This window comes from Scyliorhinus torazame, chromosome 3, assembly GCF_047496885.1.
Source record: "Scyliorhinus torazame isolate Kashiwa2021f chromosome 3, sScyTor2.1, whole genome shotgun sequence".
In the NCBI taxonomy this organism is placed as follows: Eukaryota; Metazoa; Chordata; class Chondrichthyes; order Carcharhiniformes; family Scyliorhinidae; genus Scyliorhinus; species Scyliorhinus torazame.
The window spans coordinates 175,047,949-176,201,381 of record NC_092709.1 but is presented as its reverse complement, the minus strand read 5'-3'; the positions used below and the strand labels follow the sequence as shown (position 1 = coordinate 176,201,381).

Sequence of the window (1,153,433 nt, the reverse complement as noted above, 5' to 3'; positions counted from 1 at the left end):
CGGGGGTGTCATGTATGTTGAGCGCAAGTGTGTGTGTGAGGGATGGTCTTACCTCAGCCCCAGGTGAGTCTGCCCCCTTCCCCCTGGGCCGCCATCAACATCCCCCGGGCAGAGGACGGGACCGTGCGCTGCAGTGTCACAGCCGCATGCAGGGATGGTCCGGGTGGATGGTGGTACTGTGGCCATGGGTCAGACATAGTCCAACGATGTAGAGCCAGGAGCTCATCGCAGGGCGGGTTGTCATCATCCTCCATGGCCTGCGATAGACACGCGTCCCCCCGCAGCCGTGTGAGCCCGGCCCGTTGTGCCACAGGTGGATCGGCAATGGGGGGGGGGGGGGGGTGGTGTGCATGCGGGTGGGGTGGGTGGGGTTGGGGAGGGGGTGAGGGTGCTGGGTGGGTGGATGGGTGGGGGGTGTGGGTGGTCGGCTGTTGCCATGGTGTGCGGTCTGTGGCCATACTACCTGATTCCCACGCCCATCTAGTCAGTGAAGCGGGCATCTATCAGTCTGTCCCGTGCCCACTGGGCCAGCCGGTAACGGTGGACAGCCACCCGCCTGTGTCTACCCCGTCTGCCCTGACCATTGCCCCCATCCCCCTCATCTGGGGAGGACTGCGCCTCTTCCTGCTGCTCCTCCACTCCGCCCTCCACTGCCTGCGGCACATCGCCCCTCTGCTGGGCTATGTTGTGCAGGACGCAGCACACCACAATGATGCGGCCGACCCTATCTGACCGATACTGGAGGGCGCCCCCAGAGAGGTCCAGGCACCTGAAACGCATCTTCAGCACGCCAAAGCACCTCTCGATCACTCCCCTTGTCGCTACATGGGCATCATTGTAGGGGTTCTCCGCCTCATTGCGTGGCTTCCGTATAGGCGTCATCAGCCACGATCGCAATGGGTAGCCCCTGTCGCCCAGCAACCAGCCCCTCAGCCGGGGATGGCGTCCCTCGTACATGCCGGTGATGTATGACTGCGACAACACGAACGAGTCGTGTACACTGCCTGGGTGACGGGCGCAGACGTGCAGGATCATCATGCGGTGGTCGCAGACCACCTGTACGTTCATCGAATAGGTCCCCTTCCTATTAGTGAACACGGCCCTGTTATCTGCAGGTGGCCGCACGGCGACGTGCATCCCATCGATCGCGCCCTGGACCATGGGGAACCCGGCCACGGCAGAGAAGCCCACGGCCCGGGCATCTTGGCTGGCCCGGTCCACGGGGAAGCGGATGTAGCGGTGCGCCATGGCATATAGGGCATCTGTCACTGCCCGGATGCACCGGTGCACCGATGTCTGCGATATGCCGGACAGGTCCCCACTCGGTGCCTGGAATGACCCCGTTGCATAAAGGTTCAGGGCCACCGTAACCTTGACGGACACGGGGAGAGGGTGTCCCCCGCCAGTGCCACGCGGTGACAGGTGTGCCAGCAGGTGGCAGATGTGTGCCACGGTTTCCCGGCTCATCCGGAGTCTCCTCCTGCATTCCCGGTCCGTGAGGTCCTGGTATGACTGCCGGGGCCGGTACACACGGGGCGCCCTCGGGTGCCTCTGTTGCCGTGGGGCCGCGACGTCCTCCCCCCCCTCCTCGTCCTGTCGGTCAGGTGTCCCTCCAGCCTGGGCGGCTGCCGCCTGCCCCTCTGCGGCAGCCTGCGCCGCCTCTCTGGCACGCTCCTCCTCCTCCTCCTCATCCAGGGCAACATAGACATGAGCGGCTGCCACCACGGCGGCCAACATCGCTGGATGATCTGAAAACATGACGGCCTGGTGGTGGGGGGAGGGGAACGAGGACATGTCATCATTGCCCATATCCCCTCCTCCCCCCAGCCAGGTGGCATGGACCGCATGGGTCCAACTGTTGGAGGCTGGCACCTGGCCAGGTGGACCAACTCACTTGCCCTCCCATCCCCCTCCTCGGCACGGAACCCCCCCCCCCAACCTCCACCCCGGCACGGCACGGACCCCACCCCAACCTCCACCCCGGCATGGCACGGACCCCACCCCAACCTCCACCCCTGCACGGCACTGACCCCCCCCCCAAACCTCCACCCCAGCACGGACCCCCCCCCCCAACCTCCACCCCAGCATGGACCCCCCCCAACCTCCACCCCAGCACGTACACCCCCCAACCCCCAACCTCCACCCCGGCATGGCACGGACCCCCCCCAACCTGCACCCCAGCACGGACACCCCCCCCAACCTCCACCCCAGCACGGACCCCCCCCAACCTCCACCCCAGAACGGGCCCCCCCAACCCCCAATCTCCACCCCCACACGGCACGGAACCCCCCCAACCTCCACCCCGGCACGGCACGGACCCCCCCCTAACCTCCACCCTGGCACGGCACGGACCCCCCCCCAACCTCCACCCCAGCACGGACCCCCCCCCCAACCTCCACCCCAGCATGGCACGGACCCCTCCCCCAACCTCCACCCCGGCACGGCACGGACCCCCCCCCCCAACCTCCACCACAGCACGGACCCCCCCAACCTCCACGCCAGCATGGACCCCCCCAACCCCCCAACCTCCACCCCGGCACGGCACGGACCTCCCCCAACCTCCACCCCAGCACGGACCCCCCCCAACCTCCACCCCGGCATGGCACGGACCCCCCCCCCCCAACCTCCACCCCGGCACGGCACGGACCCCCCCCCAACCTCCACCACAGCACGGACCCCCCCCAACCTCCACCCCAGCATGGACCCCCCCAACCCCCAAACTCCACCCCGGCACAGCACGGACCCCCCCAACCTCCATCCCAGCACGGACCCCCCCAACCCCCAACCTCCACCCCGGCACGGCACGGAACCCCCCCAACCTCCACCCCAGCACAGACCCCCCCCCCAACCTCCACCCCGGCACGGCACGGACCCCCCCCCAAACTCCTCCCCAGCACGGACCCCCACCCAACCTCCACCCTGGCACGGACCCCCCCAACCTCCACCCCAGCATGGACCCCCCCCCCAACCTCCACCCCAGCACGGACCCCCCCCCAACCACCAACCTCCACCCCGGCACGGCACGGACCCCCCCAACCTGCACCCCAGCACGGACTCCCCCCCAACCTCCACCCCAGCACGGACCCCCCCCAACCTCCACTCCAGCACGGGCCCCCCCCAACCCCCAACCTCCACCCCGGCACGGCACGGACCCCCCCCAACATCCACCCCGGCACGGCACGGACCCCCCCCAACCTCCACCCTGGCACGGCACGGACCCCCCCCCCAACCTCCACCCCAGCACGGACCCCCCCCAACCTCCACCCCAGCATGGCATGGACCCCCCCCCAACCTCCACCCCGGCACGGCACGGACCCCCCCCCCAACCTCCACCCCAGCACGGACCCCCCCAACCTCCACCCCAGCACGGACCCCCCAACCCCCAACCTCCACCCCGGCACGGCACGGACCCCCCCAACCTCCACCCCAGCACGGACCCCCCCCCAACCTCCACCCCGGCACGGCACGGACCCCCCCCCCCAACCTCCACCCCAGCACGGACCCCCCCCCCAACCTCCACCCTGGCACGGACCCCCCCCCCAACCTCCACCCTAGCACGGTCCCCCCCCCAACCTCCACCCCAGCACGGACCCCCCCCCCAACCCCCAACCTCCACTCCGGCACGGACCCCACCCCCCCCCAACCTCCACCCCGGCACGGACCCCCTCCCGGCACTCCCCCGGAGCCCAGCCTACTCTAACCACGCCCCCCCCCCGCCGCACACACACGCACACAAGCCGAGACACACCTCTCCTCACGCAATCAGACTGCGGCCACGCCATTGCCTGCCCAGAGCCAACCCCCCAGGCCGTCACTCACCTCCACGCTGGTCGGCGTGAGCCTGGAGCACCGGGTCACGCCGATGAAAAGGAGGTTTGATTCACGTCGACGTGAACGGTCATCCCCTCGACAGGACTTCGGCCCATCCGGAAGGGAGAATAGCGGCAGGCCGAAAATCGGCTGCCTTGCGCAGACCCGTGACATTCTCCGCGGCAGCGGCACCATTAACGCCCCGCCGACTTTTCTCCCTTCGGAGACTTCGGCAACCGGCGGGGGCGGGATTCACGGCGGCCAACGGCCATTCTCCGACCCTCTGGGGGGTCGGAGAATGACGCCCCTCATTTCTGCAAGACCAGCGCAGGACGGCACAAATCTTCCAGCTATTCGACATGAATCACAACTCATATTGTATGTCTTCTTTGCGACAAATTACTTTTATTTTTACACACTCGTAATAATGTGTGCATTTTGCTGTTAGGTTTCCAACAATTTCAGTGCCAATGTTTGCATAGAAGGCTCATCTGCTGTCACTGCAAAATAAAAACATTTCATAAATAAAGTGGAGATAGAAAAAAACCTTTTACTATTTTGATGTTATATTTCTGAAGCTAGCATAGTTGCAGCCAGAATAAGGTGGATATTTGTCCATTTATCCACTGGACATTCTGACTTTTACCCAGCCTGGTCACTGCTGGTATTAGTTGGCTTATGTTTTTAGGATCGCGGTTGAGAACCCAAACTATTTACAATTTGTAAAACTGTGAGGAAAGGTGACTACACAGCAGGAGAGATAACACTAACCAATAGGTATCTTTTGTGTTAAAACACACTTTAATTTAAACACAAAATCAATCACATTTGCCACAAAGTAATAGCTCTACAGTTAACACAGTTCTTAAATAAAAGGCAGAACTTTAACTTACTCCATACACCTGTAATTATATATATTCCAAACCAATATAATTCAAAGACCACTGATAAATAAAGTAAAAAATCTGGTTAGCTTGCTTTTCTCTGTGCCAAAACCTTGGATAGAAACATTCCGGAGCCAAACTCCAGACACTTGTTCAACCTAAAATCCTATGCCAAATTGAAACAACAGATAGGCCTGGCTCATCCCCTTAATTACATCATCTCTACCCTAAGCCTCAGTCACTGAACGATTCTACTATCTCCTCCAAATCACTTAACATCTAGAACAGAACAGTGAGGGGGAGGAGGGGATGTTCAAAATGGAATTGGCGAGAGTATAGGTCCTGCGTGTTTGCTTTAGGATGGAATGTAGGAGCAACAAGTCCAGAGAACCCTGAATGTCTAGGAATATTCAGGGCTGGATAGGAAGGAAAAGAGAGCCTTTTAACACGTACAAAGGGATCATATCTACAAAGGCCCTCATGGAGTATAGAAAGTGCAGGGGGAACTCAAAAAAGCAATTAGAAGAGTAAAGAGGGGGCATGAAAATCACTGGTGGGTAAGATGAGGGAAAATCCCAAGATATTCCATGAGTAGCTCACGGGGAATAGGATTACCAGGGAAAGTGTAGGACCCATTAGGAACCAAGGGGGTAATCTTTAGTCGAGCCGGATGACAATGGTAGGACGTTAAACGAGTATTTCACATCTGCCTTCAATTTGGAGGAGGATGTGGGTACAGAATTCAGACAAAGAGACTGTGAGGTTCTTGTGCAGTTTAACATAGGGAGTCAGGAGGTACTGGAGGTTCTGGTGGACTCAAAAGTGAACAAATCCCCAGGTCCAGATGGGTTTTATCCCAAGCTGTTGTGAGAGGTAAGTGACGAAATTACAAGGGCTCTGACTCAAATTTATTCCTCTCTACCCACAGGGACCTACCAGAGGACTGGAGGATGGCAAATGTGATTCCACTTTTCAAGAAGGATGGTAGAGATAAGCCAGGCAATTACACACCAGTGAGTCTCACATCGGTGGTAGGGAAACTATTGGAGAGAATTCTTTTTTTTTTTTAATGAACATTTTATTGAGGTATTTTTGGTATAGAAACAACAACAAAATAGACAAGATACATGAAACCATAAACATAGTGCAAAAACCGTTTACCTTTCGTACAGGTCTCACCCTTATTGACCCTCTACTCTAACCTAACCTACTAACACCCCCCCTCCCCGCCCCCCTCCGCCCCCCCCCCGCCCCCCCCCCCCCCCGCATCTGCTGACGATTAATTTTCCGCAAGGAAGTCGACGAACGGTTGCCGCCTCCGGGTTAACCCTAACAGTGAACCTCTCAAGGCAAACTTAATTTTCTCCATTCAGAGAAAGCTAGCCATGTCCGATACCAGGTCTCCGACTTCGGGGGTTTTGGGTCCCTCCATTCCAAAAGTATCCATCTCTGGGCTACCAGGGAAGCAAAGGCCAGAACATCCGCTTCTTTGTCCTCCTAGATTCCCGGATCTTCCGACACCCCGGAAATCGCCACCTCTGGTCCCAGCGTCACCTTTGTTTTTAAAACCTGGGACATGACGTCCGCAAACCCCTGCCAAAATCCCCTCAGCGTCGGACATGCCCAAAACATGTGGACGTGGTTCGCTGGCCCTCCCGCGCATTTTGTGCACCTGTCCTCCACCCCAAAGAATTTGCTCAACTGGGCCACTGTCATGTGAGCCCGGTGCACAACCTTAAATTGTGTCAGGCTGAGCCTAGCATATGTTGCAGACACATTGACTCTACTCAACGCGTCTGCCAATAAACTATCCTCTATCTCACCTCCCAGCTCCTCCTCCCACTCACGCTTCAGCTCCTCGGTCTGCCTCTCCTCCGACCCCAAAAGCTCCTTACAGATGTCCGAGACACTCCCCTCCCCTACCCACCCTCTGGAAATTACCCTGTCCTGAATCCCCCTCAGTGGTAGGAGCGGGAAGATTCCCACCTGCTTACAAAGGAAGTCTCGTACCTGCAAGTATCTGAATTTGTTTTCCCTCGCCAGCCCAAGCTTTTCCTCCAGCGCCCTCATACTCGGGAAACTCCTCTCTATGAACACATCCCCCATCCTCTCAATCCCCGCTCTTCGCCATACCCGGAACACCCCATCCATACTCCCCGGGGCAAAGCAGAGGTTATCACAAATTGGGGCCCAGACAGATGCTCCCACTGCCCCCATGTGCCTCCTCCACTGGCCCCAAACTCGCAAGGCCGCCACCACCACGGGGCTGGTGGAGTACCGCGCCGGCGGGAGCGGCAGGGGCGCAGTGACCAACGCCCTCAAACTGGTGCCCTTACAAGAAGCCGCCTCCATACGAACCCACGCCGACCCCTCCCCACCACCCACCTCCTGATCATGGCTATCTTAGCCGCCCAGTAATAATTGCTAAAATTTGACAGCGCCAGCCAGCCCTCTCCCCGGCTCCGCTCGAGCTTACCTTCCTTACCCGCGGGGTCTTGCCCGCCCAGACGAAGCCCGTGATCACCCTCTTGACCCGCTTAAAAAAAGACCGCGGAATAAAGATGGGGAGACACTGAAATACAAATAGGAATCTCGGGAGGACCGTCATTTTCACCGTTTGTACCCTCCCGGCCAGCGACAACGGGAGCGCATCCAATCTCCGGAAATTGTCCTTCATTTGGTCCACTTTGGTCAATTTATGCAGCCGGTCCCATTCCCGCGCCACTTGAATGCCCAAGTACCTAAAACTACTCCCTACTGACCTAAACGGCAGCTCCCCCAGTCGCCCCTCCTGTCCCCTCGCCTGGACCGCAAACATCTCACTCTTATCCATGTTTAGCTTATACCCCGAACACCGGACGAATTCCCCCAAAATCTTCATGATTTCCTCCATCCCCTCTACTGGGTCCGAAACGTACAGAAGCAGTTCATCCGCACAGAGCGAAACCCTGTGCTCCACCCGCCCCCCCCCCCCCCCCACCCCCCCAACCCCCCCCCCCCCCGCCCCGGACCAGTCCCCTCCAGCCACTTGAAGTTCTCAGAGCAATTGCCAATGGCTCTATAGCCAGCGCAAACAACAGTTGGGGGAGGGGGCATCCTTGTCCCCCGGTACAGTCTAAAATCATCCGAAGTGGTCCTGTTCGTCCGCATACTTGCCATAGGAGCCTGATACAGTAATCTGACCCAGTCAATAAAGCCCTGACCAAATCCGAATCGTCCCAGTCCCTCCCACAGATAAACCCATTCTACCCGATCAAAAGCCTTTTCTGCATCCATTGCGATCACAACCTCAACCTCCCTACCTTCCAGGGGCATCATGATCACATTTAACAGCCTTCTTACATTGACCACCAACTGCATACCCTTAACAAACGCCATCTGGTCCTCCCCAATAACGTGCGGAAAACAATCCTCAATCCTGGAGGGCAAGATTTTGGCCAGCAACTTGGCATCCACATTCACAGGGATATCGGCCTGTAGGACCCACACAGCTCCGGGTTCTTGTCCCGCTTAAAAATCAGCAAAATTATTGCCTGTGACCTTGTCGGGACAGCACCCCTCTTTCCCTTGCCTCATTGAACATCCTCAACAACACTGGCCCCAGTATCCCGGAGAACCTTTTATAAAACTCCATTGGGTACCCGTCCGGACCCGGGGCCTTACCCGCCTGCATGGCCTTCAAGCCCTCCACTATCTCTTCCAGTCCGATTGGGGCCCCCAGCCCTTCTACCTGCTCCCCGTCTACCTTTGGGAAATTCAGCCCCTCCAAGAAGTGCCTCATCCCCTCCAGTCCCGCAGGGGGTTCCGACCTGTACAACCTGCTGTAGAAATCTCTGAACGCCTTATTCACCCCTACTGAATCACCAAACAGGTTCTCCTCACCGTCCTTTACTTTCCCTATCTCCCTAGCTGCCTCCCTCTTCCTAAGCTGCTGTGCAAGCATTCTACTGGCCTTCTCCCCATGTTCATAAATCGCCCCCCTCGCCTTTCTCAGCTACTCCACCGCCCTCCCTGTGGTCAGCAAACTAAACTCCACCTGCAACCACTGCCGTTCCTTAAAAGCCCTGCCTCTGGGGTCCCGCATACCTCCTATCAACCTGTAATATCTCCTTTACCAGGCGGTCCGTCTCTGCCCTGTTAACCTTCTCCCTATGGGCCCGGATCGAGATCAGCTCCCCCCTGACCACCGCCTTCAGTGCTTCCCAAACCACCGCTGCTGAAATATCCCCCATGTCATTGACCTGCAGGTAGCTCTGAATACATTTCCTCAGCTGCTCGAACACCCCTTCATCCGCCAAAAGTCCCACATCGAACCTCCAGTGCGGGCGCTGGTTACTGTCTTTACTAACCTGCAGGTCAACCCAGTGCGGTGCATGGTCTGAGATTGTAATCGGCAAATACCCCGTGTCCACCACCCCAGCCAGAAAGACCCTGCTAAAAATAAAAAAATCAATCTGGGAGTACACTTTATGCACGTATGAGTAGAATGAGAACTCCTTTGCCCGCGGCTGCCCAAACCTCCATGGATCCACTCCCCCCATCAGCTCCATAAACCCTCTTAGCTCTTGTGCCATTGCTGGCACCCTGCTCATTTTTGAGCTTGACCGGTCTAAGCCTGTGTCCATAACTGTATTGAAGTCCCCTTCCATGACCAACCTGTGCAAGTCCAGGTCCGGTATCTTCCCCAGCATCCTCTTTATGAACTCCACATCATCCCAATTTGGTGCATACACACTTACTAATACCACCTGCAGCCCCTCCAGTTTCCCACGAACCATAATATACCGACCTCCTACGTCCGAGACTATTACAAAGAACAGCACAGGAACAGGCCCTTCAGACCTCCAAGCCCGTGCGGAACATGCTGCCCGACTAAACTACAATCTTCTGCACTTCCTGGGTCCGTATCCCTCTAGTCCCATCCTATTCATATATTTGTCAAGATGCTCCTTAAATGTCACTATCGTCCCTGCTTCCACCACCTCCTCCGGCAGCGAGTTCCAGGCACCCACTACCCTCTGTGTAAAAAACTTGCCTCGTACATCTCCTCTAAACTTTGCCCATCGCACCTTAAACCGATGCCCCCTAGTAATTGACCGCTCTACGCTGGGGAAAAGCCTCTGGCTATCCACTCTGTCTATGCCCCTCATAATTTTGTAGACCTCTATCAGGTCACCCCTCAACCTCCGTCGTTCCAGTGAGAACAAACCGAGTTTATTCAACCGTTCCTCATAGCTAATGCCCTCCATACCAGGCAACATCCTGGTAAATCTCTTCTGCACCCTCTCTAAAGCCTCCACATCCTTCTGGTAGTGTGGCGACCAGAATTGAACACTAAGTGTGGCCTAACTAAGGTTCTATACAGCTGCAACATGACTTGCCAATTCTTATACTCAATGCCCCGGCCAATGAAGGCAAGCATGCCATATGCCTTCTTGATTACCTTCTCCACCTGTGTTGCCCTTTTCAGTGACGTGTGGACTAGTGCACCTAGATCTCTCTGACTTTCAATACTCTTGAGGGTTCTACCATTCACTGTATATTCCCTACCTGCATTAGACCTTCCGAAATGTATTACCTCACATTTGTCCGGATTAAACTCCATCTGCCATCTCTCCGCCCAAGTCTCCAAACGATCTAAATCCTGCTGTATCCTCTGACAGTCCTCATCGCTATCCGCAATTCCACCAACCTTTGTGTCGTCTGCAAACTTACTAATCAGACCAGTTACATTTTCCTCCAAACACCCACCTCAAACACCACCCGCTTATTAATTAGGATCGTGACCCCTCTAGTCTTTGAATCTAGTCCCGAGTGAAACACCTGGCTGACCCAGCCTTTCCTCAGTCTAACCTGGTCCATTACCTTAAAGTGCGTCTCCTGCAACATCACCACGTCCGCCTTCAATCCCCTAAGATGCGCGAACTCACGTGCCCTTTTGACCGGCCCATTTAACCCTCGAACATTCCAGGTAATCACCTTAGTTGGGGGGCTCATTGCCCCCCCCCTCCAGCCCGCCACCAGCCCGGCACCAGCCCGTGATCGGCACCTCTACCGGTCCATCCCCAGGCAACCCCCGACCTCCTCTCTGTCTCTCAGCTCAAATACCTCCCTCGCCAGCAGAACATTCACCCTCCTTAACCGCCCCCCCCCCAGCAACAACACCCTGTAACCCATCCCCTTCCTAAACCTAACCATATGCACACCCCCCACTGCGCTTCCGAGAGCTAGCTCACCCAGCTAGCTTGGTGGCCCCCATCCCTGGCGCCAGATAGTCTCCCACCTATTGTTCCCTCCCCACCCTCCCCCATGCTCATACAAACATCAAACAATCCCCACACAATTGCCCAACAGAAAAACACCAAGCTGAAAACTAGTACATCTCCATCCCCCAACAGTGCAAATGAAAACCTAAACTCACCCAGCTCTACTACTGGTTCCAAGCAAAACGAAAAACATTTTACAAAAACAGAGGAACAAAACAAAGAAAACAGAAACACGAACGTTGCAGCCAAGTTCAAAAAGTTCTCAGTCCTTCGTCAGCCCTTTCTTTCTTGCAAAGTCCAACATGTCCTCAGGCGACTCAAAGTAAAAGTGCTGATCCTCATGCGTGACCCAGAGACGGGCTGGGTATAACAGTCCAAACTTCACCTTTTTCTTGAAAAGGATCACCCTCATCTGATTAAAGCCTGCTCTCCTCCTGGCCACCTCCACGCTCAGGTCTTGGTAAAACCGCAGGATGCTATTGTCCCACTTACAGCTCCTTGTCTGCTAGGCCCACTGCAGAATACGTTCCTTATCCAAGAACCTATGGAATCTCACCACCATAGCACTCAGGGGGTCTCCCATTTGCGGCTTTTTCGCAGGTGCTGTGTGAGCCCAATCCACCTCCAAGAGCCAGGAGAATGCTCCATCCCCCAGCAACTTCTCAAACATGCCTGCGACGTATGCCCCAGCGTCTGTTCCTTCGGACCCTTCCGGGAGCCCGACAATTCTTAGGTTCTGCCGGCGGGACCTATTCTCTAGGTCCTCCATCTTCTCCCGAAGCTTCTTTTGCTGGTCCCTCAACATCCCCACCTCCAGCTCCACCGCAGTCTGATGCTCCTCCTGCTCAGCCAGTGCCTTCTCCACCTTCTGGATCGCCCGATTCTGGGCGCCCAACCTGAGCTCCAGCCGCTCAATCGACGCTTTTATCGGGTCCAAGCAGTCCCGTTTCTGCCCTCCTGGGTGACTTGCATCAGCTACTCCATAGACTGCTGGGTCGACAAGCCAAAGGTTTGCCCCTCCGCCATGCTGTCCCCTGTTGCAACTACAGCCCAAGTCTTCTCTGTCTTCTTATTTCTGCCCTTACGAACACTTCTAGTCCTTTTCCCCATGCACCGAAGTGGGAATTCAGTAGAGAATCGCCACTGACATCCGTTCTGCAATTCAAGTCCGTTAAAAGATTGGGGGAGTCTGACCAGAGCGGGAGCCACCAAATGTGTGAGTTACTCCTTCAGAGCCGCCACCGGACGTTTATTGGAGAAAATTCTGATGGACAGAATCAATCTTCGTTTGGAGAGGCAAGGTTTGATCAGGGATTGTCAGTGTGGCTTTGTCACATGGGTTCATGCCGAACAAATTTAAATGATTTTTTTGAGGGGGTAACCAGTTGTATGGATGAGGGCAGTGCAGTTGATGTACTTTCTGGAGCTTTGACAAAGAGTCATCCAGACTCTCCACAGATGCTGTCAGACTTGCTGAGATGGTCCAGTATTTTCTGTTTTTGTTTCAGATTCCAGCATCTGTAGTAATTTGCTTTTATCTTCTCATTGAAAGGATTTCAACAAGGTCCCATATGGGACACTGATAAAGAAGGTAAAAGCACATGGGATCCTGGATAGCATGTCAAGTTGGATGCAAAATTAGCTTAGTGATAGAAGATAGAAGGTGGTGGTAGAAGGCTGTTTGTGTTCAGTAGCATGACACAGAGATCAGTGCTAGGTCCCTTATTGTTTGTGAAATATATCAATAATATAGAAGAAAATGTGTGGGGGGGGGGATAATAAGTACATTTGCAGATGACATGTAGATTGGCCGGGTGGTTGACAGTAAAGAAGAAGGTCATAGGTTATAGGCGGATATAGACGGATTGGTCAGATGGGCAGATCAGTGGCAGATGGAATTTAACTCTGAAAAGTGTGAGGTGATGCACGTTGGAAGGAATAACACGACAAGGGAATGGCAGGACACTAAAACGCTCAGTAGAACTGAGGGATCTTGGGCTGTTTGTCCACAGATCCCTGAAGGCAGCAGGACAGGGTAATCGGACAGTTAAGAAGGCATATGGGACACTTGCTTTTATCAGTCGTGGAATAGACTATAAGAGCAAGGAGATAATGTTGGAGTTGTACAGAACTTTGATTCGGCTACAGTTGGAATACTGTGTTCAGTTCTGGTCACAGCACTATAGGAAGGATGTAATTGCACTAGAGAGGGTGCAGAGGAGATTCACCAGGATGTTGCCTGGGGTGGAGCATTTTAGCTAAGAAGAGAGGCTGGATAAGCTTCTTTAGCAGAGAAGGCTGAGAGGGGACCAGATTGAGGTGTATAAGATTATGAGGGGCATAGACAGTTGTGGTAATACCAGGTATTGCAGTACCTGAGAGGTGGATGACCATTGGCTAGAATAGGAGTCTACCATTGGCTAACGTACATAGCTCCGCCCTGAGAGGCGGGGTATAAGAACCAATGCCGTCCCAGCAGCCTTCACTTTCTGTATCGAAGCTGATGGGTACAGTTCTAGCTGATTAAAGCCAATTAGTTATGACTCACCTTGTCTCGAGAGTAATTGATTGTGCATCAACAGTATGGATAGAAAACAGCTGTTCCTCTTACTTGGGTCAATAACAAGCGGGCTTAAGTTTAAGGTGAAAGGCAGGAGGTTTAGAGGGGATTTGAGGAAAGAATTTTCACCCAGAGGGTGGTGGAAATATGGAATGCACTGTCTGGAAGGGTAGTTGCGGCAGGAAACCTCACAAACTTCGAAAGGTACTTGGATGAGCACTTGACAGCTATCCAAGGCTATGAGCCAAGTGCTGGGAAGTAGCGCAGATTAGTTTTGTTTTGTCAATGGAGGCTTGGTGTACTGATTCAATGATTACTGCAACAAATATAAAATATAACAATTTTTACATCCATCACAATGTCTGATATTTTGTTCCTTAGCACTTATCCCAGTGAAGCAGTGACTTAACCCAATGAAAGACCGACTGCGTTACAGAAAACAGATTTTTTTTCATATTTTTTTCCTACACTGCACCATATCTCACTGACTTGCAGTATTGCCTTTTTCACTGTAATGGATCGCCATACGTGGTGATGTAACCTCCACACCTGATGATGCCACCCTTGTACATTGCAGTAGTGTCCTGAATTAATAATAATAATAATCTTTATTATCACAAGTAGGCTTACACTAATGCTGCAATGAAGTTACCGTGAAAAGCCCCTAGTCGCCACACTCTGGCACCTGTTCGGGTACACTGAGGGAGAATTCAGAATGTCCAAGTTACCAAATAGCACGTCATTTGGGGCTTGTGGGAGGTCCCAGATTAGTGGCCTTCAACAGTGGTTACCTTAAGCCAGAAGCTAGTTTGACGTGACTGCTTACAATGTGGATAACTCTAATGTGAGGAAGCAGAAAATCAAATGGATTCTATTTGCCGTGTTTACTGTTTTGTATTCAAGGCTACATTTCATTAACTATTCCTGGGTGACCCTCTGGATTTATTCTGCAGATAACCAAAAAACCCCGAAAGACCCATGGTTTTAAATTCCTTTGATGTGTTCATAATAGTTCCAGTGTATTTGGAGGAAACAACATCTCAGTGGTAATAACACTTCTAAACAAAAGAGAGCAGTTGATTTTAATCAGGCCAAGTGGTAATAACTTCTAACACATGCAACTGTCCTTTGAGGTATCTTCTCCAATTTTGTACAAATAGCGTGACCACAAAAGATCCCAAGGAAAAGTCGCTGATGATTTTAGCCAATGCAACAATACTTCTGTCACAATCTGAAAATTCATCACATAAAATGCACTCCCTTGTTTAAAATATGTGTATTCTCGCTTGCATTAGTACTGAGATGGTGAAATGGTAGGGAATATACTTTAGTACAATATTCTATATTGTATGATTGTTACAGTTAAATATAAAAACACTGGAGATATCAATGTGAACTCCTGACGAGGTGAATGGTTAAAAAACTGAATTTGCGACTTCCGGGTGCGGCGATGACCAGCTAAGTCGCACGTTTCGGCAGCTCCCGTTGGAACGGACTTTTGGGCTCTTGATAAGAGCCCCAACGGAAATTTTAAACGGCCAAAATCACTGTGCGGTGAAATAGAAGGGAATCCCCCCGGATATTGATGGAAAAAGGAGAGGATAGCGGCAGGATTGCAGTGGATCCTTCGGAGCAGCGGCAAGGAAGGGAAGCTCGAAGCATGATGGCGTCAGAAGGTGGCCCTTCGATATGGGGCCCGGAGCAACAAGAGTTCCTGCAGCGCTGTGTGGAAGAGCTGAAGAAGGAGGTGTTTGCCCCGATGCTACAGGCGATTGAAGGGCTAAAGGAGGTGCAGAGGACCCAGGAGCTGGAGCTTCGATTCGTGAAGGCAAAGGCTGCTGAAAATGAAGATGAAATTCAGGGCCTGGTGGTGAAGACAGAGATGCACGAGGCACAGCACAAGAGGTGTGTGGAGAGGTTGGAAGCCCTGGAAAATAATTCGAGGAGGAAGAATCTAAGAGTCTTAGGTCTTCCCGAGGGTGCAGAGGGGGCGGACGTCGGGGCATATGTGTGCACGATGCTTCACTCGCTAATGGGATCGGAGGCCCCGACGGGCCCTTTGGAGGTGGAGGGAGCTTATCGAGTTATGGCGCGAAGACCAAGGGCAGGAGAAATACCTCGAGCCATAGTGGTGCGGTTTCACCGCTATAATGACAGAGAGATGGTCCTAAGATGGGCGAAGAAAACTCGGAGCTGCAGGTGGGAGAACGCGGTGATCCGCGTATACCAGGATTGGAGTGCGGAGGTGGCGAGTAGGAGGGCAAGTTTCAATCGGGCTAAGGCGGTGCTTCACAAAAAGAAGGTGAAATTTGGAATGCTGCAACCGGCGAGACTGTGGGTCACATACCAAGGGAAGCACCACTACTTTGAGACGGCAGAAGAGGCGTGGACATTCATAGTGGACGAGAAGCTGGAATAGTCTGGCGAGAGAAAGAGCTTCTGGGACAAAGTGGTGGGGTGACTATGTGGGACGAGGAAGGGGGGGGGGGAATGATTTTTCAATTGTTAATTCTTTAATCCTGTAAATTTTCTCTCTTCCCCTCGTTTGGGAGGGGGGGGGGGGAGTAGGAGGAACTGTGGGCGCCGGTGGGTAGGAAAGCAGGGCTGAGTGGGAAACGCGGGCCTCGTTCCCGCGCTATGGTAATTATGGCGGGAACGGGGACGCAGGAAGGTGGGGGCCTCGCACAGTGAGAGGCCGAGGGCAAACGGGGAAGCCGAGGTCAGCCAGAGTTCGCTGACTTCTGGGAGCAACATGGGGGGTGTAATTACGCTAGAGGGGGATCTAGCGGATGGGGGGGGGAGGAAGCTAACTGGGTTGCTGCTGCTAAGGGGAAGGGGGAGCTGTTATGGGGCGGGGTGGTCGAGGCGGGAGGACACCGTCGGTGGGTTATACGGGTACGTGGGAACCGGGTGAGGAGCTGGGGTAAAAAAGGGGATGGCTAGTCGACAAGGGGGGGGTAAAGAGCCCCCCAACCCGGTTGATCACGTGGAACGTGAGAGGGCTGAATGGGCCGATTAAAAGGGCGCGGGTACTCGCACACCTAAAGAAATTAAAGGCAGATGTGGTTATGTTGCAGGAGACGCACCTGAAATTGACAGATCAGGTCAGACTACGTAAAGGATGGGTGGGACAGGTGTTTCATTCGGGTTTGGATGCGAAGAATAGGGGGGTGGCTATTTTAGTGGGGAAACGGGTACTGTTTGAGGCAAAGACCATAGTGGCGGACAGTGGGGGTAGATACGTGATGGTGAGTGGCAGACTGCAAGGGGAGGCAGTGGTTCTGGTGAACGTGTACGCCCCGAACTGGGATGATGCAAACTTCATGAGGCGTATGTTGGGGCGTATCCCGGACCTGGAGGCGGGAAAGTTGGTAATGGGGGGAGATTTCAATACAGTGCTTGATCCAGGGCTGGACCGGTCGAGGTCCAGGACTGGGAGGAGGCCGACAGCGGCCAAGGTGCTTCAGGACTTCATGGAGCAGATGGGAGGAGTAGACCCTTGGAGATTTATCAGACCTCGGAGTAAGGAGTTCTCATTCTTCTCCCATGTTCACAAGGTATATTCACGGATAGACTTTTTTGTCCTGGGAAGGGCACTGATTCCGAAGGTGACAGGGACGGAGTACACGGCCATAGCCATCTCGGACCACGCTCCACACTGGGTAGATCTGGAGGTAGGAGAGGAAAAGGAACAGCACCCACTCTGGAGAATGGATATGGGCCTGTTGGCGGATGAGGGGATATGCCTAAGGGTGAGGGGGTGTATCGAAAGGTACTTGGAGCTTAATGACAATGGAGAGGTTCAGGTGGGAGTGGTATGGGAGGCGTTGAAGGTGATGGTCAGAGGGGAACTGATATCCATAAGGGCACATAAAGGGAAACAAGAGAGTAAAGAAAGGGAGCGATTGCTGAGAGAACTTCTGAGGGTGGACAAGCAACATGCAGAGGTACCGGAGGAGGGACTGTACAGGGAAAGACAAAGGTTACATGTGGAATTTGACCTGCTGACCACGGGTAAGGCAGAGGCACAGCGGAGGAGGGCACAGGGAGTGCAGTATGAGTATGGAGAGAAGGCAAGTCGGTTACTGGCCCAACAATTGAGGAAGAGGGGAGCGGCGAGGGAGATAGGTGGGGTGAGGGATGAGGAGGGAGAGATGGAACGGGGAGCGGAGAGAGTGAATGGGGTGTTTAAGACATTCTATGAGAGGTTGTATAAGGCTCAGCCCCCGGAAGGGAAGGAGGGAATGATGCATTTCCTGGATCAGCTGGAATTCCCGAAGGTGGAGGAGCAGGAGAGGGCGGGACTGGGAGCACAGATTGATGTGGAGGAGGTGGTAAAGGGGATTGGGAGCATGCAGGCGGGGAAGGCCCCGGGACCGGATGGGTTCCCGGTGGAATTTTATAGGAAATATAAAGATCTACTGGCCCCGCTTTTGACGAGAACCTTTAATGAGGCCAGGGAAAGGGGGAAGGTGCCCCCGACTATGTCGGAGGCGACAATATCGTTACTTTTGAAGAAGGATAATGACCCGCTGCAGTGTGGGTCCTACAGGCCCATTTCCCTTTTGAATGTAGATGCTAAGCTCCTGGCCAAGATAATGGCGATGAGGATAGAGGATTGTGTCCCGGGGGTGGTCCATGAGGATCAAACTGGGTTCATTAAGGGGAGACAGCTGAACACGAACATACGGAGGCTGCTAGGGGTGATGATGATGCCCCCACCAGAGGGGGAGGCGGAGATACTGGTGGCGATGGATGCCGAGAAAGCATTTGACAGGGTCGAGTGGGACTACCTGTGGGAAGTGTTGAGGAGATTTGGTTTCGGTGAAGGGTTCATTGGATGGGTACAGCTGCTATATAGGGCCCCGGTGGCAAGTGTGATCACGAACAGGCAGAGGTCGGACTACTTCCGTCTTTATAGAGGGACGAGGCAGGGGTGTCCCCTGTCTCCGTTATTGTTTGCATTGGTAATTGAGCCCCTGGCCATAGCACTGAGGGGCTCCAGGAAGTGGAGGGGAGTTCTCAGGGGAGGAGAAGAACACCGGGTATCATTGTATGCAGATGATTTACTGCTGTATGTTGCGGACCTGGTGGAGGGGATGCCTGAGATAATGCAGACGCTCGGGGAGTTTGGGGAATTCTCGGGGTACAAATTGAACATGGGGAAGAGTGAGTTGTTTGTGGTACATCCGGGGGAGCAGAGCAGGGGAATAGAGGATTTGCCGCTGAGGAGGGTAACAAGGGATTTCCGGTACTTGGGGATCCAGATAGCCAGGAGTTGGGGAACCTTACATCGGCTTAATTTAACACGATTGGTGGAACAGATGGAGGAGGATTTTAAGAGATGGGACATGGTGCCCCTGTCACTGGTGGGGAGGGTGCAGGCGGTCAAAATGGTAGTCCTCCCGAGATCCCTTTTTGTGTTTCAGTGCCTCCCGGTGATGGTCACGAAGGCTTTTTTCAAGAAGATCGAGAAAAGCGTTATGAGTTTTGTGTGGGCTGAGAAGACCCCGAGAGTGAGGAGGGGGTTCTTGCAGCGTAGCAGGGGGAGGGGGGGACTGGCACTACCGAGCTTAAGTAAGTACTATTGGGCCGCTAATATTTCAATGGTGTGTAAGTGGATGGGAGAAGGGGAGGGAGCGGCGTGGAAGAGATTGGAGATGGCGTCCTGCAAAGGAACCAGCCTACAAGCAATGGTGACGGCACCGCTGTCGTTCTCCCCGAAGAAATACACCACAAGTCCAGTGGTGGTGGCAACACTGAAAATTTGGGGGCAGTGGAGACGGCATAGGGGAATGACGGGAGCCTCGGTGCGGTCCCCGATAAGAAATAATCATAGGTTTGTCCCGGGGAGAATAGATGGGGGATTTGGAGCATGGCAGAGAGCTGGGATTGTGTAACTGAGGGATCTGTTCTTGGACGGGACGTTTGCGAGTCTTGGAGCGCTGACGGAAAAATATGGGTTGCCCCAAGGGAATGAATTTCGACACATGCAACTGAGGGCTTTTGCGAGGCAACAGGTGAGGGAATTCCCGCAGCTCCCGACGCGGGAGATTCAGGATAGAGTGATCTCAGGGACATGGGTGGGGGATGGTAGGGTGTCAGATAAATACAGGGAAATGAGAGACGAGGGGGAGAACATGGTGGATGAGCTGAAGGGAAAATGGGAGGAAGAGCTGGGGGAAAAGATTGAAGAGGGGCTGTGGGCAGATGCCCTACATAGGGTAAACTCTTCGTCCTTGTGCGCCAGGCTTAGCCTGATACAATTGAAGGTTTTGCACAGGGCACATATGACCGGAGCAAGGCTCAGTAAATTTTTCGGGGTAGAGGATAGGTGTGGGAGATGCTCGAGAAGCCCAGCAAACCACACCCACATGTTTTGGTCATGCCCGGCACTGCAGGGGTTCTGGGTGGGTGTGGCGAAGGTGCTTTCAAAGATGGTGGGGGTCCGGGTCGAGCCAGGCTGGGGCTGGCTATATTCGGGGTTGCAGAAGAGCCGGGAGTGCAGGAGGCGAGTGAGGCTGATGTTTTGGCCTTTGCGTCCCTAGTAGCCTGGCGAAGGATACTGCTTATGTGGAAGAAAGCCAAGCCTCCGGGTGTGGAGACCTTGATAAATGTCATGGCAGGGTTTATAAAACTGGAACGGATAAAGTTTGCACTAAGGGGTTCGGCTCAGGGGTTCACCAGGTGGTGGCAACCGTTCATGAACTACCTCGCAGACGATAAAGGAAATGGGAAGGAAACAGCAGCAACCCAGGGGGGAGAGGGGGGCGGGGGGGAGGGCTCAGGTGGGTCCTCAGGGGTGTTTTTGTAAAGATATTGGTACTTGGTTATGTATATTGAATTGCTGATTTTATTATTTGGGAGAGCTATTATTTTTGTTCTGGCAGTTGCCATTTAGTTTATATATTATTTATTTATTTGTTAAAATACGGTCACGGTTATTTATATTGTTTTGCTGTTGTAAAAAGGGGAAAAACCTTTGTACTGTTTTGTATGGCCGAAAAAGTTGAATAAAATATATTTCAAAAAACAAACAAACTGAATTTGCAGAACACATATTGCATTAGATTAGTGGATTCAATTTGAAAACACAGTAGGCCGGATTCTCCATCCCGTCGCACCTGTTTATGGTGCGGCGCGTCCCCGCTGGAAGACAGCGAATAGGGGGCGAAATTCTCCCCCAACGGCGGGATGTCCGCCGACTGGCGCCAAAGCCGGCGCCAATCAGACGGGCATCGGCCGGCCCAAAGGTGCGGAATGCTCCACATCTTTGGCGGCCTAGCCCCAACATTGAGGGGCTAGGCCGACGCCGGAGGGATTTCCGCCCCGCCAGCTGGCGGAAATGGCGTTTGTTTCCCCGCCAGCTGGTGCGGAAATGCGCGGGAGCGTCAGCGGCCGCTGTCAGTTTCCCAGCGCATGTGCGGGAGCGTCAGCGGCTGCTGTCAGTTTCCCGCGCATGCGCAGTGGGGAGAGTCTCTTCCGCCTCCGCCATGGTGGAGGCCGTAGCGGAGGCGGAAGGGAAAGAGTGCCCCCCCCCCGGCACAGGCCTGCCCGCGGATCGGTGGGCCCCGATTGTGGGCCAGGCCACCGTGGGGGCACCCCCCGGGGTCAGATCGCCCCGCGCCCCCCCCCAGGACCCCGGAGCCCGCCCACGCCGCCTGGTCCCGCCGGTAAATACCAGGTTTGATTTACGCCGGCGGGACAGGCAATTTCTGGGCGGGACTTTGGCCCATCCGGGCCGGAGAATCCAGCGGGGGGTCCCGCCAACCGGCGCGGCCGGATTCCCGCCCCCGCCCAATCTCCGGGAGCGGAGACTTCGGCGGGGGCGGGGGCAGGATTCACGGCGGCCAACGGCCATTCTCCGACCCGGCGGGGGGTCGGAGAATGACGCCCAGGGTTTCCCATTGTGGACTCCCCACACTGTCAGGAAATCCGCGGCCATGAGTGCACTGCCGGCAAAGCGGAGGATCCCGCCGACGGAGAATCCAGCCCAGTATGTCATTCAAAATGTAAGACACCTAAGAATAAAACTTCACTCCAATCCTTTACTGGTACACAAAATTCACACAAGCCTTAGTTATAAATTTCCCAATTTGCAACGATCTTGTTAGAGACCAGTAACTATTTTTTAAAAAATCCAAAATCCAAGTTATTTACTGAAAGAATGAAGCAAAGTTTAAATCAGAAGAATTTTACTGCACAAGAGTCAAACAAAGCAAAAGCTAAATACTATCATAAGTAACCACCTATACTCTAACATCCAGAACCAATAAGAAACAACAGTCAAATTGTGGTCAATTAAACACCATGGATTACACTGCAAAGGGGAGATACAACTTAGATAAGTCTTAAGAATTGGCTCAGTAGTCCACAGCATATATAGGTTATCAAACTCAATCACTACGTTCTACAAAACTCTGTCTTCCTTTTGAAGAGTTTCAGTTCCTCTCCTTCTCGGAGGTAACCTGAACCCCAACAGATTCTGGGAATATGAGAAAAATAACAGGGAATGTTGAAAATTTTGAAAACATCAGGCAGCATTCGTGAAGAGAAAAGCCCGAGTTTTCAGATATGTGTGGCGGAATTCTCCGTTGCCGAAAATGAATGAAAAATGAAAATCGCTTATTGTCACAAATAGGTTTCAAATGAAGTTACTGTGAAAAGCCCCTAGTCGCCACATTCCGGCGCCTGTTCGGGGAGGGTGGTACGGGAATTGAACCGTGCTGCTGGCCTGCCTTGGTCTGCTTTCAAAGCCAGCGATTTAGCCCTGTGCTAAACCAGCTCCTAAGATAAATGAAAATCACTTATTGTCACAAGTAGGCTTCAAATGAAGTCACTGTGAAAAGCCCCTAGTCACCACATTCCGACGAAGCTGGTATGGGTATTGAACCGTGCTGCTGGCCTGCCTTGGTCTGCTTGAAAAGCCAGCTATTCAGCCCAGTGTGCTAAACCAGCCCCACTGAGACTTGTTGTCAGGATTCGTGGACTTCTAAGACAGCAAAACTGGCATAGAACCTTGACTGATTCAGTACCGTTGAAGGGCTACCACCAGTGCCACGTGGAACATAATCAATTCCAATGAGAAACGATGCCGAATTCGCCTGATTCACGATTGACATTCAGGAGGCTGACAAACTGCAGCCGCATTTTCACACTTCACTCCCCACACACACCATCCCAGCCAACAAGATGGCAGCAAGAACAGGGGTGGGGGGGGGAGGGGGAACTGTCATTCTGTAGGGCAAGGAATCACTTTCGGTACCTGGGGCTGCAGGTTGTTCGGGAGTTGGGGGGGGGGGCGCTCCATAGTACAACATTTCTAGTTTTGGGGGAAAAGTGAAAGCTGATCTGGCAAGGTGGGATGGTCTCCCCCTGTCACTGGCGGGTGGGGTACAGGTGGTTAAAATGAACGTGTTGCCGCGATTTCTATTTATTTTCCAATGCCTGCTGATTTTCCAAAGGCATTTTTCAGGGAGATTGAAGGAATGATTACCTCGTTCAGATGGAGAGGGAAGGTGGCCAGAGTTAGAAAGGTATTGCTGCAGAGGGGAAGGCAGGCAGGGAGTTTGGGTCTTCCGAACCTGGGGCGTCATTCTCCGACCCCCCAGCGGGTCGGAGAATGGCCGTTGGCCGCCATGAATCCCGCCCCCGCCGGTTGCCGAAGTCTCCGAAGGGAGAAAAGTCGGCGGGGCATTAATGGCGCCGCTGACGTCGGAGAATGGCACGGGTCTGCGCAAGGCAGCCGATTTTGGGCCTGCCGATATTCTCCCTTCCGGATGGGCCGAAGTCCCGTCAACGTGATGACCGTTCACGTCGACGTAAATCAAACCTCCTTTTCATCGGCGTGAACCTGGGGAGGGGGATGGGGCCCGTGCCGGGGAGGAGGTTGGGGTCCGTGCCGGGGAGGAGGATGGGGGGGGGGGGGCCCGTGCCAGGGAGGGGGATGTGGAGGGGGTCCGTGCCGGGGAGGGGGATGGGGGGGTCCATGCCGGGGAGGAGGTTGGGGTACGTGCCGGGGAGGGGGATGGGGGGGGGGGGTGCCGGGGAGGAGGTTGGGGTCCGCGCCGGGGAGGGGGATGGGGTCCGTGCCGGGGATGAGGATGGGGGGTCCGTGCCGGGGAGGAGGTTGGGGGGGGCCCGTGCCGGGGAGGAGGTTGGGGTCCGTGCCGGGGAGGAGGATGGGGGGGTCCGTGCCGGGGAGGAGGATGGGGGGGGGGGGAGTCCATGCCGGGGAGGAGGATAGGAGGTCCGTGCCGGTGAGGGGGATGGGGGGGCAAGTGAGTTGGTCCACCTGGCCAGGTGCCAGCCTCCAACAGTTGGACCCATGCGGTCCATGCCACCTGGCTGGGGGGAGGAGGGGATATGGGCAATGATGACATGTCGTCGTTCACCTTCCCCCCCACCAGGCCGTCATGTTTTCCGATCATCCAGCGATGTTGGCCGCCATGGCGGCAGCCGCTAATGTCCATGTTGCCCTGGATGAGGAGGAGGAGGAGCGTGCCAGAGAGGCGGCGCAGGCTGCTGCAGAGGGGCAGGCGGCAGCCGCCCAGGCTGGAGGGACACCTGACCGACAGGATGAGGAGGGGGAGGAGGACGTCGCGGCCCCACGGCAACGGAGGCACCCGAGGGCGCCCCGTGTGTACCGGCCCCGGCAGTCATACCAGGACCTCATGGACCGGGAATGCAGGAGGAGACTCCGGATGAGGCGGGAAACCGTGGCACACATCTGCCACCTGCTGGCACACCTGTCACCGCGTGGCACTGGCGGGGGACACCATCTCCCCGTGTCCGTCAAGGTTACAGTGGCCCTGAACTTTTATGCAACGGGGTCATTCCAAGCACCAAGTGGGGACCTGTCCGGCATATCGCAGACATCGGTGCATCGGTGCATCCGGGCAGTGACAGATGCCCTATATGCCATGGCGCACCACTACATCCGCTTCCCTGTGGACCGGGCCAGCCAAGATGCCCGGGCCGTGGGCTTCTCTGCCGTGGCCGGGTTCCCCATGGTCCAGGGCGCGATCGATGGAATGCACGTCGCCGTGCGGCCACCTGCAGATAACAGGGCCGTGTTCACTAATAGGAAGGGGACCTATTCGATGAACATACAGGTAGTCTGCGACCACCGCATGGTGATCCTGCAAGTCTGCGCCCGTTACCCAGGCAGTGTACACAACTCATACGTGTTGTCGCGGTCATCCATCCCCGGCATGTACGAGGGACGCCATCCCCGGCTGAGGGGCTGGTTGCTGGGCGACAGGGGCTACCCATTGCGATCGTGGCTGATGACGCCTGTACGGAGGCCACGCAATGAGGCGGAGAACCGCTACAATGATGCCCATGTAGCGACAAGGGGAGTGATAGAGAGGTGCTTTGGCTTGCTGAAGATGCGTTTCAGGTGCCTGGACCTCTCTGGGGGCGCCCTCCAGTATGGTCAGATAGGGTCGGCCGCATCATTATGGTGTGCTGCGTACTGCACAACATAGCCCAACAGAGGGGCGATGTGCCGCAGGCAGAGGAGGGCGGAGTGGAGGAGCAGCAGGAAGAGGCGCAGTCCTCCCCAGATGAGGGGGATGGGGGCAATGGTCAGGGCAGACGGGCTAGACACAGGCGGGTGGCTGTCCACCGTTACCGGCTGGCCCAGCGGGCACAGGACAGACTGATAGCCGCCCGCTTCACTGACTAGATGGGCGTGGGAATCGGGTAGTATGGCCACAGACCGCACACCATGGCAACAGCCGACCACCCACACCCCCCACCCATCCACCCACCCAGCACCCTCACCCCCCTCCCCAGCCCCACCCACCCCACCCGCATGCACACCACCCCCCCATTGCCTATCCACCTGTGGCACAACGGCCGGGCTCACACAGTTGCGGGTGGACGCGTGTTTATTGCAGGCCATGAAGGATGATGACAACCCGCCCTGCGGTGAGCTCCTGGCTCCACATCGTTGGACTATGTCTGACCAATGGCCACAGTACCACCATCCACCCGGACCATCCCTGCATGCGGCTGTGACACAGCAGCGCACGGTCCCGTCCTCTGCCCGGGGGGATGTTGATGGCGGGCCAGGGGGAAGGGGGCAGACTCACCTGGGGCTGAGGTAAGACCACCCCTCACACACACACTTGCGCTCAACGTACATGACACCCCCGCACGCTTTGGACAGAGCACAAAGGCAGCTTCTGTAGGTGTAACATTGACTTTAATAACCAAACGAGTTCATGCACGTGCCCTAGCCCCTAAAACTCATCTGTGCCCTGCACCCGTGCCAACTTACTCAGTGTCTAATTGTTTGGCCTTACGGGCCCTTTGACTACGTCTACGTGGTTCCCCAGACGGTACAGCAGAACTGGAGGTGGACTCCTGTGATTCCTGCCCTCTGACACTGGATCCCTTTGGCGGCCGTTTCCTGGGGCGTCCTGGCCTAGATGGGCCAGGCTGCGGCCCGGGCGACTGGGATGGCGAGCTGCCAGCCTGTCCTGCCCGTTGCCCACCCGATGCACCTGGGATGGAAGGGGGGGAGTCCGAGGTGTCGCGGTGTTCCCGGACCTCCCCTACAGGGGGACCCGGGACGGACCACATCACCTCCTCCTCCCTCGGGGTGCCCGATGGCCCCCAGACCTTTACATGGGTGGGGGATTTGAACGGACTGGCCATCCGACGCCCTCCCGGCATCTGGCGCTGCCAGTCCTGGAGGCCCGTGCTGGTATCGACAGGGGTCTGCAGGGTTGCAGCCATGGAGCCCAGGGGGTTGGTAAACCCTGTCTGTGACAGTGCGACGCCGGCTCGCACATGGCCACTGGCGCCGATGCCCTCAGCGATGGCCTGCAGAGACTGGGCCATGGCCTGCAGAGACTGGGCCATGGCCTGCTGAGACTGGGCTATGGCCTACTGAGACTGGGCCATGGTGTTGAGCGCCTCTGCCATCTGGCGCTGGCACTGGCTCATGGCCTCCTGTGAGAGGGCAGCCATGTCCTGGGCCACAGACGCCGCCTGCACGGAAAGCCCCAGGCCTCGCAAACCGTTCCCCATGTCTGACACCGTCGCACCCATTGCCTCCACTGCGAACGCCACCCATGTGGTGTCGGCCTGGGTGGCACGCATGACCGGTACCACTTCCAGCTCCTGGACGCGGGGGGACTCCTCCACCTGTGACTGCAGCCGCCGCAAGCCGCCCGTCACCCTCTTCGCTCGTCTCCGGGTCGGTGGCTGCATCGGATCTATGTGTGGGTGTGGAAACTCCAGGAACCCGGGATCCATCTGGGCGGCAGATGTTCGCTTGGGCTGGGCTGCCCTCCGACCGCCCGGCCCCTCTGCTGCTCCTACCTCCACCTGCTGTACCGGGACGGCTGTATTGTGCGCACCAGTGAGTGTACCAGACGCCTCATCACTAAAGTGCCCAACCGAGGTGAGTGTTTCTGCGATGGTGGAGGGTGTTGGTGACAGCAGTGGCGTTGTGTCGTACTCTTCGTCCCACTCTGAGTCCATGGCACTTTGGGGTGGGGGTTCGTCTCCACCCATCCACTCTGAGTCACTGTCCGGTATTCCGTCTTCCTGGGTAGTGCTGTCCCGGGTAGGGGTGCCCTGGGTAGTGCTGTCCCGGGTAGGGGTGTCCTGGGTAGTGCTGTCCCGGGTAGTGGTGTCCTGGGTAGTGGTGTCCTGGCTCGGATGTGACGGGGGCCTGTGACTGCCCCCCTCGTCGCTGGGTGGCACACGCCTGCGTCGTCGCTCCCGCACGTGACGGGGGTGTCGTCTCCCTGTTGCTCCAGGACTCTCCGTCCCCCGTGGTGTGCGAGGTGCATCCTGCGGGCGTCGCATGCCGGAGGGTCCGGGTCTCTCTGTCTCCCATGGCCTCTGAGGGGCATCCTGCAGGCGTCGCATGCCGGAGGGTCCAGGTCTCTCCGTCTCCCGTGCCCTCCGAGGGACATCCTGCAGGCGGTCTGCATCTGCGGGGATGGGTGCCTCGACGTTTGCTCCTGCGATACAAATGAAGCATGCATGGTTAGACACGCAGGCAGTGATCAGGTGATTTGGGGGAGGGGGTATATGGGGGAGGGGGGATATGGGGACGGGCTGTCGGTGGCTCACTTGATAGTACGCCCCCGACCTCTGCATCAGCAACCTCCCGGTCCTCAGGACCGCCAGCCAGTTCCAGGGCCCTTTCCTCGTGTTCGGTCAGTGGCCTCTCATCAGCGGGGCCTCCTCCAGTCCTCACATGCTCCCTATTGTTGTGTGCGCGCTTCTCCTGTGGCGGGGGGGTCGGTGGGGGTGGTGGCAGGGGTAAAAGGCAACAGTGTTAGGCAGGTATATGAATGCACGCCATCGGTTGCGCGTGCATTGCAGAGGTTAAGGTTAGGGCTGGATTCACTTAGGGATATGGGGGATATGGAGGAGGGGGGATATGGGGGAGGGGGATATGGGGGAGGAGGGGATATGGGGGAGGGGGGATATGGGGGAGGGGGATATGGGGGAGGGGGTGATATGGGGGGGGTATGGGGGAGGGGGTATATGGGGGAGGGGGGATATGGGGGAGGGGATATGGGGGAGTGGGGATATGGGGGAGGGGGGATATGGGGGAGGGGGTGATATGAGGGAGGGGGGATATGGGGGAGGGATGATATGGGGGAGGGGGGATATGGGGGAGGGATGATATGGGGGAGGGGGGATATGGGGGAGGGGGGATATGAGGGAGGGGAATATGGGGAGGGGGATATGGGGAGGGGATATGGGGAGGGGGGTATGGGGGATATGGGGAGGGGGCTATGCGGGAGGGGGGATATGGGGGAGGGGGGATATGGGGGATATGGGGGACGGGGGATATGGGGGATATGGATATCGGGCAGGGGGGGGAGGCTCACCCTGGCTGCTCTGACGAGGTTGTTCACCTTCTTGTGGCACTGGGTGCCTGTCCGTGGTGTCAGGGCCGCAGCGGTGACGGCCTCTGCCACCTCCCTCCACAGACGCCGGCTGTGGCGTGGGGCAACTCTGCGGCCGTGCCCGGGATACAGGGCGTCCCTCCTCTGCTCCACTGTGTCCAGGAGCGCCTCCACATCCCATGACTGGAACCTCGGGGCTGGGCGGCGGCCAGCCATCCAGTCGGGTGTTCCGTTCGGGTGGGGTGGAGCAGCGCGGCCTTATGAGCCGTCACGCCGTGCGTCGTGTATGACGCTGCACGGCGTGAACCATGTGCGCAAGCGCGGATCCCGTCACGTCGCTGCTAGCCCATTTCGGGCCGGAGACTTTTGAACCATTTTTCCGACGTGACGCAAGTCAGATTTGTGCCTTTTTTGCGCCGATCGGCGGACTTTGCGCCGATAACGGAGAATTTCGCCCCTGATGTATTACTACTGGGCGGCGAATGTGGAGAAGGTGCGGAGCTGGGTCAGAGGGGTTGATTCGCAGTGGGTCAGAACGGAGGAGATTTTGTTTCGGGGGTCGGGATTGAAGGCGCTAGCAACAGCGCTGCTCCCGATGGCCCCAGTGAAATACTCAGGGAGTCCGGTATAATAGCTTCATTGAGAATTTGGAGGCAGTTTCACCAACACTTCGGGTTGGGGCAGGTTCAAGGGAAATGCCAATTCGGGGGAACCACAGATTAAGCCAGGGAAGTGGGGTGGAAATTTGCAGAAATGGGAGGCGATTAAGTTACTAAAAGATTTGTCTGTTGGGGGTCGGTTTGCAGGATTGAAAGAGCTGGAAACGAAGTATGGGCTGGAGCAGGGGAAAATGTTTAGATACATGCAGGTTCGAGATTTTGCCAGGAAGGAGATACAGAGCTTCCCGGTGGAGCCGGCGTCCACACTGCTGGAGGAGGTGCTGGCGACAGGACGACTGGAGAAGGGGGTAGTGTCAACGGTTTACGGGGCTATTTTGGAAGAGGAGAAGGCACCACTGGAAGGGATCAAAGCAAAGTGGGAGGAAGAGTTGGGAGAGGGTATGGAGGAGGGGTTCTGGTGTGAGGTGCTCCAGAGAGTGAACGCCTCCACCACGTGCGCGAGGTTGGGGATGATACAGCTGAAGGTGGTATACAGAGCACACCTCACAATGGCAAGGATGAGCTGGCTCTTTCAGTGTGTAGAAGATTAGAAGATGTGTGTGAATGTTGCGGGGGGTGGGGGGGGGGGTGGGGGGGGGGGCGGGGAGGGAGGTGTGCAAATCACGTTCATATGTTTTGGTCCTGTCCAAAGCTGGAGATTTACTGGAAGGAGGTTTTTAGGATAATTTCTAAAGTGGCGCACGTGAAACTGGATCCAGGCCCTTGGGAGTCCATATTCAGGATGTCGGACCAGCCGGGGTTGGAAACGGGTGCAGAGGCAGATGTTGTAGCCTTCGCCTTGTTGATCGCCCTAAGGCGGATCCTGTTGGGATGGAGAGCAGCCTCTCCACCCTGTGCCCTGGCGTGGCGGGGGGACCTGTTGGAATTCTTGACTCTTGAAAAGGTTAAGTTTGAACTGAGGGGAATGACGGAGGGGTTCTACAATTCATGGGCATTATTCATTCTGCACTTTCAAGAATTGGGTAACATCGAACATTAGTGAGGGGTGGGGCTGCGGTTCGGCGGGTTGGGGGGAGGGGGGCTGTATGTGTTAATGGTGACTATGGGTGATTCCTGATTCCTTTTTGTTATTTGTTTATGTTAACATGCGGGCAGTTGTTTGGAGGTTGGTGTGAGGGTGGGATTGTTGTTGTTGATATGGGGATTGACATTATATTCGTTACTGCTTATTGGTGGGTGCAAATTTGGGAGAAAACGTGAAAAAAGTGGAGAATAAAAATATATATATTTTTTAAATGGCAGCAAGAGCTATATTCACAGACACTGAGCTTGAGATGCTGCTGGATGTCGTGGAGGAGGGGCAGGTCAACCTGTACCCTGGCCTTGGAAAAAAGCTGCTAGCCGCTTACGTTCGCCCTGCCTGGGTGGCAGAGGATGTAAGCACCACGAGGAACACCATACGACCGGCCAGAAGTGCCGGAAAATACTGGATGACTTCTTCAGGGTAGCGAGGATGAGTAGGACGCATTGTACCCCTGGCACCAACCCGTCTCACACACCCGTATCCTTACCCCCCAACACGGAGAGGGGCCGAACCCCAACCTGCTCCACATGCTGGTACCCATACTGGCTGCTAAGACCGGGTGTCCTTGCCACTGAAGACACCAGGTACCCACCCCTGGGCTGCATACGTCGGACTGTCCAACACTGCGCATTTTCTGTTCCCTTCCCAGCATCCCCAGGAGACAGCCGCACATAACTGCCGAAAGCAGGAAAAGACTGGGGGGGGGGGGACTAGCGGACCTGCAGCCCCTCACCGCGACAGAGAAGAGGGCCGTGGTTGTGGACGGCAGGCCCGATGAAAACGCAGTCGCCGAGGTGGACATCGGCGCTGGGTGAGGAAGTGAGGCCCCACTGATTTGTGGTTCCCCGTGACACATGTGTCAACCCCCCCACACCACCCTCACTCCACCCTCACCCCCACACCACCCTCACAGCACCCTCTCCCTCACACCACCGACACAGCTCCACCACCACCACTCCTCCCTAGCCCACAGTCTAATCATGCATCTGCCTTGCGTCCTTTAGGAGCTGCTGTCTGGTGTCCCCCGCCCCATTCACAGCCAAAGACAGAGCCATGGATGTTGAGCCCCGATGAGGATGATACTGATACAGATGGGGGCCATTTACCCGAGACCCAGGACACCTCAGAGTTTGAGTCTGATGATGACACAGATTTCCCATCACATCTGTCTGCAAGACCGTTCCCCATCCCAGCGACACTCACCTCGGTTGGTCACTTTAGTGAAGAGGCTCCTGGGACACTATCTGTTGCGCACCACACATATGCTCCGGGACAGCAGGTGGAGGTAGGAACTCCCGATGGATTGGACAGTCGGAGGGCAGGCCAGCCCCAGGGACAAGATGCCGGCTGGATGGGTTTTGAGCTTCTGGAATGGACAGTCTCATCGATTGTGGAGATGCAATCGCAGAGCCAGGGACAACATGTGCAGGTGGAGGAGTCCAACCATGTGCAGGAGCAGGAGGTGGTGCCGGTCATGCTTGGCATCCAGGCCAACACCACACAGGTGGCGTCCGTGGTGGAGACCTTGGGGAGGGGGGGGTGGGGGGGGTGGCAGGGTTTCGGCTAAGGATCAGAGTGCCCAAGGCCTGGGGCAATCTGTGCAGGCCGTGGCCGAGGCCCAGGCAGGGCTGCCCTCTTACAGGCAGCCATGTGCCAGAGTCACCTGGACATTTCAGCGGCGCTCCTGAGCGTGGCCCAGGCACAGCAGACTATGACTGAGAGTGCCTCGGCATTGCCCAGGCACTGGCCGACGTGGCACAGAGGCAGAGGGAGGTGGCCCAGTCCCAGAGGGAAATAGCACAGTCACTAGCTGATGGGGTACAGACCCAGAAGGTGATGGCACAGTCACAACGTGATGTGACGCAGTCCCAGGTGGAGGTGGTCCATTCCCTATGCTCCATGACTGAGACGAGTAGTTTGCAGCAGCTTTCACAGAAAGATGAACCCAATCACAATATGCGATCACAAAGTCGTACGATTTCCAAGAGTTTCAAGTATAAAAACAGAACTTCTCTTCACTTATTGAAACAAACCACTCACAGTAATTACAAATGAACAAAATCTTCGATAGTGATCCAAATACTCCATTTAGAAATTCCACAACATTGTGCTAAAAAAACAGTGGACGCGATTCACCGGAAAATTTCTAAGTTCATTTGTGGCAGTTTTTTCAGGGAATTTCCCGCTGGCTCTGCTATCTAATTGGGCCCTGGGGAGTTTCTCACCGGTTTAGCCCAGACTGAGAATTCTTTTCAACACTGATGAGCTGAATTCCGAGATCGGGCCATCATTTTGAAAGGGTGCCTCGACCGGGGCTGCACGGTCGCACAGTGGTTAGCAGTGTTGCTTCACAGTGCCAGGGACCCAGGTCCGATTCCCGGCTTGGGTCACTGTCTGTGCGGGTCTGCATGTTCTTCCCGTGTCTGCGTGGGTTTCCTCTGGATACTCTGGTTTCCTCCCACAAGTTCCAAAAGACGTGCTTGTTAGGTGAATTGGACATTCTGAATTCTTCTCAGTGTACCTGAAGAGATGCCGGAGTGTGGCGACTAGGGGATTTTTACAGTAACTTCATTGCAGTGTTAATGTCAGCCTACTTGTGACACTAATAAAGATTATTAGCTCTGAGTGAACTTGTGGGTCCCCCACACCAACCACTCATGGGAAATGTCACCCCCTACACACATGGGCAATACCCGACACCCCTCCAAACGAGAACACTCTGCTGTGGGCTCCCTGGGCGCCCCCTCTTCAGGCCCCCCCAAGCACCTTTATAGCACCCCCTTCCAGGATTCCCTCCCGTCACCACCCCCCATCCTCCTTGAGGCCCTTACTTGCCTCCCCTGCACACCCCCACCCTTCAAACCCCCGCCCCTCCACCCTCCTTTCTTGGGCATGGCCTCCCTCAAGTCTGGGCCCTTGGCAGTGCCACCCTGGCACCCACGCAACCTTGCACTGGCTCTGGAAAGTACTCCTGCCAGTTTTACAGTGCCACCCAGGCACCTTGGCAATGCCAAGGTGCCAGCTGGGCAGTGCCAAGGTACCAACATTCCAAGGGAGGGCCAGGGGACCATCCTGCACTGACCATGACCACTAAGGGGTGTCCGATGGTTGGGAGTGCCATCCTGCCTGGCCCACGTTCTTGTGGACCAGCATTGATCGGTGCTGGTTGCAACCTCCCTGGGGAGGCTAGTGAATCGAGGAAGGCTATAGATCCCAGGTAAGTCAACCTTAATTAGGTTTGCGACCTACTTTAGTGAATGCCGTTTGCTCCAGCCCTTTTTGGGCGAAGTTCCGATTCCATTGACTTGCGGGACTTGGGTAAATCCCGCAAGGTGCAGAGGCTGCCGGGAAGCCGCGGGAAGGCTCTCCGGGATTCTCCGGCTGCATTGTGCTCTCGCTCGAGGCAACGCGGCCGGAGAATTGGACCCAGTATTTTGATTTATTCAGTGAACATAAATGAGTGGACTCGCATTCCAGCTATTAAACTCCTACACTGTTAAAAGGTCAACGTATGGGCCTAATTTCTTTCCTTCACCTGGATTCTTTTCTAAATTTTGAGAGTGTCGCTGAGCCTTCCTCACATTCAAGGGCAAAGTAACATGCAAAACAAAAGAAAATACTGACTATGAATAATCACAGATAGACAAATCAGAACAGCTGCTGAGTGATTCTTTTTAAAATGACACCGCACCATATAATACACAGCTAAAATGAAAGTGCCAAATATGTCAGGAAGAAATACAAGACAACTTCCAATAATGAAAGATAGGAGAAATTGATGAGAGTTCTAGTCACATCACTCTTTAGAACCAGAATATAATGGCAGTTCTCTCCTGTAGCTGTTTAATCATGTGCTGTTATTTATGAAAGTGTTCTGTCAAGCTGTTTTTTTTCCGTTGCTCCGTTCTCTTGAGGCAATTTCACAATCATTTGTGAAATCAGCTGTGTCTGAGAGAAAGGTGTCTGCAGTAAATTCCGTTACTGAAGGAAGGCGAATGCATAGCATTATGTCTCGAAGAGCAAGTCAGAATTTAGTATGGAGCTTTTCTGCATTGGGCCACCTGAAAAATCAGCATCTCTGCTTCATAACCTCACCAATATAGGCTGCTTCACTGAATACAAAGTTGTCAATAGCAAGTTAAATTTGACTTATATTATACTAAATTCCTGACGCTGACTGAACAAAAGACTTAAGATAGCCTGATCAGAGAGATGAAAAGTCAAATAGTCAACAATATTATGTGCCTGACACCTCGCATTGAATAATGGAGGAATCTCTCCTTTCTCCAAAATTAATGATCTTCTGTTGAAACAAAATTAATGCATAGCCTTGAAGTGGATTATTTCAATGGGCACGAGGCCAATATTACTAGCTTGGCTAATTTAAGTCAAAAGTAAAAGTGAGTAAACTTTGCTGAAATTTATGGATTGAACTCATTGAATTATTCACCCATGTATGCTAAATCAATGAAGATTCCTACCACTTCACAAATGAATTAACAAACTGTGGAAGAAAGGTTTGTTTTAGAGATTGTGGCATGTTGAGACCTTGTTAAAGATCAATCATAGGGGTACTTCATGCCTTTGAAAATTGTATATTTAGCAAAGGTCGGTGAGAGTGGGAATTTTATGGTGAGTGTACTTTTCAAACTGCATGATAGTTGGACATTTTCAAATTAACTTAGATCTTTAAAAGTTGAAAGCTGCCTGTCAGAGTAGATTCATGATGCGGAGATGCCGGCATTGGACTGGGGTGAGCACAGTGAGAAGTCTTTCAACACCGGGTTAAATTCCAACAGGTTTGTTTCAAATCACTAGCTTTCCTCATCTGAGGAAGGAGCAGTGCTCCGAAAGCTAGTGATTTGAAACAAATCTGTTGGACTTTAATCTGGTGTTGTAAGACTTCTTGTAAGAATCTAGAGTAGATTCAGAAAAGGGCCAGAGACAGCCATCCCTCAGTGGCCAAAGATGCTGTGCCTTGGGTGTCACAGAGAAGGAGGATCAATCTGGAGCAGCGGAGGCAGATGCATGCTTGATTTTTAAAGATCCCTGAAGCATCGCAGAGCCGAGGACAGACAATGGAGGAATCCATGCTGTGAGTCTGACTCAGAGATTTGAGTATATGAGTTCCTCCATTGAGAGAGTGGACAACCTTTTGCAAAACCATATGTAGTGCTCCCTCCTCTGAATGGGTGCAGGAGCAGTGTGCTGACATGTGCAGTAATATGGAGTCTCTCCACAGCAGTCATTGCTCTGTGTCATTGATGGCTCTGAGATGCGAGGAGTGGATATTGGTTGATACCAAACCCGTAGCCTCATCCAGTATGCAAAGGCACCAAGAAAAGGCTGAAGTAGTCGAAGAAACTAATGAGGGAACACGCCTCAGGCGGCACCGGCATCATCTCTCCTCTCTTCAGCCTTTCCGAACCAGGAACCATTCTTTCCACAAGGCCTTGTGACAGAGGCTGCCTCTGCAGGGGGTGGCGGTGACACTGCGGTTAGTGTGACCAGACGAATCATCCAGAGAACTAGGGTACTACTCTGGGGGTGCAGGTTCATAGCCCACCATGGCAGAAGGTGGAATTTGAATTCAAGCAAAAACAAATCTGGAATTCGAAACCTAATGATAACCACTTAACCATTGTCAATTATTGTAAAAATACATCCAGTTCTCTAATGTCCTGCAGGTTGACTCTTAACTGTCCTCCAAAATGACCCAGCAAGTCATTGGGATGAGCAACAAATGCAACCTTTGCTGGCAACACCCATGAAAGAATTTTAAAAAGTAACCCAGGTACAACAGCATGTGGAAGAGCTCCCATAGGCACCTCCAACATGAGGGCCAAACCCAGGCAACCTAAGCCACAAGCAAAGACAAGGGAGCAGGTTCCTCCAACTCATCCACAGCTATAGGCCGAGGGGGAGCACTGTGTGGGGGTTAATGGGAACACAGGCCTTTTTGTGTCACCTTGGTGAAGTTTTCTCAATTTTTTTAGCCACTTATTTCTACTTAACTGACAATAATTGCTAATGATCTTTATCAGACCTGTGTGTTGTTAATACTTGATGTTTCAACTGAAATACAGTATGTGTGGGAGGATGGCAGTGAGGGGCCATAGTCTACGATATGGGAGAACACTGAAACACCATTCTCAATGTATTTGGGTGGGAATGTGACTATTCAGATGTGTGGCCTTGTTGGATGCTTCCTCTCTCTCTCTCTCTGATTGAAGCTGAGTTACAGAATACTTCGTCATAGGGCTGAGAGGTGCTCCAATGAAACATTGCTGAATCAGTGTAGTCTTTGTGGCTGTGATGTCTGGCTGGTCTCTGCATTCTTCCTCCAATGCCTGAGTGCTGAGTTCCTCTGCAGCAACCCCCTTCTTCCTCCTCTTCTTGCTCTCTGCCCTCCTCAGAGGAAGAGTGGTGTTCCAGGTCTTCCTTTTTATCCAGCTCCAAGCTTCCTTTTATAGTTATGTTGTGCAGTAAATGACCAGAATACGAAAAATACTGGCTGGCAAATTCTGGAGGGGACTACCAGGCTGGTCTTGGCAACATAAGCACATCATCAAGTTACTAGTGGTGTGCCTCCAATCCTGGGGATCAAATGGAAGGACCACCAGACCAATGCTAGCGTCTTCCTTGAAGCTGCATCTACCAGCATTGAAGGCCTTCTCCTGCAGAATTACCTCCAATAGACTGGCCACTTCATTCGGATGCCCAGAAACTACCTCCCTCAGCAGATTCTTTTCCCCCAGCTTTCCATTGGCCAAATTCTCTACGGGTGGCCAAAGGAAACGTTCTAAGGATATGTTCAAGACCATCCTAAAACATAGAGGCGTTAATCCCTCTGACTGGGCTACGGATTGCTCAGCAATGTTTCATCTGGTCCATCAAGCCACCTTGAGGATCAGTGGCTAGACAGCGAAGCAGAATGGCGACGCCAGAGGAAGGAAAGAGAAGCCAACCCAGGGTTGTGAATTCCACTCCCCCGCCCAACAACATGCCCCCATAGTGGAAGAACATGTGGATCCAGAATTGGGCTCCTCAGTCTTCTGAACATTCACCAAGGCTGACAGAAATCACCCTCGGTTTTGAGGGACCGCCGTCGGAAACTGGTCTGTTTAATGGAGGTTTATGATGGCTCTGATTTCAATGTTTCTTCCCATCCATATCCAGGCATTAGGATCCACCTCTTCAGGCGATAAACCTTAACGTCAGCAGCCATCCAAGGATACTGGACATTGCCTGAAGCGGTGCAGCCCCTAGGAATCTCAGAGGGCGGAGAATCATGAAAGCTGTCCAGGAAATGGGCACAGATCTGTGGTCACAGACCAGCTGGACAGGCAGGGAGAGAAAGCCTTTTCTGTTCAAGAATCTGGCTGGCTGGTCTGTCAGTGTTGTACTGGCAACATTGACAACATTGATACAAGAGGTGGCCCTTTGGACCTGAGGGAATCCACTGATGACAGCAAGCCTCAAAGTCTTCCGGGCCTGCAATGCTCCTCCTGCCTCAAAATTGGTACAATTCCCTGTGCAACCGCATCCCCCCCCCCCAGCACCACCACTCTACCCGCCGCCCCCCCCCCCCCCGCCCCCCCCCCACCACCACCACCACAGTAAGTTGGCAAAATTGTGACAGGTGGTGTTAATTGTGGGAAAGTGATATAGTTTGAGATAAAGCAAGCTGTGCGTGCAAATCCCCTAACGGTCGCGAGAGGGCCAGAAGGGGATTTGCGCCGGTGAGATTTTCGAGCGTGATGTTCCCAGGCCCTCCTTGATGCCGCGATCAGTGTTGGTGTTGGACCCTTGCCTACCAAGGGACCCGATATCCGGGGTGGGGGCCTTTAACTTCACTTTGAGATCCTGGCTTTGCTGCGGAGCTCAGCCCACCCCCACACACCCTGGCTGGCTGTGTAATCCTCGGCAGCACATTGAATTTGATGTGGCTGGAAAAGGCGGCTGTGGAACTAACTAGTTTCACAATGCTTGTCTTACCGCTTCCAGAACTTTCCACCCACAGTATTTTCAAAATGGTGAGAAACTAGGGACTATGGAGAAGCAGGGGGTCCGAAGATAGACATCATTAAAAGCTAGTGGACAGTTACGAAAAAAAGAATGAAAAAGGTGATTTTATTTTACAGGGACTGGAATACAAGAGAGTTGAAATTACAGCTCCACAGAACTTTGGTTTGAGGTGTGCGGGAAGCCCAGCAGACCATGTCCATATGTTCCGGGCATGCCCGGCTCTTAAGGGATTCTGGCAGGGATTTGCTCAGGCAATGTCCAAGATCTTCGGCACGCAGGTGGTGCCGAGTGCAGAGATAGTGATCTTTGGTGTGTCAGACGAGCCGGGAGTTCAGGAAGCGAAAGAGGCCGATGTATTGGCCTTTGCCTCCCTGGTAGACCGGAGACGGATCCTTTTAATGTGGAGGGACTCGAAGCCCCCGAGTGTAAAGACCTGGGTTAGTGACATGGCTGGGTTTCTCAGTCTCGAGAAAATAAAGTTTGCCTTGAGAAGGTCCATGGTCTCTCGGAGGTGGCAGACATTCCTCGACTTTCTAGGAGAGCAGTAAAGGTCAGCAGCAGCAGCATCCTGGCCGGGGGGGGGGGGGGGGGGGGTAATCGTTACGTTGTATTGTTCCTTTCTTTGTACATACGGTTAACATTTTTTTTCTTTCTCTCTGTTCTGTTAATTGTTGCGTACTGTTATGAAAAAATTATGTTTTTTGACAAAGATTTGAATGAAAATAATTTTTTTTAAAAATAAATCTGGTTAGACCCAATTGAGAGTGCTTTGTTCAGTTCTGAGCATTTTTTTGTTAGAATTTACAGTGCAGAAGGAGGCCATTTGGCCCATCGAATCTGCACCGGCTCTTGGAAAGAGCACCCCATTTAGGCCCACATTTATAACATATCCTTGTAACCCAGTAACCCCATCTAACCTTTTGGACTCTGAGGGCTACTTAGCATGGCCAATCCAACTAACCTGCACATCTTTGTACTGTGGGAGGAAACCGGAGCACCGCAAACATGGAGAGAATGTGCAAACTGCACACTGGCAGTGACCCAAGCCAGGAATTGAACCTTTGACCCTGGAGCTGTGAAGCAAACAAAGAACAAAGAACAAAGAAATGTACAGCACAGGAACAGGCCCTTCGGCCCTCCAAGCCCATGCCGACCATACTGCCCGACTAAACTACAATCTTCTACACTTCCTGGGTCCGTATCCTTCTATTCCCATCCTATTCATATATTTGTCAAGATGCCCCTTAAATGTCCCTATCGTCCCTGCCTCCACTACCTCCTCCGGTAGTGAGTTCCAGGCACCCACTACCCTCTGCGTAAAAAACTTGCCTCGTACATCTACTCTAAACTTTGCCCCTCTCACCTTAAACCTATGCCCCCTAGTAATTGACCCCTCTACCCTGGGGAAAAGCCTCTGACTATCCACTCTGTCTATGCCCCTCATAATTTTGTATACCTCTATCAGGTCGCCCCTCAACCTCCTTCGTTCCAGTGAGAACAAACCGAGTTTATTCAATCGCTCCTCATAGCTTATGCCCTCCATACCAGGCAACATTCTGGTAAATCTCTTCTGCACCCTCTCTAAAGCCTCCACATCCTTCTGGTAGTGTGGCGACCAGAATTGAACACTATACTCCAAGTGTGGCCTAACTAAGGTTCTATACAGCTGCAACATGACTTGCCAATTCTTATACTCAATGCCCCGGCCAATGAAGGCAAGCATGCCGTATGCCTTCTTGACTACCTTCTCCACCTGTGTAGCCCCTTTCAGTGATCTGTGGACCTGTACTCCTAGATCTCTTTGACTTTCAATACTCTTGAGGGTTCTACCATTCACTGTATATTCCCTACCTGCATTAGCCCTTCCAAAATGCATTACCTCACATTTGTCCAGGTTAAACTCCATCTGCCATCTCTCCGCCCAAGTCTCCAGACAATCTAAATCCTGCTGTATCCTCAGACAGTCCTCATCGCTATCCGCAATTCCACCAACCTTTGTGTCGTCTGCAAACTTACTAATCAGACCAGTTACATTTTCCTCCAAATCATTTATATATACTACAAAGAGCAAAGGTCCCAGCACTGATCCCTGTGGAACACCACTGGTCACAGCCCTCCAATTAGAAAAGCATCCCTCCATTGCTACCCTCTGCCTTCTATGGCCTAGCCAGTTCTGTATCCACCTTGCCAGTTCACCCCTGATCCCGTGTGACTTCACCTTTTGTACTAGTCTACCATGAGGGACCTTGTCAAAGGCCTTACTGAAGTCCATATAGACAACATCTACTGCCCTACCTGCATCAATCATCTTAGTGACCTCCTCGAAAAACTCTATCAAGTTAGTGAGACACGACCTCCCCTTCACAAAACCGTGCTGCCTCTCACTAATACGTCCATTTGCTTCCAAATGGGAGTAGATCCTGTCTCGAAGAATTCTCTCCAGTAATTTCCCTACCACTGAAGTAAGGCTCACCGGCCTGTAGTTCCCGGGATTATCCCTGCCACCCTTCTTAAACAGAGGAACAACATTGGCTATTCTCCAGTCCTCCGGGACATCCCCTGAAGACAGCGAGGATCCAAAGATTTCTGTCAAGGCCTCAGCAATTTCCTCTCCAGCCTCCTTCAGTATTCTGGGGTAGATCCCATCCGGCCCTGGGGACTTATCTACCTTAATATTTTTTAAGACACCCAACACCTCGTCTTTTTGGATCACAATGTGACCCAGGCTATCTACACCCCCTTCTCCAGACTCAACATCTACCAATTCCTTCTCTTTGGTGAATACTGATGCAAAGTATTCATTTAGTACCTCGCCCATTTCCTCTGGCTCCACACATAGATTCCCTTGCCTATCCTTCAGTGGGCCAACCCTTTCCCTGGCTACCCTCTTGCTTTTTATGTAAGTGTAAAAAGCCTTGGGATTTTCCTTAACCCTATTTGCCAATGACTTTTCATGACCCCTTCTAGCCCTCCTGACTCCCTGCTTAAGTTCCTTCCTACTTTCCTTATATGCCACACAGGCTTCGTCTGTTCCCAGCCTTTTAGCCCTGACAAATGCCTCCTTTTTCTTTTTGACGAGGCCTACAATATCATTCGTCATCCAAGGTTCCCGAAAATTGCCGTATTTGTCTTTCTTCCTCACAGGAACATGCCTGTCCTGTATTCCTATCAACTGACACTTGAAAGCCTCCCACATGTCAGATGTTGATTTGCCCTCAAACATCCGCCCCCAATCTATGCTCTTCAGTTCCCGCCTAATATTGTTATAATTAGCCTTCCCCCAATTTAGCACATTCATCCTCGGACCACTCTTATCCTTGTCCACCAGTACTTTAAAACTTACTGAATTGTGGTCACTGTTACCGAAATGCTCCCCTACTGAAACATCTACCACCTGGCCGGGCTCATTCCCCAATACCAGGTCCAGTACCGCCTCTTCCCTAGTTGGACTGTTTACATATTGTTTTAAGAAGCCCTCCTGGATGCTCCTTACAAACTCTGCCCCGTCTAAGCCCCTGGCACTAAGTGAGTCCCAGTCAATATTGGGGAAGTTGAAGTCTCCCATCACCACAACCCTGTTGTTTTTACTCTTTTCCAAAATCTGTCTACCTATCTGCTCCTCTATCTCCCGCTGGCTGTTGGGAGGCCTGTAGTATACCCCCAACATTGTGACTGCACCCTTCTTATTCCTGATCTCTACCCATATAGCCTCACTGCCCTCTGAGGTGTCCTCTCGCTGTATAGCTGTGATACTCTCCTGAACAAGTAGCGCAACTCCGCCTCCCCTTTTACATCCCCCTCTATCCCGCCTGAAACATCTAAAACCTGGAACGTTTAGCTGCCAATCCTGCCCTTCCCTCAACCAGGTCTCTGTAATGGCAACAACATCATAGTTCCAAGTAGTAATCCAAGCTCTAAGTTCATCTGCCTTACCCGTAATGCTCCTTGCATTAAAACATATGCACTTCAGGCCACCAGACCCGCTGTGTTCAGCAACTTCTCCCCGTCTGCTCTGCCTCAGAGCCACACTGTCCATATTCCCTAGTTCTCCCTCAACGCTCTCACCTTCTGACCTATTGCTCCCGTGCCCACCCCCCTGCCATACTAGTTTAAACCCTCCCGTGTGACACTGTGCTAACCACTGTGCTACCGTGCTGCCCATCATTGAAACCTTAGAAAGGATAAAAAGGTTTTGGTAGGTTGCAAGCACAGATTCACTAGAATATTACCAAAGCTTCAAGAGTTAAATTATGGGGAGGGATTACATAAACAGTTTTGTATTCCCTGGACATGATCAATGTGTGATTCGTTTTAAGTTTTTAGGCTTTTGAAAGGAATTGAAGGCCTAAAGAAAGAGCAACATTTTCTGGTAGTGGAAGGGTGTAGGAAACATGGAACATACCCTTCAATCAGAGCCAGGCCATTCAGGAGAGTGGTAGATATGTGGAATTCTCCCTGACAAAAAGAAGTAGTTGTTAGCTCAATTAATAATTTATGTATGAGATCTAGAGATTTTTGCAAGCCAGGATTATTAAGGGAAATGGAACCAAGACGGATAAATGGATTAAAGAATCAGATCAGCCATGATCTCACTGAATGACAGAAGAGATTTCAGTGGCCTACTCCAGTTCCTATGTTGCTATCTCATTTCCCAACACGGTTCAGGCCAGAAGTAACTGTTTCCTGAAAACCCAAGGTTTCATTACCCATCATCAAAATGTTGGCCATTTGGAGCCTATCAGTGTCTGATTCTCCTCCCATTGAGGCTCCCTGAAAATCACTCTACATATGCGACTGAGTTTGTGTCCTTAAAATTCTCTTGCAGACCCACGCAAATGTCCAAGCCAAATTATTGTATTTTCACCTTCATTGCACAAAAAATCTTGAAAGACTGTAAAAAGAGCTTTTGTGTGTAGACCTGGGATAAGTCCCTGATCCTCACTTCTTGATGCTTCATCTAAGCCGGCACTTCCACTTGTTCCTCCTCACTCTTGGCACATGCGTTATTAGGTACTCCATCACAACTGTTTCTATATGTACCAGTCTGTGTTACCAGTGGCTATTTGCTGAGTAGTCCTCGTGGTAGGAGTGACTACCACGCAGTCTTTGTGGTGACAAAATCTCATCTTCACATTAAGGATACACTCCATGTTTTGTGGCACGAGCGTGGGATCAATTTCACTTCGATTTCACAGCATCCATGAGGCAATATGGGCCACCAGTAGCAGCAGAATTGTATTTAACCACAATCTGTAACCTCAGGGCATGGATCAACCATGGTTCAATGAAGAGTGAAGGAATGCATTCCAGGAGCAGCAATAACCATACGTAAAAGTATGATTTCAAGCTGCTGAAACTACAACACAGGACAACTTGCATGTGAAACAGCAGAAAGAGCATGTGATAGACAACACTAAGGAATCCCACAACCGACAAATCAGACCTAAGTGCTTGGGACTTCCAGGTCTCACTGTCCCTGTCACCTCTCGCCGATCGCGGCAGGGCTTGACTGTGTGAAGGTGTGCTGGTTTCCTCTAGGTACATGGTGTGGGATATCTTTTAATGTGTTACACATCAGCAGACACATGGGGCTGGTTGTCCCCACGCCATCGTGAAAACTGTGGTCTTTTACAGCAGGAAAACTGACGTCAAAAGGCCACAGATTCACCGTCTGGCTGGGGGCTAGCAGGCAGCTGTCATGGAGTTCGCAGCTCCAGCTGACGATACGGCCCCCCGCACTTTCGGGTCAGAGGTCGCGCATGCGCACTGGTGGCAGCCTCCAGCGGCCGCGCCGTGCTCCATGGCAGACCCAGCCTATGGACCTGGACCGCCAAAATAGTGCCCCGCATCAGCCACTCGCTCGATCTGGACCGCCCGCACACATAGCCCCCGGACCCGAATGAAGCCCCCTCCCACTCTCTGATCAGCCCTCCCCCAATTGTGGCGGCCCCGGACTGAGTCTGCAGCTGCCATGCGAGCTTCCCGAACTGCAGGACCATATTAGAACCATGCCGTCGTGAATTCGGCTGATCGGGGGCGGAGAATAGCGGGGCGGACCTCCAGCAATGGCCTGAGGCGGTGGACACCCGGCATAGTGTACTCCCCGGTTACGCCGATTTTCGGGTGGGGGGGAGAATAGCGAAACAGGTGCCGGTGTCGATTTTGTGAGCGGAACCAGATTCTCCACACCATCGCCGAACACGGTTTCGGCGTCGGAATGTGGAGAATCCAGCCCATGATTCTTGACAAAGGGTAGGTCCTGTTCTAGTGGCAAGGGAACCTCAATGACTGGGGATCTCCCTACTGCCGCAGCCTTCATCGCAGTCATTGATACTAAACGAGTATCTTCTGCCTGATCCGCCATTGAAGACTTGTTTTGGACTGTGCTTTGTCTGGTTCCTGTCTTCTGACCTTACCATCATGGGTGTACCTGCCACGAGCGAATCAATGGGATGAGCAAGCCTTTCCTCCACGGTTAGGTGGAAATCCAAAGAAAGGGTTGGAAAAGAAGGAGTAGCCTTCAGAAATGGGGATGTTCGCTGTTGATTGAACAATGTTTGGTACTATTTGCAATTCCTCAGATACTGAAACAGTCCCTGCCCATCTGCAGCAAGTCCTGCACAACATGTAGGTTTGGGCTGAGAAGTGGCATTCATGCCACACACAAACTTGCCTACTGCCCACAATATTCAAGTCAGGAGTGTGATGAAATGTTCCCCATTTGCTTGGGTGAGTGCAGCTCCAACAACACTCACAAAATTCAACATCCTCTAGGACAAAGCATCCCATTTAGTTGGAACCATTTGCATCACCTTAAAGGTTTACTCCCTCCACCACCAATGCGCCATGGTAGCAGTGTGTACCACACACACTGCAGAAACTCACCAGGGCTCCTTCAACAGCACCTTCAGAATCCATGTGGTGGAATTCTTCACAGGCGGGATCCTCTGGACTGCCAGCAGCGCACCCATGCCCATGGGTTTTCCAACGGCATGATGTGGCCACAATGGGAAACCCCATTGGCCTGCCGGAACGGAGAATCCCGCTGCCAATAGGGGCGCGCCACGCCGGAAAATGCAGCTGGCAGACCAGAGCATCCCACCCATGGTCTCCACCACTGGAAGACAAGGGCAGCAGATGAATGGGAACGCAACTTTCATGTTACCCTTCAAGCCGTACTCCACCCTTGCTTGGAACTGTATCACTGTTCTTAACTGTCAAACTCCTAAAATTTCCTCTGGAGCAGCACTTTTGGCATACCTGCACCACATGGACTGCTGTGGTTCAAGGGGGTAGCTCACCACCACTCTCTCAAGAGCAATTAGGGTTGTATAGCAAGTGAACCCATCCAGCAATGCACACATCGTGTGAAAGAATTGTTCAAAAAATCTGAAATAGCACTTGAGATGGAGATCATCATCAGACATGCTGATGAGTTGCCGGTCACAGGGTCCAACAGCTCCAACATGGAAAACTTCTCCATGATATCAGAGGCAAAAATAATTACGATACAATCTGATGCTTTTGGAAGAACATTAAATGTCATAACAAACAGGTCAATTAGACTAGTGTTGCCAAAAGTCAATGAATGGAGAATGAAGGCAGGGAAAGGAAAAAAATATTCACATGACACAATAATGCTGTGAGGAACGAACAGGCAAAAAAATCCAGTGGCCAATCAGTGAATCTTCGTGACTAAACCGAGGAAGAAATTATGTCACAATGTGGGATAGATGAAGGAGAGATTTCCTCTGTGGTCTGTATCAGGAAAGAGGCAATGGAAAATTGTGGATCTGTCGGGCTGGAAGGCAGGTAATGTGAATTTGAATTGGACTCTGGGGCTTTGGTAACTTTGTGGCATCTGATGTGCATGAGAAAAAGTTTACGAAAATGCCCAATGAAAAGAGAACAATAATTTACTGACAATTTGCTTCCAAAAATAATTGTCCAACTTAGGTATATAAGAAGAAACACGGAGGATTGATGTCACAATTCAAGCCCAGAGCAGTCACTGCCCCTCTAAAGAAAGGAGCTGCAGAGATATTAGATGCAGCATGAAGGCATAATTGACAAAATTGTGTCTGGGCTTGCCCATCCTGTCCTGCAATAAGATCTGGGCCGGAATGCAACCAAAAGATTTCTCAGGGCGCAGCCATTCTGTCGCGAAAAAGCAGCTCGCCACAGTGCAGCATGGCCGCTGAAAGTCAGGAGACTCCACTACCGGGATTCACCTGGCACGCAACGCCTCACGAGATTCAACGCAATCAGAAGAAGCCTTACTTTAATGTGTAGATTCCCAAGGTACCTAAGGCTTTGGGATTGAATCCCTCCACCTCGGGGACCTCGGGCAAACGCAGTTTGGTACTGGTTCCCACAAGCAGGGATCAGATGGAACGACACTCGTACGGGTCTCCAAGGGAGGTGAAGGCCCCTAGCTGCAAGCCCTTTGGGCAAGGTGGTGCCCTGGTACTGCTGGTGCCACCTGGGTACCCTGGAAGTGACAGCCTGACATCCTGGCAGTGCCAACTGGAAACCCCACCCCCCCCAACATATGAGGACATCCTGCTTATGGGGTCACTGAGGGGCCCCCTTTTGCCACCCGCCTTTCAGGACCACCACCCAACTTTTCTGAGGCCCCTTCATACCCTCCCCCCCCCCCCCCCCCCACCACCACCACCACCACCCTTCATAACCCCCTCATTTCCCCTTTCATCAGGCAGTACCACCCTGGAACCTGGGCACTCTGGCACCACCCCTGTCAGCCTAGTAGTCCACCCAGGCACCTGAGCAGTTCAAGGTGGCAGTGCCAAGTTGCCAGTGGGCACTCTGGCACCACCCCTGTCAGCCTAGTAGTCCACCCAGGCACCTGAGCAGTTCAAGGTGGCAGTGCCAAGTTGCCAGGCTGGCAGTGCCAAGGTGCCCATGTGCCAGAGCGAGAGCCAGTTTGCCACCCTGCCCTGTCCCCGACCATCCAGGGGTCTCCTGGAAGAGCGGCCAGGTGCCGTTCCACCCTGTACACTTTTGTATGGACCGGTACTAAATGGTTCCTGGTTAAGGCCTCGCTGGGGAGATCGTTAGTTCCTGGGCGATGAGAAAATTGGTGCAAGCAAAATTAATTGAGCCTAATGACTCATTTAAATATGCGGATATGGATCTCATCCAATAAGGGCAAGATCCAGATTGCAACAACTCACGAGGTTCGGTTGAATCTCATGAGATGTCTCAAACGTTGCGAATCTTGTGAGAGTCTTCTCATGAGATTCAACGGCCTCATCGCGTCACCAAGTCAGGCGCGACAAGACGGTTAAATCGCACGCCTAAACTGGCAAGTTTGCAAACCATTTATGGAAGTTAATAGACTGAGGCCTGCACCAATGCAAGCCCTGATGCCAATCTTGTGTGTGGCTTCAAAAAGGAATAGTGGAATTTGTAAAGTCTATACTTTCCTGTTTTTATTTCGAAAATGTATAGAATAAACTAACACTGATAATAGTGCAATGTGTGTTCGCTTCTTAGTTTGTTGCACTTAAGCTAATTAAAGAGCTCTATCACTGTCTTCAGCTTTTCATATTTTTTCTCTCATATGCACAAAACACATTTAATGTAATGAGCCATTAAATAAATGAATGTAGTTTCTCTAACTTTATTTTGAGAAATTGTGTTAACTCAAAGTTTTCACTTGGTACTAACAACTGGAATAGTGTTTGTGACTACTCATCCCACACAGTCTGCTACTGCACATAAACCTAATTCCAATAAAAAGTGCGCTTCCCAGTAAACTGTACACGTGCATATCTAACATTTTCAGCAACATGCAGAGCAAGCAGGTCATGACATCAATCAGTTTATGATGATGATTTGACACCTGTTTCCAAACTCTATGATCTAGCTATGTCTTAGTTTTGTACAGCTAAACACAACATCAAATGGCAAATAGAACCCTCTGCAAACCCCATTTGATTGCATGTGTTTTGGGATCATTCCTACGTTTAAATAGTTTGCACATACACAGAGTGGGATCTGCTGCTTTTGGCTCATTTAAAAGGTTGTGCTGAATCACATTTCTTCCAGAAATGGGTGACCTGGTAGTCCTTCATCTGAATCAGACTGGGAAGCGGAAAAAGACCACAAGGAGCAGGTCAAGCTTCCAGAAGCAGGATGGATGGGAAGGGAAGAAAGCTGTCAGTAGGAGGTCATACTCGCCCAACAACATTCGGAAACAACGGGCGAGATTCTCCACTCCCGCGCCGGTTGGGAGAATCGCCTGGGCCGCCAAGATTTCCCGGGACGCCGGTCCGAAGCCCTCCCGCGATTCTCCCAAACAGCGGGAATGGCCTCGTCGAGTTCCGCGGGCCGCAGGCCGGAGAATCGCTGGAGACACCCAAAATGGCGATTCTCCGGCAACCCCGCTATTCTCAGGCCCGGATGGGCCGAGCGGCCAGGCCAAAATGGCGGGTTCTCCCCGGCGCCGTCCACACATGGTCGCCGCCGTCGGGAACAGCGCGGGAATGCTGGGGGGGGCGGCCTGCGGGGGGGGGGGGGAGGGGGATCCTGCACCGGGGGGGTACCTCAAATGTGGCATGGCTCGTGATCGGTGCCCACCGATCGTCGGGCCGTCCTCTCTGAAGGAGGACCTCCTTCCTTCCGTGGCCTCACAAGATCCGTCCACCATCTTCTTGCGGGGCGAACTCAGAGAGGACGGCAACCACGCATGCGCGGGTTACGCCAGTTATGCGGCGCCGGCTGCGACATCTATGCGGCACAATTACGCGGCGACAAGGCCTGGCGCATGTAGATGACCCAGTCCCGATCCTAGCCCATTGTCGGGGCCTGAATCGATCGGGATCGGGGCCGTTTCACGCCGTCGTGAACCTCGACGGCGTTCACGACGGCGTGGGCACTTCGGCGCGGGAGTGGAGAATCCCGCCCAACATTCTTATTCAGAATTCAGCAGGGATTACTACTTGAGGTGTCTCGGCTTCAATAAAGAAGTTGTGACTGAAAGCTGCAACTGTTGCAGCCATATCGTAATGCCGAAGCAGAGCAAGGACTGTGGCAATTAAAGTAACCATGGCTATTAACTTTTATGTGTCTAACCCTTTCCAGGATGTTGCTGAAGAAGTATACATCACCTCGCAGTTTGTCACAGTGTGAAACCTGAGATCCTTTGTACACAGAGGCACACCATCTTCTCACTCCTCCTTATCAGAGACAAGCAGGTGGGATGAACGCAAGAGTCTTTACAGATTGCAGGATCCTTAAAACTCGTGCTGGATTCTTCGTGGCCCTCACAAAACTGGCGATGAGGGTTAAAGTGAATCGCTGTCTACACTGCTGAAGCCACCTCCCTGGATTTTTGTTGGATACAGGTTGGAAGTTGTTTTCTCTTATACCGTGCCTCTGTACGGACGTTTGGATGTTTTTAATGCTGCGCTGGAAAGCTGGAACCTGTATGCACAACGGATGCGTTACTATTTCCGGGCAAACAATATCACCGAAAACGAGCGCCAGGTGGTCATATTGCTAACCGCCTGCGGTCTGCATACGTTTGGGGTGATTAGGAGCCTTACGTACCCAGCTGCGCCGGACACCAAAACGTTTGATGAACTTGTGAATATAGTGGGGCAACATTTTAACCCAACCCCGTCCACGATAGTCCAGCGTTACCGGTTTAATACCGCTGAGAGGACCCCTGGAGAATCCCTTGCTGATTTTCTATCCAGGCTACGCAGGATTGCGGAGTACTGTGACTATGGTGAGACCTTGTCAGAAATGTTATGCGACCGTTTGGTTTGCGGTATTAACAATGTGGCAACCCAGAGAAAGTTGTTAGCTGAGCCAACATTGACTTTTCAAAAGGCCATTCAAATAGTATTGTCCCGAGAGAGCGCAGAACGAGGAGTGCAGGAGCTACAGGGAATGGATGTGCATGCCTTGGGGCGCAACCCCTTCCGTCCGAAAACGCCCCCCCTCAATCCTGCCCGTACCGTGGGAGAGGCGACGTCCGGACCAACGCCACTGGCCGTCGGACATTCCTCCCCGAAGGGAGCCTCTCGAGAACCAATGGATGTAGAGCCATGTCCGTGTCAGACTTGTAGTCGCCGACCCCGTCAGGGACGCCAGTCCTGGGGGCGCAAGAGGCGCCGTTGTTCCGACCGAAACTGGGACCAGCCCAGGGGCCGTACCTTCCATGTGGATGAACCTGCGGCGACTACTCCTGAGGACATGGAGACGGAGGACGACTGCCTGCAGCTGCATTGTGTGGCAGCTCCCCGTGTGGCCCCCCTTAAGGTGACGGTACGGGTCAATGGTCACCCGCTTGAGATGGAGTTGGACACTGGCGCAGCAGTCTCCGTGATCGCCCAAAGGACATTCGACCACATCAAGCAGGGTATACAGACCCTTACATTAACCAACTCACAGGCCAGGTTGGCCACCTACATGGGGAAACCACTGGACATTGCAGGAACTACAATAACCCCTGTTGTTTATGGACACCAGGAGGGGCGTTTCCCACTTATCGTGGTGCGCGGCCATGGGCCCAGCCTGTTGGGTCGGGACTGGTTTCGCCATTTGCGGTTGCAATGGCAGCACATCCTCCAAACAGTTTATGGAGGGTTGACTGAGGTGCTAGGACGATACCCAGATGTATTCCAGCCTGGTTTGGGGAAAATAAAAGGGGCAGCAGCCCGTATCCAAGTCGAACCAGGAGCCACGCAGCGCTATTTCCAGGTGCGCCCGGAGCCTTACGCCCTGCTCGAGAAGGGGAGCTCACTCATTTGGAGACTTTGCGTATTATCAGGCCCGTCTGTTTCGCTGACTGGGCAGCACCAATTGTATTTGTAATGAAGCCAGATGCCACAGTTCGCTTGTGCGGCGATTATAAACTTACAGTGAATACGGCTTCCCGACTCGACCGATATGCAATGCCTCGCATAGAGGATCTCTACGCGAAGCTTGCAGGCGGACTCTCGTTCACAAAATGAGTCACGCCTACCTACAGTTGGAGCTGGATCCTGCCTCCCGACCATATGTAACGATTAATACACACCGGGGCCTGTATGAATATACACGGTTGCCCTTTGGAGTATCCTCTGCCTGCGCTATTTCTCAACACGTTATGGAGGGCATTTTGAGAGGTTTACCGATGTCTACTTAGATGACGTTTTGATCACAGGGACGTCGGTGCAGGAACATTTGGAAAATCTGAAGGCTGTCCTTAGACGTTTTTTGGAGGCTGGAGTCCGTTTACGTCGCACAAAGTGCGTCTTTCAGGCGAAGGACGTAGTCTACCTGGGATATCGGGTGGACCGCGAAGGTTTGCACCCCGTCGCAGAGAAGGTGCAACTGGCCCCCGCCCCGACTGACACTTCGCATCTTTGTTCTTTTCTCGGCCTTGTAATCTATTACGCGAAGTTCCTCCCCAATCTGGCAATTACTCTGGCCCCGTTGCACCTTCTGCTCAAGAAAAATCACACCTGGGTTTGGGGTCAGTTGCAAGAAACCGCTTTCCGGCAGGTAAAATAACAATTGTCGTCGTCTGGGTTACTTACCTACTATGATCCTGGAAAGCCTTTGCTCGTCACATGTGATGCGTCCCCGTATGCTATTGGGGCCGCCCTGTCCCACAAGATGGAGAACGGGGCCATTTCCAAGACTTAACTAATTTCTGCTTGCAATATTCTGAAATTCTGTTAGGGTTCTCCTGGTTTCCACAGTAACAGGGTGGAAACCCCTGGAGCCACAAGGGAAACAGCAGAAAACTGCTACATACACAATTTCTCCAGTGATCCTCTTGGAACCATGGAGGGATTCTAGGAGCACGCACCTGCAGCTTGGTGTAATGTTCTTGTCAGATGGCCTGATTTATATTACAAGAACATTTGTAGCTAAAGCTACAAATGATGTATTGTTTAGCACAGAGCTAAATCGCTGGCTTTGAAAGCAGACGAAGGCAGGCCAGCAGCGCAGTTCAATTCCCGAACAGGTGCCGGAATGTGGCGACTAGGGGCTTTTCACAGTAACTTCATTTGAAGCCTACTTGTGACAATAAGCGATTTTCATTTCATTTCATTTCATTTTCATTAACATTAACTGTGGGTCAAATATATACAAAACAACAAGTGAATAACAGTATGAACATTTTCAATTTTTTATACAGAATGGGAATCAGGTTTTAAGTGTATTTATAGGACAATGTTTTAGTACTGCTGGGAGGATTCACTACCGCCTACCATCAGTAGCGGGGTCCCCGATGTGGTGGAGAATCAAATGTCAGGCTAAAAGTGAGATTGGCACATGGCAGTGATCCTGCTCCAATGCTCCGGATCCGTGCCAGTGGTGGCAACAAGCTCTTTCTCTTTGAAAGTGAATAGAAGCCTCACAAATCAAGAGATCTGAGGGAGTTTAAGGCCGAGTGATGCGTTTTGGCTTTCTAAAAGCCAAGGACACACGTAACAGCTGCTGATTTCAACACTTTTGTCTGAGGCAGCAGGTGTAAGGGATTGGTAAGTGAAAAAGCAGTGATTTGTTTCATTGTTTCTGCCTGGACTGCTCTTTAGCTTCCAGGCAGAGATGACTAATGGAGGGATCTCTGGTGGTGGAGTCTCTGATATGGGGGGTCTGTTGTAGGGGTCAGTAATGGGTATATCTCTAATATGGGGTACCTGATAGGGAGTCTGATAGGGGGTCTCATGGGGGGATCTGCCGGGGCATTAAAGGGCTCTTTGTTGGTGGTCTATGTTGGTGTTCTGATGGGGGTCTCTGTTGAGGGTCTGCTGGGGGGTCTCTGTGGGGTTCTCTGTTGGGCGTCTCTGATGGGGGGGGGTCTGATGAGGGGTTTTGGGTCATCCTCATGTGTGCGTGGTGTGGTAGGGGTGGTGAACCGTAATTGCCATGGTGGTGGGTGGAAAATGTCCCTGTTTGTCAGTGGGGAGGGGCAAGATTTGTATTGTGCTGGGAGGGGGCCTGCTACGGGACCTTGATATTGGGCCACCCGATACCAGAATTCTCATGAAATCCGGTGAGGTCCTACCATGTATAAATTTTCATAGCAGAGGAGAGTGAATTAATCAAGGACACTGCTCCCAGCGCCAGAACAGACTAGGAATGATCCTACTCCAGCGGGAGAACGTAGTCTCCTGAACGGACAATCCTGCTCAAGGGCTTTGATATTTGCAAATCAGGGGTTTTGTGAGGAAGGTTGACTAAGTTTCCAAGGTTGCCAACTCCATCATTGCTTGACGTGATTGTGTCTGAAGATGAGATGGGGAAGGTAGGGTTACCGATATCTATGGGGAATTAATGGAGAGGGCCTCGGTGGAGGAGGTAAAATGGAAGTGAGAGGAGGAGCTAGGGGAGGAAGGAGGAATCTGAACTGGTGGTCTGGAGTGAGGCCCTGTGGAGGATAAATTTGACCTCCTCGTGTGAGATTGAGCCTAATTGAACTCAAAGTGATGCATGGAGTGCACGTGACAGTATCATGGATGAGTTGGGTTTTTTCCCCAAGTGGATGATAAATGTGGGTGATGGTCAAGGGGACCAGCAACCCACGCTCACATGCTCTTCTCCTGCCCGAAATTGGTGAAGTTTTGGGAGGTCTTTTTGGAGGTTGTGTTGGAGATTTTGGAGGTGAGGGTGTCCCCCAGCCCATGGGTGGCGATATTCAGGGTATCAGAGGATCCGGCAGTGCAGGTAGGAAGAGAGGCTGACATGTTGGCATTTGCTTCCCTGATAGCCTTCGGATCTTGTTAGGGTGGTGGGCTCCAGAGCTGCAATGCAGTAGGGTGGGTGAGTGACGTGGTGGAATTTCTACATCTGGAAAAATGTAATTTGCCATTAGGGGACAGAGGAGGGGTTCTTATCAAGGTGGAGGTTGTTCATTGCATTCTTTAAGGAATAGTAGACGTCGGCGGTTGGCGGAGGGAATGGAGGGAGGGGCTGCTTATTTTGTTATGGCTTAACTTTGTTTTACATTATAATTATAAAGTGGGGTATGTGGGGCATTCAAGAGAATGGAGGGTTTTTTGTATGGTGGCAAATATATAAAAATGATTGTTTTATGTGTTATGTATATAAATTCAAAATGCCTTGAATAAAAATATATTTCTAATAAGACAGAATGAGGCCTTTTGGTCTATCTGTCAGTGCTACATCTTTTCCAGAGCAATTCAAAACAAATCCCTCTTCCCCACTCTCTCCTCACATAGATCTGTGCCTTTCCCTGGCTCAAATATTTGGGTAAATTTCCCTTCAAAGATTCAATTGTCTCCTCCTCAACTAAACCTTGCAACAAAGACATTCCGTGATCGAGAGACTGTCTGTGTTGAGAATTATCTTCCACACTCATTCGTCACTCTCCGTGATCATTTCAAATTTTGAACCCCCGTCCCTGACTCTCAAACAAGACAAATTCATCTTTGTTCATTCTATCAAAACTCCTTATCAAATTAAAACCTCTATTAAATCTGCAAGCATTTCTTTATAACTGTAGTTTTACAGCTCTGGCATCAATCAATCAATGTTGGTTCTTCCATATGCCTTCACATAATTTCTTCAGTGGGATGCCAACAGTTACATGGAGTATTCTAACTTGAACTTAACCAATGGTTTCTGTAATTTTAATATCAATTATTTACATTTGTACTCTACACGCATATTCATAAAATTCATATGACTTAATTCATCTGCACTTGCATTTTCAGGGAATTTTGTATTAACCCCATAGGACTCTCTATTCATCCATTAAGTGCATACTCCCATTTATATCGCTCAAATGTCTTGGGCGGGATTCTCGGTGAAATCGCGTTCGGCGATCGGCCGGAGAATCCCATTTTCCGACGAAATCGGGGGGCGGTGCCACGTCCACAATGTTCCGCCATCTCCAAAGCTCCTAGAGTACACCGCATGCCATTTCAACGGCCTCAGGACACTGCCTGAGGCCCAGCCCCCGACCGGCTGACTTCCTGACTGCGGGTCTCTCATGGTCTTACCTGTCGGGAACTCAGCGTGGCGGCTGGGTACTCAGTCCAGCACCGCCACAGTCGGGGGAGGGCCGATCCACGGGCAGGGGGGACTTTGACAGGGGCTGGGGCCACTGTTGGGGGGCGGTTCTGGGCTCGCGGGCCGGCCAAAGTGGGGGCACTATTTAGCAGGCTGGGTCCGCGCACGTCCGATGCCATGTTGCACACCGCGGCCACTGCAGACCTGGCAATTCTCCGGGCTGTATCGGCAGTTAGAGCGGGTGCTCTCCGCTGCCTTCCTGCTAGCCCCCAGCCAAATGGAGGATCAGTGGCCGTTTTGTGCTGAGTTTTCTGTCGTAAAAGGCCACCGTTCCCACACCGTTCCGATAGCATCTGAATCGGAGAATCCAGCCCATTACCTTCCATTTATCCGCATTAAATCGATGTACGGAATTTAGCAGGTCCATTAGCCATGGGCGCAAATCCCATCATGGTTGAAAAATATTGCGAGACGCCAAAAACGGGATTTGCATCGGCAACATTTCTGATCACGACATTTCTTTGCCTTCCCCGATGATGTGATCAGGTTCACAGCTAGGAATGGCACAAACCTGACTTGCATCCATTTGAATGCATTATAATGTACTTAGCAAGGTTGACGTTGAATCTTCAGACCTCGTGAATCTTCCCACCCAATAGATTTGATGCCACGCAGCCATGAACTACTAGTGCTTTTTAAAAATGGAAACCAGGCTCCATGACGTCCGGGAGGGAGAGAGGAGGTGAGCACCCCCTCTCCACCTAGCACCAGGGAGTCCAAAGGGACAGAGACCACTGCCCAGAGCCCAGCTTCAAAGGGGGGGCTGTTCAGGGTGTTGGAGGTGGGGGGGGGGCTCAGGATGGGGAGGTTGGGTGCCTCCAGCATGGGGGTCGTGGCTGTTGTGTATTGTCCTGAAGCCTGCTATCTGCTGCTGGTACTGTTTGAACATCTTTTAGAGCACTGTGTCAGTCTGCTGCCTGTGTTATTCGTAAAGGTAAATGAGTGCTGAGTGAATCAGCTGTTTGTGGCACGGGGGTATGGGTCTTTGATTGATTGATTGACTTGATTAATTGTCACATGTACCAAAGTACAGTGAAAAGTATTTTTCTGTGGCCAAGGAACGTACACAGTGCGTACATAGTAGACAAAAGAATAATCAACAGAGAACATTGACAAATGGTCCATCGACAAACACTGATTGGTTACAGTGCGGAACAAGGGGCCATACTGATGCACTATCATATACGCTTGGTCGCCTGTGACTCCGGGAGCATGTAGTCCTCATCCTCATCTCTGGGCGGAACCAATGGGAGGATGGATCGTCCTGGAGCAGGGCTGTGGTGAGGTGCGCTGGGGGGAGGGGGGTGGCGCCGGGGCAATTGGAGGGGCGGGAGGGGAACCAGCTGGTGCTAGGTCCCTGAGGGAGACTGTGTCTTGGCGGCCGTCGGGGTACGCCACATAGGCGTACTGCGGGTTTGCATGTAGCAGCTGTACCATTTCGACCAACGGGCCCGCCTTGTGGAACCGCACGTGCTTGCGGAGGAGGAAGGGTCCTGGGGCTGCCAGCCACGTTGGGAGCGAAACCCCGGAGGTGGACTTCCTGGGGAAGGCAAGGAGCCGTTCATGGGGAGTTTCATTAGCCACAGGTGCAAAGTAGCGATCGGATGGAGTGGAGGGCATCGGTGAGGACTTCCTGCCGGCGGGAGACCAGAGATTTTTAGACCGGAGGGCCAGCAGAACGGCTTTGCAGATGTCCCGTTCTCCCTCGCCACCTGCCCGTTTCCCCGGGGGTTGTAGCTGGTCATCCTGCTCGAGGCAATGCCCTTGCTGAGCAGGAACTGACGCAGCTCATCACTCATAAAGGAGGATCCCCGGTCACTGCGGACGTTAGCGGGGAAACCAAACAGAGTGAAGATGCTATTGAGGGCCTTGATGACTGTGGCAGACGTCATATCGGGGCATGGGATGGCGAAGGGGAATCTGGAGTATTCATCGACCACGTTCAGGAAGTACGTGTTTCAATCGGAGGAGGGGAGGGGCCCTTTGAAATCCATGCTGAGGCGTTCAAAGGGATGGGAGGCCTTCACCAGGTGCGCTCGGTCTGGCAGGTAGAAGTGCGGTTTGCATTCCGCGCAGACCTGGCAGTCTTTGGTGACCGTCCTGACTTCCGCAATGAGTAGGGTAGGTTGCGAGCCTTTTTGAAGTGAAAGAACCGGGTGACCCCTGGGTGACAGAGACCATCGTGTAGGGCCCGGAGTCGGTCCACATGTGCGCTGGCACATGTACCTCGGAATAGGGCATCGGAGGGGTCATTGAACTTACCGGGGCGATACAAAATCTCATAATTGTAGGTGGAGAGCTCGATCCTCCACCTCAAGATTTTATCATTTCTGATCTTGCCCCGCTGCGTATTATTAAACATGAAGGCAAACGACCATTGGTCAGTGTGGAGAGTGAATCTCCTGCCGGCCAGGTAATGCCTCCAATGCAGCACAGCTTCAACGATGGCTTGGGCCTCCTTTTCGACAGAGGAGTGCCGAATTTCGGAGGCATGGAGGGTGCGGGAAAAGAATGCCACGGGTCTGCCTGCCTGGTTGAGGGTGGTGGCCAGAGTGACGTCTGATGCATCGCTCTCAACTTGAAAGGGGAGGGTCTCGTCGACCCATGCATCGCGCCCTTGGCGATGTCGGCCTTGGTACGGTTGAAGGCCTGGTTGGCCTCAGCCATCAGAGGGAAAACTGAGGCGTGGATGAGTGGGCGGGCCTTGTCCGCATAGTTAGGGACCCACTGGGCATAGTATGAGAAGAACCCCAGGCACTGTTTGAGGGCCTTGGGGCAGTGGGGGAGGGGGAGTTCCATGAGGGGCTGCATGCGATCAGGGTCGGGCCCTAGAACTCCATTTTGCACCACATAGCCAAGGATGGCTAAGCGGTTGATCCTGAACACACACTTCTCCTTGTTATACGTGAGGTTCAGAAGTTTGGTGGTGTGGAGAAATTGGAAAAGGTTCGCGTCATGGTCCTGCTGGTCGTGGCCGCAGATGGTGACGTTATCGAGTTACGGGAAGGTGGCCCGCAGTCCGTACTGGTCAACCATTCGGTCAATCTCCCGTTGGAAGACCGAGACCCCATTAGTGACGCCGAAGGGAACCCTAGGAAGTGGTAAAGGCAGCCGTCTGCTTCAAACACAGTGTATTGGCGGTCCGCCTTTCGGATGGAGAGCTGGTGGTAGGCAGATTTCAGGTCCATTGTAGAGAAGACCCGGTACTGTGCAATCTGATTGACCATATCAGATATGCATGGGAGGCAGTATGCGTCGAGCTGCGTGTACCTATTGATGGTCTGACTGTAGTCAATGACCATCCTGTGTTTCTCCCCAGTCTTTACAACTACCACTTGGGTCTCCAGAAGCAATTGATGGCCTCAGTGATGCCTTCCCGCAGTAGCCGCTGGACCTCCGACCTGATGAAGGTGCTGTCCTGGGCACTGTACCGTCTGCTCCTGGTGACGACGGGTTTACAATCCGGAGTACAGTTTGCAAACAGGGAGGGTGGGTCGACCTTAAGGGTCGTGAGGCCGCATACACTGAGGGTGGTAGGGGTCCGCCGAACGTTAGACTTTGGAGGTTGCACTGGAAATCCAGGCCGAGTAGCAAGGCAGCGCAGAGGTTGGGGAGGACGTAGAGCCAGAAGTCGCTGAATTCTACACCCTGGACGGTGAGGGTGGCGATGCAGTACCCCCGGATCTCTACAGAGTGGGATCCGGAGGCCAGGGAGATTCTTTGGGTAACGGGGTGTACCGCGAGGGAGCAGCACCTTACCATAGCGGGGTGGATGAAGCTCTCCGTGCTCCCGCAGTCAAGAAGGCAAGATGACTTGTGGCCTTCGACTTTCACCGTCGTTGTCGCGGTTGCGAGGTTGTGTGGCCGGGACTGGTCGAGTGTGATGGAGGCGAGCTGTGGCTGGTGTTGGTGGGCCCCGGGCTGGTCGGCGGCAGTTGGGGGCGATGAGCGGCCAGATGAGGTGCCCGATGAGCAGGGGTCCTGAGGCGCCGTCCAGAATGGCGCCGAAGGTGGCAGCACGTGGCGTGCGGCGTTAAATATGGCAGCACCCACGGGCCGCACGGGGTCTGATGGGGGAAGGTGGCGGCGCCCACGGGCCGCACGTGTTCTGCTGAGAGGAAGATGGCAGCGCCCACGGGCCGCACACGGGCTGCGGGGACGAAAATGGTGGCACCCACGGGTCGCACGTGGGGGGTGCAGGAGCAATGGGCTTGGATACAGCGGCGATCGACCTGGCCTGGCACACCGCAACAAAATGCCCCTTCTTCCTGCAGATCTTGCAAATTGCACTCCGCGCCGGGCAGTGCTGCCAGGGATGCTTTGTCTGCCCGCAGAAATAGCACTTGGGCCCCATGGGGTTTGCTGGCTGGGGGTTGGGGTTGGCTGGGGGCGGCCGCTGGTGGGACCCACGATATCCATGAAGGGGGCGCTGTGCGGTCGGGGACGTACGCTTTTGCATTACGGGAGGCTACCGTTAGTGAAGTCGCGAGTTTCTTGGTCGCCGCGAGGTCGAGCATACCCCCTTCTAAGAGGCGCTGGGGGATGTACGCCGACCCTATGCCCGTAATGAAAGCGTCCCTGATTAGGAGTTCAGTATGTTCAATGGCCGAAACTGCCTGGCAATCGCTGTTCCTCGCCAGGGTGTGCAGGGCACGTCAGAAATCATCCAATGACTCACCGGGGGGTTGTTGCCGCGTGGACAGGAGGTGTCTGGCGTAGAGTTTGTTGATCGGCCGGATGTAGTTCTCTTTCATAAGCACCATGGCCTCAGTGTAGTTGGGCGCATCCCGGATAAGGGGAAAGATATCAGAGTTCAACCGTGTGTACAGGATCTGGAGTTTCTGTGCTTCTGAGAGTTGTTCTGTCGCTGCTCCGATGTAGGCTTCAAAGCAAGCTAGCCAGGGTCGAAGGCCGACGTCGCGTTGTCTGCTTGAGGGTGCAGCTGCAGGCGATCTGGTTTGATGCGTAGGTCCATCGCTGTAATACCTCTGCTTAATAAATTGATACACTATCAATTACGACGAGACGAGAGTAGAGAGTAATCGAGGCTTTATTAAGCAGAGATGTGTTGCCTCCCGCAGCTGCTGCTGAAATGGCTGCAACTCGGTGAGCCCACACATTTATACTTTGCCTACTGGGCGGAGCCAGCAGGCAGGAATCTACCCCCGTACCTGTAGTACAGGAGCCTTACCGTATTACCTCTCATATATGTATTATACAAACAGTGGTGACTACCACACAGACAAAGCAAATACATGAGCAAGAGCAGCATAGGGTGTCGTGAATAGTGTTCTTACAGGGAACAGATCAGTCCGAGGGGGAGTTATTGAGTGATCTTGTAGCTGTGGGGAAGAAGCTGTTCCTATGTCTGGATGAGCAGGTCTTCAGACTTCTGTACCTTCTGCCTGATGGAAGGGTCTGGAAGAAGGCAATGTCTGGGTGGGAGGGGTCTCTGATAATGCTGCCTGCCTTCCTGAGGCAGCGGGAGGTGTATACAGAATCAAGGGGAGGATGGCAAGCTTGTGTGATGCGTTGGACTGAGTTCAGCACACTCTGCAGTTTCTTACGATCTTGGACCGAGCAGCTGCCATACCAAGCTGTGATGCAGCCGGATAGGATGCTCTCTATCACACATCTGTAGAAGCTTGTGAGAGTCGATGCAGACATGACAAATTTCTTTACCTTCCATACATGTGGGTGCAGGCCTAACGAGGTGGGGAGGAGGGTGTGGGAGTCTGAAGGAGGCAGGTCTGAGGGTCTGAGGGCCCCAAAAGAAAAGGCAACAGTGCCCAGCATGGGGGGTGCAGGGTATGTGAAGCAAGCAATAAAAATTAATGGAGTGGCTTTCCAGGCGTTTTCGGTGTATAAACCTGGCAGCAATGAGATATTGGGATGATGCAGCCTATCTCTGATGCAGAATGTAATTGTGCCCTTTAACATTCCTGAGACTTCTGCCCATCAAACTAATTGGACTTCATGAGTTAACCCTTCACAATGCCAGCTGCCCACATCCTCAAAGTCAAGGAGAGGGTCATAATTCAAGGATAAACACTTGGGTACATCGGATTGATAGGGATTGCGTCTGCATCAGTGCCGGACTCCAGCATCTGCCATTGAGGATCCATTCGCTCTCAAGTTGGACAGAACTGTCCAATTGACCCTGCCCATGATGGACGTATTGAGCATTGAAACCTCCCGTCAGAACCCTCAATGATATAGAGACTAAGGGAGGGGGCAATCAGATGGGAGGCCACAGATGACTCTCTAGTGGTGACGGCATTGACCGGGCCACCTGAGATGTGAGTGAGTGGTGGCAGTTTGATAAGTTGTAGGAATGGCTGCTTCCAGGACCGGGATGACAATGGATGAGGGGAGGTACTGAAGTTAAATGGCTGCGACACCGACCTGGCTGTCTCTCTCTCATCCCTTGTAGCTGACTAATCAAGGTTCGTATGGGGCTCGTGGAGTTGGCAATTTTGCTAATTAAAGCAATGGAGGAGCATAGGCTCCAGCAACAATGAGCTCCAGGTAACATCCAATGTCAGAACAGGGGGCCGCAGGGCAGGCTCAAGGGCCGGAGGCAGCATCAGCCAAACAGGGGACGCAAAGGTGAAGAAGGAGACCAAGGGTATACATGCCCTAGTGTCCTTCATGGAGCTCTCAGCCATATGTACCACAGGAGACTCTTCCTCACCAGAGACACAGTGCTGGACATGTGCCACATTCTGTCCAACTTGGCACCACATTGAGGCAGAGGGCACCCCTTTCTGTTACCGTAAAGGTCACAGCAACCCTCAACTTCTACCTGACTGGTTTGTTCCAGAGCGCCACAGGTGACTTGTGGTCACCCACCCATGAATGCATCCATGAGGTCACCGATACACTCTCTGTGACGGTACTGGATTTCATCCATTTCGACCTGGGCCAGGCCCTGCAGGATGTTTGTGCTGCAGGATTTATCGCTATAGATGGTCTGCCACAGGTGCAGGTTGTAATCGACTGCACTCATGTCACTCAATGCACCCTGCAGAAGGGCAGCATGGTGGCCTAGTGGTTAGCACAGCTGCCTCATGGCACTGAGGTCCCAGGTTTGATCCCGGCTCTGGGTCACTGTCCGTGTAGTGTTTGCACATTCTTCCCGTGTCTGCGTGAGGGTTTCGCCCCCACAACCCAAAAATGTACAGAGTAGGTGGATTGGCCACAATGAATTGCCCCTTAATTGGAAAAAATAATTGGGTAATCGAAAAAAAATGTTTTTAATGCACCTTGTGGCATCAGGAGTCCATTCATCAACAGGAAGGAGTTCCACTCCTTAGATGTCCAACTGATGTGACCATCAGGTGAAGTTCATGCACGTGTGTGCACATTTTCCAGGGAGCGTGCATGATAGCTACATCCTTGCACAATCAAAATCCCTGGGATATTCGAGGGTCATCTAAGGCTGCAGTGACGGCTTGTTCAGAACAAAGGATACCCACTGAGATCTTGGCTGATGATGCCATTGCGGAGGCCCGAGACCGAAGCAGAAGCCTACTCCAGTGAGGCTCACATGCCACCCGGCCTGTAATTGAACTGCGCCGACAGGTCCAGTGGGGCCCTTCAGTACAGTTTCCAAAGGGTCTTCCGCACTGTGGAAGTCTGCTGTGTCCTCGATAACTTGACACAGCCACGGGGCAACCACCTTACTGATGATGACCTGGAGGGACAGAACGTCTCCTCGGATGAGGAGGAAGACAAGGGGTGCGATTTAATGGAAATGAAAAGAGTCCCATGCTGAGAGCAACACCACTATTAAACAGGACCCTGCTTCATTTCGGGTCTTTGGCAAGGAATGTCCCGTCGAGGCTGCATTTCGTCCCATTTGGCCCAATCTGTAGACTTCCCCAACGCAGCATCCGAACCCCCCAATAAGGAATGATGCTGAGAGGTCGGGTCCTGCGAACCTGCAAATGGCTCCAAGGTGACATTCCTGGGATGATGGAAGGGTGGATTGCAAGGGAAAACAGGGAGCACTTAACCTTTCTGATCGTAGTAGGTCATTCATCCTCTTCCGACACTGCACTCCTGTCCTCTTGGCCAGGCTGCTGACACAGACCAGAGCTGCCACCATCTCCCTGATAGAAATCGTGACCTTTCTGGAGGGTCTCCTGTCAGTCTGAGGGTAGATATTTGTCCTTCTCTCCTCCGCAGATCCAACATTATCGTGAGGGGTCCCTCAGTGAATCGTGGAGCTGGCTTCTTGGCTACCATCCTAATGGCTTGACTGTGAGCAACTGCAGTGGAGTCATTCAAATGCAGCACCCCCTTGATTGAAGTGCTCTGATGACCCTGGGCTGGGTGAATCAGATGCTTCGCACCTCAGGTGCGGCATTTTTCACATGGAGGGACAAAAACTTTTTCAAAGTGACTAAAAATTGCGATCCGGATCGTGTCACCAGGGCTGACAGGAATAGTACCGATTTTCTCGCCGCAAATGGCGCTTTGCCATTTTGGAGGGGAAATTCCACCCAATGTCTGCTTATCCATTCTACTCATGTGACTCTATCCTCCTAAAATCTATTCAAGTCTTCCTTACTGGTTTTCAAACAGCTGGGGCTGGATTCTACGTCGGTGGGGTCCTCCGTTTCGCTGGCAGCGAACTCAGGCCCACGGATTTCCCGATGGAGTGGAGGTGCCGCAATGGGAAAGCCCATTGGCCAACTGCTGGGATGGAGAATCCCCCTGCAGGCGGTACGGAGAATCCCGTCCATTATTTTAATGTCAGAACCTATGATTGAAGATAGACATGGACAGTATCAGTAAAATTTGAGATTATATACCCAATACACATCTAAATCATTCACGTACAAAGGAGAAAAATGGGTGCAGTGTTTCAGACCCTTCCTAAATCCGAGCAATGCCCATTTCCCCTTTGTTTCCTGGTCCTCAATTAATTTTCTATCCATGTTGTTATATTTTCTCTGAAACCAAATGACTGAATTTTTCCAACAAGCTGCAAATGAAAGACATAAGTGTGTCTTTACTTTACTTTATTCCTGATGTATGAATATCACTAGAAAAGCTGCATTTAACTTGAAGGGCCCTGAAAATATTTAAGAGTCACTGTGGAATGAGCTCACATGTGGACCAGATTGTTTGGGGTTGAACTTCTGTTTCTCAGAAGGGCATTGATGAATCAGTTCGATTTTCACAAATATGCATCAGGGACGGGATTCTCTGGCCTCTCGCTGGCTGTGGGACTCTCTGGTCCCACCAGCAGCGCACCCCTGCCCACAAGTTTCTGGCCGGTGTGGGGTGGTTTTAATCGGAAGTTCCATTAAACTTACGACCAACTGCAGATCTCTGGAGTCACATGGTGGATCTCTGTCGCCAACTACTGGTCGGAGGTCGTATATCTAACTATATTCATTACTATGCATATGCATACCACCCCAAAACCCACCTCCAGCGAACAGCGAGGCCAAATTCTCCTGTCCCGCTAGCAGCGATAGTGGGGCGGACTTGCAACGGAGAATCCAGTCCCAGGTTTGTTGAATTCAGTTCCCCATTAAAACTCACAACCTCGAGGTTCCTTAGTCTCGGACAGTAACTGTTGCACTATCATATCTCATCAATTGACTGCACGGTTTTATCTATCTAACTGCTTTCTTCAAAAACCTCAATACAGTTTGCCCAAACCCAACTTGCTTTTAACAAGTTGCGTGATTCATCTTTTCTAAACTGTACATCTCTATCTTCAATCATAGAGTCTGACATTAAATTACTAGGTCCATAGACTCTCAGTCTATTATTTTCCTTTCTTTGATGAGAAGATTGTGTTAGCTGGAGAATCAAGCCTGAGAGCTATTTCCGAGGGTGTGCATGGGCAGGGGAAACTTCTATTCTCCGTGAAAAGCCCTATCTGTCATGTTAGAGCAGAAACCTTTTGGATTCAAAGTTCTACTAATAGTAACTAAGGCAAGGATTTTCATGGAGTCTTGTGCAGGTAGCAATGCTACACTGCTCGGTATTTTAGTCATGATGTGGAGATGCCGGCTTTGGACTAGGGTGAGCACAGTAAGAAGTCTTACAACAACAGGTTAAAGTCCAACAAGTTTGTTGCGAATCATTATCTTTCAGAGCACTGCTCCTTCCTCAGGTGAATGAAAAGGTGGGTTCCAGAAACATATATATAGACAAAGTCAAAGATACAATACGATACTTTGAATGCGAGTCTTTGCAGGTAATTAAGTCTACAGGTCCAGACGGAGCAACTGGCGAGAGGGATAATCACAGGTTAAAGAGGTGTGAATTATCTCAAGCCAGGGCAGTTGATAGGATTTCGCAAGCCCAGGCCAGATGGTGGGGGGTGAATGTAATGCGACATGAATCCAAGGTCCCGGTTGAGGCCATATTCATGTACGTGGAACTTGGCTATAAGTTTCTGCTCGGTGATTCTGCGTTGTTGGGCAGACTTCAGGACTCCTTGGAGAACGCTTACCCGAAGATCACAGGCTGAATGCCTTGACTGCTGAAGTGTTCCTTGACTGGAAATGAACATTCCTGCCTGGCAATTGTCACACGATGCCCGTTCATCTGTTGTCACAGCATCTGCATGGTCTCGCCAATGTACCACGCTTCGGGACAACCTTTCCTGCAGCGTATGAGGTAGACAACGTTGGCTAAGTCGCGCGAGTATGTACCGCGTACCTGGTGGGTGGTCTTCTCACGTGTAATGGTGGTACCCATGTCGATGATCTGGCACATCTTGCAGAGATTGCCATGGCAGGGTTGTGTGGTGTCCTGGTCGCTGTTCTGAAGGCTGGGTAGTTTGCTGCAAACAATGGTTTGTTTGACGTTGGGCAGTTGTTTGAAGGCAAGTAGCGGGAGAGTGGGGATGACCTTGGCAAGATGTTCATAGTTTCTCCGCTCCGGGGAAGTACTGGACGACGAAGGGTATTCTGTCGGTTGAGTCCCGTGTTTGTCTTCTGAGGAGGTCGGTGCAGTTCTTTGCTGTGGGGCGTTGGAACTGTTGATCAATGAGTCGAGCGCCATATCCCGTTGATAAGAGGGCATCTTTCAGCATCTGTAGATGTCTGTTACGCTCCTCCTCGGCTGCGCAAATCATGTGTTATACGGAGGGCTTGTCCATAGGGGATGGCTTCTTTAATGTGTTTCGGGTGGAAGCTGGAGAAGTGGAACATCATGAGGTTATCTGTGGGCATGCTGTAAAGTGAAGTGCTGAGGTGACCATCCTTGATGGAGATTAGTGTGTCCAAGAATGCAACTGATTTTGGAGAGTAGTCCATGGTGAGCCTGATGGTGGGATGCAGCTTGTCGGCCTCCTGAGTGTCAATCGCAAATCCGTATTTTAGTAGTCAGGAATCACTGCGAAGCCCTAGATTTGAGATGGAAATCATAAAAAAAAGCTATTCAACATTCCTTTGAAACACATTTCCCTTCTTGCTTGCTCATAAAGCTGTCTTTAAATCACAGCTATGGTATCAATGACAAGCTTTAACCACTTCACATCTCTTAATCTTCAGATTATCTAAACTGTGGTTTTAACTAAAACACATGTACTGAAGTGGTTCCAGACCATGGCTTACCATCACCTTCTTATGGACAATTGCGATGGGCAATAGACATTAGTCAAGCCAGTCACACCCATATTCCATGAAAGAATGAATAAATAAAAAGGCATTGGAAAAAAAACTTCAACGAAAGATTAGAAGTGGAATTCTCCGTCTTGAGATTAAGTGTTGATGCCAGGGCAGGATTCGTGGATTTCTATGACAGCACAACTGGCGCCACAGCTGGACCAATTCAGCGTTTGTCAAAGGGCTAGAACCGACACCATGTGAATACAATCGATTCCAATGAGAAACAGTGTGGGCTTCACCAGATTCGCGATTGACACTCAGGAGGCCGCCAAGCTGCAGCCGCATATACACACTTCACTCCCCACACACACCATCCCAGCCACCAAGATGGCAGCAAGGAGAGCGGCACCTAGTTTTGCGGATGCTGTGGAGGAGAGGCAGGCGATCCTGTATCCGGCCTGGGAAGGAGGCGCCGCCATTTGCCATGCCTGAGCACAGGTGGCAGAGGCTGTAAGCGCCATGAACAACACCGGCCAGCAGTGCCGGAAGAAACCTCCTCAGGGTGGTCAGGGTGAATAGGCAGCACTGTGCCCCTGGCACTAACATCCATCCCACAGTCCCGTAGCCCCCCCCCCCCACACCAGGAGGACGTCCAAAACCCCACCCTGCACCACATGCCAGCACCCATACCAGTGCCAATCAAATGGGCTGCTTTGTTCTGGATGGTGTTGAGTTTCTTGAGTGTTGTTGTACCTGCACTCACACAGGCAAGTTAGGTCAGATAACCAAAATCTTGGTCAAAGCGGTAGAGTTTAAAGAGGGCCGCAGAAAACGAGGTAAAGAAGTGGAGAGTTGGCAGGAGGGGATTTCAGAGCTTGGTGCCAAGGCAACAGAAGGCAAGGCCACTAGAGCAGGAGCAATTAAAACTGGGGATGCACAAGAGGCCAGAACTATTTTCTCACGTCATCTCTCTCCCTCTTTCTCTTGTTTTTACCTCTCTGTATTTCAGTGGAATGTGTTAACGTGTGACTGTTTCAATGCAAGGAGTGTCAGGAATAAGGGAGATGAACTTGGAACATGGATCAGTACTTGGAACTACGATGTTGTGGCCATTACGGAGACACGGATTTCACAGGGGCAGGAATGGTTGTTAGATGTTCCGCGGTTTAGGTGTTTTAAGAAGAATAGGGAGGGAGGTAAAAGAGGAGGGGGAGTGGCACTGATAATTAGGGAGTGCACCACAGCTGCAGAAAAGGAGGTAGTTGAGGAGGGTTTGTCTACTGAGTCAGTATGGGTGGAAGTCAGAAACAAGAAAGGAGCAGTCACTTTATTGGGAGTTTTCTATAGACACCCCAATAGCAGCAGAGAGACAGAGGAACAGATTGGGCGGCAGATCTTGGAAAAGTGCAGAAGTAACAGAGCTGTTGCCATGGATGACTTTAACTACCCTAATATTGACTGGAACCTCCTTAGTGCAAATGGTTTGGATGGTGCAGATTTTGTGAGGTGTGTACAGGAAGGATTCCTGACTCAATATGTAGATAGGCCGACTAGGGGGGAGGCCATATTAGACTTGGTGCTCGGCAAAGAACCAGGCCATGTGTCAGATGTCTCGGTGGGAGAGCATTTCGGTGACAGTGACCACAACTCCTTGACCTTCACCATAGTTATGGAGAGGGATAAGCATACACAGTATGGGAAGGTATTTAATTGGAGGAGGGGAAATTATACTGCTATTAGACAGGAGCTGAGGAGCATAAAGTGGGAACAATTGTTCTTGGGGAAATGCACAACAGTAATGTGGGCATTGTTTAAGGAGCACTTGCTGCGAGTGCTGAATAGTTTTGTCCCACTGAGACGAGGAAGGAATGGTAAGGTGAAGGAGCCTTGGATGACAAGAGAAGTGGGGCTTCAAGAGGAAGAAAGAAGCTTACATAAGGTTGAGGAAGCAAGGATCTGACTCGGTTCTAGAGGGTTACAAGGTAGCCAGGAAGGAACTCAAAAATGGACTGAGGAGAGCTAGAAGAGGGCATGAAAAAGCCCTGGCGGGAAGGATTAGGAAAAACCCCAAGGCGTTCTACACTTATGTGAGAAATAAGAGGATGATCAGAGTGAGAGTAGGGCCGATCAGGGATAGTGGAGGGAACTTGTGCCTAGAGTCTGAAGAGATGGGGGAGGCCCTAAATGAATACTTTGCTTCAGTATTCACGAGAGAGAGGGAACTTGTTGCCCATGAGAATAGTGTGAACCAGGTTAATAGACTCAAACAGGTTGATATGAAGAAGGAGGATGTGCTGGAAATTTTGAAAAGCATCAGGATAGATAAATCCCCTGGGCCTGACGGGATGTACCCAAGGTTACTACGGGAAGCGAGGGAGGAGATTGCTGCGCCGTTGGGGATGATCTTTGCATCCTCACTCTCCACTGGAGTAGTACCGGATGATTGGAGGGAGGCGAATGTTATTCCCCTATTCAAGAAAGGGAATAGGGAAATCCCTGGGAATTACAGACCCATCAGTCTTACGTCCGTGGTGAGCAAAATGTTGGAAAGGATTCTGAGAGATAGGATTTATGATTATTTAGAATAACATAGTTTGATTAAAGAAGTCAGCGTGGCTTTGTGAAGGGCAGGTCATGCTTCACAGGCCTCATTGAATTCTTTTAGGATGTGACGAGACACATTGATGAAGGTTGGATGTGGTGTATATGGGATTTCAGTAAGGCATTTGATAAGGTTCCTCTTGATAGACTCATTTAGAAAGTTAGGGGGCATGGGATACAGGGAAATTTGGCTGTCTAGATACTGAATTGGCTGGCCGAAAGAAGACAGCGAGTGGTAGTGGATGGAAAGTATTCCGCCTGGAGGTCAGTGACCAGTGGTGTCCCACAAGGATCTGTTCTGGGACCTCTGCTCTTTGTGGTTTTTATAAATGACTTGGATGAGGAAGTGAAAGGGTGGTTAGTAAGTCTGCCGATGACACAAATGTTGGTGGAGTTGTAGATAGTGTTGAGGATTGTTGCAGATTACAACAGGACATTGACAGGATGCAGAGCTAGGCTGAGAAGTGGCAGATGGAGTTCAACCTTGATAAATGTGAAGTGATTAATTTTGGAAAGTCGAATTTGAATGCTGAATATAGGGTTAAAGGCAGGATTCTTGGAAGTGTGGAGGAACAGAGGGACCTTGGGGTCCACGTACTTAGATCCCTCAAAGTTGCCACCCAGGTTGATAGGGTTGTTAAGAAGGTGTATGGTGTGTTGGCTTTCATTAACAGGGAGATTGAGTTCAAGAGCCGCGAGGTTTTGATGCAGCTTTATAAAACTCTGGTTAGACCACACTTGGAATATTGTGTCCAGTTCTGGTCGCCTCATTATAGGAAGGATGTGGATGCTTTGGAGAGGGTACAGAGGAGATTTACCAGGAAGCTGCCTGGACTGGAGGGCATGTCTTATGAAGAAAGGTTGAGGGAGCTAGGGCTTTTCTCACTTGAGCGAAGAAGTGTTGCTAACTTTTCGGTTGGGTCAATTGCTCTGTTTTATTACCTTTGCTCTTGAGTCGCCAGGTATCTTTATGATACCACCATGAGGTTCAAGTCCAAGTAATGATCAATAACTCAATACACCGATTAGTAAGATTCAAATCAAAGCACATTTATTACACACAGTAATCGCTACTCATGCACAAATTCTACGTCTAAGCTACTTCTACAACTAACAGGCCTATACGTAACTTCGGACTGGCCCACCAGGTCAGGGGAACAAATGGCCTTTCGTTCGGGTTCTGAGTCTGCGGGATTCGAAGTTGGTACGGATTGGTAGCTAGGAGCGCCTATCTCGTAGCGAACGTTGAATTACGACTTACGGTCTTTCGGCGGTCACTGCACCGGTCACGGTCAAGGTTAGTTCGCGTTGCTGGGTGACCCGGACAAGAAGAAGAGAGCGAGTTGAACTTGGGGGCTTAACTTTATAGTCCTCAGGGGCTTCCCGCCTTTCGGGCGGACCCTGTACCTGGTTCTAGGTGATTGGACTTTGTTCCAATCACTTGGTTCGATTTCTCCAATACTGTAGCGGTTCCCTGATCGATGGGCAGGCTTGAGGTGTCCGTTAACCTCTTTTGTGTTGGCTCCTGCTGGCGCCGAGGAGTCTGGCTTTGCTTTGTTTATCCCAAATGTTTCAATTGCACCCGGGGATTGCGCATTAGCATGTAGATGGCTGCTACATTATTATGCTGATGGTCGCTGGTATCGATGCTGTCTGGGCTTTTGCAGAGTTTTAATACACAGCAAACCTGCACCTGCTGGTTTCTGCCTGTGTTGGCTGAATTTCCCTTCAGCCTTTGCCATTCGCCATTTTAAATCGGGAGTTGGCCAAGTTAGGTGGCTACAGAAGGCAGAGAGGTGACTTGATAGAGGTGTACAAGGTGATGAGAGGCATGGATAGAGTTAATAGCCAGAGACTTTTCCCCAGGGTGGAAATGGCTGTCACGAGGGGACATAGTTTTAAGGTGATTGGAGGAAGGTTTAGGGGAGATGTCAGAGGTAGGTTCTTTACACAGAGAGTGGTGGGTGTGTGGAATGCACTGCCAGCAGAGGTGGTGGAGTCAGAGTCATTCAGGATATTTAAGCGACTCTTAGACAGGCACATGGACAGAAGTAAATAGAAGGGGTGTAGGTTAAGTTGATCTTAGATTAGGATAAATGGTCGGCACAACATTGTGGGCTGAAGGGCCTGTACTGTGCTGCACTGTTCTATGTTCTATGCAAGGCCACTAGAGTATGAACAATTAAAACTGGGGATGCACAAGAGTCCAGAACTATTTTCTCACGTCATCTCTCTCCCTCTTTCTCTTGTTTCTACCTCTCTGTATTTCTCTCATGATTTTGATATACCACCTCATTCAAAGTATCATTCTCCGCTTCCCAGAAAATTACATGAGTCGCTATCACAGCCCTGGATAAAATTAAAACTCTGTACATTCAATAGCTAGGGCCATAAAACCATCAGCTTTATAACTAAAATATGTATCACAGTTCAGAATTTATTTGTCCTTCAATGTAATAAATCAAGCTTAATGTGAAGTTGAAGTCTTATAGAAGAAAGGTAAATCCAAAACTCATAATAAATTGAGCATTTCAAAATGCTCCGGGTCTTAAGTGTTCGATCCACTGTCTGGCTTTCCAAAGAGACAGCTATTGAACATAATAGCATATGCATGACTAGAAAATGCCAAAAATAGGAATGTTAAATACCAAACCACCCACAATGTTGTGGTGAGTTTACCATATGTTCCTGCCTAAATGCCAATCATACCTTTGGTAGTTTCGTGGTCAGGTAAATTAGAATACTATTCGCCCAAAAGCATAGGCAATCGCCCAAACTATGCATTTATCATGCTTCCCTGGACACAATATCCCCCTGAGCCAGCAGCATTTTATTGTTCCTCTTATATTTGAAACATAGCTCAGTGTCCAGTATACTTTCCAAGACCATGAAAGCAGCGGTGAGCATATGGATCTTACGCCTCTATTGGGAGAACAGCCATTAGTTTCAATTCATGATTTTCAAACTCAGCCTTTGCAGTCTTGATAATTAAAGAGCTGCTTCAAAAGAAAGTGATTGCTAAATATAAATGCAATGCTAATCGACAATAGAGATGAAAGGAATTGAAAGGGGTGAACCACAGTTGATTCCACTCTGTCTGAGGACTGAAATTGTCATATCCGTTCTCAATCTGTCCATTGATCATTCCGATAGCAATGAATGCTTGGAGAGATAGAACAGTTTTGTCTGTACTGAAGTCTAAGTATGGTAGCAGGAGAGAAAATGAGAGTGACTTCCATTCAGAGACGGAGGTCAGCCCCTTGTAGTTTGGAGCTGTTCTGTTCTTTATAGAAGCATATAAGCAGGAGTAGGCTAGGGGGAGGAGTCGCCTGCTCCTCCATTCATAATGATCATGCCTGGTTATCCCACCCAGTAACCTGTTCTCACCTTCCCCCCATATACTTTGATCCTTTAGCGCCAAGATCCTCTGCCTCTGCCGGGGCGTTTGGGGGGGGGGGGGGGATCCCGATGTTGACTTGTGCTTTTAAAAATAGGAAAACAGGTGCCTTGGCTGATGAGGGAGAGAGAGGAGAAAGGACACAGAGACCGTGGGCTGCCGGTGCTGAAACTGGCTGGGCTGGCTGGGAGGCACGGGGGTGACCAGGGGACAGGCCGTGGGGCCAGAGTGACCTCCCATGGGACTGGGACAGTGTCCAGACATGCAACACTATTGCCAGAGCCTGCAAGGCAGCCATCTTGCCGCGCACCCCATTGACCACTCACCATGGCCCGTGGTTCTGCAGGGTGACGCCAACCATTTGGGTGCCTCCACCCCACCATCCTCCGCACACCAGGCCCCCACCCACCACACCACCACTCCCGCAAGCCACCCTCCACCCCACCAGACCCACACCGCACCCTCCACCACACCATCTCACCCAACAGGCTTTCACCCATCACACGGCCCACCCAAGGGCAATGTCCACAGTAGCCCCTACAGTGGAGTGCCAGATGGGGAAGGCGGAGTGTACCGGTGGCAAGGGCAGCGCCAGCCAATAGGGGTTCTGGTCCTGGCAGAAGGTATGGGAGCCAGGACCAGAAACCCCAGGGCGCCAGGCTCCAGCGGGGCCTGCAGTGCGACGAAGGGAGGGGTGCATGCGGGGGCAGTGTCCGCATTGCCAACTGGTGCCACCATGTAGCCCGTTGGACCTGGTTGGGCATGGGGGTGCACACCATGTCAACATGTTTGCCTTTCACCCCCCGCAGACAATGAATATTGGAATTCAGCCAGAATGCTGGGCTTTCTTCCTAGTCTCAGCACTGGGGGATGCACTGTGGCTGTACGAGCTGAAGCTGCTCGAGGAGGAGTAAGCAGTAGCAGCGGAGCCTGCCTCAGAGGAACGGAAAGCAGTTGGTGAGGACAGAGTGCCTGCCGCCCAACAGACAGAGGAGGAGGAGGTTCAAAGGAGGCGCCGCATGAAGCCACGCATGTAACAGCACCGCTGTCATTCGAGGATCTGCCGGACAAGGCATGCCGGCGAAGATTCCACTGAGAAAGGAGATAGTGCGACATACCTGCCGGATCATGGCGCACCTGGCACTGTCGGAGTATGGGGGAGGAAGATTGCGCCCTTGGTCTCAGAAACGGAAAATCCGCTGACAATGCTTTGGCCTCAACTGCTTTCTGTGGATTCCACAGTCTCACCACTCTCTGGGTGAAGAAGAAATGTCTCTTCATCTCAGTCCTAAATGGTTTACTCCATATCCTCAGACTTTGACCACTAATTCTGGACTCCCCCGCCATTGGGAACATTCTTCCTACCTCTATCCTGTCGAGTCCTGTTAGAATTCTATAGGTTTATATGAGATCCCCTTTCATTCTCCTCATATGCCAGTCACGCTATCACAAGGATCAATCTGGTAAACCTTCGCTGCACTCCCACCACATCAAGAATCATAGAATTTACAGAGCAGAAGGAGGCCATTCCTCCCATCGAGTCTGCACCAGCCCTTGGAAAAGCACCCTAATCAAGCCCACGCATCCACCCTATCCCCATAACCCGAACGCCACTTAACCTTTTTGGACACTAAGGGTAATTTAGCATGGCCAATCTACCTAACCTACACATCTTTGGACTGTGGGAGGAAACTGGAGCACCCTGGAGGAAACCCATGCATTGATGTCGCTGTCAAGGCTACAGGGAGTTGCGATTTGGCTTGAAATCGGCGCCCACTGCGATTTCGACGTCAGAACTGATTCTCCGCCCAATCGCGTTTCCCAATTCTGCCGTCAGCCATGAAGAGTATCCTTCCTCAGTCAGAATAGCAGACGGAAACTGTACACAAGATTCCAGGTGTGGTCTCACTGAGGCCCTGTATAACTGCAGGAAGAAATCCCAGCTCCTATGCTTGAATCCTCTCGCTATAATAGCCAGTATCTATTTGCCTTCGTCACAGCCTGCTGCACCTGCATGCTTACCTTCAGTGACTGGTATACGAGTGAATGTACTCATTGTACATTCCCCTCCCTCAATCTATAGGGATTTAGATAATTATTTGCCTTCCGGTTTCTGCTGACAAAGCAGATTACCTCACATATACCAACATTATAATGAATCTGCCATGCATTTGCCCACTCACTCAACTTGTCCATATCACACTGAAGCATCTCTGCAACCTCCTCACAGCTCACCCTCTCACCCACCTTTGCATCATCTGAAAATTTGGAGATATTACATTTAGTTCCCTCATCTAAATCATTAATAAATAATCTGAATAGCTGGAGTACAAGTACCGATCCCTGTGGTACTCCACGCGTTACTGCCTGCATTTTAGAAAAAGGCCCGTGGGGGGTGGGGGGGGTGCGGATTCTCCATCAGCTGACGCCATAATTGGGAAACGCGATTGAGCGGAGAATCAGTCCTGACAGCGAAATCTCAGCGGGCGCCGATTTCAAGCCAAATCGCGATTCCCCGTTGCCTTGACAGCGGCATCAATGCATTCCAGAACGCATGTACAGTAAATGCCACTGGCATATCATTAGCAGGTCTGACACGGTAATCTCCAGGGCCTCTGCGATTCTCCACCTCCAATGGTCTGAATTCCAGACGGCAAGGCTTACTTTGCTTTTAAAAATCATGAATCAGGCACCATGGCTGCTGAGAGAGAGAGAGGGGTTATGGAAAGTGTTCAACATCACAGTAGTTTGCTGACTGTTGTGCACCTGGACCGTGGCCTTCTGCCATGGCCGGGGAATAGCTGGGGGTCGCCAGGAGGTGGGCTGTGGAGTCGGGGTGGATGGGCACGGAACACCAGCAGAGGGCAGTCGAGCGGAGCTGCTGATAATCTGTTGCAGGGGAAATTTGCATACGTCCGTGTGCTCACCCTAACTTGCAGGTGTACCTCAGCAAGAGACCCTAGCTGTTCAAGTGAAGACAAGCATCCAGCAGAGGGCAGTAGAGCAGAGCTGCTGATTGGCTGTTGCGGGGTAAATTTGCATACGTCCGTGTGCTCACCCTAACTTGAAGGTGGTTTGTGGAGTAGCTGTTGTCAAGTGACACTTAAACCCGAAACACTTCTTCAGTGTTTCCCTCCGTACCCCCTCCTCTAACCAAATAATAAACAACCGCTCTAAAGATCAAGAGGAAGGCTCGAGGGCAGGTAGAAGTCGAAAGAAGTTGAACAGTGACGTCACAGCCTGCAGGTAAGTGATTGGCTGGTGACTGGTAAGTAGTTTTTCTTTTATTTTCGCTCGGGTGTTATCAGCAGAGGTTGCTGAGTGAGTGCTTGCTGAGAAGGGGAGTGAATAACAGGTAAACTCTTTCATTTTCTTTTTTTATCTAGAGGGGATAGCAGCGAAGATAGTGCAATGTTCCTCCTGCAGAATGTTTGAGGTGAGGGATGCCGTCAATGTCCCTGCTGATTTCATCTGTGGGAAGTGCACCCATCTCCAGCTCCTCAGAAACCACATTAGGGAACTGGAGCTGGAGCTGGATGAACTTCGGATCATTCGGGAGGCAGAGGTGGTCATAGATAGAAGCTTCAGGGATGTAGTTACTCCAAAGAATAAAGATAGATGGGTGACGGTGAGAGGGGCTGGGAGGAAGCAGTCAGTACAGGGATTCCCTGTGGCCGTTCACCTTAGTAACAAGTATACCACATTGGATACTGTTGGGGGGGGGAGACTTACCAGGGGTAAGCCATGGGGTACAGCTCTCTGGCACAGAGTCTGTCCCTGTTGCTCAGAAGGGAAGGGGGGAGAGGAGTAGAGCATTAGTCATTGGAGACGCCATAGTTAGGGGGATAGATAGAATATTCTGTGGGAACGAGAGAGACTCGCGTTTGGTGTGTTGCCTCCCAGGTGCCAGGGTGCGTGATCCTTAGGGGGAGGGGGAGCAGCCCCAAGTCGTGGTCCACATAGGTAACAACGACATAGGTAGGAAAAGGGATAGGTATGTAAGGCAGGAATTCAGGGAGCTAGGGTGGAAACTGAGATCTAGGACAAACAGAGTTATTATCTCTGGGTTGTTACCCATGCCACGTGATAGCGAGACGAGAAATAGGGAGAGAGAGGAGTTGAACACATGGCTACAGGGATGGTGCAGGAGGGAGGGTTTCAGATTTCTGGATAATTGGGGCTCATTCTGGGATCGGTGGGACCTCTACAAATGGGATGGTCTACACCTGGACCAGAGGGTACCAATATCCTGGGGGGGAAATTTGCGAATGCTCTTCAGGAGGGTTTAAACTAGTTCAGCAGGGGCTTGGGAACCAGAATTGTAGCTCCAGTATAGAGGAGGTTGAGAGTAGTGAGGTCATGAGTAAGGTTTCAAAGTTGCAGGAGTGTACCGGCAGGCAGGAAGGTGGTTTAAAGTGTGTCTTCTTCAATGCCAGGAGCATCCGGAATAAGGTGAGTGAACTTGCGGCATGGGTTGGCCCCTGGGACTTCGATGATTCTGAATAGGAGTGAAAGCAACAGGGTAGTTGTTATGGGGAACTTTAACTTTCCAAATATTGACTGGAAACACTACAGTTCGAGTACTTTAGATGGGTCTGTTTTTGTCCAATGTGTGCAGGAGGGTTTCCTGACACAGTATGTAGATAGGCCAACGAGAGGTGAGGCCATATTGGATTTGGTACTGGGTAATGAACCAGGACAGGTGTTAGATTTGGAGGTAGGTGAGCACTTTGGTGATAGTGACCACAATTCGATTAAGTTTACTTTAGTGATGGAAAGGGATAGGTATATACCGCAGGGCAAGAGTTATATCTGGGGGAAAGGCAATAATGATGCGATGAGGCAAGACTTAGGATGCACCGGATGGCGAGGAAAACTGCAGGGGATGGGCGCAATAGAAATGTGGAGCTTGTTCAAGGAACAGCTACTGCGTGTCCTAGATAAGTATGTACCTGCCAGGCAGGGGGGAAGTGGTCGAGCAAGGGAACCGTGGTTTACTAAAGCAGTCGAAACACTTGTCAAGAGGAAGAAAGAGGCTTATGTAAAGATGAGACATGAAGGTTCAGTTAGGGCGCTCGAGAGTTTCAAGTTAACTAGGAAGGACCTAAAGAGAGAGCTAAGAAGAGCCAGGAGGGGACATGAGAAGTCTTTGGCAGGTAGGATCAAGGATAACCCTAAAGCTTTCTATGGATATGTCAGGAATAAACAAATGACTAGGGTAAGAGTAGGGCCAGTCAAGGACTGTCGTGGGAAGTTGTGCTTGGAGTCCGAGGAGATAGGAAAGGTGCTAAATGAATATTTTTCGTCAGTATTCACACAGGAAAAAGACAATGTTGTCGAGGAGGATAGTGAGATTCAGGCTACTAGACTAGAAGCCTTGAGGTTCATAAGGAGGAGGTGTTAAGCAATTCTGGTAAGTATGAAAATAGATAAGTCCCCTGGGCCGGATGGGATTTATCCTAGGATTCTCTGGGAAGCTAGGGAGGAGATTGCTGAGCCTTTGGCTTTGATCTTTAAGTCACCTTTGTCTACAGGAATAGTGCCAGACAACTGGAGGATAGCAAATGTTGTCCCCTTGTTCAAGAAGGGGAGTAGAGACAACCCCGGTAACTATAGACCAGTGGGCCTTACTTCTGTTGTGGGCAAAATCTTGGAAAGGTTTATAAGAGATAGGATGTATAATCATCTGGAAAGGAATAATTTGATTAGAGACAGTCAACACGGTTTTGTGAAGGGTAGGTCGTGCCTCACAAGCCTGATTGAGTTCTTTGAGAAGGTGACCAAACAGGTGGATGAAGGTAAAGCAGTTGATGTGGTGTATATGGATTTCAGTAAAGCGTTTGATAAGGTTCCTCACGGTAGGCTACTGCAGAAAATACAGAGGCATGGGATTCAGGGTGACTTAGCAGTTTGGATCAGAAATTGGCTAGCTGGAAGAAGACAAAGGGTGGTGGTTGATGGGAAATATTCAGACTGGAGTCCAGTTACTCGTGGTGTACCACAAGGATCTGTTTTGGGGCCACTGCTGTTTGTCATTTTTATAAATGACCTGGAGGAGGGGGTAGAAGGATGGGTGAGTAAATTTGCAGATGACACTAAAGTCGGTGGAGTTGTGGACAGTGCGGAAGGATGTTACAAGTTACAGAGGGACATAGATAAGCTGCAGCGCTGGGCTGAGAGGTGGCAAATGGATTTTAATGCAGAAAAGTGTGAGGTGATTCATTTTGGAAGGAATAACACGAAGACTGAGTTCTGGGCTAATGGTAAGATTCTTGGCAGTGTGGATGAGCAGAGAGATCTCGGTGTCCATGTAGAAATCATAGAAATCATAGAATTTACAGTGCAGAAGGAGGCCATTCGGCCCATCGAGTCTGCACCGGCTCTTGGAAAGAGCACCCTACCCAAAGTCAACACCTCCACCCTATCCCCATAACCCAGTAACCCCACCCAACACTAAGGGCAATTTTGGACACTAAGGGCAATTTATCATGGCCAATCCACCTAACCTGCACATCTTTGGACTGTGGGAGGAAACCGGAGCACCCGGAGGAAACCCACGCACACACGGGGAGGACGTGCAGACTCCGCACAGACAGTGACCCAAGCCGGAATCGAACCTGGGACCCTGGAGCTGTGAAGCAATTGTGCTATCCACAAGGCTACCGTGCTGCCCGGTACATAGATCCCTGAAAATTGCCACCCAGGTTGAGAGGGTTGTTAAGAAGGCGTACGGTGTGTTAGCTTTTATTGGTAGAGGGATTGAGTTTCGGAGCCATGGGGTCATGTTGCAGCTGTACAAAACTCTGGTGCGGCCGCATTTGGAGTATTGCATGCAATTCTGGTCGCCGCATTATAGGAAGGATGTGGAAGCATTGGAAAGGGTGCAGAGGAGATTTACCAGAATGTTGCTTGGTATGGAGGGAAGATCTTATGAGGAAAGTCTGAGGGACTTGAGGCTGTTTTCGTTAGAGAGAAGGAGGTTAAGAGGTGACTTAATTGAGGCATACAAGATGATCAGAGGATTGGATAGGGTGGACAGTGAGAGCCTTCTTTGTCGGATGGTGATGTTTAGCACGAGGGGACATAGCTTTAAATTGAGGGGAGATAGATATAGGACAGATGTCAGAGGTAGGTTCTTTACTCAGAGAGTAGTAAGGGCGTGGAATGCCCTGCCTGCAACAGTAGTGGAGTCGCCAACACTAAGGGCATTCAAATGGTCATTGGATAGACATATGGACGAGAAGGGAATAGTGTAGATGGGCTTTAGAGTGGTTTCACAGGTCGGCGCAACATTGAGGGCCGAAGGGCCTGTACTGCGCTGTAATGTTCTATGTTCTAAGCACGTCGCTGACTGCCCACTGTTAACTTAGGGCCACAGTTTATATGGATGTCCCCCCAGGCCACCCCCCCAGGTGCCCTCTGGCCCCAGTCGACCTGTCAACATGGGCATTCTCCAGCACAATCAGTGCCATCATGTTGGCTGGGATGGTGTGTGTGTGGAGAGTGAAGTATATGCGGCTGCAGCTTGTCAGCCTCTTGAGTGTCAATCGCGAATCCGGCGAATCCCGCACCATTTCTCACTGGAATCAATTGTGTTCCACCTGGTGCCAGTGCTAGCCCCTTAACAGTTGCTGAATCAGTCCAGGTGCAGTGTCAGTTTTGTGTCGCGAAAGTCCACGAATGCTGCCCTGCGTCACCACATGTGGCGAGTTTCTCTGTCGCAACGCACCAGATTTCTGGGGCTGGATTCTCCGCCCCACTGCGCCACATTTCTGTTTCACCCCACCGGCGGGATGTTCCGTTACGCCGGCTGGTCAATGCGGATTCCCAAAACGGAGCACCCCGCTGGCGGAGAATCCAGCCCCTGGTGTGGCACGCCGTCGCGATTCTCCGGTTCACCAGCTGGTCAATGGGGTTTCTCATTGTGGGGCAGCCCTATGTTTCCCCCTCCTCTAACTCCTTACTTAGGCTCCTATCCCCCTACCATTCACCTGAGGAAGGAGCTGTGTGCCGAAAGATAGTGATTCGAAACAAACCTGTTGGACTTTAACTTGGTGTTGTAAGACTTCTTACCCTTACCATTATAGTTTAAGCTCTCCCCAACCACTCTGGCAAATATGCCCCCCCAGGACATCAGTCACAGTTTTGCCTAGGTGCAACCTGTCAGTTTGTACTGGTCCCACCTCCCTCAGAACCGGTCCCAATGTCCCAGGTAACTGAAACCCTCCCCCTCGGTCCATCGCGTCAGCCACTTATTCATCTGATCTATCCTGTACTTTCTGCTCTGACTAACACGTGGCACCACTAGTAATCCTGAGGTCACTCACTATCTTTGAGGTCCTACTTTTCAACTTACTTCCAACCTTTATATTCTGCTGGATTCTTTCTTCTTGGCGATGGTCATTATCTGGCACTTGTGTGGTGTGAATGTTACTTTTCGCTTGTCAGCCCAGACTTGGATATTGTCCAGGTCTTGCTGCATTTGGGCATGGACTGCTTTAGTACCTGAGGAGTCATGCATGGTGTTGAATATTGTGCAATCTTCAGCGAACATCCCCACTTTTGAGCTTATGATGGAAGGAAGGTAATCGATGAAGCAGCTGAAGATGGTTGGGCAAATGATAACACCACCATCAGGACAGATGAAGTGAAAGTTAATTCAGCTATCATAAATTGAGGTATATGAGAGTAAATTATGATGTGGATCACAAAAAAGAAGCTGCAGCCTGCAGGGGATAGAAAACAAAATAGTAAAGGATAAGTATTGACAGCTTGCTCTGCGTAGAATCTGTTAGCTATCATAGAATCATAGAATTTACAGTGCAGAAGGAGGCCATTTGGTCCATCAAATCTGCACCAGCCCTTGGAAAGAGCACCCTACCCAAGTCCACACCTCCACCCTATCTCCGTAACCCCACCTAATCTCTTTTGGACACATGGGGCAATTTACCTAATCTCTTTTGGACACATGGGGCAATTTAGCCGAGTCAATCCACCTAACCTGCACATCTTTGGACAGTGTGAGGAAACCAGAGCACCCGGAGGAAACCCACGCACACACGGGGAGGATGTGCAGACTCCGCACAGACAGTGACCCAAGCCGGAATCGAACCTGGGACCCTGGAGCTGTGAAGCAACTGTGCTAACCACTGCACTACCGTGCTGCCCTATCAGATTGTCACAGGCCAGTCTATCTTGTATTACTTTTGCAAGGCCCTCTGCATGTGTCTCCCCGATGCCCTGACCTCATCATTATCATCCCCTTCACTGCCCGCATCATCAGAGGAGACATCTCGTTTCACTATGTCTTCCTCAGCCAACACATCACCCCCTCTTTGTTGCGTGGGGTTGTGCAGGATGCAGCAAATAACAATGATCTGGGACTTCCTCTGTGATGAGTATTTAAAAGCCCTGCCTGAGCATTCCAAACATTTAAACCTCACATTTAGGAGGCCAATTGTCTGCTCAATCGTTGCATTTGGATGCATGTGCAACATTGTAGCTCAGCGGCACTCTGCAGACAGTGATTTGGTACCACCAGCCAGGTCTTCTGGGGTTATTCCTTGCGCTAAAGAGCCAGTCCTGCAATTGCCAAAGTCCTTCACAACCTTGTGGCACTTGGGAGTGGTTAAAGCAGGTGATTCAGCAACATCTTCTCAAGAGCAACGAATCTGTGTACAAATTGCAGTGATCTATCTCGGGATCATATTCTTTGTAGATTAGCTTCTATCTCTGAGCCTCTAAGCCTATGTCTGGTTTCCCCAGCCCACCCCTTCCAGGTGAAGGACATCCTAGAGGACCATAAATGTGTGTTCCTTCCAATCATACATGATTGTGCATGAAAGCATTCCCCATTGAGCGGGTTGATGACAGCCATCAATGTGAACCCTCCATCATACATTATTCAGCTTGTTTCCATTACCCCATGATGTCCATGGCCTTAACATCATGAAAAGGTTTACTACATAAACCCTTGTAAGCCATAACCATTTACCAGGTTGAGGGAGTTTGGAGTGGGAAGTTTGCTGTTGCACACCACCCACGTCCATGGGGGCATCCACCTCTCCCTCTTACTCCCTCTCATACTCCCTTCATCACGAAGCCTGACAGCAGCAGATCTGAATCAACAATAATGTACAGCAGCTCCAGACCTTGATGGGTTCTTATTGGACCATGATCCATTAGTCATGGAGCAGTTCTGCTTTATTGGGTGTTGGAATCTTGAGAGCAGAATTCAGTTGTTCCTGGCTCTCCATGAAGAGGACTGATATTGAATAGGGTTCCTTTCTACTCGGTCCCAAAAATAGAGACTCCTCCCATATTGAATTCTTGAGAGGTTTTACAAACTGGGCAACAACCTTGTGAAATACAGCAGGGTGCATCTGATGTTTAACAGTGTGTCAAGCACCTTTGTCCCTCCCCCTTACCCACCAAGTTTTACCCGATTCCTTTTCCATGATCACCATCTTCTCACTCCTCCCCTTCCTCTAACCATTGAATCTTACCCCGGTACCCTGGACTCAATTATCTCTTGTGTGGGCATTCCTGCTCTTCCCACATTTGATAACTGTGGACATGCCCATGCCCTTCCTGACTCTGACCACTTCTGTTCTCAAGGCTAGCTGTCCCCTGACTTTCTGCAACCCCCCCTCCCATGAGACCATCCACTACCTGCCCATGAGTCTAGCACTTCCACCCTACCTGATCCAACTCCATCTTCTGACTGTGACTGTACCCTCTCCCTCATTCAAACCCTTTGGGCCAAATTCTTTGAGCTCATGAACCACACTCTTGAGATCTACTTCTCAACATGCTCACTGCTCAATGAGGCCATTGATTGCCCTACAATGCGTCAAAGCATGGGGGACATACGTAACCTCCTAAAAAAGCCACATACAGTCTGGCTTCCCCATTCCCCCTGCAGATAACTTCACCACTGATCCAGTTTATACTGACCAGCCTTCACTTACCCTGCTCCACTTAACGTGCCTCATCTATCCAGCCTTCACGAAGTTTGGCCAATTGGCATCCAATTTCATTCAAGAGGCTGATATTTCTGATCAGTGCCCTAGAAGGTCAAAGCAGAAATTATTCACTTTGAAGTCCAGGAAGAAGGCTACCTCACCAAGTGCCCACCACTTAGATGGAGTGTAAATGTGAACTTAATTTGAAGAACTTAATTTGGAGGGGGCTCTTAATTCCAATGAGTTGACCTTTTAATGGGCATGCAAAAGAGCTTCCCAACACTGTCAGGAAGCCAAACGCACCTTTATAGTGCAAAAAACTTAATTCGAAACTTCATTCCGCCATTGGGAAACTGATTTTTGATTCGCCACCAAATTAAGATTCCCTGCCTGCCAAGTTTCCTGCTGCAGGTGGGCCTGGGAGATTCCAGCCATTAGAATCATATAATCACAATACTGCAGAAGGAGGCCATTCAGCCCATCAAGTCTGAAATGACCCTCCAATAGATCTCCTGACCTGTAACCCCGTAATCCCACCTAACATTTTTGGACATTGAAGGACAATTTAGAATGATCAATCCACCGAACTTGCACATCTTTGGACTGTGTGAGAAAACCGGAGCACCCGGAAGAAAACCACACAGACAAGGGGAGAATGTGCAAATTCCACATAGACAGTCATGGTTTAGAAGAATGAGGGGGGAATCTCATCAAAACTTATAACATTGTAAGAGGATTAGACAGGGAAATTTAAGAAAGAATGGTGGGGGAGTCCAGGCCGAGGGATCATAGTTGAAGGATAAGGGGTAAATCTTTTAGGACTGGGGTGAGAAGAATTTTCTTCACCCAGAAAGTGGTGAATCTGTCTAAGTCACTACCACACAAAGTAGTTACGGCCAAAACATTGTGTGATTTCAAAAAGGAATTAGATATAGTTATTGGGGCTAAAGAGATTAGGGATATGGGGGGAAGACAGGATCAGGGGATTGAATTTGATGATCCGCCATGATCCTAATGAATGGTGGAGCAGACTCGAAGGGCCGAATGGCCTCCTCCTGCTTCTATTTTCTTTGTCTGTTTCCATGTTACCATGACAATCTACAGTACAATCAAAGGACAGGAACTGTGTCATCAACCTGAGCTAGACATCTCTTTCTCTCATACAAATTCTCCAGCTGAATTAAGTACGAAAAGCATGTCTAGTGTTGTCAACCTTAATTATGTATATAGTGTAGCTCTGTAACAAGTAGGTCATCTGCTTGTAGGTTAAGATGTGAAGTATTTATATCTTTTACATGGCTTGAAAATGCCTTACTCGGCGGTTATGTACTGTAAGGCCCTGTAAAATGGGTCTCGTTATGAATTTTATTGGCTGTGATTGCAGCATTGCATGAAGCTTTCAATAGTAAATACAAACCCAATTCATCCACAGATGTCCACTTGCTTTTATCCTAGGTTGGTACCAATGCCTAGTTGCACTCTTAGGCTTTCAAAATAAGGGGCTCTGTGGTGATGTGCATCAATGTAAATACATGTAGGCTAGCTAGACACTAGAGGGAGCACCAGTGACATCACACATACACACTCAACCAATAGATCAAGTAGATAGGACCCGACCAATAGACATTCACGATACACAAGGAGGTGACACAACCACAGGGGGGCATTACACCAACCCATATATAAAGGACACCACACACATGACCTGCCTCTTTCCAGCGGAGACAGTCAGTGAGTACAGACACAGCGTTGATTCAATATTACACCCACCACGAGGATTGCAGCAACTGGTTAGTCAGTCTGGGTAGCTATAGTAGGATTAGCAGTAGTGTCGAACCCGAGTAATGGAAGTGTAAATAGTTTAATAAACGTGTTGAAGTTATCTCCACGTCTGAACTTTCCTTTGTCAAGTGCACCACAAGGAAGCCGCTACTGTTACACCTAGAACATAACAAATCATGGTACCAGGACTGAACTGTTTCAATCCATATAGCCATAGCTCAGCGTACAGTGACAACCAGCAACGATACCCAGGCAAGATGTTCAAGATCCGGGTTCCACAGCAGCTCCAGTGCCATGGCAATCTCCGTGTAAACTGGCGGACATTCCGGCAAAGGTTTGAAATCTTCCTGGTGGCAGCCGACCTAGAAGAAGTGGCTGATCCTGAAAAAACAGAGCTTCTCCTCACCATCGTCGGTGCCAGAGCAGAAGAAATCTTTTAAAAATTCAAGTTCTCCAAGGGGCAAAACATGAGCGAATTCCAGGCAGTCCTGGACGAATTCGGCAAATACTGTGAGGAAAACACACTCCAACCAGCAAGAAAAGGTAAGAGAAGCGCCAGTACTCACCTCGAGGCCGAGATCCCAGAGCAGAGAACGATTTTGGTCGGTGGCCATCTTTCTAAAGGGTCTGCACTTGCACAGTTGCGCAAGAAACGCGCAGAACAGGAAGGTCCGTTTGCGCATTCACGAGACACCACGCATGCGCAATCACGAAAACGGCCATTGGTAAAGGAACAGCGATCTGCACATGCGCAATCACTTACTATGCGCTACATCACATGCGTCATGATGTCAGAGGCCGGACCACGCCCATTTAAAGGGGAAACATCCCAAATCAAAGAAAAAATCTTTTAAAGCCGTAAAACAACCTTCCTTCACCTGGAATGACAGCACAATGCCTCAAATTCAACCAGGAAATGAAATTAACCTCTGAAGAACCCTGCAACAAGCAGTTATCTACGCCCCAAACTGATGATTCTGACCTTGAATACTTTGATACCGACCTTACATTTTCTCTGGACCTCACGAGCCTAATGCCAGCTCCGACGCAAACAGTGATGATATGGTCCTAGAAGACAACGACACAGACAAACCTTTCACCTTGGGAGGCTACCCCAGTACCAAATCCGAACCGCAACTAGACATGTTGCACATTGCCGACCCCCGTACTGAATCCGACGCAGGCGCGGATTCGTTCTTCGGATTTGAGGATCTTCAGCCCAGCAGATATAACATCCCAACTCGTGAGTGCAGGATGATGCTGCAGTCTGAAACCAAGTGACAGAGAGTGGTACAAACCCACAGCGAGTGGCCTGCTGCCACACAGAGCATGGTCCATGCACCGCTCAGGGTTCCCGACTCTACGAAAGAAGACACGCAAGACTCCATACCGCAGTCCTTGCACACACAAGACATGACTCCAGTGTCACAGAGCTCGTGGACAGCCTCCACGATAGCAGCAATGCAAGACTCCGACGCGCAGTCCTTGCAGGAACAAGACCATGAGGGTCTAGCAACCTCCTCTGACCAACTAGCGGCAGACGATGCACTTCTGCCATGCTCAAGTAAACAGCAAGAAGACTATGACAGTCTACCACGCTCCAGTGCACAGCAGGACGACCATGACGGTCTATCATGCTACAGTGAAGAACAAAGCGACGATAACAGTCCAAGCCCAAATGAAGGACAACAGCAAGACTATGACAGTCCACCCACGTTGTTTGCACCATCAGATGAAGACTCTGACAATTTACCCAATCCAAGTGTACAACAAGCAACTACTGAGGATCTACCCACGGTATGTGAGACGAGTGACGACAGCATCCCACTTCCCATGCAAGATGTGCAAAGTGACAGACCTCAGCTAGTGTGTACAGAGGCATTCGACGATCACTGTGAGACCACTGGTGACTCCAGTGACACCATGATACTTCCACCCTCATTCACTCGAACCTCTCCACAAGTCAATGCATTCCTGCATATTTCGACTCCAGACATGCAGCTTCAAGAAATCTCAGCTGACTCCAGTGAACCTGCTAAAACTCCGGACGGGGAGTATCAACAAACCAACACTGACGCAGTTAAAATAGACCAGACTCCAGATAGGGAGCAACCAAACACCGACTCTGATTCACGTAAGCCGGACTTTACTCCAGACAGGGAGTGCCGCAACCTCAGTGATGGCATGCTCAGGGTGACAGCAGATGCCACAACGACAGGAAATAGATCACTTAACAATTACACTGGGTCAGTAATAACAAGCAGCGGCTACAGTCCAAGAGGAATACACCAATATTCACCACCGCTATATCCACACATTTTTTCCACACCAGCAGTGCAGCCAATGACAGCTCATGCTGGACAAACCCAGTATTCAGGAATGCAGCAGCCAGCAGTCTATGCAGCATATTCTCAAACAGGCCAGCACCACGGATTGCCCACTAATGGAATCAAGACCGAAGGAGGACTACTGCAAGCGCAATCTGCACTACAGACTGGATTCTTTAGTTACAGCCCAGGATTTGCTGAACCCCAGCCTGGCCAGACGGCATATTCCTATCAGATGCAAGGTTCTAGTTTCACACCATCACCGGGTATTCATGCCAGCAGCAATTCTGTTTCCAATTCGACAAGCTTCAACGCTTCTCAGCAGGATCAACCTTCTTGCACAGCATGTGGCCAGAACCAGTATGTACAGTCTTATCCAACTTCAACATATGGCACATCCATGACCTCAAATGATACTGTTGATGGTGCCTCTTCAACCTCAACACCTTATCACCTACAAGATTCCATCCGACAGCATCATCACAAACATAAAAAAAAAAGACTCCAAATCAGACAGCGAAGTGATTTGACCACTTCTTGCTTCCTGTGACATTCATAACCAAGAGAGACATTTGACCATGATGATTGATGGACTCACACAAATGATTTGGACTTACTGTTTAATCACTGTTCCCATGACTTGTTTATACCTTACCTTATCTACCTGTTCTTTGTTCAATTTTCTCAAAGTGTGCAGAAAATATGTGACATATAAAAAAGAGGGGATGTGGTGATGTGCATCAATGTAAATACATGTAGGCTAGCTAGACACTAGAGGGAGCACCAGTGACATCACACACACACACTCAACCAATAGATCAAGTAGATAGGACATGACCAATAGACATTCACGATACACAAGGAGGTGACACGACCACAGGGGGGCATTACACCAACCCATATATAAAGGACACCACACACATGACGTGCCTCTTTCCAATGGAGACAATCAGTGAGTACAGACACAGGGTTGATTCAATATTACACCCACCACGTGGATTGCAGCAACTGGTTAGTCAGTCTGGGTAGTTATAGTAGGATTAGCAGTCGTGTCGAACACAAGTAATAGAAGTGTAAATAGTTTAATAAACGTGTTGAAGTTATCTCCATGTCTGACCCTTCCTTTGTCAAGTGTACCACAAGGAAGCCGCTTATGTTACACAGAGAACATAACAAATCAGGCTCCTGTTGTATTATCTCTGAAATGCAAATCTTAATCTCAAACTCTCTCGTGTTGCTGTTGTTATATTTTACTGCATCTAGCTTAAGAGAAATAATAATCAAAACATGAAAGAACGGTGAATTTAACACCAGGGCCTGACTTTTGGACTTCATCTCAAGGCAGCCGCCAGCCAGGATGAGAGGCTCCCTGGCAAGACAGCCTGCAGCACCATCTGACACATCCGGGAAGCAAGCAAGGGAGGGAGGGAGGGAGGGGTCATGAGACAGCGGGGGGGGGGGGGGGGGGGGGGGGTTGCCATCGGTGTGGGTTAGGGTGCTCGCGGTGATCAATTGGCAGGAATATTGAGGAGTGGATGAGCCAGAGATATCATTGGGGACTGGAGAGGTGTGAAGTAACTGGCAACAAGTGGGGTAGTCAGGTCCAATCCCAGGGCGATGTGAATGCATGGATACAATCACAGGGAAGATTAAGAGGCTTCCTTGAGGGGTCAACAGTGAATACGTCTCCTCCCCTGAGCGTTCAAGTCGTGTTAAGAAAGGTACATTTTGTTTTGATCCAGCTACCCCCATCTCCTTTCAGCCACTTGGAAACCTGCCCCTCAGGTGTTAAACATGACTCAAGGCTAAATCCCAAAGGCCAACAGTATTTAAAGTACTTAAATTAGGGACCTACCTCTGTAAAGCAGGTTGGTCAACCACCCCCAAACCTGCCTCCATGAAAACCCTAAAAGGGGGCATTGGGGAACTCTGGGGTCTAGTTTCCTATTTATGCAAATGCAGGTATCTCACGCCATGGAAGAAGGTAGCAAAATTAGCTGCCATAATTCACAAATTATATTCCAAAGGCTGAAGCACGGTAGCACATTGGTTAACACTGTTGCTTCACAGCACCAGGGACCCGAGTTCGATTCCTGGCCGTGCGGAATGCATGTTCTCCCGTGTTTGCGTGGGTTTCCTCCGGGTGCTCCGGTTTCATCCCATAAATCCCAAAAGACGTGCTTGTTAGGTGAATTGGACATTCTGAATTCTCCCTCAGTGTACCCGAACAGGTGCCGGAGTGTGGTGACTAGGGGATTTTCACAGTAACTTCACTGCAGTGTTAATGTAAACCTACTTGTGGCACTAATAAAGATTATTATTGGATTATTATTATTAGAATGCAGTTCCTACACTATTGAGATACAGGTAGTGAAGTAGTGAAGTATTGATTTTCATTGCATTTAATAAACAGAACACTTTTCAGAAAGGCAAGTCAGCTGTGAAACATTGCCTTGTTGGAAAATGACAACTGATTTTAGAATACCAATTTCGAACAATATATCTTTCAATTGACAAAACATATGTAATTATGACCCTATGACATAAAGGAAGCAATTGTATAAATTATAATCACAATTGGGGTGAATTGATGTTGGAAGGGGTCAGTTTAGAAAGTGTGTTTATCTATTTTTTTCATCCAATCAGATCAATTTCGATCTAGTCCACTGGAAGTGTCACTTTGGAAGTGGAGTACATAAGAATGCTTTGGAACAAACCAGCAAGAAATATATATATGACGCATGTCTGATAATTGGATAATATTGTCCTTCAAGGAGCAACTGGCCTGGAAATACCTCCTAATTTGTAATTCATGAAGTGCTATGAGCAATAAAAATGTAAATTTGCATCATACATGTTCCGCTTCATCAGTTTCTGATGCACAAAGGTACAAACCATCCATAAATGATCCCCTGGCACAAGGTATGAAACAAAGGCTGAGCATTATAATAGATCATGGTCAGAACTAGGTATGGTGCTATTGGGGACTCTTGCAATAAACATGAAGTGTTTTCACTTCAACATTACATTTAATCATAAAATACTTAGTAAATATAGTCAGGCAAAATGAATAAAAACATATACCAACCCATAATTCAACTTGAGTAAAAACTAGACGAACATAACAAAGGAATAAACATTAAGAAAGTAAAATAATCCTTCTGCGTGTAGCTTCTCCCTCTCGAAGAATACCAGGGCCAGCAGAATACAAATTCAGGAAAATCAATGAGCGGAAGTCCACTGAACCCCGGAAATATTCATTGTGAGTCCAAAAGAGCCCCATTGCCTTTTGCTTTACTCATTTAAGTAAATACAACAGCGCAATTTTGTGGGTCCTTTAGAAATAGGTGCACATCCTGTAATGGCCACTAAATCCTGCAAGAGGCCAAAAACAGGGGGCTGGATTCTCCATTATTGGGACTGTCATAATATACATCTATGTATATGATGGAGTGCAGACAGGCAGTGATTGACACACAGAATGACCAGAAAGCACACAGAACAGAGAAAACAATCACCAGACAGGGCAAACCACTATAAAGCCAGAGGGCATCAATTTTCCCGTTCTCTCGGGACCCAGCCTCTGAATGCCATTCGTTCTCATGAGCGGACAGCCACTGGAATTTCATTGACGTTTTGACGAGATGGTGGAGGGCTGTGGTGTGTGCCGCCATGTTGGGAATGAACTTCCCGAGGAAGTTGACCATCCCTAGAAAGCGGAAGACCGCCTTCTTGTCCTCTCGGGTCTTCATGGCGTTGATCGCCGAGACCTTGTCAGCATCTGGCCGCACGCCTTGCTGCGAGATTTGGTCACCAAGGAATTTGATTTCTGATTGACAGAAGGAGCACTTGGCTCTGTTGAGTTAGAGGCCATGCTCATGGATTATGTGGAATACCTGCTTGAGGCAATCAATGTGTTCTTGAGGAGTTGTGGACCAGATTATGATATCGTCAACATACACGCGCACCCCCTCGATACCCTTCATCATCTGATCCATGATGCGGTGAAATACCTCTGAGGCAGAGATGCCAAAAGGCATCCAGTTGCAGCAGTAGCGACCGAACGGGGTATTGAATGTGCACAGCTTGCGACTGGATGCATCCAGCTGTATTTGCCAGAACCCCTTGGAGGCGTCCAGCTTCGTAAAGAGTTTGGCTTGAGCCATCAACACTGCGATTTGAGATTGTGGGACCTGACAGAGTATCCCTGCTCAGTGCTCGGGCCTGCAAACTCCTGAACTTGGTTCAGCGAGTCCTCACCATGTCATCCTCACAGGCGACAGCCTCACCTGATGAGAACTTCCAGGCTAAAATTGATGACATTGTCATGCAGTACCACAGCGTGTTCGACGGAATGGGCACACTCCCATACCGATACAAAATCCTGCTCAAACCAAACACCACCCCTGTGATCCACGCACCACGTCAGGTGCCGGCAGCTCTCAAGGACCACCTCAAGCAGCAGTTACTGGATCGACACCAAGGATTTAAACCGCAACATCATGAGGGAACATTACCCAATACCAAAATGAGAAGGGTTGACCAGCGAGATGGCTCATGTCAAACTCTTTACGAAGCTGGACGCCTCCAAGGGGTTCTGGCAAATACAGCTGGATGCATCCAGTCGCAAGCTGTGCACATTCAATACCCCGTTTGGTCGCTACTGCTACAATAGGATGCCTTTTGGCATCATCGCTGCCTCAGGGGTATTTCACTGCATCATGGATCAGATGATGAAGGGTATCGAGGGGGTGCGCGTGTATGTTGACGATGTCATAATTTGGTCCACAACTCCGCAAGAACACATCGATCACCTCAAGCAGGTATTCCACATAATCCATGAGCATGGCCTCCGACTCAACAGAGCTAACTGCTCGTTCGGTCAATCAGAAATCAAATTCCTTGGTGACCACATCTCGCAGCAAGGTGTGTGGCCAGATGCTGAGAAGGTCTCAGCGTTCAATGCCATGAAGACCCCAGAGGACAAGAAGGCGGTCCTCCGCTTTCTAGGGATGGTCAACTTCCTTGGGAAGTTCATTCCCAACATGGCTGCACACACCACAGCCCTCCGCCATCTCGTCAAAAACTCAACGGAATTCCAGTGGCTGCCCGCTCATGAGAACGAATGGCATGAGCTCAGTGCAGAACTCACCACAGCCCCGGTTCTGGCGTTCTTCGACCTTACCAAAGAGACCAAAATATCCACTGACGCGAGCCAGGACGGTATTGGGGCGATGCTCCTCCAACGGGATGACTCCTCCTCATGTGCCCCAGTTGTGTATACCTCCAGAGCCATGACGCCCACTGAGCAACGGTACGCTCAGATCGAGAAGGAATGCCTGGGCCTCCTAACGGGAATCGACAAATTTCACGACTATGTGTATGGCCTCCCAAAATTCACAGTTGAGACGGACCAGAGGCCACTAGTCCACATAATCCAGAAGGATTTGACTGACATGACACCTCGGTTACAATGAATCCTTCTCAAGCTACGCCGCTATGTTTCTGAACTTGTCTACACGCCAGGCAAAGAACTCATTGTTGCAGATGACCTTCCCAGGTCTATCACCACACCATGTGAACAAACTGACTTTGTCTGCCAAATCGATGCGCAGGTGCAATTGTGTGCCTCCAACCTTCCGGCCACTGGTGAGAGGGTCATCCAAATTCGTGAGGAAACGGCCAAGGATCCTCTGCTACACCATGTGATGCAGCGGTGGTAGTATGTATTAGGGGTCATGTGGGACTGTGAAGCCGTGATGCTATTGGCTGACAGATCCCGGGTCCTGGTTGGCTGTTGACTCCTGGCTCCGCCCTGAAGGCGGAGTATAAGAACCCGAGCTTCTCCCCGCCGCTCCATTCTGTTGCTGAACTGCTGGGGACAAGTCTCGCTTAATAAAGCCTCATCGACTTCATCTCTACTCGTCTCTCTCGTAAGTCATTGTGCGCTACAGCAGCACCTCACGAATGGCTGGCAGAAGGGACAGTGTCCCCAGTTTTACAACTTCAAGGATGACCTGACGGTGGTGGACGGCATCCTCATGAAGCTCGATAGGATTGTGATTCCGCAGAGCATGCGAGCTATGGTGCTCGGCCAACTCCATGAGGGTCATCTGGGGGTCGGGAAATGTCGACGCAGAGCTCGAGAGGCAGTATATTGGCCGGGCATCAGCCAGGACGTTGCCAACACGGTCCTCGACTGCCCACATGTCAGAAATTTCAGCCAGCTCAACCCAAAGAAACTCTGCAGCAACATGAGATAGTGACCTCCCCATGGTCCAAAGTCGCTGTCGACCTTTTCCACGCCGAGGGGCGTGACTATGTCCTCCTGGTCGACTACTTCTCCAATTACCCTGAAGTGGTGAAACTGTCCGACCTCACATCAAAGACGGTGATTAAAGCATGCAAAGAAACGTTTGCCAGGCATGGGATACCGCTCACGGTGATGAGTGACAACGGTCCCTGTTTTTACAGCCAGGAATGGTCTGATTGTGCCCGCTCATACAACTTTCGTCACGTAACCTCCAGCCCCCACTACCCGCAGTCAAACGAGAAAGTCGAAAAAGGGGTCCATATCGTCAAGAGATTACTGTGCAAGGCTGCAGATTCAGGCTCCAACTTCACCTCAGCGCTGCTGGCATACAGAGCATCCCCGCTGACAACTGGGTTGTCTCCCGCGCAGATGCTCATGAATCGCACTCTGCGAACCACGGTTCCAGCCATCCATGTTCCAGACCTTGACCACCTCATGGTCATACAAAAGATACCACAGACTCGGGCCCAACAGAAATCAGCATACGACGCTCATGCCACGGATCTCCCTGAGCTGGTCCCAACTGATCGTGTTCGTGTGCAGTTGCCTGACGGCGGCTGGTCTGCCACAGGTGTGGTGGTCAAGCAAGTGGCCCCGAGATCATTGCTCGTCCGCATGGCTGATGGCTCCTTCCTACGACGCAACAGACGGGCGCTTCGCAGAGTTCCACGCCCACCACCAAACCATGATGTCCCGCCTCACACAATGCTTCCTCCGGACGTGCCCTACCACGAGGCCACCAATCTGCCAGCAATCCTGCCAACCTCTGCGACCACCGCATTGGCGGCGGTCCCGCCTATCCAAGTGCAGGCGGCCCTGATCCACCCTTGAGGCGGTCAACCAGAATTCGGCACCCGCCGCAGAGACTAAACTTACAGACTGAACTTTTGCACAACTGTGTTACCTTATTGTTTTGACCTCTGTAAATATCATTTTTTACCGTTTCATTTGCCCTATATCTGCACTAGCGACACCTTCCTGTGTACATAAGGTCATTTTTGCACATTCTGTATATAGTCACGCACATATACACATCCACACGCACATGCACCTTAATATTTATTATCTCAACACACAAATACAAAAGAAAAAGGGGGGGGGAGATGTCATAATATACATCTATGTATACAATGGAGCGCAGGCAGGCAGTGATTGACACACAAGATGACTAGTAAGCACACAGAACAGAGCAGCCAATCACCAGACAGGACACGACCACCATAAAGCCAGAGGGAACCAGTTTTCCCGCACCCTCGGGACCCAGTCTCTGAGACAGTCAGAGTTAGTGAACTGGCCAGTGCAAACACCATGTGGTAGCTAGTAAGTCTGGTTAGGATAGTATCAGGTCTCCAGTCAAGTCAGCATAGTGTCAACCCACATTTGAACACGGGCAGCACGGTAGCATGGTGGTTAGCACAATTGCTTTACAGTTCCAGGGTCCCAGGTTCGAGTCCCTGCTTGGATCACAGTCTGTGCGGGGTCTGCACGTTCTCCCCGTGTCTGCATGGGTTTCCTCTGGGTGCTCCGGTTTCCTCCCACTGTCGAAATATGTGCAGGTTAGGTGGATTGGCCAGGAGAAATTGCCCTTCGTGTCTAAAATTGCCCTTAGAGTTGGGTGGGGTTACTGGGTTATGGAGATGTGGGCTTGGGTAGGGTGCTCTTTCAAAGTGCTGGTGCAGACTCGATGGGCCGAATGGCCTCCTTCTGAACTATAAATTCTGTGATTCTATGTATAATAGTTTAGATGTTAAATAAAATCGTGTTGCGTCTTATCAAGTTTGGAGGTCTGTCTCTCGCTACACTGTATCAATGCAGTCCACATCGACCCAGCCTACCCAACACATCAGGGACTATGTCCCCACGTCGGCGCCAAAAACTTCATGGAAGCCTACTTGTGACAATAAGCGATTATTATTATTAAACGGTAGAATTTTACTCGTGATAATCCTGGATCAAAGGGACACGAATTCCCGGCTCTGCAGGGGGCTAGCAGGGACCCAGAGTAGATCTTGCAGCTTTTGCTGCAGATACGGGCCCCCGCACATCCAGGTCAGAGGCTGCACAAGCGCACGGCGACAGCCTCCAGCAGCTGCGCCATACTCCGTGGCCGACTCGGACCGCGGAGCTAGACCCACAAAAGAGACCCCCCAATGGGCCGCACAATCCCCGCACAAACATTCCCCGGCCGCCTAAAAGGCCCCCCTGGCCTCCGATCGGCCCGCCCCCGATCCATGCCGTCGGGACTTCGGCTGCTCAGGGGTGGAGGATGCTGGAGCAAGCCTCTCCGAGTACGCCGCTTTTCGGGGCCCGCAGAATCGGTGAATTGGCGGCGGTCCCGATTTCTTGCGGGAACACGTATTCTCCACCTCCGCGCCGGCTGCGATTTCAGCGCGAAGGTGCGGAGAATCCAGCCCAGGATTTGCACTGATGAGATTTCCGATTGCAAATTTCCTGAATCATCCCTGGTGACACAATCAGGTTCATGCCCAGGATGTGCAGGAACCTGATTTGAATAAATTTGAATGCGTTTTAACCTAATTAGCGAGTTTAAAGTTGAATCTTCAGACCTCACTGAATCTTCCCACCAGCATGACGTCACAAGGACACAAATTACTATTGTTTTTTCAAAACATGAATCGGGTTCTATGACCGCCGAGAGGGAGGAATGAGGTGAGCCCCCCTCTCCACTTTGCACCAGAGTGTACCAGGGGATAGGTTTTGCTTTCTTGCCAGCTTCGAAGTGGGTGGTCAAGGGTGTTGGGAGTTGGGGGTGTATTGGGGTCTCCTCCAGGATGGGAGTTGCGGCTGGTGTTAGTTGCTCTGAAGCTTGCAGACTATGTATGTTTAAAAGTTTTCAGATCGCTGTCAGCCTGCAGGCTGTGCATTTTAAAACGTTTTCAGAGCACTGTGTCTGTCTGCAGGTTGCATTGTCAGGAAATGAAAATGATTGCTGAGTTATTCAGCTGGGAGTGGCATGGGAGTATGGGGCATCTACGGCTGCGGGACTCGTGAGGTGTGGGGAAGGGTGTGATGAGACTGAAGGAGGCCAGTGTAAGGGGCTGGTTGGACAAGATCCCGAAACAGAAGGGAGGACGGTGATCAGTCTAGCGGGGGCAACAGGATGCTGCAAGCATTTGAAATTCATGGAGTGGCTGTCCAGGGGCCTAACAGCAATGCTATCTCAGGATGATGATTCCTAAGTAAGAAGGTACCTCTTAGCCTTGTCTATCCCTGATTCAGAGGGTTATTGTGCCCTCTATCATTCCTGAGACTCATGCTCATCAAACTACTCGAACATCATGCGTTAACCCTTAACAATGTCAACTGTCCACATGCTCAAGTCAAGGAAGCGGGTGAAAACTCCTGGTTCAAGGATAAATGCTTGGGTCCACTGGATCGACAGGGAATTGTCAGCATAATTGTCAGATCCCAGCACCTGCCATTGAAGATCCAATAGCCTTCAAGGTATACGTAAGCATCTAATGACCCTGCCCATGAAGGATGGGCAACCATTGAAACAGCCTGTACGAATCCCCAGTAATGTCTATACTAAGGGAGGGGACAACCAGACGGAAGGCTGCAGGTGACTCAGAAGGAGTGACGGTGTTGACCGAGGCCTATTAGGCAATGAAGCTGGTAGTGCACCAGGCATGTGAGTTGAGCGCCAGCTACTGGACAAGGTGTAGGAATGGCTGCTTGCAGGACAGGGAGGACACCAACTTGACTGCCTCTCCCTCTGCCCCTCATCCCTCGCAGCTTTCCGAGAGTTGGCAATTCTGCTAATTACAGCACTGAAGGAGCACAGACTCCAGCAGCAACGAGTGGGAGCACCCAGGGAGAACCCAGCATCAGGGGGGCAGGGAACCAAAGAGCACGGCAGTTGGCCGGTTGCAGTACAAGCAGAACAGGGGGTTCAAATGGGGAAAAGGAGACTGAGGATTTACAGGCCCGGGTGTCCTTCATGGAGCTGTCGAACAACATGAGCCGCATGAGAATCAACCTGTGCGACATTCTTGCCAATTTGGGGCCATGTGGAGGAGGAGAGCACCCCCTCTCTGAGGCCGTGAAGCTGACAGCATCCCAAAAATTCTACATGACAGGATCGTTCCAGGGCTCAACGGATGACTTGTGTGGCATCTTGCAGTCATCTGTCCATAAATGCATCCATGTCATTGCCAGGGCATCAGACTACATTACTTTTCAACTGGACCAGGATCAGCAGGACAGGTGGGCTGCGAGATACTGTGCCACAGCTGTCTGCCACAGGTGCAAGGGGCCATCAATGGCACTCTTATGGCTCCAAGTGCTTTGTGCCATCAGGGAGTCCCATTTATTAACAGGAAGGGGTTTCACTCTTACAATGTACAGCTGGTGTGTGACCACCAGATGAGGATCATGAGTGTGTGTGTACATTTTCCAGGGAGTGTGCATGACAGCTTCATCCTTGGATAATCTCAAATCCCTGGGATATTTGAGGGTTACCCCAGGCTGCAGAGATGACTCATTTGCGACAGGGGATTCCCGCTGAGCTCATGACCAATGGCACCAGTGCAGAGGCTTGAGACCGATGCAGAGGCCCATCAACGAGGCTCTCAGTGTACCCAATCTGTGATTGAACAGTGCATAAACAGCCCCCAGAGGGCCTCCAGTGCATTATCGTGGTCTGCAGTGCCCAAATAACTTGGCACAACAGCGGGAAGCCGTCCTTGATGATGCTGATCAGGAGGTCTGGAATTTCCCCTCTGATGAGGGAGAAGTCAAGGAGGGAGTGGAGCGAGAGGCTGAATAGGAGTGGGAGGATGGAGGCCTGGTGGGAGTGAGGGTTCACATGGACAGGAGGGCCAGGGATGCTCTCATCAATTCCCACTTTGCACAAGAGGACCAACATGTTATCCGACAATTCTACAACCGCGTCCCCAAGAGTATTGTGAACCCTCCACGTGGCCAATAGAGGAGGTCCACATGAAAACCAAATCTTCAGGGAGCTGGGCCTGAGGAGCCCTTGTGCCAGCTTACCCTGTTGCTGCGGGAGAGTGATGACGACTTGCAGTGAAGAAAGCTCTGATGCTCCTCAGCTGTTGCTTATGTCTGACTCCTGTCTGTCTGCTGCCAGCACACTGACTCCCCAGTTCATGTGTGAGAGAGGTTCAAGCCTACATCTCTTTGTCCTGTTGCACTCGAGGGGGTTTACAGGCAAGGGTTGAGGGTTCACTGATTAATGCCAGAGTGCACCCAGGATGTATGTTATTCTCAGTTTGATTGGGCCGAACCGTTTCTTTTACATTGGGGACATGTGAGCTATGCTGCAGCCAGAGTGGGTGACACTTATCCCAATAGGAGAGGGTCAAAGAGAGTGAGGCCTTAGGTTGTGAACAACAAGAGATTTTAATAAGCTGACAAGTGCAATTGTGACATTTCATTATGACCCCCAACTATCTGTGCCTATTTTCACCCGTGCCAACTCTGTGCCCCTACAACTCCTTACTCTTGCAAGCCCCCCCACTATGTCTCGGTCTATTCCCAGGATGCATATCAGCCTACTGCATTCCATGCCCTGTAGCTACAGATGCCCCTGGCCAGCATCCTCTGGAGGATCAGGACCTGGCGACCCTGGCCTACCTTCAGACGGCATTGATGCCACCATGTCACCCTATTCTGTACGCTTCCCCTAAGATGTGTCAGTATCAGGCAGGTGGGGATTCAGAATGGCTGGTCATTTCCAGGCTTTCCTACGTGGAAGGCCCGAGATTTGCTTCAGGGATTTCTCCCCCCCGGCCGCCCACCAGGTGCTTGTGCACCCCTGGTTTACTCCATGTGATGGAGGGGCAGCTGGAGTGACTCCTGAAGCCTCAATGTCATCTGGCATTGCAAATCCTGGAGGCCCGCCAGTGTCTGAACTGTCGTGTTGGGTGTTCCGATACACAAACGAACCAACACGGTTGTAGATGGTATAACTCTGTTTTATTATTCTGTACAATAATAACTATTAACTTCTGGCTATGGTTCATACTTCACCAGCTAACCTGTGGACTCAGCCCTAGCACTATCTTAGAGAGGCATTCAGCACATGGTGTATGTCTGAGTGGCGCGCTGTGAGCTCTGTGCTCTTAGCTATCTCCTGGTAGAATGAGCGGGAACTGTGGTGTTCCCTGTTTTATAGTGCGTGTGCTCTCACTGGTGATTGGCTGCGATGTTGTGTGTGTGTTGATTGGTCCATCTACCTGTCCATCAGTGTATGTGTGTGATTGCACCATGATATGTTAATATGGATATCATGACATGAACCAAGGTGTTGAACCCCTCAGCCAAGATCCTCAGGGACTGAACTATGCTTCGGAGTTCTCCAGTTATGGCTCTGACATCTAGCCACAGGCTTTCCACAGTGCACCCTTGCAGTGTTGGCTGGGTGCCACGCAACGCTGGTACATCTACTGCGACTGAAGACTTTTGGACACCTGGCTGGGGCACAGCTGTGTCATGAGATCCAGCTGACCTCCGACTGTCCGATCCCTGGAACGTTTCTGCATCCACTTGGTGTGCATCAGAAGCAGTGCGGTGCTTACCAGAAAGTGACCTAGGTGCCTGCCTGCTAGTTTCACCCACCGAGGTAGCGGATTTCCCGATCTGGCGGAGAATCACCATTGGGGTAAAAACAGTATCAGCATCGGGCTCCTGGTCCCCCACTGGTGATGGTAGCGAGCTACATGCCAGGCTCCAGTGGGAGGATGTAAATGGATCATTTGAACCTGTTTGCATCCCATTATCGGACCGGAAGGCCGATTCTCCATGTCCCCTTTATGCTCAGGCCCTGTCAACTGGGATTCACACGAGGGTTGCTTGGTGCAAGTCTTTTCAAGTGTGGCCCTGGCACAGTGGGCCCCACAGTGGATCAAGGTGGTAAGAATGTAACGTAGGTGTCCCCCAAGGTCCATTGGAGAGTCCCCTTCCCGTGTAATGCAAATCCCGCCCACCCCACTCCCCCAAATTCCATGAACAGAGACCCCCCATCAGACCCCAACAGGGACCCTCCATCAAATCCCCAACAGAGACCCCCCATCAGACCCCAACAGGGACCTTCCATCAAATCCCCAACAGAGACCCCCCATCAGAAGCCCCTATAATTCCGACTGAATCCCACGAGCTCCCCGCCATGCATACATTTGCATGGTAAGGAAGACCGAATCGCTCCTGGATGCCCCTCCTAGCACAACCACAGATCAGGGGCGATTCTACTCTGCTGGGAGAACCTAGTTTCCTGAACTAAGAAACCAGTCCCTGGTCATAGTCATAAGATTGAAAATGTGCCCCCCACCCAGTGCTTCTTGCTTTTAGCTGTCACTGTCCTTGTAACATCCGCTTTTTAAAAAAAAATGTGTTTATCATTATTATATTTCTGTCTTGTTTACTTCATTTATCTTATTCATTTATAATTATCTCATATAATGTTTCAATAAGACATTTGTAGAAGATAGCACACAGACACACAAGGGGCTGGATGGGAATTGAATGGGTGGGGATGTATGCAGAATCCGGAACAGGAAACGGGATGCATGTTAATATGACACCGGAGGGATGGGTTACACGAGATTCATGGAGGTGGGGAGTTGGGGGCAGGTTGTTGAAGAGGCACTATGTGGAGTGGGGGGCTCACTGAATCACAGAATTGCCATGGCATTGTCGGAGATTCCCGCATCCAGCCTTTGTACAGAGAAGACCTGTTTAATAAATCTTTGCTAATGTTGCTTTGAACCTACGTGCATCTGCAATCTTCCCAAAAGGGAGCAAAGTTCCTGAGCGAGCACGTTTAGCTGCGTGTATCCCGGCAGTCGCAGTGCCGCGAAACACATGGCTATTCAGCGGGACTCGCTTTGCGCCGCGCGGCGAGCTGCTTTTCTGGTGCAGCGTGGCCGGAAGATCGGCCTAATGTCAACGTTAAAGAGTGGAGCAGCAGCAACAGATCAATTGATCAAGAAGATTAACAGCAGGTCAGAAATTGCACCTGGTATTGGAACCAATAAGGATTTGGGGGCAAAAAAGTTCAAAGGAAGGGTTTATACCAATTTTAAACCGGCACTCCAACGAGTTCAGGCTGCAAAGCTCACCAAATGCAGCACAGTAAGGCACAGAGATAGAGCAGGGGCAGAGAACAAAAGGTTCTTACAGCTTGTGAGTTGAGTTAAAGCTGTTATAAAATTGGTAATTCAGCTTTATTTAACTAGACCATTAATTTGAGGGGAGTTGGGAGAGCATTCCGATACCATTAAAAATGATGGAAATTTTGATGCAATGGGCTTATTTGATGAAGAGTCAGAGAATGGACGTCAAAGTCAGAAAAATTACAATATTACATTCTAGCCAATAAGGTATTGGAAAACATTAAGGTCCCTGCAGTCCAAAGTACAACTGGAAGCAAACCTTTCAATTTGTTAGAAGCTTGGTTCAGCCTGAGAGACCTGGGAAAAGGACATGCTGAGATTTGGTTAAAATATTAATGGACCATTATGCACCAAAGCCGTTAATAATTGAGAAAAGGTATAGATTTCATCAAAGGAATCAGTTAGAAGGGGAAAGTATTCCAGTTTGTCGCCACCCTCAAACGACTTGCAGAGTTTCGTGAATTTGGCGATTCGTTAGACGATACAATTAGAGATCATTTAGTGTGTGGTTTGAAAAGTGAGGCCATTCAGAGAAGATTATTGATGGATTGAAATCTATGTCTGAAGATTGCATTAGATATTGCTGTTTCAATGGGGCTCGCAGCTAAGGAGGCTTCTCAGCTCAGAACATGCACGAGGATCCATAAACTGGCTGCCATCCAGAAGAACTCTATCCAGCAACAGGCTTTTCATCGCTGTGCAAAATCCAGCCATTCACAGGCTGATTGCCAATGTAAAAGTTGTGGCAGAAATGGCCACACAGCAAGAACTTGCTGGAGTAAAATAACTTCTCCAGGGAAGAACGCTCAAATGATGACATCTAAAGGAAGAAACAAAACAAATTCATCGAAGAAAATTCACAATGTGGAAGAAAAGAACAACAACAATAGTGAAGCTGTCATATTTTACGTCCCAAAACGGACGGCAACCTATCAAAATGGAAGTTGAGAGGATAGCTGCCATCTCCTTAATTCCAGAGAGCAGCTACGAATGGAAATGTAATCAGCTGCCTTTGGAGCCAGCATATGTGATCTTGAGAACCTATACTGAGGAAATAGACCTCAGAGAGGTTACATCACAGTCAAGGTTGAGCTAAGTGGACGAACACAGGTTAGAACTTCCAAAGAAGTTCATCAGCTCTCTTTGGTCTCTCTTAAAGGCTAGAAAGGATTAAACTGAACTAGAGCACAGTAAATAGCTTAGTTGATTTAAAGTTAGACTTACAGACAATAATGGAAAAATACAGCAGTGCATTTGAAGACACACTGGGATTTGTGAAAGGAGTAACGTGGCCCTGAAGATTATGGAAAATAGCCAGCTGAAATATCTCACGGCTAGATCTGTAGCCTATGCTGTGTGTGTGACTGTCGTATGGAGTTTGCATGTTCTCTCCATGTCTGGTGGGTTTCTTCAAAGTGCTCTGGTTTCCTCCCACAGTCCAAACATGTGCAAGTTAGGTGATTACCCATGATCAAAGCACAGGGTTACAACAAAAGGATGCAGGAGTGGGCTTAGGTCGAACGCTCTTTCCGAGGATTGGTGCAGACCTGATAGACTGAATGATCTCCTTCTGAACTGTAGGAGTTCTGTAGATTCTCTGGATTCTATGCTGCATGACCAAACATTGAATCTGAACTACTGAGACTTGTGAAAACAGGAGGCTTAGAACCCATCACTAGGCAACCCCGATTGTACCTGTCATGAAGCAGGATGGCACAATTGATCTCTGCGGATATTTTAAGACAACAATAAATCTGGTTCTATGCGCAGATCAATGCCCGCTACCATTGATTGAAGATTTGTTTGTGGGCCTAGCAGGACATTGCTCTTTCAGGGCAGCACAGTAGTACAGTGGTTAACACAGCTCCAGGTTCGATTCCTGGCTTGCATCACTGTCTGTGCGGAGTCTGCACGTTCTCCCCGTGTCTGCGTGGGTTTCCTCCGGGTGCTCCGGTTTCCTCCCACAGTCCAAAGATGTGCAGGTTAGTTGGATTGGCCATGATAAATTGCCCGTAGTGTCCAAAAAGGTTCGGTGGGGTTATTGGATTACGGGGATAGGGTGGAGGTGTGGGCTTGGGTGGGGTGCTCTTTCTAAGGGCCGGTGCAGACGTGATGGGCCAAATAGTCTCCTTCTGCACTGTAAATTCTGTGATATGATTTCTTTCACAGGCCTACCTGCAAATGAATGAGACACTAAATCTCAATACCTGCTCTTTATCATCACTCACAAAGGCCTATTCTACTACAAGAGATTGGTTATTGGAATAACGTCAGCACTAGCTTTATTTCAACAGTCAGTGGGACACATTTAGTGGCTTACAGGAGGTATAGTGTTACCTAGATGATATATTGATAGCCAGCACCAATGAACAAGAACACTTATGACACTTAAAAGCCAAACTGAAATGGCTTCATGTCAGGGAAGATACATGTGATCTATTTCAGACACTCATACACTATCTAGGATATGTAATTGACAGTAAGGATCTACACAAAAGCACTGAAAAAGATGGAAGCAATAATGGAGGCTCCACGAACAAAGAATGTCACTCAACTTAGGTCATTACAAAGGTCAATCAACTACTGTGGAAAATTTGTCCAGAATCTGGAAACACTATTGAAACCGTTACATACATTGCAAAACAGGCCTGGCAATGGCCACCAGAATGCGATAAAGCATATCAATCTGCAAAAGAAGCCCTGAAAAAGTCAGAAGTATTTATATATTTCAACCCAAAGTTACCATTCCAAGTTGCCTGTGATGCTTTGCCATTTGATGTTTGAACAGTGGTGTCACATATACTGACTTTTTGGGAAGAGAGACCAGTATCTTTTGCATCTCTTCCGTTAACAAGTGTGGAATCCAACTATCCTCAGTTGGTAAAGGAGACACTGGTGTACGGAATTTCACTAATACCTTGCTCATGTGCAAGTAATCCTTGATCAGTATGTTAGATCAGGGATTACAGGAGTGAATTTGGTAAGGTGACGCTAGTCATGAATGCATCCAAACGTCTTCCAATATCTGTGGAATCGAGATGTCAAGCATCAAGATTGGCATCTTGGTGACGCATGTCTGTGAATTTGCACCTCAGCTACAAAACTGTATCAGCGACAAACTGGTAGCAGAGCCGCAGCTCTAGAGCATGACAGAAGTTTTCTGTTCATGAGTGGTGTAGCCACCTGGGTTGGCCACGTCTCGATTACAAAATGGACACCTGCAAAGAATGCAGGGAAAATTGGACAAGTCTAAGAAACAAGCAGGTGCATGCTCTGTCTGTTGATTAGAACCTTAAACTCTCAGACAGGACAGAAACTACCAAACAATCTACATACTAATGAGCCATCTCCGGGGACAAAAGGGAAACATTTAGATACACAATGTTAAGGCAGACTCCCCGGCGCCAGAAGAAGCTAAGACAAAGCAGATTGACAGTCACCAGGACACGCCCAGTGATCAGGGAACCACCCCTCTATTGGAGGAAAATCGATACAGATGATTGGGAAAGACCCAATTAGTTGAGGCCAAGTTCAAGGCCTGCCCAAAAGCAAGCAAAGCCCTTTTCCGTATAAAAGGTATCTCCCAAGGGAGAAACGCTCTCCTTTGGCTTTGGCTCTCACCGAAGAGAGAGAGACCTGCCAAGCAGCTGCATCAGACCAAGTAAGTCCCAAGTCAACGCACGCTACTAGATAGACGCTCCTAGTTGCTACCCTGTAAACAGCTCAACCCAGCAGCCTCAGAACCGAGCAACGGCCATTATTCCTCTGACTGAGTGGGCACCCGAAGCTAAGTATAGGCTTTAGTAATAGTGGTAGTTTAGTTTGTAGAGTTTATGCATGAGTAGATTTGACTGTGTGTAAATAAATGAGCATTGCTTTTGAACTTACTAACTGGTGTATCGAGTCATTGATCAGTATTCAGTTCTGAACCTTGTGGCGGTGTCGAAAGATACCTGGCGACTCTTGAGCAAACGTGATTAAACAGAGCCAAATTAAGAGCCAACCAAAAGTTAGCAACATCTGACGGGACTCGACTTAGAAGTGGCCTAACCACTCCGAGAGAACCCAAAATTTGAATTGACAGTCCAATTGGGAACAGAAAAACCACAAGTGCCAAAACAGTACTGATCAAGCCTCTGAGATTCAGAAGTGTGTTAATGTATGTGTACTAACAGGGATAGAAGGTAAACCTGAGAGATTTTGTTGCGTAAAACTGTCGGGAGTTTTGTAGGCCGGAAATTAGCGTAAGACGTACCCGTGTTTACATCACCACTTTATTATTCCCTGTTTTAAATTCAGTAGAGATCCTAGATAGAGAAAATGGCAATGAAGGCAATGGAACGCCTTATGAACCCCCAGGAATTCGAGGTCGCAGCGACCAGTAGAGTAGGACAGTGTCCCGCTTGGGAAGATGAGATCAGAAAATATCTCAAAGGGAAAGAATGGCCCCTTTCGAGTGAATTCTGCAATAATGAGGAAACAGGACCAGGGAGTATAGGACATATTTGGTGGGAGAACCTGTCAGAGATCCACAAGAAGAGCTTGAGAAAAGCTCGCAAGCCGATGGCAATCGTGTCCTGTTTGGCACAATTGTGAGGCACAGAGGAAGTCGTTAGGACGCTCCATAGAGAGATAGAGGAGAGAGACAGAACCAGTGAGGTAGACGTGAGTGAGGTAGAAAAAGAGAATATAGATCTGAAAGAGCAGTTAGCAGCAAGGGACAGAGAGGTAGATAATGCCAAGTGGGCACATCAGTCTTGTCTCGCGCATTTGAACAGTTTTCAGACACAATACGATAAGGCCTACCAGGACACGCAACGCGCGGTCTTGGTAAGACAAGAAACAGGACAGCAAGTTGAGAAATTGCAGAAACAGTGCAATGATTTAAAAGCAGCCCTACGAGCACTCCATACTTCCACGACGGAACAACGGCAGAGCTCAGTAGACCACGCAAAATACCGGAAGCAAATTGCAGAATTGCAATCTCTGCTGTCCGTGCAGAATGGGTTTCAGAGTACATTTGGACCCCAATTAGATCAAGAAAACGGCCCCGACTGGAAGGAATTGAACGCGGCTGCCCACAGATATGTACATGGGACATGTACACAGGAAAAACCCCAGAAAAGGAAAGCGCCCCAACTCCCAACCGAACAGGCAGAACACACCCCCATGAATCCTGTGACCACACACCGCAGGGCCGCAGGAGAAAGAGAAGCAGATTTACTTTATACAACCCCGTTAACCGTGACCCAATTACGGGACGCGTGTGGAAAAATTACATCGTTCCTTCCCACATCAGACCCCCACCAATCTTTCGCGCAAGTCAAACAACTGGCAACCATGTACGGCCTGGACGAGAAGGAGCAAGTGAAGCTCACAGTTTTGAGCCTCAACCCTTCAGTCGTAGCAGCCCTTCCCGACCTAGAGAATGTAGGAGGAGGCACACTCCAAGAGATGCACACTGCGATCCTTGATGCGGTCGGCTTTAACAGAGGAGACCCCATAGAAGGCCTGAATAAGTGTAGGCAAAAGAAGACAGAGCACCCCACAGTGTTTGCTTGACGTCTGTGGATTCACTTCACCGCAGTTTTTGGAGAGTTAGCCCGTGCCCATTTGTCCCCAGATAATATGGCCAAATGTTCCTGAATTCTAGTTTCCCACGCCACAGAAGCAGGAAGAAAAGCTTGCGCAAATTGTGACCCCTCAGATGAGGCCCACAGTGAAAAATGGGTTTTGAAGAGATTGTCCCGCACTTGGGAGCAATCAATTGCAGGCAAAACCGCAATTATAACACCCGATGAAGAGCATGTAGAAATGAACCCAGTTAAAGCACACCAGAACCCCGCATGGGTAAATGAGGGCAGGAACAGCCAACTCCAGCCAAAACCTCAAGAATGTTATAATTATGGACAGCTCGGACACTTTTCACAAGAGTGCAATGTGCCCCTGAAGCAGCAGAGAAACCAACAGACAGACACCCTAAATAAGAATAGGGCAAAGCCAATCCATAGCGTTGCGCCCGTTCAGAGAATGCAGACATGAACGGCACCGACTGACGGTGTTCGGGCTCCCCAACTTGGGTCTGCGACACCCTTTGGGACAAGTCCGGTAGACCAGTAGTAGCAGGCAAAGTTCGGGACAACCTGTAGAATTTCTTTGGGACACAGGAGGCTCCCGCACCACACTCAATTCCTCCACGATGTTCCAGCGAGACACATGGCCCCACAACAGACACCATCACACTCAGCGGCGTTACAGGCCATTTACAACAGGGACACATCACGGCCCCTATAGCAATACAGATAGGGAGCATCACAACCAAGCACACCGTAGTTTTCGTCGATCTGCCCCAGACAGCAGAACATATCCTTGGGATCGATTTCATGAGCTCCCATAACCTTTCTTTCGACCCAGTGAACAAGTGTATATGGAAAACGGCAAAGGCAGCACAAGCCCCCGCTACGCTCACAGTCGGAGAATACGTAAATAGGATTAGCTCAGTAGGAGACTTCTGGTTCGACGCTCAAGCCATTAGTGCAGATAAACAGGTTAGGGCAGTCCTGCAGGAACATAAAGCAGCATTTGCACAGCACAAGCACAACTGTGGCAGTTTGGCTGGCTTTGTGAACATTACAGGTCCCGACCCTAAACCCCAGAAGCAGTACGGATTTACCCAGGAAGCAGAGGGAGAAATCTCCAAAGTAATAGAGAGTTTGTTGGATCAAGGCGTACTCAGATCAGTAGCCTCCACAAACAACGCACCGATTTGGCCCGTCAGGAAACCGGGTGGATCATGGCGACTGACCATTAATTACCGGGAACTGAACAAAGTAACCCCAGCAGCAGCCCCCACCGTAGCCACGAGTCCCGAGACCATGCTCAAACTGGAACTCCAGTCACATTTTTTTTCGCTTTTGGACATTAGTAATGGCTTCTGGTCCATTCCATTGGCTAAAGCGTGCCAGTACAAATTCGCCTTTACATTCCAAGGGCAACAATACATGTGGATGTGCCTTCCTCAAGGCTTCCACAACTCCCCCTCCATTTTCCCCCGACAGCTGGCAAATGTATCAGCAAAATTTTCCCGCCCCGATTGTCTGGTCCAGTATGTAGACCTACTTGTTACTACAGACACAAAGGGAGAGCACATTTTGCTTCTCGCCGAACTCCTAGCACTCCTAAAAGAAATTGGTTGTAAAATCAACCCCAAGAAGGCCCAGATTCTAAAAGAAAAAATGATTTACTTGGGAACAGTGATCACTCATGGTAAACGCGAGATCGAGCACAAGAGAATTGACTCGATCGTCAAATTGCCCCTTCCCCACAATGTCTCAGCCCTCCGGTCATTTTTAGGACTGGTCGGTTACTGCCGAAACCATATTGAGGGTTTTGCCACTAAAGCAGCGCCCCTTTCCGAACTTCTCAAGAAGCAGGCACTTTGGGAATGGCTTCCACAGCATACAGATGCCGTGGACGCGTTCAAAAGAGCACTCAGCACTCAGCACTACAGGTCCCAGATCCACATTCCCCTTACGCTATCGAGGTAGCAAGCATCGACCGAACCTTTTCGGCCGTGCTCCGCCAGGAACGCCATGACCAGTTACGCCCCGTAGCATATGCCTCACGCATGTTAGACCCCGTAGAGCAAGGATTTTCTGCCTGTGAAAGGCACCTGCTCGCAGTTTTTTGGGCAGTGCAATACTTCACCTACATTACAGGACTCAACCCCATCACCATCCTCACAGAACACACACCGACACAGCTATTGTTAGACGGCCGACTTAAAGATGGCAGTCAGCCAAATCGGCGCAGCCCGTTGGACCCTTCTTTTACAGGGACGGGACATCACGGTAAAGAGAACCAAAACCCAAACCTTCCTTGTTGATAATTTGCAGAATGCAGGCACCCCTCATGAATATGAGATCATCACCACTAAACAGAACACAGGCCCATTTATTCCTAAAACACCCCCCAGGAAAAGAGGTAGTACACCCCAGAGACCCCAGCCCACAGACACGTGCGCACCCCTGAAGATATATGTGGATGGCTCCTCCACAGTGTTAAACGGAGAGAGAATTACCGGTTGCGGTATTTATGTAGAGGACGCGCAGGGACGCGCCCTAGATGAAATTTCTTTCAAGTTGCCAGGACACTTAGGCTCGCAGGCAGCTGAGCTGGCAGCAATTGCATATATTGTAGACCACCCAGATTCGTTCCCGACCCCAGAGACATCTATTCGAACAGCTTGTATGTCTGTAATAGTTTGACAGAATTCCTACCACTCTGGGAAACAAGAGGATTTGTTTCCGCGGACGGTAAACCCCTACCCTCAGCCCCATTACTCCGCCATATCTTAGAGCCAGCGAAGGATAGGAAATACGGTAGACTTAAGGTTCGCAATCACCGCCGTTCTTCCCCCCCCTGGTAACGTTAAAGCAGATGCCCGAGCGAAGGCAGGCTCCAGGCATGGTTATTTTTGGAACCCCCCCGAAAGCACCTCAGTACACGCAGTTTAGGTCTCACAGACCAACATTCAGGATTTAGCGAAGGCCCAGAAATAGGACAAGGAACTCAGGGAAGTTTTAAAGGGAACCTTCACAGTCCCGTACGACAAGTTTAAAAACGCAATCACCACACACAACGGTGTGATTTTAAAGGATGGCTTTTATATAGTTCCCAGCCAGGATAGGAACCAGATCATTTGTTAGTTCCATGACAATCATGGACACCAAGGAATTGAACCCACCATAGCCCACTTCAGACCGCTTTGCTGGTGGCCTGATTTAAAAATCGATGTCACACACTACGTAGCGAATTGTTTAATCTGTGCCCAGAACATTCCGGACAGATATGCTAAAAAGGCTCAACTTAGCCATACCCACCCCGTTAATGGACCCTGGACAAATCTCCAGGTAGATTATATAGGACCCCTACCCCCATGCAGAAATGGTTACAAGTATGTGTTGGTGGTCCTAGACACCTTCACAAAATGGGTGGAAGCATTTCCATCACAAACTAATACGGCCAAGACAACGGCTAAAATATTAACACAACACATATTTACAAGATGGGGCCTCCCACGTAGTAAGGAGTCCGATCAAGGCTCCCATTTTACCGGACGTGTAATGAAAAACGTCCTCACGATTTTCGGCATTAGACAAAAGTTCCATATCGCATACCACGCCCAGTCATGTGGTATTGTAGAACGAATGAATGGGACATTGAAAGCCACCCTCAGGAAAATGGTACAGCAGAATAATAGCACCTGGGATTCAGTACTCCCATTTGCTTTAATGTTTTTAAGAAACACGGTATCTACATCCACAGGTTACACCCCCCAAAACCTTATGACCGGACACCCCATGAAAGGCACTGAGTATTTACTAGGACTGGATTTGGCCAGCCCCGCAGTTACAGCCCTCACGCATGAAAATGCGGTTACACAACTAGTACAGAACATAAAGGCAGCCCAACTCGCTGCAGCAGTGAGACTTGGAACCAGGAAGAAACAGAGCAAGGCTTGTTTCGACAAAACAGTACACGCCACTGAGTTTACAGTAGGGCAACAAGTTATGCTTTCCCTTTACAACCCCACTTCACTCCTTTCCCCCAAATTTTCCGGACCTTACTCCATTTCGGACAAAGTCAGCCCCTCAGTGTACAAAATAACCTATCCCAATGGTAAGTCTGCATGGTTTCATATAAACCAGCTCAAGGCTTACAGCTCGCAGAATAACCACACACACCACATCCTGCTCGCAGCAGCAGACGATCACGCCCTGCCCACAGATGACGTATTCCTACCCTCCCCCAACCACTCCAGCCCGCCCTCAGACACGACTTGAATTCTGCCCCCAGAGGCACGACTCCGCCTCTCCCTTCCCTCAACCAGCAGTGACAGCGACAGTGATAGCGATCACAATGACGACAGCCACAGCACACCACGTTACCCCCCTGTACCAGGCCCCACTCCCAGTGAATCTGAGCATGATTCTACTGACCCATTCGACATCACTTATATCAAAGCCCCTGACCCAGACCCACCGCCCGACGATGACAGATTGAAGCATAGTAGCTCCAACCTCGACACAAGATTCTGGCACCGAGACAATTCGTTCAGGCTCATCAGGAATGATGAGATGGATCCCAATTCATCCCAAGCAGCTTTAGCACGGTTACTACAGACAAGAGTTTGGCATCTGGGAGAAGATGATGACTGAGAGTCTGACTCCCACCAAACGAATCCCTTTGCGACCCTGTTCGCTCTTGAGCAGTGAGGTGTCCAGGTGATGGAGAAAAAAGGAACCGATGGAGAGATACGGTGTCCTTTCTGATGGAACCTGCACCATGTTTGTTGAATGTTTGTTCGTTAGTGTTATCGTTAAGTGTTTAGCACAGGGCCAAATCGCTGGGTTTGAAAGCAGACCAAGGCAGGCCAGCAGCACCGTTCAATTCCCGTAACAGCCTCCCCGAACAGGCACTGGAATGTGGTGACTAGGGGCTTTTCACAGTAACTTCATTTGAAGCCAACTTGTGACAATAAGCGATTTTCACTTCATTTCATTTCAAGTGTTGAATGTAAACCCGGAAAGTTTTTCACGGCCCCACGGCCTGAGGACCGCCCTCTGGCCAACTACGCTCGGGTAGAGCACATACGGCATTGATTACTGTCCTACCCGGGGATTCCACCCATTTCTTACCCGCCGCAGCCCATACGCACCCCATTTTGGCTCGTCACGTTCGAAATTCTTTTGTTTGGTTTTGGCAACCCTTAGGTTGCTTCCCTATGCTATTTACATCCTCAAACACTGGGATGGTAAATCACACAGGCTATGAGACGGCTCACAGTACGGCAGTATTTTTCTTAAATGTCTCGTCCAAACATTCGGTTTAAAAAAAAAATGATGGGAGTCACAGATGGTGACCAATTATAAAGGGAAATTGGCAGTAAAGGACCAATAGACAGACATACGAGATCTTAAGCAAGATAATAACAGAAATTATGCTTGTGTTCACAGAACTCCGGAACCTCAGGAACCCCAGAGGAAGACAAAGAAGAAGTCCGACAAAGATGAAGACAGCCTTTGTGTTCACATGGATCTTAGCGGGATCCCTTCAGTTGCGCGCGGACGCTACCCCCCTGACCCCTACCACACAAACCGTAAATGACTCTCACCCATGCAATACACGGAACCCCGAGATAACTAGCCCAGCGACAGCTAGCAATACCCCGACCGGGTGTGATAAGTTTATCACCTTGTACTCACTCTCATATGTAGTCGAAGCACTCTTAGTGCTGGTGATATTTTGCAGTGTTGTGCAAACGTTTAGAGTTAGGAAATGGCAAAACAGAGCATATCGCTCTCGCAACCCGGTATACAGATCCAGCTTCTTTATGTATTCTGTGGAATAAAGAGATGTAAACCCCTGTGTCTGACTGCCAGGCCAGAGAAAATTGTGTGCTGCTATTTTGTACAGTTTAAGATGTATAGATTATTTTTGGATTGTTTGTATTTTTGGATTGTTTGAATGAGGATAGTTTATTGAGAATAGTTAGAGGTTCCAGTTTTTTTATTTTTCTGTAATGCATGTATTTAATGTCATAGCACCCCATAGAATTTTATGACAATGAATATATTTTAAATGGTTTAGGTAAAATTGTGTTGCATAGGATAGGGCAATACAGAGCCTAAGCATGGGTGCCCCAGTGATCAAAGGATGAAGACGTGTTAGCAATGTGATCCTTCACGCTTCGCGTTGAGGATCACAAGGAGGGAGTGTAGCCATCTGGGATGGCCACGTCCCGATTACAAAATGGACACCTGCAAAGAATGCAGGGAAAATTGGACAATGCTAAGAAACAAGCAGGTGCAAGCTCTGTCTGTTGATTAGAACCTTAAACTCTCAGACAGGACAGAAACTACCAAACAATCTACATACTAATGAGCCATCTCTGGGGACAAAAGGGAAACATTGAGATACACAATGTTAAGGCAGACTCCCCGGCGCCAAAGGAAGCTAAGACAAAGCAGATTGACAGTCACCATGACATGCCCAGCGATCAGGGAACCACCCCTCGATTGGAGGAAAATTGATACAGATGATTGGGAAAGATCCAATTAGTTGAGGCCAAGTTCAAGGCCCGCCTAAAAGCGCGTGAAGCCCTTTTCCGTATAAAACGTATCTCCCAAGGGAGAAATCCTCTCCTTTGGCTTTGGCTCTCATCGAAGAGAGAGACCTGCCAAGCAGCTGCATCAGACCAAGTAAGTCCCAAGTCAACGCACGCTACTAGATAGACGCTCCTAGTTGCTACCCTGTAAACAGCTCAACCCAGCAGCCTCAGAACCGAGCAACGGCCATTGTTCCTCTGACTGAGTGGGCGCCCAAAGCTAAGTATAGGCTTTAGTAATAGTGGTAGTTTAGTTTGTAGAGTTTATGCATGAGTAGATTTGACTGTGTATAAATAAATGAGCATTGCTTTTGAACTTACTAACCGGTGTATCGAGTCATTGATCAGTATTCGGTTCTGAACCTTGTGGCGGTGTCGAAAGATGCCTGGCGACTCTTGAGCAAACGTGATTAAACAGAGCCAAATTAAGAGCCAATCAAAAATTAGCAACAGTGGGAGCTTTAATATATTTGCCCAGCATTTGTTAACCTGTTGCATCTATCAGTCCATGGGGAGAGGGAGGATTGAATAATGGAGACTAGGCTCAATACTGCCGTCTTGATGGCACAGACCTAATAGAGGAGAAGAAGGGCCCGGAGCCATCTAGTGCAGCTTGAAGAGGAGGCCCCACCTAAGTTCCATGCTCCAGGGGAGTCACAGCAGGAATCAAGGATTAGGAGGTTAGTCCATGGAGGCGACTCCACGACCGAGGGTCTACCAAACAATACTTTATTTTCTAGAGATGACGAAAGACAATGTCGAACACGTCTACACTTGTCTAGAGATGTGGTGGACCATACCTGCGGGAGGAAATACCACCCCATGGGCTGAAAGGACAACCCCTCCCAGTGGTTCTGAAGAGCATGGTTGGGCTCAATTTATTTGCCTGCGGTTCATTCCAGTAATCCACAGGGTAACAATGTGGCATCTCAGCGCTCAGCACATCAATATATAAAGAAGGTGAAAGATGCCCTCTACAGTAAGGCGCAACACTATATGAAGTTCACACTCAATGAAGCTAACTAGGTTGCTAGGTTTATGGGATTTGCGGCCATCCCAGGGTTCCCTCGAGGACAGAGTGCAATCAATTGCACCATGTGACTGTGAGAGATCCATAGCAGCCGTCACTGATGCTCATTAGCAGGAAAGTGTTCCACTCGCTAAGCACTTAACTGATATTCGCTCATCAGAAGCATATCATGCACGTTTATGTCAGCGACCCTGGGAGTTCCCATGACTCATACATCCTGAGTCACTCTCAGCTGCCTCACATGTTTGAAGGGCCTCAGTGATTACAGGGTCAGCTGTTTAGGGATAAACGGTACCACTCAAATGATGGCTCATGGCACCCGTATGCCATCCTCAGAGTGCCTCAAAGGAAAGTACAACATGGTTCATAGCTCAACACAATCAATCATAGAGCAGACCATTGGCATCCTGAAGATGCGCTTGTGATGCTTGTTCCGCTCAGGCAGGGCTCTGCAGTACTTCCCACAGAGAGGGCCCACAAAGTTGTGGTTCCTTGCATCCCTCACAATATGCATTTCTAACGGGGAATCCCTCACCAGAGGGAGACATGGAGGAGGCTGAGAGATCCTTGGATGATGTAGAGCAGGAAGGGCAAGAAACTGAGTTATCGAACAAGCACGATGTGGAAGATGTGTCAATGCCACATTGAAAACCACAAGATTCCAGGAAGGGAAAGGTGCAGGCAGGGGTGATGGTGACATGCCTCCTGTCCCTTAGTGCCATTCCAGTTCACTGAAAGGCCTTCACCACCAGTAACGTCGACATCAAGTTCAGCATTTGGACTTGCACCTTCAACCTTCATGATTCACCACGCTCTAATCTATGAAAGAGTTAATTGCAAACTGTGTATCCATGCGCTCAGGGAGGAGGAATTCAGCACAACAGCACAGGGGCTGTGCTAAAGGACTTGAAGCAATCATTGTCACTTCAATGAGAAACCTCAGCGGACAATGGGATGTGCCCATGTTGGGAAAGACCATCATGTTTTGGCACCACCAATGAAGAGACACAATTGCAACAAACCCTCAAAGGCTATTCAGCAGGCCTACCTCCATGTTGTCTTGCAAAGCATAAAGGTCACTGGCGTGTTTTTCACACACTTCAAATAGAGTTTGAGACATTTCCCTGAGATAACACAAGGATATAGTGACGATCATGAGTCCGGTGGACATCACATGAAAGTGAGACTGACGAAGTCAGACAAGGGAGAATGGCTTGCCCTCACAATTGGAGGACACATAGATACATATAGACCATGCTTTTGAATGGCGACTAGAATAGCAAATGTATTTACAAATATACATGATATGTAAAGTGATTGAACACCCATGACCCAGAAGTGATGTCATAATTTTGTACTTTTTCGAGCCCTACCTCTATGTCTAGGTACAGCCCCGACATCCACAGCACAGGTAGAGGCAGCATGCTGACAGCTATGCCCTGCTATCAGAGATTAACTTGCCAGATGTCCTCTCGAAGTCCGAGGCCTTCAGAGCTGCCACCTGATAAGGGTCATCTGCTCAGGGGCAGGTGAATCCTCCTCGGCCTGACCAGCTGGAATTGATGGGCTGACAGGCAGAAGAGATTTGAGCAGCTGTATACCCTTGGAGTGCCCTGTGTGGAGTTCCCCAGGGTGTCCGGCAGATGCATGTACTACCAGTGGGTGCCCAAAGGCCCATCCCTGATTTCTTGAGAAGGGGCCCCTGGAGGGAGGTTGAAGTGCCCACCTCCTCTCACCTACACACTGATGGATCCCACTAACATCTATAGCAATGGATTGCAGGTCCAAGCACACCGCCAGAAGAACATGCTTGACCATGGTCTCCAAGGTGGCCACCACCCTTCCCATGGTGATTTCAAAACACTCACATGTCAGTACCATGGCATCAGTTAGCATGTAGACAGACTCCTCCATCCTTTGTTTCACTCTGTTGACTGCTTCTCGCAACTCTGCTTGATAAGAACATTAAAACCGGGAGAATGAGTAAGCAATTGCATCCCTCGAGTCTTCTCCGCCATTCAATACGATCATGGCTTATCTCATTTCGGCCTAAACTCCACTTTCCTGTCTTGTCCCCATAACCTTTCATCCTACCACTAATTAGAAACCCATCTATCTTCTCCGTAAATTTTTGAGCATTCTGATGTCCACTCCACTCTGGGGGAGAAGATACCACAGATTCACGACCCTTTGAGTGAAGTCATTCTTCCTTAATTCTGTTTTAAATCTGCCACCCCTTACCTAAAAACTATGGCCTCTCGTTCTAGAATGTCCAACAAGGGGAAACATCCGCCCTACAACTACCCTGTCAATCCGCCTTAGCATCTTAAATACCTCAATTAGATCCCCTCTCATTCTTCTAAACTCCAGGGACTATAGACCTAAACTGTTATATCGCTCTTCCTAAGACAATTCCTTTGTCCGTGGAATCAATTGAGTGAATCTTCTCCGAACTACCTCTAATGCATTTACCTCCTTCGCATTAAGGAGATGAAAACTGTGCACAGTTCTCCAGACGCAGTCTCACCAATGCCCTATACTATTGCAACATAACTTTCCTACTTTTATACTCTATTCTATTTGCATATTTTTCCATCTGCAACATTATCTCGGTGGCCGCTCAGAGGCTTATCATCTGACTTGAATTCAGTGGATACCTTGGGCGTCATTCTCCGACCCCCCGCCGGGTTGGCGAATGGCCGGGGGCTGCCGTGAATTCCACCCCCGCTGGTTGCCGAAGTCTCCGGTACCGGATATTCGGCGGGGGCGGGAATCGGGCCGCGCCAGTTGGCGGGCCCCCCCGCTCGATTCTCCGGCCCGGATGGGCCGAAGTCCCACCGATAAATTGCCTGTCCCGCCGGCGTGCATTAGAGTACCTATTTACCGGCAGGACAAGGCGGCCTGGGCGGGCTCCGGGATCCTGGGGGGGGCGCGGGGCGATCTGGCCCAGGGGGGTGCCCCCACGGTGGCCTGGCCCGCGATCGGGGCCCACCGATCCACGGGCGGGCCTGTGCCATGGGGGCACTCTTTCCCTTCCGCCTCCGCAACGTTCTCCACCATGGTGGAGGCGGAAGAGACTCTCCCCACTGCGCATGCGCGGGAAACTGTCAGCGGCCGCTGACGCTCCCGTGCATGCGCCGCCCGGAGATGTCATTTCCGCGCCAGCTGGCGGGGCAACAAAGGCCGTTTCCGCCAGCTGGCGGGGCGGAAATCCCTCCGGCGCCGGCCTAGCCCCACAATGTTGGGGCTCGGCCCCCAAAGATGCGGAGCATTCCGCACCTTTGGGGCAGCGCGATGCCCGTCTGATTGGCGCCATTTTGGGCGCCAGTCGGCGGACATCGCGCCGTTTGGGGAGAAATTTGCCCCTGATCTCTAGCAGTCCTCCAAGAGCCAGAGAATTGGACTGTGACTGCCTCCAACTGCTGGGGCGAGGCCCGTGAGGTGCACTCCAGACAGTGGCCCTGGGTCTAATCTAGAACTGTGAGCCACTGAGGTATGTGTCTCTGTGCTGGTGGAGGATGCAAGTGAACACAGTTAAGGTTCTTCTTTTGATGGTGCCTCAGCATCCTCCTCTGAGGTGGGCTAGAGGCTGGGGACTGGCTGGTGTTCCTAGGCCTGCTGATGCCTGTAATAGAGAGAGGATAGATATAGCTCATGAACCGGCTCAATACAACATTGCATGTCACTCACTGTGAATGTCAGAATGTGATCAACTTCTGGAAGGCTCCTCCGTAATGGGTTGCTGGGAGAGGCTGATCTAGCATGCTCCGCAGGAACAATCCCTGTCCTCGCCTACCAGCTTGGCAACATCCTCCTTGAAGAGAGTGCAATCCTGGATGTTGACCGTCCCTCCTCTAGTCTGGGATCACTCCTTCCTGTTGTGCGTCAGCTTCACCTGCATGAAGCCAAGTGGATGGAATGTGATGAGAAGTGCTGGAGGAGAGGTTGGGAAACATGCATGCCTCCTGTGTGTGCTGTGCCCTCCCCAGTAAGGGCTGAGGATGGGCTGATCCAGCATGATAGATGAGATGCTAATGGTGTGAAACTGAGATAATTAACGCTGATGTGTCCCCCGTTAACATTGTGCAATATTCCTGAGCAGTGTCTACCTTTGAGTGCATGATGCCATGTTGAGGCGGTGGGATTGGAATGAGCTAACGGTTGACTTACCTTGGCAAGTGGATTAGATCATTCATCATCGTCCAGCACTGAATGGCGTTTTTGGAGTAGATGTCCGACATGCTGATCACTGCCTCCCAGGTTGGCAAGGTGAGGATGGTGGGCTTCCTGGTGCCATTCTTGAGTGATGGGCATCCTAGTGTTGGCATGCTCCTCTTATTGCCTGAAGGGAGTTGTGTCTAAATCTCAGGGGAGCCTTCTTCCCATATGGCAGGATGGTAGCACAGTGGTTAGCACAATTGCTTCACAGCTCCAGGGTCCCAGGTTCGCTTCCCGACTTGGGTCACTGTCTGTGCAGAATGGCGTTTCTGGAGTAGATGTCCGACAAGCTGATCACTGCCTCCCAGGTTGGCAAGGTGAGGTTACATAAGAACATAAGAACTAGGAACGGGAGTAGGCCATCTGGCCCCTCGAGCCTGCTCCACCATTTAATGAGATCATGGCTGATCTTTGTGGACTCAGCTCCACTCTCCGGCCCGTACACCATATCCCCGATTCCCTTTATTCTTTAGAAAGGCATCTATCTTTTTCTTAAAAACGTTTAAAGAAGGAGCCTCAACTGCATCACTGGGCAAGGAATTCCAGAGATTCACAACCCTTTGGGTGAAGAAGTTCCTCCTACACTCCGTCTTAAATCTACTTCCCCTTATTTTGAGGCTATGCCCCCTAGTTCTGCTTTCCCCGACCAGTGGAAACAACCTGCCCGCATCTATCCTATCTACTCCCTTCATAATTTTAGATGTCTCAATAAGATCCCCCCGCATCCTTCTAAACTCCAATGAGTACAGTCCCAGTTTACTCAACCTCTCGTCATAATCTAATCCCCTCAACTCTGGGATCAACCTAGTGAATCTTCTCTGCACTCCCTCCAGTGCCAATACGTCCTTTCTCAGGTAAGGAGACCAAAACTGAACACAATACTCCAGATGCGGCCTCACCAACACCCTATACAATTGCAGCAGAACCTCACTAGTCTTGAACTCCATCCCTCTAGCAATGAAAGACAAAACTCGATTAGCCTTCCTAATCACCTGTTGCACCTGCACACCACCTTTTTGCGACTCGTGCACCAGCACACCCAGGTCCCTCTGCACAGCAGCATGTTTTAACATCTTACCGTTTAAATAATAATCCATTCTGCTGTTATTCCTCCCAAAATGGATAGCCTCACACTTGGCAACATTGAATTCCATCTGCCAGACCCTAGCCCATTCACCTAACCTATCCAAATCCTTCTGCAGACTTCCGGTATCCTCTGCCCTTTTTGCTTTACCACTCATCTTAGTGTTGTCTGCACACTTTGACACATTGCACTTGATCCCCAACTCCAAATCATCTATGTAAATTGTGAACAACTGCGGGCCCAACACTGATCCTTGAGGGACCCCCACTAGTTACAGGTTGCCAACCAGAGAAACACCCATTTATCCCCACTCTCTGCTTTCTGTTAGTTAACCAATCCTCTACCCATGCTACCACTTTACCCTCAATGCCATGCATCTTTAGTTTATGCAGCAACCTTTTGTGTGGCACCTTGTCAAAAGCTTTCTGGAAATCCAGATATACCACATCCATTGGCTCCCCGTTATCTACTGCACTGGTAACGTCCTCAAAAAATTCTACCAAATTAGTCAGACACGACTTACCCTTTGTGAACCCATGCTGCGTCTGCCCAATGGGACAATTTCCCTCCAGGTTCCCCGCTATTTCCTCCTTAATGATAGATTGCAGCATTTTCCCTACAACCGAAGTTAAGCTTACCGGCCTATAATCTCGCGCTTTCTGCCAACCTCCTTTTTTAAACAGTGGTGTCACGTTTGCTACTTTCCAATCCTCTGGGACCACCCCAGAGTCTAGTGAATTTTGATAAATTATCACTAGTGCGTTTACAATTTCCCTAGCCATCTCTTTTAACACTCTGGGATGCATCCCATCAGGGCCAGGAGACTTGTCTACCTTTAGCCCCATTAGCTTGCCCATCACTACCTCCTTGGTGATAACAATCCTCTCAAGGTCCTCACCTGTCATAGCCTCATTTCCATCAGTCACTGGCATGTTATTTGTGTCTTCCACTGTGAAGACCGACCCAAAAAACCTGTTCAGCTCCTTAGCCATTTCCCCGTCTCCTATTATTAAATCTCCCTTCTCACCTTCCAAAGGACCAATATTTTTTTGTCTTATATATTTGTAGAAGCTTTTACTATCTGCTTTTATGTCCTGAGCTAGTTTACTTTCATAGTCTACCTTACTCTTCTTTATGGCTTTTTTAGTAGCTTTCTGTTGTCCCCTAAAGACTTCCCAGTCCTCTAGTCTCCCACTAATTTTTGCCACTTTGTATGTTTTTTCCTTCAATTTGATACTCTCCCTCACCTCCTTAGATATCCACGGTCGATTTTTCCCCTTTCTACCGTCTTTCTTTTTTGTCGGTATGAACCTTTTCTGAACACTGTGAAAGATCGCTCGGATGGTTCTCCACTGTTCCTCAACTGCTTCACCATGAAGTCTTTGCCCCCAGTCTACCTTAGCTAGTTCTTCTCTCATCCCATTGTAATCGCCAAGCACAAAATACTAGTGTTTGATTTTACCTTGTCATCCTCCAACTGTATTTTAAATTCCACCATATTGTGGTCGCTCCTTCCAAGAGGATCCCGAACTATGAGATCATTAATCAATCCTGCCTCATTACACAGGACCAGATCTAGGACCGCTTGTTTCCTTGTAGGTTCCATTACATACTGTTCCAGGAAATTATCCCGGGCACATTCTATAAACTCCTCCTCAAGGCTGCCTTTACCAACCTGGTTAAACCAATCGATATGCAGATTAAAATCTCCCATGATAACCGCTGTACCATTTCTACATGCATCCATTATTTCTTTGCTTATTACCTGCCCTACCATCCTGTTACTATTTGGTGGCCTATAGACTACTCCTATCAGTGACCTTTTCGCCTTACTAATCCTGATTTCCACCCAAATTGATTCAACCTTGTCCTCCATAGCACCAATATCATCCCATACTATTGCCCGGATGCCATCCTTAAACAACAAAGCTACACCACCGCCCTTACCGCCCATTCTATCCTTTCGTATAGTCTGATACCCTTGGATATTTGACTCCCAGTCGTGACCATCTTTTAACCATGTTTCAGTAATGGCCACTAAATCATAGTCATTCACGATGATTTGCACCATCAACTCATTTACCTTATTTCGTATACTACGAGCATTCAGGTAAAGTACACTTATGCTGTTTTTTTATGTCTTTGTTATGAATCCTAACACCTTGATCAGTAACTTTTCGCAATTTATTTTTCCTCTTACCCTTTCTCCTAATTTTCCTTGTCTTTGAACCCATATCTCTACATAATAACCTGTCACGTAACCTGCTGCCTTGATCTCCATTAACCATTATACTGTCCATAGCTTTACACTTCACTTCCCCCCAACTTGCTAGTTTAAAGTCCTTGTGACCAACCTATTTATCCTATTCGCTAGAACACTGGTCCAAGAATGGTAAGGTGAAGACCGTCCCAACGGTACAGGTCCCTCCTGCCCCAGTACTGATGCCAATGCCCCATGAAATGGAATCCCTCTTTCCCGCACCACTCCTTTAGCCACGTGTTAACTTCTCTAATTTTCTCAACCCTATGCCAATTGGCACGTGGCTCGGGTAGTAATCCAGAGATTATAACCCTGGAGGACCTGCTCTTTAATTTAGTCCCTAGTGTTTGATAATCCCCAAACAGGTCCGCTTTCCTAGTCTTACCTATGTTGTTAGTCCCAACGTGGACCACAACAACTGGATCCTCCCCCTCCCTCTCCAAAATCCTTTCAAGACGATCAGAGATGTCCCTCACCCTGGCACCGGGCAGGCAACATACCATGCGGGACTCTCGATCTGGCTTACAAAGGATGCCATCAATCCCCCTAATTATAGAATCCCCTACAACTACCACTTGTCTTTTTGCTCCCCCCTCTTGAATGGCTTCCTGTACCACGGTGCAGTGGTTAGTCAACGCATCCTCCCTACAGCCCTCTTCCTCATCCACACAGGGAGCAAGTACCTCATACCTATTGGACAAGGCCAAGGGCTGAGGCTCCTCAACTCCTAAACTCAGGATCCCCCTACCTGCCTCCCTTGCAGTCACACCACTCTGTCCCTGACCACTGTCCGAATTAACAGAACTTATTCTACCGTGTGTGACTGCCTCCTGAAACAAAGCGTCCAGGTAATGTTCCCCCTCCTTGATGTGCCGCAGTGTGTGCAGCTCGGTCTCCAGCTCATCAATTCTGAGCCAAAATTCCTCGAGCAGCCAACACTTGCTGCAGATGTGGTCACTGACGGTCTCAATGGGATCCACCAGTTCCATCATCATACATCAACAGCACATCACCTGTCCAGCCATATTCAACTAGTTAATTCATTTAAATATATATTTTTTTAAATTGTCTTTATAGAACCTCAAGGATAAACCCGAACACCAACAAAAACACAGCCCTCTCTCGCCACTCACCCAAACTCAGTCACTCACCTAAACTCAGATGCACTCTGTTCCAAACAGCACTCCGTGTCTAAAGGCACTCCTGCCACACCTTTTGTGCACTCACCTCTCCCAGCAATGTCCAGGCTCTCTCCTCCCACGCTTTTAAAATCTCCCGGCTCTTTCCTCCGGCGCTGTTTTCGCTGTCCCAGCTCTCTCTGCTCCCGCGCTGTTTTCACTGTCCCGGCTCTCTCCTCCCGCGCTTTTTAAATCTCCCGGCTCTCTGCTCCCACGCTGTTTTCGCTGTCCCGGCTCTCTCCTCCCGCGCTTTTAAAATCTCTCGGCTCTCTGCTCCCGCGCTGTTTTCGCTGTCCCGGCTCTCTCCTCCCGCGCTTTTTAAATCTCCCGGCTCTCTCCTCCAGCGCTGTTTTCACTGTCCCGGCTCTCTCCTCCCGCGCTTTTTAAATCTCCCGGCTCTCTCCTCTGGCGCTGTTTTCGCTGTCCCGGCTCTCTCTGCTCCCGCGCTGTTTTCGCTGTCCCAGCTCTCTCCTCCAGCGCTTTTTAAATCTCCCGGCTCTCTCCTCCGGCGCTGTTTTCGCTGTCCCGGCTCTCTCCTCCCGCGCTTTTTAAATTTCCCGGCTCTCTACTCCGGCGCTGTTTTCGCTGTCCCGGCTCTCTCCTCCCGCGTTTTTTAAATCTCCCAGCTCTCTCCTCCGGCGCTTTTTTCGCTGTCTCGGCTCTCTCCTCCCGCGCTTTTTAAAACTCCCGGCTCTCTGCTCCCGCACTGTTTACGCTGTCGCGGCTCTCTCCTCCCGCGCTTTTTAAATCTCCCGGCTCTCTCCTCCGGCATTGTTTTCGCTGTACCGGCTCTCTCCTCCCCGCTTTTTATATCTCCCTGCTCTCTGCTCCCGCGCTGTTTTCGCTGTCCCGGCTCTCTCCTCCCGCGCTTTTTAAATCTCCCGGCTCTCTGCTCTCACGCTGTTTTCGCTGACCCGGCTCTCTCCTCCCGCGCTTTTTAAATCTCCCGGCTCTCTCCTCCGGCGCTGTTATCGCTGTCCCGGCTCTCTCCTCCCTCGCTTTTTAAATCACCCGGCCCTCTCCTGCGGCGCTGTTTTCGCTGTCCCGGCTCTCTCTGCTCCCGCGCTGTGTTCGCTGTCCCGGCTATCTCCTCCCGCGCTTTTAAAATCTCCTGGCTCTCTCCTCCGGCGCTGTTTTCGCTGTCCCGGCTATCTCCTCCCGCTCTTTTTAAATCTCCTGGCTCTCTCCTCCGGCGCTGTTTTCGCTGTCCCGGCTCTCTCCTCCCGCGCTTTTTAAATCTCCCGACTCTATCCTCCTGCTCTGTTTTCGTTGTCCCGGCTCTCTCCTCCCGCGCTTTTTAAATCTCCCGGCTCTCTCCTCCGGCGCTTTTTTCGCTGTCCCGGCTCTCTCTGCTCCCGCGCTGTTTTCGCTGTCCCGGCTCTCTCCTCCCGCGCTTTTTAAATCTCCCGGCTCTCTACTCCTGCGCTGTTTTCGCTGTCCCGGCTCTCACCTCCCGTGCTTTTTAAATCGCCCGGCTCTCTGCTCCCGCGCTGTTTTCGCTGTCCCGGTTCTCTCCTCCGCGCTTTTTAAATCTCCCGACTCTCTCCTCCGGTGCTGTTTTCGTTGTCCCGGCTCTCTCCTCCCGCGATTTTTAAACCTCCCGGCTCTCTCCTCCAGCGCTGTTTTCGTTGTCCCGGCTCTCTCTGCTCCCGCGCTGTTTTCACTGTCCCGGCTCTCTCCTCCCACGCTTTTTTAATCTCCCGGCTCTCTGCTCCCGCGCTGTTTTCGCTGTCCCGGCTATCTCCTCCCGCGCTTTTAAAATCTCCTGGCTCTCTCCTCCGGCGCTGTTTTCGCTGTCCCGGCTCTCTCCTCCCGCGCTTTTTAAATCCCCCGACTCCCTCCTCCTGCTCTGTTTTCGTTGTCCCGGCTCTCTCCTCCCGCGCTTTTTAAATCTCCCGGCTCTCTCCTCCGGCGCTTTTTTCGCTGTCCCGGCTCTCTCTGCTCCCGCGCTGTTTTCGCTGTCCCGGCTCTCTCCTCCCGCGCTTTTTAAATCTCCCGGCTCTCTACTCCTGCGCTGTTTTCGCTGTCCCGGCTCTCACCTCCCGTGCTTTTTAAATCGCCCGGCTCTCTGCTCCCGCGCTGTTTTCGCTGTCCCGGTTCTCGCCTCCGCGCTTTTTAAATCTCCCGACTCTCTCCTCCGGTGCTGTTTTCGTTGTCCCGGCTCTCTCCTCCCGCGATTTTTAAACCTCCCGGCTCTCTCCTCCAGCGCTGTTTTCGCTGTCCCGGCTCTCTCTGCTCCCGCGCTGTTTTCACTGTCCCGGCTCTCTCCTCCCACGCTTTTTTAATCTCCCGGCTCTCTGCTCCCGCGCTGTTTTCGCTGTCCCGGCTATCTCCTCCCGCGCTTTTTAAATCTCCTGGCTCTCTCCTCCGGCGCTGTTTTCGCTGTCCCGGCTCTCTCCTCCCGCGCTTTTTAAATCCCCCGACTCCCTCCTCCTGCTCTGTTTTCGTTGTCCCGGCTCTCTCCTCCCGCGCTTTTTAAATCTCCCAGCTCTCTCCTCCGGCGCTTTTTTCGCAGTCCCGGCTCTCTCTGCTCCCGCGCTGTTTTCGCTGTCCCGGCTCTCTCCTCCCGCGCTTTTTAAATCTCCCGGCTCTCTGCTCCTGCGCTGTTTTCGCTGTCCCGGCTCTCTCCTCCCGCGCTTTTTAAATCGCCCGGCTCTCTGCTCCCGCGCTGTTTTCGCTGTCCCGGTTCTCTCCTCCGCGCTTTTTAAATCTCCCGACTCTCTCCTCCGGTGCTGTTTTCGTTGTCCCGGCTCTCTCCTCCCGCGCTTTTTAAATCTCCCGGCTCTCTCCTCCAGCGCTGTTTTCGCTGTCCCGGCTCTCTCTGCTCCCGCGCTGTTTTCACTGTCCCGGCTCTCTCCTCCCATGCTTTTTTAATCTCCCGGCTCTCTGCTCCCGCGCTGTTTTCGCTGTCCCGGCTCTCTCCTCCCGCGCTTTTTAAATCTCCCGGCTCTCTGCTCCCGCGCTGTTTTCGCTGTCCCGGCTCTCTCCTCCCGCGCTTTTTAAATCGCCCGGCTCTCTGCTCCCGCGCTGTTTTAGCTGTCCCGGCTCTCTCCTCCCGCGCTTTTTAAATCTCCCGGCTCTCTCCTCCACGCTGTTTTCGCTGTCCCGGCTCTCTCTGCTCCCGCGCTGTTTTCGCTGTCACGGCTCTCTCCTCCCGCGCTTTTTAAATCTCCCGGCTCTCTGCTCCCGCGCTGTTTTCGCTGGTGGGCTTCCTGGTGCCATTCTTGAGTGATGGGCGTCCTAGTGTTGGCATGCTCCTCTTATTATTGCCTGAAGGGAGTTGTGTCTAAATCCCAGGGGAGCCTTCTTCCCATATGGCAGGACGGTAGCACAGTGGTTAGCACAATTGCTTCACAGCTCCAGGGTCCCAGGTTCGCTTCCCGACTTGGGTCACTGTCTGTGCAGAATCTGCACATCCTCCCCGTGTCTGTGTGGGTTTCCTCCGGGTGCTCTGGTTTCCTCCCACAGTCCAAAGATGTGCAGGTTACGTGGATTGGCCAAGCTAAATTGCCCTTAGTGTCCAGAAATGTTAGGTGGGGTCACTGGGTTGCGGGGATAGGGTGCAGGGGTGGGATTAAGTGGGGTGCTCTTTCCAAGGGCTGATGCAGACTCGATATCCTGAATGGCCTCCTTCGGCACTCTAAATTCTATGTGGAGCCATCTCAAGACATCTCCTGAAGACAGCTAGGCTGTCGAGAGTGAATGTGTGTGTTCGGGTGGTGTTAAAATATGGTATCTAGACCTTCATGAATGCATAATTAATTAGCTTCCGAGTGTGAAATGAGGCATGACTTCCTGCCACTCCGACCAGTGGGAAACACACCACAAAACCTGCCAGCTATGGCCCTTGGCCTAAAGTAATAGAAAATTCTGCCCCATATTTTCCTGCCTACTCTTCAGGTGAAGAATGGGAACAAAACAGTCACATCTAATTTCACCTTGCATCATGCCCATTCGTCAGGATCCAGCTGGATTTTAAGCAAAGTATATTTGATCCTATATCGTTAATGTACCTTCACTCACATATCAAGAGGTCCTTTCTATCCCTTACATTTACTTCCAAGATCATGTTCAATCAAGCAGCATGATAAAATGTCATCTTGTAAGAGAACATCACATGACAATATTCGGATGGCTCATGTACGATAATAGCCCACATTAAAAATGCATCGCATCATAATTACATTCACTAATTAGTATTATGCTAAGAATACACCATAATATACTCTATTTTAATTTCATCACCATTCTTCTCCATTGTTTTTTAATTGTGGTTCTTTTAGCATCTGTCTATTTTTGGACAAGTTAATGGGTAGATATGTGCTGTCACTTCAATTGAATGTTAAAGATGTAAGTTTAAAGTTTGTGTAAATTCACCAGATACTTAAAGTTAACATGTAAAAATATATTTCTAAACCTGCAAGATGTGTTATTGTTGGAATGCTGGCATCTTTTTGTTTTTGTGAATGGTGCAATTAAATCCGAAGAAATATTAATAAAAATTGACAAGAAATGATGTGAATGGGTCAGGATTACTAAAATTGTTATATATATATATATAGAGATACCCAATGTACTTTTCCGGTTCCAATAGATGAGACGGACATCGTGTGCCCTGTTAGATAGCACGAGGTGCAGAATGTCCTAAATTGTGGTCCTTAAGGGGGCTACTACAGAGCACTCTGAAACAGCACACAAAAGCAAACAAAACAATTTCTGTGAGGCCTGAACAATAATGAATGCAGTTCCTCGTACCGGAAAACCTTTCTGGCCATCCCCCTGTTCTTTCTTCTCTCAGGAGAGAGTGGGTGCAATTGTCCGGAAAAATTTCTCAGTGTAGTAGCGAGCGGGAATTGCCATTGGTTTCCCGGCGCTCCGCCCAGCGAGGCTGGCAACACAATTCAACGTTAATTGTTCCACTTAACGAGGCCTCACGGGCTTCACGCTGCAATTGACGACTCACCAGCTGATTCACCGGGACTGCGCTCGCCAGCCTTCTGCTAACAAGGTCAAGCAGCACTTAAGCTGCACCTGCTCAGCCAACCCCAGCCAGCTCGCAACAATGGCGCCGAGGAGACCAGCCCCAAGTTTCGGGGACATTGACCTGGGAGGCTCGTGGATGCGATGGAGGCCAGGAGCGATGTCTTGGTCCCCCAAGGAACCCGGAGGGTGAGCCACAAGGCAGCCAGTGCTGCCTGGGATGAGGTGGCAGTGGCCGTAAGCTCGAGGAATATGATCAGGAGGACTGGCCAGGAGCGTAGGAAGAAGGTCAATGACCTGCACCGGGCAGCACAAGTGAGTAGACACCAACGCCCCCCACCTTCAAGCGCGCCTCCGCCCTCCCCAACCTCACAGATAACCCCCAACCCTCCCGCCATCCCCCTCCCCCTTAAATCGTTCCTCCAAACACACCCCAACCCTCCATTCACACATCCCCACCACGTGTGTGGCTAATGATGCCCTTTCTGTGTCTCCACAGGAAAGGTTCTCCCACAATCGGTGCGAGAGGGCCCAGACTGGCGGTGGGGTGCTGAACATGAGGGCGGCGCACCCTGGAGGTGACCGGGGTGGCCGAGGATGGATGGGTCACACACGCGGAGGCTGGTTCACCACTGAGGACCTTCATATTGCCGAAGGGTAACGAGCTTACAGACCATGCGCCACAGAAGACTGCATCTCATCAGGGAGACAGTCCAGCACCTGTGCCATGTCCTCATGAAACGAGCATGCCATGGAGGAGGAGGACCCGGTGGCTGTGAACGCCATGGCTGCCCTCAATTTCTATGCCACTGGGTGAATCCAGGGATCGGGTGGGGTCCTGTGTGGCACACCGCAGTCATCACCCACAAGTGCATCCGGGAGGTGACGGATGTTCTGTATGCCGGGTATCCGACTAAATTACCTTCGACCTGTACCAGGCCCAGCAAGGTGCCTGGGCTGTAGGATTTGCTGCTATCGCCAGGATGATGCCCAGGTCCAGAGGACCATAGGTAGCACGCATGCCACCCTTTGAGAAATGCAGCATCAAGAAGTGTTCATCATTAGCAGGAAGGTGTTCCATTCCCTGAATGTCCAACTTATCTTCGACCGCTCCCTCAGGATCATGTACTTGTGCGTATGGCGCCCTGGAAGCATGCATGGCAGTAACAGCTGCAGCACTCAGAGATCCCCGGGGTCTTTGAAGACCATCCCAAGCTGACGGATTGGCTCCTGGGGGATAATTGAGGTCATGACTGTTGATGCCGGTGCAGAGGCTCCAGGCCGAGGCGGGTCCTGCTACAATGAGGACCACGCCGTCACCCGTGGTGTCATTGAATGGTGCATCGGGCTGCTGACAATGTGGTTTCGCTGTCTAGACTGCTTATGGGGTGCACTGCAGTACATCCCCTCAAGGGTCTCCCACTTTGTTGTGGTCTGCTGTGCCCTCCACAAACTGGCACAGCAATGGGATTACATGCTGGACAAGGAGGAGGAGGAACATGCAGCCTCATCTGAAAAGGAGGGCCAGGAGCTGGGCTTTCACTGGTGGCGTCTCCTGGGGCGCCTGTAGCAGGAAGCGTGACCAGATGGGGAGAGGGATCCAGCCTATTGTAAAGCTTTAAATGACAGGGGCATTGCAAGAATCAGGTGTGACATATTTTAATGGTGAGCATTTCATGTGACAGGTATGCATTCCCTAACTATGGTGACTGACCTCACCATTGCTCACTCAGCACTCCTATAACTTCTTAATCTTTAGTGGCCTTTTTCTATGTATAGGTGTCTCCCCAAGATGCACATCAGAGGCAGAGGTGGCCTGTTGCCTACCATGCCCCTGTAGCCTTTGATGCCCTTGATGGTCGGCCTGTGGTGGGCCTGGACCCAAAGGACCTTGGCTGACTTACCAGTGTTACTGGTGTCGCCATGCCACCCTGTTTTGCCCACTGCCCCTGAGATACCGCAGTGTCAGGTGGGTTGGGTGGATGGGGGTGGAAGTCAGAAGTACTGGAGACTGCCTCCGTCTCCTTGGTGGATGAGCCTGGGATGGACTGCAGCACTTCCTCCTCCCACAGAGTGCTCATAGGCCTCATTGGGTGGAGGGGCAGCTGGAGTAAGCTCCAGAAGCCTCTGAGTCATCTGGAGCTGCCAGTCCTGGAAGTCCCCCAATGCCTGCACCATGGTATCAAAGCCCTCAGTGATGCTTCTCAGTGATCGGGCCATGCTCTGGAGTTCCTTGGCAGTGTCCACCTGTGTGTGTGGGCCATGTCCCTCAGAAAATGGGACATGATGTCGAAGCCCTCAACCATGGTGATCACAAGTTGAACCACGCCTTGGACTCCACCGCTCATGACTTGGACATCGTGCCCCAGGTTTTCCACTGCGGTCACCACCCTAGCAGTGTTGGCCTGGGTGCCATACAATGACACCACCATCTCCTGCACCAGAAGACTTTGGGGCTCCTCCAATCAGCCTTGCAGTTGCAGGAAAGTCACTGACACCCCCTACTGAATCTCACGGCTCGGCATCTGAGGCCAGGTGAGTTATGGGATCCAACAGACCTCTGACTGCTATCCCCCTTGGATGTTTCTCCCTCCACCTGATTTGTGGTGCTCATCAGGTAGTGACCCAAAAGCCAGTCCACTAATTTTGCCCACCGAGGTGTATGTCTCTGCATTGGCGCAAGGTGGATGGTAATAGCTTTGATGCACTGTCGGTGTTCTTCTCGCAGCTCTCCTTCGAGGCATTCTCCTCCGATGACCCGCCCTCATCAGCTGGTGATCCTGCAAGACAAGGGACATGGGTTTAGTGAAAGCGAAGGAAAAGAGTCTGGGAAATAAACAACTCACTTGAATCAGGTCATCTGGATGAAGGTGTAATGGATCCTCACCTCTCTGGTTCAGGCTAACCTTGCTTCCACCATTACTCTTTCCTCGGCCACACCTGCGTCCTCCAGGCCCTTTCCTCATAGAGGGTGAGGACTCGCAACTTTTGGGCTATCTTCTGCAGCAGAGACAAAACAATCAGTGAATCAGGGGTTCTATAGCAGGTGACATGTGTGGGCACAGCATCTGGACAGAAAAGGGTTGTGATAATGAGTACCAGGGGGTTTCTGAGAAACAAACTGGGAGGTCGCATATTGGGAGGGTGCAAGGTGTGAACCAGTGGATTGAGGTGTGTGTGTGGGGGGTGGATGGCGGATTGATGCCAGGAGCAGAGAGGTGGGAACTCACCCTTGCTGCTCAGAGGAAGTCATTCATCTTCTTCCTACATTGGATGCCAGGCATCCTTGTCATGCTGCTGGCACTAAGTGCAGCTGCTACTGCTTCCCAGGTGTGAATTTTCACAGTGCTCTGGTGTCTCCTTCCCACTTGTGGTTACAGGGCTCCCCGCCTCTCCTCCAAGGTGTGCAGAAGCTTGGCCAGGTCTCCCTCCTGGAAGCAAGGAGAAGGACTCTGCGCTGCCATCTTCCTGGCTTGACTGGGAGCGAGTGCTGAGGGGCCGTTTAAATAACCCTAACCCTTGTGAGCTGTGACCAGTTGAGCCCAGGATTGGGCAAATCAGAGGGCTGCAGTCTCTGGCTCGGTGTGCTTGACTTAGGAGATCATTTTGTGAATGTGGGTGAATTGCGATCTGGATCACGTCCATCATGGTGGGAATCACCTCGCCAATCCCACCCAAAATGACACTCAGGGAACAAATCGGCCTCTCATGAGATTCGTGACGCTTGAAACTTCTCGCGAGATTCAACGGAATCTCGCGAGACATCGCAAACTGGATCTCGCCCTCACTGGGCATGAACCAGATCTGAATATATAAATGAGCATAATTACATTAGACTTCAGATTAACCCAGGGCCCAGGATTCCCTCGGAGACCTCGCCAGGGTGCCATTTAGTACTAGTGCACACAAACGTGGACCAGAGTGTCATGGCACATGGGGGGCTGGGGAGTATCCCAGGCCATTGGAGACCCCCAGGGAGTCAGGGACAGGGCAAGGTGGCACCTGGCACTCCCTTTGGCACCTGGATACCTTGGCATGGCCAACATGGCACCCTGAAACTGCCACCCAGACACCCTGGCACCCTGTCAGTACTAACCTGGCACTACCAGGATGCCAAGCTGGCAGTGCCAGGGCGCCCAGGTGGCAGGTGTTGCACTGCCAGGGATCGTGTCTGGGGGGAGGGGGGGTGTGGGGGGGTTGCCAGGTAGAGGGATGTGAGGGGAGGTTCTCAAGGCCTCCCCAAGGTTGTGGAGAGTGAGGGGGGTGGTCACAAAAATGATGGAGGGGGCCTGCAAGGACGGGGAAGAAAGATCGGGGCAGTGTTCCAAAAGGCCCCCCTATCTGTGAGGAACCTTTCCTGCTGACAAGCTTCAGCTCACCAGCAGGAAATCCCTCTGAGTGTGGCCTGGGCAGAGAGAATCACCCCGAGGCCAAACAAAGACTAAGTGCAGTTGAACAGTTGGATGTTTCTCAGCAGACTTTGACTCAGGTCCCCTGAATCGAGCCCTTAGTCATTTTCTGGGAGAATCACGCCCTAAATTTGCGATTTCAGCTTCACTCCACAGACCAGACACAGGGGGCGGGATTCTCCGACCCCCCGCCGGGTCGGAGAATCGCCGGGGGCTGGCGTGAATCACGCCCCTGCTGGTTGCTGAATCCTCCGGCACCGGATATTCGGCGGGGGTGGGAATCGCGCCGCGCCGGTTGGCGGCCCCCCCCCCCCGCCCCGCCCCCCCCCCCCCCCCCCCCCCGGCGATTCTCCGGCCCGTGATGGGCCGAAGTCCGCTGCTGGAATGCCTGTCCCGCTGGTGAGAATCAAACCACCTCTCTTACCGGCGGGACAAGGCGGCGCGGGTGGGGTCCGGGGTCCTGGGGGGGGGCGCGGGGCGATCTGGCCCCGGGGGGTGCCCCCACAGTGGCCTGGCCCGCGATCGGGGCCCATCGATCCGCGGACGGGCCTGTGCCATGGGGGCACTCTTTTCCTTCTGCCTTCGCCATGGTCTCCACTATGGCAGAGGCAGAAGAGACCCCCTCCACTGCGCATGCACGGGGATGCCGTGAGCGGCCGCTGACGCTCCCTCGCATGCGCCGCATGGCAAAGTCATTTCCGCGCCAGCTGGTGGGGCACCAAAGGCCTTTCCTGCCAGCTGGCGGGGCGGAAATCAGTCCGGCGCGGGCCTAGCCCCTCAAGGTGAGGGCTCGGCCCCTGAAGATGCGGAGAATTCCGCACCTTTGGGGCGGCGCGATGCCGGACTGATTCGCGCCCTTTTTGGCGCCGGTCGGCAGACATCGCGCTGATTGCGGAGAATCCCACCCAGGGTGAGGTTCTCTTGTCTCCCAGCTGCGCCAGTTTCTCTTGTCTCCCAGTTTCTGGCCGCCGTTCATTGGCAGTGAGATTCTCTGATACTCCATTGTCAATGGGAACTCCCGCTGGAGGCAACCCACGTTGTCGGGAAACCGGTGGGAAGGAGTGCACTGTCAGCGAGACCAGAGAATCCTGTCAGCGTAAACGGTTGGAGAATTCTCAACTAGGCCCTCTGACCGAAAACATCAAACAGGTGCTCCTTTTCCACTCACTGTCTGCCAATAAATAAAATAGACATAGGTTACTGGCAGTACAATTTTTTAAAAATCATTTATTTATCCTGAGCAATTGTGAAAACCGAATTATGTGAAATGAGGTTCCATTTGTCAACTTCAAGAACTTATATAATCGAAAGATATGAGTATATGCATTGTGTTCAATAAAACTAGGTTGAGTCTCTTATAGAATCACATAGTAGATAAAGGAAATTTAATACAAGTGCATAAATATCCCTACATTAATCTACTTATGACAACATTTTAAGACCTTGATTATATAATTTATTTCCAGGGAAATGCACTGCCAAAAAACAATGGCCAAGCTGCCAAAGTGGTCAATACCATATAGCTTCACGTATTAAACTCGCTTCAAATTTCAATTTCCATTAGTTAAAACCAATTAGAATGAGTAATAGGTAGACTAATTTAACTGTGACTAACTAGGCTAAGCAGCATGCCTGCAACTGTGATTTTTACTTTTTCATTTTCCCGCTGCCACATTGAGGACCCGCTGAAGTGGTAAAAATGTCATATGTCTTTTTTCTTAAACTATTCAGTGCATGGTATAAGGAATAACAAATAGTCAAGGCAAGAAGTTGAAGACACTAATGTGTCAAAAAGAAAAAGGAAGCATTTGTAAGAGCTAGACAGCTGGGAGCACACAAAGCATTTGAGGAATATAAAATAGGAAGGAACTTAAGCAAGGAGTCAGGAGGGCTAAAAGGGGCCATGAAACGTCATCGGCAAACAGGATTAAGGAGAATCCCAAGGCTTTTTACACGTCTATAAAGTGCAAAAGGATTGCCAGGGAAAGGGTTGGCCCACTCAAAGACAGAGGAGGGTATCTATGTGAGGAGACAGAGGAAATGGGCGAGGTATTCACCAAAGAGAAGGACTTTGTGGGTGATGAGTCTAGGAAAGGGAGTGTAGGTAGTCTGGGGTATGTCAATATCAAAAAGGAACTGGTGTTGGGCGTCTTGAAAATCATTAAGGTAGATAAGTTCCCAGGGCCTGATGAGATCTAACCCAGAATACTGAGGGAGGTAAGGGAGGAAATTGCTGGCGCCTTGACAGAAATCTTTGTATCCTCATTGGCTACAGGTGAGGTCCCAGGGGACTGGAGAATACTAATGTTGTTCCTTTGTTTCAAAAGCATAGTAAGAGTAATCCAGTAAATTACAGGCCGGTGAGCCTTACGCCAGTGGCAGGCAAATTATTGGAGAGGATCCTTCTGGACAGGATTAACTCCCATTTGGAAGCAAATGAAGGTATTAGCGAGAGGCAGCACGGTATTGTGAAGGGGAGGCCGTGCCTCACTTGCTTGATCGAGTTTTTCAAGGAAGTGGTGAAGATGATTGATGAAGGGTGTCGATATGGACTTCAGTCAAGCCTATGACAAGGACCCTCATGGAAGACTGGTGCAAAAGGTGAAATCACACGGGATCAGAGGTGAGCTGGGAAGGTGGATATAGAATTGGCTCGGTCATAGAAGACAGAGGGAAGCAGTGGAAGGGCGCTTTTCCGAATGAGGGGCTGTGACTGGTGGATCAGTGCGGGTACCTTTGCTGTTCGTAGTATATATAAACGATTTGGAGGAAAATGTAACTGGTCTGATTAGTAAGTTTGCAGACGACACAAAGATAAAGTTGCGGATAGTGATGAGGGTTGTCAGAGGATTCAGCAGGAAAAAGATCAGTTGGAGGCTTGGGTGGAGAAATGGAAGATAGAGTTTAATCTGGACAAATGTGAGCTAATACACTTTGGAAGGTCGAATACAGGTGGGAAATATAAAGCAAATGGCAGAACCCTAAGGAATATTTTTTTTGAAAAGATTTTTGTTCTGCTCCTTTTTCACATTTTCTCCCAAATTTACACCCACCAACAATAAACAATAATCAGTAACAAATATGTCAATCCCCATATCAATAACAACGATCCCATCCGCCCACCAAACCCCAAACATTAGCCGACATGTTTACATAAACAAATGACAAAGAGGAATCAGGAATCACCCATAGTCGCCATTAACACACACAGACCCCCTCCCCCCAATCCTCCCACCCACACGCCCCAACTAATGTTCGATGTTATCCAGTTCTTGAAAGTGCATAATGAATAATGCCCATGAATTGTAGAACCCCTCCGTCCTTCCCCTCAGTTCAAACTTAACCTTCTCAAGAGTCAAAAATTCCAACAGGTCCCCCCGCTGCACCAGGGCACAGGGTGGAGAGGTTGCTATCCAACCCATCAGGATCAGCCTTCGGACGATCAACGAGGCGAAGTCTACAACATCTGCCTCTGCACCCGTTTCCAACCCTGGCTGATCCAACACCCCGAATATGGCCTGCCGGGGGCCCAGGTCCAGTTTCACATGCACCATTTTACAAATTACCCTAAAAACCTCCTCCCAGTAATCCCCCAGCTTTGGAAAGGACCAAAACATATGAAGGTGAATAGAGCCACCTCCAGCCCCTCCCCCTCCCCCCCACCCCCCGCCCCCCCAAAGTTCACACACATCTTCTACTCCTTCAAAGGATCGGCTCATCCTCGCCCTCGTGAGGTGTGCTCTGTAAACCACCTTCAGCTGTATCAGCCCCAACCTTGCGCACGAGGTGGAGGCGTTCACTGTCTGGGGCACCTCACGCCAGAACCCCTCCTCCATATCCTCCCCCAACTCTTCCTCCCACTTTGCTTTAATCCCTTCCAGTGCTGCCTTCTCCTCTTCCAAAATAGCCCCGTAAACCGCCAACATTACCCCCTTCTCCAGTCCCCTTGCCGTCAGCACCTCCTCCAGCAATGTGGAGGCCGGCTCCACCGGGAAGCTCTGTATCTCCTTCCTGGCAAAATCTCGAACCTTCATGTATCTAAACATTTCTCCCTGCACCAGCCCATACTTCGCTTCCAGCTCCTTCAATCCTGCAAACCGACCCCGAAGAAACAAATCTTTTAGTGTCTTAATCCCCTTCTCCTCCCATTTCCGAAAATTTCCATCCCACCTCCCTGGCTCAAATCTGTGGTTCTCCCGAATCGGCATTTCCCTTGACCCTATCCCCAACCCGAAGTGTTGGTGAAACTGCCTCCAAATTCTCAATGAAGCTATTATTACCGGACTCCCTGAGTATTTCCCCGGGGCTATCAGGTGCGGCACTGTTGCTCGTGCTTTCAATCCCGATCCCCTGCACAAACTCTCATCCATTCTGACTTACTGGGAATCAACCCCTCTGACCCAGCTCCGCCCCTTCTCCACATTCGCCACCCAGTAGTAATACATCAGGTTCGGAAAACCCAAACTACCTGCCTGCCTTCCCCTATGAGCAGCACTTTTCTAACTCGGACCACTATCCCTCCCCATATGAACGAAGTAATCATTCCCTCAATCTCTCTGAAAAAAGCCTTTGGCAGGAAAATCGGCAAGCATTGGAAAATAAACAGAAATCGCATAACATGTTCATTTTAACCGCCTGCACCCGACCCGCCAGTGATAGAGGGAGACCATCCCACCTTGCCAGATTCGCTTTCACTCTCCCCACCAAACTAGAAATGCTGTACCTGCGGAGTCCCCCCCACTCCAGGGCAACCTGCACCCCCAGGTACCTAAAGTAAGTCCCTGCCCTACGGAATGGCAGCCCCCCACCCCTGCCCGAGACACCACAAAATACTCAGTCTTGTCTAGATTTAGTTTGTACCCCAAGAAAGACCCAAACACCCGAAGCAGCTCCAATATTCCCCCTATCGACACACTCGGTTCCGACACGTACAACAGCAAGTCATCGGCATATAAGGATACCCTACGCACTATTCCTTTCCATACCCCCGAACTTCGAAATGCAATGGCCAACGGCTCAATCACGAGTGCAAGCAGCAGGGGGGACATAGGACATCCCTGCCTAGTCCCACGGTGGAGAGGAAAGTATCTCGAGCTGATGTTATTTGTGCGGACCATCGCCCTCTGCTCCTTATACAGTAGCTTTACACAGTTCACAAATCTTGATCCAATCCCAAACTGCTCCAGAACTGCCATCAAGTACCCCCATTCTACCCGGTCAGACGCCTTCTCAGCGTCCAATGCCACAACCACCTCTGTTTCCTTCCCCACTGCCGGTGCCATAACCATGTTCAATACCCTTCTAACGTTTGAAAAGCATTGCGTCCCTCTAACGAACCGCGTCTGATCTTCACCTATCACCTTCAGGAGGCACTCCTCCAGCCTACCCGCCAGTACCTTGGCCAATACTTTTGCGTCCACATTCAAAAGTGATGTAGGCCTATACAACCCACGCTCTGTCGGGTCCTTATCTTTTTTTAGCAACAGGGAAATCGATGCCTGCCCCAAAATTTGTGGCAACACCCCTTCCCTATCACCTCTTCAAACATCCCCACCATCAGGGGTGCCAGCTTATCCTTGAATTTTTTACAATATTCCACTGGAAACCCATCCAGCCCTGCCACCTTCCCCGACTGCATCCTCCCAATCGCATTGTTTATCTCCTGCTCCACTATCGTTCCTTCCAATGTAGCTCTGTCCCCCTCCCCTAACCTCTGGTACTTCAACCCAGCTAGAAATTCCTGCATCTCCCAGTCTCCCCCAGGTGGCTCTGACCTGTACAACCTCTCATAAAATTCCTCAGTGACCTTGTTAATCAGAACCGGAGCCACCACCAACTTCCCTGCCCTGTCCCTCACCTGAACAATTTCCCTTACCGCTGCCTCCCTCTGGAGCTGACCTGTTAAAAGCCTTATCTCCATGCTCGTAAACTGCACCCCTTGCTCGCCTCAGTTGTCGCACCGCCTTCCTGGTAGATAGTCGGTCAAAGCTCGCCTGTAGTTCCTTCCTCTTTGCCAACTTCACTGGGTCCCCATCTTCTGCATAACTCCTTTCTACCTCCAACATCTCATCTATTACCCTCTGTCGCTCCAACCTCTCCTCTTTGTCCACCCTGGCCTTAAACGAGATCACCTCACCCCTCACCACCGCCTTTAGAGCCTCCCAGAAAACTACCTTCGACACCTCACCTGTACAGTTGAAACCTACATATTCCTCAATTACCTTTTCAATTTTGTCACAGAACACTTGGTCCCCCAAAAGTCCCACATCTAATTTCCACCCCGGCCTTTGCGCAACCCCCTTCTCCAGTACCATATCCACCCAATGCAGAGCATGATCTGATACTGCAATTGCCAAGTATTCCGGCCCCTTAACCCCAGCCAGCAAAGCCTTCCCCAGCACGAAAAAGTCGATCCGCGAGTATACCTTATGGACTGCCGAGAAAAACGAATACTCCCGTTCCCTCGGATGCAAAAACCTCCAAGGGTCCACCCCTCCCATTTCCACCATTAGCTCAGCCAACGCTTTCACCCCCCCTGATGGGACCAGTGAGCGCGGCCGTGACCTGTCCAACCTTGTCTCCTACACCAAGTTCCAGTCCCCCACCCCACTATCAGTTTGTGTGTGTCCAAGTCGGGGATGGCCCCAAACTCCTTCTTTACGAATCCCACATCGTCCCAATTCGGACCGTGTACACTTAACAGCGCCACTAACTCCCCTTCAGCACCCCTGTCACAATCACATATCTACCCCCCTGATCTGCAACCACATTCTCCATCCGGAAATAGACTCTTTTGCTGACCATTACCGCTACCCCTCGAGCCCTTCCGTCAAATCCAGAGTGAAACACCTGACTAACCCAGCCCCTTTTAAGTCTCACCTGGTCCTTCACCCTCAAGTGAGTCTCCTGCAGCATTGCTACATCGGCTTTCAAACTTTTACGATGCGCAAGCACCCTTGACCTCTTGACCGGACCTCCTAACACCCTCACGTTCCAAGTGACTATCCTAACTGGGGGTTTCTCACCCCCCTGCCCCACCCTTCTTATCCACCAGCATCATACCATCGGGCCCTGCCCCATAAGCCTGCCCCGCCCCTATCCATTATTAACATCGAACCCCTTCTCGCCTCCCAAAATCCCCCCCTACATTTCCTCTCGAAAAAAATATCTCCCAGCATCAATCCCCCCCCCCCACACACCCACACCCCCACCTGCCACCCCCCCCCACCCCCGCCCGCCCGCTCGCCTCGTAGGCCCATCGAAACCTGCTAACCAGGCTCCAATGTCCGCAGCCCTCCTCTCACCTCACCTCCGTTCACTAGCCGACTTTAGTTAGCTAGCGCAGGTGGCTCCCCCCCCACCCGCCCCAAGGTATATCGTCCCCTCCCACTCAGTCCCAGAGAAAAAACAAAAACAACAATCCAACCCATACAATTCACTAAAATAAGATATAACCGTCGCAATACAGAATGCCAATCAACCCAACTAAAAACTTGAACTCTGTAACAATGTGAAGTGAAGTAAATTACAATACACGTCAATGAAAAGATAGTTATAGCATTTATACATTTCCCAGCTCCCCATTAACAGTCCACAGTCTCTCTTCCAGCTCCACTCCTCATGTCTGTCCCAAGCCTTCTGCCTTCACGAACGCCTCAGCTGCCTCCACTGTTTCAAAACAAAAGTTTTTGCCGCTATACGTCACCCTCAGCTTTGCCGGGTATACCATACCAAATCACACCCCCTTGTACATGCCGCCTTCACTCGCCCGAACGCCGTTCGTCTTGTTGCTCATGATGCCTGGGACGGCCCCAAAGGCCGACAACAATCGGGTGGGGAGAGCGAAGAATCGGGGAAACCCCCAAATCGCCGCAAATAGTGGCCACCGGCGGGAGCTCCTCCGGATGCAGCCGACCCACTCGCAAACGCCACCAGAAGTCAGCCCTTAGGAATATTGACAGGCAGAGAGATCTAGGTGTACAGGGCCACAGATCACTGAAACTGGCAACACAGGTTGTGAAGGTAGTTGTTATAACCTGCCTGCTTACCACTGGCTGGGGACTAATGGCAATCCCACAATCCTTTGGGAGTATGAGCTTCCCCAATGAGGGGGGCGGAGAAATCATTAGCAGATTCCCTGCATAAATAAAGCTGACCAGTATGGAACCAGCTAGAGAGGAGTGAGCAGCAAGGGAGTAGCTGCTGCCGCCGTTGTATGTCGATGTTATTGTAAATAAATGTTATTTCTTTCTATCCTTCAACTCGTGCTGGATTCTTCGTGGCCCTTACAAAAGTGACGACGAGGGTTACAGTGGATAGCTGTCTACGCTGCTGAAGCCACCTCCCTGGAATTTTGTTTGATACAGATTGGAAGTTGTTTTCTATTATGCCATGCCTCTGAATGGATGTTTGGATGTTTTTGATGCTGCGCTGGAAAGTTGGAAACAGTACGCACAACGGATGCGTTACTATTTCTAGGCAAACAACATCAACGGAAACGAGTGCCAGGTGGTCATTTTGCTCACTGCCTGTGGCCCGCATATGTTTGGGGTGATTAGGAGCTTTGTGATCCCAGCTGCACCGGACACCAAGGCGTTTGGTGAACTTGTGAACTTAGTGGGGCAACATTTTAACCTAACCCCATCCACGATAGTCCAGCGTTACTGGTTTAATACCGCTGAGAGGATCCCCGGAAAATCCCTTACCGACTTTCTATCCAGGCTACACAGGGTTGCGGAGTACTGTGACTATGGTGAGACCTTGTCAGAAATGCTACGCGACCATTTGGTTTGCGGTATTAACAATGTGGCCACCCAGAGAAAGTTGTTAGCTGAGCCAACATTGACTTTTCAGCAGGCCATTCAAATAGTATTGTCCCGAGAGAGCGCAGAACGGGGAGTGCAGGAGCTACAGGGAATGGAGGTGCACGCCTTGGGGTGCAACCCCTTCCGCCCAAAAGCATCTCCCTGCATCCCTGCGGTACATTGGGTGAGGCGAAGTCCAGATCGATGCCAGTGACCGTCGGACGTTCCTCCCCGAAGGGAGCCTTCTCCAGAACCAATGGATGAGGAGCCATGTCCGTGTCGGACCTGTGGGTGCCCACCCCGGCGTGGACGCCGGTCCTGGGGGTGCCGTCATTCCGACAGAAACTGGGGACAGCCCAGGTGCCGTACATTCCATTTGGATGAACCCGCAGCGACTACTCCCGAGGACGTGGAGACGGAGGACGACTGCCTGCAGCTGCATTGTGTGGCAGCTCCCCGTGTGGCCCCCATTAAGGTGACCGTATGTGTCAATGGTCACGCGCTTTAGATGCAGTTGGACACTGGCACAGCGGTCTCCGTGATCGCCCAGAGGACATTCGACCGCATCAAGCAGGGTATACAGACCCTTACATTAACCGACACACAGGCCAGGTTGGCCACCTACACGGGGGAACCATTGGACATTGTAGGAACTATGATGAGCCCTGTTGTTTATGGATGCCAAGGGGGTGTTTCCCACTTCTCGTGGTGCGCGGCCACGGGCCCAGCCTGTTGGGTCGGGACTGGTGCGCCATTTGCGGCTGCAGTGGCAGCACATCCTCCAAACAGGTTCTGAGGATTGACTGAGGTGCTAGGACGGTACCCAGATGTATTCCAGCCCGTTTTGAGGAAAATAAAAGGGGCCGTAGCCCATATCCAAGTCGAACCAGGAGCCACGCCGTGCTATTTCCGGGCGCGGCCGGTGCCTTACGCCTTGCTCGAGAAGGTAGAAAGGGAGCTCACTCGTTTGGAGACCTTGGGTATTATCAGGCCCGTCCATCTCGCTGACTGGGCAGCATCAATTGTACCTGTAATGAAGCCAGATGCCACAGTTCGCTTGTGCGGTGACTATAAACCTACAGTGAATGCGGCTTCCCGGCTCGACCGATATCCAATGCCTTGCATAAAGGATCTCTATGCGAAGCCTGCAGGCGGACTCTCGTTCGCGAAATTAGATATGAGTCACGCCTACCTACAGTTGGAGCTGGACCCTGCCTCCCGGCCATATGTAACTATTAATACACACCGGGGCCTGTATGGATATACACGGTTGCCCTTTGGGGTATCCTCTGCCTGCGCTATTTTTCAACGGTTCATGGAGGGCATCTTGAGAAGTTTATCGTGTGTCGCTGTCTACTTAGTCGACGTATTGTTTACAGGGACATCGGAGCAGGAACAGTTGGAAAATTTGGAGGCCGTCCTTAGACACTTTTCAGATGCTTCACAAAGTGCATCTTTCAGGCGAAGGAAGTAGTCTACCTGGGTTATCGGGTGGACCGCAAAGGTTTGCACCCCGTCACAGCGAAGATGCGTGCAAGTCAACATGCCCCCGCCCCGACTGACACTTCGCATCTTCGTTCTTTTCTCAGCTTCATAAACTATTGCGGCAAGTTACTCCCCAATCTGGCAACTACGCTGGCCCCGTTGCACCTTCTGCTAAAGAAGAATCACACCTGGGTTTTGGGTCAGCTGCAAGAAACCGCTTTCCGGCGGGTAAAACAATTGTCATCGTCTGGGCCACTATGATCCTGGAAAGCATTTGCTCATCACGTGTGAAGCTTCTCAGTGTGGTATTGGGGCCGTCCTGTCCCACAAGGTGGAGAACGGGGCCGAGCAACCGATAGCTTTTGCCTCCCGCACATTGACTGCAGCGGAAAAGAAGTACGCACAGATCGAGAAGGAGGGCCTAGCGGTGGTCTTTGCGGTGAAACACATCCACCAGTCCGTGTATGGCCGCCACTTCACTATCATGACTGATCATAAGCCTCTGCTGGGACTTTTCCGAGAGGATATGCCAATACCGCCCATTGCTTCCGCACGGATCCAGCTCTGGGTTTTGTTGCTCGCTGCCTACAGGTATTCTCTGGAGCACAAACCAGGAACCCAGATAGCGAATGGCAACGCACTGAGCCGATTACCTTTATTGACCGGCCCATGTCGACCCCCAAGACCGGTGAGGTGGTTGCAACCCTGAATGTTATGAACTCCTTGCCTGTCACGGCATCACAGATCTGCGCGTGGACCCAGACTGAGCCAGTCCTGTCAAAGGTTCGGCACATAGTCCTGTATGGTGGGCAGCATATACAGCTCCCAGGCGAGTTGCGGGCATTTTCCACCAAGCTATCAGAATTTAGCGTGGAAGACGGTATCCTCTTGTGGGGGACGCATGTGGTTGTCCCTGAAAAAGGACAGGATCTGATACTAAGAGAGTTGCATAATGGGCCTCCGGGTGTGACCAAAATGAAAATGTTGGCCCGGAGTTATGTCTGGTGGCCAGGCCTCGACACCGACATTGAGAAGGTGGCCCAAAACTGCTCCATTTGCCAGGAGCATCAGAAGCTTCCTCCAGCCGCGCCCCTACATCACTGGGAATGGCCAGGGCGGCTTTGGGCACGCTTGCATGCGGATTTCGCCGGCCCTTTTCAAGGATCCATGTTCCTTCTGGTAATCGATACGCAGTCTAAATGGTTAGAGGTGCATAAGATGGTCGGCACAACGTCCTGCGCAACAATCGAGAACATGCGTTTGTCTTTCAGTACGCATGCCCTCCCTGAGGTGCTGGTCACGGACAATGGCACTCCGTTCACAAGTGAGGAGTTTGCGAGGTTCATGGAGATGAACGGCATATGCCATATCCGCACCACTCCATACCACCCGGCTTCCAATGGGTTGGCGGAGCGCGCAGTGCAGACATTCAAACGAGGCCTAAAGAAGCAGTCTTCTGGCAAAACGAGTCCGACGCCCTCCTGCACCAGAGTCTTCGGTGGATTCCTAGGACTTTGAGGGGGGGGGGGGGATGTTATAACCTGCCTGCTTACGACTGACTGGGGACGAATGGCAATCCCACAATCCTTTGGGAGTATGAGATTCCCCAATGAGGGGGGGGCGGAGAAATCATTAGCAGGTTCCCTGCATAAATAAAGCTGGCCATTTTGGAACCAGCTAGAGAGGAGTGAGCAGCAAGGGAGTTGCTGCTGCTGTTGTATATATATATATATATATATATATATGTTATTGTAAATAAATGTTATTTCTTCGTGGCCCTCACAAAAGTAGTCAAGAAGGCATATGGCATGCTTGCCTTCATTGCTCAGGGCATTGAGTAAAGAAATTGGCAAGTAATGCTGCAGCTGTACAGAACCTTAGTTAGGCCACAGTTGGAATATGCTTACATTTCTGTTCATCACACTATCAGAATGATGTGGAGGCTTTGGAGAGAGTGTAGAAGAGATTTACCAGGATGTTGCCTGGTCTGGAGGATATTAGCTGTGAGGAGCGGTTGGATAAACTCAGATTATTTTCACTGCAACGACAGAGGTTGAGGGGTGACCTGATAGAAGGTTACAAAATTATGAGTGGCGTGAACAGAGTGGTTCGTCAGAAGTTTTTTCCCAGGGTGGAAAAGTCAATTACTAGTGGGATATAGGTTTAAGGTGCGAGGAGCAAAATTTAGAGGTGATGTGTGAGGCAAGTTTTTTTACACAGAGGCTGGTGAGTGGCTGAAACTCACTGCCGAGGCAAATGGTGTAAGCAGGTATGATAGCAACATTTTAAGAGGCATCTTGACAAATACATGACTAAGATGGGAATAGAGGGACATAGACCCCAGAAAACGTTTTCAGCTCAAACAGGCATCATGATCGGTGCAGGGGGGCCGAAGGGCCTGTTCCTATGTTGTACTGTTCTTTGTTCTTTGTATACTTGACTTTTGCTGAAATGTGTAAACTTCTCCAGCTTACTTGCACAGTTTATGAGACCATCAAAATTGTTCAATTTTGCTTTATTCTTTCATGACATGTGGGCACCGCTGGAAAGGCCGTTGAACTGAATGCCCTTGCTCAGCCATTTAAAACGGCTGTTAAGGGTCGACCGCATTACTTGGGTCCCAAGTTACATTTAGGCTGGACTGGGTAAGAACCAGATGGGTATTTAGAATAATCAACATTTATCATGGTTGCCATTGCTAAGACTAGCTGTTTATTCCAGATTTATTAACTGAATTTAAATTCCATCACCACTTTAATGGGATTTCAACCAATGTCCTTAGTGCCTGGGGCTGTAGATTACTGATCCTGTGAATTTCATGAAGGCCCATCTTCTCAGCCTTGGCCTTTGCCTGAGGTGTGGTGATCCTCCGGTTAAATCACCAAGAGCCAGCTCTCCCCCTCAAAGGGGAATGCAGCTTCTGGTGACCTGGACTATGGCGACTTTACCTTACCTGTGAAAATACCACCATGCCACCATCGTCCAAGTTGCCACCATATATTGATCATTTGATACTACATTTTTATCTAGTGGGAGTATCATAGAAAAACAATGGCCTCAAAATACAACTGTACAGCTTTTTAAAATCATTTACGGGATGTGGGTGTCACTGGCTAGGCCAGCGTTTACTCTCCATCCCTCGTTGACTTTGAGAAGCTAATGGTGAGCTGCCTTCTTGAACCCCTGCAGCCCCTGAGGTGAAGGTACACCCCCAATGCTGTTAGGGAGGGAGTTCTGGATTTTGACCCAGCAATAGTAAAGGAACGCTGATATATTTCTGAGTCAGGATTTAAGTGACCTGGAGGGGAACTTGCAGATGGTGGTATTTCCAGGTATCTGCTGCCCTTCTCCTACTAAATGGTAGTGGTCGTGGGTTTGGTAGGTGCTACCTAAAGAGTCTTGCTGAGTTCCTGCAGTGCATCTTGTAGATGATACACACTGCTGCCACTGTTTGTCGATAGTGGAGGGAGCAGATATTTGTGGAAGGGGGTGACAATCTTACGGCGTGTTTTGTCCTGAAGCTTCTTGAGTGTTGTTGTAGCTGCACTCATCCAGGCCAGTGGGGAGTATTCCATTACACTCTTGACATGCACGTTGTAGGTGGTGGACAGGCTTTGGGGAGTCAGGAGGTGAGTTACTCGCTGCAGGATTCCTAGTCTCTGACCTGCTCTTGTAGCCACACTATTGAAGTGGCGAGTCCAGTTCAATTTCTGGTCAATGGTAACCCCCAGGATGTTGATAGTGGGAGATTCAGCGATGGTAATGTCAAGGAACAATGGTTAGAAATTGATTGTTGACTAGCGCTTATGTTTGTGGGAATGTTACTTGCCACTTGTTAGCCCAAGCCTGGATATTGTCTATTTTCAAGGCAGTAAGCAAACTCCTAAAGCTCCAATATCATGGCAGAAAGTGCACACTCATTATGAGCCAGAAATAGGCCACACACCATATTGGCAAAGGCCAAAAATAGGTACCCACGAAGGACATTAAAGCCATATGTTAAGCCATATTTATACATTGCTCACTACCCTCCCTAAAACATCACTATCATTCTCCTGAAGCCGGTACACTTCCCAAATGTTGCTGACCATTATCCTCCACCCTGATTGCCACTGACATCCATCCCAATTCCTCCCTCTCATGATCGCCTTTAAGAACTTAATGAGTGAATCAGAACGGCCCAACTGTTGAATACAATATCCATTGAGGGGTCTGGTTTCTATTATCAATGAAAGATTATAGCACAGGCTATCAGATTTACTCCTTCAATGTCTAGGAAGACTTAGTTGGTGGGATAAATCATTAAACACACAAATTTGAAAACTAGGAGTGGGTAGATTCTACTCTGAAACGTAACTGATGCCAGTATTCAGAGATTGACATTCTGGTACAGACTGACTCTGTGCTGTAGCTTGGTGTAATGGGACTTGTATTTCATGAATAAATTCTCACAGATTGCATTCCTAATCTACAAAAAATGGTGCTGAGCAGAGGCATTATCCCAGTAGATGTCACAGAATTGTACTCTCCTGAAGATATGAATGTCGACTAGGGTAGCAGTGAGGCTCTGAAGTGAACCTCGGTGTTTGTGGAGTACAGAGAGCTAAGAAACCTGCACAAATTCCCACTCAGGATTGCTATCCAATAATCACTGCTGGAAAGTTTATGTATGTCGAGTACAAATGAGGACAAGAACAGGCTTGGCTTTGATAAGGCCCAATAGTCTAATTGTTGGCTGACACCTGGCATTAGGATTTTCAGGCTCCTTGGTGTAAAGTTTTACAAGCACGCAGTATTAATAAACTCCATTTCACAGCTGATCGAAAGCCAGAAAATTGTAGAATTGTGGAAAAGAAAAGGCCGCTGTCAGCCTGAGTTCTGTTTGCGCGCTGAAGTTTACAATCCACCAAAATGCCTCGGAGACTGAAAGGGGTGGATTTTGAGGGGGGCAAAGTAGAATAGAGTTGAGCATGACAATTGACAGCTGTGTTTTGTAAATCTCTGGTCTCCTTCATTCTGCTGTTCTATCAGTATCTTGACAGCGCTTCATAGTCTAATTCCTATGTTCCCCAACTCAAAAGACTCATTCCTTGCATATTAATGATTAGAAATTTGGTGACCCAAGTTCCATCTGGCAAATGTCATCAAAATCTATTTCAACATCTCTGCTGTTAAGAAAACAGAGAGTTAATATGATGAATAGGCAGGATTGAGAACAATTAGGCATATAATCCAAACCATTCAAAGCCTCTGCCAGAGGAATTGGTTCAGCAGATTGCTGACCAAACAGAAGAACTAGTTAAGACCACCGACTGGATTCTCCATCCCTGAGACTAAGTGTTGACACCGGCGCAGGATTCATGGACTTCCACAACAGCAAAACTGGCGCTGCACCTAGACTGATACAGCAACAATTAAGCGGCTAGTGCCGGCAGCAGTGGAACATAATTGATTCCAATGAGAAACGGTGCCGGATTCGCCGGATGCGCGATTGACACTCAGGTGGTTGTCAAGCTGCAGCCGCATATACACCCTTCACTCCCCACACACACCATTCCAGCCAACAAGATGGCAGCAAGATGCGCTGCCCACACTTCACGGATGCCGAGCTTGAGACCATCCTAGATGCTGAGAAGGAGAGGTTAATGACTCTGTACCCCAGCCCAGGAAGCAGGCTGCCAGCCCCTTCCGTTCGCCGTGCCTGGCGCGGTTGGCAGAGGCGGTGGGCATCATCAGCAACACCGCCTGGACCAGCCTGCTGTGCAGGAAAAAACAGCAAGAAGTCCTTAGGGCGACCAAGGTGAGGAGGCAATACTACCCCTGGTACCAATCTTCATCCCACACCCCCATGACCACCCCCCCCCCCCCCCCCCCCCACCACCACCACACCCGGAGGGCACCAAACTCCCAACCTGCACCACATGTTGGAACCCATACCGGCCACCATGGCCGGGTGCCCTGCCAATGAGGCCACCAGCTAACCACCCCCTGGGCTGCATTCGTCAGATTGTCTAACACTGTCGCTTTCTGTCCCCGTCCCCCCACCCCCCCCCACCACCCCTTCCCCCAGAGACTGCCACCCGTAACTGCCAGGTGCAGGAGAGAAATCTAGAGGGGAACCACCAGACCTGTGGTCCCTCACCGTGGCAGAGCTGAGGGCCCTGGGCGTGATTGGCAGCTCTGAGGAAAGGGAAGTTGCTGAGGCGGAGGTCGGCCTCGAGCGAGGACATGAGACCCCCCCCCTTAGTTGTGGTTCTCATGAGACGTGTATCAACCCCGCCCCCCCCTCCCGCCCCCGAACACCACCCCCACACCACCCTCACCCCACCATCACTATCACCTCCACACCACCCAGAAAAAACCCACGCAGACATGGGGAGGATGTGCAAATGTCCCTTGGCTCCATACAAATACTGTGGCCCACTGTTGGCACAAGCTCACCCAACTTCAGGATGGACTCCCCACCCTGCTGGCCAGTTTGGCAGAGGAACATTTTCCACCTTTCATGTTTATTGCTGGAGGCTGAAAATGGTTCCTGATGCTGCCAGTCCATTGATCAAATCTTTCAAACCACCTTCACTGGGATCCAAACAATCAGTTACACAGCAACGGTATTGAAACTTGAATCAAGTGCATGGCCTGAGGAACTGTGAAGAATGGACTCAGTAACTACAAAGCCTAGAACAGTAAATGCAATTTTACACAAACTGCCCCAGGCACTACAAAAACAGACAAATGTTCCAACTATTCTGTGAGGATGTAACTTTGAACCTAAGGGACTACGTTTACTGTATTGGCATTTTTTTTCTTTTTACCAGATACCGTATGGCGAGACCTAAAATGACATTTTGTTTTGGGCAGTAGGCAGTATTGATAGCACAAACTATTTCATATTTATTTAACCAAAATTGAAGAATTATCTGTGTGCTTATCAATGAAATGCCCACTGTCAGCCAAGCTTCAATCATTATGGATGGGATTATGGGCTAAAATTCCATCAAGGTTCCTCCTATCACCACCTGCACCTTTGACATTTTCTGTGGAAACCCCAGAGACACAGCATCAACACCGTATATATAATTTCTCCAGGGTTCTGCCCAGGTTACGGTAGACAATTCTGAGACTGCTCGTGGAAGGTCAACTCCAGTGATTTCACTAGGCTCAAGAGAGGATTTCAAAAATACAGTGGGTAATTCCAACTTTCAGGAGTGAGTTTTGGAATGGGTGGGGTAGAGGATTAAAAACACTGAGACTGACAGTGCATAAGGAAGCTGGCTTCAACCTATTAGATTCCACATTGAATTGCAGCATGTTAAGCTGTGCGTGAGCTATGCCCTTGGGATAGGCATGTTGCTAATTTGAATATCTTAACAGGTGCTTAAGAGCCTTCGCAACAGCGTGTGTCAATGTTAATTGTGAGTGTATGGGTTTCCTGGAAGTCACCAGGGAAAGTAAGGTGCACTCACACAAGCTGAGGGAAATGAAGAAATTACACTCAAAATAAACAGAAGTACTGAGATCTCACATGGCTTCCTTGCCTAATTGCGTGAGAGACTTTTGTTCACAGTGCTGAATCAAGGAGTTTCATTTCACTATTTTACAGGTGATTTCTACTTTAGAGGGCACTTTCATTCCTACTGAGGTGCTAGAATCAGAGTAGGTGCATGATCTACACACTCCGAGTGACTGACCTCCTCTGGAGCCCCTCTCTTCCTGGACTACCTACTTGAGATGCAGTTGCTAATAATAACCACAAGCTGCGAGTATGTTTCTTTTATTGACCAAATGACCACACAACCAGTATGTTAGTTCAAAAGACCGTTTATTATTAAACACAAGACTTATGTCTATGTGCAATGATACACGTGGCTACGCATTAAACTACACCTATCAACTAAGATGACCTTTACTTAACTTCTGGATGACCGGCTCTGTGCAGGTAGATAAGGTCTTTATCTGAATCCCCATGTGTGTCGGCTGGAAGTCGTCAGGTTTGTCTCGGCTGCGGCTCGTCTCTCTCAGGTAGCGATTGTGGATCTTGAACTTGGCTGGTCGTTATGCTGCAGTTGGTGTGGGCACAGGCCGGCCCCAAAAGAGATCGATCCCTAGTGGCACAGTGCCTCTTATCCTTCTCCTTTTCTGCGCCCTTTTGGGCGGTGCTAACTCAGGATCCAATGGATCGATAGGGTCTCGATCACTCTAATTGATTCTGGCCTATTAGGGGCGGGTACCTCGATGGCAGGGTGGGTCCTAGTTACCATTGTCCCAAGTACGTAGCGCCGGTGAGTCCCCAGCGGCGCCAGTGAGTTTGCTACTGTTGCTATTCCTTAATTTGCTATTTTCTGGAAAATCGGTGATTGACCATTAACAGGTGCAAGTTTCAGTTCGGTTTGGTTTTCCTTTGCACAATACACAGGGGCTGTGTGTTGTCTGTGTCCCAACTTGACCAAAATTCCTATTATCCTTTGCGGGTGGCCATTTTAGATGGCCACATATCCATCTACTTGATCCTGAACGTGAAGCGTGGTGGATCACAGACTCGAGCCCATGTCTACCTTATTGTCCCGGTCACCTGTCAGTCAGTTCAGGTCCTACTCTACCCTGTCCTAAATTCATTGCACAGTTTTACCTAATTCATTCATTGTTCCATACAGTTCATCAAAATTAAATCCATTGCTAATTATTATCTCATTTTAAATTACATTCATATAAAGACAGTTCATTTCTAATAACCTTTCTAAACTAATCTACTCTCATGCTGCTTGCTCATACATTAAAGACTTTATTTACAACACAAAATTCAAAGCAGCAGCACCTCATTCATTCTACTTATCCTGATCATTAATACAAAGGCATAAATGGTTCATTTCAGCAGCAGTTGTTACATTCGATTATAAGTTGTACATTCTCAGGGGACCTTCTTATTGAATTCTGAAAAGGGGTCTCGGACCATGTATATCTGGGGGTGGGAGGCTTTTGCCTTCCATTTCCGGAGTTGGGATGTGAGGAGGACAATATATATTACTGCAATCAGGAGGAGGGTTCCATTTCTGCTATGTAGGCAGAGGGTTCTATTTAGCAGTCTTCCCACCAGGTGGGGGTTTTGGTCTCGATCTCTAACAGTTGCTGGGTGTATCCTGACTGGAGGTGGTCTGTTGAGTGGTGGTGTTTGGGGCTGGCTTAAGTCCTAATCCAATTCTGTGCAATACCAAGTTGCCTTTAGTGGGTGTCCCGGGGCAGTTTTGTTTGATTCCTAATGTGTTCCCTGAGCTTCTCCTCAATCATCCTATTTCGGGACACCCACTATTCATAAGTTCCCACCAATCCCCTTTTCCAGTTGTGCTGATGTAGCACGCTGATGTGGTCCCATTCGGCCTTTTGTACATTGCCCTTTGATTGTTACACCCAAATAGGATGCTTCTTTGTGGTTTACCCATAATTTACCGTCCTCACATTCCCCTGCACTTGGTGGGGCAAACCACAATTGTCCAGCATGGAGTAAGTCCATGTTTTGTTGCGCTCGGAGTTCAGTAAGTCCAGCGGTGATCATTGCGAAGAAAACGGGTCCTGGATTCATTCTGTAGGTTGTCTGTCTTCCGTGTATTTCCTAGGGAATCAAGCATAGTATCGCGTTATTATCGTTGGTTAACATCTGTATTTTATTAATCTTTCTCTCTTAATTCCAATTACCCTTTATGATTGTCACCATGTGTGACTCCCCCATTTTGTTTTAAATAGATTTTGGGAGAGACCAGGGACGTCATTCTCCGACCCCCAGCGGGTTGGAGAATGGGCGTTGGCCGCCGTGAATCCCGCCCCCGCCGGTTGCCGAAGTCTCCGGTACCGGATATTCTGCGGGGGCGGGAATCGGGCCACGCCAGTTGGCGGGCCCCCCCGCTCGATTCTCCGGCCCGGATGGGCCGAAGTCCCGCCGAGAAATTGCCTGTCCCGCCGGCGTAAATTAGAGTAGCTATTTACCGGCGGGACAAGGCGGCGTGGGCGGGCTCCGGAGTCCTGGGTGGGGCGCGGGGCGATCTGGCCCTGGGGGGTGCCCCCACGGTGGCCTGGCCCGTGATCGGGGCCCACCGATCCGCGGGTGGGCCTGTGCCGTGGGAGTACTCTTTCTCTTCCGCCTCCGCAACGGTCTCCACCATGGCGGAGGCGGAAGAGACTCTCCCCACTGCGCATGCGCGGGAAGCTGTCAGCGGCCGCTGACGCTCCCGCGCATGCGCCGCCGCGACATGTCATTTCCGCGCCAGCTGGCGGGGCAACAAAGGACGTTTCTGCCAGCTGGCGGGGCGGAAATCCCTCCGGCGCCAGCCTCTCAATGTTGGGGCTCGGCCCCCAAAGATGCGGAGCATTCCGCACCTTTGGGGCGGCGCGATGCCCATCTGATTGGTGCCGTTTTGGGCCCCAGTCGGCGGACGTCGCACCGTTTGGGGAGAATTTCGCCCCAGAAATGCAAATTAAAGTGCAGAATTCCATTGTTCGAGTATCTCACAGCTTCTGTGGTCGATGCTTGGAGTGGGCAGACACTTTCTTTGACCAGTCTCCATCTTACTCACAACCATGAGAGGTTGAGGCTTTGCTTAACCAGCTGAATTTCAAGACAGCCAGTTTTATAAAGTTTCGTCCCAGGGGCACAGAGGGGTTCCATGTATAGCAGCAGTAATCAACAACCGTTGTGTCTTAAGTGTAAATAGCAGGTGGGGGTGAACGACCAAAGGGGTCTAGAGAAAGGTGGAAGAGAGAAGGATTTAGAGTGCGGTGCATTGTGGAATACATTCTTTATCCGACAACCAAACAGAGGGGATAGAGTCAGATTGGAAGTGGAGATTAAGACCTGCCCAAGGCAATGAAGTGTGCAGAAAACATTTCAGCGAGTTTGAGGGTGACATGCCTTTCTAAATAAGGGGAAGCGGCGCCGGTGAGTCTGCTCCTGTTGCTATTCCTTGATTGGAGTCTATTGTCCTGGGGAAATCGGTGATTGACCTTTAACAGGTGCAGGTTTCAGTTCGGTCTGATTTTCCTTTGCACAATACGCAGGGGCTGTGCACTGTCGTGTCCCAACTTGACCACAATTCCCATTATCCCTTGCGCGTGGCCATTTTAGATGGCCACAATGTCTGTTGGCACACTGAGATTAAATATATTCATTGAAACTGTCACTGTTGTGTTTTCAGAATTATATCAAGGTACCAATCACTCATAAGGAATTGGGTAAAGACGTTGTGGGTTCATGTGAACAGATATACATGGACATAAAACTTGAAGACATCAGAAGCAGAACTGTGTGGCTGTTGGTAAGGTTTTAGAGTCTATTATTAAGGATGAGATTGAGTAGTGCGAAGAAATGCATGGGAAAATAGGACTCAGTCAGTACGGATTTGTCAAGGGGAGGTCATGCCTGACAAATCTGTTAGAATTCTTTGAGGAGGTTACGAAGACGTTAGACAAAGTAGAACCAGTGGATGTGATCTATTTGGATTTCCAGAAAGTTTTTGACAAGGTGCCGTCAAGGAGGCTGCTAAATAAGATGAGTCCATGGTGTTGGAGGCCAAGGAGCTAGCATGGATAGAGAATTGGCTGACTGGCAGAAGGCAGAAGGCAGAGAGTGGGGACAAAAGGTTCTGTTTCAGGATGGCAGCTGATGACCGGTGGTTTTCTGCAAGGGTCACTGTTGGGACCACAACTTTTCAGGATATAAATTAATGATCTGGAAGAAGGAACTGAGGGCATTGTTGCTAAGTTTGCAGATGACACAAAGCTATGTAGAGGTACAGGTTGTGCTGAGGAAGCAGGAACGCTGCATAAGGACTTGGACAGGCTAGGAGAGTGGGCAAAGAAGTGGCAGATGGAATACAATGTAGAAAAGTGTGAGGTTGTGCACTTTCGAAGGAGGAATTTAGGCATAGACTATTTTTTAAATGGGAAAAGGCTTCAGAAATTAGAAGGACAAAGTGACTTAGGAGTCCTAGTTCAGGATTCATTTGGCAGTTAGGAAGGCAAATGCAATGTTAGCATTCATGTCGAGAGGGCTAGAATACAAGAGCAGGGATGTACTGTTGAGGTTGCAAAAGGCTCTGGTCAGACCCCATTTGGAATACTGTAAGCAGTTTTGAGCCCGTATCGAAGGAAGGATGTGCTGACCTTGGAGAGGGTCTAAAGGAGGTTCACAAGAATGATCCCCTGAATGTAGGGCTTGTCATATGTGGAGCAGTTGAGGACTCAGTGTCTGTACACGCTGGAGTTCAGAAGGATGAGGGGGTTCTTACTGAAACTTACTGAATACTGAGAGGCCTAGATAGCGTAGGCGTGGAGAAGGTGTTTCCACCAGCAGGAGAAACTAGAACTCAAGGGCTCAGCCTCAGAGGGACAATCCTTTAAAACAGAGATATGGAGGAATATCTTCAGCCAGAAGATGGTGAATCTGTGAAACTCATTGCCACAGAAGACTGTGGAAGCCAAATCACTGAGTGTCTTTAAGACAGAGATAGATAGGTTCTTCATTAATAAGGGGATCAGAGGTTATGGGGAGAAAGCAGGAGAATGGGGATGAGAAACATATCAACCATGATTGAATGGTGGAGCAGACTCTATAGGCCGAATGGCCTAATTCTGCTCTCATATCTTGTGGTCTTATGGTGTGCTGTCCTCTTCTCATAGGCCTAAGCGAAACTGGATCACATGACGTACTTCCCTTCTGGTCATTGCAGGCACCCTTAAAGAATATTATAACATTCCCTTTTTTTTTTAGACATCCCCCCCCCACCTGCCACCCCCCACCCCCGCCCTCCAAAGAATTGGAACTACTTACAAGACATGTTCATGGCCTGAATCTTGCATTCGCTGGGCACACCTGGTTAGCGGCCCCGAAGTGGGCATAAGATGTGTTCCTGGCCACGATTAGCAGCCAATCGCAATTTTATGCTGACTGGGCAATGAAATGGCAGCCAGTGAGAAGCTCGCACTGAGAAAGGTAGGATGGGCGCCTGGGAAGTGAGGGTGTGAGCAGGTGCTCCTAAAGGTTGACAGTTCTGTAGAGCAACCTCAAGGAGCTGCATTACTGTAAAAATTATAATGTTACAAACTGAGTAAATGCTGCACACTCAAGCACCTGACAGCAGATCACATGGCAGCTTTGATCCATTCATATCCCTTCATGTTTCAGTGGCCTAGTTTGTGAAACCCCCCAAAAATTAAGCCAGTCCCAACCGGGGAGACCCCACCACCGGAGAGAAGGAGAATCATCAAGACATCCAATAATTCGGTGTCCGGTGGGGGAGGGGCCGACTCCCTCCTCCTTGATAGGTTAAAGCGAGTCCTCCATGGTCCACCGAACCACACCAGGATTTATAACAGCACACTGCTCACCCAGATGAAGAGAAGAAGAAAAAACTCCCTGAGGAAAAAACACCCAAGCTGACCCAGGGATAATCAAGGATTAATCAAGCCCACCTTGCTATGCGCCACCATTTATTACTTAAAAAACACCAACCTCAGGGAAGTGTCAGAAGGATCCCCGTCCTTCCCAGGATACATAATCTGCCCAGGTCATTGATGGAGAATGGCACGGATATTTAAACTTCAAAAAAACTAAAAGCAAAATAAACATATGATATGGTTAGTCCTAACTGGGGAGGCTACCCTCAAACTCCGTGAGGACTTAACTAGCCTTACCACCCAACTCCACACCAACCAATCACCCATCACCCTGCCATGGCCCCACTCATAGAACCATAGAATAGAACCATAGAATCCCTACAGTGCAGATGGATGCCATTCGGCCCATTGAGTCTCCACCGACCCTCTGAAAGAACACCCTATTTTGGCCCACGGCCCCACCCTATCCCCGTAACCCAGTAACCCCACCTAACCTTTTGTACACCAAGGGACAATTTAACATGACCAATCCACCTAACCTGCACATCTTTGGACTGTGGTTGGAAACTGGAGCACACGAAGGATACCCACGCAGACATACGGGGATAACGTACAAACTCCACACAGTCACCCAAGGCTGGAATTGAACCTGGGTCCCTGGTGCTGTGAGGCAGTAGTGCTAATCCCTGTGCCACTGTGGGGTGACTATCTTCACTATCAACAAGATAAGGGGTATCCCTTACCATAACTGCATCAATAACAGCACATAAGAAAAAAAAAGAGAAAAGCTGTGCACAGACAATATATCACAGAATCAACTTACTATGTTTTTTTCTAGAACAGGCTAATAGGCACTTCCCACCCTTGTGCTCACACTTTTCACACCCTGCAGGAGAAAATACAACAACAAATATTCAACAACAAAAACATAAGGGAGTAACATCCAGGACTATTAAAGAGCTACAGGATAATAATGCTCTGTTGCTTAAAATATGTTGCTTGGAAGGGCCAAAGTCATGCTAGGGTCTGCACGGTAGCACAGTGTTAGCACTGTTGCTTTGTCATGTGAGAGTACCTTTAAGAAATGGGTGTTTAAGAAATGTACCTTTAAGAAATGGAGCTGCTCATGTTACTGGAGTGATGTCAGAGTGTGGGTGGAGCTGAGCTCTACTTCTGCTTTTTAGTTTCAGTTTGAGAAAAAGCTTGGGTGTGTCTGTGTTTTTCAGTGTGTTGCAGCTGAAGTCAGCCAAAGCAGCTGTATTGTTGAGCTCTCTGCCATGTAGGACGATCTCTTAATTATTTGGTGAATTTAGAATTGAAAAGGTTTTCAGTATTGAATGTAAACCCTGATGTGCTTCTGTTTGGAGGTTTGTTAAGTCTTTGGATGTTAAAAGAACAGCATACAGATTACTTAGTGTTTTATTCTTTGGGGGGAGTATTTGAATTGATGGTTGCTAAGATATTCACTGTTTGTTTTAAAAAGGTTAACTTGAGTTCATAGAATAAACATTGTTTTGTTTTAAAAATACTCGTCCATTTCTGCTGTACCACACCTGCAGAGTGGGCCGTGTGCTTCCCATACCACAATCTATTAAAGGTTGTGGGTCAGGTGAACTCCATGGTACACTTTGGGGTTCTCTAAACCCTGGCCCATAACAGCTTCACAGCGCCAGGATCCCAGGTTCGATTCCCGGCTTGGGTCACTGTCTGTGCAAAGTCTTTACGTTCTCCTTGTATCTGCGGGGTTTCCTCCGGGTTCTCCAGTTTCCTCCCATGAGTCCCGAAAGATGTGCTTGTTAGGTGAATTGGTCATTCTGAATTCTCCCTCCGTGTACCCGAACAGGCGCTGGAGTGTGGCGACTGGGGGATTTTCACAGCTGTTTCATTGCAATGCTAATGTAAGCCTACTTGTGACAATAAATATCATTATTATTACAGGAAAATCAAACACTTCTCAGGATTTTTCGAGGATTTCAATGAATGAAACAGAGTAACTTAACAGGATAATATAAGGCCAGAGGTCCGGGGCCACATCCGAACAGAGGCCTCGAAGACTGAATGCACTGTGCTCCGTCGAACCTAGTTACACCCAGCATTCAAATCAGCCAATCTTCAAACTCAGTCGGGAGCTCGCACCTTACTTCCCACAGAAACCGGATGCAAAGACACTCCTCACTGAGTCCGTGGTCCTGAATCCATCAGGATATGCAACACACCGCAGCAGGGTTTTAACGAACCAAAGGTGGACCATTACCAAAGAAAATGTTCGATCAAATGGACGGAATCTCTCCTGCGTCTCCACCATTCTCTCAAGGCTATTTTGCGGTTACTAAAGATGATGACCAAAGACATGCAACACGGAGCCGAGATCATCATCTCGAAAAGTGGTCCCAGAGGCGGTCATCATCCTGATGCCCACTGCGCCAGCGAAGTGCCGGCCCTCTCATCAGCAACAACGCCACTGCAAGCTGGGCCCCACCCCATCCAACCCTGGCTGCCTTAATCACACGAGGATCCTTTACAATTTAACTAAGCTCCTCATAGCAAAACTTCAATCAGGATCCTCCAGGGACATATTACCAAGAGTATGTCCCCAAAAGAGATAGTTATGAAAGATGCGCAAGGATAAAGTAAAGGGTTAAAAGACGAGCAGAACCAGAGCTCGCGGAAATACAGCCAGTCCCACGTTCCCATCACTTAATTTTCTTTTCTGGTTCAGACACACCAGGTTTGTGCCCTGTTTAAACATTCTGCATTCGGCCAGTAGGTCAGCTGCATCCCAGTTCAAACTGGGGAATATTGTAGGCATTCTGACAATACCTCTTTGACCTCCCTCCTTGTTTTATTCATTCATTGCTCAGCAGCTCCTGAAGCCACCCATTCTAATCACAACCTTCTCTGGCTTGATTTTATGACTTTCTTTTTGTTATAACTCTCTCTCTTACTTGTAATCGATCCGACCCACACCCTGGTCACTCACCTCTCCCGACTGAGCTAACCCAGTTCAGGACCCCTCGACCTGCTGTTCCACTCACAGAACTGACAAGTTATGCGCTGCAACTTCACCAAGAGGGATCCATCTGCTTACCAGCTCTTTACTGGAGTACTGGGTGGAATTTCCCGATCACGCCAGCTCAGAGACTGAAAATACCTGTCCGCGCCCAACTGATCTATAAATAGTCCGGCAAATCATCCGTCCCACCTATAATGGTTCCCATGGTGGGCAGGACCAGAAAACCTATCCCACTGTGTCTTCTAAGGTTTTCTGTACAGTCAGCATGCTGCATTTTCAACACTCTCTGACACTACAATTTCTTTGAGGTCTGAAGAAAGCCTTGAGGCTCGTCTCATGCCAGATAACAGGATCTAAAGCTGTTCACCATGTCGTGCCTGCACTTAATCTTGCTGCCACGCAAGTTTGACCACCATTCAATACCGTGTTGTTTTTTTAGAATGATATCAAGCTACCAATAAGGGATTGGGTGAACACGTTATGGGTTCATTTTTTAAAACTAAGTGCAGGTCAACAGATAGGTGGATATAAAGCATATGACGGCATCAGCAGCAGAGCTGTGCGTGTGCCGCGTTTTGCACATGGGTCAAAGTGAAACTGAGACTGGATCACATGACACACTCCCATTCTCGTGATGGCATTCTGCCATCCTTTGAAGGCACATTATGACAGTCACGGTAAGAAGGTTCGAAGTGAATGTAATTTTACCAACATTCAGTCAACATGACTGAGTTTTTGGATTCATGTGGCTGTCTGATTCATGTAATGCTACAGCAAGTGAACACAATCCTCTGAGTGAGTGGAGTTGAGGTATTCACTCAATGTATGCAGGGCACACAATGAGTATGAGAAATGTGTGACACATTGCACAAGGAATGGGTGAAGTGTTGACATCTGGGACGGGGTTCTCTGACCACCCGCTGGGTCGGAGAATCGCCGGGGGTCGGCATGAATCCCACCCCCGCCGGCCTCTGAATTCTCCCAAACCCCAAATATCGGTGTGGCGTGAGTCACGCCGCCCGCCACGGAGAATGGCGGGGTCCGGCGCGACTCAATGGGCCCCGAGGCTGCCCGAATTCTCCGGCCCGCGATGAGCCGAAGTCCCGCCCGCCTGTAGCCAGTGCTGCCGGCGTAAATTGAGTTGGTCCCTTACCGGCGGGACCTGGCGGCGCGGGCAGCCTCCGGGGTTATTGGGGAGTCATGGGGAATTCTGGCCCCGGGATGTGCTCCCATGGTGGCCTGTTCCCTGCGGTGCCCACTGATCCGAGGGCGGGCCTGTGCCGTGGGGGCACTCTAATCCTTCCGCACCGGAGGCCGTGGTCATCCGCCATTCCCGGTGCAGAAGTGACTCCATGTGCGCATGCACGGGGATGACGGCACCGTCCTAGCCACTGAAGGTACGGAGGATTCCGCATCTTTGGGGCGGCCGGAGTGGTTCCAGCCACTCCACTGCGCCGTTTCTGCCCATCCCGCCAATTCCCAGAGAATCCCGCCCCTGGTGCATGGTGAAGTTCTTGAAAGTGAAGGCTGGATGCTGCTGGAAGTTGAGTGGCTGTGAGGACTGAAGAATGTTTAGCAGGAAAGAATTCAAGGCGTGGGGTCATATACAGCAGGGTACAAGTGAATCGGGAAATGTAGTCACATTTCCTGACCTGTTTCGATCAACAAAGCACTCCTTACATGGCATTCAAGACCTGAATACGGTGCTGCGCATTCAGTGAGAGTATGCCCCAGTTCTTTGGACTCCAGCTTTGCACTGATGTTTCTTTCATGACCTGTTAACACTCTGCTGCAGCAAAGGGGGAACACTCTGCTGCAGGAACAGGGGAACACTCTGCTGCAGCAACGGGGGAACACTCTGCTGCAGCAACAGGGGAACACTCCGCTGCAGCAACGGGGGAACACTCTGCTGCAGCAACGGGGGAACACTCTGCTGCAGCAACGGGGGAACACTCTGCTGCAGCAAAGGGGGAACACGCTGCTGCAGCAACAGGGGAACACTCTGCTGCAGCAACAGGGGAACACTCCGCTGCAGCAACGGGGGAACACTCTGCTGCAGCAACGGGGGAACAGTCTGCTGCAGCAACAGGGGAACACTCTGCTGCAGCAACGGGGGTACACTCTGCTGCAGCAACGGGGGAACACTCTGCTGCAGCAACGGGGGTACACTCTGCTGCAGCAACAGGGGAACACTCTGCTGCAGTAACGGGGGAACACTCTGCTGCAGCAATCGGGGAACACTCTGCTGCAGCAACAGCGGAACACTCTGCTGCAGCAACAGGGGAACACTCTGCTGCAGCCACGGGTAACACTCTGCTGCAGCAACGGGGGAACACTCTGCTGCAGTAACGGGTAACACTCTGCTGCAGCAACAGGGGAACACTCTGCTGCAGCAACGGGGGAACACTCTGCTGCAGCAACAGGGGAACACTCTGCTGCAGCAACGGGGGTACACTCTGCTGCAGCAACGGGGGAACACTCTGCTGCAGCAACAGGGGAACACTCTGCTGCAGCAACGGGGGTACACTCTGCTGCAGCAATCGGGGAACACTCTGCTGCAGCAACGGGGGTACACTCTGCTGCAGCAACGGGGGAACACTCTGCTGCAGCAACAGGGGAACACTCTGCTGCAGCAACGGGGGTACACTCTGCTGCAGCAATCGGGGAACACTCTGCTGCAGCAATGGTGGAACAGTCCGCTGTTCACAGAACACAGCAGCCAATCACCAGATAGGACACGGCCACTATATAACCAGGGGGCACTAGTTTTCCCGTTCTCTTGGGATGCAGCCTCTGAGACAGTCAGAGCCTGTGAGCAACAACTACAACATCCACCATGTAGTAGTAAGATAGTCTGGTCAGGTTAGCCTCAGGTCTCCAGTCAACTCAGCATAGTGTCAACCCACAGTTCAAGCATGTTTAATAGTTAAGAGTTTAATAAAAAAGAGTTGCATTTCTTCAAGTGTTGGAAGCCTGTCTCTCTCTCTGCTGCAGTAAACGCAGTCCTCGCAGACCCAGCTTACCGAACACATCATGGTACCATTGAGTTATGTTTGAGTTTGACGGACCCACCTTGAGATAGTCTGCCTTTGACCAGCGATCAGCCATCCGGTAACATGGACAGCGCTGCCCTCCCCCGCCGCTCAGCATTGCCGGCAACCTCGGTGCGAACTAGAAGATTTTTAAGCAGAAGTTTCAGCTGTATCTTGAAGCCATCGACCTCGAGGCCGCATCGGGTGCCAGGAAGATCGCTCTCTTGCTCTCCACAGCCATGGACCGCGTTATCCACATTTTTAACTCCCTCACCTTTGCTGAAGGTGAGGACAAAACAAAGTTCAAAACAGTCCTGCTGAAGTTCGACAGCTACTGTGACATCGAAGTCAACGAGAGCTTTGAATGCTATGTGTTCCAGCAGAGGCTTCAGGGTAAGGATGAACCTTTTCAGTCCTTCTTAACCCATCTCCGTATCCTCGTGCAATCCTGCAAATACGGCTCCATTTCCGACTCCTTGATCCGCGACCAGATCATTTTCGGGGTCCATTCCGATCCCCTTCGCCAGCAACTCCTCAAAGTTAAGCAGCTCACCCTCTCCATCGCCATCGAAACCTGTGTCCTACATGAACACGCTAAAACCGGTACTCCCATATCAAGGCGGCAGAGACGGTGCATCGCGCATGCGACGTGGCGCACGGAACGTCCTGACATCGGTGCCATGACCTGCAACAACTGTGGCTCCGCCCACTTAAAGCGGCAATGTCCCGCGAAATCTCTACGCTGTCTCCAGTGTGGCAAGCTTGGCCACTATGCAGCCCTGTGCAGATCTGCTCAACTGCCCACCACACAGCGATCCCAGTCGCAGCGCAGGAACGTCCGGTCAGTACAGCAACCCGTTGCAGACTCCGACTCCGACATGGTTCCAGATCCCGACACCGAGGATCTCACATCCCCATTCCGAGTGGGTATCATCACCAAGCATACGATGCTTTCTGAAAAAAAGGCTAATCCACTCCCAGTGCTGAGCATTGATCCGGACGACGAGTGGTGTGTCACCCTTACGGTCAACGAATCTTGCATACGCTTCAGGCTGGACACCGGCGCTTCAGCGAACCTCATTTTGAAGTCTGACCTGGATACCATCCACGTCAAGCCGAGCATTCTTCCATCGGCCTGCCAGCTTATCGACTACAATGGTAATGCCACTGCTGCCAGTGGCTCATGCCAGCTTATGGTTTCTCATCGTTCCTCAAGAGCCACCCTGCGTTTTGAAATAGTAGCGTCCAACAAAGCTTCCTTGCTCGGTGCTCAGGCCTGCAAAATCCTGAATCTAGTGCAGCGGGTTCACTCCATGCTGCCCGTTGAGGCATCAGCCCCGCCAGATGCCAACTTTCAAACCCAATTAGATGACATCATAGCACAATACCACAGCGTCTTCGAGGGTATGAGCACACTCCCCTACACATACAAGATACTGCTGAAACCGAATGCCACACCCGTGGTTTATGCACCGCGTCGGGTGCCGGCACCCCTTAAGGATCGCCTCAAGCAGCAGCTGCAAGACCTCCAGGACCAGGGCGTCATTTCTAAGGTCACGGAACCCACGGACTGGGTTAGCTCCATGGTTTATGTAAACAAAACGTCAGGGGAACTTCGCATTTGTATTGACCCCAAAGATTTGAATCGTAACAACATGAGGGAACACTACCCTATCCGTAAGCGAGAAGAGCTCACAAGCGAAATGGCTCACGCCAAGTTATTTACGAAGCTGGATGCCTCCAAGGGGTTTTGGCAGATACAGCTAGAAGCATCCAGTCGAAAGCTCTGCACTTTTAACACCCCATTTGGTCGTTACTGTTACAACCAGATGCCCTTTGGCATTATCTCCGCCTCGGAGCTGTTCCACCGAATAATGGAGCAAATGATGGAGGGCATCGAGGGGGTGCGAGTGTACGTCGATTACACATTGTCGGTCCACATCTCCTCAGGAACACATCGACCGCTTTAAGCGAGTGTTACGAGCATGGCATTCGACTCAACAGAGCCAAGTGCTTGTTCGGTCAAGCAGAAATAAAGTTCCTCAGCGACCATTTTCGCAGTTCGGTGTGCAGCCAGACGCAGATAAGGTGTCGGCGATCAATGCCATGAAGACAACGGAGGACAAGAAGGCGGTCCTCCACTTCCTAGGGATGGTCAACTTCCTTGGGAAGTTTATCCCCAACCTCGCATCTCACACCACAGCTCTCCGCAATCTTGTCAAAAGAAACACCGACTTCAAGTGAGCGAGAGTGGCGTGAGCTCAGGGCGAAACTCGCCAAGGCCCCAGCGTTTTTCGACCCTGCCAAGGAGACGAAGATCTCCACTGACGTGAGCCAGGCTGGCATTGGGGCAGTACTCCTCCAGCGCGATGAATCCTCCTCCTGGGCCCCAGTCGCATATGCATCTAGAGCCATGACCCCTACTGAGCAGCGAAATGCTCAAATCGAGAAAGAGTGCCTGGGCCTCCTCACGGAGATTGACAAATTCCATGATTACGTGCATGGATTCCCCAAGTTTACGTTCGAAACGGACCACAGGCCACTGGTTCACATCATACAGAAGGACCTCAACGATATGACGCCACGTCTACAGTGTATCCTCCTCAAACTCCGACGGTATGATTTCTAACTGGTCTACACCCCGGGCAAGGAGCTCATTGTGGCCGATGCACTCTCTCGCTCCATCACCACGCCGTGCGAGCAGTCGGACTTCGTCTGCCAGATCGACGCCCATGTTGAGTTCTGCGCATCCAACTTTCCGGCCACTGACGAAAGTGTCGTGCAGATTTGTCAAGAGATGGACAGGGATCCTTTACTCCAAAGGGTCATGCGCCAGCTCACAGATGTTTGCAAAAGGGCCAGTGCCCACAGTTCTACAATATAAAAGATGACCTGGCAGTGGTCGATGGCATACTGATGAAACTGGACAGGATAGTAATACCACAGAGTATGCGAGAGCTCGGCCTCGGCCAACTCCACGAGGGTCACCTGGGGGTGGAAAAGTGTCGGCGGCGAGCCCGAGAGGCAATATATTGGCCTGGCATCAATGACGACATCGCCAACACTGTCCTCAATTGCCCAACGTGCCAACGGTTCCAGCCGGCTCAGCCGAAAGAGACTTTGCAGCCGCATGAGCTGGTGTCGTCCCCATGGACCAAGGTTGGCATTGATCTCTTCCACGCAAAAGGCCGGGACTACGTCCTCCTCGTGGACTATTTTTCAAATTACCCCGAGGTGGTCAGACTGAATAACCTCACATCAGCAACGGTCATCAGTGCGTGCAAAGAGACCTTTGCCCGTCATGGCATTCCACTTACGGTCATGGCCCTTGTTTCTTCAGCCAGGAGTGGATGGATTTTGCCCGACGGTTCAATTTCACGCATGTCACTTCAAGCCCCCACTACCCCCAGTCAAATGGGAAAACAGAAAAGGGGGTCCACATTGTAAAACGACTGTTGTGTAAAGCTGCTGATTCGGGTTCAGATTTTCACCTGGCACTGCTAGCCTACAGGGCGACTCCTTTGTCTGCTGGCCTGTCCCCAGCACAGCTGCTAATGAACCGACAATACGGACGACGGTGCCAGCTATCCACATCCCGGACCTTGACAATTTTCCGGGCCTGCAAAGAATGCAACTGTCTTGGGCCCAATGCAAGTCGGCGTATGATGCTCACGCCACAGATCTCCCTGCTCTGGTCCCTGCTGACCGAGTTCATGTTCAGCTACCTGACGGTGGCTGGTCTGCCACAGCTGTGGTGGTCAAGCAAGTGGCCCCCAGATCATTTCTCATTCGCATGCATGACGGCTCTTTTCTTCGCCGTAATAGGCGGACACTGCGGCTGCTTCCACGCTCGCCACCTGAACGTGATGTCCCGCCTCGCCTGCTGAATCCTCAGGACACACCCTTCCAAGAGGTCACCGATCTGCCATTTCTTTTGCCACCGTCTACGTTGGACGCAGCTCCGCCCATTCCAGTGCATGCGGCCCCTGAGGCGGTCAACCAGAATTTGTCGCCCGCCACAGAGACTGAATGTTGCATTGCCTTGTGCTTCGTTTACACATCTGTACATATTGATTCTTCCTAATTTGTTGTATGCAATCTATCTGCACTAGACACCTTCCCATGTAAATACGTTCACATACTTTGTATATAGTCAGGCTCATACACACACCCACTATTTATTGACACAAACACATTTTTTAAAAGGGGTGAGATGTCATAATATACACACAAGTATATGATGGTGCACAGACAGACAGTGATTGATACAAAGGATGACCAATGAACATACAGAACACAGCAGCCAATCACCAGACAGGACACGGCCACTATATAACCAGGGGGCACTAGTTTTCCCTCTCTCTTGGGATGCAGCCTCTGAGACAGTCAGAGCCTGTGGGCAACAACTACAACATTCACCATGTTGTAGTAAGATAGACTGGTCAGGTTAGCCTCAGGTCTCCAGTCAACTCAGCATAGTGTCAACCCACAGTTCAAGCATGTTTAATAGTTAAGAGTTTAATAAAAAAGAGCTGCATTTCTTCAATGTTGGAAGACTGTCTCTTTCCCTGCTATAGTAAACGTAGTCCTCGCAGACCCAGCTTAACCAACACATAAGCAACAACGGGTGAACACACTGCTGCAGCAACGGGGGAACACTCTGCTGCAGCAGCGGGGGAACACTCTGCTGCAACAACCGGGGAACACTCTGCTGCAATAACTGCAGAGCATTCAGCTGCCGCAGTGGGGGAACACTCTGCTGCAGCAACGGGGGGACACTCTGCTGCAGCAACGGTGGAACACTCTGCTGCAGCAATGGGGGAACACTCTGCTGCAGCAACGGGAGAACACTCTGCTGCATCAACGGGGGAACGCTCTGCTGCAGCAACGGGAGAACACTCTGCTGCAACAACGAGGGAATATGCTGCTGCAGCAAAGGGTGAACACTCTGCTGCAGCAACCGGGGAATACTCTGCTGCAGCAATGGGGGAACACGCCACTGCAGCATCAGGTGAACACTCTGCTGCAGCAACGGGGGAACACTGCTGCAGCAATGGAGGAACACTCTGCTGCAGCAACGAGTGAATACTCTGCTGCAGCAATGGGGGAACACTCCACTGCAGCAACAGGTGAACACTCTGCTGCAGCAACGGGGGAACACTTTGCTGCAGCAACGGAGGAACACCCTGCTGCAGCAATGGGTGAACACTCTGCTGCAGCAACGGGGGAACACTCTGTTGCAGCAATGGGGGAACACTGCTGCAACCACGGGGGAACACTCTTTTGCAGCAACAGGGGAACACTCTGCTGCAGCAATGGGGGAACACTCTGCTGCAGCAAAGGGGGAACACTGCTGCAGCAATGAGGGAATATGCTACTGTTGCAATGGGGGAACACTGCTGCAGCAAAGGGTGAATACTCTGCTGCAGCAACGAGGGAACTCTCTGCTGCAGCAACGGGACAACGCTCAGCTGAAGCAATGGGGGAACACTCTGCTGCAACAATGGCGTAACACTCTGCTGCAGGAATGGGGGAACACTCAGCTGCGGCAACAGAGGAAGACTCTGCTGCAGCAACGGGGGAACACCCTGCTGCAGAATGGGTGAACACTCTGCTGCAGCAATGGGGGAACAGTCTGCTGCAGTAACAGGGGAACACTCTGCTGCAGCAGTGGCAGAACACTCTGCAGCAGCAACGAGGGAATACGCTGCTGAAAACGGGGGAACAATCTGTTGCTGCAATGGGGGAACACACTTTTGCAGCAATAGGGGAACACTCTGCGCAGCAATGAGGAAAAATGCTGCTGCAGCAACGGTACCTCCATATCTGATCATACCATGTTCAATGCAATTGTAACCACTGGCTACCACCCCCGCCAGACTCTTTTTTAACAGGGGGTGAATGTGGTATTAGCAGGTATTGCAGTACCCGAGAGGCTGAAGACCATTGGTTAAACCTAGGAGTTTACCATTAGCTGTTTTGTATGTAGCTCCGCCCTGGCAGGCGGGGTACAAGAACCGGTGCCGTCCCAGCAGCCCTCATTCTGTACCGAAGCTGCTGGGGAACAATTTTAGTCTATTAAAGCCTTCAGAAATGTTACTACCTCGTTTTAATAGTAATTGATCATGCATCACACTCTGCTGCTGCAACGGGTGAACACTCTGCTGCAGCAACGGGGGAACACTCTGCTGCAGCAACGGGGGAACACTCTGCTGCAGCAATGGGAGAACACCCTGCTGCAGCAACCAGGGAACACTCTGCTGCAGCAACGGAGGAACACTCTGCTTCACAAATGAGGGAAGAAGCTGCTGCAGCAACGGGTGAGCACACTGCTGCAGCAACCAGGGAACACTGCTGCAACAACCGCAGAGCATTCTGCTGCCACAGTGGGGAAACAATCTGCTGCAGCAACGGGGGAACACTCTGCTGCAGAAATGGGTGAACACTCTGCTGCAGCAACGGCGGAACACTCTGCTGCAGCAACGGCGGAACACTCTGCTGCAGCAACGGCGGAACACTCTGCTGCAGCAACGGCGGAACACTCTGCTGCAGCAACGGCGGAACTCTCTGCTGCAGCAACGGCGGAACACTCTGCTGCAACAACGGGGGAACACTCTGCTGCAGCAACCGGGGAACACTTTGCCGGGAAATCATCTGCTGCAACTACTGCAGAGCATTCTGCTGCCGCAGTGGGGGAGCACTCTGCTGCAGCAACGGGGGAACACTCTGCTGCAGCAATGGCGGAACACTCTGCCGCAGCAACTGGGGAACACTCTGCTGCAGCAACCGGGAAATCATCTGCTGCAACTACTGCAGAGCATTCTGCTGCCGCAGTGGGGGAGCACTCTGCTGCAGCAACGGGGGAAAACTCTGCTGCAGCAACGGGGAACACTCTGCTGCAGCAACGGGGGAACACTGCTGCAGTAATGGGGGAACACTCTGCTGCAGCAACGGGGGAACACTGCTGCAGCAATGGGGGGACACTCTGCTGCAGCAACGGGGGAACACTCTGCTGCAGCAACGGGGGAACACTCTGCTGCAGCAACGGGGGTACACTCTGCTGCAGCAACGGGGGAACACTCTGCTGCAGCAACGGGGGAACACTCTGCTGCAGCAATGTGTGAACACTCTGCTGCAGCAACGGGGGAACAGTCTGCTGCGGCAACGAGTGAATACTCTGCTGCAGCAATCGGGGAATAATCTTCTGCAGCAACAGGGGAACACTCAGCTGCAGCAATGGAGGAACACCCGGCTGCAGCAACGGCAGAACACTCTGCTGCAGCAACCGGGGAACAGACTGCTGCGTCAACCAGGGAACACTCTGCTGCATCAACCAGGGAATACTCAGCTGCAGCAATGGGGGAACACTCAGCTGTAGCAACGGGGGAACACTCTGCTGCATCACGGGGGGAACACTCTGCTGCAACAACGGCGGAACACTCTGCTGTAGCAACCAGGGAACACTCTGCTACATCAACCAGGGAATACTCAGCAGCAGCAATGGGGGAACACTGCTGCAGCAACGGGGGAAAACTCTGTTGCAGCAACGTGGGAACACTCGGCTGCAGCAAGGGGGGAACACTCTGCTGCAGCAATGGGGGAACATTCTGCTGCATCAACCAGGGAATACTCAGTAGCAGCAACGGGGGAACACGCTGCTGCAGCAACGGAGGAACACTCTACTGCAGCAACGGCAGAGCTTTCTGCTGCAGCAATCGGGGAATACTCTTCTGCAGCAACGGGGGAACACTCTGCTGCAGCAACGGCAGAACACTCTGCTGCAGCAACCGGGGAAAACTCTCCTGCAGCAACCGGGGAACATTCTGCTGCATCAACCAGGGAATATTCAGCAGCAGCAACGAGGGGACACTCTGCTGCAGCAACGGGGGAAAGCGCTGCTGCAGCAATGGGGGAACACTCTGCTGCATCAAGGGGGGAACACTCAGCTGCAACAACGGCGGAACACTCTGCTGTAGCAACCTGGGAACACTTTGCTGCATCAACCAGGGAATACTCAGCTGCAGCAATGGAGGAACACCCGGCTGCAGCAACGGCAGAACACTCTGCTGCAACAACCGGGGAACAGTCTGCTGCGTCAACCAGGGAATACTCAGCTGCAGCAACGGGGGAACACTCTGCTGCAGCAACAGGGCAACAGTCTGCTGCATCAACCAGGCAACACTCTGCTGCATCAACCAGGGAATACTCAGCAGCAGCAATGGGGGAACACTGCTGCAGCAACGGGGGGAAACTCTGTTGCAGCAACGTGGGAACACTCGGCTGCAGCAAGGGGGGAACACTCTGCTGCAGCAAGGGGGAACACTCTGCTGCAGCAAGGGGGAACACTCTGCTGTAGCAACCGGGGAACACTCTGCTGCATCAACCAGGGAATACTCAGCAGCAGCAACGGGGGAACACTCTGCTGCAACAGCAGCAGAGCTTTCTGCAGCAACAACAGCAGAGCTTTCTGCAGCAGCAACGGGGGAACACTCTGCTGCAGCAACGGGGGAACACTCTGCAGCAGCAATGGGGGAACACTCTGCTGCAACAACGGGGGAACACTCGGCTGCAGCAACGGGGGAACACTCTGCTGCAACAACGGGGGAACACCCGGCTGCAGCAACGGGGGAACACTCTGTTGCAGCAACGGGGGAACACTCTGTTGCAGCAACGTGGGAACACTCGGCGGCAGCAAGGGGGGAACACTCTGCTGCAGCAACGGGGGAACACTCGGCTGCAGCAAGGGGGGACACTGCTGCAGCAAGGGGGGAACACTCTGCTGCAACAAGGGCGGAACACTCTGCTGTAGTAACTGGGGAACACTCTGCTGCATCAACCAGGGAATACTCAGCAGCAGCAATGGGGGAACACTCTGCTGCAGCAACGGAGGAACATTCTGCGGCAGCAACGGCAGAACACTCTGCTGCAGCAACGGAGGAACATTCTGCGGCAGCAACTGCAGAGCATTCTGCTGCAGCAATGTGGGAACACTCTGCTGCAGCAACGGGGTAACAGGCTGCTGAAGCAAGGGGGGAATACTCTGCTGCAGCAAGGGGGAACAGTCTGCTGCACCAACGGCAGAACACTCTGCTGTATCAACCGGGGAACACTCTGCTGCAGCTACGGGGGAACACTCTGCTGCAGCAACAACGGATCACTCTTCTGCAGTAACGGAGGATTATTCTGCTGTAGAAACCGGGGAAAACTCTAACTGCAGCCACGGGGGAACACTCTGCTGCAGCAACAACGGAACACTCTTCTGCAGCAATGGGGGATCACTCTCTGTCGTAACGGCGGAACACTCTGCTGCAGCAATGGGGGAACACTCTGCAGCAGCAACAACAGAACACTCTGCTGCAGCAACGGGGGAACACTCTGCTGCAGCAACAACAGAACACTCTGCTGCAGTAACGGGGGAACACTCTGCTGCATCAACGGGGGAACACTCTGCTGCAGCAATGGGGAAACACTCTGCTGCAGCAACGGGGGAACACTCTGCTGCAGCAACGGGGGAACACTCTGCTGCAGCAACGGGGGAACACTCTGCTGCAGCAACAACAGAACACTCTGCTGCAGTAACGGGGGAACACTCTGCTGCATCAACGGGGGAACACTCTGCTGCAGCAATGGGGAAACACTGCTGCAGCAACGGGGGAACACTCTGCTGCAGCAACGGGGGAACACTCTGCTGCAGCAACGGGGGAACACTCTGCTGCAGCAACGGGGGAACACTCTGCTGCAGCAATGGGGAAACACTCTGCTGCAACAACAGCAGAGCATTCTGCTGCAGCAACGGGGGAACACTCTGTTGCAGCAAAGTGGGAACACTCTGCTGCAGCAACGGGGTAACACGCTGCTGCAGCAAGGGGGGAACACTCTGCAGCAGCAAGGGGGGAACACTTTGCTGCAGGAATCGGGGAACGCTCTGCTGCATCAACCAGGGAATACTCAGCTGCAGCAACGGGGGAACACTCTGCTGCAGCAATCGGGGAACACTCTGCTGCAGCAACAACGGAACACTCTTCTGCAGCAACGGGGGATTATTCTGCTGTCGAAATCGGGGAACACTCTAACTTCAGCCACGGGGGAACACTCTGCTGCAGCAACAACGGAACACTCTTATGCAGCAACGGGGGATCCATCTCTGTAGCAACAGCGGAACACTCTGCTGCAGCAATGGGGGAAACTCTGCTGCAGCAACGGGGGAACACTCTGCTGCAGCAACGGGGGAACACTCGGCTGCATCAACGGCAGAACACTCTGCTGCAACAACAGCAGAGCATTCTGCTGCAGCAACGGGGGAACACTCAGCTGCAGCAACGGGGGAACACTCTGCTGTAGCAACCGGGGAACACTCTGCTGTAGCAACCGGGGAACATTCTGCTGCAGTAACGGGGGAACACTCTTTTGCAGCAATGTGGGAACACTCTGCTGCAGCTACGTGGTAACACTCTGCTGCAGCAACGGAGGAACACTCTGCTGCAGCAACGGAGGAACACTCTGCTGCAGCAACGGCAGAGCATTCTGCTGCAGCAACAGGGGAACACTCTGCTGCAGCAACGGGGGAACACTCTGCTGCAGCAACGGGGGAACATGCTGCTGCAGCAAGGGAGGAACATTTTGCCTCAACAACGGCGGAACACTCTACTGTAGCAACCGGGGAACACTCTGCTGCAGCCAATGGGGAACACTCTGCTGCAGCAACAATGGTACACTCTGGTGCAGCGACAGGGGAACACTCTGCTGCATCAATGGGGGAACACACTGCTGCAGCAAAGGGGAAACACTCTGCTGCAGCAACGGGGTAACACTCTGCTGTAGCAATGGGGGAACACTCTGCTGCAGCAACGGGGGAACACTCTGCTGCAGTAATGGGGGAACACTCTTTTGCAGCAATGTGGGAACACTCTGCTGCAGCAACGGGGTAACACTCTGCTGCAGCAACGGGGTAACACTCTGCTGCAGCAACGGAGGAACACTCTGCTGCAGCAACGGAGGAACACTCTGCTGCAGCAACGGCAGAGCATTCTGCTGCAGCAACGGGGGAACACTCTGCTGCAGTAACGGGGGAACACTCTGCTGCAGTAACGGGGGAACACTCTTTTGCAGCAATGTGGGAACACTCTGCTGCAGCAACGGGGTAACACTCTGCTGCAGCAACGGGGTAACACTCTGCTGCAGCAACGGAGGAACACTCTGCTGCAGCAACGGAGGAACACTCTGCTGCAGCAACGGCAGAGCATTCTGCTGCAGCAACGGGGGAACACTCTGCTGCAGACATGGATGAACACTCTGCTGCAGACATGGGTGAACACTCTGCTGCAGCAACGGGGGAACACTCTGCTGTCGCAACCGGGGAACACTGCTGCAGCCATGGGGGAACACTCTGCTGCAGCAAAAACGGAACACTCTTCTGCAGCAACGGGGATCACGCTGCTGTAGCAACAGGGGAAGACTCTGCTGCAGCAACGGGGGAACAATCTGCTGCATCACCGGGGGAACACTCTGCTGCATCAATGGGGTAACACTGCTGCAGCAATAGGGGAACACTCTGCTGCAGCAACGGGGAAAAACTCTGCTGCATCAACGGGGGAACACTGCTGCAGCAATCGGGAAACACTGCACTGCAGCAACTAGGGAACTTGCACCTGGTGACTGTCCTTACTTCCTCGACGGAGTAGGGCAGATTGCGAGCTTTGACCAGATGGTACAATCGAGTGACCCCCGGGTGACAAAGGCTGTCGTGTAGGGCCCGGAGTTGGTCCACTTGTGTGCTGGCACATGTACCTCGGGAGAGGGCATCTGGGGGCTCATTGAGTTTACCGGGGCGATACAAGATCTCGGAATTATAAGTGGAGAGCTCGATTCTCCACCACAATATTCTATCATTTTTGATCTTGCCCCGCTGTGTGTTATTGAACATGAAGGCTACCGACCGTTGGTCCGTAAGGAGAGTGAATCTCTTACCGGCCAGGTAATGCCTCCAATGCCGCACAGCTTCAACGATAACTTGTGCCTCCTTTTCGACGGATGAGTGTCGAATTTCGGAGGCATGAAGGGTGCGGGAAAAGAATGCCATGGGTCTGCCTGCCTGGTTCAGGGTGGCAGCAAGGGCGACGTCTGAAGCATCGCTTTCTACTTGGAAAGGCAGTGACTCATCCACTACGCGCATCCCGGCCTTGGCGATGTCTGCTCTGATGCGGGCGAAAGCGTGTTGTGCCTCGGCCGCGAGGGGGAATTGGGTGGACTGAATGAGTGGGCGGGCCTTGTCCGCATAGTTTGGGACCCACTGAGTGGAGTAAGAAAAGAACCCCAGGCTGCGTTTGAGCGCCTTGGGGCAGCGGCGAAGGGGAAGGGGAAGGTTGGGGTTGGGCCCGAGAAGTCCATTTTGGACAATATAGCTGAGAATGGCTAACTGGGTTGTGCTGAACACACACCTCTCTTTGTTGTAGGTCAGGTTGAGAAGAGTGGCAGTGCGGAGGAATTTATCGAGGTTGGCATCGTGGTCATGGCCGCAGATGGTGACATTATCCAAGTACGGAAAGATGGCCCATAAACCGTACTGGTCAACCATTCGGTCCATCTCTCTTTGGAAGACCGAGACCCCATTTGTGACACCGAAAGGGACCCTAAGGAAATGGTAGAGGCGACCGTCCGCCTCGAAGGCAGTGTATGGCCGGTCCGACTTCCGGATGGGGAGCTGGTGGTAGGCGGATTTAAGGTCAATTGTTGAGCAGACCCGGTTCTGTGCAATCTGATTGACCATATCAGATATGCGTGGGAGGTGGTACGCGTCGAGCTGCGTGTACCGATTGATGGTCTGGCTGTAGTCCACGACCATCCTGTGTTTCTCCCCAGTTTTAACCACTACCACTTGGGCTCTCCAGGGGCTGTTGCTGGCCTCGATAATACCCTCCTTAAGCAGCCGCTGGACTTCGGTCCTGATGAAGGTCTTGTCCTGGGTGCTGTACCGTCTGCTCCTAATGGCAACGGGCTTGCAATCCGCAGTTAGATTGGCAAAAAGGGAGGGAGAATCGACCTTGAGGGTCGCGAGGCCGCAAACAGTAAGGGGGGGGTAAGGGCCGCCGAATTTGAGGGTGAGGCTCTGGAGGTTGCACTGGAAGTCCAGGCCCAACAGGAGTGCAGCGCAGAGATTAGGAACGACATAGAGGCGGAAGTTACTAAATCCTATGCACTGGACCATGAGGGTGACTGTACAAAAGCCTCGGATCGGGACGGAGTGGGATCCGGAGGTGAGGGAGATCCTTTGATTGGCAGGGTGGACCTCGAGGGAGCAGCGCCTTACCATATCTGGGTGAACGAAGCTTTCAGTGCTCCTGGAGTCCAGCAGGCACGAGGTCGCGTGGCCGTTGATTTTAACAGTCGTTGACGCGGTGGCCAGGTTGTGCAGGCGAGATTGGTCCAGCGTCATCGAAGCGAGCTGCGGGTAGCCATCGGATGCTTCAGGTGGCGAGCGTGTGCGGTTCCGATGTCGGGATGTCCAGAGACCCTGTGTGGGGCATTGATGGCGGTGCCCATGCTGCGCACATTGCGGGGTCGGGACAAGATGGCGGCGCCTATGGTGCACACATTGCGGGGTCGTGACAAGATGGCGGCGCCCATGGGGCGCACGTGGGCGAAGGGACACAAGATGGCGTCTCCCATTGTGCGTCTGGCATGGGGAGGGGGCAATAGCAGGCGCAATCCTAGCGACTGCGCAGACCTGGCACACAGCCGCAAAGTGGCCCTTTTTACTGCAGGCTTTACAAACTGCAGTGCGGGCATTGCACTGTTGGCGGGGGTGCTTCTGCTGACCGCAGAAGTAGCAGCGTGGACCCCCGGGGTGCGTGGATCGGCCTGCGGCACAGGCGTATTGGGAAGGCAGGACCCCGGCTGAGGAGGTCGTCGGCGGGTTCCAGGAAGGGTAGGAAGGAGTAGAAGGGTGGGGAGCACGGCGGGAGGGGTACGATTGTATGTTACGGGATGCGACCGTCATGGAGAGCGCCAAGGTTTCCGTCTCCGCCAGTTCGAGCGTGGCCCCTTCCAGTAATCGTTCTCGGATGCGGTCTGACGTAATCCCCGTCACGAAGGCATCGCGCATGAGGAGATTTGCGTGTTCACCAGCCGTAACTGCCTGACAGTCACAGTCCCGGACGAGTGGAATTAGGGCCCGCCAGAAGTCTTCGATGGCCTCACGAGGTAGTTGCGAGCGGGTGGCCAGTACATACCTGGCGAAGAGCGTGTTCGCCTTCTGCGCGTAGTGTTCTTTAAGGAGTTCCATTGCTTTTGTGTAATTCGTGGTGTCTTGGATCAATGGGAACACGCTGGAGCTCAGTCTGGAGTACAGGACATTTATCTTCTGAGCCTCCGTTGGGGCGGGGTCCGCCGCGTTGATGTAGGCCTCGAAACAGGCTAGCCAGTGAGCAAAGTCTTTCCTGGCGTCGGGCGAGTGCGGATCCAGCTGCAGACGATCGGGATTAATTCTGATATCCATTCTGTGGAAAATCTGACTGTAATAAATTGATGCACGATCAATTGCACAAAGACTAAAGTTGGGTATAACTGTGGCTTTATTACAGTCAGGTGCGTGGCCTCCTGCTGCAGCTGGCGAAATGGCAGGGCACTGGAGGTCATGCATATTTATACAGTTCTCCGTGGGCGGAGCCAGCCGGCAGGAGCTACCGGCGAATCTGTAGTGCAGGTCCTACCTTACATCCCCTAATACAATGGTTCACCACAAGCAACGGGGGAATACTCTGCTGCAGCATTGCAGAACACTCTGCTGTAGCAACGGGGGATAGTCTGCTGCAGCAATGGGGGAACACTCTGCTGCAGCAAAGGGGGAACACTCTGCTGCAGCAACGGGGGAACACTCTGCTGCAGCAACGGGGGAACACTCTGCTGCAGCAACGGGGGAACACTCTGCTGCAGCAACGGGGGAACACTCTGCTGCAGCAACGGGGGAAACACTCTGCTGCAGCAACGGGGGATAGTCTGCTGCAGCAACGGGGGATAGTCTGCTTCAGCAGTGGGGAAACACTCTGCTACAACCTCGTCGAATCACTTCACCCATAACCTACCTGAGCTTTGAGAGGTATTTTCGATTGCTGGCTATTAATTATTTTCAAGTATTTGAGACCAGCTGGATGTAAATGAGAGCCAGCTGTTAAAATGAACAAAGCCTCGCTTTGCCGGTCCTGGTCAGGCCACTGATTGCCCAGGCTCCAGGATAAAATTCCACCTTTAAACATTCCAATGGACTTTTGATCAGGAAGCATCTTGCTGACCAAAATAAATATCAGTCATTCCCCCACCCCAAGCTTCCAATTTCATCCTGCTACCTCCTAAAGAGTCAATGGCCTGCAAAGTGCATGTGGCTTTGTCAGCACCAGTGAGATGTGGGAAGACATGTATCCAATACACAGATTAACTCCTGACCCCAGACAATTCTTTAGCCTACAAGTTATTTGCATCATTTTGACAGCCTCCTGGGTGGCCTAGCCTGAGGCATAGGGAAGAGGGGCAGAGATTGCCTGTAGCAAACCTCCAGTGGTGTGTTGCCACATAACATGGCTGGCAGCCTTCATGCTGAGGGTTTAAGTTGGAAAAAATAGCTTCCAATAATGGCATAATCAATGCTTTGTTATTGACTATTTTGACTATTTGATCTCTTACATTTTAAACGGCCCTTCAGTTGGGAGGCAATAAATGCCAAGGTGAACAGGCATCCTTTGCATCCAGCATCACTCTGGCATAAGCAACAGAGAATACATCAGATGCACATCATTTCAACATGGATGTCGACATATGGTCGGGCATATTGTATACTGCTTGCCACTTCCAGTGAGTAATCCTGGAACCAACTGGTGCAATCAGGAAGTTGGCAGGTCAGCTCCTATTACATTTTCAATGGCATTCTAATGGAGTTTTGCTTGCAACTCAATCAAACTCCAGCACAAAATGAAGACAATTTTATTTGCATGGTGATCGAGCACTATAGAAATGCTCCTCTTTGTATCCAAAGGTCATTATGTTCTTATTCAATAAGAAACATATCAATATAAGTTACGCTAGTTAATTGTCAGGTTCAATAGCTTTGAATTGTGTTGATACACTTTGGTCCCAAGGGTGGACAGATGGTGTACTCCAGCAGCACTGACATCGGTATTTCACCTCTGTTGTTACTTTACTGTTGGGCTACATATACTGGTATGGATCTGGGGCGAGATTCTCCGACCCCCCGCCGTGTCGGAGAATCGCCGGGGCCTGGCGTGAATCCCGCCCCTGCCGGTTGCCGAATTCTCCACCACCGGAGATTCGGCGGGGGCGGGAATCGCGCCGCGCCGGTTGGCGGGCCCCCCCCGCGATTCTCCGGCCCGGATGGGCCGAAGTCACGCCGCTAAAATGACTGTCCCGCCGGCGTAGATTAAACCACCTACCTTACCGGCGGGACAAGGCGGCGCGGGCGGGCTCCGGGGTCCTGGGGCGCAGGGCGATCTGGCCACGGGGGGTGCCCCACGGTGGCCTGGCCCGCGATCGGGGCCCACCGATCTGCGGGCAGGCCTGTGCCGTGGAGGCACTCTTTCCCTTCCATCTTCACTACGGTCTCCACCATGGCGGAGGCGGAAGAGACTCCCTACACTGCGCATGCACGGGAATGCCGTCAGTGGCCGCTGACGCACCCGCGCATGCGCCGCCTGGAGATGTCATTTCCGAGCCAGCTGGCGGGGCACCAAAGGCCTTTTCCACCAGCTGGCGGGACGGAAATTCGTCTGGCGCGGGCCTAGCCCCTCAAGGTTGGGGCTCGGCCCCCAGAGATGCGGAGCATTCCGCACCTTTGGGGCGGCGCGATGCCCGACTGATTTGCGCCGTTTTGGGCGCCAGTCGGCGGACATCACGCTGTTTCCGGAGAATTTCGCCCTTGGTGTTCTCACTATCAATCTTTCATTGAATTCTTGTGTTAGTTGGCTATAAATTAACAATATGCAAGACATAAAGGCAATGGGCTGAATTCTCTATTTCTGAGACTAAGTGTTGATGCCGGCGCAGGAATCGTGGAGTTCCACAACAGCAAAACCACCTGGACCGATTCTGCTACCGTTAAGGGGCGAGCACCGGCATCACGTGGAACATAATTGATTCCAATGACTAATGGTACAGGATTTATTGGTTTTGCGATTGACACTCAGGAGGCTGGCAAGCTGCAGACGCATAGACAGATTTCACTCCCCACACACACCATCCCAGCCAACAAGATGGCAGCAAGGAGAGCGTCCCCGAGATTCACAGACGCCGAGCTTGAGAGTCTTCTGGTTGCGGTGAAGGAGAGGCAGATGACCCTGTACCCTTCCGGGAAGGAAGTTGCCAGCTATCGCTGTTTGCCGTGCCTGGGTGCAGGTGGCAGAGGCGGTCAGCGCCGTGGGCAACGTCGTCTGGACCGGCCAGCAGTGCTGGAAAAAACCGCTTGACCTCCTCAGGGAGGCCAGGGTGAGTAGGCAACCCTGTGCCCCTGGCACTAACCCCCGTCCACACAACCCAGAACCCAACCAACCCACCCGGAGGGCAGCTGAAACCCCACCCTGCACCCATACCGGCTGCCATGGCCTGGTGCCCTGGCCACTGAGGCCACCAGCTACCCATCCCCTGGGCTGCATGCACCGGACTGTCTAACACTGTTGTTTTCTGTCACCCGCCCCACTTAGGAGAAGGCCGCCCAAAACCCCCGGGAGCGGGAGAAAACTGGAGGGGGACCGCTGGACTTGTGGCCCCTTAGCATGGCAGAGGAGAGGGCCTGGGACCTATCGACAGCCTGGAGTAAAGGGACGCTGGGGTGGAATTTGTCCATGGGTGAGGAAGTGAGACCCTGCTGAGTTGCGGTTCCCCGTGACATGTGTAGCCGTGGCATGGTAGCACAGTGGTTAGCACAGTTGCTTCACAGCTCCAGTGTCCCAGGTTCGATTCCCAGCTTGGGTCACTGTCTGTGCGGAGTCTGCACGTTCTCCCTGTGTGTGCGTGGGTTTCCTCCGGGTGCTCCGGTTTCCTCCCACAGTCCAAAGATGTGCAGGTTAGGTGGATTGGCCATGATAAATTGCCCTTAGTGTCCAAAAAGGTTAGGTGGGGTTACTGGGTTACGGGGATCGGGTGGATGTATGGGCTTAAGTGGGGTGCTCTTTCCAAAGGCTGGTGCAGACTCGATTGGCTGAATTGCCTCCTTCTGTACTGTAAATTCTATGTCTATGTCAGGTCGCTGGGGTGGGATTCGTCCATGGGCGAGGAAGTGAGACCCTGCTGAGTTGCGGTTCCCCGTGACATGTGTAGCCGTGGCATGGTAGCACAGTGGTTAGCACAGTTGCTTCACAGCTCCAGTGTCCCAGGTTCGATTCCCAGCTTGGGTCACTGTCTGTGCGGAGTCTGCACGTTCTCCCTGTGTGTGCGTGGGTTTCCTCCGGGTGCTCCGGTTTCCTCCCACAGTCCAAAGATGTGCAGGTTAGGTGGATTGGCCATGATAAATTGCCCTTAGTGTCCAAAAAGGTTAGGTGGGGTTACTGGGTTACGGGGATCGGGTGGATGTATGGGCTTAAGTGGGGTGCTCTTTCCAAAGGCTGGTGCAGACTCGATTGGCTGAATTGCCTCCTTCTGTACTGTAAATTCTATGTCTATGTCAGGTCGCTGGGGTGGGATTCGTCCATGGGCGAGGAAGTGAGACCCTGCTGAGTTGCGGTTCCCGTGACATGTGTGTCAACTACCCCTCCCCCCCCCCACACTACCCCCAAACCACCCTCACCCCCACACTACTCTCACCCTCCCCCCCACACTACCCTCACCACCCCCTTACCCACACCCACACGCTCAGCCTCACCACCCCTACTCCGGCCCGCGGTCTAATCATGCAGCTTTCTTGTGGCTTGCAGGAACTACTGGGGATGGGGCGGATCCATCTGATGTCTCCCACCTCCAGCCAGTCCCATAACCCTGTAAGCTGAGCACCGACAATGAGAGCATCTCAGCTGCCAGCCCTCCACCCGAGATGCAGGAGGGTCGGAGGATGACAGTGATTTCCCATCACAGCTGTCTCCAACACCCTCCACCATCCCAGAGACACTCACCTTGGGTGGGAACTATAGTGAAGAGGCCCCTGGGACACTACCTGATGCGTAACTCACAGCTGATCGGGTACAGTAGGTGCAGGTAGGAACACCTGAGGGGGCGGAAGGTCGGCGGGCAGGCCAACCCCAGGAAATAGCTGCCGTCCGCATGGGTTTCGGGTTTCTGGAACGGACGGTCCCACCGATTGTGGAGATTCAGTCACAGAGCCAGAGACTACATGAGGGGTTGTGGGAGAGCATCCAGCACCTGCATGCAGGAGCAGGAGGTGGTGCCGACCAAGCATGCCACACAGGCCAACACCGCACGGGTGCCGTCTGCGGCGGAGGCACTGGGGGCGACAGTTTTGGCTATGGATCAGCGTGTCCACGGCCAGTTGGGCAGCCAGCTCTTCATCCTCAGCGGCTGCCTCCTGTTCCTCCGCAGCATGCTCCACTGCTGCAGCTTCCTGCTCCTCGAGCAGCTCCAGCTCATACAGCCGCAGTGCGTCCCCCAGAGCTGCGGTGACTAGCAGGAAGGCCACCAGTGCTGGTTGTATTCCAATATCCATTGTTTCCAGGAGGTGAAAGGCCGACATGTTAACATCCTGCGTGTCTCGTGCCCAACCTGATCCAACGGGCTACATGGTGGCCCGGGTTGGCACTGCATGCTCTGCCCTAAATGCCCCACCCCCTATCCCTGCGCCCCCGGCCCCGACGGTGGGCTGCAAAATGTGGGCCTCTGGCCCTGGCACCTGTCCCTGATGTCAGGCATACCGTCGGCTGCCGCTGCCCTTGCCAGCAGTATGCTCCATGGACCCCGCCTGGCACCTTCGTAGGGGCTACAGTGGGCATTGTCCTTGGGTGGGTGCCTGATGGTCCACCAGCGGTTGGTGTCCGGGTGGCTGGGGGGGGGGTATGCTGGAGGGTGGGGGCACCCAACACGGCCAGTGTCACTCTGTAAAACCAGGAACCAAGGTGGGTGGTCAGTGGAGTGCGCAGCAAGATGGCTGCCTTGCAACCGCAGCAATGGCAGTCCGTGCCTGGACACCACCCCTGTACCATGGGGTGTCACCCTAGCCACTCGGCCTGTTTCCCTGTCACCGCCCCCCCCTCCCCCAGCCCTGGCAGGGACTCCCCACCCCAGCCATCCCAGCCAGTGTCCAGCTCATTCCACAGTCGCGCCTCTCTGTGTCCGACCTCCTCTCTCTCTTCCTCATCTGCCACGATGTTGGTTTCACGATTTTTAAAAGCACAAGCGAACCACGCCATCGGGAACTCGGCCCATCGGAGGCAGAAAATCACAGAGGCCCAGAGAATACCGGACCGGGCCCATTCATTACATGCAAACAGTGTTTACTGTACGTGCGTTCCGGAAAACATTGATACCATTGTCGAGGTGAAGGAGAATTGCGATTTGGCGTCAAACTGGTGCCCGCCGCGATTTTGGAGTCGGAACCTATTTCTCTGCCCAATATTCTTTATTTCCCAGTAACACGAAAATATATTTTCTACCAAGTGAATGCTGTTATAATTAGAGGAGAGGCAATTTTAATTATCCAGAATTAGATGGAGATAGGGAACATGTGATGAAATGGACACACTTGCAGGACTCTGTCCACATTCAATGGGCAGAACGTTCCTTTCACTGTGGGTGTGTTTTCAGACAGTAGGGCCTGTAAAATGCCATGGTATCTTTCTCAGCACCTACCTGCCTGCCCCAGAAAACCTTTTATGAGCAGTGGGGGAGGCATCAGGCAGCCCGCCTATCCTTGTGCTACTTGCCACCTCTATTATTTCACAGGTGGCAGACGGGCTGAGGCCAGCGATGGATGGGTAAACCAATAGTTAATTTGCTCGGGCATGAGATGTGAAATCAGCAAGGTGGGGTGGTTGCCTCGATTACGTGCAAACTCCACACAGACAGTGAACCAAGCCGGGAATCGAACCTGAGACCCTGGAGCTGTGAAGCAACAGTTCTACCCACTGTGCTGCCGTGCTGCGCTAGGCCACAAAGTTAGTTACTACAGTCTCATTACCAGGAGGTCGCTTTTGTGTACTGGTTGATATGAAAAGGAATATGCTCGTAAACCATATGATGTCACAGTCTCTACACGTCTTAAGCCGTAAATGAAGCTGCTCTTATTGCTGTTGTTCTGTACAGTTCTAGACAGAACTTAAAGCTTAAAGATGGCTTCCATACAGCATGGTCCTTCAAAGAACCCTTCTAAATATGTTGTTAGGCATAAGTTAATTAGCCACAACCTCGCTCTTTGTGTGAAACATTCACCCCGGGGTCTGAGGCAATCACTGTCTTTGTTTCTGAAAAGACCCTTTCAGGTCAGGAACCGTCTTCCCCAAGAGACAATTACTGAGTCAGCGTACTGTGGTAGTCACCACTGTTGTATTATACTGTATATATGGGTATTACGGTAAGGCCCCTGTACTACAGGTACGGGGGTAGATCCCTGCCTGCTGGCTCCGCCCAGGAGGCGGAGTATAAATGTGTGTGCTCTCCGAACAGCAGCCATTTTGTAAGCTGCTGTAGGAGGCCACACATCTCTGTGTAATAAAGCCTTGATTACATTCTACTCTTGTCTCATCGTAATTGATAGTGCATCACGTACTAAGAACATCTAGTTCAAGACTATTTAATTTTATTATAGTACAGTGGGACTTCCAGTGGCAGAGATGTGCTGAGCGGAGAAAAAAAAGAGAATGCCCGCGAACAGCAGCTCGACAGGATGCCGAGAAGTCAGAAGCAAAAGGAGAGGAAAGGGACAGGAGCAACAGGAGTGGACCGACGGCCCATGAGGCAAGGCGGAGGTCCAGGCGAACCAGGATGGGGAAAGATCAGCGACCCGAACGGCAGAACAGGAGCAGTCAACGACATCCCCCCCCCCCCACCAACACAGGGGGATGGGTGGAAGAAATGTTTTCAAAAAGGAACTGACCGCTATGAGGAAGCAATCAAGACGGAGTTCCAGGTGGTGGTGAAGGAGGTGGTGACGGAAGCGATAGCCACCCTTCAGCGCACGATAGATGGCCTGGGACGGTAGGTGGAGGCCCAGGAGAAGACGATCCTGGACCTGGAGAAGGCATCAACAGACCAGAGCAATAGGCTCTGGAGGCCGAGGTGAAGAGGTTGGTGGTGGCGCAGGGGAACATAAAAGGGAAGGTCAAGGACCAGGAGAATAGGTCCAGGCGGCAAAACATACGCATCGTGTGTCTGCCAGAAGGGATTGAGGGAAGGGATCGAACGGGCTACATCGCCCAAATTCTGGGCAACCCAGTTGGGAGAGAAGGCTTTCCAAACCCCCCAGAGATGGTCAAGGCACACATGTCGCTCCGGCCTGAACCCAAAACCGGAGAGCAGCCTTGGGCAATAATTGCAAAGCTGCACCGACTCCAGGACCGGGAAAAAATCCAGAGGTGGGTCCAACAGACAAAGTCATGCTTGTGGGAAGGGCACAGAATCAGGGTCTACCAGGACATTGGGGCGGACCTGGCAAAAAAGAGGGCCGAATTCAACAGATCGAAATCACCACTCTACAAAAAAGGGCTGTGATGCAGCATGCTGTTCCCGGCCAGACTCTGGATGACATACCATGGGAAGGAACATTACTTCAGCACTCCGGCGGAGGCTGATGAGTTCGCAAAAACGAACAACCTGGAGGGAGAGCAGATGCGGCAGCGGTGAAAGTGGCAGGGACAGAGGAAGGAAGGGAATGAGAGTGGAAGATGGACCGAAAACAAAGACTATAATATGGACTGTGTTTTTGCTCGGGACTGTGCTGCCTCATTTTCGTATTCATCTCTTTTCTCAGTTCAGGGAAAGGGGAGCAACAATAGGGGAAACAGGCAAAGGGGTGAGACACGGGGTGGAGATGGGTAGGTAAAACAGGTACAGAGCTAGACCAGCATTGGGAGGGGAGCCACCGTACTAGCGAGGTTGGCTAGCATGGGAAGACAGGTAGTAAGGGAGGCCGTGGTGCACCTCTCATGGGAGAGGGACGTCTGGCCAAAAGGCGGAGTGGGACAGGGCAGAAGGGGAGGGAGAACACAGACAGATGGGGTACAGGGGAGAGGCATAGGGGAAGTGGGGAGCGGAGATGGGGAGGACGCGCAGAACAGAAACAGAACAAAAAGACAGATAAGGTTAGGCAACAAAACAAACATAGACCTGGGCAGGCATGGAGCAGGGTGAGGAACCAAGATGGCGCTGCAAGCAGCCACTCGGGAGGGCCCCTGGGCAAAGGGCGTGCAGAGATAGGAAAGAGAAGGCAGCCAGGCAGCAGCTAGAAGACTCCATTCTGGAAGTCGACAGAATGTACTCCGAGGTCCTGACTGTAGAGTTGCTGGTGGAGAGGTAAAAGCTACAAATGGACTTTAACCTGCTATCCACCAGGAAAGCAGTGTACCAACTCCGCCAAACACGGTGGACCTTCTATGAGCACGTGGACAAGGCTGACTGCCTACTGGCTCACCAGATGAGAAAATAGGCAGCCACGAGGGAAATAGCGCAGGTGAAGAATAACAGAGGCGGACTGGTCACAGAACTAAAAGAGATCAATCAATCATTCGAGACCTTCTACCGAGGGCTGTACACCTCCGAGCCCCCTGACGGGGACATGGGGATGAAACAGTTCCTTGACTGACTGGAACTACCAGTTGTGGGGGAGGCAGATGGCGGGGGGGATCTGGAAGCACCAATAGATCTGGGAGAAATCATGGAGAGCATCAACACTATGCAGACAGGGAAGGCAGCGGGACCCGGCCGGTTCCCGGCGGACTTGTATACAAAATTCCCACCAGCCCTGGCCTCACTCCTAAGAGACATGTTTGTGGGCTCGCTGGCAAGGGGCACTTTGCCTCCCACATTAGCGCAGGCCACAATCTCACTGATACCCAAAAAGAATAAAGACCCAACGGAATCTTTATAGACCCATTTCGCTGTTGAATGTGGACACAAAGATACTTGCAAAGCTCCTGGCCAAAAGGCTGGAAAGCTGCGAACCAGAGGTGGTCGCAGAGGACCAAACGGGCTATGTCAAGGGTAGGCAGCTCACAGCGAACATCAGGCGGCTGCTGAATGTATTATTGTCCCCGCTCCCTCCCCCGGGGAGAGACTACCAGAGGTGATCATCTCCCTGGATGCAGAAAAGGCCTTCGACAGAGTCGAAAGGAAGCATCTCCTCGAGGTACTGGAACAGTCTGGGCTAGGAGCGGGATTCACCGTCGGAATGAGACTCCTGTACAACGCCCCCAAGATGAGCGTTCGAACCAACATCACCAGCTCTGAATACTTCCAGCTACAAAGAGGCACAAGGCAAGAATGCCCGTTGTCCCCGCTCTTGTTCGCGTTAGCATTTGAACCCCTGGCGATAGCCCTGCGGGATGCAAAAAGCTGGATGGCATCCAGAGAGGAGACAGAGAGCGGATGGCCTTCTCCTGTATGTCTCAAAGCCACAGGAAGAACTGAAAGCAATCATGCAGATCCTGAAAGAGTTCGGAACCTTCTCGGGATACAAACTCAACCTGGGCAAAAGTGAGGCATTCCCACTGAACGCAAACGGGGAGGAGCAGAACTGCAGGGACTCCCGTTTAAAACAGCCCAAAACAGATTCCGTTACCTGGGGATTCAAATAGCCAGAGACTGGACACAGATCCAGAAGTGAAACCTGACCAGCCTGGCGGAGGAAGTTAAAAAGGACCTAGGCGCACTCCCACTCTCCCTGGTGGGAGCAGACGGTCAAGATAAACGTGCTGCCAAGGTTCCTCTTCCTGTTTAGATCCATACCCATCATCATCTCCAAGGCCTTCTTCCAAAACGTAGACAGCTTAATTATGACGTTTGTTTAGGGGGGAAGAACCCAAGAGTTCCCAAACCAACACTGCAAAGGAGGAAAATCAAAGGTGGCTTGACATTACCAAACCTGCAGTACTACCACTGGGCAGCAACAGCGGAAAGAGTGAGGGGATGGGTAAACAAACCCAACTCAGAGTGGGTACGGATGGAGGAGGCCTCCTACAAGGGGACGACCCTCTGGGCCTTGGCTATGTAACACTCTCGTCCCTTTCGGCAAAATACACATCAAGCCCAGTGGCGGCCACACTGAAACTGTGGGCCCAATTAAGGCAGCACTTCGGGCTGACTAGGATGTCAAATACCCCCCGGCCATGCTAGACTTCCTTCGCAAAGAGACAGTAGGGTACCCCGGGGCCCTGGTGACTACACTATTATTTTCACAGTATCTTCATTGCCATGTAAGCCAATAAAGATTGTGACAATAAAGATTATTATTATTATTAGAGGACCTGATAAACACGGACAGTAAAGAAGGGGGACTCTATGGGAAAATGTATGGACAGCTACTGGACAAAGCGTGAACACCACTGGATAGGACCAGACAGAAATGGGAGGACTAACTGGGGACAGAGGTAGGTGGGGACTCTGGAGCGAGGCACTGAGCTGGGCCAACTCCACCTCCTCCTGCTAAGGCTCTTGTGCAGTTCAAAGTGATGCACGGAGCGCACCTGACTAGAACCCGAATGAGCAGGTTCTTCCCAGAGGTGGAGGATAAATGTGCCAGAGCAGCCCGCCCAACTACACCCACATGTTCTGGGCATGCCCCAAACTTGCTAGGTTCTGGACCGCCTTCTCCGAGGCAGTGTCCAAGGTTGTGGGGGTGAGGGTGAAGCCATGCCCAATAGTGGCAATCTTCGGGGTATTGGAGAAGCCAGAGCCAGACATGAGGCAGGGGGCTAAAGCCCTTGCTTTCGCTTCCCTAATTGCACGCCGAAGAATCCTGCACGGCTGGCGATCGGCAGCACCACCCACAGCTGCAGACTGGCCCGCTGACCTCTCAGAATTTCTCCACCTGGAGACGATGAAGTACGCCATCCGAGGGTCGGAAGAAGGCTTCCTAAACGCTTGGGGGCAGTTTGTGGACCTGTTCCAGAACCTGTTCGAGGCCAGCAACAACGAATAAGATGGGGCAATGGGAAAGTTAGAAGAAAAGGGAGAGGAAAAAAGAAAAATGTAGAAAGGGGGGTACCACAGGAACGCGCAACACGGGGGGAGGAGGAGAAAAGGCTGGAGAGACACAAAAGAAACAATGTGGGAGGGTGGGGGCACCCCTCCCCCTCCAATCACAAGGGAAACACAGCCAAAGTTGATGAGGGAAGAAAAGAAAGGGGGGAAGGGGAGAGGAAGGGGGGAACCCCCCCAAAACCGACCAGGCGGGACACAAGGTGGGGGAGGGGGGCATGGAGGGGTGGGCTGGGGGGGGGGGGGGGGTGGGAGGGACCACACACCGAGCCAGAGGGCGGCAAAATGTAAATATGGGAAATGAAGGGAAGGAAAGGAGAAACCTTTCTGTACTGTACTGTGAATAAACACAGCCAACAACCTACATAACTGTTTATAAATTTTGAAAATGCCAATAAATTTTTTTTTTTTTTTAACATTTATGGTTAAATGAACTGTGGGTAAGAAAGTAATGCTATAAAACTGGAACTAATATAAACATGACTAGCCACAATGGTTTCTCCTCCAGGCTCCCCTCTAGGCTACAGTGTCACATGCTACTTGCCTGACATCTAATGGTCGGAGGCCATACATATTTAAATATATACTTGTTAATGCACATCACGACACCCCATGGTTTCAGGATATGGGTGTTGACACTTGTTAGTCTTGAAGGTGTCCTTTTGTCCTTTAAAGACAGTGTGGTATTTTGACACAAGCCATCTTTTGCAGCATTTTATTGTTAATTTATGAAAGAAAAGTTAGGGCGAGATTCTCTAGCCTCTCCGTGCGTAGTTCTTGGCAGCAGAAAGTGACCCATTGTTGGCCGACAGCGGGATCCTCTGGTCCTGTTGCTGTCAATGAGATTTCCCACTGAATCCACCCCAAGCCATTGGGAAACCCATGGCGGGAGTGCACTGTCAGTGGGACTGGAAGGTCCCGCTGGCATGAACAGGCGGAAAACCTCATCCTCAGTTCCCAAAGATTCCAAACTGATTACTGTTCATGTTTTAAAAGGTATGGATAGGGCATGTCTCTTCTGTGCCGGACAGCAGGTTTGGGCAGGTACAAATGTGTTAAATCCATCCAACGTCAACTGTTTGACACCTTTCAAACCCAATAGAAAGGTTTTCAACAAGATTATGCAGGACGAAAGCTACAGGGCTGTTTAGTAGCAGACCCCAAACTGCCTCCTCCTCAAGCGGGGAAAAATTTAACACGAGTATGTGGCCTCTTCAGTCTTCAGAGCAGCTTTCTCTGAGCTGAGTTGGGCATACCATTCAGCCTGTAGGTGAAAAATCATCGCATAGAGCTTGAAAAGATAGGTGATGCAATGACCTTCGTGATCACAATGGATAGAACCTATGCTGCAGAGGGATGAAAGCAATACTACAGAAAACGATTTTAAGATTCTTTTACCTCTTGATGACACTGAGTTTTCTCTGGTTTATTTTCTGCCTCAGGCTGCATGCTGTGGGTAAGCCTGGGGTTGAGAGGTGGCAGGCAGGAAGTGCCCATCATGAGTTCAGGACTGGGCTGGTGGGCCATCCAGTTTTTTCCCTGACAGTTGTTTTCAGATATTGGTTTAAAATTCATTTACAGGATGTGTACGTCGCTGATTTGGACAGCATTTGTTGTCCATCCCTAGTCACGGTAGCGCAGTGGTTAGCACTGTTGCTTCACAGCGCCAGGGAACTGGGTTCAATTCCCGGCTTGGGTCACTGTCTGTGTGGAATCTGCACGTTCTCTCTGTGTCTGCGTGGGTTTCCTCCCACAAGTCCCGAAAGACGTGCTGTTTAGGCAAATTGGATATTTTGAATTCTCCCTCTGTGTACACGAACAGGTGCCAGAATGTGGCAACTAGGAGATTTTCACAGTAACTTCATTGCAGTGTTAATGTAAGCATACTTGTGACACTTATAAAGATTATTATTGCCCTTCAGAAGGTGGTGGTGAGTTGCCTTCTTGGACCGCTGCAGTCCCTGAGTTGTGGATACATCCACTGTGAAGTTAGGGAAGAAGTTCCAGGGTTTTGCCCAGCGACAGTGAAGGAACGGCGATATATTTCCAAGTCAGGGTGGTGAATGATTTGGTGGGGAACCTCAAGGTAGTGGGGTTCCCAGGATCTGCTGCTCTTGTGCTTCTAGATGGTAGCGGTTGTGGGTTTGAAAGGTGCTATCTAAGGAACCTTGGTGAGTTATTGCAATGCATCTTGTAGATGGTACACACGGTTGCTACTGTTCGTTGATGGTGGAGGGTCTGATGGGGGAGCAATCAAGTGGACTATTTTGTCCTGGATGGTGTTAAGCTTTCTGAGTGTTGTTGGAGCTGTACTTATCCAGGCAGGTGGAGAGCATTCCATTACACTCCTGACTTGTTCCTTTGTAGATGATGGACAGGCTTTGAGGGGTCAGGAGGTGTGTTAATTGTCGTGTTGGGTGTTCCGATACACAAATGAACCAACACGGAATCACCGGGAACTGTGGTGTTCCCTGTTTTATAGTGCGTGTGCTCTCACTGGTGATTGGCTGTGATGTTGTGTGTGTGTTGGTTGGTCCATCTACCTGTCCCATCAGTGTGTGTGTGTGATTGCACCATGATATGTTAATGTGGATATCATGACATTACTCACCATCAGATTCCTAACCTTTGACCTGCCCTGATAGCCAGTATTAATGTGGCTAGTCCAGTTCAGGTTCTGATCAATGGTAAGTCCCAGGATGTTGATTGTGGGGATTCAGCGATGGTAATGCCATTGAATATTAAGGGGTGATAGTTAGATCCTCTCTTGTAGGAGATGGTCATTGCCTGGCACTTGTGTGGCATGAATGTTCATATCTTGCGACTGACTTTGAGCACGTTACCTATGTTTGTAAAATAAATTAGAATTTATTGGACAGTGTTTGTACTTACATCTCTGTTTTTTTTGTCTTTGCAAAAGACAATGCAGCAAAGGTTTACCAGAGTGATTCCTGGGATGGCAGGACTGTCATATCAGGAGAGACTGAGTCAGTTAGGATTATATTCATTGGAGTTTAGAAGAGTGAGAGGGGATCTCACAGAAATTTACAAAATTCTAACAGGATTATACAGGGTAGATTCAGAAAGAATGTTCCCGATGTTGGGGAGTCCAGAACTAGGGGTCTTTTTTGAGGAGAAGGGGTAAACCTTTTAGGACTGAGGTGAGAAAAAATTTCTTCACCCAGAAAGTAGTGAATCATTGGAATTCACTAACACAGAAAGTAGTTGAGGCCAAAACATTGTGTAATTTTAAGAAGGGATTAGTGAATCAAGGAATATGGGAGGAAGGTGGGGTTAAGTTATTGAATGGCCTCCTCCTACTTCTATTTTCTATGTATGTTTCTGTGTATTAATTTATTAAATTTTTTTTTTAAGAGTATCTAATTATTATTTTTTCCAGTTAAGGGGCAATTTCACATGGCCAATCCACCTACCAGGCGCATCTTTTGGGTTGTGGGAGTTAGACCCACGCAGACACAGGGAGAATATGCAAACTCCACACAGCCAGTGACCCAGGGCCGGGATCGGACCTGGGACCTTGTTGCCGTGAGGCAGCAGTGCTAACCACTGTGCCACCGTGCCATCCAGTATTAATTTGTCTGCCAATTTATTTAATGTAATTATAGATTTTCATTGGGCAAATGTAGTTGAAAGAGTTGCTTACAGTTTGCCAGTCTAAGCAAATCATGAGTCTTTGATCATTAAGTTTCCACTTCATCACATCTGGCAGTGTCAGTTTATATGTTGCATCACAAAGATGTGTTTCAGCACAGGCACATAAGATGAATGATGCTGTGGTAGGCTCAACAGGGCCAACGTAAGGACTTCTGCCCCTCAATTGGCATGATAACAAACCTAATTCACCATTAATTATTTAATCATGGTGAAGGGGTTGCCAATTTCAGTGCCCATCCGCACCCCCACCATCCCATGTTATGGGGACAGGCTCAGGTGCAGGCCGGTGTCCACATGCCCACCCACCCCATCAACCATATTTTACATGTCTAGCCCCGTCAGAAACAGGGTGGGGGATGATAAAATGCAGCCCTATGTCATAAGGTGGACTAACCTTAGGGTAAATACACTCATGATTGAATACACCTATTCAAGAAGCTATGATCAGGGATAAAGTTTTATAGTATTGCTCCATCACTGATCTCTGGTCCCTTTAAGTGTTCGAGTGCAATGAATTTACACAAATGCCTTTCCAATAGATTTCAATTCAATCTGAATGATACAGTTTCCACTCTTTGATATCTGTTAGTTCATTAGTGAATTGAAATTGACAGTCCGCGATCTGGCCTCTCACGTTCAGCAATACAAAACAGACAATAATGTGCCTCCAGTTTGTATTAATTTGACAATTACAGTGATGGCTGGTGTTGGTAAAGGAAAAAGTTGTGACGGTGCTGTAAAAGGTTTTCACCAAGAATTTATCTTTCTCTTTTGTTATTTTTGCTTTATTAGACGGCATGACAGCAGCATACATTGAGAGACAGATAGTAACTGAGAATAGAAAAGATTTGGAGAGATTGTAGCGGGCAGAGTAACCATGTGCAAGTCACAGATTTCCCACCATCTAGTGTAAGGGATTCTATATTTGAAAATCTGCATATGAGGGACAGTCTTGCACGTACTGACATTCTCTTTAAGAAAATTGCACAAACAGCTTCCGGTGGCGGCAACGGAGGGAGTAGTCGCACAGTTGGCGGCTCCCACTCAAGGAGGATTTTTTCAGTCTTCTCCCCCTCCGAAGAGCAAAGTATTTGAATGTAAGAGGTGCAGGAGTGCCTGAGGAACGTTTAACTCTGGTGTGGCTGGTGGATGGATCCACAGACTAGGAGAGGGGCAAGAAGAAAAGCGCAGCTGGAGCAGGAGAGTCTTTGTGGTACGCCACAGGTTAAGATGGTGGAGGGCAAGGGGGTTGCTCTGCCTGCCCAGTGGTAAACGGAGCAGTTAATAGAGTTCCTTAATGGAAAGTTCTGCTAGCAGGGGAAAGAGGACCTGGGAGACCTGGCCAAGGTGATGGAACCGATTAAGTCGGGGATCGAGAAAATGGAGGTCCCAGGGCCGGGCAATCCAGAAAGTGGAGGAGGTGGGAGAGGGGCAGGAGGTGGAGGTAGTGGTGATGATGGATGCGGAGAAGGTGTTTAATTGGGTGGAGTGGGAGTATTTGTGGGAGGTGTTGTTGCTGTTCGGTTTCAGGCTGGGGTTTATGGACTGGGTCCGGCTGGTATACAAGGCGCCTGTCACAAGTATGCGGACGAATCAAGTGAGTTTGGGATATTTTGGGCTGCATCAGGGGACGAGGCAGGGATGTCCACTCTCCCCGTTGCTCTTCACTTTGGAAATAGAGCCACTGGCAATGGGGCTTAGGGCGTTGAGGGACTGGAGCAGGATTATCCGGGGGGAGGTGGCACCTAGCACAGGGTCTCAATGTACACAGATGACCTGCTGCTATATATCTCAGATCCATTGGGCAGTATCGGGGACATTATGGGGAATTTGGAGGAATTTCAGGGCAGCACAGTAGCACAAGTGGATAGCACTGTGGCTTCACAGCGCCAGGGTCCCAGGTTCGAGTTCCCGCTGGGTCACTGTCTGTGCGGAGTCTGCACGTTCTCCCAGTGTCTGGGTGGGTTTCCTCCGGGTTGTCCAGTTTCCTCCCACAGTCCAAAAATGTGCAAGTTAGATGGATTGGCCATGATAAATTGCCCTTAGTGTCCAAAAAGGTTAGGAGGGGTTATTGGGTTGCAGGTGGAAGTGAGGGCTTGGGTGGGCCGGTGCAAACTCGATGGGCCGAATGGCCTCCTTCTGCACTGTATGTTCTATGTCTAATTTGGCCAGTTCTCCGGGTACAAGTTGAATATGGAAAACAGCAAGGTGTTCCCGATTGAGAACAGAGAGCAGGAGAGGCGATTAGGGGAGCTGCCGTTCAAGGTGGTGGGGGTGAGCTTTAGAGACTTGGGCATCTAAGTGACTCGGGGTTGGGCGCAGCTGCACAAGTTGAACCTGACTGGGACAGATGAAAGTGGATTTTAGGAGGTGGGATGTGCTACCACTGTCACCTGTGGGGCAGGTGCAGACAGTGAAAATTACGGTGCTGCCAAGGTTTCTGTTTGTGTTTCAGAACCTCCCAATCTTCGCCCTCCAAGTCATTTCTCAAGGAAGGTTAATGCGTTGATCTCTGGGTTTGTGTGGGTGCTGAAGACCCCACGGGTTAGGAGGTTTTCCTGGAGCTAGGGCGAGGATGGGGGGCGGTGGGGGCTGCTGGTGCTGCCGAACATAATGAACTACAGGGCGGCGAATATCGATATGGCGAGGAAATGGGTTGTTGGGGAGGGGTTGGCATGGGGTCAAATGGAGGCGACATCGTGTAGAGGAATGAGTTTAAGGGCTTTGCTGTCAGCACCTCTGCCACTCGTGCCGGCCAGGTACTCTGTGAGCCCAGTGGTGGTATCAGCCTTAAGGGTGTGGGGGCAGTGGAGACAGCCTTTGGGACTGGAGGATGCCTCGGTGTGAGCACCGATCTACAACAACCACAGATTTGCACCGGGGGCTTGACGCGATGTTTTGGAGCTGGCGCTGAGCTGGGAATGAGTGCTTTGGTGGCCTGTTTGCAAGGTTGGAGGACCTGGAGGAAGAGTACGAGCTGCCCAAAGGGAATGGTTTTAGGTACCTCCAGATTCGTGATTTTGTAAAGAGCGAGGCATTGTCCTTTCCTGGGCTGCCGTCCCTGGGGTTTCAGGATATGGTACTGTCGAAGGATGAAATAGGGGAGGGGAAGGTGTCCGAGGTCTACAAGGAGTTGATGGATTGGGAGGAGGCCCTGGTGGGGGACACAAAGTATAAGTGGGAGAAGGAGCAGGGAGGGGAGGTGGAAGCTAAGACGTGGGCTGAGGCCCTGCGGAGGGTGAATGCATCCTTGTCATGCGTGAGGTTAAACCTCATTCAGTTTAAAGTAGTCCACAGGGGGTATATGATGGTAGCAAGGATGAACAGGTTCATTGAGGGGGGTTAGAGGATAGGTGAGGGTGGTGTGCGGGGAGGCCTGCAAATCACATCCACATGTTCTGGGCAATGTCGAAACTGAAGGGGTTCTGGTAGGGGTTTGCTGACGTAAAGTCCGATGTAGGGGGGGATGGAGGTGACCCCAAGTCCAGAGGTGGCGTTATTCTGGGTGTCGGAAGATCCTAGAGTCCAGAGGGCGAGAGAGGCCGATGTTTTGGCCTTTGCCTCCCTGATAGCTCGGAGACAGATCTTGCTCGGATGGAGGGGCTCGGAGTCGCCGAAACCAGGGGTGTGGGTGAGTGACCTGGTGGAATTCCTGGTTGGGGAAGGTCAAGTTTGTCCTGAGGGGGTCGTTTGATGGGTTCACTCGGAGGTGCAAACCGTTCATTGATTTCTTTAAGGAGGATTGAGGTGTCAGTAGGGGGTGGGTGGTAAGGTGGGTTAAAATGGGGAAGGCAGGATGGGAGAGGGGAGCAGTGTTAGGGGAGCAGGGGGTGGGGGGGAGTGGGAGTTGGTTGTTTATAATGTTGTTTGGTTGTTCTTCTGCTTTTGTTTGTTTAGATAAAAGTGCCTTGAATAAAACATTTGATTAAAAAAAGCAAATCCCACAAACTTGAACAATGCAGCATGCAACTTAATTCCAGGTATGCAAATCCTGTGCACATTGGCTTGATCCAGGATTTTGGCTGCAGCTCTGGTGGTGTGCACAATTTTACAATCTTAATTGTAGAGTGTTTCTTCAGTCAATTAAATCAATCCTCAAATAACTGACTGAAGTCGACTGCTGTAAAATTGCCAATGTATTAGACCCTACATTAAATGTATGAACTGGCGTTATTAATGCCTGAATTGATTGGATGCCTGGACTGCTATTTATCCCATGCTAACAAATCAGTATAAAAATTACCAGCAACACAAAGATCTTTCTGCAGCTGTTTTATAATTTGGTGTATTTAGGTAATTAGCTGTATTTCTAGCATTAACAGAATCAATGGAAATAAATTTTGAGTTTGGACACCAACATCGGGATTATTTCTGGGTCCCAAACCCACATTGCGCGGGCATAACTACACAATAGGCGGGAGTCCCCCCCACCCACGACGCGTTTTACAGCGGTGCAAGCGGCCCACCATTAGCCAGCGGCAGAATCTTCCAGTTCCGCCGCATTCAACAAGATTTCCCGTTGTTCACATCCTCCACCACCGGGGAACCCACAGGAGGGTGGGCACCATCAGCAGGACTGGAATAATAATAATAATAATCTTTATTGTCACAAGTAGGCTTACATTAACACTGCAATAAAGTTACTGTGAAAAGCCCCTAGTCGCCACACACCGGCGCCTGTTCGGGAGGGAGAATTCAGAATGTCCAATTCACCTAACAGCGTGTCTTTCGGGACTTGTGGGAGGAAACCGGAGCACCCGGAGGAAACCCACGCAGACACGGGGAGAACGTGCAGACTCCGCAGAGTCAGTGACCCAAGCCGGGAATCAAATCTTGGACCCAGGTGCTGTGAAGCAACAGTGCTAACCACTGTGCTACCGTGCCGCACTAGCGGGAACAGCCGGAAAATTCCGCCTAATGTGAATTGCATTGGATTGGACAATTAAGGACTGCAGGTGGACTTCCAACACCAACAGCTGGAATGTTGCAGCCTGCCATTGCAGGTTAGGGAGAGAGGGTACCTCAAGATGGGTGCATCCTCTGAACATTTCTTTGAGAATAACAATGGCCACGGCTGATAGAACACATTTATGGGAGGGCAGGACAGCCTCTGGACATAACTACAACTGCATCAGTTGGCAGGCAGGCCTTAAAGTGCATCATGAATGCTGGCCCACCAATTTGCTGCCTTACAGCTGCCTCCTTTCAATGGCCATGTATTGACCAATGCAGGAGGCCATCTGCCAGCAGAAAAAAATCCAATTCCCTTAAGGTCTCAATTGGATATCTGCTGCTTGCGAGTGGGGAGCCGTCTTGTCCCCTACCCGACTCCTTACCAATGGCCCAGAGATGGGTCCGTGCCAGCAAACTAATACACTAGCGGATGATGGGGAATTCTGGGCCCATCCATCTCTGCCCCTGCTCCATCGGGGTTCCAAAATTCAGCCCACTTCTGGATTTAAATTCAATCCAGTTTCACATCTGACATGAATACAAGTTTAGAAAAAAAAACCAGGCAAGTAATTCTGATTTCTTGCCTCTAGCCACTGAGCCATTCAACCCTTCAGTAACTTTGCATAGAATCAGCCCATCGGCACACTGCAGCAAACTTTGCTAGATTATTGTTGTTCGCTGTTGGATGAGTGTATCCAACATTATAAATTGAAGTGTTTCATTTATCAGGCTATTTTTCAGAGGTTTGAATCATCAATGTGGAGCCTTTCTTGACAGGAATGAAGTTTGAAGAATGGGACAGCAAGATTGTCAAATTAAAACTGTTAGATTGTGACTGTTGTGAATCAAATTCATTGACCTCCGCTCCTGAAGCTCCAAGCTGTGCCCATGTTGGGTGTTATTCCACATCAAGTTTTTCCAAGAATTTAATCCAGAGGCATCAGCACTTTGAAAGTTATGGACAACAGCATTTAGGGTAGCATATGCTCAAACTCCCACTCAAACAATTGGGCAAAAGGTTACAGGGACCATACGTCTGGATCTCTGATATAACAACTTAAGAACATAAGGAATAGGAGCAGGAGGAGGGTATTTGGCCCCTCGAGCCTGCTCTGTCACTCAATAAGATCATAGCTAATCTGATTGTGGTCTTAACTCCATTTTCCTGCTTGTTCCCCATAATCATCGATGCCCTTGTGGATCAAAAATCTACCTAACTCTTGTACACCCTGCAGAGAAAGCAACGCACCAGAAGCACAAATTCTGTGTCGAGTTTTATAATTGAATGCTGTTTGCAAAGAGTTTCACAAATATAGAACATACAGTGCAGAAGGAGGTCATCCGGCCCATCGAGTCTGCACCGACCCACTTAAGCCCTCACTTCCACCCTATCCCCGTAACCCAATCATAGATTATCATAGAATTTACAGTGCAGAAGGAGGCCATTTGGCCCATCGAGTCTGCACCGGCTCTTGGAAAGAGCACACTACCCAAGGTCAACACCTCCACCCTATCCCCATAACCCAGTAACCCCACCCAACACTAAGGGCAATTTTGGACACTAAGGGCAATTTATCATGGCCAATCCACCTAACCTGCAAATCTTTGGACTGTGGGAGGAAACCGGAGCACCCGGAGGAAACCCACACACACACGGGGAGAACGTGCAAACTCCACACAGACAGTGACCCAGCAACAAATCTAACCTGGGAGCCTGGCGCTGTGAAGCCACAGTGCTATCCACTTGTGCTACCGTGCTGCCCACAAAGATAGAAGTATAATGTAAAAACTTGGAAGCAGTGGACCACAAAACCCTTGTGTCGTCTATGCAGTTTGCCCGCTTTCCAATCAGGTATTTGATCTTTCCACCTAAAAGTCCAGATTCTCCGGTCCCTGGCTGTGTGTTTCTTGGTGGCGTGCCTTTCACTGGCAATGGGATACTCTACTCCCGCCACTTGTCAATGGGATTTCCCAATGAAGCCACCATAAGCCGCAAGGAAACTCATTGGCGGGAGTGTGCTGCCAGCGGAAAAAGATCATCCCAACTGCCGGAAAATTCTGGATTCTGTCATGAAAATCTCTACCCCAGAGTATTAAATTGTAATTTACTCCACATCGCCTCGCAATTCACACACTTCACTTTTCAGAGAACTTGAATCAGTGGCCAACATTTAATGGTTTCAAAAATACTGTGCATAGAACATTACAGCGCAGTACAGGCTCTTCGGCCCTCGACGTTGCGCCGACCTGTGAAACCAATCTAAAGCCCATCTACACTATTCCCTTATTATCCATATGTTTATCCAATTACCATTTAAATGCCCTGAATGTTGGCCAGTCCACTACTGTTGCAGGCAGGGCATTCCACACCTTACAACTCTCTGAGTAAAGAACCTACCTCTGACATCTGTCCTTTATCTATCTCCCCTTAATTTAAAGCTATGTCCCCTCGTGCCAGCCATCACCATCTGAGGAAAAAGGCTCTCACTGTCCACCCTATACAATCCTCTGATCATCTTGTATGCCTCAATTAAGTCACCTCTTAACCTTCTTCTCTCTCACGAAAACAGCCTTAAGTCCTTCAGCCTTTCCTCATAAGATCTTCCCTCCATACCAGGCAACATCCTGGTAGATCTCCTCTGCACCCTTTCCAATGCTTCCACATCCTTCCTATAATGCGGTGACCAGAACTGCACGCAATACTCGGAATGCGGCCACACCAGAGTTTTGTACAGCTGCAACATGACCTCATGGCTCCGAATCTCAATCCCTCTACCAATAAAAGCTAACACACCGTACGCCTTCTTAACAACCCTATCAACCTGGGTGGCAATTTTTAGGGATCGATGTACATGGACACCGAGATCTCTCTGCTCATCCACACTACCAAGAATCTTACCATTAGCCCAGTGCTCTATATTTCTGTTACTCCTTCCAAAATGAATCACCTCACACTTTTTTTGCATTAAACTCCATTTGCCACCTCTCAGCCCAGCTCTGCAGCTTATCTATGTCCCTCTGTAACCTGCAACATCCTTCTGCACTGTCCACAACTCTACCGCCTTCAGTGTCATCTGCAAATTTACTCACCCATCCTTCTACGCCCTCCTCCAGGTCATTTATAAAAATGACAAACAGCAGTGGCCCCAAAACAGATCCTTGTGGTACACCACGAGTAACTGAACTCCAGGCTGAATATTTCCCATCAAACACCAGCCGTATTTTCTGCAATAGCCTACCATGGGGAACCTTATCAAACGCTTTACTGAAATCCATACACACCACATCAACTGCTTTACCCTCGTCCACCTGTTTGGTCACCTTCTCAAAGAACTCAATAAGGTTTGTGAGGCTCGACCTACCCTTCCCAAAACAGTCTTGACTATCCCTAATCAAATTATTCCTTCCAGATGATTATAAATCCTATCTCTTATCCTATCACTTATAAACCTTTCCAAAACTTTGCCCACAACAGAAGTAAAGCTCACTGGTCTATAGTTACCAGGGTTGTCTCTACTCCCTTTCTTGAACAAGTGGACAACATTTGCTATCCTCCAGTCTTCTGGCACTATTCCTGTAGACAATGATGACATAAAGATCAAAGGCTCAGCAATCTCCTCCCGAGCTTCCCAGAGATTCCTAGGATAAATCCCATCCGGCCCAGGGGACTTATCTATTTTCACACTTTCCAGAATTGCTAACACCTCCTCCTTATGAACCTCAAGCCCTTCTAGTCTAGTAGCCTGTATCTCAGTATTCGCCTTGACAACATTGTCTTTTTCCTGTGTGAATACTGACGAAAAATATTCATTTAGCACCTCTCCTATCTCCTCGGACTCCACACACAACTTCCCACTACTGTGCTTGACAGGCCCTACTCTTACCCTAGTCACTCTTTTATTCCTGACATACCTATAGAAAGCTTTAGGGTTATCCTTGATCCTACCTGCCAAAGACTTCTCATGTCCCCTCCTGGCTCTTCTTAGCTTTTTTGTTCCCACAAATTACTAAAAAGCGCAATTCCAATAGGCGTCCTTAATGCCAGTAAATTATTGAATACAGACATTCGCACCAGATGGTAGTTAGTTTTCGTGCCAAAGCACCGAGAGAAACAAATATATTCCATCAATTGCAAGCCAATGGAATAAATAATTGTGACAATTTGGTATTCATCAAAACTACTATAGTTTCAGGGTACAAGTTGAACGTGGGGAAAAGTGAGCTATTTGTGATCCATGCGAGGGGCCAGGAGGAGAGACTGGGGGAGCCCCCACTGAAGAGGGTGGAGAGGAGCTTTCGGTACCAGGGTATACAGGTGGCTAGGAATTGGGATGCCCTACACAAGCTCAATCTATCTCGGCTAGTAGAGCAGATGGAGGGAGGCTTCAAAAGGTGGGACATGCTCCCGCTTTCCCTGGTGGGTAGGGTGCAGTCCGTGAAAATGACGGTCCTTCCCAGGTTTCTGTGCGTCTTCCAGTGCCTTCCCATCTTCATCCCCAAATCCTTCTTCAAGCGGTTGAACAGGATTATCATGGGATTTGTGTGGGCAAACAAGACCCCGCGAGTTAAAAGGCTGTTCTTAGAACTCAGCTGGGGGGGGAGGAGGGCTGGCGCTGCCGAACTTCTGCAGTTATTACTGGACGGCTAATATAGCGATGATTAGGAAATGGGTAATGGACGAGGGGCGGCATGGAAGCGGCTAGAGGCAGCGTCATGCGAGGACACCAGCTTAGGGGCACTGATAACGGAACCGCTGCCGTTCTCGTCGGCACGGTACACCACAAGCCCGGTGGTGACGGCGGTACTGAGGATCTGGGGTCAGTGGAGAAGGCACAGGAGGGAGGAAGTGGCCTCAGTCTGGACCCCGATCTGGCATAATCATCGATTTGCTCCGGGCAAGGTAGACGCCCCCCCCCCCCCCCCCCTCTCCCCCCTACAGGATACAGGACAGGGTGGTCTGGGTAGGGGAGGGGAAGGTGATGGACATATACCAAGAACTGCAGGAGGCAGAGAAAGTCTCGGCGGAGGAGCTGGAGGGCAAGTGGGAGGAGGAGCTGGGTGAGGAGCTGGATGAGAGCCTGTGGGCTGATGCCCTAGGCAGGGTTAATTCCTCCTCATCTTGTGCCAGGCTTAGCCTAATTCAGTTTAAGGTGGTCCACCGGGCACACATGACGACAGCGAGAATGAGCAAGGTGGGGAATTGTGTATGGAATGTATACTCTTCTTTTGTAAATGGACTATAACCACTTGTTTGTTAAATTTTCTCCTTTTTGTTATTGGTTATGTAAAATTTTGATGAAGAAAAACTTGAATAAAAACAATTTTTAAAAAAATACTATAGTTAAAAGGCCGTCAATTTGTTGAACGAAACTTGTAAAAGGTATTAAAATTAGGCTACAATTATACACTTATTGGTCATGTCTGAATGGCGGAAAATGATGTTGAATGACATAATAGTGTGCATGCTTTAGATGTGGCAAATGCAAATTTTCTGGATCTTTTTTGGTGCGATAAAGGCACGGAAAAGGTGTAAAGCACCAAAATCAAGATCATTCAAGATCAGAGTTTTTCACGTTGCTGCTGCAATCCTTTAATCAGTTAGTGTTCTGTAATAAATGTTCTGTGCATATGGCTCACAATATAGACAGGAGCTAACTTAATTTGGTGGATATCTGGACATTCTCATTTGATCCTATGCCTGCCCCGCTGCTTCTGTCACTAATCTACTGAAAATTGACCTTTCAGCCTTTATGAACCAAATCCAATTCCAAAACTCCTCACTGCTGGCCTCTCCTTGCCAGAATCACATTGGTGTCCAACTCGACTGCTGAGGCTCAGCTCCGCTGCCATATGTTTTGTGCTGAGTTTATTGAGACTGCTCCAACCTGCACTAGATGTGACCAAGAACAATTAAATAACTAAGGACCATACGTCCCTCTCCATGAAAGAAAAAGAAAATTAGTAAACATGGAAGCAATAACAGTAGACAACATTTCTTCCATGCTCACAGATATCTAGCTCAGATGCTAAACTATGTAGCTTTCCCAAAAAATAGTTAATTAAAGCCCTGTTAAAAGTTACTCAAGTGCGAATTAAAATTGCCAGTAATATGAAATAATGGCATGTTTTTCTTTATTAGACCGAATATTAAAAATAACTGGAATAAATATATTTGTTTAAATTAAGTAGTCTGAACAAAACTGTATTTTTCACAAAAGAAACTTAATAAGCTCTGCAATAACACACCATTGATAGTACTGGAAATACTTCAATAACTGTGCAGACTTCATTCAAAGTGTTTCAATTGAAAATGAATTACTGTGATGTGTGACGAGTGAAGACAGACAAATGATTCATAATATTTATCAGGAATCGACTGTGTGGAACCCAGTGACAGTCTTTTGGCATTTCGCAAGTTTGAGGTGGAATAGGGGAACTGTCTTGAACCACAGTTCTCATTTCCTACAAAATACAGATAACATTCATCCATCGATATATAATGGAAGCTTAACACAAATTGCTGAAATATAAGGGACACCTGTTCAAGCTCTGTTCCTAGCACTTCACTTAACAATGGTGTGAATCAGGGGTAATGAGTGACTTATCCCGCACACCCAATTTCTGGGCCATCCAATTTTCTGATGATGAATGCTAATGACCTGAAAATTAGAAGCTCCACAAGTTGGCTTTGGCCTGAACGACTGACTGTCCTGTCCATGCTTCCACTGATTGACAGTTACAAATGGACTGATCACCCCGCATCAACTTATGCACTAAAAATGGCAATGGCACACCCAGCCCTGTTGACCCTTATTTGCAACTGGGGGCTTGTGCCAAAATTGGGAGAGTTACCTCACAGACTAGTTAAGCAATAATCAGACATGGTCATACCCATGGACCTATTCTTTGCTGCCAATGTCCCACTCACCATCATCACCAGCCCTGACTGTCCCACTGGCAGGACAAACTCACCAAAGGTGGCAGCACAATGGTCTACATTTATGGGAGAGTTGTGCTGGAATTGCTGAACATTGACTTCAGACTCCATGAATTCACATGGCATCAAGTCAATCGTCGGCAAGGAAGCCCCCTGCGGATTACCACCTAACACCCTCCCTCAACTGATGAATCAGTACTCCTCCATTTTGAACACCAAATGGAAGAGGCACTGAGGATGGTGTGGCAAGGGCACAAAATGCACTCTGGGTAGGTGGCTTCAATGCCCATCACCAAGAGTGGCTCAATAATACCACTACTAATTAAGTTACAGGAACCCTGATGATGGATCTGCTAGACTCTGCAACCTCAATTGTGACAGAGCCTGGGACAATGTACACCTGAGCCATTCTGGGTCAATTCAAGTGTTCTTGCCAAATTGCATTACTAATGAAGCAGAGAGGGTTTTAAACTAAATAGCGGGGACAAGAAATTGTATGTGGTAAGATGTGGTATATCAAAGAGACGAGACATGGTAAGAACATAGAACATAGAACATACAGTGCAGAAGGAGGCCATTCGGCCCATCGAGTCTGCACTGACCCACTTAAGCCCTCACTTCCACCATATCCCCGTAACCAAATAACCCCTCCTAACCTTTTTTGGACACGAAGGGCAATTTAGTAGGCCAATCCACCTAACCTGCATATCTTTGGACTGTGGGAGGAAACCGGAGCACCCGGAGGAAACCCATTCACACACGGGGAGGATGTGCAGACTCCGCACAGACAGTGACCCAAGCCGGAATCGAACCTGGGACCCTGGAGCTGTGAAGCCACAGTGCTATCCCCTTGTGCTACCGTGCTGCCCCTAAGAGAGGAAAGTATTAATTAAGATAAGCAGACTGTGGCAGGAAAGACAGAGGGCTGGATTCCCCGATTACCGACGCCGAAATCGTGTTTGGCGATTGGCCAGAGAATCCGTTTTTATGCCGAAATTGGGGGCGCCGCTGATTTTCGGATAGCCCACCCCTTAAGAACGGCATAATCGCTGAGTACACCGCAAGCCGTTGGGACGGCCTCAGGACATCACCTGAGGCCCTCCCCTGATGCTCCGCCCCCGATGGGCCGACTTCCCGACAGCGTGGGGCACTTGTGCTCACAGTTTTCAAGGACCTCGCGTGGCAGCTGCAGACTGTGTCCAGCGCCACCACATTTGGGGGGGGGAGCTGTTCAGCTGGCCGAGGGAGCTTCGGCGGGAGCTGGGGGGTACTGGTGGGGGGTGGTCCGGGGGTGGCGAGGGGTGTTGCAGGGGGGCACTATCTGGCAGGCCGGGTTCACGCGCTACCGGAGCCATGTTGTACGGCGCGACCGCTGCAGGTCGCTGCCGTGCAGATGCGCGGCTACGGACCCGGCAATTCGCTGTCCATATCTGCAGGTAAAGCGCTTTACGTGGCGCGGCTGCTAGACCCCACCGGGCGGAACATCGGTGCGGGGGCGACGCTGACTGTTTGGTCGTAAGACTTGACACATACTCTGGAGATAACCTCAAAATCGGAGAATCCAGCCCAGAGAGTTCAAGTCTAAGAGTAGGCAACAGGTAAGGCTAGAGGTTACAAAACAAATAAAACGTCAAAACCTAAGGCACTGCATCTGAATGCATGTAGAAATTGTAACAAAACAGATGATCTGATAGCCATTGCAGAGACATGACTGCAGGATGGCATAGATTGGGATCTGGAAATTGAAGTGAATGTGACTTTGAGGAAGTATTGGAAGTTCGGAAAAGGTGGAGCAGCAGCTCTGTTAATTAACTATGCCATTGGCACAATAGGGAGGGATAACCTAAGTTTAGAAATCCAGGATTTAGAAGCAATTTTGGTAAAGATGAGGAAACATAAAGGCCCCCTAACAATAATCACATGGTACGACAGAGTTTAAAATAAAAAATAGTGAGAGCTTGTCAGAAAGGTACGGCGATTATGGGTGAATTTAACTAAAAAACAGACTGGAATTGTCAGGTGGGCAAAGTTAGATGGATGTAGTGTCCTTAGAATTTTAAAATGTATGATAAGGTGCCTCATTAAATGTTATGCAGAAAATTAAAGCTCATGCTGTGGGGGGCAACATATTGACATGGATAGAAAATTGACTAGCTAACAGGAAACAGAGAGTAGTCAACAATCAGTCATTTTCTTGTTGGCAGAATGTGATGAGTGGTGTTCCACAGGAATCAATGCGGAGGCTTTAACTCTTTATAATTTATATAAATGATTTGGATGAAGGGACTAATGGTATGGTTGCTAAATTTGCTGACACAAAGATAGGTTAGAAGGTAAGTTCTGAATAAGACATGAGGAGGCTACAAAAAGATACAGATAAGTTAAGTGAATGGGCAAAGGTTTAGCAAGTGGAGTATAATGTGGGAAAAACTGAGGTTGCCCATTTTGGAAGGACAAATAAAAAGAGGCCTATTATCCAAATAGTGAGAGACTGCAGAGCTCTGAGATGTAGATGGATCTGTGTGTCATGTGCATGAATTGCAAAAGGTTAGTACACAGGTACAGCAAGTAATTAAGTAAGCTAATAAAATTATATTGTTTATTGTGAGGGGATTGAATACAAGAGTAGAAAGGTTACGTTTCAGTTATACAGGACATAGATGATCACTTGAATACTGTGTACAGTACTGGTTTCCATATTCAAGGAAAGATGTAAATGCATTAGAAGCAGTTCAGAGAATGTTTATTTGATTAATACATGGAATGGGTGGATTGTTTTTGATGTGTTGGGTAGGCTGGGTCGAGGCGAACTGCACTTGATGCAGTGTAGCGAGAGACAGACCTCCAACACTTGATAAAATGCAACATGATTTTATTCAACATCCAAACTATTATACATGTTCAACTGTGGGTCGACACTATGCTGACTTGACTGGAGGCCTGACACTAGCCTGACCAGACTAACTTAGCTACCACATGGTGTAGGCACTGGCTAGCTCACGAGCTCTGACTGTCTCAGAGACTGGGTCCTAAGAGAGCGGGTAAACTGGTGCCCTCTGGCTTTATAGTGGTCGTGTCCTGTCTGGTGATTGGCTGCTCTATTCTGTGTGCTTACTGGTCATCCTGTGTGTCAATCACTGCGTGTCTGCACTCCATTGTATACATAGATGTACATTATGACAGTTTTCTGAGGAGATGTTGGACAGGCTAGGTTTGTAGCAGCTGGAGTTTAGAAGAATAAGAGGCGACTTGATTGAACATATAAGATTGAGGAGACTTGGTCAGGTGGATTTGGAAAGGATGTTTTCTATTACGGGAGAATCTAGAACTAGGGGTCACTGTTTAAAAATAAAGAGTTGCCCATTTAGAAGCAAAACATTTTTCTCTCATGGGTTGTGAAAGTGAGGAATTCCCTTCTCGACAGGTTGTTGAGGTAGAGTCCTTGAATATCTTTATGGCAGAAATAGATAGATCTTTGATAAGCAAGGGACCAAAGGTTATTAGGGTTAGGCAGGAACATGAAGCTGAGGTTAAAATCAAATCAGTCACGATCTTATTGAATGGTGTAGCTGGCTCAAAGTCTCAAGTGGCCTTTTACTCCTGCTTCTAATTCATATGTTCATATGTTTGTTTCAGTGCAGAAGGCAAAGTTGATAAAGCATTAGCTACCATCTTCAATCAGATGTGATGAGTGGATGATATATCGCGGCCTCCTGTTGAGGTCCCCAGCATCGTGGAGTGGTCTTCAGCCAATTTGATTTACTCCGTGTGGTATCAGCTATGGGCTGTGTCAACATGCAGCATTAGTACTGAAAACTTGTGCACCATAACCAGCCACTCCCCTAGCCAAGCTGTCCATGCACAGCTACAATGGCTGGCATCTCCCTGACAATCTAGAAAACTGCACAGGTATGCCCTGTCCATAAAAATCAGTACAAATCCAACACAGGGAATTACTACCCCATCAGTCTAATTTTTATCATCAGAAAAGCGATGGAATATATAATTTACAATGATTTTAAGTAGAGCTTACAGAGCAGTGACCTGCTCAATGATACTCTGCATGAGCAAGGGCCAATCAGCTCCTGATCTCATTGCAGCATTTGTCCAAACATGGACAAAAGAGCTGTCCTAGGCCCAACTGTCTTCAGCTGCTTTATCAATGATCTTGCCTCCATCATGAAGATCATGAAGTCAAAAGTGGGGATGTTCACTGACTATTGCACAATGTTCAGCACCATTCACACCTCCTCAGATATTGAAGCAGTTTGTGTCCATATGCAGAAATGCCTGGACAATATTCAAGCTTGGACTGATAGGTAGCAAGTACCGTACAGGTGTAAGTCGTAGGCCATCTACAGCAAAAGAGAATGTAACCATCTCCCCTTCACATTCACCTGCATTACCATTGCCCCGTCATCAACAATCTGGGGTTACCATTCAGAAGAAACTGAACTGGAACAGCCACATAAATACTGGCTATGAGAGCAAATCAGCGAGGCTGGGAATTCTGCAGTGAATAATTTAACTCCTACCTCCCAAATATCTGTCCAACATTTATCAGGCATAAGTTAGGGGTGTGATGAAATGCTCCTCACTTGCCTGGTTGAGTGAGGCCCGATCGACGCTCAAGAAGCGCGACACCATTTGGGACAAAGCAGCCATTTGAGAATCACTCCATGTACCAACTTAAAAATTCATTCCCTCCACCATTGATGTACAGTGTCAACAGTGTGCACCATTTACAAGATGCACTGCAGCAACACACCAAGCCTCCTTCAATAGCACCTTCCAAAATGGTGATCTCTGCCACCTCGAAGGACAAGGGCAACAGATGCATTGGAACACCACTGCAGAATGATTGATTTATTATGAAACAAACACCACCTGGAAGTATCCCTCCAAATCATGCAGCATCCTGACTTGGAACTGTATCGCTGTGCCTTCGCTGTTGCTGGGCAGCACGGTAGCACAGTAGTTAGCACAGTTGCTTCACAGCTCTAGGTTCGATTCCTGGCTTGGGTGACTGTTTGTGCATAGTCTGTACGTTCTCCTCGTGTCTGCGTGGGTTTCCTCCAGGTACTCCGGTTTCCTCCCTCAGTCCAATGATGTGCGGGATAGGTGGATTGGCCATGCTAAATTGCCCTTCGTTTCCAAAAAGGTTAATGTGGTTACAAGGTTACGGAGATAGGGTGGAGGTCTGGGCTTGAGTAAGGTTCTCTTTCCAAGGGCCAGTGCAGACTCGATGGACCGAATGGCCTCCTTCAGCACTGTATAAATTCTATGAAAAGTCTGGAACTCCACTTCTGACAGTGCTGTGGGTGTTCCTACATCAATTATAGCCCACCACTACCTTCTCAAGGGCAATTTGGCTCAGTGAGTGATGCCACATCCTATGAAACATTGAAAAGCATGTATACAATCCTCCCCCCAAAAACTAACTGTCTAAGCTAACTGGAGATTCCTGGCATTACATAATCAAGTGTCTGAGAGATTAATCATCCTTTGCAGTGAAACAAATCAGGACTGATCTTTCCTCTTTCATAATTGGAAAACACAGAAAAAGTGACAGGGAGGATCATATACTGTAACAAATTCTTACGTTGTTGCACATCTTGAATAGAAACGTCACAATGTTATTTAATTATAAGGTGTGATTTTCATCTGCATTGTGTTAACCATCCTTAATACATAATGGGGTAAACTTTGACTTTGTAAGACTGAGTAAAACTGAGTAAAATAGCAAATTGATTTGCATGTCTTCAGATTTTTATTTCCATTGAAGTCAAGGAGGAATGAAATTGTCATGCACCAACAGCACAAAACTGGCTCATAACAAATTATCGACTGATTTTCCACAACACTTGACCTCCTTTCCTCTTGTTCCAACCATACCAGGAGGAGTGTGCAGTTTCTCCAGCCCAACTACTCCACAGGTCACAACATAAATGTAAATGTTTAATTCACTCACCAAAATGGGCAAATGTGAACTTTCGCTATTGTTAGATTCAGAATAAAGCTTTGAGCAGGCTTATTTCAATAAATGCAAAATGATAGTTCAAACAAAACTTATTTTTATAAAGCAAGTTGCAAAAGTGGTATATATACAATTTCCAATCCGGAAGAGTAACTATATACCCATTGACACACACACACAAAACTCACACAAACAAAACACACAGACACACACACAATATACATACACAGACATACATACATAATACAGGCACACACACAACATACACAGACATACACACAAAACACACCGACACACACACAATATACATACACAGACATACATACATAATACAGGCACACACACAACATACACAGACATACACACAAAACACACCAACACACACACAATATACATACACAGACATACATATATAATACAGGCACACGCACAACATACACAGACATACACACAACACACACTGACACACACAATATACATACACAGGCATACATACATAATACAGGCACACACACAACATACACAGACATATACACACAATACACAGACACACACACAATATACATACACAAACACACACAAAACACAGATGCACTGACAATATACAGACACAGACATACACACACATTACACAGACACACACACATTATACATACACAGATATACACACAAAACAGAGATTCACTGACAATGTGCATACAAAGACACATACACACAAAACTCAAAACAATTAGGGGGTTGGATTCTCCGTTCTGGAGGCTAAGTACCCACGCCGGCTTGAAAACAGTGGCGTTTCGCGACGGAAAAATTGTCATGAAACAGCTACCGATTCCTTGTTCCAGGGTGTCTAGCAGCCAGGCAGCGTAGAGCTCCCAGCTCGAGTTGCCGATACGGTCTGGAGAATTGCCGGGACCATGGCCGCACATGTGAACGGCAGCGGCCTGCAGCGGCTGCGCCATGCTTCATGGCAGACACAGCCTACGGACCCAGCTCGCGAAATAGCCCCGCTCTTCAGCCGGCTCACACGTCCTAGATCGCCCCACCACAGCTCTGAAAATGTCCACCCCTGTCCACGGATTTGCCCTCCCCTGACTGTGGCGGCGCTGGATTGAGTCCGCAGCCGCCACGCTGCGTTCCCGATGGGTGAGACCACATGTGTCTCACGTCATTGGGAACTCGGCCGGTCGGGGACGGAGCATTGCAGGGCGGTCCTCAACCAACGTGCGGAGACCGTGGATATGGCATGCACCACACTCTGTGAGTACGCCCTTTTTCAGGGGCAGAACATCACAAAAGCGTGCCGCCCCTGATTTCGGCGTCATCAGGGACATCCGCCCCGGCGCCGAACGCGATTTTGGCGTCAGGGATCAGAGAATCCAGCCCAGGGCCTCTTTAGAGCTTGGCATTTAAGGTGGGGGGAGGGGGGGGGGACGACACTTTTTGGCTAATAGGACCATGTTTAAAGAATTTGGTCCTGTTGATCTGATGTTCTTGAGTGCAAGGATGGATCACTGGGCACAGCATCTCGCTCTCATCTCAGCTTCTCAGGCTTTCAAATACAGATAGGTTTCACTGAGATGGGGCTTCGAGCTGGATACTGATAACTGCATTGGAATTCAGGAAAGCCAAGTTGCACAATCTTCACCTTTTACTTATTCCCAAAACTGAGTCCAAAACACAAGTTCAAAACAGAAACTCCTCTCAGCCAGGTGCTTTCCAGTAATATCGCCGGGCAGCCTCTGAAAGTGTTTCTCCCCAGCAATTAAATCTCCAGTAAACAAATAACTCTTAATTCCTCAAGTGCCTTGCTGGTCAGTTAGCCAAGTCATGTGACTTCTTGGAACAGCCAGTTTGCTCATGAAGAAGTGAACTTATAATCTTTTTTTAAAAAAGGTCAGTTCCCAAGGAAGAGTCCAAATTATTCAATGTCCTTCCAATTTTTAAAATCATGCAGTTCTTGGAGGTATGCATTCCTAACACACTGAGGTTCTGTGATGAACGGTTACTGTCTTATCATCATGTAAGGTGATGTCCCCTTTAAGACCGGGCTTGGAACCCTGGGGACTCCGCCTCTGGCTCCGCCCATCTGGGAGCCATACATAAAGGCCTGCCTCATGGTCTGTATAGCAGCCAGCTCTCGTCCATAGCTGTAGCATAGTTATTAGTCTAATAAAGCCTTCTTTACAGTTTAATCTCTAAGCGTCATTATTGAGGGTACCTCAGGTTCACAGAACAACAGATCAAATTTTTTTGGGAGGCTAGTCTCACTGTCATTCTTACTTGATTCAAAATGAAAAACCTTGGCAATATTTTTCAATTCAATGGAAACTAAAATTAGGTGCCGTGAATAATTGGCTGCTGACTTGCTCCAACCTATTTTGCACTTCTGGTGTAGGGCAACTTTATCTCATCCCATAGGTGGGCCGGTCACGGTGGGGGCAGTGTGGCGGGTTCCCTGAGTGTGGGAGGATGTCCCATGCGAGGCTGGGTCTGGATGTTTAAATAGTTACTCTGGTGTTAAAAGTGCTTTTATTTCTTCGAACTCTTACTGAGTAATTATCAGGATAAAACTGGCAGAAGCTTGCGAAGGTGCTAATTTAAATCGCTTCTGGATTCCAACGCTAAGCTCAATATTCTACATCTGGGCAATTGTCGGGTAAACCCTTATGTGGGAACTTCCGAAAGGGATTCCCCAGTGCATCATTGGGGTACCCCTAAATGCGCTGCTGGGGAACCGAGAGGATGTGGACCAGTATTGTTTCAGGATGAAACAACTGGACTCCAACTCCAAGCTCAATATTCTACATCTGTCTTTCATGTAGAGCCAGCATGTTGATCCTCTTCCCCATCCTCTTTGGCTCAGGCTACATAGAAACTAATCCTGTCCACCCAGCAGCCCCCCGCCCCAAATCCTAATACCCAATCCTGCCTTTGTGTCAGGAGCACTGAACCATGAAAATTACTCCTTGGTGTATTGGTTCTTTGCTTCTGACACAATTGGGATGAATTTTAACAGTCAAAATGGGTAGATTGGATTGGGTAAATGTAAAATCTGAACCCCGACCCCAATCCACCTCTAGTCTACCCACTAACTGATTTAACAGAGGCGGAAAAGAGGCTCCCATGAAACGGGTTGACAGTTTAAATATTTTAATGTGGTGTGAATTCTCAGATTTAATCTGCTTTGTAAGTATTAAAGTGGCTGGTTGGTGCCTTCAGAAATTCAGCAGCTGAAGTGAGTAAGGCTTCGGGGAGAAGGCAAGTGCCTTTCCAGCACTGTGCAAAGGACAGGAGGAACAGCAGGGCGTTCCCCTGCCCCCTCCAAGCTACCTCCCAACTGAGTTCATCCCCTCAGTTCGAAAACTTCCAGGCTCAGGGCTCAAACTCCCTGTCGAACTCCCAAGCCTGAATCAGAACCCCAGAGATCGGGATCCTCACCAGAGATTTAGAGGAAGCTTACCTGCTTCTGTTACGCCCTCCTAGCAAAGAAGCCAAGCCTTTCACACTGACTTTCAGGCCAGGAGAATGCCAACAAAATCTGTTAATACTCCACTGCAAGTGGCGAAACCCAACCTTCATAGAATCATAGAATCATAGAATTTACAGTGCAGAAGGAGGCCATTCAGCCCATCGAGTCTGCACCGGTCCTTGGAAAGAGCACCCTACTTATGCCCCACGCCTCCCCCATATCCCCTTTATCCACTTAACCCAACCTAACCTTTTTGGACACGAAGGGCAATTTAGAATGGCTAATCCACCTAACCTGCATATCTTTGAACTGTGTGAGGAAACCGGAGCACCCGGAGGAAACCCACGCACACACAGGGAGAACATGCAGACTCCACACAGACAGTGACCTGAGCCGGGAATCGAACCTGGGACGTGGAGCTATGAAGCAACTGTGCTAACCACTGTGCTACCATGCTGCCCCCTCCTATCTGAAATTCCACTCCCCCCCCCCCACCCCACCCCACTGTTCATGCCTTCAGCAGTGTTAGCTCTGGTCACAGGAGCACTCCGCATCAATTTGATTTTATTCCATCTTAGCAGCTTTCTCCCACTCTTCCTCCTGCAAAACTGTTGATTCCATGGGGCAATAAGTTTTTGCAGAAACTGCTTGAACTTCAGTCACCTATACATGTGATCCTTATTTATGTGTGAGATTTAACAGCCACTGCCGGGGTGGGAAATTATGGGCTGGATTCTCCGCACCCCGACGCCGAAATCGCGGCCGGCGCCGGGGCGGAGAGTCCAGTTTGGCGCCGAAATCGGGTCTGGCACTGGTTCAGCGATTCTCCGGGCACCGATGTGGCGTCACCGGGGAGTACGCCATGCCGCCGGGGTCTATTGGTAGAAGCCCGCTCCGACATCCTCCACCCCCAACCGGCCAAGTTCCCGACGGCGTAGAACTAACCCCCCTGGTATTGCCGGTCGGGGTATTCGCATGGAGGCTGCAGACTCAGTCCATGGTCGCCCTGGTCAGGGTCAGGATGATCGGAGGCCGGGGGGGGGGGGGGGGGGACCTTATAGGCGGCCTGAGAGTGTTTGTGCGAGGTTTGAGGGTCAGGCGCGCGGCCGATCGGGGGGGTCTCCTTATTGGGTCTGGCTCCGCAGTTCGAGACCGCCATGGAGCATGGCGTGGCCGCTGGAGGCCGCCGCCGTGCGCATGCACAGCCTCAGACCCGGAGGTGCGGGGGCCCGTATCTGCAGCAAAAGCTGTGAGATTTACTCCGGGTCCCTGCTAGCCTCCTGCAGGGCTATGTATTTGTGTCACTTTTTTTCCAGGATTTTCAGGAGTATAACTTCACGGTTCTGACGCCAGGGTGGGGACATAGTCTCAATAATGGAGAATCCAGGGCAGCACGGTGGCGCAGTGGGTTAGCCCTGTTGCCTAACAGCGCCGAGGTCCCAGGTTCGATCCCGGCTCTGGGTCACTGTTCGTGTGGAGTTTGCACATTCTCCCCGTGTTTGCGTGGGTTTTGCCCCCACGACGCAAAAGATGTGCAGGGTAGGTGGATTGGCCACGCTAAATTGTCCCTTAATTGGGAAAAATGAATTGGGTATTCTAAATTTTTTTTTTCAATAATGGAGAATCCAGCCCTGTATATATACTTTTCAATTTTTCGGGGGATGTGAGCACCACTGGCCATAATGTCCCTTTCCCAAATTGCCCGACTCGGTGGTGGTGAGCTGCCTTCTTGAACTGTACAGTGTATTTGGCATTGGTACACCTACAGTGCTGTTAGAAAAAGAGTCCATTGGAATATTGCAGCAAAATCTGATTCCACCCTTTCCTGTTGCACACATGCACTAATTTACTAAGTGGGCATTGAGCAAAGTGTCATAATATACACCAGTATATCATGGTGCAGACACACACACTGATGGACACACAGTGGGACCAATCAACACACACAACACCACAGCCAATCACCAGTGAGAGCACACGCACTATAAAGACAGGGGACATCAGAGTTCCCGCTCATTCGAGTAGTAGCCAGCAAGGAGCACAGAGCTCGCAGCCTGCAACACAAACATTCACCATGTGCTGAGTGCATCACCTGGTTAGGACTAGGCAAAGGTCTATAGTTAAAGCTGGTGTCGTATTTTCCCACAGTTCAAGTATGTTTAAATAGTTAACCTTGTAATAAAATAGAGTTGCACCACTTCAAGTGTTGGTGACTTGTTTGTGATCCAGAACACCCAACACATCACAAAGATCAGGGACCCAGAGCCAAAGATTGTGGGAGCAATTGTTTCCCTTTCCATAGACCCCCATGAGAGAAGTTACCTCAGCACAAACCGTATTAAACTGGGTCTTTCTGATTAGTGGCTCAGTGACTCACTGAATAGGAGGGAATTCATCAACTCCCTATTTCGAAAATCAGCAATCCAATGACCATTTGTGTGACAAAAAGGCTATTCTGGAGACCTGCAATAGCATACTGTGTCCTTGCCACCAGTGCACATCACAATGAGTAAGACTCTTCAGTTACAAATCTTCCTTTTGAATGGATTCATCAAACTGATTCTCCAAAACTAGGTCACAGTAATGTAATCAGACGCATGTATTATGGACTTTAATTTACTCTTATTGCACCTCGAGTCAGTTAAATATAACTTCCATTACTTTTAGTGTTCTCATTTCCACAGAATATTACTCAGTCGGATAGATCTTCTGACTCCACACACGTGGGGATGTTGCTCACATTGTGTGTGTCACTTCTGTCAAGGATTTAGGAAATCTGCCTGTGCGCCTTGTCTGTAGAACCTGTGACATGAGTATGTATACAGAACAAGTCAGGCAATCTAGCCACATCTGCTGTAAACCTGTTTGATCATACTTTTCCCGGCAAGTAGATGAGTGCAGCTGCGGAATGGCCCAATTTGAAGTGCAATGAAGAAACGGTGCCGAAAGGCCAGGGTTATAATAAAATAAACATTGAGTTCAGAAGGCATGAAAGCAATTATCATGTGGAGCAATAATAATAATCTTTATTAGTGTCACAAGTAGGCTTCCATTAACACTGCAATGAAGTTACTGTGAAAATCCCCGAGTCGCCACACTACGGCGGCTGTTTGGGTACACTGAGGGAGAATTCAGAATATCCAGTTCACCTAACAAGCACATCTTTTGGGACTTGTGGGAGGAAACCGGAGCACCCAGAGGAAACCTACATACAGAGGGGATCAAGTTGATCTTCAGTGGTACATACAACAATGAACCTGTAGACAATTCTACACCCAGAATACCTTTCTTTTACATTGATGATAATGCTCGTATGGTGGTGTTCGTTGGAGAGCTATAGAATTCTCATTCAGCTACGATGAAGTTCTGTAATATATATTCAGATCAGGTTGATGTACATGAAGGGTGTAAGTCTTTTCCTGATATGACAATAATAAATCTATAGGAGTGGCAGCTACAGCAAACAAGTTTCAACACAATTAAGTTGATTCTGAAGTGTCCAAAAACTAGGATTTGGTACACTTACAAGAGTAGAATTATTTAAATGTACCAGTCGGCATTTTATGAAAGGAATTGCAGGGAGCTGGAATATATGTGATTATGATTCATACACCAAACAAAGAAATACATGTCTTTGCTGCATTCTTCATAGGCTACACATAAATTACCTTGCAATAGTTGGAATTTGGTATACAAACCCCAGTATATTTTGATGCAGAAAATGACTTGGCTCCGAGAAAGCTAATGTAATCCACAAGGCTGCAGCCTTAAGTAATGCATCAGAAGCATACAGTGATGGTTTATTTTGATTCTAATAAAGGTCTATGTTTATCTCAGCTGGATGAGCTTAAGAAGCATTCTAATGAAAAGAAAGTCATTTTTGTGCAACTAGACCTATCATATATGTCAATCTTTCGTACAATTTCACAACGCACTGTTCTGGTGAGATTGAGCATGAGAACTGGCAATTGTGCAAGGGTGAGGAATTCTTGCAGATGGTGAAATTCCAACTTGAAGATAATAGAATCCCACCCTTTTCATTATTTTTCCAACATCTACCTCCCTTCAACCACCCCTATCACCAATTAAGCCAATCCAGAAGGAGAGAAGCACAGCCTGCAAAATCTGCACCAGTAGCAAGGCAGGAATAGGACCCAGAGGGGTGGGGCTAGAAGGAAGGGGGTAGGTCAGGGTGGCGTGGCACTGGACAAGAAACAGCAGGGACCGATGCTCAGTGGGATTCAACAGCCCCATCGTGGGGTGTGTTGGAGAGGTGAGCAACTGGGGTGGAAGGGATTGGGAAGTTAGCAGTTTAATTCAATCACTTTGTCGGTTCCCAAGCCTAGGGCAGTTGACAATTGCTGGGCATACCCTTCCCTTGGAACTTCTTAGAGGGATTCCCCAGCACATCATTGGTTTAACACCAAAATGCAACACTTAGGAACTTGGAAGTTATGGCCCAATATGCCTGGGAGATACTGTTACGGAAGAGGTTTCACTGAGTCTCCTGTCAACAGGGAATATGGTGAGCTTGGCTGAAACCTATATGAATGTAAAAATAACAATATCTGCTCAAGGTACTTGAAAACATAGACGCTCATATTTTAATGATGCATTATTATATGTGATATGCAAACTTTAACTATTATATGCTTGTTAAATGCTGCTTTATTGCCACTTTGATTTTGTGGCATGTGGTGTCACTTTAATTTTCAAGAGGTTTTTCAATGTATTTGTTCATGGGATGTGGATGTTAGTAGTAAGGCCAATGTTTGTTGCCAATCCTCAATTGTCCTTGAGAAGGTAGTGGTGATTTAAAATGGAGTCAAATGGCACATAGTGTGCAGAGTAATTCCATAATCCTTTGGTTCGCTTTGCATGTACATAATCCAGCAAAGTCTTCTATTGTCTGACCTGCACTAACTGCATTGAATGCTAAAATGTGGAGGTCACCTTTGTGGGCAGCACGGTGGCACAGTGGTTAGCACTGTTGCCTCACAGCCCTAGGGACCCGGGTTCAATTCCGGCCTCAGGTGACTGTGTGGAATTTGCACATTCCCCTCATATCTGTGTGGGTTTCTTCTGGGTTCCTCCCACAGTCCAAAGATGTGTAGATTAGGTGGATTGGCCATGCCAAATTGCCCCATAGTATCCAAATGGTTAGGTGGGGTTACGGGGATTGGGTGGGGACGTGGACCAAGGCAGGGTGCTCTTTCCAAAGGTCAGTGCAGACTCGATGGGCCGAATGGCCTCCTTCTGCACTGGAGGGATCCTATGATTCTATGATTTGATACAAATGCATTGATCCATGGTGTTTATAGCAATGGAAGGTTAAAAAAAAGAGCAAACTATTGTTTCTACCCACTTGAAGTCTAATAATTCCACCTGTTTGAAGCCTAGAAGCATTTGCACTTCATCACAGCTGACATAAAGTGTTACAATTCCATGATTCCTTGTCACAAAAAAAATTCAGACATTTGTGTCTTCAGCCACTCTCTCATCCCTGAGTTATATGGACCACACACTTGTTCCACGAATATATATTCTACAAACCACAGACTAAACATTCTTCTCTGATGCAGTACTGGTTGCAAACGGTCCAGTCTGACAATGTAATCATTAACGATCACGCTCAATCTTATAAGCCTGTTAGTTATGTTATGCCACTCACATTTGGATGCTGCCACAGGTCAGAGAGAACTGGAGGGTTAATTAATTTGGTAGCTCAATATTCTACACCCAAGGCAATCACTGTAGTTGACTTAAAGCAAGTTACATTGAAGGACATTACACTTCAAACAGGTTTACAGCATTTGCGCACAGGCCACTTACAGAATTAGAAATGAGACTAGCTGCTGTTACTTATTGGTTCAGCAAGAACTGTTGTTGCCTCTTGTTGGAGTGCTTTCTATTCTAATTCATCATGCTACTTAAAACAACAGCGTACACATTAATTCACTTCTAACGACCAATCCACCTAACCTGCACATCTTTGAGTTGTGGGAAGAATGTGCAAACTCCACACGGACAATGACCCAGGGCCGGGATTCGAACCCGGGTCCTCAGAGCCGTAGTCCAAGTGCTAACCACTGCACAACATGCCGGCCTTAGATCCGTAAAATTCTGACCCATAATTCCAGTATCAGTGCCACGCACAAAGCCACACCGCACACTTCTTATACAATTCTACTTTTGATTTTTGCATTATATGCACACCACCACTAAATCTTGGAAAAGCAATGATACATGTAAGTGACATCAAAATAACAACATGAACTGAATAAAGTGCACTGAGCCCTATTCAATCCATTCCAGCCATTTTATTACCTTGGCTATGTTGACTTCAAAATCTCTTCTGATCATTTTATTGCCATAACACAAGTGACAAAATTAACTTATTGAAGATGGGTGAGTCAATTTTTCATATTCCACCACACTGATTATATTAAAAAGATACTCTTGCCTTAGACTTGCTCATACAGTGAATGCATGCTCAGTAGAAATCTTTCTGAACTCGTTACATTGTGACAATCCCAGTTGATGTTATAACAGAATGGGAAGATCCAGAATGGAACCCTGGCTCAAAAGACCATAAACTTTACTTTTTGTTCAATCAAACATGGAGGAACAGAGTCACAGGGCTGCTAATTAACAATGAGGGGAAAAAATTATTAAACATGGGAAAATTGGATTATAATATAATACTATTTTACTCCCCCCTCAGTTTAACAATTGTACATAGGTTTAGATTAACACGGATGAACATAGAACATAGAACATAGAACAATACAGCGCAGTACAGGCCCTTCGGCCCACGATGTTGCACCGAAACAAAAGCCATCTAACCTACACTATACCATTATCATCCATATGTTTATCCAATAAACGTTTAAATGCCCTCAATGTTGGCGAGTTCACTACTGTAGCAGGTAGGGCATTCCACGGCCTCACTACTCTTTGCGTAAAGAACCTACCTCTGACCTCTGTCCTATATCTATTACCCCTCAGTTTAAAGTTATGTCCCCTCGTGCCAGCCATTTCCATCCGCGGGAGAAGGCTCTCACTGTCCACCCTATCCAACCCCCTAATCATTTTGTATGCGTCTATTAAGTCTCCTCTTAACCTTCTTCTCTCCAACGAAAACAACCTCAAGTCCATCAGCCTTTTCTCATAAGATTTTCCCTCCATACCAGGCAACATCCTGGTAAATCTCCTCTGCACCCGCTCCAAAGCCTCCATGTCCTTCCTATAATGCGGTGACCAGAACTGTACGCAATACTCCAAATGCGGCCGTACCAGAGTTCTGTACAGCTGCAACATGACCTCCTGACTCCGGAACTCAATCCCTCTACCAATAAAGGCCAACACTCCATAGGCCTTCTTCACCACCCTATCAACCTGGGTGGCAACTTTCAGGGATCTATGTACATGGACACCTAGATCCCTCTGCTCATCCACACTTTCAAGAACTTTTCCATTAGCCAAATATTCCACATTCCTGTTATTCCTTCCAAAGTGAATCACCTCACACTTCTCTACATTAAACTCCATTTGCCACCTCTCAGCCCAGCTCTGCAGCTTATCTATATCCCTCTGTAACCTGCTACTTCCTTCCACACTATCGACAACACCACCGACATTAGTATCATCTGCAAATTTACTCACCCACCCTTCTGCGCCTTCCTCTAGGTCATTGATAAAAATGACAAACAGCAACGGCCCCAGAACAGATCCTTGTGGTACTCCACTTGTGACTGAACTCCATTCTGAACATTTCCCATCAACCACCACCCTCTGTCTTCTTTCAGCTAGCCAATTTCTGATCCACATCTCTAAATCACCCTCAATCCCCAGCCTCCGTATTTTCTGCAATAGCCTACCGTGGGGAACCTTATCAAACGCTTTGCTGAAATCCATATACACCACATCAACTGCTCTACCCTCGTCTACCTGTTAAGTCACCTTCTCAAAGAAAGTCACCTTCTCAAAGAATGAGACAATCCATTTGAAACTACAATAGTCTCATTAGCACATAAAGTCCTTTTTTCAAAGAACACGGATTGGCAAGGTCATTCTTAACACAAGTTAGTGTCTGTGCATTTCTCCTCAGAATCCCAGCAGATGATTGTCACGTGAGAGTTCCAAACTCCACTTCCAAAAGCACGATTTAAAACTTTCTCTCGCAATAAAGCTTTCCATTAGCACATTGCATTCTGAAATCCACCCCACATTTTCCAAAGGACTCTTTTGAACAGAGCCTCTGCTCCACTTCTATCAGTGAATCCACTCCATGTTTTACACCAATCCCTTTTAGGATTTCTTTGTCTTTACTACTTTTAAACTTTTGAGGTCCAGCCTCCAATTCCCACAGATATTTCCATTCACGTTCCTCAGGCTGTAGTAAAATCTGACCAACCTGAAAATCGTTTCAGATATCTTTCTGGCATCTCAGCCTTCCTCTGTGCTCGGAATGTTTTTACTGAATAGTCCTCTGCTCCCGTACTTTTAACCTCAGACCACCTGGAAATGAGAATTTCTCTAGTTTCCTTAACGAGCCACTTTTTAGTCACCCATTACACCATTGTATGTTTTTTCTTATAACAAAGCTGACAGAGAGGTGTTCTCTCTTTAGCTTTATAAAATCACTGCTTTTAGCAGTTTTGGAAACATTTCCTCTCCGGCTGTCTATCTATATACTGTTGTAGCTTTCAGTTAAAACTAAAGAACAAAGGAAAGTTTTTTTTCCATACCAGAGCCGCTAGTTGCTTAGCAAATATATTTATTTGTCACACCGTGGCTCTCTCTATCACAGTTAGAACTTAACCAATGCCCCATCCTTACACATACAAACATACTTTGTCCAACATGAATTTACCTACAGGACCCTTTCAGGCACAGAATCAGGCTGGCTGAGCACAGGGCTAAATAGCTGGCTTTTAAAGCAGACCAAGCAAGGTTCAATTCCCATACCAGCCTCCCCGAACAGGCGCCGGAATGTGGCGACTAGGGGCTTTTCACAGTAACTTCATTTGAAGACGACTTGTGACAATAAGCGATTTTCATTTCATTTCATTTCATTAGCCTGTAACCTCCAGGTATCGGCAGAAAGCAACGGACTGCCGATACCAGAAGAACAAACTTTGCACTAACCTACGGTCAGAAATTGCAGGGAACCGTCCTGTACCAGCGGCGGCCTCAGGCTTCCAGTGCGACGGCCTGTGCAGGCTCCAACAGGGCGCAGTTTTGATGCAGCCACGCCGCCTTTTGGCGGAGCACCCATTGAGGGCAGGCATTTAAACTTCAGATTTATATTGAAGCCAAAAACCTACATGTGTTTTACAAGTGTTTTAAAGGCATGTAACAGTTTTTTGAACATTTTTTTTGCTCTTTCTTTTGTACAGGCATTGCTGTTGTTATGCATTCTTTTAAAATCATTTAAAAAATTTTATGACTAAAGGTGATTATTATTTACTTGTAAGTGAACACAGGTTTTTATATTTGTTTTAATTCTGTGAAACTATTTAAATCTGCACTAAATTATTAAATAACTTTACATGTGGCATGCTTAAAATAGTTTCTATGTTTTAATTTAGATTATGGTCATAAGATTTTAAAAGGTCCCCAGGGCTTCTTTTTGCCCTTGCAACATTTGATATCTTTTTGATTTGGGTTTATAGAATCATAGGATCCCTGCAGTGCAGAAGAAAGCCTTTCAGCGGATCGGTGGGCCCTGATCGCGGGCCAGGCCACCGTGGGGGCACCCCCTGGGGCCAGATCGCCCCACGCCCCCCCCAGGACCCCGGAGCCCGCCCGCGCCGCCTTGTCCCACCGGTAAGGTAGGTGGTTTAATCTACGCCGGCGGGACAGGCATTTTAGCGCGCGGGACTTCGGCCCATCCGGGCTGGAGAATCGCGGGGGGTGGCCCGCCAACCGGCGCGGCGCGATTCCCGCTCCCGCCGAATCTCTGGTGCCAGAGACTTCGGCAATCGGCGGGGGCGGGTTTCACGCCAGCCCCCGGCGATTCTCCGACCCGGCGGGGGGTCGGAGAATCTCGCCCCATGTTTCTGCCTTGTTCAATTATATTCATTTACAATTATCTCATAATTAAATGTTGTGTTTTGATGTTTCAGTAAGACATTTGTAGAAGCTTGTAAGTTCAGTGGAAAACATTTATTAAAAAAAATAATTTTATAAATACCAAACTTGGAAACCAGTTAACATTTAACGTAATGTTTTTTCAGCTGAATAATTACAGAGTTTGTGTAATAACAACCTCAACTTTTACAAATTTCTTGCAATAAAATATATTTTCCCACATAAACACAATCATTGTCTATTTGTAAAGGGGAGGCAAAAGGGGGGAAGGGAGAGAAGAGTGGGGAAAGGGCGAGAGGGGGGAAGGGGAGAGGGGATGCAAGGGTGAGAAATAGAGTGAGATGAGGAGGGAGAGAGTGTGGAGACATATCAATTGTTAATTTTACAAGCTCAAAGTCCAAAAGCAGCAGCTACTGAAGTGCAGTATCATGGCACACATCTCCTCTGACATCGTTTCAGGTTGTCCTTTGCCTGTACACTCTTAGGGGTGTAATTGATTTGATTCCTCGCCAGGCGGAGATGTAGGCTGATTCTTCTCTCATGATTCCTACGCCTATTCGAGCCTCAAAAGAAGTTCAAGCATTTTAAGAAGCCAAGCTGAAAGTGTGATGCTACAGTGGGGATGAAGCATGACCACAGATTTTAATCTGCACTGGATTCAGCAATACCTGTCAGAGGGATAGTTCACATTAGTTTACAGGGAACTTGCATATGCCAAATAAGGCATTCAACTTTGATAAAACATTTTAAATAATCACTGAGGCTTGTGAGGATGAGCATTACATCAGGGAGACTCTTAACCAACACAGCTTAAAATACTTAACAAAATCCAAATGTACTTTAGCTCTGAATCAGCTGGGAGGACAGGCGTGCAAACATTAATGTCTTTGAAGGAATCACTAGCACCAGTATCGAGGCCATGATCATCCAAAACCAATTTTGCTGGGCCACCCATATGCTCAGGTTGTCAGAGTCCCGACTGCCAAATCAAACCTTCTTCATCCAGCTCAAGGAAGGATTCCGAACAAGAGCAGGACAAAGTGATCTCTTTAAAGACACCGTGAAGACTGACCTCAAGAAATGGGATGCAGACATCAATGCCTGGGAAACCCTTGCTCAGAAGAGACCGACTTGGAGGAACCGCCTGATTGAAGGGACACAATTATATGGGAACACACAACGGCAAGAGGAGGCCTGGAAAAGGAGGCCGGAAAGGAATATCCACAATCTAGAGTCCAAGGACCGATCCCACCTTTCAAAAAACCCTGACAATTGAGTAATTGAAGATGCGGTCTAGGTTTGGGCTTATCAGCCACGCAAGGACTCACAGAACCCATGACCAGTAACACAGAGTATCTTAGGTAGTCAAGCATACTCATTAGCAAGTGATCACTGAACATGACACACACTCCAAATCCATTCTATCCATTATAGTTCCTTAGAAATAACATCCTCATGTTTCTTTCTTTCACTTTATGTGACTCCAAACTCACTTTATACAGTAAAGTACCTTTTTAATGGCATTAACAGGCTCATAACAAACCAAATTTTTAACAAAATAAAAATATATCTGTCTTTCACTTTATTGGCATTTTAAGCATATTTATAAATGCTGATCACTAATGAAAAAAACATTAACCCGCCAAACAAATGGCTCCCGGTGTCTCCTGCCTCTGCTTCATAATTCTGGACTGAGGGAAAAAAAGTGCAAATAAAAATGTGTAAAAACTCACCTAACATCAGGGCAAGCAGGCCAAGTTAGCGCTATCCCTGTCTCTTCAGTGCAGCGGTGGAAGGAAAGCAGGTGAAAAAGACTGCCTCGAGAGTTTAAACACTGCGCTTCCAGCGTGCATTCCCGTGTGTCTACACTTCCGGTTTGTTGCGCCATGCATGTGCGGCGGACAATCAATATAAGTCCAAAAACAGACAGGAAATTACACGCCAATAAATAAAACCCACCAAAAACCTAAGAAATAAGATGTAGTTTATCAAAACAAATATAAATCCCTTAAAACTACCTTTGTTTTCCTAACAATGTGTTGATTCTAATGACGACCCAGGACATTTAGGTACTCAGGTAATTTGAACGCATGTTATCACAACTCACCAATTCTTCTCTCTGTCCTTTCACCAGGAGTTGTCCAAGTAGCATTTGTATAGTTATTTTAGCTCATTTTCTGACCATAGTACATCAACATCACCAGCATAATTGACTAGAGCAGAAATATCATATGAATTGGCTGGATCGTTGTGCTCCATTTAAATAACAACTCCCGAAAGCTTGGATGTCGAATGTGATCCAAAGTTGTGGAAACATTCTCAATTTTCACAGTTCAATAGTTAATGTCCACAATAGTCATTTGATTCAAATGCTGAAGCCTTTGCGACATTGCTGTCCATTTCTGCAACTCCTTCCAAATAATATCGACACAATCAGGATCGAAGTAAGATTGCTGCGACTCAAATTCTCTTTCTGGTGGTCCGTGATCACTTCATGCCAATAGAATTGCAAACAACCACACTTGAGAATTCAAACATATTGATGAGCACATTAAGATCTAACTCTCAGATATATGTACCTGGACATTCGTAACAAAAACTGTTACAAGGACGGAAATTAGGTGCACACAGTCGTCCAAACCCCGGGCGGGATTCTCCAATCCCGCGGCAGGGTGTCCCAGTGGGCCCCGATCGCGGGCCAGGCCACATCGGAGGCCCACCCCGGGGTCTGACCTCCCCTCCCCTCCCTCCCCCCCCCCCCCTCCCACCCCCCCCACCCCCACAGGCCGCAACCCGACCCTTCAACGCTGAGGTCAGGCCGGCGCAGAGCAGGTTAGAACGGCGCGAGCGGGACTCGATTCTTTTCTTACAGCGCTCAGCCCATCTGGTGGTGGGCTGGCCGGGTAGAGAGGCCCGCGACTGGCGCCGCGCCAACCACGCCATCACCAATGGTGCCGATTCTCCGCTCTGCGGAGAATTGCATGCCGGCGTCGGGGCGGCATGGCCAGTTCATGGGGAGTCTCTGGCCCGGCCCCGGCTGGGAAAATCCCGCCCCCCATATCCACAATTACGGACTAATTTAATCTCCATATTTCAACATGAAAATGAAAAATGAAAAATGAAATGAAATGAAAATGAAAATCGCTTATTGTCACAAGTAGGCTTCAAATGAAGTTACTGTGAAAAGCCCCTAGTCGCCACATTGTAGAGGGTGCCATCTCTGCTACTCCACTACTGGGCCGATATCTGGGGTTTGAGTATCTGTGTGTGTCTCTCTCCAGCTGGCACTGAAACTTCAGAGGCCAGGGGATGCCGCACTGGGACACCTCCACGGGAGAGAGCACTGAATCAAGCCTGCCGTTTATCCCTAACCGGAAGCCTGAGGCTTATATCACACAGATATCCAGACCCCCACCAATGCCCAGGTGATTCTCTCTCTTGCCGGTGGTGCAACACCCACCCGGTTCCTACTTCGCTGGAGTAGCTTTCCCAAGAGAGAGAATAGGACACTGCTGTTTATTACCTAACCAGCAGCCTGTCCTGAGTGAATTGTTCAAGATGACCCTAGATTCTCGAACCCGGAATTAAGGTGAGGAATATCTTAACAATGACTTGGTCAGAGATCGCTGGTGAGAGATTGAAGAATTTAAACGACTCCAATTATCAGCAAATCAAGGTTTATTGCAAAACCCAGGTCAAAATCATCAAACAGAAGAAATTATAATAAAATCTTAAACTCTAACACAAACTAAGTCTATTCAGAAAGTACTATAACGGACACAACGTAAAATCTTATTGTTACACAGTTTTAGCAATGACACAGAACACAAATCAAGTCCCCTTCCCCAAAGCCTCAACCACTATCAAGGTCAAGGGAGTTTCGCAAGCTGCTGCAGGGTACTTACAGTCACTGGCTGCAGGAGGTCAAGTCAAAGGTGGAGAGGTCAAGCCAAGAGACCCTCAATCGAAACACAGCCCCTTTTATATCCGTTTTACCTGGCTTTTTCCTGTGTTCGGCCAGCCCCTTTTGCATTGAATTGGTAAGGTTTAAAGTTCCCGCTGGTCCCGCCCCCTTTGAGCCGGTCAGAGCTGTCGACTTCCGGGTTTCCTCCCCCTTTGCGTTGTATCGGTCCAAGTTTAAAGTTCCCGCTGGTCCCGCCCCCTTTGAGCCGGTCAGAGCTGTTCGCTTCCGGGTTCTCCTCGCAGGTCCGCTCCTTCCAGCCAGGCAGACCTGCCGCGATTTGAATTTGGCGCCGACTCCGCCCCCTCCACCCAGTGAGTTCCTGCCGGTGGCTTCTGTCAGGATTGGAGTACCTCCCCCAGGTCCGCCTCCAACTTGGTTTTTTCTACCCTTTATCTTCAAGGGGCTTTTCCAGCGCAATATACTGAGCCCAGACAGTCTGCTTTTTGGGATAACAAGGTTAAGCTCTCTTGTGAAGATTTTCAAAGTCTTCCAGCTGCTCCGGAGATGGCTGCTATTCTCACCTTGCTATGTTGATGGGGTGTTAATTGGATTCTGCTCTGGTGGAGGCCAAGTCATTTACATCTGCATGGGGCTATGACCATCCCATTGTCCTGCTTGCAGGCAGGCCCCTTACAGCATTACCATGCCCCTTTGTCTGTGTTTTAATCTCATCTAGTTGTCTGGCTCCTTCTTCCTTGTAGCTCCTGGGGGGGTTTGTAAATACCTATGCCCCTACTCAGCTCAGCGGACCAAGCCTGCTGGGAAATCTGGTTACGTTCTTTTGGCTGACAAATGTCCAGTTTACAGTCTCTGGGTTTTATTCTTGGGCAGTCCAAAAAGGGCCGAATTGCCCGAAAACCTTACAACATTCAGGCGCCTGTTCGGGGAGGCTGTTACGGGAATCATTCCATGCAGATTTTAGACTACCATTGTCCGATGAATATTATCACTCAGATGTTTGCCATCAGACCTCGGACAAAAGCCCAGAAGATCATGGCTGGAATTCTGCACTCATTGGCATGCTCTGATGCTGCTAGCAGCAGCCCCCCCCACCGCTCCCCCACCCCCCCACCCCCCACCCACCCACGCGGGTTTCCCGGTGACGTGGGTTGGCTTCAATGGGAAATCCCATTGACAAACAGCAAGAAGACCCTTTAAGATTCAATTTTCAAAATATGACTCATGAAGGCAAAAATAAATCATGTAAAGAATTTTTTATCCGTCCCTAGGAATTAAAAATCAGTTAAAAACCACATGAATCATTAGTATCAATCACCACAATCAACTTTAAACATTCTGTGAAACAATTTCTTAGTACAATCAAAATGCAAAATATCTTCAAGATCATTATCATACTCTCAGGAGTTTTACCCCCCCCCCCCCCCCCAACCCTCCACTTTTTTTTCCCCAAGTCACACATCAAAGAACTATCAATATAATTAAACAATCAGAATCACCTCAAATCATCGTATCTTTGGCATTGGCCAGAAATCAAGAATGTAGATTATTTATGTGGTAGCTTCATTCCTGGATCGAGGGTATTACAACATTTCATTGGCCACAGTGTAAATCTGTTTTTCACCATTTAACCTTAATAATGTAAAATCAATTCAAATCAATTGTTTGATAGAGGGCATTGATTTAAGGTGCGAGGGGCACGGTTTAGTGGAGATGTACGAGGCAAGTCTTTTTACAGAGAGGGTAGTGGGTGCCTGGAACTCGCTGCCGGAGGAGGTGGTGGAAGCAGGGATGAGAATAACGCTTAAGGGGCATTTTGACAAATACATGAATAGGATGGGAATAGAGGGATACGGACCCCGGAAGTGCAGAAGATTTTAGTTTAGACGGGCAGCATGGTCGGCACAGGCTTGGAGGGCCGAAGGGCCTGTTCCTGTGTTGTACTTTTCTTTGTTCTTTGTTCTATTGACCAAACACAATACAGCTTTTAAAATAGGCAAAGCCATTACCAGGTTCACGGTAACATTCACACATGCTTCTAACAAAAACAATAAATTATCCCATCTTTTTCCTTTTCTTGCTTTTGGTGGCTTTTCAAATATTGAAAAGCCAAAGGAATAAGTTAGCTTTCGCAATGAAGTAAAACTTTCAACATGTTCACATAAAAAGGGGAATAAAGGGAAGAGTTTCTTTGCCATTTTCCTAATTCTTTACTTGCACATCAATTGCCCAGACCATGACTTTTTTAATGGAACTCTTTTACATTTGTTGCTGCTCACAATCACTCTGTCATGATCAGCACCCTTACCCCTCTGTAGGGCAGTGAATCCACATCTCCCTCTTATACTCCTGATTATAAGGTTCGGCCTGAACCTGCCTGGGTGGAGAAAATGGTCAAGGTTCACAACTCTTTATTGTAACATCGATACATTTACAAACATCAGGACCTTGTAACAATACTTATGAATACTGTTTACCATTGATAACTTCTGAATGTCAGTACCCTGGTCCTACATACATTAAATCAGTACCATACTCACTGTCTCCATAACGTCTGTGTGGCACTCATCCTGTTAACCCTTGAGGAGTTGCTGCTCCTGAAAAGTTGCTGGTCTGTTACTGCTGTCCCTTTAGCTTAGTTGTCCCATTTAATTTCATCCAATCCCCTAATTAAACTTATTTTCTGGGAAGCCCCATACTGTGCAGTGCTGCTTCTGTGACGTCTGTTACACATGTTTATCAAAACAATCAAAAATCAGACCCTTGACCACAAACCCCTTCTCAGATCGGTGACTTCTTACACATTGCATCAACCACAATTTCTGGGCTCAGGAATAGTCTATCAATATATGAAGGTGTTTTGATGGGGAAGATCCTGGTTCCACTTCATCAGGTTCGCTTTGATCAAACAATTCTATGGGATTCAAATTTGGGTGTGTGGGGGCACGTTTAGACATAGTAACTGCATGTAGCTCATTAACCTGTATGTATTATTTACAGTTCTATAATTTGGACATTTTTAACACATTGGACTTGAGACCAGAGCCACAACAAATTTTGTTTTTGGTTTTTTTCCCCAGCTGGTTTCCAGGATTACATGAGTGTTGGTAACGCAGCAAGGAACTGCAGTCTTGCATTAATCTATAGTCATCACATTTTAAAGACCTTACCTTTCAGAGACTTGATTTTAACCATTCAGGCCACTAGATGCCATTTGTTGTCTTCAGAGATAAATGTTTGCACATGGGAGATGTGCAAGTTACTCCTAAACTGATTGCAAGCACTTGCTGTCTCAAAGTAACAACACCATTTAAATCCACCACTCCTGGACAATTGTTCTTGAAATTGGAATTGATAAAGTAGCTTGATGTGAGTTGCTATTCAAGTATTCAAAGGGAAATTTACCTGATGTTAAAGGGATAAACAAATCTTAATTCTCAAACAAATTAATGGAAAAACAGTCTGTGTGGTTACTCAGTATGCACAATCAAAAAAAAAGTTTATTTCAGGAAGAACTAAATTGAACACGAACAACTATGATTTTTTAAAAATCTATGACTTAATACCTGTCAGCCCGACAAGATTGCTCTTGAATTTGGGATAATTTTTAAATGCCAAACTAAAATGTCAGGCCCAATCTTGTGGGTTGCTTTTGAGGAAATAAAATGTTGTTTCAGAGAAAGAACAGACAAGCAAAGTATGCTAATGCCTGGAATCAAGTAGGAATGTTTAATTTTTGTTTTAAATATATCATTGTTATATCTTCCAGTTTGCCACAAAGAGAAAAGGTATGGAGGTGCCCACACTCTGGATTCTTACAAACACAATGGGAGGTTTTATTCGGGACGTTGCTCAGACAATCTAAAATGGAGAATTGAAACCCACACAAACTCTCACTGCTGATGTCACTACAGATCACATGATGCTTCACCAGCAGGGATGTATTCCCTGATACATAACATCCCTCCCCCTTTACTTCTTTAATATAATGACAACTGTTTAACATTTTTACAACAGACACACTTATGCATTATTTCTGTGCACAACTTAATAAGTCTCAGGTGGATGTGGGTTCCTTTTGGGTTGTGTTCGACATTCTTGAAACTGGCTACTCAAGACCTTAGAAGTGTTCTCTTTTCCTTCATTAGGTGGTACTTCCTGGGAAATATCCTCCATTTCTGTTGGAATCTGGAAGCCCTCAGAAACAAAATATGTCTCTTCATCTGGCCTTAGTTCCATTGCTATCAAATATGTCCAGGGGAAATACATCTTGAGAAATTTCTGCAATTTCACTTTGCGAAGCTATTAGCTGGTCAGCATGACATGGCCAAAATCTTTCATCATCAGTCTGTACGATCATCCGTCTGTACGATGTAGATATTGGAACTGTCTTTTCCAGGATCACAGTGGGTATCCATTTCTCATTGGTGGTGTAGTTTCTGGCTGGCGCTCATTGATTGAATACTCGCTTTTTAGAATTCTCTCCTCGCAATCTGTGCTTGTTGTTGTCATTTGATAATCCCTGAAGTATCAGGGAGTAATAACAAATCAAATTGTGTGTACACTCTTCTGAACAGCAGCTTTGTTGGTGAAATTTGTGTGTGGTGTTCCAGTAAGACATTAAGAAATAGTTTCCTCTTCCAATGTACCTTGGTCCTTCGATACCTTGAACAACAATTGAACAAAATGTTCTGCCAACCCATCTATTGCAGGATGGTATGGCACTCACTTTATGTGCTGTATACCATTTCTTCTTAAGTAGTCCTCTAACTTCTTCGAAGTGAACTGAGTACCATTGTTCACTTATGACCTGCTCCAGTCTACCAAATCTTGCGAATATTTTGTGAAGCTTCTCAATGGTTTGTTTTGTCTTTGTGGATTTCATGATCACAAGTTATGGCCATTTAGAGTGTTGTGATGAATGTAAGAAATTGGTGTATATATATTGTATCATATGTACATGGTGTAATAATGGTGCAGTAATATTTGTAAAAATAGTTTATGGAAGCTGGGAGCTGAACAGCAGCTTCTGGCAGAAGGCTATCAGATTCAGCATTAATCTGACAGACAGGGGTATGCAGGCTGTTTATTGAAAGGATCTCCCTCTCTTCAAGCAGTCTTTCAAAGCCCTCTCTCTCCAGAGAACGGCAAGTAACCCTATGTTTGTTAATTTTATGTATAAGCTGTTTTTAACCTGTGATGGGTTTTGCTTGATTGGAAATAGAGAAGGTATCAGCCAGAAGTAAAAATGTTTCCTTTTATTTTATTGTTTCGCATTGTTAACTGCTAATTGTAAGCTCTATTTCTGTGATGTTAAGGTAGTTTAATACTGTGCTAAAATAAAGTTTGTTTTAATATACCATAACCCTATTAAACATATCATAACCCTATGCGCGGAATCAATCCTGCAGCAAAGTATTCTTTCCTCACAGTTTAAAGAAAATGTTGGGGTTCTTGTCGGGTATCCGAGGAAATGTTGGGGTCTGATCTGGATTGTAATAGCATGCATCCACAGTCACTAGGAACATGTGAATCTCCACTAGACCAGCATAGTCTATGTGTATTCTCTGCCATGACTGTCAGCCATTCCTATGGATGTAATGGTTGCAGTGGTGGAATGTTTCATGGTTTTGCACAGGACTGACATTGCCCCACTTTCTCAATGATTTAAGCTTCTAATCCTGAACACCAAAAATAACTGCATGTCAGTTCCTTCATCCTTACCACACCAGAATGTCCCTCATGTAGTTGGACAAAGTCTTTACTATGCAAGAGCAGACAAATAATTACTCAGATTCTCCATAATAAAACTCCATTTTGGACCTTCAACTCAAGTCGCCATGTGTCAGTGTGCTTAAGGACTATAATTTATGATGAACATCTGACATTGTTCCTTTTTTGGACCAAGTCCATCACGTTCCGCATCAGTGGATCAGTTCTTGGATACTTCTGTCCTTGAGATGAAGTCACAGCCACATTATCCACCAGTGAGAAATACATGATGTTGACAAAATGCTCTTTAGTTTCTTGCTTGACGTGTAATGGCAATCTTGACAATTCATCAGCGTTTGCATGTTACTCTGACTTACAATATTGGATGTTGTACATGTGTACCGACAATATCAATGATTACCTTTGTAAACCACTAACTGCTAAAGAAGGAGTGCCTTTACACGGCCCAAAGATTGCTGTCAAGATCCGATGATCCATCAAAAGGTGGCATCCATAAAACTACTGGTGGAGCCTTCTGCCCTGAAAATGATGCTCAGACTCCTTTTCTAGCTGAGTGTAATTTTTTTCAGCGTTAGTCAGTGTTCGTGAAGCAAATGTTATTGGTTGATCCTCTCCCAAAGGCATTGGGCGGGATTCTTTGATCCTGAGGCTATGTGTTGACGCCGTCATCAATGCCGTCATGTTTCTCGACAGCGTCAACATGGCCTCAGGAGCAGCGATTCTGACCCCTACAGGGGGGCAGCATGGCACTGGAGCGACCCACACCACTCCAGCTGCCGATACCGGCATCAGATGGGCGCCGCGAGTCTGCGCATTGAAGTGGGACTGGCCCCAACGTGCGCATGCGCAGTGGGACCGACATGATTGCCGCACATGCGCAGTGGCTCCCTCCTCCATGCCGGCCACGACGCAACATGGCGTAGGGCTACAGGGGCCGGCGCGGAACAAAAACGGCCTCCAGCCTGAGAAGCCGGCCCGCCGATCGGTAGCCCCGACCGCGGGCCAGGCCACAGGGGAGGCCCCCCGCCGAGTTCGGACCTCCCTCCCCCACCACCAGCCCGCCCCCGGATGCATCCACGCCGAGGTCCCGCCGGGTAAGAGCAGGTGTGAACGGCGCCAGCGGGACTTGGCTTTTTTTGTGTGGCCGCTCGGCCCAACCCAGGCGGAGAATCGCCGGGGGGGGGGGGGGCCGTAGAGCGGCCGCCAACCGCGCCAGCGCCAATGGTGGCAATTCTCCGCTCTCCGGAGAATCGGCAGACCGGCGTCGGGGCGGCGTGGTGCGATTTGCGCCCATCCCGGCGATTCTCCATCCCGGCCCTCGAGGTGAGAGTATCCTGCCCATCATGTGTGAAACAATTGCAACAACTACATAAGGTGACATAAAGCTTGCATTGCACGCAAGTTGTAACTTCAGCTTGGGATTGTAGTGAACCAACAGCTCTGACTTCTGTAAGGCATCTTTTACCTCATTGCATGCACTTTCACATTTTTCTGACCAGTGCCATGTTGTTTGGCACATAATAAAGTGGAAATGCTTCAATCGTGTTGCTAAATTCAGCATGAATTTACAACAATAGCTGATCAATCCTAAAAAGATTTTGAGAACATGGTGCTTCTAAGATTTCTATCATCTTCTTTGGCTCCTTGTGTTAGCCATCTTTATAAATGATGTGGCCCAGATAATTAATGGATGTGTTGAAAACGTCACATTTTTCCTTTTTAATTCGTAGATTATGGTTTTGTCGATATTTCAGAGGAGTTTCCAAGTGTTCCTGGTCACTCGAACAGGTGGTGAGAATGCACTGCACGTAGCTCACTTAGAGTTTGATCCATGGACCTCTGAAGAAGAGCAGATGCAGATGTTATTCCAAATGGAAGCCTTCTGTAATGAGACAGACCTTTGTGCGTCACAATAGTGAATAGTGGCTGCGATTTTGCAGCTCCAATCATTTTTAAATACGCTTGTGATAAATCAATTTTACTGAATTTTTCTGAGGGACGGCACGGTGGCACAGTGGTTAGCACTGCTGCCTCACAGCGCCAGGGGCCTGGGTTCCATTCCAGCCTTGGTGACTCTCTGTGTGCAGTTTTCACATTCTCCCCGTGTCTGCATGGCTTTATTCTGGGTACTCCTGTTTCCTTCCACAGGTGGATTGACAATGCAAATTGCTCCTTAACATCCAAAGATGTACAGGATAGGTGGATTGGCCATGATGAAGGTGCGGGGTTTGAGGGGGGGGGGGGGGGTCGTTGGCCTAGATGGAGCGCTCTTTCGGAGGGTCGGTGCAGACTCGAATGGCCGAAAGGCTTCCTTGTGCACTGTTGGGATTCTATTGATTCTATGGAATTCATATCCTTCAGAAAGTCCGGCAAATAAGTCTTCTATCAGTGGCAGTGGATAATTATCTGTGCACAATTCAGAGTTAATAGTTGTTTTCCAATCTCCACGTAATCTCACTGAGCCTTCATGTTTCAGTACAGGAACTATTGGTATTGTTCAATCACTGAAGCAACTGGTCAGTGACTCCTGTTTGGACAATCCTTTCCAGTTCTTCATTGACTTTTGGCCTGATAGCATTTGGCACGATTCTAGCTTTGAGACATTTCAGTGTATTGTTTAGCTTGATCTTTATAAAAAAAAAAAAAATTTAGAGTACCCAATTCATTTTTCCAATTAAGGGGCAATTTAGTATGGCCAATCCACATACCCTGCACATTTTTGGGTTGTGAGGGCGAAACCCATGCAGACACGGGGAGAATGTGTAAACTCCACACGGACAGTGGTCCAGGGCTGGGATCGAACCTGGGACCTCGGCACCGTGAGGCTGCAGTGCTAACCGCTGCGCCACCTTGCTGCCCGTTTGGCTTGAATTTTAATTGCACTTCAGCTCTGGTCATGGAGCCGAGTAAATCTTTGAACACCTCCTTATACTTCTGAAGTTGTGTAGGTTGTTCTTGGATTCCACTGCACCATAGTTGAATTGAAGCTTTGTCTGCCATCACTGGCAAATAAAGCAGGAAACTTTCCACGGACAACGTGAAGAGGCAACTCTGCCATCTGTCCATTTACTTCAATTTTCAACATAAATCATCCTTTTAATGGTACAATGTCTTCTGTGTACGTCCTTAGGACCACATTTGATGATTGTAAAGGCAGATGCTTCAACTTTTGATTGTACATTGTCTCAGGTGTTAACGATACAGCTGCATATCCACCTTCATCTTAATTTGATGCCCGTCAAGTTTTAGAAATGTCCAGAAACGCACAGACAAGACATTTAGTTTCAGCTCCTTCATTTGCTCAGGTGCCTCGCCTTATGAATGGCCTTGAACTCCATCTACTGATTCATAGACACGACTATTCTGTTTAGATGTGTTGCTTTTCTTGCACATCCTTGGTGTTGGTGAAGTTTTCTGAGCCCAATGTTCCTTGGCAGTATGGACTTTTTAAAATACAGCTATGGCACTTATTTTCACCTCTCCAGCATTCCCCTGCAGAGCGTCCAACCTGTGTACATTGGTGATATAGTTGCCTCCTTGTAGCCTTGTTTCTTGTATCCATTTTGTGGATCTTCACACCAGCCCCTATCTGCGAAGCTTATCTTGTTGCCAGCTCCATAGATGTGTCAAATTCCACAGAAGCTTGAGAGTTAAATCGCTTGCAGTAAGCAGCTTCCTCTGAATAGCTTCACTGCAGAGTCCATGTGCCAGCCTATCACAATGAGGGTCACCAAGTGTTGCACCAAACTCGCAGCATTTTGCTGGCCTTCTTAAAGTTGTTATGCATTGTAAACTGATTATAGCAATGGAACCCAAATCTTTCTGCAATTAACAAAGGCCTTGATGAGAAATGCCCACCAAAAATCTTCATTATAGGACTTATTTCCTGATTTTGTTTTGCAGCAGCATAAACGTTTTGCACCCTACCAAACTGAGAAAGGTTGCGACCTTTAGGTTCTCTGGTGTTTGATTTGCGATGAGATATAACTAAAATCTTTCCTCATCTGAGATCCAAGTCTTACAGTTTTCATCAAACGCATTCATGGTGCCCTGCCATTCCAGATACTGGTTCCTAGAGTCCAAACTTCAACCAACTTCCTCCATTACAATTCTTTTTGATGTACAAGTGATTTCCTTACCCACTGTGCAGCTTAGAGCTTTTTTCATCTTTGCCTCACTGTGTTTGACTTTTACCTGGGCAGTGACTGGCACAGAATCGGAAGAATTCTGAATCCTCGTTCGCACAGCCTGTTTAGCTTTGCCATGTGAACGATCTCTGCACCCCAAACTCAACCATTTCTAGGGCAAAAAAGTTTTCAAACCTTCATTCTTCTTCACTCACGGTTGTGGCTGTTTTATTTTTAAAAACCTTCTGTATCGGTAGCTTGCTTGACCCAATGTGTGTAAGAGAGTCTGGTCTCGAGAATCTTTCTCCACTCTTGACTCCTTCTCCACCAATTTAATCAACAATTTATTTTTTGTTCAGTAATTCTCTTGGCCTGCCTCAATCCTCATCGCCAGTTTTCTCTTTTGCTACCCCTTTGAGTTTGCACCAAAGAGAAAAGGTACGGAGGTACTCAGACTCTGGATTATTACAGACATGATGAGTGGTCAGATTAGGGATGTTCCTCAGACAATCTAATATGGAGATCTGGATCCCAAGCAAACACTCACTGCTGATGTCACTACAGGTCACATGATGCTTCATCAGTATTCTCTGACATATAACAATTATGAAAACATTTTATTGGCCTGTAAAGTTTATTCCTTGCTTATGAATAAGGTAAGATGACAGCTATTGCATATATAAAATGGCCCGAGGAAGTGATAAAGGGTAGAGAGATAGAGTTAGGAAAAAAGTCACACCAAATGGGAATTGGAATAACTCATCTTGAGTGTATTCAATGGAATATATCAATCTGACATTGATGAAAATTCTAGTGAAGAGAAAATATTTATGAGATTAATAGTTGACAGCTTTCCTTGGAGATATTTGTGTCCTTGCCTATGGACTTTTTGAGAGAACTGAATTTGATTGTCCGGGAAGCTACAGGCGGGCTTACAGGAGGGCTTTTTGGAACAGCTTGCGATGGAGCCCACGAGGGGACAGGCCATTCTGGACTTAGTGTTATGTAATGAGCCAGACTTGATCAAAGATCTTAAAGTAAGGGAACACTGAGGAGGCAGTGATCATAATATGGTAGAATTCAATCTCCAATTTGAAAGAAAGATGGTAGAATCAGATATAAAGGTGTTACAGTTAAATAAAGGTAACTACAGGGGCATGAGGGAGGAACTGACGAAAATCGACTGGGAGCAGCGCCTAGTGGGAAAGACAGTAGAACAGCAATGGCAGGAGTTTCTGGGAGTAATTGAGGACACAGTACAGAGGTTCATCCCAAAGAAAAGAAAGGTTATCAGAGGGGGATTAGGCAGCCATGGCTGACAAAGGAAGTTAGGGAATGCATCAAAGCAAAAGAGAAAGCCTATAATGTGGCAAAGAGTAGTGGGAAGTCAGAAGATTGGGAAGGCTACAAAAACAAACAGAGGATAACAAAGAGAGAAATAAGGAAAGAGAGGATCAACTATGAAGGTAGGCTAGCCAGTAACATTAGGAATGATAGTAAAAGTTTCTTTAAATACATTAAAAACAAACGGGAGGCAAAAGTAGACATTGGGCCGCTCCAAAATGATGCTGGTAATCTAGTGATGGGAAACAAGGAAATAGCTGAGGAACTAAATAAGTACTTTGCGTCAGTCTTCACAGTAGAAGACATGACTAATATCCCAACAATTCAGGAGAGTCAGGGGGCAGAGTTGAATATGGTAGCCATCACAAAGGAGAAAGTGCCAGAGAAACTAAGAGGTCTAAAAATTGATAAATCTCCGGGCCCAGATGGGCTACATCCTAGAGTTCTAAAGGAGATAGCTGAAGAAATAGTGGAGGCATTAGTTATGATCTTTCAAAAGTCACTGGAGTCAGGGAAAGTCCCAGAGGATTGGAAAATCGCTGTTGTAACCCCCCTGTTCAAGAAGGGAACAAGGAAAAAGATGGAAAATTATAGGCCAATTAGCTTAACCTCGGTTGTTGGCAAGATTCTAGAATCCATTGTTAAGGATGAGATTTCTAAATTCTTGGAAGTGCAGGGTCGGATTAGGACAAGTCAGCTTGGATTTAGTAAGGGGAGGTCGTGCCTGACAAACCTGTTAGAGTTCTTTGAAGAGATAACAAATAGGTTAGACCAAGGAGATGTTATCTATCTTGACTTCCAAAAGGCCTTTGATAAGGTGCCTCACGGGAGACTGCTGAGTAAAATAAGGGCCCACGGTATTCGAGGCAAGGTGCTAATATGGATTGACGATTGGCTGTCAGGCAGGAGGCAGAGAGTTGGGATAAAAGGTTCTTTTTCGGAATGGCAACCGGTGACGAGTGGTGTCCTGCAGGGTTCAGTGTTGGGGCCACAGCTGCTCTCTTTATATATTAACGATCTAGATGACGGGACTGGGGGCATTCTGGCTAAGTTTGCCGATGATACAAAGATAGGTGGAGGGGCAGGTAGTATGGAGGAGGTGGGGAGGCTGCAGAAAGATTTAGACAGTTTAGGAGAGTGGTCCAAGAAATGGCTGATGAAATTCAACGTGGGCAAGTGCGAGGTCTTGCACTTTGGAAAAAAGAATCGAGGCATGGACTATTTTCTAAACGGTGACAAAATCCATAATGCTGAAGTGAAAAGGGACTTGGGAGTCCTAATCCATGTTTCTCTAAAAGTAAACTTGCAGGTTGAGTCCGTAATTAAGAAAGCAAATGCAATGTTGTCATTTATCTCAAGAGGCTTGGAATATAAAAGCAGGGATGTACTTCTGAAGCTTTATAAAGCATTAGTTAGGCCCCATTTAGAATACTGTGAGCAATTTTGGGCCCCACACCTCAGGAAGGACATACTGCCACTGGAGCGGGTCCAGCGGAGATTCACACGGATGATCCCAGGAATGGTAGGCCTAACATACAATGAACGTCTGAGGATCCTGGGATTATATTCATTGGAGTTTAGGAGGTTGAGGGGAGATCTAATAGAAACTTACAAGATAATGAATGGCTTAGATAGGGTGGACGTTGGGAAGTTGTTTCCATCAGCAGGGGAGACTAGGACCCGGGGGCACAGCCTTAGAATAAAAGGGAGTAACTTTAGAACAGAGATGAGGAGAAATTTCTTCAGCCAGAGAGTGGTGGGTCTGTGGAATTCATTGCCACAGAGGGCGGTGGAGGCCGGGACGTTGAGTGTCTTTAACACAGAAGTTGATAAATTCTTGATTTCTCGAGGAATTAAGGGCTATGGAGAGAGAGCGGGTAAATGGAGTTGAAATCAGCCATGATTGAATGGTGGAGTGGACTCGATGGGCCGAATGGCCTTACTTCCGCTCCTATGTCTTATGGTCTTATGGAAATATTGGGACCATGCAGCGAAGGATAAGCAAAGGTCTTAAGTCAGAGATCCACTTTGATCTTTTGAGAAGATTACCTGAGAGTCAGCAAGACTTATCTGATGCAGCATGTAAGATATGATGTGCAAAACTTGACCAGGAAGAAAATAAATCGGATATCAAAATTGATTGGCAGGATACGTAGCACAATTCCTCTGGAGCAGGTAAACCTTTGACAAAAATAACACAAGGATTTTGGGGGAAGGGCAAAAGGTTTACCACCAAACTTGATGGGTGAAAGTGAGCTTTTCAATCAAAGATCTGGGGGGAAAAAACATTGAAGACCACATCCAACAGAAAGGGGAAAGTGTGAAAATGGCAGAATTGGGACACCAGTGTGGGTGTGCAGGAGTGATTTGTAATAAATGAAGTAATTAACATGCTGGAGTGCGTGGTGAAGCTGCACTGTAAAACGGGTCTCACACAAGCTCAGTACATGGCAAACAGCATGACATGAAATGGTTAATATGGCCTGTAGAGTAAGAAAACATTTTTAAAGGCACTGACACAAATTCCTTAGAGACTTTAAGACAATCAAGATGGTAATTTAAAGGGAGTAAAACAAAAGGAATTCTGGGTTGGGTCAATTGGAAGAAATAATATCTAATAAGAATTATCCACAAGATGGATATAGCTGAAGGGAGTGCTCAAGTTCTTTCAAGTTCATGCATAATCTGTTGCTCTCGTTGTTTGTATGGATATGCTAATGGACGAGAGCTCTTGAAAAGCATAAGGGGCTGGGTTCTCGCTGTCGGGATTCTCCGTTGAGCCGGCAGCCTGAGGATTTCCCAACGGTATGGGGCTGTCCATAATAGGAAACCCCATTGGCCGGCTGAATCCTGGGAATTTCTGGTGTGGCGGGACGGAGAATCCGCCCAAGGTTTACCATTGCATAAAGTGATCTGCAGGTGAGGAATGCCAATCCTTGTCAATAATGATCAGATAATTTTTGTAGTGTCAGTATGTTATCTATGAAATGTAATCAAAAAATTAAGGAAACAAACTTGCACTTCAGAAATAAATGTGTTAAAATTAGTTGTGAGAAGCCAATAAGGATATTTCAGTCTCAAATGGGAGAGCTGAAAGAACGAGAGACCTTTGAGATATTATTTTTTTTTGCAATTGTATAGAATTTTTATATAATTAGTAAGGGGCCATCTCTCTAGAAAAACACATAAACAGCCCCTAGAAATATTGAGGCCTCTTGGATCAGGCTTTTATGTTCAGGTTTGTAAGTCAGTAGGATGGTGCCTATTTGACTATTATTTATATGAGTGTATGGGCTAGGAAATGAGGTAAACTAAAAAGTGACCTCAAGCTAAGTGATGGACTGGGAGGAGGTGACCATCTGGATATCCTGAGTACCTGTTCTGTATTCATTGGGCAGAAAGGTTCAAATGAATGATTGACATTGGGTAAATCGCAAACAAAATATATTAATGAGTGTTTGGAGACAGGAGGAAGTCCTTGTCAGGCAGCTGACTTGTTCAGATAGAAAATGGCCCAAGGAAGATCAACAAAGGGGGCTAGAGATCAGAATGCTGCCATATCAAGCTACTGAGATCAACACACTCTGTGCTGACCATCTGTTCATTCTCTGGGATCAATGAAGTGCGGATGGTGTGCTTCTCCTGTCTATTTATATAATGCATCATACCTAAACTGATACTGCTCTAAACTGTAACTTCTTAATTAATGTAATAAAGTACCTTAAAATTACTTGCAAATATTCAAATACTTATTTTAGGTATCTGTAACTCCTGAACGCAAAAGCTTACAGCTGTCTCTGCTTTCTTTATCATTTCTCCACCATCGCCAGGCATAGGAAATAGATTACATTGATCAATTGGATTATGACCAACACACCCAAAGATTTATTACAATTGTAGTCCCCCACAATTGTTTCCACTCTGGGATAATTTTAATGTATTATACATCTTTCTTCACCTCACTTTGTCTTTGTCTTCATTCCCACAATATATGTTGGGTTACATTAAAATCATTCGCTGATTTAATTATTTTAATTCATTTAGTTTTAACTTGAACTTGAGGTTCAAGTAAATTTCGGTGATAACCAAACTGACAAACACATTTTTCAGCTTTGACCATTTTCCCCTGGTGGATGACTGTTGAGGAACACCTAGTTTGCAGGTCACACATTTGTTTGTTATTTGTTTGTTATTTACAGGGCAGAGGGCGGCCATTTGGCCCATCGTGTCTGCCCCGGCTCCAAAAGATCCACCTAGCTAATCCCATTCCCCAGTCCTATCTCTGTACCCTCTAAATTCATCACTTTCAAATATATATCCAGCTATCATTTGAAACTCCTATGGAACCCACCTCCACCACTCTCCCAGGAGTGTTTCTGAACCCCAACAACTCTCTGAGTCAGGAAGTTTCTTCTCATCTCCCTCCTAGCTCTCTTGCTGACCATCTTGAAATTATGACACTGACATACCATCTAGTGGAAACAGAATATCCTTCTTTACCCTGTCAAAATGGTTCAGAATTTTGAACACCTCAATAAGTTTGCCTCTTAATCTTCTTTGCTCCAAGGAGAACAAGCCCAATTTCTCCAATCTTTCCTTGTACCTAAAATCCCTCATTCCTGGTATCATTCTATTAATCGCCTCTGCACTCTCGAGAGCTTTAACATCCTTCCGTAAATTAGGTGCCCAGAACTGAACACAATATTCCAAATGTGGTCTGACCAATGATTTGTAGAGGTATAGCATAATTTCCTTGTTTTTATACTCTATGCCTCGATTTAGAAACCCAAGGATGCTATAAGCCTTCGTAACAACTGTTTCATCTTGCCTGGCCACCTTCAGAGAATTCTGCACCCCAGTGAAGCACTGATACACTCTTCATTGTTTCCTCATTTTCCTGGAAAAATAAAAACAATGATTCACTCTGCACTGGTCCTTACTCTGTTCTCTGGGCTACACAGATCCAATTGGTTAAATAATGACTTGTTCATTTGCACAAGTTAAAGGTATGTCCTTGACTTTGTCAGCTCACTGAGCAATGTGACTTTGGGACTATGCTTAGTGACCTGATGCGTGACCATTTAGTTTGTGGAATACATAATCTAAACATCCAAAAGAAACTCCTGGCTGACACTACCATTACATTGGAAAAACGATCGAGATGACCGAAGTGACGGAGTGCACCTAAAAGGCGCTACTGTGCTCCAAAGGGTGGTCAAAGAGGAAGTCAATCAGGTGTGGGATAGCATGGCCGTGAGGTGTGTGACAGGATCAACAGGCACAGCAGAGAACTCGACAAGATCCTCAAGACTGGACCAGAGTCAAAGAACGTGAGAAGGACAGGACATCAAACTAAGACAGAGTTGGACTGCTAGCAGCGTGGGGGGGAACCATCCCCAAGAGTCTTACCAATGTCACATGTTAGGAGAGTGGTCCAAGAAATGGCTGATGAAATTCAACGTGGGCAAGTGCGAGGTCTTGCACTTTGGAAAAAAGAATCGAGGCATGGACTATTTTCTAAACGGTGACAAAATCCATAATGCTGAAGTGAAAAGGGACTTGGGAGTCCTAGTCCAGGATTCTCTAAAGGTAAACTTGCAGGTTGAGTCCGTAATTAAGAAAGCAAATGCAATGTTGTCATTTATCTCAAGAGGCTTGGAATATAAAAGCAGGGATGTACTTCTGAAGCTTTATAAAGCATTAGTTAGGCCCCATTTAGAATACTGTGAGCAATTTTGGGCCCCACACCTCAGGAAGGACATACTGCCACTGGAGCGGGTCCAGCGGAGATTCACACGGATGATCCCAGGAATGGTAGGCCTAACATACAATGAACGTCTGAGGATCCTGGGATTATATTCATTGGAGTTTAGGAGGTTGAGGGGAGATCTAATAGAAACTTACAAGATAATGAATGGCTTAGATAGGGTGGACGTTGGGAAGTTGTTTCCATCAGCAGGGGAGACTAGGACCCGGGGGCACAGCATTAGAATAAAAGGGAGTAACTTTAGAACAGAGATGAGGAGAAATTTCTTCAGCCAGAGAGTGGTGGGTCTGTGGAATTCATTGCCACAGAGGGCGGTGGAGGCCGGGACGTTGAGTGTCTTTAAGACAGAAGTTGATAAATTCTTGATTTCTCGAGGAATTAAGGGCTATGGAGAGAGAGCGGGTAAATGGAGTTGAAATCAGCCATGATTCAATGGTGGAGTGGACTCGATGGGCCGAATGGCCTTACTTCCGCTCCTATGTCTTATTGTCTTATGGTTTCTATTTTAATCATATTGAAGCCAGTTGCCACGCAAGGCAGGGCACGCCAATGGAAAAAAAAGAACAGTAGCAGCAGTCCACAACACCACTGAACAAAGTGGAGAGGAGCTCCTAGGAGGAGCCCGCAATCTACCATTTGAACGTAGTCCAGGCAAACAAGATAGCCCGCATGAAAATCTGAAATCGTCCTAAGTGTGAATGGTAAACCCTTGGATATTAAGTCGACACCGGAGCCTCCACTCGAGGAGAAAATCAAAGATGAACTCTTTTTTTCCCTGATGTCTTTTACCATATATATAGAACCTGTATAAAACGTAATAAGGGACTTAAGGGGGTGTGCCTGACGGTTTATGTGACTGGCTCGGGCCAATTGTGGGAGCATGCAATCCCCAGCTAATAGCGAGTTAGCGCAAGGCCCTGGGAGCAAGGGCACGGGCATTGTGGACTGGGGAGCTAAAGAGCTGGGACCCATCCTTTAGTGTTCTGTGCCTGTAGATATACTAGCCTTTGCCTTTCGTTAATAAACTCCTTTGTTACTACTGGAAGCCTCCAGAGTGTTGTCTCAAGTTACCACACAACACTTATAGCACTCCCTTCCATCTCTACTTGGCTGATTATCTGCATTCTCTTTTTCCACAGATCCTGCTCCTTTTGTATTCCCTGGGTCTGCTTAGGTGCCAAGTCTGGAATTACTTGGGATTTCATCTCCTTTAAAATATGGATCTTCTTCAAAAGAGGTCTGAAGAAGAGTCCTGTTGGACACAAAATGTTAGCTCTTTATCTCTCTCCACAGATGCTGCCTGATGTACTGAGTTTTTCTGGAACTTCCTGAGCGGGATTCTCCGGTCCCCGACTCTGATCGGCCAGAGAATACCCGTTTCCGACCAAATTGGGGGCGGCGCCACTTTCACGATACTCCGCCCCCTCCAAAAGCGGAATACTCGGAGAGTACGCTGCATGCCATAGGACTTGCCTAAGGCCTACCCCCCGATGCTCCATCCCCGACCTGCCGAGTTTCCGACGGCGTCGGTCGCGTGTGCTATCATCCGCCGGGAACGCGGCATGGCGGCTGCGGACTGAATCCAGCGCCGCCACATTCGGGGGAGGGCCGATCCACGGACTTTGTCAGGGGCTGGGGGCACTGTTGGGGGATGGTCTGGGGCTCACGAGCCGGCCAAAGGGGGGGCACTATTTTGCAGGCCAGGTCCGCGCGCAGCCGCGCCATGTTGCACGGTTCGGCCGCTGCAGGCCGCCCTCGTGCGCATGCGCGGCCACGGACCTGGCAATTCTCCAGGCCATATCGGAAGTTGGAGCCAGGTGATCTATGCTGGTGGCATGCTAGCCCCCAGCCAAACGGAGGATCGTTGGCCCCTTTGCGCCAAATCTTCGGGCGTAAAATGCCACCGTTCCCACGAATGCGTGAGGACATAGCCTCAGAATCGGAGAATCCATCCCCCTGTTTTTATTGCAGATCTAATATTTTGCTTTTATTTAATTTCCTGTACTTTGCCTTTCTTCCTGCTGTCTGCTCTGCTCTAATCCAGCTAGTCTTCCCAAAACATAATCAGCTTCTACAAGAGTCAAACTTCTGCCTTGCTTGCCTATCCCAAATCAAACCTTGACCTGGTTGTATAAATAATAGGTTCCATGCGAGCTATAAGAGCTCTTAATCATTGGCAGAGATTATCTGCTGCCGTCCATTTCAATCAACCCTCCTCTTTGTACTTCATTATAAACAGGCCACAATCTGCTCACAAACCCTTCTGGGTGTTCCTCTTCACTCTGCACAGTTTGTACTATGATTTTAAATAGGTCAACCCCTCCATACCCTTCTTTATCATGTTGCTCAGTGTTATCCCAAGTTACCATCATTCAGGCATAATTAGTGCCTTGTGCTAGTCAACAATCCAAACTAAAAAGCAAGCCCCTCTTTTCTCATATTCATCAAAAACCTTCATTACAACAATCACCTCCAAGTGCAAAAAGTGACCTCTGCTTGTTTACTTAATTCAGTTCTTCTTATTTCTTATCAGGCTATTCAAATAGAGATATTTTCACGAAGGCCTTCACACCAATTAACTTTTGCATTTCAGCAATCCTTTCTTAATTAGGCATGGATTACTTAAAACAGCTTTGCAGCATGGTTGTCTGTTGTTTGAGCTCTCTTTTTATGACAGTGGGGCCTCACAGCCAGATATACCATGGCCTTGAATGTCTCCTCTCTGGTTCTTGTTTATCTGTGAAAAAGCAGCCTGCAGCTTTTAGCAGGTTAATTTGCTTCAAAACTTATTTTGGCCTTGCAAAGCATGCTATTGTAAAAATTGGTCAAGTTATATCAAACCTGTAATATTAGACTTAAACTAATCTTGGAAATTCATATGTGGTCAGTGGACTATAGGGTGGAATTTATCCACTGTCTTATTTTACAATGGACTAATAAAGGTTAATGCAATATAATGGACACAACAACGGATAATGACATATATAAAGGAATTTTATAATGTGAAGAAAGCCACCAAATAAGCATTTGCAATGAAAAGAGAACATCATGTAGATCACTTATTGTTCAGTTAATACAACCAGAAGAGTTAAACTTTAAGAAGAAAAACTGTCCAACACCAGAAGCAGTCTGCTATGGACAGAGCTAAGCGATCCTATAACCATGGATCAGATCTAAGCTTTGCAGTCCTGCCACCCAGTCATGAATGGTGGTGGATAATTGATCAAATAACTGGAGGAGGAGTCATCACAACGATCCCCATCCTCAGTGGTAGGGGAGCCCAGCACATCAGTGCAAAAAGACAGGGCTGAAGCATTTTCAACCATCTTCAGTGAGAAGCACTGAATGGGTGATCCATTTTGGCCTTCTCTTGATGTTCCCAGCATCACAGATGCCAGTCTTCTGCCAATTCAATTCACTCCCATTGATATCAGGAAATGGCTGAAGGCACTGAATACTGCAAAGATTATGGGCCCTGACACCATTCTACCAATAATGCTGAAGACTTGTGCATCAGTGGTATTGCTGGCTGCAACTGCACTTCATGTGGCATTTACCACAGTGGGCTAAATAGCTGGCTTGCAATGCAGAACAATGCCGGGCAGCACGGGTTCAATTCCCATAACGGCCTCCCCGAACAAGCGCCGGAATGTGGCGACTAAGGGCTTTTCACAGTAACTTAATTGAGTACGAAGTCTTACAACACCAGGTTAAAGTCCAACAGGTTTGTTTCGATGTCACTAGCTTTCGGAGCGCTGCTCCTTCCTCAGGTGAATAAGGAGGTCTGAAGCAAATGAAGAGGTCAGACCTCCTTATTCACCTGAGGAAGGAGCAGCGCTCCGAAAGCTAGTGACATCGAAACAAACCTGTTGGACTTTAACCTGGTGTTGTAAGACTTCGTACTGTGCTCACCCCAGTCCAACGCCGGCATCTCCACATCATAACTTAATTGAAGCCTACTTGTGACAATAAGGTATTATTAATTATGTCCCAAAGCTTTTCTTCTGTATTTCCTGAACAATAGAAGTCAAAACCTGAAGCTCAAGAGTAAGAAAGTAAACATATTCAAGCAGCCACAAATGCCTCCAGTGTCCCTTTTGCAGAGTGCATCTTGTGGTTGCAACAACACAAGTATTTTCCTTCATTCGAAGGCAAAGACTTTATCCATGGATGATGGAATAATGTGAGATCAGGAAGTATACTTGGAGCAATTTTGCATGTAAGCTTTTGGAAGAACTTAGAATCACCTACTGCCACTTCTGTGTTCCTTAAGGATGGTGACCTCCATGCAGATCCATTTGGGCAGCGAATGTTCAACCATATTTTGGGTGCAGCAGGTCATTTATCACTACAGAGTACAGGGTGGCACAGTAGCACAGTGGTTAGCACTGTTGCTTCACAGCGCCAGGGACCCGGGTTGGGTCAATGTCTGTGCGGAGTCTGCATGGGTTTCCTCGGGCGCTCCAGTTTCTCCCATAAGTCCCGAAAGACATGCTTTTTAGGTGAATTGGACATTCTGAATTCTCCCTCTGTGTACCCGAACAGGCGTCGGAGTGTGGCGACTCGGAGATTTTCACAGTAACTTCATTGCAGTATTAATGTAAGCCTACTTGTGACACTAATACAGATTATTATTATAGTTTGAGTGAACATATCTGTACTATACAGAAATGTCCACTTGAATAATCTAATCATCAGAAACCACAGAACAAACTTCTCCCAGATGGTTACTTGCTGGCATTGTGCCTATTTTGTCCATAAACTATGAGAGCATAGCTACAAAGCACATTTGACATTTGCGTACACAGCTACAGCAATGTGTTGAGCATTAAGAGTATGACTACTGCCAAGATTGGCTTCAATTCTTTGGGGGAACACTGAAGAAAAGCAGGGAAGAAGATGGGATGGCATCAAGTTCTTGACTATCATTCAAGCCTACCAGCTAGCTCCAATCCTCCAGTTTGCAAAGCAGTGTCTGTGTGAAAGGTGGGGCAATTGGTACTCCCAATGGAGACATCTGATATAGGCATAGATTTCAGAGGTATTGCCTGATTTGCACAGTTCCAAATCCTTGCAAAAAGGGACATCAAAATTCTTGGACACTGCTGACACCACAGAGTTGTTGAAAGTTGTTTGTGTAATCAATGATTCCTTGATCCATGAGAAGCAAATGTCAAAAGAAAGTTAGTTTGCCAACTGTATTTTGTGCGCTTGAAGAGATATATGTTTCAGTGCATTGCTGCAGTACGGAATAGCCCACTGCTAATAAATTTCACCTGGTAGATTGAAAGGACACTGGAAGATAAAAAGTCAGGGCTGTGATCATTATAAAGGCTTTCCTCATCTTGAATTTCCTCCAGCTGGATCCCATGAAGTACCACAATTTCAGCTACCTCCCTGGGTAATTGCAAGTGTTGTAAAGGCTGCTAGGCAATCATGATCAGATGGGTGCTATTGAGGAGGCAGATGCTCTCCCAGGGGCATCTGATGACATGTGCTGTGAAGGTATAATGCTAAATGCATTCTCTTTCAGCCATCTGTTTTCTATGATCATAAGTTGAAAACAACCACCAACAAAAGTGCTAATTGTGTCAAATTTGTAATATTACTGCACATTCAATATTTCAAACTGGGTTCCCAGGAATGACAGCATTGACTGAAGCAAATAATAATGAGCAGAAAGCAATGGTAGAGAAACAGTAATGCAATAACTCAGCTTTAATTGGTCTTAACAAGCTTAATACCTGGAAAAATAGTCAAATATTTTCTTTTCTGTTTGAAGCCAAAAGAGATGCTATTTTTCATTTGCCAGCTCAATTATTTGCTGCACTCTACTGAATTTAGTCACTATGGTAGTATGCATGACCCAATGATGTCAATGGACAAATTAGCTTCAGCAGTCACTGATTGCAATGGACACGAAAAAGCAAAACACAGCAAAGAGTAGCTGCTGTTTCTTAATGAACAAAATATGCAGAGGATCATCAGCATTTTGTATTTCATGTTGCCTGTGGTAGAAAGGCAACACATTTTGATAATATCAGCAGGTATTCAGCACAAGCAGCTTGCTTGATGATCATTCTTTTGGGACTGAGGGCAACAAGTTGTAGGCAGCACAACTGGAACTACCATCAGTAAAAAAAACACCTACAGAGAGATTAGAACATTAGTGAAATGAGTCCTCCCCAGAGCAATATTTGAAGAAAGTTCTATAATGAATTTCAGACTATAAACAGATATTCTTTGATTAGTTAAATTGAATGTGTGTGATTTATAATTTTTGTTATCAGAAGTTGAGTAGTTTTTGTTAAATATGTTTGCCATTACTGCACAATGACTATGTACATTAATTACACACTTTTTCAGTTTTCCTTCAATTCCTCAGTCATATTGCTCATGAAGTGCAAAATTAAACCAGTCCATCAACAGATAATTATCTTCAATAATTAATTACTGGGTGCTTAATTAAATGAACAACTATTGATCCTATACTACTCAGCTACCTATTGTTCCTCATATCTTTTACTAGTCTCTTCATTGAATTATCTCCTGTAATTGCAGGCCCCGCTCTGGTTTCCATGTCAACAGCTGGAAGTTTTCATTTGTTTAAATCAGTTTATTTAGAATAAAAGGATGAACAGAAGTACATCATACATGTTCACAAATTTACTTTTTGAAACTTGACTGACTGAGAAAGCAATCATTTTTTTGTGGATGGTTGACAAGTAGAATCTTCTGGAAAATATTGTGTTGGGGGGGCGTTATTTTAAAGAGCCCATAAGAGCAGGGAACATTGTGCTGGGTAACTGAATTAGGCGGGAGCCAAAGCTTTGATTTCCCGACAGCGGGTTGAGATGCTGAGATTAAGTCAGCGGCATGTTTGCGCCATAACGTACCTCATGCCAGCCTGTGGCAAGTTCATACTTGAAATACATTTACATCCAATAAATACTCATTCGCATGAATCATTGTATAAATACATCCAACCTTCAAGATAGATAAAAGCTAGCAATGCGCGGGAACCTTGTTTCACCCGGTTCATATTTGGTTAAAGGTGGCATGCACCAGTTGGCTTTGTGCAGTTGTGTCTGAGGTTAGTGGCTTTCTCTGTTGAACTCTGCAGCATAAAGGAGAATAGCAGAAGAATGACAGCTTGCATGGAGGCTCTGGACTGGCAAGGGCGAGTCAGGGGTAGATATGTGGAGTGGGGCCGGGGGCATTGAGGGGTGGAAAATAGAAGGGTCTCGTGTCCTGGATGTGGTCTGGGAATTTTGGTTGCGGGCAATGGAAGTATTTGAAAATCTCCCCATTGAAAATCTCACCGTCATCAGTTCTATGGTATGAAATTCATGGCCACACATGTTCTCATCCCATTGTATGCCCTCTTCGCATATCTGGAATACCTATGGGTCTCATGCATCCAATATTCCTGCAATCCCCAGCTGCAGCAGGAGGAGAGGATGGGTCAAAGGAGGTGTCCTGTCAACCAAAAACAGAGGCCACAGTGCCAGCAGCAGGCAGCACCAGAGTGGGAGGCTGGTCAGGATGCAGCAATCCAGCGAAGGCACGATAGAAGACGGCTCTGGGAGTTTCATAGGATCATTGTAGCCTTGATGCTGAACCCCTTTTTTGTCTCGGAGATTTTTTATCACATGCCAGTTGCTGCTGACAGGGAATTTCTCCAATGAAAAGCTTCCCCCGCCTTGGGATTTTCCTTTGTATGCTGCCGGCACTCAGAATTTAATTTAGAATCACATGGGAAATGGGAAAGAGTAAGAGAGCAGTAGTGACGCATGGTGCTGGATATTCCAAAAGGAAGCCAGTTAAATTCTACCTCCTGTCACCTTTCAGTTAACACTCTAAACTGAAGTACACCCTGTCCTCTCAGGTGGACAGAAAACACTCATTGCATTATTTTAAAGAAGAGTAGAAACGTTTGCCCTCGTGTGACCTGACTATTGTTTATCCTTTAACCATCACCAAGGGTCTATTTGATCATCATATAAAAGCTGTTTGTGTGATCTTGCATGCACAAGTCCACATTACAATAGTGATTGCACGTCAAAAGTCCTTTTGACTGTAAAGCACTTTGAAATGTCATGATGTTGAAAAAGATGCTATATAAATGCAGGCCTTTCTTTTGCAAAAAGCAGCAAATTTAAAAAATGATTTTTAAAAATTTGGACGCTATTGGGACAACAGATTTTGCCTCAAAAATTGTGTTTGGTTTATATTTACCGCCACTGATGGAACATATAGCCAAAATATCAATGTTTGTTCAAAAACAGGTTTGTCAGTATATATTGCATCACTTGTACCTTTTCATTTCTTCGGCTCTGATTTGTTTGACATTGCATTAAACAATAACTGAGTCAAAATGAGAAACCAGATCGCCACACACAAACCTGAGCATAGTTCAACCTAAAATCGCCACAGAGCTTAAAATGTTCATCTGAAATTAAACTAATGCTTTTTGTCTTTCAAGCTAAGGGGAAATATTTTTTAATTTAGTTTTCAACTTATGCTGACTAAAAATGATCCTGTCCTGTCAACTGAGTTGTCAAATGTATTTTAAGAAAGTTAGGAACCTGTTCATTATCTTTTGGAACTCGGTCGAACATCACTTGTTAAATATGTTAAATATTCGCAACAGAAACTGCAAATGCTGGAAATCTGAAATAGGATAAAACAGCAAATGCTGTCAATATACGAGACCATATCAGCCTCTTAAAACAATAATGGCCAGTTAATGCTTCATACTTCCTGACATCCATTCCGACAGAAAACGCCCAGAAACTCACCATAACCTCAGTCTTGGGGTCACTGATTTGGAGATCAAAGTTTTTTGCAGGTCTCGATGTCTTCATTGTTGGAGAGCTAGGACACAGTTGTCTGTATAAAGAAGCTCTCTGATTACTGCCTCTATGACGTTGGAGGAGGCACACAGTCTGGAGAGATTGAAGAGCTTCCCTGAACGGAACCTAAAGTTGCTGCCTCCTTGTATGCCCCTTGATAGCTTCCTTAAGCATGGCACCAAAGAAAAGATTGTGATGTTAGGGAGTCACATCTTGCTTTATGCCTTTGATTACCGCAAAGGCATTAGACATTTTGCCACAGGCACAAAAGCCTAATCATCCCATCATTTAGGAGGTGCATGATTTTGACAACTGTGTTTAGACTCCTAGTTTGAAGAGAAAGTGACATAGACCAGATCAATCACTGTTGTTTGGTCAATGAACGGCATATATGGATTTTGAGATTGTTCTTTGTACTTTTCTTGCCAAACTGTTGTTTCACAGTTAGGCTAAAAGCCATACTATGGTTCCAGCAGGACATCATCTATCAGGCTGTCTAGTAAACAGTTTAATATAAACCTTGTAAGGATATTACTTGTGATTGAATTACTTGTCATTCTGCATTTCTCTTAAAGCACACTGGAGCTTGTGTTCAGCATTTTTATAAACTTTTGAGCATAATTCTCCCGATCGGCGACAAAGTGCTCCCGCCAGCGGGAAAACCAGAGTGCTTCCCATTGGCACTCAGAGCGCTGAAGGGCAAATGGGCAATCACTCTGCCTTCATCAATCACACCAGGGGGGTAGGTTTTGGGCTGGAGTTGGGAAGGGAGGAGTTTAATCCACATTGAACCCATGAACTTCCCACAGATTCTCCAGCCTCACCCAGAAGTGAAAGGCCATGAGAGCACCAGTGTGAGACACTCTGGTATGACAGCATCCCCAGTCTATGACCCCAAACCTCGTTCCCGTTCCCACACCCCTCCCCCACCAAATTATCATAATAATGTGGCCCAGAAATAAGTCCCCTTGTCACACACTCAGGGACCAGCCGGGCAGACAGTGGTATGTGGTACAATTCAGCGTTCTTGAACTCAGCTACTAGCGACCTCAGAAGTGTCCTCCGGAGATGGTACTTCTTGAGTAGTTATTAACTATAGACATTGGAAAGTCTTCAGAAACAGAGTCTAAATCCGTCACTGGTCTCTGTTCCAAAGTACAACTCTCCAGGTCTTCTAAAGGTAGAACCTAGAAACATAGAATCACAGAATCATGACCGTACAGAAGGAGGCCATTCAAGTCTACACCAACCCTCTGAAGGAGCATCCTACCTAGGCCCATTCCCACACCCTATCCCCGTAACCTAGTAACCGCACCTAACCTTTTGGACAATAAGGGGCAATTTACCATGGCCAATCCATGTAACCTGCACATCTTTAGACCGTGGGAGGAAACCAGAGCACGCGGAAGAAACTCATGCAGACACAGGGAAAACGTGAAAACTCCACACAGATAGTGATCCAAAGCTGGAATTGAACCCACGTCCCTGGTGCTGCAGTGCTAACCACTGTGCCACCATGCTGCCCCTTGAGAAGTTTCTGCAAACTCACTTCGTGCAACAAGTAACTGATCAGCATGATGTTACCAAACTCTTTCATCATCCATCTGTAAGGATATTGGACCTGTCTTTGCTAGGATCACAGTTGGTATCCATTTCTTGTTGGTGGTGTAATTCCTAGCTAACACTCTCTCACCCTGGTTAATACTCATCAAGTAGAGATTTTCTCCCACCTCACAATTTGTGTTTGTTGCTGTCGTTTGACAAACTCTAAAGTATCGGGTGGAATTAACAAAGTAAACTCTGTTCGTAGTTTCCTCTTGAACAACATCATTGCCGGTGAACTTTGTGCAGTAGCATGTACAGTGTTCCGGTAAGATATAAGGAATTTGTTTACTCTTCTTGATAATGTCCCTGGTCCTTTGACGCTACTATGGAATGCTTTAATGATGCACAAAACGTTCGGTCAATCCGTTTGTTGCTGGACGATGTGGAGCTGATTTGATATAGTGTATACCACTCCCTTTAAAGTAATCCTAAAACTCCTTTGCACTAAACTGTAATCCATTATCACTGATAATCTGCTCCGGTGTTACGAATCTTGTGAATACTTTGTCTTCACTGTTCAGGTGTCGTTGACTTCATTATTACCACTTCTGGCCATTTAGAGTGCATGTTGACATCACCATGAGCATGTGACCTTCCAGTGGACCAGCATAATCGATGTGTATTATTTGCCACGGCTGTGTCAGCCATTCACATGGATGGAATAGTTATAATGATGGAGTGTTCCTTAGTTTTGCACAAGATTGAAATTGCTTAATATCTCTTCAATTTGAGCATCTAACCCTGGCCACCAAAAATAAATGCGTACTAATTCCTTTATTCTTTCCATACCAGGATGTCCCTCATGCAATTGGTCAAGAATCTCACAATGTAAGCATGGAGGAATAATCACATGGGCTCCCCACAATAGAACTCCATTCTGTACTGTCAACTCAAGTCTTCATATGATTTAGGGATTGAGGTCTGGATTTTTCTTATGAACATCTAACAGCATTCCTTTATGAACCAAGTCCATCACCTTCCGCATCACTGGATCGATTATTCCATATCTTTGTACTTGTGAAGTAACATGAGCGAGAAATACAAATCATTGACAATTTTTCAGGGCCATGCTTGATTTTTAATGGCCACTGTGATACAGCATCAGCATTTGCATGCTGTTCTGACTTGCATACTGGATATCGTAAATGTGTACCAACAACACCAATGACCACCTTTGCAATTGTTACGACACCCTGGGCTCGTGCGCAGTCAATGTCAGCCTCACGTGCCCTGGAGTCACAACACAAGTGAATATTTGTTGTGAAAAATATTTTTATTCAATATTTTTACATTTTTACACAAACAATACCCAATGCTCCCCACCCCCCAACCCCCCACCCCATCATCTCCCCCCACCCATTTCTTGGCAGCAACCAGAGCACCGCCTTCCTTATCCTCACCACCTTCCTTGCCCACACACATGGTGACACCAGCATATCCACGCCTTGGAAATATATCTTTGGTAAAAAGACCGGTAGGCACTGGAATAGAAACAAAAACCTTTGCAAAATATTCATCTTGACTGCCTGTACCCAGCCAATGACAAACAGAGACTATCTCACCTCCCAGATCCTCCTTCATCGTCCCTACAGGCTTGTGAAAGTTAGCTTACGGAGCCACACGCAGCCCCATGCGACCTGCATCCCCAAGTACCCAAAGTGAGTTGTCACCACCCTAAATGGCAACACTTCCACTCCCAACCCTCCACCCGAAGGAGACACAGCAAAATACTCATTCTTCCCTAGATTCAATTTATGTCCTGAAAACACCACAAATTTCCGTAGCAGCCCCATTATCTCCCTCACAGCGGTAAATCATCTACGTATTGAGATGCCTGATGCTCCAACCCCACCCTCACTATCCCCTGTCATAAGCCCAAACGACTCATTACAATCGCCAAGGGCTCAATCGCCAACTCGAACAAGAGAGAGGATATGGGGCACCCCTGCCTTGTTCCCCAGACTAGCGATAAGTACTCTGACTGCATCTCATTCAACACAAGTTGTCGGACCCTTATATAGAAAACTTAGGCCCAATCCCAAATTTCTCCAGGACCGCAAGCAAATACCTCCACTCCACTCTGTCAAATGCTTTTCCGCATCCAACGCCACCATCACCTCTAACCCCCTCCCCTCTGCCGGAGAAAGCACCACATTAAACAGCCACCGCACGTTCGACGACAGCTGCCTGCCCTTGACGAACCCCGTTTGATCCTTCTTGGGGTCGTAAAGCGGGATGCAATTCAATGTTTCATGCCATGCATTAATTTGCAACGCTAAGAATATGAGGGATTCCGAGGGAATTCCACTATCGGGCCACCATCATGATCATGTGGCCTGATAGCGAGCTCCTGCGCCCAGCCAACCCCCGCCCACACCCGCATTCCAGAGCAGCCTTCCACCCCCAGATTGCTGGGTGACTCCCCCTATCCCCAAGTACAGGAGGGTGACCCAACCCACCCCTCCCCCACGGATTCCTGTAATAGGGGAACACCTCACAGGGAACCCTGTAATAGAGTGAACTCCACATTAAAACCCAATACCAATTGTCTATATCCTTTCGTCGGCACGCATAGTGGACCCCGTTCATACTGCCAGCAGTGGGCCGGAGCATTGCGTTCAGGTCGGCATCCTGTGCCAATCGTGAATTTCCCCCAATGCCCAATTCTCCGTCCGAGAGATGGAGAATCCCACCCCCTCTACGGATTCCTGTAATAGGGGAACACCCCACAGGGAACCCTGTAATAGAGTGAACCCCACAGGGACCCCTGTTAAACAGGGACCCCCCAATGACCCCGGTAAAAGGGGGACCCCCCACAGAGACCCCTGTAATACAGGGATCCCCCAAGGACCTCTATAATAAGGGGACCTCTGTACCACAGGGGCCTCTGTAATGGAGGGACACTCCCAGGGATTCCTGTAATAGGGGGACCCCTCCAGGGACCCCTGTAAGATAGGAACCCCCACGGGGACCCCCTGCCTAAAGAACCCCCTTCACAGACCGCCCCCCCCCCACACAGACCCCACCCCCCTGTAGCAAAGAGACCCCTGACTGGAATCTAGAGAGCAGTCCAGAGAGAGGCAGTGGGAAGCATTAAGCCATAACACTTACCTTGTAGCTCCACGTGTCGATTCCTCAAAGGAGAACAACTGTGCCTACCTCTGGTTCCCATAAATCCATTAGCTGCAAACCATTCATAGCTTTCCAGTAGTGGTCTGTAATTGACAGCTTGTACAAACCATCTGATCCATTCATATTTCTTCATGCTTCAGTGACCTAAGTAGTGAAACCCCAGTGTTTGTAAACATTGGCCACATCAAAGAGAGGTAAGTGGAGTGAAATCATACGCTTGAGTGATTGGAATGCACTTTGTGGTTAGAATGCACTTAAATCTCTTTCATATGGTCAATATAAACAAAGGTTGGGGTTTCACCATTTATGCTACTGAAGCGTGAAGGGATAGGAAAGGTATGAATATCTTGCAGCTAATGGATCTGTGGGAACCAAACACAGGCACAGCTGCTCTCGCTTGAGGAATGGACACATGGAGCTGCAAGATAAGTATTACAGCTATAATGCTTCCCACCGCCCCTGTCTGGACTGCTCTCTTGCTCCCAGACATGCTGTGTGTGGGGTGGGTCTGTGTGGGGTATCTGCGGGGAGTTATTTTAGGCAGGGGTCCCTGTGGGGGTTCCCCCTATTACAAGGGTCCCTGGGGGATCACCTATTACAGGTGTCTGGGGGGGCCCCTATTACAGGGGTCCCTGAGGGAGGGGAAGTGTGTGGGCGGGGGGTCTGCTCGAGGAGATCTGGGCAGACAGTGCATTGTGGGGGGGTGGCCCTTGGATGGGCTTGGATGGTCTCTACTGGCATGGCCCTGATGGGGTGGACCTGGTGGTTTGCCAAAGGGGCCCACTTGACCCACCATGTCACAGCCACGCTGGTAAAAACCAAAAAGTATCCGCGCGCATGTGATTCCTGGCCACAGGGACCACAAAATAATGGGAGACCAGGGCATAGGGCACCGAGACTGCTAAATAAATGCAAATGGGTCATTAAGACCCAATAGCATTTATGTATATCCTCCCGACGGCGTGCATAGTAGACCCCGTTCATACTGCCAACGGGGGGTCGGAGCATTGAGTTCAGGTCGGCACCCCATGCCAATCCTGATTTTCCCCCAATTCCCAATTCTCCGTCCCAGAGGGGAGCGCATTCCAGGCGTGCCGAGATGGAGAATTCCACACATTGTCTTTTGAATGACCATGAGCTTCATCCACTAATTTGTAGACGCAACTATATTGTTTAATTGCTTTTCCTCCAATGTGCTTTGGCAATGTGGCCCTTCTTGCCACAGTTCTTGCATTGATAAGATTTACTCCAGCGTTTCCCCACTAACTGTCCAACATTTTGTCCAACTGTCTAACTCGTTTAGCGAGTTAGTCACACCGCAGGTGAAAGGTTCTGAGGGAGATAGAAAATGGGTGACCAAAAGACAGAGCAAGAGTAGGAAGGCAGTGCAGGTGTCCTCTGCGGTCATCTCCCTGCTAAACAGATATACCGCTTTGGATACTGTTGTGGGAGATGGCTCACCAGGGGAAGGCAGCAGCAGCCAGGTTCATGGCACCGTTGCTAGCTCTGCTGCGCAGCTGGGCAGGAAGAAGAATGGCAGGGCTATAGTGATAGGGGACTCAATTGTAAGGGGAATAGACAGGCGGTTCTGCGGATGCAGTCGAGACTCCAGGATGGTATGTTGCCTCCCTGGCGCAAGGGCCAAGGATGTCACGGAGCGGCTGCAGGACATTCTGGGGGGAGGGTGAACAGCCAGCTGTCATGGTGCACATAGGCACCAATGATATAGGTAAGAAACGGGATGAGGTCCGACAAGCTAAATTCAGGGAGTTGGGAGTTAAATTAAAAAGTAGGACATCAAAGGTAGTAATCTCAGGATTGCTACCAGTGCCACGTGCTAGTCAGAGTAGGAATGTCAGGATGGATAGGATGAATGCGTGGCTCTAGAGATGGTGCAAGAGGGAGGGATTCAAATTCCTGGGGCATTGGAACCGGTTCTGGGGGAGGTGGGACCAGTACAAACCGGACGGTCTGCACCTGGGCAGGACTGGAACTGATGTCCTAGGGGGGGTGTTTGCTAGAGCTGTTGGGGAGAGTTTAAACTAATGTGGCAGGGGGATGGGAACCGATGCAGGAAGTTGGAAGGTAGTAAAACAAGGACAGAAACAAAAGGCAGTAAGGGGGGAAGTGTAAGGCAGAAAAGCCACAGTCAAAAATCAAAAAGGGCGACAGTACAAGGTACAGTGACTCAGTGAATAGGACCAGGAATACTAAAAGGAATAAAACTTGAAGTGAAAACATTAATGGTAAGCGATGCAGCAGGTTGTTACATGAAGATCATAGAATTTACAGTGCAGAAGGAGGCCATTCGGCCCATCGAGTCTGCGCCGGCTCCTGGAAAGAGCACCCTACCCAAGGTCAACACCTCCACCCTATCCCCATAACCCAGTAACCCCAGCCAACACTAGGGGCAATTTTGGACACTAAGGGCAATTTAGCATGGCCAATCCACCTAACCTGCACATCTTTGGACTGTGGGAGGAAACCGGAGCACCCGGAGGAAACCCACGCACACACGGGGAGGATATGCAGACTCCGCACAGACAGTGAACCAAGCCGGAATCGAACCTGGGACCCTGTAGCTGTGAAGCAATTGTGCTATCCACAATGCTACCGTGCTGCCCAATGGGTTGATATGGGTTCAACGACAAGGAAAATTAGGAGAAAGGTTAAGAGGAAATATAACTTAGGAGAGGTTACTGATCGAGGTGTTAAGATTCCGAACAGAGGTAAAAAAGCGAACATAAGTGTACTTTACCTGAATGCTCGTAGTATTCGGAATAAGGTAAATGAGTTGATGGCGCAAATCATCGTGACTGACTATGATTTAGTGGCCATTACTGAAACATAGTTAAAGGATGGTCACGACTGGGAGTTAAATATCCGAGGGTATCAAACTATTCGGAAGGACAGAGTGGATGGTAAGGGAGGTGGTGTCGCTCTGTTATTTAAGGATGACATCCGGGCAACAGTAAGGGATCACATCGGTGCTATGGAGGATAAGGTTGAAACCATTTGGGTGGAAATCAGGAATAGTAAGGCGAAAAAGTCACTGATAGGAGTAGTCTATAGGCCACCAAATAGTAACATTATGGTGGGGCAGGCAATGAACAAAGAAATAACTGATGCATGTAGAAATGGTACAGCAATTATCATGGGGGATTTTAATCTACATATCGATTGGTTTAACCAGGTCGGTCAAGGCAGCCTTGAGGAGGAGTTTATAGAATGTATCCGCGATGGTTTCCTAGAACAATATGTGATGGAACCTACGAGGGAACAAGTGGTCCTAGATCTGGTTCTGTGTAATGAGACAGGATTGATTCAGGATCTCATAGTTAGGGATCCTCTCGGAAGGAGCGATCACAATATGGTGGAATTTAAAATACAGATGGAGGGTGAGAAGGTAAAATCAAGCACTAGTGTTTTGTGCTTAAACAAAGGAGATTACAATGGGATGAAAGAAAAACTAGCTAAGGTAGACTGGGAGCAAAGACTTTATGGTGAAACAGTTGAGGAACAGTGGAGAATCTTCAAAGCAATTTTTCACAGTGCTCAGCAAAGGTTTATACCAACAAAAAGGAAGGACGGTAGAAAGAGGGAAAATCGACCGTGGATATCTAAGGAAATAAGGGAGAGTATCAAATTGAAGGAAAAAGCATACAAAGTAGCAAAGATCAGTGGGAGACTAAAGGACTGGGAAATCTTTAGGGGGCAACAGAAAGCTACTAAAAAAGCTATAAAGAAGAGTAAGATAGATTATGAGAGTAAACTTGCTCAGAATATATAAACAGATAGTAAAAGTTTCTACAAATATATAAAACAAAAAAGAGTGTTGAAGGTAAGTATTGGTCCTTTAGAGGATGAGAAGGGAGATTTAATAATGGGAGATGAGGAAATGGCTGAGGAACTGAACAGGTTTTTTGGGTCGGTCTTCACAGTGGAAGCCACAAATAACATGCCAGTGACTGATGGAAATGAGGATATGACAGGTGAGGACATTGAGAGGATTGTTATCACCAAGGAGGTAGTGATGGGCAAGCTAATGGGGTTAAAGGTAGACAAGTCTCCTGGCCCTGATGGAATGCATCCCAGAGTGCTAAAAGAGATGGCTAGGGAAATTGCAAATGCACTAGTGATAATTTACCAAAATTCACTAGACTCTGGGGTGGCCCGGCAGATTGGAAATTAGCAAACGTGACCCCACTGTTTAAAAAAGGAGGTAGGCAGAAAGCGGGTAATTATAGGCCAGTGAGCTTAACTTCGGAAGTAGGGAGGATGCTGGAATCTATCATCAAGGAAGAAATAGCGAGGCATCTGGATGGAAATTGTCCCATTGGGCAGACGCAGCATGGGTTCATAAAGGGCAGGCCGTGCCTAACTAATTTAGTGGAATTTTCTGAGGACATTACCAATGCGGTAGATAACGGGAAGCCAAGGGATGTGGTATATCTGGATTTCCAGAAAGCCTTTGACAGGGTGCCACACAAAAGGTTGCTGCAAAAGATAAAGATGCATGGCATTAAGGGTAAAGTAGTAGCATGGATAGAGGATTGGTTAATTAATAGAAAGCAAAGAGTGGGGATTAATGGGTGTTTCTCTGGTTGGCAATCAGTAGCTAGTGGTGTCCCTCAGGGATCAGTGTTGGGCCCACAACTGTTCACAATTTACATAAATGATTTGGAGTTGGGGACCAAGGGCAATGTGTCCAACTTTGCAGATGACACTATGATAAGTGGTAAAACACAAAGTGCAGAGGATACTGGAAGTCTGCAAAGGGTTTGGATAGGCTAAGTGAATGGGCTAGGGTCTGGCAGATGGAATACAATATTGACAAATGTGAGGTTATCCATTTTGGTAGGAATAACAGCAAAAGGGATTATTATTTAAATGGTAAGATATTAAAACATGCTGCTGTGCAGAGAGACCTGTGTGTGCTAGTGCATGAGTCGCAAAAAGTTGGTTTACAGGTGCAACAGGTGATTAAGAAGGCAACTCGAGTTTTTTCCTTCATTGCTAGAGGGATGGAGTTTAAGACTAGGCAGGTTATGCTGCAATTGTACAAGGTGTTAGTGAGGCCACACCTGGAGTATTGTGTTCAGTTTTGGTCTCCTTACTTGAGAAAGGATGTACTGGCACTGGAGGGTGTGCAGAGGAGATTTACTAGGTTAATCCCAGAGCAGAAGGGGTTGGATTACGAGGAGAGGTTGAGTAGACTGAGACTGTACTCATTGGAATTTAGAAGGATGAGGGGGGATCTTATAGAAACATATAAAATTATGAAGGGAATAGATAGGATAGATGCGGGCAGGTTGTTTCCACTGGCGGGTGGAAACAGAACTAGGGGGCATAGCCTCAAAATAAGGTGAAGTAGATTTAGGACTGAGTTGAGGAGGAACTTCTTCACCCAAAGGGTTGTGAATCTATGGAATTCCTTGCCCAGTAAAGCAGTAGAGGCTCCTTCATTAAATGTTTTTAAGATAAAGATAGATAGTTTTTTGAAGAATAAAGGGATTAAGGGTTATGATGTTCGGGCCGGAAAGTGGTGCTGAGTCCACAAAAGATCAGCCATGACCTCATTGAATGGTGGAGCAGGCTCGAGGGGCCAGATGGCCTACTCCTGCCTCTAGTTCTTATGTTCTTATGTATATAATGGTGATATAGTTGCACCTTTGCAGCCTTGTTCCTTGAGGCATCCATTTTGTGAATCTTCGCTTCTGCCCATGTCTGCAAAGGCTTCTCTTGCAGCAAGTTCCATAGATGTGGCAACTGACACAGCATTAAATCACTTGCGGTAAGTAATTTCCTCTGAATTGCTTCATTGCACAACCCACAAACCAACCTGTCTCGAAGAGTATCATCAATGTTGCACGAAATTCACAATATCTAGCTAATCTGCATAAAGACACTAAAAGCAGTAAAATGGTTTCACCTTCTTCCTAACTACAACGGTGGAATTGGAAATTTTCTGCAATTAGTAACGGTTTAGAAGAGAAAATTCCTAAAATTGTTATTAATTCACTTAAGGACTTGTCTCCTGGTTTTGCTGGGTGAACAGGATTCTGTTGCAGCACAAACTAAGCTGAGAAATGTTGCGACCTTTAGGTTCTCCAGTGTCTGATTTGCTATTAAAAGCAATTGGAATATTTTCCCATATGAATTCTATGTCTCATAATCCTCATCAAACACGTCGATGCCCGTTTTACCGACATTTTTTGGATCCCAGCTCCGAGGGCTGAGATTTTTTCCCTTACAATTGGGTTGGAAAATATGGCACAAACAATCCCTTAAACAAGCACCTGGGAAATCTTTCACTTTTTGCCTGAGTATTCAACTATTCTACCAAGTAATGGCTCATGCAGAATCGGCAGACTTTGAAACCCCCGTTCCCCGCAGCCAGTGTAGTTTCACCACGTGCATGGTTCCTGCAACCCAGACCCCACTCACTTCAACGCAAGCAAGTCTTCCCTGGCTGTCGGTCTTCTTACTCACAGTTGCTGTTGAAAACTTTAATTAAACCTTCACATTGGCGGCAATGCTTCGCCCAATGTCTGTGTGTGTGCGAGTCCAGTCCCGAGAATCCTCTGTTGCCCCAAATGCCGTCTCACAATTAGTTGACAAAAATCTTCTTTCCTGACATTTTTCTGCGTCAATCCTTTTTGCCAGTTTTCTGGCCCAAATCCCAGTTGCCAGTTTTGTCTCCTGTTATATTTCTTTATTGCCACAAAAAGAAAAGGTATGGAGGTGCCCACACTCTGGATTATTGTGAAAGCAATGAGAGGTTTATTGAGGATGTTGCACAAAACAATCAAATGGTGATCTGCTCAAAGCCTGCGCAAACACTCTGCTGATGCCAGTGCACATCATGTGATGCTGAACCAGAAAGAATGTCTTCCCAGATATGTAACACCACATGTACAGTGGTTAGCACTGTTGCTTCACAGTGCCAGGGTTCCAGGTTCGATTCCCGACTTGGGTTACTACCAGTGTACCCGAACAGGTGCTGGAATGTGATGACAAGGGGCTTTTCACAGTAACTTCATTGCAGTGTTAATGTATGCCTACTTGTGACAATAAGAATTATTATTATTTTGAGGAGCCCAATGCACAGCTCGATGATGCTCCTGGTTGCTGAGTGGACTTCATTAAAATGGTTCCCTGCCTTGGTCTGTGACCTCTGCACAGGTGTCATCAGCCATGACCTAAGCGATAGGCCTTGTCATCCACTAGCCATCCGAGGGACCACCTCGAATGTGCCGGGATCCTATGAATGAGCCAGGATAAAGTTTTGTGCATACTGTCTGGATAGCGTGCACAAACGTGCATGATGTGCATCTGCTGATCGCTTACCAACTGAAAGTTCAGGGATTGGAACCCCTTCCTGTTGATGAAGGGCGCCCTCTGTCGAGCCAGTTCTTGGAGGTGTGCCATTGATTGCCCTCTGGACCTGAGGAATGCCAACGATGTCAGGGAATCCTGCGGCCCAGGCATCTTGGTGAGCCTGGTCTTGGTGAAAGGTGATGTAGGTGATGCTTCATTTTTCAGAGCGTGAGAGAGCGAGGGAGCCGGAGCGCAGCGAGTGCAGCTTGGGATTCAGGTAGGTGTTTAAACTAGCCCCCAGGTTCCAGTGCTCTTCATTTTCCGGAGCGGGAGAGACAGAGGGAGCAGGAGCGCAGCGAGTGCAGCTTGGGATTCAGGTAGGTGTTTAAAGTTGCTCCCAGGTTCCAGCGACCTTCATTTCCGGGAGCGGGAGAGAGAGAGCGAGCTGGAGTGCAGCTTGGGAATCAGGTAGGTGCTTAAGTGTTTGATTTTTACCTCTATTTAAGTTGGGTGGTTGCTAAACCCGAGACACTACACTTGTCGTGTCTCCCACCCTTCCACCTCCTCTAGCCTAAGGGGGTGAGTGAATATCAGGAAAGCTCACTCTTTTCTTTTTCTTTTATCCGCAAGTTATAGCTTCAGATCTTTGGCGTGAGCAGTGGCCAGGGGTCTGTCGGGAAGGTACGTTTTGTGAGGGCCACGAAGAATCCAGCACGAGTTTTAAGGATACAAAGTAATAACATTTATTTACAATAACATATATATATAAAACAGCAGCAACAATTTCACTTGCTGCACACTCCTTCCTGCCGGTTCCTAAACTGGCCAGCTTTATTTACACTAGGAGTTTACTAATGGTTTCTCCGCCCCCCTCATTGGGGAAGCTCATACTCCCACAGGATTGTGGGATTGTCATTAGTCCCCAGCCAATGGTAAGTAGGCAGATTATAACAGTAAGTTTACCCTTTAAAAACTTACCTTGCAGGAGAAGCGTCCTTCAGATTTTCGGCGGGAGCAGTGGCCAGGGGTCTGTCGGGAAGGTAAGTAGCTGGGAGAAATTTAACACTTCCTGGGTTGGTAAGTATTGTGATTGGTAAGTAAAATCCTTATTCCTTTCACTGATTCATTATTTGAAATTATATTTGTAATCAGTTAAGGTAAAGTGTAAAAATGTCAGGAGATCCCAGACCCGTGTTATGCTCCTCATGCTCAATGTGGGAGTTCAGGGTCATGACCAATGCCCCTGACTCCTTCATGTGCGGGAAGTGTGTCCAGCTGCAGCTCCTGTTAGACCGCATGACGGCTCTGGTGCTGCGGATGGACTCACCTTGGAGCATCCGCGATACTGAGGAGGTCGTGGATAGCACTTTCAGTGAGTTGGTCACACCGCAGATTAGGGTTGGTGAGGGAGACAAGGAATGGGTGACCAAAAGGCAGAGAAAGAGCAGGAAGGCAGTGCAGGTGTCCCCTGCGGTCATCTCCCTCCAAAACAGGTATACCGTTTTGGATACTGTTGGGGGAGTTGACTCACCAGGGGAAGGCAGTAGTAACAAGGTTCATGGCACCATGGCTGGCTCTGCTGCACAGAAGAGCGGGAAAAAAACTGGCAGGGCGATAGTCATAAGGGATTCAATCGTAAGGGGAGTAGACAGGCGTTTCTGTGGTCGAAAGCGAGACTCCCGAATGGTATGTTGCCTCCCGGGTGCACGGGTCAGGGATGTCTCAGATCGGCTGCAGGACATACTGAAGGGGGAGGGTGAACAGCCAGTTGTCATGGTGCATATAGGCACCAACGATGTAGGTAAAAAACGGGATGAGGTCCTACAATCAGAATTTAGGGAGTTAGGAGATAAGTTAAAAAGCAGAACCTCAAAGGTAGTAATCTCAGGATTGCTACCAGTTCCACGAGACAGTCAGAGCAGAAATTCAAGAATAATCAGAATGAATACGTGGCTTGAGAGATGAAATTAAATGAAATGAAATGAAAATCGCTTATTGTCACAAGTAGGCTTCAATGAAGTTACTGTGAAAAGCCCCTAGTCGCCACTTTCCGGTGCCTGTTTGGGGAGGCTGTTACGGGATGGTGCAGGAGGGAGGGATTCAGATTTTTGGGACATTGGAACCGGTTCTGGGGGCGGTGGGACCATTACAAATCGGATGGTCTACACCTGGGCAGGACTGGAACCAATGTCCTAGGGGGTGCTTTTGCTAACACTGTTGGGGAGGTTTTAAACTAATGTGGCAGGGGGATGGGAACCAGATTAGGAAGTTAGAGGTCAGTAAAGAGGCAGCAACTAAAGCCAGTAAGGTACGAGATAATAAACTCAATGTGACTAAGGGGAAGAGTAGACAGGGAAGAGATGATGAACGCAAAGGGACAGGTGGTCTGAGGTGCATTTGTTTCAATGTGAGAAGTGTAGCAGGTAAGGCAGATGAACATAGGGCTTGGATTAGTATCTGGGAATATGATGTTATTGGTATTACGGAGACTTGGTTGAGGGAAGGGCAAGACTGGCAACTAAATATCCCAGGGTATAGATGCTTCAGGAGGGATAGAGAGGGAGGTAAAAGGGGTGGAGGAGTTGCATGACTGGTCAGAGATGATATCACAGCTATGATTAAGGAGGGCACGATGGAGGATTCAAGCACTGAGGCAATATGGGTAGTGCTAAGAAATAGGAATGGTGCAGTAACATTGTTGGGACTTTACTACAGGCCTCCCAAAAGTGAGCGTGAAGTAGAGGTACAAATATGTAGACAGATTATAGAAAAATGTAGGAGCAATAGGGTGGTCGTGATGGGAGATTTTAACTTCCCCAGCATTGAATGGGACTCATGTAGTGTTGGAGGTGTAGATGGAGCAGAATTTGTAAGGAGCATCCAGGAGAGTTTTATAGAGCAGTGTGTAAATAGTCCAACTCGGGAAGGGGCCATACTGGACCTGGTCTGGGGAATGATCCCGGCCAGGTCGTTAAAGTTTCAGTCGGTGATTACTTTGGGAATATCGATCACAATTCCGTAAGTTTTAGAATACTCATGGATAAAGACGAGAGTGGTCCTAAAGGAAGAGTGCTAAATTGGGGAAAGGCCAAGTATAACAAAATTCGGCAGGAGCTAGGGAATATGGATTGGGAGCAGCTCTTTAAGGGTAAATCCACATTTGAAATGTGGGAGTCTTTTAAGGAAAGGTTGATGAGAGTGCAGGACAGACATGTTCCTGTGAAAATGAGGGATAGAAATGGCAAGATTAGGGAACCATGGATGACGGTGGAATTGTGAGACTAAGATGAAAAAGGAAGCATACATATGATCTAGGCGACTTAAATCTGATGAAGCTTTGGAGGAATATCGGGAAAGTAGGACAAATCTCAAACGCGCAATAAAGAGGGCTAAAAATATGAAATATTTTTGGCTAACAGCGTTAAGGAAAATCCCAAAGCCTTTTATTCGTATCTAAGGAGCAAGAGAGTAACTAGAGAAAGGAGTGGCCCACTCAAAGACAAAAGAGGGAATTTATGCGTGGAGTCAGAGGAAATGGGTGAGATTCTTAATGAGTACTTTGCATCGGTATTCACCAAGGAGAGGGACATGACGGATGTTGAGGCTAAGGGTTGATGTTTAAATACTCTAGGTCAAGTCGGCATAAGGAAGTGGGAAGTTTGGGGTATTCTAAAAGGCATTAAGGTGGACAAGTCCCCAGGTCCAGATGGGATCCATCCCAGGTTACTGAGGGAAGTGAGGGATGAAATAGCTGGGGCCTTAACAGATATCTTTGCAGCATCCTTGAGATGGGTGAGGTCCCGGAGGACTGGCGAGTTGCTAATGTTGTCCCTTTGTTTCAGAAGGGTAGCAGGGATAATCCAGGGAATTATAGACCTGTGAGCTTGACGCAGTGGTAGGCAAACTGTTGGTGAAGATACTGAGGGATAGGATCTATTTACATTTGGAAGAAAATAGACTTATCAGTGATAGGCAGTATGGTTTTGTGCAGGGAAGGTCATGTCTTACAAACCTAATAGAATTCTTTCAGGAAGTGACAACGTTAAATTGATGAGGAAAGGGCTGTAGATGTCATATACATGGACTTCAGTAAGGCGTTTGATAAAGTTTCCCATGACAGGTTGATGGAAAATGTGAAGTTGTATGGGGTTCAGGGTGTACTAGCTAGATGGATAAAGAACTGGCTGGGCAACAGGAGACAGAGAGTAGTGGTGGAAGGGAGTGTCTCAAAATGGAGAAAGGTGACTAGTGGTGTTCCACAGGGATCCGTGCTCGGACCACTGTTGTTTGTAATATACATAAATGATCTGGATGAAGGGATAGGTGGCCTGATTAGCAAGTTTGCAGATGATACTAAGATTGGTGGAGTTGCAGATAGCGAGGAGGACTGTCAGAGAAAACAGCAAAATATCAATAGATTGTAGAGTTGGGCAGAGAAATGGCAGATGGAGTTCAATCCAGGCAAATGCGAGGTGATGCATTTTGGAAGATCTAATTCAAGAGCGGACTATGCGGTCAATGGAAGAGTCCTGGGGAAAAGTGATGTACAGAGAGATCTTGGAGTTCAGGTCCATTGTACCCTGAAGGTGGCAACGCAGGGCGATAGAGTGGTCAAGAGGGCATACAGCATGCTTGCCTTCATCGGACGGGGTATTGAATACAAGAGTCGGCAGGTCATGTTACAGTTGTATAGGACTTTGGTTAGGCCAAATTTTGAATACTGCATGCAGTTCTGGTCGCCACATTACCAGAAGGATGAGAATGCTTTCGAGACGGTGTAGAGGCGGTTCACCAGGATGTTGCCTGGTATGGAGGGTGCCAGCTATGAAGAAAAGTTGAGTAGATTAGGATTGTTTTCGTTGGAAAGCCGGAGGTTGAGGGGGACCTGATTGAAGTCTCCAAAATTATGAGAGGTATGGACAGGGTGGATAGCAACAAGCTTTTTCCAAGAGTGGGGGTGTCAATTACAAGGGGTCACGATTTCAAGGTGAGAGGGGAAAAGTTTAAGGGAGATGTGCGTGGAAAGTTTTTTATGCAGAGGGTGGTGGATGACTAGAACGCTTTGCCAGCGGAGGTGGTAGAGGCGGGCACGATAGCATCATTTAAGATGCATCTAGACAGATATATGAATGGGCGGGGAACAGAGGGAAGTAGATCCTTGGAAAATAGGTGACAGGTTTAGATAAAGGATCTGGATCGGCGCAGGCTGGGAGGTGATGCATGGATGGTGGGGCAGGCGGATAAGAGAGACAGTCAGCAAGGTCATCCTGCTTATGATGGCTGACCAACCATCATCATTCTCGCCAGCCAGCGTTTTGTTGATGAGCTGCTGGCTTCAACAGGTACCTTGTACAGTCACTTACACTGTCCCATGTCCCCTAATGTTCATCCATGGCCTCCAGTCCGAGTGACCTCCCTCCCTTCACTCCCTCAGTAATGTTGAGCTGCATGTCCTGTTGATAGGAGACAGCCCTGTGCGGCCCACTTGTCATGCGGCCCATGCCCTGCCTTTGACTACCTCTTCACTTGAGCTATGCTTTGATATTGAGCCTGGGGAATAGCTGTGTTGCTAACGTTTGGTTGGCTCTTAATTTGGCTCTGTTTAATTACGTTTGGTCAAGAGTCGCCAGGTATCTTTCGACACCGCCACAAGGGCCAGAACCGAATACTGATCAATGACTCGATACCCCAGTTAGTAAGTTCAAAAGCAATGCTCATTTATTTACACACAGTCAAATCTACTCATGCATAAACTGTACAAACTAACTACCACTATTACTAAAGCCTATACTTAGCTTCGGGTGCCCTCTCAGTCAGAGGAACAATGGCCTTTGCTCGGTTCTGAGGCTGCTGGGTTGAGCTGTTTACAGGGTAGCAACTAGGAGCATCTATCTAGTAGCGTGCGTTGACTTGGGACTTACTTGGTCTGGTGCAGCTGCTCGGCTGGTCTCTCTCTTCGGTGAGAGCCAAAGCCAAAGGAGGGAGATTCTCCCTTGAGGGATACCTTTTATACTGAAAAGGGCTTCACCCACTTTTGGGCGGGCCTTGGACTTCGCATCAACTAATTGGGTCTTTCCCAATCATCTGTATCGATTTTCCTACAATAGAGGGGTGGTTCCCTGATCACTGGGCGTGTCCTGGTGACTGTCAGTCAGCTTTGACTTCGCCTCTTCTGGCGCCGGGGAGTCTGCCTTAACATTGTGTATCTAAATGTTTCTCTTTTGTCCCCGGAGATGGCTCATTAGTATATAGATTGCTTGCCAGTTTCTGTCCTGTCTGAGAGTTTAAGGTTCTAATCAACAGACAGAGCTTGCACCTGATTGTTTCTTAGCATTGTCCAATTTTCCCTGCATTCTTTGCAAGTGTCCATTTTGTAATCGAGACGTGGCCGTCCCAGATGGCTACACACCCTCTTTGTGATCCTCAACGCGAAGCGTGAAGGATCACATTACTATGTCGTCTTCATCCTCTGACCAGCCAGGGCACCCATACTTAGGCTGTACACTGTCCTATCCTATGCAACACAATTTTACCAAAACCATTTTAAATACATTCATTATCATAAAACTCTACGGGGCGCTATGACATTAATACATCCATTACAAAAAAATACCTCTAACTATTCTCAATAAGCTATCCTCATTCAAACAATCCAAAAATACAAACGATCCAAAATAATCTTTCCATCTTAAACTGCACAAAATAGCAGCACACAAATGTCTCTGGCCTGGCAGTCAGCCACAGAGGTTTACATCTCTTTATTCCATAGAATACATGAAGAAAATGGATGCACTTTAATCCGTCCCAATGGGTTCGGGGGTCTGGTGAAATCCGAAAATGGGGGACCTAAACCTGTATACCGGGGTGCGAGAGCGATATGCTCTCTTTCGCCATTTCCTAACTCTAAACGTTTGCACGACACTGCAAAGTATCGCCAGCACTAAGAGTGCTTCGACTACATATGAGAGTACGAACCAGGTGATAAACTTATCACACCAGGTCGGGGTATTGCTAGCTGTCGCTGGGCTAGTTATCTCAGGGTGTATTACCGTGTATTACAGGGGTGAGAATCATTTACGGTTTATGTGGTAGGGGTCGGAGGGGGGTAGCGTCCGCACGCAACTGAAGGGATCCCGCGAAGATCCATGTGAACACGAAGGCTGTCTTCATCATTGTCGGACTTCTTCTTTTTCTTCCTCTGGGGTTCCTGAGGTTCCGGAGTTCTGTGAACACAAGCATAATTTCTGTTATTATCTTGCTTAAGATCTCGTATGTCTGTCTATCAGTCCTTTATTGCCAATTTCCCTTTATAATTGGTCACCATCTGTGACTCCCTCATTTTTAAAAAAACCCTGAATATTTGGACTAGACATCTAAGAAAATACTGTCGTACTGCGAGCCGTCTCGCAGCCTGTGTGATTTACCATCCCAGTGTTTGAAGATGTAAATCGTATAGGGAAGCAACCTAAGGATTGCCAAAACGAAACAAAGGAATTTCGAACATAATGAGCCAAAAATGGGGTGCGTATGGACCGCGGCGGGTAAGAAATGGGTGGAATCCCCGGGTAGGACGGTGATCAATGCCAGTTGTGCTCTACCCGAGCGTAGCTGACCAGAGGGGGGGTCCTCAGGCAGGACGGGGACCAATGCCGTTTCTCCACTGCCTGTGCAACCGGCAAGAACGGGTAAGAATGTAGTCGTCGTGGGGGCTGCCTCTCAAATTAGGAGAGCAACTATGAGTCGTGTTCTGTCGACAAACTAGTTCCTCTGAACTATTGTCTGGGGACAAACTTGTACCTTTAACAGGTTTTGGGGGACAAACTAGTTCCTCTGAACTATTGCCTGGGGATAAACTTGTTCCATTAACATCCGGGGGGGATGTTAAAGGAGTGGTGACGTGGGGCCGTGAAAACCTTTTCGAGTTTACAAACCACACTTAACGTTAACACTAACGAACAAACATTCAACAGAAATGATGCAGGTTCCATCAGAAAGGACACCGTATCTCTCCATCGGTTCCTTTTTTCTCCATCACCTGGACACCTCACTGCTCAATAGCGAACAGGGTCGCAAAGGGATTTGTTTGGTGGGAGTCAGACTCTAAGTCATCATCTTCTCCCGGCTGCCAAACACTTGTCTGTCGTAACCGTGCTAAAGCTGCTTGGGACGAATTGGGGTCCATCTCATCATTCCGGATGAGCCTGAACGAATTGTCTCGGTGCCAGAATCGAGTGTCGAGTTTGGAGCTACTATGCTTCAGTCCGTAATCGTCGGGCGGTGGGTCTGGGTCAGGGGCTTTGATATAAGTGATTTCAAATGGGTCAGTGGAATCATGCTTGGATTCGCTGGGAGTGGGGCCTGGTGCAGGGGTATAGTCGTAATGTGGTGTGCTGTGGCTATCGTCATCGTGATCGCTATTACTGTCGCTGTCGCTGCTGGTTGAGGGAAGGGAGAGGGGGAGTCGTGCCTCTGGGGGTGGATTTGAAGTTGTGTTTAAGGGCAGGCTGGAGTGGTTGGGGGAGGGTAGGAATATGTCATCTGTGGGCGGGGCGTGATCGTCTGCTGCTGCGAGCAAGATGTGGTGTGTGTAGTTATTCTGTGAGCCGTAAGCCTTGAGCTGGTTTATGTGAAACCACGCAGACTTACCATTGGGATAGGTTATTATGTATACTGAGGGTCTGACTTTGTCCGAAATGGAATATGGTCCGGAAAATTTTGGGGAGAGGAATGAACTGGGGTTGTAAAGGGAAAGTATAACTTGTTGCCCTACTGTTAACACAGTGGCATGTACTGTTTTGACAAAACAAGCCTTGCTCTGTTTCTTCCTGGTTCCAAGTCTCACTGCTGCTGCGAGTTGGGCTGCCTTTATGTTCTGTACTAGTTGTTTCACTGCATTTTCATGTGTGAGGGCTGTAACTGCGGGGCTGGCCAAATCCAGTCCGAGTAAATACTCAGTGCCTTTCATGAGGCATCCGGTCATGAGGGTGTGGGGGGTGTGTCCTGTGGATGTAGATACCATGTTTCTTAAAAACATTAAAGCAAATGAGAGTACTGAATCCCAGGTGCTATTATTCTGCTGTACCATTTTCCTGAGGCTGGCTTTCAATGTCCTATTCATTCGTTCTACAATACCACTTGACTGGGGTTGGTATGCGATATGGAACTTTTGTCTAATGCCGAAAATTGTGAGGACGTTTTTCATTACACGTCCGGTGAAATGGGAGCCTTGGTCGGACTCTAGACTGCGTGGGAGGCCCCATCTTGTAAAGATGTGGTGTATTAATATTTTAGCCGTTGTCTTGGCCGTATTGGTTTGTGATGGAAATGCTTCCACCCATTTTGTGAAGGTGTCTATGACCACCAACACATACTTGTAACCATTTCTGCACGGGGGTAGGGGTCCTATATAATCTATCTGGAGATTTGTCCAGGGTCCATTAACAGGGCGGGTATGACTAAGTTGAGCCTTTTTAGCATATCTGTCTAGGCACAGATTAAGCAATTCTCAATATAGCGTGTGACATCGATTTTTAAATCAGGCCACTAACAAAGCGGTCTGAGGTGGGCTAGGGTGGGTTCAATTCCTTGGTGTCCATGATTGTCATGGAACTGACAAATGATCTGGTTCCTGTCCTGGCTGGGAACTATATCAATGCCATCCTTTAAAATAGTACGAAGTCTTACAACACCAGGTTAAAGTCCAACAGGTTTGTTTCGATGTCACTAGCTTTCGGAGCGCTGCTCCTTCCTCAGGTGAATGAAGAGGTCTGTTCCTGAAACACATATATAGACAAATTCAAAGATGCCAAACAATGCTTGGAATGCGAGCATTAGCAGGTGATTAAATCTTTACAGATCCAGAGATGGGGTAACCCCAGGTTAAAGAGGTGTGAATTGTGTCAAGCCAGGACAGTTGGTAGGACAGTTGGCTATTATAGCCAAGTTCCGCACACATGAGTGCGGCCTCAACCGGGACCTGGGATTCATGTCGCATTACATTCATCCCTCACCATCTGGCCTGCGAAATCCTACCAACTGTCCTAGCTTGACTCAATTCACACCTCTTTAACCTGGGGTTACCCCATCTCTGGATCTGTAAAGATTTAATCACCTGCTAATGCTCACATTCCGAGCATTGTCTGGCATCTTTGAATTTGTCTATATATGTGTTTCTGGAACAGACCTCTTCATTCACCTGAGGAAGGAGCAGCGCTCCGAAAGCTAGTGACATCGAAACAAACCTGTTGGACTTTAACCTGGTGTTGTAAGACTTCGTACTGTGCTCACCCCAGTCCAACGCCGGCATCTCCACATCATCCTTTAAAATCACACCGTCGTGTGTGGTGATTGCATTTCTGTATTTATAATACGGGGCTGGGAAGGTTCCCTTTAAAACTTCCCTGAGTTTCTCGTCCTCTCTGTGCCTTCGCTAAATCCTGAATGTTGGTCTGTGAGACCTGAACGGCGTGTACTGGGGTGCTTTCGGGGGCGTTCCAAAAATAACCATGCCTGGAGCCTGCCTTCGCTCCGGCGTCAGCTTTAACGTTACCGGGGGGGGGAAGAATGGTGATGACTGCGAACCTTAATTATTCCGTATTTCCTATCCTTCGCTGTCTCCAAGATATGGCGGAGTAATGGGGCTGAGGGGTTTACCGTCCGCGGAAACAAATCCTCTTGTTTCCCAGAGTGGTAGGAATTCTGTCAAACTATTACAGACATACAAGCTGTCCGAATAGATGTCTCTGGGGTCTGGAACGAATCTGGGTGGTCTACAATATATGCAATTGCTGCCAGCTCTGCTGTGTGAGAGCCTAAGTGTCCTGGCAACTTTAAGGAAATTTCACCTCGGGCGCTTCCCTGCGCGTCCTCTACATATATACCGCAACCGGTAATTCTCTCTCTGTTTGACACTGTGGATGAGCCATCCACATAAATCTTCACGGGTGCACACGTGTCTGTGGGCTGGGGTCTCTGGGGTGTACTACCTGTCTTCCTGGGAGGTGTTTTGGGAATAAATGGGCCTGTGTTCTGTTTCGTGGGGGGTGCCTGCATACTGCAAATTATCGGCTAGGAATGTGTGGGTTTTGGTTCTCTTTACCGTGATGTCCCGTCCCTGCAAAAGAAGGATCCAACGGGCTGCGCGGATTTGGCTGACTGTGCCATCCTTAAGTCGGCCGTCTAAAAATAGCTGTGTCGGTGTGTGTTCTGTGAGGATGGTGTTGGTTGTTGAGTCCTGTAATGTAGGCGAAGTGTTGTACTGCCCAAAAAACTGCGAGCAGGTGCCTTTCACAGGCAGATAATCCTTGCTCCACAGGGTCTAACACGTGTGAGATGTATGCTATGGGGCATAATTGGTCATGGCGTTCCTGGAGGAGGACAGCCGAAAGGGTTTGGTCGGTGCTTGCAACTTCGATTGCATATGGGGAAAGTGGATCTCGGACCTGTAGTGCTGTGCTGAGTGCTCTTTTTAAAGCGTCCACGGTATCTGTATGCTGTGGAAGCCATTCCCAAGGTGGCTGCTTCTTGAGGTCGGAAAGGGGCGCTGCTTTAGTGGCGAAACCGTCAATATGGTTTCGGCAGTAGCCAACCCGTCCTAAAAATGACCGGAGGGCTGAGACATTGTGGGGAAGGGGCAATTTGACGATCGAGTCAATTCTCTTGTGCTCGATCTCGCGTTTACCATGAGTGATCACTGGTCCCAAGTAAATCACATTTTCTTTCAGAATCCGGGCCTTCTTGGGGTTGACTTTACAACCAATTTCTTTTAGGAGTGCTAGGAGTTCGGCGAGAAGCAAAAAGTGCTCTCCCTTTGTGTCTGTCTGTAGTAACAAGTCGTCTACATACTGGAGCAGACAATCGGGGCGGAAAGATTTTGCTAAACCATTTGCCAGCTGTCAGTGGAAAATGGAGGGGGAGTTGTTGGAACCTTGTGGAAGGCACGTCCATGTTTATTGTTGCCCTTGGAATGTAAAGGTGAATTGTACTGGCACGCTTTAGCCAATGGAATGGACCAAAAGCCATTACTAATGTCCAAAACTGAAAAATAATTTGACTGGAGTCCCTGTTTGAGCATGGTCTCGGGACTCGTGGCTACGGTGGGGGCTGCTGCTGGGGTTACTTTGTTCAGTTCCCGGTAATCAATGGTCAGTCGCCATGATCCATCCGGTTTCCTGACGGGCCAAATCGGTGCGTTGTTTGTGGAGGCTACTGATCTGAGTACGCGTTGATCCAACAAACTCTCTATTACTTTGGAGATTTCTCCCTCTGCTTCCTGGGAAATCTGTACTGCTTCTGGGGTTTAGGGTCGGGACCTGTAATTTTCACAAAGCCAATCAGACTGCCACAGTCGTGCTTGTGCTGTGCAAATACTGCTTTATGTTCCTGCAGGTCTGCCCTAACCTGTTTGTCTGCACTAATGGCTCGAGGGTCGAACCAGAAGTCTCCTACTGAGCTAATCCTATTTACGTATTCTCCGACTGTGAGCGTAGCGGGGGCTTGTGCTGCCTTTGCCATTTCCCATACACACTTATTCACTGGGTCAAAAGAAAGGTTATGAGAGGTCATGAAATTGATCCCAAGGATATGTTTTGCTGTCTGGGGCAGATCAACTAAAACTACGGTGTGCTTGGTTGTGATGTTCCCTATCTCTTGCTACAGGGGCTGTGATGTGTCCCTGTTGTAAATGGCCTGTAAAACCACTGAGTGTAATGGTGTCTGTTGTGGGCCACGTGTCTCGCTGAAACACCGTGGAGGAATTGAGTGCGGTGCGGGACCCTCCTGTGCCCCAAAGAAATTCTACAGGTTGTCACCGGACTTTGCCTGCTACTACCGGTCTACCGGACTTGTCCCAAAGGGTATCGCAGACCCAAGTTGGGGAGCCCGAACTCCATCAGTCGGTGCCGTTCATGTCTGCATTCTCTGAACGGGCGCTGACGCTATGGATCGGCTTTGCCCTATTATTGTTTCGGGTGTCTGTCTGTTGGTTTCTCTGCTGCTTTTGGGGCACGTTGCACTCTCGTGCAAAGTGTCCTAGCTATCCACAGTTGTAACCTGAGTTTTGGGCTAGCGTTGGCTGTTCCTGCCCTCATTTACCCATGCGGGGTTCTGGTGTGCTTTAACTGGGTTCATTTCTGCCTGCTCTTCATCGGGTGTTATAAATGCGGTTTTGCCTGCAATTGATTGCTCCCAAGTGCGGGACAATCGCTTCAAAACCCATTTTTCATTGTGGGCCTCATCTGAGGGATCATAATTTGCGCAAGCTTTTCGTCCTGCTTTTGTGGCGTGGGAGACTGGAATTCGGGTCCATTTGGCCATATTATCTGGGGACAAATGGGCATGGGCTAACTCTCAAAAAACTGCGGTGAAGTGAATCCACTAACGTCCAGCAAACGCTGTGGGGTGCTCTGTCTTCTTTTGCCTACCCTTATTTAGGCCTTCTACGGGGTCTCCTCTGTTAAAGCCGATTGCATCAAGGATCGCTGTGTACATCTCTTGAAGTGTGCCTCCTCCTACATTCTGTGGGTCGGGAAGGGCTGCTACGACTGAAGGGTCGAGGTTTAAAACTGTGAGCTTCACTTACTCCTTTTCATCCAGGCCGTACATGGTTGCCTGTTGTTTGACATTCGCGAAAAAGTGATGGGGGTCTGAAGTGGGAAGGAACGGTGTAATTTTTCCACACGCGTCCCGTAATTGGGTCACAGTTAACGGGGTTGTGCAAAGGAAGTCTGCTTCTCTTTCTCCTGCGGCCCTGTGGTGTGTGGTTACAGGATTCATGGGGGTGTGTTCTGCCTGTTCGGTTGGGGGTTGGGGCACTTTCCTTTAATGGGGTTTTTCCTGCGTACATGTCCCATGTATGTATCTATGGGCAGTCTCGTTCAATTCTTTCCAGTCGGGGCCGTTTTCTTGATCTAATTGGGGTCCGAATGTACTTTGAAATCCATTTTGAACGGAAAGCAGAGATTGCAATTCTGCAATTTGCTTCCAGCACTTTGCGTGGGCTACTGAGCTCTGCCTTTGTTCCGTTGTGGAAGTATGGAGTGCTCGTAGGGCTGCTTTTAAATCATTGCCCTGTTAGTACGCATGCATTAACACACTTCCGAATCTCAGAGGTTTGATCAGTACTGTTTTGACGCTTGTGGTTTTTTCTTTCTGTTCCCAATTGGATCCTCAAATCAAATTTTGGGTTCTCTCGGAGTGGTTAGGCCACTTCTAAGTTGAGTCCCGGCGGAGTCGCCAGTAAATGTTACTAATGTTTGGTTGGCTCTTAATTTGGCTCTGTTCAATTACGTTTGCTCAAGAATTGCCAGGTATCTTTCGACACCGCCACAAGGTTCAGAACTGTATACTGATCAATGACTCGATACACCGGTTAGTAAGTTCAAAAGCAATGCTCATTTATTTACACACAGTCAAATCTACTCATGCATAAACTCTACAAACTAAACTACCACTATTACTAAAGCCTATACTTAGCTTCAGGTGCCCACTCAGTCAGAGGAACAATGGCCGTTGCTCGGTTCTGAGGCTGCTGGGTTGAGCTGTTTACAGGGCAGCAATTAGGAGCGTCTATCTTGTAGCGTACATTGACTTGGGACTTACTTGGTCTGGTGCAGCTGCTAGGCTGGTCTCTCTCTTCAGTGAGAGCCAAAGCCAAAGGAGGGAGATTCTCCCTTGAGGGATACCTTTAATACTGAAAAGGTCTTTGCGCACTTTTGGGCGGGCCTTGAACTTGGCATCAACTAATTGGGTCTTTCCCAATCATCTGTATCGATTTTCCTCCAATAGAGGGGTGGTTCCCTGATTGCTGGGCATGTCCTGGTGACTGTTAGTCTGCTTTGTCTTAGCCTCTTCTGGCGCCGGGGAGTCTGCCTTAACATTGTGTGTCTAAATGTTTCCCTTTTGTCCCCGGAGATGGCTCATTAGTATGTAGATTGCTTGGTAGTTTCTGTCCTGTCTGAGAATTTAAGGTTCTAATCAACAGACAGAGCTTGCACCTGCTTGTTTCTTAGCATTGTCCAATTTTCCCTGCATTCTTTGCAAGTGTCCATTTTGTAATCGGGACGTGGCCATGCCAGATGGCTACAGCTGGAATCTCATTGATGATGGACAGTTGCTAGGAGGCCCTCGGCTGGCAGGAATGTGAAAGTGCACAGGAAGGATACTTGATGGATGATCACTATTGGACATCACACCGCCTTATTCCTGACATGTAGCTATGCTCCAAACAGATGGGCAGCCACTGAATGACCAGGTACTTTAACAGCAAATTCCAGTCCCTTGGTCACCGCACCAACTCAAGAAGCTCGACACCATCCAGGGCAAAGCAGCCCACTTGATTGCTACCCCTTCCACAAACATTCAATCCATCCACTACCAACAAACAGTGGCAGCCGTGTGTACCATCTACAGGATGCGCTGCAGGAACTCGTCAAGGTTCCTTTGACAGCACCTTCTAAACACTACAATCTAGAAGGACAAGAACAGCGGATCCCTGGGAACCCCACCACCTGGAGGTTCCCCTCCAAGTCACTCACCACCCGACTTGGTAATATATCGTCGTTCTTCTCTGACGCTAGTTCAAAATCCTCGAACTCCCTCCCTAACAGCACTGTGTGTGTACCTACACCTCCGGTACTGCAGTGGTTCAACAACGCAGCTCACCACCATCTTCTGAACGGCAACTAGGGATGGGCAATAAATGCTGGCCTAGCCAGTGATGCTCACATCCCATAAATGAATGAAGAAAACATAATCTACTGACGCCTTGATGATTTGAACACGGTGCTGTTTCCATTCATCTAAGTTACTTGGGGAAGATGAATCTGCAGAACAAATTATATGGCAAGGTCTAAGGAAGGGTTCTTGAGGAGTTTGACATCTAGCTTTGGCTGTGCCTGACAAGTTAATTCATTATGTTTTGCCTGGATCTTTAGAGTCAGCTTTGTGCCGATCAGACACTGGTTTGTACAGCAATCAGCTATTCACATGGCATGAGTTATCTTGATGTCAGCTTTTTCCTCTATCTGACAAAGAGACAGCAGCGCTTAGATCATGCATGTTGGCAGGGTGTCTTGTATGTTCCATTCCTGTGGAACATGGTATTTGTTATGACGATGTCATATTTGTCACACAATGCAAGTAGGAGAATGCCATTTAAGTTTTCCTTTCCAACTCCTTGTTGACCGAGGATACCTGCCCATGTAATATTGCTATGTCCAACTTTGGCATTAAAATGACTGTATGGATAATTTTAGTATTGCTGAAAAAGAGACATGCTGTCAAAGCTTTTCAGCTTGTACTCATCAGGACAGATTTGCAGAACAATTCTAAAGGGAACAACAATTTAAACTGTCTGAGAAGAGAGTGCTTATTGTTGGCCAGTGAACTGCGATTGGTAAAGGTGTTGCCATGGAAAATGCACCAGGGAACAGCTAACTGCCAAGATTTTGTTTAAATTGAAACCAGGCGCGCCAACTCTGGTCAAAGTCTTGTTATGGAGAATGAATGCGGGAATGCCTGGCCCCCAAGCTTTTGTTTAATTGAAAAAGGCTCAATGTATGGACAAGCTCTCTCTGCTGGCAAAGGACTGGACCATGTCTGTAAATATATGCATCTTCCTGCAAATGTAAGTGAGCTGCACTGCTAGCACGACTGATAAAGCTAACCAAATGCTTGGGGGACAGCCTTTCTCTGGTTTATTCCCTACAGCAATGACTTGACCAATCCAAATAAATCTGCCTGGCTTGAATTTGAACAACATCTTGAACTAAAAGTTCCCAGGTGCATTCTCCATGGTAATGCCTCCAGCAATCAGGGCTCACTTGTCAACCAGTCAGCACTTTCTTCTCATGCAGTATAAATTGTTGTTCCCTTTAGAATTCGTATTGTTGCAAATCTGCCCTGATAAGTACAGGATGAAAAGTTTTTTCTTAAAATCATTTTATTGTAGGCATTTTTAATCTATACATAGTCACAAAAAATACTGAACAACATTCAGGTTAATTGTTGGTTTGACAATCAAGTAGGGTGAAGACATTCCAGTATGGCATTGTCATGATGGGTGACTTTGTGTTTGTCTTTGCTTTCTTTTGTAGTTTCTTGCTGCTGGATTGAATCACTGCCAGCTACAGTGTGCTGGGCAGTAACATAAGAAGCTAGCTTTGGGTTGGGCCTCCATTTATTGGCTCCTCTTGTGAAAACAGACTGGTTGTGCATCCCTAAATAGGGCAGCCGAGTTATCGCATAGTGCTGCCTGTCATTGATCATGCTTTCAGGTGCATTTAGCGACCTACCATAATCAAAGGACCATAGCACGGTGGCACAGTGGTTAGCACTGCTGCCTCACAGCTCCAGGGTCCCGGGTTCAATTCCGGCCTCGGATGACTGTGGAGTTTGCACGTTCTCCCCGTGTCTGTGTGGGTTTCCCCTGGGTGCTCCGGTTTCCTCCCACAGTCCCAAGATGTGCTGGTTAGGTGGGTTGGCCATGCTAAATTGCCCCATGGTGTCCAAAAGGTTAGATGGGGTTACTGGGTGGTGGGGATAGGGTGGAGGCATGGGCTTCCAAGGGCTGGTGCAGGCTTGATGGGCCGAATGGCCTCCTTCTGCACTGTAAATTCTATGATTCTACCTACGTGGTGTGGAGGTTGAGTATCATCTCGCCAAAGTATCATCTGGATATAAAGTATTGTCTGGATGAAAATATTGTTTGATCATAAAATAACATCTTAATGTAAAGTATTGTCTGGCAAATGTGCAGAAAAATAAATCAGGTAAGAAACCTGTATGATAGCCTGTATGATTTCAATTAATGGAAGACACAATGGCAGTGCCCTGTCATCAGTGTATAGTCCTCCTACCCTATTTTCCTCTCTGCATTTCACCCAGATAAAACTTCATACTGAGGTTCTTGGGGTGAATAACTGGTCCATTTTTAGGACATAGTCACATGAGAGTTACTTTCTGATCTATTGAAACTAAGCCTGACTGGGTGATATTTGACACCAACGTCTGACACCAGGCTAGGATTAGCACAAGATAGGAAAATGGCCTCTGTATAACATTGATAACACTCATCTTGAAGCACGCAAGAAAATAAAATCAACATAAACATTCAGCAAAGGAAGGAAAAATACACCTTAATTGTACCCAACTGCTTTATGAGGATTTTATGTGTTTTATTTTATTTATGGATTCAAGATAGTACTGACAGAAAACATTCTTTTGAACAATATTATGCATGTTTCTTAAAATATCTATACACTTTTCTTAATGTTTAATGATGTGTAAGATTATAGGTTTTGAGGACAGGTAAGTTATGAGTGGTGTTAATAAGTCATTCACAACATTAAATTGTAATAAAATAATAATTAAATTATATGACAGAATACATTAAATAAAAGCTAGAATAGGAGAACTTTTCATTATGTGCATGGAGTAATTTTAAAATACAATTAAAGATCATTTTAATTAAAAGGAAATGATACATTATAATTAAAGTAGAATCATTTTATTGTAATTAGCATTGCTTTAGGTTCTACAAATTGGTAGTAAGATCAAAACCTCTGGGTAATTATCATCACTAGTTCATAGATAATAAGGTGCACCTAAGTCTCCAACTAAGCAGAACCATAAGTTGTTAGAGGATTTTAAATTCCATGCCCTCAGTCACCAGTTGTGTCAATTATTGCATCACACTACAAAGAACATTCCATGACAGAAGTGGGACCTGGTAGCAAAACTAAAATTTAAAAGGATAACGTGCAGAGTTTTCAGTCGCACTGTGCAAACCTGGTAGTGTCAGCCGTGAAATGATGTGCACTTTCAAGATTATTAGCACTTAATTGAAATCCGTAGAAATTACATTTTTTTTTCTTGGCTCGGTTACTAAATGACGTATTCATTATAGAGCAGCAGCAGCATGGTGCAGCCTCCAGTAGATTTCTCCTTTAGGAATTGCTGATGTACAATTAACATTTAGAATTGAAAGCTTTCTAGTGAATTGTTGTGCTTGAATGTCACCACCGCACAGAGCTGCAGCATAACTGCAAGCTATAGCTGATAGGGACTTTTAAATAGTGCAACCTGCTGGTTGTGTTTCTGGAAAATTTAAATTGCTTACCCTTTTGCTACAACCAACACAATAACACATTTCACTGCATGTTATTTATTGAGTGGCTGTCGTATTCTTCTGTACCGGAAAACTTAGAATGCAAATACAACTGAACACTAAGTGCTATATTTTATAACATGATGGGGTAGAAATAAGTGTGGGCTGATTTTGCTATGGAAGCAGGAGGTGGAGGGTGTAGTGTTATTCACCTGGGGTAACACGGACTGAAACACGATGCAGTTAAATGATCAAGCATACACCAAACGTAGGCGTTGGTTCAATAAGATTTATTGAACTTCAGTAACAAAGCACACAGCTGCCTGTGGGTTGATTCTCTACTACTCTAAGTAAACTAGCATAAACTATCTAGATCAGACTATCTCTGATCCACGTGCAGAAGGTGGTGAATGATTTGTAGACCCTGACTGTCACTACAGTTGTCACCAGTGGAAAGAGGCAGAGTGCTGATGCCTCGTGTGTTTTATAGTTGGAAGCCCCCCTCTGGTGTTCAGTCTGGTGATTGGTCGTGTTCTGTTCTATATGTTGATTGGCTCAGCTGGGTGTCTGTCACTGCCTGCTTTTACCTCATGATGTACATGGGTGCATATTATGACAGAGGGATTGAGAGAAATTGGTCCTCGGGCCTGACCTGCATATTCAAGGTGATCTGCCATCATGCTTCTGCAAGTGGCTCACTCATGGAGCAAACCAATTTCCTGCCACTCAACCTGCCAGCACTGGCACTCAGCTATATCCCAAAGAAGGAGGTTGAAGTGGATTGTGGTCTCTGCCTGTAAAATTAGTTTGCCTCAGAACTTGACTAACCATGTGACTGCCTAGCAACTGTGGTGCTAGCAAGATTTGGCAGGAACTCTATATAATGGCCTTTTTCCCTCCAGTCAGGTAAATTGCTGATTAATATCTGGGCATTTTATTTTTTTCGGCTGGTTTCACAAGAGAATTCCAAAATCTGGGAACAACTTTCTGCTGTCTTACACTGCTATGGTGTGCTTTGTTCACAGGTTTGCACAATCAGATAGGTCTGCATTTGGAAATGAGCAAGGAGACTAAACACGAGGAAGACAAAAGGGAACAGGACTGTTTGGGAGGAGATAGAGGAGGAGGTCACTTTGCAGGAGTCCATACTCTTAGCAAATCTTTAGGGAATCACTAGCCTATATGTCACCTTTACTGAAGAGCAATGCATTAGGTGCTTGTGCTTAACCAAAGAGCCTGACACCAAGGGCAACCTTCTCCCAAAAAATGGATGGGTTTGGCGATGTGATTCCCGCCAGGTGTTTGGACGTGATCCAGACTGGTATTCACACACACTTAGGGCACAATTCAGGGACCGCATTGCACCCAGCATTGATCCAGGTGTGTGGGTGAATAACGGGAGAGGACAAAGTTGAGATTCGTACCAAACACAAACAATTTGTGATTCACCCAGGCCCCCTCCCAATGGCGAGTTCTGGATCTTGCGAACCCCATTCTATCCTAACCTGCACAACCCTGGACTCTAAGTGGCAACAATTTTTTAATATGACCAATCCAGCCAACTTGCACATCTTTGGACTTTGGGAGGAAACCGGTGCACCCAGAGGAAGCCCACGCAGACACAGCGAGAGCGTGCAAACACCATATTATCATGTGAGAGTATCTTTAAGAAATGGATGTTTAAGCAATGTACCTTTAAGGAATGGAGCTGATCATATTACTGAAGTGATGTCAGAGGTTGGGGGGAGCTGAGCTCACTTCTGCTTTTGGTTTCAGTTTTGCTGAGAGCAGCTTCAAAGTGCCTGGCTGTTTTGCTGTGAGCTGATTAAAAGGAGAAAGCCAGTTTGAGACAGCAGCTTGAGAGGTTCTGGTTTGCTGTGAGTTGCTTGAAGGGAGAAAGCCAATTTGAAATAGCAGCTGATGTGTGTCTGTGTGTTTCCAGAGAGCTGCAGGAAGGAAAGCAAGGTGCTGGAGCTGAAGTCAACCAAGCTGATATATCTCTGCCATAAAACAGAAAATATATATTAACTGTGACCTGGGGTGGTACTGTTTTGAAGGTTTGAAGCCTTTTGGATGTTTGAAGGAACATTTTGAGGGGTTAATTAGTGTTGTGTTATTTTCAGGGTTATCTTTGAAGTAAGGGGTGTTAAGAGATCCAATGTTTATTTAATAGGTAAATTTGAGTTCATGGAATAAATATTGATATGTGTTAAAACCACGTGTCCATAATTGTAATCCCACATCTAGGGAACAAGCCATGTGCTTGAAAAAGCAACAATCCATTAAAGGGGGAGGTTGGTTGAACTCCATGATACATTTTGGGGTTCTGAAAACACCTCGCCCATAACAATTGGGGGCTCGAGGGGGATAAAAGTCTATCTATTAGATTAGCTTTTGTGAACTTAAAGACAGTGAAGGATTGTTGCTTTTCCGGTGCGGTATTGTAGTTTAAGTGGGGAGAGTGTTGTGACCAATGGCTCTTTCGGAGGCTCAGAAGTTTTTGGGGGTGGACTCGTTGACACGTGATACCTTACGGACAGAGAGTAAAGACAGACTGTTAGGTTTGGCAAAAGCATTGCACTTAACACTGCCTCGCAAAATACAAAAAGATGAGGTACTTAACGCAGTATCTGCGCATTTACGTTTGCCTGAGATACATTCTGACTCATTAGATATGGCAAAGCTCCAGTTGCAGATTAAGCAATTTGAACATGAACAAGAATTAAAGCAACTTGAACATGAAAAATTAAAGCGGCTTGAATATGCAATGAAAGAAAAAGAAAGAGATAGAGATAGAGAGGAAAAAGAGAGAGGAGAAAGAAACAAAGAAAGAGATAGAGAGGAAAGGGAAAAAGAGAGAGAGTTTGAACTTCAGAAAATGGCTCTGAAATATGAAAATCAGTTAAAATTGGCAGACACAAAGTGACACGTACAGTTGGAGGAGATGGATGCGGATAATAAGACAGAGCGTCATAGTCAAAGACGTAGTGGGGATCTATTAAAATGTGTCCAAGCATTGCCAAGGTTTGATGAGAAGGAGGTAGATTCCTTTTTCATTTCATTTGAGAAGGTAGCTAAACAAATGCAATGGCCACAGGACATGTGGGTATTACTGATTCAAACAAAGCTGGTAGGTAGGGCTAGTGAAGTGTTTGCATCACTACCGGAGGAGGTATCTGGAACGTATGAGGAGGTGAAGAACTCCATCTCAAGTGCATATGAGCTAGTGCCTGAAGCTTATAGACAAAGGTTTAGAAATTTAAGGAAAGAATTTGGTCAAACTTACATTGAGTTTGAAAGGCTCAAACAGAGTAATTTTGATAGGTGGATAAGGGCTTTGAAAATAGAACAAACGTATGAAGCTCTCAGAGAAATTATACTTTTGGAGGAGTTTAAAAATTCAATTCCTGATGTAGTGAGAACTCATGTGGAAGAACAGAGGGTTAAAACTGCGAGAATAGCAGCAGAAATAGCAGATGATTATGAATTAGTTCATAAATCAAAGATTGGTTTCCGACATCAGTTTCAGCCGGTGAGAGATAGGAACTGGGGACATGAGAAATACTCAAGTGGTGAAGGTAAAGGTGATCTGATGGGAGACAATAAAGCGAGTGTACCTCAGATTAAAAAAGAACTCCAGGTGGTGAAAAAGAGATGAAAAGTTTCACATGTTTTCACTGTAATAAACTAGGCCATGTAAAGTCACAGTGTTGGTGGTTGAAGAAAAGCACTGGGAAGGCTGATGTGGTAAAACAGGATAAGACACTGGGATTTGTTAGAGTGGTAAAGGAAAGCCCAAGGGAAGCGAAGGAGGTGCAAACAGCCTGTTCAAGAAGTGATTGTTAAGAAGGTGCCAAACGTCTTTAAAGAATTTACTTGTGTGGGTAAAGGTTACTCATGTGTATCAGGCGGAGCAGGTAAAGAAGTCACAATTTTAAGAGATGCAGGGGTTAGTCAATCTTTGATGGTAAGAGATGAGGAATTATGTAGTTTGGGAAGAATGTTGCCAGAGAAGGTGGTGATATGTGGAATTCAGGGTGAGAGGAGGCACGTTCCATTATATAAGGTAAGGTTGGAAAGTCCAGTGAAGAGTGGTGAAGTGGTAGTAGGAGTAATAGATGAACTATCTTGTCCAGGAGTACAGTTTATCTTGGGTATTAATATAGCTGGATCGCAGGTGGGAGTGATGCCTACTGTGGTTGATAAGCCAGTGCAAAATCAGACAACTGAAGGGTTGAAGGACGAATATCCTGGGATTTTTCCGGATTGTAACAAGGTTGCAAAGTCACAGGTTAAGACAAGAGGAGAAATCAAAGAGTGAAGATGAAGTTGAAGTGCAATTATCAGAAACAATTTTTGATCAGATGGCTGGAAATGATGGTTGGTGGAGGATGAGGTGGATATTTTTAGTTCAGGAAAATTGGCGGAGTTACAACAGAAAAATGTAGAAATAAAACAGATATATCAGAAAGTATATACGGAAGAGGAACCTGAGAGTATACCAGAGTGTTATTACCGTAAAAGTGATGTCTTGATGAGAAATGGAGACCTGTACATATACAGGCGGATGAAAAGTGGGCAGAAGTTCACCAAGTAGTATTGCTGGTAGGGTATAGAAGGAAGGTGTTGCGAATTGCACATGAGGTACCAGTGGGAGGTCATTTGGGAATAAGGAAAACTCAAGTTAAAATCCAGAAACATTTTTATTGGCCTGGACTACATAAAGATGTAGTTAAATTTTGTCAATCATGTCACACATGTCAAGTGATAGGGAAACCTCAAGCAGTGATAAAACCTGCGCCCTTAATATCCATTCCAGCATTTGAGGAACCTTTTACGAAGGTCCCAATTGATTGTGTAGGACCCCTTCCTAAAACAAAAAGTGGGAATCAATATCTTTTGACTATAATGGATGTGTCTACTAAGTTTCCAGAGGCCATTCCAGTACATAATATTACAGCTAAAAGGATTGTGGAGGAGTTACTTAAAATCTTTACTAGATATGGACTACCCACAGAAATTCAATCGGATCAAGGATCAAATTTTACTTCAAAATTATTCAAAGAAGTTATGGACAGCTTAGCAATAAAACAATTTAAATCAACTGCCTACCATCCAGAATCGCAGGGAGCATTAGAAAGGTGGCATCAGACATTAAAGACAACGTTGAGGGCGTATTGTCAAGATTATCCAGAGGATTGGGATAAAGGAATCCCATTCGTATTGTTTGCAATTAGGGATGTACCTAATGAGTCTACCAAATTTAGTCCTTTTGAACTAATTTTTGGTCATGAGGTAGGAGGACCACTTAAATTGATTAAGGAAAAATTGGTGGGTGAGAAATCGGAAATTACACTATTGGATTACATGTCAAATTTTAGGGAACGATTAAATAGAGCAGGTGAATTGGCTAGACAACATTTGAAAGTTGCACAAAATGTGATGAAACGGGTAGCAGACAAGAAATCCAAAGTTCGTAGTTTTGCCAGTGGGGATAAAGTTTTAGCGTTGTTACCAGTGGTAGGGGAGCCTTTAAAAGCTAGGTTTTGTGGACCATATCAGATTGAAAGGAAATTAAGTGAGGTGAATTATGTGGTAAAAACACCAGATAGAAGGAAGACTCACCGAGTGTGTCATGTGAACATGCTTAAATGGTACTTTGAAAGGGACTGAGAGAAAAAGGAGGTTTTAATGATTTTACCTCAGTGACAAACCAAATCCAGATGACTGTGAATGTGGCATACCTCAAATTAAATTGGAAAATGAGGATGTTCTTAAAAATTGGGATGAACTGTTAAGTTACCTTCCAGAGGAAAAACAAACTGACCTGAAAGAGTTATTAATATCACATGGGCAAGTTTGCAGAGATAAGTTGGGATGTACTAAAATGGCTATACATGATGTAGATGTGGGAAATGTTGTTCCTATCAAACAACATCCATATAGACTTAATCCTTAAAATTGGCACAGGTTAATAGAGAGATTGAGAGTATGCTTAAAAATGGCATAATTGAAGTGGGTTGCAGCCAATGGAGCTCACCCATAGTGATGGTACCTAAATCAGATGGTACCCAACGATTGCGTGTGGACTATAGAAAGGCTAATGCAGTTAAAAGAACGGATTCTTATCCTATCCCACGTTTGAAGGATTGCTTTGAGAAAGTGGGACAATCTGCTTTTATTTCCAACTTCCAGATATGGAAAGAACATTTAAAACATCATATGGAGTTCTTTGATCGACTTCAGGAGGCGGGTTTGGTGATGAACCTAGCCGAAAGTGAATTTGGAGAAGCCCGAATCACTTTCCTTGCGGAGTTTCCGATACCCTCAAGATGAAAGGAAATAATGCGATTTCTTAGCATGAGTGGATTTGATCGAACATTAGTGCAAAAGCTTTGTGGCATGATAACTCCACTGATGGACTTGCTAAAGAAACGTCAAAAATTTCAATGGACAGAGGACTTTCAACAGGCATTGACTGCCTAAATGCTGTGAGCACCAATGCTCCTGTATTGGAGAATTGCAAGGGGCTCTGTGGTCAGATTGAACTAAAGTATCTGATTCTAAAGAGAAATGCCGAGGAGTAGAGGAATGGATGGATTGTGCAAAGGCTTTCTTGTTTAAAGAGACTGTCAATCGAGAAGGATGTCGGTTGGAGGAAGAAGAGCAAAGAAAAATGGACTATATTATTATGCCTGTTTGCATGTTTTTTTTTGTGAAACAAAAAAGTATTTTTACTGTGTGCATTTCTTAGTCGATGGCGCAAAAGTGAAAAATGAAACCATCTTGAAGTTGATGGGTTTTTTTTTTCTTGGTGGGAGGTGTCATGTTGAGAGTACCTTTAAGAAATGGATATTTAAGCAATATACCTTTAAGGAATGGAGTTGATCATATTACTGAAGTGATGTCAGAGGTTGGGGGGAGCTGAGCTCACTTCTGCTTTTGGTTTCAGTTCTGCTGAGAGCAGCTTCAAAGTGCCTGGCTGTTTTGCTGTGAGCTGATTAAAAGGAGAAAGCCAATTTGAGACAGCAGCTTGAGAAGTTCTAGTTTGCTGTGAGTTGCTAGAAGGGAGAAAGCCACTTTTAAAAAGCAGCTTGTGTGTGTCTGTGTGTTTCCAGAGATCTGCAGGAAGGAAAGCAAGGTGCTGGAGCTGAAGTCAACCAAGCTGATATATCTCTGCCATAAACCAGAAAATAAATATTAACTGTGACCTGGGGTGTTACTGCTTTGAAGGTTTGAAGCCTTTTGGATGTTTGAAGGAACATTTTGAGGGATTATTTAGTGTTCTGTTATTTTCGGGGTTATCTTTGAAGTAAGGGGTGTTAAGAGATCCCATGTTTATTTAATAGGTTAATTTGAGTTCATGGAATAAACATTGTTATGTGTTAAAAACCACGTGTCCATAACTGTAATCCCACACCTAGGGAACAAGCCGTATGCTTGGAAAAGCAACAATCCATTAAAGGGGGAGGTTGGTTGAACTCCATGATAAATTTTGGGGTTCTGAAACCACCTCACCCCGAACAATATAGACAGTAACCCAATGCTGGAATAGAACCTGGGTGCCTTGTGCTCTGAGGCAGCAGTGCTAACCACTGTGCCACTGTGCCGTCCAATGTAAAAGATGTTGGAACTATTATGAGGTCTTTGTTCTCTGGTAGGTTTGTGGTAGAGTTCACTTCTCAAACCAGGCAATGTGCTGATTCCAAAAGAGAGAGGAGCCTATTCCCCTTGCTGCAATTGTCCCATTGGGCAGACGCAGCATGGGTTCATAAACGGCAGGTCGTGCCTAACTAATTTAGTGGAATTTTTTGAGGACATTACCAGTGCGGTAGATAACGGGGAGCCAATGGATGTGGTATATCTGGATTTCCAGAAAGCTTTTGACAAAGTGTCACACAAAAGGTTGCTGCATAAGATAAAGATGCATGGCATTAAGGGGAAAGTCGAAGCATGGATAGAGGATTAATTAATTAATAGAAAGCAAAGAGTGGGGATTAATGGGTGTTTCTCTGGTTGGCAATCAGTAGCTAGTGGTGTCCCTCAGGGATGAGTGTTGGGCCCACAACTGTTCACAATTTACATAGATGATTTGGAGTTGGGGACCAAGGGCAATGTGTCCAAGTTTGCAGACGACACTAAGATAAGTGGTAAAGCAAAAAGTGCAGAGGATACTGGAAGTCTGCAGAGGGATTTGGATAGGCTAAGTGAATGGGCTAGGGTCTGGCAGATGGAATACAATGTTGACAAATGTGAGGTTATCCATTTTGGTAGGAATAACAGCAAAAGGGATTATTATTTAAATGATAAAATATTAAAACATGCTGCTGTGCAGAGAGACCTGGGTGTGCTAGTGCATGGGTCGCAGAAAGTTGGTTTTCAGGTGCAACAGGTGATTAAGAAGGCAAATGGAATTTTGTCCTTCATTGCTAGAGGGATGGAGTTTAAGACTAGGGAGGTTATGCTGCAATTGTATAAGGTGTTAGTGAGGCCACACCTGGAGTATTGTGTTCAGTTTTGGTCTCCTTACTTGAGAAAGGATGTACTGGCACTGGAGGGTGTGCAGAGGAGATTCACTAGGTTAATCCCAGAGCTGAAGGGGTTGGATTACGAGGAGAGTTTGAGTAGACTGGGACTGTACTCGTTGGAATTTAGAAGGATGAGGGGGGATCTTATAGAAACATACAAGATTATGAAGGGAATAGATAGGATCGAAGCGGGCAGGTTGTTTCCACTGGCGGGTGAAAGCAGAACTAGGGGGCATAGCCTCAAAATAAGGGGAAGTAGATTTAGGACTGAGATTAGGAGGAACCTCTTCACCCAAAGGGTTGTGAATCTATGGAATTCCTTGCCCAGTGAAGCAGTAGAGGCTCCTTCATTAAATGTTTTTTCGATAAAGATAGATAGTTTTTTGAAGAACAAAGGGATTAAGGGTTATGGTGTTCGGGCCGGAAAGTGGAGCTGAGTCCACAAAAGATCAGCCATGATCTCATTGAATGGTGGAGCAGCTCGAGGGGCCAGATGGCCTACTCCTGCTCCTCGTTCTTATGTTCTTATGTTCTTAAGTATCCAAATTTGCAGACGACACTAAGATGAGTGGCAAAGCAAAATGTGCAGAGGATACCGGAAGTCTGCAGAGGGATTTGGATGGGTTAAGTGAATGGGCTAGGGTCTGGCAGATGGAATACAATGTTGACAAATGTGAGGTTATCCATTTTGGTAGGAATAACAGCAAAAGGGATTATTATTTAAATGTTAAAATATTAAAACATTTTGCTGTGCAGAGAGACCTGGGTGTGCTAGTGCATGAGTCGCAAAAAGTTGGTTTACAGGTGCAACAGGTGATTAAGAAGGCAAATGGAGTTTTGTCCTTCATTGCTAGAGGGATGGAATTTAAGACTAGGGAGATAATGCTGCAATTGAATAAGGTGTTAGTGAGTCCACACCTGGAGTATTGTGTTCAGTTCTGGTCTCCTTACCTGAGAAAGGACGTACTGGCCCTGGAGGGTGTGCAGAGGAGATTCACCAGGTTAATCCGAGAGTTGAGGGTGTTGGATTACGAGGAGAGGTTGAGTAGACTGGGACTGTACTCATTGGAATTTAGAAGGATGCGGGGGGATCTTATGGAAACATATAAAATTATGAAGGGAATAGATAGGATAGATGCGGGCAGGTTGTTTCCATTGGCGGGTGAAAGCAGAACTAGGGGGCATAGCCTCAAAATACATAAGGGGAAGTAGCTTTAGGACTGAGCTTAGGAGGAATTTCTTCAACCAAAGCGTTGTGAATCTATGGAATTCCTTGCCCAGTGAAGCAGTAAAGGCTCCTTCATTAAATGTTTTTAAGATAAAGATAGATAGCTTTATGATGAATAAAGGGATTAAGGGTTGTGGTGTTCGGGCCGGAAAGTGGAGCTGAGTCCACAAAAGATCAGCCATGATCTCATTGAATGGCGGAGCAGGCTCGAGGGGCCAGATGGCCTACTCCTGCTCCTAGTTCTTATGTTCTTTTGACGGCTTTCTCGACACCACCAGTATTTTTTACAATCTCTCACTCGTGGCTGGAATCCTCGCCTTGAAACACTTCACCCGTTGAGTATTTCCAACAGGTTTTGGGTATGTTTGTCGGTGGCAGCCATTTTCTCACAGTCCAGTACTTTGTATGTTTAATATCTCTTCCTTAGTAAGTTATGATTTTTGATGAGTTTCTGGATTATAGGAAATGTCTCTCTGAGGGTGATATTTAATTTCTCATCTTCACTATGGAATGTGGCTTTTCATGTCTAAGCAGTTTGCAATGTCTCAGTTCAGATTGCAAAATGTCCTGTCATTTCTTTCAAAAATAAAGGGGCATACCCTCATGACATCCTTCAGTGGGAAGAGTGTGGTGAAGCAGCCAATGGCTTTTCTGATTGCTTCTGCTGCCTCATGTTGTATGCGACCTTCTCTTACAGGAGTGAAGAGAATGGGCTATATTCTCTGCCCCGCCGCGCTACTTTTCTGCCCCGACCCGTCGGCGGGATTCTCTGTTACACCAGCCGGTCAATGGGGTTTCCCATTGTGGGGAAACCCCACGCCGTCGGGAAACCCCCGGGCGCCGGCAAAACGGAGAATCCCGCCGGCGGAGAATCCCACCCAATGTGTTTGTGACAACTTTGTGAACTCTTTTGAGGATTTGCTTGCTATGGTTGAATAAAGAAGCTCTGAAAAAGAGTCACACAGACTCAAAATGTTAACTCTTTTTTTCAGTGAGTTTAGAGTGCCCAATTCTTTTTTTTTCCAATTAAGGGGCAATTTAGCGTGGCCAATCCACCTACCCTGCACATCTTTGGTTTGTGAGACCCATGAAGACATGGGGAGAATATGCAAACTCCGCACAGACAGTGACCCGGAGCAGGGATCGAACCCGGGTCCTCGACGCCATGAGGCAGCAGTGCTAACCATTGCACCACTGTTTTGCCCTAACCATTAAGAGGTATCAGCTGCCATTAAATAATAAAAGATAGCACCAGCTGGATCTTCAATCCAGTGGCAAGAGATTGCCAGCTGGATCATTTCTGGGATTCAAGCCCACGTTGTGCTAGTTTCAAAGGCAGAGGCATTGGTCCAGACACAAGCTTTGGTGTCCAATTAGTGCCACTGAAAACAGCCTGGAGGCAAGGGAGGGCTGGGATGAGGGGTGTGAGTGGGGGGGGGGGGGGCGGTGGGGGGGGGGGGGCGATGTGTGACCCTGGAAAGTAACAGCAGCTGTTACTGAGCTTGCTGTTGCCTTGCAGAATAGAGTGGTCAGGAGAGCAGAGGGTCATCAGGTTCACCGTCCGAACATGTGCCCAAATCCTCGCTCCTCATGTACTCAAGCTTCCCTGCTCAAGCAAAGTCAACTTTGTAACACTGCATGAGCACCTCAATTTGACTCTTCCATTTTTATACACAATTTTTCATCAGCAGCCACAATGAATAATGTCTCCTGACAGCTGTGTAGTAATGTGCCCAGGCCATATGCTCCTCCCATTATTAACATTGACAATTTGATTCTGTGCCTCCCCAGCCTGTGAACACTCTGTATCTGTTCAAGACCTTAACAGCAAGTTAGTTGGAGACATGCGTGTTGTCAGCTGCCCTCCACCCCATCCTCCCTTTAAAGATTCCAACACATCCCGGAGGCATTAGAAGGCTGGTGTGCCATCCGAAAGCACAATGTTTAATGCACGCCCACATCTGACCTTGCCTCCATTGAAGATTGGAAATCTAACCCCAACAATCCCACCCGCTCCATGAAGCCCACTGCCAATAAGCATCACGGGTCAAGTTCACAATATGCTCAATCCATCATCAACAAATTCCTCCACAAATCTTATGCTGTCCTTGTGCACAATGCTCCTTGTGTGCCCATCTTTGATTGCAATCGGATTTCAAAACACAGGCTTTAGTAACCATACATGGGTAGACAACTAAATGGATGCATCAGATTAAGTACATGAGCTATGAATGAAGACAATGGGCATCAAATTTGGGGACGGGTTGTGGGAGCAGGCAGGAGCAAGATTTTCATGTGCAGTTAACCTGCATCCATTGTAATGCAGCAGCACACCAACCTCCTGCTAACTGTTGTTTTAAATGATTTCAGCATCTGGCAAGCGCTAACTTTGATATTTATTGGCTGGACACCTGAGCAGGGAGCCAATATTGTGAGTATTAGTTAAAGCTAGGCTGCACTAACAGAATTGTCACGGTACAGAAGGAGGCTATTTGGCCCATCATGTCTGCACCAACTCTCCAAATGAGCATCCTGGCTTATTGCTATTTCCCTGACCTTTCTCCATACCCTCCACATTGTTTCTATTCGAATGACCATTCAATACTCTGTTGAATGCCCCGGTTGAACCTGCCTCCACCACACTTCCAGGTGTGTCTCTCATAATAAAATCACTTGCTGTGTGAAAATGTTTTATCTTACCTCACATTTGCTTCTTTTGAAAATCATTTTGAATCTGTGTCCTCTCGTTCTTGATCCTCTTATGAATGGGAACAATTTCTCCTTATCTACTCTGTCAAGCCCTGTAATGTTTTGGACCATCTCTATCAAATCTCCTCTTAGACTTCGTCTTCTCTCCAAGGAGAACAGTCCCAACCATCCTCAGAACTGAAGTTTCTCACCTCTGGAACCGCTCTTGGAAACCTCTTCTGCACTCTCTCCAATGCGTTCACAACCTTCCTGTAGTGTGGCGCCCAGAACTGTACACAAAATTCCATCTGAGGTCTAACTCGTTCCGTATAAATTCTCATAACCTCTTTGTTGTATTTTTAAAGGATTTAAAATGAGTGGGAGCAAAGAGTCAGAGCAGAGATTTAAAAAGAGGGGGAGCTGAGAGTCAGAGCGGAGATTTAAAAAGAGAGGGAGCTGATAGTCAGAGTGGGAGGTGAGGGTCAGAGCAGAGATTTAAAAAGAGCGGAAGCTGAGAGTCAGAACGAGAGCTGAGGGTCAGAGCATAGATTTAAAAAGAGCGAGAGTTAGGGCAGCACGGTGGTGCAGTGGTAGCACTGCAATCTCACGGCGCCGAGGTCCCAGGTTTGATCCCGGCTCTGGGTCACTGTCTGTGTGGAGTTTGCACATTCTCCCTGTGTTTGCGTGGGTTTCGCCCCCACAACATAAAGATGTGCAAAGTAGGTGGATTGAACACACTAAAATGCCCCTTAATTGGAAAAATGAATTGGGTACTCTAAATTTTTTTTTTTTTAAAGAGCGAGAGCTGAGAGTCAGAGCGGGAGCTGAGAATCAGAGTGGAGATTTAAAAAGAGCAGGAGCTGAGAGTCAGGGCGGAAGCTGAGAGTCAGAGCAGGAGCTGAGAGTCAGAGCGGGAGCTGAGTGTCAGAGCGGGAGCTGAGAGTCAGAGTGGGAGCTGAGTGTCAGAGTGGGAGCTAAGTGTCAGAGCGGGAGCTGAGAGTCAGAGCAGGAGCTGAGAGTCAGAGTGGGAGCTGAGTGTCAGAGTGGGAGCTGAGAGTCAGAGTGGGAGCTAAGTGTCAGAGCGGGAGCTGAGAGTCAAAGCAGGAGCTGAGAGGGACCCTTTGGACAACGGGCTGAGTTTGAAGAACATCCAGGAGTGATGTCACAGGAAAACGTTAGGTTCATTAGCTGGTAAGTAACTGGGAATTTGCACGGCCTACTGCTTTCAGATTAAAGGTAAAATGGGAAATATTTTACAAATTATGAGACTAAAATTAGCTGGAAATTAAAAAAACCCAAATTAAATCTAATTAAATAAAATAGAGATGCAGGGCCAGGTGATGTGTTGTTCCGGTATGATGTGGGAACTGGTGGATCCCATTGTGGTTCCCAGTGATCACATCTGTAATAAGTGTTTGTTACTTGAGGAACTTCAACTCAGAGTTAATGAGCTGGATTCTGAGCTTCAGACGCTGTGACACATGAGGGAGGGGGAAGGGGTACCTGGACACTGTATTTCAGGAGGCAGTCACACCCCTTCGACTAACTAACTTGAATTCGGCCAGTGGTCAGGGACAGGAGGGTGTGGCTGCGAGTGAGGCAAGTAGAGGGATCCGGGAAGTAGGGTTCCAGGAGCCTCAACCCTTGACCTTGTCTAACAGGTTCTAGATTCTTGCTCTCTGTGTGGACAGGAATGGGGACTGCAGGGAGAATGAGCAAACTGACCACAGCACCGTGGTACATGGAGCCATTCAATTGGGGGGAGAGAACATAAATGTATTCATAATTGGGGATAATGTAGTTAGAGGCACAGACACTGCTCTGTATGACCAGGATCAAAGGTTATGTTGTGTTGCCTGCCTGGTGCTCGGGTTTGGACAATCCCACCTGGGCTGCAGAGGAACTTGGAGTGGGAGGGTAAAGATCCAGTTGTCGTGAGCCACGTAGGCACCAACGACATAGGTAGAACACAGGCAGAGGTTATGCTAAGGGAGTATGAGCAGGTAGGTGCTAAATTAAAAAGCAGAACCAAAGAGGCAATAATCTCTGCATTACTACCTGAGCCATGAACTAATTGACACAGGGTCAATAAGGTTAAGGAGGTAAATGCGTGGCTTAAAGGTTGGTGTGGGAGAAATGGGTTTGAGTTCATGGGACATTGGCACCAGTACTGGGGAAGAGGGGACCTATTCCGATGGGACGGTCTTCACCTGAGTCCTGGTGAATCACATAACTAGGGCTGTAGATAGGGTTTGAAACTAAATAGTGGGCGGAGGGTTCACTCGAATGGAAAATTAGAAAACTAAAGTTCAAGGAGAAGGTGAGAGTGTAGGTTAATAATGAGGACTTTAAACGAGTTAAAGAGGCTGAATGCTAATGGGAATTTAGTAAAGCTTCCAGAATATGTAATTGTGGTAGCAATCCACTTCAGGCACAGCCAGAAAGGGGCAATTGTGAGAAGGGGGGCAGTCAACGCAGGACTGAGGGTGTTGTACCTAAATGCACGCAGTGTACGGAACAAGGTAAATGAATGTGTTGCGCACATTGAAATTGGCCGGACAATGTTGTGGGCATCACAGACTCGTGGCTGCAAGGGAATCAGCACTGGGATCTAAATATACAAGGATATGTGTCCATTGACAGGACAGGCAGATGGGCAAAGGTGGCAGGGTTGCCTTGTTAGTAAGGAATTAAATTAAATTGATTGCAAGAGTTGGAAGGCACAGAATCTGTGTGGGTAGAGTTGAGGAATCACAAAGGAAAAAAGACCCTGTTGGGAGTTATGTACAGGCCCCCTAGCAATAGTCAGGATGTGGGGCAGAAAATAAATAAAGGAGACAGAAAAGGCATATAATAAAAGCAATATTACAATAATCATGGGGGACTTCAATTTATATAATAATAATAATCTTTATTGTCACAAGTAGGCTTACATTAATATGCAATGAAGTTACTGTGAAAAAAATCAGATTGGTAGTGTATCCCAAGAAAAGGAATTTGTGGAATGTCTCTAGGGTGTTTTTTTGGAGCAGCTTGTGGTAGAGCCGACTAGGGGATGAGCAATTCTGGATTTGGTGATGTGTAATGAGGCAGACTTGATTAGGGAACTTAAGGTGAAAGTTACCTTAGGGGGCAGTGACCACAATATGATAGAATTTATCCTGCAGTTTGAGAAGGAAAAGCTGGAATCAGATATAATGGTATTACAATCAAATAAGGGTATCTACAAAGACATGAGGGAGGAGATGGCCAGAGTTGATTGGAAAAGGAGCCTTGCAGGGAAGACAGTGGAACAGCAATGGCAGGGGTTTTGGGGGGTTATTCGAGAGGCACAACAGAAATTCATCTCAAGGAGGAGGAAACATGTTAAGGGGAGGACAAGGCAACTATAGCTGATAAGGGATAGCATAAAAACAAAGGAAAAAACATACAATGTGGCAAGGATTAGTGGGAAGCCAGAGGATTGGGACGCCTTTAAAAGTGAGCCAATTAAAAAAGCAATAAGGGGGGAGGAGGTGAAATATGAGTGTAAGTTAGCTTATAATATAAATGAAGATAGAAAGAGTTTTTTTTATATATATAAAAGTAAGAGAGAGGCAAGAATGGACATTGGCTCACTGGAAAATGAGATCAGAGAAGTAGTAATAGGGAACAAAGAAATGGCAGAGGAGCTGAATAGGTACTTTGTATCAGTCTTCACAGTGGAAGACACCAGTAGCATACCTGAACTTCAAGAGAGTCAGTGAATAGAGATGAGTGAAGTGGCCATCACTAAGGAGAGGGCGCTGGGGAAACTGAAAGGTCTGAAGATGGATAAAACACCTGGACTCCACCCCATGTTCTGAAGGAGATAGCTGTGAGATTGTGGTGGACTTTCAGGAATCACTGGAGGCAGGGAGCATCCCAGAGGACTGGAAAGTGGCTAATGTAACACCACTGTTAAGAAGGGAGGGAGACAGGTGACAGGAAACTATAAGCCGGTTAGCCTGACTTTGGTTGTTGGTAAGGTTTTAGAGTCTATTATTAAGGATGAGTTGTGGAGTGTATGGAAGTGCATGGTAAAATAGGACTGAGTCAACTTGATTCATCAAGGGGAGGTCATGCCTGACAAATCTGTTAGAATTCTTTGAGGAGGTAATGAGGAAGATAGACAAAGGAGAACCAGTGAACATGATCTATTTGGATTTCCAGTAGGCTTTGACAAGTTGCCATGCAAGAGGCTGCTGAATAAGATAGGAACTCATGGTGTTAGGGGCAAGGTACTAGCATGGATAGAGGATTGGCTGACTGGCAAAAGACAGAGAGTGGGGATAAATGGGTCCTTTTCAGGATGGCAGCCAGTGATTAGTGGTATTCTGCAGGGGTCAGTGTTGGGACCACAACTATTCAGGATATACATTGAAGGTCTGGAAGAAGAAACTGAGGGCATTGTTGCTGAGTTTGAAGATGGTACAAAGATATGTAGAGGGACAAGTTGTGTTGAGGAAGCAGAGAGGCTACAGAAGGATCTGGATAGACTGAGAGAATGTGGAAAAGTGTGAGGTTATGTACTTTGGTAGGAAGAATAGCGGCATAGACAATTTTCTAAATGGCAAAAGGATTTGGAATTCAGAAAGACAAAGCGACCTGGGAGTCCTGGTTCAGGATTCAGGATTCTCTTCAGGTTAACATGCAGGCTCAGTTGGCAGTTAGGAAGGCAAATGCAATGTTAGCATTCATGTTGAGAGGGCTAGAATACAGGAGCAGGGACGTACCGTTGAGGCTGTATAAGGCTCTGGTCAGACTCCATTTGGAATATTGTGAGCAGCTTAGAACCCCGTATCTAAGGAAGGATGTTCTGGCCTTGGAGAGGTCCAGAGAATATTCACAAGAATGATCCCTGAGATGAAGGACTTGTCTTTTGTGGAGTAGTTGAGGACTCTGGGTCTGTACTTGTTAGAGTTCAGAAGGATGAGGAGGGATCTCATTGAAACTTACAGAACACTGAGAGGCCTGGATAGAGTGGACATGGAGATGATGTTTCCACTAGTAGGTGAAACCAGAACTGGAGGACACTCAGACTGAATAGACGATCGTTTAAAACTGAGATGAGAAGGAATTTCTGCAGCCAGAGGGTGGTGAATCTGTGGAACTCAGTCTCAGAGGCCGTGGCGGCCAATTCACTGAGTGACTTTAAGACAGAGATAGATAAGTTCTTGATTAATAACGGGATCATGGGTTGTAGGGAGAAGGCAGGAGAATGGGGATGAGAAATATATCAGCCATGATTGAATGGAGGAGCAGACCCGATGGGCCGAATGGCCTAATTCTTCTCCTATGCCTTATGGTCTCAGGATACTGTATGCTTTATTAACTTCCCTCTCCACTTGTCCTGCCATCTTCAATGATCTCTGCACATATATCCAAGTTCCTCTGCTCCTGAACACCTTTCAGAGTTTTACCCTTTATGCACTGCTTAAAGCTAACCTGAATCTCTTAAAGTGGAATAACATTGTGGCTGAAGAAGTGTTAGAATCTGCTTCATTATATTTCTTAATCAAATCTTCTCAGTTTTGTGTGAAATCACCCTTTTTTAGTTATTTACATTCTGAGCCCCTGTCAAGCTTGAATAGTTGAGAACATCCCAATTTGACTGTAAAAATGGGGCGGGGTGGGTGGGGGGGGGGGGGTGGGGGGGGCGGGTTTGGTGGCGGCATGAAGTCCGATGGATAAATAGCCAGGATTCCTCCTGTCTCCTCAATTGTATGATAAAAACAGCCATTATATCATTGCCTGGAGGTTTGCAAGTAGGAATCTAATTTTCATACACATTGCTGAGCACCAAATAACATGACAAGACATCAGAACTGAAGGTTCTGGACTTTAGTGGGAGAGATAAGTAGTTTTTTTCTGGGACAGTGAGGGACCTTTGGCCAGTTGGAATAAACAGTGACAGAGACCAAGCCTGACCATCTCCAGTCTGCAAGAAACAAGGTGGTATGAGTTGATTGTCTAACCATAATACTCCCTGCACTTTTCGTCTGAGTAATATACTTGCATTTGGACAACACATTCAAGTCTGAATCCCGAGGAATCATTCAACTAATTAAGAGGGTGCTGTCAGTCATGCAAGAAATTAATCTGAGCTGGGAAACAGTGAAGACTGGCACAACATGGGAGTGAGCAGGCTCCAAGTCCTTAGTGGAGGGATATGGAAAGAGTTATCCTGTATTCTATCAGCATGGGAATAGTACTTTCTTCAGCATACCCACAGAAAGTAATGGGAGCAGATAACCGTGGAGGAAAATGCCAGAAGCCGCAAGAAGTTTAATAATGCACGTAAGTGGTCAAGGTTAATGAGTGTATCTTCAAATGCTGTGCAGGATTCTCTGATTACCCAGCCGCGTGTTTCTTAGCAGCGTGCATTTCGCTACCAGCGGGATTTATCTTCCCGCCGCTTGTCAATGGGATTTCCCATTGTAACCACCCCACGCTGCCACAAAACCCTCTGGCGGGCGTATGCTGCTGGCGGAAACATTGAATAGCAACAACCGGAGATTTCTGGCTGCTGTATCTGACCATGTGCACCACTAGCCTCGTACCCTCATCACTCACCTTCCCAATAGTCTCTACCTATCAGAACTACTACCTGGTATTCATATGCTCCACTGTCACACACTTAACAACACTGCAAGCCTCAAAACCATAGACTGCACACCCAACTACCCCAAACAGTTTGCATGACACTCACTCACCCGTTTCCCTCTCTCTTGCAGGACAGGGTGGTAACCAGAGAGACACAGAAATGGTCTTAAAGCCATTGAGAAGTTAGTGCTGGCCATTACTGGGGGTGGGCATGACTGAGGATGTGGCCCCCAGAAGGCTGAAACCACCAAAGCTGATAGTATCCTTGTTTCTAATCACTTCTCACACCCCAGCCTGACAGTCCAGAATCCGTACCGATTTACAAGCTGCATATCACTCCCTCCTCCACTCCTGTTACACTTATGCCTCACTCAATTCCATACTCACAGCCACCAGCTCAGATACTGACATGGGATATACACTGGGCATTGAGCATGAGTCGTCTGCAGCCAGAGCAGAGGACAAGGACAGTACACATGTCAGCTTGGAAGAAGATGAGTTTGCACCCTGCTGCAGAGGTTTCGAGCACTTACAGAAGAGCACTGATCGATATATACAACAAAATGTTTGGTGGATTAGAACGTCTGACAGAAATCATGCAATCTATTGCAGAACAATTAAGTAGCTTCCACCAGAAGCCTGATTACACCTGTGGAATCACAGATTGCTGTCATGCAAGGACAGCTTGTTGCCATGCAGACTCAGACTGCTAACATCATGGCTGAGGATAACAGTGTGCAAAGGTGACTTGCAAGTTGTCACAGCAGTCTAGAAATCTGTCCTCGAACAGATTACTACAATTGTTAAAGTTGTCACCCCAGGGGAGTGGCAGTGACTTCAGCGAGCACGAACCTGTCACCATCTCTCGGGTTGACAATATTCATCCTCTCACTCCTGCTACTCTTCCAGTTCCCTTGCTGTTATGTAGCATCCATCTAGTCCAGACTGCTGCTGCCCATGCTGAGATGGTGCGGTCCAAAGCATCGCCTTCCAGGCCCAGAGTTGCTTAACATTGTCCTCTGGGCACCTGCAGTCTACTCCACTCATTGGCAGCGGCCTTCCACCAGCCATGCTACAGCCATTGGAATAGTAGCACAGAGGGGCACTCGGACAGACAAAGACACATGGACAACAGGCACAACTTAACATATGAGTGATCAATTTATGCGTGTAGGCAATATGGATTGATTCCATCTATACATTTGGTTTGAAATGTTTATTTTGTGTTGCCCTTAATTTTTCCATTCTGTGATAGTCTTTCACAGAGGAACGGTAGGGTGAGGGACTGTTGATGAATGGGGAATTGGGGTTTCATTGACTGCTATCACACTCAGGTGAGTTCTTTATGGAGAGCGGGACCAGAAGGGGACTCTCTAGTTTGCCACTCTCTTCAACTTCCTCCTCCTTTTGCTCCTGCTCCTGACCATACAGCTGGTGGCAAAGTCAGTCTCCTCATGATGGTACGGTTGTGCAGCATTTAAAAGACCAAACAAATCTTGATATCCATTCTGTCAAATATTGCAAGAGACTCTGAAAGAGATCCAGGAAACAGGAACATCTGCACACCAGTGGTCTGCTCTCTCACATTTCATGTGCTCTCAATGTTTGTATGCTGAGCGCAGTGTACAGGTTGCACTCCAAAGTCATTCATCATGTTGTCAGTGCATAGCCTTCACTGCCCATTAAGCACCTTTTACGTTGTTGTGGTGGTTTAAATGCAGGTGGCACAGCAGACTACAGCAGAATAAGGTATCATGACTGCTGCGGGGATATTGGGTATTGGCCTGCATGGTTCCCTGTCTATGTTCACAATGCAGCTGGATGTTGAGGGAGTCCTTTCAGTTCCAGTGTGGGGCAGAGTTGGCAGGAGGGGCCCAGAAAGTGATATACCTGCAGTCAATGGCATCCTGCACCATGGAGAGGCCTGCAATCCATTTATCTCGTAAGAGAGGATAAAATGCGATCAGTTCTCTTTGAATAGAGAGTCTCAGTGACCTATCTTACACAAGACTGATCTGGAAGAAGGAACTGAAGGCACTGTTGCTAGATTTGCAGATGATACAAAGATCTGTAGAGGGACAGGCAGTATTGAGGAAGCAAAGGGGCTGCAGAAGGATTTGGGCAAGCTAGGAGAGTGGGCAATAAAGTGGCAAATGAAATACAATGTGGAAAGGTGTGAGGTTATGCACTTTGGAAGGATGAATCTAGGCATAGACTATTTTCTAAATGGGGAAATGCTTCGGAAAGCAGAAGCACAAAGGGACTTGTGAGTCCTTGTTCATGATTCTCTTAAGGTTAATGTGCAGGTTCAGTCGGCAGTTAAGAAGGCAAATGCAATGTTAGTATTCACGTCAAGAGGGCTAGAATACAGGACCAGGGATGTACTTCTGAGGCTGGATAAGGCTCTGGTCAGACCCCATTTGGATAATTGTGAGCAGTTTTGGGTCCCGTATCTAAAGAAGGATGTGCTGGCCTTGAAAAGGGACCAGAGGAGGTTCACAAGAATGATCCCTGGAATGAAGAACTTGTCAAATGAGTAATGGTTGAAGATTCTGGGTCTGTACTCGTTGGAGTTTAGAAGGAAGGGGGGGGGGATCTTATTGAAACTTACAGGATACTGCGAGGCCTGGATAGTGTGGACATGGAGAGGATGTTTCCACTTGTAGGAAAAACTAGAACCAGAGGACACCATCTCAGACTAAAGGTACGATCCTTTAAACCTAAGATGAGGAGGAATTTCTTCAGCCAGAAGGTGGTGAATCTGTGGAACTCTTTACCGCAGAAGGCTGTGGAGGCCAAATCATTGAGTGTCTTTAAGACAGAGTTAGATAGGTTCTTGATTAATAAGGGGATCAGGGGTTATGGGGAGAAGGCAGGAGAATGGGGATGAGAAAATATCAGACATGATTGAATGGCGGAGCAGACTCGATGGGCCGAGTGGCCTAATTCTGCTCCTATGTCTTATGGTCTTATGGACTGGGTGGCAAACTGCAAGATGCTGCAAAAACCTCCAGCTTCAATGTGCAAGGAACCAGGTGCATAAGAAGACATTGACACAACTACATTCACAGTCACAGGTAATGCAGTCCTTGTTGTGCTCTGAGGTTGCAGCTGTGGCTCCAGCAGGTGTAATATTTCAATGAGGAAATTAGATCACCGTCCATCTAAATTACTATTCCTCATTGAGGTTCAGGTTGCAGAATTGCTCCCTGAACACCACCATGTATGGCCTCCCACTGAGAGACATTCTTCTCCTCCTCTTCAACCCTCTTCCAGCAGCTTGTTCCGCTCTAATTAGCATCTTTTCATTCTCCCAGGCATCTTATATTCAAAGGGGAATGGCTACTCTGGCAATTGCCCTTGCATGCAGAGGCCCTGAAGTCATAAAGTGACATTGATCAGCACCAACCACAACACTGTGCAGACTTTGGCGACTAAATGAAGCACCAAATCATTGTAGAATTGAAGGATAGGCCAGAAGAAATAAGCCATTAACTAACCTGCAAGCAGACATTGATCTCTTTCAATAACAGTGGTGGGATTCCTTCCTGCTGCCAAATGCGTGCTCAGCTTTCTTGATTTAGAACAGCCATTTTCATGAGGCTATGCCCCTTTATCTTTGAAAATATGGGGTGGGATTCTCCGACCCCCCCCGCCGAGTCGGAGAATCGCCGTGGGCTGGCGTGAATCCCGCCCCGCCGGCTGGCGAATGCTCTGGCACCGGATATTCGGCGGAGGCGGGAATCGCACCGCCCGGCGATTCTCCGGCCCGTGATGGGCCAAAGTCCCGCTGCTGGAATGCCTGTCCCGCCAGCGAGGATCAAACCACCTCTGTTCCCGGCGGGACTAGGCGGCGCGGGCGGGCTCCGGTGTCCTCGGGGGCGCGGGGCGATCTGGCTCCGGGGGGTGCCCCCACGGTGGCCTGGCCCGCGATCAGGGCCCACCAATCCGTGGGTGGGCCTGTGCCTTGGGGACACTCTTTTCCCTCCGCCTCAGCCACAGTCTTCACCATGGCCGACGCGGAAGAGACACCCCCCCTGCGCATGCGCGGAGATGACGTCAGCAGTCGCTGACGCTCCTGCGCATCCGCGGACTTCCGCCGCCCGGCAAAGTCCTTTCGGCCCCAGCTGACGTGGCGGCAAAGGCCTTTCACGCCGACTGGCGGCGTGCCAACCACTCCGGCACGGGGTTAGCCCCCCAAGGTGAGGGCTTGGCACCTAAAGGTGCGGAGAAATCCGCATCTTTGGGGCGGCCTGACGCCAGAGTGGTTCAGCCACTCTATCCCACCGGGACCTCCCCGCCCCGCCGGGTAGGGAAGAATCCCGCCCATGATTTTTCAATTTTCAACTGGCTGAAAATTCTGCAATTTGAAATGAGACAGAATAAACTACTTAAAAATGCAAGGTCACCTTCCAAGGCGAAGGTGAAAAACAAACAATTGCCCTCAGGGGAGTGCGAAGAGAGAGACATTTCCTATAATTTAGAGACCTATTAAAAGCCACTGCTGTCTGAGGAAGAGACATACAATACGAATTGCTGAATATTGAAACAATGGCTGCCACAAAAAGACCCATCCAAAACTCTTTGGAAATACACAATGGGTGAATGTTTTCAGCAGTGGAAACTGATTGAAAGTTGGGCTCTCTCCCTCTTACCCTTTTGGTACAAGTGCGTTAACCAGCTCAGAAGCCAACTTTATTCGACATCTACCAGTGAACTGAGATCTGATAACAATTGCGACATCTGCTACATCTGACATCATCCATGAAACCAGAGTAATCTGAGGTAGGCTGGGCACTTTTCAAGGCTAAAAGCAATGGCCTTAGGCCTGTTCATGAGTTAGCATGATATACAGTGCATAGTAATCTGATCAGGGTAGTTATTGCCCTGCAAGATGGCTTTGATGCGCATCAAGTTTGCATGGTGAGCAAATGGCTTGGACCCTGTTTACAAGATTGCTGATAAGACCAATCTTATAGAACGTGGAACTGCAGGAGTTCCAATGTGCATATTGACCAGTGAAGGTAGGCTTGCATTAGACTGTGGTAGAGACCCCATTGACAGATTACTCAGCTAGCACATCGAGGAAAGTTTGACTGCTCCATATCAAAGGTGAATCTGAGCAGAGTATGAAGCCGATAAAGGTATGTAAGGAAATGTTTGCATGCAGCTGTAGATTCAAGTATAGCAAACGCATCATCTAGGTATTCAAAGTATGCAAGGAGTAGGAGGTTAGGAGTCATTCCATTGAAAATTAGTTTTGGTGGAAACCAAAAAAGACATTTTTTAAGAACTGGGCCTAGAGAGGACGCAATGGCAATGCTATCTATCTGGGCATACAGGGGGCGGGATTCTCTGAAAATGGGGCAATGTCCCCACGCTGGCGGTAAAACCGGCGCCAACCACTCTGGTGTCAACAACCCCTGAAAATGAGGAATTCTCCAATTTCTCAGGGGCTAGGTTGATGCCGGAGTGGTTCGCTCCGTTCCAGCTGGCGCCGAAGGGCCGGCGCGAGTTCGCGCATGCGTGGAATGGCCGGCGTGACCTCGCGCATGTGCTGACCGGCTGGCATATTTCCGCGCATGCGAGGGATTCCCTTATCCGCGCCGGACCCCGGGCAATATGGCGGAGCCCTACAGGGGCCTGGCGCAGAGGAAAGAAGGCCCCCCACGGAACCAGCCCGCCCGCAGAGCGGTAGGCCCCGATCGCGGGCCAGGCCACCGTGGGGGGACCCCCTGGGGTCAGATTCCGTGGCAGGAATCCCGCCAGCCCCCGAAAAATGGCACTGGAGAATAGGGCAGCCGGCGGCGGGGCTGGATTCGCACCTCCCCCGGGGATTCTCCGACCTGGCACAGGGTCGGAGAATCCCGGCCAGGGTGTCAACTAAACTGCACGAGTTGCTGAATTCATAAGTTCAATGAATAGAGATTCTCTCTCCATAGATGCCACCACACCTGCTGTGTATTTCCAGCATTTTAGGAGGGATTTTCCACGCCTCTCACCCTGTGTGTCATTCGCCGGCGGCAGGATCTTCTAGTTCTGCTGCTGTCAACGGGGCTTCCCATTTTTTGCACCCAGAAGATCCTACTGGTGGGAACAGCCAGGAAATTCTGGCCTTTGGTTTCACTTCAAGATTTCCAACATCTGCAGTATTTTGCTTTTGTTTTTGTCTTGAGATAACTGGATTGATGTACTGGAAATGAAACAGAATTCCGTGTTGGGCGCGTTTAGCTTGGTGCTTCCCAGCGCTGGCAGCGCGAGAACGACCCCGCTATTAAACGGGTCTCTGATTCATTTCTGGGTCTCGGCGAGGAACACCCCGCCGAGGTTGCACTTAGTCCCATTTCCTGCACTAACAAGCCCGCTTGCCAGTGCATTTATAAATGGCGCCCCAATCTCTAGACCCCCTACCGTGGCTTTCGGACCTGCCCCAACACCCCAGTGTACAGATTGAGGGTCCTCAAGCCCCCTACACCAGACCTCATAAGGGCAGGGACCCCCCAGGCCCGATCATCCAGCGATGTTGGCCGCCGTGGCGGCAGCCGCTAATGTCTATGTTGCCCTGGATGAGGAGGAGGAGGAGGAGCGTGCCAGAGAGGCGGCGCAGGCTGCCACAGAGGGACAGGCGGCAGCCGCCCAGGCTGGAGGGACACCTGACCGACAAGACGAGGAGGGAGAGGAGGACGTCGCGGCCCCACGGCAACGGAGGCACCCGAGGGCGCCCCGTGTGTACCGGCCCCGGCAGTCATACCAGGACCTCACGGACCGGGAATACAGGAGGAGACTCCTGATGAGGCGGGAAACTGTGGCACACATCTGCCACCTGCTGGCACACCTGTCACCGCGTGGCACTGGCGGGGGACACCCTCTCCCCGTGTCCATCAAGGTTACGGTTGCCCTGAACTTTTATGCAACGGGGTCATTCCAGGCACAGAGTGGGGACCTGTCCGGCATATCGCAGACATCGGTGCATCGGTGCATCCGGGCAGTGACAGATGCCCTATATGCCATGACGCACCGCTACATCCGCTTCCCTATGGACCGGGCCAGCCAAGATGCCCGGGCCGTGGGCTTCTCTGCCGTGGCCGGGTTCCCCATGGTCCAGGGCGCGATTGATGGGATGCACGTCGCCGTGCGGCCACCTGCAGATAACAGGGCCGTGTTCACCAATAGGAAGGGGACCTATTCGATGAACACACAGGTGGTCTGCGACCGCCGCATGATAATCCTGCAAGTCTGCGCCCGTTACCTAGGCAGTGTACATGACTCATACGTGTTGTCGCGGTCATCCATCCCCGGCATGTACGAGGGACGCCATCCCCGGCTGAGGGGCTGGTTGCTGGGCGACAGGGGCTACCCATTGCGATTGTGGCTGATGACGCCTGTACGGAGGCCACGCAATGAGGCGGAGAACCGCTACAATGATGCCCATGTAGCGACAAGGGGAGTGATCGAGAGGTGCTTTGGCGTGCTGAAGATGCGTTTCACGTGCCTGGACCTCTCTGGGGGCGCCCTCCAGTATCGGTCAGATAGGGTCGGCCGCATCATTGTGGTGTGCTGCGTCCTGCACAACATAGCCCAACAGAGGGGCTATGGTCAGGGCAGACGGGCTAGACACAGGCTGGTGGCTGTCCACCGTTACCGGCTGGCCCAGCGGGCACGGGACAGACTGATAGCCACCCGTTTCACTGACTAGATGCGCGTGGGAATCGGGTAGTATGGCCACAGACCGCACACCATGGCAACAGCCGACCACCCACACCCCCCACCCATCCACCCACCCAGCACCCTCACCCCCTTCCCAAACCCCACCCACCCCACCTGCATGCACACCACCCCCCCCCATTGCCGATCCTGCTGCGGCACAACGGCCGGGCTCACACAGTTGCGGGTGGACGCGTGTCTATTGCAGGCCATGGAGGATGATGACAACCCGCCCTGCGGTGAGCTCCTGGCTCCACATCGTTGGTCTATGTCTGACCCATGGCCACAGTACCACCATCCACCCGGACCATCCCTGCATGCGGCTGTGACACTGCAGCGCACGGTCCCGTCCTCTGCCCGGGGGAATGTTGATGGCGGCCCAGGGGAAAGGGGGCAGACTCACCTGGGGCTGAGGTAAGACCACCCCTCACACACACATTTGCGCTCAACGTACATGACACCCCCGCACGCTTTGGACAGAGCACAAAGGCAGCTTCTGTAGGTGTAACATTGACTTTAATAACCAAACGAGTTCATGCACGTGCCCTAGCCCCTAAAACCCATCTGTGCCCTGCACCCGTGCCAACTTACTCAGTGTCTCATTGTTTGGCCTTACGGGCCCTTTGACTACGTCTACATGGTTCCCCAGACGGTACAGCAGAACTGGAGGTGGACTCCTGTGATTCCTGCCCTCTGACACTGGATCCCTTTGGCGGCTGTTTCCTGGGGCGTCCTGGCCTAGATGGGCCAGGCTGCGGCCCGGGCGACTGGGATGGCGAGCTGCCAGCCTGTCCTGCCCATTGCCCACCCGATGCACCTGGGACGGAAGGGGGGGAGTCCGAGGTGTCGCGGTGTTCTGGGAGCTCCCCTACAAGGGGAGCCGGGACGGACCACACCACCTCCTCCTCCCTCGGGGTGCCCGATGGCCCCCAGGCCTCTACATGGGTGGGGGATGCGAACGGACTGGCCATCCGACACCCCCCCGACATCTGGCGCTGCCAGTCCTGGAGGCCCGTGATGGTATCGACAGGGGTCTGCAGGTTTGCAGCCATGGAGCCCAGGGGGTTGGCATACCCTGTCTGTGACAGTGCGACGCCGGCTCGCACATGGCCACTGGCGCCGATGCCCTCAGCGATGGCCTGTTGAGACTGGGCCATGGCCTGTTGAGACTGGGCCATGGCCTGCAGAGACTGGGCTCTGGACTGCTGAGACTGGGCCATGGCGTTGAGCGCCTCTGCCATCTGGCGCTGGCACTGGCTCATGGCCTCCTGTGAGAGGGCAGCCATGTCCTGGGCCACAGACGCCGCCTGCACGGAAAGCCCTCGCAAACCGTTCCCCATGTCTGACACCGTCGCACCCATTGCCTCCACCACGGACGCCAACCGTGCGGTGTCGGCCTGGGTGGCACCCATGACCGGCACCACTTCCAGCTCCTGGACGCGGGTGGACTCCTCCACCTGCGACTGCAGCTGCCGCAAGCCGGCCGTCACCCTCTTCGCTCGTCTCCGGGTCGGTGGTTGCATCGGATCTTTGGGTGGGTGTGGTAACTCCAGGAACCCGGGATCCATCTGGGCGGCAGATGTTCGCTTGGGCTGGGCAGCCCTCCGACCGCCTGGCCCCTCTGCTGCTCCTACCTCCACCTGCTGTACCGGGACGGCAGTGTTGTGCGCACCAGTGAGTGTACCAGACGCCTCATCACTAAAGTGCCCAACCGTGAGTGTTTCTGCGATGGTGGAGGGTGTTGGTGACAACAGTGGCGTTGTGTCGTGCTCTTCGTCCCACTCTGAGTCCATGCCACTTTGGGGTGGGGGTTCGTCTCCACCCATCCACTCTGAGTCACTGTCCGGTATTTTGTCTTCCTGGGTAGTGCTGTCCCGGGTAGGGGTGTCCTGGGCAGTGCTGTCCCGGGTAGAGGTGTCCTGGGTAGTGGTGTCCTGGGTAGTGGTGTCCTGGGTAGTGGTGTCCTGAGTCGTGGTGTCCTGGCTCGGATGTAACGGGGGCCTGTGGCTGCCCCCCTCGTCGCTGGGTGGCACACGCCTGCCTCGTCGCTCCCGCACGTGACGGGGGTGTCGTCTCCCTGTTGCTCCAGGTCTCTCTGTCTCCCGTGGTGTGCGAGGGGCATCCTGCGGGCATCGCATGCCGGAGGGTCCGGGTCTCTCCGTCTCCCGTGGCCTCCGAGGGGCATCCTGCGGGCGTCGCATGCCGGAGGGTCCGGGTCTCTCCGTCTCCCGTGGACACCGAGGGGCATCCTGCGGGCGTCGCATGCCGGAGGGTCCGGGTCTCTCCGTCTCCCGTGGCCTCCGAGGGGTATCCTGCGGGCGGTCTGCATCTGCGGGAATGGGTGCCTCGACGGTTGCTCCTGCGATACACAATGAAGCATGCATGGTTAGACACGCAGGCAGTGATCAGGTGATATGGGGGAGGGGGGATATGGGGGAGGGGGGATATGGGGACGGGCTGTCGGTGGCTCACTTGCTAGTACGCCCCCAACCTCTGCATCAGCAACCTCCCGGTCGTCAGGTCCGCCAGCCAGTTCCAGGGCCCTTTCCTCGTGTTCGGTCAGTGGCCTCTCATCAGCGGGGCCTCCTCCAGTCCTCACATGCTCCCTATTGTTGTGTGCGCGTTTCTCCTGTGGCGGAGGTTTGGGTGGGGGTGATGGCAGGGGGTAAAAGGCAACAGTGTTAGGCAGGTATATGAATGCACGCCATCGGTTGCGCGTGCATTGCAGAGGTTAAGGTTAGGGCTGGATTCACTTGGGGATATGGGGGATGGGGGGATATGGGGAGGGGGGTTATGGGGGATATGGGGGAGGGGGGATATGGGGAGGGGGATATGGGGGACATGAGGGAGGGGGGATATGGGGAGGGGGGATATGGGGGATATGGGGGAGGGGGGATATGGGGAGGGGAGATATGGGGAGGGGGGATATGGGGAGGGGGGATATGGGGGAGGGGGGATATGGGGGATATGGGGAGGGGGATATGAGGGAGCGGGGATATGGGGATATGGGGGAGGGGGGATATGGGGAGGGGGGATATGGGGGAGGAGGGGATATGGGGGAGGGGGGATATGGGGGGGTTATGGGGCATATGGGGGAGGGGGGATATGGGGGATATGGGGAGGGGGGATATGGGGGAGGGGGGATATGGGGGAGGGGGGATATGGGGGGGTTATGGGGGATATGGGGGAGGGGGGTTATGGGGGATATGGGGGAGTGGGGATATGGGGGAGGGGGGATATGGGGGAGGCTCACCCTGCCTGCTCTGACGAGGTTGTTCACCTTCTTGTGGCACTGGGTGCCTGTCCGTGGTGTCAGGGCCGCAGCGGTGACGACCTCTGTCACCTCCCTCCACAGACGCCGGCTGTGGCGTGGGGCAACTCTGCGCCCGTGCCCGGGATACAGGGCGTCCCTCCTCTGCTCCAGTGCGTCCAGGAGTGCCTCCACATCCCGTGACTCGAACCTCGGGGCTGAGCGGCGGCCAGCCATCCAGTCGGGTGTTCCGGTCGGGTGTTCCGGTCGGGTGGGGGGGAGCAGCGCAGCCTTATGAGCCGTCACGCCGTGCGGCGTGTATGACGCTGCTCGGCGTGAACCACGTGCGCAAGCGCGGATCCCGCACCTCGCTGCTGGCCCATTTCGGGCCGGAGACTTTCGACCCATTTTTCCGACGTGACGCAAGTCGGATTTGCGCCGTTTTTTGCGCCGATCGGCGGACTTTGCGCCGATAACGGAGAATTTCGCCCCTCGTCTTTTTGGATCTCAATGTGACCCAGGCTATCTACACACCCTTCTCCAGACTCAACATCTACCAATTCCTTCTCTTTGGTGAATACTGATGCAAAGTATTCATTCAGTACCTCACCCATTTCCTCTGGCTCCACACATAGGTTCCCTTGCCTATTCTTCAGTGGGCCAACCCTTTCCCTGGCTACCCTCTTGCTTTTTATGTACGTGTCAAAAGCCATGGGATTTTCCTGAACCCTATTTGCCAATGACTTTTCGAGACCCCTTCTAGCCCTCCTGACTCCTTGCTTAAATTCCTTCCTACTTTCCTTATATTCCACATGTAGCCATGTAAAATGGCTGCGTTCTGATTAATCTGGCCAAAACCCAGTTTAAAACGGCTAACCCGAAAGACTGCTGGGAAAAGCAGCCAAGAAGACACAAGCAGGCAGCTGCAGACAGTTTTGGATATTCGGCTCTGGGAAGGTAGCCCAGATCGATACTCAGGGCTATCAACAGCCCTTCAACCCAGGTATTCGCAGTTGCATTCAGGACTGTTTGCAGCTAATCTATTCAGACATCCACAGTTAAATCGGCTATCCCCGGGAACAATTGCAACATATGAGCAATTGAATACCGGGCCAGACCTGTCGGCGCCTGCAGTGGCCGAAACAAAGACAGGTGAGCGACCACCCTGCGATCGAGGAATCGCCTCACCATTGGACACATCGACCCCAGAGATTGGGGACAGAATCCAATCACTTGGGACTCAGGGTCAAGGGCCTCCCCGGGAGGCGGGAAGCCCCTGGGCCCTATAAAAGTGAGGGTCCAAGTTCAGATCTCTCTCTCTCTCATCTTCGCCTGCTCGAGACCTTCGCAAGACCAGCCACCGGCAACTGTAAGTTTGAATCCAACGATCGCTATCCGGTAGAGACACCTAGCCACCGACCTGTAGCAGCCTTTTGAATCCCGCGGGCTAGATTTGATTGGACGAGCCATTCGTTTCCCTGACCTGGTGGGCTCTTCCTAAGTTAAGTATTGGCCAGTAGTGATAGGTTTATTATATAGAAAGTAGTATTAGGGTATTAATATTGCTTGTTGTATATAATAAATGACCGTTGTTTTAATCCTTACTAAGCGGTGTGCTGTTATTAATCATAACCTGAACTTGAACCACGTGGCGGTATCATAAAGATACCTGGCGACTCATGAGCAAACAGAGCAAATAGACTAAGGTTAAAAAGAGCAACACACACAGGCTTCGTCTGTTCCCAGCCTTTTAGCCGTGATAAATGCCTCCTTTTTCTTTTTGGCGAGGCCTACAATGTCTCTCGTTATCCAAGGTTCCCGAAAATTGCCGTATTTATCCTTCTTCCTCACAGGAACATGCCGGTCCTGAATTCCTTTCAACTGACACTTGAAAGCCTCCCACATGTCAGATGTTGATTTGCCCTCAAACATCCGCCTCCAATCTAGGTTCTTCAGTTCCCTCCTAATATTGTTATAATTAGCCTTCCCCCAATTTAGCACATTCACCCTAGGACCTCTCTTATCCTTGTCCACCAGCACTTTAAAACTTACTGATTTGTGGTCACTGTTCCCGAAATGCTCCCCTACTGAAACTTCTACCACCTGGCTGGGCTCATTCCCCAATACCAGATCCAGTACCGCCCCTTCCCAATATCTACATATTGTTTTAAGAAGCCCTCCTGGATGCTCCTTACAAACTCTGCCCAGTCTAAGCCCCTGGCACTAAGTGAGTCCCAGTCAATATTGGGGAAGTTGAAGTCTCCCATCACCACAACCCTGTTGTTTTTACTCTTTTCCAAAATCTGTCTACCTATCTGCTCCTCTATTTCCCGCTGGCTGTTGGGAGGCCTGTAGTAAACCCCCAACATTGTGACTGCACCCTTCTTATTCCTGATCTCTATCCATCTAGCCTCACTGCCCTCTGAGGTGTCCTCCCGTAGTACAGCTGTAATATCCTCCCTAACCAGTAGCGCAACTCCGCCACCCCTTTTACATCCCCCTCTGTCCCGCCTGAAACATCTAAATCATGGAACATTTTGTTGCCAATCGAGCCCTTCCCTCAACCAGGTCTCTGCAATGGCAACAACATCATAGTTCCAAGTACTAATCCAAGCTCTAAGTTCATCTGCCTTACCCGTAATACTTCTTGCATTAAAACATATGCACTTCAGGCCACCAGACCCGCTGTGTTCAGCAACTTCTCCCTGTCTGCTCTGCCTCAGAGCCACACTGTCCCTATTCCCAAGTTCTCCCGTAATGCTCTCACCTTCTGACCTATTGCTCCCGTGAGGGGATTGCTGATCAGGCTGGAATTAGTGCAACTGAGTGTTTTGGGGGCCGTGTGTAGGTCCTAAATAGCTAGGAGGGGAAAATCATGGAGGGATTTGAACATTGGATGAGAATGCAATCAATTGATGAGTGTATTGAGTTATGCATCACACTTGTAGGAAGCCTGGCACACAGCAAAGCTGACTGCTTTGTCAAGGGAAATTGATTAAATTACTTGGCCAGAAAAACAATCCATCAGTGACCTGTTTTATGAAAGTGTGCACTTAAAATTGGAAAATGTGACAAATCTCCCATACTTGCCAGTATGTGTGTTTTTAAAAAAATATTTTAACTCAGTCGGCCTTCTTAACTCACTGATAATGATTTATTCAACAGCTTTTACAAGGCCACTTCAGTCAATGCATTAAGAATAGCATGGAAGTAGAGTTACGGGTCGGTTCTCTTCTGATGGGCTAAATGGTCTCCTTCTGCACTGTAGTGATTCTATGATTCTCTAAAGGAAGGTAATGAACTAGTTCAATTTTTACAGCAACGTTGATCATTGTTTTGGTAACAGTTTTGGTAACAGCTTTGGTAACCTCAACTGCTGTGGTTGGGATTTGAACACACAACCACACGGTTTGCATGTGCTGTTAAAAAATAAGTTCAATACAAATATAACCTTCAAAACTACCAACTGGATCAATCCTGTGCTTAAATTGGTTTGCAGCTTAACTGCTGGAGTGTTCACAATTCAATGATGATCAAATTGCAAAATGTTAGTCTGTGCAGGCAAATGTACTCAGACATCCAGGGGAGAGCTCAGCTATGTACAAAAATGATGTCGCAAAGATGTATTTGAATATAGTGGTTGTTCCCGCCGGCGTTATCTTCCAGCCCCACCAATAGCCAGGAGGGTGGGAACAATGGGAAAACCTGTTAACAGTGACAGGACTGGAAGATCCTGCCATGGCCAATGGCGGGCCGCCTCCACAAAATATGCCGTGGGCGGGTCAAAAATCCAGCCCAATGTCTGAAATGCAACATGCCTCCTCTGATCCTTCCAATGGAGAGGAATGTCAACAGGAATATAGCTGCATAAGAAAGAAATTGCCAATAGCTTCAGATGCAGTCATTGGTAAGTTATCAGCAGATTACACATAAAGTATTCCTTGTCCAATAAGACTAAAATATTGCATATACGTTTTGATAACAGTGACTCAACTAAAAGGAATGGACCTCTTTTTCTGCAGCAAGCCTTTTATTTTAGTACTCATGCTATTGCCATTGCTCAGATTTAGGGGCCATCATGAGAAACTCCCATTCATTGTTAAACCTTGCATGGAATTCATGCACAAGTGTCTCTGTATTGCACTGGCATGCCAAGTGCACAGAAGATGTAGGGTGCCATAACTTGCACTCTGTGATGTTCAAGGGCATCCAATCACATTATTGCCCTAGTGTAGGTATTGGGGTCATTTTAATTTTCCATGACAATATAAAATGGATGATAGCGAAGCAACAGTCCCATTTTACATCTCTCCCAATTTTAAATTCCAATGAATTCAATACAAATAAAAATCTGTAAAAGCGACTGCTGACTTGCTGTCAACTGTTTTAGTCACACAAAATGTATATTACCTCCAATGAGGGAGTGTAAGAATCGTGCAGAAACAAACAGAAATGTGAATTTTATTTTGTGAAACTAGTTACATGTAGTGAGCTTTTTAATGGTCCAGGGATCAAAGCAGTGCAAGGACAAATCTGTAGTAATGTTGGTGCTATTATTTATTTTTTATTGTTTAATTGCCAAATGGAAATACAGGTTAAATTTTGACTTTTCTACTCAGGTATTGAGAAGGCAGTTTAATTGGGAAATTGTTTTCTCATCCTCAACTGATAGTTTCATTGATGAATTGCTGCATAGATGTCACCTTTTGAATGTTTGAGAATTAATTAAATTAACCTTGATCGAACAAATACATTGTCATTGGAGATGTTCTGCAGCTTGACATGTAATTATTTATTTTTAACGAAATAGGCTGTTTTGTTCAGTCCCTTCCACGAATCTGAGTAAGTAGAGAAAAAAATAGAAAGGTTGTACAAACTAAAATGCAGTCACAAAATTAGATTCACTTTTTTATTGCAAAGCACCAGAGAAATGAGACAAGATTTAACTGCAGCAAAAAACTTAGCTTTAATCTTTTAGATCCTGCCCTTCTGGTGCAGGTTGTAGCATGACATCAAATTATCTACTACATGAACAACCTTCAAAGTGTACTCTGTAAATCAACAATATAAATATCATGAAAATGGAAGAGGAGCAAGGTAATGTCAAGAACTCACAAAATATTTCTTGCATATCATCATTCTCTTTTTAAATAAAGCTCGGAAAGCTTAACTCTCTCTAATTAATGTCAGATTACAGAGATGCTACTACCAGTATTCAAAGGTATATATACAAAAGGTGTCTGAGTGGGAGGAAGGAAACATTCACAACAATTTGCCTCAGAATGCAAAAAAATATGAAAATGTTACAAGAAAATTCCAAAATGTCGAGTTCATTTGCAGTCAACAAAAAAAAAACCAAGTCTTTTATTTATAGTAAACTGTACAATGGTGATTAAATCATGTTTCTTATTTTATAAACAGAAGTGGACAAACATTCAATATATTTTGTCATGTTCAACAGAGCTACGTGTATTGTGACTCATTGTAAGTAAACCATGATAAATTGTTCTCTGCTTTGCTATCAACACCCAAGTCACAGCACAATAGTTCATGATTACTATTACAAGCAGATCGGAAAAGCATTGAATGGAAGTGCTTTAATCTCATGCAATGCTGACTGGAAGCACACCCAAGGCGCGTAAAATGATAGTTATTTTCAAGTATTGCCTAAGGTAATGTATTGCTTTAAATTAGAAGAGTATTCAATATTTTTTAAAGCAGCATCCAGTGAATATATTTCATGATTTGACTGTTTTATTTTAAATTAGAATATCATTTGTATAAATGAATTTTTGTTAAATAAAATGATTTTTTTTTTGTTTCGAACTATCCCGTTTACATTTCCTTGCCAAAATGGTAATTAAAAAAAAAAATCAAATACTTAGGGACAGGTTAAGCATTGCAGCTGTAATTTTTAAATTATCATAATGGGTACTAGTCGCCATCCTTTACTTCACAAACGTTCTACTAGGAAACGATCATAATGTTTGTGGATATAATAATCTGATCTGTGTTCCTTGGTGCTATCTGAAAACTACATTTCCTGGAGTATTCTTTCAGTCAGCTTTTTCCCCAGTGTGGAAAATAAAAACGTTGCTATTCAGAAATTCAGACGTTATGTCAGACTATATAAAACATATTGGCCGGAACAATTTTATTTTCTTCACTGTGAACCTATTGATGCTCCAACTACAAACTGCAGATGCACTTACCGAAACATGGACTTGCTTCGATTTGGCATATAAATCATTATGAGAAGAAGCCATTGCTGAGAAATTATTATTAGAAGCGCTGCTGTAGTGTGTGCATTTGCATGTAAATAAAAACACATTTGCAATGAGTTTCTTTTCATGTGTAAACATACAACATTTTAATCAAAGTCAACATAATTTTGTAAGTTGATACTGACAGTTTCACTGGTTTGAAGAAGGCAATTACCCAACTGAATGTACAATTGCTTTTGATTTAAGCATTAAATTAACAGTGTATAGACCAGGAGAAAAAAAAAATCACACCAATTTTTCATTGTGTACGTACTGACTTTTTGCATGGCCATCTATCTGATAATAGAAAATATTAAATTTTACATTTATTTATTGTATGTATGACAAGCCAATGCACCCCCAATCATAACACAAATCTGCTTTGCAGAAAATTTCAACATTATTATCCCTTCTCTCCCCTCATCAAACCAAATGTTATTTATACCTCTCGGTATAAAAGGCACAGTTTCACAGACTGCATTCGCTCTGTTTATTGGAGAACTCCCACATGTGGCATCAGGTAATTACCAACATTTAATCCATGTCATAAAGAAAGACTTAATCTAGCACCCCATCAAAACACCAAAACATTTTGAAAATGGCGCTTCAATCTAGATGCTATTGCTTGGTGCAAATGCTTAAATCAAAATAAATCATGTATCCTTTGCACATGTTCGCATTTCCTGTCATGCACATGTGAAAGTCATTGTAGTGGCTTCCATTCTTTGTGAATGGTGCTCATTATATATGTCATATGTGATGAGGCTACTTTGCATAACTAAATGAATCCAATCAATCAAGGTGACTTGCATTTCAGGGAATATGGAGCTAACTACGATAGAAGGGACACAATCTAACTGTACCTTCATATTTGCAGTTAAGAAAACAAAATGCTACAGTTATCATTAACAGAACTTTCTTTGCATTTAGTGAATGCTTTTTTTTGTAACGTGCAATAAAAATACTTATGTATATATTTGCAATTTATGAGAACATCCATTAACAACAAGTACTTTCTGTATCTACACAGCAGCACCGCTAGGAGCAGCTTTGTACCTCACTATTGAATAGAAGTGCAACAGAAATTTGAACATTCAAATAATAATCAAATACAAACATTTTTAATTATAATTGACTGTTCAAATAGCTGACCTTGCATCATATTTACACCACAGCTGTCCACTGTTTAACACTGCTTTCACCATGAATACACAGAATTACATCAGATCATTCATGTGTCAAATAAGAAATATTCCAACCAGTGGCTTAAACATCATGGAAAGGATGCAGTAAAACAGTGAAAGACAGCAGGTACCAGGTAAACAAGGGTGCAACAAGTATTTATTGAATAATTGACCAATATTTAAGCTGCGACAACTTTAAATAACTCTATGCATATCATGAAAAGCATTGTATTCTACCAAAAGCTGTATTTTGTCCAGAATTGACCAAAGCAACATCAAGTTTCACCTTGCATGCCACTTTGAAGTTCATACTTTTGAACTTTATTTTATATTATCTTCTCTCTTTAAATAATGATATTTTGTGATTAAGCATAATGTGTCCATATTTGTTTGGTGAATCTCAGAGAATAATTGATCCTTTGATACTTCACTGTAATACTGCTGTGAAGATTCTTCAACACTTCCAGTGCCCTGAAGTATATTTTTTAAGTCAATTAAGCAAACCCTGCAGCTCATTCTCTTGTCGCCCAAAGAGCACAATCTTTAGTGAAAATCCACATTATGTGTAGTAACAGTCTGGATTCTTAGCTAGTCAAAGCCACATTCCTGTTTGGTAAAACTCTAATGCGAATAATACCACTAAACATATCAGCGAGCTGAATAAAGTATACTAACCACAACAATGTGCTGTAGTAGTGCTTTAGGGTGGTCGTGAACTAGATAATGCTGCATCTTTGCTAAAGCTATAACGTGCATTCTACTGATGTCATCTAGCATTTTTTAATGATCAAGTGTGAAAAACAGAGGAGTTTTCCAACATTACAGTTTTTTTCCAAGCAAGTTATCAGGTTTTAAACATCCCAGACTAATGTAACAGTATAAGGAATTTCTGGTCTGGTATGTTGGGACAGCTTGCTGCAAAAGTAGAGAATCATCTATTCATACAATAACTTGAATCATCCTGTTTTATTACACAACAGCACAGTTTTGAAGCAACAATCCAGTATTGCAGTGCTTTCTCTTGTGTGAATCAATTGACAATGTTCCCTGGGACTGGAATAGTGTTGGCTTTCACTGTAGAACCCGAGAGCAACATCCTACAGCAGGTTTTCTCCTGGGTCTTGTTTGGGCCTTTGACTTATGTTCACACAAGCTGTTTTATATCACAGTTGTGTCTTTGTTTAAGTTCACAGAGTGATGCTCCTGATTAATATGTCAACTGTTTGTTCTACATTGCCCACAGATCAGGAACTTGCACTGTGATTATTATTTGCCAGCTCCAATAATGTAATGGGGTTGCAGATGAGCACAATGATTTCTCATTGTTATTATTATGCAGTGGGGCCAACCATTGCGGTTTTAAAAAAAATTCAGCCTGGTCCATAATGATATCATGGCTTCCGGCCAGGTCTATGAATTTTATCAGAGTCTTGAAACTGGAAAAATATTGTATATTCTGTCTCTCCAACCGCGGGTAGACTTGTTTCATCAATGTCTCCAAAAGGCTTGTAAGATCCCAGAATTAAAGTCATTTAAATAGATACATCAGGCTACCTGAAGCAGCAGCAGTTCAGTAAATGTTAACAGGAACATCCCCATTTGAATGTATTCTGATTGTAATACATTCCCGAATATTCTACACTGACCCATCATCTAAATCGGGCATTAGTTTCCAAGTGAAAATGTCACAAAACACATTGCAATCCATACCCTGGAAGTTGAAATCATGCTTCAAAACAATGAAACAGTTACATTACATAAGAGACTTGATACTGTACTACTCCTGTGCTCTTTTAATTACATATTCCCCCATTATGTACACTTGCAACTTTTTAATGTATAAAATTCTGTGAATGTGTTTATTGGTGTGTTGTGTGTGTGTGTGTTGGGGGGCGGGGGCAGTGGAGGGAAGGGGGGGTTTGGGATGGACTGTGAGGAAGGTTCAGGTTTACAGCATGCATGTAATTGGTAGCCAGAATGATTTCTACAATTTACAGAACTGGTCAGATGCCAGGTGTTGAGTCAGAAACAGCAGACATTAGCATATCTCTTTGGTAGCCCCCTTTATGGGATATCCTGCACAATGTTTTAATTCTCTTTATTTATATCTAATGTGTTGCGTTTTTGAAATATCATGCTCATATATTTTCACAGGTAGACTTCTCTTCTAGTGAGTTGAGAAACAGAAGATGGCTTAAAATCTGCTGTCTGTGTCAGGGGTATATCTTCAGGACTGCCTTCCTCATTTTTACCATAACTTGCAGTGTTGAAGTTCTCGTATGATGAAGTCAGACTCTTGTTGAGAAGGTTTCGATTGCGATCGCCTATAATCTGAGGAGTACCATTGGCTAGTTTCTCCTGACTGCCTCGATCTGTAACAGGCATGAATGTGGAAAGCTTGGGTGGGTTCTTTTTCCTTCTCTCTGGTGAGGTGCGCACTGGCATCCAGCAGGAGTCGGAGTGGCCAAACTCATCACATTCGCGTGTACATTTTCCAGTCAAAGCTACATCGGGTAATGGCCTTGAATCTGTGGAGAAAACAAAAGCCTGTTAATGCGCAATGCACACTATCAATGTGTGACACACACAAAGTTGAGATGTGTACATTATTTCTGCAGATGCCTGGCTGGAAATTGTTTTAAGGTATCCACTGCAGTAACGTCTCGTGAGATATAGAAAATACCTTATCATTTCCACTACACATCTAGTGAAGCAAGAACAGCTCTTAGTAAATTCCTGGGCTAAGAGTGCATAAGTTGTAAAGTGTCAATTTTTTTTTACATATATGTATTAGTAAAATATTGATAGAAATAGATAGAGAGAAAGATAGGCAGGTATGATACATGGATGATATACAGATAGATATATAAATATGATATATATAGATAGATATTACATATGTCATTGGGTGCATTGCTTTTTTATACTAGTTACAGGACCTCATAGCTTTCCTAAAATAACTTGAATTTAAAATACTGTTGACCATAGGATATCAGAGAGAGGAGTAGGCCATTTAGTCCCTCCAGGCAACTCCAGTATTCAATATGATCATGTCTGATCAGATTTGTGGCCTGAACTCAACATTTCAACCTGCACCAACCCCCCTCACGCCCATCCCCAATATATTCAATGACCCAGCCTCCACAACTATGTGAGATAGAGAAATCCAAACATTAACAATCCTCTGGGAGAAAAAGGAAAAGCCTCATCTCCGTCTTAAATGGAAGATGCCTTATTTTGGATGCCCCAGTACCAGATTTCAACCTGAGAGAAAACAATCTTTCAGCATCTACCCTGTTAACCACCTCACGAATCTCATATATTTCGATAAGATCACCTCTCATTCTTTTAAACTTCAATGAGTAGAGGCTCAAACTGCTCAACTTTTCCTCGAAGACAGCCCCTTCATCCCGGGATCAATCTAGTGAACTGCCCACAATATAAGTATAACGTTCCTTAAGTAAAAGTACCAAAACTATAGATGTAGTCCCGCCAATGAATCATAGAATCATAAAATTTAAGTGCAGAAGGAGGCCATTCGGCCCATTGAGCCTGCACCGTCTCTTGGAAAGAGCACCCTACCCAAGCCCACACCTGCACCCTCTCCCCAAAACCCAGTAATCCCACCTCACCTTTTTGGATACTAAGGGCAATTTAGCATGGCCAATCCACCTAACCTGCACATCTTTGCACTGTAGCAGGAAACTAGAGTACCCGGAGTAAACCCGCGCAGACATGGGGAGAACGTGCAGGCTCCACACAGAGAATGACCTAAGCCGGGAAGCAAAGCTGGGACTCTGGAGCAGTGAAGCAACTGTGCTAACCACTGTGCTACCGTGCTGCCCATATGATCTGTACAGAAATGTACTGATCTGTACAGATGTAGCAAGACCTCCCTATTTTATACTCCATTCCCTTTACAATAACCTTCCACTTACCTTACCAGTTAATTGCTATACTTGAATTCTAAACTGTTGTGATTCATGTACAAGGGAACATAGATCGTCTGTACCACAGCATTCTATGGCCTCCCTTCATCTAAAAATAAATTCTGCTTTTCTATTCTCCCCAGCAAAGTGGGCAACCTCAATTTGTTACACCTTATAGTAGACAGAGAGAAATATATTTTTAATTTTTCCAATTAAGGGGCAATTTAGTGTGGCCAATCCACCTACTCTGCACACCTTTGGGTTGTGGGGGGTGAGACCCATGCAGACATGAGGAGAATGTGCAAACTCCATACGGACAGTGATCCGGGACCGGGATCGTACCCACATCCTCGGCACAGTGAGGCAGCAGTGCTAACCACTGTTAACCATTGACAGGTTAAATGATTGAACAAAAAATTGGTAAATGGAACTCAGGGTGGGAAAATGTGGCTTGTTCATTTTGGAAGAAACGATTAGACAGAAGTTTATTATTTAAATGGAGAGAGACTGCTGAAAGCTGGAGCACAAAGGGGGTTTGGGGTCCTTGTTCATGAAACCCAGAAAACTAGCAGACAGATGCAGAAGGTAATAGGGTAGGCAAATGCAATGCTGGCTTTTATTTCAAGGGGGATGGAACTTGAAAGTAAAGAAGTGTTGCTGCAACTGTACAGGTACTCGTGAGGTCACATTTAGAATACTGTGTACAGCTTTGGTCCCTTATTTAAGGAAAGAGATATTATTGGAGGCAGTACAGAGAAAGTTACTAGGATGATCCAGGTATGGAGGGACTGCCATGTGGGTCTGTACTCCTTCGAGTTCAGGAGAATGAGAAGTGATTATGATTGGAACATATAAGATTCTTAGGAGGTTAGACAGGGTAAATGTTGGGAAGATGTTTCCACGCATGGGAAAGTGTAGAACCAGAGGGCATAGTAGCAGAATAAGGGGGTGCTCATTTAAGTTGGACTTATTAGGATACCGGACCAGGTCCCAACCTTTGTTAGGATACCAGACAAGAACCCCAAACAACTTTCAGTTTTAAAAACAGTCAGGAAAGGATACTTCACCCCTGGAGTGATGACTCTGACCAATAGGTATCTTTTATGTTGAAACAAATTTTAATTTAAACACAAAATTAACCACATTAACATTACAGAAAAGACTTTACAATTAACGGTTAAACAGTTCTTAAGTAAAAGGAAAAACTTTAACTTACTATACTCCACACACTATATGCCACGAATTCCAATTGAGCAACTCAATACAATTCAAATGACACTTATAAATAAAATGAACAAAACAGCTCACTTGCTTATCTGTGCAGACCTTTGGAGAGAGAGACCCTTTCAGGAACAACCTGAAAATACGTCTGTCTTGTCACTCTTCTGCCCAACCTAATAACATTTGGCAAAACTGCAAACTACAGACAGACCTGGTTCCTCCCATTTATTACATCACCCTGTATCCTACTAAGAGGTCCCATCACCTGCTTAGCTATGACTAAATACAATACTTCAGAAATTATCTACTTTTCAGGGAATCTCCAAAAATCAAAACAATACCCCATTAACCATCTCTCTGTAAACAAGTGGTTAAAATAAATCATTACCTCCCTTTTTATGACACCTTAAATACAGCTTTAGTGGACACACTGCGTACATGTATTTTAGACCGGGGTTTTTCATAACATTATTGCCACAAATATGAAATATAATGTATAAAAATTTCTACACTCATCACAGATTTGAGGGAGAATTTCTTCTCTCAAAGAGAGTGGTGAATCTTTGGAATTCTTTACTTCAGGAAGCTGTGGAGGCCGAGTCTTTTAACATTTTCAAGACTGAGACCGATAGGTTTTTAATCAGTATTATGAAGATAAGGTAGGAAAGTGCACTTAGTGAGTGTTAGATCAGCCATGATCTTATTAAATGGCGGAGCAGGCTCAAAAGGCCGAATGGCCTCCTCCTGTTCCTGTTTCTTATGGTCGTAAACTCTATCTGCCAAACGTTTACCTCTTTACTTAATTTCTCCACATCCCTTTGCAGATGCTTTATGTCCCTTTTCATCAGTTGCTTTTCTACCTATCTCTGTATCATCCACAAATTTGGCTACACTACAAGTCATTCTTTCGTCCAAGCCAATGAGATAGATCGTAAATAGATGAGGCCCCAGCACTGATCACTGTGACACTCCACCAGTTACAGTTTGCCAAACTGAAAAAGACACAAGTATCGGACTCTGTTTCCTGGTAGTTAGTCAATTCTCTATTTATGCTCGGTGGCACAGTGGTTAGCACTGCTGCCTCACGGCGCTGAGGACCCTGGTTTGATCCCAGCCCTGGGTCACTGTCCGTGTGGAGTTTGTACATTCTCCCCGTGCCTGCGTGAGTCTCACTCCCACAACCCAAAAATATGTGCAGGATAGGTGGGCTGGCTATGCTAAATTGCCCTTAATTGAAAATAAAATTGGGTATTCTATATGTATTTATTTTTTATTCTCTATTCATGCTAATATATTACCCCCAGCTAGATGAGTTCTTACCATGTGTAGCAACCTTTTATGTGGCACTATATTGAATGCTTTTGGAAATCCAAATACACTCAGGACAGAATTGTCTGCTTTTCTTTCCTAAGTACTGACTCAGGCAAGAAAAGGGGGGACAATCTTGCGAGCGAGATTCTCGTTTTTGGCCTCTCACAAGATTTTGCATGCTTTCTGCCATTTTCAATCCCTGCATACATTTATTCGTTCCCCTTTATCCATTCTGCTAGTCGCATCCTCAAAAATCTCTAATAAATGTGTAAAACACGATTTTACTTCCAGAAAACCTTGTGACACTGCTTGATTGATTTTCAAATGTCCTGCTACTCCTTCCTTAATAATGGATCCCATCATTTTCTCAATGACAGATTAGATGAACTTGCCTGTAGTTCCCTGCTTTCTGTCTCCCTCAATACTTGAATATAGATATTACATTTGCGGTTTTCCAATCCACTGGAATCTTTCCAGAATCCAGGGAATTTTGCAAGATTACAACAATGCATCCACCATCACTGCATTTCACTCTTGGTAAAATGAAAAAAAAAACTAATCTTCATCATTTCCTATCAGTTGTTCATAAAACGACTTAAATGTGATTCACAGCTTGCACAGATTGATGACATCACTGCAAATTGACGCTCGGATTCCCTGTTAAACAATGTTACAATCAATGACACATTGAGAGAGTTAAAGCTCTCACCACGGAGATGAATAGATCTCTTTGCGAGGCTTTCTTTGAGGTCAGCAGCAGGCAGCACTGCTTCACTCATGACTGTAAAATCTGGGCCATGAGATCAGATACCTGTAATGCAGCCAGCCTAGTGCTTTTTCTCTTCAGCTGGATGAGGTTTATAATAGGTCACTGATCTTCTTACACCATTACTAAAAGTTCAAATTTACCCCACTGACTCTTGCCAAAAGCTTGCAAGATTTTACAAGTTACTTTAAAAAAACAAAACATATTATATGACGTAACCACACATTATTTGAAAATACATATTTTCAAGCTGATTATATTTTGGGTGAGATTCTCCGGTCACCCAACCGTGTGTTTCTCGGCGGCGGGAGGTGTTGCGCCGTTCGTTGGTGGCAGGATTCTCTGCTTCTGCCGCTGTCAATGGGATTTCCCGTTGAAGCCACCCCACGCTGCCTGGAAACCCGCGGGACCGGAGAATCCTAGACAGATAACAGATCGGACTAAAACCCTTTTTTCAGGTCGTCACAGCTTTCTGAATTTTGCCATGAAACAGTACCAGTCCTAAGTAACAATATTCCTCTTACACAGAGACAGTTTGTAATTCACAATGTTATACCACAGCATGCATGAGCCCAAAGTGAGTTCAGGTATCTTTCAGTGTTTGGATAAATCCAATTTGGGTAACTTCACAGTAGAGGTGTTGGAATCAAGCACAATTTATTCTTCTGCCGTCACTCTTCAATACACGGGGCTACTCCTGCCATTGGTATCACTGATCATTCTAAAGTTGCATTTCAGTATCGCTAAGAAAATTAAGTGAAACTGAAGGCAGAAGTTTTTACCTTTTACTTGTCTCAGAGTTGGGTTGCACAAGGGTTCAGTGTCACAAGAGGTTTAATCACATTACTAGGGAAAGAAAGGTGAGTCTAACATTCAGGTGCTAACACCTACATTCTGACTTTCCCAGTGTTCCCTGACACAGCACTCCTCAGATCAACACACCTTGCAACTCCACTCATTCCTTTTTCTCAAGGCATGTCCACAGATCCCCATCTGAATAACCAACACTCACCCTCATTTTTCAACCATCTCACACTCGTCCCTCACAGTCACTCTCCACAAATGTTGTCATTCCAACCTCTCCACACAATCCATTTCTCACACTCATAACTATCCCTGCAGAAGAGACTGTAGAACTCCTGAGAGACGATGAAAAGGAGTGGCCCTCCACTAAGGAGCTACCCTAACCACTGTGGAGACGTCAGTCTTGGACATTGGCAGGGTGTGGACCATACGCTGATTGGAGATGAAGGGAAGGGTCTCACACATACTTGGGTGACAGAATTAGCCTCACTGCCATATGGCACATAACAGTAATGTTGATGCGCTGTCATCAAAATCTGAAAGCTATTCATCTGCAAAATGATGACTTTGAAGGCTTTCCCCATGTTACTTCTATTTCATATTTGTCATCGCCTACAGATCCTTGAAACATCCATGTAGGAGCTGGAGTGAAAAGAGGCTGAGGATTAAGTGCTGTACGAACATACCGTCACAACACTCATGTGCACCATCTCCCAGTGCAGGTACAAAAGCTTCAGTGGGATCTCAAAGGCAGGTAGCTGTTTTGTCACATGGTAAGCCACAGATCAGAAGTGAGCTGTATGAAAGTGGACATAAGTGGGGCATGACCAAACACCGCATGCCGAAGCCGGTTTTAAACTGGTTTAGGCATATTTAACCGGTATCCACTGGCAACGCGGGATCCAACGGCCACTCCAGTGAGGCCACAGCCAGGCGCCGTTCAGTACTGCTCCACACAAATGTGGACCAGGCAGAACGGCACTCGGGGGTCTCCCGGGCCAGCGGAGACCCCTAGGTGGTCAGGATAAGTGCAGGGTGGGCCTCTGGCTCCACTCCTGGAGGGGAGGGCATTGCTAAGGTGCCCAGGTGGCATTGCAAAGCTGGTAGGAGCACTGCCTGGGGGCCAGGGTGGCAGTGCCAGGATGCACAAGTGCCAGGGGGGCTCTGCCAAGGGCCAGTGGACAAGGTGGGCCATGTCCATGAAAGGGATGAATTGAAGGGTGAAGGTGTGCAGGGCAGATAGGTAGGATCCTCTGGGATGTTGGAGGGGTGATGGGTGGGGGTCCTGGAAGGGTGGGGGTGCTGTAAGGGGGCTTGGGGGGAGCCTGGAGAGGGCGGACCCCCAGGGACCCCAAACCAGGGTGTCCTGACTTGGGGGGGTATGGGGTAATGCCCATGTGAGTAGGCAGTGACATTGCCCATGGGTAGGGGGTATGGGGGACCCACAAGCTCTCTTCGAGATTGGGCACCCTTTCAAAATGCCAGGCCGATCTCTGAGTTCAGCTCCCCAGTGCTAAACAGGTGAGAAACTCCCCAGGACTCAAAAAAGCGTCCTTGAATAGCAGTGGGGAACTCGCCGGCAGAAAACTCCCTGAAAAACCCGCCACAAATTAACCTCGACATGTTTGGGGAGAATCGCGCCCGAAGATTTTCCAGCCTGTTAATTTGACAGCACTGTCAATTGCTGCTGTGGTCTCTCCTTGTTGACCAGGGTAAATTTCAGAGAGTTTGGGAACCTGTGCACTGACAGTTCAAGCCAGAATTCAAGGTTAAATGTATTTACAGTTTCATTTTTTACTTGTCTAATTCACAGATCCACCGTTCCAATAGGGGCTACCTGTATACCTTTGCACACTGCGCGAAGCTGAAGTTCAGGAATACACCTCCGCTTCTCCACTGACTGAGAGATCCAGGCTAATGAAAAAGACGCAACTGTTTCTAGTTTTTTTCAGGAACCGTACCCCCACCCTGCACCAAATTCTGAGGATATAATGAATTATTACTTTCGCATGTTGGGAGTAGAAACTGAATCCAGATTTGGTTTAATGAGCAGTAAATATTTATATTCTTCATGCACTATGTGGAATGTGCAGGCCTCACAGTTGAATCAAGAACTGATGAGGCTGACAGTCTTCAATATTTTTGTTATCTATCACTGGCAGGAGCAGGCAACAGGAATTGCAGTTAAATCAGGATTTATAGATGTTTTTGAAGCAAGTCAGAAATGCTTTCCACCAGTGAGAATCAGTTTTTACAAAGGTCGATATTACTGAGTTTCATTTTCTGTTTGTCCTTGCAAGCACAAACTCAGACACAATTGTGAAAAACCACAATTTCCCATTTGCTGCAATTTTTAGGAGGAAAGAGGGGCAGAGATATTTCTATCATTTATAGTGAAATGTAATAAAGTTAAAAAGATTTAGGGCAGAATTCTATCTTCAAAGGGGTGGGCGGAGGGTTGAAACATCAAAAAATGCTGCCATTTCAGAAGCCTAATATGACTGTGTGTTACCTTTCTCCTTGGCTGCAGTGGGACATTGCTCTACCGGCTGCAGCAGGGTCCATCAGCAATGTAGGGGGAGGTATTGGAGCGTGGTGCCTTCCTGAGGAGGCCACATGTCCCCATCAAGACACGCACCTTAAGGTCTGTCTTCAGCTCAATGACAGGTTAAGTGTGTGTAACAATTGTAAAGGTAGGGCGGCACGATGGAACAGTGGTCAACACTGCTGCCTCACGATGCCGAGGACCCAGGTTCGATCCCGGCCCCGGGTCACTTGGAGTTTGCATATTCTCCCCGTGTCTGCGTGGGTCTCACCCCCACAACCAAAAAAAGATGTGCAGGGTAGGTGGATTGGCCACGCTAAATTGCCCTCGAATTGGAAAATCAAATTGGTCGTATAAATTTTTAGAAAGAGAAAAAAAATTATAAAGGTTCTCTTTTATTACTTTTAATTCCAGCTCCACCCCTGGCTCCCCTCCCATCACTCACTTTGCAGTGAACCATCGGCAAGGGTTTCTCCCTGGAACCCATTCAGCCACACTGCAACTTTCAGTTTGAGCTTAAGCGTGTTCCTTGGAGGTTGCAATGCTATTACAGCCCTCAATAGCAGCAATTGTCACAGTATTTGATGGAGTATCAACCAATTCCCCTCCCATCTTTAAGAAGGCTGCAGATGATGCTGGTTTATTATCTCATGAGCATCAGCTATCAGGAATAACTTGTCCAAGTCACTTTGTACCTAAGCTTGGATATTATCAGCAGGCAATTTGACCATCACATTGTTTCTGTTTCTCTGCTTAGTTGCCATTGTGATTCACTGTATATCTATCACAAGTGGGAAATTGGGTGAAATTGCCCCTACCTCACCCAGTGGTGTTGGGTGAATTGCAACGCCATACATTACTGCCACACGGTAAAGATCAGCCATCTTCGTACATTCTGGCAATTCAAACATGGTCCGCATGACTCAGAGACAGACAGAAGTGCAGTTATTACCTGGACCATTGGGGAGACACTGTACTTTTATTCTCTGATTTCTGAGAGATGAGAATTCATTAATAAGGTAATTCCAATATTTTAGCAGTCTCGGGAGCCTTGAAGATTAAATGCTTTTCAGAAAAAATTGAATTCTACTTCTTAAAAATTGAATAAAATTCAAGGTGAAAGTAATATAAACTCCGTTGGCTAAACCTGATCTGTTGAAAGTTTGTGTGCCCTGATGACCTTCCTCACACTGATATTTTGAACGTATCTATACTAATACAGATAGCAATATATCTTTGTACTTAATTTCAAAATTACAGCTCATGAATCTTGATATCTTATACAATGTAAAAAGAATTGCAAAGAGAAAAGAAGCACAATCATGAAAATGTTATCTCCGGCATTACTGACAAGAATCTTTTATAGAATCTTACAATGGATCTGGGCTCTGTGCCATGACTGTAATATGTGCTTCATATATGAAAGATTCAGCATCTTTTCATGCAGCTATGGATAGAAGTAGCTAAACGGAAACTTAAGAGGCCTGAAATCCAAGCATCCTGATTCAGGCTTTACAGTGTATAGAAGCAGTGGTACACAGAGTCTGTGGGACAAACCTGATCAAATCAAATCAAATACATATCTAACATTTTAGATAAGCAATGAATGCTGCAGAGTTTAATTTGCCGATCATTAATGGTGAACTTAATTTTGTAAGAGGATAAGACCAAAAAGCAACAGCCATGTCTTATTTATTTTGGAGCATTCTTGATTACAGTCTGAGGTTCCATATAAGGTTTCCATAAAAATGTACATGCGCAGGTAGAGATTATACTGTATGCTTTTAACATAGGGACAAACGGCTTATGAGCAGGACATTCAAACCTGGGGCGAAATTCTCCAGTATCGGCGCGATGTCCGCCGACTGGCGCCCAAAACGGCGCAAATCAGTCGGGCATCGTGCCGCCCCAAAGGTGCGGAATGCTCCGCATCTTTGGGGGCCGAGACCCAACCTTAAGGGGCTAGGCCTGCGCCAGACGAATTTCCGCCCCACCAGCTGGCGGAAAAGGCCTTTGGTGCCCCGCCAGCTGGCGCGGAAATGACATCTCCGGGCGGCGCATGCGCGGGAGCGTTAGCGGCCGCTGACGACATTCCCGCGCATGCGCAGTGGAGGGAGTCTCTTCCGCCTCCGCCATGGTGGGGACCGTGGCGAAGGCGGAAGGAAAAGAGTGTCCCCACGGCACAGGCCCGCCCGCGGATCGGTGGGCCGCGATCGCGGGCCAGGCCACCATGGGGGCAACCCCCGGGGCCAGATCGCCCCGCGCCCCCCACCAGGACCCCGGAGCCCGCCCGCGCCGCCTTGTCCCGCCGGTAAGGTAGGTGGTTTAATCTACGCCGGCGGGACAGGCATTCTAGCTGCGGGACTTTGGCCCATCTGGGCCGGAGAATCGCGGGGGGGGCGGGATTCACGCCAGCCCCCGGCGATTCTCCGACCCGGCGGGGGGTCGGAGAATCTCGCCCCTGGTCTCCCATTGAATAGGATCATGGCTGATTTGGTTGTGGTCTCAATTCCACTTTCCTGTCTACCCCCCTTAACCGTTGACTCCCTTGACTAACAAAATTATGTTTCACTCTGCCTTGAATGAATTCAATACCCCAGCCTCCACTGTAATCTGGGGAAGAGATTTCCACATACTAACGGCCCTCGAAAAGAATGTTTCCTCATTTCAGTCTTTTTTAAGGAGGGAGACCTCTCATTCTTAAATGGTGTCCCCTAATTCTAGTCTCCCCAACAAGTGGAAACTTCCTCCCAGTATCTTGTACAAGGTCACCTCTCATTCTTCTGATTTCCAATGGGTAACTGTTCAATCTTTCTTCATAGGATAAACCCTTCATCCTAGGAATGAGTTGAGTGAACCTTCTCTAAAGCAATTATATCCTTTTTCAAATACGGAGACCAAAACGGTACACAATATTCCACATGTGGTCTCACCAAGGCCCTGGACAGTTTCAGTAAAACATCCCTACTTTTAGTTTCCATTCCCCTTGCAATAAACACCAACATTCCATTTGCCTTCCTAATCACTTGCTGTACCTGCATACTAACCTTTGTGACTTACGTACCTGGACACCCAGATCCCTCTGTACCACTGGGTTTTGCAATCTCTTCCAATTTAAATATTATGCAACTTTTCTATTCTTCCTGCCAACGGGGACAATTCACATTCATATTAATCTTCATCTGTCAAATGTTTGCTCATTTGCTTAACCTATCAATCCCTCTAAACACTCTTTACTTCCACTTGATAATTTACTTCCCTACAAATCTTGGTATCATTGGCAAATTTAGCTACCATACATTCCGTCCCTTCATCCAAATCATTGATGGAGGTTGTAAATAGTTGAGGCCCAGTACTTATTCCTACGGCACTCCACTCATTACAGCCTGGCAACTTGAAAAAGACTCATTTACTTTTAGTTAATAATTATTCATTAGAAAGAAAACAAACTGTAACATCTTGCATTATTATTGCCCATAAAGTCAGATCTCCCCATTCAAACTTTGGATATTTCAATTCCCAAAGGCGAGTTGAAAAATTACAAATGCAACGATACTGGCATACAATAGAAATCTTTTTCGATCATGAAGACCGAGGCAGAATCTGGGTATTGGGCTGAAAAAATGTTAAAATACTGGTTAACTTGATGTTTGGCTAGAGCATGAAATTAAAAAGCATTTTTACTGATCCAGTCAGACGACTGTGCCGTAAAGAATTGGAATATGTCCTTACCACTTAGAGCCTCGAAGCAGTGAAAATGGTCATTAATTGTGAACTCTTGTTGAATTTTTCAATTTTAACAAGTATGATCATTTTTTATTGGTTCCTATATTGAGTCATGGTACTAAAATATCATTGTATATTGGTGACTCAATGCTTTGATAGTTCAATGTTGAGCTAAAAGGGCACTGTGAAATTTATTCCCCTCCTTCTCCCGCTAAGGTGATTACAAAAAGTGGCAGTTTCCATTTGGCTTGCATTTCAAGAGATACATTTATATTATCAATTAGTCCTTTATATTATCAATTTATATTATCAATTAGTTGTTACATCAGCTGTAGTAACATTCAGGAGACATTATAACCAAAATCAATTGAAGCAGAAAATTTTGATGCCGAATACTGCTCCGTACATCTCTCACGAAAGGTAGGAGGATGTTTAAAATGTTTAAGATGGCTTACTACACTCAACACTAACACAACTAACAGATATTAGACGTTTGCTAGTGTATTTGTACTGAATAGCAGCGTGTTGAATGTAGAAATTGTTATATACTGTATTTCCTATTTGTTACAGTAATATTATTAAAGAACCCTGGTTTAAAATATAGACGGGCAGTAAGTCTGCTCCAGCTGTAATTAAAGAGTCATAAATGTGAGGTCATGATTAATTCCAACCACTTACCTGATTACAGATAAAAGGCTCATGGAATATTGTTATGATTGCTGGAGATTCCTTGGAGAGTAGATCATAGGGATCATAGGGACTGGTTTAGCACACTGGGCTAAATAGCTGGCTTTTAAAGCAGACCAAGCCAGGCCAGCAGCACGGTTCAATTCCTGTACCAACCTCCCTGAACAGGCACCGGAATGTGGCGACTAGGGGCTTTTCACAGTAACTTCATTGAAGCCTATTTGTGACAATAAGTGATTTTCATTTCATTAATTTACAAAGGGTTGTATTTAGCTCTAGCCATGCAGGTCATGGAACATGTTAGTGGTATACAGGTAATACAATTAATGGGAGAAACCAGGAGCAGGATTCTCTGATCCTGAGGCTAAGTGTTGACGCCGTCGGAAATGCCGTCGCGTTTCTCGACGGCGTCAACACGGCGCCAGGATCAGCAATTCTGGCCTGGGCGCTGGAGTGGTTCACGCTGCTCCTGCTGCTGATCCGGCCATAGAATGGACGCCGGGGGATGCGCGCATGCGCAGTGGGCCCGGCTTTCAAAATGTAATGAATTATTTCTGGAGGGCAGCAACTGTTGCCTAATCTGTATTAGCTCACTGCTCAATTCATTTTGCCCATTTGTGAAACACCTTGAAACATTTTGTTATATTAAGGATGCTGGGGCCAGAATTTGCGATAAGAATTTAAACGTTACTTATTTGCAAATTGGACATTGCCTTCTTGAAAACATACACACAGTTAAATGTGGAAGTCGAGAAATTACTGTTCGAGGTGTTCTGCTCCTTCAGAAAATTCTTCTCTGACTCACCATCCAAAGGTATTGACTAACATGATGTTTCTGTACACACCTAATTTATTTGGGCTAGATTTTCTGACCCCCCACCATGGCGGGTTTTCCCACAGCGGCTACAATAAATCACTGCCCGCTGGCAGAACTCAGTCCTGTCGATGTCTGTGGGCTTTTGTGTGGCTCACTCGCCCCGCAGCACGGGAAGATCCCGTCGGGGGGAGTGGCCGGAAAATTCTGCCCATGGACTAAAGTCAACAAAAGTTAGAGATTTTCCATTCCAGTCCAAGTATCCTTTTAATACCATGATAAATTCTATTTACTGTCAAATAAAGGGGCTGGTTTAGCACAGTGGGCTAGACAGCTGGCTTGTAATGCAGAACAAGGCCAGCGTCGTGGGTTCAATTCCTGTACCGGCCTCCCCGTCCGGAATGAGGCGTCTAGGGGCTTTTCACAGTAACTTCATTGAAGCCTTGTGACAATAAGCGATTATTATTTCATTCTTCAGCAATGAAAATTTACTTTGCAACTGTAGCTTGGTAGCACAGAACATGAGTATTGCTTTAAAAAAACAGGCATGCTGTCAAAGTTTTTTTGTCTTGCTCTGGCTAGGACAGATTTATTAGAATACCAAATCTCAAAGGAAACAACAATTTATACTTCATGATTAGTGGGTGCTGATTGGTTGGCAAGTGGATTCTGATTGCCATGGAGAATGCACCAGGGAACAGTTAACTGCCAACCTGGCAACTTGATTCTGATTGGTCAAATCATTGCCATGGGGAATGAACCAGGGAATGGTTGTCCCCCAAGTTTTGGTTTAATTGAAAAAGGTGCAAAGTGTGGAGATGTTCTTTTTTTTTGGAAAGGGCCCTGTGTGTGAATATATGCAGCTTTGAGAATGAGTAAGTGATCTACACTGAAAATCTAACTGGTAATCTTAAATTAATTATCAGTGTAAATCTTAGCACAACCAGGATTGTTTAGGTAGTGCTGGTCAATCATTGGATCACGTCTAATGTTGGACACGATATTCTGAGTTTTGCAAACATGGGCTTGTACAGTCAGTATTGTGCCTGTTACGAACAGCCAAAGCTAAGTGCTGTTTGATATGATCCACCAGTCGCTGGGATGTGCGCCTACACACTGGGTGTCCCACTGGTATTAAAATTGGTATTAAACTGGTATTAAACCAGGGGCTGGTTTTGCACACTGGGCTAAATAGCTGGCTTTTAAAGCATACCAAGGCAGGCCAGCAGCACGGTTCAATTTCCGTACCAGCCTCCCCGAACAGGCGCCTGAATGTGATGACTAGGGGCTTTTCACAGTAACTTCATTTGAAGCCTACTTGTGACGATAAGCGATTTTCATTTTTCAAATTCATAATCCACATTATTCATGTGTATGCTAGACAGAATGTTTTTTCGGCTTGACAGCAGCATCTTGTTAATGGAGAATACCACTCAGCGTGAAATGGCTAGTGTCACTTGCTACACAAATTTTTGAGATACTTTTACCTTTGCAGGGTAATCTGAAGTAGACTGGGCACTTTTCAGGGCCGAAAGTGGCAGCCTTAGTCCCATTCAAAAATTAGCACGATATACAGCATGAAAAGATCTGACAGAGATAGCCATTATCCCACAGGATAATTTTGATGCGCCTTAGTTCGGCACGAAGCTTACACAGTGAGCAAATGGCTTAAGCCCTATACTACCAAGTGACTGTGTATAATTTTGGACAGCAGTAAACAGCAAAGCTGATAAGGTATTGAACTACTTATCCAAAACATTCAAATACAAGTTAAAGGCACTAATTATCAAACTCTTATAATGCTCCATTCAGACTTTGATACTACATCCAATTCTGGTTGCCAAATCATGAAGAATATTCAAGTGCTGAGGGCAATACAGAGAACAGGCATGAGGTTCATTTCCAGTGTCAAGGTCGGGGTTATTATTTAAAAAAAAAAAATTTAGAGTACCCAATTTGTTTTTTCCAATTAAGGGGCAATTTTAGCGTGGCCAATCCACCAACCAATTACATCTTTGTGTTGTGGGGGCGAAATCCACACAAATATGGGGAGAATGTGCAAACTCCACACCCCAGAGCCGGGATCGAACCCGGGACCTCGGTGCTGTAAGACAACAGTGCTAACCACTGCACAACCGTGCTGCCCTGAGATTGGGGTTATAAAAAAAAGACAGCAGAAGTTTGAACTTCCTCGCTTGAGATACTAAAGTTGTATCATAAAAATTAACAATATCGAAAAGATTAACTCAGAATATTACTTGAATTGAGAGACTGAAACATTGTTAAAAGAGAAGGTTTAAAATCTAGAGAATGGAATGTTTAAGGTGCATACTCAGCAATGAAATTTCAGATAAACAATGTGGCAGAAGATGTGAAGGTGAAGACTCTGGAATCATTTAAGAAACAATTTGATATTAAAATGTGGGGAAGGGATCATGATCTCTACGATGGATGAATCAAAGTGGTCAAATGAGCTTCCTTGTCTGTAACTATGTGATGTGGCAATGTGGCGTTGGGGAAAATATTCCCTTCAGACTGCACACAATTACCTATAATTTGTCCATTTCCTAACTGGTGTCAATTTTTCACAAGGTCGTGAATGCACAAAAAGCCCTCGATATTTCCCAAGGCATGGTGTTAAATGTATATTAGCAAACTTGCACTTCTGGGCTCTGGGTACAAATCTAAGCTGGGAGGATGGATGTCTGTGAGCATTAAGTGAGATTGAGTTGTTTCAACCCACTACCTATTAGGCTTTAATCCACAGGAAAATAAAATTATACAATTCGGTACAAATTGCAAGTGATTTAATAAGGCATAAACAGGCCATGATAGTGGGCGGTGTGGGAAGTGAAATAAGGAATGCTCATCTAATATTGAAGTGAACGCACATTATGGGTAGAATCAGACATCTTTACACTCCATTGTGCTGTGCACGCAATAGAAACACAATCGGCATTTTGGATCCCCAGTGTCAGAAACTGTTTAATTCTCTGGCATTGACACCTTCTGAACTTTGGTGCTCGACAAACAGGTCTTACTGTTTTAACAAAGTTAAGATGAATTTGATCTGAGTGCACTAACATGTTCATTGCAAATATCCCACATTTCATTTCAAAAATGTTTAGGCTCTGATGATAAATTTAAAGCACATTTGCAGTGGGTGGTGGGGGCAGAAGTGTAATATCTGGTGTGAAACCCGGAAGAAGTCTCAGTGCATCATTATGTTTAATGAGGGCCACCTCATTCCAATATCACTTTTGGGTTAGATATTCAATGTGCAGCAGCAGGCATGATGCAGAAAGGCATGGCTCAATCTCAACTAGAGCATTTAAAAGAGCAACCCGCAGATGGAATTTGGAGCAGTTAGGAGTTATAGAAAGAGGAAGAAATCCAGATGGATATAAGCTGCATCAAGGTTCAGTGATATCTCCCTTGATGTAATGCTGAATTCAGTGAGAAGTGGGAGAGAGAATCCCTTCTGCAACATGGGAGGAATAACCTGCCTGTGTAACAAAGTGAGTGGTTGGAGAAGGAAGTCACCAACAGGAGCAGTGTGCTACAATCTACATTCAAGCAGTCTTAAGTGTCTTAAGGTGACCTAACCACTTAGGAAAGCTGAGTTACAGTTATACATTTACCTCAACCTTGTACACACCCTCATTCTGCCTCGGCAGGTCCACTCCATCATATCACTCTCACACCCACTGATCTTAGAATAACCCATCACTATAGATGCACTTTCTCACATCCTTATCGACCAATCACCCTTCCACTCACTGTGATCCATTTGATGTTTCTCTCATAGTCACAACACCAAATGCACGAGATTCATCAGGTGAACACATACTATTACAGTCATTCATCGATTCGTACTTTTATCCATTGCACAAGATAGCACTTAACGAGGGATGGGACCCAAGGTAGGCCTCTACAGATTTCCCAGTGGACACTGCAGTGGAGGAACCATTGGAGATTAGTGGCTTTTTAAATTTAGTCATTCACGGGATGAGACCCCTTGACAAGGTCAGAATTTATTGCTCATCCCTAATTTCCCCTGAGAAAGTGGTGGTGAGCTGCATTCTTGAACCGCGCGAGTCTGTTTCAGTGTTGTCAAAAAGGGAATTCCAGGATTTTGACTCTCCATTTTAGCATTCCTGACCACTAAAGATGTACAGACTGGGTCTTGCAGTTATGTGGTAATAGAATTAAATATCAGCGACCTGCGTGCCATATAACGTTCAGTCAGATTGACTGGATTTCAGTTGTGAGTGAAATACAATTAATTTCATAGTGCTAAGTTACAACATTCTTACAATGTTGTTACTACTTCATATCTATTTTCTCCATCACCCTTCATACACATATCAGCAATTGGTAGACCTTCCAGGTGACAAATCCTCTGAAGACCAGATTCCCTGAGGGTGCGCCATCACAGGAAACATACCATCCATACATTAGCTCTGTCACCCATACGTCAGTGGCTCCAATTGGACAGATATTTGGGTTTTCAACTGGTCACTCACACTTCACAAGTGTGATAGCAGTGGGTGGTAGAATTGATTAAGGAGAGCCTGTGAAGGAGGGAACAGCCCGCTTCAAATATTATTCAGCTGAGTAGAGACGCTGTACCCAGGACCCATCAATGAAAGAATAATCATTGAGGGAAAACAGAAAGTCTGTGATGTACTGGCAGGCCTTCATTGTACAGAGAGAATACAGTTAACCAATTCAAACAGGGCCTGTTCCTCTGCTGCTCGGGCCAATTCCTCTGCTGTAATTTTCTTTGTTCTTTGTATATGTGAGCCGATATCACAGGGCATTGTGGGAATGTTTCCTCCCATGGACAGACTGGCCAACTCTGGAATATCTATCATGGCAATAAAATGACTTAATGCAGGGCTTGACCCTGGTTATGCAAAATATGGATGTGTGCATGTCTGGCATCTTAAACAGAATGACAGAAACCTTGGCCTTGGTCGTCCAACATGTCACTGATCTATTTCGAGTTGCTGCCACTTACAGAGTGTAGGAATGAAGTTCAGCTGACCCATGAGAGGGATATTGATGAAAGAGGATGTGGAAGTGAGAACTCCACTCAAAGCATTTCCATTTCCCACCCATTGCACTCCCCCATGTTGTCTCAGCCAGGAACCATGCTGTTTCTTTCCTGATGGTTGAGTCTGGCTCTGCACAAGTGCAGATGGGCTGTTTTTTCTAGGGCCCAGCACTCAGAAGACATTGGCCAACAGCATCTCAGCAGTCAGAGCAAAAAGCTGAGCAGCCTGCCTCTACCCCTTCTCAAGTTACAGGGACACGTTGCACCACATAGGAATGATAGAAAAAGGGAAGAGAAAAGCTTTGTAGTTCAATCATGGTGTGCACGTGTTTGACCAAATGTTGTTAAGTTCCACTGCTATTAGAATCACATAGAATTTATTACTTTGCACCACTTTCTCATGTTGCCCATTCTTGATCTTAAGGTGATAATTTCACTTTTCAGTTGCTTGTTGATGAATACATATAGCATAAATAGGATCCAGAGTGGGTCATTCAGCCCTTCAAATATGATCCACTATTCAATGCAATGATGTTAAATCTTTTTTTATTTCCATATTACCGCACTATCCCCATATTTCTCAATCCCCTTAATATTCACACAGTAAGATACAAATCAACAGAAATTAATGTGGGAATGTAATGGGCAGTTGGTTGATTTCAAGTCTGCTTTCTGTCATTGGATTGGGTAATGACGTGTCTCAGGGAAGAGGTAGCGTAATCAAGGGATGTGATTGTCACAGATGGAATTGTGACACCCAGATCCCTCTGTACCACCATGTTCTGCAATCTCTCTCCATTTAAATAGTATACAGCTTTTCCATTCTTCCTGCCAAACTAGACAAGTTCACAATTTCCCACATTGAACCCCATCTGCCAGTTTTTTGCTCACTCACTTAAATTTTGTACATCCATTTGCAAACTCTTCACCCCCTCTTGACAATTTACTTTCCTACCTATATCGATGCCACTGGCAAATTTAGCTGTCACACATTTGGTCCCTTCATCCAAATCATAAGCTTAAGTAGGGTTCTCTTTCCAAGAGTCGGTGAAGACTCAATGGGTTGAATGGTCTCCTTCTGTGCTGTAAATTCTATGATTCTATGAGCATTGGTGTTCATTGAAAATAGTTGACTCCCAGCACTAATCCCTCTGGCAGTCCACGAGCTACGGATGGCTAACCTGAAAATGACCCACATCCCTACTCTCTGCTCCTCTTAGCTAACCAGTCCTTTATTGATGCTAATATGTTACCACCTGCACCATGAACTCATATTTTGTACAGTAACCCTTTATGTGACAACTTGTCAAAAATCTAAGTACACCAGGTCGACAGGTTCCCCTTTTTAGTTTCTTATTACTTTCTCAAAGAATTCTAACAAATTAGTTAAACATGATTTGCCTTCTGCAAAGCTATGTTGCCTCCACATGATCCCATTATGATTTTCTAAGTATCCTGCTGTCTGCGACATTATGTGTAATGTCTGGCACATTGAGAGTTGATGTGATACTTTATTCTACCACCAGGTAGAGCTGGTTAGCAGACCTTTCAAAGGGAATGCCTCTCAGACTTCCGGGAGAACGTGTAAGAAGGAGTAAGGAGAAGCTTGGAGTAGGTGTGAGTTAAGATAGATCAATAGTATAGAGTTTTGTAGCATAGATATAGTACAGGCTTGTTTATTAGTTAATGCCTTGTAACGTGTTTGAATCATAATTTGTGTAGTGTAAATAAACTAGCTTTGTTTAATAACATAGCTTGATGTTCTTTGGCGACACTACAATTTTAACCCATCCTGAGAAACTCAACAAAAAACATCACACTGTCCTATTATAACCTCGTCAATCATGAACTCAAGCAAATTTCCTTTGAAAGATGTTCGGCGAACTGGCCTATAGTTTCCTACTTTCTGTCTCCCTCCTTTCTTGAATAAAGATGTTACCGTTACTATTTTCCAATTGGCTGGACCCTTCCAGAATCCAAGCATCAGGGCTGAACCGGCATGGTGATATTGTGACTTGTGGAAAAAAGAACGATGGGCTGGATTCTCCGTCCTGGAGACTATGCCCCCACATCGGCGTGAAAATGGTGGCATTTTACGCCAGGAAAATTAGCGCAAAACGGCCACCGATTCCCTGTTCCGGGGCATCTAGCAGCCAGGCAGCATAGAGCTCGGCGATTCGGCCTGGAGAGCGCATGGCGGCTCCCTGCAGCGGCTGTGCCATGCTTAATGGCGGATGCCGCTCACGGACCCGGCCCGCGAAGTAGTCCCCCCCTTCGGCTGCTCGCGCACCCCGGACTGCCCCACCACAGTGCCCTCAGCACCGAATATGTCCCCCCTGCCCGCGGATCGGCTCTCCCCCGACTGTGGTGGTGCTGGACTGAGTCCGCAGCTGCCATGCTGAGTTCCTGACGAGTGAGACCATGAGAGACCCACGCTGTCGGGAACTCGGCTGGTCGGGGCCGGAGCATCGGGGGGGGTGGGCCTCAGCCAATATTCGGAGGCTGTGAATATGGCGCATGGCGTGCTTTTCAGAGGGTGGAGCATCACGAAAGTGGCACCGCCCCCGATTTCGGCATCATCGGGGATTCCCCGCCCCGTCGCCGAACGTGATTTCGGTGTCGGGGATCGGAGAATCCAGCCCTATATTTTTAAGAGCTACCTTTTAAAATTCTTCAAATTAAAATGGATCCAATCTACAATTTTTGTGGATCAGCCATTAAGTTTCGAGAGGACAAAGGCACGCTTTCTGATATTGACTCAATGTTTGTCAGACCAGGAGATAGACAAAAATCTGCTGAGAACCCCATTGTAACAATTTAACTTTTCAAGAAGTATAATGTTTTGGTGTAGTGAAATGACAGTGGTAGCAGAATCCAACTGCCACAATAGCTTAACTGCACCATGTCTTGACAATGGTGTGAGGTCACACAGTACAGCAGCCCTCTTCCTTGTCTGCTAAAGATATGGCTGAGAAAATACAAACTTTTTCCAGAGACATCTTCAGCGACAGGTAGACTTTTGTTACAGAGAAGAAAGAGAAATGGGGTGGGAGGAAGCCCGATATATTCAACAAGGCTGTTAAAGGTCCACACCATAGGACCTGGAAAGTGAAACAAATAACCTTTCTCTCATCCACCCTGCTCCATTCTTCAAGCCTACCTGAGAAAACCAGCCTCCAGCAAAGCATCTTTCGGAGCCAACACAGTTGATGACATATCTCTACAATTTAAAAGCCTTTACTTGAAACAATGTAACAACCTGACTACGAAACATACCTGCACCAAAACAGAGACTGAGTTAAATTCAATTTTTATAATGACTGTTTTTTTCTTCATCTGCACCTAATTTTATGTGTGTGTCAGAGTGTGAGTGAGTGAGCGAGTGAAACATCGGCCAAAATTCTCCGTAATCGGCGCGATGTCCGCCAACCGGTGCCAAAAACGGCGCAAATCAGTCCGGCATCGCGCCGCCCCAAAGGTGCGGAATCCTCAGCATCTTGAGGGGCCGAGCCCTAACCTTGAGGGGCTAGGCCCGCGCCGGACTGATTTCCGCCCCGCCAGCTGGCAGGAAAGGCCTTTGGTGCCCCGCCAGCACCCGCGGAAATGACATTGCCGGGCGGCGCATGCGCAAGAGTGTCAGCGGCCGCTCACGGCATCCCCGCGCATGCGCAGTGGAGGGGGTCTCTTCCGCCTCCGCCATGGTGGAGACCATGGTGAAGGCGGAAGGAAAAGAGTGCCCCCACGGCACAGGCCCGATCAGTGGGCCCCGATCGCGGGCCAGGCCACCGTGGGGGCACCCCCAGGATGTTGATAGTGATCCAGTGATGGTAAAGCTATTGAATGTTAATGGACGATGGTTAGATTCTCTCTGGCTGAAGATTGATGTGAATGCGTCAGTGTTATCTTTTGCACTGATATGCTAGGCTCCTCCATCATTGAGGATGGGAACATTTGTAGAGCCTCCTGCTCCAGGGAGTTGTTTAACAGATGTGGCAGGACTGCAGAGCTTTGACCTGATTGGTTGGTTGTGGGATTGCTTACCTCTAATACTTGCTGTTTGTGCTGTTTGGCACGCAGGTAGTCCTGATTTGTAGCTTCACCAGGTTGACACCTCATTTTTAAGTGTGCCTGGTGTTGCTCCTAGCATGCCCTTTGAACCAGGGTCAGTGGTTAGCACTGCTGAGTGGATAACACTGCTACCTCATGGCGCCGTGGTCCCGGGTTAGATCCCGGCACTGTCCATGTGGAGTTTGCACATTTTCCTCGTGTAAGCGTGGCTCTCACCTCCACAACCCAAAACGATGGGCAGGGTAGGTGGATTGGCCATGCTAATTTGTCCCTTAATTGGAAAAGAAAGAATTGGGTACTCTAAATTTATATTTGTGCTGGGGTTGATCCCCTGGCTTGATGGTAATGGCAGAGTGGAGGATATGCCAGGCTATGAGGTTACAGTTTTTGGTTGAGTACAATTCTCATGCTGCTGATGTCCCACAGCGCCTCATGGATGCCCAGTCTTGAGTTGCTGTATCTATTCAAAGTCTATCTCATTCAGCATGGTAATAGTTCCATACAACACGATGGAGGGTATCCTCAATGTGAAGGCGTGACTCTGTCCCCACAAGGACTGTGCGGTGGTCATTGCTACGGATACTGTCATGGACAGATGCATCTGCAGCAGGCAGGTCGGTGAGAGGGAGGTCAAGTATGCTTTTCTCTCTTGTTGGGTCCCTCACCACCTGCTGCAGTCACAGTCGAGCAGCCATGTCCTTTAGGACCCAGCCAGCTCAGTCTGTTGTGGTACTACCGAGCCACTCTTGGCGATGGCTATTGAAGTCCCTACCCAGAGAATATTTTGTGCCCTTGCCACCCTCAGTGCTCCTTCCAAGCGGTGTTCAACATGGAGGAGTGCTGATTCATCAACAGTATGTGATAATCATCAGGAGGTTTCCTTGCCCATGTTTGACCTGGTGCTATGTGACTTCATGATTTTCAAGTGTCTTTGGGAACTCATCTAAATCTTCCAGAGTGAAGATATACATAAAATACCTGCTTAACGCTTCTAATCTTCAGGCATATCACTGAGCTTCGCAGAATGTGCAGTGTATCTTTCAATTTGATACTCTCCTTAACTTCCTTTTTTAGCCACAGATGATGCATTCTTCTCAAAGAGTCTCCCTTTCCCACTGGAATAAATCTTTACCGAGAGTTATATCCTCTTTAAAGTCTACCACCTTATTTCTATTATCTTATCTTTTAATGTAGTTTTCTAGTTCACTTTAGCCTACTCTGCCTTCATAGGCTCAAAACACTTCTCACCTTCAAATTGAATGTGACCTTCTATCATGTTCTGATTGTTGTCACCCAGAGGCTCCCTTACTGGGAGGTTATTGATTAATCCTGTCTCGTTGCATATTCCCAGGTCTAGAATAACTCTGGTTGGTGCTAGAATGTACTGCTCTAAGAAATTGACCTGAATGCACTCTTATGAACATCATTTATGGCTACCTTTTCAGTCTCTGTTCTTATCTGCTCTTCTTAAGTTTGCATGTTCCTTCCCTTCCTCCCTCACTCTGATTATCATTATCTAAATCATCAGCCGAATCTATCACATTATCATTTCCTTTAATCCACCACATTTCTCCTCACACAATCCCTCCCCCCATTTAGTTTACAGCCCTCTTTATTGCCCTTGTAGTATAACTCACCAGTAGACTGATTCCAGCACTGTTCAAGTGATGTCTGTCCCACTTTCCCCAGTACTAATAATGCCAGTGCCCCATGAATAAACCCATTTCTCCCACACCAATCTTTGAACCACACATTCATCTCTCTAATCTTATTTGCCCCATGCAATTTGTTCAGGTAATAATCCAGAGATTGTTATCTTTCAAAGTTTATAGGTCAGTGGCTGGGACTTCCAAAGAGAGTAATTCACCTTCTAACTCCCAAGCCTATCCATCATCTCCTGGGCACAAATCAGGAATATGATGGGATACTCGCCATTTGCCTGGCTGAGTGCAGCTCGAGAACATTAAGAAGCTCAACACCATCTGAAACAAAGCACCCGTCAAGGTTGGCTCCCTATCCAGCACCTTAAACATTCACTCCCTCCACCATTCACGGACAGTGGGAGCAGTGTGGACTATCTGCAAGATGCATTACAGCAACTAGCCAACAATCCTTCAGCAACACCTGCCCAAATTGCAACCTCTGCCACCAAGCAGACAAGTGTGATAAATACTTGGGAAAATCTCCACCTTCAAGCTACGGTCCAAATCACATTCTTTCCTAACTTGGAACTTTGTCACTGCTTCTTCACGTTGCTCGGTCAAAATCATAGAACGGCCTAGCAACACTGTGGGTGTATCTAAACTGCATGGAATATAGTGGTTCAACGTAGTAGCTCACCACCACCTCCTCTAAGCAAAAAGGCATGGGAAACATATGCCAACCTTGCCAGCGATGCTCATATCTTATGGAAGAGGGGAAAGTGCGAACCCCTTTTGCTGCTCCATGCTCCTCTACTGAGCATACAATTCTCTCCACAGAAGTCTATTGCTGCTGATGGTCACTTTGTTCCTTGTCTGAGGTTCAGTGGATGGCAGTCATGGTGTTACTCATTCTGATGCACTGAGTGTCAAACACTTCTAAAATCCCCAAGTTAACTTCTCAACCCAAATACACTCAGTAAACTCTTCCCAAGTGGGAAGTAAGAATGAGAGATCATTATTTACTGTATTTGTAAATTTTAATTAGCCCCATGAATTGCACGTGATGCAAATTTTAAAAAGCAGTCAAACTCTCGTCAACATTGCCTCATTTAATTTCTCTGTGGAGGAGTTATACAGAAGCAATGACAGATGCCCGAGTTTAATTTGGAAATTGGTGCCCTTGAGCTAACTTTCACAAGTTGTCATTTTCACCAATTTTACCAACCTTTCAAAACTTCAATCTCTTCAGTATCTTGAACCACAATATGTTACAGCCATAATTTTCATACAATGTTGTTCACCCCATCATTGAAGAGCAAGTCGGCGGCATGGTAGTTGGAACGGTGCCAAGGACCTGGGTTTGATCCCAGCCCCGGGTCACTGTCCGTGTGGAGTTTGCACATTCTCCCCGTGTCTGTGTGGGTCTTACCTCCTCAACTCAAAAGATGTGCAAGGTAGGTGGATTTGCCACGTTAAATTGCTCCTTAATTGGAAAAACATTTTTTACATTGAAGAGCAAGTCCTGCCCAGGCAAAGTTAAAAAATGTGGGCAGCACAGTGGTAGCGCTGCAGTCTCACGGCGCCGAGGTCCCAGGCTCGATCCCGGCTCTGGGTCACTGTCCTTGTGGAGTTTGCACATCCTCCCTGTGCTTGCGTGGGTTTCGCCCCCACAACCCAAAGATGTGCAAGGTAGGTGGATTGAACACGCTAAATTGCCCCTTAATTGGAAAAATGAATTGGGTACTCTAAATTTATGGAAAAAAAATGTGAACAAATGTTGATCATCAACTTCACAGCATGACTATGTTGTGATTCATACAACACAAAATTTTAGGCAGCAGCTTGCAACGAAAATGATACCAATAGCATTGCAGTCCAAACAAAGCTGCAGTGAAAATCCACTGGGAATTTTCAGAAAGGGATCCTCCAGGTTGCATTCCAGTTGATTATTACTGCACTTCCTTTGGACGGAAGCATTACTGATATCAGTTACCATTTGAACTACTGACATGTGATTTGGACAATCCCTATGTGAAAGTTCTAATGGACTCAAACCAAACTGAGAGAAGGAAGCAGTGTCAGCCGGTGTCAGTTACAATGAGAGCTGCTCCTGGAAGTTCTACTTTGTACTCAGCAAAGCACGGTAGTGACCATTTGTTAATTCCTGCTCAGGAATATGTTTACCGTCTCAATCACCAAAATGTGCAAATCCCATACATATTAATATGTGTTGTATCATGAGAAGATGCATCACTTTGTCAAATAAGAGGCAAGAAACAATTGGTATTTTGGAGAGAGCAGAGCACAGGGACAAGCTTAAAGGAAGAAAAGCAAATGGACTGGAAAACTGAAAATCATAAAATATTTATTTACCACCAGTTTAGTTCAGTTATAGGACTCTCTCTATTTAAGTCATAGAGTCATAGAATGTTCAAAGCACAGGAGGTCATTCAGCTTGCTGTGTCCATGCCAGCTCCCTGTAGGAGCAACTCACCTAGTCCCACCCTCCAACACCTCTCCCCACCCACCTTTTCCCTGGAGCCTTTGAAATTTTGTCTTTTCAAATAATTGTCCAATTCCATTTTGAAAGTGATGACTGAATCTACTTCTACCACACTCTCCGGCAGTGCATTCCAGGTCAAAACCACTCACTGCATAAAAATGTTTTTCCTCATGTTATGTTGCTGCTTTGGTCATACAGCTTCACCCTCTGGTTCTTGATCCTTTTGCCCGTGGGAACAGTTTCTCCCCATCTAATCTGCCCACACCCTTCACAGTTTTGGACACCTCTATCAAAGCAACAGGAAGTTGTTGCTTCAAAAGCTACCCCAGGTCCCGAGCTCAATTTTTCTTCTACAGTAAGTAGACAAGATCCATAGCACTATGCAATAGCCTGTAATCATAGTCAACATCAACCCTCAGTGAGTAGATTTATTGCCATTTATCTGATATGCTTTTTGTGTTAGAATCTACAGCATCCAAAAAGATCATTCAGCTAAACTGGTTTATGCCTTTGTTTATACTCCACGTGGGCCTCATAAAGCTCTGATGACAGCATACCACCCCAATCCCTTATCCCTCTATTCCACTCTTTCTCATTAAGCCTTCCCTTAAATGTGTCAATGGCATTTGATTTGACCACCCCACGTAGCAGGAAGTTTCATATTCTCACCACGCTCTGTGTTAAACAATTCCTGTTAATATTTTTCCTGTATTTGTTAGTGCCGAACTCCAATTTTCATCGACTTGTTCGACTTGCCCACAAACTGATTGGAAGACGACTACATAACAGTTCCTTTCCATCCACTCTTTAACATTTTGAAGAATCCCACCATTCAGTCTCTTATTTTGCAGAGTCCCAGCTTGCTCAATCTTTCTGGAGAACAGTTTTCTCTGTATTCTGCATTTTAAATCGAGCGCTTCAATATCTTTTTTGCTGTACCGAAAGCAGAACTGTGCATCTTACTCCTAGGATTTATATAAAATTTTGTTCGCTATTTAGACTCTCTTTACATTTAATTTGTGCTTTTAATGATTTATACAACTTTATTTGATTATCTCTTTGCCACTTGAGCTCGTTTAATTTCTTATCTTCCGAGGAATAAGTGCCCACCTCATTCTTTCTATCAAAATGAACAAATTCAGATTTGACTGCCTTGAATTTTATTTGCTGTTAACCCATCCATTTTGCAAGACTGTTGGTGTCTATAATTTGTTCCAATCTTCATATTATTAGCCATACTCCCCAAGTTGTTCCCATTTGAAATTCCTAACCCCATACATCCGATTCCAGAGTCCAAATCATTTACCTATCTGGTGTACAATAATAATCCCAGTGTGGATCACTTTGGACTACCACTAAACTTTGTGTTTACTGTTTCATAGTCATCTTTCAATCCATCCTACTAACTAGTTCCTGATCCATGTGCCCTGACCGCTGCTATGAATCTGTTACATGGTATCTTCAAATATCAGCCACGGCTAAGTTGGTAACCATTAGTTGAACATAAGGTCCAAGTCCAAGTCTCACTTCTGAACTTATTACGATCCCAGACCAGACCCCAACAGTGGCTAGGATACTGGACCAAAATCCCAATATTTTAGTTCATTTTAAGATTGTGCGGAAAGAATGATTCGCTCCAGCAGTGATTGCATGAAAAAAATAGGGCTTTGGGATTTCTAAAGCGTAACCTTTGTTATAAATACAGTATTAAACTTTTAACTTCACACCCGAAAAACATAACCATAACATTTCCCATTAAACAACAAAATAAACCACAGCTCATAATTCATCTTAAAATTAGCAGGGCGGTACTGAACGGATTCTGGCTCTTGTTAGAACCCCTTCAGTCTCTGGCTGAATAACTCTATAGCTGCTTCAGCTCAGTTTATTCAGCCTCTTCCTTGTCTTCAGATAAGAATGCTCGGATTTTAAAATATTATTATTCTTTTTTCCATATCCCACTGGGAAAGACATCCGCCTTATCTGTGGTCTTAAAAACAACAATTGCCAGATCAGACCTCACTTCCAAAAGTATTTTCTCCAAAAGCCGTTCTCTTTCCACTGTTTTCTCCAAAACTACCTCTCCCTGCAGCTTCTCAAAATGGCTTTCTGCATTCCTTGGCTCCACCAAGTAATGACCTAATCTACCCAAGCTAAAAAAACAAATTCTCCTTGCAGGCTGCAAAAGCACATTAACTCCCCAAGGACCTCCCCAGTCAAACCACAGTCCATTAACCTAGACTGAAAAACATCCCTTCGCCAATTTCACTTGCTATTCCCTAGAAGCAAACCAAATTCATTACTAAAACTAATATCACTGAAGAACAGAATTATTTTCTTTTAATGTTTTTATTGGTTTTCACTTGTTATGTTTCACACTTCAGCTCATAAGTTAAATTACATGTTGCATATCGTGCAAAACAAAACAGATTGTAGGTCACACACCATTCATCTATAATATTGGGTATCAGCAATATTGAGGCTTGTGCTAGTGTTGGTGTCAGGGAGCCCTTTACCAGCGAGTCTGCAAACATCTGCCCCAAGTGTGGGGTCAGTACTGTTGCAAATCTTTTGTAGAGATCCGTCGGGAATCATCTGGCCCAGGCGCCGTCCCTGCCTGCATGGAGTTGATACTCTCCATGACTTCTCCTTGTTCAAATGCTGCTTCCAAGTCCCATCTCCTGTCTTCCCCCATGGCCGGCATGTCCAGTCCATCGAGGTACTACTTCATTCCCAAGTCCCCCGAGGTGGGGTGGAGGGTGGGGGGGTTCAGAGGTGTACAGCCCCCAGTAGAAAGTTTCAAAGGCCTCATTGATCCTTTCCGGCGTGGCAACTAGCCTTCCCTTGTTGTCCCGAATCTGCGCTATTTCCCTCATGGCTGCCTGCTTTCTCAGGTGGTGAGCCAGAAGGCGGCTGACTTTGTCTCCATGTTCGTAAAAGACCCCCATGTCTGGTGGAACTTTTGTACTGCTTTCCCGGTGGAGAGCAGGTCAAAGTCCATTTGTAGCTGCTTCCTCTCTGCCAGTAGCTCTACGGTCATGGCCATGGAGCACTACCGGGCCATCTCCAGTGTGGAATCCACCAGCTGTTGCATAGCCGACCTCTCATTCATATCTTTGCGTGCTTTGTGAGTGATAATTGCCCCCTTATCACTGCCTTCAGTGCCTCCCAGAACATGGAGGGTGAGACCTCTCCGTTCTGGTTGTTGGTAACGTACCCATCTATGGCCTGCCGTTTCCATTCGCAGAATGCCTTGTCGGCAAGGAGAGCAGTGTCCAGCCTCCATGGGGGGTGTCGAGCCCGGCCCATCTCCAATCTCACATCTACGGAGTGTGGTTGGAGATTACAATTGCAGAGTATTCCCCTCCCACTATCCCTGGAAACATTGTTTTCCCCACTACAAAGAAGTCGATCCTAGTGTAGACCCTGAATATCTGGGAGAAAAAGGATTTCAGAATTCTTTTTGAACAAACACATTCGAACCCAGGCTTTTAACCCTTAAATTGCCCAAGACAGTTATAATCCAATTTTCTGAAAGTGTTCCAATCGTCACAAACTTGAACACCTCTGCGACATCACTCTACTTTGCCATTGTTTCAACTGACCTGCTGTTGAAACCCTCATCCATCACTGTCACTTCCAGAGTCGATTATTCCACCCTGTTCCTGGCCACAACTCCATATAAACTTGAACTCATCCAACACTCTGCTGCCAATGTCCTAACTCACCCCTCAGTCCTGTACTCGCTAAGCTATACTGCCTCCTGGATAAGCTACTCCTCTACTTTCAAATTCCCTTCCTTACTTTCAAATCTCTCCATCGCCTCGGCCCACCCCTTCTCTGTAATCTCCTCCAGCCTGAAAACCCTCACTCTGCTACTTCTAAAGTCTAGAGCATTCCAGATTTTAATCACTATACCATTGATAATTGTACCTTTAGCAACCTGGGCCCTTAGCTCGGAAGTTCTCTCCTGAAACCTTTCTGTCTGCGTGGACATTCTCCCAGTGACTGCGTGGGTTTTCTCCAGGTGCTCCGGTTTCCTCCCATAGTCCAAAAATGTGCAGGTTAGGTGGATTAGCCATGGTACATTGTCCCATAGTGTCCGATTATGTGCAGGTTAGGTGGGGTTATGGGGATAGGGTGGGGGATTGGACATAAGTAGGGGCTTCTTTCAGAAAGTTGGTGCAGACATGATGAACCAAATGGCCTCCTTCTGCACCGTAGGGATTCTATGAATTCTCTATCTCCTTTTTCTCTTTTAAGACACTCTTTAAAACCTACCTTGGTCATTTGCCCATGTATGTCCTAATGTGGCTTGGCATTACATTTTGATTTACAATGCTCCTGCAAGCACCATGATATATTTTATTACATTAAAAGCATTAATTGTTGTTGTTATTATCACTGACATTAAGCTAACTGGACCTATTGTTTTGTGAGGTAGATTGATCTCCCCTTTGAAGGCAGGAATTAAATTTGCTGTTCCAAATGCTCTGGGACTATTCATGTACATAATACATTTTTAGATAAGGACATTAATGCCACCACTCATTAGCCCTGTCAGGTTTTCAGGTGGTTGGGGGTGGTGATAGGATTGTCAGGGGTGGCTGGTCAGGGGGGCCATGGTCAGTGAGGGGGTGGAGAGGATAGTCGTGAGGTCGCACAGGGGTCAGGAGGGTAAGTGGGGGGATAGTTAGGAAGTAGTTGGGTTGTGGGTTGGTCAGTGGGGTTTGGGTGGAGAGGGGGTTGTGGAATACTACAGTTACCCAAGAGTCAGAAGAAGTTTTAATTCTCCTAACTTTTTTCTGGGTAATTGTTCCGGTGAGACAGTTAGAATCATCCAAAGTGGGCAGCACGGTAACATAGGTGGGCAGCAAAGTAGAATAAGTGGGCAGCATGGTAGCATAGGTGGGCAGCAGGGTAGCACAGTTGCTTCACAGCTCCATGGTCCCAGGTTCGATTCCTGGCTTGGTTCACTGTCTGTGCGGAGTCTGCACGTTCTCCCCTTGTCTGCGTGGGTTTCCTCCGGGTGCTCCGGTTTTCTCCCACAGTCCAAACATGTGCAGGTTAGGTGGATTGGCCATGCTAAATTGCCCTTAGTATCCAAAAAGGTTGGGTGAGGTTACTGGGTTACGGGGATAGCTTGGAAGTGTGGTCTTAAGTGGGGTGCTCTTTCCAAGGGCCAGTGCAGACCCGATGGGCCCAATGGCCTCCTTCTGCACTGTAAATTCTATTGTGATTTAAACCTGAGTATCCGATGATTCCCAGAGCAGGGTAATTGCCCAATGAAGGTTAGAATATCTCAGGCAATCTTTACGTGGGGACTTCTGGGAGGTGACCTCCAGCCCATCTTCAGGGTATCCCTGCCCCTGGGTACGACACCCTGGAAATCTGAAGTCGTGAGCCGATAACTCTGTTTCCTTCCCCACTGACATCCGGAGTATTTCCAGCATTTGTTCTTTTTATTCCAACTTGCCAACATCTGCAATATGCTTTTTTATTCCCCTGAGTGCTCGCATGCTTAGTTCTCTTATTCCATTACTAGGTCTAGCAGTGCTTTCACACTTGTGGAAATAAAAGTGGAATTGTGCACTAATTGACTGCTTTATCCATAAAACAGCTCATTGCCTTTGAAGCATTGTGTACAAAAGGTGGCACGTAAATGTAAATTTGTTCTTTCTTTGCATATCTTTGGGTATCTCACTCCAACATTTAGGAAAACAGATAAATTAAATCCTCAAAAATCGACATTTTGCATGAGCACAGACCAAGATTTGCTTAAAAGGTAAATATGCGGCTTCAATTATCATAAACTCTTTTAGAAAAAACTAAATCCCTGAGTGAATGTGGTGTCAAGAATGTGAAAATTTAATGGTGGGAAAAACTCGAGCAGCAGTGATGCATTAACAAATACATTTTTGAAAATTTAATGATCTTGTGTCTGGAAATAAATGCAAAACAGCAGATGATAAACTAGAGAAGGGACCACATTTCCTGAGTGAAGGTGATTCAAACGTATTGATTGGCTTAGGAAATTAAAGCAAGAAAAATATTGATGCAAAACAGCAAGAATATTAATTAAAAATAAGAAAATCAAGTAACAAATCAGTGAAGCGGAAATGAAAATGAACTGGAACAAATGGAGAGAAGGAAATCAAAGGAATTAGAGAACACACAGGGCCAAAATTCCCATGGGCCTGCTCTGCTGGTACAACTATGATGCAGTGGAATTCCCATTGACTTAAATCAAATACTGCAGACTTTAGTGCTAACACCCAGGTATGAGACCATCTATATAGTCAAGGGACTCAAGTGTTCCAAACCCAAACTTTCAGTCGGTGAAGGAACAGCCTGCGATCACTCTAACAGGGGCATCAGAAGGTCAATTAAGAGCTAAAGAAAAGTACAAGTCTTTAGCTTTCAGACTGCAGGGGCGAAATTCTCCGGAAACGACGCGATGTCCGCCGACTGGCGCCCTAAACGGCGCAAATCAGTCGGGCATCGCGCCGCCCCAAAGGTGTGGAATGCTCCGCATCTTTGGGGGCCGAGCCCCAACCTTAAGGGGCTAGGCCCGTGCCGGACGAATTTCCGCCCTGCCAGCTGGCGGAAAAGGCCTTTGGTGCCCCGCCAGCTGGCGCGGAAATGACATCTCCGGGCGGCGCATGCGCGGGAGCGGCAGCGGCCGCTGACGGCATTCCCACGCATGCGCAGTGGAGGGAGTCTCTTCCGCCTCCGCCATGGTGGAGACCGTGGCGAAGGCGGAAGGGAAAGAGTGCCCCCACGGCACATGCCCGCCCGCGGATCGGTGGGCCCTGATCGCGTGCCAGGCCACCGTGGGGGCACCCCCCGGGGCCAGATCGCCCCGCGCCCCCCCCCCAGGACCCCGGAGCCCGCCCGCGCCGCCTTGTCCCGCCGATAAGGTAGGTGGTTTAATCTACGCCGGCGGGACAGGCATTTTAGCGGCGGGACTTCGGCCCGTCCGGGCCGGAGAATCGCCGGGGGGTCCCGCCAACCGGCGCGGCGCGATTACCGCCCCCGCCGAATATCCGGTGGTGGAGAATTCGGCAACCTGCGGGGGCGGGATTCACGCCAGACCCCGGCGATTCTCCGACCCGGCAGGGGGTCGGAGAATCTCGCCCCAGATCTTGGCTCAATGTGTCTGCCATGAATCTAATGTGGTGTCAGAACTGAAAAATCTATAGTTGAAATGGTTTCCTCAGTAAAGCAAAAGGAATGCCATGAACAAGAAGACTTTGTCAATTTCACCAACATATTTAACCATGCAGGCAGGAGTGGTCTATTTCAGCTGCTGCCCAGGCTGCTCAAATAAATCTACTATTTCATATGACAACATTATGAGTAAGGGCAGCTACTGCAGGGCAACACTGGAATTTTTGTGAGAACTACAGTGGGGTCAAATAGGAACCTGAGGTTAAACAGGACCCATGGCACCTTCCCTTGCAATTGCAGTAGGTGTAACACTTATGCCTTTACCTTCTCTCTCCTCACTGCCCTATGCCTCAAGCAGCCTTTCAAGTGAAGCAGCATTTCACTTGTACCTCCTTCAATTTGTTCTACTGTATTCGATGCTCCCAATATACAGTCTCTTCTATATTGGGTAGCCAAAAAGCAGACCAGGGGCAGGATTCTCCGACCCCCCGCCGGGACGGAGAATCGCCGGGGGCTGGCGTGAATCCCGCCCCCGCCGGTTGCCGAATTCTCCGGCACCGGAGATTCGGCGGGGGCGGGAATCGCGCCGCGCCGGTTGGTTGGACCCCCCCGGCGATTCTCAGGCCAGAATGGGCCAAAGTCCCGCTGCTAGAATGCCTGTCCCGCCGGCGTGGATTAAACCACCTCTCTTACCGGCGGGACAAGGCAGCGCGGGCGGGCTACGGGGTCCTGGGGGTGTGTGCGGGCCGATCTGGCCCCGGGGGGTGCCCCCACGGTGGCCTGGCCCGCGATCGGGGCCCACCGATCTGCGGACAGGCCTGTGCCTTGGGAGCACTCTTTTCCTTCTGCCTTCGCCATGGTCTCCACAATGGCGGAGGCGGAAGAGACCCCCTCCACTGCGCATGCGCCGGGATGCCGTGAGCGGCCGCTGACGCTCCCGCGCCTGCGCCGCCCGGCAATGTCATTTCCGCGCCAGCTGGCGGGGCATCAAAGGCTTTTCCCGCCAGCTGGCAGGGCGGAAATCAGTCCGGCGCGGGCCTAGCCCCTCAAGGTTAGGGCTCAGCCGCTCAAGCTGCGGAGGATTCCGCACCTTTGGGGCGGCGCGATGCCGGACTGATTTGTGCTGTTTTTGACGCCGGTCGGCGGACATCGCGCCGATTACGGAGAATTTCGCCCCAGATGACTGCTTTGAAGAACACTTTTGCTCAGTCCGCAAGCATGACCCTAACCTTCCTGTCACCTGCTATTTCAACTCACCATCTTGCTTTCATGCCCACATGTCCATCTTTGGTCTGCTGCAATGTTCTAGTGAAGCCAAACACAAACTTGAGGAACAGCACCACATCTCCCAGTTAGGCCTTCTGGACTCAACACTGAGTTCAATAACTTTAGACTATGGACATTCTCCTCCATCTTGACCCTTTTTAAAAATCCTGAGTTAGCACTTTTGCTAACTCAAATGTATGCTCGCCATCTTTTGCAGGACAAGGTCCCCAACATAGGTACTGGAGCATGCTGATTCCATTCGCATACACTAATTGTTAAGCTAATGGCTGCACTGACTGACTTGGCCACATTTATTGGATGAATAGTGGCCATATAACCTCTGTTGAACTGGTCACAGGTCATGACCTCCTGGATGTTTATTCCTCCGACCATTGGACACCTGCAAATAGGATATGGGAGATAGTAGACATTGACACTGACGAGGAGGGACAGTCACTGATGACCATGACCTCTGGAGGCTGATTTTGGAAAGTCATTGGAAAAGACAAGCAGAAATGAGAAGTGTAATGATATGTATATAACTAAAGGGTTAATTATAACATCTCGCTGTAACACTATCTCTAGAGGGCACCAACAGATCCACCTATAAGTATCAGCTACCAGAGGATCTTGGTCTCTTTCAACCCAGGAGTGTTTAATAAGCAGTAGTGCATGACAGATAGCTCTCAGTATAGTTAGTATTTATAGTTGTTATCAATTAATACAATCATATTAATTACTTCATTTTTCGAGATAGTTCTGTAGAGTGTCGAACTCAGATATAATCAATCGTTACTTTAATAAATTAGTTTGCTTAAGTTGAAGACTTGTGGTTTCTTCAGGATCACATCATCAGACCTTCTGCATCAACAGCAGCTAGTAACGATACATATTATTAGACCCAGTAATATAACAAGAAGCTCAGCTGGCTGAGAAGAGGGTGCAGAAGCATGCGCATCATGAACCTTTTCAGCCCACTGTCTTCCTCTGCAGCAAATGGGGCAGAGACTGCCATGCCAGAGTGGTACTCCTAAGCCGTACCAGGTGATGCTTCACACAGAGTTGACCACCATAGCGCAAGCGATTATCTTGTGAGGTACAGGCTGCCACCCGTCTCAAAAAGCCAAATGGAGGTTTTATTAAAATAACCAATCTTCTTGAGCTTCTTATTCCAGGCAAGTCTTGTTTCTTAAAAAGGGACAAAATAGCACACCTGCCAACTCCCTCCTTCCTGGCAAAGGACTGGTTGAAGAAATTAAAAAATTTAATAGGTGAAATAGGCAAGGCAACCAAAGAAACACTGGAATTACCTTCTAAATTTACTTGCTGCTGAACTTAATCTGGCACCAATTAAAATCTTGAGCCCAACATCAAATGGGAAACATATTTAGATATACAGAAATAATTCAGATCTTCCAGTCTCCATGGAGGTACTCTGGAAAATGCACTGGGAATCGCCTCAGAAGTCCCAATGCAGTTTTAACTTCCAATGGGTAATTCCCCTCCATCTGGAACCCTCTGAAATGCTGACTTAAGGTCAGAGAATTCTGATGGATTCAACTCACTTAACAGAATAGTTATCCAGGAAATGTTAAAAGGATTAATACCAATTCTAACTCTCAGGTAACAGTATTACTGAACCCCCCCCACCCCCGGCATTGATCCCCCCCAACTAGCCCTCTGACCATCTGACTAACACCCCATTCTACAACTACCCACAGAACTCCAATCCCTCCCACTCAACTAAACCCCCGACCCCCCCCACAGGGACTCCTGGCTACCCTCCCCAACCCAAGTATCTCCTCACTGCCCCGATCCCTCCTCACCACCCAACTATCCCCCACCCCCAACTACCCCACACCCCTTGACTACCACCACCCGACTACCAGATTGTCAGAGATCATCCTATCCCCTCACCCACTTACATTCTGTCTATATCTTGTCAAAGTGGCTTTGGGGCATTTAAACTTACTGGAACACGGGGTGTCCTGTTAAAGGGCTTGGCTTTCCCCAATGCTCCTACATGCTGAGGGAAAGACTGTCGGAGCAGGTGCGTCCACAATTCCCAGGAGGCCTGGTTTGGAAGTCCAGGCGAGAATGGTAAGTAAACAGGGGCAGAGTGGCTATCCGGCAGTGATTACCACTCCACAGAAGATTCAGCCCAATAACAAGTCCCCTTTTACAGGAAGAATAAACTTCTGCTGCTAAATGTTTTCTGTCACCGCCCATCTTTAGAACATTAAGGAGATTTTCTTGTTTTGTTATAACCCGAATCCTCTTAATATCATACATCATTCTTCATGTGTGGAGTTCACAATATGGTCTATTCCCAAGCCACGATCAGTATTGATCTATAAACATTACAGGAAGTGTAATTAAGTGTCATTAAGTGTCAATAAAACATTAAGTGTCAGCTGAGGGAAATTGATTTTCCCACTTTTTGATCCTAGCATCAACTAGTTCCATAATGCAGGTTAAATGCATGATAATTCTACATGGCTCGAACAATACATCTTAAACTAAGCAATAAAGGAACAAACAAATGCTTGGTGGGTCCATCCAGTTTCCACATCAACCTCTCCAACTGAGATGGCCAATTTGATGTAAAAAAATGTGAAGTGATTTTTGTGACATTTTCCTTCACTAATTAGAGTCTAGACAGAGGCTGCTCACCATCGCTTCACTTTGTGCAGCCGTTGGCAGCCGTCAGTGCCATTTTTTTCTCCCTGATGAGTCCTTGCACATCCAGAGTTAATAAGTCTTTCAGGCTTCTGAATTACACAGACCTTGTAACTAATTGCCAAAATGCTATTACACTGCATTGATTAAAAAACTGATTTCAAGTAAATTGTGGAATAAGCTGTTCAATGGCATTGATTGTAACAAAGTGCAGTAGAAAGTTAGTTCATGATTCTTTCAAAATGATTGAAATATTGTTACATAAAATAAAAATGTTGCACATGTAACACACCGGTGTGCGCTCTGTTCATAACAGAGGGAAAGAAAAAGAAAGGCTGCATTTCTTTATAGGGTCTATAGCTTTCATGACCAGATAACACGACAAAGCACTTTACAGCAAATGAAACATTGGGCGAGATTGTCCGCCCCCCCGCCGGGTCGGAGAATCGCTGGGGGCTGGCGTGAATCCCGCCCCCGCCGGTTGCCGAAGGCTCCGGCACCGGAGATTCGGCGGGGGCGGGAATCGCGCCGCGCCGGTTGGCGGGCCCCCCCGTGCGATTCTCCGGCCCGGATGGGCCGAAGTCCCGCTGCTAAAATGCCTGTCCCGCCGGCGTAAATTAAACCACCTACCTTACCGGCGGGACAAGGCGGCGCGGGCGGGCTCCGGGGTCCTGGGGGGTGCCCCCACGGTGGCCTGGCCCGAGATCAGGGCTCACTGATCCGCGGGCGGGCCTGTGCCGTGGGGGCACTCTTTCCCTTCCGCCTCCGCCATGGTCTCCACCATGGCGGAGGCAGAAGAGACTCCCTCCACTGCGCATGCGCGGGAATGCCGTCAGCGGCCGCTGCTGCTCCCGCGCATGCGCTGCCCGGAGATGCCAGCTGGCGGGGCGGAAATTCGTCCGGTGCTGACCTAGCCCCTTAAGGTTGGGGCTCGGCCCCCAAAGATACGGAGCATTCCGCACCTTTGGGGCGGCGCGATGCCCGACTGATTTGCGCCGTTTTGGGCGCCAGTCGGCGGACATCGCGCCGTTTCTGGAGAATTTCGCCCATTATTTTTGAAATATAGTCACTGCTGTAATGCAGGAAGTAGTAATCATTTGCTTATTTCTTCGAACACACAGAACAACCAGAAAAACCGTGTCGCACAATAATGTCAAAGAATAAATGTGCAAATGATTTTTATCATTGTCATTGTTTGTGAACATAAAATGTCCGGTAAATGCCTTTCACAATTACGTTTTCCAAATCTTTAATCCCTATATTCAAAAAAATAACCAACAATGGGAGAAAGGTTTTGATTTTCACTTTTGAGTATTTTTGAATTAGAAGTAAAGCAAAGATACACATTTGTGCTTTCATATTAACAGCATTAGTTTAAACAGATAGCAGAAAAATATGGTTGGGATACAGCATTTTGTGGTCTTTGTTCTAGAAGGCTGGACTGTACCTAGATCAGAATTTACCACAACATGACCATGTGCATCCTAAGAAAATGCTGACTGTCAGTTTAAAAGAAATCCAATATTCTGAAGAGGGAATTGTGGAGACCTACTGCGTTTGGTAACTACTACTAAATTGGAACAAATCCTCAGTGAGCCTAATAATATTGCTTTACTTTTACAATCCCTTGTCATGAAAACTGAACTCATCACTTGCTGGTTCTCCACTGAAATCCCCATTGAACACAGTGTTATATCTTTTCCAGTTCCCCTTTCAAAATGTGGTAATTCTTTCAAAGAATTGTGTTTGTGATCGCACAGGGCAGGCTGCAAATGCCATTATGAGAGTAATTTTTAAAATGAATTTAGGAGATGTGGGCATCATTGGCGAGGCCACCATTTGTTGCCCATCCTGAATTGCATTGAGAAGATGGTGATGAGCTGCCCTTCTTGAACCGCTGCAGTCCCTCGGGTGTAAGCACACCCACCATGCTGTTAGGGACGGCATTCTAGGATTTTGACCCAGAGACAGTGAAGGAACGACGATATATTCCCAAGTCAGAATGGTGAATGGCTTGGAGGGGAACTTTCAGGTAGTGGTTTTCCCATGTATCTGCTGCCCTTTGTCCTTCTAGATAGTAGGGTTTGTGGTTTTGGAAGGTGCTGCCGAAGGAGTTTCTGTAGTGCATCTTGTAGATGCACTACAGGCACATTTAGGGCAGCACGGTAGCCTTGTGGATAGCACAATTGCTTCACAGCTCCAGGGTCCCAGGTTCGATTCCGGCTTGGGTCACTGTCTGTGCGGAGTCTGCACATCCTCCCCGTGTGTGCGTGGGTTTCCTCTGGGTGCTCCGGTTTCCCCCCACAGTCCAAAGATGTGCAGGCTAGGTGGATTGGCCATGCTAAATTACCCTTAGTGTCCAAAATTGCCCTTAATGTTGGGTGGGGTTACTGGGTTATGGTGATAGGGTGGAGGTGTTGACCTTGGGTAGGGTGCTCTTTCCAAGAACCGGTGCAGACTCGATGGGCTGAATGGCCTCCTCCTGCACTGTAAATTCTGTGATAATCTATGATGAAGATGGCACACACGGCTGCCACTGATTGTCGGTGGTGGAGGGAGTCGATGTTGAATGTGATGGATGGTGCATCAATCAAGTGGGTTGTTTTGCTCTGAATGGTGTCAAACTTCTTCAGTGTTGTTGCACTCATCTAGGCTAGTGGATAGCATACCATCACAATCCTATCTTGTACTGTATAGATTGGGTTTGGGGAGTCAGGAGGTGAAATTACTCACTGCAGGATCCCTAGCTTCTGATCTGCTCTTGTAGCCACAGTATTTATATGGCTAGTCTAGTTCAGTTTCTGGTCAATGGTAACCCTCCCAGATGTTGACAGTGGGGTATTCATCAATGGTAATGTTGTTGAATGTCAAAGGGCGATGGTGAGATTCTCTTTTGTTGGAGATGGTCATTGCCTGACACTTGTGTAGCGCGAATGTTACTTGTCACTTATCAGCCCAAACCTCGAATTGTCCAGGTCATGCTGCATTTGGGCATGGATGTTTGTGCCCATGAGAACTTTGGTTTTGGGCAGGCCTGTAATGACAATGGATGTATTTATTTTTCCAATTCTGGATCAGACTTTTAATCATGTTATGTCAAGGATATGCAAAAAACATTGCAAATACAGGCTGGACCAGGTCAGGGAAAACGGACCTGAAGTAACGGCACCTAATACGTACCATGTATAAAGGTACGAAGTCATACAACACCAGGTTAAAGTCCAACAGGTTTGTTTCGATGTCACTAGCTTTCGGAGCGCTGCTCCTTCCTCAGGTGAATGCAGAGGTCTGTTCCAGAAACACAGATATAGACAAATTCAAAGATGCCAGACAATGCTCGGAATGTGAGATCCAGAGATGGGGTAACCCCAGGTTAAAGAGGTGTGAATTGTATCAAGCCAGGACAGTTGGTAGGATTTTGCAGGCCAGATGGTGGGGGATGAATGTAATGCGACATGAATCCCAGGTCCCGGTGTGTGCGGAACTTGGCTATAAGTTTCTGCTCGGCGATTCTGCGTTGTCGCGGGTCCTGAAGGCTGCCTTGGAGAACGCTTACCCGGAGATCAGAGGCTGAATGCCCTTGACTGCTGAAGTGTTCCCCGACTGGAAGGGAACATTCCTGCCTGGTGATTGCTGCGCGATGTCCGTTCATTCGTTGTCGCAGCGTCTGCATGGTCTCGCCAATGTACCACGCTTCGGGACATCCTTTCCTGCAGCGTATGAGGTAGACAACGTTGGCCGAGTCGCACGAGTATGTACCGCGTACCTGGATGGCATTGCGTTGTGCTTGGGTGACGTTCGGGGCTGTCTTGTGAATGCGACTGATGAATCTGGCATTGACGCGGCACCCAAGCACAACGCAATGCCATCCGCGCTCTCAAGACCAACCGCAGCATCGTCATCAAACCAGCAGTCAAAGGGGGGGCCACTGTCGTACTGAACAGAACGGACTACTGCAAAGAAGTATACCGACAACTGAACAACCAAGAACACTACAGACAGTTACCCGCAGATCCGACCAAGGAACACATCCGCCAACTTAACAGACTGATCAAGACCTTGGATCCAGATCTTCAGAGCACCCTACGTGCTTTCATCCCACGTACTCCCCGCATTGCAGATCTCTACTGCCTTCCGAAAATACATAAGGCCAACACACCAGGCCGCCCTATCGTTTCAGGCAATGGGACCCTGTGTGAGAACCTCTCTGGCTACATCGAGGGCATCTTGAAACCCATCGTACAAGGTACACCCAGCTTCTGTCGCGACACGACGGACTTCCTACAGAAACTCAGCACCCATGGACCATGCATTGTCTGGCATCTTTGAATTTGTCTATATATGTGTTTCTGGAACAGACCTCTGCATTCACCTGAGGAAGGAGCAGCGCTCCGAAAGCTAGTGACATCGAAACAAACCTGTTGGACTTTAACCTGGTGTTGTATGACTTCGTACTGTGCTCACCCCAGTCCAACGCCGGCATCTCCACATGTATAAAGGTGGAAGAGGATTTCATCATCTCTGTCCATCACCTGAAACTGTTTAGAATCTTAGTTGCAGATATTGTTGAGCTCGAACCTCTGCAAACCAAGTTTACAGCACCATCTGAATTTTGCATTGGAATCACTGTCATTTTTTAGAATTTAATGGGGGGCGGGAGGAATTTGTCTGTAAAGTGCCGCTTCAGTGACATAGACTTTGGTTGATACCCTAGAGACAGGTAGCATTGTGGACTGATTCCTGCATGGCCCACTTAAATGATATCAATGGAGGATGTCACCTGGACCATAGAGGTAACCATAGAGGCCCAAGTACTACCTACATTCAGGGAATGAATGCATATCCACATAGTAGAAGCATCATTACGTAAATAAATTTCTCCCTAACATTTTCCTTCCAAGTTTTTGTTGCTTGGTATCTTCATGTCTGAGAATCTCAAATCGGTGTCTGCAAAAGCACAATCCCATTCACAGAAAATCCTGAAGCAGGAACTGCCTGCACCTAACATTGAGAACTGTGTCAGTTGCTACAACGTTGCTTAACAGGTTGTCAAAGAGTGGGAGGCGAGGGTGGGAGGTGATTCCAACACATAGCTGATGCGATGAAATATTATCAGAGTTGGTGAGAAATATCTTCCTAATAAAGTAGCTTGGCATTAATGGCAGGGGGAAAAAATAACAATTTTCTGTGTACAAGTAAATAAGCTGGCAAGCAGAACTCATTTGGAATGAAGTTTTGCCTTTTATGTAATTGTTGTTAAGACAATGCCTCATATCTGGATTGATTGAACAATTCTGCTACATCATTCGCTACACGTAAATTTGAATTGAAACTGTCGTGATGATAGCTGGTGAAAGCAGTTTGAAACAAATACTGACAGTGGTTCTGCGATGGCAGCCAAGAAAGCATAGCAATGGGCTTTCTAATTGTTCAAGGGGTATTTCTGTGAGGGAGACTTTCAAAATGTTGCCTGACATGGGAGAAAGGGCAGATTATGAATGTGCAGTGTAAGCTTTGAAGTACCATTAGTGGTGACATCAAAGGTCTTATTCTAAAGGCATGTTTTCTGTCAGATGAGACAGAAATGGGGGAAACTGTTGCCCAATTTGTAACCCGTTTGAGGCAGACGTCGGTCAGATGGTTGCAATTATGTTATGGCACCATATCTCATTAACCAGACAATGGTTCAGGCAGTTAACATTGCAAGTCGGATACGTTGAGGCTTAAGCTGCTGTAAAGCGGACGTGATTCAATGTTGGATGACACCTTGAAAATAGTAGCTGCATTCCAAGTAATGGATGGACAATTTCACAGCATGAAACTTGGTCTTATTTCTGCCGTTGGCACAACAAAAGCTGAGGTTAACTGAATGGTGCAAAGGAATCCAGGTACCTGCAAATGTAAACAGTGAAATTCTGAGAGAGTGCGTTTCAGATGTGGCAACTTGGTAAACTATGCAAAGGTTGCCTGCTGTCCTACCAATGGAAAGATATGCAAAAAATGAGGGGGCAAAGACCATTTTGCCATGTAGTGTAAAAACAAAGCTGAACAAGGGTGAAAAACCACGTAAAAGAAAGAGAGATGAAAGTAGCACAACTGTGAGATGAATTGAAGAAGATACAGAAAGTGTGGACACAAATTCAAACATGAGTACATGTTTTATGTTATGGGGGAAACCACGAGAAAGTTCAAGTGAATATTGGTGATGTTGAAGTGAGCAATATTGTAGATTCAGGCAGTGACAAAACATAGTGGGAAAAACTGAAGACAAAGAGAATCAAAGTGTCCATCCCAAAAACGTGTCAAAAAACTCTATCCTTACATATCTAAGACCGCATGTCAAATTAAAAGCAAACTACTGCGGATGCTGGAATCTGAATCGAAAATGCTGGAAAATCTCAGCAGGTCTGGCAGCATTTGTAGGGAGAGAAAAGAGCTAACGTTTCGAGTCCAATGACCCTTTGTCAAGCTAACAGACAGAGAAAGTGGGAAATATTTATACTGTGGAGTGAGAATGAAAAATGAGTCATAGCCACAGAAACCGAGGGAAACGGGGTGCTAATAGCCCCCCCCCCCCCATCTTATCCACCTTTCCTTACCATTTCTCCCCTTTGCTTTCCCCTTCCCCTTCCCCCACATCTATAGCTGTCACAGTTTACCGTCTGATGTTAGTTTCTCTGCTGTTTGGCCTTTCACACCTTTTGTCCTCTCTGGGGACTGCCATTAGCACTCTTTCCTCTTGGTTTCTGTGGCCATTAGCACCCGGTTTCCCTGGGTTTCTGTGGCTATGACTCATCTTTCATTCTCACTCCACAGTATAAATATTTCCCACTTTCTCTGTCTGTTAGCTTTGACAAACAGTGACTTCCGGTTGCGGCCATGCGGCGCTAAGTCGCACATTCGGCAGCTCCCGCAAAAACGGACTTTTGGGCTCTTTTCAGGGCCCCCAACGGCACTTTTTCGACGTTTACCGGTGTGGGAAGGAGTCTACAACAGCTCCCCGTCAGTATATGGCTTCAATTAGGAGCAGGTCGACAAAAAAGGTGGTGGTGGACCCGAAGAAGGTACGAGGGAAGAAGGACAAAATGGCGGCGGGCGGAGATCAAGCAGCGTGTATTCAGTGGGCGGAAGAGCAGCAGGAGGGTATCCAGCGCTGCTTCAGAGAGATTAAAACGGACCTGCTAGAGCCGATGAAGGCGTCTATTGATAAGCTGCTGGAGACACAGACGGCCCAGGGGGTGGCGATCCGCGAGGTTCGACAAAAGATCTCTGACAATGAGGACGAGATCTTAGGCCTGGCGGTAAAGGTGGAGGCGCATGAGGCGCTCCACAAGAAATGGCAGGAGCGGTTCAAGGAGATGGGGAATCGGTCGAGGCGGAAGAATCTGCGGATTCTGGGCCTCCCGGAGGGGCTGGAGGGGCCGGACGTGGGGGCCTATGTGGTCACCATGTTGAACTCGCTGATGGGAGCGGGGTTCTTCCAGGGGCCCCTGGAGCTGGAAGGGGCCCATAGAGTGCTGGCGAGGAGGCCCAAGACTAACCAGCCTCAGCGGGCGGTGCTGGTGAGGTTCCATCGGTTCGTCGATCGGGAGTGTATGCTCAGGTGGGCCAAGGAGAGGAGCAGCAGGTGGGAGAACGCGGAGGTTCGGATATATCAGGACTGGAGTGCGGAGGTGGCGAAGAGGAGGGCCGGGTACAATCGAGCAAAGGCGGTGCTGCACAGGAAGGGGATGAGGTTTGGCATGTTGCAGCCGGCGCGACTGTGGGTTACCTACAAGGACCGGCATCATTACTTTGAGTCTCCGGAGGAGGCGTGGGCCTTTGTTCAGGCCGAGAAATTGGACACAGATTGAGGGTCGGGACGGGCGATTGGGGACTGCGGTTGATATGCCATGACTATTTTTGTTTTGAGGGGGGGGCCTTTGTATTGCTCCGGGTTTCTTTTTCTTTGTGTTTTTTCTCTTTTGGGTTGGTGAGGGTGGCTGGGCCGGGTTGGGCACTGTTTTGGTTGGAATGGTCGGGGGGGCTCTTGGAGGTGAGATGGGGCCCTGCGGGGGAGGGGGAGGCCCGAGCCAGGGGTGAGGGGACCAGGCCTGTAAAAGGAGCTGCGTCAGAGGTGGCGGGGCCTGGTAGGTGGAAAGCGCGGGCTTTTTCCCACGCTGAAGACTGGAGGGGGCTGGGCCGGGGTGGGGAAGCGAGGGTTGTTTCCCGCGCTTAGAACGGAAGAGGGAGAGTCTATGGATGGGGGCGGGAGAGTAGGGTGTGCCACACAATGGGAGGAGTCGAAGGAGAGGCAGGAGTGGCCGGGGTCAGCAGGAGTCAGCTGACTTGCGGAAGTGCAATGGGGGGAGTAAATCAGTTAGGGTGGGTCCCAGCCCGGGGGGGGGGTGGGTTTGGGTGGGGGGGAATCGAGTTGCTGCTGCTATGGTCAAGGAGGAGCTGGAGCGAGTGGGGGGGGGGGGGTCGAGACGGGGGTATGCCATAGTGGGGAACGGGCCGGGTGTGGGGTGCGGGCGCGTGGCCGGCCGAGGAGGGGGTCATGGCTAGTCGGCGGGGGAGGGGGGCGGGTAGCCCTCTGATCCGGCTGATAACCTGGAATGTAAGGGGACTGAATGGGCCGGTTAAGCGGGCCCGCGTGTTCACGCACCTGAAGGGGCTCAAGGCGGATGTGGCTATGCTTCAGGAGACTCACCTGAAGGTGGCAGACCAGGTAAGATTGAGGAAACGGTTGGTAGGTCAGGTGTTTCACTCGGGGTTGGATGCCAAAAATCGAGGGGTGGCGATCTTGGTGGGAAACTTACCAGGTGATGCAGGAGGAGGAGGAGGCCTCGGTGGTGGAGGTAAAAGGTAAGTGGGAGGAGGAGTTGGGAGAGGAAATTAATGAAGGGACGTGGGCAGACGGCCTGGGGAGGGTGCGCGAGGCTCAGCCTCATACAGTTTAAGGTGCTGCACAGGGCACACATGACCGGGGGTGAGGATAGGTGTGTTAGGTGCTCAGGGAGCCCAGCAAATCACACCCATATGTTCTGGGCATGCCCAGCGCTGGAGGAATTTTGGAAGGGCGTAGCGAGGATGGTGTCGAGGGTGGTAGGATCCAGGATCAAGCTGGGCTGGGGGCTCGCAATATTTGGGGTGGCAGAGGAGCCGGGAGTGCAGGAGGCGAAAGAGGCCGGAATTCTGGCCTTTGCGTCCCTGGTAGCCCGGCAAAGGATTCTTCTTCAGTGGAAGGATGCGAGGGCCCCAACCGTGGAATCCTGGATCAACGATATGGCGGGGTTTATTAAGTTGGAGAGGGTGAAATTCACCTTGAGAGGGTCGGTACAAGGGTTCTTTAGGCGGTGGCAACCGTTCTTAGACTTCCTGGTCGAGCGGTAGACATTGGTCAATGGCAGCAGCAACTTATTATTTTTTGTTTTTGTTATTTACACTGGAGGGTCTGAGGGGGTGTATATACTTGTTGTATTAAGTCGGGGTGTTAATGTTAATTTATTATTTATGTACAGGGGGGGGAGGGGGGTATGGAGGGTTGTTTTTCTGGACTGTGTTTTGTACTTAACCCTGTTGGGTTCCTTTTTCATTTTGTTATTGATATTTTATGAAAACCTTTCATAAAAATTATTTTTTAAAAAAAGCTTTGACAAACAGTCATTGGACTCAAAAGGTTATCCCTTTCTCTCCCGACAGATGCTGCCAGACCCACTTCAAATTGTTGGATGATTCATTGTGGATGTAAGCATTGTGGATTAGAAGGTAGAGGCAGAATTTGAGGAGGATAGTGAACCTTTTCTCAGCAAAGAAATGGCCCAAACCTTGGGGGTTCTACACAATGGGTTGAAAATGAATTCTGTGGAATCCATTGTGAAGCTGAGAGAGGAGATTGGGGCAGTGATTGCAAGGATTAGGAAGTTGCACAATCCCAAAATGACATTAACCATTTATGAGAATGTGAAGCCTGTAGTTCTCAGCACATATGCCAAAAACTTTTTGGTCTGAGAGGGAAAGTCAAGGATTAAGAAACTGGCCAAGAACATCACCCAATTCCCACTGTGGACAAAGTCTTTGAAGAGTTTTCAACAAGCAAGGTATTTTCTAAATTAGAATTAAAGTGGGAACACCACCACTTTAAGCTCCATCTCGATTCAAGGAAGGTGACAACTTCTGTCACTCATTGTGGATTTCACCAATACAAGAGATTGGTATTTTGGTAGCAATATGGCACCAGATATTTATCAACACAAAATCCATGAAGTGATACCAGCGATCCCATGAACAGCCAATTTCTCAGATGACATCATTGTTCATGAAGCCAATAGAGAGGAACATAACAAGGTGCTGAGGTTAATATTGGCTAGATTGCAGTCAGCAGGATTTACGGTAAATGTAGACAAGTGCTCACTGGGTGCGACAGAGCTAATGTTCATGATGCAGAAATGCACGAGTGATGGAATCAATTCAACCGAGAGACAAGAAAAAAGGAAAAACAGAGGCACATTAACCACAAAATTCCATCAAAGTGAGACGTTTTCTGGAACTTGAGAACTATTGTGTGAGGTACATACCTAACTTTGCAACCCTGGCTATCCATTGAGAAAGTTGACCAGTTGCACCTGGAGAAAACCCATGCAAACACGGGGAGAAAGTGCAAACTCCACACAGTCACCTAAGGCGGAATTGAACCCGGATCCCTGTGAGACAGCACAGTCCAAAGAAATGCAGGTTAGGTGGATTGGCCACTCTAAATTGCCCCTTAGTGTCCAAAGATGTGCAGGTTAGGTGGGGTTATGGGGACAGGGCGGGGAAGGGTGCTCTTTCAGAGGGTGGGTGCAAGCTCGATGGGCCGAATGGTCTCCTTCTGCACTCTAGGAGTTCTAATTCTATGGTCATGTAAATTGGATGTCTTTCACCATTGCTTTCTACATAAGATCATGCGCATCACATGGAGACACAGCATCAAAATGAAGAAGTGCTACAAAGAACATTGTGATGGAGGGGCAACTAAACGTAAAATTAAAAAAAAAAATTTTTGGGGTGTGGGTGTCACTAGCTGGATCAGCATTTATTGGACATCCCCAACTGCCTTCTATTTTCGAAGGCATTTGAAAGTGAACCACATTGTTCTGGATCTGGAGTCAAGGCATCATGCTCGGTGCAGGCTTGGGGGGCCGAAGGGCCTGTTCCTTTGCTATTCTTTGTACATGTATGCAGGTTCACGTAAGGACATTTTACAACAATCAACAATGGTTTCATGGTCATCATTAGACTTTTAATTCTAGATAATTCAAATCGAATTCATCATCTGTCATGGTGGAATTTGAACCGAGATCCTGCCCTAGGTCTCTGGATTACTAGTCCAGTGACAATACCACGACACCACTGCTCCCCTTATGTAATACTGAACAAAAGACTGTAATTATGTTGGAGTGTGATGTACTGAACTTGTCTGACATTCGTAACTGAAGAAATTCATTTACCCAGCGAGTTAGGGAAATAACGATTTATTAAGTTTGTTTTCAAAATGTATTGAAGTATATTTAGTAAGGGATGGAGTCTCAGCTAGACATACCAAGCAGAAAAATCATAGACATGTTTTTGTTCTAATAAGGGAGGAATGTCATGATGATAGCTGACTATATCTGTGGACTTCTGCATTAGATTCTATCCGGTACTCTGATAAGATACTGTGAAGTACACATGGCATTACATTGGGGTCACCTCAGTGGTGGATGGAAAATCAGATCGTAGATATTAGGGAGTTATCCAGCATGGCAGATTAAATTATGTTGTTGTTCTTCTTGCAGTTACATCAGTGATTTTTGAGTGTTCTTTCAGCCTAAGATATGACAGACAATTAAGATTGTTATGAAATTAGTTGTGATCACATGCAATCGCTTAACACTGTTTAGAATATTCTCTGAATGTAGCTTCTGAATGTATACCTCGACAACAAGAGCCACATTACCGTCCTGCTAACAGACTGACACATTGGCCATATTACCGTCCTTCTAACACATCAGCACCTGCTGCAACATTGCTTATTAACACCCAGGTGGGATACAGGCCACATTATGAATTTTCCGTTGGCACATGGGGTGGGGGAGGGGGGGGGGAGAGAGGAGGTGAAACTGGTCTTGGTTGGCAGCACAAAACAAGCGGTAGTAAAATCAGTCCCTTGTTTACGCCCACTCGATTTTCTTTTCTTTTGATTGCAACACCCAATTTCACACCATTGACATTTTGGAATGGTGTTGAACTTGACTCGTTCTCATACTGGAAATCCTCAAAAATATTAAACGTAAACCATATTAGCTGTCACTTTGTGGAGGATGCTTAACATTGCAGGCTGCATTTAGAGACAATTTACATATCAGCCTGTTTGTGATTTTTGGAGCAAGTGCAATCACAGAAGAATGTTAGCGTATTATTCTTAACCTGCATTATCCAACAATATCTTATGTTTCAGGAAACAATGAATTCTTGCTGCTTCCCCAACTGAATAATTTATTGATAGTGTCATTTTCATCTTATCATATAACACTGCTTCACATGAAACTTGAATCTTGAACCTTTCCACCACTCCTTCCTGAGCACTTAGAGATTATAACCCTGTATTTTTGTTGGCTTTTTCATGTTCGGTACCATTAACCAGCTATTATAATCAGTTGCTGATAAAGCACAAAGACTGTCAAAAATCACTGCAATAAATCCTTCTTGACTGTGACAATGAAAGTGTCTTCAAATATTTCCGCTTTGCTGAACAGTGAATAATCTCAATGCACAATTTTATTCCAGTAATATCCATGATTATTTCATTGTTTGGTCATCAAAAAACATTACTGGGAAAAAAAACCAATTACGTTATTACTTTAATCATAACATTTTTAAGTATTTAATGTTTTATTGGACATTTCAATTATTTTCAATGGAAAATGATTAACAACTATTTGATTGTTTTAGTGCCTTTAATATAAAATAAATGTCGAACTGCTTCACAGATGCGTAAGAAAAATGGTTAAGCCAATGCTTTGGTAAATAAGCTTGTTTTAAGGAAGGTCTTAAAGGAGAAAGGAGCTGGAGAGGTGGGTGCTGGGAAAAATTGCCAAAACATAGAGTCCAGGCAGCTAAAAGCATGGCCAGCAATCATTTGGCAAAGTTTAGGAGGATGCATGGAATCCCAAGAATTGGAAACACAGAAAGGAATTGTAGACATTGTTGCCCCAAGCTGCATACCTGGGCAGGAAGTTGATCGTTCCCACACAGGCTGAACACTGGTTCGGCCTCTTCCTGTTGCCATGTGTGGATGCAAAACAAATTAAAGGGCCCTTGCATTTAAATGAACAGGTTGCGAGGGAAGGCTGATTGAAGGGCTGACTGAGGTAGGAATCGGAAGGGCAGTGGCCATACAGAAATGTATAAGCAAGGACAAGAAGTTTGCATTTACGGTGTTGGGAGACAAGAGCCAAATGTAGGTCAACTAGCATAGCTGTGATTCAAGAGCAAAACTAATTCTGTGCAGAATATGGCCAATAATTTTGAATTTGTTGAATCTTACAGAGTTTGGGATTGAATGGGATCCTGAGATCATGGATAATCAGTTTCAGCCAGATGCATGAGGAGAATGGAGTCAATTTTCGGGGAAGTAGCTGAAAGCAGGTGCTTTGATCTTCGTAATATTTATCTGAGGATCAATGTATCTGTGGAATCTGACACTACGGCCTTTCTGGTGTCGCCAAGGAGCTGTATTTAGTCAATAGAGTGGAGAGACCAAGGCGATTGGGGGATTCTGGAGGTGGTGTTATAGGGGTTACAACTGGACTAGCTGCTGAGGGCTGTCCCATGGAGTTGGACAGTGGAGGAATGATGGTAGATAAGAATGGCATGGTCAACTGGTCAATGGCAATCGAGAATTTGAGGAAGACAAAAAGAGACAATGCATCAGAGTCAAAGTCAACACTGGATGGAATTTTACATGGAGGGGGTGACTCTAATTTTTTGGCTTAGAAGTCAGAGGTGAGCCTGCCTCCTTGTGGTTGGGAAGACCTGAGCTCTTTTTACAACTGTCAGTCATTGATTGGCAAAGAGTGAGGGAACATCTAAAATTCCACCCATCATTTGTGATTTTAGTTAAGGCTATTTTCGTGCTTTTAAAATGGAAGAAACTGAATTGAAGAAAAAATGCATTGGGTGTATGAGAAGTAACCAAAACAAGCAACATTTTCATGAAAATATGCATGTCAAACTCAAGGTATGGGGCAGAATTTTACGTTCCCCTGCCAACAGATTTGTAGTCATGGGTGGCCTACAATTCTTCGGATGGTATTCCCACCAAGCCCCAACTTCTGAGGAATTTTATGGTGGACTGGGCAAAGGTCTAGGCTGGCCTGCCTGCTTTTGCCCTAATTGATGCACGCAAGTGGCCAGTTGATGACCACTAAAGGGCCATTTCCTGCCCAGTCTCAATTTTCAGGCTGGAGAGAGGAGTTCAGGGGCAGGGGGAAGTCTCAAATGTGACCTTGCCCATGCCACGGGTGGGCCCAGGAGGTAGGGACACCTTCATCAACAGTCTCCTTCCAACATTGGGCACCCCTGTGGGTCTCTCCACAAACATACACACTCCCTTCTATCCAGCAACACCCCCGCCACTCCCCAGGCTTTATCTACCCCCCATTCCCCTGAGAACCCCACACTTACCTGATCCTGGGTCTCTCGGGATTGATTGCAGTGGGCTTGCTCACTGCAGCTTCTGGTACTGCTAGGTCTAGAGTGCTGCTGGCCAATCAAACTGGCTGGCAGCTCTCTGAGGCTGGACCTCCTCCTGACTGAGGGGTGAAAGTCCCATCTCCAGTCAATGAAACTCATTGGATTGTTAAATGTCTGCAGGGCAGACTGAATCAGCAGCAATATATTTGTCACCGACTCCACAGATGGTGGGAAGGGAAACCCCACCATCCTAAAAATCCTGGCGGTAAAACTATTAATTGTCCTGAAATGCATCTATCAGTTACCTATGTGATCAAAATGGCGCAGTTAAAAAGACTGCTGAAACACCATTTAGTCCACACCCTTAATAAAAAGTCATCATTATTAACGTATAAGTTAATTTAAAAAATTTGTTATGGGGATCTGGGTGTCGCCGGCTGGGCCAGTATTTATTGCCCATCTCTAATGGCCATTGGACGGAGTAACTTGCTTGGCCATTTCAGAGGGCATTTAAGAGTCAACCACATTGCTGTGGGTCTGGAGTCACATGTAGGCCAGACCAGGAAAGAATGGCAGATTTCCTTCCCTAAAGGACATTAGTGAACCAGAAGCGTTTTTACAACAATCGACAATGGTTTCATGGTCATCATTAGACTTTTAATTCCAGAGTTTTATTACACTCAAATTTCACCATCTGAATCACACCGTGGTGGGATTCGAACCAGGTTCCCAGAGCATTATTCTGGTCTCTGGACTACTAGTCCAGTGACAATATCACTATTCCACCACCTCCCCATCAACAACTAGTTTACCTACACAACAATTATTGCACTTTAAAATAAAGTAACTCATTATGTTGCACTGCAGATCCAGGCATGATCACACTACCGTGAATAATAATCCAGGGCAATCGTGCTCAAGTGTTTGATATTGAAAATTCAAATCAAATGTTGAATTTGTCAAGTCACATTATTTGCTATAGTTGAATAAGGTGCACAATAGTGTAATAAAGTTATTTTTGACATCTGAACTGCTTTTTCATAATCTGTAATGGCAGGTTTGTATCAGACTTAAAATCTGGTTGAATCAGGAATCTTAGATTTCCCTTTTGCTGCTACTAAGTGCTCTCAGGACCAAAAGTAGATTGCTCAATTCCTCTTGCAATGCTCGTGGTCAAATTGCTATGACCAAGAAAGCACAACAGTGCCTACACCTTTTCAGGAACTAAGGAAACCAATTTTTACAGATGCACCATAGAAAGCATCCAATTTGGCTGCATCACAGCCTGGTTTGTAACTGCTCGGCCCAAGACCGTAAGAAAGCACAGAGTCATGAACACAGCCCAGTCCATCACGTCAAACCGCCTCCCATTCATTGACTCTGTCTACATCTCCTGCTGTCTTGGGAAAGCGGGCAGCATAATCAAAGACCCCTCCTACCAGGGTTATTCACTCTTCCAACTACTTCCATCAGGCAGGAGATACAAAATTCTAAGAACACACACTAACAGATTCAAAAACAGCTTTTTACTCGCTGTTACCAGACTCCCGAATGACCCTCTTATGGACTGAGCTGATCTCTTCACACATGTTCTCCACTGAGTAGTACTGCACTCCTGTGTGCTTCACCCAATGCCTGTGTCTTTTACATTGTGTATTTATGTTTTTTCATTCGTGTATGGAATGATCTGTCTGGACTGTACGCAGGACAATACTTTTCACGGTACACGTGACAATAAAGCAAATCCAACAAATCCAATCATGTCAGGGTACTCTGATATCCCTTGTATCATCATAGAATGTTACTCTGGGGTTTCTGCTCATTTTTCACAGCAGTTATGGAAAACAATCAGTGGAACACCCATGGAAATTCCAGTTGTTTGGCTGTGGAATGGTACTAAAAATAGCTTGAGGTAAATCTTTGAGTTCAGCACACTTCCAGCAAACATTTCTGCAATGGGAGAGTCTAAAATGCAAGTCCATGCCCAAATTGCTGAATCACATTGTGTGAAGCTCTTTGCACTAAGCAGGAATATATAGCCACTGGGACATAATAAAGTGACATATTCAATTGTGGTCCACAGTTCCATACTAACTGTGGAAAACACATCAATTACTCTGACTGATATATTTAAATTTCAAACAGGTTACTAGTTAAGCAGTTCTCTCGTACATTTTACCTCTCAATTCGGATCATTCTTTAATATATAAAAGACAAGCTATAAAAAAATCTATAATTGAATGCTAGGCATTTGAAAGACTCTAAATGGACCTTTATGTGCAATTTGAGCATAAACTCAAGACAATGTGACAATGTATGTGCTGAACCACAATAGAACACTTCCTGTGGAAGGTGTCCTTCTGCATGGAAAGACTTGGCTAAGCTGCAGTCCCTGTGGCCCAAGAGACAGTCACTGCTCATTGCCTCTGAATGAGTGGTGAAAAAACACATTAAGAACAGCCACTGGAGATTACTCGCTTTCCATGGACCCATAACCCAGGATGAGTCAGTAGTTTCAGAAGATTAACTAGGATGTAGAAAAAAAATCACATACAGATGTTGCTCAATTTTACTACATTGGAGCTGAATATTCTGACAATATATAACAGGCTGCCAAAGTGATACCACCTGCTGTTCTCTACCACCCAAGATAAATTTCTACGATTCTATTACTGTTTACTCATAACGGGACTGAAAATCCATGGCCTTCTTGATGCAATTCCATCATAACTCTGGTGAGAATACCAGACGTTTTTTTAAATCAGATTGGGATGCAATACATTACCCAGTATTTCAAGGAGCTTAGTACCCCAATAGTTGGATGGAACATACATGGTGGGTATGGATCCCATCTTAACTATACCTCAAATAAAACAGTAACCATTTTACAAATTTGCCACCCTTGCTAAAAGGGTATCAATTGGGGCATTTTGGCTTTCTTCCCCCCTTCAGATTGGGTAGTAGTGAACCAACTTTCTGGGCTTAGGAACAAGCAAGCGATGTAAATGTGTTCCCAATGATGCAAGCCCTTTTGATGAACTGTAGATGACACTGCTTTTCTTTGATTTTGGAAGCTCCATTCCAGCGGTAGACCCTCCCAGCAGTTGTATCCCAGCTGTTAAGCCAGAAGGTGGTCATCGCAGACTTTTGATCTCCTGAAGATTATGGCTAGAATTTCAACTGCAGGTTCAGGAGTGCGTGTTCAGGTGCACGCAGGGTGTTAAAGCCCTGAAAACTCGCATTGGGATGGAAACCCAGCTTGAACCTGCCCACTTCCCGATTTAACCCAGGCAGGTTTGCAGAAAAATGGGAAAGCTGCGTGGAGCTGTTGGGTAAGCCATTTCAATATTTAAATCTTCAATGAACTGAGGATTCAATTCAGCATTTTCGTGTTAACAGCTAATGCATGAGTTTCCCCGGGCTGTGTGGAGATTTCCTGGGCGGGATTCTCCACCCCCACGCCGAAGTGGCCGCGCCGTCGTGAACGCCATTGAGGTTCACGACGGCGCGGAACGGCCCCGGTCCCGACCGATTCAGGCCCTGACAATGGTCCAGTATCGGGGCCGCGTCATCTACCCGCGCCAGGCCTTGTCGCCCGCGTAAAAGCAGCGCCGAATAGATGACGCGACCGGCGCCTCATAACGGACGTCATCCGCGCATGCGCGGGTTGGCCGGCGCCAACCCGCGCATGCGTGGTTGCCGTCCTGTCCAAATCCGCCCCGCAAGAAGATGGGGGACGGATCTTGCGGGGCCGCGGAAGGAAGGAGGTCCTCCTTCAGAGAGGACGGCCTGACGATCGGTGGGCACCGATCGTGGGCCACCCCACGTTCAAGGTGAAGCCCGGTGCAGGATCCCCCCTCGCCCCCCCACAGGCCTCCCCCCCCAGCGTTCACGCACCGCCCACGACTGTAGTGACCAGGTGCGTTCCCGCTGTTCGGGAGAATCGCGGGAGGGCGTCGGACCGGCGGCCCCGGAAATTTTGGCGGCCCAGGCGATTCTCCCAACCGGCGTGGGAGTGGAGAATCGCGCCCCCTGTGTCAGCCAGGCAAGAATACAGTGTGGAGTGCTTGATCAATGAAGCTGACAGGCTGGGAAGGCTTCAGGGAGTGAATCTGAATAGCTGCAGCCCTGCCAGGTACTCAAACCACCTCTTCTGAGAGTGTGCTCTTACTCCTTGACAGGTCATTTCCAACTCCTTGGAAGTCAGGTTACCTGTTTTGGACTTCACTCAGCTTGATCTGCACTTCCCTGCTGTCAGCCTTCAATGCATCATGGCAACAGCTTATGCAGTTCTACCTTAGACCTCTGATGAGGAAAATGCCACATGCTATGCCGCAGAAGAGAAGGGATGAATACGGGGATCTGGTTTGACAAGGGTTTAGAAGCAGAACACAGGGTCTACTGGGAGAGGATCAGCTCTCTCCTCATGCACCTCAGGGGCAACAGACGGATTTTGCCGAGCAGGGAATGTGCAGTATGAGTGATGAACTCGGAGACAGCTCAACCTCGCCCAGCCTCCTGGGTAAACATATGCTCCTGGCAACACCTGAGCTGAAAGGAAGCTGCATGTGCTTCAAGTTTTAATTTCTATTCAGAGTGTTATTAATACACAGGAGGCTCAGATTTTCGGGGTCTGCATTGCCATTGACTTGACAAGGTGGCTATCAACAGAGGGTGCCTCTGATTCTCTGTCCCTCCTTGAGGTTCTGCATTTTCTGCTCCCAGAGAGGAGAAAGCAGAGGGTTGTGAATTTGAGAAATGAATTATGTGGAGAGGACGGAAGGACAACATTTGCAGCACTGATTATGAGAAATGCATACATGAGTTGACATGAAGATGAGGACGGACGAGAGTGTTGTTTGTTCCGATGGAAATGTGAGTTGTCTGGAGAAAAGGGGTGAGTAGTGCAAAGTATGTTGTTCCGAAGAGTGTTGTGCAAGAGAAGCTTGCAAAGTTAAGAAGGTAGGACTTGGCACCAGTGAATTTTATGTTACTCACCTTTCCTATAAGCTCACAAGGGCCTTGAACGTCTTGGGGTACTGTCTTCAGGTTTGAGGAACCTTACTCCTGCTGCTGACTTTCTTGACCACCTCCACCCATGCCTGCTTGGTTTGAGAGGCTGTTGCTGACCTTCCTTGGTAAACATCACCCCATTCCTGACCCTCAGCCCACACAGCAGTCTTCCCAGATTACCTTTCCATTCCTGTGATTACTGAAGACTCTGGTATTAATGTACAGCTTAGTCATTCTGACCCCTTCTAGGGTCCCTTTAAGCAGAAATCCTTCCTTTGACAGGTTCAGTTTACTAATCCACCCGCCCTTTCAGATTGATGGGGAAACTAAGAAATGGGAAATTAAAGCTATGTTCAGTTAAAGAGCCGTGGCAGAGCTCAATTCAATTACAAATGGGTTCCGGAGCTCACGAGCTGCCTCCTTACTGGGTGTGGGTTTGTTCCGATAAAATTCTGTCCTCTGTTTCTTGTATAGTAGAGCCTTTTTAAGTTGTGCATTAAAAATAAAAAGTGTCATTGTTTGCCGCAGAAAATGCTAACAGACATCCAGCTGGATCAAACTCCTGTCTCTGGCATGAATGTTCTGATGCTTTCTTTCGCCTTCCTCGGATATTTCTGTGACTGAAAAGTGCAACGCAGTGTAGAACTGACAGTGCCGTTGATTCAGCACATCTATACACCAGTGAAGCAGAAAGGGAAGCGACATTCTTACAGAAAGTCCAATGAGCACAAATAGCTAGCCAAACGTGAATCAGTGGTGAGAAAACAACATTGGGTTTCTATTCTCAGCTGCATGTGGTTATTCCACTGTCAACAAAGAACAAAGAACAAAGAAATGTACAGCACAGGAACAGGCCCTTCAGCCCTCCAAGCCCGTGCCGACCATGCTGCCCGACTAAACTACAATCTTCTACACTTCCTGGGTCCGTATCCTTCTATTCCCATCCTATTCATATATTTGTCAAGATGCCCCTTAAATGTCCGTATCGTCCCTGCTTCCACTACCTCCTCCGGTAGCGTGTTCCAGGCACCTACTACCCTCTGCGTAAAAAATTTGCCTCGTACATCTACTCTAAACCTTGCCCCTCTCACCTTAAACCTATGCCCCCTAGTAATTGACCCCTCTACCCTGGGGAAAAGCCTCTGACTATCCACTCTGTCTATGCCCCTCATAATTTTGTATACCTCTATCAGGTCTCCCCTCAACCTCCTTCGTTCCAGTGTAAACAAACCGAGTTTATTCAATCGCTCCTCATAGCTAATGCCCTCCATACCAGGCAACATTCTGGTAAATCTCTTCTGCACCCTCTCTAAAGCCTCCACATCCTTCTGGTAGTGTGGCGACCAGAAATGAACACTATACTCCAAGTGTGGCCGAACTAAGGTTCTATACAGCTGCAACATGACTTGCCAATTCTTATACTCAATGCCCCGGCCAATGAAGGCAAGCATGCCGTATGCCTTCTTGACTACCTTCTCCACCTGTGTTGCCCCTTTCAATGACCTGTGGACCTGTACTCCTAGATCTCTTTGACTTTCAATACTCTTGAGGGTTCTACCATTCACTGTATATTCCCTACCTGCATTAGACCTTCCAAAATGCATTACCTCACATTTGTCCGGATTAAACTCCATCTGCCATCTCTCCGCCCAAGTCTCCAGACAATCTAAATCCTGCTGTATCCTCCGACAGTCCTCATCGCTATCCACAATTCCACCAACCTTTGTGTCGTCTGCAAACTTACTAATCAGACCAGTTACATTTTCCTCCAAATCATTTATATATACTACAAAGAGCAAAGGTCCCAGCACTGATCCCTGTGGAACACCACTGGTCACAGCCCTCCAATTAGAAAAGCATCCCTCCATTGCTACTCTCTGCCTTCTATGGCCTAGCCAGTTCTGTATCCACCTTGCCAGCTCCCCCCTGATCCCGTGTGACTTCACCTTTTGTACTAGTCTACCATGAGGGACCTTGTCAAAGGCCTTACTGAAGTCCATATAGACAACATCTACTGCCCTACCTGCATCAATCATCTTAGCGACCTCCTCGAAAAACTCTATCAAGTTAGTGAGACACGACCTCCCCTTCACAAAACCGTGCTGCCTCTCACTAATACGTCCATTTGCTTCCAAATGGGAGTAGATCCTGTCTCGAAGAATTCTCTCCAGTAATTTCCCTACCACTGAAGTAAGGCTCACCGGCCTGTAGTTCCCGGGATTATCCTTGCTACCCTTCTTAAACAGAGGAACAACATTGGCTATTCTCCAGTCCTCCGGGACATCCCCTGAAGACAGCGAGGATCCAAAGATTTCTGTCAAGGCCTCAGCAATTTCCTCTCCAGCCTCCTTCAGTATTCTGGGGTAGATCCCATCAGGCCCTGGGGACTTATCTACCTTAATATTTTTTAAGACACCCAACACCTCGTCTTTTTGGATCACAATGTGACCCAGGCTATCTACACCCCCTTCTCCAGACTCAACATTTCCCAATTCCTTCTCTTTGGTGAATAGAGGCAAGTCGAGATATTTTATTTATTATCATGCTTGTAAGGTTTATTATTAGCAAACAACCATCACTGGGAAAGGAGAAAACATGGACATTATAGAAAGGGGCAGGTGAGGATAAAAGTTTATACCTGTAATATTTGTAAACCTAGCGCATTATGGAATTCTGTCTGTTATTTTAGGTCTAAAAAAGTAAAAATTCACAGGAAGCATTCAAAAATACAATTAGTTACAGAATGTTCTGTTCTCTACTACATTACACTAAATGTTCCTCCACAAACTTTCCTTAAATGCACTGAAAATCATACATTAACCTTATTTTAGCAGACCCTCTGTTAGCCCTGTTGGGGTTGGGGATTACGTTGGGGGAGATTCTCTGAGCCCGCGCCGGGCCGGTGAATCGTCACAACTGCGCCACGATGCCGGCACGCGATTCTCCGAGGTGCGGAGAATCGGCGCCATTTGCGCCGGCGCATTTGACGCGGCGCCGGCCGTGGGCCGCTGGAATTGGTGCGGCCGTCGATTCTCCGGCCCGGATGGGCTGAGCGGCCGGGCGGATACGACAGAGTCCCGCCGGCGCCGTTCACCCCTGGTCGCTGCCTGCGGGAACTCTGCGCGAAGGGTCGGCGGGCAGCTTGCAGGGCGGGGAAAAGTGATCCTTCACGGGGGGGGGGGGGTGTCTCCGAAGGGGTCTGGCCCGCGATTGGGGCCCACTGGCCTCTCCCCCCCCCAGGCCTACTTTCCTGCGCGGCAGGCCCCTGAACACCGACGCCATGTTGAGTTGGGGCCGGCGCGCTGAAGAAGTCCCCCGCGCATGCGCAGGTTGGTGCGGCCAAACAGCGCATGCGCGGGTTGGCGCGGAGCTCATTTGGTGCTGGGAAGGGAGGCTGGAGCGGCATGAACCACTCCAGCGCCGTTCTGGCCCCCTGTAGGGGACAGAATCGGTCGTCCCTGTGCGCATTTCACGCCATCGTGAAACGCAACGGCGTTCACGATGGCGCGAACACTTCATCTCCATTTTGGAGAATCGCCCCCGTAATCTTTGCTAGAGCCCCCAATGCTGATGCTTGCACTGGGGGTGGGGAAGTGGAGCCCCTGATGCTTGTGGTGGGAGGGGGGGTCCCCTGTGTCTGTGGTGGGGTTGCTGGGGGGAGTATATATTCTGTGCTCATCGGGATGTGTAAACTCAGTGGAGCTGGCTGTGCTGGCTCTAACAAGCCTTGTACCGCAACAGTGTTCATGTAAACCATGCTCCCTGAATTTTTCTTTTTCCAGAGTGTCTCAAAATCTGGACTAAAAATTTGGCTGTTCAGCTGGAGAGCCACACATCGTGTTCCAGTCAGATGGAAGCACTTCAAGGTCATCTTCCCAATGTCAGTTAGGAAGGGCAATAAATTCTGTCCTAGCCAGCCGCACCCACATCCCATGAATGAAAAAAAAATACACCCGAGTTAAACGTGAATATTGTAGTATAAAGGAGTCATTTCACCCGTTGAAAAGCCAACGAGTTGGTGCTTATGAGTGGCACAAGTTGCAAAGCCAAAGTGCTCCATAAGAATATGTGTTGATCACACACAAATCAATCAGGCTGTGAAAAGAGAAATCCATCGAGTGGAATCAGTAGAGGAGAGTTTATCAAAGTTAAGGAACAGTTCAATATTCTCTAAATTAGATGCTAACAGCAGGTTCCAGCAAATATAACCAGAAGAGGAATCCAAGATTCTCATAACTTTCATAACATCATTTGGAAGTTTCTGCTTTCCCTTTGGGAAAACATCAGCACTGGAGATCTTTCAAAGAAAAATGTCAAATCTTTTAGAGGGACCTAACCACTATGTAGAGAACTGGTCCCATGTCCCAGTTAACATAGGTGGACCTTTTTACCTGCTGACCTCGACATCGCCCTAACCCCGCTCTAGCTTTGGGCTTACATCGAGAGGTGGTGGCCACCATTCCAGCTCTTCGCCAACTCTGGAAAATTGAATTTCCACGTGAATGGACTGACTTTCAGAAGTCAGGAAAGCGATGTCACAAAATGGCCAACTCGCACTTCCTGACTCCAAGGAGTCAATCCTGCACAATTACTGTTTTCCTAAGGTATAGCTGGAAGAAAATGAGGCTTAACCAAGGGTAGATGCCTGGCAAGCATGAGAAGAGAGGCATGTTGGAGAGGTCATATATGGTTGAGCGATAGAGCTCGGTGTCATCAGTGTCTATGTAAACAAGACAAGAAATGCTCTCAGCACAATTGGAAAGGTGGTCAGAGGGAAGCGAAGGAGTTATCGACCACTTAGTCTAACATCTGTCGGGAAATTGCGAGTGTTTTTAATTAAGGATAGGGTTGCTCAACACCTTGAAAATTTTCAGCTTATCATAGAATACCAGGAGGGATTTGTAAAAAATAAGCCATGACTGCCGAATTTGATTGAATTTTCTGAGAGGCGACTAAAGTAGTAGACAGGGGAATGGCTATGTGTGTTATTTATATGGAATTCCAGAAGGTTTTTGTGAAAGTCCCGCAAAAGACACTGTCAGCTAAAATTGAAGATCATAGAACGAAAGAAAACTTATTAATCTGGTTAAGAAACTGGATAGTAGTCATACCTACCACAAAGGGCCTGGTTTAGCACACTGAACTAAATAGCTGACTTTTAAAGCAGACCAAGGCAGGCCAGCAGCACGGTTCAATTCCTGTACCAGCCTCCCTGAACAGGCGCCGGAATGTGGCGACTAGGGGCTTTTCACAATAACTTCATTGAAGCCTACTTGTGACAATAAGCTATTTTCATTTCATTTCATTTCAAAGGAAGATGGTTGTGTTGTTGGAGGTCAATCATCTCAGTTTCATGCCAGCCTCCAGCAGGTTTCTTTATCTACCATGGCAGGCACAAGCGGAAGATCCTACGGGAAATTCACGCGGTGTAAAACCACTTTTGGGGCATCCTGCCGATTTCTTTCACCCTCGCCCGCCATTGAACATGCCGACGGGAGAATTCTACCCATGATTCAGCTGGAGAAAGCCCCGTTCAACCACACCTGGAATCCTGTGAGCAGTTTTGGGCTCCACACTTTAGAAAGTATATATTAGCCTTGGAGGGCATGCTGCTTAGATTTAGTAGAATGATACCTGAACTCCACGGGTTAAACTAAGAGGAATGATTAAAGAAATGGAGTTTGTATTCCCTGTAACTAAAAAGGTTAAGGTTGATTTGTTCAAAATCTTCAAGATATTAATGGAAAACGGTAGGGTAAATTGGGAGAAACTGTTTCCTTTGGTTGGTGAGTCTAGGTCTGTGGGGGGGCGGGGGGAGTCAAAAATTATAGCCCAAAGTTTTAGGGGTGAAATTATAAAGCACTTCTTTATGCAAATGCTGGTCGAGGTTTGGAACTCTTCTCCACGAAAAGCAATTGATGCAAAATCAATTGGTAATTTAAAAGCTGAGATTGATAAATTTGTGTTAACCAAAGATATTAAGGAAAGTGGGCAAAGGTGTACGAAGCTAGGCAACAGCTCATCTGCGATCCCACTGATTTGCAGAACGGGCTCAAGGGGTCGACACCTTTTCCTATGTTTCTGGGTGAAGCCAAGTGTGGACAGTTTCTACTGAACTGGGTGAGAGAGGGGAGTTGTTGGAATAGAATCACCTCAGAATATTCGTAGTTTCCACTCATGAGAGAAGGACCAAGAAGGCGTCCTCACAGTCTGAGACAATGGGTTCGGGTTTCTCCCACCAGATTCAACAAACACCTCAAATTAATATACAAGCACCTTCACACCTCCCCATCAACGATATCAATGAGAAATGCTGTGCAGGATATGCCAGCAGCGATTCCCCTGGGGAATCAACATAGTCTACATGGTGCTGCTTTGAAGATATGCAAACACATCTTTCTCCCAGCACTTTTGAGGACTGTAGCAAAATTTCTACATGAAAATCAAAAATAATCTTGCAAAACTATCTTTTGCAAACTCAGAACTGTTCACCTATATCTATATAAACTTTTAATGAGTTGTGTTATAATATTCTGTTATATTATTAAAGGGACCATCTGGTGATATGTACACAAGTGTAAATTGTAACCCAATCTCTGTAAAAACATGTAGCCGATCACACCCGCACAAACCATTCATTTTCAGACTACAGAGATGGACACACCCTGTTATGAAAACATGTATCTAAATTTGTAAGAACTCAGAGCCTTTGCTCTAAATCAGTTAGTTATATTAAATGTGTTGCTTTTTATATATGTTATTTTAATATATTAGCGTTTTATCAATAATTAAACAGAAACTAGTCTTTTCATGTAGTAGGTCAATGCTTCATTTTGGAGCTGATTATAATTCATCAGCTTAAAATATAACTAGGAAGTCAATCTTTATCCTGCTCCTAATGGATGATACATTCAAGAACTCTCAAAAAAAATGAATAAGTGCAGTTCTCTTTATCCAAGATTCCATGTGTCAGCAAAGAAAATTAGCAACCAGTCATCTATCAGATTTTCAGCAAAGCCTTGCATCAAAAGTACTTACCCTTTGATTGGCTCTTTCTCTTGCCCATTAGCCAATCAATTAGTAGGCTAATAGTTTACATGCAGGGCAGTGGGTAACTAATTCACCTCCCTCATTAAAGGTGAAGAGATGTGATTGATACTGGCAATATGCTGGTGCAAATTTTCCAGCTCCCCCTTTCCTGTGTGGCATACACTATACTTTCAGCAGCAGTCTCACAATGTCAATCAATACATGACTAACCACCATTATTGAAATTGAAGTAAGAGACAATTAATGGTTGTTTGATTCTATTTTTGATCTAGCTTGCATGATAAACCCTTTCCAGCCAGAGGAAGCCTGCACCAAACTGTTCACATACACCACATGAATTTTAATCACAAAAGATAAATGCATGCTTTAAATCTCATATCATTAAAGCTCAGAGGACTGACAGATTTTCAACTTTTGAAATAGGGATATTTGAGAGCCGAATGGGAAACACAGAGGCACAACCTTCATCCCAAATCCTGAGGATAAGATCATTGCAACAGAGCATTGTAAAATCGGGTTCCCAATTTGCCTGGTGGGATTTAAATATTCTCATGAAGTGACCCTGTGTTTCCGCAGTAGGAAACCAGACATCTCCCACCACAATATCTGCTCTTGTGAAAAAGAATAGTAGGTGCACGCATTGCATCTTGGGCAGGGATTCTAATATTGAGACTTAAAAGTCTCTTTTGCCCCTCAGCAGTAATAGTGCTGAGCTCCACCAGCACTATTGAGTATTCGAGTATTGCAGTTTTGAACTCAGCCAGAGTCAAGGTGATTCTAAGCTCCGATTGAGGCATTTATAGGCAGTGGCTATCCAAGATTCAAGTGTTAATTCTAAAATTGAGAAAGAAATAATGGGAGTCCAGAATATATCACTTGTATTAAAATATTGAAAAAATAAGTAGCACATCCTGAAATGTAGGACCTGATTCCTTGGCATCACTCAATCAGTACAAGTACAATCCAAGTGCGGAAAGTCTCGGCTCGTGAGACCTGCTATCAGCATGGGGTCCCTGCATTAATATATCTTCAGCAGGCACCGGTGCCAGCGTTTGTACATTTTGGGTGCCTTCTAGAAAAGTAGTTCGTAGATTGGGTGCCAACGATTCAGAAATATTTTGAACTTGAAGTTGGAGTAATATCACTTCAGATTTAAGTTTTCAATGTGATCCAGATCAGGTCCCAGTGCTGGGTACACTGGTGGGCTCCGCTCTCCACTCTTTTTAAAATTTGTATCCCGTGTTCTGGAAAATTGTCTGGGATGTATGATGAGCAGCAAATTTGATACCACCCATATTACAACATCACTCAAAGTTACACAATATTTAAGAATGATGTGGAGATGCCGGTGTGGGACTGGGGTGAGCACAGTAAGAAGTCTTACAACACCAGGTTAAAGTCCAACAGGTTTGTTTCGAATCACTAGCTTTCGGAGCACTGCTCCTCAGGTTCTGGGTTGGGGGTGATGGAGAAATGGGAGGAGAGTTGAGTCATTGGGGGAGTGAGATTGAGATTAAGTTATGGGTAAGTGGGATGGGAGGGAGGTTAAGTCATGGAGGGTAAGAATGAGGTTATAAATCATTGGGGGGAAGGAGCAGTGCTCCGAAAGCTCGTGATTCGAAACAAACCTGTTGGACTTTAACCTGGTGTTGTAAGACTTCTTACAATATTTAACAAGCATTTAGATGAGCATTTGAAATGCCACAGCATACAGACCAGGGGCAAAATTCTCCGGAAACGGCGCGATGTCCGCCGACTGGCGCCCAAAACGGCGCAAATCAGACGGGCATCGCACCGCCCCAAAGGTGCGGAATGCTCCGCATCTTTGGGGGCCGAGCCCCAACCTTGAGGGGCTAGGTCGGCGGCGGACGAATTTCCGCCCCGCCAGCTGGCGGAAAAGGCCTTTGGTGCCCCGCCAGCTGGTGCGGAAATGACATCTCCGGGCGGCGCATGCGCGGGAGCGTCAGCGGCCACTGACGGCATTCCCGCGCATGCGCAGTGGAGAGAGTCTCTTCTGCCTCCGCCATGGTGGAGACCGTGGCGGAGGCGGAAGGGAAAGAGTGCCCCCACGGCACAGGCCCGCCCGCGGATCAGTGGGCCCCGATCGCGGGCCAGGCCACCGTGGGAGCACCCCCCGGGGCCAGATTGCCCCCCACCCCCCCCAGGACCCCGGAGCCCGCCCGCGCCGCCTTGTCCCACCGGTAAGGTAGGTGGTTTAATTTACGCCGGCGGGACAGGCATTTTAGCGGCGTGACTTCGGCCCATCTGGGCCGGAGAATCGCACGGGGGGGGGGCCCGTCAACCGGCGTGGCGCGATTCCCGCCCCCGCCGAATATCCGGTGCCGGAGACTTCGGCAACCGGCGGGGGCGGGATTCACGCCAGCCCCCGGCAATTCTCCGACCCGGCGGGGGGTCGGAGAATCTCGCCCCCGGTGTTGGAAAATGGGATTAGAATAGATGGGTGCTTGATGGTTGACACAGAAATGATGGGCCGAAGGGCACATATTTGTACTGTAAAACTCTATGGACAGGATTCACCGTTGGGCGACTCTGGAATCGGGAAAAGTGATTGGGCGGCGAATCCCGTGCCAGCCAAAAATCATGGCCAGCGCTGGGCACCTGACGGAATGCCGTGCTCCAGTGCCTCAACAGCAGCGTCAATGCATTAAACTCCACACGTACAGTAAACGCCGTTGGCATATCATTAACGTGCCTGACATGGTATTCTTCGGGTTCCCTCGATGCTCTGCCTCACAGGCCGCACAACGTGTGTGCCAGGGCCGGCGCGCATGGGACGCTTTAATCGCCTCCAGGTTCGCTGACTAGGGGGCCTGGCCAATGCACCGCCCCCCACTCCCCACCCCTCTGCCCCCCGCAATCCACTTCATGATTCCTACCTGCCACACTACGGGGTGCGGGCTCCAGGTTGGCAGTAACAAGGGGTCTGTTCCATTGGATGGTGGATGAAGACAACCTGCTCTGCGATGACCTGTGGTACTCAATGTTGTTTGACAACGTCTGACTCCTGTCCATGGTAGCACTTTCCACCATCCGCCTGGGTGATCCCTCATTGTGAGCTGGACATCCGTCACACGGTCCCACTGAACCCTTGGGTTGGTGAAGGTGGGAATGTGGTGCGGGGTGGGGAGAGGGAGAGGGGGCGGGGTACCGGGCCGAAGTAGGGTGTCCGACCTGAGGGACCCGGCCCGTGCCCATCTCCAATGTCCGGCCAACCCAACCCTCGGCCCAGCGCCCCCTATGCAGCCAGCCAGCCCAGCTTAGCCCATCCCTCACACCCTCTGAAAGAGCACCGAGGCAGTTTGGACCCTTTGTGGACAGGTGTTTATTTTGAACATAACAGGTGAACATCTTTATAACGGTTTGTGCGCTAGCCCCTAACGCTCTCCTGTGTCCTGGACCCGTGCCAACTTAACTGGTGTCTACCTTTCTGGCCTTACGGGCCCTAACACTATGTCTAGTTTGATCCCCAGGCATGATATCAGGGGTGCAGGTGGCCTGCTGTGATTCCCGTCCTGTGACCTGGGTACACTTCAGCGGCCGTCCTCTGGAGCGACCGGACCTGGATTGGCCCGGCTGTTACTCGGGTGTCCCAGGTGGTGTGGTGTCACCCTGTTCTGCCTGCTGCCCAGCGGATAGGCCAGGGACAGGAGGGGGAATCTGAGGCACTGTGGTGTTCCGGCACATCCCTTGCACGAGTCACCGGCACTGGTCCCATTATCTCCTCCTCCCATGGGGTGTCTGATGGCTCCCGGGCTACTCCATGGAACAGAGGTTCAACAGAAGCAAACTCCTTTCTGAAACGGAGAATCCCACCCTATGACTCTACAATTTCCCCCCATATTTCTGGGTTTTGACTGGATTTAGATTCTAATGGAGTGGTTAAGCCTAACTTCTTGCTACAAAGCCCAATGACCTTTGGGTCTAAATATTTTATTGCCAATTATTGGGCAGCACGGTAGCATTGTGGATAGCACAATTGCTTCACAGCGCCAGGGTCCCAGGTTCGATTCCGGCTTGGGTCACTGTCTGTGCGGAGTCTGCACATCCTCCCCGTGTGTGCGTGGGTTTCCTCCGGGTGCTCCAGTTTCCACCCACAGTCCAAAGATGTGCAGGTTAGGTAGATTGGCCATGATAAATTGCCATTAGTGACCAAAATTGCCCTTAGTGTTGGGTGGGGTTACTGGGTTATGGGGATAGGGTGGAGGTGTTGACCTTGGGTGGGGTGCTCTTTCCAAGAGCTGGTGCAGACTCGATGGGCCGAATGGCCTCCTTCTGCACTGTAAATTCTATGATAATCATTTTGCATTTCTTTTGAATGTAGCAATGGTATTAACTTACTGGATTAGTTATATATCGTGGATTTTAGAAAGAAAAAACATATTTCACTTCCTTCCAAGTATGCTTTAACATTTAGCAATTTCTGAATAATGTTCTTTGGGAAAAAAACTGGAATGCCCCTACTCTCGTAAACATTTATCCAAATACCTATCTGCAACATTTTTCGCTTGGATACAAGGCAGGATTACAAAAGTACTTGACTCTAAGTATTGAATTTATCATGGCAGCTTGCTGTTGTAAACATGCCCTCTACCACATAATACCTTTAATAACGATATTATGAGATTTTAAAAGCTTAATGACATAAAGCAGGATAAGATTTAAGTACAAGACAGTTATGATAATTCTTTCTTATATATTTTGTTGGAACAAATTGAAAATTGTAATAATTTGGTTAAATCCTGCATTGCTTTTCAAAGGTAGGGATTAATGCACTGAAGATTGATTTTTGATAGAATTGAAATGAAAGGTGGCCGATGACAAGTACAACCCTTGATACTAATCTGAGCACTGAATCCATTTCAGAAAGAGAATAAAGAAAAGTCCAAAATAAATATAATTTAGGATTCTATTTACAATCTGTAGAATGGCTGCATAAAAGGTATTTTGGAAAATCATTCCTCAAAATATTCTGAATAATATTAACCCTAATTATACTGACCATCAAAATTAAGGACCCAATTTAACGGGAAAAAGGGCAGAGTCTTGTTTTGGGCGCATTTAGCAGGGTGTTTCTTGACACTAGCAGCGCTGACAACGACTCTGCTATCAAACGGGACTGTTCTTTTTCTGGCCTTAGCAAGGAATGTCCAGTTGAGACCCCACTTAACTTCCTCTCCTGTATGCATTGATGAGATCAGCTTGTCAGTACAGGAAGAGAACGCGCCCGAGGCCACACTTACCTTCATTTCCTGTACTGATGAGCTAATTTAAAAATGGCGCCCCGATCTCTCAATCCCACACCGCAGCATGCGGAATCCACCCCCCCCAGCGCCGCAATTTACTTGTTAGGAGGTCCTTGAGCCCCCCTTCTCTCACCACATAGGGCACCCGGGCACCTTGGCACTGCCAGCCTGACACCCTGGCAGTGCCCCTGCCAGCCTAGCAGTGCCACGCAGGTACCCTGGCCTGGCACTTCCAGGGTGCCAAGGTTGCACAGCCAGGGTGCCCTGGTGGCAGAGGAGTGTCAGGGTACCACCCTGCCCAGAATAAAACCACGCAGGGGCCTCTGATAGCCTGGGAGAACCCCAAAGTTGCTGTTACACCGGGTCCACATTTGTGTGGACCAGTGCTAAACAGCGCCACAGCGAGGTATCACACCCAGTGAAGGCGAGATTCAGCTCCCGACATCTTGTGAGAGCTCGTTAGATCTGGCCAGACGACCTGAGCACCTCAAATCTCACATGAGGCCTCTCTCGAGATTCAATGGCCTTTTTGCGTCCCGAGTCGGGTGCGACGAGGCCATAACATCGCACCCTGGAAAAAGTTACATTGATGTTTTCAAAATTACAAACCTTTGTAAACAGTTTAACACATATAACGGAGAATGCTACTTGCAGCCGTTGAACTACCGCATGTTTTTCAATCAACAATATGATTTTCTGTGAAATTCTAATGCTGATTTCTATTGTTCTATTATACTTCAAATTTATCACTATTTTGTCTGAACCCTTGTCACTACAAGTCCAGTGCTTAAAATTCAGAGTTCTGTTCACATCCCTGTCAATATAGGACAGAATGTTTATTTAATTACTCTCAAAAGCTTGGGAGCAGCTCGTGTTGCCTAGATCGGGATCAAATCACCTCATGCTCAGGAAACTGTCACAGGAGTTTCTCTGGGTACTGTTAAAAGTCCAACCATCTTCAGCTGCTTCATTACTGACTGTCCCTCCATCATAAGGTCAGAAATAGGGATCGCTGATAATTACACAATGTTTGGCATCATTCACAACTTCTCAGATATTGTCGCCACCCATGTCCAAATGCAGCAAGACCTGGACAATATCCAGGCTTGGGCTGATAAGTGGAAAGGGATATTCACGCCACACAAGTGTCAGGAATGACCATCTCTAACAAGAGAGAACCTAACCAAATTTCTTTCACATTCAATGGTATTAACATCACTGAATCCTCCACTATCAACATCATGGAAGTTACCAATGACCAGAAACCGAACTGGACCAGCTCAAGAAATGCCGTGGCTACAAGATGAGGTCAGAGACTGGGAGTTCAACTACAAGTAACTCACTTTCTGACTCACCAGAGTCTGTCTATTATCTACAGGGCAAGGCACAAGTCAGGAGTATGATGGAATACTCTTCACTTGCCTCGATGAGTGCAGCTCCATAACAGTCAAGAAGCTCAACACCATCCAGGGCAAGCAGCCCGCTTGATTGTCACCCCATTCACAAACATTTACTCCCTCCACCACACTGCCAGCAATGTGCAAGATGCACGACAGCAACTCACAGCACCTCCTAAGCACATGACTTCTACCAGCAAGAAAACAAGGTCAATGGACTGGTGGGAGCACCCCACCTGCAATTGTCCCTCCAAACTACAAACCATCTTGACTTGGAACCATATTGCCGTTCCTTCACTGTCACTGGGTCAAAATTCTGGAACTCCCATCCTAACAGTACTGGGGGTGTATCTCCACCACATGGACTGCAGCAGTTCAAGAAGACAGCTCACCACCACTTTCACAAGTGCTACTAGCAATGAATAATAATTGCTGGCCTAGCCAGTGGCGTTCATATCCCATGAAAGAATTTTAAAAACTAGGGAAAGATGCCCTGATGGTAGTCTACATGGACACATGGAAAGTTTTGATGCCATTCAACAAATGGAAAGCCACTACTTACTCCATATAACAACACTGTCACACAGCAGAGACATTCATTTGACTCTCTGAACACCTACCACCATTTTCTTCTCGTCCCTACTTGTAGAGGTAAAATAATAAGTTTGGAAATGAAAGCCTTCAGTCTTAAGCCTAAGAAAAATACAGAAAAAGGGGGAGGGGCACCATAACTAACAGCACAATTTTTCACTGTATGATCGTTTATCATTTGTTTCCATAGTGACAATGCCACTGAAGTGCATGCTACTTAATTATAAATCCATTTTTTTCCAAACCTGGTGCACAGAAGTGATTTTATACCCCACTTAAGAACATTATTGTGAAAAAAACTATGAAGGAGCAAGGGGCATTGTACTGAATAGAGAGAAAGGATGGGGAAGCACCTTAGTGCTCTGCACTTGTAAGACATTAGTGCTGTGCCCTGTAATTTGTGTCTGTGGTAATGTAGAAAACTCAGAACATCAAATCTAGAGAGCAATACAAAATCAGGACCTATTCCCTTAGTCACAGACCAGAGATGCATCAGTGGAAAACCCTACATATCCCAGTTAAATTCAAGAAATAAGTCTTGGCATCGGTTTGTCCAACCACCTATTTAATATGTGATGTCTGTATAACAAAAACCCAGAATGTGTTAGCGGTTTAATCATGAAAGATGAGAATTAGCTGATGTACAAGATTTATATAGCACACACTATTATACCAGCAATTTTCATAATGAGGTATGTCTCAGTTAGCAAATAAAGGTAGCTTTAGTTTGAAAGCAATTTTATTCTTCTGTGTTTTATGAAAGACTGCCATTACAAGCAAATCTCATAAAAGTTAACTGACCCCAATTTAGGTTCAGTAAGTAGTGCAAATGTATTGGAAAAATGAAGCCCTAATAATAACTATTACACAGAACAGTTTACCAGAAGATCTTTTTTACTCTTATAAAATGCAGTCACTACACTTTGGCAGAAAGAAAAAAGAGCAATTATTTTACATTGAAATTGTGCTCTTCTTTTAGTTTGCATTCAAATAAGATTACTTGAAGCATACATCTCGTATGTTATCTACTGAAAACATAGCCTTAGCCATTAATTGGCTAGATTTTACAGGCAACATCTTTATTCGGTGATTAAGCAAAGTCAGTGTATGAACAGCAACAATATTAAGCAATAATATATTGTATTTTGTTACACAGGTCAGAATGTGAATACAGAAATCCCCAAAAAATAAGTAACATCCACTACATGAATACTGACCTTCAAATAATATCCTTGATAATACAACTAGATGACCATACGCTTTTGTTTGATATGAGTTTAGCAGTACAGAACATCTGCAATGATCAATGTTATTACAAAAACTGCTGCCATCAGCAAATTTAGGCTGTGGTACTTTTGTCGCTGATTACTATCAGGTGCAGTGAATATAAACATTACCTTTGAGGAATTAGCCGGAGAAGCCCATTACAAATGCTCACATTATACTTAAAGACTTAAAAGCAATAGGTAAGAGCAGAAGGGTTATCGAGACACAATACTTACTAAAGTCCTGTCTCGCATTAAGCTCATCTGCACAAATCTAACGGTGACAAAATCTATCCGGAGGAAAACAATGGAACGAACAATTCAAAGAAAAATATAAATCATACTTAAAGTCTAATCAAAAGAGTTAATTTAATTTACCAAGAAGTCCCAATGACAGCACTATTTGTAAAATAATGTTTCTGGTACTAACATTCATGCTATTTATAGTACCTTCCTAAAGTCTAATTGCTGTTGAATTGTTACAATAAAAAGTTTCTAATTTGAACAGTTGTTTGCAAAGCATTAAGAAATTTGTTTAGACAAATACTATTTAATGCATAAAAGCTATTACTTTGTGTGAATGAAACAATTAGTTTTCACATCTGGCATTTAATTAATAGCTGAATTTTACACCAGTTAATGATGCACTAATCTGATATGACTGACGGAGGTAATTTAAACATAATGTTTGCAAGTAACCTACATATTTTCCTGTTTTAACTACTATGGCACCTGACAAATACAATTCTACAATTTTACCTTGTGTTTATCTAAAACAGATAAGATGGTGACCTGTTTGGGACTGCGTGTTGGTAAATCAACAGATTGTCCTGGACTCAATAAAATGATCTGCCAATCTCAGATAGCCTGTTCGGAGAAATGGCATCTGGGAGATGAGGCACTTCCCCAGCAATAGAGAAGGAAAGTCAGAGAGTCAGTGAAGACATTCTGTCCTCATACAGCCTTCATCAGTCAGCTGTCTGTAAATTGTTCATCTGTTCACTTGTTCAGTTGAGTATTCAGAGACCGAGGAGGCGATTTTGAAGTTGGGTGATAGTAATGTAAAGCAGATGATAGTGACTCAGCCATCCATTATACATCTGTCTTGGCTGAATCACTATCACCTGTTTTACACTATCATCCAAACTCAAATCTGCCCTCTAAATTTTGTCACGAGGAGCTCTGCAGAATAGAATATCATATAAAATGCTATTTGGCATGTTTTTCAAATGCTGTAAACCATGAATACATGTATTTAATTTTATGCAGAACTTATAAAGCTCAGCTGCAAACAAAACCAAGATCTAAGGCATATTTTTGTGTTGAAAGCTCAATCTTAACCCAGTTGGTGCTGAGATTTTTCCTATGCCAAGCAAAATATAAAATTGGGATAGCTCACAAACCTTTCTGCTAATGGACTTCAGGTACTTTGCACATACGCATATAGAAGTCCACTATTCCCTTCTTAGCCTTATGAAACATATCTGTAGTCTTCTTGTTAATGTGAAAGCCTGTCCTGCATGCATTTGGGGGAAGGCATACTTGGAGTTATTGCTGGTGAGACAATAATGTTGATAAGACAATAATGTCAGGTATGACAATCTGATTTACAGGGTTCACAACAGTAACAAAATAAGGATGGTACAACGCCTTGACTGACAGGCTAATGTATGATTTTTCTTAAATGCTACAGTAAAATTAACTGCTCTGTCAGCTTCATGCATTTCACGTTAGCATTTAAATCAAGTAATCCCTCACATTACAACATGCATGACTTCAAGAGCTAGGCTCAATATTAGTTTCACTTCTGAACACACTCTGACACAGAGTTGTGCCTCTGCTGTGCACATGCTTGGCAGGAGTTCTTCAAGTCATATTTATAGGTCATACATCACATCTGTCCCATATTTGAACAAGTGGAATGAAAAATACTTGTGTAAAATATGACATTTTCCCTTGCTTTCTCTTTATGTAGGTTAGAAATAGTGGGTGGAATTCTCCTAAAATTGTACAAAGTGCTGGATTAGGCGAGAAAAGCTGTGTGAAACTCGCTGGCTTCACAGCTGCCTTTTCTCACCTGATTAAACAGCATTCTGTGCAATTTCAAACTGTTGGCAAGGATCACACAGCCAGCTTGCAGGGAGTGGGGGGCGGGGGGGAGAGGGTGCCTAAATACACCAGCAAAACCGGGGTTCTGAGATCAGGGTGTGCTTTTGAAAGGGCGTTAAATTAAGTTAAATTAAAGGCCCTTCCGCCCCCATGGACATTTAGAATTTTGACCTTCTCCCACCCTCCCCAACAGTCAAGGTGAGAGCCGCCAATTCTCGAGCCTCAGAGAGGCAAACCCCCCCACACCATGAAAGCATTAGCGTGACCTGACACTAAACCCCAAACCCTCGACATCGAGGCAGCCCCCAGTCACTGTCACCGCCCCACTGCCCTCTCACAGTCTCCGTGCCCACCCCTCTTCCACCCATCCTGATGCATGCGCAACACCAGCCCCATCAACCATCGGGTACTCTCCACACCGTGCTCCCCAGATGGCCTGCTCCTGGCACTGCCAAACTGACTGCCAGGATGGCACTGCTAGGGTGCCGGGGGCAGTTCCAGGGCACTGCCTGACCACGTTCCACACCACCCAGGAGCTATACTCAGCTCTGCGCCCCCAGCGAGGTCATTATGACTGTCTTTTTGTTTTCGAAAACCAGTAGTGATTCACACTGGTGTGACATCACGCTGCCAGGGGGAGGCTTGAATGGGGCCGAACACTACGGCGTGAATCTGATCACTTCACCAACAGGGGAGGGGAAAATTGTGTCATGAAATGTCGCTGGCGCAAATCCCGTTAAGGCCCTCTCGCGAGATTTTACTGCCATAATGGGATTTGCGCCCACAGCAGACGGGACCGTTAAATTCCGCCTAGTCTCTCCTGTGCCAAATGAATTTATCGAGTAAACTGCATAAGGTATATTCCAAATGTTACCATAAGCTATTTGTCTCAATTATATTGCATTGCTCCTACAGGGGGGTGTACACTGCCTAATAAACTAACAAGGAGGATAGTTTTATCATAACTCAATGCCAATTTCATGCAATTGTCCAATAACTGTAGCAGCACAAGTGTACTTCAAGCTTCACTGAGCCAATGACTAGTGGGACATCAGCACTGTTAACTTTGGGGATGCGTGCAAGTTACATTCCCAGCTTGGCTGCCAAACCTTTGATGGGGACAGTTGCTATTGAGCTATCCCAAACCGGCCTTTCCTTTATACAATGCCAGATAAATATATTTAATGTTTTCAAATGAATTAAGCAAATGTACTCAATCATTACTCTGATGATGCCTTGTGATAGCTGATCAAAAATCTAATGTTATTGGTAAGACAACTCAGTTGCTTGATTACAAAGGATAATTTTCAACTTTGCATTTGAACAGACCCCTGGCAGCGTGGAATGAATGCCCATTTTAGAACATGCCTAATATTTGTTCCATTCAAATCAATAGTATGAAAAAGGGGCAGATTCTACAAAAAGCTGGTGATCCCCACCTCAGTATTGATGCCCAGATGGCAATATTCAAACCTTCCTCCAGGCTGTCCACACTGATAGGGACAGTTGTTATGAACTTTTGCTATAATGAAAAAACTGACCAAGACCAAGGTATAAATTCACTACTGGAGAAGTCAATATTTCTTTTTCTGGTATGAGTTGAACTCTATAGGCATGATCTTCCCAAAAGAGAACAACGTTCCGGAGTGAGTGCGTTTAGCCACGTGTTTCCTGACACCCGCGGTGCCGAGAAACACGTGGCTATTCAACGTGGCTATTCAACGCTTTGAATAAGGGGCCCAAATGGGGAATGCGTGGCCGAGGCCACACATTGCCTTGTTTTTTACATTGGGGAGCTCCACTCGCCGGAACTCCTCTTTGTAGCGTCCCAATCTCCGAGGCCCTGAAAAGAATTCCCGACCTTCCCCCAGCCCAAACACAACATGGGAAGGTCACCTGGCCACCGCACACCCACGCTCGGCAACCCCGGCCTGATCATGCACACTCAAAAAATGCCAGCTTGGCAGTTCCAACGTGACCCCCTGGCAGTGTCCTTGCCAGCTGGGAGTGCCACCTGGGTACCTTGGCAATGCCAGGCTGGCGCCAGATGGCATTGCCAGGGTGCCAGGCTTCCGCTGCAGTGCCAGGACATCACCCTGCCCAAAGGGAATTCAGGTGGGGGCCTCCAATCCCCTTGGAGACCCCCATGAGTGTCATTCCGCCTGGTCCCCGTTTGTGAGGACCAGTACCAAACAGCGCTCGCCCGAGGTCCCAGAGACAAAGGGATTGACTCCCAAAGCCTCAGGTACCTCAGGCATCTGCACATTAGAGTAAGGCTTACTGCCTCGCGCTAATATGCAGATTTGCTAAAACGTTACCCCGCCCACTGTAGGAGGGATTCCCCTTGCAGCGTCTCGCGAGAATCCCGCAAGACGTTGCGAGCCGGGTAGATCCTGGGAGTGGGATCATCTGGCTTTCATCGGCCACGCTGCGTCGTGGCGAGCTGGTTTTCCAATGCAGCGTGGCCGGAGGATCGTACCCTATATCACCTCTGATGAGGAATAACATGAGCAACATATAAGAACAACAAATTCACAAGTTAGGAGGAGTAAGCGACTCGGCACCCTCGAGCCTTCTCGGCCATTCAATAAGCTCCTGGCCGATCTGATTGTAGCCTCAACTCTACATTCTGCCTTGCCCCTGATAACCTTTGACTTCCTGGTTCGTCAAAAATCTATCTTTTTTTGTGTAAAAAATACACTTGGGCTGTGCCTCCCTGCTTTCTGGGCAAGAGAATCCCGAAGATTCATAACACTCAAGATAATTTTCTTTTCTCATCTCATTCTCAAATGGGAGATCCCTATTTTTTAACTGTGTGCCCTGGATCTAGTCTCTCCCACAAGGGGAAACAACCTTTCACCATCCACCTCGTCAGTTCCCCTCAGAATGTTATATGTTTCAATAAGATCACCTCTCAATCTTCTATCTCTTCAGCAACACTAACAGCACAAGGAGCAACACTAGCAGCTGCCTTTTTCTCGTCTCATGATCTCATGAGGCATTGCGAGCCGAATAGTCCCTGGGAGCGGAGTCTCCCAGCTCTTATTGGCGATGCTGCGCCACGGTGAGCTGCTTTTCCGGTGCAGTGTCCTCTGTTTATACTTCCTCCAATTAATATTGGGCGTGTTTTAACAAAAAATAGTTCTGTTTTGGGCGGGTATAGCGGGGTCGTTCCCGGCACTTGTAGAGCCAGGAGTGACCCCGCTACCAAATGGGACTCTGTTATTTTTTGGGGCCTTGGTGGGCCTTGAATGTCCCGCCGAGGTCGCAATCAGTTGCATTTCCTGCACTGAGGAGCAACGCTCGCCAGTGCAGGAAGAGATTGCAGTGTCATTTTAAATGGTGGCCCGATCTTACGACCTCCTGACACAACCCCTGGACCCCTCCAATTCCCCAACTCTCCTGTTGGGGATCCTTAAGCCCACCTGCACCCCACCTCATACGGGCAAGCAACCCCCAGGCCTGATCCCCAGCATGGGCAAAATGCCACCTTGTTTGTGGGGACCAGTGCTGAACGGCACCCGGCTGGGGTCTCCTCGGCGAGACCGATAGATCCCGTGGGCCATTTAGATCTTGGGTAGGCACAGTTAAGTGAACAGTTAAGCTCAATTAACTATGCAAGTCTGGCCAGGATCCAGATTGTAACGTCTCGCGAGATCTCATTAGATCTCATAGGCCATAAAAACCGTCAGGAATCCCAGAAGAGGCCTCCCGCAGAATTTACCAGCCATGTCCCAACCCGATTCCGGCGACTCGCGGTCGGTAAACCGCGCCCATTGTTTCTTCTGCCTCCTTAGCTTGGCCCCTCCAGTCCATATTTGCTCTGCTCATTCCTAATGTTGGGAAAATCCTCAAAGCTTCAACTTTCCTCATGGTTGAAACCAAAGTTGAAAAATGGCCAGGTTACATGTCTGATTTGTTCCAGCTGTTCTATGGAATACATTATGACCAGAACTCTGACAAGCACATTCAGACCTTTGCAATTGTAAATACACTTCACCAACAAAGCAGCCTTTCCTCTTTCATATGTTATATAAGACTGGAAGCTGCAGATCAACCTGGCATTATGTTGCAGTCATATTTTGTTACTTTGGCTTTCTACATTTAATGTGTTATTTAAGCTGTGAAATAGAGCGGATCGTTAAGCTAAGCTGTATTTATGGCAGTCAATCTCTCTCGTGATTCTGTGCCATTCAATTGCAGTCAATTTTGAGTGTACATCATATGTATATTCATAGCACAACTGTCTATATATAAATTTCTGTCTGTATATAAATGACTTGTTTTTATTTAAATGTGCATTCATTGATCAGCGCAATTCCATATTCATTCTACCAGCTGCCAAAAGGTAGTCATACTCCTAAATACAAGTTTTTATTTTAATTTTATTCATTTATGGGATGTGGGCGACACTGGTGAGGCCAGCGTTCATTGTCCATCACTAGTTGCCCTTCAGAAGATGATGGTGAGTTGCCTTCTTGAATCGCTGCAGTCCTTGAGGCGTATGTATGCCCACTGTGCTAGGCAGGAAGTTCCAGGATTTTGACCTAGCGACAGAGAAGGAACGGCGATATATTTCCAAGTCAGGGTGGCGAGTGACTTGGAGGGGAACCTCCAGGTGGTGGCTGGGGTTCCCAGGTATCTGCTGCTCATGTCCTCCTAGATGATAGTAGTCGTGGGTTTGGAAGATGCTGGCTAAGGAACCTTGGTGACTTACTGCAGTGCATCCTATAGATGGTACACATGGCTGCCTCTGTTCCTCGCTGGTGGAGGGTTTAAATGTTTGTGGAAGGAGGAACAAACAAGCGGGTTGCTTTGTCCTGTATGGTGTCGAGCTTCTTGAGTGTTGTTGAAGCTGCACTCATCCAGGCAGTTTATGACCTGTTAACTCCCATTTGTATTTTCATATGGAACCATAATTATGAAATGAAAGCAAATTACAATTTTAAAGCATTAACTTTCCCTTTTAATTCAACAACTACTTGATGCGAGCATCAATTCACTCAAAGACACGAGGAGAAGTAAACCGTGGTTTTAATCAGCTTAGAACAGTGCCTGCCTGCGACTGGTACAATACTGGGAACTGCCTGCAGGTCAGCTGCTCTTTATACTTCCTCTTAAGGGCAGGAGCCATGGGCGGAGCCCGTACATGCCCCAACATATCCCCCTGCGGGTGAAGCCACACAATGGCCCCTAGGTGGAGCCCACAGGGTTAACAACATAACACAACAGCAGAACATGATACAAATGCACTGGTGAATTATTAGCACTATACATTCACCACACTACTCCACATGGAAAAGTCAAGCAAATATCTAAGAAGGCACAGTTTTAGCTGAGGATTGCATTAGTGCACGCTTTACGGTGGTGGTAGTTTTGGAAGCAGGGATGTGGATGATGAGCTCTGGGGCCTTATTTGCAAGTACAGGATCAGGCAGGAATCACGATGGTGATTCTCCGATATTGAGGCCAAGTGTTCGCGCCGTCGTGAATGCTGTCGCGTTTCACGACGGCGCAAACAGGGCCCAGACACGACCTATTCTGGCCCCCACAGGGGTCCAGCACGGCACTGGAGCGGTTCATGCTGCTCCAGTGTCCTTACACGGCGCCAAATGGGCGCCATACCAACCCGCGCATGCGCAGTTGGGGAAGCCCAATTCTGTGCATGCACAGCTGGGCTGCGCCATCCTGCGCATGCGCGGGGAACGTCTTACACAAGCCGGCTCCTCACCAACATGGAGCCGTTGTTCTGGGGCAGCGCGCGGAAGGAGGTAGGCCTGGGGGTGAGAGGACGGCCCGCCGATCGGTGGGCCCCGATCGCGGGCCAGACCCCATCGGAGGCCACCCTGGTGAAGGAGCCCCCCTCCCCCCCCCACAGGCCGCCCCCCAGCTTTCCCGCAGAGTTCGCGCCGGCAGCGACCAGGGGTGGACGGCGCCGGCGGGAACCTTTCATGTCGTAGCGGCCGCTCGGCCCATTCGGGCCGGAGAATCTAGGCTCGCAGGTTCTCCGAGCGGCCCGGTGCGAATCGCGCACTGCTGGTTTCCAGTGTGGGAGAATCGCGTGCGGGGGTCGGGGCGGCGTGGCGTGATTCGTGCGGCGCCCGGCGATTCTCCCACCCGGCGTGGGGGGGGGAGAATAGCGCCCCACATTTCTGGTTACTTAGGGCAACTGCTCTCCTTCAGCTACCTGTGCATCGATCCAAAGGAGTACAGCAAAAGCAGCACCCATGAGACGTAGTGAGCTCTCAACAAGGGTAGATAAGAAAAAAAAGACAAAAGAAACAAACTGGGACTCAGAAATATCTTGACTTATTTACAGTGGCAAAAACAGATCCTAATTATCCAGGTGCCTGCAGATGAGTACCCGCTTCAACTCAGCTTTCCATTAGTTTATGAAGGTAATGCTTTGAACATTTAATCCCTATGTTGATTTCTGGACAAGTGCCTGCAGCAGACATTAATATCTTGAAATCTTTAATTAAATCACACATCTAAATTCAAGACAATACAACCCTAGTTGTGTAATCTCGCCTTGTAATATAATTTGAGTCCAGTTGACAATCCAGTAAACCAAGGCTGCTCTCCCTCTCAGGTCAATATATCCTCACAAAATTTTGGTTCCCAGAATTATTCGCAGAACTCCATCTGTGGTCCAACCAGTTTTTTGTATTATTGAAGCATGACTTCTATCCCTTTGTAATCTAGTCTTCTAGCAATAAAGGCCAACATTTCATCAGGCGTTTAGACAATTTTTTGCATCTGTTCATGATATTTTAATGATCTATGTAACTGGTGTTAAGGGGCACGGCTGATGGTGAGAGTGAAACCCATTTACATTCACTTCATGACAATAGATCAGCTAAAACCCTGGGCGTCATTCTCCGACCCCCTGCCGGGTCGGAGAATGGCCGTTGGCCGCCGTGAATCCCGCCCCTGCTGAAGTCTCCGAAGGGAGAAAAGTCGTCGGGGCGTTAATGGCGCCGCTGCCGCAGAGAATGTCACGGGTCTGCGCAAGGCAGCCGATTTTCGGCCTGCTGATATTCACCCTTCCGGATGGGCAGAAGTCCCGTCGACGTGATGACCGTTCACGTCGACGTGAATCAAACCTCCTTTTCATCGGCGTGACCCGGTGCTCCAGGCTCACGCCGACCAGCGAGGAGGTGAGTGACGGCCTGGGGGGTTGGCTCTGGGCAGGAAATGGCGTGGCCGCAGACTGATTGCGTGAGGAGAGGTGTGTCTCGGCTTGTGTGTGTGTGTGTGCGGCGGGGGGGGGGGGGGGCTGGTTAGAGTAGGCTGGGCTCCGGGGGAGTGCCGGGAGGGGGTCCGTGCTGGGGTGGAGGTTGGGGGTTGGGGGGGGTCCGTGCCGGGGTGGAGGTTGGGGGGGGTTCCGTGCTGGGGTGGAGGTTGGGGAGGGGGTCCGTGCTGGGGTGGAGGTTGGGGGGGGGGTCCGTGCCGGGGTGGAGGATGGGGGTTGGGGGGGGTCCGTGCTGGGGTGGAGGTTGGGGGGGGGTCCGTGCTGGGGTGGAGGTTGGGGGGGGGTCCATGCCGGGGTGGAGGTTGGGGGTTGGGGGGGGGTCCGTGCTGGGGTGGAGGTTGGGGGGGGTCCGTGCCAGGGTGGAGGTTGGGGGTTGGGGGGGTGGTCCGTGCTGGGGTGGAGGTTGGGGAGGGGGTCCGTGCCGGGGTGGAGGTTGGGGGTTGGGGGGGGGGGTCTGTGCTGGGGTGGAGGTTGGGGGGGGTCCGTGCCGGGGTGGAGGTTGGGGAGGGGGTCCGTGCCGAGGAGGGTGATGGGAGGGCAAATGAGTTGGTCCACCTGGCCAGGTGCCAGCCTCCAACAGTTGGACCCATGCGGTCCATGCCACCTGGCTGGGGGGAGGAGGGGATATGGGCAATGATGACATGTCGTCGTTCCCCTCCCCCCCACCAGGCCGTCATGTTTTCAGACCATCCAGCGATGTTGGCCGCCGTGGTGGCAGCCGCTCATGTCTATGTTGCCCTGGATGAGGAGGAGGAGGAGGAGGAGGAGGAGGAGCGTGCCAGAGAGGCGGCGCAGGCTGCCGCAGAGGGGCAGGCGGCAGCCGCCCAGGCTGGAGGGACACCTGACCGACAGGACGAGGAGGGGGAGGAGGACGTCGCGGCCCCACGGCAACGGAGGCACCCGAGGGCGCCCCGTGTGTACCGGCCCCGGCAGTCATACCAGGACCTCACGGACCGGGAATGCAGGAGGAGACTCCGGATGAGCCGGGAAACCGTGGCATACATCTGCCACCTGCTGGCACACCTGTCACCGCGTGGCACTGGCGGGGGACACCCTCTCCCCGTGTCCGTCAAGGTTACGGTGGCCCTGAACTTTTATGCAACGGGGTCATTCCAGGCACCGAGTGGGGACCTGTCCGGCATATCGCAGACATCGGTGCATCCGGGCAGTGACAGATGCCCTTTATGCCATGGCGCACCGCTACATCTGCTTCCCCGCGGACCGGGCCAGCCAAGATGCCCGGGCCGTGGGCTTCTCTGCCGTGGCCGGGTTCCCCATGGTCCAGGGCGCGATCGATGGGATGCACGTCGCCGTGCGGCCACCTGCAGATAACAGGGCCGTGTTCACTAATAGGAAGGGGACCTATTCGATGAACGTACAGGTGGTCTGCGACCACCGCATGATGATCCTGCACGTCTGCGCCCGTCACCCAGGCAGTGTACACGACTCATTCGTGTTGTCGCGGTCATCCATCCCCGGCATGTACGAGGGACGCCATCCCCGGCTGAGGGGCTGGTTGCTGGGCGACAGGGGCTACCCATTGCGATCGTGGCTGATGATGCCTATACGGAGGCCACGCAATGAGGCGGAGAACCGCTACAATGATGCCCATGTAGCGACAAGGGGAGTGATCGAGAGGTGCTTTGGCGTGCTGAAGATGCGTTTCAGGTGCCTGGACCTCTCTGGGGGCGCCCTCCAGTATCGGTCAGATAGGGTCGGCCGCATCATTGTGGTGTGCTGCGTCCTGCACAACATAGGCCAGCAGAGGGGCGATGTGCCGCAGGCAGAGGAGGGCGGAGTGGAGGAGCAGCAGGAAGAGGCGCAGTCCTCCCCAGATGAGGGGGATGGGGGCAATGGTCAGGGCAGACGGGGTAGACACAGGCGGGTGGCTGTCCACCGTTACCGGCTGGCCCAGCGGGCACGGGACAGACTGATAGACGCCCGCTTCACTGACTAGATGGGCGTGGGAATCGGGTAGTATGGCCACAGACCGCACACCATGGCAACAGCCGACCACCCACACCCCACACCCATCCACCCACCCAGCACCCTCACCCCCCTCCCCAACCCCACACACCCCACCCGCATGCACACCACCCCCCCCCTCCCAATTGCCGATCCACCGGCGGCACAACGGGCCGGGCTCACACAGTTGCGGGTGGATGCGTGTCTATCGCAGGCCATGGAGGATGATGACAACTCGCCCTGCGGTGAGCTCCTGGCTCTACATCGTTGGACTATGTCTGACCCATGGCCACAGTACCACCATCCACCTGGACCATCCCTGCATGCGGCTGTGACACTGCAGCGCACGGTCCCGTCCTCTGCCCGGGGGATGTTGATGGCGGCCCAGGGGGAAGGGGGCAGACTCACCTGGGGCTGAGTTAAGACCACCCGTCACACACACACTTGCGCTCAACGTACATGACACGCCCGCACACTTTGGACAGAGCACAAAGGCAGCTTCGGTAGGTGTAACATTGACTTTAATAACCAAAGGAGTTCATACACGTGCCCTAGCCACTAAAACTCATCTGTGCCCTGCACCCGTGCCAACTTACTCAGTGTCTAATTGTTTGGCCTTACGGGCCCTTTGACTACGTCTACGTGGTTCCCCAGACGGTACAGCAGAACTGGAGGTGGACTCCTGTGATTCCTGCCCTCTGACACTGGATCCCTTTGGCGGCCGTTTCCTGGGGCGTCCTGGCCTAGGTGGGCCAGGCTGCGGCCCGGGCGACTGGGATGGCGAGCTGCCAGCCTGTCCTGCCCGTTGCCCACCCGATGCACCTGGGACGGAAGGGGGGGAGTCCGAGGTGTCGCGGTGTACCGGGACCTCCCCTACAGAGGGAGCCGGGACGGACCACACCACCTCCTCCTCCCTCGGGGTGCCCGATGGCCCCCAGGCCTCTACATGGGTGGGGGATGCGAACGGACTGGCCATCCGACGCGCCCCCGACATCTGGCGCTGCCAGTCCTGGAGGCCCGTGCTGGTATCGACAGGGGTCTGCAGGTTTGCAGCCATGGAGCCCAGGGGGTTGTCAAACCCCGTCTGTGACAGTGCGACGCCGGCTCGCACATGGCCACTGGCGCCGATGCCCTCAGCGATGGCCTGCTGAGACTGGGCCATGGCCTGCAGAGACTGGGCCATGGCCTGCAGAGACTGGGCCATGGCCTGCAGAGACTGGGCTATGGCCTGCTGAGACTGGGCCATGGCCTGCTGAGACTGGCCTATGGCGTTGAGCGCCTCTGCCATCTGGCGCTGGCACTGGCTCATGGCCTCCTGTGAGAGGGCAGCCATTTCCTGGGCCACAGACGCCGCCTGCACGGAAGGCCCCAGGCCTCGCAAACCGTTCCCCATGTCTGACACCGTCGCACCCATTGCCTCCACCGCGGACGCCACCCGTGCGGTGTCAGCCTGGGTGGCACGCATGACCGGGACCACTCCCAGCTCCTGGACGCGGGTGGACTCATCCAACTGCGACCGCAGCCGCCGCAAGCCACCCGTCACCCTATTCGCTCGTCTCCGTGTCGGTGGTTGCATCGGATCTATGTGTGGGTGTGGTAACTGCAGGAACCCGAGATCCATCTGGGCGGCAGATGTTCGCTTGGCCTGGGCTGCCCTCCGACCGCCCGGTCCCTCTGCTGCTCCTACCTCCACCTGCTGTACCGGGACGGCTGTGTTGTGCGCACCAGTGAATGTACCAGACGCCTCATCACTAAAGTGCCCAACCATGGTGAGTGTTTCTGCAATGGTGGACGGTGTTGGTGACAGCAGTGGCGTTGTGACGTGCTCTTCGTCCCACTCTGACTCCATGGCACTTTGGGGTGGGGGTTCGTCTCCACCCATCCACTCTGAGTCACTGTCCGGTATTTCATCTTCCCGGGTAGGGGTGTCCTGGGTAGTGCTGTCCCGGGTAGTGCTGTCCCGGGTAGGGGTGTCCTGGATAGTGGTGTCCTGGGTAGTGGTGTCCTGGCTCGGATGTGACGGGGGCCTGTGGCTGCCCCCCTCATCGCTGGGTGGTCGCTCCCGCACGTGACGGGGGTGTCGTCTCCCTGTTGCTCCAGGTCTCTCCGTCTCCCGTGGTGTGCGAGGGGCATCCTGCGGGCGTCGCATGCTGGAGGGTCCGGGTCTCTCCGTCTCCCGTGGTGTGCGAGGGGCATCCTGCGGGCGTCGCATGCTGGAGGGTGCGGGTCTCTCCGTCTCCTGTGGTCTCCGAGGGGCATCCTGCGGGCGTCGCATGCTGGAGGGTGCGGGTCTCTCCGTCTCCTGTGGTCTCCGAGTGGCATCCTGCGGGCGGTGTGTATCTGCGGGGATGGGTGCCTGGACGTTTGGTCCTGCGATACACAATGAAGCATGCATGGTTAGACATCAGGCAGTGATCAGGTGATACGGGGGAGGGGGATATGGGGGAGGGGGGATATGGGGGAGGGGGGGTTATGGGGGAGGGCGGATATGGGGAGGCTCACCCTGCCTGCTCTGACGAGGTCGTTCACCTTCTTGTGGCACTGGGTGCCTGTCCGTGGTGTCAGGGCCACAGCGGTGACGGCCTCTGCCACTTCCCTCCACAGACGCCGGCTGTGGCGTGGGGCAACTCTGCGGCCGTGCCCGGGATACAGGGCGTCCCTCCTCTGCTCCACCGCGTCCAGGAGCGCCTCCACATCGCGTGACTCGAACCTCGGGGCTGAGCGACGGCCAGCCATCCAGTCGGGTGTTGCGGTCGGGTGTTCTGGTCGGGTGGGGGGGAGCTGCGCGGCTTTATGAGCCGTCACGCCGTGCAGCGCGTATGACGCTGCACGGCGTGAACCACTGCGCAAGCGCGGATCCCGTTACGTCGCTGCTAGCCCATTTCGGGCCGGAGACTATCGTACCATTTTTATGACGTGACGCAAGTGGGATTTGCGCCGTTTTTTGCGCCGATCGGCGGACTTTCCGCCGATAACGCAGAATTTCGCCCCCTGTTATATTTAAGCTATCCATGCACATTTTTACCAATGAAATGCTCAGTATAATTTAGATGCTTGGTGGTACTAAAATCATAGAATCCCTACAATGTAGAAGGAGGCCATTTGGCCCATCGAGTCTGCACCGACCCTCAGAAAGATCACCCCACCCATGTCCACTCCCCTGTCCACCCTACCCTATCCTGCCCATCCCTGGACACTAAGGGAGCAATTAATTTATCATGGCCAAGCCACCTAACCTGCACATCTTTGGGCTATGGGAGGAAACCGGAGCACCTGGAGGAAACCCACGTAGACACGGGGGGAACATGCAAACTCCACACAGACAGTGACCCAAAGCCGGAATTGAACCGGGCCCCTTATGCTGTGAGGCAGCAGTAGAAACCATTGTGCCACCATGTGGCGACTAGAAGATACTTTGGAGGAAACTGGGAGATCATTTCCTTCCACAAGATTTCTTGAAAATAACCATGCCACTGCTCAATTTTTGAACAATCCTGTAAAAATGTAATCGAACCAAAATGTATCGGAATGTTTGTAGATTCCTTGTGAGAGTAAAATGAATGGTGTGGAATTTTAAATTAATTTCTCATGTATAATTTACAAAACGAACATCACAGTAAAAATTATTTTCAACTGATGAAGAAGGCCTTCAACTTAGCATAAATTGAAACATTGCTCATATTTTAGGTATCTTTCAACTAATGCAGAAATGTACTCTCTTGTTTATATAATTGAAAAGTGATTAGATATGTTCAATTGGATTTTAGAAAGCCAGTTAATATTTAACTATGGTAGAACCTCGGGCTAAAATTCTTTTGGACCTGAGTTCAAATACATTCCAAGTTGTTCAATTTAAAGTCTTTCACAGTTGTCTATGTGTACCCCAAGTGAATTATAGGAAATCTCCACCCAAATCTCGGTGATCATTAAGCACACACAAAAAACAAAATTCTGATCGTTGTTTTCAAATCTCCGCAAGGTCTTGCCCTTCTCTATCTCTGTACCTTCTCAAGCCCTATAATCCCCCTGTGCTGTCCCAATTCTGGCCTCTCGCACATATTCAATTTTCACTGCTCTGCTATTGGCAGCCATGCCTTTAACTATCGGCCCTAAGCTTTGGAATTCCCTTCTGAAATGACTCCATAACACTATGTCACTTTCCTCTTTTATGATACTCTTTAACATCTGTCTCTTTGACCAAGCATTTGGTTGTCTCTCTTTACATCTCTTCATGTGGCTTGGTGTCAATTTTTGATTGAATACTCTCCTGTGATGGGCCTTGGGTGATTTCATTACATTAAAGGCATTAAATTTAATGTCAATAGTACTAACTTAGCTGCCTCATACAAGAAACAACAATGATAACTTACATAGGAAATAGAAATGGTAGGTACAAGTATGATAATTGTAATTCCCTCACTATTCTAATCACATACCCCAGAAATGACATTCTGTGCATTAATCAGAACAAATTTTCCAAAACACAAAAGCGAAACAAGAAGATAGGAAGCTGCCTGCAGGAATGACAGCATGGGCAATACTTCTGAAAAAAAAAAGCAGGCAGCTTTAACTTAGATAATTGTCTCTTGTGTTTGTGATGAAGGATTTCATGAAAGAGAGGTTTGTTTCTTGGCAATGGGCCTGATGAGTGGCTGCTGAATGTGTGTGTCAAGATGGTGCAAGACACATCAGTTATGGGTAAATTAGAATCTGATGGTGGTATGCCAAGTTCCTAATGAACAAAAACAATGATTGTATTTGCTAATAACAGCACTAATGATTTTTTACAACAGTTTCTGTCTATTTTGTGGCAACTTTTCCATTACTCGTGACTTTGCATTAAGAATGAACTTGTCTCGAATCTCGTCAAACATAAAATCAGTTGGAAAGGCAGATTAATTGCTTAGTTTATGCTATGGTTGTCTTAGCATTTTAAAACTAGTGGAGTAAGGAATGTTGAACGCTGATCTTGTCACTCAATGTAGGAAGGGAAGGAATAGGGGAAACTTGAATTCAAAAATTCCTACTGTTCTTTTATGAACACATTATTTACAGGCAGAATTATGGTCTGCAATTATGCTGCAGGGTGCTTATGTAAAATGTCACCTGAAATTTCTCTCTGCTATTTTAGCATAATGTTGCCACTTTAAAATAAACACGTTAGCGCTTTCACTGAAACAACAGAGTATAATTTCAGATGAATTTGTTAAGTGTTTACACATTTGGACCTCACAACTTAATTCCAGGGCTTGTCACTTTTAATCAACTACCTCAGACACCAGAAAAAGGGGTTCTGATGCTGATATTCTATTGGTTGTTGCACTTTAATTACTAAATTGCCTACAGTAAAATAAATACAATACATCTGGAATCCACTTGGAGTCTATTGTATGCCCTATTGCACTTAAAAAAATAGAAACAAAGGCAGTAATTTGCAAAATTAATTGACATAAGAGTCAGAATCTGTACTCCCTGGATGATCTTACTGATCTGAATGTTAAACAAAGAGGAAGGAAGCCAGCTGCTGACCAGCAGTCTGATGAACAATCAAACTCTGACTTCACTTTGTGATCATTATTGGCAATTAGACTATATTGCCTTAAAAACTCAACCAGAATAACAATGAATGTTATATGGTATGTTTCCTATCCTTAAAAAGATACTGCATCTTCTGTCTTACCAGGAGCAAAGCTGCAGGAAATCTATAAGTGAAACATTTATTTAAAGCACTAATGGGATAGGGTGGAGGTGTGGGGATAGGTGGAGGTTGGGGAGGAGGTGTGGGGATAGGGTGGAGGTGTGGTGATAGGGTGGAGGTGTGGTGATAGGTAGGGTGCTCTTTCCAAGGGCCGGTGCAGACTCGATTCTCCTTCTGCACTATAAATTCTATGAAAGGAAAGTCTATATAATCTAGATTCACAATTAGACATGTTATGTCACCTCTATTGCACCTTTTCAGTCTATTTTTTCTTAATTTGCTCACATGGGCACTGATTTAACACTAATTTACCCGGAAGTAATGAATGAGTGTCAGATATATGTTTACCGTCCTGCTTATTTTTAAACCTTGTTGATGCCAATGGAGAGTAAATCAGATTGTGGGGTAGACATCTGACTAAATTTGCCCATTGCTGGCGGGTGGGTTAGTTTAAAATTATAACTGTAGAAATGATTTAGAGAAAACTCAAAATATTATTTGGCAGACTACTTGGTGATTGCAATTCCCCCTATTAGAAACACGCAAAACCATATTAAATAGTACACTGATATAATTTCATATAGATCATCATTTGATTATAGATTTTTATCATGACAACCTAAAAATGCATAGAGAATTTTTGTGATACTTCAAAATTTACAAGGAAGGCATTTTCATTCCAAATTATTTCTTTAATATTCTCCAGCTAAATTTACTGATGGAAATGAAACAGAAACATTCAGCTCTTTAATGAGCCTCTTCTGACATTCAACTAGATCAGGGCTCAATTTTACTTAATTTTATATCCCTCTGTTCTATAGTCTTTGATACCTTTATCTAATAAAAATCTACTGATTTCATTTCAATTGACCCAGAATCCACAGCCTTTTGGAGGGGTGAATTCCAGGGGCGAAATTCTCCCCCAACGGCGGGATGCCTGCCGACTGGCGCCAAAGCCGGCGCAAATCAGACGGGCATCGCGCCGGCAAAAAGGTGCGTAAGTCTCCGCATCTTTGGCGGCCTAGCCCCAAAATTGAGGGGCTAGGCCGACGCCGGAGGGATTTCCGCCCCGCCAGCTGGCGGAAATGGCGTTTGTTGCCCCGCCAGCTGGCGCGGAAATGCGGCGCATGCGCGGGAGCGTCAGCAGCCGCTGTCAGTTTCCCAGCGCATGCGCGGGAGCGTCAGCGGCCGCTGTCAGTTTCCCGCGCATGCGCAGTGGGGAGAGTCACTTCCGCCTCCGCCATGGTGGAGGCCGTGGCGGAGGCGGAAGAGAAAGAGTGCCCCCACGGCACAGGCCCGCCCGCGGATCGGTGGGCCCCGATCGCGGGCCAGGCCACCGTGGGGGCACCCCCCGAGGTCAGATCGCCCCGCGCCCCCCCTAGGACCCCGGAGCCCGCCCACGCTGCCTGGTCCCGCCGGTAAATACCAGGTTTGATTTACGTCGGCGGGACAGGCAATTCCTGGGCGGGACTTCGGCCCATCCGGGCCGGAGAATCCAGCGGGGGGTCCCGCCAACCGGCGCGGCCGGATTCCCGCCCCCGCCCAATCTCCGGGAGCGGAGACTTCGGCGGGGGCGGGGGCGGGATTCACGGCGGCCAACGGCCATTCTCCGACCCGGCGGGGGATCGGAGAATGACGCCCCAGATTTCCGCTACCCCGAGAGTGAAAATGTGTTGCCATTTATTAAAATAAAAGACTTTTGGAGAGCAATGCAAAATATGAACTGTTGTAACTAGGCTTATAGGAAGTATAGGAAAAGGAGGTGTTAAATACATTTCACTCATTGCATTTAATATAAAAAGCTTTTTTTATTGCAGTTAATGGTATTTGATTGTGGGTAGTGTTAGGTTAAGAGAGAATCTTCCCAATTGCAAATGGGGAAATAATGAGGCCATAATTGCTTTTCGGTCAAGGTGCCTGGACTATTCCTGGAAATGATTCGATGTTTGATCGTAACCATAGCGATGGGACTTCTGAAAAGTTCAAAGTATGGGGAATACATTTCAGAATGGCTTGTCTGACAAATTTGATTCGCGGATCATGAGGGGGCTGGACAGATTAGATAGGGAGAAACTGTTACCGCTTAGAAAAGGATCGAGAACGAGAGGACACAGAAATAAAGTGATTTGCAAAAGAAGCAAGTGTGATGTGAGAGAAAACTTTTTCACACAGTGGGCGTCATTCTCGGACCCCCCGCCGGGTCGGAGAATGGCCGATGGCCGCCGTGAATCCCGCCCCCGCCGAAGTCTCCGGTACCGGAGATTGGGCGGGGGCGGGAATCGGGCCGCGCTGGTTGGCGGGGCCCCCCGTTCAATTCTCCGGCCCGGATGGGCCGAAGTCCCGCCCAGAAATTGCCTGTCCCGCCGACGTAAATCAAACCTGGTATTTACCGGCGGGACCAGGCGGCGTGGGCAGGCTCCGGGGTCCTGGGGGGGGGGGGGGGGCGCGGGGCGATCTGACCCCGGGGGGTGCCCCCACGGTGGCCTGGCCCGCGATCGGGGACCACCGATCTGCGGGCGGGCCTGTGCCGTGGGGGCACTCTTTCCCTTCCGCCTCCGCCACGGCCTCCACCATGGCGGAGGCGGAAGAGACTCTCCCCATTGCGCATGCGCGGGAAACTGACAGCGGCTGCTGACGCTCCTGCGCATGCGCCGCATTTCCGCTCCAGCTGGCGGGGCAACAAACGCCATTTCCGCCAGCTGGCGGGGCGGAAATCCCTCCGGCGTCGGCCTAGCCCCTCAATGTTGGGGCTAGGCCGCCAAAGATGCGGAGCATTCCGCACCTTTGGGCCGGCGCGATGCCCGTCTGATTGGCGCCGTCTTTGGCGCCAGTCGGCGGACATCCCGCTGTTGGGGGAGAATTTCGCCCAGTGAGTGGTTTGCGTCTGGAATACACTGCCTGGAAGTGTGGTGGAGGCAGGTTCAACCGAGGCATTCAATAAGACATTAGATGATTATTTAAATAGAAACAACGTGCAGTGGTACAGGAAAAAAGCAAGAAAATGGCATTGAATCATAATGCTCAGTTGGAGAGCTGGTGCAGACACAATGGGTCAAATGGCCTTATTTGACACTGTGATTCTGGGTGAGATTTGATAGGTAATGTCTCAAATTACAAGCAAAGCCTCTGGGATAAAGTGTCCGACAGTATGCATTTCTGTTTTCTTTCTATGAATGTTATAGTTCTATGGTCTGGGGTGCAGGCCGGGAATCTGGCTGACTATAATCCTAAACCATTGCTACATAACTAGAAAAATGGGTATTTAAAATTCTGTTTAAAAATGAATTAATGGGATGGCACTCCACTACATTTTGATACATTGTGTGGCATATGGTCAAGGACATAACTGTGAATAGAGATTCCTTAAGTTATGTATTAGATATTTAGCCAGATGGAGATATTCTTGCTTATGATGCCTATGACATGTACGCTAAACCAAAACATATCTCTCTTGCTCCTTCAACTAAAATTTCAGATGCAAGGTTGAACTATATGTAGCAATGCATGTAAAGGGTCAGGTAGAAATGATGCTACTTGTAGTAGGCAGACATATATCCAATGGCATCCAAAACAGAGAATGAATCTCAGAATGTGGATTGTTAAAATTAGTTTCGATTTTGTGTATTTAAGTTTAACTGGCATTACAATATGAGACAATTGGTGTACACCAAGTGTATAAATTGCTTTCTGTAGTGATGATTTTTTCTGTACCAGTGTTGAAGAGCTGCCACTATTTTGAGGGCTCTACCCCATTTATTTTTGACAAATAAGCTGCAGGTGGATGCCAAACATGTTTCCCAATGTAGCTCACTAATCTTTGGCCAAGAATTTGTGGTTGGGATATTGACAGACGCACCGAATAGATGGGTGGCTGTCATCAAGTGGAGAGAGGCTGGGCTGATAATGGTCCACATATGACAGTGAAGGCAGGAGGATCACTCCTGCACCACCCAGCTTCATAAAAAGTATATATTTTTCATGCCAGTCCCAGATAAGAAATCCAGTACAACATGATTGGAATATAATACTGGGACCTGACTGGCACTGGAAATAAACGTGCTGCTTTTTTCAGGCAAGTGCTCTGGGGTGTCCAGGGAATTGATGTAAACAAAGGCCCTTACCAACCTGTTGATGCCAATTTCCCTGTGAAACTTTTACCCTTTCTGAGTTTGTAACATACTACATCCAGATTGGTGGGATGGAGATGAGTGCTATAAGTAATAAAGTGGATAAACAAAATAGTTCCCTGTCCTTTTATAGCAGTGTAAAATGTGTCGTTCCTGCTGAATTCTGGGGCCGTTCTTAAATCCACTGGTGTGACGAGGATTATGGGCTGCAGTTTGAAAGTAGCCTGTGGAAGCATTCATCCCCACAGTATCATGATAAACAGATAGAGGGTACACATTATTTAAGAAATAGAAGCAGGAGAAAACCACATGGTCATTGAGCCAGATCCTCCAGCATTCAAGGAAATTAATATTTAAAAACTACTCCATTATCCCATAAATCCTTTACGTTCCAAAAATTTGATCAATTTCAATCTTGAGTATAGTAACTTAGCATCCACAACCCTCTGAGGTGGAGAATTCCAAATTTCACAACCCTTTTAAGTGAAGAGATTTCTCCTCATTTCAGTCCTAAGTGGCCGCCTTATCCTGAATTATGACCCTCTAGTACTGGACTGTCCAGACAGAGGAAGAAACCTCTCGGGATCTACCCCATCAATCTCTCCAAGGAATGAGATCACCTCTCATTCTCCTAAAGAGCAGAGAATGCAGGCCCATTCTACTCACTCTCATCTCAAAGACACCCTCTCATCCCAGGAATCAACTCAGTGAAATTTTGTTACACCCCTTCCAAGGCAAGTATACACTTCCTTAGTTAAAGAGACTAAATTCTACACAGATTCCAGTTGTGGCCTCACCAAGACCCTATAAAACTGTAGCAAGTCTCCCTTACTCCTATAACCCCAGTCCTCTTGCAATAATGATCAACATACCATTTGTCTTCCTCATTGCTTGCTGTAACTGCATGTCAGCTTTTGGTCATTCATTTAAAAATATCCTCAAATCATGTGAAGGGCAACTTTTACTAGACTCTCACTTATTGAAAAATATTCTGCTTTTCTAATTTTCTTGCCAAAGTGGAGAACTTCATTTTCGTCTTTGCATGTTTTTTTCTGATATCTTAATGTGGAGATCTTGTGGCGCAGTGGGTAGTGTGCCTATCTCTGAATTAGAAGCTCTGAGTTTGAGTCCCACCCCAGGATGTGCCAATGGCAGGCGGCAAGAGTGGGAGAAATTCCTGGTCAGCCATGAGATGGAAAGAAAGTTAGTGCCTTTACGATCACCAGCCATAGCTCCAGCCTACAACATGCATGCAAAGGTGCACATTGCCACAGCATCCCAAACTCCCTGAGTGATCTGTAACACACCACCATGACCATAGCTTACCTAACGACTGAGAACTTTTTCTCTCTAAATGAAGAATTTTGTCATTGAAGCAGTTCATCTGTTCTTTTACAGTTAACCTATATAAAGTTGCACTGTTTAAACTTTTCAAAAGCTAGATAAATTGAAAATCCTTTTGGGTGCTATGAAGCATGGAATTTGTTTATTTTAGGATTTCACAGTTCTTCAACCACTAATTCCTGTCAATGTTGCTCCTTTAAAGTCCTAAATGATACATTATTAATACACACTGCAGTTAGGTCCCCTGGCTACCATGCTGACCTTTAGATGATTTTCACATAGAATTCCCAGAAAATAATGATTTAACTATTAACTACAAACATCTTGAGGTTCCTCGTCAGACATTAGTTTTTTTAGTTCTGTTACTTATAATACGAAACAGAAGTTAACTTTGAAATGAAGAAAAACTGAAATGTCCTGGATGAAAAAAGTGTTAAAATATTTACTGTACATCCTCTTCGTGTTTGCGTGGGTTTCATCTCCAGGACCCAAAATGTGCAGGTTAGGTGGATTGGCAACATCAAATTGCAGGGGCTGGTTTAGCACAGGGCCAAAGAGCTGGTTTCTAAAGCAGACCAAGGCAGGCCAGCAGAACGGTTCAATTCCCGTACCAGCCTCCCCGAACAGGCACCGGAATATGGCGACTAGGGGCTTTTCACAGTATCTTCATTTGAAGCCTACTTGTGACAATAAGCACATTTCATTTCAAATTTAATTTCATTGCCCCTTAATTGGGAAAAAAAGGTAATTGGGTACTCTAAATTTATTTTTTAAAAGATATTTACCGAAGATATTAGCCACGATTTAATGGCAGGAGCGTGACAAGGCTGTTAAAGTGGGAGAAAATGCTGATTTCGCCAATGGGAGTGGCCTGCATAGTGGAAGAAAGTGCCAGAGGCGGCATACTGGTTGAGGAGAAGATACTTTAATGGATTTCACAGAGTGTCAACCACTGCCCCACTCTCCTGATGGTGCTGCCCCCGTCCCCACTACACCCACACTTACCCTTCCCCCCAATGCACACGAACCTCTTACCCCCTTTCCCCTCCTCCCGCCCCAATGCTCTCTCAGTGATCCTAAACGTGCTCTACCGCTGTGTCTAGGTGTCTCCCCAGGATGCACATCAGAGATAGAGGCAGCCAGCTGCTTACCATGTCCCATGGTCTTTGATGGCCCTGACAGCCATCCCGTGGGGGCTCTGGGGCTGGAGGGCCCCGACGCATTTGCCGGCAGCACATGCTCCGCCGTGCCACACTAAACCGGGTGTTTACTGTGAGATGCCAGATTATCAGAGGGGCGGAACCCGGGGGAGCTGGTAGCCGCAGTTGCCACTCGTGGGATGGGTCCAGGTTGGCATCCAGTGCCCCTGAATCTGGTCAGTGCCCAGAGGGCCCTGGTGCTCAATCGGGATGGAGGGGCAACTGGTTCGAGCCCCAGTTGCACCTGCCTCATCTGGCTCTGCCAGCCCTGATGGCTCTCCAATGTCTGCAGCATGGGGTGGATGCCCTCGGCAATGCTCCTCGGTGCCTGGGACATGCCCTGCGGTGCCCTGGTTAAACCACCTACCTTACCGGCGGGACAAGGCGGCACAGGCGGGCTCCGGGGTCCTGGGGGGTGCGCGGGGTGATATGGCCCTGGGGGGTGCCCCCACGGTGGCCTGGCCCGCGATCGGGGCCCACCGATCCGCGGGCGGGCCTGTGCCGTGGGGGCACTCTTTTCCTTCCGCCTTCGCCACGGTCTCCGCCATGGCGGAGGCGAAAGAGACTCCCTCCTCTGTGCATGCGCCGGAATGCCGTCAGTGGCCGTGAACGCTCCCGCGCATGCGCCGCCCGGAGATGTCATTTCTGCGCCAGCTGGCGAGGCACCAAATGCCTTTTCCGCCAGCTGGCGGGGCGGAAATTCGTCAGCCGCCGGCCAAGCCCCTTAAGGTTGGGGCTCGGCCCCCAAAGATGCGGAGCATTCCGCACCTTTGGGGCGGCGCGATGCCCGACTGATTTGCGCCGTTTTGGGCGCCAGTCGGCGGACATCGCGCCGATACCGGATAATTTTGCCCATTATCTTAAATTTCCAGCATCCACAGCATTTTGCTTTTGTGGCAGAGCACACATTTGGGATGCAATAACACATTTAAGAGTTTAGAGAGGAAATAAGAACAAAGAACAAAGAAAAGTCCAGCACAGGAACAGGCCCTTCGGCCCTCCAAGCCTGTGCCGACCATGCTGCCCGTCTAAACTAAACTCTTCTACACTTCCTGGGTCCGTATCCCTCTATTCCGATCCTATTCATGTATTTGTCAAGATGCCCCTTAAATGTCACTATCGTCCCTGCTTCCACCACCTCCTCCGGCAGCGAGTTCCAGGCACCCACTACCCTCTGTGTAAAAAGGTGCCTCGCACATCTCCTCTAAACCTTGCCCCTCGCACCTTAAACCTATGCCCCCTGGTAATTGACCCCTCTACCCTGGGAAAAGCCTCTGATTATCCACTCTGTCTATGCCCTTCATAATTTTGTAGACCTCGATCAGGTCACCCCTCAACCTCTGTCGTTCCAGTGAGAACAAACTGAGTTTATTCAATCGCTCCTCATAGCTAATGCCCTCCATATCAGGCAACATCCTGGTAAATCTCTTCTGCACCCTCTCTAAAGCCTCCACATCCTTCTGGTAGTGTGGCGACCAGAATTGGACACTGTACTCCAAGTGTGGCCTAACTAAGGTACTATTCAGCTGCAACATGACTTGCCAATTTTTATACTCAATGCCCCGGCCAATGAAGGCAATCATGCCGTATGCCTTCTTGACTACCTTCTCCACCTGTGTTGCCCCTTTCAGTGACCTGTGGACCTGTACACCTAGATCTCTCTGACTTTCAATACACTTGAGTGTTTTACCATTCACTGTGTAAGGCCAGAAAGAGGACTCCAGTTTGCAAGGACAGACAGGTCAAGGGTTTTCTTACGAGGGGAGTTTAATAATAGCAGTTTTTAAAGGGATGGGATTATACTTGTGGAAGATGATGCATGCGGACCAATATGGGGTCAGAAAGGAGAGTCGGATGGTCAACAGCTTACCAGACACGCAGTCAAGAGAGTAAGATTGACGAGACAAACTCAAAAAGTGGGGAAGGTATGGGTTGGTGGACAAACATAAATGTAAAAGATAACAGAGACAACTCAACAGATGGCCTCAGTTGTGTGACAAAGGAGTCAGCACACTTTATCTTGGAGGAGAAAATAGAAGAGGCAGAGGAGAACAGTTTAAGAAGATGCTTGGTAGCAGATAAAAGAAGACAAGGGCAATTCTTGGGTAAGTGGATGATTTTGGCAGAGGTCAGTGGAGCCCAGTAATTTTTTTACATCTCCTAGAGGGTGGCCAAGCATTAAATACACTCAAGCGTTGGACTTGAGGGAAGAAACATAGAAAATACAGGGGAAATAACAAGGATGAGAGGAGGGAAACATGATGATGTGTTTGGCAAATAATTACTGGGGAAATCAGGTAAGTATTAAACCTGTGCTTCACAACAGGAAATAAGCTAAACCTGTCTTATTAACACTCCCGAATGAAGAAAATAAATGCAATACATTTTAATTACCAAAAGCAATAACCAATTTAATGGCCAAGAAATGATTCTCTGTCTGAACTTGGCATTGTACAACAAGCATGCACCCAAAGCAGTGGTATTGATTCCAAGGATCAATATAAATTAGCTTCACTGCTGAAGTGGTAACATTTTCACCCATTCTACAACACCATCAACTTTTAAGCCAATGTAGAAACATCAATTAAGTTCCAAACATGAATGCACTATATTTCCCTTTTAATACAATATCACACATAATGCAATGAAAGCCAAGTTTTATTTTCTAGGTTTTGCTTAGCAGTCAACATTTTTGTGTCATATTTACATAGTTTCAACATAAATGAAATATCTGCCAGCTATTGTTTCAATTTAATATGGAATAGGTTTATTCATGTTAATTAGAAACAAAATGAATACATTCACAAATAAAAGAACTTTGAAATTATACAGCTTCTTAATAATGAGATAAAGTAGAAAGTGATCACAGAAAGTGAAATGAGGGAGTATTCATTCATTTTAATTTCTAGATATAACAACCACCATCTTTTCTCGTTACTGCGGCATCTCAGCTTCTGTTCTGCACAGATAGGCCTTGGAATCCTAAAAGGATCCCTTCTGCATTTGTTTCAATTGGTTCACAGGGTGTGGGTGCGCTGGCAAGTCCAATATTTATTACCCATCCCTAATTGCCCTTGAGATGGTGGTGGTGAGCTGCCTTCTTGAACTGCAGCAGGCATTAATTTTCTATAATAGTTCGATGCAACTGAGTGGCTTGCTAGTCCATGTCAGAGGGTTGTTAAGAGTGAATAGCATTGCTGTAGGTCTGGAATTATGTACAGGCCGGACTACATAAGATGGCACATTTCCTTTTCTAAAGGTTATTGTAGAAATTCAATCGTAAAATGGTCGCCATTCCAGATAGCAACATTTTAATTCCAGATCTATAACATTAACTGAATTTAAATTTCTCAGGTCACCGTGGGATTGAAATTCCTATCTCCAAATTATTAGTCCAGACTTCCCGAATGTCAGCCCAGTAACGAACCACTATAACATTAAGTAATTCATAAATATTAAGTAATCTGTTAAAACAAAAATTTGACATTTCTGAAATTACTGGCAGAGCAGGAATAACGGCATACCATGCATGTACTATTTGTGTGTAATATACTTTTTGAAAGTACCTCCATCAGGGCCCACACTGAAGGGGTTACTGAACAATTTGCAATTGTTTCCAATTTGTTCGAGTTCTGAAATTGGAAACATGTTTTGCCCTATTTTAATAGGAGATTATAAAAAGAGGGCTACAAAAGGCTTGATGGCAATGTCCGTCATGCTATGAATTAAAGCATAGGCCAGAAAATTCCTCAGTACTGCTCCTGTTTCGTCTCTGTGACTTCCTACTGCATGTCTGGGGAAATACTGGTGGTGACAGAGGGGCAGCTCTGAAGAAATTTCGAGCAAAGGAATCTTGCTGGTAAATATCTTAGCATTCCTAAAAGGGATGGCAGCAAGTCCAGGTCAGAAATCTTGTCACAGGCGCAAAGAAATGTCAAGGGTCAGGAACCATTCCATTCCTGAAGCTATTTTCTTGCTCTCTTTACTCTTCAGGTCCAATCATGGCTAACAGGGAAAGTTAAAGATAGTGTTAGATCAATGGAGGAGACTTACAATGTTGCCAAGAAGAGTAGTAAAGACTGAGAATTAGGACGGTTTTTAATTTTTAAAATTTAAATTCAGGATGACAAAGAAACTGATAAGGAAAAAGAAAAGAAATAGATTAGCAAAATATATTTCAAATGATTGAGCACGATTCTCTTGCTGCATTGCGTGAAAAGAGAGCACAATGCGGCCTGAGAATCCCGGGAGAGCCCTCCAGCGAGCCTCCCAGCAGCCTCCGCGCCTCATGGGATTTACCCAAGTCCCGCGACATGTCGGAGTCGAAACTCTGCCCAAAAGGGGCAGGACCAAATGACGCTCGCTGAAGTAGGACTTAAACCTACTTACAACCTGCCAATATCCACCAGCCTCCCTCGATTCTCCGGCCACCCCAGGGAGGCTACAGCTGGGTGCCATTCCACCTGGTCCACAAATGTGGATCAGGTGGAATGGCACCTGGGGGGAGTCACCCGGGCCATTGGAGACCCCTGGGTGGCCAGGTTAAGTGCATGGTAGCTCCCTGGCCCTCTCCCTGGAACGTGGGCACCTTGGCACTGCCCAGGTGCCCGGGTAGCACTGGCAAACTGACAGGAGCACTGCCCGGATGCCATGTGACACCCGCTCATAATGTCACCTGGACCTAGCCTGGTCCCATCCCCATAGCACGCACCACCCTCCGGCCATGGACATGTCCCCAGAGCTGTGTCCTGTCCCATGGGTGTTCGGATGTTGGCTGCTGTATATGTGGTGTGGCCACCGGCAGTGTTCAGGCACAGTGTTCAGGCATCATGGTTTGATTGGGATTCTAGGCAATGACTCTCACAAGCTACATGGCTTGCCCATCCACGGGAATCCACTTGCGTTGTGTGAAGTGCTCATTTAACTACGATTGCCAATTCCATATTAGCAATAGCCTCAGCCGCACAGCCAGAGGCCTTGGCAGTGGTCGGTGGGACAGATGGGCAGGGACAAGGGTTGCCCCGGGAATGGGTACACATGATCCAGGGGATGGCATGTTGGTGCCACGAGCGGTTGCCTGCCGGTTGCCCCCCCCCCAGCGTTTCCCACCCTCCCTCCTTCAGAAGCTTTCCCGCCCCCCCGCCCTCCCCAGCCAAGGGTCCCCCACACCCTGCCCAGCACTGGAGTGGCAAGCCCAGTGCCCCCAAGCTCTTTGCCTGTGAACAAAGATGACTACTCACCTCGTCGGCTCCCAACAGAAGCCCTTCCGCCAGGATCATGGGCGAAATTCTCCAGAAACGACGCGATGTCCGCCGACTGGCGCCCAAAACGGCGCAAATCAGTCGGGCATCGCGCTGCCCCAAAGATGCGGAATGCTCCGCATCTTTGGGACCGAGCCCCAACCTTAAGGGGCTAGGCCGGCGGCGGACGAATTTCCGCCCCGCCAGCTGGCGGAAAAGGCCTTTGGTGCCCCTCCAGCTGGCGCGGAAATGACATCTCCGGGCGGCGCATGCGCGGGAGCGTTAGCGGCCGCTGACGGCATTCCCGCAGATGCGCATTGGAGGGAGTCTCTTCCGCCTCCGCCATGGTGGAGACCGTGGCGAAGACGGAAGGAAAAGAGTGCCCCCACGGAACAGGCCTGCCCGCGGATCGGTGGGCCCCGATCGCGGGCCAGGCCACCGTGAGGGCACCCCCCAGGGCCAGATCGCCCCGCGCCCCCCCCAGGACCCCGGAGCCTGCCCGCACCGCCTTGTCCCGCCGGTAAGGTAGGTGGTTTCATCTACGCCGGCGGGACAGGCATTCTAGCTGCGGGACTTCGGCCCATCCGGGCCGGAGAATCGAGCGGGGGGGCCCGCCAACCGGCGCGGCGCGATTCCCGCCCCGGCTGAATCTCCGGTGCCGGAGACTTCGGCAACCGGCGGGGGCGGGATTCACGCCAGCCCCCGGCGATTCTCCGACCCGGCGGGGGGTCGGAGAATCTCGCCCCAGGTTTTTCAAAAGGAGTACTAATCGGCGCCAGCGAGACCACTTGCTGGGGAGGCTGCTGAATGACGGGAGGCCGTTGGATAAGAGGTGGCTCTCGTTAATTGTATGGAAATAGGGCTTAAGTAGTGATAATTGGTTTCTCGCCACGCTAAGGCGAGATCCTGATGTTGTTTAAGGGAGCGGGCAGGTTGCATCACAAAACTGTTTGGCACCCGGCGCGGTTCTCGTTTTCTGCCTCTCCCGCTATTTACGATTGAATGAGAGCCCAACGAGGCCGGAGAATCGTGCCTGATACTTTGATATTTTGAAAGCAAAACAACATGAGCGGGATTCTCCGGCTGTGCCCGCCTGACGACCAGAGAATCCCGCCCGAGGTCAATGGGCTGGTTTAGCATACTGGGCTAAATCGCTGGATTTTAAAGCAGACCAAGGCAGGCCAGCAGTACGGTTCGATTCCCGTACCAGCCTCCCCGAACAGGCGCCGGAATATGGCGACTAGGGGCTTTTCACAGTAACTTCATTGAAGCCTACTTGTGACAATAAGCGATTTTCATTCATTTCATGAATTTTCCATTGCCTGCTTCCCGCCCATGCGATCCAACCCCATATATAGATATTTTTAATTTTTCTCTTTCAAGCTGTTAAGTAATTATAGCTATGTTCTAATACTGAGGATTTTAGTGAATTCTAACTCGCTAACTAATTTTGGTAAAAATTTATAGAGTATTCACATTTCCTCATAATGGCACTGGAAATAGCGACAATTTTGTTTTAGATGTTATTTATCCATTAAGAGATGAAGACCAGAAAGGCTGCATGAATCGAGCAACATGAATTGAATATGCCTGTACGTGGGTTAGTGAGTTGAAAAATGACTTTGATAACCCAAAACATGTAGGGGTCAATTTTATAGGCCTTCCACAGGTAGAAAAATGGGCTGGCGGTCCTGTAAATTAGGGCACCGTGCCATTGATGACATGCCCACCACCAGCCTGCCCGACACCTCTCTGCCCATGATCTTATGGGTGACATGCGAGGCGTTGGGTGCGATGCCAGCCCATGTCCAATCGAGGGCCTAAGTCCACAAGTGTTGGCACATTAATGGCCTCATCTTGCCACTGTTCCAATAAAACAGGCAGCAGGAGAGCCCTGGACCCAACATGTAACCTGACTGATATAACCCTGAAGCCTGCTGGTCAATGAAGGGCCTGGGGGAAAGGGGGGGCTGTGGTCAATAGCCTGCTTCCCCTGTGCCAATCAGAGTCCCTCCCCATAGTTGTGCCTCCTCATGTCCAGCCTCACTCCCTGCCCTGTCAACATGACCTTCCACAATTCTTCACTTGGACCTTCAACCAGCATCCATTGTTCCTCTTCGTCCAGGGCATCCTGCAATATAGAAGTGGCCACCAATCCCGGAGTGGCGCAGATCCTGGTTTAATGTAGAACTGCTTGCCTCTGATTGGCCAGCAGCTCAATGAGGCGGGACTTCCTCATGGAAATCAATGCATGTTCCGCCTCATTCTAATTAGAGGGCCATCGGCTGAAAGATTAAAGCAGTGGGAACTGATCAAATATTGGCGGATTCATTCCTGAAATTTATACTGGGGTGTAGGGAGCCCGCCCCCAGTGTATAATCCAGTGTATGAAACCAACGATAATATGCAATATGATAGAAAATAAATGACAGAATAAGTTCTTTAGTTGTAGTGGTGTGTTACAGATCATTCAGCAAGTCTGGGTTTCTGTCGGAACATGAACTTTTATATGCGTGTTGTCATCTGGAGCTATGCATAGTGATATGATAGAAGCTTCAACTTTCTTTTTGTCACATGGCTGACTATGAGCCTCTCTCGTTCTTACCAGCTTTCATTGCTGTATGTTGGAAGACTTTACAGGTCGTTAATAAACCTGTTCAGCTCCATTATGAATGCACCTTCCTTGGCCATCACTTCTGAGGTGGACTCAAACATGGGGCTTCTGACTCAGAGGCATGGCTACTATCCACATCACCACAAAACCTCCCATTAGTCCTTTACTTGACTAGAACTTAATCAGGAGTGAAGTGGTGGAGGGGAGCGGCAAACAATGTCATCAGCTTTCAAGTGAAACCAAGTCATTTATGAGGGCAATGACAATTGCTTGTTTCTAATACATCCTTGAGTCCCCATAGCTATCTGCATTTCTATATATAATGAACAACTCTAACTACAATCTGCTGAAATAGAGGATTGAGAGCTTACTCAACTGAGGTATTGATAGCATTTGGTACGAGCACAACTAGAAGAAATTAAATTGTGACATAGTAATTGACATTGTTCTTTTTTCAATGATCTAGCTTTTTTTAAAGTAAATGTTTTATTAAAGTTTTTTCTTTTTAACTGAGCAAAAATGCACACCGTTAAAGGGATCATTGTTTTAGACATTAATGGAAAAAATGTGTAATAAGTGTGAAATGAATTGCATGATTCATCTGTACACATGTGATAACTGGAGACATGTAGACATTTTATGCTGTTGAATATAATGTACTTACAAATATCATTGAGCATATCTAGCTCAGTTGAAAAATATTTATTTACAAGCCCAAGTTTTTAATTTGACATTATTTTCTCCAGGGCAGAGAGACGGCTCATATTGGTTTCCAGCAGAGTGAATGTCAGCCACCTCTTTGACCTTAGGGGAAGCTACAGCTAGCTTTATTCTAATATTGCACTCTTTGCAGTTGTGATAGCAACCAAAGATGAGAACCCTTATATAGTTATCATCTCTATTCAGTGATGCCCAGCTTAACCATTACTGAGGAGAGTAGATTGAGCATTAAGCAAAGTGAAGTCTCTATGGTTCAGTGTTACAGAATAGGAGCAGGTCATTCTCTCAGGCATGTTCTGCATAATATTTAGATATAACTTAACTCATCTACTCACCTTGGTTTCATAACGCCTAGCACACTTGCCTAACAAAGATCTAGCAATTTCCTTCTGAAAATTTTCAACTGAACTGGCCTCAACATCTTGTGAGATAGAGGGCGTCATTCTCCGACCCCCCGCCGGGTCGGAGAATCGCCGGGGGCTGGCGTGAATCCCGCCCCCGCCGGTTGCCGAAGTCTCTGGCACCGGATATTCGGCGGGGGCGGAAATCGCGCCGCGCCGGTTGGCGGGCCCCCTCACTCGATTCTCCGGCCGGGATGGGCCGAAGTCCCGCCGATAAATTGCCTGTCCCGCCGGCATGGATTAAGCCACCTTTTGAACGGCGGGACAAGGCGGCGTGGGCGGGCTCCGGGGTCCTGGGGGGGGCGCAGGGCGATCTGGCTCCGGGGGTGCCCCCACGGTGGCCTGGCCCGCGATCGGGGCCCACCGATCCACGGGCGGGCCTGTGCTGTGGGGGCACTCTTTCCCTTCCGCCTCCGCCACGGTCTCCACCATGGCGGAGGCGGAAGAGACTCCCTCCACTGCGCATGCGTGGGGAACTGTCAGGGGCCGCTGATGCTCCCGCGCATTCGCCGCCCGGGGATGTCATTTCCGCGCCAGCTGGCGGGGCGGAAATTCCTCTGGCGCCGGCCTAGCGTCTCAATGTTGGGGCTCGGCCCCCAAAGATGTGGAGCATTCCACGCCTTTGGGGGGGCGCGATGCCCGTCTGATTGGCGCCGTTTTGGGCGCCAGTCGGCGGACATCGCGCCGTTTCGGGAGAATTTCGCCCAGAGTTCCAGATGTCCATCATCCTTTGTGTGAAGAAGTGATCCCTGGCCCCTAAGCAGCCCAGTTCTAATTATAAGGTTATGCCTCTTGTGCTGGTAACATGAGGAAATAGTTTATCTCTATCTATCCTATCAACTCTTTTGATCATCTGAAACTCCTTGGTATGATCCCTGCTTAATCCCCTTCACTCATGGGAATAAAGCCCGGTCTATGCAACTTGTCCTCCTAATTTAATCCTTTTAATCTTGTTATTATCTGGTGAACCTACACTACAACCTGCCCAAGGTCAATATATCCTTCCTGAGGTGTAGTGCCCAGAACTGAATGCAGCATTCTAAGTGAGGTCTAAACACAGCTTTATTTAAATATAACTATGAGCCACTGCATGAATATCAAATGTTTACTCAACATCACAAAAGGCTGATTTGATGATGGGTGGGCAACCAATATGTAAAATTAAGGATTAAACTTCTGCACAACCCATACTCAATGTTTCTGCTGAATTGGACTATTCAATTTAATTTAGATTAATGTAAACCTCGTGATAGATGATTATGCCTTTCTTGATAATAAACTAAAACAGTGAAAAAGTATGTAATTTTTCTGCATCAATAAAAATATAACTTCACATATTATACCTTAACACAGCAATCTGCGGACACATTTTAGTTTCCTTTCTTTGCTGAAATCTGAACATTTGGCTTTTATATATGTAGATATTTTGTTGGTGTAGTTGTGAGATAGCACAGAAAGGCAACAGTCAACAAACACTCAAGTTCATTTCTGCACTCAAGGCTACATTCAAGTGTGGCTGAACAGAGACTATCACATTTTGTAAATTTACATCAATCTGACATAGTATATGTTAATGTGCAATTACAATTTAACAAATTATTCATTGGCATTTCTGGTTTCCTTTGAAAGGTGAATCTCAGCTTCTTGCTGAAAATGCTCACATCAGCCTAAAGCAAAAGCAATGAGATTGCCCTTAAATGCATCAATAAGCACTTCTCTAAATTACTGCACTTACACTGACAGTCAATTGGAGCATGCAATCAAGGTTTGATATCTTTGACAGCAAGAAGAAACATTAAAATTTTCCAATGGGCACCAAAATTATCTTACATGAAAACTTAACGAAAAATATATGGATTAAGTAACATTTTAACTTATTGAATATTTTCCAATGACCGTGGCATGTTTAGTTTTTAGAATAATACTAGAAATATTTTAACAAGGATATTCGGGGGGTAAAATTTATCTTGGATAGTTGCACAAAATGAGTGACAGCAAATTCTCAGCCTGTTTTACACTCAGCTCAATTTTGATTTCTACTGACATCAACAGAACAAATATTGGGTGGGGCATTAACAGGCTGCTGATATTCTTGTCCTGGATCTACTGGCCGTGTTGCACCCGAAAGGCAGCACGGCTGGTAGATCCCACTTCCGGGATTTGCCCGGTTTGCCACGTCTTGTTAGACCACGTTAGATCTCGCAAGATGTCGTCGCAATGTGAATCCCGTCCATTGTGGGTGGGATCACTTTATGACAAATTTTCACATTGGAGTGAGGCAGATCCACTCCCTCTAATATGCATTCCCGAGATCTAACCAAGGCGTGGGCCCGAACCCCTTGTCTTGGAGACCTCGGGCGAGCGCTGGTCAGTGCTGGTTTCCACAAACAGGGGCCAGACCGAACAGCACTCGTGGGAGTCTCCCAGAGGATCGTAGGCCACCAGGTGCTTGCCGCACTGCCAGGGTGCCAGTCTGGCATTTTGCACGCAGCAGTGTTCAAACCGGAGGGGGGTGGTGGGGTAGGGGGTGGATCAGTGCATGGGACCTAAGGACCCCCCTTATAGTGAGTTGGGGATTCGGCGGGGGGGGTTTGGGAGTTGCGTTGGGGGCTCGAGAGATCGGGGTGCCATTTAAAAATGGTGTCCCGATCTCTCTCTCTGCACTGAGGAGTTCTGGTGAGCAGAGTTCCTCAGTGCAGGGAACAACAGGCTAAGTGTGGCCTCGGCCATGTGTTCCCCGCTGAGGCTCCTGATCTACCCGGATGGGTGTTAGATAGCAGGGTGTTTCTCAGCGCTTTATGTGCCAGGAAACACCAGGCTAATCGAGCACGCTACGGGACTCTGTACCCATTTGGATAGATTGTGTCCTATTTTGCCTTGACTCCCAGGATTAATTTCACCCGCACTATCTGTGATGTAGTTCCTCCTTTAGAGAAGGCGAATTACTGACCAGTAGTGAAATGTATCGACCTTGTTGATTGAGGTCAAAGATTAACAGGAATAACATATCTTGAATTCAGCATTAATTTCAGTCCATTGGAAGACTCACTCTCAAAGCAACAATGCAGACAAGTTTGAAATCAAACCGCACTTAACCGATTCAGAGAATTCCAAAAGAAATCTAATCTAAAGAGCTGGGGATTTAAAAACTTCAAATACTGACACTTAAACAGACCTTGGGCGGTATTCTCCGACCCCCCACCAGGCGGGAGAATCGCCGGAGGCTGGCGTGAATCCCGCCGTGTCCAAAGTCTCCGCCACCAGAGATTCGGCGGGGGCGGGAATCGCGTTGCACCGGTCAGCGGGGGCGGGAATCGCACCGCCCCAGTCGGCGGGCCCACCCCTGCCGATTCTCCGGCCCGCGATGGGCCGAAGTCCCGCTGCTGGAATGCCTGTCCCGCCAGCGTGGATTAAACCACCTTTTGAACGCTGGGACAAGACGGCGCGGGCGGGCTCCGGGATCCTAGGGGGGGGGCACGGGGCGATCTGGCCCCGGGGGGTGCCCCCACGGTGGCCTGGCTCGCGATCGGGGCCCACCGATCCACGGGCGGGCCTGTGCCGTGGGGGCACTCTTTTTCTTCCGCCTTCGCCATGGTCTTCACTATGGCGGAGGCAGAAGAGACTACCTCCGCTGCGCATGTGCGAGGATGATATCAGCAGCCGCTGACGCTCCCGCGCATGCGCGGACCCGCGTCGCCCGGTGAACACCTTTCGGCCCCGGCTGGCGTGGCGCCAAAGGCCTTTCCCGTCAGCCGGTGGAGCGGAAACCACTCCGGCGCGGGCCTAGCCCCTCAAGGTGAGTGTTTGGCCCCTAAAGGTGCGGAGACCTTTGATGTAGTTCCTCCTTTAGAGAAGGCGAATTACTGACCAGTCGTGAAATGTATCGACCTTGTTGATTGAGGTCAAAGATTAACAGGAATAAAATATCTTGAATTCAGCATTAATTTCAGTCCATTGGAAGACTCACTCTCAAAGCAACAATGCAGACAAGTTTGAAATAAAACCGCACTTAACCGATTCAGAGAAATCCAAAAGTGGGCTTTGTCACAATCAGATTTTGAGTTCATAATTGCAATTATTTTTTAAAAAACTGCTGCAAAAATTATACCTTGGGCTGTAATTTTGCTGCCAAAATGAGCACATTTCCTGACCCACCTTGGATTAAAACACCCTATTACACCTCATTTTTGTTGCTGGAGAAAGGGCAAGATAGAGTTGGTTTGATGGTCCCAGAGACAGATCCTAGGTGGCCACAGAGGTGGATATGTGCCAAGGCAGGCTGGTTAGAAGATCCACTGCTGTTCTCAGGCATTTTTTCCCAGTTGTTTTAGAAACTATTCGGCCCTCTCGCTCTCACCCCACACATTCCATCACCCCACCCACTTCCCATGCCCCTCTATGTTAACTCAGCCACCCCCCCATCTACCTCCTATTCCCCCATGCCCTCTCACGGCCCCTTGTTGCCAATTCATAGTTCCCAACCATGCCTCATGCCCTCTCATAACTCCCATGTCACCTCCACAGTCACTCACCCATTATCCACCAGCAACAGACTTCAGGAACCATGTGGATATTTTTTAAAACCCTACAATCGAATACAGCTCTCACTCATGTACACTGGACAGTGAAAAAACTTACATTCATGAAATGCATGAAGCTTTCAAATACCCTCAATATTCAATGCGATAAAAAACAAACTTCCCTTCAGTACTCACAAAGACAGCTAATCCTTTAATCTCCTCTTTATACTGTAAATCAAACTGAAGACATGGAACCCCCCGCTGAGATAGCTGTGTATATTCAACTCTCCCTGACAGCTCAATCCTTGTTTTCTAATCTAAAGAGCTGGGGATTTAAAAACTTCAAATACTGACACTTAAACAGACCTTGGGCGGGATTCTCCGACCCCCCGCCGGGTCGGAGAATCACCGGAGGCTGGCGTGAATCCCGCCCCCGCCGTGTCCTGAAGTCTCCGCCACCAGAGATTCGGCGGGGGCGGGAATCGTGCCGCACCGGTTGGCGGGGGCGGGAATCGTGCCGCGCCGGTCGGCGGGCCCACCCCCGCCGATTCTCCGGCCCGCGATGGGCCGAAGTCCCGCTGCTGGAATGCCTGTCCCGCCAGCGTGGATCAAACCTCCTTTTGAACGCCGGGACAAGGCGGCGCGGGTGGGCCCCGGGGTCCTGGGGGGGGGGGGGGTGCACGGGGCGATCTGGCCCCGGGGGGTGCCCCCACGGTGGCCTGGCTCGCGATCGGGGCCCACCGATCCACGGGCGGGCCTGTGCCGTGGGGGCACTCTTTTTCTTCCGCCTTCGCCATGGTCTTCACTATGGCAGAAGCGGAAGAGACCCCCTCCCCTGCGCATGTGCGGGGATGACATCGGCAGCCGCTGACGCTCCCGCGCATGCGCGGACCCGCGTCGCCCGGCGAAGACCTTTCGGCCCCGGCTGGCATGGCGCCAAAGGCCTTTCCCACCATCCGGCGGAGCGGAAACCACTCCGGCGCGGGCCTAGCCCCTCAAGGTGAGGGTTTGGCCCCTAAAGGTGCGGTCTCCGCACCTTTGGGGCGGCCTGACGCCGGAGTGGTTCCCGCCACTCCATCACGCCGGGACCCCCCGCCCCGCCGGGTAGGGGAGAATCCCACCCCATATTTACACTTGAAAATAATTTACATCTATTTCATCCATTCGCAAATCCCATACCATAAGTTAAGGCCCTTGAGACAGCAAAATAGGGTGTGTTTGAACTCAGCACTAATTTCAAATGGTCCTGCTGAGTTTGAGTTTCCTGTGTTATTCAAACTCCACCTCTTTTCCCCTGCTGGAAAAAATGGGATCTGTTGGAAATGGGGCAGGACTTCTCCAGCCGGATTCTCCTGGCCATTTCTAAAGGTCTCGGAAGTTGGTCCGACTCGTTGAAATCCCAACACCTAGATTTTGTCAGAAAATGACATGAGATTGCTCTTGGAAGAACGGGGCGTCATTCTCTGACCCCCCGCCGGTGAAGTATGTGGTCCACTTGCATTGAATTTCATCAATCCGAACCACAGAATCTAATTTTATGCAGCATTGCATCTCCTCTGTTATGTTGGGCCATTGTCATTAGGGATTTCTAGCATAGATGGCAGAAATCCTGATGCAATAGCAATTTTACAGTGCCCACAAACTATGTGAGTAACACACAAATTCCTGGCATTAGAGTTTTGTAATTAAAAAGGTTAATGGTCGCGGTTATTATTAACCTGTTGCTGCCTTACCAGGAGGTGACAGCCTTCCATCCCCTAAGATGAGGGTTTGCATCATGAAAATGAAATGAAATGAAAATCACTTATTGTCACAAGTAGGCTTCAATGAAGTTACTGTGAAAAGCCCCTCGTCGCCACATTCCGGCACCTGTTCGGGGAGGCTGGTACGGGAATCGAACCGTGTTGCTGGCCTGCCTTGGTCTGCTTTAAAAGCCAGCGATTTAGCCCAGTGTGCTAAACCAGCCCCTCATACTGGTCAAGTTTGCTCAGCATCACCTGGTGTGGCTCAGGAGCCCCACTCTGGCCAGGCAGTCTCTGCTAAATTTGCTGCAAAGGAAGGCAGTGGGCTGACGCAATGCACCATTTGCTGGCCTCTGTTTTCACTGGGCCCTCTACTCAGCCATCTGGGGCGAAATTCTCCCCCAACGGCGGGATGCCCGCCGACTGGCGCCAAAGCCGGCGCAAATCAGACGGGCATCGCGCCGGCAAAAAGGTGCGGAAGTCTCCGCATCTTTGGCGGCCTAGCCCCAACATTGAGGGGCTAGGCCGACGCCGGAGGGATTTCCGCCCCGCCAGCTGGCGGAAATGGCGTTTGTTGCCCCGCCAGCTGGCGCGGAAATGCGGCGCATGCGCGGGGAGCGTCAGCGGCCGCCGAAAGTTTCCCGCGCATGCGCAGTGGGGAGAGTCTCTTCCGCCTCCGCCATGGTGGAGGCCGTAGCGGAGGCGGAAGGGAAAGAGTGCCCCCACGGCACAGGCCCGCCCGCGGATCGGTGGGCCCCGATCGCGGGCCAGGCCACCGTGGGGGCACCCCCCGGGGTCAGATCGCCCCGCGCCCCCCCCCAGGACCCCGGAGCCCGCCCACGCTGCCTGGTCCCGCCGGTAAATACCAGGTTTGATTTACGTCGGCGGGACAGGCAGTTTCTGGGCGGGACTTCGGCCCATCCGGGCCGGAGAATCCAGCGGGGGGTCCCGCCAACCGGCGCGGCTGGATTCCCGCCCCCGCCCAATCTCCGGGAGCGGAGACTTCGGCGGGGGCGGGGGCGGGATTCACGGCGGCCAACGGCCATTCTCCGACCCGGCGGGGGGTCGGAGAATGACGCCCCTGAGCTTTACATTTCTTAGCAGAATACTGGACATAAGGGGCGTCATTCTCCGACCCCCCGCCGGGTCGGAGAATGGCCGTTGGCCGCCGTGAATCCCGCCCCCGCCGAAGTCTCCGAAGGGAGAAAAGTCGGCGGGGCGTTAATGGCGCCGCTGCCGCGGAGAATGTCACGGGTCTGCGCAAGGCAGCTGATTTTCGGCCTGCCGATATTCTCCCTTCCGGATGGGCCGAAGTCCCGTCGACGTGATGACCGTTCACGTCGACGTGAATCAAACCTCCTTTTCATCGGTGTGACCCGGTGCTCCAGGCTCACGCCGACCAGCGAGGAGGTGAGTGACGGCCTGGGGGGTTGGCTCTGGGCAGGAAATGGCGTGGCCGCAGACTGATTGCGTGAGGAGAGGTGTGTCTCGGCTTGTGTGTGTGTGTGTGCGGCGGGGCGGGGGGGGGGGGTGGTGGTTAGAGTAGGCTGGGCTCCGGGGTAGTGCCGGGAGGGGGTCCGTGCCGGGGTGGAGGTTGGGGGGGGGGTCCGTGCTGGGGTGGAGGTTGGGGGGGGGGGTCCGTGCTGGGGTGGAGGTTAGGGGTTGGGGGGGGGTCCGTGCTGGGGTGGAGGTTGGGGGGGGGTCCGTGCTGGGGTGGAGGTTGGGGGGGGGTCCGTGCTGGGGTGTAGGTTGGGGGGGATCCGTGCTGGGGTGGAGGTTGGGGGGGGGGGTCCGTGCTGGAGTGGAGGTTGGGGGGGGTCCGTGCTGGGGTGGAGGTTGGGGGGGGGTCCGTGCTGGGGTGGAGGTTGGGGGGGGGGGGGTGCCCGTGCTGGGGTGGAGGTTGGGGGGGGGGTCCGTGCTGGGGTGGAGGTTGGGGGTTGGGGGGGTCCGTGCTGGGGTGGAGGTTGGGGAGGGGGTCCGTGCCGGGGTGGGTGATGGGAGGGCAAATGAGTTGGTCCACCTGGCCAGGTGCCAGCCTCCAACAGTTGGACCCATGCGGTCCATGCCACCTGGCTGGGGGGAGGAGGGGATATGGGCAAAGATGACATGTCATCGTTCCCCTCCCCCCCCCCCCCACCAGGCCGTCATGTTTTCAGACCATCCAGCGATGTTGGCCGCCGTGGTGGCAGCCGCTCATGTCTATGTTGCCCTGGATGAGGAGGAGGAGGAGGAGCGTGCCAGAGAGGCGGCGCAGGCTGCCGCAGAGGGGCAGGCTGCAGCCGCCCAGGCTGGAGGGACACCTGACCGACAGGACGAGGAGGAGGACGTCGCGGCCCCACGGCAACGGAGGCACCCGAGGGCGCCCCGTGTGTACCGGCCCCGGCAGTCATACCAGGACCTCACGGACCGGGAATGCAGGAGGAGACTCCGGATGAGCCGGGAAACCGTGGCACACATCTGCCACCTGCTGGCACACCTGTCACCGCGTGGCACTGGCTGGGGACACCCTCTCCCCGTGTCCGTCAAGGTTACGGTGGCCCTGAACGTTTATGCAACGGGGTCATTCCAGGCACCGAGTGGGGACCTGTCCGGCATATCGCAGACATCGGTGCATCGGTGCATCCGGGCAGTGACAGATGCCCTTTATGCCATGGCGCACCGCTACATCCGCTTCCCCGTGGACCGGGCCAGCCAAGATGCCCGGGCCGTGGGCTTCTCTGCCGTTGCCGGGTCCCCATGGTTCAGGGTGCGATCGATGGGATGCACGTCGCGGTGCGGCCACCTGCAGAGAACAGGGCCGTGTTCACTAATAGGAAGGGGACCTATTCGATGAACGGACAGGTGGTCTGCGACCACCGCATGATGATCCTGCACGTCTGCGCCCGTCACCCAGGCAGTGTACACGACTCATTCGTGTTGTCGCGGTCATCCATCCCCGGCATGTACGAGGGACGCCATCCCCGGCTGAGGGGCTGGTTGCTGGGCGACAGGGGCTACCCATTGCGATCGTGGCTGATGACGCCTATACGGAGGCCACGCAATGAGGCGGAGAACCGCTACAATGATGCCCATGTACCGACAAGGGGAGTGATCGAGAGGTGCTTTGGCGTGCTGAAGATGCGTTTCAGGTGCCTGGACCTCTCTGGGGGCGCCCTCCAGTATCGGTCAGATAGGGTCGGCCGCATCATTGTGGTGTGCTGCGTCCTGCACAACATAGCCCAGCAGAGGGGCGATGTGCCGCAGGCAGAGGAGGGCGGAGTGTAGGAGCAGCAGGAAAAGGCGCAGTCCTCCCCAGATGAGGGGGATGGGGGCAATGGTCAGGGCAGACGGGGTAGACACAGGCGGGTGGCTGTCCACCGTTACCGGCTGGCCCAGCGGGCACGGGACAGACTGATAGACGCCCGCTTCACTGACTAGATGGGCGTGGGAATCGGGTAGTATGGCCACAGACCGCACACCCTGGCAACAGCCGACCAGCCACACCCCCCACCCATCCACCCAGTTGCGGGTGGACGCGTGTCTATCGCAGGCCATGGAGGATGATGACAACCCGCCTCCGATGAGATCCTGGCTCTACATCGTTGGACTATGTCTGACCCATGGCCACAGTACCACCATCCACCCGGACCATCCCTGCATGCGGCTGTGACACTGCAGCGCACGGTCCCGTCCTCTGCCCGGGGGATGTTGATGGCGGCCCAGAGGGAAGGGGGCCGACTCACCTGGGGCTGAGGTAAGACCACCCCTCACACACACACTTGCGCTCAACGTACATGACATGCCCGCACACTTTGGACAGAGCACAAAGGCAGCTTCGGTAGGTGTAATATTGACTTTAATAACCAAAGGAGTTCATGCACGTGCCCTAGCCCCTAAAACCCATTTGTGCCCTGCACCCGTGCCAACTTACTCAGTGTCTAATTGTTTGGCCTTCCGGGCCCTTTGACTACGTCTACGTGGTTCCCCAGACGGTACAGCAGAACTGGAGGTGGACTCCTGTGATTCCTGCCCTCTGACACTGGATCCCTTTGGCGGCCGTTTCCTGGGGCATCCTGGCCTAGATGGGCCAGGCTGCGGCCCGGGCGACTGGGATGGCGAGCTGCCAGCCTGTCCTGCCCGTTGCCCACCCGATGCACCTGGGACGGAAGGGGGGGGGAGTCCGAGGTGTCGCGGTGTACCGGGACTTCCCCTACAGAGGGAGCCGGGACGGACCACACCACCTCCTCCTCCCTTGGGGTGCCCGATGGCCCCCAGGCCTCTACATGGGTGGGGGATGCGAACGGACTGGCCATCCGACACGCCCCCGACATCTGGCGCTGCCAGTCCTGGAGGCCCGTGCTGGTATCGACAGGGGTCTGCAAGTTTGCAGCCATGGAGCCCAGGGGGTTGTCAAACCCTGTCTGTGACGGCTCGCACATGGCCACTGGCGCCGATGCCCTCAGCGATGGCCTGCTGAGACTGGGCCATGGCCTGCTGAGACTGGGCCATGGCCTGCAGAGACTGGGCCATGGCCTGCAGAGACTGGGCTATGGCCTGCTGAGACTGGGCCATGGCCTGCTGAGACTGGGCTATGGCGTTGAGCGCCTCTGCCATCTGGCGCTGGCACTGGCTCATGGCCTCCTGTGAGAGGGCAGCCATTTCCTGGGCCACAGACGCCGCCTGCACGGAAGGCCCCAGGCCTCGTAAACCGTTCCCCATGTCTGACACCGTCGCACCCATTGCCTCCACCGCGGACGCCACCAGTGCGGTGTCAGCCTGGGTGGCACGCATGACCGGGACCACTCCCAGCTCCTGGACGCGGGTGGACTCCTCCACCTGCGACCGCAGCCGCCGCAAGCCACCCGTCACCCTATTCGCTCGTCTCCGTGTCGGTGGTTGCATCGGATCTATGTGTGGGTGTGGTAACTGCAGGAACCCGGGATCCATCTGGGCGGCAGATGTTCGCTTGGCCTGGGCTGCCCTCCGACCGCCCGGTCCCTCTGCTGCTCCTACCTCCACCTGCTGTACCGGGACGGCTGTGTTGTGCGCACCAGTGAGTGTACCAGACGCCTCATCACTAAAGTGCCCAACCGTGGTGAGTGTTTCTGCGATGGTGGAGGGTGTTGGTGACAGCAGTGGCGTTGTGTTGTGCTCTTCGTCCCACTCTGACTCCATGGCACTTTGGGGTGGGGGTTCGTCTCCACCCATCCACTCTGAGTCACTGTCCGGTATTTCGTCTTCCCGGGTAGGGGTGTCCTGGGTAGTGCTGTCCCGGGTAGGGGTGTCCTGGGGAATGGTGTCCCGGGTAGGGGTGTCCTGGGTAGTGGTGTCCCGGGTAGGGGTGTCCTGGGTAGTGGTGTCCCGGGTAGGGGTGTCCTGGGTAGTGGTGTCCTGGCTCGGAAAGGACGGGGGCCTGTGGCTGCCCCCCTCATCGCTGGGTGGTCGCTCCCGCACGTGACGGGAGTGTCGTCTCCCTGTTGCTCCAGGTCTCTCCGTTTCCCGTGGTGTGCGAGGGGCATCCTGCGGGCGTCGCATGCTGGAGGGTCCGGGTCTCTCCATCTCCCATGGTGTGCGAGGGGCATCCTGCGGGCGTCGCATGCTGAAGGGTCCGGGTCTCTCCGTCTCCCGTGGTGTGCGAGGGGCATCCTGCGGGCGTCGCATGCTGGAGGGTCCGGGTCTCTCCGTCTCCTGTGGTCTCCGAGGGGCATCCTGCGGGCGTCGCATGCTGGAGGGTCCGGGTCTCTCCGTCTCCCGTGGTGTGCGAGGGGCATCCTGCGGGCGTCGCATGCTGGAGGGTCCGGGTCTCTCCGTCTCCCGTGGTGTGCGAGGGTCATCCTGCGGGCGTCGCATGCTGGAGGGTGCGGGTCTCTCCGTCTCCTGTGGTCTCCGAGGGGCATCCTGCGGGCGGTGTGCACCTGCGGGGATGGGTGCCTGGACGTTTGGTCCTGCGATACACAATGAAGCATGCATGGTTAGACATCAGGCAGTGATCAGGTGATACGGGGGAGGGGGGATATGGGGGAGGGGGGGATATGGGGGAGGGGGGATATGGGTGAGGGGGGATATGGGGGAGGGGGGATGTGGGGGGGATATGGGGGAGGGGGGATATGGGGAGGATATGGGGGAGGGGGATATGGGGGAGGGGGTATATGGGGGAGGGGGGAAATGGGGGGGATATGGGGGAGGGGGGATATGGGGGAAGGGGGATATGGGGGAGGGGGGATATGGGGGAGGGGGGATATAAGGGAGGGGGGATATGGGGGGATATGGGGAGGGGGGAAATGGGGGAGGGGGATATGGGGGAGGGGGGATATGGGGAGGGGGGATATAGGGGAGGGGGATATGGGGGGATATGGGGGAGGGGGATATGGGGGAGGGGGGATATGGGGGAGGGGGGATATGGGTGAGGGGAATATGGGGGGGGATATGGGTGAGGGGGGATATGGGGGAGGGGGGATATGGGGGATATGGGGGAGGGGGGATATGGGGGAGGGGGGAATATGGGGAGGGGGGATTTGGGGGAGGGGGGATATGGGGGGGATATGGGGGAGGGGGGATATGGGGGAGGGGGGATATGGGGGATATGGGGAAGGGGGATATGGGGGAGGGGGGATATGGGTGGGGATATGGGGGAGGGGGGATATGGGGGAGGGGGGATATGGGGAGGGGGGATATGGGGGAAGGGGGATATGGGGGAGGGGGGATATGGGGGAGGGGGGATATGGGGGAGGGGGGATATGGGTGAGGGGGGATATGGGGGATATGGGGGAGGGGGGATATGGGTGAGGGGGGATATGGGGGAGGGGGGATATGGGGGAGGCTCACCCTGCCTGCTCTGACGAGGTAGTTCACCTTCTTGTGGCACTGGGTGCCTGTCCGTGGTGTCAGGGCCACAGCGGTGACGGCCTCTGCCACTTCCCTCCACAGACGCCGGCTGTGGCGTGGGGCAACTCTGCGGCCGTGCCCGGGATACATGGCGTCCCTCCTCTGCTCCACCGCGTCCAGGAGCGCCTCCACATCGCGTGACTCGAACCTCGGGGCTGAGCGACGGCCAGCCATCAAGTCGGGTGTTGCGGTCGGCTGTTCCGGTCGGGTGGGGGGGGAGCTGCGCGGCCTTATGAGCCGTCACGCCGTGCAGCGCGTATGATGCTGCACGGCGTGAACCACTGCGCAAGCGCGGATCCCGTTACGTCGCTGCTAGCCCATTTCGGGCCGCAGACTATCGGCCCATTTTTATGACGTGACGCAAGTGGGATTTGCGCCGTTTTTTGCGCCGATCGGCGGACTTTCCGCCGATAATGGAGAATTTCGCCCAAGAACCGGACAGTCAATGCAAACTAGTTAACTCTCTGGAGTTATATCATTCCTTTCTCCTACTAATAAATCGATCAATTAGCCATGAGTTCCAAAGAGCACAGTGCTTTAAATTACTTGCAAATTAACGAAATCTAACGATGATTTCCTTGTCCTTTATAATTCCAACGCAAGTGTAATGCTGCAAGATGGACAGTACAAGAATCTGGGGTGAAATTCTCCCAAAACGGCGCGATGTCCGCTGACTGGCGCCCAAGACGGCGCCAATCAGACGGGCATCGCGCCGGCCCAAAGGTGCTGAATGCTCTTCATCTTTGGGGGCCGAGCCCCAACATTGAGGGGCTAGACCGGCGCCGGAGGAATTTCCGCCCCACCAGCTGGCGGAAACGGCTTTTGTTGCCCCGCCAGCTGGCGCGGAAATGACATCCCCGGGCGGCGCATGCGCGGGAGCATCAGCGGCCGCTGACAGTTTCCCGCGCATGCGCAGTGGAAGGAGTCTCTTCTGCCTCCGCCATGGTGGAGACCGTGGCGGAGGCAGAAGGGAAAGAGTGCCCCCATGGCACAGGCCCGCCCGCGGATCGGTGGGCCCCGATCGCGGGCCAGGCCACCGTGGTGGCACCCCCCAGGGCCAGATCGCCCCGCGGCCCCCCCCAGGACCCCGGAGCCCGCCCACGCCGCCTTGTCCCGCCGTTCAAAAGGTGGTTTAATCCACGCCGGCGGGACAGGCAATTTATCGGCGGGACTTCGGCCAACCTGGGCCGGAAAATCGAGCGGGGGGGGCCCGCCAACCGGCACGGCGCGATTCCCGCACCCGCTGAATCTCCGGTGCCGGAGACTTCGGCAACCGGCGGGGGCGGGATTCACGCCAGCCCCCGGCGATTCTCCGACCCGGCGGGGGGGTCGGAGAATGACGCCCCTGGACACTGATCGGGCGGGATTCTCCGACCCCGTGCCGGGTCAGATAATCGCCGGGGGGGGGCGGCGTGAATCACGCCCCCGCTGGCTACCGAATTCTCCGGCACCGAAAATTCAGCGGGGGCGGGAATCACGCCGCACTGGTCGGTGGCCCCCCCCCCCCCCCCCCCCCCCCCCCACGGCGATTCTCCGGCCCGCGATGGGCCGAAGTCCCGCTGCTGTCATGCCAGTCCCGCCGGCGTGAATCAAACCACCTACCTTCCCGGCGGGGCTGGCGAGCTCCGGGGTCCTGGGTGGGGCGCGGGGCGATCTGGCCCCAGGGGGTGCCCCAACGGTGGCCTGGCCCGCGATCGGGGCCTACCGATCCGCGGGCGGGCCTGTGCCGTGGGGGCACTCTTTTCCTTCCGCCTCGGCCACAGCCTCCGCGATGGCCGATGAGGATGTCACACCCCCTGCGCATGCGCGGGATGACATCAGCAGCCGCTGACGCTCCCATGCCTGCGCGGACTTCCGCCGCCCGCTGCAGTCCCTTCAGCCCCGGCTGGCGTGGTGCCAAATGCCTTTCCCGCCAGCCGGCGGCGCGCCAACCACTCCGGCGCGGGCCTAGCCCCTCAAGGTGAAGGGTTGGCCCCTAAAGGTGCGGAGAAATCTGCACCTTTGTGGCGGCCCGACGCCGGAGTGGTTTCCACCACACCATCCCGCCGGGACCCCCCACTCCGCCGGGTAGGGGAGAGTCCCGCCCAAGTATCAGTTTAATCCGTAAGTCACCAGTCAAGTTTCATGGCTTTCAGTAAGATGCAGGGAAAGTATTTTTACACAATGCCTATTTCAAGAAGACATTCTTTATAAAGTTATGAGTCATATATATTTATAGTCTATAGCAAATTATGCAATGTAATAATCAAGTTAACTTCATGTGTCGGGTATGCAACACATTGTCCTTGAAAATAAATTTCTATTCAGCTGAAGCATTGCTCTGTTGCTAATGTACCAGAACATTCAGCACGGACTTCTAATTCCATATGAAATGCACATTGGACATCTAACCCTCATTGAAAATGTTTAAGATCTGCTGGAAAAGCCATAAATTGGCATCTGTTTGTTAATATACTGAAAGTCATTTTACTGAAGTGAAATAATACAAATATTACTGCACAGAGTGGCTAAACAGTGGTCACCTCACTAGCCACAACATCACATTTCAACTTGAAAACCAGTCAGAACCAGATTACGTTTTCAGTAGCACAGCAAATTTGTTTATATGGTATTTGGTTTAGAGAATGCACAAAATCGCCCCTCGACATTTGACTCATGCTGCATTTGCATGTTTCCTTTTTAATTTTGTTTGCTAAGGGGACAGAATGTCTTTGGACCCAATCAAATTCGAATAGAATACAGTAACAAAGCTCCCTCCAGACATCCCCAAACTCCCTCCATCACCTCCACCCCACTCACCCTTTTGATCCAAAATCTATAATCGATGCCTTTACTCTGTTGTTTTGTTAAATCATGCAGGAATGCCATATGGTGATGGCAGTTTACCAGAGTGGACTGAAATGAAAAACCAAGGGGTGAATTTTATACTTCTTGGCCATGGGCGCGAGTCCAACCTGAAGTTTGCAGTTCTTTGACTCCTTCTAGAGACAGCGAGTACAGCATTTTGCAGCCAATTCATGCCGCCCATTAGAAAGTTGGTCAAAGAGGAAAGGGAAGAGTGATCAGCTTTGCCAATCGGGCCTCTAGGATGGAACATCCAGGGAGAGGGGGGCCAGCTTAAATTAGAAGTTGGTCACGACACCCTGGTGCGAGCTTCTGATAGCTGCACTATAAATAGCTGTTTTCAGACAGATGCTTTGGACCAGAAGAGTGTGAAATACTTTGAACTATTGCAGCAGCCGTAGGTAAGAGCTTGTTTTTCAAATGGTGGTGACCATTGTGTCTGCACAGTCTCATTTAGGACACTTGCTGGGAGGAAAAAACATTTCAGCACACCCGTCCTACTCCCATTCGGAATTAAAAATCTTTTTAAAAAAAGATTCAAATTCTATCCTTTACCTTGTCTATCCACAGAGGCTGTAAGGCCACCATATGGTAGAGAGAGAAGCTGTTGAGGGGTCCAGCTCCATGGTGTGTTGATGCCTCCCTGCAAGTCCTCCTTCAGACTATGACTGATCGGGGGGGGGGGGGGGGGGGGGGGGTCCTCATTTTTACTTATGGGAAAAGGAGAGCTCCCAGCCAGACCAAAGCTGCAAAATGGAGATCGCAGATGGGATCAGCAGCCATGGGGTTGACTTAGCTACAGTGCCGTAAGAGGTTGAGTGATCTCTATCTCTTACAGTTTGCCAGGGTGAGTGTGTGTAATCATTTTGGAAATGGACCTATGTGGAAGAGGATAATGAGTGTCAAGTGTGAGATTGCTTCATGTGTTGGCCAAGTGCACAAGGCGGCATGAAGCAAACATACCACTCTGCATGGCAATGGAGTGACAATTTTTTTGGGGGGAGGGGAGAGGGCTTACGAACTGCAATCCCAGTTTCTTTTTTCTTTATTATTTTCTGGGATGTGGGTGTTGCTGAGAAACCCAGCCTTTATTGCTCATCCGTAACAACCCTTGAACTGAATGGCTTGCTATGGCCATTTCAGAGGACAGTTTAGAGTCATTCAGACACACTGCTGTGGATCTGGAGTCACATGTAGGACAGACCGAGTAAGGATGACAGATTTCCTTCCCTAAAGGGCATTAGTGAACCAGATGCGGCTTTTACAACAAGCAATGATGGTTCTCACGGCCACCATTACTGAGACAGATTTAATAATTGAATTTAAATTCCATCTGATGCCGTTGTAGGATATGAATCCATGCAATTTTGAGAAGGTGTTTTCTTTTTGCAAATCAACATACGTTCTTTTTTCTATCGTTTCACGTAGAGTGAGCTCTTTGGACCAAAAGAAGCACCCAGACAAGGACTAGAACCCTGGACCCTCAGATTGAAACACTGATACTCTGCTGACTGAGCTATCCAGGCTTTTGTTTTATAAATTTGGGGTACCCAAGCCATTGTTTTCCAATTAAAGGGCAATTTAGAGTGGCCATTTCACCTATCTTGCACATCTTTGGGTTGTGGGGGTGAGATCCACAACAGGGAACATGTGCTAACTCCACATGGACCGTGACCTGGAGCTGGGATCGAACTCAGGTCCTCAGCACCGTGAGGCAGCAGTGCTGACCACTGTGCCACTGCAACGCCCATCTATCCAGGCTTTTTGACCTCTTATCCATACAGCATTAGCCTGGACCTCTGGATTACTAGTCCAGTGAGATTACCACCACACAACCGTCCACCACAAATTGTTTCGCAAAGAGCACTGAGAATTGGTGACCGCTGCCAAAGAACTTGCCATCTGCACCTCAGAAGCCAACATGGTCATTTTCACCCTCAGAATAGTACCTCAATCTCATGGATTATCTTGGTACCTTTCATCCAGAAGAGTATCTTAGTCTTGCATGACTTTCTGAAGTTTACCAGGTGGTTACAGTTGAAACACTGCATGGATTTTGTGGAATATTGCTTTTGCCTGTGAGGCCATTTGATTTCACAGTGTGGATATGGTTCCCTGCTCTCTTGTGGTCAGGTCGGTTTGGGTATTATCTTCCTTGGCCTGGAGTCTCTCTACCCCTTTATTGTTTCACTCGCTGGACAGTCGGGGTTCTCTATACCATGGTTTGCTTTCACCAATGAATTGATGTTGTTAGCGGATTTCAGACTCATCGACTATTTTATTTGGATGGTCTTTTCTCGAGTCATTTCTTCCTTGGCCTGTGATATGTCTGAAAGGGCATCATCAGCCACTCCGACAACAATTCTGTCCCTTATGAATTCTGATTTAAGGTCACCATAGTGACAGCCTTCATTTAATTTGCAGAATAAAAGACTCAACCTGTTCTCCAGGTTGTTGGACATGGTTATTGAATTTCACGCTCTCTAAAGTTTTGCTGCTTCTTCGATGAAAATCTGTATTGAATGACTTCAGAACTTAATCTATTTTTATCTGAGGATTTGTTTATTCCTTGCTTTACAATAATATCATTGGCACTTGGACCTACTGAATAAAATGATGTATTTACTGATACAGCTTCTGTCTTTTTATCTAATCCTGAAGCTATCATGTATTTTAAGAATCTCTTTCGCCAAAGACTCCAGTTTTTAGTTTTATCAGGCCCTTGGATCAGGCAAAATTGCTCTGGCAGTGTTGATTTGCTGTCCATGGTTTTTTTTTAAAGTTGAGGTTACTTTAAATGCTTGCAGCTTTTTCAGGAAGGACCGGCACAACCGTTTTTCAAAGAATCTTTTAGTACTTGTTGCGTTTTTGCTGGATCCTGCGGCGATGGTGATCCGTGACCTCTCTCTGTAATTGTGTTCAGCGATTTAGTCAATTAACTTTTCTGCGTCTTCCCTGCAACATCGTTGAATTTTCATATATTTTACAGTGGATTTGACCTTCTGATTTGTTTTTGTTTTTGTTTCTTTCAACGAGCTCGGCCGTTATGTGGTATGGCACTGACTCCGAACCCGGTCTGGTCAGGGTCCTCTCAGAAATCCGACGCTCTCATTTTTTAACAGCACTGAAGCTTTTTAAACTAGTCCTGGTTTAGAACTAAGGGTGCAATTTAACAAAAAAAAACAGAGTCTCGTTGTGGGTTGGTGTAGCGGGTGTTTGTCAAAGGGGAAAGCAGCTTATGTTCCTCTGGGCTATGGTGACATTTACATTTTTACATCCACATACATGTAAATTATAGCAGGAGCTGGGAACTAACTCTGTGCTTGCTCCTTCACAGGTCTCTGTCCCATCCGTGGCATGGTAACCCAGTGGTTAGTACTGCTACCTCACAGTGCCAGGTCACAGGTTCAATTCTGGCCTTGGTCTGTGTGGAGTTTGCACATTCTCCCCGTGTCTGCGTGAGTTTCCTCTGGTTTCCTCCCACTGTCCAAAGATGTGCAGGTTAGGTGGATTGGCCATGTTAAATGGCCCTTAGTGTCCAAAGTTATTTGGGTCAAGTGAAGTTACAGGGATAAGGTGGGAGTGGGCCTGGGTAGGATGCTCTTTCAGAGGGTCAGTGCAGACTTGATGGGTCAAGTGGCCTCCTTCTGCACGGTAGGGATAAAATGGTAGTTTCAGGTCATGGTCTCCTCTTAGCATACTGTTTCCCAGGCCCACATTAACTCTTGCTATACCAGATACCCTTATACCCTAATGTAGCATTTATGGCTTTTGACTTTGGCGGCTTACAGAATTTGTGGACAAATGAGCATCTTAATACTGAAGGGCCTAAGGTTCAAACCCGGGTTAGCATCTCCCAATGTCACCAGTGTGTGGTTTTAGGAAGTGTGTCTCCCTAAAGCCATTTCAAATGATGATTTTTTTAAAAATTCCCCTTGTTTGGTCTCCCCACTGGTGAAACATCAGCAGCTGCAGCCATTAGCCCTGAGGGACATCAATCTGAGGAGGCAGTCTCGGAGGGTGCAGCCTCACATCCTTGTTCTGCAGTGAGCATTGGCACAGATGGACAAACCTTGGTGGGTATGCATGATGTAGCTTCAAGGGATCCACTCACTGATGCCAGCATATCACAGCCTCCTGACCAGCTATCAGAGACTAAGATTGAGCAGACCTTTGACAGTCAGAGGAATGCTTGAGGCAACCTAGATGCTGGGCCACAGGATGATGATAAGCCTCTTGAGGTGCCTATCAGGTGGCAGATGCTAGACATGCAGCATGAGGTACATGGAATTGTGGCAGAGATTCCAGAGAGGTTGTGTGCACTGACACTGACTGTAGAGGAGTCCCTGCAGGCCATGAGTGCTGCCATCACACAATCTACAGAACGTATGGCTTCCTTCATTGAGAGACTGGCGACTGTCATGGAGAGCCAAACTGAGCAACACACTGATGAGATGCTGGTTATGTGTCCTGACCTGCACTCCATCACCTGGTCTCTGGGCTTAGGAGTCCAGTGCCAGGTGAGAGGGTGATGAGCAACCTGGAAACACATGCAGCTCTTGGTTCCTCTCAGGAAAGCAAGGAGGGCTTAATGGACCTCATGACAGTGGATGAGAATCTGCAGCTGCAGTCGCCATTGGGGTGAGGGCGGGGAGGCAACATATCATAGCTGCCAGAAGCGAGGATGATCGAGTTATTGAAAGAAACAACTATCTGTAGATCTTCCTATCTGCGTAAGTGTGAGATTCTACTGCAATCAATCATCAGAAATTTTCCCTAAAGTTCTTAGGTGAAAGTGCAGCCACTCTTCTTCTGAAGATTGGGCAACTGATCAGGAGACCCCATGAGGAAATATCCGGTGTATGTAACTAAACGGATCGTTCGCTGAGGCACAGATTTACCCCTGTGATTCCCTAAAAGTCTACTTTCACCTTAAGCATGCCATCACATTGAGATAAATATGCAACACAATGCTTCCATTGCCACTGGGGTTGTAGAAAACTTAACTGTGAAAAACAGCTGTAAATACAATTGGAAGTGAAGATAGACATTATCATGTACTACTTGATTATCCCCAGCAGTCAGGGAGGAACTCTGCAGAGCTTTGCCAAACATGATTAACTAGGTAAGGTAGAGTTCATGACAGGGTAAGTGATCAATGGAGGAAGCAGTTTGATACATTTAAAAAAATAACAAAATCCACTCTTGCATATTTTTGAAATTTCTTATGCATATTTTCTCATGTACCTTCTCACACAGAGGATGAGAAAATTAGAAAAAGAGTCACACTCTATTAGCTAGTTCGAGAGCAGTATTGCGAGCATGTTACCTGTCGATTTATGTTGGCAGAGAATAAAATATGGCGCAAGTAAACCCAACAGGAAATACAAGTCAACAAAGTTGGGAAGGGTTTAAAACTGAATCCAATATAAAATTGGTTCTGTTTTAAATACAACATTTCAAATTGATTTCATTGAGCTACATTAAGCCAGAAATTTCTGTTGATTACTTTTTAATTAAGTCGATCTAATTTTATCTTCATTTTCCTTGATAATTAATTGCAATCAACATTTATATTTCAGTGCAATTCAGTGACTTCCAACTTGCAAATAAAATGTGATCTTAAAAACATGTCAATGCTGAAGCATGCACATGTGATAAATGACTGGCTGTTAATTAACAGCTTTTAGAACTATATTTTAAGAAAATTGCCACCTCTGCTAATGCATGCAGATGGAAATCATTTCTATTGATCCTTTGCATTCAGTAAAGCCCATAACATAAAGGTTTACATTAATAAATAAAATGGCTCACTTAATATTCACTGGAGTTTGCTAGTTAGGTAGCTAAAAAATAATGCAAAAAAGACAAAAGATTGAGGTCACAATTTTATTTACCAGCATGGTAGAAATAATGTACGCAGTGAATCCTATTCATTTCAAATGAAGATAAAGCAGGAATCATTGTTTATGATGACACAGACATATGCACAATAGAGTTGCTTCTTTGTTTTCTTGTGGTGATTTTATCATAAAATTGAACCATCAGGGGCGAAATTCTCCGTTATCGGCGGAAAGTCCGCCGATCGGCGCAAAAAACGGCGCAAATCCCACTTGCGTCACGTCATAAAAATGGGACGATAGTCTCCGGCCCGAAATGGGCTAGCAGCGACGTAACGGGATCCGCGCCTGCGCAGTGGTTCACGCCGTGCAGCGTCATACGCGCTGCACGGCGTGACGGCTCATAAGGCCGCGCTGCTCCCCCCCAACCGACCGGAACACCCGACAGCAACACCCGACTGGATGGCTGGCCGTCGCTCAGCCCCGAGGTTCGAGTCACGCGATGTGGAGGCGCTCCTGGACGCGGTGGAGCAGAGGAGGGACGCCCTGTATCCCGGGCACGGCCGCAGAGTTGCCCCACGCCACAGCCGGCGTCTGTGGAGGGAAGTGGCAGAGGCCGTCACCGCTGTGGCCCTGACACCACGGACAGGCACCCAGTGCCACAAGAAGGTGAACGACCTCGTCAGAGCAGGCAGGGTGAGCCTCCCCCATATCCCCCCCCTCCCCATATCCCCCCTCCCCCATATCCCCCCTCCCCATATCCCCCCTCCCCCATATCCCCCATATCCCCCCCTCCCCATATCCCCCCTCCCCCATACCCCCCCTCCCCCATATCCCCCCTCCCCATATCCCCCCTCCCCCATATCCCCCCTCCCCCATACCCCCCTCCCCCATATCCCCCCTCCCCATATCCCCCCTCCCCCATATCCCACCTCCCCCATATCCCCAAGTGAATCCAGCCCTAACCTTAACCTCTGCAATGCACGCGCAACCGATGGCGTGCATTCATATACCTGCCTAACACTGTTGCCTTTTACCCCTGCCACCACCGCCCCCCCCCCCCCCCCCACAGGAGAAGCGCGCACACAACAATAGGGAGCATGTGAGGACTGGAGGAGGGCCCGCTGATGAGAGGCCACTGACCGTACACGAGGAAAGGGCCCTGGAACTGGCTGGCGGACCTGAGGACCGGGAGGTTGCTGATGCAGAGGTCGGGGGCCCACCAGCAAGTGAGCCACCGACAGCCCGTCCCCATATTCCCCCTCCCCTATATCCCCCTCCCCCGTATCACCTGATCACTGCCTGATGTCTAACCATGCATGCTTCATTGTGTATCGCAGGACCAAACGTCCAGGCACCCATCCCCGCAGATGCACACTGCCTGCAGGATGCCACTCGGAGACCACAGGAGACGGAGAGACCCGCACCCTCCAGCATGCGACGCCCGCAGGATGCCCCTCGGAGACCACGGGAGACGGAGAGACCCGGACCCTCCAGCATGCGACGCCCGCAGGATGCCCCTCGGAGACCACGGGAGACGGAGAGACCCGGACCCTCCAGCATGCGACGCCCGCAGGATGCCCCTCGCACACCACGGGAGACGGAGAGACCTGGAGCAACAGGGAGACGACACCCCCGTCACGTGCGGGAGCGACAACCCAGCGATGAGGGGGGCAGCCACAGGCCCCTGTCACATCCGAGCCAGGACACCACTACCCAGGACACCACTACCCAGGACACCACTATCCAGGACACCCCTACCCGGGACAGCACTACCCAGGACACCCCTACCCGGGACAGCACTACCCGGGACAGCACTACCCGGGACAGCACTACCCAGGACACCCCTACCCGGGACAGCACTACCCGGGACAGCACTACCCAGGACACCCCTACCCGGGACAGCACTACCCGGGACAGCACTACCCGGGACAGCACTACCCAGGACACCCCTACCCGGGAAGACGAAATACCGGACAGTGACTCAGAGTGGATGGGTGGAGACGAACCCCCACCCCAAAGTGCCATGGAGTCAGAGTGGGACGAAGAGCACGACACAACGCCACTGCTGTCACCAACACCCTCCACCATCGCAGAAACACTCACCACGGTTGGGCACTTTAGTGATGAGGCGTCTGGTACACTCACTGGTGCGCACAACACAGCCGTCCCGGTACAGCAGGTGGAGGTAGGAGCAGCAGAGGGACCGGGCGGTCGGAGGGCAGCCCAGGCCAAGCGAACATCTGCCGCCCAGATGGATCCCGGGTTCCTGCAGTTACCACACCCACACATAGATCCGATGCAACCACCAACCCGGAGACGAGCGAAGAGGGTGACGGGTGGCTTGCGGCGGCTGCGGTCGCAGGTGGAGGAGTCCACCCGCGTCCAGGAGCTGGGAGTGGTCCCGGTCATGCGTGCCACCCAGGCTGACACCGCACGGGTGGCGTCCGCGGTGGAGGCAATGGGTGCGACGGTGTCAGACATGGGGAACGGTTTGCGAGGCCTGGGGCCTTCCGTGCAGGCGGCGTCTGTGGCCCAGGAAATGGCTGCTCTCTCACAGGAGGCCATGAGCCAATGCCAGCGCCAAATGGCAGAGGCGCTCAACGCCATAGCCCAGTCTCAGCAGGCCATGGCCCAGTCTCAGCAGGCCATAGCCCAGTCTCTGCAGGCCATGGCCCAGTCTCTGCAGGCCATGGCCCAGTCTCAGCAGGCCATGGCCCAGTCTCAGCAGGCCATCGCTGAGGGCATCGGCGCCAGTGGCCATGTGCGAGCCGGCGTCGCACTGTCACAGACAGGGTTTGACAACACCCTGGGCTCCATGGCTGCAAACCTGCAGACCCCTGTCGATACCAGCACGGGCCTCCAGGACTGGCAGCGCCAGATGTCGGGGGGGGGCGTCGGATGGCCAGTCCGTTCGCATCCCCCACCCATGTAGAGGCCTGGGGGCCATCGGGCACCCCGAGGGAGGAGGAGGTGGTGTGGTCCATCCCGGCTCCCTCTGTAGGGGAGGTCCCGGTACACCGCGACACCTCGGACTCCCCCCCTTCCGTCCCAGGTGCATCTGGTGGGCAACGGGCAGGACAGGCTGGCAGCTCGCCATCCCAGTCGCCCGGGCCGCAGCCTGGCCCATCTAGGCCAGGACGCCCCAGGAAACGGCCGCCAAAGGGATCCAGTGTCAGAGGGCAGGAATCACAGGAGTCCACCTCCAGTTCTGCTGTACCGTCTGGGGAACCACGTAGACGTAGTCAAAGGGCCCGTAAGGCCAAACAATTAGACACTGAGTAAGTTGGCACGGGTGCAGGGCACAGATGAGTTTTAGGGGCTAGGGCACGTGCATGAACTCCTTTGGTTATTAAAGTCAATGTTACACCTACCGAAGCTGCCTTTGTGCTCTGTCCAAAGTGTGCGGGCGTGTCATGTACGTTGAGCGCAAGTGTGTGTGTGAGGTGTGGTCTTACCTCAGCCCCAGGTGAGTCTGCCCCCTTCCCCCTGGGCCGCCATCAACATCCCCCGGGCAGAGGACGGGACCGTGCGCTGCAGTGTCACAGCTGCATGCAGGGATGGTCCGGGTGGATGGTGGTACTGTGGCCATGGGTCAGACATAGTCCAACGATGTAGAGCCAGGAGCTTATCGCAGGGCGGGTTGTCATCATCCTCCATGGCCTGCGATAGACACGCGTCCACCTGCAACTGGGTGAGCCCGGCCCGTTGTGCCGCCGGTGGATCGGCAATGGGGGTGGTGGTGGTGTGCATGCGGGTGGGGTGTGTGGGGTTGGGGAGGGGGGTGAGGGTGCTGGGTGGGTGGATGGGTGGGGGGTGTGGGTGGTCGGCTGTTGCCATGGTGTGCGGTCTGTGGCCATACTACCCGATTCCCACGCCCATCTAGTCAGTGAAGCGGGCGGCTATCAGTCTGTCCCGTGCCCGCTGGGCCAGCCGGTAACGGTGGACAGCCACCCGCCTGCGTCTACCCTGTCTGCCCTGACCATTGCCCCCATCCCCCTCATCTGGGGAGGACTGTGCCTCTTCCTGCTGCTCCTCCACTCCGCCCTCCTCTGCCTGCGGCACATCGCCCCTCTGCTGGGCTATGTTGTGCAGGACGCAGCACACCACAATGATGCGGCCGACCCTATCTGACCGATACTGGAGGGCGCCCCCAGAGAGGTCCAGGCACCTGAAACGCATCTTCAGCACGCCAAAGCACCTCTCGATCACTCCCCTTGTCGCTACATGGGCATCATTGTAGCGGTTCTCCGCCTCATTGCGTGGACTCCGTATAGGCGTCATCAGCCACGATCGCAATGGGTAGCCCCTGTCGCCCAGCAACCAGCCCCTCAGCCGGGGATGGCGTCCCTCGTACATGCCGGGGATGGATGACCGCGACAACACGAATGAGTCGTGTACACTGCCTGGGTGACGGGCGCAGACGTGCAGGATCATCATGCGGTGGTCGCAGACCACCTGTACGTTCATCGAATAGGTCCCCTTCCTATTAGTGAACACGGCCCTGTTATCTGCAGGTGGCCGCACGGCGACGTGCATCCCATCGATCGCGCCCTGGACCATGGGGAACCCGGCAATGGCAGAGAAGCCCACAGCACGGGCATCTTGGCTGGCCCGGTCCACGGGGAAGCGGATGTAGCGGTGCGCCATGGCATAAAGGGCATCTGTCACTGCCCGGATGCACCGGTGCACCGATGTCTGCGATATGCCGGACAGGTCCCCACTCGGTGCCTGGAATGACCCCGTTGCATAAAAGTTCAGGGCCACCGTAACCTTGACGGACACGGGGAGAGGGTGTCCCCCGCCAGTGCCACGCGGTGACAGGTGTGCCAGCAGGTGGCAGATGTGTGCCACGGTTTCCCGGCTCATCCGGAGTCTCCTCCTGCATTCCCGGTCCGTAAGGTCCTGGTATGACTGGCGGGGCCGGTACACACGGGGCGCCCTCGGGTGCCTCCGTTGCCGTGGGGCCGCGACATCCTCCTCCCCCTCCTCGTCCTGTCGGTCAGGTGTCCCTCCAGCCTGGGCGGCTGCCGCCTGCCCCTCTGCGGCAGCCTGCGCCGCCTCTCTGGCACGCTCCTCCTCCTCCTCATCCAGGTCAACATAGACATGAGCGGCTGCCACCACGGCGGCCAACATCGCTGGATGATCTGAAAACATGACGGCCTGGTGGGGGGGAGGGGAACGACGAAATGTCATCATTGCCCATATCCCCTCCTCCCCCCAGCCAGGTGGCATGGACCGCATGGGTCCAACTGTTGGAGGCTGGCACCTGGCCAGGTGGACCAACTCATTTGCCCTCCCATCACTCTCCTCGGCACGGACCCCCTCCCCAACCTCCACCCCAGCACGGACCCCCCCCCCCCCCCAACCTCCACCCCGGCACGGATCCCCTCCAACCCCCAACCTCCACCCCAGCACGGACCCCCTCCAACCCCCAACCTCCACCCCAGCACGGCCCCCCCCCAACCTCCACCCCGGCACAGACCCCCTCCAACACCCAACCTCCACCCCGGCACGGACCCCCTCCAACCCCCAACCTCCACCCCAGCACGGACCCCCTCCAACCCCCAACCTCCACCCCAGCACGGACCCCCTCCAACCCCCAACCTCCACCCCAGCACGGACCCCCTCCAACCCCCAACCTCCACCCCAGCGCGGACCCCCTCCCCAACCTCCACCCCAGCACGGACCCCCCCCCCCAACCTCCACCCCGGCACGGACCCCCTCCAACCCCCAACCTCCACCCCAGCACGTGCCCCCCCCCAACCTCCACCCCGGCACGGACCCCCTCCAACCCCCAACCTCCACCCCGGCACGGACCCCCACCAACCCCCAACCTCCACCCCAGCACGGACCCCCCCCCCAACCTCCACCCCGGCACGGACCCCCTCCAACCCCCAACCTCCACCCTAGCACGGACCCCCCCCCCCAACACGGACCCCCTCCAACCCCCAACCTCCACCCCAGCACGGACCCCCTCCAACCCCCAACCTCCACGCCAGCACGGACCCCCCCCCAACCTCCACCCCGGCACGGACCCCCCCTCCAACCCCCAACCTCCACCCCAGCACGGACCCCCCCCCAACCTCCACCCCGGCACGGACCCCCTCCAACCCCCAACCTCCACCCCAGCACGGACCCCCTCCCGAACCTCCACCCCAGCACGGACCCACCCCCCCCAACCTCCACCCCGGCACGGACCCCCTCCAACCCCCAACCTCCACCCCAGCACGGACCCCCTCCCGGCACTCCCCCGGAGCCCAGCCTACTCTAACCCCCCCCTCCCCCCCCCCCGCCGCACACACACACACACAAGCCGAGACACACCTCTCCTCACGCAATCAGTCTGCGGCCACGCCATTTCCTGCCCAGAGCCAACCCCCCAGGCCGTCACTCACCTCCTCGCTGGTCGGCGTGAGCCTGGAGCACCGGGTCACGCCGATGAAAAGGAGGTTTGATTCACGTCGACGTGAACGGTCATCACGTCGACGGGACTTCGGCCCATCCGGAAGGGAGAATATCGGCAGGCCGAAAATCGGCTGCCTTGCGCAGACCCGTGACATTCTCCGCGGCAGCGGCGCCATTAACGCCCCGCCGACTTTTCTCCCTTCGGAGACTTCGGCGGGGGCGGGATTCACGGCGGCCAACGGCCATTCTCCGACCCGGCGGGGGGTCGGAGAATGACGCCCCAGATCTACAAATTCTCTTTCTATTTGACCTTTTTTGGTGTGCAGATTTCTGAAAAATTATCAGCAGCATTTGAAAAATTCCTCAGATGACTAATAATAATCTATCGTCCATATCCTGGAATCAGTTACACAATAATGAAGTCTGGTCTAATAGTGTTCAACTATTTTCAGAATTGAAATTACCACTGGTGATATTATCAAATGGTTACCTGATAGGGGCAATTTTGATTCTGGGTAATAAAATGGTATTTATTATCTGATCAGGTGCCTTTGTATATCTCCTCTGTTTTTGACTGAATTGGAGAAATACACAATACACAGTTGAATCAATATTGCACCTTTTACACTGTGATCCGAGTCAAAATTACCCCTAATCTTTGTGCATCAAATTTCTCTGTCACTAGGTTACTGGAAGCATTATCCCATATGGTGCACACAATGTGTTAACACCTCTTGTTAAAATAGTAAACACTATTAATTGGTGCAAGAACATTTGGCTTCCATGAGATAAGATTGCCAACATACATTTCTGTCCTCAACTCTATTTCACCACAGTAACTGAATTCAAAAAGCATAAAAGGTTTAGTCACGATTGGGTGTTGAAAAAAAAAAGAGCTGACCTGCATTATTAAGGAGGAGAGCTTCCTATCTGCATCGTGGGGACATTCTACCCCCTATAATATAACCATCAAAAAATTCACTGTAAATATTAACATGTATATGTTGCATATATATAATAATTTAAATAAATAAAATGGCCTATCACAATATTATTTGAAACACGTTATTTTCCTTGTGGGCATCACAGCAACAAGAGTATCAGAAACCTCTCCTGATGTTTGACAGTAGGCAAGCTGACCTAAACCATTCCCAGTAACAATGAGAGTATTATTTAGGGTGGATTCAGTTCAACATAGGGATTCAATTTTCACAGTATGATAAAGCAAATATTTCACAAGTTTGTTTTTGTGAATAACCACATGTGGATGGCTTCTGGAAGAGGTGAAAACTTCTTCTAGTCAGAACGGCTGAGGCCAGATTTCCTCGCGGTCTGATACATAACTGTGATGCCGCCCATCGGCCCCCATGAAGGTTCGGTGCCAACACCCTGAAATATACTGGTGGAGTCCATGTTGGAGGGGACAAGAGGTCACAATCTTGTCGAAACAGCTAGGATTGTGGGTACTGAGCCATTTTGGCTATTGATAACTTTATGAAGTTAAATAATTCATCATAATTGATGAATTTTAATTACATAATTTTTTTCTGGTTGCTGGGGAAAAAAATAGTTTTTTTATTCCAGTGTGACTCTTCTGGCTGCAGCAGTTAACTTCACTTTGTCTGAGTAAGCAGCAATTTAAACTGCAGTCACGCTGGTGAGAATCAGTGGCTGAAGCTGCTAAGACACCTGAGCCATATTACAGCACTGTCATTTTTCATTCCATTTCACCACAAGATGGGACTGTTTAAGTACAGCAGCAAACATACTATCAACTTCTAATCTTCCCTCTTACACCTTTACTAGATATGTGGCACAGTTTGTATAATATTTCTTCGCTTCTCCAATATTTCAAAACATGATTAATTTGCTTTATGAACAATACATTTATAATCTTCCACCCTCCTGAAAAAATGATTTTTCATAGTGTAGTACGTGGTCATTCTTAAATTTTGAAAATATCTTTGTATCAAGAGAAAATGGTAGATTTTTGCAACCATTTCCTTTATTGATACCCAAGACAGCTGTTGAATTCTGAAAACATGTTACTGTGTGGAAGCGTACAGTGTGCCCTGAATCCAAAGCAGCTTTGGCTGCAATATATCATTACGGTAGGATGATCCTGAGTTCATACAACTAGCCAAGACTTTAAATGGAATAATCTCATCTACATTCATTTAATTGTAGTAATTATTTATTGCAATATTTTAAATTCTAAATAAATAATTCTCTCATGTGTACAGGGACAGACTTACAGTATTTATAATAATGCTGTAATTCCTAAATTGGAATAGCGTGATCTATACTGTGATAGATCACAGTAAATTTCCTGTGCGCTGACATATATGGTAGATTCGGTGCATTCACAGTCTGGGCTGCATAACTAGGCTGGCACTACTGCCAATTTATCTACCATTGATGACTGTTGTGGGATAAATAAAAAAATGTAGCTGATTGTTCAAAAGAAATTAAGGAATAATAGATTTTTATAAAAATTTGAAGTGCTAGAAATGTACAGCATAGAGAAGATTGGACAAGATTAATGTTTTGGTTGACAGCCTTCATCAATTTGAATTTTGCCAGTTCTGATGAAAGTCACAGAAAATATTAACCTATTGTTTTCCTTTCAGATACTGAGTGACCTGCTATATATTTCCAACATTTTCCAATTTCATTTTACTTGGACCAGTTGAAGACAGGTGTTTCATTCAGTAAATACTTGTCAACATTTTAAAATAGATTTGTACGTGTTGGCAAAAAGCATGCAGCGAAAGGTTTTGAAATATTATTGTAAGGTTCTGTTCTTATATAGGGGACTACAAGCAAGCGAAAAGAGATCTGTCATTAATTCATTTGGTTTCAATGTTTGCATTTCGTCAATAGATTTGAATTAATAAAAATGAAATTTATTCTTATATTGCTTTGTTTCCAGAATCATGGGGTGGTAGCTTCCAGCCCTGGCGCGGCATGTTTTCTGGCAGCAGAGGTGGCTAGCCATCGGCTGCCGGCGGGATCTTCCAGACCCGCTGAAGTCTGCGCCATTTTGTGTGACTTGCCAGTCTTCGGCGGGACCCACAGGCGGGAAGGGCCAGAAAATTCCTCTCGTGATTGATTCGCCTTGTCACCAGTCTGGCAGTAATCGGATGGGATGGACTTTGCAACTCTTATAGAACTTGCCTGAATTTAATTCCAAAGGTTTGTAGAATGGATGTGCAATCAATCACACCAATTTACTGACCAGCTGGTGAAGGGGTAAATTCTACCCTGAGATGCAGAACCTGAACATTTGGTTGAACAACCTGAACAAAAAAAAATACAAAACTTGCAATTATTTAGATCCTTTAACATAATAAAATTCCCCACCGCACTTCACAGGGGCATTATAAAGCAAAAAATGAGTCACATACAGAATTAATAGGGCAGATGAGGAAAAGCTTAGTCAAAGAGGAACGTTTTAAGGGAGGAGAGATAGTTAGGGAGGCGGTGAAGTTTCGGGATGGAATTCCAGAACTTAATGTCCAGGTAGCTGAAGACAGGGCCATCAATGGTGGATAAATTGAAATCAAAGATGTAGAAGAGGTCAGAATTAACAGAGATGGATCTGGTATGACAGGAGATTACAGAGATTGGGGAGCGGCAGGGAAGAGGACAAGGTCATGGAAAAATTTGAAAACAAAAATGAGAATTTTAAAATCAAAATGTTCTTTAATTGAGAGCCAATGCTAATGAACGAGGATAGGGATCGTGGATGAATTGGACCTGATGACTGGACATGGGCAGCAGAGTTTTGAATGACCTTAAGTTTAAAGAACATGGGAGGCCAGCCAACATAACCTGCAAATATAGGAGTGGGAACATAATGTTGCTTTCTTAATTGGCTTCACAAAAACTGCATGCGGAACCTCTGAGCTGAAATGCTAAACTCTCTCTGTACTCCCAGTACAGAGTCAAGGAGCCACTCTGAATTCTCATGTCAATGACAATAGTTCCTGAATGGCAATAGTTCCTGCCTTTTCTAAGTTAATGGCTCTATTCCCAGGATTTGAGACTGGGTCAACAGTGATGTTGAGTGGTTGTAAGTGCTGTCTCACTACAAGTCTGATGACCGAGTGGACATTGGGGAATTTCAGCCCTTTTGTACAGCTCCAAAGACATACTTGGTGCCGAAATTCACTTAACAAAAAGCAGATGTGTGTTTTGTGAAGTTGGAAGGTGACAAACAAAGGCTCAGTTGGTATACTGGCTAGTGCATGGTTTGGAGTAATGCCAACAGTGTGAGTTTGATGATTGTTTTGGCTGAGGTAGACTTGGGACCTACCTCCTTACCCTGCCCCTGCCAAGCCAATGTCAAACTAACACCCACAAAAAAACTGCCAAGAAAAACAGCTCAGGATGAAGCATCAGGAGGCAATGTACCAAGGACCTGCTTTCAAACAGAGCACAGGTGAAGGATGAAGAGGTGACAAAGGCATGGATGATGGATTCAGCAACATGAGCTGAGGCAGGAGTAGAATCGGGCAATGCTATGTGGACAGAAATTTACAGTCTTAGTGATGTTGCAGATATACGATTGATAAATATGACACTGGAGTGCAAACAATCTGGTTAGGCCTTGGACAGTGGTCAGAGAAAGGGATAGTCTGTAGTTAAGGACTGGAGTCTGTGGCATTGTCTGTCAGAATAATACATCTACTACATCCATTAATTCAGGAATCCTGAAGTCCCTGGGATGGAAAAACAAGTCATACTGAAATTTAGGATGGGTCTGCCTTCCGACAGATCGACAAATTAGTTTTTCAACTTTATTCATTTCAGCATGGAGGCTGTTGGGTACCTCTTGAACCATTTAAGTTTCCATCCTGGACTCACTCAAAGAGGCAAGTTACCATGTTTAGAAATCCTAGCTTCTCTGTCTTTCTTTCACCAGTGGAAAGTATGGTTGTGAGAGCCTGCAAATATAGGATGGGCAGCATAGTATCCTATAGAATCGCTACAGTGCAGAATGAGGCCATTTTGCCATTGAGTATGCACCAACTCGCCAAACGAGCACTCTACCCAAGCCCACTCCCCCGCCCGCCCTCTCCCCAGAACTTAACTTACACATCTCTGCACATCAAGGGACAATTCAGCCTGACCAATCCACCTAATCTGCACATTTTTGGACTGTGGGAGGAAACTGGAACACCAGGAGGAACCCATGCAGACACAGGGAGAGCATGCAAACTCTACACAGACAGTTCCCCAAGGCTGGAATTGAACCTAAGTCCCTGCTGTTGTGAGTCAGCAGTGCCAACCACTATGCCACCTTCTTAATTGGCTTCACAAAGCTGCATGCATACCACCTGAGGTGAAATGGTAAACTCTCTCTATATCCCCAGTACAGTGAGAATGAGCTACTCTGAAATCTCACTTAAATGACAAAGATTCCTACCCTTTCGAAGTTAATGACTATTGCCAGAATTTTGGACTGGGTCAAGAATGATGTTGAGTGGTTGTAAGTGCTGCCTCACTGCAAATCTGATGCCTGAGTGGGAATTGAGAAATGTCAATCCTTCGTACACTTTCATAGACATACTTAGTGCTGTAATTCACTAAACGTGATGCATGGGTATGTTTTGTGTACTTCTACTTCTAATTTGGTTGAGTTCTTATAGATGCTGAAGTAATTAATAGATTAATTTTGATACCCCACTTTTGCTTTTCCATTGTGCTAACATTTAATTAAATTATTTTAAGCAATAGATAAAATAGATTTATCCATGTATCCACAAAAGAACATGGAAATTGTGCCTTGCAAGAGTTAATTTGGGCCATTAGTCAAAATTCACATAGTAAACTACATTTGTAACATCATTAACTTGTTTACTCTCGTGATTCAGGTGCACACAACCATAAGCAGTTTCCATTAAAATGTTTTACCAATAAACCATTCATCTTCACCAATATTCTCCTTTCTGAAGATGTTGACTCCTTGCTGGGGCACAGTTACATTGAACAATGCGTTCCATCTTGTGCCATTTCCTAGAGTCTTAAGAGATGTTGGTGTGCTGTCTGATTGTGGGGAGGATATTAACGTCTAAGCTCAATTGTGTTTTCAGCAGATGTGCATACAAGAATCACCAGGCACCACTGGAAATATTCTTCCCAGCCTTCCCACCGGAGTAGACCAACTGTAGAATCACAGCAGAGTCATCTAACTCAGCTGATTGATTAAGTTGAAGATACAATTTTAGGTCAATGCAGTTAATAAAGTAATACTTGAGATGCCTATATTTGAAGTTATAAACTTGAAAAGCCTTACTTTATCAAATGTTCCCAGACTTCTTTCCTTTGATAACATTCACTGATTGCTCAGCTATTGCACTTTTATTTACGGACGGTGCACATCAACACCATTCCCTCTGGAACAGCATTGCATTGCTGACAGTGACTTCTACATTTTTCCATGCATTTGCAAAATACCAAAGTTTATAGTTGCAGTGGAGTAATGGAAGTAAAGATGACTATTTCACTGTCTTTACCACTGCAAAATCCAGGTCATCAATGAAAAATTCCACTTTTATAAGACCATAAGACATAGGAGCAGAATTAGTCCACTCGGCCCATCGAGTCTGCTCTGCCATTCAATCATGGCTGATATTTTCTCATCCCCAATCTCCTGCCTTCTCCCCGTAATCACTGATCCCATTATTAATCAAGAACCTATCTATCTCTGTCAGATATTTATGCTGTCAGTCTTGCTGTAGAAATTCGTGAGAAAGTTACATCTAGTTGAATGAGATATAACTGGGTTTTTAGCAGCACACGAACTTCATAATTATTGCTAAACACTCTCTGATTTTGAAAAGCTAAGCATATATTTTTGGAATGTTGAATTTCTCTGTGATAAAAGAATTGCATATTTTTAAAAAAGTATTTTTTCTAAATTTTTATACATGATTTTATCTTCTATCTGAAACCAAGCAATTATTTATTTCACTATCTGCAAACTTAAACAAAAAGTAAAACTATTCAGTATTTTTAACTTTCTAATTTGCTATCTGTGAGAATACTTCAGTGAGACTGGCTGTTTACTCTTCTTGCTGACATTGTTGCTGTCAAATGCTTGGAGGTGCCTTTAGCTTGGTGCAAGATTTAAACTGCTATTTGAACATGATGAACAATTGGTCAATCTCAACTTTTTGGGGGGCTTTCTGGATATAGGTATTGCTGCCAAATGTCATTTATTTTCCATTCTATTTGCCCAGCGGCTACAATGAGTCAGACATTTGGGCTAGATTTAATGAAAACAATAACAGAGTCCCGTTGTGGACAGGTTAGCGGGGTGTTTCAGCGCCAGGAACAATCACGCTATTGAACGGGACATTTTATGGGCCTCGGCGGACACATACCTTCATTTTCTGCACTGAGGAGCACCACTCGCCAGTGAAGGAAGAGATCGCAGTGCCATTTAAAATCTTTCGATCCCCCAATGTGACCCCCGGACCCTCCCAACACCCTACCCTACCTGTTTGGGGGTCCTTGAGCCCCCAGCGCCCCACCTTATAAGGTCAGGGCATCGCCGGGCCCGATCCTTAGCACTGGCCAAATGTCACCTGGAAGTGCCCCTGCCAGCCGAGCAGTGCCATCTGGGCACAATGGCAGTGTTAGGCCGGCATCCAGATGGCACTTCAAGGATGCCAGGCATCCTGACAGGGCACTGACATGGTGCCCAGGTGGCACTGCCTGGTTGATAAGATGGCAGTGCCAAGGTGTCCAGGTGTCATCGGCAGTGCCAGGGTGCCACCCTGCATAGAGGCTGACTACCTGGGGGCCTCTGATCACCTGGGAGCCCCTCCCAAGTGCCTTTCTGCATGGTCCCTGTTTGTGGAGACCAATGGGCTTCCTCGGCGGGGCGATTTGATCGCGAGCGCTGGTTAGTTCTGCGGAGTGCATATTCAAGTGTGCCTAACTGCACATCTAACTATGTAAATTTAGGCCCGCCCATTGTGGGCAGGATCCAGAGTGCGACCTCTCGCAAGATCTCGCTAGATCTCACAAGGTGTGGCGAGTTGAGTAAATCTCGCGAGAGGCCTTTAGATTGCACCCATAATGTTGGGCTGGAGTCAAATTTTGGTCAGACGAAATAGGAGTGAAAGGTGAAAAACAGTAGTGAACGAGCTGACCAGCTGGGTTACAAGTCCAATATCATCAACCCCAAGTCTTTTGTACACTGAATACTGATCTCCAGGCCCAAATTCTTGATACATGCTGCTTTCAGTTCTGGTAACATCTTTGTGAATCTTTTTTGCATTTCCTACAGTTCCTATGTCTTCTTTTTTTGATATTCATAGATCATAGAATTTACAGTGCAGAAGGAGGCCATTCAGCCCATCGAGTCTGCACTGGCTCTTGGAAAGAGCACCCTACCCAAAGTCAACACCCAGTAACTCCACCCAACAGGAAGGGCAATTTTGGACACTAAGGGCAATTCATCATGGCCAATCCACCAAACCTGCACATCTTTGGGCTGTGGGAGGAAACCGGAGCACCCGGAGGAAACCCACGAACACACGGGGAGAACGTGCAGACTCCGCACAGACAGTGACCCAAGCCGGGAATCAAACCTGGGACCCTGGAGCTGTGAAGCAATTGTGCTAACCACCATGCTACCGTGCTGCCCTGTTTTGAGGTGCGATTAAACTAAATGAGAACAAAGTCCAGGAGTGAGCGTGTTCAGCCACGTGTATCCAAGCGTTCAGCGTGCTGAAAAACACACTATCAAACGTCACTCGGGTTAGATACGGGGCCTCAGCGGGGAATACACTGCCAAGGCTACACATATTCCCATTTTCTGCATTGAGGAACTCTGCTCGCCAGAACACCTCAGTGCAGCAAGAGATCAGTCACCATTTTTAAATGGCATCCCGATCTCTTGAGCCCCCAACGCGATCCCCGACCCCACACACCAAACCCAAACTCACTATGAGGGGGTCCATGGGAGCCCCCGCAGCTCCCCCAACACTCACGCATGGCACCCCTGGTCCGATTGCTGCCCTGTGAAAAATGCCAGCTTGGGACCTTGGCAGTGCTGTTCGTCTGAAATGAAATGAAATGAAAATCGCTTATTGTCACAAGTCGGCTTCAAATGAAGTTACTGTGAAAAGCCCCTAGTCGCCACATTCCGGCGTCTGTTCGGGGAGGCTGGTACGGGAATTGAACCGTGCTGCTGGCCTGCCTTGGTCTGCTCCCCATTTGTGTAGAACAGTACTGAACCATGCCCGCTCGAGGTCTCCAAGGCAAAGGGGAAAGGTCCCCACAATTGGCAGGATTCGCATCGCAACATCTTGCGAGATCGCGTTAGGTCTCGCGAGACGCTGTGAGCCGGGTAGATCTCGGGAGCGGGGTCTCTCGGTTTCTATCGGCCACATTGTACTGCAGCACGCCGCGTTTCCACCCTTGATTACCTAGTTCAAAGTTCAGGCGTTTTGGAGGTTTTTTTCAGTTTTAGGAATTAAAGTTTAACTGTAGAAAATGGGGTGAATGCAATTATAACAAGCATGGAGTGTTTGATATGTAAAAGGTTGGGGCCATGGTGACGTAAGGGGTTAACAGCTCGAAAGGTAAGATCATAAAACAGCAGATGGGCTTACTCAGTTATGGAAAACTGGAGATATGAGGCTGCAATGCTTGTAAAAACAAGGGCATTACAGACAGATGTTTTGTTCAGGGAGTTGGAGTAAAAATTAGTTTAAAAACATTCAGTAAGCTCTGAATATCAGATCAAATATGAAATTATTTGAGGACATCCTCTAGTAGGCTACATGTTTATGGAGATGGCTGGAGCTGAGGAAAGTGCTCTGGTATCAGTTTTTGATGAGTGAGTTAGTTAAAGATTAGTTGGGAAGTATTGACATATAAGCAGAACAAGAGACTGAGGCACGACTGTCAAGAAATAGTAAATTAAAGTTTTATCTCTGAGAATAGCTGGAACTGAGGCGAATTCTCCAGGGGTTGATGGCATACTTACAGATTGTCCTCACCAACACTAAGGGAGCGATTCTCCCAAATGGAGCCCAACGACGGTGCAAAACGGGGACGACCAATTCTGGCCCCCACAGGCGCTGGAGTGGTTCACGTCGCTCCAGCCTCCCTTCCCGGCGCCAAATGGGCACCACTCCAACCTGCGCATGCGACTTCTTACGTGCGTTGGCCCTAACTCAACATGGCGGCGGTGTTCAGGGGCTGGCCGCGCAGGCAAGTAGGCCCGGGAGGGGAGAGGCCGACCCGCCGATCGGTGGGCCCCGGTCGCGGGCCAGACCCCATCGGAGGCCCCCCCGGGGACAGAGCCCCCCTCCCCCTCCACAGGCCGTACCCCGACCATTTACGCAGAGTTCCTGCCGGCAGCGACTAGGGGTGAACGGCGCCGGCGGGACTCTGTCGTATCCGTGCGGCTGCTCGGCCCACCCGGGGTGGAGAATCGGCGGCCCCGTCAATTCCAGCGGCCCACACCGCGTCAAAATCGCCGGCGCAAATGGCGCCGATTCTCCGCACCTCGGAGAATCGTGCGCCGGCATCGGGGCGTCATGGCGCGGTTGCGCCGATTCTCCTGCCCGGCACCCGGCTCGGAGAATCGCCCCCTAAGTATTTGTTGTGTTTAATTTGTTCTATATACAATAATGAATGTGCTTTGTTAAAAATAAAAGTGAAATATTGTGCCACAGTTTTATTGGTTAATATGCGTGTTCAGATTTTCTTTAAATGTTAATGGTCCCAAGCCAATTGTAACAAAATTGATACAACATTCCAAATGTGGTCGAAACAAAATTCACAAATTATCTGCTTTAACGTTTATCCCTCTGCAAATGAATACCAGCGCTTACTTTTTTTTATAGTTTGATAAACCTGCATCATTTTTAATCATTTGTGATGGTGGACACTCTGCTCCCATTGTCTCTCTTACCACCCCTCCATGGGGACTCCGCGCAGAGCTTTCAAAATGGTGGGCGGGACTCAGATGTTTAAGTCTCGCCCCCATATCCGACAGAGCAAATTTTTGCCGGTAGGAGAAAAGTGGCAAGGCATGGTTGACACACGAGGGAAACCCGGACTCAGCAGGACCAATTCAACTAAGTGCCGAGTTCAAAATAACCCATTTAACTCTTGTAATGGTCATAATCTGCAGTGTGGGAATCTCGAATTTGTGGAGTAGACATAAACACATTTGAAGTGCAGATAACATGAAGATTTGTGTAACTGACATGATGTGAAGTTATTTAAATTTTAAATACTGGTGAATACTGGGTGAGTTGGCATGGAAGGTATAAGGGGCCATGGGTGTGGTGAGGTGAAGGGGTCTCTTTCTATGGACAGTGATGTCTCGTAAGCTCATGTTCATGAGATGTGGGCATCGCTGGCTGGGCCAGTTTTTATTGCCCATCCTTGACTACCCTTGAAATGAGTGGCTTCCTAGGCCGTTGAAGAGTCAGCCATATTACTGTCGGTCTGGAGTCACATGTAGGCCAGGCCAGGCAAGGATGATAGAGCCAGAAGGGTGTTTACAACAATCGACAATGGTTCCATGGTCATTATCTGAGTTAATTTAAGATTTTAACTGAATTCAAATTTGACCATCCGCCATGGCGGAATTTGATCCCGGGTCCCCAGAGCATTACCCTGGGTCTCTGGATTACTACCACAGTGACAATACTACTGGGCAACCGATTACAGGGTTGTTTGTAATAGGAGAAATAAGATGCGCGGAGGAATCATGTTAGATAGCTGCCCATGATAGACAATTATTCAAAATAATCAAATATTGTCTTGAAATGTGGTTTCCTTTGGTAAAAATGTGTTTCGTACCTTTTGCTGAAGGCTAAAGGACCCAAAATACAACGGAACCAAGTCCCAGAGAACTAAAGCGGGCCTTTTAAGCACCCCGCCTTGGCATCTGGTCTCCTCAGTGGTCATCTACCCATTTCTGCCGGGGATGACAGGCCCGCCCCTATTCCGCACCTGCAACCCCGCGCACGCAAACTCCCACCCCCTCCACCTCCAGATGAAGATTGCACCATTCAGATGACTTCCTACCAAGGCATGTCCAGCGAGTGAGGACATTTTTTAAGTTGACCAACACGGCTTGGTATCGAAAATTTGGTGGCCTCTTAATTCTTCTCAGTGAATTGCAGAACTTCACAGTTAAATATATTGGAATTAATTTGTCAATTACATGCCCATAATTCGTGGGTCGACTGTTCATTACCAACATTTGCAAAGGCAACCTCATAAAGGCTTTACACCTTTTATTTGTATTTGCAAAGAGCCTAATGTCAAAATTGAAAGGAGAATGTTTGAACAGAGCTTACCAATGCAAATAGGTATGTCAGCGCACTGACAAACGTTAAAGAAAAATACCTGGAACATCCATTGGCGTCTCTCCCAACTGACTGTTGCCACTTAAGCTTGTCAGTGGGGTTCCAGTTGAAGTTAGTCTGGGAGACTGGTAGAACCCTGTGCTCTCCTCAAAAAGATAGGTATATAGGAACTGGCAGTATGATGAATAAATAGGAGCTAAAGAAATTGTGAAGCTGTACTTTACTGAGGTAAGTGGGTAGTCCCCAAAAACAGGTGTTGGGATCATGACACATGATTAATCGCCGCCCATTCGATCATTTTGCCTGCTTATCATAATTTCTGCATGCAGACAGCATTCATCACACTGTTCATCAGTTGCATTAATAGGGGGACTAAACGGTTACCTGCATGCATGATTTAAAGCTAGCCTGCACTGCATAAAACTAGCCTGCATCTCTAAGGGAAGGGGCATTGTGGCTGATGCATCATTGGGAATAGGTGTGTTGTGCAACAAAAAGCAATGGTGACCACAGGAGGGGGCATGCACCAAGATCTTTTTGTGTCCCACTGGAGGTCTATATCAGAAAATTAGAAAGAAAATTGTTACTCAAAAAAAATGCTCTGAAAACGAATAGTGCCATGTTTCCGGCATATGGTGGAACTGAGACTCGGTAGCTAGGAATGACCAAATCAGAGGGACACATATAGGAAAAGATATTAAATACGTGTTTTATGCCACTGAAACAAATGGTTCTGCTTTCCCGAGGATAAACAGTTGCGAAGATCTGCAGCTAATCTCAGCAAACCGTGAGATGAAGGAGTCGTCATGCTGAGTTTGACGGTAGTACACTCATACTCCTACCAGAAGTAAGAAATATTTGATACAAATGTATCCATCATTTACCACCATCTTTCTTTGTTCTGCACAGCTTTTCCCAGTGATTGAGTGTTCTATAGGCTCTGCAGTTTGATCCGTGTTCAGGACATTTCCTTCTGTCTGTGAACTCTCATGGTCATTTATAGCTCTTGCACATCTTTCTCTGTCTGCTGTGCATTCTATTAATGTTTCACTGCATCAACACTGCTGCCTTTCTCTTCACTAAAGTCTAGCTGTTCGGGTAGTCAGCATCTTCATCTGTCTACTTGTGGCTTCAAGTACTCTGGTAGTCTCAACAACCTGTGCTATTGTGAACGTTGTGTATATTAGGGTGTGCAGTGCCCAAATGAGTTGGTGTGAGCCAACTTGCTGGCTACATTTCACAATTTCAGGTGAAATTGTCAACAGGCCAATCTGGTTCCTGTCTTCGGCTCTGGAATTCATTTTGATGGATCTGATGGTTTGACTTTGGCTGGAGACAAGTGCTGAACTTCTCCAATTTTGTCTGGGTTTTTACTGTCCTCATTCATTACCCAGCTATTGAACAGATCTAAATCTTTCTCTCCTTACTCATGAAAGAATGAAGCTGACTCTTCACCAGTACTTTTTAGAAAATTATTGAATGTAAATCTGCACTTTTGTTGAAGCTCCTCACATGCCTCCATAACATCACCTGCCTCCCAATCCATCCAGAGTTGGAGCTGTGTTCATTGCTGAACTGGTGACCATTTTGCTTTTGCACCATTCACTCAGTTTTTTTCTCTCTGGCACTGATTCGGGTTGATTTTCTCAATATAATTCAGCATTTATTTTGTATTTACTGCTTGGATTTTGCTCATAAACACCTGCTGCCGCAATATTATGTCTTGTGGTTCCCAGGAGCTGGCATCAAATGCATTTGTCAGATATCACCATGTGCTACGGAATGGTACATTGTCAGTTTGATGTACAGACTAGTGCAGGGGTGAGTGCTGCAGATACATAGGTACACATGCACCTAACAATAAAGTCCGTAGCTTTTTTGAATAATTCAACAATGTAACAATGGGGAAGCTGCAAACTTTGCAAACCCTTGTGCTTGCTCAGCTTCTTTGGGTGGGATTCTCCGACCCCCTGCCAGGTCGGAGAATCGGCGGGGGGTGGCGTGAATCCCGCCCCCGCCGGCTGCCAAATTCTCCGGCGCCGGGGTTTTGGTGGGCGCTGGAATCACGCTGCGCCGGTCGGCGGCCGCTGGCAGCAGCCCGCACGGCGATTCTCCGGCCCGCGATGGGCCGAGTTGCCGCCCATTTACGGCCGGTCCCGCCGGCGTAAATTACAACAGGTATTTACCGGCGGGACCTGGCTCTGCGGGCGGCCTCTGGGGTCCTCGGGGGGGGATCTGACCCCGGGAGGAGCCCCCACGGTGGCCTGCCCCACGATCAGAGCCCACCGATCCACGGGCGGGCCTGTGCCGTCGTGGCACTCTATTCATCCGCGTCGACCGCTGTAACAGTCCGCGATGGCCGACGCGGAGATGAACCCCCTGCACTGGGATGACGCCAGCACACGCTGGCGCTCCCGCGCATGAGCCAACTTACGCCGGCCGGCGGAGGCTCTTCGCCGCCAATTGACGTGGCGCCAAGCCCCTTCCCCGCCGGCCGGCGAGGCGCAAACCACTCCGGTGCCGGCCTAGCCCCTGAAGGTGCTCGGTGTCACTAGGTTCACGCCACTCCTTCGCGCCGGAATTTCCCACCCTGTCGGATTTTGAAGAATCCCGACGTTTGCCTCTGACAAGGGAGAATGAAATGAAGTTGGCTCTCTGTTAAACAGGGCCTCAAGTAATCAGCCCTTACACAACAGGAACCAGACATTAGTGTTCATTGAACACCTTCACAGCAACTAGAAATATCGTCAGGGCCCTGCTCAGAGTTTGCAGTTCTCGCTAAATTTGGGAATTTCAATGGGGATGACTTTACTGAAGCACAGGTATCTCACTCACTGTCCCTTACTGATGTTCAGGTCGGACTACTGCACCCTGGATAGACACGCCCTTCTGCTCAGAGATATTCTTTCCCTCCTCCTTCTTTTAACAGGTTGTCCCAGCTGCCCTCTTCTGCAAGGCCAATGTTCATTCTCCAAATCATGCTGTCATCCAAGGAGAATGCCTACTGGTGCACCCAGGTCTGGGAATATAGCTGGTTTGAGCAGAAGTCTAGAAATCAGCAAAAGGACAGTCAGCATCTGCCACATCTTGCACATTCTGCAACTTGAAACAACTATAGAAAGCACCAAGCACTTGTAGAATTGTTGCAACTAGAACAAAGTGGGAATTAATCTGCAATTCATTGACTATCTCCTTTAAGTAGTGACGGTGGTAGTGGTTGGGGGTGGGACCGGTAGGACTGGCCATCATTCTGCTTAACTCGTGTTCAACTGTGCAGAGAGGATGTTGGCTGGAGCTCCAAAATGGCGGGGCCATGATGAATTCTCATTGCACACTGATTGGTATCATGATCTGCCTATTCTGTATATACCCAGCAGATATTGTGTGTGCACAAATGCTTGTACCAAGATAGCATCCGTTATGCTTCAAAATAGGAGTCCTGCAGCAGATAGAACATAGAACATAGAACGATACAGCGCAGTACAGGCCCTTCGGCCCACGATGATGCACCGACATGGGAAGTCAAAAAACAAAAGCCATCTAACCTACACTATGCCATTATCATCCATTTGCTTATCCAATAAACTTTTAAATGCCCTCAATGTTGGCGAGTTCACTACTGTTGCAGGTAGGGCATTCCACGGCCTCACCACTCTTTGCGTAAAAAACCTACCTCTGACCTCTGTCCTATATCTATTACCCCTCAGTTTAAGGCTCTGTCCCCTCGTGCTAGCCATTTCCATCCGCGGGAGAAGGCTCTCACTGTCCACCCTATCTAACCCCCTGATCATTTTGTATGCCTCTAATAAGTCTCCTCTTAACCTTCTTCTCTCTAACGAAAACAACCTCAAGTCCATCAGCCTTTCCTCATAAGATTTTCCCTCCATACCAGGCAACATCCTGGTATATCTCCTCTGCACCCGCTCCAAAGCTTCCACGTCCTTCCTATAATGCGGTGACCAGAACTGTACGGAATACTCCAAATGCGGCCATACCAGAGTTTTGTACAGCTGCAAAGTGACCTCCTGACTCCGGAACTCAATCCCTCTACCAATAAAGGCCAACACTCCATAGGCCTTCTTCACAACCCTATCAACCTGGGTGGCAACTTTCAGGGATCTATGTACATGGACACCTAGATCCCTCTGCTCATCCACACTTCCAAGAACTTTACCATTAGTCAAATATTCCGCATTCCTGTTATTCCTTCCAAAGTGAATCACCTCACACTTCTCTACATTAAACTCCATTTGCCACCTCTCAGCCCAGCTCTGCAGCTTATCTATGTCCCTCTGTAACCTGCTACATCCTTCCGCACTGTCGACAACACCACCGACTTTAGTGTCGTCTGCAAATTTACTCACCCACCCTTCTGCGCCCTCCTCTAGGTCATTGATAAAAATGCCAAACAGCAACGGCCCCAGAACAGATCCTTGTGGTACGCCACTTGTAACTGAACTCCATTCTGAACATTTCCCATCAACCACCACCCTCTGTCTTCTTTCAGCTAGCCAATTTCTGATCCACATCTTTAAATCACCCTCAATCCCCAGCCTCCGTATTTTCTGCAATAGCCTACCGTGGGGAACCTTATCAAACGCTTTACTGAAATCCATATACACCACATCAACTGCTCTACCCTCGTCTACCTGTTCAGTCACCTTCTCAAAGAACTCAATAAGGTTTGTGAGGCATGACCTACCTTTCACAAAGCCATGCTGACTATCCCTAATCATATTATTCCTATCTAGATGATTATAAATCTTGTCTCTTATAATCCCCTCCAAGACTTTACCCACAACAGACGTGAGGCTCACTGGTCTATAGTTGCCGGGGTTGTCTCTACTCCCCTTCTTGAACAAAGGGACCACATTTGCTATCCTCCAGTCCTCTGGCACTATTCCTGTAGCCAATGATGACAAAAAAATCAAAGCCAAAGGCCCAGCAATCTCTTCCCTGGCTTCCCAGAGAATCCTAGGATAAATCACATCAGGCCCCGGGGATGCATTTATTTTCAGCCTGTCCAGAATTGCCAATACCTCAATGCCATCTATTCTAATAGCCTGGGTCTCAGCATTCTCCTCCACAACATTATCTTTTTCCTGAGTGAATACTGACGAAAAATATTCATTTTGTATCTCGCCGATCTCTTCAGACTCCACACACAACTTCCCATCCCTGTCCTTGACTGGCCCTACTCTTACCCTAGTCATTCTTTTATTCCTGACATACCTATAGAAAGCTTTTGGGTTTTCCTTGATCCTACCTGCCAAATACTTCTCATGTCCCCTCCTTGCTCGTCTTAGCTCTCTCTTTAGATCCTTCCTCGCTACCTTGTAACTATCAAGTGCCCCAACTGAAACTTCACTCCTCATCTTCACATAGGCCTCCTTCTTCTTAACAAGAGATTCCACTTCTTTGGTAAACCACGGTTCCCTCGCTCGATGCCTTCCTCCCTGCCTGACCGGTACGTACTTATCAAGAACACGCAGTAGCTGTTCCTTAAACAAGCTCCACATATCCAGTGTGCCCAACACTTGCAGCCTACTTCGCCAACCTATCCCCCCCCAAGTCATGTCTAATGGCATCATAATTGCCCTTCCCCCAGCTATAACTCTTGCCCTGCGGGATATACTTATCCCTTTCCATCACTAACGTAAATGTCACCGAATTGTGGTCACTGTCCCCAAAGTGCTCACCTACCTCCAAATCTAACACCTGGCCTGGTTCATTCCCCAAAACCAAATCCAATGTGGCCTCTCCTCTTGTTGGCCTGTCAACTTATTGTGTCAGGAAACCCTCCTGCACACATTGTACAAAAAACGTCCCATCTAATGTACTCGAACTATATCTTTTCCAGTCAATATTTGGAAAGTTAAAGTCTCCCATAATAACTACCCTGTTACTTTCGCTCTTATCCAGAATCATCTTCGCCATCCTTTCCTCTACATCCCTAGAACTATTTGGAGGCCTATAGAAAACTCCCAACAGGGTGACCTCTCCTTTCCTGTTTCTAACCTCAGCCCATACTACCTCGGAAGAAGAGTCCCCATCTAGCATCCTCTCCGCCACCGTAATACTGTTTTTGACTAGCAGCGCCACACCTCCCCCTCTTTTGCCTCCTTCTCTGAGCTTACTAAAACACCTAAACCCCGGAACCTGCAACAACCATTCCTGTCCCTGCTCTATCCATGGGCGTCATTCTCCGACCCCCCGCCGAATCGGAGAATGGCCGTTGGCCGCCGTGAATCCCGCCCCCGCCGTAGTCTCCGCTCCCGGAGATTGGGCGGGGGCGGGAATCGGGCCGCGCCGGTTGGCGGGACCCCCCGCTGGATTCTCCGGCCCGAAGTCCCGCCCAGGAATTGCCTGTCCCGCCGACGTAAATCAAACCTGGTATTTACCGGCGGTACCAGGCGGCGTGGGCGGGCTCCGGGGTCCTAGGGGGGGGCACGGGGCGATCTGACCCTGGGGGGTGCCCCCACGGTGGCCTGGCCCGCGATCGGGATCCGCGGGCGGGCCTGTGCCGTGGGGGCACTCTTTCCTTTCCGCCTCCGCTACGGCCTCCATCATGGCGGAGGCGGAAGAGACTCTCCCCACTGCGCATGCGCGGGAAACTGACAGCGGACGCTGACGCTCCCGCGCATGCGCCGCATTTCCGCGCCAGCTGGCGGGGAAACAAACGCCATTTCCGCCAGCTGGCGGGGCGGAAATCCCTCCGGTGTTGGCCTAGCCCCAACATTGAGGGGCTAGGCCGCCAAAGATGCGGAGCCTTCCGCACCTTTGGGCCGGCGCAATGCCCGTCTGATTGGCGCCAGCTTTGGCGCCAGTCGGCGGACATCCCGCCGTTGGGGGAGAATTTTGCCCCATGTCTCCGAAATGGCCACAACATCGAAGTCCCAGGTACCAACCCATGCTGCCAGTTCCCCTACCTTATTTCGTATACTCCTGGCATTGCCTTGCTGGATTATTAATGACACACATAGCACCACAAAAACAGTTATTACTCAGCCTAATTTCTCACCCATTAACTTTTGACATGTGCAACAATAATACTTTGTCTTTATTTGTGTAGTCCGATTTATATAATTGAAGCTGCAGTCTAAGTGAAGGCGTTACATAAGTGGATTCCTACTATGAGGTGCTGCAATTTTCTGTGCATAATGTGACAAATGGCAAGATAGCACTGAGTATATTAGCATAATCAATAAGAGCTTTCCTTCAGACAGAAACAGTTTTTGTTAATTGGAGAATTTTGTATCAAATCTCCAGTTATAAATGTCTTCTTTAACAGCTGACAGAATCTTTGATTTGTTTGAATAGGTAATATGTGTCAAGTAATTAGTTGGTTTGAAGTTTTATTAATCAGCTCATTTCAGATTAGTCAGCGGATAATCCTGCACTGGCTGAGAATTAATTGATGTTGTTTACCGTATTTATTTCACCTTCATGCCAAATATTTTTAGAGGGGCGATTTTCCAGCCACTTTGCACCCCGGCGCAAATCCCGCTGTGTCAGAATAGTGGGAGGGGCCAAAAAAAGGATCCATGCTGACCGCCAAACAGTGCGTGAGGCTCCCGGCCCGCTGCAGCTGATGTGATCTGGTTTGCACACTTGCTGGGCGTGAACCCCAAATGAGCATAATAAAAGTAGTATTACCATATTCAAAATTGGCTTTAAGCCGAATTCTCCCGGCTCCCACTATTCTCCCATCTACCGGCGCAAAGTGGAACCGGTGCGAATCAATGCCAGCTTGGCACTGCCAGGATGCCATGGTTCGGGCCTGAAAGGGGCAGGGGCATGAAGGGGGGTCATTTGGTGACCTGGGCAGAGTGTCGCTCACCTGGGGGGGGAGGGAAGGCAGGAACGCAGGTGCCGATAATAGGGGCGGGGGGGGGGGGCCAATGTCAGAGAGGACGGGGAGCGGTCTTTCATGATGAGAGTGGGCGGGGCCTGAAAGGGGGGGGCAGGAGAGGATGGTGGTGGGAGGGGGTGGGTATGTCGAGGGGGGAGGTTGGTGCCGGCGAGGATGGTGGTGGTTGGGTGGTGGGCATTAAAATCCCGATGTCGCTGGTGCGTGTCCTTGACTGTCACATTGAGATCGGGACGCCCTTTAAAAAAAGCCCTCCGAATCGGTGAAGCCATGTTTGCTGGTGTTTTGGTCCCACCCCTTTCAATGCTGGGGAAATCATACCCCCTCCAAACAAATGACTAAGTATGGAAGGATCTGATGATTTTCGCGCCCAAAATGAGACAGCCATTTTGGGATAAAATTCTGCTCAGGGTTTCCTACTGTATTCCTTTCTTAATGTTTTTTTTCCCCAATCTCTGCCCAAAATAATTACTTCTTAGCGGTGTATGATTTCAGAGGTACTAATCAACCTATATGACTCCTCAAGCAGATTTATTTGTGAAACCTGACAATGAGGCTGGGATTTTCTGGAGGAAGGAGGGGTCCTGCCACCAGGGGTAAAAGTGAAGGTTGTGTTTGGCAGGGTGGCGGAACCCACAGCCACACTGTATGGACGGCAGTCAACTTAGTGGCAGCTGCACCCCGGTCATCATAATAAGAGCACCGACTTGTCCCCCTATAGCTGCCGATGCATTCAGAGCTCAGCAGTGCCACCAGGAGTGGTGACTAATCCTGAGGCTGGACCCAGAGGAAGACGATGCAGAGATAGGCTTTTGCCCTCACTATCAAGTACGTTAAGTCTGTCTAGTTGTGCCAGTCAGGCAGGCTAAGGGGAGTGGTTTTTTTTTCGTCGTTCATGGGATGTGAACTCCGCTGGCTGGGCCAGCATTATTGCCCATTTCTGAGATATTAAGAGTCAACCACATTAAGAGGCACAGTGTCACAGTGGTTAGCACTGCTGCCTCATGGCGCCGAGGACCTAAGTTCGATCCCGGCCCGGGGTCACCGTCCGTGTGGGGTTTGCACATTCTCCCCGCGTCTGCGTGGGTCTACCCCCCACAACACAAAGATTTGCAGGGTAGGTGCATTGGCAATGCTAAATGCCCCTTAATTGGGGGAAAAAAAGAATTGGGTATTTAAAAAAAATGTTAATAGTTTTTTAAAAAATAGTCAACCACATTGCAACAAGTCTGGAATCACATGCAGGCCAGACCAGGTAAAGATGACCGATTTCCTCCCTGAAAGGACATTAGCGAACCAGATGGTCACCTTTGGACTTTTAATTCAATTTTTAAATTTAATTGAAATTTGACCATCGACCGTGGCGGGTTTCGAACCTGGGTACCAGAACGTGACTCTAGGGGCGAAATTCTCCGTTATCGGCGGAAAGTCCGCCGATCGGCGCAAAAAACGGCGCAAATCCGACTTGCGTCACGTCGGAAAAATGGGTCGATAGTCTCCGGCCCGAAATGGGCTAGCAACGACGTAACGGGATCCGCGCTTGCGCAGTGGTTCACGCCGTGCAGCGTCATACGCGCTGCACGGCGTGACGGCTCATAAGGCCGCGCTGCTCCCCCCCACCCGACCGGAACACCCGACCGCAACACCCGACTGGATGGCTGGCCATCGCTCAGCCCCGAGGTTCGAGTCACGCGATGTGGAGGCGCTCCTGGACGCGGTGGAGCAGAGGAGGGACGCCCTGTATCCCGGGCACGGCCGCAGAGTTGCCCCACGCCACAGCCGGCATCTGTGGAGGGAAGTGGCAGAGGCCGTCACCGCTGTGGCCCTGACACCACGGACAGGCACCCAGTGCCACAAGAAGGTGAACGACCTCGTCAGAGCAGGCAGGGTGAGCCTCTCCCATATCCCCCCCCATATCCCCCCTCCCCCATATCCCCCCTCCCCCATATCCCCCCTCCCCCATATCGCCCCCTCCCCCATATCCCCCCCTCTCCCATATCCCCCGTATTCCCAAGTGAATCCAGCCCTAACCTTAACCTCTGCAATGCACGCGCAACCGATGGCGTGCATTCATATACCTGCCTAACACTGTTGCCTTTTGCCCCTGCCCCCACCCCCCCACAGGAGAAGCGCGCACACAACAATAGGGAGCATGTGAGGACTGGAGGAGGGCCCGCTGATGAGAGGCCACTGACCGTACACGAGGAAAGGGCCCTGGAACTGGCTGGCGGACCTGAGGACCGGGAGGTTGCTGATGCAGAGGTCGGGGGCCCACCAGAAAGTGAGCCACCGACAGCCCGTCCCCATATCCCCCCTCCCCTATATCCCCCTCCCCCGTATCACCTGATCACTGCCTGATGTCTAACCATGCATGCTTCATTGTGTATCGCAGGACCAAACGTCCAGGCACCCATCCCCGCAGATGCAGAACGCCCGCAGGATGCCCCTTGGAGACCACAGGAGACGGAGAGACCCGCACCCTCCAGCATGCGACGCCCGCAGGATGCCCCTCGGAGACCATGGGAGCCGGAGAGACCCGGACCCTCCAGCATGCGACGCCCGCAGGATGCCCCTCGGAGACCACGGGAGACGGAGAGACCCGGACCCTCAAGCATGCGACGCCCGCAGGATGCCCCTCGGAGACCACGGGAGACGGAGAGACCCGCACCCTCCAGCATGCGACGCCCGCAGGATGCCCCTCGGAGACCACAGGAGATGGAGAGACCCGGACCCTCCAGCATGCGACGCCCGCAGGATGCCCCTCGCACACCACGGGAGACGGAGAAACCTGGAGCAACAGGGAGACGACACGCCCGTCACGTGCGGGAGCGACCACCCAGCGACGAGGGGGGCAGCCACAGGCCCCCGTCACATCTGAGCCAGGACACCACTACCCAGGACACCACTACCCAGGACACCACTACCCAGGACACCACTACCCAGGACACCACTACCCAGGACACCACTACCCGGGACAGCACTACCCAGGAAGACGAAATACCGGACAGTGACTCAGAGTGGATGGGTGGAGACGAACCCCCACCCCAAAGTGCCATGGACTCAGAGTGGGACGAAGAGCACGACACAACGCCACTGCTGTCACCAACACCCTCCACCATCGCAGAAACACTCACCACGGTTGGGCACTTTAATGATGAGGCGTCTGGTACACTCACTGATGCGCACAACACAGCCGTCCCGGTACAGCAGGTGGAGGTAGGAGCAGCAGAGGGACCGGGCGGTCGGAGGGCAGCCCAGCCCAAGCGAACATCTGCCGCCCAGATGGATCCCGGGTTCCTGCAGTTACCACACCCACACATAGATCCGATGCAACCACCGACCCGGAGACGAGTGAAGAGGGTGACTGGCGGCTTGCGGCGGCTGCGGTCACAGGTGGAGGAGTCCACCCGCGTCCAGGAGCTGGGAGTGGTGCCGGTCATGTGTGCCACCCAGGCCGACACCGCACGGGTGGCGTCCGCGGTGGAGGCAATGGGCGCGACGGTGTCAGACATGGGGAACGGTTTGCGAGGCCTGGGGCCATCCGTGCAGGCGGCGTCTGTGGCCCAGGAAATGGCTGCCCTCTCACAGGAGGCCATGAGCCAGTGCCAGCGCCAGATGGCAGAGGCGCTCAACGCCATAGCCCAGTCTCAGCAGGCCATGGCCCAGTCTCTGCAGGCCATGGCCCAGTCTCAGCAGGCCATGGCCCAGTCTCTGCAGGCCATCGCTGAGGGCATCGGCGCCAGTGGCCATGTGCGAGCCGGCGTCGCAATGTCACAGACAGGGTTTGCCAACCCCCTGGGCTCCATGGCTGCAAACCTGCAGACCACTGTCGATACCAGCACGGGCCTCCAGGACTGGCAGCGCCAGATGTCGGGGGCGCGTCGGATGGCCAGTCCGTTCACATCCCCCACCCATGTAGAGGCCTGGGGGCCATTGGGCACCCCGAGGGAGGAGGAGGTGGTGTGGTCCGTCCCGGCTCCCTCTGTAGGGGAGGTCCCGGCACACCGCGACACCTCGGACTCCCCCCCTTCTGTCCCAGGTGCATCGGGTGGGCAACGGGCAGGACAGGCTGGCAGCTCGCCATCCCAGTCGCCCGGGTCGCAGCCTGGCCCATCTAGGCCAGGACGCCCCAGGAAACGGCCGCCAAAGGGATCCAGTGTCAGACGGCAGGAATCACAGGAGTCCATCTCCAGTTCTGCTGTACCGTCTGGGGAACCACGTAGACGTAGTCAAAGGGCCCGTAAGGCCAAACAATTAGACACTGAGTAAGTTGGCACGGGTGCAGGGCACAGATGAGTTTTAGGGGCTAGGGCACGTGCATGAACTACTTTGGTTATTAAAGTCAATGTTACACCTACCGAAGCTGCCTTTGTGCTCTGTCCAAAGTGTGCGGGGGTGTCATGTACGTTGAGCGCAAGTGTGTGTGTGAGAGGTGGTCTTACCTCAGCCCCAGGTGAGTCTGCCCCCTTCCCCCTGGGCCGCCATCAACATCCCCCGGGCAGAGGATGGGACCGTGCGCTGCAGTGTCACAGCCGCATGCAGGGATGGTCCGGGTGGATGGTGGTACTGTGGCCATGGGTCAGACATAGTCCAACGATGTAGAGCCAGGAGCTCATCGCAGGGCGGGTTGTCATCATCCTCCATGGCCTGCAATAGACACGCGTCCACCCACAACTGTGTGAGCCCGGCCCGTTGTGCCGCAGGTGGATCGGCAATGGGGGGGGGGGGGGTGGTGTGCATGCGGGTGGGGTGGGTGGGGTTGGGGAGGGGGGTGAGGGTGCTGGGTGGGTGGATGGGTGGGGGGTGGGGGTGGTCGGCTGTTGCCATGGTGTGCGGTCTGTGGCCATACTACCCGATTCCCACGCCCATCTAGTCAGTGAAGCGGGCGACTATCAGTCTGTCCCGTGCCCGCTGGGCCAGCCGGTAACGGTGGACAGCCACCCGCCTGTGTCTACCCCGTCTGCCCTGACCATTGCCCCCATCCCCCTCATCTGGGGAGGACTGGGTCTCTTCCTGCTGCTCATCCACTCCGCCCTCCTCTGCCTGCGGCACATCGCCCCTCTGCTGGGCTATGTTGTGCAGGACGCAGCACACCACAATGATGCGGCCGACCCTATCTGACCGATACTGGAGGGCGCCCCCAGAGAGGTCCAGGCACCTGAAACGCATCTTCAGCACGCCAAAGCACCTCTCGATCACTCCCCTTGTCGCTACATGGGCATCATTGTAGCGGTTCTCCGCCTCATTGCGTGGCCTCCGTATAGGCGTCATCAGCCACGATCGCAATGGGTAGCCCCTGTCGCCCAGCAACCAGCCCCTCAGCCGGGGATGGCGTCCCTCGTACATGCCGGGGATGGATGACCGCGACAACACAAATGAGTCGTGTACACTGCCTGGGTGACGGGCGCAGGCGTGCAGGATCATCATGCGGTGGTCGCAGACCACCTGTACGTTCATCGAATAGGTCCCCTTCCTATTAGTGAACACGGCCCTGTTATCTGCAGGTGGCCGCACGGCGACGTGCATCCCATCGATCGCGCCCTGGACCATGGGGAACCCGGCCACGGCAGAGAAGCCCACGGCCCGGGCATCTTGGCTGGCCCGGTCCACAGGGAAGCAGATGTAGCGGTGCGCCATGGCATATAGGGCATCTGTCACTGCCCGGATGCACTGGTGCACCGATGTCTGCGATATGCCGGACAGGTCCCCACTCACTGCCTGGAATGACCCCGTTGCATAAAAGTTCAGGGCCACCGTAACCTTGACGGACACGGGGAGAGGGTGTCCCCCGCCAGTGCCACGCGGTGACAGGTGTGCCAGCAGGTGGCAGATGTGTGCCACGGTTTCCCGGCTCATCCGGAGTCTCCTCCTGCATTCCCGGTCCGTGAGGTCCTGGTATGACTGCCGGGGCCGGTACACACGGGGCGCCCTCGGGTGCCTCCGTTGCCGTGGGGCCGCGACGTCCTCCTCCCCCTCCTCGTCCTGTCGGTCAGGTGTCCCTCCAGCCTTTGCGGCTGCCGCCTGCCCCTCTGCGGCAGCCTGCGCCGCCTCTCTGGCACGCTCCTCCTCCTCCTCATCCAGGGCAACATAGACATGAGCGGCTGCCACCACGGCGGCCAAATCGCTGGATGATCTGAAAACATGACGGCCTGGTGGGGGGGAGGGGAACGACGACATGTCATCATTGCCCATATCCCCTCCTCCCCCCAGCCAGGTGGCATGGACCGCATGGGTCCAACTGTGGGAGGCTGGCACCTGGCCAGGTGGACCAACTCACTTGCCCTCCCATCCGCCTCCTCGGCAAGGACCCCCCCCCCAACCTCCACCCCAGCACGGACCCCCCCCCAACCTCCACCCCAGCACGGACCCCCCCCCAACCTCCACCCCGGCACGGACCCCCCCCCCAACCTCCACCCCAGCACGGACCCCCCCCCAACCTCCACCCCGGCACGGCACGGACCCCCCCCCAACCTCCACCCCGGCACGGCACGGACCCCCCCCAACCTCCACCCCGGCACGGCCCCCGCCCCCAACCTCCACCCCAGCACGGACCCCCCCCCAACCTCCACCCCTGCACGGACCCCCCCCCCCAACCTCCACCCCAGCACGGACCCCACCCGCAACCTCCACCCCGGCACGGACCCCCCCCCAACCTCACCCCGGCATGGACCCCCCCCCAACCTCCACCCCAGCACGGACCCCCCCCAACCTCCACCCCGGCACGGACCCCCCCCCCCACCTCACCCCGGCACGGACCCCCCCCCCCAACCTCCACCCCAGCACGGACCCCCCCCAACCTCCACCCCGGCACGGACCCCCCCCCCAACCTCCACCCCAGCATGGACCCCCCCCCAACCTCCACCCCAGCACGGACCCCCCCCAACCTCACCCCGGCACGGACCCCCCCCCCAACCTCCACCCCAGCACGGACCCTCCCCCAACCTCCACCCTGGCACGGCACGGACCCCCCCCCCCAACTCCACCCCGGCACGGCACGGACCCCCCCCCCAACACGGACCCCCCCCCCCAACCTCCACCCCAGCACGGACCCCCCATCCACCTCCCCGGCACGGACCCCCTCCCGGCACTCCCCCGGAGCCCAGCCTACTCAAACCACCCCACCCCCCCCCACCCCCCCCCCCCCGCACACACACACACACAACCCGAGACACACCTCTCCTCACGCATTCAGACTGCGGCCACGCCATTGCCTGCCCAGAGCCAACCCCCCAGGCCGTCACTCACCTCCACGCTGGTCGGCGTGAGCCTGGAGCACCGGGTCACGCCGATGAAAAGGAGGTTTAATTTACGTCGACGTGAACGGTCATCACGTCGACGGGACTTCGGCCCATCCGGAAGGGAGAATATCGACAGGCCGAAAATCGGCTGCCTTGCGCAGACCCGTGACATTCTCCGCGGCAGCGGCGACATTAACGCCCCGCCGACTTTTCTCCCTTCGGAGACTTCGGCAACCGGCGGGGGCGGGATTCACGGCGGCCAACGGCCATTCTCCGACCCTCTGGGGGGTCGGAGAATGACGCCCCAGGTCTCTGGATTACGAGTCCAGTGACAATGCAACTCTGCCACTGTGATGTGGGAGGGATCACTGAGTGCAGGCATTTATGTGATGGGAGAGGGTGGGGGAAGGGTGGCATTGATGGGCCAAAGAGTGCCCAAAAAGGAAGCTTCTGCTGGAGGATGCCAGAGCTTATCTGACAGTCTTCCCATGAGGCAGAGAGTTCCTCACGGCTGGTAAAATGACTATAGAGATGGGAAGAGGACCTTAACAGGTTCATTTTGGTTCCACACAGATGGGCAGGTGGGCCATCTGTCATTTTTCCTGTCTCAGAATAATGGCATGGTGACAGTCAGGCATTGAACAGCCCCCCCCCCCCCCCCCCCCCCCACCCCCCATCCCCCACCCCTCCGAGGACTTCCCTCAACAATTTGTCAGCCTTCCTACTTCTGAGCCTTATAGAATTCAGCCTCAAGTTTCATTGGGCTATTTGACTGAAGGGGGCTCTGAGGCAATCTCAATCCTGTGAATACCCAATCTATCCTCTATCAATAATTGATCCAGGAATTGCTGAACAGTGATCATAAGTAGAAGCTTGAGTTAGTTTTACCAGCCCAGAGTCAAGAAAAAAAAATGCATCCCAGTTGAGATGAGCGAACTCAGCACAGACCAAATGATCTATGCACAGTTTCTTCTGGGCCCAGCTTCTCACTGCTGTAAAATTATGCCTTATGAATTATGGAGGTGAGTTAGAGCTGTTTACTGAATGCTACAAAGATAATTTATAATACCCTAAAAAAGGTTATTTCCTCATTAAACACTACTAACCTCTATTTTTGAAAATTGTAATTAATGTTACTCTAATTACGAAAGGAATAAGGCTGGTGGATTACTTTGGTTGACAGTACGACCCATAATTTCAGGTTGCTGTTCAAACTCAGAGCTGTGCGAATGATGCATATAATAGAGGAGTTTCATGAGTGCTGCAGTGGAGTTAATTCCTTCATTTGGTAACCTGCACTTTGGACTAGTCTGAGGACTAGTACAAAGTCCAGAAAGACCCAAAAGATCCACCTGCCTCAGTGTTACAGCATACTTGACACCATGGGCTGGATTCTCCATCCCGCCGCGCCCGATTTCTGGTTCAGTATGCCGGCGGGATGCTCCGTTTCGCTGGCTGGTCAATGGGGCTTCCCATTGTGGGGCAGCCCCATGCCGTCGTCAAACCCCCGGGCTGTCGGCAAAATGGAGCATCCCGACGGTGGGAAATCCAGCCCCATATCTAAAACACAGACCCTCCAAAAACTGGAAAAAAATCGAGATCATGGCTGGGATTCTCCGTTCTGGAGCCGAAGTGCTTCCAGCAGCGGAGAATCGCTACTGCGCTCCACTGGCGCTCGGAGCGGGGAACGGTATGCGAGTCTCTCCCGTTTACCATGCTGATTTATGCATGGGGGAGAGCTCGCCTGATCCCGTTGGAATCACGGAATTTGGTGTAATTTTGAGTAGGCACCCGATATAAGGTCCAGCGGCCCCCTCCCCTACACAGTGTAACTTGTGCCACCCCCATAATGGGTTACACTCCCCCCCCCAACCCCTATCAAGATTCCCAACAGAGACCCCCATCAGAATCTTCCCCCCCCCCCATCAGAGACCCCATCAGTCACCACTGCCTGAGAGCAATCCAGGCAGCAGAGTGTAAAGTCACTGCATTTTCACTTCCCCTTCCCTATCAATACAGCGCAAGACTGTATTCTTCGGCCTTCCAAAGCCTGCACCGACCATGGTACCTGCCTAAACTAAAACCATATGCACTCACGGAGTCCGTATCCTTCCATTCCCACCCTATTCATATATTTGTCTATTTGTCCCTTAAATGCCACTATTGTACCTGCTCCAACCAGCTCCCCAGTCAGCGTGTTCTATATATTTACCAACCTCTGTGTAAAAACGTGCCTCGCACATCTGTTCTAAACTTTTCCCCAATCACTTTAAACCTATGTCCCCTCGTACTTGACTCTCCTACCCTAGGAAAGAGCATCTGATTATCATCTGCTGCCTCAGACAAAAATGTTTAAAGCAATAGCTGTACAAGTGTCAGAGGCTTTCTTGAATGGCAAGCACACTTCAAATGGCTTCAAATCCCTTGACAGCCTTTGAAATGCAAATCTTCCATTCAATTTCAAACAGTAATAAATTTCACAAGCCAGTGATTGGCAGTTGTATTGGTACGTACACAGCATGATTAGGGGGTTTGTTTATTCATCTTTCCCTTCAGACTTAAATGCAATCAAGTACCCTTCATTCGATGGTAACCACAATGTTTCTGGACATTCTTGCTATGATTGACAGGTTCTCACCACATCATTTTCTCAGCAGAAAGTGCAAAACAGAATGGAGCAACTATTGAACAACATAACGTTGAGTAAATTCTCTTTTGAGTTTCTTTTTCGATTTGGTTCTTGATAGTTTGAAACTCTGGAAGGAACTTGAATAAATGGGATTGAAATTGCAAGGCTGGTCAGAGATTTGCCCCATTGCTAATGTAACAAAAGCAGGAAGATTTCAACTCCTTCTGCTCATAATCAGATATCACGGGTTCAATGGAACACAGCTAATTTCCGTAACCTTGAGGCTTATATGACTTAATTAATTCTGTCCAACTCAAAACTGACAGGATCAAATTAGGTTCTCATTTTAAAACAATTGCCTGCTTTGATTTACTCAGTTTCTCACCAGATGCATGAGGTTTTAATTATCATTAAGCCCACCAACTCCCCCCCGCCCTCGCCCCCCCCACGCTTCAAGGATGCCCACTTGGCAGGGGATCGGTGGGTCATCAGAGGCTAAATAAAATCCAGTGTCAGGGAGCCACGAGGCTCAAATGGGTCCACTTGTAGCCACAGGGTGGTGGAGTTTTCCCTCCCCTCGGAGAACCCTCACGGTTCTAGACTTTGTCTTTTAAACTGACTTTTGAGCCTTTTGCGAGTGCCTCCAATATGAAGCAGTCCCTGGGTCTCTTTTTTTTCAGCAGCACTCAGTTCTTCCAATGTGGCTGCTGGCTGGACAGTCCTGTGAGGTCTCCCATTGGCCCTCCCACATGCCTTTTCTGCATGCCATCTGCGAAGACAGCCTGCCATGGGCCACCCTCCAGACGATCTTCCCTGCCGGCACGCTGCTGACAAAAGTGGGGTCCATTTTTGGAAATGGTCCCATTACCTCCAAATTTTATAAGTGCAGAAGATGCCGCAATGAAAATGTTGCACTCACATAAACAAACAACTCCAGATAAGAGGTTGACAACCAAGAGGGGTTGTAGGAAACAGCACGATTGGAGGCCAGATAGCAGGCACAGTCAATAATATAATGGAAGTGCAAACTCCCACAAATGGCAGTGAAATTAATGATGTGTTTTGGTACTGTTAATTGAGGGATACACACTACGTAAGACAACAGGAGAAATACCCTGCTCTTAGGATTTTGCCATGAGATTGTATCTATCAAAAACACAGTGGTTAGTACTGTTGCTTCTCAGCTCCAGGGTCCCAGGTTCGATTCCTGGCTTGGGTCACTATCTGTGCGGAGTCTGCAGCACCACTCAGTTCTCCACATGTCTGCATGGGATTCCTCCGGGTGCTCTGGTTTCCTCCCACAAGTCCCGAAAGACGTGCTGTTAGCTAATTTGGACATTCTGAATTCTCCCTCTGTGTACCCAAACAGGTGCCGGAATGTGGCGACTAGGGGCTTTTTACAGTAACTTCATTGCAGTGTTAATGAAAGCCTACTTGTGACAAAAAAAATTATTAAAAGGTTCATTATTTCAACAAAAGGACGGCAACTTCAACAAGTGCAACGCTCCTTCTGTAATGCATTGGACAGAGCGCCTCGATTCTGGTTTGGGGTTTGGACCCATAACCTTCTGTCGTGGAGATATTGGGCAGGATTCTCCGACCACCCGCCGGGCGGGGTTAAGGCCCCCCTGGCAATTTTCCGGGCCATGTTGGGCCGAGCGGCCGGCGGTTTCTGGCCCCGCCGGCGTGGAGTAGACATGGTCCTACACGACGGAACCTGGCAGGTAAGTCGGATGGGGCGGTCCTTGGGGGTGCGCAGGGGGATCCGACCCCGGGAGGCCCCCCGTGGTGGCCTGGCCCGCGATCAGGGCCCACAGATCTGTGGGCAGGCCTGTGCCGTGGGGACACATTTTCCTTCCGCGCCAGCCCCTGTAGGGCTCCGCCATGGCCGGTGCGGAGAGGACCCCCCCGTGCATGTGCCAGAATACGCCGGTGGTTCCGCACTTGCATGGGATCATGCCGGCCCTTTGGCGCATGCGCGGACATGAGCTGTCCCATCGGTGCTGGCTGGCGCAGCGCCAACCCTTCCGGTGTCCATCTGCCCCCGGAAATGCAGCGCCAAGAATTCCGGTGTCCACCTGCCCCCGGTCGGCCTGACGCCGGAGTGGTTCGCGCTGTTTTTGACGCCGGCGTCGGGCCATCGTGCCGATTGCAGAGAATCCTGCTGATCGGCTTTGCTGCTAAGCCATGACTGAAAGTTGTGTGCCTTAATCAACCCAAAAAAACGGAGTTATTTCTGCCAAAGCCATCTCTGTAGTATGCTGTCATTTAGTGTCACTGTAACTCATTTGCACCAGGGTACTGAAGTTTCTAGGGTACTATAATTGCAAAGTTTAATAAAAAAATCTATACAAATATTTGTTTATGAAGTCTGTAATATTGTATTATGTAATGTTTGGAAATTTGTAGCAACAATTACTAATTTTTCAAGATGTTAATGAGAGGAAATCTTCATTGCCTCACTTCCAGGATTGAAAGAAGGATGTCTCCAAAAGATTTCAAAGATTTCAGTTATAATGAATTGCTTTGTTCAAAATCAGGAAGCCATTTTGGGATAGTAGGTCGCATCAATAGCAATGAGAGAGACAGGAAAATGGATTCTTCGACTCTTGGTCCTTACAGTATGTATTGTGTCCATGTATAAGAAACATTCTTACTGGGTTGAGTACCCATTTCTATATTTATCATATTATTACCATCATCATCAACGAGCTTTGGAGATCAATTGATTTTCACTGGACCTCTTCATTCATCATACATGGTGGTAATTTTTCTATGGGAATATCGGAAGCCTATTCAAGTTAAGTTTTGTGCTCAATTCTGGGCCAACCTCTCTTTTTTTTGTTTCAATATTTTGATTGCAAGAAAATAGCTTTGAATTTAGATTCTCTTTTACTCTAAAACATTTGCCAGCAAGTTTCAGCTCTTCATGCTTTTATACCGTCTTTATTCTAAGTCCAAATATTCTCTGGCAATGTAAAGATTTGCGACCATAATTAGAGTGGACGGTATAACCTGTGAGTCAGTGCTGAGTGATGCTTGAATAACCTTGTCACCGGCAAAACATTATCACTGTTTCAGATCGATAAGCACCTAGAGGAAAGTGGCTCCTTAGATGGGGAAATAACATGAAAAGAAGGATGAACTAATCCTTCAACTGGTAAAGAGCCTCAGTACCCTGCAAGCTATGATACTACTGCAGTACATACCAAGTCAATGAAATGACATACCTAAACACAACACCAGGGTAAAGTCTCTGGTGTAAAATTTAATGCTGGCCTGGAAGTTAATGACGTGGATTTTTGCTCCTGAGTCAGGTGGTAGGAGTCAGGAAATGTCCTGGCTCACTGTACCTGCCTCGTGAAAAGCTCCACGATCTTCATTGTGGGAGGTGTGTGCAGGATGGAATTGGGTCTCCTGCTCCTGGGCCCAGAGAAGAAGCGATCAGAGGCCCATTTCAGTTCTCTGCGTCGTTGTCCAATTTTGTCAAATTTTAGGTCCTCAAGCTTTTACCCCTCACACTCCATCACTCGCTGACCGAATCCCCATTCCACTTTCATGCCACCTTGCCAACCCATGTCCCCATCTGCTAACCTTTTCCCTCAAACTTTCCATGCCAGGGCAGCATGGTGGCACAGTGGGTTAGCCCTGCAGCCTCACGGCGCCGAGGTCCCAGGTTCGATCCTGGCTCTGGGTCACTGTCTGTGTGGAGTTTGCACATTCTCCCTGTGTTTGCGTAGGTTTCACCCCCACCACCCAAACATGTGCAGGCTAGGTGGATTGGCCACTCTAAATTGCCCCTTAATTGGAAAAAATGAATTGGGTTCTCTAAATTTATTTTTTAAAAACTTCCATGCCAACTCTTCCAGTAAGACCATAGGCAGACCATAGCAGCTATGTTGAGATTAAATATCTAAATATCCATACAGCCTTAAAAATACTTAAAAAACACTTCCTTCCATGAATGCCCGTGCAAAACATTTAAATCTCCTCAAGCAACTAATCCCTTATAAAAAGAATGTATTCATAATGCCACATAAAAGAACTCTTTAGTAACCTCTTTGAGCTATTAAACTGCGAATGCAGGATCTGTTACAGAAATAATGGGCAAAATTCTCCAATCGGGAGACGATGGGCGGGATTCTCCGTTGCCCGATGGCAAAATTGTATTTGTCGATCGAGCGGAGAATCACCGTTTACGACCGACTCGGGGCCGGTGCTGTTTTTTGGGTGCTCCGCCCCCTCCAAATCAGTGTCTTTGAGGCGTGCGCCGCACGCCATTGTGACGGCGTCAGTGCGTCGCTTTGAGGTCCACCCTGATGCTCCGCCCCCGCCCACGTGGGATGCATGTGGGCTGAGTTTTCATAAACCCGGCATAGCAGCAGTGAACTGTGTCCAGCGCAACCACAGTTGAGCAGGAGCCGTGCTGCTGGCAGGAGTGGCTTCGGTGAGGGCTGGGGGGACTGGTGGCGGGTGTCCAGGGGGACACTATTTAGCCGGCCAGATCCGCGCGCGGCCGCGCCTTGTTGTACGGCGCGACCGCTGCAGGTTGTCTCCGAGCGCATGTGTGGCCACGGACCCAGCAATTCTCAGGCCGTATATGTCGGGAACACCGGGAGTTTTACGTGGCACGGCTGCCTGCCCCCCTCACCGGGAGGAGCATCGGTGCAAGGCCGGCGCCGACTTTTTCATTGTAAAACTAGACCCTTCCTCAGGAAACAGCCTCAAATTCAGAGAAACCAACTCTATGTTCTCCCGCTGGAGCTGCATTGCATGTGATCTGGGAGCACAAATCACTGAGCAATTCAGTAGCCCTTGGAATGCAACTTTATGCACGATGAGGAGAATATAAGGGATTCCCGCTATCGGGCCATAATTTTGAGTGAGCAGCTCGATAGCAAAGTCCCTCTGCCAGCCACCACCCCGCTCTGAAAACCAGCCCCCCCCCCCCGGCAGCAGAAAGTAGCCCCCCATCCCCAGGTTTTCTGGGTGCCCTCTTCCTCCAAGTATGGGGGTGTGTGTGTGTGACCCGAACACCCCCCCAGGGACCCCCTAAATAGTGAGACACCCATGGGGATCCCCTAATTAGAGGGACGCTCCAGAGACTCCCTAACTAGAGGGACCACCGCAGAGACCTCTCAATATGGGGATCCCGTCACAGGGACCACCCCCCAGGATCGCCCTAAACAGGGAGAACCCCCACAGGAACCCCCCAACCCGAAGATACCCCGTAACTTGTGTGACCTCCCAGAAACCCCCTAACCAGATGGACCTCCCAAGACCCCCTAAATAGGGAGACGCGCACGGGGACCTCGAACTAAAGAAACTTCTCCATAGGGACCCCCTAACTAAACAAACCGTCTAACTAGAGGGATCTCCCCCGGGACCCTCAGAAAAGAGACCCCGGTCTGAAAGCTATAGAGCGTCCAGGGAGGGACAGTGCAAAAACTTAATTGTAACGCTAACTGGAGACACTACGGGCGAAATTCTCCGGAAACGGCGCGATGTCCGCCGACTGGCGCCCAAAACGGCGCAAATCAGACGGGCATCGCGCCGCCCCAAAGGTGCGGAATGCTCCGCATCTTTGGGGGCCGAGCCCCAACATTGAGGGGCTCGGCCGGCGCCGGACGAATTTCCGCCCCGCCAGCTGGCGGAAAAGGCCTTTGGTGCCCCGCCAGCTGGCGCGGAAATGACATCTCCGGGCGGCGCACGCACGGGAGCGTCAGTGGCCGCTGACAGCATTCCCGCGCATGCGCAGTGGAGGGAGTTTCTTCCGCCTCCGCCATCGTGGAGACCGTGGTGGAGGCGGAAGGGAAAGAGTGCCCCCACGGCACAGGCCCGCCCGCGGATCGGTGGGCCCCGATCACGGGCCAGGCCACCGCGGGGGCACCCCCCGGGGCCAGATCGCCCCGCGACCCCCCCAGGATCCCGGAGCCCGCCCGCGCCGCCTTGTCCCGCCGGTAAGGTAGGTGATTTAATTTACGCCGGCGGGACAGGCATTTTAGCGGTGGGACTTCGGCCCATTCGGGCCGGAGAATCGAGCGGGGGGGCCCACCAACCGCCACGATTCCTGCCCCCGCTGAATATCCGGTGCCGGAGACTTCGGCAAACGGCGGGGGCGGGATTCACGCCAGCCCCCGGCGATTCTCCGACCCGGTGGGTCGGAGAATTTCGCCCCACGTGTCCATTTCTGGAACGAGAACAACCGTGACCTGTATTTAAACCCCTCAGATCTATTAGCTGCAAGTCATTCATTCACTTCTGGTAGTGGGCTGTGATTGACAGCTTCCACAAACCAGCTGTGAACCTTGCTTCATTCATCTTCTTCATGGATGAGTAAGTCTGAGTGCTGAAACCACAATGCTTACAAACATCAACCAGTTAAATGCTATCAATTGCTATCTCAGCACTTCAAAATCACTCAAGCGTGAAGGGGCACGACTGGAATACACTTAACTCTCGTTGATGAGGTTGATCATTGTTGGTGTTACCCTCATGTGTGAGTCACACCTCGCTCCCTTTCCCCATTAGTCAAAAATGGAATCTGTCGAAAATGGGGGTGGATCCTCTGGTGCTAGATCCTGCTGCAGTGTATGAACCTGTGAAAATCTGGGCCCATGTGTCTACAATATTTTATTATGCTGTACCCTTAAACTCTTCTGGAAATATTGGAGAAAAGGCAATGGCTGCCAGAAATGTCAAAGGCAACATTCATTGAAATGCAGGAGTAAAGAATTTTAATGCAATATTGATAATATTTTAGTGAATTTTGGTGAATTTAATGGTTGAAATATTAAAGCATCTTGAGGGGCCGAGCCCTCACCTTGAGGGGCTAGGCCCGCGCCGGACTGATTTCCGCCCCGCCAGCTGGCGGGAAAGGCCTTTGGTGCCCCGCCAGCTGGCGCGGAAATGACTTTGCCGGGCGGCGCATGCGCGGGAGCGTCAGCGGCCGCTCACGGCATCCCCGCGCATGCGCAGTGGAGGGGGTCTCTTCCGCCTCCGCCATCGTGGAGACCGTGGTGGAGGCGGAAGGGAAAGAGTGCCCCCACGGCACAGGCCCGCCCGCGGATCGGTGGGCCCCGATCACGGGCCAGGCCACCGCGGGGGCACCCCCCGGGGCCAGATCGCCCCGCGACCCCCCCAGGATCCCGGAGCCCGCCCGCGCCGCCTTGTCCCGCCGGTAAGGTAGGTGATTTAATTTACGCCGGCGGGACAGGCATTTTAGCGGTGGGACTTCGGCCCATTCGGGCCGGAGAATCGAGCGGGGGGGCCCACCAACCGCCACGATTCCTGCCCCCGCTGAATATCCGGTGCCGGAGACTTCGGCAACCGGCGGGGGCGGGATTCACGCCAGCCCCCGGCGATTCTCCGACCCGGTGGGTCGGAGAATTTCGCCCCACGTGTCCATTTCTGGAACGAGAACAACCGTGACCTGTATTTAAACCCCTCAGATCTATTAGCTGCAAGTCATTCATTCACTTCTGGTAGTGGGCTGTGATTGACAGCTTCCACAAACCAGCTGTGAACCTTGCTTCATTCATCTTCTTCATGGATGAGTAAGTCTGAGTGCTGAAACCACAATGCTTACAAACATCAACCAGTTAAATGCTATCAATTGCTATCTCAGCACTTCAAAATCACTCAAGCGTGAAGGGGCACGACTGGAATACACTTAACTCTCGTTGATGAGGTTGATCATTGTTGGTGTTACCCTCATGTGTGAGTCACACCTCGCTCCCTTTCCCCATTAGTCAAAAATGGAATCTGTCGAAAATGGGGGTGGATCCTCTGGTGCTAGATCCTGCTGCAGTGTATGAACCTGTGAAAATCTGGGCCCATGTGTCTACAATATTTTATTATGCTGTACCCTTAAACTCTTCTGGAAATATTGGAGAAAAGGCAATGGCTGCCAGAAATGTCAAAGGCAACATTCATTGAAATGCAGGAGTAAAGAATTTTAATGCAATATTGATAATATTTTAGTGAATTTTGGTGAATTTAATGGTTGAAATATTAAAGCATCTTGAGGGGCCGAGCCCTCACCTTGAGGGGCTAGGCCCGCGCCGGACTGATTTCCGCCCCGCCAGCTGGCGGGAAAGGCCTTTGGTGCCCCGCCAGCTGGCGCGGAAATGACTTTGCCGGGCGGCGCATGCGCGGGAGCGTCAGCGGCCGCTCACGGCATCCCCGCGCATGCGCAGTGGAGGGGGTCTCTTCCGCCTCCGCCATACTGGAGACCATGGCGAAGGCGGAAGGAAAAGAGTGCCCCCACGGCACAGGCCCGCCCGCCGATCGGTGGGCCCCGATCGCGGACCAGGCCACCGTGGGGGCACCCCCCGGGGCCAGATCGCGCCACCTTGTCCCGCTGGTAAGAGAGGTGGTTTGATTCTCGCCGGCGGGACAGGCATTCCAGCAGTGGGACTTTGGCCCATCACTGGCCGGAGAATCGCCGGGGGGGGGGGGGGGCGCCAACCGGCACGGCGCGATTCCCACCCCCGCCGAATATCCGGTGCCGGAGAATTCGGCAACCGGCAGGGGCGGGATTCACGCCAGCGCCCGGCGATTCTCCGATCCGGCGGGTAGTCGGAGAATCCCGCCCATTTAAAAAAAAAAATTTAGAGGACCCAATTCATTTTTTCCAATGAATAATAATAATCGTTTATTGTCATAAGTTGGCTTCAATGAAGTTACTGTGAAAAGCCCCTGGTCGCCACATTCCGGCGCCTGTTCGATATGGGAATTGAGCCCGCGCTGCTTGTCTTGTTCTGCATTACAAGCCAGCTATTTAGCCCACTGCGCTAAACAGCCCAATACAAGGGGCAATTTAGTGTGTTCAAGCCACCTACCCTGCACATCTTTGTGTTGTGGGAGCGAAACCCACGCAAACACGGGGAGAATGTGCAAACTCCACACGGACAGTGACCCAGAGCCGGGATCGAACATGGGACCACGGCGCCGTGAGACTGCAGTGCTAACCACTGAGCCACCGTGCTGCCCTATACAAATACATTTAATGTGAAAATATTTCTGTCTAGAACCAACTTTGCATTAGGTATCTCTTGGCTGGTCACATTTGTGATTTTATTTCCCTTTTCAGAAGAAGGTTTCATCCAAAAGATGAGTACATTCTGTATCTCTTTCTTTGTTACAGGTAATTAATTCAGTAGCAATGCAATCAGATAAATAAAGCAGCAGCAACTGAACCAATGAGTGAGATTTTAATTAATTCAAGTTACAGAGTTAAAATCAGGCCTCTTATCTGTCTTCTGAAAATTCAGCTTGTCCTGTCCTCTCAGATATGTTTTTACAGGTGCAGACTATAAACACCAACATACAACATTTCTACCTACAAACCAGAATAGGCACAGTTTCACCCCAGCAAAGGATGTTTAAATTGTACTGACTGTAAAAGATCTTGGAGCACTTTGTTTTCTCTATTGAGAGCCTTTCCTGTTACAATGAAGCTTAATCTATATATAGTTGGTAGTTTGTAATAATTCATTCAATTTAATAGTTTTTATACATGTGATTGATATGTCTGGTATTTTGGCAGCTTTTTATTTTCACTGACATACCTGCTTTATCCTCACTTGAGTACACATGTCAATCCCTTGCTGAGCTATAGTAACAACCAACAGTTTTTGCCTTCTGGTGAGCCGAGTGCAGTTGCACTTTTGTTGCCATTCAGATTTCATGGGTTGGAAATAACAGGTCTGCTGTTCTCCTAAGTGAACAGGAAGGCAGACAAAAGAATCCAGACAATCGTGCAACTTCAGCTATTGAATTTACCGAGGTGTAAAATTTCTCTGACAGATTGGTGTTAAATCATTCTCCATGTTAAGTGAGTCATGTTTCCTTTGTTTAAACTGGGGCACGTTTAATGGCAATTGGGGATGGGGCTGCAGGAGGTCACAGATAACAATTGTTATTTCACGATCACTGATTTGGTCAGAATGCTGGCAGATTTGCTGCTGCTCACCTCACCATGAGCCTGGGAAGGCATAGTCACTAAACAGTAACTTCTGTAATGGCCACACTCGCTTTATTCATGAAACAAAAAAAGTGCCTGAATTGAGAATAAATAGATTAATCAATTCTTCAAGAATTCTATACTAATGTCTTCAGTCTGGATTCAAACAATACTTTCTGACCCAGAACAAAACCTGATATTTCCATTCAGCCTAGTAACAGTCCATCATCATGCCCAGTACGGGTGGCCCACACACTATTCCTAATGTCTGCCCCCAGGCCTTTACCTTGCCTCTTTCTAGGCTTTCTGTGTTTCTCTGTGTAAATTCTAAGAGCTTGATCGGTTTGCTTACTTTTAGTAATTTACTGTAAAATAGATAAATTATGAAGCAGGTTTTGTTCAAATGTTTGCTTCCAAAGCAAACTAACTCAGAACATTTCCATTTAGTTATCATGGTGATCGAAGGCAGCCTATTCGGAGGTTGACATTTCACAAATATACTGCATTTGTTCAAAAGCTGCTGACTGCAGGAGTCAATGAGCAGGCGGGTAATTCTGAAGAATTCACTAGCAAGCAATATTCCACAGCAAGAAAAGGAAGAAACCTATCTCAAATCATGGGCAGCAAGAGATGCTTGTAGGGATTCTGTCAAATACAATTAGATTTATCATAATTTAACATGCACAAATGTGAAGTTACTGACCTCGGCAATCTCATATCTGGTAAATGTGTACTGACCAAAGCGATCACAACATGGATCAGCAGGGCAGCTGATCCTGTGAAAACCATTTATCTTGTTTATTATGCCGTGGGACAACAAGTTTTCATCTTTAAAAGAATGGCATAGAGATAGACATAGAATTTACAGTGGAGAAGTAGGCCATTCGGCCCATCGAGTCTGCAGCAGCCCTTGGAAAGAACACCCTACCTAAGCCCACACCTCCACCCTATTCCCGTAACCCAGTAATCCCACCTAACCTTTTTGGATACTAAGGGCAATTTAGCGTGGCTAATCCACCTAACCTGCACACCTGTGGGAGGAAACTGGAGCACCCGCAGGAAACCCAAGCCGACACGGGGAGAACGTGCAGACTCCGCACAGTGACCCAAGCCGGGAATCGAACCTGGGATCCTGGAGCTGTGAAGCAACTGTGCTAACTCTGTGCTGCCATGCCGCCCCCAATTGAATGCATTGGATTAGCAGCTTCTTTGCAGATGCTTGTATACCAAGTGGTAAACAAAGCAGGAAAAGAATTGTTATTTGTAGACAAATCACTGAAAATTCAAACAGCACTTTATTTTCACACCTCATTGCCTTTGTTTTGCATCTGGCGTGAGTAGCTTATCACTATTGCTGTGATCTAGGTTCAGAACAGAAAAAGTGTCAAAGTGTGGTGGTGTCAGAATGGAGGGACAAGATGGTCGAAGGCTCCACCCCTTCTGGTACACAGAGGGACTGGAAAAATTGTATCCATTAGAAGAACAGAATATATGGGCAAGAAGATGGAGCTGGAGGAGGAGTCAGGGATAAAAAGGTTGGAATAATTATTTTAAAATTGAGCTAGTCAAGAGTAAGGATGGAAATTGTGCAGGATAACAGTGAGTGGTAGAGGCCTGGATGATTTCAAAGTTTATGTAAGTGGAGCTCAGCATAACAGAGGGCATTAGAAAGATCTGGACATAACAAAAGCACAGCTGTGGCAGTTATAAAGTAAAAAGTAACATCGAACAACAGAGTAGAATATGCCTTATTACAAAACACAAAATAGTGAACATATATACATCTGGCCAGTCAAAGTAACATCTATAATTGGGACTAATAGCCTCACTACATTAAAACGGAGAGGACGTGTCAATACAAAATATACATGGTGGAACATATTTATTGGATTACTTTCAATGGCAGTCCATAGTGCAATCTGTTACTGAGGGTTTCATTCATTGTGTTCCATGGAATTAAAATGTGTCTCTTTTGCTTTTCAATTTTTGTCAATTGCTCCCTAATTCCTCCTTTCATTTTATCACATTCTCTTTTCATTTATGTTTCATAAAATGTTAAGCTTTTTCCCTTTGTGCTCAATTTTTAGATTTAAAAAAATTGCAGCACATCCACAGTTAAAGGGGAAGCACCTGAGATACTTATCAAGCCTGGGGTTATCAGTCAGGATTGATATGAATCAGCGAGAAGAAGTGTCTGAGCTGAACGGAAAAGTGCAAGGAAAGATGGAGCTGAATTTGATGATTTGATTTAGACTTATCGTCACGTGTCCCGAGATACAGTGAAAAGTATTGTTCTGCGTACAGTCAGGAAGATAATTCCATACATTTCATACAATAAATACACAATGTAAACATATAGATATAAGGTGAAGCATACAGTGTTGAGTGCGACACAATGGAGAAGATGCGTGGAGAGATCAGTTCAGTCCATAAGAGGGTCATTCATGGTAACAGCAGGGAAGAAGCTGTTTTTGAGTCTGTTAGTGCGTGTTCTCAGACTTCTGTTTCTTCTACCAATGGAAGAGGTTAGAAGAGAGAATTACCCGGTTGGGAGAGGTCTTTGATTATGCTGCCCACTTCCCCGAGGCTGCAGGAGGTGTAGGCAAAGTTAATGGATGGGAGGCAGGTTCGCGTGATGGACTGGGCTATGTTCACAACTATCTGTAATTTCTTACGGCCTTCGGTGAAGCAGTTGCCATACCAGGCTGTGATGCAGCCATGCTGTTATACAGCCAGACAGGATGCTTTCTACGGTGCATCTTTAAAAACGGAGTCAATGTGGACATGCCGAATTTCCTTAGTTTCTTGAGGAATTTCCTTAGTTTCCTGAGTAAGTCAAGGCGCTGCTGTGTTTTCTTGGTCAGAATGTCGATATGGGTGGACTAGGACAGATTGTTGGTGATGTGCACACCTAGGAATTTGAAGCTGTTAACCATCTTCACCTCAGCACCATTGATGCAGATAGGGGTGTGTACGACACTTTGTTTCCTGAAGTCAATGGCCAGCTCCTTTGTGTTGTTGACAATGAGGGAGAGATTGTTATTGCTACACCACTCCATTAGGTTCTCTGTCTCCCTCCTGTATTCTTTTTTTTTTGGAAAATATTTTTATTGGCTTTTCTCATATTTATAAATAATTGTTGCTTATGTACATTACATATTTCTTGCCTGTGCTAATTAGCTTTATTTTACAGAGAGGTTTGTTTTGTCCTTCATTTGACTGTACATACATTTTGCTGCCCTCTGGATCGGTCTGTGATATCCCCCCTTCTCCCCCCCCCCCCATTGGTCTCAGCTCCCTTCCTCTTCTCTTGTGGTTTCCCCCCCCCCCCCTCCGGGTTGCACAGTCCTTTGGTTCTTCATCTTTTTTTCCCCCCTGGCTTACTCTTTGTTGCTGGCCTCGAACAGGTTTTGGAACAGGCCAACGAACTGCCCCCAAGTATCCAGGAAGCCTTCCTCTGACCCTCGGATGGCGTACTTAATCTTCTCCAGGTGGAGAAATTCTGAGAGGTCAGCGAGCCAGTCTGCAACTTTGGGTGGTGCTGCCGATCGCCAGCCGAGCAGGATTCTCCGCCGTGCAATTAGGGAAGCGAAAGCAAGGGCGTCGGCCCTCTTCCCCATGTGTAGCTCTGGCTTCTCCGATACCCCGAAGATTGCCACTATTGGGCATGGCTTCACCCTCACCCCCACAATCTTGGACATTGTCACGGAGAAGGCTGTCCAGAACCCAACAAGTTTGGGGCAAGCCCAAAACATGTGGGTGTGGTTGGCCGGGCCCCTCTGGCACCGCTCACATTTGCCCTCCACCTCCTCCCTCCTGTATTCTGACTCATCGTTATTTGAGATCTGACCCACTACAGTTGTGCCATCAACAAACTTCCAGATGGATTTCGAGCTATATGTTGCCACACAGTCGTGGGTGTATAGGGAGTATAGTAGGCGGCTAGATACGCAGTCTTGCGGGCCCCACCGGTATTAAGGACTATCGGGAAGGAAATGTTGTTGTTTATCCTTACTGAATGTGGTCTATTGGTCAGGAAGTCAAGAATCCAGTTGCAGAGTGAGTAGCCAAGTCCTAGGTTTTGGAGTTTTGATTAGTTTGACTGGTATTATGGTGTTGAAAACGGAGCTGATAGGACTTCTGATGCAGGAGTCCTTGTTGTCGAGATGCTCCAGAGATGAGTATAGGGCCAGGGAGATGGCGTCTGGTGTGGAATGGTTGTGACGGTATGTGCATTGCAGTGGCTCAAGGCATTCTGGGAGTATGGAGTTGATGTGTCTCATGACCAACCTCTCGATGCACTTCATAATTATAGATGTCAAGGACACTGGACATTAGTCGTTGAGGCACTGGTTCTTTTTTGGTGCCGGTATGATGGTGGTATTCTTGAAGTAGGGGGGAACCTTGGAATGGAGTAGGGAGAGGTTGAAGATGTCCACAAACACAACCACCAGTTGGTCCGCGCAGGATCTGAGTGCACGACCAGGGACTCCGTCAGGGACAGTTGCTTTCTGAGGGCTTGCTTTCAAGACGGCTGATCTGACTTCAGAGGCTATGACGGTGGGTATGGTGTGCCCGAGGCTTTTAGGCAGCTGACAATGGTTTGTTGGTTTCCTGCTCGAAATAAGCATAGAATGCATTGAGGTTATCGGTGAGGGGTGCTCTGTTGCCAGAGATCCTACTCGGCTTTGCTTTGTAGACTGTTATTGTTGCTTAAGCTTTACCACAACCGATGAGAGTCCGTGTCGTTAGTCTGCGACTCTAGTTTAGTTTGGTATTGGCAGTTGGGTGTCCGTCATGGCTTTGCGGAGGTCGTACTTCGATTTCTTGTATAGCTCAGGGTCCCCGGTCTTGAACGCCTCAGACCTGGCTTTCAGCAGGGAGTGAATCCCCCATTTAAACCAGGGTTTCCAGTTGGGGAACGCACATACTACCTTCTTTGGCATGCAATCTTCTACACACTTGCTGATGAAGTCTGTGACGGTGGTGGCATACTCGTTTAGGTTGGCCGCTGAGTTCTTGAATACGGACCAGTCCACTGACTCCAAGCAGTCTTGTAGGAGCTCTTCCATTGCCTTTGATCAGCATTGCACGACCTTATTAACCGGATTCTCCCGCTTAAGTTTCTGCTTGTATGCCGGGAGAAGGAGCACCGTCTTGTGGTCCGATTTTCCGAAGTGTGGTTGGGGGATGGATCAGAAGGCACCCTTGATGTTTGTGGAGCAGTGGTCAAGGATGTTGGGGCCCCTGGTATTGCAGGAGATGTGTTGGTGAAATTTTGGCAGTACAGGTATTCCAGGTCTGGGGAGCAGTAGTTCGTCAGGGGCACCACATCTTAGCATAGGAAGAGGCAAACCTCTCCACCCTTAGCTTTGCCCGACGTCGCTGAGCCGTCAGGTTGTAAGGCAGTCCGCTGAGGCAGCAGTGAGCCATATCTCCGTGAAACAGAGCACACAGTAGTCTCTTACTTCCCTCTGAGAGGTAAGTCTCGCATTTAGCTTGTCTGGCTTGTTTTCACCCGCTTGGACGTTTGCCAGGTGTATGCTGGGGAGGAGACTTGAAAGCACTTTGATTTAGGAATTTTTAATTTACTTAGAAATCCCACTGCCAGAGCTGAAAGCAGGAGCTGACTCTGCTTCGGTGGTGGTAGGAACCAGGGCGGCATATGGCCTCCGGCAGTCTTTTAATTTAAGATTGTGGCTTGTACCTGAGATCTGTTGCCTAATCAGAAGGCTCACTGGAGGCATCAGAAAGGCTTCAATGACAGGGTATCCTCAAAATGAGATGAGTTACTTTGAGGAAAGCAGGGACCAGCAGACAGACCCTGGCAATCAGCTGGGGAGGTGGGCAGTGGTTGTGGTGCACCGGCAGTGTTGTTGGCATGAGGATGGTCATTGCCACTGGAGGGCTCTTCCATGGTCCATGGTGCACCCATCCAGGAACCCCCCCATGCCACCCCCAACCCTGCAAAACTTCTGGGAGACCACTAAGGTTCACCTGGCTGCGAAGGGTCCTTGCAATGCCAGTAAAATACACAGAGATGGAAACTGGCTCTTAAAATCCACTGGTTGGGCGGCCAAGCCACCATGTTTCTTGGTGCTAGCAAGGAGTTGGGCTCCCATCCTGATGCCTTCCCCCCACCATATTGCAGCCTTTCTGGCTCTCAGCCTTTCTCCAATGGACTGGGAAAATTCAGCCCATGTTCTGATGTTGTAATGAAGGTATGAGGGACTGAAATGGATAGAATGGGGGGCTGCTTGGTCTTTATATTGGAATGAATAAGAACTGAGCTACATGGATAATGGCTGGGATTTTCTGTCAGTTCATGCTGGCGGGATCTTATGGTCCCACCGATGTTTTTGAGGCATTCAACAGGAAACCCCGTTATCAACGACAGGACCAGAAGATGCCGCCACCGGCCAATGGCGAGCCGCCCTCTGATGTTGCAGAACACACCACAGAGCGGGAGGAAAATGCTGCCCAAATGCCTTTCTGATTTCTTGTTGAAAAAAGGATTAACAACCTGCGAGTTGACTATGCGGTACCTTCCAAGTCGCATGTTTGCAACATTGGTCTTTGCAGAAGGAGCTGCTGGAAAAGTAGAAATGATGTGGAGATGCCGGCGTTGGACTGGGGTGAGCACAGTACAAAGTCTTACAACACCAGGTTAAAGTCCAACAGGTTTGTTTCGATGTCACTAGCTTTCGGAGCGCTGCTCCTTCCTCAGGTGTCCACCAGCTCTACAGCAGACGACGCAACCTGGAAACCAAGATAGAGGCCATGTTCTCAACCTGCGCTCAGGATGCAGCAGACCAGCTGCGGAACACCGCCAAACAGATGAGACAACAATACTATGCCACCTATATGCACACCAAGAACAGAAAGCTTGAGAAACTTGGCATCACCGCCGGCAGCAATCAAGCGACCCCCGGTGTCACAGTAGAAAACAATACAGGGAAATCTATTGTCAACTTGTCAGACTACACCCTTCAACCAGACGAAATCGAAGTCCTCAGCAGAGGGCTCAATTTCTGCACCACCACCAAAATGGACCCCATCAGTCTCGCGGCAGACACGGAGGAATTCATCAGGCGAATGAGGCTCCGGGAATTCTTCCACAGACCCCAAGAGGCCAACAGCGAACTCAAGCAGACTATCAATGAACCGGAACAGCAGACCGAGAGATCTGTGGTGCGGCAATCGAAGAGGAAAGAGTCGAATTGGACCCCTCCGGAAGGCCGCTGCCTTAGACTCGACATGTATGCTCAAGCCGTCAGGAGTCCCGTCAATGCCAGATTCATCAGTCGCATTCACAAGACTGCCCCGAACATCACCCAAGCACAATGCAATGCCATCCGCGCTCTCAAGACCAACCGCAGCATCGTCATCAAACCAGCAGACAAAGGGGGGGCCACTGTCGTACTGAACAGAACGGACTACTGCAAAGAAGTATACCGACAACTGAACAACCAAGAACACTACAGACAGTTACCCGCAGATCCGACCAAGGAACACATCCGCCAACTTAACAGACTGATCAAGACCTTGGATCCAGATCTTCAGAGCACCCTACGTGCTCTCATCCCACGTACTCCCCGCATTGGAGATCTCTACTGCCTCCCGAAAATACATAAGGCCAACACACCAGGCCGCCCTATCGTTTCAGGCAATGGGACCCTGTGTGAGAACCTCTCTGGCTACATCGAGGGCATCTTGAAACCCATCGTACAAGGTACACCCAGCTTCTGTCGCGACACGACGGACTTCCTACAGAAACTCAGCACCCATGGACCAGTTGAACCAGGAACATTCCTCGTCACAATGGACGTCTCGGCACTCTACACCAGCATTCCCCATGACGACGGCATTGCTGCAACAGCCTCAGTACTCAACACCGACAACTGCCAATCTCCAGACGCAATTCTGCAACTCATCCGCTTCATTCTGGATCACAACGTCTTCACCTTCGACAACAAGTTCTTCATCCAGACGCACGGAACAGCCATGGGGACCAAATTCGCACCCCAATACGCCAACATCTTCATGCACAAGTTTGAACAGGACCTACTCACCGCACAGGACCTTCAACCGACGTTATACACCAGATACATCGATGACATTTTTTTCCTTTGGACCCACGGCGAAGAATCACTGAAACGACTACACGATGACATTAATAAGTTCCATCCAACCATCAGACTCACCATGGACTACTCTCCAAAATCAGTTGCATTCTTGGACACACTCGTCTCCATCAAGGACGGTCACCTCAGCACTTCGCTTTACCGCAAACCCACGGATAACCTCATGATGCTCCGCTTCTCCAGATTCCACCCTAAACACATTAAAGAAGCCGTCCCCTATGGACAAGCGCTCCGTATACACAGGATCTGCTCAGACGAGGAGGAGCATAACAGACATCTACAGACGTTGAAAGATGCCCTCGTACGAACGGGATATGGCACTCGACTCATCGAGCGACATTTCCAACGCGCCACAGCGAAAAACCGCACCGACCTCCTCAGAAGACAAACATGGGACGCAACCGACAGAATACCCTTCGTCGTCCAGTACTTCCCCGGAGCGGAGAAACTACGTCATCTTCTTCACAGCCTTCAACACGTCATTGATGACAATGAACATCTTGCCAAGGTCATCCCCACCCCCCCACTACTTGCCTTCAAACAACCGCGCAACCTCAAACGAACCATTGTTTGCAGCAAACTACCCAGTCTTCAGAACAGTGACCACGATACCACACAACCCTGCCATGGTAATCTCTGCAAGACGTGCCAGATCATCAACATGGATACCACTATTACACATGAGAACACCACCCACCAGGTAAGCGGTACACACTCGTGCGACTCGGCCAACGTTGTCTACCTCATACGCTGCAGGAAAGGATGTCCCAAAGCGTGGTACATTGGCGAGACCATGCAGACGCTGCGACAACGAATGAACGGACATCGCGCAACAATCACCAGGCAGGAATGTTCCCTTCCAGTCGGGGAACACTTCAGCAGTCAAGAGCATTCAGCCTCTGATCTCCGGGTAAGCGTTCTCCAAGGCGGCCTTCAGGACGCGCGACAACGCAGAATCGCCAAGCAGAAACTTATAGCCAAGTTCCGCACACATGAGTACGGCCTCAACCGGGACCTGGGATTCATGTCGCATTACATTCATCCCCCACCATCTGGCCTGCGAAATCCTACCAACTGTCCTGGCTTGGTACAATTCACACCTCTTTAACCTGGGGTTACCCCATCTCTGGATCTGTAAAGATTTAATCACCTGCTAATGGTCGCATTCCTAGCATTGTTTGGCATCTTTGAATTTGTCTATATATGTGTTTCTGGAACATACTTCTTCATTCACCTGAGGAAGGAGCAGCGCTCCAAAAGCTAGTGACATCGAAACAAACCTGTTGGACTTTAACCTGGTGTTGTAAGACTTCGTACTGGGAAAAGTAGAAAACTAAGAGGCCCTTAAAAAGTGAACTTGGGGTAGATACTGAGAGGAGACATTTCTTCACTCAAAGGGTTCTTAATCTTTGGAATTTTCTACCCAGAGGGTTATGGATGCTCCATCATTGAGTAAATTGAAGCCGGAGAGTGATAGATTTTTGCTCTCTCAGAGAATCAAGAAATATGTGGAGTAGGTGGGTAAGTGGAGTTGAAGATGAGCCATCACCAATCATATTAAAAACAAAGCTGGCTCAGTCGACTGAACAGTCTACGCCTGCTCCTATTTCTAATGTTTGAACGCTATCATTGACCCTCATCTAAACAGGTGGCAATAGTCAGAATTTTATCGATCCATCGTGGTTGCCACCTCGTGTGGGTAAACAGCAGTATTGCAGTGGGGTTTTTAAATTCCAATATTGAGCCTACTGAATACTGCTACCGTACATCATGGACTAGATCTTCCACTGAGTAGATTTATTTTGCTACACAGATAGAAAAGCCTCTAAAATTCCACTTCTTAACCTCCGTATCTCATCCTCCTTTGAAACACTTCTTAAAATCTACCACTTTGACCACGATTTCAGTCTGCTCAAATATCTCCTCAGATGATTCAATGTCAGATTTTGTTTGATACATTAAAGGCACGAATCAAATACAAGTTGGGTGAGATTCTCCATTTGGGAGACTATGGGCTGGATTCTCCATCGGCGGGATCCTCTGTTACACCGGCAGCACCATGCACGCAAATTTTCCGATGGCATGGGGGTTCCCACAGTGGTAAACTCCACTGGACGGATAATAAACTGTTTGTTCTTGAAATGAACTACCTGAGCAAACCTATTTACATAGTATACAAAATAATGTACAACACCTTCATATCCATTTATGCCCAATAAGCATCGGGAAGTATCTTGTCTGCTAGTATGAGTTATTCATTAGGAACTGCAATGCTTTGCCTAATTTTGGCAGTGTGCTTCAATGTTCCACCCAAATCTTGATATAGGCTTATAGGTCTGTCGTGAGAACAGCATGAGTAGGAGCTGCATCACAGGGGGTTGCAACACCTTTGAATAGATGGAAATAAAGATTTCTGTCAGAGTATGAGATATGAAAGCTTAAAATAAAAATTAGTTCAACATTAATGCAGAGGAATTGAAGGTCTTAGGCCACACTGAGGCAGCAGTGTGGAAAGTTCTGGAAATAATGATTGCTGTGAGGTACAAACAAAAAGGAATCTCTAATAAGATTATGGTAAACACAGAAAGAATTGGAAAATAAAGATTGAAGTTAACCCTTCGCAACAGTATTCAGAGTTGTCATTACTGTCAGCTCTTGTCTATGTTCCTTTCATAAATGTGGTATCTATTCATGCTAGAAGGTACGGGATATTCTTAAAGACAGAAACATTCCTACATTTTCAAGCATAATTATTTATTTTTAAGTAAAGCAGCAAACATTAAAATATGAGACTAATATTTACAAATGTAACATCCAGGCCAGACTTCAATATATATTATCATAAATGGGCGGCATAGGACTAGTGTCTGCTTCACCGCAAAAAACACAATCGAGTTTTATCTGACTCCTGGGAATCATGGTGTGACACTGCCTTAGGATAGTTGTCTCACATCACTTTGGTTTGACAGCAGATGTTGTATAACTGCAATGTAGCATCAAGTTGCGTTTAAATACCTCCTGGCCATTTTATCAACTTAAGCAGAACTTATTTAACTGCTTTGATAAAGTCAATGTTGCCCCCTGCATTAACAGCACATAACTATTGCTTAGAAATGGAACGTACATTGACAAACTTGGTCATAGGTATTGGATATTCAGCCAGGCAGTGTAAAGCAGGATGTTGCCGTTGTGAATCTGTACAGGAGCTACCAATTTGATCTCTGCTGCTGAGGTATAATCACAGCCTTCAGTAAGTCCAATAACTCCCTCAAGCAAATTAGACTTTTATTCATTAATACCATCTGAAAAATAAAGTGTTAGGTTCTGATTGGAAACCCGCGTGTCGCTCTCCAGTTGCACAGACCAGTTTTCACTCCAGATGTTGAGCTTCTCAGAAGAAAAATGAGTGGGCGGGATTTTTGCCGTCACTCTGGCAGGGCGGGGCCTGATAGAGCCGGTGAGCCTGGTTCCACAGAGATCAAGGCGCCAGCTCTCTAGGGTGCCCAGGACTGGACATCAACTCCCCACCTCCAACAATCATTGGGATCCATCAAACATGTGGTTCCCCAGAGGTCCCTCCCTGGCACAGGCACTGTAAGGCAGTGCCAACCTGTGTCCGGCATGTTCCTCTCCCTACGTGGCTATACTTACCTTTGCATCCCCGGAGGGATCCCCTCAACTGAATCTTGCTTTAAAAAGCTATTGTAAACCTCACTGACGTGACATCATGTAGGCGGGGTTTGAATATTCAGTGAGGACGGATAATGCGGCGGGGGTGTTGGCTAATAATATTCAAATTTATTTAAATCTATGAAAAAGAGGTTCTCGTCCTTTGTGGGTGTCAACTGCATGACGCCACCAGCGAGGGGTGTGGAAATTCAGGAAACACGATCTGTCCAAAGAGAATTGTGTTTCCCGATTCTCTCCGGATTTTCCACCCTCATTGCGGTTCTCTTGACAGCAAACGTGGGCTGAAAATTGCCCCCTTAGACTATCAGCTGCATGGTTCATAAGACACCTAGAGAATATATAAACTGACATGTTTTGTGGAAATTGGCTATTTTGGTACAGAATCTGTGATCACAAGTAATGAAACATCCTTAACGGAGATTAGTGAAATGGTTTATCACATTCATTGATTGCCTGTAGCAAATATTTAAAGGTAGCCAGCGACACCCACATCTTGTGAAACAATACATTTTAAAACTGCCCTAATGTATTCTAATTTGTATTCATATTGTAACATGATAGTGAGGCAATTTTATACTTTGTTAAAGACAACCTTTGACATGAAAACAAAAATCATGAACTGAAGTCTATGTCATGGATTTTTAACAACGAGACACTACATCTAAAATCCCATCTTTGTGATGCAGAGTCTATAATAAATTACCAGAAGAGTAGCCAAAAATTGCTCTAATGGAAAAATATAACAAAATTCACCAATAGGGTCAGCCAATGTATAAGGGAAATGGATTGCTCTCGGAAGATTTATTTTTCAAAGAAAATTATTCATATTCATATTAATTACAGATGATGAATTTGACAATAATGTTCCTAGGAGCAATGTAATGTGGATGTCTGCTTATTTCTACATGTTGATGTAAAATTTATACAGGAAACAGCAACAAGTTTAATTATACAAATTAGTTGACAACTTAATCCTTTAAATAATTGACCTGAATTGAAAATTGTTTTCCAGACTAATATTGTGTCTCATTTCTGAAGAGAATCATAGAAATGCAGAACTTCACGACACAGGGGGTAAGAAGGCCTATTGTGCTTGCGTTAGCTCACTGAAGGAGCTTCCCAATTTAGCTATTTCCTGCTCTGTCACATACTCCTCTATTTATTTTTAAATATTTATCCACCATCATTTTCAATAGCTCGTGTATATTCTGCTTCTGCCACTGATTCTGATCGGGCCTGCTAAAGAATTCTGCAAATCTCTCACTGCCTTCTGAATTTATGTACTTTTAGTTACTAGCTCAGCAAGCAGTAAGAATAATTTTGTAATGATTAACTTGATCTAAACACTACAAAACTTTGAACAACACTTTCTCACAACTTCTTAACCTTTTCTGTTCTCATGAAAAAAACCATATCAGTTCTTTATACCCTCAAAACGAAAGCTCTCATCCCAAATATAATTTCAGCAAACCTCTTCTGTACAGTCACCACTGATTTAGCATCTTTCCTACATTAGGGTATTCAAAAATGCATACATATTTTAACTGACTTTGAAGTAGTCAGCTGTGAAACTAACAGAAAGCACAACTTCTCCAGGAGCTGTCAATCAAAGCTTGATGTTTATACATTTTGTGGGAATGGAACAATGCTGACATGTGTGTGTGTAGAAGCTGTCCATCACAGCCTAGTGAAATCAATATCAAAAAGAAATAAATGAATGGCTTGCAGAAAAAGATCTGAGGGGATTAAAACACAGCTGACTGGTTTTCCCTTTCCAAGAATTTACAGGTGCTGCTTCCTCTGCCTAAGCCAGAGGGTGTATTGCAGAGGTATGTTTCAAAGCAGTGACTTTTTTCACTCTCTCTGTCTGGGCTGCTCTTTAGCTTCCAGGGGTATCTCTTCTTTGGGGGCTTCCAGACAAGGGTCTCTCTTCTGCGAGGTTCTCTGGTGGGGGTCTCTTTAATTAGGGGTGTGGGGGAGTCTCTTTAATTAGGAGGTCTCTGGGGTGGGTCTCTTTAATTAGGGGCTCTCTGGCGGGGGAGAGTTCTGGTGGAGGTGAGGTGGTCAGATCTTCCATTGTGGGGGGTAGGGTGGCCCTCCGAATGTCTGGGGGCAACTCCCTTAAAGAGTTACCTCCTTGGCACACCATGTCAGGTACACGCTTCTCATGACCTGTACCACTTCTCGCCCATGTCATTCCCAGCCCAGAGGACAGGACAATATGGTGACCGGCCCATTAATAGGATGGAAATGGGTCATTAAGACCCAGTTGTATCCTCTCGCTGGTGCGGGGCACGAACCTCGATCCCGACACCAATAGGGGCCACAGCATCGGTGCCGATCCCGTTTTCTGCCTAATGCTGGATTCTTCACCGTTTACCACTGGTAGCGAGTTCCCGATGCGGCAGTAAATCCAGCTCCTGTTTAATGATGTTGATTGCCGGATTTTTGCTGATCAAGGCACAACACAAATTCCCTGCTATTCTGTGAACAGATTGGATTTTGTTTTACGTCTACAGGAATGTCTCATCCCGAGATTGCACCTCTAACAATGCTTCACTCCCTCCCTCAGTGTGAGATTCAAGAGTCAGGTTCAAGAGTCAACCTCGATTATATACTTATAATTCCCATTGTGCATTTTTACAAATAATTTTATCAAATGTTTTCCCCTTTTAAACGTTTATGTACCTGGATTCAGCTCCTCTACATATTTAATGCTTTTTATTTTACATCATCTTTCAATACTTATTTTTCCTCCTGCAATCCCTCATCTTATATTTCTTGGAATTAATTTCACCTGTCATCCATGTGTCAATCCACCTATGTCCTCGTGAAATTAAGTACCATTTTATTCACACAAGTAACCATGCTATCTGTTTCTGTCACCTCTAAATTTCGATAATGTACTCCCTTTACATGAATGAAGGTCATTTATATCTATTGAGTTGCAATGCTCCTAAAATTAACTCCAATGCAGGGCCAGGGAGAGAGATCATGAGCCTGGTACTTTCCTGAATCTAGGCCCCTTATCCATGCTCCTCTCCTTTAACCCTCCCCCTCACATCCTTCATGTGCCCAGAATTGGAAACCATAGCCACGGTGAAGTCAAACTGTTTTATATAGTTCAGTAAAACTTCTTGGCTTTTGTATTCTTTGCCTCGATTTATAAATCCCATTGTAAACTCAGGTTTCAGTATGATACACTTTACAACCATGGCTCTGTCAGACAATTGCACACAATTTGTTCATTCATATAATGCAATCAGCTATGCTGTTCTGAACTTGGCCCTCGGCAATTTTTGGACAGCAACATCCAAAAGACTTGAACCTCACAAGCAACACAAACAACAATCCCTTGTCCAAATGAGAATATCTTTAACAGTGACATACAATATTGTATTAAACTATAATTATTTCACTCCTGGTTTCACTGCTATGTTTAAAAATGGGAAAGAAATTCCAGTAAATTAGTACCAAATGATTCACCTGTAATCATATACTATTTCTATTCACAGGGTGGACTACATTGCCTAGAAACCACTCTGCCTGTCAAAACAGATGCTGCAGGATTCAGACTCTCGCTCCAATAACCCCTAATACTACAGAACTTTTCCCCAGAGCAGAGTACCCAATGTGAGCTGTTTGCCAGCACATTGAGATGTGAATCAGCTATTGAGAGAGGACATGGTGCTGCTTGAGCTTGGATCCCAAAGGCTGGGACCCTGGTGATTAGCACCAGTCTCTCAGGGGCTCTTCTTCAATTCTTCCACAGCTAGCTGACCCCAAGAGAAACCCCAATTTGGGCTGCCTGCCTTGTCAGCTGTGGCCCTCAGGGAAGCCTCGGCTGGAGTGTTGGGATGAGGCTTAACATGACTGGAAGCCTTCCTGCTCTCTGGCAAAGGGGTTTTATTTGAATTAAGTTGGAGCTGGAGCAGGAATCTATGTGCTGGCATATCCCAGAGTTAAAACGTGTAAACAGCTGAATAAGCCATGATACCGTGGATCCATTTTGGATCAACATGGAGTGAAGTTTGATATCCAAACTGATAGCCACAGAGTGCATGAACACATTTATGGTGAGTCGCAGTGGACACCATATTGGTGACCGAGGTAGCTGCCGCCAGAGCAGGTAGTTGATGAGACAAATTAGAAAGCAATAACTTTCAATGGAGTAATTTTGGAGCTCAACTCTCCAGATGAAACACAGAAAATAGGAACAGGTGAAGGTCATTCAGCTCTTCGAGCCTGCTCCGCCATTTGATATGATCATGGCTGATCCTCTTATCACAACACCATACTCCCACTCTCTCCCCATATCCCTCACTCTGAAAATATATTTCCATCTTAAATATATTCAGTGAATTGGCCTCTTGTCTTCTGTCGTCGACAATTCCACAGGGCACCACCCTCTGTGAAGAAATTTCTCCTCATCTCAGACCGGAATAGCCTGCCCAGTATCCTGAGACTATGACCTCCTTGTTTTAGACCCCCAGCCAGAGGGAACAACATCACCTCATCCAGTCTGTCCAGTCGTGGCAGAATTTTACATGTTTCACTGAGATCCCCTCTCATTCTTCTAAACTCCAGTGAATACAAGCCTAGCCGACCCAATCCCTCCTCATGCGACAATCTTGCCATCTCAGGAATTAGTCTGATGAACCTTTGTTGCACTCTCTCTATGGCAAATACATCCACTCTTAGGTCAGGAGTCAAAATTACACACAATACTCCAGATGTGGCTTCACCAAGGCTCTGTACAGCTGCATTAAGACATTTTTTCTGCTCAAGCCATCTTGCATGGAGGCCAATATACCATTTGCTTTCCTATTTGCTTGTTGGGCCTTTCAATGACGAGTGTACAAGGCCACCAAGGTGTGGTGATGTGCATCACTGTAAATACACAAGGGGTTAATGTAAATACATGTAGGCTAGCTAGACACTAGAGGGAGCACCAGAGACATCACACACACACACACTCAACCAATAGATCAGTTAGATAGAACACGACCAATGGACATTCACGATACACACAGAGGTGACACGACCACAGGAGGGCATTACACCAACCCATATATAAAGGACACCACACACATGATCTGCCTCTTTCCAGTGGAGACAGTCAGTGAGTACAGACACAGGGTTGATTCAATATCACTCCCACCACGTGGATTGTAGCTGACTGGTTAGTCAGTCTGGGTAGCTATGGTAGGATTAGCAGTAGTGGCGAACCTGAGTAATAGAAGTGTACATAGTTTAATAAACGTGTTGAAGTTATCTCCACGTCTGAACCTTCCTTTGTCAAGTGCACCACAAGGAAGCCTCTTATGCTACACCTGGAGCATAACAAATTATGGTACCAGGCGTGAACTGTTTCAATCCATATAGCCATACCTCAGCGTACAGTGACAACCAGCAACAATACCCAGGCAAGATGTTCGAGATCCCGGTTCCGCAGCAGCTCCAGTGCCATGGCGATCTTGGCGAAAACTGGTGGGCATTCCGGCAAAAGTTTGAAATCTTCCTGGTAGCAGCCGACCTACAAGATGTGGCCGATGCTGAAAAGACAGAGCTTCTGCTCACCATGGCCGGTGCCAGAGCAGAAGAAATCCTTAAAAAATTCAAGTTCTCCAAAGGGCAAAACAGGTGCGACTTCCAGGCAGTCCTGGACAAATTCGGCAAATACTGTGAGGAAAACACACTTCAACGAGCAAGAAAAGGTAAGAGAAGCGCCAGCACTCACCACGAGGCCAAGATCCCGGAGCAGATAACAATTTTGATCGGCGGCCATCTTTCTAAAGGGACTGCACATGCGCAGTTGCACAAGAAGTGCACAGAACGGGAAGGTCCGTTTGCGCATGCGCGAGACGCCACGCATGCACAATTGCAAAAACGGCCCCTGGTACAGGAACAGCGGATTGTGCAACGATTCCTACGTATGATGACACATGCGGCATGAAGTCAGAGGCCCCGGACCACGCCCATTTAAAGGGGAAACGTCCCAAATCAAAGAAAAAATCTTTTAAAGCCTGGAATGACAGCACAATGCCTCAAATTGAACCAGGAAATGAAATTAACCTCCGAAGAACCCTGCAACAAGCAGTTACCTATGCCCAAACCGATGATTCCGACCTTGAATACTTCAAAACCGGCCGTTACATTTTCTCTGGACCTCGCGAGCCCAATGCCAGCTCCGACGCAAACAATGATGATATAGTCCTAGAAGACTATGGCTCGGACAAAGGCTTTTTCATTAGAAATGGCGACCCCGGTACTGAATCCGACGTAGACGCTGATTCATTCTTCGCATTTGAGGATCTTCAGCCCAGCATCTACGACATCCCGACTCGTGAGTGCAGGATTATGCTGCGGCCTGAAACCAAGAGACAGAGAGCGGTACAAGCCCACAGAGAGCGGCCTGCTGCCACACAGCGCGTGGTCCACGCAACACTCAGGGTTCCCGACTCTACGATAGAAGCAACGGACGAAGGTATAGGTGGTCTGATTAGCAAGTTTGCAGATGATACTAAGATTGGTGGAGTTGCAGATAGCGAGGAGGACTGTCAGAGAATACAGCAAAATATAGATAGATTGGAGAGTTGTGCAGAGAAATGGCAGATGGAGTTCAATCCAGACAAATGCGAGGTGATGCATTTTGGAAGATCTAATTCAAAAGCAAACTATACGGTCAATGGAAGAGTCCTGGGGAAAATTGATGTACAGAGAGATCTGGGAGTTCAGGTCCATTGTACCCTGAAGGTGGCAACGCAAGTTGATAGAGTGGTCAAGAAGGCATACAGCATGCTTGCCTTCATCGGATGGGGTATTGAGTACAAGAGTCAGCAGGTCATGTTACAGTTGTATAGGGCTTTCGTTAGGCCACATTTGGAATACTGCATGCAGTTCTAGTTGCCACATTACCAGAAGGATGTGGATGCTTTAGAGAGGGTGCAGAGGAGGTTCACCAGGATGTTTCCTGGTATGGAGGATGTTAGCTATGAAGAAAGGTTGAGTAGATTAGGATTGTTTTCGTTGGAAAGACGGAGGTTGAGGGGGGACCTGATTGAGGTCTACAAAATTATGAGAAGTATGGACAGGGTGGATAGCAACAAGTTTTTTCCAAGAGTGGGGGTATCAATTACAAGGGGTCACGATTTGAAGTTAAGAGAGGGAAAGTTTAAGGGAGACGTGTGTGGAATGTTTTTTACGCAGAGGGTGGTGGGTGCCTGGAACGACTTGCCAGCGGAGGTGGTAGAGGTGGACACGATAGCATCATTTAAGATTCATCTAGAAAGATATATGAACGGGCGGGGAACAGAGGGAAGTAGATCCTTGGAAAATAGAAGACAGGTTTAGATAAAGGATCTGGATCGGCGCAGGCTGGGAGGGCTAAAGAGCCTGTTCCTGTGCTGTAATTTTCTTTGTTCGTTGTTCAACGCAAGACTCCGCGCGCAGTCCTTGCAGGAACAAGGCCTTGAGGGTCTAGCAACCTCCTCTGACGATGCAAGTCTGCCATGCTCAAGTAAACAGCAAGAAGACTATGACAGTCTACCATGCTCCAGTGCACAGCAGGACGACCATGACGGTCTATCATGCTACAGTGAAGAACAACGCGATGATGACAGTCCAAGCCCAAATGCCGGACAACAGCAAGACAATGACAGTCCACCCACATTGTTTGCACCACCAGATGACGACTCTGACAATTTAGACAACCCAAGTGAACAACAAACAGCTACTGAGGCTCTACCCACGGTATGTGAGACGAGTGACGACAGCATCCCACTTCCCATGCAAGATGTGCAAAGTGACAGACCTCAGCTAGTGTGTACAGAGACACTCGACGATCACTGTGAGACCACTGGTGACTCCTGTGACACCACAATACTTCCACCCTCATTCGCTCGAACCTCTCCACAAGTCAATGCATTCCTGCATGTTCTGACTCCAGATGTATTGCTTCAAGAAATCTCAGCTGACTCCAGTGAACCTGCTAAGACTCCGGACGGGAAGCATCAACAAACCAACACTGACTCAGTTAATACAGACCAGACTCCAGATGGGGAGCAACCAAACGCCGACTCTTATTCAGGTAAGCCGGACTTTACTCCAGACAGGGAGTGCCGCAACCTCAGTGATGGCACGCTCAGGGTGACAGCAGATGCCACAACGACAGGAGATGGATGACTTAACAATTACACTAGGTCAGTAATAACAAGCAGTGTCCACAGTCCAAGAGGAATACACCAATATTCACCACAGCTATATCCACACATTTTTTACACACCAGCCGTGCAGCCAAAGACAAACCCAGTGTTCAGGCAGTCAGCAGCCAGCAGTCTATGCAGCATATTCTCAAACAGGCCAGCACTACGGATTGCCCACTAATGGAATCAAGACCGAAGGAGGACTACCGCAAGGGCAATCTGCACTACAGATTGGATGCCTTAGTGGCAGCCCTGGATTTGCTGCACCCCAGCCTGGCCAGACGGCATATTCCTATCAGATGCAAGGTTCTAGTTTCACACCATCACCAGGTATTTATGCGAGCAGCAATTCTGTTTCCAATTCGACAAGCTTCAACGGTTCTCAGCAGGACCACCCTTCCTGCACAGCACGTGGCCAGAACCAGTATGTACAGTCTTATCCAACTTCAACATATGGCACATCCATGACCTCGAATGATACTATTGATGGTACCTCTTCAACGTCAACACCTTATCAGCTACAAGATGCCATCCGACAGCACCATCACAAACATCGAAAAAGAAAGGGACTCCAAATCAGACAGCAAAGTGATTTGACCACTTCTTGGTTCCTGTGGCACAGGGACGTTGATGGCGTTCATAACTAAGAGAGATATTTGACCATGATGATTGATGGTTTTTGGACTCACACAAATGATTTGGACTTATTGTTTAATCACTGTTCCCATGACTTGTATATGCCTTAACTTATCTACCTGTTTTTTGTTCAATTTTCTTGAAGAGTACAGAAAATATGTAACATATAAAAAAGGGGGATGTGGTGATGTGCATCACTGTAAATACACAAGGGGTTAATGTAAATACATGTAGGCTAGCTAGACACTAGAAGGAGCACCAGAGGCATCACACACACACACACTCAACCGATAGATCAGTTAGATAGGACACGACCAATGGACATTCACGATACACACAGAGGTGACACGACCACAGGAGGGCATTACACCAACCCATAAATAAAGGACACCACACACATGATCTGCCTCTTTCCGGTGGAGACAGTCAGTGAGTACAGACACAGGGTTGATTCAATATCACTCCCACCACGTGGATTGTAGCTGACTGGTTAGTCAGTCTGGGTAGCTATAGTAGGATTAGCAGTAGTGGCGAACCCGAGTAATAGAAGTGTAAATAGTTTAATAAACGTGTTGAAGTTATCTCCACGTCTGAACCTTCCTTGTCAAGTGCACCACAAGGAAACCACTTATGGTACACCTAGAGCATAACAAATCATCAGGTTCATTTGTAAATCAACATTTCCCAATTTACCAACATTTAAATAATACTCTGCCATTCTGTTTCTCCGTCTGAAGTAGACAACTTCACATTTATCCACGTTATACTGCATCTGCCATGTATTTGCCCACACTCAACTTGTCTAAATCCCCTCTGAACACGTTTAGCTGAAGAATCGAACCCCCCACCCCATCCCCATTAGTTGCCGGTTGATGTATTATGCCCGTTGCTTCAATTCTTCACTTGCACATGGTCTGGTGCTTTCTGTTATTGTTTCAAGTTGCAAAAGTCTACATGCTAGGTTGTTTGCCCTGACTTCAAGGCTTTTGCCCAACCCAGTTGTTTCAACACATGGGTGCATTAGCAACCATTCTCCCTCAAATAGTATGACTTGGAGAATAAACAGAGGTCCCAAAGAGCAGAAGCTGTTGGAACGGGGGGCGGGGGGGCAACTTTGTGTTGGGAAATAAAGTTCAAATCCCCCCAAGGCAGAATTTAAATTTAATAAATAAATCTGGAATTAAAAGCTAGTCTCAGTAATGGTGACAATGAAACTATTTGATTGTTGTAAAAACTCATCTGGTTCACCTACACTTAACTCCTGGCACTACCCTCCGAAACTATCTAGCAAGCCAGTGCACATGATGAAGGGCCATTGTTCTAAAACATTAGCTCTGTTTTTCTCCAAAAGTGTTGCTTATTTTCATCTTCTATCTTGGTTATAGAACAAATGAAGATGGTTGTGGTTGCTGGAGTCCCAGAACATCGCTGCAATCTTTAAATCCCAGCTGCTCACTCTCATATATAGGTGAGCTCTTGGCGAAGCCTTCTTTCCTTCATTTATTCCTTCCCACCTTTTAATCTGAACCTGGTTTCAAAACATTTGGTATGCTTGCAAACAATATTGCCTGTATCAATAAGCAGTATTGGATGTGAAGAGATTTTATATGGATAGATGTTGAACACGGGGCAAAATTAAGTGCAGTGACAGGCAGTAAAGTGGCTGTGATGTCCGCTGGATGGTTGGTTGGCTGGACACAGAAGCGTTTCAACTCATTTGCTGTGCATCAGTGAGGAGCTCAGCAAATCTCATAGTGGGTTGGGCTCTGATTCATCCACCTTGCTGTTACCTCAAAAGGTCAAAGATCCTGGCATTTTCTTTAAATGGTACCTGGACGAACATTCCTCATTGAGCCCAGGTGTTCTGTTGGATAGGTAATCTATGGTGCTAAGAAGAGCTAAACCATCGGCATCACATTTCTACCAGGCCTCGCTGGGGATTCTCCTCCACGCTGCCCAGGAAAGGTGGAAGGCCTGCTTTCCTTGTGATAGGAGCAGGAGGTCCTCCTACATGACCACATGGACTGGGAGAAGATTGCTGGGGAGGTAAGCGCCTGTGGCAAAGAAAACGGACTATCCGCAGTGCTGGAAAGGGATGAAGGATCTGATGAGCTTCGCCAGGGCAATTGAAACTTATACACACCAAAGAAATACATTCTCATAAGGGCATCACGCAGTCAAAAGGTTAGAGACGGCACTGAATGTCTGCCAGCCACTTGAAGCTCATTATCTCATGCAAGATCCTGCACAAATGGCATCTTAATTCTTTACTGGAGAGGACTAAGCACACATAACAGGCATGCATGCTTCCAAACTGCTCTTTCATCCAAAGTGCTCACGGTTAATCCACCTGTCTTTATGCAGGACCAGGGGCGGGATTCTCCGAACCCCCCCCGCCGGGTCGGAGAATCGCCGGGGGCTGGCGTGAATCCCGCCCCCGCCGGTTGCCGAATTCTCCGGCACCGGATATTCGGCGGGGGTGGGAATTGCGTCGTGCCGGTTGGCGGGCCCCCCCCGCCGATTCTCCGGCCCGCGTTGGGCCGAAGTCCCGCTGCTGGAATGCCTTTCCCGCCGCCGAGAATCAAACCACCTCTCCTACCGGCGGGACAAGGCGGCGCGGGCGGGCTCCAGGGTCCTGGGGGGGCACGGGGCGATCTGGCCCCGGGGGGTGCCCCCACGGTGGCCTGGCCCGCGATCGGGGCCCACCGATCCGCGGGCGGGCCTGTGCCGTAGGGGCACTCTTTTCTTTCCGCCCTCGCCATGGTCTCCACTAAGGCGGAGGCGGAAGAGACCCCCTCCACTGCGCATGCACAAGGATGCCGTGAGCGGCCACTGACGCTCCCGCGCATGCGCCGCACGGCAAAGTCATTTCCGCGCCAGTTGGTGGGGCAACAAAGGCCTTTCCCGCCAGCTGGCGGGGCGGAAATCAGTCCGGTGCGGGCCTAGCCCCTCAAGGTGAGGGCTCGGCCCCTCAAGATGCGGAGAATTCCGCACCTTTGGGGCGGCGCGATGCCGGACTGATTTGCGCCGATTTTGGCGCCGGTCGGCGGACATTGCGGCGATTGCGGAGAACCCCGCCTAAGACCTCCCAAAACAAAAGGGAGAAGGTCCTAGACCAGAGGTGGGAGTGTTGGGGAGGAAGGGGGCTGTCCTGCAGTTGAGGACACTCTCCCCATTCAACGAACAAGCATCAGATCTGGCTGGTGAGTGTAGGGATAGTTCCTACTTGGAAGACAACATCGGACATTCCCAACAATCCAGTGAGGGTCCACCCTGTATATATTTTAAACATGCAAATAATGACTGTGACTGATCTATAATGCAGGAGCCTATCGAGTCAATTACTAGTTCCCTCTTCTCTCCATTCCAAGTACCAGTAAGAAAAGGCAATCGATTGACCCCCACAAAGGAGGAGCGCCCTGGGGGAATCCATCGAGGAGACTCCAAGGAAGTTCTGTTGCTCCAACTCTCCTCTACCAATGACGCCATCAACTCCAGCAGTCAGGCTGAGGAGGGTGCAACTGCCCCAGATCAGGAGGTTTTTAACAGGGCATAGCAATCAGCTGGCTGCCTCCAACACTGCTGTGGTTGTTGGGGACAGCACCTAAATATAGAACCCAAAGAGAAAAAGCGACAGCTTTGATAAAGGGTCATCTGGACTCGAAATGTTAGCTCTTTTCTCTCCCAACAGATGCTGCCAGATCTGCTGAGATTTTCCAGCATTTTCTCTTTGGTTTCAGATTCCAGCATCGGCAGTAATTTGCTTTTACCTAAACATAGAAATAGGGTTAGAAAAATTAAGTGCTGAGAACACAATGGTGGCATGATGTCACTCATTGTAGATCATTTTCACTTCTATGAATACATTTTACATTAATCCGTCTCCAAATCTCACAGAGTGAATGGCTCATCAATGTGATTCAAGGTCCAGAGCTCATTCAAGTGTCAAAAATGTATCCTCCACCTATGAACTCCCATCTGTATCCTCAGTTGCATTAATTCTATCACAATCTCACCACAGTAAGTAACCTTTATTTCCATTTCTGCAACATCACAAAGCACATCGTATGTGACGATAATGGCTGACTAATACACCTGTGACCCATTGATCTCAGGCAGACATTATTTGGGCTCTGGAGAATTTCTCTTCACGTTTAGTGATTGTCCTGATACTGTCGTACTGATGTCTGTTGTTTGTGAATAGTGCAAGTATCTGTCACAACAAACATTCTAATCATTTCTCCAAAATGTATTTTGCAGTCGTGTTTATTTTATGAGTGTGTGTTTTGGGAAAATGTCGTACTCATGACCAACCACCATAGGTTTCCAGGTCTCCCTGCAGCTGATTATTATCTTTGCATTCAAATCATCCCATTCTTAGTTCCCACACTCCCCATGCATGATGCTGAACTAGGGAAGTAAGGGTCAATCAGGAACATTATAAGTGTCTGCCAGAGAGGCATGAGTGTGAGATGTCAGAGGTGTGTGCTCATCTTGATGAACCCATCTCCTAAAACGTGAGTTTCCTATTTCCCTCCTGAATGGCTGCCTGCAGTGCGTTGTGTAAATATCGCACCTGATATTGAATTTATTGCACAAACTGTGCTCTTGCTGGCTTAGCAAATATAGAAAAGAATGACCTTTGTGAGGTGGACAATATACTCAGGAAAGAATGCTTTTGCACATCTCAGTAGATCTACGAAGGGAAGAAATAGTTTTTAGCTGCCATGTCAATATTGACTTGGCCATGATTTTCCCATATGCAAAGGTTATCCAAGACAGAAACAAGGCAGGCTTACAATGACTACAGGGTCCTGAGTGTTCATAAATCATCAAAACATTGTCCTGGTGAGGCACTCTCTATCAGGATAATGCAAACAGCTTTAGCTGCATGATGTAGAGATACAGGTCACTGAGTCCTTCTGTACGAAGGGCAATTGAGGGTCACTGGCAAGCTGATGCCTCTGCATTGTTCATCCATAGGGGCTGTTGATTGGCGAGATGGAGTTCTCCGGATTCTGCTCCCCCTTAAAATGAGCAAGTTCAAACTTTCTTTTTTGTTTGGGCCACCTACTTAAGCTGCTTAATAATGATGTGAGTGCATCCATGTGTGAATTGGCTTTTCAGCTGCTTGAAAGCTGCCATGTGTCATGTTCTGAAGACTGGCCTGAGTGAATAATGAACTACAAAACATCTAGTTTGAATAATTTATTATGAAACAACTGCATGATAAGATAACTTGGATAAATAAAATAATAAACTACGAACACTAATTAACTATTGTGGAGCTACTGCAAAATACATCTATCCTCCAGCACGACCTACTCCCAACTCCCCAGCCATAGGGTCACGTGGTGAGTTAACACTGTCATCTAGTGGTCGGAGGTTGTGCATAACATTATGTACAGACTTGCTTTATGCATACCACCACATCCCCTTTCCTTTGGAAAATTAGTTTATTTACATACATTCAATTTATTTTTATGTTTCACCATGATATGCATAACTATTTACATGCTCAGAATTTTTTAAAGTCTGTCACAAGTTCAGTCTTTCTGGCTTGCACCTTATTCTTGGGGTCCTTCTCAGAATCTGCTGAACTTGCGAAGGTTCTTAATTTTCTTTAGTATTTGTTGCTTGAGTTTGATGTTCTTCATGTGTTGATGTATCATCCTCTTGTTGTATTTGTTCCGTATGTTCTTCAGATGTTTTAGGGCTGTTGCATGCTTCTTCTGGTGGTTGCATCACAAACAGTTGCTCTACTTTGAGCAAAGCTCTTCTATTCCTTCTCAGGACAGCAGCTTCATCCATAATAATGAGATACGAGTTTGGACCTGCTTATCGCAGTACCTTTGCCTGCTTAGACCAACCATTTCCTTTGGAGTCTTCTACTCTCACCATATCCTCTGGCTGCAGAGGTTGACATCTTTTGGCAGACCTATCATAGAATCCCTTCTGCCCCTTTTTCTGAGAGGTCAATTGTCTTGCTAATGAGTGGTTCACGGGCTCATGAGGAAAATGAGGTAGAGTTGTTCGCAGTTATGGGCCAGGGTTTAGAGAACCCCAAAGTGTACCATGGATTTCACCTGACCCACAACCTTTAATAGATTGTGGTATGGGAAGCATACGGCCCACTCTACAGGTGTGGTACAGCAGAAATGGAAAAGTATTTTTTAAAGCAAAACAATGTTTATTCTATGAACTCAAGTTAACCTTTTTAAAACATACAGTGAACATCTTCGCAACCATCAATTCAAATACAACCCCCAAAGAATACAACACTAAGTAATTCTTAATAACTTCCCAAACAACATCCAGAAGACAAAAGAAACACCTTTTAACCGAAGCACATCAGGTTTACATTCACCACTGAGAACATTTATAATTCTGAATTCACCAAATGATCAAGAGATAGTCTTTTCATGGCAGAGAGAACAACAGTACACCTGCTTTGTCTGGCTTCAGCTCCAACACTGAAAACGAAACCAAAAAAACATAGACACACCCAAGCTTTTCTCAAAGTGAAACTAAAAAGCAGAGCCAGAGCTCAGCTCCACCCACACTCTGACATCACTGCAGTAACATGAGCATTCAAACATTTCTTAAAGTGACATTCTCATGACAGGGTATTGCGGACTGGAGGTAATGTGTTGAAAATCATACTGCCGTGCAAATTCTGTCCACTCAGAGCAGTCAAAACAAGGACCATTATCGCTCATGACCATAACAAGAATGCAGTGTTGCGTAAAACTTTCTTTGACATTCTTAATAACACATCTTGCCATAGAAATCGACAACTGCGCTATCTCCGGGTTAGTTAGACAAATAGTCTATGACCAGAAGGTAACTCCTTTCCATTTCAATGGAAAAGGTCCATGCCAATCTTCATCCAGAGAGTTGTGACTGTCTCGCCCACCTGCATAGGTTCCTTGCTCTGTCTGCGCTGATAACCTTGGCATGTTTCACAGTTCTCCACCAAGTTGATGTCCCGGTTGATCCCAGGCCAACAGACTGTCTCCCTGGCACTCCTCTTGCACTTTTTAATCCCAAGTGCCCTTCGTGCAACTTCATGACGATCATTGACCGTAGTGCCTGTGGAATCACAATCTGCTGATTCCGCATCAAAAAGCCATTCACATCACTTAATTCTGCTTGACTCTTGTAGAAGCTTGAACAGGATCCTTTGGGCCATCCTTCATGGACATATTTTCTCACTTTTTGTAGTGTCCTTGGCAGTTTCTCCTTTAATTATTTTTGACTTGTTGTCAGTGACTGGCAGAGACTCTGTCACCATTTTTATAGAATCATAGAATTTAGTGCAGGAGGCCATTCGGCCCATCAACTCTGCACCGGCCCTTGGAAAGAGCACCCTCCCTCAGCCCACATCGCCACCCTATCCCCGTAACCCAGTAACCCCACGAATGCTTTTGGACACTGAGGGCAATTTAGCATGGCCAATCCACCTAATCTGCACATCTTTGGACTGTGGGAGGAAACTGGATCACACGGAGGAAACCCATGAAGACACGGGGAGAACGTGCAGACAGGGACCCAAGCCGGGAATCGAACCTGGGGCTCTGGAGCTGTGAAGCAACTGTGCAAACCACTGTACTACCGTGCTGCCCTACTTGGACCTGTACGTCCTCATCCAGTTGGAGTGATTCCTCATTGCCGGTAGATCTGGAAACCGTGTCAGCCACAGTAAGATGTTTACCCGGCGTATACACCAACTCGAAGTCGTACCGTTGCAACTTCATGATCATTCGCTGAAGTCTCGGCGACAACTTATTAAGATTTTTTTTTAATGATGTCGACTAGTGGCCTGCATCAGTCTCCACAATGAAGGTTAGAAGCCGATACTCGTAATCATGGAACTTAATTAGCCCATTAATAAGCACGAGACATTCTTTTTAGATTTGTGCAATCCTTCATTCAGTGTCAGACATCACCCTGGACGCATACGCTACTGGCTGCCAGTCTACTTCCAGGTCCTGCTGGAGGAGCACCACCCCCAAACCATCCTGTGATGCAACGGTTGAGATTTTTGTATTTTTGGCTGGGTCAAAAAACGTGAGAACTGACGCCATGGTAAGCAAAACCTGCAGTGCTGCCACTCTTGTCCATGGTTGCTGGACCACTGGAATGGTACATCTTACTTTATGGCCTCCCTCAGATGTGCTGTTTTGGTTGCCAAGTTGGGAATAACCTTGGCCATAAAATTTATCATGCCTAGCATTCTCAAAATGCCTTTTTTATCCGTAGGCTTGGCATTTGCAGAATTGCCCTCATCTTGTCTAGATCGGACTGGACACCTTGTGCGGACAGCTTGCCTCCCAGGATGGTGATGCTGTGCACCCCAACTTGACATTTCGCCCTGTTCAACTTCAGACCGTTTTTCTTGATACTTTTTAGGACTCTGAAAAGCCGTTTATTATGCTCTTCCCGGGTCAACCCCCAAATAATAATGTCATCCACATAGATACGGACTCAGGAATTCCCTCAACTATGTGCTCCATGGGACGATGAAAGATCTCTGAAGCCGAGATAATGCCAAATGGCATTCTTAAAAACAAATCTCGCCTGAAGCCTTGTGACGCATCCAATTTGCTGAAACAGGTTGCTCCTGCCATTTCACACATTATCTCCTCCCTTTTTGCATAGGGTAGTGTTCCCTTTTAACACTGAGATTCAAATCCTTCGGACCCATGCAGATTCTTAAGCCCCCATTGCGCTTCTTTACACAGACCATAGAATTAACGCAGTCTGTGGGGACTTCAATATGCTGAATGACACCCAAGGCAGTCATTCTCTCTAGCTCTGCCTTTTGTTTATCCCTTAATGGGGCTGGCACATGTCTCACTGCATGAATCACAATCTTCACATCTTCCTTTAATTGAATATTGTAGGTCGATGGTAACGTACCGAAGCCTTGGAAAATTTTATGGCAATCATTCAATATCGAGTCTCCTGAAAGATGAAGGCCTGTTGCAGCACTGTCTGCACTGTAGACTCGTCCGACGAGCTGCAGCTCCTCAAATGCCTCAACTCCAATTAAAGACTCGCGGTCTACCGCCACCACAGGAAATTTCAACTTGTGAATTTTATTTTTACCATAAACATCAAGCTCACATGCTCTTAATGACAACATTTCATTACCATTGTATCTCTTAGCAATACCGTTCTGGTAACGAGTTTTGGTTCACTTTGCAGCGTTTTGTACATCGGGACAAGTTGATGAGGTTGGCCCCCGCACCAATATCGAGCTTGACTGTTATCACTCTGCTATTTATCTTTAATGGCACTGTCCATTTATCCTTATGATTATCTGCCTTCAATTCACTATTGCTGCAGATTTGTATAAATACATTGTTATTTGGTATGACTTGAGTCTCCCTGTCTTCGCTGGAGATCATGTCCACAAAGAATGTGTCCTCGAGGCACACTTCATCAATGGTGCTGATACTCTTTGCTTGTTCAGGCCTTCTCTTTGAATAACACAAAATAATTTCTGCCATTACAGTTGTCACATGTTTTTTCATAAGCAGGGCATTGCCGTGGCAAATGGTGTTTGCCATATTGTGGACATAAAATGGAGGATCGGGTCGGCGCTCAAAATGGCCGCACGCATTGGAAACACGTTTCTTATTCGACTGCGTCACCACACTAATGAAGTCTGACGCCTCTTCTGCCTTCATGCCAAAATGCCGGAGATTCAGCGTGTCGAGCTGTTTTGCTGCTCGCTCACTAGTGTGACTGAGCTGCTTTGCTGCTTGCTCACTAGTGTGACATATTTGAATCGGACTTTCGAGTTGCAGTTCTGTATCCTGCAGAAGCCGCACGCGCACTTTACCATTGGAGATTCCCAAAACTATCTGATTGCGTATCATTGATGACTGGAGTGTGCTGAAGTTGCGTGACTGCGCCTTCAATCATAAGTCAGTGAGGAAGCTATCGAATCCTTCTCCCGCATTCTGGGTATGCGCTCGGAATATATAGGCTTAAAGTTTTCATTTTCTGGGCGGGAGCAATGCCGATCGAATTGTTTATGAACGTCATTGAAGATTTTGCTGTCAGCCTCGTTTTCAAAGACAAAAGTGTTGGAAAGTGCTTGGGGACCTGCTGCAGTGAGCAGCAACGCGATATGCCTCTCATCAGGCTTTGCCTGCAGACCAAGAGCCGCAACATATAGTTTAAACTGTTGCTTAAACACCTTTTAATTCTCGTCTGTTACCGGTAATCCGGCGCTGTTGGGGTGCCTTAATGTCTTCCATCCCAGACTTCAAAGTTTGACCGTGCATTGAGCACCAGATGCCAGTAGCCAGCAAGGTTAGGAGCAAAAATGTGTTTTCTTCCTTTTCCTTCAAAGTTATCTTCAGTGGTTCAGATTTCTTTGTACAGATACTTCGAGTTCTTAGTAAATCATCAAAGCTGGTACCATGTCATGTTCTGTAGACTGGCTGAAGTGAATGATGAATAGAGAACATCCAGTTGAAATAATTTAAATAAGGGAACCACGGTAACACAGTGGGTAGCACTGTTGTTTCACAGCTCCAAGGTCCCAGGTTCGATTATTGGCTTAGGTCACTGACTGTGCGGAGTCCCCCGTTCTCCCGTGTGTGCGTTGGTTTCTTTCGGGTGCTCCGGATTCCTCCCTCAAGTCTCGAAAGACGTACTGTCAAGTGATCTGGACATTCAGAACTCTCCCTCTGTGTACCCGAACAGGCGCCAGAGTCTGGTGACTAGGGGCTTTTCACAGTAACTTCATTGCAGTGTAAATGTAAGGCTACTTGTGATAATAAAGATTATTAATTTATTATGAAATAACTGTGTGATAAGATAATTAGGATAAATAAAATAATAAACTACTAACACTAACTAACTATTGTTGAGCTACTGCAAAATATGTCTATCCTCCAGCACGGCCTACTCCTAACACCCCAGCCACAGGGTCACGTGGTCGGTTTACACTGCCACCTAGTGGTCAGAGGTCATGCATAACACTATGTGCAGGCTTGCTTTGTGCATATCATCACACGATGCCAACTGACTTGTTGACACCATATTGAAAAAAATATAGGGGTAGTGTAGCCATCTAAGATGGCCACTTGCAAAGGACCATGGGAATTATGGCCAACCCAGGACTCAGGCAGATACAGAGCCTATGTGTATCTGAAACACAATTAACCAGGCCTGATCAAAACCTCCATTCGCTTGCATTTTAATGGCCCATTTGCCCAGGACAATAGAACTCCAATCAAGCAATCGGTACAGCCACAGACTGATCGGCACTACTCCCCTTACTCAGAAAGGCCAACTGCCAAGGTCAATGACCGCTAAGGACCCGCCCAGCCACCAAGGCACCCGCCCCTTTATTGGCCGAAATCGAAGGCAGTGATCAGAGCCCTGTCAAACTATTGGGTCCAAGGTTAAGGACCGCCCCAAAGAGCGTGAAATCCCAGAGGGATAAAAGAGGACACAGCCATGTGTTCTGTCTCTTTTGGATCCGGCCTGTGCCAGCCCAATTGCAGCAGGAAGAGCCAGCCAAGTTCAAGACCAACGATTGCTACCTGACGGATGAGCTCAGCAGAGACAGAGCCACTTTCTTTGAACCAGCCAAGTGAAATCCAGATAAAGGCCTTATCCATTTGCACAGTGCCGGTCGCCCTGAAGTTAAATATAGGTTACTGTAGCTGATAGGTGTAGTTTAACTCGTAGTAGATTGTGTTTGCATGTCGAGATAATTCTTGTGTATGTAAATAAACCATGGGCGTCATTCTCCGCCGGCGGGAGTCTCCGTTTTGCCGGCACCGGGGGGTTTCCCGACGGCGTGGGGCTGCCCCACAATGGGAAACCCCATTGACCGGCCGGTGTTACGGAGACTCCCGCCGGCCGGTCGGCGCAGAAATGTGGCGGGTAGGGTAGGAGAATTTTGCCCCAACTTTTGAACTAACTAACTGGTTCTGTGGTTATTTGATCGATATGAGGGAAAGCTTGTGGTTCACCAACATTATTAATAGAGCAACAATAGTTACTTAAAGAGGTGTGCTCGTACAATTGCCAAGAATATGTTCCTTCTACGGATAACCCGATCATCAGGCCATTAGGTAAATTATGCTACTTTTGATTATGAGATTTCTGACCTTTCCTGACAATTCATGCTGAGAATGATGGTCTCGTTGTGTTCCCTACTTTGAAGGCTGAAGAGAAATCCAACTGTGAAAACCTGGCTTCCTGAAATCCTGTAGCTTTGAGCTTGTCATGGACAAGTCTGCAGCATTGTGCCCAGGCAATGGCATTTTTCAGTGGCTCATCTGAATCCTTGCCATCTTAAGACTCATCCCCTTCCATATCCTCCTCATCCGTGGAGATATTTAGCTCCTCAGCGTCTCCCCCTGGCAACACATCACCCATTTGCAATGCAAGGCTGTGCAGGGCAGAGCAAACAACATTGTGGGCCTGTCTCTGTGGTGAGTATTGCAGGGACCCGTCTGTGGTTCAAACATCGGAAAGGCATCTTTAGGAGGCTAACAGTTTGAACTATTAAGGACTTTGTGGAAGAATGTATAGCATTATATCTCCCCCCAGATGCACTTTGTGAGCAACGAATGGGTGTCAATAGCTATGTCTTCTGGGCTACCGATTTGCTCTGAAGAGCCAACCATCTAAATGCTAAGGTCCCTCAAAGATCTGTGGCACCTGTGAGTGACTCAAAATGTAAGAGTCGCGAGAGTTCCCTGGGTAGAGGCTTAAACTTGCAAATCTGCTTTCTGTGATCACAAATTAGCTGAATATTCAGAGTGAAATTGGTTTCTATTAATGAATCGCACAGGTTGATGTCAGGGAGCATAGAACATAGAACTGTACAGCACAGTACAGGCCCTTCGGCCCACGATATTGTGCCGAACTAGTCTGAAACCAAGATCAAATCAACCTACTCCCAATCATTCTAGTGCACTCCATATGCCTATCCAATAACCGCTTGAAAGTTCCTAAAGTGTCTGACTCCACTACCATAGCTGTGAGTGCGTTCCACGCCCCAACCACTCTCTGAGTAAAGAATCTACCTTTGACATCCCTCCTATATCTTACAAAGAACAAAGAAAAGTACAGCACAGGAACAGGCCCTTCGGCCATCCAAGCCCGTGCTGACCATGCTGCCCGACTAAACTACAATCTTCTACACTTCCCGGGTCTGTATCCCTCTATTCCCATCCTATTCATGTATTTGGCAAGATGCCCCTTAAATGTCACTATCGTCCCTGCTTCCACCACCTCCTCTGGCAGCGAGTTCCAGGCACCCACTACCCTCTGTGTAATAAACTTGCCTCGTACAATAACTCTAAACCTTGCCCCTCGCACCTTAAACCAATGCCCCAGAGTAATTGACCCCACTACCCTGGGGAAAAGCCTCTGACTATCCACTCTGTCTATGCCCCTCATAATTTTGTAGACCTCTATCAGGTCGCCCCTCAACCTCCGTCGTTCCAGTGAGAACAAACCGGGTTTATTCAACCGCTCCTCATAGCTAATGCTATGCAACATTCTGGTAAATCTCTTCTGCACCCTCTCTAAAGCCTCCACATCCTTCTGGTAGTGTGGCGACCAGAATTGAACACTATACTCCAGGTGTGGCCTAACCAAGGTTCTATCCAGCTGCAACATGACTTGCCAATTCTTATACTCAATGCCCCGGCCAATGAAGGCAAGCATGCCATATGCCTTCTTGACTACCTTCTCCACCTGTGTTGCCCCTTTCAGTGACCTGTGAACCTGTACACCTAGATCTCTCTGACTTTCAATACTCTTGAGGGTTCTACCATGCACTGTATATTCCCTGCATTAGACCTTCCAAAATGCATTACCTCACATTTGTCCAGGTTAAACTCCATCTGCTATCTCGCCGCCCAAGTCTCCAAACAATCTAAATCCTGCTGTATCCTCTGACAGTCCTCATCGCTATTCGCAATTCCACCAACCTTTGTGTCGTCTGCAAACTTACTAATCAGACCCCAGTTACATTTTCCTCCAAATCATTTATATAGACTACAAACAGCAAAGGTCCCAGCACTGATCCCTGCGGAACACCCCTAGTCACAGCCCTCCAATTAGAAAAGCATCCTTCCATTGCTACTCTCTGCCTTCTATGACCTAGCCAGTTCTGTATCCACCTTGCCAGCTCACCCCTGATCCCGTGTGACTTCACCTTTTGTACTAGTCTACCATAAGGGACCTTGTCAAAGGCCTTACTGAAGTCTATATGGACAACATCCACTGCCCTACCTGCATCAATCATCTTTGTGACCTCTTCGAAAAACTCTATCAAGTTAGTGAGACACGACCTCCCCTTCACAAAACCATGCTGCCTCTCACTAATATGTCCATTTGCTTCCAAATGGGAGTAGATCCTGTCTCGAAGAATTCTCTCCAGTAATTTCCCTACCACTGACGTAAGGCTCACCGGCCTGTAGTTCCCTGGATTATCCTTGCTACCCTTCTTAAACAAAGGAACAACATTGGCTATTCTCCAGTCCTCCGGGACATCACCTGAAGACAGTGAGGATCCAAAGATTTCTGTCAAGGCCTCAGCAATTTCCACTCTAGCCTCCTTCAGTATTCTGGGGTAGATCCCATCAGGCCCTGGGGACTTATCTACCTTAATATTTTTCAAGACGCCCAACACCTCGTCTTTTGGATCAATGTGACCCAGGCTATCTACACACCCTTCTCCAGACTCAACATCCACCAATTCCTTCTCTTTGGTGAATACTGATGCAAAGTATTCATTTAGTACCTCGCCCATTTCCTCTGGCTCCACACATAGATCCCCTTGCCTATCTTTGAGTTGGCCAACCCTTTCCCTGGCTACCCTCGTGCTTTTTATGTACGTGTAAAAAGCCTTGGGATTTTCCTTAACCCTATTTGTCAATCACTTTTCGTGACCCCTTCTAGCCCTCCTGACTCCTTGCTTAAGTTCCTTCCTACTTTCCTTATATTCCACACAGGCTTCGTCTGTTCCCAGCCTTTTAGCCCTGACAAATGCCTCCTTTTTCTTTTTGACCAGGCCTACAATATCTCTCGTTATCCAAGGTTCCCGAAAATTGCCGTCTTTATCCTTTTTCCTCACAGGAACATGCCGGTCCTGAATTCATTTCAACTGACACTTGAAAGCCTCCCACATGTCAGATGTTGATTTACCCTCAAACATCCGCCCCCAATCTAGGTTCTTCAGTTCTCGCCTTATATTGTTATAATTAGCCTTCCCCCAATTTAGCACATTCACCCTAGGACCACTCTTATCCTTGTCCACCAGCACTTTAAAACTTACTGTTTTAAAACTGTGGTCACTGTTCCCGAAATGCTCCCCTACTGAAACTTTTACCACCTGGCCGGGCTCATTCCCCAATACCAGGTCCAGTACTGCCCCTTCCCTAGTTGGCCTGTCTACATATTGTTTTAAGAAGCCCTCCTGGATGCTCCTTACAAACTCTGCCCCGTTTAAGCCCCTGGCACTAAGTGAGTCCCAGTCAATATTGGGGAAGTTGAAGTCTCCCATCACAACAACCCTGTTGTTTTTACTCTTTTCCAAAATCTGTCTACCTATCTGCTCCTCTATCTCCCGCTAGCTGTTGGGGGGCCTGTAGTAAACCCCCAACATTGTGACTGCACCCTTCTTATTCCATTTCTCTACCCATATAGCCTCACTGCCCTCTGAGGTGTCCTCCCGTAGTACAGCTGTGATATTCTCCCTAACAAGTAGCGCAACTCCGCCACACCTTTTACATCCCCCTCTATCCCACCTGAAACATCTAAATCCTGGAACGCTTAGCTGTCAATCCTGCCCTTCCCTCAACCAGGTCTCTGTAATGGCAACAACATCATAGTTCCAAGTACTAATCCAAGCTCTAAGTTCATCTGCCTTACCCGTAATACTTCCTGCATTAAAACATATGCACTTCAGACCACCAGACCCGCTGTGTTCAGCAACGTCTCCCTGTCTGCTCTGCCACAGAGCCATACTGGCCCTATTCCCTAGTTCTCCCTCAATGCTCTCACCTTCTGACCTATTGCTCCCGTGCCCACCCCCCTGCCATACTAGTTTAAACCCTCCCGTGTGACACTAGCAAACCTCGTGGCCAGGATATTTATGCCTCTCCAGTTTAGATGCAACCCGTCCTTCTTATATAGGTCACACCTGCCCCGGTAGAGCTCCCAGTGGTCCAGATAACGGAAACCCTCCCTCCTACACAAGCTGTTTAGCCACGTGTTTAGCTGCTCTATCTTCCTATTTCTAGCCTCACTGGCACATCTTCCATCATGAACTTTATAGTTATGCCCCCTTGTAACAGCTACATCCACCCGAGAAAAAAGTCGCTTAACGTCCACTCTATCTATCCCTCTCATCATCTTATACACCTCAATTAAGTCACCTCTCATCCTCCTTCGCTCCAATGAGAAAAGCCCTAGCTCCCTCAACCTTTCCTCATAAGACCCACGCACCAATCCAGGCAGCATCCTGGTAAATCTTCTTTGCACCCTTTCCAATGCTTCCACATCCTTCCTATAATGAGGTGACCAGAACTGCACACAATACTCAAATCCGGTCTAATCAAGGTCCTGTACAGTTGCAGCATAACCTCACGGCTCTTAAACTCAATCCCCCTGTTAATAAATGCTAACACACTATAGGCTTTCTTCACGCCTCTATCCACTTGGGTGGCAACTTTCATAGATCTATGGACATGAACTCCGAGATCTCTCTGCTCCTCCACATTCTTCAGAACCCTGCCGTCAACCATGTAATCCGCATTCAAATTTGTCCTACCAAAATGAATCACCTCACACTTATCAGGGTTAATTGATAAAAATCACAAATAGCAGAGGACCCAGCACTGATCCCTGTGGTACACCGCTGGTGACTGGGCTCCAGGTGGAAAATTTACCATCTACCACCACCCTCTGTCTTCTATGTGATAGCCAGTTACTGATCCAATCGGCCAAATTTCCCTCTATGCCATGCCTCCTTACTTTCTGCATGAGCCGACTATGGGGCACCTTATCAAACGCCTTACTAAAATCCATGTATACGACATCAACTGCTCTACCTTCATCTATGTACTTAGTTACCTCCTCAAAGAATACAATCAAAACTTGTGAGGCAAGACTTACTTCTCATAAATCTGTGCTGACTATCTGGATTAAGCTGTATCTTTCCAAATGATCATAAATCCTATCCCTCAGGACCCTTTCCAATAATTTACCGATGACCGACATGAGACTAATCGGCCTATAATTCCCAGTGTTATACCTATTCCCTTTCTTGAACAAGGGGACAACATTTGCTTCTCTCCAGTCTTCTGGCACTATTCCTGTAGACAGTGAGGACATAAATATCAAAGCCAAAGGCTCTGCAATCTCATCCCTCGCCTCCCAAAGAATCCTAGGATATATCCCATCAGGCCCAGGGGACTTATCTATCCTCAGGCTACTCAAAGTTTCTAACACATCCTCCTTCCGAATATCTACCTCCTCCAGCCTACCAGCCTGCATCGCACTATCCTCCTCAACAAACTGGCCTCTCTCCTTTGTGAACGCTGAAGAAAAGTATTCATTTAGGGTCTCTCCTATATCTTCAGACTCCATGCACACGTTCCCACTACTGTCCTTGACCGGCCCTAACTTCACCTTGGTCATTCTTTTATTCCTCACATAAGTGTAAAAAGCCTTGGGGTTTTCCTTGATCCTAACTGCTAAGGACTTCTCATGCCCCCCTCCTAGCTCTCCTAAGCCCTTGCTTGAGCTCCTTCCTAGATATCTTGTACCCCTCAAGTGTCCTAACTGAACCTTGTTTTCTCATCCTTGCATAAGCCCCCTTCTTCCTCTTGACAAGACATTCAACCTCTTTTGTAAACCATGGTTCCCTCACTCGACCATTTCCTCCCTGCCTGACAGGGACATACATGTCAAGGACACGCAGTATTTGCTCCTTCAACAAGCTCCACATATCAATTGTGCCTATCCCTGACAGTTCCTGTTTCCATCTTATGCTCCCCAATTCTTGCCTGATCGCATCATAATTACCCTTCCCCCAGTTATAAACCTTGCCCTGCCGGATGTTCCTAGACCTCTCCATTGCTATAGTGAAAGTCACCGAATTGTGGTCACTATCTCCAAAGTGCTCTCCCACAACCAAATCTAACACTTGGCCCGGTACCAAATCCAATGTGGCCCCACCTCTTGTCGGTCTATCCACATATTATGTGAGGAAACCCTCCTGCACACACTGGATAAAAACAGCCCCATCCAAAATATTCGAAATGTAGTGGTTCCAATCAATATTTGGAAAGTTAATGTCACTCATGACAACTACCCTCTGACTACCGCACCTTTCCAAAATCTGCATTGCAATCTTTTCCTCCACATCTCTGTTACTGTTTGGGGGCCTATAGAAAACTCCTGACAAAGTGACTGCTCCTTTCCTATTTCTAACTTCAGCCCACACTACCTCGGTAGGCAGATCCTCCTCAAACTGCCTTTCTGCAGCCATTATACTGTTCTTGATCAACAATGAAATTAAACAAAAATCACTTATTGTTACAAGTAGGCTTCAAATGAAGTTACTGCAAAAAGCCCCTAGTCGCCACATTCCGGTGCCTGTTCGGGGAGACTGGTACGGCAATTGAACCGTGCTGCTGGCTTGCCTTGGTCTGTTTTAAAAGCCAGCGATTTAGCCATGTGCTAAACCAGCCCAATGCAACTCCTCCACCTCTCTTACCTCCTCCCCTAATCTTACTAAAACATCTGAACCCCGGAACCACCAACAACCATTCCTGCCCCTGTTCTATCCACGTCGCCGTAATGGCTGCAACATCGTATTCCCAGGTACCAATCCATGCTTCAAGCTCACCTACCTTATTCCTGAATCTCCTCGCATTGAAGTAGACATACTTCAAACCACCTTCATGCCTGCAGGTCCACTCTTGTGACCTTGGTACCTTCCTCAGTACTGCACTACCCTCAGCTTTGTGAACTCCAGCAATGCTATCTCCTGGACTACAAATCAGTTTCCCATCCCCCTGCCAAATTAATTTAAACCCCCCCGAAGAGCTATAGCAAATTTCCCTCCCAGGATATTGGTGCCCCTCTGGTTCAGGTGTAACCCATCCTGTTTGTATAGGTCCCACCTTCCCCAGAATGTGCTCCAATTATCCAAGTAACTGAAACCCTCCATCCTACACCATCCCTGGAGCCACGTGTTAAACTGCACTCTCTCCCTGTTCCTCACCTCGCTAGCACGTGGCACTGGCAGCAAACCAGAGGTGACAACACGGTCTGTCCTGGCTCTCAGCTTCCACCCTAGCTCCCTGAATTCCTGTTTTACATCCCCGTCCCTTTTCCTACCTATGTCGTTGGTACCGATGAGTACCACGACTTGTGGCTGCTCCCCCTCCCACTTAAGGATCCTGAAAACACGATCAGAGACGTCACGGACCTTGGCACCCGAGGGCAACCGTGAGCCTCTATCGTTGCCACAGAACCGCCTATCTGTACCTCTAACTACAGTCTCTAATAACTAATGCTCTCCTGCTCTCCCCCCTTCCCCTCTGAGCCACAGGGACAGACTCAGTGCCAGAGACCTGGTCACCGTGGCTTACCTCTGGTAGCCCCCCCAACAGTATCCAAAATGGTATACCTGTTATTGAGGGGAGCAACCGCAGAGGATCCCTGCACTGACTGCTACTTCCTCCTCCTTTTAAACGTCACCCAATTACCTTCATTCTTAGGAGTAACTACATCCCTGTAGCTTCTATCTATAACAGACTCTGCCTCCCGAATGATCCTCAGGTCATCCAGCTTCAGCTCCCGTTCCCTAACACGGTCTTTGAGGAGCTGTAGATGGGTGCACTTCCCGCAGGTGAACTCAGCAGGGCCACTGACGGTGTCCCTCACCCCGAACATCCTGCAGGAGGCACATTGCACTGCCCTCTCTGCCATCCCTTCCATTTATCCACTTGACAATTACAGAGAGAAAAAAAAAGCTTACCTGATTTTCACACTCCCCGACAGCAGCTTTCAACTTGTCCCCGCAGTCTATCCTCACTGAGAGCTCCTTCTAGTCGCAGTGACTGCACCTGAGGCATATCACTCACCGCAACAGCCAATCAGCGTTGCCGCTCTGCCGCCCTCTGCAGGATACTTGCCTCAACTTGTCCGCGCAGTCTATCCTCACTGAGCAGCCAATCAGTGTTGCCGCTCTGCCACCCTCTGCAGGTACTTGCCTCAACTTGTCCCCGCAGTCTATCCTCACTGAGAGCTCTTTCTAGTCGCAGTGACTGCACCTGAGGCAAATAACTCCCCACAACAGCCAATCAGCATTGCCGCTCTGCCGGGAGTACCCAACCATGCAGTCAATGGTGCCCTGCACTTGCAAGAAGCCTGAGATTGCAGCGAATCCCAGTTCTGGCAGCGTGATTTGCATCATCCATACAGAACTGCATGTTATGGCGAGCTTTACTAAAAAGGACATCTGTCACCTCCCTAATGTATTTGTGTGTCGCTGATTGTGAGATGCCAGAAAGTGCCCTGTAAGGACCCGCTGGTAAAGAAATTCAGTGCGGCGGTCACCTTCAAATCCACTGGCATGGGATGCTCTCCATGCTTTGTGCAGGGACTTTATAGGATACCCCCTCAATGGGCCCAAATTTGTTGTGCTGAACTCCTTCCATACCTCCCCAATCTATTTTTTCTAGCTTGTTTTTCAAACTGCATCATCCTTCAGTGATTGCAAAAATGGTGCTCTTAACATGTCAGTGGGCCCAACTTTCAACTTCTCCGTCACCCATCAAGTTCTTGCCATCTTCCTCCATACTTTCTGCCTCCTGAATCCCATTCATCCTGTCACAATCCAGCCTCCCCTATTACCCTTGACCACAGCATTGTTCATGTCGATATTGTTCGCCACATTGAATGCTTTGATGTTGATGTCCCCAGGCCGTTTGCTGACCTGAGACCACCCCACACACCCCATCCCCATAACTTTGCAGTTCCTGACAGACAGGATCCAGATGCTTACCCCGGCCATGACTATATTCTCTGTCTCAGAATGCCATGCCTTGAACCACCAGGACCAAATGCCTTTGGTCACTGACTCTGTCCTAGATACCATTCTGTGCATGGTTGTCACTGCCAGAGAGGTATACCCCTATACAAGGCTAGAACCAAGACATGTGTGCCATGCAGAGCATTCTGGAATACAGCCACAGGACATTCTCTGAAATGTGCCCCCGACAGCATGGCTTCAGTCCCATGAAAGTCTCCGACTCTTCCATTATCTTTTGTCCTTGGACAGTTTTTCACTCTTTCACTTTGTTCCTTGTCTACCCCCTAATCCTATGTACCTCTCACCCTTTCCTTCTTGTGTTTCTCCCACCGTCCCAGTCCTGCCACCATCTCACCTTCCCTTCTCATGTTTCCCCCTCCTAGCCTTGCCTTCATCTCACCTTTCCCCCCCATCCTGCTTCTGTCTCACCCCTCCCCACTAGTCATGTCTCCCGTCCCCAGCCTTTCTATAGCTTTTGTTACAGTACCTGATATATTCCAGTGCCATTGTCAAAGGAAGGCAAAAGCAGCATCTGCTGACCTGCAAGGCATGGATGAACTGAGCTTTGCCACTTACATGGTCGTAAAACAGACCGTTCTAGCTATCTGCCAGCAGGCACTTGATTTGCAGGGGGGTGGGGGGTGGGGGGGCAGGGAGGATGTAATTCCAGTGAGTTGGCCTTTTAATGAGCATTCATGAGATGAAAATTATTGCAAATGTGATTCCCAATATAGCTTAGCGGGAAACTTGACCGCCTTCAACCCTCCATCAAAGTCTGGAAAACAAAATTCCAAACTAATTCTTCGCTGGCAGAAAACTGACTTTCTAATTCACGTCAAATCAAGCGCTGCTGGGCCTGGAAAACTCCACCCAGAATAAACTGCAAATATCAATGAAACTGTGAAAAAAAAGTAATCTATTTGAAATTAAAGTAAAAATAACCAGGAAGTATTGCAGCATTCAATGACCCTAAAATATGAGACACACACACACAAAAAAATTTCAGTACTTTGAAATTAATTGCACTGTAATTAACATATGAATGCTTGATTTGTTCATTTTTTAAAGAAATTATTTTGACAAATTAATGAATAAACAGGTTAATGTGTGAAGGAATTAAGTGCTCATATTTAAATTTCAAGACTCATGTGTACCACACACATAACGGCAATTCTGTAATACAAACCATCAATGCTGCCTGAAATTCCCAGCAAGTCCGAATAAAATACTGATTGCTCAGAATAAAATATCTGCAGAGTGGAATTCAATCCCATCCAATGTGCATGAAATACAGAGAACTGCTGCAGAAGTCAGTTTGAAACAGAAACAGCATAATTCCCCTCAAAATGGCTGACCTAGCTGACAGCAGAAGGTGACAGCGTTAGATAATAGGAACATGTAACATAACTAGGTGACTATAAAGCATGACAGGATTAGCAGATGGAACTATGAACTGGAAATTGGTAACAGGTCCGAATGAACGAAAGAAGATGAAAAAGAAACAGGTGACAGAAATAGGTAGTCGAACTATACAATTGAGGTAGGTGGCAGAACAAGATGATAGACCAGAAAACAGAACTTGCTGATGAGGCGAGGCAGCAGAATAAAGTAAAAGATCAGTCAGTAGAATTGTGTCTGCGTAACAAAACTCGTCAATAGAGCTGGTTGCTAAAGTTGATTAATTACACTAAATTCTTACTTATCAACCCCTTTCCTTCTAAATTATATCAAATATATCTCATATGATAGCATATTTCATCCAGTACAAAATGCCAGCAGGAAATTAAATGAGAATCTCATTTTATTGACTACTTCGATCTCTTTGGTTATTGATTTCCATTGCTGGTTGTGTCATATGATTCCACCCTTTTGCTAACACCTTGTTTTAATTTGTCCTTTTATCATCATGCTTAACTCAAACTTGTTGTAAGTCATGGCACTTTTCCTATTGTGAACGATCTCTGGTTTCCATATTTCAGGCAGGTTAGTTACCATGGAATAAAAACAGAAAATTCTGGAAACACTCAGGAGATCAGACAGCCTCTCTGGACAAAGATAAAGGGCGCGATTTAAAAACAGAGTCCGTTCTGGGTGGGAACTGAGTGCTGGGAACCACCCCGTTATCAAATGCACTCTTTTTTTCGGCCCTCGGTGGCGAATGCCCTGCCGAGGTTGCACTTAGCTGCATATCCTGCACTGAGGAGCTCTGACAAGCAGAGCTCCTTGGTGCAGGAAGAGATTGGGGCGCCATTTTTGAACGCCGCTCCGATCTTTCATTCCCTGACCCCCAGACCGCCACAACTCACATCCCTGGGCCTGAAGCCCAGAGCAGATTAAATTCTAGCTTGGCACCTTGGCACTGACTGCCAGTCTGGCACCCTGGCCTGCACTGCCAACACCACCTGGCCACCCTGGGTGTGACGCTGGCACTGCCAGGGAATCCCGGGAGAAGCCCCTCCAGATACGTACCGGCCACGATTTACGGTGGGACGCGGCCGGTAAATCGCGCCCACAGAATTAATAGGCTGAATATTTGTTGGGCTGGGTAGGTTTGAATTGAGGCAGGAGTGTGGGCAATTCTACACCACTGGCCGGCATGTGCAGTCTGCCAGCATGTTCCACCTCTGCCATATTTTACTGGAAGCTGCTTTAAGGCCGGGTTGGGGACATGGGGGCAGGGGACAGTGATCCATAGAATCTCTACAATGCAGAAGGAGGCCATTTGGTCCATCGAGCCTGCATCGACCTTCCGAAAGAGCACTGTAGCGCGGTCCACTTCCCCGCACTACCCCTGTAACCCCGTAACCCCATCTAACCTGCACATCTTTGGACTACGTGAGGAAAGCAGAGCACCCGGAGGAAACTCATGCAAACATGGAGAGAACGTGCAAACTCCACACAGACGATCACCCAAGGTCAGAATCGAACCCAGCTCCCTGATGCTGTGGTGTCTTTCTTATGACTTCTTTTATGTCTTTCTTATGGCTTCTTCTCTGATAGCAAGTGTTTGCAATGCTGTTGGAAGTAGTATTTTATCAAACACACAGGCTAAGAGTGCCTCTTTTTCTGATGTGCACCAGTAGAAAGACGTCAATGTTACATTGTTTTGTGAGTTGTTTTATGGCCAAACAATGTGGAAGGAAGGCAACAATGAAAGAATGGGAAGGAAAGGGAAGGCTAGGCCTCTATATTCATTGAATTAAGAAAAATCCAATCCCTCCTAATCCAAGGCCAGACTAGGTCAGATTTGAAATCTAAGTCTCCTTAATACAATCTATGTTTCTTAATTCTGACTGCAGCCTTATGTAGCAGTGGCAGAACGAAATTCCTCTCTGCTCCTTGAGCTGCGTGCTCCAGTTATTTCCAAAATGATGGAGGTGCTTGTAGGTACCAATAAGTAGTCAGCAAATCCCCCTGGTTTTATGAATTCTCTAATAGAAGGGGTGCGGGCAGAGGTTAATTTTCATTGTTGAATATCTTCAAGGCTAGGATAGATAGATAGATTTCCGATCCTTCAGGGAACCGAAGGATAGGGAAAGGGTCAGGAAGTGGAGCATGAGTGGGAGATCAGCCATGATTGTACAAAATGGTGGAGCAGGCTGGAAGGTTCATATCGTCTCCCCTAAATCAATTTCTTCGATCCTTCTGATGCACTGACCTCAAAAGAGAAATTCAGCCTCATCTTATCAGATGTCGCAGAGAATTTCAGTGACGAGAATTTCACAAAGCCTTAATTTTCAGAAAGTCAATGATCAGAAAAGTGGAAGATGAAGAACTGAGCTTTGATGCTCAGCATTGATTTAATTAGGTGTTCAATTGAAATGTAATTCACGTTTTGAAAATACCATCCTCAGAAAATAAATCTGTTTTCTAATAACTGCTCTCTAGTTCAGTATTAGTCTATGTGTAGAGGTCAAAGTAAATCATCTAAAATGTCACACAATTAGCACTGAATCCTTTTACATTTTACTACATTACCAGTCTCCATATCTCACGACTATAACACTGATTGTGTTGCTGGATGTTAGATTAAATTTACTTTTCCAGATTAATTTTTTACTACTTACACCACACAAATACTTGCTTAAGATTTTAGAATTAATTTTCTGTCCATCAGAGCTATTTTTGCCTTTTCTAATCTGCAAACCATCTCCATATTTAAAAAGATAACAAAGTAGAACATCAATCCTCAAGTAATATTTGCTTTGTGAAGAGAAAACATGATTTATTTGTTGGTGCTGATAATTGTGTCTGATAACATGCACACATAAATTCATGAAAATGTCATTCTATTAACCACTGTTCATATTTCAGAAAATGTAAAGAGCACAGTTTCACTTTGGACACTGAGGTGAGTAGCTTTGCTCGAATAGGTAGTAGTGGGAGCAGAATGCTTCCTGGCTCTCTGCACCCACTTTGGGAAAAGGGGTGGATTCGGGTCTGCCACCCCCAGGAGCAGATTAGACTCAGCCCCAATGTCGAGGTGGGCTGGTTAAAAGGCCGACAGGATTTTATCCTAGCTGTTTTCTTAAATATTAGGCCCTCTCGCACTCACACCCCTGCACCATGCCCACACATGCAAAACTATGACTCTCCATCGACCCTAAATGGCCTCTCATGTCCTCCATGATAACCCATAACTCATGTCTCAAACCATCCCCTTACAGTCTCTCTTCCAACTTAGTGCCAACTCATAACCTCTCCACCAACTGCCCATATCTATCCTCCATGGTAACAAACCCAATGTCCATCATAACCATCCCTCAGGAGCCAAATTGAGATGAAATAAAATAACAACCTAAATATCCATTTACAGCTTTCATAGTCCCAATCATTTAAAACTTTAAAAGTCCCTAACGTGCTTCATTCCTTATTGAATCAGAAAGACTTGCATTCATAGCGCCAGACAGACAGCTAACCCCTTATTAACCACTTGGAGCTGCCAATGAAATTGTGAACTAACAACATTTCCTCCATCCCCACTGTCATAATGATTGTCTGTATCATTAATAAGACTATGATGGTAGCACTTAAGGTTATGTTAACAAAAAGCTGTTGAAGCTGTGAGAACAGATTTTTCTCCACTCTCAGACTCAGGCAGGTGGCTTTTATAAATTTAAAATCAAATGGCTGGCCATTTAAATAACTTGAGAGCTTGTCAGTGTTTTAGACTTTATGCACTCTTTAAGAGCATTTACGACTTATCTGAAGATTCAGAACTAGCACACTACAGGTTAAGATCCAACATGCAGTGAAACTGGGGGCTATTTGAACTCAGCATTTAATTTAAATGGCCCTGCTGAGTTCAGGTTCCCCACATTTGGCCCGCCCCTGTTCCGTCCCACAAACAAAAATAGGATCTATCAGAAATGGGGGTAGGATTTCCCAGTTCCGAGTCCAATCCAACATTTTGGAAGGTTCCCTGGGTCTCCAAAACTCAGCAAAAGTCTCAGGAACCATGCTGAGGTTAAATAAAATAAAGCTACAAATATCAGAGTTCACTGTATAAAAAAGCCTCATTCATCAAATAAGATTTAATGGGAATGAGGATGGGATCCTGAATCGGGTCCCGTCTGTTAATTAGAAAAGTTCCTGGAGCTTCCATGACTCCACAAAATTCCAGGTCTGAATCAAAAGTTGGGGAAAAGACAGAAACTGATTGATAAATAACCCTGCCCACTCTGCACGCAATGCGGCAAAATAAATAAATCAGCCTCTATTTTGGTACAATCCAAACTAAGCAAACCCCACTTAAGCCAAAACCAAATTCGATTTTAAAATTGGTTCTAGACCTAGAATACAAATGGCAAGCTACTGTTATCTTCCAATTCTGCCTGTAGCCTGTCCCACTCTTCATACCATGACTTCACATATGTGCACCTTGTGTAAGTGCAACAGCCTATTCCACTTTTCAAGTCAAAGGAAAAAGCCCCGGTATGCAAGCCCTATTTAACTGGCTTTGTATCAGTGTAGCGGAGAATAAAAACTGAGCATTTTGACTCAAACTGCAAAAAATATGGATCATCGTTTTAAATGAACTGTATCTTGGGAGGGGTTAGTAGTTGACAATGAATTAAGCAAAATTCACCACATTGTTGCATTTAATTGGTCGAAGCCAGTAGTGTTACCAATATATCACTGCATTTAAAGTAAAATCTGGAAGTGCTTGGAAAAATTGGATTTTGAAGAATTTGGACTAACAATCTGAGATAAAGAAACAATATTGTCCAGCCATTCGCTAGTGCCGGATTCTTTGATCCCACTGGTAGCACAACCCTGCCCACGGGGTTTCCCGGCAGCGTGGGGTGGCTTCAGTCAGAATTCCCATTGACAGTGGCGGGAGCAGAGAACCCTGCCTCCAGCAAGTGCCACGCCACCTCCCGCTGCCGAGAAACACGCGGCTGTGGGGCCGGAGAATACAGCCCATAATCATTTTGCAAGTATCTGGGCAAAGGATATCATTCATTTATAAATATTTCTCGTATTTCCTCAATACCTAATTGGTACCATTTAACTGTTCATTGTAGGTGAAATCTGTTGAGGGCAGTAGCACAAAACCATTGTGCATCAGCAACTTCTTTTATACGTCATCTGAATTTCTTATCCAAGAAGAAATTCAGCCTTATTGTCTCAGAGTAAAGTAATTCCGTCACGTTGTGAAGCTGACGGGGAAGTGTGAAATGGAAAAACTGTATTAACTTTTCAGAAAGCTAGAATAGTCATTATGACTTATTTACAGATGCAGCAGTATTTTTTTTACTTTAAATCTCCAGAATAAAGCTTACCTAATAATAATAACTTATTGTCACATAAGTAGGCTTCAATGAAGTTACTGTGAAAAGCCCCTAGTCGTCACATTCCGGCGCCTGTTCGGGGAGGCCGGTACGGGAATTGAACCCGGGCTGCTGGCCTTGTTCTGCATTACATGGCAGCTGTTTAGCCCACTGTGCTAAACCTAGCCGCAACAAATGACTTTCCATTGGATGAGTGTAGCATGTCTTTCCCTTGAAGACTGGTTCACTCCCTTCATCATATATCTACACTATTTGGATCAACTGAATGCCAAGGTATGTTTCCTCAATTGATTTTGTTTTTATAAATGGAGTACACCCTGACAAATAATGGAAGGTGTGAAGCATGTTTCTTTTTCTATGGATCAATGTGGCTGCCATTTGGCCAAAATATCAGTTGCAGGTGGTAGATGACCAAAGTTGCAATGTTTCTTTTGATTAAACTCCAGCCTTAGCAACAAAGTGAGATTTTGGAATGCTCAATGAATTATCCAGTGGCCTAAAACTGCAGGTTAGTATAATAGATCTGTCAGGCTTTATGTAGTTTTGTAAGATATATTAAGACACAAGGCCATGTTCTTTGCAGACAGAAAGAACATGTGTACACATTACGCCGTCTTCAGCTAAACAAAATAAGTGACAGCCTTTCACTGATTCATTCCCCAAGGCAATGCCTTGGCCAATCAGGGTCAAGTCGCTTGGTTAAAATTGCAATAATGCTTAGCAGTTACCTATCACTTGCCCCAACTGGTGCATTCTCAACGGCAACTCCTCCAGCAATCAAAGTCCACTTGCCAACCAATCATCATTCTCTTCTCATACAGTATTAATTTTTGTTTCCCCCCTTATTCTGGAATTCTTGTGAAGTGTCCTGATGAGTGCAAAATGAAAAGCTTCAACATGTCTCTTTTTTCAGTAATACTCAAGTTTTATACTCCAGAATGACTACAATTCAATGTCCCTCAAAATTTTAAAAGGAAAATACCATTCACAAATTTACGGTTTTCCGAACATCACACTCTCCAGTTTCTCTGTATACATTTTATAATATGGAGCTAAATTTCACAGACCACCAAAAAACAGGCAGCTCGACCCATAAGTTAGAGCACATGCCATTGTCTGTGTGCCCATCATCACTGCCCCAGGCAGAGGGGGAGATATTCGTGGGTCCACCCATCTGTTGCCCAATTGAGGTTTTTAAGTGCACAATTAATGCCCAGTTAAGGGCTTCATCCCTCTGTTGCTCTTATTTAGCCTTGCGGGCTGTTGGTCAGTGAAAAGGAGGTTCCTCTTTCCTGTGCCATTTGGAGGCCTTCCTACAGTTCTGCTGTCCAGTGTCCATCCTCTTCCCCTGTCCTGTCAAACATGCACCCCAGTCCCTCGCCAGGCCCATTCAACCAGGCTCTGGTGAGACCCTGGACTTACCTGGATTTGTGGGTATCCATTGTTCCTCTTTCTTCTTCACCACCATCAAGCCTGGTGCGGCACAGAGCTGCTGGCCTCCAACTGACTAGTGTAACCCTGAGGTGGGCCTTCCTTCTGGAGACAGGCAGACGTTTCGCCTCATTCTACTTAAAGAGCAGGTGCCAAAAAAGGTAAAGTGGTCTGAGCTGGCCAAGCAGAGACAGGTTTGCCCCTGACCTTTAGACTGGGGTGCAGAGATTCTACCCTCAATATATAATCCAGCCCATGCTGACGAAAAGTGCATGCAGTATTCTTAAGTGTGGTTCAATACAGGTTTAGCATTGTTTCCCATTCCTGCAATTCTATTTGTACTTTACTTCCATTTGTTCCTCTACCTCATCTAGACTCTCAGATTCCAAGTAATAATTTTAGGGGACAGATGTATTACTGAGTTTTGGCGATTCAGGCAAATATATAAAGTAGATAATCATTGATTCTATTGAAACAAATATTGACAATTATAAGAGTGATTATGCTCATTAACTAATTAATTTACGAGCATAGTCTCATTTGAATGCACTACATACGTTCCTTCAATGTTCCTAACTGTTAATGATGTTAATATCTTGAGTTTCACTTCAATATGAGTTTTTATTTTTTACTCTAACCTTCACACTTAAGACAGTGGAAAGTACACTGTATGAGTAGAGATTTGGTCAAAACTGAACCAATGCAAAATCACATTAACAATTCAGTTTGAATGAATTCAGTGGCACAATTCTGTTTTTTGTCAAATTGATTTGCATCCGGCAAAACATAAAGAGATTAAATAGAGTGATCAGTCTATAAGTGCCCTTGACAAACATCAAAGCATTAACATTGTGCATAATCTTACGCCCGTACTTGTTTAGGATAATTCACTCAATGTTCCTTTCAATAAAACAATTAATCATCCTCCCTGATGTGTCCTCCAGAATAGTGAAAGGCAGATTACATTCTAATGCAGGAAGAAAACCCACTGCAGACAACTGAGATACATCTAAGCCCGACTTGTACAGAATTTATATGAAAAACCACAAAATAAAAAAAATTCACTGAGTTGAATAACATTGACTTTCTATACCAACTCTAGCCCCCACACACAACCAATGGCCCCTCATAACCTCCATACCCCTAATCCACCATTAATGTCCGATCATACTCTCTATGTCAATTGATCGCACTTCCATGCCTATTCACCCAGTATACACTTTGTATGGAACAAATAAACACAACAGCATAGAATTAACCCTATAATATAGATTAAAGAAAAAAATGCTTGAGCTGTCAATGAAGTATATTTTTATGGGGAGGTGGTGGTAAAGCGATATTGTCACTGGACTAGAAAGCCAGAGACCTGGGTGTAATGCTCTGGTGACCCAGGTTCAAATCCTGCCATTGCCGATGGTGAAATTTGAATTAAATTAAAATCTGGAATTAAAAGTCTAATGATGATCATGAAACTATTGTTGATTGTTGTAAAAACCCATCTGGTTCATTAATTTTATTGAGGGAAAGAAATATGCCGTCCTTACCTGGTCTGGCCTACATGTGACTCCAGATCCACAACAACGTGGTTGACTCTTAACTGCCCCATCAAGGACAATTAGGAATGGGCAATAAATACTACCTCAGCCTGCGTCCCATGAACAAAAAAAAAAATATTTTCCCTTCTGTGCGCCTGTTTCAATTAAATAATGTAAGTCTGGGCTCTCAGTCAAGCCTCATTATATATGGTAGTCTGAGAGTCCAGACTTACATTACTTTGTTGAAACAATGTTCAGGAAAAATATTGCCTGAATGAATGATTTAGTAATCTATTCTCTCTGTGACCTATTTAGTCATTGGCTTAATGCTAATTTGCACTAGATGAAGAGAGAGCAAAGAGGTGTCAAGTGCTTATAGTTTCAGTTGTTATTTTGAAGGTTTGGTTGATTGACATTGTTATACAGTTTTAGAAGCAGTAGTTTTTTAAAGAAAGTTATGAATGGTTGTTTTTTTCAGCATTTCTACACGTTATTGTTATTGTAGGGTTCATTGGTTCTGTACAGAGTGTATACTGAGTGAATGAGCATGGAAATGCAACAAGTTGGCCTGGAGGTTTTGACGGGTAATTGGTTGTGGGGGGAGGAATTGGAATGGGTAAGAACTTTTAAAATTTTCCTTCAAAACGTTCCCCCACGTCAGGTTTTGGTTCATAACTCCTCTGAGGGGCTGTGTACCATAAGTCCTTGAAAAGCTGGTCTGACTTCATGAAAATTACAGGTGCCCAATCCTGCAAAGAAGCTGACCAGGTCACTGCCTGCACCATTCTCCCACATTACTTAAAATTGGAGGTGTTGGGAATTTGTGCTGGGAAGATTCCACAAAGAGGATCTATCCACCATTTTTAAAGGTCCGCAGAGTCTCCCTAAATTGGTGAAAATTTGCCACAGTCTTTCTGAAAGGCCGTTTCCAGAATCCAAAAGGATTTCTTGCACCTTGTGCATTTCCTCAAAATGAACTTTATACCAGATGCTTGTGTGTCAGGGAAATTAAATGCAAGTAACATGCCATTATCCCTTTATACATACAGGTATATCTTTATTAATATCTGTAAAAATATTTCTGCTGTAAAACTCTCGTATGTACAGCTTTGCTGATAATTTTATTTTGACCATTCGAGTTATTTTCAGTTTAAATGGAGAATTTAGTCTTTCTTTGATCTCATCAGTCAAGAAGGATTGAAAGATTAGCTGTTCTTTATTTGAGAGTCAAATTTGTAGGTGCTTAGATTTCCTCCCACATATTCTCCATTACAGACTGGATTCTCCGCTTCACGATGCTGGAGACACAAATCTAATTGGGCGGACAATTGTGGCTAACCCAAAAATCGAGGTTTGTTTGCTCCTGCTGCAGATTCCAGCAGCATGTCCCAGGGGTCCCATGCTCCGGTCCCTCATGCCGATATCGATGTTTGCACCTCGCAAACTTGGACACAGCATGTTCCATCCTTCCGCGATGCTCCACCCCTCTCAGGAGAAGTCCCGCGGGCGCAAATTAGTGTAAGTATTGACACGCAGGACCTGGGCGCCATGGCTGGGGAGGGGGAGCGGGTGACTAAAAAACATTGAAAGGTCTTTGAAAATTGTTGGGCTTGCTGGGGGATAGCTGCCCAAGCCAGGGGGAAGTGGTGGGGCATAGCTTGGTGCCAGGTCCGTGGACTTAGGATGTCCCCTTTGGGATCGAGGTGGTCTGGCTCAGACCACCATTGCTGCAGTCTGTCTTTTAAACACACCCCTTTGGTACTCCTTACAAGCCCCTGGCTGTTCACTCTGCTGGATTCTGCCTGCGTCCTTTGAATGTTCAGGAACCCCTGGTCATCTGGAAGCACATCCAGGCTGCCCATCGGGACACAGTCATATCCAGCTGTTTCGTCAAAGGGATGGGCATGGCCAATTTCAATCAGGAGCCCACCAGGTGTTGGCACTCCTCAGAAGCACTGCCCCACTGCAGAGGAAACAGGGAATCAGTAGAGCTCACCCCAAGAGGATATCTGCACTGTTGCCTTTGAGCCCTCTTGGTGCTTGACCCCTTTCAGGGAAGAGATTTTACCAGTGAGCTCCACCCCTTCGGATCACCAGCTGTCTCCTCCTGGTGAGAATGGCAATGCTGACTGCACCTGTCAGCACCTCCCAGATGTTGTTCAGTCAGGCAGGCTTGATCTGTGACCAATCCTGGGGAAGAACGTAGCCCTCTGCCCCTCACTGCCATGGAGATATGAGTCTATCTCAGATACCCGACCTCGGGAGAGGGGGGAGGGGGAGAGAGAGCGAGCAGGTCTTCTGTGAACCATCTTCATGGCTGCAGTGAGTGTGTGGTAAGTTGAGTACTTAAAAACAGCTCCAGCTGCCAGGCTCTTTAGTGCTAACTCCGGCCCCAGGGTTAGAATGCTCGCTGGGCTCGGAATTGCTTTGAATTCGCACCAGCAGAGTGCTGGTGCATTGGCATGTCCTGGCTCACTTTCCGAATAACGCCCCCAGTGGGAATGCGAATTGCAGGCCATTCAGTTCCGGCAGCAACACTCCCAAACCGAGAATTCTGGCCGACTTCTCTTGAAGGTTGTGATCGTTCCATGGCAACAGAGGACATCCAGGTCCATTGGACCCTGCATAGTTGCATAGCGCTGCCACAATCGGCCGGGATCCGTGCCGGCCGGCGGGCTACCGTGAGGGCTGGGGGGACATGTGGGGGGTTGGCATGTTGGGTCGTAGTGGTGGGTTGGGTCCGCGTATGGCCAGAGCCATGTTGTATGGCACGACCGCTGCAGGTTGTCGCCGTGCGCATGTGCATGCACGGCCAGGGACCCGGACATTCTCTGGCCGTTTTGGCATGGGATCCTGGAGTCTCAACTGGCGCCACTGCTACCCCCTCGTCCCGGAATCGGTGAGGGGTTGCCGCTGATTCTTCGGTCGTAGAACTCCCGTGAATTCTCCATTCGAGCCGGCACTTAGCCGCTAAAACAGAGAATCCAGCCCTATATTTATGCTGTCCGTGCAATACCAAACACCAAAAAATGAGTAATGCCAGCAACAGATAGAAGTTAGTGAATGCTCCATTCATGCTACAGAGCAAACTTATTTGAACACACATTGGGTTTTGATGCCACCCTGAGTTTCAAGTGACATTAATCTGCAACAGAACACAGCAACTAAGCTGTCAATGTGCCACTTATGCCAATACTGCACAATACAGAAAACATTGGGCAAGGGATTTACTCACATAAGGCCTCCAAAACACTACAACAAGAGGCACTATATCACTTTACCTCTTTGCCTTACACCACTTTTTGTTTCTTGCTCATCTCGTGCAGTGTGGCTGGACAAGAACTAGGGTCCCCTGTGTGTGCTGAAAGATCTTGAATGGAAATAATGATGTAAATTTGGTAAATTGACATCTAGACACCCTCTTTATTGGTCACTTTGAACAACAAGCTTAAACAGGTGAAACTGCAAGAAAGGACTAGGACAAGTTATTTAAATGGCCATGTACTCAACTTGCAGTAACTTCTTGGAACTTTTTCTCTTGCTCAGTAATTGGAAGTACCCTGGAGTGTTGGAGATGTTACAGTTGGTTGCTGGATTTTCCAGGGAGTGCTGCAACATTTTTATGGAAGGCGTGGTAAGGGTTGCGGACAGACAGTAAGTGACTTACCCACACAAAAGCTGTCATGGGTATGGAAGCAGCAGGACATTAGGGAAATTAAGCAGAGGCTCCAGAGAGAGGGTACACTTAGGGATAATTCCTCTGCCTAGCTACTGCCGTACCACTTGACAGTGGCAGGAAGCTGTCTGGCAGATCAGCCAATATGCCCAACATCTCAGCCAATATGCCCAACATCTCAATGTGCATGCCCATTAGGGCTTTCCTCGATATCTCTCGATCGAGGTCCTCGATGCAATCTCCTGCAACAGTACTTATCTGTCACCTCACTCTCCGATGAGCAAGGAAATTAACCATCCATTACCCCAGGTCTGGTTGCAGCTCACGTGCTTGGATGACACATCACCTACTGATCTAAACTCTATACATGCATCCGAGGTATGTGCAGCGCTGGTATCTGAGCTGATGATCATCAGTGTCAGATCAAGTGGCTGGGTCTCTCCGTCAGTACTGTGCAGTTGCACTCATTCCTCCAATGGAGCTCGGGTTGAGCAGGCAGCAGTTCTTGGGTATCTGAACTGGGAACTCATAAAAAGAAGGATGGTGTGATAAGAAGCAAGAGGCCCATGTTTACATCACCTGCAGCTTGCTTGCCAGATTGTAGATTGAGGTCGTGCTGAGCGCTTAAGAAGGGAATAAGGCAGGTGTATACCATCATCCTCAATGTTCTCAGTGACATCTGATGCCACAAGCTTTGTGATGCAAAAGCTATCTCTTCCATCGGGCTCAGGAGAGACAGTCATGCTGTTCCCTTCTATTGTGTGTCACCTTGTCCTGGAGGAGAGAAGGCGGATTGTCAATAGTTATATGGTGATACGTTGGAGTGATGTGCCTGCTAAAGTTGAATCGCTGGAAGCAAGCGATGGTACTGGCTGCATCATTGTGTGAATGAAGGCGAGGTGGAATATCTAGATGTTTGGCGTGAGTCCTGATTGCCAGGGAGTGGTGTGGCTGTGGTGATTGACCAGTATAGATGGCTGGTGTTGTGGTGGGTTGGAGAGGTTATGTGACGATGCATTTAAAGGTGCTGACTACCTGCATGAGGTAATTAGACTTCTTGTGGCACTGCTGTCAGGTCCTTAGGTTCAGGCTCAGAGAGGTGACCTACTGGCCACCAGTTCCCACTCCCTACCTGCTGAGGGTAGGCTTTGAGAGCCTCCTGTCACCTCCTCCTCCATCCCCATCCTGTGGAACCATGGTATATCTCCTCCTGCCCACCTCTACCACAAATGTCTCCAGTGCTACATCCATCACCATGGAACCCTCTCTCTATCCTGGTGTTCACTATGCAATAATTTACATTGCAGCAATATTTTTGTGCAGCTCCTCTTTAAGTTACTGCCTTAAAGAGGGGCAGCTGCTTCTATATAGTCTGCAAACAAGTCTGCCAGCCCTTACTACTGAGTGCAGAGACTGCAGGCAACTTGCCGGTACAAACAGCAGTACAGGACCCACTCGGTTGTTAGCTATAATCGTGCAAATGATGTGGGGACACCAAATTTGCAGGGAGAAAAACATCTGAAGATTATTTCAAAAGAGAACTGGAGCACAATACCACTGCTCCATAGTCAGAAATTGTGTGGGAAATCATCAAATCTCTGTGAACAGTTTTTGTACCTTCAAGGCATCAGACCTAGAATATTTCATCTGTGCACAGCCATTATCTTGTTAGATGATTTTAAATAGTAGTAAACTTAAAAAAAACTAAAGACAGAAAAAGCAACAAGATAGATTGTGGGAGATAGTGGGTGATGTAAAACACAATCAGCTAGATTTCCCGACGGCGTGCTGCTGCCCACAATGGGAAACCCCATTGGCTGACTGCCGGGATGGGGGGATTGTGCTGCCAGTGGGGGTACGCCGCAGCAGAAAACGGGTGATGCGGGACGGAGAATCCCACCCAAAGATTGTAGGAAGTTGTAAATCTCAGCACCTCTTCACATTAGAGTAAGAGTAACGTAAATTGTTCTGTCAATGTTCCAGTGTATTTTATAGGCACGTTGTGGATGTAATTGGGTTCAAACAGGAAAGCACTGCAAAATGGGTGTTGAAAATTCTCAGCCAAAAATGGAGGCCTGAGGCGAGTCCCACATTGGGCCTCAGGTCTCACCTCTGTATTCAGGTGAGCTGCCAGCATTAGTCAGGCACCCTGATGCAGCTTGCCAGTCCAACTATTCAGAAAAGAGTGACTCATCTGGTTACCAGTCAAACTTATACACTATCATCTTGGTCTTGCGGTCCAATATTAATAGAGCATCTCATCACTCCTTTACTCTGGACCTTTATTTAAATGAGATTTGTAAAAGATCCTGTTGTGCGCCCGGGTCACCCTGTGGCGGCAAGTGTATCTTGTGAGGGACGGTCTCCTTGCCATCTGTCATCTTTGTCATGTGGGAGTACGTTTAAGAAATGGGTGTTTACTACTGCAGTGATGTCAGAGAGTGGGTAGAGCTGGGCTGTCTGTCAGCTTTTTACTTTTGTTTTTGAGCAGGCTGCAGGGTGTGTTTTAGTTTTGTTTTCAGAGCTGGATAGCTGCAGTCACAGCCAGAAGGTGTATTAGAGTCTCTCTCTGTAATCTAAAGACTGTAAATCAATCTTGGTGATTTAAAACTAATAACAGTAGTGACTTTAACCTTATGTGCTTCTGGTAAAAGGTGTTTTAAGTCGTATGGATGTTAAAGGGAAAGCTTAAAGGATTACTTAGTGTCGTAGACTTTGGGGATTGTATTTGAATTAATGGTTGCTAAGATGTTCACTGTATGTTTCAAAAAGGTTAACTTGAGTTCATAGAATAAACATTATTTTGCTTTAAAAAATACTTTTCCATTTCTGCTGTACCACACCGATAGAGTGGGCCGTGTGCTCCCCATACCACAATCTATTAAACGTTGTGGGTCAGGTGAACTCCGTGATACACTTTGGGGTTCTCTAAACCTTGGCCTATAACATCTTGGACATGTACCCACCTGATTTATGGTTGAAAGTTAGGCATCAATCAAATTTTTATTCACTGAAGTTTTGAGTCTTTTTGAGAGGATAACGAATGAAAAATTATCAGTGGTCAGTGAAACATTAACAGAAAGCATAAATTTACGATAGGTATTAAAACCATGAAGGAGGCTTAAGGAACAGTTTTTACACTCGATGGAATAAGCTACTGTAGGGACTATTGAAGCGCAAGTCAAACATAAATCTGTGAGGTAATTATGAGGATAAATATAACAGGCCAACTAGAAAAAGAACTAGAGCAGAAAGTTTAATGCATACCTGCAGGGACTTGTCCAGGCAGAATGGGATGGATGAGCACTTGATATGATTGGAAAAATTTTAAATAAGCAATTTGAAGTTGTTGAAATTATGAATTTAATTAGGGGCTGGTTTAACACACTGGGCTAAATCGCTGGCTTTTAAAGCAGACCAAGGCAGGCCAGCAGCACGGTTCAATTCCCGTACCAGCCTCCCCGAACAGGCGCCGGAATGTGGCGACTAGGGGCTTTTCACAGTAACTTCATTTGAAGCCTACTTGTGACAATAAGCGATTTTCATTTCATTTTTTCAATTAAATTGTTATAAAGCTACTGAACTAACTAGTTATATCTTCAGAAATCAGGTAAATTATCAGAACATAGGAATTAGGAGTAGAAGTGGGCAATTTAGCTCGTCGAGCCTTCTCTGCCATTCAATCAGATCATGGATAATCTCTTCCTGGTCTCTAATCCACCTTCCTACCTGTTCCCCATATCCCTTTAACCTGTTTTTCAAAATCAGAAATATATCTATCTCCTTCTTGAAAGCATTTAACGATTCAGACTCCATCGCACTATAGGGCAGCGAGTTCCAAAAATTCACCACCATCTACGAGAAGTAGTTCCTCCTCATCTCAGCTTTAAATCTACCACCTCTCAACCTATATCCATGACCTCTCATTCTAGATTGCCCCACAATGATGAACATTTGATCTATGTTTACTTTATCAATCCCTTTTAGTATTTTATATACGTCGATCAGATCCCCTCTCATCCTTCTAAACTCCAGCGTGTATAAACCCAAACTGTTCAATCTCTCCTTATGCTTCAACCCTTTCATCTCCAGAATCAATCTGGTGAACCTCCTCCGAACTGCCTCCAATGCCACCACATCCTTTCACAAATGAGGAGACCAAAACTGGACACAATACTCCAGATGTGGTCTCACCACCACCCTATACAATTGCAATAAACTTGCTATGATTATTTCAAAGCACCTAGGAATTATTTTTCAAATTTATACTTCAGATGCTTTGGCGTCTATTTTCTAATGTAATTATTTTATGTTACACATTTGTGTAGAAATAGAAAAATTCATTATTAACATTATGCAGCTCGATTTTGCCCCATAACTATCCAGAATGTTTCACAATGTAAAGTCTTTAACAGCAATCGCTTATATTTATATAATGCCCTTAACGTAAAGAACATCGACAAAATGGGATCACAGAAAAGTTAACATCTATTACGATCCCAGACTGGACCCCAAATGTGGCTCCTAAAAGCTTTGGTTTTTTTTCAAACTAAGATCCTTTAAAACATGACTTCAGTAGTCAAACACACGAATTTCTGGTAGAAACGACTCATGCCCAGAAATCTCAGAACTTTTATCCTCGTTGATGATATTGGAAACTCCCCAATAACTTTTGTTTTCACATGCGGTGGGACCATCTGACCACGTCCCATTGTATGGCCTAAGAATGTGACTTGAGCTTTCACAAATTCACTTTTATCCAAGTTTACCACCAAAGAACAAAGAACAAAGAAATGTACAGCACAGGAACAGGCCCTTCGGCCCTCCAAGCCCGTGCCGACCATGCTACCCGACTAAACTACAATCTTCTACACTTCCTGGGTCCGTATCCCTCTATTCCCATCCTATTCATGTATTTGTCAAGATGCCCCTTAAATGTCACTATCGTCCCTGCTTCCACCACCTCCTCCGGTAGCAAGTTCCAGACACCCACTACCCTCTGTGTAAGAAACGTGCCTCGTACATCTACTCTAAACCTTGTCCCTCTCACCTTAGACCTATGCCCCCTAGTAATTGACCCCCCTACCCTGGGAAAAAGCCTCTGACTATCCATTCTGTCTATGCCCCTCATAATTTTGTAGACCTCTATCAGGTCGCCCCTCAACCTCCTTCGGTCCAGTGAGAACAAACCGAGTTTATTCAACCGCTCCTCATAGCTAATGCCCTCCATACCAGGCAACATTCTGGTAAATCTCTTCTGCACCCTCTCTAAAGCCTCCACATCCTTCTGGTAGTGTGGCGACCAGAATTGAACACTATACTCCAAGTGTGGCCTAACTAAGGTTCTATACAGCTGCAACATGACTTGCCAATTCTTATACTCAATGTCCCGGCCAATGAAGGCAAGCATGCCGTATGCCCCCTGTAGTCAATCAAATAGTTCCTTTAAATGTTCCAAAAGCTCCTTCCATGTTTGATTGAACACCACCAAATCATCAATGTAGTTGATGTAAACAATTGTTTAGTTCAGAAATAACCTTGTTTGTTAATCTTTGAAATGTTGCTGCCGTATTCGTCATTCCAAATGATGACATTAAACTGATACAGACCATATGGCATCACAAAACCTAATACGTCCTTTGTTCTGTCTGATAAAGGTACTTGCCAATATCGTTTAACTAAATCAAGTTTGGTAATAACATTTGCTTGTCTCATCTTTTCAACACAGCATTCCAAACTAGGAATAGGATACAAATCTGACTTCCTAACTGGTTCTTTCCTTAGTTTTCCAAATTTCTGTCTGTAGGCTTCTGGCACTAGTTCCTATGCACATAATATGGTTTGTCTCACCTCACCATAACCCCAGATACCTCCTCTGATACTAATGCAAACACATCACTAGCTCTATCTGCCAACTTTGCATGAACTAACACTACCCACATGGTCTTTGGACAAGTCAAGTGTTCAACCGCGTTCTCAAATGAGATAACAAAGCCTTCCACATCTTTGTCATCAAACTTAGCAGTGCTTGAATATACTGAAACATATCCCTACTAAGCTTTTGACTAGGAAGTATTTATCTTTCTTCTCGAACTTCCTCAGCTTCTGCCTTTAACGCCAACATTTTCCATTGATGTTCTATTTACAGTTCCAGTTTGCGAAGTTCAGATTCTCTCTCCTTTTCCTTTGCCATTGCCAATCTCACTTTTTCCTTTTCTCTTTTTTCCTTTACATTTCTATCTCAAGCTCCCTCGTTTTCATTTCTTTTTGAAAAACCCTCTCCTTTTCTTCAATTTCCAATTTCTTTAGTTCTATTTCTTTCTGTTTATTTTTCCTGTATTTCTAATTGTTTAATTTGTAATTGAATTCTAGCTAATTCTTAGGATTCAGGCTGTGTCTCTGACAAATTTAAAAGCTGAGCTATTGCTTGCATTTTCTCTACCTTCTTCACCCTTTTAGATAAGGTTAACTGCAGCATTTCCGCCAAACCCAAAAGTTTTGTTTTAGTCAACCATCCCAAGTGACCTCTTCCACACCCATGAAAACATTTGCACCTGAAAGAGCCATGTCCAGTCACACTTCCTATTTAAATTTCAAAACCTGAAAGAAAGCAACTGTTTCACATACATTCACTGACTTTAAATTCAATAATCACAAGCCAAACAAGAAATTATACTTTAAATCCCGGATGAGCTCCCAATTTTGTTACGATCCCAGACCAGACCCCAACAGTGGCTCCAAAAACCTTTGTTGACGATCAAACTAAGATTCTTTTAAAAGGTAACTGCAGCAGTCAATGCACACTCTAACTGAGGCTTTTAACCCTTATTTCACCAAATCCTTACAATAAAATATATCTGAAATTCCTCCATTAATTACAGATCATGACAGAGAAGGAGGTATTTTTAATTATGACAAATGCTTAGTCAAAGAAGCACGTTTTAAAGAAGGGGAAAGAGTAGAGATGGTGAGATTTAGGGAGGGAATTCCAGAGCTTATGGCATAGACAGCTCAAGATATGGGAGCCAGTGGTGGCGTGAAATTCTGGGATGCAGAAGGGACCAACATTGGAGGAAGATTGGCATTCTCGGAGGTTGTAGGGCTGGAGCAGATTACTGAGATAGGGAGGGGTGTGTCAATGGAGGGGTTTGAACACAATGAGGACTTTCAATTTGAGGTGTTGGCGGACAGGAAGTTAATGAAGGTTAGTAAACTCAGGAGGTATGCGTGAATGGGAGTTGATGCATGTTAGGATTTGAGTGACAATATAGAATTAGAGAATTAGTACAGCATAGACGGAGGCCATTCAGCCTGTCGTATTTTTTGGTGGCTCTCTGTAAGAGTAACCCAACTAGTCCCACTCTTGTGGCTTTCTTGTGGCAAATATCTTCTCTTCAGATAATTATCCAATATTCTTCTGAAAGTCACGATTGACTCTGCCTCCACCACATTCTCAGACAGTGCATTCCAGATCCTAACCACTCATTGTGTAAAAATGTTTTTCCTCATGTCGCCTTTATTTCTTTTGCCATTCACCTTGAATCAGTGTCCCCTGCTTTTCAACCATTCGACCAATGGGACCAATGCCTCTATATCTACTCTGTCTGGACTCCTCATAATTTTGAACACTTCTATGAACCTCGTCTTCCCAAAGGGAAACATCTTCAAATTTTCCAATCTATCTACATAACTATAGTGCCTCATCCCCCTGGAATAATTTGTTCTGCATCCTCTCTAATGCCTTCATATTTTTCCTCAGTTTTGGTGCCCAGAATTGGACACCATACTCCAGTTAAGGCCCAACCAATGTTTTATTCAAGTTCCCTATAACTTCCTTGCCTTTTTACTCTATACTTTCATTTATACATTCCAAGATCCTGTCTGCCTTATAAACCCATTTCTCAACCTGCCCTGCCACCTTGTGCACATATACCCCCTGGTTCCTCTGCTCCTGAACTCCCTTTAGAATTGCATTTCTTGCTTCTCATTCTTCCAAATAAAATGTATTACTTGACTCTTCGGTATTAGATTTAACCTACCACATGTATGCCTATTCCACCAGCCTACGTCCTCTTGAAGCCTGTCACTATCCTCTTCACAGTTCACAGAATTTCCAAGTATTGCAATTGTGCCCGGCACATCCAAATCTAGGTAATTAATATACATCAAGAAAAGTAGTAATAAGATCAACTCCTTTAATAACAAATCTCACGAAATACTTTCCTCCAGTCCAAAAACAACCACTCACCACTGCTCTCTGTTTCCTGTTACTCCGTCATCATTGTATCCATGCTCCCTCTGTACATTTTATTCCATTGGCTGATATTTTTTTATGGTGCCTTAGCAAGCACCTTTTGGAAGTCCATGCACATCAATCACATTATGCTCATCAACACTCGCTGTCACCAATCAAAAGACTCAAACCAACAAATCCATGCTGGATCTCTTTAACTAATCCACATTTGTTCCAGTGACTGTTAATTTGGTCCCAGGTTAGTGGTTCAAAAAGCTTGAGATTAAACTATCACCCTTTTTTGAAGAAGGGCTTGACATTTGCAATTTGCCAGTTCTCTGGCACCACTCCTCGATCCAAGGAGGACTGAAAGATTATGAGTAGTCCCTCTGTAATTTTCATCCTTACGTGCCTCAGTATCTGAGGATACATCCTCGGTCCAAGTAACTTACCAACTTTAAGTACAGTCAGTCTTTTTAACACCTCTTCCTTTAATGTTAGCCAGTCTAGCATCTCAACAATCTACTTTCATTATGACTACGGCAGCCGCTTCTTCTTTGGTAGAGACAGATGCAAAGTACTAATTTAATACCTAATTATGAATGGACAAGTTATACCCCACTGCTTTCACCCCATGAAGTTAATTTTACTCTATGAAACACAGTCTGGAACAAATTTGTGTAGAAGATCTAACTTTTTTGCTCTGATTTAGTTTCTCTATTATTTTATTGCTGCTACATTTAAGTTCCATCTTATTAAACTTTAATACCAGTTGCACATTATGCCACTTTTAATTGCATATTGCCTGCCTCCAGGGGCTAATGCCAGGGTCACTCCAGATTGATAAATCAAGGATAGCCTAAAGTCGAATTTCTAATCAAGATCTTAAGCAAATCTTAACTGAGTTGATTGTAGCATTTAGCACACTGGGCTAAATTGCTGGCTTTTAAAGCAGACCAAGGCAGGCCAGCAGCATGGTTCAATTCCCATACCAGCCTCCCTGAACAGGCGCCGGAATGTAGTGACTAGGGGCTTTTCACAGTAACTTCATTGAAGCTTACTCGTGACAATAAGCAATTTTCATTTCATTTCATTATCAGTAAATTGGAAATCAATTTAAAAAAAACAATTCAATTTCGACACTCATTCTTAGAATCCAGCTGACAGAATTTCCTGTTATTCCACTTAGCTGTACTGAATTGCATGGACACAAACACAGATGAAAACTGGGTCCCCAGGATCTCACACTTAGCTTTCCCGATTAATTAAATCAGACAGGCCCCCTTTCCCCTCGAGGATGATCTGCACCACACCTTCCAGAAATCAGTGTATCGAACATATGTAATTACGTAAGTTAAGAATCTCCAATTAAAAAACTACAAAGTCTTTCAAACCTAAGTTATGGCAGAAATGGTATTAATATTTGATGAGCGATTGCAATAAAAGAATGATCATAATGACTCATCCAATAAATAAAACAGGGAAGGGAGTAGGAAAATGTCTCCAGTAGAATATTTTATTGTGGAAGCTACATGAATCACTGTAAAGAACATGGTTGCTTAAAAATATATAGGGCGGGTTTCTTCGTCCCGCCGCACCAGAACATCATCGGAATTCTCCATTTCGCTGGCTGGTGAATGGGGTTTCCCATTGTGCGGCAGCCCCACGCTGCCAGGAAATCCCCGGGCTGCCGGCAAAATGGAGCATCCCAACAGCGGTGATTTCAGCTCAGGAAGTTTCAAATGCTCCTCTGACAGGATGGATTTAACACTCCCCTGGTTTGAAGGTCAAGGGGCTTGTTAAATCCTCTGGCGGCTTGCCCACTGCTTACACGTCCCCGCCCCTGCTCCCATGTAATTATACTAGCAGCGGGGATGGCACCAGGCAGCTTGCCTGCCAGTGGGCCAATTGTGACTTTTAAGTGGGCTGCTAATGCCCATTTGAAGGGCTCATCTTGTTGCTGCGAGACAACAGAGGTCAACGTCATGCAGCCACCCCAGCAGGATCCTCGTGCGCGCTCGTGTTGGGGAGAGATCTGGGGGTCTATCCCATCTCAAGTTGCTTTCCTCTCAGGGCTTTTCAAACCCCAGACCCTCAATCCCCTTGCCTGGGCTTGCCAGCTGGGCCCCAGCAAGATCACCAAATTAAACCAGTATTGCAGACCTCTATCCCAAAGTGCTGGAGAGCTGCCGCCCTCCGACTGGATGGCAGATCTCTGAAGCGTGGCTTTATGATCCAGAATGGTGGACGTTCTGCCTCCAGTTGTTTTTCCCTTTGGCAGGTTCCCTCTCGTTTTAGCTAGGGGGAATCTGGCGCCTCATATACTTCAGTCGGATGATTCACCAAGTTTATCCTATGTATAATTGAACGTTAAACAGGCTCTGCAATTGCTGAAGAGGATGGGGAGGGTTGGAAAATAGCCTGGATTGGTCCTTTTGTAAGGTATTTAGGGGTCCTTATTGAAACTCTGTGTGTGTACATATATGTATGTTGGCTAAGAGCAGAGTCAGCCGATGGTTGAACGGCCAGTTTACAAGTAAGAGATCATTTTGAAAATGTGAACCCAGTTACGAAAGTCAACCATGGAAGCATATGCTAAGAAATCCTACATGTGCTCTGCCTAAAATTGTTTCATAAAAGATTTGAATCTGGATTAGTACCTAACCCAATCTTTACAGAAATATAAGTTCTGAACACTCAACAAAATACATTTGACAAAACTTCACTTAATGGAAGCACAGAATAGAGGATCAAGTGAACACATCACTAGATTTAAACTATTCTCAATTTACCAGCACATTGTCTACATTAGTAGCTCATTGAATTTTCTGTACTTCCAATTTTTGATTCCATAGATTCCTGCCAACTTGAAAGAGATCTGGGGCTGCATTCTCCGCCGGCGGGATGCTCCGGTTTACCGGCAGCCTGGGGGTTTCCCGACAGCATGGGGCAGCCCCACAATGGAAAAGATCATTACGGAGCATCCCGCCGGCGGGGTGAAACGGAAATGTGGCACGGTGGGGCGGAGAATCCAGCCCCTTATACCCCAATTTTACTCCCCTGTGACTTTATTTTCTTCACTCGAACAGGATTTTAATCTGTCTTGAAGCGGCCTGAACATTTTTCAATCAAACAGCAGATTCTTTGCTGATTAATTTAGTCTCTTCAGACTCTATTCAATTATCCATTATAGATAATACATGATTATAACTTTTGTCAGTGTTTAATAAATAACAAGATACAATTATCAGTCAAACCAATGACTATCAGTCATTTATACAAATCTACATAAATCGTTGGTGGCTGCAAAAACAAACTTTGCTAAAGGCTAAAATGCTAGTTCATGAAATACTACAAAGTGAAGATAAAAATCAATGCTGAGTGACAAGAAGCTCTGGGAATAAATTGTGTCCTACCTAATAGCTGGCCCATAATGAATTTAAATATGAAAAACAATTTCAAGCACTAAATTATTCTTTAATGCTAGTGATCATAGTTTAAAGCCTATGCTTCATCATTCGAATGAGAATAAGAATCTCAAGCTCCAGGGAAAAGTGCACTTATATAAGCAGAGGACACAAAAGGCTTGTAGTCAAGCTCCTTTGCCAAAGAGTTTATACCCCTTTGAATTAGACCAAATGTAATAAATTGTAGCTGGGAATAATTATTAGCATATTATACACATTATATATTATACACATTAATAGAGAAAGGATCAAATATGTGTCACTTTTCCTTTCAATTCTGGACCCATTGCAAGATGCACCATGGGCTGGATTCTCCGCAGCCCCGTGCTGAAATCGCGTTTGGCGCAGGGGCGGAGAATGGACTTTTACGCGATAATTGGTCCCGACCCGCTCCCGCAATTCTCTGGTTTAATAGCTCAGCTGCGAATCACGATGCGCGACTGGGGGTCCATTGCCAGAGGCCCTCCCGGCGATACTCTGGTCCCGATCAGCCAAGTTCCCGATGGCATGGTTTTAACCTCGCATGGCCGGTCGCCATTCAGTCCGCGGCCACCCTGGTAGGGGTCGGGAGGATCTATCACTCGGGGCGGCCTTATGGGCGGCCGAGGCAGTGATGGGGGGGGGGGGGTCAGATGAAGCAGCACGGGGCGATCGGGGGAACCTTATTTCTGAGTGCGGGTCCGCGGTCCGAGTCCGTCAAGACGCTCGGCGCGGCCGCTGGAGGCCGCTGCCATGCGCATGTGCGGACTCGGAACCGGAGGTGCGGGGGCCCGTATCCGCAGCCAGAGCTGCGTGAAACTCCCCGGGTCCTTGCCAGCCCCCTGCAGGTAAGTGAATTGCTCTATATTTTTTTCAGGAAAGTCTGGAGTAAAACACCAGCGTTTTTACGCCGCCATGGGGACATTGCCCCATTTTTGGAGAATCTAGGCCCATATACCTATGATCACTGAGACCAACAACTCAACAGCATAGGGATTATGGGACAACCCAGAGGCAGGAATAGAATTTCCACAGAATTGCTCCTTCTCTGTTGTATTAACTGTGTTAGAATGGGATTTACGCCATACTTATGGCGAGAGTGGCAGCAGTCTCAATAAAATTCCCAGCCACAGTGTCCAAATTAACAGGCACCCTACAAAGGTATAGGCACATTGTCAGTCTATATTTGAAAATTGGGTAACGAGTTAGTTTCTGGGTAATGAGTCAGTTTCTGAGGGGAGATCATGTCAAGAGAACACAGAATCTCTGTGCTTTCTAAAAGAAACTGCTTTTCTCCAGGCCAGAGAAGGAAAGAGACTCAAAATACGGAGGACGTTGAGCGTGTTCACTTTCTTTTGATCTCTCTCTCTCCATCCATTCTGCAAGCCTATGCCCTGCCTGATTTTAACTGCGATACGCTGCGGACAGCATCTAAAACCCAACTCAGCAGCTGCTGACACCAGGAGACAAAAGAGAAAACTCATCCTTCAGCACCATTATATCATCACAAGCAGAATTTGGAGAGACCACTGAACCCAGTCTGAAACCATCCAAAGCATCCATCTACTAAATCCGTATACCAAATCTGTCTGTATGTGTCCTTTACAGTCACTGCATTTAAATACTTTGAATTGGCAAGTATACTATTTTTTATTTAATCCTGTTGTGCGGTCAAATGAGGGGTGGAAAAACAAAGGGGCCATCTACCACTTCTCACCTGATTGTAACAAAGGCAAAGAAAATAGAAATCAGGAGACGTATACAAGGTCAGTCAATTGGCAATCACCCATTTTTCACTGGAACACGAAGTCAAAATTATCCCCACTGAGTGATAATTCCAACTTGCCATTTAAAAAATAATTTTTGAGTCATTGCTGCAAAAGAAAACCTGTAATGTACCGTCAAGCAATTGTCATGGAGCAGTATATGTGAGTTCCACGTACCCCTTTTGACTGAAGGGGTAGAGTGTGCTGGTTGACACACAACAGGGGTGGACTCTCTGCTGCCTGTGCCGGTAATGGGTTTCCAGATCCGGTGTCGGTATACAAATGGGATCGGTGCTCGGATGCTCCATTCCCCCACCAGCGGCTGCAGCGAGCTACATGTCCCATGCCAGTGGAAAGATGCAAATGGGTCATTTGTACCAATTTGCATCCGATTAACGGGCTGAAAGCCTGATTGTCCAGCCCAGCGTGATGCTCTCAGCTGGGATTCACCCGGGCGTGAATTGGAGCAGGTAGTTTAAAGCGTGGTCTTGATGCAATGGACCCTGCGGTGGGTCCAGGATGTCAGTGCATAACGGAGGTGCCCCCATGTTCATAGGAAGGCCCCCCTTCCCTCCACAATGTAGTTAGGTGCTTCCTGCTGTGAAAAACAGGAAGTAAAGGCATTTAGCTGCTTTTGCTGTGGTGAGCTGTCAATCTTTGCAAGAATGTTTATAGACATTGAGGTTAGCATCAAAGCAGGATATATCCACTAAGCAGCTGTCTCTGGAGTAATAAAACTGTCAACCATTGGCTATTGCAATGTATTGCTGTGCGAAACTGAATGTAAGATTTGCATTTCAAAGACTGTGGATGGATTTCAAGCCCTTTGAAGCGTACTGGGCTTTCAAGGAAACCTCTGACACTTGTAACAGCTGCTGCTTTAAACACTTTTGTCTGAGGCAGATGTTCGGAAAGGTAAGTAAAACCTTACTGCCTAGATTGCTTTCAGGTAGGGATTTCTGAGAGGGGGTCTGATGGGGGCGATCTCTGTTGGGGGTCTGATAGGGAGCCTTTGACTGGGGTCTGATAGGGTGGTTTGTAATGGGGGTCTCTCTTATGGGGGATTATGATAGGGTTGGGCCACCCTCACCCATGCGTGCTGTAGGGGGATGGGGGAGTGACCCTTTATTCCAGTGGTGGTGGGCAGAGGGGAGAAAAGAAAGCTCCTACTTGTTTGCGGGGGCGGGGGCAGGATTTGCATTGTGGGGGGAAGGGGGGGCATAGCCGCTGGACCTCGGTGTCGGGCCGCCGATAAATAGCGGTCCAATTCCGGGATCCCAACAGAATCCCGCGAGCTTGCCTCCATCCATACATTTGCATGGAAAAGGAGAGGGAGGGGCGCCGCTCCTAGTGACAGCAGAGACCAACAGTAATTCTAATCTGGTGGGAGCACTTAGTTTCCAGAACAGAGAATCCAGCCCAAAATATTTCGGAATGGCTCAGGACTGCACAGGCTCTCAGATATAACACTGGAGATACTGGTGGAAGATGTTCAGAGGAGGAGGGATGTCCTGTACCTGCATGGGGAAGGGAACAACTTTGTCCACCCATCCATTTCACCTGCAGCAGATGGGTGCTGTTTCGTCTGGCTTTAACACCTCCTCCCAGTCTACCTCTGGAACGAAGGGGACTCCGAGAAAGATCCCCATGAACATGCACTCCCTTTCTTGCTGTTACTCTGTAAGATGTCCACTAAGGTGTGGTAGCACAGTACTCACTCTCTTCAGGTCAAGTTGAGAAATTCCATAATAAGTCTGAATGGTGTTGAAGAAGTCTTGACCAAAGGTCCAGGAAATCTGTCTCAACAGTCTTCCTCAAATGTACTGTATTCACGCCCCAACAGCAGTGATCAGTGAACATTGAGTGTGGCTGGTTGTGTTCACAATCCTCAGCAATGAGAGGTTATCTCCTGCAGTGTGAGCAAACAAAATGGTGTATCGCCTCTTTCATGAACACTGGCAGCCAAAAGAACCTTAATGGCCCTTGGGTGGCTGGTCCTTCATTCATTTATTTGGGTCACGTCTTGCACCGAAGGTGGGCTAAATAGGTTTTGCAGCCCAACACTCCATCTTTGCATCTCAGAGGCTCTTTATTGCCGAAAGTATCTGGGAAAAAATCATCTACTTAGAGTCATAATGAGGTACTCTCCAAAATTCATACCAGTCCTTTACCAGCAAGAGCTAGGCTGCACTTTACATTGGTGTGGTAGGTAGAAATCCCAGGTTAGTCTGGTATCAAACACAGCTTTCGACAGTAATGGTGACAGAAAACTGCCCGCACACCAAACCCTGACTGAACATGTCCACGCTAGTAATCGAGGAGAAAGTAGAAACGGGTTTTGCCCAAATTCCTGTATGCAGCAGGTCATGCACCCTGCCTCTATCCTGTTCAGCCATTGGAATTTCACAACCTGAAGCACATTTAGTGATTTACGTCACCCCACTTCATTCCTTAACCTGTCCATGTTATTGCAGAGTAACAGTGGTTTACAATTTCTGACAATGACATTTTGTAACCTGTCATTTCTAAGGTGTTGAGCGACAATGTTCACACATGTAGGAACTCATTAAAGTTAGCACACTCTGGTTTCACAACAAAATCCAATAAATCAAAAGATACCCAGAAGAATAAAAAAAGGTTGCATCATTAAAATTTGCTGTGAACATGCCTGAAGTGGAATTCCACAGGTCGAAATAACATTACCGTCTGCTTTCTGCATCCTGACCTAAATGTCTTCTTCTTCAAAAATTAGATGACACCAGTGTGCAGTCATATCTGTCATTTCTTCTGGCAAGAAAATCATCCAAATGGAATTAGGTCTCCATCATTATAGAAGAAAAAAAGCCTCTTGAATCCTTAAGGTATGGTTTGAGATAATGTCAAGAAATACAATATAAACAAAGGTACATTTTTTGAATCATGGAAATTTATAGATCTTTTTGTCAAAGTTATTTGGTTTTGATGTGTCTTGAGGAAAAGGTCTAGCTTTCCATCTTAGTTTCTTCAGACCAGATTAAATTTTTGACATATAAGGGCGAATTTTCAACTACATTACTGTAGGCTACGACTTACTACCCTGTTTGCCCCCATTAACAATAGTTCCTCTGTCTACCCGTGCTGTAGCAACCCTGTGAATCTGATAGGTGCTGTTTGAAATGAAAACTGGGTGTCTAGTGATGTACGTAGTTGCCAATTCCCATTTTGGGGCTGAACTGGTCAGCAAATGCACAGTGCAGCTTTGGCTGCTGACCCGACCCAGGAAGGCACCAAGGGAAAGGTCCTCTTTATTTTCTGGGGCCAGGAGTGGCATAGTTGCTCTTACAGTCTAATCGCTGGCTTTGAAAGCAGACCAAGGCAGGCCAGCAGCACGGTTCAATTCCCGTACCAGCCTCCCCGAACAGGCGCCGGAATGTGGCGACTAGGGGCTTTTCACAGTAACTTCATTTGAAGCCTACTTGTGACAATAAGCGATTTTCATTTCATTTCTCTTTCATTTCATTCATTCAAAATACTAGCTTGGGCCACTGCTGTTCTGGTTCCACTGGAGGGCGGGATTCTCCGACCCCCCGCCCGGGTCGGAAAATCGCCGGGGGTCGGCGTGAATCCTGCCACCGCCGTCGTCAAAATTCTCCAGCTCCCCAAAAATCGTCCTGGCGTGAATCGCGCCGCCCGCCTCGGAGAATGGCGGGGACCGGCGCGACTCAATGGGCCCCGGGGCCACCCGAATTCTCCGGGCTGCGATGGGCCGAAGTCCCGCCCATTTAATGAGGGTCCCGCCGGCGTAAATCAAGGTTGGTCCCTACCGGCGGGACCCAGCTCCGTGGGCGGCCTCCAGGTTTCTACCCGCCGGGTAGGGGAGAATCCTGCCCCAGCAAACATTTTCCAGCCTGGATGCGAACCGGGCTGCCAATACTGCTGCAGCCCGAGCTGGTGATCTGCCCCAGTGTATGGCCACTGACTGTCGTCTTTTTGCCAATGAGGCGAGGCCTGCAAAATGGTTTAGGCGTCCAGTCAAGACAACTTTGTATGTTATGCCAGTCAGTTGTCCGAAGTCTGCTCATGCAGAAAATCCATCCTTTATTATTCTTTTAATGGGGACCAGAAAAATCTGCTAACATCACAATGTGGTTTTAAATCACAATCATTTTGCATGTAATTATTTGTGGTCGAAGTTCTAGATGAAAGTTTTTTTAACAAAGGGGACGTCTTAATGTTTAATTGATAGATAGCTGTCAACTTGCAAATGTTGGCAGCAGTCACGATCCACATGGAATATTCTTCACCCGAGGCGGCCAGTAGAGTTGTTTTATTGGGCTAGAAATTTATGTTATTCATATTGTTTATTAAGCATTTAACATAATCACATGACATTCCCCTTTCTAGTGTTTTATTGGAGGTGTTGACCCATTAAAAATAATGTTAATATTTGTGTCAAAACAAAATGTAAAACATTTACCAAATCAAAATAAAAGCTATCTTCATTTCCATGCTCCTATGATATTAGAAAGTGTGTTATTAACCACAGTGCAAAAATAAAACATTTAAATGGGTGGTCCCAACCATCCAACACAAAACACTAAAGTAATCTATGCATCATGTCCATTGGACATGAAAACACAAAGTACAGAGAAACTCAGTAGCTCTAGCAGCATCTCTAGACAGAGAAATAGACTTAATGTTTTGGGTAAAAATGATTCTTCTTTGGAACACAAACAGGATTTACTGGATGCTGCATCATACCGTCAGCCAAGTTAGATTCATATTTATTAAATGGAGGTGGGGGTAGGAAGAGAAGGCTTATCATACTTTCACATGTGATACTGCAAAGAATCACTGCACCGGTTCAGAGATATTTGATTCATGTAATTGGTGTCAGGTCCAAATGATATGTGAATGTGTCCAAAAACCGAGTGATTTGTTATTTCAGTTTCAATAAGCCCTATTGTCTGGAGCTGTAATTTTTTGGACAGATTAGTCTATTATGAATGCTTGGCTGATTTTCAAAATGCAATGACCCACCTATCTTCACAGGGGGTTGTGTACACAGTATTATTGACAGTTTAAAGAGGTTATTAAAGGATTATCTGTCTTTGATGTGGTTTCTGAAGGGATGACTCTTTGTCTTTACAACTGAATGACCACTTGGGGGAATTTATGTTTTTTTCAATGGGTCTGGAGGTTTATCATTATGAATGGTTGTGTGTTTGAGTCACACTTCTATCAGACTGGTTGTGGTTTTTTTTCACATCTATTTCAAATAATTTCCATTACTTTAATATGGACCCAATGCCTGCAGATCAAGTTATTTAACATTTTGAGTGATTGATATCCTAATTGGATGCAAACTATAATGGCAACTAGACTTAAAGAAAACAATTTAAGCTAAAAGTGGCAGGAATGGAGGGTAAGCATCGGAAATAAGCAATAAACTGGATGTAGAGGAGAAGGTTTGGGGGATGTTCTGTCAGCGAAGAGAAGGTACAGAATGGATATGATTTTGTTTGGACCCCCACTATTTATAGTTTCAATAAACAAAATGCATTTAAGACTCAAGGAAAATTGTTAAATTTGCAGCTATAGCAGGCTAGGAAGAACAATTATGTCTGAGGAGGATGCTCAGGAACCACAAATTAAATTTCATAGGAAGGGAAATTAGGCAATGTAAGAACTCTTATGCATTGTGCCTAAGTGGCTAAAGATAAAGTTATAAGAGATCAATGGGTCTGATTAGACTAGGCATCCAATATGCATAACCACTGCAAAATTGCAATCAACAGAAAAAAACAATATCAAAACACAAGAATACAAATCAGAAAAAAATCTACATAATACTCTGATCAGATTAAACCTGCTCAGTTCTGGTCATCAAGATGTAAGGGTCCCCAAATGTTGGAGACAATTCACATGTTCATCACGAACATCAAAATGATAGAATTATGAGAAAAAGCTGGACTCTTGGGCTTTAAAAAGGAGTGGCTGAGAGGTGATATGAAAAATGTAAGTCTCAAAAATGTCTTCAAACTAAATGGTAAAAGTCACAGATGGGGACACAAGACAATTTGTGTAAAAGCCAATTTACTGAAAGGTAGCTTTTCACAGAACAATCAATATTTGAAATTGAAGATGGAATTAGCTGAATAGTCTTCCTTTTCCAAGTTAACCATGTTATCCTGTGAACTGTATGCAATAAAAAGAAATGGGCTTAAATAGTCCCACCAAATAGTCCAAAGTATAGACCAGAAACATTCTCTGAGCTGCTGCCACTCCGTCACCATATCCGAGCTGAAAGTGCAACAGAAGTCTGATTATGCCTGAAAGCAGAGTTTTTACCAAATCACAGAGTGAATGAGTTAAGTTTGAAGCCAGAGTCTTATAACCTGAACAAAGCAAGTGATATGACGGTTGACATAGTTAAAGTCGATTGGGAAACTAGATATGACTGCAGATAGGCAATAACCAACTTTGATTAATTAATTTATAATTTACAACAACCATACACAACCTTTACAACAACTATGCATACCCTTAAGGGATACAAAATCCGAAAAGGGAATGTGATCCTACCTTGACGAACAGTAGGACTTATAATAGTATTGGATTAAAGGAAGAGTTTTATGATGTTGCCAGAAACATAAATAAACCTGAGAATTTGAAGAATTTTATAATGCAGCAAAGGATGATCAAGAACTGGCAAAGAAAGAAAGAATAGGATCTGAGAGTAAATTAGCTAGAGACATAAAAATAGATTGTATAAGCTTCCATAAAAAAGGAAAAAATAGGAGGAAACATGGGCTAGAGGTAGAGGCAGGAGAAATTATCATGGGGAAAAAGGAAACAGCAGAAATATTGGACATAAACTTTGTAAAAGTATTATTCATGGTAGAAGATGCAAAAATATTCTAGAATGGGAAATTAAGGACTTCAGGATTGCATTATTAAGGAAATAGTACTGGAGAAATTACTGGGTCTAAAAGTTGACAAATTCCTTGACCAAATGGCTACATGTTATACTTTCTCAAAGAGGTGGTTAAATAGATAGTGGATACATTGGTTTTGATTGTCTTTAATTCTCTCTGGCCCCCATGGACTGAAACACACAAAGGATAACTTGCTGTTCAAAAATGGAGACAGAGAGAGAGATGGAGAAAACAGGCAACTATATTCCAGTTAGCCTGACTTCAGTAACAGGGCGAATGGCAAGATTATATTGTTTTGGATGTGATAATAGGGCACTTAGAAAATCATAACTTAATAGAGAAAAATCCACATGAAAGGGAAATAGTGATTACCAAATCTGTAGCTTGTAGGATAGACAAGGGGGAACCAGTTAAAATAGTGCGTGGGATTCTCCGTCGAATGATGCCGGAATCAGGAAACCGACTGGGCAAAGATTCGGTTTTGATGTCGGAATCGTGGCGGGCGGCGGTTTCATGCCAAATCGCAATTCTCCAGTGCCTCAACAGCGGCGATAACACATTCAGGAACGCACATACAGTAACCACTGTGGAATATCATTAGTGGGAATGACTCGGTATTCTTGGGCAGTTTAAATGCATGGGCAAGAATGTGGCAGATGGAATACAACATGGAAAAATGCGAAATTAACTACTTAGGGAAAATGGAAAGGCAGAACTTGTTTTGTGAGAGACTAGGAAATGTTGGGCTGAATTCTGTGTCGGCGGGATCCTCCGTTTCACCGGCAGTGCACTCACGCCTGCCGATTTCCCTACGGCGTGGGGGTGCCCATAATAGGAAAGCCCATTGGCCGGCTGGCGGGACGGAGGATCCCGCTGCCAGCGTGGTCACGCCATATCAGAAAATGCGTGAAAAATCAGAATTTGCGGGACAACAACCTTGCCCATTGCATTCAGAGGAATCTAGGTGTCCTTGTATCCAAGTCATAGAAAGTTAAAATCCTGCTACAGCAAACATTTAAGAAATCAAATGGTACGTCAGCTTTTATCACAACAGGTTTTGGGTATAAGGATAAATAAGCTTTACTGCAATTGTACAGGATCACACTTGAAGGACTGTGTCTCCATACCCTAGGAAGGACATACTTGCCTTCAAAGTAATGCAACAAAAGTTCTCTGGACTGATTCCTGGATTGTTCAATAAGAAGAGATTGAGCAAACTATGCCTTTGTTCCCAAAAGTTTAGAAGAGAGGAGAACTCATTGAAACATATAACATTCTTCAGGGGCTTGACAGGGTAGATGTTGGGAGGATATTTCCCCTGCCTAAGGAGTCTACATAGGACATGTGGCACAGAAACAGACCATTCAACCCAACCAGTCCATGTCAGTGTTTATGCTCCACTTGAGCTCCCTCATATGCTTATCTACTTTTCCTTAAATGTTTCCATACTATTCGCTTCAACCACTCCCTGTGGTAGCGAATTCCACATCCACACCACTCTTTCTTCTGAAACCTTCTTCTGAATTCCCTATTGGATTTCTTGATGGGCTATCTTATGTTGATGGCCTCTTGTTATGCTTGCCGCCACATGAGAAAGTATTCTCTCTGTATCCATCTCTCAAACACTTAGCTAATTTTAAAGATCTCTATTAGGGCAACACTCACCATTCATTTTTCATGAAAGAAGAAACTCAAACTATCAATCCTTTCTTGATATGTATGCCATGCATGAAGAAAGAAAAATCTTTAAAAATTGTTTCTCTTCCATATTCTCTTTAAATTCTGATTTCATAAATGGACAACAGCTAACTCATCAAACACCTGAAATGTCACACCCCTCACATTGTATGAACATTGCAGCCAAGCCAACACAAAGGACAATGAGATGAGATGTTTGCATCAGCCAACTCTGGACAAAGGCAGAGCAATTTGTGAACTCTCAGTTCCAAACATTGTGTTAATGGTTCTACAGTTATCCGCTCAAAATACAAAGGATTTTAATGAAGGTCCTTAAAATACATCGTTAGCTGGCGCAGTGGATTAGCTTTGCTGTCTCACGACGCCAAGGTCCCAGGTTCAATCCCGGCTCTGGGTCACTGTCTGTGTGGAGTTTGCACATTCTCCCCATGTTTGGATGGGTTTCGCCCCCACAACCTAAAGATGTGCAGGCAAGGTGGATTGGCCACGCTAAATTGCCCCTGAATTGGAAAAAATGAATTGGGTGCTCTAAATTTTTTTTTTTTTTTTAAAAACATCGTTAGCTAAATAGCTCGACCCAAAACCACCCTGTTACATGAATGAGGCTTGAGCCGTTTGAATTTCTTAAATTATACAGCTTTTACAATTCTGTCTTCAGTTGCGGCTTAAACCCAGAAGAGAAAAACGGACTCTAGATATGCAGCATGCCTCTGGCTCCATCTCTCTGAAGAATTGGATCTCGAGAAAGAATCCGTATTTTGCTGAAAGAGTGAACCAACTCTTCGAGTACAAGAATACTTGGCTACATCTTCAACTGCCTCAACTGAGTTCCTAGGACAAAGATCCTTAATTCTGCCAGACAAAGCTACCTGTAAGAACCTTCACTGGACATTGACATACTTTACATAATGCCAATACCATTTTAATTATTTTTTACTAATTCACTATTTGTAACCTCTTTCCCTTTCTTTCTCTGCCTTTCTAATTTTGATGTTCGTGAATATGAATGTGATCCATCCCTTGGGTTTCACATAGGTGTCATGTGAGAGTACCTTTAAGAAATGGGTGTGTATATAAATATCAGTAGTGAGAGTACCTTTAAGAAATGGGTGTTTATTACTGCAGTGATGTCAGAGAGTGGGTGGAGCTGGGCTTTCTGTCGGCTTTTTACTTTCGTTTTAGGCTGTTTGCTGCAGGGTGTGTTTTAGTTTCTTTTTCAGAGCTGGATAGCTGCAGTCACAGCCAGAAGGTGTATTAGAGTCTCTCTCTGTAAAGACGGTAAATCGATCCTGCTGATTTAAAACTAATAACAGTAGTGACTTTAACCTGATGTGCTTCTGGTAAAAGGTGTTTTAAGTCTTATGGATGTTAAAAGGACACTTCCGGGTGCGGCGATGCGGAGCTAAGCCGCACGATTCGGCAGCTCCCGCTACCACGGACTATCGGGCTCGCTAGAGGAGCCCCAACGGAATTTTTTTCGACAAAAACCCGTGGGGAAGGGAAGAGAAGGTCCCCCTCCAATGCCTATGAAACAGACCCGAAGTGAGAACGGCCAGAAAAGTGGCACTGGAGCAACGGGAGAAGCAGGGTAAAAAAAACAAAATGGCGGCGGCCAGGGACAAAGGGGTGCTGCAGGGCTTCATCAAGCGCTGCTTCGAAGAGCAGCGCGAGGAGATGCGCAAGGAGATGCTGGCGCCTATGCTTTCGGCAATTGAAGGACTCGGGATCACCCAGAAGGCCCACGAGGTTAAGATCCAGGAGGTAGAGAAAAGAGTCAGCCAGAACGAGGACGAGCTCTTGGGCCTGGCGGTGAGAGTGGAGCAGCACGAGGCGCTACACAAGAGGTGGGCAGGAAGACTCGAAGACCTGGAGAACAGGTCGAGGAGAAAGAATATGCGGATCCTGGGTCTCCCTGAAGGAGTGGAGGGGGCCGACGCTGCGGCATATGCGGGCACAATGATCGGGGCGCTGTGGGCGCGGAGGCCCCCCCGGGGTTGCTGGAGCTGGAAGGGTCGCACCGGGTGCTGGCGAGGAAGCCCAAGGCAAACGAGCCACCAAGGGTGATGGTGGTGAGATTTCACCGGTTCACAGACAGAGAGAGGGTCCTGAAATGGGCCAAGAAGGAGCGGAGCAGCAAGTGGGACAACGCTGAGATTAGAATATACCCGGACTGGAGCACGGAGGTCGCTAAGCGGAGAGCGGGTTTCAACCGGGCCAAAGCGGTGCTGCATCGGAAAGGAGTGAAATTTGGAATGTTGCAGCCAGCGCGACTGTGGCTCACATATAACGGCCAACACCACTACTTCGAAACGCCCGAAGAGGCGTGGACCTTTATACTAACTGAAACGTTGGACTCTAATTGAGAGTTTGTGAGGGTGGGGGGTATTTGAGGGTTGAAGTATGATGGCGGTTGTATATAGGGGGGCAAGCACGCGCAGGGAATGTTATATGGGCTGGGGACGAGAGACAAGGCCGCAACAGAAGCTGCGTCGGGGGGGCGGGGCAGGCTCTGGAAAGCGCGGGGTTTTTCTCCTGCGCGCGGGAAGAAAGGTGGGAGGGGGAACGTAGGAACGTCTACTGATGGGGAGATTCCCACACGGGGGGGTCAAAGGGATGGCGGGGGAAGCCGGGGTCAGCAGGCGTCAGCTGACTTACGGGAGTGATATGGGCGGAGCAAAAAAGCTAGACAGGGATCTAGCGGGGGGGAGGGAAGTGGGGGGAAAACAGGGTTGCTGCTGCACTGGCCGAAAGGGAATGGGACACAGAAGAGGTGGCCGGGACGGAGGTCCCCCGGTTGGGGGCCTGGAGGGTGAGGGAGACGCGGACACGGGACTGGGGCCCAGAAAAGGAGATGGCTAGTTGGCGGGGGGGGGGGGGCCTGATAACGTGGAACGTGAGGGGCCTGAACGGACCGGTGAAGAGGGCTCGAGTGTTCGCGCACTTGAAGGGACTGAAGGTAGACGTGGCTATGCTCCAAGAGACACACCTGAAGGTGGCGGACCAGGTTAGGTTAAGAACGGGATGGGTAGGACAGGTATTTCACTCGGGACTGGACGCGAAAAATAGAGGGGTGGCAATTCTGGTGGGAAAACATGTGTCATTTGAGGCCAAGTCTATCGTAGCGGACAATGGAGGGATATACGTGATGGTGAGTGGTAGGTTGCAAGGGACGTGGGTGGTGTTGGTAAATGTATACGCCCCGAATGGGATGATGCTGGATTCATGAAGCGCATGTTGGGGCGCAGGACTGATAATGGGAGGGGACTTTAATACAGTGCTGGATCCAGCACTAGACCGCTCCAGATCAAGGACGGGAAAGAGGCCGGCGGCGGCCAGGGTGCTCAGGGGGTTTATGGACCAGATGGGGGGAGTGGACCCATGGAGGTTTGCAAGACTGCAGGCCAGGGAATTTTCTTTCTTCTCCCACGTGCACAAGGCATACTCCCGGATAGACTTCTTTGTGCTGGGAAGGGCGCTCATCCCGAGGGTGGAGGGGACGGAGTATTCGGCCATAGCCGTTTCGGACCATGCCCCGCACTGGGTGGAAGTGGGGCTGGGAGAGGAGAGGGACCAATGCCCGCTGTGGCGGTTGGATGTGGGACTGCTGGCAGATGAGGTGGTGTGTGGGAAGGTAAGGGGGTGTATTGAAAGGTACCTGGAGGCCAACGACAACGGGGAGGTGTGAGTGGAGGTGGTATGGGAGGCGTTGAAGGCGGTGATCAGGGGAGAGCTAATCTCCATCAGGGCTCATAGGGAGAAGACAGAGGGCAGGGAAAGGGAGAGGTTAGTGGAGGAGATTTTGCGAGTGGGAAGGAGATACGCAGAGGCTCCGGAGGAAAGATTACTTGGGGAAAGGCGACGGCTCCAGACGGAGTTTGACCTGTTGACTACGGGGAAGGCGGAGGCACAGTGGAGGAAGGCGCAGGGGGCGACCTACGATTATGGGGAAAAGGCCAGTCGGATGCTGGCACACCAGCTCCGTAAGAGGGCGGCGGCGAGGGAAATAGGGGAAGTCAAAGATGGTGGGAGAGCCATGGCCCAGAGTGCAACGGAAATAAACAAGTTATTGAAGGCCTTCTACGAAGAGCTGTACAGATCCCAGCCCCCAGGGGGGGGAAGAGGGAATGAGAAGATTCCAGGACCAACTGCGGTTCCCGAGGGTGGAGGAGCAAGAGGTGGCTGGTTTGGGGGCACCAATCTGGTTGGAGGAGCTGAGTAAGGGTTTGGGGAGCATGCAGGCGGGGAAGGCCCCAGGGCCGGACGGATTCCCAGTGGAGTTCTATAGAAAGTATGCGGACCTGTTGGCCCCGCTGCTAGTGAGGACCTTTAACGAGGCAAGAGAGGAGGGGTCCCTGCCCCCGACAATGTCGGAGGCGACAATTTCCTTGATTCTGAAGCGAGACAAGGACCCACTTCAATGTGGATTGTACAGGCCGATTTCGCTCCTTAATGTGGACGCTAAGCTATTGGCAAAAGTGCTGGCCACGAGGATTGAGGACTGTGTCCCGGGGGTGATACATGAGGACCAGACGGTATTTGTAAAGGGCAGGCAATTAAATACGAATGTGCGGCGGCTCTTAAACGTGATAATGATGGCATCGGAGGAGGGAGAGGCGGAGATAGTGGCAGCCATGGACGCGGAAAAGGCCTTTGACCGAGTAGAGTGGGAGTACCTCTGGGAGGTGTTGCGTAGGTTTGGGTTTGGGGGAGGGTTTATTAGCTGGGTTAGGCTCCTTTACAGCGCCCCAGTGGCAAGTGTGGTGACGAACCGGCGGAGGTCGGAGTACTTTCGGCTGTACCGAGGAACGAGGCAGAGGTGCCCTCTGTCCCCCCTGTTGTTTGCATTGGCGATCGAACCCTTGGCCATATCCCGGAGGGAGTCTAATAAATGGAGGGGGGTGGTCCGCAGGGAGAAGAGTATTGGGTGTCGCTATACGCGGACGACCTGCTGCTGTACGTGGCGGACCCAATGGAGGGGATGGTGGAGGTCATGCAGACTTTGAGGGAGTTTGGGGAGTTCTCGGGCTATAAGCTCAATGTAGGGAAGAGCGAGCTTTTTGTACTACAGGCAGGGGACCAAGAAAGAGGGATAGGGGACCTACCGCTGAGGAGGGCGCAGGGGAGTTTTCGGTATCTAGGGATCCAGATAGCCAGGAGCTGGGGGGCCCTACACAAATTGAATCTGACGAGGTTGGTGGACCAAATGGAGGGGGACTTCAAAAGATGGGACATGTTGCTGCTCTCGTTGGCGGGTAGAGTGCAGTCGGTAAAAATGGTGGTCCTTCCGAGGTTTTTGTTTGTGTTCCAGTGCCTCCCCATCGTGATTACCAAGGGCTTCTTCAAGAGAGTAGGTAGGAGTATTATGGGGTTTGTGTGGGTGAACAAAACCCCAAGGGTAAGGAGAGGGTTCCTGGAGCCCAGTAGGGAACGAGGAGGGCTGGCGCTGCCAAACGTAGGGAGCTACTACTGGGCAGCAAACGTGGCGATGATCCGTAAGTGGGTTATGGAGGGAGAGGGGGCGACATGGAAGAGGATGGAGATGGCGTCCTGCAAAGGAACGAGCTTGGGGGCGCTGGTGACGGCACCGCTGCTGCTCTCGCCATCAAAGTAGACCACGAGCCCGGTGGTGGCGGCAACGTTAAGGATCTGGGGCCAGTGGAGACGGCATGGGGTGCAGTGGGAGCCTCGGTGTGGTCCCCGATCAGGGGTAACCACCGGATTGTCCTGGGGAAGATGGACGGGGGGTTCCAGGGCTGGCACCGGGCGGGGATTAGAAGAATGGGGGACCTGTTCATCGACGGGACATTTGCGAGCCTAGGGGCACTGGAGGAGAAGTTTGAGCTACCCCCGGGAAATGCATTCAGATATATGCATGTGAGGGCCTTTGTGAGGCGACAGGTCAGGGAATTCCCGCTGCTCCCGACACAGCAAATTCAAGACAGGGTGATCTCGGGTGTATGGGTCGGGGAGGGCAAGGTTTCGGCAATAAACCAAGAGATGAAAGAAGAGGGGGAAGCGCTTGCAGAAGAGTTGAAGGGTAAATGGGAGGAGGAGCTGGGGGAGGAGATCGAGGAAGGTTCGTGGGCTGACGCCCTGGGTTGGGTTAATTCCTCCTCCTCATGTGCCAGGCTCAGCCTGATACAATTTAAGGTGGTTCACAGAGCGCACCTGACGGGGGCGAGGTTGAGTAGGTTCTTTGGGGTAGAGGACAGATGCGGAAGATGTTCAGGGAGCCCGGCGAACCATGTCCACATGTTCTGGACATGTCCGGCACTGGAGGGGCTCTGGAGAGGAGTGGCGGGAGCAATATCTCATGTGGTGAAAGTCCGGGTCAAGCCAAGCTGGGGGCTAGCAATATTTGGAGTAGTGGACGAGCCGGGAGTGCAGGAGGCGAAAGAGGCCGGCATTCTGGCCTTTGCGTCCCTGGTAGCCCGGCGAAGGATCTTGCTAATGTGGAAGGAGGCGAAGCCCCCTAGCATGGAGGCCTGGACCAACGACATGGCTGGGTTCATAAAGTTGGAGAGGATTAAGTTTGCCTTAAGGGGGTCTGCGCAGTGGTTCTACAGACGGTGGCAACCGTTCCTAGACTACCTCGCGGAGCGTTAGAGTAAGGTCGGTCAGCAGCAGCAGCAACCCTGGGAGGGGGGGAACGAGAGATTGCTTGAGGGGACGGAGGAGCGGGGGGTAACATGGAGGGTGGGAGAAACTGGCACGAATGGGCGAGAGCCAGTGTATAAAGCTATGTAAATATATCATCTTACCAGGTATATACCTTGCTCAGGGCGATTTTGTGTTATTTTGTTACGGGGGAGGGGTTATTGTTTGTAAGGGGAAAAAAATTGTTTTGTTGAAAAACTTTAATAAATATATATATTTTTAAAAATGGATGTTAAAAGGAAAGCTTAAAGGATTACTTCGTGTTGTATTCTTTGGAGGTTGTATTTAAATTAATGGTTGCTAAGATGTTTACTGCATGTTTAAAAAAGGTTAACTTGAGTTCATAGAATAAACATTGTTTTGCTTTTAAAAATACTTTTCCATTTCTGCTGTACCACACCTGTAGAGTGGGCCGTGTGCTTCCCATATCACAATCCATTAAAAAATGTGGGTCAGGTGAACTCCATGATACACTTTGGGGTTCTCTAAACCCTGGCCCATAACATATGTCAATAAAGCCTTGTTTTGTTTTGCCTTAAAGAATTTGCTGCAGGGCTATTTTTAACATTGGACTTCATAAACCAGGGTTTAGAAAATACACCACGGTCCATTTCAACAAGAGAAAGTGTACTAAGGGAAACAAATTAAATTAGAGATTTAAACTATCGCCGTCACTGACAGAAGAGGGGAACATTAATAATAATCAAATTCACTAAGTCCTCATGCCCATAACAATGAACCACGTATTTCAGGGGTCATCGCTGACTATCTTCTCTGTAGCTTCATCCATGTCTCTATACCTTTTCTTAAAAATATGGTGACCAGAATGGCACACAGTCTAACCAAGGTTCGATATAGGTTTTAGCATAACAACCCTACTTTCCAATTTTATAATCAGGGGTGGCAATCTTAGAATAAGTGGTTGGACTATTAAGACTAAGATGAGGAGAAATGTATTCACTCTAAGGGTTGTGAAACTTTGGAATTCATTACTGCACTGAGCTGTTCAGCTATCAAGTAGACTCAAGTCAGAGGCCAAGATATTTTGTATATAATGGGAATCAAGGGATATGAGGTTACTGTGTTAAAGTAAATGTTGCCAGATGTCCTATGCCAGCTCCTATTTCATATCTTCATCCAGTGATTATATTGTTAGAGTAGGAGCAGCTCCAAGCAAATTCCTCACCATGGCTATTTTGAAGTCTTCTGTTGCACTTGAAGGAATCTTCAAAATCTTGAAGTGATATGATATTCAGGAACAACTGAAATTGTTGCAGAGGTTGTAGCCACTGGGTAAATCTGTGGCATTCATCAACAAATGTTAAAACCAGCTGTTAACATCAAAAATAGGATAAATGTAAATTATCCAGAAATAAACCAACCAATGTGAATGATATCTAAAGGTTAGCAAAGCCTCAATCAAGGTAAATGACAGAGATGACAAAGGGAAATTGAAACTTCAACTGGACTTTGCGAAGTACCATAAAACAAGAACTGTTTACCACATTCTGGGCAGAATTCTCCGCTCCCCGCTGCTAAGATTGGGAATCCCGATCGGGCGGAAAACCGCGTCAGCTCAAAAATGGGACTCGTGCCAGGCAGTAGGCCAAGCCTCAGTCTCCGATCCCTCTGGCCATAGCGGGCTTCCCGCCCCATGTCAGTGGGAACATGCAAACAGTTTATATGCATTCATTGGAATGTGATTAATAGGCTGGTAGCCAGAATCGCCAACCTTCCCCCGTTCTTATGCTCCCTCAGCAGGAACTCCACTGGGTGGGATTTGGTGCAAGCATTGATAAGCACTGTTCTGGCACGGTGGACCCCAAGGTGGGGTCAAGGAGGTTAGTCCATTGCTCACATGTCCTGATGCCAGGCTGCAGAGGGATGGTCCTCCAAGAGTCCTGGGGGTGGGTGGGCTCAGACTGTGGATCTGGGGTTGACCCCGGGATGGGGCCCCATGTCTGGACTGTCCCTTCCAGCTTGAAATGGTGATCTCAAGCAGCCCTCTGTTGAAAATTAAATCCTTGTCTGAACTGGAGGGGAGGGGGTTGGGGGTGACCCATTATATCCGTGGTGAAGGGGAGGATTCTTCACCTTGATGAGGGGCTGAGGGTGCCCCCCCTTGTCGGCTGGGGGGGTCAACATTTGCACTGTGTGACCTACTTCTAGACAATGCGGTCGGGGGGCCTGTTCTAAATGGCGGCCCAAGACCAATAAGTGCAGGGAAATTGGCTTGTTCGCTGTTATGCATAATTTAGCATTGCAAAAGTATGTGAATACAACCTGAGCAACTCTCCCTGGAACAACGGGACACAGTCCTGATTCTCTGCTGGCGAGAGCACTTGGTCTCTGAACCAGTGAATGCCATCCCAACTGTTTCTTTTATGTCTAAAAACCAGTTATTGTTAGGAGGAGAAAGTAGAACTGAACAAATTCAGATTATAATCTCGAACAGTTGGGAGTGGGGAAGATCAATTGACTAAAATACCAACATTACGCTATGTTTTCCTTCAAGATACATAGAATTACAAAAGGATGTAGGACAGAAACAGGCATTTCAGCCCAATAGATCTACTTGGTGTTTATACTTCACAGGAGCCTCTTTATCTCTGCATTTCATCTCACCCTATTGACCCATCCTTCTATTCCTTTCCCTCATGTCCTTGTATAGTTTCTCTTTAAAAGAACCAGGAGCCTTGTGCAGTTATTTTCTATATCAAGCTGATGTTAATTTTTGTGTCATTCTTCTGTTGTGTCAGATTTCTCATTGAACATCCATAAAGTCATGAGCTTAACCACTGTTGCTGAAAGGATTAGAATATATGTGAAATAACATAATTTTAAGTTGTAATGCATTTTCAAAATAGGACAAGAACATTTAGAGTTGAAAGGGGGTTCAAGGCCTTTATTTTTGCCATGGGTTCTATTGATTGACCGAAGTAACTTTAATCTCACGGGAACTCTGTACATGATATTGTTCCAAGATTTCTGCATTGCTCTGCTAAAATTATATTGCACAATCAGGGGATCACCCTCTAGCCACTATCCCACCTCAATGTGAAATTCAACACCATAGGTTGTTAGCAGCTAAAGTTTTTGTTGTTGTATAACTTTTAACAAAAGCATTAATTTAATTTGGTAAGGATCACATGCATATTCCCAGTAATCTGGTAGGCCATTCAATGTGAAAAATTAGTTACCGAATACTGTTAACTTGGCCAGCTACACTACACTTGTAATAATGTCATGTTTGTATACAATCCCCAGGAGCAAACCAGTACTAACGTAATGGATCATATCATACTGCATTTAGACATGTAGCAGGTGAAATTGGACATGGGGCAGAATATTACAGTGGGGGGAAGGAGGGGACTGCTCCACGCAATAATGCGCTGTGGGTGGGCTAAACAGGGCAGGGCAGTGTGGAACTTCCGCACCTCACTGGGAAGGAGGTCCTGCACTCGGGAGCTGCCAGCTAATCAGACTGCTGGCAGTTCCATTGGTCCCAGCAGCAGCAAGAATGCATTAGTGGCCACTGCCGGGACTGCAAGAACAGGAGGAAGAAGTGCCAATGGATACTGCAGGTAGGTAATTCCGGGTTCTTGGGCAGGTTAGGGAGGTGGGTTTGATGCAGCAAATGGGTTGGAAGAAAAGGGGTTTCTCTGTTTTTTATTGTGGGGGGGGGGGGGAAGGTCACCCCAATCCGCTAAGGGCAGCCCCCAAGGATAGAACCCCCCCTCTCTTTTCTCATGCTTTGAAGAATTTATTTTTGAAAACCAGGCTGCCAACACCTGGCTGACTGCCCATACCAACCCGTTTTGTGGCACAGACAGTGCACCATCAGCATCAACTGATTTGGTAAAAGGCCTAAATGATCCTTGATTATCTGTTTAAATATGTTGGGCAGGCAAGCAATTTCAGCACCAAACCATGCCCTCATATTATGGGAGTGAGCTTAGGGGTGGGCGGGAAGGTAATTGATTGGACGCGTCCTATTTTATGCTACATGTCCCACCGAATACACACCCAATGGGGGTACATAGAATGCGACCCATGGTCACGGATGCAAAACACTACGAGGTCAGCTTTACTCACCCGTTATAGGATACATCTGATATTTAAGTCTATTCCAGTTAGTAAGCATTGAAGGAGTGACTAACAGGATGCAAATCATCTGTTTTACATCCTCAGCCAAGTCCAGCTTCATCCTCATCTTATCCTGATAGTAAGACTTGATCACATTTAAAAAAATATTTATTCGATTCAAATTATCACTACTGGAGCAATGTTACATGTAATACAAATCTCAATGAACATAAGATTATACAGACATATGTTTCTATTTTGAACTCAGAACTCTTACTTGTTATGTCCTTCATTCTGGCAACCTGAACTTGTACAACATCTGGTCCGATATTTGTCAGTTATTAGGTTTTGACTGACAAATTTTAGGCAGTGATCCAAAGGAGATGGAAGTATCGAGTTGCTCTGAGCCTTACCAATCTGATTAGTGCTCAATCAGGAGAGGATTTGCATTCCTCCCTTCCTTGCATCTTTTGATAACATAAGTTTATGCAATCATCCCATTTAACCACCTTTGGCATACCCACGTCTATTGACAAATGGACCTTTATCTTCATTTGGTGATATTTTTAAAACTTATTTTAAATTTCTTTTTAAAAAAATGTTTTTTTTATTCTCCTCCATTTTCACATTTTCTCCCACATTTGCATCCATCAACAATAAACAATGATCAGCAAGATATGTCAGTCCCCATAATAACAACAACGATCCCATCTACCCACCAACCCCCAAACCTCAACCCGCATGTTTACATAAACAAATGACAAAAATAAATCAGGGATTACCCGTAGTCACCCTTAATCTTACACAGCTCCCACCCCCCCATCCCCCACCCCCCCACCCCAGGTCTCCAGCTCCTCCCGTCCACTGCCTCTTGTAAAACTCCTCCCCCTACCCTCGGTTCCTTCCCCCCCAACTTTCCACCCCGGCTAGACCACTCGGACCCTGTTCTGCCAGGCTCCGATGGCCGCAGCCCCTCCCCCCACCTCACTCCCGTTCACTGGCCGGCACACACCGGCCAGCGTGGAGGCCCCCGCCCGGGTCCCTTTCCCACTTGCCCGGCCCCAGGAAAGCCCAAAGATCCCCTTTTAGCACACAAACCCCGCCTATCCACCTACACACCAAAGAACTCTCATTTTGAGTGAAAGTCCCGTCCCTTCCCTCTTCCAAATATATACCACCTTGGCTCCTTTAATCTCTACACCCGCGCGCAGTGATACAAAAAAGAAGAAAATACAGTCATGAGGTTACATCAGCACATGGCCATTCCTCAGTTTGTCAGTTCTGCCACAGTCCTTCTGCTTTCGCAAACTCCTCCGCTGCTTCCGCCGTTCCAAAATAAAAGTCCCTGAGCTTGTAAGTCACCCTCAGCTTCGCTGGATATACAATGCTGCACCGCATCTTGCTGATGTACAATGCCCTCTTCACCCGGTTGAAGGCAGCCCGCCTCCTTGCCAGCTCCACCGTAAAGTCCTGGTATACACGTATACCAGCTCCAGCCCACTGCACCACCCGCTTCTGCTTGGCCCAGCTCAGGACCTTCTCCTTCACCCTGTACCTACGGAAGCACAGAGTCACTGCCCTTGGCGGCTCACTCGCCTTTGGTACAGGCCTCCACGACCGATGAGCCCGATCCAGTTCATATCGGGAGGGGTCCTCCCCCTCCCCCAGTAGTTTTGCCAGCATCGCGGCAAAATACTCAGTCGGCTTCGGTCCTTCAACTCCTTCGGGCAGCCCCACAATCCTCAGGTTCTGTCGCCTGGATCGATTTTCCAGGTCTTCCATTTTTCCTCGCAGATCCTTGTTAGTATCCATCACCTTCCGCATCTCTTTCCCCATCGAGGCAAGTTGATCACCGTGCTGCAATAACGTCTCCTCCACTTCCTTCAGCGCCTCCCCTTGCTCTCACACCTCTGCCACTGTACTCGCCACCTCCGTCCTCACCGGGGAAACCGCCTCCTCCACCAGCACACTCAAAACCTCCCTCATCTCCTTCCTCACCGTCTCCATGCATTTCGCAATCTGCGCCAACTGTTTTTCAAATTCCGCAGCCATCACCTTGGTTATTTCTTCAGCCGTAAGCAGTGCGGCCTTCCCTGGTGCTCCAGCCTCCACCCCGCGGTGACCTTTCCACTCCCCGACAGACCTCCAGCTGGTTTTTTTTCGGCCGTTTTTCTGCTCACCCTCGACATTTTTCTTTGGGGTTTTTTTCCCTCCTGTGTCTTCTCAGTGCCTCCTCCGTGCCTTCTCCCTTCTTCTGCCGCCTCCGCGGACCCTGGGACCGGGCTTAAAGCCCCGAAATTGCCGTTGCCGAGCGGGGGCTCTCCATTGTGCGGCCGCCTCCCGCCCGCCGTCACCGGAAGTCCTCTTATTTTAAATTTCAAGGATGAATGATGCCTGTGTTCATCTGAGACCCTTGTGAAAAATTGTAAAAATATGCTACAGACGTTAGATGTAATGAAGATGTGATCATTGTTTTTAATTTTTGAATGCAAGGGACAAGGCACCATATGTTGTGGAAATGAAGTCCTTGTGTAGTTCTTTCCTGTGGATATCAATCATTGCAGAGAAAATAGATAGATCACTATGCTCAACAGCACATTACAGGCTTTGTTGAATTTAATATAAAATTAGATGCATCTTTCAGTCAAGATGAGAAAGAGAAACCTTGTTTTCCTTGATTTAATCCTCCCTTATATATGGCTGGCTGGGCTTTGTTGCTGGAAATGCATAATCGTGGCATAATAATCAGTGGATAGAGATATTTTTCATTTAGTGTAAACACAGAAATCTGCCAGCAACTCTATTTTCAATTACCCCAGCTTTCGTGACAGTGAGATCGCGTTTGCAATTGAATAGCTGACTTTTGGGCACAAAATGTGGAAAGAAAAACTCCCAATTCTAATACTGACCTGTAGGGAGGAGTAGGAGTTAAACCAGAGATTTTTAAAAAACATGTGATTTAAAATTCTATTGCTCGTATTGTTTTCAAATAACATGAATGAGCTGCTCCTGCTTTATGAAGTTTGCATCCAGAATAAAAAATTACTCATTGAAGAATGTTCACTCGAAGTCGCAATGCTAAGAATGACTAGGTTTGAAGCTCCGTGAACCTGGAGAAACGGATGATTATTTGCCTGGAATTGAAATTTAATTATTGCTTATAATAAAAGGTATAGAATTATACAATTTGTATGCTGCACTCATTGCAGTCATGAAGCACTTGCATATCTCACCTGTTCAAATGGCGCACACAGCTCCAAAACCTATAGTTTTGACAGAAAGGTACTCTAAAGAAAAGGTATCTTTAAGATAGTGGAATCATCCAATACTCAATTGGAATGGAAGAAGGAGCACTCTTACACAATAAATCATTACGGTAATAATGCACTTCTTAATACTACTTAAATTAAATTTTCTTAGTGATTTGTACAGGTTCAATTTTAAAATAGCTCCAGACACATAGATCTTACAGTAAAAGAGACTATTTGCAATACTGTTTTCAGTTGAGTGATTCCACAGTGCTAAAAACTAAATGGAACAAGTTCTCATCTGGTTTCATGTCACACTCAGCTGAGTTATTGGATATCTGCTTTGTTTGACCGCGCCCATTCTCCAACCTTTCAACAACTTAAATACTGAAATCGTCTTCTACTAATATGACACCTGAGGGAAAAAGTTCAACTTTCTTTGCTTTAAGCTTGCATCTTTCTGAACAGTCTGGTTCCATTAGGGAACAACATGATTTCTCTGTTGTGCATTTTTGTTTTCTGAGCGGCTGTGAGCTGAAAATAAGTTTTGGTATTTCACATTTCATTGGAGTCCATAAGGATCCATGCAGCCAGAATTTGGCAGCGTATATCTGAACTGCTACTGTAGTCAAATCCCTGAACAATGCAACTTTTCAATTTGAAGCATCTCAACTACGATTGAAAAAAAGTTACTCCTGTTAAACTTTAAATATTAGCAAATCTAAATGATAGCAGTTTAAAAAAAAAAGTCAATCTTATTTGTTATAAAATTTAATTGTGTGGGAAAGATTTTGGACATGTGGGTAGGAAAATCATACAACTATTCTTTCCGGGATTATGTTTTTTAAAATTCTAGGTGATGTGTTGGGTACTCTGACACACAGACGAACCAACACGGTTGCGAATGGTACAACGCAGTTTTATTTAATTGAACTATAAACATAGTAAACTCTGGTATTCAGCACATGGTGAACCTCTGAGTGGCTGGCAATGAGGTCTGTGCCCTGAGCTCTCTCCTGCTCCAGTTCCCAGGAAGTATCGTGTTCCCTGCTTTGTACTGTGTATGCTCTTGTCCGTGATTGGCTGTCGTGTTGTGTGTGTTGATTGGTCCGTTGATCTGTCCATCATTATGTGTGTATGTATGGGCTGTGATGTCCACCTGAATATCATGACACTAGGGATGTGGGTATCATTGGCAAGACTGGTGAATATCGTTCATCCATAGTTGCTCCCTAAGATGATGGTGGAACTTCTTGATTCCACAAAAAGTAGCACCTGAAAGGAATCTTCTTGCTTAAAATTATAAACCTAGAAATTATTCTTGGCAATGATAGCAGACCAACACTTAATGAGTTCATAAATTACTTCTGTGCTCACTACCTTAACAAACTTAAAATAGTTCTCGGGAAAATGTTATGAGCGTGTGTTAAGGCACTTATCCGTTGTTATCACTAACAGGGATCTAGACTAGTCTAAAGTCTCCATAATATTATTTCTACAAATAATGAGCTATCTGAATATCGGCCATTTTCCCCCTCATGTGGCATTTTGCAGTGCAATAACCTATATAATAATAATAATCTTTATTGTCACAAGTAAGCTTACATTAACACTGCAATGAAGTTAATGTGAAAAGCCCCTAGTTGCCACACTCCGGTGCCTGTTCGGGTACACAGAGGGAGAATTCAGAATGTCCAAATTGCCTAACAAGCCGGTCTGCGGGACTTGTGGGAGGAAACTGGAGCACCCAGCGGAAACCCACGCAGACACAGGGAGAACGTGCAGACTCCGCAGACAGTGGCCCAAGCCGGGAATCGAACCTGGAACCCGGGCCCTGTGAAACAACAATGCTCCTCACTGTGCTACCGTGCCGTCCCAAGTAGAAATGGTTCACAGATCCTTACAACATATATGAAAGGGCCCATCTAGCCTGTACTATGGGCGAGATTCTCCGACACCCCGCTGGGTCGGAGAATCGCCGGGGCATGGCGTGAATCCCGCCCCCGCCGGTTGCCGAATTTTCCGGCACCGGAGATTCGGCGGGGGCGGGAATCCGCGCCGGTTGGCGGGCCCCCTCATGGCGATTCTCCGGCCCGGAGGGGCCGAAGTCCCGCTGCTAGAATGCCTGTCCCGCCGGCGTGGATTAAACCACCTCTCTTACCGGCGGGACAAGGCGGCGCGAGCGGGCTCCGGGGTCCTGGGGGGGAGGCGCGGGGCGATCTCGCCCCGGGGGATGCCCCCACGGTGGCCTGGCCCGCGATCGGGGCCCACCGATTCGCGGGCGGGCCTGTGCCGTGGGGGCACTTTTTTCCTTCCGCCTTCACCACGGTCTCTACCATGGCGGAGGCAGAAGAAACTCCCTCCACTGCGCATGCGCGGGGATGCCGTGAGCGGCCGCTGACGCTCCCGCGCATGCGCCGCCTGGCAATGTCATTTCCGCGCCAGCTGCGGGGCACCAAAGGCCTTTCCTGCCAGCTGGCGGGGCGGAAATAAGTCCGGCGCGGGGCGGAAATCAGTCCGGCACGGGCCTATCCCCTCAAGTTTAGGGCTCGGCCGGTCAAGATGCGGAGGATTCCGCACCTTTGGGGCGGCGCGATGCCGGACTGATTAGCGCCGTTTTTGGTGCCGGTCGGCGGACATCGCGCCGATTACGGAGAATTTTGCCCTATGTCTCGCACAACATAAATAAACTCTGCAACTCAAAAAGAAGTTATCTCCTGGCAGAGGCAAAAAAAGATAAGAATATAGACCAACTGGGGACAAAAAAATCTAGGAAATTCCTCTTTGACCCACCGTAGGTGAATCTGTGAAATTCGCTACCCCAGAGTGGGGTGGATGCTGGGACAGTGAGTAAATTTAAAGAGTAGTTAGACAGATTTTTAATTAGTAATGGGTTATGGAGAACAGGCAGGGCGGTCAAGTTAAGGCCAGGATGAGATCAGCCACAATCGAATGGCGGAGCAGACTCGATGGGTCAAATTACCTAATTCTGCTCCTATATCTTATGAACTTATAAAACTAGTCCAGGGAAATGCTCTGGTCCTGATAATTCTATTCAGTACCTGTCCTTTTTAAAAACTGGTCACCATCCCAGCCAGGAACACATCCGCCTCTCGTTTGAAATAATTCAGCAAGCTACTCATTGCACCACATTCACTGACACACTTTCCTCTCTCTTGCTGGACAATGCAGTATGGAACCAATGACAGCAGGAGTAAAATATCAGGGGACAGGCACGCTCACATATCCTTATCCCATGGAGATGAGCATCTTGGTATATTTGAATGTTTTAAAGGTGATGAATAAATGTAAGTTGTTACGGTTATTTTCACAGGCTGTCTGGTCAGGTCGAGTCTGTCTAGGTCCTCCCTTCTTCCTCCTCCTGATCCACGACTGCTTTTCATGCAGCTGGTGGCAAAGGCTATCCTCTCATGCTGTGAACTTGTGCAGCTTTCAGCAGTCACCATGAATTGTGGTACCGCTCAGCAGAGCTCTACAGGGCCTCTCCAGAGTGGTCCAGGCAATAAACAAAATCTTGGTTGAGATGCCAATGGTGTGCTCCACCGCATTTAATATGGCAGCATGACTTCCACTCTAAGCATGCTTCCCACATATGCATGGATTGCCAGCTGAAATCATGAACCACATGATCAGTGAATAATCTGTGTCACCCAGTAGTCACCCCTTTGTTAGTCACGGTGGCTTATGTGGGTACACATATCGGCCACATAAAATGGTAAAACACATTAAATGTTATGTCCAGTATGCAATATCATTAGTGGTAATGAGGAAATAGCAGCCACAATTGTGACATAATTGTCATGATTATAACTGTTTGGATCGTTAACGAACCATTTAACATTTTCAAAGTCAAAGAAAATTTGCCATCTCCAGTAAATCAGGAAGAGTGGTTCAGGAAAAATGAAGAAAACCCATTCCACTGGCAGGATCTTCAATGTAACAAGACGATTTAAACTGCAATGATGTGAGCAGATTTTTGATGGGGGATAATGATCCTCAAATATAAAAATGTGGCAAGCTATCACTCTTGGCACAGAGCAAAGAAATTGCAGTCACATTCCACCTGAATCTAAATAGGATCATTCAGCAGAGCTCTGAACCGTCACATTCCCCATTTGAAGCACACTCAAAGGGCAAAATAACTGATGATATAAGCATCGGGTAAGTCATAAAAAACATAAGCCATAGGAGTGGGTATAGGTCAAATTGCCCCTCAAGCCTTCTCTGACATTCAATAAGGTCATAGTTAGTTTTCTACCCCAACTCCATTTGAAGCTATCCCCAATTTTCCCCAATTCCCTAAATTCTAACCAATCTCAGTCTTGAATATACTCAACGACTGAGCATCCATAGTTCTTTAAGGTGCAGAATTCAAGAGATTCACAACCCTCTTGGGTGAATGAATTTCTTCTTACCTCAATCTTAGATGACTGACCTTTTATTCTGTGCCGAGTAGTTCTAGAACTAACAAAAAGCCCAAGTGGTGGTGGACGAAGAGTGGGCAGCCGGCACAGATTGAAAACACAGCTTTCTTCATAGTCAGAGAGTTCTGGGGATGGAGACTCAGTGTGACATGCCACATTGACTGGTATGGTACCTTGTTCACCCTCACTGCTTTCAGTTTCCATTCTTGTGTTTCACCAGTTATCCCATCAAAACCCATCTTGACAACCATAATTCTTTCCTCAGTAACTACCTCTGGCTACAACTTAGCCCACGTGGATTACAAATGAATTTACACCTTCATTTTGTAGATGCAACTGTGATTAGGATCAGTTCTCTTGCAGCATTCTGAGGCAACCATCAACACATACCCGTGCTCTCAACCTTTCCCTTCAGTAGCACCAACTCATTTCATAGCGTAAACTTTGGTGTAAAATATTTACTTCCTGATTTACTTGTGCAGCTAAGGAACAGAGCAGACTTCTTTATTGATGGCCTCATTGTGGACTTAAACAAAAATTGATCTTTCTGCGGAATTTGTTAGAACTCGTGCAATTTTAGACATGTAGGAATCAAAGAAATATTAGATAGCAAAAATACTTGATCAGCATATCCACTGATATTATACCATTTTTATTTGTATCTACTTTTTTCACTAAAAAGTGACAATGGAACATAAAGTCGACATTTTCAATTTCACTTAAGTCCTTAAAATAGCCAATGTTGTGGATTGCTGCCATGGTATTGGAAGTAACTAATCAAATTATCATGAATGCTTCCTCTGCCGAAATTGCTCACTATTCAAAGGTCATCATGGAATTCCTAGTCTGATGGCACTAATGGCCGGAGTTCTGTGCAGTCTGGAAGACTCCACAGACTTTCAAAAATGGAGGAAGGGAACCAGATGCATGACCTATTTCCGACAGACCCCATTTTTACACTAAGGGGAAAGGGAGCAGGGTGTGAAGTGCACAGCATGGACATATGGTCCTGACTGTTCCACAAATGAAGAACAGTTCATTTAACACGGTACTGAATGATGTATTTAACCACAAGTGCAAGCCACTGAATCAAAGGGAGTGGCAGAATGGAAAAAAAAAGCAGAAAAATCCTCTTTGATACCAAATCTTTTGTTTTGCATTTTCTTTGTTGGTTTTCACTTTCATCCAAATATTTCAAATTGTGTTGACTTTCATGGAAATGTTACAAGAATAGTTTTTTAAAAATAAGTTTCATTTGTATTCTGTTACCAAGCATCAGGAATTGATGAAAATAAAAGTATGCCTGGATGAATTTGCAGTGAGCTGCTTTGGAAGTTTAGGTGAAGTATGCAGCTTAACATTTAAAGTGGCTGTAATGATGCTGGTTTATTTTATAACGATAAAAATACAGCAAGGAAATATGTTTTTTCTTTATACTGTGATAATTTAATAATGCTCATCAAGTCAAATTGCCAATAATGTTACTGCTAGAAATAGTATGAGTTGCATTTCAAATTTAGCCATACCTCTTAATAGTATACACAAAAATATTGAGTTTCCTGACATATTTCATGCAGATGTAGGACAGAAAACAAGGCAGTGGGATTAGCAAAGAGCTGGTCCAGGTACGACAGGTTGAGCCTCCGGGACTATAAGCGTGTACTTCTAAGTTGCAAAAAATGTTTCTATAGACACCGTATCTGCTGCCTAATTGTACAAACGTTAAGCATCATATCCTTAATGTTTCAGGGTCATTATAACATTAATTAGTTCAGTTAATATGCTTCACTAATTGTGTCATTATCTAAATTTATTGACTTTAATTTACTGCTGTGTAAATGCTTTTAAATTTAAATAAGCACATATCCAAGAAACTTGCTTATGCTTGTTCCAAGGGAACTTTGTGTTTTAGAAACAATTTAGGACAAAAAACACACAAATTCTCTTGAGAAAGACTATCAACTCAAGATCACTATGTAGTTTAATACACTTTTTTATTTTGTTGTACAGAGGAACACCCACAATCTGTAGGATTGAGCTGCCCTTTGTTAGCCTTGAAGACAAAAGCCACAAGGACGCTTTAGAAAGAATAATCAATGAATGCCTCAAAATATTGCTTGAGCTAATCATTGCCTTGGGTCTCACTTAATGTATTTCAGCTAGAAACGTTAATTTCATGTTTAAATAGTTCAGTAACACAAAACAATAGTTTAAATAACCGGACCATGAGGGGGAAACCTCTGCAAAGTACTGTCTGTCTATTATGTGAAATTCTGAATAGAGCCTCAGTGACGACAAATAGCCTGGGACTGACAGAACTGATCTTAACAGTGCAAATCACAGAACTGACTGAATCAACAATATCAACATCTGCCGCAAACATCTCAAGCTAGGTAAGTGTAACTGCTTGAAACACTGAATAAAAATAAACGCTCATGTATTCATTGTTTCATCAGAAGACACATTTATTAAAATACAATAGTACACTCCTTGTCAATTGGCACAATTAACTACCATAAAAATAAAATTAATGAATATCTGCATGGCAGCAGTTCTACAATTTTTATTCTCAAGCAATTCCTTTCACTCAAAATGTATCCAGCTCAATTCTCAACTACAAAACCAGAAATAAAATGAACTCCAGTAGATGATTCAAACGTTGCTACCTCATTTTGCTTTCTACTGTTAAAGTACATACCATGGGATCTAATATACAAAACTGTTATCGCCTTTTGCATTATGATACTGACTACATTGAATTTTGTCGTTGTAATGATGGTGAAACTGTCAGCGTTCACGATCATCTCGTGACACAGTCAGCAACTTCTGGAATTCACACCTATGCAGGACAACACGAAAACCTAAGGAGAGCATTAAATAACTCTACACCTTTCCAGAGACTGCGCTGGCGGCACTCCCAGGCTGCAATCAATGGAAATCAAATGGATGAGAACGTCCACTCCAGTCTTACACTGTTAGTTTCGCTGGAAAAACCCTTGAAAAAAATTACACCTTGTTGAATGAGATGTAACTGGGTTTTCAATCGTGTCCTAACTTCATACTTATAGCTAAATACCCTGACTGCCTCTGGAAAGTGAAAGGCCAAGTTTCTCCATGATGATTAGAAAATTACACATTTAAAAAAAAAACTTGTTTACTTTTAAAAGCTTCACTTTTTACTCGAACGAGAGCGCAATGCAGTTGGTAGATCGGACCCACTATATCCTTATCCAATCATAATCATTTCTTTAATAATCTTAGAGTTTAACCATAAAATGAAGGATAGGAAATGCTTCCAGCTTTCTTTTTTTGTGTTGTATGTGAATACTTCAATGTAACTGGCAAAAACCTACTTGTTACGCAGTTGGAATATTGTGCACAATTCTGGTCGCCACACTACAGAAGGATGTGGAGGATTTGGAGAGGGTGCAAAGGAGGTTTACCAGGATGTTGCCTGATCTGTAGGATGTTAGCTATGTGGAGAGGCTGAATAGACGTGGACTGCTTTCATTAGAACGACGGAGGTTGAGGGGTGACCAGATAGAGGTCCAAGATTATGAGGGACATGGATAGAGGAGATGGGCAGGCACTCTTTCCCAGAGTGGAAGGGTCAGTCACCAGGGAGCATAGGTTTAAGGTCCATGGGACAAAGTTCAGAGAAGATGTGTGAGGCAGGTTTTTTACACAGGGGCTGGTGAGTGCCTGGAACACATTCCCAGGGAAGGTTGTGGAAGCAGATACATTAACTGCGTTCATAAGGCACCTTGACAAACACATGGATAGGACGGGTATAGAGGGATACAGCACAAGGAAGTGCTGAGGGTTTTGGCAAAGGTTGGTATCATGCCCGGTACAGGCTTCGAGGGCCGAAGGGCCTGCTCCTGTGCTGTATTGTTTTTGTTCTTTGTTTAACATCACTGCTGCTGCATCCCAAGCATCCCACCAACTTGGTGTCAGATTTGCACTCTTGCCAAGAAAGGGGAAAGCCATGGCACACGGTCATTGTGGACAGATTCCTTTGAGACCAGCGGTGAACACCCTTGCTTCACTGCTAACTGGAATATCGAGGCCGATGAGCATGACCTGATTTGAGCTATATTGGAGGTACAGTCAGAAGCATCTCTACCTGAGTTCTCTATCAGTTAATGTTTTTGAGTCCATGAAAAAGAATGCTAATTCATTTCACAGATCCCAGCTGATTCTCAAAGATGATCAGTTCTGAACTACTGATCACAGGGAAAGATAATTCACCTGAGATCGAAGCCTTTTGTGCTATGGTTGGAGGGCAATGAAATGCTGGGGACTATGAAAACAAAATCTGTTGAGACGTCAGTGGGAGAAGAATAAACACAATAGAATGGGGCTGCGTAACAACAATGAAACGTTTTGTCCACTGTCTTATCATATAATTAGTTTTTTAAAATTATGTTACTCTATAAAAGGGCCTAAAGAAGGTTCATGCCCGAAAATCCCCAAATTCGTCTGATGCAAAATACACTCAGATTTTGTTTGGCCAGGAATCTGAAGGAACTATGGGCCATTCAATTCAATACAACATATTGTAATTTTTGTTCATATATGCATAAATTGTCAGCTTTCATTTAGTTTGACAAATACATATTTGAATTTTCTTTGCTGTCGTTTTCTGCAAAAAATATCTCTCCATCTATTCTCTTCAAATCTGAAACAATCTGAGATAGTTGGGCCGTGGCACACTCCAGACAGGGTCAGCAACTAAAAGTGGTGATTCCAGGATTTCAGCATATCTGGCGCGAGCCAATGGCCACGTTGCACCGGAAAAGCTGCTCGCCGTGGGGCAGCGTGTCCGATGAAAGCTAGGAGACCTCGCTCCCGGGATCTACCCGGCTCGCAACGCCTTGTGAGATCCAATGCAATCATTGTGTGTGGGATCACTTTTTGGTAAATCTGCATATTAGAGCGATACAGATAGTCTCAGTCTAATGTGCAGATTTCTGATGTACCTGAGGCTTTGGCATTCATCCCCTTCACCTTGGAGTCCTCGGGTGAGCGCTGTTCAGCACTGACCTTCCTGTCATCTATCACGGAGGTCTTAGGCGACAGCGAGCGGGAAAACCTGGACAAACTGCTAACTCTGGAGGAGCTGACAAAGGCCGTCAGATCCTTTGAGATGAGTAAAACTCCCGGAAGCGATGGACCGGCTGAGTTGTATTCGACTCTGTGGGTCTGGATGGGCCCAGACCTGCTGGAAGTGTACGAGAGTATGCTTCTGGACGGCAGCATGTCAGAATCCATGAGGACAGGCATCATCACCCTCATCTACAAGCAGAAGGGGGAAAGGGAAGAAATTCGAAATTGGCAACCCATTTCACTGTTGAATGTGGATTATAAAATTCTAGCCAAGCTCATCGCCAATCGGGTCATGTCTGCTCTGGAGTCGGTGATCCACCCTGACCAGACCTGTGCTGTACCCGGCAGGAAGATCTCTGATAGCCTCGCGCTACTCAGGGATACGATCGCCTACGCGCAGGACAGGAAGGTGGACACCTGCCTCATCAGCCTTGACCAGGAGAAGGCTTTTGACAGAATATCGCACACCTACATGATGGATGTGCTCGTCAAAATTGGGTTTGTGGAGGGAATTCGCAATTGGATCAAACTGCTCTACACAAACATCTATAGCGCAGTCTCAATCAAGGGGTGGGAATCAAAAAAGTTCCAGATCAAATCAGGAGTCAGGCAGGGCTGCCCTCTCTCCTCGGCCCTGTTTGTGTTCTGCATAGAACCTTTTGCCGAGTCCATCAGGAAATATCTGGGTATAAGAGGAGTGACGATCCCAGGCAGCGGAGGCATGCAAGTTAAGGCTTCCCTGTACATGGACGACGTCGCCGTCTTCTGCTCAGATCCGCGTCTGTACGCAGGCTCTTGAACGCCTGCGACCTGTTTGAACTGGCCTCGGGAGCCAAGGTAAACCGTGGCAAGAGCGAGGCCATGTTCTTTGGGACCTGGGCCGACCGGTCCTTTGTCCCCTTCACTGTCAGGTCAGATTACCTGAAGATGCTGGGGATATGGTTTGGGGCAGCTGGGGCGGCACCAAAAACTGGGAGGAGCGCATCGCCAAGGTAAGACAGAAACTGGGCTGGTGGGAGCAACGCTCCCTCTCCATTGCGGGCAAAACCCTGGTCATCAGGTGTGAGGCACTCTCGGTGTTACTGCACGTAGCACAGGTCTGGCCCATTACCCGACCCTACGCCGCAGCAGTCACCCGGGCCATCTTCAAATTCATCTGGAGATCCAAGATGGACCGTGTCCGAAGGGACACCATGTACAAACCTCTGGATAAGGGAGGGAGAAACGTACCCAACGTCTCCCTTATCCTGATGGCCACCTTTGTGTGCAGCTGCATCAAGCTGTGTGTGGACCCCCGGTATGCAAACACCAAGTGTCACTATATACTGAGGTTCTACCTGTCCCCGGTGTTACGAAGGATGGGCCTGGCCTCATTGCCGCGGAACGCTCCAAGTAGTTGGACCGTGCCGTACCACCTGTCTCTCGTGGAAAAGTTTTTGAAGAAAAACACCTTTGACCACAAAGCAATGAAGCAGTGGTCAGCACGTAATGTCCTCGAGGCCCTCAGGGAAAAGGAGACTGTGGAGGACGTTGGACGGTTCCCTGAGCAGACTGTCAGAGTCATCTGGCAGAACGCCTCATCACCAGAACTTACAAACAAGCACCAAGACCTAGCTTGGCTGGTGGTGAGAAGGGCCCTCCCCGTCAGATTCTTCATGTACACCCGAAGGCTCAGCGCCGTTGCACGCTGCCCTCGGAGTGGCTGTGGGGGAAATGAGACGGTCAACCACCTCCTTGTGGAATGTGCCTTTGCAAAGAAGGTCTGTAGAGAGATGCAGTGGTATTTGTCAAGGTTGATCCCGAGCAGCTCTGTGACACAGGTCTCTGTGCTCTACGGACTGTTTCCAGGGACACACACCGAGACAAATATCAACTGCTGCAGGAAGGTCATCAACTCGGTGAAAGACGCTCTTTGGTCTGCCCGAAACTTGCTGATCTTCCAGTGCAAAGAGCTGTCCTCGACCGAGTGTTGCAGACTGGCACATTCCAAGGTCCAGGACTACATGCTGAGGGACACACTCAAGCTTGGGGCAGTTGCCGCCAAGGCGCAATGGTAACACCACTGTGTAAGGTCTTACCAACAAATGTACACCGAGGAGCGGGTAACAGTGTAAACCCCCTTCGGTCTGGGCCATTAACACTCCAATGTATAAAAGAAACATGACAATGTAAATATTTAAGAAGGAATTGTAACGTAAAGAGAGATATGTGTGTAAGGTTATCAAAATTGAATGGAAGAAAGTCAAGGGAATGTGTAACTCTGATGGAACTGTACAGTCAAGCCAATTCAAAATGTTCTGTAATGTTTATGATAGATTTTATGAATAAAGTATATTTTTTGAAAAAAACAACTGTTCCCCACAAACAGGGAACAGCACTTGTGGGGGGGGGTCTCCCATGGGGATCGGAAGCGCCAGTTGCATGTCCTTTGAGCAGGGTGGTGCTCTGGCACTGCTGGCGCCACTTGGGCACACTGGCAGTGCCAGCCTGGTAATCTTATAGTGCCACTTGGATGCCAGCCTGGCACTCGGTTGCATTGCCAGTTTGCATGGGCACTGCCAGGATGCCAAGCTGGCATTTTCTGCTTGTGTACGATCCGGCCATGGTGCCTTGCATGGGTGTTGTGGAGGGGACTGGGGACACTCTCATAGTGCATTCGGGCTTGGGGAGAGTGGTCGTGGATCGCTTTAGGGGCCTCAGAGATCCAAACGCCTCCCGATCTCTCACTACGCTGGCGGGTTCCGGTGAGCGGAGCTTCCCACTGTATAAAACGGGGTTACGTGCGGCCTCGGCTGCGCGTTCCCCGTTCGGGCCCCTTATATAATGCAAGTCACGTTGAATAGCCATGTGTTTCCTAGCACTGCGAGCACTGGGAAAAACAAGGCTAAACAAGCTCGCTATGGGACTTTATTACCATTTGGGTGAATCGCGCCCACAGAGTTTTCTCAGAACCTACTGTATGCCTCAGGGACCAGAGGTGGGTAATAGTTTCATCAATTATCTAGAAGGTTGGTGTATGAAAAGGAAATAAGCCTGGCAGATTATGGTGTCATGCTAAAACTTCCAGCATGTCTTAATGCCCTCTGTCTCAAATGAACTAAATGCTGACATGATGTTGGCACGTAATTGAGAGCAGCAGCGTAAATAGATCCACTGGATTGTCCAGGCTAGGGTCATGCTTCAATATTCTCGAAAAGAAATGTTTGCCTGAGTGAAATAAATCCACTTCTAAATGTCACCAGATGTTTTGTTGATTTTGGCAAATGGCAAACACTATACTTTACTTTCAACCACACAGAGAGTGCCCAAAATGCATCAATAATGGCAAGGATGTCTGTCTGTTTTATGGCATGGGATGGTATTGATGTTGTGAGCAGGTTGCACCACACTTTATTCATTAGTTTTTGGAATTTGGCCAACACTGGCCTGGCAATACTTATTGCACATCACCAGTTGGTCTGGGAGTGTTGTCAAGTCACATTTTTGCTCAGCAACAACCTGTTCACCAATTTTCAGTTTTGGGTTCCACATAGGCTACTCAGCTCTAGACCTCAATACAGTCTTGGTTCCAAGGTCTCAACATCGATAAAAGAGCTGAACTCAAGAAGTGAGGTGAAATTGACTGTCCTTGACATCAAGTCCTTTGGATACTGGTGGGGGGACTTACCAGGGGTAGGCCATGGGGTACAGGACACTGGCATAGAGCCTGTCCCTGTTGCTCAGAAGGGAAGGGGGAGAGGAGTGGAGCATTAGTCATTGGGGACTCAATAGTTAGGGGGGACAGATCGGAGATTCTGTGGGAACGAGAGAGATTCACGGTTGGTGTGTTGCCTCCCAGGTGCCAGGGTCCTGATGTCTCGGATCGTGTTTTCGGGATCCTTAAGGGGAAGGGGGAGCAGCCCCAAGTCGTGGCCCACATAGGCACCAACGACATAGGTAGGACAAGGGATGGGAATGTAAGGCAGGTATTCAGGGAGCGAGGGTGGAATCGTAGAGCTAGAACAAACAGAGTTATTATCTCTGGGTTATTACCCGTGCCACGTGCTAGCGAGACGAGGAATAGGGAGCGAGTGCATTTGAACACGTGGCTACAGGGATGGTGCAGGAGGGAGGGATTCAGATACCTGGATAATTGGGGCTCATTCTGGGGTAGGTGGGACCTCTACAAACGGGACGGTCTGCACCTGAACCAGAGGGGTACCAATATCCTGGGGGGGAAATTTTCTAATGCTCTTCGGGAGGGTTTAAAATAATTCAGCAGGGGGATGGGAACCTGAATTGTAGCTCCAGTATACAGGAGGTTGAGAGTAGTGAGGTCATGAGTAAGGTTTCAAGATCGCAGGAGTGTACTGGCAGGCAGGAAGGTGGTTTGAAGTCTGTCTACTTCAACGCCAGGAGCATCCGGAATAAGGTGGGTGAACTTGCAGCATGGGTTGGTACCTGGGATATTGATGTTGTGGCCATTTCGGAGACATTGATAGAGCAGGGACAGGAATGGTTGTTGCAGGTTCCGGGGTTTAGATGTTACAGTTAGCTCAGGGAAGGTGGGAAAAGAGGAGGAGGTGTGGCATTGTTAGTCAAGGACAGCATTACGGTGGCAGAAAGGACGTTTGATGGGGACTCATCTACTGAGGTAGTATGGGCTGAGGTTAGAAACAGGAAAGGAGAGGGCACCCTGTTGGGAGATTTCTATCGGCCTCCGAAAAGTTCCAGAGATGTAGAGGAAAGGATTGCAAAGATGGTTCTGGATAGGAGCGAAAGTAATAGGGTAGTTGTTATGGGGGACTTTAACTTTCCAAATATTGACTGGAAACGCTGTGGTTCGAGTACTTTAGACGGGTCAGTTTTTGTCCAATGTGTGGAGGGTTTCCTGACACAGTATGTAGATAGGCCAACAAGAGACAAGGACACATTGGATTTGGTACTGGGTAATGAACCAGGCCAGGTGTTAGATTTGGAGGTAGGTGAGCACTTTGGTGATAGTGACCACAATTCGGTTACGTTTACTTTAGCGATGGAAAGGAATAGGTATATACCACAGTGCAAGAGTTATAGCTGGGGGAAAGGCAATTATGATGCGATTAGGCAAGATGCATAGGATGGGGAAGGAAACTGCAGGGGATGCACACAATTGAAAAGTAGAGCTTGGACAAGGAACAGCTACTGCGTGTCCTTGATAAGTATGTACCTGTCAGGCAGGGAGGAAGTGGTTGAGCGAGAGAACCGTGGTGTACTAAAGTAGTTGAATCACTTGTCAAGAGGAAGAAGGAGGCTTATATAAAGATGAGACGTGAAGGTTGAGTTAGAGAGTTACAAGTTAGCCAGGAAGGACCTAAAGAGAGAGCTAAGAAGAGCCAGGAGGGGACATGAGAAATCTTTGGCAGGTAGGATCAAGGAAAACCCTGAAGCTTTCTATAGGTATGTCAGGAATAAAAGAATGACTAGGGTAAGAGTAGGGCCAGTCAAGGACAGTAGTGGGAAGTTGTGCGTGGAGTCCGAAGAGAGAGGAGAGGCACTAAATGAATATTTTTCATCAGTATTCACACAGGAAAAAAACAATGTTGTCAAGGAGAATACTGAGATACAGGCTACTAGACTAGATGGGATTGAGGTTCATAAGGAGGAGGTGTTAGCAATTCTGGAAAGTGTGAAAATAGATAAGTCCCCTGGGCCGGATGGGATTTATCCTAGGATTCTCTGGGAAGCTAGGGAGGAGATTGCAGAGCATTTGGCTTTGATCTTTCTGTCATCATTGTCTACAGGAATAGTGCCAGAAGACTGGAGGATAGAAAATGTTGTCCCCTTGTTCAAGAAGGGGAGTAGAGACAACCCCGGTAACTATAGACCAATGAGCCTTACTTCTGTTGTGGGCAAAGTCTTGGAAAGGATTATAAGAGATAGGATTTATAATCATCTAGAAAGGAATAATTTGATTAGGGATAGTCAACACGGTTTTGTGAAGGGTAGGTCGTGCCTCACAAACCTTATTGAGTTATTTGAGAAGGTGAGCAAACAGGTGGATGAGGGTAAAGCAGTTGATGTGGTGTATATGGATTTCAGTAAAGCATTTGATAAGGTTCCCCATGGTAGGCTATTGCAAAAAATACGGAGGCATGGAATTGAGGGTGATTGAGCGGTTTGGATCAGAAATTGGCGAGCTGTAAGAAGACAAAGGGTGGTGGTTGTTGGGAAATGTTCAGCCTGGAGTTCAGTTACTAGTGGTGTCCCACAAGGATCTGTTTTGGGGCCACTGCTGTTTGTCATTTTTATAAATGACCTGGAGGAGGGCGTAGAAGGATGGGTGAGTAAATTTGTGGATGACACTAAAGTCGGTGGAGTTGTGGACAGAGCGGAAAGATGTTGCAGGTTACAGAGGGTCATAGATAAGCTGCAGTGCTGGGCTGAGAGGTGCCAAATGGAGTTTAATGCAGAAAAGTGTGAGGTGATTCATTTTGGAAAGTGTAACAGTAATACAGAGTACTGGGCTAATGGTAAGATTCTTGGTAGTGTGGATGAGCAGAGAGATCTCGGTGTCCATGTACATAGAACCCTGAAAGTTGCCACCCAGGTTGATAGGGTTGTTAAGAAGGCGTACGGTGTGTTAGCTTTTATTGGTAGAGGGATTGAGTTTTGGAGCCATGAGGTCATGTTGCAGCTGTACAAAACTCTGGTGCGGCCGCATTTGGAGTATTGCGTGCAGTTCTGGTCGCCGCATTATAGGAAGGATGTGGAAGCATTGGCATTGGAGAGGGTGCAGAGGAGATTTACCAGGATGTTGCCTAGTATTGCGGGAAGATCTTATGAGGAAGGCTGAGGGACTTGAGGCTGTTCTCATTAGACAGAAGAAGATTAAGAGGTGACTTAATGGAGGCATACAAGATGATCAAAGGAATAGATAGCGTGGACAGTGAGAGCCTTTTTCCTCGGATGGTGATGGCTAGCACAAGAGGACATGGCTTTAAATTGAGGGGAGATAAATATAGGACAGATGTCAGAGGTAGGTTCTTTACTCGGAGAGTAGTAAGGGCGTGGAATGCCCTGCCTGCAACAGTAGTGGACTCGCCAACATTAAGGGCATTTAAATGGTCATTGGATAAACATATGGATGATAATGGAATAGTGTAGATGGGCTTTAGATTGGTTTCACAGGTTGGCGCAGCATCGAGGGCTGAAGGGCTTGTACTGCGCTGTAATGTTCTATGTTCTAAGGCAGTAGTTGACTGAGTGTGGTATCAAGGAGCTCTAGAACAACTGGAGTCAATGGTAATCAGGAGGAAGTCATACCTTGCAGGAGAAAAATGGTTGTTGTTGTTGGAGGTCAATCATTTCAGCCCCAGGATATCACTGCAGACGCCTTTAGTGCAGTGTCCCAGGCGCAACCATCTTCAGCTGCTTCATCAACAGTCTCTCCTCCTTCCTGTAGTCTGTCATGTGAGAGTACCTTTAAGAAATGGGTGTTTATCGAATCGCTGTAGTGGGTGTACCTTTAGGAAATGGGTGTTTATTAGATAGCTGCAGTGATGTCAGAGAGTGGGCTGTCTGTCTGCTTTTACTTACGCTTTGGACTAGCAGCTACAGGGTGTGTTTAGTTTCGTTTTGCAGAGCTGGATAGCTTCAGTCACAGCAAGGTGTATTAGTCTCTCTCTCTCTGTAATCTAAAAACTGTCTCCAGATCCTTTGGTGATTTAAAAATAATACCTGTTTCTGTAGAGAAGTTAAACCTGATGTCTTTCTGTAAAAAGTTTTTTTTTGTCTTATGGATGTTGCAAGGAAAGATTAAGAGTTACTTATAGAGTACTGTAAGTCCCGGTTGACTTTAACAGTCAAGGGCATTCAGCCTCTGATCTCCGGATAAACGTTCTCCAAGGCAGCCTTCAGGACGCGCGACACCGCAAAATCGCCGAGCAGACACTTATAGTCAAGTTCCGCACACATGAGTACAGCCTCAACCGGGCACTTGGGTTCCTGTCGCATTACATTCACCCCCCACCATCTGGCCTGGGCTTGCAAAATCCTACCAACTGTCCTGGTTTGAGACAATTCACACCTCTTTAACCTGGGATTACCCCTTTCTCTGAATCTGTAAAGACTTAATTACCTGCAAATGCTCGCGCTGTCTTCAAAGCATTGTCTTGCATCTTTGACTTTGTCTATATATATGTCTCTGGAACATACCTCTTCATTCACCTGAAGAAGGAACAGTTCTCTGAAAGTTGTGTTTGAAACAAACCTGTTGGACTTTAACCTGGTGTTGTAAGACTTCTTACTATGCGCACCCCAGTCCAACGCCGGCATCTCCACATCATGACTAGTGTTGTGAACCATTAGTCTTTCAACCCCTGGCCTGACTCCATGAAAATCCCAAAGGAATAGGTCATGTCTACCCCTCACAATGGAATTGGCCAAGTCAGAGTGTCAGATGCAGGCTTCTGATAGGAAGACATCTGCACCCATTATTAGCACTCCCAAAAAATTGAACAGTACAGGAATAGGGTGGGTAATCCAGGAATCGGAGCCTGCCAACCATTTTTAAAGGGCTCCCGGGTCAATTTGACTTGATGAAAATCCAGTCCTATATCATTGTTCCTTTAGTTGGATTAAAATCCTCGGATCCGCTTCTGGGTGTTATTATGCCTCATAGACGATAAATGTTCAAGAACGAACATTGCCAACTTCAGAAGGGTAATTAGGGATGGGCAATAAATGCTAGCCTTGCCAATTACGTTAATATCCCAAGAATGAATATAAAGAACCCTGTAAGGAGCCAAAAGCAAAGAAAGCTAAGGCTGCAGAGACCTTGACAGCCACCAGCAATGTGTCCACACCTGGTCCACTGAAAGGACACTGTAATTGGGTGTTTCAACTCGTGCAAACTGAGGTTCTGTGGTTACCCCTGTCATTTGGAGTGGTTGATGAGAAGACAGCTGCTTCTGGTGCTGATGCTTGTGTTGCTCCTCCTGTTCCACATTAGAAGCCCAACATATTGCTGCATAAGCTGCTTCTGTGCTGCTAAGGAGGCTGAGAGCCAGAAAACGCATATCAAATGAAAAAGAACTCCAAGATAGTAAAATGACCTCCAAAGCATTGAAAGCACAATCTCAGAATATGCCCTGTGAGCAAAAACCTTCCGTTTAGACAAAGAAGCAGCTGCCATGGTTCATATTTAAAGCCCGTCAATGTCACAGCCACACCAATCAGCAAGGGTTCTCATCCTGTTGGCCCTGCCAAGTTTCAGACAGCTTGGGAAAATCAGTGCCCGTACAGTTAAATCCAGAGTCCAGTGTTAAGTTCACAGTCCATTGCCTTTCTGCATTGTAAAATCACTGACTCATTGGTTCCATGGGAATTTCCTGCACATATAGAAATACATTCCAGTTAAACATGGAAGATGCCCTGCACAGTTGCAAACGATACCTTTAAATGGGTTATTAATGACCATTAAAGGGTCTCATCCCACCACCTTTGATATTAACTGACCAGTGAGCGGGCCATCACCACACGGGTAGCATAACAATCAAACTTGTGTCGGCTGTTTATCGTCTCCGCCACATTCAAAGGCATTCAGTGCCTGATTGAGAGGCCCACCTCTCTGCGAGAACCCACCACTCTTCCCTTGCTGCCGCCCATTCTACACCTTCTCTACTGTGACCCCATCCCACGAAACCACACCCAGCATCACACCGCACGATCCTGGTCCCCTGGTGACTGTCATTCTGTCAGCAGCTATCATCTGCCCGGTGCTGCTGCTGAGAAAAAGAACTGCCTGTCTCTGATTGACTGGCAGCTCTCTGTGGACAGAGCTCTGCCTCCTTGTTCCTTCATCCTTGGGAAGCTTCTCCGTTGGCCACTTGAGTGCCTCATACCAGCAGGTCTTTCCAAAGGAGGCGAAATGGATCTCTCGCAAGGTCTCCAACCAGCAAGAATCATCTCACACGCCTACATAAACACCACCACCAACCCTCCCATCCTCCTTCCCCATCAACCTAGCAGGTGCTGGAAACAATTAGGAAGGCAAATAGTATGTTGGCCTAAGTTTAAGGAAGATTTGTTGCAACTGTGCAGGGCTTTTGCCAAATCACGCCTGGACTACTCTGCCTTTTTGCTTTTGAAGGATACAATTGGCTTAGAAGGGCTGCAACAAAGATTGACTAGATTGATTTCTGAGATGAGACATTTGTTTTGTAAGTAGAATGGATCCATGCTCCCTGGAGTTTAGAAGAATGAGAAATGATCCCATTGAAACAAATAATAGAATAAATGTTGAGAGACTGTTTCCCTGGGCTGGAGATTCTAGTACGAGAGAGCATAGTCTCAGGACAAGGGGATGCTATGGTGAACTGAGCTGAAAATAAATCTTTTTAACACAGGGGGTTGTGAATTGTTACAATTCTCTATCTGAGAGGGCTGAGGACGTTCAGTAGCTGAGAATATGCATAGCCAAGATTAGTAATTTTTAGACTTTCTGGGAATCAAGCGATATGGAGATTGGATGGGTAAGTGGAGTGCAGTTTGAGGATCAGCTTTAATCTTATTAAATAGCAGTCAGCTTGGGAAGTTGAACGGCCTACCGCTGCTCCAGTTTCCTATATTCTTATTTCAAGCATGCTGCAATATCTAAGTCTGGACAAGTTGTTGAAATGAATTGTCACTTGTCATCCCCTCGCTCCTGACTGAAATCTTTTTTGTCTTGCATTTGTCTAGAATTGCTCAATAGTCTCTACAAAATTAATGTTACGTTGTGGAGCATAATTCTCAGCACTGCTTACAAGTATTTCCCTGCGAGGACGTTATCAAAAGATGAGAACCTGTTAATATCTAAAAGGACAGAAGGCTGTTTGTTATTTTCTTATGAAGAAAGCTTCAACAATTTTTGTAGAGTGAATTACCCTTTTTTTGTTTTGAGCACATGTAAACCTATTCAATTGTAATTCAGTACATTTATGTACAGAAGCTAGCCTTTGGGACATAAATCTCAACATCTGATCTCACATAATATAAGAGAATAATGTATTGAAAACAATTGCCATTGTCAATTTAGATTACACAAAAGAAAACTGTTATATAATGTTACAACTATTTGTCTTAGGGGAGAAAATATGTCTCCTGGTAATTGCCTTTGATCAGTTTGTGTTTTCATACCACAGATGTTTGTGCTGTGTCATTAAACTCAAGTTCTATAATTTGAAGGGAACACAAATCCCAGAAATCGCACATTCTGAAAATTGCCCTTAGCTATCAAAAGTTTAATACTGAGTCTGCTAGAAATAAAATATTTTGATGGATGAACCACTTGGCCTTTTCTTAGGTTCTTTTTTTGAGACTGGGAAACAACTCTGTAACAATGAACAGCCACTATAATTTAATTAAGGTCAGTCGCAGCTCACATCATTAAATTGATTGACATTGAAGAAAATAAAAATGGCTCACGTTTTTATCAAACTTTTATTTACATCTTTCAAGTTAAGTTCTTTTGTACTGAAAATCCATTAAAAATTCAATACTACCCATACAAAGCTTTTATTTTTAAAGATAACATTTGTCTTCAACTGTGTTATTTTTTAACCTAAAAATGAATCTTCACATTTTGTCTAGCCCTCAGTGTGCACAATGAATTTTCATAAAGTGTGCCAAATGCTTTTGCCAAGAAAGAGTGCGGCAGCTTTTTAAAAAATATATCCTTTATCGCAATCTGATAGCACAGTGGCCTGGTTAATATCTGTCGTTGTCCATGTGAGTTTTCAAATTGGACCAAACTATCAAAATGAGGACCAGAATCTTATCCAGAAGTAGGTTGAAAAAAGAATTGTCAGGGTTTCCTCCAGGCTGCTCCAGAATATGGCTGCTGAAAGTTATAGAGCCACAAGAAGGTGGAATTGAACCACAGGTTTGCATTTACAGCTCTAGGACTTAAGTTGATAAAGCCCAGAGTTAATTATAAAATCTTTAGTCTGTTAGCTGTAAGAGTTGTAAGCGGTTAACAGCTTTGTTAAAATATCACATGGCGACATTTTATACAAATGTGTTAACTATGCTTAAAATAGCACAAAAATACATTTTGACCAATTAATCTTCCAAAAAATAACAATCCTTTGAAACAGGTGAAGTTCATTTTTGCTATTAACTTTATTGTGAAATAAAGATTTTGAACAATCTTATTTTCAATAAAATAAAGCAGACAAATTTTGTAAGATCATCAAACTTCCCATTCCTTGTATTACTTGTGAGGTTCAGTATGGACATTAAAGCCCTGAAATTCCTGGGTTCCATGTACAGATCTCCAGTTCCAGTTTAAGTGCAATGGTAAATTCCGAACATGTCTTCCCAGAAAATCCAGAGTGCTTTCTTTATCCTACCAGCAGATCCTTTCCACTTTTTAGCCCTTGAGACTTAGAGGGGCCCAGATAGGTTAGAGAGGTGACAGCTTTAACCGTTCCAAGTGTGACTGATTACCGTTCGATTGTGCACCAATCTACATGGGATTAGACTTCTGGTCACCTTGTAAAGGCAGCAAAGTCATTTCCAGTAGATTGTCTTCTCTGGTTCCCTACATGTTGAAACAATGAAGTGATTTGGAACTATGTTGCTGAGTACCTCAGCTGACTACTCTCTGGGCCCACTCCACTGCTTCAATGCCAGGAACAGAAATTAGCCCTACAATCTTTTATTAACAGTCATTTTTCTTTTCCTCCCTTGTGACTGTCATCTATTTGTTGTTAACCATAAAATAGACTTTTATGAGAGCCATAGTCACAAAATGTTATGGACATGCCTTCTTAGGTTGAGCATTGTCATAGTTAACTTGCTTGAAATGAACACGCCCTTCTTTCAATCTACTCAATGGTCTTTTGTATGAGCCATTTTGTCTTACATTTCACAGTTGACTTTCTGATTTCAATGTGAGGCCACTCTGCTATTGATGCAGATGAATTAGCATTCTGCTTTTGTAATATGTCTGCTGCATATTTAATATGCTACATGCCTAAAAATATTTGACATTGCAACTACCATTCATGTATGCAGGCACTTATGCAAATACAGTCAATCAAACCTATTTATTATATTTGGAATGTTTGCCAACAAATTATTTTGCAAAGGATTATCTTTATTTTTTCAGGATTTTATGTTCAAAATACTTAATTCCCCTATGTTAATTTAATTGAACCACTTGTAGTTCATAACTATATTCCTTTTGACAAATACAGTGTTTGCGGCTTAGACATTGTACTTACTTGTTTTAAATAAAATATTAAAATTTTTACATGTTTTCACTTTATAGTACTTGTACACATCTCAACACTGTAAAATCAGAAGCTGAAATAGCTTTCAGGCCAACCACCCTACCATTTTAAGTGTATTTTATTGCTGTACTAACTATGCAATTGTATTAAAGAAACTAATAAATCAGTGATGACAATCGTGACAACTCTGTTGCACGGTTTATTAAGTACCAGTTTCAAATACCAGTTTTAAAAAATGAACTGTTATATACAGGTTATAAAGATCACCTTGTCTGCCAATGGTTTACCAACAAAAGATGAAATCACAGAAAAGGAGTACTGCCTTATTAGTGAATAATAATGTATGTCTGATAATATTGATATCACTCTCATATCAGAATAGCTTTGATTATTAAAGTTGTCATACAGAGCACTCAAAACCTTTACATGTGTCATTGTGCTGCATGATTTACCTGAAGAAGCTACAGAGCTCGTGCCATAACGATTTAGAACAGTTTTAGTCCAGTTGCATAATACTGCAAGACAAGCTAAATTTATTTTGCAGCAAGTGCTAGACAAAGCCAAAAATGCAATTAAATTTTCCAAGTCCTGGAACAAGAGGTTGATTACTAACCTTTGAAAATAAATGACTTCATTATTTAACTGGAGATATTCTTCACATTTCTCTACCTATCAAAGGTACCACAAACATTTCAAAAACAGTAGCCCATTTTAAGTAGACTTTTCAACAAGAATTGTGTAGCTTTCTCCTCCTGTACAATATAAGGGAGGCTAATTTAGCTGGAAACCTTTTTTTGTTTTGTATCTGGAGAAAGCTAAAGTTTAGCAATATAGACCCAGATTAGTGTCCTTACTTGTGCAAAACATACATTGTAATGATGAATATGTAGAGCCTAACTTTGATCCAACCAAATTGGATTAAAATAGAGAAAATAAATCCAATTACTGACTCATTCCTTCCATAGCTATGCTGGCTGCCATTTGAATTCTGGAACTGACCAATGGCAAACTCACCAGGAATAGATGAGTGCTCATTACTACAAATTGGGCTCCATGATCTTGTCCACAGAGTATCAAATAAAGCTACACATATTTCTGAGAATACCAAAAGGCACAGAATGACACGATTTTAAATACAATAATACTTGGTTCATCATCTTTTGCAATTTTGATAAGGGTGATCATCTTAGAATGTTCCTTAGGAAGCAGCTTGTTCAATGTTCAAAGAAGGCACAGGAACCAACTTTTGGCTTTTTCAGTGAATAACAATGTACCTCCGATACTATTGGTTACTAGTGTGTTTTCCTTATAAAACAACAGGTAGTAAGTAATATGCGTGTATTTATTATAAGGGCATTCAAACTGTTGTGATTTAACACTGCCTTGACGATGTGATGTTCTACCAATAAATTAAAATTTATTTCAGGTAATTATCTCCAGCTCTTGTTTCTTTTTAAAATACTTTAATTCAAGGCATTTTCAGTTTATATACAAAATACACACTATAATCAACTTTATACAAGTATTTCTCAACAAAACCCTCTTGTCTTAAACTCTACCTGCTCCACTTCGTAACTATACTTTAAATAATACAAAAAGCAAATCTCCCAAAAGGTCCCACCCTCCCAAACCCCTTTCCTCCTGCTGACGTTTACCTATCCTTAAAGAAGGAGATGAACAGGCTCCACTTCGAGTGGTAACCTTCCTTTGATCCCCTAATGGCAAACTTTGGGTGGGATTCTCCAACAATTGGAGGGATGGCCCGACGCCGGCGCGAAGACTGGCGCGAAGCACTCCGGCGTTGGGCCAACCGGAAGTTGCAGAATCCTCCGCACTTCCGGGGACTAGGCCGGCGCCGGAGGGGTTGGTGCCGTGCCAACCGGTGGCGAAGGGCCAGCGCGAGTTGGCGCATGTGCAGAACCGACGGCGTGGTTCCGCGCATGTGCAGACCGGCCGGCGTGTTTCCTGCGCATGCGCAGGGGGGTTCTTATCCACGTCGGACATGGCAGGGTCCAACAGAGGCCGGCGCAGAAGGATGGAGTGCCCCCATGGCACAGGCCTACCCGCAGATCGGTGGGCCCCGATCGCGGGCCAGGCTACCGTGGGGGGTCCCCTCAGGGCCGGATCCCCCTGCGTCCCCCCGAGGACCGCACCAGCCGGCCTACCAGCCAGATCCCGCCATGTGGGACCATGTCTATTTCACGCCGGCGGGACTGGCCACAAACCGACGGCCGCTCAGCCCATCGGGGCCCGGAGAATTGCCGGGGAGGCCGCTGCCAACGGCCCCTGACTGGCGTAGCATAAACCGCGCCCCCGCCCGAAAACCGCCGCCGGAGAGTACAGCAGCCGGCATCGGAGCGGCGGGGCAGGGTTCACGCCGCCCCCTCGGGATTCTCCGACCCGGCGGGGGGGTTGAAGAATCCCGCCCTATGTCTTTTCCAAATGGAGGAACTCTGCCAAATCACTCACCCATCACACTGCTTTAGGCAGCTCTGGGGCTTGTCATCCAAACAAGATCCTCCTCCTGGCTATCTGGGAGGCAAAGTCAGCCTCTCTTCCCACCTGTACTCTCGAATCCTCCGATGCTCCGAATATCGCCACCCAAAGGCTTGATGCCACTTACTGCCTGAAAATCGCTGACATAGTCCTTAGAAAGTATTCCCAAACCTTCACCAGTTTGAGCTGGACCAAAACATATGGGCATGGTCAGCCGGCTCTCGCCCACATTTATCCTCCACCTCCATAAACAACTGACTGATGCAGGACTTTGTCATGTGCACTCTATGCACCACATTAAATTGGATTAAACTTAACTTCGCACAAGAGGAAGTTAAATTTATCCTCCTCAGGGCCTCACTCCAAAACCCCCTTCAAAAGTCCCACCTATCTCCTCCTCCCATTTCCACATTATCTGTTACAATGAGGCCTTCTCCCTTTCCATTCGATGTCCATGTGCGTGGCACGGTAGTACAGTGGCTAGCACTGTTGCTTCACAGTGCCAGGGACCCGGGTTCGATTCCCGGCTTGGTTCACTGTCTGTGCGGAGTCTGCACGTTCTCCCCATGTCTGCATGGGTTTCCTCCGGGTGCTCCAGTTTCCGACCACAACTCCTGAAAGATGCGCTTATTAGATGAATTGACATTCAGAATTCTCCCTCAGTGTATCCGAACAGGCCCCAGAATGTGGCGACTAGGGGATTTTCACAGTAACTTCATTACAGGAGCATGTAAGTCTACTTGTGACACTGATGAAGATTTTTATTAGAAATGTCAGAGAACTTGCACTCCCCAATCTCATCCTCTGACACAATCTTTTCATTCATGGAGGGGCTGGTAACCGCGGAAACATAGCCAACTCTTTTTTAAGAAAATCCTTGATCTATAGGGAGCAGATCCCATTCCTCCTTGGTAGAAATTTCTCCACCAGCTCCCCGAATTCTGCAAATGTCCCTCCACAAAAAGATCTCTAAACCACTCTATCCCCTCTCGCCCCCACTTCCTGTACGTTGAGTCCAACCCTGCTGGGATAAATCTGTGATTATTACAGATCAGAGCCCACAACGCCATGCCCACTATTTCAACACGCTGCCTGAGCTGGTTCCAGATCCACCGGACTTGTGGAGCATTTTGCCACCGAGAGCAAAAGGGACGCCATTACCAGTCCCTCAGACTTGACCCCTCCATGAAGCCTCCTCCATCCGTCCCCATTCCGATCCTTACTCTACGACCCACTTCTGAACCTTCTCCACGTTTGCTGCCCAGCAATAATTTAGCAAATTCAGTAGTGCCAAACCACCCAACCGCCTATCCTGCTCTTGAAGTACCTTCCCCTCCCACAGAAAGTTCAAAATCATCCTGTTTACACACATAAAAAGATTTAGACAAGAAGATTGGGGGGTTCTGACGGGAGGACCGTCATCTTCAGGGTCTGAATCCCATCTCTTAAAGTCTTCCTTCAGTCCACCAACAGACTAGGCAGGTGTAATTTATGTAAGTGTGCCCAATTATGTGCAGTTTGGATTCCGAGATACCGAAAACTCGTTCTAACCAGCCAAAACGGGAATATCTGCAGACCCCTCCGCTGTATCTGAGCATTGTATCTCGCCCTTTCTCACATTAAATTTATATCCTGAGAACGAGTCAAATTTTGTCAGTATCCCAAAAATTCGGGGCACGATTCTCCGACCCCCCACCGGGTCGGAGAATCGCCGGGTGCTGGCATGAATCCCGCCCCCGCCGTGTGTCCCGATTTCTCCGCCAACAGAGATTCGGCGGGTGCGGGAATCATGCCGCGCCGGGCGGCGGGCCCACCCCGGCGATTCTCCGGTCCGCGATGGGCCAAAGTCCCGCCGCTGTCAACCCTCGCCAGCCGGCGTGGATTGAACCACCTTTCGAATGGCGGGACACGGCGGCGCGGGCGGGCTCCTGGGTCCTGGGGGGGGGCGCGGGGCGATCTGGCCCCAGGGGGTGTCCCCACGGTGGCCTGGCCCGCGATCGGGGCCCACCGATCTGCGGGCGGGCCTGTGCCGTGGGGGCACTCTTTTCCTTCCGCCTTCACCATGGTCTTCACTATGGCGGAGGCGGAAGAGACCCCCTCCACTGCGCACGCGCGGGGATGCCGTGAGCGGCCGCTGACGCTCCTGCGCATGCGTCGCATGGCAAAGTAATTTCCGCGCCAGCTGGCGGGGTGCCAAAGGCCTTTCCTGCCAGCCGGCGGGGCAGAAATCACTCCGGCGTGGGCCTAGCCCCTCAAGGTGAGGGCTCGGCCCCTCAAGATGCGGAGAATTCCGCACATTTGGTGCGGCGCGATGCCGGACTGATTCGCGCCGTTTTTGGCGCCGGTTGGCGGACATCGCGCCGATGGCGGAGAATCTCGCCCATTGTCTATATTGGGAATCGGGGCGCGATTCTCCAACCCCCCACCGGGTCGGAGAATTGCCGGGGGCTGGCGTGAATCCCGCCCCCGCCGTGTCCCGAATTCTCCGCCACCAGAGATTCGGCGGGGGTGGGAATCGCGCCGCGCCGGTCGGCAGAAATCGTGCCGGTCGGCGGGCCCACCCCCGACGATTCTCCAGCCGGCGTGGATTGAACCACCTTTCGAATGACGGGACAAGGCGGCGCGGGCGGACTCTGGGGTCCTGGAGGGTCGCGGGGCGATCTGACCCTGGGGGGTGCCCCCACAGTGGCCTGGCCCGCGATCGGGGCCCACCGATCCACGGGCGGGCCTGTGCCATGGGGGCACTCTTTTCCTTCCGCCTTCGCCATGGGTTTCACTATGGCGGAGGCGGAAGAGACCTCCTCCACTGCGCATGCGCGGGGACGCCCTAGTACTTTGAAAAGATACTCCCACTCAACCCGATCAAAAGCATTTTCGACATCCATAGATATTATTACCTCCGTTTCCTGGCCCAATGGGCGCATCATCATCACATTTAACAATCTCCTGATATTTGACGATAACTGCCGCCCCTTTACAAATCCTGTCTGGTCCTGCGCCATCACCCATGGTATCTGGCCCTCCAGGCGTGTCCCTACCACCTTGGCCAACAATTGCATATCCATATTTAGAAGCAAAATTGGTTGATAAGACCCACACTCCTCCGTGTTTATTTCTTTCTTTAGAATGAGTGAAATTGAAGCCTCTGCTAATGTGAGTGGAAGCTCTCCCTTATTCATCGAGTCATTAAACATTTCAACTAGGAGTGGCCCCAATACAGTGGCAAACCTTTCATAGAATTCCACTGGGAATCTGTCCGGTTCTTCCCAGATTGCATCAGCCTAATGTCTTCCATTACCTCTTGCAGCCCACGTGGGGCACCCAACCCTTGCATTTTCCCTTCCTCCACCACCGGGAAGTTTAAGCCATCTACTAACTGCTTCATATTCGAGTCTCCACCCAGAGGCTCCGATCTATACAGCCCCTGATAGAAGACCTCAAACGCTCCATTCACCTTCCTTGGGTCAGTGACCACCCTGCCCCCAGAGTCCTTTATCCGCACAATCACCCTCGCAATAGCCTGTCACTTCAGCTGGTGCATGAGCAGCCTACTGGTCTTTTCTCCGTGCTCATTGCCCGGCGCAATTGTCCCACCACTTTTCCCGTGACATAAGTTCAAACTCCATCTGCAGCTTATTTCTCTCCTTCAATAAACGTTTTTCAGGAGAAGCCGAGTACTTCCCATCTACTGCTTAGATGGCTTTCACCTGCCTTAGTCTTTCCATCCTTTCCAATTTGCCCCTATGAGCCTTGATCGAGATCAGGGGCGGGATTCTCCGATCCCCCGCCGGGTCGGAGAATCGCCAGGCACGGCGTGAATCCCGCCCCCGCTGGCCACCGATTCTCTGGCCCGCGATGGGCCGAAGTCCCGCTGCTGTAATGCCGGTCCCACCAGCGTGAATTAAACCACCTCCCTTACCGGCGGGACCAGGCGGCGCAAGCCGGGATCCTGGGGGAGGCGTGGGGCGATCTGGCCCCGGGGGGTGCCCCCACGGGGCCCACCGATCCGCGGACAGGCCTGTGCCATGGGGGCACTCTTTCCCCTCCGCCTCGGCCATCAGCCTCCGCGATGGCCGACGTGGAGGTGACCCCACCCTGCGCATGCGTGGGGATGACGTCAGCAGCCGCTAACGCTACCGCGCATGCGTGGACTTCCACCGGCCGGCGGAGTCCCTTCGGCCCCCTCTGGCGTGGCGCCAAAGGCCTTTCCCGCCAGTCGGCGGCACGCCAACCACTCCGGCGTGGGCCTAGCCCCTAAAGGTGAGGGCTTGGCCCCTAAAGGTGCGGAGGAATTCGCACCTTTGGCGCGGCCCGACGCCGGAGTGGTTCACGCCACTCCATCACACCGGGACCCGCCGCCCCGCCGGGTAGGGGAGAATCCTGCCCCATGTCTCCTCTGATTACAGCCTTTAACGCCTCCCAAAATATGGAAGGTGTGGTCTGCTCATTTGTTTTCATCTCAACAGAGGAGCCTATAGTTGCCCCAATCTTTGCACAAGCCTTCTCATCCGTCAGCAAACCTACATCCAACCTTCACTGCGGTCGTTGGGATCCCCCCTTCTCCATGCACAGATCCAGAATGAGTGCATGTTATCTGACACAACGATCGCCAAATACTCCGGTCCTACCACCCCAGCCAGCAACATCTTATCTATAAGAAAAAAATTGATATAGGAGTACGTCCGATGTACATGTGAAGAAAAGAACTCTCTCGTTACCGGATATCCAAACCTCCATGGGTCCACATCCCCCATCTTCTCCATGAACCCCCAAAGCTCTTTCGCTATTCCGGACACTTTCAGGGACTTGGGACATGACTGGTCCACCACATGGTCAAGCACCATGTTGAAATCTCCACCATGATCAACCGATGTATATCCAAGTCTGGAATCTTAGCGAATAATGTCGTCACAAAATCAGCATGATCCTAATTAAGGGCCTAAAAATTAATCAAAACCCTGTGTGTTCTTTCCAATCTACCACTTTTCATTACATATCTAACCCATGGGTCTCCCATTCTGTTGCTTGCTGAAAACCACACCCTTTTGCTAATAAGGACTTCTACTCCTCTCATCTTCGAGTCCAAACCTGGATGGAACACTTGTTCCACCCAGCCCTTCCTCAACCTCGTTTGGTCTTTGATCCTAAGGTGGGTTTCTTGCATAAACACCACGGCTGCCTTTAAACTTTTTAAATTGGCGAACATTCGAGACTTCTTGATCGGCCACTCAAGGGTGGTCTCTTTCCACACATCCCCAATGAAAAGACATATCCAGAAACCAATGAGCTGCTCTCCGCCCCAGTCTTGCCCATCTTCCTGGTCTCCTGAAGGTGGTTGCCCCATCCCTCTCCGCCCAATGACTCCAAAGAAAGGACCTCAACATCAGCAATCCGTCCCATTTCTATCAGCTGGGTGACCCCCTACCCTAGGTTATAAACTAACATCATTAAAACAAAAATTTCTACGTGCCCTCCTCTGCCCATTACCACAAACGCGTAATGTCCAACTCCTGCATCCTACCTTCCCTCCCCATCTCCCCCCCCACCCCCCACCCCCCACCACCGCGTATCCCACCAAACTCCAAATATATTCAAGACTCCTAATATTGATACCCCGAACATGGGATGGCAAATGTTACAAATATTAACATATAACTGCATATTAACAGTGCAAAGTGAATAATAATAACAACAGTTAATGCTACAAGGCTCTATGCCTACATATAAACAGTGCTAAGTGAATAACAATAACGATACCCCCCTAAGTACGATACCACAGTTCGGCAGGTGAACCCACACAAGAACCAATTTCCTCAGGCATTTCCCAAGCCATAATCTTTTATAAACTTAGCCGTCTCCTCCTGCATGTCAAAATAATGTTCCTTGTCACACAGGATCAGGGGTGAGCTGGCAAGGTGGATACAGAACTGGCTAGGTCATAGAAGGCAGAGAGTAGCAATGGAAGGGTGCTTTTCTGATTTGAGGGCTGTGACTAGTGGTGTTCCGCAGGGATCAGTGCTGGGACATTTTGCTGTTTGTAGGATATATAAATGATTTGGAGGAAAATGTAACTGGTCTGATTAGTAAGTTTGCGGACGACACAAAGGTTGGTGGAATTGCGGATAGCGATGAGGACTGTCAGAGGATACAGCAGGATTTAGATTGTTTGGAGACTTGGACGGAGAGATGGCAGATGGAGTTTAATCCGGACAAATGTGAGGTAATGCATTTTGGAAGGTCTAATACAGGTAGGGAATACACAGTGAATGGTAGAACCCTCAAGAGTATTGACAGTCAGAGAGATCTTGGTGTACAGGTCCACAGGTCACTGAAAGGGGCAACACAGGTGGAGAAGGTAGTCAAGAAGGCATACGGCATGCTTGCATTCATTGGCCGGGGCATTGAGTATAAACATTGGCAAGTCATGTTGCAGCTATATAGAACCTTAGTTAGGCCACACTTGGAGTATAGTGTTCAATTCTGGTCGTCACACTACCAGAAAGATGTGGGGGCTTTAGAGAGGGTGCAGAAGAGATTTACCAGGATGTTGCCTGGTATGGAGGGCATTAGCTATGAGGAGAGGTTGAATAAACTTGGTTTGTTCTCACTGGAAATGACGAGGTTGAGGGGCGACCTGATAGAGGTCTACAAAATTATGAGGGGCATAGACAGAGTGGATAGTCAGAGACTTTTTCCCAGGGTAGAGGGGTCAATTACTAGGGGGCATAGGTTTAAAGTGCGAGGGGCAAGGTTTAGAGGAGATGTACGAGGCAGGTTTATTACACAGAGGGTCGTGGTTGCCTGGAACTCGCTGCCGGAGGAGGTGGTGGAAGCAGGGACGATAGTGACGTTTAAGGGGCATCTTGACCAATACATGAATAGGATGGGAATAGAGGGATCCGGACCCCGGAAGTGTAGAAGATTTTAGTTTAGATGGGCAGCATGTTCGGCGCGGGCCTGGAGGGCCGAAGGGCCTGTTCCTGTGCTGTACTTGTCTTTGTTCTTTGTTCTTGCTGCCATACGTGACCCACGGATGAGCCCGGTATAACATGGCAAACCGAATCTGGGGCGAAATTCTCCCCCAACGGCGCGATGTCCGCCGACTGGCGCCAAACACGGCGCCAATCAGATGGGCATCGCGCCGGCCCAAAGGTGCGGAATGCTCCGCATCTTTGGCGGCCTAGTCCCAACATTGAGGGGCTAGGCCGACGCGGAGGGATTTCCGCCCCGCCAGCTGGCAGAAATGGCGTTTGTTGCCCCGCCAGCTGGCGCGGAAATGCGGCGCATGCGCGGGAACGTCAGCGGCCGCTGACAGTTTCCCGGCGCATGCGCAGGAGCGTCAGCGGCCGCTGTCAGTTTCTCGCGCATGCGCAGTGGGGAGAGTCTCTTCCGCCTCCGCCATGGTGGAGGCCGTAGCGGAGGCGGAAGGGAAAGAGTGCCCCCACGGCACAGGCCCGCCTGCGGATCGGTGGGCCCCGATCGCGGGCCAGGCCACCGTGGGGCACACCCCGGGGTCAGATCGCCCCGCGCCCACCCCCAGGACCCCGGAGCCCGCCCACGCCGCCTGGTCCCGCCGGTAAATACCAGGTTTGTTTTACGCCGGCGGGACAGGCAATTTCTGGGCGGGACTTCGGCCCATCCGGGCCGGAGAATCCAGCGGGGGGTCCCACCAACTGGCGCGGCCCGATTCCCACCCCTGCCCAATCTCCGGTACCGGAGACTTCGGTGGGGGCGGGGGCGGGATTCACGGCGGCCTACGGCCATTCTCCGACCCGGCCACTGATTCCTCAACGTTCTGAATCGTTGCCATTTGTGACTCCAGGCTCTGTCCTACTCTCCACAGGACCATTTTTATCGGCTCCACAGCACTTGCAAGGTCCTCTGAAGACGCCAATCTCTGTTTCTTGAATTCGGCCGATACAAGTTCTATCAACTGCTCTGTTGACCACTGAGTAGGTGGCAACATCGCAGGGCTCTCTGTCATATTTTCCTTTCCAGCGCCATGCATATTATTCAGGTCTTAGGAATGTCCTTTGCTCGACACACTCCTTTTACCATTTTTTGACATACAACACCGAAGAAGAAAAAATATTTCTGGAATCCTTTCCTTTTTATACTTGCAGCATCCCCGAAAACCTGGCAAAAAAGATCTAAGAATGCATCCTCGAGCAGGAGCTATCGCATGCTCGGCCATTTACTCGTCGGCCACCATCGGAAGTTATTAGGTTCTTGGTTGTTGTAGGACTCTAGATGGCTTAGAATGAGAAATGCCTCATCAAGCCCACTCTGTTCAATAAAATTTGTACTTTTCCAATCGGTCATACAAAATTTGGTTCAATTGGAGCTAGGTGGGGTTATGGCACAGCATCATTAAGTAGTTTCGAAGAAAGAATTTGTTTCCATCACAGCTTAGTGTTATGAATAGGTTACAGATATTAACCCAAACTTGAAAGGAAACCAGCAACGGAATATTTCACACAATACTTTGCCTTGTGTGTTTTTGCCTTGCATTACAGTTCATAACATCTTTAATTGTTTGGTTCGAAAAATTTACTGACATTTGAAGTTCAGCTCTGAAACAGTGGTTACATAATGACGAATGACGGCTGTGAGAAGGAAGCCATGTGGCTCATGTGACTAAGACTTGTTGGTTGAAATGTGGTCCTTATGTCTTGGAACTTCTGAGGAGCTGTTGGCAAAACGTGGCCTGTTGTAGAATCAATGTCACGACTAAGGTTAGCAGGATGGCCTTCCAAAAATGTAGATATGTTTTGAAGCTAGACATATAGGCCGGGATTCTCCGACCCCGCGCCGAGTCGAAGAATCCCACACTGCCGCCGGCTCACCGATTCTCTGGCGCCGATTTTTGGGAGCCCGCGGGATCGCCGCCACGCCAGTCAGGGGCCGTTGAAAGCCCTGCCGACTCTACGGGCCCCAACGGGCCGAGTGGCCGCCGAGTTCGGCCGAGTCCCACCGGCGTGGGTCACATATGGTCCCACTCAGCGGGACCTGGAAGTTCTGTGTGCGGGAGTGTAGCGCACAAAGACTCCGTGAGACGAATAGAGTGAAGTCGATGAGGCTTTATTAAGCGTGTCTGTTCCCCCGCAGCTCGATAGTAAACTGGCCTGCGGGGGAAGACTCCGGCTTCTTATACTCCGCCTTCAGGGCGGAGCTAGAGGTCAACGGCCAACCAGGACCCGGGATCTGTCAGCCAATGACATTAGGGCTTCCAGTCCCACATGACCCCAATACATACTACCACATTCACCCCTTGTCAAAAATGAACCCGGCGGGGTGATGCTTCGTATGGTGGTAAGGGTTTACAGGGCTGGTCCTGGGAGGAAAAAAAACATTCACAAGGCAATACAGTATTGTACAATTTTGTCCTGTTGCAACTATTTACAGAGGGTATGGGAAGAAAAGCAAAATGTTCTTGTGAAAAGTCCATATTTAGTTTTAGATCGACGCCACGAGTCGGTCGGGTGGTCTGGTCGTCCGTGTCGATCGCCTCGGCCCCGGTGGTGGTGGTGCTTGTACCGGTGTTGTCGCCTCCAGGAGCCTTACGGTTTCAGCTTGGGCTTTATTCTTGGTCGGTGCTGAGGGGAGGGGAACCGATCCTCCTGGGAAGGGGGCGGTCGCGGGGTGCGGTGGTGGCAGGAAGGGGGGGGTTGGGTTGATGGTGTCGGGGGGGTGTGCGTGTTGCCGGCGGGCGCCAGATCCCGCAGGGAGACCATGTCCTGTCGGCCGTCGGGGTACTCCACGTAGGCGTACTGGGGGTTCGCGTGGAGGAGGTGAACCCTTTCGACCAACGGGTCCGCCTTATGTGCCCGCACATGCTTTCGGAGCAGGATGGGTCCTGGGGCCGCCAGCCAGGTCGGCAGCGACGTTCCAGAGGAGGACTTCCTAGGGAAAACAAGGAGACGCTCATGAGGCGTTTGATTAGTGCTTGTACATAATAACGACCGGATAGAGTGGAGAGCGTCCGGGAGGACCTCCTGCCACCGTGAAACTGGGAGGTCCCTGGACCGTAGGGCCAGTAGGACGGCCTTCCAGACCGTGCCGTTCTCCCTCTCTACTTGTCCGTTCCCCCGGGGGTTGTAGCTGGTCGTCCTGATTGAGGCTATGCCCTTGCTGAGCAGGAACTGGCGCAGCTCGTCACTCATGAAAGAGGACCCCCTGTCGCTGTGGACGTTAGCGGGGTAACCGAACAGTATGAAGATGCTGTTCAGGGCTTTAATGACTGTGGGCGCAGTCATGTCAGAACAGGGAATGGCAAAAAGGAAGCGGGAGTATTCGTCCACCACATTAAGAAAATATGCGTTGCGGTCGGTGGAGGGGAGGGGCCCTTTGAAATCGAGACTGAGGCGTTCAAAGGGGCGGGAAGCCTTAATCAGGTGCGCTCCATCTGGCCTGAAAAAATGCGACTTGCATTCCACGCAGATGTGGCAGTCCCTTGTGACTGTACGGACCTCCTCTAAAGAGTATGGGAGATTGCGGGACTTGATGAAGTGGTAAAACCGAGTGACCCCCGGGTGGCAGAGGTCCTCGTGGAGGGTTTGGAGGCAGTTAATTTGTGCGTTGGCACATGTGCCGCGGGATAGGGCATCGGACGGCTCGTTCAGCTTTCCGGGACGATACAAAATCTCATAGTTGAAGGTGGAGAGCTCGATCCTCCACCTTAAGATCTTGTCGTTTACATAGTTGCGGTACTGAATGAAAATTGTTTTTTGTCACGCACATAACTTTACCATGAAAAGCAATGTTGCTGATTATGAGAACATGGGCTTGAATTTAAATTCGGTGTCAGCCTGACATTAAATAATTTCCAGATATGAACCTTGCAATACTATGTTCAAATGTAAATGCCCTAATTGGGCCAGCAGCGAGCTTGGTGTCCAATTGGTGCAGAGTATCAAAGTGATGGCATCCATGGTGCGACCTACCACTGCCTTGAAGAAGAGAGAAGGCAGCACCTCTGATGGCCAGCAGCCTCAAAGCACACAAAGTTGATCAAACGGCCAAATGAAAGATAATGCACGATCGGAGAACGTTCCCCCAGGTCCGCAAACTTTTAGCAGAAAACAAACCTGTATCTTCTAGCGTATTCCAGCACCTCCCAGAGGCTTTGGAGCCAAACAGCAGCATTATTTTTGCAGTGCGTCCAGTCTTGTTCCAGCTCACCTGGGCAATTAAAATGTTGGCCATGTCTCTGTAACTACCCATCTAGGTGAACTGCCTTACTTATGTATGATGGGTGATAATGTCAGCCGTACCAATCATATGTTGAAGCTAAACAGTGAACATTTTTGACATTGGAATGATTTGTATGACTGCTCACCCTTCCTGAAAAATACAAGTATCACGATGAGGGGTTAAAAGTATTTCACCTGCAATCGCTTCAAATTTGGTCCACGAAACATGGGAATTTAATTTTTAACCTGATCTTAGAAACAGGAGAAACTACTATGCCAATGGCACCTGGCAAAGCTATCATTTTATGACTTGATAGAAAACATCAAAATGAAATACTGGAAGAACTAAAAACGTGTCATCTGTACAGCACAAGTACTTATATTTGCTGCTTTGGGCAAAACAACCTATTAAAAAAAATGCAGTCCAGTTTCTGAGAATATTGTTCTGGCAAAACATTGGAATAGGCCCCAACAGGAAATTAAAGGCAGAGCCTATCATTGCTATTGTTAATAAGTTTCAGTTGTAAGGACATTTGTAATGAGGCTGAACCAGGTAATGGATCTGAAAACCTGAGGCAGACTGCAAGAGTTTGGTTCAGTTCAAATGCTGAAATGAATTGGAGAAAGTTAGCTCATCAATTTTCTGCAGTTTTCAGCTTGTTCTTATGAGATACAAAAGTATGAAATGTGTTTACGTCTATCGTGATTTAGTAATTGTAAAATGCATTGGGCAGCACGGTAGCACAAGTGGTTGGCACTGTGGCTTCACAGCTCCAGGGTCCCAGGTTCGATTCACCGCTGAGTCACTGTCTGTGCAGAGTCTGCACGTTCTCCCCGTGTATGCGTGGGTTTCCTCCGGGTGCTCCGGTTTCCTCCCACAGTCCAAAGACATGCAGGTTAGGTGGATTGGCCATGATAAATTGCCCTTAGTGACCAAAAAGGATAGGAGGGGTTACTGGGTTACAGGGATAGGGTGGAAGTGAGGACTTTAGTGGGTCGGTGGAGACCCAATGAGCCAAATGGCCTCCTTCTGCACTGTATGTTCTATGTTGTATTCCAGGAAGGTCAACATTTAACAAGATGCTTCACTAGCTTGCTGATATTATTACTATATTGTATGAACAATGCACTGATAATGTTTTTGAATGATACAGGGAAAGATTTGCAATCCTTCACCACATCACGCCGCCACCGCCGTCCCCCCTCCTCTGCCCCCCAACCCCTGCCAGGAAGCAGTCACAGCCCCAATTTTTAATCGAGAAATGTGTTAATTAGTTGGAGGGCAGTTTAGTCAGCCCATTAGCAGATGTGCTGTGGGAGAGGGATTGGGAAATAAAGAGAGTGGGATGGATTTAAGCTGACCACAACAGCCATTCCTGTGGCTGCTGTTTTACTAAATACTTGCAGTTGTACTGTTACTGATGGAGAAAGTAAACGGATCGCAGGAACTCAGAGCAGGACAGCACCTCACTTCACTACTGGTGCCTTGGAGGTGCCCCTCGAGGCAGGGAGAGAGTGGGAGCAGTTCTCTTTCTGGAGGGTGACAGGGGAAAGGCAACCCCACCACTTAAACCAAGCAGACCTGGATCGAGCTGCCATGGACAGTGAGCAGACAGAGTGTAGTCAGGAGGAATTTGCTGAAGGGTAGGAAAAGTTTCAATGGCCTTCTTTGCTCTGGTAAGATGAGTGCAACACTGGACACTCGGGAAAGGCCTTGGGGTATTCAACCTCAGGCCAACACTCCAGCTGAGAGTAGAGGGTGAATGCAGCTCCTGAACATGGGACAAATGTGAGCCTGGTACTTACTGACCCCTCAACAAGTCTCAGAGTTGTGCCACTGTGGAGAACCATTCTTCCACTAATGTACGCAGTTTCATATGCCAATAGGCCACTGACAATGGCCAGTCAGGGCATCAGTGCCTTATCGCTCTCTTTCTCTCTCATCCTTGCATGGGAGATTATACTCACAATGCCCGCAAATGGACACAGAAAGGCTCAGTGGCTCACGCCTTGCACATTATCATCACCATGGAAGAGAGTGACTTGGAAGTCATCAGGGTCACTGACGAGGAGCAAGTTGGTGATGACAAGATTTGCATCCCTGGTAGAGAGGGTAGGTGAAACACACCAGTTCATCTGACAGCATGTTGAAAACTCAGCTGTGTTGGGAAGCCTCTGCACTACAGAAGATTTAGCTCTCCAAGGCTAATTCTCATGAACTCGTCTTGTGTCTTCTGCAGGTTTTGATGTCAAAACAGGAAGATCAATTCTTGTACCAAGGCTCCTGCATCACCGAGCCAAGTACACCAAGAGCCGATTTCAGACACGGCACCAGTACACCGTACAAGCTCACTTTTACAAGTTCAGATCCAGTCACTTTAGTGCATTTTTGTGAGCGCATAGATGGGGTGGCAATGGGTGCTGAGCACATCACGTGTGCAGGAAAAGGTTAGAGACAAAGACAGACTTTGTTCCTAAACACGGGTTTGGGGGAACTGAAGGCTTTGAGGACTATGAGGGTTTTGTTTGGACATTTTTGTGTTCTCCTGTATTTTATTTTGTCGTTTGTGGGATGAGTATTAAGTGGGGGAGGACGTGTTGTTGTACTGGGGTTTGCTGATGGGAGTTGTTTCTGGGTGTATTTGGGGGTTGTTTATGGTGTTGCTGGAACTGGTGGAGGGAGAGAATTGGGGTGTGATTTTCTGTTTTCTACTTTTAATGTTTGATATTAAAGTTGGGTATGGGTTGGGGGGCTGTTATGGATATATGGTGTGTAAGATTTTGTTTTTTACCCTATGTGGGGTCATCTGGCTAGCTGGTTTGCTAGTTAATGGGAGCAGAGTGGGGGAGATGGCTGCAGCTGGTTACCTGCGGTGGGGGGGGTTCTTTTGTTTCTTGAGGTGACGAGCTTAGGTTTTGGGTGTTTGTTTTGTTGAGGGTTTCTTTTGTTTTTTTGGTGGCTTGTTTGTCTGGTGTTCAAGGTGGGTGGGGCTAAGTGGGAGGGAGGAAGATGAGTTGGGGGTGGTAGTTTGTTGTCGGGGCTGGTTCCTTTGTGTTCCAACTGACGGGACTCCATCGGACTGACTCACAGGGGAGAATTATATCTGATCCTGGAGGAGGGGGAATGTGCAGAGGCCCCTTGTCCTGTTGGTTACATGGAATGTGAAGGCATTAAATGGATCAGTTAAAAGATCCCAGGTACTTGTCCATTTGGAAAATTTGAGGACTGATGTGATCGTTCTACAGGAGACCCACTTGAGAGTTAGGGATCAAACAAGGCTGCGGAAAGGATGGGTTGGACAAGTGATTCACTCCAGCTTTGATGCCAGGTCATGTAGTGTTGATTAATAAGAGGGGAGCTTTTATGGCACTCAATATTATGGCGGAGGACGGAGATTTAGACATCCAGGTGATGAGGTGTTTTCTTTCTTTTCCCATGTCCTCTCTCAGTTCCTCCACTATCAAACTCACTGCATGATATCAAACAGCTACTCTCTCCACGGATCTCACACATTTAGTTATGGGGGATACATATCAACAATTACTCTCTCAGGGCAGCACGGTGGCACAGTGGGTTAGCACTGCGGCCTCACGGCACCGAGGTCCCAGGTTCGATCCCGGCTCTAGGTCACTGTCCGTGTGGAGTTTGCACATTCTCCCCGTGTTTGCGTCGGTTTCACCCCACAACCCAAAAATGTGCAAGGTAGGTGGATTTGCCACGCTAAATTACCCCTTAATTGGAAAAAATGAATTGGGTACTCTTTAAAAAAATTTTTAAAAATGTTTTTAAACAATTATAAAAAACAATTACTCTCTCAACACCACCATCTCATCTGCCTCGTTGCTCAATCCATGTCCATTCTGGGTGGGCGGACCAAACACAGGTGACATGCATTTCACACAGTGCATGTTCCACCCCCTCTCATACATCTCTTTCTTTGTCCCATAATGGCCAAACTTGCGCACAACTAGCAAGCAATTCCAGCCAGGGGAGAGATGGCAGAGATCATCTGCTTCAGCAAGTTCAAGGAGACTGTTGCAGCGCTCGCCAGCGAGGACAAGGATCACCCTGTGACGATGCAGAGCTTGGCCTCTTGCAACAACCTAGTAAAATCTCAACTCAATCATGTCACCCAATCCTGCAAGTGTTCCTTTTTAAGATTAACATTCATGTGATGTCACCCTAAGTGTCTCTTGGCACCAGACCCTAGTGTGTTGTCAGGGAGATGTACATAATTCTTTATTCAGGGCGCAAGATGGATGAGTTCACAATCATTAGTCCTCAAGGAATAGCAATGGCTGATGAAGGCTCATCAGATATGTGACTTTCTGCACATCTGGGTTTCGTAGCTGATAGTGTCCCAAACCAAGACATGCACTTTATGGTGAGGGCACTATGCTGGTCCGCATTTCCTTCGCGGCAGTGTTTGCATCTTTATATGGCATGGGAAACGTCCAGCTTCAACTCACATCACTGTCCTTCCTTGCTGGACTTAAAGTTGACACATTACCAGAACAGCAATTTCCACAGATAAGATCTGATCCCAGTGAGTTGCAAGCACTTTTGGCCCAAATGTGAATGCAGGGCCCATCCTCTCAAAATGTGATCTTCAAGGGGCCAGGAAGTCTGCAGGTGTGGTTGCTGGGGGAAAGATGACTCAGCTATTCCTTCAGAAGTCATGAAATGGCTTGGAAGGCGAGAGATGTCTCCTGATGATCGGGCTTAAAGAGTTACTTCTCTTGAAAGCTTTCAGCTATGAGTGTATCACAGACGCACTTCCCCAGCTCCCCTGCGCCATGACATCATGGCACTCATGTTGTCCCTCAGCATCCACCTCGGCTTCCAGAACTCAGTTCACCCTCTGGCATGGCCTCACCTCTCTACATAGTCATATTTTGAAGGGCAAAACAAACTGCAATCCTGCGGCAAACTCTCTCCGGTGTGAATTGCAGAGAGCCAACTGAGCGTTCCAAGCATCTGAATTGCATCTTCAGCAGTTCGATGGACTGCACTATGAAGGAACGTGTGGTAGCATGAGCAGGATTGCACCTTTCATCAACCGGGGTCCAAGGATGACGCAACGGAATCATGAGCCACTGTTTAAGGGGAGAGCTCTTTCCCCCAGCAACCAAACCTGCAGACATCCTGGCCCTGTGAAGATCACAGGCACCTGGGAGCGACTGAGGATGTAGGAGTCATGGAAACTCCCAGGGAACTGTGCACAAGCATACGGGATGTGCTTTGGATGGCTGCACACCAACTGCACATTGACGGGACGGAGGCTGCCAGCGACCGTGGAACCGGTGGGTGAGGGTGAACATCTCTGAGGTGAATCTTCCAGCTTCACTGTCTTCGAGGAGGTCCATCTTCTCCCTTCAGGAGGTTCATCCTCTTTATTCAATGTTAGGTCAGTCTATCGGGTGCATTTTCAATATACCACCCACGAATGACAGCACCATCAAGCCTGCAAAACTCTTGGATACATGACTAATGATGCCGGGGCCGGATGAAATGGCGTGTGCCGGGGCCGGATGAAATGGCGTGGTTTCCTATCCGCTCCACAGCGGGAAACATTTGTTCCCCCCCTACCGCCATAGGGTTTGGTGTCAGATGGGAGAATTCTGCCCATAGTCTACGTCCAGCATCTCAATAACCAGGGTTCAATCTCCCCCGGAGCATGTGGACAATCCTCAATGGAATACGGACTGGACATAGTCAATGTGGCCACCTGATGTATAGGTGGGGCCTCAATGCCTCGCCTGACTGCAAATTCAGAAAACCTGGCCAAACCCTGGAGCACGTAATAAATTTTTACCCCCGACTCAAGTTTGAGGGTGACATCCTGGATGTACGCTGCTCCCGAGCAGGGCATTGTACTGGTTCAAGAAATTAACATGAAAACTATGATGGCAGATTCTGATCATGAAGTCCACGAAAGAAGCAGTTCTCAATGAATTCTTTAGTCAACTTAATTAAGCCTATTAATGGATTGGTGGGCTCTGGTGGCTGCCATCCAACCTCTATCCCCCCCCCCCATTCCTGACATCCCCCGCTGCCCTGGTGAAACTCACCCATGCTGAGAATGGCCGTGGGAAACCAGAGCCAGAACGCCAGCAAGCACCTGTATTTTCACCACTCGCTCACCACCAATCTGTCCTCATCAAGACCTAACATTTCTGCCCTGAGTGCGGTGATCAGAACCTAAGAACTAGGGTCACGAGTAGGTAATTCAGTCCCTCAAGCCCACTCCGCCATTCAATACGATTAAGAGCATGCTTTTTATTATCAATGTTAAATGGTTAATCAAAATTAGCACTTAATTAAATATTACCTGCAAATAAACTGCTGAAGAAACAAATAGATCATTGGGTTAGTTTTGCAAAAAAATGTATCGCAGCTTGAATACTCAAATTAATCATACTTAAACAAAGCAATTTATGGTTATGGAAATAGGATGTAATAAAGCAATAGCAGTGATGTTTTAACAATATTGTTCACAGTTGACTTTATGCTAATTGTATTAAATTATTTTGCTTTTGATTTACTGTGTCTGAAGCTGATTACAAATGTTCAATTTTGTAAATAATGGGCGTGACTCAATGGGACAACAGGGTCCCATTTTGGGCGCGTTTAACGGGATGTTTCTCGACGCCTGTCAGTGTGGCATTGCCAAAATGCCAGGCTGGTAGTGCCAAGGTGTCAGAGGGAGTTCCAGGGTACCACCATGCCCAATGCACAACCACCCAGGGGTCTCTAATGGCCTAGGAGATCCACCCCCCCAGGTGCTGTTACACCTGACTCACATTTGTGGAAAGCAGCGCCTGCAGCCCCGCCGAGGCCGCAATGACATCATTTCCTGGCTCTTCCATGTAGGTCTCCTCGGCGAGGTTGTTAGGTGCTGGGCCCTGGGAGGATCCGGCCCAGACATAATTAAATGAGAAATATGCATACCTGGATCATGCCCAGCATCGGCGAGATCCCGATCGTAACAGCTTGTAAGGTTTGATTGAATCTTGCGAGATGTCTTGAGTGTTGCGAATCTCGTGAGAGGCCTCTCACAAGGTTCAATGGCCTCATTGCATGACCAAGTCGGGCGCGTAGAGGCCGGTAAATCACACCTAATATTGTGTCTCCAGCAGAAAGTTGTTCCTGGAAGTGCTAGGAAGACGACTCGCAGATCGGGGCGCCATTTTTAAAGGCAGCCTCGATCTTTTAATCAGAATCACAGAACACTACAGTGCAGAAGAGGCCCTTCAGCCCATCGAGTCTGCACCAACGCATGAAAGGCCCTGAGCTGCCCACCTAACCCCGCTTGCCAGCACTTGGCCCATAGGCTTGACTGTTAACATAACTCTCCTTAGCAACACTACCATGGCCTCTGGACCCCCCACTGCACCCAATGTGTCGCTTCAAGGATCCTCGAGCCCCCCCTCACCCCACCTCTTAAAGTCAAGGAACACCGACCTGACCCCAGGCATCTTGGTGCTCCCAGCCCAGCAGTGCCCCTACCAGCCTGGCAGTGTCATCTGGGAACCCTCGAAGTGCAAGGATGGCACTGCCAGGGTTCCCAGGTGGCTGTGCCAAGTTGCCCGGGTACCAGAGAAAGTGCCAAGGTACCACCTGTCCAATGCCCGACTACCCGGGGGGTCTCTAATAGCCCAGGAGATCCCCCCAAGTGAAGTGACGCCTGGTGTTCGTTTGTAAAGACTAGTACTAAACAGCACGCTGGCAAGGTCTCCTAGGCAAGGCTGTTAGGTGCTGGGCCCCAGGAGGATCCGGCGCAGATATAATTAAATGAGCTATATGCATACCTGGATCACGCCCAGCATAGGCAAGATCCCGATCATGACAGCTTGTTAGGTTTGATTGAATCTTGCGAGATATCTTGAGCGTCGCGAATCTCGCGAGAGGCCTCTCACAAGGTTCAATGGCCTCATCGCATTACCAAGTCGGGCGCGTAGAGACCGATAAATCTCGCCTAATATTGAGTTTCCAGCACAAAGTTGTTCTTGGAATGAAAGGGTTAATATATGCCGAGAGATCGAGTAAAATGAACCATTGAAGTTTAGAAGGATGAGAAGTGTTGTTAAAATGTTTTGGGCGCGTGCTAACGGCCTCATCGCGCCCGACTTGGGATAGCATAAGGCAGGTAAATCTCACGAGCGGCCTCTCGCGAGATTTACGATGTTCATTACACCTTGCGAGATCTTACAAATCTTGTGAGGCGTTGTGATCTGGATCCCACCTCGATGGTGGGATCCAGATTTGCATATTTAAGTGTCTAGTTAAGCTATGTTCCCGCCTGAGTAACACAAGGCGCAGGAGCTAACGGCCTCACGTCGGAGACTCCGAGTGGGCGCTGCTCAGCACTGCTTATCACAAACATGGACCACGCGTACCGGCACGGGTGTGGGGGGGGGGGTGTCTCTGAGGTAATCAGGGTCCTGGGTGGTTGGGCTCTGGAAAGGTTTGTACACTGACATTCCCAATGCCATCCAGGCACTGTGCCACTGCCAGCCAGGCAATGCCACCCTGGCAGCACCAAGGTGCCATCTTTACCATGCTGGGGAACGGGCCTGAGGTGCTCTGCCCCTATGAGGTCGGGTGCGGGGGGCGGTGCTCGAGGTCCCCCAAACTGATAAGTTGGGCGTTCGGGGGTCCAGAGGCTGCAATTTTAAAATGGCACCCGAATCTCTTCCTGAACTGGCGAGTTGAGGTCATTAGTGCAGGAAATTAGCTTAACTGCAACCTCAATAGAGCGTTCCTCACTGGTGTCTAAATCTGAAGCGGAGTCCCATTTAATAGCAGGTCCTTCTTGGCGCTGCAAGCGCCGTGAAACACCCCGCTAAAATGCAGGACACTGTTTCATTTCCATTAAATCACGCCCATAAATCTCTTAGATGGCAACACAGGATAGATGCTGAGAGGCTGTTTCCCCTTGGTGGAGGGTCTAGATCTAGGGGGTTCAGGAAAAGGGGTTCGCCATTTAGGCATGCGATGGGAAGTGTCTTCATTAGAGGGCTGTAAAATTTTGGAATTCTTCCACCCTAGAGCACTATAGGTCATCAGCTATGAGAATGTGCTGAAGACTGAGGTTGACAAAGTGAATCAAGGGATACAGCTGGAATGTAGAGTCGACGTTGAAGATCAGTCACAAACTTGTAGAATGGTGGAGCAGGTTCGAGGGACTGTATGGTACTGCTCCTATTTTTATGTTCTTAGTGCCAGTGTTCCGCACTGTTTGTGACCGAGTCTGTTTTCAGAGTAAAGTTCATTGTTATTTGTCTCGCATTCTTGTGGAGCACCATTTGAGCTAACTGATTGCCTGTGTGTTCCTTGACATTCATCCCTTTTAGGAGCATAATAAAAGGATAGTGAAGGTCTTAAAAAATACAATCTACATGTTTTGTTGTTCCCTGAACCACCATTGTCCAGTGCATTGATTCTTCCCTCCCCCCTCCCCCACAACAACCCTACCCATCACCGGGTGTTCCCAAAGTCAATGGAATTTTGGCCGGGCCACCGGCTATCACGTGGCAAGTCTTTTCTTACCATGATGTGGAGATGCTGCCGTTGGACTGGGGTGGACACAGTAAGAAGTCTTACAACACCAGGTTAAAGTCTAACAAGTTTGTTTGGAGTCACCAGCTTTTGGAGCACAGCTCCTTCATCAGGTGAGTCCATAGAATAGCAGTCGATATTCATGGAGAATAGGTACAATCTTCAGATAATATCGATGATATTTATAATTTGTAAGTTAACCATTTTCTTTTGCTACTTGTATATAATAGCCTCTCCAATTTGTTTCTTTATAAGATAATTTAGGCAGTATTTCTCAGCAGGTTCTGAATTTCCTTATTCCGCACACTATTCCTGTCTGTAGGAAGCTCAAATAGTGGCCCCAAAAATTGAGCCCATTGTTACTCTCTTCAATGATATTGCTGGTAAATTATAAGGGTCGGTTTAAGTGCAAATTTCAGCACTTCTAATTCTGCTATGGGTGACAGACTATCAGAGCGACATTGTCACTTTAGCAACTTTGTTTACCCCCCAAATGTAGATCAATTTCTATACTTGGTCACAAAGCATCGAAATAAGGAGCAATGTTCCACTGCATTCAGGTATCTGGACTCAAAGCATTGTCCTATTCTAAGTTTTGTTGACAGGGACAAATGCTATTCCGTAAACTAGCTTGGAAAATTTGAAATAGACATCTGCAAGATTGTTGCAGGCTGTATGAATAACAGCTGTAGGGATTAACAAATACATAAAATCCAATGTTTCTGAATTTTATAGCCTCTTCTTAAGTTGGTCATTAGTAGATTATGAAGGTCAATGCAACGTATTCAATGAACCCCACTCCTTTTTCTATATATTATTTGATGGAAATTAGATTGAGATTTTAAGAGTCATTTTTTTCTTACCCTGAGGTGCAATTCACAGTTATTGCAATGCATTCAATTTACTGGGCTGATTGAGACTGAACAAACGTGACTAACAAACTGGAGTGCGAGCCAGTTTATTTGATAAAATAATAGAAAATATGCTATTAAAACATTTGGCAAAAGCTGAGATACCATATGGCAGAGATTATGTTGTATGACTTGAAGTGCAAGCACAAAAGATTTCTATATTAAACTCTGTTGTCCCCTATTTTGGAAGAGTTGTTCAGCCATTTCACTCACCGCTTCATTTTAAATGGGTTAACTCCTCTGGTAAAAATAGCAGGCAAAACAATTTGATACGAATTAGTTAAGTGTATGTATAATATCATGTAGCTTAAGATCCAGGCTAAGGTGACTGGAACATCTGCTGCAGCGGCCACTGGGGTAAAGAGGCAGAAGAGGATTATAAATAGCATTGATATGTAAGCTTTCTATGCTTAGAAAATAACTTTTCTTTCCCTAAGCAGAATAATACACAGCTTACAGAGCTGACCCACAGAAAAATAGGGGGAAGGACATTTTCCTGCTCCAAAGTAATTGACATTTTCGCAACTAAAATAAAGTACCTGATATTTCCATAATAATGAAAAATGTATCTGAATGGAGGATAAGAGCAGAGGCAGAATTGCTCATTTTTAATTCACGTAATCAATCCTAATGTACAGCTTAATGCAAGCTCTGACCACAGAGTTTCAATAACTGCTGACAGATGCAACCTGCCTTTTTAATGAACGGCATAGATGTCTGTCTCCTGACATACTGACGGATTTAACTTTCTTTCGAGTCAACATATTTTTAAACATGGACATAAATTATCACTCAAATCAGGTCTCTTACATAGCAAGAAATATCCTGTTGGCCAAATAATGACTTGAACTCACTTTACCAGTATCACTTCTTGTGAAGACCCGAAAAAAGGACTTCCAATGTTAATGGCGCATATGCCATACCTTCCCCAGAAATCCTAGTCTAGCGACATCCAAAACAGGTCAATTGTTTCTGTGGGATTAATTTTCCTCTGGTTGGGAATGATCTTTTAATATTTATTTGACAACTCATCTTAAAGCACAACTGATCCAATAAAAAATAAAGAGAACGTTATAAAGCAGTACCACAATTGATGGGACAGATAAAACAATAGATCAAAGCTAACACATTATCCTGGCTTATGTACACATGTGTACTTCAGGTGAGAACAAATTGGTCCTCGGTTGTGGCAGATAATGTGGTCAAATAGCCGACCGAGATTCAGGGTAAATTTTAATTGGAAATGACTTACCACTTTGTTTACCATCTCACTCCAGTCACCACCATCTTTAAAGTCCTTCCACTTGTTTCAGGGGGGGACCCTTTTAATATGCAAATACTGTTTGCATGATGTTCATAGGGCCAGATTTAAATGTTGGACAACTCAGAGGGAGCAAGCAGCGTTCACACTCCACCTAGCTCTACCAGGTGGTACAGAAAATGCACATCAATTTTTTAAATTATTCTTGTGGAGCCAGAACGAACAAGAGTGTTTCTCTGGGCTCCACAAGAATAACATCAGCTGCCGTTGCCCTAGACACCCTTTCCACAACTGACTCCCCCACTAACCTTATGACCTATCATCTGACCTGGTGGGTCAGTCTCCGGGCCGTCCAATATTGTGCCGTCTCAGTCTCAGCAAACTACGATAAGGTGCCCATAGTTTGCCAGCAGCATGGTAATGGAAAATGGGACACGTCTAATGACATTTGTCTGACCAGCATGCTCTATTGATCAGCTGTTCAATAATCACCCCTCACTGTCCAGACTCACACATGAATAATGATCACATGAGCAAGGGAGGAGAGCATAATCAGAATCCTTCAAAACATTTTTTACTTGAGAGTCAACACCTTCAGGAGAAAAAGGGGAGAGAAAATTGGTGGGGAAATTTGAAATTGAGAAAAAAAAACTGAAATTAGACTGTTTCCAGTTCAACAGCTGTATTAGATGCATCTGTGCATGATTCTGAAAGAGCGAATAATAATAAATCTCTTGATCAAGGGTATTTTGAATAAATGTACCAATACAATCTAATACTGTGGAATTATGAATGAAGTTTACCATCTTGCAATTGTTGATTTGACGAGAAAGCAATAATCTTATTATACTCATGGAGAAATATAATTGTATTCATCTTTTAAAAATGTTTCATGCTATATCCATATTTTGAATTCTGCATTAATTGTTTATGTTATCTGTGAAAACTAGTCTCAAGCATTAATAGTAATACACTGTGGTTTGGAGAAAAGTAGTTAGCTTGATGACCTTACCATTTTCCATATGTTCTGCCTCACCAACGCTGCCATCAGGTGTGGTCCTCTCATAGTTGTCTTCTGGAAGTGGGAGCGAACCTAGTCTTGGTCCTGATGAACTTTTGCTGCTAGGTGTTTCTGATTCCTCCAAGCCACTGTCATAACAGCTCTGTAGGGACCCCTGGTGTGGATCCTGAGGCTGACTCACCACAGAGAAAGTCACTCGACGGAAAGGCTAGAAGAAACATGATCATAATTGTCACAACTGCAATAGCACCATCAAATCCGCAATGCAAATCTACAACATTCAATGAGACGTAACGAATAAAGTGAGGCCTGCTGAAATAATGAATGAAAATGCTCAATTGTTAGTTCAGTAATGAATATCACTGTTTGCAACTACTGCGTCTATAAAAATTATTCAGTGACAAGAGCAATTGCCAGAGTAGACTTTACATAATTTGACACAATTCATTTTGATTATTTCACAAACGTGGTGCTATATTCCTGTTCTAGCAGTCTCCCTTCAATGACTGTATAGTTTGAAGACAACACAACAGTACATTTCATGGCCATGGGATTTCTCTGGTGAATTACTAGCTGTTTCATACTTAATTCTCTTAACCATTATTTTCTTTTATTTCTTGGAGTCCTGGCCAGATTAATTGGAGGAGACGAGGTACTTTTGTGGCCCAATGGTGTCGCGTGTACCATCTGATCCTTCTCGTGCCAATTATACCATCTGTGGAGATTTTCCTAGCCAGACCTGCTATGTCAACCAAGCCAATTTTCCCATCTGTTCTAAAGTTCTCAGTTGTGCCATCTGTGCCAACTTTGCCAACAGTCACATATGCCTGTTTTACAATTGTACCAACAGTGCCACCTGTATTGCAAAAGCTTTCTGCATTATTTTGCTTAATACAGTGCTACCTATGTAAACTGCTGTCTCTTTGACGGTTGCAAATAAAATAAGTTCTATTTTATGATGCAAATAATGTGCTAAATATACTAAAATCATGTGTAAACAAAAGTAGGAAGAATGATTTGCTTTATTCTCCCATCAAAACAATCAGGTGGTACTAGCCTGAACAAAAGGTTTTCCACTGAAGACAATGACTCCTATTTTTGTCAGTGCCATCATGCTCAGTCATGTGAATCGGATGTATGTCTCACACTAATAAATGACCCATTTGAAGCAAACTCATAAAATTGTAATTTTCCCCTTTCCAAAGAACTGAATGTTCATAAAGTACTTTAAATTAACATCTTCACAGATTGCTGACAAGTAAATTATTGCTAATGAATAGCAATTGCATTGGCAAATTGGAAGCAAATTTTCTGCAGATATTACAAAATCTTAAAATCCACCTGGATCAAGGGGTAACAATAACATTGCATGGTAATGCAGTCTAATTATATCAATGAGTTTGTCTATTTCAGTGATGGAAACATTTAAGAGGTTGAACTTTGGAAAACAAATTCATGCATTTAATTCAAATTATGCTGTTAAATGAATTTAATCCAGAGCCGTATAAAGGAATGGGATTCCTATTCTCTTTTGTGTTCAGGGTACTTGGAAGTTGAAGGACAGAGTAGTTACATTTCTTGGTTTTCCAATAACCGCACTGCAGTAGGATTTATTTGCTGGCACATACTGGTACATCCTTGCATAAAGCAACTTTTCCAGACAATAAATCACATTTATGAATATCACAGAACAGCTATTTATATATGTGCATGCTTTGGGCAGGACAAAGAGTACATAGTGATTGTGCCTTCATGCAGATTTTTAGGTTACAGACTATGTTCCAATTAGTTATTTTCTTCACAGAATCTGCAAATACCAAAATTTATACACAACCGAATTACAACTGATTATTTTTTTATATTATTGCAATTATGAAATAAGTCAGGATTATCCAATTAACTCATTTAAGATTTTTTCCATGAATTATAATTGAAACATACTGCCATGGATGTCGAAATAAATCATAGTAAAAATTCCAGGATGTTTATAATTTAATTTTTAATCCTTTTATCTGCAAATACTTTTCTTCATTTCTTGCATCTTCCTTTGCAGTCCAAAGATGTGTAGGTTAGATGGATTGGCTATGGCAAATTATCCTTACTGTCCAAAAAGATTAGGTAGGGTTACGGGGATGGGGTGGGCTTAACTGGGGTGTGCTTTCCGGGGGCCGATGCAGACTCGATGGGTCAAATGGCCTCCTTCTGCACTGTCAATTCTATGATTCTTTCCTTCCAAATTTTTCTTTATTATTCCTTCATTTTCACCCATTTATTTGAACATTGTGCTATTCAGAACAAAGAGAAATTAAATACTTTTCTCACTGGGAAGGCAACATCAAAAAGCTTGCCAGGTGAGGGGCCACATAATAGCTTACAGAGTATACCTCTCTTTGCTTTTCCCAACCATCGATTTCAGCCTCAACTTCAATTTAAAAATAAAATGGATGAATGAAATAGTAACAGAGGACTGTTACACCAACACTTTCAGCATCTGTCTCTTTCTCACTGTTAGTAACTTCAAGCTTTAAATGCATATGAAATAGTTCCATTGATGTTGTATAGAATGTCCGCAAAAGTTATTCCTTCAATATATAATTTGAACAATCCGATGCTGAGGATGGCAAGGTAGCAATCAATTTTCTATCCCTGAAAAGAATTATTTCCCTTCATTTGGGCACCTCTCAAGGTGAAATTTGTCAGGCGCAAAAAACGGCGCAAATCCGACTTGCGTCACGTCGGAAAAATGGGTCGATTGTCTCCGGCCCGAAATGGGCTAGCAGCGACGTAACGGGATCCGCGCTTGCGCAGTGGTTCACGCCGTGCAGCGTCATACGCGCTGCACGGCGTGACGGCTCATAAGGCCGCGCTGCACCCCCCCACCCGACCGGAACACCCGACCGCAACACCCGACTGGATGGCTGGCCATCGCTCAGCCCCGAGGTTCGAGTCACGCGATGTGAGGCGCTCCTGGACGCGGTGGAGCAGAGGAGGGACGCCCTGTATCCCGGGCACGGCCGCAGAGTTGCCCCACGCCACAGCCGGCGTCTGTGGAGGGAAGTGGCAGAGGCCGTCACCGCTGTGGCCCTGAAACCACGGACAGGCACCCAGTGCCACAAGAAGGTGAACGACCTCGTCAGAGCAGGCAGGGTGAGCCTCCCCCATATCCCCCGCTCCCCCATATCCCCCATATCCCCCCTCCCCCATATCCCCCCTCCCCCATATCCCCCATATCCCCCCCTCCCCCATATCCCCCTCCCCCATATCCCCCCTCCCCCATATCCCCATAGCCCCCCTCCCCCATATCCCCCCTCCCCCATATCCCCCATTCCCATATTCCCCCCTCCCCATATCCCCCCTCCCCCATATTCCCCCCTCCCCCATATTCCCCATATCCACTCCTCCCCCATATCCCCCTCCCAATATCCCCCCTCCCCCATCCCCCATATCCCCCATCCCCCATATCCCCCCTCCCCCATATCCCCCCTCCCCCATATCCCCCATATTCCCCCTCCCCATATCCCCCCTCCCCCATATTCCCCCCTCCCCCATATTCCCCATATCCACCCCTCCCCCATATCCCCCCTCCCAATATCCCCCCTCCCCCATATCCCCCCTCCCCTATATCCCCCATATCCCCCCTCCCCCATCCCCCATATCCCCCCTCCCCCATATCCCCCCTCCCCCATATTCCCCATATCCCCCCTCCCCCATATCCCCCTTCCCCCATATCCCCCTCCCCATATCCCCCCTCCCCATATCCCACATATCCCCCCCTCCCCATATCCCCCCCCCCATATCGCCCCTCCCCCATATCCCCCATATCCCCAAGTGAATCCAGCCCTAACCTTAACCTCTGCAATGCACGCGCAACCGATGGCGTGCATTCATATACCTGCCTAACACTGTTGCCTTTTACCCCTGCCCCCCCCCCACAGGAGAAGCGCGCACACAACAATAGGGAGCATGTGAGGACTGGAGGAGGGCCCGCTGATGAGAGGCCACTGACCGTACACGAGGAAAGGGCCCTGGAACTGGCTGGCGGACCTGAGGACCGGGAGGTTGCTGATGCAGAGGTCGGGGGCGTACTGGCGAGTGAGCCACCGACAGCCCGTCCCCATATCCCCCCTCCCCTATATCCCCCTCCCCGTATCACCTGATCACTGCCTGATGTCTAACCATGCATGCTTCATTGTGTATCGCAGGACCAAACGTCCAGGCACCCATCCCCGCAGATGCAGACCGCCCGCAGGATGCCCCTCGGAGACCACAGGAGACGGAGAGACCCGCACCCTCCAGCATGCGACGCCCGCAGGATGCCCCTCGGAGACCACAGGAGACGGAGAGACCCACACCCTCCAGCATGCGAAGCCCGCAGGATGCCCCTCGGAGACCACAGGAGACGGAGAGACTCGCACCCTCCAGCATGCGACACCCGCAGGATGCCCCTCGGAGACCACGGGAGACGGAGAGACCCGGACCCTCCAGCATGCGACGCCCGCAGGATGCCCCTCGCACACCATGGGAGACGGAGAGACCCGGACCCTCCAGCATGCGACGCCCGCAGGATGCCCCTCGCACACCACGGGAGACGGAGAGGCCTGGAGCAACAGGGAGACGACACCCCCGCCACGTGCGGGAGCGACCACCCAGCGACGAGGGGGGCAGCCACAGGCCCCCGTCACATCCGAGCCAGGACACCACTACCCAGGACACCACTACCCAGGACACCACTACCCAGGACACCCCTACCCGGGACAGCACTACCCAGGACACCCCTACCCGGGACAGCACTACCCAGGAAGACAAAATACCAGACAGTGACTCAGAGTGGATGGGTGGAGACGAACCCCCACCCCAAAGTGCCATGGACTCAGAGTGGGACGAAGAGCATGACACAACGCCACTGCTGTCACCAACACCCTCCACCATCGCATAAACACTCACCACGGTTGGGCACTTTAGTGATGAGGAGTCTGGTACACTCACTGGTGCGCACAACACAGCCGTCCCGGTACAGCAGGTGGAGGTAGGAGCAGCAGAGGGACCGGGCGGTCGGAGGGCAGCCCAGCCCAAGCGAACATCTGCCGCCCAGATGGATCCCGGGTTCCTGCAGTTACCACACCCACACATAGATCCGATGCAACCACCGACCCGGAGATGAGCGAAGAGGGTGACGGGCGGCTTGCGGCGGCTGCGGTCGCAGGTGGAGGAGTCCACCCGCGTCCAGGAGCTGGGAGTGTTGCCGGTCATGAGTGCCACCCAGGCTGACACCGCACGGGTGGCATCCGCGGTGGAGGCAATGGGTGCGACGGTGTCAGACATGGGGAACGGTTTGCGAGGCCTGGGGCCTTACGTGCAGGCGGCGTCCGTGGCCCAGGAAATGGCTGCCCTCTCACAGGAGGCCATGAGCCAGTGCCAGCGCCAGATGGCAGAGGCGCTCAACGCCATAGCCCAGTCTCTGCAGGCCATGGCCCAGTCTCAGCAGGCCATGGCCCAGTCTCTGCAGGCCATCGCTGAGGGCATCGGCGCCAGTGGCCATGTGCGAGCCGGCGTCGCACTGTCACAGACAGGGTTTGCCAACACCCTGGGCCCCATGGCTGCAAACCTGCAGACCCCTGTCGATACCAGCACGGGCCTCCAGGACTGGCAGCGCCAGATGTCGGGGGGGGCGTCGGATGGCCAGTCCGTTCGCATCCCCCACCCATGTAGAGGCCTGGGGGCCATCGGGCACCCCGAGGGAGGAGGAGGTGGTGTGGTCCGTCCCGGCTCCCTCTGTAGGGGAGGTCCCGGTGCACCGCGACACCTCGGACTCCCCCCCTTCCGTCCCAGGTGCATCGGGTGGGCAACGGGCAGGACAGGCTGGCAGCTCGCCATCCCAGTCACCCGGGCCGCAGCCTGGCCCATCTAGGCCAGGATGCCCCAGGAAACGGCCGCCAAAGGGATCCAGTGTCAGAGGGCAGGAATCACAGGAGTCCACCTCCAGTTCTGCTGTACCGTCTGGGGAACCACGTAGACGTAGTCAAAGGGCCCGTAAGGCCAAACAATTAGACACTGAGTAAGTTGGCATGGGTGCAGGGCACAGATGAGTTTTAGGGGCTAGGGCACGTGCATGAACTCCTTTGGTGATTAAAGTCAATGTTACACCTAACAAAGCTGCCTTTGTGCTCTGTCCAAAGTGTGCGGGGGTGTCATGTACGTTGAGCGCAAGTGTGTGTGTGAGGGGTGGTCTTTCCTCAGCCCCAGGTGAGTCTGCCCCCTTCCCCCTGGGCCGCCATCAACATCCCCCGGGCAGAGGACGGGACCGTGCGCTGCAGTGTCACAGCCGCATGCAGGGATGGTCCGGGTGGATGGTGGTACTGTGGCCATGGGTCAGACATAGTCCAACGATGTAGAGCCAGGAGCTCATCGCAGGGCGGGTTGTCATCATCCTCCATGGCCTGCGATAGACACGCGTCCACCCGCAACTGTGTGAGCCCGGCCCGTTGTGCCGCAGGTGGATCGGCAAAGGGGGGGGGGGGTGGTGTGCATGCGGGTGGGGTGGGTGGGGTTGGGGAGGGGGGTGAGGGTGCTGGGTGGGTGGATGGGTGGGGGGTGTGGGTGGTCGGCTGTTGCCATGGTGTGCGGTCTGTGGCCATACTACCCGATTCCCACGCCCATCTAGTCAGTGAAGCGGGCGTCTATCAGTCTGTCCCGTGCCCGCTGGGGTAGCCGGTAACGGTGGACAGCCACCCGCCTGTGTCTACCCCGTCTGCCCTGACCATTGCCCCCATCCCCCTCATCTGGGGAGGACTGGGCCTTTTCCTGCTGATCCTCCACTCCGCCCTCCTCTGCCTGCGGCACATCGCCCCTCTGCTGGGCTATGTTGTGCAGGACGCAGCACACCACAACGATGCGGCCGACCCTATCTGACCGATACTGGAGGGCGCCCCCAGAGAGGTCCAGGCACCTGAAACGCATCTTCAGCACACCAAAGCACCTCTCGATCACTCCCCTTGTCACTACATGGGCATCATTGTAGCGGTTCTCCGCCTCATTGCGTGGCCTCCGTATAGGCGTCATCAGCCACGATCGCAATGGGTAGCCCCTGTCGCCCAGCAACCAGCCCCTCAGCCGGGGATGGCGTCCCTCGTACATGCCGGGGATGGATGACCGCGACAACACGAATGAGTCGTGTACACTGCCTGGGTGACGGGCGCAGATGTGCAGGATCATCATGCGGTGGTCGCAGACCACCTGTACGTTCATCGAATAGGTCCCCTTCCTATTAGTGAACTTGGCCCTGTTATCTGCAGGTGGCCGCACGGCGATGTGCATCCCATCGATCGCGCCCTGGACCATGGGGAACCCGGCAACGGCAGAGAAGCCCACGGCCCGGGCATCTTGGCTGGCCCGGTCCACAGGGAAGCGGATGTAGCGGTGCGCCATGGCATAAAGGGCATCTGTCACTGCCCGGATGCACCGGTGCACCGATGTCTGCGATATGCCGGACAGGTCCCCACTCGGTGCCTGGAATGACCCCGTTGCATAAAAGTTCAGGGCCACCGTAACCTTGACGGACACGGGGAGAGGGTGTCCCCCGCCAGTGCCACGCGGTGACAGGTGTGCCAGCAGGTGGCAGATGTGTGCCACGGTTTCCCGGCTCATCCGGAGTCTCCTCCTGCATTCCCGGTCCGTGAGGTCCTGGTATGACTGCCGGGGCCGGTATACACGGGGCGCCCTCGGGTGCCTCCGTTGCCGTGGGGCCGCGACGTCCTCCTCCCCCTCCTCGTCCTGTCGGTCAGGTGTCCCTCCAGCCTGGGCGGCTGCCGCCTACCCCTCTGCGGCAGCCTGCGCCGCCTCTCTGGCACGCTCCTGCTCCTCCTCCTCATCCAGGGCAACATAGATATGAGCGGCTGCCACCATGGCGGCCAACATCACAGGATGATCTGAAAACATGACGGCCTGGTGGGGGGGAGGGGAACGACGACATGTCATCATTGCCCATATCCCCTCCTCCCCCCAGCCAGGTGGCATGGACCGCATGGGTCCAACTGTTGGAGGCTGGCACCTGGCCAGGTGGACCAACTCACTTGCCCTCCCATCCCCCTCCTCGGCACCGACCCCTCCCCAACCTCTACCCCAGCACGGACCCCCCCCCCAACCCCCAACCTCCACCCCGGCACGGAACCCACCCCGGCATGACACGGACCCCCCCCAACCTCCACCCCAGCACGGACCCCCCCCAACCCCCAAACTCCACCCCGGCACGGACCCCTCCCCAACCTCCACCCCGGCACGACACGGACCCCCCCCAACCTCCACCCCGGCACGACACGGACCCCCCCCAACCTCCACCCCAGCACGGACCCCCCCCAACCTCCACCCCGGCACGGACCCCCCCCAACCTCCACCCCAGCACGGACCCCCCCCAACCCCCAACCTCCACCCCGGCACGGCACGGACCCCCCCAACCTCCACCCCAGCACCGACCCCCCCCCCCCCAACCTCCACCCCGGCACGGACCCCCTCCCGGCACTCCCCCGGAGCCCAGCCTACTCTAACCACCCCCCCCCCCCCCCCGCCGCACACACACACACACAACCCGAGACACACCTCTCCTCAATCAGACTGCGGCCACGCCATTGCCTGCCCAGAGCCAACCCCCCAGGCCGTCACTCACCTCCACGCTGGTCGGCGTGAGCCTGGAGCACCGGGTCACGCCGATGAAAAGGAGGTTTGATTCACGTCGACGTGAACGGTCATCACGTCGACGGGACTTCGGCCCATCCGGAAGGGAGAATATCGGCAGGCCGAAAATCGGCTGCCTTGCGCAGACCCGTGACATTCTCCGCGGCAGCGGCGCCATTAACGCCCCGCCGACTTTTCTCCCTTCAGAGACTTCGGCAACCGGCGGGGGCGGGATTCACGGCGGCCAACGGCCATTCTCCGACCCTCTGGGGGGTCGGAGAATGACGCCCCTGGAGTGGAATGTGCACGGATAATTTTCTGAGATACAGTAACACAAGAATAGTATTTGTGAATTCTTGACCAATTATTTTTCTCAGCTATGGTGAATGCTATCCACAGTTGTGATTAAAGTTCAATCCTTTGTCCTTGTATTATGCCGTGAAATTTCATGAAAAGGCGAACTAGCACCCTGTACTACGCATCTTTAAACTATGATAATTAAAGTGCTATTAGCATACTTTACATAAAAGGTTACGCATACCTAGGAAGATAACTGGACCAGATTTTGCGGTCAGTGATGAACAAACAGTACACTATACTTATATTTGTCCACAGACTTTCCATGAATTTTTGCACTGAGCATGCAGTTAATAGAGCAACACGTGCCCTCTATAGGAGATTGAGGACCAGTGTGAACAGGAAAAACAGCAGTGGGCGGGATTCTTCAGCCTCGCCTGCCTGGCGACCTGAAATTCCCACCTTGACCTTGACCTGGTCCACGTCCCATCCGGAGCGATCTTCCGGCGGGCGTGGACAAAAAATCCAGCCGAGTGTCTCTTCACCAACCAAATCGAAGAATGAACCAGGAATGAATAAAATAACAAATTCAATGTCAAATGATACACAGAAAGTGAAATAAGGAGAGAAAAAGAAAGATGAGGGGCAAAATTCTCCATTTTTTCAGCTAAGTGTTGACGCTGGATGGGGCCCATGGGGCAGGATTCTCTGAACCCCCCGCCGGGTCGGAGAAACCCCGGGGGCAGTGCAAATCCCGCCACGCCGCTGGCTGCCGTACTCTCCGGCACCCCCGGAAGGGAGAATCCCTGCCATGGTGTTTCACGACCAGCAAATCGGAGAAAATCCCCCATCAATTCCAGTACCGGTGTGGGGCTAGCAATGGCGCTGCATGGAACAACCACAGACCACGCCGAAATCGGCCGGATAATGGCCGAGTCCAGGGCCGCGCATGCGCACGGCTGATGACCTACATACAACATGGTTCCGGCCATACTTGTAACCTAACCCACAACCCAGTGTTTATTAAAATAAACTATATCTGTCATATTAAAATCTCCAACAATAATTAAAATCTGGAAGTGTAGCCATCTGGGATGGCCACGTCCCGATTACAAAATGGACACTTGCAAAGACTGCAGGGAAAATTGGACAATGCTAAGAAACAAGTAGGTGCAAGCTCTGTCTGTTGTTTAGCACCTTAAATGCTCAGACAGGACAGAAACTACCAAATGATTTACATACTAATGAGCCATCTCCGGGGACAAAAGGGAAACATTTAGATATACAATGTTAAGGCAGACTCCCCGGCGCCAGAAGAAGCTAAGACAAAGCAGACTAACAGTCACCAGGACACGCCCAGCAATCAGGGAACCACCCCTCTATTGGAGGAAAATCGATACCGATGACTGGGAAAGACCCAATTAGTTGAGGCCAAGTTCAAGGCCCGCCCAAAAGAGCGTGAAGCCCTTTTGAGTATAAAAGGTATTCCCCAAGGGAGAATCCTCCTCCTTTGGCTTTGGCTCTCAGCGAAGAGAGAGACCAGCCTAGCAGCTACAGCAGACCAAGTAAGTTCCAAGTCAACGCACGCTACGAGATAGACGCTCCTAGTTGCTACCCTGTAAACAGCTCAACCCAGCAGCCTCAGAACCGAGCAACGGCCATTGTTCCTCTGACTGAGTGGGCGCCCGAACCTAAGTATAGGCCTTAGTAATAGTGGTAGTTTAGTTTGTAGAGTTTATGCATGAGTAGATTTGACTGTGTGTAAATAAATTAGCATTGCTTTTGAACTTACTAACTGGTGTATTGAGTCATTGATCAGTATTCGGTTCTGAACATTGTGGCGGTGTCGAAAAATACCTGGCGACTCTTGAGCAAACGTGATTAAATAGAGCCAAGTTAAGAACCAACCAGAAGTTAGCAACAGAAGAATGAGACTCCGCATTTACAAAATTATTTTTTAGTGCCATATATGTCATTTTGGCAATAATTCATAAACTTATGACGGTGTAAAAAAAGTGTACTTACCCTGGAATGGACTAACTCTAACTTTTTTCTGGCATGTTTATTGAGTATCTATCACATAAGCACCTCAACTTCACATTCTGAGACAATTTCAACGCCAAATCTCTTGGCACAATATCTTGTTATACTTAAGCTTCAGGAGGAACTGGGTAACCCAGCCAGCAAATTTCTGATTTCTCCATTTATCTCCATGTGAAGATGCCGGACGTTGCTATCTAACTGCTCGATAATAACTGTGAGTCTGATAGCCTCACGGTTATACCTACTGCAATACCCAACCCATTAAATACTTCTAGTGAAGCATTGAAAACATAACCATATTTTAAATTTAATATCATATCCCTTAATTTCATCAGAAAAATTACATTAACACACTTGGCCTCATGTCATTGATTATCCTGTTACTAATGGATTATGACATGGATTAGTAATGGCTCCTGATTATTAACCCTTCATCAGCAATAATATTTCATTAATTGAAAATAGTTCTGTCCAAGTCAGTAAAAGGAAAGTAATTGCAGTATCACATAACAATAATTTGGAACTCAGTTGAAAAAAACGATGACAGATAAGAACAGAAGTATTTTGTACGAGTAAGCAATTACTCTACAGTCTGAGGAGCTAACATCATAAAACATTCACATTAAAATGAATTATTTTGTATATAAATTCAAAAATAATTCAAATCTTAATTTTAAAGTTGCCTTGTCGCACAAAGGCATGCATTTTCGTACATTCTAAATGCAGAGTGCTGCGTTACAATTTGCAATGTATTGATATATAAAATATTCTCATATTGTAGTTGCTTTGGGTAGTTTACACTGTTGTGTGCAATCTTGTGATACTAAAATAAGGTTTGTGGCAAGGAAAAAAGAAAAGTTAAGAATATTGTATAGGAAGGAAATTTTTTTTCAGATGTTTTAATTGGTTGCAATGTCCAAGGCTCTCTAAATCTATAAACATGTTCTATGGGGTCTGTTTATAACTGAAAATTAGAAGAAAACCAGAGCACTGAATATAATTATTTTATAATCTGCATCATTGAATCATAGAATTTAAGTGACATTCAGCCCATTGAGTCTGCACCGACCCTCTGAAAGAGCACCCTACCCAGGCCCAATCCCCCCCCCCCCCAACCTATCGCCGTAACCCCACATAACCTGTACATCTTTGGACACTAAGGAGCAATTTATAATGGCCAATCCACCTAACCTGCACATCTTTGGACTGTGGGAGGAAACAGGAGCACCCAGAGCAAACCTACGCAGACACGGAGAGAACGTACAAACTCTAGACAGTCACCCAAGGTCGGAATTGAACCCAGTTCCCTGGCACTATGAGGCTGCAGTGCTAACTACTGTGTCACCGTACCACCCACATCTGAAAGATTGATTTTCTCTTGCATACAAAATTATGGTCTCAATGCAATTTTCACACTCCATTATTTTAATTATCGTCTTGAAAATGTTGTGGATGCGCAAGACCAAACCAAGAGGTCCTGGGCTGGTCCAATAATGTCCTTTAGGAAGGAAAGTTGCCTTCCTTATCTGGTCTGGCCTACACGTGACTCCAGATCCACAGTAACATGGTTGACTCTTAACTACCTCCTCATGGGCAATTAGGGATGGGCAACAAATGCTAGCCCAGCCAGTGACGTCCATAAACCATGAACAAATTAAAAAAAACAAAACTCTGGCTTCATTTAGATATTCCAGGTTTCAAGCACATGTCACACCTTCACATGCTACCCAGTTTTCAGAAGGATTGAATTGTGGACTGTTAGCCTCATCACCAGCAGACACAGGTGATATTGGAGGGGTGGTAAACAGCAGCAGGTGGCTGAGGAAAGATCAAGATCAGAGTGCCGTGGAGTCAAGTGGAGGACTCCTGCTCCTCTTCATTGACATTTTTGCTTCTCCTTTTAATCGCAGTCACTTGCTGGGCTGCTAACACATCAGCAAACCCTGAACTGAGCAGGTCCACTATTGCCTCTGTTCAGGGTTCAGTCAGAGGGGCCTCACATAGCTTTTAGACCCTGATCAGCATAAGCATTGGGCTTAATGCAGGCTGTTGGGAATTCTTCTAGATGGCTGAAAATCATCAGGTCACCTTTAACCAGGCAAAATTGTTTTTTTTGTCTCTATTATCTGCCCAGAATAATACCCAACTTATACCCCAGTTTATATTTTTTTTATTACTATTCCTTTTTAAACAACAACCATGTGGTCTACTGCTGTCATTGTTGGGAGAGTGGATCTGACTGATGCACAGATTTCTTCATTATTCACAAGTGAATGAATTTTTTTTTGGATTTTGAGGGAATTAATTTAACAAATACATGCTTTTTATTTTATGATCTCAGTTACTGCCATTTTCCTCCTTTTCATAACCAAACATAATCGGTGGGATTTCATAGATTATCATAGAATTTACAATGCAGAAGGAGGCCATTCGGCCCACCGAGTCTGCACCGGCTCTTGGAAAGAGCACCCTACCCAAGGTCAACACCTCCACCCTATCCCCATAACCCAGGAACCCCACCCAACACTAAGGGCAATTTTGGACACTAAGGGCAATTTATCATGGCCAATCCACCTAACCTGCACATCTTTGGACTGTGGGAGGAAACCGGAGCACCCGGAGGAAACCCACGCACACACGGGGAGGATGTTCAGACTCCGCACAGACAGAAACCCAAGCCGGAATCGAACCTGGGACCCTGGAGCTGTGAAGCAATTGTGCTATCCACAAGGCTACCGTGCTGCCCATTTGATTATGTTGACATAAAATTAACTATGTTCAAACAGTATTTTTCTGCAGCTTCGTGATCAATACTGAGTGCAACTTTAAATTATTCCTGTGGAATAATTGTCACTCTATGGCAAGTCTTACGTGTTGGTACAGATAAGCATTATAGTTGATGCCCTCCTTCCATTCCTGCAATTTCTATTCCTGCATGTATGACAAATTGAATCTTTGCCTTCCATGAACATTCGTACATGTTTCAAACACAGCCAAGCAGTGAATTTTACTTTACTGCTCAATGCAACGAGTCCAGAGCCTAAAGCACAGCATGATTAAATTATCGGACATAGTTCAATAACTGAGTTATGAACAAATTTTGTAATTTAATAATATTGTTCAGCAGTCCTTGTTCCTCTGCCTCCTTAAATGTAATATTAGCATACTGCCCCGAAAAATGCGCAAGTACAAATCTGCCCCTCTGTTGATTTGGTCAAAGAATCCAATATAGTCTCATGAAACATTATTTGTAAGGCTAAATTTTAATAAATTTCGATCATAAAGATTGCCGACTCAAATCATGAAAGGCTATTTGCATTTTTGACTGTAACCTTCTGGATTGACAGTAACTCTGTACAATAAGTGCAACAAGCCAACAATTACAGAATTATTGTTTGTTAGAATAGAAGAACCACGGAAACATTTGTGCAATTTATTTCTAGGTTTCAGCAGCTCTTCCACTGACAAACGAGTAGGAGAACCCTGGAGAGCAATTCAGCCCCAAAATGTATGAAATGTGGCAGTAGAAGAAGGTGCCTGACACTTGAACTTTGTACAATAATAAATACACAAAATTAATTTGGAGAGAGAATGATCGATTGGAATGAGGACATTACGTGGTGCCATAACAGGCATGGACTTCAGGTCCCACACTAAGGCATGTCAGCGAATTTCAAGCATTTTATACATATTGGCACTTTTGCTGTTTTGCATTTGGCCATAAATTATCATGTGGATGGAGCGTATAGAGGAAAATCAGGTATGATGGCTCATATATCCATAAGAAATCCAACCTGACTTTCTGTTCATTATTTTAAATGGATGCAGAACAACCAGGCTAAATTACAAGCATAAAACACTCCCTCCCAGACATTCATACATGTAAAATCTGCCACACGATCTGAAAATACCTATTTTTAAATGTTTTTATGTACAAGTGTTAAACTTTTAATACAACAGATTACTTATCTCATCAACACTTAATCTGCAGTATAGGAATAGATTTGTATTTAATGCTCTAAACGATACAGGGAGAAAGGGGAAGGAATTTATTGGAATGAATGAAACAACATTTTCAGGCAAGTTAAAAGGGTGATCAGTGGTGCTAAGAAACAACTATTAAAGGAAGACATGGCCAAAGGCAAAAGATAATATTCAAAAATAATTTCAGTACTGTCTTCTTCTTAGGTGGTCCCGCAGGATCAAGGATCATTTGCTACTCTGTTTTGCTGGGGTCTGAAATGGTTCGGTCTTATGCACGATATGCAAACTCTGCTACATGCAGGACAGGTGGTGCTTGAAGGGTTGGATTATTTGGAGGTTTTCCTTCCCTCCAATGCTTCAACTTAGCGACTGCACATTCCCAATTAAGTCTGCAATATGTTTGGAGCCTTTACGAATGAACCTTCTGCATTTGGTGGGTACAAGCCAGATTCTCCCATGAATCATTGCTATATGTGACCTTTACAGGGATGACTTGAGTAAATTCCTAAGTATTTCTGCTGTCCCCCTGCCCCAACATATTTCCAAGGAGAGCAGTTACTTCGGAATCTGATGTCAGGTACATGAATGACATGTCCTATCGAGCGGAGCTGGTTGAGTGATTAGTGTCTTCATGCTGGGCAAATTGGCTTGGGAGAGGAAGGATGCTGTTATTGGACCACATTTCTTGCCACTAGATTTGGAGGATCTTGCGAAGGCACTGCTGGTGGCACTTTGAGGTAACTTCTATTGGTCTTCCAAGTCTCTGAAGCATATAGGAGCATGGGGATAACTGCTGCCTGGTAAATCAAGACCTTAGTCTCGGATTTGAGCTTCTGGTCCTCATATTATTTTCCTCACATGGCTAAATGCGCAACGGGCACACTGGAAATGATGATGAATTTTGTCATCCACATCTGCTTTCTTCAAGAGGTGGCTCCCAAGCTACAGAAAGTGGTAAGATATTTTCCAGGATCTTGCCATTGATCTTAATTGATGGAAGGGAGTGGTTTACTGTGAGAGGTGGTTGGAAGAGGACTATAACAATGAATGGACAGTCGGGGAGAGGTAAATAGATGTTTGGCAGCAAAGAACTTGAGTATTGCTGAGAAAAGAGACATGTCGGAGCTTTCCATCTCACACTCATCAGGAGATTTTGCAAGCACACCAGTGGAAGGGGAAAACAACTATTTATACTGTATGAGAAGTGAATGCAGATTGGTTGGCAAGTAGACCCTGATTGGTATAGGCGTTACCACGGAGAATGCACCAGTTGATGATGAATGTCCGGAAAGTGTCAAGCATTGTTAAAATTTAAACCAGGCAGTTTGACTCTGATTGGTAAAGGCATTGCCCTGGGGAATGAATCAGCAAATGGCTGTCACTTATGTTGTTTAGCTGTAACAGGCACAATGTGTGTACATATTCCTTCAGTCTGCACAGAACAGGGCCCTGGATATTAATATAAGTAGCTTCCAGTTCATGCAAATTACCACACTGTGAGCCGGACTGACAATCTGAAATTGGTTGTCAGTGTAATTCTCAGCACATTGCGGATTATTTAGCAAATGGTGTCTCATTGTGGAATCACGTTTAATGTCAGACACTGTTTTGAGTTTTGTAAGCCAAGGTTGGTTGGCTCCAGTCTGTATATTACTTATTGCAAACAGTTGAATGGCTCAGCCCATTGAAACCTATAAAATACTTAAAGGGATAGACAGGGCAAATGCAGATACAAAGTTTCCCTTGGTTGAGTAGTTTAGAACCGGGGGCCCAATTTCAAAATAAGGGGGAAACCACTTAGGACCGAGATGAGGAGAACTTTTTTTACACAGACAGTTGTGAATCTTTAGAATCCTCTATCCTGCAGGGCTGTGGAAGCTCAGTCACTGAGCATATTTAAACTAGAGATTGAACGATTTCTAAATACCTATTACAAAAAGGGATACGGGGATATTGTGGGGAAAACGGCATTTCAGTGGATGATCAGCCATGATCGGATTGAATGGTGGGGCAGGCTCGATGGATTTAATGGCCTACTCCTGCTCCTATGCAGAAATTAATTTATGTTGGTAGGAAAAATGCAGAGAGACAATGGGCACGATTCAATGGAACTAAAACAGTCATGTTTTGGACACGTTTAGGGGTGTTTCTTGGTAATGTACTTCACTATTTAATGTCACTTTGCCGGGTTTTTTTGCCTCGGCGGGGAATGGTCCATCAAGGCCGCACTTGAATCATTTCCTGCACTAACATGTTCAGCTCGCCAGTGCACGAAGAGTATTCGCGGGTCGGTGCGCCATTTTGGAATGTCGCCCGGTCTTTCGACCCCCCCTCAGCCAGCTCACCGTGGCCTCGAGATACCCACGCTGCACCCAACCTGCCTCTTATGGGGACCTCGTCCTCGAGCCCCCCCCCCTACCCCCTAACCCTACCTCTTAAGGGCAAGGCATCCCAGACCCGATCCCTGGCACGGCAACCTGGCACCAGAACACCCTGACACTATCTGCCTGGCACCCTGGTAGTGCCACCCAGGCATCCTGGATCCAATTTTCCAAAATAATTCCTTGTATCCCATGGGCTTTTTGCTTTGCTATCAGGCTCCCATGTGGACTTTATCAAAAGCCTTACTGAAGTCCAAGTAGACTACGTCAAATGCATTGCCTCATCTACACACTTGATCACAACTTCAAAAAATTCAATCAAGTTGGTCAGACATGACCTACCCTTAACAAAACCACAATGTCTGTACTTAATTAATCCCTGCCTCTCCAAATGCAGATTAATTTGATATCTCAGAATTGTTTCCAATAGTTTCCCCACCACTGAAGTTAGGCTGACTTGCCTGTAGTTTCCGAGTTTATCCCTTCCTTCCTTCTTGAATAATGGTGCCACATTGGCTTTCCTCCACTTCTCCGGCACCTCTCCTGTGGCCAGAGAAAAATTAAAAGTTATTGCCAGCACCCCTGTTATTTCTTCCCTTGCCGCACTCAAAAGGCTGGGGTACATTTCATCTGGCCCTGGAGACTTGTCTACTTGTAAATGTGACAGACCACTCAGAACCTCCTATCTGTCTGTGCTAATTTTAAAAATGTTATCACAGCCCTGATTTCTATACCTAAATCCTCCTTCTCTCGACTGAACACCGACACAAAGTATTAATTTAGAACCCTACCTACATCATCCGGCTCCACATACAAATTACCACTGTGGTCCTTAATGGGCCCTACTCTTTCCCTGGTTATCCTTTTACCCTTAATGCACTTGTAAAATAATTTAGGATTTTCCTTTATTTTACCTGCCAATATCCTTTCATGTCTCCTGTTTTCTCTCATAATTTCCTTTCTAAGTTCCCTTTTGCACATTCTATATGCCTTGGATTGGATTAGATTGGATTTGTTTATTTGCCTAGAGGGCTTATGTTTTGAGCCCTCAACATCTGCCATAAGCCTCCCTTTTTCTCCTTATCCAAAGCTGCATATCCCTCGATATCCAGAGTTCACTGGATTTGTTGGCCCCACCCTTATTCTTGATTAGAACATGTGTAATGAAATTCTCTCCAGCTCACTGCTTGCACAAAACTACAGGTGGGCCAAAGGGGAGAAGATGGGGGTGGGGGTAGGGATCTCACTGGCTTCAAAACCGAGACAATGTCAACCAAGACGAGGGGTTTGAGCAACCTGACTTGACCGATGCTGAAACCATATTGTGGGTAATAGAACAAAATAGCAGAGAACTGTGGTTACAAATTGGCATCCACAAGGGGTTAACACTGTGGTGATATGCATCACTGTAAATACACAAGCGGTTAATGTAGATACACTAGGGCACTGTAAATACACAAGGGGTTAATGTAAATACACTGGGACTAAATAAACACTAGAGGGAGCACCAGAGACATCATGACACACAGACATACAACCAATAGGTCAGTAAGATAGGACACGACCAATGGACAGTCAAGACACACCCAGAGGTGACACTACCACAAGGGGGCTACCCATATAAAAGGAAAGGGCACACATGCTCTTTCTCTTTCCATAGGTGACACTCAAAGAAACAGGGGCAGATCAGGGAAGCATCACACCCACCGCATGGATTAGAGCAGACTGGTTAATTAGATTGAGTTACTATAGTAAGATCAGCAGGAGATCGAACCCAAGTAGGAGAATTGTTAACTGTTCAATAAATGTGTTAAATCTATCTCCAAGTCTGAACCTTCCTTTGTCAGAGTATACATCAAGCAAGCAGCTTATGCTACGTGAAGAAGCATAACACAACATGGTATCAGTGAGTAACCTTTTGAATCCCTATAGTTCAACTCAACAAATCCGTGACAACCAGCAACAGCACCCAGGCATGATGTTCGAGATTCCGGTTCCATAGCAGCTCAGGTACCACCGCAATCTCAGTGCAAACTGGCATGCGTTCAGGCAGAGATTTGAGATCTACCTGGTAGCATCCGACCTAGATGGCGTGGCTAATGCAGAGAAAATAAAGCTGCTACTCACCATCGCGGGTGCAAGAGCAGCAGAAATCTTGGAGACCTTCAAGTACTCCAAAGGGCAAGACAAGAGGGACTTCCAGGCAGTCCTGGACAAGTTTAAAGAATTCTGCGAGGAAAACACAAGAGAGAACGGTAAAAGATGCGCCAACACTCACCACGAGGCGAAGGTAGGCCTGCAAATGCAGAAAACAGCAGTTTTGATTTGCTGCCACCTTGGGAAAGGAGCTGCACATGCGCAGAGAGCGCAAAGTAAAGAAGCGATCCATGCATGCGCGATCCGTTCCTATGCTCTATGTCACCAGCGTCATGATGTCAGAGGCCCCGGACCACGCCCACTTAAAGGAGAAATGTCCCAAAACAGTGAAAAAACAATTTCAATCCGGAAAACAATTCTTTCACCTGGAACGACAGCACAATGCCTGAACTTCGACCAGTCACTGAAAGTAACCTCCACAGAACCAACAAGCAGTTAGCACCGCCCAAAGTAATGATTTAGTCCTTGACGACTACGACTCAGATGTTGATTACTTCTTTGGACATCGCAAGCACAATGACAGCTCTGACCAAAAAGTGATGATATGGTCCTTGAAGACTATGACTCGGAAAAAGATTTCATCTTTGGAGATGGCGACCCCAGTACCAAATCCGAACCGCAACACGATGTGTTGTACAGTGAAGAACCCGACACAGATATGGACAAGTTCTTTGGGTTTGAGGATCTTCAGCCCAGCACAGACGCCATCCGAACACCAAGACACAGAGAACGGTACAAGCCCACAGAGAGCGGCCTGCTGCCGCACAGAGAGTGGTCCACGCACCACGAAGAGTCCCCGACTCCACACAGAGAGTGGTCCATGCACCATGAAGGGTCCCAGCCTCCACACAAGAAGCAATGACAGTCTCCACAGCTAGACCAATGCACAATTCCACACAGAGAACGCTGCAAGACCCCAGAGAGAGAGTGACACAAGCCTCCACAGCGAGCACGTGGACAGACTCCACGATGGATGCAACGCAAGACTCCAGAGCGCAGTCCTTGCATGAACAAGACCATGAAGGTCTAGCAACCTCATCTGAGCAACCAGCAGCAGACGATGCAAGTCCACCACGCTCAAGTGCAAAGCAAGAAGACTATGACAGTCTACTACAGTCAAGTGAACGACAAGAAGACACTGTGTCTCTACCCACTGTATGTGCGACAAGTGACGACGGCATCCCACTTCCCATGTGCAACGTGACAGACCTCAGCTAGTGTGTACAGAGGCACTTGACAATCACAATGAGACTACTGGTGACTTCGGTGACACCACGTTAATTCAAACCTCATCCGCTCAAGCCTCTCCACAAGCAAATGCATTCCTGAACATTTTGACTCCGGACGGGGAGCATCAAGAAACCTCAGCTGACACAGGTGAACCAGAAAGGACTCCAGATGGGGAGCATCGACAAGCCAAAACTGACTCAGGTGAAACAGACCAGACTCCAGATGGGGAGCATCGACAAGCCAAAGCTGATTCAAGTAAGACGGACATGACTCCAGACGGGGAGCGCCGCAGTGACGGCACGCTCAAGGAAACAGCAGATGCCACAAAGGACGCTGACACGAGTAACTTTGTAAAGGACTCATATTATCCACAGAGGGTGGTCATTGAGCGCAACAAACACAAAAACAAAACCTACAAATCCAACAACGAAGACAACATCAAGAAGCGTACCAGAGGCAACAACGTCGATAACAAGCACGAGAAAAACAACAACAATGGAACTACGACTGGTACGACATGGTACAACTCTGCAAATGTGGGACACTGTTACTGCTCAGCTCAGTACAATGACATACCATGGCAGGACGACACAGATTACATACATCGATGGACGGGGGGTTTCAGAGCTGGCACGGGCGGGGATTAGAAGAATGGGGGACCTGTTCATTGACGGGACGTTTGAGAGCCTAGGGGCACTGGAGGAGAAGTTTGAGATACCCCCGGGTAATGCCTTTAGATATATGCAGGTGAGGACGTTTGTGAGGCGACAGGTGAGGGAATTCCCGTTGCTCCCGGCACAAGAAATTCAAGACAGGGTGATCTCGGGTGTATGGGTCGGGGAGGGCAAGGTGTCGGCAATACACCAGGAGATGAAAGAAGAGGGGGAAGCACTGGTAGAGGAGCTGAAGGGTAAATGGGAGGAGGAGCTGGGGGAGGAGTTCACAGAGCGCACTTGACGGGGGTGAGGTTGAGTAGGTTCTTTGGGGTGGAGGACAGATGTGGAAGGTGCTCAGGGAGCCCGGCGAACCAGGTCCATATGTTTTGGTCATGCCCGGCACTGGAGGGGTTCTGAAGCGGAGTGGCGGGAGCAATATCTCAGGTGGTGAAAGTCCGGGTCAAGCCAAGCTGGGGGCTAGCAATATTTGGAGTAGTGGACGAGCCGGGCGTGCAGGAGGCGAAAGAGGCCGGCATTCTGGCCTTTGCGTCCCTAGTAGCCCGGCGAAGGATCTTGCTAATGTGGAAGGAGGCGAAGCCCCCCAGCGCGGAGGCCTGGATAAATGATATGGCTGGGTTCATAAAGCTGGAGAGGATTAAATTTGCCTTGAGAGGGTCTGCGCAGGGGTTCTACAGGCGGTGGCAACCGTTCCTAGTCTATCTCGTGGAGCGTTAGAGGAAGGTCGGTCAGCAGCAGCAACCTAGGGGGGGCGGGGGGGCGTCCTGGGAGGGCGGGGGGGGGGGGGGGGGAAATGGGGGATTGCCTGGGAGGGTGGATGAGCAAGAGATAACATGAAGGGTTGGGGAAACTGGCACATGTGGGAGAGAGCCAGTGTACAAAGCTATGTAAACATATCATTTTACCATGTATATATCTTGCTCTGTACGATTTCTTGTTATTTTGTCACGGGGGGGGGGGGGGGGTTATTGTTTGTAAGGGAGAAAAATTGTGTTAAAAAACTTTAATCAATTTTTTAAAATTAAAAAACAGATTACATACATCGCTACCACAAGCATCAAAAGAAAAAGAAAAATAGTCCAAATCAGACAACAAAGTGATTTGACCACTTCTTGGTTCCTTAAGCACAGCGACACTGACGGCGTTCACAAGGGTATGCCAGCATCAACATCATCACTTCACCAACAAAACAAGAAAGCCACTCGACCATATTAATTTATGAACTTTGGACTCATATATATTATTTGGACTTATTGTGTCATCATCACTCATCATGATTTGTACATGTCATCACTGATCTACCTATTTTGTTCAATTTTCTTTAACACTGTACAGAAAATATGTAACACGAAAAAAGGGGGGATGTGGTGATATGCATCACTGTAAATACACAAGGGGTTAATGTAGATACATTGGGGCACTGTAAATACCCAAGAGGTTAATGTAAATACACTGGGACTAAATAAACACTAGAGGGAGCACCAGAGACATAATGACACAGACATTCAACCAATAGGTCAGTAAGATAGGACACGACCAATGGGCAGTCAAGACACACCCAGAGGTGACACAACCACAAGGGAGCTACCCATATAAAAGGACAGGGCACAATGCTCTTTCTCTTTCCATAGGCGACACTCAGAGAGACAGGGGCAGATCAGGGAAGCATCACACCCACCGCATGGATTAGAGCAGACTGGTTAGTTAGATTGAGTTACTATCGTAAGATCAGCAGGAGAGTCGAACCCAAGTAGGAGAATTGTTAACTGTTCAATAAATGTGTAAAATCTATCTCCAAGTCTGAACCTTCCTTTGTCAGAATATACATCAAGGAAGCAGCTTATGCTACGTGAAAAAGCATAACACAACAAACACAATGTTAAATTGTTGCGTTTCTGCTTAATCTTTCTGCAAGATTAAATTTATATATATGGACCATTTTCCCTTATTGTACATTTTGCTTGCTGCCAGGCAAGTGGCCTTCTCATTTGTGATTAACGGTTAAGGCAAGAGGTACAACTGTGCTGTAGCTGTATTTTTCTTTGTTCTTTAAGGAGGAGCTGAGGGTTTTGGCAAAGGTTGGTATCATGACCGGCACAGGCTTGGAGGGCCGAAGGGCCTGGTCCGGTGCTGTGTTGTTCTTTGTTCTATAAGGTGAGCAGTGGGCGTCTGTGTTAGGAATGCTTTGCTGATCGTGCAACAGCATTGTGCTGAGGGATTGGGGGGTGCAATCGGTTCAGAATTTGCCACTCAGCTAGCTTCACTAATGCAAGCAAGCAAGAATTCAGCAACTTAGATAAAATGTGTGCTCTACTGAAGAGGCCCTCCCACATCCAAGGCCCTCCTCCAGCAGGAGGTAGCTGATTTTGATTGTATCCCTCTAGAACACCATTGTCTGCACTCCTATTGGGCGTCAGCAGGAGACCTTCGGTAAGTAGCCCTTGTCCCCAGCCGCTAACTGTTTTAAAATGTGAAAAACTCAGAAAGGTTTTACTGGTGCAGGAGAAAAGCATCATCTCCCTAGGATTCCTGCACAAACATGCATAATTATCGTTTTTGTGGTTGCAGACGAGCTGCACATTGATAGGGTGGAAGCCCTGGGAGATGATAAAGACTCCAGGGTAATCTGGGAATGCCTTGGTAGATGTATATTTACAGTTGATGACTCCCTGGAGCTGTGGGAAGCTAGCCAGGGCTGCAAAGCTGAGCACCTGCTAATTCTGAATGGTTTCATCGGTTGCAAAGTGCACATAATTCCCAGCCCTGGCAACAATGGCATTAGTTACCTGTCAGATGCATTGGTGGGCAACAGATTGTGAGATTCTGAAAATGTCTCCTACAGATTCCTGGAAGGAGTCAGAAACGAAGAAATTAGGGGCGTGGTGAATCTTATGGATGCTGACAATGCATGTCCACCAGGTACATTGGCAGGTGGTCTTATTCCAGGAAACTGGAAATATTAACAGCTGCCTGACAGGATACTCTGGCCAAAATCTTGTTTTCTTGCTAGAGACAGGAAGGGCATAGGTGGGATGATGGTGTACCGGAACCCCACCATCCTTCTCCCTCTAGCAGAATTAAGCTCAGGCCAGGAAGAACCATGGTTTGCTGTTCTGGAAATTGTGCAGACAAGTTGCTACCTCCAGTGGAAGGTCCCTCAGTCAAAGGCACTCAGTGCCTGATCGAGGGACTGGTCATTGAGCTGGTCAGGACAGAGGTTCCCTTGTGAGCTTAAGACAGCACAGCAGAAGAAGGTCACCTGGCTCTGGGGAACAATGGGAATCGAGAGGGGGTGATCACCCCAGAGGGTGGAGTCCCCTCCCGGGCGGAATACATCGAGCAGCTATGTAATAAGCATTTAAGGACTTGGTGCTGGCAGTCTCGTGCTGCACTAAGTTGTTCTTTACTAATATATACCTTCTTGTTCCGATCAAAATCTGAAGTCTCTTGACAATGTAAGAAATGCGTCACAATACATAACATTGCGACGAGGATGGGATAAATTGGATGACACAGCCTACCTGTGAGTACCCTTAAGTAATATTATGAAGCTATTAAATGAGGTTATGACCCCGTCGGAGGGGCGAGTCTCAGAGATGATCATATCGATGGTCTTGGAAAATGCCTTTGACCGGGTGGAGTGGCGGCAGTACCTGTTCAAGATCCTGGGAAGGTTTGGGTTTGAACCACATTTTGTGGCTTGCGTATGGCTACTGTATGCGTCCTCTATAGCAACTGTGAGATTGAATTAGATCAATTCGGGGTATTTTGGGTTGCACAGGGGAACAAGGCAGGGATCGCCACTGTTGTTCGTATTGGCGATTGAGCCCTTGGTGATTGCGCCCTGGGCTTTGGAGGAGTGGCAGGGGATCGTGAGAGGGGATAGGGAGCGTCGGGTGTCTTTGTACGCGATGGCTTACTATTGCATGCGGTGAATTCACTGGGCAGTATGGGGAGAATTATGGATCTGTTGAGGAAATGTGGGGCCTTTTCTGGGTACAAATTGAATGTTGGGAAAAGAGAGATTTTCCTGGTGAAAGAACTGGGACAGAGTGTGAACCTGGAGGCCCTGACATTCAGGGTGGCTAGGGTCAGGTTTTGGTATTTGGGGATCCAGGTGGCACATGATTGAATTACTATGCACAATTGGAACCTGACAGGGCTGGTAGAGGGGGTAAAAGTGGATGTCAAACGGTGGGATACCTTGCACCTGACATTGGCAGGGCAGGTACTGGTGGTAAAGATGAATGTGCTGCCGAGATTGCTGTCTATCTTTTCGTCCCTCCTGGTTTTTCTCCCCAAGAGCTTTTTTCGAAGGGTGGAAAAGTTGATTTTACAATTTGTTCGGGATGACAAGACTCCAAGGGTCAGGGCCCTGTTGCAAAGACAAAGGCAGGAGGAAGGGCTGGCACTCCCAAACCTGCTGCATTATTACTGGTAGAGAGCTATGAGAAGATGGGGGAAGCGGGGTGTGTAGCGATTGGTTGGGTTAAAGGAGGAATCATATAAGGGGATGAGTTTGAGGGCCCTGGTGACAGCTTTCTTGCCATTTTCCCCAGGGAACGATACAAGCAGCCCGGCGGTGGAATCTTCAATGAGGATTTGGAATCAGATAAGGAGGCACTTTAAATTGGGCACATGTCGGTTCGGATTACGGTATGTGGGAATCATAGGTTTGTACCGGGGGCGAATGTATGGGAGGGTGCGAGTCGGAGAGATAGTGACAGTGAGGGGCTTGTTTGGGAGAGTAATTTTGCGGGACTAGAGCAAGTACGAGAGAGGTTTGAGTTGCCAAGCGGGAGCGAGTTTTGGTGTTGGCATGTACGGAATTTTGCGTGGAAGGAGCTACCCTCATTCCCTCAGTTGCTGGAGTATACCGTTGTTAGAGATGTTTCTGCTCCTGGATGTGTGGGGGGAAGTGAGGATTGGGGATAATTGTAAATGGTTGAGAGAAAAGGGGTCGACTTTGGTGAAAGAAATCAAGAGAAATGTGGAATGAAATAATGCATCGAGTCAACTCAACCTCCTCCTGTGCGAGGATGAGCCTCATACAATGTAAGGTAGTACGTCGGGCCCAGATAACACAGACCGGATGAATGGGTTCTTCTTGAGAGTTGTGATTAGATGTGTGTGAATGGGTTCTTCTTGAGAGTTGTGTGAGAGGTGTGGGAGGGAGCTAACTAACCATATCCATATGTTTTGGGGGTGTACATAGCTGAATAGATTCTGAGATGTGGTGTTTGAGAGTTTGTGGGGGATTGTAGGGGTCAACATAACACTGCACCCTATGGTGGCAATGTTTGGGGGTTTTGGAGGCGCCAGGGCTGCAGGGGGGGGGGGGGGGGGGGGCTGATGTTGTGGCCTTCACCTCTCGGATTGGCCGCCGATGGATGCTTTTGAACTGGAAGTTGGCAACACTGCCGGGGGTCTTGGTATGATTGGAGGATTTGTTTGAGTTCCCCAGTTTGGAGAAGATAAAGTTTGCCCTTAGGGGGTGGGAGGAGGGGTTCTACATGCGGTGGAGGTCGTTTCTGTCCATGTTTGAGGAACTGGTTTGAGGGGCTGGTTTAGCACACTGGGCTAAATCGCTGGCTTTTAAAGCAGACCAACGCGGGCCAGCAGCACGGTTCAATTCCCGTACTAGCCTCCCCGAACAGGCGCCAGAATGTGGCGACTAGGGGCTTTTCACAGTAACTTCATTGAAGCCTACTCGTGCCAATAAGCGATTTTCATTTTTTTTCATTTTCAACTGTTTGTCCCGGGGGATAGGGGGGGGAGGGGAGTAAAATGGGGGGAAATTGAACAATATGTACCAGTTTTATTTTTGTGCTGTGCTGTTGGAATATGTTTGGAATAAAATATATTTTTTTGAAAGAAAATTAAAATGAAGAGTGATTAGCCTTCAGGAGTAAGTGAAGTAAAACTAGAGCTAAATAGAAACTAAAAAAAAGAGGGACTGAAGTGTTTGAAGTAAGAAATAATTTCTAAGGCTAAAAAGAGAAAAGGGAAGTTGCAAGGCTTGTCCCAGAAATGCGGGAAAGGAGAAGCTGAGTTATCTAACTGCAGCAAATCTCTGCCTTCTATTTCTTCTTCTTAAGTCTGGACCACAGCTCTCTTCCAGCTGGGTATAACTTAAGTTTTTTACTTCAAGCACTTCTGGCCCTTTTTTTTAGTTTCTATTTAGCTTAAGTTTTACTTCTCTTGCTCCTGAAGACTAAACGCTCTTCAGTTTCAGTTTCTATATCTGCCGATCTGAACAGAGCCAGCAGGGGGTCGGGGAGAGACAGCCCTGCATGGCAGGATTTCCAGCAGAGAAGTTTTGTAGTTTTGGGGAGAAGTCCCCAACCTGTTGTAAACAAGAACAGAAATTTTAAAAGTAAAGCAAAACAGTGGGCACTGGGATGCCATGCTACAGCTCTGAAAATAAGGCAGCCAGAGGCACTCTGCACCTGTATTGATACATTTGTTGCAGAATACTCCTGCAAAGGGAAGTTGATTGTATCCAAGCAATGACAGCTTGTGTGGAGAATAAGGATTGCTACACAGTCTTAAAGTGGCAATGCATTTAAAGTTGTATAACATTTAATGCAACAACACAGGACAAGACACAGGAAAATCAGAGAAGACCCCTCCCTAATAGCGGGCAACTCTAAAAAAGGGTTCTGTAAGCAACACATGACCTCAAAGGAGAAAATGAGGACCTCAAATAAGAGGCAACACTGGAGCTTAGAGTAGGTAATAAGCCCTCAAGGAAGAGGCAATGCCAGACTTGAAGTAGGCAGGGACGTCTCTCCAGAAGGAGATGGGCCCTTGGAAGGAGGGCACTGATGGTCCCCAGAAGGAGAGCTCCAGAAAGAGGGAACCTCTGAGCCCCAGAGGAAGGCGCTGATGGGACCCAGCAAGATGGCACCAATGGGCCCCAGAAAGAGGGGCATAATGGGCCCAGAAGAGCACAGATGGGCCCCAGGAAGAGGGCACCGATGGGCCCCAGAAAGAGGGCACAATAGGCCCCACGAAGAGGGCACTGATGGACCCAGAAGGACGGCACCGATGGCACCCAGGATGCGGGCACTGATGTGCCCCAGGAAGAAGACACTGATGGACCCAGGAGGGCACCGATGGGTCCCAGAAAGAGGGCACCAATAGACCCAGGAGGGCACAAATGGGCAACAATGAGAGCACCAATTGGCCCAGAAGGAGGACAACAAAAGACCTAAAATGACTAAATGAAGAGCTGAAACAAGCAAGACTCAGTTGTATTCCATCCTTTTGTATTGTAATGAGAATTTCCTGGAGAGCTTTAGCAATAAATTACAAGCATACAATAAAGCTGTAATCAGTCAGCAAGTAAGACAAGCCACAGCAGAAGAAGCAGTAAGAGTGAGGAAAGAAAGTTGGATAAACTTCACTGAGAACTACAGAAAATCAGAAATGAGGTAAGAGTGTGTGACCCTAATCTAAATGACGAGTTGCCCAGCTATATCAAAGCTAAGAAAAAAAAACAAGCACAATGAAAAAGGCAGAAGTAGCAAGGAAATCTGAAAGGGCCGGTAAGAAACAGTATAACATTCATCAGTAAGTGGCGACGGAACTGGAGTTAGAGCACAAAGATGTGAAGAAAAGGTAAAAAGAGTTGAGAGAAAAAGCACAAGCCAAAAACTCAGGAACAGTGGACATAGCATGGAGCTTGAAGAGCCAAGGAAATCCCATGTAATGAATGAGGGTGTCACGGTAGCACAGTGGTTAGCACTGTTGCTTCACAGCACCAGGGACCTGGATTTGATTCCCGGCTTGGTTTATTGTCTGTGCGGAGCCTGCACATTCTCCTCGTGTGTGCGTGAATTGGACATTCTGAATTCTCCCTCAGTGTACCCGAACAGGTGCCGGAATGTGGCGACGAGGGGATTTTCACAGTAACTTTATTGCAGTGTTAATGTAAGCCTACTTGTGACACTAATAAAGATTGTCAGTTTTGTGATGAGTGAGAGAACTACTGGTCTCAGAGTGAAACTAATCCAAGATTTGATCCATGGTGCTCATGTGTGACATCCTGTATCATCTACTGCAAGAGTCACCGTACAGTTGAAGCAGAAATCAGAGCAGAGGTGTCATTTACCAGAGTCATTATTGGGAATTCTCTAGAGATCCAACTGAATGATTGAACTACCAGTCATTTGGAAAACACAAATGAACTGGAGAAATTGGCATTCTGCAGAGTCAGAAACTGTCCAGTATTTGAAGGTGTTGAGAGAGACTTAACAATAGACAAACTCAAAGAGAAAGCAGAACTGTGGGAACAAGTTAGCAATTCAAGAGAATTGTCGAATAAATAGAAGTAAAAGAAGGAAGAAATGATGAATGTAGAATTTACAGTTTGATGCAAACTCAACAAAAGGAACGTGTCAGTCTTCTGATAACATGCAAAACATGAGAAGGAAGGGATTGTTACCAAATATTTTTTCACCTTGGAAGAAATTCAGAAATGGATAAACTGAATGGATTGCAAATGCAGAACAATGGACTACAGAATGAGTGTGATTCTCTTCAACAAGAGACAGTTATTCCACTAGAGAAGAAAACTGCAGTAGTTTGAGGAAGAACTCTGATGTGTTCCGTAATTGAGTGTTAAGTTGGCAAAAAATGGCTGTCGAATGGAAATTTCTTGCAAAGAGCTGATCATCAAGGTTGGAAGGCTGATGGAGCAATGTTTACATGAGACAAATGGACTGAGAGTAAAACTTGCATATACGGAGATTGAGAATCAGAAACGAAGAAGAACAGTTTAATCATCGGACACAAACACATTCACTCTCAATTGAGTGAGTGATTAGGAAGGCAACAGTTGGGAAACAAAGGTGAGTTGGAACAAATTTGGAAACAAGTTGAAGACTGTGATCGCCACAGAGAACTCTTTAACAAAGAGGAGACACTTAAAATTAAAACAGAAAATACTGGACAATCGCTGCAGGTCTGACAGAGAGAGAACGGAGTTAATGTTTCGAGTCAGATTCCAGCATCTGCAGTAATTTGCTTTCAGCCTCTTAAAATTGTCAGTTAATTGAAGGTTACTTCAGATGAATATGATAAAGGAGATGCTGCTGGAACTGGCTCAGACCAAACTGAAACTGGTGGAGGCTGAGTGCAAAATACAGGTGGAGGGGGAAGCGGATGCATTAAATAAAGAACTGCTCCAGTCCAAGCAGAAGATTGGTTGAAGCAGAAGACGAAAGGGAGAGATTGGAAAACGATGCCCCACAGTTGACGGAGTTGTGCCAGAGAGAACTAGACAAAGCAGCAATTCAGGCAGAGAAGGAAACTGAGATTACATGCCAGGACAAGATTGCTGAAATGGTCACACGCTGTGTTCCAAGGCTGCCTGGAGCTGCAAACCTCCTGTACCAGGTTACTCTTTATAAATAAACACCTTCTTGTTCCTAACATAAGCCTGAAGTCTCTTGACAAGGCCAGGTGTGTGGTAAATAACACTGCCAACCCCTCTCCCCATGACGCCTAGCCCTGGAACTCCCCACTATCATTACTTAGCTCTTACCTATGGTCTAGGTCGCTTGTGATCTTGGGATTCCAGTGCCTGTTTATCCAGCAGCAGCCACGGCCTCCCCAATGGTGCTGGGGAGGCTTCCTCGTGGGGGCCTTGCCACTGCCTGATTGGCGTGTGGTTTAGTGGGCCTGCTCGAAAAGAGGCAGTGCAGGTATCTCACCGGCTCTCCAGTCAGTAGGCAAGATCCCCGACATGCCAACAAGATTAGAATAGAATACCTACAATGCAGAAGGAGGCCATTTGGCCAATCGAGTCTGCACCAACCCTCTTAAAGAGCACACCACCCAGGCCCTGTCCACCCTATCCCCATAACCTCAACTAACCTGCATATCTTTGGACTGTGGGAGCTCTCAGAGGAAATCCACACAGGAGAATGTACAAACTCCACACAGTCACCCAAGGCTGGAATTGAACCCGGGTCCCTGGCGCTGTGAGGCAGCAGTACTAACCACTGTGCTGCCCGCTCTGAGCTTCACCGTGCTCTGAGTCTCCTGGGGCACTGGTGCTCTGATATGTACATGAAGCTGATCATCTGTCTGCAAAACCTCTGATGAGATTATGCTTCCTATGAGCTGAAGCTCTGTGCTCATTGGCCTCTCCTCTGGTTGAGGAAAAGACTGCTGCTGCTTCTGATGTTGTTGTTCCAGCCGCTGGTGTTGCTGATTTTGCATCTGAGATTCAAAGTAAGGTTGAATAAACAACACCAATATTGCACCGATGTTTGACTGATGAGAAGTGTCAATCAGATGCACAAAACTCCAAGGTAATAGAAAGGACCTCCAAGGGATTGGAAATCATCCCCAAAGTAACAAAAGCACAAACTCAGAAGGGCATATGAGCAAAAGCCATTAATTGGGCACGGAGTCAGGTATGAGGTCTGGGCACTTCCAGGATTTTTTGTGTACCGTATGCTTAGTCCCTGCAATTCCTGCTGTCCTCTCGCCTTGCATAGACAGACAATTTATATGAAGCCTGGGAAACCTGTGCACACCCAGAGTTAAATTTCAATATCCCTGTGTCATGTGAGAGTACCTTTAAGAAATTGGTGTTTTTTATTGAATAACTGTAGTGGGTGTACCTTTAAGAAATGGGTGTTTATTACTGCAGTGATGTCAGAGAGTGGGTGGAGCTGGACTGTCTATCTGCTTTACTTTCGTTTTTGAGCAGGCTGCTATAGAGTGAGATTTTAGTTTTGTTTACAGAGAGAAGAGCTGCAGTGAAATCCAGCAGATGTGCATGGATCTCTCTGCAAGCTAAAGAGTGTTAATTTGGGTGATTTCAAAGGGATAACTGCTCTCATTAGAGAATTTAAACCTGATCTCTGTGTTAAACGGGTCTTTTGTCTCCTGGATGTTGTTTGGGAATTTATTAAGGATTACTTAGTGTTGTATTCTTTGGGGGTTGTAGAATTGATGGTTGCTAAGATGTTCACTGTATGTTTTAAAAAGGTTAACTTGAGTTCATAGCATAAACATTGTTTTGCTTAAAAAAATACTTTTCCATTTCTGCTGTACTACACCTGTAGAGTGGGCCGTGTGCTCCCCATACCACAATCTATTAAAAGTTGTGGGTCAGGTGGACTCCATGATACACTTTGGGGTTCTCTAAACCCTGGCCCATAACACCTGTTAAAACAACTGTGAATTGCCTTTTTGCGCTTTATAATTAGCAATCTGCCTTTCCCAAGGTGGGTTCCTGAGGGCAGCTGAAGAATGTGCTCAACTTAAAGGCCGAATTCAATGGATTGTTATTGGCTTCTCTATGCAACGTCAGCATCAGTTTTTTTTAGCTTTATGCCTCCTCATTCCTCCATGCCACAACCATACCACCCATCCTACTAACCCTTACATTCCACCACCATCGCAGCCTGGTATGGCAACTGCTCGGTCCAAAATCGCAAGAAAATGCAGAGTGTGGTGAACTCAGCCCAACGCATCACATAAGCTTGCCACTCCCTCATTGATTCTGTATACACCTCCCGCTGCCTCAGGAAGGCAGACAGCATTATCAGAGACCCCTCCCACCCAGGCATTGCCTTCTTCCAGACCCTTCCATCAGGCAGAAGGTACAGCAGTCTGAAGACTTGCACATCCAGACATAGGAACAGCTTCTTCCCCACAGCTACAAGGCTCCTCAACGATTCCCTCTCGGACTGACCTGTTCCCTGTCAGAACACTATTTGAGACACCCTATGCTGCTCTTGCTCATGTATTCGCTTTGTTTGCTTTGTTTGGCCCCTTGTTCCGCACTATAACCAATCAATGTTTGTCGATGTACCATTTGTCAATGTTCTCTGTTGATTATTCTTTTGTCTACTATGTACGTGCTGTGTACGTTCCCTCGGCCGCAAAAAAATACTTATCACTGTACTTTGGTACATGTGACAATAAATCAAATCAAATCAAACCATAGAAGAGGCGGGTCGGTGGTGCAGTAGTTAGCACTGCTGCCTCACGCCGCCCAGGATCGAACCCGGGTCACTATCCGTGTGGAGTTTGCACATTCTCTGTTTGTGTGCGTCTCATCCCCACAACCCAAAGATGTGCAGGGTAGGTGGATCAGGCCACGCCAAGTTGCCCTTTAATTGGAAAATAAAATTGGGTACTCTAAATTTATTTTTAAAAATTCCACCTCCATAGATACTCACCGAGCATCTACCAGGGGCAGACCTCAGGAGCCATTTGCAGATCAAAATAATAATGCCCACTCCGTCAATTTATTACTCATATAATTCTGGTTAAGGCCTTTGGAACAGCCAAAATTGTGTCTGTTTGAACTTAACACTAGTTTCCAATAGCCCTGCAGAGTTAGGGTTGCCCACCTATGTCTTTAATGCCCTGCCATTTCCCCCACGGGCAAAAATGGGATCTCCTGGAAATGGCAAAAAATGTTTTCACTTTCAAAGATCTGAAAATCTGGCCTTAAAAGTCAAAGGAAGTTGTGATTTAACTGTACAATGATCAGGCTGTACATTAAAGTGCTCAGGGTGACATTTAAGTACTGGAGGCAGTGCAATGAAGACCCATTGAAGATCACGAGTGTCTGAATTCTGAATAAAGAATGGAAACATCTGGCTTTTTACACTAGAAAGGAGGTTTCTGTGAGGTAATTGTGTAGAGGTGCGCATTATACTGAAGGGAATTAAAAAATAACTCCAGAAATTTACTTTGAGCTGTGAGAGTAGGTCAAAGGCACCATATTTATACTTGAGAAAGGAAATCTTAGGACCATTGTCAGGAAACTCTTCACATCTCACGTGACCAATACATGGAATAGAATCCCAGATAGAATCTTCTTGTTTGTCCTTCAAGGTTAAGATGACTATGTTCATCATGTGCGGTGTTTTGATAAGATTCCAGTGGGTGCACAGGTGACCGCTAAGGCCGATTTGCGAGTGGAAGGTTCTGCTGCAATTGGACAGGATATCACATTCAACTGAGTATTGGATGAGTCGCTGGCTTGGGATTTCCTCGCCTTGCATTTTCTCTCTGACTCTGACATGCGCTTGCTTTTGAAGGAGGCTGCACCGTTTTTTTATTTGGTTGCACCCGGCGCAGCAATCCTGAGTGAACTTCTCCCAGGACTTGAAGTCAAGATTAAAACTCCCAAAAGCAGTCAGAGTGTCCTTGTAAGGCTTTACTTTTTCTTTATTCTTTCATGGGAGGTGGCTGTCACTGATGAAGGCCAGCATTTGTAGACCATCCCTAATTGCCCTACAACTGGCTTTGCTAGGTCATTTCAGAGGGTAGTTAAGAGTCAACCACACTGCTATGGGTCTGGAGTCCAATGCAGGTCACATCACGTAAGGAGAGAAGATTATCCTCCAGAAATCACATCAGTGAACCGGATGACAATCGATGATAGTTCCACGGTCACCATTACCGAGACTCATTTTCAATTCCAGATTTATTAACTGTTTTCAAACTCCACCAGCTGTGAAGGTGGGATTTAAACCCATGTCGCCAGAGCATTAGCTTGGGAGTCTGGATTATTAGTCCAGCAAAATTATCACTATGCCATCTCCCTTGGATTACAACTACCATGGGAGCGCACCCAGACTCAAGTGCGCCACAAAAGCTTTGCTTTGCTAAGTGAGTGCCAGGTAGTCCGGCTACATCCCAACCGGCTGGCCCAACACGATTGTGACTGACTCAATATGGCATAAATACTTGGCATGCCAGCTTGGGTGGGCATCTCAGTGTCTGGTATTTTGCCCTGCCATCTAATCTGCACAAGCTTCCAAAGGCAGCTCAAGTGAATAGAATAATGTGACAATAACGCGATGGAGGAAAAGAACCTTGGAATAATTTCAGAAACAATTTGATGTCGTAATGGGGATCTGTAAATACCTTCAAATGGATCAATTAAAGTGATCAGATGTCTTACCTCATTTGTAAGTTTTCTGCATCGTGATTTATTTAATTTATAACCAATTATTTTAGAACACAAAAACATGTATGTTCATTCATTCGCTGGTTGTATGACTTGATGCTATCAATACATGTTATAGCATTGCCAGAATTATCTAACCCCATAATCACTTCTTAGCTGAATAGTGTAAATAGGATTGGAGCCAGAGCTGGCTCCAATATAACTCGAGTTATTGTCCCCCAGGCAGAGATCTTCCCATCTATCATTATCTTCTACTTCTTTTTGCCAAATCACTGACATGCCTTTGACTTAATAAGCATTAATCTTGTTTTAAGCCTTCACTGGCAAAAGATTATAAGATTATTTCTAAAAGCTGAAGTAAATGACACTGGATAGTCTTCATCAAATAATTTTGTTATCTTCTGATAGAACTTTGGTAATTTTGAGACATGAGAGCCGGGATTCTCCCTTCTGAGCACTAAGTCCTCACGTCGGCGGGAGAATCGGCGCCAACCACTCCGGCGTCAACAGACTCCGAAAATGCGGAATTCTCCGTACTTTTGGGGGCTAGGTGAGCGGCGGAGGGGTTGGTGCTGCTCCAGCCGGCGGTGAAGGGACGGCGCGGGTTCGCGCATGTGCCTAAGGGCCGGCGTGATCTCGCGCATGCGCAGACCGGCCGGTGTATTTTGCCAGATGCATGGGGGGTTCTCTCCTCCGCGCCAGCCATGGCGGAGCCCTACATGAGCCGGCGCGGAAGGAAGAAGTGCCCCCACGGAACAGGCCTGCCCGCAGATCGTGGACCAGGCCACCATGGGGGCCACCCCGGGTCCAATCCCCCCGCATCCCCCCGAGGTCTGCCCCCGCCGACGTAGCTGCCAGGTCCCGCCGTGTGGGACCTGAGTAACCCACGCCGGCAGGACTGGCCCAAAACGGACGGCCCCAAGGCCCATCGGAGTGAGAGAATCGCCAGGGGGGCTGCTGCCAACAGCCCCCGACCGGCCTGGTGTGAATCCCGCCGCCACCCGAAAGACGGCACCGGAGAATACGGCAGCCGGCGTCGGGGCAGCGGGGCGGGATTCGCGCCGCTCCCCGTAGATTCTCCAGCCCGGCGGGGGTCGGAGCATCATGCCCGAGGTTTTGCTTCAAATCCACCCTGGCGGCCGGAATTCTCCGGTCGTTGCAATTTAGTTTTTACGTCGGAACACGACCCGCCAGAGGTATGCGGTGGTTACAATGGGCGCACAGCCGAGCCAGACGCAGCTGGGGAACCAGAGAATTCCGCCCACTGAGTATTCTTTCTTGTCTTTATGTTAATTAGATTAAAAATATAGCTCCCTACAAAAAAGTTGTTCAGCATTTTCACCAAAACTCAGATTTGACTAATTGCTTTATAATATCTTGATCCTTCCCCAATCTATTCAAACAGAAGGATCACAATCTATGGGCGCGGATCCAGGCACACCAGTTAAAAAGCAGGAGAGGCAAATTTGAGGATCCATAGAAACCATAGAATTTACAGTGCAGAAGGAGGCCATTCGGTCCATCGAGTCTGCACCGGCTCTTGGAAAGAGCACCCTACCCAAGGTCAACACCTCCACCCTATCCCCATAACCCAGTAACCCCACCCAACACTAAGGGCAATTTTGGACACGAAGGGCAATTTATCATGGCCAATCCACCTAACCTGCACATCTTTGGACTGTAGGAGGAAACCAGAGCACCCGGAGGAAATCCACGCACACACGGGGAGGATGTGCAGACTCCGCACAGACAGTGACCCAAGCCGGAATCGAACCTGGGACCCTGGAGCTGTGAAGCAATTGTGCTATCCACAATGCTACCGTCGGATGCGAATCGATGGTTCGTGATCTAACCAGCCCGGTAGCAGGTTCCAGATTCTGCCAACATGTGGTGAGACACCAACTGACACCAATTAAGACCATTCAACATCTCATTCGTGAGATGTAAGTCCAATTTAATGGCCGCTCAGGAACTAATCAGCTCCCCAGCGAGTGATCACGTATGCGGCATTTAGCACGGTCCACACAAGCATGGACCAGGTGTAACGGCACCTGGGAGGATCTCCCAAGCCATTGGAGACCCCTGGAGGACAGGGCAAGGCGGTACCCTGGCTCTCCCTCTGGCGCATTGGCGCTACTATGCTGGTACTGCCAAGGTGCCAGGTGACAGTGCTAGGGTGCCCATATGCCAGGGTGTCACTGCCAAGCGCTGGGGCCTGAGGGGGACCATGCTAATGAAAGGGGGGATGAGTGTAGGGTATGAATGGTGGAGGGGTGAAGGGCGGTATGAAGGCCTGTCCTAAAGGTTGAGGGGGTGAAAGGTGGGAGTCATGAAGGGAGGGGGGGTGCGAAAGGGAGCGTGGGGAGGCGTGAAAAGGGGGAACCTCAATGACCCCATAGCGGGGTGTCCTCATTTTAGGGGAGTGGGGTAATGCCCATGTGTGTGGCGGGTGACATTGCCCAGGGGTGGGGGTTGTGGGGGACTCTCAAGTTCACTTAGAGGTTGGGGCACCCTTTCATAATGGCTGCCCAATCTCTGAGGAGCTGGTCTCACCAGTGAGTTCAGTTCTTAACTGCTGAAAAGATTTCTAAGAGCGGGTTAGACTGGGGAGAAACATCCCAAGGCCCAGAAAAATGAATAAGGGCGAGATCTACCGATTGCATTGTGCCCGGAAGATTCTGGAAGATCCCACTTTCGGGATTTATCTGGCTCGCCATGCCACGTGAGATCTAACGCGATGAATGAAACTGAAGAAACACCAAGACTATATTTTATTATACTTTATAACTTGTTACTTCTTAGCCAGACCCCCAAAGTGTTGGGAAGATTTAGTTTGGGACCAATAGCATTTTGTTTAAGGTTGATAAAATTTGAGATTCAAGATACTTACTAAGTGCATAAAGCTACAAGACTCCACGGGTTTTGGACGGACAAAAATAAACTTTACTGTACGAGGTCAGAAAAATAAAACAATTGACATGGTCTGTCCTGTATTCTAACATTCAAGGATAATATGAGGTATTTGTAAATTAACAGGCAACCTGTGGTCGAACACAACATACTGCACAATAAATGGCAGATGTGACCAAGACAGAGACCACCGATTTCTCAACAATCCACCCAGACCAGTAAACACTGTGGGCGAAATTCTCCAGTATCGGTGCGATGTCCATTGACTGGCGCCCAAAACGGCGCATATCAGTCGGGCATCGCGCCGCCCCAAAGGTGCAGAATGCTCCGCACCTTGGGGGGTCGAGCCCCAACCTTAAGGGGCCATGCCCGGGCCGGACGAATTTCCGCCCCGCCAGCTGGCAGGAAAGGCCTTTGGTGCCCCGCCAGCTGGTGCGGAAATGACATCTCTGGGCGGCGCATGCGCGGGAGCATTAGCGGCCGCTGACAGCATTCCCGCGCATGCGCAGTGGAGGGAGTCTCTTCCGCCTCCGCCATGGTGGAGACCGTGGCGAAGGCGGAAGGGAAAGAGTGCCCCCACGGCACAGGCCCGCCCGCGGATCGGTGGGCCCTGATCGCGGGCCAGGCCACCTTGGGGACACCCCCCGGGGCCAGATCGCCCCGCGCCACCCCCCCCAGGGCCCCGGAGCCCGCCCGCGCCGCCTTGTCCCGCCGGTAAGGTAGGCGGTTTAATCTACGCCGGCGGGACAGGCATTTTAGCGGCGGGACTTCGGCCCATCCGGGCCGGAGAACCGCGGGGGGGGGGGGCCCGCCGACCAGCGCGGCGCGATTCCCGCCCCCGCAGAATCTCCGGTACCGGAGAATTCGGCAACCGGCAGGGGCGGGATTCACGCCAGCCCCCAGCGATTCTCCGACCCGGCGGGGGGGTCGGAGAATCTCGCCCTGTAAGTCAAACAATCTCACTGAAACTCTGTCTCTCTCACAAGGAATTCCAGTCTTCCCCTTTGAAGATTCAACCTGGGAATTCTCTACAATGGTCACTCCAACTCAGATGGCATCACCAAGGGCCCATGTCACAGGGTTTTAACCTCGTCTGCCAAGATTCTGTTCCCCTCCATTCCTGAATATGCACCCAAGCGCCAATTCACAAGGTCAACTTTAGTTCTTTGCTCCAAAGGGGTACTTTTGCCCCAAGGCTCGCAGTATGGAGTCACCAACTTTTGTATGCCTTTTTTGATCTTCAGGGCTATTTCGGTGGTCTCTTCGATTGCCAAGGGGCTTCATTTAAGCCCTCTGTTCTTCACTTTAAAGTCAGTTACATGTATCCCTTTCCCCAAATGAAACCTTTTGTCTCTGCTTCTCTCTTTTTAACCGAACCAAGACTGCTTTCTGTCCATGACCTCTCTCTGGGACTCTTCGTTGGGATCTCTCCCTGTTCCCTCTCCCTTAGCGGCATCTCCATGTCCCATCTCCCCTTTGGGATCTCTTCCTGCAACCTGTCTGGCACACTGGTTTTTGGAACCGTTTGTTTTTCTTCTTGTTAAGGCGTGCTGTTCTGAAGAATCACCGCATGCACAAAAGCTCCGACGGAGTCCCTGAGCGAGCACTCAGAGCCTGCGCTGACCAGCTGGTGAGTGTATTCGCAGATATCTTCAACACCTCACTTCTCCAGTCCAAGGTCCCTACCTGCTTCAGGAAGACCGCCATAATACCAGTACCAAAGATGAACAAGGTAGCGTGCCTCACTCAACGACTACCAACCGGTGGCCCTGACATCAGTTATAATGAAATGCTTTGTGCGGCTAGTTATGAGACGGATCAACGGCAGCCTCCCAGCTGGTCTCGATCTATTGCAGTACGCCTACCGCGGCAACCGATCCACAGCAGATGCTATCTCTCTGGTCCTACAATCAACTCTCAAACACATCGACAACAAGGACACCTACGTCAGACTGCTGTTCATAGACTACAGCTCCGCCTTCAACACCATTATCTCAACAAGACTAATAACCAAACTCTGTAATCTTGGACTTGACCCCTCCCTGGATCCTTGACTTCCTCACCAACAGGCCACAATCTGTCAGGATAGGTAACAACACCTCCTCCACAATAGTCCTCAACACCGTACCTCGCAAGGATGTGTGCTCAGTCCTCTACTGTACTCACTGTGTCCGACTGTGTGGCAAGATTTAACTCCAATTCGATCTATAAGTTTGCAGATGATATGACTGTGGTGGGTCGTATCTGAAACAACGACGAATCAGATGACAGAAGGGAGATAGATTACTTGGATGCACGGTGTACCGAAAACAACCTCTCTCTAAATGCTGGAAAGACCAAGGAACTGATTATCGACTTCAGGAAGCGTAGTACGATACCACCCCCCCCCCCCCACCCCCCCCGGTCTACATCAATGGCTCCAAAGTAGAGATGGTCGATAGCTTTAAGTTCCTGGGGGTCACGATCACCAACAGTCAGTTCTGGTCCACTCACGTTGATGCAACAGTCAAGAAAGCTCAACAACGTCTCAACTTAAGAAATTCGGCATGTCTGCATCGATTCTAACAAACTTCTACAGATGTGCCATAGAGAGCATCCTATCCAGCTGTATCACAGCCTAGTATGGCAACTGCTTGGCCCAAGATCGCAAGAAACTGCAGAGTGTGGTGAACCCAGCCCAATGCATCACACAAGCTTGCCACCCTCACATTGATTCTGTATACACCTCCCGCTGCCTCAGAAAGGCAGACAGCATTGTCAGAGGCCCCTCACACCCACGCTGTGCCCTCCTCCAGACCGTTCCATCAGGCAGAAGATACAGAAGTCTGAAGACCTGCACATCCAGACATAGGAACAGCTTCTTCCCCACAGTTACTAGACTCCTCAACGACTCCCCCTTGGACTGATCTATTCCCTGTAAGAACACTATTCTCGACACCCTATGCTGCTCTTATTCTGCACTGTAACCAATCACTATTTGTTGCTGCACCACTGTCAATGTACTCTTTCAATTATTCGTTTGTCTACCATGTACGTACTGTGGACGTTCCCTTGGCCGCAAAAAAATACTTTTCACTATACTTCGGCACGTGACAATAAATATCAATCAATCAATCAAAGCACCGAGGTTCATCGGGAGTTGACGTTCCCGAGCTCTGCTCTCAAAAGTAAGGTAAGTTTGACTTTCATAACAATCATGATTATGTTAACGATTTATTGATTTTTCACAAAAGTGGAAAATGAGATTTGTAAATAGGATAGTGTAGTAAAAGGCCTGTCACATGAAAGGTAAAAATGGGACTGAGCAGAGTACTGCCCACACAGTGAAATGGCAGAACATATGACCCATTCCTCGGGGATAGTGTAGTATTGGGTAGAGCCGTGTGTAGAAGCAAACATAGAGCAGCTCCTAGCTTGACCTTTACAGTACCTATGTAGTATCTTGTAGTTAATAAGTACTTACTGTTAACTATCTAAGGCTATGAATACCTTAATAAGACTAACACCTTGCAACAGATTGTACAGCAACAGACAAGTTTTATTTACTGGAAGGTACGGAGTAAGTATATTCTATTAAAAGGAGGTCAAGTAGTTTTATGATGCTATGAATAATTGAAAAGCTTAGACATCAATTAAAATTGAAGAAAGTGGGCTGTAATTGCAAAATAATAATGAAAAAGGAGAATATGAAAAACGACGAGGGGTCAGGAATGAGATAAAGAAAGTTATGGGAATTTCTTTTAAAAGCATGATATGGAGCAACAATGTCTGTTGTAACTGTATCAGTAACAGAAGAACTTTTGGCATGACTACGGTTTAACCTGTGTAAATTTGGAGTCAGTCCAAACTAAAAATTTCCTAAAGAAAAGTTCCAACAAAATTGACAATCTATTGCCTTTCAGCTATGTCAGTATCTTTATCAGGATTTGAGTAAGTCTACTGCCAACAAGACTTGAATCAAGTTATTAATTTTAGATTGACTTTTAAACTAGGAACACATATTTGGTAATTTGACCTCTTTTGCATACAGCATAGTTCAGTGAAAGTTAATCATTCCTGTAGCTGTTCAAACTATCTGACTGTATAAAAACCCAGCAGTGAATTATACCTATTTGGGCCACTGTTGACTGCCAGTTTCAAGTGATGTTTCATATGGCAGGGAGAGCTATGCTGCTGGAACATCTGGGCGTTATGTGACAAGAGGCTAAGAAAACCAGTGGAAATCAATTCAGCCAGATTCCCTAGTTTTGATGTTTGTTGACTGTTTTTGCTTGGCCTGGAACAAGTATCTGAAGTAGATGGGAACTTTATTTGCATATGTAAAAGGAAGGCAGAGAGGGATTCAATTTCATTTTACAAGTTGTGGATGTGCTGGAAGCTGACTCTCCAGCACATCCAATAAGAACAATTGGCTTTCAGCGGTCCTACTGGCAGAAAACATTTAAAGGATCTTCTGCTCATTGAACAGCTTACCACAAACTTTGCAATTTTACCCCTAAGATCCTTTGTTTCGACAAAAGGTATAAATTGAACATTGGCGCTATTCTATATACATTTCTTTCTTCACACTAAACAGAATGGGTGGACCTTTCAACTTTGGGTAGGGATGTATAATAGATGGTAGCAGGTCACCCGCTCATTCTAAACTCACACAAGCTTCCTTTCCTTTGACGTCAATGGGGGAGGAGAATCGGGTGGGATGTATAATAGGCCAGCAATTCACCACTCCCAGTTTTGCACCCGCTCTGAAGTTGGAATCCCCCACCCAATGATTCAGTGAATAGCAATAAAAAACGGTCATTAACATTTTTCAATGCTTTTGCCTGACTGTCAGCAAATCTAATTATAATGAATCCCAATTGCTGTCCATATGATTCGTATCAGTTTGGTCTCTCATTGAGTTGAATGTACAAACTTTTCTGCGTAAGTTCTTTCTCCGTCAGAATTCTCTGCACTGACTTAAAAATATAAATTTCAGCTTAGTCTAATATTCATTAATTAGAATAATTTATCCTACCCTTTCTTCCCAGTGAAGCCACACACCACCTTTTTATATTTAGCTTATTAATAAATCTTCAGGTTTTCCTTATTTTTAGATGCTTTGTTTTGTCATCCATCATTTTTAAAAATTATTTTTTCACAGATGTTGGCTTCGTTGGATAGGCCAGCATTTATTGGCAAACCCTAATTGCCCTTTAGAAGGTGATGGTGAGCTGCCTTCTTGAACCGCTGCAGTGCATATAGTGTAGGTATACCCAAAGGGCAGTTAGGGAGGGAGTTCCAGGATTTTGACGTGGAAAAAGTGACGGAATGATGACATAGTTCCAAATCAGGATGGGGGAAATTATGCAGGTGATGGTGTTTCAGGCATCTGCCACCCTTATCGTTCTAGGTGGTAGACGTCACGGGTTTGGAAGGTAACGTCTAAGGAGTCTTGGTGAGTTTCTGCTGTGTATCTTGCAAATGACACACATTGCTGCCACTGCATGTCAGTGGTGGAGGGGGTGCCAACTAAACCATTTGCTTTGTCCTGGATGGTGTTGAGCTTCTTGAGTATTGTTGGAGCTGCACTCATCCAGGCAAATGAAGAGTATTGCATCACATTCTTGACTTGTATTGTAGATGCTGAGAGGCTTTTTGGAGTCAGGGGGTGAGTTACTCACCACAGAATTTCCAGCCTCTGGCCTTCTCTTGTAGGCATGGCATTTATATGACTGGTTCAATTCAGTTTCTGTCAATGTTATCCCCCAGGATGTTGATTGTGGGGGATTCAGTAATGGTATTGCCATTGAATGTTAAGGGGCGATGGTTAAATCCTCTCTTGTAGGAGATGGTCATTGCCTGGCACTTGTGTGACTAGAATGTTACTTGCCACTTTTCAGGCCAAGCCTGAATATTGTCCAGGTCTTGTTGCATATATACACAGACTGCTTCAGTGGCTGAGGAGTTGCAGATGATGCTGAACATTGTGCAATCATCAGCAGCAAACATCCTCACTTCTGACCTTATGATGGAAGGGAGAACATTGATGAAGCAGTGGAAGATGTTTGGGCCTAGGACACTACCCTGAGGAACTCCTCAAATTATGTCCTGGGACTGAGACGATTGACCGCCAACAACCACAACCTTTGTGCCAGGAATGACTCCAACCAGTGGGGAACTTTCCCCCATTTCCCATTGACTCCAGTTTTGCTCGGGCTCCTTCAAGCCATACTCAATCAATTGATGCCTTGATCTCAAGGGCAGTCACTCTCACTTTAATTCTTGAGATCAGCCCTTTAATCCATGCTTGAATCAAAGCTGTATTGAGATCAGGAGCTGAGTTGCCTGGCAGGCCCCAAACAGAGCATCAGTGAGCAGATTATTGCTGAGTAAATGCCACTTGATAACACGGTCAGTGACACTTTCCATCATTTTGCTGATGACCAAGAGTATACTGAGGAGGCGGTAACTGGCCAGGTGAGATTTTTCCTGCTTCCTGTGCAGAGGACATCCCTGGGCAATTTTCACATTGCTGGGCAGATGCTAGTATTGAAGCTTGACTGGAACAGCTTGGGTAGGGGTACAGCTGGGTTTTTATGATAATCAACAATGGTTTCCTGATCACGATTACTGAAGCTGGTTTTTAATTTCCAGATTGCTTGTCCAGTAACATTACCACTAAGTCACTGCATCCGCTTTGCTATTTTCTATCTCAAGGGTACTAAGGATTTCAAAGGAACAAATATTGTTACTCGCCAATCATGACTGCGTTTTTACAAAAATGTGAAAGTCAGTAACAGTTTTAACCATTTATAATTATCCAAGATTTAAATGTTTTGGAAAGGGGGCTGTGTTACTATGGAGCAGTCCCATTACTTATCTGTGAATTAGATGTAAAACCTGTGGAAATCACAAGCAAATGCGTAAAAGCTTCTCAACTGGGGTTTCTGCAACATCTACCAAAGAAACAGCAGACACCAGGGACCATGTGAGCATTCCTCCCACGTGCTTTCTGGTAATTAAAAAAAGTTGCCCACTCAGCACTGTTTTGTCAGCTTCGAGCCATCCGTCTGTCAAAATGATTTCCTTTTTAAAAGTGAAGTGCGATTAATTCAGCAAGCTTTTTAGTGTGCGTGCTACCATCTTTCTTCACTCCCTTATTGACAATTTCCAGACACATACAGCACAGGAGATCGTCATTTGGCCCATCGTGCCTATGTCAGCTCTTTCTAACATTAGCTCTACTCTTTAGCTCTGCAAGCCCCTCCTTTTCCAGTATCTTTCCAATTCCCAATTGACTAAGTTCAACTTTTTAATTTCCTCTGCTGGAAGCATGCAGTAGTTAACTAGAGATGGGAAGACATAGATGAAAGGGTTATTTTCGGTGCAGAAAAGATATTGAGACTCAATTTGGGAATTTCTCAACATTAATTCAGAAGGACATTTCTTTGATATCTGTGCATTTATTTCAATCTTGATACTTTTTCATGAACAAAAATATGGGGAGCGACCTATCAGCCTTGTCGCGCTCCACCAGGAACACAGTGTGGCCGGTAGATGCCAGGTGAAGCCTCCCGTGGGCTTCCCAGCAGCTAGTGCACCTTGTGAGATCTACCCAGATGTTGTGAGGCGTCGAGATCAGGATCCCACCCACAATGGGAATGACCAAGCCACACACGCTTTTAAACATATTTTGTATGTTTTAAACATACTTAGGCGAGTTTACCGGATCTACCAGCCTCCCCAAGGATGCCCTAGCTGGGCACCCTTTCAAAATGGCGGCCCGATCTCTGAGGAGCCGGTCTGGCCAGCTAGTTCAACTCTCCAATAATGAAAATAATTCTAAGTGTGGGCTAACTGGTGAGAAACTCCCCAGGGCCTAAAAAACTGACTGTGTGGTTAGATAGCGGTGGGGAACTCACCCAGCAAAACCCGCCACTAATGATATTTAGTAACTTTTCCGTTAGATTGCGTCCATGGTTTTCTCTTGCATCTTTCCAATTAGGTAGCTGTTTATAGTATGTTGTTCATTTTTCTTTCAGTAGACCCTCAGTGTAAGACTAAATATTATTATAAATATTCTGAAAAACAGTCATATGGACTTAAGACATTGGACTGCACCGCCAGCTTTTCTCGCCAGGTAATCCAGCACTCTGCAGAAAAAATCTGCAGCTTTATTTTGCACCCACATTGCCATTTACACTCAGGGCGGATGCCAGCATAAAATCACAACAGTTAATTTTGTTTCTCCCTCCCTCAGATTCTGCCTGTCCTGCTGAGTTTATCCAGCAGTTTCTGTTTCTATTTCAGATTTCCAGCATCCACAGTGTTTTGCTTTTATTATACTTAAGTATTATGCATCATTTTCCTTTTGTTCGCAAATTATGATGTCCAGAATTCTCTGTTCAACATTCCTTTCTCCATTCATTAATGCTAAAAGACCATTGACCTGAAACACTGAATCAGATTTCCAATCTGGCTCCAATATCCGGCCGATCCCATTTTTGCTGGCAAGTGAAAGAGGGTGTGTGGCTTGAATCATACAGATGGGAAACCCGGACTATTTAAACTTTCTTCTGAGTTTTCGCTGTTCTAAGGGCTGTTACTTGCATTGCGGGAATTACAAATTGATGGAGGAGATATGAACACTCTTAAAGGGAGCATAAGGTCCGTTAAAGTACTGTGGGTACTAGAGGGCGGCGCGGTGTCGCAGTGGTTAGCACTGCTGCCTCATGGCGCCAAGGACCCAGGTTCGATTCCGGCCCCGGGTCACTGTCCGTGTGGAGTTTGCACATTCTCCCCGTGTTTCACCCCCACAACCCCAAAAAATCTGCAGCTAGGTGGATGGGCCACGCTAAATTGCCCTCAATTGGAAAATAAAAATTGGTTACTCTAAATTTTAAAAAAATAATAAAGTACTATGGTCGGAAGTTGTTTAAATCCCAGTCCTTTGATGATAAAACAGGCTTCAGCTGGAGTAAAAAGAAGCAAATATTTGCTGTTGGAGTGCATTGATTGACAGGCCATCTGGTGTAGGTTATTGAAAAACCATTACCTGCACTTTCAAGGGTTTATTGTTAACATTTCCCCAGGGCTGCTATTAAAGCTGAGTGCTTTGCGAAAGCTTAGCAAAGTTTCAATGGCTCCAAAAGCACTTAAATCAGCAGGGCGAGTGGGGGGGGGGGCACTAAGTTCACATTTTGATTGATAGTTTTAAGAGGTTTTTAAAGAAATAGTTGTCTTTAATGTGGCTTTGAATAGAAGTCTATTTTTTATAACAGATTAATTAAAATCTTTTATTTTAACGGTGACATCCTGTTGGGAATAGCAAAAGGTGGAGTGGACTCCATTTTCACTCTCTTGATTTTTGCTTGTACAAGTAAAATTTAAAGTGCTGGTGGTGTGCATGGGAGACATGTGCAGTCACACTGTGGGAGACGTTTTCAGTGGTGAAACCTACCATCAACTGTCAATGCAGCAGGTACAGGTGGGAAAGTTGGCCCTTAAAGACAAAACACGGAGGCTTATCATCCTGGCCACAACCTTCCATGAGATGAATCCACATTTGAATAGTGTTGACACTGCTATTTAAGCTCTTCATTTTATTACCTCAGCTGACAGTTCCCACCACCCCTACCTCACCCACCACATCCAAGATGCCAGACCCCTCATACTTTGCTCATCCAAGCCCCCAACCCCATCCTCAGTACTCCCTTGGATCCCTCTTCCCATCCTCCATGCCCTGGCACAACTCCACTCCTCACCCAACTCACCCTTGTCGGTCCTGAGCCTCCATGTAAGCTGCCATTCTGCAGCTCCCCTCCCTCGCGCTGCAGAATTCAACAAGCTGACCTCAGGCACAACTGCACAAAGCCAACTGTTACACACAACCTTTGAATGAAGGTGAACTGACTTCCATGAGATTCTCATGTGCTGCTGACTTATCATGAAGGTAGAATGTGATTACAAAATGTTGGTTTTAAATATAATGAGTATTCATAGCATGCAAAGTTACACAAGGAGGAAAATGCCATGGGGTGAGCATGGTCAAATATGCTGCAGAGTTAATCTCTAAATTTGAACCTGCCATTGGGAAAGAGAAATGTCAGCTCCTGCCTAATTATGTCACCCTGCCCTCCACATTTCCTGCTCTTACCTTTGAATGGTTTCAAATAAGTGTTTTTTTGTTCAGTAACAAGCATGTATGAGTGAGAGCTCCATTAGAACATGAGAAGATTTTTTTCATCGTCACATGACACCTTAAGTTTTTCCAGAGTGGGTACTGGGTTAGTGGCTATGGAGATTGCATGAGCAGTATGAGGTGGCATGGTTGTGATGTGGGGGCAAAGGGGGAGGCATAGGTAGTTGGAGATTAGGGCGTGTGACGGCTGGAGTACCATACAACTTTTAAAACAACCGGGATGAAATCTCAGAGAAATCAGCCTGCCTCCGCACTTGCCCCCCTCTCCTCCCTCCCACACCAGCCCCCCGATCGCCATCCGCTTCCATGTCCGACTACGATTGGCTCACACCACGATCCCACTCCTGCCTCCCCAGGGTAAAAACTGTGTCTATAGTGAGACAGTTCTGCCAAGTTGGGAAATTTTCTGAACTGAGCTACCTGCTACCAGAGCGAAATCCGACCCCTTAACTCTGGCTCTCTCCCCAAGGTGCTGTCAGACCTGCTGAACATTTCCACCATTCTGTTTTTTATTTCAGATTTCAGCCATCCAGAGTATTTTGTTTGTACCTTTCATGCTGATAACTGGAATTTCAAAGCAAAGTACAGTGTTGCTTTTTAAACCTTTTTGTTGATCGATATTGTCCATGTGTTTATATCTCAAAGGCTTGTAATGTACACTGGCGGCTGTCATCCCTGAAAGGGTCTCAGCAACCATGGTTGTCAATCATTTCTGAAAATGTGCAGTTTAAAACAGATCATATCAGAATTTATTGAATGTTGATATTTTAAAACTTGTGATGACTTTAAAAAGGGAGGGTCTTGTGGTGCATTGGGTAGTGTTCCTTTCTCTGCACCAAAAGCCCTTGGTTCAAGTCCCACCGCAGGACCTGATGGCTAAGAAAGGTGTATGTGTGTTTATAATCAACCTGTAAATTCTTCCAATGTGCCTATCATGATTCTATGATTCTATGACTGCCAATAAGAGTGGGAAAGACTCCTGGCTGGCACTGCCTGATGCTGAATGGTTGCCCCTCAAACTGTGGCCCCTGATGATTTGTTCCAGGAAAACTAGCTACAGAAATATGTCTGCCTCATGAATTATGATGACTTTAAAAATGCATTACAAATAATTCAGTAAAATGAATAACCTGCTGTACATAGCAGCTCCCAAGGGTGTGCAATTACAAGAGATTCAAAGAGAAATACAAATTAGTAACAATCATGTGATTCATTGCATGCACATAACTGCAATGAAAAATTGGCATGATATGAAACATTCCATAATGCTTTAACTTGAAATGTGTCAAATTATTAAACACACAATTAGCAATTGTCTGATTTAGACAGGAGGCATTGCAAATAATGTAATTTTCGGGGAAAAATCACCTTAATAGGTACAATAATATATCAGGTACAATTAGTAGAGATAGAACACGTCCATAGATTTTCAATTTCTGTAGTGAAAACACAAAATATTTCCTTGATTGGAATTTAAGCGGGATAAATAGATATGAAGCCCAGTTGAAGATCGACTAGATTTTGAATTTGTTGACAAAAGTAATTCTGGCAGATTAATAAATGTAAGATTGTTCCTTTCTCACACTTTTTGCTAGTCTGCAGAAAACTTATTTATATAAAAGTTAAAAAAATAATTAACTGTTAAAAAGTGTACAAACGCTAAACAATACACATTATGTATTGTGCTAAAATGGCTATTAATTTGATCCATCCTTATCATTTTAATTGTAATATTTTCTTTGAATCAACCATAAGCTATTTGTTTCAAGTGGACTGAAAATCTCTCAATAGGATTTGAATGTTTTTAATGGAACAATAAGAGTTGATGTTAACTCTTTCCATAGGAGGTCAAATTATATTGATGTGAATCATACAAAAGCATGAATTAGGACCAGGAGTAGGCCACTCAGTCCTTTCGAGCCTGCTCTGCCATTTAATAAGCTCCTGATTGATCAGAATCTTCAACGGCAAGCCCGGTCCAGTAGGTTCTCGAATGACAGGCGCTGCCGGTACACACGAGGCCTCATGCGGCGCCACCATGGCACCTCCTCCTCCTCGGCCTGTTGAGCAGCCGGCTCTCCATCCTGGGCGGCTGTCTCCTGTTCCTCTGGGGCACACTGTGCTGCTGCCCGCTCCAGCATTGCAGCTTCCTCCTCCTCCTCGAGCAGCTCCAGCTGTGCAGCTTGCCGAAGGGCATCTCCCAGGTCTGTGGCGACGAGCAGGAAGGCCACCATTGCTTCTTGTATTCCAATATCCATTGTCTGCCGGGGTGAAAGGCCAACATGTAAGCATGGTGCAAACCCCTGTGCCCAACGAGGTCCACCGGGCTACATAGTGGTCCCGGTTGGCCACTCCACCCCGCATGTCCTGCACCCCCATTCCCATACCCCTGGCCCCGTTGGTGCCCGACACCATTGGGACTCTGGCTCTGGCACCCATCCCTGATGCCAGGGGGTCCTTCACAATCTTTAGAATTCTCTGCTAATTTGAGTGAAATCAGAACCTAATCTGCCCATATTATTTTGGCAAAGTAATTAAAATCCCTTTGCAACTTCAAGGCACATTTAAAATCTCATCAACTTCCATAAATATCACTGGAAATATATTGATGAATACAGCTGAGCATTGTGTAAATCCTATAAGAGAAATGCAGCTGGCCAGATCCTTAATATAGTTTGTTGTTACCATGGTGGATACACTTTGGCATTTCCTGAATACAGGAAACCCTGGTGGCATTTCACAGTTATTTATAGAATCATGATAGAAAAACTTACCAATACTGAAGATGCACTATCTTCAAATAGCAAGTGTTTGTGAAGCCCCATTGATATCATGTTTGGTGGGGTGGGTCTGCTATTTTAAAAAAAAACATTATGAATCTATTTGATTGGGCGGCATGTGGCGCAGTGATTAGCACTGGGACTGCGGCGCTGAGGATCCGGGTTTGAATCATGGCCCTGGGTCACTGTCCGTGTGGAGTTTACACATTCTCCCCGTGTCTGCGTGGGTTTCACCCCCACAACCCAAAGGATGTGCAGGTTAGGTGGATTGGCCACGCTAAATTGCCCCTTAATTGGAAACAAAATTATTGGTTACTCTAAATTTTTTTTTAAAATTAATCTGTTTTACGTTCTTTCGTTTGTAAAGAAATTAAAAGTAAAAGCTTTCCTAAATATAAGACCATCTGACTTAAGACGTTACAGGGAGTGAATACGCAAAAAGGTTCATCTGCTACAGTTCTCAGTCATCAGTACTGAGAATTCGAAAATGGTATTTCAGTGGGAACATTTGTGCGTGTGATGCCTGCATATTAACAGCTGCAATGGCACTGGGATGCTCATAGCAGCACATAAATTATCACACAGCCTGACCTGAGATATAACAGTGTTCTCTCTACGCTCCTTAATCACAAGAACAAATGCTGACATCAGGAATGGCCTAAACTGAAGATTGTTAAAACCTGACGAAGATGTGAGGGCAGGAAGGAGTGATGATGTGTGTATCATTCATTCAGTATGAGAAGTGTTCTCTTTTACAAGTCAAATCTAAATTAGACAGGTTAGAATATCAATGGAATTAGTTGTTAATGGCCTCAGTTGTGATACAAAGGGAAAAATAGGAGAAAAAGAAGAATCAGTAACATGCTGATTTCTGCAATTGGTACAATCGAAAAGTGAACACCCACACAGACTGTTTGGGCTGAATGACCAGTTTATGTGCTGCAATTTCTAGGTATTTCGATTAGACACGTCAGGATATTAAAAGGCACAATGTAATTCACAATTTAGAGCTCACAGTTGACAAGTTTGAAACTAAACACTGGAGGAAAAATCTCTAGCGCCATGTATTCAGAGTATATCGATTCATGTCCTCCAGTCAAACAGTTCCTGATTTGGGTCATACCAGGCAAGAAAATATTAGATGGATCCAATGCTATCTCCCAGCCCGAGGACAAATATTGGTTGAGGTTATTGGCAGTAGATGGCTGTCATATTTATCTCAGAAATTCTGCCCCTGTTCCCTGCACCCTCCCTTCCTCCATTTAATCCCTGAGCCACCACTAAATTCCAAGTCAGGTGGCTAACTAATGAGCCAAAGACATCCTCAGATGAGTGAGTTTCTTGCATCAGCACTTTCCCATCTCCATCTTAATTGCAGGAGGTTTTCCCACGGCCGGCAAAATGCCCGCAGCTTTACACACAATTTAGTGCGCCTGGCCACCATGTTTCCTGTCGCACGGGCTGGATTAAATTCCACCCAGAGTTACTTAATGTCAATCAAATGGAAGCAACAGGAAAATAATCATCTCTCAGACTGTGCCTCCTGACATTGTTGATCTGCACAAAATAAAGCAGCCATGTCTTTATGATAATTTTATTTTTTAGACTTTACTTCAACCAAATTTTGATTTCAGTAATATGATCCTGGATAAATGAAACGTTTTCAAATCAAATGATTATCCCCATTAGTTTAGCAGGGCATAAGTTTGTTCAAAATTTGTAGACATTGCAAGTCTAGTGAAAGGAATTTGATGCAAGTGCATTAAGCTACGATAACATGGATGACAGTCATTTGTAGGCAATAGTTTCTGAATGTTAACTGGTTGCAATAAATTATTTGAGCCAATTACTTAAACTAACAATCACACTAGCCACAAAAAGGCCCGTAAGAAAATCTGCAATTGTTATTACACAATATGGGGCGATCTAACCAAAAAAAACAGAGTCCGTTCTGGAAGGGATGAGAAGGGTCTTTCCAGTCGTTTGGAGCACTGGGAACCACCCTGCTATCAAACGGCTCTCTTTTTATTGAGGTCTCAACCGGGGATATCTCGTCAAGGCTCCACTCAGTTGCATTTCCTGCACTGAGGAGCCTCTCTCGACCCCTTCAATGTAACCCCCGGACCACCCCATTGCCTGAAATTACCTACGGGGGGGGGGTCATTGAGCCCCACACCCCACCTTATAGAGGCAGAGCACACCCGGGCTCGATCCCTGGTGTGGGCAAAATGCCACCTGGGCATCTTGGCAGTTTCCTGGCCATCCTGACAGTGCCACCTGGGCACCCTGGCAGTGCCTGGCTTGCACCCAAGTGGCACTGCTAGGGTACCCAGGTGGCACTGTCAGGGTGCCAGGCTAGCAGTGCCAAGGTGCCCAGGTGGCATCAGCAGTTCCAGGGTGCCACCCTGGGAGACCCCCTCAAAGTGGCATTTTGCCTGGTCCCTGTTTGTGGGGACCAGTGCTAAACGGTGCCCGGCTGAGGTCTCCTCAGCAAGGCCAGTAAATCCCGGGAGCCAGTTAGATCTGACGTCGGCAGAGTTCTGTAAGTCTGGGACCTGCCCATTTGGGCGGGATCCAGATTGAGACATCTCGCGAGATCTTGTTAGATCTCGCGATGCGTAATGACCATCAGGAATTCTGGAAGAGGCCTCTTGGGGCACCTACCTGCCGCGTCCCATCCCGATTCCGGGGGGGACATGACCAGTAAATCGCGGCCTATGATTCTGTACACGCACCCCACCATAGTTGAAAATGTTCATAAACCACCAAGTTACATAAATTACAAAGTGGTGGATTTGTTAATATATTTTTGCAGTTTTTGCAAATGAGATTTGTACACAAAAATAAACAGAAAAGATCAGGGGCGAAATTCTCCGACCGCCCGCCGGGTCAGAGAATTGTCGGGGGCTGGCGTGAATCCCGCCCCCGCAGGTTGCCGAAGTCTCCGGCACCGGATATTCGGCGGGGGCGGGAATCGCGTCGCGCCGGTTGGCGGGTCCCCCCGCGCGATTCTCCGGCCCGGATGGGCCGAAGTCCCGCCGCTAAAATGCCTGTCCCGCCGGCGTAAATTAAACCACCGACCTTACCGGCGGGACAAGGAGGCGCGGGCGGGCTCCGGGGTCCTGGGGGGGCGCGGGGCGATCTGGCCCCGGGAGGTGCCCCCACGGTGGCCTGGCCCGCGATCGGGCCCCACTGATCCGCGAGCGGGCCTGTGCCGTGGGGGCACTCTTTCCCTTCCGCCTCCTCCACGGTCTCCACCATGGCGGAGGCAGAAGAGACACCCTCCACTGCGCATGCGCGGGAATGCCGTCAGCGGTCGCTGACGCTCCCGCGCATGCGCCGCCCGGAGATGTCATTTCCGCACCAGCTGGCGGGGCACCAAAGGCCTTTTCCGCCAGCTGGCGGGGCAGAAATTCATCCGGCGCCGACCTCGCCCCTTAAGGTTGGGGCTCGGCCCTTAAAGATGCGGAGCATTCCGCACCTTTGGGGCGGCGCGATGCCCATCTGATTTGCGCCGTTTTGGGTGCCAGTCGGCGGACATCGTGCCGTTTCCGGAGAATTTCGCCCCAGATTGGCAATCAAGCCAGTTCCTCTTTATTTCAGGAAACAAGAACCTCTTTCTCCAATGTCCTGAAGGAAATCAATAAATGTTATTAAGAATTTCTAAAACACAATCCCATTTCTCAACAGATAATCATTCAGCTCCTCTTAAAGGTGGCAAATGACCCACATCAACAACCATCTCTAAATGTTTATTCTAAATACCATAAGGTTCTTATCCTAATCAAAGTTTTTAGCTGAAATGCAGACAAGCAAATTCCCTGATTTAGCTCTGGCATACCAGGTAAGGATGGTGATAACATTGGTAAAATTATAGAAAAAGATATGAAACATTGGACAGCATGTAAAACTAGTTGCCAATTCAATGTGGTATAGGTACATATGTTGGTACCCCCACAGTGCTGTTAAGGAGGGAGTTCCAGGACGTTGACCCAACAACAGTGAAGAAATGTGATGTAGTTCAAAGTCAGAATGGTGTGTGGAAGAAAACATGAACATGTGGTGTTCCCATACATCTGCAGCCCTTCTCTTTCTAGGTGGTAGAGGTCACAAGTTTGGAAGGTGCAGTCTAAGGAACTTTGGTGATTTGCTGCAGTGCATCTTGTAGATGATACACATTGCCACTGTGCATTGGTGATGGAGGGAGTGGATGTTGAAGAAGTGGACGGAGTGCCAATCAAGGAGCTGCTTTTTCCTGGATGGTGTTAAGCTTCTTGAATGCTGCTGGAGCTGAACTCATCCAAGCAAGTGGAAAGTATTCCTTTACACTCCTGACTTGAGGGGCGTCATTCTCCGACCCCCCGCCGGGTCGGAGAATGGCCGTTGGCCGCCGTGAATCCCGCCCCCGCCCCCGCCGAAGTCTCCGCTCCCGGAGATTGGGCGGGGGCGGGAATCCAGCCGCGCCGGTTGGCGGGACCCCCCGCTGGATTCTCCGGCCCGGATGGGCCGAAGTCCCGTCCAGGAATTGCCTGTCCCGCCAACGTAAATCAAACCTGGTATTTACCGGCGGGACCAGGCGGCGTGGGCGGGCTCCGGGGTCCTGGGGGGGGGGGGCGCGGGGCGATCTGACCCCGGGGGGTGCCCCCAAGGTGGCCTGGCCCGCGATCGGGGCCCACCGATCCGCGGGCGGGCCTGTGCCGTGGGGGCACTCTTTCCCTTCCGCCTCCGCTACGGCCTCCACCATGGCAGAGGCGGAAGAGACTCTCCCCACTGCGCATGCGCGGGGAAACTGACAGCGGCCGCTGACGCTCCCGCGCATGCGCCGCATTTCCGCGCCAGCTGGCGGGGCAACAAACGCCATTTCCGCCAGCTGGCGGGGCGGAAATCCCTCCGGCGTCGGCCTAGCCCCTCAATGTTGGGGCTAGGCCGCCAAAGATGCGGAGACTTCCGCACCTTTGGGCCGGCGCGATGCCAGTCTGATTGGCGCCGGCTTTGGCGCCAGTCGGCGGGCATCCCGCCGTTAGGGGAGAATTTCGCCCGAGATTTGTAGATGGTGGACAGGCTTTGGGGAGTCAGGAGGTGAGTTACTTATCATATAATTCCCAGCCCCTGTTCTGCCATGGTATATGTATGACTGTCTCAGTTCAGTTTCCAGTAAATGGTAACCCCCCAGGTTGCTGCTAGTTGAGGATTCAGCAATGGAATGTCAAGGGGAGATGGTTGGATTCTTTTTTGGAGATGGTCATTGCCTGTCAGTTGTATGGCATGACTTATAAGCCCCAGCCTGAATATTGTGCAGGACTTGCTGCATTTGGGCATGCAGGGCTGCAATATCTGAGTAGCTGCAAATAGTGCTGAACGTTGTGCAATCATCAACAAGCATCCCCGCTTCTTTTAAAAAAAAATTTAGAATACTTAATTCATTTATTCCAATTACGGGACGATTTAGCATGGCCACTCCACCTTCCCTGCACATCTTTGGGTTGGGGAGTCGAAACCCATGCAAATATGGGGAGAATGTGCAAACTCCACATGGCCAGTGACCCGGGGCCAGGATTGAACCTGGGACCTCGGCACTGTGAGGCAGCAATGCTAACCACAGCGCCACCGTGCTGCCCCGCATCCCCACTTCTGACCTTGTGATTGAGGGAAGGTCATTGATGAAACAGCTGAAGATGGTTGGGCCAAGGAACTCCTACAATCCTGGGACCAATATAATGATCTCCAGCAACCACAACATCTTCCTTTATTCTAGGCATGGCTCCAAACAGTGGAGAGTTTTCCCTCTAATTCCCATTGATTCCGGTTTTGCTAGGGGTCCTTGATGCCAAACTCGGTCAAATGCTGCCTTGATGTCAAGAGCAGTCACTTTCACCTCACCTTTTGTTCAGCTCTTTTGCTTAATTTTGGACTGAGACTATAATGAGATCAGGAGCTGAGTGAGCTTGGCGGAACCCAAACTATGGATCAGTTCACACCACTGAAGATCAAGTTAACCCCCACAACTCCTTTATTTCTACATGGTTCCCAAAGTAGTAACCAAAAAAGAAGAAATACTTTTAAAATAGTGAAATAGTAATCTGAGATTAACAACTCTGGATTCAGCAGACTGACTTACAATAAAATAGCCTAAATATGGAAGGCTATCAATAGAAGATAGTTTGCTGTTTCAAAATTTTACAACATACAGTTTGTACATTTTTGTTTTGGGTAGAATTTTTCTCCATGAGCAAATATTTCTTCCGAATAAACACAATGCTTATGACTCTCTAGTTTCTTCTTGTCATTCTAGCTGAACCATAGGTGATTCATCATCCTCTGACTTGTTTTCCAATGAACATAGAAATCACCAAAATTTCCACTTTGTTCTTTCATTCATATCCACAACTTCTTCTATTCGTCCTTCTACCCTCTCCAGTCTTTTACAGGGGCGAAATACTCCAGAAACGGCGCGATGTCCGCAGACTGGCGCCCAAAATGGCGCAAATCAGACGGGCATCGCGCCGCCCCAAAGGAGCGGAATGCTCCACATCTTTGGGGGCCGAGCCCCAATCTTAAGGGGCTAGGTCGGCGCCGGACGAATTTCCGCCCCGCCAGCTGGCGGAAAAGGCCTTTGGTGCCCCGCCAGCTGGTGCGGAAATGACATCTCCGGGCATTTTAGTGGCGGGACTTCGGCCCATCCGGGCCAGAGAATCACGGGGGGGGCCCCGCCAACCGGCGCGGCGCGATTCCCGCCCCCGCCGAAAATCCGGTGGTGGAGAATTCGGCAACCAGCAGGGGCGGGATTCACACCAGCCCCCGGCGATTCTCCGACCCGGCGGGGGGTCGGAGAATCTCGCCCCAGGTTCTCAATGGCATCTATCCACCGACCTGCCATTTTAACCTGAGGCCTGGCAGCTGGTGGATGCCCTGTTAGGCAAAACCTGCTGGCAACAACCACTAGGGCCAGTATACGGCTCATATGCTACCTTTAAAAGGTAAACGTTTTGTTTCCAAGAGGAGAAGACGAAGGGGTGGAGGAGGCATTGTCGCAACATAGCGACCAGTTTACCTCGATGGGTGAGGAGCAATGGACGGTGGCGGAGGTCAATAAGGGACTGAGATCCAAAATGGAGGACTTGGAGAACAGGTCGAGGAGACAAAATTTGAGGATGGTGATATTGCCCGAGGGGGTGGAGTGCCCGAAGCTGACTGATTTTGGATCACGCTCCACAGTGGATGGACATGGTACTGGTCAGGTGGAGGATGGATGTGGGGTTGTTGGCGGATCGGAGCATCTGTGACAGGAAAAGAAAGGTGAGTGAGGAATATGTGGCGTTCAATTGTACAGGGGATTTCTCGCCGTTGATGATTTGGGAGGCCCTGAAGGCAGTGGTGAAGGTGGAGGTGATTTTGTTTATGGCTAAGGTGGATAGGGATAAAGGAGTTGCAGGCAAGGCTCGACCTGCTGTCCATGGGGAAAGCAATGCATCAGCTGAGGAGGGTGAGGGGGGCAGTCTATGAGTAAGGGGAGAAGGCAGGTTGTATGTTGGCAGGTTAGCTTTGTAGGCAAGCCGTGGCGAGGGAGATAGTTTGGGATTGGGATAGGACGGGGAAGGTTGTGGTCGCCCCGGAGTGGATTAACAGGTATTGGAGGAGTTTTATAGGTACTTGGATAAGTCGGAGCCACCAGAGGATGAGCGGGAGATGAAGGAGTTTTTGGGGGAGGGTTAGAGTGCCCAAGGTTCCTTAAATGGAGACGGTGGGGTTGGAGGGATCGGTGGTGGTAGAGGAAGTGAGGGCAGCAAGAGGGAAGATGCAGGCGGGGCCGGATGTGTTCCCGGTGGAATTTTACAAGAACGTTAAGGATAAATCGGCGCCATTGCTGGTGGAAATGTTTGAGGACGTAATGGTTTAGGGGGTTTTGCCGAAAACGATGGGCAGGCCCCTATCTAGTTGCTGCTAAAGAAAGATAAGGACCCGGTGGAGTGTGGGTCGTATAGGCCCATATCTCTGCTGAATATGGATGCCAAGGTATTGGCAAAGCTGCCAGCATTAAGGTTGGAGGTGGGCCTTCTGAGGGTGATCGGGAGGATCAGACAGAGTTCGTTAAGGGCAGAGAGTTGTCATCGAATGTGAGGCGATTGCTGAATGTGGTGCTCTCTTCGGCAGAGGGAAGGGAGCTTAAGGTGGTGATGGCGTTGGATGCGGAGAAGGCGTTTGATCGGGTGGAGTGTAGTTATCTGATTGCGGTGTTGGAGAAGTTTGGGATTGAGCCTAAATTTGTAGCATGGGTGCAGTTGCTGTATAAGGAGCCGATGGCGAGTGTGCACATTAATTATATGAATTTGGGGTATTTTTCAATGCACCGGGGAACAAGGTGTTGCTCTTTTTAATCTTAGTCTATTTGCTCTGATTACGTCACCTTTGCTCATGAGTCACCAGGTATCTTTATGATACCGCCACGTGGTTCAAGTTCAGGTTATGATTAATAATACAGCACACCGCTTAGAAAGGATTAAAACAACGGTCATTTATTATATACAACAAGCAATATTAATACCCTAATACTACTTTCTATATAATAAACCTATCACTACTGGCCAATACTTAACTTAGGAAGAGCCCACCAGATCAGGGAAACGAATGGCTTGTCCAATCAGATCTGGCCCGCGGGATTCAAAAGGCTGCTACAGGTCGGTGGCTAGGTGTCTCTGCCGGATAGTGATCGCTGGATTCAAACTTACTGTTGCCGGTTGCTGTTCTTGCGAAGGTCTCGAGCAGGCGAAGAGGAGAGAGAGAGAGATCTGAACTTGGCCCCTCACTTTTATAGGGCCCAGGGGCTTCCCGCCTCCCGGGGCGGCCCTTGACCCTGAGTCCCAAGTGATTGGATTTGTTCCCAATCCCTGGGGTCGATGTGTCCAATGGTGAGGCGATTCCTCGATCGGGGGGTGGTCGTTCACCTGTGTTTGTTTCGGCCACTGCAGGCGCCGACAGGTCTGGCCCGGTATTCAATTGCTAATATGTTGCAATTGTTCCCAGGGATAGCCGATTTAACTGCAGATGTCTGGATAGATGGGCTGCAAACAGTCCTGAATGTAACTGCAAATACCTGGGTTGATGGGCTGTTGATAGCCCTGAGTATCGATCTGGGCTAACTTCCCCAGAGCCGAATATGCAATACTGTCTGCAGCTGCCTGCTTGTGTCTTGTTAGCTGCTTTTCCCAGCAGTCTTTCGGGTTAGCCATTTCAAACTGGGTTTTGGCCAGATTAATCGGAACGCAGCCATTTTACGTGGCTACAAAGGCTGGGGTGGCCCATGTCCCCCCTTCTGTTTGCGTTGGCCACAGAGCCCTTGGCCATTGCACGGAGGAGCTTGGAATTGTGGAAGGGGTTAGTGAGGGGGCAGTGTGGAGCACAGGGTCTCCTTGTATGCAGATGTCTTTTTCTACATTTCAGAGCCGGGCTCCTTGGTAGCTGACATAATGGGTTTGCTTCAAAAATTTGGGACGTTTTCAGGGTATAAGCTGAAGGAAAAGCAAATATTTTGTGGTTTCCTCTCCAGGGATGGGGGCTCGGGTAGGGGAGGTTGCCAGTCCGTGTGGCAGCTTTAAGTATCTGGGGATGGCCCAGATCTGGGCAGGGCTTCAGAAGTTGAATTTCTCTAGTTTGCTGGGGAGGGTAACGGTTGATTTGTCGAGGGGGGATAATCTTCCTGGTGTTCACCGGCCTGGTGCAGACAGTAAAGATGAACATTCTACCATGGTTTTTGTTTTTCAGTATATGCCGGTCTTTTTGACTGAGGCATTTTTCAAGCGGGTGGACAGGCTGATTTCTTCAGTTGTATGGGCGGGGAAGGCGGCCAGGATAAGGAGGGTGACACTGCAGAGTGGATGGCAATCAAGGGTTCATGTACGGGGTTGGGGTTGCAGCTGCTGGCAACGGAGCCTCTTCTGTTGGCTCTAGGAATGTAATCGGTGAGTCAGGTGGTGGTGGCATGGTTGAAGATTTGGAGGCAGTTTTGGCAGCATTTTAGGTTGGGAGCGGGGTCGGGGCAGCAGGGGTTGGGGTGCGCCGATCAGGGGCAATCAAGGGTTTGAGGTAGGGAGGATGGATGCGAAGTTCCGGGGATGGGAGGAAAGTGGGATCAGGGAGATGAAGGATTTGTTTCTGGGAGGGCGGTTTGCGAGCTTGAAGGAGTTGAAAGACGTTTGGACTGGCACGGGAGCAGGGGGGTGGGGGGACGGTGCTTAATGGAGGATTTTGGAGGAGGATAAGATGTCCATGGAGGGGGTTAAGGCCAAGAGGGAGGAGCAGTTGGGGGAGGGATTGTGGTGTGAGGTGCTGCGGAGGGTGAATGCCTCGACGTTGTGTGCAAGACTGGGGCTGATACAGGTCAAGGTGGTGCACAGGGCACACCTGACAAAGTCAAGGATGAGCCGGCTGTTTGAGGGGTAGAGAACATCTGTGAGCAGTGTGGGAGGGGTCCTGCTAATCATATACATACGTTCTGGTCCTGTCCGAAGCTGGAAAGATTTTGGAGGGCGGTTTTCAGTACCATTTCGAGAGTTTTGCATGTAGATGTGGAGCCCGACCCCGGGAAGCCATATTCGGGGTGTTGCAGACAGGTGTGGTGGCAGATGTCTTAGCCTTCACCTTGCTGATTGCTCATGGGCGGGTCTTGCTGTGGTGCAGATCAGCTTCTCCGCCCTGTGCCTTGGCATGACGGGGAGATATGCTGGAGGTCTTAGCCCAGGAGAAGGTGGAATTTGCTCTGGGGGGAGGGGGGGGGGGGGAGGGGGAGGCGGTGTGCAAGTGATGGGTTCCACTGAAGCTGGAGTTTGTTCATTCTGCATTTTGAAGAGTTGGTTACCGTTGACTGCTGGGTGGGGGTTGGGGGGTTGGAAGGTTTGATTGGGTGGAGGGGGGTTTCAATGTGTTGGGTGGGTTTATTGTTGTTGTACCATGTAAAAGGTTGGAAATTGGGAATAAAAATATATATTTTTAAAAATCAGATATAGGGTAAGTGGAATATAAGAATAGTCCAAGACTCCCGGCTACCATTGTCAAGCAAGCGTGCCATGCACTTTGCCGTTGAGTAGTTAAAATCAGGCTCTATATGTCTAACACTCTGCATCGGCATATAGGACACAATCTACTGGCCGTGTCACATTCCTGTTTTGGTGAACCGGAGCGCGGCGCCGCAGGTAGATTCCTCTTCTGGGATCTACCCAGCTCGCTATGCCTTATGAGATCTAACAGGATTTCGCGAGACGTTGTGATCTGAACCCCACCCATTGTGGGTGGAATCAGTATTTGGAAAATCTGCAGCTCGACTCACTCTAATTTGCACTCGCCTGATCTACCAAGACCTCCCGGGTCTAACCCCTTTGCCTCGGTGACCTTAGGCAAGCACCATTCAGTACTGGTCCCCACAAACCAGGCAGAATGGCATTTGGGGGAGGGGTGCTTCCTGGGGATCGGTGGCCCCCAGGTGTTGCACTCTGAGCAGGGTGGCACCCTGGCACTGCTGGTTCCACCTGGGAACCCTGGCACTGCCACCTGAGTGCCAGCGTGGCATTGCCAAGGTGCCCAGGTTGCACTGCCAGGCTGGCAGGGGCAGCTCCAGGGCGCAAGGCTGGTGGCACCAGGCTGGCATTTCTCCAGCCCCTGGGATCAGGCTCAGGGGTGCCATGCCCATGTGAGGTGGGGTGCGGGGGGCCCTGAGGACGCCTTACAGGTGAGGTGGGGCTTTGGGTGAGTCTGGGATCACTCTCCTCATGCACTGAGGAATTCTGGTGAGCGAAGTTCCTCCGTGCAGAAAATGGGACTAAGTGCGGCTTCGGAGGGGTGTTCCTGCTGAGGCCCTGGATTGCAACAAAGCCCCACCTCACCTGTTAGATAACGTGGTCTGTCTCGGTACTGCAAGCACTGCGAAACACCCGGTTAGATCGCGCCCATACACAAGTACATTCATGATTTTCAAGCACTGTTTCCAGGTTACGGTGAATGAAGTGCGATGCCACCTCCAACTTAAGCAATCTCATGACAGTTGCAATCACAGAATTATCACATATCAGTTCTGTAACCTCACAATGTATATAATTTACAGTGCGAAGGAGGCCATTCGGCCCATCACGTCTGCACCGGCCTTTGAAAAGAGCATCCTATTTAAGCCCACGCCACCACCCTATCCCTGTAACCCAGTAACCTCACATTACCTTTTGGACACTAAGGGGCAATTTAGCATGGCCTAACCTGTACATCTTTGGACTGTGGGAGGAAACCGGAGCATCCAGAGGAAACCCACGCAGACACGGGAAGTGCAAACTCCACACAAACAGTCACCAGAGGCTGGAATTGAACCCAAGACCCTGGAGCTGTGAGGCAGCAGTGCTAACCACTGTGTCACCGTGCCACCAATGAGAAAAATGAATTTATTTGTTACTTGGTACTGGGATCAAAGGAGGTAAAACTGTGAATTGAGAGAGATGACTTGTGGATTTTTCTTATGTGAATTGTGAAACTGTTGTGATTTTATGTGAGGTCAATTTGCTGTGATTTCTTGGTGAATTCCTTGTTTTTCCCCTTTCATTGCAATAACATAAAAATAATGCTTCTTAGCAATGTACTAAGATCACTACAAATTTCTCTCAGACGCGAAAAAATTTGTATTTTTTATCTTCAGAGACGGAAAAACCACTGATATACAAGATGAAAGACATCATTGATCTCTGAGGTGATTTTGCACCAACAAAAACAAGAACTGCATTCTGAAAATGAAATTTTATGAAACATTCATCAATCTCAAAAATAAATCACTTGAAAATCTATTTACTGCGCAGGCAATCTTGAGCACTGCAGAAATCACCAAATAAAAAGGGGAAAAGGAAATCCAGTAGCATAAAAGCAACATGGGTTGATAAATATGACAAAATAATGAATATAAAGAAGATAATTAATCAGAAATACTGAAAATTTTGATATAACAAATGAAGGGTGCGATACTGAACTGAATACAAAATGTGATGAGCAGATTTTTTTAAAGATGGGATTGTTCCCAAAATGCAAACAACATTACAGAGGGAAACACCAAGTGGATTGAAAAGCTTGGTCTTAAAATTCGAAACAATCCTGTTAGACTTTAACCTGATGTTGTAAGACTTCTTACTGTGCTCACCCCAGTCCAACGCCAGCATCTCCACATCATGGTTAAAATCTCTTGTTTTCCCCATTGTGAGTGTCTCATCGTTGAGCACAAAATGTCGTAAAAATGCCAACATAATTATCGTGTTGGGTGTTCTTATGTACAAACGATCCAACACGGCTGGAGATGGTGTAACTCAATTTTATTAACTACTCAACTGTAGCAGCACACTGCTAACTTGGGTACGTGCATTACCAGCTAATCTGTGAACCCTGTCCTATCACTATCTGGGTGAGGCACTCAGCACATGGTGAATGTCTGAGTGGCAGGCTCTGAGCTCGGTGCTCTGAGCTGGCTGCTGCTGGAATGAGCGGGAACTGTAGTGTCCCCTGTTTTTATAGTGCGTGTGCTCTCACTGGTGATTGGCCGCGATGTTGTGTGTGTGTTGGTTGGTCCTACTGCATGTCCATCAGTGTGTGTTTGATTGCACCATGATATGCTGATCTAAATATCATGACATCCCCCCTTTTCGCAAAGAATATGTGCCTACATGATAATAAATAAAGAAGTGTGGTGAATGCATCTAATCATGTGTGTGCAATATTTACAACAATATGTACATGTGGCTATACAATATACACAGGAAGCTGCCAGGTGCAGAAACTAACTATGTTACACCAAGAACGAAATCAATGTCATTAACAAACAATAACAAAATCTTAAACAGTATGGCAAAAAGTCTGAAACAGTATGTCCGAACAGGTCAGTGAGTCCAATATGAAAAGGTTCATAAAGTAAGTCTCTCAGGTGGGCGACGAATTCGAGTTGACCGCCTCAAGGGTGGGTCAGAATCCACTGGCTGAGGAACAGGCCGGGCCACGGTCGAGTGAGGAGGATGCAGGGTGTCCGGAAGGTCAACAAAGTCCATTGCAGGGACAACAGGAGGGCGTGGCACCAGTGCAGGGTCATGTAGCGAGCGCGGAACCAGACAAAGGACACGCCGATTGCGGCGGCGAATAGAGCCATCAGGCAGATGAACCAGGAACGAGCGGGGAGCTATCTGTCGAAGAACCTCAGCGGTTGCCGACCAGCCGCCCTCCGGAAGGCGTATGCGGACATTATCTCCAGACGCCAGGGCAGGAAGATCTTTCACCCGAGCATCATGTGTCACCTTTTGTTGCTCACGCTGTTCCTGCATCCGCCGAAGTACCAGAGCATGGTCGAGGTCTGGGACGTGAATGGATGGCACAGTGGTCCTGAGGGTGCGACCCATAAGCAGCTGGGCCGACGATAGGCCGTGGACAGTGGGGCCGAGCGATAGGCCATCAAGGCGAGGGAGAAGTCAGATCCTGCATCAGCAGCCTTGCAGAGGAGCCTTTTAACGATATGGACGCCCTTTTCTGATTTGCCATCTGACTGAGGAAGCAGAAGACTGGACATCACGTGTGTGAAGTTGTATGAGCTGGTGAAGGAAGACCATTCCTGACTCACAAAGCAGGGGCCTTTGTCTGACATCACAGTGAGCGGAATGCCGTGGCGAGCAAAGGTCTCTTTGCAGGCCCGGATGACGGCCGATGACGTGGTGTCGTGCAGGCGTATGACCTCTGGATAGCTGGAAAAGTAGTCGATGATGATGATATAGTCCCTGCCGAGTGCATGGAACAGGTCCACGCCCACGTTCGACCAAGAGAACGTGACCAACTCATGGGGCTGAAGGGTCTCACGAGGTTGTGCCGGCTGACAGGTGGGGCAATTGAGCACAGTGTTAGCAATGTCCTCACTTATTCCCGGCCAGTACACAGCCTCTCGGGCCCTCCATCGGCACTTCTCAACGCCGAGATGGCCTTCGTGCAGTTGTTCTAAGACAAGCCGGTGCATGCTGTGTGGGATCACGATGCGGTCCAGCTTCAGGAGGACACCACCAACGACTGCCGAGTCGTCCCGAACGTTGTAAAACTGTGGGCATTGTCCCTTGAGCCATCCATCCGTCATGTGGCGCATCACACATTGCAGAAGGGGGTCGGCCGCAGTCTCACGTCGAATGTGGGCCAGGCATGCATCAGTGGCCGGCAGATTGGCAGAAGTGAAGGCTACATGTGCGTCGACTTGGCAAACGAACCCCTCAGGGTCGGACGCTGTGTTGACTGCACTGGACAGAGCGTCTGCTATGATGCGGTCCTTACCCGGGGTGTAGACAAGTTGAAAGTCGTACCTCCGGAGTTTGAGCAGAATGCGCTGGAGGCGAGGGGTCATATCATTGAGTTCCTTTTGAATGATGCCAACCAGCGGGCAATGGTCAGTCTCCACAGTGAACTGGGGAAGGCCATACACATAGTCGTGGAACTTGTCAACGCCAGTCAACAGGCCTAGGCACTCCTTTTCAATCTGCACATAGCGCTGCTCTGTGGGGGTCATGGCCCGTGACGCATAGGCGACTGGGGCTCATGGTGAGGCATCATCCCGTTGCAGGAGGACCGCCCCAATGCCGGACTGGCTGGCGTCAGTCGAGATTTTCGTCTCCCTTGCAGGATTGAAAAACGCCAGTACCGGGGCGGTGGTGAGCTTGACCTTGAGCTCCTCCCATTCATGCTGGTGGGTGGGAAGCCACTGGAATTCAGATGTCTTCCTGACAAGGTGCCGGAGAGCTGTAGTGTGGGAAGCAAGGTTGGGAATGAACTTCCCCAGGAAGTTGACCATTCCGAGAAAGCGTAGCACCGCCTTCTTGTCTGTGGGCTTCTGCATGGCCGTGATGGCTGCCACCTTGTCGGCATCCGGCCACACGCCCAACTGGGAGATGTGGTCCCTCAGGAACTTCAGCTCGGTTTGTCCAAAAGAGCATTTGGCTCGGTTAAGACGCAGGCCCTGGTCCCGTATCCGTTTAAAGACGTGCTGGAGGCGACTGATGTGCTCCTGCGGTGTGGTGGACCAAATAATGATGTTGTCTACATAGACGTGCACCCCTTCGATGCCCTCCATCATCTGTTCCATGATGCGATGGAACACTTCAGAGGCCGATATGATGCCAAATGGCCTCCTATTATAGCAGTATCTGCCAAATGGAGTGTTGAAAGTGCACAGCTTCCTGCTGGACTGATCCAACTGAATCTGCCAAAAGTCCTTTGAGGCATCAAGATTGGTGAATATTTTTGCCCGGGCCATCTCGCACGTGATCTCCTCACGTTTGGGTATAGGGTAGTGTTCCCTCATAATGTTGCGATTTAAGTCTTTCGGGTCTATATAGATGCGGAGCTCGCCGGAAGGCTTCTTGACGCACACCATGGAGCTGACCCATGGAGTCGGCTCCGTTACCCGGGAAAGCACTCCTTGGTCCTGTCGGTCCTGCAGCTGCTGCTTGAGGTGGTCCTTGAGGGGTGCTGGGACCCTGCGAGGTGCGTGAACTACTGGGGTGGCATCTGTTTAAGCTGGATTTTATACGTGTAGGGCAGTGTGCCCATGCCCTCAAAAACATCCTGGTTGTGCGTGAGGATTGAGTTGAGCTGCGCCCTAAAGTCTGCATCTGGGAAATTGGACGTGCCTTCTGGAGAAAGAGAGTGTACACGCCGAACGAGGTGGAGGATTTTGCACGCATGTGCGCCTAGCAGAGAGTCCTTTGAGAAGCCCACGATTTCAAATGGTAGTGTGGCTTTACGTGGGTTGTGTGCCACTTCGAGCTTGCACGACCCCGTGGCGGGGATGACGTTGCCATTATAGTCAACGAGTTGACAGTTGGATGGCAGAATAGGTGGTTTAACCTTCAGGGTCTGCAATGCTGACCATTCAAGGAGATTGGCGGAGGCACCAGTGTCCAGGCAGAATCTGATCTGGGATCGGTTGACCGTCAGGGTGGCACACCACTCATCGTCCGGACCAATGCTGTGCACTGATAGCGGCTGGTGCATTCGACTCAGGGACAGCTTGTTCTTGTTGATGACAGCAACGCGGAAGGGCTCCCTTCCTCAGTGTCACTGGTCTGTGTGACGTTGGGATCGGACTCTGTGAACGTGGGTTGAATTGCCCGAACGTTTCTGCGAGGCTGGTTAAACGGGTACGAGTTGGCAGGGTGAGCTGCTCGACAGCAGGCAGCATAGTGGCCCAACCTGCCACGGCGTAGGCATTATCGCGCTTTGGCAGGAGATGGATGGCATGCTTTAACTGGGCGGAGCCACAGTTGCCGCATGTCGTGACGTCAGTGCGTTCGTTGCGCCACCGCGCATGCGCGGTGCGGTCTTGCATAGTGCGCGCCTGCGCATCGCGTTCCTCTGCGTCAGCCTCCCCTATTTTGGCGCGTAAAAGCGCGGGAGGCTTCGGAAAGTGTGAGAAATGGCCGGCCTCCTCCAGGCTGCGGCCCGGGAGGTACGCGATCGTCTGGACCCGCTCCGCCTCGTGGGGTCCGTGCCGCGCCGTTTCGGCCGCCTGGATGTGTGAGTACCGGCTGGTGGAGTTCTCATGCAGGGCGCAGGTCTCGATGGCAGTCGCCAGGGTGAGTTGCTTGACCCGAAGGAGCTGCTGGCGCAGGGTGTCCGACATGACTCCGAAAACTATCTGGTCGCATATCATGGAGTCAGAGGTGGTCCCATAGCCGCAGGACTGCGCGAGGATGCGGAGGTGTGTTACGTAAGACTGGAAAGGTTCGTCCTTACCCTGCAGGCGCTGCTGGAACAGGTACCTCTCGAAGCTCTCGTTTACTTCAACGCTGAAGTGTTCGTCGAACTTCAGGAGCACCGTCTTGTATTTGGTTTTGTCCTCGCCGTCCGTAAATGTAAGGGAGTTAAAGATGTGGATGGCGTGTTGCCCCGCCATGGAGAGAAGAAGGGCAATCTTCCTGGTGTCCGATGCATTCTCCCTGTCTGTGGCCTCGAGGAAGAGTTGGAAGCGCTGCTTGAACAGTTTCCAATTGACCCCGAGATTGCCAGCGATTCAGAGCGGCGGAGGCGGGTTGATGTTCTCCATGGTGCAGGACAGTGGATTGCTGATACGTTGCAGGTAGGTCTCACAGGCGCTGGTTTGCGTCCACTTCTGGTATCATGTCGTGTTGGGTGTTCTTATGTACAAACGATCCAACACAGCTGGAGATGGTGTAACTCAATTTTATTAACTACTCAACTGTAACAGCACACTGCTAACTTGGGTACGTGCATTACCAGCTAATCTGTGGACCCTGTCCTATTACTATCTGGGTGAGGCACTCAGTACATGGTGAATGTCTGAGTGGCAGGCTCTGAGCTCGGTGCTCTGAGCTGGCTGCTGCTGGAATGAACGGGAACTGTAGTGTCCCCTGTTTTTATAGTGCGTGTGCTCTCACTGGTGATTGGCTGCGATGTTGTGTGTGTGTTGGTTGGTCCTACTGCATGTCCATCAGTGTGTGTTTGATTGCACCATGATATGCTGATCTAAATATCATGACAATAATGACAAGTATTTCTGCTACTGCGATGACTCTGCCCCCTTCATTGCATAAACAAGCTTAATATTTTATTTGATGGTTGGACAGGAGTACCAAGCACCTTCTGTTCCCATAATACAAATGAGCTGATGTTTGATGTTGCTCGAGGCCAGTTCCATAGTGGTACACACCTCCAGGAAAAGTGAATACATTAGAAATGCTGGTACCTTTGATATACGTTCTTTTAGTACAACATTACTGTTTTGATCATTATGAAAACAAACTGTGTTTTCAGACTATCATCTACATGTAGAAAGAATTTGCTTTTGAAATGCAAAATATCAATGTTGAACTCAAATGAATCCATTTTCATGTCAGCAGAATCATCAATGAGACACTCTTTTTATAGAGTTTCGCATGACAAATGCTGCACAATATTTGGACTATTTTCCTATTGAATCAATGTCAAATGTACGCTAGTGGCTAATTAATGGCCCATTTAGGGAGGTGCCTTAAGAGACTCTATGCCTCATCAAAGGACCCGGCATCAGGAGGATGGGGGTGCTGCTGAAATCCACCAGCCAGGCTTTGCCTCCAACCTTCCTTTCCACCCACCACCCGCGATCCCCATCTTGCCTTTCCTCACCTTTGGTCAGGGTCTGTTAACCCAAACTTACCAGAATGTTGAGTACAGAGGTCAGGAACTTCAAGTCCCAACAAACCTCAGACTTCCTGCACATGTGCAGACCAGGAGTGGGCTGCACGTGCTCAATTCAGCAGTTGTGCATCTTTAAGTTCTTCGGGCCCAGGACAGTCATGCGTATAAAGAGAGAGAAAAGCCTGAAATCGCAGGTCAGGTACTGGGTGCTGAGTGCCACAACCATCAAGCAGGGAGTGAACTCAAAAAGGGTCGACGGTACAGGAAGAGGTCCAAAATGGAAGATCCAGTCAGGGGGCGGAGATGGGGGGACAGAAACAGGTCCCAATTAAGGAAAATATGGGGAACAGAGAAACAGTCACCAAACAAGAAAAGGATTACGGGGAACAGACTTTAAGTGAAGAAAGACACCAAAAGTTAATGACTTGGTGCTGTGGATTATTGGGGCAAAGGTACCCCTTTGGAACAATAGCATTCTGCTCTGCATGGCCAAAGATCTGAAGTTTGGGGCATTTGAGCATAGGCTCAGGATTTCTAACTGGCTTTTAGATGGGCAAAATAGTGCACCTGCTGGACACCATCAATGTGAGACCTGGAGGATTTTAACTAGTGGTAATCGCTTTGCTGGATTTTAAGGAAAGTTGTTTCACAATGCTGACATTTACACATAGCTTAGCTGAAAGCAGCTGAACATTGAAAATCAGCTGTCAGCATGGCCCCAGGTTCTTGGACACATAGCGTTGATGAGGTTTGGGCACAGAGGGATATTGTATTTTCATTTGATAGAAAGAAGCTGCCAAAGAAGGTCTTACTTTGAAGAGTGGTAGCAGAGGTAGTAGGGTCTTGGAGCACCACCTCCAGTATACATATTTAATGCAGGAAACATTTTAGTGACCTGACCAGAGAAGCAAGGGTGTACACAGGTTTTCAAATCCACATTTCTGTGCATTAAATCTGGCAATAGAACATCTCTCGCTCGTCTTGCACTCTCCTCATTTCCCTACCCCTCCAGCCATCACAAGGAGATACTCGACCACCTCTTGTTCTCATTTCAATTACATACGCCTTCAAATTAGGCATTAAGAGCATTGTGTTCTCATGAAAAAATAAATCTGTTTTCCCACTTCACAATTCAGCCACTTTCTTTTGATTAAATACCTCCCCATTCTTCTTGAAAAGTACTCCTCCACCATTAGCATAAACACTCTGTAGAAATTGCACATATATGTAATTCCCTTTACAAATATCACTAACTGCCTCTCTTTTCTTCAGGACAAAATGGCTCATAATATAAAGAAGATGAGTAAGACAAAGGGGGAGGTCCAAATAACATCCATACCCTCATGCAAAAATCTTCAGATTGCCGAGTGAATGATTCATCTTTGCCTCCTCCCGATGTCCCCAGCATCACAGCTGTTATTCTGCTGCCAATACAATTCACTTCACGTGGGCAGCACGGTAGCACAAGTGGATAGCACTGTGGCTTCACAGAGCCAGATCTCAGGTTCGATTCCCCGCTGGGTCGCTGTCTGTGCAGAGTCTGCACGTTCTCCCTGTATCTTCGTGGGTTTCCTCCGGGTGCTCCGGTTTCCTCCCACAGTCCAAAGACGTGCAGGTTAGGTGGATTGGCCATGATAAATTGCCCTTAGTGACCAAAAAGGTTAGGAGGGATTATTGGGTTACGGGGAGAGGGTGGAAGTGGGGGCTTAAGTAGGTCGGTGCAGGCTCGATGGGCCGAATGGCTTCCTTCTGCACTGTATGTTCCATGTTCTATGATATCAAGAAATGGCTGAGGCACTGGATACTGCAAAGGTTATGGACTCTGACAATATTCCGGCAACAGTGCTGAATGTTTGAGCTCCAGAACTTCCCACACCCTGGTTACTACCCTGGGATCTACCCGATGATGTGGGCAATTGCCCAAATATGTCCTGTGCACAAAAAGGGGGACAAATCTAATCAGAGGATTACTGCCTCATCAGCAGTTTTCAAAGATAAATAAGTTGATGGAAGGAGTCATCAACAGTGCTATCAAGCAGCACTTACGATGCTCAGTCTGGTTTCTGCCAAGGCCACTCAGCTCCTGACCTCTCTCCAACCTTGGTTCAAACAGGGGCAAAAAAGGTGAATGCCAGTGGTGAGGTGAGAGTGACTGCCCTTGGCATCAATGCCGCATTTGACCGAGTATGGTATCACAGAGCCCAAGCAAAAGTGGAAAAACTCCCCACTGGTTGGAGTCTGACCTAGCACAAAGGAAGATGGTTGTGTTTGTTAGAGGTCAATCATCTCAGTTCCAATATATCATTGTAGGTGTTCCTCAGGGAAGTGTCCTGGGCCCAACCACCTTCAGCTGCTTCAATGACCTTCCTTCCATCATAAAAGTCAGATGTCGGAATGTTCCTGATGATGGCACAATGTTCAGCACCATTCGCGACTCCTCAGATAATGAAGCAGCCTATGTTCAAATGCAGCAAGACCTGGACAATATCCAGGATGAGACTGACAAGTGGCAAGTGACATTCACATAACACAAGTGCCAGGCAATGGCTATCTCCAACAAGAGAGAATATTTCCATTGCTCCATGACATTCAAATACATTACCAACGCTAAATCCAGATCCTCAGCAATGTGGTTGACTCTTGAAAGTTCTCAGGGCTGGACAATAAATGCCCAACCAGTGACGTACACATCCCATAAACGAATAAAAAATAAATGCACTGCAAGACTCACCAAACCTCCTTAGAGAGCACCTTCCAAACCCACAGCCATTACCATCTGGAAGGACAAGGCCAGCAGACACATGGGAACACCACCACCTGGAGGTTCTCCTCCAAACCACACACCATCCGGACTTGGAAATATATCGCTGGTCCTTAACTGTCACAAGGTCAAAATCCTGGGACTCCCTCCCGAAGAGCATTGTGAGTGTACCGATGTCACATGGAATTTACCCCCCCCCCCCCCCCCACCCCACGTGAAGTGATGGCACCCTGTTATGGGGTCGCTGTTGGCCCCCTTTTTCAGGTCTCCCCACACACCATTTGGGGGACCACCCCTTTTCAGGACCCCACCCATCACCCCCCAACCTTTCAAAGGCTTCTTCAGACTCTTCTTGCACTCCGCCCCAGCTGTCATACCACTCCCTCCATCTTTCTTTCGTGGGCCTGACCCTTGGATGTGCCACCCTGGCACTGACACCCTGGTAGTGTTTCTACCTGTTTTGTGGTATCACCCGGCATCTTGGCAGTGCCATGGTGCCAGCCTGGCAGTGTCAAGGTGTTCATGTTCCAGGGGGACGGTCAGGGGGCCACCCTACCCTATCCTTGACCACCCAGGGGCCTCCGATTGACCAGGAGACCTCCCAGGTGTCGTGATGCCTGGTCCACGTTTGTTTGGACCAGTACAAATCAGCGGCCACATGACTGTTTGCTGGAGACCTGGTTAGATGATGGGAGGCCGTCAGGTAGGGGGTTCTTTCCGTTAATGGCATGGAGATTTGCCTTAACTGGTGATTATTGGTTTCTCCACACGCCGAGGCGGGATCCAGATCTTCCCAATGTGAGTGGGCTGGTTAAATCCGAAACCAAACAGCGCCTGGCACAGTTCCCGATTTCGGGACTCTCCTGCCATCTGACCGGCTCGTTTGGGTTCACACCTGGTGCGACGCGGCCTTTAGATTGTGCCCAATATATATAACAATCTTCTATGTTCATCACACAATGGTAGATTGAGAAAGCTAAGTAGCTGCAACTCCTTCCTGACAACATAAATTCTCCCGAAACGGCGCGATGTCCGCCGACTGGCGCCCAAAATGGCGCCAATCAGACGGGCATCGCGCCGCCCCAAAGGTGCGGAATGCTCCGCATCTTTGGGGGCCGAGCCCCAACATTGAGGGGCTAGGCCGACGCCGGAGGAATTTCCGCCCCGCCAGCTGGCGGAAACGGCCTTTGTTGCCCCGCCAGCTGGCGCGGAAATGACATCTCCGGGCGGCGCATGCGCGGGAGCGTCACCGATCGCTGACAGTTTCCCACGCATGCGCAGTGGAGGGAGTCTCTTCCACCTCCACCATGGTGGAGACCGTGGCGGAGGCGGAAGGGAAAGAGTGCCCCCACGGCACAGGCCCGCCCGCGGATCGGTGGCCCCCGATCGTGGGCCAGGCCACCGTGGGAACACCCCCCGGGGTCAGATCGCCCCGCGTCCCCAGGACCCCGGAGCCCGCCCACGCCGCCTTGCCCCGCCGGTAAAATAGGCGATTTAATTTACGCCGGCGGGACAGGCAATTTATCGGCGGGACTTCGGCCCATCCGGTCCGGAGAATCGAGCGGGGGGGCCCGCCAACCGGCGCAGCGCGATTCCTGCCCCCACCAAATATCCGGTGCCGGAGACTTCGGCAACCGGCGGGTGCTGGATTCATGTCAGCCCCCGCCGATTCTCCGACCCGGCGGGGGGTCGGAGAATGTCGCCCCAGATTCCTGCCGACCTCAGGGATGCCGTCATCACCACTATCTTCAAGAAAGGAGACAAAGCGGACTGCGGAAACTATCGAGAAATCTCCCTACTCTCCCAGTCTCTGAAGAAATCCTTCCAGAAAGCCAGTGTAGCTTCCAACCAAACCGTGGAACAGCGAAAATGGTTTTCACTGCTCTGCAACTTTAAGAGAAATGCCAGAAGCAGCATCAACCACTCTACATGGCCTTCATCGATCTGACCAAGGCCTTTGACTCAGTCAATTGGGAAGTGCTATGAAAGACCCTGTCAAAGGTCAGCTGTCCAGAGAAATTCATCAACATCCTCCGATTCCTTCATGGAAAGACGCCACCGACAGTCCTCACCAACAGAAATAAGACGGAAGCCTTTGAGGTCAAGACTGGAGTTGAGCATGTGATCTGTAATTGTCCCCACCCTTTTCTCCATCTTCATGGCCACCATCCTTCACCTTGTCAAGAGCAAACTTCCCAGTGGAGTGGACATTGTGTACAGGATGGACGGAAAGCATCTCAACCTCAATTGCTTGAAACTCAAGAACAAAAACGACACTGACATCGCTAGTCTAACTTCAGTATGCAGATGGCATCACCATCGCCACTCTCTCAGTACAGAATCTCCAAGCCATACTTGAAACCTTCATGGAAGCATACTGAAGAATCGGTCTCAGCCTCACCATCAAGTCCTTTACCAACCTGCGCCAGGGCAAGATCCGGTCTCTCCCTCCATGAAGATTAACGGAGAAACCCTACCAAAAGTGGAACATTTCCCCTACCTGGGGAGCCACCTCTCATTTAAGGCTGACATTGATGAGGAGATCAAACATCATATCCAATCCGCAAGCATCTCCTTCAGATGCCGAACGACTTTGATGATTGTAACACCCGTGCTGACACCAAGATCCTTATGTATAAGGCAGCCGTCCTCCCAACTCTTCTGTATGGCTCAGTAATTTGAACTACATACAGACGCCACCTCAAGGTGCTGTAAAGGTACCATCAATGCTGACTAAGACGGATTCTCCACATCAGTTGGGAGGATAGGCGTACTAACATTAGCATCCTTGAAGGAGCCAAAAACATGGGCATCGAGGCCATGTTCAGCCGAAGCGAACTCCGTTGGGCCGGCCATGTGCTTAGGGTGTCAGAGTCCCAATTGCCAAAGCAAGTCTTCTTTGCCCAGTTCAGAAAGGCTCTTGAAAAAGAGGAAGACAAAGGAAGCTCTTCAAAGACAGCCTTACCTCAAGAAATGCAACATAGACGTCAATGCCTGGGTAAGCCGTTCAGAAGGGGCTTACTTGGAGGAACCTCCTGATTGATGGAACACAATTCCTTGAGGACACCCGGCACAAGAGGAGGCCCGGAAGAGGTGCCTGAGAAAGGAAAACCGCAATCTAGAGTCCAAGGACCAATCCCACCTGCCAGATGTGCGGTCGAAGATGCGGCTCTAGGATCGGGCTCATCAGCCATGCAAGGACCACAAAGTCCATTACCAGTAACACGGAGTTTCTTAGGTGGACAATCATATTAGTTAGTGAGTCAAAGAATCCTTACAGGGCAGAAGGAGGCCATTCAGACAATCAAGTCTGCACCAGCTCTCTGAAAGAGCACCCTCCCGAGGCCCAAACCCCGCCCTATCCCTGTAACCCCAGCTAACCTACACATCATTGGACACTAAAGGGCAATTTAGCACAGTCAATCCACGTAACCTGCACATCTTTGGACTGTGGGAGGAAACCAGAGCACCCGGAGGAAAGATACACAGACACAAGGAGAACATGTGAACTCCATACAGACAGTTACCCAAGGCTGGAATTGAACTTGGGTCTCTGGTGCAGTGAGGAAGCAATGCTAACTACTGTGCCGCGATTGCGAAAGAGGATTTGTTACCCCAGGACATTACATTCATACTTGCAGCAACAGAGAGTGTGAGAAATTGCTACGGCAGACATGGCAAGAGCCGGACCACAAATCTTTTACTCCTTAGGGTGGTTATAATGGTATGACTACATTTGCTGGTTTTGAGGATTTCTGATATGAGGAAGGAGGTATAAGGTTAGAGGACATGAGAAGAGGAAAAGTAATAGTGCGTGAGAATTCGGGACTATAGCATTCAAATGTTGTGAAAGAGTTGAATTTTAAAAACCCTGGATTACAGAAAATGTTTAGGTAGAAAAGAAAAAAGTTTCAAGAAATGTCCACAGTGACATTAAACTGTTGCGAGAATGGAATAGGCAGCAGATTTTGTTTTTAAGAAAAAGACAACAGGATTTTGTTTTCAATTTCTGAATGTGGAGAAGCTTTCTGATCTGTCATATCCATGTCTTAAGCGTCAGGAACATGCACGTTTATAGTAATAAAGTGATTGCAGAGCTTAAGTGAACCATGGCAAAAGATGATTGGGGGAAGTTGAGATGTGTTAAATGTATCTTGTTGTCTCGGTGTTGTTATTTTGATGTCTGCATTGTGAGCCTTCTGATTGTTGTGGTTTAGTGTTCGTATGGATGGAGAAGATTCATTCACAAATTCGCCAAACTCTTTGAAAGACTTTGGGCGAAATTCTCCCGAAACGGCGCGATGTCCGCCGACTGGCGCCCAAAACGGCGCCAATCAGACGGGCATCGCGCCACCCCAAAGGTGCGGAATGCTCCGCATCTTTGGGGGCCGAGCCCCGACATTGAGGGGCTAGGCCGACGCCGGAGGAATTTCCGCCCCGCCAGCTGGCGGAAACGGCCTTTGTTGCCCCGCCAGCTGGCGCGGAAATGACATCTCCGGGCGGCGCATGCGCGGGAACGTCAGCGGTCGCTGACAGTTTCCCACGCATGCGCAGTGGAGGGAGTCTCTTCCACCTCCACCATGGTGGAGACCGTGGCGGAGGCGGAAGGGAAAGAGTGCCCCCACGGCACAGGCCCGCCCGCAGATCGGTGGGCCCCGATCGCGGGCCAGGCCACCGTGGGGGCACCCCCCGGGGCCAGATCGCCCCGCGTCCCCCCCAGGACCCCAGAGCCCGCCCACGCCACCTTGTCCCGCTGGTAAGGTAGGTGATTTAATTTACGCCGGCGGGACAGGCAATTTATCGGCGGGACTTCGGCCCATCCGGGCCGGAGATTCGAGCGGGGGGGCCCGCCAACCGGCGCGGCGCGATTCCCGCCCCCGCCGAATATCCGGTGCCGGAGACTTCGGCAACTGGCGGGGGCGGGATTCACGCCAGCCCCCGGCGATTCTCCGACCCGGCAGGGGGTCGGAGAATGCCACCCTTTATCTGGAACGTGCAGGAATGCTGAGGCATTGGAGGGCGTGCACAAACCTCCAAATACCTCATCTACCTGATCCTTCAAGCATCACCTGCCCCGCATGTGGCAGAATCTGCAGATCCCACATTAGACATTTTAGCCACCTCAGAGCTTATTGAGTCAGAGTGGAAACAAGTCATCCTCAATCTTGAGGGGCTGCCTGAAAAGAATATGCATGGAATGTAGAGATCAAAGGTAGAATTTGTATATGTGATTTGAGTAAACCACCGTGTACTGAAGTCATGATGGAAACATGTAAGCTACCCAAGTTCTTGTAGTGAATCATGAACTCAATAGTAATAAACAAATAATCATACTAGAATTGTGCGGTATGAGTTGCCTGAGTTCTTGGGCGAGATTCTCCGACCCCCCGCCAGGTCGGAGAATCGCCGGGGGCTGGCATGAATCCCGCCCCCGCCCCCGCCGGTTGCCGAAGTCTCCGGCACCGGATATTCGGCGGGGGCGGGAATCGTGCCGCGCCGGTTGGCGGGCCCCCCCGCGCGATTCTCCGGCCCAGATGGGCCGAAGTCCCGCCACTAAAATGCCTGTCCCGCCGGCGTAGATTAAAACACCTACCTTACCGGCGGAACAAGGCGGCGCGGGCAGGCTCCGGGGTCCTGGGCGCGGGGCGATCTGGCCCCGGGGGGGGCCCTCACGGTGGCCTGGCCCGCGATCGGGGCCCACCGATCCGCGGGCGGGTCTGTGTCGTGGGGGCACTCTTTCCCTTCCGCCTCCTCCACGGTCTCCACCATGGTGGAGGCAGAAGAGACTCCCTCCAATGCGCATGCGCGGGAATGCCGTCAGCGGCCGCTAACGCTCCCGCGCATGCGCCGCCCGGAGATGAAGCATTTTGAAGTTTATCTCCATTTATATAATAAGTTGACTTTTTATTCCCCTGACCAAAATGAATAACCTCACGCTTAGTCACGCTAAATTTCATCTGTAAAATCTTGTCCCACTCGCCTAACCTATCCATATCCATTCGTAAATTGCTTATTTCCTCATTGCAACTTGCTTTCCCACCTATTTTAGGTTCATCTACAAATTTGGCTTTGTACATTCTAACCCTGCATCCAAGTTATTAATATAGACTGTAAATAGTTTGGACCAGAGGACTGAACTCCAAGGCACACCATTAGTTACATCTTACGAACCAGAAAAAAAACCATTTATCCCGCTTACTAATTTCCATTGGTTAGTCAATCTACTATCTAATGGGATCTTACCTTGTGGATTAACCTTTTGTGCGGCACCTTATCAAATCACTTCTGGAAGTCCAGATACGATATGCTACATCTACAGGACCCCCATTATCCACTTTGCTTGTTACATCGTCAAAGAACTCCAGCAAATGAGTATAACACCATTTCCCCTTCATAAAACCATGTTGACTGATGGATTGCGTTTTGAAACTCCAAATGACCCATTACTACTTCCTCAATAATGAATTCCACCAATTTCCCAATGGCTGGAGTAAGTAAAAGACTTTGTGTGATTGTGTTTATAATAACTGAATATTCAACAACATAGTTTGAGCACTGTTATTGGTATAAAAAGTCCATCCATTGCTATTGGCGTCAGTTATTAATAAGGGAAATGGCATTTATTCTGACTCCTGTTGTTTCTCTCTCTGAATCCTCAGCAATGGGATACCAGTTCCACACATCTTTGTGTTGAGGGTGAGGGGAATAATCTGAGGTCCTCGCCTCATCCTCAGAGTGGCACGGTGCTCCCCTGGACATAGCAGTCTTTTATTTGCGGTAAGTGAATGAATAATGTAAATTTGGTTTGTTCTCATTGGAACGACGGAGATTGAGGGGAAACCTAATAGAAGTCTACAAAATCATAAGGGCATAGATAGAGTGGAATGTCAGAAGCTTTTTCCCAGGATGGAAGAGTCAATTACTGGGGGACATAGGTTTAAGGTGCAAGGGGAAACATTTAGAGGAGATATGTGAGGGAAGTTTTTTGCACAGAGGGCAGTGGGTGTCTGGAACTCGCTGCCAGAGGAGGCGGTGAAAACAGGTACAATGGTGACATTTAAGGAGCACCTTGACAAATACATGAATAGGATGGGAATAGAGGGATACGGACCCCAGAAGTGTAGAAGGTTTTAGGTTGGACGGGCAGCATGGTCGGCGCAGGCTTGGAGGGCCAAAGGGCTTGTTCCCATGCTGTACTTTTCTTTGTTCTTTTTCACAATAAATGGAGGACAGGCCACTAGGAAATGGTGGTGGAATCACTCTGCTCATAACAAATGACAGTAGTGTGACCTTAGTTTGAATAATCTGCATATAGAATCACTTTGGTAGAGGTAGGAATTAGCTAAGCTTTAGAAGCCCCGAACACTTGTCATAATTTCAGACAAGTATAAAGCAAGAAATAATGGGGGCTTGGAAAAGGGCACCATCTTAATCATAGAATATTTTAATCGTCATATAAATTGGATGAATCAGATAGTCAAAGACTGAATGGAAGGTGGGTTCATGGAATGGACTTGGGACAATTTCTTGGAGAAGCAGGTTCTCAAGGGCCAAACACAAAGCAGGCAATTCTAGAACTTGTAATATACAGTGAGGCAGGTTAATTAATAATGCCATAGTAAAGCTGTCTTTCGGCAAAACTGATCATAATCTGGCTTCACTTTGTGGGTGAGAAATCAGAGCCAAAGTTTAGTGTCTTCAACTTAAATGAAGTCAATGAAAAAGCTCCGAGAACAGGGTTGGCTAACGGTGAACTGGGAAAAAAGGCTCAAGAGGTTAGGAAAGCAGAAAACAGTTGAAAACATTTCAGGAAACAAAGTCTGAACGAGGGTATATTTCAATGAGAGAAAGCATTCGATGAAAAGGTGCACCATTCGTGGCTAATGAAGAAAGTGAGGAAGAGTATCAAATTGTAATAAAAAGAATACAATCAGTGGGGGGGGGGCACGATTGGAGCCATTCTGGAAACGAGCAAAGAATGACAAAAAAAGAGGATGAAATCAAAAAACTGACAGAAGTTCTCCAAGTTTGTATGTGTGGAAAAGAATACCTAAAGTGAGATTGGCCGCTTTAAAGGGAAAGACTAGAAAATCAATACAGTAAGCAGTTAGAAAACCAAATTGTATGTTAGCCTTTATTGCAAGAGGACTTGAGTACAGGAGCAAGGATGTCTCACTGCAGCTGCACAGGGCCTTGTGAGACCGCACTTGGAGTATTGTGTGCAGTTTTCATCTCATTTTATCAAGGATATACTTGCCAGAAAGACAGTGCAGAGAAGGTTCACCAGACTGATTCCTGGGATGGAAGGATTGTGGTATAAGGATAGATTGGATCGAGGGGAGCACGGTAGCACAGTGGTTAGCACAGTTGTTTCACAGCTCCAGGTTTGATTCCCGGCTTGGGTCACTGTCTGTGCGGAGTCTGCACGTTCTCCCCATGTCTGTGTGGATTTCCTCTGGATGCTCCGGTTTCCTCCCACAGTCCAAAGATGTACAGGTTAGGTGGATTGCCCATGCTAAATTGCCCTTAGTGTCTAAAGAAACATGTTAGGTGGGGTTACTTGGTTAAGGGGATAGGGTGGAAGCATAGGATCCTCCTTCCAAGGGCCGGTGCAGACTCGATGGGCCGAATGGCCTCCTTCTGCACTGTAAATTCTGTGATTCTATGATAGGTGTTAAACTAACTAGTCTATATTTTCCTACTTGATGCCTTTCTCCCTTTTTAAATGGTGGTGTTGCATTAGCCTTTTTCCACTCCACTGAAATCTTTCCAGAATCCAGGTTCCAGGCATGAAGAATCTTAGCTATACAGTTAGGTTTGAGAAACCAAGGTTGTTCTTCTTGGATCAAAGATGATTACAGAGAGAATCGATAGAGGTGTACAAGATTACTATAAGTTTAGAGAAGCTGGACACGAAGTTGTCCTCACGAGGACTAGAGGACACAGATTTAAAGTTTTTAGTAAAACTTGCAGAAGGGATGTGAGAGTTTTTTTGTGCAGCAAGTGAGAATGATCTGTTATGGGCCAGGGTTTAGAGAACCCCAAAGTGTATCATGGAGTTCACCTGACCCACAACTTTTAATAGATTGTAGTATGGGGAGCACACGGCCTACTCTGCAGGTGTGGTACAGCAGAAATGGAAAAGTATTTTTTAAAGCAAAACAATGTTTATTCTCTGAACTCAAGTTAACCTTTTTAAAACATACAGTGAACATCTTAGCAATCATTAGTCTTTCCCTTTAACCCCCAAAGAATATAACACTAAGTAATCCGTAAGCTGTCCTTTTAACATCCAGAAGACTAAAAAAAAAACTTTAAACAGAAGCACAGCAGGTTAACGTCACTACTGCGAGCAGTTATTAGTTTTAAATCACCAAAGGATCGGTTTACAGTCTTTAGATTACAGAGGGAGACTCTAATACCCCTTCTGGCTGTGACTGCAGCTACCCAGCTCTGGAAACGAAACTAAAACACACCCTGCAGCAAACAGCCTAAAATGAAAGTAAAAAGCTGACAGACAGCCCAGCTCCATCCACACTCTGACATCACTGATAAACACCCATTTCTTAAAGGTACATTTCTTAAACACCCATTTAAGGTACTCTCACATGACAGAACTGAAAGTCACTGTCGAGGAGGAAGCAGTGACAATTATATCAAAAGTAAATTGGATGGGAATTCAAGAGACACAAACTTGCAGGGCCAACAGGATAGGGAGGGGAAATGGGACTGATTGAATTGCTCTATGGAGAGCTGGCCTGGACTCATAGGATTTAGGAGTAGGAATAGGCCATTCGGCCTGTCAAGCGTGCTCCGACTCAATGGGCCAAATGACCATCTTATGTGCTGGCTCTACGGGCTGGATTTACCCATTCCGTCGCAGCAGCCTCTACCGATCCTGGAAACTATTGGAGATCTGGCAAGGGTGTGTGGCGGTCGGCTGAACCTGGTAATGCGGTGCAAGCTCATTAATGGGAGTGTCATGGGCTTGCTGCTGGATCACCTGACAGGTGAAGGGAAGCCAGACCCTGCACGGTTTCTTCACAGTTCCAGGGTCCCAGGTTCAGTTCCCAGCTTGGGTCACCATCTGTGTGGAGGCTGCACATTCTCCCCGTGTCTGCATGGGTTTCCTCCGGGTGCTCCGGTTTCCTCCCACAAGTCCTGAAAGACGTTGGGCGGGATTCTCCGGTATCCGGCGGGTGGGCCGTACCGGCGCCAAAGAGTGGCGTGAACTACTCCGGCGTCGGGCCGCCCTGAAGGTGCGGAATCCTCTGCTGAAGGGCCTCCGCCGGCCGGCACGAGTTGGCGCATGTGCAGGAGCGCCAGCGCGTTCCCAGAACCGCTGGCGTGATTCCTGCGCATGCGCAGGGGGTTTCTTCTCCGCGCCAACCATGGCGGAGCTTTACAGAGGCCGCCGCAGAGGGAAAGAGTGCCCCCACGGCACAGGCCCGCCCGCAGATCGGTGAGTCCCGATCATGGGCCAGGCCACCGTGGGGGCCCCCCCGGGGCCGGATCTCCCTCCGCAGGCCGCCCTCAGAGCCAGGGCCCGCTGGTACAGACCTTGTGTAATTCACGCCGGTGGGACTGGCTGAAAACGGGCAGTCGCTCGGCCCATCGGGGACTGGAGAATCGCCGGGGGGGCCACTGCCAACGGTCCCCGACTGGCGCGGCACGATCCCCGCCCCCGCCAAAAAAACGGCGCCAGTGAATTCGGCAGCCGGCGTCAGAGCGGGATTCACGCTGCCCCCCAGCGATTCCCCGACCCAGCGGGGGGTCGGAGAATCCCACCCATGCTGTTAGGTAATTTGGATATACTGAATTCTCCCTCTGTGTACCCAAACAGGTGCCGGAATGTGGCGACTAGGAGCTTTTCACAGTAACTTCATTGCAGTGTTAATGTAAGCCTACTTGTCACAACAACGATTATTCTTAATATTATTATTGTGTTCCCAAGTCTATTTTACAATTTCGGCATCGTCACACAAGATCATGTCGTGGCATCAATGGGTTCAACTGAAGTCTAAGATATCACTTTGCAGCCAGCGCATCGCCTCCAGTGCTCGAGGTGGATGATGCACCTACTGCCACTACCTCTCAGTATCCTTACAGGTAGACTTCTAAATGTCCTCCATTTAGGGACTCAGATCTGTGATATCACATTAGGGGACGATCCAGCTGCACCTTAATTGTGTGTTCTCCCTTTACATTTTGAGCCCAATGCTTCTGGGTTTTGAATATCCTGCTGAAGCTCTATCCTTCCGTGCAGCTCAGCAAGTTTTTACACAGAGAAAACATCTCCAGGATCGATCCAGTCCCGAAGACTTAGTCTCGTGGAATTGTCAAGGACTCTCTCGGTGAGCCAAGGAAGCCACATTTAATTCATAAGCTTTCACTGGGTGGGTTATCGAAGGCATGAGAGACACATGGGCGCTTCACTAAACTGGAGAGGCAGGATTAAATTGCATCAAATTGAAATTTAAGTTGTCTGTAAATGGGCAATTAAACATATATCATTGAGTTTCCCACGGCTAACAGGCATGTTTCCAGTTTCGGTACCGTCCCTTGGCTGTAATTAATTGCTTACAGTTTCTCCGCCGCTGGGAGTCAGACATGCGGCCTCCCATGTAATTCTTCATGCCTGCCTGTCATCTAGCCCATGCCAATGGGCTCCTAATGATCCAGTCGATGACTCTAAATTGCATGAACAGGCAGAAAGAAAGGATCCCATAGAAGCCATCGCTGGTCAACAGGAAAGATCCACCGGGTGTTTTTGTGATTCTTGTTTCAATTTCTACTTAGCTGCGGTATATTGGAACAATACTTGAAGCAGGGTAGAATTTTCTTCCACATCCTAAGGCACAGCACACAATCCACACAAGAAGGGTGAAATGGTGAGGGCTCTCCACTAATGTTCAAATACAAAGCTGTTTGGTAATCAAGCCCATTGTTCAACTAACTGAGCCACCTAAACCTTCAATTGTGAACTCTTATCTCCAGAGATTAAATCTTGTTTTCTTTCATTTGAAAATAGATGCTCAGTACATTTCTGCTTCCAATTACTTCTTTTGCACCATGACTGACTCCATCGGCATTCCTGGAGAATGAGAATTAACATATTTATATGACATTCCTGTCCTTTAATGTAACAGAAGCATTAATTTGTATATTTTAAATGGTCTAGTACAGAGGAATGTCATATGAATATTAAACACATTCACTAATCTAGCCTCCAACAGTCATTTCTTTATATTTCTGTGCAGTCAATTAACTTGCATATAATGAACTAAAAGCCTAACTTCTTGCACAGTGAGCCTATCGCCTGCCCTACAAATTTCAATGGAGACCTGCACCATATTCATGGTCAGGTCTCATTCGAATAAAATCAACAAGCTGCCAGAGACGAGGGTCGACTGGACCCTTTCCAATGCGGGGGGAGGGGGGGGGGGAGAAAAGAGAGAGAGAGAGAGTGAGAGAACAGAGGGGAGATTCAAATGGTCATCCACAGAGTTAAGTTGATCGAGTTTCCTTAAAGGGTGTGGGACAAGCGGTTTGGGGGTGGATTGGGCCAGTTTGGGGGTGAGGAGTGGCTGAAAGTTCGAGTGCAGTCAAGAGGATTTTTATGGGGACACATGAAGAGCTCTCCCGCTCCCAAGCTTAATTCTCAACAACCTCCAGCTATCTCTCTAGAGGACATGGATTTGGCCACTTAACTCCACGTACAAGTGTTTGGACCAGTGCATAGTCAGGACTGCAGGTTTTTAATTTATACGTGCAATAGTGTTCTATGCACATCATAGGACTCTGATGGTTTTACAATCATGAAAATCCCACCTATTTCCAATTATAGCATTGGCTTCCAATTCCTCAGGCTGCTCTAGGATTGCAGTACAAGCAAAGAAAGCGGTGAGTATTTACACTGCAATTTTGATCTTGCTACTGCCCTGTTCCCTTTGAAACACGAGGTAGTCGAGACACCAAAATCCACACCACACTCTTTCAGCTGAGGAAATAAGATAGCAAGCAGAGGCAGAAACCCTGGTTGTTGGGTTTTCTTTCCCTTTAATTCTCCCCAGTTGTAGCTAGAGAGCAGTCCAGACAAGGACAGTGAAAAAAAGTCCTGTTGTAACACTTACCTGGGCATACACATGAACAGAGAGTTAGGTGCTGTTAATTTCCAACTCAGCACTTCAATATCACTCCAGTGTAAGAGGGAGAGGGGTGATTGGAATGCACTTAACTCTCTTTGTATTTGTTGAGGGCTGCATGGTAGCATAGTGGTTAGCACAGTTGCTTCACAGCTCCAGGATCCCAGCTTCGATTCTCGGCTGGGTCACTAGCTGTGTGGAGTCTGCATGTCTGCGTGGGTTTTCCTCCGGGTGCTCCTGTTTCCTCCCACAGTCCAAAGATGTGCGGGTTAGGTGGATTGGCCGTGCTAAATTGCCCTTAGTGCCCCCCAAAAAATGTTAAGTGGGGATTACTGGGTGACGGGGATAGGGTAGATACGTGGGCTTCAGTAGGGTGCTCTTTGTAAGGGCCGGTGCAGATTCAATGGGCCGAATGGCCTCCTTCTGCACTGTAAAATCTATGCTATCTATGATATCTATGATATTATGGTTACCGCACTTCAGAGTTTCTCATCCATGAAGGGAAATGAATGAAGCAAGGCTGACAGCAGTGTTTGTGGAACCTGTCAATCACAACCCAATAACATAAATAAATGAATGGCTTGCAGCTAAAGGATCTCAGGGGTTTGAACACAGGTCACTGCTTTTCTCTTGCCGGACCCACTAAGTGGATACAAATGGGTCATTAGGACCCATTTGCATCTATTAGCATCCTCTCCGTGGAATGCGGACGAGAATCTCTATCCCGCCACCAACGGGGGGGCTAGGGCATAGTGGTTATTACGATGCCCAGCGTGAACCTCGGTTTTGATCGGATGCCCAATACTCCACCCGATCATGATCCGTGTTTCCGGCATCGCGGGCAGGAGAATCTAGGCCTCTGGCTTTCTCCTGGGGGATATCCAATATTCACTTTTATTCTTCTTTGCTTCTGTGCATATGCGCAGGGCCGGTTACTGGCCTAAAGACTTGAAAATTGACAAAATGATCGTGTCCGGCACTTTCCCGGCCAGTGCATGTGCAGAAGTCGCGAAGTCTGCAAGGAATTGTAGTTCTCAAACTCCCAATCTGAACATAAGGTAAATATCGGAGTTTGTTACAGTTGTAATAATGTAAAGGCTAAAAATATTTCTTTTGGGGTGTGGAGGAAATTTCTTTGGTATTTCTTGCTATTCTGTCGTTTTCTGACATTGTAATGTGAGTATCAATGTAAAGAAATGCAGACTGACAGAACAGTTTCGAGTTCCAATATATTGTACTTTAAAGCAGAAGATTATTATTGCTTTGTGCATACACTTGTCCACAAGGTAAATTTCTAATCTCAGCCAAACTATTATGGGAAAGACAGTTTCTTCCTGATTGAGGGAAGTAGAGCTAAAGTGAGGCTTATTCGCCCCACACACACCTTAAAATAGCTTAGGCAATTGTGAGAGTATCAAGACAGCTCTTTCCCTCCATAGGAACATAGGCTGAGATCCTCCGGGTCCGGCCGCTAGAAGCGGGATTTGCGATCAGCTGCAGAATAGCGTGGCGAGCCAAAATCAGGATTTGCCCCGGTCGCCAGACCTGGCGTGAGTCTCTAGGCCTGCCTCACTGACCATAATGGGATTCCCACCCCCGTGCCAGCCAGGAGTCATTTGATTGCAATTAACGGGTTGGAAGCCCGATTCACTCTCCGCCTCCCCCCCCCACCCACCCTCTGCCAGCCAGGAGTCACATGGGCGTGGTTTGGTGCAAGTATTGAGGAACGTGGACCTGGCGGCTTGCAGTCCGAGGGGTGGCAACGAAGTAACTGCACTCCCAATACTTGCCACCAGAGTGCTGAGGAGGGTTTCACCCCCACAACCCAAAAAGATGTGCAGGCTAGGTGGATTGACCACGCTAAATTGCCCCTTAATTGGAAAAAATTAATTGGGAACTCCAAATTTATATTTAAAAAAAATCTCAGTCCTAAATGGTCTACCTCATACCCTCAGCCTGTGATTCCTGATTCTGGATTCCCTACCGTCGGTAACATCCTTTCTGCATCTATTCTGTCTCGTCCTGTTAGAATTTTATAGGTTTTCTATGAGATACCCGCTCATTCTTCTGAACTCCAGCAAATATAACTCTCACCGACTTAATCTCTCCCCATATGACAGTCCCAACATCCCAGGAATCAGTCTGGTAAACCTTTGCTGCACTCCCTCTATAGCAAGAACATCCTTCCTCAGATAAGGAGACCAAAACTGCACACAATAATCCAGGTGTGATCTTACTAGGGCCCTGTATAATTGCAACAATACATTCTTGTTCCTGTACTCGAATCCTCACGCTATGTCAATATACCATATCCCTTCTTTACTGTCTCCTGCACCTACATGTTTGCCTTCAGTGACTGGTATACAAGGACTCCCAAGCCAAAGTGCACATTCGCCTCTCTCAATCTACAGCCATCAGATAATAATCCCTCTTCCTGTTTTTGCAACCAAAGTGGACAACCTCACATTTACCCACATTTTACTGCATCTGCCATGCATTTATCCGCGCAGTCAACTTGTCCAAATCTCACAGAAGCATCTCTGCATCCTCCTCGCAGCTCACCCTCCCACCCAGCTTTGTGTCAGCTGTAAATTTGGAGATATTGGCTGGGATTCTCCGAAATCCCAGCCAAGTGTTGACGCCAGCGTCAAAACCGGCGCGAGCAACGCCGATGTCAACGGGCCTCCAGGCCCAGGCATTCACCCCTTCTTTGGGGGCTAGTAAGGCACCGGAGTGCTGTGCGCTCGAAAGACGGCGGGACACAGCCGGCGCAGATCCGCGCATGCGCGCCACGGCCGGTGCGGATCCACGCATGTGTGTGGGTTGCCGTCTCCACCCCGGCCCCCCGGGCAATATGGCAGAGCCCTACAGGGGCCCGGCACGGAGGAACAATTCCCCCGGAATTAGCCCGCCCGCCGATCGGTAAGCCCCGATCATGGGCCTGGCCACCGTGGAGGCACCCCCGGAGTCGGATCACCCCCCCCCCAACCAGGATGGCCCCCGCAGCCAGAACTCTGAGGTCCCGCCGGGTGGGACCATATGTAACCCATGCCGGCGGGACTCGGCGGGCACTCGGCCCGTCGAGCGCAGAGAATCACCGGGGGGTGGGGCTTTCATCGACCCCCGACCAGCACGGCGGCGACCGGAGAATCGGCGGCCCAGCATCGGAGTGGATTCTCGTGCCCACCTGCCGTTTCTCCAACCCGCCGCGGGATCAGAGAATCCCGGCCATTACATTTAGTTCCCTCATCTAAATCATTAATTTTTATGGGAATAGTTGGGGTCGCAGCATTTATCTCAACGATACCCTAATCGTCACTGCCTGCCATTCGGGAAAGGTTTTCTAGCCATCTCAATGTACTATGCCAAATCTGATGCGCTTTCATTTTACATGCTAATCTCTTATGTGAGATTTTGTCAAAAGCCTTCTGAACGTCCAAATAAACCAAATCCACTGGCTCCCCCTCATCAACTCCACGAGTTACATCCTCAAATTTCAATGGATTTGTTAAGTTTTTTCCTTTTGTAAATCCACGCTGACTCTGTCCGATTTTGCCACTGTTTTCCATGTGCTCTGCTATTAAATCTTTTCAACTCTTTCTCGAATTTTCCCCACTAACGATGTCAGGCTGACTGGTCTATATCCTGTTTTCTCTCTACTTCCCTTTTTAAATAGTGGGTATCCATTAGCTACCCTCCAATCCGTAGGAACTCTTTCCAGAATCTTGGAAGAGGACCACCAACACATCCATCTATGTTGCACTGCTGCATGATACAGAGACCAAGGAGGGAAAAGGAACAAACATTCTTAAAAATCTATTTGTGACGAATGTACAAACCACTCTTAAATTTGCAGACACTCAGAATTTCCAGGTATGCAATCAGAGTACGAGCACTTAGAAAAATTGTTGTTGAAGCTAAGGGCTAAAAATGGGTCAGTAACCTTACTGCCTCGTTAACACAGACAATCAATTTGACAGGACTCGGCTGCTTGAAAGCTGAAGTTCCTGGCTATATCAGATTGTGCTCCCTTTGTAACATGCAAGTTGGGTTCCTATCATGTGAATAGAATGGCAATTGCCATTTTAGGGGAGAACTGTTGTATAATCTCCGATCAGTTCCACAAGCAATGCAGCAAAAGAGATCCAGGAATAATATATGTCAAATTGTTTTGGTGGGTCTTTCCCACTCCACCACCAACAGATTGGCTCCAGGGACACTCACAATCCCACTCTCAACTGATGAAGGGAAACCTAGCTTCAGTTGAACTTTTACCTGCCAGCCAAGTAGCCAAACTGGCCGGTTTTGGGCTATTCAAATTCCACCTGTCTTTAAGACTGTCCAGGTCTTGGGTTCCCTTTCAAGTTTTAGTGATCACTCACCGCACCCACTCTTCCTTTAAAATCAGGCCTGCATGTGCAAAAATGGTGGTTGAATAAGTTAAATCTTTAATTTTCATACTTGAAGAAAAAATGTAGCACTCCCCTTTGTCCCCAATTGTCAAAATTAATTCCTGGAGTTTGCCAGTTGTGCCCAGTTTTACATTTAGGTGTACACTAATGAGATTAGTAAAAAATTCAAGCATACTTTTACATTGACAGAATAGGCACAGCGATGGCAGCATTTTTCCAAAACAACTGGGTTACACCCCTTCAGTAAATTCCAGATGCTGGGATCAAATGTTTTCACTGTATTGATTTGAAGGTACTGGCCTGAATTGGCACATTTGCTTCATCCTACAGTAATGAATGTTACAATCAATTTCAGTGTGCTGCTTAATGGATGGTCTTAGTGAACATAGAACATTACAGCGCAGTACAGGCCCTTCGGCCCTCGATGTTGCGCTGACCTGTGAAACCACTCGAAAGCCCATCTACACTATTCCCTTATCATCTACATGTCTATCCAATGACCATTTGAATGCCCTTAGTGTTGGCGACTCCACTACTGATGCAGGCAGGGCATTCCACGCCCTTACTACTCTCTGAGTAAAGAACCTACCTCTGACATCTGTCTTATATCTATCTCCCCTCAATTTAAAGCTATGTCCCCTCGTGCGAGACATCACCATCCGAGAAAGAAGGCTCTTACTGTCCATCCTATCCAATCCTCTGATCATCCTGTATGCCTCAATTAAGTCACCTCTTAACCTTCTTCTCTCTAATGAAAACAGCCTCAAGTCCCTCAGCCTTTCCTCATAAGATCTTCCCTCCAGACCAGGCAACATTCTGGTAAATCTCCTCTGCACCCTTTCCAGTGCTTCCACATCCTTCCTATAATGCGGCAACCAGAATTGCACGCAATACTCCAAATGCGGCCGCACCAGAGTTTTGTACAGCTGCAACAGTGGTCTGTCTGCATCAGATATCAAAGATATACTGTTGCTCTCAGAAAGAGAACTTAACCTTAATTGGGGGCTTACTAAGAATGATGGCTATTTAAGTAGCTGGTATGACGCATAGAAGGCTCCTTTTATTAAATGCCACGGGATCCAGAAACCTCAGCGTTTCTCCGCAGTTTAATATTTTGCACATGTTTCATCATAAGGGTGTCTTAACATAAAAATAACATATTCATATAGTAAGTGATTTTATTGTAATATCAGCAGCATGCGTCAGTTTGAAAGGAGCAGAGTGGACAAAGTAAAGACAGGTCTAGTGGAAAGCATCTAATTCTATGTGATAGCTCCTGCAGAGTCAGTGAAGGGCACATGCTAATAAGAAAACTGCAGAAAAGCAGTAATGACGACAAGGCCGCTGAAAACAGCAAGCTCAGCAGATACACTGTGGCTAATAGAACCATTACCAGCACATGTCAGGCTATGAAAAATACCATGGGACATATGCATCATAATGGAGTGGGGGAGGGGGCGGTGAGGATTTGGAACACTGCTGGTTAAATTAGACTACAGGGTGAAGATAAGGCTCCTGTACTCCAGCTTTTCACAACTCCACTGATTGTTTACAATAGAAAATTGGTACAAAAATAGGTTGTATTCAAAATCAGAATCTAAACATACAACAATAAAACTTGAAAGGAATAAACCAAAATGAATATATGTCGAGTAACCACTTCTTTTTCCAAATCAGATAACAATAACGTTTACAGACTTACAGCTAAAATGCAGAAATATTGCTCGAGACTGATCATTTCATTTTCTTCCGTTAGCAGCGTAATGAAGTTAGATTTACACGACTGAATATTAATTCAATGTAAATATTCTGTATGTGAAGTTAACAATCCTCAAATACATTTTTATTTCACGACTATTAATTTCAAATAGAGAATATTATTTAATTTATTTCAGATCTTGATGCCATTAATCACAAGCATGTACTCATGAGTCTGTTTTTAATAGGAATAACGTATCGTTTTAACAATAAGGCTTTCCCACTGGAAAATCATTTTCTTTTCCATTTACTGTGTACATTGTGCACTGCACAATTCCTTCAGATCATCCTGGGGCTTGGGAAGAGAGGTTCTGTACTCCCAGGACACCGTCAATTGTGATTGCAAAAGCAGTCTGGGAGGATGTACCCTCTGTGTTTGCCTCTCTATCTGTAGGAAAGTACGAGCTCGCCTTTAAATGTATTTCCTGATAGTATGGCTGAGATCAAGGAAGTGCAATCTGTAGAAACTACCATGGATTTAAACACATATGAATTGTGCCACAGCATCGCTTATACATTATTTTTAAACCATTGCTTTCTTAAAGAAAAAACGAAGGACCTCAAAATACAAAAACAAGAGAATGATGGAAAGGTTCAGATCAGATCAGAAAATACATCAGCAAAGCTAAGAATTTCAATAATCTCATGAGACATGCAACTTTGTTGCAACCATGGACTCCACTCTTATCAGCTACCTTATAAATTGTGTTAATTCATGATGGCCTATTTTTGCAGTCAATGATGAAACCTCAGCACTCGTTGCTAACCTTGAGCAAGCATGCCTCCAAAGATTTAGTAACCTCTGGTGTGGTTTTCCTCTTTCCCAACAATAGTTTAAATCTGGTGCCAAGTCAAAGGGATCTCTTGGCTTGCAGCAGCAGTGATGTCAGCACGCAGCAAATCACATTGAAACATTCACAAGAACAAACTTGGAAGTTAAAGTACTTAATATCCTTCACTTTTAATTAAAACTTTCAGACTATTTATTACAAAATAAATGATTACTATTGGATTAATAATAAAGGTAAAATAAAGATCAACTTTATTCAAACTTTAATATATATATATATATCTTTTTAAATGTATACTTTTTAACATGGAGGCATTTGACATTCTCCAACTATAAAATTAGCTTTTCAGGGTCAATAAAGTTGTTTACCGATAATTATGAAGTTTGTATGGCATTAAAATCCCAGTTACACCTCATTCATCAGGGTGCAGTTTTTCTCACGGGTTTTTCAGGAGTGGCTATGAGCAATGGATTATGAGGGCAGTTAGCTCAGTTGGCTAGATGGCTAGAGTGTAGTTCAGAATAACGCCAACATAGGGACAGAAGTAGGCCATTCAGCCCATCGAGCCAGCTTTGCCATTCAATTAGATCTTGGCTGATCATCTACCTCAACGTCACTCTCACGCACTATCTCCATATCCTTTGATTTCTGTCTTGAATATGTTCAATGATTGAGCATTCACAGCCCTCTGGGGTCGAAAATTCCAAATATCACCATCCTCCTTAGATAAGGGGAACAAAACATTGGACAATACTCCAGGTGAAGTCTCAACAAGACTATAAACAATTGCAGTAAGGTATCTTCACTCCTGTATTCACATCCCCTTGCAATGAAGACCAACATACCATTTGCCTTCCTAATTGCTTGCTGCACCTGCATGTAAACTTTTAGTGACTCACGAACAAGGACACCCAGGTCCCTTTCAATACCTTCACTTCCCAACCTGCCATCATTTTAGAAATATACTATCTTTCTGTTTTTTTCTACCAAAGTTAATAACTTTGCACTTATTCATATTATATTCCTTCTGCTATGTTCTCGCCCATACACTTAACCTGTCCAAGTCCTCTTGAAACCTCCTCATAACTTGCATTCCTGTGGAGTTTGGTATCATCAGAAAATTAGCCCCCACATCTAAGTCATTTAAATAGATTGTGAACAGCCGTGGACCTAGCACTGATCGTTGCAATACACTACTCTTAACAGCCTGCCAACCTGAGAATGATCCTTCACTTTGCTTCCTGTCTGTTAACTAGTTCTCAATCCACACTAATATATTTCCCCAATCCCATGCACTTTAATTTTATTTACTAACCTGCATGAAGTGAAATGTCGCCACAGTCTCACAGAACCATAGGCTGCTCTCCCTTTGAAAGAGAGAGCTAACTGGTGGTGATTGAGGGTCACCACACCTCAAGCGAGGGCCAAGGTTGAGGGGCGCTGTGAAGCAATAGTGCTAACCACTGCAATCTTTAACTTCTTTCATTAACCATGGTTAATTTCCCTTTCCCTTTCTGTGTTTGTGCTTTGGAAGAATGTATATCTGTTGTAGATCATGTAGTAGTTCTTTAAATATTAGCTATTACCTGTCTACCATCAAATCTTTTAGTGTATTTTTCCAATCCACCAGAGCCAACTTTCCACTCAGACTTTCGTAATTCATTTAAGACCCTAAGTTTCAGAATGAACTATATCGCATTCAAACTTAATATAAAATTATATCCAATTATGGTCACTATTTCCCAAAAGTTCCTTTACATCAAGGTTACTAATTAGCTGTTTCTCATTCGATAACACTAAATCCAAAATAACCCAATTCCTAGTTGGCTCCAGAAACCCATTTCATACACACTCTAGGAATTCTTCCTCCAAAGCTGATTTGGTTGCGCTTGCTTATGTGTAAATTGAAGCTTATTACCCACCTTTCATGTATCTGTAGTTTCCTGATTTATACCGTGCCCAATGTTAGCACGAGGTTTGTGTGCAATAAACAACTCCCATCAATTGCTTTGTTCTTGCCAATATTAGTTGGAAGAAAATTTGGCTCATATCTTAGAAACAGCGTGACAGATCAGAGGGCGTGGATAGGCCAAGAGTACTGGTGGTTGTCATCAGTACACCTGTGAATCCTGACATTTTGTTTTCATTTGATTTAGGAGGGGGTCAAGCATAAATCCCCCAGGAACTCCAAATGTCTGGGAGTAGGATCAGAAGCTATTGCTGGTGATTTTTCTGCCTATGATTAGGTAGATAGGAATGGGACCTGAGTGAGTGGTATCCCACCCAGTAGTACAATAGAAGTTATGTATTAGAGGAGAATGGTGTGGTCAGCCTGGTCAAAGGCTACAGCTAGGTCAAGAAGGCATGAAAAGAGATTGTTTACCTTGGTCACAGTCACACATGATGGCATTTGTGACTGAAAAATGCAAGAACAAAAACATAAATTTAGTAGTTTCAATATAGAGTTGGGTGAAAGATTGACATGGACTTGGGACGCAAAGAGATTATCATAGAATTTACAGTGCAGAAGGAGGCCATTCGGCCCATCGAGTCTGCACCGGCTCTTGGAAAGAGCACCCTACCCAAGGTCAACACCGCCACCCTATCCCCATAACCCAGTAACCCCACCCAACACTAAGGGCAAGTTTGGACACTAAGGGCAATTTATCATGGCCAATCCACCTAACCTGCACATCTTTGGACTGTGGGAGGAAACCGGAGCACCCAGAGGAAACCCACGCACACACGGGGAGGATGTGCAGACTCCACACAGACAGTGACCCAAGCCGGAATCGAACCTGGGACCCTGGAGCTGTGAAGCAATTGTGCTATCCACAAGGCTACCGTGCTGCCCCAAAGGTGCTCAAATACTTTAGAGAGGAAAAGCATTTTGGAGATAGGAAGGTAGTTTGCATGGACAAAGGGATCTTTTACTGTAGGAGATTATCATTAGATTTTAAAGGGGAATTCTAGGTGCATAATGAGTATTTTAGCATGAAGTACTTGTCACTTTAATCATTGATTATCAAAGAAAATCCAATCTCCTCAGAGAAACCTGCAATTTAAGGTATCTTCCTAGAGTTCCAACGGACATCACTTTTTGTGACCAGGGTTAACTTTAAACTCCATTGGACTCCATCTGCAGATGCTAAAGTCTCAAACAGAAAAGATATTACACGATTTGTTCAACTGGGATATACTTAGAATAGATCAGACTGATTACCGATCAGCCAACAAATTTATATTCACAAATATGATGCAAATGCATATTTGCAGTAAGTAATTTCCCTGTCCTGTTTAAACAACCATTTTGAGGTTTTAATCCAGCAATGGAATTAGAAACTTTTAATTGGCTGTTATTACTTCAATGTAAGGTATATTGTTTTTCAATTGTTAGAAGTTAAAGGGACAAAATAAATTTAACCTACATTAAGTAGGTGTCAATACTTCACATGGTTATTTTTAAACTGAGTGGGCAAATACTTCAACATGCTGATTTTTTAATGAAAGTAGAAGAAAATATGAATACTATGATTTCAACACACAGAGAACGTGAAAAAAAAAACAGCATTTAAGAGGAAATTAGGCACATGTGGGGAAAAAGCTTCGAAAGATATGCTGATAGAGTTAGGTGAAGTAGAATGAGAGTATGAAGACCAGTATAAAGCAGTTGGAACAAATGCCCTTTTTCTGTGTTGTAAGTTCTATGTAATTTTATGGAAAGGAGATGATGCAGGAACATGCATTTAGATTTCGATTTATTGTCATGTATCCCGAGGTACAGTGAAAAGTATTGTTCTGCGTACAATCATAGATCCCTACGGTGCAGAAGAAGGCCATTCGGCCCATCGAGCCTGCATCGACCCTCTGAAAGAGTACTGCACCTAAGCACACAACCCTGCCCTATCCCTGTAACCCCACCCAACCTTTTGGACACTAAGGGGCAATTTACCATAGCCAATCCAACTAGCCTGCACATCTTTGGACTGTGGGAGGAAACTAGAGCTCCCGGAGGAAACCCACGCAGACAGGAAGAGAATGTACAAACACCACACAGATAGTGACCCAAGACCCATTGAACCCAGGTGCTGTGAGGCAGCAGTGCTAACCACTGTGCCACCATGTAACAAACGTTTAGATGGAGTTGGAGCCAAATTTTGCCACACGGTCATGTGTGTACAAGGAGTATAATAGGAGGTTAAGTACGCAGCCTTCCAGGATCCTTGGTATTGAGGATTATCGTGGAGATATTGTTTATCCTGACTGATTGTGGTCTATGGGTCAGGAACTCAAGGATCCAGTTGCAGAGGGAGATGTCAAATCCTAGGTTTTGGAGTTTGGATATGCGTTTGCCTGGGATTATGGTGATGAAGGTAGTGCTATAGTCAATGACGTAGTCAATGACTATAGTCTGACGTGGAGTCCTTGTTGTTGAGATGCTCCAGGGATGAGTGTAGGATAAGGGAGTTACTGTCTGCTATTGATCAATTGTGGCCGTATGCCACATTTAAATTGCCATATTTGAAGTATGGGCAAAATAAGATAGCAAAGCACAAGGAAAGTTTCCTAAAAGTACTGATAAAATAACAGGAGATAGGAAAGGTTGAATTAGACACAAGGTCAGAAGGTAGAGGTGAGAGAAGCGTTGCCTACTGTCGTGACACCCTGGGCTAGTGCGTTGTCAATTCCAGCCCCAATTGATCTGAAGTCGCTGCACAAGTGAAATTAGATGTTATTTTAAAATACCTGAGGACCTTGGCTGAGCCCAATTAACTGCAGTCACCAGGTTTGTAACGTTAACACAAGTAACCCTTTGTTATGTACAGTGTTATTAAACTGACAGGAAAACGTAACTGACCATCTACTACCCCTTTCCCAAACCCAGCAACCCCCCATCCCGCATTTCCCAACTACCCCCAAACTCTCTACACACACAGACAAACACAAAGGGGAAAGTGTGGTTGAGAAGTAAATAAATTATTAATAAAAAACAAAAGGATAAAGAATCTTTGATGCACTAGGATTCCAGTTAATGTCTTTCTGGCACGGTGGCACAGTGGTTAGCACTGCTGCCTCACAGTGCCAGGGACCCCGGTTCAATTACGACCTTAGGTTTCTGTGTGGAGTTCGCACTTTCTCCCTGTGTCTACGTGGATTTCCTCCGGGGGCTCCGGTTTCCTCCCACAGTCCAAAAATGTGCAGGTCATGTGGATTTGTCATGCTAAATTCCCCTAAGTGTACAAACATTAGGTGGGGTTACGGAGTCACCGGGATAGGGCGGGAGACTGGGCCTAGGATGGGTGCTCTTTTGGAGGATCGGTGCACACTCAACGGGCCAAATGGCCTCCTTCCTGACCGTAGGGATTCTATGGAGTTCAAGCTTTTGTTTTGGTACTTCTTCCTTCTCGGCTGGAGATGGTTTTTCTCTGACAAGGTTGTCTACTTTCTCTGTAGATTCAGGATTAGTTCAAATTTCCAACAAAGATGTGCCAGGCACTCAGTGCTTTTAGAACAATAAAACAGTTCTTTACTTCAACAGCAAGAGAAAGAGAGAGAGAGTGGGAGACAGAGACTGTCCCTTTCACTTATAAGGTCTAAACACTTATTACAAGCTCTCTCGGAAAGCGTCACACAGAAACAAATCACTGATTGTTATCAGGCGGAACACTGGATGGGATTCTCTCACCCCAGGGGCCGGCCTGAGAATCGCCAGGACGGGCGTGAATCGCGCCACGGCACCATTGGCACCGGCACGGTCAGCGCGGCGCCTGTCGCGGGCCGCTCTACGGGACCCCCCCGGCGATTCTCCGCCCAGGATGGGCCGAGCGGCCACGCTAAAAAAGCCAGGTCCCGCCGGCGCCGTCCAGACCTGCTCTTACCCGCCGGGACCGCGGCGTGGATGCATCTGGGGGCGGCCTATTGGGGGTGGGGTGTCCGACCCCAGGGGGGCCTCCGCTGTGGCCTGGCACGCGATCGGGGCCTACCGATCGGCGGGCCGGCCTCTCGGGCTGGGAGCCTTTTTGTTCCGCGCTGGCCCCTGTAGCCCTACGCCATGTTGCGTTGGAGCCAGCGTGGAGAAGGAAGCCACTGCGCATGTGCGCATTGGCGCCATTGCGCCTGCGCAAACCCACGGCACCTATTTGACGCCGGGGATCGGTAGCTGGAGCGGCGTGGGTCGCTCCAGTGCTGTGCTGGCCCCCTGTAGGGGTCAGAATTGCTGCTCCTGAGGCGATGTTGACGCCGTCATGTTTCTCGACGGCGTTTACGACGGCGTCAACACTTAGCCTCAGGGTCAGAGAATCCCGTCCATTGTCTCTGGCCAACCCACAGTTGCCAGCCAACCAATCGAACCAACTTCCTCCACAGCTGGTTTCTAAGATCACTCAGCGCAGACGGGTCTATTTCTCATTTCCAAAATACAAATCCTAGGATCACAGTGTCCTGACAAGCAGACTGCTTCAGTTTAAAGGCAAATTCCGAATATGAGTCCATGGACCAAAAATAATAAAATGTAAGTCGGAACAAAGGAAATAAATAGGAAGGACTCTTATGCTATCAAGAAGCCAACATTTTCTTGTACCTTGTCCAGAGAGCTATTAGAATTGCTCCTTCAGATACAGGAATTATATTCAAGACTTGGACATACTAGAGGTGGTCTCAAACATTTTTAGCATCATTTAATGCATTAGTAGTGAATCTACAAGGGTCAATTTCTGTGACTATTGTGTTCTTCATTCACCATAAGTTCAGTGGGATGGCCTGCAGAAACTGTGGCTAAATCCCATCAAAACCATTGCCAGGGACTCCACAGCTTTGTTGTTGAAGTTATGGAGGTAAGCAAGAGATGTTTTGTGGAAATTCACTTCTAACCTATCAAATAGTGAACACAATATTACAATAAATATGACTAGTAATAAACATGGCACAGTTTCTGCGCTGCTCCTCTGCAAGTCTTAATTGAATCTTAATTTGCAATGTCTAATGTAATTATACATATTTTGCGGCACCAACAGCAGAGATCAAATATTTTTCATGAATCCTGAGAGGCATCAAGCCCTGTGATCTGTAACTTCGAGAGGTTTTGAGGCATAAAACCCTTTTAATTAAATATCTAATTCTTAATTTATAACAATGCGGCCTTCAGTTGTGCTGTTACCTCAAAAAGGTACATACAACTAATATTTGTGAATTGTATAGAATTTATCAAGTAAGATGTTAGAAATAATTAACAAAAATCAGTGAAGACAGTGTGGAAGTTTCTTATCCTCTAAGGGCCTCAGTTTCCTCAAGTGCTTCGAGCACAGGCAAATTCTTTCTTCTGTTTCTGAAGTGATGTTGAGCTATATCTCAGAATAATTATACCACAAAAGCAGTGGTAAAAGCTGTGCCAAGGAAGGCTCTGAGTCTTCAACATTCATCGCTAATTCTGAGGGTCTCTTCTGCCTCATTAGGCAAAATTACCCCTTTCATTAGCTAAGAGTGCGGATCATCTGGTGTCACCCCACCTTCATAATCCTTGCCACTTGGGTCGCAAACTGAGACAAATGTCTATCTCTTATTTCCTGGGCCCCCAGATCTTCATTTCATTGTGAACAAAAACATGCTAACCTATTCCCACAGATACAGAGGAAATGAAGAACAGATATTAGTAGTGCTGTATTTTTTAAATATGGTATTATGGCCTGCAGATACAGTTAATAAATCAAAGCAGTTAGTCAGTGAAAACCTAATTAAAATACATGGCTCTTGTTGAAAGGCAAGGTGTCACACTAAGTTCAAGCTGCTGGGTTCAAAACCTTTCCTTATTTCTTTAAAGCTGGCAAAGGAGCTTTGAATTACACAAAGAGTAATTAAGATAGATATAACTGCTTGAACTCCGACTTTTTGACACCTTTAAGGTCATTAGTTTATCGAGAAAAGTTTCTTACAAGCAGCCATTTCCCTGTTCTTAAACTGCTTTGTTAATTGTCTCACTCAGCAGGCAGAATTTCAACCTTGACTATTTAAAAGATGGTTAAGATAAAATCCATAATTAGTTCAAATCAATATAAAACCCCAAAGAATTTATTGTCAAAATCGTAACAGCGAGAGATGAAGATACACAATCTGAAAAGGGTGCCCAAAGTGGCCAAAGAATATCGAAAGCCTTTCTAAAGTTAATTTCATTATTGAAGTATTTCCAGGGGTCTTTAAAACTTGTTCAACAAAACAGATTGCATGCTGTGTGTTTGATGGATTTTAGCAACAAAACACTCTTGATAAAATCCAAGAGGCGCTATTGCTCAATGTCACTCAATCATTTATTTTACATAGTCTTCTACTCTTCTCTCGTGCATCTTCTATTAATCGTACCTTTCAATTAGTTAAATGATACGATAAAATTCACTTAATTTTTCTTAAATGTCATTGAAAGAAAAACATCCTGCAGCTATATCAGGCCTGGTTTATGGACACCTTGTATACTATTACTGTGTTCCAAATCTTCATCACAAAGGTTTTGATTGATCACACACGGTACCGATAGAGGAATAGCTATTTAAGCACTACTCCAGGCTTCTGACTCTTAAAAAACTCCACTATGAGCCCACTGAAGTAAAACCAAGTGTAAAATTATATAATCTTGTAATCTCAAACAATTCTCCATTTGCATCACCACCTGCTGTTTGCAAGAATATTACTTTTTTAATCATCAATTTATCTGCTCTTTAATTTGACAGTTAATAAAAAATGAGCAGCATGCCACAGCACAGTAGAATCTCAATGATGCCCCAGGGCTACATGCTTCATTTAGCTTACACTTTTCATCCTTTGCCATCAGTATGCAGTGGCAGCTCCAGCAGCACACCTCTCAACTAAGTAGCAGATTTCTTCATTCACCTGCTCAGTAATGGAGACGCCACAGAAGCCAATTGCAAAACAGTTACACCTTTGTGGAGCGATGAGTGATAAAAGATTCACTGTATGAAATTACCTGAACAGATGGTTGATTAGCTCTTTAAGCAATAAATGCCAGTGGCCCTGAGCCAGTAAATGCTTCTTATGTGATGAAATAAAAGAAAATGATGGGACCCATACTCTTGGTGTTTAATCAGTGTAGACAGAGGAACTTTACAATCAATAAAATCTACATATTTTCGTTATGATTACAAAAATTTTGCAGTTGTGATATTGTAAATTAACTGATGGAAGTATGTTGAAAGCATAAAAATGTCTATGGCCGCGATTCAACAAAAACAAACATCCCGTTTTGGGCATGAATAGTGGGATGTTTCTCGTCACCTGCAGCGGCAAGAATAACCCCATTATTAAACGGGACTTTGTTTTCTTGGGAAGTCTCTGAGAGGAACACCCCACCAAGGCAGCACTTAGCTTAATTTCCTGCACTGGCGAGCTTTTTAAATGCTGCCCCGATCTCTCAACCCCCACGGCAGCCTCCGGATGCCTCCCCAACATTCCGATTAGGGGGTCCTCAAGACCCCCTCGCCCCACCTCATTAGGGCAAGGCACTCCCAGGCCCAATGCCTAGCATGGGCAACCTGACACTGCAGGCCTGGCAGCGCTCCTGTCAGCGCCACCTGGACACCAGGGTGCACTGACAGTGTGCCCGGGTGGCAATGCCAAGATGCCAGGCCAACAGTGCCAAGGTGCCCAGGTGGCATTGGAGATGCCAGGGTACCACCTTGCCCAGAGCCCGACCACCCGGGGGTTTTAGATTGCCTGGGAGAGCTCTTCCCAAGTGCCTTTAAACCAATTATACTTTTTGGTGGAAATGTTTGTGTAAACCATTATTGAATGGCGCTCCGGCGAGGTCTCGCAGGCGCGGGTGTTCAATCCTAGACCTTGGGATACTCCAGCATAGGCATATTTAAGTGAAGCTAACTGCACACAAATATGCAAATCTGGATCCCGCCCAGTGAAGGCGAGGTCCAGATCATGACGTCTCACAAGATCTCATTAGATCTCACGAGACATCCTAAGAGTCATAAATCCCGCGAGAACAGCCTCATCGCGGCGCCGAGTTGGGCGCGACGAGACTGTTTGATCGGGCCCAATGTGTGATTTTGTTTATCAGAGTGATGAAAGAGACATAATTGAATATTTTATGATCTTTTGCACCCACTGTCTGAATTGAACTAGATTAGAAACTCTGGTGGGAATTTTAAGAAGCACGCAAGAGAGCAAGACATGACTGAATTAGCTGGAAACCAAAATGTTGACTTCCCAATAATGTGTTGAGATGCAGAGTGGCTTGTTTGCAGCAGGTCGGGCCTCACACTGGCCTGTGGTGGGCTTGTACTTGTAATATGTTTGCAGGCCGCAAATTATTATCGCAAGTTTTTAAAAATTAAGTTCTACCTTCAAGACAAAGTAAACAGCTGGGATTCTCTGTTGCAGAGTCTAAGTGCTCTGCCCAGGGGCAAATTGGGACTGGTCTCCACTGACACTAGAAGCAGCGCCCAGGTGCAAGTCACAGCCCTTTGCCATGTAAATTTCTGCATGGTGAAGAACTCGCCGGATTCTTGCAAAATTACAGTATACTGAGCAGGAGGCCCAATCCCAAAGTTAGTTAATGTTTATCAAGACTCTTGCTATGATTGGCAGCTCCTCACCATATCAACGCAGCCAAGTGCTTTCTACTGTTAGAAACAAGACATTGAAAACACTTAGCTGCTTTGATGTGGTGAGCAACTGCCATGAGGTGCTGTCAATCAAAGCAAGAGTCTTTATAAACATTATGATTAGCATTGAAGCAGAGTACGTAAGGTGCATTCAAGCATGAAGGGTAAGATAAATGAACAATTAAACTATGAATCACAGGTTAGTGAAAGGTACTGCATGAAATAGAATGGATGCTTGGAATTTCAAAGGGTGTCAGGGGACTTGAAGACTTTGTGTTGTGGGCTTTCCAGGAAGCCTTTGAGACTTGTAACATATGCTACTTTAAAGACATTTGTCTGAGGGAGTTGAAGGGAAAGTGTTCCTGCATTGATTCTTCTCTGGACTGCCTGGAATGCTCTTCAGCTGCCAGGAACAGCAGTTCATGCTGAGGAGGTCACTTCAGAGTGAACAATGTCAGACCAGGAGGATGCTGTTCAGCAAGAGTAATCTTCAGGATGCCCAAGGCTGGAAGAGGCAGACAAGACATGGGTCCCAGTGTCAAGCCCCCACCCACCCAACCCAGGACCATTGGAGGTCCAACTCTCTGCTGCCTGGCAGCTGCATATTATCAGTGCCCTGACCCCCTTGACCCCTCCTCGTGCTCCACCACGCCAGGGCTGCACGTGGCCAATGTTACAATGAAGCCCACCTGGTGAATTTCCCGCTGTCGGGGTTAGAGCATCAAGTTGGGAGGGGTAAAGAAGTTCGGGATTCTAGCTCATTAATTGCATGCATTAACATGCTAATCATCAATTTGTACTTTCTTGCCAGCAGCAGGGCAGCAGAGAATGGCAAGTAGTCTGGCGCCTGGCGCCGATCCAGTTTTTTCAGGCCATGCTCCATTCTCCACCCCATTCTCCACCCCATCAGGACTGCTGATCGCAGAGGCGGGAAATAGTGAATCACGACAACAGTGCAAAGGAATCTCATTACACCCAATTCACTTTGTTTAAAGGTGGCGTGCACCGGTTGGTTTTGTGCAGTAGTTCTGAAGTCTGTGTTTTTCCTTGTTGAACTTTATGACACAAACGAGGGAAGAAGAAGAATGGCAATTTGCATTGGTGGCTCAGGAGCAGCAAGATTGAGTCAGTGGTGAGGTGGGTGAATGTGGGGTCGGGTCGAGGGCATAGAGGAATGGAAAAGGGATCCAAGGGAGGACAGAGGTTTGGAGTGGGGACATGAAGGAGTGAAGTGGGAAGGATCTGGCATCCTGTGCATGGTGGGTTGAGTGGTGGGAACAGTCAGTCAAGTAAGAAAATGATGGACCGAAAGGGCATTGTCAGTGTTTTCCAATTGTGGGTTCAAGTCAGAGTTTTGACTGGCAAGAGTCCTTGCAGAGTTTTCCACTCACAACATTTAAATTATCCGCACTGAGAGTAATTTCTGACAATGTCCTATATAATGCAGAGAACAGAAGTGCAGATGAGCCTGCAAGCTCAACCATATCGCACAGGGTGGCAAGTACAACATTGGATGCTAACATGAACATTAGGTAAAGAGTGAACAAAGAAACACATGCTTCTTCCAAAAGAAAGAAACGTCCCTAACTCCTTATAACCATCTATGTGTGCCAACCATGAGGAATGCCAGTACATTTAGCTCTCTGAATAACTAGTCGCAACAAATTAGGGGCGGCACAGTGGTACAGTGGTTAGCAATGCTGCTTTGACATAGCCAGAGACTCGGATTCAATCCCGGCCTGCATGGGTTTCCTCCGGCTGCTCCGGTTTCCTCCCACAGTCCAAAGATGTGCAGGTTAGGTGGATTAGTCATGCTAAATTGCCCCTTAGTGTCCAAAAAAGATGTGTAGGTTAGGTTAAGGGGTTATTGGGATAGCATGACGTCTTTATGATTCGCTCAGCTCATACATTATTGGGGAAAGAGTTAGAAAAGATACCCGAAACACAGTCTCCCTAAATTATCCTGACTGGATAGCTGCATCCAGAGGGACCAACTTCTGCAGTAGGAACACACAACAAACAGAAGTAGTAAAGTTTGGGACCTGGAACATCAGGACCCTCAAGTGAACTCCCAGACTTTCACACTGCGGGTGTCACCCACAAACTCCAGCAATATGACATTGACATCATCGGTTTGAGTGAGACCCGGCAAGCTGGAGAGGGGCAAGCCAAAGAACTCTGAGGCCATTATACTTTTTGGTGGAAATGGAAATCAGAAAAAGAACGCAGAATTCACAGAGTTGGAGTTGCCGTAAAGAATGAGCATGTGAACCAGCTTAATGAGTCTTCTTTTGGAAGAAATGAGAGCCTCTTACTTCGTCTCAAACTGAAAAGGAGTCAATACGCCAACGTAATCAGCACAGGTGCCTCGACTCTGAACAACAAAACCAAGGGAGGTTTCAATGCCAGATTTGACCAAGCTCGCTGTGTGGTTCCACAGTAGGACAGGCTTATTGTTCTAGGGGACATTAACACCAAAAATGGAAGAGATTCAAATTTATGGAATGAAACCAATGGCAGGAAAGGAATTGGAAATGAAGGCCGGGATTCTCCCCTACCCGGCGGGGCGGGGGTCCCGGCGGGAGGGAGTGGCATGAACCACTCGGGCGTCGGGCCGCCCCAAAGGGGCGGTTTCTCCGCACCTTTTGGGGCCAAGCCCTGACCTTTAGGGGCTAAGCCCGCGCCGGTGCGGTTGCCGTCTCGCCGGCTGGTGTGGAAGGCCTTTGGCGCCATGCCAGCCGGGGCCGAAGGGACTCCGCCGGCCAGCGAAGTCCGCACATGCGCGGGAGCGTCAGCGGCTGCTGACATCATCCCCGCACATGCGCAGGGGGTGCTCACTTCCGCATCGGCCATCGCGGAGGCTTTGGCCGAGGCGGAAGGAAAAGAGTGCCCCCACGGCACAGGCCCGACCGCGGATCAGAGGGTCCCGATCGCGGGCCAGGCCACTGTGGGGGCACCCCCCGGGGCCAGATCACCCCGCGCCCCTCCCAGGACCCCGGAGCCCGCCCGCGCCGCTAGTCCCGCTGGTAAGGTAGGTGGTTTGATTCACGCCGGCGGGACTGGCATGACAGCAGCGGGACTTCAGCCCATCTCGGGCCGGAGAATTGCCGTGGGGGGGGGGCCCGCCGACCGGCGCGGCGCGATTCCCGCCCCCGCCAGATTTTCGGTGCCGGAGAATTCGGCGGCCAGCGGGGGCGGGGTTCACCCCGCCGGCGGGTCGGAGAACCCCGCCCCTCAAGGCAATCCTCTCCTTCCCAAGTGAACACTATCATCACAAATATCCTGTTCCACCAGGAGAACATGTTGAAAATGTTAAAGCAACGCCAAGGACTGGGATCCGATTGAATACATCATTGTCCATGCCCGGAATCACAAAGATGTCCGCACCACCAGAGCAAAGACAGAAGCTGATGACTGCTGGACTTATCACCCACTTACTTGTTCAATTATGTCCATCAGTCTGGCTCCCAAAAGACGGATGCAATAGAAGAGATGTCCACGAAGGATCCAATAAAAAGAGACTGATTCAAAGAATGCCTTAAGGGAAAACTTTCAAACTTCAATCAAGAAAAGAAAATGTGTCCACGTTACTGGAGTTGTCCTTAAGGCCTTTATCATCAATACCTGTAAAGGAACACTTGGATTTTCTGTCAGGAAATCTCAGGATTGGTTTGATGAAAATGATTAGGGTATCAATGAACTGACTGATCACAAGTGCAGGACTTCCTGCACATGGCAGAATGACCCAATCTCAAAGCAAAACATAAAATGGCTCAAAGATGTACTCGTGACATGAAGTACAAGCAGTGGGCAGACATGCAAAGGAAATCCAGCATTCTGCTGACATGAATGACATCCATTCTGCACTGCCACAAGTATTTATGGACAAAGTACTCAAAGGCCTGCTCCTGAAACCTAAGGACTGGGAGATCTAATCAAGTAAAGGGAAGCTGTTAATGCCTGTTGGAAGGAGAATTTTGAAAACCTTTTCATTCCCAAATTAATTGTTGACTCCGTCCCACAACACCCAGTTAGAGACAAGCTTGGGACTCTGCCAGCACCCATGGAGGTGATGAAAGCCATCACATCAATGAGAAACAGCAAAGCTACTCTGGACCAATGTTTTGTTCCGGATTACTACTCCCATTCCCACTCTCTTTGTCTTTGTGAAGGGACACCGGCCCTGAACGTCCATGTTAGTTGTCCCAATTCCACAAAAGTCTTTGCAGATCAGTGGAATCCCACAAGTGAACTTGACGCCAAAGTCAGTTGATGAAGGTGTCCTGAGTGGTTCTGAGCGCCAAACGCAAGGACCACAAAGTTCAATAATTCCTCAAAACAGGCATAAAGATAATGATGTGCAATTAAACTATGCCCAGGTACCCACTGCAGGCAATGCATGTATACCTTGTGCAACCTGCCAGCTGAAGTTAGTATAGCTTGCACCCAGAAATAAGTATGCTGTTGAATGGTTGCATACCTGAGCAAATAGCTCAAAATTTGTGTGCGATTAGCCAGCGTTTAAGCTTTAAATGAGCCTCTACCTCTTGAAGGGATGATCATTCTTCCGGAATGCCATTCTAAAAATTATTTAGAAGTGGAAATGACAGAAGAATGGCACAAAATAGAACAACCGGCTCAAATATTCAATGACATAGCATTGCAGGCCTTGGTGGAGGTGGAGGGGAGCAGAGATGTCATTTGTTCGGAAGGCGGGGTCAGCAGACTCTCCAGTCAAGCTTCACAAAGAAATAGTGACCAGATAGCCATGACAGTCAATGTTAGGGGTCTACCTGAAGACTTGGATTCAATGCCACAAGAAGTTCACATGCATCATCAATGTCAGTGAATGGATCTCTAAATGCCATATCCCATCAACTGTTCTACTGCCCTCACACACTGTTGATGTATCACACCCTATTTAGCCACCTATCAACAATCTGTGCTTGCATTCAAGGAAATTATGAAAGGGAACTGCTGCCAGTGAACGGCAGGCCGCCGAGAAACACGCAGCTGGAAGGCTGGAGAATTCCGCCCAGCTTGGTCAGGATTCTCCATTGAGGAGCTTAAATGCCCCTGCCAATGGAGAATCACTGCTGATCTCCGCTGGCACTAGGAGCGGGGCCCGGTATTCAAATATTTCCATTTCAACATGCTAATTTATGCAAGGGGGAGAGCTCACCAGATTACTTCAGAATCCTGGTATCGGGCCCTGGTTTTGATCGGCAGCCCAATACCGAGGACCGGTGGCATGTCCCTCCCCCACTGACAAGCAGGGGCATCCTCCTCCCCGTCCCTCACAGCCCCACCACCCATGAGAAAAACGGGTCACCTCCCCAAAGCACACACATGAGGGTGACCTTGCAGCCCCCACAATACCACCGCTCCCCACTTGAGACTCAGAGGCTCCCAGTAGGGGATCAGAACATTGCAACGGGTTTAGCACCCGGTGCCAAACCATTTTTCGGGGGACACTCCGTTCTCCGTCCGATTGGGTATTCCGGTCGCAGCAGCGGGGATTGGAGAATCCGGCCTTGTCCTTCACCCCTTGGGGCACACATTCACCTTTTAATGTATCTTTGCCCTGTTCTGAGAATATTTTTGCACATAATTTTTCTCAATGAGAGTCAACAACTATTAAATAATCTAAAGGATCAGAAATTCTGCAAAAAGTTAGACAGTCCCAAATTCATATGTTTCATTAGCTTTGAGAATTTCACACAGCAGTTCTCTTGAATTATTATTTGTCGAGTTATTAAGACAACACTGTTTTTCTCAAGTTCATTTCTGGGCTGTTGATGTCAATCTCAAAAGTAAATCTGCCATTTTGGAGCAGTGATATCATGCCACTACCTTGTAATACCTAATGCAGTATACTTATTTAATGTTTCTTTTGTTTACCGATAGTGCACGGAACTAATATCACTGATGTATCTCAGCAATGTAACATCAATCATCTTATCCTATCCATATCCTTTCATGGTGATTATATCATATGCTATAATTTACCAGCGTACATAATGGATGGTAATAAGCCTGCAGAGCACAGCAAGAAATGCAAAGGGAGACAGGCTTATTTTTAATATTTAGTACAGTGAGGAAAAAGATGTTGCAGATTTACATAATTTGGTGACAGAAGTCCAATTTAAAATGACATTGACATTAGGTTTGGCAATATGCAGATTCATAGGGATAAATTACATTATAATCAGCTACAGTCCAGGTAAAAGCTTCCTCGCTTTATTATTTTTGATTGCATGTCATGAGTACTTTTGTGTCTTATTTTTGTGAAACAGATGATTTTTCAGGACTGCAAATTCCCATTTAACGTCATGAATAAATACATAGGACTTGATTTACATGCATTTATTTTGTCACTGTACCGCAATTACGTTTAGGCATTAAGGTAAAATTAGGATCATAAGAACACAGGAACAAGAGTAGGCGATTCAGCCCCCTGAACTTCATTCAATGGTTGATCTGAATCTTAAATCCATCCAGCTGCCTTTTATTCCTTTGTGTCAAAAATATCTACACATCTCACATGATAAATTATTAATTGAACGAGGATCTACTGCCTATTTTGTGGAAGTGCATGCCACACTTCTACCACCCATTGCGTTAAGTGTTTCCTAATTTCCACCAGGAATGACCTGGCTCTGACTTTAACATTATGTCGCCTTGTCTTGACTGTCCCATCAGTAGAAGAGGTTTCTCTCAATTACTCAAACCATTAATTATAAATCCAATGAACCTAAACCAAACCACACTTTCACTATTCTGAAGAATATAGGGTCGGATGGCAGGTTCGTGGCAGCGGGATGGGTGAGCCACAGGAAACACTGTCGACATTGGCAGGACAGGAAGAACCCACCAACGACTAATGGTGAGCCGCCTCCATGTGTGGAAAACATCTCACCCTAGATTATGTAATGTTTTCTCACAATCTAACCCTTGGAGTCCTGGTAACATTCTGGCAAATGTGTGCGACACTTCTTCCAAGGTCATGGGGTGTTGTCCAGAAAGGTACACTAGACATGATTTAACCAGGGATTCCTCTAACTGTAGCAAACCTTTGTCCCCTTTTTATTCGAGTCAAACAAAGGCTAACATTCTACTATCCTGTACGATTACATTTTGTACCTTACCACTACATCTTGTGACTTACGTGCATTGATCCCCAAGTCTCTTTGTACCTCCACTATTCACAGTTTTCTTTTTTGACCATATAATACATGGGTCAACATTTTTTGGTTCATAATCAATGACATAGGGCTGCACGGTGGCGCAGTGGTTAGCACTGCTGCCTCACGCGCTGAGGACCCTGGTTCGATCCCGGCTCTGGATCACTGTCCATGTGGAGTTTGCACATTCTCCCAGTGTCTGCATGGGTCTCACCCCACAACCCAAAGATGTCCAGGGTAGGTGGATTGGCCACGCTAAATTGCCCCTTAATTGGAAAAGAAATGAATTGGGTATTTAAAATTATTTTTTTTTAAATTTAAATCTATGGTCTCATACTTATCTGTATTGATAACCTCTCAACCCCGCTCCATCGTTCAGTAATGTCATGATGAATGTCGGAATTTAGATACATTATAGGTATCTGGCACAGTAAGGGTTAAAAGCCTGAGCTTGTAGTGTTTTTAAAGAATTCTGGGTTGAAAGGCTTTGGGAGTCAGGGGTACAATTAAAGCATCGAAAAAGCTTGGGATAATGGAATGTTGGTGGATTAAGAGTGTTCCCTGAGGAGTAAATTAGATTTCAGCTTGTTAAGATGATGTAATTATAGGGAGGAGCCAAGGTTTAATTACAGTGAGGAGCCACGGTATCAGGCATTTAGTAGAAAAGCAGTTTTAGGTGAGTGTTAGTTGGAGATAGGAGCAGAAGTCAAGCCTCTCAGTTCAGTTAAAATAAATGTCTGCAGCGAGATTAGTAGTTTATTTCCAAGCAGTTCAGAAGAGTGTGTTTAGAAGGTGACAGGAAACAAGCTGGACCAGCTTCTGAAGAAATAAAGCAAAGATTCTGCATGACTCTGACAGGATTCAGGATTTTATTTTAAGCAGTGTTGAAAGATCAATTTTTCTCAAAGTAGAGTGTCTCTATAAAGTAGATATTCCTGAGTGCTAACTGTTTTTAACAGTGGATTGAGAGCTGAGTTTCTTGTTGTTCTTTGAGTGGGAATAAAGATAGCAGGTAAGGGTTACTGTATTCACCATATTGATTAGCATTGTTTAAGGGATAAGTATAACCTTGTTGTACCTGTGAAACCTCAGATGCTTTCGACCAGTTTACTTTCTCAAAGGTTTTACCCGGGTGCCCTTATTTGCGAGATGCACAAAGCACAAAACAGGGGCGAAATTCTCCGTTATCGGCGGAAACTCCGCCGATCGGCGCAAAAAACGGCGCAAATCCCACTTGCGTCACTTCATAAAAATGGGACGATAGTCTGCGGCCCGAAATGGGCTAGCAGCGACGTAACGGGATCCGCGCTTGCGCAGTGGTTCACGCCGTGCAGCGTCATATGCGCTGCATGGCGTGACGGCTCATAAGGCCGCGCAGCTCCCCCCCACCCGACCGGAACAGCCGACCGCAACACCCGACTTGATGGCTGGCCGTCGCTCAGCCCCGAGGTTCGAGTCACGCGATGTGGAGGCGCTCCTGGATGCGGTGGAGCAGAGGAGGGACGCCCTGTATCCCGGGCACGGCCGCAGAGTTGCCCCACGCCACAGCCGGCGTCTGTGGAGGGAGGTGGCAGAGGCCGTCACCGCTGTGGCCCTAACACCACGGACAGGCACCCAGTGCCACAAGAAGGTGAACGACCTCGTCAGAGCAGGCAGGGTGAGCGTCCCCCATATCCCCCATATCCCCTCTCCCCCAAATCCCCCCCTCCCCATATCCCCCCCTCCCCCATATCCCCCCCTCCCCCATATCCCCCATAGCCCCCTCCCCCATATCCCCCCTCCCCCATATTCCCCCTCCCCCATATCCCCCATATCCCCCCTCCCACATATCCCCCCTCCCCCATATCCCCCATTTCCCCCTCCCCCATATCCCCCATATCCCCCCTCCCCCATATCCCCCATATTCCCCCCTCCCCCATATCCCCCCTCCCCCATATCCCCCCTCCCCCATATCCCCCATATTCCCCCCTCCCCCATATCCCCCCTCCCCCATATTCCCCATATCGCCCCCTCCCCATATCCCCCCTCCCACATATCCCCCCTCCCCATATCCCCCATATTCCCCCCTCCCCCATATCCCCCCTCCCCCATATTCCCCATATCGCCCCCTCCCCATATCCCCCCTCCCACATATCCCCCCTCCCCATATCCCCCATATCCCCCCTCCCCCATATCCCCCATATCCCCCCTCCCCCATATCCCCCCCTCCCCCATATCCCCCATATCCCCCCTCCCCCATATCCCCCATATCCCCCCTCCCCCATATCCCCCCCTCCCCCATATCCCCCATATCCCCAAGTGAATCCAGCCCTAACCTTAACCTCTGCAATGCACGCGCAACCGATGGCGTGCATTCATATACCTGCCTAACACTGTTGCCTTTTACCCCTGCCACCACCCCCCCCCCCCCAGGAGAAGCGCGCACACAACAATAGGGAGCATGTGAGGACTGGAGGAGGGCCCGCTGATGAGAGGCCACTGACCGTACACGAGGAAAGGGCCCTGGAACTGGCTGGCGGACCTGAGGACCGGGAGGTTGCTGATGCAGAGGTCGGGGCCCCACGAGCAAGTGAGCCACCAACAGCCCGTCCCCATATCCCCCCTCCCCTATATCCCCCTCTCCCGTATCACCTGATCACTGCCTGATGTCTAACCATGCATGCTTCATTGTGTATCGCAGGACCAAACGTCCAGGCACTCATCCCCGCAGATGCAGACTGCCCGCAGGATGCCCCTCGGAGACCACGGGAGACGGAGAGACCCGCACCCTTCAGCATGCGACGCCCGCAGGATGCCCCTCGGAGACCACGGGAGACGGAGAGACCCGAACCCTCCAGCATGCGACGCCCGCAGGATGCCCCTCGGAGACCACGTGAGACGGAGAGACCCGGACCCTCCAGCATGCGACGCCCGCAGGATGCCCCTCGGACACCACGGGAGACGGAGAGACCTGGAGCAACAGGGAGACGACACCCCCGTCACGTGCGGGAGCGACCACCCAGCGATGAGGGGGGCAGCCACAGGCCCCCGTCACATCCGAGCCAGGACACCACTACCCAGGACACCACTATCCAGGACACCCCTACCCGGGACACCACTACCCAGGACACCCCTACCCGGGACACCCCTACCCGGGACACCACTACCCGGGACAGCACTACCCGGGACAGCACTAACCGGGACAGCACTACCCGGGACAGCACTACCCGGGACAGCACTACCCGGGACACCCCTACCCGGGAAGACGAAATACCGGACAGTGACTCAGAGTGGATGGGTGGAGACGAACCCCCACCCCAAAGTGCCATGGACTCAGAGTGGGATGAAGAGCACGACACAACGCCACTGCTGTCACCAACACCCTCCACCATCGCAGAAACACTCACCACGGTTGGGCACTTTAGTGATGAGGCGTCTGGTACACTCACTGGTGCGCACAACACAGCCGTCCCGGTACAGCAGGTGGAGGTAGGAGCAGCAGAGGGACCGGGCGGTCGGAGGGCAGCCCAGGCCAAGCGAACATCTGCCGCCCAGATGGATCCCGGGTTCCTGCAGTTACCACACCCACACATAGATCCGATGCAACCACCGACACGGAGACGAGCGAATAGGGTGACGGGTGGCTTGCGGCGGCTGCGGTCGCAGGTGGAGGAGTCCACCCGCGTCCAGGAGCTGGGAGTGGTCCCGGTCATGCGTGCCACCCAGGTTGACACCGCACGGGTGGCGTCCGCGGTGGAGGCAATGGGTGCGACGGTGTCAGACATGGGGAACGGTTTGCGAGGCCTGGGGCCTTCCGTGCAGGCGGCGTCTGTGGCCCAGGAAATGGCTGCCCTCTCACAGGAGGCCATGAGCCAGTGCCAGCGCCAGATGGCAGAGGCGCTCAACGCCATAGCCCAGTCTCAGCACGCCATAGCCCAGTCTCAGCAGGCCATGGCCCAGTCTCAGCAGGCCATGGCCCAGTCTCAGCAGGCCATAGCCCAGTCTCTGCAGGCCATGGCCCAGTCTCTGCAGGCCATGGCCCAGTCTCAGCAGGCCATCGCTGAGGGCATCGGCGCCAGTGGCCATGTGCGAGCTGGCGTCGCACTGTCGCAGACAGGGTTTGACAACCCCCTGGGCTCCATGGCTGCAAACCTGCAGACCCCTGTCGATACCAGCACGGGCCTCCAGGACTGGCAGCGCCAGATGTCGGGGGCGCGTCGGATGGCCAGTCCGTTCGCATCCCCCACCCATGTAGAGGCCTGGGGGCCATCGGGCACCCCGAGGGAGGAGGAGGTGGTGTGGTCCGTCCCGGCTCCCTCTGTAGGGGAGGTCCCGGTACACCGCGACACCTCGGACTCCCCCCCTTCCGTCCCAGGTGCATCGGGTGGGCAACGGGCAGGACAGGCTGGCAGCTCGCCATCCCAGTCGCCCGGGCCGCAGCCTGGCCCATCTAGGCCAGGACGCCCCAGGAAACGGCCGCCAAAGGGATCCAGTGTCAGAGGGCAGGAATCACAGGAGTCCACCTCCAGTTCTGCTGTACCGTCTGGGGAACCACGTAGACGTAGTCAAAGGGCCCGTAAGGCCAAACAATTAGACACTGAGTAAGTTGGCACGGGTGCAGGGCACAGATGAGTTTTAGGCGCTAGGGCACGTGCATGAACTCCTTTGGTTATTAAAGTCAATGTTACACCTACCGAAGCTGCCTTTGTGCTCTGTCCAAAGTGTGCGGGGGTGTCATGTACGTTGAGCGCAAGTGTGTGTGTGAGGGGTGGTCTTACCTCAGCTCCAGGTGAGTCTGCCCCCTTCCCCCTGGGCCGCCATCAACATCCCCCGGGCAGAGGACGGGACCGTGCGCTGCAGTGTCACAGCCGCATGCAGGGATGGTCCGGGTGGATGGTGGTACTGTGGCCATGGGTCAGACATAGTCCAACGATGTAGAGCCAGGAGCTCATCGGAGGCGGGTTGTCATCATTCTCCATGGCCTGCGATAGACACGCGTCCACCCGCAACTGGGTGAGCCCGGCCCGTTGTGCCGCCGGTGGATCGGCAATTGGGAGTGGGGGGGTGGTGTGCATGCGGGTGGGGTGTGTGGGGTTGGGGAGGGGGGTGAGGGTGCTGGGTGGGTGGATGGGTGGGGGGTGTGGGTGGTCGGCTGTTGTCATGGTGTGCGGTCTGTGGCCATACTACCCGATTCCCACGCCCATCTAGTCAGTGAAGCGGGCGTCTATCAGTCTGTCCCGTGCCCGCTGGGCCAGCCGGTAACGGTGGACAGCCTCCCGTCTGTGTCTACCCCGTCTGCCCTGACCACTGCCCCCATCCCCCTCATCTGGGGAGGACTGGGCCTCTTCCTGCTGCTCCTCCTCTCCGCCCTCCTCTGCCTGCGGCACATCGCCCCTCTGCTGGGCTATGTTGTGCAGGACGCAGCACACCACAATGATGCGGCCGACCCTATCTGACCGATACTGGAGGGCGCCCCCAGAGAGGTCCAGGCACCTGAAACGCATCTTCAGCACGCCAAAGCACCTCTCGATCACTCCCCTTGTCGCTACATGGGCATCATTGTAGCGGTTCTCCGCCTCATTGCGTGGCCTCCGTATAGGCATCATCAGCCACGATCGCAATGGGTAGCCCCTGTCGCCCAGCAACCAGCCCCTCAGCCGGGGATGGCGTCCCTCGTACATGCCGGGGATGGATGACCGCGACAACACGAATGAGTCGTATACACTGCCTGGGTGACGGGCGCAGACGTGCAGGATCATCATGCGGTGGTCGCAGACCACCTGTACGTTCATCGAATAGGTCCCCTTCCTATTAGTGAACACGGCCCTGTTATCTGCAGGTGGCCGCACGGCGACGTGCATCCCATCGATCGCGCCCTGGACCATGGGGAACCCGGCAATGGCAGAGAAGCCCACGGCCCGGGCATCTTGGCTGGCCCGGTCCACGGGGAAGCGGATGTAGCGGTGCGCCATGGCATAAAGGGCATCTGTCACTGCCCGGATGCACCGATGCACCGATGTCTGCGATATGCCGGACAGGTCCCCACTCGGTGCCTGGAATGACCCCGTTGCATAAAAGTTCAGGGCCACCGTAACCTTGACGGACACGGGGAGAGGGTGTCCCCCGCCAGTGCCACGCGGTGACAGGTGTGCCAGCAGGTGGCAGATGTGTGCCACGGTTTCCCGGCTCATCCGGAGTCTCCTCCTGCATTCCCGGTCCGTGAGGTCCTGGTATGACTGCCGGGGCCGGTACACACGGGGCGCCCTCGGGTGCCTCCGTTGCCGTGGGGCCGCGACGTCCTCCTCCCCCTCCTCGTCCTGTCGGTCAGGTGTCCCTCCAGCCTGGGCGGCTGCCGCCTGCCCCTCTGCGGCAGCCTGCGCCGCCTCTCTGGCACGCTCCTCCTCCTCCTCCTCCTCCTCCTCATCCAGGGCAACATAGACATGAGCGGCTGCCACCACGGCGGCCAACATCGCTGGATGGTCTGAAAACATGACGGCCTGGTGGGGGGGAGGGGAACGACGACATGTCATCATTGCCCATATCCCCTCCTCCCCCCAGCCAGGTGGCATGGACCGCATGGGTCCAACTGTTGGAGGCTGGCACCTGGCCAGGTGGACCAACTCATTTGCCCTCCCATCACCCACCCCGGCACGGACCCCCCCCCCCCCCCCCCCCCAACCTCCACCCCGGCACGGACCCCCTCCCCAACCCCCAACCTCCACCCCAGCACGGACCCCCCCCAACCTCCACCCCGGCACGGACCCCCTCCCCAACCCCCAACCTCCACCCCAGCACGGACCCCCCCCCAACCTCCACCCCAGCACGGACCCCCCCCCGACCTCCACCCCGGCACGGACCCCCTCCCCAACCTCCACCCCGGCACGGACCCCCTCCCCAACCCCCAACCTCCACCCCAGCACGGACCCCCCCCCCCAACCTCCACCCCGGCACGGACCCCCTCCCCAACCCCCAACCTCCACCCCAGCACGGACCCCCCCCCCAACCTCCACCCCGGCACGGACCCCCTCCCCAACCTCCACCCCGGCACGGACCCCCTCCCCAACCCCCAACCTCCACCCCAGCACGGACCCCCCCCCCAACCTCCACCCCGGCACGGACCCCCTCCCCAACCCCCAACCTCCACCCCAGCACGGACCCCCCCCCCAACCTCCACCCCGGCACGGACCCCCTCCCCAACCCCCAACCTCCACCCCAGCACGGACCCCCCCCCAACCTCCACCCCGGCACGGACCCCCTCCCCAACCTCCACCCCGGCACGGACCCCCTCCCCAACCCCCAACCTCCACCCCAGCACGGACCCCCCCCCAACCTCCACCCCGGCACGGACCCCCTCCCCAACCCCCAACCTCCACCCCAGCACGGACCCCCCCCCAACCTCCACCCCGGCACGGACCCCCTCCCCAACCTCCACCCCGGCACGGACCCCCTCCCCAACCTCCACCCCGGCACGGACCCCCTCCCCAACCTCCACCCCGGCACGGACCCCCTCCCCAACCTCCACCCCGGCACGGACCCCCTCCCCAACCCCCAACCTCCACCCCATCACGGACCCCCCCCAACCTCCACCCCGGCACGGACCCCCTCCCCAACCCCCAACCTCCACCCCAGCACGGACCCCCCCCCAACCTCCACCCCGGCACGGACCCCCTCCCCAACCTCCACCCCGGCACGGACCCCCTCCCCAACCTCCACCCCGGCACGGACCCCCTCCCCAACCTCCACCCCGGCACGGACCCCCTCCCCAACCCCCAACCTCCACCCCGGCACGGACCCCCTCCCGGCACTCCCCCGGAGCCAAGCCTACTCTAACCACCCCCCCCCCCCCACCCCCCCGCCGCACACACACACAAGCCGAGACACACCTCTCCTCAGGCAATCAGTCTGCGGCCACGCCATTTCCTGCCCAGAGCCAACCCCCAAGGCCGTCACTCACCTCCTCGCTGGTCGGCGTGAGACAGGAGCACCGGGTCACGCCGATGAAAAGGAGGTTTGATTCACGTCGACGTGAACGGTCATCACGTCGACGGGACTTCGGCCCATCCGGAAGGGAGAATATCGGCAGGCCGAAAATCGGCTGCCTTGCGCAGACCCGTGACATTCTCCGCGGCAGCGGCGCCATTAACGCCCCGCCGACTTTTCTCCCTTCGGAGACTTCGGCGGGGGCGGGGGCGGGATTCACGGCGGCCAACGGCCATTCTCCGACCCGGCGGGGGGTCGGAGAATGACGCCCCAGGTTCACAGTTTAACGCAATTTTATTCACAATTCTCTTACTTAACAAAGTATGATTCACAGCTGAGCTCCAGGTTTTGCCCGCACTTCATGAAGGAGGCTGGTGAGGTACGATCACTCGATGTGGATGTCTTCTCTGGGCCTCGAAACCCAGGGTCCCGTCTTCATGCAATGGTTGTGCCTGGGACACTCCCAGGTTATCGCTGAGGATCTATTCTGATGTTCCTTTCTTTATCCTGTTCTACTAGCATTGAGTCAGAGGTATATGACCACAACTGGCAATTGTCCCATCCAGACCCCAACTCATTAATGGGAAAGACAAGATACTCCTGTTTATCGATGGCGACTCAATCAAGACCCACCGTCCTCTGAAACACCCTCGTCTGACTAGCCATCAGCTCATTGAGGAGTCTGATGGCTTCTTTTGTCTGTCCTTCATCCTGCTGCAAAGTTGATCACCTGTGTCTTGAAATTTGTTACATACTCATAGCATGGTCTTGTTCTTTTGTGTAAATGTGAGTGGTAATCACAAAGTCCATATCGAAATAACGGGCAAAATTCTCCCGAAACGGCGCGATGTCCGCCGACTGGCGCCCAAAACGGCGCCAATCAGACGGGCATCGCGCCGCCCCAAAGGTGCGGAATGCTCCGCATCTTTGGGGGCCGAGCACCAACATTCAGGGGCTAGGCCGACGCCAGAGGAATTTCCGCCCCGCCAGCTGGCGGAAACAGCCTTTGTTGCCCCGCCAGCTGGCGCGGAAATGACATCTCCGGGCACCGCATGCGCGGGAGCGTCAGCGGCCGCTGACAGTTTCCCGCGCATGCGCAGTGGAGGGAGTCTCTTCCACCTCCGCCATGGTGGAGACCGTGGCGGAGGCGGAAGGGAAAGAGTGCCCCCACGGCACAGGCCCGCCCGCAGATCGGTGCACCCCAATCGCGGGCCAGGCCACCGTGGGGGCACCCCCCGGGGCCAGATCGCCCCGCACCCCCCCCAGGACCCCGGAGCCCGCCCACGCCGCCTTGTCCCGCCGTTCAAAAGGTGGTTTAATCCACGCCGGCGGGACAGGCAATTTATCGGCGAGACTTCGGCCCATCCGGGCCGGAGAATCCAGGGGGGGGGGCCCGCCAACTGGCGCGGCCTGATTCCCGCCCCCGCCGAATATCCGGTGCCGGAGACTTCGGCAACCGGCGGGGGCGGGATTCACTGTAGCCCCCGGCGATTCTCCGACGACGCCCAACGAGTTTATGCGTTGAGTTGCAAGTAGCCAGTATCGGTTTCAGCCAGGGCCTCATGTTCCTGGTCTATGTGTCTTGACAGCTGTTCCCAGTTCCACAAGCTATTTTCTGTTCAGCCCAATATCTGAGAGGAATACCAAGGTACACAGAATACTTGGAGAGGTAGAGAGCATTAAATTAAGGAATATAAATTTAACAGGTTATGAGAGAGTAAGGGAGAAAGTAATAAAGTCTAAATCAGCATTAATGTGCATGTATGCAAATACACAGAGTGTGGTCATTAAGATTGGTGAGTTACAGGCGCAGATTGTCATGTGTAATAAAACGTTGTGGCTATAACAGAAAACTGGCTCAAAGGACATGACTGGATATTAAAAAAAAACAAATATAAGGTGTTCAGGAACAAGAGGAAAGGAAGAAAAATGGGGAGAGGTGGCAGTGTTGATTAAGGAGAGCATTATAGCATTGTAGAGAGGATGCCGCAAACATATCAAGTTCAGAATCTATTTAGTTAGAGCTAAGGAACAAAAACTATGCAGTAACATTGCTCCATGTAGTCTATAGGCCACCAACTAGTGGGGAGGACATAGGAGACAAATTTGTAAGGAAATTACAGAGAGGTGCAAACTATAGAGGGCATCTATAATGGGGTATTTAATTATCCAAGTAAAGATTGTGACAGCAGTAACATAAAGGGCAGTGAGGGGCAAGAGTCCCTAGAGTTTGTTCAAGAAATGTTTCAACAGCAATATATTTCAAATCCAATGTGATAGGAGGCACAGCTGCACCTGTTTCATGAGAATGAGGTAGGCCAAGCAGATCAAGTGTCAGTACAAGAATATTTATGGGACAATGATCACTGCATCATAAGGTTTAGGTTGATTATGGAAAAGGACACAGTACAATCCAGAATAAGAATAATTAATTGGGGGGAAACTAACCTCAATGAAGTGAGAACAGAGCTGGACCAAATAAATTGTGTTAAAGATTGGCAGAAAAAAACAGTAGCTGAATAATAGGCTACCATCAAAGAGCGGGTATTTCGGGCAAGGTCAATGAATAAATACCAAAAATAATTCCCTTGAAAGGGAAAGGTAGGGGAAACAAAGCCAGAGCTCCTAGATAACAAAAAAGATAAAAAATTAAGATAAATAAGAAAAAGAGTGATTATGGCAGATCTCAGGCAGAAAATACAATCGAAAACCAGGCTGAATATAGAGGTTCAGAAGAAAGGCGAGAAAGCAAATAAAAGAGGGAATCTGAAAAGAGGCCGGCAGCTAACATAAAAAGGTAATTCTAAAGTATTCTAGAGACATTAGAATAATTACAAATAGTAAAATGTGGAGTAGGGCTGGAAAAAAGGGGATTCATGCATGGGGGCAGTGGACATAGCTGAGGTGTTAAATGAATACTTTGCATCTGTCTCTACCAAGGAAGAGGATGCTACCAAGGCCATTGTGAAAGAGATGTAATTAAGATGCTACAATGATTTAAAATTGACACGGCAGTGGTACTGGATCCACTTTCTGTACTTAAAGTGGATAAGATACCAGGACTGGATGTGATGCCTCCAAGGATGCTGAGAGAAGTGAGAGTGGAAATTGCAGGGGCACTAGCTATAATCTTTCAGTCTTCCTTAGACTCAGGGGTGGTGCCAGAGGACTAGAAATTTGCAAACATTATACGCTTGTTCAAAAAAAGAGTGTAAAGTTAAGCCTAGCAACTACAGGCCAGTCAGTTTATCTTTGGTGGTGGGGCAACTTCTCAAAGCAACAATATGGGTCAAAATTAATAGTCACATGAAAAAAATGCAGATTAACTAAAGAAAGCCAGGGAAAATAATGTTTGACTTGCTGGAATTCCTTGAAGAAGTCACAGAAAGAGTTAATGAGGACAATGCTGTTGATGTGGTACACAGACTTCCAAAAGACATTTGATATAGTGCCACATAACAGACTTGTGAGCAAAGTTATAGCTCACAGAAAAGGGACATTAGCAACATGGATACAAAATAGGTTGATTGGCCCTAGAAATAGTAAATCCATTGGTGGTCATTTTCCAAAATTCTTTGGACTCTGGAATGGTTTCTACAGATTGAAGGATAGTGAATGTAACGCCGCTATTCAAAAAGGGAGATAGCGAGAAAACAGGGAACTATTGACCAGTGAGCCTAATGTCAGCAGTAGGGAAATTTCTGGAATCCATTATCAAGGATTTCATAGCACAGCATTTGGAAAGCAGTGGTACAATCAGACAAAGTCAGCATGGATTTACGAAAGGTAAATCATGCTTGACAAATCTACTAGAATTCTTTGAAGATGTGACTAGCAGAGTTGACCAGGGAGAACCATGGATGTGGTTTATTTAGACTTTCAGAAGGCATTCGACAAGGTCTCAAAAAGCAGATTAATATGTAAAGCTAAAGCGCATGGGATTGTGGGTAGTGTCTTGAGATGGATAGAAAGCTGGTTAGCAGCCAGGAAGCAAAAAGTTGGAATAATGTGTATTTTTCTGATTGGCAGGCAGTGACTAGTGGGGTACCGCAGGGATCTGTGTTCAGACCCCAACTGTTCACATTATATATTAATGATTTGGAAGAGAGAACCAAATGTATTATCTCCAAATTTGCAGATGATACAACGTTGAGTGGGAGGGTAAGCTGTGAGGAAGGTGCGGAGATGTTTCAGCGGGATATCTTCAGGCTGAAGAGTGAGAGGGGATCTCATAGAAACATGTAAAATTCTAACAGGATTAGACAGGGTAAATTCAGAAATAATGTTCCCGATGCTGGGTGTGTCCAGAATTAGGGGTCATAATTTGAGGATAAGGGGTTAACCTTTTAGGACTGAGGTGAGGAGACATTTCTTCATCTAGAGAGTGGTGAATCTGTGGAATTCGTTACCACAGAAAGTAGTTGAGGTCAAAACATTGTGTAAATTCAAGAAGGAATTAGATATAGCTCTTGGGGCTAAAGGGATATGGGGGAAGGTGGGATCAGGGTATTGAACTTGATGATCAGACATGATCATAATGAATGGCGGAGCAGGCTCGAAGGGCCGAATGGACTCCTCCTGCTTCTATTTTTCATGTTTCTATGTTTCTTTTATTCTTCCTACTAAAGAGGATCGTTTCACACTAATCATATCATCCTTGATCTGCCACTATCTTGCCTAATCACTGAATCAGTTTACATACTTTTGCGGCCTCTTTGTGCCCTTCTTACACCATACTTTCCCGCCTAACTTTGTATTGTCTGTTCCATTCTTCCTTTCTTTTAAGTAAACATACCAATCATATACAAGGATTGACAGAGCAATAATGTGCATTTATTGATAAAACAATGTGCATTTATTGATGAAACAATAATTTGCATGCTTTAGTTGAAGAGGCTGTGAGGTACATGTCTGACCTCGATCACTGCTACTTGCAGATTTCCTCTAAGTCATGAGATGAATACATCGCATCTTATCAATGTGATGTTGATTGACAACAGTTTAAAATATGTCTCCTTAATGGTGCATGTCATCATATCACAACATACCCTTAAATAATCAAACTACATGAAAGAAAAAGAAATTTACGTTCTGTCTGAATATATTTTAACACAGAGTTAACTAAACAAGTCTCTGAAACAAATTGGTGGTTTTCTTTAACGTGCAGCTTTAGTAATGATGATCTTTTCTGGAGGTTGCTGGACATTTTAAGAATGCTGGGTAGGGGTGCTTTGCTTGTGTTGCATCTTAGACCATGTCTAGTCCCAATAGAGTTAACTTGATGTTCCTAGTCATGGTACTGTTCTGATTTGGTATCCGTTTTGTCACGTTGTCATGCTACTTGATGTTTGTACTTGATATTATCTTGGTCCAAGGCATATGCTGACAATTTCTGCTGGATTCCAGGTGCCACCAGTCGGGTGTTCCACCCAAACTTTCTATCAAATGTTCAGGTAGGGTAATCATTACCCACGTGCTGGTTGTGGGGATCTTTTGTCCCCATGTTTATCAAGTAATGCATCACTTATTCCTGGAAGTATTGACGAGTGATGGATGGGAAGGTTTGTCTGCACTTGGCTGCTGAATAGCGATTCTGCAGCTGAGGGATTGGTCGCACAGAGTGATGGAATTCGTGGTTGCCTGGAATGCTGTAGCTGTGTGACTTTTAATTGAGGCTGCACGTGACATTGAACCATTGTTCCAGCACTGGCACTTCCAATTTACTCTGGACCACATGTCTTGCATACAATGTTAAAAGCTGGGCATTTTCTATGTGCATACTTGAGACCACACTGGCACATTGCTTAACCTGGAGACTCTATCTATCCATTAGTATGGCTTCATACTTATCCACTTAGTAGTAGTGTCTCCATAGTGTAACCTTTGATTGGTCCAAGAGGTCTATTTGGAACGCTTCCATTGTGGTGGATGTTATAACAAGCTAAATTATTTGATCAGCTATGTCAGCTGTCATTAATTCACAATCATGCTATTGTTTCTGCATCTACTTATGAATCGGGCAATTATCTCTGTTGGGTGTTGCCTAAATTCCAGATGGTGTATTCTGAACTTGATTGATCTTCGAGTGTTGACCATATTTTTTCTGGAATTTTAAAGTGATTCGTGGACAGACCTGACATGTTCAGTCTGTTGAGGTCTACATTGACAATTGCAATTTTAATTTTAATTACTTGCTTATCGGGTTTGTAAATATTGAGGTGTTTACTGGAACAAAATAAATTCAGATAGAAGATCCATTGCTTTCCAATTGAGTATTGGAAATTGTGTGGTCATCATTTAGCTGGTTGCAGGATTTTTAATGCTATCTGAAATGTTTTACAGCTATTGGGTTTCCTCCAACTCTTTTAAAGTAAATTTAGCTCTGAGTTGCACTACCTTTAGTGACCACTGCCTTCGTTGCTCATAGGTTATTGGTTGACTGCACTGTTGAGCACACTCAAATTTTCCTGGGTTCAGCTCTAGCTTCGCACATTAAGTAGTTATTTAGGTGGGAAAAACAGCTGCAGACTTCATAAGTGGAAGTGTGAAGTGGAGGAGCCCTTCTGTATGTCTTGCGCTGTTTCTCAAACAAATACACACACTAGGTTAGCCCCATCCTTTATTTGATGGGGCAATCACCCCCTTTTGTTCTTTATCCATATTCTGATCTATCCACCAACTCACTTGTTCCTTGGGAATTCCCTGTGGGTTCCACCCATCTTTCCACATTTTCTTAATTATTTTTGACTGCTGTTCTGCTCATGTTGGAGTTCTCAGTTCCCCAATCGATGTTTAATGATACTCTCCTCTTCTTTTCACATCTGAATTCTATACCTGTCCATCTCTGAGCCATTTGTTCTTGAACCTGTGCAGCTCCTATCAACTTGTTTATGTGAGGTCTGACCTATGTGCGCGACTTCAACGAGCCACAGCTCATCAGCACGGCTTCAACTACTGTCTTTCCTGACTGTAGTCCATCTGCCCAGCTTCAATTATACAGGGTTCTGGCCGACCTGCTCAGCCTCAACTCCTGTCGTTCCCAAATGTGGCCTGCCTGCATGGCTCTGCCTCCTCAACTTCACATGGCATGGCGTCAGCATCGCAAGCCCATCAGCACTGTACTGCATCACATCCCGGTGCCTCATGTCCTGAGCCCTCCTTACAGATTCTTTTGATACTTGACCAGGCCGTACTCAGGCAGGCTTGCTGCACTAACTAAGGGTGGTAAATAAAAAATGCCCACCCTGTTTGCTGGGCCATTCTGAAGATCCGATACGAGTCTCCTGTTGACTACGGCAAATTGTTACGGTTGGCGTCTACAAACAGATCGCCATTGCCATGATGCCATGGTAAGGTCACCAGGCACAGGCGTTAGTTCCTGTGCCTCGGGAGAATCGGGTGCAGACATATTTAAATGAATCTAATGGCTCATATAAATATGTTAATCTGATCTCACCCTATCACAAAGTCTCTGGGTGACGACAAATAGTATCTAACTGGGAGGAAATAATGAGCCTGATTTGGTGAAGTACGATAAACATATAGGTGGACAAGATTGTAATTTAAACAATGTTCTGTGTACTTGACCTTACCATGGCACCATTTAACACTGGTCCACACAAACATAGACCAGGTGTAATGGCACCTTTGAGGGTCTCCCCGGCCATCAGAGGCCCCCATGCGGTTGGGCTCTGGGCAGGGTGGTACCCTGGCACCCAGGCACCTTGGCATTGCCAGACTGGCACCTTTGCACTGCCACATAAGCACCCTGGCAGTGCTACCCTGGCAGTGCCATGGTGCCCAGGTGCCGATGCCAGGTATCGGTCCCAGGGGTACGTACCTTGCCCTTAAAAGGTGGGTGAGGGTGGGTTCAAGAACCCCCTAAGAGTTAAATTGGGGCAATGGGGTGGGGGGGCTGTCAAGAGGATTGACAGATTGGAGCGGCATTTTAAAATGGCGGCCCAATCTTTTCCTGCACTGACGAGTGAGCTAAGTGTGGCTCGGCAGGACATTCTTCCACAAGGCCAGAAAAAAACATCAGTCCTGTTTGATAGTGGGGTTGCCTGCAGCACCGAGAAAGACCCCATTGTACATGCCCAGAACGGGACTCTGTTTTCTGTGCATTAAGTTGTGCCCTATACCTTTGTCTTAATTCCTGTAAACCATATACCAGTAAACAGTTGGTTCCCAAAACTTACTAGAGAGTTCTGCTGATATGGGCCCATAGAGTGTAGAAGGTTCATTGGTGATTGGGTGTGTAAGCATTTAAATAGCATGTACTCTTTACTCTGATTCAGGAATTCTTACTCCCTTTTAATAAATTTATTATATTTCTCTTAGCATTTCTTTAAACAGGCTTCTTCTGACTGCTGGGAACTGTGCTGGATGGATAATTCTTCTCAGCTCAATCTGCAGTATTTTAACGTCCCAGAAACAGCAATGATAGACTCTCTCTTTTCTGTGAGTTCTGCCTAAGGTGACACTCTCCAGATGCTTCCATTTAATTTCTGTTCCTCCTCAAATTTCACAGCAGATAGGCAGCACGATGGCGCAGTGGTTAGCACTCCTGCCTCACGGCTCCGAGGTCCCAGGTTCGATCCCAGCACTGGGTCACTTGCCGTGTGGAGTTTGCATTCTCCCCGTGTTTGCGTGGGTTTCGCCCCCACAACCCAAAGATGCGCAGGGTAGGTGGATTGGCCACGCTAAATTGCCCCTTAATTGGAAAAAATGAATAGGGCACTCTAAATTTAAAAAATAAAAATTTCACAGCAGATAAACTTTACTCTTTAAGCGCTTCCAAATTTGATCAGTCTTACAGGGACCCAATGGTTGCTGGCTGGAGTGCTGCACTATGCCACCATATTCTTCACTTCTTTGATGTAAACATATCAGTCATATGGGTGAAACAATAATGAGTTCATTTTTTGAAGATATGAATATATACAGAAAACCTTCACTGAGACGTTGTGAGGCAAATGTCTGGCCTCGAACTCTGCTACTTGCAGACGAGCCACAAGGCATGGGGCTAATACATCATATCCTGTCAAAGTGGTATTGATTGAAAACAATATAAGCTATGCTCCCTTAAAGACGCATTTCATCATTTCACAACATTGACAACAAACTTGGATACATTACTCTCAGTCTCCCCATCTAAATCATTGACATGGCTTGTAGATATCTGGGGCCTAAGTGCAAAATACAAGTTGTTGCAATTTGGCTAGTTACGCTCTGCCAGGCCAAAAATGACCTGTTTATTCATACTATCTATTAACTAACCCTCAGTCTATGCTAACAGATTATCTCCAAACCCATGAGCTCTAATCTTGTGTAACAACCTCTTGTATGGCTCCTTATTGAATGCTTCCTGAAAATCCAATTATACTGCATCCATTAGTTCCCCTCCTAACTACCCTGCTAGCTACACAGCAACTTGTATTTATATAGCATCCTCAACATAATAAAAAGATCGCAAGGTACTTAATTCACAGGTATATTATATATTTTTTTAGAGCTCCCAATTATTATTTTTTTCCCATTTAAGGGGTAATTTAGCGTGGCCAATCAGCTACCCTGCACATCTTTGGGTTGTGGGGGTGAAGCCCACGCAAACACGGGGAGAATGTGCAAACTCCACACAGACAGTGACCCAGGGTCGGGATCGAACCTGGGTCCTCAGCGCCTTGAGGCAGCAGTGCTAACCACTGCGCCACCGTCCCGCCCCCACAGGAATATTATCAAGCAAATTTGACACTAAGCCACATAAGGAGATATAGGCGATATGAGGACAAATTACCAACAGCTTGGTGAAATGTGTAGATTGTGAAAACAGTCCTAAAGAATGAAAATTAGGCAGAAATGTGGAGATGTTTAGGGATTGATTTCCTGGAACTGAGAAGCTTAGGCAGCTGAAGGCATGGCCAACATTAGTGGAACGATCAAAACTAGGGATGTTCAAGAGACCAGAATTGGAAGAGTGCAGATATCCTGAATGGTTGTGAGTAGGGGGAGAACTTAGAGTCATGGAGGGGTAATTCAATGGATGAATTAGAAAATAAGGATAAGAATTGCTTGACCAGGAAATAATGTAGATCAGAGAGCACAGCGGTAAAGGTTGAACAGAATTTCGCTCCCTCTGATCATCTCAAAATTCTTTAAACGCCCAGTCCTAAATTATAGATTCTAACAATTTCCCCACAACGGATTTCACAACAGCAAGCCATTGCTTTATTGTATTTTTTTCTCACCTCGCTATGTGCAAGATACCAATAAGGAGGTAATTTTCCCTCAATAATACAGCAACAAGTTTTATTACTACACTTGAAATTAGGAGGCTGACTAGAGACACATTGCAGTCAAATTATAGGAGATAAAAGAAAAATGAAGAGGAGAGGCAGTAGTATTGCATTGCAAAGTGACAGAAAGTTTGACATAATGGCCATAGTAGGTATATCCTCATGGCACTTTTAAAAGGATATTGCTTTTCTGAGGGGAGCTGGATTCTCATATTTTGAGGCTATGTCCCCACGCCGGCATGGGAACGGTGGCTCTTCACGCCAGAAAATATGGCGTAAAACGGCCGATCCCCATTTTGCTGGGTGCTAGCATGCCAGCAGCATAGAGCACCCGGCTCTACCTGCCGATACGGCCCTGAGAATTGCCGGGTCCGTGGCCGTGCATGCGCACGCCATCAGCCTGCCACCGCTGCGCCGTGCTACATGGCGGAGGCCGCTTGCAGACCCGGCCGGCGAAATAGTGCCCCCCCCTTTGGCCAGCTCGCGCGCCACAGACCACCCCTCCATAGTGCCCCCCAGCCCCTAATGAAGTCCCCCCCTGCCGTTGGATCGGCCCTCCCCCAACTGTGGTGGTGCTGGACTGAGTCCGCAGCTGCCACGCCGGGTTCCCGACGGATGAGACCACACGCAATCGGTGCCGTCGTGAACTCAGCCGGTCAGGGGCGGAGCATATGGGGGCGGGCCTCAGGCAATTTCCTGAGGCCGTTGACACGTGCCGCTTTGGAGGGGGTGGAGCATCGGGAAAGCGTTTGGGAACTATGATTCGGTTGGACACGCGATTTTGGCATCAGCGACCGGAGAATCCAGCCCCTGATTTAAGTGCCACCACTTCTTGTGATGCTACGATATTTAGAAATTTAAGGAGATATAACAACTTGCTCACATTTTTTCAAGTTGCAGGGAGGGTGAGATGATCGGGGCTCCTTATCGGGGACGTGGGTTACAATGAACATCGTGGCCAAAGTGAACTGCAAAGATTAGTTAATTAACAAGATACAAGATTCATAGAACACGGAAGGATAAGAAACAAAAAGATTTCTTAGGAATTCCCATTTGCCTACTAGCTTTTCTAATTAGCTTCACCTGTGCAGAGATCGGTGTAATTACGAACCTCAGCTGTTGACTTTTGTGACCAAAGATTGTTTGCAAACCATCAGGTGTACAAGTGGGTGAACATCCATCAATAATAATGAAGCACTAACATTTTTTGACTAATTATGGTTGTGTAATGGTCCTTCAAAATAGCAACATACAAATGTACAAAATAACAACATAAATATTAAAGCAAATCTGTAGATAGGTTTTAAGCTCATGCATTAATAGAATCTCTGAGATCTTGATGCACTTGAAAAAAATTACACCACATATACATTTAAATACTATACACATCACTGTATCAATAATATATGTTCTTGTTGTTCGCCAGTGAACTCAGATACTGTTGATAGCGAAAACTCCAAGCAAAAGAAATTCCACTAAGCTGCTCTACAGTCAACAATGGGCTTCTTTATTTTCCACTATTTTGGATTCTACACAGTAATCTTTCACTGTTGAATAGCTGTTTCAATCTCTTACAGTAACTTTTTCAGTAAACCACATTTAGGGAGGCATTGACACTGGCAAGAGGCACAGAAAACAATGACACTTGGCAGGTTGATGGTTTATGATTGGCAGAACAGAAGTCCACATAGTGTTGGCATGCTGCCTAATAGGCTGGCGCATGCTTCTGATATGCTGGGCGGACTGCCTGCAAAACACTGGCACAATACCAGGTGACATGGTTGGCATGATGTCAAGGAATATGATTGTCTATATACCCTTGTGGCAGGAATAGCTGATCAAATGTCTGCTATAGTCAGTGTGGTTCACCAAATGTTCACCAAAAATTGATCCAAAGGAAAATTATGTTTGTGCACATAAAGACTGGTTGAGTTGGGTTGAACACAGCGGAGAGGATTAAGTGACACCATGAAGCGCTTCTCTTTGAACTTTATTCTTGCAGTTCATGAGCCATCTGAATCTTCACACAAGATTACCAACTCTAAACTTCCGGCACCAATTCAGGATCTTACCCAGAATATTGAATTTCTAATTTTGAAAAATTCTGACCAATTTTTCTTCTTTGGTTGATGATGATGCCTTTGAGAACATCAGTTTTTGTTTTTGGATGGTATGTGAGAAAGAAATTAGCCAAGCCAAGACTGTTGTTCTGATCTTGGTAGAGATTACCAACTTTGTTAGTTTATTTTTAGAATCCAAAGTTCACTTATTTACGAGAAGAATGGAACAAGAAGGATCAGGCTTTAAACAAAAGAATTTGACGACACAAAAATTAAAGAACATGAACAACACTGACTATATTCTGTCTTAAATAGTCAATTATGTCAAAGATAATAAAAATACAATGAACACAATTACTTATGCTCCAAATCAAAGGTTTTAACTCCAATTTTCTTCTAAACCTCTACCTCATCCCTCTGAACTTATGGCCCAGAAACCTCAAATCTGATACTAATCAGAACTTGGAAGATTAATCTCACGGACACTGTTGCTCTTTTTAGCCTTAGTCTATTGGCTCTGATTACGTCACCTTTGCTCATGAGTCGCCAGGTATCTTTATGATACCGTCACGTGGTTCAAGTTCAAGTTATGATTAATAATACAGCACACCGCTTAGTAAGGATTAAAACAACGGTCATTTATTATATACAACAAGCAATATTAATACACTAATACTATCTATATAATAAACCTATCACTACTGGCCAATACTTAACTTAGGAAGAGCCCACCAGGTCAGGGAAACAAATGGCTTGTCCAATCAGATCTGGCCCGCGGGATTCAAAAGGCTGCTACAGGTCGGTGGCTAGGTGTCTCTACCGGATAGCGATCGTTGGATTCAAACTTACTGTTGCCGGTTGCTGTTCTTGCGAAGGTCTCGAGCAGGCGAAGAGGAGAGAGAGAGAGATCTGAACTTGGCCCCTCACTTTTATAGGGCCCAGGGGCTTCCCGCCTCCCGGGGCGGCCCTTGACCCTGAGTCCCAAGTGATTGGATTTGTCCCCAATCCCTGGGGTCGATGTGTCCAATGGTGAGGCGATTCCTCGATCAGGGGGTGGTCGTTCACCTGTCTTTGTTTCGGCCACTGCAGGCGCCGAAAGGTCTGGCCCGGTATTCAATTGCTAATATGTTGCAATTGTTCCCGGGGATAGCCGATTTAACTGCAGATGTCTGAATAGATGGCTGCAAACAGTCCTGAATGTAACTACAAATACCTGGGTTGATGGGCTGTTGATAGCCCTGAGTATCGATCTGGGCTAACTTCCCCAGAGCCGAATATGCAATACTGTCTGCAGCTGCCTGCTTGTGTCTTGTTAGCTGCTTTTCCCAGCAGTCTTTCGGGTTCGCCATTTCAAACTGGGTTTTGGCCAGATTAATCGGAACGCAGCCATTTTACGTGGCTACAACACACTATTGTGTCAATGAATCGTTTTTTGGGCTGAAGTTTCTTGGGCCTTCCAGAAAGTTTATTTCCAGAAAGGTTGTCCCATCAAACCCCCTCCATGTGCCCCAAGGTTTCAAACTGCTTGGTCAAAATAGGCATCTTAAGCATAGCCACTTCAGGTCAGAACTCTCCTGGCTCTAATATACTTTGAACAATAAAGTTTTGCATCTAAACTCTGTCTCTGTCCCCTTCTCAGTTTGGCTGTACCAGAAATTCAACTCACTGTTGGTACTTGAGTCCTTCGGTTAACAAATGTTTTAATTCCTTTAGCCAACACCTAGCTGTTTTTACTAGTAATCAGATGTAATTCTTATGGGGACAACCAGCCCAAATAAACATATATTTTACTCAAAAGGCATATGGCCCATCACACAGTACAAGACTATACAACACCCTTTGCTGATATCTTGTATACATTTCTTTTTTTTAATATAAATTTAAAGTACCCAATTCATTTTTTCCAATTAAGGGGCAATTTAGTGTGGCCAATCCACCTACCCTGCATATCTTTGGGTTGTGGGGGTGAAACCCACGCACTGGAGAATGTGCAAACTCCACACGGACAGTCACCAGAGCCGGGATCGAACCTGGGACCTCAGCGCCGTGAGGCAGCAATGCTAACCACTGTGCCACCATGCTGCCCTTGTATATATTTCTAGCTGTGCTTTTGCTGGGAGATATCTTCAAGCTGGAAGAGATCAGCGTGTAATTACCTTTTGTTCAAAACTCAAACTTCAACATCACTTCAATCAGACTTATTCCACTTCAACCTTGTCAAAAAATATAAATTGAATTCCACTCCTATATTAAAAGCAATGGTGGAAACCTGTAGTTGTGATGCTGGGGGATTAGGTGTAAACCCAGTTTTAGCAGGAGGAGGACCCTTGTCTTATCAACATTCAGATGCAGCCCCAAAGCTAAAGTTGTTTCTTCAAACAGGCCATGAGTGATCCGTCTTTTTTTGTGTGCACGAGGTTAATACAGTCATCCCATACTGGATGTCTGTTATGCTTATGCATGAGACTTGATCTTCACTATCGGTGGATGAAAAGCTTACCGTTGAACCTGTACTCAATTTGGACTCTGGGTGGGAAGGTATCCTTGACCATGTTGGAGATGGCCGCGAGGAAGATGGAGAAAAGGGTGGGCACAAGCACACATCCTTGCTTGACAACAGTTCTGATGAGAAGATATCAGACTCCAGCCCATTATGGAGAATGGTGGCAGTCATTTCATCGTGGTGAAACTGTACAACTTCAACATATTTCTGTGGACAGTTGTTGTGGCCCAGAATATTTCAGAGAGCTTCCTGGTTGGCTGAGTTGAAGGCATTTTTCAGATGGATGAAGGCCATGTGAAGAGTTTGTTTTTGCTCACGGCATTGCTCTTGGACCTGCCGAATGATAAAGATCAGATCCATCGTGTTTTTCGATGCTCCGAAACCAACATTGAGATTCCAGCAGAATAGCTTCTATATATCCGGTGGCAGTTGACTACATTGTTATCCACATGTCTCATAACCACAGACTTGGAGATCCTGCACAGTCTCTAGTGTATGAGCTCTTCCTTTGGGAAGTTGCTCAGATAAGTTTTCATTCACCATTAACTGCAGATCGATGGATACAAAGGTTGCAGTCTACAAGGTAGTCATCTTCCTGATGTTACTCTGTAGCTGTGAGCCTGGGTCATGTATCATCGACACCTGAGAAAGGTAGCGACATACCCTCTCCCCATTGTCCTTCCTGTTCTGTTTCAAATATTCATGCCAATTTCCACCATACGATGCAATAGATTCTATCGAAACACTTCACTGTGAAGAAAGCAGGTGCTGTTCCACAACTCTCTCTTTTAACCTCAGTGCTCGCTCAATTAATGACAATTTTAGTTACCAACGAAAGGAAATTTCCTTTCCTTATTCATCAGCAAAGGTCCTCATGATTTTGAAGTTTTCTATTAAGTCTCCTCTTTGGCTTCACTACTCTAATATAGATTGTCCCAATATCTTGGGCTGAATATTCCGCACTTCAACGGCGAAATCGTGGCCGGTGCCAGGGCGGAGAATCCAGTTTGACGCCGAAATCGGGCCCGGCGCCGGTTCAGCAATTCTCCAGGCACCGGAAAGCGGCGTCACTGGGGAGTAGGTCGCGCCAGCGGAGGCCATTGCCATAGGCCCGCTCCGACATCCTCCACCCCCGACCAGCCGAGATCCCGATGGCGTGGAACTAATCTGGTATTGCCGGTCGGGATACTCGCGTGGCGGCTGCGAACTCAGCCAGGGAGGCCTTATAATGATGGTTTGAAGGTTGGGCAAGTGGCAGATCGGGGGTCTCTTTTTCGGGTCCAGCTCCGTGGTCCGAGTCCGCCATGGAGCACGGCACGGCCGCTGGAGGGCTGGGAATCCTCTTCAATTCAGGATTTTCAGGAGTAAAACTCCACCGTTTTGACGCCGGCATGGGAAAATAGTCTCAATAATGGAAAATCCAGCCCCTTATTTCTCCTCATAACTATAATTTTCTATGCCTGATATCCAAGTGAATTTACATGTAATTCTGTCTGTGGTTTTTATGACCTTCATATTATGAATCTGTGAGACAGTGCTCTAGTTGTGTCCGAACAATCAATCTGTGTAAATTCCTTGTTACATTTTTACATTTGTACTTTCTGGTCCTATTTACGAAACCCAGAATTATCCAGGTCTTTATCACAGTTTTATCTCCTTACATTTCTTTGACACAATGGGCTAATGGGCCTCTTTCCATGCTGTAAAACTCTATGACTTCAGGTAATTCTGAATTTGAACTCCTAGATCTTTCTGTTCATCAGCATCATTCAGTGTCTTCCCTATGAGCATTTGTTCCCATTACCTCCTTTCCCTCCCAAACTGATATTACCTCACCATCTGCACACACTAAATTGCCATCTATTTGTTACTCCAGCATATCAGGTTTGCTTTACCAGGTGTCAGTGCCAGATTGCAGGAGCATATAGATGGGCTGGCAGAAGGAACAGATTTATGGCAGATATAGCTGAATCCAGAAAAAAAATTAAGTAATGCGTTTTGGAACAAGGAATGGGAAAGAGAAATCTACCATCAATAGTAAGATTTCAAAAGTAACGTGGGAGCCAAGGGACTTTAGTGCAGATAGCCATGTGGTAGCAATGGGAAGTTATACACTTTGGTGTGAAAAACAGAAAGGAAGTGTATTATCTAAACAGTGATATTTAGATTTAGATTCATAGTCACGTGTACCGAAGTACAATGAAAAGTATTGTTTTGCGTACAGTCTAGTACATGAAAACATAGAACATACGATAAATACGTGAGGATACATAATGAAAATACATAAACTTAGACAGCGGGTGAAGTATATAGTATTTAGTGCTACAACTGTAGAGATGATGCATAAAAAGGTCAGTTCAGTCCATAAGATCAGTTCAGACCCTAACAGGGCCATTCAGGAGTCTGGTAACAGTTGGGAAGAAGTTGTTTTTGAATTTGTTAGTGCGTGTTGTCAGACTTTTGCATTTTCTGCCCGATGGAAGAGATTGGAAAAGATAATAACCCGGGTGGGAGGGGTCTTTGATTATGCTGCTTTGATTATGCTGCCCGCTTCCCCACCTAGGAATTTGAAGCTGTCCACCGTCTCCACCTCAGCACCATTGATATAGACAAGGGCGTGGACGACATTTTACTTCCTGATGTCGATGACCAGCTCCTTAGTTTTGCTGACAATGAGGGAAAGATTGTTGTTGTTACACCATGCCACTAGGTTCTCTATCTCCCTCCTGACTCATCGTTGTTTGCGATCCGCCCCACTACGGTCATGTCATCAGCAAACTTGTAGATGGTGTCGGAGGCAAATTTTGCCACACAGTTGTGTGTGTATAGGGAGGATAGTAGTGGGCTAAGTATGCAGCCTTATGGGCCCGGGATTGAGGACTATCGTGGAAGAGGTGTTGTTATTTATCTGACTGATTGCGTTCTGTGGTTCAGAAAGTTGAGGATGCAGTTGCAGAGGGAGGAGCCGAGTCCTAGGTTTTGGAGTTTGGATATGAGCTTGGCTGGGATTATGGTGTTGAAGACGGAGCTGTAGTCAACGAACAGGAGTCTGACGTTTGTGTCCTTGTTGTCGAGATATACTGGGAAGTGTGGATGTACAAAGGGATCTGGGTGTCCTTGTACACCAGTCAATGAAAGTGAAGAGGCAGTTTCAGCAAGCATTAGGAAGGCATAAGGTATGCTGGCCTTCGCTGCAAGAGGATTTGAGTTCCGTATTAGGGATGTCTTAGTGAAGTTATGGTAAGATCACACCTGGAGAACTGCGTACAGTTTTGGTCTCCCTACCTAAGAAAGGATATACTTGCCATAGCGGGAATGCAACGGAGGTTCACTAGGCTGATACCAGAGTTGGCAGGACTGTCCTATGAGGGGAGATTGGTTTGCCTGGGCCTGTATTCACTAGAGTTTGGAAGGATGAGAGGAGAGCTGATTAAAATGCATAAAATTCTAACAGGGCTGGACTATGAAGTCAGACTAGATGCAGGGAGGCTATTTCCCCTGTTTGGGGAATCTAGAAGCAGGGGACAAGAGTAACAAAATACCAGGTAGTCTATTTAAGAGATGAGGAAATATTTCTTCACTCAAAGGGGGTGAATCTGTGGAATTCTCTAGCCCAGAAGGCTGTGGAGGTCAAGTCACTGGATATATTCAAGAAAGATCATTTTTAGATTTTAATGGCTTCAAGGGGTATGGGGAGATAACAGGAATATGGCATTGAGATCAAGGATCAGCCATGATCATATTGAATGGCGGCGCAGACTCCAAGGGCCGAACAGCCTATTCCTGCTCTTGGTTTCTGTGTTTTCGACCTTCAGCTTCTCTCTGGGTAGTTGATTCCCTGCACTGACCATCGCCCATGTGAAAGAGGTAGATCTAAACTGCTTATTTACTTTTTTAAATCTTGTCAGCATGATTCCAGGCTTGGGTTACAAGGTTTATGGTTATGATAATCAATTTCGAAGAGTTCAATTTATTTATATCCCTTAGAAGCTTGAAAACTTCAATAAGACCTCCCTGAATCTTCTTTTCTCTAATATAATTATTTCTAGAATCCTTGTTATTTCAGTTGCACTCAGAGAGCTGAATTGTGTTTTAAGCCTTGAAACTTAATTGCTGTCATCACTTGATCACCTCTCTATTAAAAGGATTTTGTGACAGGGGAGCAGCAAGAGAGAGAGAAAATATTTGAAAAGTTATTAAAGAGGAAATTAGAAGAAAAAGCCGAGGTGGAAAGCAGAAATGTGAGGAGAGTGGAAAGGGTCAAACTGAGGATATTTATGATTCCCTTCAATATTTACTTTCATAACTAAAATAACACAGAAGCTGAGAATGCAATCCTTATTATGCTGTGTTGCTCACCCCCTTGTGAATATTGGCTACACCTGGATCAGAATAAGCTGATTTAAGTCATACTGTAAGGTCTGCTCACTTTATACTTTGTGGTATCCCTAACAGATAGTAAAATGTACACGGAATGGTGTGTTGGTCAGGGCCAGAATGTTGGGGGCCCAAAGCAACTCGAGGGCTGTTAGATGCCTATATAGTACTGCTATTTATGACAGTTTGTAGATTGAACTAAAAATAAACATTGCCTTATAACAAAGAGAGAACCACCCATGAATGCATGTTTAAAGTTTGAGAATGAGCTTTCCTTAAAATGCCTATTCCAAGTAGTCACTCAACAACACTTCAATACTCTAGCTGAATGGCAGGAAGGCCCACTTGGTGCATTATCTTGTTCGAGACTGATACAAACGAAGCTGAAGGCATATGCAGACGTTAAACACAGACCTTTAATGGGACTTCTTCTTCCTGCTGCTAAATGTGCTGCTTGCTGTGCAGACTAACTAAGATGGCTGCCTCATCATGTCACATTAAGTAACCTTAATGTTTCCTGTGCCATTTTGTGCACTATTTCAAGCGTACTATTCACTGGATACTCAAATAGGGATGCAGTAGTCACATGGGACATGCAGTTGGCTTCCAGTTACTGTGATTGGCACTGCAGGGAGCCAGCAACCAGTCATTACGTCACTGTCTCCATAGATTCTATTGCAACTAATATTAATTTTAATATTTTAGTAATTAATTTAACTATTAAATACTTTATGATATTTGCTTCAAGGATGCCGCCAACTTGTGTTTGGGCAAATAACAATCCAAAGGGAATTAAAGCTTCCCAAGTCAGGATTCAGCATGCTGCAACTAATATAAGAAGGATCAAGATTGAAACCGAGTGGGATCTGGAGAGATTCAAAATACTGTAGGAAAAAATAACTGAGGTAAAAACACGCATGAAAACACATTTTCCTTTAAAAAGAACATGCAAAAGAACAAAATGAAATAAAGTCAGTGAAAAACGTTGGTGCACAAATTATTCAGAAACATTTAAAAGTAACTGGTAATAGAAACAAGGTACACATATGTGGTGAACCACGTATTGCTACTATATATATATTTACCGTTATTCGTCCTACTGTTATCCACCACTGTATATATGTCCACTGTTGTTCTTATTCATTGTTACTTACTGTTGTTGTGTTGATGCCACTGTTGGCTCCGCCTGTGGCTCCGCCCCTCGGGGGAGGTATATAATTGACGGACCTATGGCCAGCTCTCAATGTGGGAGCAGCAGCAGGCTGGCATACTTCTGAGCTTATTAAAACCACTGTTCTCTTCTACAACTCGACTCATGTGAATTGATGGTCCATCAACATACCCTTCAACATCAGGGGAAAAGAATGATCAAGTTCTAGGCCTAAAATTTCATCCACGCACCAGAGTTGGAAAAACTCCTGACTCCGCAAATCTGATTCTAAAAATGTCTGGCCGAAGATCAGATTTAGTTCCTGGAGGGAACGAGCCCAGAACGAGTGCAAAGGGTGCCAGATGCAGAGGCAGGGTGGTTGTAAGGCCTGCCTCAGTTGCCCAGGACTGTGCTGAGCTTTAATGAAAAAACAGAAAAACATAAAGCAGTCCTCTCCCCCCTCCCACACACACTCGCCATGCCCACCCATTTCATCTCATGTACTCTGCCCAGCCCACATAGCCCTTTTGAAAGAGTTAAAGGGCAGGAATTTTACATTTCTTGACTACAAGACAACTCCCTTTGACGGTTCATCTTGACATCTTTGACAGTTGTTTATGACAGTTCCAATGTTCTTCACAATTCCAATGAGTTAATGCACATTCATGCCTACTTTTAAAAATCCCAAAGGGCACCTTACCTCTCCCAGAGAATACCTAACCTCCCCTTAAGGTGGCCTGAGACCACATACAAAGGGGCACTTTATCCCTCCAAAAGAATACCCTGGCTAGCCAAATGAATCAACAAAGTTCAGACTTGCTTCTATCAGATATAACCTGTGAGTGTGAGGTTTCAGACACCTTTCACACCAAAATCACACATGAGGGGAGGCAACTGCTGATTTCTATGTGGCAAACCCATCTGAACCTCATTGCTGCCCACGGGAAAATGCTAGGTGCCATATTTAGGGGCAGGACTTCTTGATTCAGGTCTCGTCTGCCATTTTCGCCGCTGTCATGGAGAAGCTCTCTGTCATGGAGAAAATCTAGGCCCTAATTTCTAAGTAATTTATGATTTTGTTAACATTTAAACCTGAGCCACAGCTTGCCTTGAAGTCACATCTCAATTGGAAACCATCATGTTTATATTTCATTGGACTGCAAACTCCTGCTGGATTTTACTTTTTGTGCTTTCTAGTTTGTCCCAGCTAGTTTTTGACTAATTAAAAACGAAAACATAGAAATTGCCATTCTTTCATTCGCAACCTATCAAAATCCATGAGCTCAATTTTACACTCCAGGATTGCTGGGTTTGAACGTGGAGGTTGGGGGGCTCATAGAAAATGCAGGGTAAGTCCTTCCCACTTCCGACCTGCCTGAAATTATTGAGGGCAGGGAGGCATCATACGGCCCTGTCTCCCTTAGGCCTATTGAAGCCCTAAGCCACCCATGCACACCAAGGGGCGGAATTCTCCCCCCCCCCCACGCCGGGTGGGAGAATCGCCCGGGCGCCTCGCGAGTCCCGACACACCGTCCCGACGCACGCACGCGATAATCCCACCCCCACAAACCGGCACGGCGCGAATCATGGCTGGCCACTGGGAGAATCGCCGCTTGCCGTTGGGAATGGCCGAGCGGCGATTCTCCGGCCCGGATGGGCCAAGCGGCCTGCCCAACATGACAGGTTCCCGCCGGCACCATCCACACCTGGTCGCTGCCGGGGGGGAACAGCGCGGGAACGGTGGGGGAGCGGTCTGTGTGGGGGGCGGCCTGTGCGAGGGCGAGGGGGTTCCTGCACCACAGGGGGGCTCAAAAGGGGTCTGGCCCGCGATCGTTGCCCACCGATCGGCGGGCCGTCCTCTCTGAAGGAGGACCTCCTTTCCTCCGCTGCCCCACAAGATCGATCCGCCATCTTCTTGCAGGGCGGCAGCGGGGAGGACGGCAACCGTGCGTGCGCGAGTTGGCGCTGGCCAATCCCGCATGCGCAGGTGGCGTCATTTACGCGGCGCCACTTTTGCGTGGCGGCAATGCCCAGCGCGCGTAAATGGCGCGCCGCCGCTCCTAGCCCCCCCCCCCCCCCCCGGGGGTGGGAGAATAGTGGCTGGGACCGGCCTCCGACGCCGGACTGAAAACCGGTTTTCACTCCGGCGTTGGGACATAGTCTCCCGATGGGAGAATTGCGCCCAGCGTTTTACCCAAGGCAGGCCGAGACCCATGGCATGCGGTGAGGCCAACAACTTTAGCTGCACACACTGGTGTTGGGAAAGTAATCTTTGAGGTCCCCCAGGCTCAAGGGGGAATTCTTCCCTCCTCCTCGCCCCTCCAGGGGTCTCCGTTCTTTTTATCCTCCCCCCCCCCCACTTCATTGTGGACTGCCAGCCTCACCTTGAAGACACCACGGATTCACCTTTGAGTCCAGGCTCCTTTTCGTTGGAGCTGCCTGTAATCCCAGCAATTGTTACCATTCCTGCCTAGCGCTGCTGGGGCAACAGAGTTGCCAGCCACCCATCTGGCCACCCGTTCTCTAAGGTGGGACTCCCTTCCGAGATAGGAATGGGGGCCTAACTTTAAAGCAATAGGCACTGCTCCCAGTCTTTAATTGCTGCGACAGCTATGAGGATTGTGGGCAGATTCCCCAGTGACTTACTAGCCGGCGAGGGGCGGCAGGGACCATGTCGCTCCATATAATCCAGCCCCATGAATTTCCTCACAAACACCATGGGCAGGGTTCTTTGGCCCCCTCGCCGGGTCGGAGAATCCCCGGTGGGAGGCGCGAATCCCGCCCCGACATCGGCTGCCGTATTCTCCGGCGCCATTGTTTGGGCGGGGACGGGATCGCTGACAGGCCGGTCGGGGGCCAATAACAGCGCCCCCCCCCCGCCCCGGTGATTCTCCGGGTGCTGATGGGCCGAACGGCCGGTGATTTGTGGCTAGTCCCGCTGGCGTGAATCACTCACCTCACGCACCGGCGGGACCTGGCAGGTCAGTATGCGTGGGCGGTCCTCGGGAGGGGTGGGGGGGGGGGAACGGGACAGGGGGGCCAGTGGGATCCGACCCTGGGGGGGCCCCCACAGTGGACTAGCCCACAATCGGGGCCCACCTGTCTGTGGGCGGGCTTGTTCCGTAGGGGCACTTCTTCCATCCGCGCCGGGTCCCTGTAGGACTCCGCCATATTGCCCGAATGCCGAGGTGGAGAAACGAACCCCCCGCGCATGCGCGAGAATACGCCAGCCAGTCCGCGCCTGCGCGGAATCATGCGGGCCATTCCGCGCATGCGCGAACTTGCGCCGTCCCTTCGCCGCCGGTTGGAGCGGCGTAACCCCACCGGCGTCAACCTAGCCTCCTAGAAAGGTGAGAATTCCTCAGCTTGGGGGGCCATTGACACCGGTTTTCCCGCCGGCGTGGGAACTTAGTCCCCAGAAGGGAGGATCCCGGCCCATAACGGTAGCACCATCAAACATTATTACAATTCAATTAGAAGACTCACAACCACCTCCTCAGTACAGCTGGGATACGCAATAAAATACAGCTTTGCTTGAATCACCCTCATCCCACAAGTAAATAATGAAATAAACTATGAAATCCTGCCTATAGGTCCTACCTTTCTGCATGTGTTTACACCTATGATGTTATTGAATGGTGCTTGAATAGTGAACAGGCTTGGTACGATATATGGTCCACTTCTGCTCCTATTTCTAATATTCTTGTCTTCTTATATACCCTCCAAATATATGGAAAATGATGCATGAAAAGAAAAAGATTAGCATTTCACGACCTCTGGATATTGCAAAGTGCATTACAACCAACAAATTACTTTTTAAATGTAGTCACTGTTGTGATGTATAATAAATAACTATCATTATTCATAATCTTTCACTGGAATGGCAACTGTGCAATAGACCGAAAATTCCTGCATCTGCAATTTCATCCTCTTTTTGAAATATAATCCACCTTTTAAGATTTCATTTAAAATATTAGCAAGTATAAACAATATGGCTCAAATACATGATACAACATTTTTTTAAACACTCCGAAGTAACCAAACACCATCTAAGTATATTGCTACCAGCTTCAGGAGAACGGAACAGAGAAGGATCAAAAACCAGCAAAGGAAAGAAACAGCTGACAAACTAAACCAGATCCCAGTTCTTTAGTTGATGCAGTAGCAGCCTGGAGTCTAATCTGCCACTGAAGCAACAAGCCTATATTTTAAACAATGGGGCACCATATTACCCTGGGCATCTATACTTTTGACAGTATTTAATAAAGTCACTAAGGAATGGTTTGAACACATTGGGCGTCATTCTCCGACCCCCCGCCGGGTCGGAGAATGGCCGTTGGCCGCCGTGAATCCCGCCCCCGCCCCCGCCGAAGTCTCCGAAGGGAGAAAAGTCGGCGGGGCGTTAATGGCGCCGCTGCCGCGGAGAATGTCACGGGTCTGCGCAAGGCAGCCGATTTTCGGCCTGCCGATATTCTCCCTTCCGGATGGGCCAAAGTCCCGTCGACGTGATGACCGTTCACGTCGACGTCAATCAAACCTCCTTTTCATCGGCGTGACCCGGTGCTCCAGGCTCACGCCGACCAGCGAGGAGGTGAGTGACGGCCTGGGGGGTTGGCTCTGGGCAGGAAATGGCGTGGCCGCAGACTGATTGCATGAGGAGAGGTGTGTCTCGGCTTGTGTGTGTGTGCGGCGGGGGGGGGGGGGTGGTTAGAGTAGGCTGGGCTCCGGGGGAGTGCCGGGAGGGGGCCCGTGCCGGGGTGGAGGTTGGGGGTTGGGGGGGTTCCGTGCCGGGGTGGAGGTTGGGGAGGGGGGTCCGTGCCGGGGTGGAAGTTGGGGGTTGGGGGGGTCCGTGCTGGGGTGGAGGTTGGGGAGGGGGTCCGTGCCGGGGTGGAGGTTGGGGGGGGGTCCGTGCTGGGGTGGAGGTTGGGGGTTAGGCGGGGTCCGTGCTGGGGTGGAGGTTGGGGAGGGGGTCCGTGCTGGGGTGGAGGTTGGGGAGGGGGTCTGTGCGGGGTGGAGGTTGGGGGGGGGAGTCCGTGCTGGGGTGGAGGTTGGGGAGGGGGTCCGTGCTGGGGTGGAGGTTGGGAGGGGGGGTCCGTGCTGGGGTGGAGGTTGGGGAGGGGGTCCGTGCCGGGGTGGAGGTTGGGGGGGGGTCCGTGCTGGGGTGGAGGTTGGGGGTTGGGGGGGGGTCCGTGCTGGATTGGAGGTGGGGAAGGGGGTCCGTGCCGGGGTGGAGATTGGGGAGGGGGTCCGTGCCGGGATGGAGGTTGGGGGGGGGGGTCCGTGCTGGGGTGGAGGTTGGGGAGGGGGTCCGTGCTGGGGTGGAGGTTGGGGGGGGGTCCGTGCTGGGGTGGAGGTTGGGAGGGGGGGTCCGTGCTGGGGTGGAGGTTGGGGGTTGGGGGGGGTCCGTGCTGGGGTGGAGGTTGGGGAGGGGGTCCGTGCCGGGGTGGAGGTTGGGGAGGGGGTCCGTGCTGGGGTGGAGGTTGGGGGGGGGTCCGTGCTGGGGTGGAGGTTGGGAGGGGGGGTCCGTGCTGGGGTGGAGGTTGGAGGTTGGGGAGGGGGTCCGTGCCGGGGTGGAGGTTGGGGGGGGGCTCCGTGCTGGGGTGGAGGTTGGGGGGGGGGTCCGTGCTGGAGTGGAGGTTGGGAGGGTGGGTCCGTGCTGGGGTGGAGGTTGGGGAGGGGGTCCGTGCTGGGGTGGAGGTTGGGAGGGGGGGTCCGTGCTGGGGTGGAGGTTGGGGGTTGGGGAGGGGGTCCGTGCCGGGGTGGAGGTTGGGGGGGGGGCTCCGTGCTGGGGTGGAGGTTGGGGGGGGGGTCCGTGCTGGAGTGGAGGTTGGGAGGGTGGGTCCGTGCTGGGGTGGAGGTTGGGGAGGGGGTCCGTGCCGGGGTGGAGGTTGGGGGGGGGCTCCGTGCTGGGGTGGAGGTTGGGGGGGGGGGGGGTCCGTGCTGGAGTGGAGGTTGGGAGGGTGGGTCCGTGCTGGGGTGGAGGTTGGGGAGGGGGTCCGTGCTGGGGTGGAGGTTGGGAGGGGGGGTCCGTGCTGGGGTGGAGGTTGGGGGTTGGGGAGGGGGTCCGTGCCGGGGTGGAGGTTGGGGGGGGGGCTCCGTGCTGGGGTGGAGGTTGGGGGGGGGGTCCGTGCTGGAGTGGAGGTTGGGAGGGTGGGTTCGTGCTGGGGTGGAGGTTGGGGAGGGGGTCCGTGCTGGGGTGGAGGTTGGGAGGGTGGGTCCGTGCAGGGGTGGAGTTTGGGGAGGGGGTCCGTGCTGGGGTGGAGGTTGGGGGTTGGGAGGGGGTCTGTGCCGGGGTGGGTGATGGGAGGGCAAATGAGTTGGTCCACCTGGCCAGGTGCCAGCCTCCAACAGTTGGACCCATGCGGTCCATGCCACCTGGCTGGGGGGAGGAGTGGATATGGGCAATGATGACATGTCGTCGTTCCCCTCCCCCCCACCAGGCCGTCATGTTTTCAGACCATCCAGTGATGTTGGCCGCCGTGGTGGCAGCCGCTCATGTCTATGTTGCCCTGGATGAGGAGGAGGAGGAGGAGCGTGCCAGAGAGGCGGCGCAGGCTGCCGCAGAGGGGCAGGCGGCAGCCGCCCAGGCTGGAGGGACACCTGACCGACAGGACGAGGAGGGGGAGGAGGACGTCGCGGCCCCACGGCAACGGAGGCACCCGAGGGCGCCCCGTGTGTACCGGCCCCGGCTGTCATACCAGGACCTCACGGACCGGGAATGCAGGAGGAGACGCCGGATGAGCCGGGAAACCGTGGCACACATCTGCCACCTGCTGGCACACCTGTCACCGCGTGGCACTGGCGGGGGACACCCTCTCCCCGTGTCCGTCAAGGTTACGGTGGCCCTGAACTTTTGTGCAACGGGGTCATTCCAGGCACCGAGTGGGGACCTGTCCGGCATATCGCAGACATCGGTGCATCGGTGCATCCGGGCAGTGACAGATGCCCTTTATGCCATGGCGCACCGCTACATCCGCTTCCCCGTGGACCGGGCCAGCCAAGATGCCCGGGCCGTGGGCTTCTCTGCCGTTGCCGGGTTCCCCATGGTCCAGGGCACGATCGATGGGATGCACGTCGCCGTGCGGCCACCTGCAGAGAACAGGGCCGTGTTCACTAATAGGAAGGGGACCTATTCAATGAACGTACAGGTGGTCTGCGACCACCGCATGATGATCCTGCACGTCTGCGCAGTGTACACTGCGTCTGGGCAGTGTACACGACTCATTCGTGTTGTCGCGGTCATCCATCCCCGGCATGTACGAGGGACGCCATCCCCGGCTGAGGGGCTGGTTGCTGGGCGACAGGGGCTACCCATTGCGATCGTGGCTGATGACGCCTATACGGAGGCCACGCAATGAGGCAGAGAACCGCTACAATGATGCCCATGTAGCGACAAGGGGAGTGATCGAGAGGTGCTTTGGCGTGCTGAAGATGCGTTTCAGGTGCCTGGACCTCTCTGGGGGCGCCCTCCAGTATCGGTCAGATAGGGTCGGCCGCATCATTGTGGTGTGCTGCGTCCTGCACAACATAGCCCAGCAGAGGGGCGATGTGCCCCAGGCAGAGGAGGGCGGAGTGGAGGAGCAGCAGGAAGAGGCCCAGTCCTCCCCAGATGAGGGGGATGGGGGCAATGGTCAGGGCAGACGGGGTAGACACAGGCGGGTGGCTGTCCACCGTTACCGGCTGGCCCAGCGGGCACAGGACAGACTGATAGACGCCCGCTTCACTGACTAGATGGGCGTGGGAATCGGGTAGTATGGCCACAGACCGCACACCATGACAACAGCCGACCACCCACACCCCCCACCCATCCACCCACCCAGCACCCTCACCCCCCTCCCCAACCCCACACACCCCACCCGCATGCACACCACCCCCCCCCCCCCCAATTGCCGATCCACCGGCGGCACAACGGGCCGGGCTCACCCAGTTGCGGGTGGACGCGTGTCTATCGCAGGCCATGGAGGATGATGACAACCCACCTCCGATGAGCTCCTGGCTCTACATCGTTGGACTATGTCTGACCCATGGCCACAGTACCACCATCCACCCGGACCATCCCTGCATGCGGCTGTGACACTGCAGCGCACGGTCCCGTCCTCTGCCCGGTGGATGTTGATGGCGGCCCAGGGGGAAGGGGGCAGACTCACCTGGGGCTGAGGTAAGACCACCCGTCACACACACACTTGCGCTCAACGTACATGACACGCCCGCACACTTTGGACAGAGCACAAAGGCAGCTTCGGTAAGTGTAACATTGACTTTAATAACCAAAGGAGTTCATGCACGTGCCCTAGCCCCTAAAACTCATCTGTGCCCTGCACCCGTGCCAACTTACTCAGTGTCTAATTGTTTGGCCTTACGGGCCCTTTGACTACGTCTACGTGGTTCCCCAGACGGTACAGCAGAACTGGAGGTGGACTCCTGTGATTCCTGCCCTCTGACACTGGATCCCTTTGGCGGCCGTTTCCTGGGGCGTCCTGGCCTAGATGGGCCAGGCTGCGGCCCGGGCGACCGGGATGGCGAGCTGCCAGCCTGTCCTGCACGTTGCCCACCCGATGCACCTGGGACGGAAGGGGGGGAGTCCGAGGTGTCGCGGTGTACCGGGACCTCCCCTACAGAGGGAGCCGGGACGGACCACACCACCTCCTCCTCCCTCGGGGTGCCCAATGGCCCCCAGGCCTCTACATGGGTGGGGGATGCGAACGGACGGACTGGCCATCCGACGCGCCCCCGACATCTGGCGCTGCCAGTCCTGGAGTCCCGTGCTGGTATCGACAGGGGTCTGCAGGTTTGCAGCCATGGAGCCCAGAGGGTTGTCGAACCCTGTCTGTAACAGTGCGACGCCGGCTCACACATGGCCACTGGCGCCGATGCCCTCAGCGATGGCCTGCTGAGACTGGGCCATGGCCTGCAGAGACTGGGCCATGGCCTGCAGAGACTGGGCCATGGCCTGCAGAGACTGGGCTATGGCCTGCTGAGACTGGGCTATGGCCTGCTGAGACTGGGCCATGGCCTGCTGAGACTGGGCCATGGCCTGCTGAGACTGGGCTATGGCGTTGAGCGCCTCTGCCATCTGGCGCTGGCACTGGCTCATGGCCTCCTGTGAGAGGGCAGCCATTTCCTGGGCCACAGACGCCGCCTGCACGGAAGGCCCCAGGCCTCGCAAACCGTTCCCCATGTCTGACACCGTCGCACCCATTGCCTCCACCGCGGACGCCACCCGTGCGGTGTCAGCCTGGGTGGCACGCATGACCGGGACCACTCCCAGCTCCTGGACGCGGGTGGAGTCCTCCACCTGCGACCGCAGCCGCCGCAAGCCACCCGATTCGCTCGTCTCCGTGTCGGTGGTTGCCCTCCGACCGCCCGGTCCCTCTGCTGCTCCTACCTCCACCTGCTGTACCGGGACGGCTGTGTTGTGCGCACCAGTGAGTGTACCAGACGCCTCATCACTAAAGTGCCCAACCGTGGTGAGTGTTTCTGCGATGGTGGAGGGTGTTGGTGACAGCAGTGGCGTTGTGTCGTGCTCTTCGTCCCACTCTGAGTCCATGGCACTTTGGGGTGGGGGTTCGTCTCCACCCATCCACTCTGAGTCACTGTCCGGTATTTCGTCTTCCCGGGTAGGGGTGTCCTGGGTAGTGCTGTCCCGGGTAGTGCTGTCCCGGGTAGTGCTGTCCCGGGTAGTGCTGTCCCGGGTAGTGCTGTCCCGGGTAGGGGTGTCCTGTGTAGTGGTGTCCCGGGTAGGGGTGTCCTGGATAGTGGTGTCCTGGGTAGTGGTGTCCTGGCTCGGATGTGACGGGGGCCTGTGGCTGCCCCCCTCATCGCTGGGTGGTCGCTCCCGCACGTGACGGGGGTGTCGTCTCCCTGTTGCTCCAGGTCTCTCCGTCTCCCGTGGTGTGCGAGGGGCATCCTGCGGGCGTCGCATGCTGGAGGGTCCGGGTCTCTCCGTCTCCCGTGGTCTCCGAGGGGCATCCTGCGGGCGTCGCATGCTGGAGGGTCCGGGTCTCTCCGTCTCCCGTGGTGTGCGAGGGGCATCCTGCGGGCGTCGCATGCTGGAGGGTCCGGGTCTCTCCGTCTCCCGTGGTGTGCGAGGGGCATCCTGCGGGCGTCGCATGCTGGAGGATCCGGGTCTCTCCGTCTCCCGTGGTCTCCGAGGTGCATCCTGCGGGCGTCGCATGCTGGAGGGTCCGGGTCTCTCCGTCTCCCGTGGTCTCCGAGGGGCATCCTGCGGGCGTCGCATGCTGGAGGGTGCGGGTCTCTCCGTCTCCTGTGGTCTCCGAGGGGCATCCTGCGGGCGGTGTGCATCTGCGGGGATGGGTGCCTGGATGTTTGGTCCTGCGATACACAATGAAGCATGCATGGTTAGACATCAGGCAGTGATCAGGTGATACGGGGGAGGGGGATATAGGGGAGGGGGGATATGGGGACGGGCTGTTGGTGGCTCACTTGCTCGTGGGGCCCCGACCTCTGCATCAGCAACCTCCCGGTCCTCAGGTCCGCCAGCCAGTTCCAGGGCCCTTTCCTCGTGTACGGTCAGTGGCCTCTCATCAGCGGGCCCTCCTCCAGTCCTCACATGCTCCCTATTGTTGTGTGCGCGCTTCTCCTGTGGGGGGGGGGGCGGGTGGTGGCAGGGGTAAAAGGCAACAGTGTTAGGCAGGTATATGAATGCACGCCATCGGTTGCGCGTGCATTGCAGCGGTTAAGGTTAGGGCTGGATTCACTTGGGGATATGGGGGATATGGGGGAGGGGGGATATGGGGGAGGGGGGATATGGGGAGGGGGGGATATGGGGGATATGGGGGAGGGGGGATATGGGGGAGGGGGGATATGGGGGATATGGGGGAGGGGGGATATGGGGGAGGGGGGATATGGGGGAGGGGGGATATGGGGGATATGGGGGAGGGGGGATATGGGGGAGGGGGGTATGGGGAATATGGGGTATTTGGGGATATGGGGGAGGGGGGATATGGGGGAGGGGGGATATGGGGGAGGGGGGGATATGGGGGAGGGGGGATATGGGGGAGGGGGGATATGGGGGAGGGGGGATATGGGGGAGGGGGGATATGGGGGAGGGGGGATATGGGGGAGGGGGGATATGGGGGAGGGGGGATATGGGGAGGGGGGGATATGGGGAGGGGGGATATGGGGGAGGGGGATATGGGGAGGGGGGATATGGGGGAGGGGGGATATGGGGGAGGGGGGATATGGGGGATATGGGGGAGGGGGGATATGGGGGAGGGGGGATATGGGGGATATGGGGGAGGGGGGATATGGGGGAGGGGGGATATGGGGGAGGGGGGATATGGGGAGGGGGGGATATGGGGGATATGGGGGAGGCTCACCCTGCCTGCTCTGACGAGGTCGTTCACCTTCTTGTGGCACTGGGTGCCTGTCCGTGGTGTTAGGGCCACAGCGGTGACGGCCTCTGCCACTTCCCTCCACAGACGCCGGCTGTGGCGTGGGGCAACTCTGCGGCCGTGCCCGGGATACAGGGCATCCCTCCTCTGCTCCACCGCGTCCAGGAGCGCCTCCACATCGCGTGACTCGAACCTCGGGGCTGAGCGATGGCTAGCCATCCAGTCGGGTGTTGCGGTCGGGTGTTCCGGTCGGGTGGGGGGGAGCTGCGCGGCCTTATGAGCCGTCACGCCGTGCAGCGCGTATGACGCTGCACGGCGTGAACCATTGCGCAAGCGCGGATCCCGTCACGTCGCTGCTAGCCCATTTCGGGCCGGAGACTATCGGCCCATTTTTATGACGTGACGCAAGTGGGATTTGCACCGTTTTTTGCGCCGATTGGCGGACTTTCCGCCGATAACGGAGAATTTCGCCCATTAACTTCGAACAGAGAGGTGTGACTGTTACATCTGAAACAAGATTTAATGAAAGAAATGATTCAAATGTGGGTGTGAGTTATTTTCCTGTATTTTACTGTGGATCATTTAAATCAACCCAGGTTTAGGGGCAACACGGTGGCACAGTAATTGGCACTGCTGCCTCACGGCGCCGAGGTCCCAGGTTCGATCCAGGCCCTAGGTCACTGTCCGTGTGGAGTTTGCACATTCTCTCCGTGTTTGTGTGGGTTTCGCCCCCTGGATTGGCTACTTTCCGACTTAAAATGGAGAACCGCAAAGACTAAAGGGAAATTCAGCCAACACAGGCAAAACCGAGTAAGTGCAGAAATCCTGTGTATTGGAACCTGCAAAAACCAGACAGCACTGAAACCAGCAGCCATCTGCTAGCAATGAGCGATTCCAAGGCACAATCGCAACACTTAAGGTGAATAAAGCCAAGCCAGACTCCTCGTGCCAGCAGGAGCCAAGACAAAGGAAGGCCAACGGACATTTAGGGACCGCCCAGCAATCAGGGAACAACTCCAGTATTTCCAGTCAATGCTCGCTACGAGATAGGCGCTCCTAGCTACCAGTCCATATCAGCTTGTGAATCCTGCAGACTCAGGACCTGAACGAAAGGCCATTTGTTCCCCTGACCTGGTGGGCCAATTCCGAAGCTAAGTATAGGCCTTTTAGTGATAGAAATAGTCTAGAAAGTAGAGTTATATGCATAAGTGGTGACTTACTGTATATAATAAATGTGTTTTGATTTGAATCTTACTAATTGGTGTGTTGAGTTATTGATCAGTACTTGAACTTGAACCTCGTGGCGGTATCATAAAGATACCTGGCGACTCTAGAGCAAAGGTTAAACAAACAGAGCAAATTACAAATTAAGAGCCAACCAAAAGTTATCAACACCCCACAACCCAAAGATGTGCCGTGTAGATGGATTGGCCATGCTAAATTGCCCCTTCATTGGAAAAAATAATTGGGTACTCTAAATTTTTTTAAAAATCAACCCAGGTTTTTAGTTGATAGTCTCTAGAGTAGAGAACGTTTATTCTAAAATGAGAATTTTCACTTGTATTAATCTCAAGCTGGGCCTATTGATCAAACGGTCTGCCAGCATTTATTGTTCAGGCTCGTTGGTGCAGAGTGATATTTGTATGTGGTACCCTAGGGCTTCCAGAGTGTAAGGAACTTATCTACCAGCATCAGTTGCCATCAGGAGATGAATGGTGAGGAAAACATATCAGGCACAACAACTGAATCGAAAAAGTCACTTATGTTAATGTAAGTATGATCAGTTATGTTGTGAAGTCATCTAATATGTAAAGGCAAATTTGAAATCAAACCGACAGTTGCAAAGTGAGTAACTGTGGCTTGCCAAATTATGATGGCGAATGCTGTAGCATCCAGCTGCAGAAATAAGCATTAAATTCACAACCCTTACTCAGCACACGCACAGAGAAATTGCTCGTACTCTGCACTCAGTGGAAACATTAATTCTGAAAATGGTCCCACGGTGAAGCAATAGGCTAAAACACTGACAGAGTGCATGTTTTATGGGAAAAGCTTATCTCAAGGTTTACACTAAACAGACACTCTAAAATCTTTAAAATAACTTACAATTGCTGAATGAAAAAATTGTAGCTTTTTTCTTTTCCTTCGCTTTAGTCTAAATTATGTATGCTGAATTCACCTTAGAAATCCCAGAAGCACAGCTTTGCACACATCGACACATTAACCTAATCCCAAAGGGCAGTGAAGTGTAGATTGAGTACTATTCAAATCTAAGTTAGGTCTAGTATTTTGCTGTTAGATTTGGGAAAATTGGTTTCAGGAAGAAACCCTCTTTTGCAAACCAGTGCAGGACTTGGGCGTCATTCTCTGACCCCCCGCCGGGTTGGAGAATCGCCGGGAGCTGCCGTGAATCCCGCCCCCGCCAGTTGCCGAAGTCTCCGGTACCGGATATTCGGCGGGGGCGGGAATCGGGCCGCGCCGGTTGGCGGGCCCCCCCGCTCGATTCTCCGGCCCGGATGGGCCGAAGTCCCGCCGATAAATTGCCTGTCCCGCCGGCGTGGATTAAACCACCTTTTGAACGGCGGGACAAGGCGGCGTGGGCGGGCTCCGGGGTCCTGGGGGGGGGGCGCGGGGCGATCTGGCCCCGGGGGGTGCCCCCACGGTAGCCTGGCCCGCGATCGGGGCACACCGATCCGCGGGTGGGCCTGAGCCGTGGGGGCACTCTTTCCCTTCCGCCTCCGCCAAGGTCTCCACCATGGCGGAGGCGGAAGTGACTCCCTCCACTGCGCATGCGTGGGAAACTGTCAGCGGCCGCTGACGCTCCCGCGCATGCACCGCCCGGGGATGTCATTTCCGCGCCAGCTGGCGGGGCTCCAAAGGCCGTTTCCGCCAGCTGGCGGGGCGGAAATTCCTCCGGCGTCGGCCTAGCCCCTCAATGTTGGGGCTCGGCCCCCAAAGATGCGGAGCATTCCGCACCTTTGGGGCGGCGCGATGCCCGTCTGATTGGCACCGTTTTGGGCGCCAGTCGGTGGACATCGCGCCAATTCGGGAGAATTTCGCCCCTTATTTTTATAATGTTCTGCATGACAATATAATTACATTTCCTGCAATCCCTTATTTGGTTTACCTTTAGTAAACTTCAAATAGCAGGTGTGGAGAGGGGCCAGGGTGGCTGGGGCAGTTCAGAGAGATTGATTCTTATTCATAAACTGAAAAACCTCTTCATTCATTTTTTTTCCTCAGCATTAATTGCAGTTACATTTTATGTACATGGGAGATGGTGGGAAGGAATACATGAAGTGGGCTTTTCTATACTTTTATGTTTCTCAAAAGGAGCTGATCGACAAGTGGTGTGGGTGGGAAATTCATGATCATGCACAGACAAAGTGTTTAATGGGTTGGATGACGAACCATACTCAAACTTGTCAGAGGTTGGATATAGGCTCAGAATAAACGTACATGTAAATCATCCAGAAATAGATAAAAGGAAAAGAATTCGCAAAGCTAATTTTATTTTCCTGGAAATTGCTTAAGATTCTGTTTGTCAAATCAAATCCAACCCCGACCGCACTTCCCAAAATCGGAACCATAAGACGGTGCTCCTTCTCCCGACATACAAGCAGAAAGTTAAGCAGGAGAATCCAGTTAAGATGGTCGTGCAATGTTGGTCCGAGACAACAAAAGAGCTCCTACATGAGTGTTTGGAGTCAGTGGACTGGTCCATATTTAAGTACTCAGCGATCAACCTAAACGAGTATGCCATCACAGTCACAGACTTTATCAGCAAATGTGTAGGTGACTGCATGCCAAAGAAAGTAGCACGTACGCTCCCCAACCAGAAACCATGGCTTAAAAGGGAGATTGAGTCCCTACTGAAGGCCAGGTCTGAGGCGTTCAGGTCAGGCGACCCTGACCTATACAAGAAATCCAGGTACAGCCTTCGCAAAGTCATCAGGCATGCCAAGAGACAATATCAGACCAAGCTAGAGTCACAGACTATCGTTACAGACTCTCGGCGGTTGTGGCAAGACTTAAACAACATAATAGGCTACAAAGCAAAGCCGAGCAGAATCTTCAGCAGAGCACCCATCCCCGATGAACTCAATGCATTCTATGCTCGCTTCGAGCAGGAAACCATCAAACTGCTGTTGACTGCCCCAGCAGCCCCAAACACATCCATACCCACCTTCACAGCTTCTGAAGTCAGATTGGCCTACTTGAAAGTGAACCCTGGGAAGGCGGCGGGTCCAGACGGGGTCCCTGGTCGTGCACTCAGATCCTGAGTGGACCAGCTGGCAGATGTGTTGACGGACATCTTCAACCTCTCCCTACTCCGTTCCGAGATCCTCACCTGCTTTGTGAAGACCACCATCATACCGGTGTTAAAGAAGAACCAGGCAACGTGCCTCAATGAGGCACTCCCAGAATGCCAGATCCATTGCAATTCGCATACCGCCGCAACTGGTCCACAGCAGACACCATCTCCCTGGCCAACACTCATTCCTGGAGCATCTCGACAACAAAGACTCCTACATCAGACTTCTATTTATTGACTACAGCTCCACCTTCAACACCATAATCCCAACCAAGCTCATAGCAAAGCTCCAAAACCTAGGACTTAGCTCCTCACTCTGCAACTGGATCCTCGACTTTCTCACACATACATCACAATCAGTAAGGACAGGCAACAACACCTCCTCCACAATAGTCTTCAATACCGGAGCCCCGCATGGCTGCTTACTTAGGCCCCTCATATACTCCTTACACACACGGCTGCATGGCAAAATTTGGCACCAACTCCATCGATAAAGTTTGCTGACAACACAACCGTCGTGAGTCGGATCTCGAACAACGATGAGTCAGAATATAGGAGGGAGGGAGAGAACCTAGTGGAGTGGTGTAACAACAACAATCTCTCCCTCACTGTTACCAAAACTAAAAAGTTGGCCATTTGTTTCAGGAAGCAAAGTATTGTACACACCCCGTCTGCATCAACGGGGCCAAGGAACAGATGGTTGTCACCTTCAGTTTCCTAGGTGTGCACATCATCAAAAATCTGTCCTGATCCACCCACGTCGACGCTACGACCGAGAAAGCACAACAGCATCTATACTTCCTCAGGAAAATAAGGAAATTCGGCATGTCCACATTGACTCTTATCAAACTTTACAGGTGCACCATAGAAATCATCCTATCTGGCTGCATCACAGCCTGGTATCGCAACTCCTTGGCCCATGATGCACGATCAATGACTACTAAAGCGAGGTGGTAGTCCAACTGAAGGCTTTGATAAGCTAGATGTTTCCCCCAGCAGCTCAGGTACAGAATGCAGGCTGCTGGGGCGGCACGGGCTCTTATACCCCTCCTTGCAGGGCGGAGCTACCATACAGCTTGACCAATAGGAAGCATACAATTTCTACCAATGGTGTTCCAGCATTACCAGGTACCGTAATACCTCTACTACCACATTCACCCCGTTAAAAAAAAGTCCAGCGGGGGTGGTGGCCTGATATTACAACATGGCAACGTGGTAGAATTAGTTATGGAGGTACCGTAATACCTCTGGACAGCGTTTTGTAACTATTTACAATTCGAGTAACTATTTACAATTTATTATTTAAATTTACAATTTAAAATGAAGCAATCAGTCGATCGGGGGCCCGGTCGTCCTCTGCGATCGTCGGAGCTTTGGTGGTGACTCCGGTGGAGGCTCGGGCATCTGTGACTCCGGGTGCGTGCCCTCGATCTCCGTGGCAGCTTCGACACCCATAGACGGCGCTGGTGGGGACAACGGTTGACTTGGGAAGGGAGCGCCTGCGGGGTGCGTCGGTGGGTGGGGGGACCTAGACGGGGCCGGCGGAAGGACCGATCCTCCTGTCAGATGCCCTGGGGGAGGGGAGGGTGGGACTGGTGGCTGGGGTGTGCGTGGGGCGCCGGCGGGCACCAGGTCTCGTAGGGAGACCGTATCTTGTCGGCCGTCAGGGTATGCCACGTAGGCGTACTGGGGGTTAGCGTGGAGAAGATGGACCCTCTCGACCAACGGGTCCGACTTGTGCGCCCGCACGTATTTGCAGGGCAGGATGGGTCCGGGAGCTGCCAGCCAGGTTGGGAGCGAGTTCCCAGAGGAGGACTTCCTGGGGAAGACAAGGAGACGTTCGTGAGGTGTCTGGTTGGTTGTGTTACAAAGCAGTGACCGGATGGAGTTGAGGGCATCCAGGAGGACTTCCTGCCAGCGGGAGACTGGGAGATTCCTGGACCGTTGGGGCAGTAGGACCGTTCCATTCTCCCTCTCTACCTGTCCGTTACCCCGAGGGGTTGTAACTGGTCATCCTGTTTGAGGTGATGCCCTTGCTGAGCAGGAATTGATGCAGTTCGTCGCTCATAAAGGAGGACCTCCTATCACTATGTATGTAGGCGGGGAACCCGAACAGTGCAAAGATGCTATGGAGGGCCTTGATGCCGGTGGTTGCGGTCATGTCGGGGCAGAGGATGGTGAATGGGAACCGGGAGTACTCGTCAATCACGTTCAGGAAGTACGTGTTGCGGTCGGTGGAGGGGAGGGGGCCTTTGAAGTCCATGCTGAGGCGTTCAAAGGGACGGGAAGCCTTTATCAGGTGCGCTTTCTCTGACTGGCAGAAGTGCGGTTTGCACTCCGCGCAGATTTGGCAGTCCCTGGTGGCTGTCCTGACCTCTTCGATGGAGTAGGGCAGGTTGCGGGTCTTGATAAAGTGGAAAAAGCGAATGACCCCCGGGCGGCAGAGGTCCTCGTGGAGGACTCAGAGGCGGTCCACCTGTGCGGTGGCACATGTGCCGTGGGACAGGGCGTCAGGAGGCTCATTTAGCTTCCCGGTACGATACAAGATCTCGTAGTTGTAGGTGGAGAGTTCGATCCTCCACCGCAAGATCTTATCGTTTTTTATCTTGCCCCGCTGTGCATTATCGAACATGAAAGCAACCGACCTTTGGTCAGTGAGGAGAGTGAATCTCCTGCCGGCCAGGTAATGCCTCCAATGTCGCACAGCTCCTACTATGGCCTGGGCCTCCTTTTCTACTGAGGAGTGGCGGATTTCGGAAGCATGGAGGGTACTTGAGAAGAAGGCCACAGGCCTGCCCACTTGGTTGAGGGTGGCCGCCAGAGCTACGTCAGACGCGTCGCTCTCGACCTGGAAGGAGAGGGACTCATCGATGGCGTGCATCGTGGCCTTTGCAATGTCCGTTTTGATGCGGCTGAAGGTCTGGCGGGCCTCTATCGACAGGGAAAAAGCTGTGGATTGGATCAGGGGACGGGCCTTGTCCACATCGTTGGGGACCCACTGGGCGTAGTCACTGAAAAACCCTAGGCAGCGCTTCAGGGCCTTGGCGCAGTGAGGGAGGGGGAACTCCATAAGGGGGCGCATGCATTCCGGGTCGAGCCTACAACTCCATTTCGCACTACGTAGCCGAGGATGACTAGGCGGTTGGTGCTAAACACGCATTTATCCTTGTTGTATGTAATGTTAAGGATCTTTGCGGTCTGGAGGAATTTGCGGAGGTTGGTCTCGTGGTCCTGCTGGTCGTGGCCGCTGATGGTGACATTATCGAGATACGGGAATGTTGCCCGTAAACCGTACCGGTCAACCATTCGGTCCATCTCGCGCTGGAAGACCGAGGCCCCGTTAGTGACACTGAAAGGAATCCTTAAGAAGTGATAGAGCTGCCCATCTGCCTCGAGGGCAGTGTATTTACGGTCACTAGTGCGGATGGGGAGCTGGTGGTAGGCGGACTTGAGATCCGTGGAGAAGACCTTGTACTGAGCGATCCTGTTTACCAGGTCGGATATGCGGGGGAGAGGGTACGCGTCCAGCTGCGTAAACATGTTGATGGTCTGACTGTAGTCGATGACCATCCTATGCTTCTCTCCGGTCTTTACCACCACTACTTGAGCTCTCCAGGGACTGTTGCTAGCTTCAATGACTCCTTTCCTCAGTAGCCTTTGGACCTCTGACCTAATAAAGATCCGGTCCTGGGCACTGTACCGTCTGCTCCTGGTGGCGAAGGGTTTGCAATCTGGGGTGAGGTTCGCAAACAGGGAAGGCGGGTCGACCTTAAGGGTCGCGAGGCCGCAGACAGTGAGGGGGGATTAGGGCCACCAAATTTGAAAGTTAGACTTTGGAGATTACACTGAAAGTCTAAACTTAAGAGTGTGACCGCGCAGAGGTGGGGAAGGACGTAGAGCCGGTAATTTTTAAACTCCCTTTCCTGGACTGTGAGGTTTGCTGCACAAAACCCCTTTATCTCAATTGAGTGGGAACCGGAGGCCAGGGAGATTTTATTGATTAACGGGGTGGACGAGGAGAGAACAGCGCCTTACCGAGTCGGGGTATATGAAGCTCTCCGTGCTCCCAGAGTCCATTAGGCAGGACGCCTTGTGCCCGTTGATAAATACAATCGTTGTAGCAGTTGAGAGTTTTCGAGGCCGGGACTGATCCAGAGTCACCGAGGCTTATCGCAGCAGTTGAGTGTTCTCTTCGGGCAGTGTGTGGTCAGCCAAGCTGGGGTCCTGGGGGTCCATCAAGATGGCGGCCCCCATTGGTCGCACATGGCTGGGGGTGCACAAAATGGAGGCGCCCATCCATCTAACGTGGCGTCCGCGGGACAAGATGGCTGCGCCCGGGGGCCGCACGTGGCACTGGAGTAGGAAGATGGCGGCGCCCGCTGGCCGCACGGGGACCGTGGAGAGGTTTGTGGTGGCGGTCCGCATTCGCCGCCGGAGACCACGGCAACCGCACGGGCCTGGCATACCACCACGAAGTGGCCCTCTTTACCGCATCCCTTGCAGGTGGATGGGCGGGCCGGGCAGCGCTGCCGGGGGTGCTTGGCCTGCCCGCAAAAGTAGCAGCGGGGCCCCTCGGGGTTGCCAGGCCGCCTTGCAGCACAAGCCTGAGGGGGGATGGGGGAATGTCTCGGGGTCGGCTGCGGAGGGGTTCCACGCTGCCCAGGGGGCTGCCGCGTGGTCGGGAACGTAAGCGCGGGCGTTTCTGGAGGCCACATCCAGGGAGCCTGCAAGGGCCCGTGCCTCCTTGAGACCTAGAGTGTCTTTTTCCAGCAATCGCTGGCTGATTTGGGAGGACAGCATACCTGACACGAAAGTGTCCCGGACCAAGGGTTCAGTGTGTTTGCTCGCCAAAACCTGCGCGCAGCTGCAGTTTCTCCCCAACACCAGGAGTGCACGGTCGAATTCTTCCAGCGATTCCCCAGGGATTTGTCGCTAGCAGATGTCGGGCGTCGAACTGGTTTACCGGGCGAATATAATGTCCTTTTAGTAGCTCTATTGCCGCATCGAAGTCTTCCACTTCCTCGATGAGGGTGTAAATCTCCAGGCTCACCCTCGAGTGCAGGACTTGCATTTTCTGTTCTCCCGTGGGTGTGTTTTCAGCCGTCCCGAGATATCCTTTAAAACACGCCAGCCAGTGCTTGAAGATTGCCGCTGAGTTCGCCGCTGGGGGGGCTGAGTTGCAGACACTCCGACTTGATTCGGAGCTCCATCCTTTTAAATCTAGCTTATCAAATTGATGCACGATCAATGACCACTAAAGCGAGGTGGTAGTCCAACTGAAGGCTTTAATAAGCTAGATGTTTCCCCCAGCAGCTCAGGTACAGAATGAAGGCTGCTGGGGCGGCACGGGCTCTTATACCCCTCCTAGCAGGGCGGAGCTACCATGCAGCTTGACCAATAGGAAGCATACAATTCTACCAATGGTGTTCCAGCATTACCAGGTACCGTAATACCTCTACTACCACAGCCCAAGAACGTAAGAAACTACAGAGAGCCATGAACATGGCCCAGTCCATCACACAAACCCATCTCCCATTCATTGACTCTCTCTACACCTCCCAGAGCCTTGGGAAAGCAGGCAGCATAATCAAAGACCCCTCCCACCCGGCTTACGCACTCTTCCAACTTCAACCATCTGGCAGGAGATACAAAAGTCTGAGAACACGCACTAACAGATTCAAAAGCAGTTTCTTCCCCGCTGTTACTAGACTCCTAAACGACCCTCTTATGGGCTGATCTGATCTCTTCACACATCTTCTCTGCTGAGTAGTACTACACTCCTGTATGCTTCACCTGATGCCTGTGTCTTTATTTACATTCGGTATTTTATGTTTGCCCTATTATGTATTTTCTTTTCATGTAAGGAATGATCTGTCAGAGCTGCATGCAGAACAATACTTTTCACTGTACCTCAGTACACGTGACAATAAACAAATCCAATCTAATTAGTGGAATAATTATTCTGAGGTGATGGGAAAAGTACCTAGCCCAAAAAGGGACCCCATGGCCACAGAAGGCCTCAGGAATGGTGTGAGAACAGCTGGTAGATACTTGAAACAAACAGCCATACTACAAAATTGTAATGGGCTTTTCATTTGACCTTGCTTAATTAAGAAAATTGTGCTGATGGACAAGATGTCACATCTCACCCTTGATCACACTAAACGACGCCCCACTGGAGATGGTTGGCAGATTCTGTGACTTTTAGCACATGCTGACAGACAATCTCTCTCTCACAATGCTATAAGACCGAGTTTATCTCCCAATTTGAAAAACACAAAAAAGGGTAGGTTATAGACTGAGCTACGGAACAATTAATTGGTCACCGCAAAGCTCTCGACTCCTTCCACATCTAGTTAATGGTGGACCAAACAATGTCTAGAAAGTGGAACCTCCTGAACATTCCCATCAGCAAACATGCAAGTCTAAGAGAGAAGGCTGGTAAGTGTATGAACATGTCCGCTGCCAAAGATGGCAGGTAGATAAACATATTCAGCCTCTCGCTGATGTTGCTATCATCACAAGTGCCAACTTGCAACAAATTTGGTTTCCGCCATGTAATATTAAAACATGGCTGGGTGCACTGGACACAGTAAAGGCGCATGAATAACAGAACTAACCTTCTCTCAACATAGTCAATTTATTCCACACAGCTAGCACCTACAAAAGAACATGGAAAATTGCACAGATATATTGGATGCACAAAAATCAGCACAAATCAAACCTCATCAATTATTGGGCTATTAGTCCTCTCCTTCCGGTCAATAAAGTGATGATAGGTACCATTACTCACCAATCTGCTTACCTATGTTTTGTTCAGGGCCTTCCAAAAGCACTGCTCCAGACCTCTTCAGAGCTTTGATTCAGACATGGATAAAAGAGCTAAATGCCTGAAAAGTGGTGAGAGCAACTCTCTTTGATATCATTCAGGCAAATGGGGAGCTTGTGGAAAAGTATTCAGTTGCTGAAGTCAAAAGTGACACAAAAAAAGGTAGCTCTTGTTGTTCAAAGGCAATCATCACAGTCCGAAGACATCCCCATACAAATCCATAAAGAGAATGTCCCTCGACCCAGTCATCTTCAGCCATTGTATAAACTGATTGGGTTGCACCTGGGCAGGACAGTGGCAGATGTCCTTGGGGAGGTACTTGCTAGATTGGTTGGGAAGAGTTTAAACTAATATGGCAGGGGGGTTGGGAACCTATGTAAGGATTCAGAGCAGGAGAAGTCAAGAACAAGACAAAAATACAGTAAGGAGAATAAGAAAACTGGTAGGCAGAGTAATCAAGGGCCTGAATCAGATAAGGACACAATAAAAAATAGTAGGAAAGGGACAAGGAACGTTAGAAGAACTAGCCTTATGGTTTTGTACCTGAACCCTTGGAGCATTCAAAATAAAATGATGAATTAGCTGTGCAGATGCACATGGGTCTGATATAGTTGGGATTACAGAGACATGGGGTGGAATTCTCCCCCCCCATGCCGGGTGGGAGTATGGGCGGGGCGTCGCGCGAGACCCGCCACGCCGCCCCGGCACCCGCACGCAATTCTCCCACCCCCCCAAACCATGCGGCAAGAATCACGGCTGGCCGCTGGGAGAATCGCCGCTCGCCAGTTGTAACAGGAATGTGGCGATTCTCTTGCCCGGATGGGCCGAGCGGCCTGCCCAACACGACGGCTTCCCCAGGCGCCGTCCACATCTGGTTGCTGCCGGTGGGAACAGCGCGGGAACGCTGGGAGGGTGGCCTGTGGGGGGGAGGGGGGTTCCTGCACCGGGGGCGGCCTCAAAAGGGGTCTGGCCCGCGATCGGTGCCCACTGATCGGCGGGCCGGCCTCTCTGAAGGAGGACCTCCTTTCCTCCGCCGCCCCGCAAGATCCATCCGACATCTTCTTGCGGGGAGGCCTCGGGGAGGACGGCAACCGCGCATGCGCGAGTGACGTCATTTACGCGGCACCGCTTTTACGCGGCACCAAGGCCCGGCGCGCGTAAATGATGCGACGCCGCTCCTAGCCCCCCAGGGGTGGGAGAATAGGGGGCTGGGAGCGGCCTCCGCCAACGGAGTGAAATACTCCGGTTTTTACTCCGGCGTCGGGATATAGGGCGGAATTCTCCGGAAACGGCGCGATATCTGCCGACTGGCGCCCAAAGCGGCGCAAATCAGATGGGCATCGCGCCACCCCAAAGGTGCGGAATGCTCCGAATCTTTGGGGGCCGAGCCCCAACATTGAGGGGCTAGGTCGGCGCCGGACGAATTTCCGCCCCGCCAGCTGGCGGAAAAGGCCTTTGGTGCCCCGCCAGCTGGCGCGGAAATGACATCTCCGGGCGGCGCATGCGCGGGAGCGCCAGCGGCCGCTAACAGTTTCCCACGCATGCTCAGTGGAGGGAGTCTCTTCCACCTCCGCCATGGTGGAGGCCGTGGCGGAGGCGGAAGGGAAAGAGTGCCCCCACGGCACAGGCCCGCCCGCGGATCGGTGGGCCCCGATCGCGGGCCAGGCCACCGTGGGGGCACCCCCCGGGGCCAGATCGCCCAGCGCCCCCCCCAGGACCCCGGAGCCCGACCGCGCCGCCTTGTCCCGCCAGTAAGGTAGCTGGTTTAATTTACGTCGGCGGGTCAGGCATTTTAGCGGCGGGACTTCGGCCCATCCGGGCCGGAGAATCGCGCGGGGGGGCCCGCCAACAGGCGCGGCGCGATTCCCGCCCCCGCCGAATATCCGGTGCCGGAGACTTCGGCAACCGGCGGGGGCGGGATTCACGCTAGCCCCCGGCGATTCTCCGACCCGGCGGGGGGTCGGAGAATTTCGCCCATAGTCTCCTGATGGGAGAATTGCGCCCATGACTCCAAGGTGACCAAGGATGGTAAATAATCATAGAGGGCGATTCAGTGTTTAGGAAAGATAGACAGAAAGGAAAAGCGGTGGAATTGTATTAAAGAGGATATTGATAAAATATTGAGAAACTATATCAACGCAGACAATGTGGAATCTGTATGGGTGGAATTAAGAAACACCAAGGCACAAAAAACATACATGGAGGTGGTATACAGACCACCAAACTATCGCGGTAATGTTGGAAATAGCATTAAACAGGAAATCGGCGATGCATGTGATATAGGAACATTGGTGATTATGGGTGGCTTTAAGGTGCATATAGATTTGGTGAGTCAAATTAGTCACAGGACAATAGAGGAACAATTTCTGGAGTGTATACGGGATGTTTTCTGCACCAATACTTTGAAGGATCAACAACGGAACAGGCCATCTTGGACTGGATATTGTGCAATGAGAGAGGATCAGTTGACAATCTAGTTATGAAAGAGCCCTTGAGGAGGAGTGACCATAATATGACAGAATTCATTATCAAGCTGGGTAGTGAGATAGTTGATTCTGAGACCAGTATCCTGAATCTCAATAAAGGTAACTATGATGGCATGAGACATGAGTTGGCTCTGGTGGACTAGAAAACATTACTGAGAGGAAGGACATGGTCAAGCAATGGTAGGCATTCAAAGAACGGATAGGTGAACTTCAAAAGTTGTTTATTCCTATTTGGCGCAAGAGTAGGAAGGGATCAGAGGCCAAACCATGGCTTACAAGGGAAGTTAGAGATAGTATTAGATTCAAAGAAGAAGCATACAAATTGGCAAGAAAAATCAATAGACCTGAGGAGTGAGAGCACTTTAAAATTCAGCAAAGGCAGACCAAGAATTTGATTAAGATGGCGAAAATGCAATTTGAAAGTAAGCTAGTGGGGAACGTAAAAACTGCCTGTAAAAGATTCTACAGGTATGTTGTTGCTCTTTTTAACCTTAGTCTATTTGCTCTGTTTAGGTCACCTTTGCTCATGAGTCGCCAGGTATCTTTATGATACCGCCACGTGGTTCAAGTTCAGGTTATGATTAATAACACAGCACACCGCTTAGTAAGGATTAAAACAACGGTCATTTATTATATACAACAAGCAATATTAATACCCTAATACTACTATTTATATAACAAACCTATCACTACTGGCCAATACTTAACTTAGGAAGAGCCCACCAGGTCAGGGAAATGAATGGCTTGTCCAATCAAATCTGGCCTGCAGGATTCAAAAGGCTGCTACAGGTCGGTGGCTAGGTGTCTCTACCGGATAGCGATCGTTGGATTCAAATTTACACTTGCCGGTGGCTGGTCTTGCGAAGGTCTCGAGCAGGCGAAGATGAGAGAGAGCGATCTGAACTTGGACCTTCACTTTTATAGGGCCCTGGGGCTTCCCGCCTCCCGGGGCGGCCCTTGACCCTGAGTCCCAAGTGATTGGATTCTGTCCCCAATCTCTGGGGTCGATGTGTCCAATGGTGAGGCGATTCCTCGATCGGGGGGTGGTCGCTCACCTGTCTTTGTTTCGGCCACTGCAGGCGCCGACAGGTCTGGCCCGGTATTCAATTGCTAATATGTTGCAATTGTTCCCAGGGATAGCCGATTTAACTGTGGATGTCTGAGTAGATTAGGTGTAAATAGTCCTGAATGCAACTGCGGATACCTGGGTTGATGGGCTGTTGATATCCCTGAGTATCGATCTGGGCTACGTTCCCAGAGCTGAATATGCAAACCTGTCTGCAGCTGCCTGCTTGTGTCTTCTTGGCTGCTTTTCCCAGCAGTCTTTCGGGTTAGCCGTTTTAAACTGGGTTTTGGCCAGATTAATCGGAACGCAGCCATTTTACATGGCTACAATGTAAAGAGAAAAGGATTGACAAAAACGAATGTCGACCCCTTATAGTCAGAAATGGGGGAATTCTATAATGGGGAATAGAAAAATGGTTGAGGAACTAAATTTGTTCTTTGCTTCTGTCTTCACAAAGGAAGACATGAATAATGCACTGACGTTCTCAGAAACTCCAGCTTTAGTGAGGAGCTGAAGGAAATCAGTATTAGTAGAGAAATGGTTTTGGGGAAATTGATGGGATTAAAGGCTGTTAAATTTCCAGGCCTGATCATCTTCATCTGAGAGGTGGCTCTAGAAATAGAAGATCCATTGGTTGTCATTTTCCAAAATTATTTGGACTCTGGAATGGGTCCTACAGTTTGGAGGGCAGCTAATGTAAGCTCACTATTCAAAAAGGAAGGTAGAGATAAAACAGGGAACTATAGACCAGTGAGACTAATGTTGGTAGAGGGGAAGTTGCTAGAGTCCATTATCAAGAATTCCATAGCACAGCATTTGGAATGCAGTGGTACAATCAGACAAAGTCAGCATGGGTTTACAAAAGGGAAATCATGCTTGACAAATCTATTGGAATTCTTTGAGGATGTAACTAGTAGAGTTTACCAGGGAGAACCACTGGATGTGGTTTATTTCGACTTTCAGAAGGCCTACGACAAGATTGTACGGAGCACATTATTATGTAACGTTATAGCGCATGGAACTGCGGGTACGGTCTTGAGATGGATATAAAGCTGGTTCGCAGACAGGAGGAAAAGAGTTGGTATAAATGGGTATTTTTTCCGAATGGTAGGCAGTGTAGTGGGGTACCACAAGGATCAGTGCTAGGACCCCAGCTGTTCACATTATATATTTGTGATTTGGACAGGGAATTAAATGTATTATCTCCAAATTTGCAGATACAAAGCTGAGTGGGAGGGTGAGCTGTAAGGAGGATGCAGAGATGCTTCAGCATGATTTGGACAGGCTAAATGAATGGGCATATGCATGGCTGATGCAGTATAATGTGAATAAATGTGAGGGTATCCATTTCGATAGCAAAAATAGGAAGGCAGATTATTACTTGAATGGGTGTAAATTGAGAGAGGTGGATACTGAGCGAACCTTGGTGTCCTTGTACATCAGTCGCTGAAAGTAAGCACGCAGGTACAGCAGGCAGTAAAAAAGGGAAATGGTATGTTGGCCTTCATAGCGAGAGGATTTAAGATTAGAAATAGGGGGCGTCATTCTCCGACCCCCCGCCGGGTCGGAGAATGGCTGTTGGCCGCCGTGAATCCCGCCCCTGCCCCCGCCGAAGTCTCCGGTACCGGAGATTGGGCGGGGGCGGGAATCGGGCCGCGCCGGTTGGCGGGACCCCCCGCTGGATTCTCCGGCCCGGATGGGCCAAAGTCCCGCCCAGAAATTGCCTGTCCCGCCGACGTAAATCAAACCTGGTATTTACCGGCGGGACCAGGCGGCGTGGGCGGGGTCCTGGGGGGGTGGCACGGGGCGATCTGACCCCGGGGGGTGCCCCCACGGTGGCCTGGCCCGCGATTGGGGCCCACCGATCCGCGGGCGGGCCTGTGCCGTGGGGGCACTCTTTCCCTTCCGCCTCCGCTACGGCCTCCACCATGGCGGAGGCGGAAGAGACTCTCCCCACTGCGCATGCGCGGGAAACTGACAGCGGCCGCTGACGCTCCCGCGCATGCGCCGGGAAACTGACAGCGGCCGCTGACGCTCCCGCGCATGCGCAGCATTTCCGCGCCAGCTGGCGGGGCAACAAACGCCATTTCCGCCAGCTGGCGGGGCGGAAATCCCTCCGGTGTCGGCCTAGCCCCTCAATGTTGGGGCTAGGCCGCCAAAGATGCGGAGTATTCCGCACCTTTGGGCCGGCGCGATGCCCGTCTGATTGGCGCCGTCTTTGGCGCCAGTCGGCGGACATCCCGCCGTTGGGGGAGAATTTCGCCCAGGGTGTTTTACTGCAATTGTACAGGGTGTTGGTGAGGCCACACCTGGAATGTTGTGTACAATTTTGGTATCCTTATCTGAGGATTGATGTTCCAGCCATACAGGGAGTACAGCAATGGTTTACCAGGCTGATTCCTGGGATGGCGGGATTGTCATATGAGGAGAGATTAAGTCGGTTAGGATTATATTCATTGGAGTTTAGAAGAGTGAGAAAGGATCTCATTGAAACTTATAAAATTCTAACAGAATTAGACAGGGTAGATTCAGAAAGAATGTTCACGATGGTGGGGGGGGGGGGGGGAGCCCAGAACTAGGGGTCATTGTTTGAGAATGAGGGGTAAACCTTTTAAGACTGAGTTAAGGAGAAATTTCTTCTCCCTGAGAGTGATGAATCTGTGGAATTTACTACCACAGAAAGTGGATGAGGCCAAAATGTTGAGTTATTTCAATAAGGTGTTAGATGTATATATTGGGGCTAAACGGATCAAGGGATATGGGGGATCAAGGTATTGAATTTGCTGATCAGCCATGATCATAATGAATGGTGGTGCAGGCTTGAAGGGCCGAATGGCCTCCCTCTGCTTCTATTTTCTATGTATGTTTCTTTGTACTTCATTAATGATCTTCTATTTATGACGTGATCAGAAATAGGGCTGTCCGCTAGCAATTTCCAGGCTTCATCGTTATTCAATACTACTCCAATCACAAAGTAGCACTTGGTAGCATCCAAGTTCAAGATAGGAAGTACCTGTAAACATTTGTGCCACACATACGCAGGCAATGATTGTCTCCAGGAATAAAATATCAACGCCTTTCTTCCCTGTCTTCAACAGCTCCATAATTGCTAATACCCTATCAACATCCTGGGGATCTCCAGATGTTTATGGAACAACACATCAATAACTTTGCTGCAGAGCAGGGGAGAAGCTGGATGTTTGCGATGAGCAGTTCACCCTGACTGGACAAACATTCTAGCTCTAAGCAAAATACAAATTGTTTCCTGCAGTTCTCTATTGAAATAGCCCACTTCATTTTAAGCAGAACATCAGGATCCAAAAAAGAACACTGGCTTGAACATCTGATTTTTAAAAATAATCGGTTCATTCTTGCCACTGTGCAAATATACAAAAGGTCAATGTCACATTTGTATTAAAGAATGTTCACCTAGATTGGCAAGAGAAGAACAAATAACAAGTTTATTGCTGATTTACCTTTTATATAATACAACTCCCGATTAATAACTGCTTGTTTCACATAATTGTATGTGAAACATGTTAATCCCTAGTCAAATAGACTTGAGAAGACAACCCACATCTAGAGGCACATGATATAGACAAAGCACATGCTTATGCCTGTTTTCTATGGCTTACTATTTCTGGAACAGGTCACTAGTCTGAAGCCAGAAGCTATAGCTTGAGTGTCATTACTCCACGTCAAGTATGGCTGAGCAGGGGATTCTTCCATTCTAAGTACCTGCCAGAAGCACATTGGAAGGAATTACAAGTTGACAATTAACCTGTTTGGCCACATTATGAATGCACCTTCCTTGGTTGCCAGGTCCTGGAGTGGGACTCAAATCTGACGCTTCTGGTTCAGATGTAAGGACCCTACATCTGCTTCACAAGAACTTCCTCCCAGACAGATAACTAGCAAAAAAAGGTTGTACGAGTCAATCTCTCATGCTAAAGTACTTGAGGAATCAAGATAAGGGGCGAAATTCTCCCAAAACGACGCGATGTCCGCCGACTTGCGCCCAAAACGGCGCCAATCAGACGCAGCATCGCGCCGCCCCAAAGGTGCGGAATGCTCCGCATCTTTGGGGCCCGAGCCCCAACATTGAGGGGCTAGGCCGATGCTGGAGGAATTTCCGCCGCTCACCGGGCGGCGCATGCGCGGGAGCGTCAGCGGCCGCTGACAGTTTCCCACGCATGTGCAGTGGAGGGAGTCTTTTCCGCCTCCGCCATGGTGGAGACCGTGGCGGAGGCGGAAGGGAAAGAGTGCCCCCACGGCACAGGCCCGCCCGTGGATCGGTGGGCCCCGATCGCGGGCCAGGCCACCGTGGGGGCACCCCCCGGGGCCAGATCGCCCCGCGCCCCCCCCCAGGACGCCGGAGCCCACCCACGCCGCCTTGTCCCACCGTTCAAAAGGTGGTTTAAACCACGCCGGCGGGACAGGCAATTTATCGGCGGGAATCGAGCGGGGGGGCCCGCCAACCGGCGCGGCGCGATTCCCGCCCCCGCCAAATATCCGGTGCCGGAGACTTCGGCAACCGGCGGGGGGTCGGAGAATGACGCCCAAGGTGTCGTCTTCATGTGATACTGCACTGAAAAGCATCTGATAATTCAACCAGAGTGCACAATTGTAATTTAGTCCGCAATTTAAAGTCCAAAACTCTGTACTTAATCTAGTAGCATAGAATTTGTTGAAAAAAATAACATTCGTGTCAATGATTTGCAGGATGTCTCACTCCAGGTCAATATTTTAATTATTATTTATGATTGTGCAACAAGACTTAAGACAATGTGGGAAGGAAATTAAAGTTGGTTTGGAATAAAGTAGTTTCGCTGCGGAAAAATGTTGAAGCACTGAGAAATACTAAACTGAGCAGCGGATTCTGATCAGCTACATGAAGATGGTCTCGGAGGGTGGGGAATTTTTGTAAGGCGTCCATTGGGTTGTCTACTGTGTTCCCTTCTGCAAGCGGTCTTGCCAAAGGCAAGGTCTAACCGTCACCTGCTACCTTCCCGGCAGCAGCAGCAGGTAGTTAACTATGGCAATGAAGCATCCATTGAGGGGCAGATTGGTAAAACCAGGATCTTCCTGATAATTGTTGTGGGTCTCTGCTGAGGCCAAAGCCCAGGAGATGCCTGGAGGTGGCCTTCCAATCCTATGGACCCACATGGTCTTCTTTAATTCCGCACCACTCTCATCCTCATGGAACCACAGGGCCAAGCGCCCCAGCTCCAGGTGGAGGCCAGCCTGTGGAAAGGTTCGTCCTCGGAAGTGACTGTCTACCATCTACGGCCATACTTTATATTTAAAATTGAAAAAGTCTTTCAGAGGCAGCCTCCATTTGAGGCACCCTCACAGCCCCTCACCCAAAGTGCCCATCTCTTCCTGTGGTGTTGTCAGATACCCATAATCTCAACTGCTCTACTTAGCTCTCATGACTGGAGCCTGCCCACCACCCTTAATTGGACAGGGCTCCCAGAGGCAGCCGCTTCAAGAAAGGTCATGCAGGCAGGCGGCTCTCAGACACGCTCAAGTTCGGGACCCAGAAATGATCCCTGCTTGCGTTTAAAGGTTATGTTGATAAGATTCCAGTTGAAGAGTTAATCTGCTGTCAGTGTCTGATGAGTGTAATTGCAGAGTGACAATCTGAAAATTGTATTTCCATTTTCGCTGCAGAATTCACAATGATAAAAATTAACATAAAAATGTACAAAACACGACCAGAGAATGATGGCTTTGTGGTCAGGAAGTGTGGACACACAATATTTCTGATTTAATATGCATAAATAAGGAATACTTCTTGGTCATCATCATTATCTTTTGATCCAATCCATCAGTGGTTCAATTAATGATGATGTTGCTTGCCTCTTTCCTTGTATGTTGCTATTAGTGTCAATACACTTGCACCTTTTAATGTTTCCTTGACATCTATGTATAGCAGAAAACTTTTGAAATATGATCACAGAGTATACATACAGCAAGCCCTTTCACTGTTAGGCAATTAAGTTAGAGATGTAGTGAACAGTGAGGAACAGTGTTCAAGAAGAGATAGACAAACTAGCGAAATGTGCAGACATTAGGCAGGTGAAATTTAATGCAGAGAAGTGTAATAGGTAAGAGTAAGGAGAGGCAATATAAGCAAGCTGATACAGTTTGAAGGGAAGAGTTATGGGTGTACACAAGTATTTAAAAGTGGTAGATCAAGTTGAATAAAGTGTTAAAATGATAATTATTATGGAATTGTTGGCTGTATAATTAGGGGCATGGAGGTGGGGGGGGGGGCGGGACCTAACCAAAAGAAGGCTGGGTTTGAGTGGGTGGGTTAAACTGTCAAGCTGGAATTTTGCAATTCCCCTGCCACTTGTTCTATCCCCTCAAGGCTTCTGATTCACAGGGTGAGCTCATTGCAATTCCAAGCCCATAACTCTAACCTACACAACGTACCATCCCTGACAATGCAGCCCACCTGATTGGCACCCCATACAACACCTTAAACATTAATTTCTTTCAGCACCAACACATAATGGCAGCAGTGTTTACCATATACAATTTGCACTGCAGCAACCCACCAAGTCTCCTTCGACAGTACCTTCCAAACCTATAACCTCGATCACCTAGAAAGACAAGGGTTGCACACACATGTGTATACGACCACCCGCAAGTTCTGCTCAAATTCAAACAATACCCTGACTTAGAACTACATCGCTGTTCTTTTCCTGTTGCTGGACAAAAGTCCTGGAATTCCCTCCCTAAAGCACTCTGAGTCTACTTACACCAGTGTGGTGGTTTAAGAAGCCAGCTTCCCTAACCTTCTCAAATGTAATTAAAGTCAAGCAACCAATGCAGGTCTTCCCAATGATGCCCACATCCGATGAATGAATAACACCCACCCAACCCCCTTATCCCCCACCCTGGGGCCTTCAATCCCTACCTCGGCCTTCATTTCCCACCCCCAACATCCATCCCAAGGTCTTCAACTTTTCTGGAAGGCATCTGATCCTCCCCAAGCCACTGATCTCTCCCACACATCTGATAATCCTCACCTGTCCTCCAACCCCTCTTTTAGATCAATTCCCCCACCCCCAACTCCAGGATCAGCAGCCCATCCCAGGATCTACACTGCCCTGCTCGACACAAAATCAACTCTCACTGCCCACTTCCCGAAACTGCATATCCTCCACTTGCACTCCTTTCTGGTCCTGCACCCTTCACCAACAGTTCCCTGTCTATGATTGGAAGGCAAGCCTGTTCATCAGTGGTAAATCAATGACATCACCATTAAAACTTCACAGTACACACAGGTGTCCCAACTTCTGGGTTCCCCGTGCCTTTCTGTCTCACCCACTCCCGGGAGATCAGGCAAGTAAATATCCAGACCATAGAGTATAAAAGCAAGGAAGTTATGAAGAACCTTTATACTGGTTCGGCTCCAGCTAGTGTATTATAACCAATTCTAGCCACAGCCCTTTGGGAAGGGTATCAAGGAAGGTGCAGAGGAGATTTATTAGATTTATACCAGGGATAAAAGATATCAGTTAAACGGCATGACTAGAAAAAAACTAGGTTGTCCCCGTTAGAGTAGAGAAGATTAAGTGGAGATTTATTAGAGCTGTTCAAAATCTTGTGGGGGGGTTATGATAAATAAGCAAGTGTGAATAAATAAAGAGAAGCTGTTTTCCATGACAGATGTGTTGTTAACCAGAGGACACCGATTTAAGGTGATTGGCAAAAGAAGCAGAACTGAGTTGTAACGATTTGTAATGCACTGCCTGAAAGAGTGGTGGAACAAGATTCAATAGTAACTTTCAAAAGGAGCGGAATAAATAATTGAAGGGAAAAAGATTGCAGGGCCATGGGGAAATAGAGTGAGAATAACTGGTTAGTTCTTTCAAAGAGCTTGCACAATGGGCCGAATTACCTCCTTTGGTTTTGTTTCATTCTCTGATTCTCTGAGCCTCTTTCGGATCATGTGTACATCCGTCCTGGGATTCTTCCTTTTTAATGAGATTTTCATGAAGGCCTTGCATTGTTAAATTGTCTATTTTTTCCATGCATTATAATAGAAATTAGATGACATTTTAAAAGAATAGATACTGTGTGAATCTGATTTTTTTTTTAAATCAATCCCTGAAGCAATCAAGCCAGATTTTGTATGTGGGTGTATGAGTCTGCATATAAAGGGAAAGAATGCAGTATGATGTGGGGTCCATTTCCTCTGCATCATTTTTACATCTCATTAATGACATCTGTCAATCAAGCAGCAATAGAGTATAAAGTCCAGAAATGTTTAATCAAAATTGACATTTACTTTAGCTATTTAGTTTCTTTAGAGTATTTTCCAGTTTGACACCGGGCACGATTTCACAAAGAGAGTCCAGTTGTGGGCGGGTTAGCAGTGTTTTCTGGCATGAACAACCCCGCTTTCGAACATGACTCTGTTATGTTTTTCGGACCTTGGCGGAGAAGGCTATGCCACCATTACCATCATTTCTAAATGGCACTTCGATATGTCGATCCCCTCCCCCCCACCCCACGTCCCGACTTACCTGCTCGAGGACCCCACCCATCCCAGTTCATAACGGCAGAGTACCATTTGGCTTGATCCCGGGCGCAGGCAAAATGCCACCTTGACACTGCCAGCATTGCACCCTGCCAATGTCCTTGCCAGGCTGGCTGTGCCACTTGGGCACCCTGGCTGTGCCCCAGCCAGGCTTTCAGGGCCGTTTGGGCACCTTGGTACTGCAAGGCTGGCAACCCAGGTGGCACTTCCAGGTTGGAATTGCTGGCAATGCCAAGATGCCTGGGTGGCATCAGCAGTGCCAGGGTGCCACCCTTCCCAGAGCCCGACCAACCAGGAGACTCTGATCACCTCTCTTACATCACTGTGTGGGTGATACCGTACTCAGTTCCCTCATTAACCCAATATATGCAACATTTTTATATTGCAATTTCTTACGTCACTGGGGTAGTATCCACTGAAGAACCCACCTAATTTCCATCTCATTCAAACAACAGGGTGAAAATTGGATGTATTCTACAATGGGTGGCCATCTGCCAGGGTACCACTCAGACCTTGCATTTTAATATTACCCCTAGACTGTTTAATAGTTGGTTCCACAGTTAGGAAACTAGATAAAGGGCGCAATCTACCAGCCACGCAGCACCTGAACGTCAGCGCGCCCTGGCAGTAGATGCCGGGAGACCCTGCTCCTGGAATCTACCCAGCTCGCCATGCCTTGCGAAGTCTAATGCAATCTCACGAGACGTCGCAATGTGAACCCCGCCCATTGTAGGCGGGATCACTTTTTGGCAAATCCCTGAGGTAACTGAGGTGTTGGTATTTATCTCCTTTGCCTCGGAGACCTAAGGCGAGTGCCATCAGGTTATGGCCCCACAAATAGGGATCAGGCAGAACGGCATTGGTGGGGGTCTCCGAGGGGATCGGAGGCCCCCAAGTGCTTGCACTCTGGCCAGGATGGCATCCTGGCAGTACCACCTGGGCACAGGCCTGGCACTGCCAAGGTGCCCAGGTGGCACTGCCAAGGTGCCCAGGTGGCACTGCTAGCTGGCAGGAGCACCGCCAGGTTGCCAGGCTTGCACTTGCACTATCAGGGTGGCAAGCTGACATTTTTTACTGCTGCGGATCAGGCCCGGGGATGCCTTGTGCATATCAGGTGAGGTGCGGGGGGGGGGCCCGAGGACACCCTTATAGATGAGTTGGGGCTTTGGGGAGGTTCACGTTGAATGCGGCCCGGAGGCGTTACGTGCACGTGAGGCGGGGTGCAGGGGGACCCCCCCGAGGACCCCCTTATAGATGAGTTGGGGCTTTTGGGGGGGTTCACGTTGAGGGCTTGAGAGATCGGGACCCAATTTTAAAATGGCGTCCCGATCTCTCCCTGCACTGAGGAGTTCTGGACAGCGGGGTTCCTCAGTGCAGGCAATGGGACTAAGTGCGGCAAGATATCCATTATATACCTGATCCTCAGTCAATGGATAGGAAATTCCCACAGGTGCTATAATTGATGGGTGATTCACTATTGTCCATTTGTGAGTGCCAAAATTAAAGTTTGCCCCAATGTTACCAAAGGGCAACATGTAGATGAATAAAAAGAATGATATCAAGAATGGATCCTGAGGAAATTCTGGAAGTTGGGTGTCTGGCTTCTGCAGAAAGTGCCACTTTTAGAGAGCAATGGCTTCATAGGGTGGTAAGAGTAGAACCAAAGAAAAGCTAATATCATGGAAGAGAAGCAGAGGGGAAGAATGGTAAGATTGACTATCTGGAATACTGCAGAGAAAGCAAGGAGGGCTCAGTGGGATAAGCTGACAGAATTACAGTGAGCAGGAATTGCCAATATGTGTTCCCAGTGGAAGGCACAAGTGGTACCACTGCAAAGTCATAAGATTACCCTTGGTGTCCTAATAGTAATAAAACGTTCAGAACAATAAAAGCTCTTTCTATAGGGATCCTGTGTCAGTGATATAGCTAAATTACATTTTGAAGCATATCAACTGGTGCACTGAATTAGATTTTCTGTTTGTCAGCACAGCACACTGCTGCATAGCACAGAATAAACATTATTATGGAATTTACATGTATTTTATTCCCGATGCATTTTCTGTATTTGTGACCTCAAACAACCAGGTGCAAAACTCAAAAGCACCTCTCCACCCAGAACGTAAAGCAGCTACCTATTTTTATTGGGAGCTGGGGAGGGGGAAATGACGAAAAGATAATTTTTTGAAAAGCAGCTTTGTGTCTATAGTCCCTTCTTTGGGACAGGCTGCAGCAGACATGGGAGTGGAGGTCATTCTCACTGTGTCAGACCAAAATATCTTTGTGGAAGAAAACGTTAAACTTAGCATTTTTGTCACTTTGTTCACAAAGTGAAATTTTGAATCACATTGGAAGAAAAAGCAAGGAGTCCAATGTGCAATAAGGGATAGTGTGTCCAACTCACAGAACAGGAAAAGATACGCAGATGACAGTTCTGCAACCTCAATCACAGAAAATTCACACTGTGTCAAGCTGTCAGCTGTAAATAACAAATGAAAAAATATCTTCCACATCAGCAACTTGTGACTGAGCAAACTGACTTCACACTTGCTCCAGTCAATATGATGGTGAAAATGTGGCACTCATTTCAATAGATGCCAACCTCCGAGCATATCTTATCCGAACATTGCTTGTAGGCCAAAATCCAGTGAACTCTCTCGTGTTAATTTTAGGGTTATTTTATTTCTCCATCTTGCTCCCATTCTGAATTTACCATTATTGGCCTCCTCCAGTGTCGCAATGAAGCTCAATGTAAGCTTAGGGAACAACACATGGGGCGTGATTTAACTAAATGGGAAAGAAGTCCCACAGCAAGCACGTTTAGCCGCGTGTTTCCCGGCGCTTACAGTGCCAAGAAACACAAGGATATAAAATGCGACTCGCTTTTGATAAGGAGCCTCAACGGGGAATGCGCGATCGAAGCCGCACATAGTCCCGTTTTGTACATTGAGGAGCTCCGCTCACCGGAACTCCTCAGTGTAGCAAGTGATCGGGAAGCACTGGATCTCACGAGGCATTGCGCGCTGAGTAGATCCCGGGAGTGGGGTCTCCCGGCTTTTATTGGCGACACTATGCCACAGGGAGCTGCTTTTTTGGCTCAGCGTGCCATTAAATCATGCCCCTCAGCTTTCAACCTGATACTTCACAGTTTTCTGGACTCAACCTTGACTTCAACAATTTTAGATCATAATCTCTGTCCCATTTCATTTTGCTTGTCTTTGCTTTTTTTTCCTCTCTCGTTTCTCTCCTATTTCCTTTATGTTGCTTTTGAACAGCAGCTATTTAGAATCCTGCCATTCATACTCCCTCTAGATATATTTTGGATCTTTGTTTGTCCCATTACCTTTGGCCTTGCATTATGAAACCTTTTATCATTTAATCCCTCCTGCTCTCCACCCTATCACAGACTTTCCTTTTTGTTCTTCTTCCCAAATAACCCCTTTCATTTGTTTAAAACTTATTGCATTTTTAAAGTTTCCCAGTTCTAATAAAAGGTCACAGACCTGAAACATTGGCGTGGATTTTCATGGAGCGATTGACCAAACAGAGATGGAACCGGAAATAGTCACCAGGCTGAATCTCCCGCCTCAACCATTTTCACAAAGGAATGTACAACCCATTTCAGACAAGTTTTTTAATTTTCATGAAGGTGGATGGACTTTTTAAAGTTTTATGTCAATTGCATGAATGATAGTTTGGAGAAGGGAAAAGTTTAAAAGTAAAATAGTTATTGCTCCTCTGCAGTTCAAGATTAAATGATGCCGTATGAGTTGTATCATGTTCAGTAAAGTGAGTTATGACAGCGTTGTGATTTAAATGGTGAATATTTACTATAGATGATGGGGCTCTTGCCTACTGGTTGGGGAGTAATCGGGACACCTGCATCATCTCCTTTCAAGAAATCACCAATCAGCCAAGTAACAGGACAGTGGTGGGCCTCCCCCAGGATGAAGTCAGTAGTGCCACTTGGGGACTGGTGACAGCTGCCGACAACACATCCATCAGAGGCCCAGGATCAGCATGGGATCTAGGTCACATGTGCGTGATGGTTGGATGGGACTCATGCTACAGGGGTCAAGAGGGGGAGGAAGGTCAGCAGAATGGGCATAGATATGGCTATCAGCAGGTTCTCCCCTTCACAATGCTGGTCACTGAGTGCCTTTGAATGAGTACCCCCACTCGGAAAACCCACAAGCAAAGACACTAGCTTTTGCTGTTCAGGCTTCCTGCCTGGTGAGTCCCCCTTCTGCCTCTGTTCGAATACCAATGATGGCAGGATGAGGCCCTTTAGTGTGCACTAGTTACTGTCCAAGAGCCTTCTTCCCTGGACATAATCAAAAGGTGGTGGGCTCCTCACTCAACACCCACCTGATTAAATGCTCCTTGCACCACCAAATCCATCTCAAGGAAAGCATTAAATTCCGTCCAGTGTGCTTGTCAGATTGTCACTTCTGCCAACTGGCAAGCTGTCAATTGGCACTGTGAATTTGGAAAAGTCTTCCGATTAATTTTTAAAAATTAATAGATAAGAAAATACAGTACATTTCAAACTATTGAAAAGGTAGAATATCATGATAACCAAATGTAAATGTTTAATGGTTCCCACTGCATATTTAGATTCAGTCTCGACATCTGTTACAATAGCAGTTCTGAAGCCTGTTTGTCGACTCAGAGAGTTTTGTGGGTTCTTGGCTGTAATGCAACTGCCTGATAATTTTACAAATGCTTGAAATTGTTTTCACTGTTGGTTTGAAGAGTTTGTTTTTTACTTGGAGATCTTAATGGGTTATTCAACAGCTTCTAACTGTGATAACAGGGCTTGTGAGTTATGTTCATGAAGCGGATAATGGGTGAGATGATTCAGGTGAGGGTGAGAGAAGCGAGGGTGAGAGGGTGAAGGGATGTGGGTGAAGGGGATGAGGGATTGTGAGGGGGTTAAGCGTGTGACATGGTGCGGAGGTGCTAAAGTGGTCATAAATGAGCTGCTGGTTCCATTCGGAGCTCCAGCCTCCGAGCCTTTTAACCTGCCCATTCTGGACTTGGCCCATCAAACCACCAGGTCAGTCTCCAGGCCACTTCGGGCCCAAATCAAGGAAATCCTGTCAACCAGCAGTCTCGAGACAGAGATGGGTCACAACAGTGGGATTAATTCCATCTCCCGATTCCTACCTCCAACATGAAAATCCAGCCTGTTTCTCCCCCTACTGATGTTGCTAGACCTTCTGAGTATTTCTAATATTTTCTGTCTTTATTTCTCTCGGGTTAATAATGGGATGAGATTTCACCTTCAGTACCTGGGCTGCAATCAGGCAGAGCAGAAGACCCAACTTTGGTAGAACCACTCTGATTTTCGTCCCAGGAAATAAAGATCAGGCGAGTCTACAACTGAGTCTGATCCTGTCCACTGGATTGCTTCTGGGCAGAGAAAGGGAAAATCTACCCCAGTGAGTTGAGAGGAATAAATGGAGAATTGCATATTTTGGTTGCCTTGTCAGACAAAAGTTATCGTTATTATGAAAATCTGTGAAATAAACTTATACATACAGTCAAATAGATTTTTTTTAACTCAAGAACGAGGTTTAATCCAAAATCAAAAGACAAGGCAATGAATGTAAAAATAATCCCAACAGATTTTTTAAAACAGAAAATCATCTGAATTATTGCAGTCTTCATTTTTTCAAAATGTAAGTCTCCAACGACATAAGTGTAGTTTGTTTTCCTATTTTAATGACTCCACCATCAAAATCTGTACATTGTATTCATATTTTTCTCTCACTTTAACGCAACATGACATTTTTATTTCCCAGACTGACCGTATTTGTGGTCGCACTGAGTAAAATTGCTTATTTAAGGCCAATTATTGATGAGTTATGGGCACTTTCATATCATGAAATGGTGCCTTCTAGTTGGTGGGTCAGAATGTCTGAAATCATCTCACTTAGGAGGCCTATGATTCGGTGATGATAAGATATTTTCATTCCAATTGTCTGAGAGCTTCTTGTGAACCCAGAGGCAAAAGTTAGAATCCACTGCATTCAGTTCCAGTGAAAAGTTCTTGTGCGAGTATTACTGGCTAGGATTTCCCAGCTCCGTTGTGGTGGGGCCCACTGCAAGGGATGCGGCGGGCCAGCCAAAAGTCCATTGACTTTTAGCGGGTCTGGAAGATCTTGGAGGCGGGCACGGTCGGAAAATCCCGGCCACTGTATTTTAGGAAAGCTGTGTGAACAAAAGGTCATTGGTTGACATGTTCCACATTTCAGAGACATTGACCTATTGCCTTTGAAAGCAAGACAAATCCGGGGAGCAGAAAGCAGTGAGAAGGACAACAAAGGTTTATAGCTGACTTCACAGCCACTCCCTATTATTTGGAAAGGAAAACCGTCAAATCTTGACTTACATCACCCGGCGACTTTAACATTATCACTTTCATATCTTTTAATTTACAATAAATTAAAATTTGGATCGGTATCACATTATCAATCTGTGAGCAGTGGTGATAGCAAGGTTCAGACAAGGATACAGGTCAGTTGAGCAACCACACTATTTCAACTTCCTTGTCCACTGCACAACAATATCAGATGTAAACTGATCTTATTGTTGCCTCTACCGAAACATAAGGGGTGAGATTCTCGGGCCTCCCCGCGGTGTGTTTCTCGGCGGTGGATGGTGGCCTGGTGGCGGTACTTTCTGGTCCTGCTGCTGTTAATGAGATTTCCCATTGAATTCGCCCCACGCCACCGAGAAACCCGTGGCAGTGGTGCGCCATTAGCGGAACCGAAGATCCTGCCGGTGTAACAGCCAGAAGATCTCGCCCTAGTTCTTAATTTACTTACAATCACAAAGCAATTGTCCACCCTGCTACAGAGACAGGACACAGAATTTAATTCCCTACCCTGTTGCAAGTTTGATGATGGAATACACTTAATCGGGTGGGAGGATGGTGGGTGGAACCTTCCCACTTTCAACCCGATTAAGACCATGTTGGGAAGGCTCATGGATGGCCTTCCTGTCCGGCTGACAATTGAGGCCCTTAAGTGTGCACGACAAGCAAACCTGCGTACGGTTGCTTGCTGGCTCCTGGGGTGGGGGGGGGGAGAGGGGGAGGTCCTTTCCCAGAGGGATCCCTGCCCTTCCGGCCAATCCCACTCCCCCATCTACCCTGCGACCCCCACCACACAACCTCCCTATCCCACCATCATTCCCCTGTGGTCTGGGATGGACCAACGATCCCAGGCCTCAGGTGGGTGCCCTATTGGCAGAGGCCACTGCTTACCTTGTGCTGCTGTTGTTCAGTAGGATGTTGGCCTCTGACTGACCAGCAGCTCTTGGCAGGCAAGACTTCCAGCCCAGGCTCTTTGCTACCCGAGAAGACCTGCCACTGTTCAGGTAAGTACCTGCGTAGTACTTAAAGCAGTGGGCCATCCCTAAAAAAGGCAAACTTGGCTCTCGCCAGTTCTCCAGCTAGCGGGCAAGACCCCCATCGCTTCCATTTTATATTGCCCAGGATTCAGTGGACAGTATTTTCTTACTTCACTTATTTTTTCAATTTGTGTATAATTCCAATGAGTGCAACAAAAACACCACTTAAACCACTGATACCATCAGAATTGCAAAACAACTAACCACAGAAAAGTACAATGCTGAAGAATTTTTAAAAGTAGAAACAGACAGGTACATACATAAAATTGCCAAACTGATTACAGGAGCTTCTTGGGCCTCCCCAGTGAAAAGGAGCAATAGGCCTAGGATATAGGTGAACTTTGTAAATAGAGGAAAGTGTCCTAGTTGAGGCCACATCATTTCCGTTCACAAATTTTTAGGCTCTGATTGTGACTGGGCTTACAAAACCATAAAGTTGTTTTCCTTTCTGGGGCTCTTCCACTCAGTAGCAGTCAATGGATTAGGCAGTAGGAATGGGTCAAGTTTAGGGTGGAGATATAGGGGTTGGTAAAGCTCTGCCCTACGTTGTTCCAGATCAAAGAGAAGAATCCCATCCCTATCCTGGTATTATTTTGAACTTTGGGACTTGTCAGATGGATCAGAATTGTCCTTTTCAAGCCTACACATTGTTGCATTCCTATGAAGCTGCTCAGTAAGATAGCAATGTAGAAATATGCAATACCAATGCTCCACATCCAACCAGTTCTGTTGTGTGCAACTGACCAATGTCACATTGAAAAACCAATTCGTCATCATTAGGGATACAATGGCACAGAAAAGGGAACCACATCTTAGAAATGACTATCATTTGCTGTAAGGGTACTTCATGTGTTTGCATCAAATTCCACTGTCTGATACCTTAACTGAGGTACAAAGGTGTATATTATGGACAGGTTAATGGCTGTATTAAAATTATGAACAGAGAAGTCTATTATGAATGCCTTGAACTGCAAAAAAGGTGCCCAATGAAGTAGCCCATGGAGAAATTTGTCATAACTTATGCTGTGAATAATATAATACTTACAATAAGGACCATAACTTAAAATTTATACCATGAAACAATCCTTCAAGAATTTTAAAATGTTTCTCTTCACTGCAGTATTAGGGTCATTGGACAATATACAATACCATCTAGCCCAGGCAGGAACTCTACAACTTACCACAGACAGCAAATGAAAAAACAGAATAGCAGATGAGAGCACTTGCCTTAATCTACACAAAAGGATAATTGACCAAAGTTTGAGTTCAATTGACAAAGGAGTGTAGATATGTTGTATTGACCAGGAATAAAACAGGTAATTGGAATAATCCCACTATCCTCATTCAAATGGCTTTTTCAAAATATTTCAACCAATACAATATTTGCTAATCTAAATAAAGTTTGACACTCTGCATTCATACTTCATCACAGTAAATTGACTTGGCTTGTTTTCGAACAGATGCAGTTCCTTCAGTTATCTGTACGAATAGGGAGTATGCTATTTCTGAGGACATAGTAAGAAATCTTACAACACCAGGTTAAATTCCAACAGGTTTGTTTCGAATCACTAGCTTTCAGAGCGCAGCTCCTTCCTCATTCTCTGTGGACTTTGATGTGGTCAATCATATCATCCTTTATCATTTTTATCGAAACCTTCTTGTCCCACTGCATTTCTTAATGCCATCAAAATCCTCTTTAAAGTCTCCCCTCATGAATAGCACCTTCAACCATCCTCTCTAATGCCCCTTCTCAACGACTCGGGCTTGGCTGTCTGTGAACCTCCTTGTGATGGTTAACTATGGTAAACGGACTGCGTCAATGTAATTTTTGTTGCTATTCAAATAATAAAATGTTGTCAGCTGTCAGTATTCATAAAAGTAGGCACAGATGGGCATGTGCGTGATATTAGAATACTGGAGGAAAGGGAGCTACTTTCTAGCACATTGAAGAGGAGAGAACATCTCTGATGTCTGATTCATCCCAATCAGTACAATTTCCAAGCAACGGATTTACGCTTCCAGCTGCCTCCGGCAAGACAAATCTAATTTTTGATAGAAGCAGAGGCCACAATATTGCGACAGAGAAATGTCTTGGAAATTTCCCAACACAGATTTACGAAGGTTTCAGTGCTGAACTGTGTTGAGCTCGAGAAATTAAAACAAACATTCTGAAGCTGGGTGAGGAACTGCAAGTCCCCAAGGAGAGATACATTCATATACCATCTGCTCAGCCTCTGAGGGAGTCCAGGAAGCAGCAATTTATAACAAAATAAGTGTCACACATTAGTGTCAGCTCTTCCCTGTAATCCTTTGGTAAAATTAGTTCCAGTTAGATGAAAAGTCCACCGAGAGAATTAATACATTCAGATTTTTCTTTTCCACTGTTGATTGGATAATTAGTTTTTAGACAGAAATACCTGATGAAGAAACCACTACTGACCACTGGAGTGGGGGGGGGGGGGGGGGGGGGCTGTCCATTCCGAAGCCCATGCAGAGATTTGGGGTTGTTGAAGGCTGGCAGAGAACCCATGCTCATCCATTGTGAATGAGCCTGGCACCTATCCCCTCTGGGGTCAGGCAAGTTTACATATCTTAAGATCATCCCATCACCATTTCCACTGCAGGTTTGGAAAATGATCTCTAAAGAAATCATTGAAACTGTGAACTATCCTCATCAGCTGATTTAGATAATCAAATCAATCACTCCATCCTGATCCACCCCAGCCTCTATCCCCTCCTCCAACTCACTCAACCTGGCCTGGCAATCCTTAAAACTGAGAACTTATAGATGTCTTTAATGTTCAATGGGCATAAACGAGGAAAGTACATTATAACTGTATAACCTGTTATAATCTGCTTGCTCAATTTGGGACCCACACCCAAAACCGATGGCAATTTTGACAGGCTAAGAATGGGGATCCCATGTTGTATCCTGACTTTTAACCCCTTTTACAGTTTCAATACAACAACCCTTTGCAGTACCAATAATTTTTGGACTAATGATTTGTTTGCACGGTTAATGCGATGTACTTTTATTATACTGTATTTAATATTTTGCACTTGGCAGGTTCCCATGAACACCTGTAAATCTAAGCACAATTCTGTGGTTGTGAGGGGTGTAAGGATCCTCCTGTTACACCATGTTTAATTCTTGTTTTTTCCCTTTAATTTCTGTTAATCTGCTATTTCAATTTTTGTACCTGGACAAAAATTTGCTTGATATCTGTAAGGAATCCAGCAGGATGTGCTGACATCGGTGATGACTCATCTTGATGGACTTGGCTGTCGGCCAATGAGTTGTTTACTCTACTGGGCTCTTAGCTGATAGTCTATGCTGATTGGTGCTGACCGTTCTGGAATATTCTGCCAAGGACAGGAAGGCTTCAACTGGTTTTTAGTTTTGATTTGATCTAGAAGCTGGAGGGTCAGGATGGAGGCCGACAGGTGTTGGACATGATGAAGCAAAACCAATGTCCCAATCCCAGCCCCTTCCATGTCTACTGCATTGAATTTTCACTTTCAAAAGTAGTGGAATTTCTAGGCTAAGAAGTTTTCAGAGTTTTGAGGTTAATGCTTTCATGAATTATTTACATTGGTTGGATACTTAGATGGCAACAGTTTTTCAACTGGATATGTGTTTAGTCTGTTTTATCCAGTTTAATGAAAATATAAACCCAAACTGCAAACCTGCATGCTCTGATTTGTAGATCTGCTGGTTAAGACAAACCATTTCTATTAGAAACCTCTATTATTACTATGGTATTATAACCATGTATTATCACAAAATGTGTACGTGGTAATAAATGTCCAAATTTCAAAACATGGTGAATAAAGCCCTAATTTGAAGAGCTATTCTACCAGCCTCTTGGGTTGACGAAAGCGAGGCTGACTGTATGCCTTTAGCTTTGTTGCAGCAAGAGGTAGCCTGTTTCTACACAGTCCAGAAAAAAAATACAAGCAGCTATTCTAGGCAAGTAGTTTGAGCTTTGGGGATTCAAATTAATCTTGATGCTTATGATAGTCTCCTGCTATGTGACACTGCTGTGTTCAGCCTGCCAAGCACCATAATAATCAACACTATTGTCGATCAGTTCACTTACAATCAGAGAGAAACTGATGAAATTACAGAAGGGTTAACAAACAGGAGTACCCATTTCAGAGCTATAACATGGCATCTCAAACACGGGTCAATTTCAACACATTCTAATCCATTAGCAAAGTGATTGGCATTCAAGCTTTCATTCAGTAATATGCTAATTTGCCACTTGTTTCAGTCTCCCACACATGACCAACTAATGGGAAAAAGGTCACTTAAAGGCAAGACTTAGTAAGCACATTTTAATGTTACAATGTCCTTTTTAACTAAACACAGCTGTTATTTAACAGGTATTACAATTGAATACGTAATATACATATTTTGAAATTGTTTAGCAAGCATTTGTTTTTGCACAGCAGCCCCATAAACTGTAGACAGCAGATTAAACCTTAATTAGCATGTTTCAAATTAGTACCATAGCTAACCGCATTTTACTCTACATAAGGGACTGGATTCTCCACTCCCCAACGGCAAAATCGCATTCAGCGACAGGGTGGAAAATCCGTTTTGGCGCTAAAATCGGGAGCAGCGTCGGTTTTTCAATTCTCTGCCCCCCGAAATTTGGCGTACTCTGCGCCGAGTATCCACCACTTCAGGCCATTGCCTGAGGCCCACCCCGCGATACTCCTTTGCCGACCGGCTGAATTCCCGACGGCGTGGCTTACGTGTGCTCAAACCGTCCGGGATCCTCGCGTGACGGCTGCGGACTCAGTCCAGGACTGCCAGTCAGGGGAGGGCCAATTCAGGGCACTCATTCAGGCTGGGGCTAATGTGGGCGGGCGATCCGGGGCGCCCGAGCGGCCGATGCGGGGCACTACTTCGGCGATACAGGTCTGATTCCGCCATGGAGCACGGCGCGCCCGCTGCAGGCTGCCGCCGTGCGCATGCGTGTCCTCTGATGCGGAACTGCTGGGGGCATATCAGCAGCTAGAGCTGCGAACTCTGCTACGGTTCCCTGCTGGCCCCCAGCAAAACGGTGAATCTGTGGCCTTTTGACTCGTTTTCCTGGCGTAAAAGACAACAGTTTTCACGACGGCGTGGGGACTTCGTCCCAAAAACGGAGAATCCAGCCCAAACTGTGATAAGATTGTGTAACACAAAGTGGGGTAAAGCAGAAAAGCGAGCAGCTATGTGCTACTATTTTAGGAATGTTTAGCTGAAGTTCAAGTGTAATTAGGAGCAACTTAACATTGAGTCATGGTTATATTGTATCTGTTCTTATTAATAAAAAAATAATGTATTAAAAGAAACAAGACTCCAGGCAGTAATGCACGCCTTCACTCCTTGTCTGACCAAGAAGTGAATCCATGGCCAAAAGACCCAGAAAGCTAAGGTTTATTTTGTGTATTTTCTGAGTTTTATTGTGGGCCAGGAAGAGGATAGGTGTTCCTTTCAGCCCTGTGAATAAATGTTCGGTCTTCACTGCATACCTCTCCCTCCACTAGGCATAATTACCATTGGTTCCTACCCCGCCACTACCACTTATCAAAATGCTGGAAAACATTTCATTTTTTCCAATGCTGCAACTTCCTGCACCCCCCCCCCCCCTCTCAAAACCTCATTCACACGGTTAGCCAGGTGGTGATTAATATTTTGGTCAGGTGGGAATCTGGCCTCCAATATGGAAATGTGACCCAGGGGCAAAACTCTCTCCCAGCCTCACTCTATTCTGACCTCCCCACCCTCACCAGTAAAATTGTCCCAAATATTTGTTATAGCTAGATGCTTAGTTCCCATCACAAAGGCACAATATTTAATCTTAAAAGTTATTATTATATAGATGCCAATAATAATCTAATAATCTAACAATCTAATCTAATAATCTTTATTGTCACAAGTAGGCTCACATTAACACTGCAATGAAGTTACTGCGAAAAGCCACTATCGCCACATTGCGGCTCCTGTTCGGGTACACAGAGGGAGAATTCAGAATGTCCAAATTACCTAACAGCACATCTTTCGGGACTTGAGGGAGGAAACCAGAGTACCTGGAGGAAACCCACGCAGATACGGGGAGAATGTGCCGACTCCACACAGACAGCGACCCAAGCCGGGAGTCGAACTTGGGCCCTGAAGCTGTGAAGGAACAGTGCTACCCACTATGCAACTGTGGATTGCATCATCGGGCTCCCTGAATACCTACTCGGAGCCATTGGCAATGCTGCCATCAACATAGCCCTCAAACTGGACTCCTTACGAGACTCCACCTCCATCCTAACTCATTCTACCCCTTCTCCTTCCCACCATATCCACATTCACCGCCCAACAACAATGAAGCAGATTCAGCAACACCAATCCCCCTGCTGCCTCTGCCTCTGCAGCAGGTTAGTCCCGACCTTCGGCACCTTCCTCACCCATACAAAGCCCAAAATGATCATGTCCAATTTCCAAAAAATGCCTTTGGTATAAAGATTAATAACAATTAATAACTATTCAGCCTGATCATTTCTCTGGAGATGTACATAATATTTTTCCAAACAGATTTTATATAATTTACTTGGCATTTTTCAGTTTCTTAAACGAGTAATGTTGGTGCATTTTTTAAACTAATTTATGCGATTTGGGTGTTTTTGGCTAGAACCAGCAATTATTGCCCATCCCGAGTTGCACAGCACTTAACAACTATCTGTGACACCTTTACTGGGTCATACTGGAGAGCATCCCCAGAATGATTGACACAGAGGAAGCGCATCTTCAGCAGCCAAATGGTTTGCTCTGTGCTGTGCTGTGGCTGGCATTGAACCTCTGTCTCACCGTACGGGTTTCTGATGATGGGCATTATCCCTTGATTTGTGACCTTGGCACAAGCAAGTGCGCCAGCTGCAAATGCCGAAGCATTTAGGTATTATGGCTACAGTCGAGATACACACATCTGCATAATTCACTCCTTGTTGTTACAGATTAAGTGCACATTAAGGAAATAGAATTCTTTTCTGTTCATAAATGCGCAGGCCGCTCAGATTGTGGCCTGAAGGCAACACGAGTGCAGTCTATTACTCCTTGAAAGTGCAGAACGGTGGAAATGGCTGTGAATCCCATTGTCCTCTACACCTGGCTGACCTAGTCTGCCTGCAATCTTATGAATTCTCCAGCCCTCTTGCACAGTGCATTTGTAATCTCATTGAAGTAGTGGTGCGTGGCTGCCTGAGAGATGTTGTAGATGTCACCTGTGACCCAGAGATGGAATTGGCCCATAGAGAGCAAGAGCTTCAGTAACCGTCATTACCGCTGACATAGAGTTCATCCTGAATTAGGGTGCATAGTTCTGCGAGAGTCTCCCTAGTCTCTTCAGGCACTGTCTCTCCAACATTTGTGTGTACATCATCAAGGTCCTGTAAACTCTTTGATGTGTGAGGGTCTGCATTTGCCTTGCTGCTTGGTCTCCTGTCATTGTGCTCTCTCCTGGTGCTGCAGCTGAACTATTTGCACTCGTTCCTGTGCAGTGCTTTTTGCATCCAACGCTTGAGGTAATGATTCCTGTTGTGCAGCTGTTTCCCGTTCTTTTAAGGCAGCCTCTGAAGTGACCTTCCCTTAGGAGTCAAATATGTAATAACACTTTATTGAGTAACCCTCTATCCCTAGGATACACATGCCGCTTCAATTTTTGGAACTAACACTTTCAACCAAGCCACTTTCTGCCTCTGGCTTCGCCCCTCAAGAGTTTCAAAGTTTTTTTTGAACACAGAGAAAACATTTCCAAAGGCAGTGCAGCTCCCTGTGACTCATTCACATGCAAGTGAAAAGAGCTCTCACAGTGAGTTAGGTGAGCCACATTTAAGTAACCAGGACTAAATGGGTATTCTTGGAGGCATGGGAGATTTAGATTAGTTTCATTTAATTGGGGAGGCTGCATTAAATCCTGGCATATGTCCATCCTTGACCTGCTGCAATGTCCCATTGAAGCCAATCACAAACTGGAAGAATAGCACCTCACCTTCTAATTAGTCACATTACAGCCTTCGTGGCTCAACGCTGCGCTCAACAACTTTAGACTGTGAAATTTGTCCCCCATTTTGACCCCTTTTTCCCTTTTTCTAGTCAAAATATTTTAAGACCATAAGACCATAAGACATAGGAGCGGAAGTAAGGCCATTCGGCCCATCGAGTCCACTCCGCCATTCAATCATGGCTGATTTCAACTCCATTTACCCGCTCTCTCTCCATAGCCCTTAATTCCTTGAGAAATCAAGAACTTATCAACTTCTGTCTTAAAGACACTCAACGTCCCGGCCTCCACCGCCCTCTGTGGCAATGAATTCCACAGACCCACCACTCTCTGGCTGAAGAAATTTCTCCTCATCTCTGTTCTAAAGTGACTCCCTTTTATTCTAAGGCTGTGCCCCCCGGGTCCTAGTCTCCCCTGCTAATGGAAACAACTTCCCTACATCCACCCTATCTAAGCCATTCATTATCTTGTAAGTTTCTATTAGATCTCCCCTCAACCTCCTAAATTCCAATGAATATAATCCCAGGATCCTCAGACGTTCATCGTATGTTAGGCCTACCATTCCTGGGATCATCCGTGTGAATCTCCGCTGGACCCGCTCCAGTGCCAGTATGTCCTTCCTGAGGTGTGGGGCCCAAAATTGCTCACAGTATTCTAAATGGGGCCTAACTAATGCTTTATAAAGCTTCAGAAGTACATCCCTGCTTTTATATTCCAAGCCTCTTGAGATGAATGACAACATTGCATTTGCTTTCTTAATTACGGACTCAACCTGCAAGTTTACCTTTAGAGAATCCTGGACTAGGACTCCCAAGTCCCTTTGCACTTCAGCATTATGAATTTTGTCACCGTTTAGAAAATAGTCCATGCCTCTATTCTTTTTTCCAAAGTGCAAGACCTCGCACTTGCCCACGTTGAATTTCATCAGCCATTTCTTGGACCACTCTCCTAAACTGTCTAAATCTTTCTGCAGCCTCCCAACCTCCTCCATATTACCTGCCCCTCCACCTATCTTTGTATCATCGGCAAACTTAGCCAGAATGCCCCCAGTCCCGTCATCTAGATCGTTAATATATAAAGAGAACAGCTGTGGCCCCAACACTGAACCCTGCGGGACACCACTCATCACCGGTTTCCATTCCGAAAAAGAACCTTTTATTCCAACTCTCTGCCTCCTGCCTGACAGCCAATCGTCAATCCATGTTAGTACCTTGCCTCAAATACCATGGGCCCTTATTTTCTCAGCAGTCTCCCGTGAGGCACCTTATCAAAGGCCTTTTGGAAGTCAAGATAGATAACATCCATTGGCTCTCCTTGGTCTAACCTATTTGTTATCTCTTCAAAGAACTCTAACAGGTTTGTCAGGCACGACCTCCCCTTACTAAATCCATGCTGACTTGTCCTAATCTGACCCTGCACTTCCAAGAATTTAGAAATCTCATCCTGAACAATGGATTCTAGAATCTTGCCAACAACTCTAGGATGTAGTCCATCTGGGCCCGGAGATTTATCAATTTTTAGACCTCTTAGTTTCTCTAGCACTTTCTCCTTTGTGATGGCTACCATATTCAATTCTGCCCCCTGACTCTCCGGAATTGTTGGGATATTACTCAAGTCTTCTACTGTGAAGACTGACGCAAAGTACTTATTTAGTTCCTCAGCTATTTCCTTGTCTCCCATCACAAAATTACCAGCGTCATTTTGGAGCGGCCCAATGTCAACTTTTGCCTCCCGTTTGTTTTTAATGTATTTAAAGAAACTTTTACTATCATTCCTAATGTTACTGGCTAGCCTACCTTCGTATTTGATCCTCTCTTTCCTTATTTCTCTCTTTGTTATCCTCTGTTTGTTTTTGTAGCCTTCCCAATCTTCTGACTTCCCACTACTCTTTGCCACATTATAGGCTTTCTCTTTTGCTTTGATGCATTCCCTAACTTCCTTTGTCAGCCATGGCTGCCTAATCCCCCCTCTGATAACCTTTCTTTTCTTTGGGATGAACCTCTGCACTGTGTCCTCAATTACTCCCAGAAACTCCTGCCATTGCTGTTCTACTGTCTTTCCCACTAGGCTCTGCTCCCAGTCGATTTTCATCAGTTCCTCCCTCATGCCCCTGTAGTTACCTTTATTTAACTGTAACACCTTTACATCCGATTCTACCTTCTTTCTTTCAAATTGGAGATTGAATTCTACCATATTATGATCACTGCCTCCTAAGTGCTCCCTTACTTTAAGATCTTTAATCAAGTCTGGCTCATTACATAACACTAAGTCCAGAATGGCCTGTTCCCTCGTGGGCTCCATCACAAGCTGTTCCAAAAAGACCTCCTGTAAACATTCAATGAATTCCCTTTCCTTGGGTCCACTGGCAGCATTATTTACCCAGTCCACCTGCATATTGAAGTCCCCCATGATCACTGTGACCTTGCCTTTCTGACATGCACTTTCTATTTCGTGGTGCATTTTGTGCCCCCGGTCCTGACCACTGTTAGGACGCCTGTACATAACTCCCATTATGGTTTTTTTGCCTTTGTGGTTCCTCAACTCTACCCACACAGACTCCACATCATCTGACCCTATGTCATTTAGTGCTATTGATTTTATTTCATTCCTAATTAACAAGGCAACCCCGCCCCCTCTGCCCACCTCCCTGTCTTTTCGATAGGTTGTGAATCCCTGGATGTTTAAATGCCAGTCCTGAACCCCCTGCAACCATGTCTCTGTGATGCCTACCACATCATACCTGCCAGTCACAATCTGGGCCACAAGCTCATCTACCTTGTTCCGTACACTGCGCGCATTTAAATATAGCACCTTTAATTCTCTATTGACCGTCCCTTTTTGTTTTCTTAGTGTGGTGGACCTTGGTTTACTGAGCCTTTCCATACACTGTGTCATATTTTGTGGGATGGGGACTATCGTAACCTCTCCTGAGTTTTGTCTTTTCGTGCTTTTTTGTATTCCTAAGCAGCTACCCTTCCCACTGATTACTTCACCTCTTGGTTCCCTGACTTTCCCTTCCCCCCCAATCTTTAGTTTAAAGTCCTATTGACCACCCTATTTATTCTTTTCGCCAGAACACTGGTCCCAGCTCGGTTCAGGTGGAGACCATCCCAACGGTATAGGTCCCCCCTGTCCCAAAACTGATGCCAGTGTCCCATGAAAAGGAACCTCTCTTTCCCACACCACTCTTTCAGCCACGTGTTAACTTCCCTCATTCTTGCCTCCCAATGCCAATTTGCACGTGGCTCGGGCAGTAATCCGGAGATTATGACCCTTGAGGACCTGTTTTTTAATTTGAATCCTAGCTCTTTATAATCTCTAAACAGGTCCTCTTTCCTAGACTTGCCTATGTTGTTGGTACCGACATGGACCACAACAACTGGATCCTCCCCCTCCCTCTCCAGTATCCTTTCAAGCCAGTCAGAGATGTCCCGCACCCTAGCACCGGGCAGGCAACATACCATGCGGGACTCTTTATCCTGCTCACAAAGGATACTATCTATTCCCCTGATAATAGAATCCCCTACAACTACAACTTGCCTATTTACTCCCTCCCCTTGAATGGCCTGCTGAACCATGGTGCCTTGGTCAGCTGACTCATCCTTCCTGCAGCCCTGTTCGCCGTCCACACAGGGCGCAAGTGCCTCATATTCAGGACGCCAAAGCATGTAATGAGGCAGTGGGGAAGGGAACACTGACAAAGGAGAGTATTTGCAGGCACGGAGATGGGTTGAAGTGTGTATACTTCAACGCAAGAAGCATCAGGAATAAGGTGGGTGAACTTAAGGCATGGATCGGGACTTGGGACTACGATGTTGTGGCCATCACGGAAACTTGGATAGAAGAGGGGCAGAAATGGTTGTTGGAGGTCCCTGGTTATAGATGTTTCAATAAGATTAGGGAGGGTGGTAAAAGAGGTGGGGGGGTGGCATTATTAATTAGAGATAGTATAACAGCTGCAGAAAGGCAGTTCGAGGAGTATCACCCTATTGAGGTAGTATGGGTTGAAGTCAGAAATAGGAAAGGAGCAGTCACCTTGTTAGGAGTTTTCTATAGGCCCCCCAATAGTAGCAGAGATGTGGAGGAACAGATTGGGAAACAGATTTTGGAAAGGTGCAGAAGTCATAGGGTGGTAGGGCGACTTTAACTTCCCAAATATTGAGTGGAAACTCTTTAGATCAAATAGTTTGGATGGGGTGGTGTTTGTGCAGTGTGTCCAGGAAGCTTTTCTAACACAGTATGTAGATTGTCCAACCAGAGGAGGGGCAATATTGGATTTAGTACTGGGTAATGAACCAGGGCAAGTGATAGATTTGTTAGTGGGGGAGCATTTTGGAGATAGTGACCACAATTCTGTGACTTTCACTTTAGTAATGGAGAGGGATAGGTACGTGCAACAGGGCAAGGTTTACAATTGGGGGAAGGGTAAATACGATGTTGTCAGACAAGAATTGAAGTGCATAAGTTGGGAACATAGGCTGGCAGGGAAGGACACAAGTGAAATGTGGAACTTGTTCAAGGAACAGGTGCTACGTGTCCTTGATATGTATGTCCCTGTCAGGCAGGGAAGAGATGGTCGAGTGAGGGAACCATGGTTGACAAGAGAGGTTGAATGTCTTGTTAAGAGGAAAAAGGTGACTTATGTAAGGCTGAGGAAACAAGGTTCAGACAGGGCATTGGAGGGATACAAGATAGCCAGGAGGGAACTGAAGAAAGGGATTAGGAGAGCTAAGAGAGGGCATGAACAATCTTTGGCGGGTAGGATCAAGGAAAACCCCAAGGCCTTTTACACATATGTGAGAAATATGAGAATGACTAGAGCGAGGGTAGGTCCGATCAAGGACAGTAGCGGGAGATTATGTATTGAGTCTCAAGAGATAGGCGAGGTCTTGAATGAGTACTTTTCTTCTGTATTTACAAATGAGAGGGGCGATATTGTTGGAGAGGACAGTGTGAAACAGATTGGTAAGCTCGAGGAAATACTTGTTAGGAAGGAAGATGTGTTGGGCATTTTGAAAAACTTGAGGATAGACAAGTCCCCCGGGCCTGACGGGTTATATCCAAGGATTCTATGGGAAGCAAGAGATGAAATTGCAGAGCCGTTGGCAATTATCTTTTCGTCCTCACTGTCAACAGGGGTGGTACCAGGGGATTGGAGAGTGGCGAATGTCGTGCCCCTGTTCAAAAAAGGAACCAGGGATAACCCTGGGAATTACAGGCCAGTTAGTCTTACTTCGGTGGTAGGCAAAGTAATGGAAAGGGTACTGAAGGATAGGATTTCTGAGCATCTGGAAAGACACTGCTTGATTAGGGATAGTCAGCACGGATTTGTGAGGGGTAGGTCTTGCCTTACAAATCTTATTGAATTCTTTGAGGAGGTGACCAAGCATGTGGATGAAGGTAAAGCAGTGGATGTAGTGTACATGGATTTTAGTAAGGCATTTGATAAAGTTCCCCATGGTAGGCTTCTGCACAAAGTAAGGAGGCATGGGATAGTGGGAAATTTGGCCAGTTGGATAACGAACTGGCTAACCGATAGAAGTCAGAGAGTGGTGGTGGATGGCAAATATTCAGCCTGGATCCCAGTTACCAGTGGTGTACCGCAGGGATCAGTTCTGGGTCCTCTGCTGTTTGTGATTTTCATTAATGACTTGGATGAGGGAGTTGAAGGGTGGGTCAGTAAATTTGCAGACGATACGAAGATTGGTGGAGTTGTGGATAGTAAGGAGGGCTGTTGTCGGCTGCAAAGAGACATAGATAGGATGCAGAGCTGGGCTGAGAAGTGGCAGATGGAGTTTAACCCTGAAAAGTGTGAGGTTGTCCATTTTGGAAGGACAAATATGAATGCGGAATACAGGGTTAATGGTAGAGTTCTTGGCATTGTGGAGGAGCAGAGAGACCTTGGGGTCTATGTTCATACATCTTTGAAAGTTGCCACTCAAGTGGATAGAGCTGTGAAGAAGGCCTATGGTGTGCTCGCGTTCATTAACAGAGGGATTGAATTTAAGAGCCGTGAGGTGATGATGCAGCTGTACAAAACTTTGGTAAGGCCACATTTGGAGTACTGTGTACAGTTCTGGTCGCCTCATTTTAGGAAGGATGTGGAAGCTCTGGAAAAGGTGCAAAGAAGATTTACCAGGATGTTGCCTGGAATGGAGAGTAGGTCTTACGAGGAAAGGTTGAGGGTGCTAGGCCTTTTCTCATTAGAGCGGAGAAGGATGAGGGGCGACTTGATAGAGGTTTATAAGATGATCAGGGGAATAGATAGAGTAGACAGTCAGAGACTTTTTCCCCAGGTGGAACACACCATTACAAGGGGACATAAATTTAAGGTGAAAGGTGGAAGATATAGGAGGGATATCAGAGGTAGGTTCTTTACCCAGAGAGTAGTGGGGGCATGGAATGCACTGCCTGTGGAAGTAGTTGAGTCGGAAACATTAGTGACCTTCAAGCAGCTGTTGGATAGGTACATGGATTACGGGAAAATGATATAGTGTAGATTTATTTGTTCTTAAGGGCAGCACGGTAGCATTGTGGATAGCACAATTGCTTCACAGATCCATGGTCCCAGGTTCGATTTCGGCTTGGGTCATTGTCTGTGCGGAGTCTGCACGTCCTCCCCGTGTCTGCGTGGGTTTCCTCCGGGTGCTCCGGTTTCCTCCCACAGTCCAAAGATGTGCGGGTTAGGTGAATTGGCCAATGATAAATTGCCCTTAATGTCCAAATTGCCCTTGGTGTTGGGTGGAGGTGTTGAGTTTGGGTAGGGTGCTCTTTCCAAGAGCTGGTGCAGACTCAGGGGGCCGAATGGCCTCCTTCTGCACTGTAGATTCAATGATAATCTATGATTAATCTAGGACAAAGGTTCGGCACAACATCGTGGGCCGAAGGGCCTGTTCTGTGCTGTATTTTCTATGTTCTATGTTCTACCTGTTGGACAGAGTCAAGGGCTGAGGCTCCTGAGTTCCTGACTGCTGGTTCCCTTTACCTGCCTGACTTGCAGTCACACCCTGCTGTCCCTGGCCACTGGCAGGATTTAAACTACTTACTCTGACAGGTGTGACTGCCTCCTGAAACACAGTGTCCAGGTAAGTCTCCTCCTCCCGGATGTGCCTCAGTGTTTGAAGCTCAGACTCTAGCTCATCAACTCTGAGCCGGAGCTCTTCGAGCAGCCAACACTTACTGCAGATGTGGTCGCTGCAGCTCGCAATGGGATCTGCCAGCTCCCACATCAAGCAGCTCAAGCACATCACCTGACCAGCCATCACTAATTAATTAATTAGTTTAATTTAAGTTTATGAGTTTAGCTGTGTTTTTTTTTAAATTTGCGGCAGATTTGCTATCAACCACTCAGATCACAGCTTCCCTCTGACGTCACTTTTGGGAAAAAAAACTGGAAAACAGGAAGTTTCCGTTAGGTTTTTATACTCACAGAGACTGCTCCTCCTCCTCCTCCGAACGGCTCCCGAAATTAGGCCCGAAGAAAGAGAGAGAACAAAACAGTAGGGAAAAAGCACCTTCTCCCACTCTTCACCGAATTACCTCACTGCACCAAATTACCAAATTCTCACTCGGTCTGTATCTCTCTCACTCAGGCTGTGTCTCCTTGACCTGCGCAATGCTTCACTTTCACTGAGCACTGACCTTTGCTCCACCATTAACACAGTCGGATATCTTGGGCGGGATTCTCCGACCCTCCCCCCCCCCCACCCCACCGGGTTGGAGAATCGGCGGGGGGCGGTGTGAATCCCGCCCCCGCCAGCCGCCGAATTCTCCGGCGCTGGGGATTTGGCGGGGCCAGGAATTGCGCCACGCCAGTCGGCGGCCTCTGGCAGCGGCCCTCCCGGCTATTCTCCGGCCTGCGATAGGCCGAGTGGCTGTCCGTTTTCGGCCGGTCCTGCCGGCGTAAATTAGAGTAGGTACTTAACAGCGGAACCTGGTGGCGCGGGCGGCCTCCGGGGTCCTCGGGGGGGGTGCGGTGCCCCCACGGTGGCCTGGCCCGCGATCGGGGCCCAACAGTCCGCGGGCGGGTCTGTGCCGTGAGGGCACTCTATTCCTCCGCGTTGGCTGCTGTGGTCCTCCGCGATGGCCAACGCGGAGAAGATCCTCCCCTGCGCATGCGCTGGGATGACGCCAGCATACGCTGGCGCTCCCGCACATGCGCCAACTCGCGCCGGCTGGCGGAGGCCCTTCTGCGCCAGTTGGCATGGCGCCGAAGCCCCTTCCCCGCCGGCCGGCGCATCGCAAACCAACCCGGGGCCGGCCGAGCCCTTGAAGGTGCGGAGGATTCCGCACCTATGGTGTGGCCCGACGACGGAGTGGTTCACGCCACTCCTCAGCACCGGGACACCCCGCTCCGCCGGGTAGAGGAGAATCCCGCCCCTTACTCTTATACAACACCTAGCACCGTCACGCCGCCATTAACGTTTCCTCTGTCTTGTGTCCCACACATCTTTGTTACAATCTTTCCTGGACTCTGACCTATCATTGTACCTCCACTCTGTCCCACACCCATACCCATTATTACAGCCTCACAGGTAGGAACTGCCTGTTTAAAAGTGAACCCGCGGAAAGCGACAGGCCCCGACGGAGTCCCTGGGTGAGCAGTCAGATCCTGCACAGCCCAGCAGCCGAGTGTATTCGCAGATACCTTCAACACCTCACTTTGCCCCTCCGAGGTTACCACCTTCTTCAAGAAGACCACCATAATACAAGTACCAAAGAAGAACAAGGTAGCGTGCTTCAACAACTACCGACTGGTGGCCCAGACATCTGTTGCCATGAAATGCTTCGAGCAGCTAGTCATAAGGCGGATCAACATCAGCCTCCCAGACAGTCTCGATCCGTGGCAGTTCGCCTATCGCCGCAACTGGACCACAGCAGATGCTATCTCCCTAGCCCTACAATCAACACTCAAACACCTTGACAACAAGGGCACCTACTTCAGACTGCTGTTCAGAGACAATAGCTCTGCCTTCAACATCATTATCCCAACAGGACTAATAACCAAACCCTGCAATCTTGGGCTTGACCCCTCCCTGTGCAGCTGGATCCTTGTCTTCCTCACCAACAGGCCGCAGTTTGTCAGGATAGGCAACAAGACCTCCTCGACAATAGTCCTCAAGGATGTGTGCTCAGTCCTTACTGCACTCCTAAATGTCCGACTGTGTGGCAAGGTTTAACTCCAATTGGATCTATACGTTTGCGGATGGTGGGTCGTATCTCTAACAACAATGAATCAGACTACAGAAGGGAGATAGATCACTTGGTTGCACGGTGTACCGAAAACAGCCTCTCTCTAAATGTCAGCAAAACCAAAGAACTGATCATCGACTTCAGGAAGCATAGCATGAAACACACACCCGTCTACATCAATGGCTCCAAAGTGGAGCTTTAAGTTCTTGGGGGTCACCATCACCACAATCTGTTCTGGTCCACTCATGTTGATGCAACAGTAAGAAAGCCCAACAATGTCTCTACTTCCTACAAAAGCTAAAGAAATTCAGCATGTCTGCATCGACTCTCACAAACCTCTACAGATGTGCCATAGAGAGCATCCTATACGGCTGCATCACAGCTTGGTACGGCAACTGCTCGGCCCAAGATCGCAAGAAACTGCAGAGTGTGGTGAACTCAGCCCAACGCATCACACAAGTTTGCCACTCTCACATTGATTCTGTATACACCTCCCGCTGCCGCAGGAAGGCAGACGGCATTGTCAGAGACCCCTCAAACCCAGGCTTTTCCCTCTTCCAGACCTTTCCATCAGGCAGAAGATACAGAAGACTGAAGATCCGCACATCCAGAGATAGGAACAGAAACTTCTCCTCAGATACTAGACACCTCAACGGCTCTCCCTCACGAGCTTCACATCTCCAGGGTCCCAGGTTCAATTCTCGGCTTGGGTCACTGTCTGTACGGAGTCTGCACGTTCTCCCCGTGTCTGCGTGGGTTTCCTCTGGGTGCTCCGGTTTCCTCCCACAGTCCAAAGATGTGCAGGTTAGGTGGATTGGCCATGCTAAATTGCCCTTAGTGTCCAAAAAGAGATTAGGTGAGAGCTTGGGTGGGATGCTTTTACCAAGGGCTGCCGCAGACTCGATGGGCCGAGTGGCCACCTTCTGCACTGTAAATTCTATGATCTTTCCCTGTAAGAACACTATTCTCAAAGCCCTGTGCTGCTCTTGCTCATGTATTTGCTTTGTTTGGCCCCTTGTTCCGCACTGTAACCAATCACTATTTGTCGATAAACTTTGTTGATTATTCTTTTTGGCTACTGTGTAAGTACAGCGTACGTTCCCTTGGCCGCAGAAAAATACTTCTCACTGTACTTCGGTACATGTGACAATAAATCAATCAATCAATCAATCAACAGTTTATAATCCATCACATTTCTCCCACTCTTTGGCTCTGAAGAGTGATAAGGACGCGACATGTTAACATAAGAACATAAGAACTAGGAGCTGGTGTAGGCCATCTTGCCCCTCGAACCTGCTCCGCCATTCAATGAGATCATGGCTGATCTTTTGTGGACTCAGCTCCACTTACCAGCCCTGACACCATAACACTTAATCCCTTTATTCTTCAAAAAACTATCTATCTTTATCTTAAAAACATTTAATGAAGGAGCCTCTACTGCTTCACTGGGCAAGGAATTCCATAGATTCACAACCCTTTGGGTGAAGAATTTCCTCCAAAGCTCAGTCGTAAATCTACTTCCCCTTATTTTGAGGCTAAACCCCCTAGTTCTGCTTCCACCCGCCAGTGGAAACAACCTGCCCGCCTCTATCCTATCTATTCCCTTTATTTTATATGTTTCTATAAGATCCCCCCGCATCCTTCTAAATTCCAACTAGTACAGTCCCAGTCTACTCAATCTCTCCTCGTAATCCAACCCCTTCAGCTCTGGGATTAACCCAGTGAATCTCCTCTGCACACCCTCCAGCGCCAGTATGTCCTTTCTCAGGTAAGGAGACCAAAACTGAACACAATGCTCCAGGTCTGGCCTCACTAACACCTTGGGGACGATTCTCCGAGCACCACTCCAGGCCGGAGAATCGCCGCAACCGCGCCACAAAGGCCCGACGCCCGCGCGCGGTTCTCCGAGGTGTGGAGAATCGGCGCCATTTGCGCAGGCGCGTTTTGACGCGGTGGCGGGCCGCCGGAATCGGCGGGGCCGCCGAATCTCCGGCCCGAATGGGCCGAGCGGATACGACCGATTCCTGCCGGCGCCGTTCACACCTGGTCGCTGCCGGCGGGAACTCTGCGCCAAGGGCTGGAGGGCAGCCTGTGGGGCGGGGAAAAGCGATCCTTCACCGGGGGGGGGGGGGCCTCCGATGGGGTCTGGCCCGCGATCAGGGTCCACCGATCGGCGGGCCGGCCTCTCCCCAGCCCCGGGCCTACTTTGTTGCACGGCCGGCCCCTGAACACCGGCGCCATGTTGAGTCCGGGACGGCGCGCAGAAGTAGCCTGCGCATGCGCAGGTTGGCGCGGCCATTTGGCGGCGGGGAGGGAGGCTGGAGCAGCGTGAACCACCCCAGCGCCGTGCTGGCCCCCGTGTGTGACAGAATCGGTCATCCCCGTGCTCGATTCCCGCCGTCGTGAAACTCGACGGCGTTCACGATGGCGAGAACACTTGAGCTCCATTTTGGAGAATCGCCCCCCTTATACAATTGCAGCAGAACCTCCCTAGTCTTAAACTCCATCCCTCTAGCAATGAAGGACAAAATTCCATTCCCCGTCTTAATCACCTGTTGCACCTGTAAACCAACTTTTTGTGACTCATGCACCAGTTCTCTCTGAACAGCAGCATGTTTTAATATTTTATCATTTAAATAATAATCCCTTCTGCTGTTATTCCTACCAAAATGGATAACCTCACATTTGTCAACATTGTATTCCATCTGCCAGACCCTAGCCCATTCACTTAACCTATCCAAATCCCTCTGCAGACTTCCAGGATCCTCTGCAATTTTTGCTTTACCACTCATCTTAGTGTCGTCTGCAAACTTGGACACATTGCACTTGGTCCCCAACTCCAAATCATCTATGTAAATTGTGAACAATTGTGGGCCCAACTCTGATCCCTGAGGGACACCACTAGCTACTGATTGCCAACCAGAGAAACACCCATTAATCCCCACTCTTTGCTTTCTATTAATTAGCCAATCCTCTATCCATGCTACTACTTTACACTTAATGCTACGCATCTTTATCTTATGCAGCAACCTTTTGTGTGGCACCTTGTCCAAAGCTTTCTGGAAATCCAGATATACCACATCCATTGGCTCCCTGTTATCTACCGCACTGGTAATGTCCTCAAAAAATTCCACTAAATTAGTTAGACACAACCTGCCCTTTATGAACCCATGCTGCGTCTGCCCAATACGACAATTTCCATCCAGATGCCTCGCTATTTCTTCCTTGAAGATAGATTCCAGCTAGATTCTGAAGTTAAGCTAACTGGCCTACAATTACCCGCTTTCTGCCGACCTCCTTTTTTAAACAGTGGTGTCACGTTTGCTAATTTGCAATCCACCGGGACCACCCCAGAGTCTAGTGAATTTTGGTAAATTATCACTAGTGCATTTGCAATTTCCCTAGCCATCTCTTTTAGCACTCTGGGATGCATTCCACCAGGGCCTGGAGACTTGTATAACTTTAGCCCCATTAGCTTACCCATCACTACCTCCTTAGTGATAACAATCATCTCAAGGTCCTCACCTGTCATAGCCTCATTTCCATCAGTCACTGGCATGTTATTTGTGTCTTCCACTGTGAAGACAGACCCAAAAAACCTGTTCAGTTCCTCAGCCATTTCCTCATCTCCCATTATTAAATCTCCCTTCTCATCTTCTAAAGGACCAAAATTTACCTTTGCCACTCTTTTTTGTTTTATATATCTGTTTTTATATTCTGAGCAAGTTTACTCTCATAATCTATCTTACTCTTCTTTATAGCTTTTTCAGTAGCTTTCTGTTGCCCCCTAAAGATTTCCCAGTCCATGCAGGAGGAGGAGGCCTTGGTGGTGGAGTTGAAAGGTAAGTGGGAGGAGGAGTTGGGAGAGGAAATTGAAGAGGGTACGTGGGCAGATGCCCTAGGGAGGGTGAACTCTTCCTCTTCGTGCGCGAGGCTCAGCCTCATACAGTTTAAGGTGCTGCACAGGGCACACATGTCCGGGACAAGGATGAGCAGGTTCTTTGGGGGTGAGGACAGGTGTGTTAGGTGTTCAGGGAGCCCAGCAAATCACACACAAATGTTCTGGGCATGCCCAGCGCTGGAGGAATTTTGGAAGGGCGTAGCGAGGACGGTGTCGAGGGTGGTAGGATCCAGGGTCAAACCGGGCTGGGGGCTCGCAATATTTGGGGTGGCAGAGGAGCCGGGAGTGCAGGAGGCGAAAGAGGCTGGAATTCTGGCCTTTGCGTCCCTGGTAGCCCGGCGAAGGATTCTCCTTCAGTGGAAAGATAAGAGGCCCCCAAGCGTGGAATCCTGGATCAGCAATATGGCAGGGTTCATTAAATTGGAGAGGGTGAAATTCGCCTTGAGAGGGTCGGTACAAGGGTTCTTTAGGCGGTGGCAACCGTTCTTAGACTTCCTGGCAGAACGATAGACATTGGTCAATGGCAGCAGCAGCTCGGGGGGTGGGGGGGGAGGGGTTTACTTTATTTTTGTTTATGTTATTACACTGCAAGGGTCTGAGGGGGTGTATACACCTGTTGTCTTAAGTCGGGGTGTTAATGTTAATTTATTATTTAGGCACGGGGGGGAGGGGTTTGGGGGGTTGCTTTTTTAGATTGTGTTTTGTACTTAACCCTGTTGGGTTCTTTTTTCTTTCTCATTTTGTTATTGATATTTTATGAAAACCTTTAATCAAAATATTTTTTTTTTTTTTAAAGATTTCCCAGTCCTCTAGTCTCCCACTAAACTTTGCCACTTTGTATGTTTTTTCCTTCAATTTGATACTCTCCCTTATTTCCTTAGGTATCCACGGTCGATTTTCCCTCTTTCTACTGTCCTTTCTTTCCGTTGAAATAAACCTTTGCTGAGCACTGTGAAAAATCGCTTGGCAGGTTCTCCACTATTCCTCAACTGTTTCACCATAAAGTGTTTGCTCCCAGTCTACCTTAGCTAGCTCTTCTCTCATCCCAATGTAATCTCCTTTGTTTAAGCACAAAACACTAGTGTTTGATTTTACCTTCTCACCCTCCATCATAAAATTTTTAATTTAAATTCCACCATATTGTGATCGCTCCTTCCGAGAGGATCCCTAACTATGAGATCATTAATCAATCCTGTCTCATTACACAGGACCAGATCTAGGATCGCTTGTTCTCTCGAAGGTTCCATTACATACTGTTCGAGGAAACTATCACGGATACATTCTATAAACTCCTCCTCAAGGCTGCCTTAACCGACCTGGTTAAACCAATCAACATGTAGATTAAAATTCCCATTGATAACTGCTGTACCATTTCTACATGCATCAGTTATTTCTTTGTTTATTGCCTGCCCACCATAATGTTACTATTTGGTGGCATACAGGCTACTCCTATCAGTGACTTTTTCGCCTTACTATTCCTGATTTCCACCCAAATGGATTAAACCTTATCCTCCATAGCACCGATGTCATCCCTTACTATTGCCCGGATGTCATCCTTAAATAACAGAGCTACGCCACCTCCCTTACCATCCACTCTGTCCTTCCGAATAGTTTGATGCCCTTAGATATTTAACTCCCAGTCGTGACCATCCTTTAACCATGCACCTCTGTTTTGAATCTTAACACCTTGATCAGTAACCTCTACTAAGTTATTTTTCCTCTTAACTTTTCTCCTAATTTTCCTTGTTGTTGAACCCATATCTTCATGTAACAACCTGCCGCGTCGCTTTCCATTTATGTTTTTACTTCCCGTTTTATTCCTTTTAGCATTTTGGGCCTATTCACTGAGCTCCTCTCAGTCACCGTACCTTGTACTGTCGCCCTTTTTGATTTTTGACTATGGCTTCTCTGCCTTACACTTTCCCGCTTACTGCCTTTTGTTTCTCTCCCTGTTTTACTACCTTCCGACTTCCTGCATCGGTTCCCATCCCCCTGCCACATTAGTCTAAACAATCCCCAACCGCTCTAGCAAATAGGACATCAGTTCCAGTCCTGCCCGGGTGTAACCCATCCAGTTTGTACAGGTCCCACCTCCCCCAGAACTGGTCCCAATGCCCCAGGAATCTGAAACCCTCCCCCTGACACCATCCCTTCAGCCACGTATTCATCCTGTATATCCTGTTGTTTCTACTCTGACTAGCACGTGGCACCGGTAGTAATCCTGAGATCACTACCTTCGAGGTCCGATTTCTTAACTTCCTTCCTAACTCCCTGTATTCTGCTTTTAGGACCTCATCCCTTTTTTACCTATGTCGTTGTTTATCTCTCCCAGCTGGCGGGGCGGAAATCCCTCCGCCGCCGGCCTAGCCCCTCAATGTTGGGGCTAGGCCGCCAAAGATGCGGAGCATTCCGCGCCTTTGGGCCGGCGCGATGCCTGTCTGATTGGCGCCGTTTTGGGCGCCAGTCGGCGGACATCGCACCGTTGGTGGAGAATTTCGCCCCTGATGTTGTACAAAACAATGCCTTGTCATTTTTTGTGTCACTTGATGCTATGTCAATGCTTTCAACACCATGGGTAGGATTTTTCAGACGGACTTTCCTGCCCTGTAACCCAATCAGTTTTGCAGGGAATACATCCCTACCGAGACTTGCTGACCCACAGCCATTTCATGCTCCAAGGACCATTAATTGGCGGGAGACACTCAGAGGAAGTTCCACCCCAGAAGGTCATCTGCCATCTGATTGATCAGATTTATGCAGTCCCAGTAGCTCTACCAGGTTGGTGGCCACTGTTGGGCTACAAGCAGTTCCATCAGTCTTGGTGATGGAGTCCACTGTAACAGGTATGGTGCTGGGTATGATGCCAGGAACAGGAAGGGTGGCCTGAGTGAGGGATGACAGGGGTGGGCGTCATGGTGGCAAGGTCAGCTGGGAAGGGTGCAACATCTACTCATTACTGAATCCTTTCAATAAGCCCACACAGCCATATATTACTGGAAAACATTAACATTTAGTAAATGTTATTATATATCAAAGATATCAAGACCTGAAAACTGCACTATCTGCAAATAGAATTTGAACACCAAATACATTTGACTGAAAATCCTCTATTTTAGCAAATGTGTTAATTTGTTTAAAATAAACTTTAAGTTCAGGGAACCAGCATGCTGCTAGTATATGAAACCCATGTAAAATGGGCATGCAAAGAAAACAGGATATGCAGCATTAAAAAATCAGAAGTCATGACAGAACTGAAGGTGTCATCTAATCTAACTCAGGGGGGGTCAGGTGACAGCTTCAAACTGCCCTATCATTCCCCGAGTGTTTTTGTTACACCATCAGCACTTTAAGACTAGATAGCAACCAGCTCATTTACCCTTGGGACAAATATTCAACAACAACAGAAGGTTTGGCTGTAACCCCTTCCATCCTCAATGAAATCTTTTTACCCTTTAAATTGCATTATTATCCCAAAACTCTTTCAATAATATTTCCAATGATTGTTGTTATTAGTACAGATTTGTGTCATTGGAATTTTTTAAATGACAGAAAATGATTTATAACATTTGCAGAAGAATAAAACTAAATATAAGCAATCTTCATGTAGTCCAGAATTAATCCTCGGGTACTCAGATTGTTAAGGTAAGATTTTTAAAGTAGTTTTTGTGTCTATTTCATCTGCTTAAATTTTAATAGCTAAAATTGCATCACACAAATCAAATCGGATAAAAAAATGAGCAAATGCATTTTCGAAATAGCTAAAATGTAGCGTGCTAACAGAAACTCAGATACAAATTTGTTTTTAAAATTAAACTAAAGCTTAAGGTGGTGATTGGGTAATGCCAACCAAGTGGAATTCTCAACTGAAGCTTGCTGTGTGACAAGTTGAGGGCTAAGTGAGAACGATGGAATAGGACATGAAAGAAAAGAGACGAGGCAGGTTCTCAGCTAGGAGAAAAAAAACAGAAATGGGAGGTAAAGAAATACATAAACTTTAAATAAGAATCAGGAGATTCTTATTTAACTGCAGAGTGTGGTGAACTCAGTCCAACGCATCACACAAGATTGCCATCCTCCCATGGATTTTGTCTACAACTCCCGCTGTCTCAGGAAGGCAGACAGCGTTGTCAGAGATCCCTCACACCCACACTTTGCCTTCTTCCAGACCCTTCCATCAGGCAGAAGATTCAGAAGTCTGAAGACTCGCACATCCAGACATAGGAACAGCTTCTTCCCCACAGCTATTAGACTCCTCCCTTGGACTGATCTGTTCCCTGTAAGAATACTATTCACGACGCCCTATACTGCTCTTGTTTGGCCCTTGTTCCGCATTGTAACCAATCACTGTTTGTTGATGTACCATTTGTCAATGTACTCCATCGATTATTCTTTTGTCTACTATGTACGTACTGTGTATGTTCCCTTGGCCGCAGAAAAATACTTTTCACTGTACTTCGGTACATGTGACAATAAATATCAATCAATCAGGAGATAAATAAAGAACCACTAAAAGGTCCACTATTAACTGCTGTCAAGGAAAGTTGAGATCAAAGTTAACAGGAAGGAAATAAAAGAGAAATGAGTTGAACCGCTGAGTTTGCAAAGAAGCAACTCATCAGAGTTAGCAAATCATAAGGAAACCCGTCCACGGACAGGTCAGCCCTGAGAGAAACCCATCTATGAGAGGCGATAATATTCCATGCAGAGCTTTGTTACAGGCAAGATCCAATCAGCTTGAAACCTCTCCAGGAGAATCCAAACAAAAGAACAACCTGCATTTTGTTCTGACACCCAACCGTGACTTTCATGTTCAGACAGGAAAGCTCTGTATTTCTTAGCTCATCGAACAGCTCTGTGTTCTCCAGATTCCAATTTGATGCCCCACTTGCCATTCCACCCATAGCAGGTTTGTGGGTGGGGATGGCGTGGTTTGGCTGTAAAATTCTAAGGAAGGCCCCAAGAGCTCTGCAATTTTACAGTTGGATGAGTGAGGATGAAGCTGAGGATGCATACCTCACCCCCACCCCTTCACCAACTGAAGCCATTAAATGGCTAACTAATGACCATTTCCTGCCCAGCCTCAAATTTCAGGCTGGAGTATAAGGGGTTGGGAGGCGCCCAAAATGAAAACTTGCTCAGACCTGAGGCAGAAAGAGGAGGGTGCCCCCTCTTAACATAGTTCCCCATCCCTCGCTCCCCCCCACCCCCCTCCCCCCCCCCCCCCCCCCCGCCCCCACTCCAAAAGGTCTGCCCACTGTGGGTGCTCCCTCCCCCGGCCTCTCTTCCAACGCCCCTTCCCAACCTTTCCCACCCTTCCACACCTCCCCACCCCACCCTGAGACCCCTAAAACCTACCTGGTCCTGGACTTCCAGGAGTTAGACATCACTGATTGCTTGTAGTCCCAGTCCTGGCAGTGGTGGGACTGGACAGCTTCCAGCCAATCAGATTGGCCAAACTCAGCAGGGTAATTTGAACTCAAGTTCTGTGTTCAATCAGACCCCACTTTGGTTGGTCAAACTGTCTTAGCCTGCAATGTGAGAATCAGAAATTAATGGAGTAGATATCAACACTCTTGCAAAGGCAGAACATGTCTGTCTAACTGGAAAGATTTGAAATTTGTTAAATGCCCCACTCTTTAAACTTTAAAACAAAAGGTTGCAGTTGTCAATGAGTGTAACAGAAACCTGATTGACAGGTGTAGTTTAGAAACAAAGGAGTTTCAATAGGGCTCTTTGTTGACATTTACCCAAGGGCTATCATTAATTCAATATGAATGCTTGACTGAATTTTAAAAGCCACAATTATCTCAGCAGGGGTTGGGTTCACAGCTTGATTGACAACTTAAATAAACTATTAAAGGATTAGCTGTCTTGATGTAGCTTGTAAATGGAGGGTTGTTTGTTCTTACAAGGTATTAAATACTTGACATTTAAAAGCTTTGAATTTATTTTATGAATCAGAGTTCTTTTCATGGTCAAAAAGTGTTTTTGTATAAGTGAAAGCACTACTAGATGGTTAGAAGTTTATTTTCCTCATCTCCATATGGCTCGAGGTCTTCCCATAGTGAATACTGTGCGCGTGGACATGGCATGTAGGGTTCAAGGGGCCTTGGAGAGGCAGGGGTACAGGGTGGGTGTGAAGCAGCATCAGGGGTGAGGGCTCGAGGGCCAAACATAGGAAAGAGGAATATAGGAATTAGGAGCAGAAGTAGGCAATTCAGCCCTTCGAGCCTGCTCCACCATTCAATCAGGTCATGGCTGATCTCTTCCTGATCTCAAAGGCACCTCCCAACTTGTTCCCCATATCCCTGTAACCCGTTTTTTCTCAGAAATATATCTATGTCCCTCGTGAAACCTTTAATGATTCGGACTCCACTGCATTATGGGGCAGCTAGTTCCACAAATTCACCACCCTCTGCGAGAATTACAGCCCCCTCATCTCAGTTCTAAATCTACCGTCTCTCAACCTACATCTGTGACCTATTGTTCTAGATTATCCCACAAGGGGGAACATTTGGTCGACATTTACTTTATCAATCCCTTTTAGTATTTTATATACCTCAATCAGTTCCACTCTCATCCTTCTACACTCAGCCCAAACTGTTTAATCTCTCCTCAAACGTCAACCCCTTCATCCCCGGAATCAATCTGGTGAACCACCTCTAAACTGCTTCCAAGACCACCACATTCTTCCTCAAATAAGGAGACCAAACCTGGACACAATACTCCTGATGTGGTCTCACCAACACCCCATACAATTGTAACAACACTTCTCTACTTTTATACTCAAGTCTTTTTGCAATAAACGCTAACATTCCATTTGCTTTTCTTATTACATTTTGTACCTCCATACAGGCTTTCTGTGATTCATGAACAAAGATACCCAGATCCCTCTGCCCAGACGCATTTTGAATCTGCTTTCCATTTAGATAATAATTGGCCTTGTTGAGGGCCAAGGCCTGAACCCTGTGGCACCCCATTAGTTACAGTTCGCCAGTCAGAGAAGGACCCATTTAACCCGACCTTCTGCTTTCTGTCAGTCAGCCAATTCTCAATCCAATTTAGTACTCTACCCTCAACCCCCTGCGATCTCTCCCAACAACTTCTGAAACAACTGGGACAAAGTCCCATAGAACCAAGCTTCTAACCAGCCCACCTTGACACTTGCTTGTTGCTGTGGCTGCCTACACTCCACTTCCAGGGACAGCAGGCCGCCAATCTCAGTAACCAAAATCCACCCCATCACTGAGAATGTAATATGCTATTGAATCCATGGCAACTTTTTCTACAAGTCTCATTCAAAAAATGATTCATAGCAGTACCAGGCTATCAAAGTCATTAAATAAAGCTTTCATTTTAAATTGAACGAAATTGTACACTTTCAATTCAGAATTTTAAAAAAAGAAATGATTAACAGATCTTAATTATGAAGTGAATGCTTTGTTTTCCCCAAGGTTGTGTCATTATATATACATAGGTTCAAATGTACTGTGACCTAACTGTAATTTGAACTGCATGTATCATGCCAAAACTATAAAATATTGCTGTCAATGACAATTTCAATGGGTTAAACCTGTTGGAACCTTTTATTGTATTTACAATAATCCATCAGCGAACGCCCCAGTGATTTCAGCATAATTAGATTTGCTGTCAGAGTTGTCCCAAAAAGACACTTCCACCACAAGTAAATGAGCTTCAGTCTGAAGGATGCTCAGAGAATATAACATTTTTTGATAGCTCAGTTCTTATAAGCTTGCAATATTATTGGTCATTACATTAATCAATTTTGACCTCAAAATATCACAAGTGATGTCTGAACTACAGCAAAGCAACAAACAAGAAGTCTCAATTGCTCAATTGTTTTGCCACATTTGGAACAGATTTTAGCAATTCAATTCTACATAATACAGATATTCAAGGCTTGTTACCACTACACTATGAACTATAGATACAATTCATGAAAATACAATCTGGAAAATATTTCATGTCGATTTATTTTTGCCTGCTTTATGCACAAGCCAAACAGGTCAATCACGTGACGAAGAAAACAATAAGCAATAGTATAATTTAATAAAGCAGAAGCTCCAAACAATATGACTCACTCAAATATAAAGAATAGAACAGAATACAGTGAAGTATTTGGCATAACTGAATTCACTACTATTTAAAATAGAAATGCACTCCCTGCAAAAGCAATGATGACCTTGGTGAATGAATGTTAGCGTCCAATATGTTCATGTCTCATATAAAGGTTAATGGAGAAGGGGTTTTCTCTCTCTCACACTCCATTATCAAAGGTGACATTTTATTATCTGCCAGCGTTGTTTTTTCAACTGTTCCAGGAAGTAATCTGAAAAATGAAACATAGCCACCTAGTATAGACTTTCCCAATTGTACAAATCTGCATCGTGTTGTGATCATGTTACTAGACATCAAACCAGGACGTGAAGGATTTTACAAAATAACAGCTGAAAGCTCACTATTCTGGATAATGGTATTGCATAAGGTTAATTTCTTTCCTGTTTTTTCCACTATTTTTCTGTACCTCAACAGTAATAAATGTGAACATTTTTAAAATTATCGAGAACCAGAGATCCGTGCCCAAATACAGCATTGCTTAAATTGTGGCTCCTTGCTCCCTTGGCAATCTAATGCACATAACTCCTCTACCTGATTCCAGGTTGTGTGTTGATTTTGTCTAGTGTCGACTAACCCTAATGGATGTTTTGAAAAATTCTAACCTGTTTGCCATTCGCTTCTGTACTGTTCCATTCCTTTCATAGTTTGTTTCATGACTTCCATGTACTGGTTTGGTATTTTTAATAATTGTTGAAATTGCAGAAAAGAATTTAATACCAGTGCACCAAATACAACATAAAGAGGAAATTAACCACAAAAGTATAATTGGATAATAATATCATTTAACCAGTCTCAAAGTGCTTTCTTCCCTGTACTTCCAGCATTATGGTCCCTATTGAGTGCCTGCTTTGTACAATTTTATAGCACACATACATTAAAATAATAACTTCAGCTAAACATTACTGGATTTGCTACATAAATTCTCTGCTTCCATTGTCTATGGTGCTGTTTGGGTAAATAAGGTAATAGGGCGCCCATCTTTCCTTTAGCAGTGAGGACGCCATTCTCCAGTTCACTGATTATCTTCCTTCCTGTTGCCATAGGTTGGCCATTGACACTTTATCTGTGGCCATCCGCCCAGCCAGCAGTTAGAAGAACCGGCTGCTGCCCAAGTCTTCACTGCCCACATTAGCCAGCTTTCTTTGGAGTTCCTGTTGAATCTGTCCAAGGACTTTAGAAGAATGGAGTTTGGAAAAATGAGAGGCGATCCCATTGAAACCTAGAAAACTCTGAAGGGGTTTGACAGGGTGGTTGCTGAGAGATTGGGGAATCTAAAACACAACAGCAGTCTCAGGATATGGAGCTAATCATTTAGGACCAAGAGGAACAAACAAAGAAAATTACAGCACAGGAACAGGCCCTTCGGCCCTCCCAGCCTGCGCCGATCCAGATCCTTTATCTAAATCTGTCGCCTATTTTCCAAGGATCTACTTCCCTCTGTTCCCCGCCCGTTCATAGATCTGTCTAGATGCATCTTAAATTATGCTAGTATGCCCGCCTCTACCACCTCGCTGGCAAAGCGTTCCAGGCACCCACCACCCTCTGCGTAAAAAACTTTCCACGCACATCTCCCTTAAACTTTCCCCCTCTCACCTTGAAATCGTGACCCGTTGTAATTGATACCCCCACTCTTGGAAAAAACTTGTTGCTATCCACCCTGTCCATACTTCTCATAATTTTGTAGACCTCAATTAGGTCCCCCCTCAACCTCCGTCTTTCCAACGAAAACAATCCTAATCTACTCAACCTTTCTTCATAGCTAGCACCCTCCATACCAGGCAACATCCTGGTGAACCTCCTCTGCACCCTCTCTAAAGCGTCCACATCCTTCTGGTAATGTGGCGACCAGAACTGCACGCAGTATTTCAAATGTGGCCTATCCAAAGTCCTATACAACTGTAACATGACCTGCCGACTCTTGTACTCAATACCCCGGCCGATGAAGGCAAGCATGCTGTATGCCTTCTTGACCACTCTATCGATCTGCGTTGCCACCTTCAGGGTACAATGGACCTGAACTCCCAGATGTCTCTGTACATCAATTTTCCCCAGGATTCTTCCATTGACCGTATAGTCCGCTCTTGAATTAGATCTTCCAAAATGCATCATTTCGCATTTGCCTGGATTGAACTCCATCTGTCATTTCTCTGCCCAACTCTACAATCTATTTATAGTTTGCTGTATTTTCTGACAGTCCCCCTCGCTATCTGCAACTCCACCAATCTTAGTATCATCTGCAAACTTGCTAATCAGATCACCTATACCTTCGTCCAGATCATTTATGTATATCACAAACAACAGTGGTCCGAGCACGGATCCCTGTGGAACACCACTAGTCACCCTTCTCCATTTTGAGACACTCCCTTCCACCCTATGTTCACTACTCTCTGTCTCCTGTTGCCCAGCCAGTTCTTTATCCATCTAGCTAGTTCACCCTGAACCCCATGCGACTTCACTTTTTCCATCAACCTACCATGGGAAACTTTATCAAACGCCTTACTGAAGTCCATGTATACGACATCTACAGCCCTTCCCTCATCAATTAACTTTGTCACTCCCTCAAAGAATTCTATTAGATTTGTAAGACATGGCCTTCCTTGCACAAAACCATGCTGCCTATCACTGATAAGTCTATTTTCTTCCAAATGTGAATAGATCCTATCCCTCAGTATCTTCTCCAACAGTTTGCTTACCACTGACGTCAAGCTCACAGGTCTATAATTCACTGGATTATCACTGCTACCCTTCTTAAACAAAGGGACAATAGCAATTCTCCAGTCCTCCGGAACCTCACCCATGCCCAAGGATGCTGCAAAGATATCTGTAAAGGCCCCAGCTATTTCGTCCCTCGCTTCCCTCAGTAACCTGGGATAGATCCCATCCGGACCTGGGGATTTGTCCACCTTAATGCCTTTTAGAATGCCCAAAACTTCCCCCTTCCTTATGCTGACTTGACCTGGAGTATTTAAACATCCATCCCTAACCTCAACATCCGTCATGCCTCTCTCCTTGGTGAATACCGATGCAAAGTACTCATTAAGAATCTCACCCATTTCCTCCGACTCCACGCATAAATTCCCTCTTTTGTCTTTGAGTGGGCCAATCCTTTCTCTAGTTACCCTCTTGTTCCTTAAATACGAATAAAAGGCTTTGGGATTTTCCTTAACCCTGTTAGCCAAAGATATTTCATGACCCCTTTTAGCCCTCTTTATTGCACGTTTGAGATTTGTCCTACTTTCCCGATATTCCTCCAAAGCTTCATCAGTTTTAAGTCGCCTAGATCTTATGTATGCTTCCTTTTTCATCCTGGCTAGTCTCACAATTCCCCCCGTCATCCATGGTTCCCTAATCTTGCCATTTCTATCCCTCATTTTCACAGGGACCTGTCTGTCCTGCACTCTAATCAACCTTTCCTTAAAAGACTCCCACATTTCAAATGTGGATTTACCCTTAAACAGCTGCTCCCAATCCACATTCCCTAGCTCCTGCCGAATTTTGTTATACTTGGCCTTTCCCCAATTTAGCACTCTTCCTTTAGGACCACTCTCGTCTTTGTCCATGAGTATTCAAAAACTTACGGAATTGTGATTGCTATTCGCAAAGTGCTCACCCACTGAAACTTCAACGACCTGGCCGGGATCATTCCCCAATACCAGGTCCAGTATGGCCCCTTCCCGAGTTGGACTATTTACATACTGCTCTAAAAAACCCTCCTGGATGCTCCTTACAGATTCTGCTCCATCTACGCCTCCAACACTACATGAGTCCCATTCAATGTTGGGGAAGTTAAAATTTCCCATCATGACCACCCTATTGCTCCTACATTTTTCGATAATCTGTCTACATATTTGTACCTCTACTTCACGCTTGCTTTGGGAGGCCTGCAGTAAAGTTCCAACAATGTTACTGCACCCTTCCTATTTCTTAGCTCTACCCATATTAGTGCTCAAATCCTCCATAGTGCCCTCCTTAATCACAGCTGTGATATCATCTCTGACCAGTAATGCAACTCCTCCACCCCTTTTACCTCCCTCCCTATCCCTCCTGAAGCATCTATACCATGGGATATTTAGTTGCCAATCTTGCCTTTCCCTCAACCAAATCTCAGTACTACCAATAACATCATATTCCCAGGTACTAATCCAAGCCCTAAATTCATCTGCCTTACCTGCTACACTTCTCGCATTCAAACAAATGCACCTCAGACCACCTGTCCCTTTGTGTTCATCATCCCTTCCCTGTCTACTCTTCCCCTTAGTCACAAGGAGTTTATTATCTAGTACCTCACTGGCTTTAATTGCTGCCTCTGACCTTTAACTTCCTAATCTGGTTCCCATCCCCCTGCCACATTAGTTTAAAACCGCCCCAAAGGTGCGGAATCCTCTGCACCTTCGGGGGCTAGGACGGCGCAAGAGTGGTTTGTGTCATGCTGGCTGGCGGGAAGGGGCTTGGCTGAAGGGCCTCCACCGGCCGGCGCGAGTTGGCGCATGCGCGGGAGCGCCAGCGTCTGCTAGCGTCATCCCCGCGCATGTGTAGGGTAGGTTCGATGGCCGACGCGGAGGAATAGAGTGCCCCCCCAGCACAGGCCCACCCACGGATCGGTGGGCCCCGATCGCGGGCCAGGTCACCGTGGGGGCACCCCCGGGGTCAGATCGCCCCGCGCCCACCCGAGGACCCCAGAGGCTGCCCACGGAGCTGGGTCCCGTCGGTAGGGACCAACCTTGATTTACGCCGGCGGGACCCTCGTTAAAATTGCGGGACTTCGGCCCATCGCGGCCCGGAGAATTAGGGTTGTGTTGCGCCGATCCCCACCACCCTCGAGGCGGCGGCGCAATTCACGCCGGGGCGATTTTTGGGAGGCCGGAGAATTCGGACAACGGCAGGGGCAGGATTCATGCCGACCCTTGGCGATTCTCCGACCCGGTTGGGGGTGGGAGAATCCCGCCCCTTTTCACTCAAAGGATGGTAAATCTTCTGAATTCTCCATCCCAGAGGGCTGCGGACGCTCCATCACTGAATATATTTATGGCTGAGAAAGACAGACAGGGATATTGGGTACGGGTGAAAATATAAGTCATGATCGTATTGAATAGCAGGACAGGCTCATAGGGCCTTGTGGTCTACTGCTGCTCCTATTTCTTGGGCGAAATTCTCCGTAATCGGCGCCATGTCCACCGACCGGCGCCAAAAACGGCGCAAATCAGTCCGGCATCACGCCGCCCCAAAGGTGCGGAATCCTCTGCATCTTGAGCAGCCGAGCCCTCACCTTGAGGGGCTAGGCCCGCGCCGGACTGATTTCCGCCCCGCCAGCTGGCGGGAAAGGCCTTTGGTGCCCCGCCAGCTGGCGCGGAAATGACATTGCCGGGCGGCGCATGCGCGGGAGCGTCAGCGGCCGCTGACGGCATCCCCACGCATGCGCAGTCGAAGGGGTCTCTTCCTCCTCCGCCATGGTGGAGACAATGGTGAAGGCGGAAGGAAAAGAGTGCCTCCATGGCACAGGCCCGCCCACGGATCGGTGGGCCCCGATCGCGCGACAGGCCACCGTGGGGGCGCCCCCCCCAGGACCCCGGAGCCCGCCCGCGCCGCCTCATCCCGCCGGGAAGAGAGGTGGTTTAATCCACGCCGGCGGGACAGGCATTCCAGCAGCGGGACTCCGGCCCATCCGTGCCGGAGAATCGCCGGGGGGGGGCCCGCCAACCGGCGCGGCGTGATTCCCGCCCCCACCGAATCTCCGGTGCCGAATCTCCGGCGGGGGGTCGGAGAAGCCCGCCCCAGATGTCCATCTTGCATAACACCTGAGATGGCACTTCAGACAAAACTTTCATCACTGATGGCATAGCTTTAACAAGAAACCCCCTTCTTCCAATTGTTCACCCCTTCATCGCGTAGGGCTGCAGGTCAGATTTTGAAGGGGTCAATCATTTACACAAAAGTTCCAAACTCGCCAACTGTATTAGCCCGCTCGGGGCCTACGGTGTGAGAATGACTGTCTCCCCCGTGGTCCTTGTGGAGTACGAGCTACCCCAATAGGTGTGGGATCTCTATTAACCTTTGTATAAAAGGTCGGCTAGTAAGGCACCAACCAAATAAGATCTACCGAGTAGCGTATATATCGTGTTGTAATTAAAACTAATTTTCTTTATTTAACTCGGTGTGGACTTCCAGGGCGGTAGAATCGCCAGGGCGGCACGCAAGTCGCAGCACGCCGCCTCAACGCAATTCTCCCACCCCCCCCGAAACCAAGAATCGCGCCGGGGTGCTCGGAGAATCGCCACAAACGGCGAGCAGCGATTCTCTGGTCCGGCAAAAAAAATTACATTCCCGCCGGTGCCGTTCACCCCTGGTCGCTGCCAGCGGGAACTGTGCGGGAAGGCTGGGGAGGCGGCCTGTGGGGAGGGGGGTTTCCTTCACCGGGGGGGGCCTCCGATGGGGTCTGGCCCGCGATCGGGGCCCACCGATCGGCGGGCCGGCCTCTCCCCCCCCCCCAGGCCTACATCCTTCCGCAGCCGGCCCCAGAACCGCGGTGCCATGTCATAAGACGTTCCCCTGAATTTTATGGACTCCTTGCCCGTCACTGCATTGTGTATTCGTGACTGGACGCAAACCGACCCCGTCCTTGCCAAGGTGCAGCATCTACATTACATTCATTCAGTTTTTCACAAGAATGAAACAGACGCAAAGAATGTTGTTGTTCAATGGCACAATGTTGGTCAGTAGCTTTACAATGGTGAAGGCGAGTTGGAATTTTAAAGTCAAGTTGAAACTCCTTCACTTCAAGCTGAGGCACAGCAAGACATTCATCAAATAGCCAGCCATAATGCCACGGGCCTGGGCAATATATCAGCAGAATTTTAGATTGGAGAAGAATCAGTAGAGGACAGGATGTGTAGAATATAGCTGGCACTGTGGGAGACCAATGATTGGCCAGAGGACTGGATTGGTTCCACCTGTATCTCTTTTCTGAAGAAAGGTCACCTGAAACAGTGCGCATAATACATAACAATTGTTTTGATCTCCTACGCTATTAAAATCTTGCTCAGGATCAGGAAAAAGGCAGAGAATGAGGTTGTTTTTGAGCAAGCTGGAAGAGGAACCAGAGATCAAGTCGCTAATCTTAGAATCATCATGTGCAAAGTCCAAGAACATCAGTAGCCAATATGCATGTGCTTCATTGATTTTGTGAAGGAATTTGATTTGGTTTCGCATGAGAAACACTGGTTGACAATGAAATGAAATGAAATGAAAATCGCTTATTGTCACAAGTAGGCTTCAATGAAGTTACTGTGAAAAGTCCCTAATCGCCACATTCCGGCGCCTGTTCAGGGAGGCTGGTACGGGAATCGAACCGTGCTGCTGGCCTGCCTTGGTCTGCTTTAAAAGCCAGCGATTTAGCCGAGTCTGCTAAATCAGCCCCAATGTTAGACATTGGATTGTATTTTGTTTATTTTCCCATGTACCGAGGTACAGTGAAAAGTATTTTTCTGCGAGCAGCTCAACAGATCATTAAGAACATGAAAAGAAAAGAAATGCATAATAGGGCAACACAAGGTACACAATGTAAATACATAAACACTGGCATGGGGTGAAGCATACAGGGGTGAAGTGTTAATCAGGTCAGTTCATAAGAAGGTCGTTTAGGAGTGTGATAACAGGGGGGAAGAAGCTGTTTTTGAGTCTGTTTGTGCGTGTTCTCAGACTTTTGTATCTCCTGCCCGATGGAAGAAGTTGGAAGAGTGAGTAAGCTGGGTGGGAGGGGTCTTTGATTATGATGCCTGCTTTCCCAAGGCAGCGGGAGGTGTAGATGGAGTAAATGCATGGGAGGCAGGTTTGTGTGACGGACTGGGCTATGTTCGCGACTCTATGAAGTTTTTTGCGGTCTTGGGCCAAGCAGTTGCCATACCAGGCTGTGAAGAGTTAATGTGGACATGCCGAATTTCCTTAGTTTCCTGAGGAAGTATAGGCGCTGTTGTGCTTTCTTGGTGGTAGCGTCGACGTGGGTGGACCAGGACAGATTTTTGGAGATGTGTATCCCTAGGAATTTGAAGCTGCTATCCATCTCCACCTCAGCCCCGTTGATGCTGACAGGGGTGTGTACAGTACTTTGCTTCCTGAAGTCCATGACCAGTCCTTTAGTTTTGCTGGCATTGAGGGATAGATGTTGTCGCTGCACCACTCCACTAGGTTCTCTCTATCTCCCACCATTGAACACCCACCACATTTAATCAACTTGCTAGCCAAGCTTTATCATAAACAATGTGCTACGGTCAAAGTTGCTGGCACCCACTCAGATTAGATCAGAGTCAGCAGCTAGTGCAGGGGTGGCTGTCAGCAAATCCATCACCCTTTCCAATGGCAGGTTCCTCGATCAGTTACTGAATATCTTTGTATGACGGATCCTCACTGGGAGCCCACAAGCATGCTGAGCAACCCCCCCACACCCTCGCGCGCCCTCCAACTGTGTGAATATCAGCTGTGGCAGGTAAGACCCTTAATTGGGTATGAATATGTAAAGGCCTCAATTAGCAGTGGGACAGGAAGGCTGTCTATGGGTCTTCCTGCCTTGGGACTTCATTGGAGCATTGTCAGAAAGGTGGCTGCAACCTCACCCACCACCCAACCCAATGTCCCTCTGCCTCTACACTCTCCAAGGGATTGGGCATTAAATTCTGCTCGTGGAATCCAAAATAACTCATAGTTAACTTGAACATAATGCCTAAATTTTCCAGTCTCCAACTAAATATGTAAGTCCCAGGTCCCAGGTTCGATTCCAGCTTGGGTCACTGTCTGTGCGGAGTCTGCACATCCTCCCCGTGTGTGCATGGGTTTCCTCCGGGTGCTCCGGTTTCCTCCCACAGTCCAAAGATGTGCAGGTTAGGTGGATTGGCCATGATAAATTGCCCTTGGTGTCCAAAATTGCCCTTAGTGTTGGGTGGGGTTACTGGGTTATGGGGATAGGGTGGCGGTGTTGGCCTTGGGTAGGGTGCTCTTTCCAAGAGCCGGTGCAGACTCGATGGGCCAAATGGCCTCCTTCTGCACTGTAAAAAAAAAAATTCTATGATTCTATGATAAAGATGCACATCAGGACCCATGCAGACCTACATGGAAATTGCCTGGGAAGTTTAAACTTCCAATGTGAAATTTCCTTGCTCCCGAGACTCTCTGTGAATGTTTTTGATTATGAAGTAGAGTCAGAGGCATTGAGGAGATCTGCAGTATCTCCAGGTAGTTACTAGTTTGTGATGGAGAGTAAAGCCAACAGCGCGGGTTCAATTCCCTTACCAGCTGAGATATTCATGAAGGCCCTCTCAACCTTGCCCCTCGCCTGAGGTGTAGTGATCCTCAGGTTAAACCATCGCCGGTCAGATCTCCCCCTTTAAAGGCAAAAGCAGCCGTGGTCATCAGGGACAATGGCGATTTTACTTACTTTAGTTACCCATGAAATTTTATTTTAAAACCTTGTCTACCACCTGGGTAACTACACATCCAACCCTCCAAGCACCCTCCCAATCATTCCTCCTGCCCTCCAGACTACCCCCCAACATCCGGACTACCACCCTACCTGTCCGCCCTCCCACACCGCTACGATGGAGTTCCCCTGTGAAAGCCAGGTTTGGAAGAAATGCGCAGCGGCATCGAGTTGGGCACATTTACGAATGCAGCGACAATCCCTTTATCATTGCTGTTGCTTGGAAGAGATGGGCCACGTTCTAAACATTTCTCCAATTTTTAAATTCCCCATGCCAATATAATTGGGTATTAATTTCACTTTCAATCCCATTTTTCCACTTTCCCTCCCAAGTTCCTATTTGTTCGATCATTATATTGCAAGTGCCAAAAGTCAAGCCAGTGAAGGGTTTTACAACGCCATTGGTGAAAGCTCACCATTCTGCATAATGGAAATGCTTCAGGAGTTTCAACTTCAGATGGAACCATTTTTGTTTTCATTCCTCAACATTTTGAAGTACTTTAGTAACTAATGGGGGGTGATTCTCCGATATGGAGGCCAAGTGTTCACGCCGTCGTGAACAGGACCCAGGCACGACCCCACAGAGGGCCAGCACGGCGCTGGAGCAGTTCACGCCGCTCCAGCCTCCTTACGCGGCGCCAAATGGACACCGCGCCAACTCGTGCATGCGCAGTTGGGCCGCGCCAACCTGCGCATGCGCAGGGAGTTTCTTACGCGCACCGGCCACGACCCAACATGGGGTCGGTGTTCAGGGGCCGGCCGCGCCAGAAAGTAGGCCCGGGGGGGAGAGAGGCCGGCCCGTCGATCGGTGAACCCGATCGCGGGCCAGACCCCATCGGAGGCCCCCCCCACCCCACCCCCGGTGAAGGAGCTCCCCTCCCACCCCCACAGGCCGCCCCCCACCGAGCGTTCCCGCAGAGTTCCCGCCTGCAGCGAACAGGGGTGAACGGTGCCGGCGGGACTCTGTCATATCGGGGCGGCTGCTCGCCCCATCCGGGCCGGAGAATCGGCTGCCCCGCCGATTCCAGCGGCCCGCACTGTGCCAAACGCGCCGGCGCAAATGGCGCCGATTCTCCGCACCTCGGAGAATCGTGCGCCGGCGTCGGGGCGTCGTGGCGCAGTTGCGGCGATTCTCCGGCCCGGCGCGGGGCTCGAAGAATCGCCCCCAACATTCCACCGAAAAAGGCAGAGGCACTCAATCAAATGAGTACAGCACTGCACCAATAAAATCAATCGGAAAGTTGATAACAGTGAGCAATAACATAAATGTGAATGTTTAAAATGTTCGCCCCTTAAAATATCGTCAAATGTTCGCACTTGACATACATATTGGGCTTTAAGATCCTCACCCTAAACTGTTTGAATTATGACCATGATCAGGCTAAGCATTTCACCCTGCATAAAGAGAATCATGCCTTTGAACCTCTGCATGTACACTTTCCTATAGTTAAATAATCTTATATTGTATATAGTTTATCCATTAAAATCTGTTTTACCTGAAGAGTAGGTGATGTTTCAGAATTGGGGCTTTTTGTATTGATATACTGTTATAAAAACCTGCTCAAAATCTTTATTACCTGACTAGATGGTGTTAAGGTGACAGCAAAACTACCAAGCTAACTTAAGCCTCAGAACCCAGTAATCACTGTCCCCAAATGTTGCCCTACTGACACTTGACCCACTTCATTCCCCATATCCAGGTCCAGCAATGCTCCCCTCCATGCTGAGTCAGAAACATAATGATCCAGAAAATTCTCTTGAACACATATCAGAAACTCTTCTCCTTCTCAGTTCTTTACGCAATTCCTATCCTCGACAATATTAGGATAATTAAAGTGCCCAATTATGGTTGATGTATTGTTTTTACACCTGTCATTTCCTTGAAAATTTGTTCTTCACCCTTCCCACTAGATTGACCTATAGAACACACAGCTCACACCAGTTACAACTGCTAATTCATGTACTACAGTGATTAACACCAATTCAGGCAACCACTCTCAGTTGACTGACAGTTAATTGCCATTGATAGTTTCTGTTAACTAGATATTTTACCGAGCTTGCAGTTTCTTTTAATTTATTTTCAAAGTCAGAAAAGACAATGGGTAGTGACTGAGACATGGGGAGGCCACCGCTGCAGTTCCATTGCAGTGGATGTCAGCAGTAAGGGTGCACCAGGGATATGGGGTGGGTTCAATCAGGATACTGCTATGAGTGACAATAATATCCAGATTATATCATTAAGAAAATGTGTAAAACATTAGAGAGAAATATAAATCAAGTATGACAGTGGCATATTTGAGCATTTACACCCCATCAGATCAAACTCTGCAAAAACTTGTGGACACTGCCTAAAGGCTATAAGCATTGCAATATGTCTCTTCAGATAGTTGGATGTGCAATAATGATTAACAACAGAAGTCCACACAGGATATTTGATGTTAATGGTGATAAGAATAATTAGTCAATGGTAGAGATGACAAGCAGATCAAAAACACTTTTGAATGTTACACTTGCAGAAAAGTTTGATGCCTCCAGCAGAATCTTGAAACACAGCAATGTGATGCATGATGAGAACTTAGTCCAATGCTTCAAAGTGGGTTCTCCAAAATTAATTTTAAAATTCTTACCAGCATATTTTCCCATTTATAATTATTATGTTTTGTGGACACTTTCAGAAATTCATCCACAAAATATATGATGGAATAACAAGGAAGTAGGAAGAGAATCAATGCATTTAAAACAAATCTATATTGTCATCTTATCACCGGCCAGTTTTTTTTCCCATCAAAGCCATGGATGACAAAGAAGAGTCATATGTACTTGAAAGGTTCATTGTTTCTCTCGCCACAAATGCAACCAGACCTATTGAGTTTTTCCAGCATTTTTCAGTTTTGCCATGGATGACAATGTTGGGAGAAAAGGCTATTTTGTACTTTTCATAGTACTATGACTAATACACCCTTAGAACACAAATCAGCTACAATGAATGTAAGAAATTGATATAGATTCTATTTCATATTTGTGGCAGTAATATTATTAAAAACCCTGGTTTAAAATTCATACAGGTAGTATGTTTGCTAAAGCTGTAATTAAGGTGCTGTAAAAGAGTGAGATAGTCACTCATTCCAACCACTTACTTGGTTACAGATGATGTGGAGATGCCGGCGTTGGACTGGGGTGAGCACAATACGAAGTCTTACAATACCAGATTAAAGTCCAACAGGTTTGTTTCAATGTCACTAGCTTTCGGAGCGCTGCTCCTTCCTCAGGTGAATGAAGAGGTTACCTGGGGTTACCCCATCTCTGGATCTGTAAAGATTTAATCACCTGCTAATGGTCCCATTCCAAGCATTGTTTGGCATCTTTGAATTTGTCTATATATGTGTTTCTGGAACATACCTCTTCATTCACCTGAGGAAGGAGCAGCGCTCCGAAAGCTAGTGACATCGAAACAAACCTGTTGGACTTTAACCTGGTGTTCTAAGACTTCGTACTTGGTTACAGATAAAAGGCGAGAACATTGTTTATATTGTGGATGGTTCCCTGGAGTGTAAGCACGTCATGGAACTTCGTGGGATACGTATGGTATAATTAATGGGAGGTCTGTCTGTAGTTTTGCAGTCTGTTGTAAGATTTTACGTTGAACAGCAGTTTACCATAGCATTTGATTCTGGCAAAACAGAGGTGTACTGGATCTGCTCTTGAAAGGAACTCTCTCCAAAGAATATTGGGTTGCTTAATTAGAATTAGTAGCAGGTGTAAATAGTACTTTCAAGGTTTCCTTTTATTTAAAAACTGTTTAACTAATAATTGTAAAGCTATTTCTTTAATGCTAACGTGGCTAATTCTGTGTTTAAATTATAGTTTATTTTGGAATAAAATAAACCTATTGGCCAGAGTCATCACTCCTGGGGTGAAGTATCCTTTCCTCACAGTTTACAGAGAGGAAAATTGTTTGGGACTCTCATCCGGTCTCTGCACTGTAAATTCTATGATAATCTATGAAAAGTTGGAGTCTGGTCTGGTATCCTCAGACAGCATATGGCGAATGTAACTGTGGGTTTTCCAAAACTATTCTCTATCACAGCCCTCTTTAAAATCGTGATACTCTCCACTTCATCCACAACAATTTTGCAATTCGTCGAACGCTACATCTTTTTCTTCCTCAAGGTTGAAGTGATTGGTGTAGTTTTATTGGATTTCATGATGTAGGCCAGCCCCAGCTTCATGTTAGAGTTCACACGACAGCACCGCAATTCAGCAGCTGAACATCAACCTGGGAAGAATTGCCACTTCAGAGGTCCAAAGAGCCATCAAAGAGCCTGAAGAACAACAAGGCACCTGGGATAAACAAGATACCAGCAAAGGTATTGAAACATAGCAAGAATACCATCACAACATACAAAGAAATATACAGAGAAAATAGAAGCAGGAGGCCATTCGGCCCTTCGAGTCTGCTCACAGATCTGTTCAATAAGATATGGACTGCAGAGGATGTCCCGGATGACTGGAGACAAGGAGTAATCAAAGAAAAGGAACCTCAATGACTGCAACAACAGGAGTGCTATAACACTGCGGCCAATACCTGGCAAGGTCTTCAACACAATGTTCTCTAAAAGAGTGAAGGAGGTAGACGGTACCCTTTGTGAAGAACAGGCAGCTTTCCGGGGTGACAGATCATGCTGCGAGCAGATCTTTAGCCTCAGGAACATCATAGAGCACAGCCTAGAGTATCAGGAGCCATTTGTTATCAACTTCAATGATTTCATAAAGATTTTTGATCACATCCATCAGCAGTCACTCTGCAGTATGGCATCCTGGAATGGTAACGAACATCTTCAGAGCTTAGGCCTCCAGTTGCTGCATCAAAACCAGCACAGGCACCACAAACTCTTTCAACATCATAACAGGAGTACGACGAGGCTGTATACTCTCTCCATTCCTCTGAATTATTGATTTCATCATGAGGAAGGCGATAGTGGTGCAAACATTTGCATCCCGTATCAACACTGTTAATTTCAGGATTGAAAAGAATTGGGCTCGAACAGATCCCTGGGGAAACCCATTCTGTTTCCTCCGGGCACTTGTCGCGTCACCATGTACACCCTGAACCATCTATCTCGGAATAATGGTTTGATGGAATCGGTAACCGACGGAGGGAGGACTTTTGAGAGTTTGACAAGGAAACCAGTGTGTCAAACCGTGTCATGTGCTGCAGTGAGATTGAGAAAGACAGCAACTGTTTTGAGGTTATTTTCAAAGTCGGTCTGATTGAAAGTGGTTCAGGCAAGGACCTGGTCACATGTGCTGCACCCCCACCAAAATTGTTCAGCTTTCAACATTTTCTCCATCTCTGGCTCTGTCCACTGTAAGATGAGGCACTTTAAGAAGCTGCAGCACACAGAGAGCAGAGATATTGGTCGGCGGATTGAAGGTAAGCTTGGTTTTGGGGGGCAGATGACTTTGGATATGAGCCAGGGTACAGGCAGCCTTCCTTCGCAGATAATTAAGAATAGCATGGTGGCACACTGGTTAGCACTGCTGCCCCACAGCACCAGGGACCCAGGTTGAATTCCGACCTTGGGTGACTGTGTGTAGTTTGCACTTTCTCCCAGTGTCTGCATGGATTGCCTCAGAATACTCCGGTTTCCTCCTCCAGTCCAAAGGTGTGCAGGTTGCTAAAATTGCCCCTTAGTGTCCAAAGGTTAGGTGGGGTGCTCTTTCAGAGGGTCAGTGCAGACTCGATGGGCCGAGTGGCCTCCTTCTGCATTCAGGGATTCTATGATAATCCTTGTGAGGAATCAACGATCTGCCTCCAACCCTGTCTTGGAAGTTCTATGCTGACAATATCTGCTGTGCCCCTCAGGCTTGGGCATTTTGTAAACTAGAGGAAACACGAAACAATGTTGAAAAGCTGGCCAACTACTGCTGGGACTTCAGTTCAGCAGCAACAAAATAGTCTTGGTTCTATTTCACCTCCACAATGCCAGTGCCAAGGTGGAACTTAACATCTCTTTGAAAGGCAAGACACTGATCCATGAACAACATCCGATTTATCTTGGTGTTACCCTTGACTCGAGCATGACTGCAGCAACGATCAAAACACGAAACAACATCTTCAGCAAACTTGCTGGTTCCTCATGGGGTGCAGAGGTTAAACCTTAAGAACCTGAGCTGTTGCCATCGTCTACTCAACTGCAGAGTACTGTGCACCAGTATGGTCCAATTCATCCCACACCAGTCTTGTAGATACCCAGCTCAACACACAATGCGCATCTCTTGGGTACCCACCAAACCAACTGAACTCACCTGGCTCCCAACATTTCCTCCTCCTCCCACTCGCATGATGGAGGGAGATTACAACAAGAAAGCTCCTGGAGAAGTTTTACATCAATCCAAGCCTGCCAGTACACAAGGACCTTGCCAATCCACCTCCCATTACGCCAGTCTGCATGGTTAAGACCACCGTGTCAAGGAATAACAGCATTGGCCCTATGGCAGTAGGAATTGAACAAACATGCCACCATTAAAAACCGCATCCTCATCAGAGGTCCCACAGCCCGCTTATCCGGCTTCAACCTGCCACCCCAGCATTGGGCTCTCCTCAACCGTCTCCGCACTGGGGAACCCCTTTGTGCAGCAAATGGGCACAGGTGGGCATTGCAGGGAGTCCGACTGTAGCTGTGGTGCACCCCAATCGATGACTCATATCACTGAAGACTGCCCCCAGTCAAAATTGAGCGGAGAGTTCAGAGAGCTCCATTTAGCCTCTGCAGAAGCTGTTGCCTGGCTTGGTGATTATTGAATGTGCTAAAAATATTACCTGTTGACGGACCTGGATTTCACAGACGACATTGCCTTGTTGGCCAAAGAATCATGGCCGCTCCAAGACATGGCCACCAGTCTTGAGAGTAACGGTGCCAAGATTGGTATATGGATTCACTGAGATAAGACCAAGACAATAATGACTGGATGACAACAATGTCCTCTCATCACTAACAAGCAATAGAACATTGAGGATGTCGACCACATCCCTTACGTAGGAAGCAACATCTCCAGGGAGGGTAGTGATGATGATGACAGTTGACATCCACACAAGAATTGGCAAAGCAGTAAACCAACTGCTCCACACAGTCTGGACGTCCAACACCATCAACATGGCCATGAAGTTATGACTCTACATGTCCATACTGAAATCTATGCCAACAAGACATGGAAGAGAATAGCAAAGGTATCATATAAGTTGGACATCTTTCACCAGTGTTACCTAGGTAAGATCCTCAGCATCAAATGAAGAGGCAGCATCAAAACAAGGAAGTGCTACAGACAACTGGTCAGAAGTGCTTGCGGGACATTCTGATGGAGCGATGACTGGGGCTGAAAGGACACACATATTTTGCCACTTAGACGTACAGATTGGCAGTCGAATGGACACCACCAGATTGAAAGTCCTTTCGGCCCCAGCTGGCATGGCGCCAAAAGCCTTTCCTGCCGGTCGGCGGCACGCCAACCACTCCGGCGCGGGACTAGCCCCTCAAGGTGAGGGCTTGGCCCCTAAAGGTGCGGAGAAATCTGCACCTTTGGGGCGGCCCGATGCCAAAGTGGTTCACGCCACTCCATCCCGCCGGGACCCCCCGCCCCGCCGGGTAGGGGAGAATCCCGGCCCTCTGATGTCCATTATTCCACACAAGACCAGAGGAATTAAATCTAAGTAAGTGCTGCAGGTTTGTATTCACAGGAGACAATGAAGATTGCCAGAGATCATCAAACTTATAACCATTTAAAAGTCTTCACAGCCCCTCTTTCTGGGTCAAATTTAATGCAGAGGCATGAGCTGAAAAAACAAAGCTTTAGAACAGAGATCAAACAGACTATGCTGCTCAGTGTCTATTTAAGACACAAATATTAAGAATGATTATATTAGTTATAAGGATTATTGCTCTGACTGAACTTGTAGCTTAGCTTCATTCACAATGCCCCATCATCAACAACTGAAAACAGATCAGGTATTACACTTTCATCAATACTATTTTCCCAGGCCATATGGCATTTAATTTCCACAAGCTATTTTAAGCCAAAGGGTGAGGCAGGAATCTTTGACGAAACTGTCAGTTCTAAAATACTGTAATATTTCATGTTTCCCACACTGCATTGTTGCTACATTTACATTGCCGCTAACCTTAAAATGTTCTCAGTAAATGCTGTGGACAATTTTTCATACCTGTCACTTACCAGTAAATCTGTTTCAAAATAACCTATTCTGTTGAAGATAATGAAAATATTTTTGATAAATCCTATATCTTCCAGTCAGCATTGGAGAGGGAAGGTAAGACTGACTGTGATTTAATCAGCCCACTTATCATTTTACACCGAGCCTTTGCATCTTCCAATGTCGCTCCAGCAGGGATGCAGGACAAAGAAGTCAGGTGGGCACTTGTCAAGCGTAGTTCCAGTGCAACCCCCTTAACTCATTATGAGTTCAAGACCCCTTAAGATGTGCCTTCCCTTCAATAACTTACATAGTTTAAAATGGAGCTGTCAACTTCATTCCTGTTTAACCTGATTTTCTGGTTTGCTGTGTGTGAATACTTGATTGCAATTGGCTTCTTACCCTGCTTGCTGGCATCACTGCTTACACACCTGAGATGCCCTTGACTGAGCAGCTGATTTAAACTACTGTCGGGGAAAAGAGAAAACCACAACACAAAGAGCACCTTCCTTCGAGGTCAGCAGCAAATACCTTTGCTTTACAGCTCATTTTTGGTTTTCCAGTAACTCGTTCCTTGGATTTTTTTTTATTATTTAAAAATATTTCAAGGCATTTTGTACGTAACTGCTGACTAATAATAATCCTTTGGAGAAATCCCAAATGACTCTTTGTCACCTCATAATGTTAATAGTCTATCTCTAGACGATGTGACAAGCGGATCAGCTCTAGATGAATGGATGGAAAGGTAATGCACATTAATATCAAAGTGTTAGGAATATGGGGCGAAATTCTCCCCCAACTGCGCGATGTCCGCCGACTGGCGCCCAAAACGGCGCCAATCAGACGGGCATCGCGCCGGCCCAAAGGTGCGGAATGCTCCACATCTTTGGGGGCCGAGCCCCAACATTGAGGGGCTAGGCCGACGCCGGAGGGATTTCCGCCCCGCCAGCTGGCGGAAATGGTGTTTGTTGCCCCGCCAGCTGGCGCGGAAATACGGCGCATGCGCGGGAGCGTCAGCGGCCGCTGACAGTTTCCCGGCGCATGCGCAGGAGCGTCAGCGGCCGCTGACAGTTTCCCGCGCAAGCGCAGTGGGGAGAGTCACTTCCGCCTCCGCCATGGAGGAGGCCGTGGCGGAGGCGGAAGGGAAAGAGTGCCCCCACGGCACAGGCCCGCCCGCGGATCGGTGGGCCCCGATCGCGGGCCAGGCCACCGTGGAGGCACCCCCTGGGGTCAGATCGCCCCGCGCCCCCCCCCAGGACCCCGGAGCCCGCCCACGCCGCCTGGTCCCGCCGGTAAATACCAGGTTTAATTTACGCCGGCGGGACAGGCAATTTCTGGGCGGGACTTCGGCCCATCCGGGCCGGAGAATTGAGCGGGGGGTCCCACCAACTGGCGCGGCCCGATTCCCGCCCCCGCCCAATCTCCGGTACCGGAGACTTCGGCGGGGGCGGGATTCACGGCGGCCAACAGCCATTCTCCGACCCGGCGGGGGGTCGGAGAATGACGCACATGTTCAGCAAACATACAAACTCTCGGCGATTGCAAGTATAGGAAAATTAGCAAAGAGACGCACCTGATGGTTACATAATGATGGCAGAAAGAAAGCCCTCTTCTATGGTTAAAGTTGCAGCCAGCAGAGAAAGAGGATCAGTGGTTAATTGTAAATGGTAAAGTCTCAAGGTAGAAATTGATTACAATTGAGAATCATGATTATGATTCTTGTAATGATATCTAAATGATGGGTTGCATAAATTTCAACTATTTATTATCTTTTGCACCTAATACATTGATCATCTTTTCTTCATTCAGAATGCATTTTTTGGGCAATCCCAAGGTCAGTTTTACTACAACCCTTCTCCACTAATTCCCAATATGTTTCCCATCAGAGGGCAAGGAACCTGCTTAAATATGTAAAACAATCATACCTCAAAGTTGATAAACATTGGGGTGGGTGGAATTTCTGTCATTGCCAAGATGCTTATGGGGTTCTAACTAAGCAAAGAATCCCAGCTTTTCTGTTTGTTAATCATTTTCTGCATATATCCTCCTATAAATAATGCTATCAAAATTCTTCTAGATATATTACCACGTATACCTAATGTGCCGTATCATCAAGTCCATTTGCACAAAAGATTTGGAGTTAGTGCAGAAGCAAGCTGAGCAGAGTCAAATGGTGCCATAGTATGTACAGTTTAATCCTTTCTTGCCTTTTTTTATCACTTGTCATTACATGAAACATGTTTAGAAGGCACGAGAAATGATTAATGGCAAAGTTGACAGCAGACATTAACTCTGTAATCTTGTTCATTGAAACATATATATATATATATATATATATAATTGCGCATTCTTTTCTTTGATTCCTTAGCTTATGTTGGCTTCTATTTTTTCTTATTTTTCTCCAACCCTCATCAAGTTTTCAGGCTGACATGTATCCTGACTCCCTGTGATAGCCCCTTCTCCTGGTGCCTGAGTTGCACTTAAAAGTTCGATACAGTGACCGGACTTATGTGGGAGAATTTAAACCACATTCCATCATTCTGAGACTCAAACAATCCAGATCTTACAGCCTCCAGATTGTCAGATACCGGACATACTATCCACATTGTGCAATGGGGCCTGAGCAAGTGCCGACACGCTGGCTCTGTGGGAATTGCCTGAGAAGTTTGAAATCCTGATCGGCAGTTCACCTGCCCCCTGTGACCTTCCAAAAAGTCTTCACCTCACCCACCTGTCTTCCTATCACCTGCCATCCTACCCACCTTGCCCACCTTCCACCAACATCATCCTACCCATTTACCTCACCCATCGACCCGTTCACTCAATCATCCATTCACTCAATCACCAATTCACACTGGAGATTTAAACTTACCAAGAAGTTAGTGCCATAAAAAGTGGATGTGTCTTCTGCACTGATTCTCTTCGCCGCACTCTGTGAGGATTCCTATTCTGAGAAGGTTCTTCTGCATCGTAGATCTGGGCCGGGATTCTCCGAGCCGCAATTGCGCTCGGCGCAGGGGCGGAGACCGCGATCGGAATCGATGCCTTCCCGTGATTCCCCGGGGACTGGAGAATCACCGGCAGTTGCGCGCACGAGGTCAACGCAGCGCTGGTCGGGATCCATTGAAAGAGACCCCCGCAGCGATTCTCACCGACAATTGGCCGAGTTCCAATTGGTCGTCATGGTTCACTCATGGTTCCACCTGGCGGGAGCTCAGAATGGCGGCTGCGGACTTAGTCCGTGACCGCCCTGGTGGAGGTCGGGGGTATCCGCCACCGGGGGGGGGTCCTTCAGGACGGCCAGGCCTGGTCACAGTTAAACCAGCAAAGCATGTTAAATTAAAGGTTGCCAGCTTTATTCAAATATTTAATTGGCCAACCTGCCCCCCCGGAACAGACAATTGTCTGTACTTGCTCCACCTCCATTAAACCCAGAAGTGGGTGAGTGGGTTTAAGGTGAGTTTGGTAGAATTTGTTTTAACATTTAACTAGATACAAAAGCTTTTGGGAGTCAAGATTAAACCCTTTAGTTCCACACAATTTCATGCACAATTTCTACTTAAATTACTAATGCATCCCTCTGATAAATGATGTTCCCTGCCAGGAGCACAAAGTTGTACAATTACTCTTATATCTTGTATTTACTAAGCTCAGGCCATCAAAAGATTAAAATAAGCTGATAAGAGTCTCAAATATTACAAGGTAATATCAGCAATTGGTACCAAAAAAATGAAGAATTTTTTTTAATGCTTTGTTCTTATTCTCATTCAGGCCACTATTCAAAGTGGTGAGCAGAAGCTGATGGAGAATAAATCAGAGTGGAAAGTAGGAGGAAATCACTTAACCTATACCCCACAAAATTCTTTATGGTCAGGTTAGGCAGATATTGGCAGTAGCCTGCGAGAAAACAATTAACCAACTCACTTTCAGTCAAAATTGTTGCATAGTCTGAGGAAACTAAGTAAAATGGAATGGGGAAGTTATTTAAAGGAAAGGGATTCCATTAGTTCAACATAACAACTGCTGTTAAAAAGGGTGTTCTGGCAGCTATAGAACAAATGCTTGCAAATTGCAAAGCTTGTACTTTGGGAATCGCTGATGGATAAATTACAGTCTGACAGTGATTTGAAATCTAAACATAGCTGAGACTGACACTGTAGAAGGTGTCTGCAATCAAAGTCAGTTTTACCATCTTCAAAATGCACTTAGCTAATATCTTCAAATTATTCCTATTTACAAAATTAATTCAAAAATCTGCACCTGGTATTGCCTATCATGACTGATACTCTTCATACATTTGTTTATATAGTGTATTATACAAATAAGATTTGAGGGTACATTTGACTTTCTGTAATGGTGTAAAATGGGTTTTAGAAAATCAGCAGCCTATTTTTCATCTCTCCCAATTTTTATTTCAATTGATGTCGGTGGAAATAAAATTGAGAAGTACAAAATGACCTGTCAATTTGCTGCTGCCTTTTTTACATGCTTGTACAAATCAAAATTAACCCCGCCCCACACTACGAGTATCTATTTGCTGCATATGATAATTTCTTATTAGCTGTGATTTCTCATGCCACCACAAGCACATTATTTTCCCACAAGTGCACCCGTTGCACGGTAACCATCAACTGCCATGTTTTACCCATGATATTGCGCTCCTTTCTTTTCAAGAGCTTGCTTAGTTCTGTAACAAATTCACTGATGTGACATTTCAGGAAAGGCAATTATTGTCAAATAACAGGCCAGTACAGGCAATTCTTGGAGAGTTCGGAAAGTGTGGAATAACCATGGTGGCCCAGAGCATAATCCATGAATCGCAAAGCGGCCAGGTGATGGTAGAATATTTTATTTTAGTTGCCTACTTTTCATTCAATTTAATGAAAAGTATGCTGCTAATCTGGGACAGTTGTAGATTTATTATATTGTTTAAAACTTTTGTTGTATTCTCATCGCTACAGCAATGTTGAAATTAGGTCGTAAGTTTTCACTTTGAATTAAATTGCCTCAGATGTTCTGTCAGGTAACGTCATGCTGACCACTCCAGTAAAAGGATCCCTTTGTCTCATATACTCAAGAATCTGTCTTAGTGCCCATTTTCTAATAGTATGTCCCAGGACTGAAAAAAAACCAGAACCCCTTATGAGTCAAATATTGCCGGCAGAAGCGTCAGCTTTGGTGGAGGTGTAAAACTCATGATGTCCAGTCAATTGCTTGTTACATGCTGTCGCCCGATTCATCTTATTTCATATGTAAATTACTATAATGTATTACCTATTATGTCTCAGAGCAGGTGGACCCAGTCAGTTTTACAGCACCTTCTTGCAGGCATCACTAAAGGCAATAAATGCAGCTAATTTCTAACCATTTACCCTCTGAATGTTTAAAAACACCACGGGTGAAATTCCCCAGACTTTTTCTCCTGTTTCACTCTTGTAACTTCAAGTAGATGGGATAGGGGCAGAGCTGAAGAAAATCTGAGGAGATCCACCCCAGTGTCATAACACCTGTTGAGTTAAGTGTCCACTTCAATTTGAAGGTGCTTATGGCAAGCAATACCCAACAGGCGGCCTCACTTAACACAGCCTGAGATCTCAATCTACAGATTGTGACACAAAAAGACACTAAACGGAACTAACGGGAAATGGAATACTTGTCTCTCTCCGCTTTAATCAGATCTTGTTAAAATTAAAATAAACCAATGGCCAAGATATGCTCCAATTATTTTCATGAAGAAAAATCAACTGGGTATTTATTTTCATTAAATTAAAGAGTAACCATTGTTATGGTGCACACACTAATATTATTTTAAGGCAAATTGGATGTAATTGGCCACATTCTGTGCAAACATAGTTTGGTTTCAGAAATGCAGTAAAGCATGACGTGGCTATCAACAGGAATCTATCATTCCAAATGTGCAAACTATTCATTATAATTATATGTGTCTATTTCCATTCTGCTTATTTCGACCAAATCTTCTGTAATTGCATTGTGACTGTGAAGCACCAAGAAAATTATTTACAGGAAACTTAATTAGTCATGAATATTATGCCCTTGATAAAACAGAGTTCTTCCGTCATCTAGCACTAGGATCTTTTTCCAACTCTGAAAGGAATTTAAAAGTCGTATTTTGTTCCATATTTGTCAAAACATGCATATCACTGCGGATACTATATTTGTTGAATTTGGAACCTTTGGGACAAAGTCTGGCACTACCACAGTGTTCTACTATTACTTACAAGAAAGATGATGAAGTGATATGTTTCAGTTTTCTACTTGCTTGCCATTGGAGACTGGCAGTCATCTTCCCTGTGGTTTGATGGATGGATTTGGAATTTTCAGCAGCCTGTCTTGCACACTGTTAATCTCATTTTGGGACATATGCTATTGAACCGTGGTAAAGGGTAATAGTAACCTACACTTCATGCCTTTTCTCAGGCATGGCCCAGCTGTTTTCATGAAACTGGTGCTGTTAAGATAGTTAATGAGAGCTGATTGATACAAAGAGAGTTTCAATTACATAATTCTGTCCAATTTCAGATGATTTTAGGCAGAGCATTCTTATAAACTGTTGCCGGAAGCCATGTGTTAATTGAAATAAGCTATTTTTATCCTTGTAATCATATACGTTTGTGCATTCAATAACAGCACACGAACACTTAATTACTCTTTATGCGAAAGTGCTAGCCTTCTCTGATAAACAAAGCTATTTTTGTTCTTGCTACTACTGCTTTGCATTCGTTGAAAACAAATCAGTGAAGAAGATCGCATGGCGAGTTTATGGTCTTGGAATTATGTAATTTAATTCGAATCAACCTTTCAGTCAGATATTCCTCTTTTCATACCATTATTGGTGTTCTCCTGTTTAAAATAAAAGGATTAGCATCTCCCCTAAAATAACAGAGAAGTTCAGACAAACATATTAAATGTTTGTATCACAAAATAATTTCAGGGTCTGTATTTTTAATATTTTAATTACAAAACTGAATGTTTAAGGTTCAAGTAAAATCATAATTTCTCACAGGCTAGCAGTATTACTAATGCAGAAAGGTTAAACAACTTCTCAGTAATTGCAGGCAAAATAATTAACAAGGATAAAATTAGACATGCTTGAAGTTGTTTTTTGGAATGTGCTGATCATACGGTGTTATATTGTTATATTATTTCGATGAGTTTGCAACTGTATTGTTTAACACACATATGCATCAATATCCAGGATGTTACATCACTCCGTGTTGCTTTTGTACACTGCTGTAGCTCAATGTATCAGTCCACCAGTCACATGAAGAACTTCAAGAAATACAAGACAAATTTGCAGCATTTGAGTCCAAAGCTGATTAATTCAAAATTCTGAAACACTGGGCTGGATTCTCCGCTGTCGGGATTCCCCATTATACCGGCAGCGCACCCATGCCCGGGGATTTCCCGCCAGCATGGGGCTTCCCACAATGGGAAACCCCATTGGCCGGCTGGCAGGACGGAGAATCCCGCCGCTGCCGAGGGCGCACACCAGGGGCGGGATTCTCCAACCCTCCGCCGGTTGCCAAATTCACCGGCACCGGATATTCAGTGGGGGCGGGAATCACGCCGCGCCGGTTGGCGGCCCCCCCCCGCCCATTCTCCGGCCCGAATGGGCCGAAGTCCTGCTGCTGGAATGCCTGTCCCGCCGGCGTAGATTAAACGACCTACCTTACCGGCAGGACAAGGCGGCGCGGGCGGGCTCCGGGGTCCTGGGCGATCTGGCCCCGGGGGGGTGCCCCCACGGTGGCCTGGCCCGCGATCGGGGCCCACCGATCCGCGGGCGGGCCTGTGCCATGGGGGCACTCTTTCCTTTCCGCCTTCACCACGGTCTCCACCATGGCGGAGGCAGAAGAGACTCTCTCCACTGCGCATGCGCGGGAATGCCGTCAGCGGCCGCTAACGCTCCCGCGCATGCGCCGCCCGGAAATGTCATTTCCGCGCCAACTGGCGGGGCACCAAAGGCCTTTTCCGCCTGCTGGCGGGGCGGAAATTCGTCCGGCGCCAACCTAGCCCCTTAAGGTTGGGGCTCGGCCCCCAAAGATGCGGAGCCGTTTTGGGCGCCAGTCGGCGGACATCGCGTCGTTTCCGGAGAATTTCGCCCCTAGTTCGGCGGGATGGAGAATTCTGCCCATTATCTCCCTTCTATAACTCTTCTGACTCTGTCCAATCATATTATGATTGTCTAACTGCCCTGATACTACGTCCCTAATATTTGGACATTCCGAATTCTCCCTATGTGTACCCAAACAGGCGCCGGAATGAGGCGACTCGGGGCTTTCCACAGTAACTTCATTATTATTATAATAGATTCTCGCATTTTTCCAATCCACTGGAATCAGTGTAAAATTAAAGAACTTCTGCAAGTTCAAAGTCAATGCATCCACTGTCTCATTTAAAACACTAGGATGTCAGTCATCAGGGGCAAAATTCTCCGTAATCGGCGCGATGTCTGCAGACCGGCGCCAAAAACGGCGCAAATCAGTCCGGCATCGCGCCGCCCCAAAGGTGCAGCATCCTCCGCCACTTGAGCGGCCGAGCCCTAACCTTGAGGGGCCAGGCCCGCGCCGGACTGATTTCCGCCCTGCGAGCTGGCGGGAAAGGCCTTTGGTGCCCCGCCAGCTGGCGCGGAAATGACATTGCCGGGCGGCGCATGCGCTGGAGCGTCAGCGGCCGCTCACGACATCCCCACGCATGCGCAGTGGAGGGAGTCTCTTCCGTCTCCGCCATGGAAGGAAAAGGGTGCCCCCACTGCACAGGCCCACCCGTGGATCGGTGGGCCCCGATCGTGGGCCAGGCCACCGTGGGGGCACCCCCCGGGGCCTTTTCGCCCCGCGCCCCCCCCCCCCCCCCCCCAAGACCCCGGAGCCAGCCCACGCTGCCTTGTCCCGCCGGTAAGGTAGGTGGTTCAATCCACGCCGGCGGAACAGGCATTCTAGCAGCGGGACTTCGGCCCATCTGGGCCGGAGAATCACCGGCGGGGGGGGTCCGCCAACCGGCGCGGCGTATTTCCCGCCCCCACCGAATCTCTGGTGTACCCGTAACCTGACCTAACCATCAGGGGCAATTTAGCACGGCCAATCCACCTAACTTGCACATCTTTAAGGGGACTGTGGGAGGAAACCGGAGCATCCGGAGGAAACCCACAGAGACACGGGGAGAATGTACTAACTCTACACAGTCACCCGAGGTCAGAATCGTACCCAGGTCCCTGACACTGTGAAATAGCAGTGCTAACCACTGTGCCACCCTGCCGCACTGTGTCAGAGTCCCAACCCCTCCAGGACAAACTCAAATTTTCAATTGGCTCAGGCAGGAGTGGGGAGGGGCGTGCGGCTGCGGGGAGGGATGTGCGGCAGCAAGGATGTGGTAGTGGTGTGGAATGTACTCATCTCCATTTAACACCCTTGTAAGCTCCTCAATGAGCTTTTTGAAGGGCCTGTCTGAAACAAAATGAGACTTTGTAAATTCATCCTGGCAACTACTATGCACAGCTGTCAGGTCTGCCGCACTATTTAAATAATTTGCTGGTCCAACGAGTGTCAGCATGAGCACTGCTCCTACCTGTCTCCTCCATGACCACCTGCAACCACGTTCCACCTTAAGGGGTTGTCTGCTCAATCCCAACATGGCTGCTGCCAGCCATTGCCCCCACTGGCATCAGACAGGCAGCTCCCACCTCCTGGCCAATAAGGTAATTTGTCTTTGAAGATTCTGTTGTAATCAAAGCACAACTGAGGGCCACAGGGCTGAGACCTAGAATTTATTCAGGTGTTGCATTCCTTACCACGCATTGAAAATCCAGCTGCAAATATCCATTTAATGGGCTACATTTTCACAAGCTGGAGCAACTCGAGAGGCCTTTACTGATGGTGGACAGGACCAAGATACAGAATCCTCACCCCCATTTCTGACCGATACAATTTTCACCAGTAAAGGCGGTGGGGTGTGAATCACAGAAGTACACAACAAATCTGTGGAGCCATTTGAAAATAATGCTTAGTTTAAACAGATCCCATCTTCACTGCAGTGTGGAAGTCATACATTTATGGAGGAGACATAAACACTCTTGAAAGGTGGATAGGTATTTTAGGTGTCATGATCTGAAGGCCTTTAAAAATTTAATAAAAAATTAGGCTGCAGCTGTCAGAGTAAAAAAAACCATGGGCGTCATTCTCCGACCCCCCGCCGGGTCGGAGAATGGCCGTTGGCCGCCGTGAATCCCGCCCCCGCCCCCGCCGAAGTCTCCGCTCCCGGAGATTGGGCGGGGGCGGGAATCCAGCCGCGCCGGTTGGCGGGACCCCCCGCTGGATTCTCCGGCCCGGATGGGCCGAAGTCCCGCCCAGGAATTGCCTGTCCCGCCGACGTAAATCAAACCTGGTATTTACCGGCGGGACCAGGCAGCGTGGGCGGGCTCCGGGGTCCTGGGGGGGGGCGCGGGGCGATCTGACCCCGGGGGGTGCCCCCACGGTGGCCTGGCCCGCGATCGGGGCCCACCGATCCGCGGGTGGGCCTGTGCCGTGGGGGCACTCTTTCCCTTCCGCCTCCGCTACGGCCTCCACCATGGCGGAGGCGGAAGAGACTCTCCCCACTGCGCATGCGCGGGAAACTTTCAGCGGCCGCTGACGCTCCCGCGCATGCGCGGGGAAACTGACAGCGGCCGCTGACGCTCCCGCGCATGCGCCGCATTTCCGCGCCAGCTGGCGGGGCAACAAACGCCATTTCCGCCAGCTGGCGGGGCGGAAATCCCTCCGGCGTCGGCCTAGCCCCTCAATGTTGGGGCTAGGCCGCCAAAGATGCGGAGACTTCCGCACCTTTTTGCCGGCGCGATGCCCGTCTGATTTGCGCCGGCTTTGGCGCCAGTCGGCGGGCATCCCGCCGTTGGGGGAGAATTTCGCCCCATATGCTTCTGTGGAGTGCATTGTTTGACAGACTATTTGGAGTAGCTTCGGAAAAAACACTACAAACTGTTCTTGCAGTTCCAACAAACATTATTGTTCACACTTCCCAAGGGTTGTTGTTATAGCTGAGCCAATTATGAAAACTGACCGAGTTTCAAAAGGTCTAAAACCACTTATCTCAGCAGAGCAACCAAGTTCACAGATTGCCTGTGTTAAGAGACAATTTAAGGATGGGCTGTCTATAACGTGATTACTGAATAAAACATTTTTATATGTAACAGATTATCAATTGTGGGGTATAAAATCAGTGGCTCAGTTTCATGAATGAGTTTTTTTCTGTATCAAGTATGTATGAATGAGAAATCTTTTGAATTGTGAGAAATTTTATTATTTTTCATCCCCACACGGCCCCTGAGGTCTGCACATATTGGATACTGAGTGAGCTGCTCTCAAGGTGACATGGGGTGGATTTGTGTGAAGGTTATAGGGCTTCACAGCTTTTTAAGACTCTGGGCCAAAGTCTCAGAGAACCAAGGCGGAAGTTTTAACCAGAATGTCTCCACATTTGTCCACTGCCATTGCCGCCTCGTAACGGTCTCTGGAGGTGGCAGGAACCAAAGGTTGCCATACCTGTTGAATTGTAAATAGATTTTAATCAGGGCAACTCCCAAATAAAGATCCCCCCCTTCCTTCCTTCTCACCTTTTAACAAAAGTTAGTGGAAAAAGTGGCCTGCCCACTCTCCTCTGCCTGCCATATTATGGCAGCATAGACAGATTTAGGTCTAAGGCCGGGCGGGTTAGCAGATGCCTTACCCACACACCACATTTTCAGGATAGATTGGGGGTCCGTGGAAAAACTTTGAGCTAGCTACCCATCCTATTTACCTGTGTCCCCACCTGAAACATACCTAGCGGGGTATGTACCTGTGCCCCCACCTGAAACATATCTAGCGGGGAGCTGTAAAATTCAGCCCTTGGAATCCTGACTCCAAGGTTGGTGGATCACCTATACTGTGATAAATTAAAATGATTTGTTTCTAATGTTTTCGGAAATGAAAATTGTCAATTAGTAATGTGTGAGGTCATTAACAAGAGCTCAGGAGTATAACCCCAAAAAACTTTATCAAGGGCAATTAGATATGGCCTGACCAGCGAGACCCACAGCCCAGCAAAGCATTAAAAAACTGGAATTGCAACTTTCCAAAAATTGGAAGAGGTATTTTGCTTTTAAATCATCATCCTGTCATTGTTTTCACAGTGTAGAAGGACACCATTCGACAGATCGAGTCTGCACCAGCCCTTGGAAAGAGCACCCCACTTATGCCCAAGCCTCCACCCTATCCCCGTAACCCAGTATCCCCACCTAACCTTTTGGACACGAAGGGGCAATTTATCATGACCAATCCACCTAACCTGCACATCTTTGGACTGTGGGAGGAAACCGGAGCACCCGGAGGAAACCCATGCAGATACAGAGAGAAAGTGCAAACTTCACACAGACAATCAAACTTTTTGACTAATTCTTTTCAAATTTCATTACCTGTATTAGAATACAGGGGTAATCAAAAACTAGTAGGCAAACGAATCAATCTTTCACAATGTTTAAGGCCTCATAACATACAAAATCATAGAATCCCTACAGTGCAGAAGGAGGCCATTTGGCTCACCGAGTTTGCACCAACCCTGGAAAGAGCACCCCACCTAGGCCAACTCCTCCACCCTATCCCTGTAAATCCACCTAACCTTTGGACACTAAGGGGCAATTTAGAGTGTCCAATCCACCTAATCTGCACATCTTTAGCCAGTGGGAGGAAACCAAAGCACCCAGAGGAAATCCACGCAGACAGGGGGAGAACGTGCAAACTCCACACAGTCACCCGAAGCTGGACTTGAACCCGAGTCCCTGGAGCTGTGAGGCAGCAGTGCTAATCACTGTGCCACCGTGCCACGCAAATACTTATGTAAAATCGCACAATTTTGAAGAAAGGTATTAAGGGCATTTAATGCTGCCTTTATACTAAGGACGTATAGGGCATGATCTAATGGAAACGTTTTTAAGTGTCATTTGTATGGGTTCTGCTGAGAGTTTCACTCTGGCTCTATCGGTGAGTTCCCCACTGCTATCTATGAAATAGCTACACTTGGTCACTTTTTTGGGCCATGGGAGTTTCTCCCTGGTCAAGCGCACACAGAATTATTTTCATCATTCGGAAGCTGAACTCGCTAGCCAGACCGGTTCCTCAGAGATTGGGCCACCATTTTGAAAGGTGGGCTTGGTGGTCCTCCACACCCGTCACTCATACGCAATGTCACCACCCCCCCCCCCCCCCCCCCCCACACACACACACACACACACACACACACTTGGGCATTACCACACACCCCGCTATGAGGTCGCTGAGGGCCTTCACCTTTCAGGCTTTCCCATGCCACCTTTCGAAACCTCCTCGCTTCCAGGGCCCCTACCCTTCATCCCCCCTCCAACATTCCAGAGGCCCCTTCATACCCACCCTGCATCCCTCCACCATTCATACCCCCTTTCCCTCCTTTCATGAGCATGGCCCCCTCTTGGTCAGTGCTCCTGCGGTTTTGCAGTGCCAACAGAGCACTTAGCAGTGCCAGGGTGGCAGTGCAAAGGTGCTAGCCTGGCGGTGTCAAGGTGCCGATGTTCAAGGGGAGGACTGGGGGGACACCCTCCCCTCTCCCTGACTACCCAGGGACCTTCTATGTCCCTGGAAACATCCCTCAGGTGCCATTCCACCTGGTCCACATTTGTGTGTACCAGTATTGAACAGCGCCTGGCTGGGGTCTCCCTGGGGAGTCTGGTAGATGCTGGGAGCCCGATAGACCCCGGTCAGCACATCTAAGCGGGTTTTAAACCTACTTAGGCGTATGAAGCTTGTCCATTGTGGTGGGATCTTTTTTTAATTAGTCATGGGACATGGGCGTCGCTGGCTGTGCCAGCATTTATTGCCCTGTTGATGCCTTTGCTTGTCAAGGCATGCGGTGGCTCACATCTGCCACATTATTTGGGATGGGCAGAGGCCACATCTCCTTGGAGGCCATTCACTGCCAGTGGCTCTAAAGGTGTTTAGCAAAGCACACAATTGCATCCAATTGTTCCTAGGTTAACCCAGCCAGTCTGCCAGAGAAGGGGGATTTGCAGCAATCTCCGGCTTCCCACAGGTACGGTATCACTGACAACACAAATGTGACTTTAAGAATTCCCTAGCAGCAGCCGCAATTGTTCCAGAAAAAGCTTTTACTTCCTCAACATACATCTGGACTATAACCACCAGAAGCAATCCATTCCGCAAACATTCACTTCCTCCACCGCCAACGCAAACTTACCAAGGTTCCTTAAACAGCAGCTTCCAATCTCCATCTAGGAGGACAAGGGCGGCAGACCAATGGGAATACCACCACCTTCAAGCTCCCCACCAAGCCACTCACCATCTTGACTTGGAAATACATTGTCATTCCCTCACTGTCACTGGATCAAAATTTTTGGATTCCTTCCCTATCAGCACTGTGGGTGTACCGACACCACATGGACAACAGCGATTTAATAATGGTGGCAGCTCACCACCACCTTCTCAAGGGCAATTGAGGTCAAGCAATAAATGCTGGCCTAGCCAGCGATACCCAGATGCCGTGAAAATAATTTTTTTAAATCCCAAAATGTACTGTATTTGTGACATTTGTACCAAATTGACAAGAGCATATAGCCATAAATATCCATCTAATTCAACCCATATTAATGAGCATACAAAACTAACATTTTCACAAGAAAGGACGAATAAGATAGTTGGTAACAGATGCCAAATTTAACCAAATCTAACTGGCAAGATCAAGATGAGCTTGTGGAAGATGCATATTTAAATCTTTCCTTTCTCTACATTGCAGAGTAAGTGCAAGCAGGATGTAAACTGTTCAACTCATTCCTGATTCGTTCCCTCCAGGCAGGTTGGGTTAAGAGAGCACCAAGGAGTTTATTCAGTGGTGAATGTGAATGAAAAAGTCATTCAAAGTTAAGTCCGTGGTAAAAAAATTAAAGCACAGCTTCCTGTACCTCAAATATTCATTTCAAGCACTAAAAGTCTGCAGAGATGGGTGGGTAGTTTTTCCACATGTAATATTTTACTTTTTTTCTATCTTGCCTAACATAAAAAGTGGCCACATTACTTCTGGCATGACTTTACTACAACTGAACCCAAAAATAAGAAACTGCTCTAGCTGCATGGAATTATCCAGTTTCCTTGGCATTCCCCAATCTGTATTTAAAAATCACACGAGGGCAAATGTGTCTCATCTTGTGGGAGCTCTTTCTGTCACAGCTGAGCCATTCCTTGGCAACATCGGAGCTTGTAAAACAATTGCAAACAAAAGTTCAAAATTAATAGCCATGAAATCCCAGGCATTCATGAAGCATCCAATTATTATTGTTTCTTTATGGATATATCACCCTTGTTCCTGACAAGTGACAAATACAATTTCAGGATTTGAAAGGTTAATTCTGCTTGGGGCTAAAGCTCTGAGTGGACTTAGACCATAAGAGGAACTAAGTACTTTATTCACACTAAAACATTGGGAAGCTATAAAAGAAGAATACCCATTCATGCTTTTTAAATTGGAATATCATTGTAAGAAGTGACTATGAAGCAAGGTTTGAATTCAAGGTCAATTAGTGGGGTTAATAATCAAGCAGAGGAAATAGTTCAAAGGTTCACGTTTGCAGAATCAAGCAATACATTGAACAATGGCAGAAGTTTTATCGCAAGAAAAACGTGTTTATTCAAACCCTTTTCAAAGCATCACAGAAATTGTGAGATTTTGTTCAAGCTGTGGATGAATACACTACGTGGCTAAACAGTCAATGAACCAAGTGAGTCATTGTCTTGTTCACAGGATGTCCAGAGTGCAATATTCCAACTTTTGCTTTTATACAGACATATTGTCATATGAAAAGTACTGTCAAAGTTGCTTCGCAAATATCAGCAATAATGGTAAAGCAATTATGGGAGGATGCAGATCCAATGAAGTCAAGCCGCAAATTTCAAATAGTTACTTGGCATATTCAATCGATGTTGCAAGTCACACTTTCAACTGGGTTTAATTTACTCCAACAGATTAAAGTTAATATGATCAAGTCTTTGCATCCTTGTAATTTTCTGCATGTTTTCTCTTCTTTTTCAAAAGGCAGTGATCCAAGCTGGCAGACATTTCCATTGCCACTGAAATCCTCTGGTATCTTGTCTGAGCAGCTATTCTTCAGGGTTAAGCTTTTCTGTAAATTGAATTACTGCTGATGCTGAGCCACATCTGATTTCAACACAAGTTAAGCGATAATCACTGGATAAAAATCTGGGTGGTACAAGTCTGGTTGATTTTTCTCTACTGGATCTGAAGATAATGAAGTCAATTTTTGTATCCAAACTGCAAATCTTGTTGAGATTAACTAATTTACATTGACACAGAATATGGAACCAGCCTGCTCAGTACCACAGCATGTATATATGACCACTAGTGGAGACCCTGATTTTTAAATACCTTACTGAATATGTCCATTAGCATACGTGCACATATCAATAGTGGCACATGTGGAAGTACCATGTGCAAAATACAAAGTTTTGCCACATTGATGTGTCTCCTTTTGCATATATTTGCTTATGCATTATATTTAACAGCAAATAAGGAAAATGATACAAGTGCAATATTTATATGGAGGAAAACATTTATTTGTTATAACTGGTAGACATCAAAATACTGTCTCCATGAATATATTAATAAGAGAAGATGACAGAATTAAAGTGCTACATGTGACTGAACTTTCTGAGATCCTTTGGTTACACACCCAGGAAGGTGAACAAGCACACGCAGAAGGCTCTGTTATATGGATTGGAAACCTGTGTGGTTGGGAAAAGTTGATCTTGGAGATATATGTATATATATATATAAAAATAAATGTTTTTACTTTAAGAAATAGAAACCTATTTCATTTAAAGTAAATACTGATTTAACCTGTAAAACCTATTATATATACATATTATAGGTCTACTTATCTTTATTACAACCTGAGCCAATAACTGTAAATAAATACAAGATAACGTAACAAAATGTGAGAGTTCTTGTGCAATGTCTGCAGCACTATATTACTTTAATATTGGAACACAATAAGTACTGTTGTGAAAGAGTGACTGTAAAACAATATAATTTATAATTATATGATAGCTTAGTATAGTCTGTGCATTTCTGTTCTCCGATGTGCAAAGTACTGACTGCTAGTTTTCAGAGCATCTAGCACTCAAACTAACACAAGGTAATACTCTGCATTGGACCCAACTCAGCGAAAAAAATTGTATGTTAACCCCGGAATCTTGATGGAAAGCTATCAGCAAATTCTGTACATCTGTGACAGATAATATCTTAGATTTGCCTGGAGAAGGGTTAATCCTTTGGCATCAATTTGTTGAACAAACTGACTAGAATCTTACCTGTGAGTGTCATCAATGTATAATATTATGCTGTGTACTAATTCAGCATATTGGGATTTTAGCAGGCTGCACAAGGTAATAGCAGCTGTGTCCCCTGCTCCAGCAAGCCCTGGGCTACTGACTTTCCCAAGTTCTATTGTATGCTCCAGTGAAGGCCCTGTGGAGGATCAAGGTGGAGTCCTGAAGGACCTATGGAGCAACACAAGAAAGATCTCTCCAACGACTTTCAGTTCAGTGACCCTGGGTAGTACAATATCGATGACTGATATTGGTTTTCCCTTGCCTGTGGTCTCAATATCCTTCTGTGCTTATAGCCTCATGGACAGATGCAGCACATCTGGATGAAGATGACTCATCTGTGGAGACATTAAAGATTTAGATTCATTAATGATTTGAACTCAACTTGCAATGGAGATGCAGAAAAAATTCTGCAGATGCCAGAGAGGCATATATTAATATGGACAGATAATGTTAGTCATGTGAATTAATTACTTTACAAACACAATTTAGCAAGCTGATTAAAGTGGATATTATGTACTATGCTTTCAAACTATGTACTGCTCAGGGAGATTATTTTTAAAAGAAACACTGTATTTCGAACTTACCAGACTTTTCAGACTGATGACACACTAATTCCCTCATGGAGTAAATAGTTGTTTTTGACGATCATGTATTCAAGCCAACAAAGTTTTTTTTTGATTCACTGCTTTGATGGCTTCGTAGTTGTCCTGTGGACCTTTTGCTTTAATTGTGCTCCACCTTCTTTTTGTCATTCATTTGAGATCATTAGTGATACAAAACAAGCGTGTATCATTTGTGGACCTTTTGACACTTTATTGACTGCAGGAAATATAATGGCCCATTTCTGTTTTTATCCTTGCTTGGTCACAGACGTTGGTTAAATTCCAAAGAGATTAGCCATTGGTTTTACAGACTATTTCACCAAAATGAACAACTTAGCCTCTGCATAACTTTAGTCTCAAGGGCTGTTTTTCAAAAGAGAGCTTGCAATACACAGCCTGACCCACCAGGAGCCATGTTTGACACATTGCAAGTCTTTCCCTATAGTTTTTTATCCATTCATTCAATGGGTAGATAATCATGAGGGATGAATCTTCAACGTCCACACATTCAGTCCCAGCTGGAAAGACTTCATGCCTTAAGTGTGAATTTGGAACTTTAGCACAATAGTTTCCAATACACATCTGCTAGCATGCAATTACAATTCGTGCTCAAGTGAATGGGTTTTGAATGGGTTACAACTGGGCGCCATAGGTCAAGTGCCTCATTATTGCTTGTTGAAATGAAAGTAGTAATAATTTATCACTATTAGGAAGTTAAACTCCTGTGTATCAAAATTGTCAAAAGTGGCTTTTATTAGATCCAGACAGTAAAGCATGCACCGATGCTGCTAGATTGCTGAGTAATTTCCAGCATTTTCTGTTTCTTACTTCAGGAAGGCAGACCATGAGCGAGATTCTCCGACCCCCCGCCGGGTCGGAGAATCGCCGGGGGCTGGCGTGAATCCCGCCCGCGCCAGTTGCCGAATTCTCCACCACCGGATATTCGGCGGGGGCGGGAATCGCGCCGCGCCGGTTGGCGGGCCCCCCCCTGCCTGTCCTGCCGGCGTAGATTAAACCACCTACCTTACCGGCAGGACAAGGCGGCGCGGGCGGGCATCCGGGGTCCTGGACGATCTGGCCCCGGGGGGTGCCCCCACGGTGGCCTGGTCCGCGATCGGGGCCCACCGATCCGCAGGCGGGCCTGTGCCGTGGGGGCACTCTTTCCCTTCCGCCTTCGCCACGGTCTGCACCATGGCGGAGGCAGAAGAGACTCTCTCCACTGCGCATGCGCAGGAATGCCGTCAGCAGCCGCTAACGCTCCCGCGCATGCGCCGCCTGGAAATGTCATTTCCGCGCCAGCTGGCGGGGCACCAAAGGCCTTTTCCGCCAGCTGGCGGGGCGGAAATTCATCCGGCGCAGGCCTAGCCCCTTAAGGTTGAGGCTCGGCCCCCAAAGATGCGGAGCATTCCGCACCTTTGGGGCGGCACGATGCCCGACTGATTTGCGCCGTTTTGGGCGCCAGTCAGCAGACATCGCGCCGTTTCCGGAGAATTTCGCCCCATGTTGCCATAAAATTACCAAAACATCACAGGAAGAAGAATTTTGTCTTCCAAAACAAAAAGCAATAGACTTCTTCGTTCATCAATAAATATAAAATGTTATGTTTTACAAAATAATTTGTTGTATTCTAGCTTTTGAATTTTCATCCATTTAACATAATAGAGAGCTATTGTTGATGGTCGAGTCTTTTAGGTCTCTCTTGCTATCGTGAACTCCAACAGTATATGTTATTAGAATGACAATGCAAGATCAGCAATGATATATGTCAAGGACGTTCAGATAAGAAAGGGAAACTTTGGACAAGGTTCCCATTCTTGATCACCTGGAAGCACGGATGTATGATTTCCAATGGAAATATGGCCATGCTTGTTCATGGCAACCATCAGGATTGTAAAGCACCGATTCATGAATGCGGATTTTATAGGATCATAATTGCTCATCAAATCATACATTAGATTGATTTGCCACCTTCAATGGAAAAATGAAAAGTGGAAAGCATCAAGTGCTGGGAAAATAACTTAAGGGAATTAGACAAGAAAGGTCAAAGCGAGGGGCAGCACGGCGGCACAGTGGTTAGCACTTCTGCCTCACGGCACCGAGGTCCCAGGTTCGATCCCGGCTCTGGGTCATTGTCCGTGTGGAGTTTGCACATTCTCCCCGTGTTTGCGTTGGTTTCACCCCCGCAACCCCAAAGATGTGCAGGGAGGTAAACTGGCCACACTAAATTGCCCCTTAATTGGAAAAAATGAATTGGGTACTCTAAATCTATTTTTAAAATTATTTAAAAAAAAAGAAAGGTCAAAGCGTAAGATAAAAAGATACATATGATAACAAAATAAAGTAGAAATTAAGTGATCAGAATAACTTTCCAAATGCAAGAACAGATTCATAGATCAAATACGATCAACAATTTTTTATTGCACCCCTTATATTCCGCTTCTCTCATGCTGCCACTGAACACACTATTTCCACTTTTCAATTCTGTTTTGTTTTTCGTTCAATCATGGAACATGGGCATCATTGGCGGAGAAATGCTTTATTGCCCATCCTGAGAGATGAAGGTGGTGGTGAGCAACGTTCTTGAATAACTGCAGTACATGCTCTGAAAGTTACTTTGCATTGTAGTTTGGTACAACTGAGTGATTTGCGAGGCTATTTAAGGCTAAATCAAACAGTTTGTTCTGAGTCAGGAGTCACATATAGGCCGGACTGCGTGAAAGATTTCATCCCCCGAAGAACATTAGTAAGCCAGATTTTTCCAACATAAAAATGTAATTATAAGTCACCATTAGAACTGGATAGTGGCTGCGTGGATACAAAATTGGCTGAGGGGCAGAAAGCAGAGCGAATTAGTGAATAGTGAATTAGTGAATAAAAGTTACATGGTATAATTTTAACAGTAGCATTGAGGGGCACTGGGAGGACGCAGAATAAATTTATGAAAATTATAACAGGATTGAGGGACATTAGTTATGTTCAAAGACTAGAGAAGCTAGGGTTGTTCTCCTTCAGCATAGAATACTTCTACCAGTGTAAGTTCTAGCATGATGGTCCCTATTGGCCTCCTCTGTGCTTTATCATTCTATGATGTGATCAATGGGATTACAATCACTTTTGAAAATGTGCATAACAGTAAAATACCATCATAAACTTTTGCTTTATTACAACAGTTAAGTACATGCAACAAGTTCCACTGTAGTCAGTAAACTTAGTCCATATAATCTACTTAAATGCAAAGATTTATATGCATTCAGAGAAAATAAATTCCTAAATTGAAAAAGAGCCAAATTTGAGAAATTATTTTTTTCTACTCCAATGTACTTGAAAATGAAATGAAAATGAAAATCGCTTATTGTCACAAGTAGGCTTCAAATGAAGTTACTGTGAAAAGCCCCTAGTCGCCACACTCCGGCACCTGTTCGGGGAGGCTGTTATGGGCTGTTTCTGTGTAATGTAATATATTTTTGCAAAACCAGATAATTTTTACACTATTTGGATGTAATATCTGTAAATTCAACTGCTCACTTGGGCAGCTCAGAATAGCTCTGTGACAACGCAATTATATTGGCAATCATTTTATTTTCAATTACTAAAATGATTAATCGATCATGAACACTTCAAACAAGCATAGCAAATGGTAATGCTACTTGACTAGATGCCTTGATTTGCAAGGTAATATCCTGCTATGCTGACTAAATCCAGAGTCCGTGTGCGAGTCTCTGCATGTGTGTGATATCAAAAACCGCATGAGAACAATATTACTGAGAAATGAAGGCCTGTCCCCACGAATGTCGGAATCATAGTCATAGAAATTTACATCACAGAAAGAGACCCTTCAGTCCATCGTGTCTGAACCAGCCATTAAGCACTTATCTGGTCTAACCCTATTTTCCAGTACTTGATTGGATAAAAAGTGATCAGTGGGAGAGGTTAAATCATTAAATTGGGAAAATATGACCCCAACCTGCAGCGCGCACATTAGGTCCTTTTTTTAAATTGGGGGCTTCCAAATGTCTTGCTGTTTAATAATGCCGTTTAAATCAGTCTCACGATTTGCAATTGAGAGCCAATTTAAACCATACTCTTGCTGCACCGCTTCCCAGGTATCAGAAAACAGGGCAGTGAAAGGGATTTTGGAGCTCCTGGTTGCACATTGTAGCGCACAATGACTTACGAGAGACGAGAAGTGATGAAGTCGATCCAGGCTTTATTAAGCGATGCTTGTCCCCAGCAGCTCAGCAACAGAATGAAGCTGCAGGGAGAAGCTCGGGTTCTTATACTCCGCCTTCAGGGCGGAGCCAGAAGTCGGCAGATCCAACCAGGACCCGGGATCTGTCAGCCAATAGCATCTCGGCTTCACAGGTCCCACATGACCACTAATACATACCACCACACACACACTCAACCAGCACTGTTTGTGGGCCTGGAGAAGCAGCAGCACTCTGCTTAGGCCCCTCGAGTAAGCCATTTAATCAGGATTTTACAGATCCTCTCACTCAGTGAGATATTATGTTCCAGCCGTAGTAAATAGAAATTTAAATGGCCTGCCACTTCCACCGGGGGTAGACGCACCATAGTGGGGCCGTGAAATCCTGGCCAGGCCTCCCCAGTCCCAATCTCCAGTCTCTCCCACAACAACCCCAATGCCAAATGCACCTCCCTGCCAAGCTCCATTCGCCAACTTAACTCACCAGCCTTCCCAATCACTCCCATTCCAATCGCAGGATTGATCCAATTGGAGAGTCATCCCCAAGTGTTTCTAACTGCAACCTCCTGCTGGTGGCGTCCTTACCCACAAAAGAACGAGACTTAAAATGTTACAGAAATGAATAATTACTTACATTTTGTCATTCAACATTTTTAATCAAAGCAATTCAACGACATTATTGAAATCATGTAAATGGTACATGCTGATTTCAAATTCTGTCCATGTGCTTTCTTTGTTTGTCTCTATCAAGGAAGGGTGTTATTAAGAATTCAGTAACAAAGTAAATATAATCAAATTCTGTTAGTTAGTATTTTTTTTACATGTTCATGGGATGTAAGTGTCACTGGCTGAGTCAGCATTTATTGACCACCCCTGAGGGCATTTAAGAGTCAAACATATTGCTGTAGATCAGGAATCGCATGTATGCCAGACCAGGTAAGGTCGACAGATTTCCTTCCCTAAAGGACATTAATGAACCAGATGGTTTTTACGACAATCGACAATGATTTCAGGTTACCCAGGTGACATGGCCAGAATGCCAGGCTGATGGTGCCACGGTGCCAAGGTGGTACTTTGCCACACCGGGGATTGGGCTGGGCGGATGCCCTGCCCTTATGAGGTGTGTGCAGGGCGCTCGAGGACCTCCCAACAGGTAAGTCGGGGCATTGGTGGAGTATAGGAGTCGCGTTGGAAGATCGAGAGATCGATTTCTCTTCCTGAATTGAGGAGCTCTGCTTGTAAGTGCAGCCTCGGCAGGGGCTTCCCTGCCGAAGCCCGAAAAATAACCCACTGACAACGGGACTCGCACTCAATAAACATGCAGACACACACTGCGAGATTGTTTCTTCCTCAATACCCGTTTCCACATGGACACATGTAAATGCATTTACTATGAGATGATGTAGTTCCAAATCAAGATGGTGTGTGACTTGGCGGGAAACTTGCAGGTTATGTCAGCTGGTCTCGTTCATCTGGTCCAGGCGAGCAGAAAGCATTTCACCACACTCTTGACTTGTGCCTTGTACATGATAGGCCTATCAAGGGGCATTTGCTACATCAGTCTTGTTTACTCTATTTGTTCTTCAGAAAATTCAATAAGGTTGGCCAAGCATGATTAGCTCTTTGAAAACATGTACAGACTATTTTTTATTACATTTTTAATTTCTAGACGTTTTTCTATGATATTTTGAATATAAATTTAATTTAATATTTTTACCACCAACATTAAGCTAATTGGTCTATACTTCCCCCACTTGTTCCAGCCTCCTGTTCAAATATAGGGATAACATTAGCTGTCCACCAGTCCTCTGGCACCATTCGTTTTTCTGAAGTTTTAAAAATTTATTCGTAATAGTGGCCGGGATTCTCCCCTACCCGGTGGGGCGGGGGGTCCCGGGGGATGGAGTGGCGGGAACCACCCCAGCGTCGGGCTGCCCCAACGGTGCGGAGATTCGCAACTTTAGGGGCCAAGCCCTCACCTTGAGGGGCTAGGCCCGGGCCGGAGTGGTTGGAGCGCCGCTGGCTGGCGGGAAAGGCCTTTGGCGCCACACCAGCCGGGGCCGAAGAGACTGCGCCGGCCGGCGGAAGTCCGCTCCTGCGCGGGAGCGTCGGAGGCTGCTGACATCATCCCCGCGCATGCGCAGGGGGGCGGTGTCACTTCCGCATCGGCCATCGCGGAGGCTATGGCCGAGGCAGAAGGAAAAGAGTGCCCCCACGGCACAGGCCCGCCCGCGGATCAGTGGGCTCCGATCGCGGGCCAGGCCACCGTGGGGGCACCCCCCGGGGCCAGATCGCCCCACGCCCCCCCAGGACGCCGGAGCCCGCCCGCGCCGCCAGTCCCGCTGGTAAGGTAGGGGTTTGATTCACGCCGGCGGGACTGGCATGACAGCAGCAGGACTTCGGCCCATTCCGGCCCGCCGACCGGCGCGGCGCGATTCCCGCCCCCACCAAATTTTGGTGCCGGAGAATTCGGCAACCGGCGGGGGCGGGATTCACGCCCCCCCCCCCGCCGATTCTCCGACACGATGGTGCTCAGAGAGTCCCGCCCAGTGTCTTTGTTATCTCTTCCCAAACCTCTTTTCATGTGCACAGACGTGATCCATCTGCGGCAGGAGTTTTTATTTTCATTTATCAATTATCTCCCTTCTTTCTATTTTAAACTTATCTTTGGCTCACTCATTCTAATGTCAATTCCCTTCTTGTTAAGTTTTTCTGATAAATGTTGAGGCAAAGTAACAATACCATTGTTTCGCCATTACATTGTCCCATTTCCTTGGATTTGATTTGTGTGTCCCTTTGTTGTCCTGCCTTTTTTCTGATTATTTTTCTTTTTGTTGTTGTTGCAAAATACCTCGACCATTCTTTTGAAATTCCTTGGTAATTAAATTTTATCGTTCTGTTTTGCATTCCTAATTTTTTTTTAAATTCTTTTTCCTTCTGTTCGAACCTCTTTTTATTCTATTTTGCCATCCTTTCCTTCGTTATCTCTTCATTCACCCTTGTGTTTTCATTCTTGGCTAGTTTGTTCTTTTTTTAAAAAAAGAGGAATAGATGAACTCGATTGATCACATTTTAAATATTTCCCACTGCTGTTCCACCAGTTTGTCCCAACGTATCTTCTCTAGATCTCTTCTTAACCACTAAAAATGAATTTTTTTCAATCCATTTGTCTCATGTCTTTCTCAATCATTATTTTAAACCATATTATGTTACAGTCGCAATTCCCTAGATGGTCTCCTCTGCTTGTTCTCACATCTGCTCTAGTTATATTCCATTACCAGATTCAAGTGATTCCTCTCTTCTTCAGCTCATTACATACTGTACACGATTCTCCGGAAAGATTTCTAAGTGTGGTAGCGAGCGGGAACTACCGCAAGCTTCCCGGCGCTCGGCCCAGAAGACTGGCACCGCTATTCAAGGTTAATTAATCCACTTAATGAGGCCCCAAGGGCTTCTCACCGCAAATGAAGGATTGTCAGTCCCCCGCTAACGAGGTTGCGCAGCATGTAAACAGCTCTTGCACAACCAACCCCAGTAAGCTCGCAGCCATGGTGCCGAGAAGACCAGCCCCAAGAACGCTGCTAGGGTGGTGATGGCAGTGGAGAGTCAGCACCATGACTGAAGATGCCCAGGGCGTGGCACAGTCGATGGCGGCCATGGCTAAGGGTCTCAGCAGAATGTCCGACTCGCTGGTGGATGCTACCCAGTACCAGGCCCGACCTTGATGAGGTTCCGCGGGACATGTCCCGCTCTCTGATGGGAATGGCCGATGTGCTGCGGAGCTTGTCGCAGTCACAGGTGGGCATTGCCGAGCCTCTGCAGAGCACAGCCCAGTCACTGAGGAGCATCGCCGAGGGGGTGCAGACATCGGGGAACCGCCAGGGCTGGCAGAGCCAGATGACACAGGGGTAGCCGGGGCTCAGACCAGCTGTCCCTCCGTCCCAAGGTGAACTCCAGGGCCCTTTGGGCACCGAGCGGGAGGAGAGGACGTTGGGGGCCAACCTGGACCAGTCCCTTGGAGTGGGGATGGTGGCCACCAGCTCCCCCGAGTTCCACCCCTCTGATGAGGCCACGTCTTGAGGTCAGCACACGGGACAGGGCGGCACGGCTGTGCAAGTGCCATCTACAAGTGCGCCGGGGGCCCTCCGGACTCAGATCCCCTGAGGGCGGCCACCAGGCGCATCGAAGGTCAAGGGACGAGGTAAGCAGCTGGCTGTCTCCACCTCAGATGTGTATCCTAGGGAGACACCTATACGCAGCGGTGTGGCTAGGAAGGCAAAGCACATCGAGGATCACTGAAGGCATGGGGAAGGGGGGAGAGGGCGCGGAGTGGGGGGTGAGGGGATGGGGTGGGAATGGGGCAGCACCCTCAGGAGAGTGGCGAATTGTATGATACCTGTGACACATTAAAATCCTTGAACACAACCAGTATGACGCCTCTGTCGCTTCTGCAATGCGGGCCGACCTCCCCTCCCACCTCCCTCCCCAGGCACACCGCATGCAGGTCATAGGTGTGAGCAAGCACTCAGCAAACAGGCAGGGGTCAGACTATGGCATAGATTGAGGAGCACTGGCGCTCAGCTCTGTGGGTCATCACCCCCCTGCCCTCGATAATGACCCGCTGACAGTGCTAACACAGTCCCAGCACCCTGAAGTGATGTAACACATACCAAGGGAGGGTGAGAAATGGGGGCGAAGGGTGGGTACGGCATCGATGACAGATCAGGCCACGCCCTATGTAAAGCAGGCAACTATGAGGGCCTCCCTGGCCCTCCGGGCTTGCTGGACCCTCATCAATGCTGGCTGTTCTGCAGCCTTCAGCTGGTCCTACAGTTCCCCCCTGAGGTTGTTCTCCAGCTGGTTAGGTGCCTCCTCCTCATCCTCGTTCTCCTCCTCCTCTTTCTTGAAAGTCATCACATGTTCCTCATCCCCAACCTCCAGCACATCACCCCGCTGCTGCGCCAGGTTGTGGAGGACACAGGAGACCACCAAGTGCGTGCGACCCTCTGGGGGGATGTACTGCAAGGTACGCCTGGAGCGGTCGAGGATTCAGAACCACATTTTGAGAAATCCAATGCACCGCTTAATGACAACCCGAGTGGCCACATGGGCCTGGTTGGATTGGATCTCCGCTTCGGTCTTAATACTGGTGTCATTAGCCAGGCCCTCATTGGTACCCTTTATCCCCCAAGAGCCAGCCGCCCATCCTGGGGTGGTCCTCGAAGCGGCCAGGGATGACCGGCTGCCCAAGGATGTAGCTATCGTGCACACTCCCTTGGAAGTGTGCACACACGTGCATGATCTTGATGTGGTGGTCACTAATGAACTGAATGTTCAGGAAGTTGGACCCCTTTCTGTTAATGTAGGGCACTCCCAGATGGCCCAGTAAGAACAAGACAACATGCGTGCAGTCTATCAGCCCTGGACCTGGGGCACCCCGGCGATGGTGGAGAATCCTGCTGCCCCGGCATCCTGTTGAGATCGGTCCATGTCAAAGTTGATATACTTTAACGCCCCGGGCAAACAGGGCTTCCGTGACCTGCCAGATACACCGGTGGGCTAGGGCCTGCGAGATGCCACACAGATCCCCGCTCGAGCCCTGGAAGGATCCGAGGCATAAAAGGTCAGGGCTGTGGTGACTTTGACGGCCACCAGGAGCGGGCGTACTACTCCTCCACGTAGTGTCCTGCTCCTTCAGGTTTTGGCAAGTCCGTGAAGACTTGGCCGTGCCGCGCCACCTCCTTGTTGAGGCGGAGCCTCCTGCAGCACGCGCTGTCCATCATCTGTTCAAATAAACAGCAGCACCTGTACACCCAGGGCCGTCTTGGGCCTCCTTCTCTGGGTCCCTCCCTGACCTGATGGCGAGCAGGGTCCTCAGGGTGTGCGGCGGGGTCCAGCACATGGTCCACCACCTCGAGCATCGGCAGACGCTGTTGCTGCCGCCGGCGTCTAGCCGCCCAGCCGAGCAGCAGCACCACTAGGGCAAGTTCTGGGGGTCCAATATCTGTAAAGAATTGGGAGAGGGTGTTAGGCTGACAAACAGTGGTGGCTCCCCCCCCCTAGTACCCTCTATTCCCCATTGATCCCCACTCCACCGTGCCCGGAACGCCCTGCCCACACACTCCCGGCAGCAGCAGGCCCCCCTCACCAGACCTCAGACCCTGTACACCAGATACATGCTCATAACGTCACCTGGATTGGGCACTGGTCCCCTCCCCGTTGCACTCACTCACCCTCCGGCCGTGGACACCTCCCTGGAGCTGTGTCCTATCCCTGGGTATTCAGATATTTGGTGCTGCGTGTGAGGTGTTGCCACCCGCAGTGTTCAGGCACAGTGTCCAGGCATCGCAGTCTGATTGGGATGCTAGGCAATGACTCCCACATGCCACATGGCCATCCCACCCACTTGGGTTGTGTGAAGTACTCACTTAACCACGATTGCCAATTCCTATATGCAATAGCATTCGGCCACACGGCCAGAGGCCCAGCAGTCGGTGGACGTTATGGGTGGTCAGTGGGGCAGATGCACAGGGACAAGGATACATGCATGGTGATGCCGGTACGGCTGCCGCCGCCCCCCCCCCACCTCAGCGCCTTGTTTCTCCACTCCCCCACCCGCCCCCCCAAACGATGCCGCACCCTCCCCCCAGCCGGAAGTTCCTCCCCCCTCCCCGTGAGTTCCTCCCCCCCTTCCCCACTACCCAGCCGAGGGGCCCCCACCCCCGCTGTGCACCTGGGCGGCCAGGCCAGTGCCACTGGACCCTTTGCCTGTGAGCAAAGATGATTACTCACCTACTTGGCAGAAGCCCGCAGCTCCCCCGCAGAAACGCTTCCATCAGGTTCACATTTTTAAAAAGGAGTACTAATCGGCGCGAGCCTGACCACTTGCTGGGGCGATCGATGAGGCCGTTGGAAATGGGGTTGCTCCCGTTAATTGGATTGAAATCGGGCTGAAGTGGTGATAATTGGTTTCTTGCCACGCTATGCCGAGATCCCGATTTGCTTACGGGATCAGGCCGGTTGCATCGCAAACTGTTTGGCGCCTGGCACGGTTCTCGTTTCCGCCTCTCCTGCTATTTATCGGCCTCGTTGCGCCCGAGTGAGAGTGCAACGAGGCTGGAGAATCGCACCCGCTGTGAAAGAAAGGAGTCCTAACTCCTGACACTAGTTCCAAACTTGTTTCCAGCGCAGTACACACAAATTTCAGGCCTGCTGCCAGCAGGTGAAGCTTCACAATAACTAAAGTCAGAAAATTATCCCATTTCTTAAAACATTAAATGTAAATGATTAAATAATTCCAATTACTCAGTATAATGTCAGAGAAATTCTCAACACAAGCATCATTATTCTTCAGCTATATTTTAAAATTAAAACCCATGGTGTGAAATGTTATGGTTCCTCCGCCAGCAGGTCTGAAACCGAGAGGGCTCAGACCACGTCGACGCTACCACCAAGAAAGCACAACAGCGCCATTACTTCCTCAGGAAACTAAGGAAATTCGGCATGTCCACATTGACTCTTACCAACTTTTACAGATGCACCATAGAAAGCATCCTATCGGGCTGCATCACAGCCTGGTATGGCACCTGCTCGGCCCAGGACCGCAAGAAACTTCAGAGAGTCGTGAACACCGCCCACTCCATCACACGAACCTGCCTCCCATCCATTGACTCCATCTACACCTCCCGCTGCCTGGGGAAAGCGGGCAGAATAATCAAAGATCCCTCCCACCCGGCTTACCCACTCTTCCAACTTCTTCCATCGGGCAGGAGATACAGAAGTCTGAGAACACGCACGAACAGACTCAAAAACAGCTTCTTCCCCACTGTCACCAGACTCCTAAATGACCCTCTTATGGACTGATTTCATTAACACTACATCCTGTATGCTTCATCCGATGCCAGTGCTTATGTAGTTACATTGTATATGTTGTGTTGCCCTATTATGTATTTTCTTTTATTCCCTTTTCTTCTCATATACTTAATGAGCTGTTGAGCTGCTCGCAGAAAAATACTTTTCACTGTACCTCTGTACACGTGACAATAAACAAATCCAATCCAATCCAAATGCAGTATATGGCCTGCCTGTCACTTTCCTGCCCGCCTCAACTTGTCTCCCATTTTAGAGGAGATGATAAGAGGAGTCAGGCCCTCAGGCCAACTAAGGCCCTTAACTGGCCAATTAATAATCATTACGTACTTCATTCCGCAAAAAAGAGATGAGTGACCACCAAACAGAGCAAAAACACTCGGCAGGCAGTACAAGGTCCGTGGGTCCATCTCCCTCTCAAACAGATTTTCCATTTGGATACTTTTGGGGGAGCTGCTTTCTTAAGTGTCATGTGAGAGTACCTTTAAGAAATGGGTGTTTATAAATGGGTATATATATAAATATCTGTAGTGAGAATACCTTTAAGAAATGCGTGTTTACTACTGCAGTGATGTCAGAGAGTGGGTGGAGCTGGGCTGGCTGTCAGCTTTTTACTTTCGTCTTAGGCTGTTTGCTGCAGGGTGTGTTTTAGTTTTCAGTGTTGGAGCTGAAGCCATACAGAGCAGGTGCACTGTTCATCTCTCTGCCATGAAAAGACTGTCTCTTGATCATTTGGTGAATTCAGAGTTATAAATGTTCTCAGTAGTGAATGTAAACCTAATATGCTTCTGGTAAAAGGTGTTTTAAGTCTTATGGATGTTAAAAAGAAAGCTTAAAGGATTACTTGGTGTTGTATTCTTTGGGGGTTGTTTTTGAATTAATGGTTGCTAAGATGGTCACTGTATGTTTTGAAAAGGTGAAATTGAGTTCATAGAATAAACATTGTTTTGCTTTAAAAAATACTTTTCCATTTCTGCTGTACCACACCTGTAGAGTGGGCCGTGTGCTCCCCATACCACAATCTATTAAAAGTTGTGGGTCAGGTGAACTCCATGATACACTTTGGGGTTCTCTAAACCCTGGCCCATAACACAAGCGGATGCAGCAAAAGTCAGATCCATGGCACCATGAAAGGCTCAGCTGCACAGGGGGGCAGGAGAGGAAAAAAAACGAGTGGGAGAACAATAGTAATCAGGGATCGTCGCGTAAGGGGAACGGATAAACGTTTCTGCAGCCGCAAACGTGGCATCAGGATGGTATGTTGCCTCTCTGGTGTTAGGGTCAAGGTCTTCCACAAATATTCAAACCCTCCATCACCGACGAACAATGGCTGCCATGTGTTTCATCTACAGGATACACAGCAGGAACTCACCAAGGTGAAAGCTGGACGGGTTGCAGACGAACAGGACCGGATCCAATATCCTCATGGGGCATTTGCTCGTGCAAATGCACCTTCCAAACCTACGACCACTACCATCTAGAAGGACAAGAGCAGCAGATACTTGGGAACCCCACTACCTGAAGGTTCCCCTCCAAGCCACTCACCACCCTGACTTGGAAACACATTGCCATTCCTTCACTGTTGCTGGGGCCTAATCCTAGAACTCCCTCGCTAACGGCACTATGTGTGTACCTACACCTCAGGGGCTGCAGCCATTCAAGAAGGCAGCTTATCACCACCTTCTGAAGGGCAACTAGGGATGGGCAATAAATGCTGGCCTAACCAGCATCCCGTGAATCAATTTTAAATGTTTTAAATGTCACTGAGCGGCATCAGGACATTATGAGGAGGAGGGTGCACAGCCAGAGTTTGTGGTCCATATCAGTAACAATGACATTGGTAAGGAGGGGTAGGGTCCTGGAAGCAGAATAAAGGGAGCTGGGAAATAAAATTTAAACACAAGGTCAAAAAGGAGTAATCTCAGGATTATTCCCAGTGCCACATGCTAGCAGGGGTAGGAATGGACCAGATGAATGTATGGCTGGAGAGGTGGCATAAAAAGGAGGAATTTGGGACCAATACTGGGAAGATAGGACCTGTAGAAGCTGGACGGGTTGCAAACGAACAGGGCCGGATCCAATAGGGCAGCACGGTAGCATTGTGGATAGCACAATTGCTTCACAGCTCCAGGGTCCCAGGTTCGATTCCGGCTTGGGTCACTGTCTGTGCGGAGTCTGCACATCCTCCCCGTGTGTGCGTGGGTTTCCTCCGGGTGCTCTGGTTTCCTCCCACAGTCCAAAGATGTGCAGGTTAGGTGGATTGGCCATGATAAAATTGCCCTTAGTGTCCAAAACATTGCCCTTAGTGTTGGGTTGGGTGGGGTTACTGTGTTATGGGGATAGGGTGGAGGTGTTGACCTTGGTTAGGGTGCTCTTTCCAAGAGCTAATGCAGACTCGATGGGCCGAATGGCCTCCTGCTGCACTGTAAATTCTATGATAATCTATGAATATCCTCATGGGGCATTTGCTCGTGCTTTGGGGAGGATTTAAACTAGAGTTTCAGGGGGCATGGGAACCTGAATTGAGAGACACAAGAGAGGGAATCAAAGATAGAAATAAAAGACGGAAATGTTGAAATCAAAAATGGAAGGCAGAGGATACAAAGGTTGGCAGAAAATGAGGCCATAGTGTAAAAAACAATGCATTAAATGTTAGCCAGCAAGTGGTCTGAGTCTCAAATGCACTGCCTGGAAGTGTGATGGCGGCAGAGTCAATCGAGACATTCAAGGGGCATTTGATGATTATTTGAATAAAAACTTTATGTGCAGGGGTTGGAGAAAAAGCAGGAGTCTGGGCTAAGTTAGAGTTTTCATTTGGAGAGCCGGTCCAGACACAGTGGGCCAAATGGCCTCCATTTTCTCCATAACAATTATGTGATTTTGTGAAGTTACTGTACTGTCTTTCAGATCTAACTGTGGACATCAAAGATCCTATGCTGCTAGTCAAAGAGAAGCAACTTGTCCGCCTGTGTCCGAGTCCACATTATTGATGTTGTTTGAGAGAGTCAAAGAAAAACAACTAACAGGTAATTTGGTGTTCGTGGAACTTGGATGTGCACAAATTGGCTGCCGCCATAAAAGCAGTGACTGTGCTCCAAAAGTAATTTAATAGATACATCCTGAAAATATAAGACACATATACGGCTGTTACGGCTGTTCAAATTTTCCAGTCCCATCCATGACAATGCCCAGCGGTATCAGAGCCAGAAAATCCCACCCTATGTCAATGTAAACCATTTATTTTATTTTCTCATGCAATCAGATAAATTGCTTCTATGTTGTAACTGAACTATCAACTTTGTTCTGTTAAAGTACTGGTTATACAGTTGAATTCACATGCTGTGATTGATCGAAAGTCACCTTGTGTGTTACCAAATAAGTGCTGATAGTTTGGCCTAATTCAGATGTTGGGATTGGCTTAAATTTACCGATCAAAGTGGAACTTTTGCAAGCGTTAAACGGGTAATTCCAATTTCAGAGACAATCATTTCATTTCAATGTGAACTAAGTAGCACTGTTGCTTCACAGCTCCAGGGACCCGGGTTCGATTCCCAGCCTGGGTCACTGCCTGTGTGGCGTCTGCACGTTCACCCTATGTCTGCGTGGGTTTCCTCCAGGTGGTCCAGTTTCCTCCCACAAGTCCCAAAAGACGTGCTTGTTAGATGAATTGAACATTCTGAATTCTCCCTGTGTGTACCCGAACAGGCGCCGGAGTGTGACGACAAGGGGCTTTTCACAGTAACTTCATTGCAGTGTTAATGTATGCCTACTTGTGACAATAAAGATTCCTATTATTATATAAGACCACCTGAAAACATCTGACCCAAAATAAGGTTGTGCTCTTTTTCAAGCCTAAGGATCAGCCATTAAGTCAATTACAAATGCTAATGAGGAGTCTAATGCCGGTTTTCGAATCCCTCAGAGAAATGTGGCTGCCCTGAGTGGAGTAAGAAAGAAATTGCTCCACTGTGCACTTCCAAACATGGGGAAAACAGGCTGTCTCTGTACTGTTGATCAAATCACTGAAAGAGCAGGTGACTTTTAGTGTCCAAGACTTTCCTGATAAATGAAGACAGTCATATTTCAATAAAAATAGGGAGGATGAATTTTTAATAGTGAATTGTAATTCTTGTTTCACTGTTCAAAAGATGTCAGCACTGCAACATTTCAACCAATTACCTAATAAGTGATGCAGTTAAAAAGGCATCGCGGTAGCACAGTGGTTAGCTTTGTTGCTTCACAGCACCAGGGTCCCAGGTTCGATTCCCAGCTTGGGTCACTGTATGTGCGGAATCTGCACGTTCTCCCCGTTTCTGCGTGGGTTTCCTCCGGGTGCTCCGGTTTCCTCCCACAAGTCCTGAAAGACCGTGCTTGTTAGGTGTTCTTTTATTATTTCAAATTTCTGGAAAATGTGAGTTTTTCTATTTTTTTCTTAAGTGGCAATAAATTATGAGTTCCTTTGCTACACAAAAATGTTAGTAATTATATAACTCAATCATAGTGCAGTCACCGGTTCATATTTTCTTCCTTTCTGGCACTGTTGTACTGCAACAACAGGTTTGTGACTGGTACTGCTTTAGTTTGCCGCATAGCTGAACTATATTGCTGGATCCACACTGCTCTCTGGTCGTGATGTACAGCACTCCACAAGCATAAAACAATAAATCATATTTTTGTTGTGCCAAATGCATAACTTTATTCAGAGTATCAGCTAAATCTTTAAACATAGAAAAGAGCTAACATGGTAGTTCAATCCTTGCGAATACCAAAGTTTAAAACATAAGCTAGCTCTCCAACACTGAATATGATATTCAGTAAAACCACCCAGTCAAGGTGGTCTCAGATTTATGCCAAAAAGCAAATTTATCCTCACTTTCACAATCTCACTGGTGAGTTACATTAGTTTTTGCAGAAACTATAATGTAACAGGGCAATTATTTTAGACTAGTTATATATTGTGTTGAATAATAATGTAATTGGGAAACTGTAATGCTGTTCAAAAACAGTATCCTGGGTTTCTGAGATTGTAGCTGCACCTGAAGGATACGGGCTGGAGTGCCAACATTCCATACCTTGGGTGAAATTCTCCGCAATCGGCGCGATGTCCGTCGACCGGCGCCCAAAACAGCGCAAATCAGTCCGGCATCGCGCCGCCCCAAAGGTGCGGAATCCTCTGCATCTTGAGCGGCCGAGTCCTAACCTTGAGGGGCTAGGCCCACGCCGGACTGATTTCCGCCCCGCCAGCTGGCGGGAAAGGCCTTTGGTGCCCCGCCAGCTGGCGCGGAAATGTCTTTGCCGGGCGGCGCATGCTCGGGAGCGTCAGCGGCCGCTCACAGCATCCCCGCGCATGCGCAGTGGAGGGGGTCTCTTCCGCCTCCGCCATGGTGGAGACCGTGGCAAAGGCAGAAGGAAAAGAGTGCCCCCATGGCACAGGCCCGCCCGCGGATCGGTGGGCCCCGATCGCGGGCCAGGCCACCGTGGGGGCACCCCCCCCAGGACCCCGGAGCCCGCCCGCGCCGCCTTGTCCCGCCGGTAAGAGAGGTGGTTTAATCCACGTCAGCGGGGCAGGCATTCTAGCAGCGGGACTTCGGCCCATGCGGGCCGGAGAATCGCCAGGGGGGCCCGCCAACCGGCGCGGCGCGATTCCCGTCCCCGCCGAATATCCGGTGCCGGAGAATTCGGCAACCGGCGGGGGTGGGATTCACGCCAGCCCCCGGCGATTCTCCGACCCGGCGGGGGTCGGAGAATCTCGCCCCTGATATTCTACAATGCATGTTAGCCACAAAACCTCGATGAATAAAATTTTGGGACATTACCTTAACCGTATTTAGTGATTAATCAGCTAGTACATCACAAACAATAAGCACTAAAACCATTACGTGCTTGTAGTATCCTGGAAGACTGGTGACCACAAAGTAAATCAACGAATAAACGGTTTGTCAAGGTAAGTAACTATTTACAGAGATGCTCCATGATTCCAGACTAGCAAGGAAAACTCAGACCCAGGATTTACACGTTCCGAGATTGGCCGAATGGGTCACATGACTCGAGAACTCAACTCTTAAAAGGGACATGCAACCGCATCCCTCCCCCTTTGAGTTCCTGATTAACACATTCAAATAACAATGGAACTGTTTACAACATTATACAACAAATAAACGTCAACACAGTCCCTTGTAAGAAATCAGTCCAGGGACTTGCTGATCCTTTGGGAGCATTGTAATTCATTAGTGGGTGCTCCAGCAGTAGAGGTAAATTTGGTTTGAATCTCAATGGGTTGACTCTCAACTTGTGAAGGTGCATCAGTGCCAATTACTTCTCCAGTTCCCACTGGAACATTATTTGGTTCTTCCTCAGGACAGCTTGCTGCAGCATTGCTTTCATTCATAGCAATGTAACTGATAGGTATACTCGAGGTGTACTGCCCTAGTGAATCTGTGTGTGTTTCTCTTTTCAAATGGTCCAGGTGTTTCTTCAGCTTTTTACCTTGGACATCTATTTCGTAGGACTCTGGACCTGTTCTGGCCATGATTGTTCCAGGGATCCAATTCGGACTCGCACCAAAATTCTTTACATATAACAAGTCATCCACCTCAAATGTTCTCTCAGTTTCTGTTGAGTCGTGATGTCTCTGCTGTGTGTTCTGTTTAGCCTCCACAATCCCCACCAAATTTGGAAATACCAGATCCAACCTTGTTCTAAAACATCCGTCCATTAGTAACTCGGCAGGTGTAATACCTGTGGAGGTGTTTTTTATAGGCGATCAGGAAACTGGCCAGTTTGGTTTGTAGAGAGGCAAATGATTGTTTCTTCATGGCAGCTTTTTAAATGTTTGGATGATCTCTCAGACAGTCCATTTAAAGCAGGCTGGTTGGGAGCAGTTCGAAGATGTTGAACCCCATTGGTTCTCATTAAATGCTGGAACTCAGGCCCATTATCCGAGACTAGCACATCAGGCAACACGTGGGTGGCGAATGTCTGTCACATTTTCTCTACGGTTGCTGATAAGGTCATGAACTTAATTTCATTGTCTGTCCAACCACTCGGAGTGCACATCTATTATGAGCAGGAACATGGCGCTCATGAACAGATCCCCAAACTGACATGTTGTTGCACCCATGGATGACCTGGCCATTTCCATGGGTGTATTAGGGCCGCAGATGACACGTTTTGCTGCATTTGACATTGGTCACATTGTTTGATGAGATTCTCTCTGCCAGCATCCATTATGCACCACCACACATAGCTGCGTGCAAACATCTTCATCTTTGTCATACTAGGATGCGCACAGTGTAACTCTTGTAGAAATAACTTACTCGCGGGAGTGGGACCAACCACCCTTGCTCCCCATAGTTATACGCCGTGTTTACAACTTAGCTCGTCTTTTCTTATCTGAAATGGATCTTAATTGCTCAGACCGGTTATCATAATGCCAGCCATGGGGGGCCATATGCTTAACTCGAGATAATACGGGGTCCTTCCGGGTCTAAATTGTGATCTGTTGTGCGGACACGGGTAATGTATTGAGAAAGTTTAGAGCAAGATCAATTTCCTGTGGTACTGGTGGAGGCGATATACTTTCCAATAGGGGAAGGTGGCATAAAGCGTCCACGTATGATGTGTGTATGTCCGGCCTATGCTGAAAAGGAGACTCATAGGCTGCCAATAATAGAGCCCAGCACTGGACCAAAGCTGAAGCTTTGGGAGAAATGGCCTGATCCTTCCTAAATAAGCCAAACACATGTTTGTGGTCAGTGAATACTATGAAGTGCCACCCATAAATGTATTGATGGAACTTCGTCACTTCCAAATACATCACTTCATAATCCTGGAACATACATGTTTCTATTTTTACCTTATGGCTTGTTCATCTTTTTCAATTTTAGAATAAGCTTTTTCAGCATCGGTCAGAGCCCTCAAGGCATAGGCGATAGGCCATCTTATGTGCTAAAATGGGCGGCATGGTAGCACTGTCTGCGTGGGTTTCCTCCGAGTGCTCCGGTTTCCTCCCAAAAGTCCCGAAAGACGTGCTTGTTAGATGAATTGGATATTCTGAATTCTCCCTCTGTGTACCAGAATAGGAGCCGGAATGTGGCGACTAGTGGATTTTCACAGTAACTTCATTGCAGTGTTAATGTAGGCCGACTTGTGACAATAAAGATTATCATTAATAAAACCGCTCCGATTCAATCAGGGGATGCGTCGCAGGTAAGAATTATCTCTAATGAGAAGTCAAAACTAACTAAGAATCTGGATGACTGCAAAGCTAATATAACCTGTTCAAAGGCTTCTTTCTCATGCTCTCTCCAATAATGCCCCTGGTACTTCTTGAGCAGTGTGTGTAGGGTGCCAAGTTTGTGGAAAGATTAGGAATAAATCTTCCGTAATAATACACCATTCCGAATAAAGAATTCCGTTCTGACACATTTTGGGGGACTGGTGCTTCCTTAATTACCTTTATCTTCTCCTCCATAGAGTTCAGCCCTTGGGCATCTACTCTAAATCCCAAGTACATCACTTCATAATCCTGGAACATACACGTTTCTATTTTTAGCCTTATTCCAGCCTTCTTAAATATTTTTAAAACTTCTTGAGATTTGCTAGGTGCTCCTCTTCGGACGCTCCTGTAATCAGCACATCATCTGGATAAACAACCACCTCAGGTAGGTCCTGTATTAAGCTTTCCCTCATGCGGTAGAAAACCGCACACGCTAATGAGACTCTGAAAGGTAGCCTGCCATAACGGTAAAAGCCTTTGTGGGTATTTCTCATAACAAATTCTCAGATGCCTCGTCTAATTCTAATTGTTGGTACACATGGTTCATATCAAGTTTAGTGTAAGTTAAGCCTCCTGCTAATTTCACGTTTAAAATCTCCAGTTCTTGTATTGGGTATCGGTCATATTTTGCTGTCTGATTCACGATTGATTTATAGTCCCCACATATTCTGATGGCTCGATCTGATTTAAGCACTGACACAATGAGAGTTTCCCACTCTGAAAACTGTACAGGCCCGGTCCATTGGAGGATCTGGCCTAGGAGTTAATAGTGGGGAACACAGAAATGGTGGAGACGCTAAATCAATATTGTCACTGGACTAGTAAACCAGAGATCCGGAGTACTGCTCTGGGGACCCAGGTTCAAATCCCGCCACTGCAGATGGTGAAATTTGAATTCAATAAAATATCTGGAATCAAGTCTAATGATGACCATGAAACCATTATTGATTGTCGTAAAAACCCATCTGGTTCACTAATGTCCTTCAGGGAAGAGAATCTGTCATTATTATCTGGTCTGGCCTACATGCAATTCCAGACCCACAGCTATGTGGTTGACTATTAACTGCCCCGTCAAGAGCAACTAGGGATGGACAATAAATGCTGACACAGCCTGCGATGCCCATGTCCCATGAACAAATAAAACAAAAAGTTGGTGGTGGAGGCAGAGACCCTAAACTCTTTTAGAAAGTACCTGGATCTGGGGACTTCCGGTGGCGGCTATGAAGGAGTAAGTTGCATACTTGGTGGCTCCCGCTCTGGCTGGGCTTTTGGACCTTTTTCCCTGACTCTTTCGTGGCTTTGAGTTTTGGTTTTGAAAGTGTGGACATTTAGGCACTGGATCCACACAGTGGTGCATGGAACGGAGAACCCCAAGGGACCATAAAGGAAGAAATAGAAAGATAAGGAAGGGCTGGGTAGAGGTGACTGCTGAAGATAACATGGCCGATGTTCGGACCTCTGCTGCGACGGCACAGCCATCGAAGGAGGAGCTGATGCAGGTCATCCAAGAGGGCTTTGCCAGACAGAAACGAGATTGTCTCGACCCAATAAAGAAGTCGATCTATCGGCTGGAACGCAGGCTGGATGCCCAGGATCGGACGATCCAGAAGTTGAAAGCAGGTCGGGGGTGGGGGCTACCTGGAGGCGGGTAGATGGAGGCGCGGCACATGGGCGGGGGGGGGGCGCGGGCCCAGGAAGGGGGATGGCTGATCAGCGGGGATGGCTCGGTGCCCCCCAACCAGGCTGATCACCTGGAATGTTAGAGGGTTGAATGGGCCTGTAAAGAGGGCCTGTGTGTTTGTGCACCTGAGGGCTCTGAAGGCGGACCTGGTGATGTTGCAAGAGACACACCTGAAAGTAGCGGATCAAGTTAGGCTGAGGAAGGGTTGGGTCAGTCAGGTCTTCCATTTGGGGCTGGATACCAAGACGAGAGGTGTGGCGATTTTAATTAATAAGCGGGTGCAATTCCAGGTGGGTTGTAAAGTCTCGGATGGGGGTGGCCGTTATGTCATGGTGAGCGGTAAGCTGGAGAGGAGGAAGGTGGTATTGGTTAACGTGTATGTGCCGAATTGGGACGATGTTGAATTCATTAAGAGGGTGCTGGGGAAGATACCGGATCTGGACTCGCACAAGCTGGTGATGGGAGGAGATTTTAATACGGTTATCGGCCCCGGCCTGGACCAGTCGTGCTCGAGAAGAGGGACGGTGCCAGCGATGGCAAAGGCGCTGATAGGCTTCATGGAGCAGATGGGAGGAGTCGACCCATGGAGGTTTAGGCAGCCGACGATTAGGGAGATCTCTTTCTACTCGCATGTACATAAAGTTGGTTGAGCAGATGAGGAGCGAGTTTCGGAGATGGGATGCGCTTCCGCTGTTACTTCCGGGGAGGGTGCAGACGGTTAAGCTGACGGTATTGCCGAGATTTTTATTTGTGTTCCAATGCCTCCCGATTTTCATCCCGCGGTCCTTTTTTAAGAGGATCACAAAATCATTTTGGGCTTTGTTTGGGCGGATAAGTCCCCTGGGGTGAAAAAGGTGATGCTCGAGAGGAATCGGGGGGAGGGGGGGCTTGCCCTGCCAAATTTTAATAATTATCCGGGCGGCCAATTTTGCGATGGTAAGGAAGTGGGTGGTGGGGACGGGGGCGGTTTGGAACGGATGGAGGCAGCTCCATGCAGGGGCACCAGCTTGAGGGCGCTGATAACGGCACCTTTGCCGTTCCCGCCAGCGAGATATTCCACAAGTCCCGTGGTGGTGGCAGCCCTGAGCATCTGGGTGCATCGGTTTGGTGCCCAATATGTGACAATCATCGGTTTACTCCGGGGAACTTAGATGGGGGGTTTCGGGTATGGCAAAGGGCGGGAATTGAGAAGATGGGGAGCTGTTTCTGGAAGGGAGCATCCCTAGCTTAAGGGCGCTGGAGGAGAAGTTCGGGCTGGAAGCAGGGAATGACTTCAGATATTTACAGGTGCGGGACTTTCTGCGCAGGCAGGTATCATCCTTCCCACTCTTGCCACTAAGATGGATTCAAGATAGGGTAGTGTCTAGGGGCTGGGTGGGGGAGGGGAGCGTCTCGGACATCTACAAAGAATTAATGGGGGCGGAGGAGATGCATATAGAGAAGCTGAAGCGTAAGTGGGAGGAGGAACTGCAGGATGAGATGGAGTACGGCCTACAGGCGGAGGTGTTGAGCAGGTTCAACGCGGCCGCTACATGCTTAGCTTGATCCAATTTAAGGTGGTGCACCGGCCGCACATGACAGTGGCCAGGATGAGCAGATTTTTTGGAGTGGAAGATAAGTGTGTCAGAGGTGCAGGTGGACCAGCGAACCATGTCCACATGTTCTGGGCATGCCCAAAACTTAGGCGTTTACTGGCAGGGGTTTGCGGATGTCATGTCCAGTGTATTGAAGACAAGGGTGAAAATGAGTTCAGGGGTAGCGATTTTTGGGGTGTTGGAAGACCCGGGTGTCCAGGAGGAGAAAGAGGCAGATGTTCTGGCCTTTGCCTCCTTGGTAGCCCGCCGACGGATATTACTGGCTTGGAGGGATTCTAGGCCTCCGAAGCCGGAGGCCTGGTTAACCGACATGGTGAGCTTTCTCGGCCTGGAAAAGATCAAGTTTGCCTTGAGAGGGTCGGTGTCAGGGTTGTCCCGGAGTAGGGGGTTAAATAGGCGGGCCTTGGAGGGACGGATGTCGGCGGCTGCATTTTTTTTTACTGTGGTTGTTTGTAATGCCAAAAATACCTCATTAAAAAAATTTTTTTTTTAAAAGTACCTGGATCTGCACGTTAAGTGCTATAAGCTGCAGGACTATGGACCAGGTGCGGGAAGGTGGGATTAGTAAGGGCAATTGGGTGTCCTCGGGCTGGCAAGATGGGCTGAATGGCCTCCTTCTGTGCTGTAACTTTTCAATAATTCCATGATTTTATAAAGGGGCATGCTACCACGGTGCTGCACACCTCCCCATTTTGCAAATCATTGGCATAATTACTATATGTTAATTTTACAATCAGTTTGAAACACTGAGTCCGCCTTTGAGCTAATTTTAGTTTTACCAAATTACAGGTTGACTCGCTTCAGATTTAACTTCATCGGTTGCTTTGCATATAACTTCAATGTAAAAATATGCACAGAAAAATTGTCTTACACAGGAAATAAATTTAAACACTATTAAATATACTTTAACTTCATTTGAAAATAAAAAGGAGTCCATAATTCATTTGAAATAAAATATTTAGAACATTTGCATTACTTGTAACTTCATACCGATAAATAATTCAATATTAAATTCAGAACCGTGACTTCATTTTGTAGAATTGAAATCCTACCTAAATGAAACACGAGAAAGTTGAAAATCAATCTCTAATACAGAATGAACCTGAATTATTATTGTACAACTGCACAACATTCATAAAACCAAGGAAATGTTTTCCTATAAATCAAAACAAGATAAATCTTTTGGTATTATATTGACTTCACTGATCCAGATCAAACACAGACTACATCGATATCTATCTTGTAGACTTAACATATACCTCGGTACAAAATATTATTAATGAGTTTGTTGAAGGCTCTGACAATTCTGCCTCCCCCTATAGCAAGCATCTAACCTGCACTTACTGCACCCCTCATGGCACAAGTATGATCAAGAACTCAACATATTCTGACATACAACTTGTGCAATAATCTTGCTTTTTTAAATTTTATTTTCTAGCTGTGCCTTCTTTTTCTTCGTTTCTGTACCTTATTACTCATTTTTCCCATCCCACAGATCCTATCTGTGCATCTGTGTATCTCTTTTTGCATTGACTTTTTGAATACCCCTAATATTGCAAGATGGCAAAGTAATTGCAGATGAGATAGGATTCTCAAACCATCTTCAGATGATGTCTCTTTTCTGTCTCATTGATCAGATGTGAACATAATACTCAAGATAGTGTCGTACCAGAGTACTTTATAATTTCATTGAAATATATCTGAACTTAACATTTTACTGTTTTAGCTATATAATTTACAACATTCTCTTGGATTTGATGATTGGCTTGCCTCATGTTAGTTGGACTCCTAGGTCTCTTTAACTGCATCCTAAACTATTTCAACAGAACTCTGAGTATATTTGTCATCTATTTTTCCCACCTATAAACGTGTGCATATTATACTTTTTTATCTCCTGTTGTTCTGAACGATTGCACATTTTATTCTAGTCGTTTGGGTTCTCAGCTCTGATTTCACATTTCTCATAACATTGTAAACTTCACCTTTGTCTCAGCTCATTTGCTAAAATCCTCAATCCCTAACATTTAAACTTGGCTGTACTAATGCACGACTAGCTGGTCTCCTACATTCAACCCTCTGTAAACTTGAGGTCATCCAAAATTCTGCTGCCCATGCACCCATCACTCCTGCGCCTGCTGACCTTCATTGACACCCAGTCAAGCAACATCTTGATTTTAAAATTTTCATCCTGGTTTTCAAATCGCCCCATGGCCTCAAACTTCAATCTTGTCTGCACCACTTTAATCCTGGCCTCTTGAGCATCTCATTTTAATCACCCCATTTTTGGTGCCCACACCCAAATTTAGCTGAACACTAAGCTCTGAAGTTCTCTCCCTTTACCTCTCCTCTCCTCTACCTTGCTTGTTTCTTTTCAGGCACTCCTCAAAATCTCTCTATTTGACCAAGCCTTTGGTCTAAGGCCCTAATATTTCCTTATGTGGCTTGGTGTCACATTTTGTTTTATAATGCTCCTGCGAAGCACCTTGGCGCTTTAAAGTGCGAATTAAATACAAGTTGTCATTGTGGTTCAAGCAACAATGGAATAAACAAAATATTTGACTGGAACAAAAGATCATCTGGTATATATTTTCTTCTTTATTTGAGTGTATTACAAATGGTTTCTATCTTTGGCCAACATTAATAAAGTGCAGTGAACCATATTGCAGAACATCCATGGGTTGAAGGAAGCAGTAGGAGGGAGTTCCAAGTAAATCAATTAGTGATTCGGTCACACCAAATTTGGGATTTGAAAGCACGTGGACTGCAAGAAGAATAGACGATTGAGAGGTACTGTTTCAGGGTCCTGGGAAAGAATGAGTGAGGATAGGAACAATGCAACAAATCTCAGTTTCATACTTACTGTCTATATAGATGAAGAAAAGATTTTCAGTGGATCTCTGACAAACATTTTCCAAAGATGACTTCAACAATAAGTTATGATGAGATTTCATCAAGGCTAAGCTATATGAACATGATAAACACAAATCATGACTACACAAAGTGATGTTTAAATGACCCACACTTATCACAACCAACATTATGTGAATGCTAACAGAAAAACAATTCTGTCCAGTTTCTTACTATGACTTCAAAATGACACAATATTCATCGAACACTCATTCTTGTCGAAAGGAATTGTCTGGTATAAATTCACCTTTTCATTCTTGCTTTAGGATTTTGTTTTGTATGGCAACACAACAGTTTTTTGTCACAATGCATTACAATCATCATTTTCAGTATATAAGGGCAACCATTAAATGTATTCCAGAAAATTAAATCTTGATTAAACCTTATTTGATGGAACAAAAATGGATTGTATCCACTCATTACAACAAATGCCACAGTAAACATGCTGAGGTTTAAATGCATGAATGTGATGTGTGTCCCTACTATACAAGAAAACGGGTTGAAACATGACTAACATGCAAGCTAGAGTCAGGCTAACGGTCATCATTAACAAGGGTCATACATTTCACATTCCTCTTATAAACTTATGTATTGTTACTTGATAGTTTGTTTCTGATGCTCACCATGACGCAGCATAATGTTATATGTTTACTACGGTATTGATATCTGATGAAAGCAAAGAGTGCACATGATGGCGCTGATTTGGTTACTAATCTTAATTTACAGGCTCAGGCACAGCAGAGGTATCAAACTAACATCACTGTATTTTTTATCATAACATCATGGAATCCCGACAGTCCAGAAGGCGGATATTTGGCCCATCAAGTCTGCACTGACCCTTCAAAAGTACACCCCACCTAGTGAATCTGCCTGAATTTTGTTTCAAAGCAATGTGTAATTTTAAGTTCCTTATTTTGATCCAAACTGACAACGTATCCTGCTGTCAAGCAACATCTGGCCTAGGTTCTTCATATAACAACAACATGTATTTATATAGCAGCTTTAACATAATGAAATGTCCCAAGGCGCTTCTCACAGGGGCATTTTAAAACAAAGTTTGTTACCGAGCCACACAAGATGTTTAGGGCAAATGACCAAAAGCTAGATCAAAAGCTGGAGAGTATTAAAAAAAGAAAATGAGAAGAAGATGTGTAGAGAGAGAATTCAAGAGCTTGTGGGCCTAGGCAATTGAAGGCACAGCCACCAATGTTAGAGCAATTAGAATTGGAATCACGTGAGGACAGTATAGATATCTCTGAGAGATGTGCTCCTGAATTTCACTCTCCCCTACCGGTGGATTTTAGGCTGGGGGGGGCCTGAAATACCATGAAAGAGTTACTTGCTGGGTTCCCGCCCACTCAACCTCTCATCGATTTTTTTTCAGAGATTTTACAATGGGGCAGACAAGGACTTAGACAACAGCCCGCCCTTATCAGAAGTGAGGCCTTTAAGTGGCCAATTATTTACCACTTAATGTGGCGTTTCCCAACCAGCCTCAATTTCTAGGCTGGCGGGAGGATTTCTCAGGTGTGGGGGAAGCCTCAAAATGATTCGGATTAGGCCTCAGCCTAGAAGCAGAGGGAGGGGAGGGGAGGGGAGGGGGGGGGGGGATGCACTTCCATTAGAAGCCTCCTTCTAACTATGGTCGCCACCTACGCTCCAACACCCACCGGGCCCTCCCCCCAACACCCCAATCTCTCACTATCCGCTCTGCCAGGCCTTCCTTACCCTGCAACCCTGAAAACTCAGCTTTCTATGTGCTTCCAGGATTAGGTTCCGTGGACTTCATGAACTTCCATTTCTGTTCACTACAGCTTCAGTCACTGCAGGGACTAGAGAGCAATTAGAATTAGGATTGCACAATAGGACAAGAAGGGACTTCCTCACATGTGAGAGGCGGAAATCATGCCGGCAGCCGGTCAATATTCATTCAAGTAGGAATTAGCTGCGAGGAAGGCAGGGACTCTTCGATTGGTGAACCACTGTGACAAAGAGTAAAAAACACAGAAGGAAAAAGAGAAGGCAAGCATTGCAGCAGCAGAAGTACAACAAATATAGGTAGAGCTCATGAACAACAAAAAATTAAATGGCACTAAAGAAAGGGAGGAAATAGAGCATTGAGGAATTGTTATGGAGAAGGAAGGCAAAAAACACAGAACAGGAAAAATTGACAAGTCAGAAAAAATTAGGAAAACAAAAAGTGAGAGACAAATAAAGCATGAAAGACATGGGGCGAAATTCTCCGGTATCGGCGCGATGTCCGCCGACTGGCGCCAAAAACGGCGCAAATCATTTGGGCATCGCGCCGCCACAAAGGTGCGGAATCCTCCGCATCTTAGGGGGCCGAGCCCTAACCTTGAGGGGCTAGGCCCGCGCCGGACTGATTTCCGCCCCGCCAGCTGGCGGAAGTGCCCCGCCAGCTGGCGGAAGTGCCCCACCAGCTGGCGCGGAAATTACATTGCCGGGCGACGCATGCGCGGGAGCGTTAGCGGCCGCTCACGGCATCCCCGCGCATGCGCTGTGGAGGGAGTCTCTTCCGCCTCCGCTATGGTGGAGACCGTGGCGAAGGCGGAAGGAAAAGAGTGCCCCCACGGCACAGGCCCGCCCGCGCCACCTTGTCCCACCGGTAAGGTAGGTGGTTTAATCCATGCCGGCGGGACAGGCATCCTAGCAGCGGGACATCCGCCCATCCGGGCCGGAGAATCGCGGGGGGGGGGGGGGGGCTTGCCAACCGGCGCGGCGCGATTCCCGCCCCCGCCAAATCTCAGGTGCCGGAGAATTCGGCAACCGGCGGGGGTGGGATTCACGCCAGCCCCCGGCGATTCTCCGGCGGGGGGGGGTCGGAGAATCTCGCCCATGGAGACAACAAACTGAAAACAAAACTGCAGGGGAGGGGGGAGTGGAAATTTGGCAATGTTTGCAATCAAATAACTAAACGAGCAATCTTTTGAAAATGCCAGTATCCACACGAATACTTCAGGCAAAGTAACTTTTGGCATTCCTTTGAAGCTTGTGAAAGCAAGGTCCGGATCACTGAGGCCAAGCATTAACTTCACAATTAGAGTCATTTGCAAATGTCTTGGAAATATTTCACTCCCAAACTACAGTCGTTTGAGGTCTTTTGTGTCAGAAAGATGACTCATTTCCACACATGCTAATTAAAAGCTTCAAAAGTATCTGAGTTCTTGTGACTCACAAACCATTTTGAAACCTATAATCAAAATAAGGATTAGCTATCAGTTAAAGGTCCACTGTAATCAGAGATTTTTAGTCAAAATACTTAAATTTCCTGCATTCATCCATGGAGATGCCAGGGGGGAAAGGAATCCAAAATATTGTCAAAGATCATCCAATAGATTTAATGAGCACTAACTTACAATTATATCAAAAATCACAGCAGGTTCTTTTGTAGATACTCATGATACTGTCTGAACATTACTCTCAAACAGAAATTCCTAATGTAAACATTTTTGTTGCATTCAGTTTATAATTATACATTTGTCTTAAAAAAGTATTAATTAAGTTTACAACACGAGTAAATAACATTGATTCTTGCTGCTCTTCCCATGCCTAGTGGTGCACAAGGCAGACTTTCACCTGTTCCCATGACTAGTTTTTCCTGGAACAGATCACTAGCCTGTCGCCAGAGGCTTATAGCTTGAGGGGTACCACTCCTTATCAAGCATGGCTGACCAGATTTTCTACCTCTCTTACTTTCTGCCACTGGTATATGGTGGAAGGATTTTGCAGGTTGATATTCCACCTGTTTGGCCATGTTATGAACGCACCTTCCTTGACCATCATATCCTGGGCTCAGACTCAAAACCAGAGCTTCTGGCTCAGAAGCATGGACGCGACACCACAAGACCTCCAATAGATAACATGGAAGTACATAATTTAAATGTACAAACTACATTTTTAGCCTAATAGTGTAAAATGATAGTGGCTGCTATAAGCATCAGCTTAATATTTAATGAATCTTGCTACTAAAGTTTCAACCTCAGTTATGTGCAAAAAAGAAAATGTGTGATTTAAGGACAAATTGCTTGCCTTCTCCAGTTTTTGCATGTTTTTATAATAATAAATATGTATAATGCTAGTTGGGACAATTTCTTGGTTTTCTAACAGACTATCAAGCACTCAAAATAATGTTGCTGTGCACAATGGTTCAGCTACAACAGCCAAAGTATATGAACCTTACTTTTGTCAATAAAATTATTCACAACTTGTATTCAGGGGGAGGGAAAGGAATTTTTCTTAACTTCAGAGCCCAAATTTAAATTTTTAATATTGGACACATTCTTCATTAGAAAAATACAGATGCAAATGTACTGTGAAGGAAATAACTTACCCCAATGTAAGGCATTATTAATCATCTTTTGTGATAGTTTCCTAAGTTACACCTCTACCACAAGGTTAAACTATCATAGAATTTACAGTGCAGAAGGAGGCCATTCGGCCCGTCGAGTCTGCACCGGCTCTTGGAAAGAGCACCCTACCCAAGGTCAACGCTTCCGCCCTATCCCCATAACCCAGCAACCCCACCCAACACTAAGGGCAATTTTGGACACTAAGGGCAATTTATCACGGCCAATCCACCTAACCTGCATATCTTTGGACTGTGGGAGGAAACCGGAGCACCCGGAGGAAACCCACGCACACACGGGGAGGATGTGCAGACTCCGCACAGACAGTGACCCAAGCCGGAATCGAACCTGGGACCCTGGAGCTGTGAAGCAATTGTGCTATCCACAATGCTACCGTGCTGCCCAAATTATGCACCATATTGATTATCATTACACCAACTCACAAGCAAGAAAGAATTTAAAGGATGATTGCTGGCCTCTGATTGCAAGTAAATTTCTATTCATTCCTACTCCCCAGTGTACTAAATTATGCACCATATTTTTGTAGAAATGTGATGATTATCTGCTCCTGACTACAAAACGAATAGATGTAAGTTTGGGGGCCGGTTTAGCTCAGTTGGCTGGATGCAGAGCAAGGCCAACCGTGCGGGTTAAATTTCTGTACCAGCTGAGGTTATTTATGAAAGCCAGCCTTCTCAACTTTGCCCCTCACCCGAGGTGTGGTGATTCTCAGGTTAAATCACCACCAGTCAGCTCATCCCCTCAAAGGGGAAAGCAGCTTATGGTCATCTGGAACTATGGTGACTTTACTTTAGATGCAAGTTTACTTTGAGTGGAGAATGGATTAGAAGAAGCTAATGCTCACTAGTCCTGTATCACAAAGCAAAGATTGAAGCCTGTTTGAATATATTTCACAATTGTCACATTTTTTCTGATGTTTTTCCAAATTGCCTTCGCCCATGTTTTTAGCAAAATTAACCATGACAATACTTTTGTGTTGCAAATAATATATTGCCCCAAGAGTTATGGAGCAATCTTCACAATAACACTTGATGCAATCGCTTCAGGCTTTATTCAGTCACTTCTAAAATCCTTGAACTGGGAGCCTAAATTAACAGTCATGTATAAATATATATGTGGTTTATATATTTGACTCTTGCTGGGCTTTATTTCTCAAACGATGGATTAATTTACCACTGCACTACCAATTAATTCCGAACACGCTATTGCTATGGTTTTTAAAATCTAAATTAGGTAAGCTTATTAAAAGCATGACCTCACCCAAACATGTTGGTTCAGTGCCAGTGTACAATGCTTGCTAAACCGATGACATCATAATATAAGTCATTCCATTCATTGCTCAATAATGTCACAGCAAGTCCTTCACTGCCACTAAGCAAATAATACCAAGCACTGTTTAACTTAAAATTGTCTTTCAATTAATTCAGTAATTCTTTGAGGTATTTGAATTCAACATCAATAGCAAACTGCATGAACCAATGCCTATCAAAGCTTCAAATAATTAACAACTTGGATAAAATTGAAAGCAAAATGCTCAATTTCCTTCTGGCAACTTGAAAGTTTACAGATGGGAAGGAGTAGAACAAGGTGCAACAAAGTTACTGATACTTAAGAGTCACCTCTATCATGAGTTGCTCCAATGTTTTACTTATTTTGCAAAGATTCCAAAAATGATCAACTACTCCGAAGGAGTAACAGGCAATTTATTCGATTTTTAACTAAAACTGTAAATATTTGATCTGTTTTCATCCTCAGACGTCACAGATTTGACCCATCGTGTCAATGCCGATCAAAGGTCAATCTACACTAATCCCATTTTCCAGTGCTTGGCCCATAGCCCAGCAGGTTGTGGCAGCGCAAGTGAATACCTAATGATGTCTTAAATGTTACAAGACTTTCTGACTCAACCACCTTTTAAGGCCATGATGTGGAGATGCTGGTGTTGGACTGGGGTGAGCACAGTAAGAAGTCTTACAACACCAGGTTAAAGTCCAACAGGTTTGTTTCGAATCACTAGCTTTCGGATCACAGCTCCTTCCTCAGGTGAATGCCTTTTAAGTCAGTGAGTTCAAGGCTCCAACCACCCTCAGAGTGAAAAGGTTTGTCCGCAGCTCCCCTCTTAGCCTTCCACCTCTCACCGGAAATCTATGCTCCCTGGTTATTGACCACTCTACTAAAGAAAAACGTGCCTTCCTATCTATCCTATCTTTGTCCCGCATAATCTTTTTCTTTTTTTAAATAAATTTAGAGTACCCAATTCGTTTTTTCCAATTAAGGGGCAATTTAGCATGCTCAATCCACCTATCTTGCACATCTTTGGGTTGTGGGGGCGAAACCCACGCAAACAGGGGGAGAATGTGCAAACTCCACACGGACAGGGACCCAGAGCCGGGATCGAACCTGGGACCTCGGCGCCGTGAGACTGCAGTGCTACCACTGCACCACTGTGCTGCCCTGCCCTGCATAATCTTACACACCTCTATCAGGTCCACTCTCAACCTTCGCTGCTCCATGGAAAACAGCTCAGCCTATTCATTTTTTCCTCATAGCTGAGACAGCAACCTAGTGACTCTCCTCTGCACCCTCTGTAGTACAATCACATCCTCCCTCTAATGTGGTGACTAGAACTGCACGGAGTACTCCAGTTGTGGCCTAACGAGCATTTTATACAGTTCCAGCATGAACTCTCTGCTCTTGTATTCAACGTCGCGGCTAATAAAGACAATTATCTCACATGTTTTCTTAACCGCCTTATCTACCTACGCTGCCACCTTCAGGAAACAGTGGATAGGCACTCATAGGTCCCTCTGATCTTCAGTACTATCCAGGGTCCTAACATTCATAATATAAGCTTTGCTTTGTTAACCCTTCCTAAATGCATTAGCTCACATTTTTCGGGGTTGAATTCCATTTGCAACTGCTCTGGTGGTAATCATGATCAGGAAACTACTGGATTGTTGTCAAAACCTATATGGTTCGATAATGCTCTTTAGGAAAGAAAATTCACTGTTCTTATCTGGTCTGGCCTCCGTGATTTTTAACGGTCCTCTAAAATGGCCTATCAAACCACTAAGTTAGAAGCCAACTCACCACCACCTTCTCAAGGGCAACTGGAGAGGGGCAACAAGTACTGGCCTTGTCAGCGAGGCTCACATCCCATGAAACAATGCAATAAATATAATTAGCCAGAAAGACAGAAAGGAAGAGGAAGTGAAATTTTGAGAGCTTGTGTTGGGGAAATAGAGAATTGTGTAAGGGCAAAGAGTTTCGGGAGTATCCCAAAGGCAAAGGAGGTTAGAAGAATCTCAGAAACACAGTGGGTACCTAAAGAAACATGAAGCTACATGGAGCAAGGACCACCCCTGAAATTTGATTCAGATGGGAAGAGATTATGGAAAGTTGAAATAAGCATGATGTAGAACAGCCTGTCCACATTGCTTTCTAAATTATGAAAAACCATCAGGAAACCCCTGTGCTAAGTAACTATTAATTTGAAAGAGTAATAATCCCTGACTAAGAGAAGCTAATATTAATAATCTTGTAAATAATTATTTGATTTGTTTTTGTCTGTACTCAGAGGTGTGTGTATATCTGGAAGGGGGTGATGGTCAGACATAGAAATAGAGGATGAGTGTGAGTGATCAAGGCAACATACTCTTTAATTTGAGTATAAATTAACAAATTGGTTCCATTCATCCACAATCTGTCTTACAGAATTTTGCTCTTGTATTACCCCATATATGTGTGAACACAAGTGAGATGAAGCCAAAGAGAAAAAGCGTGAATGGTCATAGAAGCCGAACTAGAGTAATGGCCAAATAATAGAGAGGTGCAGAAGATGCTGTACGTTCTTACTTACATTAATTGACAAGAATATGAAACATAAAAATAAAGAAATTGTACTTTTGTATTTCTTCATAATTGCCTTTCCTTAAATTATTTTTCTGACACCAGAGGTAAAGCAAGTAATCGCAGGAAAACCAGTTGCATTCTCAACACAAATAATTCTTGAACCAGTTATGGCAAGGTTGGTAGCTTTTGCCTCTGGATAGCAGAAGGGTTCAGATTGCCTCTGGAACCAGAGCATTAACTCAAAATCTGACACTCCAGTGCAGGAGAGAGAGAATGCTGCATTGTTGGAAGTGCTATCCTTTGGGTTAGGCATTAAAGCAACATTTCTTCTCGACAGACACCCTGGCCGGGATTCTCCGAGCCTCCGCGCCGAAATCACGCTCAGCGTGGGGGTGGCGAATGGGATGTCAGACCCGCGATCGGACACCTTCCTGCGATTCTCCGTGGACCAGAGAATCGTCGCCAGTCGCGCAGTCAACGCGGCGCCGGTCGGGGGCCATTGAAAGAGGCCGATTCTCCATCGGCAGCTGGTCGAGTTCCCACCGGTGTGGTTCTAACATGGTTCCACCCGGTGGGCACTCAGAGTGGTGGCTGCCGCGACTGCCCTGGTGGGGGGCGGGGGGATCCGTCACCGGTTGGTGCTCCAGGATGGCCAGGGTTCCAATCGGTGGCCACCGATCAGCGGGCACGGCCGATCTGTGGGAGGGCCTATATTGTTGGGGCCGGCTTGTTGTGTGGGTCAGCCATGTTGCGCAGGGCCGCCGCTGTGCGCATGCGCAGACCTGCGGCCGGGTGTGCAGGGCCCCATATCGGCAGCCGGCGCTGCGCGGAGCACTCCGGCGCCCTGCTGGCCCCCTTCAGGTAAGTGAATCGCTGGGCCAAAGGGCCCGTTGACACCGATGTGAAACGCTCCGGTGTTTACGCCGGCGTCAACACTTAGCCGTCGTTTCGGAGAATCCCGGCCCATTTCAAAGAAGAACAAGAAATTATCTTCAATGGCCTGGCCAATATTTATCCCTTAATCAACATTTCAAAAACACGTTATCCGGTGGTTTGTGGAAAGTTGCGGTGTACAAATTGGTTGCTATATTTTCTGTATCACAATGATGGCTACAATTAAAATTACTTAATTGGTTGCAAAGTGCTTTGGTTGTGAAAGGTGCAACCTAAATGCAAATGTTTCTTTTTTGACAGCTACATATTTAAAGGCAACAAGTATTTTATATTATAATATTGTTACATATAGTATTACATAGCATTATTTTGATGCTAACTTCCATACTACACTCCTTTTTTCAATCTATAATTCCTGCCATTTGCGTTGTTGAACAAGGAATAAAGAACAGAAATTAATATTTTAAGTATAGAATAATCTACCTGTGGTTATCAAATTGAATTCAAAGAGCATTGTATCTTTACATAGCCTTCTAAATTTTACATTTCAGCACAATGATGACAGCGCAGCACTCAGCCATTGTGACAGCATTGGATAACCTCCCGTAGATTAAACAAAGGAAGACTAGCACATGCCATTCAAATAGAGTGCTGCTTTCAGACCTCCAACTATGGTCATATTTTACCAACGGCGAAGACAGGAAGATGGCCTACAGTATCACTAAAGATGTTTTTAAAGAGTGCTTTTGAACAAGTTTGTTAAAAGGGAATTTTGTGCCAGTAGCAATTATAACAATGTGACGCCACCTGTTGGTAAGTTTTAACTTCCAGTACTGATACTGGACTGCAACAGCAGTCTCTGTTCATTGTCATTTTTGCCCCACATGTAGAAAACATTGTTCGTTAATTATTTGGCCACATTGTTCCCAGGCCATCTTACCATACCCAAATACTACTTAACTTGGTCAAACCTCGTTCAGAAAAACATTACCATGGAGGCTTTCATCCTAACCTTTCTCCCACCTAATATACAAAATAACAAAATTATTCCTTCAAACATTGGTACGATCACTATTTTTCCCAATTAGATGACAAAACTAGAGTTGATAAACTATGTCTGTGGGGTTCACAAAGCATAGGAGGGGTGGGCCGCGCGGCTGGGGGTGTAGGACTGGACGTTGCGCAGGGCGACCATCACTGGGCTGTTTAGCACAGGGCTAAATCGCTGTCTTTTAAAGCAGACCCAGGCAGGCCAGCAGCATGGTTCAATTCCCGGACCAGCCTCCCCGAACTGGCGCCAGAATGTGGCGACTAGGGGCTTTTCACAGTAACTTCATTGAAGCCTTCTCATGACAATAAGCGATTTTCATTTTCATTTCATAATGTGGTCAACAAATCAAAGGAAAATTACAATTTTGGAAAATGATAGAATCTATGGTGCTGCTTGGTGCTACCTAAAAACTTAACAGTAAAAGGTAAAATTAGTCAATTTCAATACTTTACAAATATATGGCCTATTAATTATTTTATTACCTATTACAATGATGAAATTCCACTACACGTCAATGCCTGTACTAGAACTATTGCTGATTTATCCTTGAGAAACTTATTTGCAATTCTAGCAATTCTAAAATAGTGTAGACTCTAGAATCATCATTCTACAATCTTTATTTTCCTTAAATGTGGAATTTGTCAATTTCTACCCTGTTGAAAAGAGATGTGAATTCAAATGTGGTGAAATAAAAGGAACAAATGGACTACATAAACATTTATGTTACACAGCATTTTCAGCACTTTCTCTTTTTATTTCAGTTATGCATAGTTTCCCCAATTCTACCCCTTTTGAATATCAAATATAATGGAATCAGTTGGAAGCAAAACTAACAATGATTTCAGCAGGATAATAAAGGCACAAGAGAGGAACACAAACAAATGGACAGAATGAAACAAACAGAATCAAATTGCAAATCACAAACACAAAATGTACTGAATAAATAGACTGAAGAGGTGAAGAAAAAAAGTGAATACAGTGACGGATGCCAAAGCTAGAAGAAATACCAATGTAATGAAGTGATAAACTGCTAAACAGCATCAGAAATCATTTGTCAATTACTCTGCCTCCTCAGCCAAATAGCTATTGTTTTGTACAGTGGGCAGATTAGTTCAAGGTGCAAGCCATAACAGGTGAACTTAGTATACCTACAAACATGTACCTCTACCAAGGATAGCCATCATGATTTAGTAGTATTGCCAATTGTATCTGTCTTAGCCTTGAGACATCAATTAGGGTACCTTTACTGTGATCCAGGTGAGATTGACATCAGTTAAAATAGGCCAACGGCCAACATTGATCTATTTCTCTAGCTGTGTCTGCTCACTCCACCATTATGTGGTGTATATATCCACTGAGCCATCAGAAGAATGCTCCGGACAAGTGTGAGGTAATGAACTTTGGAAGGTCCAATGCATATAAGAATTACACAATAAATGGCAGAACTCTTGTGAGTACTGACAGGTAGAGAGACCTGGGCTTGCATGTCCACCGATCATTGAAAGTGGCAATGCATGTGGATAAGGTGGTCAAGAAGGTATACGGCATGCTGGCCTTCATCGGTCAGGGCATTGAATATAAAAACTGGCAAGTCATTTTGCAGCTGCACAGGACCTTAGTTAGGTCTCATTTGGAATATTGTATACAATTCTGGTTGCCACACTACCAGAAGGATGTGAATGCTTTGAAGAGGGCACAGACGCGGTTTACTAGGATGTTGCCTGGTATGGAGGGCATTAACAATGAGGAGGTTAGATAAACTCGGTCTGTTCTCACTGGAACTACAGAGTTTGAGAGGCGACGTGATACAGGTCTACAAGATTATGAGTGGCATGGACAGAGTGGATAGTCAGAGGCTCTTTCCTAGGGTAGGAGAGTCAAGTACTAGGGGACATAGGTTTAAAGTGCGTGGGGAACACTTTAGAACTGATGTACGAGGCACGTTTTTTACACAGATGGTGCTAAATATATGGAACGTGCTGCCTGTGAGGTGGTGGGAGCAGGTACGATAGCGGCATTTAAGGGGTATCTAGACAAATATATGAATAGGGTGGGAATGGAAGGATACGGACTCCATAAGTGCATATGGTTTTAGTTTAGGCTGATACCATGGTCGGCGCAGGCTTGGAGGGCCAAAGGGCCTGTTCCTGTGCCTTATTGTTCTTTGCTATTTAAAGCAAAGTTATGTCTCTGGTATGCAACTGTATTGTTAAATCAGATGGTTTAAGATGCCAAAACATGAAAAGGTCCAAATAACATGCAACTATTGGTTATTTTAATCTTCTTAAACTTGCATTTTGTAAAGTAAATTACTGTATCTTCTCGTTTCTGAAAGGCATGCTTTTTGTCGTGCTTCATGTTTTTCAAGGAAGGAAAAGAAAGCATAAAATGTTTTAAATGTTCTATGTTGCTAATAAAATAATACACTCAATCATTGTTTGGATTACTTTTTTAAATTCCAGTACCAAATTAGGATCTACGTGTGCAAATATTTCAATTATTCGAACCTTTTATGAAACACCAATGATCAAAATCCAAAAGTCAAGCTTGATGTTTTGTTTTCACTGAAGCTACTGAAATTAAATTGAAGGTGAAAGGATTGGCTTACTGTACCAGAATCCAAATGATTGTACCTTCATAATCACCCTATGAATTCAAAAATTCTGGTCATTTTTGAACGAACAAGTGACTGTGAGAGCTGCTAAATTGTCAAAACACCTAGTTCACCACAGTTCTTCTGGGTAGAGCATCCTGCAACTGCAATCCCATGTTGGGTGGATGGCTCTTAATGTCCTCAGGGCATCTAGTAACAAGCAATAAATTCTGGAATATTACAGATTTGCTGGAGGTACCTTTTACTGACACATGTCTGTCAGATGCTGTTTTGATTTGCATCATTGTGAAAATGGCCATATAACTTGAGCAAAAGGTTGTGGTCTGTTGCAAAACCGAAAGGTCTGAAGCTCCCTCCAGAAGGTACTCTCACACTGGTTTGAGGTTACACTAAGTATAATTCCAGCGAGTTGCATTTTAAAAGTTAACCAGGTGACCAGTTACTCTTCAATGTGTGTAATGTGAAAAGAAAGCAGACAATTTATATCACCCAAGAAGCTGATCTCTGCATTTGGGGCCAAGGATGCATGCAGAGACAATTTTGTTGCTGACTTTAGTGAGATCAATAGTGATATATGCAGTTGGCTGAATATTGCATTCCCCACACAGTCAAAATAGCTGCAGTATATCTGCAGCCCAAAGAGCAGTCTGAACAGAGCAGTTACATTTTGCTCACACTCATTCAGTTGAAGATTTATCAAATGCCATTCTTCAGTTCCAAGGCGCGAGCATGTAGACTGCACATTTACAATGTTCGAATACTGCATTCATAAATTTGCAGGTACAAATTCCTGGTGGTGCACACAAATAACTAGGTGTGGATTTTAAAAATTGACATACTGAATTAATTTATTAATGGACACATTTTTACGGTCATTAGTAGCAAAGCCCAAAGGTGTGGAGGTTAAATTTAAATTGCATTGAACAGTTAAAATTTAGTGGGTAGATGGCAAAAACAGAACATGGAACCCCTTCTCCAAGTGGTCATTAACTGATTTCCACAATTTCATTTCCAATAAAATCAGTGCCATCAAGTTATAGTGCAATTCACCCGTATAACACAGACATGTCACAATGGATGTACAATTGCTTTTTACACCAGCCAGTTCTACTATCAAGCACTGTTTCTGATTGAGAAACATAAGTCAGAAACAGTTTAATCAAAAGTCATTTTAGACTTCAAAGAGATTTAATTCAACTTTGGTTCACTTGCAAAGGTGCATAAAATGAATCAAGACTGAGAAGCTAAAGATATTATCAACAAAACAAATGATTCATTGATGCTCTTTCTACAGTGAGAGCAGAATTGCAACTTCTTGTATCATTTGATTTACATCCAAAGAAATCCATATCAAACAACAGAGAAGCTCAGCTGCCTAAAAATGTCTCATTTGTCTAATTACTTTCAACTTCCTCCACACCTAGTTAAGAAAGGTTTGAATGTCATTAAGCATCTCCCTATATTGACATTTATATTCCTAATTGACAATGTTCTCTGTGTATTTTCGGAACGTATTTGAAATACTCATTTAATTCTGCTTGGTTATTAAGATTCATAGAATTTTACATGGAATATTTGGAACAGATTGGGGTTATTAAGCTTCTACATAAATATTATCAATTGACTTTAGTACCCTCTTCAGTTCCAGTTGCCAGGAAAATTCACTGAGTAATATGCTATACATATCTTTTCATTTGCACTGACAATCTACCAAAAAATACATACTTACCCAGCAAATGTGCAAAAATGTGACCCCCCCCCCCCAGATTTATTACTTGAGCGAAGAGTTGCTTAATGTGGCACAATAGGGAATAAAAACACAAACAAATACCAGCAGCCTGAAGTTATAATTTATGTAACTATATTATTTTCTCATCTTGAAGCTATTTTCCCTGTTATACTTAATTTCTCTGCGACCAGGAGCACAGCATATTTAACATCATGACAACAAAGAATTTAATATATCTGATCTGCAGCGGCAATACTTGATGAGCAAGACTATTCTTTCCACGTCTTGAAGCTATTTTCCCTGTTATAATACTTAATTTCTCTGCGACCAGAAGCACAGCATATTTATTTAACATCATGACAACAAAGAATTTAATATATCTGATCTGCAGCGGCATTACTTGATGAGCAAAACTATCATTTATACCAAATTACAGTGCACAAATCTTCTTATTTTGGCTTAGTTTGCACATTTTCAGATTAAATTAATGGTGTAAAAAGTGCAAGTTTCTGGTGCAGCTGTACGTTGGTGCTTGTATTAACATTAATAAGGTATGCTTTCTACTTAACAATTTCGAATGCATCAGATTATGTAAGCGCTCTGACTTAATGCAGGAATGTGTGTAACCACTGTGACATCTCGTTCTCCATCTATACCTCGAATAGTAACAAAACCCAAAATTTGCTGTAGCCTGTTTTTATTATCTTGGCGAGAGAATGCCTGCCATTCAACACACACTGGTAAAAAATGGTTGAGTTATGCTCATGCCCCAAAATTCAGCTTCTGACACAGATATTAAATATCTTAACTGTACCAGCCTCAGAAGACTAAACAGTCTTCAGAATAGCATTAGAATTTCTAACACTGTTAGAATAGTCTAGACTTTTAGCCTTAATAAAGCATTATTCCATTCTGATTCATTGTGTATGAAAGCTTCAAAGAAATGGAATAATGAAGCCATTTGAAAACTTTCAGGATTACAGTAATACATCTATATCTATAGTAAAGCTGTGTACATTACATTTTAGGTACTGAAAGTTAAATTAAATAAGCCTTACGATTGAAGTTTGCAGAAAATTGGTTGGCGAGAAATGGGAACTCTCAGACCCTAACACATTGTCCTATTTTCATTCATCAAAAATAGCTCTATCATTTTTTAAATAATTTAAACAAGTAAATGTCTTCTCAATTTTAATTTGTGGGAATAAATGCACAGTGCAACACGTGATTGCTATTGTGCATGGTCTCTAGTTCAAGGACCGTATTTGAGCTACTGTTGTGCAGTTACCCAAACGGCAAAGGTAACCGTTTCAGTGGGATCCATATAGGGATAACGACACATATGTAACGAAAGTCTCGGGAGATTTATTTCGACAGTGACATTTACAACATCTGAATTTCACCAATGATTGACATGTGGCAAAATGTTGGCATTGCAAATACCGTCACTGAACAGAAATCTCCGCAGATTATATTTTATATGCTTATCTCACACTATACAAATCCGAACAGAACATGAATGTACTTCAATGTAGTTGTCACTATGAAAGAGATCTGTGAGCAACTGATGTTGCACAGTAATTCATTTTGATTCAGAGATAGAGGAGGAGGAGAAAGAGGAGGATTAGTGCAGTGACATCACACAAGCTCAATTACCCAAAATGCACAATCCTAACTGGCTGATTATGTACAGTTCTGTTTTGGCTTTGCAACATATATAAATTTTTAACAGAACTACACAGTTAAGTTACATTTATTCCCATTTAGGATTTAAATAATTCAAAACTTCTTCGTCTGAGTTTCCAAATATGTCTCAATCTATCGTACAACATTCAACATTACAGAAAATCAATTCTGAATGTGCATAAGTCATCACTCGTACATGTGTGTTAAAAATACCAATAATATTCTGCATTCAGATCACAGATTTCTAATTTCTGAGCTGCATTTAGACACAAGGTAATTGTTGCTTCTTACCTGCTTGCTGTACTTGTTATTGATCTGACAGCTGTATTCAGAGCAATGGTCTGATTCAATTGAGATGTTGTCACCTGTCCCTACGAAGGTATTGGCGGGTGGCAGTTCTTGCACTGCTTGATGTTTCTTCCCTGAAGTGGGTGATTGGGGATGAAGCTGAACCGTTGGCAATGGAGAGCTGGATTTGTAATGCCTGCCGAGGTCAGGACTTCCTGGTCCACCATTCATAGAGCGATAGCGCCCCATGCCAGGGCTCTCTGTAAGTTTCTCATTCACACTGTCATATCTCTGTCCATTTGGTTTTGAGGCTTCCACAGTCACAATGCTACTATACAGAGGTTGTTTGGACTTTTTGCTCTTTTTGTCCTTCTTGGGTTTCTTAGACTTGTCATGTTGTTGGGGGGTGAAGAAGTCTTCAGGATCCTTTTTGCCAGCCTCGTATCCATTCTTGGATTTTTTGGGTCTACAGTATCTCGCCAAAACCACGACCAAGATGATTAGAATGACTGTCATGACACCAGCAACCACCCCAATGACAATGCTAAGTCGTTGCTTGCTCATCTCATAATTTGGATCGCCAGCAATATCTTGCCTCAGCGAAGTGCGAAGACTTCTGGCTATCTGAGCTTCCACTATTGTTGCATTTGAAACGCTTTCATTCACAAACACGTGGACCATTGTCGTGGTATACTGTGAAGGCTGTCCACTGTCATTAACTTGCACTACCAAACGATGTAGTCCGTAATGCTTCTGGGTTAGCTTTCCCACCAAAGAGATGACGCCACTGGCGGAATCAATCTCAAAGAGTTTGAAGGGATTTCCCCCCACGATGCTGTAGTTGAGGTCAGCATTGATCCCAGTGTCTCTGTCTGTAGCTAGGACTGTCGCCACGACCGTTCGTAAGTTACTGGAAGGGGGTAGCAGGGTGTAAGATGCATTTTTGGGGAAAGTAATGGTGGGTGCGTTGTCATTTTCATCCATGACATAGAGGGACACCATGGCCGTTGATGATTTAGGGGGCTCACCCCCATCGATGGCTTTCACTTTGAAAGAGTACGTGGTCTGCTGCTCCCTGTCGAATGACATGGTGGAGTAAATGGTGCCGGTGTCGTTGTCTATGGAGAAAATGTTGTCGTCTTCTTCAACGAAGAGGCTCAGCTCCGCATTCTTGCCGTCGTCGGCGTCCATCACGGTCACCATCCCAACGGGGCTGTTGGGCGGCAAGTTTTCTTTGACGTAGAAAGTGAAGATGTCTTGCATGAATCTGGGCTCGTTGTCGTTGGTGTCCTTCACCTGGACCACCACGGTGGCACTGCCCTGGAGGCTGGGGGTGCCCTTGTCCCGGGCCACCACCCTGAACTCGTAGCGCGGCGTCTGCTCGCGGTCCAGCACCACGTTGGCGATGATGGCGCCCTTGGCCGGCTCGATGGAGAAGAGGCCGCCGGCGGCGGCCTCCAGCGAGTAGGCGATCTCGGCGTTCCGGCCGTCGTCTGCGTCCGAGGCCAGCACGGTGGCCACCTGGTCGCCGGGCGAGTTGTTCTCGGCGATGGCCACCTGGAAGACGGCCTGCGGGAAGACGGGCGGGTTGTCGTTGATGTCGGCCACGCGGACGAGCAGCGAATTGTTGCTGGAGAGGCTGGGGCTGCCCGAGTCCACGGCCACGATCACCACCGAGTACTGGCGCACCGCCTCGTAGTCGAGGGGCGCCGAGGTGTGGAGGAAGTACTTCTTCTTCTGCTCGTTCTCCGACTCGCTGGCCGACTTGAGCTGGAAGGGCACGTCGCCCACGATGGTGCAGGTGACCACGCCGTTCTCGCCCTGGTCGCGGTCCGACACCTGCACCAGGGCGATGGGGGTGTCCACCAGCACGTCCTCGGCCACACTGGCCACGCCGTCGCGCAGCACGATGCGGCCGATCTTGCGGATGTCCACCTGGGGCACGTTGTCGTTCTGGTCGCGGACGCCGAGCTGCACGGTGGCGCGGTCGGTGCGCGGCGGCTGCCCGCGGTCCTTGGCCAGCACGCTGAAGCGCAGCTGGCCCATCTCCTCGCGGTCCAGGCGGTGCAGCACGCTGAGCCAGCCGCTGCTCTCGTCCAGCCGCAGCAGCCGGCGCACCGACTCGGTGGCGGGGCCGAACACGTACTCCAGCTGCCCGTTGACGCCCGTGTCCAGGTCGGTGGCCCGCAGCTGCAGGATGGGGGTGCCGGGCGGGCTGTTCTCGGGCAGCTCGGCCTCGTAGAGGCCGCGGTCGAAGCGCGGGCTGTTGTCGTTCACGTCCGAGATGAGGACGCGCAGCAGGGCGGACGAGGAGCGGCCCGGCTGCCCGCCGTCCCTCACCCGCAGGGTCAGCTCGTACGAGTCGCGCAGCTCGCGGTCCAGCGCCCCCTTGACGATCAGCTGCGGCTGCTTGTCGCCGTCCGGGGTGTCGGCCACCTGCAGCTCGAACACGCTGCTGCGGCCTGGGCCCGCCGCGGCGCCGGGCAGCTCGGGGTCGCCCGGCTCCCCCCGCCGGCTCTCGGGCAGCAGCTGGTAGCGCTCGATGCCGTTGGTGCCGAAGTCGCGGTCGGTGGCGGTGGGCAGCAGGTAGAGGGTGCCCACCGGGCGGTTCTCCTCCACCGTCAGGGTCAGCACCGGAGACGGGAAGCTGGGCGTGTTGTCGTTGATGTCCTCGATGATGACTTTGCCGTCGTACAGGTCGACCCAGCTCTGCGCCGGCCCGATCACCGACACCTCGAAGTCGATGAAGCACTCGTTCTCGTCGAAGATCATCTGGCACTGGGGCAGCTTCTCCCGGTCCGTGCGCCGGCCGGTCGTGCTCAGCTCCCCGGTGATGTTGTCGATCTTGAAGTAGTCGGAGCCCGACTCCAGGCTGAAAGTCACCTCCCCGGAGCCCGCCGCGATGCCCAGGTCGCTGGCCACGTTGCCGATCCGCAGGTCGGCCGGTCCCTCCTCGGTGATCCGGTATCGCAGCGCCTGCTTGGCGCTCGCCAGCACGGCCGCGCTCCGCAGGAAGAGCAGCAGCGGGAAGCCGAGAGGCATGTTCTCCCGGTGTGTGTGTGCAAACCACAACCGACCCCCTCTTCTCCGGCCCAGGAACCTGCTCAAAACTGCCGGTCCAACAAACACTCCCCTCAACACTCAATAAAGTAACGGGCAAAAAAAGGACAAGGCGCTCTGCAGACTCACACACATCGCTCCACTTTTTCAGCCCCTCTCAGCATCCCCCTTAAATTGGCTCACACACTCTGTTCCAGCCTTGCGATTGCCGCCTTCGGGATTTCCAAACCCGATAGAAGAAGGAGCATTGAAGTCAAATTGATCACCTGAATCCGTCCGTGCTTTTTTGGACGTGCCTCTGGAGTCACGTTGTTCCAAGTTTGTCCTGCATCCGCAGTTTAGTGTTTCTTTACCTGCATGCTGCTGGTTACTGGACTGTGTGTGAGCAGCACTCTGAGTGCCCCAGCCTTGCTATTGCAGTCTTTCCCTTTCACTTCACACTCTGTGTGTCTTTTCTTTTTTTTTTGCGGTCCTTCCTCCGTCCGTCCGAACTGGCTCCAGAGGCAGCGACAAAGTGGCGGAAGGCGGGGGGGGGGGGGGGGGGGGGGTGAAAAAGGTTTGGAAGCCGATCAGAAAGTTGAAAAGGGCGCTTGTGAAGACGATTGGGAACGCGATCCGCTTCCCGGCGTCGTTGGAGATTACGAAGAGCAAGTGTCCCGCAGAATAGAAAAGGTTGCAGTTAATGACTTTCGTATTCAACCCGCAAAAAAATGGTACACCGGGTTGGGGGGGGGGGGGGGGTGGTCAAGATGCGTCTATATGCAGATACTCCTCTGGATTGAAGGTGAATAGGGAAATCCGAGTTGGCACAACGAGAATCCGAATGCAAAAAAAACTGATTTCACGATGCGGACCTTGAAAACAAACGACGGCTGTAAGTGCATTGCTTCTGGATCTGGTCCGAGAATTAAAAAAAATCCCCAATTAAAGAATGAATAGGCTGCAGTACTTTTGACAACAGCAAGTTTTCTTATTCCAGTCCCCGAAGTATTCCCTGACGCAGTCCTTTCTTTCTGTGGTGCTGAATCCTTCTTAGAGGGGGGAAAAAGTCCTTCCTTGTTCTTCGATTAGTCGTGGTCTGCTGAGTAGTTCATTGCTATTCCTGCAGTTGAAGTTGGGTTTGTCTTTCTCTTCCCCCCGCGTACAATTCAGCCTTCTGTATTCATAAAGTCGCTGCAGGTTATATAGCGCAAGGCTGACTCCAAAGCCGGTGGTTCTCAGCGGATCGGAGTCTATGAAAGAGTGAATGTAACAATGTTCTCCTCTCTCCCTCGGGCGAGCGATCTGTAAATTCCGCTGCTCCCCTCCTTTATAGCTGCACGATGTGTTAGCTGTGAATTCAGGTTAGCAGCACAGTTCCGATTTCTCTCTCCCACCCTCTTTTGTATGCCATCCCGCTCAGAGTGTGGGTGAATGTGAGAGTTTTCTGACTCATTTGAGGTAGCGTCACCTACACGAGTGAAAAGGAACTGAAGCGCGGTCAGGAAATGCAGAGATTCCTCTTTCTACATCATCCATCTCTTCCCTCGTTTGCTTCCTTTTACGTTCGTCGCTTCGTTTTTTCTCTCTGAGCCGTTGCACTTATTTTAATACAACGTTATCTTCCCCATTAAACATGTTCCTGACATTGGATTTTTTTTTAACATTATCTTCCTATTTTTCGACTATGTTCATTCGGCTACGTGACTTGTTACCCTTCGTGTTTAAACCTCTCAGTTTCCCCTTGGAAGTGTATTCTTTGTGAAAGAATATTATATATTTACCATTTGCATGATCGATTTCTAAAAATCCAGCTGGTCCTGTAGCTTTGAGGGAAGGTGCGGTTTAAAATTCGTCTTTTATTCAGACGCGGTGGGGTAGAAAAAGCTCGTGTGTGTGTGTAAAACACTGCGAGTTCCACATCGTTAAATGGTATTTTTTTCCCTAAATTATTTCATTCGTAAGCATGGTGCTTTCCATTGCGTTTCCCCCGTTTGACCCATTCCCTCCCTCCCCATTCAAAAGCTAAGATTAGAGAGTCCTGGAGAAATATATGCTTCTATATTTGACAAAACACGTTTTAATGACAGAAACCATCGTTTCTTCCTCCGAATGGGTGAGTTGGAGCTCCCGTTCTGTTTTTTGTTGTTTGGAGCTGGGGGCGGGAGTGCTGCAGTTGCAAATTGCAGCTATGAGTGGTGCATCGCCGCGGTGGCTTCTTTAAGAGAGAAGCTCGGAGCGGGAGGCGCTGGCAGCCGCGCTCTGGAGGATGAAAGTTCGTTGCCCCGCTTTCCTCCGCTTTTGCTGGACTGAGCCAGAGGAAGCTCGCGGACCGCAGCGAGTCTGCGGCAGCAATGAGCAGCGCCTGCGCGGGGAGGCGTGGGACAGCACTGGTGTCAGCCAGAAAGTGATGACAGAGACAGGAAAAAAATACTGGCGAGAGCAGAGAGCCGCAGAGAGAGAGAGAATATGGAAATAAATAGGGAGAGAGAGAGAGCTAACAAAAATCTACCTGGTGACCAGCAGGTTAGAAATCAGCATCTCTTTTACCTCCTCATCAACTATTACTTACCATAATTGCAGTTTAGGATGGAGGGGGGAAGAAAAAGGCAGCTTTAAGCGGGTTGATTATTGTGTGAAGCAATCTATCAGCGGAGCTCGTGATGCTGCTGATCGGTCCAGAGACTATTTAAAATCAGTGTCCTCATTTGCATTTCAAAGAAACTTTTTGGTGCGATTTACATTCTAATGCATGCGACGTTCTGGGCAGGATGTGCGAGGGGCACTATCCGTGAATTAGAATTTTAATTGAACGAGGAATACCACGCGCGAATGGCTTTTTGAATGGGGTTCGTGTTTAACACAAAGCGACTTCTAATACATCGCGATTTCAACTTTGCGGTCTTTAATAAACGGTGGACAATCCCATTCTATATGTGATCCACATAAACTGAAAAGGTCACATTCTGCGGTTAAATCAACATAAGCTATATACAGCCCCGATGTGAGAAACATCCTGTAAGATATATGCACATTGTAATCAGGTTCCAATTCAGCTTCTTACAACGAGCCCAGTTTCTCCAGTGTTGCGTCCTCACAGCTGAGTACAAGGTCCATGTTGCTGGCAAAATTAAATCGTTAGGACCCCATGCAAAATTTTAAGGACACAAGTGGACTCGTAATGTCCGGAGCAATAACACACTTGCAATAAGCATTAATTCGTGTTCCAGGTTGGATCACCTGCTTGAACCTTGCACCAATTTTAAAATTCACATCCATAATGACTGAGTAAAGAACCTACCATCAGAGGTAGGTTCTATACTCAGAGAGTAGTAAGGGCGTGGAATGCCCTGCCTACAACAGTAGTGGACTCGCCAACACTAAGGGCATTCAAATGGTCATTGGATAGACATATGGACGATAAGGGAATAGTGTAGATGGGCTTTAGAGTGGTTTCACAGGTCGGTGCAACATCGAGGGCCGAAGGGCCTGTACTGCGCTGTAATGTTCTTTGTTCTATAATTATTAACAATGCAGTTATTTTTCCTCTCCGCTTTACAGAATACGGTTCTTGGGTTCTGGCAATTAACATGTACCACTGAAATTCTTCTAATATAGGTGTACAGAATATTAATTCATACCTTTAAGTAAACGTAGCATAACTATATACGTCAATGTATTACATCAATATTGATAAATAATTAAAACATCATGACATTTCAGATATCTGATGGCCTGTTAAGCAAATGTATTGTCATGTGACACTGAGCAGTTCAAACCAAGAAAAAAAAAGGTGTGTTCGAAATGTCTTCATCTTACTTAGAATTATGAGGAAGTCTCCAATGCTGATCCGCAATCTGAGTTAAATTAGCTGATTTCAGCAGTTGGGTCACCACAGTTAGTTTTTGGGGGGAGGGGGAGGAATGAAATCCTCATTCCCACTCGTGATTCTAGACTTTAATTATGTTTTAAGCATGTGTGAACATCAGATAAAGATATGACCAGACCAAGACAATAATATCCCGTGTTGTTGAATAATCATCAACCCTAATTGCCTATGAACAATAGAATGGTTCCCAACTTCTGTAGGACTCCAGAGTCAGTGGCATAGGGAGAGAATTTTACAGCACAATATTGAGACTTTCCCAAAAAAATGTAATTCATATTTTTTGGCAAGTGAGCTAACAGGACATGCACAATTAAATTGTTCTTTTCTCTCTAATATCAGGTAAGATGCACATATATCTGACACAACTTCCGTTCTTCATTACTGTTCGGCACAAATAGAAACCTGACAAGTGACATTTCAACCTACCCGTAATTATAAGTATCTAATCTGCAATTATAAGCAGGGTGGAGTTGACCTTTAAGAAGACTATTTATAGGAAAGGAATGGTTTAGATTAGCAGTGTGTTGTGTCGCAGTTCTGTTTCTTTCCTTATGTGCTTTATTTGCTTCCTCCATGCAGTACAATAATAAGTGGGAAATAAGGAACGTTGGTCATTAAATTACAGAAGAGAGAGAAACGAAAATAGCATTTGTAATAACAGACAAGAAATATCAACATGTGCTGCAATTTAGGATATGACAGATAACTGCATCAACTTCCAAGTAGCATAGGTCACCAGACTGATTGGAGAAATTTATCTGTAACAAAGAGTAATCAGGGTTTCTGTTTGGCTCGTTTTTCAACAGGCCAGGTGGATTTATGAAGTAATACTTTCAACCAAAAACACTAATTAAACAGCAAAGCTCTGATCATTTAGTTTTAACATTGCATGTTGAGGTTAGACTTGTCATGGGGCAATGCCAAGAGAATTATTGGACAATCGACTTCAGGAAGCACAGCAGGACACACACCCCTGTCTGCATCAATGGCTCCAAAGTGGAGATGGTTGATAGCTTTAAGTTCCTGGGGGGTCACCATCACCAACAGTTTGTCCTGGTCCACTCACGTTGATGCAACAGTCAAGAAAGCCCAACAATGTCCCTACTTCCTACGGAAGCTAAAGAAATTTGCATGTCTGCATCGACTCTCACAAACTTCTACAGATGTGCCATGGAGAGCATCCTATCTGGCTGCATTACGGCTTGGTACGGCAACTGCTCGGCCCAAGATCACAAGAAACTGCAGAGTGTGGTGAACTCAGCCCAACCCATCACACAAGCTTGCCACCCTCACATTGATTCTGAATACACCTCCCACTGCCTCAGGAAGGCAGACAGCATTATCAGAGACCCCTCCCACCCAGGCTTTGCCTTCTTCCAGACCCTTCCATCAGGCAAGAGGTACAGAAGTCTGAAGACCCGCACATCCAGACATAGGAATAGCTTCTTCCCCACAGCTACAAGACTCCTCAATGACTCCCCCTCGATCTGTTCCCTGTAAGAACACTATTCACGATGCCCTATGCTGCTCTTGCTCATGTATTTGCTTTGTTTGGCCCCTTATTCCACACTGTAACCTATCACTGTTTGTCGGTGTACCATTTGTTAATGTAGTCTATTGATTATTATTTTTGTAGCATTGTGGCTAGCACAATTGCTTCACAGCTCCTGGGTCCCAGGTTCAATTCCAGCTTGGGTCACTGTCTGTGCGGAGTCTGCACATCCTCCCCGTGTGTGCATGGGTTTCCTCCGGGTGCTCCGGTTTCCTCCCACAATCCAAAGATGTGCAGGTTAGGTGGATTGGCCATGGTAAATTGCCCTTAGTGTTGGGTTGGGTTATGGGGATAGGGTGTAGGTGTTGAACATGGGTAGGGTGCTCTTTCCAAGAGCCAGTGCAGACTCGATGGGCCGAATGGCCTCCTTCTGCACTGTAAATTATATGATCTATGTAAGTACTGTGTACATTCCCTCGGCCACAGAAAAATACTTCTCACTGTACTTGGGTACATGTGACAATAAATCAAATCAAATCGGATGTCATTAAACGTGGTCCTCCTTTTCGCTCCCCGCAGCAGCAACAGGCCAATATTCAATATTGTGAAGCTGGCCTGTATCAGAAAAGCACACTTGAATCATTATAACAGTGTGAATTGCCTATACTAGCGATCCTTATGCCTTCTTTGAGTCAACTTACTGAATTTCCTTCCTGCATACTTGGGGTTTCAAGCCCGCTCCTTGCATTGCTCTGTGGTGGGCATAAGAAACAATTGTACACCTCCTGGTCTCCAGTGCAAAGAGATTTCCACAACCGAATGTCGCAGACTGGTACATACCAAGGTCCAGGACCTACAAAAACTGCCATTGTAAAGGCACAATGGGAAAGAGCCACCATCTGAGGTCCATCAGTCACAGGAATTGGAGACTGGGTAAAACCCTTTGGGCCATATAACATTTAATGAATAGTGTAAATATTAAATCATTGTAAATGTAGTTAGTAATGTCAGGAAAATAAAGGTGAGTTTAAGGGATTCTTATTTGTATTGGTAAACATTAAAAATAAGGTATCGTTTTAAGTGGGTTTAATTTAATGATTATATGCCCGGAAGGATACAACCTATAGTTTCATTCATGCAGGACAAAGGTGTGTGGGGGTTGGTTTCAATTGTGCTTAGAGAGGGCTACTACATGATGAGTAAATAAACCAGCAGTGGTTGCTGAGCAACTGGGGACTTGTAGAGAACCTGTTAACTTTAGTGTACAGAAAGAAGTCTTACAACACCAGGTTAAAGTCCAACAGGTTTGTTTGGAATCATGAGCTTTCAGAGCGTAGCTCCTTCATCAGGATTCACCTGTTGAGTTTCCAAGAAGTTGGGAGTTAACGGAACAGAGGACACTGGGAACCAGAACAGTAAAATCACAGAGAGTTGAAAATGTTTTGGAGCATGAGAGACCAGAAATAAATCTGCAGTAGTGCAAAGGTTTGTGAGAAATTACTACAATTTGGGAGACATTATTTGAAATAATTGTGGAAATTGGTGGCTGGACCTCTGAGTTTGTGTGAAAGCCTTGTCAAGGCAAAAGAAATCTGAAAGGGGGTGGTAGAAATCCTGGACTAGACTCAATGTTAAAATTGGAGCGGAAGCTTTGTTTAAAAGTGTCATTCGGAAAACATGTCTGAATTTCAGAATGCAAGCCGCTAAGGAAAAGCATTATGAGAGAAGATTTTGAAGCATGTTTTGGGAGTGGATTTGGAAACTCTCACATGACAATCATCTGGGGGAATTCTGAGGAGACATCCACATACACTAATTTGGGTTCAGAGCGGAGTGTGTATTTGACCACAGTCATCTTGTGTGCTTAAAATGGTGGTAATTTGTGATAACAAACTGTTGTAGTTTAGTGATTAGCACTGTGGCTTCACAGTGCCAGGGTCCCAGGTTCGATTCCCTGCTGGGTCACTGTGCGGAGTCTGCACATTCTCCTCGTGGCTGCGTGGGTTTCCCCCTGGTGCTCTGGTTTCCTCCCACAGTCCAAAGACGTGTGGGTTAGGTGGATTGGCCATGGTAAATTGCCCTTAGTGACCAAAAAAGGTTAGGAGGGGTTACTGGGTTACGGGGATAGGGTGGAAGTGAGGGCTTAAGTGGGTCGGTGCAGACTCGATGGGCCGAATGGCCTCCTTCTGCACTGTATGTCTATATCTATGTTAATCTTAAACTATGTATATTTGTTTAGCTATGGGGAAGTAAAGGAGTATTATATAATTACATTTTTTCATGTTGAATAAATGTTTTTTTCTTGTTATAAAAATTGATTTGTGGCCCTGTGACTCTGTTCCTCCTTGCTTTATAAAAAAGTAAAAGTTACGGTCTTTTGCACCAGAATTCCATTCTGGGATTTTCCCATCCAGTTATAACATCAACTGGGAACGTAACAGTTACATACAGTATTGGAAGAAACGGATTTGATTTGCTCCTTTACTTTGAATGGTCATATGATGTACCTTCACAAATTTTACGAATAAAAGGAGATTTTCTGGAAAAAAGAACCTGCTGAATTTCACATGTCAAGGTCCAGAACTACATGCTGAGGAACGGACTAAAACTTGGAGCAGCAGCTGCAAAGGCACAATGGGCAAAATACACTGTCGAAAGTCCATCTGCCATAGGATACAACAGAGCTGGAAATTATGTAAAACCCGTTGCATGGTATCTTTGACGTGAAATGTATATTGTAAATATCATGTGTAATTGCAGTTGTATTGAGTCACCTCAGAGTGCAACATGCTGTATGGAATGAATGTGATCTGTATTCCACTTCCAGTAATGTATACTTTAAACTGAAATGTAATTTTACATTCTTTTTATGGATAAAGTACATTCCTGGAAAAAAAACTGCTGAATTGTGCCAATTAATGCAAAATTATAGTGCATTGAACTTCATAGAATCATAGAATTTACAGTGCAGTAGGAGGCATTCGGCCCATCGAGTCTGCACTCACTCTTGGAAAGAGCACCCCACTTAAGCCTCACCTCCACCCTATCCCCACGTAACCTAAGGGCAATTTAGCATGGCCAATCCACCTAACACTGTACATCTTTGGACTGTGGGAGGAAACCGGAGCACTTAGAGGAAACCCACGCAGGCACAGGGAGAACGTGCAGACTCCGCACAGACAGTGACCCAATCCGGGAATCGAACCTGGGTCCCTGGAGCTGTGAAATAACTGTGCTAACGACTATGCTACCGTGGTGCCCCACAGCAGCAGGTCCCCTTGTTGCATCATTCTTACTTATAAGAATACCCACATTAGAATTCAGATACAGTTATACATGTCCTTTAAAAGTGCAATTAATCCAAAATGTTCTCAAGCTTCAAAAATATATATTTTTGAATCTTATGTTTTGAAATATCAAGTTATATCATTCATATTGGTGTGTAGCAGATACTGATTTTTCGATGATGCAAGCAGACATCATGGAATTATATCACTCATACACAGCACTTTTGAAGTGAGAAAGCAGATTAGCTTACAAATTTGATGATATGTTTACCAGTAGAGAAGAGACATCAGTATACCATTGGAAACTTTGGAAGTCCGTTGAGATTAATGTTAAGATTTTAAACCTTTAATTGCCGATTCATTCTGAATTGCATTCAATAATAATGCAGTCAAAATGCAATGCAAGTGGTGTGAGGGGGCAACCTTTAACTTAGTAAAAAGTTCAAGGTACTTCACAAGTTAGTTTGATTTTGATTTTTTTAGTTTCATTTATTGTCACATGTACTGAAGTACAGTGAAAAGTATTTTTCTGCATCCGAGGGAACGTACGTACAGAGTAGACAAAAAGAATAATCAACAGAGAACATTGATAAATGGTACATCGACAAACACTGATTGGCTATAGTGCGGAACAAGGGGCCAAACAAAGCAAATACATGAGCAAGAGCAGCATAGGGCATCGTGAGTAGTGTTCTTACAGGGAACAGACCAGTCTGAGGGGGAGTCGTTGAGGAGTCTTGTAGCTGTGGGGAAGAATCTGTTCCTATGTCTGGATGTCCGAGTCTTCAGACTTCTGTACCTTCTACCTGATGGGAGGGTCTGGAAGAAGGCAATGCCTGGGTGGGAGGGGTCTCTGATAATACTGTCTGCCTTCCTGAGGCAGCGGGAGGTGTATTCAGAATCAATGTGGGGGTGGCAAGCTTGTGTGATGCGTTGGGCTGAGTTCTCCACACTCTGCAGTTTCTTGCAATCTTGGACTGAGCAGGTGCCATACCAGGCACCATACTAGGATGCTCTCCCATCCAGCTTCAATACAGAGCCACGTGATATCAGAAATATATCTATCTCCTTGAAACCATTTAATGACTCCGATTGACTGCACTATGGGGTAGCGAGATCCACAAATTCACCACCTTCTCTGAGAAGTAGTTCCGCCTCATCTCAGTTCCAAATCTCCCTCCTCTCAACCAATATCAGTGACCTCTCATTCTAGATTGCCCACAAGGGGGAACATTTGGTCTATGTTTATTTTATCAATCCCTTTTTGATTTCATATTCCTCAATCAGATCCCCTCTCATCCTTCTAAACTCCAGCGAGTATAAGCCCAAACTGTTTAATCTCTCCTCATTCGTCAACCTTTTCATCCTCGGAATCAATTTGGTGAACCTCTTCTGAACTGCCTCCACTGCCACCACATCCTTCCCCAATTAAGGAGACCGAAACTGGACACAATACACCATGTGGTATTTGCCTTTTAATTATATGCTGTACCTGCATACCGATTTTCTGTGATCCATGAACAAAGGCGCCCAGATCCCCTTGCCCAGATGAATTTTGAATTTAGATAATAACTTGCCTTTCTATTTTTGCGGCTGAATTGGATAACCTCGCACTTATCTACATGAAACTCCATCTGCCAAATTGTGGCCCAATCTCTTAGCCTATCTATATCCAGCTGTAAAATTTTAATCTCCTCCTCACTACCTGCTTTCCCACCTGGGGTGGCATGGTGGCACAGTGGTTAGCACTGCTGCCTCACAGCCCCAGGGACCCAGGTTCAGTTCCAGCCTGAGGTGATTGTGTGGAGAATGCATTTTCTCCCGTGTGTCTGGGTTGCCTCTGAGTGCTCCGGTTTCCCTCCACAGTCCAAAGGTGTGCAGGTTAAGTGAATTGGCCATGCTGAATTGCCCCTTCGTGTCAAGAAAGGTTAGGTGGGGTTACGGGGATAGGGTAGGCGTGTGGACCGAGGGAGGGTACTCTTTCCAAGGATCGGTGCAGACTTGATAGGCCGAACAGCCTCATTCTGCACTGTAGAGATTCTATGATTCTATGAAAGAAATAACAGGACAAATGACCAAAGGTTAAGTCCAAAAAGTCAATTGTTCTCTCCCTACAGATGCTGTCAGACCCGTTGAGCTTCCCCAACATTCACTGCTTTGTTTCAGATTCCAGCATCTGCCGTATTCCGCTTATTTTAGATTTTTAAGGGGTGGAATGAGATAACGAGTGGAAAATATGGGACAGGAGGTAATTCCTGAGTTTAGGATACAGCCAACTGAAGATAAGGCCACCCGTGGTAGAGTCAAAAGAATCAGGGATGCTCAAGAGACAATAATAGAAAGAGCACAGAGATCTCAAAGAGTTTCAGAGCCAGGAGGAGGTTACAGAGATAGGGAGAGGTAAGGCTATGGAGAGTCTTAAAACAAGGATGAGGGGCGTCATTCTCCGCCGGCGGGAGTCTCCGTTCTGCCGGCGCCCGGGGGTTTCCCGACGGCATGGGGGTGCCCCACAATGGGAAACCCCATTGACCGGCCGGTGTTACGGAGACTCCCGCCGGCCGGTCGGCGCAGAAATGTGGCGGGGCGGGTAGGAGAATTTCGCCCCTGGGGCGAAATTCTCCCCCAATGGCGGGATGCCCGCCGACTGGCGCCAAAGCCGGCGCAAATCAGACGGGCATCGCGCCGGCAAAAAGGTGCGGAAGTCTCCGCATCTTTGGCGTCCTAGCCCCAACATTGAGGGGCTAGGCCGACGCCGGAGGGATTTCCGCCCCGCCAGCTGGCGGAAATGGCGTTTGTTGCCCCGCCAGCTGGCGCGGAAATGCGGCGCATGCGCGGGAGCGTCAGCGGCCGCTGTCAGTTTCCCAGCGCATGTGCGGGAGCGTCAGCGGCTGCTGTCAGTTTCCCGCGCATGCGCAGTGGGGAGAGTCACTTCCGCCTCCGCCATGTTGGAGACCGTGGCGGAGGCGGAAGGGAAAGAGTGCCCCCACGGCACAGGCCCGCCCGCGGATCGGTGGGCCCCGATCGCGGGCCAGGCCACCGTGGGGGCACCCCCCGAGGTCAGATCGCCCCGCGCCCCCCCCCAGGACCCCGGAGCCCGCCCACGCCGCCTGGTCCCGCCGGTAAATACCAGGTTTGATTTACGTCGGCGGGACAGGCAATTCCTGGGCGGGACTTCGGCCCATTCGGGCCGGAGAATCCAGCGGGGGGTCCCGCCAACCGGCGCGGCCGGATTCCCGCCCCCGCCCAATCTCCGGGAGCGGAGACTTCGGCGGGGGCGGGGGCGGGATTCACGGCGGCCAACGGCCATTCTCCGACCCGGCGGGGGGTCGGAGAATGACGCCCGAGAACTTTCAAATTGAGGCATTGCCAGACCAGGAGTCAATGGAGATCAGTAAGCACAGGAGTAATGAGTGGACAGGGCTTGGTGTGAGTTGGACAAAAGAAGTTTGGATGATCTCACGTTTTGAAGTTACCAAGATGGGATGCCAGCCAGCAAAACTTTGGAACTCTTCAAAGAACGTGTTTACTGTTATCAATCTTAAACTAACAGCTGATGTTTGAGTTTCGACAGGGTAGAACAATTTGAACACTTTTTTGGCTGGCACTAACCATCATGCCCTAGTTACAAACTTGAGGAGCTGTGTCCCACCAGTTAAAATTTTAATGTTTAGAGTGGGCAACGTTGAAATTAAAGTTAAGTTTAAAAAATGATGCTGAGCACTGAAGTAATTGTGAGGTTCCTTCTTCCAACGGATCTCAATCCCCATAATTGGACTGGGGCTTGATTTATCTTTAGTGGAAGGTTATTTCTACTTTTTTTTACCAATGCTAAACTTGCAGCATTTAGTGACTTCCTGCTCCTGTAAACTGATGCAAATTCAGCATAGTCATACTGCAGTCATACTATGCAGTGTGTCCCAAAACAAAATGTCGCACAAATGTGAGGTCAGAGGGTCAATCCAGCAGTAAGCTCATCAAAAAAAAAGCACAGCTTTTCTTTTCAACGCCTTAGTAAAACCTGAAATCATAGATTAACAATCAATTGTGAGTGTGGAGACAATAAATGCTTTTCCTAAAAAAAGTGTGTACATTGTCACAAAATAGCATGCCACTGAACTCAGTGCTTGTGGATTTTGTATGATGTCAGAAACACCTGCTACTTGATTGCACAAATGCAAATTCTGCTGTATTCTGGATATCCTCATTAATCATATTGATGCAATTAAAAGGCATAAGAATTTTTATATTTACTCTTTCAAGAATTGAAAATAATTTATTGTTTCAATATTTTGGAAGTTTTCTATAAAATAACGGCTTTTGTTCAATGTAATACTTCTGAAACTAATGTATGAGGCCACTGTTATGAACTGCAGGAGATCTGTTCATAACTCGAAAACAGCTGACTATGCACGGGAGCATAATCATCAAGATTCCACTCAGAAAAGCACTGCAAGCAATATCATAGTACAGGAGTAATGTAGAAAATAATTGTTGTGTCAAGATGATTATCTTTCTTCATGTTAAATATGCTAATCATTGATCATAAAATTAAAATTAAACTTCTTTGAGAAAACTTTTAATGGCAAATTTTGACGTCTGTTTGTAATCAATTTTGATTAGTTTGCTTCAAAAATATGAAACAAAGTAAACACGAAGAAGCTTTTTCTTCATTTGTGTAATTATAAACCTTACCACTTCAATGTGATTATATAATTAAATAGAGGAAGAAAATCAGACTCTTCTGATTTCCCTAACTCTGAATTCAGAGTTGCAATGAAATAACAGAAATATTATGGGGTGATAGAACAGCAGAAATCAGTGGTAAAATGGTACAGTTTGTTTAGAAGATTGTGATTTTAATACTGTAATAGAGATAATTATAGATGTATGACTTTCAATGTCCTTTCGAGTGTTGCATAGAACATAGAACATAGAACAATACAGCACAGAACAGGCCCTTCGGCCCACGATGTTGTGCCGAACCTTTGTCCTAGATTAATCATAGATTAACATTGAATTTACAGTGCAGAAGGAGGCCATTCGGCCCTTTGAGTCTGCACCGGCTCTTGGAAAGAGCACCCTACCCAAACTCAACACTTCCACCCAACACCAAGGGCAATTTGGACATTAAGTGCAATTTATCATTGGCCAATTCACCTAACCCGCACATCTTTGGACTGTGGGAGGAAACCGGAGCACCCGGAGGAAACCCACGCAGACACGGGGAGGACGTGCAGACTCCGCACAGACAGTGACCCAAGCCGGAATCGAACCTGGGACCCTGGAGCTGTGAAGCAATTGCGCTATCCACAATGCTACCGTGCTGCCCTTGAGAACAAATAAATCTACACTATCATTTTACTGTAATCCATATACCTATCCAATAGCTGCTTGAAGGTCCCTAATGTTTCCGACTCAACTACTTCCACAGGCAGTGCATTCCATGCCCCCACTACTCTCTGGGTAAAGAACCTACCTCTGATATCCCTCCTATATCTTCCACCTTTCACCTTAAATTTATGTCCCCTTGTAATGGTTTGTTCCACCCGGGGAAAAAGTCTCTGACTGTCTATCTATTCCCCTGATCATCTTATAAACCTCTATCAAGTCGCCCCTCATCCTTCTCCGTTCTAATGAGAAAAGGCCTAGCACCCTCAACCTTTCCTCGTAAGACCTACTCTCCATTCCAGGCAACATCCTGGTAAATCTTCTTTGCACCTTTTCCAAAGCTTCCACATCCTTCCTAAAATGAGGCGACCAGAACTGTACACAGTACTCCAAATGTGGCCTTACCAAAGTTTTGTACAGCTGCATCATCACCTCACGGCTCTTAAATTCAATCCCTCTGTTAATGAACGCGAGCACACCATAGGCCTTCTTCACAGCTCTATCCACTTGAGTGGCAACTTTCAAAGATGTATGAACATAGACCCCAAGATCTCTCTGCTCCTCCACATTGCCAAGAACTCTACCGTTAACCCTGTATTCCGCATTCATATTTGTCCTTCCAAAATGGACAACCTCACACTTTTCAGGGTTAAACTCCATCTGCCACTTCTCAGCCCGGCTCTGCATCCTATCTATGTCTCTTTGCAGCCGACAACAGCCCTCCTTACTATCCACAACTCCACCAATCTTCGTATCGTCTGCAAATTTACTGACCCACCCTTCAACTCCCTCATCCAAGTCATTAATGAAAATCACAAACAGCAGAGGACCCAGAACTGATCCCTGTGGTACGCCACTGGTAACTGGGATCCAGGCTGAATATTTGCCATCCACCACCACTCTCTGACTTCTATCGGTTAGCCAGTTCGTTATCCAACTGGCCAAATTTCCCACTATCCCATGCCTCCTTACTTTCTGCATAAGCCTACCATGGGGAACTTTATCAAATGCCTTACTAAAATCCATGTACACTACATCCACTGCTTTACCTTCATCCACATGCTTGGTCACCTCCTCAAAGAATTCAATAAGATTTGTAAGGCAAGACCTACCCCTCACAAATCCGTGTTGACTATCCCTAATCAAGCAGTGCCTTTCCAGATGCTCAGAAATCCTATCCTTCAGTACCCTTTCCATTACTTTGCCTACCACCGAAGTAAGACTAACTGGCCTGTAATTCCCAGGGTTATCCCTAGTCCCTTTTTTGAACAGGGGCACGACATTCGCCACTCTCCAATCCCCTGGTACCACCCCTGTTGACAGTGAGGACGACAAGATCATTGCCAACGGCTCTGCAATTTCATCTCTTGCTTCCCATAGAATCCTTGGATATATCCCGTCAGGCCCGGGGGACTTGTCTATCCTCAAGTTTTTCAAAATGCCCAACACATCTTCCTTCCTAACAAGTATTTCCTCGAGCTTACCAATCTGTTTCACACTGTCCTCTCCAACAATATCGCCCCTCTCATTTGTGAATACAGAAGAAAAGTACTCGTTCAAGACCTCTCCTATTTCTTCAGACTCAATACACAATCTCCCGCTACTGTCCTTGATCGGACCTACCCTCGCTCTAGTCATTCTCATATTTCTCACATATGTGTAAAAGGCCTTGGGGTTTTCCTTGATTCTACCCGCCAAAGATTGTTCATGCCCTCTCTTAGCTCTCCTAATCCCTTTCTTCAGTTCCCTCCTGGCTATCTTGTATCCCTCCAATGCCCTGTCTGAACCTTGTTTCCTCAGCCTTACATAAGTCACCTTTTTCCTCTTAACAAGACATTCAACCTCACTTGTCAACCATGGTTCCCTCACTCGACCATCTCTTCCCTGCCTGACAGGGACATACATATCAAGGACACGTAGCACCTGTTCCTTGAACAAGTTCCACATTTCACTTGTGTCCTTCCCTGCCAGCCTATGTTCCCAACTTATGCACTTCAATTCTTGTCTGACAACATCGTATTTACCCTTCCCCCAGTTTAAACCTTGCCCTGTTGCACGTACCTATCCCTCTCCATTGCTAAAGTGAAAGGCACAGAATTGTGGTCACTATCTCCAAAATGCTCCCCCACTAACAAATCTATCACTTGCCCTGGCTCACTACCCAGTACTAAATCCAATATTGCCCCTCCTCTGGTCGGACAATCTACATACTGTGTTAGAAAAGCTTCCTGGACACACTGCACAAACACCACCCCATCCAAACTATTTGATCTGAAGAGTTTCCACTCAATATTTGGGAAGTTAAAGTCGCCCATGACTACTACCCTATGACTTCTGCACCTTTCCAAAATCTGTTTCCCAATCTGTTCCTCCACATCTCTGCTACTATTGGGGGGCCTATAGAAAACTCCTAACAAGGTGACTGCTCCTTTCCTATTTCTGACTTCAACCCATACTACCTCAATAGGGTGATACTCCTCGAACTGCCTTTCTGCAGCTGTTATACTATCTCTAATTAATAATGCCACCCCCCCACCTCTTTTACCACCCTCCCTAATCTTATTGAAACATCTATAACCAGGGACCTCCAACAACCATTTCTGCCCCTCTTCTATCCAAGTTTCCGTGATGGCCACCACATCGTAGTCCCAAGTACCGATCCATGCCTTAAGTTCACCCACCTTATTCCTGATGCTTCTTGCGTTGAAGTATACACACTTCAACCCATCTCCGTGCCTGCAAGTACTCTCCTTTGTCAGTGTTCCCTTCCCCACTGCCTCATTACACGCTTTGGCGTCCTGAATATCGGTTGCAATGTCTTATCTAAGTTTCAAGAGCAAGACCTTTACAAGGTTCAACTTTATTAACTTGTATCTTTGAAACACCAAATCCTTGTCTAAACATGTAAAGAACTGAACATATCTTTAGTAACTAGTAATTTAGTTTAAAATAAAGCTTTTCCATAACTTGACTGATGGGTATCATTGTCACAGCAAATACAAGGTTCAACTTTATTAACTTGTATCTTTGAAGCACCAAATCCTTGTCTAAACATGTAAAGAACTGAACATATCTTTAGTAACTAGTAATTTAGTTTAAAATAAAGCTTTTCCGTAACTTGACTGATGGGTATCATTGTCACAGCAAATTGTGATTGCCAAAGAGAAACTAATGGCGGTGACGGGTTTGTGGGGGGTGAGAGGTGGAGTGAGATTCAATAATTTCATCATAATTCATTACAATTTTCACCAGGGGTTATATCTAAGCCCAGCTGTTTACTTATCAAACATCAAAGAAAACTTTGCAATGTACAAGTTCTGTCATATTTCTTAAGTCCTTCATTGGTAGTAGTAGTAGATTTTTTCATGGACCCCAGTAGCTGAATTATTTTCAAAGTTATGTTATCGCGTATGATAAGACAGAATATTCTGGAAATACTCAGGTCAGGCAAAATCTGTGGGGAGAGAAAAAACAAGTAACTGTTTTTTCATCACACTTGGAATAAATTAGAGATAGAACAAGTTTTAGCCAAGTACAGCAATATGCAAAGTGGGAGGTGGTGTGGTTGTGGTGGAAGAACAAAATGGAAGGTCTGTGATAGGGTCAGAGACAGGCTGAATAAATGACAAAAGGGATTATGGTGCAAAGCAAAAGGGGATGGTTATGGGACAGGTCCAGAAAAAAATTGATGATTCCAGAGGTGGTGTAAATTAGATGAGTTCTGCCAAGAGGTTTTTTGAAATAATTTATTCTTTGGCTTCAGAGAGAGGGAAGGAGGAATAGGAGTGATTCTTCCTTTGTGTGTGCTGCCTGGTGGCAGATACTTGGCACATTGTCTTTTGATGCTTCATCCTGAGCTTCTTGGCAGTTTTTGTCAATGGTGGTTTGCCATTGCCTTGCACTCTCAAGGGCAGGATGAGGGGGTAGGTCCCTGCTATCACTGCTGGAATGAGAACTAAAGCAACACTTTTGGCATTAATCTGAATGAGCCATCTAGCCCCCTGAGCTAACCATCCCCCAGCAGGAATGATTCGAGCAATCCTGTCTTGGGAAGAGGAAGAAGTGGCAAAGCAATATCAGTATCAGGAACAAACAGGATCAACAAGGAGAGTATACTTGAGGTGCAACAGATACCATTGGAGCACCACATAGGCAGAATGTTGTGTGCAACTAGTCCAAAATTAGTTCTCGAGAGTTCAGGCTAGCAATGTGTCAGGAGGCAGCGTTCTTTTGGCAGACAATAGCAGACCTGTGCACGCTTCTGATGAGGAGACTGCACCTTCAGTGCCATCTTGTCACTCTTTGCCAAGGGCAGTCAAGGTGGTGGTTGCCAGCTTTTTTTGCTTCAGGGTTCTTTTAAGCGCAAGTGGGAGACATTGCACCTGTTAGTTGCACATGGCAGTGTAAACTCCATTCACTAAGGCAAGCCAGTACATGAAGTTCCCAATGGAGGCTGCCAGTAAACAAAAGGATTTGCCGCAATTTGAGGGCTCCCAAAAGTCCTAATTGATACTGATTGCTTTCATGTGGTGAATAAGACAGCACCAGATGTGCCACGCTTTTTTATAAATAGGAAGGTACACCAATTTCCCTGTGCAGCTGTCTTATAACCATTGACTGAAAACTACACAGGTTTGCAATTGGTGTCCTGGTAACAGCTTTGCTACCTTACATCAGCCCAACATCATTGCTTTTAAATCTCGAGCAGCAAGTCCAAGGAGGTGTATTAAGGCACAATGCCAATTGTAATTGCCATTACTGATGGCATCTGCCCAGCACACACATACCCAACTGAGAGACAGGTCTTGGGACTGTCAAACAATGGTGTTTTGAAACAATGGCTCAGTTGCCTTGATCATTATGGGTGTTTCCTTACATAGTCATTCCACCTTCCATATCATGGTCACCTGCTGCATCCTGCAACATTGTATTCCTTTGAAATAGACTACTGTTTAACTCTGTGGGCTTCCTTGCCTTGGAAAGAATGCTGAAAAGAATAAGCAGCAAGTTAGAAGAAGGATGTAGAGGTGTTCTTGTGAGAGAAAATGATTTCACAAAAGAAATAGAATCCATTAGCAGAGAAGCGAAATGCATTCCAGTTCTGACCACGTGAACCCAGTTTTCAGACAAGGGGATTAAGGAATATGGAGCAAAGGCAATTAATGGATTGAGGTACAGACCAATCATGAAAGAAATTTAATGGTGGAACAGGCTTGAGGCTCTGAATGGCTGACTCTCATTTCTATGTTCCTATTATGTTTGTAACTATTGTGAGGACATGAGCAGCAGATGAGCATTTATAAGACCATAAGACAGAGGAGCAGAATTAGGCCACTCGGCCCATCGAGTCTGCACCGCCTTTCAATCATGGCTGATATTTTTCTCATCCCCATTCTCCTGCCTTCTCCCATGACCCCTGATCCTCTTATTAGTCAAGAACCTATCTATCTCTGTCTTAAAGACACTCGGTGAATTGGCCTCCACAGCCTTCTGCAGCAAAGAGCTCCACAGATTCACCATCCTCTGGCTAAAGAAATCCTTCTTCATCTCCGTTTTAAGGGATCATCCCTTTAGTCTGAGATTGTTTCTTCTAGTTCGAGTTTTTCCGAAAAGTGGAAACATCCTCTTCACATCCACTCTATCCAGGCCTCGGAGTATCCTGTAAGTTTCAATAAGATCCCTCCCTCATCCTTCTAAACTCCAATGAGTACAGATCCAGAGTCCTCAACCATTCCTCATACGACACGCTCTTCATTCCAGGAATCATTCTTGTGAACCTCCTCTGGACCCTTTCCAAGGCCAGAATATCCTTCCTTAGATATGGGGCCCAAAACTGCTCATGATACTCCAAATGGGGTCAGAACAGATCCTTATACAACTTCAGAAGTATATCCCTGGTCTTGTATTCTAGCCCTCTTGACATGAATGCTACCTTTGCATTTTTACCTTCCAAACTGCCGACTGAACCTGCACGTTAACCTTATGAGAATCTTGAACAAGGACTCCCAAGTCCCTTTGTGCTTCTGATTTTCTAAGCATTTTCCTATTTAGAAAATAGTCTATGCCTCCATTCCTCCTTCCAAAGTGCATAAACGCACACTTTTCCACATTGCATTCCATCTGCAGCTCCTTTGCCCACTCTCCTAGCCTGTCCAAGCCCTTCTGAAGCCCCCCTGCTTCCTCACAACTACCTGTCGCTCTCCAGATCATCTGCAAACCATACAACACTGCCTTCAGTTCCTTCTTCCATATCATTAATGTATATTGTGAAAAGTTGTGGTCCCAGCACCGACCCCTGAGGCACACCATTAGTCACCAGTTGCCATCCTGAAAAAGACCCCTTTATCCCCACTCTTTGCCTTCTTTCTAATCAGCCAATTCTCTATCCATGCCAGCATCTTACCCTGAACACCAAAGGCTCTTAACTTATTTAACAGTCTCCTATGCGGCACCTTGTCAAAGACCTTCTGGCAATCTAAATAAATCACGTCCACTGGTTCTCCTTGTCTAACTTCCTTGTTACCTCCTCAAAGAACCCTAACAGATTTGTCAGACATAACCTCCCATTGATGGAGCCGTACTGACTCAGTCCTATTTTATCATGCGCTTCCAAGTACTCTGCAATCTCATCTTTAATAATGGACTCTAAAACCTTACCAGTAATTGAAATCAGGCTAACCAGCTGATAATTTCCCGTCTTCTGCCCCCTCCCTTCTTAAATAGCGGTGTTACATTAGCCACTTTGCAGGCCTCTGGGACCCTCCCTACCTCCAGTATTCCCTGAATGATCACCACCAATGCCTCCACAACCTCCTCAGCTATCTCCTTTAGAATGCTAGGGTGTAGTCCATCCAGTCCAGGTGATTTATCCACCTTCAGACCTTTCCGTTTCCCCAGAATCTTCTTAGTGATGGCCACTACACTCACCTGTGCCCCCTGATTCTCCTGGAGCTCTGGCATCCCACTGGTGTCTTCCACCATGAAGACTGATGCAAAGTAACTATTCAGCTCCTCTGCCATTTCTTTGTTTCCTATTATTACTTCTCCAGCCACACTTTCCAGTGGTCCAATGTCTATTTTTGCCTCTCTCTTAGCTTTTATATATTGAAAAAAACTTTTGCTATCTTCTTTTATATTACTAGCTAGCTTGCACTCATATTTCATCTTCTCCCCCCCTATTGCTTTTTTAGTTGTCCTCTGCTCGCTTTAAAAGGCTTCCCAATCCTCTGGCTTCACACTAATCCCCACCACTTTGTATCCTTTTTCTATTGCTTTTATGCTGTACCTGACTTCCCTTGTCAGCCATGGATGCCTTGTCCTCTCCTCAGCATGTTTCCTCATTCTTGGAATGAACTTCTGTTGTGCCTCCCGAATAACACCCAAAAACCCCTGCCATTGCTGTTCCACTGTCTTCCCTGCGAGGCTCCTTTTCCAATCAACTCTGGCCAGCTCCTCCCTCATGTCTTTGTAGTTACCCTTACTTCATTGTAATACCGTTACGTCTGATTCCAGTTTCTCCCTCTCAAACTGCAGGGCAAATTCTATCATATTCTGTTCACTGCTCCCTCAGAGTTCCTTCACCTAATCAAGGTTCCCTAATCAAGTCTACCTCATTACACATCATCAAATCCAGAATTGCCTGTTCCCTGGCAGACTCTGTCACAAGCATCTCTTAGACATTCCACAAATTCCTTTTCGTGGGATCCACTCCCAACCTAATTTTCCCAGTCCACCTGCATATTGAAGTCCCCCATGATTATTATAATATTGCCTTTCTTATATGCCTTTTCCATCTTCTGATTTATTTTCTGCCCCACATCCTGACTACTGCGATTCCTCAATTCTACCCACAGAGCTTCTATCTCTTCTGATCCTATATCGCTCCTTGCTATCGTTTGAACTTCATTCCTTACTAACAATGCAACTCCTCCCCCTTTGCCCATCTGCTTGTCCTTTCGATAGGACACATATCCTTGTATATTTAGATCCCAGCCCTGATCCCCTTGCAGCACAACTCTGTGATGCCCACAACTTCGTACCGGCCAATTTCAATGTGAGCAACAAGCTCATTTACCTTGTTCCGAGGAATGGGAAGCGGAACTACTTCTCTGACCTGTTTGTGAAGAATTCGTAGAGAGTGTTAGGGGGAAGAGTGCAGTGGCAGTGGGGTGGCACAAAACTGCGATGGAAACGTGTGCCACATAAAAATAGAGACAGTCTCACCTGTGTAGACCTGGACAATCATCAATTCTTGGCAGGCAGGAGCAGGGTGGAGGGAAGAAAGAGTGGTGAATTTACCTTGTGCAGTGTTAATTTGATACGTTAACATTTGTTTTGATTCCAAAGTACAGTGTGAAAGCAACAGTAAAATTGTGGTGTAAATGCGAGTATCAGCTATGACTAAAAACAGAACCAGAGTAACGACTGATTTTTGCATAAATTACTCCACAACCTTTACATTCATTCCAGCTTTTATGCAGCAATAACATTTTAGATACATTTCAAAATACAATGCATAGTTTGGATGAGAGATGTATTTCCAGGAAAGAAGGAAGAATGTATACTATCTAACAGAGACAGACTGAAAAGGCAAAATTATGTGGAATAATCAGCATTTAAAACAAGGGACGATTAAAAGGACCATCAATGCTCAAGAGGTGTGTGAGAAATATAAAACAATGCTCATCAAGCCTGGGAAAGATGCAAGTATGAGAAAAATGAAAAGCATGAAACAATACAAAAAGGAACAGAGATAATGCAAAGAAAGACTGAGGTAGGAAAGAAACTCTACAACTCCATCTAGAGGTTTTGGCAATGAAAACCTGCAGCAATGTTTTTAATCACTTTTATACTTCACCAAGGGGTGCAGTATAGGCTTTATTATTACAGTGGAATAAGTGAGTAGCCATGTTTCTCACTATCAACTTGCATCACTGTGAAGTTGGAAGATCAGGGCTTCATGACTGCAAACTGAATGCTCAAGTCAAAGCATTCTGGTCACAGATGACGAGCGGAATTTTTAATGATCAGAAAGCGGTGATTTATTCAACAATTCTCTTGAATAATTATGATTTAAATGATTGTCCTATGAGCCTCGAGAGTTTGTTTGCACTTTATGCACTGGTGTGAATCTTTCATTGTTAATTGGATGTATAAAAGCAGTTATGTTACCAGTGTGAGACCACAGTCTTCACAGAATGGTTACAGAACAGAAAAATCTCAGACAGCTCATTGAGACCATATGGCTGGCTCCAAGAGCTACTCAGCTAGTCCCATTCCCTCTCCTTTTCCCTGTAGATCTGCAAATATTTTCTCGTTCGATAATTATTCAATTTTCTTTTAAAATCCATGATTAAATCTACTTTGACCACATTCTCACTGTGAAAAAGCATTTTTCTTCATGCTACCTCTGGTTCTTTTTCCAATCACCTGAAATCAGTATCTTCTGGTTCTCGACCCCTCTGCCAATGGGAACAGTTTTCCCTATCAACTCTGTCCTGGACCATCTGGATTCATTATCAATGAAATCTCTGTCAAACTACTCCTCAAAAGAACAACCACAGCTTTGCCAATCCAACCTCACACTGAAATTGTTCATCCCCAAGACCATTTCCCTAAATCCTTTTTGCATTCCCTCTGATACCTTCACATTCTTCCTAAACTGTGATGTCCAGAATTAGATTCAATACTCCAATTGAGGGTGAACTAGTGTTTTATAAAGATTCACAGTAACTTCCTGGCTTTAGTAATCTATGTCTTTATTTGTAAAGCCCTGGATCCTGTGTGCCTGATTAAATATTTCCCCAACTTTCCCTGTCACCTTTAACAATTTGTGTACATATAACCCCCGTTCTCTCGATTTTAGCACTACATTCCCCCCGCCTGCCCCCACCCACCAGCTTAGAAGTATATCCTTTATTTTGCATTATCTTTCCTTTTTCTTCCTACCAAAATATATCGCCTCACACCGCTTTGTGTGTTAAATTTCATCTGCCACACATCTGTCCATTCCAGAAGCCTGTACATGTCCTCTTCAACTCATCCCTATCCTCCTCACAGTTCACAATACGCCCAGGCTCTGTATTACACATAATTTTTGAAATTATGCTCTGCACACCCAAGTCCAGGACTAATAATATTGATCAAGAAAAATAGTTGAACAGTTTTCCTAATATTAACCCATGAGGAATACCACTATATACCTTCCTCCAATCTGAAAAATGATCATTTACCACTGCCCATTTCCTGTCACTCCGTCAACTCCACATCCATGATGGCACTGTCTCTTTTATTCCATGGACTTCGACTTTTGGGTTTCAACTTTGCTGACAAGCCTGTTATATGCTTATCTCCCTTTTACACTGATAACATTTGCTAATGTTCTGTTATATTTGTGATTTACAATCATCCCTACAGTTTTGACTTCAAAAGTACAACATATGAAACAGCTTCATGTGTACAGCAGGTAAAGTTGTCCTTTATTTCCCTTCCTATTCTTAATGTTAGATTGGATTTTAACCTATGTTTCTCTGCAAAATTGTCCTTCTAACTTATTTATACCACTTACAGGATTCATAACACCAACAATTATAAATGATAATTTAAAAAATTAGCTTTAATTGTAAAATTTGAATGAAGGATTTGCTCAAATTATTGCAGCTATAACTGGAAAAGTTGTTTCAAATATTTGTTTCATCTCAAATAAATTTAAATTGCTATTCATAGATTATCTTCTCAAACTTGTAAAAGCCCCTTTGTTTTAGTAAGATTCAAGGAAACGTCACAGGAGCAAAGATATTGTCATATAATTTATTGGAGACAATGCAATCCTACAAAATCAATTTTAGTCAAGTTGTGGGACAGATATAATTTACCACTGAAGATTCCTTATATGGTAGTATCAGCTAAGCTACTGTCCTTTGAATAGTTTGATTATATAGCTCACACATTTAATCTTTTAAGATTAGGCAGAGTGAGCAATTAAAAAAGCTTCAATGTAAAAGGTTATATTAGAAAAACAATAAATTGCACTGGAAATAAAATCCATTCAGACATTGCCCCAACATTAATCTAAGGATTAGTGCAATGAAATGTAACAAATTTGCTTTGAAATGCCTTTTTGTTGTAACTAAGATATAATTTATTCAAAAAATAAAATAAATTGGCTGTGCATAATTTCACAAATAATGTGCTATTAGATATCAATTAAAAACACCCAGTTTTGAATTAATCTTCACACACAAGGTGAAAGCAATTTTATTTATTTGTTACAGATTTTGGTTTGATAACTGGGAACCTACACAATGAAAGGGAATGATTGAAAGTACTTTGATTGCCAAATGGATAAGGACATCGCGTCATATGGTGCAAAGTTGTGGAGGTTGGAAGGTGTAAGTTCAATTCTTGATCTGTGCTGAGGTGGCTGATCTTAATGAGACCAGCAGTTGAGGCACTGCAAATGGGTTCTGCACCTTCAAGCTTGGTTAAAAATTAGCTGATACTAATTGCTATCTAGTGACCCCTGCTGGAAAGCATACATGCATAGATTTTGGATGTGAACAAGACTGCTCATTTATAATGGTTCACATAGATGGTAGCCTATGGATATTCCCTGCCTCGGCTCATATACCAAGGATGATTACTTGGCAAGAACCTGGAAGTTGCAGATATCAATAGCAGATCAGAAAGATAAAGTGCAGATGAAGGCACCCATTTGGTTTATCCAGCTCATTCTTCTAAGAAAAGGCCCCATTGCAGCCTTCAAGCTGCTTCTTGAAATATTCCTTATTTTTGCCTCCACTACTCAGAAGTACATTCCAGATATTTTTCAATCTTTGAGTAAAGAAAGGCTTTCTGACATTCATCTGGAATTTATCTTTTACCAGTTTATATTTTTGTCATCTTGTCCTTGATGTCGCTTTCAGAATTAACTTTTTCTATTCAGCTTATCATATTGCATAGCTCAATAAAGTTCTCTTACAGTTGCCTCCTTCCTCATATGAAGACATTGTAATTATATAGCATCTTGTATTTTCAGAGTGTTACAAAGCACTTCACCCCCATAGAATTACTTTTTGCAGCATACTTACATACGTACAGGCAAACACAACTGCAAAATCCCATTAATAGCATATAAAATCAATGCCCAGTTAGCCTTTTTATTGGTGTTCTTCTTCAGCGACCACTTGCTATTGAATATGATTGTCCACCTAAGAAATTCAACATTACTGGTCATGCATTCTGTGGGTCCTTGCGTGGCTGATGAGCCCGATTCGAGAGCCGCATCTTCAACCACACACTTAGCAGGTGTTTCCAGGAGGTGGGATCGGTCCTTGGACTCTAGGTCGCTGGTATTCCTTTCTCTGGCTGCTTTTCTGGACCTCCTCTTGCCATTGGGTGTCCTCGAAGAATTGTGTGCCCTGAATCAGGTTCCTCCAAGTAGGTCTCTCCTGAGCAAAGGTCTCCCAGGCATTGACGTCTATGTTGCATTTCTTGAGGTAAGCCTTCAGGGTGCCTTTGAAGCGCTTCCTTTGTCCTCCTCTTGTTTGGAAGCCTTCCTCGAGCATGGCAAAGAAAATTTATTTTGGCAATCGGGACTCTAACATCCTAAGATCGTGGCCGGCCCAGCGGAGTTGGTTTCGGATAATCATGGTCTCGATGCTGGTGCTCTTGGCGTCTTCAAGGATACTGATTTAGTGCACATGTCCTCCCAGCTGATGCAGAGAATCTGCCTCAGACAACGTTGATGGTAACTCTCCAGGGCCTTGAGATGGCATCTGTATGTAGGCCAAGTTTCTGAGCCGTATATAAGAGTTGGGAGGACGATTGTGTTGTACATGAGGATCTTGGTGTCAGCACAGATGTCAGGGTCATCAAAGGTCGCTCCCTCCTTAGGCGTCCGAAGGAGGTGCTCACAGATTGGATATGGTGCTTGATCTCTGCATTGATGTCAGCCTTAGAGGAGAGGGGGCTCCCCAGGGAAGGGAAATGTTCCATGTTTGGTCGAGTTTCTCCATTAATCTTGGTGGAGGAAGAGACCAGAATGTCCTGGGGCAGGTTGTTAAATTACTTGAGTCTTCTTGAGGTTGAGGCTGAGATCGATTCTTTGGTATGCTTCCACAAAGGTGTCAAGCATGGCTTGGAAATTGTCTTTTGAGAGATTGGAGATGGCGATGTCATCCACATATTCTATGAGACATGTCAGTGTCGTTTCCTTCTTGGATTTCAACTGGTTTAGGCTGAAACATTTTCCATCCATCCTGTAGGCGATGTCCACTCGACTGGGAAGCTTGCATTTGAAAAGGTGAAGGATGATGCCGATGAAATTGGAGAAAAGGGTGGTGGTGAATATACATCTCTGCTTGACTCCAGCCTTGACCTCGAAGGTTTCTGTATTATTTTCGTGAGTGAGGACTGTCACTGACATCTTGTCATTGAGGAATCGGAGGATGTTGATGAGTTTCCCTGGCAACTGGCCTGTGACAGGGTCTTTCATAACACATCCTGACTGACTGAGTCAAAAGCCTTGGTCAGGTCGATGAAGGTCATGTAGAGTGGTTAATGCTGCTCCTGGCATTTCTCTTGAAGTTGCTGCGTAGTGAAAATCATGTCCGCTGTTCCACGATTTGGTTGGAAGCCACACTGGCTTTCAGGAAGGATTTCTTCAGAGACTGGGAGAAGGCGGCTCGTGTGGATATGGGCAATGATCTTCCCTGTGATGGAGAGTAGAGAAATTCCTCAGTATTTCCCACAGTCCACTTTGTCTCCTTTCTTGAAGATAGTGGTGATGACGGCATCCCTGAGGTCGGCAGGGATTTGTTCTCTGTCCCAGTTTTTCAGCAATAACTGATGGAGGTGATAGGTGATCTCTTCTCTTCCAAGTTTGAAAATCTCCACTGGGATCCCGTCCACTCCTGTGACTTTTCCATTCTCATGTGTTTAATGGTGGCTTCAACTTCGTCCCTGCTTGGTGGGAGTCCAAGATCATCTTTGATGGGGAGTTGGGGGGATTTTCTCAAACATGCCCTCATCTGTGGTTGTTTCATGGTTTAGAAGTTCTTTGAAGTGTTCTCTCCATCAAAGGCTGATATTTTCTCTGTCTCTCAAGAGGGTTCCGTCCTTACTCAGCGCTGGTTTGAGGCCTAGGTATTGGGTCCATAAATTGCCTTGGTAGCACTGAAGAAGCTCTGTTATGCTTGTCAGTAATGAGCTGCAGCTCCTAAGCTTTCTCAGCCCACCATTGGTTCTTGATTTCTCTAGTTCTTCTTTGTACCTCCATCTTGGCTAATTGATGAGCTCTCCTCTTTGCCTTGCTGGTAATGTTTCGCCAGGTGCAGGTAGCTTTCCCCTTCTTGTCGATGAGGTCTTGGATGGTGTGGTCATTCTCATCAAACCGGTCTTGGTGTTTCCTAGTCTTGTAGCTAATGGTTTTATTCACAGCTTGAGATGCTGTTATTAATTGAGGAAAGAATGTTGGCTACCCAACCAGGAAAAATTTCTGTTTTTCTCTAAGGTAGTCAGTTGTTTTGATAATTCACAAAATAAGTGCAAACGGCTGGGATTGAAGTTGTATTTGGAAAGTAGGGATTGCCTGCCATCATGTGGATTTGCAAGCAGAGGATGTGTAAACAACATTTTAGATTGTGATTTAAATCGCAAGGTTGTTATAAATTCCTTGTCAAATTATTTAGTTAGAAGAAAGGATTATGGGGCATATTGTGCAGTATATCATGTGTATGGCATGTACGTAACATGTATAAGAGACCGAGTGACATCTCATGAGAAAATCTTATAATTGTGATGTTCTCTGCATGGATTGTCTGGCACGCAGAGTGTGCTGGAATTGCAAGGAAGCACATCTGGCAAGTCAGCAGTTCTCAAGAAGTTGGTGCTGACGATTAACACTGAGCTGCACATTTCCAATCTCACACGTGTTGGGCAGCAGAGAGAGAGAAAAGACCAAGACTTCTTGAGATTCAGCTCTGGAAACTTTACTACAGGAAGTATTGCAAAGAAAGGTTAACCTCTTTGGGGCTGATGGGCACATTTCAGGCTGAAGTCTCTGCTGAATAATAACATTGCAGTTTTTCACATCCATAGCCAAAGAAGAAGATGCTCAAGCAATATTATGTACTCATGAATATTGCCAAAAGAAAGAATACCTTTAATAGGTGGCCTTATGAGGAGCTCCACAGATCACAGATCACAGAATTTACAGTGCAGAAGGAGGCCATTCGGCCCATCGAATCTGCACTGGCTCTTGGAAAGAGCACCCTACCCAAAGTCAACACCTCCACCCTATCCCCATAACCCAGTAACCCCACCCAACACTAAGGGCAATTTTGGACACTAAGGGCAATTTATCATGGCCAATCCACCTAACCTGAACATCTTTGGACTGTGGGAGGAAACCGGAGCACCCGGAGGAAACCCACGCACACACGGGGAGGATGTGCAGACTCCGCACAGACAGTGACCAAGCCTGAATCGAACCTGGGACCCTGGAGCTGTGAAGCAATTGTGCTATCCACAATGCTACCGTGCTGCCCCTCCAGCAACAGACATTCATTTTGGTACTGCTTCAAGGGGAACACTCATAGCTCTCAAGCTACCTTTGGAATGGTTGATACAGGCACACTCATGTTGCTATAGGTGTGGCAAGTGAAAGTTTTACTTTGCACTGGCTCTTTATAATATTCTTGAGTGGTGTATAGCAATTAAGCTTATTTCAATCAATGATACAACATTTTTTTTAAAGGAGAAAGAAAGCGAACTTAAAAGGAGGGAAATCCTGAGGACTACTATGAAAGTTTTAAAAAGAGGCGGGATTCACGGTTTACCGATGCCGAAATTGCGAAATGGGATTGGGCAGAGAATAGATTCCGATGCCAAAGTCACAGTGGGCACCGTTTTGACGCCAAATCGCGATTCTCAGTCACCTTGACAGCAACGTTAATGCGTGCCAGAAAGCACGTACAGTAAACACCATTTGCATATCATTAACGGGCCCGACCCGGTATTCTCCGGGGCCTCCACGATTCTCTTTCTTTGATGGGCCGAGTTCCTGACGCCGAGATTCACTTGTGTTTTTAAAAATCGTGAAACCGGCGTCGTGGCTGTTGAGGGAGAGAGAGAGGAGGTAGGTCACGGAGAGGAGCGACTGCGGGTTGCCGGGCTGGACACTGGCCGGGCTGACTGGGGTGGGGGGGGGGGGGGGTTCCTGCCAGGGCCGGAGAGGCGGGAGTGGTGGGGAAATTGGCCGAGCAGCCGGGGTGACTCCCCATGGGACTGGGGCAGTGTCTAGCCATGGACCGTCATTACCGTGGCCATCTTGCTGCATACCCCACTGATCATCTTGATTCTGCAGAGTGCCACCCCCCCCCCCCCCCCCCCCCCCACCTCCACACCCCACCCTCTGCCACAACCTCCATGGCAGCCCATCCAGGGCAACACTCACAATAGCCCCACAGGGATCACGGTGCATGCCCTTGGCTAGGGCAGTGCCAGCTGATGGTACCCCGGCATCAGGGATGGGCCAGAGGCCCTCACGGTGCCGGCCATTGATGGGGCCAGTGTTGCGGGGATGGGAGGGGGAGGGCGAAGAGGGACATGCAGGGGTAGAGTCCGTAGTGCCAACTGGAGCTACCATGTAGCCTGTTGGGCCTGGTTGGGCACCGGGGGTACACACCATGCTAACATGTCGGCCTGCACCCCCTGTAGACAATGGGTAATGGAATTCAACCAGAAACAGTGGCATTCTTGTTAGTTGCCGCAGCCCTGGGGGATGCCCTGTGGTTGTATGAGCAGGGGCTGCCTGAGGAGGAGGAGGAAGCTGCAGCAGCAGAACATGCCGCAGAAGGATAGGTGGCAGCCACCCAGATTGGAAAACTGGCTGCCCAACAGGCTGAGGAAGAGGAGGTGCCAAGGAAGCACTGCAGAAGGCCTCGTGTGTACCGGCACCGCCTATCATTCGAGGAGCTGTCAGACCAGGCATGCCATCAAAGACTCCGGCTTGGCAGAGAGACAGTGCAACACATCAGCCAGATGATAGCACACCTGGCACCGCAGGGGTAACGGGGAGAACAACTCACCCGGTGGCCATCAAGGTCACGGCCGCCCTGAACTTTTACGCCACGGGTCCTTCCAGGTGCCGAGTGGCGACCTGTCGGGATCTCACAGACCTCTGTGCACAGATGCATCTGCGATGTCACGGAGGCCCTATATGCCCAGGCGGCTCAATACATCCATTTCAATGTGGACTGAGCCCATCAGGATGCCTGGGCAATGGGGTTTGCCATCATCACTAGGGTGCCCCGGGTCCAGGGAGTGATCGATGGGATGCTTGTCCCCCTATGAGCACCTGCAGATGACAGGCTGCTCTACACAAAGTGAAAGGGGTCCACTCGAAGAACGTGCAGCTGATATGTGACCATTGTCATAATATGCACCCATGCCCAGCATGAGGCAAAAGCAGGCAGTGACAGACACCCAGGTCAGCCAGTAAACATACAGAACAGAATACAACCAATCACCAGACAGAACACCAGAGGGGGGCTTCCAACTATAAAACACACAAGGCATCAGCAGTCTGTCTCTTTCCACTGGTGACAACTGTAGTGACAGTCAGGGTGTACATATCAGTCAACACCTTCTACACGTGGAACAGAACTAGCCTGGTCTAGATAGTTAGAGTTAGTTTACTTAGAGTAGTAGAAAGTCAACCCACAGGCAACTGTGTGAATTGTTACAGAAGTTCAATAAATCTTATTGAACCAACGCCTACGTTTGGTGTATGCTTTATCATTTATCTGCATCGTGTTGCAGTCCGTGTTATCCCAGGGTGAATAACATGACAACCATCAGCTGTGCATCATGCACAGCTGCGCCCTATACCCAGCCAGTGTGCACGATGCCTTCACCCTACCACACTCGATGATTTCTGACATGTTTGAGACGCCTCCCGGCTGGGGGTTTGGTTCCTGGGTGACAGAGTGTGTCCACTATGGTTGTAGCTGATGACACCTATCTCCGGAGGCCACTGACTGAGCGGAGGCCCGCTACAACGAAGCCCATACGGCGACCAGGAGATGATTGAGCAGTGTTTCGGCCTCCTGAAGATGCTGTTCAGGTGCCTGGACTGCTCTGGAGGGGCCCTCTGGTAGGACGCTGGGACGGTTGCTCGCATTGTGGTGGCCTGCTGTGTCCTCCACAACATTATGCAGCAGCGGAGTGACGTGCTGGAAAAGGAGGAGGATCGGCAGGTCTCATCCGATGAGGAGGATGCGGAAGAGGACGAGGGTGGGCACAACATGGAGCTCAAGAAGAGGCGGGAAGGCCAACACGGGATGCTCTGATCGCCTCCAGGTTCACCGACTGGAGGGCGAGTGGGAGGGGGGCGTGGTGAAGAGGAGGGGACTGGCCAGGGGCACGGACACTGCAACCCACCCCACTACCCCTCACTCCCCCCTCCTCCCCACACCCCCCAGCCACTTCCCGGCCACCCCCTGCCTGCAACTCCCTCTATGATACATACCAGTCACTCTACGGGCTGTGGCCCTGGGTTGGCAGTAACAGCAAGTCTGGTCCATGGGATGGAAGATGATTACAACCCGCTCTGTATCGAGCTTTGGTGCTCCGCATCGTTTGGCAATGGTGGATTCCTGCCCACTGTCCTCCTTCCACCTGGTGACCCCTGCATGCGAACTGGCCATTCCATCACATGGTCCCATCAAATCTCTGGGGTGGCGGTGTTGGGGACGATCGGGTTGGGGGAGGGTGTTGAGCCCAGGTCATCCACAGGGTCCGCCCACTCCACCGCCCCTCCTCCCCAAATGTATGACAATGCCCCCCCCCTCCTCATGGATAGAGAACAGAGGCAGGTTGTAATGATGGTAACAGGTGCTTAACGTGAACGAATATATACAGATTTGTGCCCTAGCCCCTATAACTAAACTGTTCCCTGCACCCGGGCCAACTTAAATGGTGTCTAACTTTCTGGCCTTATGGGCCTTATGCTATGTCTCGGTAGTTCACAACAGGAGTGGAGGCGGCCTGATGTGATCACTGCCCTGTGACATGGGTCCCCATTTGCGGGCATCTTCTGGGCCGACTGGGTCTGGATGGGCACGGCTGCTCCTCGGGTGTCCCGGGTGGCATGGTGCCACCCTGTTCTGCTGCTGCCTACCAAATGCACAAGGGAGAGGAGGGGGGATGTCTGAGGTGCTGCGGTGTTCTGGCACCTCCCCTGCGGGAGTTGCCGGCATGGGCCCCATCACCTCCTCCTCCCTCGGGGTGCCCAATGGCCCTCGGGCTACTCCATGGGACGGGGGTGCGAGGGGCGCAATGCCTGAGGCTCCCCAACACCTGGTGCTGCCAGTCTTGGAGGCCTGCTCTGTTCTCGGCCAGGGTCTGCACGCTCGCGGCCATGGAGCACAGGGAGTGGACCATCTCCATCTGGGACTGCGCCACATCACCCACTGACTGTCCACTACCTTCTGGGTTTGTGTCACATCAACCAGTGATTGCGCCAACTCCCTCTGGGACTGGGCCACCTCCCTCTATAATCTGTGCCATGTCGACCAGTGCCTGCGCAATGCCGCCGCCGTTCCCACCCAGTGTGTATATGGGTCTGCAGCTTGTCAGCCTCCTGCATGCCAATCGCAAAACCGGCGAATCCGGCACTGTTTTGCATTAAAATCAATTGTGTTCCATGTGGGGCTGGTGCTAGCCCTTAACGGTGGCGAAATCAGTCCAGGTGCGGCGCTGGCCTTTCTGTCATGAAAGCCCACGAATTCTGCGTTGGCGGCAACACTTATTCTCAGAAACAGAGAATCCCACCAGAAGCACTGGATTTAAAAAGACCAACATTGAAATGTAATATAGTAGCATCTCATAACATTATGCACAATTGCAGAGACTTCTGTGAAAAAAAATCACAGCTTTATCTTCTCTTCTTTGGAGGTCTTCGACCTCACATAAAAAAAAATCTACCTTCCGCCCTGATGGAAAACTGCTTATTTTGGTATTTGCCATTAAGCCTGCTGAATTCAATTTCCTTCCCTGGCAAGCTTTGAAAGATATTAGAGTCATTTGTATTAATTTTCTTTGGAGCATTGTATTCTGTATTTCTAGACAAATTGGCAGCAATTGCAAACCAGAATATATAATATTTTTGATTTTTGCTTTTCTGAAAAAAATGTATATTTTTGAACAGATTGCTGATAGTTTGTGGCTAGCCTTGATGAAACCCACTTGTGTGGCGAATATAGGAGACTGCTTTTAACTACATCCAGCGGATATATCTAATTAACCTAGAGAAAGACATGGCAGGGTACTGAACAGAAAGTTAATAAAACAACTGCAAAAGACACAAGCACAGAATATAGATTAGAAAAAGCAATTTTTTTCACTGTGGAAAGTAGAAATACCTCCCTTTATGGTGATACAAGGCTTACTTTTTTGGAATAAAATGTGGATTTGAAAATTTCACATAAACCCTGCAAGTTAGGACTATCAGCAGTACTGCAAGCCAAAGTTACATCAGGTTTCATATTCATAGACATGGTGACATATAGGGAAGGCACTTGGATGACACTCTCTGCGCTTCCAAATGCTAATATGTGCACCTTTTGCACCTGAAAAAGGCCACTCAACAGAAATAAATGCAAACAAGAGATTACCTTGCAACTATTGGCTAATGAACCCCTGTTATGAAGGCTTTTCAAATTCTTTGACAAGCTCAGTGCTACCCTTTTGTTTGTTACTTTGTCTGCTCGACTCACATGCTAAGTCATTCACTGACACAGGCATAGCATTGCACCTCAGCAGCATACAAGCAATCAACCTTAGTTTTCTGACGTGACGAATAATGGGCCATAAATCAAGCAAGACCTAGGCATGCTGGGTCTTCACCCAGAAGACAAGGCAGACAGTTTTCCGCTGACCCTATGCCAGACACAACTTCCATCCACCAAAAACATTTTCCTTGACCTCATAAGGAACTCAAGCCAGTAAGGCAGTTTTCCTGTTTGAATTTCCGTAGCTCCTACCTTCTTTCCATCCAGCCAATTGGACATCAGAAAGAATCTGCCTTTCAGGTCATTTTATATGTGGAAGCCGGGTCCATCTCAGTGTACAGGCATGCATCCTAGCCTGGGTCCTCGAATATTACTGGAACAGAAAGATGTTGGCCCCCTTACAAAGAAGGGCTGAATCACATCTTTAAAAATAAAAACTGGCTGCACACCCATGATTAATAAAGGAATCAGGGATTATGGGGAGAAGGCAGGAGAATGGGAATGAGAAAAATATCAGCCATGATGGAATGGTGGAGCAGATTCAATGGGCTGTGTGTCCTAATTCTGCTCCTATGTCGTATGGTCTGATGGAAATACTCCAGTCCGATATTTTGCACCCTGTGACGCCACTCTATCCTGAGTACTCAACAGGGTTAGAAGATCAAAGGTATAATAGGATTCGTCGAAATCTCATCCAAGAACTCAAAAAGAATATTCAAGCATTCATCACTATGCAACTGATGAGCAGCAAGTTCCTAAGCCATACTTTTAATCCCCTTGAGAAAAGGAATAATTCAAGTCCACATATCCACTTAACTCCCCCGTTGGTCACATGGTTCAAACACTGAGAGTAATTAAACCCCAACAACTTCAACTTTCCAACATTTTCCACACTTTGGTTATGAAGCTGGTAGTTTTCTATCTAACTGCTTATTTCTTACCTTCCAACCCTTAACTAAAAGCAACCATTCTCAGCAACCCTTTCTATTTCAGAAAGCCAGCTGCTGAAGGGTATGACTGGAGCCAATCTTTGCATCCTTTCATAAACATCTATTTGCACAGTTAACAAACAGGCACTTCCAAGCTCAACAACCATAGACGTGATTTACCTGCCTCGTCGCACCCGACTTGGTGACACAACAAGGGCATTGAATCTAATTTGTGCCGCTCGAAATGTCTCACTGGCGTGATCCATTAGGGTCATTCAAATATGTCTGTTGTGGATTCTCCTGGCACCCTGGAGGTAACGGCAGTGCCTGGGAGAACTTGCCAGGGTGCTGTTTAGTGCTGGTCCACACAAACATGGACCAGGTGTAATGACACCACCTGGAGGTGTCTCCCAGGGCACTGGAGGTCCAAGGGTGGTTGGGAATTGGGCAGGGTAGCACCCTGGCACTCCCACTGGCAATGGGCACAAAAGCGCTGCCAGGCTCTTCCACCTGAACACCCTGGCAGGGACCGGGTGGCACTGCCAGGCTGTCAGGGGCATGGACAGGTGTCAGGCTGGCAGTGCCAAGGTGCCCAGGTGCCCATGCCAGGGGTTGGGCCTGGGATGCCTAGCCCAAAGGAGGTGGAGTGAGGGGATCTCAAGGACTGCGTAAAAGGTATGTTGGTTGCAGTGTGGGGGGGGGGGGGGGGGGGGGAGGGTGCAATGGAGTCGCTGAGTGTGGTGGTCGAAAGCTCAGAGCTCCCTTCAAAAATGGTGCACAATCCACGAGTCATCTTGCTGCACTGGTGAGCTGACAAGATTTATTAATAGGCACCAAATATTATTTTTGAAACTTCCAACTGTGGGGGTTGATTTGTTATGTTGTAGGTGTAACATAAGCGGCTTCCTTGTGATGCACTTGACAAAGGAAGATTCAGACGTGGAGATAACTTAAACACGTTTATTAAACTATTTACATTTCTATTACTCGGGTTCGACACTACTGCTAATCCTACTATAGCTACTCAGACTGACTAACCAGCTGCTGCAATCCACGTGGTGGATGTAATATTGAAGCAACCCTGTGTCTGTACTCACTGACTGTCTCCACTGGAAAGAGGCAGATCATGTGTGTGGTGTCCTTTTTTATATGGGTTGGTGTAATGCCCTTTGTGGTCGTGTCACCGCCTTGTGTATCGTGAATGTCTATTGGTCGTATCCTATCTACTTGATCTATTGGTTGAGTGTGTGTGTGTGTGTGATGTCTCTTGTGCTCCCTCTAGTGTCTAGCTAACCTACATGTATTAACATTGATGCACATCATCACAGGGATGGGGGTGCGGTGGGGGGAGGATGCTTCCCGTCAGGAAGAAATCTGGAATTGGGGGAACAATTTCAAAATAAAGGGTCTCTCATTTAAGATGGAGCTGAGGAGAAATGTAGGGCGGGATTCTCCGTCCTCCCCTGCCCCATTTTCTGGTGTGGCAGGCAGAGGGATCCTCCATTCCAGCAGTTGGCCAATGGTATTTCCCATTGTGGCCATCCAAAATCGTCGGGAAACCCGCAGACGTGGGTGCGCGGCTGATGAAACAGAGGAACCCGCCGATGGAGAAACCCACAGGTAATCTCTCAGAAGGTCATTTATCTTTGGAATTCGCTTCCACAGGGAACTGTGGAGGCCAAGTCATGGAATATGTTCAAGGCTGAGGTAGGCAGATTTTTGAGCTACAAGGGAGTCAGGGGTAATGGGGGCAGGCAGGAAAGTCGAGTTAAGGCCACAGTCAGAGTCAGCATGATCGAGAGGCCAAATGGCCTACTCTAGCTCCTATTTCTTCCATGTGCAGATTTTGAGATGACATTTTAAACTAAGGCACCGTCTGTTGTTCAGGCGGATGCAAAAAAAATTCTGTGACACTTCTGAAAGGATAGCATTCTTGGCCAACCTTTATCCCTCAGCAAAACCCGATTAATTGATAATTTCTCACTGTTGTGCACATGTTAATTGGTTGTTGCCTTTTCCTGCAGTGATTACACATCAAAATAATTAATTGGCCATGAAGTGGTTTCCTCACATGGAAGGCACTATATCAAACCAAACGCTTAGAACTCAATGTTAATTGTTGTTATTCATAAAAGTTTGATGCAGTAAAATACAATTTTTGCTGTTCATTGTAATTACTTTTATAAATGTCAGAATTACATTATTGGAACATCAATATCAAGGGCAATAAGATAAATAACACAAACAAAATTACTGTAGAGCTGACAAAAATCTAAAATAAATGGCAGGGTAATGCTTGTGGTAAAAGAGCAGGTAATGAATGACTCGCAATACATTTGAGTAACAGTTATAACTGATAACTTGTCCTTGGCTTGGATCATTATAATTTGGATGTGGAGGTAATTATTCTTGCATAGGTTGGCAGTAACAGTGTAAACTACAACCCAATGTACAGCCATTAACAGACTACTTAAAGTTAGTGGCAATTATCTTGGATCTTCCGAAGAGTGGCAATCATTGTTTTTTTCCAACTAGGTTCAAAAATTTCCCCAAATGGTTGTTGCTATGTATTTCTTTTTTTTAAATTTAGAGTGTCCAATTTTTTTTCCAATCAAGGGGCAATTTAGTGAGGCCAATCCACCTACCCTGCACATCTTTTGGGTTGTGGGGGTGAGACACACGCAGACAGGGGGGGGAATGTGCAAACTTCACACGGACAGTGACCCAGGGCCGGAATCGAACCTGGGACCTCGGCGCCGTGAGACAGCAGTGCAAAGCACTGCGCCACCATGCTGCCCTTTGCTACCCTCCCTATTTCTAACAGGGTCTTCCGAAACCAGCTGTTCCAGAAATACGGAATGCAGCTTCCTTTGGAAAACTATGATTGCAGCAGAATGGGGGAAAGCAAGACACGTCCCTTTTTACGGCACTATCTGCCATATGATAAGTTTAAATGTCCAGTCTGAATGTCAGTAAATGGGTGTGTGAATGGGTGCGTGAATCAGTAGGTGGGTAAATTGTTAAGTGGGTATGGTATAGGTGGGTGAGGTGGGTAAGTAGGTGGGTGAGGCGGGTGAGTGTGTAGTCAAGTCAGGGGGCAGTCTGTTCAGATCATGAAGATAGCCGGGTGGTTAGGAGTTAATCAGAGGATTGTGAGGGTAGTTGAGTGATTGGTAAGGGTAGTTGGGCAATGGAGCAATAATCAGGTGGTTGGGGGTTAGTCGGGTGCTTGGGTAGTTGGGGGGACAATTGGGAGATTGGAAACAGTTGGGAGTGAAGGTCGTCAGAAGGTAGTCGGCTGGTTATGAGGTTAGTCGGTTGGTCAGGGGTGTAATTGGGTGTGCCATGTTGTTAAAATCATATGTAAGCTTCAATAACTCATAAGGGATTGGATAAAGATATTGTGGGTTTACTTATTGCTAGGCTGTGTAAATAGATATACATGGACATAAAGCATGAAGGCAAGAGAGCTTTGTGTGTGTTCTGTTGAAAGCAAAATCAAAAGTAAAACTGGATTGCATGACACACTTCTCATGACGTTATGCTGCAATCCCTTAAAGGCGCATTAGAACAGGGTGGTTGGAAACTAGTTGGGGGTTTGGGTGGTCAGTGAGGTAGTCGAGTGTTCGAGAGAGTAGTCCGAGGGATGGGAGGGTGGTCTGGGTAGTGGGTGGTTATGAAGATGTTGGGGGATCAAGAAAGTATTTGGGTGTTCAGAGCGGACAGTCAGAAGGTTGGGGGGGATTTGTAGGATTAGGAAGGTAGTTGGGTGGTTGGGATGGTAGTCAGGGTTTCGGGGAGGGGGGGGCTGATGCAGGGGACAGTTTTATAGAATGTGGTATTATAGGTATTACGGTACCCGATAGGCTGGAGCACAGTGGAAACTGTATGCTTTCTATTGGTTAGGATGTATGGTAGCTCCGCCCTGCTTGGCGGGGTATAAGAACCCGTGCCGTCCCAGCAGCCCTCATTCTGTACCTGAGCTGCTGGGGGAAACATCTACCTTATTAACGCCTTCAGTTGGACTACAACCTCGCTTTGTGGTCATTGATCGTGCATCAATTTAATAAGCTAGTTTTTTTAAGAAGAAAGGATGGAGCTCCGAATCAAGCCGGAGTGTCTTCAACTCAGCCTCCACGCGGCGAACTCAGCGGCAATCTTCAAGCACTGGCTGGCGTGCTTTAAAGGGTATCTCGGGACGGCTGAAAACGCACCCACGGAAGAGCAGAAACTGCACGTCCTGCACTCAAGGGTGAGCCCGGAGATTTACACCCTTATCGAGGAAGCGGAAGACTTCGATGCACCAATAGAGCTGCTAAAAGGACACTATATTCGCCCGGTAAACCAGGTCTACGCCCGGCACCTGCTTGCAAGAAGGCGACAAACCCCTGGGGAATCGCTGGAAGAATTTTACCGTGCACTCCTGGTGTTGGGGAGAAGCTGCAGCTGCCCGCAAGTTTCGGCGAGCGAGCACACTGAACTCTTAGTCCGGGACGCTTTCGTGGCAGGTATGTTATCCTCACAAATCCACCAGCGACTGTTAGAAAAATACACTCTGGGTCTCAGGGAGGCACGGGCCCTTGCAGACTCCCTGAATGGGGCCTCCAGGAATGCCCGCGCTTACGTTCCCAACCGCACGGCAGCCCCCTGGGCAGCGTGGAACACCTCCGCGGCCGACGCTGAGACTTCCCCCATCCCCCAACAGGCCTGCGCTGCAAGGCGGCCTGGCAACCCCGGGGGGCCCCGCTGCTACTTTTGCAGGCAGGCCAAGCACCCCCGCCAGCGCTGCCCAGCCCGCCCACCCACCTGCAAGGGATGCGGCAAAAAGGGCCATTTTGTGGGGGTATGTCAGGTCCGTGCGGTTGCCGCGGTCTCCGGCGGTGAATGCGGACCGCAACCACAAACTTCTCCATGGTCCCGTGCAGCCAGCTGTCGCCGCCATCTTCCCATTCCAGGGCCACGTGCGGACCCCGGGCGCAGCCATCTTGTTCCACGGACGCCACTTTGGAGGGATGGGCGCTGCCATTTTGTGCACCCCCAGCCATGTGCGAGTAATGGGAGCCGCCATCTTGGATGAACCCCCAGGATCTCCTTCCAGGTCGAGAGCGATGCGTCCGACGTAGCTCTGGTGGCCACCCTCAACCAAACAGGCAGACCTGTGGCCGTCTTCTCTCGTGCCCTCTGTGCTTCCGAAATCCGCCACTCCTCAGTCGAAAAGGAGGCCCAGGCCATAGTAGAAGCTGTGCGACATTGGAAGCATTACCTGGCCGGCAGGAGATTCATTCTCCTCACGGACCAACGGTCGGTGGCTTTCATGTTTGATAATGCACAGCGGGGCAAGATAAAAAACGACAAGATCTTGCGGTGGAGGATCAAACTTTCCACCTACAACTACGAGATCTGGTATCGCCCCGGGAAGCTAAAAGAGCCTCCTGACGCCCTGTCCCGCGACACATGTGCCACCGCACAAGTGGACCGCCTCCGAGCCCTCCACGAGGACCTCTGCCACCCGCAACCTGCCCTACTCCATCGAGGAGGTCAGGACAACCACCAGGGACTGCCAAATCTGCGCGGAGTGCAAACCGCACTTCTACCGACCAGAGAAAGTGCACCTCATGAAAGCTTCCTGTCCCTTTGAACACCTCAGCATGGACTTCAAAGGCCCCCTCCCCTCCACCAATCGCAACATGTACTTCATGAACGTGATTGATGAGTATTCCCGGTTCCCATTCGCCATCCCCTGCCCCGACATGACCGCAACCACCGTCATCAAGGCCCACCATAGCATCTATGCACTGTTCGGGTTCCCCGCTTACATACATAGTGATAGGAGGTCCTCTTTTATGAGCGATGAACTGCGTCAATTCCTGCTCAGCAAGGGCATCGCCTCGAGCAGGATGACTAGTTACAATCCCCGGGGTAACAGACAGGTAGAAGGGAGAACGGAACGGTCTGGAAGACCGTCCTACTGGCCCTGTGGTCCAGGAACCTCCCAGTCTCCCACTGGCAGGAAATCCTCCCGGATGCCCTCCACTCCATCCGGTCACTGCTTTGTACGACCACCAACCAGACACCTCAGGAACCTCTCCTTTTCTTCCCCAGGAAGTCCTCCTCTGGGACCTCGCTCCCGACCTGGCTGGCAGCACCCGGACCCATCCTACTCCGAAAACACGTGCGGGCGCACAAGTCGGACCCGTTGGTCGAGAGGGTCCATCTGCTCCATGCTAACCCCCAGTACGCCTAGGCGTACCCCGACGGCTGACAAGATACGGTCTCCCTACGAGACCTGACGCCTGCCGGAACCCCACGCATACCCCAGCCACCAGTCCCACCTGCCCCTCCACCGGGGCACCTTACAGGAGGATCGGTCCTTCCGCCGGCCCCGTCCAGGCCCCCCCCCCCCCCCCACCCACCCACCGACGCTCCCCACAGGCACTCCCTTCCCAGGTCAACCGTTTTCCCCACCGTCTAGGAGTGCCGAAGCTGCCATGGAGATCGAAGCCACGCTCCCGGAGTCACAGGCGCCCGCGCCTCCACCGGAGTCACCACCGAAGCTCCGACGATCACAGAGGACGACCAGGGACCCCGATCGACTGATTGCTTCATTTTAAATTGTAGACTGTAAACTGTAAACTGTAAATGTAAATCATCAAATGTACATAGCTATCAGAATTGTAAATAGTTACAAAACACTGCACGGAGGTATTACAGTACCTCCATAACTAATTCTACCACGTTGCCATGTTTGTAGTATCAGGCCACCACCCCTGCCGGACTCTTTTTTAACAGGGGGTGAATGTGGTATAGGTATTACTGTACCTGATAGGCTGGAGCACCATTGGTGGTAACTGTATGCTTTCTATTGGTTAGGGTGTATTGTAGCTCCGCCCTGCTAGGCGGGGTATAAGAGCCCGTGCCGCCCCAGCAGCCTTCATTCTGTACCTGAGTTACTGGGAGAAACATCTAGCTTATTAAATTGATACCCGATCAATGACCACTAAAGCAAGGTTGTAGTCCAACTGAAGGCTTTAATAAGCTAGATGTTTCCCCCAGCAGCTCAGGTACAGAATGAAGGCTGCTGGAGCGGCACGGGCTCTTATACCCCGCCTAGCAGGGCGGAGCTAATATACATCCGAACCAATAGAAAGCATACAGTTACCACCAATGGTGATCCAGCCTATCAGGTACCGTAATACCTATAATACCACAGTTACCCAGGTGTTTACCGAGGTTTTAATCTGTCGAACAGTTCCTTGGGTATTATTCAGTTAAGTACATCAGGGGTGGAATTCTCCATAGCCCAACACGACATCGGGATCGGTGATCAGGTGGAGAATGGCTTCCGAGGCCGGAATCGGGGCAGGTGCCGGTTTGTGATGCTCCTTCCCCTCTAAATCGGCATCATCGGGAAGCTCACCGCGCGCAGTCGCAATGCAGCTGGCGTGCCATCAGCTGGCCCACCCGCGATGCCTAGCCCCAATGGTGCGGGCCACATGAGGTCCCAGCGATCGGGAACCTGGTGTGCCGGCTGCGGACAGTGCCCAGTGCCGTCACACTCGGCTGGCATCCATGTCGCTGGCCGGGGAGGCTCTGCTAGGGCTGGGGAGAGTGGTGTGGGTGGCCATGGGGTGGTCTGTGGGTCGGGGTAGGCGGGTACACGGTTCAGCATGGCCGGCGTCATGTTTTCTGGTGCGACCGGTGCCGCTTGTCAGCGCTGCGCATGCCTGGCCCGGGACCCAGCGATTCCCCGGCCGTTTTCCATGCGACGCGGCCCGTTGCAAGCCCCTCACCGGTACCAGGATCGGTGAGGGGTTTGTGCCAATTTTCCCGGCGTGAACCACCCGTGGATTCTCCGTTGGTGCTGGCACTTAGCCGCTGCAACGGAGAATTCCGCCCCAGATATTTCCCAATTCTCCAATTCTAACTCAGAGTCAGATCCACAGAGGGTCCTATGGAGTAAGGAATTACCCATTGAAAGTTGAAACGTCTCGGACAATTCTCACGGAGGTTCGCACAGGACTTCCAAAGAGTCCCAATGTGCATTTTCAGTCATACGTTTGATCTCCAATGATCCAGGCAATTTGGCCCAATAATTCGTATTCAAGCAAGCCTATTTGGGGCATATATTTACCAGTGTATATACTTTCAAGAACAAATAATGATGATAAATGATGACAGAAGGCACTCCCATCTCATGCCTGAGACTGGATGTAAAAAGAAAAGAGGGGGAGAGGGGCGGCAGTAAACGACTAACAAAGACATAGACTTCAAGATAATTACTGATCACTGCAATCTGAATAATGTAGGCCAATCCAAGTCAATGTAGAATGTGGGAGAAAGCCTTTCTATTTAATGAGCTTTGGCAATGAAGTGAACAAACTCCTGAGTTAAGAGTCTGCTGCCAGTGACATTCTGACTGGGAGATCTTAAAGGAGTTTTTACTTAAATTACAGGAGTGTGCGCATGAATAATGCTTGTCATAAAACGTGTCTGTGTATTGTGCATCAGTGAAAGAATATCTATATTTGAAAGTTAAATGGTTAAGATATTTAAATTAATTTCACACCTTAAATTTCGGGGACTCAGTGATTTTTAGCATATCTTCACGCACTTCTTTCCCTTTGGGGAATGGTGGAAGATTTCCCAAGCTGAGTATCAACCTGTTGAATGGCGTCATGAAGGCTCCTTCCATGGCACTAAGTCCTGGCATGGGGCTTGATCCTGTAGTTTCTAGCCCAGAGATAGAGATGCTGCTCCTTCACCTCAAGACCTACAAAATTTGAAGTGAATAGCAGCTGTTGGACGCGATTCTCCAAAAAGATTGTAAGTGTGGTAGTGAGCGGGAATTGCCACGAGCTTTCCGGAGCTCCCGGTGAGGCTGGGAACGCGATTCAATGTTAATTGGTCCACTTAACGCTGCCTCAAGGGCTTCGCATCCACCACCACCACCTCTGTGAACAAGGTTGAGCAGCACTTAAACAGCACTTGCACAGCCAAGTCCACTCAGCACACAGCAAAGGCGCCAAGAAATCGGCCCTACGTTTTGGAGATGTGGACCTGGGGAGGCTCCGAGATGCGGTGGAGACCAGGAGGGATGTCTTATTCCCCCAAGGGACCTGGAGGGTGAGCCACAGGGCAGCCAGTGTCACCTGGGACAACGTGGCAGTGGCCGTCAGCTCGGGAAGCGTGGCCAGGAGGGCTTTTACACCACCTACAGTGCCGCAAGAAGGTCACTGACCTACACCGGGCAGCATGAGTGAGTTGTCACCAACGCCACACCGTCGCACCCCCCCCCGAGACCTTTCCACCCCCACGCGAACATCCACACACTTCCAGCCTCCATGCGGCCCCAAACCTCCCTTCAGCCCCCACTCCACTTAACCCCCCAACCCTCCATTCACCAACCCCCCCACCACTGTGAATCACACGTGCGGCTAACAATGCCCTCATTGTACCTCCACAGGGGAAACTCTTCCACAATCACCGGAAAAGGGCCCAGACTGGCGGAGGGTGCTCCACATAAGAATCCTCATGACCTTCGAGGAACAGGCCCTGGAGGTGACGGGTGTGGTCAAGGACAAAGCGGCCACCACTGCGGAGGCTGGCGGATGCCGCGGAGGTGAGGATCCACTGGGCCCCACACAGATGACCTGTCAAACGTGAGTTGTTATTGCCATACAGACTGACCCATCCCTCCCACTGACCGCATTTTCATTCTCCCGCAGGTCCTCCAGCTGATGGCGCCGGCCGGGGTGGCTCCCTGCCCTGCCATGAGACCTCCTCGGAGGAGAGCTCTGAGGATGCCACGATCGACACTTCACAGCTGTCATCCCCACTCTCCAAAAGGGTGGAGATGCACACCTCGGTGGGACATGTTAGTGGACAGACTCCTGGAACATAACCTGATGAGCAGCACACAGTTGCTGATGTACATCAGGTGGAGGCAGGATCCTCCAGGTGAGACATCAGTTGGAGGTCTGCTGAATCCCAGGACCCAGGTGGGTCCAAGCCAGATGCTGAGCCTGTGGTAGATGCTATCCTGGAGCTAATGGAGATGTTAGGAAGCGGCTGGAACATTGTTGCTCTTTTTAACCTTAGTCTATTTGCTCTGTTTACGTCACCTTTGCTCATGAGTCGCCAGGTATCTTTATGATACCGCCACGTGGTTCAAGTTCAGGTTATGATTAATAATACAGCACACCGCTTAGTAAGGATTAAAACAACGGTCATTTATTATATACAACCAGCAATATTAATACCCTAATACTACTATTTATATAATAAACCTATCACTACTGGCCAATACTTAACTTAGGAAGAGCCCACCAGGTCAGGGAAACGAGTGGCTTGTCCAATCAAATCTGGCCCGCGGGGTTCAAAAGACTGCTACAGGTCAGTGGCTAGGTGTCTCTACCGGATAGCGATCACTGGATTCAAACTTACTATTGCCGGTGGCTGGTCTTGCGAAGGTCTCGAGCAGGCGAAGATGAGAGAGAACGAGATCTGAACTTGGACCCTCACTTTTATAGGGCCCAGGGGATTCCCGCCTCCCGGGGCGGCCCTTGACCCTGAGTCCCAAGTGATTGGATCTGTCCCCAATCTCTGGGGTCGATGTGTCCAATGGTGAGGCGATTCCTCGATCGGGGGGGTGGTCGCTCACCTGTCTTTGTTTCGGCCACTGCAGGCGCCGACAGGTCTGGCCCGGTATTCAATTGCTAATATGTTGCAATTGTTCCCGGGGATAGCCGATTTAACTGTGGATGTCTGAATAGATGGGCTGCAAACAGTCCTGAATGCAACTGCGAATACCTGGGTTGATGGGCTGTTGATCGCCCTGAGTATTGATCTGGGCTACTTTCCCAGAGCCGAATATCCAAAACTGTCTGCAGCTGCCTGCTTGTGTCTTCTTGGCTGCTTTTCCCAGCAGTCTTTTGGGTTAGCCGTTTTAAACTGTTTTTGGCCAGATTAATCGGAACGCAGCAATTTTACATGGCTACATTCCCGCCTTGTGATCCTAACGCGAAGCGTGAATGATCACATAAATTTTGTCCTCTTTGTTTCCCGACTGGGGGGGGGGCACCTCCCACATGGCCACTACTCTGACCCTAGCTGTGCACAAAAATTTACCTAAACAATTCTTGAGGGTGCTATGTCAGGCAGGGGCATGTGTCTGGAAAAAAATAAACTGGGAACCTCTAATTTTACCTAAACAATTCTTCAAGTATTATACAATCTTATCTTTCTATACAATAACAATTACAACATTTAATATATTCTTTCCTGGCTTGGCAGTCAAGCTCAGGATCATACATTTCCATACATTCTCTTTTTATTTACAGGAAAAACCGCCAGTGCATGTTTTATTATTCATATGTCGCAGGGGTCTGGGGTCTGGTCATAGCCGAATATCGGGGATCGGATCCGATAGACCGGGGTTCGAGCGCGGTACGCTCTCCTTTTCCACTTGCAGAGGCGCATGTTCTGTACTGCACAACTGAGTATAGCCAATGCCAACAGTGCCTCAATGATGTACGATAGGGAGTACCAAGTTATGAACTTGGCACACCAGGATAATGCAGCGTGGTTGGTGACTGGGCCCTCAGTACTACTGGGCCATGAAGTGTTAACAGTAAAGGGGTTTGGAGTGATGGGGTCCGCGTTCCGCGCAACCAAATGTCCATAACAAATATGTTGAGCACGAAGAAGGGAGTCCTCATGGCTGTCTTCTTTTCCTTTTTCTGTTTACTGGTTTTCTCCGGACTTGGAGCTTCTGGAGTTCTGTAAGACAAGCGTAGTGTGTGTAAATACTTCGGTTTAATATCTGGTGTGTTGGTGTGTCTGTCCTTCTTGGGGCCAATTAAACCCTTATAATTGGTCACAATATGTGACTCACCCCCCCATTTTTTTTTTCAAAACAAATGTTTGGACACGGCACACTTCCCAATGGTGGACCAGTGCTAACTTTATCATCCAAATGCTCTAGGATGTAAATAGCATGTGGCAGCAACACAAAGGTTGCCTAAATAAAATAAAACTGTTTTTGAAAGAAAAGGTCGAATGAGGTGCGTGTGGGCCACGACGGGTACGATTTGGGTGGAGTCCCCGGGGAGGACGGCTACCAATACCATATCTTCCCTACCCGAGCGTTTTTGACCAACGGGGGGGTCCCCAGGCAGGGCGGGTCTCACGCCGTTTCTCCACTGCCTGAGCGACCAAAGAACGGACAAAAATGTAGTCATCATGGTGGGGTTACTGTTTGGGCCTCTGAGGCAAGTCCTCAGAGGTTTCGGCAGAATGGGCGTGTGGCCGCGGTGGGTGTCAGTGGGAAAAGTTTAAAAGTTCAGGTGAATGGGTGTGGGGCGGTGAGAAAATTCTCCTGTCGGACGAGCAACATTTAACAAACAGACAGACAACGAACACCATTTAACAAACAGAGACAACGTAAAACATTCTGCAGGTTCCATCAGAATACAGGACATCGTAAATCACATTTGGGCTGGGGTGTAATTAGCATATGGAGGGAGTGCAGCGTGACCAAAGAAGAAAGGAAGGAGGAGTGAAACAAAATGAAGTGGCCTTGCTGAGGTAACGCTGCCATGAGAAGTGGTGGGTAAGCGCTCCCAGTTTGCATGGGGCAGCTGGGACCTTGTAGCTGCTGTGGGTGGTGTTCTCTTTCATATCTGGGGGCTAGTCTAGCTGGTGGGGGTCTCCTGCAATCTCGGGTGAAGTGTCCTGGCTGCTCACAGTTGTAACATGACCCCTGAGGCACATAAGGTGGAGCAGGCTCTCTGGTGCATTGTTCCCTTGGGTGTGGTTCCCTGGGTGGGGGGTCGGGGCTGTTGGTTTCTTTGCTGGTTCGGGGGGCATTTGTGGGCTTATCCCGTTGGTGTTTCAGGGGGGCTTGACATTCTCGTGCGTAATGTCCTAATTGTCCGCAATTGTAACATTCCGGTGGTTTCTGTGGGGGGCTGTTCCTTCCTTCGAATACCCATGCGGGGTTCTGGTGCGTTTTAACTGGATGCATGTCTGCCTGCTCTTCCTCGGGTTCCCTAACTGCGGGTTTGTCTGCTTATGCCTGCTGTTCTTCAGGATTTTTAACTGTGGGTTTGCTTTGTACAGACTGCTCCCAGGAGCGGGACAATCTTTTAAAAACCCATTTCTCATTGTGGGCTACCTCTGAGGGGTCATAATTTGTACAGGCTTTTTGTCCTGCCTCTGTGGCATGGGAGATAAGGGTGAGGGTCCATTTGGCCATATTGTCTGGGGACAAATGGGCACGATCTACGTTGCCGAAAATGGCTTCAAAATGAATCCACAAGCGTCCTGCGAACGCTGTGGGCTGTTCAGACTTTTTCTGTCTGCATTTATTCAGACCGTCTACGGGGTCGCCCTGGTTGTACCCGATCGCCTCCAGGATGGCGGCCTGCATTTCTGCAAGGGTGCCTCCTCCTACATTCTGTGGGTCGGGAAGGGCTGCTGCGACCGATGGGTCTAAGCTGAGGACCGTGAGCTTTACCTGCTCTTTCTCATCCAGGCCGTACAAGGTCGCCTGGTGTTTGACGGTGGCAAAGAAATGGTGTGGGTCTGAAGCGGGCAGGAACAGTGTGATTTTGGCACACGCGTCCCGTAATTGGGTCACTGTGAGGTGGGTGGAATATAAAACCTCCGCCTCATCTGCTGTGGCGGTGCGGTGGGTTGTTACAGGGTTCATGGGAGCCTGTATTATCTGTTGTGTGGGGGGTGGGGGTGCTTTCCTCCTTTGGGGTTTTCCCTGCGCACATGCTCCCTGAACATATCTCTGCGCTGTCTCTTGCAATTCTTCCCAATCAGGGCCGTCTTCCTGGTCTAAATTTTCCCCAAAGGTTTCTTGAAATCCCTTTTGGCACTTTGCATGGTCCAAAGTACTCTGCCTTTGTTCCGTGGTTGTGGCGTGGAGCGCTCTCAAGGCTGCCTTGAGATCACTGCATTGTTTCTGGAGCGTTTCTAACTGGTTTTCTGTTTCTTTATTTACCAGGACTGCACGCTGCAGGTCCTGATAAGCCTTTTAATATTGTGACTGGAAACTACTCAAGTGCGCCAGACAAGATTGGTGACCCCGTTTGGCGTCAGCCACCTCTTGGTCCTTTGCTGCTAATTTCCCTTTTAACTCCAGGTTCTCTTTCTCAATTTCGCATACATCAATTTTACTCATCCGATGTATGCCTTCTATTTCCTTGCGGAGCGTCCTGACGACCTCCTCTGTGTCTCGCAATTGTGCCAGACAGGACACAATTGCCATCGGCTTGCGCGCTTTTGCTAAACTCTTTCTGTGGATCTCACTCAGGTTCTCCCACCAAGTATGCCCTATACTTCCAGGACCTGAGTCGTCGTTATTGCAGAAATCCTTCCACATGGGCCATCCTTTCCCCTTCAGAATTTTGCGGATTTCCACTTCCCAAACGGGACACTGTCCCACTCCTACGCTGCTGACTGGCGTGACAGCAAAATCTTCGGGGTTCATGAGGCGCTGCATCGCTTGCATTGCCTGCATGGCTCTCTCTTATCTGCTCGTTACGTTCGAATTTGGAACAGGGGGCTAAGGTGGTGTGGTAGATGCGGGTACGGCTTGTGCTAATTTCCGAAATACCTACTGCCGATAGTTTTGACGCAACAAAAAATCTATCAGTTTTGCCTTATAACCCTGTTAGTTACGCATGCATATACACACTTCCGAATTGTGAATTATTAACCAGAACCTCTTGAACACTTGTGGGTTTTTTTTTGTTTCCGATTGGATTCTAATTCAAAATGTTGGGGTTCTGCCGGAGTGGTTTTCCACTTCTAAGTCGGGTCCCGGCGGAGTCGCCAATTATGTTGCTCTTTTTAACCTTAGTCTATTTGCTCTGTTTACGTCACCTTTGCTCATGAGTCGCCAGGTATCTTTATGATACCGCCACGTGGTTCAGGTTCAGGTTATGATTAATAATACAGCACACCGCTTAGTAAGGATTAAAACAACGGTCATTTATTATATACAACAAGCAATATTAATACCCTAATACTACTTTCTATATGATAAACCTATCACTACTGGCCAATACTTAATTTAGGAAGAGCCCATCAGGTCAGGGAAACAAATGGCTTGTCCAATCAAATCTGGCCCGCGGGATTCAAAAGGCTGCTACAGGTCGGTGGCTAGGTGTCTCTACCGGATAGCGATCGCTGGATTCAAACTTACTATTGCCGGTGGCTGGTCTTGCGAAGGTCTCGAGCAGGCGAAGATGAGAGAGAGCGAGATCTGAACTTGGACGCTCACTTTTATAGGGCCAGGGGCTTCCCGCCTCCCGGGGCGGCCCTTGACCCTGAGTCCCAAGTGATTGGATCTGACCCCAAGCTCTGGGGTCGATGTGTCCAATGGTGAGGCGATTCCTCGATCGGGGGGTGGTCGCTCACCTGTCTTTGTTTCGGCCACTGCCGGCGCCGACAGGTCTGGCCCGGTATTCAATTGCTAATATGTTGCAATTGTTCCCGGGGATAGCCGATTTAACTGTGGATGTCTGAATAGATGGGCTGTAAACAGTCTGAATGCAACTGCGAATACCTGAGTTGATGGGCTGTTGATCGCCCTGAGTATCGATCTGGGCTACCTTCCCAGAGCCGAATATGCAAAACTGTCTGCAGCTGCCTGCTTGTGTCTTCTTGGCTGCTTTTCCCAGCAGTCTTTTGGGTTAGCCGTTTTAAACTGGGTTTTGGCCAGATTAATCGGAACGCAGCCATTTTACATGGCTACAACATTCAGAGGGAGATGGCAGCGACACTCCTGTAGGGATAGCTGATGTGAGGAGTCCCACAGGCTACAAGCGCAGGAGATGTCAGCGGCAATGCGTGGCACCGAGGGCACTGGGGGAAGGGGGCAGAGGGAGGCTGAATGTATGCTTTGATGGGGGGATGGGAGCGCTGCCATGGCGAGAGCTCGGAGGGTTGTTCCCTTGGAGGAGGACTCCTCCAGTCTTACCCATTCCGTGTTTGGCTCTTGTATCCATCCCCTCACCCTCTTGGCTGTGGCTGCCCAGTGGTAGCACTGTAGGTTTGGCAGGGCCAGGCCGCCAATGTTTTTCCTCTTTTGCAGCGTTGTCTTGGGGATTCTTGGGTTCCTGCCCTCTCACACAAACACCATGATCATTTTGTCCACTGTGTGGAAAAATACCTTGGGGATAAAGATCGGTATGGATCTAACAGGAAGCGGAACCTCGGCAGTCTGTTCATTTTGATTGTCTGTACCCTCCCTGCCAGGGAAAGCGGGAGAGTATCCCATCTCTGTTGGTCCTTTTTAAATTCCTCCGCCAGGCTGGCCAGATTCCACTTGTGCATCAGTGTCCAGTCGTGGGCCACCTGGATCCCCAGGTAACGGAATTTGTTTTGGGCTAGTTTGACTGGTAGTCCCTCCAGCTCTTTCTCTTCCCCGTTCGGATCCACATGGAATGCCCCGCTCTTGCCCAGGTGCATGATTGCTTTAAGGCCATTCTGTGGATCTGAGACGTAGAGGAGCAGGTCATCTGCATGGAGCGACACTCTGTGCTCTCTGCCCTTTCTTCGGATGCCCTTCCAGCTTTTCGCATCAAGCAGGGCGATTGTCAGGGGTTCAATTGCCAGTGCGAACAGAAGCAGGGATAGTGGGCATCTCTGCTTTGTGCCTCTCTTATAGCCATCTGGGATAACCACTTACAATAAGGAACAGGGAAAGTCGCAAAGCGTAGCGGGAAAATTGGACAATGCGAGATTCAGTCAGGCTCAGAGCCTGAATGTATATTTGCGAGTGAGGAATCCAGATGGTATCGAAACCCCCGACCGATTAGCATTTGATGGCCCATCTCCGCCAGACAAAGGACTGATACTTGAGCGACCGATACAACCCCAGACATTTCGGCGGCACTCCCTGTACTCGGAAAGCGTAAACAACAGGGTCAATGACCGCTTAAGACACGCCCAGCCATCAAGGTACCCGCCCCTTTATTGGTTCGAATCGAACACAGTGATCAGGAATTACCCAATTAATGGGGTCCAAACTGAAGGGCCGCTGAAAAGAGCACGAAAACCCCCAAGGATAAAAAGAGAGACTACCATGTGTTCGGCCTCTCTTGGACCTGGCGCTCCGGCAATGTCTACTTCCAAGTGCAGCACCACCAGAAGCAAGTTCAAGTTCAACGCCTGCTACCAGACGGATGAGCCCAGCTGAGCAGCAGTTAGTTCTCCAAACCCGATAGATACAGATCCGAACAACGGCCATTGTTCCTCTGACCTAAGCCGGGTGCCTGAAGTTAAGTACAGGTTGTCATAGTTGATAGGTGTAGTTTAACTAGTAGTGTTTATGTTGCATGATTAATTGTGTGTAAATAAAGTACCCGTGATCTGGAACTAACCAACTGGTGTTTGGCTCTTTGATCGATATCCTGTTGAACCTTGTGGTGGTATCATTTGATACCTGGTGACTCTGAGCAATATAATATTGATTTCCAAAGAAAGGAGGGCAACCTCACTGATTGCCTTATTTACAGTAGGTAAATAAAGGCAACAGTTATTGGCGACATCTGACGGGACTCGACCCAGAAGTGACTGTGTCACTCTGAGAGAACCCAAAAACGATTGAATTAGAAATCCAAATTGGCAAAGGAAAAGAAACCACAAGCGAAACCAGTATCGATCAAACCTCCAAAATTCAGAAGTGTGTAATTTGCATGCATACTAACAGAGGGATATAAGGTAACCTCGATAGATTTTGTAGCACGAAACTTTCGGGAGTTGCGTAAACAGGAAAATAGCTTGTTACCCATGTTTGCACCATCGCTTTATTCCCCCTTGTCCCAAATTCCCGGTAGAAACAGAAATAATCGTAGGGATGGCCATGAAGGCAATGGAACGCCTTATGCATCCACAAGAGCCCGAGGCGCAACGACTAACAGAGCAGAACAGTGGCCCATGTGGGAAGAGGAGATTAGGAAATACCTAAAGGGGAAAGGATGGCCCCTATGGTGGGAATTTTGTGCGAATGAGGAAACAGGTCCTGGCAGCATAGGACAGACTTGGTGGGACAGCCTGACCGAGATCCACAAGAAGAATTTGAGTAGAGTTCGTAAGCCGATGGCAATCGTGTCCTGCTTGGCACAATTGCGAGGCACAGAGGAGGTCATGAGGACGCTCCGTAGACAGCTTGAGGAGTAGAGAGGGAAATGTTAGTGAGTGTGAGAGATTAAACGAGCAACTCCGAGAGCAGCTAGCGGCGAAGGACAAGGAGATGACTGATGTCAAGAGGGCACACCAATCTTGCTCACCCACCTCAGCAGCTTTCAGACTCAATACGATAAGGCCTACCAGGACATGCAACGTGCGGTTTTGGTAAGAGAGGAAACAGAGAGCCAAGCAGAACAGTTGAGAAAACAATGTGAGGATTTGAAGGCAGCCCTACGAGCACTCCACAGTTCCACCATGGAACAGAGGCAGAGTTCGGTGGATCATGCCAAGTGCAGACAGCAAATTGCAAGCTTGCAACCACTGCTATCCATTTAGAATGGGTTCAGAGATACCTTTGGCCCACAGTTAGATCAGGAAGATGGCCCAGATTGGCAGGAACTCAGTGAAATGGCCCAACGATACGTGACCGAGACAGAAAATCAGAATAGAGCCCCCCAGGCCCCGAAAAGGAAAGCACTCGCACCACCGACTGCACAGGCAGCACCCAACCCAATGAATCCCATCACCACGCAGCGTAGAGTAGCAACAGAAGACCAACCCGATTTTGTGTACACCACCCCACTAACCATCACCCAGTTAATAGATGCTCGCGATAAAATTGAAACTTTTCGCCCCACGTCAGACCCACACCACTTTTTCGAACGAGTTATGCAACAGACCGTCATGTACGGTCTGGACGAGCAGGAAGAAGTAAAGCTCATAGTGATGAGCCATGAGCCGTTTGTTAGTTCAGCCCTTCCCAACCCACAAAATGTAGGAGGAGGTAGCCTCCAGGATATGAAAACAGCCATTTTAGATGTCATTGGCTACAATAGAGGAGATCCGGTAGAAGGACTCAACCAGTGCAGACAGAAAAAGGGAGAGCATCCAACAGCATTTGCTGGACGCCGCTGGATCCACTTTACCGCAGTATTCGGTGATTTAGCCCGTGCCCGTTTATCAGTAAACAATACGGCCAAATGGACCTGTGTTCTAGTCTCCCATGCCACGGAGGCAGGACAAAAGGCATGTACAAATTACGACCCCTCAGGCCCGGCACACAATGAAGTGTGGGTACTGAAGCGATTATCTAGAGCTTGGGAACAGTCCCTACAGAGAAAGACAGAGCAGGAAAGAGTAGACGCCAACATGAATCCAGTAAGGGCACACCAATACTCCGCATGGGTAAATGAAGGCAGAAGTAACGCACAGCACTCTAAAGTGCAGGAATGTTACAATTGTGGACAGAAAAGACATTACGCACGAGAATGCCAAGCCCCCCCCGAAGCAGCAACGGAATCAGCCCACAAATCCCATCCCAGGAACAGTGCCAGACCCATCCACAACATTAGCGCACGATCAGATCATATGGCCATAAACGGCACCGATTGACGGTGTTCAGACTCCCCAACTTGGGTCTGCGATACCCTTTGGGATAAGTCCGGAAGACCGGTAGTTGCAGGCACAGTCCGGGGACACACAGTAGAGTTCCTTTGGGACATAGGAGGGTCCCGAACCACGGTAAACTCCTCCACGATGTACCAGCGAGATGACCCACTACAGACACCATTACTCTCAGTGGCTTTACAGGTCACCTCCAAGCAGGGACACATTACAGCCCCTGTGGATGTCCAGATCGGTAACATTAAAGCTAAACATGCAGTCGATTTGGTAGATTTACCCCAGACAGCAAAACACATCTTGGGAATAGATTTTATGAGCTCACCTTTCTTTTGACCCCGTAAATAAATGTGTGTGGAAAATGGCTGGAGCAACACGGGCCCCCGCCATGCTCACAGTAGGAGACTATCAACACAGGATTAGCACAGTGGGAGAGTACTGGTTTGATCCACAAACACAGACAAAGCAGTTAAAGAAGTCTTGAAGAGACATAAAGCATCGTTTGCTCAGCACAAGCACGATTGCGGTAAGATCCCAGGATGGTTAACATTACAGGTCCCGATCCTAAGCCCCAGAAACAATACGGCTTTCCACAGCAAGCCGAGAGAGAGATAGCCAAAGTAATCCAGAGTTTATTGAACCAAGGAGTGATTCGGCCCGTAGCATCAACGAACAATGTCCCGATTTGGCCCGTAGGAAAACCAGATGGTTCATGGCGACTGACCATCGATTATAGGGAATTAAACAAAGTGACTCCGTTAGCAGCCCCCACCATTGCCACGAGTCGCGAGACCATGTTAAAACAAGGACTCCAGTCAAAATTTTTCATGGTTTTGGACATTAGCAGTGGCTTTTGGTCCATTCCCCTGGACAAAACGTGCCAGTACAAATTTGCGTTCACTTTCCAGGGACAGCAGTACATGTGGACGTGCCTGCCACAAGGCTTCCACAACTCCCTCTTCATTTTTCACAGACAATTGGCGAACGGCTTATCAATGTTTTCCTGACCTGAATGCCTTGTTCAGTATGTGGACGACTTGCTCCTACAGACTGACACCAAGGAAGAGCGCATTTCGCTTCTTTCGGAACTACTGGGACTCATAACCGAAATTGGATGCAAAATTAACCCCAAAAAAGCCCAAGTTCTCCAGGAAAAGATCATTTATTTAGGTACGGTCATTGTGCATGGCAAGCGTGAAAGAGAGCAGAAACGGATAGATTTGAATATAAAATTGCCCTTGCCCCAAAATGTTGCAGCACTCAGGTCATTATTAGGACTGGTGGTTACTACAGGAACCACATAGACGGTTTCGCCACAAAAGCAGCCCCACTTTCCGAGCTCCTTAAGAAACAGGCCCCATGGAAATGGCTTCCACTGCACACGGATGCCGTAGACACATTGAAACGCGCCCTAAGCACAGCTCCCGCTTTGCAGGCCCCAGACCCACACTCCCCATACGCGATAGAGGTAGCGACCACCGACTGAACCCTTTCGGCCATACTTCTATAGGAAAGGCACGATCGGTTAGGACACATAGCCTATGCCTCACATGTTTTAGACCCCGTAGAGCAGGGATTTTCAGCCTGCGAAAGGCACTTGCTCGCATTTTTCTGGGCGGTACAGTACTTCTCATACATAACCGGAATCAACCCCATGACCATTTTGACCGAGCACACCCTGACACAGCTTTTATTAGACGGTAGACTAAAAGACGGCACAGTAAGCCAAATTCGAGCAGCGCGCTGGACCCTACTCCTACAAGGACGCGACATTATGGTAAAATGGACAAAGACGCACACGTTTCTGGCTGACAATTTAGACTATGCAGGAACCCCACATGAGTGCGAGATTATTGCACCCAAGCACAGCACACGCCTCTTTGTTCCCAAATCGGTACCGAAAAATACAAGCATCCGACCACAGACGACCCAGCCCACAGACAAAGCTCTAAAAATTTATGTAGATGGCTCCTCCACAGTTCTTGATGGAAAAAGAATCACAGGATGTGGAATTTATGTAGAGGACGTACAGGGACGCGCTTCAGAGGAAATCTCACTAAAGTTGCCAGGACATTTAGGTTCGCAGGCAGCCGAGTTAGCAGCCATTGCTTACATTGTGCAGCACCCAGATTCGTTCCCGACCCCAGCAGACATATATTCGGACAGTTTGTGTGTCTGCAACAGCTTGACAGAATTCCTGCCCCTGTGGGAATCTAGAGGGTTTATATCCGCTGACGGAAAACCCCTACCATCAACGCCATTGCTCGAACACATTCTCCAGACAGCAAAAGGTAGAATATACAGAGTAAAAGTTAGAAGTCACCACCGTTCCTCCCCACCCGGTAACGTGAAAGCAGATGCCCTAGCGAAGGCAGGCTAACGACATGGCCACTTTTGGCAACCCCCCGAGAGTGCCCCAGTACACGTGGTTCAGGTCTCACAGACCAACGTTCAAGACTTAGCCCAAGCACAAAAAGAAGATGAGACCCTAAAGGAAATTTTAAAGGGAAACTTCCCAGCTCCCTATGATAAGTTTGAAGATACTTTAACGATCCATGTGGGAATCGTTTTAAAGGATGGTATTTATGTGATCCCCACCCAGGACAGGAACCAGATTATTTGCCAATTCCACGATGGACACGGACACCAATGGATAGAATCCACCCTTGCCCACCTTAGACCTCTCTGTTGGTGGCCCAATTTAAAAACCGACGTAAACCATTACATTGAGAATTGTTTGATTTGCGCCCAGAACAACCCGAACAGATATGCAAAGAAAGGTCAGCTAAGACACACCCGCCCTGTTAACGGCCCTGGACAAACTTGCAGTTAGACTATATTGGTCCCCTCCCCCCCTGCAGAAATGGATACAAATATGTGTTGGTCGTCATCGACACATTCACGAAATGGGTAGAAGCATTCCCTTCAAGAACAAATATGGCCAAAGCCACGGCAAAAATTCTAACTGAGCAGATTTTCATAGAATTTTTTAATCATAGAATTTACAGTGCAGAAGGAGGCCATTCGGCCCATCAAGTCTGCACCGGCTCTTGCAAAGAGCACCCTACCCAAGGTCAACACCTCCACCCTATCCCCATAACACAGTAACCCCACCCAACACTAAGGGCAATTTTGGACACTAAGGGCAATTTATCATGGCTGATCCACCTAACCTGCACATCTTTGGACTGTGGGAGGAAACCGGAGCACCCGGAGGAAACCCACGCACACACGGGGAGGATGTGCAGACTCCGCACAGACAGTGACCCAAGCCGGAATCGAACCTGGGACCCTGGAGCTGTGAAGCAATTGTGCTATCCACAATGCTACCGTGCTGCCCACGAGATGGGGACTCCCCCGTAGTATTGAGTCAGACCAAGGTTCGCACTTCGTAGGCAGAGTTATGAAAAACGTCCTGACAATTTACGGCATAAAACAGAAGTTTCGCATTGCCTATCACCCGCAATCCAGCGGCATTGTGGAATGCATGAATCGGACACTAAAGGCCACACTTAGGAAGATAGTACAGCATCATAATACGACATGGGACCCAGTGCTCCCATTCGCGCTGATGTTCATTAGGAACACGGTGTCGAGTTCGACAGGATACACCCCCCATACCCTCATGACCGGACGACCCATGAAGGGTACCGAGTATTTATTGAACTTGATTTGGCCAGCCCAGCAGTCACCTCCCTTACCCACAAAAAGGCGGTCCAAAACATGTTGGAGAATATTAAAGCAGCACACTCGCTGCAGCTGTTCGACTAGGTGATAGATAAAAGCAGAGTAAGGTATTGTTTTGATAAGACAGTACACCCGACAGAGTTTACAGTTGGACAGCAAGTCATGATATCCCTGTACAACCCAAGTTCATTCCTCTCCCCTAAATTTGCAGGTCCCTACTCAATCTCTGACAAAGTAAGCACCTCAGTTTATAAGATCACATATCCGAATGGAAAATCAGGATGGTTCCATATAAACCAGCTTAAGGTTTATGGAATGCAGTGCAGCCACTCGCACCACATCTCATTGGCAATGGCAGACAGCGGAGACCCGCCCACTGACAACCCGATCCAGCCCTCCCCCAGCCAGTACAGCACGTCCACAGACACAACCTTGACCCGCCCCCAGAGTCCAATTTTACCCTAACACTTGATGCGGCTGCTAGCGACAACGACATTGAAAGCACAACGGACGCCCTTGATAGACCCGAACAATGGAAACACAGACCAGGCCCCAGTCACTACAACCCCAGTGACACCGACCACGACATGTTCAGCCCCTCAGAGACAATCTATTTGCCGTTACCAGAACCTGACCCACCACCCGATGATAGCGACACCCCCCTTGCCCTTACCGCCCTATAGAATACGAAACATTGGCACCGCGACAATTCCTGTCATCGGACACGGAACGATGAGATGGACCCCACATCAGCACACGCCGCATTGGCACTCAAACTCCAGGCACGAGTTTGGCACCCGGGAGATGGTGATGACTCTGAGTCTGACTCCCACCATTCTAACCCCTTTGAGACCCTTTTTGGAATGGAACCTTGAGGTGTCCAGATGATGAGAGAAAGGAACCGACTGAGATTTACAGTGTTCTACTCCCTGATGGAACCTGCCCGCTTTCTTTTTTTTAGTTTGTTTTGTAATGCTGAATGTTCTCTCTCTTGTATGACTTTGTGTGTCAACCCCAGGCATGTTTCTTGATACAGTTGTGACTACTCCTCTGATTCCACATGGCAGTTAAAGGTACAAGTTTGCTGAAGTCCATATATCCTCAAATTCTTACCGCTCTTAGAAGGTCACTCAGGCAGTGGAGTAACCGCACTGATCCCCGCCCTGCATGAGGACCCCCTATGTATCTGGTTAGCCAAGCTCAGGTAGTGGAGTAACAGCACTGATCACCGCCCTACCCGGGGATTCCACCAATTCCTGCCGCGGATCATTCGGAGAATTATTTTTGAAACTCTTTTGCTGTTCTTTTTACAACTGTGGTTTAAAGAATGCACTTTTGCCACAACTTTTGTCCCCTTTCTGGCGACCCTTCGGTTGCTATCCCCCACCTGCTATTTACAAGTAAAAACACTTGGTTGAAACGATTTGGCACTGGACGGAGAAATTGTCCGCCCACTCAGTCCATCAAACACAGGCTGCGAGAGTGCTCGTACTGTGACAGAATTTTTTTCAAATGTCTTGTCTCCCAAATGGTTGTTTAAAAAAAAAATGAGGGAGTCACATACAGTGACGATTCTAAATGGGAAATTGATGATTAAGGAGAAACAGACAGACAAACGAGATATTAAACAACAAGTTACTAACAGATATTATGCTTGTACCCCCAGGAAGATATGAACATACCAGAAGCCAGAGAAAGATACAGACGAGATGAAGACGAACCTGATGATCTGCACCATGATCGTCGTTGGAGCAATACAGTTGCGCGCATTACCCACCCCTACACCCCTCACCACACAAGCCCTATACATGACCACCCAACACAACACCCCTAGCCCGGACACACACCACACATAGACACAGCCACTTGTACCCCCACATGGTGTGATAATATCATAAAATGGTACTCCCTTTCGTACACAGTAGAAGCCCTATTGATTATATCTATACTTTGCAGTGTCATCCAGATGATCAGACTTTGGAAATGGCGAAGGAGAGCTTCCCGCCCTCCAGTATACACACTTAGAGCCCCTTTCCTCGGATTCCAGCAGACCCCATACTCTTTTTGAACACTTCCTCCCTAATAAATTCCGCAGTCTTTTTAATAAAGTTACTTTCTGTGGAGATGGACATTAGTGATAAGTAGGAATGTGATGCTGCTATTGTGCATTTTGTATTGTAATATAAGTTATTTGGTTATTAGATAGCAGCATGAATGTAGTTTGGTAAAAGACAGTTAGAGGTTCCCCTTTTGTGTAAAGAGACTGAAGTGTATGTTTGAATGTTGTAGTGCCCCTTAGAATTTCTAGAGATATGTGTTGTACTCGGGAAAACTTAGGAAAATATTTCGACCCATAGGACAGAGTAGGATAGAACCTGTCCTTGATTGAGGGTACCCGTCATGTCAGAGAACAGGTGAAGATCCAGTAGTGTGATCCTTCATGCTTCGCGTTGAGGATCAAGAGGACGGAATGTAGCCATCTGGGATGGCCACTTACAATAAGGAACAGGGAAGGTCGCAAAGCATAGTGGGAAAAATGGACAATGCGAGATTCAGGCAGGCTCAGAGCCTGAATATATATTTGTGAATGAGGAATCCAGACGGTATCGAAACCCCCAACCGATTAGCATTTGATGGCCCATCTCCGCCAAACAAAGGACTGATACTTGAGCGACCGATACAATTCCAGACATTTCAGCGCCACTCCCTGTACTCGGAAAGCATAAACAACAGGGTCAATGACCGCTTAAGACACGCCCAACCATCAAGGTACCCGCCGCTTTATTGGTTCGAATCGAACAAAGTGATCAGGAATTATCCAATTAATGGGATCCAAACTGAAGGACCACCCAAAAGAGCGCGAAAACCCCCAAGGATAAAAAGAGAGACCACCATGTGTTCGGCCTCTCTTGGACCTGGCGCTCCGGCAACGTCTACTTCCAAGTGCAGCACCACCAGAAGCAAGGTCAAGTTCAATGCCCGCTACCAGACGGATGAGCCCAGCTGAGCAGCAGTTACTTCTACAGACCCGATAGATACAGAATCGAACAACGGCCACTGTTCCTCTGACCGAAGCCGGGTGCCTGAAGTTAAGTGCAGGTTGTCATAGTTGATAGGTTAGTTCAACTAGTAGTGTCTATGTTGCATGATTAATTGTGTGTGTAAATAAAGTACCCTTGATCTTGAACTAACTAACTGGTGTTTGGCTCTTTGATCGATATCCGGTTAAACTTTGTGGTGGTATCATTTGATACCTGGTGACTCTGAGTAATATAATATTGATATCCAAAGAAAGGAGGGTAACCTCACTGATTGCCTTATTTACAGTAGGTAAAAAAAGGCAACACTCTGCAGCTGGAAGTATTCAGAGTTGGTGGTGTTGGTCCGAACACTCGCCTTGGGAGTGTTGTACAGGAGTTTCACCTATGAGTTGAACCCCGTCTCCAGCCCAAATCACTCCAGTACCTTTACGAAGTACTTCCATTCGATTCTGTTGAAGGCCTTTTCTGCACCCAGGGAGACAATCAGTTCTGGTGCTCTCTCCCCTGATGGGGTCATTATTACATTCAGCAGCCCCCTGATGTCCGCTGTGAGATGTCTATCCTGAACAAAGCCCGTCAGGTCCTCTATGACCACCTCTGGTACGCAGTTCTCCAGTCTCTTGGCCAGGGCTTTCGCGAGTGTCTTCGCGTCCACATTGAGTAACGAAATGGGTCCGTATGATCCATATTCCATTGAGTTCTACCTTTTTTGGGTATCAGCGATATTGTGACCTGCGTTAGCTTAGGAGGCAGGGTGCCCCTCACTAGCAGGTTTGCGAACATGCCCCGTAGATGTGGGGCCAGGGCTGGTGCAAATTTTTTATAGACGTCCGCCGGGAACCCGTCGGGTCCTGGTGCCTTCCTCGCCTGCATGGAGCTGATACTCTCCATGACCTCTCCCAGCCCTATCAGTGCTTTCAGCTTCCCCCATCTATCGTCTCCCACGACTGGCATGTCCAGTCCATAAAGGAACCGTTTCATCCCCACGCCCCTGTCGGGGGGTTCTGAGGTGTACAGTCCTCGATAAACGGTGTCAAACACTCGGTTGACCTCTTTTTGCTCAGTTACCAGTCTGCCTCTGCTGTTCCTCACCTGAGCTATCTCTCTCATGCCTGCCTGCTTTCACAGCTGGTGAGCTAGTAGGCATGGCAGCCTTTTCTCCGTGTTCGTAGAAGGTCCCCCGTGTCTGGCGGAGTTGGTGCACTGCTTTCCTGGTGGATAGCAGGTTAAAGTCCATCTGTAGCTTTTTCCTCTCCACTAGAAGCTCTACGGTCGAGGCCTTGGAGTACTTTCTGTCGACCTCCAGAATGGAGGCGATCAGTTGTTGCTTGGCCTCCCTCTCTTCTCTGTCTCTATGTGCCTTGTAGGCTATAATCTCTCCCCTAATCACCTTCCGTGCCTCCCAGAGCATGGAAGGTGAAACCTCCTTGCTCAGGTTATTTGTGATGTACTCACCTGTGGCCTGTGATACTTCTGGCAGATGCCAATATCGGCCAGTAGGTCCGTGTCTAGCCTCCACGTGAGGCATTGGGTACATCCTGTCTCCCACCTCACATCCATGTAGTGTGGAGCATGTTGAAGATAACTATCCACTCTTATTATTCCTGGAAGCACCGCTTTCCCCACTGTAAAGAAATCTATTCTTGAGTATGCTTTGTGGACGGGTGAAAAGAACGAGAATTCCTTCTCACCAGGGTGTAAGAACTGCCAAGGGTCCACCGCCCACATCTGCTCTATGAATGTTCCCAGATCGCTAGCCATACCTGTCTTTTTCCCTGATCTGGGGTTTGATTGGTCCATCAGCGTATCCTGAAAACAGTTAAACTGGCGCCCCCATGATCAGTTGGAGCGTATTAGCATCGTGGATTTCCGTCATGGTCTTTTTTATGAAATCTGTGTCGTCCCAGTTGGGAGCGTACACATTTACCAGAACTACCAGTGCCCTGTCCAGGACACCGTTGACCATAATGTACCGTCCTCCTTGGCCCGTAACCGTCCTTATCGCCGGGAATCTCACCTTCTTGCTATTCAGTATGGCTACTCCCCCAGCCCTTTTCTCGTAGCTTGAATGGTACGTCTGTCCCACACAGCTCTTTCTTACTAGCAGCCGGTCCTTCTCCCTCAGGTGTGTATCCTGCAAGAAGACCATGTAAGCCTTCAAACATTTTAGGTTGGTGAAGACTCTGGATCTTTTCAGTGAGCCGTTAAGTCCCCTGACATTCCAGGTGATAATCCTGGTGGGGGTTTCTGCTCCCCGCTCCTGCGGGATCAACCATACTTACCTGGTGGACATGGGTTTCCATTTGTTAGGGGGCCGTCCAAAATGACTGCCGTCACCAGTCTCACCATGAGATCGGGCCCCTGTGCTCCGGGGTTTCCCTTTGCCCAGGGACCCTCCAAAGTGGCTGCTTGACACGCCATCTTGTTTCCTCCCTCCATTCTTCACCCACCAAAGCCCGTGTGAAAACCAACTCATTTTCCCTGTCCTATTTCTTTCTTTTGTGCTCTTCCCCCCGCCCCCTCCGCCGCCCCCCCCCCCTCCTGCATCGTCATTTCCTTGTCTCTCCCTGTGCTTTCCCCTTCCCCGTACCTGTGCAACGCCCCCTCCCCCTCCACCCACTGTCCAGGCACTCCATCCCTGCCGGGAGTGACACCGCGGCTCCCCCTTGCTGTCTACCTTCCTGGGCTAGCTATCCCTGCTCGTGTGGTGGTCCTCCTCCTAGGGCTGTTCGAGCCCCTATCTTATGCCTGCTGACTGCCCATTTCCCCTGTTAAAACCCTCACCTGCCTTACCCTCTCCTCGCTCCCTTTTCTCATCTGTCTTCCACTAACTTTCAGAGCGAGGTAGCACGGTCCCGCGCAAGCATGCTCACTGGCCAATGAATCTTAGATTTTCCCTCTCACAGTCTTTCTCTGCACAACCCTCACTGCCTCCTTGCCTGTCCCTTGTCCAGGCCCTTGTTTTTTACGAATTCATTCGCTTCCTCCGGTGTTAAAGTAATGTTCTTTCTTCTGGTATGTGGCCCAGAGCCTGACCAGGAACAGCATACCAAAACGTACCCCATTATTCTACAGGGCCGACTTCACCTGGTTGAACTCGGCCCTTCATTTTGCTAGGTCCGCACCAATGTCCTGGTAGACACGGATTGTATGTCCTTCCCAGGTGCTCGCATTTGTCTGATGTGCCCACCGCAGGATCCTCTCACATAGAACATAGAACATAGAACATTACAGCGCAGTACAGGCTCTTCGGCCCTCGATGTTGCGCCGACCTGTGAAACCACTCTAAAGCCCATCTACACTATTCCCTTATCGTCCATATGTCTATCCAATGATCATTTGAATGCCCTTAGTGTTGGCGAGTCCACTACTGTTGCAGGCAGGGCATTCCACGCCCTTACTACTCTCTGAGTAAAGAACCTACCTCTGACATCTGTCTTATATCTATCTCCCCTCAATTTAAAGCTATGTCCCCTCGTGCTAGACATCACCATCCGAGGAAAAAGGCTCTCACTGTCCACCCTACCCAATCCTCTGATCATCTTGTATGCTTCAATTAAGTCACCTCTTAACCTTCTCTCTCACGAAAACAGCCTCAAGTCCCTCAGCCTTTCCTCATAAGATCTTCCCTCCATACCAGGCAACATTCTGGTAAATCTCCTCTGCACCCTTTTCAATGCTTCCACATCCTTCCTATAATGCGACGACCAGAATTGCATGCAATACTCCAAATGCAGCTGCACCAGAGTTTTGTACAGCTGCAACATGACGTCATGGCTCAATCCCTCTACCAATAAAAGCTAACACACCGTACGCCTTCTTAACAACCCTCTCAACCTGGGTGGCAACTTTCAGGGATCTATGTACATGGACACCGAGATCTCTCTGCTCATCCACACTGCCAAGAATCTTAACATTAGCCCAGAACTCTGTCTTCCTGTTATTCCTTCCAAAATGAATCACCTCACACTTTTCTGCATTAAACTCCATTTGCCACCTCTCAGCCCAGCACTGCAGCTTATCTATATCCCTCTTTAACTTGTAACATCCTTCCGCACTGTCCACAACTCCACCGACTTTAGTGTCATCTGCAAATTTACTCACCCATCCTTCTACGCCCTCCTCCAGGTCATTTATAAAAATGACAAACAGCAGTGGCCCCAAAACAGATCCTTGTGATACACCACTAGTAACTGGACTCCAGTCTGAACATTTCCCATCAACCACCACCCTTTGGCTTCTTCCAGCTAGCCAATTTCTGATCCAGACTGCTGAATCACCCTAAATCCCATGCCTCCGTATTTTCTGTAGTAGCCCACCATGGGGAACCTTATCAAATGCTTCACTGAAATCCATATACACCAAATCAACTGCTTTACCCTCATCCACCTGTTTGGTTACCTTCTCAAAGAACTCAATAAGGTTTGTGAGGCACGACCTACCCTTCACAAAACCTTGTTGACTATCTCGAATCAAATTATTCCTTTCCAGATGATTTTACATTCTATCTCTTATAAACCTTTCCAAGACTTTGCCCACAACAGAAGTAAGGCTCACTGGTCTATAGTTACCTGGGTTGTCTCTACTCCCCTTATTGAACAAAGGGACAACACTTACTATCCTCCAGTTTTCTGGCACTATTCCTGTAGACAAAGATGACTTAAAGATCAAAGCCAAAGGCTCAGCAATCTCCTCCCTAGCTTCCCTGGTATCGGTGGAGCTTTGCAATGATCGCCCTCGGCTGCTCCCCGGCTTTGGGATTCGGCCTAAGCGACCTGTGCGCTCTGTCGAGCTCTAGGCGGTTGGGGTGGTTGTTTCTCCCGACTAAGTCACCAGCATTTGGGCGATGTAGCCCGTCAGATCTCTGCCCTTGATGCCTTCCGGCAGGCTCACGGTCCGAATGTTCTGTCATTGGAAGCTGTTCCCTGCGTCCTTTACTTTCCCCTTTAAGTTTCCCTGGGCCGCCGCCAACCTTTTCACTTCTGCCTCCTGTAAGGTTTTTGGGCAATTCGGCCCTTTTTGGACTGCCCAAGAATAAAACCCAGAGACTGTAAACTGGACACTTTTCAGCCAAAGGAACGTAACCAAATTTCCCAGCAGACTGGACACTTTTCAGCCAAAGGAACGTAACCAAATTTCCCAGCAGGCTTGGTCCGCTGAGCTGAGTAGGGGCATAGGTATTTACAAACCCCCCCCAGGAGCTACAAGGAAGAAGGAGCCAGACAACTAGATAAGATTAAACACAGAGACAAAGGGGCATGGTAATGCTGTAAGGGGCCTGCCTGCAAGCAGGACAATGGGATGGTCATAGCCCCATGCAGATGTAAATGACTTTGCCTCCACCAGAGCAGAATCCAATCAACACCCCATCAACATAGCAGCGATCTCCAGAGCAGATGGAAGACTTTGAAAATCTTCACAAGGGAGCTCAACCTCGTTATCTCGAAAAGCAGACTGGAGGCGGACCTAGGGGAGGTACTCCCATCTTGACAGGTCTGACCGGCTCAAAGGGGGCAGGACCAGCGGGAACTTTAAACCTTATGGATTCAATGCAAAAGGGGCTGGCCGAACACAGGAAAAAGCCAGGTAAAACGGATATAAAAGGGGCTGTGTTTCGATTGAGGGTCTCTTGGCTTGACCTATCCGCTCTTGGCTTGACCTCTCCACTCTTGGCTTGACCTCTCCACCTTTGACTTGACCTCCTGCAGCCTGTGACTGTAAGTACCCTGCAGCAGCTTGCGAAACTCCCTTGACCTTGATAGTGGTTGAGGCTTTGGGGAAGGGGACTTGATTTGTGTTCTGTGTCATTGCTAAAACTGTGTAACAATAAGATTTTTCGTTGTGTCCGTTATAGTACTTTCTGAATAGACTTAGTTTGTGTTAGAGTTTAAGATTTTATTATAATTTCTTCTGTTTGATGATTTTGACCTGGGTTTTGCAATAAACCTTGATTTGCTGATAATTGGAGTCGTTTAAATTCTTCAATCTCTCACCAGCGATCTCTGACCAAGTCATTGTTAAGATATTCCTCACCTTAATTCCGGGTTCAAGAATCTAGGGTCATCTTGAGCGATTCACTCAGGACAGGCTGCTGGTTAGGTAATAAACAGCAGTGTCCTATTCTCTCTCTTGGGAAAGCTACTCCAGCGAAGTAGGAACCGGGTGGGTGTTGCACCACCGGCAAGAGAGAGAATCACCTGGGCATTGGTAGGGGTCTGGATATCTGTGTGATATAAGCCTCAGGCTTCCGGTTAGGGATAAACGGCAGGCTTGATTCAGTGCTCTCTTCCGTGGAGGTGTCCCAGTGCGGCATCCCCTGGCCTCTGAAGTTTCAGTGCCAGCTGGAGAGAGACACACACAGATACTCAAACCCCAGATATCGGCCCAGTAGTGGAGTAGCAGAGATGGCACCCTCTACACCTCCAGGGCAGTGATTCTGTCGCTCTGGTCCATCAAGGCCTTCTCCAGGTCGAGGATCTTCTGGTCCTGTGTTTCCACTTTCTTCCCCAGCCCATCGATAGCTTTTTACATGGTGGCCATCACCTCTGTCACCGCCACCTGGATTTCTGTCCTGATTGCCTTTTTCATGGCAACCAGCTCCTTCATGAGGAAGTTCTTCCATCTGTCTGCAGGTGGTAGGAGGGAGGCTGATGCTCGGGTGGTTGGTCTGCCTCCCTCCTGGGCGGCCGGGGCTCCTTCGCCTCATGGGTTCACCGCCTCGCCTGCCTGCTGCTTGTGGCTTTTTTTCCCACTTCCTTTCGGCTACTTGAGCTCCCGTTTGCTGGCATACTCTCGTGGTTGTTTTCTTCTCGTTGTTGAGGTAGTTTGGTCATCGAACTTTGGACAAAAGTCGACTAAAAGTGCCCTTTATGGTTCTGGTTTGGAGGAGAGCCCCTGATGTGCGTCCGCTCAGCACATCACCATCACCAGAAGTCGCCAGTCGCCCATCCTGGGGTGGTCCTTGAAGAGGACGGGGATGTCTTACTGCCCCAGGATGTCACCATCATGCACACTCCTTGGGAAACGTGCTCACACGTGCGTGGTCTTCATCTGGTGATCACACACATGCTGTATGTTTAGGGATTGGAACCACTTCCTGTTAATGTGGGGCACTCCCAGATGGCACAGCGAGTGCAAGGCGACATGCGTACAGTCTTTCAGCCCCTGGACCTGGGGCATCCTGGCGATGGCAGAGAAACCTGCTGCACGGGCATCTTGTTGGGCCTAGTCCGTGTCAAAGCTTATATAATTCTCCGCCAGGGCAAACAGGACATCCGTGACCTGTCGGATGCACCAGTGGGCTGTGGCCTGCGAGATTCTACACAGGTCCCTGCTCGAGCCCTGGAATGATCCCAAGGCGTAAAAGCACAGAGATGCAGTGACCTTGACGGCCACAGAGAGCGGGAGCCCTCCTCCTCCATGTGGTGCCAAGTCCGCGAGACCATGACACAGGTGCCGCACTGTCTCTTTGTTGAGGCAGAGCCTTCTGTGGCACACGCTGTCCGTCATTTCTTCAAATGACCTGTGACACCTGTATACCCTGGGCCATCACGGGCCTCCCCCTCTTGGTCTCACCCTGGCTTCATGGGCAGCAGTGTTCTCAGGGTGTGGGGCGTGTCCCTGCACATGGGCCGCTGCCTCAATCCTCTGCAGACGCTGCTACTGCCACCGTCTCTGGTGTCTGGCCGCCCGGCCTACCAGCAGCAACACTAGGGCCTGTTCTGTGGGGACCATAATACCAATCACTATCTGTAAGGCATTGGGAGAGGGTGTTAAACTGACAAACAGCAGTGGTTCCCAATCCAGGACCCTCCATTCCCCCATTGATTCCCTCCCCTTCCCTCCTCCCGCACACCTGGCGCACCCTGCCCACACACTCCGGCTGCAACGGGCCCCTCTCAACGGGTGCCAGACCCTGTTACCCAAACACCCGCACATAACTTGGCGGAGCAGACTTGATGGGCCGAATGAACTTCATCTCAACCAGGCACTGGCCCTCCTTCCGTAGCGCGCACCCACCCTCCAGCCATGGACGTGTCCCCGGAGCTGTGTCCCATCCCCTGGGTGTTCGGATGTTGGCTGCTGCGTCCCACCTGTTGCCTCCCGCAGTGTCCAGGCATCGCAGTCTGATTGGGATGCGAGGCAATGACTCCCACATGCTACAGGGCCCGACCACCCACGGGAATCCACTTGGGTTGTGTGAAGTGCTCACTTAACTATGATTGCCAATTCCTATTAGCAATAGCCTTCAGCCGCACGGCCAGAGGCCTTGGCAGTTGGTGGGGGTTATGGGTGATCGGTGGCACAGCGAGGCAAGGGCTAGGGTTGCACCCAGAACGGGTACACATGATCCAGGGGTTGGCATGGTAGAGCCGCGCGCGGTTGCTCCCCCTAGCATACCCCTTCCATGGCGGTCCACCTCTGCCGAAGGTGCCCCCCCCCAACGAAGGGTGCCCACCCCCCGCCGAGCACTGAGGCAGCAAGCCCAATGCCCCCAGGCTCTTTGTGAGCAAAGATGGCTACTCACCTCCTCGGCTCCCCACAGAAGACCTTCCACCAGGTTCATGTTTTTACAAGGAGTACTAATCAGCACCAGTAAGACCACTTGCTGGAGAGGCCACTGAATTACGGGAGGCCGTTGGACATGGGGTGGCATACCTTCATTGTTTGGAAATCGGGCTTAAATGGTGATAATTGGTTTCTCGACACACTAGGGTGAGAACCCGATTTCGCCGACGGGAGCGGGCTGGTTGCATCACAAACTGTTAGGCGCCGGCGCGAGTCTCGTTTTCGGCCTCTCCTGCTAATCACTGACCTTGTTTCACTTGTGCAAGAGCACAGCGAGGCCGGAGAATCTCACCCATATTCTTTCACGTGGTCAGACGAGTGTAACTAACTAAATATCAAATAGAAACAGTACAACTGAAAGTTCTTAATCATAATTCAGTTAGAACCATAGAAACATTACAGTGCAGATGGAGGCCATTCGGCCCATCTTGTCCATGCCAGCCTGAGGACAAGCAGGTGCCCTTTCTAATCCCACCTTCCTGCACATGACCAATAGCCCTGCAGCTTACAGCACTTAAGGTGCAGATCCAGGTACTTTTAAAAAGAGTTTAGGGTCTCTGCCTCCACCACCAACTCAGGCAGCGAATTCCAAGCTCCCACTACCCTCTGCATAAAAACGTTCTTCCTCACGTCCCCTCTATACCTTCTGCCACTTATCTTGAATCTATGTATCCTGGTTCTAGAATTCTCCGCCAAGGGAAACAATTTTATCCTGACCACCCTATGTCTTCGCCTCATAATTTTGTACACCTCAATTAAGTCACCCCTCAGTCTTCTTTGTTCAAAGGAAAATATCCCCAACCTATCCAATCTCTCCTCCTAGCTACACGTTTCTCACCCTGGTTAAATGACTCCTACCAATCTTCCCACAAGGCAGAAATTAGTGCAAAGTCACGGTATCCACTTTGATTTGCCCTTCCCCCCACATTCAAATCAAAGAAAAGCCAACTCCGCACATGCACCATCTCTCATCTATATTTTCAGACTTGTTTGTAAAAGCGAGTTGTGCTCCTATTGTCATAACACTACTGTACTGAGTGATTTGTTATGTTCTAGGTGTAACATAAGCGGCTTCCTTGTGGTGCACTTGACAAAGGAAGCTTCAGGTGTGGAGATAACTTCAACGCGTTTATTAAACTATTTACACTTCTATTACTCGGGTTCGACACTACTGCTAATCCTACTATAGCTACCCAGACTGACTAACCAGTTGCTGCAATCCACGTGGTGGGTGTAATATTGAATCAACCCTGTGTCTGTTCTCACTGACTGTCTCCACTGGAAAAAGGCAGATCATCTGTGTGGTGTCCTTTATATATGGGTTGGTGTAATGCCCCCTGTGGTTGTGTCACCTCCTTTTGTATCGTGAATTTCCATCGGTCGTCTCCTATCTACTTGATCTATTGGTTGAGTGTGTGTGTGTGTGTGTGTGTGTGATGTTTCTAGTGCTCCCTCTAGTGTTTAGCTAGCCTACATGTATTTACATTGATGCACATCACCACACTGAGGTCAGCAGCAAACAAATACTTTACACTTTACATGTATAAGCCTTCTAAAATGTCAACATTAGGTGACAGGAAACTGAAACATTTGTTTTCTTCCAACATTAAAACATGATTAAGTACATTTATTAAGCCCTCAGGAATGTACAAAAACTAATTTCAGACTGGCCTTGGAGGTAAACTACAGCTGGCGTGAACTCAAAGTAGATTAAGATTACCTTCTGAATATGGTTTAATTTTGGTTGTATTCAATGAATCACTAATGCACTCAGATCCCACAGTTGCACGATACCAACTAATAATGCAGCTGCACCTATTACTCCAGTTTGACTACATACAGCATATTGTCCTTATTCTTTAAGCAATTAAAGCCAAGGTTGACAATTGCCTTGCATATATTAAATGATTAACAATTACAGTTCATCCTTTCACTGAGGTTCCTATCATTGCAAATGTATTCTGTTGGCCAGCATAATAATTTTTCAAAATAATTTTCAGGGCAAACCTTTTGGCCATTCGTGGAATTTAGCCTGATTAAATTTGCATAATATTACATAAAAATTGCAACACCAGAATGGACTTTTTGATCCCACAATTTGCATATGTATGTATTCTTCTTACATATCTCGTTATATCATTTCTTTGAATCACTCATCTAATCTAATTTTGAATGCTAAAACACTTCTGCTTCAATCCAAAACTTCTGCATAAAAACTCTTGCTTAGTGTTATTAATCTCTTGCATTTGATCTTATATCTATGCGCCTTCGTTTTAGATCCCTCAGTAACTGGAACCAATCTATTTCTACTGACTCTGCTCTACCCCTTCATAGTTTTAAACACATTCACCAAGTCGCTCCCGAATCTTTTTGTAATGGAAGCAAACCCAAGCTTTCAAATCATACTTTGTATGTTTGTTTCTTAATACGAGATAGCATTCCAGTGAACTTGTTCTTTAAGTATCATATAAATATCTTTCCAGTATTGTGGAACCCAAAACTGCATGTGGTGCACTAACTGTGGTTTTATTAAATCTCAGCTTTTATATTTCATGCTGCTGTTTCTTGTCATGAAACTCAGCATTCCATTAGCTTTTTATAAAAGATTGTGCAAAAAATCAACAGCAATTTGCATTCATATAATACCTTTCACTTCATAAAATGTTCCAGTGTGCTTCCCGGGAGCACTTCTAAACTAATTTGCCGCCAGGTTTAAGGAGGCATTCGGACCGATGACCAAAAATCTGGCCAAGGAAGTAGGTTCTAAGGAGTGTCTTAATGGAGGAGAGAGTGCAAGATTGGTGGAGAGGTTTGGGAAAGGAAATTCAGGGTTTAGGGCTTAGGTAGATGAAGACACAGCTACCAATGGTGGGGCAATTAAAATTGGGGATGCAAGAGACTAGAATTGAAAATCTCAGGGTTGTCGGACTGGAGAAGGTGACAGAGATAAGGAGGGGTGAGGCCATGGAGTGATATGAATGCAGTGATGAGAATTTTAGAATTGAGACATTGCCAGACAGGGAGCCAATGTAAGTTGGTCAGAATAGGGGTGATGAATGAATGCAACCAGATACAAGTTTGTTTACCACAGAAGGGTTTGAAGGAGCTCAAGTTAACAGAGGGTGCAAGGTGGGAGGCTGACCAGGAGAACACTGAAATAGTTGAGCTTAGAAGTAACAACAGCATGATTGAGGATTTTAGCAGAAAATGAGCTGAGACTGGACAGAAATGGGCAATGTTACGGAGGTGGATGAAGCCAGTCTTCAAATGGAATATGGGATATGGAATGGGAAGCTTAACTCATGGTCAAATAGAATGGCAAGGGTTGTAAAAGATCTGTGGCTGGAATCCCCACTGGCAAGATTCTCCGTTGAGCCGACAGTGCACCCACACCTGGGGATTTCACGACCGCTTAGGTTGCTCACAATGGGAAATCCCATTGGCTGGCTGGCAGGACAGAGAATCCCGCTGCCGATGGGGGCGGGCCGCACCAGAAAACTGGTGCGGCGGGACGGAGAATCACGCTCCTGGTGCCACCTCAGACACCGGTCAGGGAGAGGTGTGGAATCACTGTCTTGGGTTTAGAGTTTAAAGCTTTGGTCTTCCCACCAGATGAGGGCACTGCCACCCTGTTGGATAACAGAGGAAAGGTGTTGGAAGAGAAAGATGTGGTCAATTGTGTTAAAGGCCAACAATGATAGAATTTAATATTCAGTTTAAGATTATGAAACTTAGATCGGAAACAACTATGTTTAACTTAAATAAAGGGAATTAAATGAAATGGGGATAGAGTTAGCTAAAGTGGTCTGGGCGGATAGATTAGCAAGAAAAACAATAAACAAGCAGTGGCAGACATTTTAGGAGGTAATTCATGACTCTCAGCAAAAATATATCCCAGGAAAAATCCTAAGAGAGGGACAAGCCAACCAGGGAAGTTAAGGAGAGTATTAAGTTGAAAGAAAAACCAGATAAGGAGGTAAAAGTCAGTGATAGCCCTGAAGACTGGGATCAATTCAGAATCCAGCGAAGGAGGACAAAAAGATAAGAAAGAGAAAGAAAATAAACTACGAGGGAAAAGTGGGGAATATGCAAACTGACAATAAGAGCATCTTTAAATATATCTTGAACATCCCATTAATGCCAAAGAGTATGGGGGAGGAATTAAATACCATCTCCATCATTAGCAAAATAGTATTAGACAAACTAATGGAGCTAAAATCAGATAGGTCCCCTGGTCCTTATGGTTTGCATCCGAGGATCTTAAAAGAAGTAGCTACAGAGGTATTGGATGCATTGGTAAATTTTCCAAAAATCTTTGGATTCTGCAGAAGTACTGGAGGATTGGAGAACTGCCAATGTGACACCCCTAATCAAAAAGGGAGGGAGGCCAGAAGTGGATAACTATATAGGCTGATTAGTCTAACTTCTATTGTTGGAAAAATGTTAGAATCAATTATTAAGGAATTAATAGCAGCACACTTGGAATATAATCAAATCAAGCAGAGTTAGCATAGCTTCATGAAAGGGGAGTTGACCCTGACTAATTTATTAGAGTTTTGAGGAAGCCTCAACCAGAATGGATAAAGGGGAACCAGTAGATGTGTTGCATTTGGACTTTCAGAAGACATTCGACAAGGTACTTCGCAAAGGGTTCAGTCACAAGTTAAGAGCGCATGATATTGGCGGTAGTATATTGGCATGGACAGAGAATTGGCTGATGGACAGGAAAAAGCGAGTGGGAATAAATGTTATTTTTCAGGGTTTCCACTCCCTGAATGTCCAGTAGGTGTGTGACCACATCATGCATGTCTCTGCCCGGGATCCTGGCAGCACGCACGATGCTGACACCCTGGTGCACTCGTTGGTTCCTGGCACCTTCGAGGCATTCCCTTGGGTGAGGGGTTGGCTTTTGGGTGACGAACCTTACCCACTGAGGTCTTGGCTAAAGATGCCTGTGCGGAAGCCCCAGACCGGTGTAGATAAATTCGAAAACGTGCTCATGCAGCAATCAGGAGCGTCATTGAGCAGGGCATCGATGTCCTCAAGATGCGCTTCCGATGCCAATATAGCCCCAGGTGAGTCTTGAACATCGTGCTGGCCTACTGCTTCCTGGACAACATCATGCACCAGAGGGGGGACATGCTGGAGGAGGAGAAAGAACGCCAGCCCTCAACTGATGAGAAGGATGAGGAGGATGGCCAGGAAGAACTGGGATTGGCATGGCATACCGCTCAACGCGTGCTCCAGGCACAACCCATGGGACAACCTCCTCACCTCCAGATTTGCCAACTAAGTGGCCTGGTCAATGGAAGCTCTGCCACCCTGTCCCACCCCTCCATACTCTTCCCCCTCCACCCCCTTCAAAGTGGTATCCCTTCCCCGTAGCTGCTCACATGCTCCAATGTCCCTCCTCCCTTCACCCCATTCACCCCATTCCCACCACCCCAACTCCCCCTCCTCACTCCGATGTTCCTACCAGCATCAGCACAGAGTGTCAGCCCTGGGCAGGCAGTATCATCAGCAGGTCTTGTCCACGGGGACAGAGGTTGATGATGACTCGTTGTGAGATGAGCTCTGGTGCTCCTCACCTTTGACAAAGTCAAACTGCGGCCTTCAGTGTCACTTTCCACAGTCTGTCGAGGTCATCCCTGCATGTGCTGCACATTCCATCTCATGGTCCCACATATGCTTTGGGGTGGAGGAGGGGAGGGGGTGGTTATGGAGATGGTGGGCAGTGATGTGATACTCACTGGGTAAGTGGTCCTACAAAGTGGCCTCATACTTCTGGCCGTGTTTCCTGCACCCTCTAAGGATGTCCCCAGGGGGAACGTTCAGTTCGCCTGGGGGCCCTGCCCTGTTATCCTCACATGAGCAACCTCCACACACCCCCACCCGGCACACATCTACACCCAGCCCAGCCCAACCCTCACACCCTTCAGTGAGAGGATTGAGACAGGTCGGAATGTTTGTGAAACGGTGTTTAATCGTGACTATATACAGTAATGTGTCCTGACTCCTGCTTACACCCCATGTGTTGCAGCAGTGCCAACTGGTGTCTAACTTCATTATTTTTACATGGCCGACAGCTCCTTCGAGGTGTGAGCCCCAGACAGCACGTCAGACATGGCGGCTGTCTGCTGCATATCTTGTGCTTTGAATTGATGGGCAGCCGTTCTGTGGAGGGCCTGGATCTGGATGGGCCTGGTTGAATTTCAGGTGTCATAGGTGACAAGGTGCCACCCTGTTCTGCCTACAGTCCATCTGATATGCCAGTGTCAGGTGGGGGGATTCAGAGGCGATGAGGTGTTCCAGCACCTCCTTTGTGGGAGGCACTGGCACGGTGCCATCACTTTCTCCTCACTTGGGGTGCTCGATGTCCCCCGGGCTACTCCATGGGACAAAGATGAGGCCGCAGTGAACTCTGGAGTCTCCACCATCACCTGCATTCTCTGTCCTGGAGGCCCATTCTTGTCTCAACCAGCGTATTGATGCCCTCAACCATGGAGCACAGAGACTGGACCACATCCCTTGGCTAGTGAGTCATGTCTCTCTGTATCGGTCATGTCCCTCTACACCTTGTCCGTGTCCCTCTGTGACCAACCCAGATCAGTCAGTGCCCAGCCAATGCTCGCGACGATCTCAGCTAAGACCCTTTGTGACTGAGCCAAGCTCTGGAGCACCGCAGTAGCATCCATGTGGGCCCAGTACATGGCTGCCTGTGACTGGACTCCCCTGCCTGAGCCTCGGTCATTGACCACACAATGTGCCCCAAGCCGTTGTAGCCATCTGGGATGACCACTTCCCGAATACAAAATGGACACTTTGCAAAGATTGCAGGGAAAATGGACAATACTGAGAAAACAAGCAGGTTCAGGCTTTGTCTGCATATTGGAGCCGCAGCTCCCAGACAAAACCAAAACTGTAGGCCCATTAGCATACTAATGGCCCATCTCCGGGGACAAAAGAGTAACATTTGAGTAACCGATACTAAGGCAGACACCCCGGCACCAGAGGAGACCAGAACAAAGCAGGCCAAGGGCCACCTAGGACACGCCCAGCCATCAGGGCACCCACCCCTTTATTGGAGGAAATCGATAGGAACGATTGAGAAACGGTCCAATTAATTGGGGCCAAGTTAAAGGCCTGCCCAAAAGCGCGCAAAGTCCCTTTTGGGTATTAAAAGGATCCCCCAAGAGAGAATCGCTCTCTTGGCTCCACCTTTCACCGAGGAGAGACCTGCCCAACAGCTGCACCAGAACAAGTAAGTCCAAGGTCAACGCATGCTACCAGACAGATGACCTTAGCTGTTCCCCTTTACCATTTCGACCCCAGCAGCCTCACAACCAAATAACGGCCATTGTTCCTCTGACTGAGTGGGGGCCCGAAGCTAAGTATAGGCTTTAGCAGTAGTGATAGTTTAGTCTGTAGTATTTGTGCATGAGTATATTTAACTGTGTGTGTAAATAAATAAGCATTTGACTTTGAACTAACTAACTGGTGTATCGAGTCTTTGATCAGTATTCGGTTTGAACCTTGTGGCGGTATCTAAAGATACCTGGCGACTCTCGAGCAAAACGTAATTAGAATTAAGGAAGGCGACCATATTGACCGCCATATTCAGAGCCAAATAAGGAGAAAACAAATGAGCAACATTTACTGGTGACTCTGGTGGGACTCGACCTACAAGTGGCCTAGTCACTCCGAGAGAACCCAAATTTGAATTGGAATCCAATTGGAAACAGAAAAACCACAAGTATGAGAACGATATTGATCAAAACTCCGAGATTCGGAAGTGTGTTAATGCATGCGTACTAACAGGGATATAAGGTAAACCTGAGAGATTTTGTTGCGTACAACTTTCGGGAGTTTTGTAGGCTGGAAATTAGCGTAAGCTGTACCCGTGTTTACATCACCACTTTATCACCCCATGTTCCAAATTCAGTAGAGAACCCAGAGAGAGAACATGGCAATGAAGGCAATGGAACACCTTATGAACCCCCAGGAATTCGAGGTCGCAGCGACCTGTAGAGTAGGACAGTGTCCCTCCCGTATGGGAAGAGAAAATCAGAATGTACCTCAAATGGAAAGGATGGCCCCTTTGGAGCAAATTCTGCGCGAATGATGAAACAGATCCCGGGAGTATAGGACATACTTGGTGGGAGAACCTGTCAGAGATCCACAAGATGAGCTTAGATTGAGGAGAGAGACAGAAATAGTGAGGGAGATGTGAGCGAATTTGAGAAGGAGATTAAGCAGTTCAGAGAACAGTTAACAGCGAGGGACAGAGAGGTGGATGATGCCAAGTGGGCACACCAGTCTTGTCTCGCCCATTTGAGTAGTTTTCAGACCCAGTATGATAAGGCCTACCAGGACACGTAACGCGCGGTCTTGGTAAGACAAGAAACCGAGCAACTGGTAGAGCAATCGCAGAAACAGTGCAATGATTTAAAAGCAGCCCTACGAGCGCTCCACACTTCCACGACGGAACAAAGGCAGAGCTCCATGAATCACGCAAAGTGCCGGAAGGAAATTGTAGAATTGCAATCTCTGCTTTCTGTCCAGAATGGGTTTCAAAGTACATTTGGACCCCAGTTAGACCAGGAAAACAGCCCGATTGGCAGGAGTTAAATGAAACTGCCCACAGATACGTACATGGGACATGTACGCAAGAAAAATCACAAAAATGGAAATCACCCAACCCTCGACTGAACAGGCAGAACACACCCCCATGAGCCCTGTAACCTCACACCGCAGGGCTGCAGCAGGAGGAAATGCAGATTTCCTATATACAACCCCGTTAACCGTGACCCAATTATGGGACGTGTGTGGAAAAATTATACCGTTCCTTCCCGCATCAGACCCCCACCAGTTCTTCGCTTGAGTTAAACAGCAGGCTACCATGTACGACCTGGACGAAAAGGAGCAAGTGAAGCTCACAGTTTTAAGCCTCGACCCTTCAGTCGTGGCAGCCCTTCCCGACACACAGAATATAGGAGGAGGCACACTCCAAGAAATGCACAGAGCGATTCTGGATGCGATCGGCTATAACAGAGGAAACCCCGTAGAAGGCCAAAAGAAGTGATGGCAAAAGAAAACAGAGCACCCCACAGCGTTTGCTGGACGCTTGTGGATACATTTCACAGCAGTTTTCGGAGAATTAGCCCGCGCCCATTTGTCCATGGATAATATGGCCAAATGGACTTGAATCCTAGTCTTTCATGCGACAGAGGCAGGACAGAGAGCTTGCGCAAATTACGACCCCTCAGACAAGGCCCACAACGAGAAATGGGTTTTGAAGAGATCGTCCCGCACTTGGGAACAATCCGTCCAAGGCAAAACCGCATTTGCAAAATCAGAGGAAGAGCAGGCAGACATGAATCCAGTTAGGACGCACCAGAACCCTACATGGGTAAATGAGAGCAGGAACAGCCCACCACAACCAAAATCCCAGGAATGTTACAACTGTGGACAATTAGGACACTTTGCATGAGAGTGCAACGTGCCCGAAAAGCAGCAGAGAAACCAACAGACAGGCACCCTAAATAAGAATAGGGCAAAGCCAATCCATTGTGTTAGCACCCGTTCAGAGAATGGCACCGACTGACGGTGTTCGGGTTCCCCGACTTGGGTCTGCGACACACTTTGGGATAAGTCCGGTAGACCGGTTGTAGCAGGCAAAGTCCGGGAACACCCCGTAGAATTTCTTTGGGACACAGGAGGGTCCCGCACCACACGCAATTCATCCACAATGTTTCAGCGAGGCACGTGGCCCACAACAGACACCATCACACTCAGCAGCTTTACAGGCCATTTACAACAAGGACACATCACAGCCCCTGTAGCGATACAAATAGGGAACATTACGACTAAACACCCTGTAGTTTTGGTCAATCTACCCCAGACAGCTGAACACATCCTAGGAATCGATTTTATGAGCTCCCACAACCTCTCTTTTGATCCGGTTAATAAATATGTATGGAGAATGGCAGAGGCAGCACGAGCCCCCGCCACGCTCACAGTTGGAGACTATGAAAACAGAAGTAGCGCAGTAGGAGACTTCTGGTTCGACCCTCGAGCCATTAGTCAGAATAAAGAAGATAGGGAAGTCCTGCAGCAAGACAAAGCAGCATTTGCACAGCACAAGCACGACGGTGGCAAAATAGCTGGATTAGTGAACATTACAGGTCCCGACCCCAGACCCCAAAAGCAGTACGGGTTTCCCCAAGAAGCAGAGGGAGAGATTTCAAAGGTAATAGAGGGTCTGCTTGATCAAGGCATACTCAGATCAATAGCCTTCATGAACAATGCACCAATTTGGCCCAGCAGGAAACCCGATGGATCATGGCGACTGACCATTGATTACCAGGAACTGAACAAAGTAACCCCAGTAGCAGCCCCCACCGTAGCCACGAGTCCCGAGACCATGCTCAAACAGGAACTCCAGTCAAAATGTTTTCGGTTTTGGACATTAGCAACGGCTTTTGGTCCATTCCATTGGATAAAGTGTGCCTGTACAAATTTGCCTTTACATTCCAGGGACAACAATATATGTGGACGTGCCTTCCACAAGGCTTCCACAACTCCCCCTCCATTTTCCACCGACAGCTGGCAAATGAACTAGCAAACTTTTCCCGACCGATTGTCCGGTCCATTATGTAGATGACTTGCTACTACAGACAGACACAAAGGGAGAGCACATTTTGCTTCTCGCCGAACTCCTTGGACTTTACATCCAGATTGGATGTAAAGTCAACCCCAAAAAGGTCCAGATTTTGCAGGAAAAAGTGATTTACTTGGGTACAGTAATCACTCATGGTAAACACGAGATCGAGCAAAAGAGAATTGACTCGATGGTCAAATTGCCCCTTCCCCATAATGTCTCAGCTCTCCGGTCATTTCTGGGACTGGTTGGCTACTGCCGAAACCATATCGAAAGTTTCGCCCCTAACCGACCTTCTCAAGAAACAGGCACCTTGGGAATGGCTTCCACAGCACATGGATGCCGTGGATGCTTTAAAGAGAGCCCTCAGGCATTACAGGTCCCAGATCCACTTTACCCGTATGCAATCGAAGTAGCAAGCACCGACCGAACCCTTTCGGCCGTGCTCCTCCAGGAACGCAATGACCAATTGCTCCCCGTGGCATACGCCTCACGCGTGTTCGAGCCTGTCGAGCAAGGATTTTCTGCCTGCGAAAGGCACCTGCTCGCAGTTTTTTGGGCAGTACAGTACTTCGCCCACATTACAGGACTCAACCCCATCACCATTCTCACTGAACACACCCCAACACAGCTATTATTAGACGGTCGACTTAAAGATGGCACAGTCAGCCAAATTCACGCAGCCCGTTGGACCCTTCTTTTATAGGGACGGGACATTACAGTTAAAAGAACCAAGACCCACACTTTCCTAGCCGACAATTTGCAATATGCAGGTACCCCACATGAGTGTGAGATCATCACCACACAACAAAACACAGGCCCATTTATACCTAAGCCAGCTCCCAGGAAAGCAGGTAATACACCCCAGAGACCCCAGCCCACAGACACATGCGCACCCTTGAAAATGTATGTGGATGGCTCCTCCACAGTTTTGGAAGGAAAGAGAATCACCGGTTGCGGCATTTACATAGAAGATGCGCAGGGGCGCGCCCGAGGTGAGATTTCACTAAAGTTGCCAGGACATCTAGGGTCACAGGCAGCAGAACTGGCAGCCACAGCTTACATTGTAGACCACCCCGACTCGTTTCCGACCCCAGCAGACATATATTCGGACAGTTTATATGTCTGGAACGGTTGAACGGAATTCCTACCCCTGTAGGAAACTAGAGGATTCATTTCCGCAGACGGAAAGCCCCTACCCTCAGACCCATTACTTCGGCATATCCTAGAGACAGCTAAAGATAGGAAATACGATATAATTAAGGTTCGCAGTCATCACCGTTCTGCCCCCCCTCGTAACGTTAAAGCAGACGCCCTAGCGAAGGCAGGTTCCAGACATGATTACATTTGGAACCCCCCCCGAGAGCACCACAGTACACACGGTTCAGGTCTCACAGACCAACATTCAGGATCTAGCAAAGGCCCAGAAGGAAGATGTAAAACTCAGGGAAGTTTTAAAAGGAACCTCCCCAGCCCCGTATGACAAGTTTAAGAATGCAATCACCACGCATGACGGTGTGATTTTGAAAGAAGGCATTTATGTAGTTCCCAGCCAGGACAGTAACCAGATTATTTGTCAGTTCCATGATAATCATCGATATCAAGGCATTGAACCCACCCTACCCCACCTCAGACCCCTCTGCTGGTGGCCTGATTTAAAAGCCGATGTTACTCACTGCATTGAAAATTGTTTGATCTGTGCCCAGAACAATCCGGACAGCTATGCGAGAAAGGCTCAGCTTAGTCACACCCGCCCCGTTAATGGCCCTGGATGAATTTGCAGATAGATTATATAGGACCCCTACCCCCCTGCAGAAATGGTTTAAAGTATGTGTTGGTGGTCATCGACACCTCAAAATGGTTGGAAGCTTTTTCATCGAGAACGAATACGGCCAAAACAACAGCTAAAATACTAACACAGCACATCTTTACAAGATGGGGCCTTCCACGTAGTATAGAGTCTGATCAAGGTTCCCACTTTACAGGACGAGTAATGAAAAACGTCCTCACAATTTTCGTAATTAGGCAGAAGTTTCACACAGCCTACCACCCCCAGTCAAGCAGCATTGTAGAGAGGATGAACAGAACTTGAAAAGCCACTCTCAGGAAAATGGTGCAACAGAACAACTATGAACAATAGGATTCAGTTATCCCATTTGCTTTAATGTTCCTACGAAACATGGTATCCACGTCCACAGGATACACCCCCCATACCCTCATGACCGGACACCCCAAGAAAAGGGACAGAGTATTTATTAGAACTGGATTTGGCCAGCCCCGCAGTCACCGCCCTCATGCATGAAAATGCTTTACAGCAGTTTATTGAGAATATAAAGGCAGCCCAGCTTGCAGCAGCTGTGAGACTTGGGACCAGGAGGAAACAAAGCAAAGCTTGTTTCGATAAAACGGTACACGCCACCGAGTTTGTAGTAGGGCAGCAAATAATGCTTTCCCTATACAACCCCAGTTCATTCCTTTCCCCCAAATTTTCCAGACCGTACTCCATTTCGGACAAAGTAAGCCCCTCTGTATACAAGATCACATATCCCAATGGCAAGTCTGTGTGGTTTCACTTAAACCAGTTTAAGGCTTATGACTCGCAGAACAACCGTGCACACCACATCTCGCTCGCAGCAGCAAACGAGCACGCCCCGCCCACAGATGATGTATTCCTACCATCCACCAGCCAGTCCAGCCAGTCCTCAGACACATCTTCAACTCCACCCCCAGAGGCACAACTCCGCCTCTCCCTTCCATCAACCAGCAGCGACAGTAACAGTGATAGCGACAGCAATGACGACAGCCACAGCACACCCCGTTATGATTACACCCCTGCACCAGGCCCCAATCCGAGCGAATCCGAGCATGATTCCAGAGACCCCTTCGAAATCACAGACATCAAAGTCCCTGACCCATATCCACCGCCCGACGATTACGGATTACAACCTAGTAGCTCCAACCTCGACACACGATTCTGGCACCGAGACAATTCGTTGAGGCTCATTCGGAATGATGAGATGGACCCCAATTCGCCCCAAGCAGCTTTTGCCAAACTACTCCAGTCAAAAGTATGGCAGCCAGGAGAAGTTGATGACATAGAGTCTGACTCCCACCAAATAAATCCCTTTGCGACCCTGTTCGCTACTGAGCAATGAGGTGTCCACATGTTGGAAAAAAAAGGAACCGATGGAGAGATACGGTGTCCTTTCTGATGGAACCTGCACCATGTTTGCTGTATGTTTGTTCGTTTAAGTACATATTTGTTATTTGTGAATTTGAAAGTTTTTCATGGCCCCACGCCACCACCCTTTTGATGCCCAATGGCTGTTAATGGAGCAAGTTTGTCCACAGACAACCGTTCAGAGGAACTAGTTTGTCGATAGACACCACTCATAGATACTCTTCTGATTCGATCACGAGAGGCAGCCCCCCACGACGACCACATTCTTACCCGTTCTTGCCAGTCGCTCAGGCAGTGGAGAAACGGCACTGGTCCCTGCCCTGCCTGAGGACTCCCTCTGGTCAGCTACGCTCGGGTAGAGCACAATTGGCACTGATCACCGTCCTACCCGGGGATTCCACCCATTTCTTACTTGCCACCACCCATGCGCATCCCATTTTGGCTCGTTACGTTCAAAACTCTTTTGTTTGTTTCTGGCGACCCTTAGGTTGCTTCCGTATGCTATTTACGTCTTCAGACACTAGGATGGCTCGCACTGTGTCAGTATTTTTCTCGGATGTCTTGTCCAAAGATTCGGTTTTTTAAAAAAATGAGGGAGTCACAGATGGTGACCAATTATAATGGGTAATTGGCAAAAAAGGACAGACAGACAGACATACGAGATCTAAAGCAAGATAATAACAGATATTATGCTTGTGTCCACAGAACTCCGGAACCTCAGAAACCCCAGAGGAAGAAAAAGAAGAAGACCGACAAAAGGAAAGATGAAAATGACCTTCATGCGTTTCATCTGGATCTTAGCGGGATCCCTTCAGTTGCGCATGGACGCTACCCCCCCTGACCCCTACCACACAGGCCGTGAATGATTCCCACCCCTGCCTACACTGTACCCCGAGATAGTTACCCCCGAGACAGGTACCGACACCCCGACCTGGTGTGACATGTTTATAACCTGGTATTCACTGTCTTACATAGTAGAATCACTCTTAGTACTGGCGATACTCTGCAATGTCTGCAGACACTTAGACTCAGAAAATGGCGAAGGAGAGCCTACCGTTCTCGCACCCCGGTATACACGTTTAGGTCCCCTATTTTCGGACTTCAGCAAACCCCCTAACCCATCCGTTTTTCTTTGTGTGTGTTTTGTTCAATAAAGAAATGTAAACCTCTGTGCTTGACTGCCAAGCCAGAGAACCTTGTGTTGCTGCTATTTGTACAGTTTAAAGTGTTGTAGATTATTTTTGATTGTTTTAGTGAGGATAGCTTCGTGAGGATAGTTAGAGGTTCCAGTTTTTTTATTTTGTAATGCATGCCTGTATGTCACAGCGCCCCATAGAGTTTTATAATGATGTATGTATGTAAAATGATTTTAGGTAAAATTGCAATTCATAGGATAGGGCAGTGTGGAGCCCGTGAAGTGCTTAAGGGTGCCCCGCTTGGTCAGAGAACGAAGACAATGTGGTAATGTGATCCTTCACGCTTCGCGTTGAGGATCACAAGGAGGGTGTGTAGCCATCTGGGATGGCCACTTCCCGATTACAAAATGGATACTTTGCAAAGATTGCAGGGAAAATGGACAATACTGAGAAAACAAGCAGATTCAGCCTTTGTCTGCATATTGGAGTCGCAGCTCCCAGACAAGACCAAAACTGTAGGTCCATTAACATACTAATGGCCCATCTCCGGGGACAAAAGAGTAACTTTTGAGTAACCGATACTAAGGCAGACAACCCGGCGCCAGAGGAGACCAGAACAAAGCAGGCCAAGGGCCACCTAGGACACGCCCAGCCATCAGGGCACCCACCCCTTTAATGGAGGAAATCGATAGGAACGATCGAGAAACGGCCCAATTAATTGGGGCCAAGTTCAAAGCACGCCCAAAAGTGCGCAAAGCCCCTTGTGGGTATTAAAAGGATCCCCCAAGAGAGAATCGCTCTCTTGGCTCCGGCTCTCACTGAGGAGAGACCTGCCCAACAGCTGCACCAGAACAAGTAAGTCCAAGGTCAATGCACGCTACCAGACAGATGACCTTAGCTGTTCCCTTTCACCACTTCGACCCCAGCAGTCTCAGAACCGAACAATGGCTATTGTTCCTCTGACTGAGTGGGCGCCCTAAGCTAAGTTTCAGCTTTAGCAGTAGTGATAGTTTAGTCTGTAGTATTTGTGCATGAGTAAATTTAACTGCGTGTGTAAATAAATAAGCATTTGACTTTGAACTAACTAACTGGTGTATCGAGTCTTTGATCAGTATTCGGTTTGAACCTTGTGGCAGTATCGAAAGATACCTGGCGACTCTCGAGCAAAACGTAATTAGAATTAAGGAAGGCGACCATATTGACCGCCATATTCAGAGCCAAATAAAGAGAAAACAAATTAGCAACACTGTGGGTGTCTTGACCCACGGCTGTGACTTTTTGACTGGGTTTTTGACTTTTTGACCCCTGCAGCCTTCTTTGGTCCTTGAAATTATATTTTGATGATTTGACCACTCACACTGTGATATGTACATCATTACCACAGAGGAACGGTTTGCTTTTCATCCTGTTTTCTTGTACTACAAAGCCTGTAACGAGTTAGTAGATGATAGCCTTGAACACAGATGTAACATTCTCATTGTCATGTTTAAATCCCTTTCTTGTTGTTCCTTATCCCCATATCCACTTCTGGCCCTCTACTTCCTACCCCTGAACTCTTTGATTATTTGATCCTGTCCTGTCGTGTAACTCCTCCCTCTTTCACTCTTCAATTGGAACTTGTGCTTTCACCAGCTTAGGCTCCATAGTTTGAAATTCTCTCCCTAAAGACTTCTCTACATCCCTTTCCTCCTTTCGGATCCTTGTTAAAATTCACCAGCATTTATTCATCTCTTCTTATGTCTCCTTTCTATCTTTCCTTCTTGTCCGTTTAATCCTTAAGCTTCAGTGAAATGCCTTGGGACAAGGCTATAGAACTGAATATAGATTTGGGTATTGTTACCATACCCATTAAAATATCAAGGTCATAAAGTGTAGACACATGAAACCTCTTAACTTTATGTAAATAGACATTGTGAAATTGACAGCAGCGATAAGAGACCCAGGGCTGTCAATCAAGTGATGTTTTTCCTGGGGCTCCGTTCCCGTACCAGCCTTCCCGAACAGGCGCCAGAATGTGGCGACTAGGGGCTTTTCACAGTAACTTCATTGAAGCCTACATATGACAATAAGCGATTTTCATTTTCATTTCATCAGCACTGGGCAGCACGGTAGCACAAGTGATTAGCACTGTGGCTTCACAGCGCCAGGGTCCCAGGTTCGATTCCCCGCTGGGTCACTGTCTGTGCGGAGTTTGCACGTTCTCCCCGTGTCCGCGTGGGTTTCCTCCGGGTGCTCCGGTTTCCTCCCACAGTCCAAAGACGTGCAGGTTAGGTGGATTGGCCATGCTAAATTACCCGTAGTGTCCATAAGGGTTGGGAGGGGTTATTGGGTTGCGGGGATAAGGTGGAAGTGAGGGATTAATGTGGGTCGGTGCAGACTCGATGGGCCGAATGGCCTCCTTCTGCACTGTATGTTCTATGTAATCTATGTAATCAGAGTAACTGATGTCTGAGCTTACAGCCAAGAATACATAATAAGGTTTTGTTTCTGTTATTGTGCAGCTTGAGGGGCCATGTGAGGTGGGTCGGGGGCAAATAGGACATGGTGGGACCATGTGGATGGGTGGAGGGACATATCTTTGCACAGGAACAATGAGAGGCCTTGTGTTTTGGGATGGGGTATAGTTTGGTTTAGGGAGTACAAAGACTCTTTGAACTCCCTTTTAAATGTCCCCCGATGCTGACTATGGATCACTACATCTCTAAGGCATCAAGAACCATTACATTAAAATCCTGGCCAAACTTCAGGAAAATTGTAGAGAAGTAGGACGTGCCTATCTCTCCAAACGAGCTAACCAAGTCATAAGTGCTGGGTTCAGACTCGTGACCTGAACTCACCTGCACTATGAAAAGGTGCTCCTGAAAATTACACAGCCCAGAAATGGGGTCCGCAATCCTGGAATCGGGACCTACTCAATATTTAAAAAAAAAACCTGCTGAGACTAAGTGTTGATGCCGGCGCAGGTCTCGTGGACCTCCATGACAGCAAAATTGGCGCCGCACCTGGACCGATTCAGCGACCGTTGAGGGGCTAGCACCGGGGCCACATGGAACATGATCGTTTCCAATGAATAATGGTGTGGGATTCGTCGGGTCCGCGATTGACCCCCGGGAGTCTGACAGGCTGCATCTTCACTCCCAACACACACTTATCCCAGCCAACAAGGTGGCACTGGTTGCATTGGAGCACGTCCATCCCACTTCTGGGTCAGCTGTGGCCAGAGGGCACCTCGGGGGGGTGGCCTGGGGGAACACCCATGTGACCTGTGTCCCTAGGTTCACAGTGGGAAGTCAGCGACCTGCGCAGCCAATGGTGCTCCATGCCTGTCCACCCTGACCCCACAGGCCACCTCCTGGCCATCCCCGCAACTCTCCCAGCCCTGGCAGAAGTCTCCTGGCCAGCGGCACAACTGTCCGCACGCTATGGCGATGTTGGACACTTTCCGCACCGCTTTCCCTCCCTCATCAGCCGCGACCGTGGTTTAACAATTTTTAAAAGTACAAGTGAACCGCGCCGTCAATAATTCAGCCCATCGGTGGCGGAGAATCACAGAGGCCCCGGAGAATACTGGGTCACTCACGCTAATGATATGCAAATGGTGTTTACTGTATGTGCGTTCCGGGATGCTTTGCTGCTGCTGTCATGGCGACGGAGAATTGCGATTTGGAATCAAATCGGCGTCCGCTGCCACGATTTCAGTGTTGGAACTGATTTCAAATTTCCCGATTTCAGTGTCAGCCGATGGAGAATCCCATCCAATGGGTTTGATCTAATACTTATCACTGAGATGTACTTACATTAAAGTGATAAAGGTTGGAAACTAAGTATTCCAGAGTCCTTGACTTTTAGAAAAGATAAGTAAAATGAAAAAGAAGGTGGGATATACCTGCTACGAAAGGATTTAATAGAGACAGTAGTCAGCCATGAGAAGTTATATTAAATCAGCTTGTAGAATACGTATGAGTGAATTATCAAAGGGCAGAAAACACAGGTGGGAGTAGTTCCTCGGACCGCCAACAGTAGTTAGAATGTTGGACAGATTATATATCAGTAGATTAGAGATACATGAAAAGAGAGCAATGTAACAATTGTGGGGGACATTAATCTTCAGGTAAAGTGTGCAAACAAAATTGACCAAAGTAGTTTAAATAGTGAGTTTATGGAATGTGTTTAAGAGAATAATATGTCAAGGAACCCACACGGGAACAGGCTGTTTTTTTTTTAGATCTAGCATTGTACAATGAGACAGGATTAATTAGTCATCTTATAGGAAAGGATCTTCTGGGAAACAATGGAATGATGGAATTTCACATTGATTTTGCGAGTGATGTGGTTAAGTATGAAACTAGGGTCTTAAATTTAAACAAAGCCAATTATGTAGATATAAGGGGGGTGTTGGTAAAATAGATTGGGAAATTAGATTAAAAGGCGAATGAAGTAAGCATTAGTGAACGTTAAAAAAAAAATCAACAAACATTAATTTCCTTGAGGATAAAACCCCCACAAGAAAAGTGGTCCAACCATGACTTACTGGTATCAGATTAAAAGGAAAGGCTTACAATGTTGTCAAAAAGATAATAAAGCATAAGTATTGGGAAGCTTTTAGTAATGAGCAAAGGCTGATCTGGTAATTGAAGAAGCGAGAAATAGAATATGAGAGGAAACGAGAAAGAAATAGAAACAAATATAAGAACTTCTAAAATATTTAAAAAGAAATGAGTGAAAATAAAACAAGGTCCTTTTGAGGCAGAAACAAGAGAAATCATGGGGACGACACAGTGGAGTCGAGTTCAACTCAGCTGAATGCTATGTTTAATGTAGTATTTCTCTGCACCCACAGCGCCGAGAAAGACCCCGCTATATAATGGAGGAACTCCCTGTCGAGGCCACTCTTCAAGTAATTTCCTGCACTGGCAAGCTCAGAGTGCCGAACTTAATGTAATTAATATTTTGTTATGACCAGGTGAGAAGAGGTGAACTGATTCCCTTCCATCCAACCTCTTTGGTTGATCACAACAAAGGTTTAAGTTTCTTTCTCATAAGGATATGCCTTTTCCAAACCAAAAATGTGTGTACCTATTTAAAATGTGAGCAATATGGATGCAATCAAACAAGGTTTTCTTGGGCCAAAGAAATTAAATTAAATTTATTAACTACTAAATGTGAGAAAAATAATAAAAATTCATCATCAAGCAAAACACACACACACATATCAAAAATAAGAGGATAGGAGTTCAATAAAGGACGCAATAAAATATATAGGTAAGTGTCTTTTGATTATCCTTGAGGCATAGATTTTAAACACTGCAGCTTATTTGGATTAACTGGTTTCTTGGATACGGCCAGATGCGGGAGATGTTGCAATTATTACAAGATCTCGGTTCATTGGTAGGTTTCTGGTAGAATTGGCTTCTCAGTCTTGGAGAGGGAGAGTGTCCTCTGCAGATACTTTTTAGATACAGTCTATGGCACTTGGATCTCTCTCCAGTGGTTGGGTAGCTTTGCCTTGAAATACTTCACCCACTGTTGTTGTATTCCTTGCCTTGTTCTCCAAGATAGGCAGATATGTAGTGTTGACAAAGAATATAAAAATAGGAAGTTTAAATCAAAACAAATTTATTTCACACTACTAAACTTGATTAGGTTTGCACAATTTACTAAGTAACAAATAATAAACTAATAATATTGAATCTGTTGTACAATAATCAAGATTTTCTCTAACTATTAAACTACACTATAACTCAACCTCGTGCTATGTTTCTACAATATATTCTCCCTCTGCTATCTCATCAGCTTCTCATCATCTTCTCCCAGAATTCCTAGATATGTTGCCTTATATACAATAACTTAGTAACGCCATCTAGTGTTGAGTTACACATAGTTTCTGTTGTTAACCCTTTACTAGACTTGCACTATACACATACTTACAACTGTGTGTTTCCAAGACGTTTTGGGTATGTCTGCCTGCGTCAGCCATTGTTTTAATATCCAGTACTTCGCATTTTTAATGTCTCTTCTGAAGACTATTACCAGTTTTAATGGGTGTCTGGATTATAGCAAATATCTCTCTCTTCACACTCCCCTGAGGGTGATTTGTTTGTTTCTTACTTTCACCTTGGAATTGGGCCTTACGTTTTTAAGCAGTTTTCTCTATCTCCATAAAGCCTGAAGGCGCAGGAGCAGAAGTAGGTCACTTGGCCGATCGAATCTGCTCCGCCTTTCAATGAGATCATGGCTGATCTGATTTTAATCCTCAACTCCACTTTACGGCCTTATCTCCATAACCTTTGACCCCCTTACTGATTAAAAATATGTTGATCTCAACCTTGAACAAACTTACAACTGAGCCTCTACAACTCTCTACGGTAAAGAATTCCACAGATTCACTACCCTTTGAGAGAAGAAATTTCTCCCCATTTTTCTATCTTAAATGGGTGACCCCTTACCCTTTGATTATGCCCTCTGGTCCTAGGTTCTCTCACAAGAGGATCTAAATGTCTCAATAAGGTCACCTCTCATTCTTCTAAACTCCAATGAATACAGGCTCAATCTACTTAACCTCTCCTCATAAGAAAATTCCTCCATACCTGAAATCAACCTAGTAAATCGTCTCTGAACTACCTCCAATGTCAATATATATTTCCATAGATAAGAGGACCAAAACTGCTCACAGTATCCCAGGTGTGGTCTAACTAGTACCAATGTTGGGCCCCTAATCCTCGAGGATTCACAACTGACACATCACACAAACTACACAAGACTGATAGTGTTCACTTAAAATCTCTTTATTTGTACTAATATGTCACAGACTGTTTTGTCACACAGAATCTTTAATTCAGTGAATGTCACTTAACTCTTTAACTCAATGAATGTCACACAGACACTTACCTCAATGTACTAATGAACATTACTCAACTCACAAATCAAACTCACATATCACCCTGCAGAACAGCTGTCCAGGCTCTTCTCCAGGGGTACCTCACTGGTGTCTGAGTGCCTGACTCGGGGTCTTCTTCTGTAATGGTTGTTCTCAGGGTTTTCTCACCAGGGTTGACGCTCTCAAGGCTCCGATCTCCCTTACCTTTATATCTTTATATTCCCCTTCTCAAATGTTCAATGACATATGTGTAAGACCCTCATGTGGCTGACGCCATTCTTCCCAGAATCTGATAAACAGGATACATCTGTTTCATGTTCCCTGTGCAGTTTCCCACCTTAACAGTGCTTTGCAACCACAAAGGTCAGATGAGCCTCTTGTTCAGGGCCTCCAAATATCTGTGGTTGTCTGGTTTAACATCCCTTCTTCTTTTTCATTATGAAGTTGTTACCTTTTGCTTATGACCTTTCTTTTGGTTCAGCACAATGGGTCTTGTGTTTGGACACCTGTGGTTTCGATCATTGTATACTTTTTATTGTAGCTTGAGTCCAAATATTTCTTTACTTGACCAAATTTCCCATCATGCAATTTGGTTCAGCTACACCTTGTATAGTTTCAGCAGGCCTTCCCTATTCCCTTTGAGATAAAAGCTAATATTCCATTTGCCTCCCCAATTACCTGCTAAACATGATTGCTAGTTTTTTGTGATTTCTGCATGAAAACCTCCGAATCCCTCTGTGCAGTCTTTCTCCATTTAAATAATATTCAGCTTGTGATGAATGTAGAAATTGTTATATATTATATTTTATATGATGTCGTTGTAATATTATTAAATACCCCGGTTCAAAATACATACAGGCAGTGTACCTACTGAATTACTGTAATTAAGGTGTCATAAAACAGTGAGGTCATCATTCATTCCAACCACTATTTGGCTGCAGATAAAGGGCCAATGGAACATTATTTATATTTTGGATGGTTCCTGGGGTATATAAAATTTGAGGGATTGGATTTAGTCCTAGCTAAGCAGGTCATGTGACATCTTAGTGACATACAGATGATGTAATTAATGGGAGGAGCAAGGTCTGCCTGTAGTTTTACAGACAGCTAGAATAATTTAAGTTGAACTGAAGTTAGGGGCAGCATGGTGGAGCAGTGGTTAGCACTGCTGTCTCACGGCGCCGAGGTCCCAGGTTCGATCCTGGCTCTGGGTCACTGTCCGTGTGGAGTTTGCACATTCGCCCCGTGTTTGCGTGGGTTTCTCCCCCACAACCCAAAGATGTGTGGGGTAGGTGGATTGGCCATGCTAAATTGCCCCTTAATTGGAAAAACTGAATTGGGCACTCTAAAATTAAAAAAAAGTGGAACAGCAGTTAGCCAAAGGATTTGAGTCCGACAAGCCAGAAATGTATTGGATCTGCTCTTGAAAGGGTCACTCCCTAAATATATCTACACAGCAGACCACAAGTGAACTTGTTGTGTTACCTTTTTTTATAAGTGGCATTTGAACTGTATTGGGTTGCTTACTTGGAATTCATGATGTGGAGATACTGGTGCTGGACTGAGGTGGGCACAGTAAGAAGTCTCACAACACCAGATTAAAGTCCAGCAGGTTTATTTGGAATCACAAGCTTTCAGAGCGCTGCTCCTTCAACAGCTAAATAAACCTGTTGGGCTTTAATTGGAATTTGTAACAGGTGTAGAGAGTACATTAAAGTTTTTCCTTTTATTTAAGAGCTGTTTAATGGTTAATTGTAAAGCTATTTCTTTGATGATAATGTACTTAATTCTGTGTTTAAAGTTTGTTTTAATATAAAATATACCTACTAGGCAGAGTCATCACTCCTGGGTTGAAGTATCGTTTTCTCACAGTTCTACAAATTGAAAAACTTAAAAACTGTTTGGGGTTCTCATCCGGTAGTCTACCAAAAGTTGGTGTCTGGCCCTGTATCGTAACAACCTCCTTTATTCTTACTGCAAAAGTGCATAACTTCACATTTTCCTACTTTATATTCTATCTGCCAAGTTTTTCCCTACTTCCCTAACCTGCCTATATCACTCTGTAGATTCTGGCTGGGATTCTCCGAGCCCACGCCGGCTCGGAGAATCGGCGTTGACGCCGAGACGGCCCGCGACGCTGGTCTGACGCCGGGGCGCAATTCTCCGGCGACCGGAGAATCGACGCGCGCGCGGTCGAAGGGGCGCCGGCTGGGTACCATTGAAAGAGGCCTCCGCGGTGATTCTGTGCAGTTGGCGTGGTTCCTGTATGGTTCCACTCGGCGGGAGCTCGGACCCGCGGCCGTGGTGGCTGTCCTGGTGGGGGGGGGTGAGGGGATCAGACTCCAGGAGGGGCCTCCACAATGGCCAGGCCCGCAATCGGGGGCCACCGATTGGCGGGCGCGTGTAATCCGGGAGGGGCCTACCTTCTTCCGCGCCAGCCTGCTGAGTGGCTCCGCCATGTTGCACGTCGCCAGCTCGCAAGCGGACCGTGGCGAGAAGTACAGGGCCGTGTACAGCAGCTGGAGCAGCGCAGAGCACTCCAGCACCGTGCTGGCCTCCTGTGGGAACAGAATCGCTGGGCCAAGATGCCCGTTGACACCGGCGTCAACACTTTACTCTGGTGTTTATGCCGGCGTCAACACTTAGCCGCGTTTTCAGAGAATCCCGGCCCATATGTTTCATCCCACCACTTGTCTTCCACCTGTTTCTGTGTCTACCGCAAACTTGACAATAATGCACTCACTTCACTTGCCCAAGACACTATAAATTTTGAATAATTGTGACCCCAGCACAGATCCCATTGGCACGCTACGGGTTACAGGGTACCATCCTGAAAATGGTCCACTTATCCCATCTCTTGCCCAAGTCACCAATCCTCTATCCATGCTAATATACTACCCCATCACCATGGGCTCTTATCTTATTAAGTAGCCTTTTGTGTCATACCTTATCGAACATTTTTTGGAAATCCAAGTACATTACATCTACTGGTTCCCCTTCATCTACCCTGCTTATTGCTACCTCAAAGAATTCTAATAAATTTGTCAGGCATGATTTGCTATTCATGAAGCCATGCTGACTCTGTTTGATTATATTATGCATTTCTAAATCCTCTGCTATTACATCTTTTATAATGGACTCGAACATTTTCCCATTGACAGAAGTTAAGCTAACTGGCTTATAGTTATTTGCTTTTTGTCTTCCTCCTTTTTTGAATAAAGGTGTTACATTGGCAGTTTTCCAATCCTCTGAGTCTTTTCCATAATTTAAAGATTCTTGGAAGATTACTACCAGTGCATCCAGTATTTCTGTAGCTACTTCCTTTAATGTCCTGCGATTCATCCATCATGTCCAGGGGACTTTTCGGCCATTAGCCCCATTAGTTTCTCTAATACTTTTCCCCTGCCGCCCCCTCTCCGCCCGCCGTTGATACCGTGGAGACTGATGCAAAATATTTATTTAGCTCCTCTGCCATTTCCTGGTTCCCCATTATTACTCCCGCAGTCTCATTCTCTAAGGGGCCTACGTTCACTTTGATCTCTCTCTTTCTTTTTATATATTTAAAGAAACTTTTGCTGTCCACTTTGTATTACTTGCTAATTTACCCTAATAATTTATCTTCTCCCTCTTTATTTTTTTCCATCATATTTTATTGGATCTAAGCAGAATGACCAGAAGGAATGAATGTTGGAAGGTTAAAAAAAAGGTTTAATCATGCACACTATCCTCACTCTATTCCAGGGTTCGCCTACTTTTGGCTGAAGGGCATATGGAACCGGCCGGGCATGGATAGCTGTGCTGACAGTTTAATCCTTGGTAGTCATCAACCTCTTCGCCCAAATAATATATTTGCTCCCGGGAAAGGCGGTTGCACCTGGCGGAAAAGCAGGAGGATGCCCCATCTCTCGGGCACCTTTCAGCCCAGTCTCAGCAGTTGTACGTGTACTGGTTTCCACGATCTGGTTCCTCCGGGTTGGGAGAAAATGTCAGTTGGGTTGGGTCCTGCCGCTGCTGGTCCAGCTCTCAGCGGTAATGCCCCCAGGGTTGAAATCTTTGGCTCTTGAAAGCAGCGCTTGGCTTGCAATCGGAAGTCCCAGGCTGAGGAACTCCAGAACTTGCAGCTCCTGCACCCCTCACACCGTACTCTTGCAAGATATGGTGATTTATGCAGGTCCACAGGGGGTTCGGCCATGAGCTTCTTCTGCGTTGCCGTGTTACGGATCCCTCAAACCAGTCTGTCTCACAATGTTTCTGACAAGCATGTCCCGAACGCACAGAACTCCCCGGAAACGTCAAACTATTATGGGCGGCTTGGGGTTGAAATCCTCGCCCACTAAAGCAACCAAAGCAGTGAAAGACCATGTATCCAGTACGTCAGGGTAAGTGAGACTCTTAATTACGCTGTAAGTGGCGGGTTCATAAGCCGTGGGGAGGATAACATTTGGTGCTCACCATCGAAAATGGCATTTGTTTGAATAAAATACTGAATTTGTTCCATGTATTAAGACCAGTCATCTGAATCTGCATCAAAGGTCTCGTGCTTCCCAATATGTGGCATCCCTGACGTTGGTGAAATGGCCCCTTGAGTCTTGTATCAAGTGGGCAGAGTTTGAAGAATTGTCGCTGTTGGCTGCTCCACATACCATCCTCGTCGCCAGTCTTGGATCCGAGCAGAGCGAATGTTTGGAAGCAAAAAGAAACGTTGTATAGCACACTGAATTGAATAAAAATCCCAAATAATGACACTGAGTGTAAACAGGGTACTGTATAATCATACACACAATACTCACTTCACTCTCCAAAGAGCTCTCCTGCCCTGGCCCACATCCAGACCAGGGTTCTGCTGGTCAGGCTTCCTTGTTAAGGGGATAGCCCCACCCCTTTAATGGGGAGGTTCATATTTTGTCGAGGTCATGGGTACCTAATAGGCCACACCCCGTGATCTCCGTAAGGGTTATAACAATTATCCTTACTGCACCTTTTCCAGCAACATTTTAGGAGCACTGATGAGAAACGTTGTGCATACAAATGCATATTTTAACAAAGACTGTTTTGAAATTAACAGGCATTTTCTTCAGGAAAGTGCAGGAGCAGCATTGTTCAGAACATATCCCAACTACCCTGTTCCCCAAGACTCCTCTGTGTTGATACAAGCCAAACAGTTGTATATGAGTGAAGGCTGTGGACTTGTCACTGACTAATGCCATAGAAAAGTGGTGGGATTTTAGCTCATTCAAAACTCATTCACTTACACAGAGTTAAAATGGGATCCCAAGTATCTGGAATGAGCTAATGGAAATTAATATAAACACACCATCCAGGACTCATATTCCTGGCAACTGAGTAAAGAAGGCTTTTGCTAGCCTAACATTTGCTATGACTTGGAAATCAGAACTGTTCACAATGCTTCCAATGGGTATGAACTAGTAGTACCTTGCATAGGCTCAGTGACATTTCTTGAGATTTTTGTTCAATTCATTTTGCTGTACAAGCTAAGGCTTTAGGCAATAAATTAGGGCTTCTTTTTTATCCTCTAATAAGTTGTAATTTGTTTCCTACACTTCATCCAGTTTATTATCCATTCCCAGGAATTATCCTGAATTCTCAGACCTTTAAATTTATCTAATAACCTTTCTGTTAGAGCTTTATCAAAATCCTTTTGAAAGTCAATGCACATCAAGTCATATGGTTTTGACAGTTCAAATTAGTTGTCTTTCCCCATGACCACAATTGTCAATCTACAATGAACAAAGTGAGTTCAGGAACCTGCTGACCTCTGAGCCTGGCTTTCCCAAAAGTGTTTCTTGTCCACAAATCCATGCGTGCAAGTGTGTAAAACATGCTCGCATTTTACCACAAACTGCCTCAATAATGGCTACTGTTTGACTGAAAACACCGAGGAATAATAATCAAAATAACAATAGCAACTTTGTTTATACCCTTTGTAATGCAAACACATTCAATGTAGTTGCTTACTTAGCCTAAAAATATACAGCCATTTCAAAGTAAGTCTTCAGAGTCATGAACACCAAAATGAAATGAAATGAAAATCGCTTATTGTCACATGTAGGCTTCAAATGAAGTTACTGTGAAAAGCCCCTAGTCGCCACATTCTGGTACCTGTTCGGGGAGGCTGGTACGGGAATTGAACCATGTTGCTGGCCTGCCTTGGTCTGCTTTCAAAGCCAGCGATTTAGCCCTGTGCTAAACCAGCCCCTTTGAATGATTTGACCTCGATGTTTCTGAAACCATTGTTAATATTGTTCTGGGGGTGTTAAGATGAATTTCAAATTGGACTAAAAGTGCCGATAAATAGCACTAATTTAGACAACTGAGCAGTTTCCCCACATTGAACCCTTCCTTTCTGAGATTATTTAGATATTAATGACTTTGGTGCTCTCATTAATGGCATTTACTAATGCAAACAGAAAATCTAAACAGGTAATAATTATTCCACATGTGTAACTTTACTGGTTAAAAAAAATACGACTGTTAAATCTGACCACAATAATAAGATCAACAGGAAAGTCAACACCATTTTGCCCCAAATTGCAGGTGAATATTATTGGGCGAGATTCTCCGTTCCGGAGACTAAGTGTTGACGCTGGGGCAGAATTTGTGGACTTTCACGACAGCAAAACTGCCGCCAAACCTTGACCGATTCAGCAACTGTGGAGGGGCTAGCACCGGCACCACATGGAACATAACCGGTTCCAATGAGAAATGGTGTGGGATTCGCCGGGTCTGCGATTGACACTCAGGAGGCTGCAAGCTGCAGCCGCATATACACATTACAATCCCTACACACACTCATCCCAGTCAACAAGATGGCATTGGTTGTGCTGGAGCACGCCCATACAGCTGAAGGGAAGGCTGGGGCAAGTGGACACCAAGGGGGGGATGGCCTGGGGGGGATACCGAGATGACCCATAGCCCTAAGTTCACTGTGGGCTGTCAGTGACATGCACAGCTACATGGCTGCCTTGCCGGCTATGGCAATGGTGTTCCATGCCTACCCCACAGCCCACCTCGTGGCCACCCCCCCAACTACTCCCCCCGGCCCTGGTGGAAGCCCCCAGCCAGCTGCACAGCTATCAGCAAACTATGGCGAAGATGGACACTTTCTGTGCCCCCTCTCTCTCCTCCAGGACCCTGGTTTCATGATTTTTGAAAGCACAAGTGAACCGTGCCACCATGAACCCGGCCAATCGGAGGCGGAGCATCGCAGAGGCTCTGGAGAACACTGGGTCGGGCCCGCTAATGACATGCAAACTGTGTTTACTGTACGTGCATTCTGAAATGCATTGACGCCGCTGTCGAGGTGGTGGAGAATTGCAATTTGGCGTCAAATCGCTGCCGCCACAATTTCGGCGTCGGAACCTATTCTCCGCCTATGGTGTATTTTGGACCATTGCAAATTCAGCAGTCAGTCAGGATGTGGCCACAAATTTATTGCTGTACCATCAATGCAGTATATCCTAGTTTCCAAGCAAATCAATGAAAATGTGGCAAGTTACCTCCTCAATCGGCAAAGAAACATCTTTTAAGGAAGTCACCTGTATTTTCATTACCAATGTTGGTTTTAGTATGGTGTAAAATCTATTGTCCTTTTTGATGGCCAAATTAAGTTTTCCATTTGTTTAATTCAATCAAAAGGTTATGAATACCAGACCACTGCAATGTAAAATATACTCTTTAGGATATATTTCAAGATGGAAAGGGATAATGAATAAGTTTGACATAATGTCGCAATAGTCTAGAGAAGGATAATCATAATATTATAGAATTCTATGTTGAATTTGGATGTGATTTAGTTAAGTAGGAAACTCGGGTCAAACATTTAAACAAAGAAAACTATAAAGGTATGAATAAGTTGTTTAAGATAAATTGGGCAATTATATTAAAAGATATGATGGTGGACAAACAATGGTTAGCATTTAGAGTATTAATACATAATTTCCAACAATTATACATTCTTTTATCCATAAAAGCACAACAAAAAGATGGTTCAACTGTTGCTAACAATGAAAGTTAAAGATAATATTAGATCAAAGAAAGAGTTTTATAATGTTGGCAAAAAGAGCCATAAGCCTGAGAATTGTGAAGACTTCAGAATTGAGCACGGGAGGAAAAATAAATTGAGAGTAGACCAGCAAGAAATATAAAACAGACGACAAATATTTTAACAGGCATGTAAATTGGACGAAAGTATTGAAAGTAAACATGGATCCATTGGAGTCAGAGACAGGTGAAATTATATTGGGGAATAGGGAAATGGCAGAGATATTAAACAAATACGTTGTATCTCTCTACAGAAACTGAAAATTAACATGTAGGTACAGTAAGCAATTAGGAAAACAAATGTTATTTTAGCTTTTGTTCTGAAGGGAGTGAAGTACAGGAGTAAAGAAGTTTTACTGCAATCATATTTGATGTAGGTGAGGCTACATATAGAGTTGTTATTGTAGTTTTCACTCCTTACATAAGGAACAATATTCTTGTCCGAGAGGGAGTGCAATGAAGGTTCACTAGAATGGATCTTGGGATGGAGTTTGTCCCATGAGGAGAGATTGAGTGCCCTCGGTCAGTAATTTCCTGGCTCAATAATGTCAGAATAGGGGTGCCCCAAAGATGCATTGCCCAGATCCTAACTAAGAGTTTACATGGCATTGTACATAAGTGGTACCATTCCCTGGACAATTGTGCATTGGGAACCATCCAACGAAGTGATTTGAATCACTAATTGTGGATAGTTCTTTCAATTTTACACCAATGGTTACTCGGAAAGAGTTAGAAGAAATAAAACCATTTCTAACATCAGCATAACTATTTAAAATACACAGACCAAGCCCCACATGGGGCATCATCCAGACTCTTTCCACACCCCGGGTGGTACTCCCAAGGCTGTGTGACAACTGCTCGGGACGATCTGGGGATGGAATGACTAGAATGAGGGCAATTCAAGGGCTTACAATGACTTCCTAGCTTGGCAACAGAAGGTGATCATTGCAGGGTTCTATTCAATCACGTCTCTGTTCAATGTCCAACAAAGTCAAGGAGAGGTGCAGAATGGAAGAGTAGGCAACAATGCCTTTTTCATGGCCATCAGGCAACTGAAGAGGAGAAGAAAGGCTTTTCACTGTCAGGCAGGGCAGAGGGAAGAGCCTCTCCCTGAGAAACTTGGGACAGCAGGACCTCCATCAAGACTCAGAAATTGAAACTGATAAACCTATATCATGGAGATGGTTTGGCTCAACCAAGGGGGAGCACACTTCATTCCTACAGATGAGCGAAGTACATTGCGGCCGATATCTTTACTTGTCAAGGCATGGCGTGGCTCACATCTACACATTCTTTGGGATTGGCTGCTGAGGTCACACAGCCCAGGAGGCCATCCATTGCCAGTGGCTTTGAAGGTGACTGAAGCACTCAATTTCTTTGCAAGTGGCTTGTTCCAAAGCTCCTCTGGGGACCTTTGTGAGATTTCTCAAGCATCTGCTCTTAAATGCACCTCACAGGTTACCGACATCCGGTTGATCGAGCCACAAAATTGCTTCCAGCTTCCTAGATGAACTAGAAGTGAGATTTGTAGCGATCTCCGGCTTTCCACAGGAATAGGGTACGATTAATGACACAAATGTGACTTCAAGAGTTCCCTGGCAGCAGCTGTATTGGGTTAACAGAATGAGCTTCCACTCAACATGTGGCTAATCTGAAACCACCAGAAGCAATCCATTCCACAAACATTCACTCCCTCCACCACCTACAGGGGACTCGGGGATGAAACAGTTCCTCGATGGATTGGACATGCCAATTGTGGGGGAGGACAGAAAATGGAGCTTGGGAGCACCGCTAGAATTGGGAGAGATCATGGAGAGTATAAGCTCAATGCAGGCGGGGAAGGCGCCGGGACCAGATGGAACTCCAGCGGACTTCTACAAAACATTCGTAACAGCACTGGCCCTGCACCTGCGGGAAATGTTCACAGACTTGCTGGCAAGGGGCACACTGCCACCTATGCTAGCACAAGCCTCAATCTCACTAATATCTAAGAAAGATAAAGACCCGACTGAATGCCGTTCATACAGACCAATCTTGCGACTAAACGTAGACGCCAAAATATTGGCTAGGATCCTAGCCAAAAGGCTAGAAGACTGCGTACCAGAGATGGTTGCAGAGGATCAAATGGGCTTTGTCAAAGGTAGACAGCTAACATCAAACATCAGGTGCCTGCTGAACGTGATCATGACCCCATCCGTGGACAGAGCACCTGAGGTGATCGTCTCCCTGGACGCAGAAAATGCCTTCGACAGAGTCAAGTGGAAGTACCTCATAGAGGTGCTGGAGCAGTTCGGGCTCGGAACAGGATTCACCTCAAGGGTGATGCTCCTGTACAACATTCCCATGGTGAGTGTAGGGACACCAGCACCCAGTAATTCCAACTGCACAGGGGCACCAGGCAGGGATGCCCGCTGTCCCCACTGCTGTTCACCCTAGTGATCGAACCATTAGCAATCGCGCTCAGAACAGCAAAGAACTGGAGAGGAATCCAAAGAGGAGGCAGAGAGCCTAGAGTTTTGCTCTCTGCTGATGACCTGCTCTTCTACATCTCGGACTCACAAAGCAGCATGGAAGGAATCATCGTGCTCCTGAAAGAGTTTGGTGCCCTCACAGGCTACAAACTCAACATGAGCAAAAGTGAGATTTTCCCGGTGAACCCGCAAGGTGGAGGGGCAGCACTGGTGGGACTGCCGGTTAAACCAGCCCGACACACATTCCGCTACCCTGATTTGGGGATCCAAATCACTCATGACTGGACGAGGATCCACAAATGGAACCTGACCAGTCTGGCAGAGGAAGTCAAAAAGGACCTGCAGAGATGGAAAACACTCCCACTCTCCCTGGTGGGGAGAGTACAGACGATCAAAATGGACATACTGCCCAGGTAACTCTTCCTCCTAAGATCCATCCCGATCTATATCCCCAAGACCTTTTTTAATTCACTGGACAAGTTAATCATAGAGTTTTTATGGGGGGGAAAGAATGCTCGGATCACAAAGAAGGTCCTACAGAAAACAAAATCCAGGGGAGGGCTAACCCTTCAAAACCTACAATTCTACTGCTGGGCAGTGGCGGCCGAAAGAGTGATGGAATGGATAAAGGAGCCAGAAGCCAAGTGCGTGCTGCAGAGGAGGCCTCCTGCAAGGGGATCTCTCTCCGGGCCCTCACCACGGCGGAACTCCCATCCCCACCCAAGAAACACTCCAGCAACCCAGTGGTGGTAGCCACCCTCCAGACTTGGAACCAAGTACGGCAGCAATTCGAACTGACTGAAATGTCCGACAAAACCTCCATCTGCAATAACTACAGGTTCACACCAGCACTCACCGACGCCACCATCAAAAGGTGGAGACAGGATGGGGGGACATTGACAGTCAGGGACCTATACACTGACGGTAGGGTCACAACACTGGACAAACTGATGCAGAGATTCCAACTAGCAAAAGGCAACAAACTCAGATACCTGCAGCTTAAAAACTTCCTTGGGAAGTAGACAAGGACATACCCGTGCCAACCACGACAGACACTGTTAGAAGAGCTACTGGACGCAGACATCCTCGGCAGAGGGAACTGTAGCGACATGTACGAACGACTGCTAGAGAGGGCTGACACCGGACTGGACATGACAAGGAGGAACTGGAAGAAAGACTTGGGATTCAAAATAGGGTGGAGATTCTGGAGTGAAGCACTGCATAGGGTCAACTCTACTTCCACCTGCGCGAGGCTCAACCTAACGCAGCTAAAAGTGGTACATAGAGCCCACTTGACCAAAACCCGAATGAGCAGGTTCTTCCCGGAGGTGGAGGATAGATGTGAACAGTGCCAAGGAAGCCCGGCCAACCACACCCGCATGTTCTGGTGGTTTTGCCCCAGACTTGCTGAGCACTGGACAGTCTTCTTTGAGACAATGTCCAAGGTGGTGGGGATGAACGTGGAGCCATGCCCAAAAATGCCGGTTTTTGGGGTATCAGATCAGGCAGATCTCTTCAAGGGGAAGAGATAAGATCCCTCCCTGATTGTCTGCCGTAGAATCATGCTCGACTGCCGGTCAGCAGCCCCACCTAAAGCTGCAGACTGGCTGTCCGACCTCTCGGAATCTCTCCAAATGGAGAAAATCAAATTCGCCATCTGTGGGTCGGAAGAGAGCTTTCACAAAACATGGGAGCCATTCACTCGACTGTTCCGAGATCTGTTTGTGGCCAACACATTAGTAAATAAATAGCCAGTAGCCAGGGAGAAATAACCAGGACAAGATAGAAAGAAGAAAGCGAGGGAAGACCGGGGTGGGGGTGGGGGGGGGGGGCAAGGTGAGGTAGCAAACCCAGTAAGAAAGAATAGGGGGCAGCAGTGAAGAAGTGGGGCAGGGGGGTGGAAGGGAGGGAGGGGGAAGAAGGAGCAAGAACAAAAAAGGGGAGCCAGAAGAGGGAAGAGATAAGAGAACAAAAACAGGAGGGAGAGCACAGGGGAAGACAACAGTGGCAGTAACCACAGCATGGTGAGAGAAGGCAAAGAAAACCGGGAAAGAGAAACAAGCAATGATTGATGCTGAGGCAACTGCACAAAAGAATGCAAAAAGCATTGGGGGGCACCACCCAGGTACCCCCTCCACCCTAGTTAGATGATTTGTGAAAAGGAGATAATAGAAGAGAGGGGAGGACAGACCCCTCCCATGCGGTCATATTTCCTCGAGCCTATGTGTTTTGTTTTGCAAGGTATATACCTGTATTTATAACTTGTACAAAACACAATAAAAAACATATTTAAAAAAAATATTGTGATGTGTGAGTCTTGAAGCGAGCAATCTTGGAACTTACTGATGAGGAAAGAGATGCTGTCATCACTGCAGCCCCGGCCAGTGCAGAACAGAATGAGCCAGTCTAATGCAGGAGAAAAAACCCCAATCAGCAAGATGCATATACTATCATTCAGTATATTTCACAGTCTCATTCAGTTTCAGAAATAAAAGATAACTTCCTTACTTCCTCTCCCAAAACCAAAGGAGTTAATGTCGTAAATTCAATGAGGCCAAGTCCAATATCGGTGGTTTGTCTGGTAGTATTACGCTCTTTGTCCTGGAGACTCTCTGGAGGCCAGTCTTGAGATTGATGGTGGTTCCAAAGACCAGCATTTGACCAGCTGCATGTCAGACCAGCAATGGTCCATTTTGAAAATAGAATTTAATCAAGAGAATATAAAAGAGGAACACATTTTAAAGATTTTCTTGCTTCATCTCTTGTGGCATGCCAATTTAGATAGTTTTTTTCCTACATTTTCTCTTTAGAAAATTATCAATCACATCAGCAGGTAAAACCATGTAAAGATGCACTTTCAATCATTAAGATCTCAGAACTTGTCAAATGTGCCTGACTCATCCCACTTCGCAAATCATTTTGAACTTTTTTCAATACAGAAAATGAATGTTCACTGGAAGCATTTGTGTCAGATATTGTTACAAATATTTTCCGTGGGCATGGTGGCGCAGTGGGTTAGCACTGCAGCCTCACGGCGCCGAGGTCCCAGGTCGATCCCGGCTCTGGATCACTGTCCGTGTGGATTTGTACATTCTCCCTGTGTTTGCGTGGGTTTCGCCCCACAACCCAAAAATGTGCAAGCTCGGTGGATTGGCCATGCTAAATTGCCCCTTAATTGGATAAAATGAATTGGATACTCTAAAATTTAAAAAAATATATATTTTCAGGATGATTTCCCCATTTGTACAAATCAACTGGAGATACAAAAGCACAGAACTCATCAATATCGATTAAATTAGGGAATTGTTTCACTTCATCTTCAAAACGATTGTGGGTGGGATTCTCCGACCCTCCACGCCGAAATCGTGCTCGGTGCGGGGGCGGAGAATTACCCATAATAGGCCCCCACACCTGCACGTAATTCTCTAGCGACTGGAGAATCGGCGCCATTCACCTTGGACTTTCTAGGAAAAAGTCCGGAGTGATTCTCGCACATTTTCCGGCGGGTGTGGGGACTTGGCCCCCCAAAGGGAGAATCCCGCCCTGTGTCTATGTTCTCCTGGTAGAATTCATTTAATTTTTTATGAAATACGTTTAGCATTTTCACCCAAACTTCTGTCAAATATCATGCAGAATAAATCAACAGTTTTCATTAGATTCACTTCTACTCTGCAACTGCACCATTGTTGTGTCACAAATAACATTGGCAGTCTCAGTGATGAACTTCTTTTTACCTTTTAAAGTGATCTCATTATCTCTAGTTTCATGAGAAAATAACTTCCTGCAACTTGTATGTTTCTCGTCATAAAAGGGGCCTATATTTTTTGTTCAATGTAGTGTCTCTGCTTCCACCAAGCTATAGTCATTTCAAACTTCCATGATAAAACATTTGACTGCGGCAAACAATTGTGCAGCATTCAAAAAAGTTGTATCAAGAATTTGTGGAGATTTTCTGAAGGCATTAATTCTTTGGTGTTAACCGTTCCATAAAAGCGTAAAAATAGTAATATTATGCTTTTCAAACTTCTCTGCTCAGGATTTTGCTTCAGTTTTCACACGTGATTTTGCTGAATTGATGCGGCTGTGTCTAATAAGGTTTCCTTTATATCTGCAAAGTTAATTTTCAAAGCGGACCACCTGGTGCTACAAATTATTTTGACTGTCAGATGTTTTCCAATTGCTGCTCCAAACATAATTGCAACATATTCCATCAACGCGTGGAAATCAAAAAGGCATATAGGTTTTGAATAAAGTCAAAAAATGTACTCAGCACTGAGAGTCTGATTTCACTGCCGATAGTCACACAAATACATATCAACCTACCAGCAAATGCAGAGTAATCAGCCTCCGATTAGTTTCCCAGTGCACTCTCCCGGCTCAGCCCTCGCACCCCCGCCCCCACCACCCATTGGTTAGGGCCCTGTGCCTCAGCATGGGGTGTTCATTGAAAATGCATCTCTGACTGCAGGAACTCATCAAGGTTCCTTAGACAGCATGTTCCAAACCAACAATCACTACCACCTCGAAGGACGAGGGCAGCAGATACATGGGAACAACGTCACCTAGAAGTTTCCCTCCAAGTCACTCACCATCCTGACTTGGAATTATATCGCCATTTCTTCACAATTGTTGGGTCAAAATCCTGGAACTCCCTCGTTAAAACCACTGTGGGTGTACCTACATCACATGGACTGCAGTTGTTCAAGAAGGCAGCTCACCACCACATTCTCAATGGCAAATAGGGCCTGGGCAATGAATGCTGACCGGACAACACCCACATCCCTTGAATTCATCAAAGAAAATGACAGTGCGTGACTGTGTGAGATACTCTGGCAATACTCTTACACCTTGAGTCATTTGCAAGTGCCACAGATCTTCAAGAGCCCTTAGTGCATTCAGGGTTTAGCACAGTGGGCTAAACAGCCGGCTTGTAATACAGAACAAGGCCAGCAGCGTGGGTTCAATTCTCGTACCAGTCTCCCCGAACAGGCGCCGAAATGTGGTGACCAGGGGCTCTCATAGTAACTTCATTCAAGCCTACTTGTGACAATAAGCGATTATTATTATCTGTGCAAATGGTTACCTCAAAAAGATGTGATTATTGATACCCATTTAGGGCCACAATGTGCTTCAGAGGAAGGGTATAATGCGGCTAATTTTGCAACGCGCTCCTTGACTGAGCAGAAGATTGACATGTTGAAGATGCATTTCAGATGCTTGGATTGGTCAGGCGGCACTCTCCAGTACACCCCCCAGAAGCTCTTCCACATCATTGCAACTTATTGTGCTATACACAACCTGGCGCTACAAAGCAGGGATGACTTGCGAGATGGAGAGATGGAGGAACTCTGATGAGGAGGATGTCAATAGGAATGAGCTCAATGTCACTGAGGATGTTCAGGCTTCAGAGGAAGAGATCATTGTCATGTTCTGTCGACTGGCCAAAGTAAATGATGAATTACAGAACATCTAGTTCATATAATTTAATATGAAACAACTGCATGATAAAGATAACTAAGATAAATAAAATAATAAACACTAATTAACTATTGTCGAGCTACTGCAAAATACGCCTATCCTCAACACTACATAGAATTACATAGAATTTACAGTGCAGAAGGAGGCCATTCGGCCCATCGAGTCTGCACCGGCTCTTGGAAAGAGCATCCTACCCAAGGTCCACACCTCCACCCTATCCCCATAACCCCACCTAATCTCCATAACCCAGTAACCCCACCCAACACTAAGGGCAATTTTGGACACTAAGGGCAATTTATCAGGGCCAATCCACCTAACCCGCACATCTTTGGAATGTGGGAGGAAACCGGAGCACCCGGAGGAAACCCACGCACACACGGGGAGAATGTGCAGACTCCGCACAGACAGTGAGCCAAGCCGGGAATCGAACCTGGGACCCTGGAGCTGTGAAGCAATTGTGCTATCCACAATACTACCTACTCCCAACTCCCCAACCACAGAGTCACAGGTGGGTTAACACTGCTACCTAGTGGTCAGAGGTCATGCATAAAATTATGCACAAACTTGCTTTATGCATATCATCACAGGCCCTTTCCTTTGGAAAATGAAATAAATTACATCCATTAAATTATTTTTTTACATTTCATCATGATATGCATAACTATTTTCATGTTCAGAATTTTTTTTTTCAGTCTGTCACAAGTTCAGTCTTTCTGGTTTGCGGCTTATTCTTGTAGACCTTCTCAGTGTCTGCTGAATTTGCACAGGTTCTTCATTTTCTTTAGTATTTGTTGCTTGAGTTTGATGTTCTTCGTGTTTTCATGTATCCACCTCTTGTGTTTGTTTCGTGTGTCTTTCAGATGTTTTAGGGCTGTTGCATACTTCTTCTGGTGGTTGCATCACAAACAGTTGTTGTACTTTGAGCAAAGCTCTTCTATTCCTTCTCAAGACAGCACCTTCATCCGTAATAATGAGATACGAGATTGGACCTGCTTGTCGCATTACCTTTGCCTGTTTTCTCACCATATCCTCTGGCTGCAGAAGTTGAAGTCTTTTGGCAGACCTAGCATAGAATCCCTTCTGCCTCCTTTTCTGAGAGGTCAATTGTCTTGCGAATGAATGGTTCACGGGCTCATGAGGAAAATGGGATAGAGTTGTTCGCAGTTGCCTGTTCATCAGCATTTGAGCAGGAGAGAGGCCATTGACTAGCGGTGCCGAACGATAGCTGAGGAACACAAGATATGTATCCTCATGACTGTTCAGTGCTTTCTTAGGAGCTGTTTAACGATATGCACGCCCTTTTCAGCCTTGCCATTCGACTGAGGGTAATGCGGACTGGAAATAATATGTTGGAAATCATACTGCCACCCAAATGCTGTCCACTCATAGCAGTCAAAACCTGACCATCATCACTCATGACTTCATTCAGAATGCCGTGTCGAGCAAAAATTTATTTGGCATTCTTAATAACACATCTTGCTGTAGAATTCGACAACTGCGCTATCTCCGGGTTAGTTAGAGAAATAGTCTCTGACCAGAAGGTACTCCTTTCCATTTCAATGGAAAAGGTCCACGCCAATCTTCTGCCAGTGAGCTGTGACTGTCTCGCCCATCTGCACAGATTCCTTGCTCTGCCTGTTTCACAGTTCTCCACCATCAACTGGATGTCCCGGTTGATCCCAGGCCGAGAGACTGTCTCCTTGGCACGCCTCTTGCACTTTTCAATCCCCAAGTGCCCTTTGTGCAACTTCATGAGGATCATTGACCGTAGTGCCTGTGGAATCACAATCTGCTGATTCCGCAGCAAAAATCCATTCACATCACTTAATTCTGCTCGAATATTGTAGAAACTTGAACAGAATCCTTTGGGCTATCCTTCATGGATATACTGTCTCACTTTATGGCAGTTCCCTCTTCAATTATTTTTGACTTGTCAGTGAATCATAGAATTTACAGTGCAGAAGGGGGCCATTCGGCACATCAAGTCTGCACCGGCCCTTGGAAAGAGCACCCTACCCAAGCCCACATCACCACCCTATCCCCGTAACCCAGTAAGCCCTCCTAACGCTTTTGGACACTAAGGGCAATTTATCACAGCCAATCCACCTAACCTGCACATCTTTGGACTGTGGGAGGAAACCGGAGCACCCGGAGGAAACCCACGAAGACACGGGGACAACGTGCAGACTCCACACAGACAGTGACCCAAGCCGAAAATCGAACCTGGGACCCTGGAGCTGTGAAGCAACTGTGCTAACCACTGTGCTACTGTGCCACCCTACGTGGACCTGTACGTCTTTATCCAGCTGGAGTGATTCCTCATTGCCGGGAGCTCTGGAAACCGTGTCAGCCACAATAGGATGTTTACCCGGCGTATACACCAACTCGAAGTCGTACCGTTTCAACTTCATGATCATTCGCCGAAGTCTCGGCGACATCTTGTTAAGATATTTTTTTATGATGGCGACTAGTGGCCTGTGTCAGTCTCCACAATGAAGGTTGGAAGCCCATACACGTAATCATGGAACTTCATTAGCCCATTAATGAGCCCGAGGCATTCTTTTTCAATTTGTGCGTATCTTCGTTCAGTGTCAGACATCGCCCTGGATGCATACGCCACTGGCTGCCAGCCTCCTTCCAGATCCTGCTGGAGTAGCACCACCCCCAAACCATCCCCTGTGCTGCCTGTGTCCAACTGCCTAACTTTCTGCATTTTCTGTCCCCCTCCGCCAGGAGTAGGTGGCGCACAACCACTGGGAGTGAAGGTTGGAGGAGGTCCGCCGGACCTCACTGTCATGGAGGGGCGGGCATTGAACCTGGTCAGTAGGTCCAGAGAGCGGCCAGTCGCCGAGGTGGAATTGCCCATCACGGAATCAAGTGAGCCCCCGCTGAGTTGCAGTGTGCCTATGCAATGCATGGCAACACCCTCACACCACACCACCACACCCACTCCACCCCACCATCCCACTCCAGCACCCCACCACCTCCACACCATCCCTCCACCACCCCAACATACGATCCAACCATGCGTCATGTCTTGTGTCTTGCAGGGTAACCTGGCGGCGAGGCGGGCCCTTCTGGTGCCCCCACCTCCTCCACCCTCGGCCACAACCCCAAGACAAGTTGAGTGACAAGGCCGGACCGGGCAGCGACCCACGGCACACCGGAGCACCAGTCTGGGGACGACACTAACTTCCCACCACAGCTGTCTCCAATACCCTCCACCATTCCACTCACCTTGGTTGGGAATTATTGTGAAGAGGCTCCTGGGGCACTATCTGGTGCGCACACACATGTGCAGAGTGTGGAGGTAGGAACCCCTGAGGGGACGGACTGTCGGCGGTGGGGAGGGGTGTGGGTTGGGGTTGCGCCCCGACCCCAGTGATTAGCTGCCATTCTGATGGGTCCTGGGTCCATTTGATGCTGGAGATACAGACATAGAGCCAGGGACATCATGAGGGGGTGTCAGCAACCAGCCAGCATCTGCAGATGTGTGCTACTGAAGCCAACACTGCCCGGTGGCATCCGCAGTGGAGGCCTGGGGGGCGAACGGCTCGGCCTTGGGTCAGGATGTCCAAGGTCTGGAGCACTCTGTGTGAGTGGTGGCTGAGGCACATGACAGGGTGGCACTGTCACAGGCAGCTATGTCCCAGGGCCACATGGACATTGCAGCGGCGCTCCAGAGCTTGGCCCAGTCACAACAGGTCATAGCTGCGGGAATCGACAGCATTGCCCGGGCGCTGTCTCACCTGACCCTGTCACAGAGGGACATGGCTCAGTCCCTGCGCTGAAAGGCCATGAGCATTGAGACCCTAATCGAGATTAAAGTGGGTTGGCAGGACTGGCAGCGCTTGCTCCAGCGGCATCCCCACCCCAAGGAGTAGCCAGGGGGCCATCGAGCACTCCGAGGAAGGATGGGGTGATGGGGCCCGTGTCGGTGACCCCTGCAGGGAAGATGCCGGAACACCACAGTCCCCAGCGCATCTGATGGGCAGCATGCAGCACAGGGTGGCACCATGGCACCTGGGATACCCGAGAGACTGCCGGGCCCATCTGGTCTCAGTCGCTCCAGAAGGAGACCGCCAAAGGGGACCCAGGTCACTAGGTAGGAATCGCAGCAGGCCGTCTCCACTCCTGATGTACCGCCAAGGGAACAACCTAAATGTAGCATTCGGGCCTGTAAGGCCAGAATGTTAAACACCAGTTAAGTTGGCACGGGTGCAGTACACAGGATAGTGTTAGGTGCCAGGGCACAAACTTGTAGAAACATGTTCACCTGTTCACAATAAACACTTGCGCACAATATTCCAACCTGCCTCGGTGCTCTGCCAGAAGCGTGTGAGAGATGGACTGGGCTGCCTGCAGAGGGGGGTGCTGGGGGGAGGTGGGGGGGGGGGTGGTTATGGGCAGCCATTGGAAGTTGGCATGGGCCAGGGCCCTCAGGTGAGCCATGGCTCATCGCACAGGTACCCGGCCCCGCCCCCTCCCCACTCAGGACCCCTCCACCTTCACCACTCCAAGGTTGCAGTGGGACTGTATGGTGGAATGGCCAGGTCGCATGCAGGGATCACCCAGGCGGACAGTGCAAAGTGCTATCATGGATAAGATTCAGACATTGAGGAGCATCAGAGCTCATCGCAGAGTAGGTTGTCTTCCTTCTCCCTCCCATGGCACACACCCCATAGTGCGGCAGGTGTGTATCGCGGAGTGGTTGCAGGTACGGGGGGGGGGAAGTTGGTTGGTGCAGGGTGGGTGGACATGGAGGGGGTGGTCGGATCAGAGGAGCAGGTTGTGGGGGTGGGACAGGATGTTCGTGCCGCTGTTGGCCACACCCTCTAGTCAGCGTACCTGGAGGCGATTAGGGCATCACATACATGGCGGCCCTGGTGCGCATGCTGTGTGGCCTTGTGTGCCAGCCCAGGCCCCATACCTTGCCCATTCAGGCCTTCCCTGCATTCTACTCGTAAAATGAGGCCTGGTGTTCATTTTCCTAATCCAGTTAGTTGCCCTTCTGCTGCATGATGTTGTGGAGGACGCACTTGGCCATCACAATGTGGGAAAATCTACTACTGCTACACTGGAAAGCCCCTCCAGAGTGAGGCAGCACCTGCACCGCATCTTCAGGACGCCGATGTACTGCACTCTCATAGCCCTGGTTCCAGCACGGCCGTTGTTATAGCGGGACTCCACGTTGGTCTGTGGCTTCTGAATCGGCGTCATCCGCCACGACCACTGATGGATTCCTGGTTGGATTCCGAAATCCATTGTCTGCAGGGGATGAAAGGCAGACATGTTCGCATGGTGCGTACACCCATGCCCAACCGTATCCAACGGGTTACATGGTGGTTCTGGCCTGCACTGCCACCCCTGCCCCGCATACCCCCTCCCTCCTCTCCCACCCCCACCCCCGGCCATTCCCCCCGGAACTCTGCCTTCCCCACCGCACCCCTGGACCCATTGGTTCCTGGCACCGTGGAGACCTCTGGTCCTGGCACCAATCCCTGCTGGCAGGGGTACTGGTGGCTGGTGCTACCCATGCAAGCGGTACGCTCTGCGGCCCTCATTTGGTACCCACCTGTCCGGGCTACATCCCCCTTGGGGGGGTGCATGATGCCCTGTCGGCAGGGTGGCTCCTGGTTGTGGGGGGGGGGGGGGGGGGGGGGGGTGGAGTTGGGGGGGAGTACCCATACGTCCAATGTCGTTCTGCACACCACGGGCCACGGTGGCTGGTCAGTGGGGTGTGTAGCAGGATGGCTGCCTTGCAGTCTGTGGCAATGTCGGCCCGTGCCTGGACACTTCAGACACGGCGGGACTCCCCAACCCTAAGACTCATCCCCTGGAAACCCTCAGCTACTCTCCCCGTCTCTGACAGATGCGCCTCCTTCCCCTGGCCAGTGGCAGGGCCGGAAGCCCACGGTCGCACCTCTGGGAACAAGTCCTAGTTGCCCTCTAACCCTCAGCAGCCCTGGCGCCTGTTTCCCGATTATCAAACCGCAAGTGAAATCATCCCAGCTGTCCTAAGGAGGTTGTTCACCTTCTTGCGGCACTGCGTGCCAGTGCGTCTGGTGAGGCTCACCACGCTGAGTGCCTCAGACACCTCCGCTCAGGCTTGTTTAACAACCGCGGGTGGTAGTCTCCTACCCACCCGAGGGTAGAGGGTGCCCCGCCTCTCCTCCACCACATTCAATATTCTCTCGAGCTCCGCATGTTCAAAGTGTAGTGCTGCTCTTCGTGGAGCCACCGTGGCTGGAATGAGAGCGTGTGAGGAGTGGAATGTTTATAAACTGCTCCAACTTGTCAAACTCTCCAGTCCCAATTCTGGCCCCAGCGAATACGACAAGGCGAGAATTAGAATTGCTACTTCTGGCGGTGGCCATGGAGTGAGTGGTTGCACATAGGGCAGCTCCGGCTCAAAGGCGTTGGTTTGGGCATTTTATACCCGTTAATGGGGTAACTCTGGCAGGAAAGTGGTGCGGAAGGTGTACAGGGAGAGGTTCTCCCCAAGAGTGGCATGGCTACTGTCTACCAGACCCAACAAAATACAGTTAAAGACCTGGCTGAGGAATTGGAGGGGACTGGTGGCACAGCAACAATTGTGAATATAGTGGAGGGAAATGGTCGTCGCCAATGGGAAAGGCCCAACGGAACAGTGGATGGCCTTCATCAAAGACAAATTTCACCATCAAAGGGAAGAGATACACAGTGACTGGTCGAAGGCCATTGACCACCTCTGCGAGAATTGATGAACCATGTAGAGAAGTGCCTTGAGGCACAAGAGGTGAAGATATGAGAGATGGAGAAGGTGGTGTCCAACCAGCATGATCAGATCATGTCCTTGGAAGCGGAGGTGGGAGTCCTGGGGACCTATGCAAGTTGATTAGTGTAAAGTGGGAGGTGCAGGAAAATAGGTCCAGGCGACATAACCTGCAGATTGTGGGGCTGCCAGAGGGTGCGGAAGGAACGAGTGCCACAAAATATTTATCAAGGATGTTGGCTGGGCTGGTGGAACAAGCGTTGCAGGACAGGGCCCACAGGTCTTCAAGGCAGAGGCCGGGAGCAGGGATGCTGCCACAGGCAGTGATTGTGTGGTTGCGTTGTAAAGGAAAAGATTCCACAATGGGCCAGGGTAGGGGGCATGTGTGGTGGGTCCTGATGGGCGAGGTTGCTTTGAGGGGTATTCAGGTGGGTGGGTGGGGGGGGGTTGCATAGGCGAAGAAGGGACCGGTGGATGGGGGGTGCAGAGGGGTCTGCAGGGGAGGCCTTTGAGCAGGAGCTGCCACGCTGGCAGGTAATGCTGGTGAACGGAGGTGAAGTGGGGGAGGAAGCTGAGGGAGGTGGACAGTGGGGGGGGGGGGGCGGGGGGGAGCTGTGAGGGGGAGTGGCGGGGGGAGGGGGAGGGAGGATTGCAACACGGCAGAGTTGGAGACTGAGTGTGGTCATGGACGAAGAGGGGACCATCTTGGATGGGCCCGATTTAGAGTGGTATTAGAGGAGGCCGAGAGCTGGAGGGGGATCATGGCAGATGGTAGAAGGGAGTGAAGGAGTAAACCTCTGGCAAGTATTGTAACATAGATTAAATGGGCTGATCAAAAGGTCTGGGGTTTTTGTGCACCTGAGGGGTTTGAAGGCAGAGGTGATCTTTTTACAGGAGATGCACCTCTGGGTGAAGGACCAGGTTTGGCTGAGGAAGGGATGGGTGGAAAACGTTTTTCACTCAGGGTTTGGCTCAAAATTGCAGGGACTGGCTATTTTGTTAAACAAAAGAACAGGGTTTGTGGGGACTAAGGAAGTGCGGGATCCGGGGGGGAAGATAAGTGATAGTGAGTGGGGTGCTGGAGGAGGTGTGGGTGGTGCTAGTCAATGTATATGCACCGTATTTGGATGATTTGAGGTTTGTGAGGGGTGGCTGGGAGCAATCCCAGACCTAGATATGCACCAATTGATTATGGATGTAGATTTTAATTGTGTTGTGGAACCGAGGGTGACCAGGTCGAGCCGCAAGTCAATGAGAAGGTTGAGGATGGTGAAGGAGTTAGGAGGGTTTGTGGAATGGATGCGAATGGTTGACCTGTGAAGGTTTAAGAACGTGGAGGAAGAGAGTACACCTTCTTCTCACACTTGTATAAGGTGTACTCGAGAATTGATTTCTGGTTGGTGAGCCAAGCGGTGTTGTTGGGGGTGGTGGGGATGGACTATGAGGGGATTTTGATATCCGATCATGCTCTGTATTGGCTGGAGGTGAGGCTTAGTTCAGAACAGGTGCCAAGGATGGGATGGAGGCTGGACTTGGGTTTGCTGGCAGATTAAAGGTTCTGTGTAAAGCTGAGGACGGCGATCGGGGAGTATGTGGGGAAATCAGAACAGGGAGGTGTTGGTGGCCACGTTTTGGGAATCTTTGAAGGTGGTGGCCCAATGTGAGATTATCTCGTTCAAGGCACACAAACAGGAGGAGGAGAGAGGAACATGGACGGTTGTTGGATGAGATAGCCGAGGTGGACAGGAGATATGCGGGGGCCCCCACTAAAGAGCTGTTGGCAGAGAGAAAGCGGTTTCAGGGACAGTTCGATAGGTTAACCATGAGAAAGGCGGTGGGGCAGCTATGGAGGTGAGGGGGGTTCGATAGGAATATGGGGAGAAGGCGAGCCGTATGCTGGCCCACCAGCTGCGGAGGCAGGCTGCGTCCAGGGAAATTTTAAAGATGCGAACAGAGAAGGGGGAGATCGTGTCAGAACCGGGGAGGATAAATTAAGTGTTCAGGGGTTACTGCAAGAAGAAGCACAGGGCGGAGCTGGGTGGAGAGGAAGGCAATATGGGACAGTTCCTGGATGGATTGGAATTTCCAAGGTTGGAGGAAGAGAGGAGGCAGACATTGGAGGAACCATTGGGGCTGAGGGAGATGATCGACAGCATTAGTGGGATGAAGTCGGGGAAGGCTGCAGGGCCGTATGGCTTTCCAGTGGAGTTTTATAAGGCATTCGCGATTGAGTGGGCACTGCATTTGTTGGGAATAGAGGGCTACGGGCCCTGGAAGTGCAGAAGATTTTAGTTTAGACGGGCAGCATGGTCAGCACAGACTTGGAGGGCCGAAGGGCCTGTTCCTGTGCTGTACTTTTCTTTGTTCTTTGTTCTTTGTTATTACACCTGACACTGGCAAGTCGGGTGCAAGTTGTAAAAATGAATGTGCTGTCAAGCACTTTCGTTTTCCAGACCCTCCCGATTTTCCTTCTGAAGGCCTTCTTCCGGAAATTGGAGACAGTGATTTTGGAGTTTATATGGATGGGGAAGGTGCCGAAGGTAAAGAGGGCTCTGTTACAGAGGCAGAGGCAAAAAGGGGGGTTGCTGCTCCCGAACCTGCTGCACTACTATTGGGCAGCGAATGTCGAGAAGGTGAGGCGATGGTGGGGGGTGGGGGGAGGAGTGGGTGAGGATGCAGAAGGAGTCCTGTTGGGGATCCAGTCTGAGGCTATGGTGGCAGCTCCACTGCCACTAGCTGTGGGGAGCCCGGTGGTACAGTCGATGGTTAGGGTGTGATCAGCGGAGACACTATAAGTTGGAGGGGATGTTGGTATTGACGCCATTGTGCAGGAACTATAGATTTAAGCTGGGGGAGATGGATGGAATGTACGGAAGTGGAGGGAGGCGGGGCTGGTGAGGGTGAGGGACTTGTTTCTGGAAGGGGAGCTTGCAGGTCTGGATGAGTTGCGGGAGAGGTTTGAGTTGCTGAGGGGGAGTGAATTTAGATATCTACAGGTGAGGGACATTGCAAGAAAGGAGTGGAGGACCTTTCCCAGGTTGCCGGACTATATCCGATTGGAGCAACTGCTGCTCCCAGATGAGGCAGTGGAGGATAGGATTGGGGACATATATGGGTGGTTGGGGGAGCAGTGGGGGGGGGGGGGAGTGCAAGTGGTGAGGATCAAGAGCAAGCGGGAGGAGGGGTTGGGGGGAGGAATAGGTTGGGGATTGTGGTGCGAGAGGATGCATGGGGTGAATTCAACCTCCTCTTGTGCAAGGATGAGCTTGATTCAGTTCAAGGTATTACATAGGGTAGATTTGACCTGGGCGAGGATGAGTGGGTCCTCCCAAAGGGTGGCTGATGAGTGTGCAAAGTGTGGGTGGGGGCTGACGAATCATGTACACATTTTCTGGAGTTGCAAGAAGCTGGAGCTTTACTGGGAAGCAATGTTTGGGACGATATCTCAGATTGTGGGGGCAAAGGTCAGGCCGGACCCAAGTTTTGCCAGCAGCGCACTCACGCCCGCGGATTTTCCGACGGCATGTGGGTGGCCACAATGGGAAACCCCATTGGCTGGCTGCCGGGATGGAGAATCCCGCTGCCGGCGGGGGCGCACCGTACCAGAGAACGGGTGTAGCGGGACGAAGAATCCAGCCCCAAATTTGAGTTGAGTGGGTTGGCGGATGGTTTCAAGACGCAGTGGGGGTTGTTCGTCAGAATGTTTGAGGAACTGTTCGTCGCAGGGGATGGGGAGGGGAGGGGGTAAAAAGGGGAAACATTGTACAGACTGTGGACTGTGAGGTTGTGGAGTATGTTATTGCATCTGCTGCTGTTTTGTACACATGTTTGGCGTTAAATACATGACAAAAAAAGACAATAAGAATTGTTCTCGGTTCACGTGGGCCGAGTTCTGGCCCAGTCGTATGTCCGGAACTGCTCTGGAAATAGCGGCCCAACGAGAACGCGAACCGCACACAGTTCAGTCTCAGTGTCAACATTTAGTCCCCCAAATGGATAATTTCAACCAATGTATTTGCAGAAGTGCAAAGCAATGTGTGAACACTCACCTTTGGGCTCTTAAGATTTCTTCATTTTCACATTAAAAAGCACTGACAGTTTTGGACAAAGGGTGAATGAAGACCAGTGAATGGGGCCTCAGTGGCTTGTTGGGGGACACCAATCGCATCTTTGGTGCAGGCACAATCCCCGTCCTCAACTGCTCTTCAAAGGGGGTGAGTGACCTGAGCTCCAGCAACACCCCTCCTGTCCGTGATCTCGAACCTGTTGTTGATGACAAGCTTTTCCTGCATAACGGCAGATGGACAGACTGTGATTAGGACAGATACTATAAACAGACAATAAGTTTGCCTACCATTTGTGTTTGCTCAGTGGACCTATTTATGCAGGATGTGACAAGAGGTGAATATGTAAACATTTGTGTGAGAGAAGAAGTGATGATGCCCTTTGTGTTGGTAATGTGTGAGATCCCCGTAGACTGTAACGCTGTGAATACCTGATTGTTTTATAAAAGTGTGAGTAGAGACTGAGGGGACGTTTGGCCCACTGTAGTGGAGTGAATGAGATTATTTATCATTTTTCTGCATGGAATAGTGGCCCTCTTTTAGAGAGCGCTGGCTCTGACCACAGTGGTGACTTCCACCATTGTCTTGGTAGGGAGGTTGCTGGACTTCTGGCTCTCATCATGGGGGTAAATGATCTGCCAGTCCTCGACTGCTTAGATGAGTGCCACCAGTGCCTTGTTGCTGAACTTTGGGGCACAGTTCACATGTCTTCTGAGGGCCATTACTCACTACAACAAATTCTGGGCTGCAGCGAGTGAATACATGTGTGGGTGCCATTTAAATATGGTGCTTGGAAATATGAGCTGATGAATTAATAACTGGATGGGTGATATCCAGCCATCCCTGCCACAAGATATGGTGTACTGCTCATTTTTGCATATATAATGAGCTAAAAAGCAGACTATCTGGCGCAGGAACTCACCATGCCAACCGATAGGAGCCATGCTACCTTTCTGCTGTGAATAAGAGAAAGTGAAACCACTTAGCTCCTTTTGATGTGGTGAGGATCTGCCAATCATACAAAGAGTGTTTATAAACATTTTGTGGTTCACGTCAAAGCAGGGTACTTGTGATGCATTCAAGCATGAAGGGAAAGATAGATAAACAATCCATCAAGTACCTGCCTCTGGATTAAGAAAACTGTCAATCGCTGGCTAGTAAAATGTATTACTGTGTGAAATTGAATGGGAGTTTTGCATTTCAAAGGCTGTCTAGAAATATGAAGCCCTTTCAAGTATACTTAGGTTTCGAGGAAGGCTCTCACACTTGTAACAGCTGCTGCTTTAAACACATTTGTCTGAGGCAACAGAAGTTAGGGAAGGGCAAGTGTAAATGCAGTAATCTTTCACTGTACTGCCTGAACTGCTGTTCAGCTTTCAGGCAGGGGTGACTGATGAGGGTCTCTGTTGGGGTGACTGATGGAAGGGTCTGATGGAGGGTCTGATGAGGGTGACTGATGGGGTCTGATAGGGGTGACTGAAAGGAGGTCTGATGGGGAGCCTGGAGGGTTGGGTCACTCTGTTGCATGAGTGCTGTGGGGAGAGGGTAACCTGTTATTCTCATGGTTGGGAGTTGGATGCCCCTACTTTTCAGCGAGGAAGGCAGGATTTGCATTATAGGGGAAGGGGTGCCTTCTGATAGACTTTGGGGGGCATCTCAGTTGTGCAATGATCTCTTGACATACCTCAGGGTCCATCATGTCAGGACCATGCTTGGACAAACCTTCACCAAAACACGTCCGGTGAATTTCCTCTTATTTTATTGGCTTGGTTCTCATTAAAGGGTTTACCTGACATGCATTGTTCACCCTCCTTCCCAATGGGGGCCCCCTCCATGGACCAAACAATGCCCAAAAAGGAAGGCTCAACTCTGGAGCCTGCTGCAACTTTGCTCGGGTTTACTGGGCCTCCATGCATGGTGGCGGGGCCTGCCAAGTGCTGGTAAAATGCCAAGGAAGGTGGGTCTAGGCCCTTAATTGACCACCTCAGTGGTTCAATGTGGCTCAAAATGAACAGGCCATCTGCCTCCTTACCTGCCGCTGGTAAAATAGCATGATGGTGGAGAGTTGCTGGACATGGCCATTGGTCACATGCTCGCATCATTTTGCCAGTACTCCCATCTCTTAGTTTGATGCCTGGAATCTCCTGACACCCAAAGCCCAGGATAAATTTCTAACTTTGTGACTGAAGCAGAACTCAAACTTAAGGGAGAGTAGGCAGGTAGGCAGGCAGACAGCCTGAATCCTTTGGAATAAGAACAATTGCATAAAATTGTGGAATACAGTGTAGGGATCTTTACAACAGTAGATTTTATATTGGTTATGATGTTAGAAAGTTTTTCTTTGGTATAGTCAGTTGAACCAAAAATAGAAATGAAGACCTTGAATGACTTTAAAGGAACAGGTCAGCATTTACAGCACTGGAACAGGCCTTCTGATTCAATAGGTCCATGCCAGTGTTTGTGCTCCAGAGTTCTGCAGTGCGATTGTCATTCAGTAAATATCTGTTCTCAGTGATCTTTTTGGTTGATTTATATTTCAGTGAATCAATGTGGAAGATGGCACACAAAGTCACAGCAAACAGCATGATTTTTGATTCTTGTTTCCTGCTATAGATGGATTTAATGTTCCAGTCCAACAAACAAAACTGCCAATGCTGCAAATCAGAATCGAAAAACAAAATGCTGGAAAGGTTTGTGAGGAGAAATACTGTAATGCTTTAGCATACAGATTCATTATGTGATGCGGTTTATGAAAAAATTGTTAATTATATAGGTAATTTATTGTCTTCCCTTCCTCTCTCTTGACCTCTCCTTACTATAATTTTCATAGCATTTGCTCTCTTGAAACTCAAATTCCTATTCTACAACCATACATGCTGTACCCTTGTCTTAGGGAATAGCTGTTAGAGCTAGGAGAGAGGTGGGAGGAATATGAGAGTGATCTGAGCAAAATTTGAAACTACAAACAACTTTGAAGAAACAGTTGATTGAAAAGATGATGTGATGACTCAAAGCATTGAACTCTCAGCTGTGACTCAGGTGGTATCACTCTTGCCACAGAGTCAGAAGATTGTGGCAGATATTCCCATTGCAGGTGCAGAGCACCATTGCCACTAGTGGGATCTTCCGGTCCTGTCGAAGTCTATGGGCATTTGTTTGGAACACCCACCCCGCCACCTGACCTACCACGAGGGGTTGACATTGGTTTGGCAGGACTGGAAGTTCTTGATCTTGGAAGGGGTCAGAAATCGCCATCTTCTGTGTTCCAAATTCTACTCCAGGACTCAAGCACAGAACTGTAGGCTGACACTCCAGATTTGCACTGCTGGAGGCGCCATCCTTTAGGTAATTTCATATCTGCCTATTTTTTCATCACATGTTGTGACAATTTTAAATGCTTTCCAGCCAACGCACCAGCCCTAGTTAATTTCTTCCCTAAAGTTTGACACTTAGTCCAACAAGGTAGTCTCAGAATGCTGATTTACCAATTTCTCCTTAATCACTTTATGTGGTCCTTTTACCGCAAGACCAAACATCAATTCAAATAGACTGAATTTAGTCGATTCATTAGGCACATCCCAAATTGCAAATAGTACAAATGGAAATCCTTTATTCCAATTCTCTGGATAATCCTGACTGGAGGCCCTCACATGGGGAGAAATTCTCCCCCAACGGCGCGATGTCCGCCGACTGGCGCCCAAAACAGCGCCAATCAGACGGGCATCGCGCTGCCACAAAGGTGCGGAATGCTCCGCATCTTTGGGGGCCGAGCCCCAACATTGAGGGGCTAGGCCGACGCCGGAGGGATTTCCGCCCCGCCAGCTGGCGGAAATGGCATTTGTCGCCCCGCCAGCTGGCGCGGAAATGACATTCGGGGCGGCGCATGCGCGGGAGCGTCAGCGGCCGCTGACAGTTTCCCGCGCATGCGCAGTGGGGAGAGTCACTTCCGCCTCCGCCATGGTGGAGGCCGTGGCGGAGGCGGAAGGGAAAGAGTGCCCCCACAGCACAGGCCCGCCCACGGATCGGTGGGCCCCGATCGTGGGCCAGGCCACCGTGGGGGCACCCCCCGGGGTCAGATCGCCCCGCGCCCCCCCAGGACCCCGGAGCCCGCCCACGCCGCCTTGTCCCGCCGGTAAATACCTACTTTAATTTACGACGGCGGGACAGGCAATTTCTTGGCGGGACTTTGGCCCATCCGGGCCGGAGAATTGAGCGGGGGGTCGGAGAATGACGCCCCTGGTCTTTAAAGTTTGGTGTCACCATTCTATTTTATTATGAGGTGAGAAAAGCCATTTAAAATGGTTTTTCTCACCTCATAATAATCCTCAGATATCTCCTCTGATAGTGATGCAAACCTTCACTATCTCTACCTACAAGCTTTTTTTGAAACAACAATACCGACATTTTTTTTGCCACTTCAATTCTTTACATATTTTCTCAAATTAGATAAAAAGGCTTCCACATCTTTCTCGTCATAATTTGGCAGTGCTTCAACATATTTAAACATCTCCCCACTAGGTTTTTGACTAGGAGCGGTTATTCTTTCCTCTGGACTTTCCTCAACGTCTCCATTTAACACCAACACTTGAATTGATAATCTCTTTGCAGGTCCATTTTCTGAAGTTCAAATTTTCTCTCTTTTCCTTTTTCTTCTGCCATTTCTGCTCTCTCTAGCATTTCCTTTTAATTTCAATTCAAACTATCTCACCTGTTTATCATGATGCAACTTTCATTTGTAATTTAATTTGAGCTAATTCCAATGATTTTGAATGTGTCTCTGGCAAATTTAGATGCTGCGCTGTCGCTTTAATTATCTCCACCTTCCTTACCCTTTCAGGAAAAGTCAGTGGCAGCTTGTCTGCCAAATCCTAAAGCTCTGTTTTAACCACTATTTGTAAACCACTCAGAGTGACCCCTTCAGCACCCAGCAAACTCTTAGTCAGCGAAAGAGCCATTTTACAAGTCGCTCCCTAATTAAACTGACAAGAGTGTCAACACCTGGAAGAAAGCACCAGCCCCTCATATTCACTGTTTTTAAGTTCAATGACCCCAAGCCAAACTCGGAATTATACTTTTTAATCTCAGCAAAGAGTCTCAATCTTTGTTAGGATACCGGACCAGATCACATTTTTTGTTTGGATGCTGGATGAGAAATTCCAAACAATTTACAATTTGTAAAGCTGTGACTCTGACCAATAGTTATATTTTATGTTAAAACAAACTTTAATTTAAACACAGAATTAACCACATCAACATCAAAGACATAATAGTGTTACAATTAACAGTTAAGTAGTTTTCAAATAATAAGAATAACTTTATCTCACTATTTACACATGCCACAATATATATTCCAACGAAGCAAATAAATACACTGCAAAATCCATGCATTTATTTTTTAAAATATTCAAGACGTTTTCCATTTTATAAACAAAATACAACACTTTTTAAACATTATATACTTCTCATAATAAACAACCTACCCACCATCCCGCATTGTATGCCCCGTTGTATATTTACAAAACAAAACAAACCACCCGCCACCCCTCTCCAGCTAACGATTAACAACTCTTGAAGAAGGGGACAAACAGCTTCCACCTCGACTAGAACCCCTCCTCCGACCCCCTGATTAAACCCTTAATCTTCTCCAAAAGCAGAAATCATGAATGATCACCCAGCCATGCCACTGCCTTTGCCGGCTCAGGAGGCGCCACCCCAGCAAAATCTTCCTCTGGCTATCATGGTGGCAAAGGCCAACACATCAGCCTTTCTCCCCTCTTGCACTCTTGGTTCATCCAATATTGCTACCCACGGCCTTGGTGCCACTTTTACCCCTAAAATCTCTGACATTGTCCTGGAAAAGGACTCCCCAAATCTCGTCAATTTCGGACAGGACCAGAACATGTGTGTGTGGTTCGTCGGCTCCCTTAAACACCGCTTGCATCTGTCCTCCAGTTCTGGAAACAACTCACTCACCCATGTTTTGGGCATATACGCTCTGTGCACTACTTTAAATTGAGTCAGGTTCAACCTCGCACACAAAGAGGTAGAGTTTACCCTATGTAAGGACTCACTCTACACACACCCTTCAAACAACCCATGCAACTTCCTCTTTATCTCCTCGAGTGAGGTCCTCTCCCTCTCCATCAGCTGCCCATAGATATCAGAGATCTTACCCTCCCCAAGGTTGAAATAACCTTGTCCAACAACGAAGTGAGTGGAAACCGCTGGAACGTGGCCAGCTCCTTCCTCACAAAGTCCCTATAAGTACCAGAACTTATTTCCTCCTGGCAGTTAAAACTTTTCCACCAGCTCCTCCAGCCCTTCAAACCCACCCTCCACAAACAAATCCCTAAACCTGTCTATCCCCTCCTGTTCCCAAAGCCTGTATGTCAAATCCGACCCAGCTGGAATAAATCTACGGTTTCCACATATCGATCCCCACAGCAATAGTGCCTCCAGCTTAAAATGGTGCCCACATTTGGTCCAAACTCTTAACGAAGTTACTGCTACCGGAATCGTAGAGTACTTGGCCGGTGAGATTGGAAGCAGAGTCATCACAATTAGCCTCAAACTCGACCCTATACAGGAAACTTCCTCCATCCGCCCCAAAACCGACCCTCCCTCCATGACCCATTTCTGAACCTTCATCAACTATGGCATGCCAACCCCCCGACCACAGACTGGTCAATGAGGTGTTATCCAGAATGTGACTTAATCTAAATGCACGATCCATCGGGGTGTATGTCGATGCGCTGGTGGAGGGTGCAGGGGAATTCAGTGATGAGTCTTCATCTGATGCATCTTCCTCTGAGATGGTCTGGTGGCTGGAACTTATGGTATCTCTGGTATCTGTTTGGCCCTGCTGCTGTCTGCATCAGAGAGAAAATAGATTTAGTTCATAAGCTGGCAGAATACAACATTGCTTGTCACTCACTGTGATCATCAGCTCTGATAAACTCATGGAGTGCTCATCTATTCTGGTTTTCTGGGAGAGGCTGATATCACCTTCCTCACAGCTGCGTTCTTTGTCTTCACCAGTCAGCTCGGTGGCATCCTGCTCAAAGTGAGTCCACTCCTGATATGTGGATCTTTGGACAAAGAGATGGAGGAGAGTTTAGGAAGCATGCATGGGTGCAGTGTGAGCTGCTCCCCCAGTAAGGACTGTAGCCATCTAAGATAGCCACCTGCAAATGACCATGGGAATTATGGCCATCCCGGGAGTCAGACAGTTACAGAGCCTATGTGTATCTGAAACACAGGTAATCAGACCTGACCAAAACCCCTGCCCGTTTACATTTCAATGGCCCATTTTCCCAGGACAACAGAACTCCAATCAAGCAACCGGTACAGCCACAGACTGATCGGCACCACTCCCCTTGCTCAGAAAGCGAAACTTCCAAGGTCAATGACCGCTAAGGACCTGCCCGGCCAGCAAGGCACCCGCCCAGCCACCAAGGCACCTGCCCTTTATTGGCCGAAATCGAAGAGGGTGATCAGAGCCCTGTCGAACTATTGGGTCCAAGGTTAAGGACTGCCCCAAAGAACATGAAATTCCAGAGGGATAAAAGAGAGCACAGCCATGTGTTCTGTCTCTCTTGGATCCGGCCTGTGCCACCCAATTGCAGCAGGAACAGCCAGCTAAGTTCAAGACCAACGATCGCTACCTGACAGCCGAGCCCAGCAGAGACAGAGCCATTTTCTTCGAACCAGCCAAGTGAAATCCAGATAAAGGCCTTTATCCATTTGCACAGTGCCGGTTGCCCTGAAGTTAAGTATAGGTTATTGTAGCTGGTAGGTGCAGTTTAACTCGTAGTAGAGATTGTGTTTGCATGTTGAGATAACTCTTGTGTATGTAAATAAACCATCTTTTGAACTAACTAACTGGTTGTGTGGTCATTTGATCGATAGAAGAGAAAGGCTTGTGGTTCACCAAGATAAATAAAAATACCAATATTATTGGCGAACTCTGACGGGACTTGATTAGAAGTGACTTTGTCACTCCGAGAGAACCCACAAACTTTGAATCGAATTGCGAGAAAGAGAAAGAACCACAAGTGCAAGTCCCAAATCGACCAAATAACCAAATTTCAGGGGCGTCATTCTCCGCCGGCGGGAGTCTCCGTTCTGCCGGCACCGGGGGGTTTCCCGACGGCGTGGGGCTGCCCCACAATGGGAAACCCCATTGACCGGCCGGTGTTACGGAGACTCCCGCCGGCCGGTCGACGCAGAAATGTGGCGGGGCGGGTAGGAGAATTTCGCCCCAGAAGTGTGTACTAACCCGCATGCGTACCTAACAGGAAGAGTAAGGTAAACTCATTAGAATTGTGTACAACTATCGAGGGATTGTGAGCCAGAAAATAGCTTAAGCCATACCGCTGTTCAAATTGCCGCCTTATTCCCCAGATTAAAAGTCGAGAAAGAGATAAGAAAAGTAATGGTCACGAAAGCAATGGAAAGATTGATGAATCCACAGGGACCCGAGGTCGCGACGACCAACAGAGCAGAGCAATGTCCCATATGGGAGGAAGAGTTAAGGAAATACTTAAAGGGTAAAGGATGGCCCCTTTGGTCTCATTTTTGCGCTAATGATGAGTCAGGCCCAGGAAAGATAGGACAAACTTGGTGGGAGAACCTAAGCAAGGTTCACAAGAAAAATGTAGGGACAGTCAGAAAGCCGATGGCAATAGTGTCCTGCTTGGCACAGTTGCGAGGCACAGAGGAGGTCTGAAGATTGAGTCGGCAGTTGATTGAGAAGGAAGAAAAGAGCGAGGGAAACAGTAACGATAGCGAGAAGATAATTGAGCAACTCCGGAAACAGTTAGCAGCTAAGGACAAGGAAATGGCCAATGTAAAATGCGCACATCAATCTTGTCTAGTTCACCTTAGTAGCTTCCAGACCCAGTATGATAAAGCCTACCAAGATACACAGCGCGCAGTCCTGGAAAGGGGATGCCCAGCTAAGTAGCAAATGCGCAGAATTAAAAGCAGCTTTGAGAACGCTCCACAAGTCCACTAAGGAACAGAGGCAGGGTACTGTTGACCATGCTAAATGCCGATAGAAGTTAGAAAAGTTACAGTCACTACTCTCAGTACAGAATGGCTTCAGGTACACTTTCGGGCAGGATTTAGATGAGGAAGATGCTCCCGATTGGCAAGAGTTAAACGAAAATGCCCCAAAATACGTAGAGGACACGGGAAATCAAAACTGAGCATCCCACCCCCCAAAAAGAAAAGCACCCGCAGCACCGACTGCACAGGCAGCACACACCCCCACTCACAATTCCAGCCCCATGAATCCGGTTACCACAGAATGCAGGTCATCGGATCAGGAGGAGCCTGATAGCGTTTAACTCCCTAGATTGACGGTGTTCGGACTCCCTAACTTGGGTCTGTGACACACGCTGGGACAAATCAGGCAGACCAGTAGTTACAGGCACAGTCCGGGGACATACAGTCGATTTTCTTTGGGACACAGGAGGATCCCGCACCATTTTGAACTCCTCCACCATGTTTCAACAGGACAAATGGCCCACCACAGACACCAACACCTTGAGTGAATTCACAGGCCACATGCAACAAGGATATATCACAGCTCCCGTACCCATCCAGATAGGGAACATTAGCACCAAACACCCCGTCGTTTTAGTTAACTTACCCCAAACCGCAGAGCACATCTTAGGCATTGCTTTTATGAGCTCCCATAACCTTTTGTTTGATCCAGTAAACAAATGTGTCTGCCGAATGGCTAAACCAGCTAGGGCTCCAGCTGCGCTCACAGTAGGGGATTATGAAAACAGGATTTGCTCAGTAGGAGACTATTGGTTTAATCCATAAACAATTAGTGCAGACCAGATGATTAGAGAGGTCCTCATAAATCATAAAGCTTCGTTCGCACAACACAAACACGATTATGGGAAGATCCCAGGTACAGCAAAGATTTCAGGTCCCGATCCAAAGCCGCAAAAGCAATACGGTTTCCCACAGCAGGCCGAGGGTGAGATTTCGAAGGTTATTAACAGTTTGTTGGACCAAGGATTTATCCGATCCGCAGCTTCCACAAATAATGCCCCAATTCTGCCCGTAAAAAAGCCCGATGGTTCATGGCGACTAACGATCGACTACCGAGAACTTAATAAGGTAACCCGTTAGCAGCCCCCACTGTTGCCACGATTCCCGGGACCATGCTCAAACATGGAGTACAGGCAAAGTATTTCACAGTGCTGGATATCAGCAATGGCTTTTGGTCCATCCCGTTAGACAGGGCCTGCCAGTATAAATTTGCATTTACGTTTCAAGGGCAGCAGTACATGTGGGCATGCCTCCCACAAGGATTCCATAACTCCCCCTCCATTTTCCACTGACAATTGGCCAACGGACTTTCTAAATTTTCCCGACCCGAATGCCTCATACAAAATGTAGACGATCTGCTCTTGCAAACGGACACTAAAGGGGAACACGTCGAGCTCTTATCTAAATTACTAGGCCTACTGCAATCAATCGGATGTAAGGTAAACCCCAAAAAGGCCCAGATTTTAAAGGAAAAGGTTCTTTACTTCGGCACCACCATCAACCACAGGAAGAGAGAAATTGAGCAAAAACGGACAAATCCATCGAGAAATTGCGCCTGCCCCAAAATGTCACTGCACTCCGGCCATTCCTTGGTTTGGCAGGATATTGCAAAAATGATATAGATGGTTTTTCGACCAAAGTAGCCCCACTCTCAGAGCTCCTTAAAAAGAACGCCCCATGGGAATGGCTTCCGCAGCACACTGACGCCATTGATGTTTTAAAACACGCCCTAGGCACAGCCCCCGCTTTACAAGTTCCAGACCCAGACTTGCCCTATGCCATAGAAGTAGCAACCACCGACCGAACCATAGCAGCAGTGCTCCTGCAAGAATGACACGATCACTTAGGACCCGTAGCCTATGCCTCAAGAGTATTAGACCCATAGAGCAAGGATTCTCAATCTGCAAACGGCACTTGCTTGCAGTCCTTTGGGCAGTACACTACTTTGTGTACATCTCAGGCCTCAACCCAGTCACGATCTTGACCGAGCACGCCCCCACGCAACTATTACTAGATGGTAGATTAAAGGACGGTTCAGTCAGCCAAATCAGAGCAGCTCGCTGGACACTACTGTTACAAGACAGGGACATTACGGTAAAACGCACCAAAACCCACACATTTCTGGCCGATAATCTCCAATATGCAGGGACCCCACATGAGTGCCAGATCATAGCAGCCCAACACCACACAGGACCCTTTATCCCAAAGTCACTACACCCACGAGCAGGCAGTAAGACAGAGGGGGCGGGATTCTCTGACCCCCCACCGGGTGGGAGAATCGCCGTGGGCCGTCGTGAATCCCGCCCCCGCCGAATTCTCCGAAGGGAGAAAAGTTGGCGGGGCGTCAATCGGGCCGCACGCCTCGGAGAATGGTACGGGTGGGTGCGAGGCAATGGATTTCGGGGCTGCCGATATTCTCCCGTCCGGATGGGCATGGTCACGTTGGCGTAAATCTAAACACCTTTAAATCGGCGTCAAGCAGTGCTCATGGTTGACACCGACCAGCGTGGAGGTGGGTGACGGCCTGGGGGGTTGGCCGCTGGAGCGGTGATGGCGTGGCCGCAGTCTGTATGTGTGGGGGAGAGGTGTGTGTAGGGTTGTGTGTGTGTGTGTGTGTGCGGCGGGGAGGGGGGGGGGGGTTAGAGTGGGGTGGGCTCCGGGGGAGTGCCGGGAGGGGGGGTGAGTGCTGGGGATGGGAGGATGACTGCCGGGGAGGGGGACGGGGAGGTGCGTGCCGGGGAGGGGGACGGGGGGTCCATGCAGGGGTGGGGGACGGGGGAGGTCCGTGCCGGGGATGGGGACAGGGTGGGGGGTCGTCCGTGCCGTTTTTGGCGCTGGTCGGCGGACATCGCGCCGATTACGGAGAATTTCGCCCAGGATTCCCAAACCACAAGGGATACTTAAAAAATTTATGTAGATGGTTCTTCCACAATCGAAAATGGAGTTAGAATTACTGGTTGTGGAATTTACGTGGAAGACGCGCAGGGATGCCCACCAGAAGAGATCTCTTTAAAATTGCCCGACCACCTAGGTTCACAAGCAGCAGAACTCCATAAGACCATAAGACATAGGAGCAGAATTAGGCCACTTGGCCCATCGAGTCTGCTCCGCCATTCAATCATGGCTGATATTTTCTCATCCCCATTCTCCTGCCTTCTCCTCATAACCCCTGATCCCCTTATTAATCAAGAATCTATCTATCTCTGCCTTAAAGACACTCAGTGAATTGGCCTCCACAGCCTTCTGTGGCAAAGAGTTCCACAGATTCACCACCCTCTGGCTGAAAAAATTCCTCCTCATCTCTGATTTAAAGGATTGTCCCCTTAGTCTGAGATGGTGTTCTCTGGTTCTGGTTTTTCCAACAAGTGGAAACATCCTCTCCACGTCCACTCTACCCAGGCCTTGCAGTATCTTGTACGTTTCAATAAGATCCCCTCTCACCCTTCAAAACCCCAACGAATACAGACCCAGAGTCCTCCAACGTTCCTCATACGACAAGCTCTTCATTCCAGGGATCATTCTTGTGAACCTCCTCTGGACCCTTTCCAAGGCCAGCACATCCTTCCTTAGATATGGAGCCCAAAACTTCTCACAATACTCGAAATGGGATCTGACCAAAGCCTACAGCCTCAGAAGTACATCCCTGGTCTTGTATTCTAGCCCTCTTGACATGAATGATAACATTGCATTTGCCTTCTTAACTGCCGACTGAACCTGCACATTAACCTTAAGAGAATCGTGAACAAGGACCCCCAAGCCCCTTAGTGCGTCTGCTTTCCGAAGCATTTCCCCATTTAGAAAATAGTCTATGCTAAGATTCCTCCTTCCAAAGTACATAACCTCACACTTTTCCACATTGTATTTCATTTGCCACTTCATTGCCCACTCTCCTAGCTTGTCCAAGTCCTTCTGCAGCCTCCTTGCTTCCTCAAAACTACCTGTCCCTCTGCAGATCTTTGTATCATCTGCAAACTTAGCAACAGTGCCTTCAGTACCTTCTTCCAGATCATTAATGTATATTGTAAAAAGTTGTGGTCCCAGCACAGACCCGAGGCACACCACTTGTCATCGGCTGCCATCCTGAAAAAGACCCCTTTATCCCAACTTCTGCCTTCTGCCAGTCAGCCAATCCTCTTTCCATGCCAGAATCTTACCCTTAACACTCGCAGCCATAGCCTATGTAACTCAGCACCCCGACTCTTTTCCAACTCCCGCAGCCATACACACGGGCAGCCTGTATGTGTGCAACAGTTTAACAGAATTCCTGCCCCTGTGGGAATCTCGAGGTTTTGTTTTAGCCGATGGAAAACCCCTACCTTCTGCCCCGCTGTTAAAGCACATTCTCAAGACAGCCTCAGATCGCACATACGGTATCATTAAAGTAAGAAGCCACCATTGCTCCTCCCCACCCGGTAATGTAAAGGCAGACGCCTTAGCTAAAGCAGGATCACGCCATGGTCACTTCTGGCAGCCACCCGAAGGCGAACCGATATACTCAGTCCAGGTTTCCCAGACTAATATTGAGGATCTAACTCAAGCCCAAAATGCAGACGACACCCTCAAACAGGTTTTCGACGGCACCTGCCCAGCCCCCTATGATAAATGGAAGGACGCACTGACTGTACATGACGGCATAGTTTTAAAAAACGGATTTGCATGTGGTCCCAACCCAGGACAGAAACCAGCTCGTTTACTAATTTCAGGACGGACACGAACATCAGGGATAGATAATACCATTGCCCAAGACCTTTGTGCTGGTGGCCCAATTTAAAAGGCGATGTAACCCATTATGTTGAGAATTCCCTGATCTGTGATCAGAACAGTTCCGAACGTTACTCAAAGAAAGGACAATTATGTCACACCCGACCTGTGAATGGCCCTTGGACAAATTTGCAAATCGATTACATTGGCCCCCTTCCCCCTTGCAGAAACTGTTTCCAGTGCGTGCTGGTTGTTATCGACACCTTTACGAAATGGGTAGAAACATTTCCCTCATGGACAAACACAGCAAAGGCCACCGCTAAGAGTTTGACCCAACAGATATTCACACGCTGGGGTCTTCCCCGCAGCATTGAGTTAGACCAAGTTTCCCACTTCACCGGCAGAGTCGTGCAAAATGTTTTAACAATTTTTGGGATCAGGCAGAAATTCCATACAGCATACCCCAATCCAGTGGCATTGTCGAGAGAATGAATCGAACTTTAAAAGCGACCATTAGGAAGATGGTGCAACAGAACAATACCACGTGGGACACAGTCCTCCCATTTGCTCTCATGTTTATTCGGAACACCGTTTCTAGTTCCACAGGTTTCACCCCCCACACTCTCATGACCGGGCGGCCCATGAAGTGTATTGAATATTTATTAGGCCTCGATTTGGCAAGCCCTACAGTAACTGCCCTCACCCACGAAAAAGCAGTCCAACAGGTTACAGATAACATTAAAGCGACACAACTTGCTGCCGCTGTCTGATTAGGTGCTAGAAGGAAGCAGAGCAAAGCCTGCTTTGACAAAGCCGTCCACCCCATAGAGTACACAGTCGGTCAGCAAGTAATGGTTTCACTTTACAACCCCAGTTCGTTCCTCTCCCCCAAATTTGCAGGACCCTACTCCATTTTGTGTACAAGACAACGTACCCCAACGGTAAAACTGGTTGGTTCCACATCAACCAATTCAATGTCTACGGATCACAATGTAGCCACTCCCACCACATCTCTCTGGCAATAGGAGAAGATTACGCCCCGCCCATCGACAACCTAGTCCGACCCCTACGCCAACCCTCCCCCACCATGCCGGAATTTATCCCTTACCTACGTCCACAGACCCAAATTTGTCTCCGCCCACAGGTACAGACTTTCACCTTGCACTTGACTCCGACGACTGCGAGAGCCTCCCGGATTTGATTACTATCGCTGAACACTGGCGCGATCTCTCTGCCACCAGTCACCCCAGCCCCCGGAACCACGACTTAGATATCTTTGACCCCCTATATGCCCTCCCCCAGCCACCGCCACATCCACTGCCCGACCACAGTGACTTGCCCTCCACTCCCACCGCCCCTATGCCTCACAACAAACAAGCCCCTCTTTGACACCGCAACAACTCTTGCAGACTGGTAAGTCACGACGATTCGGACCATCTGACGGCCCACGCGGCCAAGGCATAGGAATGGCCGCCACGAGTCTGGCAACCGGGAGATGGTGATGATTTAGATACTGAGTCTCGTTTCGGTAATGCTTTTACAACACTGTTTGGTACAGAACCCTGAGGTGTCCAGATGATGAGAAAGAGACACCGCCTAAGTATTAAGGTGTCCAAAGTTCTGATGGAGCCTGCCCGCCTTTTTCCTTCTTCTTCTTCTACCACATGGTTTCAATTCTTGTCGCCCGACACAAAATTACTCTTCTGATTCGAAGGTAAGATGCCCAATAACAGTTAAAGGTTCACATTTGTTGGGAAACAGATCACGGTTCTCCCAGTCTTAATGACAGGTTTCCACACGACTACAAAGTCTTCCAGTTCGCCCAGGTCACCCAGGTAGGGAGTCACGGCACTGATCTCTGCCCTACCTGAGGACCCCTAATTCATCCGGTCAGTTAAGCTCGGGTAGTGGAGTAATGACACTAACCCCGCCCTACCCGCGGATTGCACCCATTCTTCTCCCACAGCGGCCCACACGCACCTCATGTTCCATTCACTTCATACGCTCTGGAATGGTTCTCTACACTCTGCATTGCCTTTGGCAGGCCTTAGTTTCACCTTCTCTACTCTCTCTTTGGTTGTGGTATAAAGAATGTATTTTGCCACGTTCCATACACTCACCCCTTCTTTCCTTTACCTCCTGCGACACCCTGGTCGTTCCCCACACGCTATTTACACATATGACACAATTGGTTGCTGCTCACTGCAGCTATACACGCTGCTACACGAGAACTGCCTCTGAGCTCTGGGACAAAACTCTATAAAACTGGCCGCCCTGAAATTCGGCTTGTTAAGATAATCCTCAACCACCAATGGTTGCAAGTAAAGAAAGACTGTCGAAGAAATTGTCCCACTCCCCGCATCGACCACAAGCTGCGAGAGTCTCTGTACTTTAAAAATTTGCATTTCTTGTTTCTCCAAAATGGTATTTTTTTTTTAAATGAGGGAGCCACACATGGTGACAATCATAACGGGTGATTGGAGTAAGGAGAGAAAGACTAATAAAACGAGATATTAACCAAAGATAACAACAGATACTATGCTTGCATCCCCAGGATTAGACGGAAAACAGACAACACAGGATGACGCAAGGACAGCTGACATGCGTTTGGATCATCGCTGGACTTCTGCAACTGCGCGCGCAACGGACTTTTGTTACAAACCCCACACCAGCCCCGAACACTACCACACAACAGGCCACCACCAGCCCGGACACGACACCACACATAAAGACAGACATCGAAACCTCCACCTAGTGCGAAAACATTGCCAAAGGGAACCCTCTTTCATACATAGTAGAGGCCCTTCTAGTAATTGCAATAATCTGCAGTGTCATTGAGACACTCCGACTCCGTAAATGGTGAGCAAAAGCCTCCCGCTCCCCATACATACAGTCCGAGCCCCCTTCTTTGGAATTCAGCAAAATTGATCACATGTAGCAATCGCTGCTAAAAATAAACCAATGACCTCTGTAACTTTATTAGAATTAAGTAGAAATGTGATGCTGCTGTTTTAAAAATTTTGTACTGTATATAAGTTCTTTGATATTCACCAGCAGCATGAGAGTAGCTTAGACAGCGTTAGCTAGAGATCAACTGTGCGGATAAATTAAATGTTATAGTGACCTAAATTATAGTAACCGTCAGCGATGAATTAATTTTTGACTGTACTAATGGAATATTCGGTAAAAGTCCCAAACCACAAGATAGAGTAGAGTAGAACCTTGCCTTGACCAAGGGTGACCGATCCACCAAGGATGAAAAGGGATCAATAGTGTGATCCACCTCGCTTCGCGTTCAGGATCATAAGGGCGGAATGTAGCCATCTAAGATGGCCACCTGCAAAGGACCATGGTAATTATGGCCAACCCAGGACTCAGACACATACACAGCCTATGTGTATCTAAAACACAGGTAACCAGACCTGATCGAAACCCCTGCCCGTTTACATTTCAATGGCCCATTTTCCCAGGACAATAGAACTTCAATCAAGCAACCGGTACAGCCACAGACTGATCGGCGCCACTCCCTTTACTCAGAAAGCCCAACTGCCAAGGTCAATGACCACTAAGGACCCGCCCAGCTACCAAGGCACCCGCCCCTTTATTGGCTGAAATCGAAGAGAGTGATCAGAGCCCTGTTGAACTATTGGGTCCAAGGTTAAGGACAGCCCCAAAGAGCGCAAAATCCCAGGGGGATAAAAGAGAGCACAGCCATGTGTTCTGTCTCTTTTGGATCCGGCCTGTGCCACCCAATTGCAGCAGGAACAGTTCAAGACCAACGATCGCCACCTGACGGATGAGCCCAGCAGAGACAAAGCCACTTTCTTCGAACAAGCCAAGTGAAATCCAGATAAAGGCCTTTATCCATTTGCACAGTGCCGGTCGCCCTGAAGTTAAGTATAGGTTATTGTAGCTGGTAGGTGTAGTTCAACTCGTAGTAGATATTGTGTTTGCATGTTGAGATAACTCTTGTGTCTGTAAATAAACCATCTTTTGAACTAACTAACTGGTTGTGTGGTCATTTGATCGATATAAGGGAAAGGCTTGTGGTTCACCGAGATAAATAAAAATAGCAACAGGACTGGAGTTGGAATTTATGCAGCAAGATAGATGCGATGTTGGTGATGTTAAAGTATTCACGAGACTATCAGTGGTGATGTCCCTTCCCCGCTAATATTGTGTGAGATCCAGAAGTAGCATGATGCCTTTGAGTGCATGATACCATTATGAGAAGGTGAGATTGGAGTGAGGAGAAGGTGGAAGACCTGAGAGCATTCATACTCTTCCTGCGCTGGATGCTATTTTTCAGATGAGTGCCCAATAAGCTGACCTACCTTGCAATCGCCTGCTAGGCCGGTGAGGCGAGGCGAGGCAGGTGGGCCTCCAGGTGGCATCCCATCCGGGGTAAATGTCATCCAGTGCTGGCATGGACTCAAGGGACTTATTGTTGCACTTGTGAGTAACTTATCTTCAGTGGAGTTGTATCACAAATTTCCTGCCCATAGTTGGACTGCTGAAAGTAATGTGTGTGTTCGGGTGGGCTTTAATTGTGGTGCCCACTCGACCATGTGATTCAGGGAGCTACTCGATGATGCGTAATTAATGTGCTTCCGAGTGCAAAATCGGGCATGATTTCCCATCGTGCTGCCCAGCAGAAAATGTGCTGCAAACACGCCTGCCACCGCACTTAGTCTCTGGATTTGAAAATTCCACCTTGAGTGCATACATGATCAACATACATACATGCGGTGCAGGGGAAGATTGTATACCTTAGAGTGAGAAACAGTATGATACAGTAAGAAGTCTTACAACACCAGGTGAAAGTCCAACAAGTTTGTTTAGAATCACTAGCTTTCAGAGCACAGCTGCTTCCTCAGGTCACCTAACGACACATACACGTCTTCCTGACCTTCCTGAAGCTCACCATTGCAATTAAGCCAAGAAGCCTGAAAGGCAATTCATGGGGCTTAATGAATGCAGGATAATACAGCAAGGAATAATTAGTGCACCCGGCTGCTTTCTATCACAAAAAAAAAATCACTGGAAACTACTAATGGCGAGAGGCTAATTTCTGCACTTTGGAGGTGTTGTAACTCACAATCAGGTTTGGTGGTATTATGACCATCCTAGATTGGCCCTTGGATGAGGAGCAAGATGACCATCAGCAGCAATAGCCTACTGTAGAGAGACCTGTAGGTGGTCAGCTGAGAGGGTAAGAGCAGAAGAGTTAAACTAACTGAAGGAAGTATTACCCACGCAACAGGGTGGACAGGCAGAGGTTTAGCTTCTTTAATCCCTTAGAGGAACAGTATTCTACGAATGTGAAGTTGCCGCCATCAGGTAATGTCTGTCATTTGCAGTATCCCAGAAGAACACCTGGGGCGGGATTCTCCGACCCCCCGCCGAGTCGGAGAATCGCCAGGGGCTGGCGTGAATCCCGCCCCCGCCGGTTGCCGAATTCTCCGGCACCAGATATTCGGCGGGGGCGGGAATCACGCCGCGCCGGTTGGCAGGGCCCCCTGGCGATTCTCTGGCCCGGATGTGCCGAAATCCCACTGCTGGAATGCCTGTCCCGCCGGCGAGAATCAAACCACCTCTCTTACCGGCGGGACAAGGCGGCGCGGGCAGGCTCCGGGGTCCTGGGGGGGGGGGCGCGGGGCATTCTGGTCCCAGGGGGTGCCCCCACGGTGGCCTGGCCCACGATCAGGGCCCACCGATCTGCAGGCGGGCCTGTGCCGTGGGGGCATTCTTTTCCTTCCGCCTTCGCCATGGTCTCCACTATGGCAGAGGCGGAAGAGGCCCCCTCCACTGCGCATGCGCGGGGATGCCGTGAGCGGTTGCTGACGCTCCCGCGCATGCGCCGCCCGGCAAAGTCAGTTTCGCGCCAGCTGGCGGGGCACCAAAGGCCTTTCCCGCCAGCTGGCGGGGCGGAAATCAGTCCGGCGCGGGCCTAGCCCCTCAAGGTTAGGGCTCGGCCCCTCAAGATGCGGAGGATTCCGCACCTTTGGGGCGGCGCAATGCCAGACTGATTCGCGCCGTTTTTGGTGCAGGTCGGCGGACATCGCGCCGATTGCGGAGAATCCCGCCCCTGAATCCTGCTGGGCCTGACAACCATGGATTAACAGTGGGTGTGATGCAGTGTCAAATTTTTGTCTGTTGCAAATTACCTCTGCACACCAATTATTGCCCCTCTGATTCTCTTGTAGCTGAGGGCTACAGTTGATCTAAACTTGGATTGTGCAATGCAATGAGAGCTTGACTATCATTTTACAAAGCACTGGCTTTTTCCCATTAGTGAAACTAACAAGCTTCTTTGCATATTCCCTATTATCCTTCAACCTCTTCTTTCTTGCTGTTTCAAAATATTTGGAAAACTTTATCTTTCTTTTGCTCCAGTAATTGATCAAAAAACACTTTTTGAAACCACACCTTGGCTATAATCTCTGTGGTGTTGGGTGCTCTGGTGCACAGATGAGCCAACACAGTTGTATGTGGTACAACTCTATTTTATTTTAACTCTTATAATACAGTTCGTTCTGGATACTCTGCACGTGCTGTCTCCCTGAGTGTGTTTGGTAACAGATCTGTCCTGGTCCTCCTCTGCAGCTAATACTGACCACCGGGGGTCGTGTCTGTGCTTTTATATCTTTCTGTCATTGGTTGTGGTGTTGTGTGTTCTGATTTGTCTGTTGGTGTGTCTATCATGATGTGTGTGTTTGAATATCATGACATCCCCCTTTTTTACAAAGATATGTGCCTACGTGGTTATAAATATAATTGTGTCGTGAGTGCATCTAAGAGTGTGTGTGTGTGTTGTGTACAGCGTGTGTATATGACGTAACTATTTACATGGGGCGATGTCGGGTGCGTCACACTAACAAGGTTGTACCATAACAAAACATGGATGCGAGAGAGAAAAAAAAACTTGAACAGTGGTCCGGTCAGACGATATCTGGAACAATAAACAACAACAGGTTATAATACAGAAGTGTTTGACTTTTTGAACGTATGAACAGCATTATAAGTCCAGTCTAATGGGTGACCGCCTCAAGAATGGGCTGGTCCTCAAGCCGGTTCAGCTGTGGAGATTTGTGGTCACACTGGTTCACCTTGGACTGTTGGAGGTGATGCTGTTGCCGAAGTCTCTACTTTACCATTTGTTGTACTTCGTGCAGTGCTTGGTTTTTTCATTCGTGCAAATATAACATTCAACATCTTTGTTAGTGTTGCCTTGGCTGTGGTTTGGTTCTGGTGGCGATGGAAGGGGCATGATCCATGGCATCTCCACGAAGTCATCCTTGGGAACCAGTGGAGGATCCGGCGTGTGCGTACGGTTCAGTTGCGAGCGTGGAAGGCGGCGCAAAGCTCGCTGATTGCGCCTACGCACCAATCCATCCGCCCTGCATGCCAGGAACAAGGTGGAGTCTTTCTTCTTTTTATGTTTGTGGTGGACGGCATCTTGTAGCCGATGGGTCGTTGCCATCGAAGTAGCACCATCACTAATATCATGCAAGGCGATGACTGTGCCAGATGTGGAAGTTGGCCGAGACTGTGCACGCTGGTTCCGGCCACCTGCTGTGCCGGAAGGGCGACTCCGCAGAGAAACGTCGAAGCATGTCGCCTTGGAGAGAGAATTGTTGCTCGCATCAACGTCTGGCGATGGCGCGAATTGGTGTGTCCATCTTGGACCGCCGGTGCTGGTTGCCACTGCCGACCCAGTGGGACTGCCACGCGATCCATTCCCTGTCGCCGTGGCATCCGCCGTCACCCTGAGCGTGCCATCACCGAGGCCGCGACACCGCCCGTCCGGAGCAAGGTCTGGCGTGCGCGAATCAGAGTCGGCGCTTGGCTGCTCCCCATCTGGAGTCCGGTCTGCCTTCCGTCGATGCCCCCCGTCCGGAGTCTCAACAGGTTCACTGGAGGCAGCCGAGATTCCCTGAAGCTGCACTTCTGGAGTCGGAACATGCAGGAATGCACCAACCAGTGGAGAGGCTCGAGCCATCGAGGGTGGAAGCGGTGCGCCGCCACCGCAGTCGTCAGTGGTCCCACCGTGATCGTTGAGTGCCTCGGTACGCACTAGGCGAGGTCTGTCACCTTGCACCTTTTGCATGGGAAGTGGGATGCTGTCGTCACTCGTCTCACATCCCGTGGATAGATCCTCATTAGCAGCTTGCTGTTCACTAGGGTTGGGTAAATTGTCAGAGTTTTCATCTGGTGGTGCACACCATGTCGGTGGACTGTCATTGTCTTGCCGTTGTCCTTCATTTGGGCTTTTCTTCTTTGGAATTTTAAATCTTCCCCCAGACATTGCAGAACCTTGTTTATTATCCCCAAATTCTCCCATATGTATGGTCTCGAATATAGGATCCAATGTTTCTATCGACATTGTACTATTTTTCAAAGAACATTCCGTTTCACTTTTCTTCTCAGGTACCCCATATGTATCTTTGTCTAATGTACATGCCTTCATGGTCTCTGGGTCTGATTTTGCTGGGACTGGCATGGTCACAGTCTCTCTTTTACTGTTCTCAATTGCCCACATTATACTCCCCATACATAACTGCTTAATCACTGGGGTTAGTGTGGTACAATGGATAATCGGGTCGACCTTATCTGCATCTTCACCATTAGTGGAAAGCACACTTGGTTCACTTGAAACTGCTGTGGGTTTTAAATTCGTTATCTGGCTACTCGATGTCGGTGTCCTCAGGATTCTTGCTCCAATGTTCTGCTCATTTATCAGTGGAGTGTGTATAGGTTCAATGCAATTAATGTTCCCCTCAAGGTTTGAAGAGTCATTACTGACTAACTGCTGGTCTTCGAAGTTGGGACTTTGCGGCGTTGTGTTGAAGGGAGACATTTGTCCCTGCTGTAGATATGATTCAGGTTGTGTTATCTCCATTAACTGAGGATCAATGTCTTGTCCATTTTTTCGGTCCGTACTAAAACACTGGCAATTCTCAGTCTGCTCCTTGCAAGTTAAACATTCAATTAATTTCTTTAGCAAATCCTCAGCATCCTTCTGTGGCCGTGCAGCATTATTCATCTCTGTTCGGCTATAATGATCCTGAAGGTCAGCGCATAAACCTTTTTTCTTCGGGCTTGGACGAGGCGATTCCTTTGGCTTGTCTTCAGTTGGGCTTGAACAGTCTTCAGCGCTGTGCCCTTCATTGTAGCATGAGAGACCGTCATGGTCATGCTGCTGTGTAGTGGAGCATGGTAGGCTGTTATAGCCTTCTTGCTGTTCACGTGAGCATGGCAGACTTGCATCGTCTGCCGCTGGTTGGTCAGGAGAGGTTGCTAGACCCTCATGGTCGTGTTCCTGCAAGGACTGCACTCTGGAGTCTTGCGTTGCTTCTATCGTGGAGGCTGTCCACGAGCTCCCTGTGGAGGCTTGTGACTCTGGAGTCACTTCTTGTTCATGCAAGGACTGCGCTCTGGAGTCTTGCGTTGCTTCTGTCGTGGAGGCTGTCCACGAGCTCTCTGTGGAGGCTTGTGACACTGGAGTCACTTCTTGTTCGTGCAAGGACTGCGCTCTGGAGTCTTGCGTTTCTGCAATTGTGGAGTCTGTCCACGAGCTTGCTGTGGAGGCTTGTGACACTGGAGTCACTTCTGGTTCATGCGAGGACTGCGCTCTGGAGTCTTGCATGTCTTCTTTCATAGAGTCGGGAACGTTGAGCGGGACGTGGACCACGCTCTGTGTGGCAGCAGGGCGCTCTCCGTGTGCTTGCAGCGCTCCCTGTCTGTTAATGTCAGGCTGCAGCATCATCCGGTACTGATAAGTTGGGACGTCATATCTGCTGGATTGAAGATCCTCAAATCCGAAAAATGAATCCGCATCTGCGTCGGATTCAATGTGGGGGCCGCCAATGTGCAACACGAAAGGTTCGTCCGAGTCATAGTCGTACAGGACCACGGAGCTATCATTGGGCTCGCGAGGTCTGGAAACACTGTAAAGATCATCATCAAAGTATTCGAGGTCGGAATCATCGGCTTGTGCGTAGGTAACTGCTTGTCGGAGGGTTCTTCGGGGGTCAAATTCATCTCCTGGGTCAATTTGCGGCAATGTGCTGTCATTCCAGGTGAGGGAAGGTTGTTTTACAGCTTTAACAGATTTTTGTTTTTTTGATTTGGGACGTTTCCCTTTTAAATTGGATTTGGGACGTTTCCCCTTTAAATTGGTGCAGTCTGGGGCCTCTGACATCCTGACGCTCGGTATGTAGCACGTAGGAAGCGACTGCGCATGCTCAGACCGCTGTTCCTTTACCGATGGCCGTTTTCTTGACTGCGCATGCGCAGCATCTCGCGCATGCGCAAACGAAACTTCCGGTTCTGCGCACTGCTCGCGCAACTATGCTAGCGTGATACCTTTAGCAAGATGGCCGCCGACCTCGACCCAGCCCTCTCTCAGGCCCGGGATTTCGGCCTCTGGGTATTCGGGCTCCGGGATCCCAGCCACGAGGTGAGTACTGCAGCTTTTCTTACCTTTACTTGCCGATTGGATTGCGTTTTCTTCACAGTACTTGGAGAATTTGTCCAGGACTGCCTGGTAATCGTACCTTTGCTGCCTCCTGAAGAACCTGAACCTTGTGAATATTTCTCTTGCCCTTGCACCGGCGATGGTGAGGAGAAATTCAATTTTTTCGCTATCATCCAGGTCTTGGAGTTCAGCTGCCACCAGGAACAATTCGAACCATTGCCGGAATCGCCGCCAGTTTTCGCGGAGATCGCCGTAGCACTGGAGCGGCTGCGGAACCGGGAGCTCTATCATTTTGCCTGGGCACTGCTGGTTGTCTGTGTACACTGAGGTATGCCGGCAGGTATCGATCCACTCCTGTACCATGTGGTGTTGGGTGCTCTGGTGCACAGATGAGCCAACACAGTTGTATGTGGTACAACTCTATTTTATTTTAACTCTTATAATACAGTTCGTTCTGGATACTCTGCACGTGCTGTCTCCCTGAGTGTGTTTGGTAACAGATCTGTCCTGGTCCTCCTCTGCAGCTAATACTGACCACCGGGGGTCGTGTCTGTGCTTTTATATCTTTCTGTCATTGGTTGTGGTGTTGTGTGTTCTGATTTGTCTGTTGGTGTGTCTATCATGATGTGTGTGTTTGAATATCATGACAATCTCTTTGTTCATCTATAGAAATCTAGTCTTTGCTGTACCCCTTCACTTCTAGCCACAGTGTATTTAACATATACCTTATCAATCCATATTCAAACATATCTCATTTCTATTCTTTATTTTGATTGTCCAATTTTTCCAATAAATTAAACCAGACTTGGTTCCTTTTCATCATATTATTACGAGACCCTGGGCTGGTGCGTGGTGAATTCCACTTGATCCGGAGTCGCAACACTATTGAATTAACCAATAATTCTTCGAAAAATCTTTGGCCCTTGGCTGCCCAATAATTACAGGTTTGTAAATTTAAACTCAATTACTTTTTATTTATAACAAGAACTATAATTCAGCAAATACAATTGGTTAACTATTATCTAATTCCTAATCCCCCGCTTTGATTTATCCCCACCCTCTACACACACACAAATACACACACAAGACAGACAAACACACAAGACAGACAACACAGAGGGGAGGAGAGAGGCGAATATAATAAGAATGAAGGGCAAAAGGTAAGAGTCTTTGTTTCAGATGGTGCTTCTGACACCTTTCTTATCTTCAAACTTTGCTTTCAGTTCGAGGTTCTCACTGTTGATTCATTCAAGACTCTGAAGGTTCAGAAATACATCAACTCACAGCCTTTCTGGAGAGAGAGAGGTCCTTGTCTCTGAATGTCCAGGTCTCAACTCTGCAAGTCCAGGTCTCAGCTCTCTGGAAATCATCCCACTCAAGCACGATCCAATCACCACCTGTTACCGGGTGCCAATTCATTGGCCACCAGCCAACTAATCAAACTGAGTCCCACCCCATCTATTGAGTGCCAAAACATTTGAGTTCTTCTGTCCAAGGCTAGGAGAGTGTTCTCTGTTGTAACTTTTGAATTCCTCATTTTCTCTGTTGCTTGACTTAAAGACACATTTTCATTAAGCATCCGTGGACCAAATATAATAATGGTAAAAATAAAGGGGAAATAAGGGACTCAACAGGAAGGACCCTTACAATATAAAAATGAAATATAGAGAGTCATAATTGGAAATATGCAAAACAAAAACCCCAGATAAAACAAAAGAAAATAGTTGTCAGCGAGAAAATAATATATATATTAATAAAAAGATGTTCTAGGTTAAAAGCAGCACATGAGGATTGGAAAACCAGTAGGCAAAGGGTTAAATTATTGGATAAGCCAGAAAACCTGCGCTCAGGATAATTTATTCATCTACAGGACATTATAATAATAATGGGGAACCCGCATCACAAGACTATGGCCCCACCTTGTCTGCAGGAGATTCATTGTTCTACCCAGAGCAGGGAATACAAACCCATTAATGCCTCATCAAGGACTAACGGCATTATTTCAGGTTAAAGGGAACATTCTGAAAATGATCTGGTAACTTGTAAAAACCCATTGTACGAGTAAATCGGTTTCCCATTAAGGGGCTTAGGAAACATCTCTACTGATCAGATTGTATTGTATGAAATTGATCAATGACGTCAATGCTTATCTGTAACTGTGAACGAACTTCAAATATGCATGCATGAAATCCCTGTAAAAAATCAGAACAGACTCGTGCTGGTTGAAGGAAGCAGTACCTTCTGGTTCTCCTGTTGTGCACACTGCCATTTTTCAAATAAATAAAAGTTTTACCAACACCACGCAGTCACAAACGGACTCTGAGCATTTCTTCCCTCCAACAATAGTGACCATATTATAAGCATATAACATGTAAAAGAATAGGCTAAATGGAAGGGGGAAACCACGAAAGGATGATGGAGTAAATCGAAATGTGGAGTAAGATGATCTGACAGAGATATTAGATAAACATTTTACATTGATTTTTTGCAAATAATAATGGAAATCAGACTCTGGAAGTGCTAGAAGAGGCTATGGAGCGATAGATAGAAATAACTAGAGAAACGGAATTAGTTTTGAAACAATTAACAGAACTTGATGTGGATAAGTTACTGGCTGATGGTGATAATTATTTCAAGAATTTGGAGAAGGCATGGCAGTGGTTCATGGAATCATAGAATCCAATAACAGTGAAGCAGGTGATTCAGTGCATTTGTTCCCACGTTGGCCCTTTGAAAGAGCAACCCAATTAGTTTCACACTCCTGCTCTCTACTCACAGCTCTGCCATTTCCTTTCTTTCAAGTATTTATCCAACCTTGCGAAAGCGAATATTGAATCTGTTTCCATTCCTCTTCAATGTGATGTATTCCAGATCATAATAAGTCAATGCATTAAAAGCAATTTCTCATCTCACATAAAAACAGAACATTTTGGAAATAGCAGGTCAGACTGTATTTGTAGAGAGAAAAACAGAGGGCTGAATTTTGTCAAACCTTTGGAAATTCTGGCAGTATGTTGGGGTAAACACAGGGAGGGAAGCCTTTCTGCCACCATGGCATATTGCCAGCAGTGCCTTGGCAATTGAGACAATTTGTTGCCCAACTAGGAGCCACTTTCCTTCCTTGCTGGCATTTTAATGACATTGGATGGGACTCTTGCCACGTGGGAAGGCTGCCAAGTAAATCCTGGTGGCTTTCAGTGGGTTTGGAGGGAGGGTGGAGTGATGTCCTCTTTGAAGGGGGCCCTCCCCCCAGCAGCAATGGCCACCCTGTGCCCAAAGCAGCACCGCTGGTGCAACCCAATCCCATTTTGATTGCCAGATCTGTTTGCCTGGCCCATCTTCCCCACAAAAATCCACTGGTCTTCGAACGCATCTTGGCACTGAGGCATCCTCTCTTTTGTGATGATGCCTTAACAGCAGCCAATTTAATCAAGCAAGTCCTAACCAAGGTCCCGTACAATGTCAAAATAATATGCATAGTCTTATACTCAGTTATTCTATGAATGCATTCCTACATCCTATTTACTCTAGCTATCGCTTCACAACATTGCTCATCAGCCTTTAGAAATCTATGTACTAGAACATCCAAGTCTTTTTTCCCTTCACAGTTTTGCCTCATTTATCAAAATACTTCATAAAAATTCTGACAACTTTTCATTCGTCCTTAAATAGGAAAATTGTGCTGTGGAACTGGAGAGCTGCCAATGTCACATGCTTGTTAACGAGAAACCAAGAAACAGTGGATTATTTTTAAAAATAAATTTAGAGTACCCAATTATTTTTTCTAATTAAGCGGCAATTTAGCATGGCCAATCCACATCTTTTGGTTGTGGGGGTGAAACCCACGCGGACACGGGAAGAATGTGCAAACTCCACACAGACAGTGACGCAGGGCCGGGATTCGAACCCGGGTCCTCAGCGGCGTAGGCAGCAGTGCGAATCACTACGCCACCGTGCTGCCCTAAACAGTGGATTATTTACCCTTATCTAAACAGCAAAGCATTGCGAGTGCTGGAAATCTGAAATAAAAACGGAACATTTGTCATGAAACTCAACAGGTCAGGCAGCATTTGTGGGGTGAAAAAGAGGGTTAACATTTCAGTTGATGACCATTCATTAGAACAGGAAGAAGTTGGAGGTCTACCAATGTATAAGTAAACGCAGAAGGCAGCATGGTGGTGCAGTGGTTAGCACTGCTGTCTCATGGCACCAAGGGCCCGGGTTCAATCCCAGCCCCGGGTCACTGTCCATGTTGAGTTTGCACATTATCCCCTTGTCTATGTGGGTCTCAGCCCCACAACTCAAAGCTGTGCAGGGTAAGTGGATTGGCCACACTGAATTGCCTCTTAATTGAAAAAAATAATAATTGGGCACTCTAAATTTATTTTAAAAAATAAGTAAGCACAGAAGAGGGGAAATAAGTGAAAGAAGGAACGAAAAAGGGAAATGTTGTGATGCACTGGACAACACAAGTTACGAAACAACAAATGTGCGAACATAGGATGATGGTGTTGAGGCAAGTGATGAAGAAAAAGACTGGTCTAAAGAGATGTAATTTGTCATGGAAAAATCATTACCAACACTCCTCTCAGATAAAGTGGGATAGTTGATTGTGAACTAAAGTTGGGGGCCAGAAAGTTGGAAGGTCCCTATTTGAAGGATGAGCTGCTGTTCTTTAAGCTTGCATTGAATTTCACTGGCACAATACAGGAGGCTGAGAACAGGGAAGTAAGAGAGAGTTGGACTGAGAATTAAAATGGCATTTAAAATCAGTTGTAGGTAAACACTCACAATCTATAATTGAGGATAAAATTAAAGTGCATTTGCAAAATCGATGAATGGTATAGATTTTTTAAAAGTAATGTTTGACAATTTTTACCTAGATTTTTTCAACCAAGTGGCCAATTAGATATATGGAAGGAATGCGGTAGTTGGAATCTATATGGACTGCCAAAAAAAAGTTTGATGAGATGTCTCAGAAGAAAAAAAATCAAGCTTATGGCATAAGGGAAAATTAGTATAATTTTGCATCATACATTGAAAGTTGATTGATAAACAGTGTAAATGAGTGTTACTCTGACTGGAGACTGCTGTTCCCTGGGTTTAGTGCTGGATTCACTTTTGATCTTGGTACATGTAGATAATTGGAATTGGGTATAAGGAATAGAATCTCAAAATTTTCAACAGACACAATTATTTCAAAAGTTTACTGGGCAGGGCAGAATGGTGGCAGATGTGGGTTAGTGCAAAATAATACAGTCATGAATAAAATAAACAAGGATTAGCAATACCCACTTATTGTAAAGACATTCAAGAAACATGTGCGTTCAAATACATAATTCCCTTAATGTGAAGTGCCGACAGCCAAAGTCATGAAAAAGACCAATATAATTTTGGATTAAAAAAAATAAAGGCACAGAGTAAATAAAGCACCAATTAATTTATTTAAAACTGTGATTCACTCAAAGTTAGAGTCCATTATGCAGTTTTGGGAACTCAATAATTGAAAGCGCATTGAAGCCATTGAAACCGTACAGTCGAGATTCACTTGGATGATGCTTGGGATAGGAAGCTATTGTAATGGTGAGATGTATGATATGTTTCAAAATGTGAAATGGCCTAAATAGAAATAATTTTAAAGGACTATTTCCTCAGGTTTGTGAGTCAGTAATGAAAGTTGATCAATTAATAATTGTCATCGAAAGAATAGGGAAAGAGGTTCCGATGAATTTATATTTGCCGGGGATTGATTGAACAAAGAATGCTTTGCAACAGGGAATGATCGTGTTAGAGATCATTGCTCAATTCAAACACAGAGCATCCACAACCCTGTGGAGTAGAGAATTCACAAAGAATCACAACCCTTTTGAGTGAAAACAATTCTCCTCATCTCAGTCCTACTGTGTTCTAGATTTCCCATCTAGTAGAATTGAACTCTCAGTGTATATACTGTCAAACCCCTTCAGAACTTTTATGTTTCAATGGGATTAACTTTCATTCTTCTAAACCCTATCAAATATAAACCCAATTCATTCAACCTGGCGTCACAGGACAATACTCATACCAGGGATCAATTTAGTGAACCTTAGCTGTACAGCCTCGAATGCAAGTACGATAAAATTTCTGTTCCCGATGCTCTATTAGCCGTTCTATCAACCATAATTCTGGGGTTGTGTCTGTTGGATCTGTTTTTTAACTGGAGATGCCTGTCATCCTGCAAAATTGGCACTAACACTTGTTCCCCATCAGCCTCACTCTCACACAACCGCTAATAATATCAAACTGACTGGCATGCCTGTCCCCACTTCAGTCTCAGCTTTCCACTGTTCTGCAGCAACATGTTCCCTCAGGCCTCTCCTGCACAACATCTGCATCACCAAGCGATCACTCAGGAGCTTTCTGATTGGATGAAAATGTGGAACTCACCTTACTCAGCTTAGATAACTGGTATATTTGATTATCTAACACCTTCCTTTCTCAGAATATACCAGAAAACAGAGATTTTAAAAAACAAATTTAGAGCACCCAATTCTCTTTTATTTTCCAATTAAGGGGCAATTTAGCGTGGCCAATCCACCTATTGCACATTTTTGGGTTGTGGGGGTGAGACCCATGCAGACACGGGGAGAATGTGCAAACTCCACATGGACAGTGACCTGGAGCTGGGATCGAACCCGGGTACTCAGAGCCATGAGGCAGCAGGGCTAACCCACTGCGCCATAGATAACAGAGACTTTACCATCTATCAATATCCTCCAGATGTGGTCTCACCAAAGCCCCAGTACAACTGTAGCTCGACTTAATTCTGTCCTCCAATCCCCTTGCAATAAAGGCCAACATGTGACTTGCCTTCCTAATTGCTTGCTGTAACTTGCCATTTGTTGGATAACTTTCTGTGTTCTTAGCTTCTATGATATCCTTTTCCAATTCCCAGCTGAATTTTCTATAAACAGCCTGATTCTCATATCTTTTACCAATTTGACATCAATCATACACCCCCTTTTCCTGTTTTATTTTACTCTCCATCTTTTTCATCATCCAGGGAGCACTGGCTTTGTTTGCATACCTTTCCCTTTAGTGGAAATGTACCTCCACTATACGCAATTCATCTCCTCTTTAAAGGTAGCCCATTGTTCTGCTACAATTTTGCCTGCCAACCTTTGATTTGTTCTCATCTCAGTGACCTTTTCCCTCCTCTAATTTAGAATTTTTACTCTCAGTTACTCCTTGTCCTTTGCCATGGTTAATCGTGTGGACTGCACTGGCGAGCCCAGCATTTATTGCCCAGCCAAATTGCCCTTGAGAAGTTGGTGGTGAGCTGCCTTTTCGAACCACTGGAATCCATGAGTTGTAGGTACACCCACAGTGACATTAGGGAGGGAGCTCCAGGATTTTGTCCCAGTGACAGTGAAGGAACGGCGATGTATTTCCAAGGCAGCATGGTGAGTGACTTGGAGGGGAACCTCCAGGTGGTGCTGTTCCCATGTATCTGCTGCCCTTGTCTTTCAAGATGGTAGTGGTCGTGGGTTTGGAAGGTGCTACCTAAGGAGCCTTGGTGAGTTCATGCAGTGCATCTTATATATGGTATACAATGTTAATACTGTATGTCGGTGGTGGTAAGGAATGTTTGTGGAAGAGGTGCCAATCAAGTGGGCTGCTTTGTCCTGGATGCTGTTGAGCTTCTTGACTTGTTGGAACTGCACTCATCCAGGGAAGCGGAGAGGATTCCATCACACTCCTGACTAGTGCCTTATATTACGGGGCAGAGTTTAGAAAACTCCAAAGTATATCATGGAGTTAACCTGACCAACAATTTTTAACAGATTTTGGTTGTGGGGTGCACAAGGGCCACTTTCCAAGTGTGATGCAACAGAGACCTTAGTAATCTTTAAACAAAAAACAATGTTTATTTTTATAAATCCAGCTACGACTTTATAAACACCCACATTAACATCTTATCAAATACTAACACTGATACTTTGCCCAAAGATACTATTCTATAGGTAACCCTCAACAACTTTCCCAACAACATCCATTCAGTCAAAACCCTTTTTTAATACAGACAGCAAGTTTGCATTCCTTACAGAAACAGGTACTTCGTTGGAATCATCAAATGAGCTGAAAACATTCTTTAGATTGCAGAGAGAGATTGATACACACGTGCTTGCATTCACTGCAACACTCCAACTCACAGCCAAAACTAAAAACACACTGAGCTACAGAATGGCTTCCAGCTCAAACCGCCTCAAACCGAAAATAAAAGACAGAGCAGAGCCCAGCTCCACCCACACACTGGACACTTATCGATGGTGGGCAGGCTTTGGGGAGTCAGGAGTGTTGTGTTAGGTACACTGGTCTAACACTGGCTGCAACTGGATGCAGCATAGATCAAAAAGATACGCCAGACCTTGAAATTACTTCAATCAGGTTTATTGAACTAATAGCACAGTTGGCACAGTTCTCTGTGAGTTTGACTCTCTGCTAACTTAAGTGTGGTTACTCTGTCTGACTGAACCAGACTAGCTCTTAGCCATGTGGTGGGGGTGTGAGATTGTAACAACACCCTTGACTGACTCTCCAGGTGTTCATCAGTGGAAAGAGGCGGAGTGTGAGTGCCTCGTGTCTTTTATAGTCAGATCCCACCCCTGAGTGTCCTGCTTGCTTATTGGTCATGTCCTTTTCTCTGTGTCCATTAGCTGCTTGTCTGTATATTATTATGTCTGCATATCATGACATCTCCCCTTTTTTTTAATGTTTGGATGACATATGTGAACGTATTTACAAGAATAGGCCAATATTAACATATATACATGCAGTGGATGTGAACATATGTCCATGTGAAAACAGCTGTCTAATGCGAGAACACAGAACATAGCAAACAGAACAAATGTTCATAAGTCCAGTCTCTGTGACTTGCGTCTGATCCTGGTCAACCGCCGGAGAGGTGGTGGTGGGGACGACAGCGCCTTGATGGGCCTCGTGAGTCGAGGTATCAGGAGGTGGCAAAACAACAGAAGGAAACGGAGAAGAATGTGGTTGCGGGCAGGCAACTTTGCGCAGTGCCCGTCTGTTTCGTCGCACAACAGAACCATCAGCCAGACGCACAACATACGAGCGGGGGGGCAGCCTGTCAAACAACAACAGCTGGAGCTGACCAGCCTCCATCAGGGATCTTGACCTGAACAGTGTCGGACGGGGATAACACGGGCAAATCAGTGGCATGAGCATCATAGTCCTGTTATTGCCGGTCTCGGAGTTGCTGCACCTTCTGCAGCACCGGGAGGTGATCCAGGTTGGGCAGGTGTACGGCTGGAAGTGTCGTTCACAGGTCCCTGTTCATCAGGAGTTGAGCCGGTGACATGCCAGTGGACAGTGTGGTCGCCTTGTATGCAAGCAGTGCAAGGTGAATGTCAGACGCAGAATCCGCAGCCTTACAGATGAGCTGCTTCACTATGTGCTCCCCTTTCTCAACCTTTCTGTTTGATTGCGGATAGTGTGGGCTGGAAGTGACATGTTTGAACTGATACGACTGGGCACACAGAGACCATTCATGGCTGCTGAAGCACGGGCCATTGTCACTCATGACAGTGAGTGGGATACCATGCCTGGAGAACGTCTCCTTACAGGCCTTGATGACGGTCCGAGATGTGAGGTCTGAGACGTTCATGACTTCAGAAAAGTGACTATGCCCAGGAATACCACCTTCTTGTCTTCCAGGACATTCATGGCTGTGATGGCCTTGACCTTGTCTGTGTTGGAGCACACACCCTGCTGAGAGAATTGGTCTCCTAGGAACTTGAGTGTCGACATGCCAAAGCATCATTTGGCCCTGTTCAGATTCAGGCCATTGGCGTGGACATGGCGGAATATCTGCTGGAGATGGGAAACATGCTCCTCAAGGGTCGTGGACCATATGATGATGTCGTCCATGTACACACGAACCCCTTCGATGCTCTCCATCATCTGCTCCCTGATGCGATGAAATATCTCCGATGCCGAGACAATGCCGAACGGCATACGGTTATAGCAGTACCTGCCAAATGGTAGAGCCTTCTGCTGGACTCATCCAGCTGGATTTACCAGAATCCATGTGACGCATCTAACTTTGTGAAAAACCTTGCACGTACCATCTCACTGGTGAGTTCCTCCCGCTTCGGGATGGGGTAGTGTTCACGCATTATATTCTGGTTGAGATCCTTGGGATCAATGCAGATGTGCAGGTCTCCAGAGGGTTTTTTAACCACCACCATCGAGCTGACCCAGTCAGTCGGTTCGGTTACCCTCGAAATGATCCCCTGCTGCTGCAGTTCCTTGAGCTGTTCCTTCAGCGGAGCCGGGACCCGGCGTGGTGCATGGACCACTGGCTTGGCATCAGGTCGCAGTAGGAACTTGTACCGATATGGCAAAGTGTCCATCCCATCAAACACATCTGGATACTGAGCGAGGATATGGTAATGCCAGCTTGAAGATCCACATTGGAGGATGTCGTTGAATAAACCCGCTGCACCTAGTTTAACTTTTTGCAGGCATGTGCGCCCAGTAGGGATGCCCTGTCCGGCCTGACAATTTCAAACCTTAGCCGTGCATGGGTCCTCCGGTTGGAGACGAGTAGATGGCAGGACCCCAGTGCCATGATGGCATTACTGTTATAGTCCAGGAGTTGTCAGGCTGCTGGAAGGACCTTGGGTGGGCTTCTTGATGCGTTTGAAGTCTGCCTGTGAGAGGAGGTTGGCAGAAGCACCTGTGTCCAGCTTGAACTGGATGGAGCAGCGGTTGACCTGCATCACCGCACGCCATTCGTCCTCCGAATCCACAGTGAGGATGGACTGAATGCGAGATGAGTTAGGTGTGGCATGTTCACGTGTCGTAATGATGCCCACTCGGTAGGCGGACTCCAGGCACTCGTCCTCTGGATCCGTTGTACTGCCAGGATCAGAATCCTGTAATCGTCGTTGCACATTCTGGACGCGCTGTCTTTGGAATTGGGAGTGCTGGCCTCTGACTGGTGGTGCAGACCTGCACAAGGCTGCACAGTGTCCAGGCTTCCAGCAGTTTAAACATCACCTGCCTCTTGCAGGGCAGTGTGCCTTGAAGTGGGCGTTGCCGCAGTTCGGGCACGTCATGACGTCGGCGTCGTGACGCGGTGTACGTCGTCGCACATGCGCAGTGAGGTCGGCAGATGTCTGCACCTGCGTAGTGGGGGTGTCGGCCGCTTCGTTATCCCGTTCGCATCGCGCATGCGTGGGGTTCTGGGAAAAGCGCGCAAGAAGGCCGCTGTCTTCAATGCTGAGGCGCTGCATCCGGGAGATAGCCTGCACATTCTCTGCCTCGTGGGAGGCAAGTTTATCATTTTCAGCCGATTTGTATTGGGAATACCAATTTTGGGCGTGCTTATGCACTGTACATGTTTCAATCGCGACTGGCAGGTCATATGCTTGATTTTTAAGAGATGTTCTCTCAGAGGATCAGAGTGAACTCCAAACACGATTTGGTCTCTGATCATGGAGTCAACAATATCACCAAAGTTGCAGGACAGCGCTAGCAGGCGGAGGTTAGTTAAGAAGGGACTGAAAGATTCAACTTTACCTTGAAGACGTTGTTTGAATATGTAGCGCTCAAAGATTTTATTGGTGTGCACTTCACAGTGACTATCGAACTTGTCCAGGATGGTCTGAAACTTGTCTTGTCCTGGCCTTAGGTGAAGTTAAACGAGTTGAAGAGTTCGATGGCTTGATCACCCACTGTCGAGAGGAGAAGCGTGATCTTTCTTGCATCAGACGCACCCTCGAGGTCTGAAGCGTTGATGTACAGCAGAAACCTTTGCTTGAATATCCGCCAGTTGGCACTGAGTTTGCCGGAGGTCCTGAGCTGGTGAGGAGCCTGAATCTTCTCCATGGTGCCAGGATACATTTGCTGGTCGTCAGGGAACGGACTGAGGTAAGCCATCTCAAATTAGTAGTCTCCTGGTATCATGTCAGGCTAGAAATAGGAAGATAGAGCAGCTAAACACGTGTCTAAACAGCTGGTGTAGGAGGGAGGGTTTCCGTTATCTGGACCACTGGGAGCTCTTCCGGGGCAGGTGTGACCTATATAAGGACGGGTTGCATCTAAACTGGAGAGGCATAAATATCCTGGATGCGAGGTTTGGTAGTGTCACACGGGAGGGTTTAAACTAGTATGGCAGGGGGGTGGGCACGGGAGCAATAGATCAGAAGGTGAGAGCATTGAGGGAGAACTAGGGAATAGGGCCAGTATGGCTCTGAGGCAGAGCAGACAGGGAGAAGTTGCTGAACACAGCGGGTCTGGTGGCCTGAAGTGCGTATGTTTTAATGCAAGAAGTATTACGAGGAAGGCAGATGAACTTCGAGCTTGGATTAGTACTTGGAACTATGATTTCATAGAATTTACAGTGCAGAAGGAGGCCATTCGGCCCATCGAGTTGGCACCGGCTCTTGGAAAGAGCACCCGACCCAAGGTCAACAGCTCCACCCTATCCCCATAACCCAGTAACCCCACCCAACACTAAGGGCAATTTTGGACACTAAAGACAATTTTTCATGACCAATCCACCTAACCTGCACATCTTTGGACTGTGGGAGGAAACCGGAGCACCCGGAGGAAACCCACGCACACACGGGGAGGATGTGCGGACTCCGCACAGACAGTGACCCAAGCTGGAATCGAACCTGGGACCCTGGAGCTGTGAAGCAATTGTGCTATCCACAATGCTACCGTGCTGCCCAATAATGTTGTTGCCATTACAGAGACCTGGTTGAGGGAAGGGCAGGATTGGCAGCTAAACGTTCCAGGATTTAGATGTTTCAGGCGGGATAGAGGGGGATGTAAAAGGGGTGGCGGAGTTGCGCTACTGGTTCGGGAGAATATCACAGCTGTACTATGGGAGGACACCTCAGAGGGCAGTGAGGCTACATGGGTAGAGATCAGGAATAAGAAGGGTGCAGTCACAATGTTGGGGGTTCACTACAGGCCTCCCAACAGCCAGCGGGAGATAGAGGAGCAGATAGGTAGACAGATTTTTGAAAAGAGTAAAAACAACAGGGTTGTTGTGATGGGAGACTTCAACTTCCCCAATATTGACTGGGACTCACTTAGTGCCAGGGGCTCAGACGGGGCAGAGTTTGTAAGGAGCATCCAGGAGGGTTTCTTAAAACAATATGTAGACAGTCCAACTAGGGAAGGGGCTGTACTGGATCTGGTATTGGGGAATGAGCCCGGCCAGGTGGTAGAAGTTTCAGTAGGGGAGCATTTCGGGAACAGTGACCACAATTCAGTAAGTTTTAAAGTTCTGGTGGACAAGGATAAGCGTGGTCCTAGGGTGAATGTGCTAAATTGGGGGAAGGCTAATTATAACAATATAAGGCGGGAACTGAAGAACCTAGATTGGGGGCGGATGTTTGAGGGTAAATCAACATCTGACATGTGGGAGGCTTTCAAGTCAGTTGAAAGGAATTCAGGACTGGCATGTTCCTGTGAGGAAGAAGGATAAATACGGCGATTTTCGGGAACCTTGGATAACGAGAGATATTGTAGGCCTCGTCAAAAAGAAAAAGGAGGCATTTGTCAGGGCTAAAAGGCTGGGAACAGACAAAGCCTGTGTGGAATATAAGGAAAGTAGGAAGGAACTTAAGCAAGGAGGCAGGAGGGATAGAAGGGGTCACGAAAAGTCATTGGCAAATAGGTTATGGAAAATCCCAAGGCTTTTTGCACTTACATAAAAAGCAAGATGGTAGCCATGGAAAGGGCTGGCCCACTGAAGGATAGGCAAGGGAATCTATGTGTGGAGCCAGAGGAAATGGGCGAGGTACTGAATGAATACTTTGCATCAGTATTCACCAAAGAAAAGGAATTGGTGGATGTTCAGTCTGGAGAAGGGTGTGTAGATAGCCTGGGTCACATTGAGATCCAAAAAGATGAGGTGTTGAGCGTCTTAAAAAATATTAAGGTAGATAAGTCCCCAGGGCCTGATGGGATCTACCCCAGAATACTGAAGGAGGCTAGAGAGGAAATTGCTGAGGCCTTGACAGAAATCTTTGGATCCTCACTGTCTTCAGGTGATGTCCCGGAGGACTGGAGAATAGCCAATGTTGTTCCTCTGTTTAAGAAGCGTAGCAAGGATATAAGAAGCGTAATCCAGGAACTACAGGCCGGTGAGCCTTACGTCACTGGTAGGGAAATTACTGGAGAGCATTCTTCAAGACAGGATCTACTCCCATTTGGAAGCAAATGGACGTATTAGTGAGAGGCAGCATGGTTTTGTGAAGGGGAGTTTGTGTCTCACTAACTTGATAGAGTTTTTCGAAGAGGTCACATAGATGATTGATGCAGGTTGGGCAGTGGATGTTGTCTATATGGACTTCAGTAAGACCTTTGACAAGGTTCCTCATGGTAGACTAGTACAAAAGGTGAAGTCACACGGGATCAGGGGTGAGAAGGCAAGGTGGATACAGAACTGGCTAGGTAATAGAAGGCAGAGAGTAGCAATGGAAGGATGCTTGTCTAATTGGAGGGCTGTGATTAGTGGTGTTCCGCAGGGATCAGTGCTGGGACCTTTGCTGTTTGTAGTATATATAAATGATTTGGAGGAAAATGTAACTGGTCTGATTTAAGTTTGCAGATGACACAAAGGTTGGTGGAATTACGGATAGCGATGAAGACTGTCAGAGGATACAGCAGGATTTAGATTGTTTGGAGACTTGGACGGCGAGATGGCAGAGTTTAATCCGTACAAATGTGAGGTAATGCATTTTGGAAGGTCAAACGCAGGTAGGGAATACACAGTGAATGGTAGAACCCTTAAGAGTATGGAAAGTCAGAGAGATCTAGGTGTACAGGTCCACAGGTCACTGAAAGGGGCAACACAGGTGGAGAAGATAGTCAAGAAGGCATACGGCATGCTTGCTTTCATTGGCCGGGGCATTGAGTATAAGAATTGGCAAGTCATGTTGCAGCTGTATAGAACCTTAGTTAGGCCACACTTGGAGTATAGTGTTCAATTCTGGTCGCCACACTACCAGAAGGATGTGGAGGCTTTAGAGAGGGTGCAGAAGAGATTTACCAGAATGTTTCCTGGTATGGAGGGCATTAGCTATGAGGAGCGGTTGAATAAACTCGGTTTGTTCTCACTGGAACGACGGAGGTTGAGGGGCGACCTGATAGAGGTCTACAAAATTATGAGGGGCATAGGCAGAGTGGATAGTCAGAGGCTTTTCCCCAGGGTAGAGGGGTCAATTACTTGGGGGCATAGGTATAAGGTGCGAGGGGCAAGGTTTAGTGTAGATGTACGAGGCAAATTCTTTACACAGAGGGTAGTGGGTGCCTGGAACTCGCTGCCGGAGGAGGTGGTGGAAGCAGGGACGATAGTGACATTTAAGGGGTATCTTGACATAGGATGGGAATAGAGGGATACGGACCCAGAAAGTGTAGAAGATTGTAGTTTAGTCGGGCAGCATGGTCGGCACGGACTTGGAGGGCCGAAGGGCCTGATCCTGTGCTGTACTTTTCTTTGTTCTTTGTTCTTTATGTCGTGTTAGGTACACTGGTATAACACTGGCTGCAACTCGATGCAGCATTGATCAAAAAGATACTCCAGACCTTAAAGTTAGTTCAATCAAGTTTATTGAACTAATAGCACAGTTAGCACGGTTCTCTGTGAGTTCGACTCTCTGCTAACTTAAGTGTGGTTACTCTGTCTGACTGAACCAGACTAGCTCTTAGCCGTGTGGTGGGGGTGTGAGATTGTAACAACACCCTTGACTGACGTTTTAGATGTTCATCAGCGGAAAGAGGTGGAGTGCGAGTGCCTCGTGTCTTTTATAGTCAGATCCCACGCCTGAGTGTCCTGCCTGTTTATATGTCATGTCCTATTCTCCGTGTCCATTTGCTGCTTGTCTGTATATCATTATGTGTGTGTGTCCGCATATCATGACAAGGAGATGAGTTACTTGCCGCAGGATTCCTAGCTTCTGACCTGCTCTTCTCGCCACAGTATTTATATAGTTAGTCCAGTTTACTTCCTGGTTAGTTGTAACTCCCAGGATGTTGACAGTGGGGGATCCAGTGATGGTAATGCCATGGAATGTCAAGGGATGATGGTTTGATTCGCTTTTATTGGAGATGATCATTGCCTGGTACTTGTATGGTGCGAATGTCACTTGCCACTTGTCAGCTCAGGCCTGGATATTGTCCAGGTCTTGTTGCATTTACACCTGGGCTGCTTCAGTGTCTGAGGAGCCATGAATGGTGCTGAACATTGTGCAATCATCAGCGAATATTCCCACACCTGCCCTTATGTTGGAAGGAAGGTCATTGATGAAGTAGCTGAAAACAATTTGAAGATTACAGCCCTGGTTCAAAGATGGACAAAAAAGGTGAACTCCAGAGTGAGATGGGAGTGACTACCCTTGATATCACCCTATGACTGAGTGTGGCATCAAGGCACGCTGGCAAAACTGGAGTCAATGGGATTCAGGGGGAAAACACCTGCTGGTTGGAGTCAATCCTGGCACAAAGGAAGATGATTCTGGTTGTTGGAGGTGAGTAATCTCAGCTCCAGGTCATCACTGCAGGAGTTCCTCAGGGACTTTGGTGCTTCATCAATGGCTTTTCTTCCATCATAAGTTCAGAAGTGGGGGTTTTTGCTGATGATTTCACAATGTCCATTACAATTTACAACTACTCAGATACTGATTCAGCCCATGTCCAAATGCAGTAAGATCTGGACAATATCTAAACTTGGGTTGACAAGTGACAAATAACATTCACACCACACAAGTGCCAGGCAATGATCATCTCTACTGACAGACACTCCAACCATCTGACCTTGACATTCAATGGCATTACCATCACTGAATTCCCCCACTATCACATCCTGGTTTTTTTTCGGTATCTGGGGGTCCAGATAGCCAGGAGTTGGGGGACCCTACATAAACTGAATCTGACGAGGTTGGTGGAGCAAATGGAGGAGGATTTCAAAAGATGGGACATGTTACCGCTCTCGCTGGCAGGTAGAGTGCAGTCGGTCAAAATGGTGGTCCTTCCGAGGTTTCTGTTTGTGTTTCAGTGCCTTCCCATCGTGATCACTAAGGCCTTTTTTAAGAGAGTAGGCAGGAGTATTATGGATTTTGTGTGGGCGAATAAGACCCCGAGAGTAAGGAGAGGGTTCCTGGAACGCAGTAGGGACCGAGGAGGGTTGGCGCTGCCAAACCTGGGGAGCTACTACTGGGCAGCAAATGTGGCGATGATCCGCAAGTGGGTTATGGAGGGAGAGGGGGCGGCATGGAAGAGGATGGAGATGGCGTCCTGTAAAGGAACGAGCCTGGGGGCGTTGGCGATGGCACCGCTGCCGCTCTCGCCGACAAAGTATACCACGAGCCCGGTGGTGGCGGCAACGCTAAGGATCTGGGGCCAGTGGAGACAGCACCGGGGTGCAATGGGAGCATCGGTGTGGTCCCCGATCAGGGGTAACCACCGGCTTGTCCCGGGGAAGATGGACGGGGGGGCTCCAGAGCTGGCACGGGCGGGGATTGGAAGAATGGGGGACCTGTTCATCGATGGGACGTTTGCGAGCCTAGGGGCACTGGAGGAGAAGTTCGAGTTACCCCCGGGAAATGCCTTTAGATATATGCAGGTGAGGGCTTTTATGAGGCGACAGGTGAGGGAATTCCCGTTGCTCCCGGCACAAGAAGTTCAAGATAGGGTGATCTCGGGTGTATGGGTCGGGGAGGGCAAGGTGTCGGAAATACACCAGGAGTTGAAAGAAGAGGGGGAAGCGCTGGTAGAAGAGTTGAAGGGTAAATGGGAGGAGGAGCTGGGGGAGGAGATCGAGGAAGGTCTGTGGGCTGATGTCCTAGGTAGGGTTAATTCCTCCTCCTCGTGTGCCAGGCTCAGCCTGATACAATTTAAGGTGGTCCACAGAGCACACCTGATGGGGGTGAGGTTGAGTAGGTTCTTTGGGGTAGAGGGCAGATGTGGAAGGTGCTCAGGGAGCCCGGCGAACCATGTCCATATGTTTTGGTCATGCCCGGCACTGGAGGGGTTCTGGAGAGGAGTGGCGGGAGCAATATCTCAGGTGGTGAAAGTCTGGGTCAAGCCAAGCTGGGGGCTAACAATATTTGGAGTAGTGGACGAACCGGGAGTGCAGGAGGCGAAAGAGGCCGGCATTCTGGCCTTTGCGTCCCTAGTAGCCCGGCGAAGGATCTTGCTAATGTGGAAGGAGGCGACGCCCCCCAGCCTGGAGGCCTGGATAAATGATATGGCTGGGTTCATAAAGTTGGAGAGGATTAAGTTCGCCTTGAGAGGGTCTGCGCAGGGGTTCTACAGGCGGTGGCAACCGTTCCTAGACTATCTCGCGGAGCGTTAGAGGAAGGTCGGTCAGCAGCAGCAGCAACCTTGGGGGGCGGGGGGGGGTGTGTGGAGGGGACGTCCTGGGAGGGGGGGTGGAGGGGGGGGGGAAGGGGGGACTGCCTGGGAGGGTGGTTGAGCAAGAGATAACATGAAGGGTTGGGGAAACAAGCACGTACGGGTGAGGGCCAGTGTACAAAGCTGTATAAATATATCATTTTGCCATGTATATATCTTTCTCTGCGCGATTTCTCGTTTTTTTTGTTACGGGGGGGTGGGGGGGTTATTGTTTGTAAGAGAGAAAAATTGTGTTTAAACACTTTCATAAATATATATATTTTTTAAAACATCCTGGGGGTTACCATTGACCAGAAACTGAATACACTAGCATTCTGGTTACCAGAGCAGGTTAAAGACTGGGAATCCCATAGTGAGTAACTCACGTAATGGGGTGGATTCTCTGCTGTCCGGGTTCTCTGTTGTGCCGGCAGCCCGGAGATTTCCCGACCACGTGGGGTTGCCCACAATGGGAACCCTATTGGCCGGCTGGCGAGACGGAGAATCCCGGGGGCGCGCCGCATTAGACATCTGGTGCGGCGGGACAGAGAATCCCGCTCCATGACTTTCCAAAGCCTATCCATAGCCAACAAGGAAATGTCAGGAGTGTGATGGAATACTCTCTACTTGCCTGGATCAGGGCAGCTCCAACAATACACGGAAACTTGACACCATCCAAGACAAAACAACGCAATTGATTGACATCCCTTCCACAAATATTCATTCCCTTCACCATCAACGCACAGTAACAGCAATGTGCACCATCGACAAGATGCACTGCATTAACCCACCAAGGATCCTTAGACAGCACCTTCCAAACCCATGACTGCTACCATCTAGAAGGACAAGGGCAGCAGACATATGAGAACATCACCACCACCTGTGAGTTCTCCTCCAAACGACTCACCACCCCGATTTGGAAGTATATTGGCAGTACTTCAATGTCACTAGATCAAAATCCTGGAACTCCCTTCTTCATAGCAACATTATTAGGGTGTTCTTACATCACACCCCAAATCGGGGTCTGTGCCAGTTTGACGCCGGTTTGAGTATCTGCCCCCTCCGAAACAGCGTTGGGTGTCATCGGCAGGCCCACCCGTGATGCTCCGCCCCCGATGGGCCAAGTTCCCGACCATGCGGTTGACGTGTGGTCTGAGTGGTCGGGAACCTGACGTGGCGGCTGCGAACTGTGTCTAGCGTCGCCACACTCGGCCGGAATCCATGCCACTGGCCGGGGGGGCTTCCACGTGGGCTGGGGGGACTGGTGAGGGGTGGCTCGGGGGTGGCCTGTGGGGTCGTATTTGGGGGTCGGGTCCGCGTACGGCTGGCGCCATGTTGTACGGTGCACCACTGTAGGTCCTCGCCATGCGCATGCGCGGCCAGGGACCCGGCCATTCTCCGATTTTTGCGTGGGAGCCGGGAGTTTCACCCAGCGCTGCTGCTAGCGCCTCACCGGTCCTGGAATCGGTGAGGGTTCAGCACCGATTTTGGCGTCGTAAAACGCTCGCGAATTGTCCGTTTTACCGGCACTTAGCTGCTAAAACGGAGAATCCATCACATGCTTTACAGTGACCTTGCTGTCAGCATAAGAGAAACAGGTCACCTACATCTGCGATATCAGGACATCTGGAAGTGAGACCTAAAGTTGACCAGGATAAGAGTTAATGCATGCAAAGTCATTGCTGCTGACCAGAGTGCCTGGAGACAAGTAATTCAGGAACAGCTTGGAAAAGGCAGAGGACAAAATAAATGACCAGATGTAGGAAATAAGGAATTCTGGAAGGAAAAAAGTATCAGTCACCTTGGGCGTGCACTGTTCATTTGTGCCAGCTGCATTAGGGGCTGCCATTCACAAACTGGCCTGTAGAGCCACAACAGAGGATGTTCAATCCAGAAGTGATATACACCTTGGGCACAGTCCATCATCTCCCGATACCATCAACATCTCCGACCTGGAGAGGAAGGCAGTGAATGGGAAGGAGGCTGCCACCTGCCACCGGGCCTGGGCGCAGGTGGCAGAGGTCATGAACGCCATGGCCCCCACTGCCTGGGCCAGACAGCAGTGCCTGAAAAAGATGCACAAACTCCTCAGGGCGACCAGGGTGAGTAGCCAGCACCATGTCCCTGGTGCCAACACCCATTCAACACATCTATAAACCCCCTCCCCCGGAGGGCGACCAAATTCCACCCACCGGCAACATGCTCCTACCCCACCCTACACCACATGCCAACACATACCCATGCCATGGCAGGGTGTCCTGTTCACAAAGGCCACCAGCTGCCCACCCCCTGTGCTGACCGTGTCCAATTGCCTCACACTGTGCATTTCCTGTTCCCCCCCCCCGCTACCATCCCCCAGAGAAGGCAGTGCACAACCGCAGGGAGAGAAAGATGACTGAAGGGGGCTGCCTGAACCTGCGGCACCTCATCGTCACAGAGCGGCGGGCACTGGACCTGGTCGGCGGGCCTGGGAGAGGGAAATCGCTGAGGCGGAGGTCGGCATTAGGAACTGAGTGAGCCCCCGCTGAATTGCGGTGTCCCTATGACATGCATGGCACAGCCCCCACATCACCACCCCAACCCAGCACCCCACCTCCCCCACACCACCCCAACCCAGCACCCCACCTCCCCAACCACCCCAACCCAACCACCCGGCCTCCCCCACACCACACCACCCCAACCGAGCACCCCACCTCCCCAACCACCCTATCCCCAGCACCCCACCTCCCCCACCCCAACCCCAGCACCACACTCCCTACACCACCCCAACCCCACCGCCCGACCTCCCCCACACCACCCCAACCCTAGCACCCCACCTCCCCACCCCAACCCCAGCACCCCACCTCCCCCACCCCCACCCCAGCACCCCACCTCCGCACCCCAACCCCAGCACCCCACCTCCCCCACCCCAACCCCAGTACCCCACCTCTCCACACCACCCCAACCCCAGCACCCCACCTCCCCACCTCCCCACCCCAGCCCCCCACCTCCCCACACCACCCCAATCCCAGCACCCCACCTCCCCACACCATCCCAACCCCAGCACCCCACCCCTCCACACCACCCCAACCCCAGCACCCCACCTCCCCCACACCACCCCAGCACCCCACCTCCCCACACATGCCCAAACCCACCACCACACTCCCCAGATCACTCCAACCCCAGCACCCCACCTCCCCACACCAACCCAACCCCAGCACCCCACCTCCCCACACCACCCCAACCCCAGCACCACACCTCCCCACACCATCCCAACCCCACCTTCCCACCTCCCCCACACCAGCCCAAACCCAGCACCCCACCTCCCCACACCACCCCAGCACCCCACCTCCCCCACCACAACCCCAGCGCCCCACCTCCCACCCCAGCCCCCCACCTCCCCACACCCCCACCCCAGCACCCCACCTCCCCCACCACAACCCCAGCGCCCCACCTCCCACCCCAGCCCCCCACCTCCCCACACCACCCCAATCCCAGCACCCCACCTCCCCACACCATCCCAACCCCAGCACCCCACCCCTCCACACCACCCCAACCCCAGCACCCCACCTCCCCCACACCACCCCAGCACCCCACCTCCCCACACAACACCAAACCCACCACCACACTCCCCAGATCACTCCAACCCCAGCACCCCACCTCCCCACACCAACCCAACCCCAGTACCCCACCTCCCCACACCACCCCAACCCCAGCACCACACCTCCCCACACCACCCCAACCCCAGCACCCCACCTCCCCCACACCATCCCAACCCCACCTTCCCACCTCCACCACACCAGCACAAACCCAGCACCCCACCTCCCCACACCACCCCAGCACCCCACCTCCCCACACGTGCCCAAACCCACCACCACACTCCCCAGATCACCCCAACCCCAGCACCCCACCTCCCCCACACCACCCCAGCACCCCACCTCCCACACGTGCCCAAACCCACCACCACACTCCCCAATTCACTCCAACCCCAGCACTCCACCTCCCCACAACATCCCAACCCCAGCACCCCACCCCTCCACACCACCCCAACCCCAGCACCCCACCTCCCCCACACCACCCCAGCACCCCACCTCCCCACACGTGCCCAAACCCACCACCACACTCCCCAGATCACCCCAACCCCAGCACCCCACCTCCCCCACACCACCCCAGCACCCCACCTCCCACACGTGCCCAAACCCACCACCACACTCCCCAATTCACTCCAACCCCAGCACTCCACCTCCCCACAACATCCCAACCCCAGCACCCCACCCCTCCACACCACCCCAACCCCAGCACCCCACCTCCCCCACACCACCCCAGCACCCCACCTCCTCACACCAACCCAACCCCAGCACCCCACCTCCCGACACCACCCCAACCCCAGCACCCCACCTCCCCCACACCATCCCAACCCCACCTTCCCACCTCCCCACACCACCCCAACCCGAGCACACCACCTCCCCCACAATACCCTTCCCGCAATCCAACCAAGCGTCGTCTCATGTCTTGTAGTATCACCTGACAACATGACGGGCCCTACTGATGTCTCCTGCCCCATGCCACAACCCCAGGACATGTTCAGTGGGAAGGCGGCAGCGTAAAATGAGTCCCCAAACACCAGCCTACGACAACCCGGAACACCTGTGTGGGGACAACACCAATGTTCGTCACAGCTGTCACCAACACCCTCCACCACCCCAGAGACACTCACCTCGGTTGGGCACTTTAATGAAGAGGCTCCTGCGGCACTATCTGGTGCGTACCACAGACTTGCTGTGGTACATCAGGTGTAGGTCGGAACCAATGACAGGGTGGATGGTCATAGTGCGTCCCGACCTCAGTGACTAGCAGTTGTCCTGATGGATCTCAGGCATTTGGAAACGGTGGTCCCATCGCTGCTGGAGATGTAGACGCAGAGCCGGGGACTACATGAGGAGATGTCAGCAACCATCCAGTGCCTGCAGGTGCAGTTGGAGGAGTCCAACTGCATGCAGGGGAAGGAGGCTGTACCGGCCATGTGTGTTACCCAGGCCAACATTGCACGGGTGGCGTCCGCGATTCAGGCCTTCGGCGCGAAGATATCGGCCATGGATCAAGATGGCCAATGCCTCGGGCATTCTGTGCGATAGTGGCTGAGGCACAGGACAGGGCTACCCTGTCACAGGCAGCTATGTACCAGGGTCAGCTGGACATCACAGTGGTGCTCCAGAGCTTGGCCCAGTCACAACTGGTCATGGCTGAGGCATTGACGGCATTGCCCGGGTGCTGGCTGACCTGAGGTAGTCACTGAGTGACATGGCACAGTGCCAGAGGAAGGTGGTCCTGTCCCCATGCTTCCTGGCCGCGAGCATTGAGATCCTGGTCGAGACGAGAGCGGGCCTCCAGGACTAGCAGCACCAGGTGGCGGGGGAGCCCCCAGGAATTCTCACTGGCTGCACCCCTGTCCCAAGGTGTCAGAATACCAGAGTGCCTCGGACTCCCCCCTTCCTGTCCTTGGTATATCTGAGCAGCGGGCAGAACAGGGAAGCATAACGCTATCTGGGATGGCTGAGACACTGCTGGACACATCCAGGCAAACTCGCCCCAGAGGACGGCTGCCCAAGGTGACCCAGAATCGCAGCAGGCTACCTCCACTCCTGCTGCACCGCCTGGGGATCCACCAAGACATAGCGTTGGGGCCCATAAGGCCAGAACGTTAGACAGCAGTTAACTTTGCACAGGTGCAACACACAGGATAACATTCGGGGCTAGCCCCAGAAACCTAGAGATACATATTCACCTGTTCACAATAAACACTTGTTCACAAATGTTTCAACCTGCCTTGGTGCTTTGTCAGGAGGGTGTGAGGGAGGGACTGGACTGGCTGCAGAGGGGGTACTGGCGGGGCGGGGTGGGGGGATGGCCGGCCGTTGGAGGTGGGCATGGGCAAGGGTGCCCAGGTCAGCCACCGTGCACCGTCCTGGTCCATAGCCCCACATCCCTCTCCACCCCAACGACCCCCCCAAACCGCCTCCACCCCCCACACACTGGCCACCCCAAGGGTTCAGTGGGACCATGTGATGGAATGGCCAGCTCGTATGCAGGGATCACCCAGGTGGACGGTGGAAAGTGCTACCGTAGGGGGTGATACTTCCCACTGCGGAACATCAGAGCTCATCGCATAGCGGGTCATCATCATCCTCCATCCCATGGAGCAGACCCACTGTTACTGTCACCCAGGGCCCGCACCCCATAGTGAGGCAGGTTATGTATCACGGAGTCGGTTGCAGGGGCGGGCGTGGGGGTGGGACAGGATGATTGTGCTGCCGTCGGCCAGGCCCCCCGAGTCAACGGATTTGGAGGCGTTTAGAGCGTTCCTGCGTGCCGTCCCTGGCACACATGTATGCAGTCTCCTGTGCCTGCCTGTGCCCCCTGCCCTGCCCAACTTGGCCCTCACCCACATCCTCCTCATCAGATGAGGCCTGCCGTTCATCCCCATCCTCCAGCATGTCATCCCTCTGCTGTGCAATGTTGTGGAGGGGGCAGCAGGCCACCACGATGTGGGAGACTCTCTGAGCGCTATTCTGGAGGGGCTCTCCAGAGTGGACCAGACACCTGAACCGCATCTTCAGGATGTCGATGCACCGCTCGATCACGGCTGTGGTCGCAGCATGGGCGTCATTGTAGTGAGTTTCTTCGTTGGTCTGTGGCCTCTGCATAGGCATTAGCAACCCTCATCAGGGTACTCAGTCCACATTGAAGCGGATATATTGTGCTGAGGGGGCTTAAAGGGCCTCTCTGACGGCATGGGTGCACCTGTGCACCGAGGTCTACGAGATCCCCGACAGGTTCCTGGAAGGACCCGGTGGCAAAAATGTTCAGGGCGACTGTCACCTTGACGGCCATCGGGAGCAGGTGTCCTCCCCCGCCCCCCACGTTTCCAGGTGTGCCATAATCCGGCAGATATGTCATATGGTGCTCAACCGGAGTCTTCTACGACATCCCGGGTCCAGCAGGTCCTCAAATGACAGGCACTGCAGGCACACATGAGGCCTAATGCAGCCCCCCCTTCCCACCTTCTCCTTGGCCTGTTGGGCAGCTAGCTCTCCATCCTCACTGGCTGGCTCCTGTTCCTCTGGGACAGGCTGCAGCAGGGTGCTCTCTGAGCAGCTCCTGCTCGTCCAGCCGCAGTGCATCCTCTAGGGCTGCGGCGGCCAGGATGAAGGCCACCATTCCTGGTTGGATTCTGAAATCAATGACTGCATGGGGTAAAAGGCAGACATGTTAGCGTGGTGCATACCCCGTGCCCAGCCAGGTCCAATAGGCTACATGGTGGCCCCGGCCTACACGGCAGCCCCTGCCCCTGCAATGCCCCCTCCTCCCCATCACCACACCCACCCCTGGCCATTCCCCAGGGAACTCTGCCCTCCGCACTTCACCCTGGCATCTCGCTACCCGGCACCGTAGGGCCTCTGGCCCTGACACATGTCCCTGCCGGCAGGGGTACCTGCTTCTGTCTTTACCCATGCCAGTGGCATGCTATGTGACTCCTGTCTGGCGCTGTCCTGTTGGGGCTTCCGTGGGCTTTGTCCTTGAGTGGGCCGCGTGATGCCTTGCCAGTGGATGGTGCCTGGTTAGGGGTGGGGGCGGGGAGTTGGTGGATGGAGGTGGGGTGGAGGGGGGAGCTGGGGGTGGAAGGCTGGGGTGCGTGGACCCATGTGGCCGGTGTCGCTCTATGCAACATGGGCCACAGTCGTGTGTGCAGCAGAATGGCTATCTTGCAGGCCGTGGCAATGGTGTTCTGCGCCTGAACACCCCGATCCCTGGGGTCACTCCAATGCCTATTCCCTGGTCACCTCTGCTACTCCCTTCAGCCTTGGCTGATGCCACACCCACCAGCCAACCATGCTAGTAGCAGGACCGGCAGCTAACCTCGCTCATTGCTCAGTAGCCACTGAGCCTGTTTCCCGATTTTTAAAACCACAAGTGAATCTCACTGTCGGTAATTCCTCCTGGCGGAGGCAGAACATCGCGGGAGGCCCGGAGAATACCGGAATGGGTCTGTTAATGATGCCAACGGTGTTTACTGTGCGTGCGGCATAGAATGCATTCACACTGCTATCGAGGCACCGGAGCATGGCATTCCTTTGGTCCCTTTGCATCACCTTCAGCGCCAACCAATGCTTGGGGCATTTTCTCTTCCCGAAAGAGGTCATGACTAAAATCTGGCAAATGCTTCAGGCACAACTGCAATCTCAAAGCAGGGCAAGAACAGCATTGCCTCTGGCAGTCGAAGTGGCTGAGGCTCTTAACTTTAATGGCTCTTTCCAGGCTGTTGCTGGAGGTCTGAACAACATTTAACTTCCTGGTGAGCTGGTATCTAGTTTGTCCATTCCTCTCACCATGGTTCCTGTGCACCTGTGCTCAGCATCTCACCATGTTCAAAGCGTTTCTCTATCCTATCCTCTAAAATACACCCGAGTCAATGTATGAGCTGGTATGTGCCACCTTCTCCTTCAAGAAAGAAAGAACTACACCAGTGAGTGTCCTGCAATATGTTTGGGTAATGCAGCTGTCATGGTTGAATAGCTGCCACTGTGCATGAGTTGTGGGGATGAGGCTAATGACATGCTCAGAGTGTGAGGATGAAGCAAAGCATATTAATTTCAATAATCCAAATTTCAATAATCCAATGATTTATCTCTACTGATTGTTAGAGACGATGGGTAGATAGGTGCTTAGTCCTAATGAGCAGATACTTGAAGAACCTCCTGCTAATCCAACAAATGCAGGATATTCTTTCATGGTTCCACCTCTCCCATTAAGACTTTGAAGAAGATTTATGGGGTTCACTTGTTTGCAATAACTCCCCAGTTTTAAATTACATCAAGTTCTATAGACTTAGATATTCGGCAAGAATGAACACTTGAAATGATGAATTCAGATAGTTTATTAACCATTAAAAACTAACAAGTCAGAAAGATAATTATAGTCAGACTAAGTTATCAATTTTGAAACTACTAACAGGATCTCCAATGCATTTTCTGAAAATCTTAGCACTCGCTCTCTCAGGTGGCTCAAAGTATCACAGCCCAGAACAACTTGTGAAAAACGTCCCACCACGTCTTGCAACCACAATGTATTTCCCTTTTAAGAGGTCCAATCTGCCTTTAAATAGTACTAACTACTCATGATATCCGGCCATTGTGAATGCATCTGGAATGCTGTTTGCATGCTGAAACAATGAGCGTGATCTTCCGGCCTCGTTATGCTCTCGTTCAAGTGAAACGAGGCCAGTGAATAGCGGGAGAAGTCAAAAACAAGAGCCGCGTCAGGCGCCAAGCAGTTTGCGATGCAACCGGCCAACTCCCGTAGCAAAATTGGGATCTTGCCGTAGAGTGCGCAAGAAGCCAATTATCACCACTTAAGCCACTTTTCCATACAATTAACGAGAGCCACCCCTTATCCAACGGTTTCCTGTCATTCAGCAACCTGCCGAGCAAGTGGTCACACTGGCGCTGATTAGAACTCCTTTTGAAAAATGTGAACTTTGCAGAAAGGCTTCTGTGGGGAGCTGAGGAGGTGAGTAGCCATCTTTGCTCACAGGTAAAGAGTCTAGAGGCGCTGGGCTTCCACCTTAGTGCTCGGCTGGGCAGGAGAGCCCTCTGGAGGGGTGGACCACCATGGGACGGTGGGGGGGCACTGGGGGGTGGGGAAGAGGGGCAAGCGCTCACGGCACCACCATGCCAAACACTGGACCATGTGTACCTGTTCCGGGGTCAATACTTGTCCCTGTCCATCTGCCCCACCGACCACCCATAACTCCCAGCGACTGCTGAGACCTCTGGCCGTGAGGCTGAAGGCTATTGCTAATCAGGAGTTGGCAATTTTAGTTTAATAAGCACTTCACAAAACCAAAATGTATTCCTGTGGGTGAGCGGGCCATGTAGCATGTGGGAACCATTGCCTAGCATCCCAATCAGACTGCGATGCCTGAACCGTGTCCCTGAACACTGTGGGAGGCAACATCAACACGCGACAGCCAACATCTGAACACCCAGGGGATGGGACACAGCTCCAGACATGTCCATGGCCCGAGGGTGGGTGAGTGCCACGGGGAGGGGGCCAACACCCAGTCGTTTGATGGTGTGAGCAGGTGTCCAGGATACAGGGCCTGGGGCCTGGTGAGGGGGGCCCGCTGCGACTGGAAGTACATGGGCAGGGCGTTCCTGGTGGGGAAGTGGGAGTGAGAGGATCAATGGAGGGTCTGGGATGGGAGCCACTGCTGTTTGTCAGTCCAACACCCTTTCCCAATGCCTTATAGATCTTGAATGCTATAGCAGGTGTCATAATATACACCAGCAAATCATGGTGCAGACACACACTGATGGACACACAGTGGGACCAATCAACATAAATAACACCGCAGCCAATCACCAGTGAGAGCACACGCACTATAAAGACAGGGGGATCAGAGTTCCCGCTCATTCGAGTAGCAGCTAGCGAGGAGCACAGAGCTCACAGCCTGCAACACAGACATTCACCATGTGCTGAGTGCATCAACTGGTTAGGACAAGGCAAAGGTCTTTAGTTAAAGCTAGCATTGTATTTACCCACAGTTCAAGTGTGTTTAAATAGTTAACCTTTTAATAAAATAGTGTTGCACTACTTCAAGTGTTAGTGACCTGTATGTGAACCAGAACACCCAACACATCATGATACCAGGAGTGGTTACATACTAGCACTTCTTAGACCTACCTGCAAGTGATCTGCCTTCCGCCAGCATTCCGTCATCCTGCAACATGGACAACATCAGCCCGCCGCCGCCGCTCCGCATCGCCGGCAACCTCGGGGCCAACTGGAAAATTTTCAAACAGCGCTTCCAGCTCTTCCTCGAAGCCACGGACAGGGAGGGTGCCTCGGACACCAGAAAGATTGCTCTTCTCCTCTCCACGGCCGGGGACCATGCCATCCACATTTTCATCTCTCTCACCTTTGCAGATGACGAAGACAAGACGAAATTCAAGACGGTTCTCCTCAAATTTGACACTCACTGCAGTGTAGAGGTGAATGAAAGTTTCGACGCTACGTGTTCCAGCAGCGTTTGCAGGGTAAGGACGAACTTTTCCAATCCTTTCTAACGCACCTCCGCATCCTTGCGCAATCTTGCATCTATGGGCACACCTCCAACTCCATGATATGCCACCAGATCGTTTTCGGTGTTCAGTCGGACCTCCTACGTCAGCAGCTCCTCAAAGTAAAGCAACTCACCCTAGCGACCGCCATCGAGACCTGTGTCCTACCGGCTCATGCCAATTCGAAGTGACGCACAAGTCAGGAAAACCATCCTTCCTTTCGAGATCATGGGCTACTCGAAGGACTCTCTGCTTGGCGCACAGGCGTGCAAGCTGCTAAACCTCGTTCAAAGAGTTCACTCTCTCTCTCCTGATGACACGTTTGCCTTCCTGGATGCTGACTTCAGGGCGCAACTCAATGCCATCATCGACCAGCACTGCGACGTCTTCGAAGGCATGGGCACGCTCCCATATACTTACAGGATCATACTCAAACAGAACGCCACGCTTGTAGTGCATGCACCTCGCAGAGTCCCATCACCCCTCAAGGACCACCTCAAGCAGCAGCTGCAGAACCTCCAAGACCAAGGAGTGATCTCCAGAATTACGGAACCAACTGACTGAGTCAGTTCCATGGTGTGTGCAAAAAAGCCTTCCGGCGAGCTCAGAATCTGCATTGATCCAAAGGATCTGAATCGTAACATAATGAGGGAGCATTACCCAATCCCCAAGTGCGAAGAGATCACATGCGAGATGGCTCGCGCCAAACTCTTCACCAAACTTGATGCCTCGAAAGGATTCTGGCAAATTCAAATAGACAGATCCAGCAGGAAACTGTGTACCTTTAGCACCCCTTTTGGCAGATATTGTGACAACAGGATGCCGTTTGGGATCATATCGGCGTCAGAAGTGTTCCACAGGATCATGGAACAAATGATGGAAGGCATTGAAGGTGTTCGCGTCTATGTCGACGACATAATCATTTGGCATATCAGTCGCCTCCAGCGCGTGTTCAAACGCATACGGGAGCAGGGCCTACGCCTCAACAGAGCCAAATGCTCCTTCGGCCAGACGGAACTCAAGTTCCTAGGGGACCACATCTCCCAGTTGGGTGTGCGACCGGATGCGGACAAGGTGGCTGCCATCACAGCCATGAAAAATCCAGAGGACAAGAAGGCGGTCCTCTGATTTCTGGGCATAGTCAACTTCCTACGGAAGTTCATCCCTAACCTCGCCTCTCATACCACAGCTCTCAGGAACCTGGTCAGGAAGACGACATACTTCCAATGGCTTCCTGCCCACGAGCGCGAATGGAGAGAACTTAAAACCAAACTTACCACGGCACCGGTATTGACCTTTTTTGATCCAGCGAAAGAGACAAAAATTTTGACCGATGCCAGCCAATCTGGCATTGGGGCAATGCTCCTGCAACGCGATAAGGCCTCATCATAGACCCTGTTGCATATGCGTCACGCGCCATGACCCCTACGGAACAGCGCTACGCGCAGATAGAAAAGGAGTGCCTGGGTCTTTTGACCTGTGTCGTCAAGTTTCATGATTATGTGTACGGCCTTCCGCAATTCACCGTCGAGACAGTGATTAGGGATAGTCAGACGGATTTGTGAGGGGTAGGTCTTGCCTTACAAATCTTATTGAATTCTTTGAGGAGGTGACCTTGCATGTGGATGAAGGTAAGGCAGTGGATGTATTGTACTTGGATTTTAGTAAGGCATTTGATAAGGTTCCCCATGGTAGGCTTCTGCAGAAAGTAAGGAGGCATGGGATAGTGGGAAATTTGGCCAGTTGGATAACGAACTGGCTAACCGATAGAAGTCAGAGAGTGGTGGTGGATGGCAAATATTCAGCCTAGATCCCAGTTACCACTGGCGTACCGCAGGGATCAGTTCTGGGTCCTCTGCTGTTTGTGATTTTCATTAATGACTTGGATGAGGGAGTTGAAGGGTGGGTCAGTAAATTTGCAGACGATACGAAGATTGGTGGAGTTGTGGATAGTAAGGAGGGCTGTTGTCGGCTGCAAAGAGACATAGATAGGATGCAGAGCTGGGCTGAGAAGTGGCAGATGGAGTTTAACCATTAAAAGTGTGAGGTTGTCCATTTTGGAAGGACAAATATGAATGCGGAATACAGGGTTAACGGTAGAGTTCTTGGCAATGTGGAGGAGCAGAGAGATCTTGGGGTCTATGTTCATGCATCTTTGAAAGTTGCCACTCAAGTGGATAGAGCTATGAAGAAGGCCTATGGTGTGCTCGCGTTCATTAACAGAGGGATTGAATTTAAGAGCCATGAGATGATGATGCAGCTGTACAAAACTTTGGTAAGGCCACATTTGGAGTACTGTGTACAGTTCTGGTCACCTCATTTTAGGAAGGATGTGGAAGCTTTGGAAAAGGTGCAAAGAAGATTTACCAGGATGTTACCTGGAATGGAGAGTAGGTCTTACGAGGAAAGGTTGAGGGTGCTAGGCCTTTTCTCATTAGAACGGAGAAGGATGAGGGGCGACTTGATAGAGGTTTATAAGATGATCAGGGGAATAGATAGAGTAGACAGTCAGAGACTTTTTCCCCGGGTGGAACAAACCATTACAAGGGGACATAAATTTAAGGTGAAAGGTGGAAGATATAGGAGGGATATCAGAGGTAGGTTCTTTACCCAGAGAGTAGTGGGGGCATGGAATGCACTGCCTGTGGAAGTAGTTGAGTCGGAAACATTAGGGACCTTCAAGCAGCTATTGGATAGGTACATGGATTACGGTAAAATGATATAGTGTAGATTTATTTGTTCTTAAGGGCAGCACGGTAGCATTGTGGATAGCAAAATTGCTTCACAGCTCCATGATCCCAGGTTCGATTCCGGCTTGAGTCACTGTCTGTGTGGAGTCTGGACGTCCTCCCCGTGTCTGCGTGGGTTTCCTCCGGGTGCTCCGGTTTCCTCCCACAGTCCAAAGATGTGCAGGGTAGGTGGATTGGCCATGATAAATTGCCCTTAGTGTCCAAAATTGCCCTTGGTGTTGGGTGGAGGTGTTGAGTTTGGGTAGGGTGCTCTTTCCAAGAGCCGGTGCAGACTCAGGGGGCCAAATGGCCTCCTTCTGCACTGTAAATTCAATGATAATCTATGATTAATCTAGGACAAAGGTTCGGCACAACATCGTGGGCCGAAGGGCCTGTTCTGTGCTGTATTTTCTATGTTCTATGTTCTATGAGACCGACCATCGCCGGCTGGTCAATATAATACAATATAGTACAAAAAGACTTGAACGTCATGACTTCTCGCCTCCAGCGCATTCTGCTCAAACTCCGGTGATACGACTTCCAGCTCGTATACACCCCGGGCAAAGACCTGATCATAGCCGACGCTCTGTCCAGGGCAGTCAACACCCAGTGTGACCCAGCGGGATTCGTCTGCCAGGTTGACGCCCATGGCTTCGCTTCGTGGCCTCCAATCTACCGGCCACGTATGAACGCCTCGTCCAAATTTGCCACGAGACTGCGGCTGACCCCCTGCTACAGCGTGTCATGCGCCACCTAACAGACGGGTGGCTCAAGGGCCAATGCCCGCAGTTCTACAACATCAGAGACGATCTGGCGGTAGTCGATGGTGTCCTCCTGAAGCTGGACTGCGTTGTTATCCCGCACAGCATGCACCAGCTTGTCTTGGAACAGCTACACGAGGGTCATCTTGGTGTGGAGAAGTGCCGCCGACAGGCCCGAGAGGCAGTGCACTGGCCCGGCGTCAATGACGACATCGCCAACACAGTGCTCAACTGCCCCACCTGTTAGCGGTTCCAGCCGGCCCAACCACGTGAGACCCTGCAGCCCCATGAGTTGGTCACGTCCCCTTGGTCCAAGGTCGGCATCGACCTGTTCCACGTGCTGGGCAGGGACTCTGTTCTGATTGTAGACTATTTTTCAAACTACCTGGAGGTGGTACGTTTGCACGACATCACATCGTCTGCAGTCATCCGTGCCTGCAAGGACACCTTTGCTCATCACGGCATCCCACTCACTGTGGTGTCGGACAATGGCCCCTGCTTTGCAAGCCAGGAATGGTCCAACTTTGCCAGGAGGTACAACTTTGTGCATGTGACATCTAGTCTCCTCTACCCCCAATCCAATGGCAAAGCGGAGAAGGGCGTCCACAAAGTCAAACGGCTCCTCTGCAAGGCTGCCGATGCGGGATCCGACTTCTACCTCGCCCTGCTGGCCTATCGCTCGGCCCCACTGTCCTCTGGCCTGACGCCAGCCCAGCTGCTCATGGGCCGCACCCTGAGGACGATGGTGCCGTCCATTCACGTCCCAGACCTCGACCACATTCCGGTCCTTCAACGAATGCAACTGTCTCGTGCACAGCACAAGGCGGCTCATGGCGCCCGTGCAGCTGATCTCCCTGCTCTGGCTCCAGATGACAACGACCGCATCCATCTTCCGGATGGTGGCTGGTCTGCAACTGCTGTGGTTCTTCGGCAGGTGGCTCCCCGCTCGTTTCTGGTTCATCTACTGGATGGTTCCATTCTGCACCGTAATCGACGTGCCCTTCGTCTCGTTCTGCGCTCGCTACGTGATCCTCCGCCAGTGCCACGCCCTCCTGTTGTCCCTGACCTGGACTAGGCGGAGATTCCAGTTACTCTGCATCCTCCTCACTCTGACTCAGTCCAGCCCGCTCCTCAGCCGGTGGCTCCTGACCCACCCTTGAGGCGGTCAACCAGAATTCTTCACCCACCTCAGAGACTTAATTTGTGAACTTTATGCACTAATGGACACTCTGGTCTGTTCTGTTCTTCCGTTTAATCATTCAAGTGGTTTGTATATAGTGATCATCTCGTTATTTGTGTGACACTGTTTTTTCTGCACCAGGCACCTTCCCATGTAAATAGCTTAGCTTTATGTACATAGTCCTGTAAATATTTCGCACACACGTCGTCAGGAACATTCACCACACACTATTTATTGTCATGCAGGCACATTTTTTTATATAAAAGGGGGGATGTCATAATATACAGCAGTATATTATGGTGCAGACACACACTGATGGACACACAGTGGGACCAATCAACATACACAACACCGCAGCCAATCACCAGTGAGAGCACACGCACTATAAAGACAGGGGGCATCAGAGTTCCAGCTCATTCGAGTAGTAGATAGCTAGGAGCACAGAGCTCACAGCCTGCAACACAGACATTCACCATGTGCTGAGTGCATCAACTGGTTAGGACAAGGCAAAGGTCTTTAGTTAAAGCTAGTAATGTGTTAACCCACAGTTCAAGTATGTTTAAATAGTTAACCTTTCAATAAAATAGTGTTGCACTACTTCAAGTGTTGGTGACCTGTATGTGAACCAGAACACCCAAGACATCAGCAGGGATGTTGGATGCAAAGGTTGTCTTAATGGTGCTGGTGTTACGCGCTGCAGCCAGATGCCAAAGAAGGCGACAGCAGCATCTGTAGGTGCTTGAGGCAGCGGTCCATATGCCTGACTCCGCCCCACAGGCTGAGGACCCGGCCGCCCATCAGGCCAGGGAGGGACCTGGGGAGGAGACCCACAATGGCCAAGGGTGTACAGGAGTCACTGGTCCTTTGAACAATTGACGGACAGCATGTGCCGCAGGAGGCTCCGCCTCAACAAGGAGACAGTGTGGACTTGGCACCAAATGGAGGAGGAGGACAACCGCTTCAGCACTTTATGCTTGGCAAGGATAACAAGGGATTCCGTCATGAATCACGCTACTGGGCCACCATTTTGAGCAAGTGGATTGGTAGTGAGGTCCAGCAGCTAACCCCCTCTCCTCGCAATGCAAATCCTGCCCCACCGACAAGTAGGGGCATCGTCACCCACACTCCATGAGAATTGCTGGGTTACCCCCCTAACAGAATGCATGCATGAGGGTGACCTGAACTTCCCTCTCCAAAAAGCCCCCCACCAGAGACCCCATCAGAGACACCCCTACCAGAGACCCTCTATAACAGGGAACCCCCATAGTACAGACCCCTTCCCCCACCAGAGAAGCCCTGCATAGCAGAGAACCTTCCCATTGCAGGGAACCCCCACACAACAGGGAAACCCTGCTTAACAGGGAACCTCCCCATATCAGCAACCCCCCCCCCTCCATAGCAGAAACCCCTCCATAGCAGAGAACCCTCCATAGCGGAGAGCTCTCCCCATAACAGGGACCTTCTCCCCCCCCCCCCCCCACCCCCACCCCCCTCCCTGTATCAGAAACACCCCCAGCAGGGACAATCCCGTTTCCCCCCCCCTGACACAGGATTCTTTGACACATTGGGAACTCCACCGTCGTCGATGGAGAATTCAGCCCCAAATGTACACTAGGTGCTTGGGAATTCATAGTGCTGTAATTGACATAAGCTAATGGCCATGCATGTATTTCTCTATCTATTGAAAGTAAGTTTTACAATCTCTTTTACCCAGAGGATGTGATTTGCTAATTGCAAAGCTAATTATTCTGCTTATGTAATGTCAGCATTAATCTTTCTATTGCGTTTTCCAGGATTCTCAACTGTTAAAGTGTATGTTAACAAACTGGCAAAAAAAAAACTTGTCTTCCGTATTCACTGGCAAACCACAGAGTCACACATCAACAAGAAAACACAATGGGTTAGATCCCTGTGTTGTGGTGGGAATTGTAACATGAAAAATTGAATGTCATTTGTATTTAATAGTGCACTCCAGTAAACTTCCCTTTTTGAAAACAAACAATTTCCTTATTCAACATGTTTCCATTCAGATAATCTACTAAATTTCAGACATTTCCACTCTAAAGGAGATAAAGTAAGCTTGATTAATGCATTGAGAAATGTTGACATCTTGACAAGTTATCGTCATAGTTTATAAAGTTTATTGTTTTCGGAAATTAATTTGAATTTAGCAAAAAAAGAAAATATTTCTCTCTGCGTGTAAAACATTATTTGCCCCACAATTTAAAATGGCTTGTTATTAATGATTTCTCGAGGCACTAAAGATCAAAGAGATGGGGAATTGACTATGTCTTCCTGAAATTGGCTCAAATTACATTGAATTGTTTTCAAATAAATTCTGCTTTCAGAAGGAAAATTGAAAACTTGTCTTGACTAAAGGTTTCCAGGGGCTGCAAAATCAAATATTTCAATAAGTTAGATATTGCTTAGTCCTGAAATTCTAGCTAGAAATAAGCTGAAGTTCTCAGTTGAATAAACTTTTAAAACATTATGCCATGCCTTCATAACTAGACTGAATATAATTTTATTGGCTGCTGACCTGTAAAAATGATGATAAGTTAAACAGCAAAAGAAAAGTGCAATAAGCACAGCTGCTTCCATTAAACAATATCCTCCTGATTGCAGTGAGGCAGGAACTACAGATTGGAGCTAATGCATGTACATTATCAAATGGCTATAAAAAATGTAAAGCTTGAGGTGGAGAAATGGTCTCCCAAGGTTCATGCACAGAAACTGAAAAAAACAATCGTCAGTTTGTTTTAAAATTCTCATCTCGTTGTGCCGGAATCAATAATTATTTTTATGTTTTACCAAAGGCTTAAAGTGTGGATAGATTCCTCTTTCTGTCTCAACTGTTTTATTCTGACATTGCTTCTGCCGCCTCTAAATTATGCCTCCATTAAAGTCATGCATTTAAGCTTTCTGAACACACATTTATTATTATTAAGCATGCTTTTGAATGAAGCATTCACTATACGAAAGCCACTCACTCTGCACCATTAGATTTATTTTGTATTTTTGTTTCTAGATGAACTTTTATTTTTCACTTTTTGTCATAGAGATTTTCTCCTGCTATAACTGTATATTCGGTTATGTATCTAAGAACAATTAGTGTTCAGCAAACATAAATGTTGCATTAGTCTACCTGTATATGTCTGTGGCTGTTAATCTGCAGTAACTTGGTCCAGAATGTTGAATTGTTCAAATGCTACTTGCAAATGTGAGCTGAACAGGTTTTACAACCAAGCTATAAAAGGATGATAAGAAAGAGCTTGCACCTTTACAGTGCCTTCCACAATCTGCTAACAGTTAAGGAAGTACTTTTAAAGTGTTATCACTTTATCATGGGGAAACATAGAAGCCAATTGATATACTGTGAGGCACCACAGCATAATAGGCACAATAGATAGGAATGAAGATGCATAATTGCAAATAAAAAAGCTAATATTTCTCGCTCGATGTTGGAGTAGTTGGATTGCGTTACCGACAGAGATTTGAAGCAAATGCAATTGTTTTGCTTTTTTGAAGAATGCATGCGTCTAGATCTTTCTGTGAGGCATCTATCTCCAGGGTAGTTGTCTCCCTAGGATCATAAAATTACAGTGTTGATGCTTCTGATAATGACTGTTTCAGTGTTTTGAAATGCTATTGATGGCCTTTATGCCACAGGAAAGGCACATCCTTTCTCAACAATTCCCTCAGCGATGAAGACTTCTGAGAGAAGTTAGGAATGCATGGAGACAATAAATCAAAGAGACCTATGTAGTGATATGTATACACAGAGATATATAAAGGGTTAATGACTACATCATAGTGGAAGACAACCACTAGATGGCAGCACTAGGTTCATGTATAAATATGTGAACTTGAAGGATCTTGGGTCTCTTCGCACCAGGAGTGACTAGACAGCAGTGAGTTAGAGAGATAGATTATAGCATAGTTTGCACTTGTACTTAAATATAGTTAATACTTTATTCTGAATTACTTAATCACTAGTTATAGTTCTGTAAGATTGAGCAAACTCAACATTAATCAATTCGTTATTTATTAAACCTATTTTGCTTCAAATTGAAAATTGGTGGTTTCTTTAGAATCACACCATCAGACCATTCTGGATATAGTAAGAAATCTTACAACACCAGGTTAAAGTCCAACCGGTTTGTTTCAAATCACTAGCTTTCGGAACACTGCTCCTTCCTCAGGTGAATGAAGAGGTAGGTTCCAGAAACATATATATAGACAAAGTCAAAGATGCAAGACGATACTCTGAATGTGAGCATTTGCAGGTAATTAAGTCTTTACAGATCCAGAGAGAGGGGTAATCCCAGGTTAAAGAGGTGTGAATTGTCTCAAGCCAGGACAGTTGGTAGGATTTTTCAAGCCCAGGCCAGTGGGGTGAATGGGTGCGACATGAATCCAAGGTCCCGGTTGAGGCCGTGCTCATGTGTGCGGAACCATTGGCCATAAGTTTCTGCTCGGCAATTTTGCGTTGTCACGCGTCCTGAAGGCTGCCTTGGAGAACACTTACCTGAAGATCAGAGGATGAATGCCCTTGACTGCTGAAGTGTTCTCTGACTGGAAGGGAACATTCCTGCCTGGCAATTGTCGCGCGATATCTGTTCATCCGTTGTCGCGGCGTCTGCATGGTCTCGCCAATGTACCATGCTTCGGGACATCTTTTCCTGCAGCGTATGAGGTGGACAACGAGTCGTACGAATATGTACCACGTATTGGTGGGTGGTGTTCTCATGTGTTCTCACATTCTGGATATATAAAGCAAAGAGTAACGACATATTACCAATGAGTAATATAGCAACCTAGACTTCCTTGAAGATTGTCCTTATCTTGAGGAGTTGTCATAGCCTTAATATCCTCAACTTTGCTTGGATTGGGATAAAGAAAACCAAAGAAATTGACCTGCTGCATGTTGATATCACATTTCAAATTGCTGAACTAATTTTGCTTGCATCAATAAGTGCAGATTATGGTCATGTTCTTGTTTTGTCCTTCCTACAACAAATATATCACTTGTGATTTAGGTGCATCCTGTTATAGTGCATCCATGTGTATATCTAATCCATGTGAGCTTGAAAGAAATCCTGGCTAACAGATAACCTGAAAGGAAGTCATTGAAAACAGTATTGTCTGAATGAATGGTGTGAGAAAAGTAGTGAGGTCTTCGGACCTCTCTTCAAAATGTTCTGATCTGTGCCATGCGTACCACCAAATTTCGAGTCAACTTTTGTACTTGCAAATCTCATATTTAACTCTTCTAATGTGGCTATTCTATGAGGTCAACATTTCAAATTTTCATTTAAATGTTAGGATTGAGGCATACTCACAATGATCTGTCCTTCATGCGATCGAGCTGTACCAATCTGTGTGCCCTTATATTTTTCTCATGATTCAATCTTTCTCCATTTTGTCCAGCTTGGCCTTCATTTTGTCTTAGGTGTGGATGGTGCACCTATGTGGTGGATCTTACGTCTTTCCTTGATTGGCTCGTCGATACAATTGTTAAGATGTTAACAATCTGCTGATGTTAAATGCAAGAGTATCTCAAAGCCCAGAACGGTAAGTTGGAACATCGGTTCTTAGTCGTGTGTATTTTCAGTTTGGTATACTGTGAGAAAAGATACGCTAACCAGGGATGAATAGTCCAGTTGTTATGTGAACAATCAATAAAGAATATTTATTCACTTAAAAAAGCACACGACGACTTCCGGGTGCGGCTATACAGAGCTAGGTCGCATATTCGGTAGCTCCCACTTGGAACGGACTTTTGGGCTCTTTCACAGGGCCCCCACGGCATTTGTTTGACATTTCCCGGTGTGGGAAGAAGACTGCAACATTCCTCTGACAGTGTCCCCCAGGAATGGTATGTCTTTTGGTTACCAGAGCCGGCAGAAACAGTAAAAGATTTGGCTGTAACTGCAGGGGAGAGAGGGGCCTCTTCCAGCATGCAGGCGGGGGAAGGGCAAGCTTAAAGCTGCAAGCTGACTTGAGGGCCTCTATTAAAGGTGAATTCTAGCAGCAGAGGGAACAACTGTGAAAAGATCTACCAAGGCCATTGAAGAAGCGGGGACGAGGCTTCCGGTGGCGGCCATGGAGGTGTAGGTCGCGCATTCGGCAGCTCCCGTCTGGAACGGACTCTCAGACCTTTTTCAGGAGTTTCCATAGACATTTTGGGGCAGATTGGTGAAGCGAACACTGCTAGAAAAGCACACGACAAGAAGGATTATAATACACTACAACTTAATTACACAGATGGCTATACACACTGTATTACATGCAATTATCCCTTGGTTCCCAACTACTGATGTTCCCTTAACTCTGAGAGGCCCCTTTGTACCCAACCAACATCCAATATTAGACAACTCTATGAGCCAAGTCCAGCAGATAAATACCATGCACAGACTATTTGCCAATTTGGGAACACCGTCTTTAGTTTCAGTGAAGGTGAAGTCTGCTTCCTCTTTTCAGGAGACTGTGTCTGCAGCTGGATGCGGTTGTGATGGTAATTGTGTCTATATCCGTTTTGCCAATCATTAGAACATAGAACATAGAAAATACAGCACAGAACAGGCCCTTCGGCCCACGATGTTGTGCCGAAACTTTGTCCTAGATTAATCATAGATTATCATTGAATTTACAGTGCAGAAGGAGGCCATTCGGCCCTTTGAGTCTGCACCGGCTCTTGGAAAGAGCACCCTACCCAAACTCTACACCTCCACCCAACACCAAGGGCAATTTGGACATTAAGGGCAATTTATCATTGGCCAATTCACCTAACCCGCACATCTTTGGACTGTGGGAGGAAACCGGAGCACCCGGAGGAAACCCACGCAGACACGGGGAGGACGTGCAGACTCCGCACAGACAATGACCCAAGCCGGAATCGAACCTGGGACCATGGAGCTGTGAAGCAATTGTGCTATCCACAATGCTACCGTGCTGCCCTTAAGAACAAATAAATCTACACTATATCATTTTACCGTCATCCATGTACCTATCCAATAGCTGCTTGAAGGTCCCTAATGTTTCCGACTCAACTACTTCCACAGGTAGTGCATTCCATGCCCCCACTACTCTCTGGATAAAGAACCTACCTCTGATATCCCTCCTATATCTTCCACCTTTCACCTTAAATTTATGTCCCCTTGTAATGGTGTGTTCCACCCGGGGAAAAAGTCTCTGACTGTCTACTCTATCTATTCCCCTGATCATCTTATAAACCTCTATCAAGTCGCCCCTCATCCTTCTCCGTTCTAATGAGAAAAGGCCTAGCACCCTCAACCTTTCCTCGTAAGACCTACTCTCCATTCCAGGCAACATCCTGGTAAATCTTCTTTGCACCTTTTCCAGAGCTTCCACATCCTTCCTAAAATGAGGCGACCAGAACTGTACACAGTACTCCAAATGTGGCCTTACCAAAGTTTTGTACAGCTGCATCATCACCTCACGGCTCTTAAATTCAATCCCTCTGTTAATGAACGCGAGCACACCATAGGCCTTCTTCACAGCTCTATCCACTTGAGTGGCAACTTTCAAAGATGTATGAACATAGACCCCAAGATCTCTCTGCTCCTCCACATTGCCAAGAACTCTACCGTTAACCCTATATTCCGCATTCATATTTGTCCTTCCAAAATGGACAACCTCACACTTTTCAGGGTTAAACTCCATCTGCCACTTCTCAGCCCAGCTCTGCATCCTATCTATATCTCTTTGCAGCCGACAACAGCCCTCCTCACTATCCACAACTCCACCAATCTTCGTATCGTCTGCAAATTTACTGACCCACCCTTCAACTCCCTCATCCAAGTCATTAATGAAAATCACAAACAGCAGAGGACCCAGAACTGATCCCTGCGGTACGCCACTGGTAACTGGGATCCAGGCTGAAAATTTGCCATCCACCACCACTCTCTGACTTCTATCGGTTAGCCAGTTTGTTATCCAACTGGCCAAATTTCCCACTATCCCATGCCTCCTTACTTTCTGCATAAGCCTACCATGGGGAACTTTATCAAATGCCTTACTAAAATCCTAGCCCCATTGTGCTATGGATATATTATTCTTCCTCTTTGAAACTATCTGCATATATTTGTCAATTTCCTTATCTCTCCACTTTGAAGATACCCTCTTCTATACCCCATTGTTTTCCTCTGATCACATGGGTAAACACTTGATTTCTCACTTATATGCAAATTTGCATCTCAAAATCTCTACAGACAGTTGCCCTTATCAACTTCCTATTTTATTTTATCCCAATTTCATTTTTAAAAATGTTAATCGTAACACTATACATTTTGGGTTTGTCCAGCAGATCTTTCTAGAATTCATCCATGAGAACAGATGTGACCATTAATTCAACAGTTCTGACTGATAGCTCTGTGGTTAAAAAAATGCACTGTGTACCCTTCTCTCTGCATCTGATGATGAAGTGATCTATGGATTCTGAAGGTTGTTGTTCAAAATTACATGAACTCTAGTCAATGATTACGGAGAAATCGGTCTTCCAATGTGGTCCATATTTTGGGGGGATCCTTTAGCTCTTTTGCTGTTAATCCTGACATGATCGGCCTCTGCAGACCTTCATCCCCACTTTCTGGGTGAATTCCTATGGCTTACTTACCTGGTTCAGACACCTGAATCAACAAACCATCGCTCAGTGCACTGTTTGACCATTTTGAATTTGGATAGTGAGTCAGCTGCGTCCTAATTCAAACTAAGGAATTTTGTGGACACTCTGACAATATCCCTTTAACTTTCATCCCTCTGTCGTACCTAGGATGCGGGTCACTGTAGCCGCTTTTGCTTGCTTTTCTGAAGATCCACCCACAAAGACAACTTGTGGGGGGAAGGCATCACAGAGTAATGGTGTCTGTACTTTTTATTCAATTTATTGTTCAGCCACTCCCAAAGTAACCTGTCATAATTGCAAGAAAAGATGGAATCTTTGCTTGCATCCTTCCATCTCCTCAACCTTCTGAGATACTCTGGCCTGGATTTTCCGACCCGGCGCTGGGTTGGAGAATCCCCAGGGGGGGGCGTGTGAATCGCGCCCCACCGCCCCGACGCTGGCTTCCTCTTTCCCGGCGATGTTTTTCAGGCGTCCGTGGGATCACCGCCACGCCGGTCGGAGGCCATTGACAGCGGCCCCCCTCGGCGATTCTCCGGGCCTAGATGGGCCGCCAAGTTTGGTTACTCACCTCCCACACGGTGGGACCTGGAATGTGAGAGTGCGGGGGCCGTCCTGGAGGGGGATCCGACCTCGGGGGGCCCCACGGTGGCCTGGTCTGCGATCGGGGCCTACCGATCGGCGGACGGGCTGCTTCCATGGGGGCCTACTTTACTCCGGCCTGACCCCTGTAGGACTCCGCGATATTGCCTGGGGGCCGGAGTGGAGAAGGGAATCCCCGTGCATGCGCGGAAATACGCCAGCCATTCGCGTGTGCGCGGACTCGCACGGGCCGTTCCACACTAGCTGGAGCTGCGGGGACCACTCCGGTGGCAACCTAGCCCCCTAGAAAGAGGAGAATTCCTCACTTTCGGGGGCCATTGATGCTGGAGTCATTGACGCCACTTTTCATGCTGGCGTGGGGACATAGCCCCTTTATTAGAGAATCCCGCCCTTTAAGTTTTGCCTTCTTGAGCATCCCAATTTTAATTGTCATCACTTGGGCTCTTATGTTCAGTTGCCAAGGTTTTAAGTTCGAGAATTCCTTCCCTCATCATCTCTGCCTCAGCTCTTTCCTTTTCTACTTTATGAAGCTCCTGAAAATTGGCTCAGTGTCAAATTTTGTTTATAATCCTCCTGTAAAATATCTTGGGATATTTATTATGTTAAAGGCACAATAGAATACAAGCTGTTCTTCTTTTTGTTGTTTTCCCACATGAATCCACTGGTTGCATGCAAATTTGATGTCCTCCATCTGACTCCCAAACTCTCCTCAGTTTAGCCACCGGTAGAGGTGTCGCTGCCTAATCAGGGTACAGTAACATAGTGGGTATGCGGGAGGAGTAATAATCCAGAAGAGCAGATAAATGCTCCAGAGACACGACTTCAAAAGCTACCATGGCAGCTGGGGGAATTTAAATTTGATTAATAACTTTGGAATAAAAAAAACAGTCTCAGTAATGATGACCATGAAATTACAGGATTGTTGTAAACACCCATCTGATTCACGAATGTTCATTCGGGAAGAAAGTTTGCCACCCTCTGCAGTCTGATCCACATTTAATTCCAGACCCATGGCAGTGAGGTGGCGGACTCTTATCTACCCTCTGAAATGTTGGAGCAAATCACTCAGTTGTATAAAACTGCTGTGGGATAATCGCAAATGGTTAAATCTGGATTGATCACCCAGCATCAATTTAGGCCGCAACACTGATTCCAGATCCTAATGAAGTCTCACAGAGTCAGGCCAAATATGAGCAAGGAATTCTCCTGCTGGTTACCATCTACTGCCCTCCCTCAGCTGATGTATCAGTACGCCTCCATGTAGAAAAACACTTGGAAGAAGCATTAAAGGTAACAAGAGAACAGAGAGTATTCTGCGTGGGGAATTCTCTCACTAAGAGTGGTATTGTAGCACCATGCATCACCAGCTGGCCAATGCAGAATGAGATATCTACCAGACTGGGCCTGTCAGTGGTGAGAGAACGAACAAGAGGGCAAAGCTCCTTGACTTTGTTCTTAGCAATTTATCTGCTGCAGAGGCATCTCTCCGTGACAATATTTGTAGGAGTGACCTTCACATTCCTGCCTTCACACTGACAATGCTCACCATCGTGTTGTGCGGTACTAACACTGTGCTAAATTGGAAAGATTTAGAATAGATCAAATAGTTCAAAATTGAGTTTTCTTGATGCACCTACAAGGTGCTGTGGACCATCAGCAGAGTTAGAATAGTACTAAACTACAACCATCATGGCCCAACACTTCCCTAACTCTCCTATTACTATCAAGCTCAGCTCTCAACCTGGATTCAATGAGGATTGTAGGAGAAAATATCAGTAACAGCACTGGGCATAGCTAAAAATGAGTTCCCACCCAGTGAAGCTACAACACAGGACTGCATGCATGCCAAACAGAGAAGCAGCATGTGATAGGCAAAGCAAAGCAATCCCAGAACCATCAGATCAGATCAAAGCTTTGCATTCTTGCTACATCCAGTTATGAATTGTGGTGGATAATAAACAACTACTAATAGGAGGAGGCCCCACAAACATCCCCATTCCCAATGTTGGGAGAGTCCAGTACATTAGTACAAAAGGCAAGGCTAAAATCACCTTCAGCCATCAGCGCCGAGTGGATGATCCATCTCAGCCTCCTCCTGAGGTCTCCAGCATCACAGATGACACATTTTGAGTGAATTTGATTCACTCCACATGATATCAAGAACTGGCTGAACAAAGAACAAAGAAAAGTACAGCACAGGAACAGGCCCTTCGGCCCTCCAAGCCTGTGCCGACCATGCTGCCCGACTAAACTAAAATCTTCTACACTTCTGGGGTCCGTATCCACCTATTCCCATCCTATTCATGTATTTGTCAAGATGCCCCTTAAATGTCACTATCATTCCTGCTTCCACCACCTCCTCCGGCAGCGAGTTCCAGGCACCCACTACCCTCTGTGTAAAAAACTTGCCTCGTACATCTACTCTAAACCTTGCCCCTCGCACCTTAAACTTATGCCCCCTAGTAATTGACCCCTCTACCCTGAGAAAAAGCCTCTGACTATCCACCCTGTCTATGCCCCTTATAATTTTGTAGACCTCTATCAGGTCGTCCCTCAACCTCCGTCGTTCCAGTGAGAACAAACCGAGTTTATTCAACCGTTCCTCATAGCTAATGCCCTCCATACCAGGCAACATCCTGGGCAATCTCTTCTGCACCCTCTCTAAAGCCTTCACATCCTTCTGATAGTGTGGCGACCAGAATTGAACACTATACTCCAAGTGTGGCCTAACTAAGGTTCTATACAGCTGCAACATGACTTGCCAATTTTTATACTCAATGGCCCGGCCAATGAAGGCAAGCATGCTGTCTGCCTTCTTGACTACCTTCTCCACCTGTGTTGCCCCTTTCAGTGACCTGTGGACCTGTACACCAAGACCTTTGTTTGCACTGAGTGCTGTATTTGGTGCATTTGAGTGCAATAGTGAGAGTTTGGTGACTGAGGGAGTATAAGTGTTCATTTTTATCTAAATCCGAGTCTTTCTTTTATTTAGTTAATTAACTTAAAAGTTGCTGTTTGGTTTAGAAGAAGGTGAATTTTCAATCAGCTTCAAACAAAGGTTCTACTTGTAGGTATTTGCAGCTGGAGCTTGTTAATTAGTTCATTGGATTAGGCCAGTTTTCAGAGGCTAGATTCACAGTATAAAAGTGATCCCCTACAGTGAAGACATTTTTTGCACTGAGTGCTGTATTTGGTGCATTTGAGTGCTATAGTGAGAGTTTGGTGACTGAGGGAGTTAGGTGAGGAGGGAGTTAGGTGAGGAGGGAGTAAGATGTTCCTTTCATTTTGTTTCCTACATTTCCGCAAAGAGCGAGAATGGAGCCAGGAGTTTATAGAGAGTGCAGCTGACTGGGAGCAGAGTTGGAGGGCGGAGGTCCAGTTGGTTCACAGGGTAGTTATATTCTGTCAGGTAAGAGGGGATGGAGGCTAGGCCAGTTGCATGCTCCTCCTGTAGGATGTGGGTGGTGAGGGATACCACGGGAGTCCCTGCTGACTATACCTGTGGGAAGTGCACCCAACTCCAGCTCCTCAGAGACCGTGTTAGGGAACTGGAGCTGGAGCTGGATGAACTTCGGATCATCCGGGAGGCAGAGGGGGTGATAGAGAGGAGTTACAGGGAGGTAACCACACCCAAGGTACAGGACAAGAGTAGCTGGGTTACAGTCAGGGGAAAGAAAACAAACAGGCAGACAGTGCAGGGATCCCTCGCGGCCATTCCCCTTCAAAACAAGTATACCGTTTTGGATGCTGTTGGGGGGGGATGACCTACCGGGGGAAGGCCCTAGCGGCCAGGTCTCTGGCATTGCGTCTGGCTCTGGGGCTCAGAAGGGAAGGGGGGAGAATAGAAAAGCAATAGTAGTAGGAGATTCAATGGTTAGGGGAATAGATAGGAGATTCTGTGGTCGCGAGCGAGACTCCTGGAAGGTATGTTGCCTCCCGGGGGCCAGGGCCAGGGATGTCTCAGATCGTGTCTTCAGGATCCTTAAGGGGGAGGGGGAGCAGCCAGAAGTCGTGGTGCACATTGGTACCAACGACATAGGTAGGAAAAGGGGTGTGGAGGTAATAAACAAGTTTAGGGAGTTAGGCTGGAAGTTAAAAGCCAGGTCAGACAGAGTTGTCATCTCTGGTTTGTTGCCGGTGCCACGCGATAGAGAGGCTAGGAATAGGGAGAGAGTGCAGTTGAACACGTGGCTGCAGGAATGGTGTAGGAGGGAGGGCTTCAGGTATTTGGATAATTGGAGCACATTCTGGGGAAGGTGGGACCTGTACAAGCAGGACGGGTTGCATCTGAACCAGAGGGGCACTAATATCCTGGGAGGGAGGTTTTCTAGTACTCTTCGGGAGAATTTAACTAATTTGGCAGGGGAATGGGAACCGGATTTGTAGTCCAGCAACTAAGGTAGCCAATATTCAGGACGCCAAAGCGTGTAGTGAGGCAGTGGGGAAGGGAACACTGACAAAGGAGAGTACTTGCAGGCATGGAGATGGGTTGAAGTGTGTATACTTCAACGCAAGAAGCATCAGGAATAAGGTGGGTGAACCTAAGGCATGGATTGGTACTTGGGACTACGATGTGGTGGCCATCACGGAAACTTGGATAGAAGAGGGGCAGAAATGGTTGTTGGAGGTCCCTGGTTATAGATGTTTCAATAAGATTAGGAAGGGTGGTAAACGAGGTGGGGGGGTGGCATTGTTAATTAGAGATAGTATAATAGCTGCAGAAAGGCAGTTCGAGGAGTATCAGCCGACTGAGGTAGTATGAGTTGAAGTCAGAAATAGCAAAGGAGCAGTCACCTTGTTATGAGTTTTCTATAAGCCCCCAAATAGTAGCAGAGATGTGGAGGAACAGATTGGGAAACAGACTTTGGAAAGGTGCAGAAGTCACAGGGTAGTAGTCATGGGTGACTTCAACTTCCCAAACATTGAGTGGAAACTCTTTAGATGAAATAGTTTGGATGGGGTGGCGTTTGTGCAGTGTGTCCAGGAAGCTTTTCTAACACAGTATGTAGATTGTCCGACCAGAGGGGAGGCCATATTGGATTTGGTACTTGGTAATGAACCAGGGCAAGTGATAGATTTGTTCGTGGGGGAGCATTTTTGAGATAGTGACCACAATTCTGTGCCTTTCACTTTAGTAATGGAGAGGGATAGGTGCGTGCAACAGGGCAAGGTTTACAATTGGGGGAAGGGTAAATACGATGTTGTCAGACAAGGATTGAAGTGCATAAGTTGGGAACATAGGCTGTCAGGGAAGGACACAAGTGAAATGTGGAACTTGTTCAAGGAACAGGTACTACGTGTCCTTGATATGTGTGTCCCTGTCAGGCAGGGAAGTGATGGTCGAGTGAGGGAACCATGGTTGACAAAAGAGGTTGAATGTCTTGTTAAGAGGAAGAAGGAGACTTATGTAAGGCTGAGGACACAAGGTTCAGACATGGCGCTGGAAGGATACAAGATAGCCAGGAGGGAACTGAAGAAAGGGATTAGGAGAGCTAAGAGAGGGCATGAACAATATTTGGCGGGTAGGATCAAGGAAAACCCCAAGGCCTTTTACACATATGTGAGAAAAATGAGAATGACTAGAGCGAGGGTAGGTCCGATCAAGAACAGTAGCGGGAGATTGTGTATTGAGTCTGAAGAGATAGGAGAGGTCTTGAACGAGTACTTTTCTTCAGTATTTACAAATGAGAGGGGTCATATTGTTGGAGAGGACAGTGTGAAACAGACTGGTAAGCTCGAGGAAATACTTGTTAGGAAGGAAGATGTGCTGGGCATTTTGAAAAACTTGAGGATCGACAGGTCCCCCGGGCCTGACGGGATATATCCAAGGATACTATGGGAAGCAAGAGATGAAATTGCAGAGCCGTTGGCAATGATCTTTTCGTCCTCACTGTCAACAGGGGTGGTACCAGGTGATTGGAGAGTGGCGAATGTCGTGCCCCTGTTCAAAAAAAGGACTAGGGATAACCCTGGGAATTACAGGCCAGTTAGTCTTACTTCGGTGGTAGGCAAAGTAATGGAAAGGGTACTGAAGGATAGGGTTTCTGAGCATCTGGAAAGACACTGCTTGAATAGGGATAGTCAGCACAGATTTGTGAGGGTTGGTCTTGCCTTACAAGTCTTATTGAATTCTTTGAGGAGGTGACCAAGCATGTGGATGAAGGTAAAGCAGTGGATGTAGTGTACATGGATTTTAGTAAGGCATTTGATAAGGTTCCCCATGGTAGGCTTCTGCAGAAAATAAGGAGGCATGGGATAGTGGGAAATTTGGCCAGTTGGATAACGAACTGGCTAACCGATAGAAGTCAGAGAGTGGTGGTGGATGGCAAATATTCAGCATGGAGCCCAGATACCAGTGGCGTACCGCAGGGATCAGTTCTGGGTCCTCTGCTGTTTGTGATTTTCATTAATGTTTTGGATGAGGGAGTTGAAGGGTGGGTCAGTAAATTTGCAGACGATACGAAGATTGGTGGAGTTGTGGATAGTGCAATTATGACAGGTTACTTTGGGAGTGGCTGAACAATAAATTGAATAAAAAGTACAGACACCATTACTCTGTGATGCCTTCCCCCCACAAGTTGTCTTTGTGGGTGGATCTTCAGAAAAGCAAGCAAAAGCGGCTACAGTGACCCGCATCCTAGGTACGACAGAGGGATGAAAGTTAAAGGGATATTGTCAGAGTGTCCACAAAATTCCTTAGTTTGAATTAGGACGCAGCTGACTCACTATCCAAATTCAAAATGGTCAAACAGTGCACTGAGCGATGGTTTGTTGATTCAGGTGTCTGAACCAGGTAAGTAAGCCATAGGAATTCACCCAGAAAGTGGGGATGAAGGTCTGCAGAGGCCGATCATGTCAGGATTAACAGCAAAAGAGCTAAAGGATCCCCCCAAAATATGGACCACATTGGAAGACCGATTTCTCCGTAATCATTGACTAGAGTTCATGTAATTTTGAACAACAACCTTCAGAATCCATAGATCACTTCATCATCAGATGCAGAGAGAAGGGTACACAGTGCATTTTTTTAACCACAGAGCTATCAGTCAGAACTGTTGAATTAATGGTCACATCTGTTCTCATGGATGAATTCTAGAAAGATCTGCTGGACAAACCCAAAATGTATAGTGTTACGATTAACATTTTTAAAAATGAAATTGGGATAAAATAAAATAGGAAGTTGATAAGGGCAACTGTCTGTAGAGATTTTGAGATGCAAATTTGCATATAAGTGAGAAATCAAGTGTTTACCCATGTGATCAGAGGAAAACAATGGGGTATAGAAGAGGGTATCTTCAAAGTGGAGAGATAAGGAAATTGACAAATATATGCAGATAGTTTCAAAGAGGAAGAATAATATATCCATAGCACAATGGGGCTAGGATTTTAGTAAGGCATTTGATAAAGTTCCCCATGGTAGGCTTATGCAGAAAGTAAGGAGGCATGGGATAGTGGGAAATTTGGCCAGTTGGATAACAAACTGGCTAACCGATAGAAGTCAGAGAGTGGTGGTGGATGGCAAATTTTCAGCCTGGATCCCAGTTACCAGTGGCGTACCGCAGGGATCAGTTCTGGGTCCTCTGCTGTTTGTGATTTTCATTAATGACTTGGATGAGGGAGTTGAAGGGTGGGTCAGTAAATTTGCAGACGATACGAAGATTGGTGGAGTTGTGGATAGTGAGGAGGGCTGTTGTCGGCTGCAAAGAGATATAGATAGGATGCAGAGCTGGGCTGAGAAGTGGCAGATGGAGTTTAACCCTGAAAAGTGTGAGGTTGTCCATTTTGGAAGGACAAATATGAATGCGGAATACAGGGTTAACGGTAGAGTTCTTGGCAATGTGGAGGAGCAGAGAGATCTTGGGGTCTATGTTCACACATCTTTGAAAGTTGCCACTCAAGTGGATAGAGCTGTGAAGAAGGCCTATGGTGTGTTAGCATTCATTAACAGAGGGATTGAATTTAAGAGCTGTGAGGTGATGATGCAGCTGTACAAAACTTTGGTAAGGCCACATTTGGAGTACTGTGTACAGTTCTGGTCGCCTCATTTTAGGAAGGATGTGGAAGCTTTGGAAAAGGTGCAAAGGAGATTTACTAGGATGTTGCCTGGAATGGAGTGTAGGTCTTACGAGGAACGGTTGACGGTGCTAGGCCTTTTCTCATTAGAACGGAGAAGGATGAGGGGCGACTTGATAGAGGTTTATAAGATGATCAGGGGAAAAGATAGAGTAGACACTCAGAGACTTTTTCACCGGGTGGAACAAACCATTACAAGGGGACATAAATTTAAGGTGAATCGTGGAAGATATAGGGGGGATGTCAGAGGTTGGTTCTTTACCCAGAGAGCAGTGGGGGCATGGAATGCACTGCCTGTGGAAGTAGTTGAGTCGGAAATATTATGGACCTTCAAGCAGCTATTGGATCGGTACATGGATTACGGTAGAATGATATAGTGTAAATTAATTTGTTCTTAAGGGCCGCACGGTAGCATTGTGGATAGCACAATTGCTTCACAGCTCCAGGGTCCCTGGTTTGATTCAGGCTTGGGTCACTGTCTGTGCGGTGTCTGCACGTCCTCCCCGTGTGTGCGTGGGTTTCCTCCGGGTGCTCCGGTTTCCTCCCACAGTCCAAAGATGTGCAGGTTAGGTGGATTGGCCGTGATAAATTGCCCTTCGTGTCCAAAATTGCCCTTAGTGTTGGGTGGGGTTGCTGGGTTGTGGGGTTAGGGTGGAGGTGTTGACCTTGGGTAGGGTGCCCTTTCCAAGAGCCGGTGCAGACTCGATGGGCCGGGTGGCCTCCTGCACTGTAAATTCTATAATAATCTATGATTAATCTAGGACAAAGTTTCGGCACTACATCTTGGCCCGAAGGGTCTGTTCTGTGCTGTATTTTTCTGTGTTTTCTATGTTCTATCAGTCCGATTGTCAATACTCTTGAGGGTTCTACCATTCACTGTATATTCCCTCCCTGCATTAGATCTTCCAAAATGCATGACCTCACATTTGTCCAGATTAAATTCCATCTGCCATTTCTCCGCCCAAGTCTCCAAACGATCTAAATCCTGCTGTATCCTCTGACAGTCCTCATCGCTATCCGCCGTTCCACCAACCTTTGTGTCGTCTGCAAACTTACTTATCAGACCAGTTACATTTTCCTCCAAATCATTTATATATACTACGAACAGCAAAGGTCCCAGCACTGATCCCTGCGGAACACCACTAGTCACAGCCCTCCAATCAGAAAAGCACCCTTCCATTGCTACGTGACCTAGCCAGTTCTGTATCCATCTTGCCAGCTCACCCATGATCCCATGTGACTTCACCTTTTGTACCAGTCTGCCATGAGGGACCTTGTCAAAAGCCTTACTGAAGTCCATACAGACAACATCCACTGCATCAATCGTCTTTGTGATCGCCTCGAAAAACTCTATCAAGTTAGTGAGACACAACCTCCCCTTCACAAAACCGTGCTGCCTCTCGCTAATACGTCCATTTGCTTCCAAATGGGAGTACACCCTGTCTCGAAGAATTCTCTCCAGTAATTTCCCTACCACTGAAGTAAGGCTCACCGGCCTGTAGTTCCCTGGATTATCCTTGCTACCCTTCTTAAACAAAGGAACAACATTGGCTACTCTCCAGTCCTCCGGGACATCACCTGAAGACAGTGAGGATCCAAAGATTTCTGTCAAAGCCTCAGCAATTTCCTCTCTAACCTCCTTCAGTATTCTGGGGTAGATCCCATCAGGCCCTGGGGACTTATCCACCTTAATATTTTTCAAGATGATCTCAATGTGACCCAGGCTATCTACACATCCTTGTGATGGTATTGAATACGCTAAAAGCTATTGGCTTTATATATAATCTGACAGAAGTAAGTAAAGTAAGGTAAAGTTGCCATATTCCCAGATGACCATAGGCCCCTTTTCCATTTGAGGGGGAGAGCTGACTGATGGTGATTCAACCTGAGGATCACCATACCTCAGGTGAGCGGCAAGGTTGAGAAAGTGGGCCTTCATGAAAACTTGAGCAGGTACGGGACAGTAGTACTGAAGACTTGTGCACCTAAAATAGCCATGCTTGAGCCAAGCTGTTCTAATACAGCACTGGCATTTACCTAACAATGGGAGAAATTGTTCAGACTTGTCCTCCACCTCTGGGAAAAACCTGCTTAGTCGGGTTTCTGTCAGGTGTGCTCTGTGCACCACTTTAAGCTGCATGAGGCTTAGCCTTGCACAAGTGGACGTAGAGTTGGCCGTGTTCAGAGTCCCCACCCTATTTCCATCCCTAGTTCCCTTGTTCCGTCCAGTGGGGAGCGTGTCATTTCTAAGAGTCATCCGTAGTTCTCCTTTTCCAGACTATCCGCATCCAGTAATTCCTCAACATTGTATCTCCAGGTCCCTAAGGCACCTCGGTTGCAGAGAAAGCTTTGATTTGCAAATGTCGGAGTTCCTATCCGTTCGGTAGTTGCAGTCTCTCTTTCAGCTCTTTGAGGGTCGCAAGTCTGTCCCCTGTGTAGATGTCCCTAACCGCTAGTGTCCCCCCATCCAGTCTACACCTCTTAAAGATGGGAACCTGTGGTTGCCGCAGATGGGGGCCATGGTGGGCACCTTGGTTAGACCGAAGTGCTGTCTCATCTGGTTCCAGGTTCTTAGTGTTGCTACTACCACTGGGCTGGTTGAGTATTTTGAAGGCGGGGATGGGAGTGCTGTCGTGATGAGGGCCCGGAGGGTCGTTCCTGTGCAGGAGAACACCTCCAACCTTATCCATTCCATGTTTGGTTCTTTTATTCATCCCCTTTCTCTCTCTCCCACGGCTGCCCAGTGGTAGTATTGTTGGTACGGGAGGACCAGGCCTCCCATGCTTCTTCTCCTTTGCAATGTTGTTTTAGGGATTCTTGGATCTCCCCCCCACCCCCCCCCCCCCACCACCACCACAACACACACACACACAAACGGCATTATAATTTTGTCTACTTTTTGGAAAATGGCCTTGGGGATGAAGATCGGTATGGATCTAAACAGGAAAAGCAACCTGGGCAGTACGATTCAGTCGATTTCAGCGGGAGCGGTGCGCAAGTGATTTCTGGGAGGTAAGTGTATCCGTTAAAAACTCTTACCTTCACATGAGCAGGCCAGTCGATTTCAGCGGGAACGGTGCGCAAGTGATTTCTGGGAGGTAAGTGTATCCTTTAAAAACTCTTACCTTCACAAGAGCAGGCCAGTCGATTTCAGCGGGAGCGGTGCGCAAGTGATTTCTGGGAGGTAAGTGTATCCTTTAAAAACACTTACCTTCACAGGAGCAGGCCAGTCAATTTCAGCGGGAACGGTGCGCAAGTGATTTCTGGGAGGTAAGTGTATCCTTTAAAAACTCTTACCTTCACAGGAGCAGGCCAGTCGATTTCAGCGGGAACAGTGCGCAAGTGCTTTCTGGGAGGTAAGTGTATCCTTTAAAAACTCTTACCTTCACAGGAGCAGGCCAGTCGATTTCAGCGGGAACGGTGCGCAAGTGATTTCTCGGAGGTAACTGTATCCTTTAAAAACTCTCACCTTCACAGGAGCAGGCCAGTCGATTTCAGCGGGAGCGGTGCGCAAGTGATTTCCGAGAGGTCAGTGTATCCTTTAAAAACTCTTACCTTCACAGGAGCAGGCCAGTCGATTTCAGCGGGAACGGTGCGCAAGTGATTTCTGGGAGGTAAGTGTATCCTTTAAAAACTCTTACCTTCACAGGAGCAGGCCAGTCGATTTCAGCGGGAGCGGTGCGCAAGTGATTTCTGGGAGGTAAGTGTATCCTTTTTTAAAAAAACACTTCTTTTCTGTTGTTTGTTTTCGACCCGCGGACTTCTGGGAAGACCCCCCCCCCCCCAACGAATAAGTTCTGGTGGAGAGGAAATCCGAGACACTGCACGTGTCGTGTCTCCCACCCGCCCTCCTCCTCTAACCTAATAATAAGACCCATTGGTGTGAGGTAAGTGCCATATTATATTATTATTATATTATATTATTAGCATTGTGCAGGTCAAGGTTCGGAGTTGGAGGAGCAGTCTCTGTCAGGGAGAGAACCTGAGAACATCTAAGGCACTCAGAAGGTAAGAAGGTAAGTAAGTGGTTTTTACTCATTTTTACTTTTATACCTTTTTCAAATTGTGTGTGTCGGGGGAAACTGAAGTGACATCACAGAAAAGCTGTGGCCTGAGTGGCTGGTTGGGAATCTACACTAAATTAAAAAAATTAAGCATTGGTAACTAATTAAACATAATTACTGAATTATAATTTAGAGGGGTATCTAAGCCAGAGATCGGAGAGTACTATATTTAGCTTTCGCATTTCTATTAGAAATCTAGTGCTAGGAAACAGATAGTTAGCAGTAACTTTGAAATTTAAAAAAAAATATATATAAAAAAAACATTTTTTTTTTACATTTTAATTTTAATTAATTGACGCAATGTCAGTTAGAGGGGTGCAGTGCTCTGACTGTGAGATGTGGCAGGTCCGGGAGGCTTCCAGCATCCCGGATGGCTTCATCTGCAGAAAGTGCACCCAACTGGAGCTCCTCACAGACCGCATGGTTCGGTTGGAGTGGCAATTGGATGCACTTAGAAGCATGCAGGTGGCGGAAAGCGTCATAGATCGCAGTTATGTAAATGTGGTCACACCCAAGGTGCAGGCAGAGAAATGGGTGACCACCAGAAAGGGCAGGCAGTCAGTGCAGGAATCCCCTGTGGTTGTCCCCCTCTCGAACAGGTATACCCCTTTGGATACTGTCTGGGGGGATAACCTATCAGGGGAAAACAGCAGCAGCCAGAGCAGTGGCACCACGGCTGGCTCTGATGTTCAGAAGGGAGGGTCAAAGCACAGAAGAGCAATAGTAATAGGGGACTCTATAGTTAGGGGCACAGATAGGCGCTTCTGTGGACGTGAAAGAGACTCCAGGATGGTATGTTGCCTCCCTGGTGCCAGGGTCCAGGATGTCTCCGAACGGGTAGAGGGCATCCTGAAGGGGGAGGGCAAACAGGCAGAGGTCATTGTACATATTGGTACTAACGACATAGGCAGGAAGGGGCATGAGGTCCTGCAGCAGGAGTTCAGGGAGCTAGCCAGAAAGTTAAAAGACAGGACCTCTAGGGTTGTAATCTCGGGATTACTCCCTGTGCCACGTGCCAGTGAGGCTAGAAATAGGAAGATAGAGCAGCTAAACACGTGGCTAAACAGCTGGTGTAGGAGGGAGGGTTTCCGTTATCTGGACCACTGGGTGCTCTTCCGGGGCAGGTGTGACCTATATAGGAAGGACGGGTTGCATCTAAACCGGAGAGGCATAAATATCCTGGCCGCGAGGTTTGCTAGTGTCACACGGGAGGGTTTAAACTAGTATGGCAGGGGGGTGGGCACGGGAGCAATAGGTCAGAAGGTGAGAGCATTGAGGGAGAACTAGGGAATAGGGACAGTGGGGCTCTGAGGCAGAGCAGACAGGGAGAAGTTGCTGAACACAGCGGGTCTGGTGGCCTGAAGTGCATATGTTTTAATGCAAGAAGTATTGCGGGTAAGGCAGATGAACTTAGAGCTTGGATTAGTACTTGGAACTATGATGTTGTTGCCATTACAGAGACCTGGTTGAGGGAAGGGCAGGATGGGCAGCTAAACGTTCCAGGATTTAAATGTTTCAGGCGGGATAGAGGGGGATGTAAAAGGGGAGGCGGAGTTGCGCTACTGGTTTGGGAGAATATCACAGCTGTACTGCGGGAGGACACCTCAGGGCAGTGAGGCTATATGGGTAGAGATCAGGAATAAGAAGGGTGCAGTCACAATGTTGGGGGTTTACTACAGGCCTCCCAACAGCCAGCGGGAGATAGAGGAGCAGATAGGTAGATAGATTTTTGAAAAGAGTAAAAACAACAGGGTTGTTGTGATGGGAGACTTCAACTTCCCCAATATTGACTGGGACTCACTTAGTGCCGTTGGCTTAGACGGGGTGGAGTTAGTAAGGAGCATCCAGGAGGGCTTCTTAAAACAATATGTAGACAGTCCAACTAGGGAAGGGGCGGTACTGGACCTGGTACTGGGGAATGAGCCCGGCCAGGTGGTAGATGTTTCAGTAGGGGAGCATTTCGGGAACAGTGACCACAATTCAGTAAGTTTTAAAGTACTGGTGGACAAGGATAAGAGTGGTCCTGGGATGAATGTGCTAAATTGGGGGAAGGCTAATTATAACAATATTAGGCGGGAACTGAAGAACATAGATTGGGGGCGGATGATTGAGGGCAAATCAACATCTGACATGTGGGAGGCTTTCAAGTGTCAGTTGAAAGGAATTCGGGACCGGCATGTTCCTGTGAGGAAGAAGGATAAATACGGCAATTTTCGGGAACCTTGGATAACGAGAGATATTGTAGGCCTCGTCAAAAAGAAAAAGGAGGCATTTGTCAGGGCTAAAAGGCTGGGAACAGACTAAGCCTGCGTGGAATATAAGGAAAGTAGGAAGGAATTTAAGCAAGGAGTCAGGAGGGCTAGAAGGGGTCACGAAAAGTCATTGGCAAATAGGGTTAAGGAAAATCCCAAGGCTTTTTACACGTACATAAAAAGCAAGAGGGTAGCCAGGGAAATGGTTGGCCCACTGAAGGATAGGCAAGGGAATCTATGTGTGGAGCCAGAGGAAATGGGCGAGGTACTAAATGAATACTTTGCATCAGTATTCACCAAAGAGAAGAAATTGGTAGATGTTGAGTCTGGAGAAGGGTGCGTAGATAGCCTGGGTCACATTGAGATCCAAAAAGACGAGGTGTTGGGCGTCTTGAAAAATATTAAGGTAGATAAGTCCCCAGGGCCTGATGGGATCTACCCCAGAATACTGAAGGAGGCTGGAGAGGAAATTGCTGAGGCCTTGACAGAAATCTTTGGATCCTCACTGTCTTCAGGGGATGTCCCGGAGGACTGGAGAATAGCCAATGTTGTTCCTCTGTTTAAGAAGGGTAGCGAGGATAATCCAGGGAACTACAGGCCGGTGAGCCTTACTTCAGTGGTAGGGAAATTACTGGAGAGAATTCTTCGAGACAGGATCTACTCCCATTTGGAAGCAAATGGACGTTTTAGTGAGAGGCAGCATGGTTTTGTGAAGGGGAGGTCGCATCTCACTAACTTGATAGAGTTTTTCGAGGAGGTCACTAAGATGATTGATGCAGGTAGGGCAGTGGATGTTGTCTATATGGACTTCAGTAAGGCCTTTGACAAGGTCCCTCATGGTAGACTAGTACAAAACGTGAAGTCACACGGGATCAGGGGGGAGCTGGCAAGGTGGATACAGAACTGGCTAGGTCATAGAAGGCAGAGAGTAGCAATGGAAGGATGCTTTTCTAATTGGAGGGCTGTGACCAGTGGTGTTCCACAGGGATCAGTGCTGGGACCTTTGATGTTTGTCGTATATATAAATGATTTGGAGGAAAATGTAACTGGTCTGATTAGTAAGTTTGCAGACAACACAAAGGTTGGTGGAATTGCGGATAGCGATGAGGACTGTCAGGGGATACAGCAGGATTTAGATTGTTTGGAGACTTGGGCGGAGAGATGGCAGATGGTGTTTAATCCGGACAAATGTGAAGTAATGCATTTTGGAAGGTCTAATGCAGGTAGGGAATATACAGTGAATGGTAGAACCCTCAAGAGTATTGAAAGTCAAAGAGATCTCGGAGTACAGGTCCACAGGTCATTGAAAGGGGCAACACAGGTGGAGAAGGTAGTCAAGAAGGCATACAGCATGCTTGCCTTCATTGGCCGGGGCATTGAGTATGAGAATTGGCAAGTCATGTTGCAGCTGTATAGAAGCTTAGTTAGGCCACACTTGGAGTATAGTGTTCAATTCTGGTCGCCACACTACCAGAAGGATGTGGAGGCTTTAGAGAGGGTGCAGAAGAGATTTACCAGAATGTTGCCTGGCATTAGCTATGAGGAGCGGTTGAATAAACTCGGTTTGTTCTCACTGGAACGAAGGAGGTTGAGGGGAGACCTGATAGAGGTCTACAAAATTATGAGGGGCATAGACAGAGTGGATAGTCAGAGGCTTTTCCCCAGGGTAGAGGGGTCAATTACTAGGGGGCATAGGTTTAAGGTGAGAGGGGCAAGGTTTAGAGTAGATGTACGAGGCAAGTTTTTTACGCAGAGGGTAGTGGATGCCTGGAACTCGCTCCCGGAGGAGGTGGTGGAAGCAGGGACGATAGTGACATTTAAGGGGCATCTTGACAAATACATGAATAGGATGGGAATAGAGGGATACGGACCCAGGAAGTGTAGAAGATTGTAGTTTAGTCGGGCAGCATGGTCGGCACGGGCTTGGAGGGCCGAAGGGCCTGTTCCTGTGCTGTACATTTCTTTGTTCTTTGTACATTCATCTTGATCATCTGCAGCCTTCCCTCCAGGGAAAGCAGTCATGCATCCCATCTCTGTAAGTCCTTTTTAACTTCCTCCTGGTCAGATTCCACTTGTGAATCCGTATCCATTCATGGGCTATTTGGATCCCCAGGTAGTGGAATTTGTTTTGGGTTATTTTAAACGGGAGATCCGCCAGCTCTGCCCCTCCCCCTCTCAGGTTCATGATGTGTTGCGTGCTCTGGATCCGTGGAACACATACAGGCCACCAACACTTAACATAGTACAACACTATTTTATTAAGTTAGAAACTGTTGAACATACTTTCACTGTGGGTTAACAAGATGTTAGATTAAACTAAAGACCTATGCCTGTCCTAACCAGTCTATGCACTCAGCACATGGTGAAGATCTGTGCTGTAAGCTGTAAGCTCTGTCCTTCTGAGAAGCTGCATCCCGAATGAGCGGGAACTCTGATGCCCTCTGTCTATATAGTGAGTGTGCTCTAACTGGTGATTGGCTGCGGTGTTGTGTGTGTTGATTGGTCTTGCTGTGTGTCCATCAGTGTGTGTGTCTGCACCATGATATACTGGTGTATATTATGACAGTATCCTGGGAAAACCTCACTATTGCCCAGGTTGAGTTTGTAGCCCAAAAAGGATCCGATCTCTTCCAGAAGATTCATGATTTTGTTCATGCCGTTTTGCGGGTCCAAGATGCAGAGGAGCAGATTACCCGCCTGGAGTGAGACTGTGCTCTCTGCCTCCTCTTCAGATTCCCTTCCAGCCTCTTGCGTCTTGCAGGGCAATCGCCAGGGGTTCAATTGCCAGGGCGAACAGGAGCGGGGACAGCAGGCGTCCCTCCCTAATGTCTCTATGCAACTGGAAGTATTCGGAGCTGGTGGCGTTGGTCCGAAAACTCACCTTGGGAGCGTTGTACAAGAGTTTCACCCATGAACCCCATCCCAAACCAAACCACTCCAGTATCTTAATGAGGTACTTCCAGTCGACTCTGTTAGTGGCCTTTTCTGCATCCAGGTAGACGACAGGCACAAAACCTTTAACCCATCTCTTTACCTTCAGGGGCTGTATACCTCATTACAAATGTACATATACGAACAAACCAGAAATACCTGACCTTTAGCCAGGAGTCTATCCATACTCTCAGGCTCTTAGGCTCACAAACAACCTTAAATGAAATGCAAACTATTTATTTTCTTCACACACAAATACATATGTATATGCATTATTTATTCAACTTGAAATTTCTACATTATTCATAACATTTGTAGTTGTTGGAGGTCAATTACCTCCATCCTCGGACATTACTTATCAGTCCCACCCTCCTCAGCTTCATCAATGACCCTCCCTCCCTATCATGGCAGAAGTGTGGATGTTCATGATGATTGCACAATGTTAAGTACCATTTGGAACTCCTCAGATACTGAAGCAGTCTGAGCCTACATTCAGCAAAACCTTGACCACATTCAGGTTTGACTGATCGATGGCCAGTAATTCTCATACCACATAAGTGCCAAGCAATGGCCATCTTAAAAGAAGAGAAATTCTAACCACCTCACCATGATATTTAATTGTGTTATCATCATTAAATCTCCTATGATCAAACTATTGGGGTTACCATTGACTAGAAACATAATTGCATTAGTCACATAAATATTATGCATACCAGAGCAGGTCAGAGGCTGGAAATTCTGCAATTGCTCAACTCCTGATTCCCAAATGCTGTCCACCATCTACAAGCCACACATCAGGAGTGTGATCGGATTCTTTGCACTTACCTGGATGAGTGAAGCTCCAACAACACTCAAGAAGTTCAACATCATCCAGGACAAAGCTGCCTGCTTGATTGATACACCATCCATCACCTTAAACATTCACTCCTTCCACAACTGCCACACAATGGCAGTACGAACCATCGACAATACACATTGTGGCAATTCAACAGGCCTCGTTTGACCTCACTTCCAACCCATGGCTGTACCACCTAGAAGAATGAGGGAAACAAACACAATGGCAAGGTGGCACAGTGGTTAACACTGCTGCCTCACAGAAACCGGATTCAATTCTGGCCTTGGGTGACTATCTGTGTGGACAGTACAAAGTCTTACAACACCAGGTTAAAGTCCAACAGGTTTGTTTCGATGTCACTAGCTTTCGGAGCGCTGCTCCTTCCTCAGGTGAATGAAGAGGTCTGTTCCAGAAACACATATATAGCCAAATTCAAAGATGCCAAACAATGCTCGGAATGCGAGCATTAGCAGGTGATTAAATCTTTACAGATCCAGAGATGGGGTAACCCCAGGTTAAAGAGGTGTGTATCTGTGTGGAGTTTATGCATTCTCCCCTGTCTATGTGGATTTCCTCCGGGTGTTCCGGATTCCTCCCATAGTCCAAAGATGTGCAGGTTCCGTGGATGCCATGCTAAATTGCTCCTCAGTGTCCAAAGATGTGCAGGTTAGGTGGGGCTACGGGGTCACGGGGATAAGGGGGAGTTGTCGGTGCAGTCTTGATGGGTCGAATGGCCTCCTTATGTGAGTTCTATGGTAGCACCACCACTTCAAATTACTTTCCTGTGTGCATTCCCATCAATGTTCCCCTGTATGCCATCCATTGAAGTTGTCATCTGAGTCCTTTGCACAGAACTAGTATGTGACTTTGCCTTCACGTGAGCTAGCACACAAACTATTCTTTCCCCTTTCTCTGACTGCATCCCGCTCAGGCCTGGCGACTCACCACATGTACATCTAAAGAACAAAGAACAAAGACAATTCCAGCACAGGAACACACTCTTCGGCCCTCCAAGCCTTCAGCAACTATGCTGCCTGTCTGAACTAAAAAACCCTATCTTTCCGGGGACCATATCCCTCTATTCCCATCCTATTCATGTATTTATCAAGATTACTCTTAAAAGTTACTATCGTATCTGCTGTAGATCCAATTCTACACCATACTCTAATGTACGAACAGGGCCAATATCTTTTGCCAATGTCAGATCAAGTGATGGTTCTTGTTCATCAGTGTTCAGAAGCAGCTGCATCCCTTACTCATGAGATTGCACTGGTAGGCCATTTGGTGGTTCTTCAATGTCTGAAAGTAGAAATGCAGAAAACGAATACTGTGACAGGGGAAGGGGGTTGGAGTGAAAAGCAAGAGGTCATGGTCACAACATCTGCAAACTGCATTTCATGCTAGAGAGCAAGATAAAAAGGTGAGGTAGGATTTGGAAAAGGGACATAAGGCAGCAATGTAACGTCATACTAACTGCTCATAGCATCATTGGATGCAATAGTCTCAATTACAATTAACTCCAGGATGTGGAGAATCATCTTCTCAAAGTGGTCAGGTGATACAGGCATCACTGTTCTTCTCTACTGTTCCTTGTGGTTATGGCCACCTTGTCCTGCAAGGAGATTATCAGTGACAGTGAATATGATTAGATGATGTGCCTGTCATAACATATTTTATGAACTTATATGTTGAAACAGTAAGATGTCGTGGTGATCCTGGCAACATTGGTGCATGTGTGAGAATGAAGTGGATCATTTCATTATTAGGCATAAGTCCTGAGTGGTAGAGGTTGCTGATGGGTGAGTAATGTGCCTGTGGTGTATTGAGAAGTGTGAGCGGTTGATGGAGCAATCAGTAGGCAAGGTCCTTTGAAGATGCATTCACTGACCTTGACCGCCCACGATATCCATTGAGCTCCTTCCAGCACTGCTGTCCTGTCTTTGAAGCCAATCACCGGGCTTTGATCTCTATTATCACCTTCTCAAGGGCAACTAGATCCTTCTAGAGTCACCCACATTAAAAGTATCAGATTTGTCACCCTTTAAAATATGAAATCAGTGGGCGTGTAATTCTTTGAAAATGCTACTTTCAATAGATTTTGTAACATTTCTACAATTATGGAGTCAATGCAGTTTTATTATCTACTGTATCATCTCCTCGGGCAGGTGAATAGCCACAGATAACATTCTTCGAGGATGAAAATCTGTCGGATTTCTCCCTGACTCCTTGACTAAAATTCTGAGAAACCAACAATTGAAGCTAGTTGCTTGCATTCGCTAACGGATATTTCTGTGGTCCCAGAAGGACTGGAGGGTAGTTTTCTTTTCAGAATATTTGACAATCATATTTGTCTGAAAATTCTGAAACACATTAGACTGATATTAATATAGTACAGTATTTCTTTAATCTTTTTGCTGGAATAACTGAATTGTAACATGAACAGATAGTCGGGGTGACAGAGTTCATCCTCATCTGCTTGCAGGACACGTGGCATTGAAAACTAGTACCTTTGCCTTGTAATCTAAATTAGACTTAATAAAATTATCAAGAAACTCACCCAATGCATCCTTCAAACCTTTAATGCTATTCTCAAACAGAATGTTCAGTAGGTTAACTTTGTAAAGGAGTTAATTGATGTGCCATTAGCTACTTCTGATGGTGTTCCCACAGAACTCTTGATATGTGGGGGAGAAAAAGGTCCACTAATCCCTATTCTTGCTTTGGGCATGTTACTTTTTTTCTCATGTTCTCTACTCCTGCAGTCACAGTTTAAGCTAAATAACCTGCTCATATATACATTACCCAGTTTGTAAGCAGACTACAAAATCTCAGCATTTTTCTCCACACTTTTTTTCCTTTCACATAAAACAGGTTCAGTTTTGTGACGCTCTTTTAACTACTAAGAGTCGTGAGCCCCCAAGGAAGTATGGTTTTCTTCATTAGCTACATCGAGCAAAATTATAAATGTGTTTTTATATTGATGTCAGTGAGCTCACGGGCAAGAACAGAGGGAATGATTTCAAAAATCAGTGGACCTGAAATCCTCTCACATATCAAATACACTCACCGAATCTCCCATTCAAGGGCCAGCAAACAAGCCCAGATCCAAATATACTAGTTCTCAGTTCATGTTGTCAATATGCACTGGGCCTTGTAGTGAGGAAACTCCATGACCACTTACAAGGGCACTCATGTCAGAAGGATTGGCAAGGAGGGTAGGAAGTCTTTGTCCTCTCCAGAACAAAGAACAATACAGCATAGGAACAGGTACTTCGGCCCTCATAGCCTGCGCCAATCATGATGCCTGTCTAAACTAAAACCTGCAGCACTTTCAGAGTCCGAATCACCCTATCCCTATCCTATTCATGCATTCATCAAGGTGCCTCTTAAACTTCGCTATCGGATCTGCTTCCACCACTTTCCCCGGCAACGTGTTCTCGGTACTCATCACCGTCTGTCTAAAACATTTCCCTCGAACATCTCCTCTAAACGTTGCTCCGTTCACCTTAAACCTAGTATTTGGCTTTTCCACTCTGGGCGAAAGCATCTGACCATGCTACTCACAATGTTGTAACCTCTATCAGGTCGCACCTCAACCTCTGCCATTCTAGTGAAACAATCTGAGTTTATCAAACCTCTCCTCATAGTTAATACACTCCAGACCAGGCAACATCCTGGTAAACCTCTTCTATACCCTCTCCAACACATCCACATCCTCCTGGTAGTGTGGCGACCAGAATTGTACGCAATATTCCAAATGTGGCCTGACAAAGGCTCTGTACAGCTGCAGCATGATTTGCCAATTTTTATACTCAATGCCTCAACCAATGAAGGCAAGCAGGCCGAATGCCTTGACTACCTCATCCATCTGCGTTGCCACTTTCAGTGATCTGTGGACCGGTACACCCAGATCTCTCTGCCTGTCAATACTCTTAAGGGTTCTGCCATTTACTGTATAATCCCCACCCATATTAGACCTTCCAAAATGCATTATCTCACATTTATCCGGATTAAACTCTATCTGCCATTTCTCTGCCCAAATCTTCAACCGATCTATATCTTGCTGCATCCTCTGACAATCCTCTTTTCTATCTGCAACTCCATTAATCTTTGTGTTGTCTGCAAACTTACTAATCTACATTTTCCTCCAAATTATTTGCATACTACGAACAACAAAGAACCTTCTGTAACTTTCGAGGATGCCAGAGGTAAGTGGCATAATATGTCCATTATGGATGGAAGATTGATGCACTGGTACAGGGGGAAATGCTTGAACCCAAATCATGGCCTGGTATGCTAAAGATTCAAAGTATTCATTTATTTAACTGTCTGCAACCCCCCCCCCCCCCGCCCCCTCCTGGATTCACTAAATTGCACAAATGTTTCCAGTCCCGAGGTGTGTTTAATGGCAGTTGGAAAACAATGTGGCGGGATTGAAACAATTTGGCTAGAGTTCCACTAGAGGGAAATGATGGATGAAGTGTTGCTCCTGCCTGTCGTGGCAGCTGGCCATTCCCGCCCGAAGCTGACGTGAAATCACTTAGCATTCCACTAATGGGATGCAGATGAAGGCAAGACCAGAATTTTTCCTCCCCACCCTGGTCAAATAATACACACCGCCAGTGGGATTCATACCTGTCCAGAACATATCCAGATCAATGTGGCATGGGCTCATCAGGACTCACCTGGAAGAAGACCACTTATGGAGAGTGGAAGATAGAGGCCTCCCGCGACTATGGACCCTGGAACACCATGTGCAGCAATGGGTGGATGGAGCTTCTACCACATCAATCTTCTCTCTCCAGCAGCTTCAAAGAGGTGGATTTTCTTGCTGCCGGTAGTTGACTGTATGAGGTACTGTTGAGTGGCAATGGTGGAACACTATGCTCAACACCACTCCCTTGGGGCTCCATGTCATGGTAAGCATCACTCGTCCACATATCTGCCCGCGTGCTATCACCCTCAAAATGATAGGAAAAGTTTGCAATGCCCCCCACCTGCCACTTCATGCTGACCTATCAAGTCCACCCAAGGCACGATTCCCATCAAGAAGTCCAATCTTGAAAAGCCCTCCCACACAGGACTTGAATGCATATTCCCCCTAGACAAATTAATGGGAATAATTGGACGTGCCAAACAAGTATGTCAAACCGAACCCAACCCAACAACTGCTTGGTTTCAACCTTCAAAGGAGAGAGTGGTCCACCCTTAACAGGTTCAGCACCGGCCAAGGCCCCTGCTTGGTAAACCTCCACAGGTGGAGCGTCAGTGCTAGGCTCCTATGTGCCTGTGGGAGAGAGCAAACTATGCATCACACCATAGAAGAATTTCCAATCCACAGACTCAGTGGAGGCCTATCCACACTCAACACAGCAGGACAAGAAAAAACTACTTGGCTTAGGGACTTTTGCATTCGCTACATAAATAAATGGTGGGTTCTGGAATGAGGAGGAGTATTAGAAGGGGCATAGATGAATAAAGAGGTTGGGCAGGTGTGGAGACCGAGAGGGGGTGGGTGAAGGTTGGGGGTGGTAGACAAAAGAGGGAGGTGTTGTGGGGGACTGGTATTAATGGAATGGGTGAACTGGTATTAAGCGGAAGGTGGGAAGGGCAGGGTGGAGTGTGGCCGGGGGAATTGGGGTGAGTGGTTATGCAGGTGTAAACAGTATTGGGGGGCAAGAGGGGAAAGATGGTCGGAGGGAAAGGTCTATGATGTCAACTGAGGAGTCTTTGGGGGAATACTGAGTGAATTGGTGATAGTAAGGGATGGTGAGACTTAAAGGGAGCAGTGGGAGTGGGTAGGATTGGAGGGTGAGAGTTCAGCAATGGCAGGTGAAGGTGCGCTGAGAGTTCTTGGAGGGGATGCAGAAAGCAAAGCGGATTCTGGTGGTTGGCAGAATTGAGGCAAGGAAGCTCTTTATTGGGTCACAGGGTGCAGGCTAAAGGTATTGGACTAGACATCGAAGGTTCGGGGAATCATTGCTTCTTGCAACGATGAAGAGCCTCTCGGTGGAAATCTCAATATGCTTTGTGGGAGTTAGGTCATTGAGGATAGGTGGAGTGGCAGGTCAGCTCAACTGGGAAACTGTAGGGGAACCCCTGTATATAGAACTTACAATGCAAGTGTGTGTGAAGGGCAAAGGCTCAGTGTTCACTGGAGATTACTTGTATCTGGCTCATAAGGGCCCTGGCAAAGACCATCTCGAGGTCAGTGTGACCCTAACCTTTCCAGACAGAGAGCTCAGATGCTGTCTTGTGAGTGGGTCACATTCTTAACGGGTGTGGAGTGAGGCTCCACACAAGGTCAACTCTACGTCTTCATATGCTCGGCTGAGTCTGATTCACTTTAAGGTTTTGCACAGTATGCTGGATGAGTGTTTTTCCCTGGGGTTGAGGATAAGTGTGAACGTTACTCTCGTGGGCTGGCTAACCATACACATATATTCTCGTCCTGTCCCAGGTTGATAGGCTTCTGGGCCTCTTTCATTAACACCATGTTGGAGATATTCTGTCTTAACCTGGACCCATGTCTGCTAGTGCCCATATTTGGGGTGTCAGATTCACTGGTGGCTCAGTCTGGGGTGAAGGTGGATGTCCTCGCCTTTGCCTCATAAATAGCCCGGAGGCGAATTCTGCTTGGGTGGAGGTCTCCTGCTCTGTCAAGTGCCTCGGCTTCGCGGGGTGATCTCAAGTCATTTCTGCATTTGGAGAAGGTCAGGTTCACCATCTCAGAGTCGATCAAAGATGGCAACCACTCAATTCCTTTTTTTAAGGAATTAGTCACCGTCAGTTGCCTGGGGGTTTAAGTTAGTTTTTGTATTAAAGTTAATGTTGTGTTTTTGGTTTTTCTTTTTCTATTCTGTATTTCTGTTTGATTGTTTTGGGTTGTTTTGATTAATATGAACATTTTTCAATAAACATAATAAAAAAAAATATATATATATCCCTTAAAAACACCTTTGTTTTCCTAACAAATACCAGTGGAGAAAAAGTCCTAGAGAATCTAACGGGACTAAAGGCTGACAAATCTCCCTTTCCTGATGACTGATAACCATAGGGTCCTCAAAGAAGTGGGTAACAAGATAGTGAATGCATTGTTCGTGATCATCCAAATTTTCCTATTATTGTCCCAACAGATTGTAAGGTAGCAAATGTAACACATCTGTGCAAGAAAGAAGGGGTGAGGAGAGAGAGCAAGAGAATACAAACCAGTTAGTCTACCATCAGTCCCAGGAATAATGCTGCAATCTGTCACTAAAGAGGGGTTAACGAGACAGATTAGGCAGAGTCAACAGGATTTAATGATAGGCAAATCATGTTGGGCACATTTTTATACACAATGTAATGGGAAGAGTAGATAAAGTGATACCAGTGAAGATAGTGGCGGGATTCTCCGTCCCGGGATGCCTGGGTCGCGTTCCCCGATGGGATGGAGAATCGGGCGTCAGTGCAAATTCGGGATCGACGCTGGGTGCCAATCCGATTGCAATGCTCCACCCCCCCGTTGGGGGTGGGAACGTGGTCCATGCTGCACACCAGTGGGAGCATGTAAATAAATCCATTTAGCGGGCCCAGCACCCTATGCTCTGACCTTCCGTGATTCCCCGATCCCTGCGGCCGGGAATCACGTGGATGTGGATCATTTGTGGTTTCTACCATCATGGCCCTGGTGTGGTGGACTTTGCGGTGAGCCAAAGGGGTAATGGTTGCCAAGGTCACGCTGGTAGTGGACAACCGAGACCATCCGAGGGCCACCCTCCCCCAACAATGCACTGCCTGCCCACGCCTCCTCTACCAGACTGCCCCCCATGCCACCTCACAGGGATCCCTGTAATAGGGGGAAACCCCCCCAGGGAACCCTTTAATAGGGGGACCCCCACAGGGACCCCTGTAATAGAAGGACCTCCAGGGAATCCTGTAATAAGGGGTCCCCCACCAGAGATAGATCATCATTGTAATATAGCTCTTGTAGTGAACATCACTTTGTTCACCTACAGATCCTCCAACCTGTCATTTCATAGCAGCATGCTCCACAAATCCCCATGCACACTCGGCACTTCATCCCTGTGGAGCGTGAGAGTAGTAGTGTCATGTCTCTCCTGCCTCCCACACTGACAATGCAGTAAAGATGCACCACTGTTGGCACAGGCACACCCCATCCCGCCCCCGACTCACTCCCCGAACCTCCATCCATGGAATGTGAAACCGCTTTCCTAGTGTCAATGCTCAGTCCTTTCATGTCTGCCACTCTTCTGCAGTGATGTGGAGGCCGCGGGGGCTGACAAAGTGTTGATAAGTCGCGAACGTCGGAGGCAAGTTGGAGGAAAACACCAGGACCTCTCTCTGGTGGCTAGTTGGAGGGACACCCCGACCGGTCCAAGCACCTGAACCACAGCTTGAGCAGTCCAATTACCTGCTCGACCAGCACATGCATTGAAGCATAAGCCTTGTTGTAGCGAGTCTCTGCAAGTATTTGTGGCTTCTCAAACATCAGCCACCTCTTGAATGAGTGCCCCCTGCCCCTGAGGAACTATCCTCCCAGACACTGCTCTCCCCCAAAAATGCCTGGGATCTGAGAGAGCTCCAAGACAAAAGTGGCATGGACGATCCCTGGGAAACGGGTACATACCTGCATTATGCACATTGTCTGGTCACAAAAGAGTTGGACATTGAAGGAGTGGTATCCCCTGCAGCTTATAAAAGACACTGCATGATGCCATGGAGAACGCAATGCCATGTGTGTGCAGTCTATCACACCCTGCACCAGGGACCTGTCCATGGCCCATGGCCCTGGCGTCCTGATCGCCTGGTCCCAGTCCAAGTTTATATGCATGTGGGCCCTCCCAAAAAGGGCATCTGTAACCTCCCTTATACACTTATGTGCAGCTGACTGGGAAATGCCACACAGGTCACCTGTGCTGCCCTGAAACCAGTGGTTTGCATAGAGGTTTTGAGCGGGGCCACACACAGTGGGTGTATTCCCATTCCATATGGTGCCAACTGCTGCAGGACGTGGCAAAGGTGGTCCACCATCCCCAGGGGACGGTGGACCACCAACATCAGCAATAGGAAGACCCTTTGACGGTATTGTCTCCTAGGAGGCTCCACCATCTGCGGTGCTGCTCCCGGAACAGCTACTCAGAATCATAAATCATAGAATATACAGAGCAGAAAGGGGCCATTCGGCCCATCGAGTCTGCACCGGCCCTTGGAAAGAGCACCCTACCTAAGCCCACATCTCCACCCTATCCCCGTAACCCACCTATCCTTTTTTGGACACTGAGGGCAACTGGAGCCTGCTCTGCCCAAGACCGCAGGTAACTACAAAAGGTTGTGAATGTAACCCAGTCCATCATGCAAACCAGCCTCCCATCCATTAACTCTATCTATAATTCCCACTGCCTCGGAAAGGCAGCCAGCATAATTAATGGCCCCACGCACCCTGGACATACTCTCTTCCACTTTCTTCCGTCAGGAAAAAGATACCAAAGTTTGAGGTCACGTACCAACTGGCTCAAGAACAGCTTCTTCCCTACTGCCATCAGACTTTTGAATGGACCGACCTCGTATTAAGTTGATCTTTTCTCTACACCTTGCGATAACTGTAATATTATATTCTGCAGTCTCTCCTTCCTTCCCTATGTACGGTACGCATTGTTTGTTAAGCATGCAATAAACAATACTTTTCACTGTATACTAATACATGTGACAATAATAAATCAAATCAAATCAAATTTAGCATGGCCAATCCACCTAACCTGCACATCTTTGGACTATGGGAGGAAACTGGAGCACCCGGAGGAAACCCACACACACGGGGAGAACATGCAGACGCCGCATAGACAGTGACCCAAGACGGGAATCGAACCTGGGACCCTGGAGCTGTGAAGCAACTGTGCTAACCACAGCTATTGGGCTAGCCTCCAACTCCTCTGCAGGATGCTGGTCCTAGCCATGTGCAGAGACATGTCAATGCATCTGCTACTACTCGATCGATATGGGTAAAATAGCCAACTCAAATGGCTCCATGATTCTCCAGAATCATGAACTAAAGAGAGAATTGAGCCTTGTGGATTCCTGAACGAGACCAAACATTCAGCCCTCCACTCCCCTGGGACACCCGCCCATGTTCTTCCCCCTTAGTGAGTGCCTCTGCACTATGCCTTACACTTCCCCCCCTTTTCACATGATAGCCACTTCCCCACAGTTCTCTGTCTCAACTCTATTGAGTTGAGGCTGTGTCCCCTTGAGAATCTGTTATAAACTGCCTGCTTACCACTGGCTGGGGACTAATGACGATCCCACCATCCTGAGGAAGTATGAGCTTCCCCAATGAGGGGGGTGGAGAAATCATTAGCAGAATCCACAACTCGTGCTGGATTCTTCGTGGCCCTCACAAAACTGGCGATGAGGGATAAAGTGGATAGCTATCTACGCTGCTGAAGCCACCTCCCTGGATTTTTGTTGGATACAGGTTGGAAGTTTTTTTTCTGTTACACCATGCCTCTGTATGGACGTTTGGATGTCTTTGATGCTGCACTGGTGTCATGTGAGAGTACCTTTAAGAAATGGATGTTTATAAATGGGTGTGTATATAAATGTCTGCAGTGAAAGTACCTTTAAGAAATAGTGTTTATTACTGCAGTGATGTCAGAGAGTGGGTGGAGCTGGGGCATCTGTCAGCCTTTTACTTTCGTTTAAGGCTGTTATCTGCAGGGTGTGTTTTAGTTTCGTTTTCAGAGCTCGATAGCTGCAGTCATAGCCAGAAGGTGTATGAATCTCTCTCTGCAATCTAAAGACTGTAAATCGATCCTGGTGATTTAAAACTAATAACAGTAGTGACTTTAACTGATGTGCTTCTGGTAAAAGGTGTTTTAAGTCTTATGGATGTTAAAAGGAAAGCTTAAAGGATTACTCAGTGCTGTATTCTTTGGGAGTTGTATTTGAATTAATAGTTGCTAAGATGTTCACTGTATGTTTTAAAAAGGTTAACTTGAGTTCATAGAATAAACATTGTTTTGCTTTAAAAAATACTTTTCCATTTCTGCTGTACCACACCTGTAGAGTGGGCCGTGTGCTCCCTACACCACAATCTATTAAAAGTTGTGGGTCAGGTGAACTCCATGATACACTTTGGGGTTCTCTAAACCCTAGCCCATAACAAATTGGGGGCTCGTCCGGGATAAAAGTCTATCGATTGGATTGGCTTAGTGAACTGAAAGACAGTGAGGGGTGAGCATATTGTGGTTGATTTTCAGGTGTGGTATTTTAGTTTAAGTAGGGAGTGTGTTGTGGACAATGGCTTTTTCAGAGGCTGTGAAGTTTTTAGCGGTAGTGACAGTCACACGCAGTACCTTACGGACAGAGACTAAAAGCAGACTGTTAGATTTGGCAAAAACATTGCAGTCAACATTACCTGACAAAATGCGAAAAGACGAGATAATTATGGCGGTGGCTAAGCATTTAAAGTTGCCTGAGATACAGTTTGACTTATTGGAAATGGCAAAAATTCCGTTACAAATTAAACAAATGGAACATGAGAAAGAATTAAAACAGCGTGAATACGAAAGAGAGAGAGAGGAAAAAGAAAGAGAAAGAGAGAGAGATGAAAAAGAGAGAGAAGACAGGAAAACAGAAAGAATAGCCCTAGCAGAACAAAAAGAAAGAGACAAGGAGATACAGATCAGGGAAAAAGATAAAGAGAGAGAGTTTGAACTTCAGAAAATGGCCATGAAACATGACAGTCAGTTAAAATTGGCAGACGTAAAGGGAAACGTACAGTTGGTGGATAGTGATGAGGATAGTGAGAAAGAGCATCAAAGTCGAAGGCTTGGTGGGAATCTATTTAAATATGTCCAAGTATTGCCAAGGTTTGATGAGAAGGAGGTAGAAGCCTTTTTCATTTCATTTGAGAAGGTAGCTAAACAAATGAAATGGCCACAGGACATGTGGGTATTACTGATTCAAACAAAACTGAGAGGTAGGGCTCGTGAAGTGTTTGCATCACTACCGAAGGAGGTATCGGGTCGTCTGAGGAGGTGAAAAAATCCAACTTAGGTGCATATGAACTTGTGCCTGAAGCCCACAGACAAAGGTTTAGGAATTTAAGGAAAGAACCTGGTCAAACATACATGGAGTTTGAAAGGATCAAACAGAGTAATTTTGATAGGTGGATAAGGGCTTTGAAAATAGATCAAACGTATGAAGCTCTCAGAGAAATTATGCTTTTGAAGGAGTTTAAAAATTCAATTCCTGATGTAATGAGAACTCATGTGGAAGAGCAGAGGTTAAAACTGTGAGGTTAGCAGCAGAAATGGCAGATGATTCTGAATTAGTCCAAAATCAAGGCTTGGTTTCAAACATCAGTTTCAGCCTGTGAGGGATAGAAACTGGGGACATGGGAAATACTCAAGTGGTAAAGGTAAAGGTGATCCAATGGGAGATAATAAGGAGAGAGTACCTCAGATTAAAACAGAAATCCCGGAGGGTGGAAAAGAAATGAAAAGTTTCAAATGTTTTCACTGTAATAAACTAGGCCAAGTAAAGTGTTGGTGGTTGAAGAAAAGCACTGGGAAGACTGATGTGGTAAAACAAGATAAGACAGTGGGGTTTGTTAAAGTGGTAAAGGAAAGCCCAAGTGAAGCGACGGAGGTGCAAAAGATTGTACAGTCTGATCAAGAGGTGATTGATAAGAAGGTGCCAGATCTTTTTAAAGAATTTACTTGTGGGCAGCACGGTGGTGCAGTGGCAGCACTGCAGTCTCACGGCGCCGAGGTCCCAGGTTCGATCCCGGCTCTGGGTCACTGTCCGTGTGGAGTTTGCACATTCTCCCCGTGTTTGCGTGGGTTTCGCCCCCACAACCCAAAGATGTGCAGGGTAGGTGGATTGAACATGCTGAATTGCCCCTGAATTGGAAAAAAATGAATTGGGTACTCTCATTTAGAAAAAAGGAATTTACTTGTGTGGGTAAAGTTTACTCATGTGTATCAGGAGGAGCAGGTAAAGAAGTCACAATTTTAAGAGATAGGGGAGCAAGTCAATCTTTAATGGTAAGAGATGAGGAGTTATGTAGTTTGGGAAGAATGTTGCCAGAAAAGGTGGCAATATGTGGAATTCAGGGTGAGAGGAGTAGTGTTCCATTATATAAGGTATGGTTGGAAAGTCCAGTGATGAGTGGTGAAGTGGTAGTAGGAGTAATAGAGAAACTATCTTGTCCAGGAATACAGTTTATCTTGGGTAATGATATAGCTGGATCGCAGGTGAGAGTGATGCCTACTGTGGTTGATAAGCCAGTGGAAAATCAGACAACTGAAGTGTTGAAAGACAAATATCCTGGGATTTTTCCAGATTGTGTAGTAACAAGGTCGCAAAGTCACAGATTAAGACAAGAGGAGAAATCAAAGAGTGAAGATGAAGTTGAAGTACAATTATCAGAAACGATTTTTGATTAGATGGTTGAAGAAGGACAAGAATAGGTGGAGTATGAGGTGGATATTTTTAGTTCAGGAAAATTGGCGGAGTTATAACAAAAAGATATAGAAATAAAACGGATGTATCAGAAAGCATACACGGAAGAGGAATCTGAGTGTATACCAGAGTGTTATTACCATAAAAGTAATGTCTTGATGAGAAAATGGAGACCTTTACATATGCAGGCGGATGAAAAGTGGGCAGAAGTTCATCAAGTAGTATTGCCGGTAGGGTATAGAAAGAAAGTGTTGCGAGTTGCACATGAGGTACCAGTGGGAAGACATTTGGGAATAAGGAAAACTCAAGCTAAAATCCAAAAACATTTTAATGGCCTGGACGACATAAAAATGTAATTAAATTGTCACACATGTCAAGTGATAGGGAAATCTCAAGCAGTGATAAAACCAGCACCCTTAATACCCATTCCAGCATTTGAGGAACCTTTTGCAAGGGTCCTAATTGATTGCATAGGACCGCTTCCTAAAACAAAAAGTGGGAATCAACATTTTTGACTATAATGGATGTGCCTACTAGGTTTCCAGAGGCCATTTCAGTTTGTAATATTACAGCTAAAAAGATTGTGGAGGAGTTACATAAGTTCTTTACTAGATATGGACTCCCCACAGAAATACAATCAGATCAAGGATCAAATTTTACCTGAAGGTTATTCAAAGAAATTATGGATAGCTTTGGAATAAAACAATTTAAATCAACTGCATACCATCCAGAATCGCAGGGTGCGTTAGAAAGGTGGCATCAGACATTAAAGACAATGTTGAGGGCTTATTGTCAAGATTATCCAGAGGATTGGGATAAAGGAATTCCATTTGTACTGTTTGCAATTCGGGATGCACCTAATGAGTCAACCAAATTCATTCCTTTTGAACTAATTTTTGGTCATGAGGTAAGAGGACCACTTAAATTGATTGAGGAAAAATTGGTGAGTGAGAAATCAGAAATTACATTATTGGAATACGTGTCAAATTTTATGGAATGATTAAACAGAGCAGATTAATGGGCTGGACAACATTTAAAAGTTGCACAAAATATTATGACACGGGTAGCGGACAAGAAATCCAAAGTTGGTAGTTTTGCCAGTGGAGATAAAGTTTATGTGTTGTTACCAGTGTTAGGTGAGCCTTTAAAAGTTAGGTTTTGTGCACCTTATCAGATTGAAAGGAAATTAAGTGAGGTGAATTATGTGGTAAAAACACCAGATAGAAGGAAGACTCATCTAGTGTGTCATGTGAATATGCTTAAAAGGTACTTTGAAAGGGAAGGAGAGAAAAAGGAGGAGGTTTGAATGATTCTAACACAAAGTGACGAACCAAATCCAGATGAGTGTGAATTTGACATGCCTCAAATTAAATTGGAAAACGAGGATGTTCTTAAAAATTGGGATAAATTGTTGAATTACATTCCAGAGGAAAAACTGACTGACCTGAAAGAACTATTGATATTATGTGGGCAGGTTTGTAGCGATAAATTCGGAAGTATTAAAATGTCTATACATGATGTAGATGTGGGAAATGCTGTTCTCATCAAACAACATCCATATAGACTTAACCCTTTAAAATTGGCACAATTTAACAAAGAGATTGAGAATATGCTTAAAAATGGCATTATTGAAGTGGATTGCAGCCAATGGAGTTCACCCATAGTGATGGTACCTAAACCGGATGGTACCCAATGGTTGTGCATGGACTATAGGAAAGTTAATGCAGTTACAAGATCGGACTCTTATCCTATCCCACGTTTGGAGGATTGCATTGAGAAAGTGGGACAATCAGCTTTTATTTCCAAACTGGATTTACTTCAAGGTTACTGGCAGGTACCCTTATCTGAAAGGGCAAAGGAGATTTCAGCTTTTGTGACTCCAGATGGTATATACAAATTCAAAGTTATGCCATTTGGCATGAAAAACGCCCAAGCCACATTTCAACGATTAACTTACAAATTTGTTTCAGGATTACCCAATTGTGTGGTATACATCGACGATCTGGTAATTTTCAGCCAAACATGGAAAGAACATTGAAAACATCTGATGAAGTTATTCGATCGACTTCAGTGATAAACCTTGGTGATAAACCGTGCCAAAAGTGAATTTGGAAAAGCCCAAGTCACTTTCCTTGGCCATACAATCGGACAGGGTCGACTGGTCACACGGGATGTGAAACCAACAGTTGTTGAGGAGTTTCCGATACCCTCAAGATGAAGGGAAATAATGTGATAACTTGGCATGAGTGGATTTGATCGAACCTTTGTGAAAAGTTTTTGTAGCGTGGTTGCTCCACTGATGGACTTCCTGAAGACACGTCGAAAATTTCAGTGGACAGCGGAGTT

General features: G+C 48.0%; 1 protein-coding gene across 8 annotated transcripts; it reads right to left on the bottom strand.

Annotated features, from left to right (window-relative positions):
• Positions 1 to 320,431: 320,431 nt before the first annotated feature.
• On the bottom strand, positions 320,432 to 932,975 carry pcdh7b (protocadherin 7b). Of its 8 annotated transcripts, XM_072496541.1 has the most exons (4): positions 929,381 to 932,975; positions 639,883 to 640,099; positions 460,243 to 460,296; positions 325,358 to 325,511 (listed from the first exon to the last, which is right to left on the bottom strand). In XM_072496541.1, exons 1-3 carry the CDS (start codon positions 932,417 to 932,419, stop codon positions 460,268 to 460,270), a joined length of 3,285 nt encoding a protein of 1,094 aa, XP_072352642.1. In that variant the 5' UTR covers positions 932,420 to 932,975; the 3' UTR covers positions 325,358 to 325,511; positions 460,243 to 460,267. The 8 variants fall into 8 exon arrangements, 7 of the variants coding, with proteins under 7 accessions (XP_072352639.1, XP_072352642.1, XP_072352640.1 ...); XM_072496538.1 differs by lacking the exon at positions 460,243 to 460,296 and having other exon boundaries at positions 320,432 to 325,511; XR_011940206.1 differs by lacking the exons at positions 325,358 to 325,511; positions 460,243 to 460,296; positions 639,883 to 640,099 and adding exons at positions 884,001 to 884,624; positions 885,716 to 886,071.
• Between the last annotated feature and the right edge of the window lie 220,458 nt (positions 932,976 to 1,153,433).

Excerpts from the sequence above, each read along its gene's own strand:
- pcdh7b (XM_072496538.1), bottom strand. The coding sequence starts at position 932,419 with ATGCCTCTCGGCTTCCCGCTGCTGCTCTTCCTGCGGAGCGCGGCCGTG. Across the intron at positions 640,100-929,380 it reads ATAACAAGTACAGCAAGCAG|CCTTTCCGTCGAGTGACTTT; the intron begins GTAAGAAGCAAC and ends TGTTTCTTCTAG. Across the intron at positions 325,512-639,882 it reads GGCAGAACATATGGAAAATG|ATTCAAGGCCATTACCCGAT; the intron begins GTAAGGTCATCA and ends TTTTCTCCACAG.